This window comes from Pan paniscus, chromosome 19 (genome assembly GCF_029289425.2).
Source record: "Pan paniscus chromosome 19, NHGRI_mPanPan1-v2.0_pri, whole genome shotgun sequence".
In the NCBI taxonomy this organism is placed as follows: Eukaryota; Metazoa; Chordata; class Mammalia; order Primates; family Hominidae; genus Pan; species Pan paniscus.
The window spans coordinates 27,008,595-28,145,046 of record NC_073268.2 but is presented as its reverse complement, the minus strand read 5'-3'; the positions used below and the strand labels follow the sequence as shown (position 1 = coordinate 28,145,046).

Here is a 1,136,452-nt window from a genome sequence, read left to right as displayed (position 1 = left end):
AAAAATTAGCTGGGCATGATGGCGGGCGCCTATAATCCCAGCTACTCAGGAGGCTGAGGCAGGAGAATCCCTGGAACCCAGTAGGCGGAGGTTGCGGTGAGCTGAGATCGCGCTATTGCACTCCAGCCTGGGCAACAAGAGCAAAACTCCGTCTCAAAAAAAAAAAAAAAAAAAATTCATGGGCTAAACAGCTCCCTTTAGAAAGAGGAAACTAAGCCAGGCGCATTGGCTCATGCCTGTAATCCCAGTACTTTGGGAGGCCGAGGCAGGTGGATCACCTGAGGTCAGAAGTTCAAGACCAGCCTGGTCAACATAGTGAAACTTCGTCTCTACTAAAAATACAAAAATTAGCTGGGCATGGTGCATTCCTGTAATCCCAGCTACTCGGGAGGCTGAGGCAGGAGAATCACTTGAACCCGGGAGGCAGAGGTTTCAGTGAGCTGAGATCACGCCACTGCACTCCAGCCTGGGCGACAGAGTGAGACTGTCTCAAACAACAACAACAACAACAACAACAAAACTTTCTTGCAGGCCGCCTGCTCCCTACAACTGCAGACACATAAGCCCCTCCCGCCCTCTAGGAATATCCCTGCCCCACTTAGACCTTCAAGCAGGAATCACCCTTACTGATTTTGTATTCCCAGGTCCCACCACAGGGCCAGGCACGTGCTGGGTGTTTCACAATGATGCATGAACAAGTGAATAAGTCCTGAGGTTGGAGGCTGATTGCCTCCTCTTCCTCTTCTCTGCAGTGGGCTGGAGGGGCAGATCCCTGAGCACGCCTCCAGCCGGCCTTGACCTTCCACTTTCAAGCAGTGTCAGAGGAGGCAAGTCAGAAATCATCCCCAGCCACAGCTGGTCTTGCTTCTCTGAAACAAGGGAGCTAATTGAGGCTGAGGAGATGCTTCACAGCCTCCCTCAGCCCCTCAGCTCTGCAGAGACCCACCTGTGCCAGACTTTCCGTCGACAGCCCCTTGCATAGATAGGGGTACCAGCCTGGGTCAGGCACTGTGCATGGGGCTGGATCTTGTCTGAATCAGAGCCCTGAGGCCGACACACACTCTTAACAACAGTCTCGCTTCAGTGAATGTGCGACCTGGAAGCCGTGTGCTTGGAACAGGAGGAGAAGTGATGTGGTGATGATGATGGTACTAGCATTTGTTACGCACTTACCATGGGCTTACATGCCTCATCTTGTTTCCCTTACCATACTTTTTGTTTGTTTGTTTGTTTTCTTTTATAGACAGGGTCTTGCTCTGTTGCGCAGGCTGGAGTGCAGTGATGCAATCATAGCTCACTGCAGCCTCCAACTCCGGGCTCAAGTGATCCTCCCACCTCAGCCTCCTGAGTAGCCTCCTTAGCCACTATGCCCAGCTAATTAAAAACATTTTTGTTGTTGTTGAGATGGGATCTCGCTATGTTGCCCAGGCTGGCCTTGAACTCCTGAGCTCAAGTGATCCTCCTGCCTCGGCCTCCCGAGTAGCTGGGATTACAGGCATGAACCACCGCCCAGGCTTTCCGAGCTACCTTGACAAGCTCTAAGTGGGACATTCCAGTGGAGGTGCTGGGAGGCACCTCCATCCACTTTCCCACTGGCTCTAGGTGGTGTTCCAGGCTGGAAGCCCAGAAGTGACAGCTCAGAGCTACTGTGGGGTGCTGCAAAGAGCCTTGGCCCCACAGAGACTCCAGACATGGGTTCAAATCCTGGCTCTGCTCCCAGATTTGAAGGCTCAGGCCTGGGGTGAGTTTCTTAACCTCTGAGCTTAGTTTCCTCCCTGTAAGATAGAGCCAATAACTGCTTTCACCCACGGTTGTGCTGGGAGGCTTGAGAGATGATGCCCTTGGCATATGGTAGACCTTCAATAACCCTTCCTTCCTTTCCGTCTTTTTTTTTTTTTTTTTTTGAGACGGAATCTCGCTCTGTTACCCAGGCTGGAGTGCGATGTCCTGATCTCTGCTCACTGCAACCTCCGCCTCCCAGGTTCAAGTGATTCTCCTGCCTCAGCCTCCCAAGTAGCTGGGATTACAGGCGCCCGCCACAACCACACCTGTCTAATTTTTGTATTTTGAGTAGAGGCGGGGTTTCACCATGTTGGCCAGGCTGGTCTTGAACTCCTGACCTCAAGTGATCCACCCGCTTTGGCTTCCCAAAGTGCTGGGATTACAGGCATGAGCCACTGCGCCCGGCCAACCCTTCCTATCTTGCCTCTTCCTTCTTCTCAGCAGCCTCCCTCTGTGTCTGCCCCTTTGCCCTTCCTAGCCTGGGGTCTGGCATCTCCTCCCCCTTCACCTCTGCCTCTGGTTTCTGATGAGCTCTGTCCTGTCTGCCTGCCCTGGCCGGGTCACTGGGGGCTCTTTGCTGTTGCTCCCTCTCTGAGGCTGTGTCTGCACACCATGCCTGGTCCTCTCCTTCCCTCTCCCCACCGGCTTCCTGTGCCCTCGGGGCTGATCGATAGCAGCCGCTGGTTATCGATTGGGGTGGGTGTTCAAGTGTGACTGCTGCAGGCTGATATTGATGGGCAGAATTGGTGCTGAGGTCCCAGTGGAGCAGCAGCTGGGCAGTCTGGGGCTTTAGGGGGAAGTGGGGTTCTCCCCCCACACTTGAGGGGACCTGGGAGTAGGAATCCTTAAGGGGACCTGGGAGTGGGAGTCCTTAAGGGGGCAGACACCACAATGATGAAATTTGGGGCTGGGGGCAGAGGGCCTCTAAGGACAGAACGCCAAGGCTTAGCTTAGGCTATCATTCATCAAGTATTTATTGAGCACCTACTCTGTGCCAGCTGGGGATATAGCAGTGAGCAAGTCAGCGACAACCAATAAGTAAAATTATATAGTATGTTGTAAGAAAAGTAGAGCAGGGGAAGGGGACATAGAGCCCCGTGGTTGGGGGAGGGCACAATTTTAAACAGGGGGACTGTAAACAAAGACCTGGAGAAAGGGCAGAAGTGAGTCCCTGAGAGCATTTCAAGCAGTGGAAACTCTAAGTGCAAAGGCTTCTGGGTAGGAGTGTGCCTGGTGTACTCTAGGCCAGCGTGGCTGGAGAGAGGTAAGGAGGGAGGACAGTGAGAGCAAATGGGACAGACAGAGAGGTCACGGAAATAGAGGCTGGGTGCTACTGGGAGCGGACAGCCCAGGGCTGGAAGCTGCCCGACTCCAACCTGCGCAGCCTCCGTACAAGGGTAGCTTCCAGAACATGGTTCCAGAGCCAACTGACCAGGTCCCAGACACTTCACCTGCTTTGTCAATGAGATCGTGTGAATTAGGTTCTATCATTACCCTGTTGTAAAGCTGGGGAGACTGAGGCTTAGAGACATTTGACAACTTGCCCCAGGCCATGTGACAGAGCTGGAACTCAAACCCAAGTCTGACTCCAGAATTGTGGCTTTTGTTGGTATTGTCTTAGCTGTTTTTAAGTGTACCAGTCAGTAGTGTTACGTATATTCACATTGCTGTGCAACAGCTCCGCAGAGCTCTTTTGCCTTACAAAACGGAAACTCTACCCTTTAAACCGCAGCTCCCCATCCACCACCCAGCCCTTGGCAAACACCATTCTCTGTTCTGTTTCTATGAATTGGACGACTTTAGATACCTCATAGAGTGGAATCATACAGCATTTGTCTTTTTGTGACTGGCTTATTTTAGCATCATGTCTTCAAGGTTTGTCCGTATTGTGGCATGTGACAGAATTTCCTTCCTTTTTAAGACTGAATAATATTTCCTTGTCTGTGTACACCACATTTTGTTTATCCATTCATCCATCGATGGGCACCTGGGTTGCTTCTGCCTCTTGGCTTTTTTGAATAATGCTGCTAGGAACATGGGTGTGCAAATATCGCTTCAAGACCCTGCCTTAGGCCAGGTGCAGTGGCTCATGCCTGTAATCCTAGCACTTTAGAAGGCCAAGGTGGATGGATAACTTGAGGTCAGGGGTTCAAGACCAGCCTGGCCAACATGGCAAAACCCCATCTCTACTAAAAATACAAAAATTAGCCAGGTGTGGTAGCGCATGCCTGTAATCCCAGCTACTTGGAAAGCTGAGGCAGGAGAATTGCTTGAACCTAGGAGGCGGAGGTTGCAGTGAGCCAAGATCGCACCACTGCACTCTAGCCTGGGCGACACAGTGAGTCTCAAAAAGAAAAAAAAAAAAAAAAAAAGACGCTGCCTTCAGTTCTTTCGAATATATACCCAGAAGTGGGATTGCTGATCCGATAGTAATTCTATTTTTAATTTTGTGAGGAATTGCATACTGTTTTCCATAGAAGCTGCACCATTTTACACTGCCCCCAAGAGTGCTCAAGGGTTCCAGTTTCTCCACATCCTCAATAAGACTGTTTATTTTCTGTCTTTCTGATGGTGGCCATCATAATGGATGCGAGGCGGCATCTCCTTGTGGTTTTGATTTACATTTTTCCGGTCATTTGTGATGTCGGGCATCTTTTCATAGGCTTGCTGGCCACTTGTGTGTCGTCTTTGGAGAAATGTCCATTCGTGCTCTTTGTTCATTTTTACATCAGGTTGTTTACTTTTTTGCTATTGAGTTGTAGGAGTTCCTTATATATTCTGAATATTAACCTCTTATCAGTTATAAGATTTGCTAGTATTCTCTCCCATTGTGCAGGTGGCCTTTTCACTCTGCGGGTTGTATTCCTGGATGCACAGTTTACATTTTGATGTAATCCTATTTTTCTACTTCTGCTTTTGTTACCTGTGCTTTTGATGTCATAAGAAATCATTGCCAAACCACTCCTCTATGCTGTCAATAATTCTGCCTTTGGGTGGGTGGGAGGGAATGGTCAGGGACTATTGCAACAGTTGAGGGAATGACGACGTGTTTAGCCAGGAACATGGAAGCCCCCAGGTGGTGGGAAGGCAGTGATTGTGGTATTCCAGTTACAGAGGGGCTTTCGTGGAGCAGAATGATGACCCAGAAGGCAGAAACAGGACCAGTAGGAGGCCCAGGGAGGCAAAAAGCAGCTCAATCTAGCAAGATTCCAGAAGTGGAAGAGGATACCTTGGAGGTAGTGAGCTCCCTGTCACTAGAGTTGTGCGAGACCTCAGTTGATCACTCAGAATATTTCACAGGGGCTTCAGACAGAAGATATGTTTGGGGTTGATGGCCTCTGATCCCTTCTATGATTCCATAAGGAAGGAGGGAGCTCAAAGGTTCAGCCAGCAGGGTGGGATGGACGGGACTGCAGCTGATAGGTATACCCTCCTCTGTGCCTGGGGAAGTCTTGTGCTTTGAAGCCTAGCTGTGCAGGAGATTCCCTTAAGTTGCCGTCACCCTGGAGCCTGAACCCAAGCCCTGGCCCAACCCATCCATAGGTCTTGGAGACCTGGACTGGAAGAGAGGAAGAGAGACTAAGATGTGCCTCCATCGCCTGCCAGGTGCTGCTTGCAGGCAGAACGGAAGAAACAGACTTTAGAACCTGGTGGACCTTGGTTCAGTTCCTGCCTCAGCCATTGGCTTTGGGCAATTTCTTTAATGTCTCTGATCCTAATTTTCTTCATCTGGGAGCAAGGGGTTGTCACCTCTCTTGTGGGGTTTCCTGCAGAATAACAGTAACAGGGGCCTGGAGCCTGGCAGGTGCTCAGTTAACTGCACTGATCAGAATTAAGCTCCTTACAATTTTCCTTTTAGCACCCTTGGAAGCCAAGGACCCAAGCCAGCTGCACCCCCAACATACCCCATCCTGTGACTGCTCCTCATGGCTTGGTCCCTGCCAGCCTCATAACCTGGGTGAACCTCAGCCTTTTATCTCCTACTGAGGGCTGGGAGTGCAGACTCCGCATCTAGAACCCAACAGGGCCACAGTATACACCCAAGCCAGCTCAGGGCCCCTCTCTTGTTCTGACAGGTGGGGCTAAGTGATGGCCTGACACTGACATCCTGTCTGTCTGTCTATCCTCTGCCTCTTCCTGTCCCTGTAGCTGCTGACCCTGGTGTTTCCCCACTCCCGGCTTCCAGGTCCCTCTCAGCCCTGCACCTTGTGCCCCTGCTCACTTCCTTGCACATTGCACCCAGAGATCCCCCCACAACCACCAGCCCAGCCCATTGTGGAGAAAAAATCAAACCTCATTAAAGGCCATCGATTTTCTTCCAAATTTGCTGTGAGTACACTTTGAGGCTCTTCTGTATTCCTGCCTGCTCCCACCTCAGCCCCTCAACTACCCCTGCAGCTACGCCGGGGAAACAGGGGTGTCAGGGTTGGCAGGTGGCATGGAGGGCAAGGGGGCCCCCAGCCCCCCTTGGCCCTTCAATGTGGCAAGACCCTGGATATGTCACTGATTTCTGGGGAGAGAGTATTTCCCTGTCTGTCTGTCCCCGTCTTCCTACAGGGCTTGGGCTGTATGTTGCATTGTGTATCTGTCTGTGTGTCAGTTTGTGTTTTGTGTGTATCTCTGTGGTGTGTCTCTGTGCATCTGTGTCTTTCCATTTCTGCATCTGTGCGTCTGCCTCTGTGTGTACAGGTGTATTTGCGTGACTGCAGGGGGCGTGGGGGGCTGGGCTTGCAGTTGAACTCTGGATGCTCTGCTGCCCATGAGATAGCCAGCCTGGGGAAGGGGCTTGACTTGGGATAAACCCAAGATATGATTCTCCTCCACCAGGGGCCAGAGGCTGGGCTGGGATCTGAAAAGGGCACAGGCTTCCCTGCTGCCTCCTGCCCCTTCCTGTCCCTATGGAAATTGGACACCCTGCTGATTTCCTTGCGATGTTAGATTTGGGGTTTTGGGGGCTGGTGGAAGAGACTTCAGACTGGGCGTGGTGGCTCACACCTGTAATCCCAGTACTTTGGGAGGCTGAGGTGTGTGGATCACCTGAGGTCAGAAGTTCAAGACCAGCCTGGGCAACATGGTGAAACCCCATCTCTACTAAAAATACAAAAATTAGCTGGGCATGGTGGTGCGCACCTGTAATCCCAGCTACTCAGGAGGCTGAGACAGGATAATCACTTGAACCCAGGAGGCAGAGGTTGCAGTGAGCTGAGATCAAGCCACTGGACTCTAGCCTGGGCAACAGAGCAAGACTCCGTCTCAAAAAAAAAAAAAAAAAATTCAAACCTCATATGGGGGCATCATTTCAAACCTGATGTCGGGTTCCTTCATCCCCTAATCTGAACTAAAGGGTCCCAGGTGGGGGTCAGTTAGAGTTGGATGGACATATACTGGCCTGGTGAGTCTGGAGAGAGTGGACTAAGAGAGAAGGCTGGGCAGTGACGGTGCCCTGCAGGGGTATAGCATGAGGGCATTCATGTCTGCCTGGGTCATGCTCCTGGGGTAATGTCAAACATCAAGGTCAGCCTTGACAGGGACAAAAAAAAGTCACAGAAGGGGCCCTTTGGCCTTTGTTGGGTGGGGAGGCTTGTGATCTGGTTGTAGGCCGAGCCTCTTCCCTCTAGCCCATTCGCTAGGCCCAGAGGTCAGCTGCGATCCTGAATTGGCCCTCTAAGCCCTGGGACACTGCCCCACGCCCCAGGGTGGGCATCTTGATGGGGCCCCTACTGATATGGGGCACGGGGTATGTTCCCAGTTGTGTACCCTCAATGAAGTATCACTGCCGCCTTTTGCCCCAGCCCTGCACAGGCGTGTCATGTGAGTTCATGGCTGTGCATGTGTGTTCTCCCTGCAGCCTCTGCCGGGGAGCTGGAAGCAGCCCTTCGGATTCCAGGGACAGGCCAGATTTATGATGCTGGGAGAAATATTTAGGCCTGAGACAGTTTGGTTGTGTTAATTATGGAAATCTAAAGATAATCTATATTTAATGCTGAATTTTGTCAAATTTGCTAAAGAATTAGGGGAGCGTGTGCAAACAGTGACACTTCAATGAAGAACAAGGTGCAATTAAACTCTGAAATTTACAGTGGAATAATTGGAGAGCGTGACAAATATAGTTATCAGCAGCAACTAATTAGGGGTCTGCTCGAGGTTTCTGGGCTTGATTAATCTCGCCTGGATGCTAATAAGTTATGTAGGGCAGATGATAACTGGTTTGTCTCCTCCTTCCTTCTACCCTCTCTCCAAAGCACTTGAGGGGTAAGAATGTGACCCATTCAGTTCATCCCTCTGTGCAGCCCAGCCTGAAGGGGAGGGTGGGGGCACTCCAGCTCCTATGCTGGGACCCCTGCCCAGGTAGGGATGATGTGAACACCTTGCGCTGCCCCTGCTCAGGCATCCTGGGGGCTCCCTGGTTGGTAAGTTCTTCTTGGTGTCTCACTTGAGGCTTGTTGGGATTGGGGGAGAGTGGCTTGGAGCCTGTGTTGGGGTCTCGCTGAGCCTCAGTGGGCCAGATTCATTCCCTTGCTGTTGATGTAGCTGTCTGACTCCCACCTCTGCTTCCACTTCATGCCCGGTGGGAAGGGGCACTGGAAGCCCCTGCTCAGACATGCAATAGATCCCATGCACCGTCTTCCTTGGCTGGGCACTTCCGTCCCTCTCCCCTCCCAGGGTTCTGCTAATCTTCCTCACTGCTGATTGTGGCCAAGCCTTGGATTCATTGATTAAAGTTTAGGCTGGAGCTGATGCTATTACCCTGCTGGAGTGTGGCCAGCACCCTGGGCACCACCGCCAAGTCCAGCTGTGAAACAAGCACCGCCACCTCCCTTTCTCTGTCTCTCACCCTGTCTCTGATTCTGTGTCCAGTCTCTCCCCTGTCCTGGAGCCTCCCTCAGACCTGCTGCTCTTGTCACCCTTCAGGGGCCTACCTGGTATGACCAGCTGACGGGGGAGAGGTGATCACCTTCCCAAGAACTCTACCTTCTGCCATCCACCCCTTCCTCAGAAGTCCTCCTGACTGTCAGCTGCCCCACCTGGGGTCCCCCAAGGCAGCTCTGTGCATAGACCCCACCCTGAGCACCCCTTGCCATCTCCAGCCACTTGCTCAGTGTCATTGGCCACAGGATGGAGACTCTAATTGACAGTCTCAGATGAGGCTGATGAATGCAAAATGGGACGTTAGATGAACTTCTTCTTTGTGAATGTCATCAGTACAACCGGGTCTCTCAAAGCATGAGCATCCATGAGCACGCATGTCATAGGAGGCCGGTGTCTGCTGTGACTGGTGGAGGGGATGCTGGATAGGACAGGGGCCTTCAGCGTCTCCTTCAGAGATGAGGGGTGTGGCTTCTTTGAGGCCTGCTTCTCTTCTTGCTTTTGGGATGAGGAGCTTTGGGGTCAGACACACCCAGACTTGTGTCCCGGCCCTGGGGGTCCTGGGCTCTTCTTTTCCCAGGTCTCGTTTTCCTTCTTGTAGCACAGGGATAATTCCTTCACAGTGAGGAGCGCAGGAAACGGCTAGGAGCTGAGCAGGCCCTGAGTACATGGGCACCCTCCCCTCCCCACTCCTGCTCCTTCCAGCTCCCCACCCCTCCACCCTTCAGGTGGACTTGCACACTGTTTTAATCAATGCTAGGATGCTGACGTGAAGGAAGCTGGGGTGGGAACCAGGGCCCAGAGCTTCACCTCACCCCAAAGCTGCTTGAGTCAGGGAACCCACCTAGCTTGAAGTCTGGTGTGTAAAGGTAAGAAAAAGGCTTTGTAAAGTCTCCAGTGAGGTCAGAAGTGCTGCTCTTGTTAGTGAGTAACAATGTGCTGGAGGAGTGAGTTCCAGTAGGCTCCTCACCTCTGCTCTCTCTCCGCATGATATGCCTAAAATGTAAATCCTATCATGGCCTACCCCTGCTCAGAAACCTTCAATAACTCCCTATTGCCTCCACGATAAAGTACAGAGCATAATGGTCAACACTGTCCACAGTTGGCCCCAGTCTGGTTGTTTCTTCTTCTTTCTTCTCCTTCGCCTTCTTCTTCTTCCTCTTCGCTCTTCGTCTTCTTTCTTCCTCTTCCTCTTCCTCTTCTCCTCCTCCTCCTTCTCCTTTTCTTCTTCTTCTCCTCCTCCTCCTCCTTTTTTGTTTTTGTTTTTTGTGTTTTTTTTGAGAAAGAGTCTTACTCTGTCCAGGCTAGAGTGCAGTGACAAGATCTCGGCTCACTGCAAACTCCGCCTCCTGGGTTCAAATGATTCTCCTGCCTCAGCCTCCTGAGTAGCTGGGATTACAAGCGCCCACCACCACGCCTGGCTAATTTTTGTATTTTTAGTAGAGATGGGGTTTCGCCATGTGGGTCAGGCTGGTCTTGAACTCCTGACCTCAAATGATCTGCCTGCCTTGGCCTCCCAAAGTGCTGGGATTACAGGCGTGAGCCACTGCACCCGGCCCCTTTTGGGCTTCTTGAAGTCCCTTTGCTGTACCCACCCAAATGATGCCCTGTTCCCCAAACTCCCACAACACCTGACAATCTGTAGGCTTTTATTGGATCAATTTCCATTTTCTGACATGCTTTCCCTCCCACTCCCTCCCCACAGCCACTTTCTGGGAGGCCCAGCTCAAATCTCATCACCCCCTAAAGCCTCCCCTGATGCTCCTAGTTCCTCCAGCCATGCCCCCCACCACCCCCCAACCTGAATTCCCTCTGGTTGCACAGCTGTTCCTTGCGTCTGTGTCAGGTGCGTCCACCAGAGGGCGACAGACACTGCGGGCACAAGCAAAATGGCCCCAGGATTGGCTGCGTTTCCCCTCCCCGCCCCCGGACCCATCCTGTCTCTGCTATGCTGTCCCCTGGACTTCCAGCCTGGCATCCTCACTGCTGGACTTCAGGGCTGGAGGACTTGGGGACAGTGCATGTTGTGTCCCTTTTCTGCAGAGCTGCCATCCCTGAAGATTTGGGTGAAATGACAGAACCAGCTGCTCTTGTTTGTGTAGTGTGTGAGTTTCCCAGTCACTGTTGACGTTCTGGGTCCCCAGGGCAGGGTTGAGTGGCTTTTTTTGTTTGTTTTGAGATGGAGTCTACCTCTGTTGCCAGGCTGGAGTGCAGTGGCGTGATCTCGGCTCACTGCAAACTCCACCTCCCGTGTTCAGGTGATTCTCTTGCCTCAGCCTCCCGACTAGCTGTGATTACAGGCGCCCACTACCACACCCGGCTAATTTTTGTATTTTCAGTGGAGATGGGTTTCACCATGTTGACAGGCTGATCTTGAACTCCTGACCTCAAGTGATCCGCCTGCCTCAGCCTCCCAAAGTGCTGGGATTAGAGGTGTGAGCTACTGCACCCAACTGAGTTGGCTCATTTTACAGATGGGGAAGCACACCTTGATCATGGCTCTGTCTTTCAGAGACTGGAAAGTCACGGGTGCAGAATGCTCTGGACAGACTAAGGCTTAGAGCAAATTTGCTGAGGGTGACGTGGCCTGTAAGGGGAAGGGTTGGCACTCGAACCCAGGCCTTTCTGACTGCCGGGTGAGTATGTTTTTCTCCACATCAGTTTTTCTGATTATTCAAGATGTAGGTTTAATTCTGTCATTGTCACAGCCCTGACTCTGAGGCAAATGTAAATGGTGCCCCAGGCCTCAGACCCCAGCCCCCAAATCCCCACATGCTGCGCATCTGCGGACAGTCTGAGCCACAGCTTTCTGTGAAATGGTCAGGTGATGCGTAGCCTCTTCCTCACAGGGTTATTGTAGGACAGAATGAGATGATGCCCGCAGAGACCCCTGTGCTCCAGGATGGACCCCCTGCGAACCTGGGCTGGGACATTTCCCCAGGGGCTCTTAGTCTGTCTCTTGGGGGCTGGGACGGGGAATGCAAACACCTGCAGGTCTCCTTCAGCCCCTTTTGGGGGAAGGAAAAGAGACCTGGGGTCTCCTTCCTCAGGATTCTCCAGCCCTTGCAGCTGCTGGAAGTGAGCGGGCTCCGTCACCATGGCAACGTGGCCCAGCCGCCTGCAGGGCCGGTCCTGTGCCAGCCGCCGTTGACCTCACTTAGGATGATTACCTTTCGGTAAATAAAATAATTGTGTTAATAAAGAGGCTGTTCGCCTCTCATTCCCCATCCCGCTTTACCTATTTCCCATCCCTATCCGGTGGAAAGAGGATTCTCTCCACCTGGTTACCCCTGGCCTATGGGATGCCTTACTCTTAAATTGTTGACGAGACCCTGACTGGGTTATAATCTTGGCCAATATTAATCGTGTCCCACCATTCCCTTCTTGCCTTCTGCCTCCTTGCCCTGGTGTCTCTTTTGAAGTTGTACAATTGAGATTATACTACTCATCCTGTCTTCTTTGGACCCGGTTTTTTTTTTGTTTTTTTTGTTTTTTTTTTTTTGAGACCAGCTTGGTCACCGAAGCTGGAGTGCAGTGGTGCAATCTCGGCTCACGCAACCTGCGCCTCCTGGATTCAAGCAATTCTCCTGCCTCAGCCTCCCAAGTAGCTGGGATTACAGGCACACGCCACCACGCCCAGCTGATTTTTTTGTACTTTTAGTAGAGATAGGGTATCGCCATGTTGGCCAGGCTGGTCTTGAAATCCTGACCTCAAGTGATCTGCCCACCTCAGCCTCTCAAAGTGTTGGGATTACAGGTGTGAGCCACTGCGCCCAACCTGGACATATTTTTGAACATCAACACGGCCTCCCTAGCTGTTATAGCAATAAGTTCTATTTTTTGAGGGCCTACTGTGTTTTATACTCTTTATGAATGCCTTTGCAAATGCCCTCTCTCTAATCCCTTTAACAATTGTGCAAGTCAGGAGCTTCAATACCATTTTACTGAGAGAGAAAATGTGTATGTATATATTTTGAGTCTGGGTCCCCCTATGTTGCTCAGGCTGGTCTCAAACTCCTGGCCTCAAGCAATCCTCTGGCCTTGGCCTCTCAAAGTGCTAGGATTATAGGCACGAGCCACTGCACCTGGCCAAAATGTATGTTTTGACAGGGCTAGAAACATGTGTTGGTTCAGCTCCTGGATTGCAGAACAGGCTTCTCTAACTGTGCCTGGGAACATTCAGTTCAGCTGCAGGCAGATACACACTTGCCATGGGCTCAAAACTGGGCTGGGCTTCCGGAGGGGAAGAAGAGAGAAACAGAGACCCTAGGAAGCTCCGAGTCATGGATCAGGTGGGTGGGAGTAGATGGATATAACCATGGAAAATGGACATGCAGGATGCAGTGTGAGATGCAAGGTGCAGTGTGGCCAGTGCTCCGAGACCAAGAGAATGATGGAGACCCTGTGCCAGGTGCTGCAGAAGCGGACCCCCAGAGAGACACTGACTCAGCGATGGAGGCCCTGAGAGAGATGAGGAGGATGAGACTGGCAGTTACTGAGCCTCTGATAAGCAGCTGACACTTTGCTGAGTGCTTCAAACTTGTTATTTCACACAATGCTCATCACAACCCCATTTTACAGATGGGGAAAGCAAGGCTTAGAAATTTCAAGTGAATTTCTCAAGGTTACACAGCTCATGTAGAGCCAGGATTCAAACCCAGATCAGCCTGACCTCCCTGCCTGGACTTAGTGGTCTTTTGACTCCATCAGGCTGATCAAGGATGGAGAGAGAGAGAGAGGAGAGTGAGTGAGAGAGAGAAAGAGAGAGAGAGAGAGAGACCCATGAAACAGATTGAGCAAGGCATGGAGTGCAGGCTTCATGCACAGGGTGGGGCCTCTTCTGGGTCTGACAATGCCTTAGCCCCTGTTCTTTGAGGCTCTTGTTTAAGATTTGCCAAAAAGAGGTCACCCAAATTATGGCCGATTTAGAAAGTTTACTTTTCACCAGTGCACACAAAATAGTGCAAAGAGATTAGGCTCTTCGAAAGGTCATTTTAAGCCTTTCAAATAGTGATTAAGTCAGGGCCCTGCAGGCAGTGTCATCCTACATTCTCACACTGCAAGGGGACTGCCCTCACTGGATTCTAGGGTCTCTCCCATGACTGGAGGAAAAGTGTCATCTGGACACTATGTCAGAAGTCTAGATTTGGCGCCCTCTGTGAGTCTGAGGGCGTCTCCCCTTCTGCACCCGGCCACCCCCATGAGAGGTCCTGCCAAGTGGGTGAGCTGCGGCGGCAGGCAGGGGTGCAGTGCCCATCATTCACACTAGATGGCGCTCTGACATTGGACAATCCTCTGAGCATGTGGCTGCCTAGTGGCCAGAGGGCAGGGCTGGATGGCTTTGAGGGGAGGCTGGTCTCACTGGACTTGACACCCTGACCTAGGGTAGGCCAAGGGGCACCGGAGATGTCATAAGCCAGGCTGGGGACCAGGAACTCTGCTCCTCCACCCGTGACTCCTGGTCATTCTTGGGTCGGGGCTGAAAGCGGGGCAGTGGGAGGAGCAGAGGGACCAGAGGGCAGCTGGAGGGGAGGGATGGGGTTGGGGGGGGGCACATCAGCAGGCCCTGGTGGGGCAGCCCGGCACCCCTCAGCCAGTTAAGGGCCTGGGGAAGGTTGTCCTCTCATTGACCACTAAAGCCTAGGGCTGTAGACCTGGGGTCTCCCAGGAGTGGTTTGGCCATCTGCCTTGCCCTTGGACAAGGGGGCTGGGTAAGAGGCATGGGGGCTTGTTTACAATGCCTGCAGCTGGTAGGAAAGGAAGCCTTGGCAGATGTGACTGAAGGATCAGCTTTGCTTGGAGAGCAAGACCCAGGCACAGGACCCAAAGGCCTCAGGTTTGTGTCCCTGTTTAGGCATGTGACCTTGGGCAAGTCACTAAGACCTCTGCTTCCTAATCGTTTCTGCTTTCAGAGTTGGGAACCTTGAATGAGATCATGCACACAAAGGCACTCAGCACACCAAATGCAGGGCATCCCTCCTGTCCTGCCAGTTTGCAGAAGTGGCATCTTGCATTATTTCCCTGCCTGCAGGCCCAGTAAACACTCAGTGCTGTTGAGTGATTGGTGCCTGGGGGTGGAGGCAGCTGGAATTGGCAGTGTTCCAAAAGGGGCCTCCAAACCTTGCACTTGGGGGAGTATCCTTGAGAGACCCTGTCCTCAGATGTCCACATTTTCCCTGTTTGGAAATGCATGCCTTGGAGCTGGGCCTGACTGCTCCGCTTGCCCGCTCTTTGTCTCGTCCGTTGTCTGGGGCTCTGCGGGATCTAGAGAGAAAGAAAGGAAATCCCCAGCACTTGCTTGTGGGACAAGAAAGCAGAGGGGTGGGCTTTTCAGGGGACCTCTTCTCCAGCAGTCTGCTTGCCTACTTCCCTCACATCTGGTGCCAGGGGCGGAAACTGAGGCAAGGGAGAACCTTAAGGACAAACTACAAATCCCTGAATGCTAATAGGGATAGGAGAGTGAGGTGGTGAATTGACTTCCCGGTCCCATTGCGGGGACTGAGGGGGTCTGTAACCCTTGACTCCTGGGGGAGAGGTCTCGAATGGTTCGCTAGAGACATTCGAGGAGTCAGGAGATGGGCAGGGAAAGGTCTGGGAGGAGGAAGTTGAGGGTAAGGGCATTGGGGGCAGATTTATTTGGTTAACAAATGTTCCACAAACGCTCAGTGAGAACCTCATGTGAGCTAGGCACTGGTCTAGGTGCTGGGACTCGGGGGCCCAGGTGAATAAGATTCCCGTCCTGGGCGAGTTTCCTGGAGTAAAAATCAGGCTGGCTGGGGCTTAACTCTATGTGGCTGCCCCATATCATCTAACACCTCTAAGTCCCAGTTTCATCATCTGTAAGATGGGAATAATAACAATGTCTCCCCCACGGGATGACCATGAATGTTAGATGCATGGAAGGTGCTTAGCACCCAGCTCCTGCATTTAACAAATGTGAACGGAGGTGGAGTTTGTCAGTATTATTGTGATGAAAGCTCTGGAGAGTGTGACCTTGAGCAGATTGCTCACCCTCTTTGAACCTTGGGTTCCTTATCTGAGAAATGGGTTCATGACATCTGCCCTGCCTGTTACCACAGGACCCTGTTGTTAAACCAACTGAGATAATGCATGGGAGCACAGGGGATTTGTAAACTACATCACACACAGAGGGGAATGGTCCATTTAAATGATTTGGGGTACACATGTGTGCATGTATTTGCGCACATGTGTGCATGTGTGCACCACTATCAGAGACCCCAGCATTTGTGCTCCATCTTTCCTGCAGGTTTGTGTCCCTGTTTAGGCATGTGACCTTGGGCAAGTCACTAAGACCTCTGCTTCCTTTTGTGAAAGGGGCTAATCATGTCTGCTTTCAGAGTTGGGAACCTTGAATGAGATCACACACACAAAGGCACTCAGCACACCAAACGCGGGGCATCCCTCCTGTCCTGCCAGTTTGCAGGCCGTCTGAGCTCAGGTAAGCTGTCAGATGGATGGATATATGGTATCCTGGCAGTTCATGTTAGGAGTCTGTCCCTGGAGCCCTGGGGCTGGAACTGAGGTGCTGGCAGAGGTGTGGAGATGAGGGCCAGGCCGAGAGTTGCAGCATTTCTCCAAAGACCTTAGGGAAGTGAAGAAATAAATCTTTCTCAGAGATGGAGATGGGATCAACCCTTCCCCCTACCTCAACTCTGGGCTGGGCAAGGTTGTCTGCAGAGGTTGGGGGTCCTTGCTCCCCTCTTCCAACATCCTCTTCTCCATGCACCTCTCCACAACTGACCCCTTTCCTGTTAGTCTTAATTCCTGCTGCCAAGCTACAGAACAACCCAGGGAAAAATAACCACACCTGGGTAATTTTTGTGTTTTTAGTAGAGACGGAGTTTTGCTATGTTGGCCAGGCTGGTCTCGAACTCTTGACCTCAGGTAATCTGCCCGCCTTGGCCTCTCAAAGTGCTGGGATTACAGCTCCACACCTGGCCTGTTCTAGAGGTTTTTGATGTGCCCCTCCTGGCTCCTGGTACCTGCTTACCTGCATGAATACTTGTTAGTGCCCAGGGCTCCCCAGCCCCATCTCCCCAACCAGCTGACTGAGGGGTGGAGCCAGGCAGGATGCAGCTTGGGCCTGAGGATGAAGAAGCAAAGAGCCAGGAGAGCCAGCTCCCGGCCATATACCCATTTCTAACCTCTCTTCCCCAGGAAAGGGGCAGTAGGAAGCAGTGTGGTGGAGTGGAAAGAGAGTGGGTGTTGGACTTGGCCAGGCTGGGTTCAAATCCTCACTAGCTGGGGGTGTCTGGGGCAAGATGGGATGGTAAGAGGACCTAGCCTGTGGGGTGGACATGCAACCTTCATGGGATAATCTGTGTCAGGTGCCTCCAACTGTGAGTCCAAGCCTGTCCAAGTCTCAGTTAACGAGGATTTGGGCAATTTTGTGCTCCCCCCCACTGCCATCTCCCCACCCCAATTCTTTCTCAGCTCATTGATTGATTGATTGGGTGAAAGGATCATGGAGAGGATGCCATCCAGTTGGAGATATGGTGTGAGCTGAAAATCCCAGAGTAAATGTCCTTTCCAGGACAGCAGAGACGAAAAGAGCTTTTCTGGCTGGGAGATTCCAAGAAGGCTTTGTGAAGAAGGAGCAGCATTAACCCGAGTTTCTCAGTGGGCTCAGACTTACAGGTGGAGAAGGGAAGGGGATGCGGTGGGAGGAATGGCATGGGCAAAGGCCTTCAGTGAGAAAGCTGGGCACACAGCCGTGAAATGGCTGTGAATAGGCTGCTTTCCTAGAGCAAAGGGTAAGTGCGGTAAAACGGAAAGGGCGTTGTTCCCAATTCCTGGATTATTAAAACAAAAGTGGGATATGTTGGGAAAAGAGTAGGAGGCTGAATTATTTGGATAATTACAAAACTGTTCCCTTGAATCCCCGATTTGCTTTGCTCCCTGTGGGTGGCTTGCCTCCCTGTGGGTGGCTTGCCTCCTTTCTCCTTCACCGCGGGGATCACAGGCTTCAGAAACACTGAGGGGAATGTCCCCAGAGAAGAGCCCCTCCCGTCTCCCCTTCTCCCTCAGGTCGTCACTTTGCCTCCTTAACTCCACTCCCACTCCTCAAAGAAAGAAGGTGGTGTTGGAGGAAGACTGGAGGGGGAGCCCCCTATCTGAGGTCCCCAAACTGTCTTCAGAGAAAGGGAGGAGCAGCCTCAGCTTGGCGTCTGGGGCCCTGTTTCATCCTTGGGTCCATGAGGGAAGAGGATTCTGCTCCCTGCCAGAAACATTCCTGTAGAGTATTTGCATTACATCCGGCTCACACCCTCTTCCTTCGAAGAACAGATACCAGGAGATGGTGTTTGGGCAGGGGGATGGAGGAAGGAGGGAGAGAGGAGAGGGAGGAGGGGACGAAGAGGAAGAGGAAGAAGACGACAAAGAGGAGAAGAGGAGGAGGAAGAGGAAGAAGAGAAGGGGAGGAGGAAGAGGAGGAAAGAGCAGGAAAAGGAGGAGGAGGAGGGGAGGAGAGGGAGGAGGCGTAGGCAGCCAGCTGTCAGAGCTGCTTATTTTATTTTTCTTGCTCCTGGAGCAGGCTGGCAGAGCAGTCCCCGATAGCAGCAGGAATGGAGAACATGGGCCGAAGGAGGAGATAATTTAGGCCTGTTTCCCTGGCTGATTCCGCTGTGCCTCCCTCTATCTCTCTGCCTCTGATTCTCTCCTCCTCTGTCTCTCTCATGGTCTCTGAAGGAGATGAATTCCAGGTGACTCTCCGGGCTCCACTGTGCTTCCTGGGAGCTGCGCGCTGGGGGTGATGTTTGTCCCTTCTCACTGTAGACTGAGCTTGGGATTTCTCAGCCCCCAGTTAGATGTGGCTTTGGTCCTCTTTGGGGCCCTAGGGTGGCTGGGGAGCCCACATTTTCTCTCTCCCCCATTCTTCTAGAGCCCAGCCAGCCTCCATGGGCCACCAACTACATCCTCCATGGAGAATCTTCAAAGCTCTAGAGCCCCTATTCCCAAACCATTTCCTGTCTTTTTTATTACATGGACTTACTCCAAAAAGGAGTGAAAGAACTTGTACATGTTTCCATTCTGATCAGTTCTTTCTGGATTTTCTGGGCATTTTTGTTACCAGGTGTCTGAAAGATCCTGAGTGCTATGAACTGGCTTTCACATCTGCGACCTGCTGTAGCCCTCCCACAACACTGGGCCCAGGGGTGTTGATTTTCTTTTACAAATGGGGCAACTAAGGCACGTTAACAGCTGAGCCTAGGTTTGAACCTGGTTTCCCCTGTGCTGGTGCAGAGCTGTTTCCCCTGGGATATATGTCTCCAGTGTCACTGCCCTTCCACTGGGTTTCCTGCTTTTACCTAACATCGACTCACACGGTCATTTTCGGGGTGGCAGGGCCTCCTGTCTTGTCGTTTTAATGGCCACATGGCATTCCATCATGTTGATGGATCATTTTGTTTGGTCACTCCCTCATCGTTGGATATGTGTGAGGTGTCTAATTTCTTGCTATAATAAATGCAACTGCTGTATTTTGTTCAAATTACTGTTGTTATCTTCATCCCCTGTATGTTCCACGAGTACGTTCAGGAATGGAAACCAGGATTCTTTGTCTCAACAGGGTCTGGGGTGGTGGTCAGTACCTAGTGTACTGACCCAGAACATGATCAAAGCAGGGATGGGTGGCAGCCACCTCTTGGGGCTGCCTTGGATTCACCTCCAGCCAGAAGAAGCTACAATGCCCCCTTTAGGGGCTGGCACATTGATGCACTGTAAATTCTCCATGTGCACATGTGGCAAAGTCTGGACCCACTTCATTGATACATAACATGGTTTATTTCAATGTTACTCAGAGCCACGACCACCACAAAATCTGGGGGGTGAAAGGACCCATAGTATAAATCTGCACCAAACATTAGCCAGGGAATTTAATATTAGTCAAATGGCCAGTGTTATCATTAACTGGCTTAACACAGAAACTGCTAATGGATTTCTCAAAACAAGTAACAAGGCTTAGAGAATAGACTAAATGTTATAACCATAAAGTTCAGTCTTTAGCCATAGCATCTCTATTTGGTGGAAAGCGTACATTTTATGAACAAAGTGAGTAATTTGGGAAAAAGGATCAAAGACAGGAGGAGACCCTTGTTTCAGTTCCAGTGTAAAGGGAGGTTGGTGGCGCAGGTGGTGAGTGGAGTTAGGAATTCAGATGGCCTTCCGGGGATGTGGGGCTCTAAGAGCTGGCAGAGGAGGGAAGCAGAGGGCCCTGGTCACTGAAGGGATGAGGAAGCAGCAGATCCTCCTGATCCAGGGGGAGGTGAAGGCACAGAGCAGGAAGGGACTCGCCTGGGGTCAGGATTGGATTCCTGTGGAGTTCCAAGCATCTGAGCCAAGCTGCCTCCTGGTTTCGCAAAGCATGGATATTAATAAGGGTGATTAGTAATCATGACGTGTGAATAATAAGGGGATGGTTAATTGTCCTGGTTATGATGAACAGCAGTCACTGGGAGAGGGTGGGGGAGCTGGGACCCCCAACACACACTTACACACACTCGCTCCTATATGAATCGTTCCTGGCTGCTGCTTACAAGGCAGCAGAACCAGCAAGCTAGAAGGGGGTCTGTATTTTTTTAATGTAAAACCTAATAAGGCCGAATTTAAAAATTCATTTATAATTTCCTGGCTGGGTGCAGTGGCTCACACCTGTAATTCCGGTGCTTTGGGCGGCTGAGGTGGGAGGATTGCTCGAGTTCAGGAGGTAGAGGTTGCAGTGAGCTATGATAACGCCACTGCACTCCAGCCTAGGTGACAGAGCCAGACCCCATCTCTAAAAAAAAGATAATAATAATAATTTCCTTTTATACCGTTGTGAAAGGACACATTCACAGCAGAAACTCTGGAAAATATACAAATATATAAGGAAGAAAACAGAAACCACTGTAAACATTTTGTAAACACTGTAAACATTTTGTAAACACTGTAAACAATGTATATTGTAAACAAATATACATTGGAGGTGTATATCCTCCAGACTTTTCTTCCATGCATACATAAATATAGGCATAAACAGTATTTATTTATTTATTTTACACAGGGTCTCATTCTGTTACCCAGGCTGGAGTGCAGCGGCAAGATCACGGCTCCTTGCAGCCCCAACCTCCTGGGCTCAAGCAATCCTCCCACCTCAGCCTCCTGAGTATCTGGGACCACAGACACGCACCACCACACCCGGCTGATTCTTTGATTTTTTTTTGTAGAGATGGCTCTTCCTATGTTGCCCAGGCTGGTCTCAAACTCCTAGGCTCAAGAACTCCTCCCGTTCCGGCCTCCCCAGGTGCTGGGATTACAGGCGTGAGCTGCTGTGTCCGGCCTATGAACTGTATTTGAAACAAAACATAATTAGGATAGTATTCTGCATGGCATTTGGTAACTTGCATTTTGTTTTCTAACTTACAGATACTTCATGTGCTCTTCTCCATGGCACTAAATGGTCTTTGAGAATATGGCTTTTTAATGAGGGGAACATTATTTGGGGCAATGGGGACTCTGTTAGGAAAGAAGTCCATCCTTTCTTGCCTCCCCCAGTTAGGAACGCTGCAAGGTCTTCGGGAAGGTGATGCTGGGGTGGGGCGGGTTACCTGGTGGGTCCTTGTGGTCAGGAAGTGGGGCAGAGAAGCGGGCAGGACTGCTTCAGAACCTGAGCTTGATGGAGGAAAATGTCTACTGAAAACAGTTTTTCCTCATACTCAGCTGAGGGTGGACAGCAGCCAGAATCCTTCACTGGGCAGCATGGTTAGAGCCTGATACTGGTGTTAGTACATGGTCCTAGAAACATCTTTGAAGCCTTCTGAGCCTCAGTTTCCCCATCTGTATGCAGAGGAAGCAGCAACTATCTCTTGCTCACCTCCTGGTGGACTGTCATCAAGGACTGAGATACAAGCCCACGTATGAAGTCAAAAAATACTGAAGATGGAGCTCCCATCAGGTAGAAAGAAATGGGACAGACCTCAGGGTTACAGAAGAGAGGCCAAGAGACCTAGCCTTCCCACTGGCCACCTGTGAGACCCAAGGGAAGCCCTGTCCTCTTGCCCGAGACTTGCATGTAAACTGCAGGGCTACACTCGGCAATCTCTAAGTATCCTGAGAGCTCCCAGATCTGCACTTCTCTGATAGGCCAAGCTGGGTCTGGCTACAGACGTTCAGGACACCTGGCTAGTGCTGGGGTGAAGGAGGGTCAGTGCTGCTGCTGCCTCAGCGCCCTGTTCTTGGGGAAGGGGTCACAGCTGGAGCCACAGACCCTCTATGTCATGGTTGAGCCACTCTGGAGAGAACATCTTCTGGTTTTGGGGGTGGAGATGGGGGAGTGTGTGTGATTTCATCTTTCCTAAAAATGGGAAAGAAATCACATGACAGGAAAGGATGGTCTAACTTCAAGGACTTGCCCACCAATACCAGGAAGACTCTGACTGCCTCCTACTAAGCCCACCTTCCCCTATCTCAGCATTGCTCCGCACCCCTCTGCATTCATGGACTGATGGCAGATGGGGCACCGTAGAATCACTGGTACCTACATAGCTGTCACTTTGTCGGCATTCTTATGTAATTTTTTTCTTCCACCCTACCCCTCTTATGCAATTTTTATCCATTCGTTTATTAATCCACTCGATACATGAGAAGTATCCACTGTCTATTTCTCGATACATGAGAAGTATCCACTACCTATTTGACCTACTGGCTCTGTGACCATGGGCAAAGTGCTTCAGTTTCCTGTCTTCAATGTCCTCGTCTGTAAAATGGGTCTATTGTAATGCAACAAGTTAATGAATATTGTTAATGTAACAAGTAAAATGAAATAGTAGGCTGGACATGGTGGCTTACGCCTATAATCCCAGCACTTTGGGAGACCGAGGCGGGTGGATCACCAGGTCAGGAGTTTGCGACCAGCCTGGCTAAGATGGTGAAACCCCGTCTCTACTAAAAATACAAAAATTGGTGGGCTGTGGTGGCGAGCACCTATAATCCCAGCTAATCGGGAGGCTGAGGCAGGAGAATCGCTTGAACCTGGGAGGCAGAGGTTACAGTGAGCCGAGTTCGTGCTGCCGCACTCTAGCCTGGGTGACAGAGCAAGACTCTGTCTCAAAAAAAAAAAAAAAAGAAAGAAAGAAAGAAAGAAATAGTAAGTGTAAGGTGCTTTGAACAATGCTGGAAACATAGTAAGTGCTTGGTATCTATTTGCTCTCATCATCACCACCATCATCATCATTACTGCTACTCCTGCTGTTGTGTGCCAGGCACTGTGGGTAAAGTGAAGGCCGAGACACAGTCCCTGCTTTCAGGGAGTGCATAATCAGCTGCTTTCTCTGGGAGCTCCAAAGAAGGGAGTGCAGTAGAATTTTGACAGGCAGCCCCTCCACTCCATGCCGGCTCCCAGCTGTGGCTCCCTCAAGACGTGACCCCTGCCACCAAGACCCAGGCCAGTGTGTGGCTTCACCCAGTCCTTAAAAAGAACCAGCCCCTCCCCCCAGCTCCCTCTCCACTGCAGCAGCACGAAGGCTGCTTGGAGAGGTGACAAAAAATTAAAATTAAAGCTAAATTAAAAAGAAGATTCCCATTTCCTCTCCCCATCGCACTTTCCACCTTAATTTTATCGCATCTTCCTTCTCATTTTATTGACTTTTAGAAGCATTGCCACAAGATTTAGTGTGGAGCAGGAGGGGAGGTAATAAATGTGGTGCTCCTCTTGCCTCCAATTAATTCTTCCAGGGGGTGGGGGTAGGTAGAGAAGAGGTGGCTGTCCCTGGATGTGAAGCCCCAGGAAGAGGGATGCTTTAAGACCACAGAGGTGGGGGAGATACCTCATGGTGGAAGTGATGCTAGCTTTGGTTTTTGTCCCTTCCCTGGACTCGTTTCCTGATGGCCGAGAGAAAGAGAATCAGTCCCAACCATGCTAATCAGGCCAGAAAACAGAAATCAGAATTTACACTCTCCCTGATCTAGCTTTAAAAATAACTCCAGAAATCCCTCCTCCCAAACTCCACCCATATTTCTTGGGATGAAGATTCCCCACCCGCCAAACAGATCTTTACTTAATTTTATTTTATTTCATGCACTCTTGGTACAAGGCATTTTTTCTTTCCCCCATCCTCCCTTCTTTCTTCCTCTATTTTTTTTGCTTCTCCCACCGCCGCCCCCATCTCTAATATCATTTTCACCCGCCCACAGAGACCCTATGTGTTTGTAATTTTCTTCTGACCCTAATGGCTCTGGTTTCCCCTCAGTATTTAAGCGGAACAAGACAGAGGTAAGTGGCAAATAAACAGCGGTTCCTATTTATGCTGCCAATTTCGGTTGATGTTGGAAAGTCTGCCTTTAAATTAACTCTGCTGCTGTCTGATGCAGAGGAATGTCTGCCAGGCACGGAGAGCAGCCGGCTCCCTGCTGCCCAGTGCAGCCCCTCACCCTATTACCTGCCCGGGTTAGCTGGAGGATTGGGTGGTGGGTGGGTGTGGAGAGCTGGTGCCCAAAGTGGTTTATTTTTTTTAAACAGGCCACTCCCCTCTTCTTGGCTTTGGCCTTTCACCTCCATAGGCCAGTGGTTCTCCAAGTGTGGTTCCCTGGCCAGCAGCATCAGGGACATGTTAAACATGCAAATTCTCTAGCCACCCCAGACCTACTGAATCGGAAACTGTGGGGGTGGAATCCACCCATTGTGTTTTTTAAAAACAACTTTATAGAGGTATAATTTACATATCCTAAAATTCACCCATTTTAAGCATACTAGTCAATGGTTTTTAGTAAAGGTATTGAATTGTGCAACCGTTGCCACAACCCGGTTCTAGAACATTTCTGTCATCCCAATAAGATCCCAGGGGTCAGTTTACAGTCAGTCCCCTCCCTGTCCCCTAGCCCTAGGCAACCACCAATCTACTTTCTGTCTCTATAGATTTGCCTTTTCTGGATGATCTTTTGGGTCTGGCTTCTTTCACTTAGAATAAGGTTTTGTTAACAGCTTTATTGAGATGTAATTCATATACCATACGATTCACCCATGTAACATGCACAATTCAATGGCTTTTATATTCACAGAGTTGTGTGGCCATCTTCACAACCAATTTTAGAACACTGTCAAAAGAAACCCTGTACCTCTTAGCTGTTCTTTCCAAACTCCCCTAGCCCCCTCAGTCGTAGGCAATCACAAATCTACTTTCTTTTTCTACAGATTCTGGGCATTTCATATAAATGAGAAATCATATAACATGCAGTCTTTGATGACTGGCTCCTTTCACTTAGCAAAATTTCAAGGTTCATCCATGTTGTAACAACACATCATCAGTTCAGTCCTTTTTGCTGCTGAATAGTATTCCACTGTATGGATGTGCCACATTTTGCTTATCTATTCACCCCAAAGTTGTGGACTTTGGGGTTGCTCCCACTTTTTGGCTATCATGAATAATGCTGCTCTGAAAATTCTGTGCAAGTCTTAGCAGGAACCTAAGAAATCTGTATTTTTCTTTCTTTTCTTTCCTTTTTTTTTTTGAGACAGTCTTGCTTTGTCGCCCAGGCTGGACTGCAGTGGCGCGATCTTGGCTCACTGCAACCTCCATCTCCTGGGTTCAAGCAGTTCTACCTCAGGCTCCTGAGTAGCTGGGATTACAGGGGCCCGACACCATGCCCGGCTAATTTTGCATTTTTAGTAGAGACAGGGTTTCACCAGGGTTGACCAGGCTGGTCTTGAACTTCTGACCTCAGGTCTGGTGCTTCCCGGCGTCATTCCCATCTTCCTGAAGAGCCACCCTGGCCTCGCCACCTCAGTCAGTCAAATCACTTGTGCAAAGGCTCCTTCCCCTGGGCTCTGCACTCCGTAGGAATCCATCCCATTAACAGCTCCCCAGATAAACCCAGTTTGAGACAGTTCCTTAAGCTCTGGGTACTCAGTTTTCCAGACTGGTGAAGGCTGTGAGAATGCTGACCCTCAGGGATGCGCGGGGGGCGGAGGGCGGGGGGCTTCCCTGGCTGGTGCTCTCATTCCAGGCAGGCAGAGGTTAGGGAAGCGTATCTTCCCTAACCTCTGTCTGCCCCATTTTCCACTAAAGTTATTTTGGGCTCCCAGTAGGTCGCTGGGTGGACTTTACCTCCCACTTCGACATCCTGCCCTGTCACCTGGCTCTTCTCCTTGGCTCGGCCTGCCTTCCCCTCTGGAACCCGCCGCCTCCACAGCGCGCCTCCAACACCGCTGTCTCTGCCCCGCGCCCCAGAGCGCTCCCAGCTTTCTTTCCTACCCTTCCCATGAGTGGAGCCGGGCCTGGGGCGCCTTAGGCGGCGACGATCTGCAGAAGTCTTTGAGAACGCAAGATCTTTTGGAGCCTTCGGTCCGCCAGGGCCGGGTCCAGTCAGGACGCCCCGCTCAGACCCCTTCCCAGCCTGGGGTGGGCCCAGGCCCGTCTGCCCCCACTGCCTTGTGTTCCAGGAGCCCCCTCTCGGAGCCCAGACCCCGTGCCCGAAGGTGAGAGTGCCGCTTCTCTCCGTCGGGTGAGAAGCCAGCCCACGTCCCGCCGGCCAGGCACGGTGTCTCTCGGGGCGCCCCACGGGAACCCCTGTGCCTCCATCGGCGCCCTCGGCGGCGGGGCAGTCTTGGCCCTCTCCCCTCGCCCCTGGCCCAGGCCCGGCTCGCGGGTGTAGCTCTTCCTAGGGCCCCCTCCCCTTTCCGGGCCGCGCGTCCGCCCCGCATCGCGGCGGCTCCTTGGCAGTTTGTTTTTATTGGACGCACAGTGACCGTGACGGGCACGGGGCGCGAGCTCTCATCACCACAATGGGTGTGCATGGCGCGGGGCGGGGGGCGCTGCCGGCCTCGAGCGAGGGAGGGGAGAGGAGGGGGTGCGCCCGTGCCCTGCCCGCCCCGAGTTCCCGGGTCCGCGCCCCAGCACCGCAGCAAGCCGCCCTTCTGGGCCGCTCCTCTGTTTTCCTTTCCCATCTGTTCCCTTTGCCTCGGCTGCTCGGAGACACGTCTGGTGGTGATCGGGGACCCAGAGCCCGGCAGCCGCTCCTGTCCCTGTCCCCGCGATCCCTGTCCCTTCCCTTTGTCTCCCCGCGCAGCGCTCTCCGCCGCGGAAACTTCGCGTGACACAAACTCCTGGGGGGACAGCGGAAAGGGGAGCGTGTACCTTGTGAATTAAGAGATTTAGTCACTTGTGGAATGACTTTATTTTATAGTGACTTCCTCCCCGACTGAGTGATGTTGCATGCATTGGTTGTATTTATAACTTAATAGCTTTTCTCAATTTTATTATACTTTTTATGATACTTGTGGCTTTATGGGACTTCATAATTTTTCTCAGATTCATTAAATTCAGCTGAGGGTGGAGCTCATGACGGGAGCAGATACCCGACTCCAGGATGGCAGGGGGAGCAGGCGGGGTGCCACTCTCTCCACCCTCTGCCCCTCCTCAGTTACTGGGCGTTTTACTGACTGCTGGTGGCTGTGGTAGTGGTGGCTGTGGTAGTGGTGGCGGCGGTGGTGGAGGCGGAGGCACGGTGTCTCTCGGGTGATCTTGGCTTAGTTTTCTCATCTGGGATGTGGGATTTGCAGGGAAACCTGCCTCAGAGATTCCTGGCTGTTTCTCAGGCAGCGGCCCACTTTTGGTGACAGACTGTGTCTGATCTAGGCTTGTCCCCAGTTCCCTCGCTGCCTTCCTCTCTGGTTCTTTCCAACACTAACTCCTAGAATCAGAAACGCTTCCAGATGTCCCAGTCCAGCCTCCTCACTCCACAGATGGGAAGACCTAGGCTCAGAGAGGTGCCACTCCAGAATCAGGGGCAGGCAGACCGCTTCACTCCACTGCTCTCTGCTGTCTCCAGGCAATGGCCGCAGACTCTAGCTTTGCCCTCAACTTCCTTCCTGCCTCCAAATTTAATGTCCTGTTATGGTCTCAGAGGGAAGAGTATCATCATCATAATAGTTAATATTGATAGAACACACACAATTATGTTCTTTAATCTTCACAACAGCCCTGCCAGAGTAGCTACTAGTGTTTACCGTTCTACAGATGAGGCAGCAGAGGCACAAACAGATGAAACCATTTGCAGAATAAATGGCAGTGCTGGGGTGGAGAGACTCAAGGCTACTGTACTCTGTGTTGACCTCATCTGTGGTACTCTGCGACCACAGTCACAGCTAAGCGGATTATTTGCACATTTTCCTGATGACTTCTCTCTCTCAGAATTCTTTTTTTGTTGGAAGGAGGTGGGTGGGAAGAGCAAATAGTCCAGAGGATAAATTAACAGAGCAGGGGCTCTTAATTCCAGAGCTGTGATCTTGGTTGACAGAGTGGGAGAAGGCAGAAGGGGATGTGGGTCAGCTGTGGGTGGAGAGGATGGTGGGGGCACTGGCACGAGTGTCTCTGCTGCCCTCAGGCTTTCTGGCATCCAGGATGGTAGTGATTACTGATAGATGGCAACTTTAATCAAGTGCCAGCCCCTGCCCTGCTCAGAGCCTTCCAGGGGCTTGTAGACCTCTTTTATTTCTGAGACTCTAATACATTTAAAAATGAAGAGATACCAGACAGGGTTGCAAAAGTGTCATCTGATTTACATTCCACAAGTTAACACTTTTAACTCAACAATAGACGATGCATATAGTTGTACCACTCACAGGACATTTCAAGGCTTAAAAGATGGTGAATGTAAGGTAAGTTCCAGGGCAGCAGGTGTACTCATCCCCTGCCTTGGTCCCTGCTGTAGCTCCGGCATCTAGAGCAGTGCTTGGCATGCAGGAGGTGCCCCATCATCTTGGCTGCTGCTCTGATGAGTGAATGATGCACTCTAGCATGGGCTGAGAGACTCCAGCTTAAACCTATGGGAGAAACACCTTCTTTCAACCCTGTTGGGGTATCCCTGTGGCTGTCAACAGACCCCATTTGGAGATTATGGTAAAAGGATAAATTGGGGCCTTTGGTGGCTTTGAGGCCGGAGTGCTGTGGCCAGCCTGCCCCCTCCCTCCTAGCCCTTGTCCCACACAGGCCTTGTTGCTCCCCTTGCCAGCCCTTCTCAGGGTTTGCCTCTCTAAGGGAGTCTTCCTGGGCCAACCTTGACAAATTCATAACCCCCTGATCCTGTTACTTAAAGGATCAGTCTCAATCAGAGGTTCCCGGACCCTTGCACTGCGGACCCTCATGCGGGAGGGGGCCCTGGAATTCTTGCATGGAGGTCTTTCGACCACTAGGTCTGCCTAACTATACTTGGAGACCAACAGAAGCCCTGTCGTGTTGATGTCTGTATTTTTATTTTTATTTTTTCCAAGACTATTGTGAAGAGTAAATTAAAATTCTTTAAAAGTGTTCCTGGATTTATTGTAGCTTTGGGTCATCAGGCATTTCCTCAATCAACAGATGTTAGAAGTACAACCACTAGTGTGCAGGTGACTGCATGTGGCTGGTGGGGTAGTGAGTAACTTTTGGATGCTAAAAAGGATCTTTGGAATCTGGAGAGTTGGACACTCCTGCTTAGAGGATGCTGTCTTTGTGTGTTCACAACTGCCAGGTTAACCACTCACATGGTGTGGTGATGGTATGTTGTATATGTGATCAGAAAGTATACTCAGTCTCTCAGATGAGACTGCAGGAAGGCAGTGGTGGAAAGGGTGTGGAGTCAGGGGGCCTAGGTTCGAACCCTTGCTCTACTTGTGAACTAGAGAGACATCTTGCGCCAAACCATGACCTCTTTTAAGTCTTAGTTTCCTCGCCTATAAAATAGGTGAAGTAAAACCATCTCTGTCAAGGGGTGATGATGACCAGGAAAAAGCTTGTAAATTAGCGAATGCCAAATCAGTTGTCACAATGGTAAGCATCAGCCATCAAATTCTTTACGTACATGCAGTGGGCTCTCTGCAAGTCAACTGGCCCAGCCCATCAGAAAATGTAACAGTCCCTGCTGGCTCCTACCTTGCCTGGCTCCCCAGCCTGAATGGGAGCTGTGCCCCATGCTTACTCTGCTCGGAGCCTCCATTATGGGCCTTGAGTGCAGGACCCTCAAGATGCATTTGTAATTTTTATTGTTATATCTTTTAATTTTATTTTGCTCTCTCCGCTGTCTTGAGCAGGGGAGATAGGGAGCTGGTATTTATTGCTGTGCCTGCGACCTACCTCCTGGAATGTATGTATCAGTTAATTTAATCTCCTCTCGTTTTATTTAAACTGTTTTTCCTGATTCACTCTCTTCACTTCTCCATCCAGAGCCCCTCCTCCTCCATTTCCCCCCACCTTTGCCCCCTCCCCTCTGGTCCTACCCTCCTTTCTGTGTCTGCTTTGGGCTCTGTCCCTTTCCTCCTCCTTCTCCCACTTCCTCCCCGTCTTTCCTCTTAGTCCTCCTCCTCCCTCCCTCCTCCCACTCTCTCCTCCCTCCTCCCTGGCCTCTGGCCTGGGCCTTTCCATTCCTGGGTTAAGGGAGGATAAAGGGGCCTCTTGCACTGAGGTTGCTACGGTATTTTCCTGGCTTCCACTCCCCCGTCTTCTCTCTCTCCCTCTCTCTCTCTGCCCCATTGCCTGATTGACATTTACAAATTACCCAGCTGAAAGTGTTCAATCCCTGACCCGCCTGTTTCTGTTCAGCAATGAGTGAGATTTGCAAGCATTTTGTCATATAATTACTGCAAATCCCTTGAAAATTTCCACAACAAGGCTAGATGAATGGTAATTTGGGGGCCTCCAGCCCCCAATCACCTCGACAAAAGAAATCTGAGGCCAGAAATGCAAACCAGCCCCCGATCCTTGGTATTTATTTATTTATTTATTTGGAGGGTCAGGAGGGGCTCATTGGTCGTTTTGTTTATTTCCCCTAGAGATTTCTGAGGAAAACTTGAATGGTGCAGATACATACTTCTCCACTTCCTCTTTGTACGCATGCTGTAAAATATTTGGATTGGGAGATTTATTTGCCTTACACGAGTGTATTTGTGCTGATTTTATTGTATTGACTGGGTGCATTTTTTCTGCGTTCTACTACAGTTTTATTGTGTGCCAGTCGTGGGCATACATCACCCACATTGTTTTCCACAAAAATTATGCCCCATTTCACTGTGTCTTGATAGGACTTACTGCATTAGTACCTGAGTGCGGAGATTTGCTGCTGCTGTAGCTACCCTGCCACCTGGGGCCGCTCCATCTGGGCAGCACCAGGCACACTGGGCCACAGACATGGATACCTGGGTTTCCGTGGCCACCCCTGTGTCCCCTAATGTCTGGTAGTCTTGGCCCACAGACCTGGGGAGGGGGATGGACATGGTGGAGGGGATTGCAGTTGGCCATAGGGTCAGTGGTCCTGGGGAAGAGGGTGGAGGAGGGCACAGCTGAGCAGTGGGTTGAGGAGGACATGGGGATCTGTTAATGTGTCTGCTTCCTGCCAGCATGTGAGGACGTCTCTACCCACAGGGATTCATTCCTGAGAAGCAGGCATGGGCCTTTCACAGTCTCTCCTAGGGACTTATAACTATGATGGAAACCATGAATTTCACACTTACCATGGGCAGGGGGTGTGGTGGATAGCACGGTTGTTCTCCCCATTTTACAGATGGGGAAATGGCGGCATGGAGAGACTTGGCCACTTGCCCTGGGTCACATCTTTAGGGAGTGGCAGGTGGGGATTGGAGTCCATGCTCCCCCGACCCCAGAACCTGCTTTTTTCACCCCCTCAGGAAGAATAGGAGAAAGGAGGCAGGTAGTGAGGATGGTGATTTAAGGCAGAAGAGTTTAAAGCTGGAAAGGGTCTTAGAAACCATCTCACTCACCTCCCTGAAAGATGGGGAAACTGAAGCCCTGGGGAGGTCAGCAATTTGCCCAAAGCCAAGCAGACTATGGGTGGTCAACTGAGCGAGCCTTATTTTCCTTCTTCTCCTGGGGCCATTTACAGGGTTGGGGTCTGGCTTTTGGGTATCTGTCTGGCTTATGTGGCTACTCCCTGGTGTAAGTTTCTGTGAATGTGTGTGTGAGGTTGTGTGTGTAAGAGTGTGTGTACGTGTACATGTCAGGCAGAGTGTAGCACCGTGACGGTGCCATGGCTGATTTGGTGGATGAGATGGATTGCCTGATGCAGGCCTGGGTCCCCGCTGCCCCTGAAGGTGGCAGTGAACTTGGCCTGTGGTCGCCCCTCCAGGTTCTCTTGTCTGGTGGTTCCTGAAGTCGCCTTTCCTGTGACCATGTTTTATGGGGGGCTGGAAGATAGGTTTGGGACTGACCTGTTCCCAGGACTTCCCGAGTGACCCTCCCATGTATAGCCATTTGTCCCGGGTGATCAGTGAGTGCACGGGAAATGCAGTGGATTGATTTAAACATCTCAGCCCTTCCCCCTCTCCATGTACTTTTTTATTTTTTAAGTCAAAGCTTATATAATTAAATTAAAGAAAATGTGTCTAATAATAAACTGTATTTCCTCGTGGTAAAGTCCCATTTTTGAAGCAAGGTTGTGATATCATATGTAGAAATGTTTTCCCTTGGGTATTAGCTGTCTCTTCCAGTTAATTGTTTCTATCATCACATCAGGAGCTTGTAAGGAAGGGGTGGGGAGGGGGCTGCGGTCCTGCCTCCTGCCTCAGCAGTGCCACCTCCAGGAGGATCCTCCAGAAGGAAGCTGCTCAGCATCAGAGGCTGGGCTTGTCTGAGGGTGTGGGGTCAGTCCCAGGCCCACGTGGCTCAGCTGCCTCGTGAGGGCAGCTCTGAACACAGACACCCCTGCAGGTGTGGCCAGGGAGGCCTCTGCTCCTTAACCAGCCCCACAGGCAGTAGCATGTGCCTGCCCTTTGGCACACACGTGCCTATGTGTGTGACCCACCCCCATGTGCACAGATGTGCTTGCACACACAGACATCACAAACCTGTAGGTGGACAAACTACCACATGCAGACACTACCTCACTTGTGTGCACAAATGCATGCAGACTTGTGCACACTGTAGGCACACTGCTGCACATGGGGTGTTGCAAGCTGATTTTTTTTTTTTTTTTGAGACAGAGTCTTGCTCTGTTGCCCAGGCTGGAGTGTAGTGGCGTGATCTCAGCTCACCACAACCTCCACCTCCCAGGCTCAAGCCATCCTCCCACCTCAGCCCCCTGAGTAGCAGGGAATATAGGGGCATGCCACCGCACTAGCTAATTTTTGTATTTTTTGTAGAGATGGGGGTTCACCATGTTGCCCAGGCTGGTCTTGAACTCCTGGGTTCAAGAAATCTTCCCTCAGCCTCCCAAGGTGCTGGGATTACAGGCGTGAGCTACCGAGCCCACCCACAAACTGATTTTATATTTGTATAAATACCACTCTTTCCCTCCAATTGAAGTCAGCCTATGGCTTCAGAGTCAAGAGCCCAGGTTCCAGCTTTCTCCCAGTGTTAATCTGTGTGACCTGAGGCAACTCCATGCCCTCTCTAGGTTTCGGGTCTCTCTCGTGGTAGAAGCTCTGATGGCCTCAAGTCTCTCTGAGTTCTACCTTCCCTTCTCGCGGTTATGGTCTTCTCACTCAGGGTTTCTTAGAAGGAGGCACGAAGGGGATCTCTCCTTCTTCCTGACCTCTAGCCCCTGCTTTGTCTCCTGGCACTCAAGGTCCCCACGCTTCCTCTAACCACTTTCGGTCCAGAGGCCTTTCTTCACAATGCTAAGGTCCTGCAGTGTCCAGAGGCCATCGCAGTTCAGGCCACAAATATGGGAAGTAGGCAGCGGTGAGCCGGTCATGGCTCTGCCCTCTTCTCAGCAAGCCTGGAATTTGGGTTTGCATGGAAAGCTTTAAGGAGTCTTCTGGGTAACCCCTGCAAATCCTAGACACCCTCTCCCTGCAGATCTCCATAGGCAATGGCAAAGATGGCTCATCCCAGCCAAACTGGAACCATAAAGGTATGAGATCAGTAAAGGCCCAAGGGGCTGGCTGAAGGAGAGGAGCAGGAAGGAGGAGATGAGTGGCTGCCGAGGTGGCAGGGCCAGTAGGAATGCTGGCATTCTTTTTTTTTTAGATGGTGTCTCACTCTGTTGCACAGGCTGGAGTGCAGTAGGAAGATCTCAGCTCACTGCAACCTCCGCCTCCGGGGTTCAAGCAAGTCTCCTGCCTCAGCCTCCCGAGTAGCTGGGATTACAGGTGCCCACCACCACGCCCAGCTAATTTTTGTATTTTTAGTAGAGACAGGGTTTCACCATGTTGCCCAGGCTGGTTTCGGACTCCTGATCTCAAGAGATCCACCCACCTTGGCCTCCCAAACTGCTGGGATTACAGGCGTGAGCCACGGCACCCAGCCAGAATGCTGGCATTCTTAGCCCCAAGACCATCTGTCCCCGAGGACAAGGCTCCTGACTCAGTTTCCCCTGACAAAGCCAGAAATGGAAGTAGAAAGTTTTGAGACAGGTGTTTGTATTTGTGTCCTAGATGGATTTTCACAACATCTCATTCTTCACTCCCCCTAAATGAACACCCTCAATGGTGGGGGTTGGGAAGAAGGGGGAGAAGGGTGGTAACCAGGGGCAACCCTCCTTTCTCTTCCTCATCCCGAGTTAATGCCACTGAAGAGCTCTCCAGGGCCAGCGAATCACCCACATAATTATCTCTGGAGGTAATGGGCTTGGAGAGGTGGTGGGGGGCACTGAGGGGCAGAGGGGAGCTCAGGCCGAGGGATTTGTTGAGGAAGAGGAACAGAGGGATCTCCCCCACTGTGGGAGGTGGGCTGGGACAGAATGTGGGCACTGGGCAGGTGTGGGTCTCAGCTGTCAACCCCGCATCCCAGTCTGCTTTTCCCACAGTGACATTGGAAGTCTGACCTGGGGGCTGGGGGAGAGGAAGGAGGGGATTATGTGTGGCAGTTTTTCCTGGCTTGGAGTCTGATTTCTCTCAAGAATCCAACCTGAAGGCCAGTTTGTCTTCTATTGTCTGGTTTGAAACTTGGTTGTGTGCGTGTGTGTGTGTGTGTGTGTGTGTGTGTGTCTCATGGGTTTTCTAGTTTGGGGAGAGGTAGGTCAAAACCAGGTACCCGACTTCAGGTTCTTCTCCCTCTTCTAACTTCAGTTCTTTCCTTGGAGGAGGGCATGTGGAGGAGGGGTGTCATGTCAGACACCCCCACTTCCTAGACTCAGGAGGGAAACTGCTACCGCGGCTTACAGCTGCAAGCTCACCCCACAACACATTTCTACGCAGAGTCTGGAGAGAGAGTGAGTGTGTGTGTGAGAGACAGACAGATGCACACAGGCAGAGACAGGTAGCGAGGGGTTAAGCTGGAGGGGGCTTTGCAGAGAGTGGGGAGGGGGCGATCTTTGAGGATAAAGCTAACTTCCAGGAGCAGAATCCCAGATTACAAGGCAAGCCAGGGAGCGGGGTCCAATGGCTGGTCTACGTCATCAGTGTCTAGATGCTTCTCTGCCTCCTCCTGCCAACCCATCGCAGCTCCAGCACAAATTTGCATTTAAATAGAGATTTTTTTTTTTTAATGAGAAGGACCCAAGGGAGCCCCCAGACTATTAAGTTTCCTTCCGGGGGCTGTGCAGAGCCTTCTTCATTTGCCCCTCCACTCCAGCCTCCACCCTTCCTCCCCCAGCTGTCATATTATTCTGCAGCCATATATTCTGAGGGCCAGATGAGGCCCTGGCTCTGACAATCTGGGGGCACTTGTGGGGACAATGGGGCCAGTGCTCCTGGGAAGACTGAGAATGTGCAGCTCTCGACCCTCTTTGTCTGCTGCGCCCAAGCACCCCACCTTCAACTCCTTTAGGCCTGGACTGTCGGTCTTGTTGCCGGCTCCGGGCTGCAGGCGATAGCGGCAGAATCCGTGTTATCTCATCACATTGGGCAGTGTGTTAATTAAGAGGCAGGAGACCCTATTTGAGTCTTGGCTCTGCTTTCCCAAGGCTGTGTAACCTTGGGCAAGTTGCTCAACCTCCCTGAGCCACAACTGTCCCATCTGTGGAATGGGGGTAATGATAGAATCTTCCCCATAGGTGGGTGTGAGGTTGAATGAGATAATGTGGATGGTGCTTAGCAGAGTGCCTGGCACACTGTATGCCCTCGATAACCAAATTGAGAAGATTGGATAGAGCGAGATTTCAAGAAAAGCATCTGATGCTGTAGTGGAAAGAGCAGGATCTGTAGTCAAGAGCCCGGGTTTATTTTCCTGCAGCCTTAGTTATGAGCCATGAGGCTTTCCCATCTATGGCCTGAACTTTCCTCCTCTGTCAATTGGAGATTCTGAGTTAAAACTCACCTCAAAGGGTTTTTGTGAGCATCAAATGATACAGCCAGGGCTCAGGGTCCCTAGCGCACAATTGGTGTTCAGAAAATGTTAGTTCTTCTCTCCTTCTTCTCCCACAGGGTGGGCGGGGCAGAAAAACGTCCCAGGGGCTTGGAGAATGTTTGGGAGGAATGGGGCCAGGGAAGGTGCCCAGGGATTTGCAGCTCAATGGGAGAAGGTATGGGTTGGTCCTAGGACCCTAAGCCCGGATGAGTGGGGACATGACATTGTGTGTGTTGGGGAGGTCACAGGAAATGAGGGTGTCAGCACACCCATGGCTGATGGCTGAGGAGCCTGGGAGGGAAATTGAAGGAGAAAAGGTCAGCTCAGGTGGTCCCCCCACTTACCTCTCCCCCAGCTCCTCATCACTGGCTCTGGGAGAAGGAAATGAGACGTGACAGGTCCCTGGCCACCTGGGATAGGCTGAGAATGGAGACAGGATGGGCATAGGAGGTGCGTGTGTGTGTGTGTGTGTGTGTGTGTGTGTGTGAGAGAGAGAGAGAGAGAAGGAGGAAAGTAGGGAGGAAAGGGGAGAGACCTGTTATTCCTGATTCGCCTGTCCCACCACCCCCTGCCCGGGGACCCAGATTAGTCCTGGCATCTCAACTAGCAGAGTGACAGTGACAAGTTCTTTCTATGGTTTAATTTCCCTCTCCCTCCTCTTTCAAATCTTTCTCTCCTTTCCCTTTCTCTTTTTTCTCTCCCTCTTTTTTCTCTTCTTCCTTCTCTTCTGTTTTAGTTTCTACTTCCTTTCCTCTGTTTCTTTTCCCTTTTTTTTTTTTGAGACAGGGTCTTGCTCTGTTGCCCAGGCTGGAGTGTGGTGGCACGATGTCAGCTTATTGCAGCCTTGACCTCCCGGGCTCAAGTGATTCTCCCACCTCAGCCTCCCGAGTAGCTGGGACTACTCGGAAAATTACACCATGCCTGGCTAATTTTTAAATTTTTTGTAGAGACAGTGTTTTGCTACATTGCCCAGGCTGCTCTTGAATTTCTGCGATCCTCCCACTTTGATCTCCCAAAGTACTGAGATTACAGGTATGAGCCACTGCACTGGGCCTTATTTATGTATTTATTTTATTTTATTTTATTTTATTTTATTTTATTTTATTTTATTTTCTGAGACAGAGTCTTGCTCTGTCGCCCAGGCTGGAGTGTAGTGGTGCCATTTCAGCTCACTGCATCCTCCACCTCCTGGGTTCAAGCAATTCTCCTGCCTCAGCCTCCTGGGTAGCTAGGATTACAGGGGTTAGCCCAGCTAATTTTTGTATTTTTAGTAGAGATGGGGTTTCACCATGTTGGCCAGACTGGTCTCTAACTCCTGACCTCGTGATCCGCCTGCCTCGACCTTCCAAAGTGCTGAGATTGCAGGCATGAGTCACCATGCCCTGCCCTCTTTTTTTATTTTTAAGGAAATAATGTCTTACAGACAGACTTCAAGAGCCTCCCCCAACCGGCCCCCAGGGCCTAGCTAGCTCTTAAGGCACCTGTGTGAGAATTAGGCACCTACTGGAAGGACCTTGCCCTGTGGGTACAGGGTGTGGCTGGTTGATGGTGCTTTCTATGAACAATTAAAGGCATCTTTCCTTCTGATGGGAAAGCCTCATACCAGGGCACGAGTTAGTTGGTGGAGCAAAGGGTGGATTTAGCCCTTGCTTTTCTCCTTGTGCAGTGAGCAACCTGCACACCCATATAGGGCAGTCCTCCACCCCTTTTCCCTCTTCTTCCTCCCACTGAGGGGCCATTCTATACTGATGCTGTTGTGTATCCCTCACATCTACATGTGCATATTTCCCCCTTTTCTCCCTTCCCTTTTCAATTCCTTTTCCTTCTTTCTCCTCCTGTTCCCAGCACTCACTGTGACAAGTCTTACACACCAGTCTCTTTGCATGCCTTTGTATGTCTTTGTGTAGCAGCCTTAGTATGTGTGTACATTATTATTGCTACATGGGATGGGTGTTCTCGTGGCATTCTTTCAGGGATTGACACATCATAGGTGCTCAAGATGGTGTGACTGGGTTGTGTGTCTATGCGTGTCTCTCTGTGCGTCTTGGCTCTCTGGCACTCCCCAGCCATTCCTTCCCCAGAGCTTAGAAGGGAGAGGGAATTAGAAGGGAATCCCACAGGGCTGAGGGCTTATCTCCTCCAGTCTCCTCTGAGCCTCTTCCTGGTCCATAGCTCTTTCCCCATGATACTCAATCTTCCATGGAGACCCTGAAGAGGGCCCTGCCCTGCCCCATTGGCCTTGAGGTGGGGCCCCCTCTGCTTCCCTCCCCAGGCCTCCTAAGGCCTCCAAGCCAGAGCTGGTAGGAGAGCGGCAGGGGAGGGGGGAGTGGGAGGAGGAGAGGGAGCCCAAGGAAGCTGGGCAGGGGCTGGCGGCCCCTGGGACCCCTTTCTACAAGGACTGAGGCGGCACCAGCTGCTCCACAGAAGAAATATTCCCCAAAGTCAGAGTGGTCGTCTCGTATTTTAAGTGGCCCTTATTTATCACCATCCTCCTGGGCTCCCTATCGCTGCAAATGATGATAAAAGACAGCGGTGAGGGGGGCGCGGGGGCTGCTCCCGGCTGGCCCTGCCGCACCAGGGGAGGCGCAGGCACACAGCAACACACGGGCACAGCGACATGCACGATGACATACACACACAGATGCAGACACAGACACACAGTACCATCCATGACAACAGCTACACACACACACACAGTGACATGCACACACAGACTTAGCTGCAACAGTGACATGCCCACAAATGCTAACCACAAACATACATGCTGGGTGACACCCAAAGCTGTGAACATACACATAGCCTGATACAGGCGCAGGGACACATTCACTTGCACACACATATACCAATATGCATGTACAGTGATAGACATACACCGGCACACACATGTGACAAACGTGTCGCTCACCAAAACAAGCATGCACTCACATGCTCACCCCAGGCACTCACACCTCAGTGTACAATACCCACTCCTCGAGCCCACCGTGCTGATGTATCCACCATCTTCAGTGTGACTCTACGTGTGTCTGCCTCAGATGACCTCTGCATAGAGGCCACTGTCTCTATGTGGCATCCAGCTCATAAGTGTGTACTCTACTCCATCTACACCTAGCCAAACACATGGATGTGCAAATGCATTCATAATCCAACCAAAAATAATGAACACCAAACCTCACCTCTCACCATACACAGAAATTAACTCAAGATGTAAAACAATACAACTTCTGGAAGAAAACATGGGGGAAGACTTTTGGGATCTTGAGGTAGGCAGAGATTTCTTGGGTAGAACATAGTCATAGGCTGGAATTGCATATCATTGAGCACAAGCTCTGAAATCAGAAAACCTCTCTTTGATTCCTGTCTTATTGTATAACTGGCTGCATTGAACTTAGGTAAGTTACTTGCTTTCTCTGAGCTCATATGCCTTCTTGTCCAATGAAGGTATAATACTACCTACCTCTCTGGATGCCTGTAAAGTTCAGAGAACTAATGCATGTGAAATAGTCTTTTTTAAAATTTTTATTGTTTTTGAGACAGGGTCTCACTCTGTCACCTAGGCTGGAGTTCAGTGGTGCAATGTCATTGCAACCTCCACTTCCCAGGCTCAAGCAATTCTCCCACCTCAGCCTCCTGAGTAGCTGGGACTACAGGCATGTGCCACCATGCTCAGCTAATGTTTTAGTTTTATTTATTTATTTATTTTTCTGTAGAGATGAGATCTTGTTATATTGCTCAGGCTGGTCTCAAACTCCTGGGCTCATGTGATCCTCCTGCCTTGGCCTCTCAAAGTGCTGGTATTGCAGGTGTGAGTAATGGCAACTGGCCTGAAATACCCTTTGAAAGTTGTGATGCACTATATGAAGCTTGGCTAAATAGAAAAAAAGTTTTGTGTATTGTAATTATTCACACACATACTTAGGCATACCTCTTAAATAAGCAGTCCATAACGCACACACCTGCCTGCCTGCTCACTCAGGGGAGCTGGGATTGGGGCTGTCACATTGAACTTCCCCTTATCAAGGGAAGTCTCCCTCCACCCTAATCCCACACCCATTTCCACATCCAGTTGCCAATCAGCCTCCCTCCCCAGCCTCAGCCCATTAGTACAGCTCCCTGGGGGAATCTATTTTTTAAAGGTTATTAGCAGATTATTGGTTCTTTATCAACCTCAGGCCCCAATCTCCAATCTCCCAACGAAGCTATTGTCGCCTAATAAGATGCACTTGATAATCTTGGCATGAAGGTGGTGGAGGGCCTGGTGGGGTGGGGGTGGCTGGAAGGAGGGAAGGGTTAACAGCACCACCCCAGCCCCCACCCTCTCGGTCCTCAAATAGCTGAACTACTGTATGTTGTAGTTTTCAACTGCAAATCATCTTTAATAGCAGACATCACGGGATGGCTCATTACATTAAGCTATTTTTCATGCTATCTCCTGTAATATCCTCTAATCCAATGCGTTTCAAATCACCTCGGGCTAAAATAAGAGACATAGCGATGTAATAGCCTAGTGTATTAGTGGGTTAATTGCCCTGTTGTACTCCTTCTAGTAGCTATCTCTGGAATGACTTCTATATTAATTGTAAATTGCTTAATACATTTAACTCCTTGCCACCGCCCTATCCCCTAACGAAGGAGGCCACTACCCAGTTGCTTGTGTGTGTGTGTGTGTGTGTGTGTGTGTGTTTTGTGGGCACTCCTTTCCAACTCTGGTTCCCCTCTGTCTCCTTGGTCCAAGCTGGAAGAGCAGGTTTGGAATATACTTCTCTGTCTAATGAGGGGAAGGGAATGAGACAGGCATTTATTGAACACCTACTATATGCCAGGCCCTGGGCTAGGCCTTTTCACCAAATGCTGTCTCACTGGAGCCTCAAAGACCCTGAGTAGTGGCAGCATTCAACCCAGAGGTCATGCAACTTGTTCAAGGTCACAGAGCTATGATATGATGAAGCTGTGGTTACACCCAGACCCGAGAGCTCCTAAACCACAGTGGCTGAGCGTGGGGCAGGACCCTGGGGCTTTGGACATTAAGTCAGATGCCGTCAGCAGGGTCCTGGGGCAGCTCCTGGTCTGCAGGGGAGAGACACAGCCCTTGAGAGACACAGCCCTTGACCTGTGGGAGTCCCCAGTCTGTTGGGAGAGACACAAGCCTTGCACTAGGGGAGTTCCCAGTCTGTTGAGGGAGCTCCAACCTCTAACCTGGGAAGCCCTAGTCTGATGGGAAGACAGATCCTCTGCCAAGAGAAGCTCAGCAAATGGGGGACAGAGCTCCTGTTTTGGGAGCACCCACTCTGACGGGAGGGATATATCTTTGCTCTAGAGAGTCTCTGGTCTGATGAAGAAAACGTCACTTCTGTCCTAGAGGAACCCTCAGTCAGATGAGGGAGACACCGATCCACACAGGGAAAACAGAAATAAGGTGCAAATGAATGACAGGCAGGCAGAGCAAGTGCACAGGGCAGACAGTGAGCTCAGAGCGCTAGGGCAGAATCAGCCCTGGCCTGCGTGGGCCTCAGGGCCAGACTGGGGGTCCCTCCCTGTTCGTTGCCTCTCTCTCCCTTCCTAGATGTGTGGTCTCTGAACTTCCCCCGGGCTGCCCCTTTCCCAGTCTGCGGAGGGAAACACCCTGGCCAGGGCAGAGGTAGAGACCTTCTCCTCTTGGTGCTGACAGCCCCAGCCGGCTCCCCCTTTTCCACAGAAGCCTCCAGCGGCCTTGGGACTCTCTTTCCTCCTCTCTGGACAGGTGACAAGTGGGGGTCCCTGGGGGAGAGGAAGGAGAAAGACCAGGAAGGCAGAAGGAGCTGAAGGATGAGCATAGGGCCTGATGAAAGGGTGCCAAAGTCACAAGTCACAAGGACAGGCGAGTGTTTACCTTCTACAAAGTAGCACTTTCCACACACACAGGTACACACACACACACTTGCGCACACACACACATAAGCGCACGCACACACAGGCACACACACACACTCGCGCACACAGATAGGTGCGCCCACAGCCGCACACTGCGCACACGCACACACACACGGACACACGCATGCACACACGCACACGCGCGCACACACACGATGCATTCTGCGTACCAGTCATACGGGAGTCACAGGATTGAAATATTCTTGTCCTGCTTTCTCGGGGCACATAGCTGGGCAGAGGGACCCAAGTTCAAAGTTGCCTCACGGAGCCTTCTTCCCTCAGGGGCGGTCCTAACGACCTCAGTCTGCGACAGAAGCGGGCCTTGGAGGCTCTCGGTGAGTCTGGGCCCGGGACTGTGGCCTCCTTGCTCCCTGAGTTAAGTCCTTGGGCCAAAAAAAGAGAAAGAAGGAAGAAGAAGGAAAGGGAGGGGAGGGAAGGGACGCGGGGCGGAGGGCGCAGCGGGCGGCCTGCGGAGCCGGCCTGGCTCGGGGTGGGGGCTCGGCCGGAGTTCCCGCGGCTGCTCGGCGGCGGCCGGCTCGGGAGCAACCTTGAGCGCGGCCGCGGAGACAGTGATTTAGGTGCCGGCACCGGAGCGTGAAGGTAAATGGGCACATTTCACCGTCGGGAGGTGAGCCGGAGGCGCCCGCCCTGGCCCTTCCCCCAAGGCCCCGGGCTGGTGGGGGCGGGAGTTTTGCTTCCCTTCTCTGACCCGCTCCGAGGCCCGCCTGGGAGGGCGGCGCCCCCACGGTGCAGGACAGGAGGGCTGCGCCCGGCTGCGGGGTGAGCAAGACCCCTAGAGCTGACTTTCCCGACCCCTTCCTATTTGGGGGGCTGTTTCCCTCACTTCCCCGTCGCCCCGGCCTCCTCCCAAAGCTGCTTCCAGAGGGAAGCTGAGAAGCAAGTGCTTAAAGCCTCTGGCACTTGGGGGCGCCACCTTCTCTCAGGAGAGGGTGGGCGGCGGCACCTCCTGGGTGCTAGTCCACGCGCAGGGAGCTTCCCCAGGTCACCTCCTCTACTCCTCACCAGGGTCCATTGAGGCGGGACCTGCCTTATCCCCATGGTGCAGATTAGGAGCTGAGGCCCAGGAGCTCGAGGGACCTGCAGAAGGCCACGCAGCTGGAAGGGGTGGAGGAGGCTGGGGACCCAGGCCCCTGAGCCTCCTGTGCTCTATTGCCTCTAAGAGGTTTGGAGTGGGGTGAGGTGGGGGGTGCTTGTGGGTGTGGGAAAGGTTGGCATCTGGCCGACCTCACTACTGTTGTGTGTGGAAGTCCTGGTTATAAAAATAATACAATGGCCAGGCATGGTGGCTTAGGCCTGTAATTCCAGCACTTAGGGAGGCTGAGGCAGGAGGATCGCCTGAGCCCAGGAGGTGGAGGCTGCAGTGAGCCATGATCATGCTACTGCATTCTAGCCTGGGCAACAGAGTGAGGCCCTGTTCTCAAAAAAATAATAATACATGCTCTTCACATTAAAAAAAATCCAGAAATGTGGATGTGATTTGAGAACCCTTTCTCCTTTGGGACAAAGCTTCCTTCCTGAGGCCCTGCCCCTCCTACCAGGTGCTGAGCCCCTTGACCCCTCCCATTCTAGGTAAAGCAGATGGGAGTGGAATGCTGAGATGAATCGTTCGATTCATTTTGCTGCATTGCTGAAGAGAGGAAAAAAGAAAGAGAGCCATACCAGGGCACGCAAACATTGCCTGCGCAGAGGCATAACATGGCACGATAGCCCCCAGCCCATCATTTTCCAGGCTCCAGCAGGGTGGCAGAACAAGGCAGGGTGGAGGGGCTCAGGGCACAAGGTCCTGGCCATGGAAGTCTCCAGCCAGTGCCAGTCTACACGGAGGCCTGCAGCAGATGGAAGGGAAATCGTTCCCTGGCTCCACTGGGGCATCTTTGGTCATTGTTATTCATAATGGCTGCTTTTTATTGGAAACCTACTATGTGGGTGGCGTACCTCTAATCATGCCAGCAGCCCTATGAAGTATGTATCGTTGTCCCTATTTTATGGTATAGGAACACTGAGGTCAGGCCCCTGGCCTAAGACCCCATTGCTGAGAGGTGGTGTAGCTGGGATTGGACCCTGATTCCACTGACCCTAAAGAGATTCTTCTTCCTGCAGCCACTGTCTCTCTACTCCACTGTCTGTGCCCTGGGGGAGAAAAGGGGTCTGCAAGGCCTGGGGGAGCCTGCTTGGAGTTGGATGGTGAAGGAGACTGGCCTTTACCACATCGATGTGGTTTTCCTGGGACCATTCTCCTGAAGAGTGGGGGCGGGACCCTGCTTAGAGAAGGGGATGGTGGGTGAGGTAAGTGGAGGTCTAAGTTCTCAGCTGATCTTCTAATTTCAGGGGCTCTGTGGGCCCCTCACCCCATGTTACCCCCAAACATGGGCAGAGAGGAGTCAAAGGCAGACAGAAGAGGGTCACTTTGTGGGCAGTGACCTGAAGGTTCCTGGGGTCTGAGGGTCCCAGAGGAGGGTGTCTGGGGAGGGAGAGAGGTCATCCTTCATGGCCTGAAGACCAGAGGAGGCTGTCAGGGGCGGGAGAGAGGTCATGCTTCATGACCTGAAGAAATCTTGGCTGGGCCAGAGAAACTAAGTAGGGGTTGGAGGCAGGTGTAGAGTCTCCCTTCCCCAGAACAGGGCCCCTGCGTGGGAGCCAAACAGGCCACAGGGCCCAGGTGCCTAGCAGGCTGAGTGGTGCAGAAAGCCTGAGTTCCTCACTTCTCATAGCTGACATTTATGGAATACCTACTATATGCCCCAACTGTGCTAAGCCTTCTCTTAACGCTGACAGCTATCTTATCCAGTAGGAACTTTTATTAACCCTGTTTGACAGATGAATAAACAGAGGTGCAGGCTCCCATCAGCTGAGACTCTCCCAGGCCCGCTTCCACCCACCTGGGTCAGGAGGGCACAGCGTTTGGGGAGGGGGCTCCAACCCTTTTAATCTCAGCACAGGGCCCGGCACCTGGAAGTCTTCAGCAGATGGAAACTCTTGTCATTATTCTTGGCCTTTAGTGTGTAGAGCTTCAGGCTGGGGCCAACTTGCCTTTCAACCCATTGTCTCCTTGCTTGGCTCTGAGAGCCAGGGATCCCATCTCCTTACCTGGGGGCCTCAGGGCACACCTCCCTCCCAGCTTCTTCGGAATCTGCCTTTCTGCCTCCATCTTGGCCCTTGATCTTGGAAAGATGCCTGTAGCGGCACATGTGTGTATGTGAACATGATCGAGGTGGAGTGGGTGACTTCAGAGATGTCTCATTCTGTGATGAAGGCCCAGCAGAGAGCAGGGAAGGGTGTCCTAGGAAACCCCTCCCAGGACAGGCTCCGATCCTAGGTCAGGGATCTCTCCAGCCTTCACAGAGTGGGGAGCTTCAGGTTCCTCACTCCCACCCTTTCTGAGCTGGGACTGTCATATGGATAGAAGTGGGATGTGAACCTCTTTCCCTTCATCTGTCTTCACAGTGGTGACAAGACCGGGGGAATATCCTCTTTCTGGGTCCTCAGCCGTCTGCTGCCCCCTTTCTTAGAATCATTGGTTCACCCAGTGCCACACTTGGCAGGGATCTCAGATTCCAGCTGTTCTGACCCCATCTTCTGATAGATAAGGAAAGGGAGGCACAGAGAAGGGGAGTGACTTGCACAAGGTCACACAGTCAGTTGGTGGCCGGCCTGCTGTCTCCTGGTGATGCTGGGGAAGGCAGCCAGATGATCATCGCATAGAGCTCCCACAAGACTGTCCCTCCTCTTTCCTGGGGTGTTGTCAGCTGAAGCACTGGCCACCCCCTCCCCATCCCCATGCACCAGGCAGAATTGTCTTAATGCAGCAAATTGTTCATACACATGTAAGCAAATATCTTCTCAAATTATCTCTTATCACCAAACAGGCTGCGATGCTCACCGGCTGGAGGGCTGAGGTTGTCTTTCAATCCACTGATGATGGGGAGGGGGCAGGGAAGGGGGGGCCGGCTGACACCAAAAATAAACCGGCGGAGCGGGGATGGTTGTCGCAAGGGGCAGAGCGAAGTTGTCAGGCGGCGAGAGCTTGTGAGGCGGCAGGATGATAATGTGGCATGACACTTCTGAAATGAGCGGCCCGTTGCCATGGTGAGCAGCCAGGAGGGACCGGCTCTCCCGAGGCTGAAATAAAACACGCTTTAAATGATGTTTGATTAGAATTTAGATCATGTAACCGAATACCTCAGTCCTCCTCTTCCCCGTGCTTTTCTGCTTTTCTTCTTTTCTTCTCTATTCCCCTTTTCTTCCCTCTGTCCCCACCTCTCCCCACCCCAGGGCAGACACAGATACACTCACACAGGCACACACTCACCTGCACACACATGCAAATGTGCATCCAGACACACACATGCACCTGCATAAGCATAGGCACACACACGCAGATGTGCACCCAGACACACACATGCATGCGTAGGCACACACACGTGCACACACATGTAGATGGGCACCCACACACATGTGCATGCGTAGGCACACACGTGCACATGCAAATGTGCACCCAGACACACATGCATACATATAGGCACACACACATGCACACATATGTAAATGTGGACCCACACACATGTGCATACAGAGGCACACACATGTACACACACATGCAAATGTTCACCCAGACACACACATGCACATGCAGAGGCACACACACGTGCAAGTGCACACCTGCACAGACACATACACATATACACACCTACCTTTCTCCTCTCCTCACCCCAGTTGTTCCATGCCTCAGTTGGACCTTGAATCAAAAATTCCAGCTCAGAGCAGATGCTGAGGATGCCTTAGAGGGCCACAGCACTGATCCAGGGTCAAGGGCTTGAGTTTCTGTTCTTTTGCTGTAATAACAATAATATTAAAACAATACAAGGCCGGGTGCGGTGGCTCATGCCTGTAATCCCAGCACTTTGGGAGGCTGAGGTGGGTGAATCATGAGGTCAGGAGATCAAGACCATCCTGGCTAACATGGTGAAACTCCGTCTCTACTAAAAATACAAAAAAATTAGCGAGGTGTGGTAGCACGCACCTGTAGTCCCAGCTACTTGGGAGGCTGAGGCAGGAGAGTTGCTTGAACCCAGGAGGCGGAGGTTGTGGTGAGCCAAGATTGCACCACTGCACTCCAGCCTGGGTGGCAGAACGAGACTCTGTCTCAAGACAAACAAACAAACAAAACAAAAAACAATGCAAATACTCCAAGTCCCTTGTTTGTGCAGCCCTTTATTCTTCATAAAGCTCTTCCAAATGTAAGTTCATATTTTGTTCTCACTCACAAGAAGTGAGAACAAAATATGAACTTGCATTTGGAAGAGCTTTATGAAGCTTTTTCTCTGATCGTACCCATTTTCTAGAGGAGGAGCCTGAGGCTCAGAGAGGCCAAATGTCTTGCCCAGGATCGTGCAGCGGGCAAGACGTGAACCCGGCACTTCCAGAGTCTGCTCTTTGGGCTCTTGGGGGAAGCCCCTGTAGGAGGAAGGGAGCACAGCCAGCTCTCTGTCCCCTGGATGCTCAGACGTTTACTTGTCCAACATGTTTTGAACACTCACTTTGCCATTGGCTTTGGCCTGAGTAAACCAACCAAGGTATGGGCAGAGAGACCCTGGCTTGCATCTAGAGGGTTTTGGGACAGACATTGTGATGTTCTGGCTATATGCCCCCACTTTCTGGTGTAGTAACAGATTTGTGTTATGTTTGTGGTGTTTTTCCAGGGCGTGCTGCCCAGGTGGGGAAGACAGCCAGTCCCAGGGACGGAGGGTGCTCCCATGATTCTTTGCTTTCTTGCCTTTCTTTCTTTCTTTCTTTCTTTCTTTCTTTCTTTCTTTCTTTCTTTTCTTTCTTTCTCTTCCTTCCTTCTTTCCTTTCTTCCTTTCTTTCTTTCTTTTCTTTCTTTCTTTCTTTCCTTCTTTCTTTCAAGATAGATGGGGTCTCACTATGTTGCCCAGGCTGGTCTTGAACTCCTGGGCTCAGGTGATCCTCCTGCCTCAGCCTCCCAAAATATTGGGAGTATGGGTGTAAGCCACCGTGCCTGGCTTCTGCTGTGATCATTGAGAGTGGGTAACAGAGGGCAGGCTGGTGCTGTGCAGGCTGGGAAGCAGGGGTGCTCCCTGGAATCCCCATTGTTCGTGCCCCCCCAGAGCTTCTCTGGGGCCCTAGCGAGGTTGTCATCATCCTATTCTATGACGAAGAGACATAGCCTGTCCCAGTGTCCGTCTTCCCTAACAGACCAGTGTCTCCAGATTTGTCTCTCTGTTTACCAGCCGGTCAATCCTTTCATTCATCACTTCGCCGGCACACACTTGTTCTGCACGTGCTGTGCACCTGGCTCTCACTAGAGTCAGACCTAGTCTCCACCTTCACAAATGTGGGTTTTGTGGGTAGGTGGCCTGGAGACATACACACACAGACACACACAGTCTCCTTCAGTGCAGAGTGAGAAGTGCTCTGATGGAGGAGGGAGCAAAGTGCTCTCGGAGTGTCAAGGATGGGCTACTCCCTGTCTGGTGGGGATCAAGGAAGTCTTCTTGGAGAAGGTGACATTTGAAGAAACAGTAGGAATTTCAGGTAGTCAAATAGGAAGAGGCAGCCTGGGAGGAGACACCTTGATGTGTGAGAGTCCATCCTTACCCAACAGGCTGGAAGCTCCCTGGGTCAGGGAGGAGGGTGTGTCTCTCCCATCAGACTAAGATTTGAAAGGCAGAAGCTGAGCCCCTGTGCACACCCCCCTCCCAAGACTGGGGATTCCTTGAGGATGAGTTGATATCTCCTATTTCTCTCATCATTTGTTCCAAATTGCAAGGCATTTATTTCTTTGCATGTCCTGTTAGTTCTATGATAGCAGGGAACCTGCTTTATACATTGTGTCTCCCTAGTGTCTGTCACGGGACTTGTTCTATACAAAGGAGTAAATATTAGGCTGGGCGTGGTGGCTCACGCCTGTAATCCCAGCACTTTGGGAGTCTGAGGTGGGAGGATCACGAGGTCAGGAGATCGAGACCATTCTGGCTAACAAGGTGAAACCCTGTCTCTACTAAAAATACAAAAAATTAGCCGGGCGTGGTGGCGGGCACCTGTAGTCCCAGCTACTCAGGAGGCTGAGGCAAGAGAATGGCGTGAACCGGGGAAGCGGAGCTTGCAGTGAGCTGAGATCATGCCACTGCACTCCAGCCTGGGCAACAGAGCGAGACTCTGTCTCAAAAAAAAAAAAAAAAAACCAACAAAGGAGTCAATATTTATTGAGTACTCGCTGCGTGCCTGGAATTGTGCTAAAGGCTTCGCATGTTATTAACTCTTTCAATGCTTACAACAGCCCTTTGAGTCAGGAACCGCCACTGCCCCCATTGTACAGATGGAGAAACTGAGTCTGGGAGGTTAATTAGTTTGTCTGAGGTCACATAATTAGCAGTTGGCAGAGTCAGGACCCAGTCATAGGTGGTTTGGCTTTGAAGCCCATGCTCTCACCCCTGAACTCTCATACACGGGCCTTGATTACCTGTGAGTTGGGTGGGCTCAGCTTCCCTACATGACTTGGAGGGGAAGCACCTCATGGCCAGCTCCAACAGCCTGGGCGCCGCTAGCTTTGGAGAAACTCCTCGGAGCTTTCAAGGCAGTAAAGAGTGAGTGTGGAGTGTGGTGAGGAGTGAGGCCACTGACAAGTACCCGGGGTCCCCAAGGGAGAGATGGGGAGTGGGAGAAGCACACAGGTCTAGAGGGTTTAGCTAGAGTTGGGAAAGGACTGAGGAAGTGGGGCCACAGAAGTTGACAGAGGCAGGTGGGCAGGGGCAGTCATTGCCTAGAACCAGGTCTCCCCCTTCCCTTCCCCACCTGTGTCCCTGTCCGGTCATGGTCAACACTTGAACCCAGTCCTTCACTTCCAGCCCCACAGCCCTGCCCTCAGCTGGCCTTCAGCCCCCTCACCCGGCCTCCCACCTTCCTCCTCTGGCCACCAGTTAGCTTCCTACAGCAGATTCGATTGCTTTATTCCTGTGCTCCAAGACCTTCCATGGCTCTGCGTGACCCCTGCCAGGCAGCAGCCCAGATCTCAAGGCTGCTCTCCAGCCCCGATGTGATCTGATCCCAGCCGTCCTTTCTGGCCTTGCCTCTCAAGTCTGTTCCTGGTGTCTTTTCTCATCTGCGTGTGCCCTCTCCATGAATCCCTCACTCAACCCCCAGTCGAATGCCTACTGTGTGTGTGTGTGACTCAGCTCAAGTCTTTCCCAGCCTGGAGCACTTTCTCTGACCACTCCTTCCAGAGGCGTGTCTGTTATGTGCAGTTCAGAGTTCCAAGTTGTCAAATTATTTCAAGTTCTTTCCTCAACTCGACTGTAAGCTCCCGGAGGAGATCGTGGATGGCGGTGATAAGTGTGTGTCTGTGCCTGCTAATAACAACCACCTATTCAGTACCAAAACAATTCACATCCAAGGATTCCCAGCCTTTGCGCTGCGTCTCCCTCCAAGGAAGTTTCTGTGTGTTTGGTCCGCTTTGGGCCCCAGTTGCTGGGGAGGGAGGAAAATTGAAAGAAGCCCCCAAATCTCAGATTAGTTTCCATCAGGCAAAGCAGAGTATTTCTCCCAGGTGAAAAGGATAGAAGTGGATAAAGGCAGAAGGGAGCGCGGGGAGAACCAGGCCGCTGTTGGGGCTGAGGCTGGTGAAGGTTGTGGGGAGACTGAGACACCGTGGCCATGCTGCCAGAGGGAGCAGGAGATGGAAAAATAGGACTCTAAGAAGTTGGGATTTGTTTTAGGAATGTAAATGCCCATTTACAGATGCTTTGGTCAGAACTGGAGCTGCATTTCAGTGTCCTGTGGTGATGGACTGATGTCTTCTCTGAATGCAGCACCATATAGAGACTGGCCACAGGGTGACCCAGAACTACACAGGTTATGCTGTCACTTGAGCATAACCAATGCCTGCCAGGGGAGGCCAATGCCTGCCCTGGGCCAGGAGCTACACTTACACATAGCAACCTGAACTGGATGCCACCTGAACTGATGAGAAAACTAAGCTTCAGAGAATTTAGGAACACCGAAGGGAGAGAATGAGGAGGAGGAAGAGAGGGAAAAAGGTAGATCTGGCCCTGACTCAGAACTTTAACACTTGACCTCTAATCTGAGAGCTACATCTTAGCGTGGGGCCACCATGGCCATTGAGTGCCATGCTGTGGGAGACGTAGCAGGCTCATTGGGCTAGAAAATGAGTATATCAGCTTAGCTATGTCCTTGGGGTCAGAGGTGACCCAGGCCAAGGTCTCTGTAGCCATTAGGAGCCAGATGACAGTTTGATTCATTAGCCTGGGGAAGCCCTCTTGTGAAGCCTGAGATGGGAGGGAATGGGAGGGTCTGGGAGACGTGCAGCAGGGTGGGCCGGGGCCATTGGATTGCTGACCATGAGGACTTGTCACCGTGGATGACCTCCATTGCATGGCTCGCCGTACCAGTGAGCCTCCTCCCGTTGGCATGGGTAGCCTTATTGGGAAGTGGGTACCTTTATTAACTAAGAATCACTTCATTTAGTGAGTGAGGGGTGGGGCTTGGCTCAGCACAATACGGCGGGAAGCAGCCCAGACTTGCAGGTCAGGAAACCTGGGTTCTAGGCCCCATTTGGCTGCAGGGGAGTCCCTGAACGTCACTGTGTGCCTCAGTTCCTCCTTCATAAGTTGTGGATGCAAATGCCCATTCTGCTCCTCTCAGAGGATGCTGCAGACATGACAGTGATTTGAAGGGTCAAGTTCACTATTCAAATGCAAGCTGGAGGTGAGAATGGGGTCAGTAGCTCTTTAGTGAGATGAAGCCTCTGAGGACGGGCCAGTCACAGGCTCACTGATATAGTTTGGATATTTGTCCCTGCTGAAATCTCATGTTGAAGTGCAATCCCCAGTATTGAAGATAGGGCCCTGGTAGAAGGTGTTTGGGTTATGGGGGCGGATACCTAATGAATGGCTTGGGCCATCCCCTTGGTGATAAGCGAGCTCTGGATCAGTTAGTCCACGTGCGGTCTGGTCATTTAAAAGTGTGTGGCGCCTCCCCCACCCCATTCTCTGGCTCGCTCTTGCTTTCACATGTGACGTGCCTGCTCCCCCTTCACCTTCTGCCATGATTGTAAGTGTCCCGAGGCCTCCCTAGAAGCTGAGCAGGTGCCAGCACCATGCTTCCTATACAGCCTGCAGAACTCTGAGCCAATTACACATCTTTTCTTTATAAATTACCCCATCTCAGGTATTTTTTTATAGCAATTCGAGAATGGCTTAATATGCTCATGCTTGGTGTGGGCAGCCCCATCAGGGTAGATGTCATTAGTGAGATCCCCATAGCTGAAGGAAGGGGCTCAGGCAGGGCTGGAATCTATAGAAGGATGGAGCCAGGAGACAGGATCCTAGCAGACAGGGACTGTCATGCCTGCTTTCCAGGACCCCTTGGGAAAAAGAATATTTTGCATCCCTATCTCCCGTCAATTGACTTGGGGCCCCACAAAGAATAGTAACAGAAATAATAACAGAAGCTCACATGTATTGAGGGTTTACCACATGTCAATCTCTATTCTAAGCACTTTACCTGCATTGACTGATTTCTGCCTCACGGTAACTCCATGTAAAGGTATATTTTTATCCCCACTTTACTGATCAGAAACCCAAGGAGTTAAGTGACTTTTCTTAAGCAGTTAAGTGACTTGTAAGTGGCAGAGTCATGACTCAGTCCCCGATGGTCCAGGGCTTGTGCTGTGTTATGCTTTCAGGAAGTAATCCTGAATCCTTTATGCTTCAGAGGGTGACTCCTTGGCTACAAAGACTCATTAGTCCCACATCCAACAGCAGGCAGGGGTCCCCACCTCCCCCACCAAACAGCAAAACTTAGACTTGAATCCCAGCCCTGGCTGTTATTCGCTGCTTATGCATTCCTGGCAAGTGAGTTCATCTGTAAAATGGGTGAACAAACATTTGTTGAATACCTGTCATGTGCCATATATGTATATTTGAGACAGAGTATTGCTTTGTCGCCCAGGCTGGAGTACAGTGGCGCAATCTCGGCTCACTGCAACCTCCACCTCCTGGGTTCAAGTGATTCTCCTGCCTCAGCCTCCAGAGCGGCTGAGATTACAGGTACCTGCCACCATGCCCAGCTAATTTTTGTATTTTTGGTAGAGACGGGGTTTCACCATGTTGGCCAGGCTGGTCTCAAACTCCTGACCTCAAGTGATCCGCCCACCTCGGCCTTCCAAAGTGGTGGTATTAAGGCGCAAGCCACTGCACCTGGCCAATGTGCCAAATTTAATTGAAGCTTCACCATAACCTTATGAGACAGGCATTATTTCCTCCATTTTACAGCCAGGGAAGTTGAGGCACAGAGGGGTTAAACAAATTACCTAAGGCCATGGTGAAACAGGCTGAAACGGAACCCAGCCTGTCTGATTCAGAGCTCAGGCTCTCCTCCTCCTTCCTCAGAGTGTGAGCCACAAAGCCTCAATTCCTGGGGTGATAATAAGTATGAAAAAGGAGGTTTCTGTGATCAACTCTGCTTAGGGAAGGCTGTTTGCAACAAAGTTAAACAGATTATTTGCTGCAGAACTTATCAGAGCCTTTATTGTACTTTTGCACACTGGGTAGTCCCAAGAGCAGAGCAGAGTTAGTATGAACAAAATCTTTGCTGTGAACAAGTTAGTTGAGGAGAAAGAATCTTGGGGGAGAAGTGTTCCTTGGAGCTCACTTTGGGAAATGTTGTACTTCATCCTGCTGCTTTTCTGACAACAACAATCATGAAGACAGCAGCAATATTACTAACATCATAAATGGGATCATCCGCTGGTTGCAGAGGCTCATGCCTGTAATCCCAGCACTTTGGGAGGCCAAGGCAGGAGGATTGCCTAAGCCCAGGAGTTCAAGACCAGCCCAGGCAACATAGGGAGACCCTGTCTCTACAAAAAATTTAAAAATTAGCCAGGCATGGTGGTGCACACTTGTGGTCCCAACATCTCAGGATGCTGAGGTGGGAGGATTGATTGAGCCCAGGAGGTGGAGGCTGCAGTGAGCCAAGATCGCATCACAGCACTCCAGCCTGGGTGACAGAGTGAGATCCTGTCTCAAAAAAAAGGGTTGGGGGGCCAGGCGCAGTGGCTGATGCCTGTAATCCCAGCACTCTGGGAGGCTGAGGCAGGCAGATCACTTGAGATCAGGAGTTCCAGACCAGCCTGCCAATATGGCAAAACCATGTCTCTTCTAAAAATACAAAAATTAGCTGAACATGGTGGTGGGCACCTGTAATCCCAGCTACTTGGGAGGCCAAGGTGGGAAAATCACTTGAACCCAGGAGGTGGAGATTGCAGAGAGCCGAGATGGCACCACTGCACTCCAGTCTGGGCAACAAAGTGAAACTTCATCTCAAAAAAAAAAAAAAAGGGATCATCACCATCATTATCATTATAAGCTTTGTCTCAATTGCGATGTTACTTTCTGCCTACGTTATTCGGGAATTTTTTCAGGACATTGCCCTCCTCATTCTCCCCCGATGTTAAGTGCCCTGATTCCTTTCTTGTGCTCAGGGCAGTTTAAGCCTTTAGGGTTCATGTTCCTTGTGCCTGGAGCACCTCTGTTCTCTGCTCCAACCTTTTGCCTGGGCTGTCCTTCTCCGGTTGTCCTCCCTTTCTCCCCTTCCCAGCCTTGTTCTTGGAGGAAAGTGAGAGAGGATTGGAGGGGAAGCGATTTGGCCAGGGGCATGTGGTATGCCCTGCCCCAGCCTCTCCTGCCTCCTCTCCCACAGGGCTTGGCTCCATAGACCTCCCTTCTGAGAAGCCCTCTCTGATGGCCTCATCCCAGGGCAACCACTTAGCTACTCGGGGCCTCTCTTGGTCTTTTGATACCTAGTCTATATTATATACTGTGCAAAGGGTTGGGTTTTTTTTTTTTGGTATACTATATTTATTTTTTAAAACACAGCTTTATTGAGGTATAGTTTGTGTACCATAAAATTCACCCATTATATTTATATGAAAACTGTTTATTATAATCAATATTTTACATAAAGAAAAGAGCATGAGTGAGTACACACAGAGGGATGAATTTTTACAAAGTAAAAATATCTGTGTTATTAGCACCTGTCTCAGAAACATGACACCTTCAGAGAGATTTATTAAAAACATACAAACCAATCCACAAGACTTTCCCTTTCCTTCCTCCGTCCTGCCCTGCTCTTTCTCATTCCTTCCTTCCTCCCTTCCTTCCTTCCTCTTTCCTTCCCTCTTTTTTTTTGAAACAGAGTCTTACTCTGTCACCCATACTGGAGTACAGTGGCATGATCTTGGCTCACTGCAACCTCCATCTCTCAGGTTCAAGCAATTCTCCTGCCTCAGCCTCCTGAGTAGCTGGGATTACAGGTGCAAGCCTGGCTACCTCTTTCCTTCCCTCTCTCCCTTCCTCTTTCCTCTGACAAGGTACCCAGGCAGAGCCTTGAGCTGTAAAGGGTCAGATGTTGAGTGTGGGCAGTGCCCGGGCCTCCTGAAGCACAGATCATTCCTTCTCCCTCCCTCCTTCCCTTCCCTTCCTTCCTTCCTTCCTCTAACCCCTTTATGTCTCCCTTCTTTCCTATTGGCTCTCATTCCAAATACCATCTGGGGTTTATAGTGAGAGGCACAGCCAGAGTAAATGTAAATGCCTGCCAAACGGTGCCCTAGAAGGCAAGGAGCGATGGGGTCAGGAGCTGAAAGACCCAAGTCCTGGCTTGGCCGCTGCCAGTTTCGAGGCCTGAGGCTTGTGACCACACCTCCCTGTGCCTCAGTTTTCTCTTCTGTGAATGAGAATTATGACATGACTGACTTCAAAGGGTGCTGAGAAGATGAAATAAGGTATTTTGCCCTTATGCCTGCCACGTGGTTACCATGTGCTTGCATGCAGGAAGCTCTCAGTGGCACCTGGCAGACAATTGCATTTCTTACTAAGATGAGACACAGATGGTGAGAATCATTGCCATTTATTGAGCACATACTACCTGTGAGGGCTTTACCTCTCATCTGCACAACCATCCTGCAAGGAGAGGGTATTATCTCCAGTTTACAGATGAAGAACTGCAAGTCCTGAAGACATAGGTTGCTAAGGGTTGGAGCTGGAGCTTGAACCCAAGGAGTCTGGCTCGAGTGCCCATGCCCTAATCACTGGGCAAGCCTTACATCAATTTCTCCTGGACCCTTTGAGGTCTGGCTGTAGCTGTGAGCCAAGTATGGTTCTCTCCCAACTGCTAAGACAGGACCAGGCCAACCACAGGGCCGCCCCTTGGCATGCCGAGAAATCGCCTAGGGGCAGGGATGGGGTTTTGGGAAGGGGATGAGGTACCCAGGCAGAGCCTTGACCTGTAAAGGGTCAGATATCGAGTGTGGGCAGTGCCCTGGCCTTCTGAAGCACAGATCTGCAGCTCCAGGGAGAATCTGGGACTCTGGTGCAGGGCGCCGTGGAGGCAGGAGTATGGCCCTGTGGGGTGGTCATAGCCCACAGCCCTGGAGCATCAGAGAAGAGCAGCCTGCCCCCTGCAGATCCTCCTCATCCTGCAGGCCAGTGTCACCGGAATGGAGGGCGTGGAGCAGGCCTGGCAGGACATGGCTGGGCATAGGGGTGGTGGTGACGCCTCTTCAGCTGGGGCAGGACTGAGGCAGAGTGACCTGCCCACCACCCATGCCAAGTGCTCAGGAAATCCTGGGGCATGGCCTGGAGATTCCTACTGGTGGGGTCTGGTGGGGAATATTGGGGGCATCCCCAGTCTGGTGCCTCAGCCAGCCCCTCACTTCTTGGTGGGGTTCTGCAGGAGCACGGACGTCACCTGCCCTTTTGCTGGCCTCGACCGTCCCTGCCCTGACCTCCAGGCTCCCTGGGGCCAGTCCAGACATCTGTATCCATCTTGCCCCAAACTCTGGAGATTCTGACAAATTTCCTTTCATTGCTTCCAGCCGTGTTATTTAAAGTAATTAACCTTAATTTATAAATTTTTATATCAAACTGCCTTTTAACTTTTAGAACTGGCAGGAACAGCCTTATCCCTGGGCTCCTAATAGTTCTCCATTTAATCAAAATTCATCCATCAGGTTCCAGTGTTAAATCATCTTTTAATTGGGAGTTACATTCTGGTTAATAGTTTTATAATTCGCCTCCTCTAATAGTTTTTACCACAGGGATCTCAACTCCATTTTTCCTGACTCTATTATTGCTGGCATGCGATTCTGCGGGGATGGCTTAACGCGGCCCTGCCTCTCTGGCCTCTGCTGGTCGCCTCTTTTGTTCTTGGTGGTCTCATTAATTCCTGAGAAGAGTTATCCTTCCTCCTCATTACTAGGGCAGAGCTGCTGTCCTCTTGAGGGGCAGCCTTCTCATTTCTGCAGCCTTAGGAGCTCTGGCCAGGAGATCTCCAAGAGAAAGCTGGAGCCAAAGAAAGGGACAGATGGAGACAGAGACAGAAAGACAGAGAGAAACAGAGAGAGAGGGAATATGGAGAGGAAGGAGCACGTGGGAAGCCGGCAGGCCAGGACCCGAGAGAGAGACAGAGGCGTCTGGGAGTGGACTGGCTCCTCTCCCGGCTCCTGCCACTGCCCCTCAGCTCCTGACTTCCTGGGAGTGGGGGGCCTTGGGTGAGGCAGGTGATATAGGAGGAAGGTGGCCCTACCTGAGACCCCAGGGTGGCCTGGAGGAGTGGCTGGGGCTGGAGGACAAGCAGAGTGGGCCTGGAAAGTCCTTGGAGGTCAGCAGGCAGGGAGGTCCCAGTCCACTCCCTGGTCACTCTGAGTTGCTCCTGTGCCTGTTACAGCATCAGGATCATCACAGATGAGCCGGGGAGCCTCCTGGCGGCCAAGAGGATGAGGGTGTGAGATCCCAAGATCAGAAAGGAGAGACCTGCGGGAGACAGAGAAAGGGAAAAGTCAAGAGTGAGAAAAGAAAGGAGAGGGAAGAGAAGGAGGGGTAGAGAAAGGGAAAGAAAGGAAGAGGCCAGGTGTGGTGGCTCACGCCTGCAATCCCAGCACTTTGGGAGGCCGAGGCAGGCAGATGACTTGAGGTCAGGAGTTCAAGACCAGCCTGGCCAACATGGTGAAACCTTGTCTCTACTAAAAATACAAAAATTAACCAGGTAGGGTGGCGCATACCTGTAATCTCAGCTACTTGGGAGACTGAGGCAGGAGGTGGACTTGACCCTGGGAGGTGGAGGTTGCAGTGAGCTGAGATCGCACCACTGCACTCCAGCCTGGACGACAGAGTGAGACTCCATCTCAAAAAAAAAAAAAAAAAAAAAAAAAGGAAGGAAGAGAAGAAGACAGAGGAGGGGTGAGGAGAAGAGAGGATGTGGTCACCTTGTCAGGGAGTCCTGGCCTGTGAGGAGATGGGCCTGTGTGGGTACATGCATATACACGTGTGCATACATGGGCACTCACACAAACCCACACATGTGCACAGGCCTGAAACCAGTCCTAGGAACAGCTAGTGCAGGGGTGTTGCTGGGCTGGGACATGGCCTGGAGCCTGGGGGTGGGGGTCTCTGAGAAGGTCTCCAGGAGATGTGAGCTGCAAGGGGTCAGGGAAGGGCCAGGGAAGGATGGAAGCTGGGCTGAGGCCACTGAAGTGAGCTTCCCTGGGGATGCAGGGCCTGGGTGGCTGGCGTACCTTGAAGTCATGTCTTGCTGAATCTGTAGTCTCCACCTCTGATTGGTGACTTTGCAAGACAGTAGCTCTCAGCCCTGGCGGCACGTTGGAGTCACCTGTGGGTGTTTAAAAATCCCAGTGCCCTGGCCTCACCTCACATGCGTGATGGTTTTAAGGTAGATCCACAAATCCTTTGAGCCTCTCCCTTCTGAAGATGGAGTCTAATTCCCTTCCCCTAGAGTGTGGGCTCCTTCTAAAACACAAACGCAGCGGAAGTGGTGTGATTTAGGAGGTTAGGGCAGGGAAGGTACTGAGGCTTCCTCTCTGCACTGCTTTGGATCTCTTGCTTAGAAGGCAGCCAACTGACGGGTCATGAAAACACTCAAGCAGCCCTGTGCAGAGGCCCATGTGGCCAGGAAATGAAGCCTTTTGCTGGTGGCATTGAGTCATCTTGAAGCAGGTGCTCCAGCCTGGGCTGACGTCTGAACTCCAACCTCAGGAGAGATCCTGAGTCAGGACCACCTGGCTCAGCTGCTCCTGGATTTCTGACCTCAGAAACCTTGTAAGCTCCTAAATGCCCATCAATCAATAAGTGGATAAAGAAAATGTGAGAGATATATATACATATACACACACACACCATGGAATACTACTCAGCCATAAAAAGGAAAGAAATAATGGCATTCGCAGCAACCTGGATGGAATTGGAGACCACTCTTCTAAGTGAAGTAACTCAGGAGTGGAAAACCCAAACATCGTATGTCCTCACTTATAAGTGGGAGCTAAGCTATGAGGACACAAAGGCATAAGAATGAAACAGTGGACTCTGGGGACTCAGGGAAAGGGCGGGAGTGATGAGGGATAGAAGACTACACACTGGGTGCGGTGTACACTGCTCGGGGTATGGATCCACCGAAATCTCCGAAATCACCACTAAAGAAATTATCCATGGAACCAAACACCACCTGTTCTGCCAAAACTATTGAAATAATTTAAAAAACAAAAGAAAAAAAAACCGTGTGAGCTAATGTTTGTTGTTTTTTTAAGGTGCTAAATTTTGGGGGGTTATTTGGTATGCAGCAATAGGTAACTGACCCACATTCATCCCATCAGCATCCCAGGGGGTGGGGCTGGACACAGGTGTGTTTTAAAGCTCCACAGTAGTCTAGTGTGCATCCAGGTTGAGAACTGCTGCCCTAATGCCTGTGTGTGCATGACAGTGTGTGCCTGTGTACAGGCCACATGCGTGTGTATTGATGGAGGCGCCGTGTTCCACTTTTGTGTAACATTTGCCAGGGCACATTTGCCAGGGCACATAAGTACAAGCCCCGCCCACCTTGTGTGTTCCTCTCAGAGTGCATCGGTCCCTCTGTCCCAGGTACTTGTGTCAGGGTGTGGCTCAAGAAGGACTGGGGCATGGAAGGAGCCTTGGAGGTTTTGTGGCCAGAGTCACATGGGCTGTTCACCACTTCCTCTCTGTGTGCCCTCTCTGAGCCATAAAGCTCCCATATGGGGACCTGCAGATCAGCACTCTTCCCGAGACTTCAAGGAGGCAGTATTGGAGCTGGTGGATGCCTCCTGGGCTGGTTTTGGCAAAGTTTTGGTAGCCCTGTCACTTTTGTTATAATGGCTCTTGGCGTAATGCAATTTGACCTGCAGCTGTGCATACAGGAGAGCAATCAAATGTGTGGTTTCCTCTGCAGGACCTGACCTGAAGGAGGGTCTGCACTGGGTGAAGGGCAATTTTAGTCATGGCTGTATTAGGGTTTACGATTTAAGGCCAGTTGTCTTGGCCTCTGAAATGCCAGCTGGCTCAGATTGGCAGGATGAGGAGCTGGTCTTCCACACTGGAGAGTAAAGATGTTGATTCTGAAGCAGGAAGCACAAGAACTTTCTACTTTCGCTGAGGCAGGCTGGTGGCTCCAGCTGAGCCCAGACTCCTCCCAGCTGTGTGTCCTGGGCTGAGCCTCTTATTTTTGCTAGGCCTCAGCTTTCTCATCTATAAAGTGGAGGAGCAAATGATCTACCACCTCTTGCATGTGACATACTGTGTCTCCCCACCACAGCCCCTGTCAGGCTGCTGGGTAGCCTAGGAGAGGGACCCTCTGACCCTCAAACACAGCCCAATCCTCAAGGCTGTGCCTTCAGTTCCATTGGAACCAACTTCACCCTCAGTTACCCCCACTGAGGCCTCCAGGGAAGGTGGGAAGAAAAGAAAGGGTCACCACACACCTGCCTTTGCCCTCCCTAGCAGGGAGAAATCAGGGAGGATGTAGGGTGGAGGAGGAGCTTGATGCCCAAAGATGCTTGAGTTTGGAGTTTCTTGGTGGGTGAAATAAAATGGGAAGAGAAGGAGAAGGAGGTAGAGGAGGAGGAGGAGGGAGAGGAGAAGGCAGAGAGCAGCATTGGTTGCAATCCTGCCTTGTGCTCCAGGAGCACTCTGCTCAGACCTTCCAGCCCATTGTGACGTCTGAGTTTCATGACAATAAGGATGATTGGTGCCATTTTACAGAGAAGGAAACTGAGGCTCAGGAAGGTGAAGGAATCTCCTTGCTCGGTGTCACATGGGCTAAGGAATGCAGATGGAACCAGGGTGGGAGCTCCGGCCCAGTGACTACAAAGCCTGGGCATTACTGTGGGGACTCGAGGGCAGGGAGAGGTCCAGTCCTTGGACCAGGCACCTTCTCCCAGTGGGGCCACTGGCCCCATTTCTTAGAGGCTGTACTAGGTTAGGGGTGGATGACAAGAATGATGGTGGAAGTGAGAGGTGCCCAGGACTGCCCCTGAAGCGAAAGGATTTAGGTTAGACTGTGGGAAGCATGCGGGTTCTGAAAGTCCAGGGTGGCAGGACACAGGGAGCCCGTGCTGCCTTCTTCCCTGGGACATTCAGGAGCTGGTCAGGAGCTGAGGCTCCCTTCACACCTGGTAGGCCTGAGCCTGAGAAGAGTTGAGGGTTGGCCCTTCAGTGAGGCAGGGGGATTGGCAGGTTGACCAATGCAGGGAACCACCAGCCTGTGTTTGGATGGACAGACTACCTCTGATTCTGCTGGTGCAGTTAGAGATCAAGTTCACAGGCTTCAGATATCAGAGCTTATAGTTCAGGCCCCGTCACTTGTGAACAGAGTGACTTTGGACAAGCCCCTTAACGCCCTATGCCTCAGTTTCCTTATCTGTAAAATGAGGGTGAGAAAAAAGCTGTTTCATAGGCAGTGAGCACGCTAAATGAGATAAGCGCTTTATAGCATTTAGCCAAGCCCCGGGCATAGGGACTCACACAGTAAGTGGTGACTGCTATCATGAACTGTCTGGGAAGGCAGGAGGGGGCAGCTTGCTCCAGAGCCTGGAGTCCCACCTGGGTGGCACTGGGTGGTCTGGCATTAGTTTTGTTATCAGAAAGCGGTCTCAATCCAGACCCCGAGAGGGTTCTTGGATCTCACACAAGAAAGAATTTAGGGGGAGTCCATAAAGTGAAAGCAAGTTTATTAAGGAAGTAAAGGAATAAAAGAATGGCTACTCCAGGCCGGGCGCAGTGGCTCACGCCTGTAATCCCAGCACTTTGGGAGGCCAGGGCGGGCGGATCACCTGAGGTTGGGAGTTCAAGACCAGTCTGACCAATATGGAGAAACCCCATCTCTGCTAAAAATGCAAAATTAGCCGGGCATGGTGGCACATGCCTGTAATCCCATCTACTTAGGAGGCTGAGGCAGGAGAATAGCTTGAACCCAGGAGGCAGAGGTTGCGGTGAGCCGAGATCATGCCATTGCATTCCAGCCTGGGCAACAGAGCAAAACTCCATCTCAAAAAAAAAAAAAAAAAAAAAAAAAAAGGCTACTCCATAGACAGGGCAGCCCCAAGGGCTGCTGGTTGCCCATTTTTATGGTTATTTCTTGATGATATGCTAAACGAGGGGTGGATTATTCATGCCTCCCCCTTTTAGACCATATAGGGTAACTTCCTGATGTTGCCATGGCATTTGTAAACTGTCATGGCGCTGCTAGGAGTGTAGGAGTAAGGACGACCAGAGATCATTCTTGTCGCCATCTTGGTTTTGGTGGGTTTGGGCCAGCTCCTTTACTGCAACCTGTTTTATCAGCAAGGTCTTTATGACCTGTATCTTGTAGCAACCTCCTGTCTTATCCTGTGACTTAGAATGCCTTAACCATCTGGGAATGCAGCCCTGTAGGTCTCAGCCTCCTTTTACCCACCTCCTATTCAAGATGGAATTGCTCTGGTTCACATGCCTCTGACATTTCTGACTCACCCTTTCTGGGAGACCTTGAAAAAAATTCACCAAACCTCTCTAGGTGTCAGTTTCTTTAATTGCCAGATGGAGACCCAAGTCCCTGTTCTTCTCTGGGGACCCAGAAATGATCGGTGTCTACAAATGTGTTTGCAGATGTTCTTGGCCTGAGCAGATAGAGTCCACCCTTCACTATTCAGTTGGGTTACCTCATGCGTCCCCCATAATAAACCTGTTCCTCACCCACACCCATAATAAAATGAAAAAACATTTATTTATTTATGGTTTTGAGACAGAGTCTCACTCTGTTGCCCTGGCTGGAGTGCAGTGGTGCTATATTGGCTCACTGCAACCTCTGCCTCCTGGGTTCAAGCAATTCTCCTGTCTCAGCCTCCAGAGTAGCTGGTATTACAGGCACGTACCAACAGGCCTGGCTAATTTTTGTATTTTTAGTAGAGACGGGGTTTCACCATATTGGTCAGGCTGGTCTCGAACTCCTGACCTCAGGAGATGCACCCGCCTTGGCCTCCCAAAGTGCTGGGATTACAGGCATGAGCCACCGCACCTGGCCTGAAAAAACATTTATTGAACCCCTCTCTTGTGCCAAGGCACTGTGCCCAGGCCACGGAAGTTACAAGGAACACTTGTTGGGTGCCACCTCTGTGTTCTAAAGGATGCACAACCATCTGTAACCTGCACAAACCACCCTGTGAGAGAGATGTGACAATCACTCCCATGTTACAGATGAAGAAGACGCAGCTTTGAGCCCAGAGGTAACTAGCTGAAAGTCACGTGGGAAGACAGTCAACCAGCTGCAGTGCAAACGCACCTGCTTCTGCCTCCAAACCCCTTCCTGTGCCTTCCATGCTGTCACTTGCTGGTGATTCCACAGGGCGCTCCTGGGATCTCATGTGTACTGTCATATCTGCAAATCAGCAACCGAGATCCCCAGAGGTTAAATTCCTGGTCCAATGCCCTTCCACTGGCAGGTGGCCACATCCCCTCCAAACTCAGTTTCCTCTGACCCCAGAACCCCGGCTCCCTCCTGCCTCAGTGACACCCTCCCACCATGGGACACAATGCCTTTGGGTCCTACTCTCTGTTTTCCTGTTTCCTTTGTGACCCTCTGTGCTCCCTGAATGAGGTCTTGATCATCAGGGACTCTGCCAGCTGGGGAGCTTTGTAAGGTGTAGTCACCCTGGGAGGGTCCTTGCTTGGGCCCATAGTCTTGGGGTCTGAGGTCTGTGCAGTGACAATAGAGGATTGTTAAATAAGGAGTCACAATCCTCCAGCACATTGTCCAACCGTGGCCTTTTCCTCTGACGCGTAAACTCTCATTGAACCCATTTCACAGGTGAAACAGCTGATGCCTGAGTTGGGCCCTCTCCCTTTCATCAAGGGGCTGGAGCAGCTGAGACCAAGTCCCTGACATGGCCCTCTGGGCCTGGCTGGCTCTGTCTCTAGTAGAATAAGAGGTGAGATCAGGGACAGAGAAAGAGGGAGTAGGAAGCAGAGCTCAAAAGCAGAGCTGGCCTCAGGGTTGCGGAGCCTATGTGTGTTTGCAGGGTCTGGCGCAGGGAACAGAGAGATGGATTGGTGCTTCTGGTCCCCATCCCTCGGCTCCCAGAGACAGGCTGGGGTTCACCCTGAAGTGCTGGATCCTAATGGATGTCCCGCTGTGGGCCTGAGCTGGCCGCTGATCAGCTTCCTGCCGCACTTTGCTACCTTCCCAGTAGGACTGTCACTCGGCCCAGGGGTGATGGAACAGCTGAGGGACAAACTGGGGACCCAGCAGCAGAAAGGGGAGCAGTAAATCTCAGGGCTTTCAGCACTGCCAGTTGGTGGAGCGGTGTTAGAACCCCTCTGGCCTTATACAACCAAGTGCTTATTTTCCCCAGAGGGAAGCGGGTGGTGGGGAAGGAATAGAGGGGAAGAGACAGAAGGACAGGAAACTCACTAGAGAAGACAGAGACAGAGCAGGGAGTGGAGGAAGGAGCCCAGGGAGACAGGCTGAGTCTGAAGTTGCAGATCCTGACCGGGCTGCTCTGGAGTGGCAGCCAGCCTCAAGGGCCTCCATTTCCATGGGGGAAGAATTTGGACTCTGCTTCATGGGCAGCAGGCCTCTGTCTCTTTTGGGGATGGAGAGGGGGCAGTTAGAGCTTCCCCAGGCCAGGGGCCCTCCCCTTCTCCCACCCCACATCCAGGGAGTCTCATGCTTCACCCCAGCCCCTCTACTCTCTGACTCCTGACCTGGGAGAAGCTGCTGGTTCCTGGAACACGATTCCCAGGTCAGTGAACTGCCAGGCTTCAGCCTTAGAAGGAATCATGCCTCTGTCTCACAGATGGGGAAACCGAGGTGCTGGCAGGGGCTTTGGCTCAGATTTGTGTAGATGAGCCTGGGCTCCTCTCCTTCTGCCACAGTGCAATGAACAGTGGCACAGCCCCAGCCCACTGATGCCAAATCCTGGCTGGTTTTTGGTTTTCTGATTAATCCTGGGAGGAGGGGAGACAGACCCAGGCCCCCTTTTCACTCCCAGCACCAGATAGATGATTCTCTGGGGAGAAGTGAGGCTTAGAGGCAACGAGGGAGCGGGGGAAGGGCAGGAAGCATCTATCAGGGGCCTCATGGGGGTGGGTATTTTATATCTGCTGTTCTTTTGACTCATTACCATCTGTGGGGCAGAAATTATGACTCTGATTTTACACGTGAGGAAAGCCAGACTCAGGTTAATGAAATTGTCTAGGGTCACTCAGCTGGTGAGTGGAGGAAACCAGGATTCGAATCTAGGTCTGGCCCCAAAGTCTGGGCTCTTTCCAAACTGCCATGTGCATGGGGTGATGGATGGACATGGAAGGAGAGCGGCTGTCATGCTCTGTTCCCCCAACCCCTCAAAGTAGGCTGGAGAGAGGAGCACAGGCAGCCGGTGAGGAGATTGTGGGGCTCACTGGGATGGGATGGGCAGACACTGCTTGTTGTCAGACCTGGCGAATCTGGGCTGGAATCTTGGCTTTGCCACTCTGCATCTGCGTGGCGCCAGGCAAGTCCCTTCTCTTCTCTTTGCATAATAAAGCAAGTGGCTTCGAGGTGTCTCCCTGATGTTTCATGAGTGAATGAATGAAAAACAAATGAAGGTGTCAGGAGGAAGCACACCTATTCTTTTTTTTTTTTTTTTTTGAGACGGAGTCTTGCTCTGTCGCCCAGGCTGGAGTGCAGTGGAGTGATCTCAGCTCACTGCAAGCTCCGCCTCCTGGGTTCATGCCATTCTCCTGCCTCAACCTCCCGAGTAGCTGGGACTACAGGCGCCCACCACCACGCCTGGCTAATTTTTTGTATTTTTAGTAGAGACGGGGTTTCACCATGTTAGCCAGGATGGTCTCGATCTCCTGACCTTGTGATCCGCCCACCTCAGCCTCCCAAAGTGCTGGGATTACAGGCGTGAGCCACCGCGCCCGGCCAGAAGCCCACCTATTCTAACTAGAGTCAAAGGCTGGAGTGCCAACGGTGCCTCAGGACAGGTCCTGCAGAGATGAGCCCCTGAACCTCTGCTTCTCTCAACCCACTTAAATGAAGCCCCAGTCTTCCCCAAACACCACATGGAGGCCGAGAAACCCACTGATAGATGGTGGGTGGGGGTGGACATACTGGTGGCCCCAGTTGGCTTCCTGTCACACCAGGGCATCCCCTCCCATATGAAGTCACCCTGAGATCTCTCTATCCCAGCTAGGTTAGTTGCTCTTAATTAAACCAATTGTTGGACTTAATACCCATCCCATTAACATGTCTCCCAGATCTATTAATTATGACCAGTGGAGGAAGGGCACGGGAGCTTTGGGTGGGGATGCAGGGGTTTGAAAACCAAGCCAATCTGCCTCACAGAGAAGAGAAGGGGCAAGTTCATTCCTGGATATGAGGGCAATCTGGCTGCAACATTTGTCACCCCGTTGATCACCAGGGTTGATTTGGGTGATCTGGCTGGCTAGGCGGGTGTCCCCGTCCTCCCTCACTGCTCCATGTGTGTCTCTGCTGAAGCTGCACACTTGGAGAGGACGACCTTCCCTGATAGAGGAGGACTGTTCCCTGGTCAAGGGTATACCAGGAGCTCGACTGGCCTGCTGGAACCTCCGAACAACCTCTCAGGTTCACTCCTTGTTTCCTCCTGGGAGTCTTGGAAACATTCATTACAGCCTCAGAATTCCTGGAAGCCTGCTGTGTCTGCATCCCATGGGGTCTAACTGAGGCCCTCTGGCCACCATGATCCTTGGGACCCCTTTCCCATTTAGCTTTCTCAGAGCCACTGGGGCAGGGACAGGGGAGGTGGAGGTGACTGTCATTGGTGCAAGGTAGGGGCCAAGAACTCATCCGTGGGGTCAGAACGGAGGCTGAGTGGGAATGAGGATTACAGATGGAGAGCTGGAGTTACCCCAGCTCCACCCACACACACCTGTGTTCAGAATGTTCCCTCTGCAGCTCTTTGGGACCAGGTAGGGCTCCCTAAATCCCTCTGTACTCTGATCAGGCCTTCCTGGATGGTGGGTGGACTTAGAGGCAGATGCTGGACCTACACAGGGATGCTCAGACTATTAGTAGGCCCTCCCCTTGTGCCTTCTCCTTCCTCCTTCCCTCCCAACTGGGCCCTCCCCGCTGCCCCCAGTGTCAGGGGCCAGCCAGGGCAGGAAGGGAACTAGGGTGGGGCCCTCAGAGGTGCATAAATCATTATTGGCGAAGACCTCAGCCCTGAGCCGCCGGGTGGAGGCTGCTGCTCATGGTTCAGGCCAGGGCATAAATCATAATTCCCCTACAATAGATCCTTTTGCAGCCGCCATCAGGAAAACTGTGTTGGTTTTATCGATTTTTTGACACAGGGGCCTAGGCAGCGGGCGGCTCCTGAATCATTATGAAATGAAACTGATTAGGAATTCATGGAATACTAAATAAACTTTACGAGCCCGTTGTAAGTTTTTTGATGCATGGGGAGCGGAAAATGAAAACTAATGATATAAAAATTACACAGCGTGCTGAGTATTATTATACTGCTATTGATTTGTTTCAAACTGTACATCAAAATCGAAGAGGGCTGGGGCAGTGCCTGCAGCGAGGCTGGGGATATTTGGGCTCACCAGGGCTGGAGGGCTTTTTTTTTTTTCCCTTTTCTATTTTTATTTATTTATTTTCTTTCTCTTTCCTCCAGCCTCCTGCTCTGTAATCTGACATCCTTTTCCCCACCTCTTCCAGCGAAGGCCCCGGGGAGCCGCCTCTTCATCCACTCACAGGGCACTCCCTTCTTAGCTGGAACCTGGACCCTGGCTCAACTTGAATTCCTTGGCCTCCCACTGGTTTCTCTCTGGAGCTGCATTTTTCAACCTGTGAGTCTCTCTTTTCCCTTCCACCTCCCCACCGTTTCTCTGGGGAAGGACAGTGTGCTTCAGGGAAATGAGGTGGAGATTCATTTCTTGTGTAGCCCCTTGCTGTGTGACCTTTGGCATGTTGCTGTGCCTCTCTGGACATTGTTCTGGATAGCAAAAACAGTGGACTCATTAGATCAGGGCCTCTTAAAGCATGGTCTGTGGACAGGCCACTGTCGTCTTCACAGCTTGTCAAAAATACCAATTCCTGGGCCTCATCCTTAGATGAACTGACTTCATTCTCAGAAGGGGGAATCTGGGGCCAGTTGCGGTGGCTCACGCCTGTAATCCCAGCACTTTGGGAGGCTGAGGTGGGTGGGTCACCTGAGGTCAGGAGTTCAAGACCAGCCTGGCCAACAGGTGAATCCCTGTCTCTATTAAAAATACAAAAATTAGCCAGGCATGATGGCTCACGCCTGTAGTCTGAACTACTGGGGAGGCTGAGAGAGGAGAATCGCTTGAACCCAGGAGGCAGAAGTTGCAGTGAGCCGAGATTGTGCCACTGCATTCCAGCCTGGGTGACAGAGTGAGACTCCCATTTCAAGGAAAAAAAAAAAAAAAGAAGAAGGGGGAATCTGTTTTATAAGTTCCCACAGGACTCCCGTGCACTGCAAATGCTGATCTGAAGAGACACATCTGAGCCACTTATCCCATTGGGTTGTCAGAGGTGGCCTTAAAGCTGTGAGTATTGCCTTCTATATTAGTCAGCTTTTGCTAGTTTATGGTGTAGTAATGAACAATCCCAAAATCTCAATGGCTTATAGCAACATAAGTTTTTTTTTTTTGTTCATCATACATATCTGCTGCAGGTTGTTTGTGACTCTGTTCCATGTGTCTTCATTCTGGGGCTTGGGCTGAAAAAGCAGCTCCAATCTGGTGGCAGAGGGGAAGAGCAAGAAAGATGGTGGAAACGTGAGGTCCAAAGGCCTTAGCTTGGGCATGGTCTATGTCCCTCCTGTTCCTATTCCATTTGCTGAAAGGAGTCTTATCGCCAAGTCCAACAGTAGGATGGGAAGTACAATTCTCCCACAAGGATGGGTACCAGGGAGAGGCCCTGTAGGGATGGGTTGGGAGAGAAGGGAGTGGATTTTTTAACACGTCATACCACACTCTTCTGGGCTTGGTCTTGGGTCCAAGCTGCCCTGGGATTTGGAGTTCGGGGTCTTGTACTTCCACTCAACACATCCCTGTGTCTCCATAGCAACTGTTTACTGACCCCTTCCTCTACTCCCTCTGAGACCCTGGCCATCCTCCTGGGGTCTTCCGTGGGCAAAGCTTTGGCCCTCTGGCTCGAAGCGTCTCTGTTTCCTGCATTTCTGCCTGCATGCTGGGGAGGCCTGAAAACACTCACCCTGGTTCCTCAATAGAACTGCTGTGACAATTAGAATTCTTTTGTCAAACTGTTCTTTATCTAAATTCAGAGAGTAAATTTAGATTTTGCGTATTGGATTTTCTTAAAGTGGAATGCGTTCGGTAGCTTTCTTTTTAGCAAGTGTTTTACTTTTTCACAAGAGATGGTTCACACCAGTTATGTCTTTTGCTGGTATTCTTTTTTTTATCAGATTCAACTTCACATCAGCCTGAGTCCCAGAAAGGTCTTGATGTCTTCCCCTGGACACACAGCATGGCATTCCCAGAGCCATGTTGCTGCCCAGATCTGGACATGCCAGGGCAGCCTCCTCTGGAAGCCCATTTATGCTTGAAGTCCAGGGACCACTTGTGGGGGACCCACTTGCTCTTACTGGGGTCTGGGAGATGTCAGGGACGTCAGTGGCACAAGCTTGACCCAAGGGGACTTCAGTATCTCTCTGAGGACATAGAAACACACTCACACTGACACTCACATACTCTGCATACAAATCTTTTCAGAACCAGACAAAGTGGATAACACAATGATCCAGAAGGGAAGCAGAGTGCAAGTCTTAAGGTTTGAGTTCAAATTTCAGTCCTGCCCCTAACTGGCTGTGTGGTCTTGCATAAGCTACTTCTTTTATCTGGGACTCCATTTTCTTCCACCGTCAAAGATGAATTTAAACTCAATCTACCTGGGATTGGAGTGGGCAGGGGTGAACACACTGGCACAATTCCCACCAGATGTCGAGGCCTATACAGTCCTAACTCTTTTCAGTTTGGAGAAAGATGCTGATGGAAACCCAAACTCAAACTGGCTTAAGCCAAAAGGAGAAGTTATTGAAGGGGCTCTAAGTCACATCTGGAACTTTGGAGACAGCTGAGATAAAGCCCAAAGCTGGGGGTGAGGGACCACATGTCAGGGGAGCTTGGAGACAGCCATGTAGCCTCGAGGCTGCCCTAGGCGAAGGGAAAGAGTGTCCACTCCACTGTCGGCATCCCATTTCTGCAAAAGCCTGGCTGGTGAAGTTTCAACCAGGTGACCCATGAGCAAAACTGGTTTCTGAAGGTACAGACGTGGGTTCACAGCCAGTTCCACCCTTTCGCAGCTGTGTGACCATAAGCCAGTCCCCCACTATTTCTGAGCAGAATTTCTGAGGGTCGAGTGTGAAAATGTAAGTGCTGGCTCCACCCCGGCTTCCAGAGAGCGCTCAGGCAAGACTCACATGCCCTGGGGCTAGAACCTACCCTGGCATGCAAAGCTTATCCCCTGAACCAACATGTTGGCTTGTGTCTTCCCCTCTAGTCTTTGATCAAGGGCAGGGCCACGTCATATTTGCGGTTGTTCCCAGTCTTGGCACTGTGCCTGCTGCGTGGCCGTGTAATCCACGAATGGCTGTAGAATGGAGCTACAGGGAGCGGCTGATGGGATCCTTCGCACAGCATGTCTGCCCACGTAGGACCTGAACATAGCTGGGCCCCTTCAGCCTCTGTCCTACCCCTGCGCCCACCCTATAGCCATGCAGCACACACACGGCCAGTTTCCAACGTGTGGGTGAACATTGCGGGTTTCACTGAAGTTTTTGTGGGAAACCAGGGGAGCAGATGGCATCATACAGCACACTCCAGCCTAATCACAGCAGCCCTGGGTTTCTCCCTTCTCTCCTTCGTCATCTCTCTTCCAGGCAGTGCTCTTCCCCTCCTCTCCAATCCCAGTTTCTTTAACAAAACCAAATCCTCATTTTACATCCCCAATGAAGCAAAACAAAGCCGGATAGGACACAGACCACAGGGCTCCTGCTCCACCGATATCTCATTCAACCTCCTTTATCCCCATCTTTTTATTATGGCCAACCATTTTATCCTCACGCAGGCCTCTGTGCCCTGCACACACAACAGCTTCCTCAAGCTGCCCTCCATGTGGGTGCCGGGAGGCTCCGAGAGGAGACAGGACTTGCCCCATGCCACCCAGCCCCTGGGCAGGGCTCCTCCCTGCCTTGCCCCCAGAGGGCCTAGGTTAGGTCCCCTCCCCAAGCCCATTTGTCCCTGTGGTTGGGCATGGGGCAGGATGACACCTGGCTGGCTGATTCTCCTCGTAGAGTTTAGGGTGCTACACACACTGAATTCAGATGTGGCTCTGAGCAGGCCGTTCATTCATTCCTGACCGTATCGACTACAGAATTGAGTGCTACAAGCAAGGAGTTTAGCTCTTATTCTCCTACTGATTTGATTTAATGTTTGGTTTATTCCTGTCCCTTTCTCCCCCGCTCTCCTCATCAGTTTGGCATTTGCATAGTGTTTCCCTGCAGTTTTGTCGAACACCCATGGGGGTTTTGCTGGCAACTCCCTGCTTTGGCTTGAGTGGTTTTCTTTGGGGGAGTTTTGAACTCACTGAGGCATCTTCTTCCTCCCTCACCCTGGAGTTTGTGTTCTTCCTCCTACTGGGGAGAGGGCTACATAAATAATGAGACTTCCCTGGCTCTCGCCACCCGCTGCCTGAGCCTGTGGGATTCCTATTGCCATGTGGCCTTCAATTATTCCCAAGTGTCCCGGGTGGGTGGGGGCCTCAGGTGCCCATGAATAAGTCTGCCCCTGCAGGTGGGTAACCTCAGCCTGCCCACCAAGCACTCTGCCAACGGTTTGGAATCCTGAGGTGCTGGCGCTGCTCAGCCGTGAAGCTTAGAGGCACCCCTGGCAGGCTGTCCAGGCCTCAGGGCTTGCGGACACCTGGTTGTCTTAGTGTGATGTCCCCCAGAATCAGACCTGATATAAGGATTCAAGGGAGGTGGTTTATTTGGGAGTTGAAAGAAAGTCCAGGAAGGAATGGGAAGTGAGACCGGGAAGGTTACCACTGTGAGTTGTTGAGCTCAATCCTGCCCCAGTTCTCCAGGTTACTCAACATGCCTGAACCCCCCGGGGTGAGAGAGGATCAAGTTAGGACCCCTCCTCCTATTATAAGGCTGCTGAGCCAACAGAGGCAGGGCTCGGTGGGGACAGGGAGAGAAATCTGCAGATTCCTGAGTCCTGACTCCTGCACCTGGACCTCTTTCTCCAGCTTGCTCTAGAGTGGAGCTAGAACCAGTGGGATGAGGTTTCAGGGTGCAGCTAGATGCTGGAGAGGAAGCCTGCACACAGGCAAATGCACCAACAGAATTGGCAGGGGATGGTCCAGTGATTAAAGTGATCAAGCAGAGGTTGAATCATTGCCTGTCCAGGGATGCTGTAGGCAGAAGGCAGGGAGCTAGCCAATATTAAACACCTTCTGTGTAGCAGTCCTGGATATTTGGAACTAGAGTGCAAGCTCCTTAAGAACTGGGGCCCACATTTTATTTACTTTTTTTTTTTTTTTTGAGATGGAGTCTCGCTCTCTCACCCAGGCTGGAGTGCAGTGGCACAATCTTGGCTCACTGCAACCTCTGCCTTCCAGGTTCAAGTGATTCTCCTGCCTCAGCCTCCCAAGTAGCTGGGATTACAGGCACGCACCACCACGCCCTGCTAATTTTTGTATTTTTAGTAGAAACGAGATTTTGCCATGTTGGCCAGGCTGGTCTTGAACTCCTGACCTCAAATGATCTGTCCGCCTCAGCTTCCCAAAGTGCTGGGATTACAGGCGTGAGCCACCGTGCCCGGCCTGTTTACCTTTGGATTCTCAGCGCCTAGCGCTGTGCTTGGCTCCTGATTGTAAAACCTAAAATAACAGGAAAAATAGCAACCATTGACAGCCGCCTACTGTATTTTTTGTAAAGAATCCTGACAACAATTGCTCATGGCAGGTACTATAATCTCCACTTTACAGATGAGAAAACTGAGGTTCGGTGGGGTTGAATGACTTGCCCCTGGTCATACACTTCCTAAGCAGCAAAGCCAGGGTTGGGACTCAGGTTTGTCTGCCTTCCCGGGTCCCTGATTTTTCTCCTCCTTGTGGCATGTCACTGCATCGGGACGGTGGTTGCACTACGGATGTCCCTGGAAGGCCCTTTTGATTCTGAGGTTCTGTCTTGTTAGCTGCACCTCCCTCCACCCCCGGCCAACCGCAAAGAAAAGGAAAAGTCCTTTCCTCCTCCTCAGGTGGCTCGTGGTGGATTACTTAGCGCTTGACACGGCGTGTCTCTGTGTCACTGTTCCCGGGCGGAATTAAATCAGGGCAGGAAAATATTAATTTGGAGTTGGGGATGGAGGCCGCTCCTTTCCAATTATTCTCCACCCCGTCAGGCTTATCCTGGCGCAAACAAGGAAGGAGGCTGCATTAATTGCTTTGGACTCTGCCCCACTCCGGTCCCAATTACTGGGCCGGCTTGGCTCCCAGCATTATGAAGCACACTGCTGTGCAGGAAATTGTGTGAAATTTTAACGGATTTTCAGATGCAATAATGGAGCACAGGATTCAAGGCCAGTATTCATGGGGCAGCCGGGCCCTCTATGCCTCGGCTGAGGTTAAGCTGTTTGGGGTTTCTTTGTATATTAAAGGATCATCTGGTTAACCCCAAAACCCAGGGCCACCAGAACTGTTCAGACTCTGACCCCACAGAGGCAGGGTGGGCTCCTGGAGTGCAAGGAAACCCACTGCCTTCATGATAATAACAACACCATTTTTTGAGCCTCCGCAACGTCCCAGGTACTTACCCCAAACATCTTTAAGCCTGAGCCTTTGAAGTTCTTCTTATTTTATCCCCCTATCTTATAAGGGAAGAAAAGGGGACTCAAAGAGGTTAAGTGATTTGCATAAGGTTTTCTGGCCACACAGCGGTGAAGCCAAAATTGGAACCCATGTCTGTCTCCAAAGCGACCCTATTTTCTGTATCACTCTGCCTCCTCCTTCATCTTCTATTTCTTCTTCTTAAGGATGCATTATTACAAATGTGGCTTCCCTACCACACCGGATATCTAGAGTAGAGTCCTTTCTTGTTCTGTCTCTGCATCTTCAGCCACTATCAGGGTACCCAGCACCAACAAGGGCCCAGGAGAGGTTTGTTGAACTGCAGTCAACCTGACCCAGTTGGGCATGACCCAGCCCCTGGACTCCAGGATTTATAAATGGAATGAGGGGGTGGGCTACTGCAACCCACAGACATCTCTGGGTCCTTGAGGTGAACCCCATTTGAGCCATATGGAACCGACAGAGAGGGTGAGGAGGGGGATCACGTCCCCAGCCTAACTGTGTAACAGGGGCTGTCCAGATGCTCCCCATATATCGTCTCTGTCAATCTTCACCATGACCCTAAGAGATGGCCAGTTATTAGGAAGTAGGTGTCTAAGAGGGGAAATCTGTCCTATTGTCAAAGGCAAGAGGTGGCTGGTGGCTTGGTCGGCAGTGGGGACTTCGATCTCTGCATAGCCAGCTCTGGAGGCTATGGCATTGTACAAATGCATTGAGAGAATCCCATAAAATCTGCCCAGCAGAGGCAGCAGCTGAAGAGGAGGCAATAACCATGGAATATGGAGTGGAGTGGCCAGTGATAACGGAATATGAGAACCCCTGCCTTGGGGGTTAGGCATGACTGGGACACATTAGTCTGCTAGGGATGTATCTGGGGAGAGTGGTTGGATTTGCATTCTGGCCTCACTTTAACAACTGGAAGAAAATTCCTTGGAGGGAATCACAGTATGGCTCCTTGGCCCCCACCTTGAGGCATGACACGGCGGGGGTCTATGATGGCTGCAGAGGAGCGGGAGGATAGGGATAGAGCTGGCAAGAGGGGTGACTGACTTGGGGGAGGGGGCAGTGAGAGGGAGTTTGGGGAAGTGAGTGCTATGTAGCTCACGAATTTTAGACTCTGGTGGGGCCACTACATGGAAAGAGAACCAGGTGTTCATGGTGGGCCCAAAGACAAGGACACTGGAGGCAATGAGGGTGGAGGAATGCAGGTGAGGCACACAGTGACCATCATTAGCTATCCAGTTCCTACCCGCCCCTTTCAGCAAAAGGAGAATTAATTATGTGCAGGGGATGCCCCCTTAATGGCCATCGTTTAGTTTAATTTAAGAAACAGATCCCTCCTCACACCCCCCTCGGTCAGCAGCACCACCATTGGCAGCTGCATTGATTAATGGCCTCCTCTTGGATACAGGGGAGCAGTGGTTCTGAAACTGGAGCGCGCCTGAGAAATGCCTCAAGGATTCCTTTACACACGGATTGCAAGAATCCATCCCTGGGTGGTGTCTGATAATTTGGATTTCTGACAGGTTCCCAGGTGATCTTGATGCTAGTGGTTCCGGGAACACACTTTGGAAATCACTGTAGTAGAGACAGGATTTTCTGTAGTCTCCCCACCCTCAGGACTCGGGAACTCTGCCCTTCACTGCCCCCTCTCCCAAGGGTCCTCTAATCCAATAGGGGTGGGCATAGCCATCTCTGCCACTTTACTACCCACAAGTGCACTCATCTCTCCAATGGTGTGTAAGACATGTGCGTTCTCTGAGCATCACGGTGATCCCACCCCTGGGCATTTCTATTCCAAAGAGAGATGGATAAGTGCCAAGGACCCAATTCCTGGACCCCTCTGTCTAGATGCAGTCCCTCCTGAACTGGATCCTGGGGGACCCACCCGGTGCACCCTCAGCACCAAGCCAACCCAGAGGTGTCCCAGGAGGCTGGCCCCCTATTCTGCAGGGCCTCTGCTCCTATGCACCAGGTGAGAGAGGTCAGACAGCTAGCATCTCTGGCAGCCTGGCAGTTGCAGGAGGGGGCCCACAATTACAGACCTAATTGTGTGACCACAGGCAGGTCCCGCCCCCCATTGATTTGGAGCTGGCACTGCGGGCTTTGCCAGGGCTACCATCCAGAGAGCCTGTTTGCACCTGTGTCAAGGCGAGCTCAGGAAACCTAATTAGCTAGTTTGGTGTTTTATAATTAGGTCCTTTAAAAGAATTCATAGGTGGTGATAATAAGCCCATTTAGAAATCTATTAAGCTTTGGGGGAAGTTGAATAGAAACCTTGTAACTATGTGCACACTTGCTTTCTCTTTCCCCTCAGTGTCTCCTTTCTCCACTTTTTTCTCTTTTCTCGAGTCCTTCCTCCTGCTCTCTTTCCCACTCTGTATCGCTGGAGTTACTGACTCCTGCACCCATGCTAAATGCAATCCTCTTTTATTGCTTAGGAAGTCTTGCACACATACTGAAGCATTTAATCCTCCTCACAACCGTCAGAGGTGAGTACTTTCCTGATACCCACTTTATAGATGAGGAAACTGGAGTGCAAAGAGGTCAAGACACACATCTGAAGCGACATGTCCTTAAGTCGCTGAGCCAGAAATGGAACCTGGTCAGTCTGGCCTTACCCCCTCAGCAAAACTCACTTTGCTCAGCCTACATTGCCCTACTCACCCACAGCCCGGTGCTCCTGGCTCCAGTGCTCCTACCAAGCTGGCTGAGTTGACATTTTACACATCAAATTCCTGTTTTCTCAGAGACCTTGTGCCAGGGCTTCAGCGCTAACTTCAGATGGGTCTGTAATGAACAATGGCTTCTAATAAGTTTTGCTTCTCTGGCAACTCTTCCCACCTGGATTTCTGACAAGGTAGTATGGTAGAAGAGCAGGCTGGATGCTCCCCTCCCTCTCTTCCTCCTTCCTCCCACCCTTCCCCCCACTCCCTCCCTCTCTGAACTGGGGCTGAGAAGCCACAGCTGAAGTCAATCAGTTTCTAACTGAAGGGCTCAGGGGATCCCCAGATGCTTCCAGATCTACATTAGGGACCCTAGCCCTCTCTTAGCACCCCATTTATTTCCTTCTAAGCACTTATGACATTCTCTCAAAGATTTGTTCACTTATTCATTCACTTGTTTATTACCTATCTCTCCCCATGAGAATGCAAGCGCTGTCAGGGCAAGGACTTTATTTATATATATCGGATTCCCTGGAGCCTGCATTGGTTCCTAGCACAGAACAGGACTCAATAAATAGTGTTGAATAAGCAAATGTGTTGAACCTGATACTCAGTTTCCTTATCTATAAAATGGGATAATAATATCTGCTCTGCAGGGTCATAAAGAGCTTGGCACACAGCAGGTGACCCATAAATTGTGCTACCCTCACTCCACCCCCTGCAGACCCCATTAAATTAAGCACTGAAATGCCCAGACAAGCTCTCCTACTTAAAAAAAGCCCTTGGATGAATCCTCTTTTTTAGAGGGCAAATGGCTTTTCTTCTTATTTCTTTATTTCTTTTTTTAAAATATAATTGTAAAAATTTTAAATGAGATGAAGTCTCTCTATGTTGCCCAGGCTGGTCTCGAACTTCTTGGCTCAAGCGATCCGCCTGCCTCAGCCTCCCAAAGTGCTGGGATTAGAGGTGTGAGCCATGGTGCCTGGCCAAGACTTTTTCTGTGAAGCAAATGAGCCCTCCTAGATTTATCTGCTTTGGAAATTGGGTGCTTTTGTTTATATTGGTCTTCCCTAAAGTGGACTGACTGAGTGCATATAACTATAGAAGTGTATATATTAGTGTCTTCCTACAATAGTTAATGATTATGCAGATTCTGAGAGCGTAAGTTCAAATTGTGCCGCCTTGAAGCATGACAATGACTGCAGAAACATGAAAGTCAGACATAGGGCTGCTGCTCTTTAGCACTGTTGGTAAAGAGCTTGCACTCTGACAGCTGTGTTTGGAGCTAGGCCCCTCCACTTGCTAGTTGCAATGACCAGTGGCATGACTAGTTGCATGACTGAATCTCTCCAAGGCTGCATTTTTTCTTCTGTAGAATGGGGGACAGTGGGGTGGTAGTCATAATATTTGTACCTATCTTATAGCATAACAACCCTATTAAATGAGGACATGAGATCATTCATTCAAAAAAAGCTTATTGAACACCTACTATGTGCCAAGCACTGTTCTGAACTCTAGTAATTCAGCAGTAAGACATTTGATGCTGCATAAAGCTTACATTCTTTTTTTTTTTTTGAGACGGGGTTTCACTCTTGTTGCTGAGGCTGGAGTGCAGTGGCATGATCTTGGCTCACTGCAACCTCCGCCTCCTGGGTACAAATGATTCTCCTGCCTCAGCCTCCTGAATAGATGGGATTACAGGCATGCGCCACCATGCCTAGCTAATTTTGTATTTTTAGTAGAGACAGGGTTTCTCTGTGTTGGTCAGGCTGGTCTTGAACTCCCGACCTCAGGTGATCCGCCCGCCTTGGCCTCCCAAAGTGCTGGGATTACAGGCATAAGCCACTGTGCCCGGCCTGAGGCTAACATTCTAGTGGGAAATAATGCATGTAAAGCTCTCAGAACTGTGCTCAATGAATGCTGGCTAGAAGGGTGACTATGGCTGTACAGTGACATGGCTTATGGATATAGGTTCTTACCTCCATAGCCTGTTCAATGGGAGAAGATGTACACATGGCTGGACACATCTCCATGAAATTGATCTATGGTGAGATTGAACCTGCTCCACTCTTTCATGAGGCTGGAATTCTTTGCACATGTGTGTGTGTGCATGTGTGTTTTGGAAAGGGGTGGGTGTGGGAGAATGTTGGGCCTTTTCAACCTGACATTCAGTGGTCAGGTGTCAACCTCATCTTTCCTTGTACAACTTATTGCACTGTCTTATGCCTTTGCCTTCCATAGTCTGCTTTTGCTCACCCTGTTCCCTCCTCCCAGACTGCTTTCTTCCTGTCTCTGCAAACTCTACCCATCCTTCAAGGTCTTCCTTCATGAAGCTGTCCCTGAACCTCTCCACTGGGAGAAATCCCTCCCTTCACTCTCCATCTTCCTCCTCTCTTACGCTTGTGTCCCTTCCTTCCCATTCCCTTGATCTGTTTCTGTTCCCCTGCTGAACCACGGACTCCTTCAGGACTAGATCCTGTTCTGTCCATCTCTGTGCCCTTTGCACTGCATTGCTTTACTTGAAATAGATTCTTAACAAACATTTCTTAGGCAATTAAACAAATGCATGGCTCAGAGGATTTATTTTGAATCATCAGACTTTACTTTTTCTGGGGTGAGAGATATGAGGCAGGAACCTGGTCTGGAGCAATAATGGCCTTTTTTGCATTGGCTCCTCTGGCTGTGTGCAGATGCTCCCACTTGTACACCAAAACCTGCCTCTCTGAGCACTTTCACATGCATCAATGAGGCCTGGGTGGTTGTCTTGGGTGTGTATTTGGGGGGGGTGGTTACGGTGGCAGCCCAGTGCCCAGTGATGGATGAGGGGGGTGGAGGTGACTTTCCCAGGGGAAGATTAGCGCCTGGCAGCTATGATTTGTCTCGTGCCCTCCTGTCCTTTTGCTGGGCCCCACTGCAGGGTCATTCATTACAGAGGCTGCTGTCACAGACTGGGGGCAGGGGCTGAGCAATGTGTGCATGTGTGGGGGTGGCAGGCAAGACCCCTTCCTTAGGAGAGACTCTCATGCCAGAGACCAGAGACCACTCTGACTATGCAGCAGCTCTCTGGAGTTCTGAGAGAAGAGGACCAAGTTGTAATTCACCTTCTAAGACATACCACTGCACTCAGGGGCAACACTGTGTGATAGGGTGGGGAGGGGCATGTAGTTATTCATTCACTTGGCAAAACATTTTTCTGAGTGCCCACCAGATCTGTTCTGTCCCTTCCAGGAACTCACGATTGCTGAAGGAAGATGGGCATGTACACAGACAGTGTCAGGAGGGAACAGGGGCTGGTGTGACAGGTGCCCTCCAGCCTGGGGCACTTGAAGGCAAGTGAGAAGCCATAGGGGATGGTGGAAAAAGCACTGAACTTGGAGGCTGAAAACTTAGGCTTGGGTCCTGGCTGCATTACTTACTAGCGTTGTGGCTTTGGGCCAGTCACTTAAAACTTGCTGATGCCTCGGTGCCCACATCTATGAAATGGGGCTGTGTTAAAAGTGAAAAAGATGTCAACGTGCTTATTTATTTATTTATTTTTGAGACAGAGTCTTGCTCTGTCACCCAGGCTGGAATGCAGTGGCGCGATCTTGGCTCACTGCAACCTCTGACTCTCTGGTTCAGGTGATTCTCTTGCCTCAGCCTCCCAAGTAGCTGGGATTACAGGCACGTGCCACCACACCCAGATAATTTTTGTATCTTTTTTTTAGTAGAGACAGGGTTTCACCATGTTGGTGCGGATGGTCTTGATCTCCTGACCTCGTGATCCTCCCACCTCAGCCTCCCAAAGTGCTGGGATTACAGGTGTGAGCCACCGCACCCGGCACAATGTGATTTTTTAAACTGGAAGGTATATATAGGTGGGTGGGATCACTGCTTTGTCAGTCCTGTTGCAGGGATGGGATGGGGGCAGGGCAGCCAGATGAGATTCTAGAAAAAAAATAGAACCCCTTCCTCCCAATCCCCACATATTTATACAGTCCTCTGCAGTTTACAATGCACTTTCACACTCTGTATTTCTTGTTCCTTACAACAACTTTGCAAGCCAGGTCAAGGCAGGCATTATTAAATCCCATGTTTTAGGGGAAGAAGAAGCTCAAAGAGGATAAATGACTTGCCGAGGGTTAGTGAGCCCAGTTAGTGGGTGAGCTAAGGCTGGAATTTGGTTCTTTCTGATACCCAGGCCTGATGCTGTTTCCCTGCTTCTACACACCAGAGCCCCTCTGTCCCTGCTCTGGTCTGGATGACATTGCTCCCACCCCCCTGGGGCTCCCATCCCGTAATGGATGCAGTACCTTCCCCAGTCCATGTACCTTCATTATGACAACTCATGACCACTTTTGGTTACAATAATGTCCAAAAGTAGCCATGAGAACAGAGAGAGCACTGTAGGTTTAAGAGTGTTCAATGGAAAGAGGAGACCAAGCTGAGATTTCCCAAGGGCTCTCACCCAAAATTGGTAGGCCAGCTGATAAATTAGTATGATAAGGAGAGAAGGAGAAAACTGAAGAGAGGGGAAGGAAAGAGAAGAAAAGGCAATAAAGAAAGAGATAAAAAGAAAGAAAGGAAGAAAGAAAGAAAAGAAGGAAAGAAAGAGGAAAGAAGGAAGGGAAAGAAAGAAAAGGAGAAAGAAATGGAAGTTGGGTGAAGAGCATGATGAGGGAGTAAGGGAAAGGCAAAAATAAAAGAGAGTGGGAATAAGACAGAAAGGAATCCAGGAGAGATAAGGAAAGAGAGAAAAGGGGAAGGAGGGAGGCCAAAGAGGCTGGGGAGGGTGCTGGGGGGAGGGCCAGCTCCACTCTGGCAAGGGGTAGGAGATTGAAGGCTGAATCGCAGCAGGCAGTGAAGGAGAGGAATAAGTCATAAACGCTGCAGGGGCAAAGGTCAAATATAGACTGATGGCTCCATTGTTTCCCAGCCGGTGAGGAGGACCCTGTTGGGGGCTGCTGAGATGCTTAACCCTTCCCTGCCCAGCCCTTTGATGGTGAGGCAGGTGTGGGAATGCAGAATGAGAAAAGCACCTGTGTGTCCAGGGTGAGGATTAGGGGGTTAGAGTTGGAATTGGATGGGGGACAGGGTGGGGACTGGGTCATGGAAGAAGGGACTGAAAAGTCCTCTCCACTTCAACTCACAGGAGGTAGAATAAAATGAAAACATGCCACCTCTCTTTTTCTAATAGTGGTAGTCCTCTTTTGCATCTCTGTAGAGATTTCCTAGGGAAGAAGGAAGTTCTTGGGAAATGATTGAGTAACACCTATCAACAACAATAATAAATAGTATTAACAATATAAATAAATGTTTACTAAAGAATAAAATGAAATTCATATTAATTTTTATTAACCATTAATATATGCTATTATTGTGCAGTGCTTATGGGTTTGAAAATAACTTTGACAAACATGTTATTAAATCTAACAATCCTGTGTGATAGGTATTATCAGCACCATTTTATCAGTGAAGAAATTGATGCTCAGACTTGTCCAAATTGTGCCAGTTAGCAGCTTTCTGAATCCTAATCCACAGATCTTTGCACTACCCAGAATTTTCCTTGGGCAGTATCATACTCACCATAGAGGAAAAACAGAGACTTTCAGGAAGGGTTTGGTTATGAAATGACGCTTGCCGGTCGAGAAAGCCAGATGTAGTTGGTTAGAGAGGGGATGAGAGGATGATGTCCGTCTGTGGGATAGGTCTTCAGAACCACGGACAGTTCTCAGACCACCGTTTCCACATCCCCTCTTCGCCAGACTATGAAGCCTTGGGTGGGTGGGGAGGTGGTGCGGGGGAAATACCACCAGACTCCTTGAGCCCTCCCCAGGGGAGAGCTGGGTAGCTGGAGGATGGGATGTCTACTCCTCGTGGGCTGTAACTCCACCCCCCACCCCATGATGTATAGACTGACAAAGGACTTGATGCTGTGAATACATAAAGCGGCGGAGGCCTGGGCGGTGGAGGGTGACAGCTGCCCTTTAATGCTTGGCTTTTTAAAGATCATGGTAGAGTTCAGAAAGTATAGTCATGAGGTTTAATGATTTAATGGGGACGACTGGGGAGCAAAAATAGTTACTGCGCCCTGGGGAAAAGTGACTCCTCATACATATTACTTTAGCCTAATGGCCTATAACGCCCTCCCCCCGTGCCCATGGGGGGAGTCACGCTACATAGCCGCTGTAATACCGAATGGCCTGATTAAATGCATATTAAACAATACTAAATTGGGAAAAAAAGGCGGAGGCGTGCTAAATGTATTTATTCTGTGAGGGGAAGATATGACTCCTCCTCTAGCATTGGATGGAAGAAGTCTTCCTGCCTAGCTGGTTCCCCAAAAGATGTGGTGCCCCAGTGAGATTCAGAGGGAGGTAGGAACCTCATTTCTTTGGGAAGAACTTATGGGGGAAGGCACCTCCAAAATTGGAGGGAAATGCTATACAACCAAGGATCTGGAATGCCAGGAGTAAGAAGGGTCCACAAGATCTACTGTCCCAAGAGGCCGCAGGGATTCTCAGCTTCGAGTTCTGTCCACAGATATGTGGTTTGAGTCTAATCAGTCATTTTTGAGAGGCTGCTTTTCCGTAAAATCAGGGGCTACTTTTGGATTCTTGGGTCCAGTGTACTGGTCTCCTTAGCTGTAAACCACTCCCCTCCCTCAACGTGGTCCTGGTCATCAGTTTCTAAGATCACTGATGAGGCTAGAGTGAGAATGAAGCCTTAGTTCCTCAATGCACCTGGATTCTATAGACCATGAATACATGCTAGAATCACCTTCGTAGGTTTTTAAACTACCAGTGTCTGGATTATTCTCCCCAAGAGATTCTGATTCACTTGGCTTGGTGTGCCTCCCAGGTGTTGGTATTTTTTAAAAGCTACCCAGGCGAGTCCAATGTGCATCCAAAGTTGAGAATCGCTTTAGTAGAGTGTCAGAGCTGGGAGAGACTTTGGAAAGCACCCAGTTTAAGGTCTTTATTTCAGAGATGAGGCTGGGAGAGACTTTGGAAAGCATCCAGTTTAAGGTCTTTATTTCAGAGATGAGGAGTTGAGGCTCAGAGAGGCCATTGACTTCTCCAAGATCCATAGAGATGGACTGGACTCTTGACTCTCAGCCCTGTTTCCTTTCCATTGCACTCCTTCCTTTTTTATGGTAGAATGGACAAGGTCAGATCAGAACCAGTGACTATGAAACATCAGAATCCTGGCTCTGCAGCTCCCTGTCTCAGACCCAGGCAGACCCAAGATAGCATTTTTTTCCCCTGAACTTAGGTAAGAGGGATTCTTTGGTCACTCAGCTCTGTCTGAGGTGTCAACATGTGGTTTTCTGACCCCAAGAACCTTCCAGACCACCTCTCTGGCCCCTAATCCCCTAGGCCTTGGCTGACCTATGGTCTCACATAGTGAAACTTTTTAAGAGCATGGGCTCTGGAGCCAAGCTACGTGGATTTAAAGCTTAGACCTGCCACTTATTACCAGTATAACTTTGGGGAAGTTAGTTAACACCTATGCGCTTCAGTTTTCCTATCTGTAAAAGGGAGATAATAACAGCACTCACCTCGTAAGACTGATGTGAGGATGAAATGAGTTAATATATGTAAAAGTACATAGAACAGTGTCTGACATGTAGTAATTGCCATGTAAGTGATAACTATTGTTGATTTAACGTTTTAAACGTGCCTCCCTATCGAAGATCGAAATGCATTAAGTTTTTCATATATTTATATTTGCCTTCCACCTCCAAAACCCTTAAGGATAGATTCTAGGGCCCACACTTCAGAGATTTTGGCTCTCTCAGATCCTGAATGGCTTCAGGTTCTATTCAGGATCCAGGTAAGTTCTTCAGACATTGCCTTCCACAAAGTGGAGGAGAAAAGCCCTTCCAAAGCTTGGATAGGGAGAGAGTAAGGAGGACAGGAACACGGCTATGTAGAAGCTCAGCTCCAGGCAGAGTGCCAAGATGAAGGTTCTACCTGTCCTCTGGGCATGTTTGAAATGCTTAAAGATACCTAAGTGGGTGGTAATGGCTGCTAGACCCAAAAAAGCCCACTGGCAAGTGAAATTAAACAGAAAGGAGTCCTGCTTCTGGTTTCCTTGTGGGAATAGTGGTGGCCCATGAGTGTCCATTCACCTTTTTACATACTCCACAGCCTGATTTCATTGAGACACAATCTGATTTCCAAACTGAGCTTCCTGTTTGCTTAGCCACTGACTGGGATGCAGTGGGACAGGCCCCCAAACCATCCAAGGCATGGGCCGCAGTCCACAGTTCTCTTCCCTGTTTCTGGCAAGCACCTGTCCATATGTCATGAGGAGAATGAGACAGGAGTATGGACTTCAAGGAGGCACCATCTTCTCACACTAGTTTCTGAATTTTTAGATGCCTTTAGTATAGAACTTTTAGTATAGGACTGTGCAAGGGTAGCCTTCCTAACATCATTGCCAATGACTACCCTTCCCAAGCCTTCTATCCTGGAACACAGCCCTACCGTCCCCAATTCATGTTGCTCCTTTTGACACTCCTGTCTTGGCTCATCCTGCTTTCTTCATCTGAATTGCCTTTCTCCATTATTCCATGTCCAACTTCTGCCCATCCTTCAAAACCCAGGTTAAAAGCCATCATCTCTAGCAAGTGTCCTCTGATTCACCCAATGGAATGGTCTCTCTCTGTCTTGAGCACTTTACAGTTTTCATATTTCCCTCCCTCATTGACCTGATCACAAACAGCCTTGTACCACCATTACCTGGACTCCCCATGGCTCAACCACTAGACTCTAAGCTTCGGAAGGGTATGGGCCCTTGTGTAACCAATCTGCATATGCCCCACACTCTACAGTCTAACACCAGGCTTGTGCAGTTGGCGTGTATTGTTGAACAGATGGTAGAGGGTTGAGTGAATGAGTGAGTATCCTCACCTACCCTGAAGATCAAACCTCATTAAGTAAGAAGGTTAAGAGTTAGGCTTCTCTAGACCTAGTCAGAAAGACTTAAAAGGGGTAGAAGACATCCCCCTAGAGGAGTCAGTGGCAGAACCTCTCAGCTCCAACCCCAGACCATCTGCTTGGAGGAGCAGGGAGAGAAGGAGAACTGTGATTGATTCTTCCTTTCTGTTCCACCAGATACCCCTCTACACACTCACACACAGTGTCACACACACAGACCTCACTGCCTACTCTCCTCCCTTCCTCCTCCTTCAACTGCATTTAATATAAATGCCCATTAAAAAAAATTCTCCCCTCCCTGTGACTGCATGGGCCAGACCCTCCCACCCCCAGGTCCCTGACGCTCTTAGATTTTCCTGCTGCCACGTTCCACCCTGAGCCATGTCTTCTAGTATTTTGCTTTCAAATTGTGTCTCCTGCCATTTGTGCCACATTTAAAATGCTAACAGTACAGAATGTCATTTACAGAACCGGGGCGTTTGCTCCGGAAAATTAATTTGACTTATTCCTTCTGCCTGTTCCTATCTCCAGGCCAATATTATGCTACTCATTCTACAAGAGTAATACTTAATGAATAGGACTATTAATAATGTCAAGGTCCGCAGGGGCCTGGCGGCTAACGGATAGGCGTAGACGGAAGGAACCCATCACCTGACTCCTGGTTTAATGTCCCATGAAAATATCAGGCACTGCAGTGTAATTATGGAGCAGGGAGAAGCAAGTGGATGACGACCCAGAGTTTCTTAAATATTTTTCAAATTAGTTGATGCTTTTCCTTTTGGGGGAGGAGGATGTTTATCCCCCCACTCCCACTCCATTTTAGTTCTGGTCTGGAAGAGGAGGTGGACCTATTTTCATTAAACACACTCATGCATGCACGCGCGTGCATACACACACACACACACAGTGAGAGAGAGAGAGAGAACAATATATAACTCAGAGATGGTAATAGCTACTCTCACCCCAACATGTTGAGATACTGTGTTGGGTATGAGAAGGGGGAAGTAGACAGCATAGGTTTACATTTAGCAAAAGAGAAAAACACAAAGAAGGAAAAGAAAAAGTGGAATTTAAAAATCTGATTTACAGAGTATCCCAGTAATCCTCCTTTCTTCCATGCACTTCCTCCTTTCCCAGTGCACATAGAATTACCAAGGTAACAGGGCTTCTAGAGAAAACAAGAGGTCCTTCATTATCTGCAGCCCCAGCCCTCATCATCCCCTTCCCACAGTCCTGAATACCCAAGGAGAGGAAGAGTGGCCCTTGCTGTACAGCTTCTTCATTGCTTGAAGCCTGATTCCTTTCAAGCCCTGAGATTATGGCCCTGGGTTGGCCCACATGGCTGCTTTTATAGGAATGGAGCAGCAGGGTTGGGCAGGAACCATGGGAGAGGGAAGAGGGGAGGGATGGGGGAGGCCAGGACTGGGGGCAAAGGAGTTGGAGTGGGAGTCCTGTATGTCAGTCTCATCTCATGTGCAGAAAGTGGATAAGGATATCTGCCTTGCAGAATGGTGGTAAAGCCATGAGATAATGGGTGTGAAGGGCTGGGGCTGGGGCTGGCACACAGAGGGGCTGATAATGTTAGTCCCTTTTGTCCAGTTCACAGATGGTGCAATCAGGCTCCACCATAGCAGGAACCAGGCATCTCTTTCTGGTGCAGAGTTGAACAAAGGATACTTGCCTCTCGCCCTGGGTGATGTGTGGGAGCTTCCAGTGTAGTGGGGGAACCTCTGCTCTTGAGGGGCCCTCAGACTCCCATGAAGGAGTCATGTTCCTACCTGAGGTTCCCAGTCTTATGGAAGAGACTCAGTTTCTGATCTGAGAGGGGCTTCTGGTCTGGTGCTGGAACTCCTGTCCTTGGAGGGTTCCCATTCTTATGGAGTAACCACAGTGCCTTCCACCAGGGAGGTCTGCAGTCTAATGAGAGTTCCAGCCCCCTGGTCTGAGAGGCATTTTAGTTTTATGGGAGAAATCCAGCTTCCAATCAGGGTGGGGGCGTTCTGATCTGGTTGGGGAAACTGGGCCCTTACCCTGGCAGAAACTCCAGTCTGATAGAGGAGACACAGCCTCTGTGTTCTGGAAGGCCTCCCAGTTCGATGGTAGAGAAAAATTCTTGCTCTATGGGAGCCTAAATATGGAGAGGGATGTATAACACTTGGCATAGTAAAATCCCAGTCTAATGGGGGAGACAGAGTCTGTCTTTCAAGAGATTTCAGTCTGATGAGAGAACAGGGTGGCCTAAAGAAGGCCCATTTGATGGAAGAAAACAGAGCCTGCCCGTCAGGGAGCTCCCAGACCACTGGGGAAGACAGACCCCTTGGCCTCAGGGGATGCCAGTGTGATCGGGGAGGGCTTCTTTGCAGTGGCAGATACCCTGGTCTTATGGTCTTATTGGGAAGACATGGTACCCAAGGTGGGGCAGCTTCCACCCTTTACAGGGATGGCAGGGCGAGTAAAGGCAAGCAGACTGCAGAAACCCCGAAAGAGGGGAGGCACAAACCGTTCAGCTCAGCTGGGAAGAAATCGGCTCAAGCCCATCAGAGTGACAGATACCCGGGGAGGCTGGGCGTGCCAAGCTGGACCGGTCCGGCCAGGCTGGAAGCCCAGCTGCCCGCTTTTTCTCAGTGCCTGGAGACCACCCGCCTTTTCAGCACCACGGTCAGCGGCCTTTTCGCAGGCGCGCGCCCCAGCCCCGCCCCGGGTTGGGCTGGCATCCAGCCTCCCGGCCCTTCTGCGTGTCCCTCGGCCCACCGGCATCCCGGGCTGGAGGTGTGGGTGGGGCAGGCGACCGGGGTATGAGAGGCGGTGGGGTGCCTCACCGCGCGTCTCTGCGAGTATCTGTCTCCCCCATGCGTCCGCTGCTCCTCATAGAGGCGTCGGGAGAGTGTGTTCGCGACTTTCTCGCACAGCGGCTGCGCCCGCGCCTGACCCTGCCAAGAGAGGGGACACTTCCTCCACCTCATCCCCTACTCCAGGGTCAGGAAGGGGGTCAAGGCTTCCTCTTGGGGTCAGGTCAGCGGGAGCAGGTCAGATGTCTCTGAAGGCATGGGGGGTGTGTGTGTGCCTGTGCACGCGCCGCGGGTGCGTTTGGGGATGTCGCAGGGAAGAGATCATCTTACTACCATGTCTTCTTGGGGCACTGCAGTACAGAATGATCAGGAGAGGAAATCTTCCTTCTGGCTCTGGATGCCCTGCTCACCGCCTGGGTGGGTCAGGCCTGGGTCTGTAGCTGATCTTGCGTTCCCTTCCCCAATCCTGAACTGCTTGTGTGAGAGTCTGTGCAGGGACATCTGGCTTCTGCAGGGAACCCTGAGGGGCCCATCCCATGCCAGCTGAGGTGGGGAGATCAGGGGCCCTACAGACATTCTTCCCAGCCCTTCCTCCTTTCTCTCCATCACCTGGTTTGGGCCCCTTAACACCTGAACCCTAACAGATCCAGGTGGTCCAACCAGACCCTGCTCATTCCACTCTTTGTACCCCCATCTCCCAGAAGCAAGGTAGAGGGGTGGAATGGCCTAGACACAGAGAGACATCCCATCTCTACCCCCATCTCCATCCTCATAAAAGGCAAATATGGAATCAGCAAAAAGAAAAAAAGGCCAAATAAAAAGTCATAAAGTCATCCAATTAATAATTATTCTGAGGGACTCATCAGAATTCACAGCTGGGCCAAGAAAATGGTGGAAGGAGGGGGTCAGAGAGGACAAACCTGGGGTACGCCTTCTTTTCCCTCACCCTCAGGTGAGAGTGAAGGCGCCTCCTGCCAAGTTCTCGTTTTCTCATTCGCTTCTTTTTTTTTTTTTATGGGGCATCCTGAGTGTAAAAAATATGACTTGCCTTTATGGTGCTCCAACAGGAATGAAGCTATAAAATTATGAACAGTTTTTATGACGGCTATTCGGGGGATGCTTTTATATTGATGGTATACAGCCTGAATCTGTCTTTTTTGCATCCCACCCCCCTTCCCTGGGCAGGGAGGGGAAGTCTGTGTAACTATTTTTCATGCATTTAATATATTAATTATCCGGTAAATGCTCCCCAGGCTGTGCTTGGGACATTGGAGAGTGACAGGTTCTCAGCGAGCCTCCGAAGGCAGCGCATCAGCCTGCAGTGTATTATGTCGGCGAGGTCAGGGTGGGGTTAATGTAACTTTTTATTTGCTGATTTTTCATAGGCGGGAGCAAAGCCGGGATGGAGGGAGGGAGAGAGAAGGAGGGAGAGAGATAGGAGTGGGGGGAGGAGAAGGTGCCACGAGAGCAGAGATAATGGTGAGGCAGATCTCTCCACCCCCAATTCACCTCTGTCAATGCCAGGAGGTTTGATTAGGTAGGAAAGGAGCAGTGGCCTCTCCTACTGGCTCTGGCACCCAAAGCCACACACTCCTGGTGACACTCTTGGGCATGAGGCTTTCCCTTGCTGCATCTTGCACCCTTGAATGCAGGCACAGTGTCACCTTCCAACTCCTTCTCACTTGCTGAAACTGAAACCCCGGCTCTCGGGTCTGGAAGAAAAACTGTAAGATTACCGCGGGAGTGTCTGACCAGCTTCCCTTTGTATACTCCCAGATAGGTGCTTACACACAGCCACGTGGACTTGTGCACACACAAGCTGGCTTTGTCACTCGAGTTCACATTGTCCCTCCTGCACGACATGTCAGATTCTGGTTCCTCGCCCATTCACAAAGCGCAGCTTCTGGCGATTAAACAAGGGAAGTGATGAACAGGTCTCACTGGCCACAGTTTCTCTTCTCTGTCAATGATACCAAGAGCACTCATGCCTAGAGCCGAGACCCTGTCCACCTTGCAAGAAAGGAAATCTGTCAGCCAACCCTCTCTGTCTGGAAAGCCTGGGGAGGGGGCTGTTCAGAGGTCCTGATGCCCAGGTCACCACTGGGCCTACGTGTGTGCTCCAAGTCTTGAGAGAATAAAGGCTACTTCTTAGATCAGACTGGGACCTCTCTGTTCCTGGCCTCTTGCCCCCGCCCTGCCATCTGCCGGCCCCAAGAGGGCAGCACAGGTGGGTCTTTTCTGCTTTGACTGGTTAGTGATCGTGAATACTTGAGTCCTGGCTCCCTAACGCTTTGAAGCCTTTATTTTGGTTTTTGTATAGAGTTTTTTTTCTTTACTGTAAAAATGTTTAATCATTCAGAAAAGTAGAGATATTGTTAGCATTATTATTTTAGGATTGGGGTAGACACTTTTGTGTGTTTAGCCAGGAAAATGGCAGCTCCTGCTGAACCAGGAGCACAGACCCCTGGGTTCAGGGCCTCAGCTCTGCCTAGACGTACTGTGCGATGCCTCTTTGTTCTTCACCAAAGAAGACAAAGTAGGGGCAGGATACTCCTGAGGTGCTGCAGACCCACCTACCTTTGCTCACTGAGGACTCAGGAGTGTGCGCCCATGTGCACATGTCCTATCCCCCTCCAACGAGAGAAGTTAGGAGCTTGAGTTCTAGAAACAGGGTCTTTGCTTTGCCACTTCCTGCTCTGTGACCTTGAGAGAGTTCCTTTCCTGCGTTCAGATTCAATTTCCCCATCTGTAAATTGGGGCTCATTATATTAGGGCTGCAACCTTATAGGAATGTTGTAAAGAATAAAGAAGTGGAGCCGTGTAAGATGCTTAGCTCAGTGCCTGGTACAAACACTATTGCTGTTGCTATTGTGATTATTACTATTATTATTTTGATTCTACCCAGGCCTACCCGCCCTTTTTTTTTTTTTTTTTTTTTTGACTTGGAGTCTTGCTCTGTCACCCAGGCTGGAGTGCAATGGCGTGATCTCAGCTCACTGCAACCTCCGCCTTCCAGGTCCAAGCAATTCTCCCACCTCAGCCTCCCAAGTAGCTGGGATTACAGGCACCCGCCACCACGCCTGGCTAATTTTTGTATTTTTAGTGGGGACAGGGTTTCACCATGTTGGCTAGGCCAGTCCCAAACTCTTGACCTCAGGTGATCCACCTGCCTTGGCTTCCCAAAGTGCTGGGATTACGGGCGTGAGCCACCACACCCGGCCACCAGCCCATGTAGCCCAACCCCTGTGGAGTTACCACTCTTCTACAAATTTGCAAATTCTGCATTCCAAGTGGCTATTTCCTCTTAGGCGATTGGCCTGAGTTGTGGCATACCATGCGATAGGTGTGCAGGGATGTGTAATTGTGGTCCAAACAGCAGAGCTTAGTAGGCAAATGCCATTGCCATCTCTATTAAGTCAGCAAGGGGGGTATCATTAAGGATGCAACATTGTTGGGCACCTATAGAGGGCTGGAGGTGTCAGGTACATTACCTCATTTGTCTTTCTTAATGGCCTTATGAGGTAGATAATATTATTAAACCATCTCACTGGTGAGGATCTTGAGGATCAGGGAGATTCAGTCAATGATATGCCAGCCTGAGGTCACCAGGTGGTAAGAACCAGGGCTGGGATTTAAGGCCACTGACTGCGCAGCTCATGGGCTTCCTGTTTCTTCAGGCTGCCTCTGGCTCCATTTTTTAAATGATACCAACTAAAGCAGTGAGAGCAACCTTGTGAAAATCTAAGTGCCTACTATCTGTCAGACACTGGTGAGGGGCTCATGGGGGCTCACAACAATGAGGTGTTTTTGCTGGTCTGGAGGAGTCTGGAGGCCACTTGGAGGAGATAAGACATTTAGTAATAGTAGTAGTAGTAGCGCCACTACTCATAATATAAATAACATCAGCCACAATAGTTAATGCTTACTCTGTGTCAGGCACTTTTCCAAGAACATTATTCCACAACCCCATAAGACAGGTATTGTTATTACCCACTGGTCTGTAAATGAAATTCTGAGGTCCAGAGAAGTTAAGGTGCGCAGAACTTGCACAACTTGCTAGTGGAAGATTCTGTGTCGGGACCAAGACTGACTCCAGAGGTGACACCCTCAAACTTGTCATCTGCTGTGTGCCAGGTACCCACTTTTCACAATTCTCTTTCAAGTTTGGGATTCTCATGCTCACTTAGGTGTATATAAATGTGTTGGCCCTTTTGTAATTTTTATTTTTGCACAAGTATTTAATGAGAGCATTTTAAGTGCTGTGTTACTAACCATAATGACAATAACTACTAAATGTCTTGGTAGTGAGGTTTGAGGGCCTACCATGTGCCAGGCGTTGTGTTAAATGCTTTGTTTGCATTACCTCATCTTTTTTTTTTTTTTCTATCGCCTAGGCTGAAATGCAGTGGCACAATCTCAGCTCACTGCAACCTCTGCCCTCCGGGCTCCAGTGACTCTCTTGCCTCAGCCTCCCTAGTAGCTGGGATTACAGGTGTGCATCACCACGCTCAGCTAATTTTCATATTTTTAGTAGAGACAGGGTTTCACTATGTTGGCCAGGCTGGTCTTGAACTCCTGACCTCAAGTGATCCTCCTGCCTTGGCCTCCCAAAGTGCCAGGATTACACGTGTGAGCCACTGCACACAGCCTCTCATCTCATTTTCTCAACGTCCTTTTGAGGCGGGTAATATTATTGTCACCTCTGTTTTCCAGATGAGGAAACTGAGATTTTCAGTTGCGAAGTCACGTAATAAATGGTGAAGCCAGGAAAATGGTTTAAGTCCAGGCAATCTGTCTCCAGGTTTAGAGCTCTTAACCCAAAGTTCTTCATGAGAGAGAAGCTTATGGAATTCAAGGGAGAATTTCCCTATACTGCACCCCAGTCACACTCTCCTCCTCCCCCTCAAAGAGCTTTGAGGTAGAATTTTCCGAGAACCTTTATATATGTATGACAATGTATAGAGAGATTTTTCCTCATAAATGTGATCATTCTGTTGTATTGTTCTGCAGATTTCCCTCCTTTCATGTTGATATATGTAGACCTAGTTCATTCTTTTAACTTCTACCTAATATTCCAGAGAATGGGCTTACCATAATTCACCCATTGACGGACATGTGGATTATTTCTGATTTTTTGATATTGAATGCAATGAGCAATGCTTCCTTGGGTATTCTAATACCGGCTTTTCAGGCACATGTGCTCAGCAGCTAGAAGTGGAATTACTGAATGGAACAGAATGTGCCTTTAATATTTTTCTAGTTGTTGCCAAACTGTCCTGCAAAAAGGCTGCATGCTCCCCCCAAGGCATATGAGAGGACCCCCATTTCCTGATCTGTTTACCATTAATAGCTATTATGCATATTTTTTTCCATTTTTGCTAAACTCATATATGAAAAAAAAGTCTTCATTGTTTTAATTTCCCTGGTTACTACTGAGACTGGGGACCTTTATATTTATTTGCCTTTTTTTCTGTCTTCTTTACTCTTTTTATATCCCATTGATGCATATGCTTTGCCCATTTCTTGATTGGGTTGAGGGTTTAAGGTTCTTATAATATTAATTTCCTGATGATTAAAGTAATACATGTTAAATGAAGAACATCAGAAGACACAAAAAATAATAAAGAAAATGGATATCACACATAATCTCACCATCCAGAAATAACACTTGGCATCATATTGGTGCATTTTTGCCACTCTTTTTCTCTGTGCAAATATATGTTCTTTCTTTCTTTCCTTCCTTCCCTCCTTCCTTCTTTCTTTCTTTCTTTCTTTCTTTTTAAACGGACTTTTGCTCTTGTTGCCCAGGCTGGAGTGCAATGGTGCAATCTCGGCTCACTGCAACCTCCGCCTCCCGGGTTCAAGCGATTCTCCTGCCTCAGCCTCCCGAGTAGCTGGGATTACAGGCATGTAATCCTGTAATCGCCACCACACCTGGCTAATTTTGTATTTTTATTAGAGACAGGGTTTCTCCATGTTGGTCAGGCTAGTCTCGAACTCCTGCCCTCGGGTGATCCACCTGCCTTGGCCTCCCAAAGTGCTGGGATTACAGGTGTGAGCCACCATGCCCGGCCCAACATATGTACTTTCTACCTCCATTCCTAGCATAGCCTGGTATATATGGCCTTGGACCATTTTCTCCACTTGTCACTATAAAGGGGACATTTTCCTATGTTATTAAATATTTTAAATGCTATTTTTATATTTGCTTAGTATTGATCCAATTGATGTGTTAATATTTAATCATTATTCTAATTGCTAGACATATATAGGCTGTTTCCAGTTTTCCACTATTATATAATAAATAATGCTACAGTGAACATCTTTGTACATAAATCTCTGTCCACATCTCTGATTATTTCCTTAGGATAGATTTCTTCAAGTGGAATTACTAGATCAAAGGGTATACATTTTTAAAGATTTTGATCCATATTGCCAAATTGCTTTCTAGTAGGGATACATTGATTTCCATCCCCATTCACCATGTATGGGACATATATTTAACTGCACACTTTACAATTTAAAAAAAAAAACACTTTTCAATTGGAAGGTAAATGTATCTCTTTATTGTCTTAATCTTCATTGTCCCTTGCAGGGAACTTAAACATATTTTCCACTTCTCTTGGCCATTTGTATTCTACGAATTGTCTCTCCATGTTTTCTGCCCACTTTCTACTGGACTTATCCTCATGTTTTAGACAAATAAACCTGAGGTTCAGAGTAGCTGAGTAATCTACCCAGTTACATAGCTGGCAACAGCTACAGCCAGAATCCAAACCTCTCTTACTCCAAATCCTGAGCTCTTGCCCTATGCTGCTTCTCTATGACTCTAGAGCAAGAATCAGCAAACTACGACTCGGCCTGCTGACTGTTTCGTAAATAAAATTTATTGGATCCTGGCCACGCCCATTTGTTTACTATCATCTATGGCTGTTCTTGCACCATGGCAGAGGTGAGCAGTTGCGACAGAGACAGTATGGCCAATAAAGCCTAAAATATTTACAATTGGTTTTACAGAATTTTTTTTTTTTAAGACAGAGTCTGACTGTGTCACCCAGACTGGAGTGCAGAGGCGTGATCTCAGCTCACTGCAACCTCTGCCTCCCAGGCTCAAGCGATCCTCCTGCCTCAGCCTCTCAAGTAGCTGGGACCACAGACATGTACCACCATGCTTGGCTAATTTTTTGTATTTTTTATAGAGACAGGGTTTCACTATGTTGCCTAGGTTGGTCTCAAACTCATGAGCTCAAACAATCTGCCTGCCTTGGCCTCCCAAAGTGGTGGGATTACAGGCGTGAGCCACTGTGCCCAGCCCCAGTTTTACAGAAATGTTTTATGGAAAACATTTGCCGACCTATGCACCCACTGCTCTGGAGTAGCACTAGTATATCATTTCAAATGTCCTAGTAGCCCTCTTTTAAAAAGTAAAAAGAAACAAGTGAAATTAATTGTAAGAATATATTTTATTTTCTTAATAATATCAAGATGTTAATATATAAGCACATAATTCGTATAAAGATTATTAATGAGATTTTTGCATTTTGGGGAGGGATATTATCTTTGAAATCTGTTTTATATTTTGCACTTAGAGCACGTCTCAATTTGGACTAGTCAAGTTCAAGTGTTCAGCTGCTACATATGCCTAGCGGATTACCTTAAGAAACAATACAGCTCAAGAGCCCCAAGTTTTTCACCTGTGAAATGGGGATGGTGCTAATATCACTCACTTTGCAGGATTGTTGCAAGACTTGAATGGGAAGCTGTGTGTGTATACAGTTTGTAAAGCACTGCATACCTGCAATGGCGATGATTATAACTATGGGCTGGGGGATCTAGGGTGACTTGCCTTTCACTCTCAAGATGAGTAGAAATTTGATAGGCAGAGTGTAGTTATTGCTGAGAATAACTCCAATGGTTACACACATATATACTCATACCATGTTTTTGTTTGTTCTCTTCACTGGATCAGTGTCTTCTGAATAGTATTCAGGCTTAGAGAGGGCGGGAGTAAGTCTTGCTCACTCAGTGCAGAAGAGATTGTTCCATTAATTCCTCAAATGCCCCATTTCCTGTGGGCTGTGCCTACGGCCACTGGAGGTGTCTGTCTCTGAACTGCCCTGCTTGGCTGCCAAGCAGAATTAAAATTTGTCTTTTTAATTTACCACTTTATTCATCTATCAAATACTTACTGAATACCTATTGTTCAACAGCCTCTGAGATGAGAGTTCTTTTCCTAAAGGATTTCCTCAAAACATATAACTACAACAAAGCTACTGAAATTAAAATGAAAAACAATGAGAAAGAGGTAAACATGTTTAGGCATAGAACCTGTGTAACATGAATTTAGGCTCTGAGCTTCTTGGCAACCAGGGCAAAAAGGGAAATATATTAGATTACATAATTTCCACTATCTGGGAGAAAAATGTGTGCCACTTTTTTTTTTTTTTTCTAAAAGAGACAAACTGTTCCTTGGTACTACATTCAAGCAGGTCATCATCACACAAGGCAGTCACACAGGGACTCTGAGCAGCATAATAGACAAAGCCTCCAATTGCAGATTTACAGCAAGTGCAGCCGTGGTCTTCCTGTGCTTGTTTCTTGTGTCTGCCCTCAATAAAAGCTGAGGGCACCATGGTAAAGCTCAAACTCAATGGAGGCAATACTACAGGAATCCAACCTATGTAATCCAAGTATGTGGCTTTCTAGGGATTTAGCTTGAAGCAAGGAAGGGGTTTCGAATGCCCATGGGAAGGTCTGCCCCAGCTGTCTCTGAAATCCAGTCCATCCTCTTCTTTGCCACTGCCACCACCTAGGGTGAGTCCTTGTCCTTTCTTGCCTCCTCTCTGGTCTCTATCCTGGACTCTCTTCCATTGAGAGCCAGTGATCTCTCTGCTACACAGACCTGATCATCACCCCAACACTCCACCAGCTCAAAATCCATCAGTGATCTAAGTGGTGGGATTTGGGGTCAATTTGTTTGCACTCAGCTTGGAATTTTTAATCATTGTTTGAATTCTTTAAAATAAGTATGGATCATACTTGCAAAAACAGTAGGATGATTTTATTTTAGAAAAAAAATCTGGGTTGAGATGCCCAGCTGTGCCAAGATGCTAATAGTGGTTAATTCTAGGTGGTGGGACTATGGGTGGTTGTTACTTTTTACTCTATATTTAAGTATATGTTTAAAGTTTACAAAATCATTTAGTCCTTCTTTTTTGCTTTTTTGTAACCTGAAACCCACTCACTCCTCCTCTGAGCTCTCCTTTTGCATAGTGACATCATTTATTAGGCACCTACTGTGTACAAGTCACTCTTAAAAAATATTACTGGATTTAAGCCATATGTTGAACCCATTTCATGGATGAAGGAACTAAAGTTTGAGAGGTTATGGAGGAATTTGCCTGGGGTCACAGGGCTGGAGCGACAGAGATGTGATTAGGACCAGCAGTCTGCAGCCAAACTTCCAGTTTTCCTTTACACTCCAGTCTCCTACTCAGCACATTGTTTTTTGTTTTTTTTTAATTTTTAATTTTTATTAAAAAAATTTTTTTTGAGACAGGGTCTTTCTCTGTCACCTAGGCTGCAGTAGCTTACTGCAGCCTCGACCTCCTGGGCTCAAGTGATCCTCCTGCCTCAGCCTCCCGAGTAGCCGGGATGACAGGCACGCACTACCATGCCCGGCTAACTTTTGAATTTTTTGTAGAGATGAGGTCTCGCTATGACCCAGGTTGGTCTCAAACTCCTGGGCTCAAGTGATCCTCAATCTCACCCTCCCAAAATGCTGGGATTATAGACATGAGCCATGGTGCCTGGCCTCATTGGCTCTTTTATTTCTTTTTTTTAATACATCTTTTTTTACTTTTTTTTTTTTCGAGACAGGCTCTTGCTCGATCACCCAGGCTTGAGTGCAGTGGCATGATCACGGCTCACTGCAGCCTTGACCTCCTGGGCTCAAGTAATCCTCCTGCCTCAGCCTCCCAAGTAGCTGGGATTACAGGCATGTATCACCACACCCAGCTAATTTTTTTAAATTCTTTTTTTTGTAGAGACTAGGACTTGCTATGTTGCTCAGGCTCATCTCAAACTCCTAGGCTCAAGTGGTTCTCCTGCCTTGGTCTCCCAAAGTGCTGGGAATGGGCGTGAGCCACCGTGCTGGCCTCTTTTATTTTATCTTTCTTTTCTTTTCTTTTTCTTTTTCTTTTCTTTTTTTTTTTTTTTTGAGGCAGAGTCTCACTCTGTCACCCAGGCTGGAGTACAGTGGCAGGATCATAGCTCACTGCAGCCTTGACCTCCCAAGCTCAAGCAAGCCTTCTCACCTCAGCCTCCCAAGTAGCTGGGACCACAGGCATGTGCCATCGCCCCCAGCTAATTTTTCTGTTTTTGTTTTTTGTTTTTGTAGAGGTGGGGTCTCCCTATGTTGCCCAGGCTGTTCTCGAACTCCTGAGTTCAAGCCATCCACCTGCCTCAGCCTCCCAAAGTGCTGAGATTACAAGCATGAGCCACCATGCCCGGCCCTCTTTTATTTCTTCACACCAGCATAGTACTTGGCATATTCTAGATGTTCAATAAATGTTTATTATTACACACAGGTGCTTCCTAAATATCACTTCTATGGTAGGAAATTTTTGAAATACTGACTTTTTTCTTCCTTCGTAACATCCCTTCCTTTTACCCCTTGGTATCGTTGCCTCAAAGGACCTCAGAGGATGAGGCCTGAGCCCAGGCAGACCCCTGAGAGCCAAGAGGGTGTGGCTGAGAGGTGGCATCTAGATAGCTTCATGGAGAATCCAGTGCCTCGACAGGAGGAGCAGACCCCCTAACGTGCCTTCCCTCATGACCTGGAAGGACACAGAACTGAAAGTGCCACTTGGACAAGAGAGAAGATCCTCTTAGAAGGCGCCTGGGTGAACAGATCACATGGAGGATCACGTGATACTCTCCCCACCCAGCCTCCAGCACTACAGAAGCCCTCCCAGACTTAGACGGAAGTCTAGGGAAAGGACGAGAACTCCGAGGAAATTCAAAAATCACTGAGACTGAATTTTTTTTCCACTGCCAGTGGCACAAGGACTCAGAATGGAAATTAAATTGCATTAAAGAAAAAATGTTTTATCATAAGAGTCTCCGGACTGAGACTTTTACTACACTGCCCCTATCTGGGCATTTGCTCGGCTGGAGAAACACATTTCAGGGTGGCACTGGCCTCTGAGCATGCGGAAGGAAGTGTGGAATTCTAAGCCACCTACTGAGGGCAGGGAGGTACTGGGAGTTCGGAACCCAGAAAAGCAGACAAACATCCTGAGGCCAAAGTTACGGAGACTGATAGGTGTTCTCCCCACCGGGAAGGTCTCCCCTTCTGTGTGTGGAGGTGGCAAGGAGGGCCCTCTTGTTGGCAAACTTAGAGCTTCCTCCCAAGGTATTTTGGACCCATTACGCTCTCAAACAGGAACCTAATTAAATATATATATTTATATATATATTTATATGTATATATAAATATATATATAAATATATATATATAAATATATATATTTATATATATTTATATATATTTATATATATTTATATATATAAATATATAAATATATATATTTATATATATAAATATATATAAATATATATATAAATATATATTTATATATATTTATATATATTTATATATATTTATATATATATAAATATATATATTTATATATTTATATATATTTATATATATAAATATATAAATATATATATTTATATATTTATATATATAAATATATATAAATATATATATAAATATATATTTATATATATAAATATATATAAATATATATTTATATATATATAAATATATATAAATATATATATAAATATATATATATTTATATATAAATATATATTTATAAATATATATATAAATATACATATATTTATAAATATATATAAATATACATATACATATATATTTATAAATATATATATAAATATACATATACATATATATATAATTTTTTTTAAGGGATGGGGTCTCACTATATTGCCCAGGCTAGTCTCAAACTCCTGGGCTCAAGCTGTCCTCCTGCCACAACCACCCGAAGTGCTGAGATTACAGGCGTGAACCACTGCACCTGGCCCAGGAACCTAATTATACCCAGAATTCCACACCATTGGCCATGGAAAGAATGATCTTGGCCTGAGAAACTTTTAGAGCAGATATGACGAGTTGCCTATTTCTGCATCGTCAGTGCCCTGGTGGACTCTCTCCTTCTAAGCAGCACAGCTCCCTGGGGGACCTTCAAAAAGAGTGAGCCATGAAATGGCACCCCATGGGATAAAAAAGAAGGGAGTCTGCTGAATGAAGTTACTTACCAGTGACCCTGCCAATTTGAGCCTCCGCCTGGCAAGGACAGTGAATTTGGCTTTGCCATGGTTGATGCTGTCAGAGAGAGCTTGGGCGGTGGGATAGGGAGGGGCCACGTTAATGGACCAGCCGGGTGGCTGAGATGTGGTGGGAACATCACTGTGCTCTAGTTGCAAAGTCTGGTGCCAGTTTTCACTCTGCTCTTACCAGCCTGGCCTGAGAAACCCACTGCCCCTTTCTGAGCCTTGGTGCCCTCCTTTAGACATAACTGCCTCACATGGTTGTGGGGAGGGCACTTGGTAAGCTCTTGGTGACTTCCCCTAAGGATCCGTCATCCTATTTCACTAGCAGCAGCCTCATCCAGTCTTAGCTGCAACCCCGTGTCACCCGTGGAAATCCCATTATCCCATGAAAATGCTGTGATTCAATGCAATTAGGATAAAGAGGGACCTGGGGGCTACCACCAGTGGTTACACTGCAGCTGGAAAGCAAGTGGCCTCTTTACTACCAGTAAGCGCGGGGTGTCCTTCAGCCTAGCCAGTCAGGACGCTGGTACTGGGCCTCCTGGATGACCCTACACCTTTTTTAAAGCCAGATAGCCCATATTCCTGGCAAACACTTTCATTATGCTCTTCTTTTGGGGTGTGGTGAGGTTGGTGTTAATTGCGGGGCTGTTCATAATAAATTAGCTCTGAGCCTGGAATTTTTTTGTTTTTGTTTTGTTTATTTTATTTTATTTTATATTTTTGAGACAGAGTCTCACTCTCTTGCCCAGGCTGGAGTGCAGTGACACGATCTCGGCTCACTACGATTTCCACCTCCCAGGTTCAAACAATTCTCCTGCCTCAGCCTGCCAAGTAGCTGGAATTATAGGCGTCCGCCACCATGCCCAGATAAATTTTTTTTGTATTTTTAGTAGAGACCATTTAGTGAAACCACTTAGGTTTCACCATTTTGGCCAGGCTGGTCTCGAACTCCTGACCTCAAGTGATCCACCCACCTCGGCCTCCCAAAGTGCTGGAATTACAGACGTGAGCCAAGGTACCCGGCCAATTTATTATTGTTATTTCAGAGACAGGGTCTCACTCTGCCACCCAAGCTGACCTGCAATGCTACCATCATAGCTCACTGCAGTCTCAACTTCCTGGTTCCACCTCAGCCTCCCAAGTAGCTGGGACTACAGGCATATGCCACCACGCCTGGCTAATTTTTGTGGGGTTTTTTTGTTTGTTTTTTGTAGAGATGGGTTCTTGGTATGTTGCCCAAGCTGATCTCAGACTCCTGGGCTCAGGCAATCCTCCCACCTTGGCCTCCCAAAGTGCTGGGATTACAGGCATGAGCCACCACAGCCAGCCATTTTTGTTTTAGTTGGAATATGCACAGCAAGAAAGCCACTGGGGCATCAGCCTTTCCTGTACATTACCTCATTCCATCCTTACTACGCTCTGCTGAGGCAAGGTAGGCAAGCATTGTTTTACCTTTTCAAATCTATTTTGTATCTCTCCATCACCTCTGCCATCTTCCTAGTCCAAGCCACTGTCAATTTTTTTTATTAAGGTTTTCTAAGGTATAGTTTATATTTAGTGAAGTGCACAAATCCTAAGCATACAGCTGGATGAAGTTTTACACCCAGATAACCACTGCTGAGATCAAGCTATACATTCCCAGCTTTACAGCAGGTTTCTTCTACCTCCCTACAGCCATTACCCCTCCCAAGGATAACAGCTATCCTGACTGCTATTCTTACAGATTCCTTCTGCCTGTTTTTGAACTTCATATAAATAGCACCATGCAGCGTGTCCTCCCTTGTGTTGTGAGATTCACCCATGTAGCATGCATCAATCAGTCGTTTGTTCTTTTTAACTGCTGCATAATGTTCCATTATGTGAATAGACCATAATTTATTTGTTCATTCTATAACTGGTGGACATTTGAGTTGTTTCCAGCTTTCGGCTATTACAAATAAAGCTTGTGTCTTTTAGCGGACATTATGCTAGGTCATAGAGTACATTTATTTTTAGCTTTAAAAGGTACTACCAAATATTTTTTTCCAAAGTAGTTACATTGATTTACATTCCCCCCAGCAGTGTATGTAAGTTTCGGGTGCTTCACAACCTCATCAACCCTTCTTGGTAGTCTCGGTCAGTCTTGTAAAATTTAACCACTCTGATGGGTCTGTAGTAGAATCTCATGGGGGTTGTACCTTGCATTTCTCTGATGATAAATGATGTTGAGCATCCTTTCATTTGTTTATTGCAAGCCACTGTTATGCTCTCATGGGTCACTGTGCAGAACTCCTACCCAACCTCGCTCTTCCTGCTCTGGGCCTCTCCAATCCCTTCTGTCCAGTACAGCTGCAGCAAAGAGTATTCCTAACATAGCATTTCGGTCCTGTTGCTCTCCTGCTTAAAACCCTTCTATAGCTTTCCCTTGCCCTTTGGATCAAGGGCCAAATCCTTGACCTATTCCTGCTTTCCCAGGACTCCTGCCTGCCTCTCCAGCTTCATCTAAGATCATTCTGTCCCTTGTACTTCAGCCACTCTGGTCTCTTTTGGGCATGTGAGTTGTTTCCAGGTTTTAGCTATTACAAAAGCTCGTGTCTTCTCCTTCCCAGCATTTATCTTATATTCTGTAATTATATGCTGATTGTTTGATTGATGTCTGTCTCTGCTACTAGACGGTAAGATCCATAGGAGCAAGCCCTACACTTGTCTTGCTCATTTTGCATCTCTAGTGCCTAATGTAGTGCCTGACACATAGTAGATCCACAGTGCATATTTGTTGAATAAGTAAATACACTGATATGGTGTGTCCCCACCCAAATCTCATGTCAAGTTGTAATCTCCACATGTTGAAGGAGGGGCCTGGTGGGAGGTGATTGGATCATGAGGGCGGTTTCTAGTGGTTTAGCACCATTAGTGCTGTCTCGTGGTAGAGTTCTCATGAGACCTGATTGTTTAGAAGTGTGTAGCACTTCCAGGCCGGGTGCGGTGGCTCACGCCTGTAATCCCAGCACTTTGGGAAGCCAAGGCGGGTGGATCACGAGGTCAGCAGTTCGAGACCAGCCTGACCAACGTGGTGAAACCCTGTCTCTACTAAAAATACAAAAATTAGCCGGGCGTGGTGGTATGCACCTGTAATCGCAGCTACTCAGGAGGCTAAGGCAGGAGAATCGCTTGAAACCGGGAGGCAGAGGTTGCAGTGAGCCGAGATTGCATCATTGCACTCCAGCCTGGGCGACAGAGTGAGACTCCGTCTAAAAAAAAAAAAAGTGTGTAGCACTTCCTCCTTTGCTCTCTCTCTTCTGCTCTGCCATTTGCCTGCTTCCATTTCACCTTCCTCCATGAATGTAAGTTTCCTGAGGCCTCCCAGTTATGCTTCATGTATAGCCTACAGAACTGTGAGCCAATTAAACCTCTCTATAAATTACCCAGTCTCAGGTAGTTCTTTATAGCAGTGTGAGAACAGACTAACATGTACACCTCCAGTTTACAAATTAAGAAACTGAGGCTCTGAGAGGGAAGGTGCCCTCAGGTTGCAGACCTGGAGCTAGAAGCCACATTTCCTGATTCTTCAATGCTCTTTTCACCATACCCCAATGCCTCTGATGAGATGATGAGTGAAAACATTTTGCTGTTGCTTTTACACAATTCTAGTGTAAGGATTGCTGTGTTATGACTATTGTCGTTGTTATTATTATCGGATGGACATCAGAATATCAGCTCCAGGAGAGCAGCAATGGTGTTTCATTTTCCACTGGATCCCAGCACCTCAGTACAGTGCTTGGAACAGAGGAGACACATTGGTGGGATTGACAGTTAACTATTGGTTGAATTGCAGCATTGTTGGCATAGACTAGTATAAAGAAAAATGTCAGCTCCTTTTAAAAGCAGATGCTATGGAACTGTTCATATGTTTTCATTTTGCTGGGACTTTATGGGACTGATTATTGTTTAAATTAAGAAGCTGGTGACTGGTACCTGGAAATCTGTCACATGCTAAATGGTATTTACTGAAACTCAGTAATCCCAAACTTCCTCTGGTTGCACTCAGGCAGGTTGACTTTCATTTTCCTCCTTGGGAAAAAGTTACCTTGAATCATGAAGGATGGAAAAAAGAGGACACTCAAAAGGCCACAAGGAACCTACCAAAGAGAATTAGGGCTTTGCTCATTGTTGGCAAGCAAATTGCTGCTGCTCATTGCAAATGAATCTTATTTGTCCACCATCAAGTCTTATCTGCTCATCGTGGCGGGTCCTGCTGCTGCGCTGCTTGGCAGCAGATGGGTTCCAGGGATGGCAGCTCCATGGAAGTAATAAAATGGCATTTCTTTTCCAATTGTCTCTCATTGAGACCTCTTGGTAATTCAGATTGATTGTCTTGCAGCCCAGCACAGGGACTGACTGAGTGAAGTTTGTCTGGGCCCGGGCTTTTATTGCTGTCTCAGGAACTGAATGATATACACAGCCAGATTATTCTCCAGCTGCCCAAGGGTTCTGTCCTTTCCAGTCAGGGGCAAGCCCTGAAGGTGGGTGAGGCGAGGAGGCTCCTTCAAGTCTGGAACCAGGCTTCTGGACTCCTGGCCCAGTGCTCTGTTTAGAGCAGCTGATACATTACCAGGAACAGGCCTATGATAGTCTTCATCACCTGCCTCAGCCAGGACCACGGTGCCTCAGCATTCCCAGTGGCTTTAGGCTTTGTCTGCAGTGGGAATGTCTTGTCCATCCCCTAAGATCCATCCATCTGGGAGTCCCAAAATGCTCCCAGGGGTGCAGCCCCACACCCTTCCTGTGGCCCTGCCTAAGCTCTTCGTGCCTGAGGGAACGGAGAGAATCAACAGCTTCTTAGTTTTGAGCTGTTTATCAGTTTTTTTGTTTTTTGTTTTTGAGATGGACTCCTTGCTTTGTCGTCCAGGCTGGAGTGCAGTGGCACAATCTCGGCTCACTGCAACCTCTGCTTCCTGGGTTCAAGTGATTCTCCTGCCTCAGCGTCCCGAGTAGCTGGGACTACAGGTGCATGCCACTACGCCTGGCTAATTTTTGTGTTTTTAGTAGAGACGGGGTTTCACCATGTTGGGCAGGCTGGTCTTGAGCTCCTGACCTCAGGTGATCCACCAGCCTCAGCCTCCCAAAGTGTTGGGATTACAGGCGTGAGCCACTGTGCCCGGCCTAACTGTTTTGTTTTTATGAGCAGGGAGAGTCAGAGGTTCTGGGGTGCTGAGAGTGAATCTGGGGTCTGGCAGGGCACTATACACCCCCTCACCCCAACAGCTAAAGCAACAGCTAGAGTCTCTGCTCTGAAGGCTCTTGAAAGTCCTGTGTTTAAAGGGCCAGGCCCCCACCCCTGGGAGCAAGGCCAACCTCGTGCCCCCTTGTACCCTCTCCTTTCTATTTCTGTAAATTTTTTTAGTTCTCCTCCTGGCCCCGTCTCCTCTTTCCCTCATTTCTGTATCCCCATCCCCTCAGACCCATCTACCCCTCAACCCCATCTGACTGCCGATTGAAAAGGCCTGATAATAATGTGAAATAATATAGTATCACCCAGAGGCTGCTGACAGGCAGTGTGGCCACCTCTGAAAACAGGCAGGGAGGCAGGGAGGGCAAGGAAATTATAGGCTGCACAAAGGAGAAAAAGTTAAAGTGAGAGCTCCATAAAAGAAAGTGGAACTATTATGCTGCAAAATGCCAACTCATTACAAAGCGGCCAAATAAGAGAGAAATACGGCGCTGCCTGTAATAGCAGTTTACAAGGGAACATTGTACGGCAACAGAAGAGACGCTGCTATAATTTGCTCTAACAACTCCAATTATCCCTTTTATTGATTTGGCAACACATTTAATAGGAGTAGCCACACCTCTTCTGTTACAAATCATTAAAGGTGTTGAACGGTGTAATTTTAAAATTGTCCTCCTACAGTTGTCAGTATGACAGCATAATTCCCCCTGATTTCGGCTATGTAAACACCGAGGCACAGTCATTTCCCCCTTACAAGGCCAGAGATGTTGTCAGCCTGGGGTTTTTGTGCAGAAACATCCATTTAATGCATATCTTTTTTTCCCCAGCCCGCACTCCTAATTGCAGTGAGGTTTGGTTTACTTTTTTTTTTTCCTTTCTCTCTCACTCCTTCCCTCTTTTCTTCCAACTAAGAGGTGTGTGTGATGGGGGAGGTCAGGGACGGAAATAAACAGGCGGTTTGGTCTTCTCTTTCTTCCCTGGCAGCCTTAATTGCTACTTAAGCGTGGGCCCTGCACTTAACATCCGGGGGACAGGCCCGGTGCGTGGTGCACGCCGGGCGCGCTGTGCACAGTCTCCGGAGGCCGCCAGTGCGACCCCGCCCCACCCGCGCACCCCCGCCCGGAGGGCCCCAGCGCGCATGCGCTCTCTGCAGGGCGGCCTGTGGGGCTGTGCACGCGAGGCCAGCTCCTAGGGGCTGGGCGGTCAGCGGGGTCAAGGGACAGCCACGCTGGGACGGAGGACGGGGACGGGGGAGCCCCTGCGGCGCCACTTCTTCCTCTCCGAGTCCTGTCTGCCCTTGATGGAGCCACTGGTGGGGTTACTTGCTGGCGGTCGGCCACTTTCGCCCCTCCCTCGCCAGCCCGCCAGCTCCCTAAGGTTTTGTGGTTTTTTTGTCACCACCACACCTCAGTGTTGAGCTAAGTGAGGACGTCCCCCCAGCAAATGTATTGGACGGAAGGAAACGGTGTGCGGGAGGAGGCGGAGGAAAGTAGGCCACCCGGGGCTCAAGTGGTGAGAAGAGGCAGCCAGGCAGGGTGGCAGGTGGGGTGTGGCCAGCTTGTTGGGTGTCCCACCCTGTGCTGTTGGGGGCGTGGAGGGTAGTGTGGGGTGGCCAGGGCGGGCTCACGTCCTCATCCCCCTCCTCTTTCCCAGAACCACACCCAAACCCTCTTCAACCCCCTGTGTGTGGGCTGTGGCAGGGGTCAACCTCTTGTGTTGAGGTCCCCTAGGGGCCCACCCCAGTCTACTAGGAACCAGGGGTCGGATGCTGTCAGGGGAAGCCGTGTGGCTTGAGGAGTCGAGACCCTTTCCAAATCCACCCCTGTGGAATCTTGAGCAAATCCCCACACCCGACTTAGCTTCAGTGTGGTGGAGGTGGGCCCAGCGCCTCTCTTGAGGGAGTGCTGCTGTAGGTACCTTCCAGCAGGCCAGGCTCCTGAGCTGGGATCACCATGAAGCTGGCATCTCTCCTGGTAGCACCTATTCTGGGGCCTTGAGCTCCGACACTCTTACACTGGAGTTGAATTTAAGCTGCAGCGGGAGGGCTTTAAGCTAGACCCGCAGAATTTGAGCTCTAAGGACTTGCTTAAGATTGGGAGAGTAACTTCCTCTGCAAGGGGGCCAGCAGAGGGGCTCTCGGGTTGAAGGAGGGTTATGCTGGCCCAAGCATTGCCATCATAGCTACAGCTGGGCTGTGCCTCAGAGTCTGCAGGACCAGGGCCCTTGGCCTTGGCTCCCAGGACAGTTGGGAGATGGAGGGCAGCCCCAGTAGCTGCCATCTTCCTGTCATCTACCCACACGTCTCCAGATCTGTTTGCCTGCATCAGGGCCTGACTCCTGCCCCACATGGGCCTGTGTACCATTCAAGAAGAAAGCTTAGCTATCTCCAACCCCGGCATTCCCACAAGGGAAAGCTTGAGATCTGCTGAGGGAGGGTCCCGGGAAGAGGCCTTCTTCTGTTCTCCTGTACAGCAGAGGTGTTGGCATGTGCACGTGTGTGTCTGCATGTGTGTGCATCTGTGAACATCTGTCTGTGGCTCTCGTTCTGAGCACCTGTGTGTCTCCGCTTCTGCCTTGTTCTGTCTTGGCACCTCTGGGTGTCTGTATGTCTTTTTCTAATCCTGGCTCTCTTCTTGTGCTTCTCTGGGCCTCGTCTTTTCATCTTTGTGTTTTTTGCTTACTGTATTGTAATATCCATTTCCATGCTGGAATTCTCCTACCAGACCATGGGCTCTGTGAGGGCAAAGACTGTCTTTTATCTTCCCATGTGTGCACATAGTAGGAGCCTAGTACATTTCTGTGGAGTAAATGAATGGAGATCTGGCTCTGTTAAGAATCCCTTAGTGTCTGTGTCTCTGGCTGCCTGACTTTCTGGGTCTCTGTGACCCTCAGAAGCTAGTTTTGTGGTTCTGTGTAGGGGTATACCTGGTTTATTCCCATGCATATGTGTATTTCTTGTGGTAGTTTTTCTCTCCTTGTCTATGTCCGTTTCAGGTTTGTTGATCTGCCTGAAAGTCTCTGCATGTGGCCGCACATCTCTCCTTATGCCTGCTGGTCTCAGAGTATAATGGGTGCTGAGTCCAAAGCAGGTGTTTCCTGGGCATTCGTGGCAGGGGAATTGGACTTCCAAATCTGCCCCCTCTCCACGTGGGTGAGCTTCTCCCAGACTCTCCATCATAAGAGGCTGTGAGCACCCGAAACTGATCACCTTCTCAGCCTAGAATGGGAGTGAGCTGTGGTCCTCTCCCTCTCTTCCACTCACTGTGACCCCAATCACAGCACCTGCCCTTCTCTAATTGGCCGATGTCAATGGAAGGGGGAAGGGAAGGCTGATGTCCAAGGAGGAAATCCCATTAGGTGAGCCAGAGCCAAGTTATTAGTGGTTAAGATGTAATTGGAGTTGGTGAATAATCTCATTCAATTCATCACGTATTGATGGCGCATCCAGCTGTGTGACCTTGGGTGCGGTGCTTCACCTCTCTGATGAAATAAGACCTTAATGTTTGCCAAGGACCCTGGATTTCTGAGATTCTGAGTCCCTGAAGCTGGAAGGAATCTCTACCGAATTCCGATCACTTGCTGCTGCCTCTCTCCTTGCTTCTGAGTTATTTGTGCAATTACCTGCATTCCCTCCTAAACTCTACGTTCCTTCAGGCCAGGGTCTTATATAACTATCCCGCACAGTTTAGTGCCTTGCACACAGTGGGTGATTTATCAGTTTTTCTGAATGGATGACTGAATGCTAGGCACTGTGATTAATAACAAAGAAATAGAATTAGAAGCCCTGTGCTTAGGCAGTATACAATTTTAGGGGAACGGGGAGGGCGGAGATGACCTTTGCACTTTATATTATAGCTTTGGGAACTTGTGTGAGTTCCTCAGCCTCTTTGTGCCTCTATCTCCTCATTAATAACATGCAAATAATAACGGCTACCAACTAAGGATTTTGTGAGGATTAAATGTGATCATATGTACAGTTAAATCCTTCATGTAGTGTTTGGCACTTAGTAGATCCTTAATTAATGTGTGTTCCTGCTCTATTCCCAACTAGAGAACAAGCACCAAGCCCTGTGGATTTCAGAAGGTGAGAAATCACTGATGGGTGGGGTTTTTGGATTGAAGCTGGGGAGTGGGGATCTATAGCGAGATTTCTAGACTGCTTTATTGTACCCCATGCTTCTTTTTTTTTTTAATTTCCCCTCACTTCCTCCCCTCCCAACACACATGAAGACAAATAGCAGGTGCTCAGAAAGTATTTATTGAATTAATGCAGAAAATGAAGCCCATTTCTTTGTGGCTAAAGATAGCAGATCTCAAACCAGGCTTCTCAATGGAATCACCTGGGATCTTTTTAGAAATCTACTTTCTTGCCCCTCAAATCCAAAATTCAGTCTGTCTCACACACACACACACTGATCAGAATCTCCAGGCTTGGGCTCAGAACTAATGTTTTTTAAAGCTGCCCAAGTGACTCTGATATGTGGACAATTTGGGATATCCTGGCTTAGGATATGATCAAGATGATAAATATTTAATGTACATTTGAAAATAATTGATATCAGATTGTAGGATATAAATGTTAAACATTCAATTATAATTTAAATATTGTTTATACAAGCCTGTGTTCATACCCATGTTCCACTCCCATGTCTGCTTAACCACATGGGGGAATATTGGAGTTGAGGGTGAGGAAGGGTGCGTGTCTCAGTGGGGCTTGAAATTGGGACTGGAAGGAGAGCTTGGCCCAGATCAGAGACATGAAGCAACCAAAAGGGAAAGAGAGAAGGCTGGGCATGATCTGCAAAGCTATAGAAAGAGCTGGTTACTACATCCACTTCCTTTGGCCAGAACTCCACCTCCACGGAGTCCTCAAAGATCTTCTCCTGAACTCCGCACTCCCCAGCCTTGAGAGGAGACACAGGAGCTGGAGGAAGCAGCTTTATCCCTCACTTTGTGGTTCAGTCCAGCCTGTTTTCCAAGGAGTAAAGGGCAGTGGAAGGATAACTAAGAAAATAATAATAACAAATGAAAGCATCTCTGTGGAGCTTCGAGATGGTTTTGTGGTTTTGACATCCTTGGTTTATTGTGTCTGCTATGCTTGTCATTACAAGGAACTACATCGTCTCTTTAGTGTGACCAACACATGCTGAGTCCCTGCTATGTGCCAATCCAACCCTGTAAGATAGAGGTCATGACTATTTCCATTTTACAGATGGGGAACTGTGGCTCAGAACCCAGATCCCTTGACCCCAAGGCTCATGATTTTCCTGCATGCCTTCCTGGGAATGGCTTCAGCCGATGGAGCCTGGGATGAAGAGACCTGGGATGAAGAGACCGACCAGCTCCCTGGACCACACCCTGTCCTTCTCCTTGTGGTCCCTTAGCTCTCCTTTCTTGTTGCTTCTGCCCTCATCCTTTTCCTGAGTGGTCTCTCCTCAAGTGTGTGTCTGGTGCCCCAGGAAGCTCCTCTTTCACCCACCCCTCCACCACCTGCCCTGTTTGATTTGACTTCATTCATTCGCTTGTCTATTCATCTACCTTTTTTCACCTAGCAAGCACTTGGCAAGCTTGGCCAGGCATTGTGCTAGGCTCGGGTGTCCAGAGGTGAGGAAGACCTTTCAGAGCTCCCAAGCAAGAGAGGGCAGTACATTCAAGGCCAGTACATTGGGTTCGGCACTCCAAGGGCAGAGAAGAGAAACCAGCCTCCAACTTGGCCCTGTGAAAACTGGACTTTTCATGTTGCACATGACAAGGGTCCAGCCAGAATGGCTAAAACAACCCACACTCTGGGGGTACCTCAAGCAATGGGGATAGAATCGACCCTGAGGATGCCCAGCAGATCAATTGCATGGGCCACGGGCCTTCCTGGGTTGGAAGGGTGCGCCTTCCTCTAATCTTCTACCCGCAGAGCCCCTCGGGAGGCTTCTTTATTCTGGTTAACTTTCAGGTCCCTCCAAATGATCTGTCTTCAGAAGGGCTCCACCTCCTTCGAAGTGGCATTCTTCCCTCGAGTTCTGTCCATCCCACTGTGTGTGTATGTAAGATAGCAAGAGAGATGGAGGCACACATGCATGCTTATATCCCATCTCAGCCTTTCTCCGTGGCGGGTCTTGGGCAGTAATTGAAGAGCTGGAGCCCCCATTCTATGCAGTGAGCCCCACTCTTGCCCTGTGTGGGGAGCATGTGGGCAGAGCCACCACAGGAGTCCCTATCCTGGTGGGGAAGAGAAGGCATGACTTGAGAGCTCTCACCAGAGCCTAGGCTCAGGAGAAGAGCAAGCCAGTGGGACAGGAAGGAAGAGGAGGAGAAAAAAGGACAGACCTTGACAGTGGGATGACCAAGGGCAGAATCCTGGGACAGCCAACAGCTGCCACCTCCCAGGAAGACAGGAACCAGGGCCCCTTGACAGGAGCAAGACTCCCACCCCCAGTGGCTGAGCCTCCTGCCTGGGAGGTTGGCTGGACCCAACCAGGCCGGGGTTGTATGTGTCCCCCAGCGGGGACAGTGTTGGCAGTTCTAAGGTCTCAAGGGCCAACGGGTTAAGCAGGCAGCAGGAAAGTTTGTGGTGTCAGCCCTTTTCTAGCTCCCTCTCCCTCATCCCACACCATGTCCCCCGACAAGCCCCCAACCCAATCCTCCTCCTCCTGTCCTGCTCCTCCTCCCTTTTCCATTTGGAAGAAGGAGGCTTGCTGTCTTTGTATTTTAACTGTAGCAAAAAGATTAAATTGTTTACGAGCCGGGAGCCTCTGCTGGTTGGATGAGCCGGAAGAGACAAAGATAGACATTCTAATTCTCCCCTGTTCTCCAGGCCTCCGTCCCCCTGGCTGCTGCTAATTCTTTTATCTGCCCCCAACACTCCAGGCATTATGTGCATTCATAAAAAAGGGGGGGTGGAGTGGAGAGAACCCTCGCCGAAGCCAGCAAAATTACTGTTCTCTGCGCGGTTTCTCCGATAGCAATCTCTTGAATGCTGATTACTTTTTTCCCCTCTCCCCTGCCCCCTCCCCCCTTCCCCAGCACCCAACATAAGTTGGTCTTTAACCCTTTATCTTTAGCAAGCAGAAAGACATGGAAAACATCTCACTCAGTGGGTGGAAAAAAAAAAAAAGCAAGGGGGGCAGGGAAAGAAAAAAAAAAAAACAACCCAGCACAGAGAAGAATTACTGTTATCTCCTCACCAGAAGAGGAACAGCAGAGATAAGGGAAGCCTGAAGAATTAAAAGAAACATAGCGTTGGGGCTCTAAATTCATGCCGAAGCCGGTTGTATTTGTCTGTCACGGGGGTTCATAATTTTCTGAGGTTGTTTTGATAGACTTATTGTGCGGACTGCATAGAAAACTCATCAGCATTTGTTGCCTCTGAGCGTTATTGTCAGAGGTAACTGCGTGTCTGTAGACTGGGGGAGATAATGGCTGAAGTAGAAAGCAGATAAAGCCCAGGCTCTTCTCATTAAGGACTATCTCTGCCTCCGCAGACCGGCCGGGATTGAGTGACTGGGGCGGCAGCACGGGGCATACATTATGCCAGCAAAAGCAAAAGGCGGCGGCATGAGTGCGGGCAGCTGGAGGACCCCGTGGCCCTGGATGAATGGCCGAGGGGAGCGCTTGGATGGTGCCCGCAGTGTGGTCGGCTGCAGGGGTGCCAGTCGGGGGCACCCGGGGGCTCCCTGAGCTCTGGGGGTTTATGGCAGAGCAATGAGGAGGGGTTGCAGTGCAGGCAATTCTTTGGTTCCATTCTGACATTGCACAGTGGGGGAAACTGAGGTCTGGAGAGGGGAAGGGGTGTGTCTGGGGCCTCCCACTGAGGGAGGGCAGAGCAGGTTCCTCTGATTCTGGGGTATTTATCCAGATCCATGCCTCGCCTGTGCAGTGGCTGAGAGATGGGAGCCTCCCATAACCCAGTCCACTGTCCACGTGGAGATGTGGAGGGGTCATATACTGTTAATACCAGCTACCTGTGGGTCCCTTCCTCCCTCCCTTCCTCCAGCACATTTTCTTGGAGTGCCCATGAGAAGCCAGGCACTGGGGAATGTGCGGGCACTGTGGTCATGGGCGCACTGTGTGTAACCCCCCAGCCATCCTCCTCCCTCCATCTACTATGGAACTACCCTCTCCAGCAAAGGGGGCAGGCAGACCTGGGCAGAGAGGCTCACAGTGTCCTCAAGTCAAGCCTAAGGCCAGATGGGGACAAGCTGTGCAGTGAAAGACTAGAGGCTAGGTCAGCAGAACTGGGCTTTGTGTAGCCTGGGAGGGGGACACTTCTCTGGCCCCTTTCCCATCTGTGAAATGGGAACAATAACGTAGCCCACTTCATAGGGTGGTTGAAAGGACTGATGAGATAGTTTATAGAAGAAGGTTTGTTAGCACGTTGCCTGGACACACTAAGTGCTCGGTAAGCCTGTTATTATCTTTATAATGATTGTTCCTCTGGTGGCCCTAAGGACCTTCTGGACAGCTCAGTACTGCTTCCTTCATCTGACCCAGGGTGGGGCCTCCAGGGAAAGGCATCTGAGCTGTAAGTGAATGTTTTATCCTTGTCACACGCTCCCATAGAGGGGAGGCCTTGGCGTTGTCTGAGTCCATTCCTTTCAGTTGGCTGATGAGAACTGAGCCCAGGGAAGAAAGGGCCCAGCTCAGGGCACACCGCAGGCTCCAGGCAGAACTGGACAAAGGACCGGGTCTCACAGCCATGGCAAAACCTTGGATGCTTTCTTTGGCAGCATCCTGCCTTCTGGGTTGCTTCTGCCTGGGAGGCTGGCCAGGCAGGAGAGTACTGGTGCATGGTTGCAGCCATCAGGGGAAGAGGGGACCCAAGGCCCTGCCACCAGCCCCAGGGACCCTGAGCCCATATCTGAGGCTGTTCTGGTCTCTTGCCTCCTCAGAATGACCTGGGCCAGGCTTGGGAATGCCAGCGCTTTTGGCAGTTGATTGATCTGCATTTGGTTTGGCTCAGGCCAACTGAGAGGGGCAGCATCAACAGCGCAGGGATTTAGTGATTGAGGGGGAGATGGACTACAGACTGGAAGAGGGGCTCCGGACAGACGCTGGGGAGTCTAGAGGGTCGGCCTGGGGGTCGCTGACCACAGAATCTGCAGTATGAGCACAGGAGCCACTCTGGCCCTGTAGGACTAGTGGGGAAAACCAACACAATATAAGTTCTTACAAACAACCAGTGCAGTGAATGAGAAAACTACAGGAGTACAGAGGAGGGAGGAGCCAGCCTGGTCCAGGGTGGGGAATGGAGAGTCCAGGAGACAGTAGAGTCAAGACTGGAAGATTAGATAGTGGACACGGTGGGGAAGGGCATTCCAAGCAGAGGGAACAGCCTGTGTAAAGACCCGGAGGCAAAGAAGAGCGCGGGATGAGTGGGAACAGTGAGGAGGTGGGTGTGTGCATAGGGGAGGGGGAGGCATGTTGGGAAGAACCTCAAATGCCAGAGGAAGAAGACAGGGCTTTATCCAGTGCATCAATGGGGTCCCCTGAGTGTTCCAAATAGCTGGAAATGCTCACCTCCTGGAAAATTGGGCTCTACCAGTGACCATTGCCCTTGTCAACTCCCTGCCCCGCAATGTCCCCAGCTGTTATTGAGTTAGTGAACTCAATAAGGGGCTGATAAATGATGGCAGAGTCTGGCTGGAGTGGCAGAATGTGGAGCAGAAAGAGCATAGACTCTGGAATGCCTGCATCTCATGGATTTAAAATTAAATCTCCGTTTCAAGTTGTGTGACTTTGGGGGCTAGGCATGTAACCTCCCTGGACTCAGTTTTCTAATCTATAAAGTGGGGACAACATCTGTCTCCAAGCATAACTGTGAGAATTATCTGGGGATGGTGTGAAGTGCCTGGCATGTCGCAGCCTTGAAACAAATGCCAGTTCTCCCTCCCCCACCCACCACAGGCTGCCAGCATTCCAGCTGGGGCAGTGTGTCCCAGTACCTTGTCCTTGCCCTCCTCAGGCAGCGCTCACCTGCAGGCAGCCCTGTGGGCTGTCACTCATCATCTGCCCTGTGCCCAAGCACTGTCTCCCTTGCTTTTGCTGACAATGATGTCCTGGCTTTGGTCCCAGCCTGTCCTCCTTGGCAGAACACCTGGCATTTCACTCCACCCTCGCCCCCAACCGGTAATACCTGTCAGCCCAGTCTTGCCAACATCCCTAGATGTGACCTACACCTGCCTAGACCCACAGACTGTTCCCTAGACCCTTTTGGCTGTCCAGGCCAGACCTGTCCCTAGGCCACATGTCAGTTCCGTGCCCTGTAACACAGCTAGCTACTGGGAGGTTCTGGATCCTGGAAGGTCTCAGGGTTCCCCTGCAGCTTGGGTTGGGTGCAGGGGTAGATTCAGGGTGGCAGGCTCAGCTCAACCTCATAGAGAGAGTTATGGCTGAGAGTTATTTCCTGAGAGTCAGGAAACTTGGCTGAACCCTGGCTAATGGGCTGTGTGGCTGTGGGCAATACACTGGCCCTCTCTGGGCCTCAGATTTTTAACCAATAATTGGAGAGCATCCATCCCTAAGGCCTGTTCTGGCTCTAATGGTCTCGGATTCTAGGAGGAGAGGGCCAGAAGTCCGCAGCAAAGGTCTGTAACCCCCTTCCTCTGTGCCCTGAAAGGGGCAGCAGGAAAGCCTCACATCCCAGCGCAGCCCCGCCTCCGCTGTCTTGGCGAGGCACGCACTCACTCCTTGGGATTTACAATGGGCTGAATTCATTTGCATGACAAAATTGGCTCGGGTATCCAAGTGTTGCAGGAAGACAAGTGTAACATTACGCAGAACAAGCAGCTGGGAGGAAGGTTACCACCAACAATGAGGGAACAAGATGCCCGCCCACCCGCTGCCTCTGCCAACCTTTCATCCACAGGCATGGGGGGCTGCCCGGGGGCAGTGTCAGGGGTGGGGGAGAAGAGATCTGCAGGCATGGGAGATGGCTGCCTGCCCAGGGATCTGGGCTGGGTGGATGGGTCGGATGGGAGGGGAACTCCTGCTCCTAGGGTCTTCTCACTGTTAGGGTGAAGAGGTTTCCTTTGCTATTTCTAAATGCCTGCACCATTTAAATGGTCCCAAAATTACCTCCCCACTCTCAGGACTTGATAACACAAGAACTTAACCACTAACCATGCACCGGTCCACTCATCCACTCTCATCCATTCACTCGCTCATCCACACATCTGCCATCTATCCACCTGCCACCATCCATCCGCCTGCCACCATCCATCCATCCATTCATCCATTCACTCATCAATTTACCCATCCGCTCATCCCCCCATCCATCTGCCTATCCATTCTTTCATCCTTCCACGCGCCTTCCCACTCCCACCCACTCACCTATACACTCATCTATTTACTAATCCCTCTGCCCACCCATGTGTCCATCCATCTATCCTTCCATCCACCCACTCATCCACTTACTCATCCACCAGTCCCCTCATTAATTCACCCATCCACCCTTGCATCCATCTAACAAAGCCAAATGTTGGACACGTGTTTGTGCCAGGTACAGCACTGGGGATTTCTCTGTGCCTCAGCTTCTTCGTCTATAAAATAAGGGTAATAATGGGATCTACCTCACAAGCTTGACCATGGCCCAGACTAAGTGCTGTGTAAGTGTTTTCTGATGTTAATCTTATTAGGCACTGGGGAATCTAAAGGTAAATAAAACAGAGTTGCTGCCCTAAAAGAAATCACACACTTCCTGGGGAAAAATGCAAGAAAACTGGCATTAGGGTCCCTCGTGGGATGTGCTCATCTGTAGGGAAATATTAAGGGTTGCGGGACGGCCAAAGCTTGGGCATCCTGTCTCATTCCAGGCTCATTTGGGAGGTAGGAGGGGGCAAGAAGTATCGTTATTGATCTTTGTATATTACAGATGAGGAAACTGAGGCCTAGGAGAGTTAAAGGACCGCCCAAGACCACACCACCGCACAGAGACACCAGGACTGAACGCTTGTGTCTTCTGACTTGCAGCTTCCAGCAGCCTGGATCATGCTCTTCTTACCTCATCTGGGTAGCAAGAGAAGGCTGCTCTAAAGCTACCTTACTCCCAGGTTGCAGGAGCAGAACCAAGACGTTCAGATCCCTTGAGGAAGAGAATGGCTCAGCATGAGGGGGCCTCACCCAGAGCCCTGGGTCTGCTCTGAGCCCCTCACTTAAAGAGGGAAGCTGACCAAATGAGGTGGGCCTGCTCAGGGGACTAGGGCTGGTGAAGGTGGACATCCATTTGGTCTTTGGAACTGAGGCCTGAGCAATGCATTCTGGCTGTGCTATGGGTCGTGGGGTGCACCACGGAGCTTGACCTCAGCATAGAATGTGGACTCTGCTTAACACACCTGAGGGCTGCATGGGGCACAGGATGGAGATGTGCTGTATGCAATCCTAAGCAGTGGAGCCAAGATCAACCCATGAAAGCTACAGGAAAATATGCCTACGTGAAATGTACAGGAAGGCACATTTGATCATTTCTAACTATAATGATCAGTTCCCACCTCACAGAACTGTTCCAGGCAAAGTGGTCATGTCCTTGTCACTAAAAGCACTGAGATGCTAGAGGGGGCACAGTGTGGTAGAAGAATTGTGGCCTTTGGAGCATGTCAGGCCTGAGTTCAAACCCAGATGTTGCCTGATGCTATCTGCGTGACCTCAGGCAAGTCACAGAACTTCTCTGAGGCTAGTCTGAAACATGGGAATTAGAAATCTCCATCACAATAGCTTGTGAGAATCCAGTAACAATGACCAATGCTTAACAGTGTGCTGGCGGGGCGTGGTGGCTCACGCCTGTAATCCCAGCACTTTGGGAGGCCGAGGTGGGTGGACCACTTGAGGTCAGGAGTTTGAGAGCAGCCTGGCCAACATGGTGAAAGCCCATCTCTACTAAAAACACAAAATTAGCCAGGTATGGTAGTGCACACCTGTAATCCCAGCTACTCGGGAGGCTGAGGCAGGAGAATTGCCTGAACCCCGGAGGCAGAGGTTGCAGTGAGCCAAGACTGTGCCACTGCACTCCAGCCTGGGCAAAAAAAGTGAGACTCTGGGCTGGGCACAGTGGCTCATGCAAGTAATTCCTGCACTTTGGGAGGCTGAGGTGGGCGGATCACCTGAGGTCAGGAATTTAAGACCAGTCTGGCTAACATGGTGAAATCCCGTCTCTACCAAAAATACAAAAAATTAGCCGGGCCTGGTGGTGCACACCAGTAATCCCCCCTACTTGGGAGGCTGAGGCAGGAGAATCGCTTGAACCTGGGAGGGGGAGGTTGTAGTGAGCCGTGATAGCGCCACTGCACTCCAGCCTGGGCAACAGAGCGAGACTCCATCTCAAAAACAAAACAAAACAAAACAACAGTGTTCTGAGTAAGTCTTCCTCACAGCCAATGTGTCAGACAGGTCCTTTAATTGTTTAAATAAACTTTTCACTTTAGAATAATTTCAGCTATATGGAAAAGTCACAGAGGTAGTGCAGAGAGTTCCCATAAGCTCCCCACCCAGCTTCCCCTACTGTTAACATCTTATGTCAGCGGCCAGCATAGTATTTTTTCAAAACTAAGAAACCAACATTGGTACATTTCTCCACCTTACTAATGAGGTTTCAGAGGCACAGAGAAGCTGAGCTTCCAGCCCAGAATCACAATGCATTATGACACATTCAATGAAATGCAATGTAGGAGAATGCTCAGCACTGATGTCTTTCTCATTCCAGAAAACCTAGGTGGGCCTGGGCTCCACTGTCTGTCTTATTAAGAGGCCCTGGCGGGCTGGGCCTCATCTCTGCACCTGTGTCCATCTTCCCTGCAGCAGAACAGAGCAACAGAGCAACAGAGCAAGTGGCACCAGAGAGACCACCCATGGAGGGCACTTTATGAAGAGCGAGGATTGGCTCTGACCAGTGCTTATCAGCAGGCACACAGTAGGTGCTCTATAAGGATTTGTTGCATAAATTAACAAATGAGCAGTGAAGTAATGAAGTAGAGAGCATTTCACTTTGTGTAGAAGACTGAATTCAGGCACTTCCAGGAGCTTTTCCAAATGTAAAGCTCTGGGAGCCTGAGATGACCAGTCTCCTCCCTAGCTGGGCTCCGTTCCTCCCCTGAGAAATTGGAAGCACCAATTTGCATCCTGTGTACAGCAGGCACTCAACGCATGATGCCGATATTAGTATCTCCACCCACATTTTCCCTTGGTCCCAATTTCACCTCCACTTATTTAAATTTTATTTTACCCTGTTGGGCATTTTCTGCAAGCTGTCTCCAGTCCTTGAAGGGGGTGTGTGTGTGTGCATGTGTGTATCCATGGTGGTACATAAAGAAACCAAGAGGCTGGGCGAGGTGGCTCATGCTGGTAATCCCAACACATTGGGAGGCCAAAGTAGGAAGATCACTTAGCCTGGGAGTTCAAGACCAGCCTGGGCAACATAGGGAGACTCCATCTCTATAAAAAATAAAAAGTTATCTGGGTGGGTGGCACATGCCCGTAGTCCCAGCTACTTGGGAGGCTGAGGTGGGAGGATCACCTGAGCCCGGGAGGTTGAGGCTGCAGTGAGCCATGATCACGCCACTGCACTCCAGCCTGGGCAAAACTTTATCAAAAACAACAACAACAAACAACAACAACAAAAAACACAAGCATGGAAAGAAAGACACTGTGGAGTCAGTCACTGATGGTAATAATTGGTAATAATGGGGTAATAATGTGTCAGAGGTGAGATTGGTGGGTGGTCCTCTACTTTGAGGTTCCCAAGGGGCATGCCAGGCCTCGTGCTGGGGATGCTGTGATGGAATGCCTAGCCTCTGTTTTCAGGAGCTCAGAGCCTGGCAGAGGGGTCAGCCCATGACACTAGATGTGGTAAGAATCCCCTGGGGTCATCCTGGGCGCTCCAGCGGAGGGTCCTCCAGGCACCCGCCCCCAGAATCACACAGGCTGCAGCATTTCTCTGACCCAAGGGCTCTTAGGGCCCTGGCCCTCACATGGGAACCTCCTCACCACTTCTCTCCTTCAAAATCCTTCTCTTCACTTCCTGTCCCTCCCGCATCTCCTCCTTGTCCCCTCAGCAGCCCCACAGCTTTGTGTTGGCCTCTGCCCCGCAGTCTCAGGCCTCCATGTGGGAGTTTGGGTTTGGCTCCCTCGGGAGACTGTGAGAGCCTCGGAAAGAGGAACTGGGCTCCTCCCCAGCATCCAGCACAGTGCCCCTCAAGTGGGAAGACGTGAAAAGGTCCCTCAAAGACCTGGTGCTCCAATATACATCTGGCCTTGGCCCCAGTGGCAGGAGCCAGCAGCAGGTCTGAATTTCTTCATCTGCAGGGTGAGAATGAGAAAGGAGGGCACGCCCTGGCCTGGGAGGATAGGCCATCACTGAGAGGGTCGCCTCTGGGGCTGCTACCGCTCTCCCCTCCTCCATGGTGACCCTGGGAGCTCTCGGAGCAGGTTCAACTGTGTTCATCAAAAGATATGGCCAAAACCTAAACCCCAGTGCCCATGACGTGACCTTATTTAGAACAGAGTCTTTGCAGATGTAATTAAGGATTTTGAGATGAGATCATCCTGAATTCAGGGTGGGTCTACATCCAATGGCTGGTTTCCTCATGAGAGACAGAAGAGGCAGATTTGAGACACAGAGAAACATAGAGAAGAAGGCCATGTGAGGACAGAGGCAGAGATTGGAATGACACCCAGCTACAAGCCCGGGAACACCAAGATTGCCAGCAGCCTCCAGAAGGTGGGAGAAAGACAAGGAATAGATCCTCCTTCAGATCCTCCAGAGGGAAGCAGCCCTGCCAATACCTTGATTTCAGACTTCTGGACTCTGAAACTGTGAGAGAATACATTTCTGTCTCTTGAAGCCACCAAACTTGTGGCAATTTGCTGCAGCAGTGCTAGGAAACTAATGCCGCCCCTTTCTCAGTATCTTGGTTCACCTGTCCCCAGCACGACTTTTTGGCAACCTCTTAGAACAATGAGAGGACATCACCCATCCTTGCCCCTCAATCCAAGGATTGTGCTGGGAGATCTCACCAGCAACACTGCCACCTAAATGCTGGTAACTTCCAGCACACCCCTCCCTGTGCCTCAGTTTCTCCATCTGGATAGTGAAGAGTTGGGTAAGCTGATTTCTAAGGTCCTTTCTAGCTTTAAGAGTACACATGACCCCAAACTATGAAGCTACTAGAAGAAAACATGGGGGAAATGCCTTATGACATTGGTCTGGGAAAAGGTCTTTTGGATAAGACCTCATAAGCACAAGCAACAAAAGCAGAAGAAGAAAGTGGGATGACATCAAACTGAAAAACTTCGGCCCAGCAAAGAAAACAATCAGCAGAGTGAGGTACAGAATGGGAGAAAGTATTTTCAAACTATGCATCTGATAAGGGGTCACTCTCCAGAAGATGTAAGGAACTCAAATAACTCAGTAGCAGAAAACTACTCAGAAGACTGGGGAGGGAGGATTGCTTGAGCCCAGGAGGTTGAGGCTACAGTGAGCCATGGTCATGCCACTGCACTCCAGCTTGGGACCCTGTCTCAGAAAAAACAAATTATTTGATTAAAAATCAAGGAACAGACCTGAATAAACATTTCCCAAAAGAAGAAATGAAAATGGCCAACAAGTATACAAGTATATGAAAAAATGTTTAACATCATTTTTTTTTTTGAGACAGGATCTGGCTCTGTCATCCAGGCTGGAGTGCAGTGGCACGATCTAGGCTCACTGCAACCTCTGCCTCCCAGGCTCAAGCCATCCTTCCACCTCAACCTCCTGAGTAGCTGAGACCACAGATGTGTGCCACCATGCCTGACTAATTTTTGTATTTTTTGTAGAGACAGGGTTTCACCATGTTGTCCAGGCTGGTCTCAAACTCCTGAGTTCAAGTGGTCTGCCCGCCTCAGCCTCCCAAAGTGCTGGGATTACAGACATGAGCCACTTCATTTGGCCCTAACATCACTAATCATCAGGAAGATGCAAATCAAAACTACAATGAGATATCATCTTACCCTAGTTAGAATGGCTATTATCAAAAAGACAAAAAATAACAAGTGCTGGTGTGGTTGTGGAGAAAGGGGAACTCTTATACACTGTTGGTGGGAATGTAAATTAGTATTGCCACTATGGGAAACAGTATGGAGGTTCCTCAAAAAATTAAAAATAGCTTGTAATCCAAGCACTTTGAGAGGCTGAGATGGGAGGATTGCTTGAGCCCAGGAGTTCAAAGTTGTGATGAGCTATGATTACACCACTGCACTCTAGCCTGGACAACAGAGAGACAACCTATCTCAAAAGAGAAAGAAAAGACTAGGAAGACAGAAAGACAGAAAGGGAGGAAGGAGGGAGGGAGGGAAGGAAGGAAGGAAAGAAAGTAGGAAGGAAGGAAAGAAAGGAAAAAGGAAAGAAAAGGACTACGATCCAGGAAGGAATAGAACTACTATGATCCAGTAATCCCACTACCGGATCCAAAGGCAATGAAATCAGTATGTCAAAGAGACATCTGTAGTCCTTTATTTATTGCAGGGCTATTCATAATAATCAAGATATGGAATCAACCTAAGTGTCCATTGGTGGATGAGTAAAAAAGAAAATGTGGTACATAGAAACAATGGAATACTATTAATCCATGAAAATATGAAATCCTGTCATTTGTGGCAACATGATGGATTGGGATGGACTTGGAGGACATTATGTTATGTGAAATAAGTAAGGCACACAAAGTCAAATACTGCATGATCTTATTCGTATGTAGAATCTAAGAAAATTGTTCTCACAGAAGTAGAGAGTAAAATAGTGGTTACCAGAAACAGGGAGCTGGGGGTAGGGAGGGTGGGATGGGGAGAGATTAGTCAACAGATACAAAGTTATGGTTAGATAGGAGGTGTTCTATTGCACAGTAGGAGGGCTGTAATTAATAGTACTGTGCCAGGCACAGTGGCTCATGCCTGTAATTCCAGCACTTCGGGAGGCTGAGGCAGGAGGATGGTTTGAACCTAGAAGTTCAAGACCAAGCTAAGCAACATAGGGAGACCCTGTCTCTACAAAAAATAAAAAGTTAGCTGAGCGTGGTGGAGCATGCCTGTAGTCGCAGCTACCTCCCACTTCGGCCTCCCACAGTGGGATTACAGGCGTGAGCCACTGCTCCCAACCTCACTTTGGGCTTTTCTTTCTTTCTTTTCTTTTGGTTTTTCTTTTTCCTTTTTTTTTTCCAAGATGGAGTCTCACTCTGTTGTTCAGGCTGGAGTGCAGTGGCGGCGTGATCTTGGCTCACTGCAACCTCCGCCTTCCAGGTTCAAGCGATTCTCCTGCCTCAGCTTCCCAAGTAGGTGGGATTACAGGTGCCTGCCACCAAGCCCGGCTAATTTTTGTATTTTTAGTAGAGATGGAGTTCCACGATGCTGGCCACGCTGGTCTCAAACTCCTGACCTCAGGTGATCCACACGCCTCAGCCTACCAAAGTGCTGGGGTTACAGGTGTGAGCCGCCGTGCCCGGCTCACTCTGGGCTTTTCTAAGCTCTCTCCATTAGTCCTTACAACAACCTTGTGAATTAGGACTCAATACCCCAATTCCACAGAGGAGGAAACGAAGAAGTTGCGGGGGTTGGCTTCCTTGGGCCGGGCCAGGGATTCAGCAGAAGTGGCAGAGGTACCCCTGTGTGCTGTCCAGCTTGAAGAATGGGGCAGGGTAGGGGCACAGTCTTGGTGAGGGTGAGAGATCGCTTACAAGGAACTGAAACATTCAAACTTATTTAAGGCGAAAGGAAAGAGGGAAGAGAGGGAGGGAGGAGGAAGGGAAAAAAGAAAGACTATATGGGGGGATTTATGGGAGGATTCAGGGGTCTCTGCCACCGACAGCCCACTCAGGCCCCCCAGTCCCCTTGCCATCCCAGTCAACTGCAGATGCTAAATTCTCCTCAGCAGCCCGATCTGGGGGAGGGCACTCTAGGAACACGAGATTGGGCCTGTGATGTCGGGCATGTGACCAGGTGGTGCCCAGAGCTCTGCTGACCGCAGGGGTGACCTCAGTGAGGGACTGCCCCACTTAGGCCCTCATGCCTGTCTTCTGCCAAGTGAGGGCTCTGGCTCTCGACTAAGCAAGTCTGTGATCCATCCGCTCTCTCTAATTAATAATGACAGTAGCACCGCTTCCCGAGCATTGATTGCACTGTGGCCCTGAGATTGGTGCAGAGCTGGCTGCCCCACACCACCACTTTCTAGCTCTGTGGCCTGAATGAGTTTCTTAGTCTCCAAACCTTCATTTCCCATCTGAAATCGGGATGTTCTAGCTCCCACATAGACGTTTCAGAACCAGCCGAGCTCATGTGTCAGTGGGGAGCTGGGGACACAGTAAGCCCTGTTTCTCAGCATCATGGCTCTGTCATTATTCTTATTCCTACAACACTACCAACATCGAGGACATACCAAGCACGGTACTAAATGACTTCTTAACTCATTAGTCCTTATGGCCCCAGAAAGGAGGAGACTAAGGCTCCGAGAAAGCACCCGGCTGCTCACATCAGGCCCATGGTCCACAGCAGAGCCCTGCACACCTGCTGAGCTGTGCGACTCCCAGACCTCACTAAGCCAGAGCCCAGCAGAGTCTTCCAAAGACAACAGAATCTTCCCACGTTCAGTGGGAGGAAGGAGGAAGTATTTATTGGGCATCGACTGTGTTCTCATGATGAAATTTAAGTTTTACACCTGATATAGGTGGTTGGTCTAATTATTTTCAAGGTAGAGATGAGGAAACTAGGCAGAGAGGTTCCGTAGCTTACACTGGGGCGTCTGGCATCGGACACGAGAGCCAGGAGCTTCCCAGACTGGAGCACTGCAGGTGCTCCAGTGGGTGGGGTGTGTGCTGGGGTGTGTGCTGGGGTGTGTGTGTGAGAGTGTGTGGGTGGGAGCGTGTGTATGAGTAGGGGATCAATGTTTGCCTCCTCCTTCCTCCCACTGAACTGACCACAGGGTGTGCGTGCATGTGTGTGTAAGAGAGTGTGTGCTGGTGTGTGTAAGCGTGTGCTGGTGTGTGTAAGAATGTGTGCTGGTGTGTGTATGTGTGTAATAGCGTGTGCTGGTGTGTGTGTAAGAGAGTGCTGGTGTGTGTGTGCAAGAGTGTGTGTGCTGGTGTGTGTAAGAGTGTGTGTGCTAGTGTATGTGTAAGAGAAGGTGCTGGTGTATATGTATGTGTGTAAGTGTGTGCTGGTGTGTGTATGTGTAAGAGTGTGTGCTGGTGTGTGTGTAAGAGTGCTGGTGTGTGTAAGAGTGTGCTTGTGTATATGTTCGTGTGTAAGAGTGTGCTGGTGTGTGTATGTGTATGTAAGTGTGTGCTGGCGTGTGTGTAAGTGTGCTGGTGTGTGTAAGAGTGTGTGTGCTGGTGTGTGAGAGTGTGCTAGTGTATGTGTAAGAGAAGGTGCTGGTGTATATGTATGTGTGTAAGAGTGTGTGCTGGTGTGTGTATGTGTAAGAGTGTGTGCTGGTGTGTGTGTAAGAGTGCTGGTGTGTGTAAGAGTGTGCTTGTGTATATGTTCGTGTGTAAGAGTGTGCTGGTGTGTGTATGTGTATGTAAGAGTGTGTGCTGGCGTGTGTGTAAGTGTGCTGGTGTGTGTAAGAGTGTGTGTGCTGGTGTGTGAGTGTGCTAGTGTATGTGTAAGAGAAGGTGCTGGTGTATATGTATGTGTGTAAGAGTGCTGGTGTGTAAGTGTGTGCTGGTGTGTATGTGTGTGTAATAGTGTGTGCTGGCGTGTGTGTGAGAGTGTGCTGGCGTGTGTGTGCTGGTGTGTGTGCTAGCGTATGTGTAAGAGAAGGTGCTGGTGTATATGTATGTGTGTAAGAGTGTGTGCTGGTGTGTGTATGTGTATGTAAGAGTGGGTGCTGGTGTGCGTGTAAGGGTGTGCTGGTGTGTGAGTGTGCTGGTGTGTGTATGTGTAAGAGTGTGCTAGTGTGTGTAAGGGTGTGCTGGTGTGTAAGAGTGTGTGCTTGTGTGTGTAATAGTGTGTGCTGGCGTGTAAGAGAGTGCTGGTGTGTATGTGTGTAAGAGTGTGTGTGCTGGTGTGTGTGTAAGTGTGTGCTAGTGTATGTGTAAGAAGGTGCTGGTGTATATGTATGTGTGTAAGAGTGTGCTGGTGTGTGTATGTAAGTGTGCTGGTGTGTGTATGTAAGAGTGTGTGCTGGTGTGTGTGTAAGGGTGTGCTGGTGTGTGTAAGAGTGTGTGCTGGTGTGTGTAAGAGTGTGCTTGTGTATATGTTCGTGTGTAAGAGTGTGCTGGTGTGTGTATGTGTGTGCTGGTGTGTGTGTAAGACTGTACTTGGATGTAAGAGTGTGTGCTGGTGTGTGTATAAGAGAGTGTGCTGGTGTGTATGTGAGAATGTATGGGTGTGTGAGAGGAAGCGTGTGTGAGAGAATGTGTGTGTGCTTGCAGGTGTGTGAGAGAGGGAGATGGGGGATGTGTGTGTGCCTGTGAGAAAGGTATACTTCTGTGTATGTGTGTACGTGTGAGAGTGTATGTGTATGTGTGAGAGTATGAGAATGTGTGTGTAGTGTGTGTGCATGAGTGTGTGTATTGTGTGTTCGTGTGTGCATGTGTGAGAGTGCTGTGTGTATGGTGTGTGAGAGTGTGCTGGGTGTGTGTGTGAGAGGGAGAGAGTGTGTGTGAGAGGGAGGAAGAGGGTGTGAGAGAATGTGTGTGAGAGACTGTGCTTGCGGGTGTGTACGTGAGAGGGAGAGAGAGAGACGCGGGAGAGTGTGAGAGCGTGTGTGTCTGTGAGAGAGAAAGGTATACTTCTGTGCATGTATGTGTTGAGTGTGTGAGTATGTGAGACAGTGTGAGTGTGTATGTGCATGTGTGAGAGGAAGAGAGTTTGAGAGAATGTGTGGGGGGGGTGTGTGTGTGAGTGTGTGGCCAGGGAGGGGGCCTCTGTCTCCTGGGCTCCTTATATCAGGGACAGTGTCTGTGCGGTGTGGATGGGAGTCATAGGGAGGCCTGGGAGCTGAGAGCTGGGAGCAGGCACCAGCCTATTAATGCCGCCCTCCTGAGGTGGGTGCAGATAAGTGGCCCCAGGGGCCGGGCCCAGCCTGAGGCCCCTCTAACTGGCTTGTTGCCATGGAGATGCTAGCTGTGAATACAGGCCTAGAAGTCCAGCTCAAGCCTCCCCTTCCTGGCAGGAGAAGACCCCCAGCTGGGGTGTGTTTGTCCGGCAAGGGAACTGCAGAGCCATGCCGTCCACGCCCCCTCCCCCGCCATTATTTAAAGCAAAGGCTTCCGTTCCTTCCATTTTCCCTCAGGAGGGCTGTCCTGGGTCAAGGGAGAAAATGGCTGTCTTGATGGTCCCGACACTGGGGAATGGTGGGTCCCCTTGCGGTTGGGTGACCAGGGCAGGCAGGGAAACACATGTGGTTACGCAGCCACACCTGTGTTCCAGACCGTACAGCCAACCCCACCCAGCGACCAGACTCCTGCTGGCATCGGGGACGCTGAGAGGTTCGGGTGGGTCCCCGAGCAGGGGCAAGTTTATGTGAAAACCACCAGCTCTCCCGAGGTGGGTTCTACCTGGAGTCAGGACACGTGAGGGTTTTCGTTAATGTTTTCTTGTGAAAAATTTCAAACATTAAAAGCCGGAGAGAGCATTTAATGAACCCCGAGTACCCACTACTCAGTTGCAACAATTATTAGCTTTGTCCATCTCGTTTCATCTGTCCCCCCCCCCTTTTTTTTTTGCCGGGGTAGTTGAAAACAAATCCCAGATATCAGGTGACTTCATGTGGAATGACTTCAGTAAGTACCTCTCACTAACTGGCCATGCCAGGATCACACCTGAGGAAATTAACAGTAATCCCATGGTGAGTGTCAGCTGACACTCAGTCCCTCTTTAACTGCACCCCGCCTCCTCCCGTAAATCTGTAAACCCACACTGCAAGGGTGGATGGAGGGCCATGTGGCCGGGCGGCTTCTGTGCTTTAGCTTTGGAGCCTTAAGAGGGTGAGGGTTGAATACCTGTGGCTTTGGGTGGGTGGTTTGCTTTATGGGGCCTCTCTTTCTTCCTATGCCAAAGGTACTGACCTCTCCCAAGGCGGTCAGGAGGACTGAATGAAATTGTATGAGTACAGTACTGCGTACTTGGTAGGGACTCAATGAATGGTGGCAGTGCTTACGATAGTTTCTATTTTGCATATAAGGAAACTGAAGTTCAGAGCAGGAGAGTGACTTGCTCAAGCTCACACAGCTCAGAGTGGTTAAGCTAGGATGGAAGCGTAGGTCTTCTAAGTGCTCTGGGATGTGCATTCAACACAGCCCCCTCACCCCCTCTAATACTGGCCTTGTCTGCCACCACCCCATACTACAAATGGAAATGACACAGAGGGTGACCATCAGCAGGTCCCTTTTTCTCGATAGCCACTGGATCATGGTGCTGTGGGCTGAGCAGATGATTGATAGGACATCACTGGGCCTGGCTCTCCAGGAGACCTGGAAAAAGATCTTGCCCCTCTCTGGGCCTCAGTTTCCCTATCTGTACCACAAGGGCATTGACCTCCACGTGGTCTTCGAGACCTCTTCCGGTTCTGCTTTGTTTGCACCAGGGTTAGTAACCCTGGGAATGGGAGAGATGGAGATACTTGAGGCTGATGGGGAGTTGCACAGCCCAAGGCCCCAGGCTGCAAGACAGTATGGGGATGAGGGCGATCCTCCCATATTGGAGATCGGGGATGGGGTGGCCCAGCTAGGTAGAAGTGAAACTCCCCCACCCCCACTGGATTGTGAACCTCCTGAAATTAGGGCTGTGACTTGTACCTTATAAGTATCACATAGATGAGATAAAAAATTTCATTGATGTAATGGATGGAACACTAGATAGGAGATCAGTAAGGAAATAGAAGACTTTAAAAACACTGTAAACCAGCTAGACCTAACAGACACTGCTTTCTAACGGCGATTGAAGAGCACATTCCACCCAGCAACAGCAGAATACACATTCTTCTCAAGTGCACACAGACCATTCTCTAGCATAGATCGTATCTTAGGCCACAAATCAAATCCCAATAAATTTAGAAAAATTGAAATTACACAAAATATGTTCTCTGACAACAGAGGAATGAAATTAGAAGGTCAAAAGCAGAAGGAAATTTGAAAATTCACAAATATGTAAAAATTAAACAACACACTCCTAACCAAAGGGTCAAAAAATAAATCACAAGGGAAATTAGAAAATACTTTGAGATGAATGAAAACAAAAACACAACATACTAAAACTTACAGGATGCAGTAAAAGCAGTGCTCAGAGGGAAATTTATAGCTGTAAACACCTACCTTAAAATAGAAGATCTCAAATCAATAACCTTCCACCTTACTAAAAAAAAAAAGCAAACTAAATCCAAAGCAAGCAAATAAAAAAATTAGAGCAGAGATAAATGAAACAGAGAACAGAAAAACGATAGAGAAAAATCAGCAAAACCAAAAGTTGGTTGTCTGAAATGATCTACAGAATTGACACTGACCAAGAAAAAAAAAAGAGAGAGAGAGAAAACTGAAATTACTAAAGTCAGGAATGGAAGTGGAGACCTTGCCACTGACCTTACAGAAATAAAAAGGATTTTACAATTTCACTGATAGATTCGAAAGAAACTCCACAACATTTCTAGAGATTGGAGAGAACATCCGGAAATGGTTACCAGTAGTTGCCTTCAGAGAAACAGGGCTGGGGAGGGTGGAGCTGGGGTGCCTGCTTTTTATTATAAGTCCTTAAGGGCTATTTTTGTAAATGCTTTGATTGCAAAATATAAGACACATACAGAAAAGTGGATTTTTAAAAAGTACCGCTCAGTAATTTATCACCAAGTGAATATCCATGAAACCACCACTTGGTCAAGAGGAACATTACCACCTCCCCAGAAGCCCCTCCTGTACTCTAGCCAATCCTCCTTCCCAAAGAAAACCACCATTCTGACTTTTATGGCAAATACTCTTGCTCTCCTTGAAGCTTTGCCATCTCTACACACAATAGTTGGGTTCAGTTCGTGCTTGATAAATCCGATCAAGTAGCAGATCCTCTTTTGGGTCCGGCTTCTTGCATTTTACATTCTGTTTGTGAGATTCCCCATGCTGTTGTAGGAAGCAATCGTTGGCTCAAATTTTCTTAGCTGTATCATATTCCATTTTATGAGTACACCATCATTTATGTGTCTGTTCAACTATTGATGGAATGGGCTTTTTAAAAAGCCATGTACCTAAAGATAGGTTGATTAAAATATTTCTGATAAAATGCACATTTAAAATGCAACTCAACACATATTAGTTTAATTTCATCCCTAGGACCCTCATTCCCTTTTCTGCTCCAATAAGTCATGAAGACAGCTTGGGTCTCAGAAGAAAATAGGCCGTTTAAGCAGAAGCCCAGAGGGAACACATCTGAGAGATGCCCACACCCCCATGGGGTCCTCTCATCAGCCCTTCTCCCCAAATTTTCAGCCTCAAATGGGGGAGGTCACACAGATGGAGAGAAACCACTCTCTCCCTTCCACCCGAGGTCTGCAGATTCCTGACACACATACGAGTGCACACCCAGGCAGACAGGCAAGAGCGTGGCCCCCACACATGAGCACACACACGGGCACCTACGCATATCCCAGAAGTGGCAATGCCTGCTGGCACCTGACCAGCGGGTGAGGTCTGTGCACAGAGAAGTTGTGGAAGAAGAGCAGGGGAAAGAGTGGGGGAAAAATCCCCTCATTTCTGAAGAAATGTCCCAGATTAGATTTGTAAATCAAAAACCAATATATAACATGCAAGAATTGATCTGTTTTATATTCCTCAGTTACATTTTTGTGAAGCACATTTAGAAGATTTAGAACGTATTTGCGCCTGCTGGTTGGGCCATTATATGCTTGAGTTCATACATCTATTTGTGAGGCTATAAAACAGGCATCGACTACCATGTAAATTGTGTTCTCCACAATAAATTATATGCATACTTGCAAAAATACATAACTGCCGTGCCTGGGCCAACGCAGCCAGAATACTAATGAGGGCGAAAGTTGCTTTGTCCCTCTTCTCCGGCCTAATTTAGCCTCTACATCAAAAATTATGTAGGAAAAATCACTTTATCCTCTCACTGAGAAATAAAATAGCACTCATGGGCACCCTCATCTCTTCCCACCCCCCTTCCTTTTAACCGAACACTACCATTTTCATACTAATTTTAGCTGCTCCAGGTTTACGGGGAGGAAGCCTGGCTGAGCTGAAGCTGGGGTGCCAGCGGGCTGCCTGGATGTATGAGAAGGCTGTGGGAGTGGGCATGTGTGTGCACACACTCACACACACACATGCATACACACGTAGGCACATTCCCTCCGTGTGGTTTGAATTCGCTTGTGCCAGCGCATGTTCACAGCATGCACGCAGACCTACATGTAAATGTGAAGACTCACCCCAGACACGCATGCACAGACACTCCACGAGCATTTGCCCACGTGGCACAGATTCATTCCCTCTCCCCGGTACAGACTCCTATGCACAGAGACACACTGGGGAAATTCAGTTCAGTTCGGTTCAATTCAGTTCAAACAGGTCAGTCCAGCAAACACTGACTGAGCACCTATTAGATGCCATGTGCTGTACTTGGCATTGGGACTACGGAGATTTTTTTTTTTAAAAAAGGCAGAATCTCAGCTTATAGCTCAGGGGAAGAGGCAGCTTTAGGAACAAATGCAGACAAGTCAGTATGCTGAGGGCTGTAGCAGAGACAGAGAGCATACAGGTACACACACTCACGCCCTGGTCATTGTCAGTGTGCATATTTTCCAGTACTCATATGTGCACACACACATGCACACAGAGTCCCTGCACTTACACAGGCACATACCTCACACCACATGGACTCACGTGTGCATGCACAACACACACATACACACACCGGTACACTCAAGCATCAGCATAGCCACCCTCCCACTGACACCGCATGCTGGTGCCTGCCTCACCTCTGTCTTTCCTGCAAGCCCAAGTTAACTTCATGCCCTGTCTGGCTTGCCCTTTCTTGGGTTCTGTTGCTGTCTATCCTGGAAGCAGAGCCACTTCCAACAGCAGGCTGGCTAGTGTTGCTCCCACTTCTCCCAGGGGCCTGCCCAAGGTTCCATCTTGCTGGGAGCTTCCGCAGGCTCACAAGAGGAAGGAGAAGTAGACACAGGAAGATCTCATTTCCATGACCTCAGGCCAGTCCGTGCCCTGTCCCAGGCCTCAGTTTACTCCTTTTCTTTTTCTTTTTTCCTTTTTTTTTTTTTTTTTTTGAGATGGAGTCTCACTCTGTCACCCAGGCTGGAGTGCAGTGGCGTGATCTCTGCTCACTGCAACCTCCACCTCCCAGGTTCAAGCGATTCTCGTGCCTCAGCCTCCCGAGTAGCTGGAACTACAGGTGTGCACCACTATATCTAGCTGCTTTTTTTTGTATTTTTAGTAGAGACAGGGTTTCACCATGTTTGCCAGGCTGGTCTCCAACTCCTGACCTCAGGTGATCCGCCCGTGTTGGCCTCCCAAAATGCTGGCATTACAGGCGTAAGCCACCGCGCGCCCGGCCTACCCATTTTTAAAATGTGGGAATTGGATGGTCTCTGAGGCCATCAGGCTCCAGATGTCCACAGTTTGTGCTGAAGAAGGTGGCGCCTCAGTCCAAGTCAGAGAGTGTGAGACGACTGCAGAGACGCCCCCAACCTGGAGGCATCTCGGCCCCGCTCCAAGCTCCCAGCCTAAGAGAAGCGTTTGACCTCAGGGGCAGGCCTCATGAGGGCAGGAGAAGTCATGTCCTGGAGAAAAGGAGTGGCAAGATGTGGTAGGGGAGAGAAGACTTGGTGCAAGAGGGCCAGCTCGGATATTTATAGGTGCCAGCCACGATTCTAGGGGAATTTCATTCTATCTTCAAACACCTGAAGGGCTGCCGTGGGGCAGAGGGAAAGGACTTCCTCTGCATGACCCAGTTGGTAGAACTAGGACAGTGGGAAAGCGGTGGAGGCTGCAAGGAGACAGACAGCCTTTGGTTGAATACAGCGATCAGCGTGATTTCTCCGTGCGTGCACCCGCCTACCAGCATGCGTGGTGTACATTCTGCTGCTGTGTCTTCCGTCTCCTTGCAGCCCTTTCTTTCCTCTGCTCCCTATAGCTCATCCTATGGCTTTTCATACCGTACTATTTTCTCTTTATCTCAGCTTGTTCTTGGAGTAGAAAATATGTTCTTTTTAAAAACGAAAATCAGATTTTTATTGAGGAAAAAATATTAAGTTCACATGATGAAAAATTCAAATTGGTCAAAGGGTGTATGGTGAAAAGTAGGTCTCTCTCTCTGGCTGCCCAGGCTTCTCTGGCTGCCCAGGCTCCTCCGGCTCATCGTCATCCAGCTTCCTTCTCCAGAAACAACCACTGTTACCAATTGTTATGTGTTTTTTCAGAAATATACTGTGCGTGCAAGCATCTCTCTCTGTCTGTTGATCTGTCCTTTATTTAACACAAATGTGAGCATACCATGTGCCCTGATCCTTGCTTCCCCTCCCCTCCCCTCATCCCAACCTAACTACGTAGCTTGGAAGGTGTTTGTGAGGAAAAGTTCTCCATTGGGCGATATCTGACAATGAAATGGGCTAACGAGCTCTCAACACTGGGGATGTGGAGGCACAGGCTAGATGACCACTTGGGGAAAGAAAAATGGGAGAGTTGGGCCCTTCCTTGGAGGAGGAAGGTTAGACTCATGCCGTCTAAGGCCCTTTCCATGAACCAGTTTCTTGGATACAAAGAGAACAGCTCTCTTTATCTTGCGTTCTTCCCATTTTTCCCCACTCCCTCCCAGCGCCCCACAAGCTGGGCCAGGGTCACCAGTGTTTAAAGCCGCCCAGCCTTGGCTTCCAGCCCTTGTGTAATTGACAAGAATTCCCCCCCTCCCTAAGAGATGGCCTCTCTCTGTGCCAGCCACATGCCACTAAACTCCAAATTAAGAGGCCCAGCTGAGATTTCTGTCTTATTCCACCCATACTCCTGGGGCCAATCCTCTCTCATTTCAGAAGGGGAATGGAACTCAGAGTTTGGATTTGGGAAGGGGGGTAGAGGGGGCTCGCCACCAAAGCTGGTGCCTCTATGCTCCAGAGAGATGTGCGTGTCCTACCATGCGGCTTAAGACTTCTCCAAAACACCGTCCCCCCAAATCCAATAAAATTGCAAATTTCACTGTATTTCACAATATCCTAAATAAACATGAACAGCATGCGTTTCTCTTCCTTGCATCAAATATTAATCTGCCCGTGGCCAGCGCCCGCTCCCCCGCGTGTGTGCGCACGCTGGGTAAACACTGGGGAGATTGTGATGCCAGACCTTCCCTTCTCTTCCCCGAGTCGAGAGCATGACAAATTTTTCTCCTAATTACACCTGCCACTGTTTGCCTTCTAATACTGTAAATCCTCCATCACATAGTTTTTCAGATTCGGGATTAGGTTCTCTTCCTGTCGTACAAATGATTGGAGGGGGCAGGGATGGGAGAGGAGGCTGGGGTGGTGTGGGCCGCATGGCCTTGCTTTCCACGATTTCGCTGTGAGGAGTCCTGAGCTGGGCACCAGCAGTGTGTCCAGGCACCTCGCCCTTCTTCAGGGTGGGAAGGAGATGTCAAGAGGCAGCGGGGAGGAGGGAATGGAGAAAAGATACCTGTGCAGGTGTACAGAACCTGCTCACCCCAGCTTCATTAGCCCCCACTAGGTGCCCAGGAACCCTGGAGATAGTAAAGCTTCTGAGATCCAAGCGAGAAGGTGAATGTGCAGCTTCTGGTGCGGTGCCCAGCACGGAGTTGGTGGACAGTGACCTGGAGCTCCCCACTTGCTCTGTCTCCTGACTGAAGCCATCCTCATCTCTCTCCTGGACTGTGAAACCTGGCTTCCCACTGGTTTCCACCTCACCTCACCCCTCTCCAAAGAACCCATTGTCCCCAGCTGCCATAGGCTCTTTCTAAGCCCAGAGCCCTCCATCGAGACAGGCCCTGTCTCAGAACTCCAGCTGACTTTCCACCATGTTTGAGTAGTGTCCAGCCCCATCCTCTACGGCCCTCCACCACCGTCCACCTCAATTCTCCTGCCTCATGCCCCGTCCTCAGGCTTCCTGTCCACCCACCGTAGACTGAGCCTACCTCGTCCACCGCCTCACCCTTCCCCACATGCGCTGTGCAAAGTGCTACCTCCTCTTCTTTGCTCCCTCTGCCTGGAATGGATGCTTGTTGAAATTTCAGCTTTCTTCCCAGGTATTCACCCCCGATGACATCACCTCTTTGAAGCCCTCCTTTGTGATCCCATGGAGCTTCACATCTACCATGTTTGGGACTCAGATCTTTGCCTCATCTGTCAATGGTGTAGGAGGGTCTGTAGGTGCTTTCAAGGTGGAGTCCAGGTCCTAAGCATCTCTGTCCCTCCATATCTCTCTAGTTTCCAAGTCTTGGCACTGCAGAAGGATGATACCTGGTGCATGGTCGGGGGGAGCGTCCTGCTGTTTCTAAATCTCATGACCAAGTCAACTGCCTGCTCCAGCTGTGGGAGAGAATGGGCAGCTGCCCACCTGGCAGGTAACAGGGAACCCCAGCCAGTGCAAGAGGATCAATCCCTCCAGGCTACAGTGACAGGAGGAGGAAGGAGGACGTTGAAAAGCCCAGACCTTCCATTCCCTTCCCCGCTGCAGCGTGTGCTGGTCTGACAGGGTCCCCTCCCAGTTGTCTGTGTGTCTGGAGCATCCAAGCTGTACAAAGGACACTGAATCATTCTCCAGGGGTTTTGGCGTATGCAGTGTTATTGGCTATTTTAATTTGGTGAGGGAATGCAGATAACAGCTTTGGCTTCTTATTACCCTGGGTTCCTAGAGGCCCTTCTGCCTCCAGGTCTGCCCCAGCCCATTGGCGCAGGAGGACCCCATCCCACTGTGTCTGAAACCTCGAGCTGGGCTAAGAGGGGCAGTCTTAGGCGGGCTCCAGGCTACCCTGGTGAGGTCTCCATCCTTTCAAAGCTCCCCTGGAGTTGTTCTCGAAGCCTCCCAGAGTCAGTTTGTTCAGCTTGAATAATATCTGTCCCTGGCCTTGTCCCCTCCCCACACATTTCACCTTCAAAGGGCCAGGAGAAATTTCCCTAATTAATTAACTCCTCTGCAGCCTGCCCTCCATGTCATTGGGTGATTAATCGTCACTGTGACTTTAAATCCAGGGGCGGAGGGAAGTTGGCAGTGGTGGAGGCCAGAAGCAGGGATGCTGGGGATTGGGGGAGGCAGCCTGAGGGCCTTTCCTGGGGTTGGAAGACCCCCACCTCATCCCCATTCTTGTCCTTGCCCAGGGCCTGGCCAAGAGGCCCCAGAGCCAGACCACAAGTACATCCATCAATAATCAATCAATGAGTCTCAAATAGAGACGGTGAGAACTAGGCCATTCTGGGAGAGGCGGGGTGGCTCCTGCCTATTCTAAAGTCTGCAAAACAGGGTAGCAATTAAGAACATGGGCTTTGGAGTCAGGAGGAACTGAGTTCTAATCCTGACTCTTTCTCTTTCCAGCCGTGTGACCGATGGCAGGTCACTTTGCCTTCCAGGGCCTCAGTGTTCTCACCTATACAATGGGGATGAGCAAATAGGACCTACCTCCCAGGACGCCTGGGAGGATGAAATGAGATCACGTGTGTGAAGCTCTCAGCATGACGTGGGGGACACAGCAAGTGCAGGGGACGCAGCAACAGTGTGGCTGCTGCTGCTACATCATGGAGGCTGTAAGGCCAGACTCCTCGTCCCCAGTGCCCAGCTAGGTCCCTTGCCCCTCCGGCTCTGTTGTCTTTAGTGGCTCTTCCTCCTCACTCACTCCTCTGTGCAGAGTCACACAGCCCAACCCAGCTGCTGCACTCACCTGCTGCATGACCCTGGGCAAGGTGCTTACTTTCCTTACGTCTGCATTTCCTGATTTAGAAAACAGGGTAAAGCTGCCCTGCCTGCATGCTTCCAAGGCTCTGGCACACACACAAGGATGTAGCCCAGCCCTTCCTCCAAGGAGTTCCATGACAGGAAGGACAGAAGGGGAAAGAAATACTTGCAAATTCGGTGTGAGCTATGACAGAGGTGCACGGACATCCAGCAGGAGGCAGGCAGTGGCATCACGGGCTCAGAGTGCAGTGAGGGTGAAAGAAGATGATTCCACACATAATAGTTGCTCAGTAAACATCTTTTCCCTTCTCCAGCCTTACTCTCTCCATATAGCCTAACTTTTTAGACTCAGCTGCTTTCCACCTCAGAACCCCAATCTCTGTCCTTTCTGCTGAGCCTGCAAAATCTGGAAGGAGGGATAGAAGACGGGCCCCTTGGGGAGCCCCTCCTATCATCACCAACCTTAGTTAACATTTGCTGTTTACTGTTTCCAGGCACTGGGCAGGTGTTCTGCATAGATTAATCTAATTGAATCCTCACAACAGCTCCACAGAACAGTTGTCAAGGCTGACCCAGAACCTAAGGGAGACAGACCAGAGGGATAAATCCAGGTAGGCTTCCATTGTAGCTGCAGAGACTTAGAGTTTGAAAAGTGGGTGCTGCCAAAGAGGGGCGGTCCCATCCGAAAAAGCAAATGACCGGCCCTCAGACTCCTGGCAAGACCCCAGGAGGCCTGTGGTGCTCAGGTTTATTCACTTCATTCACTAGTTTAAGGAAGCTTCATTGATCTTGTGCCCTGTAGTGGGGAGTTCAGTAAGCCCAGCCCCATCTCACCTCAGCAGCTCCTCTCCGCCAGAGTTCAGCCACCCCAGGCGCTCTGCAAGACAGATACACTGGTGGGAGCCTGGGTGGAGGGTAGGGGTTTGTCCTGCCTACAGAACGTGTCTGGGACTTAAAGCAGGCTCAGAGGAATCTCCGGGATCTTTCAATGCAGCTCCATGCTCCCAGTGAGTGTGTGGTGTGGGGTGGGCATGGGGCGGTGAGGAGCGAAGGGGTGTGGAGGGAGGGGGACCAGCCTTGCTCAAGGTCACAGGGGTTCTTAGTAATAGAACCCAGACCACTGGGCACCAGGGTTTTCCAGAACAGGATTCCTAGTGGGTGTGGTGTGGCTGGGGAAAGGGAGGGCTGTGATTGCTGCCATATGGGGGTAGGGGGAGAGCTGTCAGAAACAGCATTTGGGGGAACAATCAGGGTGGAAACAGTATCCAGAAGGTCAGGGTGCCAAAATTTTGTAGGCAGCACAGGGTAAATTAAACAGGTTTTGAAGCAAACACACATATCTTACTGCCCCGCCCCTTCTCAAGCTGTGCAACCACCGGCAAGTTACTTCACCTCTCTGGGCGTCAGTCTGCTGAATGTAAAGTGCTTAGTTCTCAGAAAGGCTAAGACAAATATCTATTTTCTTCTTTTTCCTTTCGCTACTTGCCCCCTCCCTGGGAGCTTCATCCTCACTGTAGTTCCTGGTGGACTCATTCATTCATTCGACAGGGAACCGATTTAGTACCAGGTACTGTTCTAAGCACTGGAGATAAGGAGTGAACAGACAAAAACATCTACCCTCAGGGGGTTTACACTCTAGTGGAGGGAGACAGACAGCAAATTACATCAGTTATTTAAGTGTCTAAGTGCTTGTATAAGTGCTATACAGAATGAAGAGGAAAGGAGACATAGAGGGTGTTGTGGGAATGGGTTCAATTTTAAAGAGAGTAGTCAAGGAGGGCCTCATTGAGAAGGTGACATTTGAGCAAAGACCTGACTGAGGCAAACTGCTGATTTTTGGGGAAGGAGCTGCTGGGCAGAGGGAACAGCCAGCACAAAGGCTCTGAGGAAGGATTGACTTGGCCAGTTCAGGGAGAGGTGAGGAGGCCAGAGAGGCCAGTGGAAGGAGGGAGGCCGGCATGGTAGGAGGTGAGGTCACGGGGAGGAGGCCAAGGGAGCCAGATGGGGCAGTGCTCACAGACCATTGCAAGGGCTTTGACTCTGAAGGAAGCTGAGAGCCAGGCAGTGTTTGAGCAGGGCAGGGACACGGTATGACTTAGAACGAGGTTCCTCTGGCTACTGGTCAAGAGCAGGCTGTGGGGCAACAAGGGTGGAAGCTCATTTGGAGGCTACTGCAGTCACCCAGGTGAGAGGCAGTGGTGGAGAGCAGTGGTCAGATTCCGGATGAATTTTGCAGGGAGAGCTACCCAGGTTAGCTGATGGATTGGCTGTGGGGTTGAGTGAGAAAGAAAGGAGTCAAGGGCGATGAGGCTCGGAGGGGTTAGGGTGGGCTGCTTTTGAGTGTGCTGTGAGCCAGTGCCTTTCTCTTGTACAGAACATGTCCAGACTGCTGTCTCCAATAGCCTATACCCTCCAGTTCCCTTCTCTCCTGCTCCGTGGAGCTCTGTGGCAGCCATTTCTACTACAGTGTGGGCCTTGCATGGGAGCTGTTAGGGAGGCACGTGCACACACACGCACACTCACATGTGTGTGTGTTCATGGGCTGCCTCCAAGAGCTTCGATCCTGTTTTATGTGATGGCATGCAGGCCTCCCTCCTCTGATGAAGAATTGCTAAGGAGGCCAGGTGTTGTGGCTCACACCTGTAATCCCAGCACTTTGGGAGGCCGAGGCGGGTGGATCACTTGAGGTTAGGAGTTCGAGACCAGCCTGGCCAACATGGCGAAACCCCGTCTCTACTAAAAATACAAAAATTAGCCGGGCATGGTGGTGCGCGCCTGTAGTCCCAGCTACTTGGGAGGCTGAGGCAGGAGAATCACTTGAACCTGGGAGGTGGAGCTTGCAGTGAGCCGAGATCACACCACTGTACTCCAGCCTGGATGACAGAGCAAAACTCCGTCTCAAAAAGAAAAAAAGAAAGAAAGAAAGAAAAGAAACGTTAAGAAGCTGAAGCCCTTCCATATGTCTGAGCCTTGGTGTATTCATCTGAGAAATGGGAGTGAGGATTGTGGAAGAACCCTGGGTTGGGCTGAGGGCTGGGCAGGTAGGAGCTAGAATGCCTGGATGTTGTTGCCATGAAGCTAGGAGAGGGCTGGAGGTTCAAGAAGGTTTCTAGATACCTGGGTTGGGGGAGGGGGTGCAGAGGGAGTGGGGTCAAGGTATGAGGCATGAGTCAAGGGTGTGGGGTTGGAGGGTGGGGTGTGAGAGGTGGGCCCTGGGAAGAGCTGAGGGACCAGTCTGGGAGGGGTGAGGTGCTTGGTAAGTACTTGGTAGAGGGCGCAGCAGGTACTCTGGCGAGGCGCTGGGTACTGCAGCATATATGCAGCGTGCATGATGAGCTCTAGGTGTTCGGGGCTCTCTGGTGAACGCGCATCACCTTGTTTACCTCCTTTCATACTCCTGTCCACTTCGCCAGCTCCACACTGCCCCCTGGCAGTGCCTCGTGTGCACCAGAAGTGAGTTCTCCCCGGGGCCTTGGCATTCCGTTCCCTCTGCCAGGATTGCTTATCCTGGATGTCCACGTGCTCTTTTGCCTTCTCCATGGCTTTGCTCACAGGTCCTCCCCAGCCTGGCCTTCCCTGACCCTATCCAATCTGCAGCCCCACCCAGCGCTCCCTCTTCCCTTCTCTGACTTCATTTCTTTCCATAGTGTGTGTCACCGTCTTTCATCTATTTCACTGATTTTGCTTATTATCTCCTTCCTCTAGAAGCTAAGCTCCATGTGGGTAGGGACTTCTGGTTTTTTTGTTTGTTTGTTTCGTATTGTTTTTGAGACACAGTGATGCTCTGTTGCGCAGGCTGGAGTGCAGTGGCACGATCTCAACTCACTGCAACCTCCGCCTCCGGGGTTCAAGTGATTCTTATGCCTCAGCCTCCTGAGTAGTTGGGGTTACAGGTGTACAACACCATGCCCAGCTAGTTTTTTGTATTTTTAGTAGAGACTGGGTTTCACCATGTCGGCCAGGCTGGTCTTTAACTCCTGACCTCAAGTGATCTGCCCACCTTGGCCTCCCAAAGTGCTGGGATTACAGGAATGAGCCACCACACCTGGCCTATTGGTTTTTAACGGTGGTGAAAAGTACATACAGTACTTACTATTTCAATCATTTGTAAGTGTACAATTCAGTGGCATTAAATGCATTCTCACTGTTGTGTAAGCATCCCTGTCTATACTCTATACTTTTTCATCATCTCCAAAATAAACTTTGAGCCCATTAAACAATAACTTCCCCATCCCTCCCCCCCAGCTCCTGTTAACCTCTATTCTATTTTCTGTCTCTGAATTTGCCTATTCTGGGTACCTTATATAAGTGGAATCCTACAATATTTGTCCTTCTGTGTTTGGCTAACTGTACTTAGCATAATATTTTCAAGTTCGATCTATGTTGTACTATATATCAAAATTCCATTTCTTTTTATGGCTGAATAATATTCCATCGCCTGTACACACAATATTTTGGTTACAACTGCGTGCTCTGTGCCTGGCATAGTGCCTGACTCATGGTCAGTGCTCAGTAAATATTTGTTGAATGACTGAGTGAATGAATGAATGACTGAATGAGTGAATGAATGAATGAATGAATGAGTGGAAGGGGTGATAAGTCTTTATGGTTTTGTTTTTGTTTTAGAACCATCGTGTTTGAGATCCTAGAGAAGTGTTTGCATAGAGATGACAATAAGTGCCCCTGGGTGTTGAGGAGAAAGGAGGATGAGGGGTAAATGGTGTGTGAGCAAGGGTATGAAGAGGGGATACAGCTGGTCTCCCCGAAAGGGGTTCCTTCCTGCCCTGGGTAGAGCACCTCCACCCTCCCTTCCTCACTCCAGAGGAGCCTGGGGCGGGAAGTCTTCTGCAGGAATCCAGTCTCAGACTCCCTGCCCCTGGCCTGCTTTGGCTTCTCCTCTCCCTTTGGGGTGCCTGGAGTGTGTGGGGAGTGCTCAGAGCATATGTGGGGTGCTCTGTGCCTCGGGAGGGGGCCCCAGGTCTGGCAGGCTGGAGACGATGTCCCTGCTGGGCAGCTGTCCTCAACCTGAGATTGCCGAGGGTCTGAACTCACCCATGAGAGGGTCCAGATGTCCAGCCTCATCCCTGCTAATTAGTGCAATTAATTAGCAACTGGCTTCATGGCTCTGGGAGTCCTGAGCTCCTTTGGCACGCTGGAATAGTACTGCAAACAGGTGTCGGGGGAGTTATGGGGGTCAGTGAAGGAGATAGACTGTAGGCTGACCCTTCCCTGGACAGAGAGCCCCCTGCCCAAGAGTGATTGTAGTGGCTTTTCTCTCTTCTGTCTGGCTGGGCCCAGGAAAGCCATGCCTGGGAAGTGGTGGGATAAAGGGAGGAGGCCCAAGTCCCATAGCCAGAGCTGCAGAAGGAATAGGAAACACGGTGTCACCTATTCCGGGTTTCTGCAGGAAACCTGAGCTCTGCCAGAAGATTCCCTGACCCCTGCAGGAGATACAGCCCCTGTCCTGGGAGATGTCCCCAGTTTGATTTTGCAGATACAATCACTGCCCTAGGGGAGCTCCTGGTCAGATTGGGGAATTAAGTAGAAGATACAAATTTGAGGCTGGGCGCAGCAGCTTACACCTGTAATCCCAGCACTTTGGGAGGCCAAGGTGAGTGGATCACTTGAGGTCAGGAGTTTGAGACCAGCCTGGCCAACGTGGTGAAATCTGTCTCCGCTAAAAATACAAAAACAATTAGCTGGGTGTGGTGGTGCACACCTGTAACCCCAGCTACTCAGAGGCTGAGGCAGGAGAATTGTTTGAACCCGGAAGACAGAGGTTGCAGTGAGCCAAGGTCATGCCACTGCACTGCAGCCTGGGTGACAGAGTGACTCTGTCTCATGAGAAAAAAAAAAAAAGGGACACAAATTTGAGAAAACAGTCCCTGGGCTCTTTGAGTAACACAGAGATAAGTGCCAAAGGAGGAGGTCCAGAGAAGGGAGGGTGGGTCCTAGGGGGAGGAGCTGTCTTGCTGACCTTGAAGGAATAGAGAGCAGATCTCAGCGGGATGCCCTTGAACTTCCTGGAAACAGTGAGCCGCAGCACTGAGTTGGGACTCATTTGAGGGAGAGGGTGGCCAAGACACAGTATAGACCAGGCAGGCAAGAGCCTTCAGACTTCAAGCTGGAGACAGTGGGCACCGCACCCACTCAAGGTTGGGGAGAAAAACTGCCATTGACCTCCATGAATAGGGGCTGGAGGGGTGCGGGCCCAGCTTGGGGGATAGAATCAGAGAAGCAGCTAGCTCCCACCACTTAGGGAAGATGTTCCTGGTGAACGTCATTGCTACCAACTGGCCATGAGCAAGAGAAAGAGGGTGGCTGGGGAGAATCACAGTCTGGAGGGAGGTGCTTGGGATGAAGGGATAAGTATTTTCCATTTTGCTTTAGCTTTTTTAAAGGTCCCAGAGGGGCATTCACATAGAGATGACAAGCTATCAGGAGGGGGTCTGGGGCTGAGGAAGGCAGTCAGGCCAGAGATTAAAGATTCAAGGCAGCCTCAACACCTTTACCTGGCACTAATGAGATGTTAATAAAGATGTCCCTATTCTTCTATGTGTGGTCTATGGAACAGCAGCATCAACACCACTTGAGAGTTTGTCAGAAATGTAGAATCTTGGGTCCCATCCTGAACTGACTGCTACGGTTTCAATGTCTGTGTCCCCTCCAAAATTCATGTTGAAACTGAATCCCCAATGCAACAGAATTAGGAGGTGGGGCCTGTAGGAGATGATTAAGTCACGAGGCCTCCACCCTCATGAATAGATTAGCACCCTTATAAAAGGGCTTGAAGGAACTAACTAGGCCCTTTTTGCCCCTCTTCTTTTCTGCCATGTGAGGACACAGTAGCAATGTGCTGTGCTGGAAGCAGAGAGCAGCACTCTCAGACACAGAATTTGCCGGTGCCTTGATCTTGGACTTCCCAGCCTCTAGAACTGCAAGAAACAAAGTTCTATTATTTATATATTACCCAATTATGATATTTTCATTATAGCAGCACAAGTGGACTAAGACACGGACTAATCAGATTCTGCATCTTAACAGGATCCTCCAGTGATTCGTGTGCACATTGAAGTTCAACAGGCTCTGCTCCAGATGCTATCATTATTCTCCTAATTTTATGGTTGAGGAAGCTGAGGCTCTGATGGTGAAGAAGATGGCGAGGCATTGGCTGGAGGGGAGAGTTCAGGTACTTAAAGTACCTGGGTTTAAAGTTCAAGGGGCATAAGTTTCCCAGTGGGGAGCAGGGAACATATGTTGCGCAGTGCCGTGCTAGTAAATGTTTAACAATTGATTTGAGGAATGGGGGGAGTCCTGATTTGAAGTGTTTGCCAGTTTCCATGGTGTAACTACTCCCACCATGGTGAATTTCAAATTACTAACCTGGTGTCACTGAACATGGCCTTGGAAAGAGACAACCATGATTGGCTCCAACACACCACTGATCTATATGTGTACATGTATTTTCTCAGCTTAAGAGAAAAATCCAAAGAAACAGATCCAACCCCTCCCTCACCAGCTTTAACCTCTGTTCACTCCCACCACACCCCTAAATATGGACAGACAGACAGAAAGACTGGCAGACAGATGGATGGTGCTGTGCTAGTACCTCTGCATGTGATTAGCCTACGGTGTTGCATGTGTCTGTCCCCTTTCTTGGGGATAGGACCAGTGACATGTTGGCCTCTGCCCCGTATCCTAACTAAATGTCACCTTCAGCCAGACTGTTCCAGCAGGTTTTCCTCAGAGAGTGAGTGCTGGGAGCTTGGAGCCCAGGCCTGGGTAGATATCAGTGGTCAGACATGCCTAGTTTACTCTTTTCACCTGGAAACTTGATTTCTCCTAAGCCTGAGACCACTGTGTGGGTGGGGCCCAAGTAAGCAGCCTGGCGCCATGACCCGCCCCAGCTATAGCCTGTTCTTCCCATATTACCCAGAGCCTTCCGGGTCTGGGCTGCTGCCCCGTCTTTCTTTTGAAAAGTTGAGGACCATGGGACGCCTGCACAGAGCTCAAAGCTCTAGCTTCTAGTCTTCCGTTGCTGCTTATTCATGGGTGGTCCTGGGAACCCATTTATGACATTTACACACTTGTTTAGGGTGCTTTTGCATTCATGAAACGCTTGGATGTACATTGTCTCATTTCATCCTGATAAGAATCTTGCAGGGCAAGTGCTATTATACTTTATTTTTTCTTTTTAAATTCATTAGAATATTGAAATTTTTAGTCAGCAGAGGAAGCAGGGCCTTCGTGGCATTAAGAGAATTGTGTGACGTCACCAGGCTGGGAAGGGCTGGGCTGCACTGCAGCTGAGGTTCAGTTTACCCACCAGTAAGCGAGATGGGCAGACTCAGTTCTCTTTAAAGTCTCTTCCAGCTCTGACATTTTGGACATTGGAAAGGTCAGGGGAAAAATGCCAGGAGCTCTTTTATTTTTTTAAACAGGGACATTCTGCAGAGTGGACTGGGTGTCTGCGAGTGCATGGATATGTGTGTGCATGTGTGTGGATGGGTAGACATGAGTGTGTGAGAATGCGGCTGTATTGAGGGTACATGAATGTGGATGTGTGTGTAGGCGCCACCGTGTGCCTCTGGGTGTTGGTATTGTGTGTACAGGTATGGTTGCATCTGTGTGTGCAAGGTGTGTAGGTGCATAGGTGTTGCTGTGGGTGCAGGGTGCTGTATGACAGTGAGTGTGCCAGTGTGTGATGGAGTGTGTGTGGATATGTGAATAGGTGTGTATATGTGAGTACCAGTGTGCAACAGAGTGTGAGTGTGGATGTGTGAATAGGTGTGTATATGTGAGTACCAGTGTGCAACAGAGTGTGTGTGGATGTGTGAATAGGTGTGTATAGTGAGTGTGCTGGTGTGTGATGGAGTGTGGGTGTGGATATGTGAATAGGTGTGTATATGTGAGTGTGCCAGTATGTGATGGAGTGTGAGTGTGCCAGTATGTGATGGAGTGAGTGTGGATGTGTTAATAGGTGTGTATAGTGTGGCAGTTTGTGATGGAGTGTGAGTGTGGATGTGTGAATAGGTGTGTATAGCCACTTGCTGGTGTGTGATGCAGTGTGAATGTGGATGTGTGAATAGGTGTGTATATGTGAGTGTGGATGTTTAAACAGGTGTGTATAGTGAGTGTGCCATTCCATGATGGAGTGTGAGTGTGGATGTGTGAATAGGTGTGTATAGTGAGTGTGCTGGTGTGTGACGAAGCATGAGCATGCATGTGTGAATAGGTGTGTATAGTGACTGTGCTGGTGTGTGATGGAGTGTGAGTGTGGATGTGTGAATAGGTGTGTATAGTGACTGTGCTGGTGTGTGATGGAGTGTGAGTGTGGATGTGTGAGTAGGTGTGTGTAGTGACTGTGCTGGTAACAGTGTGTGCATGTGTGAGTAGGTGTGTATAGTGAGTGTGCCAGTGGGTGATGCAGTGTGAATGTGGATGTGTGAGTAGGTGTGTATATGTGAGTGTGGATGTGTGAATAGGTATGTATAGTGAATGTGCCAGTGTGTGACGGAGTGTGAATGTGGATGTGTGAATAGGTGTGTATAGTGACTGTGGTGGTATGCGACGGAGTGTGAGTGTGGATGTGTGAATAGGTGTGTATAGTGACTGTGGTGGTGTGCGATGGAGTGTGTGGATGTGTGAATAGGTGTGTATAGTGAGTGTGCCAGTGTGTGACGGAATGTGAGTGTACATGTGTGAATAGGTGTGTATAGTGAGTGTGCCAGTGGGTGATGCAGTGTGAGTGTGGATGTGTGAGTAGGTGTGTATATGTGTGTGGATGTGTGAATAGGTGTGTATAGTGACTGGTGGTGTGCGACAGAGAGTGAGTGTGGATGTGTGAATAGGTGTGTATACTGAGTGTGCCAGTGTGTGGTGGAACATGAGTGTGGATGTGTGAGGTGTGCATAGTGAGTGTGCTGGTGTGTGATGGAGTGCGAATGTGGATGTGTGAGTAGGTGTGTATATGTGAGTGTGGATGTGTGAATAGGTTTGTACAGTGAGTGTGCTGGTGTGATGGAGTGTGAGTGGATGTGTGAGGTGTGTATAGTGAGTGTGCCGGTGTGTGATGGAGTGAGTTTGGATTTGTGAATAGGTGTGTATAGTGAGTGTGCTAGTGTGTGACGGAGTGTGAGTGTGGATGTGTGAATAGGTGTGTGTAGTGAGTGTGCTGGTGTGTGGTGTGTGAGTGTGGATGTGTGAGTAGGTGTGTATAGTGAGTGTGCCAGTGTGTGACTGTGTGAATGTGGATGTGTGAATAGGTGTGTATAGTGAGTGTGCCAGTGTGTGATGGAGTGTGAGTGTGGATGTGTGAATAGGTGTGTATAGTGAGTGTGCCAGTGTGTGACGGAGTGTGAGTGTGGATGTGAGTAGGTGTGTATAGTGAGTGTGCTGGTGTGTGACAAAGTGTGGATGTGTGAATAGGTGTGTGTAGTGAGTGCTGGTGTGTGGAGTGTGTTTGGATTTGTGAATAGGTGTGTATAGTGAGTGTGCTAGTGTGTGACGGAGTGTGAGTGTGGATGTGTGAATAGGTGTGTGTAGTGAGTGTGCTGGTGTGTGGAGTGTGAGTGTGGATGTGTGAGTAGGTGTGTATAGTGAGTGTGCCAGTGTGTGACGGAGTGTGTGTGGATGTGCGAATAGGTGTGTATAGTGAGTGTGCCAGTGTGTGACGGAGTGTGAGTGTGGATGTGTGAGTAGGTGTGTGTAGTGAGTGTGCTGGTGTGTGGAGTGTGTGTGGATGTGTGAGTAGGTGTGTATAGTGAGTGTGCCAGTGTGTGTGGCGGAGTGTGAGTATGGATGTGTGAATAGATGTGTATAGCGAGTGAGTGTATATTGGGAGAGAGGAAACGTGGCGCAGCACCAATTGAGGTCTGTCTGTCCTTCCACCTCTCCCAGCACCCTCGTCCCCTCCTCCCCACCCTGTGGTCCCTTCGTCCTGATCCTCAAAGGCTCTGTGGGGGTTCTGGGGCTGAACGCCTGCCTGCCTCCACCCCTTCCCCCACTGAGGGCCAGGACACACTCCCGGCCGGAGCGGGTGGCCACAGTCCCTTTCCCCTGGGCCAGTGCCTGCGACGGGTGCTGGATTAGCCGAGGAGTGATACAATGGCACATATGGTCCTGAGTGCCGGGTGCAGCCCAGGGCCCCTTACTCAGTGCCATCGGGATTAGAGCTAATGAGTTGGAAGGAGTTAACAATGCTTTGGGCCAGCGGAGGCCCAGGAGACCTCTCAGGCCCCGCGCTGTGGCCGCCTTTCACCACTGAGGTGTAATCCGCTTTGAAATCAAAGGTGGTACAAAGTATGAATTTAAATTTGACATTTACGGCTCCGGTGAGATGACGTATTCTGGAAAGGTCTCTCCTTCTTTAAGGGGGCTGGGGGTGGGGGAGAAGGCAGGGGGAGGGGAGGAGAGTGAAGCCATCTGCTCTGAGAGGAAGGCCCAGGCTTGTCCAGGCCTGGCCAACTTTCCCCCCATGGCTTGGGCTGGGGGAAAGGGGTGGGGTGGGAGTTTTGGGGGCAGATGAGAAGAAGGAGGGGGTGGCATCATTCATCCTCCCAGCCTCAATTTAGAGGGTCCCCCTAGTATAGGGCTCCCTGATCCCTAGGAAGGAGTCCCTAAGAAGACAAAGCCGAATTCTTGTCAAAAAGATCTTTAGCCCCATTTTTTTTTCCTGTTGGATTTTTAAAGTGTTTTTTAAACATTGTGGTAAAACATATATCACTTATACCATTTTAACCATTTTTAAGGGTACAATTCAGTGGCATTAATTACATTTCACAGTGTTGTACAACCATGACCACCCTGTTTCTAAAACTTTTCACCACCCCAAACAGAAACCTATTAAGCAATAACTTTCTATTCTCTTCTTCCCACAGCCCCTGGTAATGTCTACTTTCTGTCTCTATGAATTTGCCTTTTCTAGATATTTCCTGTAAGTGGAATTATGCAATATGTGTCCTTTTGTGCCTGGCTTATTTCACTTAGCATTGTGTCCTCAAGGTTTATCCATGTTGTAGCATGTGTCATAACTTAATTCTTCTTAATGCTGCATAGAATTCCGTCCTATGTCTGTGTCACATTTTGTGTTTCACATTTTGTGTTTCCATTCACTGGTTGATGGACACTTCAGTTTGGCCATCGTGAATAATGCTGCAATGAACATGGGTGTACAAGTATTGGTTTGAGTCCCTGTTTTCAGTTCCTTTGGCTCTATACCTAGGAATAGACTTGCTATCATATGGTAATTTTAGGTTTCATTTTCTGAGGAATCTCCAAACTGTTTTCCACAGTGGCTGCACCGTGTTACAGTCCCACCAGCAATACATAAGGGTTCCAATAGTGCCACATCCTCTCCAATGCTTATTTCCTGTGTGTTTCTGTTTTAATTATAGCCATCCCAGTATGATGGAGTGATAGCTTCCTGTGGTTTGTTTGTTTTGAGACAGAGTCTCTATCGCCCAGGCTGGAGTGCAGTGGCAAGATCCTGGCTCAAGGCAACCTCTGCCTCCTGGGTTCAAGCGATTCTCCTGCCTCAGCCTCCTGAGTAGCTGGGATCACATGCCTGTTTGCTAATTTTTGTGTTTTTAGTAGAGATGGGTTTTGCCATGTTGGCCAGGCTGGTCTCCAACTCCTGATCTCAAGTGATCCGCCTGCCTCAGCCTCCCAAAGTGCTGGGATTGTAGGCATGAACCATCGTGCCCAGCCCACCTTCCTGTGGTTTTGATTTGCATTTGCCTGTGCTTAGGCAGGCGGAGCTTCGTTTCCTGTGCTTGTTTGCCAAGTGTGCCTCTTCTTTGGAACCTGGCCCCATTTGATACACCCAGAAGCTGAGGCTCTCACTCCCCAGCGTGCTGTGGTATCCTGCGTCCTTCTCCATTTGGCCCCAGCCCCTCTAGGCTTTTATCTTGCCCCGCCCCCACCCTCACACTCCCAGCAGCCTCTGCGACTCCCACATTTCCCAGACATCTCCTGGACTCTGCTGACTGTGGACTGGGTGGAAGAAGGGGAGGCATCTGCTATGTGTGGGGCACCAGGACTCCCTCAGCCCACCTTGCTGAGTCCCTTTCCTCACATCCCGCCACGATTTCTCCTACTCACTCTTCCAGGCCAGACAGCGGCCACTCTGGGCTCCCCGAGAACCATTCCATGTCCCAGCATTGAGCTCCTCATAGTGGATGGTAACTGTGAGCTCCATTGTCAGGGTCTTTTCCAAGAGCAGGAGCTGTGTTCCCTCCCTTCCCAGGGGCCCTCAGCAAGGAGCCCTGGGTCAGGCAGGTGCTCCTTGCATTTTCTTTGATCCTCACTCTGCCACATCTCTGTAAACATTGGTTTGGGAGAGGGAGAAGGGATGGGAGAACACTGACCCTTGCTGACATGTACTGTGCACTTACTATGTCCCAGGCCATGCTAAGCCCTTTGCTGGCATTGTCTGTCTCAACTTCACAGTAACTTCCACAAAGTAGGCACCTTTGTTATCTTCTTCTTCTTCTTTTTTTTTTTTTTTTTTTTGAGATGGAGTCTCGTTCTGTCACCCAGATTGGAGTGCAGTGGTGTGATCTCCACTCACTGCAACCTCCACCTCCCAGGTTCAAGCGGTTCTCCTGCCTCAACCTCTCAAGTAGCTGGGATTACAGACACCTGCCATCATGCCTGGCTAATTTTTGTATTTTTGTGGAGATGGGGTTTCACCATGTTGGCCAGGCTGGTCTCGAACTCCTGACCTCAGGTGATTCACTCACCTGAGCCTCCCAAAGTGCTGGGATTACAGGTGTGAACCACCACGCCTGGCCTGTTATCTCCTTTTTTTGCAGAAAGACTGAACTCACAGGTGGGCCCAAGGGGCCTGTTTTCCAACCCCACCCTCCCATCTGTTTGTTTTGTTTTGTTTGTTTGTTTGTTTGTTTGTTTGTTGAGATGGAGTCTCACTCTGTCGCCCAGGCTGGGGTGCAGTGGTGTGATCTTGGCTCACTGCAACCTCCGCCTCCAAGGTTCAAGCAATTCTCCTGCCTCAGCCTCCCGAGTGGCTGGGATTACAGGTGCGCACCACCATGCCCAGCTAATTTTTGTATTTTTAGTAGAGACGGGTTTCACCATGTTGGCCAGGCTGGTCTGGAACTCCTGATCTCAAGTCATCCGCCTGCCTCAGCCTCCCAAAGTGCTGGGATTATAGGTGTGAGCCACTGTGCCCGGCCCCTGCCCTCCTATCTTTGATGGACACTCTTGGGCCCTCCCAAGCCTTCCCTTCTGGATTTTCATACCATTTCATCCCACATCTTGCCCCCAAGTTGGGTAGGGGTGATGAACAGAAGATAACATCTGCCCCCTTACCCAAGCATAGGCCTTAGGTAGCCCAAGCTCCTCCACAAGAGTGTGTGACTCCTCTATGTGGTAAAGAAAGGGTGAGGGATTCTTCTCCCTCTGCTACAGATGAAGGAACGGAGACTTGGAGACATTAAGCAACTTGTCTAATGTTACACAGACAGCGGGGATGGAGATAGGGCTTAGTCTCAGATCTTCTGCTCTCAAATCCAGAGCTCTTTGCTTTAATCAAGTTGCCTCCTTAGAAGCAGAGCTGGTTTCATCAACCTGTAGCAGGCATTTACAAACACAACCCCAACCTTAGTCAACCTTAGGTTGACTTTCCTCCGCCCCTAAGTTTTCTCACCCCTAAAATGGGAATCAAGAAACCTACCTCCCCCAGTTGCTGTGAGAGGTTATAAGGAATGAGAAGCACCTAGCTCAGTGCCTGGCACATGGAAGGTGCTCCATAAATTACTTTCCCTTCACTCTTTTAGCACAATCTCTCCCCACTTTTCTTGGGGGTCTGCCATGGTGGGAAATGAGAATTTCTGGTTTGGGAGGTAGTCGACCGCGTTTGAAGTGACAGTGACAGATGGGAGGGTGGCTCTCCCAGGCGCCTGGCCAGCCCCACAGTGCGTGTCCACCAGTCCCCGGACATTCCCTCCCTCTTCCTGGCCCACGATGAGGTGTCATTTGCCGCCTGTCCCTTCTCGTCATCGATTTCTAAGTCGTTAATTAACGGGGCTTGTCAGCTGGGAAGATGAATTCTGTCCTCGGCTCTCGGGGTCTTTTGTTTTGGGATTGTAAATGTTATAGATCTCCCATGATGGAAGGCCATGAGGTCAGGGGGTACTGGGCTGCCCAGTGGGGGTGGCAGGCAGTGAGAGGAGCTTGTGGGCCTGGCTGGATCTCACTAGTCTGGGACAGGCCCCCAGGAGCCTTCACAGCAGCCTCTATTGGCTTGGCTCCCTGGGGATGGGGTGGGAGGGAGAGGGGAGTTTTCCTGCCATCTAAAGCTTTCTTCTGTGAGAAGCTGCCCTGTGCCAAATGGTATAGATTCAGCCATGCCCAGGATGGGGACTGGCTGGAGGGGATATAGACTCTACTCAGTCTGATGGGGGAGATAGCATTATCCTCAGGGATTAGCTAGTCTGATGGGGGAGACAGTGTTATCCTTGGGTAATAACCGGTCTGATGAAGGAGTCACAGCTCTGGCTTGGGAGAGCCCTTAGTCTAATAGGGGAGACCGAATTCCTGTTTTAGGAGAACCCATAATCAGATGGGAGAGGTACAAGTCTGCCTTGGGAACCCGCTAGTCTGATGGAAAAAAACCAGACCCTGTCCTTGGGCACTTATAGGCATTGAGAAAATAAGATATTTTCAGGCAAAAGTTCACTCATAACTTGACTTAAGTGGATTCGGGTCCTCTATGTCCTGATACCTGAGGCAAACCACTCCCTGAGCCAGCGGGTCCCCTACGCTGAGGGAGTCCAGGCCATCCCTCGGCCTCTCATGCAAGATAAGATCTCAGGGAAGGGAAATGATTTCACCATCAGCTGAGCTGAGTTTCAGGAGGGTAAAACTGATGCCTAAGAACAAGGATTGATATAAAAATGAAAAATTGTATACTTGGCTTTTGATGACTTGAACTGCAAATGGGTATGTGTTACGGGAAGAGCTTACAGAACACTGACAAATAGCCATGGAGTGGCCACATACATGAAGGAGAACTGGCTTCTCTATGCAAAGGGAAGCTGGGGGTGGGGAGGGGAGGACATGCTGTCAGTTTTCTGGGTGCTGAGAGCCACTCTGTCCTGCGGCTGAGTAGGGTCTGGCTGCACGTGGACTAGAATCCAGGATAGGCCCTCAGGAAACCTGGTTTGGGCATCAAGATTGCTTCTATCTTGCTGTGCAAACTTGGGGATTTTTTTCCCTGTCTCTGGGTCTCTGCATTGCAAAAGGAGTAGATCAAAGGTGTGGGCCCCACACCTCCAACTCTCAGAAGCAGCATGGGTGGAGCTCAGGCTTCCATGCCACCAGGGATTTGAGTTTGGTTGTGATCTATTGCTTTGGCCAAGTAGCTCAACCCGTTTGAACTTCATTTCTTTATCTATACATTGGAGATGACAGCAACACACAGTTTTTAAGGTTGTTGTGATATTGTGGGTAAAGTGCGTACAGCAGGGCCAGGCTCAGTAGGTGTGGCTGTCGTTCTTATTATTTAGGAGAACCCACAATCAGATGGCAGAGATACAGCTCTGCCTTGGGAACCCCTCACTCTGATGGAAAAAGACAGACCCTATCCTAGGGAGTTTGGGCATTGAGAGAATAAGATATTTGCAGGCAAAAATCCATGCATAACTTGGCTGAAGTACATTTGGATCCTCTGTGTCCTGGTACTGATGACATTACTAGTAAACAAGGGCCTTAGAGAACCCTTGGCTCACAGGGACCAGCAGGCCCAGTGTGCTGCCCCGAGCCCTGTGGCTGGAGGAACTGCTTTCAGCTCACTGAACGTTTACAGGAACTTCAGGTCTTGTCCCCCCAACCTCGGTCATTTTATCATCCAGTCCTCTTTCTGATCCCTGGGACCCTGATCTAGGGAGTAACCTTGATGCCTACCTGCTGCTGGAGGTGGGCAGAAGAGATGTGCCCCCAGCCCGGACCTCTCAGAAGCGGCCTGGCTCCCAGGTTCCTGCCAGAGCTGGAGAAAACCTAGCCTGGTTTGGGCAATGGTTCCTGGGGAGTGGGGTGGCCTCAGCCTTGGGGTAAGTCTGGGAGGGAACAAGGAGGCAGAGGCAAAGTCTTGCTGCTGGTGGTGGTAGGAGGCCTTCCAGGAGCCTGTGCTTTCAGGCTGAGGTGGGGAGGGGGCCTTTGCTGTGGGACAGCCCCAGGAGGGACAGGGACACTGTGTCAGCCACCACCCGCCCCCTCTGCCTTATGAATGCATGGGTCTAGGATAGCAGGCCCCATTCTTGGCCTCTTCCAGAAGTGGGGAGTAGGAGGGGGGAAGCCTAACATGACTCAATGCAGGGTGCTGCTTATGGAGCCGGACAATGCATGCCAGCCCTGGATGTGAAGCCAAGTCCAGGAGCGCAGGTGTGGAGAGGCGCCCCCTTAGGTTCCTCCTAAACCCTTAGGTGCCACCTAACCCAAGCCCCCATTTTACAGATGAAGGAACTGACACCTGGAAAGGGCCAGACATTTACCCAGAGCCGGGACCAGAATCCAGACTTCTGGGCTCGTAGCCCAGTGCTCTTTCCCCATCACCACGTGGTGGAATAAGGCCAGGACTCCACAGCCTCCTTTCTGTGCAATCTGGGTCCCCATGGCCATTTTGGTCATCCCCCAATGTCCCATTGGACAAAACTGAAGGTTAAGGCGAGTGGCTGTGGAATGAGCCGCTGTGGGAGGTGCAGCTTCCTGGCTTCCCCTTCCGGAGGTCTCAGGGTTCGGGGAAGCCACGGTGTGGTGGGCAGGGTGATGGGGACTGTAGCAGAGGATGCCCGCTGGGAGGCAGAAGAGCCCTGCCTGGGGGCAGGGGATGAGGGGTGTTGGTGAACGTCTGGGGTCCCCGCCCCAGGCCTGGGGTGAGACGACTCCTCCGTGCGGGCTGCAGGTGCCTGCTTTCCTCCTGCAGAGGTGGCCACCAAGGCTCCTGCTATAAATCATGAGCTAAGGGGCTGGAATCAGGGAGGAGGAGCTGGGCGGGGCGCTGTTGGGGAAATTTACAGTGGTGATTTTCTTCTCCAGACTGGGAGCTGAGGGAGCTGTAGTAACTCTGCCACGGCTCCTTGTCCATATCAGCCATGCCCCCCTCCAGAGGCTCCATTGACCTCACAGGAGCAGGGGTGAGGTTAGCACAGGGAGGATGCAGGAGAGACTTCAGCCAGAAGGTCCCAGACACTGCGATGGTCTGAGTATACAGAAATGGGTGAGTGCTGGAGGCAGCAATGTGCAGAGGCAGGGGTGAATGGGATAGCCTATGGGGTACCACTTAGCCATTTGACAAATAGCAGGTGCCTTGCATGTGCCAGCTTTGCCTGTGCCAGGTGCTGCCAAGCATGACAGATGTGAGCCAAACCCTCTGGAGCCCAGGGGCAAGATGGACTTTAATGGAATAAACTGGAAACACATCCTCCCTGGGGGTGGTGAGCCTCCTTGCTGATTCCTTATGGCCAGAGGGAATCTGGAGGAATCACTGCCCTCCAGTGTCTGGGCCAGGTCTGAGGCCCGGGAGCTGCCTTCCTGGCCCACGCTGACCTCCATTGAGGTCTTAATTACAGCTGCCTTTCCCATTCCGGCCTCTCATGGTGACATCTTCATACAGCTCTGGGACCATCGAGTTTCCTGATCTCTTCTCCTGGTCTCTTCCAACCAAGTCTCAGGGGTCCCAGCTTTCTCTACGGTAAAGCCTGGCCCTGTCTGGACATGGAGAAAGCCCTATCCCCCTCTCCTCCCCGACTTCTCAGAATACCCAGGTTTCCAGGGCAAGGGCTCAGGAAAGATGCTACTGGAGCAACAGAGGTGATGGGAGAAGGGAAAGGGGCAGAGGCACCTCTGTGGCACTCAGAGAATAATTTAAGATGCCGAACAAAGATTCCAGACCCAGAGGTAGCCTGGGGAGGAAGAAAGAGTGCCACAGACATCTGGAGGCCTGATTCATGGCTTGGCAACCTATCAGCTGTGTAACCTTGGGCAAGTCACAGAGCCTCAGTTTCTTATCTGTAAAATGGGGTTAAAAACAGCCAACATTGTGGCCAGGTGCCGTGACTCAGGCCTGTAATCCCAGCACTTTGGGAGGCCAAGGCAGGAGGATTACTTGAGCTCAGGAGTTTGAGGCCAGCCTGGGCAACATCGTGAGACCCCTGTCTCTACAAAAAATGTAAAAAAGAATTAGCTGGATCTGGTGGTGCATGCCTATAGTCTCAGCTTCCAGGGAGGCTGAGGTAGGAGGATCACTTGATCCAGGGGTGTGGAGGCTGCAGAGAGCCGAGATTGTGCCATTGCATTCCAGCCTGGGTGACAGAGTGAGACCTTGTCTCTATAAAAAAGATTAAAAAGGCCAGGTGCGGTGGCTCATGCCTGTAATCCCAGCACTTTGGGAGGCCAAGGAAGGCGGATCGCTTAAGGTCAGGAGTTTGAGACCAGCCTGGCCAACATGGTGAAACCCCTTCTCTACTGAAAATACAAAAATTTCCCGGTCATGGTAAAGCAAGCCTGTAATCCCAGCTACTCTGGAGGCTGGATCGCTTGAACCTGGGAGGCGGAGGTTGCAGCCAGCCAAGATTGTGCCACTGCACTCCAGTCTGGATGACAGAGTGAGACTGTGTCTCAAAAAAGTTAAAAAAAAATTAGCTGGGCATGATGGCACATGTCTATAGTCCCATCTACTTGGAAGGCTGAGATAGGAGGATCACTTGAGCCCAGGAGTTTGAGGCTGCAGTGAGCTGTGATTGTGCCACTGTACTCCAGCTGGATGACAGAGTGAGACCCTGTCTAAGAAAAAAACAAACAAAAAAACTCCCAACATTGCCTTCCATGAGAGTTAAATAGAATAGTTTGTAAATCAAAAGGTATACTTATGCAAACAAAATAAGGGGACAAGATTAAATAACAATAATTAAACTTTATTAAGCAAGCACCTATTCTGAGCCAGACATCGCCTTACTGAAAGCTCACAGTAACCCAGCAGGCAGACATTGTTAGTCTCACATCTTATAAGCAAAGAAACCTTGGTGCAGAGAAGGTATGCAATTTGCCACTGTCTCACAAGTACTGACAGAGGGGGATGGAGGCTCAAACATCTGTCTTCAAAGCCTTAATCTCACCCAAGTCAAGCGGGTGGACTGGTGGTTGAGGTGTGGCCAAGGAGGGTAAGAACTAGAACTTTTGCCTCTCTTCCCTTCCCCTTCCCCTTCCACCTTCCCCTCCCTTCCCCTCCCTTTCCTTCCTCTTTCTCTCTCTTTCTTTTTTATTTGGCAGGGTCTTGATCTGTCACCCAGGTTGGAGTGCAGTGGCACAATCACAGCTCACTGTAACCTTGAATTCCTGGGCTCAAGTGATCATCTGGCTTCAGCCTCCCAAACTGCTGGGACTACAGGTGTGAGCCACCATGCCTGGCCAGAGCTTTTTTTCAGACATCTTCTATCTACTTTTACTAGGTAATGTTCTCACATAGTACAAAATTCAAAAGGTGCAAATGGGTCAGAGTGGAGAGTACATCTTGCTTCTTTTATTGTATAGCCTTCCAGAGAGAACTTATCTATGCATAGTAGGCATATATGTGTTTATATATTTATATACATATTTAGATATTTAGATTGGTAGATGATAGGTCATTTAAATTTTTTTTATGCAAAAACAGGTCCATACTAGCTGCACTTATTTCTAGGAAGCACTTTCCATCAGCCAGAGGTGAGCTCCCTGTGACAGGAGGCGTTTAGAGAGAGGTTGAGTAACTGCCTGGGGTGTTGCAGAAGGGAACCCACCATTGGAAGGGCTGGTCTGTGCTTCTAGCCGAGTGGTTCCTGAATCCTCTCTGTCGCTACGCTTTGCAGAGATAGAAATGAGGTGTGGGGAGGTAAAAAGTAAGTGACCTGTCCCACAGTGAATCTGCAGAAGAGCCAGTGAAGACCAGGTGGATGAAAATGAGGCTGGGGCCATGCCCATGGGGAGATGTTGGACGATGCTTGAGTGCAAGATGGCAGCAGGCCGGGAGAGGCCCAGAAGAGAACTCACCATGCCGTGGGGGTGAGTAGCGGGGGGGACAGCAGCATGTGCATCCCCCAAAGGCCTCCAGTTTGTTTGTAAAGGCTCAGGCAGGAATCTGCCCTCGTGATCCTGAGGCCTCATGTTTCAGGGCTCAAAGCTGGCCCTGGGGACAGGAGGTGGCAACTGGTGTCTGACCCCCTAAACCTGGTGCCTCCACTGATCAACAGACCAGATAAGGGACAGGTCACCCCCTGACCTTAGGGCCTTGAGGCCCAGGGCGGGGAGTGGGTGGTGGTGCTGCAGTTAGAGGATCCCATTCTCAGGACAGTAAACCCTCGAAAGAACTTCTCACCCACTATTTTCCAAGCTTTAGTCACTTGCATTCTGCTTTCATAATGTTGACCATTTCCAAGTTCCCTTGTATTTTTAAACTTAAAATAAAGTGCATGTATCTTAAGTGTACAGTTTCATCAGTTTTCACTTGCGTATTCACCCGTGCAGTCGGCCCCATCACAATACGAAATATTTTCAGCACCCAGAAGCCTCCCTCATAGCCCCTCCCACTCAGTGCCCCCCAAAAGTAACCATAGATTAGTTTTATGTGTTTGAACTTCCGATAAATTGACTCAACCAGAAGGTCCTCTTCTTTGTCTTGCTTCCCTCATTCAACATCATATCTGTGAGCTTCACCCATGTTGTTGGGCAAGGCGATAGTTTTTCCGCATTCATGCTGCCTAGTACTCAGTGGTATGAGTACACCACGATGTATTTATCCATTCTCCTGTTGGTAGATATTTGAATTATTTCTGGTTTGAGGCTATTAAAAACAGTGCCACTGTGGACAGTCCTGTTCATGTATTTTGGTGGACACATGACCACATTTCTGTTGGGCACACATTTTGATGAATGGTCCACAATTATAATATCACACAGAATAGTTTCACTGCCTTAAAAATCCCCTGTTCATCCCTCTCCCCACCTCTCCAAACCCCTAGCCGCTACTGATCTTTTTACTATCTCAATAGTTTTGCTTTTTGCAAAATGCCATATAATTGGAATATAGCATGTGGTCTTTTAGACTGGCTTCTTTCACTTAACAATATCATCTTAGTTTGCCTACCATGCCCTACCATGTCCTCTCTACCCTACCCTACATGTCCTCTCATAGCTTGGTAGCTCCTTTCTTTTTAACACCAAATAATATTCCATTGTGTGGACTTACAACAGTTTGTTTATCCATTCACCTATTGAAGGACATCTTGTCTAGCTCCAAGTTTTGGCAATTATGAATAAAGCTGCTATAAACATTTGTGTGCAGTTTTTTTTGTGAGGACATAAGGTTTCAACTGAGTTGGGTAAATACCTAGGAGTGCAATTACTAGATCATATGGTGAGATTATGTTTCCCTTTGTAAGAAACTACCAAACTGTATTACAAAGTGGCCATACCATTCCACATTCCCACCAGCAGTGAACAAGAGTTGTTGCTCTCCCTCCTTGCCAGCATTTAGTGTTGTTGGTATTTGGGGTTTTAGACATTCTAATAGGGGTGCACCATCTCATTGTTGTTTTAATTTGCAGTTCCTTAATGACATGGGGTGTCAAGCATCTTTTCATATGCTTATTTGCCATCTGGATATCTTCTCTGAAGAGGTAACTGTTCAAATCTTTCACCCACTTTTTAATTGGGTTGTTTGTTTTCTTATTGTTGAGTTTTAAGAGTTCATTGTACATTTTGGAAACAAGCCCTTTATCAGGTAAGTGTTTTGCAAGCACTTTCTCCCAGTCTGTGGCTTGTCTGTTCATTCTCTTAAAATATACGGTATTCATGTTAAAATGAAACTTCATATCACAATGGTAATGGGGAAAGCAGAATACTTTGCCATGAAAGAAGGTAACCATAAAAATTTAAAAACAAAATGCCCAATGTTTCAAGTTCTTCTGCTCTGACAAAAAAAAAAAGCCCAGTGTTATTCCATCCTGGCTGAGTCCTGCCACCTGCTTCTGAGCTCTAAGCCTGAGGCTTAATGTCTATTGTTAAAAAAGAACTAACAAGTGGCAAAGAGGTATGCAAACTGTAGCAGCCTCAAACCAAGACCTTCTGCTAGTCAAAATCAGAAAGCTTGAAAAATAATTTAAGGAGTAGCTTATTTTCCGTGTAAGCAATCTTATTGAATGCTGATCAACGTAGCACCTGAAAGAAACTTTGGGAATCACTGATCTAGTCCACTCCCTCACCCTTGCCTCTACCTCACTGCTAAAATCCTTTGATCTTTCACCCAGTGTGTGCGCACCTCCAGTGACCAGGAAGTCACCCCTTTCCAAGACAGCCTGTCTCTCCAGAGGAAGTTCTAGTAGGAAGTTCTTTATTGCATCAAGCCAAGTCTCCCTGCATCCTCCCCTACTTGTCCTACCTCCCCACTTTGGGGAATCCCAGGATCAAGGCTCATCTGTTTGTTCCAAAGAGTCATTAACCTTTTACAGCCTCAGTTTCTTCATCTAAAAAAATGGGGGATAATAATACCCACTTTCCAGGGAGATCTTTGTGATGAAACGAGATACAGCATGTAAGGTGCTCAGCCCCATGCCTGCTTCCCTGGGGGTGAGAAAAAAGGAGGCCTTTTGTTGATTCAACTGTGAACTTGCCCACAGGAGGAAGTGGACATGGGTCTGCACCATTTTTTCTGGGTGATGTCTCAGCATTGTTGAGAGGGGCCAAGATTTGAAAGTCTAGGAAGGAACTGGGTCTATGTTCTGATGGACCCTTAGGGATAATCTGATCCAAGCTCTTCATTTCATAGCTTAAGAATCTGGAGGTTAGAGGGGCTGAGAGATGTGTCCAAAGTCACAGAGCAAAAAGCACAAAGGCAGAGCAGAGACCTGTGGGGCAGGCAGTGGTTTCTTAGGGCTGAAAGGAGCACCAGACCTGGAGTCCCAAGCCCTAGCTATGGGCCATGCAGCTATTAATATATAGATACCGTACTATGTGGCCTTGGGCAAGTATTTTTCCCTCTCTAGGCCTCAGTTTCTTCACTTATAAAATGAATCGTTGACCTAAATATGTTTTTTGTTTGTTTTATAGAGACAGAGTCTTGCTATGTTGCCCAGGCTGGTCTTGAACGCCTGGCCTTGAGCATTCCTCCTGCCTCTGCCTCCCAACGTGCTGGGATTACAAGCATGAGTCACTGCACCCAACTGACCTAAATGTTTTTGAGGCTGTTTCTGCTTCTGAAATTCTATGATCAAGGAGGTAGTTCTTGAGCTTGAGGAAAGTGTGGGACCAATTCATCCGAAGACAAAGGCATTCCAGGCAGAAGACACAGCACAAGCAAAGGCTGGGAAGTAACTGGATTAGATTGGGCATCTGGGCGATGAGACCCCAGGGCGTTTTAAGCGTACAGAAAAGTACTTAGCATGGTATCTGACTCAATAAATTCTCTTTCCCTGAGTAAAATTTCCCACTTCCACGTCTCTACTTCATCCATTAAATGGAGGATAATGTTTGTGGTGGACTTGCTGAACCCAAGTATTGAAGTCATAGCCCAGCACAAGGCTGCCCAGCTAGGAACTAGATTTCCCAGCCCCAGACAGGAACAGACACTTTTCAAAAGAAGACATACACATAGCCAACAAGCATACAAAAAAATACTCAACATCACTAGTCATTAGAGAAATGCAAATCTAAACCACAATGAGATACCATCTCACACCAGTCAGATGGCTATTATTAAAAGTCAAAAAGTAAGAGATGCTGGCGAGGTTGTGGAGAAAAGGAAACAGTTATACACAGCTGGTGGGAATGTAAATTTAGTTCAGCCATTGTGGAAAGCAGTTTAGCGATTTCTCAAAGAAGTTAAAACAGAATTTCCATTCAACCCAGCAATCCCATTATTAAGTATACACCCAAAGGAAAATAAATCATTCTATCACAAAGACACATGCACACATATGTTTATTCTAACACTATTCACAATAGCAAAGACATGGAATCAACCTAAACGACCATCAACAGTAGACTGGATAAAGAAAATATAGACCAGGCACAGTGGCTCACCTGTAATACCAGCACTTTGGAGGCCGAGGCGGGCAGATCACTTGAGGTCAAGAGTTCGAGACCAGCCTGACCAACATGACAAAACCCGTCTCTACTAAAAATACAGAAAAATTAGCTGGGTGTGGTGGCGGATGCCTGTAGTTCCAGCTACTCGGGAGGCTGAGGCATGAGAATTGCTTGAGCCCGGGAGGCAGAGGTTGCCGTGAGCCAAGATCACACCACTGCACTCCAGCCTGGTACATATACACCATGGAATACTACTCAGCCATAAAAAAGAAAGAGATCATGTCCTTTGCAGCAATATGGATGGAGCTGGAGGCCATTATCCTAAGTGAACTAACGCAGGAGCAGAAAACCAAATACTGCATGTTCTCACTTGTAAGAGGGAGCTAAACATTGCATAGATATGAACACAAAGAAGGGAACAACAGACACCGGGGCCTGCTGGAGGGTGGAGGTTGGGAGGAGGGAGAGGACTGAAAAACTCTTCATCAGGTACTATGTTTATTACCTGGGGATGAAATAATCTGTACACCAAACTCGCGTGACATGCAATTTACCTAGATAACAAACCTGCACATGTACTCCTGAACCTAAAAGTCAAAATTAAATAAATAAATAAATGTTCCGGCCCCTTTATGGCTCGGGGTGGCCACATGACAAAGTCCTCACCAATGGAATGGGAGCAGAAGTGATGTGTTGCAACTTCCAGGCCTGCCTTTTAAGACACAACTCATGTGCACTTTTGATTCTTTCTGAAGACATGACGTGGGCAGGCTTGTGACCCAGTGTGACCATGTAGACAAGAGCATCACCAAGGGGTAATAGGGGAAACCTCATGGAGGGAGCCAGGCTCTTGTTTGGTTGTGTGGGGTGGAGCAGCCCTCCTACCCACCCTGTTACATGAGAACAAGGAAACCTTTCTGTTCTTTCAGCCAGTGGACGCTTTCTTACAGCAGCTCAGCCTTTTGCCATAACGAACACAATGTCTCTATGTGGGTAGGGGCAGAGGGGAAAATCAAGTGACTCCTCAATGTCGAGTTTTGAGGGTTTCTGAGGGCTAGCTTGCCGTTCCTCTCACAAGAAGCTCTGTCTTTCACCATTCTCCCTGGGTGATGGCTATCAGCCCATTAAAATGCATGGAAGGTCCCTATTTTAAAAAAAGGAAAAGGAAGGAAAGAAGGAAGAGAGGAAGGGAGGGAGAAAGGGAGAAAGGTAAGGGAAGGCAAGCATAAAGCCAAAGAAAGATCCCTAGGGTCACAGAGCTGTAGGAAGTCTTAGAGATGACCTTGTCCACCTCCAACCCTCCCAGTTACCTCCCCCATCCCCCCTTTTTTTTGTGTGTTTTTTTTAGTAGAGATGGGGTTTCACCATGTTGGCCAGGCTGGTCTCGAACTCCTGACCTCAAGTGATCCACCCACCTTGGCCTCCCAAAGTGCTGGGATTGCAACCGTGAGCCGTCGTGCCTGGCCCTCACCCTGCCCTTTTTATAGAAGAGGAAAACAAGTCTCAGAGAGGTATTGTCATAACATAAACAAAATGTTTGAGGATTGGGGAAACAAGAAGATGAGGGCGTGTGTGCTGTTGTCCATGGTCCTGAAACTTCTCACACTACAAGTCATTATTTTTCTCTCTCTGGGACATTGATGATTCCTGTTTGTTCTCTTCCAGGAATTCTGAATCAAGGAAGAGGAGAGGGGGTCGTGGGGCAGAAGAGAGGTCACTGACAGAGAGGGGCACAGGGGCAGAAGCTGTCCAGAGGCATAGCTGTGACAAGTTGTCAGGGAGAAGAAGAGAGACTTTTGTTTTGACATAGTTTTCAAACAATGGCGGTTGCCTGGAAAGAAACCAACCACTCTACAACTATAGCCTAAATACTAAATGACTGAGGAAGAATAAGAAACGTGTGTCTCAAATGATACAAAGCTGTGCATGTGTCAACATGAGCAAACTAATTCAGATGGGCACGTAGAACACAAATGGGAGGGGGGATGGGGTTGACTGTATTTATTCTTTGTTTTTCTTTTCTTGCCTGATGAAATATTTGTAATTTTTACACTGTCAGAAAGCAATCAAAACTGTGATTATGGTTCACAATTTTGACAGCTAGTTTCATGTACTTTAAGTAGTTCTATTCTGTTTTAGACAATTTGAACAATTTGCTTTTCCCTTGAAAGTTGAGGAAAGACTGCACATGCCTTTAATTCCCACTAAACCTGTGTGGAGAGCAAACCATACAGCTGGCATTTGTTGAACTCTGCTCTAAGCAAGCATGTTGTGCTTAAGAACTCATTTATTCCCCATAACAAACCCAGGTAGATAGGTAGATAGGTGCCATCATAGTAGATGAGGAAATGGAGTGTCAAAGTAGTAGATACCTGGTCCAAGGCAGCCTGGCTCCACATCCTGTATTTTCAGCCCCTGGCTAGTCCAATTCTTGGTATCTTACTGGGCCACAGCAGAACCAGACATAGGCTTCCTGGTTCCCAGGGTAGACCCTTTCCTTCCTACCATCTTCATGCAGTACATCTCAGAACTGGGGCGTGTTTACCAAAGGGATATGTAGTGCTAAGGAGTTGCAAAGATCTCCACAGACTGAGGCACAGGACTGGTCTTGAAGGGAAAACCACAGGGAGGAAAGAGTGGGTTTCTCCTGAGACCTGAGCTCCAGCCCCACTTCATGGCCCAGAGAGCTCCGGCCAGGGAGGAATATCCAATTTCCAGGCATGGTTGAAACCGGAGCTGGGTGCCCCCACCAGCTTGCCTCCTGTGTTCCTCCTCCATGTGTGCTGAAGTGGAATAGGCGGAGGGCACAAGGGGAAGCATTGTTCCTGCCCCCACCTTGTGCAACCCAGCTCTCAGTGGAGCGTGGAGGAATTTGTGTAACTTTCCTGGAGGTTAAGAGCAGGTCAGTGCAGGGCTGCAGCCCAGGCTACTCTCCCAGCAAAGGGAGCCTCGGGCTAAGCCAGGCGGCCCCGTGGGAACAGAAGCACATACCTGCTGTCCATGCCCTGAAACGGGAGGGCAGCCTGAGCTGCTGGGCGTGAAGATGCAGATCCCAAATCCCCCAGCTGCCCTCCTCCAGCACAGGGGCAGATCACAGAAGCCTGAACTGACAAGGAACCTGGAAACAGGCAACCAAATTCCCACATCTGCCAGGTGGGCACACTCAGGCTCAGAGAAGAAAGAGGAGCTTTCATGAATCATGTACCTTCCTGAGTGCCATTCATTCATTCATTCACTCATCATTCATTCATTCATTTAGCAAACACTTGTGGTGGAATGTCAAGGGCAGACACTATCACTATCCTAGAAGGTTCGATGTATTTCTTATTCTGGTTGGCATTCGGGAGAGACAATAGAGACTCAAAGAGGGCATGAGATCTTTCCAAGGTCACACAGCTGGTTGGAGGCAGGTCTGCTAAGTGTCAGCCTAAGCCTCTTTCCCCTGCACCAAACATGCAAGCATGTATATATGGTGTATGGAAAGTCAGACGGAAAAGTGGGTCCTAAGTCATTGGATCAACTCTCTTGTCTCCTGGCAAATGATATGACAGAGTCAATTCCACTCAACAATTGATTTGGTGTCTACTCTGGGCAAAATACTTAATTGATTCTCTTCTTCTGGGAAGATTTCCAGGAACCAACTAGCCTCCTGCATTGGGAAGTTAGTCCTGATCAAATCTTTCCTCCTTTAATTTAAGCCATTTTCCCATTTGTCATACACAGGATGTGAAGATAGCTTGTGTTTCAAGCAAAGTTCTTCATCATCACAGGAAGGCAAAAGGTTGGAATGGACCATGAATGTGGCAGGTGTGTTCACACTCTGGCACCTATAAAAAGTCAGAGCCCAACAGAGATTGGTGGGATGAATGAATGTACACAAAATTCAACATTTAAATGGTACTCCAAAGGTTTACAGAAGATGTTCATGTACACTCTTTCAGTCCACAAAGCAATCCTGGAAGGCAGGCACTTTATCCCCATGTCACAGATGGGAAAATTGAGGCTCAGAAAGCATAAATAGGTTGCTGAGGGTCACAGAGCTCAAGGGCAGCCATGTTGAGATCCATACCTAGACCTCCTAACTCCTAGTCCAGCGCTGCTTCTGTGACACCACATGGCTGAGGTACGTGTACGTGGTTCTAGTGGGCAGTATTAATATAATGACAGTGGCAGGTGTGTTTCTCTGGCCTTTCTGCAGGGAGGGAAATGCTCAGCTGGTCTGAAAGCCATTTCTTCCTACCCTTGAGTGGGGGGTGGAAGTAGAGGAGGGACATCTATCTGGCCAGATGTGTTGGGAGGGAGGGTGAGTCCATGGCTTGGGTTAATGATCCTTGCCACCCACATCACTGGGTGGTGGGAACAGGTGGCCAAGACTGAGCTGACCAGTGGGACTAGGCTGGGCTAGGAGGCACCAGCTGCTGTCCAGATAAAAATGACCTTTCTTAGCCACAGCTCCCCCAGGGAGAGAGATATGGAGTATCTCATCCATGGTCTCCACCTTAGTGCAGACCCCTATCAGTGCTCAACCAGACCATTACAACTGCCTCGCAAACTGCCTCTGTACCTAACTTCATCCAGTCCCATGCCAGCTTCACACTGCTGGCAGAGCTGTGTTTATATGGCACAAATGTGTTGGTGTCACTTATCTTCAGAGAAGCCTTCAATCCTCTCCCTGCTGGTACACAGCCTAAACTCCCAAGCAGGCACTCACTATTTGTCCCCAACTTACCCTCCTAAATCTGACCACAAAACTCCCCTTCAAGCCCCCATACCTCAAAGACGTTTCCCACCTCGACTCCATTGTTCTTGCTGTTCCCTTTGCCTGGGATGGTCAGGTACAGTGACTTGTGCCTGTAATCCCAGCATTTTGAAGGCTGAGGTGGGAGGATCACATGAGGCCAGGAGTTTGAGACCAGCCTGAGAAACAGAGCAAGACCTTGTCTCTATTTTAAAAAATGAAATATTACCGCTGGGCATGGTGGCTCACACCTGTAATCCCAGCACTTTGGGAGGCCAAGGTGGGCAGATCACCTGAGGTCAGGAGTTCGAGACCAGCCTGGCCAACATGGCAAAACCCTGTCTCTACTAATAATATGATAATTAGCTAGGCATGGTGGCATGCACTTGTAATCCCAGCTACTCAGGAGGCTGAGGCAGGAGAATCACTTGAACCCAGGAGACGGAGATTTCAGTGAGCCGAGATCGTGCCATTGCACTGCAGCCTGGGCAACAAGAGTGAAACTCGATCTCAGGGGTGGGGGGAGAAGATTGCCCTTGCCTGGGATGCCTACCTCACACCCTGTTGGTCTCTGACACTGATCCCTCCTTCATCTCAACTTGCAACTCAGTTTTCCTCTTGTGACACTTGCCCCCTTCTTACCTTGTGTTTCTGTGCCTTTTATCTCCTGCCCTAGACCAGGAGCTCTTTGAGTATCTCATTTATTTCCCCCTGCCCCCCAGCATGGCACTTACTCATGGAAGGGGCTTAGGAGCATACAGTGAGCATGGGAAGGGGCTGGGAAGAGGGAAGGCAGGAGGGGGCATGCTCTCAGTCCAGGATCCAGAGCCAAGCTGAGCTGAATTCAAATCCTGACTCCACCACTCACTAGCTGTGTGACTTTGGGCAAGTTGCTTTAACATCTGTGCCTCAGTTTCCTCATCTGTCAAATAGGGATAATCATTTGCTTCATGGGACTCTTTGAGGATTAAATGAGGTAACAGATTAAAACATTCAGAGCAAAGTCTGGCACGTAGTATGTATTCAATAAATGTTACATATTATTTATAATTTAGTTACATAAATGGGCTAGATGAGATTTCATTGTCATGAGAATTTCAAATGGAGAGTGAGAACTAACATTTATTTCTTATTTTATTTTTTTGAAACCAGGTCTCACCTGTCACCCAGGCTGAAGTACAGTGGTGCAATCACAGCTCACTGCAGCCTCTAATTCCTGGGCTCAAGCAATCCTCCTGTCTCAGCCTCCCGAGCAGCTGGGACTACAGGCATGTACCACCATAGCTGGCTAGTTAAAACATTTTTTTTTTTTTTTGTAGAGACAGAGGTCTTGCTATGTTGCCTAGGCTGTTCGCAAACTCCTGGCGTCAAGCCATCCACCTGTCTTTGCCTCCCAAAGCACTAAGGTTACAGAAGTGAGCCACCATGCCTGGCTCCATGAAGAACTAACATTTATTGAGCACCCGCTCTGTTCCAGGCAGGGCACTCGGCATCTCCATGTGCTTCTCCTTATTCAGTCCTCACAAGGATGCCAGGAGGTAGACATCATTCCCATTTTTCATCTGAAGAATCTGAGGCCCAGGGAGGTTTGCGTGGTGGGCCTTTGGACACAGATGGGAAATGGTGAGACTGAGGGTCAACCCAGATCTGTGTGACTCCATCTCTGTGCTCTCTTTCCATTCAACCTGACCGACTCAGGAATTCAGAGGGAGATCCCTAGGAAGTGGTCCCTAGAAGGAGGCACGCCTCCATCTCCTCACAGGCCAGCTCCCCTACCCAGTCCCTCACAAGGCCCAGCTCTCCAGGGAGTAGGGGCGCTGGTGCTGAAGTTGAGGGGGGATTACCAGGGTTGGGGGCCTTTCCCGACTTCCCATGGATCCTCTCCTCTTCCTCTCCTGCAGCAGCTGAGCCAGGGCTGTCTCTTGGGTTCAGTCCGGTTGGCTCCAGGCCAATTCCAGGTGTCACATCAGGCCTTGGCTTTCAGAAGGCTGCAGGGGGTTCCTCCAGGAAGGGCAGTGTGCTTCCTCCAGGGTCCACCATGGAGGTGCCGCTGTGCCACTTGGGAAAGCAGGAGCTCCGGGGAGCCTAACCCACTGATTCTGGGATCCTGGCCTTGGCACCCCTCAGCTGGTCTCAGGCAAGATACTTCAGGGCAAAGGGACTCAGTTTCCCCACATGCAAAAGGGGAATAATCTCTATTCCCCAGCTTGCCATGAGCATTAGTTAAGATTGCGGACTTAAAGCTCCAGGCCTGGTGCTTACTAGATGCTCAGTAAACACTAGTTTCCTGCTTCCTCCACATCCTCCCCCTCTCCCTTGGGACTGTCCTTTGAGGGCCTTCTCTTATGTTTTTCAGGAGATCTGCTTGAAAATGTCCACCTACTCCACCCAGGACAGCAGAAACTACTCGGGGAGGCTGTACTGGGCCCCTTCTTCCAGCTGAGGTCCTGGTCACTTTGGCCTCTCCCTCTAGGTGTGGGGTGGAGGGAGGACTTTGCCCTGCCTCCAGCCCTGGGGCCTTGTTCCTTCTGACTTGATACTATAGCTGCTGGGATCAGAGGTGACTGGGAGACTGGTTTGGTCAAGAAGGAGGGTAAAGAGTAGTGCCTAGCCTGCCTAGACCACTTTCCCATCCCCAGAGGGTGCCATTTAACTCCCGCTGCAGGTGCCACGAGCCCCGGACCCTGAACTGGCTTGGGGAGAGGGTGCACTGGGCCCCAATTTTTCTTATCTCTTGGCCAAATTCCAGGCATTCCCACTGTGAATACCAGGAACTGAACTTATCCTTGCCTCTCTCGGGTCCAGGGATTAGCATCCCCTCTCCCGACCCCTGATGATACACCTCAGGGAGGCCTGGTCTGGACCTAGTCAGCTGCTTCATCAGCTCTGTGCTCTGGAGCTCCTGTAAGGGTGACATGCTTCTCCATGCTTTACAGATGGATAACCTGAAGCACAGAGACATCAAACAGGCCACACAGCTAGAAGTGCCAGGACCAGAGCCCAAGTTTATCCAGCTCCAAAGCACATGGTCTTTCTCCCATATCCACTTACCTCCCTGCCTCCTAGTCTGAAGCGGAAACACTCAACAAAGAAAGCTCCCTCACCACCTAATTGATGTGGCATTGGAAACAGCCTTGTTCTTCCTCAGAATAGACTCCCTTTGCTCCATTCCAGAGAGGGGAGAAGAAGCAATGAACTGCCTGGGGGAGGCAGTTCTGCAGAAAGAATCTGAAGGCCACTGTGGAAGGAATTGGCCACGGATGCTGAATGATGACAACAGTGCTGGGCTTGTCCTGACCTGGCCTCACTCCGGCCAATTTTCCCTAATCAACATGGCCCTGGGGAGGGAGCAACCTGCCTGGAATAGGAATGAAGAAAGACAGATTAGGGGTCACTCTCCTGGCTTTAACTTGCATGGGCTTGCTGGGTTCCTTTAGATCCCTGCATGAACCATTCAATGCACACCATACATGTCTATTAGGACTCTTGGTTGCAAGTCACAGAAAACCTTCCTCAGCTTCAGAAAGCGGGGAGGGTTTATTGATTCTCATAATGGAATAGTTCAGGGGTAGGTCTGGCTTCGGGTAAAGTTTGATACAGGGCCCAAATGACATCACCAGAATCCATCTCTCAGCTCAGTTGCTTGTGTTTCTCTCTATTCTTCAGCTCTGTGGCTGGCAGAAATAGCTGTGCCACACTAAGATACATACTCGCCTACTCCAGTGGAAAAGAGGGAATTTCCCTTCCCAGAAGCCCCAGCATTTCACTGGCTGTGATTGGTTTATATGCTCTGGAGCTCTCACTATGACTGGAGGTCATGAAGATTGAATAAACTTGGAGGACATGAAGATTGAATAAACCCAGAACCCATCCCTGGGGCTCTGGGTGGTATAATCCCACCAGATCACCTAGGGAATGGAGAAGGAGTAGTTTCCCAAACGGAATTTGGGCTTCAGTTTTTAGTAGACGGAGCAGTGAGTGCTGGGCGATCTACAACAATATCCCTCCCATCCCAACAAGGAGAGCCCCAGTCCCCATTTAAATAGCCCAGCTCTGGCTCTGACTCACCCTCTCTGCCCCTCTCCTTTCATCTCATCCCATCCTGCTCCTGAACTTGCAGCTTGGGCTCCATCATAGGACAGGGTCCCTAGAAGCAGAGTCTGAGACAAGGATTAGGGCACATGTGATTCATCAGGGGTGTGGTCCCAGGAGAAAGGGTATGAAAGAAGCAGAATTAGGCAAGGGCAGAGAGGAGCGAGGATGCAGCCTCAGCGAGATTCAGCCTGATATCACAGGGCACTCTGGAGCATCAGCTGCGCCAGAGAGTTGGTCCCTCCTTGAGGCAAGGGGGCCAGCCTTTTGCACTCTCCTCCCCTCATGTCAATCAGTCATTGGTTATGGGCTTCCCAAGAATGTGTAACCTTTCAGGGTAGGCAGCTTCCATTCAGCCAGTGCAATTCTCCAGAGATGGGGGCAGCTGAGAGCCATTACAGCTAACATGCCCAGCAGCAAGGAGGGTTTGGGCAGAATGTCAGCTACAGGCTCCTTGCCTTGCCCTTCAGATTGAATACTCAGTTCCGTTGTTTCCTTGGCAATGGCCTGACTCCCTCCATGATCCCAGGGCTAAATCACCTTTATATCCCTCTGGCTGCTTAGCAATGCCTCTCCAAGCTTGGGGGACCCTAAGGGCCTCCTACCTCTAGCACTGCTCCCAAGGGTACCCCTGCTCCCACAGGGCCCATAGAGCAGGAGCCAACCAGAGAGAGCTGCCTTGCACTGGGATGGAGCCTGGGGCTGTCTTGGACAATGGCAGAGTCCCTGGCCTCCTGGTTTCCTCTGCCTCACTCCTCCCCAGTTCTGACTTTTGTCTGCTACTTTGGCATTCAGCTTCCTGGGCATCTGCCTCCTTCTGGTGTACATATTGGAGCCTCTTCTCAGGATGGTCAATTCTGTTGGCCTTTCCAGTTCCCCCACTCTGGATTCTTCTCTAGACAGCTGATGCCCTTTGACAAGAATGGTTTAAGTTAAGTCTCTTGCCAGGTGCCAGCTGCTTTTGAAGGCTTAGATTCTGCCTTGTTTGAGGGCTTTGCTTATTAGTTTAAGAGTGCTGGGCTGGGCACGGTAGCTCACGCCTGTAATCCCAGCACTTTGGGAGGCCAAGGCGGGTGGATCATGAGGTCAGGAGTTCAAGACCAGCCTGGGCAACATGGTGAAACACTGTCTCTACTAAAAATGCAAAAATTAGCTGGGTGTGGTGGTGCATGCCTGTAGTCCCAGCTACTCAGGAGGCTGAGGCAGGAGAATCGCTTGAACCTGGGAGGTGGAGGTTGCAGGGAGCCAAGATCACACCACTGCACTCTAGCCTGGGCAACAGAGAAAAACGTCATCTCAAAAAAGAAAAAAAAAAAAAAAGAGTGCCTCCCCCATACAAACTTATAGGACAAAAAATGTTTCTAAGACATATGAGCAACTAAAGTTAACATTCTAATATACAAAAAGTTTTTATGAATCAACAATAAAATATATGAACACTGCAACAACAAAATTGGTCAAAGGACATGAACAGGCAATATTACACAAGAAGAAATGGATATGAGAAGGTACTTGACCTCACTAGTAATCAAATAAATTCAAATTAAAGCAGCAATGAGGAATCATTTGTTCACTTTTCCCATTGGCAAATATTTCATGTTACTGAGGATGAGGAGAAATGGCCAGTCTTGTGCTTTGATGGTGGGGCAACAGCAGTGTAAAGAAGTACACTTCTGGGCCGGGCACAGTGAATCACACCTGTAATCCCAGTACTTTAGGAGGCAGAGGTGGGAGGATCATTTGAGCCCAGGAGTTTGAGACCAGCCTGGGCAACACAGTGAGACCCCATCTCTACAAAACATTTAAAAATTAACCAGGCATGGTAGTACATGCCTGTAATTCCAGCTACTCAGGGGGCTGTTGTGGGAGGATCACTTTAGCCCAGGAGGCTGAGGCTTCAGTGAGCCATGATTACACCACTGTATTCCAGCCTGAGCAACAGAGTGAGACCCTGTCTCAAAAAGAAAGAAAAAGGGAGAGGAGGGGAGGAAGGAAGGAAGGAAGGAAGGAAGGAAGGGAGGGAGGGAGGGAAGAAAGAAAAGAAAGAAGGAAAGAAAAAATGAAGAAAGGAAAGAAAAATAGAAGAAAGAGCAAGAAAGAAGAAAGAAATAAGAAAGAAAGGAAAGAGAAAGAAAGAAGAAAGGAAGGATGGAAGGAAGGAAGAAAGGAAGGAAGGAAAAGAACAAAGGGAAAGGAAAGGAAGGAAAGAAGGACATTTCTGGAAGGCAATGTGGAAACCCTTGGCAAGCCTGGAAAATGTGTATAACCTTAGAATCTACAATTCAACTTCTTGGAATTTATCCTAGGGAAACACTGAAAGATGTGCCCAAGGGTATATGTGCAATGATGTTTATCTCAGTACTATTTATAATAGCAAAAAAATGGAAATGACTTAATGACCCATAAATAGAGAACTGGTTGAATCAATTATGCTTCACTCATATAATGAAATCATATGCAGCCATTAAAAATGATGCCTGGGGCATAGTGGCTCACACCTGTAATCCCAGAGCTTTAGGAAGCTGAAGCAGGAGGATCATTTGAGGCCAGGAGTTCAAGACCAGCTTGGGCAATATGGTGAGACCCTGTATCTGCAAAAAATAAAAATAGAAAAATTAGCCAGGTGTAGTGGTACAAGCTTGGAGTCCCAGCTCCTCAGGAGGCTAAGGTGGGAGGATCGTTTGAGCCCAGGAGTTTGAGGCTGCATTGAGCTATGATTGCACCACTGCACTCCAGCCTGGGCAATAGAGCAAGACCCTGTCTCAAAAAAACAAACAAAAAAGACGTATGTATCCATTGACATCAACAGAGCCCCATAATCCATTAAATTTTAAAAAGGTTATAAAAGATCATGTAGAGTATGCTTCATTTGTGTTGAATTGTATACCTAAGTGGGTACTCCCAGGAAGGAGTCTGGAAGAATAGTCTCCAAAATTTCTAGGTGGTAGGAAGTGGATTCTGTGGTTTGTGCCTTCTATAGGTAACCAGTGCCCAGTGACCATCTGGGTGTGCCCCGTGGTCCCAGTTCTCATTCTGATGGAGCCGACTTGCCCTGGGATTGGGATGACTGACTGTGCCCTTGGATACGCTCAAGGGGATGGACCAGGGGACATCAGCATGGATTATTCTAGAGATCCTGAGAAAGACTGTTGCATAGCAAAGCTCTCTAAAACGTACATGGTGTAAAACAACAACCATTTTATAACCAATTCTGTTGTCAGGAATTTGGAGAAGGCACAACTGGAATGCCTTATCTCTGCCCCATGATATCCAGGGCCTCAGCTGGGAAGTTACAACTTCCAGCTACAGATGACTTGACCAGGAATCAGCTGGAGAGCTCTTCAGACCTGGAGTCACTGGAAGGCTGGGCTTAGCTGGAGCTGTCAACTGGAGCACCTACACGCGGGCTGAATGTAGCTTGGACTTCTGACAGCTTGCCATCCGGCTCCCAGGGGTGGCGTCTTTAAGAGGGAAGACTCTGGAGGGTATTTTAAGAGGCCAAAGCAAAAGGGGCAAGGCTTCTGACTTAGCCTCAGAAACCATGTCAGCACCACTTTGCCACATTCTCTTGGTTGCAAATGAGTCACTAAAGCCAGCTCAGATCCAAGAGGAGGGGAATTAGACCCCACCTCTTGATGGGGAAGTTACAAGGTCACATTGCAGAAGAGCATGTAAGATGGAGATATCATGTGGCCTTCTACAGAAAAGACAATCTGTCATAGACAGTTTTTTTTCCCTGCTGGACCCAAAGCTTAGAGATGTGAGATTTGGAACAGCTGTAGCTGCCCTGGAATCACGAAGGGGAAGCCTGCCTATAAAACCAGCATGGAGGAGAGCCAAGGGATGCCAGAGAGTGAGAGCGAGACAGTGTGAGAGAGAGAGCAGATCCAGAGGGCATCATTTGAGCCTGACCATGCTTCTTTGTCCCAAGAGCCAATAATCCCCTTACACTTCAGCTAGTTTGAGCTGTTTTCTACCACGGGTAGAAGAAATAGTTCTGATCAATACAAGAGGATTTTAAGAGGATTTTACTACCTTTTTATACTTTTTCATTTAAAACATTTTTTAATTCTTTCTTTTTCTTTCTTTCTTTTTTCTTTCTCTCTTTCTGTCTCTCTTTCTTTCTCTCTCTCTCTTTTTCTCTCTCTCTCTTTCTTTCTTTCTTTCTTTCTTTCTTTCTTTCTTTCTTTCTTTCAAGACAGTCTTACTCTGTTGACCAGGCTTGAGTACAGTGGCATAACCAATTATAGCTCACTGTAGCCTCAAACTCAGGGCTCAGGTGATCCTCCAACCTCAGCCTCCCAAGTAGCTAGGACTACAGGTGCATGCCATCACACCCAGCTAATTTTTATTTTATTTTTTCTAGAGACCAGGGTCTCACTATGTTGTCCAGGCTGGTCTTGAACTCTTGACCTCAAGTGATCCTCTGGCCTCGGCCTCTCAAAGTGCTAGATTACAGGCATGAGCCACTGAACCTGACCTACTTTTCCATATTGCTTGAATTTTCCATAATAAGTATGTTGTATTTTCAGTGTTACAAAAAATTTTTTTTGAGACAGAGTCTTGCCCTGTCACTCAGGCTGGAGTGCAGCAGCACAATCTCAGCTCACAGCAGCCTTGACCTCTCAGGCTCAAGCCATCCTTGCACCTCAGCCTCCTGAGTAGCTGGGACCACAGGCATGCACCACCAAGGCTGGCTAATTTTTAAATTTTTTGTTGAGATGGAGTCTCACTATGTTGTCCAGGCTGGTCTTGAATTCCTGGGCTCAAACAATCCTCCCATCTCAACCTCCCAAAAAAGTGTTGAGTGGCGTGAGCCACTGGACCTGGCAAACATTTTAATTGAGCAGCTATTTGTGAGTCACAGATGGCAAACACCCTGACTTTAATCACCTCACATTTTGATCGATCTGAAAAGTAAATACTTTGCCTACCATTGTCTTTTGTTAAAGCGCAGCACCTCCTGCTCCCATGCCACCACCCCTCACCACTTCCTAAGTTTTCTCTAAGATTCAAGCACTTTCCAAATATTCCATTCAGTACACAGTTATCTGGTGTGATGGCCTCTGCACAGCATGGTTCCTGGCCTTCAGAGCCCTCAATCCAGGCAGGAGACAGAAGTGAACAGAATCGTTCTGATCAAGGGCTGTAAGTACTAGAATGGAACAGTGTGCTGTGGGAAGAAATGGAGAAAGAAAGGAGAATTCCTACTAAAATGGAGGCGAAGGAGGCATTTCAGGTAGAGGAACTAGCTTGAGCAAAGGCCAGGTAGTAGAGCCACACAGGATGTATGATTTGTGTGGTTAGCATGATGCAAAACAGGTGACTACAGGGTGGCCTTGAATGCTGGTATAAGGCGTTTTTGCTTTATCCTAGAGAGAATGAGGAGCCACTGGAGGGATCCAAACAGAGAAGTGTCATGATCTGATTTGAGGTGGGATGGTCAACCTGATGGTGGTGTAGACAGTGGATGGGAGAGACCCAAGGCCAGGTAGGTGGCTACTGCAATAGTCCAAGCAATCAGTACTGAGTCCTACATAGCCTTGTGCCCTTGTAGTTACTCTGTCTAAGCCTCATCTGGGAGCAGGCATTCTCTGCTGTCTATGCCCAGGGCCTGTGCTTGAGGAGAGAGGTCATTCTGGTCTTCTCCAGAGCCATGCTCTGACCTTGGTCAGCGGCCTCGTCCTGCCAGAGCCCCATTTATTTGGCTTCCCCGCTACACCCAGGTCGTGGTTCTACTTAGGGTGTGTGGGAAGTAGTAGCTGTCTCTCTCCACCCTCATTCAGTCAGCTTGACTGAGGAATCTCCAGATTGGAAGCAAGTCTTCAAATATTAACGGCTAAAAAGAATAAAAACAAGAACAGCCACATGTATGACAAGACAGTATCAACACTTTGCATGGATTATCCCATGTGATACTCTTGGCAACCTTATGAGGTGGATGCCATTGCCGTGTCCATTTCACAGATGAGAAAATGGAGTCTCTGAGTCGTTCATGCAATGGCTGCTCACTCTAGGGCCTCCAATAAGGCATAGCCTAGAGTCCACACCACAGGCTGGATGAGGTCCTTGGTCTCTACAGCCGGGAATGCAGTGGCCCTCTTTCTACTGCTGCTTATTTGTCCAAGCTCAACAAAGGTGTCCCCTCCTCTAGTGATCCCAACCCCCCGCCCCCCGCAAACCCTTGTTGCCACTTCAGGTTTCCCCACTCCCTGCTCTCCTCTGCCCCAGCATGCATCCATCTGGCTGCCCTGCCATGGTTTGCTCATCTGTCCTAGAGGGTGAGCTCCCCAAGGACAAGCAGACAGATCTCACTCTCCCTGTGGTCCCGTGCCAGCACAGAGAGGCTCTCACTGAAGGCATCAGATGTTGAAGTGGAAGGAGGGGGCGCCCTGCTGCCCTCCTTGCTTTGGGGCTTTCCACCTTTCCAGAGGAATGGGCTGCCTCCCCAGCCTCCCTCTGAAACTTGCCCCCACCCCTGTGTGGGAGACTGAGAGGGGCTTTCCCAAGCTGTGTGTCCCCTGCCGTTGAGATCACATCCCCACCTTCTGTCTTTTCTTTTCCAAATAAGCATCCAAATTCAAAGGCTGTGATAAGCTCTAGCTAAAGGCTGGAAACCAGCTCAGGCTCACATACCAGGGTGTCCAACCCATGCCCAACCAGGAAAAAAGAAGGAGATTGAAGGAGAAAAAGGGAGAGAGATGGTCACCAAGCTGAAGGCAGATGAAGAAGTGAGAGAGAGCAAAGTGCCATCTTGCTGGGAGCCTCCCTTGTGTCTGGAATGATCAGAAATCGGGGAGAAATGGTACAGCCTTCAGCAGACGAAATTGAGCAGTTGTGCTGTGAGGCGGGCTGTGGTACTTAAATGCAATAGCTGATCTAATCACCAGTCTCGTTCTCTGGGAAGCTTTTTGCTGCATTTTAGCACAGAAAAGTGTTGTCTTTCTCTCTTTTGTGGCTGGAGCTGCTATTTAAGAAAGCAAAAAAAAAAAAAAAAAAGAAAATCAATATGCCTTCTCAGGCTTTCATTCTTTTTCCCCCAAAAGGTGTTTCTTTGGGGAGGGGGAAAAGGTAGAGGAGGGAGTTGAGGAGCGTTTTTGTCATTCATAAGCCATGGTGACAAATCCTTGACATCATTCGCGGTTCCTATCGATCAGCTCCGTCCGCGGCACCAGAGGACAAATAGAAATCATTTGTCTGTCTTGGCTCCCAAACAACCCGAGACAAAGGGCTCGGCCAGCAATCAGCAGCTGGAGGTATTAGCAGGGGGTCAAGTTCGGAGATCAGAGGTCAAACAGGTTGTCATCAGTTTCTCACAGCTATCAGAGCAAGGGCAGGGGAGGGGCAGAATAAAACCCACCAACAACACAGCTGGTTCTTATTAGCCAAATCCTGCCAACCCTGCCTCCCTGCAAAGAAAGATGGGCCACTGCCCCCCCAGGGACGCCCCGGGGTGCAGGATTTCATGGGTTGGCGGCAGGGGTGTGAGAGGCCAAGGAAGAAAAGAAGCAAGATCTGAGCTCTGCCTCTCGCTGTGTGTCCTGAGCACCCTCCCAAGGGAAGCTCTGAGTTATTCTGTCCTGGGCTGTGAAAAAGAGAGAGAAAGAGGAGAGAGAGAGAGACAGAGAGGAGAAAGCGAGAGAGAGAGACAGAGAGGGGAAAGAGAGAGAGAGAGAGAGAGAGAGAGAGAGAGACAGAGAGAGACAGAGACCGGGACCTCAGGTTTCTCTGGGAGTCCTAGCAAGCAAGTTAATCTTGTATAATTGGAAGTGGCTTAAATGGCCTGGGAAACAGGGGATGCAGCCAGGGTACAGTTGAGTCACGTTAAGTCCCTGATTACACATCACCTGTTTTGGTTTCTCCTCCCACCCTCAAGATGAGACCCAATTCTTAGGACAATTAATCTAGACAAAGATATGGAAGGATGAGGGTGGCATATCCAGCCCCCGTGGAGTGACACGTACGGCGGGTGACTGGGGAGTGAGGAGAAGCATGACAAATAGGATGGCATCTGACAGCTCTTTTCACTGAGCACTTGCCATCAAGGCTGTGGGCCTGCTGCAGCCGTTATCTCACTGAAGCATCAATGAGAGCCCTGGGAGGGCCTATTGGTTCCATTTCACAGATGGGAAGACTGAGGCCCAGAGAGATTAGATCACCAGTATCATTGAGGCCACAAAGCACATATCTGAAAAGTGGATCCCAGGGAACAAAGAAAGGGGCACCTTTGATGGGATCCACTTTTCACTTTTCAATGAGCACAAGTCCAACTGATGGGAACATATTGAGAGTTCTGGGTCCCTGACTTCGCCAGCTGCTCCTTTGGCACACCCCCAAGCACCCAAGGACTCTATTGCCTTATAAGGATGAAAAGACCCAGAATTGGAACTTGCAGCTCTAAGGAAGACCCCTGCGAAGGGAGAGAAAGGTAATTCAGGAGGTTTGGGGCTCACCAAGGTGGGAACACTTTGAGCCCACACTGGCCCAGGCTGGAAGGCAGGACTTCACCACACTAATCAGGTGGTAAATCCAGCTCTCAGGAGCCTACTGGCCCTCAAATAAGTTAATAGGAATGATGGCTTCTCTTCAGTGCCACTGGGTCACGGTGAAATGGGAGGGGGCAAGTTTAGTGCATGTCTGAAGACACATGGGTGGCCTGTCACCCAAAGGCCTCTGCTGGAATAGGGGCCCTTCTCAAGTCGAGGGGGCTCCAGGGGACGTAGGACACATTTTAATGAAGATGAGTAGGGAATTCTCTGATGCACCCGTTACTTGTTCCAACTGTCTCTCTCTCTCTCTTTTTTCTAAGAGGTGGGGTCTCACTATTTTGCCTAGGCTGATTTTAAACTCCTGGGCTCAAGTGATCCTCCTACCCTGGCCTCCCAACGTCCTGGGATTACAGGCATGAGCCACCACTCCCGGCCTGTTCCAACTCTCTAAGGAACCTTTAAGATGTGGAAGAAAAAGAAAGATAAAGGCAGTAGTGGAGCTGTGAAGATTGGAGTCTTTGAAGGAAACCTCAGTGATGCATGTAGGATAAATATCCTTCTGAAACAGGAGCCCTTAAACAGAACTAAGACCTGTGGCTGTAAAAGGGTAGCTTGAGAATCTACACATCTGCACGTGGGATAAAACTGCATAGAACTCAACACACACACACAAACACATGTGAATGTAAAACTGGTGAAACCTGAATATGGTCAATGGGTAGTACCCGTGTCAATCTCTGGCTTGTGCCACTGTACTATAGCTATGCAAGATGTTTCCACTGGGGAAACTGGATGAAGGGTATATGGGATCTCTCTGTTTTACTTCTTACAACTGCATGTGAATTTACTATGACCTCAAAAGACAAAAGTTATAAAAAGGAAAAATAAACAAAAAAGGATTTTGTTCCCTCAGCAGAGTTCTCTCTGCCTCCTGACATAAAGATAGGAAAAGGCACAGTCAGGAGAGGAATAAGTGCTCTATCCACAAGCTCTCTCCATGTAGAAAACAGATAAGAATGGTCTGCATTATGTGTATTTTTCACCAAATCCATCCTTCTGAAGAACCACATTGTATTTATGCACACATTATTATCCCATTATTTGGTGAAGAAAACTGAGGCCGGGGTGGTGTACTTATTTGCCGGAAGCCACAGTGGCCGAGCTGGCATTTCAATCCCAGTCAGCTGACTCCAAAGCCTGTGCTCTTTCCACCACAGCACAGTGGTCAAGTTGGCAGTGTTCCTATTTCCAGAGCCCCAGAAAGTATGCTCTCCAAGGGTAGATTTAGCCTAGGAAGCTAAATATGCCAATTCCATCAAGCATTCGTTAAATACTTTGCCGTCCAGGAGTATGGAGGGGTAGTTTTTTGTTTGTTTGTTAAAAAAAAAAAAAAAAAAAAAAGAATAAAAGAGGCCTGTCCTCAAGGATCTGAGTCTGTGGTTTTGCCAGGAAACTAACATGCCTAGAGATGGGCTGAACTTTCCTAAGAGCAACACAGGGTCAGAGAAGAGGGAGATGTGTGGGAAGGGGGCCTCTTGGAAGGGGGCAACTATGCCTCTTTCTTTTCCTTTTTTTTTTTTCTTGCTTTGAGACGGAGCCTCACTCTGTCACCAAGGCTGGAGTGCAGTGGTATGATCTGGCTCACTGCAACCTCTGCCTCCCAGCTCAAGTGATTCTCCTGCCTCAACCTCCCAAGTAGCTGGGATTACAGGCGCCCACCACCATGCCTGCTAATTTTTGTATTTTTAGTAGAGATGGAGTTTCATCATGTTGGCCAGGCTGATCTCAAACTCCTGACCTCAAGTGATCTGCCTGCCTCAGCCTCCCAAAGTGCTGGGATTACAGGTGTGAGCCACCATTCCTGGCCTCTTTTTCAATTTTTTTGTTGTGGCAAAATTACATGTAACATAAAATTTACCATCTTAACCATTTTGAAGCGTATAATTCAGTGGTACTAAGTAAATTCATATTAGGTAAAACCATCATTATCATCCACCCACAGAACTCTTCATCTTCCCAAATTGCAACTTTGTACCCATTAAACAACTCCCCATTCCCCACCCTCCTCACAGGCCCTGGCAACTCATTCTACTTTCTGTCTCTATGAATTTGACTACTCTAAGTACCTCATATGAATGGAATCATACAGTATTTGTCCTTTTGGGACAGACTTACTTCACTATCCTCAAGGCTCATCCATGTTGTAGCACGTGTCAGGATTTCCTTCCTTTTTCATGCTGAATAGTATTCCATCATATGCACCTACCACATTCTGCTTATCCATTCGTCTTTTGATAGATACCTGCATTACTTCCCCGTTTTAGCTATTGTGACTAATGCCGCCATGAACATGGGTGTACAAATAGTTTCTATTTTTCTTTTTTTTTTTTCAAGATGGAGCTTTGTTCTGTCACCCAGGCTGGAGTGCAGTGGCGCGATCTCAACTCACTGCAACCTCCGCCTCCCAGATTCAAGCCATTCTCCTGCCTCAGCCTCCCAAGTAGCTGGGACTACAGGTGCCCGCCACCATGCACGGCTAATTTTTGTGTTTTGAGTAGAGACGGAGTTTCACCATGTTGGCCAGGCTGGTCTCTAACTCCTGGCCTCAAGTTGTCTGCCCACCTCGGCCTCCCAAAGTGCTGGGATTACTGGCATGAACCACTGCGCCCTGCCACAAATATCTTTTCAAGATTCTGCGTTCAATTCTTTTGAGCATATACCCAGAAGCAGAATTGCTGCAGCACATGATAATTCTATTTTTAATTTTTTGAGGAAAGGGGATGGCTTTCACTTAAGGATCATACAGTTTGGTTTCATTTTTAGTTTGTTTGGCTTGTTCTTTAAAAAAAAAAGTAATATATGTACATAATTCACAATTCAAAAGGTGAAATCTCCCTCCCACCTCTATCCTCCAGCCAGTCACCCGGTTCACCTCCCTGGAGTCAACCAATGTTATCAGCTTCTTGCTTATTCTTCAAGAGAGATTCCAGGCATGTACAAATACATCTATCTATTAGAAGGGTTTCGATAGGTGGAGAAGGGAAGAAAGAAAGGGCACCAAAGAGGATAGACTTGTCATGGGGAGATTCATCCTACTAGGGTCAATTTTTTTCTGTCGCTGTTTTAGGGGTGTCTCTTATAAACATCACATGATTTGACTTTAGATTTTTGATTCAATCTTTAAGTCTTTTTTTTTAATATGTAGGTTTTGTCCATTTACATTTTTTTCTGTATTTAACTGGTTTTGCCTTATTGATAGAGGGAAATAATTCCTTTGGGAGAAACAAATGACCCTTAGTTTTACCTCCTGGTTGACTTTTAATTTTGCTTTCAAAGATTCTGATCTTCTAATCTTTGCTGTCCCTTTTACCTTTCTTCCCTAGTGTTTTGGAAGAAGTTTTTTGTTTTGTTTTTGAGACAGAGTCTCACTGTCACCCAGGCAGGAGTGCAGTGACATGATCTTGGCTCACTGCAACCTCTGCCTCCCAGGTTCAAGTGATTCTTCTGCCTCAGCCTCCCAAGTAGCTGGGAGTGCAGGCGTGCACCACCATGCTTGGTTAATTTTTGTATTTCTAGTAGAGACAAGGTTTCACCGTGTTGGCCAGGCTGGCCTTGAACTCCTGACCTCAAGTGATCCACCCACCGAGGCCTCTTAAAGTGTTGGGATTACAGGTGTGAGCCACCATGCCCAGCCTGGAATAAGTTTTTATTCCATTACTGCTTAACTTTTTAACCAGTAAGAATATTTTTTAAAAATATTCTTTAACTTGGAATCATTTAACATTTTATTTTGAGAGTCTTGAGCGCTAAAGAAATAAAGAATAATACAAGCAACACCTATATTCTTACCCTTTATCATTAATGTGCCAGTAATCAATGTATTGCCTCTTGGCACCAAAACCTGCCATCATTTGCCTGCTTCATGTTACTGCAGCTGGACCTTGTAAACACTTCTCCTCTACGCACACTGGTTTTGTGGATAGAGGGCTCTAGAGGAACATCACGAGGCACAGCAGAAGAATGGGCTTCTCTTCCTGGTTCCTGAGTTCAATTCCTGCTCCCAGGACACAGCTGCCAGCAGCGTATGGGAGACCCAGTGGTGCTTACCCTCTGGCAATTTACACTGGCACCCCTGTGGTTGGCTTTCTGCTTGCCAGCCCTGGCCTGTCAGCTGTGGCCCAGCTTTGGCTTGAAGCACCTCGGTGAACCTCTCCACATGGTCCACAGCCCCACCCTCTCTAAGGTCTGACTCCCAGACATGGGTTGGGGGTTTCTCCCAAGTGCCATGGTTCCTTGGGTGTGCTTCCTGAGCCCTAGAGGTAGTAACTGCCCCCCATGTCTGCTACCCCTCTTTAAAGGTACCTTTTCCCCTCTTAGTTGGTAACCACCTTTTATTAATTTTTTCAGTTAATTGCTTTTTATATTACTTTTTTCTGTGTGGTTTCTGTCTCCTGACTGGACCTTGACTGATACATTTAACAAAGTTCATATTTTTGTCACATATGCTTGCTATTATTTTTTTTCTTTTAAGGAAATTACACATTACAGATATAGCTAAAGTCCTTTCTAATGGCCATCCCTGGTTCTATACCCTTTCTCCAAGAGGGAACCATTATTATGAGTTTGAGGTAAATCCTCATATTTTAAAAATGTTTCCATCCATTCATATGTATCCACAAATAACGCATGCTGTTTTTACATTTTAAAATGTATATGAGTGATATGCTTTTCACATCATTCTGAATCTTTTTTCTATCTACCCAACATTATATAACTTAAAACTATGCATGTGGATATATGTAGATCTAGTTAATTCCTCTAAAACTGTTGTATAATATCCCATCATATAAACATATCATATGTTATTAATTCATTCCCCTATAAATGGTCATTTGGATTGTTTTTAATATTTGGCCAGTTGCAAACAACGATGCAATATACATCCGGCATATGCGTATGACAGAATTTCTCCAGGGAATATATTGAGAAATGGGATTTTTTGAATAGCTCATAGAGGATGTACTTTCTTTCTTTCTTTTTTCTTTTTTTTTTTTTTAGAGACAGGGTCTCACTCTGTCGCACAGGCAGGAATGCAGTGGCATGATCATGGCAAGGATGTACATTTTTAAATGTTATTAGCTGCTGCTTATTTGTAATAATGCTATCATTTTCTCAATACCCTCATCAACACTTTATTTTATTTATTTATTTATTCTTTAGAGACAGGGTCTTGCTCTGTTGTCCATCCTGGAGTACAATGGTGCAATCAATCATAGCTCACTGCAGCCTTGACCACCCGGGTCAAGCAATCCTCCATCTCGGCCTTCCAAAGTGCTGGGATTACAGGTATGAACCCCTGCATCCGGCAATACTTTATATTGTTAGGCCTTTTAATTTTTCCCAATCTGGTGGACTGGGTAAAAAATAGTATCTCACTTTTCTTTTCATGGCTTTAGTGGCTATTTGAATATTCCTTTGTATGAATTTTCTGTTCATATGTTTCTCATTTTTCTGTTGGGTTGTCTTTTTCTTACAGATTATAGAAATTCTTTATATATTCTGATAGATACATTATATATTGCAAATATCTCCCAGTAAATTGTTCACCTTTTAATCTTGCACATGGTATATTTTGCCTGAGATAAGATTTAACTTTAGCAAAGTTAAGTAATCTATTTTTTTATTTTATAGGATGTTCTTACTGTGTCTTTCTTGTTTGAGAAATCATTCTCTATCCTGGGTCATGAAAAATATTTTCTTATAATTTCTTCTAACTGTTTTTCATGTTTAGGTCACTAAAACATCTATATTTTACTTTTGTTAATGACATGTCACAGCTCTGTTATTAAATAGTCTTTCTTTTCCCTAATGATTAGTGGTGACATCTCTAACATATGCTACGTTCTTATATATAGATAGAAATCTGTTCTTGGGTCCTCTGATCTGTTTTATTTGTTTATTTATCTATTCCTGTGTTAATTAGGATGTTAAGAACCCAAGCTGCTATTATGAGAGTTCCAACAATCATGTGACTTAAAAAACAAAGTTTATATTTTATGCATATAACCTTGCAAGGTGAGCTCTGCTCCGTGGAGCCTTTCCTTCATGCTGCTGGCCCATCATAGGTTGGCCAGGGGCTGTGCTCTTTGTCATGTCCATGCTAGGACCTCAGCTAATGGAGCAGCCACTATCTGAAATGTTGGTGATTGCCATGGAAGAGAGAAAGAGAGTGCTGGATGGTCTTGTACCAATCATTAAATGTGTCCTCCTAGAAGTGACACACTTCACTTCAGCTCACAACTCATTGGCCCCATGTAACTGAAAGAGACCAGGAAATGCAGGCCTATCATGTGCCAGAAGGCAAAGAGCTGGGAATTTTGGGGAACAGCATTAATGACTATAACACACATGCATTTTAAGTTTATAAATTTCCCTTGAAATACGGCTTTAACTGCTCCTTAGAAATTTTACCCAAGACTTTCATTATCATTTTAAAATAAGCATCTCATTTTGTAATAGTTTTAGATTTAAAGAAAAATTATGAAGATAGGAACTGGAAAGTTTCCATATAACCCCTCTCAATTTCCCTTACTTAACATCTTATATTAGTATGATATATTTGTCATTATTAATGAACCACAATACATTATTATTATTATTATTATTATTACTCTGTTACCCAGGCTAAAGTGCAGTGGTGCAATCACGTCTCACTGCAGCCTTGACCTCCTGGGCTCAAGTGATCCTCCTGCCTCAGCCTCCCGAGTAGCTGGGACCACAGGCACACGCCACCACACCTGGCTGAGAGATGGGGTCTCTTTATGTTGCCCAGGCTGGTCTTGAACTCCTGGACTCAAGTGATTCTTCTACCTCAGCCTCTCAAAGTGTTGGGATTACAGGCGTGAGCCACCACACCCAGCTCCAATACATTATTATTAATTAAAACCCATACTTTACTTCAGATTTCCTCTGTTTTTACCTGATGTCCTTTTCCTTTTTCTTTTTGGAATATTTATTATTTTATTTATTATATGAGATCCAGGAGAGAAAGGAGCAATGTAAAATCCAGCAATCCCTAGTGGTACATATCCAAAAGAAAGAAAATTAGTATTTTGAAGAGACATCCACAGTTGCATGTTTATTGTGGCACCATTCGCAATAGCCAAGACATGGAATCAACCTAAGTGTCTATCAACAGATGAATGGATAAAGAAAATGTATTATATATACACAACGGAACATTATTCAGCCACAAAAAAGAATGATCCTCCTGCCTCAGGAAGATCCTGTCAATTGCAACAACATGGATGGGATTGAAGGAACCTAATGTCCTTTCTCGATTCCAGGATCCCATCCAGGATGCTGCATTACATTTAATCATCATGTCTCCTTCGGCCCCTTTTGTCTGTGACAGTATCTCCGGTGTTCCTTGTTTTTCATGACCTTAACAGTTTTAAGGAGTACTGGTCAGGTATTTTGTAGAATGTTCCTCAACTGGGATTCATCTGATATTCTTCTCATGTTTACACTGAGGTTATATTTGTTTGTTTGTTTGTTTGTTTTGAGATGGAGTCTTGCTCTGTCACCCAGGCTGGAGTGCAATGGCATGATCTCGGCTCACTGCAACCTCTGCCTCCCAGGTTCAAGTGATTCTCCTGCCTCAGCCTCCCGAGTAGCTGGGATTACGGGTGCTGGCCACCACGCCCAGCTAATTTTTGTATTTTTGTAGAGATGAGGTTTCACCATGTTGGCCAGGCTGGTCTTGAACTCCTGACTTCAGGTGATCCTCAGGTGATCGGCCCACCTTGGCCTCCCAAAGTGCAGGGATTACAGGTGCAAGCCACGAGGTTATGGTTCTTTTGAGAGGGAGATCACAGAAGTAAAGTGCCATTCTCATGACATCATACCAAGGGCTTATACTATTGATAGGATATCGCTGTTGATGTTAACCTTGATCACACAGCTAAGGCAGTGCTTGTCAGGTTTCTCTACTGTAAAGTTACTCCTCCTCCATCACCCCTTCCATAATGTACTTTTTTTTTTTTTTTTTTAGACAGAGTCTTGCTCTGTCACCCAGGCTAGAGTGCAGTGGCGCGATGTCAGCTCACTGCAACCTCCGCCTCCTGGGTTCAAGCAATTCTCCTGCCTCAGCCTCCCAAGGGACTGGGATTACAGGCACCTGCCACCAGGCCTGGCTAATTTTTGCATTTTTAGTAGAGACAGGGTTTCGCCATGTTGGCCAGGCTGTTCTTGAACTCCTGACTCAAGTGATCCACCTGCTTCGGCCTCCCAAAGTGCTAGGATTACAGGCATGAGCCACCATGCCCCACCCATAATGTACTTTTTGGAAGAAAATCACTATGCTAAGCCCACACATAAGGAATAGGAAGTTATGTTCCACCTCCTGGAAGGCAGAGCCTCTACATAATTGAAATTCCTCTGCACAGGAGGCTTGTCTATTCTCCCCATTAATTTATTTATTCAACCATGTATTTGTATCAGTATGGATTCGTGGATATTTATTTACTTTGGATTATAATCCAATACGGTGTTATTTATTTTGTTGCTCAAATTATTCCAGCCTTGGCCACTGGGAGCACTTTCGGTGGGCTCCTGTGTGTCTTAGACATACCCTCATCAATGTGAGTTGTTTTATATCTGAGCATTTCCTTATTTTTTGGCACTAAAAGATGCTCCAGGCTCATCTTGTATATTTCCTGTCTAGTCCTAGAATCAGACGTTTTTCCAAGAACCCTGGTTCTTTTCACTGGAGAATGGTATTAGAAACCAAGATCTGAGCACTAGGTGTGGTTGTTGCTACTGGTGGTCATTGCTTCTAGGCCCTCAGTTGGCAAGGCGAAGAAATATATGTGTGTATACTGACCATTTATCCACACATATCTATACAAAATTCTATATGTAATCATCTGTATTTCTATTGAGCTAAACATAAGTTCATCTGCTGTCTCCAACTCTCATCCATTACCACATGGATCATTCAAGTTCAAGTTCAATGCTTTGCTTATGTATAACCTCCCATTACAACCACTTGCTGGGAGCAGTGAAACTCTGGGTCCCATCTGTTTACTTAAATGTTCAACAAACCCCCATAACATGGGTTTCCCTGTATAACAAACCTGCACATGTACCCCTGAACCTAAAATAAAGGTTAAAGAAAAGTTTAAATCCAGTATACATATATAGTGGTTTCGAATTTCTAACCTTTTCGTTATTATTATTATTATTATTTGAGACAGGGTCTCGCTCTGTCACCCAGGCTGAAGTGCAATGGTGCAATCTCAGGTCACTGCAACCTCCGCCTCCCAGGTTCAAGCAATTCTCCTGCCTCAGCCTCCCGAGTAGCTAGAATTACAGGTGCACACCACCACGCCTGGCTAATTTTCATAATATTAGAAGAGATGAGGTTTCTCCGTGTTGGCCAGGCTGGTCTTGAACTCCTGGCCTCAGGTGATCCACCCATCTCAGCTTCCCAAAGTACTGGGATTACAGTCGTGAGCCACCACTCCTGGCCTCATTATCATTTAATTCTAAATATTTAATTAATTGACATTGGTTTACTCCTTAACTATGAATTATTTAGAAGTTTGGGGGGTTTTTGTTTCATAACGTAGAAGGTTTTGATAGCTTGCTTTCTCTGTGGTTGATTTCTAATTTTATTGCATTGTGGTCTGAAAACATGTTCTGTATAATGTTGATTCTCTGGAATGTTTTGAGAGTTCCTCTGTGATCTAATACATAATTCTAGTAACAGTTCCATTTGTGATTGGGGAAAAACATATGAATTTTGGTACATCTACTCTATGCCATTAAAAACATCATTATGAAAATGTAGAAAGTACACAAATGTTTGAGATAATGTGAAATGGAAAAAAGAACACGAAGCACGTGATATTAGCAGCAATGTAAAATCTTCAGGCATAAAAACAAAGACTGGAAAAGAATAAACGAGAATGAAAATAAGCATTGACTACTAGTGGTAGGATTCTAGATAATTTTTTTTCTCACCTCAAAATTGTATTTAATGTGTTTTACTGTTTCTGTAATTCACAAAACTCTAAAAAATGTTTATCCTGGAAAATATTGGTTTGGATAAATTAACAAAGGCTTAAGAGCATTTAGTACTACAGCCTTTTTTTTTTTTTTTTTGAGACATGGTCTCTGTTGCCCAGGCTGGAGTGCAATGGCGTGATCACAGCTCACTGCACCCTCAAGTTCCTGAGCTCAAGCAATCCTCCTGCCTCAGCCTCCTAAGTAGCTAGGGCTATTGATGCATGCCACCATACCTGGCCAATTTTTTATAATTTTTTGTAGAGATGAGATCTCACTATGTTTCCCAGGTTGGTCTTGAAGTCCTGGCCTCAAGCAATCCTCTTGCCTCGGCCTCCCAAAGTGCAAGGATTATAGACTTGAGCCACCACACTCGGCCAACAGACATTTTTTGAGCTCTTGCTATGTGTAGGGCACCATGCTAGATCTTAGGGATCCAGAAATGCTAAGTCGAGGTCACTTTCTTCAGTTTCTAACTCTAAATGTCATGGATATGTAGTTCAGAAAGCGCAGACCAAGCACAAGGAATTCCTATACAGGGCACCTAGTGAGAGGGCCCCAGAGAGGTCCATATATGGTGTGGCTGGAAGACACCATTGGGAGAAATTAATTTAGACTCAGCCAGGGGAGAAGAGGGTATGCAAAGTTTATGGTGGGATTCATAAGGGATCTCAAGGGGGTGGACACAGGGAGGAACTACAGGCAAAGGGGAGACCTTGAATAATACTAAAATTTGATATTTGTATAAGATTTTATAGTTTACACACCCTCCTAGCACACACACACATGCACACACACACAAGTTCATTGCTTTTTACCTATATTTATGCTATTTATCCTGTGAGGCAGACATTACTCTTTTTATACCCATTTTTACAGTTGAAAACTGAGGTTCAGAGAGGGAAAGCAACTTGTCCAAAGTTACACAACTGGAAAGTGACAGAGCCAGGACTCCGATACTAGTCTTCTCACTCCAGGTGGAGGTTTCTTCATGTAAACCCCTCTTTGAAAATAACTCTTTGGCAATGCACTTAAAAAGAGCCATAAAAATGGCTCATCAAAGCTGTCCCGCTCAGTGAGAAGAATAGTATCAAGTGTCCTCTCAAGAAGGAGCTATTATGAACACAGAAACTGAGGACCAGAAAGTCAAGCTAGGTGGACGGTTGAGCTGAGCTAAAACTGAATTGGGTGTTTTGTGGAACTAGACTCTTGTCCTTTGCTGAGCACAGAAGGGGCCCATCCAGCTACCCTAGAGGGCACCAGACCTTGGTGCTGGGAGCTCAAAGCCAATGCAGCCACTGGTCCATTCTAACCCAGCTCTGCAGCCTCTATTCACATAGTCCCTCAGACTGTGAAATGAATGAATGAATGAACAAAAATGTTCTGCTTCTCACCTCCACCTTTTTCCCCACCACCCACCTACTTGGTGTGAGAGCCCTGTTCTCCACTCCCAAAGGTCAACCCCCAACATCCCTCCTCTACTATCTGCAGGGAATCTACTCAACCCCTACAGTCTGACTTCTCAACCAGTACCTTATCCCCCTCCTCCTGCCACCTTCTTAGCTGCCCCCAAGCCTGGCCCTGGGAGAAGCGAAGATTACCTGGGAACTAGCATTCCCAATGCTGCCCCCGCCCCTCCGCCCCACAATACACACTCAGTTACTGACTCTCCCACTTCTTCTCCCAATTTTCTCATCCTGCTGCTAAGCTGTCCTTTTAACTGGCATCCTATATGGCTTTTTTTTTTCTTTTGAGATGCAGTCTTGCTCTGTTACCCAGGCTGGAGTACAATGGTGCGATCTCGGCTCACTGCAGCCTCCACCTCCCGAGTTCAAGTGATTCTCCTGCCTCAGTTTCCCAAGTAGCTGGGATTACAGGCGCCCGCCACAGTGCTTGGCTAATTTTTGTATTTTTGGTAGAGATGGGGTTTTGCCGTGTTAGCCAGGTTGGTTTTGAACTCCTAACCTCAGGTGATCTGCCTGCCTTGGCCTCCCAAAGTGCTGGGATTACAGGTGGGAGCCACCGTGCCTGGCCTAACATGTTATATGTATTTATTACAGACAATCTCAAATCCATTTTTAAAGAGAATAGGGTGTGACTTCATTAATAATAAACACATATTTCTTAGACAAACACATATTTAAGAAATATTTATTGGACACCTATTATGTGTGTAGCTTTGTGTTAAATGCTGGCAATACAGTGACAAGCAAAACAGCTGCAGTTCCTACCCTGATAGAGTGTACAGTCTAGTCGGGGGCAGACACTAAGAAGTATGCTTATAAATAAATACATACAGTTGTTCCTCTGTACCTGCAAGTTCTGCATCCACAGATTCAATCAACCATGGATCAAAAATACTCTTAAAAAAAAAAGAATAGGCCGGGCACAATGGCTCACGCCTGTCATCGCAGCACATTGTGAGGCCGAGGTAGGCAGATCACCTGAGGTCAGGAGTCCAAAACCAACCTGGCCAACATGGTAAAACCCTGTCTCTAGTAAAAATACAAAAAAATTAGCTAGGCATGGTGGTGTGCACCTGTAATCCCAACTACTGGGGTGGTTGAGGCAGGAGAATTGCTTGAACCTGGGAGGTGTAGGTTGCAGTGAGCCAAGATTGCGCCACTGCACTCCAGCCTGGGTGACGGAGTGAAACTGTCTCAAGAATAAATAAGTAAAAAAAAAATACAGCAATAAAAAACAATGTAATATAACAACTATTTACATAGCATTTACATTGTATTGGGTGTTATAAGTAGTCAGACTTGATTTAAAGTCTAAGGGAGGATATGCATAGATTATATGTAAATATTATACTACACCATTTTATACAAGGGACTTGAGCATCCTCGAATTTTGGTATCCGAGGGGAGTCCTAGAACCAACCTCTCACAGATACCAAGGGGCAATTGTACGTGTGACAAGAGCTTTGAAAGAAAAAAATAACAGAAGACGCCTACTCTAGATTTGCACAGAATGCAGAGCTAGTAAGAGCTCTAATGATCACAATACACGCACTGAAGTCTATACATTTCCCTGTAAGCACTGCTTTAACTGCACCCTGTAAATGTTGACATTAAGTGCATTCATTATCATTCAATTCTAAATATTTAATAATTTTTGTTGATTTCTTTTTAACCCACAGATAATGTTGAGGTGAAGTTTTTGTTTCTTTGTTTTTTGTTTGTTTGTTTGAGATGGAGTCTTGCTCTGTCACCAGGCTGGATTACAGTGGCGTGGTCTCGGCTCACTGCAACCTCTGCCTCCCGGGTTCAAGTCATTCTCCTGCCTCAACCTCCCGAGTAGCTGGGATTACAGGCGCCCACCACCACACCCAGCTAATTTTTGTATTTTTAGTAGAGAGGGATTTCACCATGTTGGCCAGGATGGTCTCCATCTCCTGACCTCGTGATCCGCCCACTTGGCCTCCCAAAGTGCTGGGATTACAGGCATGAGCCACCGCGCCCGGCCGAGGTGAAGTTTTTCATTTCAAAACATGTAGGGTTTTGGTAACTCTCTTTTGGTGGTTGATTTCTAATTTTATTGCATTATGAGCTGAGAACCATAACGTTCTGTATATGGTAATTCTCTGGAATGTTTTTAAGACGTCTCTTGTGACCTAATAATTGTTCACACTGGGCTACCATTCCACGTCCAACTAAATAAAAATAAAGTCTATACATTTTGGTATATCAACGTATATCAATGCCATTAAAAGGATTATTAAAAAGATCATGAGAATGGAGAGATGAAAAAGCTGCCCAGGAGAGAAGCTGAGGGAAGAAAACGTGTGAAGGCTTTGGGGCAGAAAGGAACCATTGAAAGCCTAGACTGGCGGTGAGGCTGTAGCCAGAGAGAGGCAGGAGCGGGCAGACACTGATAGGGGTGAAGTAGGCAGGGGCCAATTTATAAATAAATAAAATGGAAAATAATATACGTGAATAATAACCGAATAGCATTACAAGAGCCAGTCATCACCTCCAGGCCCCCACTGGTCTCCCTCAAGAAAGTACAGGGCAGCAGAGACTTCATCTCGAGCTGATTTGGACTTTGGGGGTCAGAAAGATAACTCAGCGGGCCAGTGCAGTCCGCCTCCCCTGGTTCCCAGCTCGATTCCCTCCACCACCTTTCAGCCTCAGGTTTCCTCACGTGGGAGTAAGATCCACCCCTCAGGCGGTTCTGAGCTCAGGGGATGGACCTAATGGCTGCAAGGCCTGCGTCCTAACGGGCTTGCAGAACTGCCAGCGCCCGGCCCTGCTTCTGTGTCATCTGTCTGCCTATTCGGGGCGCTCCCAAGTGCGGGCTAGTGCGGTGGTGACGCGCCGCAGCTGCAGTGTGCCAGAGCCTGGGTGCGAATGCAGCCATTCTGCTTGCTGTCCCTGGGCCGGCTGAGACTCTGGGTCTCCAAGTCAGCATCCGTAAAAATGGAAGCAATCACTCGATCCACCTCATATGGTGGGGGGAGGGGTAACTGAGCGCATAACTCACTTTAAACACCTGGCTCCGAGCCTGGCACTTAATAAGCGCTCATTAAACGAGGGTGTCCTTGCCTTGCCGTCTCCCGCATTCGGGCCGCTCCCCGCATTTCCACCCCGCTCCCACTGCTGGGTAAATGTTCATCTGGACGGGGACAGGATCGGGAACCGCCGGGCAGGGGGTCTGCGCGGCGGCGTCCTCCCCTCCCCGCCCGGCTCTCCCGCTCCATCCCCGCGGCCTGGCCAAGGGCAGCGCCAAGGGCGCCCGCGGAGGGCGCAGCTGCCCCGGACGGAGCCCCCGCCACCCCCACAGCCGCGCGGGTGCTCCAGAGCATCCAACTTCATTTCCACTTCAATTTTATCAGCGGCCGGGGAGCCGGGCGGGAGATAGGAGGCCGGCCCTGACACGAATTAGCCCGGAGATTGTCCGATACGCCTCGGCCAGGGCGCCGGCGCCGCGCGCTCGCCTCCCTCGCCTCTCCTTTGTGTCCGCCTCGCCTCGCCTCTCGGCCTCGCCGCGCTCCATTCCCGCGGCGCTGGCCCGGGCCGAGCGAACTGCTTTGCCTTTGGCCACGTTGAGCGCGCCGAGGCAGCCGGGGGCGCGGGGCTCCAGGACCCGTCTGCTCCTGGTGCCCCCAGCTCCTCAGGGTCCGGCCGGGTCACCTGGGCCGATCCTGGCGGGCAGGGGCCTCGCTGCTCCTCCCCCGCAGCCCCTCTCGCCCTCCCGGGGACCGTGTGCGGGGAGCAGCTGGGAGCTGCGTCTGGAGGGGCTGTCCGACTGGGGAACTTGTCCTGTGCCTTGTCCATGCCATTACATTCATCCTCCCAAGAACCCTGAGAAATGAGGAGATCGTCAGAGAAGGGGAAACTGAGGCTCAGAGAGGCGACAGTACTCGCCCAAGGTCACGCTGCGAGTAAGTGGTCATCTGTCCATTCCCTAGAGCCTCGGTGAGGGAGGTTGTCGGGCATATTTACACAGTTGGCATTTCCCCTTTACCTACTATGGGAGGTTTCGAGAATTGATTATTCCCCACATTTATTGCAAGGAGGCCAAATATGATGAGGATGATGGAGGCACTTAAAGCTTGCAAAGACAGGTGCATGACTTCCTTCCAAACCTTCTTCTCCCAGGTGCCCTCCCAGGACACACCCCCTCCCAAGCTTCCTCCCGACTTCCCCCTATAACCCCCCACCCCAATCCAGGCTTGACCCAAAGACACTGTTTTGCTATGTTCCAGCTAGACCAATGGTGGAGGCCCAAGAACCATCTCTGGGACCCAGGGGGGTCTCTCCCCAGCCCCTCCCTAGAGCTTGGGGTGAGGAATGCTAGCCCTGCCTGGCTTCCCACCTCTGTTTTGGGGTGCTTCTGGGGAAAATTTATATCCCTCTCAGGTTTGGGAACCAATCCCACACTAAAAAGAAAGAAGAAAGAGAGAAGGAAATGATTTTAATTTTTTTAGGTCCAGAAATGAAGCAGAAGTGAGTAAATTTTAATGAAACGGTGCAAAAATGACATCATTTACTCAGAAATCATTAATTTGTCAGCATTAATATTTCAGCTACAACATTGCCTGTCATTTTGTGCCTGCAATGACTGATAAATCTATAAAAGCGTCCTGCTAATTTACTGAATATTTATGTGCAGTGTCATTTGCAGAGTAAGAATGGAATTTATTTCATGCCGAGTTCTGCGGGAGAACATTCCCCACAAACCTTCACCCTGGTAGGTGGGGGAGGGCAGGGGGAGACTCCAAACTTCCTGGAAAACTGGTAACAGGATGAGAAGAAAGGGGGCCCCTCGGGGCTCAGCCCCCCCAGCCCCAGAGCACAGGGAGGGAACACCTCACTTTTGCTCAGGTGGTGCAAAGGCACTCCTGGGATCCCCTCCGTGCCCCCATCGTGGCCAGTTCACATTTGACCTCTCCTGCAGCATTCTCCTCAAAGCTATCTGCTCCCAGAAAGACGCCCTGGATTCTGCTGCCCTCTCACTGCAGTGGGAAGGTGCGGTTACTGGCTCGCTGGTGTGGGGCAGGCCCTAGAGAGGATGGCAGGGCAGGTGGGCTGCAGGTCCTGGATGGGTTATCAGAAGAGGGGACCTGAGGCCGGGGGTAGTGGCTCATGCCTGTAATCCCAGTGCTTTGGGAGGCCAAGGCAGGAGGATCACTTGAGGTCAGGAGTTCGAGACCAGCCCCACCAACATGGTGAAATACTAAAAATACAAAAAGTAGCCAGGTGTGGTGGTGGGCACCTGTAATCCCAGCTACTCAGGAAGCTGAGGCAGGAGAATTGCTTGAACCTGGGAGGCAGAGGTTGCTGTGAGCCGAGATCGCACCACTCCACTCTAACCTGGGTGAGAGAGGGAGACTCTGTCTCAAAAAAAAAAAAGAAAAAGAAAAAAAGAAGAAGAAGAGGGGATCTGAGAAGAGCTAATGTGCCTAACGTGGAGTCAGGCAGCCTGAGTTCCAGTCCTGGCTCTGTGAATATTCTCAGCAGTCTGGGTCTCAGCGTCCTCATCTGGAACATGGGAACGCTATCAGCACCTGCTTCCAGAGACACAGTGAGGATTGGCTGACCTAATGCATGTAACGGATCTGGGAAACATTAGCTACTGCTGCTGCTGCGGTCACTGAAAGAATCGCTGCCAGATTCCCTGCTCCTGGGGTGTTCTTTTTCTGGGTCTTTTTCCCCAGGTGGGAAGTGGGAGGCCCTGAGACCCCATTCCCCACAATCCTGAGAGGAACACAACCCCCAACAAGGCTCCTCCCTCCCCTACGTGGGTCTGCTTCCCCAGCCTCTAAGGGGAGCCCCATTCTCCTCACCCACTCCCTTCTCATTTCCATAGGCTGAGTCCCCAGAATTCCATGGTGGTATCTATCCAGAAGCACCTTCCTGAAGCGCCCAGCCCAGCTGGTGTTTCCCTGGCCCTCAGAGCTGTCCATTTCACAGAGAGCAAAATCAAGGCTCTGAGAGTGGTGCCAGCTGCCTAACGACCCCTCGCCCCCACTTCCCCTTCCCCATCCCAACAAGAGCACAAATCACGAGCCTTCAGGTTTTGCACAATTTTGCTCAATTTCCTGCCTGAATGGCACAGGGCCTGACCCTCTGCAGGTGCTCAGGAAATGTTCGTGGAATCAATAAAGGACAGCTAAATCTCCCATCTTCTGAAAGCTCTTTGTCTCCTCCCTGCCTCCTGCTCCCCACACTCCATCAGGGTGGCTGGTGGCCTCCTCCTCTGGAAAGCCTCTCGAATGGCTCCTTTCTCTTCTTTGCCCCTGCTGCTGCTCTAGTGGAGTCCTTGCTAGCACTTACGCGGGCCACTGCACTAGGCTGCTCAGAGGTCTCTCTACCTCCATTTCCTGCCTCTGATGCAGTCGCCCTGAGCTGCCAGCGCTCTCTCAGGAGCATCCTGCCAGCACCACTCCCTAACTTACAGCTCCAGCGGCCCCCACTGCTGGAGAAATGGCGCCCGCCTGCCCTTCCAGATCTGGCATGCTGGCCTCTTCTTCCTCTCTGAGAGCCCCGCCTGCTATTTAACATGCAGGTCAACACTTGTCTGTCTCCAGGGCTTTGCTGTCCCTTCTGCCCAGTGTCCTTCCATTCCTCACAGCCAAATCACATCTATCCTTCAAGGCCCATCACAGCCGATCCTGGTCCCTTCAGAATTCTTCCTCATCCAAGCAAGGCCACGGGGACAGGGAGCTGCCTTCTCTCCCAAGCAAGCCCTAGTGTGGGAGAAAATGTCAGGCAAAGAAAGGAAGGGCACCCATTGTCTGCATCTTGGGGAGAACACTGGACTGGTGGTCGGGGGGCCTGGGTTCTCTTTCTGGTCAGCACTGTGTGGCCTTGACCTTGCCTATCTATGAAATGGGCTGGTCCAGATCTCTCCAGTCCACACTCTGATGAATCTATCATGTTCACGGCTGCATCTTGCACCAAGCATAGCACAAGGCACATAGTTCCTCAATAAATACTCACTGAGTGACAGACTTCTAAAGCCCTGCTCTATGCCAGGGTTCTGAGATTCTGCAACTTGGTATTGTCCAGGCAGACATTTGGGGGACTACCCAGGGACAGGCAGAAGGAACTGCTTCACTACCAACATTGAAGAGTGGCAGACTTTCACATAAATGACGTTATTTAATCCTCGCAACAGCCCTGTGGCCTGCACTTCCCCATCACCGTTTCACAGATGAGGAAACTGAGGCTAGAAGGTTAAGTGACCTGATCAAGCTCACACCCAGGTCCTTGGCTTCAAATCCAGTGCTCTTTCTGCTGCCCCCAAATGCTTTCATTTGCTCTTAGAATAAACCCCAAGACTTCTGTGGCCTGTGAGACTGTGTGATCATGCCCCTGAGATCTTCTTCAAACTCACTCGCCCCCCTGGATCAGAGCCACACTGGACTCTGGCTGCTCCCTGAACGCTGTAAGCTCATTCCCTCCTCCAGGCCTTTGCACTGCTATTTCTTCCGCCTGGAAAATTTGTCTTCGCCATCCAGATCTCAGCTCCCATGCCACCTTTTCAGAGGCCTTCCTTGCCCACCAAGCTAAAATAGATATTTCGTTTCCCTCAGACACCACCTGACACGGTCTTATATGTCTGTGGCCTGTTGGTTGCCTGTGTCCTCCCTGAGGGGTTCCTGGCTACCTGTCTGGCCCTATAAGCTAGGTCTCTGGAACGCACCTGGCTGAGAGTGACTATTGGATGGATGGATCCATGCATTGCAGCTCTGCCTGGGTATGTTAGAGGAAAACTATGAACCTCCTGTCTTCCAGGAGAAGAGATGGGGTGGCTGGAAGGCAGGGATGTGGTAGGTTGGGGGCACCAGGAATGCAAGGTGCAGCCCAGTCCCAGAAGCTGGATTCCAGAAAAGGGATGCTGGGAGGCACTGCCCACCCTTGTCCTAGCCGCGCCCCCCTCCACCCCCATGCCTCACACTCATTTCCTTCCCGGAGTCAGTCTCATTTGCTTTCCCTAAAAGCCGCTGGAGGAGCCAATATGTACGTGATGAATATTTCATCTACTGAGCGTGGGTTTGCGGGAGAGCTGTGATCCCCTGGGGAGGGAGCACTGCCCAGCCGAGCCTGGGAAGAAGGGGGGCTGAGAGGGGCACTGGCAATAGGCTCTGAAGGAGGCAGGTTTTAGGGTCCACCCACCTGCTCCTGCCGACACCGTTGGCCTTGGGAGGCTCAGAGGGGTCGGGGCAGCCCGAATCTGAGGCACAAATACTTCGTGCCCCGTGGGGCTCCCAGCCCTTCGTTGGGGTTCACCTGTGGCAAGGGGCAGATGTTTTCCTGAGCCCAGAAATGCATGAAAAATGGGGAAAATGAGGCTTAGGGAGGTTGAGAGGGAGAGGGGAGAGAACAATACCAGGGTTCTGAGGTTCTGAGGTTTGCACACCCACGAACCCACACTCAGGAGATGTCCAGGCCGAAGGTGCCACTGGCATGACTATGGCTGAAGGTGTGGAGCACGTCCTGGTCCTCACATATAGTGGCCCCTCAAATAGGAGTCCTGGGAACTGTCTCCCCCTGGGGATGGGGGCTGGGAAGCTACAGCCTGAGAAGGGAAGGGAGGGACAGGTAAGCACAGAGGAAGAGGGAGGAATGAGGAGCATGTGGCTCACTTCGCTCCTGCCCTGTGCCCATCCCCAGCCCCACGCTGTGCTCTCCACCCTTCCCCTCCATGGCCACAGCAGCCAATGATGGCCAAGGCAAGCTTATCCAGCTCTGGAAGCTGCCAGTCCTGGTTGCCAGTCCTCTGCTCCCTCACCAGTTGACTGACCTTTGAATCTACCTAAACCTCAGTTTCCCCATTTGAAAAATAGCATTAGTTATACCACCTGGCTGGGTAATTCTGAAGGGCCAGCAGAATGCCTGGCACATGATAAAGACTCGGGATTTACAGTCTACACCACATACACATGCACACAGGCACACACACGCTCCACCATCACCTCTCCTCTGTCATCCACCTCTGGTTTGAAAACAAAGGACCACCCGTTGCCTCCTCCTTCACCCAGGCTCTCTCACCTCTCCCTCTACCCTGTCCACCCCCTCACCACACACCCCACTCCACAACCTTGAGCCTCTGTTGCCTGAGGAACGGAGTGGGCGTTGGGAAGGAAGGGGAGGTATCTCATCTCCTGGGCCTCAGCCAGCCCTGGGTCAAGATGACCCCTTGCCGCAGTGTCCCCCAGCCCTCTGCAGCCAGACCTGCCCCTCCCCCAGCGGCCAGGCTCAGTCCCGTCCCTCCGTCCCCACCCACCACATTACCCTCTGAATACTCTCATTATACCATTACTAATTAGGGCTGCTCAGCAAATTGGCGGCTGCATTCGAGGGAGACAGTGTGCGGAGCATATGGCATAATATCGTATTAATGAACACTCTAAATTCAAACCCGGGTCAGCTGCTCGCTTCTCGCCAGTGTCACCCACGCTAAAGGAGGGAGGGGAAAAAAAGCAGTCAACCTTTCCCTCCCTTCCCTTGCCTCTCTCCAAACACACATTCCGCAGCGTGGGCTGGGCTGGGCTGGCATCGCACTGTGGACCTGCATGGCCCAAAGAAGGGCCTCCCTCCCGCCATGTGTAAGCGGACGCTTCTACGATTAGAACTAATTAATAATAAACCAGGGCTATGGTCGGGCTCTTCCCCTATATTATCTCTGTGGTTCCCAACATCCCTGCCGAGGGGGCTTCAGCACAGGGGGGCGAACTGAGAGCCTCTGAGGTCACGGTGCTTTTTCCGGGTGACAGGGTGGCTGGGCTGGACATCAACCTAGGCTTTCTGCTCTCCAGTCCTGCTTGTCCTGCTCTGTCCAGCCCACAGGTGGAGAATTTGGCTCGTCAAGTTCTACCTGGCACACCTGGGTGGACAAGCACCTTCCTCTTTCTCATTCTCTCTCCCTCGCCTCTCTCCCACGTTCTACAGAGGACGCGAAGATGATGAATTCACGTATGGCCTGGGAGTCTTGGTGGTACCCCCGGCCTCCCTGCATCCTGGGAGGAGGAGACGAAGCGGAAGCTTGGGTGGGGGGCGGATTCTGGGGTCAGTCTGAGGAGGCCTTGGGGAAGAAGTGAGCGCTAAGCAAGGCTCCCAAGAGGAATGGAAGGGCCTGAACCAAAGCTGGCTTGCTCTCAGCCAGGGGGCAGTGCCCACAGATGCCCTGGATGGAGCCTGTCCAAGGCGTCCTGTGTCTGCTAGTCTGAGCCAGGGATGAGCCTGAACGGGCCTCCCATGCTATCCATCTTTCTGTCTGATGGGCTGTTGTCAGTATCCTCAACAGGATCACAGGTTTCTTGAGCTCCCAATTCCTCATTTCACATCAAGGTAAGAGGCTGCTTCATGCCTGCTGCCCTTGAGCCCAGAGACTGCGGAAAGCGAGGGGCTGGCCACTTGTACACACATCTCCTATCTCTGCCCAGGCTTGTCCTTGCCCTGATCAAAGCATCCTTCGATTTTGCCTCCCCCAAGGAGCCTTCCCTGATTAAGACCACAGAGTCCTTAGCATCTGAGAGTGTCTTAGAGATTGATCTTAGGTGGTGTCCCCAAATTGAGGACTGGGCCTTTCTATCACAGAAGGGAGGGTGGCCAGATTCTCGCCGAAACAAATAAACAAAAACCTCTCCTGCCTGTGCCTGCCCCCACTCCAAACTCGGGGAGCTGAGCTTCCCAAGCTGGGGCATCCTCCGGGTGTCTCAGATATGGGGGTGCTCTGGGCTGGGAGTCAATGTGGATTTCACCTCCAATCAAGTCACAGTGCAAACCCCTTCGGGCCCCTTCTCTGGCTGCAATCTTTGTGAATTCAGTTCCTGACATCCTCCCAGTCCTCCTCACCCAGGGGCTGTGAAGATCAGCAGATGTTCCGGGCCCAGGAAAGTGTTTATCAGGACACATTGTTAGGGGGAATCTTGTCAAAGAATTGGAGCTTCCAGGCTCCTCTCTCAAGTCTAACAGGAACAAGGACTTCCTGTCCACCTCTTGGGTGTATGTGATGAGTGTATGTGTGTGTGTGTGTATGTGATGTGGATGTGTATGTGATGAGTCTGTGGGGGAGGACTGGGGATGATTTGGGGTGTTTACTTTCTTAGCAGAACCCCAATCCGGAATCAGGGAGGAGTCACTTGGGTTTTAACCTTCATTTTACTGTAGGTCTCCAGGGAGTGAGTGCCTTCTTTCTTTACTTCTCCGTCTATGGAATGGGTGTATTCACAGTAGCTTAGCCGGGACTGAGAGATGCTTCTGTGAAAGACCCACTCCGTGAGGCTTGAGACTCTGGCCTAGCTGAGCATCCACCACCTCCCACCTCCTGCGTTGGCGCCATCAAGATGGAAGAGCTGCCTGACCAAGTGACTGCTCCTCTCCTGGGCTGTCACACAGGAAGAGAGGCTGGAGTGCCCTATGCCACTGCCCAGAGACCTCTGCTGTGGGCAGCCTTGAGCTAGCCAGCTGTGGGGCCCTTGCTGCCACCCAAGGTGTGAGAGGCCCCCTTGGCGACAGACATTCAGCCCCCCACCGCATGACAGGTGCCTTCGTCTGTGTCTGCGGCACCAGGACCCAGCCTCAGCCACTTGGGGGCTCTGCCTGTGCATGCCACCCCCCCGCCCCGCGCCCCCAGCCACCCTGCCTGGTATCCAGGCCACACTGTCTCATCCTGGGCCCTGCCCCACTCGCCACCACTCACACCATGGTCATAGAATCATTTTCCTTTGTCTCCAGAACCCACACACCCTCCCCTCCTCCCCGTAGCTCTACCAGCAGGGGAGCCCAGGAGAAGCAAATAATTGTCACCCCTCCCAGCCCAGACTAGCCAGGCGGAACGCAGGGGTGTCAGTGAGCCCTGGATGACAGTTATTTATCTGCCCCCACCAAGCCATTACCTACCCCCCCACCCCGCCCCGCCCCGCTGCTGGACCCCCATCCCCTCCCTCTCCGCTAGTAGAGGAGTAAACAAACCCACTCAGGGAGAGGTGTTGGCTGGTCTCTGGATTTTAGAAGCTGCTTGTGAGGACTTGTCTGGGGGTGGGGACAACCCCACTCCATCTCTCCAGAGGCAATAATGCAACTCTATGTTGCAGATTTGGCTCCGTCGTGCGTGTGTGTGCATGTGTGTGCGTGTGTGCGTGTGTACCTGCGTGTGTGCGTGTGCGTGCATGTGCGTGTGTGTGCACGTGCATACGTGTGTGGGTGTGTGCATGCGTTGCGTGTGTATGTGTATGCACGTGTGTGTGCGTGTGTGCATGCATGTGCGTGCATGCGTGTGTGTGTGAACCAAGGTTCCAAGGAGGTCTGGACTCTTCCCAAAGAGGAGAGGCTGAGCTAGAAGGGAGCTGAAAGGCCATCTCCTTGGAAGCCTGAACCTGGGGCCCAGGGAGGTGAGGGACCTTCCCCAGGTGACAAAGCCAGCAGGAGGAACCCTCAAGTCTGGGTAAAGTGTACTTTCCACAAGTGACCCCTATTGCTAGATCTCTGTTCAGAGACCCTGTAAACACCACAACCCCATACCCACACTTTTCACACAGTCTTCTCCCATTGGCCCTATGTCTGGGGTGAGAATGGGACCAGCTACACTACTTGTAGTTCCCGATGCAAAATGAAAGTGCAGGCCCCTTGTTCAGACATTATTAAGGCTTTCAAGATAGCGACAGAAGAGCATTAAACCATTAAACCTTCTAACCACAGGGCTCTGTACACAGATCACCAGCCCATGAACCTGGCCCTGGGCTAGGACCTTGTCAATCTATTTCCTCTGCAGCTGTGAAGACCTTGGGTAAAATCCCCACACACATTCTAGAAGCCTCCCTGCCTGGTACCAGGGTTCCATAGCCACTGCCACCCCCACCACAGCAGTCAGCTCAGTGACTCCAGCCTGGGGAGGGGAAACTGAGTCAGCATTCTGGACCTGGGCTGATCCCCAGAATCAGGTGGCAAGCTGGCCTGGGGGTGAGACTGCACCTGTCTCTTGCAGCGGGCAGTGGGCATAGGCTCTAGCATGAAGAGAGAAGCTGCTCAGAGCCAAGGCTCTGCGGATTTCAGAAGAGGCAGGAGCCAGGGTTTTCTGGGAGCTGTACTTCCTCCTTGTTTCCGTGTATCTTGTAGAGGGCCTGTATTGTTCACTTTTGTGGGTATGTAATGTTGTATATGCAAAGAAAGCCTGTGCTGTGTGCCTCATGTGTGCACTGCACACTTGTGTGTGCACTCACAGCCCAAGTGCAAGGTAGGCTGGCTTACTGCCCACTCCCCTACCCACCTGGTGCCACCCCCGTGGGTGTCCAGGCCCCCATGCCCATGGAGGGCATGCATGTTCCTATCCTCGGGCATTCTGCATTGGAATTCAGGCCCTTGCCAGCCTGTTCCGTGCTCGCTAACTATAAACTATCTGATTTATATTCATTAACCAGTACTAGACAGCGGCAGGCACAGGCTAACTTCAGTGGGGGACAGGCCTCCATCGACAGGTGGACTGCATTTCAGTTAATTAAAGGGCTGTAATTGTTGTACAGGACAAGGGTCCCCAGGGCACAGGCTTTGTAAATAACTACCCTCCACTGCCCCCACCTTTCACCCCACCCCTCCCTGCCTACTTTCCTCCTTCACAGGTCTCAGAAGCCAGGTAAAGTAGCTGGGACAGGAAAGAAGACTGTGGAGAGGTGGGAGTGAAGACCTGGTTGGCGGGGGATGCCCCTCCTACATCCTTGCAAGGCTACCATTCCCTGGGGTGGGCTGGGGCTGGGCTGGGGGAGCCCTGGGCAGAGCATGGTGGGCTGGGTCATAAACAATGATCTTACTGCCCAAACTGGCTGAGTCCAGGAAGGCAGGACCCACCTCCACACACGCACTCTTGCACGCAGGAACAAACACAGACACACAAAGGTACACATGCACACCTCTCCAGATCTAGTTATTTATGCTGTTTTCCCCTCACCTGCCTACATACCCACTCTGTGAGCTCAGCCCTGGCACCTGGGCACTGGGCAGGCTTTCTGGCATCTGTTCGGCACAGGGAGACTTCAGGGGGTCAGGCAGAAACTAAACAAGAAGGAGCTGTCATCTCACCAACCTAGAAAAATGAAGGGAGGCACCTACCTCTCATAAGAATTGATGAGGGAGGCTTGTGGCCTTTGGAACTCTCAAATAGGGGGACTTCTGGTCTGATAGGGGATGGGAGGGCCATCCAGGGGCTCCCACTTGGATAGCGAAGAGGGTCCCTCCTCTAAAGAAATTCCTGACATAGAGTGAGGGACGGGAGGTGGTCTGGGAAGACAGGAGTCTGATGACGGAGGTACACACTAAAGACGCCCACAGCACCAGTGTGAACAGGTATCATTCAAGTGTGTGGATGGTCCTGGAGAATGCCACAGAGCAGGCAGGGCCTCCGAGACCAGAATCTTGACCAGCGCTTTAAATTAAGGGATGATCCAACCATGGCAGCGGAGGAGGCAGCTTTGCCCCAGGACTGTTGCTTCCAGCTCTTCTTTGCACAGATGCCTCCAAGTGCCCACTATGTGCCAGAGACAAGTGGCAAATAAAACTGCCAGGTTCCCTGCCCTCCCAGAGAGCAAAGAGTGAGAGACCACGTGTGCACGCATGTGTATACATACCTGTATGTGTGCAGGTCATGTGTATGTATGCCTATGTGCTCTGAGCATATTTTCCAAATATCAGTTGATGGTCTGCTACATTTCAAACACCCTATGGACACAGGACAAAACAGCAAGCATGACATGTGTACATGTACACATGTACTGTGTACATGTGTGTGGGCATGTGATACGTGTCTGTGTAGTGTGCACATGTGTCTGTGTGTGCGTGTGCAGGCCCTGCAACGGAGCTTTCGCCAGCCCGCTCAGGACTTGAGCCAAGTCTCCTACCTTGCAATCATTCTCCTGGAATTACTATCCTTGGATATTTTTGAACCTGTGACTACTTCTGCTTGCACTGCCCACCTCCACCCCTTGCTGTGGGCCAAGGGAGCCTATATGTGTTTTGTTTTCTGCCTAAAAAGGTATCTGCTGATCTTGAGTCACTGAATAATCACCCTAAGTCAAATCAGAATTGAGTTTTGTTAGGCCCAGGTGGGTGGATCGCTTGAGCTCAGGAGTTCAAGACCAGCCAGGGTAGCATGGAGAAACCCCGTCTCTAACAGAAATACAAAAAAAAGTAGCCGGGCTTGGTGGCACGTGCCTGTGTTCCCAGCTACCCAGGAGGCTGAAGTGGGAGGATCACTTGAGCCTGGGAGGTGGAGGTTGCAGTGAGCTAAGATCACACCATTGCACTCCAGCCTGAATGACTGAGACCCCATCTCAAAAAAGAGAGAAAGAAAAAAGAACTGATTTTTGTGAACTTCACTCGCAGTTCAGGATATCTGCACCCATCCTCCACCCTGCCCCCCACCCACACCCCATCCCAGGCATAAATCGCAAAGTTGGCTACAACCCTTACAGCGACTTTCGACAAGGTGCTCTGGAAGTAGGCATTTAACTTGGATCTATCTAGACAGAGTCTAGCAAAGAAGAGAAAATAAGTTTCCATGTCTATCCCCCGCCCCACCCCCATTTCCACCTATCAGCCCTTATCTAAAGGAAAAATTAGAGAGTTATTAGGAATTTGATTGGGGTGAGCAGGTTGGTAATGAAATTACATTTCAGCTCTTTCTCAGCCCCTGTAAGTATTAAGTGGTTTGATCAATGGTGTTCATACAATTAATTCTGCCTGATTGCAGAGAGTGACTCTATCGACAGCAGGGTTTCCCACCTCGAACTTTGTCTCTTAGCCAAACGTGCCTTCGGGAAGCTTGGAGGGTGCAGGTGGGGGCCCCTGTCAGTGAAGCCCTTTGCTGAATGCCACCTTCAAGCTCATATGGATTATTTTTTCTTTAAGCTTAAAGGAAATTTAGGAATCACATCAAAATTAAATTATTGAGTTCTAGACCAGGAGAGACGAGATCACACACCCTCCTGCACCAGTTTCTTCATTTGACCAGCATTTCTTGAGCACCCATGCCAGCTCTGAGACCTAATCCTCTCCAGGCTCCCTTCCTGGGACAGGGCAACACAGCCGTCTTCCCCTAGCCTCTCCTGGGTGTTATCCCTGGCTATCAAGAGAGCCTTCCCTGTATCTCACTCAAATCTCTGCTGCTTTAATTTAATCCACCGACTCTCGTTGGGTCTTTTAGGGATGTAGAAGGCTGCTTCATATGGCCCTTCATGAAACAACACGCCCGACAACAAAGGTTGTATTCTTGAAGCTGGGGAACCTCCAATTTCTGGGACTCTGCCCACCATGACATATTTCTTTCCGTCACCCACCCTGTGTCCCTGTGGCCTCTGGACACATTGCTTCAGCAGGGGTGGGGTGGCACTTTGTAGGTTTGTGGCGACTCTTTACATAATTCCAGAGTAAGCCCTGCTGCTCAGGAAGCTTCCCTGGAGAGGTTACATTTCCTGGAGGGGAAGGCTTTTAGGGTTGTGGGTGACCATGAGATGCTGGGAAGGCTGAAGGGGCAAAGAGAGGACACAGATAGACTGAGACTGGGAACCACGAAACTTTCTAATATTGTATTATTTGAACCTTCACTGAAGGACATGTGCTGTTGTTTATTTGTCTGTTTGTTTTTTAAGATGGAGTTTTGCTCTTGTTGCCCAGGCTGGAGTGCAATGGCAGGATCTTGGCTCACTGCAAACTCTACCTCCCGGGTTCAAGCGATTCTCCTGCCTCAGCCAGTAGCTGGGATTACAGGCATGCACCACCCTCCCCAGATAATTTTTGTATTTTTGGTAGAGTTGGGGTTTCACCGTGTTGACCAGGCTGATCTCGAACTCCTGACCTAAAGTGGCCCACCGCCTCGGCCTCCCAAAGTGCTGGGATTATAGGCGTGAGCTACCGTGCCCAGCCAGAACGTGCTGTTTTAAGATGTGGATTCATGAAATTCTCCCAACTGCCCGATGAAATAGATGCTCTTTTATGCTCCTAAAGCAGATAAGAAAACTGAGGGATAGATGAGTTAAGGTCTCCTCCAACCTAGTAAGTGGTGGGACTTCCTGAGAGGCAGAGTGGAAAGGGAACCTGCCTTCCTTGCTCAGCTGGGGCTCACCCTAATGCCCCAAAGACCTCCTCCACCTTTGGGCAGCCCTTCTCCAGCAGAAACAGAAGTGAGGGCTTGCCAGCAGCCCTGGGGCACCCCAGTCACTCATCCTTACCTGTGCTTTTTTTCTCAATGTCAAGAAGGCCTCCTTGCTAGCATATCTGCCTCAGTATCCCAAGAATTCCTGTTGGGTCACTTGTCCAGTTCTGACAGCAATGGGCAAATTGTAACATCCAATGCCAGCGCTGCAGCACCAGGGGTTAACAGAGGAACCCCTTGAAGGAAAAGGATTCTGTGCTCCTAACTAGCGGGATGTACTGAGTGAAGAGGCCAACTGGCCAAAGCCTTGGGTGAGGGGCTTGTGGGCCAGGGAGGTGGCCTTTTACCTGTTTGGCCAAAAAGAAGGGAAAGGAAATGGTTATAAGGCCCTCTTTCTTTTTGTAAATGTTTACTCCAGATTCTCAGCCCAACAACCATAATGACCAACAATGAAGCATGCAGTCCACTAATTTTCATCCATTCATCTTATAGGATATATGCATCAACAATACATAAAAACATAGGCACAAGTCCGTGATATAGTGTTAAAGGGGAAAAGCAGTATGAGCCCAACTTGGAGTCTGTGTGTGTGTGTGTGTGTGTGTGTGTGTGTGTGTGAGGCCCTGTGCTGAGCAGTAGCCACAGGTAATCTTGTGTACCCCTGTTCGTAATCCTGTGGGGTGATAGTATAATTATCCTCTTTTTATAAATGGGGAAACTGAGGCTGAGAGCATTTAGGTCACTCACCCAACACAGCTAATACCTGGTAAAGTCACGATTCACATGTGCTCTTAATCATTGCCTTATAATGATCCTGTATCCTTGGCCAATCCTTTTCACCTTACAAAGGATATTCGTGTTTATGATTTCAAATAAAAATATTCACAGCCACTCCAACAAGCATCTAATAATGAGCCCATTTTAGAGATTAAGAAACTGACACTCAAAGAAGTTAAGAGACTTGCCCAAAGTCACAGAGCTAATCAACTGTTGCAAAAGAAGGACTCCAACTCAGGTCTGTACAGATGCAAAACCCTGCACTATTTCAGAGAAAAATAGAAACAGAGATAAGAGAAGCCAACATGGACAGACATCAAAACAGACACAGCAGAGACAGAGTGACACACAGCCTGAAAAAGGGAGAAAAAGCATTTCCCTCCCTCTGCCTGTCTCTACTCAAATGTAGAGGGGAAAATATCATTTTAAGCAGGTGCCTTGCAGCCTTCCATTTAAGAAAAACGCATGGAATTAAGTTCCTAAAAAGCTAGGAAAGCTGAACCAAACCATCATTGGGGCTTGAAATGAGATTTTATGTTTTCCCTATTCTGGGCACTGAGCCGTCAATGGTGCCACATGCCAGGCTAGTGAGGACCACTTGTTCGTTAGGGGTACCAGGGGATGGTGGCTGTCCGCCCAGCCTGGCCCAGCCTGGCCCTACCCTGGTGGGTGCCAGCTGCTTGCCAGGCCCATGAGAGGGTTGGGCTCAGAGAACATCTGTGTGGGTGTTCTAACCCTTTGCTGCCCAAAGTGTGGTCCACAGACCAGCAGTACAGCACCCCAGGGGAGCCTGCTAGGGATGCAGAGTGTCAGGCCCTGCCTTCTGAATCAGAATTTGCTTGAACAGGAGCTGGGAGTGATGTGTCTATCCATCACAGTTTGAGAAACCCTGCTCCAGCTGAAATCTGAAAAGAGGAAGGACAGGCCCAGGTCTCAAAGGCCTTCCTCCCGCTGCCTGGGGCCCCCAAATCTGAGCAGCGCACACAGACTCTGGGAGAGCTGAGGCCTGAGAGGTTGTGGCTGTGGGTACAGGGGAAGGCGGGAGGGAGGGGCCTTCCCCCACCTGAACTGCTTGAGGCGCCTGCCAGCCTCAGCCAGAGAGGGTGGGGGTGGGGGTTTGTCTTTGTCAGCAGATCTTTCTGGAAGGAGAGTCAAGGTGCCCCTAGTTCCCTCCCCTCCCACGTGAGTGTGAGAACGCTGTGTGCAGGGATGGAGGGCAGGTGGCCAAGGGCACCAGGTTCACCTTCCCCAGAGGCACCATGGTCTTGATGCCCGTCCCTGCCCCTGCTGGCCCCAAAGGATCAGACCGAGGAGCTGCTTCTCTCCAGAATAAGGAGGACCTCAGTCCCTCTGCTCCCTGCCCCAGGCCTGAGAGTTTCCCTTCCTCCTTCCTCCCCCGACTCCTACTAAAGCACCTGCTCCCCACAGCCTCCTCCAGGACACCTGGCTCACAGGGCCAGTCCCTCTGACCATCAGAACCTAGCAGGTGTGGCCTTCGGCTGGCTCCCAGCACACAACTCCTTAAAGAGACCCTGAGAACAGAGACTCAGAGGCCATGAGTGGCTGTGATGGCGAAGAGTTGTGCCCATGGTCTCAAGCCTGGGGAGGGGGCTGGGCTGCCACTTTTAGCTCACAGAAGTAGACATCATCTAGTTCGAGAGGTTCTCAGTCCTGGCTGCACACCTAACTCATTTAGAGAACTTTCGAAAGTACAGAGGCATGCGGCCCAGCCCAGACCAATAGAATCAGAATTTCTTGGGATAGGTGGGAGTGGTAGGGGAAGAGGCATTTGTCTTTTTTAAATACTCAAGCGCAGCCACCTAGCCAGTCTACCCACCTCACTGCCGATGAGGAAGTGTGGCCCAGGTAACAACGACACAGCTGCACCCCATAGGAAGGGCTCACTCAGTGTCTCACAGCACAGCCCAGACTACAACCTGCCCAGGCAGCGCAACAGACACCAGGCACTGACAGGTCTACCAAGCTCAGGCGCAGGTGCAGAGGGAGTACAAAGGCCCCTTCCCAGCCGGGCTGGGAGAGCGCTCCTCCCTCAGCCTCCAGCTGGGAGTTGGTGGGGCAGGGGCAAAAACTGGTGCAAAGAGCTCTGCCCCTCAGCTGCTGTGTGACCTCAGCCAAGTTGCTTAACCTCACAGACTCTCCATTTGCTCAAGTATTTAAGAATGCCTAGGCTGGGCACGGTGACTCATGCTTGTAATCCCATCACTTTGGGAGGCTGAAGCAGATGGATTGCTTGAGCCTCAAGAGTTCAAGACCAGCCTAGCCAACATGGTGAGACCCCATTAAAAAAAAAGTCAAAAATTAAAAAAAAAAAAAAGCCTAAATTGCAGACTTTCGGTAAAGATGCCTAACACATGGAGGTGCTCAGTAAAATGTTGCTGAAGGAATGAATGAATGAGTGAATGAATGAATGAGTGAATGTGAATGAATGAATGAGTGAATGAATGAATTTACACTTGGTGCTCTACTTTGACACCTAAGATCGGGAAACCAAACCCAAGAGAGTCCTGCTCATCCAAGGTTCCTGGGCTTTTGAAACTTCTGGGAAGGGTGGAGGCAGGTGAGGCGGTGGAGGCTTTTCTTCAAGGGGCAGAGTTTATCCACATGGTTGAGGCCCCAGGATTTCAGGCCAAGGCGTGGGAAACTTGACAAGAATAAGTGTGTCCTTCATCTTCCAGCGGCCTCCTGCCCCGGCCTGTTCCACTGGAAGAGCTTTAGTTCCACTGTGGGAGGGGCTGGACTACTCTCCTTCCCTTCACCCCTCTCCCCTGCTGGGGCCCAGCCAAGGCACGGCGGGGGGGTGGGGGGGTCACCTAGATGCAGTGTTGAGCTGTGCTGAGATCACAGAGATGCTGGCGCAGCTGACCCCTGGGGTGCAGGAACTGGCAGCGCCCCCCATCCTGGGCCAGCAGGGGTGAGTCTAGCCAGCAGAGGGAGGTGGGACCCTCTCAGACTGGTGACAGGTAATTGGCCTACTCTGAGAGCTGGAGGAAGGAAGAGGGTGAGGGGAGTCCCTCTCAGCCTCCCCCCTGCCTACAGGCTCCAGCAGCACCCATGGGCACCGCCCATACCACATTCCCAGTCAATTTCCTGAACCTCAAACTTCTCCCTGCTAGCTCTGCTTCACCGCCGCTGCCGCTCCCCTTTCCATGAAAGCTGCACCTCCTGGATTTCCTTCTCTCATTCCTCCCCCCACCCCATGTCACCATAACCTCCGGTGCCGGTGCTGGCTCCCCTCCATGGGGTGCCCTGGGCCACAGGTGAGACCGGGCAGGGCCCACCACAATCGGCTCCTTTATCACTGCTTTGATGAGACAAAAACCCTGCGGATGGATGAAGAGATCAAACTAACCGTCCTGGGGCAGGAAGGTGGGGTAGGGAGTATCTCCCAGGATCTGAGCTGCCATCCTGGGGCAGGAGGGGGCACTGGTTTGTTTTCCTTCCTTGAGCAGGTACAAAAGAAGCCACATTCACGTAACCCTGCCTTTGAAGCTTGCCTTTGAAATCTGGACTCCTGGGTCTGTGCCAATCAGGCCCAGACGCCAGTGCCCCCACCCCACCCAGCCCACTCAGCCCTCCATTGATGCTGCAGTTGGGAGATCAAAGGGTCCTGGCCCCCTCCTCACCTGAAGTCTAGGACCCTGGGTTGGGGACAACTGTCAGGACCAGGGCACAAACACAGATTTCGGAGGACTCCCAAACATGCATCGGGCATCTATTATCTGCCAGATGTCTTCACACATAGGGATGGCCTCATTCTTCCTCACAGTCATCATTGTGTCCTGGGTCCCCTTTTACAGATGAGGACACGTAGGCTTTGAGAAGTTAAATAACATATCCCAGCAGTTAGGATTGGAAACCTTCCGATCCCATATCCAGGGCTGTCTCCCCACTGGAGAGTCCTACCACCCTAAAGAGAGGACAATTCCCAATTCCTGGCCACTAATCCAGTGATATGCTTCAGTCCGCAAAGCCAGCATCTCATAAAAGGTCGCCCCTTTCTTATTTCAACGTGCGCTAATTTCCTTCCTCCCCTCCTCTTCACAGGTAGGATGGACAGGCAGCCAGGTGTCTGCCAGGGAGCTCAGTTTTCTTCTCCTCCAGGCACATCAACTCTCACTTTGCCTTTGAATTTCTGGCAGCAAGGACTGGAGAACCCGCAGAACAGGAATACCCCTGTCTCAACACTGAGTTCCCCCTTAGAATAATGGAGGGGTGGTAGGGGCCAGCCCCCATGCGCTCCTTCCCAGGTGGAGAGAGGCAGAGCGGAAGACCTCCCCCATTCCAGCGCAGGCCGAAGCCTCTGTCACCTGACCCCTCACCTGGCCCTCTGCTTCCTCTCAGCACCCCATCTCCTGGCCGCTTACCTCGCTCCAGACAACCTGATCAAAGGCAAGAACCTGGGAGCCATTAATGATCTCCTCCTCTCCTCCTCCGCCTCTCTCCCCTCTCCACCCCTTCCCCTGCTCTTCCTGCCAGGACATAAATAAGCAATTCTCCCGGGCGGAACAGGCGTGGCAGAGGCGGAAGGACCCTTCTACATCAGCTCCCTCAAGCTGAGACCCAGAGAGATGGTGACTTTCTTATGGCCACACAACAAATTAGTGGTTGAGCTGGGACCAGGGTAATATTTAGATCTTTGGAAGCCTAAACAATGAAGAAATTTTGTTTTCTCCCGCTGATATAGGTGTTTCAAAATAGAAACAATATGAAGCTGTGAAACAGAGCTAATAAATATCAGCTCTGTCCAATAGAACTTTCTAAATTTTTCATGTGTGTGTGTGTGTGTAGACAGGGTTTAACCATGTTGCCCAGGCTGTTCTCAAACTCCTGGCCTCCCAAATAGCTGGGACTACAGGCATGAATGCCACCGCTCGTGGCCCAATAGAACGCCCTGCAATGATGGAACTATTCTGTATTTGTACTGTCCAATATGATAGTAACTAGCCACATGTGGCTATGAAGCACTTGAATCGTGCCCAGTGTGACTCAGGAGATAAACTTAATTTCATTTCACTTTAATTGACATTTATATAGCCGCATGATATGTGATCATGCTAAGTTGACATCACTTCTTTCTAGATTTTTTGCTTGCAAAATTCTGGTTAAGTTTATCAAAACTGAACTTTTTGGTTTGGGTTTTGTTTTTTTGGAGGGGGGAGGGACCCTAAACCACTAAGTCTTAACTATTGAGAAAACATGTCCTCTCTAGAACCCATATTTGGGTCTGTAAAAAGGAACAAATACAAAGAAAAATCCTATGGGATGATGTCAAAAGAGAGATAGATTACATCGTGGCGGGCATGGGAGGGCCACCTAAGGGGGACTTTCATGGAGAGGGCAGTGAAGTAGACCTTGGAGGATCCGGGCAGGAGAGGTTAGTGAGAGGTAGGGGCATCCAGGCAGTGGAAACAGCATAAGCAAAGGCACAGAGGCAGGAAAGATAGAGTATGCTCAGGGTCAATGTCTAGTGCACAGGATATATGTAGGATCAGCAGGACATGAAGATTTCCCAGTTTTCTGAGCTGCGAAGATTTCCCAGTTTTCTTTCACCTTGTGCTCAGATCATTGTCCAGTTTTCCCAGAGGACCAATGGTGGCCGTCTCTGCTGGAGGAAGAGAAGACCCATCTGAAGCCATGGGAAGGGAAGGGGCAAGAAAGGAAGACAGCCAGTGTCAATGGGCCATGGTGATGGAGGGGCTCTGGGTCTCCCCATCCACGTTCTAACTCTGGCAGAGACACCCAGAGGGTGGGACAGATGCTGAGGCCAGGTAGAATCAGAACCCAAAGGACCTTAGAGCCCCAAACTCCCCACCTAAGTCTGTGCCCCAAGGTCCTCAGTAACAGTATCCTGTTCCAGGTGGTTGGGAGTGAGAAGATATCCCCTCCATGGTCAGGTTAAACATTTATAAATTAAGGATCCAGAAAACACAAACTATAAATTAATATAAGAAAGAAAAAATAGTGACTGCAATATGGGAAAAGATAGGAACAGGCAATTCAAAAAAGAGGAAACCCAAATAAATGATCAACAAATAGAGAAAGATGATCCACTCCATTAGTTCAGGACAGTGCAATTAAAACAGCAGTGTGAGGCCAGGCACAGTGGCTTATGCTTGTAATCTGAGGACTTTGGGAGGCTGACGCAGGAGGATCACTTGAACCCGAGTTTGAGACCAGCCTGGGCAACAAAGGGAGATTCCATCTCTACAAAAACTCAAAAAATTAGCTGGGCGTGGTGGCATGCACTTGTGTTCCCAGCTACACAGGAGGCTGAGGCAGGAGGACCACTCGAGCCCAGAAGGTTGAGGCTGCAGTGAGCCATGATGGCATCACTGTACTCCTTCCTGGGTGACAGAGTAAGATCCTGGCTCAAAAAAAAAAAAAAACCCCAAGAAACAGACAGCAACACAAGAACGACAAACAACAGTGTGACATCATTTCAGATCCATTAGACTGGCAAACTGAAAGTCTGACGATACCCATGTATTGGTGTGGACGTAGAACAACCTAACACTGTTGGAAGGAGATTATTCAAGAGTTGGGAGATTAGGCCGGGTGAAATGGCTCATGCCTGTAATCCCAGCACTTTGGGAGGCCGAGGCAGGTGGATCACCTGAGGTCAGGAGTTCGAGACCAGCCTGGCCAACAAGGTGAAACCCCATCTCTACTAAAAAATAAAAATAAAAATTTATTTTTATTATGGTGGTGTGCCCCTGTAATCCCAACTACTTGGGATTACAAGACTGTGGCAGGAGAATTGCTTGAACCCGGGAGGCAGAGGTTGCAGTGAGCCATGATCGTGGCATTGCACTCCAGCCTGGGCAACAGAGTCACACTCCATCTCAAAAAAAAAGAGTTGGGAAATTATAAATGGATACACCCTCTTTGGAGAGCCATTTGGCAATATCTCAGAAACTGTTAATGTTTGTACCTATTGTTGTATTGATAGTTCCCAGTGACTCACACCTTCCAGTATCCACGTCCTCACACATTAACTCTAGGGATGGCCATTGACTTGCTCTGGCCAATGGGTTATTAGCAAGAGTAAGGCAAGCAGAGGCTTAATAAGCACTTTGCACAGGGTGGCTTGTTCTCTGGGACACTACCTCTTAGAATCCTGAGGCCACCATGTTGTGAGAAAGCCCAAGCTAGCCGCATGGAGAGGCTATCGAAAAGAAAACTGAGGAACACATCTGACAGCTAGAACCACAGGCCCACGCATAGGGTCCCGTTGAGCTGCTTCAGATGTTTAAGTCACCCAGGATGCAACCCCAGACATTGTGGAAAGAGACAAGCTGTTCTCACTGTGCCCTGCCGAATTTCTAATGCATAGAATTGTGAGCAAATAGAAGGGATGTTGTTTTAAGCCACTAAGTTTGGGGGAGGTTTATGATGCAGCAATAGATAACTGATAGACCTGTCACCCAGCAATTTCATTCCTAGTTATATGCCCCAGAGAAACCCTTGTATGTGTGCACAAAGAGAAATATACAAGGATGCTTATTATAGCCTATCAAGAAATGAAGGACAAATTGAGGCATATTTCTTCATTCAATAAATATGGCACAGAGCTACTTGTAGGAACAAGAATAAAACCCAAAAACATACTGAAAAAAACACCCAAGGTGCAGAAGTTTATATATGGGATGCCACTTATATAAAGTTTAGAAGTATGCAAACTCATACAATATAATGCTTACGTATTTATAATCTGTAGTTAAAACTTGCATCAAAAGAATAAATCCTAAATTCAGGAGGGTGATTACCTTTGGGAAGGGAGGGAGGAGAATGAGTCTTGGGGGAAACATACAGGGGGTTTCCATTATACTTATAATGTTTTGTTTCTTTAAAAAGATATATATCTGAAGCAAAGATAGCAAAATGCTAAGATTTAACAAAGCTGAGTAGAAGATACATGGGTGATCATTATATTATTGTTTATAGTTTTCTTTGTATGAGAAATATTTCATAATAAAAAAGCTAATTTAGAAAATAAGAACGGGGTGGGAGGCTCTGAATGGTGACAGACAATTTAAGAAGATATAGAGACTGGGCATGGTGGCTCACACCTGTAATCCCAGTGCTTTAGGGGGTCAAGGCAGGAGAATTGCTTGAGGCCAGGAGTTTGAGAGCAGCCTGGGCAACATAGTGAGGCCCCATCTTGACAAAAAATTAAAAAATATTTGCTGGGCTCAGTGGTGTATACCTGTAGTCCCAGTTACTCAGGAGGCTGAGGCAGGAGGATCCCTTGAGCCTGGGAGGTCAAGCCTGTAGTGACCTATGATTGCACCACTGCACTCCAGCCTGGGCAACAGAGAACAGCGCCAGACCATGTCCCCCCAAAAAAAGAGAGAGAGAGGGAGAGAGACAGAAATGGAGAGAAGGTTCTGATGCCTCCTAGGCCTGGACCCAGGCACCACCTCCCCAGGCCAGCTGCATTCCTGCCCATGGTTTCTTAAGTATTCTGTGTATCCTTATCATATAAACCCCTCTTTCATTAAAAAATTTTTTTTAAAATTTTTTAAGACTGGGCTCAGTGGCTCACGCCTGTAGTCCCAGCACTTTGGGAGGCCGAGGTGGAAGGATCACTTGAACTCAGCAGTTCCAGACCAGTCTGGGTGACATAGTGAGAACCTGTTTTTACAAAAAAAGAAAAAATTAGCTGGGCATGGTGGTGCACACCTGTAGTCTGAGCTACTTGGGAGTCTGAGGTGGGAGAATCGCTTGAGCCGGGGAGTTTGAGGCTGCAGTGAGCTGTGATCATGCCACTGCACTCCAGCCTGGGCAGCAGAGAGAGGCTCCATCTCTAAATAAATAAATAAATAAATTTTTAAAAAGACTGTAAATAGTCAAGTTGCTTCAGCCTGGTGGAGAGGGTGCAGAGAAGCAGAGTGGTACTAAAGCATGCAGCCAGGGCTTAGAAGACCTGAGCTTGAGTCAACTCCTTCACAACTCTCTGCAGGACCTTTTGCAAATTGCTGTCTCTCTCTGACCCTCCATTTCCTCCTCTGAAATCTGAGGCTGGTGGATTAGATGAAAGAGAGTCGACAGACAGAGCTATCAGAGCCAACAAGGAGCTCCTCCACACCCAGCCGAGGTGACTTCATCTCCATAAGGGAAGGGAGAGCAGGCATTGGAAGAAGCCCCTGGGGATTGTGCTACCCACACCTGGCTGAGATGATCTCTCAGGACCCTCCACTCCCAGCATTCTAGGAGTCCATGATGTGGCGGGGTCTACCTAAATTCTGTTAACATTGTTAGCAAAATTAATAGGACACATCTGAGGGATCTGATGGACATACTCTCCCCGCCTCTCAGGCTAGCCAGTCCATCCATCCATCCACCCATTCATGCATCCACCCATCCATCCATCCACCCATCCATCCACCATCCATCTGTCCATCCATCCATTCAGGAAACATTTATTGAGTGCCTACTCTAGGCAGGTACTGTGCAAAGTACTGGAAATTCAGCAGTGAACAAAATAGATGTAATAATAATTAACATGTTAATCTCACGCTCACTTCTAAGCACTTTACTTATTTATTCTGAAAACAGTTATATAAAGTAACCACTCTAAGGCTGGGTACAGTGGCTCATGCCTGTAATCCCAGCACTTTGGGAGGTCAAGGGGGCAGATCTTCTGAGCTCAGGAGTCCAAGACCAACCTGGGCAACATGGTAAAACCCTGTCTCTATCAAAAATACAAAAAATTAGCTGGGTGTGGTCGTGCACACCTGTAATCCCAGCTACTCGGGAGACTAAGGAACGAGAAATGCTTAAACCTAGGAGATGGAGGCTGCAGTGAGTCAAGATCATGCCACTGCACTCTAGCCTGGGTGACAGAGTGAGACCCCATCTCAAATAAATAAATAAAAAATAAAGTAGCCACTCTATAAGTAGCCATCTGTGTTACAGATGGGGAAACTGAGGCACAGAATGGTTAAATATCTTGTTCAAGACCACCAGAGTAAGTGGCACAGCCAGGCTAGGAACCCCAAGTTCCCACACGGCTAAGCCCTCTGCAGGCAGCTGTCCACCCCTCAGGCCTCTCTTCCCGGGCCTTCTCCCCCACAGCTATCTGTGCAGATATGGGCCATTCTCTCATCTCCTGCCTCCACCTCCCACGAAGCCAAGGACTTTCCTTGTGGCAGGGAGGAGGGACTGTGAACCACACAGGAGCCAGGTGGGCCCGCTACGTGCTGGAGGGAAAGAACGTGGTCCCTCACATTTGTGAAGTTAGAGAGGGCCACTCAGCTCTTGCAAGGAGATGGGAATGGCAGAACCATCTTTCCAATTGATCCTGGTGGGAGTCCTGGGAGGTGGGTGGGATGGGACCACGTAAGACCTGGAAGTCATCAGTCATAGTAACTACCACTTATTGAGTGTCCAGCACTGATTCAAGGGAGTTCTTGACAAATATCTCATTTAATCTTCATAAAGCTCCCTTAAAGTAAGGGTAAACATTACTATTCCCATTTTATAGATGAGAAAACTGAGTTTAGAGAGGCTAGGTAATTTGCCCAAGTTGCTAAGCTGAAATTTGAACCCAGGTTTTTTAACTTATTTCATCACTCAACCAATGTTAATATTTGCGGGAGCCAGGTGCTGTTCTAGGTGCTGAGGACAGCAGTGAGCAAGGCAACCAGGTTCCTGCCCTCATGGGGCTTCCATTCCAGCGGGAGGATGCAGGGAGTAAACAAGTAAACAAATGACAATCATCATCTCAAATATGACAAGTGTTATGAAGACAATAGAAGTGGGACTTATGATTGAGAATGCCTGAGAGGCCTCCATTCCTTAGCAATACAATGGACTGGACACCCTGCAGACAACCTTCCAATACAAAACACCTAGAAATGCCGGGTAAAAAAATATAACAAACATCTTACCACAGGTACAGTCAAGTGGCAAAAAATTGAGGGAAATCTCCAGGAGTCAAAACAAAGAAGACTGCTCCTGTCTTCACCTGGACTCGAGTGAAAATGAAAAAGCCACCAGGCGTGGTGGCATGTGCCTGTAGTTCCAGATACTGCGGAGGCTGAGGTGGGAGGATCTCTCTCTCTTTTCATTAAAAAAAAAAAATTGTAGAGATGGGGTCTCACTATGTTTCCCAGACTAGTCTCCAACTCCTGGACTTAAGCAATCTTCCTACCTTGGCCTCCCTAAGCAGTCTTCCTACCTTGGCCTGCCAAAGTGTTGAGATTACAAGCGTGAACCACTGTGCCTGGCCAGGAGGGTCTTTTGATCCCAGGTCAAGGCTGCAGTGAGTTATGATCGCACCACTGCACTCCAGCTTGGATGACACAGCAAGACCACATCTCTAAAATGAAATTTTTTTAAAGAAAATGTAGACCAGGTGAGGTGGCTCACACCTGTAATCCCAGCACTTTGGGAGACTGAGGCGGATGGATCACGAGGTCAGGAGTTCGAGACCAGCCTGGCCAACATGGTGAAACCCTGTTTCTACTAAAAATACAAAAATTAGCCGGGCATAGTGGTGGGTGCCTGCAGTCCCAGCTACTCGGGGGGCTGAGGCAGGAGAACCGCTTGAACCCGGCAGGCGGAGGTTGCAGTGAGCCAAGATCGCGCCACTGCACTGTAGCCTGGGCAACAGAGCAAGACTGTCTCAAAAACAAACAAACAAAAAACAAAAACAAAAAAACAAACAAAAAAAAAAAACAAAACCACACATATGAAGAAAAAGAAACTGTAGCTGGGTGCAGTGGCTCATGCCTGTAATCCCAGCACTTTGGGAGGCCGAGACAGGCGGATCACAAAGAGTCAGGAGTTCGAGACCAGCCTGGCCAACATGGTGAAACCCCGTCTCTACTAAAAATACAAAAATTATCTGGGCATGGTGGTAGGCACCTGTAGTCCCAGCTACTCGGGAGGCTGAGGCAGGACAATCGCTTGAATCTAGGGGGCGGATGTTGTTGCAGTGAGCCGAGATCGTGCCACTTTACTCCAGCCTGGGTGAAAGAGCAAAACTCCATCTCAAAAAAAAAAAAAAAAAAAAAAAGAAAGAAAAAGAAAATATAAAAGCCTCTCCTGGGAATTCTATAACCATCGATCTGTCTTCATATGGGGTGGGTCTCAGCTGTACACCACCCATGGAGAGCAGAAAAACCCAAGGCAATAAGTGAACTAAAACAGACCTACATTGATAACCGCCTTAGGATTGAGATAAATACAGATCCTCTCTGGAGAGACAAACCTTCAATACAGGCATCTATGACTCTCCTACATAAAGCTCTTTGAGCCTGAGCCCGCATTTCAAAACCACACATCACCCAAGGAAATACACAACCATGAGTGAGCATCTGCCAAAACAGTGAGCACCCGATGGGGAGCCTGTGGATTTCATATTGTGGAGTCATCAAACAGAGAACCCCAAAAATGTGTCTATCTCCCATGTTTAAAAAAGAAATGACATGAGATTGGTGGTCAGGGAAGAGGTTTGGAGGAAGACTCTTGAGATAGGACTTGAATGAAGAGACGGAGCCAGCCATGCAAAGAGACGGATAAGAGTATCCCAGGCAGAGGACACAGCAAGTGCAAAGGCCAAGGCCAGACTGAACTTGGCCTGTTGGGGAACAGAAGGAAAACAGTGTTCTGGGCAGTGTGGGTGACTTTAAGGGAGGGCAATACAGGATGAGATGCCAGAGATAGGAAGGGGCCTGACCACAGTGATAGGCCCTGTAGGCCCCGTGAGAGGCTTTTATGGGAAGTGGTGTGGGGGACTTTAATCAGGAACTTGACGTAAGTTGATCTGCATTTGTATGTATTTTATTATTATTATTTTGAGACAGAGTCTCTCTCTGCCACCCAGGCTAGAGTGCAGTGACGTGATCTCGGCTCATTGCAACCTCCACCCCTCAGGTTCAAGTGATTCTTGTGCCTCAGCCTCCCAAGTAGCTGGGATTACAGACACCTGCCACAATACCCGACCTATTTTTGTATTTTTAGTTGAGATGGGGTTTCACTGCATTGGCCAGGCTGTTCTCGAACTCCTGACCTCAAGTGATCTGCCCTCCTCAGCCTCCCAAAGTGCTGGGATTACAGGCATGAGCCACTCCGCCCGGCCATTAATCTGCATTTTTTAAAGGGTCCCTTTGGTCACCATGTAGGGATGGATTGTAGGGAGGAAGCATGGTGGCAGGGTCCCAACTCTTCCAATCTTCTCTGGAAGAAGACCCTCTTTGCCCAGAGAGGGGTCCCTGATGAGTGTGTGTGTGAGGTGGGGATTGGTAGATGGGAAGAGACCGTTGATCAGTGAACTCAGCCAGAGAGGAAGAAATAAGAAGCTGAGCCTGGTTAGCCCACTGTGACTCAGCCCCATTGCCCAAATTAGTGATTTCATTGATTCACTGATTCATTCAGTAAAATGCTATTGAGTGTCTCCCAAGGTGCCAGATTCTAGGGACACACTGGGGCTAGAGGGTGAGAGGCCTGGTCCCTGTCCTGAAGGAATTTGCAGTCACCGACAATGACAACCCGTGGAGAAAGTTCTGGGCCAGTGGGAGGGGAGAGGAAAGGTGAGTGCCCATTCTCAGGGAGGGAGCAGCATCAGGAACAGCTTCTCAGACGGTGACAGGAACTGCTCCTCCCCTGGATCTCAGGGACCCAGCCCATCTCCAGCTGAACCTCCTTGTGCCCCTCCCTGTAGAAAGGCAGAGTGTGAGCTGGGCGCGGTGGCTCACGCCTGTAATCCCAGCACTGTGGGAGGCCAAGGCGGGTGGATCACCTGAGGTCAGGAGTTTGAGACCAGCCTGGCCAACATGGTAAAACCCCATCTCTACTAAAAAAAATAAAAAATAAAAAATAAAAAATTAGCTGGGTGTGGTGGCACGTACCTGTAGTCCCAGCTACTCGGGAGGCTGAGGCAGGAGAATCTCTTGAACCCGGAAGGCAGAGGTTGCAGTGAGCCAAGATTGCCCCACTGCACTCCAGCCTGGGTGACAGAGTGAGACTCCATCTCAAAAAAAAAAGAAAGGCAGAGTGTGGGTGGTCACCCCTGTCACACAGAGCTCCCAGCTGGAAGGAGAACTTCTCTGTGGTGCCCTGAGGAAGGAAGAGCAGAGACAGCAGCTGATGGAAACAGCCACAAGCCTGACATCAGGACCTCCCTTCACTTCCATTCTCTTGTTTGATCATCACAGCAATCTGAGGGTGTCAGCAGGGTGGGCACCACCACCCCATGTCACAGATGAAGAAACTGAGGATCAGCGAAGCTAAGGGCCTTACCTAAGGCCTCACAGATAAGGTGTGGCTGGGCCCACAGCAGAAATGTCCTCTGTTCCAGTGCTGTTGAGAGGAACATCCATCTGCAGCCTTCCTCCCATGCCCACTGCCCTCAATCCCACTCCTGCACAGGCTCAACTCCCCTTGGCCATCAGGGCCCTGGCAGCAGGAGTGGCAGTCAAGACACGGCCAGGAGCAGAGAATCTCAGGGCAGCCGTGCCAGCTTCCCAGGCTGGGCTTCCCAACTTCTCCGCAAGTTTCCTGGGAAGAGTCCCCTGGAATGGGGCACCAGGAACGAACTTTATAAAATTCTCCACAACCAGCCAAGCAGAACCTATTTTCCCTCACAATGCAATTAACGGCACCAACATTTACAAAATATGATTACAAGCGCTTTGGTTAAGTAGAGGAAAGTATATTAGATAGCAGCGAGGGGTTGATCTTAATGTGCATTTTTTCGAGAGACTTGCATTTTCTTTGTGCAAATAAAGAGGCCCTAAATTCTCCATAGGCACTAAAATCAATGCAGTGGAACCATGATAACAAACACAGGCTCCACTTTTTGCTACATCCCCCAATTAATTAAGCCTTTCACGGGCATGTAATTAGGAACATTAGCAAGTCATAAAATTGCCGTGAGTCTTTAAATTATGTGCCGGCCCTCAGCAATTTGTTTTTAATTCCTTCTGAAGACAATGGCACTGCGGGGCCCAATAGATCTTCATAGCGCCTACTGTGCTCTTCGTAACAGCCCTGCCCCAGCTCCCCTCCTGGCAGCTCCGGTGCCTGCATTTCAGCTCCCAGGGCCCAGGAAGTGCCTGGCAGCTTTGCTTCTCCCTTCTCTCTCTCTCTCCCACTTCAGTTCCTCCTCTTCTTCTTTCCTTGTGCTTTTCTCTGTCTCCTTTCACCTTTATTTTTCTTCTCCTTTTCCTCGGCCTCTTCCTGCTCCTTTAATTCACCCTCCACTCTTTCTTTTTCCTTCCCTTCTTTTCTCAGCTTGCTCCTTCCCCATCACAGTTTTCCTCCTCCCTTCTTCCTTTCTTGCCCCTTGACTTGCTCGTCTTTGTTTTTACTTCGTCTTTTTTTTCTATCTTCCCTTGATTTCTCCTTTTTTCCTCCCCGCTCTTTTTCCTTCTCCTCCACTGTTTTCTTTTCTTTGTTTGAGAGAGGGTCTCACTCTGTTGCCCAGGCTGGAGTGCAGTGGTGCAATCACAGCTCACTGGAGCCTCAAACTCCTGGGTTCAAGCTATCCTCGTGCCTCAGCCTCCTGAGTAGTTGGGACCACAGGTGTGCCCCACCACACCTGGCCAATTTTTAAAAATTATCTTGTAGGCCAGGCACGGTGGTTCACGCTTATAATCACAGCACTTTGGGAGGTTGAGGTGGGCAGGTCACTTGAGGCCAGGAGTTGGAGACCAGCCTGGCCAACATGGTGAAACCCTGTCTCTACTAAAGCTACAAAAATTAGGCCAGGCGCAGTGGCTCAGGCCTGTAATCCCAGCACTTTGGGAGGCCGAGGCGGGCAGATCACGAGGTCAGACGTTCGAGACCAGCCTGCCCAACATAGTGAAACCCCGTCCCTACTAAAAATACAAAAAATTAGCCAGGCGTGGTGGCATCTGTAATCCCAGCAATTCAGGAGGCTGAGGCAGGAGAATCACTTGAACCTGGGAAGTGGAGGTTGCAGTGAGCCGAGATCGTGCCATTGCACTCCAGCCTAGGTGACAGAGCGCGACTCTGTCTCAAAAATAAATAAATAAATAAACAAATAAACAAACAAACAAACTACAAAAATTAGCCAGGCATGGCAGCAGGTGCCTGTAGTCCCAGCTCATTGAGAGGCTGAGGCATGAGAATTGCTTGAAACAAAGAGATGGAGGTTGCAGTGAGCCGAGATCACATCACTATACTCCAGCCTGGGCAACAGAGCAAGACTCTTTCTCAAAAAAATAAGTAAATAAACAAAAAATAAAAATTATTTGGTAGAGACAAGGTCTCACTGTGTTGCCCAGCTGTGTTACTTGAACTCCTGGCCTCAGACGATCCACCCACCTTGGCCTCCCAAAGCACTGGGATGACAGGCATGAGCCACCACACCTGGCCCTCCTTCACTGTTTTCTTTTCTCTCTTCCTCCTCCATCCCCTCTTCTTTCCCTGCTTCCTGCACCCCCAGCACAAGGCTCCTCCCTGCCCTCGCTGTGACCCCTCAGGAGTGAGCCGGGCACGGGGGCTGCTCCCCCTCCCTCACCCTCCCACCAGACCCCGCTCCTGGCTCCTGGATTCCCATCCACATTGTAAAGAACTAGCCTGACCTGCCACCCTGTGATTTGTGGCATCAGTTATATCCCTAGGGAGCCAAACCCTGAAGCAATCTGGAGGTGTCTGAGGGGATGAGGGGTCGGGGTGATGACCCCTGCTCCCACCACCCTTCCTCCTCTGCGGGCCAAGCAGAGGACTGTGGTATTTGCCTTGCTGGCCAAATGCCCTAGAAAGGATCTATGTCTGCCTTGCACTCGTCTGCCAGGGCCCTGGCACCCATGGGAGTGGGAGAATCCTGGCCCTGACTGCTATTTGTGGCCCCTCCAAGCCTGTTGCCACTGGCTTCAGGCCTCAGGGGAATTAAGTCTTTGGGCTCAGGCCTTCTAAACCCAGCCCCGCCCTTGCCTCTTCCACCCACATCTGCCTTTTCTACCATCCAGAGGTTTCTTTGCTTTTCTTTTTTGAGACAGAGTCTCGCTCTGTTGGCCAGGCTGGAGTGCAGTGGCACGATCTCGGCTCACTGCAACCTTTGCCTCCCAGGCTCAAGCGATTCTCCTACCTCAGCCTCCTGAGTAGCTAGGATTAAAAGCATGTGCCACACACCAAGCTAATTTTTGTATTTTTTTTTAATAGGGATGGGGTTTCACCATGTTGGCCAGGCTGGTCTCGAAATCCTGACCTCAGGTAATCCGCCCACCTCGGCCTCCCAAAGTGCTGGGATTACAGGCATGAGCCACCGCGCCTGGCCCCATCCAGAGGTTTCTAACATGAATCAAGATCTACTGGAAGATGTTGACCTGAGCCTGGAATAGCACCCGTGTCTCCCACTACCAGCCCCATTGGCCAATCAAACTGTTTTCCAAGGTGTATTGAAATTTTGGTTAGAGAAGGACCGACTTCTGTCTGGGCCCCTGTCCCCTTCCTTGGTACCACCAGTGTTCCACCCCACTCCTGGAGGTCACAAGACTTCTGTGAAATCTGAGAGTCTCCAAGTTTTAGAGCCAGGAGGAACATTACAAAAGTGTGTAGTGGTGCAATCACAGCTCACTGTAGCCTTGAACTCCTGGGTTCAAGCCATCCTCCTGCCTCAGCCTCCTGAGTAGGTGTCTATGGAAGCTCTTCTTCTCAGTCTCTTCTCAGCTTCTTCTCCCAGTGAAAACCAGCTCTTTCTGTACTTCCCAATGGTAATAGGCATTGCAAGCACTGGATGCTATTTTGAGTTCTACTTACCTTCTGCGCACACAACAAGATTGTCTTCTCCACCCCACTGAGGTTAGTCATGGCCTTTGTGTTTTGTGTGAACCAATGAACTGTGAGCAGAAGTGGTATGTGTCATTCCGGTGGAAGTATTGAAGAGCCAAGGTACAATTCTCCATGTCTTCTCTCGGCTACCATGGAAGCACATGTTGATAGGAAGATATCTTGGTGGAGGTGGCCTGGAATCTCTGTCATCACATGGTGGCAGCTTCCCTAGAAAGCTGCCCAGACTCACAGAAGATTTTTTTTTAAGCAAAAAGTAGACCTTTGTTGTGTTAAGCCACTGAAATTTTGATGATGTTTGTCACCACAACATAACCTGTCCTGTCCTGACTAATCCACCAAGAAAGAGCCTCTGATTGGTCCAGCTTATCTTTTTGCCCAGGCTTATCCTGTGAACTTGTTTGTTTGTTTGTTTATTTTCTCCTTGACCATTCACTGAGCCAGTGTGGGGATTAGCTGCCTTTAGGTCAGATGCCTACACTACCCCAAACAGGGAAAACAGTTCTCCAATGTGTAAGCTTCCCCTACTCACCAGAATAAATGTAACTTAACTTCTTCTTAAATGCAATATAACTTCTTAGGTTGGCCTACAAGGCCCTCAGTGAGCTTACGCTCTCTGTCTACCTCTCTCCAACCACATTTTCCTCTTCTCCCAACCCTCTTTTGCATCTCAGGCCCCAGAGACACTGAGCTTCTCTTCATTCCCTTATCACATCAGCTCTGTCACAAGCCATTGCTGTTCCCTTTGTCTAAAACGCTGTTCCTCTCACGTCTCCTCCTGAGGAGATACTGATTTTAAAATGTTTTAAAATGGTATTGTGTATATTTAAGGCCTATATCATGATGTTATAAGATACATTATCTGGCTGGGCAATGGGGCTCATACCTGTAATCCCAGCACTTTGAGAGGCCAAGGCGGGCGGATAACCTGAGGTCAGGAGTTCGAGACCAGCCTGGCCAACATGGTGAAACCCCATCTCTACTAATAATACAAAAATTAGCCGGGTGTGGTGGCGCACGCCTATAATCCCAGCTACTTAGGAGGCTGAGGCAGGAGAATTGCTTGAACCCGGGAGGTGGAGGTTGCAGTGAGCTGAGATTACGCCACTGCACTCCATCCTAGGCAACAGAGCCAGACTTCATCTCAAAAAAAAAAAAAAAAGATGCATTATCTATCTATCCAGATGTAGATATAGATAGTAAAATGGTTACTACAGTGGACCAATTAACACATCTATCATCTCACATAGCTACCCATTCCTCCCCTCCCTGCCATGGTAAGCGCAGCTATAATCTACTCATCTAACAAAATTCCTGAATACACTATTATTAGTCTTCATGCTGTTTATTAGATCTTTCAACTTGTTCATTCTACAAAGTTGCTACTTCCTCTCCTTTGACTTAATCTCCCATTTCCTTCCCCCCATCCTGACCCTGGTAACGAGTCTTTTATTCTGTCTGTATATATTTCACCTTTTGTTTTGTTTTTTAGATTCCACATATAAGTGAGATCATGCAATATTTGTCTTTCTGTGTCTGGCTTAGTTCACTTACATAATGTCCTCCAGGTCTATCCATGTTGTGACAAATGGCAGGATCTCTTCCTCATTAAGGTTGAATGAGGTTCCAATTGTGTGTGTATGTGCATATATATATATATGAACATCATCATATATAGAAATATACAGTGGCTTAACACAACAAAAATCTACTTTTTGCTTTCTGTATATATATGTGTGTTTATATACATATGTATACACACACACACACACACATATACACACATATATATATATAGACACACACACCATGGTTTCTTTATTCATCCATTCGTTGAAGGACACTGGTTGTTTCCAAATCTTGGCTATTGTGAATAGTGCTGCTGCAGTGAGCATGGGAGTGTGGATGTCTTTACGAGGTGGTGATCTCATTTCCTTTAAGTATATACCTGGAAGAGAAATGGGTGGGTTACATGCTTGTTCTATGGTGATCTCATTTCCTTTAAGTATGTACCTGGAAGAGGAATGGCTGGGTTATATGCTTGTTCTATGTTTCATTTCTTTAGGAACCTCCATACTGTTTTCCATAATGGCTGCACCAATCTACTCTTCTGTTTTTTAAAGTTCCAGGTCAAAACACTGCATGTTCTCTCTTCTAAGGGGGAGCTGAACGATGAGAACACATGGAAACATGGGGGAGAACAACACACACTGGGGCCTGTCGGGGGTGCGGGGGGAGGGAGCGCATCAGGAAGAACAGCTAATAGGTGCCGGGTGATGGGTTGATCTGTGCAGCAAATCACCATGACACAGGTTTACCTATGTAACAAACCTGCACATCCTGCACACGTACCCCAGAATGTAAAATAAAAGTTGATTAAATTAAAAAGTTCCAGGCCAAATATTACCTGCTCTTTCTAGCCATCCCTGGTCAACCCTAATCTGTGCCCGCACAGCACTCTGCACATACGGCTAGTGTAGACTTACTACGTGCACTTGAGCTTATTTGCTTATCTGTCTGCCCGCCTGGTCTTTCCAAGACTGTAAGGATCTCATGAGATGAGCAGCATCTCTGTCATCTTTCCATCTCTCTCCTCACCCCAACACATTGTCTAACAACAACGATGATGAGAAGGCCAATATTTATTGACTGCCTACCACTGCCCTGCACTGGGCAAAACACCATTCAGAGCTGATCTCTTCGAACAATCACTATTACTGTCCTATTCTAGATCCTCCAGAACCTCTATACTCGATTGCCTCCCTATGGTCCTGCAGAGGGTCTTAGTAATACTCTGTTGAATGACTGAATGTTGCCTTCATGAAATTACTAAATGAATAAATGAATTCTGACTTATCTGCAAAGAAGAGACCAGGAATTCATGTAACACATCCAGAAAAAAACTAAAGATTACCTCTTCCCTCATTCACATAAGCCTGCTTTGTAAACTGCCTAGGCAGCTGTGAGCCTGTCTTCAGGGAGTCTGGATGGTCAGGGTGTCCCCAGTGAAAAGGACACACATTTCCCCTTTTGCTGGCACATGCAGGCATTCCCTGGCCCTGGCCAACAGCCCCCTTCCAGCCCCAACCAGGACCCACTCGCAGTCTCAACGCCAAGGCAGGTGGGTGCCCCAGGAGCCCAGCCTGGAGGCAGCTGCATTCCCTCAGGACAGACGGCTGTGATTGGAAGCCTGGCGAATGGAGTCTAACCTTGAGTAAGTGTTTTCTTGTTGTCATCCACAGATCTAACGCAAAGCCTGCAGAGAATGCACGCTGGAGACATATATTACACCCAGAGCTTTTTATCTCGCACACGTGACCCTGCCCATCATGAGCTGTGCGTTTTATTCTTGCTGGTGGGACAAAAACCACCTCCCACTGCAGCATATATCAAGGGAAAGAATGTTGAACTTTCTTTGCATTAATATAAATAGCTGTTTAGGCCTCATTCCCCAGCCTGGGACCCTCTGTGCACCTGTCCTTCATCTACTCTATTTGGCATCTGGTTCAAGTTTGGTTTATTTAGAGCCCAGGTCGGCGGGCTTTTACATATTAAAGGTGCATTTTAAAAGAGCATTTTCTATTCTAATTTGGGGGAGCCAAGCTCTTTAGGGCTTTCGGGAGCGGTGTCCACCTGATTTACATTTCCCCCATTGGAGCCGAGCCACAGACGCACATTAGAATGTAAATAATAGTGATGGATACATGTATCTTTAAAGATCCATTTTCTCTCCATTTTTTCTTTCTTTGAGGGGAGGGGACAGGCCAGGGAGGAACTGAAGTATTCAGGCTGTGGGGGCAGAGGAAAGAAAGAGGAGGGAGGGAGATGTGCTGGGTTTCCCGGGAAGGCTGCAGTTCCCAGGGGATGGAAGGCAGCAGTTCAGAGGGCTGGGGGGCCAGGGTCTCTGCAGGAGGCAAGGCCAGTCCCTGCTTTGTCTGGGGAGAGGCTACTGGACTGCGATTGAGCCGGTGTTCCAATATTGGCTCCAGGCTGGGCACGGTGGCTCACGCCTGTAATCCTAGCACTTTGGGAGTGGGAGGCAGAGGCGGGTGGATCACTTGATGTCAGGAGTTCCAAACTAGCCTGGCCAACATGGTGAAACCCCATCTCTACTAAAAATATTTTAAATATTAGCGGAGCCTGGTGGTGGGCGCCTATAATCCCAGCTACTCGGGAGGCTGAGACAGGAGAATCGCTTGAACCCAGGAGGTGGGGGTTGCAGTGAGTCGAGAGGGCGCCATTGCACTCCAACCTGGGCCACAAGAGTGAAACTCTGTCTCAAAAAAAAATTGGCTCCAGTGTGGCTTTGGGAAGTTCCCTTCACCTCTCTGAGCCCACCAGGCCAAGGGATCATAGAAATCATCCCACACAGGGTGGCCATTAGGAATAAGTGAAGTGACACCTAGGAAACCCTGGCACAGTGCTTGACCCACAACCTGTGAGGAGCTTTATTCATGTTGGCTTTTGTTCGTTATTATTATCCTTGTAAATCTTGTCTTCTATCCCAAGCTCTGGTGCCCCGCACATGGCAGACACTTGATTAGTGTATATAAGCTGGACTTCCTTCATTCAATGGCAAGAAATTTACCTGAGCCTGGTGCAGTGGCACACACCTATAATCTCAGTTATTTGGAGGCTGAGGTGGGAGGATTGCTTGAGCCCAGGAGTTCAAGACTGCCGTGAGCTGTGATCATGCCACTGCTCTCAGCCTGGATGACAGAGCGAGACCCCATCTCTAAAAAAAGAAAGAAAGAAAGAAAGAAAGAAAGAAAGAAAGAAAGAAAGAAAGAAAGAAGAAAGAAAGAAAGAAAGAAAGAAAGAAAGAAAGAAAGAAAGAAAGAAAGAAAGAAAGAAAAAGAAAGACATTAACCCAGCTCCTACCATGGGCTGGAGGAAGATGATGATTCAGATATGGTTCCTCACCTCTACCCACCTGCCACTCCTGCCAAAGGCAGGTCTTACCCACCTCCTGGTGGCCTCCATCTAAGCCATGCTCTCTCATACTTTCCATGCCCTAAGCCCAGGACCTCCTCTCCCCTCTGCTTCACCTGAATAGATCCCATTCAGCCCCATTCCAGGAAGCTTCTCCGACCCTCCGAGCTGTGTCAGGTGCCCTCCCTGAGGGTCTGGAGTGCCCATTACTTCCTCCCATCACACCGCTTACCATCCTACATGGTAACTGGTATGTCTGTATCTCCTACTAAAGTCCAAGCCCCAGGAGAAGAGGAATTGTGTCGGTTTTGGTCACCTTTATATCCCCAGCCTGGCAGATATTAGGTGCTCAATACATGCTTGTTGAATGAATGAATCTCTGTATAACCAAACCAACACCTAGCACACACTAGGTGCTCAATACGTGTTTGTTAAATAAAATGATGAAGCTGATGCTTTCAAGGAATTCAGTCTTATCAGGGGTCAATGCACATGCTGCTATTTTGTGCAAATGGAGCTCAGAAGAAGCAGCTGGGAGAGTCAGGAGGACTTCCTAGAGGAGGTGGCAGGTCAGTAGGGTCTTGAAGAATAAGTAGGGATTGTTCCAGAGGAAGAGGGAGAGATGTTAAACAGAGTGGAGATTTTGACAGGGGAGAGACCCTGAATGGGAACACCAAGAGACAGAATTCTTTCCTGGATCTTGGGCCAGGATGCTATTGTTAAGCAATTCGGGATGGGATTCATCTAGGCTATGTTCAGATGTGGGCACAGGTAGAGCTAATTGTGGGGAGCAGGGAGAGGCTGGAGCAGTGTGGTGGGGAGGTGTCTGGACTCAGCTGCAGCTGGGAAGTGGGAGAGAGAGTGAGGAGAGAATGCCCAGCCCTTATCCCTGAAAGGAGACCCAGCTTAGGTGCTCACGGCCAGGCAGGGACCAGGCCCGGTTCCCAGAGCCTCTGAGGGGCTGGGATAGTAAGGATGGAGGAGGAGATGAGATGAAGGTGCCCTCCTGGCCTCGATTTCCCCAGCAAGAAGCTTGGGCTGATAGGATTGCTTCAGAAATCCAAGGGAGAAAGCCTAGAGCCATCACTCAGGAGCCATGGTGGGGAGCAGTGGTGATGTCAGAAGCAATGACAGTGCAGAAGGGAAAACAAGAGTGGGGAGAAGGAAAGAGAATCAGGGACCAGAGGATCCCTTGACCCAGAGAAACAGGAAGTTAGGGTGGGGGGAGTGGGAAATGGGTGTTGGGACAGCAGGGCAGGGGTGCAGAATAGTGGGGGACGGGGGAGGGCCTCCCAGGGAGGGAGGTTCAGAGCTTGGCTATAGCAGTGCTGGGAGGAGGAAGGTGGTTAGGACTCTGGAGGCGGAGGGCAGATTAAGATGTTCTTTCATCTTCTTCCTGGCAAGAAGGGGCCAGGCCGTGATAGGGAGAATGACGGAAAGTCTCATTGGAGCTGTTGGTTTGAAAGAATTTGTCTTTGGAACAAGCTTTTTATCAGTCAGCTTTAAAGATCAGCATTCCTTAGAGGCTGCTCCATCTTCCTCTCTCTCTGTTTCTCTCTCGCATCCCCTCCGTCTCCTGGTCTCTCTGTCTCCCTTCCCATCTCACGGTCCCTTTTTCGGCACCGCATTTGTCTGTGTGGTTTTTCTGCTCCTGGAAATCCCTTGCCCTCTTCTTCTGCCTCACTGCTCGCTGACAACAGGCCAGGCCCTGCTCCGTGTCTCCAGGTGGCCATGGGGACAGAGAGGGGAGAGGGCAGGGGCAAGACTGGCAGAGCCACCAGTCTGTGATCTGGGCTGGGCTGTGAGGCCCTGGGCCCCAGGGAGGAAAAGGGGTGGGGAGAGCTGCAGGCCATCGGGTCCCTTGCCCCTGCCACAGCCCCCCTCTCCAAGCCAAAGTACCTTTGCTCATCACGGCCAACTGCCCAGGTATGGCCCTCACCTGTCACATGTCCACAGCAGAGCCAGGTTCGAGGAGCCAAGGGAGAGGCTGGTGCTTACAGGGTGTCAGGCTCTCTCCCATGTTAGCCAGAGAGGAGTCTGGGCCTCATTTTCCCCAGGGGAAACTGAGGCATCCCACTCTCATGAGGAAAGTGAGGGAAGGGCAGATGGAACTGATGGCGAGGAGGGGGCTGGCTAGAAGGTCAGAAGGAAGCCAAGCCAGAAAAAGTGGGGGGCTGGGCCACCCTCCTTTTCCAGTCCCTCTCCTTTCTCATTAGCATTTTATGTTCCCCACCATCAACGGAGATAGCCTGGGCCTTATCTCATCTCCTGCCCTGGCTGGGATGGCCTGGAGGACTCTCATTTCCCGCCCCTGGGTGTTCAAGCTGAAAAGTTAATGATTTGTTTTTCTTGGAAGGGATAGGTCTGGGGGGCAGGCATGGGGTCACAGGTTTCCTTGGAGCCACCAGGAGCTTCCTTCTTTCTTTCTAGTCCAGGAGGGGTAGTGAGCTAGGGAGGAGGGGAGTCCATTGGTGGCCTGGGTGTCAGGCCTGAGCTGCAGCTCCAAGAAGCCCCAACCCGGGGCCAGCAACTCTAAGCCATTTCTGAGGTGCCTCATCAGCACCCCACCCTCCAGAGCTTGGGGGTGACCCTCTGGGGCACCAGGCTCCCCCCCCACGCCAGGCCCGGCTATTCCTAGTGTCTGCAATGGGAGGGGTCTGTGCTCCGTGAGAAACAGGGAGCGAGCCAGGCCATGTGTACAGAGAGGCATCAATTTCACAGGGCTTGCTCCTGAGTGGGTTTCACATAAAAGGATTAAAGCGAGAGGAAGTGCAGAGGAAATGGGATGTTGGACACCTTGTTAAACGGGCTGTCAGGGCTCCCAGAGCGTGGGTGCTAACTCTATTCCCTGTCTCCACAGAGAGCAGGCCAGGCCATTACCTGAGCGATCAAAGATAGGGCGTGTGAGTCCGGAGAGTTCTGACAGCGCCTGGAGGACCAAGAGCAGGGCCAGGCAGGAAGATGAGGCCTGGACTAGCCCCACTGCCACCTCTCAGGCCTCATTCCTGAGGGGTTAGGGGAAATGGAGCCTCAAAGCTTCCGCTTACCTGTGCCTGGGGAGCTCCTGGCCCTGGGATTAAATCACAGCACGATTTGGGTGTGGGGAGGGAGGTGGGAGGGCATTTGACCTAATGATGTGTAGATTACCATTTCCTTCCTTAACACCAAGGGACATTCTTTTTCCTGAGCCCCGGAATTGGCTCAGTTTGTGAATGAATCTGATGGGATCAGCACTTTTCCTGGAGAGATAAGGGGGTTATCAGGGTGGAGGGAGGTCTTCCTCTGGGAAAAGCAGCGGAGAGAAGGACCTGGGGGTGGGGGGCATGCTGTGGGGAGGGCCCAAGTGACCTACCAACCGGGTAGCTCAGCCATCTATACCGGGACCCCTGGCCGTTCCCGCTGGCTGTCCCTCCTCTGTCTGGACTGCTTCCTGCCCACTTCACCCAGCCAATTCTTGCTCATTCTTTATATTTATCTATTTAGTTTCGAGTCTCGCTCTGTCACCCAGGCTGGAGTGCAGTGGTGCGATCTCACTGCAACCTCCACCTCCAGCAGGTTCAAGCGATTCTCCTGCCTCAGCCTCCCAAGTAGCTGGGATTACAGGTGTGCGTCACCATGCCCAGCTAATTTTTGTATTTTTAGTAGAGACAGGGTCTCGCCATGTTGGCCAGACTGGTCTCGGACTCCTGACCTCAGGTGATCCGCCCGCCTCGGCCTCCCAAAGTGCTGTGATTACAGGCGTGAGCCACCGAGCCTGGCCAATTCCTGCTAATTCTTTAGACACTTCACAGCCCTGGCTGAATGTTCGGATCCCCTGGGAAACTCTACACACTTTCCCAAGCTAGGATCCACCGCAGAAGATGCAGCCGGAATCTCTGGGGGCTCTGGGCAGGGTCTTCAAAGCCCTCTTACAAGTGCCCCAGGAGGCTTTCCCTAATGCCTCAGGCTGCTAGAGACCCACCCCCTCTGTTGCCTCAGCTCCTGAGGTAGATCTCCACAGGTCACACCTATCACAGGACAGGGTCATTTTCTGTTTACCTTTCCGTCTAGACCTCCCACCCCAGACTGTGAACGCCCTGAACTTAGGGCCAGGGGCACTCACCATTGCCCCCTGGGCTTAACCCTGCACTTGGTGGGCTGTGGGAGGTTGGGAATGAGAGCAGGTCTTAAGTCATCTTCCCATCTCCTCTACCTGCAGCAGAGGCTGCGTAGAGCCGGTCCTGGTGCGCACATTGAATGTGTGATGATTGCATTTCATTTCACCGTCTGAGATGTGAGGATGGGAGGAGAGTGAGCAGAGGTCCCCTCATCCTGCCTAGTGGGGGTGCAGATGGGGTTTCAGGACAACTCCTCCCCTGTTCCCGCCCCAATGCTTTTGATTTTTTTATTTTTAATTTTTCTTTTTAGAGACAGGATCTCACTGTGTCACCCAGACTGCAGTGAGGTGATGCAATCATAGCTCACTGCAGCCTCGGAACTCCAGGCTCAGCCTCCGAAAGCTCTGGAAATACAGGACCGAGCCACCGCACTCAGCCACCCACTGACTTTTTTTTTTTTTTTGAGATGGAGTCTCACTCTGTCACCCAAGCTAGAGTGCAATGGTGCAATCTTGGCTCACTGCAACCTCCACCTCCCAGGTTCAAGTGATTCTCTTCCCGTGCCTGAGGCTCCCAAGTAGCTGGGATTACAGGTGAGCATCACCATGCCCAGTTAATTTTTGTATTTTTAGTAGAGACGGGGTTTCACCATGTTGGCCAGCCAGGTCTCGAACTCCTGACCTCAAGTGATCCTCCTGTCTTGGCCTCCCAAAATGCTGAGATTATAGACATGAGCCACTGTGCCCGGCCCACCCACTGATTTTTAAATGCTTTCAACATGGGGAGGTGAGAGTTTAGATCAGAGATCAGCAAACTTTTTCTGCAAAGAGCCAGGGTAGGCCGGGCACAGTGGCTCACGCCTGTAATCCCAACACTTTGGGAGGCAAGGCGGCTGGATCACCTGAGGTAAGGAGTTCAAGACCAGCCTGGCAAATATGGCGAAACCCCATCTCTGCTGAAAATACCAAAACTAGCCAGGTGTGGTGGCATGCACCTGTAATCCCAGCTACTCGGGGGACTGAGATAGGAGAATCGCTTGAACCTGGCAGGTGGAGGTTGCAGTGAGTCAAGATTGTGCCACTGCACTCCAGCCTGGGCGACAGAGTGAGACTCCATTAAAAAAACAAAACAAAACAAAACAAAAAAACAGAGAGCCAGGGTAGTAAATATTTTAGGATTGATGGGCCATAAACTCTTTGTCTCAACTACTCAACTCTGCTGTGGTTGTTCAAAAACAGCCAGAGACGTAACATAAATGAGTGGGTGTGGCTGTGCTCCATAAATGCTTTATTTATGGATGCTGAAATCTGAATTTCATATAAGTTTCACATGTCACAACATTTCTCCTGTTGATTTTTTTCAACCTTTAAAAAAGTCATCCTTCATTCGTGGCCATATACAAACAGGGGCAGGCCACCTGGAATAGGCCAATGGGCCATCGTTTGCAGATTCCTGGATTAGGTGAAGTTCCCAATTCCAAGCTTGCAGCCCAGATCTGCTCTCCCCGGTCCCCTCCACCCCCACTCACTCCTGAGGTTACCAGGGACCTGGGCCACACCAGCTGCCCCTCGATAAGATAAAGGTATGTGTGTGAAGGGACTGGAACAAGTGAGCGGAAATCCTGATCCCTCCAGGGATGGGGGCGGGAGCGTGAAGGCTGTGAATTTGAGAGACGTGCTGATGAGTAATGTGGTTTCACTTCAGGTCATTTCCTGAAAGTCAGATCCACTTTGCACGTGAGGACAAGAGTGGAAGCTTCCGAATTCACTCTCGGGGCCTCCAAATTAAAAGCCAAATAGGATGTAGCTTTTGCCTGGGCTGCATCTTCATCTGTCAAGAGCAGTTATCTTCAGTGTGCCACTGGGGCCTGCTACTGTCTGTCATTCACCCCCACCCAGTGCCTGTGGGGGCATGCACACCCCAGCAGGGGGAGGTATCCAGTAACGGGTCCAAGATACCACTGGTTATTCCAACAAGGAGGGAGGTGAGATTAGGGGCCCCTGAGGGAGGACTTACCCAGCCAGGTCTTTAGAGGAATCTGCCACTTCTGGCCCAAACTTCTAGCCAGTCTTGCCACTTAGGGCCTAGGCTAGACTCTTGGAGGTTCTCTCTGGAAAAGGGTTGGGAATGCTCTACAAAGGCCCAGTTATCTAGAGAGGAAGGAAAATAGCAGAGTCTGATGCTCAGAAACTGCCAGCTTCCGGCCTTGCACTGTGGCTCACATCTGTAATCCCAGCACTCTGGGAGGCCCAGGCGGGAGGATTGTTTGAAGCCAGGAGTTTGAGACCAGCCTGGGCAATATAATGAGACCCCGTCTCTATAAGAAATATAAAAAATTAGCCAACGTGGTGGTGTATGCCTGTAGTCCCTGCTACTCAGGAGGCTAAAGCAGGAGGATCACTTGAGCCCAGGAGGTCAAGGCTGCACTGAGCTAAGATTGCACCATTGCACTCCATTCCAGGCTAGAGTGAGACTCCATCTCTAAAGAAAAAACAAAAAAAAACATGCAACAAAACTGCCAGCCCCAGCCCCTGCGGGGAGAGATGGGAAAGAAGGCAAGAAGACGGATGGTGACTCAGAGAAGACCCAGAAAGGAAGGGCCTCTGAGTCACATACTCAGATTCCTAATCTCAGCCCAGACCTTGACTTGCTGTGTGACCTTGGGCCAATTGCTTTGTCTCTCTGAGTTTAAATGTCCTCAACATGGAGAGTCTTACCAGCTTTGGCCCATCTCAAGCCTGTACAGTTTAAGGCCCACAGGAAGCCCAAGAGAGCATCTCGTAGGCCCCGAATGTCATTCCTGTGCAAGACTGAAAGTCAGTGTGTCCCGGAAGACAGCCTGGACGCAGTGTGTTCTGCAGTAGGACCACTGAACTCATGACACCCTGTTCTTTCCTTGCTCTCCCCCACAGCAGCAGTCTGGGGGCCTAGAAGCTGAGCTGACCTGTTTCTTTGTCCTCCTTGCCCCCAAAAACTCCACAGGAAAAGACACTCTTTGTAATCAGAAGACTTAGGTTAAGACTCAGCTCATCACCAGTCACGTGATCGCTGGCAAATGACCTCTCTGAACTTCGGGATTCTCATCTATAAAATGAGTCTAACAACATCTCATTGGGCTGTGGTGACAAGTTGTCTTAGGAATGTGAAATTGCTTTGTAAACATAACGGGCCACACCTGATACATATTTACATTTTTCCCTCTACTCACAGCCAGTCACAGTCGTCTCACTATGCTCTAATGCCATCCTAGCCATGCTGCAGAGATAGAACCAGAGTGGACAAGGACTCTGTTGACACCCTGCCCCATCCCCACCCCCTGATTTGTCAATGGTGGAAGCTGCAATGCTGGACTCCTAGACTTGATTTATTGGAGAATGGGGCTTTCATTCCCATTTGCTTCAACCAGCCCCGGCTGGGTCCCCACACCCTGGGTAGCTGAGCCAGGCTGGGATGTGACCTCCTAGCCATGCTCTCTGGGCCCTATGGCCCTGGTCTATCACCTCTGCTCCCACCCAAATAATCCAAGGCCTTGAACCTGGCCTCCCTGCCTTGCTGTCTGAGAATCAATGGTCCCACACCTCCCAAGATGACTGAGAAGGGGAACGCTTCTACCCCACCTTCTCCCATGTATGGGTGCCATGCCTTCTCTGTAAAAACAATCCAATATTGTTTGAAAACTTCCAAGAGCAGAATATGCTCCTTAGAAGACACTTAAATACAGGAATATATAGGAAAAAGAAAAGGAAGAAAGAAATGTGGTCTAATATCCAGAATTTACGAGGAACTTAAACAAATTTACAAGAAAAAAATCCCATCAAAAAGTGGGCAAAGGATATGAACAGACACTTCTCAAAAAAAGACATTTACGCAGCCAACAAACATATGAAAAAAAGCTCAACATCACTGATCATTAGAGAAATGCAAATCAAAACCATAATGAGATACCATCTCTCACCAGTTAGAATGGAAATCATTGAAAAGTCAAGAAACAATAGATGCTGGTGAGGCTGTGGAGAAATAGGAATGCTTTTACACTGTTGGTGGGATTGTAAATTAGTTCAACCATTGTGGAAGACAGTTTGTGGATTCCTCAAGGATCTAGAACCAGAAATACCGTTTGACTCAACAATTCCATTCCTGGGTACATACTCAAAGGAATATAAATCCTTCTACTATAAAGACACATGCACACCTGTGTTTACTGCAGCACTATTTATAATAGCAAAGGCATGGAAGCAACCCAAATCCCTATCAATGACAGACTGGATAAAGAAAATATGGTACCTATACACCATGGAATACTACGCAGCCATAAAAAGGAATGAGATTATCATGTCCTTTGCAGGGACATGGATGAAGCTGGAATCCATCATCCTCAGCAAACTAACACAGGAACAGAAAACCAAACACCACATGTTCTCACTCATAAGTGGGAGTTGAACAATCAGAACACATGGACACAGGGAGGGGAACATCACACACCAGGGTATGTTAGGGGGTGGGGGATGAGGGGAGAGAACTTAGAGGATGGGTCAATAGGTGCAGCAAACCACCATGGCACATGTATACCTACATAACAAACCTGCATGTCCTGTACATGTATCCCAGAACTTGAAGTAAAATAAAAATAAAATGAAAGAGAGAGAGAGAGACAAAAGAGAAGGAAGAAAGAAAGAAAGAAAGAAAGAAAGAAAGAAAGAAAGAGAGAGACTCGCTCTTGGTGTTCCTTTCCTCTGTGTCTGTGCCCTTCTTTAGGAAACCCTGTGGACTTGCCCCTACTGGAGCCCATGTGACTCAGCCCCTCCAGGCTCGTAGGCAGTCAGGACAGTGACAGTGATAGGACCTCCTTGTCTGTGGCCCTCCTAGCAACAAGCCCTGTATACAGTGGGTGCTCAATAAATGTTGCTTGGTTGACCAGGTGAGGGTGTATTTCCTGGGATGTTAGTACAGTTTTGCTGAGAGCAAGAGGAGGTAGTTGGTTGCCTGGTTCTTGTGAGGCCAGGAAGATTTACATAACATTAGGGGTTCAGAAATTAAGATTTGGGGCAGAATGGCTAGATATCAGCAAAATAACGATCCTTTTAATGACAAGATGAAGATGGGAACTCTAAGGCTCTGCTTCTCTGCTATGGGGTGGAAAGCAATGTCTCCTTTGAATGGAATTTTTTTCATTCATTCATGCAGTCAGCTAATACTCACTGAATTCCTTCTGTGTGTCAGCCTCTGGGCTCAGACATGAGCAAGGAAGGCACCCAAAGAAAAAGTAAGAACATTTTGTCTGTCGATGGATGAATGGATAAAGAAATGTGAGATATAGATACAGATATAGATAATATTAATTAGCCTTTGAAAAGAAGAAAATCCTCCCTTTGCAGCAACATGAGTAAACCTGGAGGAGGTTATGCCAGACACAGAAAGACAAATACTGCACGACCTCTCTTACATGTGAAATCTGCAATAGTCAAACTCATGGAAACGGAGGTAGGTGGAATGGTGGTTACCAGAGACTAGAGGAAGGGGGAAATGGGAGATGTCGGTCTTGGGGTATAAGGTTTCAGTTACATCAGATGAATAAGTTCTGAAGATCTAAGGTACAACAATGTGACTCCAGTGAACAATATTGTATTGTATACTTGAAATTTGCTAAGAGGATAGGTCTTATGTGTTCTTACCACCAAAATAAAAGAAAGAGAAGAAAATGGTACCTGTGAGGTGATGGATGTGTTAGCTTGATTATGGTGAATATTTCACAATGTATACATCTATCAAATCATCAAATTAGACACCTCAAATATATGCTTTTTTTTTTTTTTTTTTTTTTTGAGACAGTCTCACTCTATTGTCCAGGCTGGAGTGCAGTGGTGCGATCTTGGCTTACCGCAACCTCCGCCTCCCGGGTTCAGGCAAATCTCCTGCCTCAACCTCCCAAGTAGCTGGGACTATAGGTACACGCCACCGCACCTGGCTAATTTTTGTATTTTTAGTAGGAACGGGTTTCACCATGATGGCCAGGCTGGTCTCAAACTCCTGACCTCAAGTGATCTGCCTCCCTCAGCCTCCCAAAGTGCTGGGATTACAGGTGTAAGCCATTGTGCCCAGCCAAATATATGCAATTTTTAATTGCCAACGCATCTCACTAAAACTGGGGGGAAAGAAGGACATTTTCCTGGAGGAAAAGGACTGGAGTTGGGGGAGGCGGGGAGGGGAAGGGAGGGAGGTGAGAAGAGGAGGAGGGAGCTGAGAAGAGGAGGAGGGAGCTGAGTGGCTGCCTGTTTCCAGGAGGTTGGGAGAACAGTGTGGCCTGAGTCCTAGATGCCCTGGCAGTCCACAGTGAGTGTAGGGGGTGTCCTGCCTCCCATGCCCTTTGCTGGTCTCCTACATATGGAAACCTCCCTAGCAATGGGAGGAGGGCTGGCCAGGGGATCCCTCAGCATCCTACTCCAGGTAAAGGAAGCTGTTTCTCTCTCTGGGCCTGCACAGCACCTGTAAATGCCATCATCTTAGATCAAACTTAGATCAGACTAGTCCCCCCATACCCCTAAGCAATTGGTGGGGACTGGTTTGATTTAAGTTACCCATGGCGGGCCTGGAGGTGGGTAGGGAGAGGAGGGAATATAGTTTAAGTTAAAACAAAACAAAACCAAAAAACGTTTGTGGCTGAGAGCCCTCAACTGGAACAGCCTGACTGGCTGGGCCCAAAGCCAGAAGACAGGTCCCAGGATCAGGTGACCCCGCCATGCCCTTGGGAAGGCCCTGGGGGGTTGAGGGGTTAATGCCACTTCCTCCCCAGGACACCCTCCAGAGCCCTGCCTTTTCCTATCTTCCTCCAGCCTCATCTCCCATCAGGATCCTTAGTTTGAGGTCTGAAGGGAGGGAGGGCCTAGGCCCAAGGACTTCCAGAATGGAGAGGAGGTGAAGGTTCACTCTACAGCTAAGCCTCAATGCCTACTGCCCCTAACCCCCGCCAGGCAGCCCATCCTGGTCCAATGCCAGGGCGAGGCACCAAGGATGCAAAGAAGGTTCTGCTCTGAGGGAGCTCAGCAGGGCACAAGAACTCCTCAAGGGGGTGCAATTAGTGCCATAGGGGTGACATCTCCAGGTGCTATGCAGGCACAGAGATGCAAACAGCTCTCTTTACCTGGAACCAGAGAGAAGAGGGGGTATTGAGAGGGGTCTTGATGGTTGAGTAGGAGTTTGCCAGACAGAGAAGTGGTTGGAGGGCGTTTTCAGCAGAAGCAAAGCATGAGCACAGCACACAAGGGTAAGGAAGGCTGGGTGTAAGAAACAGTGGGCTGCTGTGCGGGAGTGGAGTCAGAATGCCTGGTTTGCATCCAGCATTCCAGTTCCTCTCTTTCTTTCTCTCTTTCTCCCTTTCTCTCCCTCTTTCTTTCTTTTTCTTTTTTTAAATTTTTATTTATTTATTTATTTATTTATTTATTTTATTTTTGAGATGAAGTCTCACTCTGTCACCCAGGCTGGAGTGCAGTGGTACAATCTCCACTCACTCCAACATCCACCTCCCAAATTCAAGCGATTCTCCTGCTTCAGCCTCCCGAGTAGCTGGGACTACAGGCATGTACCACCATGCCTGGCTAATTTTTGTATTTTTAGTAGAGACAGGGTTTCACCATGTTGGCCAGGATGGTCTCGATCTCCTGACTTCATGATCCACCCACCTCAGCCTCCCAAAGTGCTGGGATTACAGGCATGAGCCACTGTGCCCAGCCTGTGTAGCTATCTTTAGATATGCAAATACTTACTATTGTATTACAACTGCCTACAGTATTCAGTACAGTAATGTGCTGTACTGATTTGTAGCCTTAGGAGCATAGGCTATGCCATACGGCCAAGGTGTGTCATAGGCTCTACCAGGTAGGTTTGTGTAAACACACTCTCTGATGTTCACAGAGTGATGAAATCGCCTAACAATGCATTTCTCAGAACATATCCCCATCGTTAATCAACACACGACTGTACATGATAAAGCACGTAGAGCAGTGCCTGGCACACAGTGAGCATTTGATCAATGTTAGCTGCTATCATTATTATTATTATCAGAGAGGTGGAGGGGAGTGGCCACAGAACAAGCTAGAAAGGGAGGAGGAAGCCTGCGTAGGAAGGGCCTTGAACGCCGGGCTCAGAAGCTTGGGGTTGATACTGAAAGCAGCAGGGAAACGTTTTTTAAATAGAAGAATGATACAGTTTACAGACAGTTTACTCCAGGACCTGGCAAACAGCAGGCATTTAATAAATACCTCTTGAGTGAATGAATGAATCAAGATTGGAGGAGGAGAGACCAATTAGGCGGCCACTTCAGCGACCCAGGTATCCCATCATGAGGGCTGAACCCAGGGCAGCTGCCATGGAGTTTTGGGGGGACCCTCAGCCAGGCACTGGGCTTCCCTGCCCACACCCACCTGCCTACCCCCTGCCTAACCAGGACAGGCAGCTTCATGGTCCCCGCTGCTCGTGTGCAGCGCACAACACCGCTTCATAACTCACTGTGCTTATGATGAAGCGGAGCGGTTGTTTGGGAAGACAGCCACTCTGATACCCAACAGCCCCCAGGGCCGTTCCTGATGTTTCTCTTCCACCATCCACTGCTTAACATGCCAAGTCTCCCTCCCACACCCTGCTCCCCACGCCCCTCCAACGGCACCGATCTCTTCCCCCATTCACACACACCCCTCCGCCTGCCTCTCCAGTGCCGCAGCCTGGAGGAAATTTATTGCAGCTCCAGACTGCTATGGGCAAATACTAATAAAATGCTGTTTTGCTGCAATTTGTTTAATTGGCCACAGAAGAGACGTCGTGAGCATGTGCAGCCTCTGCCCGCGCCTGCCTGCCTGCCCGCCTGCCCAGCTCACAGATGCTCTCTCCTCCCTCCGCCTTGTCTCCCTGGCTGTGGCTACCAAGAATGGGATAATGCAGAGAGGAGAGACAAGAGCGGAGGCCGAATGAGCCCATCTCCATCTATTCTTACAGCATTTTACTGAGTGAACCTTTCACCCATGAACCTTGGGATCCTGTGAACAGCCAGACTGCCTGGGTTCAAATCCCACTACTTATTTCCTTCTCTTACTGGTGTCATCTTAGGCAAGTCATGCAACCTCTCTGTGCCCCAGTTTCCTCACCTGTAAAATGGAAACAATAGCAACACTGTTGTGAGGATTAAATGAGCTACTTCATGTAAAACACTCAGAACAGTGCTTGGTCCATGGGAGGCGCAAAATCAATGTGAAGGACTTGGACTGCTTGGGTTCTAATCCCAGCTCTGCCACTTAGCAGCTGTGTGCCTTGGGCACGTTACTTAAGCACTTCGTAGCTCCGTTTTCCCATCTGTGAAATGGGGGTAGTGATTACATCTATCTCATAGAGTTGCGTGAAGATTAAAGGAGTCAATCAACAGAAAGGGACTGAGAACAGAGCCTGCCACGAAGTAAGAGCTGCAAAAGCATGAACCGTTGTTGCTAAACAGACAGTGGCAGTGGTGGGAGCTAAGTGCTCTGGGTGGGGGTGCTCGGGAAGACTTTGCACCCCGCGTTCCTTCTCTGGAGTGAGTTATGGGGGAGGGGTGAGTCCCCAGAGATGGGAATTCCCAATGGTAAACAGTTCGAGCTGGTTCCTTGTGTCTTGAGGCCAGCGAAAGACCCTCGCAGTGTGTCTCTCGTGGGTTAGGAGGTGCAGTGACCCTGCTACAGCTCCCCAGACAGAGCCTGGGGCTGTGCTGCTGCTTGTGGGGTCAGCTCAACCTCCCAGCTGCTCCCCTCTTGGCCCCTGGCACCCACTCCCCGGGGGTGGGCATCTTGCCACCCGCCAGATGGCACTAGCAGAGGCTGGGGCGTGGGGGTGGGTGGGGAGCGTTAGGCCAGGCTGCAGGAGCTGGGCACAGGGGTCTTGGGACAGATGGGCTTGTGTCTGTCCCGAGAATAGCATGCCTGGGGCAGGGCGGAGGCAGCCCCATGAGGCTTTTGGGAGCTGGCTGAGGCCTATAAGATACAGTGCACACGAGCATTCATACATTTACACACACTCACGCACAAAAATGTGCGGCGTGTTTCCGGCAACCTTGACTCAGCTGGCTCAGGCACCTTTGTCCAAAGGAAACTCACCACTCCTAAAGAAACCTTGCACCCTGACCTCTAGGTCATGAATGCTAGAGCGTGCCACAGGTAACAGGAGGCACTTATACCACTTCCACTCCGAGCTTTGCTTCCCTCATCCGCAAAATGTGGAGACAGCTTCCCTGTCTCCTGGGGAGGAGGTCAGTGGCATAGGCCTGAGAAGAACACCCTGAAGCCAGCTGGCCAAGTTTGGATTCAGGCTTTTCTCCTGGGGATTCAACTGTGTGCCCTTGGGCAAATAACTTCACCTCTCCGTGTCTCACTTTCATTATCCATAAAATGGGGATGAAGACAATAGCACATACCTCAGAGGGGTGTCATGAGAGTTAGAAAGGAGCTAATGCCATGAGTGCAGGAAACGGGGCGTGGAAACGGGGCCTGGCACCGCAGGCGTGCCCTCTCCCTGGGCCACTTCATGACTGCTGCCCAGCGGCAATTCCTGTTGCTGTGCTGGACTCTCTGACGGCCAAGTGTGGGGACTTGTCTCTTCCCTGGCACATGGTAGCATTCCGCAAATGCTTCTTGGCTTGTTGGCAGGATGGGTGTCCTGTGCGGGGGTCCTGGCCTGCTAGGGTGGGTAGGTTGCTGGGAAGCTCCCCCAGCCGACCCTCGGAGGCCCGCCCTGCCGCTTCATCTAGAATGGTACCGTCTGCAGCCACAGGCAATCCCATGCTATCCCTGCAGCCCTGGGCCGGGTGCTCTGAGCCTCCCTCCTCTGTACTCTACCCACAAATCGAAGCCCGCCCTGCCTCTGACTGCTCCCCTTCCCAATTCAGGCATAATCTCCCCCAAGCAGGGCTTTGATCCCGCCTCCCCCACCTGGAGCCTCTCCCACAATGCCCTGAGCTGCTCAGTGAAGTGCATATATCCTTGCTGTACTTTCTAGGCTCTTCCCCGCAAGGTGAGGGCCTTCCCAAAGCAGCCTATCTTCCATTGTACGGAAGAGAAAACCGAGGCCCCAGAAGGGAGAACGGTGCTGCCTCTCACCGTCCTGAGGAGAGCAGCCAGGAGAGCTGGGGCTCAGGGTGTCCAACAAGGAAGGGACCATGTAAGTCGGGGGCTGGCACTGAACACCTACGTCCTGCCCCCACCCATGAATGGCCCCACATTCTGTTGACCCTCTTCCAATCTTGGGCATTCAATGGAGCAGGGGGGTCGGGGTCTGGGAGTGGGGTTGGGGGTGGAGGAATGAGGGAGGTGGGATGGTGGGGGGCAGAGTGTGCCCTCCCTGGCTCTGTGAGGCCGATGCAGCCAGCTGTGGCGAGCAGCAGCTGGATACACATACCAGGATGCACGGTCCCACGCCCTCTGCCAGGGCCCAGCAGTCAGGGGAGAGGGAGGCCAGGGAAGGCAGTGAAGTGGCTGGTGAGGCTCCCAGGAGGGGGGTGGGAAGAAGGGGAGGCCTGGGGAATGCTCCGCCGGCCCCAGGGCCCCAGGTTTCCCCTAGAAGGCCTCTGGTACTCCTCACCCTGACTCCACCAGGAGGTGGAGTGACTTTAGGGTTTCCGTAGAGGAAGACCCAAGCCGGAGCCTTGTTGCCCACTCCATCTCTGGGGAGCGGGCTGCACTGTGGTCGTAGGAGGGTGGTAGGAGTGGACAGGGTAGCCACAGGCCCCAGGACTGGGAGGGGAAGATCATCGTTCAGAACCACCCAGGAAACCCAGGGGCAGAGGGGTGGGCTCCATGCCCTCTGTTCCCCAGCACCAGGGACTCTCTGTTTGAGTTCCTTTGAGGGGTTAAAGGAATCAGGAAAGAGAGGCGATGTCAAGCACGTGCTCCTTCCCAAACACTAACTGAGAAGCAGCCTCAGTGAACAGGAGCACAGCCCTTGCCTGCATGAAATCTGGAGTTTAATGGAAGAGACAGAGGACAGGCACTTCCCCATCTGTGTTTTCGGGGCCATAATAGGTTCGTGCAAAAGCTGGCTTGGACAAGTGGGCACCTACCTCAGTAGGGAATAGGGGAGGCTTCCTGGAGGAGGTGACGCCAAGCGAGACCAGGAAGAGGAGGAGGAGCCGGCCAGTGAGGGGAGCCCGGGCAGGGAGGACTGTTCCTCCCGCTGACAGAACAGCACGTGCCATGACCCAGGGCAAGGTGTGGGGGTCATTTTGAAGAACCCAGAGTTCAGAGTGGCCAAGAGCACCAGCAGAAAGTCTGGAGAGGTGGGCTAGGACCAGGTCATAGGAGAGTTATGACCCAGGAGCATTTATGTATTTTATTATTTTTTTTTTGAGACAGAGTCTTGCTCTGTCGCCCAGGCTGGAGTGTAGTGGTACAATCTCAGCTCACTGCAACCCCCACTTCCCAGGTTCAAGTCTTGTGCCTCAGCCTCCGGGGTAGCTGGGATTACATGCATGCACCACCACACCCAGCTAATTTTTTTGTATTTTAAGTAGAGATGGGGTTTCACCATGTTGCCCAGGCTGGTCTCGAGCTTCTGGCCTCAAATGATCCACCCGCCTCAGCCTCCCAAAACTCTGGGATTACAGGCTCACACCACCGTGCCTGGCTGACCCAGGAACATTTAAGTAGTGGAGGAACAAGCTGAAGTTTGCATTTTCAGATCACTCTTATTGCAACTGGAGAGTAGACCAGAGGCAAGGAGGCCAATCAGGAGGCAGGGAGGCCAATCAGGAGGCTGGTGGAGTAGTCCAGGGTGTGCAGCTGGTGGCCTGACCAAAAAGAAGTATTTCAGATGCAGAACTGATGGGAGCTGGAAATGACTGGTTGGTGGAGTGAGAGAGGAGAGGAGAAGGTGGAGTGAGAGAGGAGGAGTGGCTGTGGTGCCAGTCACTAACATGTAGGATGCCAGGGTTGGCCAGTGGGGCTGGGCCAGGCCTTGGGTTTAACCTTGGTCCTCTAGAGTGTAAGGAGCCAGCTCCTCCCGTGTCCCTGACCCTATGCCTCCTCCCCAGCTGATGTGCCAAGCACCAGGTCCAAGCGTGTGCATTCGCTCGCCAAACCCCCTCAGCGTGGCAGCAGTGCAGGGAGAACACGGAAACCTCTAGCCACCTGGTTCTTGCCCTCTGAGCTCTTCCAGTCAGTAAAGGAGGTGGGCCGTGTGCACAAACAACAGCCACACAAGGTCTGATCTGTCCAAGTCTGAACTTTATTGCTTTTGACCACAGGCTGTTTGCAAGGGCAGTAAATGATTAAGGGCCACATGAGTGGTAGGGACTGTAATTGCCTCAGAGAGTCTGAGGAATGGGAAAGCCCTTCTGGATGTACAGAAGAGAATTCTGGTCAGGGCTTGGGGGTGGAGAGGGACAGGGCTGCGGGCAGATTGGGAGCTGGGAGACTGGGTTCAAAGTCCAAGCTATGCTCCAACTTGGCTGACTGGCCAAGGACTGTATCTCTCCGGGTCTCTGTTTCCTCATCTGTAAAGTGGGGGAAAAGATAAAGCTTAATTAAACTCCCAGTCTCCAAGTCTGGCGTGGGATTGTAGAGTGAATGGACCCAAACAGTCTCTGAGAATGTATGTGCCACTCCTTTGAAAGGGACTGGGGTCCACTCTGCCAAGGTCATAGGATTTGTTTTGGAAGGCCAGCGTTTTTAGAGTTAGGCAGACCAGAGTTCAAATCCACTGGCTCTGCCATTTACTGGCTGGGTGCCTTTAGCCAAGTGACACGACCTGTCCAGGACTCGTTGTCTGTAGAATGGGATGGCTCCCCCCGCACACAGGGTAAATAAGATTACTGACCTCCATTGGCGTGGGCATGACACCGAATCTCTCGGGCAAGTTCACACCAGCCCCAAATGCCCCAGGGTAAGGAAGCCTGGGCCTGAGGCCTGCGGGGACCTTGGCCATTCTTCACCACAAATCTCCCCAGCTGCACAAGAGGTCCTCATTGCCCACCTCCCTCCCCATCCTAAAGCTTCCCACTGACTCTGCCGAGTGGGGGAGTGGGGCCAAATCTCCCGCTGCTCCCCCTCTGGCCCAGATAACACACACACCAGTGGGGACCCTGGCCTGCGGAAACTGCCCAGATAAACACTGCCTGCCTCAGATAACCGAGGCCCTATCGGCTTGGCATCTTGTTCTCCAAACCACAGGCGCTGGTGATAAAGGGATTATGTAGGGGGCTGCATCCGCTGGGGCCCAGGTGGGAGCTTTTTGCAGGTTTTTTGGTTTTTGTTTTTCTTCCTCTCACTATTATTTACAACAAATGTTTGGCCCCTTCAGGGACAAGCCAGTCCTCTGGCAGCCAGGGTCTCCCAACTAGCTCCCCCCTCCTCTCTCATCAAAAGCCAGACGGCCATTTGTCCCCCCTGATGGATTTCCAAGGGAGGGAGAGGAAGGCATTGGAGATGGGATTAGGGGGTGGCAGACAGGCAAATTCTGTTCAGAGCTTTTGGTGATTATAAAAAGCTTGGGAGGGAGGGTTGCTCCTTCAGGGACATCTGATACTAACCACCATTTATTGAGCACTTACTATGTATGAGGTGCAGCTTATTTGATCCAGTGGGAGTGCTAACCATCCCCTTCATTTCCGTTTTACAGGCAAGACAACTGAGGTTCAGAAGGTCACGATACAACTGGTAAGAAAGACTAGAATCAAAGGCCAGGTTTGCAGCAAAGCCTCTGCTCTTGCCCTCTGCACCCTGTTCCCAGGGGCCGCCCCTGCTTCTGGCCCTTTCTGGGGCATGGAAAGGAAACAGGTGGCTGCTCTCCTAGGCACAGAAAAGTCTGAGCCACACCTGGAAGCTGGCTTTGGGCCAGAGCTGGGATGCTGGGCCGGGAACCTGGGCCCGGAGGGGTCTTGCTGGCTCCCTGGCTCTAGGGTTGTCACATCCTGGGTGGCCTTGGAGGTCATCTGGAGCAAAGGTCTCCTGGGACAGACAGGGAAACAGATGAAAATAGGCGTGCGACAGGCCTGGAATCAGCCAGCCAGTGGGTGCTGCTTGAAGACCTTGGCTCCGGGCGATCCCAGCTCACTGATTTTACAGATGAGGAAACTGAGGCCCGGAGCAGGAAAACGACTTGCCAAAAGGCTACATAGCTAAAGCCAGTAGAGCTGACACTCGGGAGGCTGAGGCAGAAGGATCCCTTGAGCCCAGAGGTTCGAGGCCAACATGGGAGGCTCTCTTAAAAAAAAATTAAAATAAAGTTGAGCTAGGAATCCAACCCAGGCATCTTGACTTGCAGTGCAGGGCTATTTTCACTCTCCCATATTAGACATACACCACCAGATACAGACACAGAAAACCACAGCCACAGAGGCTCAGGCACAAGGGGCCACCCGGGGGGCACAAGACATGTGCACACTTCCAAGTATACGTGCTCACACCTGGCACTCCCACGACACTGTGTGGGACCCGCTGTCCATCCCCCCACCCTAGGACCTGAAGGAGACCCAGCTGGACTTACTCTCCCCTCCCCTGCCCCTCTCCCCCCACCTCTAGAACAGCACCAAGCCAGGGAGCTCCACACTATGCTTAAAAAGGGCACTTAATTTTTCATTCTTAAATGCTGGGATGCTCTTGTCTTCCAGCTTCGCCCGAACCCCTTGGTGGAGATGGATGGAGGCGCGGAACACAGTTATCAGAAAGATTAAGCCAGGACTTGTCATTTTTTTATATCACAGAGCAGTCAGCTCAACGAGTGATGTCCTCCAGTCCGCCAGGATGAGTCCAGAACCTTTAGTGCCAGTAGTAAAAAAGACTATAAAAAACACCATCGGAGAAAGGGTAATGATGAAATTTAACTGCTCCCGATCACACACCTGGGGTCTGCTCGCCGTGGAACCGGGGGGTTCGGCCACATCATCCTTTACTGCTGTGTCCTTGTCTGTGCATTTAAGGTCCTTCCACTGAACCAGAACATGTGTTCATGGTGGGGAGCCTGGGGCTGTCTGCCCCACCCCATCCTGCATGGTGCAGAGCACAGACAGTGGGAGGGAGCAGGGCAGACTCTGTCCTAGGAGGCCTTGAGGCCTGTTGGGCCTGGAAAAGGGGCCGTAGGGCTGGATACCCCAGGAGTGTTGCTGAGCTGCAGGGTTACAGAGGAGCTCCAGCCACAGGGCTACTGAAAACAGCATGGGGCTAGACTGTGGTTGGCTAGAATCTTCCTTCCTTCCATTTACCCTTCCTTCCTTCCTTCCTTCCTTCCTTCCTTCCTCCCTCCCTCCCTCCCTCCCTTCCTTCCTCCCTCCACCCCCCTTTCCTTCCTCCCTCCCCTCCTCCCTCCTTTCCTTCCTTCCTTCCCTCCTTCCATCTCACTTTATGTGCCAGGTACTGTGTTAACTACATGATTGTCACCTGAATATTCTCACTGCTCTTAGAATACAGCACTCTGCTTACCTAATTTCTAGCCATGTCTCCCCACCCCAGCCCCTCCTATCCCATGACCCCATACCACTCTGCCCACTCGACCCTCCCAATGCTCTATTCTAGCTGTATTGAAACATTCAAAGTAATTTGCTCTCTCCAGCCTCTGGGCTTTCACGCATGCTGTTCCCTCTGCCTGGAACCCCCGTCTGGCTAACCCCTACTCATTAGCAGGTCAAAGCCGCAGCTTCCTCCAGGAAGCCCTCCCTGACATTCTCCAATCAGCTCCCTTGCCAAGAGCTCCCTGCATCTCCCCTTTGTTGTACGTTTCATCACAGTATATTGTCACTGTTGGTTTAATTGTAAGGCGAGTGAAGGCCCCTGTTGAGGACACTTCTGGGTCTGGGAAGTTAGCAATGAACAAAACAGACAAAATCCCTGGCCATCGTGAAGCTTATATCCCAGTGAAGGGGGGCAGACAAGGACCATCTGTCTCTTTCAACCTTTGTGGACATGTCACTAAAGATATGGCTGAGTTTAAACCTGAAAAGGGGCCAGGTGCAGTGGCTCACACCTGTAATCCCAGCTCTTTGGGAGGCCAAGGCAGGTGGATCACTTGAGCCCAGACCAGCCTGCACAACATGATGAAACTCCATCTCTACAAAAAAATACACACACAAAAAAAATTAGCTGGGCATGGTGGCATAAGCCCATAGTCCCAGCTACTCAGGAGGCTGAGAGGCGAGGATCGCTTGAGCCTGGGAGGTTGAGACTACAGTGAGTTGAGATCGTGCCACTGCACTGTAGCCTGGACAACTGAGCAAGACCCTGTCTCAAAAAAAAAAAAAAAAAGGCCAGGCACGGTGCCTCACACCTGTAATCCCAGCACTTTGGGAGGCCAAGGCAAGTGATCACTTGAGCTCAGGAGTTCAACACCAGCCTGGGCAACATAGTGAAATCCCATCTCTACCAAAAATACAAAAAGTAGCCAGGCATGGTGGTGCATGCCTGTGGTCCCAGCCACTCAGGATGCCGAGGTGGGAGGGTGGCTGGAGCTTGGAAAGCAGAGGCTGCAGTGAGCTGAGATTGCACCACTGCACTCCAACCTGAGTGACAGAGGGAGATCCAGTCTCAAGAAAAAGCCTGAAAAGGACTTTTGAGGTAGGTGGGATTACCCTCCCTGTGCAACAGAGAGCCCTCAGGTCACTGGTTAGGGAATAGCAGGACCAGGGTTCAAACCAAGGCCAGATGGGCCCCCTAGCTTGAGCTTCCTCCTTGCTCAGCCTGCCTGGCCTCACTGGCCCCTTTGCTATTCCTAACATGCCACGCGTGCTCTCTCGTCCGAGTCTTTGAACATGCATTTCCCTCTGCCTGGAATACTCTTCCTGCTGACAACCTTAGGCTCCCCCCGGTCTCCTTCAAGTCTTTGCTCAAATGTCATTTTCTTAATAAAGTCTTCCCTGACACAACTCCACACACACGCTCCTATGCACCTCATATTCTATATGTTACCTGTTTTATTGTGTCTACCTTTACTAGAGTGTTGGTTCCCTAAGGGCAGAGCTTTTGTCTTTTCTGTTCGTTGTCACAACACCAGTGCCTATCATAGGTGCTCAGTAAATATTTGCTGGGTGAACTGATGGACACAAGAAACACAGAGCTGAATCAGGCTGGGTCCCTGCCTTGAAAGGCCTGAGTCTGGCCAAGGGAGACAGTCATTGTCATCTGAGTGAATCATGTTCTAACACAGCAAACTTCCTCCTATCCTTGTCCCCTTACCACCTCAGGACACAGCCCTCTCTCAAGACTCAGTCTTTCTCTGGCACTCAGATTGTCTGTCTATGGGCAGAGAGTGCCCCGATCGGCCCCAGGGAGGGTGAGCTGGGAGGGGCAGGGTGAGCGGGACCCACAGTGGCTGACCTGGCACAGCCGGCACGGTCTCAGTTCTGGAGCAGCCCTGGGGGGACCTGGGGAGAGGAAGGGCAGCAGAGTTCAGGAAACAGAGCCCCAGCCCCAGCCTGCTGATGGCATCGGCTCCTGTCTCCACAGTGCCTGTAAAAGGCCATTCCTCGGGACCCAGGAGTCCCAAATGCCAGTCCAAAACTCCACACCTGACCCACCAAGGGACCTTGAGCAAGTCACCTTCCGTCCCTGAGTCCCAGTGTTTTCTCCCCTGTGGATTAGAACTGGCCGGGCAAGGTGGCTCATGTCTGTAATCCCAGCGCTTTGGGAGGTGGGCAGATCACCTGAGGTCAGGAGTTCAAGACCAACCTGGCCAACATGGTGAAACCCCGTCTCTACAAAAAATACAAAAATTAGCCAGGCATGATGGCAGGTGCCTGTAATTCCAGCTACTTGAGAGGCTAAGGCAGGAAAGTCACTTGAACCCAGGAGGTGGAGGTTGCAGTGAGCCAAGATCATGCCATTGCACTCCAGTCTGGGCGACAGCGCTACACTCTGTCTCCAAAACAACAACAACAACAACAACAACAACAACCACCACCTACACAGATGGCTCCAAACCTTTTCAAGGATAAGGACCCCTCTTTAGAATTTTTTACTGAAGCATCATAAACACACACAGTGATTTTTCACAAAGTTCATCAGCATCTTGACCAAGAAATAAAACATCACTGACTCCCAAGAAGTCCCCTTATGGCTCTTCCCAGTCCCTACTTCCCCAAAAGGTAAAGATTGTCCTGATTGTTAACACTAGATTGTTTCCCCTGTTTTCTGAACCTTGAGGCTCCCTTCGTAACTCTACAAAATGTTCTTTTGATTTTAGCCCCCAAGATGATGCTCACCAGCTGGAGTTCGCACCCATGTTAATTCCCTCCCACATCGAATCAGGGTGATCTTTGTGACCAGTAAAGTATGGCAGAGGTGACAGTATATGGCTTCTGAGGCTAAGTCATCAATGGCAGGTGGCTTCTGCCTTGCTCTATTGGATCACAGCTCTCAGGGAGCTGGGTGCCCTGGTATGAGCCATCCTGTGGAGCGCTCCACATAAAAAGGAACTGAGGCCTCCCACCGGCGGCAGGTGGCAACATGCCAACCACACAAGTGTGCCATCTTGGAAGCAGATCTTCCAGCCCTGGTCAGGCCTTCAGATGACTGCAGTTTCCGCCAACATATGACTGTAACGTCACAGGAGACCCTAAGCCAGAGCCGCTGGCCCAGCTACTCCTGAATTCCAGACCCATGGAAACTGTGAGAAATAGTAAATATTTATTGTTGTTTCAAGCTACTAAGTTTTGGGATAATTTGTTACACAGTAATAGATAAGTACTACAGTATTCATTGATTGAGCAATACTCAATGAACCAAGCCCCTTTGGCATTCAGTCAGCCTTTAAAGGAATTCATTTTTAAAATTATCTGAATAGTATCAACTCACACTTGAATAAAGGACTTTCATTTTGGTCCTTTTGACAAAGACATCATTCAGGCTAAGAACTGGCAATAACTCCAATGTCCCTGCAGGATCTGAGGCCCCAAGTTTGGGCCAGAGTGTGGAACTAATGTTGACTCAGTTGACCTCTAAGGCTCTTTTTATACGAAAACCCTGGACTCAGAGACTTTCAGGGACCTGTTTGCCAGTCCTTGCTCCTTCCATGTGGTTGGTCAATAGAATATGATAGTGAGGAACCCAGGCTTTGGGGTCAAGCAGGTCTGTGTTCAAAGCCTGGCTCCTCCTCTTCCCAATCTATGTGACCTCCTCAAACAAGTAGCTTCAAATAAGTATGCTCTGAATCTCAGTTTCCTCATCAGAAAAATTGGAGAAGAGACGCCTGGCTCCTAGGCTGTCATATGAAGAGGAAATAACACATAGCTTGTCCTTGTGATGAGGCAGCTGTGATGATCATCAGACCACAGACTGGCTGGGCACTCTCAGAGGTGTTGGGAGACTGTTCCCCTCTCACCCGGCCTGCCCTGAGGGTGGCTGCACCCCTCCTTTGTGAGTTTGAAGGGCCAGGTGAGCATATGGCCACATGGCAGGACTTGGATGGAGTGAAGCCTGCTTCCTCTCCCTCGTTAGCATCGCCCGGGGACCTGCTCTCTCCTTAGCAAAGGCCTGGATAACGAAGGCCACAGCCTATTAATTGCGGTGACAGTGATAAAGGAAGAGGGGGAGGCTGCTATTTGTCTTGCCCGTAACCTCTCGCATCATTCCAAGATGAATGAAAACTCATTTTCTGCTTTGATTCAGTCTAATTTCTCTGGGCCCCCTGGGCCTCATGGGGGGAAGGGACTCACAGCCCTTGCTGAGGAGGAATCGCGGGGAGGAGGAGAAGGGGTCAGAGGTCACAGAGGGAGGAGGATGGGCTCCACTGGGGAACCAAGATCTTGGTGGGGGCAGTGATTAGAGCATTCAGTCAGTAAGCGGATGGCGGGCTGGGGCTTACACAGGTGCTGGCTAAGGGCATTCACAAACTAATCTGGTGAAGAGGTGAATGTGCTACCCACTTCACAGATGAGACAATGGTGGCACTTGGGAGAAAATGGCTGGCACAAGGTCACACAGCGAGTGAGGGCCAACATCCAGCTTCAGCAGGGAGGAGAGGCTGGCCAGGGCCCTCGCTGGCTCTTTCCCGGTCAGTCAGTCACTCACAGCATGGTGTCCCACCTGGATGAATGACTTCATCGGCACAGAAGTCCCATGGACGGGAAAGGACCATCCAACAGGGAAGCTGCCAGCCTACCTGTCCTTTCTCCCTCGGGGACTGGAAAAGGAGAGGGGCCAGGGGATGGGGAATGGACCGTTTTGGCCATCAAGGAACAAAGACTCGCCAAGTAGGGCCTTGTTGGAATTGCCATTTTCTCTGCTGTAAGATGGAGCCAACAGTCCCCGCCTCCCAGGACCACATGGTGGCTGGAGAGGGGGGTGATGGGCATGTGTGTGAGGGTGCTTCACACCCACTACTTCCTCTCCATCGAAAGGGAGAAGCAAAGCAGTCGTCCCCAGATATTTGACCTGCTTTGTCCTAGGTTAACCATCTCTGGGGGTCAGTCTGCCCCTGAGTCCCTGCACCTGCCTGTCCTGATCTATCACCTGGGTCCCCTTTGATGGTCCAGAGGTCCCCTTACCACCTCAGGACACAGCCTTCTCCTAAGACTCAGCCTCTCTGTGACACCCAGGCCATCAGCCTGTGGGCAGAGAGTGCCCCAGTCGGCCCCAGGGAGGGTGAGCTGGGAGGGGCAAGATGAGCGGGACCCACAGTGGCTGACCTGGCACAGCCAGCACGGTCTCAGTTCTAGAGCAGCCCCAGGGGAGCTGGGGAGAGGAGGGGCAAGAGACTCAGGACCCAGAGAGTGGGAGGGGCCTGGGTCTGTGATTTCCCTGCTAAAGTGGCCTAGCAGCCCCAGGGGAGCCGCATGGACTGTGAAGAAGGTGGGAGATACCCCCAGGCCAGCTGCAGGTTCACAGGAGAAACTCGGCTACGTGTGTCCAACGCGCTTCACACAACTTCCTCCCGGGTCTTTGGGCCACAGGGTGGAGGCGCTGTAACTGGGAGGAATTTTCTGATGGTGCAATGCATGAGTCAGCATGGGCTCTGGAGCCCGGCAGCCTGACATGAGCTGCAGCTCTGCTGTGTGACCTTGGGTACGTTGCTTTGCCTCTCTGGACTTCACTTTCGCTATCTGTAAAATAATCTTCCTCATATGGTTATCAGTTCACTTATGTAAAGCACTTACAGCATGTGTCTAAGTGGGTTGGGACAGACCTGAGCCTGGGTTGTGCTCTGAGGGGCTGCAGCCAGGCTAGGAAGGGCTGGCGGAGGATGTGCGTGAGAAGTAAAGCAGCTGACTCGACTCGTGTCCCCCTTGCCCCCCACCAATCTATGGCATCCTCCCATCTGCCCCAGATCTGAATTGCAAATGACCTTCCTTTCCCCACCACTCCAGCTGGAGACAGCTGAGTCCAAAGAAGATGTGTGCCTGCCCCTGTAGGGCGCCCTAGCCTTGCTCTGTCTCAAAGGGTCTGCAGGCGGAGCCCTTAGACCAGGGCCCCTTTCCAGGATCCTGAGAAAGTAGGCAAGGCCCAGTTAGAGCCACCTAGCCTGGCATTCAAGGCCTTCACAGCCTGGCCTCACCTTCTTTCTCTGCTCCCATGTCCATCCCCATCCCCTATCACCCACCCCACCCACTCACTTCTCCATAGGCTCAGCCAAAGTCCCATGCTAATGTAGGGAAGGTGGATGATCTTCGTTGAGTGCTTACAGGTGCTTACAGCACTGGGTGCTGTACTATAAGCATCAGCTTGGATACACCTTCTACAACTCCATGAGGCATGTACTGTTGAGAATTCCATTCTACAGATGGAGGGACTGAGACTCAGAGAGGTTACATACCTCTAGCAGGTGGCAGAGCTGGGACACAGACACACAATCACATCTTGCTCCCTCCAGAGCCCAGCTCTTAACCATTACTCTGTTCTGCCATGAAGCAGATCCTGCATAAAATATATAGGAGAAATGAAGTCAGGGAGCCAGGACCTGTAATGAAGGAATAAAAGGAGCTTCTAGAGGTAGTCATTCATCCACTGATTTGATATTTACCAAGCATCTACTAGATGCTGAGCACTCAGAGATAATTATAATGATGATGAGAATAACATCAATGGTAGTAACATTAGTGATAGTGGTAAGATAAAAACTATTGCTGACATCTTCTGAGCTCCTACAATGTGTTTGGCACTGTGCTAGGTCTTCTGTTGCAGAACTCTAATCCTTACAGCAGCCCTGCAAGACAGTTATTATTATTATTATCGCCACTTTATAGATGAGTCCACTGAGGCTCAGAGAGCCTGTATCTAAATTCACTTAGATTTCAAGCATCTGAGCAAGAATTTGAACCCCCCAGACTGTCTTTGAATAACAACAACACCGATGAGACTGTCTAGCATTTATTGGATACTTTCCAGACAGTCTGCTAAGCACTTAAAATGATCATGTAAGCCAGGTGTCATTATCATCTCTATCTTAGTGATGAGGAAACTGTGGCTTGGAGGTCAAGTAAACTGCTCAAGGTAATGGACTGAGGACACAGTGCAGCCAGGATTTGGAGCCAGGTCCACCAATCTGCTCCCATCTCCATCCCCATCCCCTACCTCCCACCCCACCCTCTTCTCCATAGGCTCAGCCTAAGTCCTATACTAATGTAGGGAAGGTAGAAGTCTTCTATTTCCCCACAATGCCCCTCAAGGAGGGGGCTGTCTAGAGTAAGCAGTTTAAGTACAAGGACTTTATTCTCTCTCTTCTGGGCTAATGCAACAGCCTCCTACTGGGACTTCTCTAGTTGCTTCTCCTCCAAACCTTCGTTCATAGTCCGTTGTTTCTCTACTGACAGAGGTACTGTCCTAAAATTCAACCGGTGGCAGAGGCAGCTAACTGTCCACCAAAAGTTCATGCTGCACCTTTCAAAGGGGGCATATATCACTGGAGGGCACCACCCTGCCAGGTCCTACATTTCCCAGAGCCCTTTGCAACTGCTTGAGGCCGTGTAATTACTTCTCGCGGGTAGAATGCAGGCAGAAGTGATGTGTGTTGCTTCTGGGCCGAGTGATTAAGAAGCAACTGTACCTTCTCCACCCTCTCTCTTTCCTTGTCCACCAGCTGGAAGTGGGGGATTCCAAGACCTTCCAAGATTCCTCACTCTTAGGGGTGTTGTGGACTGAAGTTTGTGCCTCCCCCCAAAAAATTGATATTTGTAATTAATATTCATAATCAAATTCAAAATTCCTATGTTGAAATCCTAACCCAATGTGATAGTATCTGGAGGCGGGCCCTTTGAGAGGTAATTACAGGTAGATATCAGGTCATGAGGGTGAGGCCCTCATGAATGGGATTATTGCCCTTATGAAAAGAGGAGACACAGTCTCCCCTGTCCCACTCTGCTCTCTGCGTGTGAGGATACAATGAGAAGACAGCTGTCTGCAAACCAGGAAATGGGCCCTTAGCAGACACCAGATCCACAGCAGCTTGATCTTGGACTTCCCAGCCCCCAGAACTATCAGAAATAAATGTTTGTTGTTTAAGTCACCCAGTCTATCTAGGGTTGGTTGTTATCACAGCCCAAATTGACTAAGACGGGGGTGTAAGGAGGCTGGTGGGTCCTGAATCACCATGTGGAAGAAGTGATCCAGCAATCTGGAGCACCCATATTGGACTGCTGTGTAAGTAAGAAGGACACCTTTTGGGGGAAGCCACTGAAATTTGGCGGTTTACTTATTACAGCAGCCAGGCTTACCTAAAGAATAATATATTCACTCCTGGTTCATAATTTTTTTTTCTTTTTTTTTAAGACAGAGTCTCACTCTGTCACCCAGGATGGAATGGAGTGGCAATCTTGGCTCACTGCAACCTCCATGTCCTGGGTTCAAGTGATCCTCATGCCTCAGCCTCCCAAGTTGCTGGGACTAACAGGCATACACCATCACACCCAGCTAATTCTTTTTATTTTTAGTAGAGACAGGGTTTTGCCATGTTGGCCAGGCTGATCTCAAACTCCTGGCCTCAGGTGATCAGCCCACTTCGGCCTCCCAAAGTGCTGGGATTACTGCAGCCGGCCCTGGTTCATACTTCTAAATGGGTTCATACTTCTAAATGGTTTCCTCCATCTGAAGAATAAAGCCTAAATTCCTGGCCATGGTCTATAAGACCTTTCACAATCTGGGTTCCGCCACCTTTCCAGTCCCATCTCCCACTCCCACCTTTAAAAAGAAAATGTGTTCAATCACAGAACTGCTCTATTCCCTGACACAGCATGGTCTTCATACTCGTGGGTGTTTACATGGCTGACCCTCTGTCTGGAACACTATCCCGCTCTTCTCTTTAGAAAATGTTGATTCAGCTTTCAAGACCCGTTTTCCATATTACCTCCTCATTGAAATCTTCCCTTTCTGTAGCAGAGGACGTTGCACCCACAGAAACCTGCACAGATGCACTTATCAGAGTGCATTGTAATTATTTGTTCCTATATCTGATTGTCTGACCAGACTGTGGAGTCCTCTGGGGCTGGACTTGTGGCCCATCAAGTTTTGTATCACCAGTGCCTTACAACATAGAAAGTGCCCAGCAAAGACATGGATTTATGGATAAACTGGTAAACAACCAAAAAGTCTAAAGTCTGTGCCCCAAGTTCTGCAGGGCTTAGCCTCAGGCATAAATCCCTCCACAGAGATGAAACTGGGAAGTCTGTTTCCTGCCCTTCAAAGACAAAGTGAGTCCTGGCGCAGTGGCTCACGCCTGTAATCCCAGCACTTTGGGAGGCCAAGATAGGCGGATCACTTGAGGCCAGGAGTTCAAGACCAGCCTGGCCAATGTGGTGAAACCCTGTCTGTACTAAAAAGAAAAAAAATAGAAAAATTAGTCAGGCATGGTGACGGGTGCATGTAATCCCAGCTACTTGGGAGGCTAAGGCACAAGAATCGCTTGAACCCAGGAGGCGGAAGTTGCAGTGAGCCAAGATCGTGCCACTGCACTCCAGCCTAGGTGACAGAGCAAGACTGTGTCTCAAAAAAACAAAACAAAACAAAACAAAAAAAAACAACAAAAAAAACAAAGTAATACAAGAACAGGGCCCCAGAGGGAGAAGCAATCCTGTGTCCTCTCTTGTCTAAAGTCCCTGAAAATTCCTCCCATGGCCTGAACCCAGATGACCCCTTAAGGCTCATTCTTAAGACAGGGGAGAGGATTGAGGAGAAATGGCAGGTTCTAGACTTAAGCTGATTCATTCACCTGCTTCAAGGCCTACTGAGAGCAGAAGACCTGGCCTCAGCCTCCTCCTGAATAATCATGGGCTGTCTCCAGGGTTAAACAGGCCTGGGTTCGAGTCCTGGTCCTGCCATTACTCATGGGACTTGGACATGTTGATCATATCCCTGTTTGAAAATAGGAAAATACCACTCTCAGGGTGGTTGTGAAGACCTACAACATTTCTTATTGGTTAGGTCTTACATTTTCTAACCTAAGGATGGGCCTCCCAGCCAGGACCTGGGATCCAGGGCATCACAGTCCCAGGACATCCTGTCCTCCTCCCTCCTATCCCCACCTCCACCGCTGCTGAGGCCCTCTGTCTCCCCAAGAATCTCAGCTGCTTCTGCAATGAGTTCACACTGGATTTTTTTTTCTTTCACCAAGCTGTGAGTGGGGACATAGCTGAGACACTTGGGGTTTCAAGTAAAGAAAGAGTCTGATGGGTGCAGCACACCAACAGGGCACATGTATACATATGTAACAAATCTGCATGTTGTGCACATGTACCCTAAAACTTAAAGTATAATAATAATAAAATAAAAGAAAAGAAAAGAAAGAGTCTGAGACTTGGAGAGATAGGGAAGGGATGGAATGGCAAGGAAAGAAAGGAAACAAAGGTAAGACAGGAAAATTTAAAAACAGAGCTGGCCAGGCAGGGTGGCTCACACCTGTAAACCCGGCACTTTGGCAGGCCAAGGAGGGCAGACTGCTTGAGCCCAGGAGTTTGAGACCAACCTGAGCAACATGGTGAAACCCCATCTGTCCAAAAAGTACAAACATTTAGCCGGGCATGGTGGCACATGCCTATAGTCCCAGCTACTCCCAGCTAAGGTGGGAAGATTGCTTGAGCCCAGGAGGTTGAGGCTACAGTGAGTTGTGATCATGACACTGCACTCCAAGCTGGGCGATAGAGCAAGACCCTGTCTCAAAACAACAACAACCACCACAAACAGAACCAAAGACCAAGACACTAAGGAACACAACAGAGACAGAAAGATGAAGACAAAACAGAGAAAAGGCAAGAAAGAGAGAAGCAGAAGTGGAAAGGTGCAGCCATGGAGAAAGTGAGTCAGAGGGGAAGGGGAGGGGGCCGTTGACAAGCCGGGCAAGGACAGGGACAAAGTGAAGGCCCCTCGGCCCCCAGCTGAGCACGGCTTTCAGCCTCACAGGGTTCTGCTGCTGAGAAAGCAAAGTCTCTTCTCCCTCATTCGAACGAATTTGATATTCAATCAATGAAGATTAACTCGCCCAAGGTAAGGGGGGTTTTCCATCTGTAAGGAAGTCGAAGACGATTATGCAGATGAGAAAATTACCCTGAGATGAGGAGCCTCTCGTATATGATAATTATGTGAAGGGTGGACTCCCACACTGATTAGCATATCTCCAAGACCAGACCCAGATGGAGGAGGCAGGAGGAGCAGAGGTCACCAGGAATCCCCCTCAGAGAGGTGGGTTGGAGATGTCCCAGCCCCAGTGGTCGTCTTTGGAGAAGAGGACACGTCGCCACCATCAGTAAAGACTAACTGGAGCCTTGTTCCCACAGTGTCCATCGAAGCTGCCTGGGCCAGAGCAGGGCCGATCAAGCTTTAATATGAGTATGAAGCCCTGGAGATCCTCCTCAGACGCAGGCTCTGATCTGGGGGGTCTGGGTGAGATTCTGCTTTTTTTTTTTTTTTTTGAGACAAAGTTTCGCTCCTGTTGCCCCGGCTAGAGTATAATGGCACAGTCTTGGCTCACTGCAACCTCTGCCTCCCAGGTTCAAGCGATTCTCGTGCCTCAGCCTCCCAAGTAGCTGGGATTACAGGTGCCTGCCACCACACTCGGCTAATTTTTGTATTTTAAGTAGAGATGGTTTTTCCCCATGTTGGCCAGGCTGGTCTCGAATCCTGACCTCAGGTGATCCTCCCAAAGTGCTGGGATTACAGGCATGAGCCACCGCGCCTGGTTTTTTTTTTTTTGAGACGGAGTCTCGCTCTGTCGCCCAGGTTGGAGTGCAGTGGCACAATCTTGGCTCACTGCAACCTCCACCTCCCAGGTTCAAGCAACTCTCCTGCCTTAGCCTCCCGAGTAGCTGGGACTACAGGTGCCCGCAACCATGCCCGGCTAATTTTTTGTATTTTTAGTAGAGACAGGATTTCACTGTGTTAGCCAGGATGGTCTCAATCTCCTGACCTCATGATCTACCCGCCTCGGCCTCCCAAAGTGCTGGGATTACAGGCATAAGCCACCGCACCCGGCCAGGTTCTGCATTTCTAAGAAGCTCCCAGCTGATGCCAATGCTGCCAGTCCACAGGCCACACTTTAGAGGTCCTGGCTCTGTGGTTCTCACCTCTGGTTGCACCCTAGTTGCCTGGGGAGCATAAAAAGCAGACCAATGCCTGGGGCTCACTCCAAACCAATTCAATTAGAACCTTTGCAAGAACAGCCTGAACATTGGAATTTTTTTTTTTTTTTTTTTTTTTTTTTGGTGAAAAAAACAATGATTCTAATGTACAGCCAGGAATGAGAGCCCCTGACTTGAATGGTGGCTGGAATCCTGAGAAGTCCATGGATCTATTCCAAGTCTCCAGGGACGCTCAGGCCCTAAGACCCTCAGAAGCCAGAGGCCTGGGCCGGGGCCAGGGCAAGGGCTATGGAAGAGGCAGGGAAGAGCAAAAAAATGGACTGAGTAACCCAGCTTGGGAATGGACTGAAGACACCGCACTGGGTGTGCTGGGGAGCCTTGAACCACAAAAACCAGCTATGATGTGTGAAATACCCGCTGTGGACTAAGCCCTGCACATGTATTCTCTGTGACTCTTAAATGGGGTTATTTTTAATCCCAATTTGACAGATGAGGAAGTTAGGCTCAGAGAGGCAAAGTGATTTCCCCAAGGTTGTAGAGTTGGGATTTGAATCCAGCTGGGTCTGACCCCCAAAGCTCAGGCCATTGCCTCCCACCCACTGGGGAGGGGCCCTGGGGGTAAGCTTATCCAAGGAAGTTAGTGGCTGGCCCTGGACCCTAAGGCCTGACTGAGCCAGGGGGTCCCTCCGGCCTGCTATGCCAGAGGAAGGCCGGCCTCACGTGATGGAGGGGAGTGAGCAAGGGCTTGGAAGTCAAACAGCCTTGGGTTCAAATCCTGGCTTTTATGAGCCTTGTAACCTCAAGCAAGTCATTGCCCTTGCTGAGCATCTGACGGGCTCCTCCTTGGCCAATAGGGATGATAGAACCAACTTCACAGGGTTGCTGAGAGAAGGAGATGAGGTCAGGTGTCTCATGTGTGTGCCATGGAGTTTGGGCAGGGTTTTCCTCTTTTGAGGGAATGGAGGTTGGCTGAGCCAAGGCTCAAAGGCTCTAGGACTCATCAGAGCCCACCTCTTCGGGGCTTTAGCAGGGTTGCCACAGGCTCCTCCTGTACTCTGATGCAACACTGATGGTAACCTAGGGCTTTCCAAATGATGCACCGGGCCTGGGTCCAAGCCTGTCTGAGTCTGGTCTGGGCTCATCAGCAATATCCCACCATACAGACAGCATTGAGTGTGGCCCCTCTGCCTGGGAGACCTTGGGGCATGGGCCCCAGCATCTCTCCCATAGCAGATGCCCCATTACCCATTGGTGGGCAGGGGTGGGGAGCTCTATAAAGAAAGGCAGTGGGCTTGGAATCTTCCAGCACTAGCCAGCCTTCCTGTCCTCTCCCAGGAATTCCCCTTCGAGAACCATCCTGTCTCCATGGCTGCTGAGTAAGGGTGTGCCCCACACACGTGGCCCTTGTCCACTCACCAAAGTGTGCACTCTGCCTGGAAGGGGCTTCTTTAGTTAATTGCCGTGAAAGCACCCAGTGTGGCATCAGGGAGGAACTTGCCTTCTGAGGGCCTCAGTCTCCAGCTCTGTAAAATGGGGACAGTAATGGGTGCTCAGTGAAGGTTCAAGACCTTCTCCCTCTGAACACACAACCTCTCCTCACCACCAACCCCACCCCCAGCACCCTTTTGGCTACCATTCACTCAAACAAACAGAAACCAGGGGCTGGGGTGTACTGACTCAGAGGTGGGGGGCGCCCCAGTCCTCAGCCTGTGTTTCTATTTCCATATTGTTCCCCACAATCTTCCCCTCCTAGCCAGGCCAATGGAGGATGAGGATGAGGAGAGAAAGAAGGGAAAAGAAAAGGGGGCTACAGCGGTGGAAGCTGGGAGCTGCACCCATGCCCCCAAGTCTCTGTGAATGCGTTTCTCTGTTTTCTGTATCTGTGACTCTGTCCTGTCTCCGTCCCTCCCTCCCTCCCTCTCTCTCTCTCTGTCCATGGATGTGTTGGTGTACTTGTCTGGGCATCTGCTTGTGTGTAGAAATGTATCACTGTAACTTCGTGCCTGTGCATGCTGTAGTTGTGTGTGTCTCCTGCTCTGTGTGTGTGTGGGTGTGTGAACCCCTGTCTCTGCATGGATGTGTGTATAGCTCTGAATGTGTGTGTGTGAAGCAGGGGATTGTGTCTGTGTACATGTGTGTCTGGACTGGAGTCTATCGGGTGTGTATGTTTGAACATGTGTATGATAGCATCTATGGGTGTATCTGAGTGTGTGTCTGCGTGGGTGCATATCAATGGTATATGAAGATCTGAGTGTGTCTAGGTTAGTGTGTATCAGTGTGGAGGGGTGAGTGCCTGGGAAGGGATGAGTCAGAAGTATGTATGTGTATCTGCATGCACCTATGTGGGTGTGTGACAGTGTGTGTGGGTGTCTAGGTGTATCAGCATCTGGGAGAGAGGGGTTATCAGCTTGGAGGGTGAGTGTGTGCATATGATTGTGTCTATCTTCTCAGTATATGGGATGTAGGGTGTGTTTGTGTATCTGTGTCTGGGAGGAGTGTGTTGGTGTGGCGGGATGTGTATCCTATGTGAGACTTGTGAGCATATATTAGTGTGCTGGGTATGAGTATGTGTGTCTCTGTACGGGGGTGTCAGTGTGTGGAGTGTGTGTGTATCTCTGTGTAGGTCTGAATGGGTGTGTTTCAGCATTTGAGGAGTGTGCATATCTGTGCACAAATCACTGTGAGCGTGTCTATCAGTATCTTAAAGTAGGGCGTATGTGTGTCTGCGCAGGGTGTATGGGAGTGTGCGGCTGTGTCTGTGTGTGTGTCTCTGTCTGTGTATCTGTGTAAGTCTGCACCTCTCCAGCTTGGCTGGGCCCCGGCACTGTAAATCCATCAACTCCACATGATTTTGTCAATTCTGACAGCTAACTTCAACATGACGACAAATCTGGCCCCAGAGGATATTAAGCAAAGACACATGAGCCTATAATTTTCTGCTTCCACGTGTGAGATGCTATAATAATCAAAAGAAAATGAGTTTCTAACTACCCCAGCTCTTTGTGCTGCTGCCTTCATGCCGGCTGCACTAATTGAATCACCCGGCACCACTGTATCAATGGTAACTTGGGTATTGGGGGGTAATCAGGCGTGTGGGGGGGACCAGCTTGGAGAGGTGCGGGGGCTTTTGTGAAGGTCCCATCTGCCTCATGCACCAAAGCCGCCAGCCACCCGCCCGCATTTGGCTGGACAAGGGAGTGACTGAAGGGCAGCCCCTCACCAAGGGGAAGGCCTGGGAGGGGATGCCTGGGGGAGGGGGCACCTGTACCCAGATGCTGCAGCTCAGGCCCCTTGGTCCCGGAAGGAGAATTGTACAAAAATAATAAAGATCCAGGCTTTGGAGATCGGCCTACCTGGGCTCAAACCTGGCTGATGGCCCGTATGTCATTTGATTTCTGGGGCTTAGTGTCCTCATGTAGAAAGTAGAATAGCCAATCTACCTCACAGGGACATAAACACAGATTAAGCACCCTCAGTTGCCTTGCAGAGAGGAGGCACTTGGAAGTTGTCACAATTTTTACTGTTACCAAGTATTGACAGTGCTTTCCCATGCCTTATCTGCTTGTCTCTTCACAGTGTGAGATAAGGCTCATTATCCCATTTCATTCCTGAAGAAACAGAGGCTCAGAGAAATTAAGTAACTTGGCCACTTGGGAGAGACACATCTTTCTCTACCTACAATTGGAGGGGCTTGATCAGGATGTATGTGTGTTTTCTAAGAAGGAGGAGGAACAGTCCCTTATAACTTCTAGAAGTCCCCCTGACAGTCCTGTGACTCATCAAAAATCATAATCACTCACCTTGAGATAGCGGTTGCCAGGGGCGCTTACTGTGTATTAACTCATGTAACCCACACAATGAGTTTGTGAGGTAGAAACACAATTATCCCTGTTTTACAGATGAGAAGACTGAAGCACAGGGAGGCTAAATAACTCTCCCAAAGGTCACGTGGTTCATAGGTGGTAGAATTGGGCTTCAAGCCTGGAAAGTCAGTCTCCACAGTCCTCATTTTGATCTATCATTTGTCCTTCCTCTTAAAGATCCAGTTGTGCCCCACACTCACTTTTGCCCCTCAAAGTCTTCTAAACTGAATCCCACATTTGTCTCTAAGAGCTGTCCTCTCTGTACCCAAGGGACCATTCTTCCCGACGTCAGGCTGCAGAGTGGAATGGAAATCCCTCCATCCCCAACCTCACTGTGCACCCCCACATCAAGGCAGGAGATTACCCCATCATCTTGCTCTCTAGCTCATGCCTTCCACTCTAGCTCACCACTTCCAATCAAATAGCAAGTGTTCACCAAGCAGCCGTTTATATTCCTGGACCTGGTTGGAGAACTGAGGGCTTCAAAGAGGAAATTATTTTAACTCCATACTTTTGTACAACAAAGCTTGAAGCAGTAGAAAGAGCACAAGCTTTGGAGACAGGCAGATCTGAGTTCTGATTTTGGCACTGGCACTCACTAGCTGGGGTCCCTTGGGCATGTGGCTGAACATCTGCGGCTGAGCTCTGCGGCTCAATTTTCTCAACTATAAAATGGAGACATATTTCCCCCTAAGATCAGAAAAAGGGCAAGTATGTCTGCTCTTATCACTCCTATTTCACACTGACCTGGAGATCCTGCCCAGTGCAATAAGACAAGAAAAAGAAATAAGAGACATACAGATTGGAAAGGAAAAATAGAAACCATCTTTATTCACAGACAACATGATTGTCTTCATAGAAAACTCTAAGAATCAATCAAAAATAAAACTAGAAGTATTAAGTTCAGTAAAATTTCATAATAGGTCAATATTCAAAAATCAATTATATCTCTACATGCTGATAATAAACAATTGGAAATTGAAATTAAAATAAGAACATTAATCCCACCTCACAAGATTCCTAGAAGGAGTCAAATGAAGTAATATTTATCTAGAAGTATTTTGCTTGTGTGCTTCCTGATAAGCTTTCTTGAGAGGGGAAGAAAGAAAGGCTGAAAGAGAATCACACTCAACACCCATCCCCCCCCGTCTGCACCAAAACCACAGAGAGGGAGTATTTCTGATGCATCCTCAATGGTTGTGCCTATTACAAATCTTAGGGCTTTATTTATCCACAATTTGGGAGAGGCGGGACCTGGGGAGATGGTTCATCAAAATCTGGGGCTCCCTGGGGAACACGTTGTCATGAACACATGAGCATTGTCCACCATGGTGGTCTGCCCAGAGTGGGACAGAGAGCCACAGCCTGTGTGCACTCCTCCTCCTGTCCCTCCACCTGCTCTTTTGTCTCATCTTTGTATTATTCTGCATACCTGCTGAGCTGGGCCCAAAATGTACAATGCAACCTGAACAAATCTTAGGCCATTTGAAGCCTGGGTCACATCCAGAAGAAACCCTGATAGTCTCCAAAAGCATTGATTGGCAATGAAGGCTTTGCAAAACTCCCAAACAAGCGGCAAGGTGGGAAAAGAAACTATGTCGTACAACAGACAGCAAAACTCTCTCCAAATCCTCTTCAGGCCTGCCTTTCCCCAAAGTGTCATAGGTCACTACACTCCCCCACCCCCTTTTTTCTTTTTCCTTTTTCTCTCCTAAAACTCCAGCTTTGCTCTCTCTTGCCTCCACCTCTAGTTGACTGGATCGATTCTATTCTGATCCAGCTTTTGCTGCTAACTTTATGCTCTTTCTTCAGTGAAGCATCTTCCACTTTGTATCCATATCTATCACCTTGATCAGCTCAGATGTGGGAACATGGCAGGAGAAGAAAGGCTGTAAATATTCACATCTTAATATTTTTGTTCCTGCTTCATCAGAAGCCTTCAAGTGGCTCACAGCCTTGTAGGAGGAGGACAAGTATAGATGGCTACACCACACCACAGTGACATTCTCCTCAAGGCTGGTCTGAAGCACTATAGATGCAAAGTGGAGGTTCAATTCCTGCAGCAGGTGGGCATCAGGAGGAGGCGACTTTGAACCGGGGCTTGAAGAATAAGTAGGTATTCCCCTGATAGGGGGACAGAGAGGAACGGGGAGAGGAGGGAGCAGCTACACTTCACCTCCTCACTTTGTATCCAGTATCTTTTATTTTTGAGATGGAGTTTCGCTCTTGTTCCCCAGGCTGGAGTGCAATGACGCGATCTCGGCTCACCACAACCTCCGCCTCCTGGGTTCAAGTGATTCTCCTGCCTCAGCCTCCCAAGTAGCTAGGATTACAGGCATGCGCCACCACGCCCAGCTAATTTTGTATTTTTAGTAGAGATGAGGTTTCTCCATGTTGGCCAGGCTGGTCTCGAACTCCTGACCTCAGGTGATCTGCCCGCCTCAGCCTCCCAAAGTGCTGGAATTACAGGCATGAACCACCACACCTTGCCCGGTATCTTCTTTACTACCCACCCTCCCACCAATAGTCTTGCGAGGTGGGTATACATGAATATTCCCATTTTACTGAATTGGAGACTGAGGCCCAAGAGGAAATGAACTCGTCAAGGTCACCCAGAGAATAGTTGGAGCTGGTAGGACTTGAATTCTGGACTCTGTGGCTTCAAAGCCCTTTTGGTGGGCAGGTGAAGGGAGAGGAGAGAGAACTTCAAACAGCCTCTGTGGTGGGAGGGTGGGGGTGGAGTGAGGAGGCTCTGGTCACCGGGACATACAGGTGAGACCAGTGAGGTGCAGTCAGTGTGTACAGCACGTCATCATTTGTGGCAGAGGCGGGAAAGACTATACATATTTGTTTATTCTTGGATATAAGGTCTCTGGAAGGACACCCAAGAATCTGGGGACATTGGTTCCCCTTGGGATAGGAACTGGGAGTTGAAAGAGAGAACCAGGACACCGGGGTAGAGGTAGAGGGAGACATTCCACCCTCTCTTTTATGTTTTTTGAAATTTGTTGTTGTTGTTGTTTTGAGATGGAGTCTTGCTCTGTCGCTCAGGCTGGAGTGCAGTGGCATGGTCTCGGTTCACTGCAACCTCCGTCTCCCGGGTTCAAGTGATTCTCCTGCCTCAACCTCCCGAGTAGCTGGGATTACAGGTGCCCGCCACCACGTCTGGCTAATTTTTGTATTTTTAGTAGAGACGGGGTTTCACCGTGTTGGCCAGGCTGGTCTGGAACTCCTGACCTCAAGTGATCGGCCTGCTTTGACCTCCCAAAGTGCTGCAATTACGGGCATGAGCCACCAAGCCAGGCCTGTTTTTGTTTGTTTGTCTTTGAGATGGAGTCTCGCTCTGTTGCCCAGGCTGGAGTGCAGTGGCACTATCTCAGCTCACTGCAACCTCCGCCTCCACGGTTCAAGCGATTCTCCGCTTCAGCCTCCTGAATAGCTGAGATTACAGGCGTGTGCCACCATGCCTGGCCAATTTTTTGTATTTTTAGTAGAGACAGGGTTTCACCATGTTGGCCAGGCTGGTCCTGAACTCCCGACCTGAAGTGATTCACCAGCCTCAGCCTCCCAAAGTGCTGGGATTACAGGCGTGAGCCACCGTGCCTGGCCACTTTTTGAAATTTGAATCATGTGAATGTGCTACGTATTCAAAAAAAATAAACTAAATTGTTCTTAAAAGAAAGTAAATTTAAAAATAAACATTACACAGTCACATTAAAATCCAAACTAAAACAGTCCCCAGCCTCTGACCATGCACTGGAGGGTCACCTGGAGTCTCGGCTGTAGCCCCCTCTTGGGGCCTGGTTCCGCTGCAGAAGGGATATGTGTGGCGTCTAAGTCAGCGGCAGGGCCCTCGGCTGGCTGCCACCACGGCCCGCTCCCCCTCCAGTATGATGGGTGAGGGGTTGTCAGACGGAGGAGCAGGGGGTGCTGCAGGAGAGACGTCCGAGATGGGACGGGACATTTGGGCAGTTGGGGCCGATTTGTCGCCATTTTCACGGGCAGACTTGTGAATTAAGTGGCATGAAATTGAGCACAGACCAGGCTCCCCCCCAGAGACGGGGCAGCCCCCGCCCAGGAGAGGAGAAGGCAAGGGGGCGGGAGCGGGAGGGGTGGCCCCGCTCCACGCTCAGCTGCTTCTGGGTGCAGATGGAGAGAGAATGGAAGGGGGAGGGGCTCAGCTCCTCCTCCCGGGCCCCTCCTCACCCTCAGCTCTCCTCCGACAAGCAGAGGGCCTGCCGGACCCCAGCGATGGGCTAGCCTGGACTGGCTCACTTGCGCCCAAGCACCCCTAGGAGTCAAGGCTGGGGTGGCAGCCCGACCAGACACCCATTCAGGGGGCCCCTCAGCATCTCTCTGCTTATCTCTGCGTCTCTCTGCTGCCATTTTTGCTCAGTACTGAGAAATGACGACTAAAGGGAAGCAGGGCCTGACGCTGCTTCTCTGGATGGGTAGAGAAGCTTTTGTGCCAGGAAGAGTTGGAGGCGGCAAAGCCTCCAGTGGGAGATATGAGGCTCGTGGGTTGCGGTTTGGGTTCTAACCGGGTGGCTTTGAGTGAGTTCCTTATCCTTTCCTCAGCCTCCATCTCCTTATCTGTAATAATAATGATAGCAACCCAGGGCCTGGTGTTGTTCTAAGTGTCTTGTGTACTCTGCAGCAATTCATTCCATCGTGATAATACCTTATCCGGTAGCACTGTTATCAGTTACTCCCCCATTTTACAGATGAGAAAACAGATCATCCGGCCAGTGAGTGGTGAAAATGGGATTTTTGTTTAACACGCTGTCACCTCGGGGAGTCGAGGGGAAGATTAAATGAGATAATGAACATGTATAGTTTACCCACGATGCGTGTGTAACAAATGAGAGCTGCTGTCATCCCTGCTCTGTCTGCCTCTCGGCAGGGGACAGGTAGCTCAAATGCAAAGTGTTTTCAGATCACCCAGTTTACATTTCATGGACTTGACAGACAGAAGACGAAGGCCCAGGGAAGAAAAGTGACTTGCACAAGGTCACTTGAGCTGGGCTAGGACTGGACAGACAGCTCAGTGACCTGAGTCCTTGCTCTCCAGGCCCCTAAGGACATCTCGGGGCTCTGCAGCTGGGCCAGGGCCTACTTTACTTGTCCATGAGGAGAGGCACAGCCTGGAATTTCAATTATCCTGGGCACCGCAGGCTCCAAGTTCCTCCCCGGACGGGCGTGGGACCTAGCCCTAGCCTGGGTGGGGACGACGAGAGAAGACAGCCTTGGTCTGCCAACCTGGGCACCTCCCGCTGGGCAGAGCTTTGTCCCACAATTAAGAAGGATGTGTTTGCCTCAGCGCCAGGCCCAAAGAGCCCACGAAAGCCACAAGGAGCCCTGCAGGTGGCCAGGGGGAGGTCAGGCCCCATGGTGCTTAATAGGACCTAATCTCCGCCAGTGTTGTCGGAAATGAAAATGAAAAACAGCCGCGATTTTGTGGTTTAAAAATTAGCATGTGTGCCTACGTCGTAAGCCCCTGGCCTGCATTACCATACAGATTTATCCCAGGCCCAGCACGCGGCCAAAATATGTAATTACACACAGGCTCGGGGTAGAAAAGTTGCTCTCCTCATTGCTATCTATATAATATGGATTTTTAAAAATGAGAGCTAGGTCTGAAATGTTGTGAGGGACTTACTTCATGAGGTATGCTGCCCATGGCATTTGAGGAGAGGGAAGGTCTCACCCCCTCAGCAGTATGTGATGGGGGGGCACATGGATATGCCAAGTTCAGAGCTATCTCCCCGGACTGGGGGAAGAGAACAAGGAAGGGAAAGCCTTGCTATGAAGGATGGTGCTCTCTATGCCTGGGTCCCATTCAGTGCTCTCATTTGCACAGAAAGCCTGAAAAGTAGGTATCCTTGTCTTCACTTGAAAGATGAAGACACTTTGGGAGGCTGACGTGGTTGGATCACTTGAGGCCAGGAGTTCAAGACCAGCCTGGCCAACATGGTGAAACCCCGTCTCTACTAAAAATACAAAAATTATCTGGGCGTGGTGGTGCACACCTGTAATCCCAGCTACTCAGGAGGCTGAGGCACAAGAATTGCTTGAACCTGGGAGACAGAGGTTGCAGTGAGCAGAGATCAAGCCACTGCACTCCATCATAGGTGACAAATTGAGACTCTGTCTCGAAAGAAAGAAAGAAAAGAAAGAAAGAAAGAAAGGAAGGAAGAAAAAAAAAGAAAGGAAGAAAGAAAGAGAAAGAAAAAAGAAAAGAGAAAGAGAAAAAAGAAAGAAAAGGAAGGAAGGAAGGCAGGAAAGGAAGGAAGGAAGGAGAAAGAGAGAGAGAAAGAAAGAAGAGGAAAGTGAGGCTGGCAAGTGGCAAAGCTCAAAATTCAAACTCATGACTCCAAAGACTGTGCACTTTCCAATATGGCTCCCAACTTCAACTCATGAACAGAGACCTTAGTTGAAGTCAGTAGGGGAGGCTGAAGGGGGTGATAGATGCGGGAGGTATGTATCAGAGTTCAAATATGAAGACTGAAGAGAATTGGGGTCTTCACATAGGGATCGATGGTAGGAAAGAAAAGAAAAACAGAGATCCCAACCATTAGCACAAAACTGACACACAGTAGCTATAAGAAATGAATGATTGGTGGAATGAATGAACTGAAGCCCTAAAATAAAAATCAGCATCCTTGTTCCTGGCTGGGTGGGGGATAATGCCCAGATACTGAGAGAGAGGAATAAATCAATGTCCCAATGCGGGATCAATGTCCCAATCCAGAGTTGGACAGGAAAGGGAGTTCCAGTGTAGAAATCAATACCCCAGTGAAGATTTGGTTGAGGCCATCAGCATCTCATATGGGGATCAATGTCCCAATGGAGAGTTGGTTGAGAGGAATTGATGCCCCCCACCATACAGATGGGTAAGAAAGTCAACATCCCAATGTAGAGATCAATGCCCCAATTCAGAGTTGGTTAAGGAAAATCGATGTCCCAATGTAGGGAGCACTGTCCCAATATCCGGATCAATGGCAGTCAATGATATACAAAAGTGGTGGTAACAATGTTCCAATGTGATATCAATGATAGCCAAAGTCCCACTATAGAAATGGATGGGAGTTCATGTCCCAGTGTAGACACCAGCTTGCCAATATGAAGATCAATAGGACACCTATTTGTGACTTCTAGGCTTCCCTTGGAGCTTTTCTACTATTTGCTCTAAAGGGGTGACAGTTCCCAGGGTCCCTACTCTGGCTAAGTCCTCCACTGCAGAAAATTTGGGCATCTGCCCCAACACACCCCAGCCTGGTTATCCACAGTAGTTCCTCTTGGAGTTCCCCTTGGACTTCTGTAGCCAATCTCCAGAGACAGCTTGCAAATGAGTCCAAAAGATCCCAGCAGCCTGGAAGAGGCTACTTACTTTCCAGGGATTATTTCCTGCAGGGAGACCAGGCCTCTGGCTCTTCCAGACTCAGCCCAAACCAGTAGCAAGTGAGATATAGTCACAACCAGTCACGTTCTCACTCCTTGGCTTGATATGTGTCTAAAATCCACAGTTATCCATGTTACTATTGCATCTGTCATTTGAGTGATTGCTTCCCCACATTTTACAGCTGAGAAAAGCAAGGCCCAGAAGAGTAAGTAGGTGGCCGCAGAGAAGTGGCAGAGATGAAACTAGAAGCCTGATCCCCACCTGCCAGCTCAGCCCTTTTCCAGCTGATCTAGGTTGATGTGGCAGAACACACCCCACCCCCAGCCTAAGTGGGTTCTGGGAGTGTGTCACGCAGTTTAGGCAGACAGGTTCAAGAGATCTCTCCCCCAAACCTTCACTTTCCTTCATCTTTCCCGTCACCACTCAAATTCCCCAAAGTTGGGAGACAAGAAAAAGGCCCCTGTTGCTCTCCAGGGTTGGCGATGGAGTTGAGGGGTGAGATGACTAAAGCCTCCCAGCTTCAGCTGCCCCAGGGGCTTAAGGGGAGGGTGTGATTTTTCTCTTGCTCAGACAAAGGCTGGGGCTGTGGCATCTGTCGCTGACTCTTGTGTCTTGCAGCTGCTCTGACAGTCAGACCCAAGGCAGGTGCCAGTTTGGGGAGGGAGGGGCATGAGCGCCCTCAACATGCACTCAAACTCCACTTCTTCCCCTCACCCTCACGTGTAAATGCAATGTCTCCTGCCACCCTTCCCCACCCCAACAAGCCCACCTTGTCCCTCCAAGACCTAGGGTTTGGGGGATGAGACCCACATTCCCCATGACTCTACTACCCCTTCCCCAAGCGCTTGTCCTGCCAAGTTCTGCTGCCATCGCCCTTGAGCACCTTTGCCCAGCCAAGAAGGAGCTGGGGGGAGGGGCTGTCTGGCAGGAGATAGGGGACCCTTGTGCCTGATGGGATGTCTCTTTACTCAAGCTTCTCTTCTGGGACCAGAGAGTTTTCTGCAGGCCTCCTGAGAGGCTGGAGCCTCCAGTTCTTCACCCTGGGAAGGGGAGAGGCGAGGTATACAAACTCACAGAGATGAGCAAAACACTGCTGGAAGGGGAGAGAGAGAGCCTGGGGTATTGTCAGACTAGGTGCGTGTGTGAGAGAACATGAGAACACATTCCCCCCCACACACAGGGATATTCATGCACAGTTTTGCAGACATACATGCATACACGTGCACGCGTGCACACACACACTCTCATGAAGCCGTGTGACAAGTTGGAAAAGTGTTTCAAATACCCAATCAGCACTCTGTGTTCTCCGTCTTTTCAAAAATATTTATTTATTCACGTATTTATTAAAATCACATTACAACCCCATCCCCACTTTCTTTTCAATGTGTAAAGAAAAGCTTAAGGCAAAAAAAATTTTTAATTAAAAAGAAATGCAAAATTTTCATTTAAAAAGAAAAAAGAAAATGTCTAAGGCAGCTGAGGCTCCTCCATTCAGGCGACTAATTGTAAAGATCATACATGTATTTTCCTTTTAATTCTGTGAGCAGGGAGAATATGGTCAGGGCAGCAGTGGAGCCAGGAGGAGGAAGATGAGGGTGGTGGTGAGAATGTCCCTATTAAGACGACGATACAGGGGAAAAAGAATATTTCTGTGCAAGCTGCTTGATGGGGAAAAACGTAAATTTTATACAAAGATGCTCCCGAGCCCCCTTCCCAGTGCAAACCTCTAGACTTCTTGCTCCCACTCCCAACCTCCCAGCCGCCTCCCTCCTCCTCCCTGCCTGTCCCAGGCCTCTTCTTCCCTCCCTCCCTTGCAGCCCCCACCCCTCCCCAGGGCCCCCTCCTCAGATGCAATCCCCCTGCTGTAATTTCTGGGGGAATTGCTTCATCTCGGGTGCAGATATATTTGTGTCAAGGTGCAGCTGCACAGATAGCCTTCCTCTATGCATAGTAAGAGGGTTTCAGAGAGAGAGGTTGTGCCCAGAGCAAGGCCTTATCAGAGCAAGCTGCCTGCCATTTATCTGATTCCCCATCAAATAGGAAAACGGGCCTCAGGCTGCTGCTTCCACTTTCCTTGGGAAAGCCATGGGGGGAATAATAATTTACTCCAATCTTTTTGTTTCCAGCGCTCACCTTCAGCCTGACACAGCCCCTCTGCCACTCCCCGCTTCCAGCAATGCCAGCCTGGGGGTACAAGGTTGAGCCCCAGCCCCCAAGGGCCCACCCCAGGGACACCCCCAGAAATGCCCTTGCTGGTTGAGTGGACCTTCATAATGGATTGGCATGAGCTGGAGAAGATCCCCTTTGGCATCAGGGATTGTAGGCACAGGAGAAAGGAGGCAGAGACCCGGTGGGGAGCTGGGGAGGCTTGGCCTGGCTGCAGGGGGCCTGGCTTCCTTCCCAGCCCCCACACATATGCAGATCCCCCACAAACTCTCACTGTGTGCGTGTGTATGTGTGTGTGCTCACACGCCCAGATGCACATGCAGTCCCTGTATGAGGACCTATCGGTACCTTTATCTGTGTGTCTGTCCATCTGTCTGTCTGTCTGTGTCTGGGGAGGAGATGAATGGGGGACTGGGGGCGGTTTCTGTTCTGTGTCACAGACTCTGACCTCTCATCTCAGTTCACAATCCCAACAGCCACGAGCAAGTCCAAGACAGGATGACAGGGACTGTCTGAAAGGGAGTGAACAGTGGGTGAGGGAGGGGTCCCAGCCGGGCCTGGTGGTGGGTCGTCTTGCCTCACCCTCCCTGGCGAAGGCTGCTCCAGGGAGCAGCAGGCAGCCCATCTGGTGCAGGAGCTGCAGAGAGGTGGGCAGCGGGGAGGGGGCTGCTCCCCACAGGCCAGCCATAAATCACAGTTATGTGGCCAGGGGGCAGGGGGCAGCCGTAGCAGCACACACAGGACAAGGCAGAGAGGCCAGGGTCAGGTGCAGCTGTAAATTGTCACCTAAACGCTTCCAAGTGAAGGCTAATCAGAGCACGGTGACAGAACACACCTGGCCCCACCCTGCCCCAGTGGGCACACTTATGTCTGTGCAAGCACATACACACTCACAGATACAAAACCATGCTGGGACATGTTCTGCATACAAAGCTGCACACGCAAAGGTGTCACACCCATACCTGGATACACAAAGACACACATGTTTGTTAGTGCCATGTGTGCATGTGTTCGGACACACTCCCAGGCAGCCCTGTACCCATCGTGTTCATTCAGACCCAAGGACACAAAGATCTACCTAATGCCCCTGGGTGGATACGCCCATGTACAGGTGGGCACGGAGAGTGGAGAGCAGACACTGTCCGATGCCCTGGGCTAGTATGATCTGGAGGGCAAATCCCCCACCGGGAAGATGCAGGAATGAAAAGAGGTAAACGTACTGAGTGGAACTGGGCCACCCCAGCCCTGGAACCCCAGTGACTATGCTCTCCTCCCAACCTCTCCCTGGCTGGGCCTTCATGCCATTCACCAGCTTTTCTCTAGAAGGTCATTCCTCAAATGTGAAGAGCTCACACCACACCCATGGTGGAGTAAGATGGAGTTTGGTCTCTCCCTGCACCTGTGTTGGAGTAAGGCTCTTTCATTCATTCACTGCCATCTACTAGGCATTGTGCGAGGCTCTGGCTATAGAATGCCCCACCCTCAAATGTAAAACCTAGCAGAGAAGAGACAAATGAGCAGATGCTTACGGCACATGGGGATCCTTGCTGCAAGCGAGGCTAGCCCAGGGCAATGAGGACATGGCAGAGGGGGACAAGGAAGGCGTTCTGGAGGAAACTATGCCCAAGCTGAGGCCTGACACGTGGAAGCCAGCCAGGTGGAGAAGCAGAGTGAAAGAGGGAAGTGTGCAACCCTCCCAGAGAATGTCCATGGCAGCAGGTAAGGAAGGCAAGTGATAGGATGGCCCTTGGCATGTGCTGAGGCACCCCACAAGGCATCCACCTCTGAGCCTTGAAACCAACAGTGAGACTGCTACACTCCCTTACCTGGACCCGTCAGGGGACACCCAGCTTGCATCTCCCAGGGCTTCCCTGGTGACTCTTGTACCCTGTTCTCCATGCAAAGGCAACCCGACCCGAGGGAAAACTGATAGCTGGACCCAGCCTCCGGCAGATGGCATCATCATTGGTGAATGGAACAAGGATCAGGAGCCCTGAGGGGCGCTGAGAACAAAAGCACCGAGCCCCGTTCCCCAGCCCTCTTCTCTCGGGCCTCCTGGAAGTCCGCGGAGTTTCAGCAAAGCCTTCTCTGATTCATTCTCCATGCAGAGGCTTTTTGAAGGTGCTCAGGGTAGCTCTGCGAGGTCCATGGAGCACCTGGGATTGAGGGTGATGAGGATGGGTTGAAAAGCAGGACTCTGGGACCCCAGCCTCAGTTCAGCCCTTCATCCACTTGCCCTATTGGGCTTCCTAACAGGACTGCATTTGAACAAAGGACTCAGTGTGGGAAAAGGGCCAACCCATAGGACAAAGTCCAGAGGCAGCTTGGCATTCAGCAACCCCCAAACTTCACCCTATCTGCCCTTACTCCTGTGACTCAGCCCAGGGGTCTCTCCACAGCCCTCAACACTCCCCTGCTCCCTCATCCCACCAGCCCTCCTATACACACCAGTCCCCTTATCCCTCCCACCCCTGCCCCACCCTGACCCTCTCCCCAAGCCAAACTCCAACTCTTCATTTTCATTTCCAAACACTCCGTGAGTACCTGCAACATACACGCCCTATCTCTTGTAAGTCTCCTCTAGAGAAGTCTGGGAGATGTAGCTTCATTTTACAAATGAGAAAACTGAGGCTCGAGAGCTTAAACGATCTGTGACCTTAGGAAAGCTGCAGGAAAGCTCATTCTGGGCCTAACCTAAGCCTCCAGGCACAGAATTGATTCCCCTCTCTTCCATCCCACCCACAGTGACCATGGAGCAGGGGCTTTTCTCTCCTCATTCTTGCACCAAGGCTTAGAAGAAGGCACAAGTTTCTGGGAGTCAGTGGTCAGAGGTGAGAAAGGGAAAGAAGAGAACCAAGGCATCCTCAGAAGCAAAGAGTAGGGACAGGGAGCCCTGCCATGGACCAGATGGCCACAGGGGAAGGGGTGCCTGTGGGTCACATGTTCATAAAGGGAGGCCTGGCCTGGCCACGATGGCCATTGACATCTTCGGTTATGAGTGTTCTGTCTTTTTTTCGTGTCTTTTTTTTTTTTTTTTTTTTTTGAGACAGAGTCTCACTCTGTTGCCCAGGCTCAAGTGCAGTGGTGCGATCTCAGCTCACTGCAACCTCCACTTCCCAGGTTCAAGCAATTCTCCTGCCTCACTCAGCCTCCTGAGTAGCTAGGATTACAGGCGCATACCACCATGCCTGGCTAATTTTTGTATTTTTAGTAGAGACAGGGTTTTGCCATGTTGGCCAGGCTGGTCTCAAACTCCTGACCTCTGGTGATCCTCCCGCCTTGGCCTCCCAAAGTGCTGGAATTACAGGCATTAGCCACTGTGCCCAGCCAAGTGTCCTGTCTCTCTTAAGGGGGTGGCTCCTTCCAGTCAGGTAGAACAAGAGAGAAGAGAGCAGAGGCTCGGGCTCTCAGGCACGCTTCCGAAACTTTTGGAGCCCCAGTTTTCTCATCTCCTCAATGGTACGAGTAATATTAAATAGTATCTGTCCAGGATTCTTGAGAGAACTCAGTGTGACTGTGCCAGGAGCCTGTGCAGTGCAGGCTCTCCACACACGCCCGTGGCTTCCTCGTGCCCTGAAGCATGAGGGTGGGCTACGTGCTTGTTAATTGATGGAAATGCCTGGGTGGAGGACATCACATCTTGAGGTAGCTGGAACTGCACAGGGCCTCTGCTCTGCGCCTGGCCTGCACGTGACATGGTGTGAGTGAGGAGTCCTTTTTTCTTCTTCCCCTACCCACTGCCTGTCCTCTCTTGCCCTGGGGAAGGACCAGCCCCCTCAGAGCTTAAGCAGATAAAGGACGCGGAGCAGCTCCTTCCCAGCTGGTTCGGGGTTTTTTTCCCTAGGTAGGGCTGCCCCTCGACCCACACCCCAGCCCAGCCTCGCAGAGGCCTCTGATCCCCCTCACGGATCACTGGAAATGGACCCAACACTCTCCATCACCACTGCAGACAACAGCCTGATACAAATTGGCAGGCAAAGGAGGGGGCAGTCGATACGGATTAGAAAGAAGGACCTCCCCTGGCTTGGAGCCTGGGGCCGCCATTGATCAGCATCTTCACTGAGGAAGCCAGCTTGGCCAGTGGCCAGTGGGCACCCAGGTCGGGGCCATGGCCTCAGTCTGCCACCTTACCCCGCCAAAGAGTCCTGAAGAACTGGGGACCCCTAAGTGCACTTTGTAGAGGGGGAAACAAAAAATCAAGGAGAGATCGGGGAGAAGCAAACAGGCAACCCAGCCCCAGCCCCAGCCAGCTCTGCACCTCCAGCAGAGCCAGTTTTTCTTGGTGTTGGGAAAATGGTCAGCAGCTTGTCACAGTCCAGTGAATCTAAACAGCCCTCTGGAAATGTTGTTGAATTTCAGTCCCAACGCAGAGATACCCATATACATGCCTGCCTCTCCTCCTGCCCCTTCCTGAAACACAAACAGTTCTTTCATGGTTGCATACACGCCATGTGATCCAATTCCATCTGAGAGTATTTGTTGAGTACCCATGTGTGCTAGGCTGCAACTATAGACAGCTTCATGCCCTAAGGAATATACATCTAAGAGAAAAGACAAATGTGACAAGAGGTCATCATAGGGCTGGCGGAAAGGTGCACCTACAGAAGTACAAGCAGTGTATAGAAGAAGGAGTGATCAACTCGGGTTGGGGATGGCACTTCTCACAGGAGATGTCTCAGCGGAGTTTCTAAGGATGAACAGGAGTTTTCCAGGTAAACGTGGTGACAAGTGAATTGTTATCATGTTGCTTCCCACCAACATTTGGCCACACACTGGGCTCTCCTCCCTTTTGCTGCCTGTGTACTTTCCATTACGAGCTTCTTTCACTCACAACACGCTCTATGCTGTTCCACTTGCCTGCAATGTTCTTTCCCTTCATCCCTGACTATTCTCTATTCAATCTTCAAGGCTCACCTTAAAGAATTATCTCTCCTCAGAGAGAGCTATGGCCCCCCTAATTAAAGGCAGCCGTAGCATCCTACATCTTCCATTTTCTAACTCTAACGAGCTCACTGGTTGGTTGGTTTGCTGGCTGGCTGATTGGTTGGTTGGTTGGTTGGTTGAGTGGATGGATGGCTGCATGGATGGGTGGGTGGATGGTTTGTTCAAGAAGCTAAACTAAAGAGAAATTAGAACTGCAGAGATATGTAGAGTACAAGGGAGTGGGATAACTGTGGTAGAATCATGGGAGATGAAACTGAAGAGTCTGCCAGGGGTGGGATTGTGGAAGGTCCTGTAGCCATGCCTAGTACACATTGACATACAAAGTGAATCCTAGAACCTTAGCAGTATGTTCCGGAGATAATAGCATCTTTGAAGGGGTAGAAAGGATATGATACCTTTCCTCCCCATCATAAGGGTCACAGCCAAAATTTCTATAACAAAAACCAAGTTAATAAGAGAAAAGCATTAAATGTATTTAAGCAAAGTTTGATGTGACACAGGAGCCTTCAGAAATGAAAACCCAAAGACTCAGAGAAAACTGTCTATTTTTACGTTTAGGTTCAATGAAGAAGGGGACAGCCATATAGAAATGTGATTAGACAGAAAAGATGTGACTTAACAGTAAGAGACTGAGTGGGGGAGCCCAGCAAGGCCTGTCTGTTCAGATTCTTCTTGGCCTCTCTGCATAGCATTCCTTCCTCGCTGGTATAGGGCAGGACCCCTTCTGGAATGAGGGTCTTATGACCTACTACCAGACAAGGTAGGTCAGAGAATTTCTTTATGGCCAACTCCTACACACAAAGGCAGGGGAAGGGGTAGAGTAATATTTCTAGTTTCTATGACCCGTCTTGGAGAAGAGGAATTCTAGTTTCCATGGCCTGCCCTGGGGGAGAAAAGGGAGCAGGAGAAAAAAGACCAGGAGAAGGTCAGAGAGAGACTTTGTTTCTGAGGTCCCGCCAGTGTCCTCCAGTTCAAAGTACTCAGCATGTCAAAGCGCCAAACTGTGGGGTATCATTTTCTAATCCTCAATACCTTCATTTTACAAATGAGGAAGCTGAGGTCCAGAGAAGTGGGGCTTGCTACGAATCCGCCAGAGGGCAGAAGCAATGGCTCTGCCAAGATTATACCCCTGGGCTTGGGCTCCAGGTCCAGGGCTCTTTCAATGGCACACTCAGCCTCCTATATTCCCGGAGGGATTAGACGTGATAAGATATGCCCTTATTTTTCAGGGGTCTCCTAGGTTGGGCCTTCCTCTCTGGATATACTGCCAAAGGCCACGTGCCGTGCTCCCATGCACACAGCACCTGTATCCATCAGAGCAAGCAACTGAAACCCAGCTTAATCTAGTTTCATCCAAAAGGGGAGCATTCGCCTTTGTAACTGGGAAAGGCAGGTGCAGCTGACTTCAGGTGCAGCTGGATCCAGGCACTCAAGCAATATTGCCAAATCTTACAACTCTGTGTCTGTCTTTGTGTTGGCTACATCCTCTCCTCCTGATGTGCTTCCTTCATCTAGGGTAAGAAGGATGGGTGGGGACAGATGGCATGACCTCATGGAACTGGTAAGGTAGAGAGAGGGAAAACTTGCCTCTGTATAGAAAATCCCAGCTAAATCTTCCAGTGGTTCCAGCTCAGGTTCAGTCCCTGTAATTAGAAAAATGGGGCACTATGATTTGGCAATCCTAAACTTCTGGATCTCATGTCCGTGTTAGAGGCCAGGAGAGGGCATGGTACAGTGATTGACAGCTTATCAATTGAAATGGAAAGGAGAGGACAATTGCTTCTAGGCCTTTGGGCTAAGACCAAGTGAAAGGAGAGGACATTACTTCAAAGGGAAGGGGTGCTGTTCAGAGCAAGGGAGGGATGCTGAGCAGTCAAAAATGACAGATGGCCACAGCAGTCCTATTCCAGTGCTGGATAACAGGGCAGCACCTGGATGAGTTCTTGAATATAATAATAATAATAGGCCGGGCACGGTGGCTCACGCCTGTAATCCCAGCACTTTGGGAGGCCAAGGCGGGCAGATCACCTGAGGTTAGATATTCGAGACCAGCCTGGCCAACATGGTGAAACCCCATCTCTACAAAAGTTAGATGGGCATGGTGGCACCTGCCTGTAATCCCAGCTACTCGGGAGGCTGAGGCAGGAGAATTGCTTGAACTCGGGAGGCGGAGGTTGCAGTGAGCTGAGATTGCACCACTGCACTTCAGCCTGGGCGACAGAGCAAGACTCCGTCTCAAAAATAATAATAATATAGCTTTTAGAGTATCCTGTGCAAGTACTCTGCATACATTGTCTTATTTAATCTCATTTAAATTTGAAGTGAGCAGGTTTGAGTCCCAGCTCTGCCATTTATCAGACCCTGGGCTTGTCACTGAAACCTTTTGAACCTGTCTCCCATCTGTAAAATGGGAAGAATACAGCCCATTTTCCTGGAGCGTAGGGAGGGTTCCCTGGAAACTGTGAAGGGATACACAATGTTAGGAGTAGGAAAGGCTCCCGGTAATGCTTGCTCACTGATCCTGGGTGCAGACAAGGAACCAGGAGACACTTTGAGCAAACCAAAAGGCGTTCAGGCCAAAGAAACGATGGGCTGACTTCCAGCCCCATTCCCTGGGAGCTCTGGGCTGGGTGGGGCCCTCCTGGCCTGGCCACTCTCCACACAGGTGAGAAGGATGGAAAGAGGAGTTAATGCATCACAGGGCTGGGCAGGAAGAGAGGATTTTTCATTTTAAAATGTTCTGAAATAATTCATATTTGCTTTGCAGGACGGTGTTGTGCGCTGTCAGCTCTGTAATAACTTTTAGGCCTTTATTTATTGTTTTGCCTTAATGATTTCATGTTGCTCCAGTGTCGAGAATTCTCAGTGTCTTGTAACACATAATGGCAGAGAAGACTCAGGCCATGGCAGGCATGGAGCGAGGGGGTCATGCTCCCTGACAGACCCCACTGGTCTCCAGGAGATGGCAGAGCCTAGAGCAGAAAGTGGAGGCCGTCAACCTCTGTGCAAAGTTATCTGCGAGCACTAATTCTCAACAACAGCCTGGGGAGCTGGTACTATTATCCCATTTTACAGAAGTGAAAACTGAGCCTTGGAACAATCACAAGACTTGCCGTCTGATCGTGTGTGACCAAGCCAGGATTTAAACACAGGCCTGTTGGTGGGTCTTCAACTTTGGCATATATAGAAATTACCTAGAGAGGGCCAGGTGCAGTGGCTCATGCCTGTAATCCCAGCACTTTGGGAGGCCAAGGCAGGTCGATCACAAGGTCAGGAGTTCAAGACCAGCCTGGCCAATATGGTGAAACCCCGTCTCTATTAAACATACAAAAATTAGCCGGGCGTGGTGGTGGGCGCCTGTAATCCCAGCTACTCAGGAAGCTGAGACAGGAGAATCACTTGAACCCAAGAGGCAGAGATTGCAGTGAGGCGAGATCCCGCCACTGAAGGGATCCCACTCCTGGGTGACAGAGCAAGACAAAAAAAAAACAAAAGAAAGGAAGGAAAGAAAGAAAAGAAAGAAGAAAGAAAGAAGGAAAGGAAGGAAGGAATGGAAAAGAAAAGAAAGAAAAGAAAAGAAAAGAAAGGAAAAGAAAAGAAATCATCTAGAGAGAATCTAAAATATGGGTCCCTAGGACCCAACTGTGGAGATGGAATTCCACAGTTCCTAGTAGGTCTAGGATGGAGGCTGAAGCTCTGCATTTAACAAGGTGCCCAGATGAGTCAGAGCCATAGGAACTCAGCTGGTGGCTGGGACCACACTAGTCACATAATCAGTGGGACCGAGTTCCTCAAGAATTATGGTCCCATGACTGGCCCATTTCTCTCACAAATGTCCCATCAGCTACTCCTGTTCCTCTGCCATTCTCCATCCTGTATCTCTGAGGGCTTGGACTGCCCCGCACCCCCAGAGCTCTAGCCCCTTCTGTGAAGCCAGGAGAGGAAGGGGAGAGGAGGGGAGGAAGGGGAGAGGAGGGAAGGGAGGGGAGGAAGGGGAGGCTTTCTTGGTTGCCATGGTGATTCTCCACCTCCCAGTCTGTGGGGGGAGGCAGCTTCATTGTGAGCCTCCAGCCAAGGCCTGGAGGGCAGCAAGCTGTCCTGGGCTGGGAGGATGCAGAGGGTTGGGAAGAGGACTCTAGTCACTGGGGAGAGGGGAACAGGGGAAGACAGGCTGGGGAACAAGGAGGAGGACCCTCGGCCCAGGGCAGCCGGAGCAGAGAGCCAGCCCCTCCAGATGCTGGGGCTGCCAGCCTTCAGCCCAGGGGGCGGAGAGGGGTGTGTGCAGGAGCTGAGGCTGACAGGGCCTGATGCTCCCTGAGCCCAGAGCTGGCAGAAGACCCGGGGCAGGTGGTGGCAGAGATGCAGGGACGGGTGAGACAGCTAGAGAGGCTGGCGCAGGACAGAGTCAGAGCCACAAGGGCTGGGAAAGACCAGGGCTCAGAAAGCAAAGAAGAGATAAAGAAAAATAAAACAAAGCAAGAGAACCCCTCAAGGACCCCAGGCCATGGCCCACTCCCACCCCCAGCGGGGCCAGGGCTGGCACAGCCTGGGGTCCCAGCCTGCTGGGCTGGGCTGGCAAACCGGATGGCACAGGCTGCGGCAGAGGCAGATGGAGCAAGGAGGGGCCTGACCCACGGCCCGCTGGGGAATGGCTGGGATTGTCTGTTCTTTGGAGCCCTCCCACTGTCCCCCAAACCTCCTGCCTCTGGGAGCATGCTGGGGAAACAGGGAGAAAAAAAGAAGCAACATTTCAGAGCCAGCGTCTCCACCTCCTCCTGCTCCACGTTGGCCTTCTTTCCCTGCCAGTGGCACGTGCTGCATGCTCCCAACCTGGCTCTGGCAAAGACCAGGACATTGTTGGGGGGCTGGAGAGTGATGTAGGGGAGGAGAGAGGAGGGAAAGATGCTGGGAGGCGACAACTCAGAGGGGAGGAAGAGGAAGGAAAAGAGAGCCCTGGCAGAGGCCATCCCTCACCACCAGTATTTTTGAAGCAAGCACTTACTTGGTACCAGGCCCCACTGAGTACTTCCTGTGTATTCACTCATTTACTCCTCCCAACAGGCCTGTTTCATAGGTGCTGTTGTTCTAATCCCCATTTCATAGATGAGAAACTGAGGCAGATAGGGGTTGAGTGACCTGCCCAAGCGACAAGCTGGGAATCAGCAGAAAGAGGGTTTGAACCTAGGAGAGGTTCAGAGGTTGCTCTCTTAGCCACTACACTCTCCTGTCCTTCATGCCCCTCACCCACGTGTTGAGTGTTTCAATATTTTTTCCTTCTTACCCATCTTTTCTCACTGTTTCTCCAGCCAGCCCTTATTCCTTCTGGTGGTGTGTCCCAGTTTGCCTGGGCCTCTAGGCCAGCACCAGGACATGAATGGCCGGGAGCAAACACATCACATGTGTGGACGCATGGACACACGGACACGCATGCATGACTGCTGCGGAGTCCACCAACATGTGAATGTATGTACACATCTGTACAGAACAAGTGCGCACACCCGTGTGTCTGTGTACATGCACACGAGTCCATTCGCACATGTGAGGCCACCATTCATACCACACCCTGGGTGGGTCTTGAGTTCTCACCCACAGAGGATTAACTGTGGCAAAACAATCCCGAACAATGGTCGAGTCAAAAAAAATCTGTTTGGCTTTGTACTAAAGTGCTGCTTGGCATATGGGGTTTTTGGCAATACATTTACCTTTCTAGGTTTAGCTCGGGCTGATGTGGCTTCCTGCATGTCAACCTCTGAGAACCTGCCAGATGCCAGGCCCTCGGCAAGGCACTACCCAGACAGTCTCTCCACACCTCACGGCAGCCATGAGGCAGGGCTTGCCATCCCCATTTTACAGACAAGAACCTTGAGACAGTGAGTTCCCATTTGCACAGACTCACAGGGAGAGTGAGGATTCAAACCCCAGGGCAGTTCAAGGGTCGGTAAAGCTTGAGTGCCTGCAGGTGGGTTGTGAGCCAGACATGTGACCTCCCAGGCGTGCCTCATCCGTCTGGAATGTGGCTGCCTCACCGTCTGGTCACGTCTGGGCCCCTCTTCTGCAGCGAGGCTGGTGGGTATGGAGGGGCTGTGGTGGCTCACGCTGAGCTGCTCTACAGAAGGCCCCACACAGGGCCGGGTGCAGCGAGGTATGAAAAAGGCTTTTCCCCAGCGATGACGAACACGATAGTGATGGCTCAGACTATACAAAGAACAGACAGACTTATCACCACCACATAGACACAGGCATATCCATTCCTTCAGTATTTCTCAAGCACCTACTATGTGCCTGGCATTTAATGGGCTCTGAGGACCATGCAAATAGGAATCAAGCTGGGACCCTGCCTTCCTTCCAATAGCTTAGGAGAATAGTGATCAGGTGTGGAAACAGCTTTCATTACAAGGCTGAAAAAACCTGAATGCTGTAAGAGAAATGCAGATGAAAAATGAGAGTCTACTTCCCACTGGGGACATCAAGGTAGCCCTCCTGGAGAAAGAGACTCCTGATGGGTCTTGGAGAGTGGGTATGATTTGATGCAGTAATGAAAGTGAAGGGGTTCTTGGTTTTCTAAAGAACACAGTTCAAGACATAGGATGGGATATTGGCGGGTGGACATAGGGAAAGCAAGTAGCTCCATTTGTCTGTGGCAAAACTGTGTGAAGGGAGTGGCAGGAGGTAGGTTAGGGTCAGATGACAGAAGATCTTGAGACGCTGGACTAAGAGTTTGGATTTTATAGATAAGGGGGAGCCATCAAAGACTGTCGAACAGGGGAAATCCTTGGGACCTGTTTCATTTAGTCTAGACTAATCTGCAGTTGTGAACAAAGTAATAGATTGGAAATATACATGCATGCACACATACACATACATGCACATCTTCAGAAATGTGCAGACGTGGCAGACCCAGTGGCTCACACTTATAATCCCAGCACTTTGGGAGGCCGAGGTGCGGGGATTGCTTGAGCCCACAGTGAGAACTTATCTCTACAAAAAATGAGGATCATTGAGCCCAGGAGGTCAAGGCTGCAGTGAGCCATGATCGTGCCACTGCACTCCCACCTGGGTGACGGAGCAAGACCCTGCCTCAGACAAAAAAAAAAAAATGTACAAACACACATGTACATGAATGTACACTTCAAAAGCAAAGGATTAATTCCTGAACCCAGCTATTTTAAAATTCTGAATTGTATTTGTTTATTTAAACATGGCCGGGTGCAGTGGCTCACGCCTATAATCCCAGCACTTTGGGAGGCCAAGGCAGGCGGATCACCTGAGGTCAGGAGTTTGAGACCAGCCTGGCCAACATGGTAAAACCTTGTCTGTAACTAAACATGCAAAAATCAGCCAGGTATGGTGGTGAGTACATAGTCCCAGCTACTTGGGAGGCTGAGGCAGGAGAATCGCTTGAATCTAGGAGGCAGAGGTTGCAGTAAGCCCAGATTGTGCCACTGCACTCCAGCCTAGGTGACAGAGGGAGACTCTGCCTCATAAATAAATAAATAAATGTAATACATTCACAGTATCTAAAATCCAAATGAAATATAAGCAAATGGCTGGGTGTGGTGGCCCACACCTATAATCCCAGCACTTTGGGAGGCCAAGGTGGGCGGATCACCTGAGGCCAAGAGTTCCACACCAGCCTGGCCAACATGGCAAAACCCCGTCTCTACTAAAAATATAAAAAATTAGCCGGGCGTGGTGGCAGGAGCCTATAATTGCAGCTACACGGGAGGCTGAGGTAGGAGAATCGCTTGAACCCAGGAGGCAGAGGCTGCAGTGAGCCGAGATCATGCCATTGCACTCCAGCCTGGGCAACAAGAGCAAAAATCCTTCTCAAAAAAAAATAAAAATAAAAATAAAAATAAAAATATATATATATATATGCAAATATGCTGAAAAATTACGCTACTTCTCACCCCATGTTCCAGGGCCCCAATTCGTTCTGTCCAAAAGCAAGTACAGTGGCCAGTTTGAGAGCTTCCTTCCAGAGACCTTCTGTGTTTAGACAAGCAAATACCCAGCTGCATTGTTATTACATACGTTTTTCTGCACCTTGGTTTTCTCATGTAATGTACCTTGGAGATCCTTACATATCAGTACACAGAGGGCTGTCCTGGTCTTTTTAACAGCAGTATACTCCTCCATAATAACGGGACATTTACATTATTTCTGCTCTTTTGCTCTTACTAAAAATGTTGAGCACCTACTAAATGTGCCCAGCACATTTATTGAGCACCTGCTATGTGCTGGGCAGCATTCCAGGTGCTAGAGATAGAACAGTAAACAAAACAGGCAGAAGTCCCTGCCCTCATGGAACATGACTTCTATTGTCAACGTGTGAGTACATCTTCAGGATACATTCCTAGAGGTGGAACAGCCGAAACAAAGCATCTGTGCATTTTTAAAATTTAGTAGGTAAAGCCAAATCCCCATCCCCACCAAGACAGAGTCTATCAATTTACCCTTGCAATGTATGAGAGTGCCTATTTTCCCACACTTTTACCAACAAAATGTTATCAGATATCTTTATGTTTGCCAAGGTGACAGGTGAAAAACAACTGTGATTTTAATTTGCATTTCTCTTATGATGAGTGAGGTTAAGCATCTTCTCATATATTTGAGAGCAATTTCAAGGCTGGGCATAGTGGCTCATGTCTGTAATCTCTGCAGTTTGGGAGGCAGAGGCGGAAGGATCAATGGAGCCCAGGAGTTCAAGCCCAGCCTGAGCAACTTAGGGAGTCCCCATCTCTACAAAAAAAAAAAAAAAAATACAAAAATTAGCTGGGCATGGTAGTGTGCGCCTGTAGTTGCCTCAGGAGGCTGATGCAGGAGAATCACTGGAGCCTGGGAGGTCAAGACTGCAGTTAGCCATGATCATGCCACTGTACTCCAACCTGGGAGACAGAGCAAGACTGTCTCAAACAAACAAAGCAATTTCAGGCCCTTTCCTGTCAACTTTCTAATATCCTTTGCTCATATTTTTATTAGATTGTGGATATTTTTCACACTGAGCTGTGGATATTTTTTTTTTTGGTCTATTAAAGAAATGAGCTCTTTGCCTGTGGTGTGAGTTGCAAATATTTCTCCCCTAGTTTGTCATTGGTTTTTGTACTTTGCATATGGTGGGTTTTTTTTAATAATGCAGACTTGTAAAATGTGAAATAAAATTTTAAAGAAATTCTGCTCATGCACTTTGCCTCCTTATGGTGAAATGTTTGTTAGGATTGAAAGAGATATAGGCTGGTGCAGTGGCTCACACCTGTAATCCCAGGACTTTGGGAGGCCGAGGTGGGCGGATTATTTGAGGTCATGAGTTCGAGACCAGCCCAGCCAAAATGGCGAAACTCTTCTACTAAAAATACAAAAATTAGCCAGGCATGGTGGCACGCTCCTGTAATCCCAGCTACTTGGGAGGCTGAGGCATGAGAATCACTTGAACCTGGGAGGTGGAGGTTGCAGTGAGCCCAGATTGTGCCACTGCACTCCAGCCTGGGCAACAGAGCAAGACTCAGTCTCAAAAACAAAAAAAAGAAAAAAGAAAAACAAAGGTATATAGATGCCAACAACACAATCTTGGGTTCCATTAATAAAAGCACATGTTCTGGCTGGGTACGGTGTCTCACACCTGTAATCCCAGCACTTTGGGAGGCTGAGGCGGGTGGATTATCTGAGGTCAGGAGTTTGAGACCACCCTGGCCAACATGGTGAAACCTTGTCTCTACTAAAAATACAAAATTAGCTGGGCGTAGTGATGTACGCCTGTAGTCCCAGCTACTAGGGAGGCTAAGGCAGGAGAATCACTTGAACCCAGCAGGCGAAAGTTGTAGTGAGCCGAGATCGCGCCATTGCACTCCAGCCTGGGTGAGAAGAGTGAAACTCCATCTCAGGAAAAAAAAAAAAGTGCACGTTCTAGAAAAGGAAGGTGAGAGTCCTATCCTTTTCTGGTGCTCCATCTTAAGAGGTCTTTGGACAAAGGGGGGCAAGCTCAGAAGAGGGTAACCAAGATGGTGACTGGGTTTTAAATCAAGTCACATAAGGAATGGCAATAGAACTGGCATCTTTGAGCCTAGAGCAGATCGCTGTCTATGACTATCATCTGAGGCAGTGGGACTAGCCTCATGATATAAAACCAGTCCGTATGGTGGAGAATCTTGGAAGCCAAGAGTCAGACAATAGAGCTCTTTTCAAGGCAGAGCTGTCTGAAGGTGGAATAGCCTATTTTGTGAGGAAGTAGTTCATTACCAGAGATGCACAAACCGGAACTCGATGACGACCTCTCAAAGATGCCAAGGGTTAGGCCACATCCTTTTCAAAACTCCTTCCAATCCTGAGACCTCATCATTCTACAAGAATACAAGGAATAGGCCTGGTGTGGTGGCTCACCCCTGTAATCCCAGCACTTTGGGAGGCCGAGGTGGGCGGATCACGAGGTCAGGAGTTCAAGACCAGCCTGGCCAATATGGTGAAACCCCGACTCTACTAAAATACAAAAATTAGCGGGGCATGGTGGCAGGCACCTGTAGTCCCAGCTACTTAAGAGGCTGAGGCGGGAGAATCGCTTGAACCCGGGAGGCAGAGGTTGCAGTGAGCCAAGATCGCGCCACTGCACCCCAGCCTGGCTGACAGAGTGAGACTCCATCTCAAAAAAAAAGAAGAAGAAGAACACAAGGAATATTAAAATTCCTCATTTTACAGATGAAGAAAAGGGGGAAACTGATATGCATTGTGCACCTACTTTGTCCTAGGCACTTCAGCATATATGACTTGATTTTAAAGGATGAGAACCAGGAAGGTTAAGTGGTTCACCTAAGCCTGCACAGCAATTTAGAACTGGAACCCACATCCCCAGTCTCCAACTCTAGAGCTCTCTCCACTGAACCTCCTGTCCCTGATGAATAATTAAACATATGTTCACTGAATGTTTATTGCATACCTATTCTGAATGGACACTAACATGGACAAGAAAAGCACATTGTATGCAGGGTGTTAATAAAGTCATGGGGTCTTTGCTCTGCAGAAGGTCACTGCCTAGTGGGCAGGTACAGGTGCCATCTCTACGTTGCTTGATTTAATGCAAATTGTGTCCCCTGGAGTTGTGCAATGTGGTAGCCCCAGATAGACCGATAAGGAAATATGAAGCAATTTGGCAAGTGTTGTAATGAAATCACACACAAAGTGCCATGGGAATGTAGAAGGCATAATTAATTCTACCAGGGAAGTGAATCCAGGAAAGCTACACAAAGGAGGTGATGCCCGAGCAGGGCCTTGAAGAATGTGTAAAAAAACAAAAGGCAGAAGAGAATAATATGTATATTCATGCCACATACATTTATTGAGCAGTTCCAGGTTTCCAGGGATAGATGAATAATTCACTATTGAGTAGGGGAGACAGACAAATCACCAATAAATTGCCATAGCATATAAGTGTAACCGTGAAAACGTACTCGCCAGGCAAAAGTGGCGATAGCTCCTTCTGGAATCAAGTGAGGCATCTGGGAAAGCTCCTGGAGAAGTGATATCTGAGATTTTAGGAGCCGAAATAAATATTTTTCCAGGCTGATGATAAGGCAATTGGGAGAAAGGGAAAAGCATTCTAAGCAGAGGGAATGGCACGTGCAAAGTTTCTGACTCTTGAAAGATGATTCTCTCTGTCTTCAGGTGCCCAAAGCAGATCTGAAAGGCTTGAGTGGAAAATGTGGGCAAGGTGGGTCGCCAAGCAGGAGGTGGAATTGACATACAGGCGTTTGGGCAGGACCCACCAGGTTTCCAGATGAGTGGGGAAACGGCATTGGTGTGTATCGGGATTTAGGAGGCTTAGCAACCTTCCCTTCAAAGTCATGCCCCAGATTGAGAGCTGGAAGAGAAAAGTATGAGCTGTAAATCCCCAGCTCCTCCCGCTGTGCCCAGTACTACAGAGCTAGGAGTCTCCACCAGCTCTCCAGTCCCACCGCTGCGACCCTGGCTAATCCAGCCTCCTGGCCCATCTGACACACACTTCCACTTAACATTTTGTTAGCGACTCTATAAACGAGCTCTCCCTGACCTTCAATCCCTGGCTAATTGCTGGTTTCATGTACAAGACTAGCTTAATTTTATGTGATAATTACCTGAGAGTGGCAATACATATGGCATTGCATGTTCGAAATGTCAGGCCTGGAAATCTACCAAGTGGCCATAGTCAGGGGCAAAGGGAGGAGGCAGCCAGGGGCCACGAGGAGAGACAAAAATTGTGGACACTCAGTGCAGACAGAACTCCAGAGAAGCAGGGTCCTGGTCTACAGCAGGTCTCAGAATCCTCAGCTGGCACAGTACACCCAGGGGCACAGGCCAGAGGAGCGGCATGTGCCGCAGCCTCACATGAGCATGTGCCCATCTCGGAGAAACACCAGCCAGGTCAGAGGCACGGCTCATACACGCTCTCAGTCACCTTTTCAACATACGCTCACTGAGCCCCTACTATGTGCCAGGCAGTGTACAGGCAATTGTACTAGTTTCAAACTCCCACCCCACCCAGGGAAGGTAGGAAGATGTGGAGGGTATGTTTGGGTTGTCACAATTATTTGGGGGATGCTACGGGCACTGAATAAGCAAGGCCAGGAATGCTAAATGGCCCACACAGTCCCGTTCAATGAAGAATTGGCCTTCCTGTTGCTTGAGCCCAGGAGTTCAAGACCAGCCTGGGCAACATGGTGAGACTCCATTTCTACAAATAATAATAATAATAAACCAATTAGCCAGGTGTGTTGGTGTGCACCTGTAGTCCCAGCTACTCAGGAGGCTGAAGCAAGAGGATCCCCTTGAGTTCAGGAGGTCAAGGCTGCAGTGAGCTGTGTTCTTGCCACTGCACTCTAGCATGGGCTACAGAGCGAGACCCCGTCTCAATTTAAAAAAAAAAAATTGGCCTCCCCAAATGCCTGTGGTGGCCCCACTGTGAAACACCCTGTTGAAAACCATCACATCTAAGCCAGGACCCCAGCCCGGAAGAAGCCAAGTGTCCTCTGCCCTATTGGAGATTACAGTTGGGGAAGGAAGACAATGGCAAGGACTTGTGCTGCATGAGAGAGTAATGGAAGGGGACCCAGGAACATGTGACACGTGAACTGACAGAGTCCAGAGTTCAGAAAAGACCTCCCTTTAAAAGTGACGGCCGGGCACGGTGGCTCACGCCTGTAATTCCAACACTTTGGGAGGCAAAGGGCGGTGGAGCATGAGGTCAGGAGTTCGAGACCAGCCTGCCCAACATGGCAAAACCCCGTCTCTACTAAAAATACAAAAAATCAGCCGGGCATGGTGGTGGGCGCCTGTAATCCCAGCTATTCAGGAGGCCGAGGCAGGAGAATTGCTTGAACCTGGGAGGTGGAGCTTGCAGTGAGCCATCTCGCCACTGCACTGCAGCCTGGGTGACAAAGAGAAACTCCATCTCAAAAAAAAAAAAAAAAGTGCCATTTCAGAACTAAGCTAGACACAAAAGGATTAACGTGGCAGGGTTCCACTTCCATGAAGTACAAGAGGACTGAAATTCATGGAGAAAGAAGTAAAAGGGTGGTTGCCAGAAGCTGGGGGAGGAAAGATGGGGAGTTATTGCTTAATGGGTACAGGGTTTCAATTTGGGACCATGAGAAAGCTCTGGAGATGGACACTGGTGATGGTTGCATAACAATGTGAATGTACTTAATGCCACTGAACTAAACACTTTTAAATGGTGGAAAATGGTAAATTTTATGTTATGTGTATTCTACCACAATTTAAAAAAACAGTGCTTACAAATCTTAGTTGTGCGCTGCCGTCCCCTGCCAAAAAAGTGTCATTTCAGCTGCATTCTAAAGGAGGGGCAGGACACAACTCATCCACTCATTTGCTGCACAATAGTTGAACAGCACCTGTAAGGCACAGGTTTGGAAGAATTTCTGTCTTCTGCGTCTCAGGTTGGATAAATAAAGCAAGTTCTCTGCCTCACAGTGCTTCAGTCCAGCTAGCAAGAGAAGCACATCTCTCTGGCACACAGAAGAATGAATCCAGAGGGGGGACCCACACAACTCAGAAGAAACACACCGAGGAGAAAGGCAGTGCATCTGGAGGATGCAGGGAATTAATGCTCTTTGGAGAAGTGGCCACAACATGATCTTGAGAGGTGGGGGCACTTGTATAGGCTGAGATGGGGGAGAAGCCAGCCCAGAAACTGCCTCTTTCCTGGATGACCTCTGTCCCCAAGACCATTTGGGGCAAAGGAGCTATTTACTATAGGAAGTGAAGACCCATTTTTCTCCCAGGACCTTTGGTGCCTAGAACAGCACTTGGCACGAAAATAAGTGAATACGAAATGGTATCTGTGTGTGTCTGCACCACGTGCCACACACCTGCGTACACACATCCACTGCAGAGGGACAGCTCAGGTTCATTTTTTCCTCATCACTCCAGGGAACAAGGCAAGGCAGGGAAGGTCTAGAGCCCTGTGGCAGTGGGGCAGGGGGGCATGGGCAAAGAAGGAGAAAGGGTGCTTCTGGTCCCCTTGGGGGACCCTTCTGTGGGAAGCCCATGCACACACACACTCAGAGGCACACAGGCCACAGGATCAGGTAAGAGGCACAGTCCCCAGATGAAGGCAAGTTCTAAAAACCCCTTTAGCCTCCTCACCCATGGAACTGTGGACTCCTAAGCTGTGTTGGAGTAAATTACTTGCTTAATGAGATTTCAATTAACAAAAACAAATTAAAATCACTTTGGTAATTAAGCTGCTGTGAACCTCGCCAGCAGCTCTCCCTCAGACCTCAGATTTCCACGGGGAAGGAGCTGGGAACGGGGGTCCACTTGGACTCAGGCAGCAGTGCTGCTGGGACCTAGGCGGCAGGGGGCTCCTCGCCTTGGGGCTTCCACCCCAGGAGCCACAGCTTCCTCAAACCAGAGGTGGGTGTAAGGGAGGGTGCAGTACACAGCAGGCAGCACAGGCTCTAAACTTCCATTCACATCGAAGTCCTGCCACTTGGTGGCTGTATGACCTAGGGCATGTTAATTAACCTGTCTGAGCCTCAGTTTCCTCATCTGCAAAATGGGTTAATACTAGTAACCTACATCATTGGGTTGTGGGAAGATTAAAGGAATGAACGCATGTAAGAATATAGAAGAGGGCCTGTCCCACAGCAAGGGGTCTTAACTCACTTTACCCTGTGTGGTGCTATGGGGGGACTTTTCCATCTTTATGATTTGCCTTGTCCTGAACCCCAAACCCCTCCAGGAAAGCCCTATTTCTCTGAGTTAGGTGAATGAAGACCTACCCACAGAGGTTCCCTTGGAGGTGAGGTTTCTCCAAGTTCTGTCCCACCCAGGCCCCCATCTCTTTTCATCAGAGCCAGCAGCTCAAATCTGGGAGCTATAACACTCAAATCTCTTGAAGAACAAACACTCCTGTCTCTGGGTCACAAAATCACCCCCATTCTCCCACATGAGAGACCGGGAGGGTTAAGTAGTGCTGATGTCACTGGCCCCATTCCACAGATGAGTAAAAGGGCTTAATGACTTACCTGGTGGCTCAAAGAGAGAAGCAGTGCCCAGGGCTGGCTGGAATCTGAGGAACCCACATTCTCATCCAGTGCTAACAGAACTGTAAACAATTTCAGCCTTTTCTGGAGGGCGCAATGCTAAGTGTATAATAATTTGAAATTATTAAGGTTTTAGATTTTTTTTGTTCTTTAAAGTTTGTAGCATTTACACTTTTGAAGTTATTAAAGCAAAAACTACACTAAGCCTTTTGGGACAGCCGTGTGTGTGTGTGTGTGTGTGTGTGTGTGTGTGTTTGTGTGTGTACTTTACATATAACATGTTTTATTTATAGATATTGATATATATATATATATATATATATATATATATATATATACACACACAAACACATACACACACACATCCCAAATGCCAAATGTCATTTTTCTCTGTGGTGGTAGAAAATACAGATGGTTTTTGTTTTACTCATTCATTCACTCATTCGTGCAATAAGTATTTTTATTTTTATTTATTTTTAATTTTATGAAGACAAGGTCTCACAGTTGCCCAAGCTGGAGTGCAGTGGCATGATCTCAGCTCACTGCAGCCTTGACCTCCCAGGCTCAAGTGGTCCTCCCACCTCAGCCTCCCGAGTAGCTGGGACCACAGGTATGCACCGCTGGACCCAGCTAATTTTTTATTTTTTATAGAGACAAGGTCTCTCTATGTTGCCCAGGCTGATCTTGAGCTCCTGGACACAAGCAATTCTCCTGCCTCGGCCACCCAAAGTGCTCAGATTACAGGCATGAGCCACCACACCTAGCCAGCAAGTATTTTTAGTGTCCATGAAATAGCACAATGAACAAGACAGACTTAAACCCTGTCTTCGGGAAACTCACAGCCTCTTGATGAAGATGGACATTGAACACAAAACGACAAGGTGAATATTATAGAAGAGGAAGGGCGGGGCCTCAGATGCCCATTACAGAAGGAAGCAATGGAGAGGGTGAGGTTTGCCATAAACATTTATTTCTTTTGTAATTAGACTAAAATAAAACAATGTATACATTTTTAAAATGAATCCCAAGGGTCCCATAACTAGTTAGTAACAGAACTGAAAGTGGAAACTAAAAGCATTCTGGCTCCTGGGCAAATGATTTTTTTTTTAACTGACACCCCCCCTGGGAAGTTTGAATAGCATCCTAGTCTTCAGTAAAAAATATCTCAAAACTCTCAAAGGAGATGTCTGACAGAGGTGGTCCTATCATCTATGCACCTCGTGTCAGATGGAGGAGATATATCCCCATTCATACATCCATGTCAGATGGAGGAGGCTTTGTGCGCGTGCACACACACACACACACACACACACACACACACACACGCCCCTCTGACTCCTCCTGGCATGCCCTCCTTCATCTGTGTGGCCTTTCTGGATGATGAGAGATGTTACTGGGATCCAGAAAGGGTCACTCCAATTGGCCACACACATACGCCCCATGCCAGATGGTACTGGGTCAATGGGCAGTGGGTAGCTCACCACCACTCATCTCTGGAGGAGGAGTCCCAAACATTCCTTGCTCTCAGTGGCCCCAGTCTCCCCACCAGCTGACCTCCAGTCCTGTTTCAACCCACCCTGGCTGGGTCTGCCATCTGGGGGCCAGGCAAAAGGGAGAACATCTTAGCACCCAGAACCTCCCACCATCTGCTCCTTCCCACTCCCTGAGAAGTGCTAATCTCGCAGGGCCCTTCCCCTGCAGACCCCTTTTCCCTGGGGAAGGTGAGGGTGGTGCCATCCTCTAAGTGCCCAGCTTGGGCGACGGCTGCTGGAGCCGTGATGCCCTCCACTGGGAGATGCCACCCGATTCCATGTGCCATCTTCTCCTCCCCTCAGACTTCATGTATCATATTTTGTGCTGACTTCAGACAATCAAGGGAGGAGGACACAGAGTTGTACTTTCCAAGTAGCTGGCAACCCTTAATCAATGTTAATTGGCTCTAATTAGCATATGTTAATTAATGATATTTACTACAAATTAAAGGTATGAGTGCTCCCAGAGGTTTCCTGTTCATCCATTTAGTGCCAATTAGTTGCAATTAACACGTGTAAATGAGATTCCATTGAACCCAAAACAAAGCAGAGAATCTCTCAGATTCCCCCTTGCACCTTTTCAATCAGCCAGAGGAGGGGGTGGAGCGTGGAAGGTGAGGGAGAGACAGGAGAAAGAGAGACGCCCCAGACTGATCTCTTGCAGGAAGCTGACCCTCCCACCCACCCGGAATGAGAGTGGACAGAGCCACACTGGGCAGAGCGAGCCCCTGAGCATGCCCTTCTGCCCCTGGCTCTCCCTAGGGAGGGCTCCCTAAGGGCCCTGGCCTTGAGATGCTCTTTAGATCTGAGGGCCATCCCTTGGACATCTCTGAACCTGCCAGGGCTTAACCCAGTGCATGGCACATAGTAGGTGCTCAGTAAAAATAAAATTGGGGGCCGGGCACGGTGGCTCATGCCTGTAATCGCAGCACTTTGGGAGGCCAAGGTGGGTGGATCACCCGAAGTCAAGAGTTCGAGACCACCTTGGCCAACATGGTGAAACCCCATCTCTACTACAAATACAAAAATTAACCTGGCGTGGTGGTGCATGCCTGTAATCCCAGCTACTCGGGAGGCTGAGGCGGGAGAATCGCTTGAACCTGGAAGGTGGAGGTTGCAGTGAGCAGAGATCATGCCACTGTACTCCAGCCTGGGCGATAGAGTGAGACTCTGTCTCAAAATAAATAAATAAACAGGATGAATTAAAAGTTGGTTTCCTTGCATCAAGGTCCAATATCTTTAAATATATAAAATTAAAGGCTGTAATGGTTTTTTTTAAAGCATGCAGTGTTCTCTTCTCCATAAGGTCTTCCCAAGGGGCCTACCAAGGGGCAAAGTAGGATTTGCCTCTATGACGTAATTTTAATATAATCTATATATGTCCACAGAGATTTTACTTCGCTGTGAATGCTATTTCTTTTTTACTCAACTACTCTCTGAGGCCCAAACCTCTGCCATGGCTAGAGAAACCGCTACCATGAACAGTCAACTGCTACCCCTAGCCAACCCAGCGGCTCACGCATGTAATCCCAGCTCCGTGGCTCACACCTGTAGTCCCAGCACTTTGGGAGGCCCATTCGGGAGAATCACTTCAAGCCAGGAGAGCAAGACTAGCCTGGACAACGTAGCAAGACCCTACCTCTATCTTTAAAAAGAAATGCCACCTCAAATTATCCACCACACAGAACCCTCTGTAAAACGGTGATGTAAGATATAGCTCCCAATAACTTTTTTATTCCTAGTCACTTTGGCTACACCAAACTTTTACATTAATGTTGATATTCATTAATTTATTTTAGAGACAGAGTCTCTCTCTGTCATGCCCAGGCTGGAGTGCAGTGGCATGATCTCGGCTCACTACAACCTCTCCCTCCCAGGTTCAAGCGATTCTCCTGCCTCAGTCTCCCAAGTAGCTAGGATTTCAGGTGCCCGCCACCATGCCTGGCTAAGCTTTTGTATTTTTAGTAGAGACAGGGTTTCGCCATATTGGCCAGGCTGGTCTTGAGCTCTTGTCCTCAGGTGATTGCCCACCTCAGCCTCCCAAACTGCTGGGATTACAAGTGTGAGCCACCGCACCTAGCCAATATGTATTATTTTAAAATATTGACTGTTGACAGTGTCAGGTGCTGCTTCAGGGGCTGGGGATACAGGAGTGAACAAATCGTCTATGAATCCTGGCCCTTGTGTAGCTCACATTCCACCGTGTACTATTACCTCCCACCTTGGGATTCGGATGTATCTAGAGTCAGAGTGACTTGGGTTCATATCCCAGTGCTGCCTCTCAGCAGCTGTAGGGTAGGGTTATTTAATCTCTCTTGGCCTCGGTTTATTTATCTGTAACATGGGTATGCTGATACCTATCTCAGAGGCATATTATGGGGAGGATTAAGCTCCTTCCCTTGTCCCATTCCCTGGTGGGGCAGAGTTTGGAGTTAAGCCACAAGGAAGGTAGAAAAGAGGGAGGCAAGGGTGCGGCAAACCAACATGGCACATGTATACATATGTAACAAACCTGCACATTGTGCACATGTACCCTAGAACTTAAAGTATAATAATAAAAAACAAATAAAATAAATAAAAAACTATTAACAGAAAAAAAGAAAAGAAAAGAAAAGAGGGAGGTAAAAGCCAGAAGATCACTCTGGGCTGGCAAATGAATGTCTGATTAAGTCCTCCTCTCGATGTCTGGGTTGGCTATCCGGGCTGGCCACGACAGTCCCTCCTACCTGTGCGGCACTTCACAGTCTACAAAGCTATTGCGTGACTAGCCTCCCAGCAAATTCTCATCAGCCACACGCTGGGTTAGGAAAGTGGGTCCAGGAGGAACCTGGTTTAGAAAGGGGGAGTGTTTCTACTATAAAGACACATGCACACGTATGTTTATTGCAGCCCTGTTCACAATAGCAAAGACTTGGAACCAACCCAAATGCCCATCAATGATAGACTGGATAAAGAAAATGTGGCACATATACACCATGGAATACTACACAGCCATAAAAAAAGTGAGTTCATGTTGTTTGCAGGGACATGGATGAAGCTGGAAACCATCATTCTCAGCAAACTCACACAGGAACAGGAAACCAAACGCTGCATGTTCTCACTCATAAGTGGGAGTTGAACAATGAGAACAGATGAACACAGGGAGGGGAATAACACACACCAGGGCCTGTCGGGGGGTAGGAGGCCAGGGGAGGGATAGCATTAGGAGAAATACCTAATGTAGATGATGGGTTGATGGGTGCAGCAAACCACAATGGCACGTGTATACCTATGTAACAAAGCTGCACAGTCTGCACATGTATCCCAGAACTTAAAGTATAATAAACAATAATAGTAATAAAAAAAAGAAAGGGGGAGTGCTCCCTGCATCATGCAGGGCTGAAGCCCAGACATCTGACTCCTCCCAGCATGCCCTCCTTCATCCATGTGGCCTTTGTGGGTGATGAGAGATGTCACTGGGATCCAGAAAGGGTCACCCCAACTGGCCAGAAGCAGGGATTCACCCACTTATGCCAAAACTGAAGGTGGGTCTTGCATGTTGAGGCACCAGGGCCCCTTCAGCTGGAGCAAGATCGCCTCCAGGTCAGAGGCCACAGCACCCATAGCTCTTGTGTCCCCTCCTTTGCCATCTCAACACTGCCCCCACTCTTGGATACTCACGCAGGGTGTTTGATCATTTCAGATTGCCTCAGCATCCTCTTCCACAAAGCAAGGGGGTATGCTGAGATGGCCCTAAAACCTTTTCGACCTGATGTTCTAGGATTTTGGAGGTCCTCTGCAGAGTGCTGGCCCCACTTCTCCGCTGATAGGCAACCATAGAAAGCCTTGGTTTTCCTCCTCCTTGGGGGAGCTGTCCCACCTGTGATGGCCTAACGGGTCCTGCTCACCCTCAGACCTTTCTCACTGATTCGACGTCATCTTCCACCCCCACCCCGACCTTCCCTGGGATAGTGATGAACCACCAGACATGGTCCCCAAGAGACCCAGCCTCAGAAAAAGTTCTCCATCACCCTGATCAGACCAAAGTCGATTTGGAGGCCAGGGGGAGGACGGGAGCCAATGGTGTTTAGTAAAAAGAGCTCAAGTGGGTTATCTTCAGGGAGGGGCATGTGGCTGCAGAATAGATGTCTGTCCTGAGGACTTTTGGGGCTCGCTCTTTCTTCCCTACCACTGCACCCCACCCCAGGGCCAGCAGGGCATGTGGGAGGGAGTCTGGAAGCAAGTGAAAAGAACACTCTGCTGAGTGCTCTTTCTCCCAGCAAAAATAAAACTACCACGGTTGGAGGCCTCCCTGGGCCAGGCACAGTGCTAGGCCATTGACTTGCATGGTTTCCATTTAAAGGGGTTGGCATTTGCTCCATTTTTTATCTCTAAGTGCTGTGGGCATCTTGGTCTCGGCCTGGTCAGCTTTGGGACTGATGATCAGCCAATTCTGGCCATGGAATAGGAAGGTTGCAGTACATGGTAAGGAAAATGCTGCCCACTGTGTCCCACCAATCAGCACACACATGCACATGTGCGCACACACACACACACAGGCACACACACACACACGCATCCCTCTCCTCTCTCTTGGCCAGGTGGATGCTGGCTCCATCAGCCTGGGCTGAAGCTAGATCCAGGGAGAGGAGGCTACCACTAGGAAGGCCACAGGTAAAAAGCTAAAGGAATCAGGGACATGAGTGGGGCAAATTCTCAGCTTTCAATGACAAGAACATTGCCTCCAAACCAGCAATTATGGGTGCCCATGAAACTCGAGGGTGGAGAAAAGGGACACTGGCAAAGTGTCTGCTTTTTATCCCACTAATGCCTCTTGAGAAGTGATATCCCTCTAAAGCCAAAGTTCCTGAGATGAGGTTTAACATGGCCACTTTGGAAGAAAAAAAAAAACCCTCGGCTCCAGGAATGTAACAACAGAAAATAATTAAGGTCTAATAAGGTCAGTGTTCCACCTTAACACCTTTTCAGTTCCAGTTAAAACCTCTGCTAATTTGCCAAGAAAAACCAGCCTCACTTGGGCCTTATTATTTGAATCACGTCCTGTCTCTTAATTTAAACGAGAGACTCACATAAGGATTTTTTTTTATTTTAAATTACAATGCCGACTTTCTTCCAGTTGATTACGGTATATGACTCTCTGTTAGAAGGCCATTATTTTTTGCTATGATTTACAAAGCATTTAAAGCGAAATCAATGTAATAAATATCAAAGTATTGTAATAGATAATTCCATATATTTAACTGGAGACACAGCACAGCCCTGGTTCAGGCAGTCAGGAGATGAGCAGGGTGAGGACGGGATGGGGGAGACAGCTGGTATCCACTCTTTTCTTTTCTCCCCTTTTCTTTTCTCTGTATTCATTTAGCCAGGATTCACCCAGCCCTCTCTAAGATTCTGCACACTGGACTTGGGACTGTGGGGAGTCATGGGTGCTCAAGATGCATCATCCAGAGGCCATGGGCTGTTTGAAGAAATTCCTCAGCAACAACTGGCTCATGAATACTGGAGGCCACCGTGGGTGGGAGGCCACACTAGCACCCTCTAAGGAGCTGTGATGAGAGAAGATTTCTCATCACAGTGGAGGAGAGGTCTGGGTGGGGGGCAGGTCAGGAAAGGCTTTTCCTAGCATCTCCTCCTTTCTTCTTCCTGCTCCTCCCCTCCCCTTCTTAACTCCTCCTTTCCCTCCTCTTCCCCTCCTCTGCCCTCCTCTCATTCCTGTCTCTTCCCTCCCTGGACTGAGCTGTCTCTAGGCCTCTGGCGGCAACCAGCACATACTGGCCTCTGACTGGACAAGCTCAGCTCAGGACAATCAGCCCAGCATTTGCAGATGTGAAAGCCCCCAAGGAGGGCAGAAGTGTGAAGGTGGATAGGGTGCCCAGCCTTCATCTGCCCTCTCAAGTGTGTGACCTTGTGTTCACCCCCAGTGACAGAGCCCACAGCAGTGTTTGCAGGGCCGGTTGCTTTGAGCCTGCCTGCCCTGGGGCAGGGAGCAAATTTCAAGCTGCCTTCCTTCCTGTGCACCCCCATCTCAAAAAGGACCCAGAAGCAGGTTCCTTTCCAGCTAGCCCCTGACCTGCCACTCCATGAGGAGCACCCCCAGCCCCGCCACTTCTTCCTGGCCTCAGAGCTATTGTGTGGGGGTCACACATCTGCTCCCAGGTGGGCTCTGCTCCCAGGTTCCTGGCTGGATTCAGAAACTCATGCCCACCAGTGAGGGGGCCACACATGGGCCACCAGCCTATGGGTGAGTCCAGATAACACATCTCCACTGCAAGTCATGTGTTCTGTCTGCAGAGCTATTCGAGTGCCATGGGATCTTAATAAGGGCTTTGTGGACTCAATGCTGCAGCTTGTGATGGGGTGTGGGTAGCACACTTGTAGCAGATCCCAGAGAAGGAAGATGTATGGTCCCTTGCCGTACCACCCCAAGCCTGAACCCAAAGCCCCAAGTCCCTAGCTCTGAACAGATTTCACCATAAATCCCAGGAGGGGACGGGCAGAGGGAAAGGGAGCAGAGAAAAGAGATTTACAGCTAACTTGCTTCCTGACACCTCTTTGGCCCGTCCCATAAAATAACAATATCATCAGATAAATCATACAGAGTCTCAGGGGACCTTCCCCTTGTCTTTGTGGGGTCTTTGAGGGGAGATGAGGAGACATGGTCAGGTCCACCCAGCTGCGTTCTCCCTGGCAATATCAGTTCCAGCTGCCATGAGGACGTCTCAGATTTAATCCCTGGGCTATGTATGGGGTGGTGGGGTAGGAATGAGGTAGGGAAGAAGAGTGTTGGCTATGGACACCCAAGAGATAGCATGGCATAAGAGATTCAGCATGAGCTTTGAGCAAATCCTGGCTCAAATTCCTAGCTGTGTGACCTCAGACAAGTTACTCAACCTCTCTGGGCCTTGGTTTATTTCTCTGTAAATGCAGGACATGGAATATCTACATGACAGGATATGTATGAGGAGTTATTGAGAATAATGTATGCCAAAGCTGGTGTATCGTTGGTACTTAAAATACGGGAACTATCGTAGCCACAAATGTTTTCTCTCATCTAGGATATAAAATGCTGTGGCCGTGTTCCCAGCAGAGGGAATCAAATACTGAGCCCTCTGCAGAGACACCACACTCCCTTGTCCTCTCTGGCTATTGTCTCAGCCTTGGTCTTTGAGCTTAGAAAGGCAGAGCTCCCCATTAACTCACAATGTGACTGTAAACAAGTTTCTTCCCCTCTCCAGGCCTGTTTCGCATCTATAAAATGAGGAGGTGGAAAGTACTTGGTCTTTAAGGCCCAGTCCATTGTAAGATAAAATCTCAAATCAGGAGAAATTTCTAACTGTAACCAAAGGGAGCAGGCAGGACCCAGACGCTGCAGGCGGTGAAGCCAGCTGAAACTGGCATGGTCATGCAGCCTGGGGCGGACGCTGTTGCCATCCTAGGAAGAGAGTGTAGGGCTCCATCCAACCGGTCCCACAACTCTGACCACCCCAAGTGAGAGATTCCTCTGTCTGCAGCCTGCATGGCCGTGGACACAGTCTGCGGCATTGCACCGAGGGACCTTCGTCCAGAGGGAGGGCTGTGTTTCCAGAGCTGGGAGCTGGGTGGGTGAGGCTCCATCCAGGCTCATGCTTTGTACCTGGAGCAACCTCGTACTTCCCTTCCTGCCTGTGCGGTCTCCTCCTCCCGCCAGTCCTCCCCAACCCTGTTTTTTCCCCTCCCTTCAGCATCTTCAGCTATTAAGGATGATAGCTTGGGCTTGGGCTCCAGTCTTCCAGCCTCTGCCCTCTCTCTCTCTCCCTCCTTCCTTCTTTCCTTTCTCCTCTTGCTTTTCCATCTTCTCCTTGTACTTCATTTCCTCCTCTCTTTCCTTCCTTCTCCAGTTCCTCCCTTTTCCTCCTTCACTGTTTGATTTTTAGCCCTCTGATTTTTTCTTCCTCTTCTCCACTCTTCATTTATTTCTTTTCATCCTCCTCCCGGTCCTTTTTTCTGCTTTGTCACCTCCTTCGTTTTCTTCTCTCTCTGGCTGACTCAGGGGACCGGAGGTGGGCCTATCTGGAGGGAGTGAGTGAGTGTGTTGGGAGGTGAGGGTGGAGGGATGGAGGGGGGCAGTGATCTGGCCTGAGCCCCTCCAGTATCGCTCCAGCCCCAGCCGCGGGAGGATCAGGAGTTCACCCGCAGGGCAGCTGTCAGCGGCTCAGTGGATGGATGAGTGAAAGTGTAGGGGGTGGGGAGGTGAAGTTGCTGGAGAGGGGGCCCTTTTTAAATACAAATGAAAGGAGCTTGGCGGATGAAGTGACAGGGACTGTTTCATAATAAGCCCCGCCCAAGGCACCTCTGCCAGGGGACCCAGCCCTGCTGCCCACCTCCCTCCAATCCTCTGCCCTGTCTCCATCCCCAAAGTTTCTTTCAGCACAGAGCCTGTTTGTGTCTCTGATCTTCTGGGCAGGCCAGAGAGCAGGCAATCCCCCACACTCAACTCCCCAGAACCACTCCCCGCCCAGCCTTCCCCATCTCCCACTGTGGGGCGGCTGGGATTGGAACCCTGGGCAACCTGCTCACAGAGTGATGTCTGGGCAGATTAGCACCCCAAAGCTGGCAGGCCTATTAGGAGGCCTTTGTGGGGGAGGGGACCAGGGGAGGCGAAAGGGATTTTCCATTCTCTGAGCAACTGGATTACACAGTCAGGGGATCAGGGAAGAACTGCTACTTAAGCTGCCTCTGCCCTGGCTCTCCGCCTCTCACGGGCTCAGCAGGGATCTTACCAAGCCCTGCCTTGCCTGCTTTTTGAAGAATCTTTATGTAACTTGAGTTAGGTTTAGGGGCAAAACCAAGTCTCATCTCCTCCTGCCCAGCCTTGAGCTATTACACCAAACAGGAGCTCAAGAGGGCTCCGCTTGCCACCACCTCCGCCAAGCCTCACCTTCCACAGAGCCCCCAGGTCTGGAGGTGGATCTGGAAGGTGTGACTCAGAATGGTGAAGTGACTTGCTCTGAGTCACACCATGAGTGAAAGGCAACCAGGATAGCTACCTGACTGTGGACTGGATTTATGGGAGAATGTTCTCTGAAGAGTGAGCCAGGTCTGTGCCAGGGACTGGAAGGGGCCCAAGGCTCTGCTGTTCCCCCTACAAGAAGGAAGTTTGCAGTCTGGGCACGGTGGCTCACACCTGTAATCCGAGCACTTTGAGAGTCTAAGGCAGGAGGATTGATTGACCCCAGGAGTTCAAGACCAGCCTGGGTAACATAGGGAGACATCTCTATAAAAAATTTAAAAATTAGCCAGGCGTGGTGGCATGTTCCTGTGGTCCCAGCTACCTGGGAGGCTGAGGTGGGAGGATAGGTTGGGCCCATGAGTTGGAGCCATGATAATGCCACTGCACTCTAGCCTGGGTGACAGAGCAAGACCTTGTCTCAAAAAAATAAAAAAGAAGGAAGTTTGTTCCTGAGTTTTTTGTCAGCCCAATATATGCTTTAGAGGGAGGGGAACCCTACTCCCATCTGTTCTCTCAGGCTGCAGAAGACCAGACCACAGTGGATGGTGAAGAAGAGGAGAGATGTGGAGAAGATTAGGTTGAAAGAGTCCCAAGTCTTAAAGCCTACTCCCAGCCTTATCACTAACTTGCTGTGTGACCTTGGACAAACCACCTCTCCTCTCTGAGCTTCAGTTTTCTTATCTGCAAAATGGAGATGAAAACTTCTCTTTCAAGCATTGTCTTGAAGGGTGAATAAGACAAGGTACTAGAAGAGCATCAGGCACAGCCCCTGGCACATACAGCTGCTCCCTCAATAATAGTGGAAGCAAAGTCTTTTCCCCAGGAGCTGCTGGAAGCAGAATCTTCCACCCAGGAGCTGTGCCCACTCCCTAGGATAGGAGGCTCTGCTACACAGCCAAGCAACTGGTTCTTCCCACCAAGAGGGCAAATCCATCAGATTCAGCAAGATTGGCCTCCCCAGCCTGGCATAAGGTTACTGGGGGGTCATGACCCCATACCTTAGGTCCACTTTCTAGAAACAGTCCGCACACAAGAGGACCAAAGACCCCCACCCTAGCCCTGTGTGGCCCCTGAAGGCCTTTTGCTGACAAAGTGGTCATTTCTGACCTTCCTGATGGCCTATGCTCCTTCCAACCAGAAAACGTCTGTGATCCTGTGACCCCTAGAAGCCCTGCCTTGCTAATGGTTTTATGATCTTCCCTACAGAATTCTCTCTTTGCCTTCTATACCTCTCAGCCCCTTTCAGTAGGTCCTAGTCAAAATAAACAACATTTATGATCAGAGCAAGATTCAAGGTCTGCATTGCAAACAAATGCAGAGCTCTTTGAAGGTGCCTGGGGAATCCATCACTTCCTGGGGTGTGACGTTCCCCAGGCCCAAGGGGAGGTGGACCCTGGGAAGGGACTCAAGCCTGGGAAGCTGGGCCCTGGATCAGAGTTTAGAGTCTGAGGATCCCCTGCTGCCTCTCCCTCCTCAGCACCAAACTCATCCTCTATGCAAGAGGAGAGGGGAGGGGAGAAGAGGGACTGGGCATGGCATGAGAGGTCCGCTGTGCCCAGCAACCTCTCCTACGCTATGTTCAAGGCCACCTTGGTGGCCAGGACTTGATCCATATGTCATCAGGGGAGAAGACAAAATGAAAGAGAGGGGGGAAAATACAGAGATAAACAAAGACACAGGCAGCAAACAGGAGTGAATGAGAGGGTTAGAGACCAAACCCAAGGGTCTCAGCCTTGATCCCTACTCTGGCACTCGCCTGGACAGAAGAGCCGCCACCATGGCCACGTTGGGACAACTTTCCTAAAGAAAACTCATCCAAAACTCTGCAGGCCAGTGTAGCTAAAGGGAGAGAGGGAAAGAGAGAAGCAGGCTCCCGTCTGAGTTTCTCTCGGAGGCCTGAGTGAGTGATTACACGGAGGGAAAAGTGGAGGCCCTCCATACAGAATGAAAACCCTCTCCTCCATCCCACCGCAGATGAGAGGCAGAAGCCCTACCCCATACTCTCCTAAACATCCTCCAACAGAGAAGCGGCCCGCAGGCGGCAGCTCAGGCTGTGTTGTCTCAGTTTTGCCTTCTGCACACTACTGTGGATGAGAGGCAGTCTTCTCTGGCAGGCGTGGTCACGGAGCAGGTTTGTTTTCAAGGGGGACTGGCCCTGCCTGGGGAACTGTTAGTGGAGAATATTAATGTGGGATTCCCAAAGGCCCAGGTCTGAGAGCAGCTTTCTAGGACACACAGCTCAATGCGTTCTTCAGCACCATGCCAGCCTCCAGAACTGGGGCACGGGCCTGGGGGCTGGTGTTCTCTGACTCACAGCTGGGCTTGGGGGGCGGGGGGAGAAAACTTTCCTCCTGGAGCCTGTGCCTTATCATTTACCCTGCTAAAAATATTATGCTATCCAACAGGTTGGGTGAGGAGCTAGCCAGGAAATATGTGTGGGTAGCAAAGGTATCTATCACATTTATCAGATCCCCACGAATAGTATTTGTATATGTGGCATATAATTAATGTTTGATGAGTGAGTCAGAGAGAGATAAATTGGAAAGTAAACAAAGAAACAGAAAGAGAGCTGGAAATGCAAGCGTGAGTGTTTCCAGGATAAATATATTTTGTTTGAAATTATTCTTTGCCTAAACTGAAAGAAGAATAATTTTTAATAACTTTTAATGACCTTATACAAGTAAATGTAGATGTTTCATCAGGGTGCCCTGGTACCCAGCACAGTGCTTTTTGTATGGAAAGTCCTCCATGTCATAGAGCTTTTGGTCTAGAAGAGCCTTGGAGACCATCTCAGCCACTGGGTCTCAACCTTGGTTGAACATAGAATAACCTGGGGAGCTTTAAAAAAAAAAAAAGATGCAAGGAACTCACCTCCCAGAGATGCTAATCTAACTGGTCTGGGGTGGAGCCCAGACATCTGTACTTTTTGAAAGCTCCCCGGATGATTCCTCTGTGCATCCAAGGTTGAGAACTGCCCATCCAGGCCCATTCTTTTTTTTTTTTTTTTTTTTTTTTTTTTGAGACAGAGTGAAGTGGCGCGATCTTGGCTCACTGCAAATTCTGCCCTCTGAGTTCAAGCAATTCTCCTGCCTCAGCCTCCTGAGTAGCTGGGATTACAGGTGCCCACCACCACACCTGGCTAATTTTTGTATTTTTAGTAGAGACGGGGTTTCGCCATGTTGGCCAGGCTGCTTTCAAACTCCTGACCTCAGGTGATCCACCTGCCTTGGCCTCCCAAAGTGCTTGGATTACAGACATAAGCCACCATATCCAGCCCCAGGCCCGTTCTTTACAGATGTGCAAACTGAGGCCTAGAGAGCAGGTTGCCTAGATCCACACAGCTAACTGGCAGCAGAATCAGGATCAGAGAAGCTAATCAGGCATCCTGACTCCTATATACCTCTCTGAGATGTTTGTCAAATGAGCAAATAAAAGGTTGATCCTCTTTTGGAGGCATCTGTCTGCAGAGACCAGCTACCCCACCCCCTTCTCCACTCCTACGTTTTCATATTATTTTCATCAGAGGCTAGACAGGCTGGCATCTTGACCCTGATCCTCCAGGCTTCCCATCCTGAAGGCCTCAGGGTTCATAGGGCAAACACACACTTCCCAGGTAAAAAAAACTGTCCACCAGGTCTGGAGCCTCCAAGAGTAACAGAGCAGCTGCTGCTCCATGGCCATACGGAGCGTGTCAGTGAATGTTAGTGTACTCCCCAGAGCAGGGGTGGAGGAGTGTGCATGTGTGTGTGCAAATGTGCACATGCACACAAATGCACATTTCAGGAGGAGACTGGGCAGAACAGCCTCCTGCATGTGGGCACATATCCTTCTGGGAACATCAGCACTTGGCAGTGAGAGTACCAACATGTGTACACATACATATCCACATGTGGGGTGAGATGCATGTTGCTGTTAGCATCCGTCTATGCAGGAGGGTAGGTAAGTGTGTGAGAAAATGTGTAAATGTAACAAAGACTTTGAAAAGCGGCCTGTGTGCTGCTACATGTATCTAGAATCGTGTACCAGTACAGAAATCTGAATCTACATTTCTAAAATCTACATTTACACTTACCTGTGAAGGCATATATACGAAAATATGTACATGGCTGGCTGGCCATATGACTAAGTGTGACTGGCGGTCTGTGTTTGCAGGATGCAGGTTTATGTGAGAGAGAAAGGTTTCTGCTGTTTCTATCACACTTCCCCTAAGTAATCACTGGGAAATATATAAGTTGGAAAACTGTATCTTTCATGCTTAAATATATCTCAGCATATATAAATGAAACATGATATTGTGCCAACTGAGATGCTACACATTAACGTTGTTTATCATTGATAGAATTAAATAACCCATGCAAGGCCCTGGTAGCATTTCTTACAATTTTATTTAACACTGTTTTGGCCAAGTAGCACTTGGCAAACACACATACACACTGTGGCTTACTGTAACAAATGCACGATTTGTAGGACATAATACACAACACAAGAAAAGTATAACAAAAGAGTGTCATCTAAAAATTCCAAATGACCCCCATCTTTCTTTGGGGCTCATCTTATTCCCCTTCCTTCCCCAAACCTGACGAAAACCCATCCCTTCACACTTCCCTAGGAGGTCTCTGCATTCGTGCTAAAGACAGATAAAGTGGAGGGTGAGGATTTGAGGTGGGGGAAGAGATAACACTCCAAGACCTGGTCTCTGGAATGTGTCTACTCCTCCCCAGTCTGTCAGAGGCAGGCCCAAGCCCCAGCATGTGTTAAAACTGAGAGACCAAAGAAAGCATTTTTGTATAGGTTCTGCAGACCCTCAACATTGACTGACATAGTTACTCATTCAGAAGGAGGAAAAGGAGCTTTGTACTTATCAGATTGGTAAATCCTTCATTAAAAGATTAATATAAATAGTTCCTTGCTTTTATTTCTTTCTTTCTTTCTTTCTTTCTTTTTCTTTTTTTTTTTTTTTTTTTTTTTCGAGATGGGGTCTCACTCTGTCACCCAAGCTGGAAGGCAGTGAGTGGCATGGTTCTCAGCTCACTGCAATCTTTGCCTCCCGGACTCAAGCGACCTCCCACCTCAGCCTCTCGCCCACTTTTCTTTCTTATGGGGAAACTATATCCTTCCTGGAGCCTAAATGAGAACAACCTTGCACACAGTTACAGGCTTGCCAGCTCACCTTTCAAAATGCATGCTGGTCAATGGACTAGAATGTTAGCTAAATTATGAATGGCCTGAGGGAAAAGAAAAACTAAGAGCTGGGAAGCTGGGGTCTTCATCTACACGACCAAACTTGAACATGAGCAAGATGGTAGGACCACCAATAACCATCCTACAAGCTGAAAATGCAAAATGCTTCCTTCCTTACCAGCCACTGGGCGGTGAAAAGAAATCACATTTAGTCCCCTGAATAGATGGCACTTGTAGATCTTTTCAAACTTGCCAAGGACTTCTTCATCTCCCAAGAGTCAGGCCAAGATCCCACAGGGAACCTCAAAGCTCTGTTCCCTAGGATCTGTATTTTTGTTTTTGTTTTTTAAATTTTTTTTTAAGTTTTTATTTTTGGAGATGAGGTCTCACTATGTTGGCCAGGCTGGTCTCGAACTCCTAACCTCAAGCAATCCTCCCATCTTGATCTCCCAAAGTGCTGGGATTACAGGCCTGAGCCAAGGTGCCCGGTCCCTAGGATCCGTTTTTAACCATCCCTGGGCTTCATTTTGGCACGGCAGTACCAAGATTGAGACAAGAAACTCTTCCCTATGCTTGCTTTCCTGTGTTCTAAGTTGCTCTCGCTACTTTTTCTCCTATGGAGACCCCTTAGGACTGTAAAATAAAGGAGGCCAAGTCCAATTTAAACAGCAATTGGACTTAACTCCACCCCTGTGCCCCAAATCCTCTGCCACTAGCAACGAAGCAGTCATCAGAACTGTCTTTTTAGACAGCCCTCGGCCCCTCTTCAAGGACGGGCAGGGCTATCAGCCAACCTGTTTGGGGGACAGCTGAATGTCAGCACCAGAAAGTATTGTATCATCTTCGCACCGCTGGAGTCAGGAAGTGGGGTCTCCAGAGCCTGGTGCCAGGGCCTGTCTCCTGAGTGAATACAGAAGGAAAAAAAGTTTCCTAACATTTGGATTCAAAGTGAGAACGGTGAATAGCACCCATCATCACTGTGCGTGAAACCCCAACAAACACACACACACACACACACACACACACACACACACACACACACACACACACACTGTCCATGCAGACAAAATCATGAATCATCTCCATGGCTGAACGTTTTAGCGTTCAGTAATATTCTCAGAGGCCCAAGGTTTTCAGCCAAATCCCAGGTCTGTGCACAAGGACACTGCATAAATCCCTCCCCTTATGAAAGGCCAGTCTGAGCAGATGGGACCACTCTTAAGTAAACTGTAGAGCCCTCCCTTCATCCATCGCGGAAGGAGCAGCGGGGGGCTGGCCCTCTCAGCCCCGAGAGCAGAGAGCGGCAGAAGCTGTTAATTCTTGAGGCTAATGTTCACATCTCCAACTTATCTCTCCGAGGGGAAGTGTCCATTTGACCACATGATCCTCCCTCCCCTACCCTCCCCCAAGGGGAAATCAAATCTTGAAGTGAGACCGGAAGAGCTGCTGCGGAACGTGAGCACGGGAGAGCTGGTGGGGGTAGAAGGCGGTGAGGGGCCGAAAGGCTCCTCAAACCCAGTTTCTTTCCATGCTAAGGCTGGGGAAATAACCTCATGGCAACTACACTTTCCGATAACCCGCCTCATTAATATTTATTAAACAAAAGATTTTTTTTTAAAGAAGAAAGGGCCAGATAATTAAACACTCAGCGGAGGTAGATGGCATCAGTTGGGCTTCCTCCACCCTGTTCTTGGCGTGGCCCCCACCCGCAGCCTAAGCCGAATGTGTACCTTGTACCATCAACCTCCCCAGCCCCTGCTCATCTCCCCAGGTGTGTCAGGAAGACACAAGGCAGGTGGAAGGAGAAAGAGACAGACTCGGGCACCCCAGGTGCTCACCAGGAAATGCACAGACTGTGAAATTACACCAGGGCTGGACAACTTACCACCACACTGGAACCCTTGGGGTACTGAAATAATTAACTTGCTAATCAGCTACACCTTGCTCTTTCTTTCTTCCTGGAAAAAAACAATTGCAAATCGCCTTCCCATCAGGTTCCCATGTCAGTCACTTGGAGACCAACAATGCTTTTGAAGAAATACACTCTCTGCCGCCATGTAGACCAAAATGGGTCATACCAAGTCAGGCCTCCTCTTCCCCAACCCTTCCCACTAGGCCTCAGGGGGCACACAGAGACACAATGTTTCTGGAGATGCAGGGTTTTTTTTTTTTTTTCCTCCCACTGCAGAGAGCTTTTCCATGTCCGCTAAGCTTTCTTGCTTTCAGCCCCCTTTAGCCTGCTTGCTGGCACTAAACAGCCAAGATCCATGTGGAGAAAAGAGGATTGATTAGAATTGCAATAATGATCCCTGGCATCTGTCTGGTGTTAGTGTTCACAAAGTGTTTTCACACATTATCTCATTCGGCCAGAGGAGGTCGGAGCTGGAAGGGACCTCAGTAATCATTTAGCCGAATCACCTCATGTTACAGATGAGAAAACTGAGGCCCGGAAAGGCTAAACGTCTTCCCCAATGGCCAGGGACAGTGTAGCCAAGTCTCCAAGCTCCTTGTCTAGGAATCCTGTGCTGCTTCCAACCCTCTGAAAAGAAAGAGCGTGGTCACGTTTTTGCGCCACAGTAGATATTAAACAAGTAGATATTAATCCAAAAATGAGAAAAGTAGAACATGAGAATGAATAAAAGCAACTCCTGTAAGAAATGGCTTGGGTTGGGGGGCGGCTGGAAGTGGGGAAGACAATTAGTCTAAGTCCTGAATGGAACACGTTAATTAACAAAGTTCCCCCTCTTTTTGTCCCCCTTCATCTCTCCACTTCTCTCCAGGTTTAAAAATATGAACATTATGCAGTTTGGAATCTAAGGCTTAATTCAGCTGCAGGTCCCGGGAGGAGAGGGAGTCTTTTCTTGGCTTCAGATCTGGCACCTATGCTCCCAAGGGTTGGCAGCATGACGGGCTTGTGTGTGCCTCTGTGTCCACTCAAGACGTTGGATTTAGCAGTGAAAACCAGGCATCTTGATCCTTTCACAGATCAGATGATTTGCAAATTAATGGCTCTTTTCCCCCAAGGCTCTGAGGAGGTTAAAAAAGATTTCTGGTGAAGGGGGGTGGAAAAATATAAAACGGGGAAAGGAAAGGAAACTGACATTGGATTTCGTGTCAGGAAAATACTTCCCTGTGAATGGCGCTTGTGTGCGTGGACATGGGTGTCTGCATTTCCATGGGGCTGTCGTGCCCCTGTTGCCCGAGCCTGTTGGAAGGTAAGCGGTTCCTTTGTGTGTTCGTTTATTGCTAAGCCCAACTCTTTTCCCTCTAAAACTCCTTCTTCTCCCTGTTGAGCTGACCATGCTTCTGGATTTATGAAGAGAGATGTTTTAGCACAAATCCCCCAGAGTGTCCCATCAGCCCTAAATCCCAGGCCCGCTCACCCCCCCAAGACCCCATGACACACAGCATGCCAACACGGCTTCCTCTTGCCTATGCATTAGCCATCCATTGTGGCAACCTGACATCTCTCACACATAAAACCGTAAGAGAGAAATAAAATATCTGTCTCTTGGCGAAAATAAAGCTTTGCCTCCCTCCTGATGTATAGGATATAAAATAAAGCCTCGGCTCCAATAGTGGGTTTTCCTTATGCCAGAGTTGCCTTTGCACACACGGAGACAATGAAGACGGATGGTTTGGGACGAGGCCCAGCCTCCTGGGGCCGCCTTCACCCTCTTTTATTATAGTCTCTCCCCACTCCCTGCCTTTTTCTTTCTTCTTCACTTTCTTTCCTTTCTGGGTTGGATTTGCCTTTTATATGCCCTTCTCTTTCTTTCCCCTGGAACTTTATTTCTCCTGCTCACTTTCTTTCTAAAGCTTGACAGAGATGGTGGGAAAGGAGCCAAGTTTCTCACCTTCCCAAACATGCCTGCCACCTCTCCTCACCTCCCCATCTCCAATCCCCAGCTCTCTCTGGACCACCAGCCCCTCTGACTCATTTTGCTGCTGCTGCTTTGAGATTTGCTTTGGTCAAATGTACAAATGTTCCCAAGGGACAATTAAAAATGTGTTTAGTGGTGGGGAGGGGGTGGATTTTTTTCTAGGGAGCTGCCCTTCCTCCCTCCTTTTTCTCTCTGGGCTGGGTGGTTTATAGATCTCAGCATTTCTTTATTTAGCCTCTGAGGAGGCCAACAGAGCAAAGCTGCCACCTCACAGGGGTGAGAGTTGACATTCACCTCCCAAACCTAAGCCTCAAAGCTGCATTACCAGACAGACTGTGGGTGTTGGACCCCTTCCAGCCAACTCAGCTACCAAGGGGACCATCAAGTCCCAGACCAGTCCCCTGCCTCTTCTCCCCAGTCTGAGAACTGAGGGTGCTGTGAGGGAACATAGGGGGCTTCCCCATGCTCACACAGAGAGACCAGAACTGTCACCCTCACAGTCACAGAGACATGACCACCTTCCTGCCTCTCACACACTTGGCGCTCCTTCCCACAGTGCATAGAGCCCACCTTTCCCTCCTTTGTCCCTAGAGGCCTCTCTCTTGCCTGGTGGCAACTGCGCCTCTCTGCGCCTCTGTGTCTCTCAACCCAAGTCTGAGGAAGGTTGTCTCTGGAAGCCTCTCCCCATCCTTGCCCTGACCTCCCACCGCTCTCCTTCCATCAACCCCAGACTGCTTCTCAGCCCGTTCAAAACCTCACCTGCCTTAGGGGACTGCGGGACACCGCCCAGGTCCTTGGAAGAGTTAGTACTGCCTGAAAGAAGAGGGTGCAGGGTCTGGGCCCCTGGGGGAACAACATGGGAGGGGGAGCTGGTATTGCAGGGAGGTAAGAAATGTCCCAGGGACAGGGGTGTCTTTCAGCCTCTGAAACTGATCTCCCAAGGTGGAGGGCGGTAGAAGGGCTTCAGTGTGTGTAACCACATCACCCTAATCTGAGGAGATCTTTATTAATGCTGCCCAAAACCTGGAGGGGGAAGGAAGGCAGCAATATCTATGGAACTCTGCCCAAAAGTGGAGGTGGGGGCAGGGCTTAGAGCTGCCAAGTCCAGAAAAAACTCAATCTCAGTCCCAAAGGTCGTTAGCTTTGGGGTTCTCTCTCTCTGTCTCCCCCTACTTGATGTCTCTCCAGATATCGGCAGTGACCACCGCCATTAGGTAAGGGGAGAGAGTCAATTAGTGAGAGGATTAATTACTGTGAGGCACGAGCCCCGTTTGTCTTCCTTACTGGGTGTGACTGTGTTCAGACAGAGGAACACGGGCACGCACCCAAATACACATTGTTGTCACGCCGTCTTAGACGTTTTATTTATTTGTTGGATTCCTGCCCAGAGCTGCTTTTCCACGGGCGCAGAGTCTCCCACAAAACACGCTGCCTCCTTCTCTCAGCACGCACTCGCCTGTCCCAAAGCCGCACACCCCCAGACCCGCGGGACGCCCCCTCCGTGCCTGCAGGGCCCTCGGCTCCGCGCCCGTCCCCGCGGCCTTCTTCGTGGCAGGGTCTCTCTCTGGGTCTATTTTCTGTTTCTTTTCCTCCACTTCTCCCCGCATTTCCCCGACAGATCTTTCCTTTCTTTATCCCCGCCTGCTTTTCCGCACTCCGTCTCATCTTTTCTCTGGTTTTCTGCCTTTATTTTCTTTTCCTGTCCCTCTCTCCTCACTTCTGCCTCTATCTCTCTTTTCTGTTCTTCAGCTCAGCGTCTCGCTCCCAAGATTATCCACGTCCTGTCTTTGCTCCGCGGCGCGGAGCTGACTCGCAACTGGAATCTCCACGCTTGACCTCGCTGTTCCACCCGCTCCCTGCCCCACCCCACGCCCCTGCCCCCCCTCCCCCACGCCCCTGCCCCATGCCCAGGGTCCCTCCAGCGCTCGTGGGAAGCCGGAGTTGTCTACCCAGGCCAGGCACACACCGTGACGCCCCGGCCTGCCGGATGCTGCCCTTTCCTGGCCCTGCGGTCCCTGCTCCCCCTTAAACAGCCCAAGCCCCCCTTGCTTATAAAACATGGCCAGGCGCAAAGTGCACACTGGAGCAAGGTGCCAAGCTCTCCACCCAACTTCTCACCTTAAATAGTGCGCTGACCTAGGGATCTCGGACAAGCCTCCTAACTTGGGCCTCCTGGCCGGGAAAGTGGAGATGGTACCCTTCTCTTCCACCCCCCACCACCCTCTTGCTATACGGTTCAGGGGAGACCGTGATACAAGCTGTAAAGTACTGCACACGAGTAGATCATTTCCATGACAGAGTGATGGGTGAGATTAAGGCAATTTGAGTCCGGAGAGAACTAGACGGGAAGGAGAGGCGGGAGACCTTGGCGCTCAGATCCGAGCGACCTTATCCACGCAGTTCCCTGCGTGGCATTACCGCGGCCTCACCGAGTCTGGGCGGAGTTTGCGTGGCCTCTGGGACCGGCAGAGTCCAGGGGTGCTCCGGGCTGGCTATTTCCTCCCTCCTCCGGGATGGGTGTAGCAGGGTGTGTACTCCGCATGGGGTAACCTCCTAGAGCCGGCTACGCCCCAGGCGCCTCCTTTCACGGCCTTGTCACTCTTTTCTGCTCCTTGGGCTGTTCTGGAACCGAAGAGAGAGGAGGGAAATGGCTAGGGGCGGCCATCATCCTCGGGATCAATAGCAGCCGAGAGTGACTGGGCAGGCTCTGTCCATGGGCCGAGCGTCATTCTGGAACCTGGAGGGGGCGGGGGCGGGGGAAGGAAGGGAAGTGGAAGTTTGAGAGGGGCACCTTCAGACTCCCCAAACTGCATGGCAGCTGGAGAGGGCTGACAGAACCCTCTCCAACCCGGGTTCTGACCAGGGTCCCTCTGGGGCTGATCGTCAAGGAGCTTCTCAAGAAAAGAAACCTGGACTGTGAAAGTCACCTCCTAGGCCCTCTGGGGCCGTATCCGGGGGTGCCTGGGAGGAGGGTGGAAAGGATTCTGCAGTCACCGAGCTATGGGCGAAAATGATCCCCGCGGACCCTGGTCCAGAATGTACAGGTCCTGGGCGGTGTAAGTGGCTGTGGGTCTGTGGAGGACATTGGGTAGGAAAACGCTTGCGTAGTTGAGGATGCAGACAATAAATGTGGCCGGGAAGGTGAGGAGGGAAGGTTGGTGCTCTTCGCTGAACGGATACTGGCTTAAATGCAGAGCTGAGCTGAGCGGCTTCGGAGATGGCGAATTTAGAAAGCCTGGTCAATTTTCTCTCCATGTCTCTGCGACCGATTATGTTTTAAAACAAAAGCTCAATGGAAACGAAAACAAAACAAAACCCACCATTTGTCTAATGTGCTGTCCCCGTGGAGGAGTTAAATCTGGACTCCAAACCTAGAATCTGGAGCCAAGAGGCGCACTTTGAGTTGCGCTCCTGGCCCCCCTTGCAGAGACGCCAGGGTTGGCTCCTGCGGACCTGTTTACTGAGCCATCTGGACACCAGGACGAGCGGAGCCTGACGCCCTAGAGCGAGCGTCCTGTCCTCATCCTCAACTCTCCTGCCTCGCTGGTCCGTCTGTGGGGAGGGGCCTTCTTTCCCCTATACCTAGGTCCCAAGGTTCTTACACCCCTAAATGGATGGAGCAACCTCCTCCTGCCCACCAGAGGGAGGTGACAGGCCTTGGGTTGGGGAAGGGCCGACAGCTAGGTCCAGCTGTCGTCCGGTAGGTCCCACTGACCGCCCTACACTCCACCGTGACCCCTCTGCTTTGCATGAGAAGGAGCCCAGCTGGGACGGGGGCGGAGGCGAGCCACCCGGGACTGGGGCCACTATAGATTCCAGAAAGGGGCGGTTGGGTCGAGGGCGCTGGCGGCGAGAACCGGGACAGCTGCGGGGAGGGGAGGAGTGTGAGGACAGCAGGGCTGGACTGGCCCCCTCCCCGCAGGCCTCACGCAGCGCAGCAGGCTGGGAGGCGCCTGGGGGTCCGGGTGGAAGAAGTGGGGACCCCATGCCACACGGCTTTTGGCGCTTGCGGGGGTGCCAGAAGCCTACCGAGTACCGGTCGTCTTCCGCCGGGAAATGCCGGGTCCGCAGGAGGAGCGCGAAGCCGAGTCCGAGCCCGCGGAGCCCGCCCCCTAGATCGCAGAACCGCCTTCTCCAGCCTCTGCCCTGCCCCGCGTCGGGGTCTGGGAGCGACCGGCGGAGGCCGGCGGCGCGCCGGAGCTGACTAGTCCCCTACGCTCCTCCGGCCCGCAGCGGGGAGCCCACATGTGTATGTGCAAGAAGGTGTGGAGAAGGCGTTAGGGTCCCGGCACCCAGGGGTCAGGGCAGAACGCCAACGAGTCGCACTGCGGGTCTCCGCGGCTTCGGTTTCCATGACATGGTGACGCCGGCGGCAAGGCGGGGGGCTGCCTGTGGGCCTTGAGGTTGCTGGGCGGTGCGGGCGGAGTCAGCAAAGGGGCGTTGGCACAGCCCTAAAACCCCACGGTTCCACCGAGCGCAAGCCAGATTCTCTGAAGCAGCTTCCCCGTTCGTCCGAAGAGTGTATTCCATCTGCACAGCGGGATTCCCTGCCAGCCCAGGTTCACTGCGACTCCGCTTCCCCGAGCATTTCCCCCGTTTCAGCTTCCGTCTGGTCTGCGCATTGCGAGTGGGGTCCAAATGCCAATTCCACAATACCAGCCAGCTCCGGAGGGACGCCCAGCATCACTGCCTTCCATGCTCGGGCCAAATGAGCCTTCCTAGCACCCCCTCCCCCGAAGCACAAAAACGGGGAGCAAAAGTGGGACCGCCCAGCCCAACCACCTTCAGACTCCACTTCAGGAGAAATCCTGGTTAAGCCCACCCAGAACAGGTGTGGTCGAAACGGAATTTAGGGTTTGACTTGAGTGCTCCGAAAAACTACAGTAACTCTTCCAGGCGAAGGCACTCTAGACCAGGATCTGTCCCCCACGTGTGGGAAAATAGGCCCCTGGGGGCGGCGGTCCCGAGTTCCTAGCCAGAGCGGGATTAGGGAGTTACGGGTTCCCTGAGGAGTGAACCATGGAGGGTGTGGTTTGCTGTTGTCTGGGGAAGCCAGTGCCAACCCGAAGCCTGGACAGGGGAGGACTGGAATCCCGGCACACGCTGCCCATGCACTGCACGCCCATCTACTGCAGCCTCTTCGTGGCGTCCCGGCACCCCCCTCCTCCTTCCCTCTTCCCAACGCCACGACCACCACCCCCAGCCGCCGCTGGAGCCCCCGGTTTCCCGCCTAGTCGTTTGTTTTTGTACGTAAAAGGTGTCTCCGGATCACAGTTTTCTCACAACTTTCTCGCCAGGGTTGCAACTCCTCACCCGAGGCGCTTCCCGGTCCACTCCTTCCCCCGCGCCGGCGCCGCGCCTCCGGTCTCCCCGCCCCCATCAGGAAACCGCCCGAATCAACTTTGCGAGAGTGCTCTGCGGGAGACAGACACTCAGCTCGCCCAGGACCCGGACCCTGTGGACTTTGGATGGATTGGGGGAGGGGGCACAGAGAGAGGGACGGGAGGAGGGAGATTCTGCATCTAAGAGCCCCCTCCCCTTCCAAAGATGTGCGCTGCGCTTGGGACAAACTTCCAGGTCAAGAAAGTACGGGGGGACAATGGCAACAGCCGCTGAATTGCAAAGCCCAGCAGTGCAGGGGAGCCGCCTGGGATTCCGGACCCGGCTGCACCCCAACCTTCCACAAGGCTCGGTCTTGGACTACCCCCACTCTACAGCAGAACTCTGGCCTCCGCCTGCGCCTATTCCCGCTCTCTCTCTCTGTGCCTCCCATCGAAACCCACGCCTTACCGGAGCAGGAGGGGGCCCAGGCACGGTGCTGCCCGCCGTCCGCGCCGCGCGGGGCCGCGGGTGCCGCCGCCACTGATCCTCTAAACGCGGTCTCCCCGCACTCTCCCGGGCCGGGGGATGCAGAATGGTTTAGAGAGGGACCGCGAGGCGCTGATTGGTCGCAGGCCGCAGTGACGTCGGCGGGCGCTGCATTAAGGCGAGGGGGCTTCCAGAGCTCAGCCAACAGCCAGGAGCAGTGACCGAGCCGCCGGAGCTGGGGAGAGACGCACCGGGGCGGCGACTGGGCCAGGAGACCAGGGACTGAGGGACGCGCCCGGGGAGGGCCAGCAACGAGCCGCGGCCCGGGCGGCGACAGCGGCGGTCCGCGCCGAGCCGTTCCAGCCGCCGGCCTACTGTAGCCGCTGCGCCAGGACATTTTTTTTTAAGCTCTCCAAGCTGCCCCCCTCCTCCCCGACTCCTCCCGCTGCAAAAGAAACACACACAAAAAAAGGAAGGAGGCTAGAAAGGAAACCCAGATTTGCCACCACAACGAAAAAAAGAAGGGGAAAAGGAAAAGGAGAGAAAGTCGAGCGACTGTGGGGTTAGACGGAGGCAGACAGAGCGTGGGCCGAGCGATGCGGGGCTGTGCGCCCAGGCGGCCGCGAGTTGTGACTGGAGCCACGATGCACGGCCAGGCGCGGTGAGAAGCCAGCCCGTAGTGCCTCCCGAAGGAGCCCGGGCGCAGGGAGGGTCGCCCTGAGGACACGGAGGCCGCCAGGCAGGCCAAGGGCCGAGGTGACTGGGCTGGGGCGGTAGGGAAGGAGCGAGTGCGCCTGGCTGCCTCCGCACGGAGTTGTCCCTCTCTGTTTTCGATTGACACAAACACTTCTCCAAAAGCGGGGAAACCTAAGCAACAACAGCAATCAACACCAAGATCTTCCTCCTACCCTCCCCTCTTTCCCTTCTCCCGCGGTCGGCCCTCGCCCCCTCCCCCAGGCCCAGGGCGGGCGCTCGGCGCGTCCAGACCCGCGGCGCGATGCCGGCAGTTTAGGATCCAAAGCTTCTCTGCTCCTTTTGTTCTTTCCTTCCCTTTTTTAAAAAAAAGAGGGGGGAAATCCCAGTGGTGGGCAGCCTGGCACGCACACACTCGCCCTCATACCCCGACAAAAGCAGATGCACTTTGACTTCTGACAGCTCTACCTCAAGCGCCGGAGAACTCAGCGGCGCTTTCCTTGCAACCCGAGCTCGGCAAGTCGTCTTCTTCTTCTTCTCCGTTTTTATTTATTTATTTCCGTTCCCGCCGCCGTTCTCGCTGACCTTCACTCCTCCGCGGGCTCTGAGCAGAAGGGTCGCATTCTCTCCCGCCTGAGACTTCTTTTCCTCGCCCCGGGAGCTCAGGCGGCGCCGCTCCAGCCCGGGGCCCCAGGACTCCCCGGCTGCACACTTCACTGAGACACCCCCCAGGCCCCGATCAGCCTCGTTTCCTCCACCCTACTTTGATTTCCTGGTGCGAGTTTTGGCTTGCACGGCCGAGTGTGTGTCCTCTTTTTGGAGAGACTGGGGAGCTCGTGCCGGTTGTCTTCAGGAGTCATCCCCTGGGCTCTACTTTGCCCCTCTCTCTCTCTGGGCCTCATCAGACCAAACCAAAGACCATGGTTCACTGTGCCGGCTGCAAAAGGCCCATCCTGGACCGCTTTCTCTTGAACGTGCTGGACAGGGCCTGGCACGTCAAGTGCGTCCAGTGCTGTGAATGTAAATGCAACCTGACCGAGAAGTGCTTCTCCAGGGAAGGCAAACTGTACTGCAAGAACGACTTCTTCCGGTGAGTACTTTCCTCCCACGCCTCTGCTGCTACCTCCCCGCGGGCCCTTCCCGGCCAGCTTCGGATCAGAGGTTAGCGTGGCCTCGCTGCCCAGTTAGGAACTGCTTCTAGAGAGGGCAGCCAAGTCCCGCGAGCGCCCGCCTCTCCGCCAGCTGGCGCGCTGGGAGCCCGGGACGCGGCCCTGCTTGCATCCTGGAAACTATGGGTCTGGGTTTGGCTGCATGTGCCTGGGAAGAAAGGGTCTGAGCCTGACTCGGCCCAGAAGCCCCTTCAAGCTTGGAAGAGACAGGGCAGCCTCGGGCGTTGTAGCCCGGACTGCTGTCTTTCCCGGAGCCAAGCTCTGCAGCAACTGCATTCTCCAGGCCTTCGGGGTTGTTTGCCCTCCAGGCAGAGCCCAGGCTCCCTCCCAGCCACTACCTTTTCCGACCCCGAGCGGTCTTGGCGGGAAGCTCCGAGCCTTTTGCGTAGAGTGTCTGGGCCAACTGCCCTGTCAGCGGCAGGAAAGAACTCGGCCTTAAAGCCGATCCTGCACGCCCGGGGGTCTTCCCCAAACCCGGACATGCCTCCGAGTGCAGACCTGGACAAACAGCTGCACTGTAGCCTGCGAAGTGCCCGGAGCTTTTTCCTGCTTCCCTGGCTGCCGAAGTTGTCTGGTGGTTCGGCTTCAGCCCCAGGCGACTCCGACTCCCACGGGCTCCGCTCAGTAGTCCTCCTAGGAAACTGCCAGCCACAGCCAGCAACCTCCTTGATGAAACCTGGGGGAAAGCCGAGACCTCCAGCTTGCTGGTGGGGAGACTTCTCCCTACCCCACTTATTCGTTTAGCATTTTAATTATATTATCGTACACTCACAATTTTGCCGCTCCATTCACACAAACACACAAGTCAACAGAGAAGAACGGGCACAAATGCGAATTGTAATTCCACCCTACGGATGTGAAATATCGCAATTTACTCGGCTGACTTGGTCTCTGCTTTTCTGAGTTTGTGGTCATAGTTCAAACCAGGGAGCAGGAGGAAGAGGGATTCAAAGCCACTCAGAGGGCCAAGACGCGCTGTCCCCAGTGCCGCTCCAGGACTCGTGGCTGGGGTTGGGTTGCGTGGAACCATGAAGCAAAGCTCCGTGCTCGCTGGTATTTCGGGAGAACGCGCAGGCTGAGCCTCTGAGCCTCCGCGGGCTGCCCGGTTTTCCTCAAGGACTGGATCATAGCGGGAGGGTGGCAAACCGTACTCGTACCCGCTGCCAGTGGGTCCCTGAGCCCGGCTTCCACAACCCGCGGCAGAGCGCCCAGAGCCAGCTCCCGCAGCTCCCGCTTTTGCCAACCTGTCCCGCTTTAGGCAAGAGCGTGGCGGCGGCCAAGCTAAGGCTACGGGGTGTGGGGGGGGCTCTCCGCGGCTATGTTTGTTTACCAACAGCGGGGCTAGACATCGCCAACCCCACGCCTATGTGCGGGTCCTTTTGCGATGAAGGAGAGAAAAGCGGCGCTCCGCGCACGTTTGTATAGAGTTCTAATTGTAATTCGACTTTTCTGAATCTAATCGGAAAATAAGTGCCCCTGTTCCCCCCGCCCACACAGGTCACTGCCTTGCCACCTTCTTTAGACGATGCATCTTTCCTCTGGGATAACGCTGGGAGTGAGGCTGGGGCTTGGGGGGTAGCTTGGGCCCCTGGCTCTAACCGCGTGTATCTCCTCCCTGACTCTTCCCTGGTGCCGCGCTCTCTCTCCTGCTGCCTCCTCACCTGCTTAACCGGAATTCTGCCTCTCTTTATCTCTCTCTTCCCTTCTTTCTGTGCTCCATTCCTCCTCTCCTACTTCCTCCACTTTTTACATCTTCCCTCTTTCTCGCTGTCATCTTTCTCTCCGCCTGTCCCTTGCCCCTGGCTGACCCATCCCCGCCCCCGCCCCCACCCCCACCCCCCGCAGGTGTTTCGGTACCAAATGCGCAGGCTGCGCGCAGGGCATCTCCCCTAGCGACCTGGTGCGGAGAGCGCGGAGCAAAGTGTTTCACCTGAACTGCTTCACCTGCATGATGTGTAACAAGCAGCTCTCCACTGGCGAGGAACTCTACATCATCGACGAGAATAAGTTCGTCTGCAAAGAGGATTACCTAAGTAACAGCAGTGTTGCCAAAGAGAACAGCCTTCACTCGGGTGAGGCCCCAATTCCTGGCTGGCTAGGTGCAAGCGGGTCCTGGGGGAGGAAGGCTCGCCAAGGCCCCGGCTCATCTGTCCTTTCCCTCTTAGCCACCACGGGCAGTGACCCCAGTTTGTCTCCGGATTCCCAAGACCCGTCGCAGGACGACGCCAAGGACTCGGAGAGCGCCAACGTGTCGGACAAGGAAGGGGGTAGCAACGAGAATGACGACCAGAACCTGGGCGCCAAGCGGCGGGGACCGCGCACCACCATCAAAGCCAAGCAGCTGGAGACGCTGAAGGCCGCCTTCGCTGCTACACCCAAGCCCACCCGCCACATCCGCGAGCAGCTGGCGCAGGAGACCGGCCTCAACATGCGCGTCATTCAGGTCAGGCCCCGGCGCGCCTCTCCATCCCACAGAGGCCCACACTGCCACTTTGGGCACCCAGGCCGAGCCGGGAGAGCCCAGAATCCAGAGAGAAGTGAGAGATGGAGTCCAGAGGTGGGGTGCCTAGACACATCCCGAGCCTGCGGGACCTATGAAATGCCTGATGCCTTCGAGCATCTAGAAAGTCCTCTTCCCAGCCCAACAGAGGTGATCGTGGCAGTGGAGGGGGAGGGACGGGAGTTCAGCCAGAGGCTGGAGGAGGAGAACTGTTGAACACTCTGGAGAGAGTGGGGAGCCCTCTTTCTGCACATACCCCACCCCACCTCGGGTTCGGAAGGGTCAGAGAAGTCTCAGTGTCCCCCAGAGTCAATCAGTCCCTCTGCCTTCTGCACAAAGTGAACTCTTCCTAAGTCTGCAACTCCAACTTTGTGATCGCTTGCTCCAATTAGACAAGCCCCAGATCAGGGACTTCCCCTCCAAAGAGAGGTGGTTCCGCCGGGAGTCAGCTCTGCTTCCAGCGGGTTGGAGTGAAATTTGGGGATGGGAGCCTACCTGGAGGCAGCTGGGCCTGTGGGCGGAAAGGAGGTGAGACTGCTGAAGCTCCAGGCCAGGGGGAGTCTCTGGCTCAGTGCCAGGTGTCCGGTTCACCGGGCCTGATGCCCTGCGTGGCTGTGGGTGGATGTACCTGCCTGGGAGGCTGGCTGTGCATGTGCACATGTGTGCAACACGGAAGGCCCTGAGGCCTACAGGAGACTGTGAGAACCTGTGTACATGAATGAGAAGTCGTGTGTCTGTGTCACTATTGGCAAGAGGCTGTGGATAAGTATGTTTGGCACTGTGAGATTGTACATGGGTGTGAAAAGGAGATTGTAGGTTTTGGTATCATAGGCTGCTTCTGTGTCTCTGTCATGGTTGGGGGGAGGGTTGCTGCAAGAGACCGTGAAATGGAAACGCGGTGTGTGTCTGACATTATTTTGGAGAGGCGTAGTCTCTATGTGTGTACAGCCCCAGAGAAGCGGTAACTGTGATAGTGTGACTGTTAGAAAAACTCCAGCTATACCACAACTGTCCCCCTCCAGACACAGCGGCCTGTTCAGGTCCTCCTGTGGGATTCCTGCTCACCATTGGCTCAGGGTCCGCCCTGAGTGGTCCTAGTCAGAGATCGCACCGTCACCACTACCCTACACACACACACAAGCGCGCGCGCGCGGTGTCGGCTAGCCGGGCGGTGGAGGGGTGCTGGCTAGGCCCGGAGCACCCCGGGGTCGGGGGTGGAGTCTCGGTGGCCTCACCCCGCCGCCATGTGCTGCAGGTCTGGTTCCAGAACCGGCGCTCCAAGGAGCGGAGGATGAAGCAGCTGAGCGCCCTGGGCGCCCGGCGCCACGCCTTCTTCCGCAGTCCGCGCCGGATGCGGCCGCTGGTGGACCGCCTGGAGCCGGGCGAGCTCATCCCCAACGGTCCCTTCTCCTTCTACGGAGGTGGGTGCGCGCCGAATGGCGGGGCGCGGCCAGGTCGGGGCGGGCTTCGTTGGAAGCGGGTGGCAGCGCGGGGGGGCACGCCTCGCTCTCTGTAAGCCACTGGAGACTTGGGGCGAGTAGGGAGAAGGCTGGGAGTAAATCAAGGGGAGGCGGCGAGACCGAGGGCCCAATTCACGGCCCTGAATAACGGGGGTGGCTGGTAAGGGGCAGCTCCCGGGCTTGCGCCCAGCCTCCTCCCTGCACCCAGGCCCGCGAGGGCTCCCCGCGATCCGCGAGTTCCCCGCGTGGCCTTCCTCAGCCCGCCGAGGTCGCGTCTTCCCTCCCTTTCGGTCCCGCCGGCCCCCGGCCGGGCCCTGACGTCCTGCGCCCTCCCCGCCGCTCCGCAGATTACCAGAGCGAGTACTACGGGCCCGGGGGCAACTACGACTTCTTCCCGCAAGGCCCCCCGTCCTCGCAGGCCCAGACACCAGTGGACCTACCCTTCGTGCCGTCATCTGGGCCGTCCGGGACGCCCCTGGGTGGCCTGGAGCACCCGCTGCCGGGCCACCACCCGTCGAGCGAGGCGCAGCGGTTTACCGACATCCTGGCGCACCCACCCGGGGACTCGCCCAGCCCCGAGCCCAGCCTGCCCGGGCCTCTGCACTCCATGTCGGCCGAGGTCTTCGGACCCAGCCCGCCCTTCTCGTCGCTGTCGGTCAACGGTGGGGCGAGCTACGGAAACCACCTGTCCCACCCCCCCGAAATGAACGAGGCGGCCGTGTGGTAGCGGGGTCTCGCACGGTCTGCGGAGTTCGTGGTTGTACAGAAATGAACCTTTATTTAAGAAAAATAGGAAAAAAAAACATAAAAAGCAAGTCCCCACCCCCTTCCTCCAGCCTCGAGAACCATTCTCCTTCTGGGGAGACCGGATGGAAAAGGGGGACACGAAATAGGATCCAAATCGGCCTCGAGGTGGGACTGGGATCCGCGCACTGGCTGTCGACGTGCAGAACTGGGGCTCCCCAAAGGAAACGCAGACATCTCCCCAACTCCCACCTGGACCCGGATCCGTAGACAGACCCCGCGGGCGTGTGCGCCTGGCAGGCGGGCGGCGAAAAGACGTCCAGGGCAGCCGCGGGTGCACACGGCCATTGGCGATGCCAGGAGCCGTGGGGAGGGAGGCCGTGAGCACAGCCAGGTGAAGGAAGTGAAGCGGCCCAGGGCGCTCCCGGGCCAGCCAGGAGGGTTCTAGCTCTGGGATATCCCTTATTAGTGTCGTCTCAGAGTTCAACAACAGCGACAAAAAACTCTTATAGCTTCAGAAACGCCGACCTGCCGTGCATCAGGTGGGACTATATATATATTTTTTGTCTATCTGGATTTTTGGTTTTTGTTTTTGCCAAAATTGCAAAATTCTAAATGTAAAGCCCTCCGTATCAACTCTTCTACCTTCGCAAAACTACACATACACACATACACACGTACACGGACACACTCGGTAAGATGGTCTCCAGCCAGACCGCTCAGTAAAATGACTTGAACATCAGCTGTACAAGAAAAGTATTCTACCTTCACACACAAAAAGTTAAAAAAAAAAAAAGACTATTGAACTAAAAACAGTCAACTGTTTACGTATAATGTTAAATTCAGGAGTTCAGTGTTTTACTAATATATCCTGTTTTGAAACCTCTTGTTCGAAAACAAAATGTTTTGAGCAATCAACCAAAATTGTTCCTTTTCTTTTCCTGTAGATGTTCTGACAGATTTGCAGGGCTTTCGGCTCACTGTGCTAGTATGTAAAAAGGTGTTGTTTACACGAGGCAAAGAGAAAACATGCTATTCAGACAGTTGCCAAATAGAATAATTATAGCACAAATACTGTAAAGGTGCCTGGCACCAGCAACCTGAGAAAGTGTTAAAAAAAAAAAAAAAAAAAAAGTGTTACAAGATTTAAAAAAAAAATCTTTGCTAATTTTTTGTCCTGTTGAACATTCATGGAATTGTTAATATGACTTATATAGACCCACACAGGTTTTATTTTTGTGTCTTTAAAATAAAAGTCCAAAATATTTAAATTTTATGGTCAAATATGCAGTCAACAGCTGCTACTTTTTCTTTATATATTAAATTTCTCATATGTCTTTTATTGTTCTAATAAACCTAAGCTTGTGTGACCTCCAGTGCATATTAGACCATTCACTGTATGAAAGAAAACATGTTGAATAAGTTTGTGAGTTTTTAATAAAAATAGAAAATCTGATGTTTAGATAATTGGTGTGTTATTTGATGTTTTCAAAGGGGAACCCTGATGGGGAGCTGAATGGGTCCTCAGAAGCCAGGTGGAAAAGAGAGGCAGGATTGGGATGATATATCTGTTTTTGCCTTGGCTGTGGCTGAAACCTTTTGCTAATGCCAGCCAAGCTTTTCTCTGTGGCTTCCTGCTGTTATTAGCTACAGATTTACATCCTGTGGATTTAACTGATACCGTTGAAGAGATGTTTGCTGATAAGTTAATATAGAATTTGAAATAGAAATCAAATCCATGGCTAAAAAATGAGTGGTCCAGGTCTGTGATTAGGCATAAGATCCAAGGCATTCCCTCTTTCACTCTCCCTGCACATGCAAAACTGGGCTTGTATCAGATACTTGTAATACATAGTTAGAGGTGGTCCTTTTCAGTTTCAATTCATTTCCTATAGATAATCCGGCTTTCTAATTTGGTAGTTTGAAAGATAATGTAAAGGCTTTCTGATTTGGTGGTTTGAAAGATAATGTAAAATGAATGTATAGTACAGCTAGAAATGAAATACTTTAATCCCTTTCACAGAACTGATATGAAATTGTTGTTTTATAGTATTTGTTACCTTTGAAGTTCCCCAGAAGGAAAACTATTTTGCCTGGCACAAGATACATATTAAGTTTCTCTGAAAGATGAACAAAAATAACTAATATCAAAATCAAATTTCAACTCAAAAGGTTCTAAAAGTAGCTTGATTCTTTCCAGTCCTTCATTAGACTTGGAAGAAATTTGAATATTTTATCTACTATGAAATATTCTTGTGGATGTGTGTGTTTCAGTATCAGATGCTATTAGAGTTCCAGGATTTCTTTTCCATATCACCTAGATTTCACTCTGGATTATTTATTTCCTTATTTAAAAAGTCAAAGGTTTGACATTAAATGGTATATAATTTCCAGTGCTGTTTTCAAATTTTGTTAAGACACAGCCAAGCTTATCTTTCCTGCAGAGAAGGCTTTAAAATAAGCAATATTTCACTGCATCCATATGATGGCTTATCTAATGGGGGAGGAGGCTATCCGGGAGGAATCTGGCAGTGTTCTTTCAGAAATAAAAATGTATGAAATACAGAGGAGACTTTTGAAACTCCCAGCCTCTGCATGCAGCACATTTCTTTATTTGCTTTATGTGCAATCACTGGATCGGCTTGTTTTTACCTTTTTAGCATTTATACACATTAAATCCTAGCTAACTTATTCATTATAGCCTCTACTCCCTAGCCCCCTTTAAAGACATTCATTTAAATGAACTGCGCTCACTGGGAAGCTGCATTTTCCTATCAAGGCTGCTGAATTATTTAGCAGCTTTATTGTGGAATCGGGGTATTTGATAAGAAGCGTTTTCGAGTTGGGCACACGATGTGGATTCGATTCTTCTAACAACGTGGTTGTGGCGCAGTCTCTCCCCTTGTCGCGGGATTCAGAATCCTGGCGAAAACCCGAACAGGTGGCAACGCTCAGCAGTCAAATTTGGAGCCGAAGGCCCCAAGGAGGAGGCCTGGAAATGTCAGGGCCTGTTCTCCTTCCCATCAGTGCTGTGCCGCCCACCTCTGGCCCCGAGGTGCGGGGACGTGCGGCACCATACCTAGGCGGAGCCCCCGCAGGAGGCGCAGCAGGAGGGAAGTGCCACTGCAGTCCCCTCTCGCCTGGGAGGGCAGCCTGGTTTCTCCCTGTGGCCATCTTAAAGCCACCACCTCTGTGCCTCTCGCCACCTGCCTTCAGGGTTCCAGCAGCAGGGAGCCACCATCTGCTCTGGCGAGGGAGCTGAAGCTCACCCACCCAACTTCTCTGGGCTGGCTGCCGCTGGTAAGCTGCTCTAGGTGAGGCACTTGGGGAAGTATTACCTGTGGAGAGCCAGGATAGGCATTGCCAGGGCTGGGACCTGAGGGTGGACAGCATCTGAAGAGAGGCAAGTGGGAACTTGGTTTTCCCAAACTCTTGAAACTCCTTGTCAAGTGAGCAGACAGTTGTTTGGGACAATTGGAAAGTGTCACCCCTTGCCCATCCTCTGCTGTGCCTAATCGCCTGCCACTTTGCAGCCCTTGGAGGGCAGGGAGAGGGATTGTGGACTGGGCGCCCCTCCGCCTTCTCTGGAGAAGGCCATTCTGTTAGGGAACTGCTCACCCTTATTCTCCTCTCCCTGTTCCTCTCATCTGCTCTCATCTCTACATCAGTCAGAGGTTGAAACTCCTCGCCACAGTCCACTCTCCATCTCCATCCCTACCCCATCAATAAGCCCTTCCCCCACCATCTCAAGACACTGGAATGCAGGTAGGGAGAGGCCCCCAGAGGGAGTATTTGAGAATTTGCTCCCCTGTCCCTTGCCTCAACTACTCTCAGTTGCATCTTAATTCCTAGAATTACTTCCTCTTCCCTCCACTCCTGGAGTCCTCTTTCTACCTTCAGTATAAGGTCAGGCAAACATTTTGGGGGGCCCTGGGATGTGTGTGACAGTAGAACGGTCTTGATTCCTTGCTAAAATGGCTTCCCAAGTCAGTAGGGACCAGGACAGAGAAGGGAGAGTAAGTAAACAGGTCTATGGCATTTTCTGCTGAGTGTTTGCCCAGCACAGCCCCCAAATTGATCAGCAGTGTCCTGTTTGCATGACAGCTTAGAGGTGGTCTCTGCAGTGACTCACCTCCCTTTCTCTTTTCTTCCTTCTCTTCACCTCAAAGGCCAGGTTTCTAAGCATTGTAAGTACCCAACATAGCAAGGGGATAGGATTGCAGGAGGTAGTTTCTTAAATGTGGGGTGGGAGAAACATTTTTGTCCTTTGAAGCCCCATGGCACCTTGTCAAGGAGCAAGGAACACACTTTTGCTTGGGAGGCCCGGACACAGGCACAAGACTGCAATTATAGAGGATAAACGAAAAACTGTTCTCTTAGGCTAAGCTCTCTTATGGATGGTAAAAAGCCGTTTTCTTCTCCTAAGTGCCCTGCCTAGCCTGGCATTCTTTTCCTTCCATGTCTGAGGGGGTTTACCCTCAGACAGGTTCTCCTTCCCCTCTGCAGCCCTGGTTGTCTTCATTCTTCAAGGGCCACTTTACAGGGACATGGAACAGGCTCCACTAAAGTGGTGTCCTCTTATTGCTCTTGGCCCTGAGGACATATGAAGATTGTGAAAGTGAGATCCTCTCTTCCCTTGGTTTTCATGGGAGACAGTAGAGAGCTGAGGGTTCCCCAGTTGTTCAGCTGTGGGATCCAACTGGCCCGGGCTGTACCCAAGGGGCACTGCCACAGTGCACCACTAACATCTCTTTTCTGGATCCTTTTGAGGCAGATTCTGTTTAGAGGGGTCTAGGTCTGTACAGGCAACCTCCAACAGATACCATAAGAATAGACCACTTTGTAGTCACACTTATCATCCCTTATTGCAGTTTCTGTTTACATGTTTGTCTACCCTCCTAGGCTGATTACCGTGGGGGGGAGAATCCAACTTACTTATCTTGTATCTTATCTAGCAGTGCCTGCCACATAGTGGGCAGTCAGGGAATGCTTGATGAAGGAAAGAGGATGTAAAGCGATTGTGTCTTTCCGTGTGCGGGGTGCAATTACATTTATACTATTAAGTCTTTATATTTTGAGTCTGTCCCTCTAACGGTAGACCTGTATTTTTCTGCATTTGTGCACCTGCTTAAGGTGCCTGAGCATGCCCTCATCTCTGAACAGCAAAGATAATCAATACCGAGGGGTATGCAGTGGAGTAATCCACACCCCAGCCCCTTTCCCTTGCTCAGGCAAGGGTACTTAGAGACGCTACTGAAACTATCTTTAGCCACAGCGATTCCTAAGTATTCCCATTAAGAAAGACGCCAGCAGTCCGCCACACACTTACGCGTGCATATCCCTGACATAGGATTCCCAAATCCTGGCCGCTGAAGGGCGGGAGGCGTGTGCCCGGCCTCAGACTACTCTAAATTGCGAAATGACAAACCTGTTTTGGGTCCCAGTCTCTGCGTGCCCGAGTGCGCACCCGCGATTCGAGCAGCTTAAGCCCTACTCCCTCCTCCTTCCCAAATCAGCCACCGTGGGCCACGGCTACGCTATGCTTTATTCCTAAGCGAATCTCGCACAAATCTCGAGGCATATTTTGTACAAGGGGACACTGGCCGCGCGCATCGCAATCGCATCTCAGCGACAGAAGCGGTCACGTGCCTTGGCGCGCTTCCGCACCGCCCCTTCCCGCGCACGCGCACACGCGCCCGCACGGCTCCAATCCCTTCAACCTTCTGCGCGCTTCCGCCTTCATGCTAGCAACGCCCGCAGTGACGCGCAGGCCCCGCCCCCTCCCGCGCGCCTCCCGGAAGTTGCCGGTCCAGAGCTGTAGGGTGGCCTCCGCGCGGTCTCTGGCGGAGTAGGGGAATCGGATCAAGGCGAGAGGATCCGGCAGGGAAGGAGCTTCGGAGCCGGGGGTTGGGCCGCACATTTACGTGCGCGAAGCGGAGTGGACCGGGAGCTGGTGACGATGGCGGGGCCGCAGCCCCTGGCGCTGCAACTGGAACAGTTGTTGAACCCGCGACCAAGCGAGGCGGACCCTGAAGCGGACCCCGAGGAAGGTGAGGCCGGACTGGGGCAGGCCACGTGCGGAGTGGTGGGCCAGGCCCTGTGGGGCTCGGGGGCGGCGTGGGAGGGGCGTGCGCGAGGCCGCCGGGCCTGCGCTCCTTCGCTTGGCGCAGAGGAACGTCGCCTCCCGCGAGGGTGGTCCCGGCCTCGGGAGGAGGGCTTCGGCTTCTTTTCACACGCCCTCGAAACTTGGTGCTCGGCTCGATGGGCGGAACAGATCGAGGGCTCAGGCCGAGAGGAGCTGGTCTTCAGGTTTACTTGCTCCAGGCCTGTTGGAGGGAGCCAGAGAGTCTGCTAGCAAGTTGGAAGTTAGCTTTGAGGATGCCCTTTCTGGTATTGCGTTAGAAAGGGGGAGTTAGTCGCATGTTTTTAATTCAGGTTGCCCTTCAAAACTAAGTTGGAGACTGATGGAAGGATTTTCTGGTGCTGTTTAAGTCTCTTGAAGTCTCAAGACACTTGTTCAGTGGCTGACGACTGAGACTCCTGTTCTGTAAGCTGATGTTCAGAGTCTAGCTGGGAGTAATCCCGCTTTAGACTTGAGTCAGAAGTGTGAGAAAGGGATAATAAGGAGGGATAAATGCGAGTGCTGAACCGTATCTTAGGAAGATCAGTTGAAGAAACCCGGGACTGTTTAGCCAGAATAAGCAAAGAAAACTCCCCAAAGAATGGGACAGAGTGAGGGGAGAACGTGATGACTGATTTAAGATATTGGAGCGACTGTCACACATTGAAGAGGAATTCAACTAGTTTGATAGGATCCAAGTCATAGAAATAGATCCCACTAGTAGATGCCGGGAGTCAACTTTCTGTTTAGAAACAGCAGTAAGACAGTGTTCTACTTTGGGAGAGAATGAATTTCCTATTCCTGGAAGTTGGTGGGGATTTTGTAAAGGACGTTCAACTATGAGATAAATGGGTCGACCAGGGTTCCCGTTAAAGTTTCTGCTAACCTGGAGATTCTGTTTACTTTTCCCTCTCCCCCGACAGCCACTGCTGCCAGGGTGATTGACAGGTTTGATGAAGGGGAAGATGGGGAAGGTGATTTCCTAGTAGTGGGTAGCATTAGAAAACTGGCATCAGCCTCCCTCTTGGACACAGACAGAAGGTATTGCGGCAAAACCACCTCTAGAAAAGCATGGAATGAAGACCATTGGGAGCAGACTCTGCCAGGATCGTCTGGTGAGTAGACATTTTTGAATGGAACTCTTCTCTTCCCTAATTTTTTCAGGGTTAAAATCCTCCGGTCACCCCCCATGATCTTTGCAAGAGTAGTCTGCGGATCTTTTTTTTGAGACAGAGTTTAGCTCTTGTTGCCCAGGCTGGAGTGTGATGGCGCCATCTCGGCTCACCGCAACCTCCACCTCTGGAGTTCAAGCGAGGCTCCTGCCTCAGCCTCCCGAGTAGATGGGATTACAGGCATGCACCACCACGCCCGGCTAATTTTGTATTTTTAGTAGAGACGGGGTTTGTCCATGTTGGTCAGGCACCCCTATCTGTTATCTTAGGAGAGACCATTGATTTTTTAGTAGAAAGGGTCTTAGAGGTTACTTCATTTCACTTCATAAGGAATCTAAAGCCCAGAGTGATTAAGTTGCTATACTCCTTATGTTCGGACTAATGGCTCACCCTACAATGGAGTGACAGAGAAGGCAGTGCATTTTGGCTACTGGAGAGGGTTATGAGCTGAAAAACCATTGTGTCTGATGAACATGTTACCCTTGAATTGTGACCCCTGACCTTTGGTTTTCCAGGACTTGCATTGAAGCACTGTGTGATATTAGTTATTTGTGAAACTCATTTTTTGCCATTCTAAAAAATCACATAATCCTTCTCTTCCCTGCAAAAGAGTTAGGAGTCTGTGCGCTTATAGTTTTAAAGAATTGTAAATTTCTCAGAGTGGAAGAAGGGGCTAGATATGGTGATTATTGGGAGAATGTCATTTGTTTTCCTTTAGAAAGGTCAGGGGTGTCATGTTGAGAATCCACAGATAATATAAAAGGAACTATCATTTAGGTTATGATATCTATGATTTAGTCCTTGATGTAGTTCTGGGAGCTCCTGATAAGCTCATTTCATATTCTTTGCCTAGAGACTGATAAAGGGACCAATCATGAGACAAATATGATAATATTTGAGTTCTTACCATGCGTCAGGCACTGAGTTTAGCTCTATAATTTAAGTTCTAAGAGCCTGGGACACAGTAAGTCCTCAAAAAAAAAATTATAAAATTACCTGGAATTAGATTTTTACAAAAAATTATCACCATTATCACTACATGTGTCACCTAATTTAATCCTCCCAATTGCGCAGGAAGTTATTACTACTTAGCCCCATTTTACAGATAAGGAAATTGAGGGGCAAATTGGTTACATAAGTTTGCTCAAGGTCATATAGTTAGTAAGTGGAAGAAACATGATTCAAGTGAAGGCTGTCTGACTCCAAGATGTACACTCTAGTAAACTCTGTATGAATGTTTCTTAATCTGAGAAATGGCATACATTCAAAGAATTTAAATAATAATTTCTGTTTACTGTTTTGGCACTTAGTTTTTGTATTTATATTTTTGGCAGCTTTGTGTCTTAAGTTTATATATACCTTTTTAAAGAAGCGCTGAAGACCTGTCACGCTTTCCTAAAATCTTTATTTTATTGAAGAAAGTTTTTGGAAACTGGTCCCTCTATCTTAGAATCATACTTGAAACACATGGGGCTTTTATGTTCTACCATGGAACAGACTGGATAACTGTAAAAGCCTCTACATATCAGATGTTACTCTAAGCATAAGTCAAACAAAGAGCCTTAACTAGCACTCTGTCTACTATAGGATCAAGTTCAGAGTCCTCATGAAAGACGAGACCCTTCCTGATTAGTCTCATCTCCCATCACTTCCTTGTGCATCCTGCACTCCAGTGCGTTTTCCCTTCATTGTCTATGAGCTGTTGCCTTATGCTTCATAAGTAAAATTATAATGTCTCCTTCTCCACATGATACCATCCCCCACCTTTCCAGGAGAGTTAGGTGGTTCCATCTCCATACACTGTGTACTAATGACCTTGTAATATAATTATTGGCATGCATATCTACCACTCCCACCAGACCATGAACTCCTCCCAGCAAGTATTAAATTCTATTTGCCTTTCCTTAGCCCCTGGCTCATAATGAGTGCTTAATAAGTATTTAGTAAATAGGGCACACGGATGTGATAGATTGTACATTTTTTCAGATCAGGTTTGGGAAAACTGGTAATTCTCTAACACCAGTTGAAATCTTACTGTTCTTCAAGGGCCAGAGCAAATGCTAGCTCTTCCTTAGAGCTTAGCTTAAATTCACTTGCCCCACAGTTAAAATTTCTCACTCTTCTGGGTTATTGAAATTTTGTCAAAGCACTTCTGATTCTTCCTTGAGTTGTAATGTTGTGAGTCTGTCTTTCCCACTGGCTCCTTTTGTTAGGGTAGGACCCGTGTTCTATTCATCTTTGCTTCTCCCTTAGCATTTTGGAGATTGTAGATGTGTAATAAATATATTGTTGAATTGAGTGCAGTAAGAGATTTTCCCCCTGATGCCACAGTGCTTTAGTTGAAATGAAGTCTATGGCTTGGTATTTTCTCCAGGTAATACCCATTTTTCTCTTTCTTCCCTCTCTTCTTTGTAGATGAGGAAATATCTGATGAGGAAGGGTCTGGAGATGAAGATTCGGAGGGACTGGGTCTGGAGGAATATGATGAGGATGACCTGGGTGCTGCTGAGGAACAGGAGTGTGGTGATCACAGGGAGAGCAAGAAGAGCAGAAGCCACTCTGCAAAAACACCGGGCTTCAGTGTCCAGAGTATCAGTGACTTTGAGAAATTTACCAAGGGAATGGATGACCTTGGGAGCAGTGAGGAGGAGGAAGACGAAGAGAGTGGCATGGAAGAAGGGGATGACGCGGAAGACTCCCAAGGCGAGAGTGAGGAAGACAGGGCTGGAGATAGAAACAGTGAGGATGATGGTGTGGTGATGACCTTCTCTAGTGTCAAAGTTTCTGAGGAAGTGGAGAAAGGAAGAGCCGTGAAGAACCAGATAGGTTTGTACATGGTTTTGCTGATTGCCTGTTTTTCAAAGTATCTGCATTTGGTCTACTTTTCATTTGTTTGTTTTTGGCTATTCTCTATCTCCTGTGTCCTTTCAATTAGTTTGTGACATGCCCCACTTACCCAGAAGCCTAAAGCCCTATTCCTGTATGCTTAGCCAGCCATTTCTGCACTGATCTGCTTAGCTGGTTCTGCTCTAGTACTTCCTGCAACTGGGGAAGATTGAAGAGAAGAGTGTTTTCTCCTCTCCTTGGGTTTTAGCATTCCCACTCTGCTGTAGCAAATACTTGCGTCATGGATACTGAATTTATTTTCTCTAATAGAGAATATTTGTTTCCATGGCATAAAACTGCTAAAGCTGTGGTGCTTAGAGACTGGTGTGGTTTCCTGTTCTTCCCCGCCCCTGCCACCTCACCCCCAGAATATTTTATTATTGAGGAATGGGATTCTCTTTTCTTCTTTTCAGCACTGTGGGACCAGCTCTTGGAAGGAAGGATCAAACTACAAAAAGCTCTGTTGACCACCAACCAACTTCCTCAACCAGATGTTTTCCCATTGTTCAAGGACAAAGGTGGCCCAGAATTTTCCAGTGCCCTGAAAAATAGTAAGAATACTTATGTCCTGTTGGAATACTTAGAACCACTTTGTCAAATGAAGACAGCTTTGATTGAAGTGGACTGGGAGCTTGAGCCATGTTTATTGTGCTTTCTTCTCATCTGCCCTTGCTCTCCCCTCCCCATCCCCCTTGGCTTTCCAAGTTGCTTTTTTTTTTTTTTTTTTTGAGACAGAGTCTTGCTCTGTTGCTGAGTCTCAAGTACAGTGGCGCGATCACAGCTTACTGCAGCCTCGTCCTCCTGGGCTCAAGCAATCCTCCCACCTCAGTGATCCTCCCACCTTAGCCTTCCGAGTAGCAGGGACCACAAGCGTGCACCACCCTGCCTGTAGAGAGGGATATTTTGTAGAGACAGGGTCTCACTGTGTTGTCCAGGCTGGTCTCAAACTCCTGGCCTCAAGCAATCCTCCCACCTTTGCTTCCCAAAGTGCTGGGATTACAGATGTGACCTACTGAGCCTGGCCCTGAGTTAATTCTTTAAAGCTCAGGGGACACTGGTTGAAAACCCACTGATGTAGAAAGGGAGAAAAAGAATGTCTAATTCAGCTCATTAAACTTGGTTGTATCATGTGTTTAAAAGATGCTTCCTATGTTTGAGAGGTTTTTAGAACAATGTGCTAAGATGATCTTATTTATATCTTTCTTTGAGTGGCATAGAGTGAGGAAAGATGATATGCCGAGGGAGAAACACATTTTAGAGGAGAATTACTGAGCTATAAAGAATTCTAGAAGAGGAAAAGGAATTGAGAGACTATGTGGTTCCCAATGTCTTCGTTTTACACATGAGAGAATTAAGACCCAGAATGACTTGCCTAAAGTTGCAGAGCTTATTTGTGTATGGTGGAGATGAGGCTCCAACTTTTCTACCTTATGATGTAGGAATCTTCCCTCTGCACCACACTGCCTCCTGTGTGCTGCTTGCCTGTGTGCCCAGTGGCACTGAAGGACTGGGGCAGAAGGAGATTTAGGGTGAGTGTGCTGTGTTTGGGATCTGTATATATCTATATCTAGATATTCAGAGTCCTCATGAAAGAGATATCTATATCCATAGATATAGATATATATGTATAGATTATGTATCTATCTATCTCTATATATATATATTTGGGAGGCCTTGGCCTCCCAAAGTGTTGGGATTACAGGCATGAGCCTCTGCGCTCAGCTGGGATCAATATGTCTTACTTGCATGCTGAGACTTCATGTTTTCATTTGCTCTTTAAAACTTATTTTTTTAGTATCATGGAGTTAGAGTTGGAAGGGACCTGAGGAGGATATCTAATTTGGCATCTGCCTGTAGGTAGAACCGCCTTAAGACATTCAAGATCAATGTATAGGATTTCCCAGGTAGGGAGTTCAGTGAACGTTTCTTGTAGGTGAATACCTGATGTAATTAGGAATGGCTTCCTAGAGTCCAGTTTTTGGGTTTTGTGTCCTGCCACACTTGAAGTCTGCTTCTTCCCCTGTGGGAAGTCTGGGCAGTCCTTCCCAGGAACCTTATGTGGCCTGTGTGGGTGAGGTGGGCCATATATATCCCCACCCCTGTCTTTGCCTCCTTTCTCTCTCAAATAGATGACAGATTGATGGTTTTCAAGTTTTTTGAGATTTTTGGAGCACTTCTCTGCTATTTTTAGTGTCCTAGTACCCTAATTCCTGGTATGCCTTTGGAATGAGACCTAGACTGCTCTAGATTAAATGTTTTAAATGTTTCACGATAAGGCCTGTTTTCATTTTGTTACTCATTATTCTTTTTGCTTGAGCCTTTTTCATTTTAAAAAATTCATATTTAAATATAGATATTTTAGGGGTTAGTCAGTGTCCAGTATAATGGACACATATTCTTGGATACGATTTAATTTCTTTTTGTTATGAGACAGGGTCTTGCTATGTTGCCCAGGCTGGAGTGCAGTAGCGTGATCGTAGCTCGTTGCAGCTTCGAACTCTTGGGTTCAAGTGATCTTCCCGCCTCAGCCTCCTGAGTAGCTGGTACTACAAGCATGAGCCACCATGCCTGACTATTTTTTTCTTTTTTTGTGGAAATAGGGTCTCACTATGTTGACCAGGCTGGTCTCAAAACTCCTGGTTTCAAATGATCCTTCCGTGTCAGCCTCCCCAAAATGCTGGGATTACAGGTGTGAGCCACCATACTCAACCCATTTAGTGTCTTTAATCACTGAAGTGTTATTTAACTTTTATTTTGTTCTGATCTTTTTACTCTTTTTTGTACTTAACCAATTGCCTTTACCTCATTGATGAACCTCAATTAATCTGACAGCATCTATTAATCTGACAGGGTGGGTTGTGGTGGAGGAGGGAGAAGAAAGGAAGTTTGGTATCACATATTCTAAGGTGGGAGGGTAGGGAGTTTTCAAGTAATGAGAATTTCTGTGCATTTGAAGAGTAGCTAATTTTTCTTGTGGCAATATGACATAATATGTTGTATACTCCCCTGTCTTGATAAACAGACTTTAAGAAAAAAATTCTTGGCCGGGTGCAGTGGCTCACGCCTGTAATGCCAGCACTTTGGGAGGCCGAGGTGGGCTGACCACCTGAGGTCAGAAGTTTGAGCCCAGCCTGGCCAATGTGGTGAAACCCCATCTCTACTAAAAATACAAAAATTAGCCAAGTGTGGTGGCAGGTGCCTGTAATCTCAGCTACTCGGGAGGCTGAGGCAGGAGAATTGCTTGAACCTGTGAGGCGGAGGCTGCAGTGAGCCAAGATTGTGCCATTGCACTCCAGCCTGGGCAACAAGAGTGAAACTCCGTCTCAAAAAAAAAAAAAAAAAGTTCTTGGCCGGGCACGGTGGCTCCCGCTTATAATCCCAGCACTTTGGGAGGCTGAGGCAGGCGGATCACTTTAGGTCAAGAGTTTGAGACCAGCCTAGCCAACGTGGTGAAATCCCATCTTTAATAAAAATAAAAATATTAGCCAGGTATGGTGGTACACACTTGTAGTCCCAGCTACTTGGAAGGTTGAGGCAGGAGAATCACTTGAACGCGGGAGCAAAGGTTGTAGTGAGCTGAGATCGTGCCAGTGCACTCTAGCCTGAGCGACAAGAGCGAAACTGTCCCCCCGAAAAAAAAAAAAGAGAGAGAGAAAATTCTTGAGCACATTACTCTGGATGACCAATTTATTACTGTGCTGTATAGCTGGTGTGGAACATAGGCTGAATTTGTACCAACCCCAGAACAACCACTGGAACTTATTGTCTTTAATTAAATCTCTTTTCAATTTGCTTGGTCTTACAGAGTAGTTACAGTCAGACCGGCTTGGTTTAGATTTCATCTCAGCAATGGATTAGCCATGTGACCTTGGGCAAGTTACTTAACTTCACAGTAAAATGGGGATAATATGGTTGTGAGGATTAAAGGACATAATCAATAGAAAGCATTAGCACAGTGTCTGGCACACATCTCACCATGAATGTTAGGTACTAATATTATCTTTTTCTGCTCAAAGAGGCATTTGGCAGTGTTCGACCATGTGAGCAATCACTCAATAGTTATCAGTGTAACTGAGCCTCACTAGTCTTCAGTGTTTTTTACTTTTTTATTAGTATTTGGATTCTTTATATAATTTAAATTAACTAATTGTTCTGGAAAGTGTTATAGTTTACTAATACTTACAATGCAGTGTTGGCCTCTTACGACGCTATGGAAAGATGGCTACAGATTTCCTTATTGCTATACCCAGCTACTACCTCCTTGAAGCGTTTAACTTTTCCTTGAAATACTTTTCTTTGGCTTGGTGACACTACCTGTGCTGTTTGGGTTCTCCTACCTTTCTGATCTCTTCTCTGGTTCCTTTTGTATCCTCTCAATGTAAATTTCATTCCATTTAGAATCCTGTCCTCAGGTTGCGTTTTCTCAATATAGTCTCTCCTTGGCACTGTCACTTACTCTGATAACCCTAACTATTGCCTCTAAAATAACAGACTTCCAGCTGTATTCTAGCTCCAGTAAACTCCTGAGTACCATGCCTTTGTAGCTTCAGCACCCTAAACTCTACTTTTCAGAAACTAAATGAATATCTCCTTCCTCTCCACACACCACCCCAAACACGTAAACTTAGTCCCCAGTCACCTTGGTGTTACATGTTGGTAATTTAAACTTGAACTGTGGAAGTGATTTCAAAGACATCGTCTGATATTTTAGTGGCTGCGTAAGTGGTAAGTCATGGAGTAATCTTAACAAAATTAAGGGATTTTCTGTGCACAAAACCATTTCTCTAAAAGGGTTTGCTTTTCTCTCTTTCTTTTTTTTCTTTTTTTTTTTTTTTTGAGATGGAGTCTCTCTCTGTCACCCAGGCTGGAGTGCAGTGGTGTGATCTCAACTCACTGCAACTTCTGCCTCCCAGGTTCAAGCGATTCTCCTGTCTCTGCCTCCTGGGTAGCTGGGACTACAGGTGCATGCCACCACACCCGGCTAATTTTTGTAATTTTTTTTAGTAGAGATGGGGTTTCACCATATTAGCCAGGCTGGTCCTAAACTCCTGATCTCGTGATCCACCCACCTTGGCCTCTCAAAGTGCTGGGCTTACAGGTATGAGCCACCGCGCCTGGCCTTCTCTCTTTTAGAATTTCTACTGTATTAGGAAATACATCTTTTATGTTGGTGGCAATGATATGTAAGGAAGAAGGGAAGTTACTTAAGGAAGTCTCACCATGAGTTATTTAAAACTTTTCATTATGGGATATATCAAACTTATATAAAAGTAGAGAAATAGCACAGTGAACCCCCACATGCCTTCACCAGCTTAAGCAATAATCAATTCATGGTCAATCTTATTTCATCTGTAGCTGTACCAACTCTGCTCACCTTCTGGATTATTTTGAAGCAAATAATACACATTCTCTCATCAGTAAAATTTTCAGCATGTATGTTCAAAAGATAAGGATTTTTAAAAAATTATACCATAATCTCATGTGAAAACATTAACAGTAATTTCTTAATAAACATAACTGGCCTGGCGTGGTGGCTCATGCCTGTAATCCTAGCACTTTGGGAGGCCAAGGCAGGTGGATCACCTGAGGTCAGGAGTTCGAGGCCAACCTGACCAACATTGTGAAACCCCGTCTCTACTGAAAATACAAAAAATTAGCTGGGTGTGGTGGCGGGCACCTGTAATTCCAGCTATTCAGGAGGCCAAACAGGAAAATCTCTTAAACTCGGGAGGTGGAGGTCGCAGTGAGGCGAGATTGCGCCACTGCACTCCAGCCTGGGCAACAAGAGCAAAACTCCGTCTCAAAAAAAAAACAAACATACAGACTGGGTGTGGTGGCTCATGCCTGTGATCCCAGCACTTTGGGAGGCCAAGGTGGGCAGATCACCTGAGGTCCGGAGTTCAAGACCAGCCTGGCCAACATAATGAAACACCGTCTCTACAAAAGTACAAAAATTAGCCAGGCATGATGGTGGGTTCCTGTAATCCCATCTACTCAGGAGGCTGAGGTGGGAGAATTGCTTGAACCCAGGAGGCAGAGGTTACAGTGAGCAGAGATCATGCCATTGCACTCCAGCCTGGGTGACAGAGCGAGAGTCTGTCTCAAGAAAACAAACAAACCAACAAACAAAAAACATGACTGATTTGGATGGGTGGGAAAATTGTAAGTAAATGTCTTTTTTGTTTTTTTTCTTTTCTTTAAGGCAAAAGGTCCTAGAGAGTATTTCTGTAACGGGTACTCTACTGTCTTTTTCAGAGTTTGCTCTATAGCTTTAAATGAAGTGATTAAAGGAAAGCTAAACTTCAGTCATAATAAGTTGACCTTTTAGTGCAATGCATGTTATTAATGTATTTAATGAGATGCATTACAAACTGCAGTGAGCACCATGTTTCATTACAGGTCTAAAATGCAATATCATTAAAGACCTTTAATAGAAACAATGGTTGTCATTTTGATATTTCCGCAAGCAAAACATCCAAGAACACAGCATAATGTAATATAAATACAGAGGAAGTATTAAGATTTTTTACTTTCCTAAGAGTATGAAAACAAATTTCACTATTAATAAATTATATTTTGTTTGCACCCTGTTATCTTCCCATTTCATACTTACACTCTCATATCTTTGTGGTCCTTGCCCAAAAGCCCCAATTATTTTGACTTGACTAGACTAAAATTTTTTTTCCCCCCGAGATGGAGTCTTGCTCTGTCGCCCAGGCTGGAGTGCAGTGGTGCGACCATGGCTCACTGCAACCTCCGCCTCCCAGGTTTAAGTGATTCTCCTGCCTCAGCCTCCGGAATAGCAGGGAGTACAGGCATGCAGCACCACGCCCAGCTAATTTTTGTATTTTTAGTAGAGACGAGGTTTCACCATATTGGCCAGGCTGGTCTTGAACTCCTGACCTCAAGATCCGCCCGCCTCGGCCTCCCAAGTGCTGGGATTACAGGCATGAGCCACTGCACCCGGCTAGACTAAAATTTTTAATGGTAATTTGTCCTCAGCAATAATAGATACCTTAAATAATAATGTTTTAAATTTTGCGTAAGCTGTGGGAAATCATGGAGTCTTGATAATGTTTTGTTTTTAAAGTTTTACTTATTTTTAAGTAGGCAGTACATTCACATAGTTCAAAATTCAAAAATACTAAAGACTATATATACAGTGATAATCCTGTACCCCTGCCGCCCAGTACCCTGTCCCACAGGCAACCAATTTTATCACTGAAATCCCCCCCTTTTAAATTACTTAGTTGCCTTAGGTGACAAATCCATAAACGATTATTTCGGAGTTCTCTCAGTTAACACTTTATGGGTTCTTGGCAAAGTTCTCACAATGTTCTGTAGAACCTTGAAATATTTTTAATTACTTGGGATGGGTTTAAGTATTGCTTGGGATAAAGGCACTTGCAACCCCCTCTAATTGTAACATTGTGTAGGCTTAAGGACCCTTATTGCTGCAGACTTCATCTAGCCAAGATGATGTGAGTAAGATTGATCTTTTTGCTTCAGCTGATGGCTATCATTTTTTAAAATAGCTTCAGTGTTCTAATTATAAAAGTATGTCATGCTTATTTCAAAGATCGGAAAATACATAGAAGCACAAAGAAGAAAATAAGGATTAGCTGTAATCCTACTGCCCAGAGATAACCATAGTTGTCATTTTGATGAATATCCTTCCAGACCTTTTCGCGTGTACACACACACACCACACACTTTTTAAAACAAAAAATGGAATCATATAAGTATGTACTATTTTCAAGCTTATTTTTCCTACTTAATATTTCATGTCAGTATATTTAGATGTACATCAGCATTTTTAGGAGTTAAAGTATTCCTTTTTATAGATTTACTGCAATTTAGTTAACCAATCTGTATTGATGGGTGCTTAGGTTTATTCTAGCTTTTCACTTGTATAAAACATGCTTTAATAAACATCCTTGTACATACATATTTGTGCAGTTTGTCTAAAAATAGCACTGTCCAGTAGAAATATAATGCAAGCCACATGTAATTTAAAATTTTTTAATAACCACATTTTAAAAAAGAAACAGTTAAAATTAATTTTAGACATATTGAACCCAATATATCAAAGATATTATAATTTCAATATGTGATCAATATAAAAATCTTAATGAGATATTTTACATTCCTTTTTTCATGTTAAGTCTTTGAAATCCAGAGTATATTCTATAATCACAGTTCATCTCAATTGGGACTAGACACATTTTGAGTGCTTAGTAGCCACGTGTAGCTAGTGGATACTGTATCATATTGCCCAGATCTATATTCCCTGGAAATGTAGTTGCTGGGACAAAGGACTTGTACATTGATTTTTTTTTTTTGGAGACAGAGTTTTCACTCTTGTCGCCCAGGCTGGAGTGCAATGGCAGGATCTCGGCTCACTGCAACCTCTGCCCCCCGGGTTTAAGCAATTCTCCTGCCTCAGCCTCCTGAGTAGCTGGGATTACAGGCATCCACCACCGTGCCTGGCTAATTTTTGTGTTTTTGGTAGAGACTGGGTTTCACTGTGTTGGCCAGGCTGGTTTTGAACTCCTGACCTCAGGTAATCTGCCTGTCTCAGCCTCCCAAAGTGCTGGGATTACAGGCGTGAGCCACGGTGCTGGGCCTTGTACATTGTTTTTTTAAAAAGCCTTTTGGAATATATTGCCTAACTAGCCCCTGGAAGAATTGTAACAATTTAAATTCTCATCTGTAACAGTTGTTTTCCTACACTCCTGCCTCCACTAGGTATTATTGATCTTCTTTTTGCTAAACTGTAGGTGGGAAATGAAGGCAATCATTTCTTGATAAGTTTCTGTTCGATATTTACATAATACCTGTTAGCACTGAAATAACATATGCAGTGTTTTATCTATTTATTAGAGAGTGAGTTCTGTGTAGGAAGACTTTTTGTCCCTTTTGAGCTACTACTGTGTCCAACTTAGTTAATTAGGCATTTATATAATGTAGAGAGTAAAGCTGGATCACAGAGCAAGAACTTTTCCAAAGTCACCAAGTGGTGGAATGAGGAGGGGAGTGTCAGATTCTTATGCACTGATTCTACCTACCCTAAGAGTATAAGCCCTAAATGGGTCACAGACCCGTGTGAGCTAAGGGCAGCTTAAAAACTACTGATACCAATCTAGCTAGAAAATGCATTTCACTGTTTTGGGGTTGGGTTTCTTAGGAGTGAGAGTTGTCTTCAGCATCAGAAACATTTTTTTTTTTTTTTTACTGCTCCATAGACAGAGCAGGGCTATCCCATAGGCAGAGTGACCCAGAGTAGCTCAGAAAAATAATTTTTAATAGTAATGAGTTAGATAAGAAAGTAGCCCTGACTTGGAGTAGCTAGTAGCTCCCTAGTAGGATCACTGTGTCACTATATTCATGGTGAAGTTGTACATATCATTGCACAATGGAACCTCTTTATATGTACATTTAATTAACTCAAACATAACTATATGTGCCTGGCCAAAAGAAAAAGAGGGAGAGGCTGGGCACTGTGGCTCATGCCTGTAATCCCAGTACTTTGGGAGGCCGAGGCAGGCGAATCACCTGAGGTAAGGAGTTCGAGACCAGTTCAACATGGTGAAATCCCCTCTCTATTAAAAATACAAAAAATGAGCTGGGAGTGGTGGCGGATGCTTGTAATCCCAGCTACTCGGGAGTCTGAGGCAGGAGAATCGCTTGAACCCGGGAGGTGGAGATTGCAGTGAGCCAAGATCGCACCATTGCACTCCAGCCTGACAAGAGCAAAACTCCGTCTCAAACAAAACAAAACAAAACAAAAACCAAGGAGAGAGAAACTGTTTATATAGTGCCAATAATTCTGCCTGCCACTTTATTCAGTGAGCGTAGGGTATGAATGAGATGGCAGGCGGATTCTTTTATTGCCTTGGTTATTTTTTGTTCTTGGGTACCTCTTTAGTGAGCATCGATCAACAGAATATCAACCTAGTGCTTAAAGTTACAGCATGCAGTCTTTGTACAGGACAGTCCCTAAATTGAATCATCTGTGTTTAATTGACAAAGTGCTGTATAGGCTAATGTTCGAGGGGAAAGACTGGCTGTGTTGAACTTATTGAAAGATAGCACAATGCCACACGTTATGTACAATATAAGGGATTTTCAAAGTGGTTTTGTCAAAACTTGATTTTTTGCTTTATGCTTAGACTTTAGAACCCAACTGCTGCATAAGATCATACTCTATTGTTTATGTCTTAAAACCTGTTCTTAAATTGTTTTTTTTAAATCACACAGGAGTAAGATAAATATACAGAAGCCTTCAGGAAGACAGTACTCCTTTGACTGACATTCAGTCTCATTTTATTTGTTTTACTTCTGTAACTTTAGATAATTTGTTTATATCTCTGTCTTGATTTATTTATTCTCTGATATGAAAGGTGAGACTGCTGCTAATGGAAGTAAGATGGGGATTGAGAACTGACTTATCTAGCAACATGGTGGGCATCCTTGACCTTGATGGAGTTTGGCAGGCTAGTAGGCTTACAGGCTTGACTGGAATGGGTTTAAGAGAGAATGGAGTGGCTGGGCACAGTGGCTCACGCCTGTAACCCTAGCACTTTGGGAGGCCAAGATGGGCAGATCACTTGAGCCCAGGAGTTCAGGACCAGCCTGGGCAACACAGTGAGACCCTGTCTCAATTTTTAAAAATTAATTTTTAAAAAGAAACAAAAAAAAGAGAATGGGGAAAATGAAATAGCAAAGTATAGGCAACTCTTTGAAGGGTTGTTGCTTTAAAGGGGAGCAGAGAAATGGGGCATTGGATGGTGAAGGATGTGGTCAAGAGAGGGGTGTTTTGCTTGTTTTTTTTTTTTTAAGGTGAAATATCAGCATGTTTGTATGTTGATAGGAGTGACCCAGCAGAGAGGGGGAAATTGATGATGCAGGAGAGGGGGACATCTGTTGTCACAGTGTCCTATAGTGGGTGAGTGGGGATGGAGTGGAGATGGGCCAGTGCACAGGAGTGCCTTAGATAGCAATGTGGACCATCTCATGGTGGCGGGTGCCTGTAATCCTAGCTACTCAGGAGGCTGAGGTAGGAAAATCACCTGAACCCAGAAGGCGGAGGTTGCCGTGGGCCAAGATTGCGCCACCGCACTCCAGCCTGGGTGAAAGAGCAAGACTGTTTTTAAAACAAAACAAAACAGAAAAACCAATAAACTGCATTTACAGTGTATTACCATGTAAATAAGGTAGACTACTAGGACAGGGAAGAATTGGAAAATTGTGTTTTCTTCCCTGTTTTTTCAGTCATGGCTCCTAGGCCACTCAAAGGAGAATATTCCTAGTTTAGTTCAAGTTTTTAGTTGCTCTCCATTACCTGCTTAAAATCATGCTATTTTCAGTTCGCTTCCTATTTATTTATTTTTTCCCTTTTGCCCCCCTCCCCCCCACCGTAGCTCAGTTTTATCATCTCAGTCCTTTTTTTCCTAAACTTTACATCATGCCATCTCTTGTGTTAAATTTTCCATTTTGAGCTGGTTGTTCTCTAGGAGTAGTGCACAGCTGTGCTCTTGGGCCTTTCATTGCTCTTCTGGGGAGAGCTACCGCTTTCGGGTTTTCAGGCTCTCTTTTGTTATCTCAGTTTACTGTCAGTTTGCTGCCAAACACGCATCCAGAGTAAGTTATCTGAGTTCTTGTAGGTTTGAAAATACTGTGCCCTCATTCCTCATTGATGTATTCTTGTTTGATTGGGTAGACCTTTCTAGATTGAAAATTACTTTCCCTCAGAATTAGAAAGTATTGCCTGTTACTGGTTTCCTCTTGCTGCTGTAACAAATTACCGCAAGCTTGGTGACTTAACAGCACACATTGATTATCATATCGTTCTGGAGGTCAAAGTCCTAAAATCAAGGTGTCAGCAGGGCTTTGTTCCTGGAGGCTCTAGGGGAGAAATCTGTTTGCTTGCCTTTTCCAGCTTTTATAGGCGGCCGCATTCTTTGCTCATGGTCCTCTTCCATCTTTAAAACCAGCATTTCCATCTCTCCAACCTCTCCTTTCCTGACTCTGACCCTATTGCCTTCCTCTTATAAGGACCCTTGAGATCACATTGGACCACCTGGCTTATCCAGGATAATCTCAAGATCCTTAATTATATCTGCAAAGTCCTTTTGACTTTTTGATATGTTACTGACAAAGCCACATTCACATGTTCTGGGGTTTAGGATGTAGATATCTTTGGGGGACCATTATTCAGCCTACTAGGTGCCTTATTGTCTTCTACCATCCCAGTGTTTTCCAGTGACAAGGTATGAATCTCTTTCCTTTGTAGATGACTTATTTTTGGTCTCTGGACATGTTTGGGATCTTCTCTTCATTATTTTTTCGTGTATTTTTATTTTTTATTGAGAGAGGGCCTTCATCTCTTGCCCACACTGGCGTGTGGTGGTGCAATCATGGCTCACTGCAGCCTCGAACTCCTGGGCTCAAGTGACCCTCCCACTTCAGCCTCCCAAGTAGCTGGGCCTCAGGTGCGTGCCACCACGTCCAGCTAATTTTTTTCTTTTTTCTTTTTTATAGAGATGGGGTCTTGCAGTGTTCCCCAGGCTGTCTTTATTCTGGATTTTCTGAAATTGCCTGAAGAGATGTCTAAGTAAGGGTCATTTTTTATTTATTATGCTAAACATTTACCTTAGTAAGTATGAAGACTGGGGTCCTTCAGTTTTGGGAAAATCTTTTCTAATATTTCTTTAATAATTTTCTTCCTTCCATTTTCTCTGTTCTCCTAGATTTTAAGCCTGAATTAGTGTTGTGTCTCTTATGTGTTATTTAACATTTTCCATCTTTTTGTGATTTTACCATGTTTATGTTCTGAAAGATTTTTGAAGCTGATTTCCAGATTTTTTTTTAAAAAATCAATTTTTTAAGTTGTTATTTTTAAGCTGCTAAGTTCATATTTTATTTTATTGTAAGACAGGGTCTTGCTGTGTTGCCCAGGCTGGAGTGTAGTGATGTGATCATAACTCACTGCAGGCTCAAACTCCTGGGCTCAAGTGATGCTCCTGCCTCAGCCTCCCAAGTAGCTGGGACTACATGTGTGTGCCACTGTGCCTGGCTAATTTAAAAAAAATTTCTGGTAGAGGTGAGGTCTCACTGTGTTGCCCAAGCTGGTCTTGAGCTCCTGGGCTCAAGTGATCCTCCCGCCTCAGCCTCCCAAAATGCTGGGATTACAGGTGTGAACCGCCATGCCCACCCTGAAGTTTTCATTTTAAATCATATTTTTAATCTTTAAGGGGTCTTTTGATTCCTGAGTGTTCCTTTTCTGTATAATTAATAAGAGTATATTATGTAAATTTAAAGTTTTGTTGTTGTTGTTGTAAAGTCATTTTAATTCCTGGAATTGTTCCTGTCTCAACCAGATTTTTTGTTTATCTTGGACATTTTCCTTTCTTGGCAGGGGAGGGGAGGAGGTAGAGATGGGGTTGCCCACCATGTTGCCCAGGCTGATCTCAAACTCCTGGCCTCAAGTGACCCTCCTGCCCTGGCCTCCCAAAGTGCTGGGATTACAGGCATGAGCCACTGTGCCCTCATTTTAAAATTCATGTCCAATACCTATATACAATTTAAAGAGTCAGATAATTCTAGGAAGCTTGTTATGAAAACCAGTAGTCTGCTGCTTGGGTGTATCACTTCTGTGCCATAACCCTTTCTCCTGAAGCAACAATTTTAAGTTATTTTGTTATATCTTTTTTTGTTTTTTGTTTTGAATCCATGGGTTTCTCTAATTAACATGGTTTGTTTCTACTTGACTTTTCAGTTTTAGGCATTACCTGTTGACTCCCCTTTATAAAAATGAAGATTTAGCTCTTATTCCTACTACACTCATGCATACTTTCTGGTTATGTTATTAATTTGTCCCTTTGTGGTTATATTGTAGTTTGGTTAGATCAGTGTTCAGTATTTACATTATTATGTCTATAAACACTTTTCACAGCTGAGCCATGTAATAAATATACTATGATTATTTTCCTTTCCCACACATTGTTTTGTTTTCTAGAGTTGATTGTTAAATTTTTGTTTGAGTTTTCTGTGTAGTAATTCAAGCCCAAACTTTTCTCCAGTTAGCTAAATCTCTTCTCAAGTCTAAAGTTGCATCAAATATTGTGCCAGTTGATGTTCCTTAAGTCTCTCCCAGAGCTTTTCGACCTGCTCTCATCTGGCCTGTTCACCTTCTCAGGTGTCCAGCTGTCATGCTGGGATGTGCCTTCACCATCATCCTGGGTGTTACCTTAGCTTCTTGCTTCTGTGGATCTCCTATTCCAGAGTCTTTCTTGGCTACTTCCAATTTTTGTTGCACATCCTCTCATAGCTTGCTGAGAAGGAGTGTGTGGGAGGTAAATTTTTTTAGACTTCAGTTGTCTTAAAATACCTTTATTGTATCATCACAATTGATGGTTTGTATATAGAATTCTATAGAATGTTACATTGTATTTCAGCTTCTAAAGTTGCAATTGGTAAGTCAGAAGCTGTTCTGATTCCAGACCTTGCCTTTTTTTTTTTTTTTTTTTTTTTTTGGAAACTGCAGACTTTTCTTTGTCCACAGATTTCTGATATTTCATAATGATGCACCGTAGCGTGGATCTGTTTTTGTCTGTTTTCTGGAGCACTTGGAGGGCCTTTTCAATCTAGAAATTCATATCTTTCAGTCCTGGAAAATCCTCTTGAAATTATTTTGTTTTTTACTATCTCCCCTGTGTTTCCTTTCTCTCTGTCCTCTCTCTTTCTGGAAGGCCTATTACTTGGCATCAGACTGTTTCTGTGATTCTTTTTCTCTTCAATTTTTCATCCCTCCCTCTCTCTTCTAAGACATTTCCTCAGCTTTATTTTCAGTACTTTCTATTGAGTTTTTAAATTTTTCTTCTATTTTTTTCTTTTTTCTTTTTCTTTCTTTCTTTCTTTTTTTTTTTTTTTTTTTTTTTTTTTTTTTTTTTTTTTGAGCTAGGCTCTCACTTTGTCACCCAGGCTTGATCTTGATCTCGGCTCACTGCAGCCTTGGCCTCCTGGGCTCAAGCAATCCACCTGCATCAGCCCCACAAGTAGCTGGGACTACAGGTGCACGCCACCACGCCTAACTAATTCTTTGTAGTTTTTGTAGAGATGAGGTTTTGCTGTGTTGGCCAGGCTTGTCTTAAATTCCTGAGCTTAGGTGATCTACCTGCCTTGGCTTCTCAAAGCACTGGGATTATAGGCGTAAGCTACCGTGCATGGCCTCTTCTATCATATTTTTATTTTATTTTATTTTATTTATTGTTTGGGTTTTTTTCTTTTTTCTTTTTTCAAGAGAAGGTCCCACTCTGTCACCTAGACCGGAGTACAGTGGTGTGATCATAGCTCACTGCAGCCTCAGACTCCTGGGCTCGGGTTATCTTCCTGCCTTAGCCTCCTGAGTAGCTAGGACTACAGGTGCATGCCATCCCATCTGGCTATTTTTTATTTTTAGTAGAGATGAGGTCTTGCTGTGTTGCCCAGGCTGGTCTTGAACTCCTGGCTTCGAGTGATCAGGCGATCCTTCTGCCTCAGCCTCCCAAAGCGGTGACATTACAGATGTGAACCCTAGCGCCTGGCCTATGTATTTTTGTATGTGTTCTTCCTGCATAGTCTGTTTCCTCTAAGCTGCTTTTTTTTTTTTTTTTTGCTTTTGCTTTAACTTCTGTGTAACATGTTACATGTTTTTCTTGGATTTTTGGTGATCCTCTGCGGTCTCTGTTGATTTTTAAGTGTATCATACCAAAAAGTTGATTGGGAACTTTGTATGTTGGATGGGGCTTTTTGTCTATGGTTTCCATTGTAAAGCAATCTATCTGCACCATTTTGGAAGAACTCCCAATGGCAGTATCTTTAGATCTTTGCTCTTTATGAGATCAAAATCTAGAGGACTTCCAGTTTCCTGCCTGGTGGCCAACATTCTAGGAAGTGGGTAGGCTTGGGGATCTAGGCATTCAGTCTGTAAACTTCAGCTTAGTCCCCCTGTTTTCAATATTATGCCTTTGCCCTCAACTATGATCTGGAATCTCCCTGTCCAGAGACCCTCTCTTTAGCTCTCTTCAAGGATAAACCTCTAAATTTTGTCTAAATAAGAAGATATGATATTTTAACTGCTCCACTTGTTTTTAGGCCTGCTTTGATCTCCTTTTCTAGAGGTGCTGGGCACTGCCAGTTCCAGAATCCTCTGCATTCTGTTTCTGGACTGTAAGTGGGGTTGCATCTGATTCTTCATTGCTAGCACCCCAGTCATCTTGCTTAGGTTAGCTAAGTCAGTTATTATTTGTCCATTTGCTTTTTCAAAAACTGGTTTGTTGAGATATAATTGACATAATAAATTGCCCATATGTCCAGTGTGTAATTTGACATTTATATACACCCGGGAAACCATCACCAGTCAAGATAATGAACATATTCCTCATCCCCAGAAGTTTCCTCAGCCTCTTTATAATCTTTCCGTCCTGGCCTTCCCTGTTTGTCCCTAGGCAACCACTAAATCTGCTGTCACTATGGGTTAGTTTGCATTTTCTAGAAATCTATATAAGTGGAATTATACAGTTTGTATCCTTTTTAGTCTGGCTTTTGCTCAGCATAATTATTTTGAGCATCCTCCATATTTTTTCATGTGTCAGTAGTTCATTGCCTTTTGTTGCTGAGTAGTATCCCATTGTATGGATATACCACAATTTGTTTTGTTTCCAGTTTTTGGCTATTACAAATAAATCTGCTACAAACATTTGTACAGATGTTTTTATATGGACATAGACTTTCATTTCTCTTGGGTAGCTAAGAATAGAATGGCTGAGTCGCATGGTAAATGCATGTTTAACTTCGGAAACTGCCAAGCTATTTTCCAAAGTGGTTATACCATTTTGCAGTCCCACCAGCAGTGTATGAGATTTCTAGTTGCTCCACTTCCTCATAACATTTGGTATGTTCTTAATTTTAAACATTCTAATAATTGTATAGGTAGGTTGCAGAACTGAGTTGCTATCCTGTCTCTCATTCTTTGCCTTTCTTTTGTGGGTTTACTCCTTTTAAAAGTTACTTTTTAAAAAAGTTACCTTAATCAGTGGAATAGAATAGAGAGTTCTGAAACAAATTCATACAAATAATGGGCAGTTGACTTTTAAAGGTGCAAAGTCAAGTCAGTCAAGTCAGTGGAGAATGGATAGTTTCTTTTTTTTTTTTTTTTTAAGAGACAGTGTCTTCCTCTTTTGTGGAGGCTGAAATGCAGTGATGATCATGGCTCACTGCAGCACTGAGCTCCTGGCTCATGCAGTCTTCCCACCCTAACCTCCTGAGTAGCTGGGACTGCAGGTGTATGCCATCATGGCCTGCTAAATTTTCTTTATTTTTCTTAGAGATGAGGTCTTGTTACGTTTCCCAGGCTGGTCTCGAACTCCTGCCCTCCTGCCTCGGCCTCCCAAAGTGCTGAGATTACAGGCATGAGCCACCATTCCCGGCCTGGATAGTCTTTTCAACAAATGGTGCTGGGACAATTGTGCACTCACTTGCAAAAAAAAAAAAAGAACTTCAACCTGTACCTCATACTTGATATAAAAATTAACACAAGACAGTCCATTTATATTAACTTAAATATAAATCATAAAGTGTTTTGAAAAACATATGGGAGAAAACTCTATGTCATTGGGTTAGGCAAAGAGTTTTTAAATACAATATCAAAAACATAATCCATAAAAGAACAAATTGATAATTGGGCCAAATCAGAATTAAAATCTTTTGCTCTGTGAAAGATATGTTAAAATAATGAAAAGATAAGCTATAGACCAAGAGGAAATGTTTGCAAATCACATAATTAACAATCAGCTTGTGTCCAGAGTGTATAAAGAACTCTCAAAACTCAACAATAAAAAATACCCATTCAAAAAAAAATGGGCAAAAGATTTGGACACTTTACCAAAGACAATATATTATAGCAAATAAGCACATGAAAAGAGATTTAACTTAATCATTAATGTTTAGCAAGATGCAAATTAAAACCACAAGGAGATACCTCTACATACCTATTAGGCCAAACACAAATACACACCTGACAACACCAAGTGCTGGGAAGAATGTAGAGCAACTGGAACTTTCATACATTGCTGATGGGAATGCAAAATAGTACAGCCACTTTGGAAAAACAGTCTGGCAGTTTTTAAAGCTAAACATATATTCATCATACGAGCCTGATCCAGTAGTCTCTGTCTTAGATATCTGCCCTAGAAAAATGAAGACATACATTCACACAAAGTCTTGTACATGCACATTCATAGCAGCATTATTTATAATCACCAAAAACTGGAAACAACCCAAATGTCCAAATGTGCAACAAATTGTACATTAGTCAGCAATAAAAAGGAATAAACTATTGATACATGCAAAAACGTGGATGAACCTCAAGGGTATTATACTAAGTGAAATATGCCAGCCTCAAAAGATTTTATACTTGGAAATTCCATTTATATGACATTCTGGAAAAGGTAAAATTATTGGGACAGATCAGTGGCGACCATGGATTAGGAATGGGAGAAAGGTCCGAGTGCAAAGAGGCAGCCCAGCTTTCTTCTTTGTTTTCTATGAGTTTCTATTTTCCTCTCCACTAATCTTGTTTCCTTGGAGTATTTTCCACCTGTTTTCCACAGTGGCTCTCTGTTGAACCCTTCAGCCTGGCTTGATTGTTGTGTACGTTTTGCTTGGATTGAGGGAGGGGGTATATGTGTGCTTATTCCCAGATAACTCTGGGAATATTTCTTATGGTAATGGATACATGATACAGTACTTCTAGGGATAGAGGAATGGGCCACATCAACCTATAGTGTCATTTTTGCTTGAAATATATATCCTTGGTACTAAAACCTTACCCAGAAGAGAATAATAGATTACACAGAGCTTCTAGATTTTGATGTGGGTTAGAACTGAAAAATGAGATGTCTTTAAACTCTTTTTCCTTCTCTCTTTGATAAGTGATATAATGTGGTTTGGACACTCAGAGATTCCTGAGATTCTAGGTTCTGGTTGATGATTTACTGCAAAATTGCTTATAAATTGAAGTAGAAAATGTTTTGCAGACCTGGCAGCTTTCTGGCTTCACACCCATTTGTCACCCAGCATTTCCCTTTGTGTATAGAACAAGAATTAATTAGGCTGCACTGCAGGAAAAGTTTATGGCTATAATTTGTATAGGATGAATTTTTTTTAAAGAGACAGCATTGTTTTGTTACACCTATGTACATGTAAGTGTGTGTGTATAGAAAGTGTTTTTTCCCCCTCTTAAAGCAGTGTCTGTAAGCTTCTGGAGTAAACATTTTTTTTTTTTTTTCCTAATGCAAGATGATAGTGTAATAGATGCATTTATCATGATTGCTGTCTGATGAAACTGTTGGGGTTTTTTGTTTCTCGTTTTTTAATTCATTGTTTACTAGTGAGAACACTCAGTTTTAGGTTTACATTTTAGACATTGGTCAGACTTGTCTGGTTTCCAGAGCTTTGTATTGTTTCTGTCTCTTGGAAGACTCGGGATTCTGTCTTTTTTAGGGTCTTGCTCATTCAATTAATGTTTTCATAATCAATGCAAGTCAGAACTTGCAATTTGTTCCTGATTTGCACATTAAAGAGCTCCATTAATTAAGAATCTTGGTGTTTGGCATGTTCCCGCAGGATCTGTGCATTATTTACATGGTGAAAGTGCAAGATGCAGGTTTCTCAGTTGTAGGGGCAATTGCAGTTAATCCTGCTTTTTCTTTCTTTTCTTCTTTCTTTCTTTTTTCCTTTCTTTTTGCTTGTGAGTAACAATTATTTCACAACTCATTGAAACTCCTTAAGGATACATTGTACCAAAACAGGAACAAATTATTCAAAAGAGGGGGCTATGGTGAAAAAGTAGAAAGTAAATCCTTTTTTTAAAGGATTTGTCCTTTTTTTAAAGGACTGTGTACAACACAGTCACACAATTGGTGAGAGGCAAAGCCAGTGTAGAAACTGAGGTCTGCTGGGCCTCACAAACATTGCTCTTGGCCACACTGCCCAATCACTATGCATATGGTTTAACTTAACTCTTTCATCTGAGGGTTTTCTCCCCTTTTCAAAGAGAGTATGAAGAAACATAGATATGGAATAAATGTCACAGCTTAAAGCAATGAAGGCAGGAGAAATATGGAGATGAATTTGTTATAGGACAGAAGTCTTAGAGCACAAGAAGTAGACATGTCCTTCAGTTTTTCTAAAGATGCTATTTCCTGGATACTGTTTCATTCACTAAGAGTTAGACTTTCAGGGAGTCAGCTGATCTAGTTCCTTCTCCTTTAGGCAGGTAAGACCATTTTTTAGGTGATAAATAATGTTTTTTTCTCATGATAAATTATAAAAATACAATATGTATTCCTTGTATAAAATTTAGAAAATAGCCAAGCAGGCTGGGGACGGTGGCTCACGCCTATAATCCCAGACCTTTGGGAGGCCGAGGCAGGTGGATCACTAGAGGTTAAGAGTTCAAGACCAGCCTGGCCAACGTGGTGAAACCCTGTCTCTACTAAAAATACAGAAATTAGCTGGGCGTGGTGGCATACGCCTGTAATCCCTGTCTCGGGAGGCTGAGGCAGAAGAATCGCTTGAACCCGGGAGGTGGAGGTTGCAGTGAGCCAAAATTGTGCCACTGCACTCCAGCCTGGGCGACAGAGCGAGAGTCCGTCTCAAAAAAAAAAAAAAAAAAAGGAAAAGACAGAAAATAGCCAAGCAAAATTAAGGAAATATTTCTTCCCTAATCCTAGCAGCTAAGAGTTAAGTATTTTTAATATTTTGGTACATGGTAAATATCTTTTCTAGGTTTTTTTTCTCAGTGGCTATGTACTTAGAACAAAAATGGGACTCTATTCTGTAATTTGTTTTGCAGTCCATTTCTTTCTACTTAACAGAAATTATGAATATTTTTCCTTGTCATTAAATATTGTTCTATAGCATTATTTTTAATGATAGCATAGAGTTTCCATTGTGTGGATAGTTTAACCAGTTCTTTATTGTTGGACATTTGGATTGTTTCCAGGTTTTCATTTTTATAAATGATGTAGTAAACATCATTATTAGTAAATCTTTACTCATATGCATACTTACTTTGTTGCATAAATCTCTAAATGTGGAATTAGTACATTTTCTAAGAATATGCAAAATTTTAAGGCTTTTTATCTATATGGCCAAGTTGCCTTCCAGAAAAGTTGTATTTGTACATTCTCACCTTTTTATATGAGTGTCAGTTTTCCTTATCCTTGTCAACATCGGATACAATAATTTTGTTTCATCTTTGTCACTTTGACAAGTGGTATCTGGGAAATGGTATCTGTTATTTTAATTTACATTTCCCAATGTTTAATGAAGATAAACATTTTTGCTCTCTTACATTTATTGGTCCTTGCTATTTCTTTTGTGAATCAAACAGGGGAAATTTTGAACTGGTTCTAGGGATAGATGATCTCCTTGTCAGTCAACCTTAATGCCACTCTAATTCTCCTTTTTTTTTTGCTTTAATCTGTTTCTTCTTGTTTGGTTTTCTGGAATTATATCTACCTCAGAAGACCTCTTTGTATTGTTGAAGTTTAATCTTAATTGCCTTAAAAAATAGTAAAAGTAAAACTTGTTTGTTGTGAGATGTTATTTTCTTTCAGACAGTACTGAGTCTATTTCTTCCCGCCCAACAATACTTAATGAAATATGTAACGTAGATTGTGAAAGTATTCTTTTTCCCACTCGTAAAAGTGTCCTCTAGAGATAACCATTTTAAATAATTTATCTGACTTCCAGATACTTTGTGTCAATATAAACTTTTTTCAAAACATAAATGAAATTATGCTTTACATCTTCCCATGTCAATGCCTGCAGGTCTACTTTTTTTTCGTTAAAATTAATGTTTGTTATATTTGCTTTTTTTTCTTTTTGAAGCGTTTTAAAGTAAATTACAATCATGCCATTTGCCTCTAAATATTTCTGTTTATAGCTCTAAAAAATGAGGATGTTTCTTAGTAACACTGTCATCTCACCTAACTAAATTAATATTCCTAATACTGTATGCGTACTTCATATTCAGATTACTTCGTTTATCCCAAAAAGTTTTTTATAGTTTGGTTTACTTAAGCCAAGTTCCATTTTATACTAATCCTTTTCAACAGCTGCACAAAAAGTTACCTGGCTAAACTAAAATTAAGTAGTCCCCTATAAATGGACACTTAAGATGTTTGCAGTTTCTACCTATTATAAACAATGCTGAAAATAACATTTTTGTACCTACCTCTTTGCTTTAAAAGTATTTCCTGAGGGTTAGTTTCTAGAAGAACAGTAGGTCAGGAGCTAGGCATATATAAAACTTTGATACGTTTTGCCAGATTGCTTTCTGGCTATGTCATGCTAACTAAACTCATCAGTTGTGTACGCAGAGTGCCCCTTTCGGCACGTTTTTGCCAGCATCAAGCATTATCAGAAAAATATCCCACTGTTTTAAGTTTTTCTTTAAAAAATTATTTTTATTAGTAAAGCTAAGCATCTTCTCTGATGGACGTGGGCTTTTGAATTTTGGAGACTATTAATCCATTTGTTAACATTCTTCTTTCAAATTCAGCAAGTATTGCTTTATCTTGCCTTACTGGACCTGCTTTCCATCCATGTGATGTGGGCTTCCTTTAGTGTCTCCACTGTTTTTTCAAGTGTGGGAATCAAGTTTGCACATGACATTTTAATAGAATCTCACTTGTGTTTTTTATCATGTGATGGTATTGGGGAGGGAAGTTTTGTCATTTTTTTAGTAATTGAAAATTTCATTACACTCTGTTTCCCAGATAGTTTTGATACATAACCCTCAAGGGTACATTGATCTAGAAAATGAAAACTGTGCAATTGTTTTTTAAGCTTATAGTAGTGTTTCAATTTCTGTATCTGTAAAATGGTGATGCAATAATAGTATCTACCTCAAAGGATTGTTAGAGGACTTAAATGAATTAGTACATATAAAGTGCTTAGGCGAGTGTGTGGTACTTAGCAGGTCCTTACTGAGTATTAACTATTAATCTGAATAGTGATGGTACAATCTTTTAAGGTTATAGCTCTTGGGCCACAGTATTTGTTTTCCTCTTCTTGAAAGGATTAGGTGAATAAAGACAGTACTATACATACAGCTAGTTCTTTGAAGACTTGAAATGCACATGTAAAAAGTACATACCAAGGAAGATATTAGGATGTTATTATTTCTTTTTCAGTTATTCATTCAATAACATTTGCCAACACCAAACATACCCAAGTGAGTAGTTAACAGTTTCTGCTCTCAAGGAGCTCATAGTAAGGTGAAGCTGCTTTTAAAGCATCATTTAAGTGTTTTTACATAAACACAACCTCTCAAAGTGTTTCATTTTGAGTTGGAGAATAAACAAACCTTAGTCTTACTAGTATTAAAAGAAACCCAATTAAAACAATCTTTTATTTTCTGAGTCTCAGTGTTTCAATTTAAGTGATGGTAATTACTAAATTTTCAGGAGAATGCATTGTAATGTGCCTAGCAAAAGTTGTTAATTGTTTTTGTTTTTAAATTTCTGTCTGGCAAAATGGTTTTGAGACACTCTAAGATAATCGGGAGTAGCCCGATTATCTTATAGTTGGTATATTAAAATAAAGAAAATGTTGTTTGACTACTTGCTTAACAAAAGGTCAGTTTGTTGAAGATACATAGTTGATATTAAAGTTAGGAAGTATGTAGTCTACATTTTGTTTGTCAGCATTTAGATTTGGAAGTGGTAGTGTGATCATATTCTGCCATGCGACTTAGGCAACATCTCTCTAAATGAAGAAAACATTTGTAGCATACCTTTTATGGCCCAGGTGATGTGTTGGATGCTGGATGACAGGCTGAAGCTGCCCTGAAGCAGCTTTAAGGTGGTGAAATCAGACACAGCACAAAATGGTTAAGTGTTGTAACGATATGAAGGATCCTGAGAGAGGAGTGATTAATTCTGCATGGAATCCCTGTTTTAGAAAGGTATTTTCTGAATCTCCATTTTCATCAGTTTTTTCCAGACCCATACTATAGAGAGAATTTGGGCATTTGCTTAGAGACAGTTTCACCACAGCAGAGGCTGGTTTTTTTTTAAAGACGTTATAATATGAAAGAGTGAGACTTCTTAAAAATCAGAGGGTGTTACTTGGATTGTGGTTCTAATTTTATTTTTAATAAGTTTCCTTTCTTCACAGTTTATTTTAAATTTTAATAAAATTTTAAGTTGTAAGAGTAATATATGCTTATAAAATATTCAAACAGTTCAAAAGTATATCAAATAAAAATGAAAGTATCCGCACTCTCCCTGAGTAACTACTGTAAGACAGTTTAAACAATTACAGTACTTGTAAATAAACTTGGTTTTTAAGTACCTCATATTCTGAACATTTACTCTTTTCTGTTTAAAGGGGGAGAGTAAATTTTCCTTTTTGGCAAAGTGCTCAGTAGCGATGCAGGTTTTCTAGGAACTGTGAAGTGGAAGGTAACTGTAGTAGATTTCAGGAAGTACATTGATCAGCTAGATTGCTGTGTCCTATAGGGCTTTTTAAGGATTTATTGACATACTTCATCAAGGTATTTGAGAGAGTATTCAGGGAAACCTAAGAAATTCTGCAGTTCTTTTCCCTTCCTTATAAATTCATGCCTGGTCAGAAATTACAGCTTGAGTGGGATGTCTCTCCACAGAACTCAAATGCACAGTATCTATCATGTTACTTAGTGTGGCAGTAATGTAAAATGGTAAGAATTTTTTTTTCTTTTTGTTTCTTTCTATGAGGAGACTCACCCAACATATATTTTATTATATGTCTCTTCAGCTCTCCCTTATTTCAACTTGTACTTACTCCCCCAATTCCCCACATCATTCTCTTAAAAGAAAAAAATAAGTTTTGTCCACTGAGTCCTCTTTCTTATTTGATTTAATATATCTTGAGTTGAACGTTTCTCACAAAAACACTTTGCATTCAGAATTAGCCTATCAAGTTGTTTCCTCCGTACACTCCTGCATAGATCGCACGCCTTCTACTGTGGTGCCCTCTGAGATATGAAAACCCACGTCTGCTTTTGGCTTAGCCTTCATGATTTTAGAATATAAGTCTCTACACTCTGCTTTGAAAAGTTATCCTTGTGGTTATTTTGTACCATAAAAAAAAAAATTCTACTTTTAGTCCGCAGAACTCACCAACAAACTGGGACAGAAGTCCTCACACTATTCCAGTTAAAACCATGGTCCTCGTAGTAGCACACACATTTATCTAAATCTGAATATATATATACATACACCTGTATATGTGTATATACACTTGGATATCTAAAAATTCTAGTTGGCCATATGTTGGAAATGATAGCAACTTATCCAAATGGTTGATGTTGAGGAATTTGTAACCTGCAGTCCTCTGTCTTACTGGTAACGCCATTCTGCTTGGGGAATATAGAACAAGCCCAAACAGTAATACTGACAGAATTCGGAATTATGATACAGTGGAGCCTTCACGCAATTCTTTGTTGAAGAAGTTAGGGCCTAAATGTTAAGGCTTATTGTTATTCTGAGTTGATAATCTCTGCCTTGCTTTAATAATTTTTCCTCATGCCTGGGTAGCCCGCGAGTTGCACAATAATCACTCACACAGCTTTGTAATCAATGCCCAAAGTAATAGGATTCCTCTGGCCACCGGCAATTAATAAATTTGTGTCTTTTTTAAAACACTAGCAAGTCGGGCCTGAAATACGACTGACTGGCTCTCCTCATTTGCATATTTATTGCAGTGGAAAAATTCTTACCAGATGATTGATGCTGAGCCTGCCTCTTGAATTCCAAGCAGCACATTATTATGAAATGAAAAATGCCGGCCATACAGTTGATTAAAGTTGAAGACAGTGGAATCGGTGTTTTTTAAGATTGTGGGAGAATTAAAGGCATATTTTAATAGATGTTGACAAGAAGTGAACTAACAAAAGCAAAGCAAAGGATTTGCTTGAAAAGATTTAATCAAACGTCTTTCTTGGGGGATTAATTGCTGGGGATGACTAGTGCAAGTGGCAGGCTTGTGTGGATTTGAATGAAAAGTATTGTTCTCAGGCCAATATACCGTGTGTCATTTTGACCTATAGTTTAGCTCTAGTTCTAGAGTTACTTTTGAAGGAGAAAAAAATGCTCTTGTAATCTGTAAATTCCAATTCAATGTATTTATCTGGGGTAATATGAATGGGGGAGTTTTTGTGTACTTGTACATAAATAATTGTAATGTTTGCCTATTTATTTAAAAACAACTGTATAGATATTTAAAAACTGATAAGGTAAGCTTTATTTACTTTATACACTCACTCTTCCTGTTCTCGCTTCACGCCATTGCCAGAAATTGTACTTATTGGTTTATAATCTAATTAATGAACTGTGTGTCCATGCCCAAACTTATTCCTCGCTTACAGTTTTGTTTATGTTGGACAGCCTAGATGAATCAGGGAAAAAAATAAAGCCGTTAGGTGAAAATGGTTTTTAGATTGGTGACATTTTATATATAGAATGCTTGCATATGGGTAGCATATAAATGAATACCTAATATAGGAGTCTGTGAATACTGTCCAATCCTAGTACAAGCAGAGCTTAAGATTTTTACCATGTGAAATATGATTTTTGATAGTAATATGCCTTCTATTTTTACAACATTTAAAAAATTCTAAAATGCCTTAATATATAATAACACAGTTACTATTTTTACCTTATTCTGTGAGATCAACAAGCAAAGGCTTGTCCACATTTTATAAACGAGAAAATTGAGACTCAAAGAGATTAAATTGGTCCATTCAGCATAACATGACTAGTTAGTGACAGTGTCGGTTGAAATACAGGGCCCCTAACCCCCAGTAAAGTACTGTTTACATTTATCGTCTACTGAAAATTATTCCTAAAGCTGGTGGCCAGATGCTAAGGTTGAATCTTGGTAATATGATGAGGCATATGTCCTTCTTAATCTCCTCTTAAGGGAAAGACCTTTGGAAATGGACCATGTAGGGTAAAATAAACATATATATTCTTGACAGTATCCGTTTGTTTTGTGGCCATGTGCCAAGAGGGAGAGGGAAGAAAGTATATGAATCTTTGCTGCTTTTCTTAACTTTTAACTCTTGTAATAATTGGGAGAAAAATTAGAGGTGAATTAGAAACTGTTGATTCATTCTATTTATTATTCACAGGGTTGAACAGCTAGAATTCAGTCCTGTATGAATAATAGAGAGTGGTTTTTTTTTAAATGTGTTTATTTGTTTGTTTTGGCTGGGAAGAATTCACTGTTGGATTTGAGTTTCCGGGAGAGAGTCTTTCCCTCACTCTTGTCAGCTCTGGCTTGGAGGAGGCTTACCACTTGCAGCAAAGGATTGTCCCATTGTCTCAGATTTTACATGCCATCTAGAAGGAAATGCACCCCTAATATTGCAAAGAAATAAGAATTGTGTTCTAAATCTCTTTATAGGAAGTTGTCCATGTATTGGGCCACTGGTGACATTTACTTTGATAAACTTTTTTTTTTTTTTTTTTTTTTTTGGTGGTTAGAAGTACAGATTTGCAGATTTCATCTCTGGTAGGTCTCTTGACACTTTGATGCATGGTAGTGCTATCCCTGAATGGAGCCTAAATACTCCAGGGCTACTTTCTGACTGGGTGAAGGGGTGTATAAAATGAGAACATGTGAGAGAGTATTAACAGAAAGGCACACTTTGATTTACTGATATTGGCTCTCTGCTTTCTTGTTGGATTGATATGCTGCCTAATATATCTGCAATGAATTTTTTTAAAACTGACTTGAACAAAATAAAAAGGCTCGCATAGCTACTTGAAAATGGCCCTTAAAAGTTGTAGTCTTTTGTTGGATATTTTCACAATTCTTGGGTATGCTATATGTTAGAGTCAAATTCTGACATGCATGTTGAGGACAAGTAGCTATAAATAATATAGACTGCTTTGCAGCTTATTCTCTGGGTGGTTGTTGATTTTATTTTTTAGATCATGGACACATGGTACTTACAGGAATTAAGGGCCAGACACTTTGCTCTTCTTGTTCTTTTAACTTTTCTTTTTTTTTTTTTTTTTTGAGACAGGGTCTTGCTTCGTTACCCGGACTTGAGTGCAGTGGGATGATCATGGGTCACCGCAGCCTCGAACTCCTGGGCTCAAGTGATCCTCCCACCTCAGCCTCCCAAGTATCAGGGACTATAGGCGTGTGCCACCACGCCTGGCTGATTTCTTCTTCTTCTTCTTCTTCTTCTTCTTCTTCTTCTTCTTCTTCTTCTTCTTCTTCTTCTTCTTCTTCTTCCTCTTCCTCTTCCTCTTCTTCTTCCTTCTTCTTCTTCTCTTTCTTCTTTCTTCTTTCTTCTTCTTCTTTCTTTTCTTTCTTTTTTTTTTTTGACAGTCAGTGTCTCACTGTGTTATACAGGCAGGTCTCAAACTCCTGGGCTCAAATGATCCTCCCCTTTGGCCTCCCAAAGTGTTGGGTTTACGGGCATGAGCCACGGTAACTAGCCTAAATTTTTCACTGTGGTACACAACATATAACAAAATTTACTATCCTAACCATTTTTAAGTGTACAGTTTAGTAGTGTTAAATATATTCACATTGTTGTACAACCAATCTCCAGAACTTTTTCATCTTGCAAAACTGAAACTCAACCCATTACACAACAGCTCCTCATTTCCCTCTTTCTCCAACCCCTGGTAGCCACCATTCTGCTTTTCTCTCTGTGATTTTGACTACTGTAGGTACTTCATATATTGGAAATAGTATTTGTCTTTTTTCTAACTGGCTTATTTTACTTAGCATAATGTCCCCAAGGTTTATCCATGTTGCAGCATGTCAGAATTTTCTTCCTTTTTAAGTCTGACTAATACTCCATTGTTTTTTCCTGTTTGTTTTTTGTTTTTTTGTTTTTTTTTTTGAGTAGGCTCAGTTTGAAGCATTATAGATGACTCTTTTCTATACAACGATGAACTGGGATGATGGGATTATTTATTATACTCTGGTTTGGGGATTTTTTTTATTTTTATTTTTGTTTTTCCTTGAGATGGACCCTTGCTCTGTTGCCCAGGCTGGAGTACAGTGGTACAATCTTGGCTCACTGCAACCTCCCCGTCCCGGGTTCAGGAAATCCTTCCACCTCAGCCGCCCGAGCAGCTGGGACTACAGGTACGTGCCACCACGCCCAGCTAATTTTTTGTATTTTTAGTAGAGATGGGGTTTCATGGTGTTAGCCATGATGGTCTCCATCTCCTGACCTCGTGACCACCCGTCTCAACCTCCCAAAGTACTGGGATTACAGGCGTGAGCCACCGCACCCAGCCCAGTGTTTTTTTGTTGTTTTTTTTTGTTTATTTGTTTTAATGGTGGTAAAATATACATGACATAAAGCTTATCATTTTAAGTGGACAGTTCATTGTCATTAAGGACATTCACGTTGTTGTGCAACCGTCACCACCAGAACCTTTTCATGATCCCAAACTGAAACTCTGTATCATTAAACAGTAATTCTCCATTTCCCCTCTTCTCAGCCCCTGGTAACTACTATTGGACTTTCTGTCTCTATGAATTTAACGATTTTAGGTACCTCATGTAACTGGAATTATACAATATTTTTCCTTTTGCAACTGGCTTATTTCACTTAGCCTAATTATTTTAAAGTCCCTTCTGGGAAAATTTTTTTTAGTGTTTCTTTTTTTTTTAATTTTTAAAAATTTTATTGTTAGAGACAGCGTGTTGTTCTATCACCCAAGCTGGAGTACAGTGGCGTGATCACAGCTCACTGCAGCCTCAACCACCCAGGCTCAAGGGATCCTCCCACCTCAGCCTCCCAAGTAGCTAGGACTACTGGTGTACGCTGCCATACCTGGCTAATTTTTGTATTTTTTTGTAGAGACAGGGTCTTCCTACATTGTCCGGGCTGGTCTTGAACTCCTGGTCTCAAGCAGTTTATCCACCTCAGCCTCCCAGAGTGCTGTGATTACAGGTGTGAGCCACCACATCAGGCCTTAGTTTTTTTGTTTTTGTTTTTGAGATGGAGTCTCACTCTGTCGCCCAGACTGGAGTGCAGTGGTGCAGTCTTGGCTCACTGCAACCTCCACCTCACGGGTCCAAGTGATTCTCCTGCCTCAGCCTCCCGAGTAGCTGAGACTACAGGCATGTGCCACCATACCCGGCTGATTTTTTTTGTATTTTTAGTAGAGACAGGGTTTCACCATGTTGGCCAGGCAGGTCTTGAACTCCTGACCTCAAGTGATTTCCCCACCTCGTCCTCCCAAAGTGCTGGGATTACAGGTGTGAGCCACTGTGCCCAGACTGATTTTTTTCTTAAGATAGAGAGCAACTGGTTAAGAATCTTGGTTTGGAACAAAGGCATTTTGAGTTTTTTTGGTGATAGTTATGTATTACAAATTCTCCCAAGTGGTATGATATGCAGATTATAAAGGATTACAGAATTTAGAAATGATGTAATCAAAGACCTTATTTTAAACAAGGAAGTTGTATTTATATAGTTTGATATGCAGATTATTTGAAGGAATGCAAAGTAGTTATTGGACCATTGAGTTCTGACTAGTCTGAGATGGCTCTCTCAGGTAGGTTGGCTCTCAGGCCTGACATTGAAATAGAATGCTATAGTATGAAATATATGGAGAACTTGTCTAACTCATGTATTGGTGTCCTACTGATGGAAAAAGTTGGGATATAAACTAGTGAGAAGTCTGCTCATGCTGGACAGGGTAGAAGCAGAAGCAGAAAAGAAAGAATAAGACATAAAAATCATTTAACCTAAGTTTGTGTGGGCTACAGTTTGTGTGAAATGTAAATATATGAATGTCGGGATTGTTGAACGGAAGTAGGGATGCTTGTGAGACTACAGTTACTAAGTGAAAAATGGAAGGAGTGATAGAAGCATGGCCAGAGATAAATGGGCAATTATTAGTGACAGTAAGAATGGAAAACACAGAATTCAGCAACCAATTAAACATCTAGAATAAGAGCACCCAAATATGAGTGATCTATGAAAACACATTGAACAACGCAGAGAGGTTCAGACAGGAAGAGGTATTAGGTAGGAAGAAAAAAGTTCTGTTTCTGACACAGTATGTGTGAAGGAGTGATGGAACAACCACATGAAGATTTTCTGGCAGTCACTGGAAATGTGAGAGTTTGATTATAGGAGAGGTGTCTGAGTGCTTTCAACACATAAATGGTGACTCTCAGTGTCTAGTTAGCCCCTTGAGTAGGGTTATTCTAATAGAGAAGGTAAGAATTCTGTTGTCAGAGGACCAGTTTTGTTTTTTGGGGGGAGATTTTGGAGACAGCGTCTCGCCCTGTTGCCCAGGCTGGAGTGTAGTGGCATAATTGTAGTTCACTGTAACTTCAAACTCCTGGGCTCCAGCAATCCTCCCATCTCAGCCTCCCAAGTAGTTGGGACTACAGTGCGCACCATCAAAACCAGCTAGTTTTTTAAAAAAATTTTGTAGAGCTGGGGTCTTACTGTGTTCAGCAGGCTGGACTCAAACTCCTGTGCCCAAGCAATCATCCCGTCCTGGCCTCCCAAAGTTTTGTTTTTTTTTTTTTTTGAGACAGAGTCTCACTCTGTCGCCCAGGCTGGAGTAAAGTGGCACAATCTCAGCTCACTGCAACCTCTGCCTCCCAGGTTCAAGCGATTCTCCTGCCTCAGCCTCCTGAGTAGCTGGGATTACAGGTGCACACCACCGTGCACGGCTAATTTTTATACTTTTAGTAGAGACGGGGTTTCGCCATGTTGGCCAGGCTGGTCTCGATCTCCTGACCTTAGATGATCCACCCGCCTCCGCCTCCCAAAGTGCTGGGATTACAGACATGAGCCACTGCACCTGGCCTCCAAAGTTCTGAGATTATAGGCACAAGCACTGCCCCTGGCTGAGGATGAGGTTTGTTCAGTGTGTGTGGTTTTTTTTGGAGACAGGGTCTCACCTTCACTCTATTGCTCAGGCTGGAGTGCCGTGGAGTGATCACTGCTCACCGCAGCCTCAACCTCCTGGGCTCAAGCCATCCTCCCACCTCAGGGCCCCTCCACCAAGTAGCTGGAATTACAGGTACGCGCCACCATGCCTGGCTAAATTTTTTTTTTTTTTTTTGGTTAGAGCCGGGGTCTCACTGTGTTGCTGAGGCTGGTCTTGAAACTCCTGGACTCAAGCAGTCATCCCCAAGGACCAGTTTTTTTTGTTTTGCTTTTTCCAGACAGAATCTTGCTCTGTCGTCCAGGCCAGAGTGCAGTGGCATGATCTTGACTCACTGCAACCTCCGCCTCCTGGGTTCAAGCAATTCTCCAGCCTCAGCCTCCCGAGTAGCTGGGATTACAGCCACCCACCACCACCCCCAGCTTATTTTTTTGTATTTTTTTTTAGTAGAGATGGGGTTTCACCATGTTGGCTAGGCTGGTCTCAAACTCCTGACCTTGTGATCCACCCGTCTCAGCCTCCCAAAGTGTTGGGATTACAGGCGTGAGCCACAGTGCCCGGCCAACCAGTTTTTATTCTGAAAGTTTTTATCCGTAGACTATATACATCATCTTGACCAGCTCTATTACATATGCATCTTATTGGCTCCAAGGAGAACCTGGTGAGAATATATTCTCAATGACCAAATTTTTAATATACAATTCAATACTGCAAATAGAAAGTCATTCATTAGCTTGGGTTTTCGTGTGTGAACAGGAACTTTTCCATAAGGATATGTGTTGAGAGATGGAGTGAAGGATGTGGCAGCTCAAACCAGAGGCACATGAGATCTCCTGGGGGCAAAGTGGAAGGTGTTGGTGGTGGGGATGCCTAGACAAAGTCCTACTATTTAGGAGAAGAGAAGGAAGTGCTCAAGGAGCTGACTGATAAGGAATAGTCCAGGAGGTCAGCAGGTAACCTGTAGGAAGATACCTAAGAAACTTAACACCAACGGAACAAATTAATGGTTATAATGAGAGGCCGGGGAGGAGTTTGTCAAACTTAATACATTTAAGAGCTGACAATGTATTGGACTCTTACTCTTTGCAGACACTTTTCTAAGCACCTTACATGCATGATCTTGCTTGTTCCTCACAACAATCCTGTGAAGTAGGCAACGTTGTTATTTCCATTTGGGAATATTTCAGAGAGTATTTAGTTCCTGTGCGTATCCTGTGCCTCCCCTTCACTCCCCACAGCCAGAACTGCTCAGGAGTCATGAGTTATAGGCATCACCTACTTTGGAGAATTGTAGATAATTAATTGTCCTTTCTCTGTCCTTTATTTCCCAGGTCACAAGGCACTTAAAGCATTGTTGAGGTCATTGGTAGGTCTTCAGGAAGAGTTGCTTTTCCAGTACCCAGACACTAGATATCTAGTAGATGGGACAAAGCCCAATGCGGGAAGGTAAGAGAACAGAATCATGGAGTTGCTTATTTTCTTTTCATTTGGATAGTTTCCCATCATTTATGAAAGAAAAGCTAAATTCTCTTCAGGCAGATATTAATGTTAGTAAAATAGAGTCTCATATTTACCTGATGGTCAGGATGGCACATAAGTTGGTGATTAGATTTTAGATTTTTATATTTAGTTGTACCTGATGTGCTTTGTGGTCTTAGACAAAGGCTTGCCTTCTCTTTAGATCTATTGGAATTAGAAGATAAAAGCACTTTGTTTTTTAGAGATGGGGTCTTACACTGTCATCCAGGCTGGAGTGCAGTGATGTGATCGCAGCTCACTGCAGCCTCAAACTCCTGGGCTTAAGCGGTCCTCCTGCTTCAGCCTCCCAGATAGCTGGGACTGCAGGCACTTGCCACCATGCCTGGCTATTTTTTTTTTTTTTTTTTTTTTTTTTTTTGTAGAGACAGGGTGCTGCTGTGTTTCCCTATCTGGTCTCAAACTCCTGGGCTGGAGCCATCCTTCCACCTCAGCCTCCTAAAGTGCTGAAATTATAAGCATGGGCCACTTCACCTGGCCAAAAGCACATTTTAAAAATATTAATGCTTAATTAATGTTTATGAAACATTCTGTGCCCATACCATATATTGGAATCACTGGTCACAGCCATCTCCTTTGAATAAAAGCTGTTATTATGAAAGATGGAAAAATTTCAGAAAACAGCAAAATAATTATCTTTTCCCCCTGAAATTATTACATTTGATGAAGATTTTTCCCCCTTTTGTTTACACCTGCTGTATATACCTGCTTGCTTTTTTTCCCTCGAGCTTATCTTTTGTTGCACTTTTTATCTACTGAACTAGTTGGGAGGACAGAAAGGAAGCTCACATTTATTGAGCACCTATTATATGTTGAGGTCAGTAATCCAGTGAGTGCAACTGGCAGATAGTTGGAGGTTGTATTACATTGCCATGGCAGTTGCATAGATGGCACTGCTGGTTAGTTAGTGCTAATTGTTGCCTACCACTTTGAGTTTTCTTCACATTCAGCTTCTCTTGTATTTGGTTCAACTAATATTATTCATCTTTCCTTAACAGTTGGTTACAGAGAGACACATTTCCCTTATTGATTTGAGGATTAAGGTCGTAGAAATATGGTTATGTGTTTAATTTTTAAATATTGTCCTATAATACTGCAGGCCTGGTTCATACACATTTCTAATAATTCTTTTAAAACCTCATTTATTTTTATGGTTTACTTACCTTTTAAAAAATATTTTGAAACTAGTTCTTTTTATATTTGTTTCAAAAGTTACATGAGGCTGGGTGTGGTGGCTCATGCCCTGTAATCCCAGCACTTTGGGAGGCCGAGGCAGGTGGATCACTGGAGGCCAGGAGTTTGAAACCAGCTTGGCCAACATAGTGAAACACCATCTTTACTAAAAATATGAAAAAAATTAGTCGGGCATGGTTGCACACACTTGTAATCCCAGCTACCCATGAGGCTGAGGCATGAGAATTGCTTGAACCCAGAAGTGGAGGTTGCAGTGAGCCAAGATCGCGCCACTGCACTCCAGCCTGGGCAACAGAGCAAGACTGTCTCAAAAAAAAAAGTTACACGAGTTTTTGATTGATCTCATGAATATTATTCTCAAAGAGCAAAAGCCATCCTTATATCTTTGGTGTTATTTTGAATGGAGACAGAACAGGTAAGGCCTAAATATTCTCAGTCCTTTATGTGAGCCTAGTTTTTAAATTTTAAGTAATGTTTGTTTACACTGGACATAATATTCTTACTGGTTTTCTAGTGAGGAGATTTCTAGTGAAGATGATGAGCTGGTAGAAGAGAAGAAGCAGCAACGAAGAAGGGTCCCTGCAAAGAGGAAGCTGGAGATGGAGGACTATCCCAGCTTCATGGCAAAGCGCTTTGCCGACTTTACAGTCTACAGGAACCGCACACTTCAGAAATGGCACGATAAAACCAAACTGGCTTCTGGAAAACTGGGGAAGGCAAGTGTGTGTATGCGTGCATGTATGTGTAAGATAGGTTGTGGCAACTTGAAGAAGTTTTAAGAAATTGGAACTACAGCTCATTTATATGGATGTTGTCACGATGTAATGGTAATCATTCATTTCTATAGCAAAATCTACTGAACTTCTGGCACTGGGGTTTATACGATTCAGACTTGGGATTTTAACTTTATTAGAAAGAATGTTTAATTCTTAAAATTGAGGCCTTGTAAGTGTTCAAGTGCTGAAAATCCAAATACTTTGAAGGAGTGGATTTCAAAGCAATAATTATTAAAGTATCAGAAGCTAATCTCCGTGTGTAGAAAAATGATATGACCTGCTTAAGACTAACTTTTTTTTTTAAGAACAATTATAGCCACTCACAAACTCAGTCCTTTACAGAAAGCCCCTCCTGAAAAGACGATTTTCTATCTCTCTGCTGACACAGAAAGATAGAGAAACCAATGTAGCTTGCCTTCAGCACTGATTTTCTGCATTATCTGACACTGCTTAATGTTGTTGCAGGGTTTTGGTGCCTTTGAACGCTCAATCTTGACTCAGATCGACCATATTCTGATGGACAAAGAGAGATTACTTCGAAGGACACAGACCAAGCGCTCTGTCTATCGAGTTCTTGGCAAACCTGAGCCAGCAGCTCAGCCTGTCCCAGAGAGTTTGCCAGGGGAACCGGTAAGAACTCTGTAATGCAGAGTGATTATGGGGAATAGTTTCTATGAGGCTTATTAGCTGAAAAACTTGTAGCTATTACCTGTTTATATAAGAGGTTAGTGAGAGAAAGGAAAGCAACACTACTTTACTGGATTACTGAGAGAAACTTGAGTGTATGTGAGAGGAGAGAGTTTTTTAAAATGGGGCTTCTATTAACTCCTGTGTGTCATCTTCTCTTAATTTTGAGTTTGATGCAGGAGTCTGGTAGTAGAAGCATTCATAATCCAATTTTCAAAATTCAGTTTTAAAGCTACTTCTGTAGAAATGTCAGTATTGAAACAAGTGTGTACTTTAGGCTCAACGTTTGCCATTTAGGTACTTTAGAAAGGGTGCAGAAGTGGAATAGTCAAATTCTTTTGTTTAAAGGAAACATTTAAAATTTTTTAATTTTAGAAGAAATATATACTTAATGCTTTTTTAGTTTATAACAACTTAAAATGAAAAGCAAAATTCTCTACTCTGAAAATTTCACTCCTGAGGTGAAATTTTTTTATTTTTTTTGTCAATTGCCTGTTAACGTAACTCCTGAGGTGAAATTTTCAGTATTTAATAGTTGTAACAAGTTTACAGTTAATAATTAATAGTTGTAACAAGTTTTTGGGTCTTTTCTATTTGTGTAACTATATATGTGTGCAAATAACAAATATATATGTATAAATATGGTTGCCTTTTTTACTAAATGAGAGACATTTATGTAGTATAAATATGTAAAATATTACAACTGTATTTAAAGTCTTGCAACTTTTAAAATCTAATAAGTCCTAGATACTCTTTCCATTTCATTACCTAGAGAGCTACCTCATTTTTCCTAATGACCTCAAAGTATTCCATTATATGGATATGCACTATCATTTATGCAAACAATGGATATTATGTTGTCTCCAGTTTCAGAAACACTGCTACAGGAAAGATTCCTGTACATGTATTATGTGTTCGTATAAATATATGGGTAGATTTCTTGAAGTGGAAGTGTTAAAGAAAATACACCAAATTCTGATAGATGTTGCCAAATTGCCTCCAAAAAGGCTGCATTAATTTCAGTCATAGAGGTGAAAAATGGTATCTTCTAATTCTAATTTACACATATTTAATTTGAATGAGGGTAAACATATTTTCATATGATTATTTATGGGTTTTTTTGGTCAACTGCCTGTTAATGTTTTTGCCTGTTTTCATATTGGACTGTTTTGTTTTTTAATTTTAAGAACTTTTTATATCTTAAGGAAAACAGTGCTTTGACTGTTCTACATATTATTTATAGTAGCTACGTTAGTTAGATAACCTTGTTGGGATTCACTCTTTTCTTACTCATTGTTAACATAGGAGATCCTTCCTCAAGCCCCTGCTAATGCTCATCTGAAGGACTTGGATGAAGAAATCTTTGATGATGATGACTTTTACCACCAGGTGAGACTTTTACACTCTCTTGTTACAAATCATGTTTTAGCATTTTAAAGCAGCTTATAGAATTTTCTGAACAAAGAAGTTGCTTATTTTGGAAGGATAGAGTCAGACAGTGAGTTAGAACTCCCGCGTTCAAAATCGACTTACAGTGTCATTGTGGATTTGTTGCTTTTCTTCTATTTTATGTTTTCCTTTTGAAATGAAAACAGCTATAGCTACTTTGTTGTTGCTTGAGTGTAAATTAGCTGTAAAACAGTTTCAGGTTTTTTTCTCTGAGTCAAGTGGGTTCTTTCTGAGCCATTTTTGATGATGCAGGATTTGTTAGTTATTTGGTTTCTTGTCTCATTACTATTAGAATGGGCCGTGGAGCTGGAGGGCTGGGATCCCAGAGTTCTTGAATTGCGCTACTCATCCTATTATCTGTTAAATCTTGTTCTTAATGTCTTTTTGTGCCTGTTGAAGTCAGTTAAGTATGTATTGAGAATGTCTGCAACTGTTGATTATAATAAGAGCATAGTGCTTTTGAAGACAGAGAGAATTGGTAGAAGTTGAAATATAGTCCAGTTCTCAATATGTTTTCAGACTCCCCCACTTCTTTCCCTGACATTACTCTCTGCTGGCATGCTGTTCTTTTTAATGATGCCAGAGACCGTTAAGATAGACTAAACATTTGGGCTCTTCTAGAGAACTAAAATAACTTCCTGTATTCCTGAGTCTCTTGATAAGTTATACTTTTTTTTTTTTTTTGAGATGGAGTCTTGCTCTGTCACCCAGGCTGGAGTGCAGTGGCGCAATCTCAGCTCACTGCAAGCTCTGCCTTCTGGGTTCACGCCATTCTCCTGCCTCAGCCTCCCGAGTAGCTGGGACTACAGGCGCCTGCCACCAGGCCTGGCTAATTTTTTGTATTTTTAGTAGAGACGGGGTTTCACCGTGTTAGCCAGGAGGGTCTCAATTTCCTGACCTCGTGATCTCCCTGCCTCAGCCTCCCAAAGTGCTGGGATTACAGGCTTGAGCCACTGCACCCGGCCAGACAAATTATACTTCTTAATAGAGTGTGTGTTAGGCTGTACCCTTTCTAGCTTAGTGGAGAATAGAGGAAGCTGTTCAGCAGTGATATACCAGTTATTGTTGAGCCATTGTTTATCAAGATAATTTTTTTCTCTGTCAAATTTTTAATGTGCTAAGTTTAGCCAGGTAATTTGCGACTGCTTGTTGAGGGTTTAGCCATGACTGCTGTACTGTGTATATGGATATGAGGAAGAACTTCTTAGGAAAATTACATGTAAAGTCAATATAGAACAAGTGATTTTATATTGGGGATACCTCTGGTCTTGCCCTAAAAAGAGAAAGAGACTTTCTATTAATTTTTTTTATTCATTCTATAATGTTTGATAAAATTATTGCCATAAGTAAGTCTTAAAAGTAATGACGAGAGGGTATAGGAAAAAAAGATTGGTGTGGCTGCAGCTGTTCCCTGTCAGAGGTCCTGATTCTTTTTTCCTCTTCTCTTATTATATTCATTTGTCAGAAGAGTAAGGAACTCTATTTTGTTCTAGAGTGTCTAAGGAAGTACCTGATATGGGATATTAATGCTGTATAATTGTGTGAGATCACGGGAGACAATCAAAAATGTTCCAGTCCTCATTAATTGAAGTGTACATTGTTCGATGGAAAGTGCATCATAAATTAAATAGGCTTAATAAAATAAACTGAAATTACTGGGGAGAAGTTGCCTCTGTTGGCAATCCTTAGTCTGAATTTTTTTTTTTTTTTTTTTTTTGCCTGGAGGTCTGTTTAAAAAGAAATAGCATTACTTGATTGGCCCTTCATCCCAATTAATAATTTTAACTTCGATAAATTCTGATTTCAGAGTTATGACTAGTCACATCTTAGCTTTTCCCCTTGCTGGTTAATTGGGGTGCTGGGGTTAATCTAAATTAAAACTTAAACTAATAGAGGTCAGCAAGGCAGCTAAAACACCTGAGTGAAACAAATGGGGCTGCCAGGCACAACTTTATCTTGGCTGTTTCCCAAGAGGGAAGTGGCAGCAAATTGGAGTTGTTTCAGCCTTCTGTAAAGGTGAATGATGGGTGACACTTGTTAATGTACAGCATCTCCGGAAGCATTCCAGATTGCTTTGCTGCTACACCAACTGCTGCCATCCGTGCACAGTCAGTAGGAACTGGACCAGTTGCCAACATCTGGCAGCACAGCAAGGAATGGGTGCAAGTCTTGAAACCCTGCAGATTCTAAATATGGTGCTTAGAACTGTGCAGGCTTTAATCACTTACCACTCTTTGGCAGCAGGCTACGACAGCTTATCCTAGCCTCGTACATCACATTCCGACATCTGCTGAGCTGCAAGGCAGCTGCACATTCATTTTCTTTTCTTGCCTTTTCTCTTTGCTTCCCATTCCCCTTCTTCTTCCCACTCCCCTCACCCTTCAGTTTTCCTCCCCCTCCCAAATATGCTTCTTGGGAGAGATGATCTGTAAAGATTACTGCTTCATTGTGTGCAAGTAATTGTGGTGATGCCAGGCCCTTGACAGACACAAGGTAGCACCTGTTCTGCTGACCTGGTTAATTTCTTCTGTTGAGTGGGATTTGCCAGAGATTGGAGCTGAAGCCAATTCAGTGATAAGGCTAAAGAAAATGGCTGTATGTTTTCTGTCACCTCCCAATTAAATTGGCTTCATAAAGTGCTTTCCTTTATTTGTCAGAGTAGTAAGCCTGAGCTAAGTGTTGCATTCAGAAGTGGTTCAATATATTACAATGGGCCTGTGAGTTTTCATTTGTGTGTTTTTTTTTTTTAACATGGTCATATGGAAGAGCTGGGTGGTGAATATAATACATTCCCCCTTTTTTAAAACCATACTTGAAGCCAGACTCTTTGGGTTCGTGTTTTGTAAGGAAGAGATTATAGCCACATTGAATTTTAATGTTCCATTGTAAGGGTTTAAAGGCTTACTTGGTTAATTCAGGTGTCTTGAAGCTGTGTGAATGCCCTAACTACTGAGAATGATGTGTGGGCTCAGAACACTCCCCCTCTACACACACATACTCATTCACACTTTCATTCTTTGTTTCTTAATGGGCTTTAAGTTACCATATCTTTCAAAATATACTTGTATTATTTAATAAAGGTACATGTATATATGTATGTATATGTGTGTGTACATACATACATATGTATATGTGTGTGTACATACATACATATGTATGTGTGTGGGCCATAGAAGATAGTATCTGATATCATAAATAATCTTATCATTTTTAGAGCTGAAAAGAACCTTAGAAGAAACTGACACCCTGAGAAGTTAAGTAACCGTCTGACATCATATAGTAAATGGCAACACTGGTAGTTAATGTCAGGACTTCTTAGACCAAGTCTTGCTCTGTCCATACCTTTATTTCTTAAATATTTCATTCTTGAGCCATAAAGAGATTTCACTGTAGTATTACAGTTTTCACTTTGTAAATAAATAAGCTTTATTTTCATAGAACCAGAAAAAGTATTTTGTGTTAGAAAGTAATTTTTTTCCTTAGAAGGCAAATGATTTATTGAACTTATGTTACTTAAACAATTCTTATGAAAAAATTAGCTTTATAGTTTTGTTACCGGTTTGTTTGGAAACTGGAATTGCTGAAAGCATGAAGTATAGCCAATGGTGAAGGTTTTATGAGAGAAACTGTTCATCTGCTTCAGAAAAGCATTGCGGGATTTTACTTCCAAACAGAATTACTTTACAGTTGGCCTATTTCTTGTCAAAGCGCATTCCTAAAGGCAGTTTCACAAAACATGAAGGTTGTAAATGACCACGAAGGATGAGCCATTCAGAAATGTTTTCAGTGTCTGTGTGTTATGTCATGATCCTATCTGCTACTTCATAACATTCAGTTCTCTTCAGATCTGTTGTCTGTATCACCATTTAAGGCTTTTGTTTTGTTTTATTTTTTTAAACCATCAGATGATCTTTGACTTGATAAGCCTAAGTTTTTAAAGAATCAGGGAAGGACCAGGATTTGCTAAACACTAGTGGCGTGCCAGTCCCTGGACTAAGTAGATAGGTACTTGGCATGTGTCTTGATTTAATCCTCACAAGATCCTTGCATTGTGATGTAACTGCACTTAGCAATAAGCTATATAAAGTGGCTGGTTTTCTTCTTTTCATATCCCAGATCGCAAACTAGTTTCTTGTCACTTCATGCGATATTTTGTTCTGAAAGGACTAATTGAGCTTAGATGTCGACAGATCAATACCTGGATTTCTAAGAGTTCATTAGGATTTTGTATGTTGCTTCTAGCTCTGTTTAGTTTTGATCTGGTTTGTCCTGTCACTTTGACTCTAGCCAAGAGTATCTAGAGAACGGCATAATAGGTTTTGCTCTTTTGATGACCACTTTGATGGGTTAAATTTCTTCTTTCATTTGCCATCAGGACATGTCTATAACTGACCTTGCCACATGCTGAATTTTTATGTCTAAGACATTTGATAATGCCATAAACAAGTAATTACTAATTCAGTGAACTATTAAAAGTCGATAATGTTGAGAAATAGAGAAGAGGCAGGCTTTTTGACATGACAGTTTACTTTAATTAAATTGGTGAGCGATTAATATGGACAGGTGATGTGGTGGAATTGTATGCATTTAGATCTTAGTGTGAATAAGAGGTGTCTCAAGCTACCCTTATGTTAATGGTGATATGATATTTTTTATATATTTGTTGTTTTTATTTATCGATTTATTTTGTTTGTTTGTTTGTTTTTGAGACAGGATCTCACTCTCTTGCCCAGGCTGGAGTGCAGTGGTGCAATCTCAGCTCACTGCGACCTCGACCTCCTGGGCTCAAGCAATCCTCCCACCTCAGCCTCCCAAGTAGCTGGGACTATAGACAGGTACCATCACACCCAGCTAATTTTCATATTTTTTGTAGAGACGGGGTTTTGCTGTGTTGCCCAGGCTGGTCTCGAACTCCTGGGCTCAAGCATTTGCCCACCTTAGCCTCCCAAAGTGCTAAGATTACAGGTGTGAGCCACGGCACCCAGCCTGGCAGGATGATATTCTTACTATTGGCATATATCTTTCCAGTGGTTCAACTGATGGTTAATAACATGTTTTTAAGTCTGATTTGAACCTGCCTCTGTGAATGAGTTGTTGGACTCATGTCTTCTGTTCAGGGCAGTATTTTGTTTTTAGTTTTACTTTAAAATGTTGCTGTTATTTGAGATCTGGATAGTGTTTCTTAAAAGTTTGATGAAACTTATTACGCATAGATATTTACGGTTATTTTAGAGAGAACATATGTATGAAGTACATAAATTTTAAAATTGGCCAGGCATGGTGGCTCACACCTGTAATCTCAGCACTTTGGGAGGCCAAAGTGGGTGAATGACTTGAGCCCAGGAGTTTGAGACTAGCCTGGGCAACATGGCGAAACTCCGTCTCTACAAAAAATGCAAAAAAAATGAGTCAGATGTGATGGCACTTGCCTGTAATCTCAGCTACTTGGAGACTGAGGTGGGAAAATCATCTAAGACCAGGAGGTCGAAGCTACGGTGAGCCAAGATCGCATCACTACACTCCAGCCTGGGCGACAGAGAATGAATAAATAAATAAATAAATAAATAAATAAATAAATAAATAAATGAATGAAATAAAAATTAAAAATTGAAATTATGATTGAAGATATAGCATGGAATTAGGTTTCTTGGGGCATAGTAATGGTATTAAAAACAACTCAAAGCAAATACCAGGGCCCAATTAAATTTCAGTTTTAATAACTGCAAGATTATTTTGTATACCATGTATAAGAATTTTATTGGAACTGCATGGTAGTTTCTGCTTCTTTAAGACATTTTCCACCAAAAGTGCTGCCATTGTATATCTGTCAATGTTTAGACCCAGGTATGTCATCAATATTAGCATTTGGTTGCTAGCTTGGGCTCACTGTTGTGGAAGCTGCACAGAACAGGAAGCAAAAGCCACATTTTAAATGCGAAGTCTAGAAATTTCATCAAACAGGAGCGTCAAGGTAAGGTGCACATGACTGGCCCTCATTTCTTTCAGGTTTCTTGCTTTAAAAAACATCAGAGCATGACTTGAGTACCACTACTTCGTTTAAACAAAGGTAAAACCTCAGAACGAAGCCTAAAACAGTACATTTTACAGGGCCAGCTAGGAAAGAGATAAGAATTGGCTTAGAAGTGTTGAAGAAACTTTTTCAAACACAAATGGTACCTGGAGAGTTTGCTAGGCAAATATGTGGCCAAAATTACCCTTTTTGTACTAATATGCCCAGTGTCAGCCAACTGAGTGTAAATTAAACACAGGATCCCAGCAGTATTTTAGTAGCCTCAAGTATAGAATTTGGCACTCCTCAAGAAATGGAGACATTACCTCTTCATTAAAGTAGGCATGAGGTCTTAGTATTAATGTGTTGCTCCTTTAAAAGTAACATATCGGAAAAATGATTTAGCAAAGAAAGGGGAAGTTTATAGGCATCTTCAAATATGTATATGTATTGTGAGAAAATCTTCACACTCTATACATCTGACAAAGGACTGATATCCAGAATCTACCGCAAACTCAAATCAGTAAGAAAAAAACAATCCCATCAAAAAGTGGGCTAAGGACATGAATAGAAAATTCTCCAAAGAAGATATACAAATGGCCAACAAACATGAAAACATACTCAGCATCGCTAATGATCAGGGAAATGCAAATCGAAAGCACAATGCGATACCACCTTACTCCTGCAAGAATGGCCATAATAAAAAAATCAAAAAACAGTAGATGCTGGTGTGGATTCAGTGAACAGGGAAACACTTCTATACTGCTGATGGGAATGTTAACTAGTACAGCCACTGTGGAAAACAGTGTGGAGATTCCTTAAAGAACTAAAAGTAGAACTACCATTTGATCCAGCAATCTCACTACTGGGTATCTACCCAGAGGAAAAGAAGTCATTATTTGAAAAAGATACTTGCAGATACATGTTTATAGCAGAACAATTCACAATTGCAAAATCATGGAGCCAACCCAAATGCCCATCAATCAACGAGTGGATAAAGAAACTGTGGTATATCTATATGATGGAATACTATAGAACCATAAAAAGGAATGAATTAACAGCATTTGCAGTGACCTGGATGAGATTGGAGACTATTACTCTAAGTGAAGTAACTCAGGAGTGGAAAACAAACATCATATGTTCCCATGGATATGTGGGAGCTAAGCTATGAGGACACAAAGGCATAAGAATGATACAATGGACTTTGGGGACTCGGGGGGGAAGAGTGGGAGAGGGGCAAGGGATAGAAGACTACAAATATGGTGCGGTATCTACTGCTTGGGTGATGGGTGCACCAAAATCTCACAAATCACCACTAAAGAACTTAGCCATGTAACCAAATACTACCTGTAACCCAGTAACTTATGGAAAAAAAAAATGTATATGTATTGTTGATCTAGATAAAAACATAATCATTTTAAAGTTGGATAGCGTCTTTGGAGACCATCAAGTCCAAACTCTCTTTTCACAAGTGCAGAAAATGGAGCCTGAAGGAAGTACATGACTGTTGTAAGATTTACCCACTTAGTGAAATAGGACATTGAAACCTGTGTTCTTGCTCCCAGTTTGATTTTCTTTCTGACACATTATACTCCCTTCTGATTGGACAAGTTTGAAAATCCTTTGAGAATTTTATTTTCAAATCTATATCTGTTTAGGACATTGGAGATCTACTGTATCTTTTAGCACTCTGACGATTCACAAGTATCACTTTTATACAGTTATAAACTTTATTCAGTTAACATTTATTAGTCTGGGCACAGTGGCTCACATCTATGGTCCCAGCTCTTTGGGAGGCCAAGGCAGGAGGATTGCCTGAGTCCAGGAGTTCAAGGCCAGCCTGGACAATATAGTGAGACCCTGTCTCTAAGAACAACAACAAAAACATTTATTATGCCAGATGCTAGTTTTATAAAGGCTAGTAAGACCAAAATCCCTGCCCAAAGAATTTGTGTTACCTAAGAAGAGTGAATATCTATGCAGTCACAAAATTAAAAGTGTGACTTTAATAAAATTAAGGTGGAGAAAATAAATGTTGAAAAGAGCAATCAGGTATTTGATACAAAAATGTACATGTGGTTCTCTAGGGTTCTCACAAACATGCCTCAAGCATTCATTAGCCTACTGGTTTACCCCTCAACATACACCTGATCTAATTCTACAGTAATTTCTCTATAACTTGTAAAAGGCCTTACGAGGCACTATTTGACATAAACATTGGATAATACAAATTCCATATTTTCCAAGAATGTAATCATTGTTGGAAGCCGTATGGAGTTGCTGGTATCCACTGTTACTTATTTCAGGGTAGAAGAACCTTCAGATTGGTGATAGGTAGAAGAGTGTTCATTTTGCTATTGTCTACTTTTGTGGATGTTTGAAAATTTCTGTAATAAAAAGTTAAAGAGGAAAAAAGTCATATTTCTTTTTTCCTTCATTCATTCAACAAATATTTGAGTATCTACTGTGTATTTATTGAGTAACTACTGTCCTAGGCTGTGCTGTCTAATGTAGTAACCGCATATGGCTGTTTAGATTTAAATTTTGATTAATTTAAATAGTATAAAATAAATGGTTCAGCTCCTCAGTCACACTAGTTATATTTCAAGTGCTAAGTAACCACATGTGCTAGTTGCTATTGTATTGGATAGTGCAAATGTAGAACATTTCCATTACCACAGAAAGTTCTCTTGGAGCTCTGTTAGAGGCTGGAAGAAAACAAAGTTCCTGCCCTCATGAGCGTTCATTCTAGCTTAGAGGTAGGATGAAACAGGGAACTACATTGTGACAAATGCAGTAGAGAATGATGAAACTGGTTATGGTGAAAGCAAGCCCTAGGATAGGGAAGTGATGGTTACTGTTTTAATTTAGGATGTTTAGGAGATAAAGATATTTGAGAAGAGACCTGAGGAAATGACAAACAGAGCCATGCAGTTGTCTGGGGGAAGAGCATTAGGGACAAAGGGGATGGCAAGTGCACAGACTCTGAGGCAAAAGAGAGGCTAGCGTGTTCCAGGAAAATCAGGGAGGCCAGAGTCATGGGGGTCGGTGGGGGAGGAGGCAAGAAAGAGGATGGTAGGAGAGGAAGTCAAGAGGTAATGGGAGACCAGGTCCTGTGGGACCTTGTAGGCCGCTGTAGCACTTTGATGTGGCTGAGATGGGAAACTACCAGAGGATTTTGAATATAGAGGAGTAATATGATTGGACTCATATTTTAAAAGGATCACTGATGGCTGTGTTAAGAGTAGACATGAGAGAATGGGGGGCAAGGTGGCAGACAGGGGACCAGTTAAAAGACTCTAGTGATAATCCAGGCAAGCGATGGCAGTGGCTTAAACTAGGGTGGTTTTGGAAGAGAGAACTGGTTGGATTCTGGATTTATGTTGAAGGTTGAGCTGACACAGGATTTGCTGATGGGTTGTATGTGGTATATCAAAAGAGAGTAGTCAAGAATGACCATTAAGATTTTGGCCTGAGCAGTTGGAGGGATTAAGTTGCTATTTACGGAGTTGGGAAAAAACAGTGAGAGAAGCTAGTTTGGAAGATAAATCAGGAGCTCGGTTTTGGTTATATTGCCCCCTCCTCCCAACCCCTGTGGACCTATGTTGGCTTTATTTTTGTTACTAGGACCTATGTTGGCTTTATTTTGGTTACAGATTAGTTATATTGTTTATGATACTTCTGCCACATTCATGTGGAGTTGTTGAAGAGTTATATATATATTTTTGGAGTTCATGGGAAGGTCCAGGCTGAAGGTATAAATTTGTGAGCCATCAGCCTATAGGTTGTATTTAATACCATGAGATTGAATGAGATTACCTAGAAAATGAAGGCAGAGAGAAAAAGAGATTCGAAGCCCACGTCCTGGAACATTCAAATATTTATAGATTGGGGAGATGGGAAGGACCAACAAAAGTGATGAAGAAGGAGCAACCAGTGATGTAAGAGAGAATAAAGGAAGAGTGATTTTCCAGGTTGCATGTAAAGAAAGTGTTTCAAGAAGGAGGAGATCGCTTGAGCCCAGGAGTTTGAAGCTGCAGTGAGCTATGATCATACCACTGCACTCCAGCCTGGCTAACAGAAGGAAACTCTGTCTCTTACCCACCTCCCACAAAAAAAAGGTGAATTCAGTATTATCCTGATACCCAAACCAGACTAAAACATCACAAAGAAGAAATTACAGGCTGTGCACAGTGGCTTAGGCCTGTTATCCCAATACTTTGGGAGGCCAAGGTGGGAGGATTGCTTGAGCCCAGGAGTTTGAGACCAGTCTAGGCAACACAGGGAGACCCCGTCTCTATAAAAAGCAAAAAAACTATCCAGGCATGGTGGTCCATGCCTGTAGTCCCAGCTATTCAGGAGACTGAGGTGGGAGGATCTGCTTGAGGTTGGGAGGTCGAGGCTGCAGTGAACTGTGATTGTGGCACTGTGCTCCAGCCTGGGCAACAGAGCAAGACCAAGAAAAGAGAGAGAGAGAGAAAGGAGAGAGGGAGGGAGGAAGGAGAAAGAGAGAGAGGGGAGAGAGAGAAAAAGGGATGGGAGGAGGAAGGGAGGAAGGAAGGAAGGAAGGAAGGAAAAAAAAAAAAAAAAGGAACATAAAAAGGATTACACACCATGACCAAGAAGGATTTAGCCCAGGAATGCGAGGTTAGTTTAACATCAAGAATCAATTAATGTATTATAACATATCAATAGAATATGGAAAGAAACCACATGATCATCTCAATAGAGACAGCAAAAGCCTTTAACATCTTCTCATGAGAAAAACATTTTTAAAACTAGGGATACAAGGAAACTTCCTCACCTGATAAAGAGCATCTGTGAAAACCACAAATAACGTCATACTCACTGACCAGAGACTGAATGCTTTCTCCTGAGATTAGGAACAAGACAAGGATGTCTGCTCTTGCCACTTATTCAGCATCATACTATCTAGCCAGGGCAGTTAGGCAAGAAAAAGAAAAGACATCCAAATTGGAAAGGATGAAGTAAAACTATCTTTTATTTGCAGATGATATGATCCTATATATAGAAAGTACCGGCTAGGCACGGTGGCTCACGTCTGTAATCCCAGCACATTGGGAGGCCAAGTGGGTCAGATCAACTTGAGGCCAGGAGTCAAGACCAGCCTGGCCAACATGGTGAAACCCCGCCTCTACTAAAAATACAAAAATTAGCCAGGCGTGGTGGTGTACGCCTGTAATCCCAGCCACTCGCAAGGCTGAGGCAGGAGAATCACTTGAACCTGGGAGGTGGAGGTTGCAGTGAGCCATGATAGCACCACTGCACTCCAGTCTGGGCAACAGAGGGAGACTCCGTCTCAAAAAAAAAAAAAAAAAAAAACTAAAGAAGCCACCAAAAAACTACTAGAGCTAATTAATAAATGAATTCAGCAAAGTTGTAGGATACCAAATGAATGCACAAAAATCAGTTGTGTTTCTGTATACCAGCAATGAATGACCTAAAAAGGAAATTAGAAAAATAATTCCATTTAAAATAGCATCTGGCTGGGCATGGTGCCTCACACCTGTAATCCCAGCACTTTGGGAGGCCAAGGCGGGCAGATCACAAGGTCAGGAGATTGAGACCATCCTGGCTAACACGGTGAAACCCCGTCTCTACTAAAAATACAAAAAAAAAAAAAAAATTAGCCAGGCGTGGTGGTGGGCGCCTGTAGTCCCAGCTACTTGGGAGGCTGAGGCAGGAGAATGGCGTGAACCCAGGAGGCAGAGCTTGCAGTGAGCCAAGATAATGCCACTGCAGTCCGGCCTGGGTGAAAGAGCGAGACTCCATCTCAAAAAAAAAAAAAGCATCTAAAATAATAAAATACCTAGGAATAAACTTAACCGAGAAGATGAAATATTTAACACACTGAGCATTATAAATATTGCTGAAAGAAATTAAAGACCTAAATAAATGGAAAGCTGTCCCATGTCCATGGATTAGAAGACTTAACATTATTAAGATGACAGTACTCCCCAAATTGATCTAAAGCTTCAAAACAATCCCTATCAAAATTCCTGTTGCTGTTTTTGTTTTTTTGTTTTTTTTGCAGAAATTAACAAGCTGATTCTAAAATTCGTATGGAAATGTAAGGACCCAAAATAGCCAAAATTATCTTGGAAACAAAACAAAACAAAGTTGGAGCATTCACACTTTCCAGTTTCAAAACTTACCACAAAGCTCCAATAATCAAGACATTGTGGTGCTGGCATAAGGCTAGGCATATAGATCAATGGAATATAATTGAGAGTCCGGAAGTTAACCTTTACATTTATAGTTAATTGATTTTCAACAGGAGTACCAAGACGATTCAGTGGGCAGAAGAACAGTTTTTTGTTTTGTTTTTTAACAAATGGTGTTGGAGCAACTGGATATCCACATGCAAAAGAATGAAGATGGAGCCTTCCCTCACACCTACACAAAAGTTAACTATAGTGAATCACAGACCCAAACATAAGAGCTGAAACTATTAAACTTTTAGAAAAAAAACAGGAGTAAATCTTCATGCTGCAGGTAGATTAAGTAAGATGAGGGCTGAGAGAGAATTGATCTTGGTTTAGCAATGTGGAAGCCATTGGTGACCTTGACAAGAACTTTTTTTTTTTTTTTTTTTTGAGACGGGGTCTCATGTCACCAGGGCTGGAGTGCAGTGGGGCTCACTGAAACTTCTGCCTCCCAGGCTCAAGTGATCCTCCCACCTCAGCCTCCCAAGTAGCTGGAACTAAAGGCGTGCGCCACCACACCCGGCTGATTTTTGTATTTTTAGTAGAGATGGGGTTTTGCCGTGTTGCCCAGGCTGGTCTCACACTCCTGATCTCAAGTGATCTGACTGCCTCAGCCTCCCAAAGTGCTGGGATTACAGGTGCGAGCCACCATGTCTGACCAACAAGAACTCTTTTAGTAGAGTGGTGGAGGGGGTTCAAGAGAGAATGGGAGGAGGCCGGGCATGGTGGCTCACACCTGTAATCCCAGCGCTCTGGGAGGCCAAGTTGGGCAGTTCACTGGAGATCAGGAGCTTGAGAACAGCCTTGGGCAACATGGCAAAACCCCATCTCTACTAAAAATACAAAAAATGAGCAGGGCATGGTGGCATGCGCCTCTACTCCCAGCTGCTCAGGAGGCCGAGGCAGGAGAATCGCTTGAACCCAGGAGGTAGAGGTTGCAGACTTTTTTTTGGTGGCTCCCGCCTGTAATCCTAGCACTTTGGGAGGCCGGGGCAGGTGGATCACTTGAGGTCAGGAGTTCAAGACCAGCCTGGCCAACATGGTGAAACCCCATCTCTACTAAAAATACAAAAAATTAGCCAGGCGTGGTGGCGGACGCCTGTAATCCCAGCTACTTGGGAGGCCGAGGCAGGAGAATTGCTTGAACTCAGGAGGCGGAGGTTGCAGTGAGCTGAGATCGCACCATTGCACTCCCGCCTAGGCAACAAGAGCTAAACTCTGTCTGAAAAAAAAGAGAGAGAGTGAGAGGAAATAAATTGGAGACAGTGAGTATAGACAGCTTTGAGGAGGTTTGCTGTAATGGGAATAGAGAAATGGGACAGCTGCTGGAAGGTTTGAGAGAGAGTTTTAAGATAGGAGATGTATTTTGTATGTTGATGGAAATGATCCCGTAGAGAGGTAAAAATGGATGTTGCAGGAAAGAGGTAGGGATTGCTGGTCAGTACACAAGTAGGGAGGGGTTGGTGTGATGGATAGAGGGAAGGCAGGACTTATGAGTATAGTTGCAGGGAGGTAAGGGGTGAGAGCATGTGCAGAGTCCTCATGTGAGTGCTTCTATGTTATTTTATGATATTTCTTATGAATGAAGGAGCCGAGAGTGATAAGATGTAGGAGGATATGGAGGTTTGAGAAAAGAGAGGGTAAGAAAAAGTTACCTCAGAGAGTGAATGGACTAGGAAAGCGTAGCTGCACTGTCAGGTAGCCTAAAAGACCCACAGGTTACTGGTAATATGAAAGTGAGGCCAGTTTGCAAGATCTGGTCTTTCTCTCACTACATTCATCCATGTGGATGCAGGTACTGAGATTTAACATGGCTTGGGGTTTTGCCATGGAAGTACAGGGAAATAATCCCTTGCCAACAATTCCGAGATTAAAAATCTGAAAACTCGTAGTTTTGTTTGTTTTGGTAAGTTTGGCAAACTATTGTGGTGGCAGCACCTGATCTGAATGAACATGAAGCTATTTATAGGCTTTATTTATCACATATATGTGGGAATATATATTTTGCTACAGAAATTTTGTGTTTGACTTTGGGGTGCTGCCCCAGACTCTGCTGACACATTTATGACATATGCAGTGTATTACCTTTCTAAAATATGGAACATTCTGAATTCCAAGATACATCTATCCCTAAGGGACTGTGGGTCTGTACGACAAAAGGATAGCTTGCAGGGGAGTTCAGGGTGTATATCAGGGGTGATTATCCTGATGGATTTTGGAATCTCATTCACCTGGGTAAGGAGAGCAGTAAGCACAGGAGGAGAGGAAGAGGGATGCTGAAAAGGTGGCAGGATTGATGGTTTATTGATTCTGGTGGGGCTGAAGAATTATTGGCATCTGAAGGCTAGAGGGAGAATGCTGGAAATATAGGGAGAGATTTATTTCAGCTGGGCTTTTGGTTCTTAAGGGACATAATCACAGAATACAAGTTAGTACTACCCTTTCAGTTTCCTACTTGTGAATCCTTCTCTAGTTCAGAATGACTTCCTTTTTATTCTTTAAACACAAATGACATATAGTAAAAGAAACCCTGCTAAATAAAGAATGCTAAAAAATAGTAACTGAGCTGGTATCCGAGAGGATCTAAAACCCTTCTTCCTGCCTTTATTATAAATGGAGGGGGAGGTACACACCAAGACATCCATCTAGTGACCAATGGGCAGAATTTTTGAAGTGGGAACTCTTGGAAAATCTAAACAGCACCTTCCGTACATTGTTACTTTTAGTATGGATTAGAAAGCATGGCTTGCTGGGTACAGTGGCTCACTCCTGCAATCCCAACACTTTGGGAGGTCAAGGTGGGAAGATTGCTTGAACCCAGGAGCTTGAGACTAACCTGGGCAACATAGTGAGACCCTATCTCTATAAAAAATAAACAGTAAAAAAAGTAACCAGGCATGGTGGCTTGCGCCTGTGGTCCCAGCTACTCAGGAGGCTGAGGTAGGAAGATGACTTGAGCGCAGGACCTCAGGGCTGTACAGTGAACTATGATTGTGCCGCTATACTCCAGCCTGAGTGACAGAGCAAGACCCTGTCTCTAAAAAAAGAAAAAAAAGAGGTTTCCTTAAATTTAAAAAAGAAAAAAAGAGGGCCAGGTGCGGTGGCTCTTCCCTGTAATCCCAGCACTTTGGGAGGCCAAAGCGGGTGGATCAGCTGAGGTCAGGAGTTCGAGACCAGCCTGACCAACACGGTGAAACCTCATCTCTACTAAAAACACAAAATTAACTGGGCTTGGTGGTGCATGCCTGTAATCCCAGCTAGTAGGGAGACTGAGGCAGGAGAATCGCTTGAACCCAGGAGACTGAGATTTCAGTGAGCTGAGATCACACCATTGCACTCCAGCCTGGGCAACAAGAGCAAAACTCCGTCTCAAAAAAAAAGAATTGCATAAGTCAGTCACTTAGTCCTTGTAAAATTCCTTTTATTTGTTGGAAACAGAAAAGCAAATTGGCAAGTTTTTTAGCATTTGAATTGCTTTAATTCTTACTCTGTCTTCACTCATCAGGGCCTAATACTGATAGTGATTTACTTACACTTCTAGTTAATAATTAGACATTGGGAGACACGATATATCATGCCTAATGGAAATATATGGGGTCTGATGAGAAAGTTTTCTGTGTTGACTAATAAATTTTAACCCAAATGGCCAAGCTTAGTGAAATATTATGGCCTTTGAAGTATTTTAGGGCTTGTGCTGAGAAAATAGTACTGCTTTATTCAATGAATGAAGTTATCATTTCTTCCAAATCGTAGGCCTTAGCGCTAGCTCCGGAGTGGAGGCATGCTGCAACGCAGAATCAAAAAGTGGAAAAACTAATCAAATCCTTAAAGACCAAGGGCAGTGAGGCAGAATTAGGCTGACTTTTTCAGTGGTAGCCTCTAGCTATGCATTCTCTTATTTGAGTAACCAAAGGTGGACTATTTGTAACTTTAGTATTAAGATACTTCTTAGACCTTATTTGCATAACCTGATTTCCTTTCATTCTTCCCTGTGTTATTCTGTAAATATTGCACTTTCCCTTGTAAAAGGTGGCTGCTTTTCATGCTTGTTGACAAAATCTAGAAGACTGCTTGCTACTTGACTCTTTGAGTTTAGGAATATTATTTTGAAATAGGGTCTCACTCTGTCACCCAGGCTGGACCATAGTGGTGCAGTCATAGCGCACTGCAACCTCAAAAAGACATTACAGAAGGAAAATGAATAAGGGACTGGTATCCAGAATATGTAAAGAACTCTTACAGCTCAATAACAAAAAGACAAATAACCTCATTTAAAAATGGGCAAAGGGTCTGAATAGACATTTCTCCAGTGAAGATATACAAATGGCCAGTAAGCACAGGAAGATGCTCTGCATCATTAGCCATTAGGGAAATGCAAATCAAAGCTGCAATGAGAATGTATCATACCTGCTAGGATGGCTGTCAGTCAGTGTTTACATTATTATTACTAAGTAAATGTTGTTCTCAAGTGTCTTAGTCTGTTCTGCATTGCTATGAAGGAATACCTGAGAATGGGTAATTTTTGAGGAAGAAAGGTTTCTTTGGTTCACTCTTCTGCTGCTGGGAAGATTGGGCTTCTAGTGGAAGCCTCAGGCTGCTTCTGTTCATGAAGGAAGGCGGAGGGGAGCTGGCATGTGCAGAGATCACGTGGCAAGAGAGGAGGCTAGAGGACTGAGGCATGCCAGGCTCTTTTCAACAGCCAGCTCCTGGGCTCTAATAGAGCGGGAACTCACTCCCCATAACCAAGGGAGGACTTTCATCTATGCATGAGGGATCTACCTCCATGGCCCAGACACTTTCCATTAGGCCTCTCCAACATTGAGAGCAAATTTCAGCATGAGGTTTGGAGGGGACAAACATCCCAACTATAGGAACAAGCGCTATATTATGATTACATTTTTCTTACAAATTTGTTTTTTCCTAGAGCTAATAATGCCTGTTTTTAAAAGATTTGCCTAGTTTTCTGTGTAACTATTGCTGTTTTTCCCTATATACTCCACATGCCTTGAATATATAAAATAACCTATCCTTTTGCACCTCGCTTCTACTTTTTCCCCTTGGAGACCTCATCCTAGAGCTCTCTGGACTCTTCTGGCGTGGCTGCACACCAGGCCTGCTGGCTGTATTCCTGGGACTTGCCTTTGCTTCTTCCCTGAGTTAGACCTCTCGTTTCTAATATCTTATGTCTTGATTTTTGTATACTCATTTACTGAAGTACATCTTCCTGTGAAAGAGTACACAGAAAGTAAATTGTTGAGTCCTTACGTGTATGAAAAATGCATTTATGTAACTCTCATTATACTTGGTTAATAATTTGGCTGAGGAGGCAGAGGCTGTAATGCGCTGAGATTGCACCACTGCACTCCAGCCTGGGTGACAGAGCAAGACTGTCTTAGTAATAATAATAATAATAATAATAATAATAATAATAATAATAATAAGGCTGTATATGGAATTTGAGTCTGGAAGTCATTTTCCATAGAATTTTGAAGGTACCTTGCTGTCCTCTGCTATCTGCTCTTGCTATTGAGATGTCTTTTCCCATTCAGATTTCCATTCTTTAATATGTAGGGCGACTGTATAATTTATTATCAAAACTGGGACATGTAAGGTGCTAGTCTGACAGCATATTAGGACAACAGGTGTAAACCAGGACTTTCTTGGTAAACTGGGACATATGATCACCTCTTTATATGTAACCTGTTTTTTCTTTAACTGCTTAGGATCTTTTCTTTACCTGTGGTGTTCTACATTTCATGATGATGTGTCTTGACAGAGGCCCTTTTTTATTCATTGCACTAGGTCTTTGCAGTTGTATTCCTGTTCTTTCTTTGATTTGGGAAAATTTTCAGTATTCCTTCAAACATTTTCTCCCAGCCTTTGTTAGTTAGATGTTTGACTTTCTGGATTATCCTCTAAATTTTTGTCTTGTCTTGCAAATAAGCAAGGGGATATTATCTTTTTGTCTTTTGGCTTTCTTTTTGTTTTATATCAGAGATTTTCATTCATTTAAGTTCTTCTGTTGGATTTTTTAAAATTTTCTGTTTAGTGTTTAATTTCTCATTTTAGTCTTTTTCACAGCATCCTGCTCTTATCAAAGTATACCCTCTCCCACTCCTGGGATATTCATTGTAAGTTTTGGGGGTTTTTTTCTCCTTTTTAATTATTTATTTTGTTCTCTGCATTGCTTCCTTGAGTCTCTTTTCTATTTGTTTGGTTTGTGCATGAGGATTTCCTCAGATGCAGGCGATCCTTAACTGTCTGTTCATATTTAAGAGTAAAGCATTAAAGTTTATTATTCGGAATCTCTGAAACCTGGGCAGAGCTTTTTGGCTTCTTTAAATATAATTATGCTGTGAACTGACCTCTTTGTTAGAGTAGCCTTGGATGTCAGAATTTGTATTTGTTTGCTTTGTTTTCTATATATCTATTTGTTTGTGCTGCTATAGTAAAATACCACAGACTGGGTAATCTTAAAAGAACAGAAATTTATTTCTCACAGTTCTGGAGGTTGTAAAGTCCAAGAACAAGAAGCTGGCAGTTTCTGTTGTCTGGAGAGGGCTGCTGTCTGCTTCCAAGATGGTGCCTTGATGCTGAATTCTTCTGAGGGAATTCACATGGCAGAAGGTGGAAAGGCAAAAGGGACAGACTCCCTCCATCATGCCCTTTTAGAGGGACGCCTAATCCCATCCACGAGGGCAGAGCCTGCATGACTCAGTCACCTCCCAAAGGCCATTCCTTCCAATACTGTTGCATTGGGGATTAAGTGTTCAACATACGGATTTTGGGAGACACATGCAGAAGACCATAGCAACTTTGAAATCTAATTTTGGGGGTGGGAGGGCAGACACCATTCAGTTTCTTCCAGAAAAGGCTCCTCTGCTTTCCTGCCTAGGAAATTATAGAATGGGATGTTAGCTTTCTACAAATGAGGTGGGAGAAAGGGAGAGGTTTCAGAGATTAACATAGAGCCTTTCCCTTGTACCTCATTCCAGCCTTCTTTGCCTAGTATCCTCTATTCTGGAGCTTCTGTGGTTCAGTATTTCCAAAGAATAAAATTTCTTTTCTCTCACGAGAGGAGGTGGGTGGTAGAGGTGGTTAGTCACTTGGCTATGTGGGATAATGGAGGAGGCCCAAGTGGTTCTGCTCCTTCTCTTTTTCCCACCTTGCATGGTAACTGCCAGAGAGCTGATCCTCACAGGAATTCTGCGGCCTAATACAATTAGCTTCATCTTCACCTTTATTCACTCTGGGCATTTGGGTGATAACTTCTCCATCTCCTTACTGTCTTGGAAAAATTTATGAAAATATGCACACATTAGTGCTCCCTTTCTCTTTTTTCTTAGGAGTTAGTATTTATTTTATTCCTCAACTGTCTCTTAGAGGGGTTGAGAAGAGATAAACTAATGTGTTCAATCTGCCATTTTTAACTGTTTCTAGCATGCATTTTTTCTAATGAAAGTATTATAAATGTTGATTAGATTCTTAATAGTACTATTAGTCCTGTTCCTCATGTATATTGGTATGGGTTAAATAGGTTTCTGTGGCCAACCTGAAAACCTAACTGTATCTATGATTTTCCCCTAGAACTAGAGGTATAATCAAGCCTTTCCGAATTGATTATCTGGAGGAATTTTAACAGACTAGAGCAAAAACATTTTATCTCTCTCCATTTTCCAAATCACATAGAAAATTACTACAAATACTATATCATCATTGTTGAAATAAAAAGCTCTAATAATTGTAACAGAAACTTGAATTTTAGTAGTAAGGTTTATTTGTAAAGTTAAAGCTATACAAATTAAAATCAGAAGTAAAATTGAATTCTTCAGCCAATATCTCAAATCTCTTTTTTTTTTTTTTTAGCGACTGTTTTGAAAGCAATTTTCTAATTAAATTTAAACCCAGTGATAGTGGTAGCTTTGGGAAAATAGTAATAGCCACGGGAATCATTTGTTTAACTGTATTTTTTGTTGTTGTTGCTTTGTTTTTCTTACCATGGACACAACAGAATCTTCTGAAATATTGGACTGAATAAACTAGACCTAGCTAGATAGACCAATAAAACAGTCTTCCAAGTCATGAATGAGTAAAAATAGTCATGCAAAGCACTTGTGTGCGAAAATGCAGCTCAGAATATGTATAGTACACAAAGTGTTTGAAAGTAAATGCTGCACCAACTTGGTGTTGGAATTGCAGAGACCACTGCAGTGGGGAGCTCCAATTTCCAGCCTTTGGCAAGGGCATATTCTTCCCGAGGATCACCCTGTTGTGCTGGGGCAGCCTTCCATGAGCACTTGCTCCCCGGTGACCCTGTTTGCCCAGTCTCAAGGGATCTGAGAAAATTAGGAAAACCAGGAATGGTTGTTGTAATCTTTTGTATGGCTGGAACGAGGTAAGGGCAATGAAATGCAGTTATTCCATTATTTTCCTTCCTTTGTATTTTTCTTTCTCTTTTATTTCTTCTTCTTTATTATTATTAACCACTCCCCCTCACTCCCCCTACTCCTTGCTTTTGACAGAATATTGACTAGGAACCAGAAGCCCATTTCTGCTTAGCCTTAAGGGCAGCTGTTTACACAGCAGCAGTGTTACATAGGTTTACTGTGTCGTATGTCTGTGTAACACTGGATTTGGATCTTGTATTTAGCTGCCAGAAGTGACTGTGATGAAGTAGGAGAGATAAACTGATAGATTGGCTGCCAGAAAGATGTTGGGAATCAATCAGGTAAACAGGGTAGAGAAATAGCTTGCTGTTTTCTAGTGATAATAAAACCAGCGGCTTCTGGTCCCTGCATTCTTAAACATAATTGCTGTAGTAATAATGTCCAAAATAAGCAAATGAAAAAACATCATGGGAGGTTTTCTAATTGCAATTGAGATATCCTTTTCCCTTTTGCAATAAAGATTCATCTTTTGGAAGTGAATTTTTTTATAAATTTGTTTTACTTCTTCCAGTGCCTACTTACATAAACATATGAAATTAGAAAGAGATCTGCTTTCAGAGGAATTTATTTCTCTTTCTTCATTTGAACCACTGAAGCCCACAGGCTTCAGCTATTTGATTTGATGAAATATCTCTATTGCCACCATGCCTCACCTACAAAATCATTGCTAATTTTTATGAAGAAACAAGTTTTAAGGCCAAACCTGGATTATTGACAGATGATTAGCAGAACTAGTTTATCTTAGCGTCTTCTCTTAAATTTCTCTCAGAAGATTTTTGGAATTTTAATCTCTGTTTCTCTTTCTCTGCATATAGCACTTGTAGTTCTATTATCGTAATTCAGAGTTTTTCTCCCTTAGTGTTTAACTTTTAAAACCATTGCTTCTCTTCGCCCAGGACTTTAAGATTCAGTGCACATTCTTAAGTCTGTATGAAAGGTACAGATGTAGATTTCAACTGGGTGCAGAGGAGTCAGGCTTAAAATGACAGTAGGAGAGTCATTTAGAATAACTCCCATGGAGTTAATTGTATGGGATGAGAGACTAATCCTCTGTGGTATATTTGCAGTATGCAAATGACTTTCTTTAGATTCCCTCTTAAAATTTGTGTGGCTATGAATGTGTTGGTATCATGTGTGGCTAAATCACTTAATAGCAAGCATGGTAGAGTAGCAGCTGTGGAAAACAAGAGGCCGATGCCCACACTTTTAATTACATACAGTAAAGGCTTTTTGCCTGAGGAAGACCTTCCTGACTGTTGGAGGTTATAGTTCAGAAGTTAACCTTGCACCATTATCCTGTTGGTGAGAAGCTGATGCATTTCCCTTTTTGCCACACGGCCCTTCCCACCTGACCTTTTAAAGATTCTCCATTGATATCAATGGAGTGGACGAAACTAATCATAAAAATAATGAAGGGAATGTTGCACACTCATTGATCTATTTGAAATGAACTGCGGTACAATAAGTCTTCCAAATGGACTTCTGTTCTCAGCTACTGCTATAGCCACCTTTTTAAAGATACATAACTATGAAAGCGTTAACGGGAATTCAGTAATGCTCTTGCCACTGGGTTGTCCCTTATTGATTGTAGTTTTAGAGCTGTCACTATGCCATTCAGAATTCCTTCTCCGCCCTTTTAAAGTCAGTTGTACTGGAAGATGATAAATAAATTCATTGCTTTCCTTTTTCCCCTAGCTCCTTCGAGAACTCATAGAACGGAAGACCAGCTCCTTGGATCCCAACGATCAGGTGGCCATGGGAAGGTAATCTAGATACAGCTTTCTGTTCATGCAAGCAGCCTATGTAATAGTTTCTCCCCTTGAGTCCCTTTAATTCTACCTGCAAAGCAATGATTGGTCCTATAATTATTGAAGTTAAGCAAGTAAGAGCTAGAAAGAAAATGTGACTAATTGTTTACCCTACATTGCCTAAAGTGCAATTTGTAAAGAAATTATAAAACACCTATGTGTTTGTTTTTAGAGTTTGTTTTCCAAAGTCTTTCTTATGCTCTTTGCTCCCTGGTTTTGCATTGTGATTGTATCCATATCAATCTGTTGACCAGTGGATACAAAGCAGCCACCCAAATGTGAGCTCTCAGCTGTCAGAACATGGCACTGCGCACAACAGGTTCTTTGCTCTCAGTCGAATCTGCTTTGTTAGAGTCTGCCCTAATTTAGACCTCCACCTCTTCAGTAAAAGCTTCAGCACAATTAGAAGTGGAACGTGGCAGCATTACCCAGATGTCAGGGCAGAATGTAAAGTAGTGAAGGAAGGCCCTTGTGTGTATGCTTCATCCTGTGGTTGGAAAATAAAAAGGGCATTTAGAGTGCTACCTAATGAATAGTGTACATTTAAATAGCCATGAGCCATAATTTGCAAAAGCATGAAAGGAAACAAAAGCTGCAAGTGCCAGAATGGGATTCTAGGCAGAGCAGCCATTCGAGAAAGCAGTGAAAAATTTGTGTTGATGAAATAATTTTATTTAAGTAAAATATTATTTGAATTTTAGGGTAGGATGTTGATATTTCGTTTATCTCTGGAATGTTATAGAGAGCATTATTTAATGCTATAATTTTATGTGATAGAGCAAATTGCATTTAAGTGGTGATTATATTGTACATTTATCTGACTTTACAATAAAATAGATTATGGTAATTAAGATTATATTAAGATTACAGTAATTGGATTTCCCTAGATTTTTTTTTTTCTGGTGTTGAATTTTCGTTGTATAAATCAGGTAGGATGTCTAGCTGCTGCTGCTGTTTCTCCTTCTTTTTCTTTTTTTCACTTTAGTTCATATGAGCAATTTATGAAGATTTTCTTAGCCTAGTATCCCTTATTGAAAAATTAATTCCTTCTTATCTAAAATGACTGCAGAATATGTGAATCTTGTTTGGATTCTGATCCAAACAAGCCAACTGTAAAATTGAGACATTCCAGGAAATGTGAAGACTGACTGAATATTTGATAATAAAGAATTATTGTTGACTTTTTTTTTTTAGATGTGGTAATGGTATTGAGATTATATTGAGGGGAGAAGAGTCCTTATCGCTTCTCTTGTATAGCAACACGTACTGAAATATTTATAGATGAAATGAAAATTAACAATTTAAAACAATTAAACAATTTAAAACAATTAAAAACTAGTATCAGTAGTGGATAATTATTTAAAAATTAGCAAAAATTGGAAAGCACAAGAAAAAGCACTGGAGGATTACCAAAGGGAAAGTTAGATTTTAAAAATTCATGCATTCAAACCAACCAGCAGTTGCAACATTAGTAACAGAACATGCTGCATAGCTAAAACATTAAAAGAAAACCCAAGCAGCTCTACTAAATGTGATGGGTTTGCCTTCAGACTGGTAGATTTAGTGCTTGTCACAGCAACTCCAAATACTAAGGAGCATTGTGAACCAAATTTGCTGTAGAATTTCCCAGCTGCCGTTTGTTTTTTACCATTGCACAAATCCTGTTCAATTGATTAGTCAGTTTGGCCCCAAACTAGCTTGAGGAACTTGATGTAGGTTGATGATTTCTTTCTGCAGGGTTGTTAGAATAATTCCAATTTGTCAATATGTATAACTATTTCTGTTAGTGATGATGCATAACATTGCTTGTGAATTTTCCAGGCAGTGGCTTGCAATCCAGAAGTTACGAAGCAAAATCCACAAAAAAGTAGATAGGAAAGCCAGCAAAGGCAGGAAACTTCGGTGAGTTACTTTTCGGAAAAAATGTCAACATATATTGTATATGTATCTCTTCTCTTGCATTCTGGCTGTTATGTCATTTTTCTTTTTCTTCTGATGATTCTGTTTTTAAGGATCAGAAAAATAAACAATATTTGAAGGTTTATTGCAACTCAGTTTTTCTTATTCTAAAATGGAAATATAGTTTCATTGACTTTTGTGCTACTGTTGTAATAGATGGGTGAAATAATATATGCATTCTCTTGAAAGAGAAAAATAAGAAAACAAAAGTGAAATATTTGAAATTATATTAACTTTAACAATTAATTTCTATAGAATAATATAAAAATGTTATGGCCAGGCGTGGTGGCTCACGCCTGTACTCCCAGCGCTTTGGGAGGCCGAGGTGGGCAGATCACTTGAGGTCAGGAGATCAAGACCATCCTGGCCAACGTGGTGAAACCCCATCTCTACTAAAAATACAAAAATTAGCCGGGTGTGGTGGCGGGTGCCTGTAGTCCCAGCTACTCAAGAGGCTGAGGCAGTAGAATCACTTGAACCCGGGAGGCGGAGGCTGCAGTGAGCCAAGATCATGCCACTGCACTCCATCCTGAGTGACAGAGCGAGACTCCATCTAAAATAATAATAATAATAAATATAAAAACGTTATTGTCTTATTGGTCCATTTTTATGATGCCATATGTGCACACAGTATGCTAAAAAGATATAAGTGCAGGACCACAGGGAATGTTAACAAAGTTATTAAATGAGAAGAGAAATAAAATGTTTATGAGAAAATAGAGCAATTTCTGACTTTAGGAAAATCCTGCCCTGTGAGCTCTTTAAGGAGTTTTACAAGGGTACAGATAAAAGAAGGAGCAAGAGTGGAAATTGACCTCGCTATACTTTTAGACTTGGTAACTGTCGTGTGTGTGTGTGTGTGTGTGTGTGTGTGTGTGTGTGTGTGAGAAACACAGTGTCATCACACAAAGCCTCAGTGTCAAACTACCTGTAATTCAGGTGCACACTGAGAGAAAATCTTAAACTTGTGTTAGGATAGTTTTAGGCAGGTAGTTAAACCCACATCCTTATTAGAACCTGCCTATCATTAAATTCCCTTTAGACAAATGTGGGTCTATCTGATTTTTAAAGATCTTCAGAGAAGTAGATTTCTCAATTACTTTAATGAACTTGTTTTAGTATTTAACACAACTCATCAGGAAATGCTGATTTTTCTTTAACTTTGCAGAAGTACACAGTATCAACAGCTTTGCAAAGTATCGTCCTTTGATTTAGGGTTGCTTTTTTAAAATCTCAGGTTAAATTGTTATAATTTGTTTACCTCTTTTTATGTCTTGAAATTTCCGAATCTTCATAGTTCTCTAGGTTCATTTTTAGAGGTGAAGAGCATGGACTTAAGACCCAGACTGCCTGAGTTTGAATCCCAGCTTTGACATTGATTAGTAGTTACTTTGGGCAAGACCCTTAAACTCTGTGCTAGTTTCTTCATCTGTAAAATGGATATGATAATATATCAGCCTTGAATGGTTGCTGTGACGATTAAATGAATAGGGTGTGTATGGCTCTTAGAATAGTGCCAGGTACATAGTTAAGCACTGTACAAGTGTTTGTTGCCATTATTACTGTCATTATTATTGCTATCAGTATTCCAAGGTTGGGTCAGTCTCTTTTCCTAGTGTTCATTTATTTGTTTACTGACACGTCTCTTCCGTACCTGTCTCCCCCCAGCCCCCTTCAAGGATTTAAAGAAAAATGTTACTAATAGTACTTCATAGGTGACTAGGCTGAATGATTATCTTATTTTTTATTTTTGGGATCAAATTTTTCTCCAATATTGTACTTTTAAAATTGTAATTTTATGAGGACATAAATGTTCTCTAGAAGGAAGAGCTTAGGATTTCAAATCACAAGACTTGCATTCAAACCCTGACTCTGTCTGGTGATATGATTTTGGTTGTTCTTTATTCTCTGGGCCTCACTTTTCTCATTTACTAAGTGGAGGTAATAATCCCTGCTTTGGGGATTTGGTATGAGAATTAAATGAAATCATGTGTAAATATCTGGTACATAGTAGGCATTCAAAAACGTTCGATATATCAGTTTGAAAGGAAAAAACCAGGATTTTGTTTTAATAGCAACTGCTTTTTATATTAATGAATTCAACTAGCTTCATTAAACTGTTCAATACAGGTGTGTGTCAATGCAATTAGATACCTTTGCTTTTGCAGCATTTTGATAGCAGTGGAGATCCCCACATTCTCATATCCAGAGGCAGTAAAATCTTATTCTGGCAAGAGGCATTCTTTTTAAACAGAGTTAAACATGAAAACATAGTAAGTGGTTTTAGTGTCCTTCACCTTCTAAGAAGATGGTCATTAGGTGGTAGTTAAGACCCAGTCTGCCCTCAGGGAGCATACACAGTCATCTGTGCTATCTGTGGAGGATTGGTTCCAGGACGCACAAACAGCCCCACACCCCCACCCCTGCAGATACCAAAATCCACAATGCTCAAGTTCCTTATATAAAGTGGCATAGTATTTGCATATAACCTACACACATCCTCCCTATACTTTAAATCATCTCTAGATTACTTATAATACCTAGTTCAATATGAACGCCATGTAAATAATTATTACACTACACTGTTTAGAATAATAAGAAAAAAAATTGGGACATATTCAATATAGACACAATCATTTATGTCTTAAGTATTTTTGATCCATGGTTGATTAAATCTGTGGATGCTGAACCCACAGCATCAGAGAGCCAACTAGTCTGGAGAGGATGGCAGACCCTAGCCGACTGAGGTGCTGTGTGGGAGGTGTAGCAGTAGAAATAATCCTGCTCCACCCTTGAGGGATGCAGACTGCTCAGGAAGACTTGCACAAGACGACTTCCTCACTGAGCCTTGAGAGATTAGTAGGCGTTTGCCCAGTAAAAGACAAAGAGAATGTGTACAAAAAGGTTTGTAAGCTTGAGAGAGTCTGGGACCCATTTTGGGAACTGTAATTAATTTGTTTTGGCAGAGACTTTTGTAGCAAACTGGAATTTGAACTAATTGGTCTGATTCCAGAGCCTGTTCTTCTAACCTCTGGCTGTTGAGTTGTTTCACTGGCAGGACCAACTGGCCTATACCAGCACCAAAAGTGAATATGAGAGAATGGCAGGAGATAAGGCTGCATGCATGGGTGAGTGCTGGATCATGGCCACGTTAAGAATTTTGGACTTTATTCTGTAGACTGTAGTGAGTCATTGAAAGATTTTAGGCCGAGGAATATTGTCATCACATTCACATTTTAGAAAGATAATTGGCTGGGCGCAGTGGCTCACACCTGTAATCCCAGCACTTTGGGAGGCTGAGGCAGGTGGATGGCTTAAGGTCAGAAGTTTGAGACCAGCCTGGCCAACATGGTGAAACCCCGTCTCTACTAAAAATACAAAAATTAGCCAGGTATGGTAGCATGTGCCTGTAGTCCCAGCTACTCGGGAGGCTGAGGCAGGAGAATCGTTTGAACCAGAGAGGCAGAGGTTTCAGTGAGCGGAGATCATGCCACTGCACTCCAGCCTGAGTCACAGAGCGAGACCCTGTCTCAAAAAAAAAAAAAGATAATTGTAGGAGATTTTCTATAAAGGACTAGAAAGTTATGAGAGCAAGGCCTGGAAGGAATAGGAGATGACGGATTGAGAGACATTTATACAGGTGAGTAGTTCTTACTTAAGAGTGGCCACACATGAAGAGGTAAAGGAAAGTGAGAAGGTTGGAATGACTCCCAGAGTTTCAGGGAACTAGATAGGTCTTGGTAGTAATCATTGATATGTATAAGAGAGAGGCTGCAAGGAGAACATCTTTTTTGTTGTTGTTTTTTGAGGGAGGGAGTGGATTCAGTTTCTGAATATGTTGAAGTTTGACACAACCTTCAGAAATCCAAGTTGAGATATTTTTCAGTCGAGAGGAGGATGTGGGTATTTATTAGTTGATAGTTTGGCAACAGCTTAATTGCTGTTTACCCAGGGAGGGTACGGTGTGACAAGAATACAGAGTGACAAGAGTAGAATCCTGAAGAATGTCAACATACGTGAGATAGAGTAAGAGGAGCCCATAAAGAATGCTGAGGAACAGTGGCCATTGAGGGAGGAGGGCAGGAGGAGGTTACGACAGCGGTGAATACAGGACAGTGTTTAGTAAGGGGTCAGGAGCGCCTGGTGCCTCAGAGAAATCACAAAAGGGCAGCATCGTTTCATTTGTGATCACATTTCTTCAAATGAAATGCCTTTGGTTACTGAAGAATTCCAGAAACCGCAAACTAAAACTTTCCATACTTGAAAGGCCTCTAGAATTTCTGTGTAAACTTTTACTATCTTGATTAGTTTGTTTCATAAAAGCCTTTTGGAATCCAGTTGTAAAGGGAATGAGAGAAATAGAAAACCAGCACTAGGGAAGCCCCACAGTAATAATTTTTGCAGGCAAGGTCCACAATAGATGCTAAAATCAATGGGCAAAAATTTCAGGAGAAACTGTATTTATTTGGTCTCTAAGTATCTCCCCCAAGATACTTGTCCATTACAAAGAGAAACATAGTGGCTTTGCAATAATCTAGCAGATGCCACCTTAACCAAGTGTTCAAGATGAACAGCACCAGTAAAAAGACATATCTATACCCCCTGTGTCTTCAGTAGAAAGATACAACATCATTTCTGTGGTATTCTTGCAAAAAAATGCCTAACCTTAATCTCATCATAAAACAGCATACAAATCCACATTGTGAGACACTCTACCAAATAAATGGCCAGTACTCATCAAATGTCAAAGTAATGATAAAACAAGGACTGAGGAACTGTCACAGATTGCAGGAGACTAAGGAGACATCACAGCAAGGTGTAATGTGGGGTCTTAGAAGCCCAAAATTATTACAGAACAAAAAGTTTTTAATGTAAGTTCATGTGTGTTGAATTGGTTTTGGTTTTGTCATCTGTACTCACCTGGCTCATCTTGAGACCATAAATGTGAGGATGTGGTCAGAATCAGAGAGTAGTCTTCACTCATAGCAATAGCGTAACAACTAACATCTCCAGAAATCCCAGGTCAGGCACTGCTAAGCAGTTTACATGCGGAGGCAGAAAGAGCATAAGCTCTGGAGCCAAACTGCCTAGGTTTGAAAGCTGACTTTTCCATTTCCCGGCCTTGAGACTTTGAACAAATTACTTTACATCTCTGTGCTTCAATTTCCTCATCTGTGAAAGGAGTATAATCATAGAAGTGACAATTTCATAGGGTGGTTATGCAGACTAAATGAGCTAATACATGTGACGTAACATCCCCAGTGTTACATAGTAAGTAGCAAACTGGGATTTGAATTAATTGGTCTGATTCCAGAGCCTGTTCTAATCTCTGGATCTTGAGTTGTTTCACTGGCAGGACCAACCCTATACAGGCACCAGAATGACATCTTGGCCACTTTAGCATCCTTTCCTAAGGGGTTAAACCAAGTGGCCCCCCAGGCTAGATGAGAATATTATAAACAACTTTCTTGAGTTAAACTTCAAGAACAGACAGTGTATGCCAGCTGTCATCACTGATACTAGGTCCCACCATTGAGCAATTTTTGCTCCTTGTTTGTGATAGGGTTGTATATGTAAGACTTCCAGAAATGTTGTAGCAAAGATTAACATTACCTTCTGGAAACAGTTTAAATAATAACACTTCATTAGTTTAAATGATACAGCCTGGTCAGACTTGCTAATTGGATGCTAGAAAATAACGTTTTTTAAAAAAACAAATATTTTGGTTTTGGGAAATACAGTAATTATAATTATTGATTGTCAGTATTCTACTCAGCATTACATATAAGTGGATTTAGTTATGATTTAATCAGAAATCATAATGTAAATGGATCAAACTCCCAAGCCTTTAATAATATGATGTCTTACTGTGTTGGTCTGTTCTTCCACAACAAAATAATATTTGTCTTTTCTTAGTATGGTTGGTAAAAGGTGATTTAATATTAAAACATACACCCATTTTCAGTGGCACTGAGATTAGATGCTAAGTACAGATTACTAAGTGGTCTTTAATCTGATTTCTTCCTAAAGCCTGTATTTCATCATGTAGTTAATAGTTATTAACTATATTGTATTAAATGTAAAGATATTCTACAGAGCAGTACCATCTAATAAAAATATTAATATGTATTATATATGCAATTTTAAATGTTCTAGTAGCGACATTGAAAAAGTAAAAAGAAAAAGATGAACTTAATTTTAGTGATATTTCATTTAACCCAATATATAAAAATATTATTTCAACAATTTACTATTTTAAGAATTATTAGTGATATGTATTTTTTTTGTCCCAAGTCTTCAGAATCTGGTTTGTATATTATACTTAATTACAGTACATCTCAATTCAGACTAGCCCCATTTCAAATGCACAGTAGCCACGTGTGGCTAGTAGCTACTGTATTGCATAACACAACTGTAGGGTACAGTTCATAGTCTTTGTCCAGAAAGTGAATTAAAGCTGTCTGTGGACACAGCCAAGAATAGTAATCATACTTTCAGATGGACACTGAAGTTTAGTGAGGCCTAAGGACATTAAAAGATATATTTAATTAACAGTATTTTTGGTTCATATTTAAATAAAAAGGTTATATAAATATGCTCATACATTGACATAACTTTTGGGAGGGCATTTTGACTCAGTCAAGTTTACATATACATACCTTTCAACTCAGCAATTTCACATCTAAGAGTTATGTATTGGCCAGGCTCAGTGGCTTATGCTTGTAATTCTAGCACTTTGGGAGACTGAGGTGGGAGGATCACTTGAGTTTAGGAATTTGAGACCAGCCTGGACAACATAGCAAGACCCTCTCTCTACCAAAAAAAAAAAATTTAAAAATTAGCCAGGCATGGTGGCGCACACCTCTAGTCCCAGCTCCTTGGTGGTGTTCAGGGCTGAGAGGCAGAGGTGGGGGGATGGCTTGAGCCTGGGAGGTCAAGGCTGTAGTGAGCCATGATCGCACACTGCACTCCAGCCTGAGCAACAAAGCAAGACCCTATCTCAAAAAACAAAATAAAACATCACCAACAAAAAAACAAGGATACATAGAGGCCTTTTTTTATAAAAAGTGAAGAATTAGACTGGGCATGGTGGCTCACGCCTGTAATCCCAGCACTTTTGGAGGCCAACACAGGTGGATCACTCGAGTCCAGGAGTTCTAGACCAGCCTGGGCAACATAGTGAAACCCCATCTCTACTAAAAATACACATATTAGCTGGGCATGGTGGTACACTCCTGTAGTTCCAGCTACTCAGGAGGCTGAGGTGGGAGGATGGCCTGAACCTGCGAGTCAGAGGTTGCAGTGAGCCGAGATAGCACCGCTCCATTCCAGCCTGGGTGACAGTGAGACCCTGTCTCAACAACAACAACAACAACAAAAAGTGAAGAATTAGAAGCAATGTATGTGATCAAAAATATGAAAATAGGGTACTTCTGTTCCTACGGTTATATGCAGCTATTTATAAATTGTTTATGGGACATTGCTTATAAGGCTAGGTAAGAAAAGAATTCATTCAAAATTGTATGAATATATATATATAAAAGGATCATTATGTGAAACAAACGTAACAATTGTCTATAGGTAGAAAGATTGTGTGTGGGATTTTTTGTTTGTTTTTTAGATAAGCTCATACTCTGTAGTGAGCCATGATCACACCACTGCACTCCAGCCTGAGCTACAAAGCCCAGACCGGAGGGCTCACTGCAGTCTCAACCTCCTAGGCTTAAGCAATCATTCCACCTCAGCCTCCCGAGTAGCTGGGACTACAGGCACATGCCACCGTGCCTGGCTAGTTTTCTTACTTTTTTATTTTACTTATTTATTTTTTTGAGACAGAGTCTTGCTCTGTCACCCAGGCTGGAGTGCAGTGGCCTGATCTCGGCTCACTGCACCCTCTGCCTCCTGGGTTCAAGCGATTCTCCTCCCTCAGCCTCCCGAGTAGCTGGGATTACAGGCACACACCACCACGCCCGGCTAATTTTTGTATTTTTAGTAGAGACAGGGTTTTGCCGTGTTAGCAGGCCAGGCTGGTCTTAAACTCCTGACCTCAGGTGATCCACCCGCCTCAGGCTTCTAAAGTGTTGGGATTACAGGCGTGAGCCACTGCACCCAGCTAGTTTTTTTACTTTTTGGTTTTTGTTTGTTTTATTTTTGAAACAAAATCTCTCTCTGTCACCCAGGCTGGAGTGCAGTGACATAATCTCGATTCACTGCATCCTCCATCTCCCGGGTTCAAGGGTTTCTCCTGCCTCAGCCTCCCTATTTACTGGGATTACAGGCATGTGCCACCACACCCGGCTAATTTTTGTATTTTTAGTAGAGATGGGGTTTCAACATGTTGGCCAGGCTGGTCTTGAACTCCTGACCTCAGGTGATCTGCCCCCCTCAGCCTCCCAAAGTGCTGGGATTACAGGCGTGAGCCACCGTGCCTGGCCAGTTGTTTTTACTTTTTGTAGAGACGGGGTCTTGCTATGTTGCCCAGGCTGGTCTCGAACTCCTGGGCTCAGGTGATCTTCTGCCTGGCCTCTCAAAGTGCTCAGGTTATAGGCATGAGCCACTGCGCCAGGCCAACTGTATGTGTTTTCTGTGTGGTTTGGTTTTTTTTTCAATTTTCTGTATTTTATACCTTTTGTATTACTTTTTTTCTGGGTTGGTGTGGGGGTATAGACAGGGTCTTACTATGTTGTCCAGGCTGGTTTTGAACTCCTAGCCTCAAGCAATCCTTCCGCCTCAGCCTCCCCAAGTGCTGAGATTACAGGCATGAGCCACCACACCCTGCCACTATTACTTGTATAATAGGAAAAATCTTAACCAGTATTATTCTTGTAAAATTCATTTGTTGAAATAAAGAATTACCTTTGGGAGGCTGAGCTGTGGGTGATATAATAAATAATTAAATTATTTGATATGTGTAAAAATGTTCCTAAAACTTTAAAATATTATGTATTAAATACATGAAAATACCACATTTTGTTTTATGGATAGTGTTTTGCCCTAGTAGAGTTTTTTGGGTTAGAATTTTATTTTATGTATATAGAGAGGGCACATTATAATGAGTAGAAAAGGATACCCCTTTGAATTATTTTTGGTATGATTTGGTCTGTATAAGGTCATATATTTTCTAGAGCATCTCAAACACATCATACAAAATATTTTTTTTTTTCCATTTGGTGGGAAATGTAGGTGATATAACTTAAACTTCCATAGTACCTAGAGTGAAGATCTAGGAAGCAAACTTACTGTGAATTCAGTTGTGTTTCTCCATTTAAAGGTGGGGGAAATGAAAGACCCCCTGGATCTAGTGCATGGAGATGACGTGGAATTACAGACCCCTTTTCTGCCTTGGGGAACCAGTGGCAGTGTGTGTGGTGTTGGTGAGGTGTTGCATTCAGATACTATACCACTACCTGTGCTGCTGCCAGTAGATGGCTTTTGTGACATCTATTAAAATGAAAAATGCTTAAGATATATGTAGAGGAAGAAAATGAGGTAGTCAATTCCTCATTGTCTTTAGTCTGGAATACTGTTTAGGGGTTGTATATTGCTCAAAAGCACAAGTGTACCTATTCTTTTTTGGGGCTGTGCTATAAATGAATCTGTGTTGAACTGTCATTTACAGTATGCTGTTATCAGACTTTTCTCCTGTAGCATTAGGGAAAAAGGGAAAAATGTACAGTCAGCCCTACATATTTGTGAGTTCCACATCAGTGGATTCAACCAACCATGGATTGAAAATATTCAGGCATGGGGAAAGGAGCGTTGTGTCTGTACCTGTGAACAAGTGCAGACTTTTTTCTCGTCATTATTCCCTGAACAATACATTGTACAACTATTTACGTAGCATTCACATTGCATTAAGTATTTTAAGTAATCTAGAGATGAGTTAAGTATATGGGAGCATGTGTGTAGATTACATGCAAATACTATGCCATTTTATATAAGGAACTTGAGCATCCGTGGATTTTTGTATCCATAGGGAGTCCTGGAACCATTCCTCCACAGATACCATGGGATGACTGTAGTTGGTCATCCCAATGACAGTGGTAAGTGCCTATGAATTTTTCCCTATCCCACTTTGTAGCCAGATGTTCCAGTGATCAGTTCTGGAGTTTGTTAACTCACTGAATGTGTTTCCTCTCCTAGGTTAATAGTTACTAATGTTGCTGCCTGTTTGCTTCCTGCTTTATTTAGGTTTCATGTCCTTAGCAAGCTACTGAGTTTCATGGCACCTATTGACCATACTACAATGAATGATGATGCCAGGTGAGTAATAGATTAATTATGTGTCTCAAATGGCTTCATGACAGCCTGATATTGACCTGCTCTACAGCCTTCGCCCTCTCCATTTCTTCTTATCAGTTAACCATTTGTCATTGGCATCACAGTAAGGGTCACATCTCTTCACCCTCATAATTACTATAAAACCAAACCAAAAACTTGCATAAATTTCAGTGCTGCCTTTGGTGGTTTGTTTGTTTTTCCTGTTTTGTTTTGAACTTTAGCCCAGCGCCCTGGGACATGTGAGCTCTCTAGGACAGGGCAGGTGGCCCATGTTCTTGCCGTTTGTACTTGGGGCTGTTGTGCGTATGCTTTCCTTTTGAAAGTGGCTCTAGTGAGTGCTCTGGAGATGTGCATATGTTGTATTTGTTGGGGATTGTGAGTGTTTTTACAAAAGATGTATATGCTTATTTTATAAAGCTGAAACAAGAGAGAAATACAGAAAAAAGTGTATGCTCATAATATTACTGTTCAGGGATAACCTTTTTAAAATAACAGTTTCTTCTGTATCTATTAATTGGCATTCTATAATGAAGAGCTTCCTCTTCTCCCTCATTTATTTACCATTTATTTATTCATTTATATCAATATGGACTCATGTTTTCCTATTTTATTCAATGAGTTATGTTTATTTTGATGTTAAAATTGTCCCAGATAGTGGAAGTGCCGTCAAACTGGCTTGTGTCCTTCAAAGTTGTCTTCAGTCATTCTTTGAGTACTACCTTACTTTCTGGCACAAGAAGATGTTTAATGCTCATCTTAGACTTTCCATCTTCCAGCCCTGAAATCAGTCTTTCTTGAAGGAGCCCTGGTTCTGTTTAGTGGATTGTGGTATTTAGAAACCAAGATCTAGGTACTAGGGGTGCTCCTTGTTAGTGAGTATTGCTATTTCTAGACCTGTCAGCAGAGACAGGAAGTGTATGTATATACACTCACACATACACAGAAGACAGCCACTTTTAACATCTTACAGCATTTCATTTCAGTTTTTGTAAGTTCCCTTTCAGTATTTTCCTGTTTTTCTTTTTTATATTGAAATTATATTCAGGAAATGTTTTATATACTGAGAGCATTTTCATGTCGTTAAAATAATTAAAATTTTTCAATGACCAAATAATTTTGTTATAATATTTATTTAGCCATTCACCGATTGTTGGACATTTAAATGGCTTTTAATTGACATCATTGTAAATAATGCTATGAGAAGCATTTTTAAACATATTTACCAAGTGAAATTATTGGTCATAACATAGGCACAGGTGGTTTTTGCCAGTTTTATCCCTCAAACTACATATAACCTTTTTATTTTAGAGTATTTTGTTTGCTACCAAATGCCATCAGATTTTCCCCTCCTTGTCTGAAAGTATGAGATCTGCAAATTTTGACAAATACTATTATTTTTTATTTGGTTTATTCAGTACTTTGAGCACAAAACAGCCTATGAATGGTTCTGAGTACATTTGTGTCTGGCTCTGTGACCACATCTGCTATCCTGTGCTTTGCAAGTGAATGTCTAGATATGACCATGGTTTTTTGTTCATTTCTGGATCCAGTCTGTTTAAAAATTGCAGAGTAAAGTGAGTGCATCTTAGATTCCCTGTCAGGATGCCGTGAAAAAATTATATCAAGAAGAAAGCAAAACTAGATTTTGAAAATTAAACCAAACCCTTTAAGGTTACGTTATTATCCCAGGCATAAAATGAAATCTGGTTTAGATATTAGTGGTATCTTTTGATCATAGTACTATGAAATCATTCAGAAATCAACTTTATGCCATTCTTAGTTGGAATTTTACTTGAATCCCTTGAGGTGTACTTAGTTTTTCCAGAATCTTACCAATATTAACTCCTAATTTTTGAAGGTCTACTATTTGCTAGACATAAAAATTATTTGAAAATGACTCTATTAGAATTAATTTGGGTATGGCCTATAAAAAATATAAAACCTGACTACAGAGGCATAAGGAAATGGAAGTTCATCTTTGTGACAGGATAATTCTAGGGGTGGTAGGCAATTGTTGTCCATGGCTTTTGCTTCTCGGTGGTGTTAGGGCCAACATCTCTTGGTCTTTCCCCTGTGGTCCCAAGTTGGCTGTTGCAACTTAACGCCATCAAACATGCATTCAAGGCAGGAAGAAGAGGAAAGAGCTGTGCCAGCCATACCTGTTTGTTTTTAATCAGAAAAGTAAAACCTTCCCCAGAATTCCCTTCAGCAAACTTTTTGTATTTCATTGGCCAGAACTGTGTTACGTTGCCACTCCAGGTAGAGCAAGCCAGGGAGAAGGGGTTAGGAGTGTGTTTGCTGGGTGACAGTCCTTGTGACATTTATAAGGAGAAAGGGCTATCCCTTGTGGACTGATTCCTAATTACCAGCATTGTTCTCCAGCTGGTTTAGCTACTTAAGGAATGGAATAGTAGTCTTGTAGCTGGAGAACTGAACATTTGTTTTTACCAAAGTGCGCACCATTCTCATTGTGTTTCCTAAGGATAGGGAGACATGTCCATATCAACTGCTCATGCTTTATGGTTTGAATAGGCCAGATTAACTATGGGTACAGTAAATAGGCACTAGCTCTCTCTCCTAGTATCAAAATTTTTAGGGCCAGTAGGTATTGTTAACTTTATCTTAAGTAAGAAGGAAGTAGTAATAGCTTATCCTCCTTTGTTTTTCTTTAGTGGAAAAACAAAAGTGGAAGTAATCTAGTACCATTCCATTTTGTGTCCCATTTGTACACCACAAATAGGAAGCTTTCATAATTGTCAGAATATCATTATCACTGCATGCTACTTTTCCTCAAGTAAATACTTTTGGTTTTCCTAAGTTATACGTATGTCATTCTTGGTGTGCTGGGGGCATAGAGAATTTTTTAAAATGATTTCAAGGTAGTGAAGGACTTTATAAGCATGACCACAGGGCCAGAAACTAAAAGGTAAAATATTAATAGACCTGACTACATAAAAGTCACATTGAAAAAGACATCAAAAACAAAGTTAATAGGTAAATGATGAACTTGAACAAAAAAATTCCAGCAGATGACATATTTTTCTACTATGTAAAGAGTTTTTACAAATCTCTAAGAATATCCCAATAACAATAATGGACACAGCATATCAACAAGCAGACTTAAAAATCAAAAAAGAAGGTTGGGCACAGTGGCTCACACCTGTAATCCCAGCACTTTGGGAGGCTGAGGCGGGCGGATCACGAGGTCAGGAGATCAAGACCATCCTGGCTAACACGGTGAAACCCCGTTTCTACTAAAAATACAAAAAATTAGCCGGGCGTGGTGGTGGGCGCCTGTAGTCCCAGCTACTGGGAGGCTGAGGCAGGAGAATGGCGTGAACCCAGGAGGCGGAGCTTGCAGTGAGCCGAGATCGTGCCACTGCACTCCAGCCTGGGCGACAGAATGAGACTCCATTTAAAAAAAAAAATCAAAAAAGAAAAATTTCAAGGGCCAAAAACCATAAGCACTTTCAACCTAATCAAAGAAATGCAAATTAATATAATGAGATTTCTTTTTATTTTTTTTTTTTTGAGACAGAGTTTTGCTCTGTCACCCAGGCTGGAGAGCCATGGCACTATTTGGGCTCACTGCAACCTCCACCTCCTGGGTTCAAGCGATTCTCCTGCCTCAGCCTCCCGAGTAGCTGGGACTACAGGCGTGTACCACCATGCACACCCCCCCTCCTTTTTGTTGTCCTTATTCAGTTGGAAAATATTAAAAGGATTAGTAATACCCAGTGTTGATGGTGTAAGGAAAAATGCACCTTTGCATACTGTTTTTGGAAATGTAATTGGCAAACTCTTTTGGGAGGATTATTTGGCATTGTGTTTCCAACTTTTTTTTTTTTTTTTGAGATGGAGTCTTGCTCTGTTGCCCAGGCAAGAGTGCAGTGGTGCAATCTTGGCTCACTGCAATCTCCACCTCCTGGGGTTCAGCAATTCTCCTGCCTCAGCCTCCCATTGGTCAGTCTGGTCTCTAATTCCTGACCTCAGGTGATTTACCTGCCTCGGCCTCCCAAAGTGCTGGGGGATTACTGGCATGAGCCACCATGCCTGGCCCTGTTTCTGACTTTTAAATGTGTCTGTTAACACAGAAAAATCTACTTGTAGGAGATAATCTTTAATAGTTGCCAAATACATTTGTGTCAAGGATCTTTATTGCAGTATTGTTTGTAGAAAAATAAAAAATCCAAATGACCCAAACTAAATAATCACAGTAAAATCACTCAATGAATTTATTATTTTTTTTTGCTTGAGACAGGGTCTCACTGTATTTTCTGGGCAGGAATGCAGTGGTGCAATCATAGCTCCCTGCAACCTCCAATTCCTGGGCTCAGGCCATCCTCCCACCTCAGCCTCTTGAGTAGCTGGGACTAACAGATGCACACCACCACACTCCACTAATTTTAATTGTGGTAAAACACATGAAACAAAATGTTCTGCCCTTTTGACTTGTTCCCAGAGGCACCTCCACTTATGGTTCTTAGCTTACCCACATCTGGAAGTAGAAACCCTCTTCTTTTCCTTAGTTGCTCATTGGTTCCAGTTTACCCTTCCACACGTGCCTAAATTGGATTAATCCTCAGTGGTTTTGGTGGGGTGTCCAGTTGCGTATCCTTGAATCCCCCCCATATCCCTTTTCCAGTTTGAACTCAGTAAATTTGCCCCTGGTTGACTTAAATTGAAACTGGAACGTAGCTCATTAAGGGAGAGAGAGAGATCTTTAACACAGGATATTATCCTGGTAGTATATCCTGGTGGAGAAAGAAATGCTATCTTTGAAAGGATAGTGGCATCTTCATTTTGTTTCTCCTGTTGTGTGGTCTGAGTAGTGTTATCTATTTAGTTAATTTCTGCTGATACAAATTCTTTTCTCACGCTAAGAATTTTTCTCTTCAAGCGATCTATTTTTTTTTTAAAAAAAAAACCTTTTAAAATGCAAAGTAGCCAAGTTGTGTCCCTGGTGTTACCAAATTTCCCTTTGGGGCATTTCCTTCTAGGTAGATGTTGGATATTGATTTAATGCTTTCGGATCTCCTTTGTTAGTGGAAATCTTATGCAACCCCTGATACTTTCTATGTGCTGGTCTAGTAGATCTTATACTCTTCTCCAGTATGAGGTTACAGATGGTTTGTATTGCATGCCTGATGAGCATTCCCAATATTGAAAGAAAACAAAAGAAAGCCCAATTTGTCCGTGTATTATGTGTTTGCTTGCAAGGGAGGAGGTTACCATAAGCCTAAAAATGATCCCTGGCTTTGCTAAACCCTTGATGCTCTTGACACGGGGTAGCTCAGCTCCCAGGACAGCATCATCTTTTTGTTTTTGTTTTTTTGTTTTTTTGTTTTTGAGACAGAGTCTCGTTCTCTCACCCAGGCTGTAGTGCAGTGGGGTAATCTCGGCTCACTGCAAGCTCCGCCTCCTGGGTTCAAGTGATTCTCCTGCCTCAGCCTCCCGAGTAGCTGGGACTACAGGCGCCCGCCACCCCTCCCCACCACCTGGCTAATTTTTGTATTTTTAATAGAGGTGGGGTTTCACCATGTTGGCCAGGATGGTCTGGATCTCTTGACCTCATGATCCACCTGCTTCGGCCTCCCAAAGTCCTGGGATTATAGGTGTGAGCCACCATACCTGGCTGACAGCGTCATCTTTAAGAGGCAAAGGATCACTTGTTTTTGTAGAGCCAGAGCTATCAGTGGCCTAAGGAGAAGAAAAGGCTTGACATCTCATTGGTAGAGAATCCTCTAAGCGTATTATCACCAGCAAGAGCGGGTCAGTACTTTACTTGCATGATTTGCGGGGCTGTTGTTCACTTCTCTATTGAAGTTATTCTAAGCTCATCAAGGACCTTTTAGAAACAGTGCTTCTTACATTGTGTAATGTGAAATCCCACCTGCCCCATGCCATTAGACCAGAGGGAGTATGATGTGACCATTAAACATGCTATGTGTATATCAGAATATCACATGCCCCCCATAAATAAGTACACATATAATCTATCAATACAGAAAAAGAAAAGCCAGTGTTGGATGCTGATACGGTTTGGATTGGCATCCCTGCCAAATCTCATGTTGAAATGTAATCCCCAGTGGTGGAGGTGGGGCCTGGTGGGAGGTGATTGGATCATGGGGGTGGATTTCTCATCAGTGGTTTAGCACCATTCCCCTGGTGCTGTCCTCATAACAGTGAGTTCTTGAGAGATCTGGTTGTTTAGCAGTGTGTGGCTTCTCCCCTGTCCCTACTCTCTCTCTTGCTCCTGCTATGGCCTTGTGAGGCGTCTGCTCCCCCTTCGCCTTCTGCCATGATTGTAAGCTTCCAGAGGCCTCATCAGAAGCTGGACAGATGCCTGGTTCATGCTTCCTGTACAGCCTGCAGAACCGTGAGCCAATTAAACCTCCTGTCTCAATAAATTACCCAGCCTCAAATATTTCTTTACTGCATTGCAAGAATGGCCTAATACAGAAGCATTCCAAAAATGAAAATAAAATAAAATAAATGCAGATGATCTCTCACTATAGTTCTAACAAAGTGAAGGAATTTGGGGTTATGGAAATAAGCATCTGCTTTTTGCCTGTGTTTTTGACAGACCCTCTGAGGCAGACTAAGTTAATTGTCATTTGTTGTGTGGATGTAAGTCAGTAAAATGCTAGTATGACAAGACAAACAAGTACTGACTGAGACCCCTGAGACAGGAAGAGATGTGTTCCTCAAAACTGGCCACTGACTCAGATTTGGGAAGGGGCATTCATGTGAACCTGCTCTGTTGGCATTGGTTTTGGCTGTCAGGATGGAAAGGGTCTGGTGATGGCAGTCAGCTTGATGCATGCCAAAGAAAATAGGTGTTTGCCTTGCATTAAATGCTGCTTCAAGGAGAGGATATTAGATAGATTTGATGCTGGTACTGTCTGTTAAAAGTGTAGGTATTGAATTTTTCTAAATAGATTTCCCCCCCTTATTCCAAAAATGGTAGCAAGATTAACATTTTGTAGGTGCTCCATTCCTTTGCAAATAACTTAAAGAAATTCTCAAAATGTACAGCAAGAGTTTCAATTTTAGCTCCCTGTTTTCTCCCCAAAAATACAAAACTACCTTTCCCACTCCTTTTATAAAGCTGCTGGCATTAAAAAAAGAGCAAGGAGAGCATCCTTTAATGATAAGTACTGAGCACCAAATACATTATTGTTTTACATCTGGAGTTTTAGAAAAGAAATGTACAAATGTGATCCAGCCTTGTAAAGTGCTTTGTCAACATCACTGCCACGTTGTTCTTGAGATGCCTTGGTATAATAGAATTTGTACAGGCAATTTATCTTCGGCTTGCCATTTTTGTGTATGGGTCTGCACCCTAAATATGGGCATACTCTACCACTCTACTGATGATATTCTTTTCCCCCAGTTGGTAACCCAGAAGATAGTTAAACCATTTCTTGCTCCCCCCTACCTATATTTAATAGGAATATGCACGGAATCATGGTGAGATATTCTGGTGTAGCTTGCTCAGCATTTGAGAACACATCAGCTAATAACCCCTGAAATACCCTCCATAGAGCATTTTCTGTTGGTTAAAAACTTGCAAGCAAGAATGGTTAAAGTACAGATGTTTTCTCTGAGGCTTCTTATCTCCTAAAAAGACACAGGTTATTCTGACAGGTGAGACAAGCCCAGGCAAATATGCAACATTGATCTAATCAGCAGGAACAAGAGTGATGTTTTAACTGGGGCTACCTTTTACCAGCATCATTAAAGGCTCCCATTACTCTTTTATTAGAGGTTCCCTCTCTTCCTTATCAGATTACAGAATGAACATAACTCATGGCAGTGATTTGATCTCTTGTTAAAGAGGATTACAGCTTTGCATTAACTCGGATTGACACAGTTTATAATTTGCTTGTTGATTCTCAGGTGGGTAGTACCACACGTTTGACCCCCCAGCAGTGCTGAGGGGAAAGGACCCGCATATATCATCATTAAGGATGGCGTCCAGCACAGAGATAGGGGCATGGGGCCTTCTTTCGCCAGTAATGTCAGAAAGGACAAAGGAAACACTCTCAAGTTCAAACCTAAGGCTTGGGCCAGAGTTTTAAAACTGGGTTGGAAAAAAAACACTGCTGTTGTTTCTTCTATTTTTCCTGATTTGCTACTGTTCAGTCTCTTATTCTAGAGAACTTGCATTGTCAAAATGAAGCCTTGGCTCCAAGCAGGAGGTAGAGTGATAAAAGCACATCTTGAGAAAGAGATTTGTAGATGCTGAACAGATAAATCCTTCCTCAAAACGGGCCTTTTTGACTATAGTTCTCATTTCTGCACTTATATTCTCATCGCTTCTTCAAAGGATTGTAAATCCTCTTTTTTTCCCAAAGGGATATTTCACATTCTTTAAAGTGTGTGTAAATGTTTCTCTTAAGGACTTGTTTTTTAATTTTTATTATTATTGGCTTTCTAAATATATTGCAATATCTTACAGATATTGTATTAATCACAGCTAAGTAACTGGCAAGTTACTTGCAAGCGGGTAGGCAATAGCTAAGTTTTTCACCTTAATTTAGTTAGTCATAATCATGTTATTGATGTGCCCCACAGTGATCACTGAGCCAACAGTCGATTGCTGAGATACCATTTCTGTTTCTAAGTGCAGTTATCCTTCGCTCTGATTTATCCACTGTAAGTCTGTCCCCTGTGTCTGATGGGCAATGAAATAACATAGAATAATCATATCATATTTCACTTACTGAGAGTTTACTATATGCCAGACATTGCACTAAGCCCTTCACATATATTTTCATTTGTTCCTCATTAAAAAAAAAACAGTGATTGATGTTATCTGCATTTTATAAGAATACTAAGGCATGGAACAATTAAATAACTTGCCTAAGTTGAACAGCAAGTAAGTAGTGGAACAGGTGTGTGCATCTAAGAGTGTGGTCCCCAACCCCCACTGCTGTTGCCAAGAAATTCACAAGCTTTTAGAAATATTTGGGAATCATGTGCCACAGGGAAGGCCCCCACCCCCACCCCTAGCTACTCTTTCAAAAACTTATTTGGGGGGGGGGGAACTTCTTTAGATTAAAATGCTTTCCCCCCCACGCTTTCTTTTATAGGAGAGATGCTTTCTATACAGGAAGGTTTTGCCTGTCAGTCATCATATTTTAGTGTGAATCACTGGATTCCCAAACCTGGTTTTATGTTATATCATTCTGGTTACAAAGACCTTAGACCTCATAATTAGCTTTGAATCCTGATCTGGTATATTTAGTCAGTTTATGCTTGTAATTCTATTCTCTGCCGTAGTCAGGCACCTATCACCTACTTTTCTTAGAGACAGTATCTTTTTCCCATATAATAAAAATAGTGCATGCTTATGGAAGAAAATTTGAAAAATATAGAAAGGACAAAGAAAAATTTGTCATCCTGCTATTGAGGGTAGAACATTATTAATACTTTTACATGTTTTCTTATAGAATTTTTTGTGTATGTATTTTATGCAGATATATACATATGTGTTTGAATCTTTTTTCAGATTAACTTATAAGCATTTTAATGCCTTAAGTATTTTTAAAAGCATTTTAGTAACCTAATAATCTATTATGGAATATGTATTATTGTTGGACATTTAGGTTGTTTGTAGTTGCCTTTCTTTTCAAGTAGTGCTGCAGTGAACATATATATACAGAAATCTATGTTCTAGGTTTTGCTGTGTCTTTAGAATAGATTTCTGGGTCAAATATCTAAACTTTCTAATGACTCTTGATGAGTTTTACTAAGTTACATGACTCTTTTCTTTCCAGCTGAGGCTTATGTCATTTTATCTTTGCTAAGCTGGAGAGCTCTTTTTTCTTTTTCTTTTTTTTTTGAGACGGAGTCTTGCCCTGTCGCCCAGGCTGAAGTGCAATGGTGCAATCTCGGCTCACTGCAATGTCCGCCTCCCGGGTTCAAGTGATTCTCCTGCCTCAGCCTCCCAAGTAGATGGGACTACAGGCGTGTCCTATTACACCCGGCTAATTTTGTATTTTTAGTAGAGACGGGGTATTGCCATGTTGGCCAGGCTGGTCGCGAACTCCTGACCTCAGGTGATCCACCCACCTCAGCCTCCCAGAGTGCTGGGATTACAGGTGTGAGCCACCGCACCCGGCCGGGAGAGCCATCTTTTAAAAAATATTTCCTATTTAGATATAAAAGTTACTTACTGTTTTTAAGTTCATAACAAATGACACCTTATTGAGGACATATAATATGGTAGGCAGTGGGCTATAATCTAATGTTTATTTTCTCTTATAATAGTAAATTTGAAGAGTATTAATCATGTATTTCTATCATTTGTAGTTGTTTTTATCCTTTGCCCATTTTCTTTTTGAGTTTTGACTTTTCTTTATGAATTTTCTTCCTGTATGAATTCTCTATATTATGGCTATATTTATGGTTATATAACATTTCCTGGTTTTTGTAGATTTCCATATTTTGCTTACCTGTCAATATTAATGATTTTTATTGGTTACATAGAAGTTTTACTTTTTAACCTGATTAAATATATAAGAACCTTTTTGTGGGGGGTGTTTTTCATTGTTTTATGATTAGGCAGTCTCTCCTGTATCCCAGAACAATTATTCACCTATATTTTATTTAATTTCATCTGAATTTTTTTTCTTTTAATCTACTTGGGAGCATTATTTTAATATATTATTCAATGATCTTCACTTTTTATTTCTACTGCCTCTTTTTTTGAGTCCAGGTCTTTTTTTTTTTTTTTTTTCTTTTTTTAACAAAAGACAAGGTTTTACTCTGTTGCCCAGGCTGGAGTACAGTAGCCCAATTATAGCTCACTGCAGCCTCGAACTCCTGTGCTCTAGTGATTCTCCTGCTGCAGCCTCCCAAGTAGCTGGGACTACAGGCACACACTACCACACCCAGCTTTTTTTTTTTTTTTTTTCCTGTAGAGATGGGGTCTTGCTGTGTTGCCCCAGCTGGTCTTGAACTCCTGGACTCAAGCAGTCCTCCCACCTCGGCCTCCCAAAGTGCTAGGATTACAGACATGAGCCACCACTGCACTTGGCCTTTTAATTTTTCTTTTTTCTTTTTTTTTTTTTTTTTTTGAGACGGAGTCTTGCTCTGTCACCCAGGCTGGAGTGCAGTGGTACCATCTCGGCTCATTGCAAGCTCCACCTCCCGGGTTCACGCCATTCTTCTGCCTCAGCTTCCCGAGTAGCTGGGACTACAGGCACCCACCACCATGCCTGGCTAATTTTTTGTATTTTTAGTAGAGATGGGGTTTCACTGTGTTAGCCAGGATGGTCTCGATCTCCTGACCTCATGATCTGCCCACCTCGGCCTCCCAAAGTGCTGGTATTACAGGTGTGAGCCACCGCGCCTGGCAAATTTTTTTTTTTTTAATTCCCACATCGACTATTACACTAACAGCATATTAACCAATAGCCTGTATTCTCATCAGTTCTGTTGCATTGCCAGATTCACCTTCCTCCAATATCACATGCTACTCTTTGCCTCTAGCATAAAACCCAGACTCTCAAGCCTGCCAGTCAAGGCCATCGATGACTTGTTGCCTTGCTACTTTTCTCTCCTTATCGCCTATTTCACCCCATGTGCTGTCCAGAGCAGACACCTGCAATCCCTGGGACACACTCCCTATTCTGCATGTCTGTTCATTCTGCTCACAGCCTGCAGCATCTCCCACCCCCATCTCACTGTTGTTTCCTGTTGAAATATTCAGTCATGAGGTCACCAGCCTTTCTAGGGAGACTTCAGATTCTCCACCCCCACTGAGCAAGTGGCTTTTTCTTCTTTGAACCCATTCTGTTTGTTCCTCCCAAACAGTTAGACTGTTAACTGTATAACAGTTCACAGACACACTTATTGGGGGTTTTTTTCTTGCTAAGTATGTTAACTTAAAAGTCAAAGAAGTATGCCTGTGTGTACTGTAATCTTGTATTTGGTATTATCGAGATTTTATGTTCATATATTTGGAATAATATATTTTAATTTCAATTGTAGTATTTGCAAAACACTTCACTTAAGGTCTTTTTCCAGTTATTGTCGGCCTCCTCTGAGCTCGGCAGCTGACTCAGTATTCCTGAGCACCTTATGCCCTCGCTCGTATGCAGTGCCACCCTGGGAAGCCTTCTTTATGGGCCATGGTTTCTTTCTTTTACATAGTGAAAGCAGGCCTCTTGTTCACTGGATTCTTGAGAATAAAATGTTCTTTTTAATTTTGTAATTTCTGAGAAGGACTATTTTAAATGTAACCCCTAACAGATAATTATTTAAATAAACAAACTTTTTTTTCACATCTGTGTATTACGCCACTGTCCCTCAGCATGCAATACAGACATAGCCATTTCTGTGCAAACCCCAAAAAAAGTTGGGTAGAGGCTTCCTGTCTGAGATGCTTTTAAAGGCCCCCAGCTTGTATGTTTGTTTACAGTTTGCTGTTTACAAGATTATTTTTGCAACTGTCCTATAAGATGAAGATGAGTTTCTTGCCGCTTTTGCTGAAATCTCTCCAAATCATCTCACTTCTTTAATATACTTTCCTCTGCTTCCATGTCACTTTGTATAGATCCATATTATGTATAGCATCTACCACCAGGTTGTTTCCTAATTATTCATAGGTTAGGTCTCCATGCTAAACCATTGCACTGCTTGAGGGCCGGCTCCTTATTTTGTTCTTAGCTCATGGCAATGTTGGAAAAGACCCAGAATGAAAGGTTCTCCTCTGGGACTTCTGATTCCCAACCCTTTGCTTAGAGGGTTTTTGGGGTCATTTTTACTTAGGATTGAACCCTGGGAAAGGCTCTCTCAAGGACACTCTTACATGTCCATCACTTCCAAGACCCTAAACTTTGTATACACTATAGGTTTTCTCCTGCTATATACTATATACTATAGGTTTCTCCTGCTATATACTGTATACTATAGGTTTTCTGTGCTATTTAAACCAGGTTTGGTTCTGATGGCCTTCCTATAAATTATTACAGGTCAAGTGTCACCTATCGAATTCTTGGGTCCAGAGGAATTTCGTATTTCAGATTTTCTTGGATTTGGAAATATTTGTATTATCCCCGTTGAGCATGCCTAATCTGAAAATCTGAAATCTGAAGTGCTCCAGTGAGCATTTTCATACAGCATAGTTCGTGTCGGTGCTCAAAAAGTTTTAGATTTTGGAGCATTTCAGATTTCAGATACTTGAGTTAGAGATACTCACCATGCAGTTACTATGGAGTACGAAGACCCCCAGGAGGGCTCTGTAGTGATTTATAGCTTTCGATGAGTGTTCTGGACTCTGCTTTCAGGATTTTTCTTTAAGAAGAAAACAGTTCTGGAATGGATTCTGTAAGTGCATTAACAAAGCATAAAGGCCTGGCTGCTTTGTTATTTTTAGTGTTGGTATTAAGTGTCAAGCTAAGAAAGGATATTTAGATCGAAGACCTTACCTCGTTAGACTTGGAGTTCAAGTTGCTGGCAGCACCTGGTCATGGGAAGCTCTCACCAGCCACCCTCAGAAATGAGGTCTTGAATGAGCCATAACCACACCCTATGCTTTACCACTGTCTCCCTGGGGAGCAGAACACTTTATAAACATTAATTCTTTGACCCCCTGGGCACCTCCACTTACATGGTAAATAAGACTGAAGGCCTTTCTTCTACAATATAGATGAGGAAACATCAGCCCAGAAGGGAAATTACTTGATGAGAGACAGGCGAGCAGGCGTGGGCCCCAGGGTGTTTGGAGTCTCAGTAGCTGACCTGCAGCAGCACTGGTGGCTGCCGACACCCAGGAGACACAGTCCTGTTCCGTTCCCCTTTCTGCTTCTCAGAGGGTAGTGGGGGTTGGGCCTTTTGTCTCTTGTATGGAATGTGAAATGCTGCAAAGACGAGCAATTGTTCTTCAATGCTTTGTGCTCCCCTATAAGAAAGAAGAAATCAATACACATTTTCTCATACACACACTTGGCAGCACTCTGCCTTCTCTTCCACAGCTCGGTCCTACAGGGGGAAACACAACTGTACAGCCAGACAGACTCTTCAGGGTTCAGGGGAAGAAATGCAAACTGCTCACTTTGCACTTAGCAGTCAGGCTTTTTAGAGCCAATCGTATAACTGGCTGAGGTAATCAAACTGCTGACCTCAGGGACTAGCTGGTGAAACGAGTGGGAGAGATGCCCTGTTGCAGGCCCCCTGTTGCAGGCCTGCTCAGTGCTGCTGGGGAAAGCTCACCTGGCAGGTGTTTAGGACAGATGCTCCTTTTGCTGAATTTCTGATTTGCAGAGGCAGGAAGGAAGTTCTTTGAAGGATACCATTAAAAACCAAAAAATTATGGACAGATTGAGAGCAGCCTTTGTTTTTTAAATCAATTAATAGGCATACAGTCTGAACAAGAGCCCCATCTCAGACTGGATTTTATTTTTTCATCAGAAAATGTGGTATCGATATCTGTAATTTTGTCTTACAGCTGCCATTAAACAGTTGTGTGGGATGTGAATAAAAAAGAATTTGCTGCCATTGTTAGGAGAAATGGTAGCTTGGGTGTCAGAAGAGCCTTGCAAGGCAGGAGATGAGTTTAGGGGGAGGGCAGGGGAGCGGGGACTCGGGCTCTGGGGTCCTTCGCGCGGAGGAGACCATTAGACCATTAGAGTGTGTGTAGGATCACCAGGGGAGGGTGTCAAAAGAAGAGAGGAAGCCAAGAGCAGAACCTGGGAGAAGGAAGGCAGAGGAGAGCCAGGAGAACACATGCTCCTTGAACGCTCGGGGGGAGACTTCCGGGCAGGGCAGCTGGCCAGCAGCTGGAAGGGCTTGCTCCCCAGGCCCCAGCGGTTCCTCTGTGTCCCCTGACTCGCATTGCAGAGCTGGCACTTTGCATTTGCTCACTTACTAGTTACTTCTTGTGCGTTTTGATTGGTACCCGATTTCTAAGCAAAAGAAATCCTCCAACTTATTACCAGAAGTAATAGCAGAGTGCCTTGCCGAAACTCTGTGGGTTGACATTGAATACCCTCACTAATTCCTACGTGTTGAAGTTAAGCTAGAGCTGAGCGATGCATCCTGTGCTCCCCCAACACACATACACACACACACACACACACGCATGCACACACGCCCTGGGTTGTTGGGCAGCATCCTGATACGGATACAAATGTAACTGGAATGTCAGTCTCACCTTCTGTGCGGCTGGGGGAAGTGATTCACGTCTAAGCAGTGAAGCATCCCCTAGCTTTTAACAGGAGCTGTTAGAGGGGCTGCTGTTTGAACAAGGAGCTTCATCTTCCTGAAGCCAGCAGTCACAAAACCGTAAACACAACACCAGCCAACTCTATTGCGGGGACCATGGTGGCTTGACGTTAATATTAAACATCTCCAGCAAGGCAGAGAGCTCTGCATCCCAGGTCCGGAATAAAAATAAATAAAAATAAAGAGAAACCCTGCTAAAAGCAGTGTGATGATTTGTCGTCTTTCCTTTGTGAGGCCATTTGTCTTCTCTCACATCAAATCTGTTATAAAACAGTCAAACTGTGAAAGTGGAAATCATCCCGGGAATATGGAATATTAATGCGTGGAAGGAGCGGCGCCCCTTTTGTCTGAAGAGTGGCTCCTCCCCCACCCCTCTGCTTTTTTGCAAGTCCGCTAAGGTAAATTATTTTTCTTTAAAATCATGTGGAAGATTTGAAGCTAGTAGTAGGGATGGTGGAAGTTTTGAGTATTTTTCTTCCTTTGTTAAAGTGCAGGGGATTTGTGACTGGCTTGAGTAAGGAGGAAGCACAAGTGAGAAGAAAACCTGTCCACGTGCAGTCCCCTTCTCGCCCCCATCCCTCTCCCCTCTCCTCCCTGTTCCCCAGCCTCTCAGTTCCTTTGTTTGGGGCCTGAACCTGCTTCTTGGAACATTTATAAATCTTGAGTCTGTCTGATCTTTAGGGGACAGGCCAGAGGCCGTGTGTCACCATGTGTAATTTAGAGCTGTAGGGCTAAAAGCTTTTGCAGAGGTTTGAAGGACCTAGTTCTGACCTGACCAAAAGAACGAATTGGAACAGACCTTCTAGAGTCTCCTTCAAGCACTGGGGAGGATGGTGATGAGAGCAGACACACGGGGTAATTTATGGGCTCCGCTGACTGGTGGCTGGGTCCACTTGGAAACGAGTCGTGTACTGCCACCTTGTGGCAGATTCGGGCGGCTGCGGTTTTGTTGTTTTGGAACCTTGTGAAGAGTTTCAGCTAGTGTCGGATTGGACATGATTTGCCTTGTATCTAGATTTAGGTAATTAGTGATAGATAAGGGGTGTCTCTGAGTCATTCTTATTTTGCTAAGTTGATCCTGTTAAGAAATAAGTCTTAGCTGAAAGAAGACTGCTTTCTTTCCCCTTTACCTCCTTTCTTCTGCTTTGTGGTTTTTTTATGGGAGTTTGTTGTTCAGTTTTGGTTTGTTTTTTGGTATGGAATTATGATGAGATTTCAGGAGAGAAGCCTGTGATCCTCCTTGGGTTGTTGGGGGATGTTAAGAGGAGAGTGAGGGAGAGTAAGTACCGACTTTTTGGCCGTATTCAGAAATCCTAAGTTTTCTACTATAGTGATTTTTGTGTCATTCTGACTAAATACTAACTCCTTATCAGCACTGTCTTTTTACTTGGATTACTTTCCCAGCAATCCAGCCTTCTTGGGGAGCTAAGTTTTTTTGTTTTTTTTTTTTTTAGATGGAATCTCATTCTTTTGCCCAGGCTGGAGTGCAATGGCACAATCTCGGCTCACTGCAACCTCCGCCTCCCAGGTTCAAGTGATTTTCCCGGCTCAGCCTCCCAAGTACCTGGGATTACAGGCACACACCACCACGCCCAGCTATTTTTTGTATTTTTAGTAGAGACGAGGTTTCTCCATGTTGGCCATGCTGGTCTCAAACCCCTAACCTCAGGTGATCCGCCCACCTTGGCCTCCCAAAGTTCTGGGATTACAGGTGTGAGCCACTGCGCCCAGCCTTGAGGAGCTAAGTTCTAATGCATGTCGCCTGTGTCTGAGCCCATTCCCGTGACACACATAGGGCTGCCCCTACCGCACAGCCCCAAAGAGCACAGGGCGATTGCCTGCCATTTGGATCAGTATGTTTCTCCTTTTAGGTCATAGAGACACTTCTCAAATATCTTTCTCTCATTTGTAAAGTCACTGATACAGAGTAGGATGGATTTGGGTCGGGGAAAGCAAAGGAATGATGAAAGGAGGGTGCCGTTTAGTCCCTCGTGTTGGTTGGGAGCAACTGTAATGCGTGCACACAGGTCCTCAGCATGTTGCTCTGTCTCATTCCATTTCTCATGATCATAGATGACGATGCCATTTATGCAATGCGGACTTTGCTTAGTGCTGTAAAAACAGTATGTTTAAGGAAGATATTGTCACCATCTTACTGATGAGGAAGCTAAGATTCAGGGGGCTAAGTAATTTACCTAAGGTCCTAGACCCAGTAAGGACCTGAGCCAGTCAGAACCAGCTCTGACAGCACCTTCCAGCCCCTCTGCATTTGTGATACCATGCTCTATGCCATATAAAAGCATTCACCTTGTTCTATTTAACTATTCAAGATTTCTATTAAGCTGGCTTCTCTAAGTATATAAGAAAAGAAAGCTGCTGTCCAAGCCGGGTGCGGTGGCTCACGCCTGTAATCCCAGCACTTTGGGAGGCCGAGGCGGGCAGATCACGAGGTCAGGAGATCGAGACCATCCTGGCTAACACGGTGAAACCCTGTGTGTACTAAAAATACAAAAAAAAGTTAGCCAGGCGTGGTGGCGGGCACCTGTAGTCCCAGGTACTCGGGAAGCTGAGGCAGGAGAATGGCGTGAACCTGGGAGGCGGAGCTTGCAGCAAGCCGAGATGGCGCCACTGCACTCCAGCCTAGGTGACAGAGCGAGACTCTGTCTCAAAAAAAAAAAAAAAAGAGGGAAAGCTGCTGTCCTGTGGTCTGTAGACATTTTTAAGAGGAAAATGGAGGAGTGAGTAGCCTTTGCCCTTTGGCCTACTTTGGTTTCTGGCAATCAGAATGGAGGCACGTGCTTTATTGGAGAAGGATCCCTTTGTTTGGTGCCGTTAGCACATGCCAAGTGATAATTGGCAAGACATCTTTTTCCGCAGACATTTGGGAGGCCCTGGGCATACTGGTAGATAGAACAGAAGAGAGTGGAGGCCTTGGGAAGACAGAGAGAGAAGTATGTGTTCAGAGTGCAGGAGAGATGGAGTCCTGCTCCACCTGCTTTGGGCTCACGAGGGCTGCAGGTTCCGAAGACCTTGCTTTTGGAGCTTTGGCAAATGGAGGGCTCATAGGAGTGCAGTCAGGATGGCAAGCAGACTCGGTCACAGGAGGAATGGAGGCAACTGAGGCCGCTGAACCCGGAAAAGAACAGATTTAGTTAGAGGAAGACATCAAACAGTTGAAGTGCTGCCACAGGGAATAGTAGTCAGCCTTACTTCTCTCCTGGCTTTAGAGGGACAGGAGCCCATGGCTGTAAGTCCTAAAATGACAGAATTGGGTTCAGCAGGAGGAAAAATGTTTGTGTGTCTCCCCAAATGGAGTGGTTTGTCTGAGACACACTTACTGCATGTATTCACCTTCCCGATCTAGCTTCTGCTGTGCCTCCACAAAATCTAACAAAGTTCAAATAAGCATTCAAATATTTTTAATTAATTGATTATACCTGTAGTATGTTAGGTTTTGAGGCCAGGAATCATATACATCTAGCACATGTTTAAGCTTCCACCACACTAAGCAAATTGTTTTCAAAGACAAACATGAAAAAAGGCAGCATCAGTACATCACCAATAATTTTAAAAGCACACATCTGTCATTGGTGACCGCGCTGGTCTGTGCAGAGCAGGCGTGCGTGTGAATCTCTGCGCTGACTGACCATATCTGGGCAGACTCTACTTGTAGGGTTTCAGATCGGATCCAGACCCTGCTAGCCGTGAGTGCTGCTATGATTGGAACCCTTTGTCCGACTTGCCTGCCGTGTGCTTTCTTCTTTTCCCTTGATTCTGCAATGTATGTATGGGATTGAGTTAAGGCAGAAGCAAATGCTACAGCACTTTTGTGTGCAGTGTGGGAGAGGTAGAGGATTAGAAAGGAAGGAAGGGCCACGACATTCTGGGATGTGTCTTATGTATTTAGGGAGACCCCCCACTCCTAAGAAGCAACAAATGAACAATTTTTAATTAGTCAAAGGCAAATTATGTGTGTCATTTTATGTATTTATTTATTTTTAATAGACACAGGGTCTCACTGTGTTGCCCAGGCTGGTCTCAAACTCCTGGGCTGAAGTGATCTTCCCGCCTCAACCTCCCAAAGTGCTGGGATTACGTGAGCCACCATACCTGGCCTATGAGTCACTTTTCGTCTGGAAAGCAGCAGCATTGTCTCCGCCAGCTCCTTTGGAAGACTGGCACGTAATACTTGCTCGGAGACCATGATGCACTTTGGGAGGCTGCACAGGCTTTTTCGGGGAGCAGTGGAATGGCTGTGTTCTCTCTGCTGTCCACCTGTCTTTGTGGGTAGGTACAGCTCAGGGATGTCTTGGAGGCCTGGGGGTTCCAGGGCCTGTGTAGGAGGAGTGTGGTTTTCTGTAGAGTGGATGGTACAATTCCTTCAGAATCCTCAGTGCTGCAAGCTACTGACCTAGCAAATTGAAAGCCCCACACAGATTATTTGCAGGTTTAATATGCTCCTTTGTACTGTTTGCCCAAATGACGTCGTGAAAGACAGTGATCTGTGTTGTGGTGGGGTGAGTGCACATGTGGAACTGAAGGGAACATATTTGGGTCCACACATCGGTGAGGGGCTGCATTCTCATACACATACACCCCCATTTCACTCAGAGCTTTTAAAACCTTACCTGCCACTCAAGTGATTGCAGTTCACAGCTAGCTACAATGTGCATACTTTAAGTCTCTTCAGAAGAATCACATAATAAATAAGCCGAATCCTAAGACAGACAGACAGACACACACACACACATGCACATTCTGTGTTTATGGAAAATGGCTGCTAATCCATGATCATTTTTTTTCTAGAAACAGGTTTTATGATAATATAGTAAAAATATTAAATTAGAAAATGCCTCACTAAGGGTTATAAAACCTTACTGCACTAGAGATAGGTAATTATCCCCTCTACAGCTTAATGACAGTTTAAAAGAAATAAAAATGTTAGTGCTCATTACTTGCTTTTGTAGTTTGCAATAAAGGGTAAGTTAAATTTTAATTCAAGGAAGAGCCCCTGCTATCGACCTTCTACCTCAGGTCCAAGTCCTGTTAATTACTCCGCAGGCTGCTCCCCTGCATGATACCAGCATGAACGCATTGTCTACAGTGGACACTCCCACTGACCATGAGTGTGTGTGTGCTGGGGGGTGGGGGTATTACAGATCAGTGATTTGCATCTTGATTCTTAATGTGATGGGGAGCAGGAATTATGTATTTTTTTAAAAAGTTGATTATGCATAGCCTTAAGGGGACCTCAGGTATGAAACTATACACTTACCCTGGAGAATCCGATGGAACAAGGTTAACCTGGAGGATTGATAGTTTAGCTTCTCCACATGGCTAAATCCCAGTTAGGAAGATGCAGCCGGGGGGAAATGTTTATGCAGTGGAAGGCTGTCTGGCCCTCGGTCCCGTGGCACCTTTTTGTAGCCTCGTCTTTACTTGCAGTTTTTCTTGGGATGGGGTAAGGGCTGTGGACATGTTTTGTTTCTTTTCAGATGTCTTTGCCTTTCCCTAAGCACCTAGACACCTGCCTAGGTTTGAGGGAGGAAGAGCTCAGTGCACCCTGTGGCTCAGTCTTCACACTGGGGTATGCAGAGACTTTCCAAGGGGAAGGTAGACACAGATAGTCAAGGGGTCAGTCTCCAGACGTACGCTCTTTCCTAAAGCTGTCTGCCCCAGAGCAGGCCTGTGCTGGAGGGCTAGGTTCTCCTTTTACCCTTGTCCTTCTCCGGCCTTGAAAAGCCTCCCTCGAGCCCCTCCTTAAAGTGACATGGACCTCGGGCTGCCACAGGAAAACCTCCAGGGCCTCAAACCCAAGGACAGCTGGAAAGATGGGTACAGAGATTGAGAAAGCAAACGCCTAAGGACTAGAGGACAAGCCCTGTGCAGGCTGGGTGGTTTCCGGGTCTTCACTTCCAGCAGAATCGCCAGAGAACACGAGTTGAATTGAGTTGGCAGTTGGTTGACCGTTAGGACTAATGTTTGGGGACGAGTCACTGTGCGATTTTTTGTGTGTGCTGTATAATTCAGAAAGAGCGAAAAGAATCAAGTGGCATTGCTATGCCAGAACTCTGTCATTCCTATCTGCTTGTTTATATGACAACATTTCTCAGTGCTTATGTCTACAAAAAACAAAAAATAGGAGTAGAATTGATGCTGAACCCTCCTTCATTCTGGCAATAAATAATATTCCTCCATGGATCCATGAACAAATGGAGGGAAAAGCCTCATCCATATTATTAAGGGATGCATTTCCAATAACATTTTACACATGTATGAATACTAAATTTTCACTAAAATTAGGATATATTATATCATATTATTATATATTGATTATATCCTAATAATAATCCAGAGGAACATTTTTAAACTACTTAGAGCCTTATAATGTCAAACAATTAAAATATTTTCATTTCAATTTTTTGAATTTTAAAAATTTCAAAAGTGCTTTTATTTACAGACTAATGCGGCCAAGAAGTATGATAAGGGTGATTGATAAAAGACATTCAAGCATGAAACCATTATATTAGGACAAAACTCTGTAGGGAAAAGTCAGGTGGAAATAAAATTTAAAAAGAAAAAGGTGCTATAAAATGTCCAAGTTAAAAAGTTTATGTGTGGCCCACGCCTGTAATCCCAGCACTTTGGGAGGCCAAGACGGGCGGATCATGAGGTCAAGAGATGGAGACCATCCTGGCCAACATGGTAAAACCCCGTCTCTACTAAAAATAAAAAATTAGCCGGGCGTGGTGGCGCGCACCTGCAGTCCCAATTACTTGGGAGGCTGAGGCAGGAGAATCGATTGAACCCGGGAGGTGGAGGTTGCAGTGAGCCGAGATTGCGCCACTGCACTCCAGCCTGGCGACAGAGCGAGACTCCATCTCAAAAAAAAATAGTTTATGTGTTACTTGAATGAACGATGAGTATCAAATCATTATGGCACGTAGGTTCCATTGCAGGCATTACAAAAGTTAATTTTCACAACATCCTGGTCATTATATATTTTGTAACTATTTAAACTTACTGTGAAAAAACGTTATAAAAATGCGCAACCCTCCCTTCTCCAACCTAGTAAAGAGGCAGGAAGGGCTGTGCCTCCCTGTACCACCCAGCTGCTCAGGGCAGGAGCCAAAGCCAGGACCTGGAAAGAGGAAGGGCTGAGGCCAAGCTGAACCGCTGGAATCTACAGTGGGGGTGGCTGGTGGGGGGCGTGTGGGGTGGGGATCTTCATCCCCATGCTGCTCCTGGGCCCCAGGGAGGGTCTGCTTTGTCTGTCTCAGAGAAGGGAGTGGAAGAGTCAGCCAGGAGGTTGTTGCTGTGTGCTTCATGAGAAACGGTGAGATCTGACCTAGTGGAAGCCTGGAGGAGCTGTGAAGTTTGAGATGCTTTGAAGGTAAAAACGGTCACCAGCTGGTGATAGTGGGTGAGGAAGATGTAAAAGTTGAAATTGCTTGGGGACTTTTAGATTGAAATAATCCCCTATTGATATTCTCTCTCTCTGAAAATATTTTAAGAACCCAGACCACTCAGCTTCCCAGGTTGCTTTGCCATGAACAACTGCATATGTTTGTCAGCTTTGCCCACCTGAGTGTGAAATGATGTTCTATGAAAACATGGGTTTCAGCATTTCACTCTCTGCTCCTGACACGTGAACCCTGCTGCGGACAGTAACTGCTGCCTTCGGCCCAGGCATTGCACTGATATTGCGCGCAGAGTGGAAGCATTTGCTCAGTGGTAATGATGGGGTCTGGTGCAGGCAAGCACGGCGAGGCTGGAAAGGGTATGATTGTGAAGGGCTAAATAGCCTCGCGCCTCTGCATTTCCTTCTCATCAGACGTTGTCGTCTTAAAGTCACACTGTCCTTTTGTTATGGCAACTCTCCCTTTCACGCCATTTAATTTTTTGTGTGGAAACAGCTAGAGAGACTTGGCTTTACTGGCAAATAGGCAGGCCATGGTGTGATGAAGTGGAGCCTGCCCTGGGCACCGAAGTATCCGTGTGACGGAGCTGCTGATTTGGGAGCCGTGGGTTTGCATTTGGTCTGGGGCTGCCTTCCACCTTGGCAGGCCTCGTCTGGGCTGATTGAGGCTAGTCACATGGATGTGTGTAACAGAAGAGCAGAAGAGATGGGTGGAGCCAAGGGGGAAGCTGTGTCCTTTGTCTGTGGCCTAGGGGTGCTGGGTAGTTCAGGGTGAAGGCACCAGCACATTCTTGGGATAAAATTCCTGTAATAAAATTGGAGGCCTGTTGTTTTCTGGCCTGCACTTTCACTGCCTGTCCCTCCCGTGGTCCCCAACATGATAAGGCTAGCTTACATTTGTGGCTTCTGTAGTTCTTCCTTAAGATGTTTTTCTTTTGACTTTTTTAAAGCTTTGATACTCTATTCCTTTTGTTGGATTTCCTAATTGTAGTACCTTTATTCCTATCCATAACTATAGTAGGGTGACTTCAAAAAAAGACCAGTAGTTTTTTGTGTTGAAGCCTTGCTGTTTGAAAGGTGGGGTTTTTTGGTTTTGCTTTTAAAGTCTGATGTGCCGATGCTGACCCTCAGATGATGAGAGCACTTTTAAAACAAGACGGCAGGCTGGAATTTGAGTTCCATCTTGACAATATCCGAGCAGGTGTAGATTTCTTCTGGGGCTCCTGGCCCATGACCTCAGCCCTGTGTGCGCCTGCCCTGTCTCTGTGAGGGCTACTGGCTGGGGCTTCTGCAGAGCATGGACATGGATGGCTGCCTCTGCGGCCACGTGCTACACGCCCACCTCCCTGATGACAGGGACGTCCTCACACGGGTCTTGCCTGCTTGGAACCTCATGGGTCCCTCATGTCTCTGCAGGGAGGATCTGCTCTGTATCCACAGGGGAAAGTGTTCTGGAGCTTCTGTCTCAATGATAGGAAAGATCCCTGCCCCACCCAAACCCCTTTTAGGTTTTCCAGGCCTTGACACATGGCTTTGGCTGATGTTTGTGTGTATGTTGCATTTAAAAGAGTTTGAAAGTGGTCATTTACTTTTCTTTATAGGGGCCCAAGACCCTGGCATGTTATAGTTTTAATGTCAAAACCCAACTTTAGAAATAAATTGCCAATCATATTATTTATTAGACTGAGAATAGAGACAGGGCAGCTGGGGAGTGTGGAAGAAGCTTGGTTCTCTGCCTGAACAACTGCACAGATGATAGTGATTGGAATCGTGTTGCTGGCTCATTTTCATTGTTTTTCAAGTACTGCCAAGTCCAAGAAAATGTATGAAAACTAAATTATATCCCCCTACATCCCATGTCTGATTGAATCCTCCTCATCGGATGGCGGTCTCCTACATCCTATTAAAATATTCAATCTTGTTTTCTTACTTGAAGAGCCTGTCTGCAAAGGGCAAACTTACAGAACACTCATTCCCTGGAGATGGGTGTCCAGCCGCACTGGACCATTTACATATTTTACTGTTTGATTGGGTTTCTTCCTTCTGTTGTATTTGTGAGTAAGAGCTGTGGGATGCATTTTTAATTACATGGCTGTGTTTTCAACAGAAGAAACAGAATGGGGTATTTTCCAGCTTCTGCGTTCCTTTTTAACCTTGAATAGTGAACCAGTGTGTTAACCAGTTTGCTATGTTTGTCTTTTAGGACAGAACTGTACCGCTCTCTTTTTGGCCAGCTCCACCCTCCCGACGAAGGCCACGGGGATTGACATCGCCCACCTCCGACACCCAGTGGGCGCCTTGGCTGGTGTGGCTGCTGGTCCAGATGGAGGAAACCAGTGACTTTATGGGGCTGAGCTAGTAGGGAAGCCCCTGGGAAGGTGCTGCGTTCCAAACCTGTGCCTAATACATGCAAGGGTGCTGTCCCGCCCAACCCCGCCTTTAAACGCCACAAATAAAGAGCATTGTTACCGCCACCACCGCTTGTGATTTCTTAAGAGGCTGAGAGTCAGTCTGGTTTGGTTCTAGTGGATGACACATTTACTGAGCTTTTTTTTTTCTAGTCCAGTGGCCTCCTCATACAGTGTCAGACTTGATGTTTCCTTGACCCACTCACCCTGGCGGACATGCAGATTGTTTGCATAGCGTGGCTGTTGTGGGTGAAATGAACGTGGGAGTGCAGGTGTCCCTTCAACACAGTAATGTCCATTGATCTGTATATATACCCAGAAATGGGATTGCTTGATCGTAGGGTAGTTGAATTTTTAGTTTTTTTAGTAACTCCTTACAGTTTTCCATAATGGCTGTACCAGTCCACGTTCACCCCGGCAGCGTGCCAGAGTTCCCTTTTCCACGTCTTTACGAACACTTGTTAACTTTCATCTTTTTTAAAAAAAGTTTTTATTGCCATATAATAGTTGTATACATTTTAGGGGTTCATCTTTTTGATAGTAGCCATTATAACAGGTCTGAGGTGATGTCTCGTTGTGGTTTTTCTTTTTTTTTTTTTATTTTATCTTTTTTTTTTTTTTTTTGAGACTGAGTCTTGCTCTGTCTCCGGAGCTGCAGTGTAGCGGCACAATCTCGGCTCACTGCTCCACCTCCCAGGTTCAAGCAATTCTCCTGCCTCAGCCTCCTGAGTAGCTGGGATTACAGGTGCTCGCCACCATGCTCAGCTAATTTTTGTATTTTTAGTAGAGACAGGGTTTCACCATATTGGCCAGGCTGGTCTTGAACTGCTGACCTCGTGATCTGCCCACCTCGGCCTCCCAAAATGCTGGGAATACAGGCATGAGCCACCGCGCCCAGCCTCGTTGTGGTTTTTCTATGCATTTCCCTAATGATTAGCGAGGCTGATAATTTTTTAATAAGCCTGTTGCCCATTTGTATGTCTTCTTTTGAGAAATATCTGTTCAGATTCTTTGCCCATTTTTGAAATGGGTTATTTGTTTTCTTGCTTTTGGGTTTCTTATATGGATAAGGGGTATTCGGCCTTAGAAAGAAGGAAATTCTGACACTCGCGACGATGTGGTTGAACTGGAAGACATTATGCCGAGTGAAATGACTCAAGCACAGAAGGACAGAGACCCCCTAATCTCAATTATACGTGGAATCTACAAAAGGCCAACTCATGGAACTAAAGAGTAGAATGGTGGTTACCGGAAGCTGAGGGGGGTGGGGGAGCAGGGAATGCGACATGTTGGTCAAAGGCTACAGTTTTACGTCAGAGGAAGTATTTATTTATTTATTTATTTATTTATTTATTTATTTATTTATTTTGAGATGGAGTGCAGTGGCACAATCTTGGCTCACTGCAACCTCCGCCTCCCAGATTCAAGCAATTCTTCTGACTCAGCCTCCCAAGTAGCTGGGATTACAGGCGCCTGCCAACACACCCAGCTGATTTTTTTTTTTTTTTTTTTTTTTTTTTTTTTTTTTAGTAGAGATGGGGTTTCACCATATTGCCCAGGCTAGCTTCGAACTCCTGACCTCAAGTGATCCGCCCACCTCGGTCTCCCAAAGTGCTGGGATTACAGGCTTGACCCACCGTTCCCAGCCAGAGGAGGAAGTTTTGAGATCTGTTATACAGCAGGGTGACTATAGTCAATAATGTATTTTTCAGAGTAACTCAGTAAATTTCAAATGTTTCACCATAAAAAATGGTAAGTGAGGTGATGGATACATGGACAGTCTTGATTTAATCGTTCTACGTTGTATATACACTATCAAGACATCACATTATACCTTATAGGTGGATACAATTATGTTTGTCAATTTAAACTATTAATTTTAAAAACACTTAAGACCAGGCGCTTCTGCTCATGCCTATTCCCAGCACTATGGGAGGCCGAGGTGGGTGGATCACTTGAGGTTGAGACCAGCCTGGCCAACATGATGAAACCCAGTCTCCACTAAAAATACAAAAATCAGCTGGGTGTAGTGGCATGTGCCTGTAATCCCAGCTACTTGGGAGGCTAAGGCAGGAGAATCGCTTCAACCCGGGAGGTGGAGGTTGCCGTGAGCCAAGATCACGCCACTGCACTCCAGCCTGGGTGACAGAGTGAGACTCCTTCTGGAAAAAAAAAAAAAAAACACTTGAATGATTCTGGGATAGGATGCTTCTTTAATTTTTTTTAAAAAAAGGTTTCAGCTACTCTGGGCACACTCTGCCTGTGGGGGTACCCCTGCTCTGCAAGGAGCAGTTTAAAAAAAAAAATTTAAAAGGGTTTTTTTGTGTGTGTATGTGAGACAGGGTCTTGCTCTGTCTCCCGGGCTCGAGTGCAGTGGTGTGATCTGTGATCATAGCTCGCTGCAGCCTCTACCTCCCAGGCTTAAGCAATCCCCTCCCACCTCAGCCTCTCAGGTAGCTGGGACTACAGGTGTGGGCCACCACACCTGGCCAGGATGCTGCTGAGTGGATAATGTTTAGTGGTTTATCACAGCTCTGAGGAGCAGGGACTCCCCCAAAAACCTAGGGGACTTTGTAATTTGGAGGCATTTGCCTGTCGTCACAAATATACGGTGGTTTGACTTTTTTTGTCTCCTCTTTTCACCTATAAAGATTCTTCCAGAGTCCTTTTCCATGCTCACCATTCCTGAATCACTATTGATATTAGCTCTGGTGTAAATCTGGCAGGAGACGATTCACTTGTTTTTCATCCAAAGGTCAAAAGCTGGAAATTAAATCCCCATAAGGGGAATTTATTGGCTTGCTGTGGTCAATATGCAGTGAAGATTATCTTGCATAAGTAATGTGCGCATATGGGTGGTCAGCATGCTGGCCTGAGCATCTCATAGGCCCTTTGCCCAGCTCTTTATTTAGAGCTATGGGATTAGAGAAGGCATTTTGGATCCAGGCAACTGAGTTGAGTTGTAGTTACTATAACTACTTGTTTGTTTGTTTTTTGAGACAGAGTTTTGCTCTGTCACCCAAGCTGGAGTGCAGTGGTACAATCCTGGCTCACTGTAACTTCCACCTCCCGGGTTCAAGCAAGTCTCTCATGCCTCAGTCTTCCAAGTAGCTGGGATTATAGGCTCGTGCCACCATGCCTGGCTAATTTTTGTATTTTTAGTAGAGATGGGGTTTTACCATGTTGGCCAGGCTAGTCTCGAACTCCTGACCTCAAGTGATCTGCCGGCCTCAGCCTCCCAAAGTGCTGGGATTACAGGCATGAGCCACTGCGCCTGGCCCTAACTACTTGCTTTCAAAGTTGAGTTTTGATATTGCTTTGAAATGTCAAAACCAAGGGACAGATTTTTGTCCCCAGGAATCCTCTATATCATTGCCTTGGTGTCAGGGACAGCCGCACAGTGCCTTCGGCTGGACTGCAGAAGAAGCGAGGCCTGACGTCATCTGCATCACAGTTGAGTTTTAACATAAATGAATCTGCTGAGCTCAGGATGGGGCAGATAGGAGGGAGGAGGGTTTTTCCATCTCATATTAATTGGACCTTGGTATGCAGTGACTTTTCTTGTCTCTACAATCACCTCTTTGGCTTGACTGTCAGGGAAATGTTTACTTTTCAATGTGTCTCCAGTTACCAAAAAACTCAACCGAAATAGGAGAGTTCCCGCACATTCACTGCTTTCAAAATGATCCCCTTTTAAAATACAGAACATCCAACGTTGTCCATCTAGCCGTGAGGGTTCTGGATGATGCTTGGTAGGACGGCAAGGAAATGACCTCTTAGTACTGAGGTTTCTATGAGCCTGACGCCAACCCGAGTTTCCTAAACAGAACCTTTGTCATCGTTACTCTGATGAAGAAAAAGATTTAAACATGTCCTTCAAAATATTTGGAGTCCAGCAAGTTTAATTAAAATGAGTTAAAAATGAGAGCTGAGAAAGAAGGAACTGAGAGAATTTTCACTGAAGGGAGGCTTTGCATTTAAAATTCAGAAGACCACCCTCCTTCCAGCCAAGAATAAATTGGAAACTATTTTAATTGACACGGATACTGCAATTCAACTGTTACTAGAAAGATTAGTTGATTGATTTGCATTTTAATAAAACTAATACTTTACATTTTGGTAGCTAATGCTGATTTTCAAATGAGTTGAGAACAGTTATCAAGAGTTTCAATCCAGAGCCCTTTTTCAGTGTTGACTGAAGCATTCCTCTCTTTTGTGTGGAGTTTGCGTTTATTTTATTTTTGCCCAGCTGACTGCTTCACACGAGACACTCATAAACCATAGACCTTAAAGATCTCACCAGTACGGCAAGGCAGTGAGCTGGTCACGCTGAAACGTGGCTGCAGCCACAGCTCCACCCTGCCCAGGTGTGCACCAGAGATCTGGGAAAGAGGGCAGAGGGCCTCCCTTCAGGGTAGAGGAAATGCTAAGGCTGGCTTTTTGTCGTCTTATTTTATTTTTGAGACAGGTTCTTGCTCTGTCACCCGGGCTGGAGTGCAGTGGTGCAATCTCGCCTCACTGCAGCTTTGACCTCCTGGGCTCAGGTAATCCTTCCACCTCAGCCTCCTGAGTAGCTGGGGCCACAGGCACGCACCACCATGCTGGCTAGTTTTTGTGTTTTTTGTATGGACGGGGTTTTGCCATGTTGCCCAGGCTGGTCTCGAACTCCTGAACTCAAGTGATCTGCCCACCTCGGCCTCCCAAAGTGCTGGGATTACAGGCGTGCGCCACCACACCCGGCCCCACTTGTCATCTTTAGTAATTTGGGGTCCTCTTCTGTGTCTAGAAACAATCATACAGAATAGCCCCGGTGATTCTCAGCAGGGGAGGAGCCAGGGAGCAGTTTGCAGGGGAAGAGTTGGTTTTTACTTGTAGACTGTTTGATATTTTTTACTTATCCTTAAAAACAAAATCCTCATGCAGCCATGTCTGCCACCCCCCTGCACACACGTGTGCCAGCTGAGAAGCATGGTGCACAGTGTTCTGCATTTTAATAGCTCAGTCAGATGACTTCCATGTTTTCACAGATGTCACACTTTCATTACTAACTAGTCATTCCATTTGGGGCCCGTATCAATATTTCACCAAATCCCCTGTTTGGGGACATTTACATTGTTTCTAGGTTTTTGCTCTTAATATACAGGATAATAGTAGAGGAGAATATTTGTGCATCAAGCTTGTTTATTGTGGTTTTTGAGACTTTTGTTTTCCTTGGTGTATATCTTTAGGAGTAAAAGGAATCAAGTGAAAGAGTCTGTGTGTTTTTAGGGCTCTTGGAACATCGTGGCGGCGTCAGGGCCCTCGTCCACCCCCACTTGCCTAGGCCAGGCCGTGTGTAACACAGGGCATGGAGGAGCCAGGAGGACACTGGCCCTGGAATTTGATCCTGGGATTTATTTCTTGCTCCCCAGGGACCCCTTCAAATCAGCATGCTCCTCTGGGAGGATTAAAGAGCTGCTTCCTATAATGTGCTTTGAAACGATGCTCCAATGAAAGATGGTGGATAAACAGAAAGTGACACCATCATCTCCCTCCCAGGCGCCCGTATTTTTTCCTGGCTGCTGGATCGCATATAATCTGCTCTCCACGTGCCCCTCTTGTTTTCATGCTCTTGCTACTTTCGGAGCCTTCACCCTGGGGTCTCCCAGGCAGGTTTTCCTTGTCCTCTAGACTTTTGGTGTGCAGCCATTTCTCTCCAGGAACGCTGGCTAGGGCTCCCTATTGAACATCATTTGGAACCCCTGGGCGTGTGAGAAGACACGGGAAAGCCAGCCCCCCCGCTCACTCCAGCAGCTGACTGCATTGCCAGCTTAGGGATGCAGTTTCCTTTTTAGAAGTTGATTTCCTGCTCTCCACATGCATTGCTAAAACCCCTCCGACGTGACTGCCTCTCTCAGTCTTACCATTTAATCCAAAGAGAGCAGAGTTTGAGGCTTAGAATGAATCCAAATATGATGTTGGTCATAAAGGTTTGTACCATTCCCCAGGAATGAAGCAGTCACTCTGTACATGGAATGTGTTAATGCCAAGATCCACGTCTCCCCGGATCCAGACGCACAAATGAGGTAGGTGTGTGCCTCAGCACAACTGTGCAGGTGGGTGGAGGTGAAGGGTGTCAGGGAAGGGCCCAAGGCTGGGTGCAAAAGCATGGGTGTTTTATGCCTGGGCCACTGCCTGCCCCTCTGGTGACATCAGAACAGTGCCACTTTCTATCCTTGCTGTTCTGTTGCCCATGTTTAATAAACACAGACACAACAGTGAGCCTGGCCTAAAATGAATGAACTTTGTTTTCTGCACCTCAGTTTGTGTTTTTACTTTTTTGTTGTTGTTATTGTTTTGAGTCAGAGTCTCACTCTGTTGCCCAGGCTGCAGTGGCGTGATCTTGGCTCACTGCAACCTCCAATTCCCAGGTTCAAGTGATTCTCGTGCCTCAGCCTCCCGAGTAGATGGAATTACAGGCATGCGCCACCACGCCTGACTAATTTTGTATTTTTAGTAGAGATGGGGTTTTACCACGTTGGCCAGGCTGTTCTTGAACTCCTGACCTCAGGTGATCCGCCTGCCTCGGCCTCCTGTGTTTTTAATTTTTATGTATGTGGCTGGGCGCAGCAGCTCATGCCTGTAATCTCAACACTTTCGGGAGGCTAAGGTGGGAGGATCACTTGAGTCCAGGAGTTCGACCTCGAGATCAGCCTGGGCAACAAAGTGAGACCCCCCTCTCTACAAAAAATAGAAAAAATTAGCCAGGTTTGAGCTAATTGATGGTGTGCACCTGTAGTCCCAGCTACTCAGGAGGCTGAGGTGGGAGGATCACTTGAGCCCAGGAGGTCAGGGCTACAGTGAGCCATGATTGTGCCACTGCACTCCAGCCTGGGCAACAGAGTGAGACCCTATCTCAAAAAATAATAATAAATGTATGTATGTGCATGTGTATCGGGGCATTGTGCTAGAAATTAAATAAAGCTTGCCTTCGTGAAGAGAACCATTCTCTTTTTAAGTTTACTTCTTTTACTTTCTTTTCTTTCTCTTTCTTCGTAACATTTAAAAAATAATTGCCAGCAATTTGGTGAGTTCATTAACTAATTCTCTCTTAAGTCCAGGCTGCACATCGCCCTGCTGATTCGTGTGGATTCAATTTGTCCAGCAGTTCTATCGATGAAGTCCTCATTATCCGCTCCTTGTGTGTGGATGGGAGGAAGGTTGTAAATGCAGCCTGAGTGCGCCTTATCTAACTTTTGTTTTTCTCGTAGATCTATAGATTTCCTTTACGGTGCCTTTCTTGCCCATCGTGTGGGGTCTGCCAATAGGATCGTTGCCTCAACTGCATTTATATTCCTGAGAAGTTTACTCCATTTATTTCCCCTGGTTCCGGGTTCTTGGAGTTCCTTTGTTGAGGTCAAGGACACCATGTTCTCAGGAAAGAAAATTTTAAAGAACGTGGAAAAAAAAAAAAAGCAACAGCTGCACATCACTGATCGGGTAGAAAAAGAATATAAGGATCTCAATAGGCATCCCGACGGTAACACATGAAGACTCCTGCTCACCCCTCCCCAACATCTGCCTCTCTACGACTGGGTTGGAAATGAGCTCCATGTGTGCTGGGCAGGCAGGTTCCTGGCACCGGCAGCTGGCTGCTTCTCTTTTCTGCGATCTGCCCCTCCCGTGCTACCAGGTTCTAAGAGGGACTTAAGAACACATTGCTAGTGCTGGCTTTGGCTTGTGTGATGTTTGAGTAGAGGACACGTGTGATTGAAGGCTGGAGTCATGGAGAGAATCGTGGACTAGAAATCAAATCTGCTGGGGTCTGACCTTGAGGAAGTCACTTCCCTCGGGGTCCTTATTAGTGATCTGAGGGTCAGTTCATGGCTGCTAAGGACTTTCCCATTCTGAAGCTGCTGTTTCTAAGTAAAAGCAGCATCGCAGACGTGGGTTAGTGCGGTGTGAGAATGCTGTTCAAGTCCATTCCTTCAGGTATTTCTTGACCTCCTACTGTGTGACAGGCACTGGGGGAAGCTTAGCAAGGGGCTCTTTTGGCAGGTGACCCAGTCTCTAGGTGGTTTCTGTTGACCTCCTCTTTTCTTCCATAGGGTTCTCTAGACTTGGGTCTCATCAAAAACTGCTGCCCCCACTGCAGTTGCTCTTAATCTTGGCTGGAACTCCTGGAAGCTCAGGCTCTGGATGCATTTTCAGGCTTAGCATCACTTACTGTCCCAAGGTTCTGGCTCTCCAAGGTGAAAGCGCAGCCTCAAGGGAGGGTGGTAGCCCGGGTGCTCAAGGCCCCTTACATCCTGGGCCTTCAAAGTCTGGCTCTGAGAGACCGCCTGCAGGAACGCAGGTGCATTAGTATGCAGGTGTGCTGATACAGAGCACAAAGCAATTAGCCTGCTGCTCTGCAATTTCTGCCTTTCCCCAGCAAGTGTGGCTCAAGTTTTGGTTCCTTTGCCTGCATGGCCAGCACCGTCCTTTCTCCTGTGGGGAGGCCTGGGGGCTTCAGGGGATGCCTGTTCTAACTCTAGGAGTGGTCCGGAGCATCTAGACCAGAGCTGTCCGATAGAACTTTCTAGGATGATGGGAATGTAATCCGGCTGTTCTGTGCTATCCCGCATGGTAGCCACCAGCCACGTGTGCACTTGCAGGATGGCTAGCAGCTAATGTATTAGTTCAGATCTGTATGACTATTTTCCAACCTTTTGCAAGGCACTGCGAGTGCTAAAGTTAAAGATGAAGCAAATGGTCAGCAGCTGGGGTGGCAGGAGCTCCAGCTGTACCCGGGCTGAGGGGCTCAGTGTCTTCACACACCTGTGCCCACCCCAGCAGGCTGGGTGGAAGGCCCTGTTCTAGACCTGAGCTGGGGCTGGTGGTGTGACCTGTCTCCACTGATTTCTTGGCCCTGAGACCTGGGGTAGGTGGAGGGCGTGGGGAAGTGGGCGGTTTTCTGCCTTGGTGTCCAGGGTGGTCCGGGGAGCCCGGGAGGCTGACTCAGTCTCATCTCCTCCTGAGGGACTGAGCTCGGAGCTGAATCCCTGATGCCATAAAATTATTTTCCAGTTTGACTCTTGGGTCCTTTAAAGTTGTAGCACACTACACTTGGTTTTAAGAGCTAAATATAAGGCAAATACAGAGCACTTTAAATGTAATAACTCTGAGTTCATATTGTTTGAGGAGATAAGCAAAAAGGAGCAGGTGCTTTGAATTCACTTATCAGCGTTTTCGCAGGCTCCTGTCCCTCCGCACCCCCCACCGAGGTGCCGTGATGTTCCACGAGGATCTTGGAATTGGAGGCTTCCCCGGGCTGTGGGGCCACCGTTTCATCTCCTCACCTTGCTGGTAAGGCCAGGGCTTTGTTCCCGGGAGTGCTCGGGCCGCAGGTGTGTGCGTGTCCGGGAGGCTCCTGCCGGGCAGGGCAGGGAGAGGGGCCTGGCCTGGGAAGTAAGCCCCCGTGACAGGCTCCTCAAGCCTCTGGAGCCCTGGGGAGAGTTTGCATTTTCGGGTCACGTCTCCATCCTCCAGGAGAAGGATGAGAGGGGCCGGCTTTAAGTCCTAGTTCTTGGGTATATAATTAAACAGAGATTTTCCTTCCTGAAGGAACAAAAAGAGGCCAAGGACAGCCTAATTGAAACCTCAAGATTGCTTCTCCAAGAGTGGCCTGAGCAAGTGGGCCGAGGTAGATTTGCAACTCTGGCTGGTGGGGTGGCCCGAGCCAGCGGGGCCCAGGTTCGGCTGCTGACGGCGGTCCACAGGAGGGGAGGGTCTGTTGGGCGGGGGAGCCTCTCTCTGCCTTGCTTCCTTTTAGGGTGAGCCTTTGGTTCTCCTGTCCCAAACCGGAGGGGGGGGGGGCACGTGGGAGCCGGCAGCACACACTGGCCACCACTGACCGCTCCTGCTGTCCTGGCACTTCCGCCCCCTCCCAAAACGGCAGCCCACAGTGACTGGTCGCAAGTGCCATCAGAAATGTGCGCCGCTTTATTTACGAGGCTGTCAGCCAGGCTGGCTCTTCCAAAGTCGTCCATTACCAGATAAGTGAAGGTAAAATAGTGATGCTTTATTAATTGCAGGTATGGCTGCTAATTAGAACCCAGGCACGGGTTTTTATACCTGTTTATATACACTTGCTCCAGAGCGGAAGGACTTTCTCATCTCTCCTTGCCTCTCCCCCACCCCCAGAAGAGAATTTCAACTTTAAGACAAACAACTTCATTTACAAGTGTGTCTCTAATTAGCTGCAGAATTAGGAAAGCTGAGCTTTCCCTCATAGATCCGCTCAACCCTCGAGGGAGACTGGTGGAATAGAGAGAATCGCATTTCCAATTATTTTGTTGAATTGCTAATTTAGTTATTGTGCCTGGTGTAATTGTGATGGGTATTGGGTGTGCAATTCAATTTGTTTTAAATATTTGTGGGAAGGCTGATCAGTAATGGAGCTGACCTATTTTGTGGCCCAAATTGAGAGAAAAAAAAAAGACTAAAACACAACAGCCACAAAGATACAGTTTGTTTCCATTTTTATTTTGATCTCTCTCATCCCTCTTAAGACCATTGATGCAACAAAAGGATTAAATTAAAAGATGACAGCACTTTGATCTTCTCCCTTTGAAAGCTTAACTGTCCTTGGTAGTTTAATATGCAGATATTTTAGGGTAGAGTCTAGATGCACTGCTGGAGTTGAGTAGTTTCTGCCTCCTAAAATTGCATTTCTGCATGTGCCTAAAAGTGATTTGGGGTACTCAACTTTCTAATAGTGTGTAAAGTAGTGGAGGTGTATCTGTAACAACGCAAAGCCATGAGAGCCACAAGTTCGCCACTCCTACTGGGCAGAAGTCCATTCCAGAGTCCCAGAACCTTCCCTCCAGGCAGCGCCACGTGCAGAGGTTGGTGGCCAGGAACCCCACCCCGGGTGTTTGCATAAAGCTCACCCCTTGGGAGCCCTGCTCCTGGTTGGTTTGAGCCTGTGCAGGTGAGAGGAGGGCTAGGTGACAAGTTCCCTCATGGCTGGCGGTGACTCTGTGGAGCTAGCTCCTTGAGGGCCAAGCTCCAATGTCCCTCTTCAGCCAGAGTCTGGACTGGGAGATATGGGCCAGGGAAAATCTGTGATGTAATCTTGTTTACATGCCTATTGGATGCTGAGTCATAAACACAGTCTGGGCCTGGGCCAGGGCTGTGGCTTGAAATCAGAGCTCTGCTGGGACCTGAGGTCACAGAAATAGATTGCAGGAGTTGAGCCTTGGGCACGTACGACCGAGGTTGCTTACAGGTGACTGGAAGCCCTCACCTTCCACAGCATCCCGCCGGGCCCGCCAGGCGTCCTCAGACACAGGCTAACTAGGGCTTGGTTGGGCAAGATCAGAGGGTGGCGGACCAGAGCAGATTTTGAGAAAAGGTTATAATAAAATGGGTCATAGATGCGGCTGTTGTAATGAATTTGATCCTAAAGGATTCGTTTTGTAACTCGATTAGCTTAGCAAGGTGCCAGGGTCAATTTCCGTGCTTAGCTGCTAAAGAGAAGTTTAAACTTCATTACTCTTACGTGACAGCTCACCAGGACCAACTGGAGGAACTCAGCCCCAGGTGGATCCCTTTTAAAAGCTGTTCTGGAGGAGCTGGGCGAGGACAGCTGATGGCCGCAGCTGCTGATCCTGAGGAGGGGCTGGGTCCCGTGTGAGGACAGATAGGAGGATGACCATTGAACCAGCCAGGCTGGAGCTGAAAAGAAACTGGCAAGCAGCTAGAGCAGCTGGGGATGGAAGGAGGAGGAAGCGTTTGTGGAAACAGCTGCAGGGCAGGAGGGCAGGCTGCGGGGTAAGGTCTGTGTAGCCTCTACCCCGTGATGGTGGTGGTGGTTATTATTTGAGACAGTCTCGCTCCGTCACCCAGGCTGGAGTGCAGTGGTATGATTTCCGCTCACTGCAACCTCCACCTCCCTAGTTCAAGCGATTCTCCTGCCTCAACCTCCTGAGAAGCCAGGATTACAGGTGTACGCCACCACGCCCAGCTAATTTTTGTATTTTTAGTAGAGACAGAGTTTTGCCATGTTGCCCAGGCTGGTCTCCAACTCCTGACCTCAGGTGATCCACCCGCTTTGGCCTCCCAAAGTGCTGAGATTATAGGCATGAGCCACCACGCCCAGTCTCCATTTTTTTCCTACAGTGTTGTTATTGAGGTAGAATTTACATACCATAAAACTCACCTGTTGTAAATGTACAATTCCATGGTTTTTGCTACATCTGTGGAGTTGTGCTGCCACTAACACGGCCCATGTTTAGGACATTCTTATCACCCCACAAGTTCCTCTAGCTTTGCCGGAACTCCCTGCTCCCAGCCCCAGGTAATTTGCCTTCTTTTCTGAACATTTCATTTAAAAAGAATCATACAATCTGGAGTGTTTGTGTCTGGCTTCTTTCGCTTGGCATGAGGTGTTTATATCTTTATTGTAGCATATATCAGTACATTCCTTTTGATTGCTGACTAGTCTTCCATTGGGTAGATATACCACATTTTGTTTATCCACGTGCCTATTCATGAACATTTGGATTGTTTCCAGATTTGGGCGATTATATATGAAGCTGATAGGAGCAATCACAAGCCTTTGTGAAAGATGTTTTCATTTCCCTTGGGCAGATACCTAGGCATGGAATTGCTGAGAATGAAAGCTTATGTTTAGCTTTTTCAGAAGTTGCTAAACTGTTTTCCAAAGTGCCTGTATCACTTTATATTTACACCAGCAAAGTGTGCGGGCTCCGGTTTCTCCACATCCGTGCCAACACTTGTAATTGTCTGTCTTCCAATTATAGCCTTTCTGGCAAATAGTGGACTCCCATTGTGGCTTTGTTTCCCTAGTGACGAAAGATGTTGAACATCTTCTCATGTGTTCATTATTCATGTATCATCTTCTTTGGTGAGACATCTATTCACATCTTTTGGCCTAATTTAAATTGAGTTGCCTTGTTGCCTTGTAAGGATTCTTTATATATCCTGGATTCAAGTCCCTTATCAGATATATGGTCTGCAAATATTTTTTCCCAGTCTCTGGCTTGTCTTCATTTTCTTTTTTCTTTCTTTCTTTTTTTTTTTTTTTTTTTTTTTTGAGATGGAGTCTCTCTCTGTTGCCAGGCTGGAGTGCAGTGGCACGATCTCAGCTCACTGCAGTCTCCACCTCCCGGGTTCAAGCGATTCTCCTGCCTCAGTGTCCCAAGTAGCTGGGACTACAGGCCTCCGCCACCACACCCAACTAATTTTGTATTTTTAGTAGAGACCGGGTTTCACCATGTTGGCCAGGATGGTCTTGATCTCTTGATCTCATGATCCACCCGCCTTGACCTCCCAAAGAGCTGGGATTACAGGCGTGAGCCACCGCACCCGGCCGTCTTCATTTTCTTAATGGTGTCTTCTGGAGCACAAAAGGTTTTAATTTTGATGAAGCCTAATTTATCAATTTCTTTTTTTCTTTTATGGATTATGTCATATCTAAGAAATCTTTTCCAAATCCAAGGTCACAAAAATTTTCTCCTACATGACTTCTTGTGGATGTTTTATAGTTGTAGCTTATATATTTAAGTCTGTAATATATTTGGGGTAAATTTTTGTCCATGGTGTAAGAGTCTAAAAATATAACTTTGTGTATGGATATCCGAACGTCTTGGCACCATTTGTTGAAAAGGCTAGCCTTTCCGCCATTGAATTGTCTTGACTCCTTTGTGGAAAATCAATTGACCCTAAATGCTAGGATTTATTTCAAGACTGTCAATTATATTCCATTCTATTTGCTTGTGTTTATATCTGTGAACATTTTTAAATCAGGTAGTTTAAGTCTTCCAAATTTTTATCAAAATTGTTTTGAGTATTCTGGGTCCTTTGCATTTCCATATAAATTTTAGGATACATGGCCGGGCGCAGTGGCTCACGCCTGTAATCCCAGCACTTTGGGAGTCCGAGGTGGGCGGATCACAAGGTCAGGAGATCGAGATCAGCCTGGCTTACATGGTGAAACCCCGTCTCTACTAAAAAAATACAAAAATTAACCGGGCGTGGTGGCAGGCGCCTGTAGTCCCAGCTACTCAGGAGGCTGAGGCAGGAGAATTGCTTGAACCCTGGAGGCAGAGGTTGCAGTGAGCCAAGATCGCACCACTGCACTCCAGCCTGGGCGACAGAGTGAGTCTCCATCTCAAAAAAAAAAAAAATTTAGGATACGTTTGTTAATTTATTTTGCTTTTCCTTCTTCTTTTTTTTTTTTTTCTGCCTGAGACAGGATCTTTCTCTTTCACCCAGGCTGGAGTGCAGTGGTGTAATCACAGCTCACTGCAACCTCAACCTCCGGAGCTCAAGCCATCCTCCCACCTCAGCCTCCTGAGTAGCTGGGACTGCAGGCACATGCCACCACACCCAGCTAATTTTTTTTATTTTTTGTAGAGACAGGATCTCCTTATTTTGGCCAGGCTGATGCTGAACTTCTGGGCCCAAGTGATACTCCCGCCTCAGACTCTCAAAGTGCTGGGATTACACGCATGAGCCACTGTTCCCGGCCTAAATTTGTTAATCTCTAGAAAAATGTCTGCTGGAATTTTGATGGGATTACACTGACTCTATAGATCAATTTGGGGAGAACTACCATCCCAACAACATTGAGTCTTCTAATCCATGAACATGGAATATCTCTTCAATTGTTTTTATTTAATTTCTCTCAGCAGTGTTTTATAATTTCAGGGTACATGTCTATTTCTTTTGCAAAATTATTCCTATATATTTTATTGGTTTTGATGCTATTGTCAATGAAATTATTTTAATTTCATTTTTAGATTTCTTCTTGCTAGTGTACAAAAATACTATTATTGAGTTTTTAAATTAATATTGTAGCCAGTGACTTTGCTGAATGCATTTATTAGTTCTAGTTTTTAAAAATGGATTCCTCATATAGGATCATGCCATTTGTGAATAATGAGTTTTAATCTCTTCTTTCCAATCTATAAACCTTTAATTTTCGTGTAGCCTGTTGCATTGGCCAATACCTCCAGTGCAATGCTGAGAAGTAGCAAGAGCAGATATTTTTGCCTTGTTCCATCTTAGAGAGAAAAGCATTCAGTCTTTCACCATCAAACATGAAGTTACTTGAGATTTTTCACAGACGCCCTTTCTCAGGTTTTGGAAATTTATTTCTATTTTTTTTTGAGACAGTGTCTCACGTCGCCCAGGCTGGAGTGTGGTGGTGCAATCTCTGCTCACCGCAACCTCTGCCTCCCAGGTTCAAGCAATTCTCCTGCCTCTGCCTCAAGCAGCTGGCATTACAGGCATGTGCCACCACACCCGGCTAATTTTTTTGTATTTACTTTTAGTAGAGACGGGGTTTTGCCATGTTGGCCAGGCTGGTTTCAAACTCCTGACCTCAACTGATCCACCCGCCTCGGCCTCTCAAAGTGTTGGGATTACAGGCATGAGCACTGCGCCCGGCGGAGATTTCTTTCTATTGATAGTTTGTTGATAATTTTTATCTGGAATGGGTATTGTATTTCCAAATGCTTTTTATGTGTCTACCAAGAGGGTCATGTGATTTTTGTCTTTTACTCTATTAAGACGGTGTGCTACATTAATTGATTTCTGGGTGTTAAACTAACTTTGTACTCGTGGGACAAATCCCACCTAGCTATGGTGAATACTTTTTTTTCTTTTGAGACAGGGTCTCTTGGGTGGAATGCAGTGGTGCGATCATGGCTCACCGCAGCCTCAGCTTCCCGAGCTCAAGTGATCCTCCCACCTTAGCCTCTTGGGTAGCTAGGACCACATGTGTGTGCCACCACACCTGGCTAATTTTCTTTTCTTTTTTTTTTTTTTTTTTTGAGACAGTCTTGCTCTGTTGCCCAGGCTGGAGTGTGGTGGCATGATCTTGGCTCACTGCAACCTCTGCCTCCCAGGTTCAAGTGATTCTCCTGCTTCAGTCTCCCAAGTAGCTGAGACTACGGGCATGTGGCTCCACGCCCAGCTAATTTTTGTATTTTTTGGTAGAGACAGGGTTTCAACATATTGGCCCCTCTGGTCTCAAACTCCTAGCCTCATGTGTTCTGCCTGCCTGGGCCTCCCAAAATGCTGGAATTACAGGCATGAGCCATCATGCCTGGCCCACACCTGGCTACTTTTTACAATTTTTTTTGTAGAGACAGGGTCTCACTATGTTGCCCAGGCTGGTCTCGAAGTCCTGGGCTTGAGCAATCCTCCCTCCTCAGCCTCCCATAGTGCTGGGATTAAAGTTGTGAAACTAAAAAACAAAAAATGTTGCATGGAATACTATGCAGCCATAAAAAGGAATGAGATTATGTCCTTTGCAGGGACGTGGATGAAGCTGGAAACCGTCATCCTCAGCAAACTAACCCAGGAACAGGAAATCAAACACCACATGTTCTCACTCATAAGTGGGAGTTGAACAATGAGAACACATGGACCCAGGGGAACGACACACACCAGGGCCTGCTGGGAGGTGGAGGGGGTCGAGAGGAGGGAATTTAGAGGGCAGGTCAATAGGTGCAGCAAACCACCATGGCACAGGTATACCTATGTAACAAACCTGCACATTCTGCACACGTATCCTGTTTTAAATAAAATTTATATATATATTATATATATAATATATATAATCTATATAATATATATAATATATATAATATATAGATTATATATATTATAGATTATATATATAATATATATAATATATATAATATATATAATATATATTATAGATTATATATATAATATATATAATATATATTATATATAGATTATATATATATATACTTATATATTGCTAGGATAGGCACAGTGGCTCATGCCTATAATCCCAGCACTTTGAGAGGCCAAGATGGGTGGATCACTTGAGGTCAGGAGTTCGAGACCAGCCTGACCAACATGGTGAAACCCCATATCTACTGAAAAATACAAAAATTAGCTGGGTGTGGTGGTGTGCACCCAGATGGTGGGAGGCTTAAGTGGGAGGATTGTTTGAACCTGGGGGTGGAAGTTGCAGTGAGCTGTGATCATGCCACTGCACTCCAGCCTGGATGACAGAGTGAGAACCTCATCTCAAAAAAAAAAAAAAAAAGTGTGGGTGTGTCTTGCTGGATTCAGTTTGCTAATTCTTTTTTTTAAGAGATGGAGTCTTGCCACGTTGCCCAGGCTGGGGTGCAGTGGCTATTTAAGGATATGCTCATGGCATACTACAGCCTCAAAATCCTGGGCTCAAACAGTCCTCCTGCCTCAGCTGCCCAAATAGCTGGGACTACATGCATGCCACTGTACCTGGCCCAGTTAGTTAATATTTGCTAAGGATTTTTGCATCCTGTGTTCACAAGGGATACTGGCCTGTAGTTTTCTTGTGATGTCTTTGGCTTTGGTATCAGATAATACTGGCCTTGTAGAATGAGTTGGAAAGTGTTCCTTCTGTTTTCTAAGAGAGTTTGAGAAGGACCAGTATTATTTCTTCTTTTTTTTTTTTTTCAAGATGAAGTCTTGCTCTGTCTCCCAGGCTGGAGTGCAGTGGCGTGATCTCAGCTCACTACAACCTCCACCTCCCGGGTTCAAGCAATTCTCCTGCCTCAGTCTCCCAAGTAGCTGGGATTACAGGCACCCACCACCACACCCGGCTAATTTTTGTATTTTTAGTAGAGACAGGGTTTCCCCTTGTTGGCCAGGCTGGTCTCGAACTCCTAACCTCGTGATCCGCCCTCCTTGGCCTCCCAAAGTGCTGGGATTACAGGCTTGAGCCACTGCACCTGGCTGTTATTTCTTCTTTAAATATTTGACAGAGCATTTACCAGTGAAGCTTTCTGGGACTGGGGCTTTACTTTGTGGGAATTTTTTTTTTTTTTTAAGACTGAGTCTCACTTTCTTGCCCAGGCTGGATTGCAGTGGCATGATCTCGGCTCATCACAACCTCCGCCTCCTGGGTTTAAGCCATTCTCCTGCCTGAGCCTCCCAAGTAACTGGGATTACTGTTGTGCACCAACAGTGCACACCTGGCTAATTTTTGTATTTTTAGCAGAGACGGGGATTCACCATGTTGGCCAGGCTGGTCTTGAACTCCTGACCTCAGGTGATTCCCCCACCTCAGCCTCCCAATGTGCTGGGATTACAGGTGTGAACCACTGTGCCTGGCCTGTGGGAGGATTTTTAGTGACTAATTTCTTTATTTGTTATAGGTCTATTTGGATTGTGTGTTTCTTCTCAAGTCAGTTTTGGTAAATTTGTGTCTTTCTAGGAATGTGTTCATTTTACCTAAGTCTAATTTCTTGGCATAAAGTTGCTCATAATATTTCTTTATAATCTTAATTTTGGTAGAGCCACTAGCAATGTCCCCTCTTTGATTCCTGATTTTGGAAATTTGTGTTGTTTCTCTTTTTCTTCTTGTCAATTTTATTGTTTTTTTCTTTTCTTTTCTTTTTTTTTTTTTAGATGGAGTCTTACTCTGTCCCCAGGCTGGAATACAGTGGTGCGATCTCAGCTCATTGCAACCTCCGCCTCCCGGGTTCAAGTGATTCTCCTGCCTTAGCCTCCCGAGTAGCTGGGATTACAGGCGCCCACCAACATGCCTAGCTAATTTTTCTATTTTTAGTAGAGACAGGGTTTCACCATGTTGGCCAGGATGGTCTCGATCTCTTGACCTCGTGATCCACCCACCTTGGCCTCCCAAAGTGCTGGGATTACAAGTGTGAGCCACTGGGCCCAGCCTGATTTTTTTCAAAGAGCTAACTTTAAGTTTCTATTGACTTTTCTCTGTTGTTTACTGTTTTCTCTTTCACTAGTTTCCACTCTGACCTTTATGTTTTCCCTTATTCTTCTTGCTTTGGGTTTAGTTTATTCTCCTCTTTTTTCTTCTCTGTTTTTTTGGGGTGGAAGTTTATTGATCCAGATCCAGACCTGTTGTCTATTTCTCCTTTTTATTCTGTCAATTTTTGCTTTCTGTATTTTGGGGCTCTGTTGTTAAATATGTATACATTTATAATTGTTATAGCTTCCTGACAAACTGATTCTTTTAGCATAATAAATGTTTTTGTCTCTAATGACATTATATATATACATATAGATAGATATAGATATTGATATTAATGTAGCCACTCCAACTCTTATGGTTACTGTTTGCAGAGTAGATGGTGTTTTTATACCTTTACCCACTTGTGTCTTTGAATCTAAAGTGTTTTTCTTAAAGACTTAAGACCCAGCCTCCACAAAATTAAAAAAATTAGCCAGGTATGGTGGTACACACCTGTAGTTCCAGCTACTCGGGAGGCTGAGGCAGGAGTAACAGGCATTTTGTTTGTTTTTTTAAATTTTTAATTATTATTTTTGAGACAGGGTCTCACTCCGTCACTCAGGCTAGAGTGCGGTGGTGTGATTTAGGCTCACTGCAGCCTCAGCCTCCAGGGCTTGGGTGATTGTCCCTCCTCAGCCTCCCGAGTAGCTGGGACTACAGGTGCATGCCACCATGCCTGGCTAATTTTTTGTATTTTAATTTTTTGCAGAGACGAGGTCTCCCTATGTTGCCCAGGCTGGTCTCAAAGTCCTGGACTCAAGCAATCTGCCTGTCTCAGCCTCCCAAAGTGCTGGGATTACAGGCAAGAGCCACCACACCCAGCCTAGATTTTTTCACCTAATCTGACAGTCTATCTTTTGATTGGAGTGTTTAGTCCTTTCAAATTTAATGTAATTATTAATAAGGTTCATTTGTTTTTCCTTTACTGCTTGCTTTTGTGTTTTTTAGAGACAAGGTCTTACCCTATCCTGCAGGCTGGAGAGCAGTGATGCGATTACAGCTCACTGCAGCGTTGAACTCCTGGGCTCAAGAGATCCTCCTGAGTAGCTGGGACTACAGGTGTATGCCACCACGCCTGGCTTTTTTTTTTTTTTTTTTAATTTTTCTGGAGACTGGGTCTCACTTTGTTGCTCAGGCTGGTCTCAAACTTCTGGCTTCAAGAATGCTGGGGTTACAGATGTGTGCCACCACACCCAGCCCCAGTGTTGTTTTTAATATATATATATTTACATACATACATGTTAAATTGTGGCTAAGAAAACATAAACTTACCATCTTAACCATGTTTAAGTGTACAATGCAATAGTGTTAAGTATATTTACATCGTCCTGCAACAGATTTCCAGAAATTCTTACCCCACAAAACTGAAACTTTATACCCATTTAACAATTCCCAGTTTACCCCTCACTCCAACCCCTGGCAACCACCATTCTTCTTTCAGTTTCTATGAATTTGACTACTTTATTTTTTATTTATTTATTTTTTTGAGACAGAGTTTCTGTCACCCAGACTGGAGTGCAGTGATGCGATCTCGGCTCACTGCAACCTCCACGTCCCGGGTTCAAGCGATTCTCCTGCCGCAGCTTCCTGAGTAGCTGGGATTACAGGCATGCACCACCATGCTCAGCTAACATTTGTATTTTTAGTAGAGATGGGGTTTCACCATGTTGGCCAGGCTGGTCTCAAACTCTTGACCACAAGTGATCCACCCACCTTGGCCTCCCAAAGTGCTGGGATTACAGGCATGAGCCACTGCACCCAGCAGAATTCGACTACTTTAAATACCTCATATAAGTGGAATCCTACAGTATTTGTCTTTTTGCAACTGGCTTATTCCACTTAACAGAATGTCCTCAAGGTTTATTCCTGTTCTAGCATGTGATTGGATTGCTTTCCTTTTTAAGGCCGTTGTAATATTCCATTGTAAGTATAGACCACATTTTGTTTATCAATTTATTCTTTGATGGACATTTGGGTGGCTTTCACCTCTTGGCTATTGTGAATAATGCTGCTGTGAACATGGGTGTGCAAATATATATTCAAGGCCCTGCTTTCAATTCTTTTGGATATCTGCCCAGAAGTGACATTGCTTGATCATATGTAGTGCTTTTTTTTTTTTTTTTTTTTTTGAGACAGGGTCTCACTCTGTTGCCCAGGCTAGAGCGTAGTGGCTTTATCATAGCTCACTGCAACTTCAAACTCCTGGGCTTAAGCAGTCCTCCCACCTCAGCCTCCTATTTTTCATTTTTGTTTCGTGTTTTTTTTTTTTTTGAGGCAGAGTCTCGCTGTGTTGCCCAGACTCAAGCAGTCCTCTCACCTCAGCTGCCCAAGTAGCTGGGACTACAGCCACGTGCCATCACCCAGCTAATTTTTTATTTTTTAATTTTTTATACAGATGAGGGTCTCGCTGTGTTGCCCAAGCTGGTCTCGAACTCCTGGGCACCTTAGCCTCTCAAAGTGTTGGGATTAGAGGCGTGAGCCACCACACCCGGCCCTACTTTTAATCTTTTGAGGAACCATTTTTGCATAGCAGCTACACCATTTTCTATTCCTGCCAACAGTGCACAAGGGTTCTAATTTTTCCACATCGTCTGCAACATGTTATTTTCTGTTTGTTTTTTATAGCAGACGTCCTAATGGGTATGAAGTGTTGTGTCATTGCGGTTTTAATGTACATTTCCCCAACAATTAATGATGCTGAGCATGTTTTTATATGCTTCTTGACCATTCATAAATCATCTTTGAAAAAATGGGTTTAAGCCCTTTGCCTTTTGTTGTTGAGACAGGGTCTTGCTCTGTTGTCCAGGCTAGAGTGCAGTGGTGCGATCTCAGCTCACTGCAACCCCAACCTCCTGAGCCAGTGCTCCTCCCGCCTCAGCCTCTCAAGTAGCTGGAACTAGAGGCATGTGCCATCATGCCTGGCCAATTTTAAAAAAATTTTTTGTAGAGATAGTGTCTCACTGTATTGCCCAGCCTGGTCTCAAACTCCTGGACTCATGTGATCCTCCCACCTCAGCCTCCCAAAGTGCTGGGATTAGAGGTGTGAGCCACTGCTGCCAGCCTTACTATGCATTTTAAAGTTATTTTTGGCTGGGTGTGGTGGCTCATGCCTCTAATCCCAGCACTTTGGGAGGCCGAGGCAGGTGCATCACCTGAGGTCAGGAGTTTGAGAGCAGCCTGGCCAACATGGTGAGACCCTGTCTCTACCAAAAATACAAAAATTAGCCGGGCATGGTGGTGGGCGCCTATAATCCCAGCTACTCAGGAGGCTGAGGCAGGAGAACTGCTTGAACCCGGGACGCGGAGGTTGCAGTGAGCCGAGATTGCATCATTGCACTCCAGTCTGGATGACAGAGCAAGACTGCATCTCTAAATAAATAAAGTTACTTTCTTAGTGGTTGTTCTAGAGGTTATATAACACTATACTTGAGATTAATATTACCTTAATACTGGCAACACATAGACTTGGTTTTCATGTTGTTTCATTTTTACCCCCTTCTTTGTGTGACTGTCATACATATTACGGTTCTATATGCTATAAACCCCAAAATACAGTGGTATACTTATTGTTTAATGCAACTTTATGTCTTTTAATGAAGTTAAAGAGAACACAGTTTTCTATATTTACCTAGGTACTGTTTACCTTTTCATTTCTTTGAGTAGATTTGAATTACTATCTGGAATTATTTCTTTTCAGCCTCAACTATTGCTTTTAGTATTTCTTATAAAGCTGGTCTGCTAACAATGAATTCTCTTTTTTTGTGGAGTGTCTTTATTTCACCTGTACTTGTTTTAAGGACAGTGTTGCTGGATATAGGATTCTTGTTTGACAGCATTTTTTTTCTTCTTGTGGCACTCTGACAATACTGCCCCACTGCCTCCTGGGGTCCATTGTTTCTGATTAGAAGGCAGCTGTGATTTATTTTGTTATTCTTCTGTAAGTGATAACTTGTTCTTCTCTAGCTTCCTTTAAGATTTTTCTTTGTCTTTCAACAATTTGGCCATGAGGTATCTAGGTGTAAGTATCTTTGTTTATCCTACTTGGGGTTTATTGAGCTTCTTGGATCTGCAGATTCATGTTTTCCATCAAATTTGGGAATTTTTCAGCCACTATTTCTTCAGATATTTTTTCCATTTCTCTCTCTTCTGGCACCCCCAGTACACATATGTTGGTAAACGCATTGTTGCTGCACAGGAGTCTGAGGCTCTATTCATTTTTCACTCTTTTTTCCTCTCTGTTCTTCACATTGGATAATTCTGTTACTCTATGATTTCACATGCACTGATTCTTCTGTCTTCCCAAATCTGTGTAGTCCCTCTGGTCAACTTTTCAGAATTTCCTTTTCAAAAACTGGGATAAATATATGATTTACCATTTTAACAGTTTCTAAGTGTATAGTTCAGTGACATTAAGGACATTCACATTGTTGTGCAACCATCACCACCATCCACCTCCAGAACATTTCATCATCCCATACTGAAACTCTGTACTCATTCAACAATAACTCCCGGCTGCTACAGTGGCTCATGCCTATAATTCCAGTGCTTTGGGAGGCTGAAGAAGGAAGATCGCTTGAGCCCAGGAGTTCAAGATCAGCTTGGGCAACACAGTGAGGCCCTGTCTCTACAAAAAAAAAAAAAAAAAAAAATTTTTTTTTAAATTAGCTGGGTATAGTGGCTTGCACCTGTAGTCCCAGCTATTCAGGAGGCTGAGGTGGGAGGACTGCTTGAGCCCAGGAGTTTGAGGCTGTAGTGAGCTGTGATCATACCACTGTACTCCAGCCTGGGCAATAGAGCGAGACCCTGTCTCTAAAAACGAAAACAGTAATCCCCAAATTCCTCTCCCCACAACCCCTGGTAATCACTGTTTTATTTTCTGTCTCTGTGAATTTGATAATTTCGGATACCTCATATAAGTGGAATCAAACAATATCTGTTTTTGTGTCTGGCTTATTTCACTTAGCATAATGTCTTCACAGTTCATCCATGTTGCAGCATGTTTCAGAATTTTATTCAGAATGTGCTTTTTTTGTTTTGTTTTGAGACAGGGTCTTGCTCTGTCACCCAGGTTGGAGTGCAGTGGCGTGATCACAGTTCACTGCAGCCTCTACCTCCCTGGGCTCAGGTCATCCTTCCACCTCAGCCTCCCAAGTTGCTGGGACGACAAGCGTGTGCCACCACACCTGGCTAATTTTTTTTTTTGCATTTTTTGTAGAGATGGAGTTTTGTCATGTTGTCCAGGCTGGTCTTAAACTCTTGGACTCAAGCGAACTGCCCACCCTGGCCTCCCAAATTGCTGGGGATCATAGGTGTGAGCCACCATGCCTGGCCAATTCTTTTTTTTTTTTTTTCTTTAAATAAGGGCCCAAGGTTGTCCTACCTGACCCTTTAATTCTGTAAATGTGTGTGTGTGTGTGTTTAAGTTTCTGCCCAGTTGTTCTTGTTTATTTGTTTGTTTGTTTTTTGAGACGGAATCTCATTCTGTCACCCAGCCTGGAGTGCAGTGGCATGATCTTGGCTCACTGCAACCTCTACCTCCCGGGTTCAAGCGATTCTCCTGCCTCAGCCTCCCAAGCAGCTGGGATTACAGGCGCACACCACCACACCCAGCTAATTTATTTTTAGTAGAGACAGTTTCACCATGTTGGCCAGGCTGGTCTTGAACTCCTGACCTCAAGTGATCCGCCCGCCTCAGCCTCCCCAAGTGCAGGAATTGAGCCACCACACCCAGCCTCTGCTCAGTTTTTCTTTTTAAAACTTCTTATTTTTTAAGCCTAGCTTCATAGGGGCCACCCTTGTGCCTAATGGTCAGCCAATGCTTTAGGCAGATGTATCTTGAGCCAGCAAGGCATCTATCTTCTGCTGATAAGTTGATATGTGTGTGTGTGTGTGTGTGTGTGCGTGCGCGCGCGCGTGGGGGCTACATATTAAAACATTTCAGCAGTTTTGAAATCTGCCCTGGCTTTTACTTTCTGCTGGGCCTTCTGGCATTTCCTCTTCATGTGCCCACAGGTTCTATCAGCTAGGGCTGTGTGACTAGCTTGGGCCTTCTCTGGTCTCTCCTGTGTGGATGTGCGGGGAGCTTATCAAGCCCCTTGTGGCTGTCTCATCTCCTGCTTCTGTTAAAGCTCTAGCTAGGCTGCTGGTCTATTGCTTGAGCCAAGCTGAGCCACTGGTCTTCCCTGGATGTTTGCTGCTGAGTTACTGCTGTTACTGACAATGCCAGTGGGCATGGAGTATTTTTATCCAGACTTCAGCATTACCCATGATCCCAGATGAAAATCTGCCTAGAGCTGGAAGGGATCTTAGGGATCTTCTCGTTCCACACTCTACTTTCACATCCCAGGGAAGGCAGGACTCCAGAACACCCTTGAGCTGCTCAAGGCCTGCCCTAAGTGAGGGCAGCCAGGCTTAGAGATCGGCCTTCAGGCTCAGCTGCACAGCTCCTCAGTGGCACTTCCGCTTAGTGTCCACGTCACCCAACACGTAGAGACAATCCCTAGACCCTGCCCTCGCCAGGGGGACGGTTCTCCACCAATACCCTATGAGGAAGGTGCCCCTGAGTGATGACAGGCGCCCAGTCTTGGGAGCAAAAGAGACAGGGCATGGAGAAACCTGACCTGCATTGAGGGTTTGCTGCTCATGCCCTGCACTTGATTCACATTAACTAATTTAATGTCATTTTTCAAAATGCCCCATTGAGGTCCACATTTCACAGATGAGGAGGCAGGAACTTGCTCAAGGACAAGAGTGAGGGGCTGGATACTGGAAATCAGCTCAGGCTTATTCCAAAGTCCCTGTTCTTGTAAGTGACTATGAAAGGAGCTATTTGCATGGACAGGAATGCTCTGTGAGCATTCCTGCAGAGCCTGGACTTGTACAGTGGGTTCTGCCTCTTCCCACCCCCAGCCCTCCCTGATTACTCTAGAAGGCCAGTCATGACACAGAATGTTGGCAATCAGACTCAGCGCCATCTGAGCTATTCTGTCCTGTCTCTGTGCGGTTCCTAGAGGGCTGAGCCCACTGTGTGGCTCCAAGTCTCAGGCTCCGTTATCATTCTGCCCTCCACCAACCACAGGAAACCCCATGCTTTGGAAGATGTTGCTTATTACCAAGATACTGCATTTCTAAAGATGTCCTACCCCCATCACTTATTATCAACACCCATTAGAGCCACTGGCCAGCAGGAGGTGACCAGGACTGCACTTCCTGGGTAAAACTCCAGTCAACACAAAGACAACGGCATGGAAAGACTGCTGCCTGAGGCACAGCAGGATTCCTAGAGCACTGGAAATAGCCGATTGTTCCCCACTCCTGTGGGTGGCCCGGGCATACTATCCTGGGTGCCCCTCCAGCTTGGGGACTGCACACGATTAAGCTGAGCTTGGACCCAGTTTTCTTGGCACTCAAGACTGTGCTCTTTTCATTCAATTGGCTGCTTTTGAAAGCTTTATACACAGCTTTCACGTGCCCATAAACCACTAAAGGACAAACCCTTGCTCCTTGGCCTGGCATTTAAGGATCTTTATATCTGATGTCGGCTTGTTTTTTGGGAGTTCATTGTCTATTACTCCCCCAAGTGACTGCTCTACTCCCCTTCAACCTTCCCAGTGCCCCCCAAATAACTTTGTAAATCCCAGTGCCCCGGCCTGGAATGCCCTGGCTTCCACCCTGCCGCAGCTGGTAGCCTCTCTCTGCCAATAAGCTTCATTTGTCCATACCACTCCCTCTGGCCCATGGTGCTTTCTGCCTCACCATGTGGAACAGGGCAGGCCCAGGTGTTACCCTTCTTGTGCCCAGGGCCTGAGGAGCCAGTGGTTTGAAGGAAGGTTTGCCTTTCAGCTCAGTGCCTCCCTACAGGCCTTTCCCTGCTGCCTGGCACTGAGCCCTGTGTACTAGGGGTGAACAGCCCTCCCTATGGTCCTTAGGCATTTGCGTTCATCGCTGTGTTATTGTTCAGCCGGGGAAAGAGAGGCGGGCCTAGATCTGGATCCTAGAACCCTTGCTGTGCCGTCTTTTCCTTACTACCCCAAAGTAAGACCAATGGGGATTTATTATTTCCTTTTGTTGAAAAGAGGAGTGAAGGAAGTGTAGCGCCCCAGCAGAAGAAACTGTATCGGGCAAGCTCCCGGAGGCAGCAGTGGAATCCTGCCTCAGAACCACCAACAGGTGCTGGCTGAGTGCTTACACCTGTGGCCTGTCTTCAGCTGCCTGCTTAGGGAGGAGGGAAGAAGGAAGAAGAGGCCCAGGCCGCCACGCAGACCGGGCTTCCTTGCCCGTGAAGAGCAGCAGTGGTAGGCAAACAGTAGCAATCTTCCCCCTGGATCCTTTAACCTGTATCTCCCTTCTGACTCCCCTTTCTGGAACATCTGGCTCAGGGTGAATCAAATTGATATTTTCTTAACACTATATTTCATTTTAGAAAAAGCAACCCTTTGCTTTGCAGTATATCCCAAAGAGAGAGACAGATACAACACTGAGTTTAATAATCAGCAAAGGGCAGGGATTTGCCTCCTGTGACCTGTATCTTTGCAGACATTCAGGAATTGGTGCTTATTCCTGCCTTAATTATAGGGATTCATAGAAAGATTTTTTTTTTTTTTTTTTTTTTTTTTTTTTTTTTGAGACGGAGTCTTGCTCTGTCACCAGGCTGGAGTGCAGTGGTGCAATCTCAGCTCACTGCAACCTCCGCCTCCCAGGTTCAAGCAATTCTCCTGCCTCAGCCTCCTGAGTAGCTGGGACTACAGGTGTGTGACACTGCTCCCACCTAATTTTTTATATATTTTTAGGGGGTTTCACTGTGTTAGCCAGGATGGTCTCAATCTCCTGATCTCATGATACACCCACCTCGGCCTCCCAAAGTGCTAGGATTATAGGGGTGAGTTACCATGCCCAGCCCATAGAAAGTTTTTTTAGAGAGAGAAACTGAGGCAGAGGGTTGACGGCACGGAATCATGAGCTTCCTGCCCCGAGTGCCTTTTTGTGCCGAGTTAAAAATCCATGAATAGCTAAAGAAAGAAAATCTAAAACCTTCCTCTCAAATCTCTAACAAGGGCCATGCGGCCCCAGTGTTTACACTGAGTTATCAGAGCACTCTCAACTTCCTGTATGCTGAGAAGGGACTTCTGAGGAGGACAGTGGGCTCTGGGCTTCCAAGGCTTGGAGCTGTTATCCTCACTAAACAGCTGTGGTCTTTCTTGTCCCTGCTCTAAAGACATTCTCTTTTGGAGGGGACATTCCTGCCAGGACTCCCATCCAGCTCTCAGCAGGAAGAAGTTTCCCATCCTGAAAAACTCAACAGAAACTAAAAAACTGACCCTCTGCTACGGGGTTCCCGAACATTTGTAGCCTTTCAGAGTTTGACCTTGATTCAGCGGATAAGACAGGGCTGGCCAAGGCCAGCTTTTTACTGCCTACCCATCATCTTTATGCAAGTTCAGGAGACAAAGGGCTTTAGGTGTTACAGGGCCATGGAGGGGCTTGCCCCACACTGAGCCCCTGCTGAAAGCAGAACAAGAAATGAGGTGGCTGGGCATGGATTGAAATGACAAACTGTAACTCTTCTACAAATGTAGAGGTTTATTTCAACAAAATGTGTAAAGAGTGCATCTGAAGCTCCTGCTCATCACGGTATGTGTCCATCAAATTCTGAGACAAGTGAAGGCTGTTTTGTGAACGAAGAGAACAGATAATATGGCGGTCTCCGTCCAAGCAGGTCTTGGTCAATATCCATCATTTATATTCCTCCTGCCTTAGTAGCCTTGCATGTTTGAGGGGCTGTGGGAATGTCAGATTGCTCATGTTCTGTGCCTCCAACTTGAAAAATCCTTGTCCAGGGTAAGACCTACAGTGAGGCGCTCTGGGGATGGGGGAGGAGGCATTACAGGGTTCTAGAGAGGAAACATACACGTTTGTGTCATAATTTGGTGGGGAGAGGGGAGGTAAATGAGTGTGACCCACCCTGCCTCTGAAGACATGCCTGGACAGGCCTCCTGGGGGGTGCAGGACTTCATACCACTTGCAGATATGTGGGATTTGATTTATTGCAAAAAAGCATAGAAGAATAATCTGGTCAAAAATGAATCCAATTCTTACTAGGTAAGCAAATAGCCAGCAATGGTCAATGCATTTTCCTGGACTGAGAATTGTCCCCCACCACTTTATGCCCTTTTCTGAAGGTGCTGAACACCTGTACCTTCCACCAGGGCAGCCGGGCTGAGGCTCTGACTCCTGGGGGCTGTCCGCTCCATACCCAGCCATACAGTGCCCACCTGCAACCCAGAACCATTGACAAGTCCAGCCAATCCATCCGCACAGATTCCTCCTGAAGAAGGGGAGGTGGAGCTCGTTCTTGTGTGCAAACTACAGGGTTAAGGCTCAGAACTGTGGCTTGTCCAAGAACGTTCATACCACTGCTTCTCAAACGTCTTAGTGATTTCCTCCTTGGTCATCAGTGACAAATGCAATTAGCTGCACTAAAGGAACCGGATGCTACACCAGCCCTGATCACCTGCCACTCTTGCTTTAGGAACAGAGGAATCAGTAAGTTCTTTTCTTGAATAAACTAGTTGTTGAAAGTAAACTCTCTCCACCACCTGAGGAAGCCCCTGATGCCAGTCAGGAGGGGCCAGTAAGCCTGGAGGACAGCAGCACCATGACTGAGTTGTAAATAATCTTAAGGTCATGTGGATTCTGTGTTTCCTGGAAGCCTCCCTCATCAGGAAGGCCAGCTCCTGGTGCTGAGGGTGTAGCTGTCACCAGGGTCCTTTCAGAGCTGTGGGGAGACCTGCTGCCTGTCTACATTCTGGGGAAGAGAGTAGAACCGTTAGCTGCTAGGACAGTAATCCTGGAACTAGGGAAGAGTGACTGTGGAGGCACCATTACCCTCTCAAAACCATCCAAGCTCCAGGCTTCATAGGAACAACTTTCCAAGTCCTCAAAACAGACTATCTATCTCGCTGGCTCTCCACATGGCATAAATAACTAGTTTCCACCAGTGCAGAAAGGGCAGTTCTCTTCTGGCTCCTCCTCTGCCAACTCAGGCTTCACCGCCTGTGGAACTGCTGGGGCCCCTCAAGCACTGGCCTTGCAGCTCCCAGCCACATGCGACAGCTAGTCCAGCAGTGACGTGCAGGCGAGAGGCAGGCCAACAACTACCTTTCCCTTTGTCCTCAGAGACTGAATCCAAGGTTGAGGTCCCCTAAATCAAGAATAACTGGGTCTATTTTCTTTCTCTGCTTCTTGGCTCACAGTTTTGCCCTCATCTTTGAGTTCCTATGGAGCTTGTAGATTTTATGCTCTAATTTTTCTTCATAAAAGGTACCGTAGTGTGGTTAAACTGGGAATCATTCCTCTCCAGTGCCTACTGTGTGCTGGGCTAAGAGTCGGGGTAATAAACAATGGACTTGAGGCTTCCTCCTCTCCTTAGCCCTCCTCTGCTGCCTGTGGCTGCGGCTCATGGGGCCAGGAGTGAGCGGGGGGCTGCTCACTGCTTGGCAACTCCTCACGCTTCCCCATGCTGGGGGGCCAAGGAGCTGTCAGGACAGGAGGGGCAGCCCTACTTTGGTTAGTAAGACCTCATGGTACATGTTTGTACCTTTCATTGCCTTCTCAGTCCTGTGCAGGGAGTGGAGGACTAGGCCTGGCCAGGGTAATAAATACCGAATGGGGTAGGTGTGACTGGTGGGCTGGAGGGGGATTCTGTGATCTTACATCCCAGGATGTCATGCATAACCTGAAACGAGAGGAAGTAAAATGCCATTTGACTCCAGTGCTGGGTCTCCTGTGCCTTCTCATTACAGTGGTTACAGTTGTAAAAGGCAGCTCTAGCCCTTTTCTCCAGAGACAGGGCAGGGACAGGCAGGAAGCTCTTCCTACGTGGAAGGGGAATCCATTGTGGAGAGGATCCGTATGACTTCTGCTCGCTGAGTGGGTGATATGTGCTGGGTCATATGGATGATGGAATCCATGGCAACCTCTGGATTGGCCTGGACCAAGCTGGAAAGGAAGATTGAGAATGGTGAAGAAAAGAGAAGCAGAAGTGTCTAGATCAGGACAGCTAAAGAACTGCCCAATAAACATGCGTGCACCGTCCACTGCAGACATTTTAGTCACGCCTCACCTTATTTGTTTCCCTATATTACAAATATCCAGCCAAGGTAGTGCAAGACGAACCCAAAACATTTTGCTATGTTGAAAAAGGAATTAAACCCAAAACAAAAACAATGGGGGCATGTCACAAAGACAGCAATTGGGGCATCAAAAGAAGCCCAGCAATGAATTATAAATCGGTAAAAAATAGAACTTCATGAGTCTATACCAATAATGAATATATAAAAGAATCGGCAGGAGTGAGGACTGAGTGGTGACTGGTAATTGTGGAGGGTGTGCTGGAGTTGGAAAGTTATCATTTTGCAAGCTCATTGTAAAGACTGCACCAGAGGGAAATTTTGATGAAAGCAAGATACTTGCATGGCCTTAAAATGTCTTCCCGCAGACTACTTATTAGGTGCAAGGGGGGAAAATCAGTAATTATATGGTAGAGAAATGGAGCAACATCTTGACCAGCGGATGAAATTAACACGAGGAGGAGCAGATAAACAGCATGTGCCCCCAGATGTGGTGCCCTGTGAAGGTTCTGGCCAGAGTGCCTCACCTGCATCTCATCATGGGGAGACATCAGACAAACTCAAAATGAGCAATGTTCTACAGATGGTAGATATCAGATAAAAGTTTTTAATCAATGTTAAATTTACAAAAGTGGATCATTTTATGATGGTTATGTAAAAGTATCCCTATTCTCAGCAAATGCACACTGAAATATTTGGGGGTAAAGGCCATGATATATGTAACACCCTTAAGTAGTTCAGAAAGAGGAAAAATGTATACACATATGGGAGGGCAGGCACACTCATAAGTGATATAGCAACGGGGAGAAAATGTGACAGGTAAATCTGAGTACAGATATTATATATAGGGGTGTTCTTTGTACTGTTTTTAATTTTATAACTTTTCTGTAAGTGAAATGTTTCCAAATAAACTTTTATAAAAATGCCCCTGCAGTCTCTACCACCGATCCTATGGAGCAGACTGAAGCCTCTAGAAGAATACAGCTAACTCTTGGCTTCAGGAGGTGAGGAGGTGGTTTCCCAGGAAACCACCACACACACAATCAGCTTTCCTCCCTAAGTTGTTCATCCGGTTTGAGTATCAGCATTCAGAGCTAAGAGGTGGGCACAGTGAACTAAGCCTTCATCTAGCTGAGATTACTAAGTGCCCCTGGGGAGCAGTAGCTGAAAAAGAATTGGGCTTCAGGCCATATCTGTACCTGTGGGTCAGCTACAGCTGTCTCAAACAGCAAGAGACTGCAGAGATCGCAAGATTTCTGCGATCATCTCATGATTTGTTTGGAAACTTTTTATTCCAAAGAAATTAGCCCTCCTTCTCTAGTGGAGTTCCCCACGTTGGTCTCACCTGCGGATCTGCTTGAGGACGTAGTCTCTGCTGATGCATTTGATGTTTTCCTCTATTACCGAGTGAACACCATCCTCCTCTGTCAGCTGTTTCTCTAGCCACTCCGCCAGATCCTTATTATTGTCCCAAACATAGGCCTGCAAACAGATGACTCTTGGTCAAACACCAGGGGTCAGGCCAGGCCAGGACACCCTGACTGTTCAGGATCTGGAGTGCTTACTCCAAAAGTGTGCTCCGTGTCCACGATTCTCCTTCACTGTCAGCATCGTGCAGGAGGAGAAGTAGGCCTCGAGGCAGGAGCTGCGCCCCTTCTCCTTCTCTTCCTTTATGGACACAGGTGTACACCTGAAGTCTCCATGGGGCTCTCCCGAGCACTCTGGTGCTCATACCCTGACTCTGTCCTGTCAGACTCTAGGGACCCACCTATTTGACAAAGGCTAAGAGAATTCAATAACCTGACAGGTTTGAGAGAACCAGTTAAAAGCCCAAATTACTTAGTAAAATTGTGATTGAGAAGGCAAGGCTGTTTATTTGGTGTTTTGCTCTCAGGGGAGCTGAGACACAATGCCTGAAGTATAAGTCTCTAGCCTCAGTGAGGCCTGGCAGTCACTGGATGGATGAAGTCTCCTGAAATAGAGCCCACTGTCTTTTGATGAGGCACAGACAGGGAAATGATGGGAGGGAAGTCTTGTTGCCAGGGTAGAGCCACCAGGTCAGAAACCTAAGCCCCATTTTATTACCTATGAGAGTATTCGAAAGCATCAAGACGTCCATAACTCTGAAAGTCTCAACAAACCACCTCTCACCTCCTTTTCAAGATCATTTAGCTGAGTATTTCCTAGGTGGTTGACTACATAATAATTCAGGAGTGTGTTAGAAGCCTAATAGCCTTCTCCTTGCTCTCTTCTCCTCTCATTTTCTTTACAAATCATTTAGGAATCGTTTTGTTAATGGTTTCCGGAAAACCAAGTACCACAATTAGGGCTCATTCATATTTATGTCATTTTGTTTGGGTAATTAAACACAAAGCTTGTCATTTAAAGGTGCGCTATCCTTCTCTGTTATCACTAACGAAGTCAAAGTCAGAATGACAATGAGTTTGGTGCTATAATTTAATAGGTGGGTGCGTTAGGGACTCTGAGGCTTTGAGGTTTGAGACGTGGCTACAGGAAGCCTGTATGCAAGCAAGGTCACCAAAGCCACAGCTGTGACTACTGGGCTGCAGAGGAAATGTTTTCATCACAAGAGGCCTCAAGCAGTACAAAACTGAGCACTAGGCTATTTTCTAACTATCTCGTGCCTTCAAATATAATGGTTTCTTTTCAGACTGTCACTTCCTGTCTCTAACTTAGCTGCCGACTTAGTTGTGACTGGTTATTTAATGTATGTCATTTCATCGACGTCTCTGTTTCTAAAAATTAAGTTCTTTACATTGGAAAGATGAAGGCTTCCGGGGACTAAGGATCAGCAGTATGTCTCTTTTAGTTCTTTGTCCATTTCTTTTTCTGACTCAAATGTGCCCAGTTCTGTATCTAATCACTGATAAGCAGATCAGCAATTCTTCACCTGGGGTGTGTGGCCCCGTCAGTGCAAACCTGAGTGAGCCTCTCCTCTCTGTGCCTGGGTTAGGACTCCCAGCATCTCTCAAGGCCAAACTGCCTTGAGAAAGTGTTTTGCGCCTAAGGAAAGGAAGTGTCACATCAGCCCCTATCCACGAGGGAGAAGGTAGCACTGCTTTTCCCATAACATGGTTTTAACTCACTCTTGTGACCCAGCTTGCTGCACGCCCCACATATGGATGGGTCCCCCTGGGCTCCTAAACGTCGCCACCTAAATTTCAACATTTCCATTTCCATCATTGGCAATTTACTCTTCTGCTCCATGGTTTCAGGACGTCTACACATACCCCTACTTATGAAGATTGGGGTGGAGGGGAGGAAAAATAAAACAATAAAATGCTTCTTGGATTTCAGAATGGAAAAAAAAAAAAAAAAAAAAAAAACAAGATTTTTAGATTTACCCAAGAATCCCAAAGCCTTTAGTTTAGGAGAATATTTAATACTCTTATTAATCATTTTTAATCCGTTTGCTTTTAATTAAGAAACAGCATGATGCTTTCCTATCAACATATGCCAGGGAGCAGATTAATTGTGGCTTAAGATAACTCTCCTTGATTGGTGTAATGTATTAGCTAACGAGATGCCTGCTTCCAACAATGCTCAGACACTACACTGGAAAGCCAGCTACCCTCTAGAGAAAACTCTTCTGCCTTCCCCTCCTGCAGCCACAGAGTATGCTAGGTGTTTAAATTAAACATTTTGAAAAGTTCCCAGACAGGATTAGGGCAACGCATTCCAAGTTTTACAGTTGCTTGAAAATATGGGTCCTATAAAAAGATCTGCTGTTTACGCAAAGTACAACTGGATGACAATGACCGCCAAACCCCAGTGGATTACAGCCTAGAGTACATGAAGGAAAGGCGTCTCAAGTTCTAATCAACTGCATGTTTAGCAAAAATAAACAAACTTATGTAAGCATAGTGCCACTGGTTTTTCTCAACAGACCTGGGAGAGTTACCATACTGTTGTGGGCTAATTTGCTCCACCTGGGAAAAGCAAGCTCCCTTCCACTGGGTTATGGAGTTTACAGCTCCTCCTGTTGCCCAGGCTGGAGTACAGTGGCATGATCACAGCTCATTGCAGCCCGAAACTCCTGGGCTCACGTGATTCTCCTGCATCGGCATCCTGAATAGCTAGGATTACAGGCATGCCCCACCATGCCTGGCAAAACTTTTTTTGGTAGAAACAGGGTCTCGTTATGTTGCCCAGGCTGGTCTTGAACTCCTGGGCTCAAGCAGTTCCCCTGCCTTGGCCTCCCAAAGTGCTGGGATTATAGGCGTGTGCCACTGTGCCCAGCCAGAGCCTACAGTTTCTTGTTTGCTCTCTTAGAACAGTTGTAAGACTCAATTCCAGTCATCCAGAAGGATAGGCCAACCTTATTCCCAGGAAGAAGCCATTATTATTTCCCTCCTTAAAATTACGAAAATGGGCCTGGCACAGTGGCTCACGCCTGTTATCCCAGCAATTTGGGAGGCTGAGGCAGGGAATTGCTGGAGTCCAGGAGTTTCAGATCAGCCTGGGCAACATGGCAAAACCCCACCTCTACAAAAAAATCAGCCAGGTGGGGTAGTGTGTGCCTATAATCCCAGCTACTTGGGAGGCTGAGGTGGAAGGGGAGGATCACATGAGCCCAGGAGGTTGAGGCTGAAAGTGAGTCATCATACCTACTCCAGCAGCCTGGGCAATAGAGTGAGACAAAAAAAAAAAAAAAAAGAAAGAAAGAAAATGTGGCCAGTCATTCCTAGTATTCCAGCGTGGACTTTAAACAGGTGTGATATGCTAGGCTGCTAACATCATGACAGGCCTGGGCCCGTATGCCACCTGTCAGCGTATCCATCTGTATCAGAACATTTTATCAATAAAATATCAATAATTCTACATCACAACAGTGGTCTGTCCTAAAATGAATGTTCAACAGACACTTTCTGTCTGCATCAGCGGATAAGTATCTCAGGCACTAGTCAGCCTCACTAATTTTATGTAGTAATTAGTCTATCTCACAACATCTAAATGACCTGTTTGGAAAGTTTCATTTCTAACATATTGGATAGCTGTTAAGTCCTCCTTAGACAATGGTTCAGCAGGGCCAAGGAGTGACCAGGGCACAACCTGATGGATGTGAGCCCTGATTACTATACCCTACTAATAACTCACCTTGGGAGCTGCTGGGAGACACCTCCAGCTAGGGAGGCTCCTCCCATTTCTGACCTTCTAGACTTCTGGGAAACACACAGCCTGATGGGTGTAGGGATGGCATACAAATCCTAAGGTACACTCATATTTTGGAAAGACATTTTCAATACACCTACACTTACAAGGCTAAGCCCTATCCAACAGAAGCCCAAGAAAGGATGTGATTTTTTTTTCTAAGGGCTTTAGAGTACAATAGCCAAAGGACATGTGGGCTAGGGTGGCCATCAGACCCCTGTGAACCAAGCTCCTGTGAGCCAATCTCATCTCAGCTCCAGGCCCATAGCAGGGCCAAGCAACACTTTCCAGGTTCTACCTTACCTCCTCCCTGCCTGGCCCTGTGTGAGAAGTTTGGTGTATGAGACTTATTCATCAGTAGCCTGAGGCCAGGTTTTGAGGTCAGTGGAAATAAGTGACCCTGTCAATAGTGCTTTTTCCTATGGTCCTCATAGGGGCCTCCGTTGAGCATTCATTTAACTTGGAAATCCAGAAAAAGAGCGAGTGGGTAGCTGTGTGAACAATAAGAATGCACCATGGCATCGGGTTGTGGGAACATGAGAGCATGCCAAACCAAAGAGCGTCTGAGCACCCACTGTGCTCAGGAGTCAGCCCCCTTTCCGCCGAGGTCAATCAGCTGTACATTTTTGACTTGGTCTATGTTGCTATTATTTATTTACCTTCTAACATGGAGGAGGGGAAACTAGCATATTTTGAATGTCTACTGAGCCAGACATTGTGTTCCGTACTTTTCTTTTTGGAGACAGGGTCTCACTCTGTTGCCCAGGCTGGGGTGCAGTGGCGCCATCATAGCTCACTATAACCTCAAATTCCTTGGCCCAAACGATGCTCCTGCCTCAGCCCCCTGAGGAGCTAGGACTACATGTGTGTGCCACGACACCGAGCAAATTTTAAAATTTTTTGTGAAGACAGGGTCTTGCTTTGTTATCCAGGCTGGTCTCAAACTCCTGGCCTCAAGTGATCCTCCCACTTCAGCTTCCCAAAGCACTGGGATTACAGGCGTGAGCCACCACATCTGACTTATGCTCCATACTTTACTCATGTTATTTAAAACTCACTGAACTCCATGACATAAACACCACCCCCATTTTACAGATGAGGGAATGGAGGCTTAAATAATATGCCCATGCCAGTAGATGACAAAGCTGGGATCCCGAAGTTTATGAGATTTCAAAACCCACATTCTCATTGTTCCATGCAGAGTCCTAATTTCAATTTCTACTATTGGGGTCTGGGAAAAAATAAATCAGCCTGTTTGAAAAACCACATACTTCAAATTTTGGATCTAGGAATCAAGTGAGAAACCATGCCCAGGATACAAATGTGTGCCATGTTCTTATGACCCAATTTAAACTACTGTTCTTGTTATTTTCGTTAAGGAGCTGTAGTGATGCTTTGCTTCTGCCTGCAGTGAAACTATGAACCATAAATCCTACTATTTCCTACAGTAGGATCGTCCCAGTGGATTCAAACAGACTCCCATAACTCATGGTAACAGATATCTCTAAGGGAAACAAAATAATTATAGTGCTCAGTTATATAATATCACTGTGTCTTCAATTTTCTGTCCCAGAATTTCTGTTTTCAGGATTAAGATTAAGAAAACAAATTCTCTGGGAACAAAAAGAACACAAGGCATAGCTAATAGATGCCTATCACGAAATGTCTTTTCTTACCAGTAACCAACCACAATAAGGATTAGAGGGTCACTTCCTGGTGCAAAGCCAGGGTCTAGACTCAGCCAGTCTTTGCACTTGAGAAACACAACACACAGTATCTATCATTCTTTGAAGAACCACCCCCCCCGCCCCTCGCCCACCAAACAGCAAGCAGATTGTACATCACTCCTTCTGAGGCACACAGATGGCTTTTGAACACTGCAACCCTTTCTTCTCTCAAGGGCACTGCAGATTTTATCACCCACCCCACACTAAACTAGGTCCTGCTGAGCCTGCAGAATATGGAAGGAGGTTTCAAAGCCACATGCCCTGACATCATAGGATTACCCGTCCTCACGTTCAGTCCTTGGCATTCCTCTCAGAGAACTCAGGAGAATGCTGCCTTTTGTAGGTGGGCACAAGGGAAATAGCCTCAATGCTCAGCATAGTTGTCCCCCAGTACCTAGGCAGCCTCTTACTGAGCTATGGGGTTGGGGTTCTCTTCTGTGCTTCAATTCCAGCCAGGAGCTTGTACACACGTGGTCAACTGTTCTCTCCATTGATAAGAGACGGCAGTGACCTATTTCTTCAGACGCTCTGTCCGCTTGGGAGCAGGATGCTAGGGAAAAGCTGAAGGGCCTATCTACTTGCTTCATGCTTGGGGGGAAACTTCCTTCTCATCCTTGTGCCTACTGAGGCTGGACACGTCCATTAGTGACTAATGTGGTAGGAAGGCAGTGCAGGCCTCTCCTGGCCACACACATACACACACACTCCATTTACCTAGCCGGCCACTCTTCACTGGAGAACAACCTCTTATTTTACACTTGCGTGACTTTCAATGCCAACTTCCACTAGAAGCTGCCAGTAGCCACTGACAAAATTGTCTCACTCAATTATGATGCCACAGACTGACCTTAACCTGAACCAAATGTCGGAGAAGGCTGTGCTCCCCAACTGCACATTTGAAATATTTATCCAAAGAAGCTTTTCAGTCATAAAAAAAAAATGGGCAGACTTAATACAAAGGTGAATCCTAGAAGCACCCCAATTCACTGGCTTTAAAACTGACAGCAAATCTTGGAGCTCCTCCTTGAGAACGATTAGCAGAGGCTTCAGGCAACACTTTCTAGGCAGAGGCCAGAGTGCCCCTCTTTGTGGGCCAGGACCCTTCAAGCCACCACCAGCCACCCAGCCCTCCATCAATACTCTAACCTGGTAGTCACCAAATGTTTGTGATCACATAGCAACGAGAAAGACAGACAAATATATTTTGAGCACATACTACCAATATTCTGATAAAATGCATATATGATGTAAATGATTAATCCATATATTAATTACTAATAAAGGTTAATTTCTTTTTGTTAGTAAAAATAAACAGAAATAAAAGTTCCAGCTTTTTCTTCCCATCCATGGAGTGACTTATGCAGCCCACTATTCCAGGAGCAAATGCTGGTGCCCTTGCTAGGTCATCCTGGCTTGAGACCCGCCCCATCCCCAACACTGAGGCTAGAGCACCAAGGACACCATCTCAGTGGGGTTACTGCTCTAGGTCACGAGCCCTCTCTGTGAGATCACCCCAAGAAAATGCCAGCTTCATAGGTCCCTTTCCCTGCATAAGGGTGGATACTTCCTTCCATCTCTGATTGGAAGTAGGCAGCTCTTTAGTTGTAGTCATGGCATCTCCTGCCGATCACAACCTATTAGGCTTCTGCTCTTAGCCCCTCCAATTCCCTCCTCCACGCAGCCCCCTGAGTGGTCTTTCTAAAATAGAAATCAGAGCATGTCACTCCACTGCTTAAAATACCTGAGTGGTTTCCGACAGGCCTCAGGACAAAGTCCAAACTCCTTGACAGCTTACATGGCCCTGTGTGATCATGCCCCTGCCCCTTCTTCCTACCAGGCACCCAGTCTCTGAGCTGCCCTGAAAGAGTTGCAGGATGTTCCTTTGATGCATGTTACTCTTACTCTCATGGCTTAGGATGATGCTGTTCCTTCTGCAGGAACATTCCTCCTAAGCCCTGACCACCCCCAAATCCAGCCTTTTCTTCTGGTTCATTTCTGCTTTGTTTTCCAGCCTCTCCTGAGACATCACTTACTTCACAAGGCTTCTTAGACTCTCCCCCATCCTTCCCAGAGAGGGTCAAGTATCTTCTCGCTGTGCTCTGTGCCCTTTGCTGTGTTTAACATGGGCCTCACTATTGTGCATAACCTCTTTATCTGTCTCCCCCTCTAGATGGTGAGCTCTATGTGGATAGGAACAACATTTGCCTCTTTCACTGCCATGCCCCCAGAAGCAAATGCAGTGTCTAGTACCCAGTAAGTGTTCAAAAAGGTCTGCTGAATGATTGCATAAGCTGCAACATATGCCCTACCACCTCTTCTAACAAGATGTCGTGACATGACATGTTAGGGGGAGTAGCTGGGGGAGGAAACAGCTTGGATCTCTATGTTTCCCTTCTACTCCTGCCCTTAGAGGCCTGTGGACTCTTTGCTGGCGAGACTTGCAGCCCTCAGGTGGTGTGAGGAACTCGGCAAAAAGGCTTCTCTTTGAGTGTCCAACCTACCTTCACTGTTCCTTCCACTTCCACAAACCAGCGCCTTAACATGGCTTGAATCTGGCCATCAGTCAGCTCAGGGTTGGCATTGTGGATTTTCTTCTTGACCAGGTCCTCCAGCAGAAGACGCCTCAGGCGCCAGTAGAAGAAGGTACGGGATGTTTTCCAATCCAGGATATCCTACATGCAGAGAAGAATAAACTTAGTCAGCCCAGTCCTAATTCCTGCTTAATGCTCAGTCTGGAGGGAAACCCACAGGCATAAAAACTGATTCTCCAGGCAAGCCCTTCACAGACCCAAGAGCTGGCTGTAAACTCCTAGCACTTCCAGATGTCCCCCAGGGCAGAAATGCAGCCCACATGCCCTGCTGTCTGCAGCACTGTGCACAGCCATGGGCCTGGCTAATGCTGATCCCACACATGGCTGAGATGTTCTGGGGAAGAGGCTGTGAGTTCCCAGATAACCAGACAAGGATAAATTCGTTTTGAGAAGATGGATCAAACAACTTGCAGATCAATTATTAATTAGCTGCTGCGGGAGCCTTGACCCTATAGTAACCCACATCCTGAGGACCCGCCACCAATGAAGTCACATGTGACTCAGTTTCCCACCAGTAAAATGCAGCTTGCCTCCTGAGGAATTAATGGAAACCTAAATTATACATTGTTTTAAGATGATAACAGTTACAGAAACAGTGAAAATCTAAAAAATATTGAAAATGTTTTGATCTGCAGAAGTTGTTTTAATTTGGCCCTCATAGCTCCCTGCTTATGAGCCTGTGTGCAACACACACACACACTTGCCCACATGTGGGCCTCTGACAAGAAGTGGCAACCATTGTACTTACGCTAATAACACCCTTCTCCTGCATCCGGCCTGGTGTGTCGTGCAAGTCAGCAAACTGCACGGCTACCTGATGGTAAATGGGAATTAGGAATTCCTCCCGCTCCTTCAACTTGTTCTCCAACTCCTTCCGCTCAGCTGTGCTTAGCTCTGGGGTCCCTGCAATTAGATAAACATGCCCATCACACTCTGTAATGACCAGGAATCTCTCTGCACAAAAGCAGCCACAATCACGGGAAGCTCAACATCAGCCTGCCCCCTCTTCCCTCTGTGGCCTGGCTCTCCGTTGTCTTCTCTGCTCTTTGCTGATTAACAGGGCCCTACAAGATGCCACACCAGTCTTTACCTTGCCACAGGAAGCCCACATGCCCTCTTTTCCCTGTGGCAGTCACAAGTGTGAAGGCAGATGGCAGCCCCTCTCCCATGCCTCTCCCTGAGAAGGTGCAAGTAGCGACCTAGAGGCCTGCTGCATATTGCTGACACCACCCAGGCTCCTCCTTCCCCTGAGGCCAGTACTTGTACACTGACACCATGCCCATCCCTGCTGACCAGCATCAAAGCAGCTGGGCTATTCCACACGTGGGATGTGGTGAGAGCACCCCTAAACTCCGAGCACAAACTAGTAGCTCCTGTTTCCCTGTGTACATGCGAGTTATCTGCCAAACTTGGCAAGGACCTGAATAACTCCTAAAGTTACAAGCCATAGTACTTCATGGCTTCTAATCTCAGGTTTATATACTCTTAACCTCTAATTAGTAGAACTCAATCTAATTAGAGCCAGATCCTCACATCTTGTGTCAGCTCGGTGGGTTAGCCTGTGCTCTCCCGCCTGGGCTGCTACTGCCAGAGCCAGTCCCTGACCACAGTGACAAAGACATTCTACTTCTTAGGCTAAAGGAGAAGGAGGATGTAAAAAGAGAAAGGCAGTTGGCAAACCTCATTTGGATCACTGCGCACGGTACCCTGACTCAACAGACAGGAGACTTTGGAACCCCTTATACCAAGGAGGGACCCCTCCCCCAATCAATAGTGTCCCAGTAGAGGTGTTGCTATGGTGTGCCTTTCTTCCTAATTACTCTCAGAATGGGATCTGCAATCAATACTGAAAATTTAGCTGCCTGCCTAGTAAGGAGGAGTAAGTCTAGCTGAAGGAGCAATAGGTGACAGCCCCTGGTGTTAGGGACACCCTGAAGTGCTTTGTCACCAAAGCTGACAAATAAATACATAAGCACAGGTGATAGGATGCAGAAGAGGAAGGTCTATTTCAAGCATGCCTGTCTGGGAACAGGCCTTGTTTTTTACACCACAATGAATCATAGGCCATAAACAGCCTTGGGCTGCTGACTGAGCCGTATTATACATAAACACAGGTTAACAGAGGAGGGATGTAACTATAGTACTTAAGTTTAATTTTTATTAGTTTTTTGGATGCCCAACTCTACCTCTTTTTTTAAGCTCATCACCATTTTAAAACTGTGATGAAGGTGCCACTGATCTGCTGCTTTAGGCCCCGGCGCCTCAGCAGTGTTCCTTCCAAAACACCTGAACAGCATGAACGCACCACGCTAAGGGATGACACAAAGGTCCATTGCATTCTAGTGTAGATCTGCCCGGAGGGCTGATGGCGGGAGGGCTGATGGGAGGAGGGCTGATGGGAGGAGGGCTGATGGCAGGAGGGCTGATGGGAGGAGGGCTGATGGGAGGAGGGCTGATGCCGGGAGGGCTGATGGAGGGAGGGCTGATGGGAGGAGGGCTGATGGGAGGAGGGCTGATGGGAGGAGGGCTGATGGGGGGCTGATGGCGGGAGGGCTGATGGGAGGAGGGCTGATGGGAGGAGGGCTGATGGCGGGAGGGCTGATGGGAGGAGGGCTGATGGCGGGAGGGCTGATGGGAGGAGGGCTGATGGCAGGAGGGCTGATGGGGGGAGGGCTGATGGGAGGAGGGCTGATGGCGGGAGGGCTGATGGGAGGAGGGCTGATGGCAGGAGGGCTGATGGGAGGAGGGCTGATGGGAGGAGGGCTGATGGCGGGAGGGCTGATGGGAGGAGGGCTGATGGGAGGAGGGCTGATGGGAGGAGGGCTGATGGCGGGAGGGCTGATGGGAGGAGGGCTGATGGCAAGAGGGCTGATGGGAGGAGGGCTGATGGCAAGAGGGCTGATGGGAGGAGGGCTGATGGGAGGAGGGCTGATGGCGGGAGGGCTGATGGGAGGAGGGCTGATGGGAGGAGGGCTGATGGGAGGAGGGCTGATGGGAGGAGGGCTGATGGCGGGAGGGCTGATGGGAGGAGGGCTGATGGGAGGAGGGCTGATGGGAGGAGGGCTGATGGCAAGAGGGCTGATGGGAGGAGGGCTGATGGCAAGAGGGCTGATGGGAGGAGGGCTGATGGGAGGAGGGCTGATGGCGGGAGGGCTGATGGGAGGAGGGCTGATGGCGGGAGGGCTGATGGGAGGAGGGCTGATGGGAGGAGCGCTGATGGCGGGAGGGCTGATGGCGGGAGGGCTGATGGGAGGAGGGCTGATGGCAAGAGGGCTGATGGGAGGAGGGCTGATGGCAAGAGGGCTGATGGGAGGAGGGCTGATGGCAAGAGGGCTGATGGGAGGAGGGCTGATGGCAAGAGGGCTGATGAGAGGAGGGCTGATGGCAAGAGGGCTGATGGGAGGAGGGCTGATGGCGGGAGGGCTGATGGGGGGAGGGCTGATGGCGGGAGGGCTGATGGGAGGAGGGCTGATGGTGGGAGGGCTGATGGTGGGAGGGCTGATGGGAGGAGGGATGATGGGAGGAGGGCTGATGGGAGGAGGGCTGATGGCAAGAGGGCTGATGGGAGGAGGGCTGATGGGGGGAGGGCTGATGGGAGGAGGGCTGATGGCAAGAGGGCTGATGGGAGGAGGGCTGAGGCATGGAGGGCTGATGGGAGGAGGGATGATGGGAGGAGGGCTGATGGTGGGAGGGCTGATGGCGGGAGGGCTGATGGGAGGAGGGCTGATGGGAGGAGGGCTGATGGCGGGAGGGCTGATGGGAGGAGGGCTGATGGCGGGAGGGCTGATGGGAGGAGGGATGATGGGAGGAGGGCTGATGGGAGGAGGGCTGATGGCAAGAGGGCTGATGGGAGGAGGGCTGATGGCAGGAGGGCTGATGGGAGGAGGGCTGATGGGGGGAGGGCTGATGGGAGGAGGGCTGATGGCAAGAGGGCTGATGGGAGGAGGGCTGAGGCATGGAGGGCTGATGGGAGGAGGGATGATGGGAGGAGGGCTGATGGTGGGAGGGCTGATGGCGGGAGGGCTGATGGGAGGAGGGCTGATGGCAGGAGGGCTGATGGCGGGAGGGCTGATGGGAGGAGGGCTGATGGCGGGAGGGCTGATGGGAGGAGGGCTGATGGGGGGAGGGCTGATGGCGGGAGGGCTGATGGGAGGAGGGCTGATGGGAGGAGGGCTGATGGCGGGAGGGCTGATGGGAGGAGGGCTGATGGGGGGAGGGCTGATGGCGGGAGGGCTGATGGCGGGAGGGCTGATGGGAGGAGGGCTGATGGCGGGAGGGCTGCTGGCGGGAGGGCTGATGGGAGGAGGGCTGATGGTGGGAGGGCTGATGGGAAGAGGGCTGATGGGAGGAGGGCTGATGGGAGGAGGGCTGATGGGAGGGCTGATGGGAGGAGGGCTGATGGCGGGAGGGCTGATGGGAGGAGGGCTGATGGCAAGAGGGCTGATGGGAGGAGGGCTGATGGCAAGAGGGCTGATGGGAGGAGGGCTGATGGCGGGAGGGCTGATGGTGGGAGGGCTGATGGGAGGAGGGCTGATGGGAGGAGGGCTGATGGCGGGAGGGCTGATGGGAGGAGGGCTGATGGCGGGAAGGCTGATGGTGGGAGGGCTGATGGGAGGAGGGCTGATGGGAGGAGGGCTGATGGCGGGAGGGCTGATGGGAGGAGGGCTGATGGCGGGAGGGCTGATGGCGGGAGGGCTGATGGGAGGAGGGCTGATGGGAGGGCTGATGGGAGGAGGGCTGATGGCAAGAGGGCTGATGGGAGGAGGGCTGATGGGAGGAGGGCTGATGGGAGGAGGGCTGATGGCAAGAGGGTTGATGGGAGGAGGGCTGATGGCAAGAGGGCTGATGGGAGGAGGGCTGATGGGAGGAGGGCTGATGGCGGGAGGGCTGATGGGAGGAGGGCTGATGGCGGGAGGGCTGATGGGAGGAGGGCTGATGGGAGGAGGGCTGATGGCAAGAGGGCTGATGGGAGGAGGGCTGAGGCATGGAGGGCTGATGGGAGGAGGGCTGATGGCAAGAGGGCTGATGGGAGGAGGGCTGATGGGAGGAGGGCTGATGGCGGGAGGGCTGATGGCGGGAGGGCTGATGGGAGGAGGGCTGATGGGAGGAGGGCTGATGGCGGGAGGGCTGATGGCGGGAGGGCTGATGGGAGGAGGGCTGATGGCGGGAGGGCTGATGGGGGGAGGGCTGATGGGAGGAGGGCTGATGGGAGGAGGGCTGATGGCAAGAGGGCTGATGGGAGGAGGGCTGATGGGAGGAGGGCTGATGGGAGGAGGGCTGATGGCGGGAGGGCTGATGGGAGGGCTGATGGGAGGAGGGCTGTTGGGAGGAGGGCTGATGGCGGGAGGGCTGCTGGCGGGAGGGCTGATGGGAGGAGGGCTGATGGCGGGAGGGCTGATGGGAGGAGGGCTGTTGGGAGGAGGGCTGATGGCGGGAGGGCTGATGGCGGGAGGGCTGATGGGAGGAGGGCTGATGGCGGGAGGGCTGATGGGGGGAGGGCTGATGGCTGGAGGGCTGATGGGAGGAGGGCTGATGGTGGGAGGGCTGATGGGAGGAGGGCTGATGGGGCGAGGGCTGATGGCGGGAGGGCTGATGGCGGGAGGGCTGATGGGGGGAGGGCTGATGGGAGGAGGGCTGATGGCAAGAGGGCTGATGGGAGGAGGGCTGATGGGAGGAGGGCTGATGGCGGGAGGGCTGATGGGAGGAGGGCTGATGGCGGGAGGGCTGATGGGAGGAGGGCTGATGGCGGGAGGGCTGATGGGAGGAGGGCTGATGGGAGGAGGGCTGATGGCAGGAGGGCTGATGGGAGGAGGGCTGATGGCAAGAGGGCTGATGGGAGGAGGGCTGATGGCAAGAGGGCTGATGAGAGGAGGGCTGATGGCAAGAGGGCTGATGGGAGGAGGGCTGATGGCGGGAGGGCTGATGGCGGGAGGGCTGATGGGGGGAGGGCTGATGGGAGGAGGGCTGATGGTGGGAGGGCTGATGGTGGGAGGGCTGATGGGAGGAGGGATGATGGGAGGAGGGCTGATGGGAGGAGGGCTGATGGCAAGAGGGCTGATGGGAGGAGGGCTGATGGGGGGAGGGCTGATGGGAGGAGGGCTGATGGCAAGAGGGCTGATGGGAGGAGGGCTGAGGCATGGAGGGCTGATGGGAGGAGGGATGATGGGAGGAGGGCTGATGGTGGGAGGGCTGATGGCGGGAGGGCTGATGGGAGGAGGGCTGATGGGAGGAGGGCTGATGGCGGGAGGGCTGATGGGAGGAGGGCTGATGGCGGGAGGGCTGATGGGAGGAGGGATGATGGGAGGAGGGCTGATGGGAGGAGGGCTGATGGCAAGAGGGCTGATGGGAGGAGGGCTGATGGCAGGAGGGCTGATGGGAGGAGGGCTGATGGGGGGAGGGCTGATGGGAGGAGGGCTGATGGCAAGAGGGCTGATGGGAGGAGGGCTGAGGCATGGAGGGCTGATGGGAGGAGGGATGATGGGAGGAGGGCTGATGGTGGGAGGGCTGATGGCGGGAGGGCTGATGGGAGGAGGGCTGATGGCAGGAGGGCTGATGGCGGGAGGGCTGATGGCGGGAGGGCTGATGGCGGGAGGGCTGATGGGAGGAGGGCTGATGGGGGGAGGGCTGATGGCGGGAGGGCTGATGGGAGGAGGGCTGATGGGAGGAGGGCTGATGGCGGGAGGGCTGATGGGAGGAGGGCTGATGGGGGGAGGGCTGATGGCGGGAGGGCTGATGGCGGGAGGGCTGATGGGAGGAGGGCTGATGGCGGGAGGGCTGCTGGCGGGAGGGCTGATGGGAGGAGGGCTGATGGTGGGAGGGCTGATGGGAAGAGGGCTGATGGGAGGAGGGCTGATGGGAGGAGGGCTGATGGGAGGGCTGATGGGAGGAGGGCTGATGGCGGGAGGGCTGATGGGAGGAGGGCTGATGGCAAGAGGGCTGATGGGAGGAGGGCTGATGGCAAGAGGGCTGATGGGAGGAGGGCTGATGGCGGGAGGGCTGATGGTGGGAGGGCTGATGGGAGGAGGGCTGATGGGAGGAGGGCTGATGGCGGGAGGGCTGATGGGAGGAGGGCTGATGGCGGGAGGGCTGATGGCGGGAGGGCTGATGGGAGGAGGGCTGATGGGAGGGCTGATGGGAGGAGGGCTGATGGCAAGAGGGCTGATGGGAGGAGGGCTGATGGGAGGAGGGCTGATGGGAGGAGGGCTGATGGCAAGAGGGTTGATGGGAGGAGGGCTGATGGCAAGAGGGCTGATGGGAGGAGGGCTGATGGGAGGAGGGCTGATGGCAGGAGGGCTGATGGGAGGAGGGCTGATGGCGGGAGGGCTGATGGGAGGAGGGCTGATGGGAGGAGGGCTGATGGCAAGAGGGCTGATGGGAGGAGGGCTGAGGCATGGAGGGCTGATGGGAGGAGGGCTGATGGCAAGAGGGCTGATGGGAGGAGGGCTGATGGGAGGAGGGCTGATGGCGGGAGGGCTGATGGCGGGAGGGCTGATGGGAGGAGGGCTGATGGGAGGAGGGCTGATGGCGGGAGGGCTGATGGCGGGAGGGCTGATGGGAGGAGGGCTGATGGCGGGAGGGCTGATGGGGGGAGGGCTGATGGGAGGAGGGCTGATGGGAGGAGGGCTGATGGCAAGAGGGCTGATGGGAGGAGGGCTGATGGGAGGAGGGCTGATGGGAGGAGGGCTGATGGCGGGAGGGCTGATGGGAGGGCTGATGGGAGGAGGGCTGTTGGGAGGAGGGCTGATGGCGGGAGGGCTGCTGGCGGGAGGGCTGATGGGAGGAGGGCTGATGGCGGGAGGGCTGATGGGAGGAGGGCTGTTGGGAGGAGGGCTGATGGCGGGAGGGCTGATGGCGGGAGGGCTGATGGGAGGAGGGCTGATGGCGGGAGGGCTGATGGGGGGAGGGCTGATGGCTGGAGGGCTGATGGGAGGAGGGCTGATGGTGGGAGGGCTGATGGGAGGAGGGCTGATGGGGCGAGGGCTGATGGCGGGAGGGCTGATGGCGGGAGGGCTGATGGGGGGAGGGCTGATGGGAGGAGGGCTGATGGCAAGAGGGCTGATGGGAGGAGGGCTGATGGGAGGAGGGCTGATGGCGGGAGGGCTGATGGGAGGAGGGCTGATGGCGGGAGGGCTGATGGGAGGAGGGCTGATGGCGGGAGGGCTGATGGGAGGAGGGCTGATGGGAGGAGGGCTGATGGCAGGAGGGCTGATGGGAGGAGGGCTGATGGCAAGAGGGCTGATGGGAGGAGGGCTGATGGGAGGAGGGCTGATGGCGGGAGGGCTGATGGGAGGAGGGCTGATGGGAGGAGGGCTGATGGCAGGAGGGCTGATGGGAGGAGGGCTGATGGCAGGAGGGCTGATGGGAGGAGGGCTGATGGCGGGAGGGCTGATGGGAGGAGGGCTGATGGGAGGGCTGATGGGAGGAGGGCTGATGGCAGGAGGGCTGATGGGAGGAGGGCTGATGGCGGGAGGGCTGATGGCGGGAGGGCTGATGGGGGGAGGGCTGATGGCGGGAGGGCTGATGGCGGGAGGGCTGATGGGAGGAGGGCTGATGGCAAGAGGGCTGATGGGAGGAGGGCTGATGAGAGGAGGGCTGATGGGAGGAGGGCTGATGGCGGGAGGGCTGATGGGAGGAGGGCTGATGGCGGGAGGGCTGATGGGAGGAGGGCTGATGGGAGGAGGGCTGATGTGAGGAGGGCTGATGGGAGGAGGGCTGATGGGAGGAGGGCTGATAGGAGGGCTGAGGCATGGAGGGCTGGCTGGTGTCTTCGGAGATGAGACATTCTCAGAACACCCTTGTTAGGGAAGCAAATGTTTTCCCTTCTCCACAGAAAGAAACCAAGATTCCCTGGAGAAACAGCTGATTCTAGGGATGAGGTAGGGAAAACATCAGATGAACCTGGGGTATATTGTGACGAAAAAACAAGGAAGCCCTCAAACAACGATTGAGACATGTTAGAAAAATGCAGGAGCCAGTTTTGAATTCGTTCCCACTGCCCAAATCTGGGACAATGAACACTAAAATAAATAATGATATTTATTAACAGACAGAATATTTGTGGAATGAAACTAGAATCTACCAATTCACCCTCATATAAGTAATTAAATGAGGGAGAAGGGAAAGGGAACACTCTCTCTTCCAGCAGAAGAACAATAAGTGTAGCGGAAATGATGGAATTAGAAAAATCACCGTTGTACAAGCATCACTGTAAATTACTCTGCCAAGAATCATCAATGGATGTCAAAGCCAGTGGGTGAAAGTTTGATAAGAAACAGAATATTCACAAGGTCTTAAAATATTCCTTACAAATCACTTATTAATTACAAAGGGGAAAATGGTAACTTTATTGTGGATTAACCTAGTGAACAACACCTTAAACAAGTAATTAAATTATCACCAAGAGGACAGACTGATACCATGACTCCTGATGATGTACTGAGAAGGACAGAACGTGACTTCTGCAACATTCCTGCCCAAAAAGCAGAATCGGAATCTAACCACAAACCCAAACTGAGGAAACATGCTACAAAAAAAGTGGCTCACTCTTCAAAAATGTGAAAAACATGAAAAACAAAGGTCAAAGAATCAGTCCAGATTAAAAGAGACCAAAAATACTTGACAATGAATTTCAATGTATGCTCATTAGATCAGATCTCAGACCGCCCCCTCAAAAAAAAAAAAAAACTAAAAAGGACATTGAGACAATTGGTAAAATTTTAATATGAATCATGGATTAGACAGTAGTATCAATGTTTACAGTTCTTGATTTTGATAAATGTATTGTGGTTATGTAGGAGAAAGTCTGTGTTCTTAGAAATACACACTAATATTTATGAATAAAGAAGCATTAGGGCCAGGCTGGGTGGCTCACACCTGTAATCCCAGCACTTTGGGAGGCTGAGGTAGGTGGGTTACTTGAGGCCAGGAGTTTGAGACCAGCCTGGCCAACATGGCAAGACCTTGTCTCTACTAAAAATACAAAAATTAGCCAGGCATGGTGGCACATGCTTGCCATCCCAGCTACTCAGGAGGCTGAGGCGTGAGAATTGCTTGAACCCGGGAACAGGAGTTTGCAGTGAGTTAAAATGGCGCCACTGCACTCCAGCCTGGGTGACTGAGTGAGACTCTGTCTCAGAAAAAAAAAACAAAAAAAAAGGCAAGAGGTCCACAGATTACTTTCAAATGGCTCAAAGACAATGCATATGTGTGTGGAGCAAGAGAGAATAAATACATGTACACATGTGAATATGCAGAAATAATAAAGCAATGGGATATTAACAATAGGTGAATTTGAGAAAAAAGCACTGTATTATTCTTGTAACTTTTTTGTGAAATTGAAAAGTTTTAAAAATTAGGCAAGCTGGAAAAGAAAACTTATTCCTGGCTATCCAATGCATACAATCAATAATCAAAGCTAATATTTATAGGGTACTGGGCACCATTCTAAGTGCTTTATATCTGTTAATTTATTATCACAACAACCTTAGGAGTCTGGTATTCTTATTATTCCCGTTTTATAGGTGAGGAGACTGAGGCAGTGAGAATTTATGGACTTACCAAGGTCACAAAGCTAGCAAGTGACAGAGCCAAGACTCAAATGCAGCAGTTTGGGTCCCAAAGCTTTTGAACACTGTTAGCTGTCTCTTCTCGCTTACTTGGGCAGAAGACATGTGCTTCAGTAGTAGTGTCCCTTTAATTTCTGAGAGGCTAAGTGATGATGGTGGGCTCCTGGCTGATAAAGGTTCTATCTTAGTCCCAATTCCATAACTAAGACCAGGACAATGTCTCCAATAGTTCCCATTCAGATGCAATTTCCTAGGCAGTCCTAAGATTTAAGAGTTGTGTCTCTTGTTACTGTGAGTTCAAGAACTAATACAATAATAGGTAAAGTCACAGCCCTGCAGGGAGCAAAGGGATGGCAAGACCACTGACATGGCTTAACGCACATATACATGGACCATATCTAACACACCATATATTGAGCATTTACCAGGCACTGCACTCAAATCTTTCAGGATCACATATCTCATAATCACCAAGCACAATACAGATCTACACACCTACATCTGGTCAGCTGTTAACACTGCTGCCAAGCTGAATACTTCAACGTTACTGAGTGCTTTCCCAGTTGCTTCAGGTACATGATCTCCAATCCTTAGGACAACTCAACTTTACGCCAGGGTGTCTATTTTACAGGTAAGAAAACCACAGCTCTGAAATGTAAAGGGACTTCCCCAATGGCATCCAGCTCTTTTTTTTTTTTGAGACGGAGTCTTGCTCTGTCGCCCAGGCTGGAGTGCAGTGGCGCGATCTCGGCTCACTGCAACCTCTGCCCCCTGAGTTCAAGCAATTCTTCTGCCTCAGACTCCCAAGTAGCTGGGATTACAGGTGCCCGTCACCAAGCCTGACTAATTTTTGAATTTTTCATAGAGATTTGGTTTCACCATGTTGGCCAGACTGGTCTCAAACTGACCTCAGGTGATCTGCCTGCCTCGGCCTCCAAAAGTGCTGGGATTACAGGTGTGAGCCACCGCACCTGGCTGCATCCAGCTCTTAAGTGGCAAAGTCAGGATTTACACTTGGGTCTGGCTCTCTCCAAAGCCTGTGTTCTTCCACATTAAATGGTATTGAAGGCTGGCAAGCAGATATCCTGCAGTGGCCACTACAGGGAAACCAGCTGGAGAGTTGGTTTGTTGTTCGCAAGGAGTTAAAAGCAAGGCTCAGCACTGGCTGCAGAAGAGGGAGCAGCTACGGGCTGAGGACAGTGTTTCAGAAACCAGGCTTTGGCTTCGCCAAGTTGGAAGGACGGAGGATGCTGGCTTCTGGGCTAACAAAGGTCTTGCCCTCTCAATCAAGCTATTCTAGAGCTTTGAAAGAATAACAAAATAAATGCCTGTAATGCTCTGGCCCTCCTGAGACTAGGAAGATCGCAGGGCATTCCTCCAAAGCCTACCTTGTTTGATTCCTTCAGTAATGCCTCTGATTATGGTTCAAGACCCACCTCAAAAAAGCATCAAAACAAGGAAAAGACTGAAGTGGAGAATATATGTGTTTTTAAATGCCCATGTGAAGGTCAAGGATTTGTGTGCTTTGTTTTAGGGGAAAAAAGATTTTTAAAATTTTATTTTCTAAAAATAAAAGGCTGCTATTAAGCCAGTTATATCATGTGTTGCACACCGAGGGCCCCTCTCTCCTTGTACAGCAAAACAGCCAGCCCCGGTAATGATTTAGGGGAGATTAACAAATATGTCAATGTCTATTTTCTGCTTAATTTAAAAGTGGCGTCTATAAAGATTTTTGACTTCTGAACCCTGTTCTCCTGAAAGAAAGAAGGTAAGAATGAGGAGGGGGATAAAGAGTGATTATCCTATCATTGATCGTTTGTCAGGAGCATTTCTTATTCACTGGACTATTGTAAAAAGCTAAGCTCTCGATCAATGCTGTAAGCTCCCTGTACAATTAAATATCTTGAAATGGTTTTCTTTCTTTTCTAGCCAGATTGCAGGGCCTCGGGGTTTTTAGGAAAGCAAGTTGGTGTGTACACGTGTGTGAGTGTGTTTAAGAATATGCTACAGAGAGAAAAGTCATTCTTTTCTAGAATTCTACATTAGGAAATGGCTGAGCGGGAGTAAAAAGGTAGGTGCTCCCATCCTTTCCTATCCAAAATAAAAAGTCCCTATGCAAGTTGGGAGGACTGCCTGAAGCCAGGATTTCAAGATCAGCCTGGACAACAAAGCAAGACCCTGTCTCTACAAACACACAAACACACACACACACACACACACACACAAAATGCCAAGTGTGGTAGCTCACACCTGTAATCTCAGAACTTTGGGAAGCCAAGGTGGGAGGATGGCTTGAGCCCAGGGGTTCAATACCAGCCTGGACAACAAAGCGAGACCCTGTCTTTCCTCCCGCATGCCCCCCAAAATTAGCCAGGCATGGTGAAGCGTGCCTGTAGTCCCAGAGATACTCTGGTGGCTGAGGCAGGAGGATCGCTGGAGCCCAGGAGTTCAAGCTGCGATGAACTATGATTGTGCTGCTGCACTCCAGCCTAGGTCAGGAGTGTCCAATCTTTTGGCTTCCTTGGGCCACATTGGAAGAAGAAGAATTATCTTGGGCCACACATAAAATACACTAACGATAGCCAATGAGCTGGAAAAGAAATTGTAAAAAAAATCTCGTAATGTTTTAAGAAAGTTTACAAATTTGTGTTGGGCCACATGTGGCCTGCAGGCCACGGTTGGACAAGTTTAGCTTAGGTGAAAGAGGGTGACCTTGTCTCTTAAAAAATAAGTCCCCATGAAATCCTAAAAATGCACACTTTTAATTAAAAATTTTAAAGAGTTAAACAGAGACGAAATATCACTGATCAAATAAGAAGAGCTAACACTATTGAGATGTTACTGTGTGCTGGTACTGTTAAAGTACTTTTTATCTCATTTAATCCTTACAACAATCCTAAAAGATAAGGAAACTGAGGCACAAAAAAGTAACTCACCCAAGGCCACAAAGCTAGGCAACAGTGGAGTTGTGATTTTGGACTAGGTAATCTGGTTTAAGAGCCCATGCTCCTTAAACAAAGCAGTTCAAATTGACTTGAAAGTATCCGCAGCACAGCGGCCTATCAGGTGTTCCCTGGAGCCAGGATACAAAGAAAAGCCACATTTCTCCTCCATGGTATCAAAGGTGAAGAGAGGCTGGACACGGTGGGTCATGCCTGTAATATCAGCACTTTGAGAGGCCAAGGTGGGAAGGATTGCAGAGGCCAGGAGTTTGAGACCAGCCCAGGCAACACAGGGAAATTCTGTCTCTACAAATATTTTAAAATTAGCGGAATGTGGTGGCGCATGCCTTGTAGTCCTAGCTACTTGGGACTGAGGTGGGAGAATTGCTTGAGCCTGACAGGTCCAGGTGTGGTGAGCTGTGATCATGACACTGCACTCCAGGCTGGCAGACAGAGTGAGAATCTGTCTCTGACCAAAAAAAAAAAAAAGCTAAAGAGAAACTCCCAGAGGAAACGGCTGATTTCTGCAGCAGGAGGCAATTTTTTGCCCAGCCATACCACTTAAATAGGCCAGGAGAAGGTCAGCCCTAGTCTGTGTATGAACAAACTACATCCTAAAAGTAGGATTTGGGGGAGGTGACATCTTCAAAGCTTGGAATAAAAATCAGACTGGTAAACTAAAAATTCTCTGCTCAGCCAAAGGCTCTAGGCGACCTTGTAGAAATCTTTTTCCTTTTCTGAGTTGAATTCCTCATTTATGTAACAACAATCCCAGTCTGGCAAACAGGGAAAATGTTTTATAAAAGAATGTGATATTAAAGTGTTTTTAAAAACATTCTCAACTTTTAAAAAAGTTATACTTGGTGGCAGGCGCCTGTAATCTCAGCTACTTGGGAGGCTGAGGCAGGAAAATCGCTTGAACTCGGGAGGCAGAGGTTGCAGTGAGCCAAAATCGCGCCACTGCACTCCAGCCCAGGCGACAGTGCGAGGCTCCATCTCAAAAACAAAAACAAAAACAAAACAGTTATACTAAGAAGCCTATGTAAATTTAAATCCAATTTTAACTTTGATGGGCCCTTCTTCCTTTACTTAAGAAAGCAATTTGCGCCAGGCACGGTGACTCATGCCTGTAATCCCAACACTTTAGGAGGCCGAGGCGGGCGGATCACCTGAGGTCGGGAGTTCAAGACCATCCTGGCCAACATAAAGAAACCCCATCTCTGCTAAAAATACAAAATTAGCCGGGCATGGTGGTGCATGCCTATAATCCTAGCTACTCAGGAGGCTGAGGTAGGAGAACTGCTTGAACCCAGGAGGCAGAGGTTGCAGTGAGCCGTGATCGTGCCATTGCACCCAGCCTGGGCAACAAGAGCGAAACTCTGTCTCAAAAAAGAAAAAAAAAAAAAAAAGAAAGAAAGCAATTTGCTTTGATTGGTTCAATACTTATGATGCTAGAGATAAGAACAAGACCACCCTCCCCAGAAAGCTCCTGAATATCTCAGATATTCAAACATACTCCCATCCCTCAACCTTGAGACTGAAAAATCAGCATAAAAAAGACTGGAATCTTATTAAGATTCAGAAGTACAAACACAAGCAGTTGTTTAAAAGATCTATGTAATCACATTTTCTATGTTGAAAGAAATTTTTCTATAAACATAGTAAGATAGGTAAAAAAAAAAATCCTGCAAAACTATTTCTATATCCATAACAGGTGTGCCTTTCTTTACACAAAAGCATTCTTGAAAAACTGCGTAAATCAGATCCTGTTTTAAATGCCTTAAGGGAGCTATTTTATGAGGAACCCTGCAGTGAATCCTTTGGTAAGGCAAATAATCCTTTTGTAATGGGAATAATTTCTCCCAATGTATCTAGCTTTTTTTAAAACCCCATTTTCATATATCTGCTTTTCTTCAAAGGGGGCCATACCTATCTAAATACACCCACATTTGCATATTGATTTTAACAGCAATCCTCTCAGGGGATGTTTAACCCTAAAGTTCCCTGCAACAGTGTTAGTGCTCTACTGTTCATATTTTTAAAAATCATTATATTAATAGAAAACCCAGAGATTTCCAAACAGGAATAAAAAAAAAATACTGCTCCCCCATCAGTCCCGTCCCTGTGTTTCCACGCAGACATATCCATATAAAAAAGGTCAGGAAACAGCACAGAATTCTCTGAATTCTTCTGGTAGAAATATGCCTCTGCAGTCTTCACTATTTTCCTTCCCTAATTTGCTCTCCCTATGTCTGGCAGGTCAGGATACGGGGATCTGGTCATTTGGGACCAAGACACGTTCTGATGACAGCTTTCTCTTGGGTTCCCTCTAACTAAATGCCTGCCAGGTCCCTCTGGCCAAACAGAATTGTGAAACACTGCTTCCTTGGGGGAGGCAAGCCCAGGTGCTTTTATAAATACAATCAGATTAAAGGATCAAACTAAAATGACCCCTTTCTCTTCTCAGAAAATGTTGTCACTATTGCACTAAACTTCACCGAGCCAAATAGCTTCTGAATCAGTGTGAGGGGTAGGTTTTCAGCTACTGCTAACAAAAGAGAGGAGGCAAGATCCCATATCTACCTTTGTGATAGAAAGCCTCATGTTATTTCTCATCAGCCTCCTTACCGCAAAGGACACAGTGGCCATAGCGTCAGTGAGGACACTCCAAGTTCAACAGGTGAGAGGTGAAAGAGCACTCACTAAGGCATGCGTTATCGGAACTTCTTTCTTTCCTAGTCTTAACTTTCCAGGCAAAGACATACTTTCTGCCTCAAACAAGCAACTCTGGCTCTTTTCAGCTTTCAGCCTCTCGAAGATGGACATAAGAGTTGGAAAAACACAGCTCAGATACTTTGATCACCTCTGCCAGAAAAGCAGCTTAACCCTTAAGTCCCCTTAGCCCAGGGAACAGTCCTTTTCCTGTCATTCTGGCTGCTAGAGAAGGCTTGGGAGGAAGGCATTCCTGAAGATTTTTACAGAGAAGCGTATCCTCACCTGCCACCACAATGCTCCATATGCACCTGGGGCAACCTTGACCCTGAAGGCATGGTGGGTGTGGGCAGGCCTAGAAGGACCAGGCAAGGGCCAGCAGCAGTGCTCACTCAGTCCATGCTGCTGCTCCCTGTGGCAGGCAGTCAGGGCATGTTCTGTGTGGGCGCAGTGCGGTGCTGCATGGCAGGCTGCCCAGCTGCCTGGGAACAGGGCCACAACTAAGAACAAGTTCCCCTAAGCGGCTCCTTTGCCCAGGTGCTCTTCGTTTTGAGAGAGAGGGACAGTGGGGAACTTACAATTGCTTCACACTTGGGCTGGACAGTTCTCTCTCCATCTAAATTGATTTGTCATTTCTCTCTGAACACAAGAGGAGGGGAAGGATCCAGGAGAGGACCTCAGGCCACAGCACTCAAGAGGCCAGGCTAGCAAGGCCGTCCCGCTCCACAGCCACTCTCCCTGCTCCTGGCCTTGTGAGGCAGTAGAAGGATGTCAGAGAGAGACAAAAAGGACTTGGAGGGCTGCGGCTCCATTTCCAGAGAAGAAATTTAATTTCCTTAAGGCAACCAAATGGTAGGAAGTAATTCTCCTCCTTGCAATGACTCTACCAAGCCCTGGTTCTGTGAATCAGGGTCAGAACTGATTCAGCAATGCAAGACTCTGGGGCCTGGGCTTTGCTCACTTTTCTTTCTGAGGTAATTCTTCCCTTTACTTCTATTAGGAATCAGTGTAGGCACTATTTACATATTTTCTGTTACAATCACAGACGTGCAAACTAGTAATTCACCATCTTTCCACCCAAACTAACCACGTAAGATGACAAAAGGCCATTTAAAAAAATAAAAATTCTAGAAGAGATGAAGTTAGCTGCTCAGAAGTCAAATATTACTCATTCTTATAAAATACATAGCAATTATGATTTTTTTTTTTTTTTTTAAGACAGGGTTTTGCTCTTCTTGCCCAGGCTGGAGTGCAATGGCGCGATCTCGGCTCACTGCAACCTCCACCTCCCAGGTTCAAGCGATTCTCCTGCCTCAGCCTCCTGAGTAGCTGGGACTACAGGCATGTACCACCATGCCCGACTAATTTTGTATTTTTAGTAGAGACGGGGTTTCTCCATGTTGGTCAGACTGGTCTTGAACTCCCAACCTCAGGTGATCTGCCTGCCTCCTCCTCCTAAAGTGCTGGGATTATAGGCGTGAGCCACCGTGCCCAGAGTAATTATGTTTTTGAACACAGTCAATCAGTTGTGCGCTGGTTTGTCTAAGTGATCTGTGAGCACGCTCCCCAGTAAAGAGGCAGATTTGGGGAGAGAATGGCAAGACAAGATAACATCCACTCCTACAGGCTTTCTCCTAAATCAGATTTTCTCTGTGGAATTGGCTTTAGATTACAAAAGGAAAGAATCCTTGTTTAATTTAGTTCAGGCTCAGTATTCAATTGAGGAAAAATCTGAAGAAATCCTGAGAAAAGGAGAACACAGAGAATGAGAATTCCATTCTGGACTCTGATGTACATTTATTTATTTTGTATCTTAGATGATTCACTTTTTTGGCCTCAATTTCCCAGTCTGAAAAATGAGACCATTTTCACCCACTTTGTGAAAAAGAATTTTGGTAGTTTGGTTCTAGGCAAACTAAAAGAGCCAGAATCATTGTGAACCCCAAAGGAACTGGGTTCATAGCATGTCCTGTTATATCCAGGCTGACCTGCTTTGTCGCAGAGACAGCTGCCCGTATAGGATATCCCTGACTATACTTCTGTTTCTTTCATATTTTCACATGTGGGACTGAGCCACAGAGAATACTGGATACCAAACATGGCCATCTGCTTTTTCTAGTGATTAAGACAGAAAGATAATGATGCAATGAAGTAAATGCATGCTCATCTGCTCCTCATATTAGCTAGGCAGAGGTGTGATCTCCACTTTATGGCTGGAAAAAAACTGATGTTCGGAGAAGTTAAATAATTTACAAGACTCGTAGTTCGTTATTCTTATTCCAAGTCCACTGCTCATGTTCCCAAGCTGCCCTAGGCCAGAGCCTGCTTCACATTTAGCAGACTAAGGGTCCTTTTTCAAGTGCCATTTTGGTCAAGGTTAAATAAATATGGTTTTCTCCAATGCGGATAGGAAATTGATAATGAGATGATTTGTAACAAATGATTAAACGGCTATCACTTGGGAGTCTCCTCCCTCTCCCCTTCATGTGCTTCAAAAGTTAAAAGGTGCTGGTTGAAGGTGGGAGCGACATCACTTTCCTTGAAGAGAAAGAAGCTTTATCCCCACACCCCTCACCATCCAGTCCTTCTGCAAAAGGAGAAAGGATCCCTCTCCCTACCACCCAGTTACTCTAAAGGGATGATAACAGCCATTGGGGGGTTAAAAAGAGGCAGTGAACCCCCAGTTAATGAGTAGGAATTCAGCAGGCAGTGTAAGATAAATGGAGCTCTCTCTGCTTCTGCTAGAGTCAGCATGAACTGCGGCCCTGCGGCTTGTTTGTGGCAAATGGAGTGCGCGAAATATCAAAGGGCAGTGATCCAGAAGAAGACCGACTTTGACAAATTTTAAATTGGCCAGAAAGAAAACCAGCAAAAAGAAAAAAAAAAAGGGAAAAGAAAAAGGAAGAAAAAAAGGAAAAAAGGAAAGGAAAATGATGCAATTTGCTGTGCCCTGCAATTGCTGGCATTGCTGCCTTTGTATGGAATTAGTGGTAAACACAGCGGCAACAATTGGGGGATGCTGGGAGCAATTATGAGCCATCTAAGTGAGATGCTTATCAGTGGCTGAAGCTTTTAGAGCTCTCTCTATGAACAGTTGTAAGTAACTTGCTCTTGAGCTGCAGTTACTTTAATTAAAGTGTACAGGGTTGGTCAGAAGTAATTATTCTGTTTGGAAAAGAGAAAAAAACCACCTCAATTCTGGGTGGCAATAGATTTTAGAAACAACTCTCATTTCTTGTATGTGTGCATTCCCCATAAAAGGATCAGACTGTGGTGAGTTAGAGTTATTGGTGGCTGTTACCCAGTGGCAAACAATGGGACACAAACAGGGTTTCTTGTAACCCAAGTCACCGTGTTTGGCAGGCAACCTGGCTCAGGGCTCCAAATGCCTGGATGTACAGTCTCCACAGTGTAGGCAAACGGGATTTTTCTGTCTCTGGATGGTGGGGATATACAGTCCACAAATGGTACTTTATTAATTAAATTACCACTTGGAACATAAATGAGCTAGCATCTCTCTTCTCCATTCACTGAGTTTCACTACCTTTTAAAGGCAATCTCTGTTCCTTTAGAAAAAAACAAAAACAAGACAAACCAACTGACAAAAGAACCTCGAGCAATTATCTTTACTAACATAGCAAGGGGCTCAATGGGAGACCTGGGCAGAAAATCAGTGTTTTAAAAGAATCTGAAACTCATTTAGACTCTGGACTCAACACAGGACTCCCATGGTTTAGTCCTATGTTCAAATTGCCAAGTGGCTTCCAAAAGCTCTGAAAACAAATGAGCAACAGAGCAATGGCTGGAAGCATTAAGCACGCCTGCTCTCAGGGCTATTCTGGCGGCAGCTACTGTTTGGAAGCACACAGTGCGCAATCTTTACTTCTATTTCTCTAGCTCAGGATGACCCCGGAACACCGCCTGGGTAAAGACTCCTGCTTTTCTATCCCATCTCTCAGAAATGAAGTGAGCTGTCCAAAGAAACAAGCAGAAACAGGACATATTTAAATCTAGCATATTCTCTGGTGAGGCCTGCCCCCAGCAGCAACTCTAGCTAATCATTCTCTACAAGGACATCTTAGAAAGACAGGCTTTTTGTACTCTAAGGAAATATCAGGAAAAAAAATCAGGTGACTTTTGCTTTTTTAGGGCTCACTTTCCCTATTATACACACTATTTCATTCTACCAGGGTTCTTACCATATAGAGGACAGTAAATAAAGATTATCATGAATTTGATCAAATGCTTCAGTGCCTCCTCCCCTGGCCTATGAATGCACTCATTACAAATCAGCTGAATGGCTCATTGATTTGCCAGGAGGACAAGCAGACATACCCAATCGCTCAGCCAAGTGGATGTAGACTGGGTCCACCCGACGCATGGTTTTCACCAGATCCTTTCTGCGAAATTTGATTTCTACTGTCCCTTCTGGCTCCAGAACAGATCCCCTGGATCAGAAAGAAAGAAAAAACAAAACAGAAATAGAGGCACTTTAAAGGAAGGAGACAACAGAATGAGGCCAGTTACAATTTGTGGACCAGGAAATAGCTTCATTATCATTTTGCCCACCTATGGTTAACAGACATCTCCCCGGGGAGAATAGTAGGCACCAGAGAAGTGTCTAAGTGAGGTATGAGAAAGGCCTGGCAAAAAGCAATTAAAATAATTCTCATTACCACACCAGTCGACTTCCATTTCAAAGGGAGAAGAATACAGATTCCACCACCTACAGCTGATAAGAGTAACAGGAATCACATTATTTTCCAGGGAAAAAAAATGCTGTAGGCACAGTGACAGGGGAACCACCTCCATCACGTAGGATGTACAATAATGAAGGGCAATACTTCATCAATACTATCTATCTATCTATCTATCTATCTATCTATCTATCTATCTATCTATCTATCTACCTCACCTATACCACAGCTGTCAGTCTGCTTGTAGGACACTGATCAGACACACTAAGCCAGGCCAAGTAGGAGGTAAAACATTCTGCCCAGTGCTATGGAAATGAGCAGAGTCAAAGGTCTCAGGGTTACTTTTAGTGCATACTAACGATGTTCAGTCCCCAGAAACTTTACCCCAAACATGTTTAAAAAAAACCCCACAGCTTTCTAGTTTAAAAAAATTATAGCTAATGTTTACTATGTACATGGCACTGTTCTAATAACTTACATATAAATCCTTACAACAATCCTATGCCCAGTCTCCATCTACTATGTAGTAAGGTTCTGTGATTATTCCCATTTTACAGGTGAGGAAACTACGGTTTAGTAAGTTATGAGACTTGTCCAAATATAACCAGAGGCAGAACTGGATTTGAAACCAGACAGTCTGATTCCAAAGTCTATAGAGGAATTGTCTCTGATCTGATATCAGATGAGTTTAGGACTTAAAAAATAATAAACCCCTAGGTACAGAATGTAAGTAATAAGCCTCTCAGCCTAGAGGTTTGACAGTGAAACTACTGGACTCTCCTAAGCAGCCTTTGACATAGAAGGCTGAATTTGGGGGGACAACAGAGAAGCGGGCGGTCCACTAAAACGACTGGAGGTAAGAATTTCCTTGGAAAATGTCAAAGAAATACGTTTTGAAGTTTACTTAGGAAAGAGGTGAGAACAGACTATGAAAGGATGCCAGATTAGATCTGTTTTATTTAGGTAGTTTCAGGTACCACCTCCCAACAAGCCTGAGGTTCTCCCTTACAGCTTTTTTGGTGCTACAAACACCATGGTCTTCAGCTTCCTAAAATGCTAGAGTGAGGACCTGGACTGTAATGCAAGGAAAAAGCTTTGGTTTGGAATCACAGGATGTGGGTGCTGTAGTGCCATGGCTGTAACATTCTCCAGGAGGAAACCAACAGCTACAGGGTCCCTAAAGGCAGTGAATGGAAATGTGGAAGGCACGCTACCTGCTTTCTCGGTCAGCATACATCTCCATGTGCCGGGGGTTGATGGAGGAGTCAATCACCACCCAGGAGCCACCCCGCAGCTCAGCCTGGGGAGGAATGTAAACCAGCACAGGCTGGCAGCACTCCCTCAAGCCATCCACAATGTAAGCACCAAACTTCAGCACTTGGTCGTACATATCTACGGAGAATGAGACAAATTAGAAATCATTAAATTTCTCTTCCTCAAAGCAGTACTTTTAAACACTGTTCAGGACCTCTGGCCACGAACAGCCTCCTCATACTATGCCTCCTGTTTGGCCACCCTATAGACTAAAGGGAGTATCGACCTGTATCCCATTCAAGACTCCAGAGGATCTTCAAAAGCACAAGACAGCAACAGAGAGATGCACTGTCTTTCACAAGATACAGTGTGTAAGTCTTCCAGATTGCCTTTCCATTTTATATCCTCTCTGAATTTCTGTACTCAGGTTTCACCACATTAATTCACATTTGCTCTACAAACGTTGAGTATTTTTCATGTCAATATGTGCTCTCCCACTACATTAAGTTTACTAAAGGAAGGAGCTATTCTACCTCTTTTCAGTTATTCTCATGATGCTTAGCATAAGATGAGCTCTTCAAATGTGCAGCTAATGGAAATTGATCCTTTAAAAATTTTATCTTCAAAAACTATTTTTCATCTTGGTATCCCGATATCCCTGCCCAGTGCCTGAACATAGTTAGTGCTCAACAAATATCTGCTGAATGAATGAATGCTGAATAAAGTAGTTATATACTCTGGAAAGAATATAATGAGAAAGAAAAACAAATTATTTAACAGTTGCATTTTTATAGGGTATCAATGAGAGAAAAATTTAAAAAATACTTAGGAAATACCACACAGCCACATGAGAAGAAGAGACCCAACCAGGGCAGCATAGTGAGAACCTGTCTCTACAAATAATAAAAAATTAGCTGGGCATGGTGGTGCATGCCTGCAGTCCCAGTCACTTGGCTGAGGTGGGAGGATCACTTGAGCCCAAGAGGTCGAGGCTGCAGTGAGCCATGATCTTGCCACTGCACTCTAGCCTGGGTGACAGAACAAGACCCTGTCTCAAAAACAACATAAAACAAAATAAACAAAAAACAAGAGAGGAACCACCTCTTCATTCTGCTAAAGACTACACTTTGTAGACTGGGAATGGTAGCTCACACCTATAATCACAGCTCCTTGGGAGGCTGAGGTGGGAGGACCGCTTGAGCCCAGGAGTTCAAGACCAACAGAGAGAGACCCTATCTCTACAAAAACCAAAAAAATTAGCAAAACATGGTGGCACATTCCCATAGTCCCAGCAACCCAGGAGGGTGAGGTGGGAGGATCTGAGCCTAGGAGGCCGAGACCTGCAGTGAGCTGTGATCATGCTGCTGTACTCCAGTGTGGGTAAGACAGCAAGGCCCTGCCTTTAAAAAAATAAATAAATAAAAGAGTACATTTTGTAATCCCTCCAAAGCCAGGAGCACCCTGAAGAAAAGGACCCATGATGTACACATAAAGTGAGTCCCTGGAAAACTGGATCAGTTATTTATTTCCCAACTTTTTATGGACTTCCCATTTCCCAGCTCACTGAAGTCCATTGCTAAAGCTTTAGGTTTATGAGTCCAGATGTTTAATGAGACTTCAGTGGAGCCACAATGGATCCTTTCTAAATACCAAATAACAGGTTCAACTGAGATCAAACTTTCTTATCAAAGAGAGGATCTCAATTTGGAATAAATAAATTCTGGGAATCCAAGGCAAAGAAGCATTTTTCAGGAAGTTAAGAGCAAACCAAATAGAAATTGCTTTCATTGTAGTTACTGGCAAATTAAACTGCCACCTTCTCCAAAGTAAAAATGGCTTAATATACAAACCATCAGTGAGCACAGTTCACTGCAAGGCACATGCTCCACTGCGCCAACCTGGTGTGTCTGTGAAGACTTCAGAAATTCCAAGTTACCCCAGAAAACACCCCCTACTCTATGTGGAATGTGTATGATTATGTACTCCATGTATATGATCAGAGTGAAGACATTTATTCCTTTGGGAGAAAAGCTAAGACCAAAAAAATTTACTGCTAATTACACAACTGCTGTATGAAGAGCAGGGAATAAAGGACTTCAAGTGCTTTACGCTAATTCTGTAGTTATGAAAATAATTGCTCAGTTCAAATTATTTTAACTAAATTAATTCTTTAGTGGATATTTCAACCAGTGCTACATAATAAAATAATTGTGTAATTAGCAGTACATTTTTCAGTGCTGCCAAGAGTACACTCTCAGAACAAGTAACAGAAAAGAGTGTCCCTCAATGATATCATGCAAAGAGAGGAAATGGAAGGTATAGATAAAAGGAGAAAATAAAGCAATAAAAGACAGCACAAAAAGTCATTCTACCTGAAAAAGAAAAAAAAAGTTAGAGGTAAGTGAAGACAAAGTTTCCAGCTCTTTTACTCACTTCTTCTTGTTAAAGACTTAGCTACAACAAAATCTATCTCTGTATTATAATTAACAGATTGACATCCCAAAAAGAAGGGGAGATTTTATTTAAAATATATTTTCATTCATCTATTAAAAAAATACTAGATTTCATGGTATATGCAAACAGTTTCAAATGAAGATGAGTGTGTGTGTGTGATTTTTACTTTTATGAAATGGACGTGGGCTCCTTTTTGTCATCATGATGGCTAGCTTATTGTGTACCAGGGAACATGATTATATATACACACATATAAATCATTTAATCATCAGAACATTATCTTATTTATATATCCAAGTTGCAGGTGAGTAAACTGAGGCTTAAATAAGAGTGAGTGGTGGAGATAAGACTCAAATCTAGATCTTGTTGGCCCTAATGTCCACATTCTACTACTTCATTCATTTTTTTTTTTTTTTTTGAGGTGGGGAGCGGGGCACCAGGGTCTCGCTCTGTCTCCCAGGCTGGAGTGCAGTGGCACGACCTCAGCTCACTGCAACCTCTGCCTCCTGGGTTCAGACGATCCTCCTCCATCAACACCCCAAGTAACTGAGACTACAGGTGCGTGCCACCATGCGCAGCTAATTTTTGTATTTTTTGTAGAGACGGGGTTTCACCACGTTGCCCAGACTGGTCTCGCTGAACTCAAGCCATCCGCCCACCTCGGCCTTCCAAAATGTTGGGATTACAGGTGTAAGCCTCTGTGCCCAGCCTCTACTACTTCATTCTTACTGCTAGGAGAGACAGCATGAGACTGAGGTACTCTGCTTTCCAACATCTAATGTGATGAGTAAAATAAAACCAGAAAAAGAGACTTGAATACATGATTGAATATTCCCAACTGTTGCTGGATTTCCTCTGTGTTCAGAAATGTTCAAAACTATACTGATAACACTACCAGCCTGTGTGAGGCTTGGATCTGACTGCCAAACAAGTATTTTTCGGCCCCAAGACTGTCAGTAGGAAAGGAGCATCAGGGTTTGTTAAAGCTGACATGTTTGGGACTAATATATTGCCTCCATCTAACTTGGAACACCTATAGACCCACAGCCCAACCATCAAAACACCCAAAAAGCAGGCTATTAAAATATAAACAAACACACAAATAAACTCTGTAATCGACATGCTCAGACTGAACTGCAGCTGCCCCAAACCACTTATTTTGAAAGGCAGGTTGAAACACTTGGCAACAATCTGACACACAATTGTCTGAAATCCCTTCGTATTTAAGAGACAGAGCAAAAGCACAGCCAATAGCAGCAGGGGAGGGGCGATCCCCAAGGGTTTAGGTTAGAAATCAGTCTACAGAATTTTAAAGCTATGCACATGCTGTCAATTCTCAGGCCCTGAGAAACGCAACTGGGAATGGAAAATACTGATAGGTTCCTCACTGGAGAGGCGGGAGCTTGGAGTTTTCTAGCATGCTGGGCAAAGCATATCTGCATGAATGGTGACCACACACAACCTTTGCAGTGTGCTCTCAGCACCTAGGCACCAACCCTGCCTAGGGCTTTTATTGTTATAAACATGGATAAACCGTGGCAGCCATGTGTATCAAACAAGGGAACAGGGTGGCAGAGTGTTTCCACAGTGTCCCACACTCTTGAAAATGAAACAGATCTTATTGGCTTGGGCAAGATTATCTGTTAGAAACTGAAGGTAAACATTAGCCATACACAAGCCACATATACATAATGTCTCTCCTTAGTTCATTATGATCGGCTGACACTGTATTTCAACATCCTAGTAATCAGAGACTTTAAAATAGACTTTCATTCCAGTTAAAGTTTTCAATAAATGTTTTTTTATTGTTATTTATAACCTGTCCCAGGAAAAAATAATAAGTATAACATGAAAAGCCAACTGAGAGTGACCCTGTAGCACCAGCAGTGAGGCAGCTTAATATCACTGGGATTTGCATCCTATCAAGCTATTCATGCTGAGGCTGGGACCCTGGTGCTAATTTCTAGTAAATTTCACGCTTGATGTCTCCCTGTTGTGGGTCATTGCCGGTTCATCTAAATAAACTGCTTCCAAATGGCTCTTCCATCTAAATATTCAGCCAGTTTTTATAATTTAATTTTGCATTATGCTGAATAGCCTTCTGGCCAGATAGAGCTCATTGGAAAAAAAGCACCAATACCATCTTGACATGCTTTTATTTATTTATTTATATTTTTACTGCTCGAATTAGACCTCCTAGGCCGACTAGTAGAGTTTTTTTTTTTTCCCTTCACTAATGTCAATTTCAGCATAGCAAGAGCTGTCTCTAATCTTTTCCTACTCATTACACACAATTTTGGAGTCATTTTACCCACAGTGCAGTCGGCTCCTGGCTGTGTGTTTGTGTGCACTGAGGGATGGCATAATTGTTTATTTTCCCTCCCTGCATAATCCCCAGCCAGTATTGAAACCAAAACTGCAAACATCTCCCCAAGGGATGTGAAGAATGACAAGAGGCCCTCAGTTTAGGTCCCTTTACATGAGATAATACAACACCCTGACCTGTATGTAAATATGAAAGGCACTGTTCCTCCCCCTCCTACCTTCACAGGGATCTCTATCTTCCCTAAGTCTTATTTGTCTTATGTGAGGTGTAAAAGGATGCATCAGCACCAAAATTAAGACAGAACTTGCCCTGGTCTATATATCAGGCCAAAAACTCATTTCAGACCAAGGGCAGCAGGGAGAAAGGAATGGGTACTTATTGTTTAAGGGGTATAGAGTTTATGTTGAGGATGATGAAGTTTTGGGTGTAGATACCAGTGATAGTTACACAACACTGTGAATGTATTTAGTGCCACTGAATTGTACACTTACAAATAATTAAAGTGATAAATATTATGTATATTTTACCACAATAAAAAATGAACTCATTTCTGAGCTCTTGAAATTTCTTTTCACAATAACCAAGGACATCCCCAAAGTAGAGGGGAAGTAGGTGGATAATAACTTTTTCAGGAACCTTTACATTCTGTTATAGGGATATTCTAGTAGATCTAGTTCTGGTTTTAGGCTCTAACTGTGTTACAGGGAGCTACATCACATCAGCCAACTGTGTTACAGGGAGTCAGACAGATCCACCTTCCTTTCCCAACTCTGCCATTTTTAAGCTGAATGAGCTTGGGAAATTTACTTAACCTAATTTACATAAATCTTAATTTATGTAAAATGTTCATAACAATATAACCTACCCCTTAGAGGTGCTTGTTGTGATGATTATGTAAGATAATACATGTAAAATTGTTAGCACAAGTTTCTGGTGAAAAGAGCTCAATGAATCTTAATTGTTGTTGTTCTTATTGTTACAGCGAGGCAGCCAATCTGGGCCTGAGCCAAAGTATGTAGCAGAATTGAAGCTTTTCCTAGAAGTGGCACATTGGAAACTTTTCAACTCTGAACTCCAGTTAGGATAAAATATCCAGGGTGACACTCTGAAGTAATGTCAGGAAGAGTACATTCTCAGTGGGCCCCCCACAAAGAGATAAGTAAGGAGTAATAGCATAGCATTCTCTCCCAGGTCTCAACAAAAATATCAGAGCCAAGGAATTTGGGATCAAGTGAAACCTAATGCTGAATGAACCTCATATATATGAATGAGGGGTTTTCAGGCCCCCCTACCCTTTGATATACTACTACCATCTTCTTTTGAATATCCTGGTATTTTGTTTATACATTATGGCTTTATCATTTTGCTCAAGACATTTTTCTTGTCTCTGTGAAGCAATGTATTGTTTCTGACTTATTTTGACTTATTTTTGTTCTCTGAAGTGGCTAGCATAGTTCCTAACACACAGAACTCAATAAAAATGTGTAGGATTGACTTAACCGTATACTCTCAATTTCTCATGGTATTTCCACTAATTTATTATCTCGGTCAAAAAATAATTCACCTTGATAATCTAAAAAATATATACAATCATTAATTTGGATATATAGTCCAAGTCTCCCCCAAGAAAAGTATAAAATGTGGTAGATTCTCCAGCAAATACAGGCAAAGGTAAACTTTTCAACCAAACACACACACACACACACACACACACACACACACACACACACACACACACACACATATAAAATCAACCTAGTCAACATTTCAACATTTTGCCAAGGAGGCCTGGCCATACAGGGCTCTTCCTAGACGAGTAAGGAAAAATTGTCGGCAAAAATTTCAAATCCCTCTTGCCACATAACTAACCATCTGGTAGTTTCCCCAGGCATTTCCTCCCTCATAGGCTGGGGGTGCTTCTGCCCTAAGCGATTTTTAAGTGCCCTATTGAGAGTTCATTGTTTCACATTTTGTATGTCTTAAGTATTTTCTTTTCTTTTTCTTTCTTTTTTTTTTTTTTGAGATGGAGTCTTGCTGTGTCGCCCAGGCTGGAGTGCAGTGGTGCAATCTCGGCTCACTGCAACCTCTGCCTCCTGGGTTCAAGTGATTCTCCTGCCTCAGCCTCCCAAGTAGCTAGGGATTATAGGCATGCACCACCCCACCTGGCTAATTTTGTATTTTTGTAGAGACAGGGTTTCACTATGTTGGACAGGCTGGTCTCAAACTCCTGACCTCAGGTGATCCACCCACCTCGGCCTCCCAAAGTGCTGGGATTACAGGCGTGAGCCACCGCGCCTGGTCATCCTAAGCATTTCCTAATCACTATTTACTCCAACAGTTTCTACTCCTCCCTCCTTCCCCTAACCTATCCTACTGTTTTTTCCTTTTTTTGAGACGGAGTCTTACCCTTTTGCCCAAGCTAAAGTGCAGTGGCACAATCTTGGCTCACTGCAATCTCTGCCTCCCAGTTTCAAGTGATTCTCCTGCCTCAGCCTCCCGGGTAGCTGGGACTACAAGCGCCCACCACCATGCCAGCTAAGTTTTGTATTTTAGCAGAGACAAGATTTCACCGTGTTGACCAGGATGGTCTCAAACTCCTGGACCTCAAGTGATCCACCCGCCTCAGCCTCCCAAAGTGCTGGGATTACAGGCGTGAGCCACCCCGCCTGGCCCTATCCTATTGCTTTAGAACCCCAAATTCTCCCCAAGACAGATGGAATTTATACTTAGCATACTCTGATACCCTCCAGGTATGCAGTCTCTGGCTTAGCATGGCCATGAATTATCTGGCCATGGGACAGAGGGCTTCACTACTGTAAGAGGTAGTGTTTCCTTTGGCTCTCCCTGTAGTGTCCACAGTCGCTCTACACATCAAGGTTTCTCCGTAAATGGTGATACTGGCTGCCTAATTACTTAGCAATTCCCATAGCATGGAGTAGAGCCTTTGTAATAATGGTCTAATATGCTGGAGCCACAGGCCCAGGGCTGTTGTTAGATAATAATATAACATAGCACAAATTGCCACTGGTACTGAACAGCCTCTGGTACTGAATTTGTTCATTTTCTTCCAGTAAATGCTAATTTCAGTATCTGTCTTGGTCACTGTAGAACATTAGGAGTAACACCAACAAAGTATATGCCCAGAAAAGAGGGACAGAGTCACAATCATATTTCCCCAGCACCATCAGAATGGTCCAGCATCCATCTGTGAGAGCGAGATCCACAACAATAGGTCCCCTCAATAACACTAGTAGTAGATTATTCTGAAATGCTGTATGGAATTATAAAATGTACTTTTTTCCATTCAAGTTGCAACTCAAAAGATGTCTCAGAGAGGGCAGAATCCCCAAAAAGCCTAGGCTATTAGGACACCCACAGATTCTGCTGAATCTATACCCTCCCTCTGCTGCAGAGTGCCCAGTAATCAGTGATGCCCCTCCAGCCCACAGGCAGCCCAGTCACCTTTCATTCCACCAGAGAAGCCTCTCCAGTTGGCAAAGACCATCAGAGGCAGCCCTTCCCGGTTGAAGTCCTTGATGGCCTGATACGTCTTAAACGCAGAATCTGGGAACCAAACCTGGCCAGCCTGCTGGATTATCTATTAGGAAAAGTCAAAGAAGACACAATTAACAACACAGCTCCAGGGGGAAATCTCTCCAAGGTGAACAAGATTTTACTTATTTAAAACTGAAAACTAAAAATCAGATCAACAAAAACTATTGTTCATCAAGATCATGATGTTTGGAGTAAAAAAGAAGAAAGGATCCTCGATCTTTGACCTTGTCAAATACTATTCTTTTTAAGTCCTGATTATAACAACTCTGTAGTCAAAAGGGAAGAATGCAGTCCTAAGAACCCTTGTTCTAGGTTTCTCAAAAACTACTTAAAATGGCTCCATTGTGCTACTCTTTAAAGCAAGTCAATTGTACATAGTCTCCCAGTCCTTTCACCTTTGTGCTTAGTATAGCATTTTCCTGTACTGTGGCTAACAAATAGACAATTGATGTCACACTGCTGAAAAGCCTCCTCCCTGGCCTCCCTGACCCCTCACTTTCTGAATGGTGTCAGGATGTGAAAATATAATCCATCCTTTAAAAAAATAATGGCACCAGGCACAATGGCTCATCCCAACACTTTGGGAGGCCGAGGCGGGAGGATCCCTTGAGCCCAGGAGGTCAAGGCTGCAGTGAGTCAAAATCACATCACTGCACTCCAGCCTGGGCCATGAACCATGTCTCAAAAAAAAGGGCTGTGGTGTTCACGCTTGGCATTAGGGCAGACTTCACCGTTAACTCTAGCTGTAGCTCTTCCATGTGCATACTCAGAGAATAGGGGACCAAAGAGCCTTCAGTATTATCTCAACTGCCTTTCTGTAAGACCATCTCCCCAACAAAAGTATACGTTTTCTAGCATCAAGAAGACTACTGTAAAGACTTATTTAATTTTTGAGGCAGAATTTAGCTTCTAGTCCGTTTAGACTCACCTTAAAAGTGAGCACATGATGTTCTAAAATCATTCAAGGCTGCTGATGCCCTTCCCTCTAAAACTGATGGTTTGCAATGTTCCTGATGTATTCACAGGCACTGCGAAGAGAAAAACCCTCCAAGCACAGCCCCCAGTGTACTTGAGGTGGCCTACCTTGGCTTCAGAATCCAGGTTTGCTGGATCAGCTGGGATACTTAGTTCTACTGTTCGGGTTTCTACAGCAACAACTCCCACAGGTATTCCTCCTAGCCTGATAAAACATGAGTCACATAAGAACCCAATGTATGTCAACATTATAGCTAGCCATTTGTTTTCCAATCCCAAATCAAGACATTGGGGAAAAAACTAGAAACAAACACAGAGAGCAGGGGAAATCTGATTCTTCTATGAGTTAAATGTGAGACTCTACGGATTTGATATTTACTCTCTAAATATGGTGGGAAACCACCCTCAGAATCACTTCTATTTGGAAATGTCCCAACACAAGATAAATTCAAACCAAGGGCTGTTCTAGGGGAGCCTCTGCATTTAGACTCAACAGCCTAGCACATATACACATCCCTACCCCTGTGGCTGCTAAATGAAATTTCTCAGTTCACTCTAGAGCATCTCCTTGGTGAAGATGGTAGGAAATGGTCTGAAAGGCAGTAGAAATCTGAGACTTTCAGTAACTTTTAATGAGGGCTGACCTTGCTGAAATGGAGCTGTAGTTTTCTATGAAATATTAATAATGTGGTGCCAGATAAGATTTGAGGGTACAATAGGTCTTACTATTAGGTGTGTGGATAGGGAGTATGTAGGCATGTTATGAGGATGATGAAAAACACATGCCAAGAATAGGGAAGTGGATCAACAAGCCCTTAATTTTCTCCTTCCTTGGAAAAGACAAATGGGACAAGGATAATTTTTAGTAGTAATGCTGGTGAAGTCTATATTAGAAGTATATATTTAATCTCAAAGCTATGTTTATTTAAAAAACTGTTTAGGAGCTCAAAGCCTCTGCACCTTATACTCCACTATGACTTCCCAATTTGGTCCTCATAAAGATTTTCTAGGAAAAATCAGAGAGCAAGACAAAGTACAGGGTGAGTCTTTACTCTGGAAAATGTGATGCAGTCTTCATTCTCACTGTTGCATTCCTTGGGGTTGGGGCTGGGATAGGTTATAGTCTCTCATTTCTCACAGCATCTCCATAACAAACTTTTCCATGACAGATGGCCTTTGGTTGTTAAATTGGCTAGTGAAAATGGATTCCTGTCATCACAAGAGGCCTGACAAGGGCCTGAGTGGAGACCACCCACCCCCTTGTCACTTGCCTGCACTGAATCAGAATCAAAAGCCCTCTAGACAACCAGACAACGAGCAGGAGGTACACAGGAGGGTTTAGAAATATTTCTGTTCACAATGATTAACAATCCAACTGGAAACTTGTAATTGCAAAAGCCACCCTAAATCGGTAACTTATAACTTATATATTAGGGCCCATGTGACCTAATAAAGAACATCTTTATCCGAGTATTACAGTTATTTATTGAACTTGAAAACAGCTCAGAACAACTTCTGTTTTCTATTATACTTCATATAAATTTTATCAGGCTAGCACATGAAGATGCTACATCTTGTTTTATAGTGTGTCCCTGGACAAGGTGCCATGGAATAATAAAAGACAATTTACAGCCAATAGCACACATATTCCAAACATACATACCAAAGATGAGTTTTGGCAGCACTTACAGTAACAATCCCAGAAGAATACATTTATATTTATTTCTTGAAATGCCATTGCTTTTGAAAGAAGCTAGAGCTCCATTTGTGTTTTATATACTTGTGAGTATGTGTATACGTTTGGAGTAAGAAGCCCAGAACTCGTCAGATAGAAAGAAAGGAGGAAGTCAGAGTGAGTGTTGCAATAAACAATGACAGAGCTAACCAAAGCCAAGCTTGACTGATCTTGGTCACAAAGCAATCCCTATTCTTCTAATCATAAGTGTAAAGTATTTTTCTCTTATTTCCCATGGGAGGATCTTAAAGAACTTAACAAAGGTTTGGCTTTCTGAGACTTAAAATCTGTCATGTTTTTTCACAGACAGGAAAATTGAAGCAGAATAGATGAGACAAATCTCAAAAAAGTTGGTCTTAGTGTGCCGTGAGGAATCTAACAAGCCGATACAGGAGTCGAGTATCAGGGTTCTCGCTCCAGTGTATCTCCTACTTCCAAGCTCCCCACTGGGAATTTTACCAGGCACAGAGAATACTTCTCACTGGGACTGAGAAGCCTGGGGTGAGATAAAAGACCTGAGACTTTAAAGAAAACAGACAGGTAGGCTCTGGTACATTCAGTCTGAGCTGACTCCAGGCCAGAATCCTATTCAGAGTCACAGAGGAAGACCCTGTCTGTGGGATTCGCCCTCTGATGGCTTCTTGTCACAGGCAGCATGGAGGTGTGCTGACCTGCTGTACTGAGAGAACCACAGAGCCTAGAATTATTTTCAAGGCTAGAATCTAAATCTCAACCCAATGTGGCATGTTTGAGAATCTTGAGCAGGTGCCACTTTTCACCAAGATAAGGAAAACTGATTGCCCCCAGAGGAAGGTGAGCTCCAGATGCGGTCCCTCAGCAGCATGTCTCTGCAGTGCAGAAGTAGATTAAGATCAGTCGTGGCAGGTGCTCATTATAGCTCGTCATAGCAAGCACTACAGATTATTTTGCACAGAGCTTGCTGTTGAGTGAAGCACTTCTTAGAGTAGGTATTAAAATTTAATAGAAACTTCAATTTCCCACTTCAAAAATATAGGTATCTTGGCAACCTATTTCAGCTTATTTTACTCCTGTTTCAGGTAAACTTTTTTTTTTTTGGCAATTCACATCTGATTATAATCCAATATAGTACATTTGTCACTTAAATAATCTCGGTGCCACGAAGAACCTCTTTCCAGTTACATAGAAAAGCAGATGAGTCTCTGAATCACTTGTCACCTATTCCTGAAAGAAAATTGTCTTTGGGAGAGGGGAAGTCATTGGTGGGCTCTGGCTATTGTAGTTGGGCTTTACAGCTCCCAAAGTGTTTTTCCTGAAACATTATAAAAAGGAAATGTTGTCAAAATTAGCCTTCAGATTAAACGCATCATTGGAGTGACACACAAAATGGCAACTGAGAACCAGCACTCCAATTATTTTGCCTTGGGCATGGCTACAATCCAATATTCTCAGACAGTTCAGACAAAGAGAACATTATTGGTATATATCTATAGAGAATAGGCTCTTTCTTTCTTATTTTTAGTTGGGAGGAAAAAGAGCTGCCAAAACAAAAGAGCTCTTACCTGGCTCTACCAACCACCACAGTCTGTGCCCAGGGCTGCATAATCTCTGAGAAAGATCCATAGTCAAAAAAGCCACTCAACCACTGACCTTTTTGGGCTACAGAAGGGAAAGAAAGAAAACAGAGAATAAGGACAGTGAATCCATTGACAATGTGCTGGAACTGACGAATTTAAGGTGGTTTGGGGGATTATTTTGGGGAGTTTGTTGTTTTTAACCAAATTATAATAGATGGAAGCATTAGGCAGCTGAATGTTCATCTGCCTTCAGACATCATCTCCTATTTCATTTGCTAGTCTGCATAAAAAGAATCATTTATCAGCAAAAGCATCATTTATTGTTAAACGACAGGGTTTAGCTAGCAGAGAGAGTTTGCATGCTTTTAAATAAATAACTTGACTTTCTTCAAGACACTACAAACATTTGTCAAAAGGCTGCCAAGTCATTAAAGATATTTTCAAAATGTCTATTTCTATTTTAAAACTTGCCTTACAATTTTGTTTGATTCCACTGACTTTCTTTTAACTGAAGGCTGAAAACAACCAAACAATAAGTATTAATGATCAGATAAGGATCCAAATTTGGAGGGAAAAATAGGAACTCAGTTTCTCCGCTACAAAAGCAACAAGATATATCTACTTTATTAAACAGCTGATAAAGTATAATCTTTCTACAAAAAAGGGCCACATATTCTTGACAGATAGTAAAAATACAATGGTTAAGATGCACATACTTAATGCCATTAATCTTCCTTGCACATAGAATTTCCTTCACTGGCCAAGACCCAAAATTTTCAACATGTTAGTTTAAAAAAAAACTTTTGTTCCACAGGTATAAATGTTTGACCAAAGCCCCATAAAAGCTTCTGCAAATAACCGTTTCCTAGTTTGCCCTCTCAGCTCACGGTTTTCAGTGATTCTTCTAATTTGAACATGGCCCTCCACCCCCTAAAAACCCAAGTCCAAAACCAATTAAAAGTGGAGATCTGAGCAAGCTAACCTCTGCTGACTTAAACAGGATGGAGAGTGTTTTATCAAGACTAAACTTGTAATTACTGTGTTCTACATTCCTTGCCTCTATGGCCCCAGTGTAAAATGTGATCATCCATTTCAAAATTATCTCTCCATCCGTGAGCCCAAAGCCGATCGTTTAGATTCTGGTCTTGTGTTGGGCGTCAGTTTGAAGAATATCACAGCACTATCTCCTCTAATAAATGACTTTAACTTTTCACCTAGAAGATATCTGCTTTAACTTATCACAGGGAATCATCTGCTTTCTTTAACGCTTCCACTAAATTAAAATCTGAAGTCACTCGATTTAGGAGCGAGTGTTAGCTGCACATAGACAGCAGGATGAATTACTAGGGAGTCAATGAAAAAATATTATCCAAAAAACAGAAAACTTAGTTTATCAAAAATTTCATTTTATTCTGTGGATTTCATTAATAATGGCCAGGATAATGCCCACCTACACACACATACTTCTGTTCACCCATGAAAGAAGGGCTCAAATTTTGGTGAAGTTTCTAAACCAAATTTCTAGGTTCATCAGAATACTGAATTTTAACTTTATATCTTTGGATCATTTTCTAATTCTTACTTCAATAACAGGGATTTGGAACTACAGAATTAACTTCAAGATGGAAATGTTTTCTTCTTTAAAAACTCTCCTGCTAGGGGTAGGAGGAGTCACTGACTATTGTAGTTGTGCTTCACAGTCCCCAGAGAGTAGATCCTACCCAGTTCCGATGCAGAACCTTAGAAGCCGGCTAAGATGGCTTCCCGTATTTCCCAGGAAAAAACTCACTAAGTCTTGTTCCAAATTCTAGAAGTAAAGAGGCTCACTTCATTCCCAGAAAAGTCCTGCATTTTAAGACTGACAGGTGGCTGGGCACGGTGGCTCACGCCTATAATCCCAGCACTTTGAGATCACAAGGTCAAGAGATAAAGACCATCCTGGCCAACATGGTGAAACCCCGTCTCTACTAAAATTACAAAAATTAGCTGGGTGTGGTGGCATGCACCTTTAGTCCCAGCTGCTTAGGAGGCTGAAGCAGGAGAACCACTTGAACCTGGGAGGCGGAGGTTGCAGTGAGCCAAGATCGCACCACTGCACTCCAGCCTGGCGACAGAGTGAGACTCCGCCTCAAAAAAAAAAAAAAAAAAAGACTGACAGGTAATCTTAGGCTCATAGTTCTTATCATAATCATGGCACAAAAAAAAGGGGAAAGAAGGGGTAAGTGGAGGCGGAGGTTGCAGTGAGCCGAGATCATGCCATTGTACTCCAGCCTGGAGGACAAGAGCGAAACTCCATCTCGAAAAAAAAAAAACAAAAAAACAACAACAAAAAAAACAGTAGGAAGAAGATTAGTATGGTGATTTTCCAGGCATATAAAGAAAAACTATTTCGTTTTATTAAAATTAACAAGAAGAGGCACTGAAGACAACAGGTAAAGTTATAAATTAAAATAAACACTTCTCTCATGTTTTTATATAATAGAAAGTCTAATGTAGATATTGTAGAAAAACAATGTAATAGCTATATAATAGCTATGTGACCTTGTACGAATCACTCAACTTCTCTGATTTTTGTAAAATAGTTATCTCTCTCTACCTAAGAGAGGTCGTAAGTGCAAATAAGATAACGTATATGGAAGTGCTTTACAGTCCCACCTGGCTTACAGTGGGTACCCACAAAAGTTTATTAGGTCTTCCTTATGAAGACCTCTCTTTCAGCAAAATCACAATGACTTTTACACTTAATAAAATACCTTCTGCAATCTCTTCTACTTTTATATATAGCCTTTCTTTGAAATAGTTGCAATAAATATGCAAAAAAGAACAAATGCTTCCTCACATAGTTTGAAAAAATGGATTCAAAATACAGCAGAGGGATTTGGTGCTCCACAAAAGAACCTCCTGATAAGTAAGGTTTGCTAGAACAGCCAAATGGACTGACAAATGAGAATGTACACAGAGTTACTTCTTTTTCCTGTTTTGTTTCTAAGTTAGGTAAAAGACAAAGCGGTAGATTAGATATATCTGGAGGGAGGGCTTATTCTCACTCCATGTAACTATATCATTAAAAGTTCTGGACAATCTCTTCATGAATAAATGAACTTACAAAGTAGCCTTCTATTAATTACTAAAGCAAGTACCAATACCATTACCAATATCATAAGAAGGGCACATGCAGCGTGGGTGCTCAGAGCTTGCTGAGAAGAGTGAAGTCACATTCTACACTGAAGGGTCTCAAAGACGTGTGCTAAAACGAAACTGATTAATCTCTTTTGGTTGTAGGGATTAGATGACTGAAGATTCTAGTCCTATAATTTTATGATTTTATGGCTTATATTGAACTGTGTTAAAGTCTTTGAACCCATTAAGTAATAAGTGCTTTAATAACAGAATAAACAGAAGAAATGTATTCGTGACTGCACTGCTTGACTCAATGGGTGATTGGGAAATCTCATTTTATTTATTTTTCATTTGTTCATGAAGGATTTCCCACCTTTTTCTTCAGAGGGCTGGTTTTCAGGTCTTTCTCATTTCTAGGTACTTAGCTCTGTTTTCTTAGTCACATGTGATTGTTCAGGAATTGGATAGTGATTGAAAAGAACGCTAAAAGCTTAAGAGCCAGGTACCATGGGGTCCTCAAACATATACATACTTGGGTGAGGACGGCCTGCTAGCATCCATCGAGGATCATATGGGGCCTTTGTGGGAACAAACTCGATGATTCTGTCTATAGGATCCTTTGAGTTCAGAAGAGGAACTGAACTGTGCACGCTCTAAAAGGAGATTGGAAGAGAGCACAGCAATCAGTGAACGACAGCCCTAGACTCCAACTCAGCAACAATAGTTATAGACAAAGACAGCAGGGCCCACATATGGAATTGCACCCAATAGTCCCAATCTTTAGCTGGAAGAATCCTACGTATGTGGCAGGCCCCAAGGAACATGTATAGGTCAATAGTCTCATTTAGGAGGCTGGCACAAAGTGGTGTCTTTTGACTCTTGATTTCAGTGTGCCCATGCTTTCTGGGATGCTCCTCTGAGGAATGAATGGCTATTACAAAGGAGAAAACCCACAATGAGGAGGAACCTTAATATACTGGGATCTGAGCCTTAGGTAGGCCATGAGGGCTTCCGTGGCTGGAAGACATTAGAAAGGGGCCCAACAAATGAAATCCAGAGACATCTTAAAGGTAGAAGGCAAAATATGGCTGTAAGGAAAAGAGAAATCAATAGCTTTCAGAGAAATATTTTATAAAAAAATTCCTCCACCATAAAGACAAGACCTTAAACACAGAGGCAGTGAGCTGTGGCGGAAATGACAGGCTCTGCAGGCCATGTCAGTGCTGGGTAGGAAGGGCTCACCTTGGGCATGTAAGACAGCCAGTGCAGGACAGTGAAAACCCCTTCAAAGTCATCACACACAGTGCAGTGGGTCACCCCGTTGTTGTGCATAATCTGGATGCCCCCCAGCTGGTTATTGGAGGTGTACACTTCCCGCCCGAGGACCTAGAGAAAAGAGCAAGAGAAAAGACATTTGTCTCTATAGAAATAAAGGCATGGTCGATTTCACAAGTCGCACTAAAATGGGTTCTTTTCTCCACAAAACAGAGATTTCAGTCTCCATGGTTTGTTCTGAGGGACTATCTGAATCTTCTTCCTAAAAAGAAAACTTAGAAAACAAAAGATATGAGACTGACGCGCTGCCAGCTGCGCTAAGAGGGCTTACTATAGCATTAGGAGATATACCTAATGCTAAATGACGAGTTAATGGGTGCAGCACACCAACGCGGCACATGTATACATATGTAACAAACCTGCACGTTGTGCACATGTACCCTAAAACTTAAAGTATAATAAAAATAAAATTAAAAATTAAAAAAAAAACAAAAAATACTTTTAACAATCACATTCATGGTTGCAATTTTAAAACCAGCAAGCCCCTTTCTCTCCACCAGCTGCCACAGATAGGCAAAGCATACTTCCACCCTCAGCTGAAACTGCAGTGGTGGGTGAGGCTGAGACCCAGAGGCATAGGCTACCTCATTGTGTGCAAGTCTCTTTGCACACAGACACAAAAAGGTAACATGCCTGTCTTTCAACAATATTTAGTGACAAGTCCAGTTAAAGAAACTCTGGGGGCTTAGGTTCCTCATTTTTAAAAAGGATTATTTTTTTCCTTATATTTGATTTTTATTAGGTCGGTGCAAAAGTAATTGTGGTTTTTGTCATTTAATGGCAAAACCACAATTACTTTTGCACCAGCCTAACACTGGCCTCCACGCACAAGCCCTAAAGCTAGCAAAAACCTGAAGCAACTCATGATACATACATGAACCCCTGAGTCTCAAGTCTTCTTTGTGTGCTGGGTGCAGGGCTGTGATTTATACCCAAGCATGCTTCCCCTCCTCCTTCCCTTCCAAGGCTCCAGGGAGTTCAGGGCCTCAGTCCCTGGTATATCCCTGGAGGAGTTTAATCCTTGTAAGGTCAAAGGGCACCTGCAATTGGAAACCACAAAGTTTCCTTTAAAGAAGAAAAAAAGAGGAAGAAAAGATATTCCTGGACTTGGAAATTGCAGGGTTTCTTTTACCCTTGAAGACTGGTTAATAATTTCTTTCAGGGAAGGAGGTTTTCTGACCCAGCAGATGGAAGCCGGGCAGCCTGATCACTGACTATTGCAAACTGCTGAGTGTATAGTAATTGTCAGTCATCTAAGGTAGCCCCGGAGAGCTCTAAACAGTTGTAGAGCGCTTACTGTATTTTACCTTTTCTTTTTCCTTTCCTCTCCTCCTTTAAAAAATAACGACAATACAAAATTTCTTCCCTACGTGTATTCATTTTCAGTCTCTGGGGAGAATCTAACTAACTAAGGGCCAGCAAAGTCTGCCTGTATATTCCCATTTTGCCCCTTCTTGTTAGGAGCTTTGAGAGGTTCCCCTGCATGCTGGGTCAGCACCCCCATCAGGACCTTCCAAAGATGGAGGAAGTTGGTGACCAAACTAATAACCTCAGTGTGACCCAATTGGCCTTGATTCCATTTAACTTCAGCTAGGAAGGGCATAAGATACTTTTCTGAAAGGAATATGGAAAGCAAAATTGCTCTCAGATTACTGTTTTCCTTGATAAGGAAGCGCAGAGAACAAGCCTTTACAGGCAGCCCCAAGCTGAGCAACATGCTGGCAGCTCCTTTGAAGGAGCCTCGTGAAGAGGGAAGACGGTATCTGACCACTGAGCTCCCATCCGCCTCTCAGTCCGTCTTTAATCTCAGCCCAGGCACTGCGGCTCTTTTCTCATTCTCCTGCTGTCTCTTTCCATTTGCCCTCTCTCTGACTGATACACTGATCTCTCGGTCACTCAGCTTTCTGCTCTGCTGAGTCCATATTACTAATAACACCTCCGCCACGGCCAGTTTACCTCATGAAGGCAGGAGCACATCATTACAAAATAAACTCATAACTTTGACATTCTAGCAAATACACGCCGTTTGTTATTTTTATGGCTTTAGTCTTTCTAACAGGCAGAGGGCATTACATACCTGTTTCATTTATATCTTTAAATGTGCACACACATGCACACTCACACATGCATCAGGAAACAAAACAGAACAAAAAATCCAAACCAAAGCAAATATCCAAAGCAGTCTGTTGATGCGGGAGCCTGGTAGAGGCAGAAACCCTGTCACTTACAGAGGCCACGCTCTGATCTGGCTCTGGTTTTATGGTCATCATAAACCCGATGGCCCACAACTGGTCCTTCTGGGACAGACTGCCTCTCTGTTAGAAGGCATTCAGTGTGATCAGCAGTATTTTTAATTATTAAAATAAAATTGGAAAGGGGGAAAAGGAATAAAAAAGGAGACACTGTGCTGACCCTGAAAATCTGATATTCACAATCTAGGTCAGGAGCCCAGTACTCCTTGTTGCCCAGAAGAGAGAGCTGGGCCATTTTCTACTCAGAAACACTATTTTCTTCCTATCTCTAATACCTGATAATGTCCAACCACTTAGAATCTTACACATCTCCAAAACTAATAATGGACCAATGAAGAACTACACTCAGAAAAAGGGACCGCTCAGCTGTTTAAACATACTTTCTTCTGATGTCTTTGCCTCCTCATTTAAAAGTGATCCTCTGCCACTTATCCATTCTACCCCGTATTTTTACAAAATAATGGGAGGCAAACTTGGTAGGCTCAGTAACTGAGTACTCTTCTCTTTACAAGCTAAAACTCAGGTTCTGATGCTTTGGCATTGTTCTGAAAAGGCAGCAGTATTTCTACATCTCTCCTTTCCTATGTTTAGAAGAAACCTAACCAGGGCTTAACATACCAAGAACATTATTTCTGAGCTAAAGAAGTGTTTGTCATGTGAGAAAATTCACTTAATTCAGAAATTAAGGAGAAAAATTACAGAATAGACTAAGAGTATCCCAATATCACTCTCTGACCAGCCTTATCTTGGGAGATGGGGGGTAGGGTGGGGATGGGCACAGAAATGAAACTGCTCCACTAATCACAAACAAATGCTAACAATCATAACTACTTAACAATCGGTGAAGAGAAAGCAGTACCCTCCAGTTCATCTTCAATGACCACATGTTTGGAGTATGCACCAGTAGAATGAGGGCGCACACAATAGCTCCTGATTTATAGGGGTCGTTGCTGACTCAAGTGGTTTTAATGATTTTAGAATACTTCACAACAAAAGCTCCAACCAAGGAAGCAGAATCTGGGTTAGGATAAAATCCATTCTGCCTAACTCTGAAATGATCATGCTATAACAGTTACACAAACCCTCATCAGTATCTAGGAAGACGAATGGAGCCCACATAGACAGAACCATTGTTTTCTTCCTCAAGGTTGCCCTGCTGACCTTCTACAGAAAAACCTGGGGTCAACAACTCTCATCAACATATTTTCATGAAGTAGGTGAGCTGCATTCAACACTCTTTTAAACTTTGACCTACGCATTTCTTGCCGTGTTTCAGTTCCCAAATATATTCCTCTTACATTCTACTTACTGTATGATACAAACTTTTAATTTATCTGTCCAGCAAGCATCAATAATCATTTAAACACAGGAGTGAGTCAAACAGAGGTGATTCTCCTGAGGCCTCACTTTCTTGCCCTCCAGATCTACGTGGAGAAGCAGTACCATGCAATATTAGGAATGGGCTCCACCTTGGGGTCCTCTGCTGAAGAGTGCCATGCTGACAGAATTGAATAAGGGCTGAATCTGAGAGGAAAGAGGATCTTGACTCATTCTCAATATAAACTTAAGCCTCATCCAGTACTTCATTCATTGCAGCCGGCGGACCTAAGAATTAAGGGCACCACATAAAAGCCGGTGATTAGCAGAGACACAATTGTTAAAGGCTCCACCAAAGATGCTACGTAGCCTTTAGAAATGTTGAGATACATAAGAAGTACAAATGAATGCAGTCATACGTCCATGCTCAGGCCTCTGCTGCTGCTGCTGCTTATCTAGAGACACTGCAGACAGCTCAGGTTTACCACAGCTGACAGGCAATGAAAACAGCCTAATATACCGCCTGCTCTCTCCCTTAAAGCCCTTTTTGGAGATCAAGATAAACACGTACTTCCTTTCCCCCATGCTCCAGACGTTTGACTGAAGGGGCAGAGCATTGTGATGTTTTGTGCAAATGAAATCACTATGTAATACTGAATGAGTGCAGTATTTACTTGTCAGGATATTTGTCAGCACAGGCATTGAGATTTCCAAGTTTCACAGATGCAACTTAGCTCAATTTTGTAAAAATTGCCTTTGTCCTGACATACACATTATGTTGGGGACCCTTAGACTTATAGGCAAATATTTGCAATCATGTGCTGAAGATGTGAAAAATTATGATGCATATCAATGATGGAATAAAAAATGAAATCTATTCCTTCTCTTCCTCTTTTATTCAGTCTTTTCCCCCTTTTTAAACAATCCTCGGTGGGTCAGGACGTCTATTTAAGGAAGCAGGGAATACAAAATTCCTCCTGCATCTAAGAATTAGGCTACACAAGCTGAGTCCTCGCTGCAATCCTCCTTCTTATTAGGACATTTCCATTCTCAAGAGGATTTGAGGAGGGGTTTTGTAAATTTACTGGGTAATTGTCATCACTGGACTTCATCCATGATTCTAGATATTAAAGTCACTCTGGGATCTGTCAGGTTATTGATAAAGGTTGGCTAAAGCTGAAAGAGAACAGATATGAGAAAGAATAAGCAGGAGTAGAGGAAAAGTGGTAAAATAGGGACAAAAGAAAGAAGGAAGGATGAGAGAGAGGAAAAGGGAGGGGGAGAGAAAGGAGGAAGGAGAAGAAAAAAATGCAATAGCTCATCTACTCAGTGCAGCTAATATCCTCCTCCCTGACCTGAGAGGACTACATTTTAAAAATCTGACAAGTAATTCAATCTCCAATTAACAATTTTAAGTGGTGCTGCACATATCACTGTGTCAATGTTTCTTCAGGAATATATCCAAGGGTGAATGGAATTAAATCTCTAGGGAGATGGAACCAGGACCTATGTGACCAACAAGATTATTTGGGGGTTCCAAAATACAGTTTCTTAATGCACAGGCAAAGGGTTATAATTTTTCCCCCACTTTATTGCCACTACTGTCACTGGCAAACTGGAGTGCTGGCTGGCAGGTGCTAGGCTAGGGTTGGGGTAGAGAAGGGGCTCGGTGACATACTGTGGGCAGAAGAGAGAAAAGCCTCTGACATGAGCCACAGCTGGATTCAAGACCATCTGCTATAAGACCAAAAATCTCTCTATAAGCAGCAAATTATGAAGTGATCAGGTATGCTGAAGGATAAACTGGGGCAAAGGGGTGGTGCTGCCAGTGGAAGGAAAAGAAACAGCCAAAAAGAGGCTGAATATAGGCCAGAAATAACACTGGAAGACATCTCTTTACTGAGGTACAGGGCTCAGTGGAGAACAGAGGAATGAATTAGACAGCAGAAAGACAATAAGGATTTGAAGGTGGAGTGGGTAAGGAACAGAGACTCATTTGTAATGTAAAAGGTAGAGAGGAGCCACACAATAGTTTGCTTGCTAAATGTATGAGAAGAAGCACAGGCTTCTGGAAAGAAAGCTGCCAAAAGTAATCACTCACCCTAGGGGGACCCACCAACTGCTCATGTAGGTAGGGACTTGAGATTTCTGATGATAAGTTAATTCCAAACATGAATTCTTTTTTTTTTTTTTTTTTTTTTTTTTTGTAGAGACAAGGTCTTGCACGTTGTCTAGGCTGGTATCGAAGACCTGGCCTCAAGCAATCCTCTCGCCTCAGTTTCCCAAAGTGCTGGGATTACAGACATGAGCCACCATGCCCAGCCAATTTTTAAAAATTTTAAATAAAGTCTGGTTTATTGAAGTATAATTTACATACAGCAAAACTGTCCAACATAAGGTATACAAGTCTGTGAATTTTAATACACATAGTCATATAACCACCACAACAATCAAGATAGAGAGCATTTTCATCATCCCAAAGTCTCCTCATGTTCCCTTCCCTCCCTCCACCCCTAACAACCATTGATCTTTTTGTTCCAGTAGTTTTGCCTTTTCTAGAATGTTACATAAATGGAGTCATACAGTACATAGTCTTTTGAATCTAGCTTCTTTCAGTTAGCATATTGCATCTAAGCCTCATTCATGCTGATGCAGGTATCAGTAGTTTATTTTTATTCCTGAGTAATATTCTATTTTATGGAAGTACCACAACTTGGTAACCCGTTTGCCTGTTGGTGTACATTTGGGTTGTTTTCACTTTTGGAGGATTATAAATAACACTGCTATAGACATTTGTGTACAGGTTTTAAGAAAAGCCCAACCTTTTTCAAAGTGGCTGTGCCATTTTGCATTCCCACCAACAATCTATGAGAGTTCCAGCTGTCCTGCATCCTCATCAACACTTGGTATTTGTCAAACATTAAAAAAAAAACCATTTAGGCTAGGCACAGTGGCTCACACCTGTAATCCCAGCACTTTGGGAGGCCTAGGCAGGCAGATCATGAGGTAAGGAGATTGAGACCATCCTGGGTAACACGGTGAAACCCCATCTCTACTAAAAATATAAAAATTAGCCGGGGCGTGGTGGCACATGCCTGTAGTCCCTAGCTACTTGGGAGGCTGAGGCAGGAGAATCGCTTGAACCCGGGAGGTGGAGGTTGCAGTGAGCCAAGATTGCGCCACTGTACTCCAGCCTGGGCGACAGAGCGAGACTCCGTCCCAAAAAAAAAAACAAAACAAAAAACACCATTTAGTGGTGTCAAGCTGTGGTTTAATCTTCATTTCCCTAATGACTAATGATAAGCATCTTTTCATGTGCTTATTTACCATCCTTATATTTTCTTTGGTGTAATGTCTGTTCAAATTTCTTGCCCATGTTTTTAATTACTGGGTTGTTTTCTTACTGAGTTTGAGAATTCTTTTGGATACCAATCTTTTATCAGATTATGTATTTTCTAAAGATGGAAAACTTTTTAAAAAATCCCTGTTTGTCAGTCGCCTCCTACTGGTTTTACTGAATAGGCTGTGACTGACTGCATTGCTCACCAGTGGCCAGGCCCCAAGAGTATGGTGTTTGCAGGGCCTGGCTCTTAGGGGAGTAGCACTGACTTACTATCTCTGTGGCCTTTTGGTTTGTGTTTTCTCATTGACGTCTGGTGGGCAGCAATTTTATTTTTTCCTTTAGAACACATGAAAGGCCTATTATTGTCTTTTAGCTAAATTTCAGCTCCATGAAAGCAGGAATCATTTTTGTATTGCCACAGCATAAGAACAGCTTTATACCTAACAGGCATGCAATAAATGCATGTGATCTACCACATTTCTATGTATTCTATAAAACTTCAACTGATTAGTATGTTCAGCAAGTTAAACCACTATAAGCAAAATAAGTCTTTCATATTAGTGTTATAATGTGTAGTGGCTTTCTGAAGCAAAAGGAGTGGTTCAATTTTCCTACCTTTTTAGTTTTCCCCAATGTAGATGCCCCTTTCCCTCCCTCCCTGTCAAAATTCTTTACATGGGCTAAAATTAAACTAGTAATTCTAAGTACTATAAAGTCATATTATGTTAGGAATGCTCTTCTGAGATGCATAAACCTGCTTTATCTATTGAGAAAGGCATATTTTACCAATGGGTCAGGTAGAAAATGAAGATACTCAAAAGTTGATTACATGTTCCAATGGTCTTGACTTCTCATATTTGCATCTTATGCTGTTGGTTAAATTTGGGTGGGTTCTTTTCCTTACCAACACTGATTTCTCAATTTCTTAGACGCGCATACTATTTTAGAAGGCTTAAATCCCAGACACTGAGACATTATTAAAATTAGGAACTGGTCAAAAATCAGCCAGAAAATCTTGAAGCCCAGGCATGGTAATCTGTAGTTCAATCTAAAAAGCTCTTTAAGCTTCTCCTTTCATAATTCAACATTCCTGACTGTGTACATTAGCTGATTAGACTGTGTGATGATGGCCAATCTGAATGAGAAGGGACATAGCTAGATTTGGATCCATGCACAGGCAACATTCCCTAGAATGATGAACAGCTAGGAGTCAGGTTTCTAAACAGTCTCGTTTCCGCTTCTCTATCATATTCATAGACCAGTCTGTGCACAGCCAGGGCCCAGCTCTGTCTTCCTTCTAGAAAAGACTGGAGTCCTTGCATTTCTAATCTACTAACGTGTGGTTCTTGCACTTTTAATTTATGAGTGTTAAGGGGGACCTTTCTGACTTGGGAACATATTCGCTCGGTCTAATGCTTGGAGATTATTAAACTTGGAGCTATGCTCCACTATCAAGTCTACAGATCTTTTATTTAGAAGATATGGTGCTCTAAATGCACAAAGAGCTCCCTGTCACCTTCACATTAAAGCCCCTAGTGCCTGGTAAATGGAATTATATAGCTGTCATCTCCTTTCCCCAAAGTTTTAAGAGTACAATGGGCTCATTTTTTTACACTCCATCCCAGCTTCAGAACTAAGAGACCTACTTTGTATTGATTTAAGGTCTCAGAAATAAATAAACCTGCTTCACCACTGTGATTCACAACAAATTCATGATACACTATTGCATGATATATTTCAAGCTCTTGCTCTGGCTCTCTTTTTCTTCTGGTGAGTAATGGGGGAGGTGGGAGGTGGTAGGGAGCTGCAAAGCTGACAGCCTGATGGTTATTGGAGATGGTTGCTGACTGCAAATCCAAGAATAGACACTGTTGGAGGAGTACGGGAATTTTTTTACAACTAGGGGGCAGGGGTGATAAGCTAATTTACTTGGGCTTCAGGCTGGGGTTGGGGGAGAAGAAAGGTTGAAGAGAGGAGAGGGGCTGACAGAGTAGCAAAGCTTCAAGTGAGCACTGATCTGCAAAGACAGAGCTATGAATATATGTAGAAAGAGAGACAGGTGAAGAAAATTCAACATATGAAGGTGTAACATACAACTGAATATAAAATGAAGAAGACGAAGAAACCAATCTTCCTAAGGAACCGTGTGTACAGAGCTAAGTGGGCCCTTAGCTTCAGTTCAGAGACAATGTTTTATTAGAAACAGACAGTGTAGAGACCCTACATGCCACCCAAAGTGTGAGGTAGAGGCATTTCTTCATTCTAATACTCAGGACACATCAGAACCCTGGAGGTGGAAATGGACAATGGATATAGGGTAGAGATATAATGAAGGTCCACATGGATGAAGTGAGCCAGAGACTGTTCACTGAGGCAAGAGGGTAATACATTCTAGCAGTTTAGCTTGTGTTTGTGTACCCTTGGGGTTTGAGTACCTAAGTCTACATCACCTTTACTGATTCCACCAAATCTTAGGCCCAATGAGTTTTAGCTGGTATCTACAAATATAGCAGTCAAAAAGAAATATCCTCCAACCTTATTTCAGGATCTGGACTTTCAACAAGGCAGAGGAGGAGAAAGCAGGAGATAATCGGGCTCTGAAGGTACTGCATGGCACTGCAGGAGACCCCTAAGGTTCCAAGGAGTACTTCCAAGTGGAATTAAGTTTTAACTGTTTCTCTTGTTTCTTCTACTTATTTCACATTTTTAACTGGCAAGTTATTTATGAATCCAATTTCTTTTCTATCTTGGAATAGCATTTTCATCTTCACTACATTTGTTCTTGAGACAAGACCAGACTCTGAACACAAAAGTACATGAGAAAGATTTTGGTTCCATTCAATTTCCAATTGGTCATATCATAAAACTGGGAGTTTCTTTGTTAAATTTGAACCTGTCTTTAAAGAGTGATCAGTCTCTGTACAGGGAAACAGACTTTAGCCAAATATAAAAAAGAATTCACAGATGAATACATAGATGAATGGGATTGGCTCCAAAAGTACTCAGCTCCCATTCAGTTGAATTTTTCACACATAATTGGGTGAATATTTAGCAATGGTGTCACAGAGGAGATTCACACAACAATTGTGTGGTTGAACTTTTGAGGATCCTCCCGCTCTCAAGATTTATAATTCTACAGCCACTTGTGATTGTGAACAACATATAGTGTTTACTTTTCTGTAATCTGGATAAGAAACAAAATTAAAAAATTTTTTAAATCATCATGCTCTTCAACTTCCATTCCTGGTCTCACGAGTATGTAATAATTTTATATATCACTAATATGTAATTTAATATATAATACCCTAATATGCAATAACTTTTAAAATTCCCCACCTCCTATCTATTCACTCCCCAGCCTAAAACAGTTCCCTGGCTACAGATCAATACGCATCTTTATAGCATCACAGAATACTAGATATTGAACAGAATTCAAGATTAAGAGATCCTCTGGTCTTCTACTTAAAAAAAACAAGCAAACCAAAAACAGGCTTAATTCACTTTATTTTTCTTGTATAAAAACTATGTTGTAGCCACAGCTGGAGCCTGGGGCCTCTGCATGGAGACTCTGGTGTGGGTCTTGACGAGGTGGTCAGTGAATTCCTGACAGGAAGACTTGATGAATACAGTCTCCTTCCAGAGGTCGGGGGTCAGGTAGCTGTAGATTTTAGAGATGGCATCAAAGATGGCCTTGAGAAAGTTCCCTAGGGTGGCAGTGCAGCCCCTGGCTGAGGTGTAGCAGTCATCAATACTGGCCATCATCAGCAGCTTCTTGGGCACCAGGGCCGAGATGATGCCAGTGCCCCGGGCGCAGGGATGAGGCGCACCAGCACAGAGCCACAGCCACCTGTCACCTTGCAAGGAATGGTGTGGGCCTTCTTCTCCCAGTAGCCTCTGTGCATGGGGACAATGAAGAGCTTGGCCAGGATAATGGCCCCATGGATGGCAGTGGCCACCTCCCTGAAGTACTTAACACCGAGACCAACATGGCCATTGTAGTCCCTGATGGCAACAAACATCTTGAACCTGATGTGCTGGCAAGCACGCGTCTGCTTCTGCACTGGCATAATCTTCAAAACCTCGTCCTTGAGAGAGGTCCCCACGAAAAAGTTAGTGATCTCAGATTCCTTGATGGGCAGGGAGAAGAGATAGATCTCCTCCAGGGACTTGATCTTCATGTCCTTGACCAGGTGGCCCAACTTGGTCATCCATTCCTTGCCCTCAGCCTTGCCTCCATGAGCTCTGTGGGGCCCAGGCCCTGTTCACGGCCATGGTCCCAGCCCTGGATGCCACTGCCAAAGGTTCCACGGTTCCCCATCTCAGGCACCCCACACCTGGCTAATTTTTTAAATTATTTTGTAGAGGGGGTCTTGCTTCTTGCTATATTGCCCAGCCTGGTCTTGAACTCCTGGCCTCAAGCCATCCTCCTTCCTCGGCCTCCCAAAGTGCTTGGATTATAGGATTACCATGCCAACCTGATTTTCTACTTTAAAATGGGAAATGTATTATGCCTTCCATTTCACAAAGAGGAAACTAACATCTAAATAGATTAAAGCCCAAAGTTGCTTACCTAGTAAATGTCAGGGAGAAGAACAATCAAAAGTTTTTTGTTTTTTTTTTTCTGAGATGGAGTTTTGCTGTTTTTGCCCAGGCTGGAGTGCAATGGTGCAATCTTGGCTCGCTGCCACCTCTGCCTCCCAGGTTCAAGTGATTCTCCTGCCTCAGCCTCCTGAGTAGCTGGGATTACAGGTGTGTGCCACCACGCCTGGCTAATTTTATATTTTTAGTAGAGACGGGGCTTTACCACGTTGGCCAGGCTGGTCTCAAACCACTGACCTCAGGTGATCTGCCTGCCTCTGCCTCCCAAAGTGCTGGGATTACAGGCATGAGCCACAATGCCTGGCCAAGTTTTTTTTTTTTTTTTTTAATCTAAAGGTTCTGTAACTCCAAAAAGTTTGAGCACATTCATAATAGGTTGTCAAACATGATAATTTCCGAGTCTGTATTCAATGCCCCAAATAGAGTCTCAGAGCTTTCACTTTATCTAGAAGCTCTGGACTGGTACTTGCTGTAGGGTCTCCCAAATTCTTAGACTCTAAGCCACCATATATGCATGGGCTCTCTTAGAGTCAGAGACAACTTCTGCAGTGGAGCTCTGTGTGGCGATTCCACCCTGCAAGATCTCCAAACCAGAGCACTCAGGATTGCTGGCAGGTCACTAAGGCACACTAATAGAGTCAAAACATAACCTGGTATAGTTTTCTACCAAACTTGAGGAATATCGAATGAAAAACAAACAAAACAATCCCCCCAAATGGGGCCAGATTTACCAATATTTTATGTGTGGGGACGGAGCGCTTGAAAATTAGGGAGATCTGTCCATTGTGCAATAATTTCTGAGAATTCATTCATAATGCTAAAGCAAGGATTACTCAGAAAGGAAGCCAAAATGCCCTCTTTAGAAAGGAGAGTGATCCCATCTGGAGCTATGGGAGTACAGGGACTGTCTATTGTGAAAATAGGTAGTTAGGGACTTTTAAAAATGCAAATTGCTAGACTGATCCTTAGAGTGATTATGAGCTATTGTATCAACAAGTCCTTGGGGACTCTTGTAGACAGATGACTGACATATATACTACCCTGTCACGACTGAACATCGTGCCTCTCACATTAATGGCTTTCCAAAGTGCGTTGATTGTTGCTAGATACATCTATTGGGAAAGTCAATACATGAATATACTGCCACAGTGAGGACTGTCATCTAACATTTTCTTGAAGGAATTTTTGCCTTCTAAGAATCAGAAAGTATAGAGAATAATGTGTTCGTATTTCCTTTCCAGAACCAGGATAAGAAATTGCAATGAGAAGGAACCCTAAATGCACCTTAGAGAAGACTATGGCAGTGCCAATGTTTTACCTATTTTGGCTCATTTAATTCTCACAGCGACTCTGGTACACAGATACTATTATTACTCGTCTTTTACAGTTAATAAAACTGTAGCCCAGAGAGGTTAAATAAATTGCCCGAGGTCACACAACTAAGTAGGTGGTAGAGCCAAGAATTAAACCTGGGCAGCCTGGCTCTAGCCTCTCCATGCTCATAACATCTTTTTTTTTTTTCTTTTTAACTAATAAAAAAAATTGTAATTTACTTAGAAGCATTCAGAATGCCAACAAAACAGCTGCAACTTTTTTTTTTTTTTTGCAATTACAGAGTGGTATTCAGTTAACAGAACAATTGTTTCATATAAGCTGCATCAGAGACAATTGAAAATGAAAAAACTACCAACCCCATATATAACTTACATGTGCTGTGCACCAGTAAGAACCTGCTTAAAATTTTTATGCCAATTTACAACCCCCATCCTGTACCAGGCAAGGTTAGTGGCTATGAAAATACCACCAGGACAGGGCTATCTAAAGACACTTTTGGTAGTGTGTTAACTATACAAAAGAAGACACCATACAGTTTAAAAAAATTCTTACACAGCCTTACATTTCAATTTTTTTCTTTAAAAGGAGTGAGTTGTATACAGGGGGGTTAAATGCTTTATAGACAAGAAAAAAATCTGTGCTAGAACCAACTTATTCATCATCATCATCTTCTTCATCTTCCTCCTCCTCATCCTCTTCATCTTCCTCATCTTCCTTCTTTTTCTTGCTTTTTTGGCCTTGGCAACTCCCTTTTTTGCTGCATCAGGCTTTCCTTTAGCTCAATATGCAGCAGTAACCTTTTCGTATTTTTCCTTCAGCTTCGCAGCCTTCTTTTCATAAGGCTGCTTGTCATCTGCAGCAGTGTTATTCCACATCTCTCCCAGTTTCTTTGCAACATCACCAATGGACAGGCCAGGATGTTCTCCTTTGATTTTGGGGCGATACTCAGAATACAACAGGAAGAACGCTGAAGGAAGCCTCTTGGGTGCATTGGGATCCCTGAACTTCTTTTTTGTCTCCCCTTCAGGAGGGACGTAGGTTTTCATTTCTCTTTCATAATGGGTCTTGTCTGTCTTTGCCATATCTTCAAATTTTCCCTTCTGTTTAGCAGACATGGTCTTCCACCTCTCTGAGCACTTCTTAGAAAACTGAGAAGTTGACTGAAGCATCTGGATGCTTCTTATGCTCCTCCCAACAAGTTTGCACAAAAAATGCGTATGACAACATCTTGCCTCTAGGCTTCTTAGGATCTCCTTTGCCCATGTTTAGTTGTTTTTCCACAGCGAGGCACAGAGTCACCCAGTGCCTGTCTGGCTCTCGCTTGCCCCAGCGCTGTCTCTATCGTAACCTCTTTAAGTTATGTGAAAGTTACAATGCTGCCCGCCCCACAGTGAGAGCTAAGTAATCTCTCCTTCCCTTCTTGAGCCTCCATGACTTTCATGCTGTGTTTCACAGAGTCATGGGTGGGTGAGCATGGAGACTACACAGTGCAGTCTGGTGTAACAGACAATTCCCACTCATGAGAGGAACTCTGGTCCTGTGCCTAACAGAGTCACCTATGACAACTTCACATTTCATACTGCATAGCTGCAGAAAAATACATATATGAGAACCAGAGAGAAATGTAACTTACTTGCACCAAGTCTCAAAAGCAAGATTAGCAGAATTAGCCCCCTACCAAACTAATGGCCCTAGTCATACCCATCACATAATTTCTTTTTTCCTGGCAGATTCAGTGGAAATAGGGGCCTGATCTCGCTAAGGGGGATGAGAGTATAGGATTTTTTTTTTTTCTAAAAAAGAAGCAGAGCTTTAAAATACAAGAAAAGTCACATATCATCTCCTGGTGAATCTATCACCTGCACATCACTGCCTTTGGCATATACCTTACCTTCACAGGCAGTTAATGTCCACAGGACAACCATAAACTGCATATTCTTATTTCTCTGGATAGAGAATGTGCTCTCTCCCCCCAAGTCTGGGGCAATGGATTGAGAGCTAGTAGGCTCCAGTACACATCAGTGTTCCTTTACAATACTAGTTCTTCCCAGCCTATCTGCCACCTAACACTATGTTAAACATACTAATACTTTTACCAGGAAAGGGAGAAAAAAATAAAGTAAAAAGGAAACTGAGAGGAAGAGTGGTGGGAGGAGGGAAAGTAAATATGATCATCTCTGCAAATGTCCAGTGGCAAATAGACTTAAGAGTTTATGACTCTGCAATCATCTCAGCTCCTTAACGGTGCATCTTACCAGTTCCCCAAGTACACAGGTTACTGCCTTTGCCAGGCCAGCATGACTCCCTTCAAGCAGGGTAATTTGCCACACACATCAGGTCTGCCACGCAGTGAGGCATTTTAAGGAATCTGTCACCCACAGCCTACAGTTCCTAGAGTTAGGATCTACTACCTTGAGTGACATGAAATAGCAAGCCCCTAGAAACTTCTCTTATTAATGTCATCATTCTCACGACATTTGGACAAACAGGAAAACGACCGGACCACCTTCTCTTAGGCTTTACAGACCACTAAGCAAAGAGGCCTGAGCTTTCTTTAGTGAAACTTAGGGACATGAAAGTTCATGTTCTGACCCTGATCTAGTCTCTCTCAATGAAACTAAGTCACTTTCCCTTCTGTTTTTGCCTTCCTGTCTACGAAATATAGCCCTGATACCATTAGCCCATTCCAGAAGATAGCAAGGAACCAGACAGATATTCTTGACTGAATTTCAAGCAAACCCACTTGGGCTGCTTCTAATCACCAGCCTACTGCCTTTAGTTCTAATGTCAAATGTGCTTAGTAACACTCAATAAAATCCAGATACTACAACTCATCTCAATTTGGGTAATATTTTGAATATTTTACGAATAACTGCAGGCAACAAAGCAAGACAGACATGGAAAGAAGATACACAAATGGTGAGTTCACAGGGGGAAAAGGATAAAAATACGAAGGTGGGAAGCACTTTCTGGTTTTGGAATAAAAGACACAGTGGCAAAGGATGGCATCCATGAATGAAACATGTAAGTATACAGAAAAACCACCAAAGTAAAAAAACAGGAAAACACCAGAAAATATTTATTTTATATGAAGGTTACTACTGTTGGCTATAAAAAGAAATCCTTTAAAAAGTAAGAGTCTTTGGAAGCAAAAGATAGGAAGGTGTAAACTAATTAAAAACAGGCTAATGACAGGCAACATCATGTGTATGCCGAGATGGAGTATAGCCATAAAAGCCAGGCGCACACATGCAATGTATTAAGTTGAAAATGCATGTCTCTTCAGCTTCATATCTATTAAAGGAAGAAACAATTTACAGGTTGCTGCATTATGGGAGTATGATATGTGGAGTGTCAACCTTTTCTCTTCAAACTGAACCATGTTAAGTAAAATCAATGATGGGGTTTGGGGGGTAGGGGAAGGAAGGGGAAAAGCAGGGAGAAAGAAAGTTTTTAAAAATCTCTGCCTCAGCAAAAGTTTTCATTAAAATTTTAGACAAATCATCCCTGTGTCCTTCTCCCTTGCTGCCTGGGGCTCCATGCTATTTCTATGCAAATAACAACCTCGTGGTTTATATCTTATTATTTCCACCGGAGCTGCAGCGACATGACCTGAGATGTGTAAGAGGTGGGGGGAGGGGGGGGCAGAGGAGGGGATTTGGAGAGGAGAGAGAAAGGGAGAGAAGAAGGGCGGGGGAGAGAGAGAGAGGGTGTTCATTCAAGTGTGAAAAAATATTGTCAGGAGTGAGCATCAAGAACAAAAAAAAATTGCAGGGATAACGTGTTTATTTCAGTCCCCCCCAAAACCCCCCAACCCCCCCTTCCTGCAAACCAGCACCTTTTAAAATTCATTGGGCATCAGGCGATCATGCACAATCCATCTGCTTTCACTTTATCATTTGCATTTCATGCCTCTTGGCTTTTGATGTGCTGATACTTTGATGCAATCAGGAGACGCGCATTATCATTATTTCAATTTTCAAAGGGGTCAACAGGATCGGCACTTGCACACACAAGATTTTTTTCCCCTACAACCTCTGAACACCCCCACTCCTTATTCTTCACCCCAATGTTTAACATAAAGGATGAAGACTCAAAAAGGTGGGGGTCAAATATTTACAGTCTAAGACTGTATATAAGCTTGCATATGTCTCCTACATTTCCACCTTACACAGGTACATACTATGAGCAAAATGGCCAAGGCTTAAGAAAGGAGGCTCTATAATGTTTCAAAAACACAAAGACTTTCTCACACATGGACACACAGGGCGGCACACAGACAGAGAAAGAGGGGGATCTATACGCAAGACACAGACACAAAGAGACAGAAAGATCAGCACCCACACAGAAAGAGACATGCACTCAGGGTGACTTGCACACACCCAAAGTACACAATACAGAGAGATACCTACAGAAAGAAAGGCAAACAGAGATGAAGAAAAACACCAGCACACACAAAGACAACACACAGAAGGAGTGAGTCAGAGGAAGCCATCTGAGCATGGTAGTTTCCTTTTTTCATACCTTATAGGCAAAGGGGCTGATAGGATATTCTCAACGAATTTACATAAAATTGGGTGTCTTCAGCAGCACAGCTCTATACTTAAGAGGAGCTGACATGAAGATAGTGAAGCAGGCAGAGCAACATTAGGTAACCTCTGTATCTGATCACTTCCTTCAGCTAAAAACAATCATGCCCTTTTGGAAGTAAGCATTGTTTGGTAAGTTAAAGCTATAGCTTTATTTATCTTTCACCCTGTAACTAAGCTTTTGTTTTAACAAGCAGCCCTGTAAGCTATGACAGTGAATATAATGAATTTGATTAGAACAATTCAATCAGATTTTAAGAAATCAATCTCTAATGTTTCTTCATGGCACAAATGAAATTCAACTAGCAAGTTTTCAAGCAAAACAAAACCAAAAACCCAACATCTGCTTTTTGTAATATTCTTTGTATATAATATAGTATCGGGGCAGGGGGGAGAAAGAAACTCAATATAAGAAGATATATTTCAGAAATTAGCTCTCTGACTGGGTATGGGAACATCATGGAAATATAGGTTTTTAAAGTACCATTATCTCTGAGAACAGAATTTTTAAAATCTTTCAAAAATTCTGTTCTCATAGATAATGGTACCTAAAATTATCTTTGGCATTCATCAATATCTCATCCTAAGAAGGTATCCAAAAGAGCAACTTGAGAAAAAAAAACAACAACCTTAAGACTCTCAGCAGTTTCTCCCACTGCAATAATAATCTTCAGCAGTAGTGGTTCACAACCTTTATTTCCAGGCTACTCTCCAAAAAGGGAGGAAGACAGCCAAGTTCGCCACTGTTAGCACTGCTGTGCCTTTCCTTGATGAGAAAAGCAAGCCCAGAGGAGGATACAGAGTTCATATGAATGCACAGAGCAAGCTGATCGCATCAAATGATTCCTCTAATTTCTGACATCCACAAAATCTAATTAAATCAATGGAATTATCAACTTTTTCCTAAATGGGAATGACAGAACACTTAATTCTTACCCTTAAACTTGAAAGTCAAGACTTGATAAAAAGTTCCTGCAAGTGGAGTAAACATAATATCTGATACAATTTAGTATGTGTATTAACTCCATAAGCTCAATCACCAAATCATGTTAGAGAGAGGAACGGGAAACTGAAATTTGAATGTGCGCCAACACTTTTTGCCAAGAACTAGGTACTCTTTTTTTTTTTTTTTAAGAGATGGGGTCTTACTATGTTGTCAGGCTGGATTCAAACTTCTGGGTTCAAGCTATCCTCCTGTTTCGGCCTCCTGAGTGGCTGGGAATCTAGGCATGCCCAGTAGAACTAGGTACTTTTACTTATGTTTTCTCATTTGAGCTCCACATTATTTAAAGGTTTAAATTATTATCCCCCTTTGACAGGTAAGAAAGCTGAGGAGCTGAGAGGTTATATAACTTGCACAAGGGCAGTCAGCCTCAGAATATTCCATTATATTTTTCTGGCCCTGAAGAGAAAATAATTTTCCTATGCTTGCAAAGATGTCAGAACTGCACTGTCCTTTATACATTCAGGTATTCTTGGATAGTTTTCACTCTTTCGAGCAGTGACCTTGCCATCCATTTTTTTCCCCTTTGGAAAAACCCTTGTGAAGTTGGACTAAAAAGGCACAAACCTTTCTTTGGAAGGGAAGATAGATCTTTATGCATACTCTTTCCCAGTAACCCATCCATGCATCCATCCACCCATCTTCCCACTCAATATTTGCCAAATATTTCTTCTATATACAAGAGACCACCATCGGTGCCCTTTTCGAGAGGTGTATTTACAGATTTCACAAAATCATTAAAACTGGATAGTCTCAACAACTAGGCCGGTACCTAATTCATGATGTAGGCCTGAAATGGGAACTAGCACAGCTGGAATCAGAGACAGCTCAATGTCTGTGTATAGATCTCCTCACATCTTTTACTAATAGATTAAGAAAAAGAGAGAAGAAGTGGGACAGAACAGAAGCGTTCAATTAATTCTTTCTACAACGACACTAAAACATAAGCACTTTAGAGCAGCGGTTTTATATGGTTTGTTCACTAACATATACACAAGGCTTGGAACAGTGCCTAGAAAACAGTAAGTACTCAAAATAGTTGATAAATGAAATGAATGAATGAATGAATAAAAAGGCAAGCAAGTCAATGGGCAGAAAAGATGGAGGGAGAGGGGAAGAGATAGACTGAGGAAGGCATGGATTGAACTGCTTCCTTCCAATCAGGATCTTGAATTAAGAATTCACACAATAATCTTCAATCAGCTATGCATACTTCTTCAAAACCCTAGAAACTTACTTTATTGAGGGCTCCAGCTCCTGTTAGAATTAAGTGAGAATTCTCAACCTGGATGGTTCTCTGTCCCAGCCGGACAAGGTAAGCCCCAATCCCAATGGCCCGGCACGTCACCTTAGAAAAGAATAAATTCTACATGTCACATATTTATGTCCTCTCTGAAGCTATAAGAACTAAGGCATAGATAAGTAAAATCCAAATTAACAGAAATAAACATTGCTTTTTATGAAGTCTATTTGATTGACAACAACACACACACACAAATTTCATGGTCAAAGAAAAGAAAATACAATGATGCAAAATTCAGGCTGGGTGCAATGGCTCATGCCTATCATCCTAGCACTTTGGGAGTCTGAGGTGGGCAGATCACTTGAGCCCAGGAGTTCAAGACTACCTTGGGGCCGGGCGAGGCAGCTCACACCTGTAATCCCGGCACTTTGGAAGGCTGAGGCTGGCGAATTACTTGAGGTCAGGAGTTTGAGACCAGCCTGGCCAACATGGTGAAACCCTGTCTCTAGCAAAAATACAAAAATTATCCGGGCGTCATGGCACGTGCCTGTAATCCCAGCTACTCGGGAGGCCAAGGCAGGAAAACCACTTGAACCCAGGAGGCAGAGGTTGCAGTGAGCTGAGATCACGCCACTGCATTCCATCCTGGGCAACAGAGTGAGACGCTGTCTCAAAAAAAAAAGACCTACTTGGGCAACATAGTGAGACCCCCATCACTACAAAAAATTTAAAAATTAGTTGGAGGTGGTGGCACATGCCTGTAGTCCTAGCTACCTGGAAGCTGAGGTAGGAGGATCACTTGAGCCCAGGGGGTAAAGGCTGCAGTGAGCTATGATTGCACCACTGTACTCTAGCCTGGGTGATAGAGTAAGACCCTGTCTCTTAAAAAAAAGGAAAGAGGGGCCAGGTGTGGTAGCTCATGCCGGTAATCCCAGCACTTTTGGAGGCTGAGGCGGGTGGATCACGAGGTCAAGAGATTGAGACCATCCTGGCCAACATGGTGAAATCCCGGCTCTATTAAAAATACGAAAATTAGCTGGGCATGGTGGCACTCGCCTGTAGTCCCAGCTACTCAGGAGGCTGAGGCAGGAAAATTGCTTGAACACGGGAGGCGGAGGTTGCAGTGAGCTGAGATCGTGCCACTGCACTCCAGCCTGGTGACAGGGCGAGACTCCGTCTCAAAAAAAAAAAAAAAGAAAGAAAATAAAAAGAAGTTACACTAAAAGCTAAAACAAAGTGCTGGGTTTGTTTGAAAAATTCAGTTATTTATATTATCCTATCTTCCTATTATCATGTGTGATTAAAATATAATTATAGACATACAATCTTCAAGAAATGCTCTCATTTGGGACTGAATAGCAGTGATAAGAGAAAAAAATAAACCTAGCCACACAGCCAGTTCTTCAAAAATTTCACATTCTGGAAAGATTTACCAGGCTGATGGTAATGATCTCATTATAGGCCAATGAGGATTCTCCAGCAATCATTCCAGAACCTCGAAGGTTCTCGGGTCCAATTCCCTCTTCTTTCCCAATAATATCTGTTATCTTGTACCTATTGGATATGGCCATGTCAAATTATGAGTGTTAAACACAGTAACAACAAGCCATTAAAAGAATAATCACCATTAAAAGGCTGCTAAAAGTGTATTGAAAGCTTATATTTAATGCCAGGGCTTTATGTGCTTCCTTTTATACTCTTCATTCATATGTCTTTCCTTCTTAGCTTGGTGCCTATTTTACCTGGAAGCAACATGGTTTAATAGGAAGAGCGAAATCTGGAATTAAGCAGATAGCCTTTTTTCTTTTTTTTTGAGGCGGAGTCTCGCTCTATTGGCAGGCTGGAGTGAAGTGGTGCAATCTCGGCTCACTGTAAGCTCTGCCTCCCGGGTTCACGCCATTCTCCTGCCTCAGCCTCCCAAGTAGCTGGGACTACAGGCGCCCGCCACCACGCCCGGCTAATTTTTGTATTTTCAGTAGGGACGGGGTTTCACCGTGTTAGCCAGGATGGTCTCGATCTCCTGAGCACGTGATCCGCCCACCTCAGCCTCCCAAAGTGCTGGGATTACAGGCGTGAGCCACCGCGCCCGGCCTAATTTTTGTTTTTTTTAGTAGAGACGGGGTTTCACCATGTTGGCCAGGATGGTCTCGATCTCTTGACCTTGTGATCCACCCGCCTCGGCCTCCCAAAGTGCTGGGATTACAGGTGTGAGCCACCGCGCCCGGCCAAGCAGATAGATTTAAATCCTTGCTCTGATACACACAGGAGTGTGACTCTAGAAATAATAATAACTTCTACAAAATGGGAATAATAATATCTACCTCTAAGGGTTGACAAGAAAGTTAAACTAAAGCAAACAAGGAAAAGGTTTGACGTTATAGATGGCCCTCAGATTTTAGATGCCCTCTCTTACTTTCTAGAACAAGTTTCTTAAAAGCAAGGTCAATGTATATCTCTATAATGAGCAAAAGGCATCATATCAACAATTTTAGACAATTTTACGTAGGAAGAGAATATCCAAACAGAGCGGTAGTGAGAATGCTCAGCTTAGTTTCTCAAGTCAAAAATCCTCTTCTAAGGTAGGATGAAGCAAAGGTCAAAATACTGAACTCCCATTCGTACTCCTTCATAAATATCAAGTATATACACAAGGGTCCCTGGATATGTCCTCTGGAGGGGAAGGTGGAATGTGTGTAGAAGTGAAATGCTGACCAAGTTGTCCAGAAAGCATCCTGTGGATCTAGTGGGAGTCACTCATCTGTCTTCCTGGCAGGGGATTAGGAGTGATAGCTGATAATGGGAAATGGGAGATGGGGAATGCAACTAATAAAAGAAAGGAAAAATACAAAGTTGGAAGTAGAGATGGGCATATATTATTTATTGTTCCACGTGTACCCAGAAGGCTTGGCAGTGGGCACAGTTTTATAAATTGAAATAATAAATAAGTACCCCATAGTGGCTCTTAAAATACTTCCTCCTGCCCCCATATTTTCCTACTCCCTTCTTCATTTCCAGCCCTCCATCAATTCTTTTTCTTTGCCCTTGCTGTTGGTCTGTGACTTTGCATCTCTGCTTCCCAGATTCTGCTGCCTTTCTATTTTTAGCCTCTCCTAATATCCAATAATTCCCCAGTTCTTCCTTTTGTTCTGTATCTAGACTCTATCCTAAAGTTATGTCAGAAATGAGGCTACTGTCCCTTAAGGGGGTTAATTAACTACATTAATTGTATATGTGTTTGTGTGCCTGTTTGTATAAGGTCCATATAGTCATAAATATTCAAGGACCCAGCCAGACTTGCCTGTAACAAACTCAATATTCATAGATTCCAGAAATGAACAGTTAAAAAATATCATAGGGGAAAATCCCATTCAGAGTAGCAAGAAAAAATGCAAAATATTTAGAAATAAGCATGAAGAAATTGGCAGAATCTCACCGTAACTATATTGTGTCCCAGGGCACCATGATGAACTCCCAGAAGCACTACAAGATATTTTAAATTTTTGAGAGAAGCACTATTATATGTGGTATCTGTGACCCTATGTGAACTACTAGCTTTAGATAGTTCATAGTAGTTCACAGTTTAACGTTAGAATGGTGCTACATTCCTTTTGAAAATGTCCTGTCTTTGCAAGCTAGATTTTTGAAGTTTCTGTGAAAACTCAATGAAGAACAAGAAATGTGGGTGGCTATATCCAAGCTGATTCCAAGGTTTGAGATGTTATGCAGACACAAATATCTCATTAGTAAGTAACTGTAATTATTTAAGAATAAATTTTTTCAATTTATGTATATAATTTTTTCAAATGATTATTAAGTTCTTAGGATGCAAATACTTATTGTTTAACTACCTAATAAGCAGAAATATTAAGTATATCTTATAGCCCAGGGGTGCTATGAAAAAATTACTGAGACACTAAGGATGCCATGAACCACGAAAGTTTGGGAACCTCTGGCAAAACCTATATGAAGAAAACTACAAAATGTAAAAACAAAACAAAAAAAACCCCACTCATATAAATGGAAAAACATACCCTGTTTCTTTTTGGGGAAAGTTAGTATTATGAAGATGTCAGTTCTTAAATTAATGTGTAAACTCAATGCAATCTGAATCAAAATCATTATGGAACTTTTTTGGAATTAGAAAAACATGAGACTCTAGCCAAACACAGTGGCTTGCACCTGTCATCGCAGCTACTTCAGAGGTTGAGGTGGGAGGATTATTTGAGGTCAGGAGTTCGAGACTAGCCCGGGGAACCTAGCAAGACTCTATCTCTAAAATTAAAAAAAGAATTAGCTGGGCATGATGGCACCTGTCTATAGTCCCAGCTACTTGGGAGGCTGACATGGGACAATCTCTGAAGCTCAGGAGTTTGAGGGTTTAGTGACCTATGATCACACCACTGCATCCCAGCCTGGGCAACAGAGTGAAACCCTGTCTCTAAAAACAAAAACCCTCTACATTAAAAAAAGCAAAAGTAGCCAATAATACTTGAGGAAAAATTAAAAATGTGAGAAAATTTGCCTCACTAGAATAGTTTAAATAGTGTAGTATTAGCCCAAGAGCAGACAGACAGAACAAAAAAACACAAAAGAGTAAATTTTCAGTAAATAGTATTAGGGCAATTAACTTTTTTTTTTTCTTTTTTTTGAGATGGAGTCTTGTTCTGTCACCCAGGCTGGAGTGCAGTGGTGTCATCTCGGCTCACTGCAACCTCTACCTCCCGGGTTCAAGCGATTGTCCTGCCTCAGCCTCCCAAGTAGCTGGGATTACAGGCATGCGCCACCAGGCCCGGCTAATTTGTATATTTTTAGTAGGGATGGGGTTTCTCCATGTTGGCCACGCTGGTCTTGCACTCCTGACCTGAAGTGATCTGCCTGCCTCAGCCTCCCAAAGTGCTGGGATTACAGGCGTGAAACACTGTGCCCAGCCAAGCAATTAACATTCTTAAAAATACTTGCAGATAGATTATATAAAAACATTCAACTTCACTGGGAGTCAAAAATACAAGTTAAAATAACAATTGCCATTTTTATTCCATTTTATTAATTGATAATAATCAATGTTGGCAGGGGTGAAGAAAAATTAAAGAGGGAAACAAATCCTATTCTACACTGCTGACAGAAATGCAAATCTTGGGAAGGCAATTTAAGATTATTTTTTAAAATCCTTAAAAATTAACTTTTTGACCTGCAATTTCTCTTCTAGAAATTAACCAAAAAGGGATGATCAGAGCTTTTAATTCCTAAAAGTTTATATGAAACTTATATAAATGTCCCTTAAGCGGGTTCAGCCAAGGGATGTGAAAAATTAGAAATAGTCTGAATGTTCAAATATATTTATTATAATAAAATACTATGTAGACATTAAGCATCATATTCTTAAATAATGTTTTAAGAATACATGAAATTTCCCCAAAAATAGTTTTTAGTGAAAAGGATAAATTATAAAAGAAATTCTTGTTATAATCTCAATCACATAGAAAAAAGATATGTCTATAGAAAAGACAGCAAGTGTATAACACAAATTCATAATCGTGGCCTGAAGGTGGGATTGTGGCTAATTTTTTTTTCTTTATAATTGTTTACATGTTTCAGTTTTTCTAAAATGAATTAAGTATTATAAATTTAAAAACTTCAATCAATAACCCAAGCTTCTTCAGCTAAGAAGTGGTAGAGCTGGATGTAAACCTAAAACATCTAGATTATGTCATCTTCAATGTTCTTCAAGGTTATGAACAGCCATACAATATGGAAAAAATACCATATTCTCCTTTCTTTAGTCATGACCAAATTATTCCAATACATATATACCTACCTGGATTCTCCTTCATCTTCCACGTGTTCACAATGGACAGAGTTGAGAGCACTGACTCTCTTATAATCTTGAGGAGTCAGATATAAATACCTGTATCCCTGTGAAGCACAAATAGTTTTTAACTCATTATTTGCCATTGTCATATAATCAGAAGATACAGCAAAGCATACATAATGAAGCTTGTTCCACAGCTAGCTTTAAATTGCCACATCACTCCTTAGGTTTACTGTCTAATAGAATACTAGCACAGACAGTCCTCCTTTGAAAGATGAAGTGCCTATTTTTTCACTCACTAACTGTCCTTGAAACAAGACACCTTATAGCTGCAATTCCAAGTATATTCCCTTCATTTCATTTTCTTTCTTTCTTTTTTTTTTTTTTTTTTGTTGAGATGGAGTCTCACTCTGTCGCCCAGGCTGGAGTGCAGTGGCGCGATCTCAGCTCACTGCAAGTTCCGCCTCCTGGGTTCACACCATTCTCCTGCCGCAGCCTCCCAAGTAGCTGGGACTACAGGCACCCACCACCTCGCCTGGCTAATTTTTTGTATTTTTAGTAGCGACAGGGTTTCACCGTGTTAGCCAGGATGGTCTCAATCTCCTGACCTTGCGATCCACCTGCCTCGGCCTCCCAAAGTGCTGGGATTAAAGGCGTGAGCCACTGCTCCCGGCCTCATTTCATTTTCAACAGGGTTAAAGGGTCATTTTCTGATCTTTAGTGACATCTCTATTAAAGATATCAACATGTAATTAAAGAATTGTGTGAATTACTATTTTTCACTCTCTCAAATCCACAGGATCATCAAAATAAATACAAGCAAGGGATAACAGAAAACCGCAAATCTAGGAGATTCGATATTAAAATCAGAAGTCTATACAGTGCTAATAGTGAATACTGAACTCAGATCTTTTGTTTTTTCAATAAACAACTCCTAATGCCCATTTACATGTAAACAATTATACTAACATTTCATAATTGATTTATATGTATCTATACACACAGCCACATACAAAGTAGAGTTACATGGTATATGTATCTATACACACAGCCACATACAAAGTGAATTAGTCACTCAGTCAAAAAAATAAGTAAACACAGGGAAGCATTTTAAATACTATGAGAAATTATGCCCACCATTTAACTCAATAAATGTATGTCCCACAGTGAGCACAACATGGAAAAGACATAAATCTGCGATTGGTCTTGCATGATTTGTGTTGAGAATGCCTGACAGCACTGAGTGTCATTAGTATGTCAGTCAGTACACATTTACTGAGTGCCTATTATGTACAAGGTACTATTGCAGGCACTGGAAAAACAGGAATTAACTAAAATAGACAAGAATTCCTACCCTTATGAAACATACCTCCTACTCGGAAAGTCAGGAAATACACAAAATAAGTAAAATGTATAATGTGAATGGGAATAATGTTTAAGGAAAACAAAATGAAAGAGAAGGTAGACAGTCGAACTTTTAGAAAAAATAACCAAGGAAAGCCTCATTGAAAAGTGTCATTTGAGTAAAGACCTAAAGGAGCTGAGGCTATGAGACATGAGGATATCTGAGGAAAAAGCATTCTAGGTAGAAGGAACAGCAAGTACAAATGCACTGAGGCATGATGTGCTTCGCAGGTTTAAGAAAGCAGAGTCGGGTAGAGCCAATGTGTGGAATGGTCGGGGGAGGCTGTAGCAAGAAATGAGGGCAGAGTGGTACTGGAAAGCCAATCTATGTAAGGCCTTGTAGGCAACTATATGATCTTTGGCTTTTACTTGAATGAATTGGGAAGCTATTAAAGGGTTTTAAGTGGAGAAAAATTTTGTGATCTGATTTATATTTTAACTAGATCATTCTATCTTTTTTTTTTTTTTTTTTTGAGCAGAGTCTCCTTCTGTCACCCAGGCAGGAGTGCAGTGGTGTGATCTTGACTCACTGCAACCTCTGCCTCCTGGGCTAAAGTAATTCTCCCACCTCAGCCTCCCAAGTAGCTGGGATTACAGGCATCCGTCACAATGCCCAGCTAATTTTTATATTTTTAGTAGACAGAGGGTTTCACCATGTTGGCCAGGCTGTTCTCGAACTCCTGACCTCAAGTTGATCCATCTGCCTCAGCCTCCCAAAGTGCTGGGATTACAGGCATGAGCATGAGCCACCACACATGGCCTCATTCTACATTCTGTTGAGAACAGACCTTGGGTGGGGCTGGGAGCAAGGCCAGAGGCAGGAAGACCAATTAGGAGGGTACTGCAATATGCAGGTAAGAAGAGTTAGACTACTGCTACTTCTAGTAAGTAACAGTGGAATTGGTTAGAAGTACTCAGATTCTGGATATATTTTAAGGTAGGGATGTAAACATGATTTACTGTTTAGATGGATGAATGGGGTGTGGAAGTGAATGTGGGGTGTGCAAGAAAGACAGAAGTCAAGAATAACTCCAAGGTCTTTTACTTGAACAAATGAAACAATAGAGGTACCATCTGTTGAGACAGAAGACTGTGGGAAGAACACATTAAAGGAAGATTAGAAGCTACAATTTAGGCAGACATTTAGGCAGATGTAAGTAGAGATGTTGAGTCTGGATATATGAATCTTGTGTTCAGGGGTAAGATATAAATTTGGAAGTTTATCAGCTCGTACATGAAACTTAAAGCTTTAAAAGACTGGATGAGGCTGGGTGCGGTGGTTCACACCTCTAATTCCTGCACTTTGGGAGGCCAAGATGGGCGGATCACTTTGAGCTCAGGAATTCGAGACCAGCCTGGGCAACGTGGGGAAACCCCATCTCTACAAAAACCAAAAAAATTAGCCAGGCATGCTGGTGCATGGTTGTAGTCCCAGTTACTCAGGAGGGTGAGGCTGGAAAATTGCTTCAACCCAGGAGGCAGAGGTTGCATTGAGCCATAATCGCACCACTGCACACCAGCCTGGGCAACAGAGTGAGACCCTGTCTCAAAAAAACAAAACAAAACAAAAAAACAGGATGAGATCACCAAGGGAAGGTGAATAGGAAAAGAGGAGTAGTCCAGGGACCAAGCCCTTGAATCACTTTTTTCCTTCTACCCTACTTTCTGTATTGGCTGTCTTGCCAAACCACCAGGTGAGAGGGCATTGGGTCCTAGTGGGGTTGAGAATGGGGAGTCCAGAACTTCTTGGTCCTGCTGCAGCCTCTGTGCTCCTGACATGTCTCCACTCACTTTTTTTTATAATTAAAAAAACTGGCCAGGCACAGTGGCTAATACCTATAATCTCAGCGCTTGGGGAGGCCAAGGTGGGAGGATCACTTGAGGCCAGGAGTTTGAGACAAGTCTGGGCAACACAGCAAAACCTTGTCTTTATGAAAAATTAAAAAATTAGCTGGGTGTAGTGGTGTGTGCCTGTAGTCCCAGCTACTTGAGAGGTGGAGGTGGGAGGATCACTTGAGCCCAGGAGTTGGCAGATGCAGTAGGCTATGAATGTGCCACTGTACTCCAGCCTGGGTGACAGAGCTAGACCCTGTCTCTTAAAAAAAAAAGAGATAAAATTAATATAACATAAAATTCAACATTTTGGTTTTTAAAGTTTTTTTTGAGTCTCACTCTGTCACCCAGGCTGAGTACAATGGCACGATCCTGGCTCACTGCAACCTCCACCTCCCGCATTCAAGCAATTCTCATGCCTCTCTACCTCCCGAATAGCTGGGATTACAGACGTGTGCTACCATGACCAGCTAATTTTCTATATTTTAGTAGAGATGGTATTTCGCTATGTTAGCCAGGCTGATCTCGAACTCCTGGCCTCAAGTGATCTGCCTGCCTCGGCCTCCCGAAGTGCTGGGTTACTGCATCCAGCCAAAATTCACCATTTTGAAATGTATAACTCAGTAGACTTTAGTATATTCAGATGTTTTGCAACCATTACCACTAATTCCAGAATATTTTCATCAGCCCCAGAAAAACCCCTGTACTGGATCAATTCCCATACTTTAATAAAGTTTTTCTATGAACTTTATTGAAATATAATTTACATGCAATAAAATTCATCAGTTTTAAGTGTTATAATTTGATGAGTTATGACAAATGTATGTACTTAGGTAGCCACCACCACAATCAAAATATATAATATTTCCATCATCTCCTGAAATACTCTTACATTTAAAGATGTGAAAGGCAGCAAAGGAAACTGAGAAAGAGGAGCCAGGAATGCAGGAAGATAAAAAGGAGACTTTGGGCTCTTGGAAGCCAACAGAAGAAAGTATTTCAAGGATGAAGGAATGACCAACTGTGTCAAATGCTAATGCTATTGTCAAATAACTAAGGTGAAGACTGAGAATTCACCATAGAATTCAGTAACATGGAATCACTGGTGACCCTGACAAAAGCAGCTTCAGTGGAATGGTAAGGGTGCAAGCTCAAGTGAAGTGGGTTCAAGAGGGAATGGGAGAAGAACATCTGGAGACAGCAAGAAAAACTCCTTTAAAAAAATTTTCCTGTAAAGGGAAGGAGGGGAGGGACAGTGACTGGAGGGGTGTTTGTATGCTAAAAGGGCTGATACAGTACAGAGGGAAAACAGTGCTGATGCACAAAAGAGCAGGAAGAAGTGTTGATCGTACACTTAAGTTAGCAAGAAAGGAGATCAAGTGTACAAGAGGAGGGATTGTCTTTAGCCAGAAGTAGGAACTGTTCATTCAAAATGTAGAAGAGAAGGTGAAGAGTAAGGGCACAACGGATGCAGGTACATGGAAGCCTGTAGAAGCTCTCTTCTCATTGTTTCTCTTTTCTTGAAAATTGGGAAGCAAGGTCTGATGATATCAGCTAAGAGTGGGGAGAGGGAAGTGGGTGTTACAGGTTTGAGGGGAGAGATGTGAAACCGTCATCCAGGAGGTTGCTAAGCTTGAATTTAAAGTAAGATCAGTCAACAGAACTGTTTTTTTCTCCATCAAAGTTCAGTTGGGCAGGTGCAGGCATGGGAGCAGAATGGAGAGAGTTGGATTTAAACACTCTGTAAAAGCACAGAGTAAGCAGAGTGAAGAGAGAAGCAAGTTGAAGCAAGTTGAGAGAGAAAGTTGAAGGTGCAGAAAAGATGGTGATTATAATGATTAATCAAGGACTGACCTTGGAGTTTAAGCCAGATAGGAATGAAATGAGGTGTAAGGAGGGAGTGAAGAACAGAAGAAAGGTGGGAGGATAAACAGGTGAGTTCAACTCAATGGTACTGATGATTTCAAAGGATTGTTGGACTAGAGAGAGGGAGCTGGAAAGAGAGGATGGAGGGGGTAGCAAAGAAAGAGATACTTGAAATTGAGATTATGGGGAATGAGAGGCTGAGCTAGGGTATAGGATAGAACCACTAGAAGAAAAGAAGTCAAGGATCCAAGAGGCCAGATTATGGGAAGAATCATCTATGTGGATATAGCAATCACCAAGAATTATCACATGACTATTAGTAATGGACAGAGTGACAATGTGCCAGGAACTAAAAGATGCAAAGAATGAGAGGGAGTGACCAAAGGATCAGGAAACACAAGGAGCAGTGAGGGTATGGCACAGTCTGATGACATGAGATTCAAAGATGGGATTTTTTCAGAGAGAAGGGAGAGGTGTCTGGAAGCAGCAATGAGGATCAAGGAGGACAATATTCCCCTTCCAGGCTCAGTGGTTCAAAAGAAAGACAGAAATCAGTCAGTACTTCAGAGGGCTACAGGGGAAGCAATATCTTTAGAGGAGAGACAGATCTCAAGGTGAACAAGGAGGTTGGAGCAGAAGATGAGGAGGTAAGGGATTTTGTTGATGACTGACCATAAGTCCTGGAAGCCACAATGAAATAGTTTAAAGATATATATTTTTGATTTAGCATGTCTCGCACTAAATGCATACCTACTATTTCATCTAGTGCTCAACCAAAGAAACAGCAACCTGTTTTATAGATGGAAGAAAAACCAAGTGAACATATTGAGAAATAATTTGTCTCTAATATGGTGTCTTAAGGAATTTTCACAAATAATTTTGTTTATATTTAATTTTTACCATAAGTGGTGATTTTTGAACTTAAACCTCTACCCTTCCCCCACCTCTCCACACATGTAGCATAACCATATAGCACCTTGAAGTAGTATATGTTCTTAGCGTGTACCTTGTAAGGATCCTCAGGATCTACCCAGGCCACATGAAACATATGACGAATTTCTTCTGCCAGTCCGATTCTTGCTCCACTGTTGGCTGATACATAGATGCGTGGAATACCTTCTGCCCTAGCAAGTTCGGAAGCTCTGAGAAATAACAAATCCTCTTGAGGCCCAAAGGACCCAATTCGGTATGTGATGTCATTGCCAATAACAATGATATCTCGGCCTTCTGGATATTCAGGACTTTTAAAGGTCATTTTCCAAGCTACCATGCCAATCTGGAAAGGCATAAACAAACAAATGAACAGAAGTTTCTTACAGGCAGAAATTTTTTCAGGTTCATTGAAGGTATCAGAGTATACCTAGGCACAGCCATTATGTAAAGATACACATTGCTAAAGAGCCAAACTCCCTGTGGGAAACTACAAAAGACATTCTAGTGTACTGCTAGATTATGCTGAGAACAGCTGGTCTACTGTGTATTTCAAAACTGTCTCAATTCCTTCTTTGGGCCTGCTCAAAGAAGACAGAAAAGCCAAAATCTAAATGCACTCAGGATATATGTGGAAGAATGCCATGGCATTGTTGATTAAATCTAGATTTCTCATTTTACTGCCATATATACTAAGACACTGATATGGTTTGGATATCTGTCCTCTCTAAATCTCATGTTGAGATATGACCCCTAACATTAGAGGTGGGGCCTGGTGTGAGGTGTTTGGGTCATGGGGTGGATCCCTCATGAATGGCTTGGTGCTCCCCTCTGATCTGAGTTTATGCTAGATCTGGTTGTTTGAAAGAGTGTGGCCTTTTGTGGGTGAAAGCAAGTATGAAGAGAGTGCTATGAACACCTTGGGCACACTACAAGAGTACAAGGTGGTGGGTTGCTGCCTGCCCACCCCCAAATGCCACATGCTGCCCTTCTATGGTATGCGAATCTTTGCACCTAATCATGTCATTGCCAAGTCCCGTCTCTGGTACTTGGTATCTCAGCTAAAGAAGATAAGGAGCCTTCAGGGAAAATTGTCTACTGTAGGTAGGTGTTTGAGAAATCCCCCCTGCAGGTGAAGAAATCTGGCATCTAGCTGCACTACGACTCCCGTAGCAGCACCTACAACATGTACTGGATATCAGGACTTGACCACCATGGGTGCTGTCATCCAGTGCTAGTGAGACATGGGCACCTGGCATCACACACAGGCCCACTCCACCCAGATCATGAAGGTGGAGACTGCGGCCAGCAAGTGCTGCCAGCTGGCGGTCAAACAGTTCCATGACTCCGAGATCAAGTTCCCACTGCCCCATGGGGTCCTGCATGGTTAGCATAAGCCATACTTCACCACCAAGAGTCCCAACACCTTCTTCTAGGTGCAGGGCCCTCTCACCCAGGTGTGGCTTAAATTAACTCAAAAATGTCACGGTGCTAAATAAAAAAAATTAAAAAAAAAAGAGTGTAGCACTTTGCCCCCCACCTCTCTCTTGCTCCCTCTCACCTCTCTCTTGCTCCCTCTCTCACTATGTAATGTGCTGGGTCCCCCTTCACCTTCCTCCAAGATCATAAGCTTCCTGAGACCCTTAGCAGAAGCCCAAGAGATGCAGTTGCCATGCTTATAGAGCCTGCAGAACCATGATCCAAAAATAAACATCTTTTCTTTATAAATTATCCAGCCTCAGGTATTCCTTTATAGCAACACAAATGGACTATCACAGACACTATTTCCATCTTTTGTGACATTTGTTCCAAGAAATCTTTAACACACAAGGAAGCAGAAAAAGGACCACGTCTCACGGACTGTACACTTTTCATGATCCAGGCTCCTTGTACTGTCCTCTAGCATTTGATAGGAATAACAGAAACACTCTTTACTGATTTGTTTCAGGTATGTTCCATTTCTGCTAGAATTTACCAATGCTCAACATTGCATCCTTGTGAGCATCTCTTGCTTTCTCCTAGCACCAGAAAAACCAAAGGATGGAAATAACTAATCTCTTGCTGCACTATATGTAAATCTCTGCTCTCTGTTCAGCAGCATCTGGCCAGCTACACAAATAAATGATATTGACTTAAAAGGCAGAGGTGACATGTCTCTTCCCAAACTCTCACAGCCCTCTCCTGTTTTAATCCCCTTCTATATGAGAACTAGTCAATCCTTCTACTTGTATATTTGCTAGTTCCATTTCTTTTCTATGCTATTCATTCATACTCTAGTTACAGCTGTAGTTTTTCATGTCTGCCTGTCTGTTTCCCCTATACCTGGATAAGTAATGTTTTCCATTCTTTTTTTCCCCCTTTCTTTCTGTCTCTCACCCCCCTCCTTGCCCCCACCACTCGCCACCAAACACAAAGCCTACCTACCAGATGAGCATCCCTGGTCCTGCCTAATGGAGCCCCAGCCACATCTGCAGCCTTGGTCCCTCATCCCCAGGCTGCTGCATATCACCTCATTGGGGAGCTGGCCATCAAGAAGGGCCATTAACAGATGTAAATAGCAGCATCCCTGGAAAGCCACATGCATCACCCAGACTCAACCGGGCCAGTGATCATAAGCTCTGAGTACACATTCCTCAATCCAATTGCACATCCACTGTAATCAGGCTGGTTGAAGCATTCTACACAGCTATTTGTGATTCTCAGCATTAGGAAATATATATATGAAACACCCACAGATAAATATAAGCTATTTAATATATCATACCATTGGCCAAATACAAGTCAAAATGGATATAATACACAGAAAAAAATCCAATCGCTTTCTAAGATAAGGCATTACTCTATCTACTCATTAAAGACAGAGAAAGGAAGGAAAAATAGATCATTCAAAAAATAACACAGTGAACACTCAAATATCAGGATAATTTTGGTTGTGGTTTCTAAGAAGCTAGTTAATATAATCCCTGCATGAGGAGAAATGCTTTATCTGCCTTCACACATGCCCCTCTAACCCCAAACCTTTTGTTTTTCAGGAATGAAAAGCTATTTTCTGTCAATTTTCCTCTAAATGCATTTGTAGTTAGAAAGATTGCATTTTACACCAAATCTTATGATATATTAACCCTAGGCACATAGGCCAGAAGCAGCTTAGATACAAGCCCTGAAGAATCTACTTCAGCATTTGTGTGCTAATGTAAACATTGTGACCATGTGGCACTGGGCAGGCAAATAATACTCTTATCTTTCATTACTACCTGGGGACTCTAACTGTGTCACTTGGGCAGCAAGTTCAGCAATTGGCTAGGTCATTATGCTTGCAATATTGACTTCTAATTAGGTGTCAGCACAGCAGCACCAAGAACACACTATTCTTTATCAATGTCTTTCCAAAGTATGTTGCTCATTGACCACCTCCCCACCCCGCCCCGCCCCCCGTCTTAAAAAGTACCATTACAGAATGGAGAGTGTTATCCCAGTCTCAGTGCAGCAAGATTCCTGATCGGAAGACATTCAGTTTTGAGGTAGCACGATGGACAAACATCTAAGAAAGCACTATTATTCAATTTACATTAAAATAATTTAGATTTCACTGCTAATCAAAGGATAGGGCATATAAAGGTGAACATGGGCTTTGGAGTCCAACAAACTTAGATCCAAATCCAGGCGCTATCACTTATATTAACTAACTGGGTGATCTTAAGAAAATTATTTAATTTTACTGAGCTTCAATGTCCCCACATGCGAAATTAAGAAAATAATACCCATGGGTTTGATAAACACACTATTAGAAGCAGAAATCTACTATATTAACTTCTAGGTAAAAAACTTTTTCTTTCTCTCTCCTCTCACTCTGTCCAAATCTTACCCATTCCAAAAGGTTCATCCAAATTCCATTTCCTCAGTAAAGCTTCTCCTAGCCTAAAGTAATTCCTATCTTTTCTGATCTCCTACTAAGACCTCTGTGTAGAGATTTTTTTTTTTTTTTTTTTTTTTTTTTTTTTTTTTTTTTTTTTTTTGAGACAGAGTCTCGCTCTGTCACCCAGGCTGGAGTGTAGTGGCACAATCTTGGCTCACTGCAACCTTCAACTCCTGGGCTCAAGGCAATCCTCCCATCTCAGCCTCCCAAATAACTGGGACTACAGGCATGTGCCACCATACTCGGCCAATTTTTGCATTTTTTTGTAGAGACAGGATTTTACCATGTTGCCCAGGCTGGTCTCAAACTCCTGGCCTCAAGCCATCCTCCTGCCTAGGCCTCCCAAATTACTGGGATTATAGGTGTGAGCCACCTTGCCCAGCCTGAGAATTCTTCTGATAACTAATTATATGCTGCCTAGGATTGCTTTTGGCTTACCATCTTGAACGATTATAGCATCTCCTCTAGTGCTTCCCAGGAACACTAAACATAGTCTGGGAGTAATAAATGCTTGCTAGTTCCAGAGTCTTTTTATTTTTTCAATTTAATTTTTTTTTTTAAGACAGGGTCTTGCTATGTCACCTAGGCTGGAGTGCAGTGGCACAAATACAGCTCACTGAAGCCTTGGCCTCCTGGGCTTAAGTGATTCTCCCATTCAGCCTCCTGTGTAGCTGGGACCACAGGCGTGTGTGTTACCACCATGCCCAGCTAATTTTTTTTATTTTTTGTAGAGATGGGGTCTCACCATCTTGCCCAGGCTGGTCTTGAACTCCTGGACTCAAGTGATCCTCCTGTCTCGGCCTCCCAAAATGCTGGGATTACAGGTGTGAGCCACTGCACCCTGCCTCACTTTTAAAAATAATACTTGAAAAATACTTAACACCAAGGGCTTAGAACATTGCCACTTATATTTTAGGAATCATAGAATAAGAGTCCTGAATATTCTTAAACTATTTTATTTTAAAAATAACAATAGCTATCATAATAACTACCATTAATTGAACATTTACTATCTGCTGTACTGTTCTAAAAGTTGACAACTACTGATAGTGGTTAAGAGCTTAAGCTGCAAGGTCAAGCTGTCTTGGTTCAAATCTCAGTTTTATGCTAGCTGTATAACCTTGGACACTTAACCTTTTACAGTTTCACTTTTCCAATTATAAAATGGGGATGACAGCACCTTTCTGGAGGTATTGTTGTGAGCAACACCATGTTAAACTAGTACAGAGCCTGGCATACAAAAGCCCTCAAATGGTAGTCAGTATTAACTCAAAGGTAGCTGTAATTATTGCCATGAGGAAATTAAGGCACAGAGGAATTAAGTAACCTGTCCTTATAGCTAATGTGAATCGTTTACTTATTTTTTTTTGAGATGGAGTCTTGCTCCGTCACCCAGGCTGGAGTGCAGTAGCGCGATCTCGGGTCACTACAACCTCCACCTCCCGAGTTCAAGCAATTCTCCTGCCTCAGTCTCCTGAGTAGCTGGGATTACAGGTGCATGCCACCAGGCCTGGCTAATTTTTGCATTTTTTTTTTTTTTTTTTTTTTGGGTACAGATGGGGTTTCACCATGTTGGCCAGGTTGGTCTCGAACTCCTGACCTTGTGATCTGCCCGCCTTGGCCTCCCAAAGTGCTTATTTTTTAAAAGGAGGTTCACATACACAAAAATGGTATTTTTTTTTTTTTTTTTGAGACAGAGTCTCAGGCCATTGCCCAGGCTGGAGTACAGTGGCGTGATCTTGGCTTGCTGCAACCTCTGCCTAGGTTGAAGTGCAGTGATGCAATCTTGGCTTGCTGCAACCTCCGCCTCTCAGGTTCAAGTGATTATCCTGCCTCGGCCTCCCAAGTAACTAGGATTACAGGCACGTAACACCACGCCCCGCTAATTTTTGTATTTTTAGCAGAGACGGGATTTCACCATGTTGGCCAGGCTGGTCTCGAACCCCTGACCTCAGGTGATCCACCTGCCTCGGCCTCCCAAAGTGCTGGGATAACAGGCATGAGCCACCGCGCCCAGCCAAGAAATGGCATTTTCTTTACTAGAGAAATTAAGGAAGTATGTTCCTTAATTAAAAAGATATTAGTACAAAAACTGGCAAAAAAAAAAAAAAAAAGAGGTCTGTGGTTTATTTAATACAATTGTATCAATATTTATTTCTTAGTTTGGTAATCATATCATGGTTACATAAAGTGTTTTAACATTAAGAGAAGCTGGGAAAGGGTATACCAGAACTCTCTAATACGATCTTTGTAACTTTCCTGAAAATCTAAAATTATTTTGGAGGGAAGTAAATTGGATAGTAAGATCACTGTTAGTGTTCTGTACAGCCTTATAAGATGATGACTATGAAGACTATGAATAGCATTTAAAAATACCCATGATGTAATACTAAATTAGAAAAGGGTTCAGACTCAGGAGCCACATTCTGAGACTCTGAATCTGAATCTAAGATGATTTGACAGAACTGAGACTCAGCTTTCCAGCCATATACGCTGAGGTAAGTTATCAACCTCCCTGTACCTCGGTTCCTTCACTGGTAAAACAAGGGTAATAAAAATCTACGGCATAAGTTGGTTGTAAGGATTAAATACATGTTAAGTCCTAGGATAGTGCCTGGTATATAGTAAGTGCATAGTATGAATGACAACTTCATCAATTGAAAAGCACTTTGCGGGGTAAAAACAAAAATAAATAAGAAACAGCAAAATGAGGTGATAATTATTGGGATGATGAAATTGTATTTTTTTTTTCCATTCTCCAAATTTTCTTTTTTGTGTTTATATTGCATTGATAACTTTAACTTTTTATAAAATAAAAAATAACTGAGAAAAGAAAACTACCAAATACTCTTCACTGGGTGATAGGTACATGGGAGTTTATATTATTTATTCCTACTTTAGTGTACGTTTGAGCATTTCCATAACAAAAAAAAAAATTTAAGGGGGGAAAAAAATCTCACCAGCCTAATTGATTTCCCATATTTTAGAGGAACTAATTCTAGATTTTAGTCATACTACAACAGATCTTATTTATATAAAATTTGAAAGAGATAAATGTATGAAAATTAAAAATCAAGACTCACTTTAAAGAGAAAGAAATATCAAGAACTACGTTAGTTTGTTGGGTTATCACTTCATTTTCTAAAAAGAAATGCTCTGCAATGATGTGGTAGAGTGTAAACATATGTATATATAGGTTTATACAATATTCATGTCTCTACCTCAGAAGTAACTGCTTCAGTGTTTTTCTGGTCTGATGGTTAAATACATATTTATATTTTTAAAGTCAATATTTGTACAATAGACATGAACAGTGCCTATCAGCTAAATACATATTTAGGACTGTACCACATGTATTACAAACATGTACTAAAATCGAAAGCTTTTATTTATACAGAACCTTTCATCTTGAAGAGGGCTAAAGAACTTTACAAACATATGTACATAAAAGGACGTTTGCACTGATAGGCAGGGAAGGTACTCATTCACCCACTCCCCTATTTCTTCTACCAGTCCTGGGTAGGAACACATGGTGTCAACAGATGCAGGTCTATAACAGCTGCAAAGACATACAACACAATAATCCAGTTGTGATGCGCAGTCACTGAGAGGAAGCTTGCAACTTGAGAATAGCAACAGCTCTCCTCCAGTGTAGAAGCACCATAGCCATTTCCAGCTTTGTGTTTTTAAATTATTCTCTACCAAACTCAACTAATCACTTGACAAAATTGAATTTGATACTGGAAATGGCTTCTGAATGCAAAATACTTCCTGTCTGATGATGAAAACTAGATTGAAAAACGCTTCCCTCTGCCCTTGTTAGATTTAGGAAAAAAAAAAAGGGTTACAACATTCAGGAGAAATGGTTCAAAATATTCTACCTAAGAATAGCTTCATCTCAAAGGATTAGGTCATTGCTTTGGAAGAGAGTCATATTTCACTCTCTAATTAGTACACTGTTAAGTTTTTCAGTCAAATTACTTTCTATAGATGGGTCTATCTATATTATATACATAATGGAGATTTCATATAGAAAATTCTACAATCACTATAAAAGTATACACAGTGTGACAATGTGATTAGCAATGTGACATTCATTGATTTCACCTAAGCCCAATCTGCGTGTATATTAACTGAAGAATAATGACTAAAGGAGACCCCATCATTAAATCCCTCTTTTTGGGGGTCTTCTCTTTCTCTCCAACATTTTTATCCAGGTGAAACCCAGTGAAAATGACATGCCAGGACTAACAGCTGAAGGAAGATGGAAGAGCTAAGAAATTAACAAAAAGGTACCCTGTAGCCTGCATGTAAGTGGGTGGGTTTATGGTCTAATGAGTTTTAGACTCAAACGGGCAGTGCCAGTGTCGTCTTCTCTGATCACTGTCTCTCTCATGCACTGACTAAACAAGTGGTCCTAGGTACTTAATACAAATTATTTTGTCATTACTATAGCCATGAATAAGTTTTAAAATATTTAATTTCAGATCATTTTTCATAACAGAACATTCCAATGAGCAGGTTTATTAGGTTTAGGGTTATCAACCTAAACTAATTATCTTAAAGTGAAAAAGGGAAGAGGATGAAAAGAGCTACAGTGAATAAGCTAAGGATAAGCAGAAATAAATATTTGTTTCCCTTATACAAGTTCTAAGGCAGAACGTATTTCTTTGGCTACATTCTGATTCTGGAATGAACAGCTCAAGTGAGGGAGGAGGGGATGGGAAGGAGAAAGCAAGCAGAAGAGAACAGTCTTATTTAACTGTTTTTATGTGGGTAAAATGATTTGTGCCACAGTATTTCCATAAGAAGTGGGACCATTATTTTCCTGTAGAAACACATTTGGTTTGAAAAGTATCACTGGACAGGACGTGAAAATCAAACCAAATGAATTATTCACAACCTCCGATCAGAGGTGATCATTATTTCTGATGCTCCAAACAGTGATTAGGATTCTGCTCTGAGATGTCATTTTCTCGCTGAGTAACACCAGCGATACAGAAAGGCATTATCTATCTATCCATATATGTATTTTTTCTGCTGGGAGGACCTTGGTTTAATGTTACTATAACAGATAGTGAAAACATGATAATATTAACATTTATTCTGATGGTGCCCATAAATGCCATTAGTCTGACACAAAGTGTCAACACTAATCATGACCCAAAATTAACACCAAAATTGACATCAACATTAATTGTACTATCAATGTGAATAGAATGTGCAAGCACACACAGGCACTTCCCAAAGCTGCTGTTGTTACTACAAAATAAAACAACAATATTAAGCTCAACAAAGAAATTTGCAGGAAAAGCTAAGGGCAAAACACGCCAGGATTTTGTTTTTTAAGGGTGAAAGACATATCCATCAACTCTAGCTATGCTGTGGGAAGCAGAAAGGGAATACCTTTGCCACAGCTGCCTTTCTTACATCTCCACACTTTGACTTGAGCTCTAACAATACCTTTCCATACAGATTTAAATACAGGTTAGGCTGTGGCTGAGATGTTGATGCTGTATTCGTTATATTCATGCTAAAAGCCTTGTTATATTCATGCTAAAATGATCTTGAGTTTTTTTTTGGAAGAGTCTGTAAAACCTATTGTTGTAATTCTGCTAATGCCAGGAAGATGACTACCCTGCAAGACCCTTGAGCAGCAATACAAAGAATCCAAGCATGTTAGCGCTAACCCAGACTTGGGCATCATCTGCATCATAAAGATGAGAAAACTAAGATCCAGAGAGCAGGAATCTGAACTTGAGTCCCTTCTCAGATATATAACAAAATGTTACCTCTTTCCCCCTTTTGTATCTTGTATCCAAGCATGAAAAAAAGAGTTTTTCAGCTCTTAAGAAAATTATTTTGAGCTCTTTCACGTGATCACAGAACACTAAATAATAGAACATTGATATCTGGCAAATAATACAATATGGAAAGGCATTGACATATTTTTCAGCATGGCTTTTCCAAATGGCACAAATTAAGCCAAATATTGTATTTTAAGCCTTATGGCTTAATTCAAAAATGGCTGAACAAACTCACCTCAACCTCTCTAAACAGCGATAAAAGGGTAAGAAAAATATAACTTTTAGAGCAAAAAATTTTCATCCCAGAGGTAATTCTTTGAAAATGTTATCAAAGATTAGAAATAATAATTTTGAACAGGGAAATTATTTCTCCCTGTAACATTTATATACATGAAACCACAGTAATTTTACACATGTACACACAGTAATTTAATAAGCATAGGAATTATTTTTTAACAAACATGCAGTGGAGCACATAGAAGCCAGCGGTATTTGAGAAATGGGGCCCAGGATTAATTGGTTGGTATGGAAATTAACCAAGTTGGCCTACTATAGTCCCAGAAGCCTTGTCCATTAATCATATGAATGAGTGCTGAACTCTGGTGCCCCCCGCTACTCCTCATTCTCTGGTGTCATCTGTTGCTGTCCTGATGTTCATTATTGCCTCTGGTTGGAGCTGTAAAGTTTCTTGACATAGGGTACTATGTCACATTCTTTTTCAGTAAAATCTTACAACTTAAGACAGGTATAAATATGCTGGCAAGTACATTCTTTTGTTTGAAGGCTATCTCTAGACTTATTTTTGAAAGAAACTGAGGAGCCCTCCACAAGTACTACTTTAGTGAGCCAGTGGATGCATTCGGATTTTCAAAGTCAATCAAGGTTACTGAGCCTCATTTTGCTATCAAAAAAATGAGTAAAAACTACTCAACCTGATGAGAAATCTCCAACACCAATAATAGTCATTCAGAAGGAATTCTGAGAAAAGTATATACATCCCAAAAGAACAGTGTCAGAAATTCATTAGAAGTAATTCCATGGTAGGAAGACTTATTTTTCAAAATTAGCCTCCATATTTTTCTAATGAGGGATCCAAGTTTGGTTTGGAAGATCATTTTAGACAAAGACTTGCAACCAAATATACTTACTTAGAATGGGAATAAAAGAACAAAAACATAGAATTAACATAAAATTATCTTACCATATATGCCATAATATATCTTTCTCTATACTTAATCTCAAGGATTCAAAATTGATTTTTCAAAGCCTTGATGAAAAATAAGGCAAGCACAAATTATGAATACTTATGTATAATCATAATCATTTATGGATAATCATAATTATACATAATCATATGTATTTGACCCTTTTCTGCTGAGGATCCCAAAGCACTTATAAACATTCTCCTATCTTTAGGGACAGATTAATGGCAAAGACCCTTTTTATAAGTTGAACAATCAATGCATAGACCATGGTCCTGTTTTACAGACCCGCTTCGCTTAGGTCTATTTCAGAACTCACCTTCAGCATAGTACAATTTAAATATGCCTCTTTTCTAACACATATCTAAAAGACTGACACTGACTCAATTTCTATACACAGCATGAAAAGGCAAACTGATTTCAAAAGAATGAAACAAAAGCACGGTAAAGTACATCCAAATTAGCATCACATTCATGGAGCTATTTTGAGGTTAAATTGAGTAAAACAATTTAAAAAATCTAATGTTAAATATTTGGGTCCTGTGTTCATGAGAAATGGCCTACCCTTTTCTCACCACCAAAACCCGTAAGCATATACACACTCTCTACAGGCAGAGTTTTAGAACATAATGCTTTCCCTAGAATCTGAGTCCAGGATAACCCAAGCAATTCCTTTGAGAGTATGGAAAATGTCAACCAAGTGAATTAAGACAGAGGGTTATGGTGGTTTTTCTAAAATAAGAGGTCCTTTGGGTTAAGAGGTCCAGCCTAAGAACTGTCAAAATGGATCTGCTAATTAATTTCTTCTAATCTTTTAGGCTTATATAAGCTTACCAACTTCCTTTCCCTACCAACTCCTAAATTGTTTTTTTGATACTCAAATTAGAGATTCAAAGGATTATAGTAACATGTAAGTGAGGAGCCCAGTCAAAATGGTAAGATTTGTTTAAGCTGGTCAGTAGATGCAGGGGTATTTGTCATATAACTGTGTATTTTTTTATATGTTTAAAATAAAAACATTAATGAGATGCTATACTTTGGGAGACATAGGATATCAGTACATTGCCAACAATTAAAACAATAATTAAATATGGGTATTAGTTGGGCTAGCAGTTCTAAAACTGAACCCCTAATCCCCACTGTCCCTACCATTTCACCCGAGAACACAAAGCAGGACTAAAACCAAAATACCAGTCATGATGGCAGCTAGTTTTTTTTTTTTTTTTTTCCAGCCAGAGTCTCACTCTGTCGCCCAGGCTGGAGTGCAGTCGTGTGATCTTGGCTCACTGTATCCTCCACCTCCTGGGCTCAAGAGATTCCTGTGCCTCAGCCTCCTGAGTAGCTGGGATTACAGGCGCCTGCCAACACGCCTGGCTAATTTATATATATATATATGTGTGTGTGTGTGTGTGTATATATATATACACGTATATATATGTGTGTGTATATATATATATGTGTATATATATATATATATATATTTTTTTTTTTTTTTTTGTAGAGATAGGGTTTTGCCATGTTGGCCAGGCTAGTCTCAAACTCCTGGCGTCAAGTGATCCGCCGACCTTGGTCTCCCAAAGTGTTGGGATTACAAGCATGCGCCACCGCGCCTGGCTGTCAGCTAGTCTTTAAACTTTAATTTACACTACTTTATTTCCTCTTCAATCATCCTCTTCCTTAAAAAAAAAAAAAAAAAAGATCCCTAATGCAAGGTTCAAAGGATCTTCAACCAAAGAGTTAAAATTGCAATTGCTTATTGCAGGAACACTAGGTAAAGGCTACCATACCAACTGAAAAAAGAAGGACACCAGTGAATCTGCCTCAACAAACAAGGCCATTCACGAGGCTCATGTGAATGCTAAGCTGCTGAGAAGGAAAAACCCTGACACCTAGCGCCCATCTGAAAAAATGAAGGCTCAGAGCTACCGCAATTCTTAAGAGTGGTAGTGTGTGTAGAGGTGACCATCAAATTGCATTCAATTTTTTTTTCTTTTTTTTTGAGACGGAGTCTCGCTCTGTAACCAGGCTTGAGTGCAGTGGCGCGATCTCGGCTCACTGCAACCTCTGCCTCCCGGGTTCAAGCGATTCTCCTGCCTCAACCTGCCAAGTAGCTGGGACTACAGGCACCCGCCACCACGCCTGGCTAATTTTTGTATTTTTAGTAGAGACAGGGTTTCACCATGTGGGCCAGGATGGTCTCGATCTCTTGACCTCATGATCTGCCCGTCTCAGCCTCCCAAAGTGCTGGGATTACAGGTATGAGCCACCACGCCTGGCCCCAGTTGCATTCAATTTTCAATATACTTTCCTCCCAGAAAAACTTTTATACCAAGAATTCCAGTCTCTGAATACCAACCCTTTTTTGGGTATACATCTTGTACCTAATTATTATAACTGCTTCCAAATACAACATCGCAACATCGTCTTCTCATCTCAGTTTCTCATTATGACAGTCACGATGAGACAGAATGTTAAAAAGCTGCCCATGTTCTGATATGGTAAGAAAAACAGGGTCCTAATTTCTACTAGCACTAAAGTTACTATGGTAGTTGACTCTCTAACATATCTTTCAGCATTGCCCACTTTAGAGATTACTGGTCTAGTTCGCAGAGCTGATAAAAAGAAATAAAATAAAAGAATGCTAGTAACTTATTTCAGAATAAACAAGAGCATAGTCTCAAGAAGGCTGGGATTTTCTTTGTCCTACCAGGCAAAGTTAAGTTGTTCTCTGTCAAGTCCGTTACAGCCCTTGGCTTGATCTTAGCCTGAGCTTTTTAATAACAGGATTTAGTGCGAAAAGCAGCTGTACTGGATTGCAAACTGTTACTCAAAATGTCCCCACCTGCAATTATAGCTTCCACCAAAGGATCAAAACAGGTTAGTAAACTGGCAGGAAAATGAAAACAATTCCTCCAAAATTGAGAAGTGGTAAAGTAGAACTGTTGGATAGCTGCATTTCTTCTGTATCCAGGCTCAACAGCACACATTCATCTAGCTGTGTATTTACATACAGTGCCCATCACTGTAGCATCACAGCAGCTAGAAATGAGATCCGTTTAGTCTATGTTGCAATCACATTTTCCTCAATTTTCATCTTTACTTGAAACTATTAAGAAAAATCTTGGACAACTCATCTTTGGAGCTATCTGCAAGTAACGTAGTTCACAGATTTAGTCTACATCTTTTTTATTCCTACTCTAAAGTCATACTAAATGTAATGCCATTCAAATATGACAATGAGAAAAATGTGTTCTCCTATACCTTTCATCATGCATTAGGTGGTACTCCTTTAGTTACATCTTTCTTTATGGGGAAGGGACAACTAGGAAAATAGAAAGGAGACAGTAGCTAATACCGCATCAGAAAAGCTCTGTCTCCTGCTGTAAACACAAGCATAAATGTTCAAAATGCAGGTCACATCTCTACTGAAACAGCCAATATTCCTCCTCAAATGGCAAAGAAGTTACCTAAAACTAAATGGAACTGAATTGGTCCAAGTCCTGGTCCCATCACCTTTTTACCTATTTACTGTCCTGGAAAAAAAAAATTAGAAAGACTGGCCACCCATACAGCCAATGGTCTGGTAAGTGCAGGTTTTCTGCCTTCGATCATGGAGAAAAGCACCTCAATTCATGGGAAAACTCTGAAGGAATCTCTCATTTTACCCTTACTCCTTACATCCATGTGCTAGTTTTCAAACTCAGAAACTCCAATCCTTGAAGGTAATGCAATACCACCCACAATGATGACCTGGTAGAGCCGTCACTTTTGGAGAACACCACATTACGATGATTTAATGTCTGCATAGCACCAATGCATTTACATTGAGCCTTGGCTTTCAGAACATTAACAGGTCAATTTTTTATTCTTTTGTAATAAAACTATTTCTCAAGGCTCTGTTCAGATGCCCATTCTCTTTGGGACAGGACAGATTTGCTCCAAATCTCATCAGCATGAGCTCTGTTCATTCCCTTCACATCATTCTTGGGGTAATATGTACAGTGCCAGGCTCATGACAAACTTGCTCTTTGGCCAAAGAAAATTAAACCACAATAGCTGAAAGTCAACTTGCCCTGATAAAACTGGGCTCAGCACGAGGAAATACATCCTACTGACACTTTGTCATCTCTTAGGCACAGCTGTCCCTCAGAGTTCTGACTGCTGAAACTCCATCCTTAGATTGGTCAGTCTCTCAGTGGACATGCTCCATTGTATGTTCAAGCTATTGGTAGCAGAGTTTGATACTAACACCCCAACCTCATTCCTGTTGTGCAGTGCCCTATAATCTAGCTAAGGCCAATGACTGACTTCACCAGCCATCCTGGGCATTAGTCACTAACTGCTCACAAAAGAACATCAGTCTAACTCCTCCCAAGCTCAAAGGCTCAGAAACAGCAAGCTAACACTCAGCCTCAATCCTAGTCAATCATTTGAAAAGAAAAAGAGAACAAAGAAAATAGGCAACTAAGGAGGGAAAACTGTAGAACAAGAAGAAAGTGAGAACTGACAAAAACTCAAAATCTTTTGAACAAATACTATTCACTTTCTGGTTTCAAAACTATTAAAGCACTGGACAAAGGAAAACATGTGGCTCCTATACTAGATCTACTACTAGTCATAGCTATAGTCCTATGCAACTGTTTAAGACATATCTTTTCCACTAAGGTTTGTTAGGTCTTAAAGGGGTTAAAAAAAACCTTTAATTTTTAAAAAATTCGTGTGTGTGTGTGTGTGTGTGTGTGTGTGTGTGTGTGTGTGTGTGTGGTCTTTGGGTACAGAGGCCCGTATAATAAGACTATTTGTATTCATACTGGCAGAGTAAACACTACATGTTCATGCCCAGGCAGCTCTGGGCTTGTAATTTCAGCAAGAACAGAGCTCTGTCCCTCTGGGACTTCACTATTCCCTGAGTCTCCATTCGCTCAAACACAGAATGAGGGCAGAAAGAAAGCAGGAGAGAAAGATCATGGCAAGGGGTTTCACACAGCACTGCAGCTAGCTTTCACGTGGCCAAAAATCTCATTTTGTGTTTTAATTACATTAGTTAAAACCATTTTGCTCTCAGCCCCATGTTCACAAGGGTGCCTTCCATTCCTGAAGACTACACTGTTCAATGAATCAGAATTTAAGTCTAGCACAATGAAGCTTTTCTTTGCTGCTGAGGGGCTCACTAGGCAGATGCTACATACAGTGGCACAAACCTCTGTTTCAACTTCGTGTGCTGATGAGTATATATCTATGCTTGTCAAATTGTTTTGCATCCTTCCACCCCAGTCCTCTTGACTTTGCTATTTGTTGAGACTCCTACAAGTCTGATACTCTCCATCTGTTCCAATGCTTGCATCCATCTTGATACCAAATCATCTACTGTTGGCATCCACTGGCATATTACTGAAATAGCCACACACCTTGTATATATAGTGAAATTTTTTGAAAAAGATTGAGCAAAATAGAAACAAACTGCTTATCATTTCCAAAGGTCTACCCAGCCTATTTGTGGTGAAAACACAGGTAAAGATTACTCCTTCAATGGAATGAAATCTTTCTAGGGATTATATTTAGGGTTGAAATAAAAATATCTCTCTTTTTAGGTTTGTTACTGGTATTATCATTGTTATAACTGTACATTAGGAGCACAGTTAAAATCAGAAAGAATCATAATGCATGGACAAGAGTATAAGAGTATAGGGCAAAATAGGACTTTATATCACTATTCATAGGTCACTCTGAGAGAAAGGATGCCAAGGCTAGAAAATGCATTCTTGGGATAATTATCAAAAAATGGGTTCTTTGCTAAATTTTTTATGTTTGAACCCCTAATTCTGATTGAGCTCCTTCAAGAACACATTTATCATGCTCACAACAGCACCAGATCAAATGAATTGAGCATGGAAAAGACACTGAAAAATGCATTTATTAATATGAATCCAAATAAGAAAAAACATTAGGGAAAACAATACTTTAAATGTTTTCATTATAGAAAATCCTGGCTGGGCACAACGGTGCACACCTAAAATCCCAGCACTTTTCGGGGCTGAGGCAGGCAGTTTGCTTGAGCTCAGGAGCTTGGGACCAACATGGTGAAACCCCATCTCAAGAAAAAAATACAAAAATTAGCCAAGTGTAGTGGTACACACCTGTAGTACCAGCTACTCAGGAGGCTGAGGTGAGAGGATCACTTGAGACATGGAGGTCAAGGCTGCAGTGAGCTGAGATTGAGCCACTGCACTCCAGCCTGTGTGACAGAGTGAGACACCATCTCAAAAAAAAGAAAAAAGAAAAAAAGAAAATCCCCAAATTTCACACATAGACAAAAACAGGGAAAATAATCTATTTTCATGTACCTATCACCTAGCTTCAATGATCAACTCACGACCAACCCTGTTTCATCTACACACCCCCCTTCACACCTCTTTATTTAGAAGCAAATCATTGCATCTGTAAATGTTTTAGTCTGTATCTCTAAAAGAAAACAATATTCCTTTTTATTTTTTTAAAACTGAGTTCTTTGTGTTAAAACAATACTATTTTAAAAAGCAAAATCATAATACCATTATCACACCTAAAAAATTAATAATTTGATACTCAGTCAATGCTCTCTCTAAAGAACTCTCCCAACAAGACTACCATGCTCCAGTGCTATTTAATAACCACCTCACAGAAAGCTGGTACTAGTGGGCACAGAGATAAGAAAGGGAAGGGGGGTTTCAACTACTTGCCTCATTTCCTCCTGGAAGCCTGTTCATGTGGACCAGCTGACCTTGATCATCCAATACCAGTTCAGTGTAAGTCAGCATGTCAGAAGGCAGAGGGGGAGATGGAAGAAATGCTTGAGTGGACATAGACTCCCAGAGTTTGATCAGGGACTAGTGGAGAAAAGAAGTTTGACTAATCAGTCACAATAATTTCAATATAGACAAAAATAATTATTAAGATTCAGATTAAGATTCAGTCAATCTGGTTTTGCCTTCTTTTCCAAGTGTTCTGCAGAGTGTAAACATTAGACTAAATTCTCCAGCTCCCATTCTCAGTTAAAATAGATTTGTAATTACTTTTTACATGCCAAAAGTCAGGCACTTTTCCAAAAAGTCAAACTACTGAGTGATTCCAAATCAGCACCAGAGCATTAACAAACAGGAAAGACCTAACACTATCCTACGAATATTAAAATTAAAAAACTAAATAAGTAGCATCGACTCCTTAAAACAAAGAAAAGGAAAACCCTAAAGAAACTTTACAACAAAGGAATATCCAGGAAAATGACATGACGCTCAGCTAATAAAAAGAAAATCCAAGAAGGCCAGAATGAAGCTTCTACTAGAAATTCCAGGGAAGAAACCTCTTTCTAATATTTTTCATAGCTATAGGACCATACACAGGAATTAGCTCACTAGATGTGTGTGACTATTTATAAATGTGCAGATCAATTCTGCTCAATTTTGACACAGACATACCAATTCATTTAAAAAATATTATGATTTCCATTTCCAACTTCCTATAAATAAATCCTTTGTGAAGTGGGAGCTAGTTCAGCTCTTTCTTTGCTTGCCTCAAAGCAACATTTGAATCCCAAGTGACTCATACATACCTATGTGTCCTAATCACTGTGTTTATGCCTATTATATAGGAAGAATTACTTAGAATGTGATTTATATTATATTTATATAGAATGTGATTTATATTATATTTATAGCACTGGCATTGGGAAACAGAAGTAACACTCAGCTTTTAGGCTAGCAATGCTATAAAAGGGAAATACCGAATGAAGGTATCTTTCAGGAGACAGAACTTGTAAACAAATGGTTGCATAAAGGTAATCTCTTGTATTTGTGAATAACACAGGAATTCTACACAGACTATTTACTACGGCTACATATATTACTTTACTAAAATTCAAATGTGGTAATACTGGTAGTATTGACTAGGAGACTTGGAAAAATCCTATATTCATAGATTTTTTTTAAAAAGGACAAATTCAGTATTCTTTTGATACCTTAGTCTTTACTGGTTGCATTTTCTACTGGTGATACACTTTTCTTGCCTTCTATTGATAGAAGAAAAATCTGCAGCATAGAGATGATTCACCATACAGATTGAAGGAATTTGTTTTCATATAGAGGCTGAGATTCATAATGTCATATTTTCTCATGCTAGTTTTTATTCAGCTATAACAAATCTCCCACAAAAGAACTTATACTCTAAACTGTGTACCATGAACTCTATATCCATTTGTCTATGCTATCTATATTGATTCTCATCATATTAATCTAGGGTATCAACTAGGAACCAGGGTTATATTGGAAAATGAGAACTAAAGTATCAGATCTCCTTTTTAATATCCATAATTTGAATATAGACTTAGGAAATACACAGGTAACTCTTCACACAAGTCACTGTAAACTATCACCACAAGAATATAACCTTAGTTTACTCTCTGCTACTCAATAGAGACTTCTATTCTCACCATTCCTCTCATTAATTCATAAAGAACCATCCAATATCTGAGTTGGCAGTCACCAACCCTCAAATGAAATAGAAATGAAAACAGTGTCAAGATATTTCTTGCCCTTTGGAGTGCCCCCTTCTAGCCAAAACCGCATCTGATGGAAATTCAGGGAAACCTTGCCTCCTTAGAACATGTCAGACCCTCCAGTTAGGCATCTTACCTGCCGAAACATCTCTGGGATATCATATATGTATGTTGTCCCTAAGGACTGTGCCTGGAACCTCTTTGATTGCAGCAGGTCTTTGGTCACATATGGAGTATTGATTAACATTCCATGCAGTGGTCCCTGTTTGTCTCCATATGCCTGAAACATGATCTGCAGGAAAAAAAAATGGCATGGGGAGTTAAGAGACAGAAAAAAATCAGAGAGCTGCCTAGAGGGGCTTTTTTTGCACAAATATTATCTCTTTGAAAACATTTTTGGTAGGTTGAGTAGCTGAGATATGCCTCTTAACATTGGGTACTTGGTGCTCTCACCTCTCCACAGATTAACCAACTCCAAAAAATATATATATATAACCAGCCATATACCATAACTGCTCTCACTTTTAGATTAGTTGAAATCAACAAGAAAGAAGGCCAGGCGCAGTGGCTCACGCCTGTAATCCCAGCACTTTGGGAGGCCGAGGCGGGAGGATCATGAGGTCAGGAGATCGAGACCATCCTGGCTAACATGGTGAAACCTTGTCTCTACTGAAAATACAAAAACATTAGCTGGGCGTGGTGGCGGGCGCCTGTAGTCCCAGCTACTCGGGAGGCTGAGGCAGGAGAATGGCGTGAACCCAGGAGGTGGAGCTTGCAGTGAGCCGAGATTGTGCCACTGCACTCCAGCCTGGGCAACAGAGCAAGACTCTGTATCCAAAAAAAAAAGGAAATAAACAAGAAAGCACGGTGCACATTTCACATCTCAAAGACAGACTGACCATGCTAGCCATCTAAAGTGAGTTGAATCTCATATACTCAGAAATGAAGTACATCAACTAACCAGTCTGAGCAGCCCTGGTATTGAAGTTGAAGAACAGCTATGCAGTAAAGATAATTCTCTTCTTTCCCCAATGGCAGAAGGCCAGATCAAGACTCTAGTATATCATCTGTGCTTTAGTCCTTTAACCCACTTGATTAGATGGTACTTCATAAGTATTACTAGCTATGCAAAGGCTTCAAAGATTTCTGCCAGAAGTGGATTTCATCCATCCATCTAGATAGTTAATTCTCACTAGCCCATGAGACACAGCCTCATATTTTACATGTAGTAAAATAACCATATTATATTAAATTATGTATATTAAAAAACATATATATATATATACACGTATTTACTTCTCCTCAAGATGCTGTCTACAACTAGTGAATAGCTCCTGCAATACGTATATTGTCACATAATGAAATCACTACACTGGTTTTTAATCATTTTAACTCAAATATTTCTAGAGGAGTGCTTCATACTCCATATATTTAGATAGTTTTATTTGCTTATGAATATTTATAAAGGATGCCATTATTTCAATTCAATTAATATTTATTGAGTGCCCAGAGGTTGTATAACACTAAACTAGGCACTTCATGCATGGATACATAAAATATAAATTCCCAATGCAGTGAATACAAATGGAGATTGGGATGTAAGGGTATGTGTATACCTACATATCTATTCAGACCTACAAAATAAGCACAAGTCTACCATTAATGAATAGATTGTGGACCTGATATATATGCACAGGAACAGAATTAAGTACCTTCCTAAATCGTGGGTACAGTTCATCTGTAAATCCTTAGTCCCTTAGCTCAGAGGAATGAATGTTCTGCTAATTTGTCAATCAGGTCCTGTTCTGGGGAAAACATGTCTCAGGCTGTTTAAAGACCCAGAGACTGGAGCTCCCAGTCCTCTTCCACAAGGTCAATAGGAAAAGTCACCCAGGGGGGGAAGCAGAATTAGTAATGTCTTAGGAATGTGACAGTAAAAGCAATAATGTTTTAAGAGATTCAAAGTGTTAAGTAAAGCAAGGGTACAGTATGAGAAAACTGTACTCAGAGCAAGTAAGCTGAATCAAAATAAGAAAATGGGGTAAACGCAGCAGGTTCCTAGAACTACATTTCTCGTCTGTTAAGAGAGACAAGACCTTGAGACTCGGTTTGGCCAAGCTTTGGGATGAAGACAGGCTGGTCATAGTTAAGCAACATAATTGTGCACTGAGGAAGGCGATTGGAGAAAACAATCTAGCTACATATGTATATTGCTGGCAGAAATTTAAATGGTACAAATATTTTGGCAGTTTGTCAATATCTTATAAAGTTAAGCATATGCTTACTGTGTCCCAGCAATTACACTTTTACGTATTTACCCAAAGGAAATAAAAATATATCTACACAAAGATTTGTAAATGAATGTTCACAGCAGCTTTATTACTACTAATAGCTCAAACTAGGAAATAAAACCCCAAATGTCCATCAACAGGTTATCTTGGAAAAATAGAAAATGAGAACTAGAGGGCCGGGCGCAGTGGCTCACGCCTGCAATCCCAGCACTTTGGGAGGCCAAAGCAGGCAGATCACGAGGTCAGGAGATCGAGACCATCCTGGCTAACACGGTGAAACCCCGTCTCTACTAAAAATACAAAAAAAAAGGCTGAGGCAGGAGAATGGTGTGAACCCGGGAGGTGGAACTTGCAGTGTTGCAGTGAGCCGAGATCGTGCTACTGCACTCCAGCCTGGGCGTCAGAGTGAGACTCCATCTCAAAAGAAAAAAAAAAAGAAAGAAAGAAAAGAAAATGAGAACTAGAGTTTCAGTCCTTTTTTTTTTTTTTTTGGAGACGGAGTTTCACTCTTGTTGCCCAGGCTGGAGTGCAATGGCGCGATCTTGGCTCACCACAACCTCTGCCTCCTGGGTTCAAGTAATTCTCCTGTCTCAGCCTCCCGAGTAGCTGGGATTACAGGCATGCGCCACCACGCCCAGCTAATTTTGTATTTTTAGTAGAGATGGAGTTTCTCCATATTGGTCAGACTGGTCTCAAACTCCTAACCTCAGCTGATTTGCCCACCTCGGCCTCCCAAAGTGCTGGGATTACAGGTGTGAGCCACCATGCTCAGCCAGTCTTTTTTAGTATCCATAATTTGAATATGGACTTAGGAAATATACATGTAACTCCTCACACAAATCGTTGTAAACTATCATCACAAGCATGTGGTCTTAGTTTACTCTCTCCTACTCAATAGAGACTTCTATTCTCATCATTCCTCCCATTAATTCATAAAGAACCATCTAATATCTGAGTTGGCAGTCACCAATCCCCAAATGAAATAGAAATGAAAACAGTGTCAAGATATTGCCTGCCCTTTGGGGGTGCCCCTTGCTAGTCAAAGCTATATCTGATGGAAACTCTGGAAAGCCTTGTTTCCTTGGAACATGTCAGAGCTCCCAGTTAGTCACCTTACCTGCCAAAACATATCTGTGAATATAAACATTTTGATAAATGAATGTAAAAATTTCGATAAATCCATTAAATGGGGCTGGGCATGGCAGCTTACACCTGTAATCCCAGCACTTTGGGAGGCCAAGATGGGAGGGTCCCATGAATCCAGGAGTTTGAGACAAGCCTGGGCAACATTATGGGACCCTGTCTCTAAAAAAATTTAAAAACTAGCTGGGCATGGTGGTAGACGCCTTTAGTCCCAGCTACTTAGGAGGCTGAGGTGGAAGGACTGCTTGAGCCAAGGAGGTCGAGGCTGTGGTCAGCTATGATTACAATATTGCACTCTAGCTTGGGCAAGATAGTGAGACCCTGTCTAAAAAAAAAAAAAAAAAAAATCCATGAAACGGAATACTATCAAAAAATGAAAAGGAACATACACATAATCTATGCAACATGGCTGAACCTCAAAAACATTATGCTGAGTAAAATAAGCTAGACACAAAATAGTACACACTGTTTGATTTAAATTCTAGGATAGGCGAAACTAATCTATAGTAACAGAAAGCAGATCAGTGATTGCCTAAAGCCGGGGTTGGTGCTTCTACCTTTGACTGCAAAGGCGAATAAGAGAACTTTCTGCAGTGATGTATCTACCACGACTGTGATAGTACTTACATGGTGTATACATTTGACAGAATGAATTGAACTGCACACACAAAATGAGTCCATTTTATTATAAGTAAATTGCACTTCAATAAAGGTGTTATTTATTATTTTTAGAGGCAGTGTCTCACTCTCTCACACAGGCTGGAGTGTGGTGTCACAATCATAGCTCATTGCAGCCTCAAACTCCTGGGCCCAAGTGATACTTCTGCCTCAGCCTCCTGAGTAGTTGGTACTACAGGTGCATGACACCATGCCTGGCTATTTTTTTTTTTTTTTTTTTTTTTGTAGAGACAGGGTCTTGCCTTGTTGAGCTGGCTAGTGTCAAACTCCTGGGCTCATGTGATCCTCCCACCTTGGTCTCCCAAAGTGCTGGGATTACAGGTATGAGCCACCATGCCCAGCCCAAAGATGATTTTAAAATGTTATTTTTCTTTTTTTTGAGACGGATTCTCGCTCCATTGCCCAGGTTAGAGCACAGTGGCACGATCTCGGCTCTCTACAACCTCCGCCTCCCGGGTTCCAGCAATTCTCCTGTCTCAGCCTCCTGAGTAGCTGGGACTACAGGCCCCTGCCACCACTCCCGGCTAATTTTTGTATTTTTAGTAGAGACAGGCTTTCGCCTTGTTGGTCAGGCTGGTCTCGAACTCCTGACCTCAGGTGATCCATCTGCCTTGGCCTCCCAAAGTGCTGGGATTACAGGCGTGAGTCACTGCGCCCAGCCTAAAATGTTATTTTTCTCTTACACTGCACATTGGAAATCAATTCACTTATGCAATGGATTACCCAAATCTCTTCTCCCCATTATGACTGCCTGACATCAGTGTTCATTACAGCCTATACTACAAAGACTGTACAAGGAAAATGAAAAATAAAACTCAAGCCAATCAACCTTGTTCCTTATTGGCAGAATGAATAAATGATGTGCTAGGGCAAGCGGCTGAAAGTAATATGAGTTCCTGAATACTCAACTATCTATGTTAGTTCCATTTTCTACTATAATGAATGCAGTAACTAAAAACTGTAAAGTATATGTTTTAGAAGTTCATGAAAATATGTACACATTTTATATATCACACACCTTTCACCAGAAGCCATCAAAATTATTTTAGAAAATAATTTCTGACCCATAGTCTGCTCCCTTAGAACCCTGTATTTATTTATAATAGCACATATTTGCCACAGAGAAACAAATCATTTGTCTTCTTCCATTGTGATGTAAATTTCTTGAGTACAGTTTGCTTTTTGTCTTTATATGCATAGCACCTGACATACTATAAGTAGTCAATCAATATTAAATTAAAAAACAAATGAACGGATAACAGACATGGTTCTGTATTAACTTCATACAATGATTCATTAAAGAAAGGGAAAAACAGTTTGACAATAAGCACCAGGTAGGCATTAGGAGCACCAGAACTGGGTTGGAGGCTGCTCCTTTTGTCAGTTCCCACGTCTAGCCACAGGCTCAAAAGTTAGTTCCCATATGGCAGTAGCTCTTGAACTCTCTCAAGTGAAGAGTCTGTAGAAGACCTCTTCCTTCAGGGCTTTTAAAATATGCAGGACCCTAGGTAAAAAGCGTTCTCCTTCAGGCTGAAGGTGGTTTGTTCATTCTTTTAGATGCTTATTGTGTGCTTATTTTGTACCATGTGTAATACTAAACCCTGATTGAAGGCATCTGTGCCTTTCACACTCCTGTGTCACCATTAGCTAGCATGAGGGAAATCTCAGAGTTTCCTAATAAAGGAGAGGGAAAAAAAGAAAGAAAGAAAGTAGTTATGAAGAACAAACATATTTATCAAAAACATTAAAATCTCAAGTGGCCATCTTACTTTTCACAAGAATAGACCTGCCTTGAAGCTATTGTAGAAGTTAATTAAAAACATCCCTACCCATTGAAAGCTTTGACTGAAAATGTCTTTAAAGTTGCACTAAAAAAACATCAAATACAGCAAAAAATATTGAACACTCTTTCTCTTGGTCACCACTCACGCTCTTGCGCACTCTCTCTCTCTGTTTTTAACTGCTCACTTCTCATAGGATAGATTTCTCTAGCCACCTCACTAGGAATCAAAGCACAAAATGAAAGGTCATTCTGACTACTGTCCAAACTGAGATTTTTAAAAATTCATCTTCAAAAGACTGAAAAATATATTTTCCTGACTCTATTCCTGGATTTAAAAGGATATAGATAAAAACAAGAGACACATAATCTCTCCCTGGCACCCAAAGCATGGAATAGACTGAAACCCTTGTTTACGTATACTGGAGCACGTTCATCCTTTAATCAGAAGAAATGCAATTCTTGAATTCAGGCCAAAGCCATAAAATATCCTAGTTCTTCAAAAATGTGAACAATGGTGAACCAACCTAATTTCAGTATCATAGTAAAGAGCCCAAATATTTAGAAACCAACGTAGTAAAAAAGATTAAAAGGGAATTCTCTGTTTCACAGAATTAGTGTACTGACTCACTTTCTATTTTTACATTCTCAGTTTTCCTACCTGAAAACGGGTTTAAATTTGCCACTTTGCTCTTGTATAATATATGACACCCTGAAATCTTTGAAGGAAAGGGAACAACATAATAGATAACACAATAAATATGATAAAAACAGAAACAGAACACAATAGATAAATATGATAGACACTGATGATGGTAGTGCTCATGCCACTATACTATGTTGAAATTTTCCTTCTTTAACATAGAAGTTGGCGACATAAATCCAACAATTCTCTTTTCCTCACTTGCCAATGAGTAGTTTAATTATGGTGAAAACGGAAAGGACGCATCAGACCAGAGATTAGATTGCTGAAATAACCCACGAGCCCTCTAAAAAAAGAGCCTAAATTGCAGAATAACCTCTGGAGTCAGGTTCACTTGGCATCTGTTAGTGCTTACCAATACATGACAAATGGTTAAGGGTTTTATAACATCCATGATAGAGAACATAGGCAAATCTTATAAGGCAGATGAAGTTTTTCAAATTCATACAATCATTTAATCTTATAGAGGATAACCCCACCAGGTGAACCAATGGGATTTGTGAGTTTGGGTCTTCTATAATAAGGACGAGTGTCTTATCTGTAGGACCAAATCAAAACTCTGAGGAGCCTGTTTGAGTATTGTACCTGTGCTGTCCTGGAGTCAGTCACTTCCTTGTATAGGCTGATATCCAAGTAATAGCCAGACTCGTTTGTCAGGAAGAGGCGGATGGGAATTGCTTTTCCAGTTGGCGTCAGGCGAATGTTGATTTTCAGTTCTGCCTGGAGGACGCGCAATTTCCACAGGCGACTTCCATACCGCATTACCATGCTCCGCACGGATTCCTCAATCTGACACAGACACATCACCAAGCACAAAACTTAAATATCTTCTAACTAAGACCTGTTTCAGGTCTGCTCATATTTGAGAAAGAAGGGCTAAAAAAAAAAAGAGGTTGGTTTGTGGAGATGCACACCTTACAAAAAGTGGTCAGATAGTTTCTCCCCAAACTATTCTTTCTTGGAACAAGTCAGGGACAATTTCATGCTGGCCTGGCATTTGAGTGGTTTTCTCTGGATAATAACACCCAAATCTCTGCAACTCCTTCCCCTTTCCCAATTATATTCATATTCTATATCAAAGATCTGCAATATCTAAAATTACAAGCCATGGGATTTAAGAGGAAGCCCCAAATAAGAATAAAATCTCTAGTTAAATAGCTATTAAGTAGCATTTATATGCATGGTAACTATGTTTCATTGCACTTACAGGACTTTAAATCAACATAGCAATTACCACCGTGAGCTTTTTTTCATACAGTTTTATTAAACTTTATAATATATGTCTCTTGGTAAATTGCACAAATTAAAGAAAGGCAATTTGTAGGTGGTGCTAGAACATTCTCTCTAAACAGAGCTCTGAAGCTTGGCCACTGCTAAGTCCATCTAGGATTTAATAAGATGGGGCAGATGTTCCCACATTTCTCTAAGTTTATACCAAGGCAGCTTAATGCTCTTAGTTTTTAGGGGTAGGACAGTTATTTTAACTAAATGGCCTTAGACATGATTTCTTGTTATTTACATGCTAAAGCAAAACTTTTTTTCCCCAACATGGCTGAATAGAACATAATGCAGCTAGAACATGCTATTCGAAATTAATGTTTCCTTAAATGAAGTATCTTTCTAAAATGCTTCCTCAACTTCTTAGAAAATCTCAAGAATATCTTACATTCCCTTTCTCTTGTGGTTCTTTAGTACCATGTGCCACCCTTGCAGTTTGTTTCTGCACCACAAAATTTTAAGTTAGAATGAATTTCAGGGAGTTAACCTCTCTATTATCATACTTGCTTGTTAACCAAGAGATATTTACCCATTCTTTTCTTGAGGGAACAAAAGCCAACAATCTTTATGTACAGAAAATTGGCAGCTATCTATCATTAGAAAAGCAGAGCCAGTGTATATGGGTGGTTAGAATGAAAGCAGAGGCTGATCTGAAAAACTCAGAGAAAAGGTAAGCCAAATCTAAAAAAAAATACAGCTGTACAGTGTCCATGCCATGTTTTAAGTCTCCCAGCTTATTAGTCCCAGAATGCTTAGGATAAGTTTTGCTTAAACTAGATGATGAGATTTGAGTCAAATGAGTAGCCCTGTCCTTGGCGTTCCTTATAGACTAAAGCAACCCATCATTAGCTTGGAATTTTGAAGGGAAAAAGGTAGAAAACTACTTCTCAGATCTCAGATACTAAGTTCAAGAAGCAAAAGTCTACCAGGCATGATGACTCATGCCTGTAATCCCAGCACTTTGGGAGTCTGAGGCAGGAGGATCGCTTGAGGCCAGGAGTTCAAGACTAGCCTGGGCAACATAGCAAGACCCTGTTTCTGTAAGAAAAAAAGAAAAAGAAAAAAAAAAAGCAGCAGCAGCAAAAATTCATGCCTACAGCTGATCTTGAAAAAGGGAGATACTGGTTCTCCTATCCAAATTCCACAGTATCATGATAGAAAGAGTTAGAAGGGGCCAGGCACGGTGGCTCACACCTGTAATCCCAGCACTTTGGGAGGCTGAGGCAGGCAGATCACTTGAGGTCAGGAGTTGGAGACCAGCCTGACTAACATGGTGAAACCCCGTTTCTACTAAAAATACAAAAATTAGCCAGGCGTGGTGGCACATGCCTATAGTCCCTGCTACTCGGGGAGGCTGAAGCATGACAGTCTCTTGAACCTGGGAGGTGGAGGCTGCAATGAGCTGAGATGGTGCCACTGCTCCAGCCTGGGTAACAGAGCGAGACTCTGTCTCAACAAAAAAAAAAAAAAGAAAAGGAAAGAAAGCGTTAGAGGGAGCAGAAACAGAGAGCAGCCTGTCTTTATTACATTGGGGATAAAAGGTCAAGTACAAAATCACCTTGTTTTTCTTCCTTAAATTATATAGAATGCATTTCAGAATAGACCCTCAGGGAAGAAAATATACATAATACATGTGAAATTCCTTATCAGCCAAATTCTCTCCCTGTGGAAAAACACTAAAGAGAGATAGGTTAGACACTTTGAGAAGGTGCATTATGTCACTAAGGCCACCAGGTAATTAACATTTAGTGCACAGAAGCAGTAATTTAGCCAAAATGCTTAGTAACAGTAAAATTAATAATTCCAGATGAGAAATAGTAGGGAATAATACAAAACAGGACCACTATTATGGCAAATATAAAATAGGTACCAACAAAAGAAAATGTTTTCACGTTTTTGTACTGCTTATAAGTGACCAGCAAGCTAACATCAAAACCTTCAGTTTTGAGAACTGTTTTTTCAATGGCTGTATCAAATTTTTGACACTGTCCCAGAAACTCAATGTTATAAACATTCTATAAACTTTACAGATTAAGGGCTCAACAGCCTGAACAAGGAGTACCTGTTTCCAAGTCCAAGTGAGATAAATATGAATGAACTTCTGTGCTTATGCTTGCTAGTGCTGGGAGAGAAGCTAAGGAGAAATGTACCTTTGATGGGTCCATGATAACCGTGGGCACAAAGTTGAGGAAGATGTGGTTACAGTCAGTGCGGACATTTGTATTGTTAAAAGCAACTTCCAACTCATCCATGGCTTCCAGGAGTAGCCGCTCCCCTTCATTTTGGAGATATTCAAAAGAAGCTTCCTATACAGGAAGAAAATAATCAACATTAATGTAGTTTAAAAGAGGCAATAAAGAAACGGCTATTATAATCACTTAAGCAGCAGTATGTCATGAATCATAAGGCACTTGGTGAAGAGACTGTTTATCTTTCTCCCTAGAGTCAGTCCAGTAACCACAGGGAGCAGGGGCAGGAAAGGGCCAGATAAAGAGTCCATGTCAGCCCTTCCTCCTTACTCTTAGTGCATCATTCCCTTCCAAGAGGTAGAAATACTGGGCATCCCCATAGCTGTAAGTTCAATAGGATGATATTTCACATATGCCAAACAGAGCTATTTAGAAAGGAAAAGCTGAAGAAAGGGTACGGCTATGGGATATAATAATAATGAACACATCAGGAAGTGCCTTGCTATATACAGACACTACCCATACCTCTAGACAGGTGTACAATGGGATCACCTCTTTCCTAACTTATCTCCTTATGCTCTACCATCATCCAGTTCTTCCTGTGATTTTTCTGTTTGTATGCTTTTTCTTTTCTTGAGTGTTATTATGCTTCTGCTACCAAGAAAAATCAAATTAAAGTGGAAAAAGAGCCTTCATTTTTTATTTTTTTTCAGATGCACTTTCTGCTTTGTAAAAAAAAAAAAAAAGCCTTTATTATATGAAATATTTACTTTTGTAAACATTGAAATAGAACAAGAACCTTGATTCAAAAAATGAAAACCTGATCTTTTTTTTATGTTCTCTCTCAGCAGAAGCATAAAACCTAATTTTGAATCATATCTATTATTCTGTCCCTTCCCTCAGGGATAACATCCCATTAAAGTACAGCACCCACCTTGGTGACCAGATCAGAATGCCTGATGATTGCACGAACAAAGAACCTGTAGTCTGTCACTTCTGTGCCCACTTCCACCTTGGCTGCCCCGAGATACAGGTGCATCTTGTGATTAGCGCATGGAATGGCAGTGAGGTCAAAATTTCTCATCCGGTTCAGCTCTAACTGGAAAGCCAGAGCAGGCTCCAGATGACGATAGATACGATCCTCCTCAAACTGAGTACAAGAATCAGAGAAAAAACAGCTCACAAGAGGCAGTTACAAAATTATACTATGAATGTGAATGTAAAAGAGATGTCTGAAAATAGAAACATAAGCTATGATGTGCTAATGAGCAACAAAAATGAGCTACGTTCAAGGCTAATGCTATAGCTTACATAAGATTAGGCACTAAAGTACCTATTATATAGGTACTTTATAGGATGATATTCCTAAACTTTCATCATTTATGATTTTACAAGTGGTGATGATATACATTAAAAACAAACAAAAAATCCTCAATTTCCTTAGAACTCCTACAACATTTAATGTCTTTATATAATTCATTTTGATATTAATTACAGACTGCTTCACATTAATATCTACTTCACATGCCAATGTTTTGAGCTTACCCAACTAATCTAAAAATTTTCTCACTTATGATAAGTACAAAGGACATAATAAATACTCAACAAAGAAACATCATATAATTTTTTAATTAAAGAGATATTTGGCTTTGGAACACTATATCCATAGATATATAATTACTTATATATGTTTTTTAAAAGTTGTATTAGTATATAACTTTACTGTATTTACTGTATATGTACTGTATGTTTCAGTGAAACTAAAGTATTTTTCTGGAACACATGTCAATTGAGTGAATGGAGAGAGAGAGTCAAATATATAAGCCGGTAACAGGAAGAAAGCAACATGGTCTGAAGTTTTGTATTTTAAAATTGAAAAACAAATTCACATAAAGTAGAGTTGAGTATCAGTGAACTATTTGTAGATAACAAGAATGGTCCTTTAATATCACATCATTAGGATCATTCTACAGGACAAGGATGATTTGGAAAGGTATCACCTTCGTTGAGTAGCTCAATACATTTGGTTGTTTCCCACACCAAACCCTTTCAGAAAGGAATCGGCTTTAGTTCTAAGACACATGTAAGGCAACAGGAAGCACAAGTTCAATACAAGAAAAAAGAATGGCAAGAAGAACGTATGGCAAAGATAAGCTGCTCTTGGGCTTTTAAGAAAAAGTAATTTTTTTTTTAAATAGGAAAGAAATCAATCCTTACCTTATCCCTTGCTCGGAATGTAAAAAATTTAGGGAATTCTCTCTGTATTAAAGAAGGGGGAAAAATGTGTCAGTAGTTCATAGACATGGCTCTTTGAGAACAAACAGTATAGAAACAGTTAAGCATTTAGAAGACAGTTTTCTAGAAAAACATGCTTCTTACCTAAGCTTAGTCCAGGAAATATATATGAATGATCCTCCGCATAACCATCACTTTGACCCCATTTCCAAATTTGAGAATCACCACATTATAAACCTAATTTTAGTATCTACCCTCTCCCAGGGGAAAAAAAAGTATGAATTTTTTAAATCTCCCAAGTGAAAAAAAATTTTTTGCTAGGTATTGCTCTTGGCACAACCCAGCAAATAAAACCAATATACCCTTGTGCCACAGTCACTGCAATAGTAGTTACTGGACTGATTTCCCAAGTTACTCTTTAAGAAACTCTTAAAATATAAACTACTCAGACAGTATAGAGTGCTCAGTCCATGATTTTCACATTTATTCTCAAGTCAATAATGTCAAGGGTTTAAATGATAACATTTGAAGATGAAGAAAAATATAAGATTCTACCTTGGTCACTACTACTATATGCATAGGAAAGAATGAGGTTAGAACTAGTGAACTTGTAAGCATTAGGTCTTCTTGCTTTTTTGTAGGGCATTATACAAAAAGAAACCCAATTTACTAGAACCTTATTAATTAACAAAGATGAATTCAATTAGCAGAGTTCATTAGTTTCTGAAATTTAACTTACTAATGCCAAATACCTCTGTTTCTCGGATGGGAAGCTCTACTGGCAGTGCTGGAATCAAATCATTACTATTTGCCTCTATAGGAGGTTTCATTAGGCATCTTCTTCATTATGAGTGCAATATAATCAAACACTTATCAGTACAAGGCAGAGAGACCGGGACTAGCTGCCTACACATCCTCAATAAGCTTTAGGAAATGTGAAGGAAACATGGGACTGAAAATCTTCTGGTGGCAGGTACTCTCATGTGTTGTCCTATCTGATGCTCTCAACAACCTCTAGGGGTAGATATTGTGACCCTCATCTTACAGAAGCCTTGGCTCAAGTATATGCTCAGAATCACAGAGCTGGAAGATAAACTTGGGTCTCTCTAGTGCCAGAGCCCATGCCCTCTGATCTCTCAAGGGCAGAGTATTACCTTTCTCTTTTTATTATAATCTAAATTCCTCATTTAGAGGATTTCTCTTTGATGAGACAAAAACACAGAAATTAAGACTTTAAATTTAAAAAGCAGAAAGCAAACAAAGCAAAACTCATGCTGTAAACCTGTGGTTCTTGAATTTCCTGAAAATTTCTTGAATACGTTCCATAAGTGTTACACCTCACTCTCACCTTAACTAAAGCTTGCACAGTTAATAAATCTTTTTATCTTTTCCTTGGTATTTTAACTGTAAGACTGCATTTAAAAGGTTCCTAGGAGCTCATTTACCAACCTCAGGGAAATCCTTTTTTAAAAGCCTTTTTAAAGTGGATTTTACACAGGACTGAACTTCTCCTAATGAAGTTTTGTTCTAAATAATTCTCTGACCTCCCCCCACCACCCGCTATGAGAGTGAAGCACACAGGAATGACTTCAAGGTTAAGTAAGATGCATTCAGCTGAGGTGTCGGTAAATATCATGCTCATGGTTTTATATAACCTAGTTTTGGTTTTATTCTAGTGAGGTACAGCTTTCAGAGCATTACCTAAAAAGTAACAAATGTCAAAAAAGGAAGAATGACAAAATCTTTCCATGGAACTCTCTGAAAGAAAAGTCAAGGAAAGTGATAATATGATATTTTACGCACACACTTTTCTATTCCGCCTTAACTATTATTAGCTAATTAATTAAAATGTTTGTTTAGGATGCCATTTATTTAATTATGTACATTTATAGGATCAAAACCATTTCCTTTCAAAAACAAAACAGTAATAAAAAATGCTTTCTTTTCCACTAAACCAATTAAGAAAATTTGTAGTAACTGAAAGGCATATAAAGCAGTTTGAATGGAAATGCCTTTAATACAAATAATGAAGAAACTGACTAATTCTTGGCAGAGGTGGGCAATGACTACCAATTAGAAAAACCACTTTCATTAAGGTTAGCTAAGAAAAGTTGTCATGAGATCATATAAACAACTTTTTTTTTTTTTAAACTTCTGAGTAAATTTGTAACTCCCCGGTAAAATCCTCAATTTAAGTATTAAACATTCAGAACAAGAGATGGCAAGAACCTCTGTGCAATGGAAAAGTGGAACTACTAAGCAATTCTTCAGTGACATGGAAGTCTGAAGACTCTTACAAAAAGTAACCTCTTTTGGCACTCAAAAACCACAGAATCACAGAAAACACAGAAAAGAAGAAATCTAAAAGTCTGATCCTACAGTTTTAGTAAATTCTTTTATCCTATCTCATCCTCATACTGCCAGTTTTTCCACTGAAAGCATTCATGCTTATTCCATCATCAATGTATTTGCTTTCCAAGTATTCTACTAGTGTCATGGGCAAATATCATAATTGAATGCACACAAAGAAAAACCCTCTTAGTGTTCTGGTACCAAAAAACAAAAGAATGCAACGTTTCACAGGAAGAAATTATGCCCTTGCTGTGTTCTAATCAGCCAACCATCATCAAGACAATCAAAATAATTTGCCCAAATTAGCCAATCAAGACACCCTGCAAATCAGAGAATGTGAAAACCTGCAACAAAAAACATCATAGCTGATTATGATACTAATAATCGTGTTAAAAACCTAATGAAATGAAGAAATTGGGAGCTTGCTGGTACAATTCTCTTTTACCTCAACATGCTGAGAACTCATTATATAGACTGTAATTAAAACAAAAATCCAAACCAACCCTTCTGAAAACTAATAGTTGGTCCACTACCAAACAGAACTATCTTAAAAAAAAAAAGAAAAAAAGAACTACTAATTATGATAACTGCTCATATAGTGAGCTCCTCCTTCAAGGTCCAAATAATCCAAAACATTTCATTTTAAAGTGGGAATCACACAATAGTCATAAAACAACAACTCTCTCTCGGGAGATATGTAGACCTTTTTTTTAAAATCTCATGAAATTTTACAAAAACAAAAGGTAACATTTTATTAACAGATGTAAAACTGTTTGATTTAGAATCTTATCATGGTTTTAGGACCTAATGGGGGATAAGAAGAAGTCCTGAAAATTTGTATTCCGATGTCCTTAGCCAAACTTTGCTGAAAAAAATATGGAAAGCTTAAAAAAAAAAAAGCATAATATTATATCCCAATTAGACAGCACTTTCTGCTAAATCTTTTGGAATTCCAGACCTAAAATGTGAGTGAAACTAAGACAGAGTGAGTCAATAAGTTTTAACTAACAGAAAACTGCAGAGTTGCAGTTTAGATAGCTGCAGAAATTCAAGAAGCCTCTTTTCCATTCAAGACTTTGATCTTTTTTCTTTTTTTTAACATCTTGTCCATTTTTTTCTTTTATTTTTTATTTTCAGATGAACATCATGATCTACTTTATTTTTTCTTAACAAGTAGAATATATTTACAAAAAGAGACTTGTTTTTCCTCAAAGTTTCTGTTTAAATATCAATGTTAGGCAGTTATTCAAATTCCATTATGGGCACTTGATTTAATTAGATGGTTATGGAAACAGAGTCAACTCCCAGCCTCCTTAACACTGGTGAAGACTGCTGTCACAGAAATAATCTCCAAGCAGTGTCAACGGACTAGGGTGGCAACAGACATACCTGTGGGCAGCTATCTGGGACAACTGTGGCTAAACTACAAAGTATTGTAAATGCTTATAGCAATCACTGTCTTCCAAATCAGTACCTAACAATATACACAGCTCTCTAGCAACCTCTACTCTGGCCCTCATTTGTCTTATTCTGGTTCTGAGGCAATTTGAAAGACCAACAACTATATAACAGCACAGCTTGCTTTATTCCACTAACCAATGTGCTTGAATCAAACTTGGTAACCTTCCTCCTCTCCTTGCTCCCTCAAGTGCAAATTCTGTCTTCCATTCAATAATATAGGGATTCCACAGCATAGGACAGGGGAGGCTGCATACATCACAGTGGATTACCAAGAAGCCAGAGAGATCAAGGGATTCATCTCTGACACTCCCAGAAAGCTTCCTCTTTTTCACAGTACACTAACTATGGGGCAAGCACAATCAGATGACATGACAGAGGCTAAATAAGCATCCTTCATGAATGTCAAGCTACCATCAGCAAAAGAACTCACAGCAGCACCACGACAGTGACCCCCAGATTTGTACAGTTTCTGCCAACGCTTCCTGGCTAGTGTAGATCCTGGATTGTATAATAGATTCTGGATGGAGTTCGGTTTAATAGTTGCCCTTGCACCTTGCAAAATCACTTATCATTTTTAAAGGGACTAACATAAAAACACCCCAACTCCTCCGCCATTCAATTCTTCAGAGCAAATGCAGTCCTCACTTAAACCTTAATGTTCTCTATGCTCTAAAGCAGCTTTTCCTACACTCATGACAAATCAAGTCACTTGATAATTTAAGTGATTTCCCACTTGATGCCACTATAAATAGGAATCAGACAATGATTGTCATGGAAGACCCCCTGCTGGCCTCATTTTCTAGCCGATTTTGCCTATACATGTCCCTATTAAACCTAGATCCAGAAATATCAGGACAGCAGAGAGAAAAAAATGTTTTAAAGCTGTTAAGTATACTCTTAATACTAGGGCATATTTATAACTATACACTATAGATTCAGAGATAAGAAAGGGTTTTTCTATCTGTTACATATATAAGAAAATGTCAGTGAGAACTAATCACTTTGGTTTGCTAAAAATTTTAGTGAACAGTTTTAGTTGATCAGTGTATTTATTATAGAAACCAGTTAGTGTGCTATAGATGTGAAGATTCCATCTAATTCATTAGCAAAAAGGAAAACAATTTTACAAATTTAGTGTTATTCCCTAGAATATGCTGTTATTCTAAAGTCGGTGATAAAAAGCACAGTAACATTTAAGAACCTAGCACAATACTCTTCTAAAATCCAGGGCCTGGCTCTGGCATGTCTACCTTAGTTCTGATCAGCATCTACCAGCCACAGTGTTTATCCATGGGCTTTCATATTCTATCCCAAAGTATCAATTTTATTCTCTAAGCTGATTTTTCTTCCTAAAGCCCTAGGGTTCTTTTTAAGCTCCTCATACTTCTCCACTGACTCCGTTTCCTATCTAAAGTTATTGATTGATATATATCTACACTCTGCTTGATTTCCTGACATCAATAACACAGGGGAGTCATGCAGTCCACAACATTTCCTAAAGCATTTCAGAAAATCTTAGCTCTCTTGTTTCTCTATAGACTAGACCAAGAAGGTGAACTGTATGAAGGAAAACAAAATGTCAAGTCTTGAAAACCTAATAAACAAAAAGGTAATAAAAGCAATCACACATAGGTCCCTGAGTTTAGAAAGTCCTTTCCAGAATCCCAAATGCCATCTTCATTGTTGCAAACAAGCAAGGCTTAACAACCAAATTATCTTAATTGCTAAAACCAAACCAAACAGGCCAGGCACAGTGGCTCATGCCTGTAATCTCAGCACTTTGGGAGGCTGAGGCGGGCAGATCACCTGAGGTCAGGAGTTCGAGACCAGCCTGGCTAACATGGTGAACCCCTGTCTCTACTAAAAATACAAAAATCAGCTGGGTGTGGTGGCACATGCCTGCAATCCCAGCTATTTGGGAGGCTGAGGCAGGAGAATCGCTGCAACCCGGGAGGCGGAGGTTGCAGTGAGCTGAGATTGCGCCACTGCACTCCAGCCTGGGCGACTAAGCAAGACACTCTCTCAAAAAAAAAAAAAAAAAAAGAAAGAAAAGAAAAAAAAGACTTCTTAACATCCTCTAGAATCTTAGTTAGCTACATTAGAATCAATTTTTATGAAATATTTTGATTATAATCAGTCATTTTGAAAACAACATGTTGATTCCAAACTGGATTTCTGGCCTTACTGTTGTCACTGTACTGGGTATGATCATACGGGTATACCATAGTTTGGATGCCAGGCTATTAACTTAATTCTCTTTTCAATAAAAATTTTAATCTCATAAATATTAACAGTTAATTCAGTTAAATGGGAGAATAAGCAACAGAGTGTTTAATTTTTACTTATTTCCTGTTCCTACGATTAACATAAGACAAAAAATAGCAACTTGGCTCTATCAAGGCATTTTAAATAATAAATCAGTGTTCTTTAGAATTGAGACTTCTCAATAAAGAATCCAAGACCACAAAATGCAACTGGCTGTCCTTGATTATTGATTCACTATAAGCACAGAAGAAATTACTAGTTAGCTTGTTTCTACCTTATTCATCTGGATAAATGCTTATGTTCATTCTTAACTATTTCTCAGAGATATATTGAGAATTCATTATAGGGTTAAAAAAAAAGAAGAAAACCTTTAGCTGGAACACTTGATATAAGAATTTTTAAAAAATGTTTTTTAATTAATAGAGGACGGGGTCTCATTATGTTGCCCAGGCTCATCTCAAACTTGTGGGCTCAAGCAATTTTCCTGACTCAGCCTCCCAAAGTGCTGGGATTACAGAGAACTGAATATTTATTATAATAATTTCTAAAAGAAGAAGGACCAAATATCAGTCCAGCCCTTCTAACATATATTCTGGTTAAATAATCAGTGGCAGACAAATAAAACAGTAAGTAATCTTTCATTATTGTTCATTTTACTTACATGAAATCTCCGATCCACCTCATAGTTGACCTGCTTTCTGAAATCCTTTCAAATAAAAGAGAGAAAGGAAGGAAAGACAGCAGAAGTTGGCAATTAGTAACAAAATCAAAAAGAAATTGAGTAAAAGATGATGAGTTAAACTAATGTTTTTTAAAAATGAAACTTACAGAAAAGTGGTTATTTCTCTGCATAAATTCTATTAGTAAGCATAAGATTACAATCCCATTTTTATTAAGTTGTAGCAGCAGCATAAGAAATATTAAAGAGGTACAATTCATATGTCAGTACCTTTTGTGCAACCAGGAAAGTAAGGCGCCGGATCCCATGGTCAACCAGGGTAGCTTTCTAGGAGCAAAAACATGTAAAACAGAAGATAGATGAGATTTCCATTCATTCTAAATTTTATCCCATTCGGCCCTTGTAAGGCTTTGGTGGAGTTAAACATCCTTTTTGGATATCCTTATCTTAGCTTAGTACCTTCAAACTTGCAAGTGAACAAATTTCAACCTGGCTCCTAGGACTAAGTCTTACGAAATAAATTTTATATTGATTTGGACAAAACTGAAAGAGAACTTTGTGGAGGAGAAAGGGTGATATGAAGTCAACTAAATTACCTCAGAACTGATTTACATAAAGGTAGGCCATGACACAATTTCTGCTTACAGAAATCATACTGTTGGGCATGTATTCAAATGTAAACATTAATATTGATAAAGATGCTAAATGAAATTAGGTAGAGAGAAAAGAAGGACTTTCCATAAAACATAAAACACAGGTCCTAAACTGTTTAGATTGTAGATGTTACCTATCATCAGATACAGCATCCCTAGAATTCAGTCTAACAAATTGTAACCTTTCAGTTTTGATACAACAGTTCCCCCTTACCTTACATGAAGGCATTTTTTAAAAAGTTTCTCTTTTAAAATTGTTAAAAGCAATATTTAATAGGCCTTTAAATTTAGGAACTATTCATATCTCCACTAGGCATAGGCGACTAGTATATTAGAAGTCAACAGAAGGCTGGGAGTGGTGGCTCACGCCTGTAATCCCAACACTTTGTGGGGCCAAGATGGGCAGATCACTTGAGGCCGGGAGTTTGAGACCAGCCTGGCCAACATGGCAAAACCCTGTCTCTACTAAAAATAGAAAAAAATGAGCTAAGTGTGGTGGCACATTCCTGTAATCCCAGCTACTTGAGAGAATGAGGCATGAAAATCGTTTGAACCAAGGAGGCAGAGGTTGCCGAGATCGCATCACTGTACCCCAGCCTGGGTGACAGAATGAGACTGTCTCAAAAAAAAAAAAAAAAAAAAAAAAAAAAAAAAGAAGTCATCAGACACCAGTAGTTTCAAGACAGCCACTTATACGAGTCTTGGGCATCTGGACCTAAAGCCTTCCTCTTCCCTATACTGTTCACTTGCTTCAAAAGGCAGGGAACAAAGAAACAAATTAATGAATTAAGTAAAAGACATGTGTTTAGAGGTCCCTAACAAAGAAGGATTATAACAGCAAGCAGAAAAGCAACCCCACCAGTTGAATGACCTGAGAAAACATATGAATAGTACAAATAGAAAAGTAATGTGGACTTTCACAGCCTACATCCAGACTTTAGTTTGACCACATTTCTTGCTATAACTCCAACCAAGAGATATGTTTACAGGCCAGTTCTTAACATTCATGATATTATATATTTTTTAAAATTTAAATTGTCTTCCCCTTATAAGGAAGCACATTCTTGGGTTATTTCTTCCAATTTCTTCAATTCTGCGATGGCATTGCTGAGTAATAAAATTAATTTTATTAACAGCATAAACAAAAGATAACTGGAAAAATTAATTTTCTATAAGCAAATAATAAAATAATAAATTACCAGGTCAAATATAAATAAATTTTGGTTTAACTGCATTAAAAAATTATTTGTACTGCCATCACACGCCTTGCTGTAAATAACCAAGTATTGACACAACAATATGAAAAAAATGTGTTGAAAGAAAGGAGGGGTTTCTCAGTGTGGCCAGGAACAGAAATACTTCTTCTGACATCAACAAAGATTCCACTACAGTCAAGTCCTTCAAAGACAAGCATCAATAGCTATGTTCTGGCAAGGGAAGAAAATAACTTTAATAATGCCATGATTTAAAATCAAAATTGTTATTGCTTTTAAAATTCCACAAGTGGCTGACAATAACAGCAGAGCAACAGGATTCTGATTACATTGTAATAATGCAGGTCTCACAGCAAGTCCACAGCTATTACCCAGCGATTAGGCATCAGCACCTGGAGAAACTCCATTTACACTGACTGCTTCAATCTCCTCCACAAGTCATTTACAAATATATGATCCTAATTTCTATGAGAGAAAAAAAGACATGCTGGGACTAGAAGATTATTTGGACAATTTGGATCAACCTATTTGATAGTTTAATGTGTGCTTAAAAAAAAAAAACTTTTTCTAAACTGCTAGGAGCATGATCATGAAGTGAAAAACAAAACTAGTTGCCACTTTATCTTTTGTTTTTTTCTTAAATTGCTTTTCTTTCCTTTTCTTTCATATATATATATATATATATACATATATATACATATATTTTAACAAGGAGATGAAAATGCCAAATGTCCCAGGATAAGCACAGTACCTGATGCAGTAAATAGCTTCTCTATGCTTAGAGTGTCAGCACAGTCTACCCTTACCTTTCTAAATAGCCTTAGGCAAAGATATTGGATTTCTCTGTGCCTTAGTTTCCACACCTAGTCAAGGAAAAGGGTAATTTCTTATTTCTCATTAATGTTACAAACATACGTAGCGAATATGAAGAAAATGCTTTTTTTTTTTTTTTTTTTTTTAATTGAGATGGAGTCTTGTTCTTTCGCCAGGCTTGAGTGCAGTGGTGCAATCTCGGCTCACAGCAACCTCCGCCCCCAGGTTCAAGCGATTCTCTTGCCTTAGCCACCCAAGTAGCTGGGGCTACAGGCGCCCGCCACCACACCTGGCTAATTTTTGTATTTTCAGTAGAGACGGGGTTTCACCATATTGGCCAGGCTGGTCTTGAACTCCTGACCTTGTGATCTGCCCGCCTTGGCCTCCCGAAGTGTTGGGATTACAGGTGTGAGCCACTGCGCCTGGCTGAAAATGTCTTTGCAGATCAACATGCGTTGATAAATATGACACTTAGATTTGAGGGCAACAAGAAGTGTCAAGTTGTGGTCAAATTATGGAAAAATACTCAAACATGGGCAATTAGTGCCTCAAAACCTAGGAGGAAACTTTCACAGATTATTTCATGAAGCAGCAGCAGCAGCCACATATAACATTAAGACTCTTCCAGGCCAGGCGCAGTGGCTCACGCTTGTAATCCCAGCACTTTGGGAGGCCGAGGCAGGCAGATCACCTGAGGTCGGGAGTTTAAGACCAGCCTGACCAACATGCAGAAACCCCATCTCTACTAAAATACAAAAATTAGCCGGGTATGGTGGCGCATGTCTGTAATCCCAGCTACTCAGGAGTCTGAGACAGGAGAATCACTTGAACCCAGGAGGCGGGGGTTGCTGTGAGCTGAGATCGCACCATTGCACTCCAGCCTGGGCAACAAGAGTGAAACTCCATCTCAAAAAAAAAAAAAAAAAAAAAAAAAAAAAAACTCTTCCAGCAAAGATTACCTTGATCACTGGCTTTAGGTTAATTTTATGTGGTCCCTGGCCAAGGGCAAGAAGGAAGGTAAATTTCTGTCTACAGAAAAAGCCCTAGGCATATCCCCTACTTTCACTTCTCTGGAAGCACCTTTTCCTCATATTGACCACTGCAATCTCATAGTTAGTTTAAGTGCTACAACAGCGTCATGGAATAAGTACTAAGACTCATAGTCATCACAAATTTACCATTTTTTCCCCTAGATATCTACCATTGACATTACATGATGTGAATGCCAATGGTACGAACTGTCTACACCACTGAATTAAATTTTGAAAACATCTACTGAGTTCTTTCTCTGCAACAAGTCCATGGGCTAAGTGCTGTCCACTCCAAGAGAACACATGGGTCTTGCCATCAAGGGCAGTTTAAGAGGACACTTTGCTATCTATCACATATCATAATGAAATATAACTGTAGATTATTGTTTTAAGCATGCCTATCCTGTCCCCTCAACTAGACTATAAGCATCTTCAGGGCTAAGAATGTATTATTTACTAAAGTACCTAGATCTGTGCCCCCTATACCTGGCATCAAATCCTTAAGTTCTAGTATTTGCTCTATCATCTTCTAGCTGGTGACCTAGGGGTCTTAATTTCTCTGAGCTCCAGCTTTTGCCCATGTGTACAACTGGAATAATTCCTGACTTATCTAACCCCATGGAATCGTGGTAAGATGCAAATAAAAAATTTAGGTAGAATTTTTTTATAAATAAAAGGCATTATTATTGCTAATAAATGTATGCTGACCAATTAGGAATTCAAAGGAGGAACATACATTTCAGTTAGGGCTACTCAGAAGTCCTCACTGAAGAGATGAAATTTGAGACAGTTCTTAAGACAAACAAGATTTAGAAAGAACGGTGAAAGAAAACTTTCTAGGTAAGAGGAAGTCAAAGAAGTACAATAAATGAGGCACATTAGACAATGAACACAGGTCTTTTCACAAAATAGCAAAGGCTACATGTTAGTCTCTCAATAGGCTGATGATGTTGAAGCTAAAGTTAAGGAGGTATTCTGAAGGTCAGAGAGAATCACTGTTAAGTGGGAAAATAACATGGTAAGAGCATATTTGGGACATTTAATTTTGTGGTGATGAGCAGAATGGAAACTCTTTGGAGGGAGAAAGTGAAGGAAGATAAGTAGATCACAAGTAAGCCTGCTGCAGTGTCTCAGGTATAAGATAGTAAGGGTTTGAATTAGAGATGGCAGTGGGAATTTTAAAACTGGAAAGAAGAAAAAGAGAAAGGGTAAAAAAGACTGCAAAGAAAAACTAACAGACCTTGGTGACTGACCAGATACAAATAAATATGTACAGATTGTGGGTAGAGGGGTAGAATGAAGGAATGTCAAGGAAAAAGTCAATGACTTTTGAATGATTGGGAGTAAAAGGTATAGTGAGTTGTGAGGTTTTTTGTTTTGTTTTATGAGGGGATTGGAGAGGGATAAGAAGAGGTGAAGGAAAATGATGGAAAATGTCCATTTAGACTATGGCGTTTGATGTCAACAGGAGATATCCAAGTGACATAAAATTGAAAGGAGGATAGATGTATAACTGATATTTTCAAAGGAGGGGAGGGGAAGGGACCTAAGGGGAGTTTGGGCTTAGACATGTGGAAAGTCACCAAAGGAAAATACTTGGTAGGTGATTCAAAGTTCAAGACTGGAGCTCTGGGAGAGATTTAGGAAGATAACTTCCCTTAAAAACATTTTAAATATTTGAGGTCTATTATCTGTTGACACACAAAGATATTCATTATATATTATTAAGTTACTTTGGGATTTTATCCCTAAATGCAGAACTAGCCATAGTTCTGAGAGTTATGATAAAAGACATAGCCATAAACTAGCAACTGATAAAAGGATAGCTATGATACACAGCCAGTAGGAAAGGGGACATCACGAGCTTCCACCCAATCAAGAACTTACATTTTGCTGGGTAAATTCTCTGAACATAGCTGCCAGCCTGTCATCCTCAATATCACAGTCAGTCTTGATAGCCACATTGAGAATGTGAATTGGTTCATCCCTGGGAACCTGTAACTCAAGAACACAAGTCAAAGAAATTATGAGGCTGGCCAATACAGATGCAGGTAGAAGTTATAATATTTGGTAGAATACCTGAAAAAGAGATACCCCACAGGATATTTTGGTTTGCCCAGGAGTAGGAATGAGCAAATTGAAACCACTGCCCAATAGCCACAGAGAGATTAAATCAGGTAAAGCATATAACTTTTAAAAGATAAGGCAGCAGAGGCATTAGTAACAGGTGGCCCAATCTTTACTTGGCATGAAGCTGAAGATCACTATGTCTCACCTTTTTTACCAATAAAATGGGGGTGAAACTATTTGCCATATCTCTTCACAGAATGTGAAGGAAAATGAGTGATATAAGCCATCTGGACATATTCCCACATAATATATTTCCTTACAATTTATCAAACAATGGAAGTATCAAATCATGAAAAAATAACATCATAGAGAAAGAATAATTTATTTACTGATAAATAAAAAGAAATGATTTAATAAAAAGACAAAGTTTTAAACAAAATGCCTACTTTTTTTCTGTAATCTAAAGTCCTCCATTCTCTGAGGACTATGATTGCACCACTATGCAAAAATATAAGCCATGGCTGAGTAAGAATTCCAGCAACCAAAGCCCAAATCCTTAAAACAACATTCAGAGATTCAGAGGCAGCTGCAATGGACATAGCTGAGCCCATTCTATACTATGGACTCCAAACTTAATATAGTTTTTTTAAGTTAGGATTTATATTCCACTTGTTTCCAGAAAATACTCTGGTGAGGCATACAAAATTAAATACTATAAAGTGGGGTAAAAGGATGAATTCTTTCCTATAATAGTTCAAAGTCAGAAAGATAGTATACAGTAGAAGTCCCATGTCTGAGGGGAACAAAGCAGTCTCCCAAAAGGGACATTATACCTTATCTTCATCATAAAGAGACGTGTGACCTGCCTCAGGGAATGTGGGACTCTGGGGTGGGGAGTCAGAGAAGCAGCCCATCACTTCATCAAAGATCCTAAAAAATACAAGAGAAACACCCACCATGAAAACTCAAGTGGCATGAAACTAACACTGCCATTGGCAGCTGAGTCTAAAAGAATAATCTATCTTAGCCTGGGCTCAATAGTTAACTGAATAGAATCACCAGTGGCTAGAGGTGACATGCAAAATTTCACCAAGTGGCAGAAATTAGGAGGATGGATTGTTTAAACTTTAATAAACCATATATATTTTTTCTTTTTTAGAAAGAATGATCTAAAGCTTTTTTGTTTGTTTTGTTTTCTCATATGTAAGATATGAGCACTTCTGTCATCATCGGTCTTAAAGTAACAGAAAGTGTCTGGAACTGGAGTAGTGACAGACCAATGTAATTACCCCTCCCCCTAGGGTAATGCATCAGTATACATCAAGAGATAGATGCTGAATGCATTTAATCAAAAGATGTATCGTCTCTTGTGGGGCTCACTCTAGTGTTATGTTTAATTTCTCCTGACATTTCAATCAACACAGAGCAGACAGCTTCTTCTGTTAGCTCCACAGGAAAAGATGGTTTTTGTTTGTTTCTTTTTTTCTGACCAGGCCCGTACTACAAGTAGAGGCTTGTAGAATCTGAATGAGAGGTAGAAATGCAAGGATATATACCTCTCCAAGGGCATATACAGCAAGGGTTACATCTTTTTAGCTGGCTCATGGCTATTCGGGAGACCTTTATTCATTTTGCAGAAAGATGAGACCCCAAAACACAGATGTCCATGGCTCCCCTTGTACAGACATAGTTCCACAATGTCTTACCTGACAAAATCTTCAAAAGTCCGAAAAGAGACCATTCCGCCCATCCGCTGACAAGGTGGAGTGAATGAGTTGTCCAACAGTACATCGCTGACACTAGCTACATGGGTCATGCCATAGTGGTTGAGGTTGGAGGAGAAGGACATTCTAAATGGTAATTCAATCACGTTCATTAGACAAGGAGGGTAGGAGCAAGGACTGGGAAAGTAACAGTAGGGAAAAGGAACTAGGAGAAAACTCTGAAGTAGGGTCAGGTTGCAGAGCAGATTTGGTTTTTTTACCCACTATGGATAAGGTTGTTTTGCTGGATTCATGTTAACCCTTTCTTTTGAATTTCCCTATATAAACTATATTTTCATCACTCCAAAATTTCTTCAAATAAAAAGCTAAGAACTGTTAGGAATTTCCAGGCAGTTTTAATACAATTACACTATAAGATGTCCAATGAATGAATAGCACATAGGGGTTAAAAACCATCCTGCATCTTCCCCCTCCCTAAAGCATTCCCTCCTTTAAAAGGAAGTAAGCAAGCCAAGTGAGTTGTAACTATGCAATGCTTAAGGCATTTTGTTTTCTAGGAACTGTAATAGAGTAAGTATTCACAGATATATAAAGAGATAGGTATATATATGTATGTAAAACAACAATTGTAATTAAGTCACCTGGAATGGTTTAGTAAATAATTATATAAAACATTAGGGTACAGAAACAGGTCACAGTCTATAAAAGGAACTTTACTGAGGAATTTACTTTCTCCTTTAATGGGTTGGTAGGTATAGTTATTGGGGTTACAGTTCTCCCTTTTTGAAAGAGAGCTATTTTTCAACCCCAAATTGCACGTTTTTCTTTTCATAGTTAAGCACTTCTATACCAAAACAAAAAAATCTCCATTGAAAGCCCTTAATAATTTCCAGCAAGATACAAAAGGGCAGAGCATGGGTCTCAAAGTATGTGTAAGCATGACAAGCAGCTGCTAAATGGAGATGCCTGAAGAGAACTGAACTGATTTGTTCAATCTAAAAACAATGAATCTCTATATTTCTTGATGCACCTTAACAGTATGTACTGATAAATAATACTGTAAAGTGTTTCTGAATGCTCAATCAGGACAGCCTGTTAGGAAGGACCAAGCTAAAGGATGCCTCCAGGACTTGCCTGACATGTTACCAGCATACTGATCTGAAGCAAGTTCAGGGCAAGGCAATGGCACTTGAATTTGGGGAACTGCCCCAAAAATCTCCTTGAAGTACACCACCTGCAGTGTTGCAGGGGGAAGAGAGACGACAACGTGGACTTGATATCTGGGTACATATTGTACCCTATCGCAAATCACAATTACAAGGCAATGGAATTCTTTGTAGGATGGGAGTGCTGCTCACACAGACTATAGAGACTGACACTCCAGGTTTTTATTCCTTTGGCGAGTGATGACTATGGAAAAGGTACATCATCTTTTGACAGTACTCGGGAGTAGAAGGCAAAGTGGGAGAGGAAACCATTGATACAATGAATGAAACAAACAAATGAAACACACATCAAGCAAGTCTTACACATGGTGCTCACTAGAAACTGGGATTCAGAGTTGTATTACCACAGAAGTGCTATCATCCTCCTCTTTTCTAGGATCACCAAATATATTTACTAAAAAAGCAAGTTTGTGAGGCATTGTATCTTTTCTACTTGCTTGGCATTAGACAGGAAAGATAAAAGGGTTCCAGACCGCATTTAAAGGGAACTCCCTCTGAAGAAGTTAACAAACTATGTTTGTGGCAACCATGGGGTTAAGTAGCTTTTTCACTCAACTGAACCCCATGGGAAATATCGACTATTCAGTTTCCCCTCACTGCTATGCTTGTGAACCAGGGTGGCTAAAGGCAGGCAGGAATAAGCCAAGCCCACTCACCAAGGGAAGATTACAAGACCAATTAAAAGCATTCCCTTTCCTCTCCACATCCAAATTGGGATCTAAAAGCTATGATTAGTTTTGATTAATTAATATTTTAAAGGGAGAGGGACAAAATAAATGTAAATCTATAAATAGTTCCACGTGTAGCTGATTATCTGCAAAGACCTTGCCATCAACTTACTATTGCTTTTGCATTTTGTGGATTCAATTCCAATCAGAATTGTTATCCTCTCAAACTTGCATTGTGTTGCCTTGCTTGGTTCAAGAGACAGGAGAAACCCAAAATACTAAAATATCACTTATGTTATATTAGCCTGGAAACCTCCACACAGGGTTAAACACATCAAAACTTAAATACACTTTTCCAATGTTAATCTTATTATAGGTCTGAAATAAAAACTGACTATCATAACATTTTAACACTTTAGAAAATTAACTAACAAACTGATAAAACATGAGATCAGCTATTTCTGGATCTGCACTCCTCTAAAAGGAGAAGCAAATTAGAGAAACTAAAAATTGTAAAAACTGAATAATTTGCCAGGATAGGAGTAACCTTAAGGGTTTCTCCTCTGAAAGCCCCAAACTACACAGAGAACTTAGCAAAAGAAGATGTTGCTAGCAAGGCCGGACATAAGGCAGACAAACCCCCTATCATATACAGCTAGATGGGAGCTTCTCCACACTGAGGCTTTTCAAGTAGTGCTTTTTGAACAGCTGAAGAAAAGCTGAAGACATGTTTTCCAAACAGAAAGAATAATTTAGTATGTCCAAAGGGGAGCTCAGGACTCCCTAGCAGATAACACAGTATCTTGTCAAGTGTTGTGGTTTTTTTTCCTGGTTTCACTATTCTAAGTTACATAAAGGTGCTTTTAATTGGAAAAGAAACTAAACATACGGTACCTGTTTAGCGTAGGGATGTTCCCTCTGTAATTAAACAACCACAGTTAGTTACTGATAGGTTAGTGGAAGCCATAATAAAAGAATTGTCAGAGCAGATATAGACCAGTCATGAGGAGCTCCAGTTTGGCAGCTCTGGCATTCAGCAGACATAATTAAGTGCTCATTACCCTTCAACCCCCAGGATGCCTCCAAAGAGGCATGCTCCTAACCTACCTCACCACACCAGCTGTTGATGGAAAGGGTCAAAATGTATTTACCATGGATTTTAAAAATAGCTCTATTACCAAAAAAAAAAAAAAAAAAAAAAAAAAAAAAGGTAGAGTAGTGGTAAAACACAGGCTGATGAAAATTAATTTAAGCTATATGATATGGTATATTAAGCTTCAATAAGAAATATAATTCTTCACAGGATTCTTAGAGACTCTTCTTTCTTGTTCCTATTACTGAAGGTGTAATAAGGAGGTCCAGGGAAGTTGATTCCACAGCTCCTCCTACTTTAATCGCTTATCCAGGATATGTGACAGACCTACAAATTCTCCACCAAAGAAAAGTATCCAGGAATCTGGGTTCCCAGCTACCTGTTCTAAGTCTTTTTAACCATACTCTTCCTCCCATGAAGGAGAGCAGGGGGGAAGGTACTGTATTCTAGGAGCTTAAAAGAACTGAAAATCATGCAGGAAAGTAATGATAAATGATTCTATGATCAGAGCAGTATAAGTTGTTAAAATTAATTAATACTTTGTAATTAAATGAGTTTAGGGTCATAATGATTTTAAAAATTGCTGTTAGCTTAAAAACTCTAGGCCTCTCATAAATAAAACCTTATCTAAATTTGACTACCATAGAACTTCCTTATAAAGAATGTGCCAAAATCATGAAAGAAAGACCACGATAAGAATAGGAAACTACAAGGCACATCTCCCACATTCTCTTTGGCCTTTGCCACTAACTCCTTTTAAAAGATTTCCCCAACTGAAAAATAATCAAACAAATAAAAACCTTTATTTTCAATGTTAAATGGGCAAAGTTATACTTACCACCTACAATTTAGGGGCATTGCAAGGGGGCTGATCGGTTGATATCTTAACCTTCTAACATTCTTTTATCAGCATTTAATCACTGTTGGGGTTTTCTAGCACACAGAGGACTTAATGGGCAGAACATAGTGGGTGGTGCTGATGATATGTGGGAAGGAAGATAGAGGGAGGAAAACGATGCACTTTCCATGGCAGTAGAAGGAGCAGAATAGACTGAGCAGGCCATATAAATAAAAAGCTGTGACATATCACTGCACACAAACTGTATACCTCATGTGATTTGTGAGTAGAAATGCTCTTTGCATCAAACCTGTATCACAGAGTGAATTCATAAGACAGCAAGAGCAACCTCCGAGTGCAGAAACCTGAACCTTTGCTGTTTGGATTCCTTAAGCCTCTCACTCAGGAGAGTGGGTTTTATTTTTACAAGAGATCCTTAGTTATAATGCACTTGGGCCTCAACAATACAGAAAAAATATGCACAGGTTCTAGAACAGAGGGAGGTACAGCTGAACAGAAAACTAACTGCAGATGCTAATGAGAATAGTTTTCCTTTTACGATATAAAGGATGCTAAAGAAAGGGGCCGCCTGCACAGTTTCTTAGCATGAATCTCAGTTCAGAGAGAACTCTACAACCAAAGAAACCTCAGGTTCCATTCATCCAGGTTTCTAGAGTTTAGAAACCAGTATAATCTCTCTCAACTGTTAACAAATTTCCTAATCTAATAAAATAATCTAACTGCTTCTGTAGCTACATTCTAATCCCTTTGGGAGTCTTCACAGGATGACGGCCATGTTTTCAGTAGAAAAAGGCCTGAACTGAAAAGAACACCAATAACAACAAAAAGCCAGGCCTTCTCCATCAGCAACTCTCAAGCTCCCACAGAGAGCCCCCTGCTGCTTTGTTATAAGAATTATGCACCATCTACACAGTATGGGTCAAAAAGCAAAAACTCCCAACATCTCTAATTTTTAAAGGAATGGTCCCAAATCAATCATGTAAGTAGGTTTAGAGCCAGCTTATCCACTTAGGTAGAATAAGAATCTGTGGGGATGTAAGGGCGATAAGCAAGGAAGGAAGGAAGGATAAACTGTCTATTAACAGATAAATACTTAGTCATGTCCATAATGATCATTTACATGTTTTCTTTTTTTTTTTCTTTTTCTTTTTTTAAGAAATAGAGACAAGGTCCCACTATGTTGCCCAGGCTAGTCTTGAACTCCTGAGCTCAAGTGATCCTCCTATCTCAGCCTCCCAAAGTGCTAGGATTATAGGCATGAGCCAGCAAACCTGGCCACTACATATTTTTCATCCTATACAAGGGCTATATGGTCAATTTAAGAATATGACAAATGTGGCATATCGCACACTACTGTGATACACCAGAAAGCTAGATTAACACTCTGTACCAAAAAAAAAAAAAAAAAAAAGCCACACACACAACTAAGGGAAGAGATTGTATACGAGTCAAATATTCCATTTATGTAGCTGAAAATAAATTTTGCCACATTCCACTGCATACTCATCACGCAAAAATAGTCAAATTAGGCCGGGCGCAGTGGCTCATGCCTATAATTCCAGCGCTTTGGGAGACTGAGGTGGGTGGATCACTTGAGCCCAGGAGTTTAAGACCAGCCCGGGCAACATCTCCAAAATCCATCTTTACACACACACACACACATACACACACACAAGCACACAAATATAAAAGTTAGCCAGGTGTGGTGGCACACAGTACACCTGTAATCCCAGCTACTCAGAAGGTTGAGGGGGAAGGATCGCTTGAGCCAGGAGGCTGAGGTTGCAGTGAGCCAAGATCATGCCACTGCACTCCAGCCTGGGTGACAAAGTAAGTCTCAAAAAAAAAAAAAAAAAAAAGTAAAATTGCTCAATCTTTGATAAGGCAATCAAGTATATTTTCAAATACATAAATGGGACATAAATTCACTTCTTATCTGCTGTTTGGGCTATTCAAAACACTTATTATAATGAATCTTCATTTACAACATTTGATAAATATTAGAACCACTTTCTTTCTAGTAGATTAGCTCCATTTTACAGATTTGATAACCAAAAAACCAAAGAGGATGCTTTCCAATGACATTGTTCAATATGGTGTCATAAACCACAATCTAGACTTGGCATTTTCTCATCTCCGCTCTCCAAGTTAGCATTCCACATCAATATAGATTTTAGAGAAAGACAAGAGAAATCCTGTGAATTCTGAGGTTCCCGGCACTAAGTCACCTCTGATTTTATTGCTCTGCCTGCCCAGAATGGCTGGAGAGCTTGCTTCAATATGAATGCAAAGTCAGAGTTGCCGCCTGCTAGCTGAACCCTCTTTAATTTAAAGAACACTGACTTCTCTGGCAGCCACAAGTTCTGTGAGCCTTTTTACCATCCCTTCCAGCTGAATTTCATTTGGCTTGATTCTAGCTGGCCCTATATAAATCTTTTATCATATAAAAATGCTCCTGATTCTTTTGCTTCCTAACTTGAAGAAGAAAAAAAAAAGAGCCTATATGAAAATGATGGGGATGCATGCAAACAAGCAGTGGTTACATCAAGCTGTGACTGAAAGCCAGTATAGGGCAACTCTTTTGAAATCAGGCAGCAAAGCAGAATCAGAAGAGGTCGGCTGAATAACCTACTAGCAGCCACTAACAGCAGTACCATAGGAGAAAGAGCAATTTGACTGGCTGTGACCAGTGGTGGTCTCTTTGCGTGACTATATTTCTGCAGGAAAATCCAAATCAAGAACTGTAAAACACATCTGAACCATGTATTTCTACTGGCATCTCCCCCACCACCTCCTTGCAGTTCAGATGCCCTGAGTCTACTGCAGAGCTTTAGTTTACAATAAAATGATCATTACTTCATTCATTTGCAGCCCCTCCAAAGCCCCTTCTTTGCTCTGCTGGAAGGTTTTGCTCTTTCTGAAACAAGTACACCAACAGAGCTACAGCATATTACTGTTGCCTGCTGTATAATTAGCTATGAACCCACAGCACAAAACTACAGGGATTTACAGGTGTCCTGGATTCTGCTTTTCCTTCCCCCAGGACTCAGCTAGTCTTCCTTGACAAGAAGGGACCTTGGGCTACCCTAATGATATATTGAGAGTTTTAAACTCAACTCTCCAATCTTACAAGTCTAGAGTGCCAAAACAACACAGCAGAGACTAGAAGCTGAGCCACAGATACAGGAAAGCACTTTGGTAAGCACTTAAACCTGCTGAGAATCTTCTCTTCTGCCAGATACTTGCATCTTATCAGCAGACTACCCTGAATGAAGGAAGCAAGCACTGTAAGATTTCATTTATTTATAGCTCATTCTGGCTTGCTAACTACAACAAGTGCTCCCACTGCAGAAACAATGCTACAAGTTGGATGACTTCTGAGTATCTCAGTACTATCCAAAGAAAGGTCTAATCTCTGGGTGTTAAAGATTGGCAGTTGGCTACCAATTAGTCACATGGAAGGCTCCTGATTTCTAACCTTCCTTATGAATAAAAAGTCCAGAGGCCACCCACTGACAGCTGAACATAGAGGACGGATGCCAAGCAGCCTAAACTCAGCCATGACCAAAACACATGCTATCAGGGGAAAACACAGCCGACCTCTTCTGGAGGTAAGACTTGAGAAAAGGGAAGTATTTGAATTAAAACATTATAACACAGAAGGCCAAATTCACAAGTAGCAAATAGCAGAGAAGGTACAGTGGAATCCGACTTAACTAAAGCATGGATTTCCATCTATGAAATAGGTGGAAATAAACACCAATAGGTCCTCACCCATTATATATGTACAGAAACATACAACAAAGTACACCTCCATCTCCTGCATCAAATGTGATGCTTCTTATTTGAATCACAGATTAAAGGTTAAAAAGATTACTCATGTTCACTAGCGTATATTAATTATAAAAATCATTTGGAGTTTTAAATTGTGTACTCCCAGACTGTCATATTATATTATACAGAGTCATATGCATAGGCACAATTTATGGGATAATATACTTTACATATGTTTGTATAAATATAACTATATTTTAAAAGATCAAATACTAGTTGACTGAAGAATTTGTTTCCAGATTATCCTGAGGCACTTAATATGCCCAAAGCTTAGTGAAATCCTGAAGGTCAAATGATTCAATGAACTGTGCAAAATACAGACATTCAGGATGATGCTTCAGTGTAACAAGCTTTCCCATCACCAGCACCAGTGAGTGATACTTAAGTTTCTGAATAGGAAAAAAGACAGACATATACAAAACCTGGGCTCTAAACCCTAAGACTCACTAGGGAAAGAAGGAGCAAAAGGAATATTCAACGATATAGTTTGAACTCCAGGGTTAATTCATGTAAAACTCACTAAAGGGCTGGGCTCACAGAATCTTCAATGAGAGAATTAGGTTCTAGAAGTCTGCACAATAATAAAATGCTCCCTTAGTATAGACTAGTTGCCCTGAATATTCCTGCACCACGAAAACAACTTGAGATAGTCACTTCTCCTTCAAGAACACAAGTCAGTTAAAAAATGACACATTAAAAAAAAAAAAAATCCCCTCCCCTCAAAAAGAATCACACAGCCTTTAATGCTAAGAAGGTAAAAAAGGAAACACACACACACACACACACACAACATACACGTGTTACATATACATACACACATGTGTGTGTGTGTGTATATATATATATATGTTTCTAACTATGCTTAAATCAGAAAAATCTCTTTAGCTGCTGTTCAAGTGAAGGAAATTTTAGAAGTAAAGGGTAAATCCTGACCAGGAGCTTGCCTGAGTGAAGTTCTAATAACTGGATCCTCTGCTGAATAAGACCTACAGATGCCAAATAAGTTGGAACTACAGTCCCCAGAAAAAAAATTTAGAAGTCTTGGGTAGAAGATCAAAAAGGAGATAATATACCTCGACTGATGCACACCTAGCAAGAAGGATGAAATAGGAAGTCACACAGATTAGGAATAAACTATTTAGTAATCTGCTTTTTAAAAAAATTATTGGAGTTTTTTTCTAAAAATAGTCGAATTATACCAAAAAACAGAGTAACCACAACATGTCAAACAATGCAAAGTCCTATGATGAATTAAAACAAAAACAAAAATGTACCAAATATGTTACTACAAAGCAACTGTTCAAGTGTGCTAAAAACAGGTGTCTTCTCCCTTTTCAGAGGCTCCCCTAGTCATTTGCAATACATTTTGCCTACTTCTCTAAAAATCAAAATAGGTCCTAATAAGTAAGATACAGGTCTTCAATCCCAACAGCAACTAAGGGATTTTCCTAAAAAAACAAAAAAAACAAAAAAAAACTCTGCTGCCAGTTTGCAGACAGAGTGCCGTGTTTCACCCCAACCTATGGAGGCTAAATCATAGTCAAAAACAAACTGCATGACTGGGAATTACAGTAAGAGGAGTTTAAAAACAAAAACAAGGGCAGGTGCAGTGGCTCACGCTCGTAATCCCAGCACTTTGGGAGGCCGAGGCAGGTAGATCACCTGAGTTCGGGTGTTGGAGACCAGCCTGACCAACACAGAGAAACCCCGTCTTTACTAAAAAATCAAAATTAGTGGGGTGTGGTGGTGCACGCCTGTAATCCCAGCTAATCGGGAGGCTGAGGCAGGAGAATCGCTTGAACCTGGAAGGCAGAGGTTGTGTTGAGCCAAGATAGCACCACTGCACTCCAGCCTGGGCAACAAGAGCAAACTCTATCTCAAAAAAAAAAAAAAAAAAAAAAAGCTGCAGGAATGGAATTCCATACACAATGAGATTGCAGTCTTGCTTTGATATTACAGCTTACTAAGACACTTCTAATGATGTGCCGGACAAATTTTGTCTACTTCAAAAACACCTAGCTAGGAATGTGAAGACCAAGTGCAAGGAAAGAAAACACAAAAAATTGGTTAAACAAAATACCGTGGCTCATGCCTGTAATCCCAGCACTTTGGGAGGCTGAGGTAGACGGATCACGAGGTAATGAGATCGAGACCATCCTGGCTAACACGGTGAAACCCCGTCTCTATTAAAAATACAAAATATTAGCCGGGCGTCGTGGCAGGCACCTGTAGTCCCAGCTACTCGGGAGGCTGAGGCAGGATAATCGCTTGAACCCAGGAGGCAGAGCTTGCAGTGAGCCCAGATCGCGCCACTGCACTCCAGCCTGGGCGACAGAGTGAGACTCCATCTCAAAAAAAAAAAAAAAACCTGTTTTCTCCCCCAATAATTTTTGGTCTGTACTAGGTATGGCGGCACATGCCTGTAGTCCCAGCTACTTGAGAGGCTGAAGCAGGAGAATTATTTGAGACCAGCCTGGGAACATGGCAAGACCCCATCTCTATGGGAGGGGAAAAAAAAAAAATTGGTTTGTTAACCTCAATTGGGAAAAATATAAAATTCTGTTTTATATTGATAAGTAAAATATGTATGATTCATATACCTTTTCTTTATTCTCACTGATTTTTAAAGCATGCATAAAATATTGTAGTGTAACATCTATAATATCAAGTGTGGATAATTCCTGTAACTACTAAGAATAAGCAACATAAGAATAATAATTTTTCCTCTCTCCACGGGCACTACCAGTAACAAAAAAAAAAAAAAAAAAAAGAGGGCTCAGTGTGACTGTCCTAATTAATTTTTGGTCTAAGAAGAACTGTCTAATATAGCAGCCATTAGCCACATGCAGCTAGGGTAGTACTTGAAATACGGCTAGTTTATATTGAGATATGCTGTAAGTATAGAATACATGCTAAATTTCAAAGATACAGTATGAATAAAAGAAAAAATATTAACAATTGTTATTACATATTGAAATGGTATTTTGGATATAATGGGTTAAATAAGATGTTATTTGAATTATTTTTATCTGTTTCTTTTTACTTTTAAATGTGGCCAATAGAAAATTTTAAATAGCATGTAGCTTGTATTATATTTCTATTTGACAGTACTGGTTTAGAGTAACTGTCAATTATAGCTGTTCATCAGAGTTCAGAGGAGCTTTTCAAAGTGGTCACCTGGACTCTAATCCAAAATGAATCGGGTCTTGAAAGTCAGGACCCCAATATGTGTATTTTCAAATTACCCCTCAGATAATTCTGAGAATCATTAATCTAGAGGTTAGTGGACATAACTGAGCCTTACAGGACAGAGTGGAACAAATATTGGTAGCCCTCTGTAACTTCTTTCTGTAGAATGAGAAACAATATGCTTTTTGCCTGCTTGATCAAAACAATAACATACAAAAAAAGTACTGGAGTTAGAAAAAGAAGAAAAGTACTTGGCTCAAAACTAGCTAAATCTAAAAGAGTTTAGATTTCTGTTTAAGATGAGCAGGCCTATTGTATAATAAAGACTTTGGCCATTGTCTCTGGTTCCTGGAAGAGAGACTAAATCCTTATAATTTCCCAAGTAATAGGAGTGTCATTGTTATTTATAAGCCCCTTGGATCACACCTGAGTTTATGCTAAGAGATGAGATGACTCAGGAGGGGAGCTGGTCACTAGAAAGACCAACTGTGTGATTAGAAGGTTGAGGGCTTTCAGCCAGCCAGACCTCTGGGAGGGGAGATTGAGTTTAATCACGTAGGCTATGATTTAATCAAGCATGCCTACGTAATGAAGCCCTGATTTTAAAATACTCTGGACACTGAAGGTCAATGGAGCTTCTTGGTTGGTGAACACATGGATGTGCTGAGAGGGTTGATAAACTCTGATTCCACAGGGAACAAACTGGGAAGCTCTGTGTTTGAGACCATCCCACACTTCACCCTAAGCATCTCGTGCTTTTGGCTGATCCTGACAATAAAACTGTAGTGCTTGAACTCTGTGAGTTGTTCTGAGGGAATTATCAAACTGAGAAAATTGAGGGGACCCTCAAATTTGTAGCCAGTTGGTCAGAAGTGCAAGTGGCCAGGGGACCCCACTTATGGCCCCATCTGAAGTAGGGACAATTTGGTGGTGGACTGAGCCCTTAGCCTGTGGCATCTGATCTAACTTCAGATGGCTAGTGTCAGAATTCAATTGCAGTACACCAGCTGGTGTCACAATAAGGTTATAAATCCAAATTTTAACAAAAACATTTGGGGGAAAAATATATTTTATATATATAAAAAACATTTTTCATATATATTATATATAATATATTATGTATATAATCTTATAAAACTAAATTCAAGTAGTAAATCTGCAATAACTGAACAAGCTATACTCTGAAACTGAATACATCATTTTATGATCAAACGTGATCATTTGATCCTAAACAAAAGAACTTTAGATCCAAAAAAAATTAAAGAAATTTTAACATTTTTCTGGTTTTCACAAAGATGATTTTATTTTTCCTTTTTATTTTGCAATTATCTTCACCTTCGCAGTTATACCAATAATAATGATGACAATAACAATAATAATCCAGCAGGTTTAGAATTCCACTGACAACCAAGGGAGACTTCAGGGAGATTACAGGATTACTGTTATGTTCAAGTCTGATCTTTATCCACAGGCATGTCCAGACGTTGGGAGGGACAGGCATATAAGTTTTGTAACCACATTGAACTAACCAAGATTCATACTCTTGACATAGAAAGGTGAATAAGATTTCTTAACAAAGCAGTCAAGAAGAATTTCTCTCATTTTTCAGCCAACATTCCCTCACCAAACTGGACATATCCTCAAATAAAAAAAAAGTAGGACAGGGAGAACAATTAAGAAAGACAAGGAGAGTGATGAGGAGGGAAGGAAATCAGAAGCGGCCCTGCAGCCTGACTACAAATCACTGCCCAAAGGGAAGCAGGAAAAAGCAGGAAGAAAAGGAGAACTGCCCTGAGAATTACAAAGAGCATTAAGTATAGCGTGTAGTTCTCTACAATTATTCAAGGAATGCAGGAAAAGAAAGAAGACTGAGTGCTGAGCCTATGTGTGCCATGAGTACTTCGCCGCTCACTGAAGGACAACCATTCGTTTCTAGAAAATGAGATTCTGAAATCCATGGAGGCAAAAATGTACCGAGAGATGCTTGCTAAATCAAGGATATATGCTTTTCTCTGCCAGCCATAAGGTATTTTTGAGGTAGAGAAGTGAAAGGATATTCTGAGACAAAGAAGAGAGGTACTTTTTCTGAAGATGCCTCTGCTCATCTGCCGACCTCTGCTGGATCAACAGTGGCATCCAGTGGCCAAAAGTCTCAGCACAGACTTCTTTGTCTCCAGAAAGGGTTTCTATTGCTTTGGGTGAAGTGGCAATTTAGAACAAAACCATTTCTGGTGTCTATAACTAAGGTTCCCCAAAGACACAGTACTTTGTAATACCAAGTGAAGAACCAAAGGCCATAAAGAAGAAATGGAGAGGGGCAGGTTAAGATTGGCTGTGGTATTTATATTTCCTGTGGTATTACTAAAAAGAATGAAAGTACAGGAGGGGATGAACCTATGTGTGGGTGGAATTCCTAGATTTTCATTGCCTTAGAATACTTTTTAAAAGATAGTCTATAAGATAAAGTATTTTCATTTTAAAACAAAAGCAATTCTGAAACAAAAACGTCCATATGTACATTTTATTTTTTAAAAGACAGGAAGGGACAAATAATGTAATTATCATGGCTTAATTCAGTAATTTATTTGAGATTAAGAAGTTTGGTTCTGCAATGTAATTTTTAAAAACTGATTGAATTTCAACTGCTAAATTCAGGTTGTCTGTTTTAGGGAGATAATGAAACTGGCTCAGATATAACCTCAACCCATAGCAAACATATAGAAAAGAAAAGCATTCCACCCAAAATATTTTTTTGGTCTAATTGCTGATTTAAATTGTTAAAAAGAGTGATTTTTCTGGCAAAGTTCTAGCAAGTAAAATGCTAGTAAATTCTTTCTAATTTTTTAAAAAAGAAAGAAACTATTTCCTCAGTGACATAATACAAGCAAGAATGAATGGAGTAATCCTAAACTTTCATCTTACTTAGACCATAATTTTTCTCTTTATATCAAAGAAGTGGGCACCAAAAGGCTCTTCTCTTTTGGTTCATATTGTTCATTTTTTGCCCTATATTTCTAACTAAAAAAACATGGAATTGTCATACACATTACTCCCCTTGATTCTCATGGTATACCTCTGGCTGGCTCGGGTGCACATACCACCTCAAACTCACCTATTTGGATGAGATGTGGGCAGCATGAACTGGAATTCCACCACACAGGTGTTGTCCTTAAGCTGGCGGTGTTGTACGCTGTTAAGTTCGTAGGCAATATAAGCCCTTCGAACATACACCTGGTTCAAAAGAAACCCTCAGTAAATAAATTTCAAAAACAGAAATTAAGAAAATAGCCCAGAAAAAGAGTCTTGAAACGAGGTATCTGAGGCAGAAGGTGCTCTGTGGGGAGAGAAGTCCCAAGGCCCTATGTATACGTACATATATTGCTTTTATTAATAAAGCTGGAGTCTTAATACTATAACCATGACTACTAATGAAAACAAAACTAGGCTGCCTCTGCTGGACACCTATGTGCACTGTAAACCTTCTTCCACACTAACCTAAACCCTGGAGAAGGTTTAATCTTTAGCAAAAGACAGCATATAGAACTACAACTATTAATCTATTAAGCATGATCATTTCAACAGAAGATTAAGCAGTGAGAAAAATGAGAGGTGCTGATTTTGAGCCACTTACAGAGTGAAAATAGAAGACACAAGCAATCACAGTACAGTTCAACTCTTTTACTATCTCATGTCTTTGTTTCGCGTCCTCCCCGACTTCCCCACCCGCTCAAAATCAGTTTTCAGCAAACCCTGATCAAAAGCAGTAAGGCATAAGCAGTAAGACATAATTTGACATATAATATCTCAAATACATGAACTTGACTTAAGAGTTAAAGGAACAGCAATAAAATAAAATAAAAATAAATTTAAATTAAAAAAAGAAACAGCAATAGGCTACATCTCTGCAAAAACTGTCAGTCCAACCTCACACATTTCACAGCAAATTTGCCATGCACATAAAATGCTACCTGAGCTTCTATGGCACGGGAAGTATATAAGGAAGCTTCTCATTAAATGACATAAAAACACTACAAAACACTTAAATGTTTTAAAACTTTTGGCATTTACTGAGTAGGATAATTTACACTCTACCACAGAGTACAAATAAAAAGTAACACAAAAGAGCTGGCAACAGACTACCGTGATGTTACATTACATAAAATCATCTAAAACACTCTTTTTCCCCATCTTCAAAAAACAACTATTTGGTAACTTTACAGTGGTATTCAGGGCCTGCAATTTTTGTGCTTAATGAGGTAGTGTGCTGTAGTGGAAACAGAAGTCTTTGGAGTCAGATTAGCCTGAGTTCAAATGCAAACTCTTCCACTTATTATCTATGTGATTTTGGACAAATCACTTAACCTCTCAGAGTCTCACTTTCTTCTTACTTCCTAAAGTAACTGTAGGATTAAATGAGAAAGATAAAATACCTAAAACACAGTTCATTAAATGCTATTACTTTCTTTCCTTTGAGGAAGTATTTCATAAGAGCTGCTTGACAATCCAAACATAACTAAAATCAATTTTAATTTGGCCCAAATCACACAATGGTAAGATGACACATGCTCTGATCAGCCATATATTTTCGCTTTTTGTGTTACAAGGAATCCTAACTCATTATGAAATGGGAGAATTCAAATACCTGGAAAATAGAAACTACTGAAAAATGCTGGCAGCTATTTTCCTGTGATTGGAACCTAGAAGCTGGTGATGAGTTCAGATGAAACACTTGAGTAAAGTATCTGAGTAAGCACATACTGTTTCAGAGGAAAAGAGACTAACTACCCTTAAGAACCAACCTTAAGGCCAGAGAACTAGAACTGACATGGCAGCCAAATAGACAGAAGAAACCAGCTAGAAACAAAGGAAAAGGTCATGTCCCATTACCATAAATACTTACCTCCAGAGCTGCCATCCTCACTACTTGGTTGCTGTGATAGAAGAAGTTTGGTAGGACATCAAAAATAGATGTTTCTGATAGGATGAGTTTCTAGAAGATACAAAGACAGGCTTAAGCCTTACATCCAAAGGAGAACAATTTCAATGGACACTATTTGGCATTTGAAGCATTTAGTGAAACCTAAGAATTTTGTCTCTGAATGCCACAATCTCTCTGTGCCTCAGCTTCCTGAGCTACAAAGTGGAGAAAATAAAATACCTATCCTCATAGGGCTGTTGTATTACATGAGTAAATACATGTAAAATTCTTGGAATACTGAATTAACAATGCATTATTTGTATGCTAATATAAGTGTTTATGACTGTTATTCTTTTCTGACATTTATCTGAACTCTCTAAATATTGTCTTCACCAGGCATGGTGGCTCACGCCTATAATCCCAGCACTTTAGGAGGCCAAGGCGGGCAGATCACTTGAGGTCAGGAGTTCGAGACCAGCCTGGCCAACATGGCGAAACCCTGTCTCTGTTAAAAATACAAAAATTAGCCGGGCGTGGTAGTGAGTGCCTGTAATCCCAGCTACTCTGGAGGCCAAGGCACAAGAATCGCTTGAACTCAGGAGGTGGAGGTTGCAGTGAGCCGAGATTATGCCACTGCACTCCAGCCTGGGCAACAGAGTGAGACTCTGTCTCAGAAAAATTAAATAAAACAAATATTGTCTCAATATTCCACTATGGTAAACGCTAGATTTGAACTCCAGTTGAAACCCTAGATTTCAGCTATTAACCAAATAAGAAAAAACATCCTTTTTTCCCCTCTAGATTCCCCAGGAAGAAATGTTACAGAAAGTCTAAAGATTCCCCTGGGCCAGATATAACAATGGTATCCTTGTTTCCAGGTAGAAAAATATAAAGTCATTCCTGAGAAGATAACGTTTAAAAAATAATTGCGGTGGTCCTTCTGATTAGTAGTAAAATTAGACAATAATCTCTTAAAAACGGGCTTCTTATAAAGCTTAATAATAAGCATTAACATAAAATTAAAATTAAATGATACTTAAATAGCTTTGTCTCCAGAAGAGTAACAACTACCTATGTATACATCTGATTCAAATATCATAAATCATCAGAGAAATGTGTGTGTGTATATATATATATATCAGAAATCAACCAGCCTTGTCATTTAATTCTGGCCTAGAATACTTTCTAGGTAAAGTACAAAGATAAAGACTTCAATAGGACACTTCTATCAAGGCAGGCCTATTTGATTTTTAAGCTAAACCACAATTCTAACAGCATTTGTATGAAAAAAATATTCATAAGTATAAATCATTTTAGAAAGTCAAGGTATGAAACTCCATTATATGGAAAATCAAAATTAATTAATTAATTGATTAATTACTTAAACTATGCTTGAGAATAAAGGAGGTAAGAGTCCAGATAGGCAGGAAAGGGTTATATATATATATATATACCTGCAGGTTCTCAATGCAAAATTGATGTCCATACATGTCAATAGCTGATAGGAAGATAGACTCTACTTGGTTATGGCGAAGCTCATATGATGGCAGATGGGAGGCAATAAGAACCTAGAGTGAGAACAAAATAGGAGGCACACATTCCTCGGAGTGATTATTCTAGACTCCTATTAGGCAGCTCTGATACAAAAGCAATAAATATAAATCTGTAAGTGCAGGCATCACAGATAAAACAGAGACCAAGTAAAACAACTTCTAGGTCCTGTAACATAAAGCCAGTGCCACCAAATACTGAATCTCAGTTGACTCTCACCATGATTTGCATTGTGGCCAATTTCCCATGGTGGGTAGGGGGAAGGGAGAGAAAACAGCTTCGATCAAGTTCCATCAGTGTATGTGATTTACCATTGCAAAGCTGCTGGTCCTAGGGACTGCATGACTAGCTGTTAATTGGCAATCAGGTCTGGCAGGGAGCAGCTATGGGAAAGGTAGATGCAGCAGAGCTAGCCTTTTACAACTCTGAAGTAGAAAGAAAGACTAGAGAAAGCTGCTTTGACAGCCCCAGGTACTCAGCACCAAGGAGAACGCATCAGGAAGTAACACCAGTGTGTGTGAGGGGCAGAGAGAGTGAAAGCAGTGTCACAAACAAACAAACAGTGACACGGTAGGATCTGAATACCCTCAGCAGGTCACTGAGAGGTTCAATAGCTTTGAGTAGTTCAGTGACATGGATACAATTGTAGAGAAAGCAGAAGGTCACTGAACAGCTTCAAATGCTGCTTCCTTGTCAATGCCCATGCACTGAAACACAAAGGGAGTGCCAACTCTTGGCTTCCCTGCTGAAACCTTTTGGAATGGAAATGAAGACTGCAGGGTGAAACTAACTGGACTTCTCTGGGGTTGTTCTGACTGCTACCACCTAAGATTCATTTCATTATCTTTCTGCTTTCCACACTTGATTATTTCCTGTACACTTGGAAGTTTTCATCTGCTTCTAAGCTCCCTTTGGGAAGTAAGAAATATTGAGTCTATTTTCTTCCCTGAGTGTCCTTTCCTCCACCTGACCCTGGTTTACTATCACAGGGCTACTAGGGAGGGAAGGGAATGATACCAGGATTTTTTAATGGGGAAAGGGCTTCTATTTTAAAGAGACGCAGCATTAATATTTTCCTTTCTCTTTAAAAAACATACCACATGAAAACATTTGTTCTGAGGAAAATGTGACACATATATAGAAAATAACATGTTCTTTGTAAAGTGATTAAGCAAAAGTTCATTGTGTCCAGGACTGCCTGATCTATGAAAGCCATCCCTCCTTTAAGAAAACCAACAAATGTCCTTACCTGGCGTGCTCGAAGTGCTACTTTGGCATTGGTGGTCTTACTGAGTTGAGTTAGCTCTGTGAGAATATTCAGCAGCTCATCAGTGAGAGTAGGGTCCCGGCCACACAACTGATCCTAATTGTTAATGTAAAAAAGAACATACATAGTCATATTAAAAAGAACAGGTGGATAGGATTTTAAAATAGAGAAAAGGAATGAAAACAAAGTAAACCCAGCTGGATTAATAAGAAAATGCAAACTTCCTATTATTTTTACCCTAAACAATGTGGTAAAGAAGATCCCAGAGGAAGTTTGGCTAAGGAGAGGCAGCCCAAATCCCTCATTCAAAATTCCTAATGTATTTCCTTATAAATCAACACTATACTTTTAACACGCAGAAGGAATCATTAGAGACTAATAAAAGGGGCCAAGGGGATTCTGAGTAAGAAATAATAGATATGTCTCAAAGTTTTAAGAGAAAGTTTTAAATAACAGGGACTAAAGGCCTTCCTGTTTCCCCTCCCACTTTTGGAAAGAAGGTAGATATAAGGCAAAAAGAACCACCCCAGTGGTTTTCATCTCATAAACCAAATTGTCAGCAACCCAGGAGGATGCAAAACAGAAACACAAGAATAAATTATTTATTTATAAACACACACTAACTAAAACACCATCTCATATGCTGGCAATTCTGCATCCCAAACCATTTCTCTTCTTCCTGTACCAAGAAGCATTCCATGATACTTAAACATGTGAATCCTTAGCTGAATTAGAGGAAAAAAACAGGCTCCTACTATAGAATCCATGGTTTATTCAGTATTGGGTCCTTCCTCTTCTAAGAAGTAAAAAATGTTAAGAAAATAATCCCAATCATATTCTGAGAGAAATATCCTTACTGGAGTCCAGTGGAATATCAGTTTATTCCCTAAATTCATTCATTATCCATGCAATTTTCACCTAAGCTGAAAAAAATGTAAATGCAGTTTTTATAAATGTCTGTCCTTTTTGAATTTTACAGAGCTACTTGCAGTAGTAATTATTAACACGACACCATATAAAATATATCCATTTAGATATCACTACCTCTACTTGGAGTTTTAAATAATTGCCTTGGCTGGGCAGGGTGGCTCACACCTGTAATCCCAGCATTTTGGGAGGTCAAGACAGGAGGACTGCTTGAGCCCAGGAGTTCAAGACCAGCCTAGGCAACATGGTGAGACCCCATCTCTAAAAATAAAAAATAAAAATAAATAAAACAAAAAATTTTTAGGCCGGGCGCTGTGGCTCATGCCTGTAATCTTAGCACTTTGGGAAGCCGAGGCATGCGGATCATGAGGTCGAGACCATCCTGGCTAACACGGTGAAACCCCGTCTCTACTAAAAATACAAAAAATTAGCCGGGCGTGGTGGCGGGCACCTGTAGTCCAAGCTACTCGGGAGGCTGAGGCAGGAGAATGGCGTGAACCCGGGAGGTGGACCTTGCAGTGAGCCGAGATCGTGCCACTGCACTCCAGCCTGGGCAACAGAGCGAGACTCTGTCTCAAAAAAAAAAAAAAAATTTTTTTTTTAAAGAATTGCCTTTGTATTTTATAAATATTTATTCTCCCCCTACTACCAATGGGACATGAAAGAAGACCCAAAGGGCCTGCTTGTTGCTGCATGTTAATCTCCCCACTTTGATGATCAGCCCTTTTCTTGAAGAATTTCTATTTCATACTTAACCTTCCCCATCTCAGGGATGCTCTTTATAGACCTTTATCACAGAGGTATAAATAAATGCAGTATAAATAAAAGACGTGCTTTTTCCAAAACCCCTACCTTCCACATCACAAGGTAAACTTTTGAAATACTCAATGCCATTATGCTGGGAAGGTTTCTCAAACCCTTTTTTTTTTTTTTTTAAGAAAATGATATAATGAGATTCTGGTTCCCTAATCCACCAATCAGAGGTCTGCTCTGACTGTCCAGAGTCATAAAACATATGATGGGATTTATAATTAAGGAAGTGCAAGTACTGCTTTCACCCATTTCACCCAGATAATTCACTCATCTGAGTGAGAAAAATAAAAGCTGCTATTAAAGTGAAGATAAACCCAGAGGTTCTATTGAACAGGTAGCACAGATTAGAGAATCTGTTCTACCTATCCTAGGCATAAAAGCAAACAGGAGAAAGGAAATGCAAGTAAGTCTCACCTTTTGCTGAGAACTAATGAGCAAAACAGAATTTCAAAGGAATATGTAAAACTACCAGAAACAGGACCATAGAAAGACAGAAGGAAAGAATTGATAGATAACAGTAGGTAGGGAAACCAACATAATTTTTTCCTACCTAAGTCCCTTTCCTAATGTTCTTAATAGAGCAAACATACTCCTTTTCCGAAGTACTTACTAAAAAGCATTGGAATGACCCACCAAAATGCCTAAAAACATAAGAAGTGTACTGGGTAATGCCACAACTCAACTCCTCTGTACAAAGCCAGACTAAAGTCCCAACATTAGAAACAAAAGCCAACATGACAAAATAAGAGCACTGGGGCCGGGCGCGGTGGCTCACGCCTGTAATCCCAGCACTTTGGGAGGCCGAGGAGGGCGGATCACGAGATCAGGAGATCGAGACCATCCTGGAGAACACGGTTGAAACCCCGTCTCTACTAAAAATACAAAAAAATTAGCCGGGCGTGGTGGCGGGTGCCTGTAGTCCCAACTACTCGGGAGGCTGAGGCAGGAGAATGGCGTGAACCCGGGAGGCGGAGCTTGCAGTGAGCCGAGATCGGGCTACTGCACTCCAGCCTGGGTGACAGAGCGAGACTCCATCTCAAAAAAAATAAAAAAAGAAAAAAAAAAAAGCACACTAATCACCTCCGCAACCTATATCAGATTTGATATGGAATGCATTCCCTTTAAAAGAAATATAGGTTTACCTTTACAGATGAAACTAAAATTTTTAAAAATGGAGTTATCCTCTTGCATAGTTACAGATCATGTTTTGTTTTGTTTTGTTTTTAAGATGGAGTCTCTCTCCACCCGCCTCGGCCTCCCAAAGTGCTGGGATTACAGGTGTGAGCCACTGCGCCTGGCAGTTACAGATCATGCTCTAACTTAAAAGACAAAACAAAGCAAAACACATAAAACCACTTTTTTTAAAAAACCACTTTTTTATTTTATCTTTCCACTATGAGAGAAAGGCAGTAAAAAAGGGCTTCAGGAAAAAACAACAGTATGTGTAAGAAAAGCGAACTATGGAGATTAGAAAAAATAAATGTGGGCCAGGCGTGGTGGCTCACGCCTGTAATCCCAGCACTTTGGGAGGCCGAGGCGGGCGGATTACCTGAGGTCAGTTCGAGACCAGCCTGACCAACATGATGAAACCCCATCTCTACTAAATACAAAAAAATTAGCCGGGCGTGGTGGCACATGCCTGTAATCCCAGCTACTTGGGAGGCTGAGGCCAGAAAATTGCCCAGGAGGTGGAGGTTGCAGTGAGCTGAGATTGTGTCATTGCACTCCAGCCTGGGCAACAAGAGTGAAATTCCGTCTCAAAATAAAATAAAATAAAATAAAATTAAAATAAATAAATAAGGCCGGGTGCGGTGGCTCACACCTGTAATCCCAGCATTTTGGGAGGCCAAGGTGGGTGGATCACCTGAGGTCAGGCGTTCGAGACCAGCCTGACCAACATGCAGAAACCCCGTCTCTACTAAAAATACAAAATTAACTGGGTGCAGTGGGTGCATGCCTGTTATCCCAGCTACTCAGGAGGCTGAGGCAGGAGAATCGCTTGAACCTAGGAGGCAGAGGTTGTGGTGAGCCAAGATCGCGCCATTGCACTCCAGCCTGGGCAATAAGAGCGAAACTCCATCTCAAAAAATATACAAATAAATAAATAAATAAATAAATAAATAAATGTGAAGTAATTATCAAACAGTATGAATTAACCACTATTTTCATTAGTCTATTCTGACTTGGAAGTTTTCCATTCAAATATTTTCTCCACTGTCATCATTAATACTTAGAAAAAAATTGGCAACAGAAAATTATGTATAGAATAACTTCCTGTCTTGTCCCTGACCTAGACACAGCATTCAGGTTCTGCAAGAAAACATCAGGGTTTTTCAGAACCACCCATCTTAAGATGACAACTAACATCCAACAGGAAGTTTATTACCCTCTGTCCTAGAGACAGGCTTCTTTTGGGCAACTGGACAAACAAACATCACCATCTAATCCTGGTGAACATTTTGTAAGGATACCTTTAGATGTTGTCTAGGTCAGCAGATGTGTTTAGTCAACATAAAAAGGTTTGTTTAAAGAGCCAACCTGCTGATTTTGGGATTACAGGTCACTTGCAAAAATCTGGCATCCCAATCCACCAACCAAAGGTCTGTTCCAACTGTCCAGAGTCATAAAACGAAGTGAAAATTATTATTCAGCCATACTGGTACAAAACAGTTATTTCTTGCTTTTACTTTTGACCTAGATGGTAGCTAACTATAGGAAATAGTTCAAATTTGCAGAAATACAACAAACATGATAAAACGTTAAACCCATAGCCAAGGCTGGGCACAGTGGCTCATGCCTGTAGTCCCAGCATTTTGGGAGGCCAAGATGGGAGGCCGAGACCGTTTGAGCACAGAAGTTTGACAGCAGCCCAGGCAACACAGTGAGACCACATCTTTAATTTAAAAAAAAAAAAAAAAAAAGCATAGCCAAAGTTACACAGTTGACTGACAGAAGAAACCAACATAGTCCAACTTGATCTTAGAAGGCAATTCAAAACGAAAAGAATGTGACCTTATGTGTAATGCCCTCAAGACATTAACTATTATTCAGCCGGGTAGGCACTAAACCCAGGATCAGCAATGAACTGGTAGCTTCTTCTAGTCATATCTGCACTTTTTGATATCCCAAAAAATGTCATAGGGTAAGTTTAACAATTGTTAATATCACCCTTATTCAGTGAATGTGGAATCACTGAGAAAGACTTTTCTTCTTTATTTACATATTGGACAAAATTATTTGCAGTCAGGTTAAGTGGAGGAAAGAAAGGTGCTGATCAGCATCATAAATTCTCCCCATCTAAACCAAATCAGGGGTTCATAGGCATGGCATTACTCATATAGAAGCATGGTTTATAGCATGTTCATGTGGACCGTATCAAAAATAAGTTACAAGCAGTGAGGGGAAGACTACTTACCATCAAGGTGGCTAGAAGATATGTACATTGCCATCTAGACAGCTATGAAGATGTTGATACTTTGTATTTGTACCAATTAGCTTAATCTGGCTAAAGATTAAAGAGTTCCTTAAATATCTCTAAGCAAACATAAACAATGTTCTGAGTTCTAAGCTTTTTCCTATAAAGTTAAATTTAAGAAAGAAGAAGAGCTTTCAAATATAAATGTACTATTGGTCTTCCAGACTTTGTGTTAAATTGTGTTACAATGTCCCTTTAAATGGAGGAAACCTGATAGGACTTTAGCCCTTTACCTGATACTTTGCTTTCCAGACAGAGTGAAATATTACCAGAAATCTGCTTGAGAGTCCATGAGGCAAGTTACCACTGGGCAAGTTATGCTAACACCTGGAGAGGATGAAGGTACCTCTTTACTAGAGCAATGCATATCCCATGACATTGACTCACGGAAGCCTGATTTTCTTGATACCTCCCTCCCTGTAGGTTCAAAAGCCCCAGAAATCATCATCTAGCTCAGCAAAGCATACTATCAACATTCCTACTTCTAGAAAGCAGAGAATGGAATACTGGGCACATAACCATCAATCAGGAAGCCAAGATATGCAAAGAAAGGGGAACCAGCAGAGAACACAAGCTGGGGGAGTCGAAGTGCTACCATGTGCAGGTGACATCTGTAAAAGATACTAAGATCCGAGGAAAGAATAATCCAAACAACCAAAATGGCTCTTACCAGCTACTACCATTAATGCAGATGTGGGAGAGGAGGAGGGAGAGGAAGAAGGAACGGGGAGCAGCTAAGCGTTGTCAAAAAGGAAAAGAGGAAGACATGTCTGGCATTCAGTAACATCAGATCAGAAAAGAGCACCATCTTGAGCTTTTACCCATGTTCCATAAGTCACTGCTAGCTGGCCCTGAGCTTGATCATATCATTAACTTCTTGATTTCCAAATCTCTAAGATGAAATGAAAACAACTGATATTTGAAAAGAAATTAATGACATGAAAGCTTAGAGATCCTCTTATGTTAACTGGGTCTCGTTTTGTTTTTGTTTTTTTTTTTAAAGAAAAATGTAATGACACCAAAATAAAGAAAAGGACAAATCTGGCTTCCTGGTTCACATGTTCAACCGTCCTTATCCTCCTCCTCCTCCTCCTCTTCCCATCCCCCTTGTCCTCCTCCTCCTCCATCCTATTCACCCAAACTCAAACTCTGAAACAGCTCTTTTCTCTAAAGAGCTCAGCCTGTTGGAAAGAAAGTCTGGGTACTATCCATGCAGGTAAGAAGTAATCAGGATGACAAGGTGGGAGAAAAAAAGAACAGCGTGGAAAGTCGGAGTCCCATTGGCTTCTGCCTGTCCTGACTGGCAAAAGCAGAAAGCAAAGCCTCAAACCAGTTCTCTGACAGGGCCCAACGCCTCTGCAGCACCCCCCGTGTAATTACACACTTGAGTGACTGGACTCTGAAGAAAATTGAAGGCCTGAGCTCCGAACAGCTGCCATTTTCTCTCTCCATCACACCAGCGTGATTACTTGAGAAATGAACAGCCCTGGCTCAAAGCTACTCCAGAATTCTCAGAGGAAATATGGCTCCGTGTTCCAATAATGAGATTCTTAAGGCAAGCGTTACTTATAATCACTCCGCAAAAGGAGCGAGCTGAGCCCCTATATCTTACAAATTAGAATTTAAGAAACCCAGCGACAGTCTTGGACAATCATTACTCTTCCGCTGCTCCAAGGATTCTAGGCTTTGGTCTATTTTTAGTGCAGAAAACTGTTAAGTTCTTAAAAACGTAATCACAATAAAAAGAAAAACTCACCATAATTAGCTTCCTATAAAGGCAAATTCCACCCCATTCTAGGTCCAAACTGACAGATTCTCCTACCCTCCTCATCATTACCCTTTTCTGACAGAAAGTCTTGGCTTTATCCAAATGAGATTTAACAATCCTTTCATTAAATTAAAAAAAAAAATCTAAATAGTCTTTCTTCCTTCTTTTGACTGACAAAAAAAATTAGCAAGTTGCCATAGATTGTATCATTTCTTAGCTGAAACCTGTCACTTGGGGGAAGTTGAAGTATTACATTGTACTGATATATATATTTTTCCCTCTCAACTGCATCTTTCTCGTTTCCCCACCATCTAGCTATTCTAGGGTAGCAAAGGCAATGAACTCTCCCTATAATTACATATTTTTTAAAGTGGCTATTCTAAAAAATGTGATATGCTTTAGAGTTAACCAGCTAGGCATATAACTGAATGAGTGGCACTCTTGTTAATCAGAGGTGTATGGTAGATAGTTTCCCTTCATTCTGAAGAAATAAAAAATAGCTATGAAGATGTATGTTTTTTTCCTCCATGAAAAAATGATGTAATTAACTTACCAAGAATCCCAATTCCACAAAGAGACAAAAAGAAAACTCTAGGAGTGAAAAGGCACTACAGTCCCCAAAAAGACAGGCATGCAGCAGCAAGGCAAATGCTCAGGACCATGGGGTGAGGGACTCTAGGAGTAGTCCTACTGTACTAATTCCTACAACTAACTCAACCACAATGAGCTAGGAGTGAAGGACTTGCAAGTCATCTTTAAAAATCCTTCAGCCCACAAAAATTCCACCCACTGGCCGAATGCACATTAGCTCTCATCAAACTTACCAGGCTCACTCCCTATTCCTACTTCCTACTAATTCTTATTTTACTAAGTTATAGGGAAAAAAAATCATACATTTACTACCAATACAATAATCCGAGCTTAGATTTTCAATGTAAATAAAAAGGGACCAATGAAGATGCAGAATACATTTAAATTTCTCTGGTCAGAGAGGGGGAGTGCTGGATTTCTATTTATTTTTTTTTTAAGTTTGACATGAGAGCCATTGCTTGTATCTATGGAACAAGAATTAAAATTAGAATAAATTGGCTAAATAAGATGAAATTTTAAAGCTGCTGTCATGATGACCACAGGAATGGTGAAGCACGGGGCATTTCTAAACAGAGTTAGGAGGTATAAGTTCCTGTGAATGAGTATATGCATAATGGCCAGAAAAGTCATTTTCTCACTAAAGCAGGTTCCTTCAGACCAAGGACAAAGGTAGATGTGAGAAACTGTTAATCCACAGCTCAAGCCCCATTCATCCCATAATTATAAAAGGCAGTAGTTTTTTTCTCTGGCCATAGCCATCAAAAGGAAAAAAATACTTTTTGCATATCATTGACGGTCTTTACAAGTTCTGAAAAATGGTACTCACAATAAGCATTGTGACCAGAAGATTCTTCTTGGTGACTTGAGCGTGAGAGAAGATGTAGTTCAGTACAGTGTTCATGTCACTTTTATTCTCTTCCCGGAGGGCGAATACACATTTGTCATAGTGACCTGCACACCATGAAAAGAACTGGTTCTCACCCATGTATAAATGTTCACATTTACATGCTATTTGTTTTGTACTGTCTATAATTTATGAGACGAGCAGTGAGAAGAAACATCATAAGGATTTTCTTGGATGGATTTGTACAGAAACTGGCAATGTGATTTAGTAAAAGGAACACTGGACTAGGAGTCAGGCAATTTGGATATAAGATCTGGGTTCAAGGCCTAGTTCTATTAGCAATTTACTGTGTGCTCCTGGGCAAATCATTTTACCTCTCTGGGCCTCAATTTCATTAAATTTTTTAAAAATTGGGGAGGTGGGTGTACCTTAAAGACTGAAAGATTGGGAATAACTCAAACCCCAGTCTTACTCTAAACTCTCTCATGATTTCTTTAGAAGAGAAATTTCTGTTTAAAAAGAAATGTAAATATCATTAAACTTGATGATCTTTAAGGTCTCCCCCAGAGCTTGAGATTCTGATTCCATGTTTGACTTGCAGAAAATAGTTGACCCTAATCAGTAGGAACAGTTTTAGCTCAAAAAATAAAACCACACCAAACTTAGCAATATCCATGAGAAGTGTGACTGCTACCCCTGGAATCAACATTTTCTTCTGTTAGTCCTTGAAACAGCTAAGCAGTGCCTAGGAACGCCAAATCCAACCCAAGGTATAGATCAAGGAGAACCTTGCATTAAGTCAAAAGGTCTGTAGGGAGACTAAAGTTATGCATATTTTCACTTGCCTTCCCTAAGGCCACCAGGGGCAGGTTAGTTCTGAGTAGGAAAGCTATGTTTTACAACAGAAGCATAAGCCTCTGGTACACTGTAGTGATATCTGCCATGGGATATAAGTAATACTCAGTTTTTTAGAAAACAGCTTACCTCAGAATTAAATTTCCAAGTAAAGAGGAATTAGTGTTTGAATATTCTCAAGGGTCAGAATTTTATGAAATCATGAAAACAGTAAAGGATTATCACCTCAGTTCAGATTCCACGTTAAGTTACAAACCAGAACGGTGACGTTCAAACTGCATTATCATGGTTTCCTAGAACACTGAGTACACTGGACCAGTGTAACCAGGCTTTTAATTATTCTAAATATTAGAGATTGACATAAGCAATTTTTTTCCAAATAAAATTATATTTGAAAAACAATGGACTACAATATCGAGAGAGCTGCCAATTTCATAAAAGACACATTTAGACAAAAAGGGAAGCTGTTTAAAAATTAGCTGTTCTGTATTAATATTTTTCTCTACCAAGACTTAGCTTTGAAGTGACAACACAAATAAACTTTGGCAATAGGACCAGGGGAAATAAAAAGAACACATTTACCTGGGGTGAGGGGAGACATTAACAGAAAGAAAGCAATGATACTTTGTTTTTTTTTTTTTTTTACTTTGAAGATCCTGCATACCAAGACACTCTTTTTTAAAAACATTTAATTGGCTGGGCGCGGTGGCTCACCCTTGTAATCCCAGCACTTTGGGCAGTCAAGGCGGGTGGACCACTTGAGGTCAGATGTTTGAGACCAGGCTGGCCAACAGGGTGAAACCCCATCTCTACTAAAAATACAAAAATTAGCCAGGCATGGTGGTACACACCTATAATCCCAGCTACACAGGAGGCTGAGGCAGAAGAATTGCTTGAACCCAGGAGGCAGAAGTTGCAGTGAGCAGAGATTGCACCACTGCACTCCAGCTTGGGTGTCAGAGTGAGACATCATCTCAAAAAAAAAAAGAACAACACACACCAAACAAAAAACAAAACAAAACAGTTTAATTATGAAATATATATACAGAAGAATATATAGAATATATAGTATCAGTTGAAATAAACACCCATGTGATATTTTAAAGCCATTAAATTTTAATAGAACATCTCTAGTATCTTTGAAGACCCCTGCGTACCCCTCCTCAGAAACAACTACTAAGCTGAATTTTATGTTAATTATTCTTTTGTTTTTCTTAACTTTTATCACCAATGTATGTATAGCTTAATTTTCCTGGTTTTTGAACCTGAAAAAAATGGAATCACTGTACCATTTCTTTTCCTTAACATTGTATTTTTGAGATTCATCCTTTTGTTCAGTGTATGCCTTGGTGCATCCATTTTCACTGCTGCATAGTAATCCATGGTAGGAATATACCAGACTTCAATGATCCACTCTACCTATGTATATTTAGATTGTTTCTTGTCTTTTTTAAGATTATGAACAGTGCTGTCACAAATACTCCTGTATATGTCTCCTAGTAAACATGTGTAATAGTTTCTCTAAAGTATATTTTCTAGGAGTAAAATTACTAGGTTAAAGAATACAAATAAGTTCAACTTTATTAGGTACTGACCAACTGTTACCAAAGTGGTATACCAATTTGTATTTCCATGTACAGAAGCAATGAAGATGATGATGTGACTTTTAAATTTTTGCCACTCTCATTGTGGTTTTGGTTTATATGCCTCTAATTACAAATGGGATTGAGCATCTTTGTGTAAGTTTATAAATTATTTGTACTTCTTCTTCTGTAAAATATCTTTCTATATCTTTTGCCCATTTCTCTATTAGGATGTCTTTAACTTGATGATTCATACCAATTCTGTAGATACTTCTAATTATTTTTTAGATATATATTTTGTAAATATCTTCTCACACTTTGTAGCTTATATTTTCAGTCTCTCTTTTTTTGGAGACTGTGTCCTGCTCTGTCAACGGGGCTGGAGTGCAGTGATGCAATCACGGCTCACTGCAGCCTCGACCTCCCCAGGCTCAGGCAATCCTCCAACCTGAGCCTCCCAAGAAGCTAGGACTACAGGCACATAACACTACACCTGGCTAATTTTTGTATTTTTTTAGAGACAGGGTCTTGCTATGTTGCCCAGGCTGGTCTCGAACTCTTGGGCTCAAGCAATCTGCCGGCCTTGGCCTCCGAAAGTGCTAGGATTACAGGCTTTTCAGTCTCCTTATGATGTATTTTGATGAACAGAAGTTCTTGAGTGGAGTTTAAGTAATCAATCTTTTCTTTTGTAGTTTGTACTTGCTGTGTCTTATACAACAAAATCTTCCTATCCTGAGGTTATAACGATATTCTCCTAACCATTTAACAGCTTCACCTCTTTAGTACATATTTAAGTCTTTATCGGGAATTGATTTTTGTGTATAGGTATAAGATAGGGATTCCATTTCTTTCTTTCCTCTTTTTTTTTTTAAATGAATAACCCATTGTGCTGGTATCATTTATTGAAAAAAAAAAAAATCTATCCTTTCCCCATGATCTACAATGCCTCCTCTATCATAAAATAAGTTTTCATATATGGCTGGATCTGTTTCTGGGTCATTAGGTTCCACTGATCTATAAATCTATCTCTACACCTATCTCACAATTTTTTAATTAATATGGCTTTATATTAAATCTTGATATCTGATTAGGCAAATCTTTTCACCTTGTATTTCTTTGGAAGTATCTTGGTTATTGTGAGACTTGTCTTTTATAATTTATATAAATTATATAATTTATATAAATTTTATAATTAGCATTACAAATACACTAACAGAATTTTTATTGAAATGTCAATCTACAGATGAATTTAGGAAGAATCGGCACCTAATAGTGTACATTCCAATTTAAGACCTTGATAATTTATTTAAATCTTCTTTACTATTATAATATTCTTGATTATAATTTTCTCCAAAAGAGGCTTGCACATTTTTTGTTAGATTTACTCCTTAGTATTTCATCTTTTGGGTTGCTATTTTATCAACTAATTAATTAATTATTTAGAGACAGGGTCTTGCTCTGTTGCCTGGGCTGAGTGCAGTGGTACAATCATAGCTCACTGCACCCTTGAATCCCTGGGCTCAGGCAATCCTCTTGTTTCAGCCTCTTGAGTAGGTAGGACTATAGGCTTGTGCCATCATGCCTGGCTAATTGTTTTTAATTTTTTGTAGAGATGGGGTCTCACTATATTGCCAAGGCTGGTCTCAAACTCCTGGCCTCAAGCAATCCTCCTGTCCTGGCCTCCCAAAGTGCTAAGATGACAAGCATGAGCCACTACATCTAGCCTGCTATTTTAATTTTTTTTTTCCTGAACTGCTTTTCTAAACAATTGCTCTACTGTAAACAAATACTGTTGAATTTTGTATGTTGACTTTTGTATTTAGCAATCATGTTAGATTTTAAATAATTTAATAATCAATCTGTGAATCCTTTGAGGCTTTCTAAAGAGACACCCTATCATATTTAATAATGGCAGATATATTGCTTTATTACTTTCTAGCTCTTATACCCTTTAATTCTTTTCCTTGTCTTACTGCACTGGCTAGGACATCCACTATAATGCTGAATAGAAGTAGTGACAGCAGGCATCCTTGTGTTATTCCTAATCTTAAAGATAATGTTTTCAACGTTTTACCATAATGCATGATGTATCCTGCAGATTTTTTTGTGGGTCCCTTTTACAAGATTTTAAAAGTTCCATTTCACTCCTAGTTTCCAAGAGTTTGTCATGAATGGATGTTAAATTCTGTCAAATGCTCCCTCTCCACACCCTGTTATCTTGAGATAATGAGCACGTTTTTCCTCCTTTCATCTATTTCATGATAAATTATATTAATTGACTTTCTCCAAACTGATCAACCTTGAATGCGTGGGATAAAGCCAACTTGGTTGTTATGTATTATTTTGCATGTTATTGGATGCGGTTTGCTGATATCTACATGGGGATTTTTGCTAGTCATGAGTGGCATAGGCTGCTTTTAAAGGAAGTGAAAAGGAGCAGATAAAGGAAAACGTTTCAAATTTCAGATAATGTTTCAAATTCTGTGATGTTTCACTGCCATCTTGTGGCAGGAAGCAATGTCAGCAGTACACAGCTTTAAAATTTTAGCCAAGGTTATTTCACACTTAAGAGACAATTTATCATTTAGTGAAGCTCTTCAGAGAAAGCCAGGGATAAAGTCCACCTAAATGATATACTAAAAAGTATTGGAAAACCTGAACTTGCTCTTCCTAGATGCCTCTGGTTCAATTCATGGATTAGCTGCCAAGAATCAAGCTCTTCAGATATGGGTTTCTCAATTTCAGCCTGTGATAACTCAACCAACTTACACTACGCAAGGTCAAAAAGATATCAACAGGAATGGTAATCTCTATTAGAAAAATTACTTCAGCCCTTTCTCAGAAGCACACTGGATTCCTAATTTCATCAAGCTGTGTTTCGTTGTTCTTTCTTTAGAGCTAGTGGATATAGAGGTTTAGTTTTTAAGGGAGTAGTGATAGGAGACTGTTTATTAATGGGAAGTGTTGTTGACAGGAGGGGGCTTAGCTCTTACACAGTCCTATAGGGATAGTTTGGGTTGGTTAGCAGAATCAAGGCTTTCTTAGCTAGAGAGTCCTCAGGAAGAGGCTTACCATTCTGGAATTGTGTCTCTACTCGCAGGTACTGCCGGAGCAGATCCATCACCACAGCCTTCATGTGGCCTCGGATGCCACTTCGGTACCTAGGCAAATAGAAAGTCTCCACTGAAAAACCTGATAATCCAACACTATTAAGCAATAAACCCAAAGGCCAAATTCACCTCCACGACATTCCACTGAACTGCTTTCCCTCTGAATAAAGAACAGCCTAAAATGAACTACAAAATTAACTTAAATTCTAAGCCTAAAAGAAATCTCACTATAGACAAGACCTTTTTTAATAAAGAAGAAAAGACAACAAAATCCTGCATAGCCCCACCTACCAACACCTTGATTCAGTTCCTACTGCTAAGTAGAAATTATTACCATACTCTTGAAATGGCTGAGATATCTGAAAAATTTATAAGTATCTTAAAGTTAAAAGTGTTCTGTGAGGCCGGGTGCCTTAGCTCACATCTGCAATCCCAGAACTTTGGGAGGCCAAGGCAGGAGGATCACTTGAGTCTAGGAGCTCCAGACCAGCCTAGGCAATATGGCAAAACCTCTTATCTACAAAAAATACAAAAAAATTAGCCAAGCATGGTAGCATGTGACTGTAGTCCCAGCTACTCAAGAGGCTGAGGTGGGAGGATTGCTTGAGCCTGGGAGGCAGAGGTTGCAGTGAGCTGAGATTGTGCTACTGTACTACAAACTGGATGACAGTGTGAGACCCTGTCTCCAAAAAAATAAATAAATAAATAAATAAATAAATATGCTCTGTGAATATCCCTTTAGTATTAATAGCAACAACCACAATTACTTTTGCACCAACCTAATATAATAGGCTCCGTAAGCTAAGAAGAAAAAATGTCATACTGGGCCCTGTGACAGAAGAAAAATTAGGAGCTTCATCAAAATGGCAAGGAAAAAGAAAACAACAAAATTTCTGTGCCTTATTAATTGACAGGCTGGACGCAGTGGCTCATGCCTGTAATCCCAACAGTTTGGGAGGCCAAGGCGGGTGGATCATTTGAGCCCAAGAATTTGAGATGAGCCTGGGCAACATGGCAAAACCCCATCTCTTCTAAAAATACAAAAATTAGCTGGACGTGGTGGTGCACAGCTATAGTCCCAGCTATTCAGAGGGGTTGAAACAGGAGGATCACCTGAGCCTCGGGAGGTTGAGGCTGCAATGAGCCATGATTGAGCCACTGCACTCCAGTCGGGGCAACAGAGTGAGATCCTGTCTCAAAAAATAATAATAATAAATAATTGACAGAAAAAAATGTAGAATATTAAGAAGTCAGAAATATTGAGCAAGAGAGTTAGCTCACAATTCTAAGATATTTAGAAAAGACAAGGTACTTTCTAAGATATAAGATGCTTTCTAATTTCTTGAAGTCAAATCTGAGGTAAATTTTTTTGTGACCACTTGAAAGAAAGGAAGACATGAGTATGGACAGGTCTGGGAATCTGGAGTTACAAGTTACTACCTCTGTACCAGCTGAACAATGCTCTGAGTATTCATAAAGAAGACTTCCCGTTCAGATTTCCGGTTCAATGTAGCTGCATGGCTATCTAGGATGTTTGCAATCTAAGGTATAAAAAAGGGAAAAAAATGAGGCCCAACCCAACAAAATGCCCCAAAGCATCAGCCTCTATAGCACGATCAGTAGGAATCTTCTTCTTATAACATGGCAATTCCTATCTCTCACATGCTGGCAGCAGCTGGAAGTTACCAGGCATAGTCTACATAGAGAATCACACTAAATAAGCAAGCAGATTTCATCCCTTGTCACCCTTTCCCAGATGAATTAATGACTACATTACAAAAACTATCATCTTACCAATATCTGTTCAAGGTCAAGATCCAAACATCACTCCCCACTTATCTACCTATATTCCCTACACATACATCTGCTTTATGGGTAAAGAGTAAAGATGCTGCCAAGGTAGTAAGAATGTCTCTGAAAATAAAACTACCAATAGGCCATGTGTGGTGGCTCACACCTGTAACCTCAGCACTTTGGGAGGCCAAGGAGGGAGGATAGCTTGAGCCCATGAGTTCAATACCAACCTGGGCAACATAACGAGACCCCCATCTCTATAAAAATTTTTTAAAAATTAGCTGGGCATAGTGGTGCACATCTGTAGTCCCAGCTACTTGGGAGGCTGAGGTGGGATGAGCCATTGGGCCTATGGGGTCAAGGCTACAGAGAGCCATGACCGCACCACTGCACTCCAGCCTTGGCGACAGAGCGAGACCCTGTCTCAAAAATAAATAAATAAATAAATAAACAGCTGGGCACGGTGGCTCACGCCTGTAATCCCAGCACTTTGGGAGGCCGAGGTGGGCGGATCACGAGGTCAGGAGATCGAGACCATCCTGGCCAACGTGGTGAAACCCGTGGCTACTAAAAATGCAAAAATTAGCTGGCATGGCAGCGTGTGAATGTAATCCCAGCTACTCAGGAGGCTGAGGCAGGAGAATTGCTTGAACCCGGGAGGCAGAGGTTGCAGTGGGCCAAGATCAGCCACTGCACTCCAGCCTGGTGACAGAGCTAGACTCCATCTCTAAATCAATGCATGAATGAATCAATCAACCAACTAATATCACTCTATTTTCAATTCATGAAAATACCTCTAATTAGGGAATAGCCCCAGGAACAAAGCTATAAGGTATACATGATCCAAGTGTGCTTTTCTCATAACTACAGATACTTTATTCTTCACATACAGTACTTTCACTGTTGGGTTTGTACCCTGAGGCAGTTTTGTGAGGAATACAATGCTTAAAAGTATACAAGCACAACATCCAAAAAGTAAGGAGGATCCAAATAGGAAGGAATCCTACCACATAAACTCTGGCATTGGTAGCCAGAAAAAAATATAGTGTTATCCTATAAATACCTGCTGGCTGGGAAACTGACAGAGGACTGATGTGATGTTGCTAGCATACTGAGCCATTTCCTTCTTGATAGACTTCTCCACATTGGGGGGAATGCGGCCAGACACACTGGTCATAATATCTTGCAATTCTAGGAGAGGCAGGGAGGGATCTCTGAGGGTTTTCATCAGTCGCTCTACCCAGTCTTTTACCTAAAAAGAAAGCATTGGTAAAATAGGACCCAAGTTAACACAATCCCCCAAATAAAAAGATATATAGTTGTCATTCTGTATACGTGGGAAATTGGTTCCAGAACCACCACTCATATATGAAAATCTGCACATACTTGAGCCCTATGGAACCCATGTATAGAAATAGTTGTGGGTTCCATATCTCATCAATACTGTAATTTTGATCCATGTTTGGCTGAAAAAATCCACATATAAGTGGACCCACACAGTTCAAACCTGTATTGTTCAAGAGTCAACTATATCTGAATTCACTATCATATACTACTTCTTTTCAATAAAAATTTATATACTTTTCAATAGATATGGGGTCTCGCTATGTTGATCAGGCTGGTCTCAAACTCCTGGCCTCAAGCGATCTTTCCATCTCAGCTTCCCAAAGTGGTGAGATTACAGGCGTGAGCCAACTATCATAGAGTACTTTGAAATTGCAACGTAAGCATCTAACATTGCCCCTATTCTCCAGTTTAAAAAGGACTAATCACGGGCGGGCACAGTGGCTCACGCCTATAATCCCAGCACTTTGGGAGGCCGAGGCGGGCAGATCACAAAGTCAGGAGTTCAAGACCAGTCTGGCCAACGTGGTGAAACCCCGCCTCTACTAAAAAAAAAAAAAAAAAAAAAATTAGCCGCGCCTGGTGGCACGTGCCTACAATCCCCACTACTCAGGAGGTTGAGGCAGGAGAATCACTTGAACCCGGGAGGTGGAGGTTGCAGTTAGCTGAGTTTGTGCCATTGCACTCCAGCCTGGGCAACAGAGCAAGACTCCGTCTCGAGGAAAAAAAAAAAAGGAGTAATCACAATTAAATGTGAAGTCCATGACAAGGATAAGAAACATGGATTTAAAGACCTCAAGTCCCACAACTGAAGGTGAAAGAGTTCTAGGCCAAACGGCTTTCTTTTCCTCCCTCTTAAACAATCATTATGAGACTTGGAACTATTTTGGAGAATAGGTATCCCATTTGTACATCCCTTCCCCAGGAGACGTGATTCATACCTTGCTGCTAAAGAAAGGATCCGGAAGGCAGTATCCATTCATTACATTGACCAGATTATCCAGGACATAATGGAACACTCGATGGAGTTTCTCGCCTCTGAGTGCCGTGCTCTGGATCCGTGGCAGACTACCTGTGTGAAGTTCAGCCTGTCAACCCCAACAAGAGATCAAGTCATCTACTACTTTTGATCTAAGGTACAAACACACCACTGCAACTTAAGAGTTATCATTCAAAATCGAGACATCATACCCAGCTACCAGGAGGGAAGTCAATAGAGGAAACATCATAAGGAAATTACAGAATCTTAGTACTACAGTAACTCTTGCAAACTCTAGTTCCATAATATTACAGGTACAAATACAAGGCATAAGATTAATAGGGGACAAAGCTAAAGAAAACACTGGCAAACCAAGCATTGAAATCACTTACCTCTCCAAACCACCAAGTTCTTTAGCTCTTAGAGAGCAATATTCGGAGCACCTTCCTACTCACCTGCTGAACCTTGCTGGGGTTGTCCAGTTGCATTTTGGCTAGTACACAGCCAGGGTCAAGAGCTGCTCCAGGTCGCTTGACGTAATGGATACAGCCAGACTCCACAGCTGTTAAGGTCATTACCATCTTCATCACCTATAGTGAAAAATAAACTAGACTCAGATTTATCTCTCTTTACATAGATGAGTGCTTAAAAGAGGTAAATTTTTCCCTTAGCATCTAAGTTGGACCACACCTAATTTGACCAAGAAAAAATGGGAATTTACCATCATCTCCTAGGGACTATCAAGGCAAGCAATTAGAAAATCTCTCAGTACCTCACTTTAGGAATTAATAACATTTATTGACATTTCTCCTTTCTAACTTTTAAAACCATTTTGGCATAATTTGTGATTATATTTGTTTTGTACTTAGAAAGTAAGGAACAATTTAATATCCTCATACCAGTGAATCCAATCTAAGACATCCAGGCCAAAACCTAAGGATCATTCTTCCCTCCTCTTTCTCCCTTACCTACCAATTACCAACCCAGCCAGACATATCTTCTAAACCTTTCTCAAAAATCTTCCTCTCTTGCCATCTCTTCGGTTTACGCCTTCTTCATTTCTGGCCCAAAGTACTTCAAAGACCCCCTAAGAGATCTCCCTACTTGCTACATACCTCCCTCAAGGTCACGAAAAGCAATCTTTCTAGACCCCAAATCTCATCATACTACTTTTCCACTTAAATCTTTCAGAGATTACCTGCTGCCTCCAGGATAGTGTAAACTTACTAGTATGGCTTATAAGATCCTTCATAACCTCACATTCAAGATCTCACATTACCTCTTTAGCATCTTTGCTTGTCCCTCTCCATTAAACCTTAGTCTATTCTCAAGCCACACCAACACATACTTGCAGTTCCCTAAATACACTGTGCTGTCTTGCTTCTGTCTTTGTACATGCTATTCCTTCAACTTTAAGCACTCTTCCCTGCCCTTCTTCACCTGCTCTATCACTATCTGTCTTTCAAAACTAAGATCAAATGTCTCTTCTTTCAGAATATCTTCCCATACAAGCTTAGCTTGATTTGGGTTAGGTGACCCTCTGCACTCTATGCTTAGCTCTCTTAAAATTAATCACATGACATTTCTTGTCTGTTTTGTGCCCCACCTCCATGTATTTTCTCTGGATAGCCAGCAGTTAGGACACCTAACATTCAACAAGTGCTATTGCCTAGTATCTATTTTTAGAACTAGAGATTCCTCATTTGCCAAAGTGTTTTATGTGTTTTAAAAATCTTAAGGTTCGCACTTCTAATTAAGCCAACTGATGTTTCTTTTTCATTCTTATTTCCAATCTGTTACCTTTTTTTTTTTATTTTTTAGAAATAGGGTCTTGATTTGTGACGCAGGCCACAAATTGTACCACTCCAGTACAGTGGTACAATCTCCATTCACTGCTGCCTTGAATTCCTGGGCTCAAGGGATCCTCCCGCCTTAGCCACCAGAGTGGCTGGGTCTACAGGCATGTGCCACTGTACACTGCTAATTTTTTAATTTTTCATAGAGACGGGGTCTCACCATCTTGCCCAGGCTAGTCTCGAACTCCTGGGCTCAAGCAATCTTCCTGCCTCAGCCTCCCAAAGTGGTGGGATTACAGGCACAAGCCACTGTGCCCAGCCTCCTTTCTGTAACTTTTCAGTCCTAGTCCATCCCAGCCGACCCTTTTCCTACCTTCCCCTCCCATGATCCCACAGTCCTTTCACCACCCTGACCTCAATCTCAGCATAGCACTGGCCAGCAAACACATGACCTCCATCTTCTACAATGTACTGGATTAACTTCCCAGCAGAAGGTGAGCGCATCACCGATGGGTCATTTTCCTTCTCAAACACACAGGTTTTATTGCCAATTGTGATGCGATATCTAGGAGACAAGTGGAAGTATGTAAGCTAAGAAAGCACCTCAGGATATAAAGCAGAATGGTAGAGAATGTCAACCTTCAAAGAAAAAAAATCCTGAAAACTTTATTATACACACACACAGACATATTCACTGCATATTTGTTTACAATGTCAATTAACAAAAATTTCCTTCAATAAGGATCAGATTAAATATAGTATAATCATATAATGGAATACTACATGACTATTAAAAATAACAGGTACCACCATTTAAAAAAACACACACAAAGATATTGATGACGTAATAGCTAACATTTCTTGAAGCCTAGCTATGTTGTGGCAATGTTCTACACATTTTCAACATGTTAATTTATTTCATTCTCATAACACCATAACTGGTGTTGAACATTTGTGAATTTCTTTCTTTCTTTTTTTTTTTTTAGACGGAGTTTTGCTCTTGTTGCCCAGACTGGAGTGCAATGGCGTGATCTCGGCTCACCGCAACCTCCACCTCCCAGGTTCACGTGATTCTCCTGCCTCTGCCTCCCACTTAGCTGGGACTACAGGCATAAGCCACCACATCTGGTTAATTTTGTATTTTTAGTAGAGACAGGGTTTCACCACGTTGGCCACACCGGTCTTGAACTCCCAACCTCAGGTGATCCACCTGCCTTGGCCTCCCAAAGTGCTGGGATTACAGGCGTGAGCCACCGCACCCAGCCACATTTGTGAATGTATTTAAAGAAAAACAGTATGTACATGAGTGTAACTTGTATATGCATATAAAATTTCTACTCAAATATATAAGAAACTTTTAACAATGGTTACTTATAAAAAGGGGAACTTATTTTTCATTGTCCACATACACTGGAGTGGTAGGGAGACATGTTTTTAATTATAAACACTTTAATACTCTTGATATTTTTGTTAAGTGCATGTACTATTTTTTTTTTTTTAACTACAAATGAGTACCAAGAAAAGCCTGGGAAAATCCCAAGAGCTAGTAACTAATAAGAGAAAAGGCTAATAGGATGACCAGCAAATGGACCTCAAACAGCCACTTACCTATCCACTTCCTCTTTCATATACGTAGTATAACTGCTGCCATCATAGGACAAGAGCAGTCCACCGTCACTCAGCCGATGTACATCTACTTCTACACATGAACCATTCATGATCACCACATAGGAGTTGGGGGACTGTCGAGTCACCTGCAGGGAATGAGAATGAGGATCAGTGTGTCCCTTCCAGGTACAGCTCCAAATGAAATTTGAATGCTTCAAAAATACAGATAAGAAAGATCTGTCAGGAGGAAGAAAATTCATGGCACTGATGCTATTTGCATCAGTGTCTGTGGACATGGCTCAGTCCTGCTGTAAGCAAAGAGGGCAACCTTAGTTGATTTTCCCCAACTGTGGTTGTTCCCCGTCTCTCCTTTATCTCTTGGCAGTGTATGTGAAGTTGAAGAACAACAAAAAAGATTTTCATAGAACAACAAATGCTGCTTCAGGACACTGACAAAAATAATGACGGTAATTTCACTAATACCCCCATCCCTGCATTAAATCAAACTTTTTCTCCTGCCTCTCAACCTAAAGAAAGATAGCTAAAAAAGTAAGGTGCAAGCTCCAACGGGGTTCTGCATACCTTAAGTACATACTTGACTCCCTCATAGATAAGTTCAACATCTACTGTATTCAGAAGTGTATGAGCAGGAAGGACTTGACCCCTAAAAGAACAACGATGAGAGAGGAACTTACTACAAAGTTCTAACAGTTATAAGAGAATCTAAAACATTATTGATTGTAGCATTTCCTAGAATAACAAAAGACTAGAAACAACCTAAATACCTAAATGATCATTTGTAAGGAATTGATCACATCAATTATGAATCTTACAATGGATTTTTTTAAATTAGGGTAAAATACACATTACATTAAATTTGCCATCTTAACCATTACAAAATGCACAGTTCTATAGTGTTGGGGATATTAACACTATTCTGCAACCAATCTGCAGGACTTTTTCATCTGGCAAAAGTGAAACTCTACACCCATTAACAACTCCCAATTTCCCCCTCCCCCCAGTTCCTGGTAACCGTCATTCTACTTTCTAGTTCTATGAGTCTGACTACTCTTCATACTTCATATAAGTAAAACCATATAGTATTTGTCTTTTTGTGACAGGCTTAATTCACTTGCCCTAATGTCCTTAAGATCCACCTATGTTTTAGCATGTGCCAGAATTTCCTTCTTCTTTAAGGCTGAATAATACTGTATTGTATGTATATGCCACATTTTGTTTATCCAGTCATCCATCAACCAACATCTGAGTTGCTCCCATCTTTTAGCTACTGTGAATAATCCTCCTATGACTGTGGCTGTGCAAGTATCTTTCAGATCCTGCTTTCAATTCTTTCAGAATACCCAGAAGTGGTATTACCAGATCATAGGGCAATTCTATTTTTAATTTTTTCAGTAATTGCAATACCATTTTTCAATAGTGGCTGCATCATTTTACATTCCCATCAAGAGTGCACAAGTGTCCCAATTTCTCTGCGTACTTGCCAATACTTGCTATTTTCTGTTTTTTGACAGTGGGCATCCTAATGGGTGTGAGGTGATATCTCATCATGGTTTCGATTTTATTTACTTAATGATTAGTGATGTTGCGCATGTTTTCACATGTGGAACAAAACATACAGACATTAAAAAGATGTGAACTAAAAAACACTTTAAAAAATATACTGTTGAGTTAAAAAAGCAAGGTAAATAACAGCTTCACAGCATGCTACCATTTGAGTTTTAAAAAACCAGGAGGTGGGAAGAAACAAATATTGCATGTTGATATGGTTCGGCTGTGTTCCCACTCAAATCTCATCTTGAACTGTAGCTCCCATAATTCTCATGTGGTGTGGGACGGACCCGGTGGGAGATACTTGAATCATGGGGGCGGTTCCCCCATACTGTTCTCGTGGTAGTGAATAAGTCTCACGAGAGCTGATCATTTTATAAGGGGAAACCCCTTTCACTTGGCTCTCATTTTCTCTCTTGGCTGCCACCACGAAAGATGTGTCTTTGCTCTTCCTTTGCCTTCCGCCATGATTGTGAGGCCTCCCCAGCCATCTGGAACTGTGACTCAATTAAACTTCTTTCCTTTATAAATTAGCCAGTCTTGGGTATGTCTTTATTAGCAGTGTGAGAACAGACTAATACACATGTATATGTTCATGTAAGTTTAGGGTATCTTTGGAAGGTTAGAAAAGAAATTGGTAATATGAATTTACTATAGGGGACGGAAACTGGATGGCCAAGGAACAGAGGTAAGAGAGAGACTTCTCACTGCTTATCTTTTTTGTGACTTTTGAATTTTGAACCACATGAATGTGTTAACTGTTCTTAAAGATAAAGATTAAGGTTGGGCGCAGTGGCTCACGCCTGTAATTCCAGCTATTTGGGAGGCCAAAGCGGGCAGATCACGAGGTCAAGAGATCGAGACCATCCTGGCCAACATGTTGAAACTCCGTCTCTACTAAAAATACAAAAATGAGCTGGGCGTGGTGGCGCGTGCCTGTAGTCCCAGCTACTCAGGTGGCTGAGGCAGGAGAATCCCTTGAACCCGGGAGGCGAAGGTTACAGTGAGCAGAGATCACGCCACTGCACTCCAGCCTGGTGACAGAGCAAGGCTCCATCTCAAAAAAAAAAGATTAAGATTAAACGCGAAAAAATTGTAAAACTTCAGTGTAAGCATAACTGCTCCTAGCAACTGAAACTTTATTTGAGAGTCTTTAAAAAGGCCGGGCGGCCGGGTACAGTGGCTCACGCCTGTAATCCTAGCACTTTGGGAGGCCAAGGCGGGTGGATCACAAGGTCAGGAGATTGAGACCATCCTGGCTAACACGGTGAAACCCTGTCTCTAATAAAAATACAAAAAAAATTAGCCGGGCCTGGTGGCAAGTGCCTGTAGTCCCAGCTACTTGAGAGGCTGAGGCAGGAGAATGGCGTGAACCCGAGAGGCAGACCTTGCAGCGAGCCGAGATTGCGCCACTGCACTCCAGCCTGGGCAACAGTGCGAGACTCTGTCTCAAAGATAAAAAAAATAAAAATAATAAAATAAGTAAAAAACAAAAGCATTTTAAAAGGAGGTGGGGGGCTTGTAGAGGAAAATGCATTTGACATATTTGTACACCAATAAGAAAACTATTTAACTAGGTTACAGATTATATGCTGCAGAACAGAAATAAATAAGACTGGATTGGTAAAAAGTGGCCCATGTATACAGGGAGTTGAAAGTCACGCCAAGGGATTTAGATTTGATACAGAAGAGAAATGCCAAGCTGCTGAAGGTTTTACTACATGAGAGTAACATAGTGAAAGATACTTATCATAGGACTTGAATAACTCTGAAATCTCAGTTCAATTTTTAAATTTTGTTTCTTTTCTTTCTTTCAGATACCTCAAAAGGGAGTTGATATAAGTCTAACAACACAGAAGGAAATAAAAGTGCCTGTGATTAAAGTGCTTTAAAATGATTAGCCACTTGGAACATTCCTCTGGGGACTCAAAGGCAGAGCTTAGTCTCCTCAATCAGCATTAGAAATTAGTTTAGCCCCATAGATGTCTGACCCTCTACTTGAAAGACTCATGAGGTCATCCTGAATATCAGCCTTAATTATTTATTTCTGAAAGGTGGTACAGGTAATACATGAAATATTTAGGGTTCAGTGCTAGGGAGAAATACCAGATTTTTACCACCAGGGTTTGGAGAGATTTGATACTTATACAGGACAGAATATCTACTGCAGATGGATTCCAGTTTTTAAAGAAGCAACCTGTTCTAACTGTGGTATAAGTTAATGTCTAGAATCTGCAGTTTGACTCCCCAAATAATTTGCCATAAATGTCAACATCCCCTCTCTTTCTTGCCACCATGGTCCATGAATAACAAGTAGCACTCATAAGCTGCCAGGAATGGACAGAAGAATAAATGGGTCTTTGAGCTTCAGTCCCCGTACTCAGGACCATTGATTAGTTTGTGTAGCCTACAAGAAACAAAGCCTACCTTTCTAAGGAGTGAAGGAAGTTAGAGACGCTATTCCGCAGGCTCACATCTGCCACGTGGAGGGCACCACACACAACCCCCAACATGGTGTCAGGTCGCTCAGCCTGAAAGGAGGAAAAAGAGGGCAGATCAAATGCATGGTCACTTGGCACCACAGCCTCTCAAATGAAATCAGGCTCAAATTTGTTGTGATGAAACAGCTAGCAATGAAAATCTCCATTCTCACTGCCCAACTGATTTTTTAGATAAAAATGAACACATTCACTTTTAGAATTTGATTAGAGGCACCACTTGAAGAGAAATGAAAAACAACTTTCTTCTCCCTAAGACTTCCACTGAGCCAATCATTGAATAGCTCAAAAATAGGCTTCTGACAGAAATAAATTTTAAAAGACACAACGATTTGGCTACTGATAATCTCAAAGAAAAATGGTGCATAGCCAAAATTTAGACCTCCAAATTATATGAATCTAACGATTTTATGCAAAATCTTGGATATGTTAGCATAGGCCAGGAATTAAGGAATAAGTGATAACTCTTGATCTAAATGAGGCCTCTCTCTTCAGCATCTGTTAGATACAGAAGTTGGCAACTATGGACCAGGTTTAACATTAAATGAAGAAAAAGAAAGTAATTAAATCCCTGCATGCCTCTCTTCAAATATACCTCAGGAAGTAATGCTAGAACATAAAATGACTGTGTGACACAAGCACAGGAACCATCAGAGTGCTAAAATTACACTGACTCCTAGATTTTTCCAGGTAGATCAAGAACCATTTACATTAGAATCAAATAAATTTCATGTAGTGACAGGGATTGAGTACACAAGTCTATAAAAACCCAATCCCAGCATCTGTTTGTGGAGAAATACACACCTGTACTTTTTCTGCTATCAGTCTGTCCAGCCAGCCAGTATCAATTCTGTTCATCTGAAAGCTTTCAGTCTCTAACAATTTGATCAGGTATTCAACTGTAGTTCGAAAGTCACCCCGAATAGACAGCTCCTTCAAAGCCACCACCATGTTTCTGGGAGAAGAACAGAAGCCAATCTGTTTCAGCAACAAACACTTTAATGTTTTTCAATAATTTTAAAGATCTGTTTGGCCAGGCATGGTGGCTCACGCCTGTAATCCTAACACTTTGGGAGGCCAAGACAAGGCGGATCACGAAGTCAGGAGATTGAGACCATCCTGGCTAACACGGTGAAACCCTGCCTCTACTAAAAATACAAAAAATTAGCCAGGCGTGGTGGCGGGCGCCTGTAGTCCCAGCTACTCGGGAGGCTGAGGCAGGAGAATGGCATGAACCCGGGAGGCGGAGCTTGCAGTGAGCAGAGATCACGCCACTGCACTCTAGCCTGGGTGACAGAGCGAGACTCTGTCCCCCCCAAAAAAATAAAAATAAAAATAAAAGAAAGAACTGTTTCATTCCTTTGTAATCTTGAGAGGGAAGAGAGAGAGGCAGTTCCAAAAACAAATAAGGGTGCACATGTCAAGTGTGCTCATTCATGTGCATTCAAGAGAGGAAAATTTGCAAAAAGTCAGAAAACGTATGAATTCTAACTGATATTACCATAAGAGCATCAGCAAATCAGAAACATTTCATTATAATGAGTACAGAACAAATTATAACAAATTATATGCAAGCCACCCTCAGCTTTTACTTACTAAGTTTCCATTATTCCATTCATTTGTTGTTGGCTAACAAGAATTAGGGCATTAATTCTCCCTATCCTTGTACCTTATTTATTTTATGTATAATTTACATACAATAAAATATACTTATTTTAAGTATACAGTTCAATGAATTTTCCCAAGTGCTTAATTTAAAGATTTCCATACAGTAAAGCAACTCTCTGGGTGCAGTCATATATCAGCCTGACACTGCATGTGAGAGTGTTTTTTTTAAAACTGCATTTTGGATATCTATGCAATGATTTGCTCATTACTTTTATTACTTCCCAGTTAAGTGCAAAGTGATCCAATTTTAGCAGAATTTCAAATACTATGGGGCTTTTCTGTATATTTATGCCCAGTGTCTATCCTGCACGGGACAGGTACTTACTTCAACAAATACTAATTATGTACCTCATACTAATAAGACACATACTATGATTGTAAGGAAGAAAGAACATAAATACAATAATCACTTTCAAAATATATGGCAGAATATCATCAATGCCAGTCAGAATACTTACACAAAGTTCTGGAGAGGTTGTAAGAAGGGAGAAATTCATCTCCCTACAGTTTCATGAAAAATGTGGAAACTGACATGGGCTAAAGTATAGCTGATAATTATAACTGTGAGAGGAATCATATTCCAGGTGGTCCAGGCATTCCCTCAGCCTAAAATATTATTCTGTTGCCCACCTCTGTCCTCCTTTCTATGTCCTCCTTTGACCTGACTTACTTCTACAAACTTCAATTATCAATCTAGATGTCACTGTCTTCTGGGATACCTTCCCAGAACCCCTCTAGACTGAGTTAGTTGACTCATCTGTATGATCCTATAATGCCCTTAAATAATCTGACTATCATCATACTTAATACATTGTATTTTAACTGCCAATTGTCTTACACCCTCTGGATTGTAAAGTTTTGTGAGGAGAGAGATTCTATCTTGGACCTCACTTTATTGCCAGAACCGGTAGATAGCAGATACTCAGTAAATATTTGTTGAATAGAATGAATGAATGGGCCTGGCACAGTGGCTCACACCTGTAATCCCAGCACTTTGGGAGGCCGAGGTGGGCAGATCACTCAAGGTCAGGAATTCGAGACCAGCCTGGCCGACATGGTGAAACCCGTCTCTACTACAAATACAAAAACTAGCTGGGTGTGGTGGTGGGCACTCCATGTCAGAAAAAAAAAAAAAAAAAAGAATAAATGAATGAACAGAGGAAATAGCAAGAACAAAGAAGCAGAGGGAAGAAAATACAGGTTGACAAAATTAGCCAGGCATGGTGGCACGTGCCTGTAATCCCAGTTACTCAGGAAGCTGAGGCAGGAGAATCACTTGAACCCAGGAGGAAGAGGTTGCAGTGAGCTGAGATCGTGCCACTGCACTCCAGCTTGGGCGACAGAGCAAGACTCTGTCTCAAAAAAAAAAGGAAAATACAGCTTGAGTTCAGGGAATGGTATGACTGAAGCAGAGGTATAAGGATAGGAATGAGTGGCTAAGCCATTCAACCAACGTTTACTGAATGCTTACTATGTTCAGGGGATATAGCAGTAACAAGACACAGTCCTGTTCTCATGGTATTTAGATTATGACCCATGGGAAATTATACTGGAATATACTGGAATATATGAGTTGGGGCATTCTGGCAAACAAGAGTCCAAACCCCAAGCTGAGATATAGACCTAATGAAATGAAGAAATAAGAAACAAAGAAAGCTCTAAGCTGAAGAATGAACTTTTGGCATAGTGTCAAGATGGAGACTTATTGTAGATAACGTATTTTTAACATGCTAAAAATTAAGCTAGTTAGCTTTGTACTGTAGACAAATGTACAGAGCTGGTCAGAAATAAGGAACAAGGCTTCTGGATTGGGTTATAGGACATTCCCTGAAGAAAATACACAGTGGTCTGCCAAATCAGGACTTAAACCTAAATGCCAACAGAGGCCAGTCTGGGAACATAAATGAGTGAGGCAGACTGAATAGGAGCTGTGTTAACTACAAAGTTTATGTCCCGTCGAAAAGAAGCAGTCACACAAAACTAGCTGTTTTTTGTTTGTTTGTTTTTTGTTTTTTTGAGACGGAGTTTTGCTCTTGTTGCCCAGGCTGGAGTGCAATGGCGTGATCTTGGCTCACTGCAACCTCAGCCTCCTGGGTTCCAGTGATTCTCCTGCCTCAGCTTCCCGAGTAGCAGGGATTACAGGCACTTGCCACCACACCTGGCTAATTTTTGTATTTTTAGCAGAGACGGGGTTTTACCATGTTGGCGAAGTTGGTCTCAAACTCCTGACCTTAAGTGATCTGCCAGCCTCGGTCTCCCAAAGTGCTGTGATTACAGGTGTGAGCCACCGTGCCCAGGCAAAATTAGCTAACTTTTAACAACTAGAATGTACAACCAATGTTGTCATTATAGTCCTACTTTTAAGAGCTAGCAGAAATCCATATTTTGATTTCAATCTCCTGATTTTTTAATATCGTCAAATTAAAAAAAATTAACACTCTGTGAGCCCATCAAAACACATCTGTATGTTGAGACTCACCAGAAAGCCAACAATTTGCAAGCTCTAGTGTAAACCTTTTTCACTTTGCAGAGCATAATATGGCAGCGAATATGCTTAAAAGGCAACTTCATACCAATGTTTTTTTCTGGTAGCAGTGTTTTAATTTTGAAAAATTCCACTTATAGTTTTGAAGAATGAGAAGAAATGTAAAGGACAAAATAGAGAAATAATGAGATTTCCCTACTTCTAAAAATAATATTAAAAACTAATTAATCAAGGCTGGGTGCAGCGGCTCATGCCTATAATACCAGCACTTTGTGGGGCCATTAGAGCCCAGGAGTTTAAGACTAGCCTGGGCAACAAAGGGAGACCCCATCTCTACAAAAAATTTAAAATTTGCTGGACATGATGGTGCACACCTGCAGTCCCAGCAATTCAAGAGGCTGAGGCAAAAGGATTGCTTGAGCCCAGGAGGTCGAGGTTTCAGTGAGCTATGATGGCACTACTGCATTCCAGCCTGGGTGACAGAGCAAGACTCTGCCTCTTAAAATTAATTAATTCAGGAAATTGATAAAAATATAAAACTAATCAATAAGTGTTTATTAATACAAACAACCATATATTAGGATTAATTACTAATAAATGAATGATATTTATTAGTAATTAATACTAATAAACACTTATTAATTACCTACTCCATGTACAGTTCAAAGGTAAAGGGAATGGTATTAAATGTTTGATACAAGGCAATAAACCATTAAAAAACAGAAAAGAACTAGTTCAAGTTTCAGTTTTAGATAGATATTCCAAAAGATCTAAGCTGTTAAAATTACCTCCTTCAGCCCTATGTTTTAGGCAAGCAAAAGTGCTGTTAATTTAATATTCATTGTTTATGATTAATAGAATATTATCTAACATTTATGATATAGCAGTTACATTTGCATAAGCTGTTATATACAGCACGCTAAGGTCTCTTATATTAGCAATGTAGACAGTTTCTTTATGTCCTTTTCATAATATGAGCAGTATAATTTTATTATTTTAAATAACTATAAGAGTACATCATGGTGACTATGGCTCATAACAATAGCTAGTGTACTTGAAAATTGCTAATAGATTTTAAGTCTTCTCACAAGAAAAAAATAAAATAAAAGTCTATGATTTATTTGATACCTAGTTCTTGGCCAAGAATCTACCTCCCCTCAATAACAATACTGTTCCTGTGGAAAAATAAGATACCTTTAAAGCAATCAATTTTATACATTTATCAAAAATATTTGAAAGGAAAAATACTTCAGAAGGCTCAGAACAACAAACAGAAAAACATCTGCCAAGCACTGCATAATTTAATACAACATGAATGCAAATACAATTAGAGATATTCAAAATTTCTTCAAAAAGGTTGTTCATATTATTACTTTGACAGCAGATGATTCCTATTCCCATGCTCACACCTTCACTTAAGATTAGCACAAATTTATTTTGTAAAATGCAATCAAATGCTATTATACTCACGAAATTGCCTCTTCTCTGTTTTCTCCCCAAGAAAAGCAGTGACCAAACTGAGAATCAGCAAATTCATGAAGTCCCCCTGCAGCAGCAACACTGAAATATCCCCAAACATTCTTATTGCTGCGGAAATTTAGCTCCTGAACTGTTCCTGAGCTGGGCTTAAAACCCTGTTAGAGAATAAAGAATGAGAGACCATATTACGTTTCGAAGGAAGAGAAGATTTATATATTCATTGTTTAAGTTCTGTGTTAATCACACACAGAAGCAGAGAAGACACACAAAAATGATAAAGGCCAAGACCCAGTGCCACAGACCCACTGAAGACTCTACAGTGACTTAAGTGGGATTAAGTAACCAATGAAGCAACGACCATTTACTTATCTGCTCTGAGAAACCTCTATATTTCCCACTCCAGAGGAAGTCCCAAGATATTTCAGAAGTATACTCTTAGATACTATCTTAACATTAAAGTTCATTAAAAGGAGGTATAAACCTTTTAAGTGATGGGTTACCTCATCTGGATTTTCACTAGTGATCCGAGCAGCAATAACATGGCCCCTTGGACAAGGAACGTGTGCAGAATCTTCAAAATCAATGGGAGAATCACCCCAGGGAGATACCCCATACATCATACGGATATCCTTGATTCTATATAGAGGAATCCCCATGGCAATCTGAAAGGTAATAAAACACACATCTTTAATTTTTCAGTTACTTCCCTTAAAGTGTAGAGGCTATCAGATAACCTAAAATATTTTTATTTTTGGAGCCACTCCCTAAAACATTCTATTTTTATAACCTGTATTCTACAATCATCAACTCTAAGTTGCTTGAAATACAATATATCACTACAGATAAGTAGTTAGAATATTCTCCACTTCTAAAGAAGTCCCCACATTCCTAATGCAACAGACACCAGTTCCCCTGTTGTCATTTATTTCTCCATCACGTAATAAGAATGAAAATATCCAACAGAGGAGTAAATGTTAATAGCCATCCAAAAACAGACAGCTAGAAAGTCTTAATTGTGTCATAATTATCTCTTCCATCCCTGCAAACCACTGGAGGAAGTAGGTAAATCTTCAGTCTTTAATAGGAACCCAGAAGGTGTTCTCGATGTGGGCAAATGTTAGATAAAAATAATATCAAGCCTTATCATTAACTATTACTGCTTTCCATAATATTTGTTTCCTGGGCTGAGAGAAGACAATAATATTGACAGCAAGCACTTTACAAATTATAAAAATATGTGTGCTACCACACTCTTGTAAGGAAAAACTTTAACCACTAATCTCTGATGCAGAATTATTTCAATAAAGAACACTAGTTAAGAAAAAAAAATGAGTAGGGAATAATTATAATACAAAGTTGTGAAGTTTACTATAGCTAAATAATTGAATAAAGCATACATTATTAACATTTATTTCTAAAACGTAACACATTATATCAGATGTGTCTGGCTAGAAAAAATAACATTCCTATGTCTGTACTACATCAGGAAAACCAAACCACACATGCATAACACATACAGCGTGAAAGAGAAATGACCATTAGGTGTGACTCAGATAGGAGGTGCTTTTCTCTTATCACACACTGGTTAAACCCATTTTTCAGGCCTCTCTGACTTTTCTAGGCTCTGCAACCCAGATCAGGGAGACTCACCTGGAGCTGTGCTGCAGGGAGATTGACATCAGCCACCATCTCTGTACAAGGGTGCTCTACCTGCAGCCGAGGATTCAATTCCAGAAAGTAGAAGCTGCCATCCTGGCTGTACAGGTATTCCACAGTCCCAGCACTCACATAACCCACCATTTTGGCAAGTTTCACCGCACACTCAAAGAAGAGAGATAAGCAAACATAAGTATCTCACCTTATCCAACTGCTAGACCACTACAGCCTCTCACTGACTCAACTGTTCAGTGTGTATAAGAGCTATCAAAAGCTTTTAGCCACATGAGAGCACATTTCTGATTATTATACAATATCCCTGGACAAGGATGAAAAACTCAATGAAAAATCGAGAGAAAAGAGCATTTTTCACTTTGCATCAAAAGCAACCTCACCCCACCAGACATAAATGTATGCAGACAAAAAAACATGGGGACAGACTCTTGTCCAGTTTCCAGTATTTCCAATATGCTCCTCTTCTTCCTAGAAACATAGCTAACTAGTTAGAGACTAGTTTTTTTTTTGTTTTTTTTTTTTTGAGACAGAGTCTCACTCTGTCTCCCGGGCTGGAGTCCAGTGGCACAATCTCGTGGCTCACTGCAAACTCTGCCTCCCGGGTTCAAGTGATTCTCCTGCCTCAGCCCCCCAGGTAGCTGAGATTACAGGCATGCGCCACCATGCCTGGCTAATTTTTGTATTTTTGGTAGAGATGGGGTTTCCCTATGTTGGCCAGCCTGGTCTCAAACTCCTGACCTCAAGTGATCTACTCGCCTTGGCCTACCAAAGTGCTGGGATTACAGGCGTGAGCCACCATGCCTGGCCTGGTTAGTGGCTAAGTTTTGACAAACAGGACACCAGCATTGGTAAGTGATATGCATAACTCCTAAGTCATATATATATATATATATATATATATTTTTTTTTTTTTTTTTTTTTTTTTTTTTTTTTTTTGGGGAGATGGAGTCTCGCTTTGTCACCCACCCAGGATGGAGCACAGTGGCGCAATCTTGGCTCACTGTAACCTCCGCCTCTCAGATTCAAGTGATTCTCCTACCTCAGCCTCCTGAGTAGCTGGGATCACAGGCACATGCCACCATGTCAGGCTAATTTTTATATCTTTAGTAGAGATGGGTTTTCATCATGTTGGCCAGGCTGGTCTCAAACTCCTGATCTCAAGTGATCCGCCCACCTCAGCCTCCTAAAGTGCTGGGATTATAGGCGTGAGCCATAGCACCGAGCCCTAAGTCATATTTTGAAAAGGAAATGTCTCATTCTCTATTCCTGGCTTTTTCCTTCTTATTCATTGGAACATAGTCATGATAGTATAAGCCAACTTCAATCATGCAAATGAGAACACACTAAGAACAGCAAGAAAAGAAAGGAAAAGAAAAGAAAAGAAAGAAAAAGAAAAGAAAGAATTAACCTGAATCCCAAGATGGCCTCGTGGAATAAAACACTTCCACCAGCCCTGAAAAGCTCACCTCAGACTAGGATGGGAGAGAAAAATAAACTTCTATTTTTGGGGGGGTCCGCTGTGTTTTTTGGACCTTTTTGTTATAGCAGTTTAACCTGTATCCTAATCAATACAGGAATTATTAAGTGCAGGTAGAATGTTGCTATTTAAAAATATTAAAATATGAGATGCTAGCTTAGCAAAAGGGTAGTGGGTAGCAGAGAAACAGATACTGCAGGCTGGAAAGGTGATAATCTTCTTGTTGGGATAACACAACATTTGGTAAACTGTTTCCTACAATAACTTGGGATACTGACCACACACCAACTAAACCTTAAAAAAGATGGTCTGAAAGGGTCAGAGTGTCGAAAAAGCCAACTTCTTTTGTATCCCCCCAAACAGAAAATGAGATTATCACCCTGAAGGAACTCAGTGTCAAAGATCAAACGTGCTGTTTTAGTTTCAGCTGGCCCCAAGATAGCCAATATTAAATCAAGGCAAGAGAGATAGGCTAAGCACAGAAGCCAGTAAATAATAGAAGAAAAGTTTCTATATCTAGAAGAAATCTATGAGTATGATTAATCCAACCCAAAGCTGATTGCAAGCAAATAGCCCAGAAGCTTAGTAAGTATTTGAAGGAATTGTATTTCTAAACAAACCACAAACCTGGCCTTCAAAAGCCTGCGACTGATGATTGGGATATTTGTGCCCTCAATCCTGCACCAGCAGGAAGTGGGTTGTGAAAGTTCTGCCAAAGAAGGCATAGTCTCCAAAGCCCAACTCACAGAGAAAACTGAATGAGGAAGAACTTCCCAGAAAACAATGTCAGGCGTCTTGAAGGACAATGAACAAGGGATTTACTCCCTTATTGCACTTCTCTGGAGTGTGCAGTAGCAGAACCAGGGACAGCCAGGTCTAACTGAGGTAGTATTCTATTATATAGCAGGGAATCATTGCAATTCCTACCTAAAAAGGAGGATTTGATAACTGCTATGGACCAACGATTGCTATGTATTTTTCATTTTTCCAAATGAGAGTTATCCTGTTCCTATTCCATCATTGTATATGGGTGTATGGTGAAGGCAGGGGATACAATACTGGGTAAATAACTTGTATTTTGAGTCACTGGCCCATGAAAAGCCACAATACATATCTAATGGAGAGGAATAGACATCATATAGAGATCCGGAATCACCTCCAGTAATAACCCATCCAGTTACTAGTAACTGGATGGGGCTTCAGGCTGTCTTCCTTGGACAAAGGCTATGTGTGCTCTAAAAGTAGGAAAAAGGATAAAGGGATAATAGGTAGCCAGAGGAACAGACTGAGGCACAGATTATGAAATGCCCTCCAGTGACTTTTCTCTACTTCATCATTTTAGGAATAAAATCGAAACTTTTGCTGAGCACATGGTCACCCAGTTAGTGATCACAATTCCTAACATCCTTTGTGCTAGGTATAATTGTGTAACTGAATTTTGTCCAGTGGAATGTGAGCAGAAGTGATGTATGTGACTTCAAGATCATGCTTCCATATGCTTGCCCTCCACATCCCCTGTCTCTTCCTCCCACAGGCCACAATGTGAACATAATCTTGTGTGAGTTAGCTTAATCATGAAGATGACAATGTCCAAGAGCAAATTTTGGCAAACTTTTTCGGTAAAGAGCCAGATAGTAATTATTTTCAATTTTGTGGGCCATATAGCCTCTGTCACAACTATTCAATTCTACCATTGTAGTGATAAAGCAGCCATAAATAACACATAAATAAATAAGCATCATTGTGTTCCAACAAAATTTTATTTACAAAAACAGGCAACAGGTGAGCAATAAACCTGTTTCTGGTAACAGCTCATCTCTGAACTATGATGAAAGAGAAATAGAAACTTACACCTTGTTTAAGCCACCGTATTTTGCTTATTTATTTATTTGTTTTGAGATGGGGTCTTGCTCTGTCACCCAGGTTGGAGTGCAGTAGCATGATCAAGGCTCACTGCAGCTTTGACCTCCCAGTGTCAAGTGATCCTCCCACCTCAGCCTCCCAAGCAGCTGAGAGTACAGACGTGTGCCATGACACTCAGCTAATTTTTGTATTTTTAGTAGAGATAGGGTTTCACCATATTGCCCAGGCCGGTCTCGAATTCCAGGGCTCAAGTGATCTGTCTGCCTTAGCCTCCCAAAGTGCTAGGATTACAGGCAAGAGCCACCATGCCTGGCCAAGCCACTGTATTTTGAAGGCATCTTTATTACAGCAGTTCAAAAGTACATCCTAATATATACACAACATAGGAAATAGACCTCTAACACACATGAAATATATTTTGAAGAATATATTTTGATGTAGAGACTGGGTTAGGACTCCAGAAAAGACTATGTTCAGGCCTCTAAACTATAGTTATTCCGAAGGCATCGCTCATGACTTTGAGAAACTACTTTCTATACAAAAAGATAGAATGTGTGAACTCTGAAGATATTTAGAGGACTTTCCAAAAAAGATAATAGGGTTGATTAAATTCAGCTGAGGACTTGATGACACTCAACCCAGCAAATAAAACTACCTGATTATGAGCCTCTTAAAAAAATCAATCATAAGATTAAAAATTTCAAAACATTTCTCTTCTTTATCCCTGTATCCTGAAATGGTACGCCGATTTTTTTTAGAAAGCGTTAACTACTTTTAGAAGCTTGACATGTTCCTTGACAATTCTCTTAGTGGGAGAACAGTAGAATTTTTTTTCTCTAAGAAAGGATATAATTTTATTAATTATTCAGAATCGTTGCTTAAATTCCATTGTTCTCAGATTGGTACATGAACTGAATGAAAAATGTTCTATGTAAGAAAACATAAAGTAAGCCTTTTAATATATGTACCTGTTCCATGTGTTCAAATACTGCTGGAGTAGCAATAGTAGCAGGTGCTTCTTCAATAATCTTCTGATGCCTGCGTTGTACAGAGCAATCACGACCAAACAAAGAGATAGCATTGCCATATTGGTCCGCTAAGATCTGCACCTCCAGATGACGAGATTGTTTGGCTAGTCTCATCACAAATATGGGAGATCCAGGGACTTCAGCTTGAACCTGTATTAGAAAAGGGGGGAAAAAAAACCAATTCTTAAATTTTAAACTTTTTATCTATCTTGATAAGCTACTTTGATTTCAACAAGCAGATGTCCAGAAGTGTCAGGAACCATGTTAATCAGAAATACAAAACTGAATAAAATACAGTCCATGCTGTCATCTTTAATATCTTTAAGATGCTGCATTCTTACATAATCAATATTAATTGATAAATATGAAAACATACGAACATCTGGTGCATCACAAAGGTAAACAACAAAATATTTGAAAACATAGGCACATACACAAATCCAACAACAGGGCAAAATACTGCCATCCTGTACTCTGTACAACCAAACGTACAACTTGTTCCAGACAAGATACTTTCCTGGTTCACATTACATCATATATGGTATTGTTGCAGCCAACGAACTTTCATCTTTAGTTTTGAAGAATATTACTGTTGGGGACAGAATTCTAAAATGGTAACTATTTTTTTTCTCAGCACTTTAAATAATCCCAATGATTTTCAGCTTTCACTGTTTCTACTGAGATGCCAACTGTCAATCTTATTGTTACTCTTTTGAAAGTAATCTTTATTCCTCAGCTGGTTTAAGATTTTCTCTCTTTCTGTCTTTTATAGGGGGGAGGGTGGTAGATTTACTCTGATAAGCATAGATGTGGTTCTTTGTATTTGTCCTGCTTGAGGCTCATAGTGCTTTTTGAATCTGTCCTTGGTATCTTTTATCTGTTCAAAGAAATTCTTAGCTTTTCTCTCTTCAAATATGGCTTCTGCTTCATCATTTCTTCAATTATTGCTTCTGCTCCATTCTCTTTCTCTTCTCCTCTGAGACTTAAAGTACATGATGTTAGACCATTTCACATAACCCATATGTCTTTTATGCTCTGTATCTTTTTTGCTCTGTTTTGCCATGTAGCAAGTCATCTCAAAACTCAGTGGCTTGCTTAGAACATCAACCTTTTATGATGTTGTTCTCATCTGGGAGGTTCTTCTTCTGGTCTTGCACTTACATACATATCATCATCTGGTAGCTTGAGTGGGGTAGAATGGTCTCACTCAGATGTCTGGTGATTTGTGCTGACTGCTGGCTGGTAGGTCTAAGGAGCCTCAGCTGGAATCGTTCATCTCCAATGCAGGTGGCTTCTCATCCTGCAGCAGGCTAGACTAGGCTTCTTCAGTGATGTGTTCCAAGAGGGGAAGAAGCTGTAAGGCCTCTTGAGGTCTAGGCTCTCGAATTTATACATCACTTTGGCCACATTCTAATGGTCTAAGCAAGCCACAAAGCCAGCTAAGATTCAAGGGGTAGGGAAAATAGATGCCACCCCTGGAATGGAGGAACAGCAAAGTCACATTGCAAAGGGTGTACATACAGGAATGGGAGGAGTTATTGTGGCCATCTCTTGCAAACAACTTACTATGCTCTACCCTATGGCCACAATAATTCACATACCTCCCACATGCAAAATAGACTCACCCCCTCCCAAGACCCCCAAAGTCTCATCCAATCATGGCATTGGGCTTGACGTCCATTTTCTCATGAGTCATGTCCAGAAGAAAATGAGGTTCCTTGGGTGCAACTCCTCAGGTACAGTTTCTCTTGATCCAAAGACCTGGGAACTAAGAAGATAAGTTATCTGCCCCAACACTCCCAATATTTATGATGATATTGGGAGGGGATAACTGCAAATGAGACTGCTGTTCAAAGAGGAGGAAATAGGAGGTACATAGTAGTCATTGGTCCATAGCAATTCTGAAATCCAGATAGGTACATGCTGTCAGATTCCCTTACTCCAGGGTCAGGAATGCTTTTCATTTTGTTTTGTTTTGTTTTGTTTTTCAGGGTCTAGTTTGGTTCCCTGGAAGTGGGTCCTTAATCCATGGCATCCCCTGCTCCTAGCTCTGCCCTCTGGGCTCCTGACTCCACTCTCTGAGAAATCCCTCTTTTTATTTGAAATGACAGCTGTTTACAGCTGAATAGCTTTCTGTCTGCTTCCTGCCCATTAAAAAGTTTAAGGCTCAGAGGTCACTTTTCATTTTGAACTGTTTCTGGCCCTTTCAGTCCCTTGGTGCATTCATCAACACAAGTCTCTTGACAACTTTGTGGGTTTCCTATGAATCATATTGGGGTTCACCACTCACCCAAAGAGACACATCCACAACTCATGTCTGCATAGACCTCTCTATACTTTGGACACGTCAGGATGCTGTGAGACAGTACCCTTAAGATACTTAGGGCCAGGCATGGTGGCTTATGTCTGTGATCCCAGCACTTTGGGAGGCCAAGGTGGGAGGATCATCTGATGTCAGGAGTTCGAGACCAGCCTGAGCAACATGGTGAAACCTCATCTCTAGTCAAAACATAAAAACTAGCCAGGCATTGTGGTGGGCACCTGTAATCCCAAGTACTCAGGAGGCTGAGGCAGGAGAATCACTTGAACCTGGGAGGTGGAGGGTGCAGTGAGCCGAGATCGCACCACTGCACTCCAGCCTGGGCGACAGAGTGAGACTCCCTCTCAAGAAAACAAAAAAAAAGATAGTTAGAAGCATGTTTCCAGCTGAAAGCATTAAAAAAAAAAAAAAAAAAAGATACTTAGAAGCATCTTTCTAGCTGAAAGGGTAATTTATTAGCTACTACCTTAAAGATTTCTGAGGCCTTAAAGTCACAGGCACTCTTGACTTGGTCTTTACTCGGAGGCATTTTTTACTTTGCAAATCTTTTGCCAGCTGGAGAGACTCGGGATGAGAAACAATTCTATTTTCAACAAGTTCTGGGTCCTTTACATTTCTGTAAATTCTGCCTGCAAGCAAAACATCTTCTTTAGCTTACCTCTCTTTTACAGTTTCTTAGCATAAGCAACTAGAAGCACTCCACAGATACTTTAAACACTTGTAGAGAGCTCCTTAACCAGATCCATGACTTCATTAAATATATTATTTGTCTTCCAAGTTACCTCAGATAACATTTTTTTGCCAATTGTTCCATTATTACAGAACATGGATCTTTTTTCCAGACTCCAGTAACAATTACTACACTGCTTTTCCAGCCTCCCTTAACAATTCATCATTCTTCCAGTCTTCATTAACATCCTCCTCACCAATGTTCAGCCTACACCTATGAGCCAGTTTTAAAGTCAATGTCTTATGTTTTACTTTTCTGTTATGGCAACATCATACCGTTAGGTATCAATTTGTGTCAATTATCCATTGATACCTAACAAACTACCAAAATCTTAGTGACTTGGTATAGCAACCATTTTATTTTATTTGCTCATGAGTGTGTGGATCAGCATTTTGAACTGGGCACAACTGGCAGTTCTGATCTTGCCTGGAGTAACTCATACAGCTATAGTCATCTGGCAGCTCAACTGGGGTTAGATGGTCAAATATGGTCTCATTTACATGTCTCAAATGTGGTGCTGCTGACTGTCAGCTAGTAGGACTAGGAGGCCTTAGCTGGGACAACTCATCTCTGCTCATGAGACCTCTCCTTCTCTAGTAGGCTAGAATGGGCTCTTCACATGGTAGTCTGAGGGCTCGCTCCAAGACAGCAAGAGCAACAACTACAAAACCATTGCAAATAATTTCTCACATTGCTCTATGTTTTTCATCCTTTTGTCTTTCTTCATACTTCAGTCTGAATTTCCTTCTGATCTACTCACCAGTCATTAATTATTTATCTTTTTCTAGATTTTTTTGTTTTGTCACCCAGGCTGGAATGCAGTGGCATGACCATAGCTCAAGGCAGCCTCAAACTCCTGGGCTCAAGGGATTCTCCCATCTCAGTCTCCAGTGCCAGTTACTGATTCTCTTCAACTGCATCTAATATGCTATAATTTTAAACTCCTATATTTTCTTCTTCTTCTTCTTCTTTTTTTTTAAGACAGGGTCTTGCTCTGTCACCCAGACTGGAGTGCAGTGGCGCAATCTCAGCTCACTGCAGCCTCTGTCTCCTGGGTTCAAGTGATTCTCCCGCCTCAGCCACCCAAGTAGCTGGGATTACAGGCATGTGCCACCAGGCCCAGCTAATTTTTGTATTTTTAGTAGAGATGGGGTTTCATCATGTTGGCCAGGCTGGTCTTGAACCCCTGACTTCAAGTGATCTACCTGCCTCAGCCTCCAAAAGTGCTGGGATAATAGGCATGAGCCACCATGCCCGGCTACTGATATTGACTTCTTAATTTTAGTTATTGCATTTTCAGTTCTAGAACTTTTGTTTCTTCTTTATGATTTCCAGTTCTCTACCAAAATTCTCAATCTTGCCTTTAATTTCCTTGAATATATTACGCAGAATTACTTTAAAGTCCTTGTCTGATAATCTCATTATATAAACCCTCTGTGGGTCTGTTTCTACTGTTTTGTTCTTCTTGGTTTTCAATCATCTAATTTTGTATGCCTATTTTCAATTGAGTGGTTGATATGCTGTAAGAAAAATTAATAGAAATAATTTTAAGTTCTGGATGTTATCTTTCTCTGGAAAGGATTTACATTTGCTTCCTGCAGGTGTCTAGAAGCACTAGCAATCCTAAAACATCTTGCTTAAATCAGAGGTTGAATGTTTTGAAGCCAAGATTTAGTCCCTGTGATGGCTAGTCTATTTCCAGTTCACCCTTTCTCCCATGATGTAGTCAGTCCTTAAAGATCCTAACCTAAAATGTGGGAGGTTTTCCAGGGCACCCCTCCCCAGGAAGCCCTCTTAGTCTTTTAAGACTGTTGAAAACTTATCAGCCTTTCTACTATCTTGAACTAGAAGATATATCTAGGGGAAAAGTAGCCTCATATGTCAGGCTCACATCTCTGGGTTTCCTTTTTCTCTTGTATGTTAGCCCCATAATTCTTCACTGTCTTGAATGGTCTCTAATGCCGTAAAATGTAATATATCTATATCTATATCTATATCTATATCTATCTATCTATATATATCTCGGGTTCAGCTTTTCTATCTATCTATCTATCTATATATATCTCGGGTTCAGCTTTTCTAGTTTGTTCCCAATGGGAGGATTAGTTTATTCAGCCAACTAGTATTGAAACTTAAGGACTTTCACAGAAAACCTTCCCTTAGTGTTTTAAGACTTTTCCACTATTTGATTCCATAAGTAATGAGTAGTTTTGAAATGTCTGTAAGAGTTAACATTAATTAACATGCCTTTTTTTTCTTTTTGCTTCTAAGAGCAGTCTTTTTTCTCTAGACTCTCTGAGTCACTGATCTACCTATGAAATTAGAATTCAATGAAAAAAATGTAAAAAAAAAAAAACCCAAGGTAATATTCAATTTCTGACACTTAAAATAGGATAATGTAGCAAAACAATACCTTATTTATTGATTTATTTATTTTACAATTTTTTGTAGAGATAGAGTCTCACTTTATCTTCCAGACTGATCTCAAATTTCTGGCTTCAAGCAATGCTCCCGCTTTAGACTCCCAAAGTGCTAGGATTATAGGCATAAGCCACCAAGCCTGGCCAAGACAACACCTTTATCACTTCCTTTATCTAGTACAGATGCTCTTTGACTTACAATAAGGTTATGTCCCAATAAACCCAACATAAGTTGAAAATGTTCTAAGTCAAAATTGCATTTAATATACCAACCTAATGAACACCATAGATTAGTCTAGCCTACCTCAAATGTGCTTAAGACACATTAGCCTACAGTTGGGCAAAATCTTCTAACACAAAGCCTATATTATAATAAAGTGTTGACTATCTCATGTAGTTTACTGAATGTTGTACTGAAAGTGAAAAACAATAGCTGTATGGGCACTCAAAGTAAGATTTATACTGAATGCATTATCACTTGCGCAGTATTGTAAAGTTGTTTGTTTGTTGATTGTAAGTTGAAATTTTAAGTTGGGGACCACCTGTATATGAAATCATGGAAGACCCAGCTCATAAGACTTTCCTTTTAACTCTTGACAGTGAAGCAAGGAGTTTGCTACTAAGTGTTTTAAGGGGAAAAAAAAAAAAAAAAAGCCAAATAAAAGGTAGCATGGCACACTAGTAAAAGAAGTGCAAAGTAGAAGATGATGAGGAAACTATGAAAAAGAGGGAAGCTAGGAGAGTGAAAAAAGCAGACTTCTGTCCCAATTTTCCATTTTTTGACAAATCTTTTACTATGTATTGGTAGGAGGAAAAAAAGTGAGTTAAATATGTGACGGTAACTCTGAGGGCAGAACAAAAAGAGACCCCTGTCTCCCTTTTCTCTCTCTGTTTAAGATTCTAAAAAGACATCACTTCTTTGGTCGTCTCCGCAACCAATGTATAGTATGGCCACATCAACTTGGCTGCAAAGCAGAGGGTAAGGCAAAGAGAGATCCTACATCGAGCTTTCCTGAGTCACTCTCAGTTCCTATATACTGTAGGCCTGCCATAGGGTTCCTGTGCCAGGGTGTGGTGGCCATGCAACACGGGCTAGCGTATAGACTGCTGGGACAGCAGGGTAGATGAGACATATGATAGAAACTCAGAGGTCTCTAGGCAATGTGAACTAAAGTGAGAAAAAGTCAATCAGAGAGCCTGGGCCTGGCCAAGCCAAGAGCAACCATATCAGTATCATACCACCATATCACATATGACCTACAAAATCAGCAGAACAGGGGCACAAAAATATAGAAAGGTATTGATTTTTCTTTGCCATTATGAGGTCCTATAAGCCATACGCACCATGTAGGAAAGAGCTATCTGACAAACTGAGCACGTTTATATAAGACAGAATAACTCTACTGTTTGAATTACCTAATTAAATAAAACTTAAAATTGAGTTGGACATTTCATTAACCTTTTTTCTCTGCTAATATGCAGGTAGAAACTAGAGAGAAAGACAGTTAGCTATAGACAAAATTAAAAATTAAATATTTTCTGGGCATCCAAATTATAGTATGAGTTAAATCATATATCTCTCATATACATGTTAGTTCAAACAAACAAAAACAGCTTATACTCTACCTGTCTGAAGAGATTAGGGAAGTCATCTGCATTGTTGACTTTTCTAATTCCCTTCCCTCCTCCACCCTCTGAGGCCTTGATCATTACTGGATATCCAACTTCCTCAGCTGCCTTCAAAAAGAAAGAAAAAAAAAATAGAAGAAACAGTGTTATTACTAGGGAAGGAGAAAACTGGCATTTTTCTCCCTTTAAGAATGCAGTCATTTAGTAATTCTAAATACAATAAAATAGAAAGATCTTCAAGATACACTATGAAAAAATAAATAGTAGAACAATATTTGTAGTATTAGGTTGAACCAAAAGAAATTGCCTTTTTCATAGATTAAAAAAAATGACTGAATATAGGCAATTTCTTATGGTTCAATCTAAAGTAATGTCACATGGGTCAAAAACAAAATTATATATGCATTCATACACCCCCACATGTAAGTGCAAAGAAGTGAAGTCCAGAGTACATACCAGCAATGATTTAGAAAAGAATGGGTCCAGGCACAGTGGCTAACGCCTGTAATCACAGCACTTTGGGAGGCCAAGGCGGGCGGATAACCTGAGGTCGGGAGTTCAAGACCAGCCTGACCAACATGGAGAAACCCCGTCTCTACTAAAAATACAAAATCAGCTGGGTGTGATGGCGCATGCCTGTAATCCCAGCTGCTTGGGAGGCTGAGGCAGGAGAATCGCTTGAACCTAGGAGGTGGAGGTTGCAGTGAGCCAAGATCACGCCATTGCACTCCAGTCTGGGCAACAAGAGCGAAACTCCATCTCAAAAAAACAAAAACAAAAAACAAAGAAAGATGCGTGGATATAAAACTTTCCTTTTTCACTGTATATATTTCTGCATTATTGGAATTTCTTGCTTATAGTATGCAGGTATCCATGTATTACAATTAAAAAAAAAAAGACATAAGGAGTTCACTTAAAATAAGCTGAAGTGGGGTTGGGCGTAGTGGCTCGTGCCTGTAATCCCAACACTTTGAGAGGCTGAGGCAGGTGGATCACCTGAGGTCAGGAGTTCGAGACCAGCCTGGCCAACATGGTGAAACCCCTGGCCCTATTAAAAATACAAAAAATTAGCTGGGCGTGGTACTGCATGCCTATAATCCCAGCTACTCGGGAGGCTGTGGCACGAGAATTGCTTGAACCTGAGAGGCAAAGGTTGCAATGAGCCAAGATCGTGCCAATGCATTCCAGCTTGGGCAACAAAGTGAGACCCTGTTTCAATAAAATAACCAAGTCATTCCTTTGTCAAAATATTCCAGTCTTTTAAGGTTTTGCTACATTATAAGAATATCTTTAAAATGTATCACCAGGCCTGGCCCAGTGCTTCACACCTGTAATCCCAGCACTTTGGGAGGCCAAAGTGGGTGGATCACTTGAGGTCAGGAGTTGGAGACCAGCCAGCCCAACTTGGTGAAACCCTGTCTGCACTAAAAATACAAAAATTAGCTGAGCATGGTGGCGGTAACCTGTAATCACAGCCACTTGGAGGCTGAGTCAGGAGAATCACTTGAATCTGGGAAGTGGAGATTGCGGTGAGCCGAGATGGCATCACTGTACTCCAGCCTGGGCAACAGAGTGAGACTCCAACCCAAAAAAATAAAATAAAAAAAGTATCACCCAGAAAAAGAACATTTCAATTTTTAATCTATGTCAATCGATTACTTAATGAATGAAAATATTTTATGCACAGTCTCACCTTTTCTAATGTTTCTTTATTCTTTTCTATGCTCATATAAACAGAATTAGCATGATGAACTCAATTGCTGAGTGATAGATGATCAAAAAGATAGCTTAAATAAAAGAGGAAGACTTAAAAAAAAAAAGGGGGTATCCCACAGGAGGTCAGTAAGTAAGAAGGTAGGCCTTCTAAAAATATATGAAAGCTTTAGTCACAGGTCACCCATTAAAAATATTTTGGAAGAATTTTAACACTTTAATATAATGTTAAGTAAGGAGCGGGGAGGTAGAAGGACAAAAAAATATTAAGTAGAAAAAAGTATTATGATTACCAACACAATACATATAGTAAGACCCAAAACTTATAATTATCATAATTATAAGTATAGGAATCTATTAATAAAGATTTGTATATGATATAAATCTATGAGTTGAAAAGGGATAAAAAAATGAATAGGTTAATGGGCATTATCTTTGGATGGTGTGTTTGCATGTGGCTTTATCATCATCTTTGGCTTTTCAAATTTTCTACCAGAAAATGCTGTTTATAATTATAACCAGAAAAAATAAAAAAGAATGTTAGTCGATAAGCAAAATAGCTAGAATAGCTAGTTCCTTACAAAGAGCTTCTACTCTTTTGCAAATTATAACAAACAAAATAAAGCATTTGAAATTCAATTAGAAATATTAATTCTTCTTATTAAAGAGATTACAGGATGTTTAACTTAAAATGCAAACAATACAACAAAATTATTTGAACATTCAGCATCCCTCTTGAATTTACATGACACAAGTCAAACTCAAGCAGTGTATTTTTCTACAATAGCCTCTTTCATTATCTTTCATTACACCTGGAAGCATAACCAACACTTTAAACTATTTATAAAAGTGAAAGGGGAACAAATTGGAGGGAACTGTAAGGAAAGAAAAGGTAATGTTGGGGAAAGGATCTCCTTTTGCCTAGGTTCACATTTCTACATGGATAGACAATAATTAAGAGTAACACTTTCAGTCTTTCTTGGTTCACTCCCTTGCTCCTCCCCAAGGGAAAAATAATAAATTATGTGATTGGTCAACTTGGAAGGAGGGACTGAATATGCATAGCTCAGCCTCTTCCCCTTTGGGATCAGCCCACTGCACAGGACATATGCTCTTTGTCAGCTCTCAGCCATACACTAAGCTGAATTAAGCTCTCTCTCTGTTGAGGGAAATCTGTGGTCATTCAGCACTGCCAGTAACCAGTGGGTGAGTGAGCCTGCTTAACTCTGGTGTTTAGTTTACAAATCTGAATGTTGCTACACACTTAAGCCATTTTCACCAACATCTCTGTTCGTAATAAAGCTGACGGTTTGATCTCTGCTTCCTGGCTTCTTGGTTCTGAATTCAACCAGTGGAAAAATTATGTTGTTTGTTGTCCCCCACACACACACTAACAGGTGGTAGAGAGAGAGAGAATCAGCACCTCCTTAAAACTCTGACTTAATCACCTAAGAAATGTTCTGTCCAGATGAGCAGCCTGCTTCAAAATGAATTTAGATTGTTTACATTTAAAGTCACTTCCTCAATTTGTACTTTTTAAAGGCAAAAGACTTATGCAATCTAAAGAGAAACCAGTGTATTCTATGCTTTCAAACTACACCTCCTGGTCTTACATCCCTAACACCACCTTGGGTATATATCACGAGCCAAGCTCCCAATCTCCACATTTGTGACTATAACTGGTCAGCTGAAAGGTATCACTCCCTGGAGTTAGTAACCTACCTGTAGCCCATCATCCACATCTTTCACATAACCTTTTTCATATAGCTCCTGGGGAACATTTAAGATACGTTTTGAAAAATCATTTTCCTGCCAGTCCACACGAAGACCTGCAACAGACAATAGCAACTTAGGGCAATTACAAGATCTTCTGCTCTTGTCAATTTTCTGCTCTGCATTCTTTGAAATGCTATCATATTTATCCAAAACTGAGAGTGGATGGGAGAAAGAAGGATGCCATAAAACCCTGATCAGTCCTTGGGGTTAACAGGATTTAGCCATAGCATGACCCGGCAACTTGGGTTCTTACGCTGGCAAAAGCCAGCCGAACTAACAGGGAGCAACTTATAAAAATGCAAAGACGTACAAGATCAAAACAAACAAAAAAAGAACATAGCATACTTCTCACAGCAACTCAGCAGGCAAAATACCTTCAAACTGTGTGTTCAGGCCTGCTCCAGGGCCAAGAGGTCTGGGAAATAATTCAATCTTTATGAGCCCTTGGAAATAGAAATGGCGGTTTTATCGGCCTCAACAGAGTCATGATTCCATGCTCTCTGAACGTCCCTGTACTCAGCCACAAGGGGAACACTATAGCCTCTCCATTCAAACAAGAACAAATTCAACCTTTTATTTTAAACTATTTGACCCAGCAGATCTGGAGAGGATATTGCAATCTCCCTGGAGAGCCAGAGTAACAAGGGTTCAAATCTGTTCAGCCTCAAGACAGTGGTCATTCCCATTTAAAAGAGGTTTTAGTGTATGTCTGTTCCCAGTGCTTGAGTACTTAAGAAAAAAAAAAAAAGGTTCATATTGTTATCAGCTATAATAATTCACATGGAACTGTTTAAGGGATGTGTTGAGAATAAATCACTTTTTGAAAATTCTTGCCCCTCTGGCATGCCTGGAAGAAAGGTTAATTACTGACCTCATTTTCTGCATCAAGGGCAACTGAGGTTGAATGGTTTTTAAACAGTCAAATCAAATCATCAATAGATTGTGGGTTGATATCAAGAAAACATTGGCGCCAGGCGCGGTGGCTCATGCCTGTAATCCCAGCACTTTGGGAGGCCAAGGCAGGTGGATCACGAGGTCAGGAGTTCAAGACCAGCCTGGCCAAGATGGTGAAACCCTGTCTCTACAAAAAAATACAAAAATTAGCCAGGTGTGGTGGCGGGTGCCTGTAATCCCAGCTACTCGGGAGGCTGAGGCAGAGAATTGCTTGAACCCGGAAGGTGGAGGATGCAGTGAGCCAAGATCATGCCACTGCACTCCAGCCTGGGCAACAGAGTGAGACTCCAACTCAAAAAAAAAAAAAAAAAAAAAAAAGAAAAGAAAAGAAACAAAACATTGGCAAGGAAACATTTGAGTAAGTGGGTTTTACGTTTTTCCTAGTGATCCAGGCTACTCCCAGGCAGGTCCGAAGACCCAATTCCCCCTGGGAAGCCCACCTCTGAGGAAGATTCTAGCCTACCCAGAGTACATCTAAACCCACAAAACCATATATATGTTTTCCCAGAGTTTTTCTAAGTTAACTCACAAGATCACTCCAGATCACAATTTAGCATCTGTGTACCTGGAACTAAATTTATATTACTAAAAGAATCACAGGTGTATTAATTAAGCTAGGAGCTACAAGGTACCATTAATCAACCAGTATTCCATTTCTTGTCAAGTATACCAATACTTTTTCAAAAGAGGTAAGTCCCAAATATCCTACTGAGCTATTCTGTACCTCAAGATACAAACAAGAATTCAGTTCTTACCACTGCCGCTCCAGGGAAGAGTTGGGATACCTGCAGTTTGAGCCACTATGGAAGATGCAATCTTATCCCCTAAAGCCCACATGGCCTGGCTTGGAGGACCTAAAAACGAAACAGGAAAAGAATCCTGACTGTAACACCTTGGCCTCATTTCTGGCACATGTAGTTGCCTTGTATTATAGCTATTTATGTATTTGTCTTGTCCTCCCCCCACCCCTCACATATCAAGGAGATCATAAATTATGGGGACTATTATGCTTTGACTTATCTTTGTACCATCTATAAAACCTAATGTAGTAAGCTTTTTGTGCAGAGTGAGAGCTCAATATATATAAATGTATGCTGAATTAAATTTTTGACAAATCTAGCTATAATGTTATCATTCTTCATGATCCAACTTTACCAGATCAATAAAGTCTTCTTTTTTAAGTCAATATCCTGAAATAAGGACTTTAAAGTTTTAGGATTCAAGTCTGAAATAGTATACGCTTTTTGGTTTTAGGGGAACCCAAAAAGGAGACATCTTTAAAAAGGTTTACAAAACATAATCTTCATTGTTTAAGGTCTCTGAGACAGAGAGAAAAATACTTTGAGCTATATAACCTCTGTTTTTCTCTCTGGTATAATGACAGCAGAAAAGTCAGAAGAAGTATCTCTCACTTGTAGGAGTATCACCTATATGCTTAAATGCAAAGGTGCTGATTCATATTTAAGGGCACACTGCCAGGGCATCCTGAGTATTCAATTATCTTCACTATCTAAAAACAGGTCATTTTCCCACATGCTTTCTTAAGGTTAGCTGCAAAGTTTTAAAAGGTCAGTGTTTTAGAAACCAAAGCCTTCTCCATATCTCCATATCTGACCCAGGGACAGAAAACAAAATCAAGATGAAGTGAGATAAGCAAAAAATGAAAAAAAAAGAAATGAAGAAGGTTACTCTGAGAGTTAGTAATAGATTGAGGGAAAAAAAAGAGAGAGAGAGAGAGAGAGCCCAGCACATGTTAAACAGAAAATCAGACTATAGAGTAAAATGTGGGCAAAATTGACAGAAAGAAACAGAAAGACAGGGACAATATGTCAGAACGGCTTACCCATGAAGGCAATGCCATTTTTCAAGAGAAGTTCCGGTAGTTTGGGATTCTCAGAAGCATGACCCCAGCCAGCCCACACTGCCTGCAAGGGAATACAATATAATTCATTCTTAAAATTCATACAAAACCCCCACAAACTGCAAGAGTCTCTATCCAGGCTGGCCCTGTTTCTTGAGGTACAGTAGTTCCACAGCAGCCTAATGCTTAATTCAGCTTCTATGCTTGATTGTTGGCAAACTCTTTACAGAATAACAATGAGTAGTCCATTGTGGCAAGATTTCTGAAGGGGTCAAAACCAAGTTGAAATTGATATTAAGATCCAGTTATACTTGTTGCTCTTTAGGAAACTCAATTCATAGCCTAGGCTGTAAAGGGCGTTTTCTAGAAAAACTGGCTATGTTTCACATATTCAATTACTATGGCCACTCCATTACATCTTTATTGATTACACTGCCATCTAAGTTTAGCGTTTTTTCCTCTTTGGGCTTTAAGGTACCTACCCTAAACTTACTAACACAATGTGACAGGGAAGAAACAGCCTACTTCTTTAATATACCACCATCCTTTAGGCTAATATTCCACAACAAACAGGTAATTTTCACTGGCTCAAAGGTGAGATACCTAGAATAAATAATCTCTGAAAGACGCTTCCAAACCTTCTGTTTGTATTACGTTTACTTTATTTTTAGCCATTCCATTATTTCCATCTTTCTTTTCCTTATTTGGTTTAGTTATCCCATACACAGGCATTTAATAATTTTCGAAAACGATGCTTTACAAAAATGTTCTCCTCTAGATATCCCCTTGTGCCTAACTATAAAATGGCTGAATTTGGTTTTAAAGGACACATTGGCATCTCTTACTTGTACTGGGATCCTTTTAGCAATATCAAGAATTAATTCCACATTTGCATAGTTGTTGTTGTTTGGTCCTCCAGGCACTGGCACATAGTGATCTGCCATCTTAATGTATTCTGAAAATGCAAGCGAATTAATAGAGAACACATGATTTTTTTTTCCAGAAATATAATTGCACAGCAAAACTACGTAAAGGTCAGGGACTATCATAAGTAACCACAGGACAAACAGCATTAGTAGGATAATTTCCAGGACCATTTAGTTCGAGGCTCTTAGTTTGTTAAGTCACAAGCACTAATACGAGTTAATCCCATATTTAGAAGCTCTTATACTAAAATAGCAATTCTCCAACATTTCACTATGTAATCTTTCTGAGGAATCTTTATGACTTCTATATCAAGGCTGATGTGTCTGTCAGTTAGGGGCCTAAGTGCAATTACTCTATTCTGAGAAAAAGTTCTAGTCCTGACATCCTTTGTCTTTAACTGGCACTGGACCTAGAGAAAGCCCTTTCCCTGGTACAGAGCTTGACAGAATGGAGAAAGATAGGAGAGCCTGAATGGCTTGCAAACTGGCTAAACAAGAAAGGTTAGTTACAGGAGTGTCTGGAAAGAGTTTATCTGGAATACTGAGGGTAACAGGTATTTGTAAGAAACTTTAGAAAGATAACCACTTTCTCATATATATTTGTTGTACAGTATTCCCTTTCAAATTTGTCACCTAACATCTCTATTTTCCTATTCTGGCAATGACAATTGTAACAGAAGAGCTACCACGTGTAGGGACTGTAACTAGCACTTTGTATATACATTATCTCATTTAATTCTCTCATCAACCCAATATATGATATGTGACAGAAAATGATGGCTTGGAGGAGTTAAGTAACTTCCTCAAAGTTCATTTCCACCATTTATAAATTTATTTTAGCTTTCAAATTTCAACTCAAGCATCCACCATTATTTACTACTAATAAATTTATTTTATCTTGTTCTTTTTTAAAAATGTAAGTTCCAGGATACATGTGCAGGACATCCAGGTTTGTTACATAGGTAAACGTGTGCCATGGTGGTTTGCTGCACCTATCAACCCATCACCTAGGTATTAAGCCCCACATGCACTGGTAAAGGACAGGAACAGACAGACACTTCTCAAAAGAAGACATTTATGCGGCCAACAAACATATTTTTAAAAAAACCTCAACATCAGTGATCACTAGAGAAATGCAAATCAAAACCATAATGAGATATCATCTCACGCCAGTCAGAATGGTGATTATCTTGTTCTTATTTCTAAAAGATTTTAAGTCCCTTCTAAAAAAAATTCTACTAAAAAAAATTCCGCTAGAATGTCTTCAAAATTAAAATAGGCTTATTGTTCTCTTTGATTATAGGAAGGAAAGCATGCAAATTGTGGGGAAAAGCAAGAGAGATCAGATTGCCACTGTGTCTGTGTAGAAAGAAGTAGACATAGGAGACTCCATTTTGTTATGTACTAAGAAAAATTCTTCTGCCTTGAGATTCTGTTAATCTATAACCTTACCCCCAACCCCGTGCTCTCTGAAACGTGTGCTGTGTCAACTCAGAGTTAAATGGATTAAGGGCGGTGCAAGATGTGCTTTGTTAAACAGATGCTTGAAGGCAGCACACTCCTTAAGAGTCATCACCACTCCCTAATCTCAAGTACCCAGGGACACAAACACTGCGGAAGGCCGCAGGGACCTCTGCATAGGAAAGCCAGGTATTGTCCAAGGTTTCTCCCCATGTGATAGTCTGAAATTTGGCCTCGTGGGAAGGGAAAGACCTGACCGTCCCCCAGCCCGACACCCGTAAAGGGTCTGTGCTGAGGAGGATTAGTAAAAGAGGAAGACATGCCTCTTGCAGTTGAGACAAGAGGAAGGCATCTGTCTCCTGCCCGTCCCTGGGCAATGGAATGTCTCGGTATAAAACCCGATTATACGTTCCATCTACTGAGATAGGGAAAAACCGCCTTAGGGCTGGAGGTGGGACCTGCAGGCAGCAATACTGCTTTGTAAAGCATTGAGATGTCTATGCGTATGCATATCTAAAAGCACAGCACTTAATCCTTTACCTTGTCTATGATGCAAAGACCTTTGTTCACGTGTTTGTCTGCTGACCCTCTCCCCACTATTGTCTTGTGACCCTGACACATCCCCCTCTCGGAGAAACACCCACGAATGATAAATAAATACTAAGGGAACTCAGAGGCTGGCGGGATCCTCCATATGCTGAACGCTGGTCCCCCGGGTCCCCTTATTTCTTTCTCTATACTTTGTCTCTCTGTCTTTTTCTTTCCTAAGTCTCTCGTTCCACCTTACGAGAAACACCCACAGGTGTGGAGGGGCAATCCACCCCTTCAGCAAATTATTAAATAATGTTAGATAATACAACAGAATATAACAATACTATATTTTAAAAGTGAAAATTGGCCAGGCGCAGTGGCTCACGCCTGTAATCCTAGCATTTTGGGAGGCTGAGGTGGGCGGATCACGAGGTCAGGAGATGGAGACCATCCTGGCTAACATGGTGAAACCCCATCTCTACTAAAAATACAAAAAATTAGCCGGGGATGGTGGCACAAGCCTGTAGTCCCACCACAGACAGAGTGAGGCTGAGGGAGGCTGAGGCAGGAGAATCGCTTGAACCTGGAAGGCAGAGGTTGCAGTAAGCTGAGATCACGCCACTGCACCAACCTGGGTGACAGAGCAAGACTCCGTCTAAAAAAAAAAAAAAAAAATTAGCTGGGCCTGGTGGTGGGCACCTGTAATCCCAGCCACTCGGGAGGCTGAGGCATGAGAGTCGCTTGAACCCAGGAGGCAGAGGTTGCAGTGAGCCGAGATTGCGCCACTGCACTCCAGCCTGGGGGACAGAGTGAGACTCTCACCTATTGTCCCACCTCAAAGACAACCAGTTTATGCTTTACTGTATATAAATATATATATTTTTGGTATATATATGTTTAATATTTTTTATGGATACCTAATATTTCAATAGCCTATATAATTCATTTGACTACTAACTTATCGATGGAAGTACAGATTATGTATAATTTGAAAAATAATAAAATAATGTGTGTCTCTGTACGGCTGTCCAATTATATCCACAGATATGTTACTAGCAATAAAACTACTGGGTCAAAAGATATTCACATTTTCAGACTCTCACTAGCAACATGGGTACCAAATACTCTCACCTATGTTAGGTATTATCAATGTTTTCAATTTTGTGAGTTTTGTAAGTTAAAAAAAAATCTTTAGTATTGTTTTGGTTTAGATTTCTTTTTTGTTTGTTTGTTTGTTTTTGAGACCGGATCTCACTCTGACACCCAGACTGGAATGCAGTGGCATGGTCATGGCTCACTGCGACCTCGACCTCCCGGGTAAAGTGATTCTCCCGCCTCAGCCTCCGGAGTAGCTGAGACTAGCGGCATGCGCCTCTATGCCCAGCTAATTTTTGCATTTTTTGTAGAGACAGTTTCACCACATGGTCCAGGCTGACCTTGAACTCCTGGGTTCAAGTGATGCACCTGCCTTGGCCTCCCAAAGTGCTGAGATTACAGGCGTAAACCACCATGCCTGGCCCTCCATACTTTTTATCAATAAGGTATAATCTCTTAATCTTAAGGTAGAGTATCTTCACAGATAACATGAAGAATAATATGGTATCAAGGATTTGCATCAAAATAATTGTGCACGGGGTTAAGAATATAGATGAAACCAGATTAGCCATAAGTTGATAATTATTGATATTGCATGACAGGTAGATGGGAAGGGATTCATTATACTCTTCAACTTTTACATAGTTAAAACACACACACACACACACACACACACACACCAAAAAACACATTCATTTAAAATGCAAATCCTTAGATGTCCAACACACACACATACTCTCCTTAAAAGACGAAGTCTGTGCTTTTGAGGATGGAAAACAAGGTCCCCCTTGGCAAATACTATATCACATCTTGTAGCCATCCGTAATTTCTAGAAAACCACTTGTGTCATACCTTTATGCACTTGCATATGCTGTTCTTTCTGTCTGGTACACCTTTCTCTCCCCCCAGTTGCTTCACTAACTCTTACTCATTCTTGGTTAGACATAATCTCTTTCAGAAAGCTGTCTTTCTCTCTCTTTTTTTTTTTTCATTGAGACTGAGTCTCGCTTTGTGGCCCAGGCTGGAATGCAGTGGCACAATCTCAGCTCACCACAACCTCGTCCTCCTGGGTTCATGCGATTCTCCTGCCTCAGCTTCCCAGTAGCTGGATTTATGGGCACCAGCACCATGCCCAGCTAATTTTTGTATTTTTAGTAGAGATGGGGTTTCATCATGTTGACCAGGCTGGTCCCAAACTCCTGACCTCAAGTGATCCACCCGCTTCAGCATCCCAAAGTGCTGGGATTACAGGCATGAGCCACCACACTCAGCCTAAGAAAGCTTTCTCTTAAGCCTGCCCCCAAGAATTAGATGTCTCATCTCTGTGTTCTCACCGGACCCTGTGCATGTTTCTTTTATAGCACTTACCTCATTGTATTGAAATCATTTGTTTCCTAGAACAAGATCACATCTTATTCAACTGTCGGTCTCCATGTTAAGTGAATGAATAAATGAATTAATTGGAGTACCAGGTAGAAATGAATGAGGAAAAAGAAACCGGACCGGGCGCAGTGGCTTACACCTGTAATCCTAGTACTTTGGGAGTCCGAGGCAGGTGGATCACAAGGTCAAGAGACCGAGACCATCCCGGCCAACATGGTGAAACCCTGTCTCTACTAAAAATACAAAAATTAGCTGGGCGTGGTGGCACGCACCTGTAGTCCCAGCTACTTGGGAGGCTGAGGCAGAAGAATTGCAGGAACCCAGGAGGCGGAGGTTGCAGTGAGCTGAGTTTGCACCACTGCACTGCAGCCTGGCAACAGAGCAAGACTCCCTCTCAAAAGAAAAAAGAAAAAAACCACGCAAGATAATCTGTATTTATTATAGATGATCTCATCTTTACAATTATCCAGTGAATTAGACATTAGGATCTTCCTTTTATAAGTATGAAACTTGTGGCTCAGAGATGTGAAAGTGTGCATCTAAATGATTTCATATAATAACATGATATAGTTTGAATGTATGTCCCTCACCAAATATCATATTGAATTGTAATCCCCAGTCTCGGAAATGGGGCCTGGTAGGAGGTGTTTGGATCATGAGGGCAGCTCCCTCATGAATGGCTTGGGCCATCTCCTTGATGATACGTGAGTTCTCACTCTAAGTTCATATGAGATCTGGTTGTTTAAAAGTGTGTGGCACCCTCCCCACAATTCTCTGTGTTGTTCCTGCTCTGGCTATGTGATGTGCCTACTCCCCCTTCATCTTCCCCCAGGATAGTAAGTGTCCTGAGGCCTCCCCAGAAGCAGAGCAGATGCCAGCACCATGCTTCCTGTAAAGCCTGCAGAATCCTGAGCCAATTAAACCTCTTTTCTTTACAAATTACGCAGCCTCAGGTATTTCTTTATAGCAATGCAAGAATGATCTAATATATAACATTTGCTTTCTAATAAATTGGTGACTTCTCAATTTCTAAATAAGATGATATAATAACCTTTCTTTCTTAGGAATAATCATAATACCATTGTCTCAACAAAGAAAAAACATATGCAGACTAAAATAAGTATAAAAGGATAGCTCTTTTTCGCAGCTTCCTAGGAGTAAAAGATTAAAAAAAAGTAAAAAAAGATAGCTCTTCACATTATCTGTGGGTACTCTACCTTAAGAGATTATACCTTAGTGATAGAAGGTATGGAGAAGAAAGACTAGTCATATCTTTCAGCTATACCAATAGTCTTTATCTACAACTATCAGACAGAGAACCATCTGAGTAAAAAGAATATGTAGCCGAATTTACAGAGTGAAACACACTTCGGTCCCAAAAGGTCTCTCCCTCAGGAGGAGAAAAAAAAAATCTTAGCCCAAAGTTTTTCTATAATTCAATATAACGCATAAGGAAAAAACAGCATTTCCTTCTAAATCTTTCCACTTACTCATTCCAAAGAATGTGGCATAGCAAATATTTAACACTGAAAAAGGCATACACTTGAAAGCCCAAATCAACACTTTTGTTAAATTTCTTCCTACTTAGCCCTAGGACACAGGAATCTGTATTGAGGTTGACTATAGTGCAATCATTTTTATATGTCTATTACTGACACATTTTAAACAGAAATTATTTTAAAAGGATTTTACTTGGAAGTCCTATGTTTGGGAATCCCCCTAAGTTAACATTCTCCTACTTAAAGGCTGTGCTGTTCCATGTTTTAGTTTTGAGAGTGATGCTTTCATAATGCTAATAACTCACCTGCATTGGCTTTAAGGTCTTCAGGTGTGACCATGACAACGAATCTAATTGCACGTTCATTTCGAAACATTTCATAAGACCACCTACGGATAGACCGCATGCATTTCACTGCTGCAATGCCATTGTTAGCAATAAGAACCTGGGAGGGGGAAGGAGATGGGAATGGGAAGAAAAGGCAGAAAAAAGCAACAATGGAGGAAAAGAGATGAGAGAATTTTTGCATATCTATCTTTCTGTGTAAAAGTCATACTTTCAACCAAGAATTCTTGTTACTGGTCCAGACTGTTAGAAACTGGCTTCCCCAAGGCCAAGCAGTATCTTTAAATGTTAACTAAGCAAATACTTGAGTATGTGCCAGCTAAAACATACTCCTTTCTAACTTCATTTATTTGAAGGGAAAAGTCACAATTACTTAAATCTGTGACTTTGTGAATTATTCTACCATACTACCATATTAATCACTAGGGAACAGAAGACAATGAAATTCAGAGGGATGATATATTATGAAATCAGGAATGGGGGAAGGCCAACCAGTGCAGTGCCATGCACTCTTCTCTGTTGCAATAAAATGAGGTACAGAGCACTGAACATGTTTAAAAACCCTGGTATTAGTTACTTTTCTCCAAAATACTGAACTCCAATACCTTAGAATTGTAGAGAATGCCTCAGAAAGAATGGTCACCGTTGTAGAAAAATCGAATAATCCTGAGACTTTCTGTAAACAAACCTTTCGTCTCCTTACCTATCTTGCAGTCATGCCTCTAAGGATAACATAGACTAATAGACACATAATCTGTCTTTATTGGAAGACTAATAAAAGGATGCTGATGAAGTAATACTTTTAGGAGTGGAAATACAGGTCCCCATCCTTTAATCTTTTAATCACTGGAAGCTATTTCAGCCAAGTCATCCTCTCAGCTCTGACATGGTTTAGATAAAAGTGACACGGAATTACATTTCAAAATACCTGGAATCTCTAAGTATATCATGTGGTATATTCCCTTGAAACATCTCAAATACTTGGTGGAAGCCAGTAAGTCACAGTGTATCAAACTCTTTAAGCCTTCTCTTCTGAAACTCTCTCTACTCCCTTAGCTTTCAATCTAGTGCTGTGGCATATTATCTCCCCACCAGCACCCACAAGCTAATCAATTCTTCATACCCTGTCAGATCAGTGCAGCCCCACCCTGTAAAACCACAAGATCTTTCAAAAACATGTTTTGTTTGAGACAGGGTCCCTCTGTCACCCACGTTGGAGTGCAGTGGCACAATCCATAGCTCACTGCAACCTTGAACTCCTGGGCTCAAGTGATCCTTCCATTTTAGCCCCCCAAGTTGCTAGGACTCAAAAATAACTTTATGAGCACTATTTTAACTCCTTAATTAGCTATGATTAAATTATCTGTGGTAAATACATATTATAGGAAAACAGTGAAATTATATTAATAGGATGCTAGGGAGGCAGAAAGGCTAAAATTCACATAAAGAGGCAAAGCCTCTGAGAAACTAAATATCAATTGGGAGCAAATCTAGACAACAAATCTAGGCAAGCATTAAATCCTAAGTGCTTTTGACAAAATAATTCAGCAAGTTACAACTTACCTTCTCAATCACTTTATTTCCCCCAAAGCGAGTAACAAATTCTGCTGGAGAAGCCACAGTGAAATCTCGTTGAGAATCTATTTTCTTTCTGTCTCGGCCCTGCTTTACTAGGTGCAAGCCAGACATGCTGGACCTATAAAAATACAGAAGCCATAAAAACACCACCTATATTTTCTGGAGACCTGCTTTTCACTACCATACCCATAACAGTACTTTCACAACTGCATCCTGTGAAGACTGCATGCTGGCAGGTCATGTACTTTTCAAATAAAAGAGAGAAAAGAAAATGATCTTGCTTGTGGAAATTTAAGGGAAAAAAAGCGTTTCTGAATAATAAAAGATAATATCAAGGTTTACCAGCAGATGCCATCACAAAGAGATAGGCAAAGGATAAATGGTAGAAATAATAGACTCAGAGACCGTTAAAGCCAAAAAACAAGTTACCAGGGTTGTTTCTGGATCACGACTCTGGTGTGCAGATGACCTTCACCTCTGTATCTCTGACTTCTATCTTTCTTATGAGCTATAACTCCACATTTTAAAACTGCCTATTAAATGTTTTACCTGGGTATCTCCTAGGTATTTCAAAATCAACAACTCCAAAACAAAATTCTTTACAAGGCAGCATAATATGCCATATTTAATCAGTTTTAAGGTTCTACTTCTTATCTTTTTACTTTAAAAAAATCTCCTAGGCGGGGTGCAGTGGCTCATGCCTGTAATCCCAGCACTTTGGGAGGCTGAGATGAGAGGATGGCTTGAGACCAGGAATTCGAGACCAGCCTAGGCAACATGGCAAAACCCTGTCTATTAAAAAAATACAAAAATTAGCTGGCACAGTCGTGTGTTCCTGTAGCCCCAGTTACTTGGGGTGGGGGGTGGGGGGCGCAGCTGAGGCAGATAAATTGCTTGGGCATGTGTGGTTGAGGCTGCAGTAAGTCATAGTCATGCTACTGCACTCTAGCCTGGGTAACAGAATGAGATGGGTGTCTCAAAAAAAAAAAATCTGAAATTGGTATGTATTTTACAATTGATGCCTTATTAAATTGGCAGTACTGTTTTTGTTGTTGTTTTGAGCCAGAGTCTCACTCTGTCGCCCAGGTTGGAATGCACTGGCCAGATCTCAACTCACTACAACCTTCGACTCCCAGGTTCAAGCGATTCTCCTGCCTCAGCCTGCAGAGTAGCTGAGACTGTAGGCGCGACACCACACCTGGCTAATTTTTGTATTTTTAGTAGAGACAAGGTTTCGCCATGTTGACCAGGCTGGTCTCGAACTCCTGACCTCAGGTGATCCGCCCACCTCGGCCTTCCAAAGTGTTGTGATTACAGGCATGAGCCACCGCGCCTGGCTGGCAGTACTGCATTTTTTCTTAGTGGTACATAAAATAACAGCGTTTCTAACAATCAATGGCACCTTGGATTAGACAAAATATGATAGTGGAAACAGCACAGGCCTGGGTTTACATTCCAGATCTGTCCACTTAAATGATCTTTTGCAAATAATTTAATCTTTTCAGCTTCAGTGTTCTCTTTGTAAAATATGCATAATATTTACTGTCCCGGTTATTTACCTATTGTCTCTCAGCTCCAAACCTACCCTTTTATGCTGTGCTCTGTGACAATGGGGCCAAGATTCTGCAAACTTCATTTCCAAGACTCCTTTGCTAGCTCCTTCCTGTTCTGTTCACCAAACCGGAAGGCAGAAAGGTAAGAAAAGGGCCTTCCTTCCTATTTCCCAGCTGTTATCAGCATTGCTCCAGCTGTAACAGAGACTTAATTCCAGTCTCTAGCTTCTTTCAACAGTCTGGTGAAAAGCCATAGAGGTACCAGCAGCAGTGGGTTGTGGCTCTTTGGCAGTCAGAATATCAACCTTGCCATGCTCACTCATCCTCTGGACCTCACTGCCTGGGCCTATCAATCACCTGTCAGGCCAAGGATCTGAGTACCAGCTACTCAAAGCTTACGCCCAGAGGTCCAGGCACCAGCCCTCCAGGAGACCTCCACCAAGCTCCTAGTTCTGGTAACACTACCTCCCCTTTTGTTCTCCCAGACTTAGGGGTGATAGCTACTTCCTCTAGTTATTAACTCTGGGATACCTCAGCATGCCTTTTTTGTTGTTGTTCTTTTATTCTTCTAACACCCAATTATGCAATTCTCACTATTGAATGTTCTCTGTTTATAACACCTAGTACAATTTATTTTCCTTGTGACTGCACCTTGACTGATAGACCCTCCAAAAGAGTGTTCAGAGGATTAAATAAGATAGTGGATATAAGCTCCTTTGTACACCGTTTGATAGAAAGCTGTTTTCTTTTCCTATTCCCACCTTTTCTTCCTTTCCCCTACAATTTAAACTTGATGGGGCAGTAAGGTATCTTTCCAAAATAAGAAGGTATGATTAAAATCTTCCCACATGCAGCACAATATCTAGCTTTCTGTGCACATATAGTTTTACATATACATGCATAAATAAGACCAGTCTTTCTTTCTTCTCTGAGTGTCTCTATGCATAAAACTCAATGAGTGGGCATTTTCCCTACACTTCACATGACTTAGTGTGGCTCTTAACTTGCAAAACCGCCACCTACGGGAGTATAACAAGAAGGGACAAGGCCAGGCACGGTGGCTCACACCTGTAATCCCAGCACTTTCAGAGGCCGAGGCAGGCGGATCACTTGAGGCCAGGAGTTCTAGACCAGCTTGGCCAACATGGCGAAACCACGTCTCTACTAAAAAAAAAAAAACAAAACAAAACAAATATCCAGGCATGGTGGTGCACGTCTATAATCCCAGCTACTCAGGAGGCTGAGGTGGGAGAATCACTTGAACCCAGGAGGCGGAGGTTGCAGTGAGCAGAGATCAAGCCACTGCACTCCAGCCTGGGCGACAGAGCGAGACTCTGTCTCAAAAACAAAAAGACAAAAAAAAAAAAACAAGAAGGGACAGTTCAGAGTCTAGCAGCTACTTTGCCTACTAGACTTAAGGACAGCCATAACAAAGGCTATGCACTCTGCTGTTGGCACTCAATATAAAATGCTCTGTACCCTTCTTAGAGACTGACATTTCAAGCTGGTCAATCTATTAAAATTTTCTTCATCCTTTTCTATCCAGGTATTTAGTTATACTGCATCTGGACTGGAACTTTAAAGTTAAGAGGCACCTTATAGAAAAAGAGGCCCACAAGGAGAATGATTTGTCTAAGGTCACAAAGGAAGTCTGTAGCATATATAGACCAGAAAACCAGGTTTCATGGTCATTTCAATGTTCTTCCAATTACACTATGCAACATATCTAATGATAATAAACACCAGAGGTCTAAAAACAGTGCCGGTGTACATGTTTTGTTTCATTTTTTTAATCACTTCATTTTTCTTTCATACATTCTTTTTAATTTTTTTATTATTGCATGTATTTTTAAATAAATAAAAATTACCTTCCTGTCCTTAACTTTGTCATGAACCTATTTCTTTTGGGCCCCAAGTCCATGGATCATTATCAGTGTATCAGACTGAGCAATAACATGAATGAATCTCAAAAACCTCATGTTCAGAGAAGGAAACCAGACACAAAAAAGTATATACCATATGACTCCATTTATATGACAAGGATAACTAATCTACAGTGCAGAACACGAATCAGTGGGCTGGGGCTGTGGGAACCGACTGCAAGGGAGTATGGGAATGATGGAAACGTTCTATATCTTGATCTCGTAGTAATGGTTACACAGGTAGATACATGTGTTAAAACCATCAAACTACATAATTTTAAAAGGTGAACTTGGCCTGGTACATTGGTTCACACGTGTAAACCCAGCACTTTGGGAGGGCAAGGCAGAAGGATTGCTTGAGCACAGGAGTTCAAGACCAGCCTGGGCAACATAGAAAGAGCTCATCTACACAAAAAAATCAAAAAATTAGCCGGCCTTGGTGGCACACGCCTATAGTCCCAGCTACTTAGGAGGCTGAGGTGGGAGAATCACTTGAGCCAGGAAGACTAGGCTGCAGTAAGCTATGATCACACCACTGCACTCCAGCCTAGGTGACAGAGTGAGATCCTGCCCCCACTCCACCAAAAAAAAAGGGTAAACTTTACTGTACTTAAATTATACCTCAACAAACCTGACTTTTGAAAATACTCATTTAACTGCCAGGCATGGTGGCTCCCGCCTGTAATCCCAGCACTTTGGGAGGCTGAGGCGGATGGATCACTTGAGGTCAGGAGTTCGAGACCAGCCTGACCAATATGGTGAAACCCAGTCTCTATTAAAATTACAAAAATTAGCCAGACGTGGTGGCAGGCGCCTGTAGTCCCAGCTACTTGGGAGGCTGAGCAGGAGAATCGCTTGAACCCAGGAGACAGAGGTTGCAGTGAGCCAAGATCACGCCACTGCACTCTAGCCTGGGTGACAGAGTTAGACTCCATCTCAAAAAAAAAAAACAAAAAACAAAAAAATCATTTAACTGTCCACATAAAACAGGTATATCTGGCTGTAAATTATTCCTCAATAAAGTTGGCTTTTAAAGAACTGTTACTAATGGTATTGAAAGGCAACACAGAGAATAAGGCTAAGGAAGTACCCACACCTTGAAAATCAGCAACTGTAAGTATGGCACAATCAAACATTTCTTCATCTGTCCTCATTATCTTCAACCCTCTAGGCACCTCCACTTCATATCCCACGAGTATTTCAAAGTCTGAGGATACAAAAATGTCAATCAAAATGCAAACTAGGACTGATCTTCTTAGGAACTTCCATTTTTCCATTACCCCATATACATTTAGATACCTAACCAATACCATGTGCTCTCCGGCAGTAATATAATCTACTCTATCACAACTTGGCTTTCTCAACAACAGGAATCCACCACTGCATTATAGTATTTTTGTCAGTACTACTCCAATTCATTCTTCAAAATGCAACTAAACTGTCAGTGCTCCCAGTGAGCCTTTGCTGATGGGGATCCTTCCAACTTCACCCCTTAAGGAGGTAGGTAACTGAGCTTCCTCTGTGCCACACCAGAACATGCACTTACATCTTTCCTCCCAATCACACTGGACTGTTACATGAGCTTAACACATCTGTTTTCCCTGATAAATGGTGTGTGTTCCTTGAGGTCAGATACTCTTATTCATCCCTTGAGGTCAGAGATTCTTATTTATTGCTGTATCTCCAGCACCAAAGGGTACCTGGCACAGATAGAAGCTGCTCAAACATCTTTGGGTGTTTTTTTTTTAGACAGAGTCTCACTCTGTCACCCAGGCTGGAGTGCAGTGGTCCAATCTCGGCTTATTGCAACCTCCGCCTCCCAGGTTCAAGCAATTCTTGTGCCTCAGCCTCCCAAGTAGCTGGAATTACAGGCATGTGCCACCACGCTCGACTAATTTTTTCTATTTTTAGCACAGACGGGGTTTCACCATGTTGGCCAGGCTGGTCTCAACTTCCTGGTCTCAAGTGATCTGCCCGCCTCAGCCTTCCAAAATGCTGGGATTACAAGTGGGAGCCACCACACCTAGCCTGCTCAAACATTTTTGAATGGTGATTATTATTTATTAATTATTGACAACTACACAAAATAACACTATTTCTGAGTACTCGCTATGGGACAGACACTATGCTAAGCTCTTCACATGCACTGGCATATTAATCCTTGCAATAATGCTATGATGTTTGAGCACCATTTTACAAGTGAGGCTCAGAGGGATTAGGTAACTTGCTCATGATCATTCACACAGCCAGAAGTAACAAAATAGATCTGAATTCAACCTTTCTGACTCTAAGTCCTTGAACTTGATACCCTACAATACTGCCTCAAGTTAACCTGCACTGAATGTAGTCACAGTTAATTATTCACTGTATATCCATGTAAATAATTATGTTTTTAGAGCAGGGGTATCCAATCTTTTTGCTTCCCTGGGCCACACTGGAAGAAGAAGAATTGTCCTGGGCCACGTATAAAATACGCTAACACTGGCGGGCACAGTGGCTCTTGCCTGAATTCCAGCACTTTGGGAGGCTGAGGTAGGTGGACCACGAGGTCAAGATATCAAGGCCATCCTGGCCAACAAGGTGAAACCCCGTCTCTAATAAAAATACAAAAAATTAGTCGGGCATGGTGGCGTGTGCCTGTAGTCCCAGCGACTTGGGAAGCTGAGGCAGGAGAATCACTTGAACCTGGGAGGCGGAGGTTGCAGTGAGCCGAGATCACACCACTACACTCCAGCCTGGCAACAGAGCAAGACTCCGTCTCAAAAAAAAAAAAAAAAAAAAAAAACAACACTAACACTAATGATAGCTGATGAAACACACACACACACACACACATCTCATAATATTTGTTTTTGTTTTTGTTTTGAGATGGAGTTTCGCTCTTGTTGCCCAGGCTGGAGTACAATGGTGCAATCTCGGCTCACCGCAACCTCCACCTCCTGGGTTCAAGCGATTCTCCTGCCTCAGCCTTCCCGAGTAGCTGGGATTACAGGCATGCGCCACCATGCCCGGCTAATTTTGTGTTTTTAGTAGAGATAGGGTTTTTCTATGTTGGTCAGGCTGGTCTCGAGCTCCCAACCTCAGGTGATCCACCCGCCTCGGCCTCCCAAAGTGCTGGAATTACAGGTGTGAGCCACCGCACCTGGTCAAAAATCTCATAATATTTTAAGCAAGTTTATGAATTTGTGTTGGGCCTCATCCAAAGCTGTGTTGGGCCTCATCCAAAGCTGTCCTGGGCTACATGCAGTCCATGGGCAGTGATTTGGACGAGTTTACTTTAGAGCAAATACCAGGTGATGTTTCTTTAAAACAGTTTTTAGAGAACAAATTTCTTAGATCTTTGCTGCCCATGTCTTCCAATGTTTACATATAAGCCCCAAAAACATGCCGGTCATACTAACCATTACAAATCTCAATTCTCTCAAGAACTGAAAGAACACCTGATGATGTTATTAAATAAATGACTGATACGATTATACTAATCTGAGACGACATATACTAAATAAATGTAGTCTTAAAGTTATCAAAAAATTAAGATAAAATTAAACATGAAGGAAAGGGCAAGAGTAAAAGGCAGTGCCTTTTAGGAGAATTTTTTTTTTTCATTGAAACTAAAAATGTGAAGATACTAGAATGTTAATTTGACTGCTCTAAGAAGTAATTTTTTAATGTTGCACAAAACATAGTATGAATGTCATATATTCAATTAAAAATGTGCTTATGCATCTAGTAAGCAAAGCTGAACTACCCTTGCGGAAATGTGTTACCTGTTCAATGGCCTAAGGGATAATAGGTAATTTTAAAGAGGGTGATACGAGCATTTGTAGAGCTCTGTATAACTGTATAACATCATGTAAATTTGTATGATTTTGTTTTGTGAATATAGTTTCAACTTGCTAAGTAAAGCAGTAAGGGGCAAACACTAAACTTACCAGTTAAAAAGCATTAAACAGTTAGACTTTGTAATGATAGTCTTTCAAGGTTTACCCTTGCTGCCATTATGCTGCTATGAAATTCTCAAAGCATCTTGAGAAAAACAAGCTTTGATTCCCCTTGGAACTTTCTAAACAGGGCAAAGTATATAAAGTCCTCTCAAGGGAAAGCCAGAAGTTAACAAAAAAAGGCATTCTATAAGCAAGTTAAAAGAAAGATCAGACTTTAAACATAAGCATTTTTCTGTGCATCATCCTGAAAGATTTCAAAATGAAAAGAAGAGAATAAAAAAGGATAAAGAGTTTAAGAAAGGCCAGGTGCGGTAGCTCACATCTGTAATCCCAGCACTTTGGGAGGCCAAGGTGGGAGGATGGCTTGAGGCCAGGAATTCAAGGCCAGCCTTGCCAACATGGCAAAACCACATCTCTACTTAAAAAAAAAAAAAAAAATTAGCTGGGCGTGGTGGCGTGTGCCTGTGAAAGGAGCCGGGCACATTCCTCAGCCCCGGGCTCAAAACAAACAAGCCCAGTACAAACACATCCCATCCTGCCATCCCACCACATATCGCCATATATCTCTCAAACTTCCTGAGCCCAGTACAAACACCACCAGGAAAGTCTCCGATAAGGGGACAGCCGTTCAAAGTTTTACTGAAAGAGCGGGAACCAAAAGAATTCCTTTGTTCCCCTGTAACTTTCAGGCTATAAAAAGCAAACACTCGCATTGTTCAGAGCCCTCTTGTATGCTGTGGAATGGAGGGACCAGGTTCGAACTGGTAGTAAAGATCCTTGCCGCTTGGCTTTGACTCTGGACTCTGGTGGTCTTCTTTGGGGAACTAACAGTCTGGGCATAACACCTGTAGTCCCAGCTACCTGGGAAGCTGAGACAGGAGAATCGCTTGAATCTGGGAGGCAGAGGTTGCAGTGAGCTGAGAGCGCACCACTGCACTCCAGCCTAGGCAACAGAGCAAGACTTAGTCTCAAAAAAAAAGAAATTGACTCTAGGCAAATGACCAATAAGTACTTCAGTGCCAGCACTATCCGTGCAAAACAGGAAACAAAGTGTGAAGCAATGCAAGCACATATGTGAAATTTGGCTCCACACTAAATCCGGCTTCATGCTTAACTATATATTAAAAAAACGGGCAAACTGCCAACACATTTTTTTTACAATACTTATTTTTACTTTAATCAAGACTAGGAACTTTAACTATGAAAATGTTAATTAGCCAAATTTCTCCAGTTCTCTATCAGGTTTTAAGGAATATTTTATTATCTAAACTTTTCCACATCTTTCTCCCCTCCTTACCGGTTCCTTACTACATTGTTTCATAAATAACCTTTTCAAATCTGTAATTTGAACTAACTTTTAGAAAACTTCTGAATTAGACAAAATTATTATTTTTTCTCACTAATCACACAACACTTTCTGGCACATTTTGTATACAGAATCATGTGTTAACTAGAATTCTTATCCTTAGTAACCTAAAACTTTAGTGAAACCCGAAAAAGCAAGAAATCCTGAACCATCAGAGATAAAAGCATTATAGATAAGAACAATTCCACAATTTGTAGAAACATATTTCCCCATGTCACAACCTTTTCTTAATTGGAACTGACCCAGATATTCAATGAGCATCAAAAATAATTTTAGGACTTTTTTTTTTTTTTTTTTTTTTGAGACAGAGTCTTGCTCTGTCCCCCAGGCTGGAGTGCAGTGGTGTAATCTCAACTCACTGTAACCTCCTCTTCCCAGGTTCAAGCAATTCTCCAGCCTCAGCCCCCCAGTAGCTGGGATTACAGGCACACACCACCATGCCCAGCTAATTTTTATATTTTCAGTAGAGATGGGGTTTCGCCACACTGGCCAGGCTGGTCTCAAACTCCTGACCTCGGGTGATCCACCCTCCTTGGCCTTCCAAAGTGCTGGGATTATAGGCATGAGCCACCACGCCTGGCCAAGATTTTAATTTACACAAAAAGATTACCTAAAACATTTATCCCATTCACTGTACTCAATTCTTTCATGTTTAACAGTTTATTTAGATAACTTCTATAAACGGAGATATCAGACACTATCATTTAAAGTTAGTTATTTCCTTGCTAACCATGTTTTTAATAGCCAGCGAACATAAGGTGCTCACCTAAACCTAAGTAACAGCCTTAAAGGTAAATACACTGGTATTTTTTTTTTTGCCAATAACTCAGAAGACTTAGTTAACAACATTAAGTTACTCTCATTCGTTGAAAAAAAAAAGGGCACACAAACCAAGATCATTTTATATGGGCTAAGTTAGTAGTTTTATAACCTTCCATGCCAAACATTGACATCTCAAAATATTTAGCAGAGACAAATATAAAATCCAGACAAAGAATGTATTCTGACAATTCTGAAGGCATTTCTAGTTTTATTTTACTAATAATTTTAAACCCAGCTTGTTTAGTAAAGTTATACTCAAGTCACGTGAACTTGAAAATTGCTTAGACTTATTTACTTAATTTTTAAGTGCTCTTTTATTTATAAGCCAATTTGGTAGACACAACATGTAACAATAAGTGTGCATACAAATAAACACATCTAGACATGTATAGACGCACACAAACGAAGATTCAATCGCTTTTAACTTGGAATCTTAAGGCGTGAGATAGCAATACAAGCTTGGGGGGTTTTCCTTTGTTTGCCCCAACAGATAATCCAATGAAGGCTGTGAACCAAAATTTCAGATAAAGCAGTTTCCACAGCAGTTTGACACATGCAACTCCATCCCACTTTCCCATTCAACAGCAAGCTCCAGATTCCAAACAATATTGGGGCCAAACAGTATTGCAACTGTGAGAGAAAATTCTAAGGAGGGCTTAATACTAGACCTCAGAACTCTGCCTAGGGTGTCCCCTTTGGAGAAGTTGAGGTCTGGAGGATCCCTGGGCCGTCCCCCTTTGGGGTCCAGTCTTAGAGTGTCACACGTCTCTGACCCTAGGTGGGCACTGGTGCTGCTTAGCATGTTTTCCCTTCAGAGGCGATGGCCTACTATGAGGTTTCCTTTTGTCCCTGGATGAAGGCCTGGACTTCTGGCATCCTTATAATTTGATAAGGCCACACTTTCCCATGCTTCCTGTTCCACTAGAGTGATAGCCATGAACTGTAATGATAGGAACTGGAGGCTGCGTGAGTTTCTTTTGTCCTTAGCCAGTAGAGTAGGGGAAGGGAAGAATTTAGCATGAGAAAACAAGGTTTAAGTCACTGAAACAAATGCCAGCTCGCCCCAAGCTGTGCCACACGTAGGGATCAGGGACCACAACTGGAAAAGATAGAAAGGAGTCCTTCAGAGTGGCCCCGGCCAGAAACCTGCAGTTGCCTCTGTGTTTAGGTGCTGCCCACCAACCGTCCCAAGTTGGAAAGGAAAAGAGAGAGAGACTGAGATTCCCCTGTATGGAGCAGGAAAAACAAACAAGAAAAATAAACCCCAAACTTTGGGATTACCTCCTGGCTGGCTTGCCAAAATATGTTACCAGTGGAGGGTGTACAAGTTCTTGGTGTTTTGAACAAAGAATTGAACAAAACACACAAACAAAGCAGGGAAAGAATAAAGCAACAAAAGCAGAGACTTAACTGAAAATGAAAGCACACGGCCAGGCACAGTGGCTCACGTCTGTAATTCCAGCACTTTGGGAGGTAAATGTGGGGGGATAACATGAGGTCAGGAGTTCGAGACCAGCCTAGCCAACATGTTGAAACGTTGTCTCTACTAAAAATACAAAAATTAGGCCGGGCACAGTGGCTCACACCTGTAATTCCAACACATTGGGAGGCTGAGGCGGGCGGATCACGAGGTCAGGAGATCCAGACCATCCTGGCTAACACAGTGAAACCCCATCTCTACTAAAAAATACAAAAAATTAGCTGGGCGTGGTGGTGGGCGCCTGTAGTCCCAGCTACTCGGAAGGCTGAGGCATGAGAATTGCTTGAATCCGGGAGGCAAAGGTTTCAATGAGCCAAGATCGCACCACTGCACTCCAGCCTGGGCTAAAGAGCGAGACTCCATTTCAAAAAAATCAAAAAATTAAAATAAAAAATAAAAAAAAGAAAATGAAAGCACACTCTACAGGTTGGGAGCTGGCCCAAGCAAGCCAGCCACTCAAGGGTCTGATTACAGAATTTTCTGGGGTTTAAATACCCTCTAGAGATTTCCATTGTTACTTGGTATACACCCTGTGTAAATAAAGATGATGAAGTTACAAAGTCATTTATTCAGTGTATATCCTATGTAAAGGAAGAGGATGCTTCCTGTCATAACTTAAGTGCTTGTTTCCATTTGATTTAGTTCTAGGAAGTTCTTGGGTTCCCTGCCTCCAGGTCCTACTCGCTTGCATGATTCTCATTGTGTCCTCACAGAGTGGAAGGGGAAAGGCAGATCTTTGGAGCCTTTTTTTTTTTTGAGACAGAGTCTCGCTCTCTCTCCCAGTCTGGAGTGCAGTGGTGCGATCTCGGCTCACTGCAAGCTCTGCCTCCTGGGTTCACACCATTCTCCTCCCTCAGCCTCCAGAGTAGCTGGGACTAGAGGCGCCCGCCACCACGCCCGGCTAATTTTTTGTATTTTTAGTAGAGATGGGGTTTCACCATGTTAGCCAGGATGGTCTCGATCTCCTGACCTCGTGATCCGCCTGCCTCGGCCTCCCAAAGTGCTGGGATTACAGGCATGAGCCACCGTGCCTCGCCTGGAGCCTATTTTATAAGGGCACTAATCCCATTCATGAGGGCTCTGCCCCATGATCTACTCAACTCCCAAAGGCCCCACTTCTTGATATAGTGGTAATTAGATTTCAACATATACATTTTTTGTGTGTGTGAGGCAGAGTCTCGCTCTGTAGCCCAGGCTGGAGTACAGTAGCACAATGTCAGGTCACTGCAACCTCCATCTTCCAGGTTCAAGCAATTCTCGTGCCTCAACCACCTGAGTAGCTGGGATTACAGGATCCTACCACCACACCCGGCTAATTTTTGTATTTTTAGTAGAGATGGAGTTTCGCCATGTTGCCCAGGCTGGTCTCGAACTCCTGGCCTCAGGTGATCTGCCCGCCTCGGCCTCCCAAAGTGCTGAGATTACAGACATGAGCCACCGCGCCCAGCCTCAACATATAAATTTTGGCAAAGACACATTCAGACACTATATATTAATATATACTCATAGAGATATATATGCACGTTTTATTTCTATATGTATAGCCATGAGGTTTTTATATAAAAACTATGTTATATATAAAATACATTTAAGGCCGGGCGCGGTGGCTCACGCCTGTAATCCCAGCACTTTGAGAGGCCAAGGCGGGCATATCACCTGAGGTCGAGAGTTCGAGACCAGTCTGACCAACATGGAGAAACCCCATCTCTACTAAAAATACAAAATTAGTGGGGCATAGTGGTGCATGCCTGTAATCCCAGCTACTCGGGAGGCTGAGGCAGGGGAATCGCTTGAACCCGGGAGGCAGAGGTTGTGGTGAGCCAAGATCGCGCCATCACACTCTAGCCTGGGCGACAAAAGTGAAACTCCGTCTCGAAAGGAAAAAAAAAAAAAAAAAAAAAAACCACACACACATGCGTGTGTGTACATATATATATGTATATATGTGTGTGTGTTTGTGTATGTATATGTGTGTGTGTGTGTGTGTGTGTGTGTGTGTGTATATATATATATATATACACTTTTTTTTTGAGATGGAGTTTCGCTCTTGTCACCCAGACTGGAGTGTGATGGCGTGATCTCTGCTCACTGCAAATTCTGCCTCCTGGGTTCGCTTGATCAAGCAATTCTCCTGCCTTGGCCTCCCAAGTAGATGAGACTACAGGTGCCTGCCACCACGCCCAGCTAATTTTTGTATTTTTAGTAGAGACGGGGTTTCACCATGTTGGCCAGGCTGGTCTTGTACTCGTGACCTCAGGTGATCCACCCGCCTTGGCCTCGCAAAGTACTGGGATTACAGGCATAAGCCAACACTGTGCCCAGCCTATATATACATTTTTGAAATATATATTTATACATGTATATACATAAAAAATTTTGATACTATATTATATATATACACAAACATAGATTATATATATCTCAGTTACTTTGGAAAAAAAATTTTTAGAGATGGCTTCTCACTGTTGACCAGGCTGCAGTGCAGTGGCAGGAATATATCCCCCTGCAACCTCAAACTGCTGGGCTCAAGCAATCCTCTGGCCTCAGCCTCCAGAGTAGCTGGTACTACAGGCTCATGCCACTGCACTCAGCTATATTGTAGTTACTTTTATACCTCTTTGCCTCTCAGTGGAAGTTTTGCTTGGTTATCCCCTCAAAGGGTGGAAGAAGTGGTAAAAAAGAAAAAGGAGCAATTACAGAGGCAGTTGGGGGAAAAAAGGAATGGAAAAGGATGATCTAAAGACAGATTTTGCCAACTCAGTGTTTTTTGTTTATTTTCTGTCTTTGCCTAAGTTTAGTTTAACTTTCAGTAATTTTCTTCAAAATAAAAACTCTACATTATAAAAACAAGCAAACAAAAAAGATAATGGAGGGATGCCAGGCACAGTGGCCTGTAATACCAACACTTCTGGAGGCCAAAGTGGCAGAATTGCTTGAGTATAGGAGTTTAAGACTAGCCTGGGCAACACAGTGAGACCCCATCTCTACAAAAAACTTGAAAAAAAAATTAGCCAGGCATGATGGTGCATGCCTGTAGTCCCAGCTACCCAGGAGGCTGAGGTGGGAGGATCACTTGAGCCCAGGAGTTCAAGGCTACTGTGAGCTATGACTGCGCCACTGCACAAGCAAATCATTCAAGTCTTTTATGTCAATTCTCTGCAGGGAGGTGCAGACCTGCAAGAGGCCTGAAGAAGGCCCAAGAAGGCCTGACTCATTTCCTCCTCAGCCTGAGTTCTAATGGCAATAAGAAAGGTCCCAAAGTGAAGGAGTTCGGCATCCTGAACAACTCTGTCTGACTACATACCACAATTACAGCAGGCACCTTTCCTAGCCCCAGACACACATTCTAAAAAAGTTTTCTGCAAAACTATACAATATCTTTCCTTTACAGCAGTTGAAGAGACTTCACTGGAAATACTAGCCAAATCCAGGGAGTAAATTTGATACATCTGAGGTTCCCTTCAGGAAATAATAGCACAGCAGGGTCTGCATGGGGTGCTTGTTTTCAAGGTAGCTAAAATATCACACATGGGCTCAGGGATCTTTTATTCAAATTCCCAATATAAAATAAAGGTTTAGACATTCAGGAGCCAATATGCCCATTTTTATTCATTTTCTTAAAAAAAATAGCCTTCATTTTTTAAAGATAGAAAAAAAATGATCAAATAAATTTCAGGGCTTAGCTGTCAGTACCTTACTGTTTTTTTAAAGATATATATATTACCCAAATGTGGTAGCCTAACACTTACCTTTGAAGCATGTAATATCTCATTTCCTTATTTTCCTCTGGAGAACCCTCCATATCAAGATGGGAAAAGAATGGAAGCTTTTTCTTCAGATTTCGGCCTTGTAAACACAAGCCGCAGTTCCTCCTCCTGTTGCAGCTGCTTAAAACCCAGGAGGACAAGAGATACTGTGCCTTCTGCCTGGCTTCAGTCAGACTAGAATACTCCTGATGGCCTCAAACTATAGTCTTTTTGTCTAATTGTTCCCAATTTCCTTCTTTCCCCACCTTTCTCTTCCTTTTTGCATCTTCTCTCCTCCACACACTTAGCTTACACACAGAATTAGTTGATTTCCCAAGGGAAATGAGAGGAGCCAGGGAGAAATATAAAAGCTTGTTTAACTAGAAAGTACATCTTAGCAGCTCTCCTTTAGTTGCAGCAAACATTTTCAACAGCAGTCACTTTCTTCTGACAGTCAACGGAGAAAAGCTCCACTGCCTCTCCTGGCTGCCAGGAGCACATGACAAGGAAAGCCCAGGACAAAAAGACCAAATTTACAAGGACAATTAAGCCAAGAAAATAATGGGCTCGTGAAATCCAGAGGGAGGAGCACAGCTCGGTCTAAAGAGGTAATTTCTGAGATCCAATCAAAACAAATAATACCAATTATCAGACTGCACGGTGGGGAAAAGCAGGTCAGGTGGGAAAGTAAGCATGTAGAAAGGAAACACGCCACTACTAGGGAACTTAGAATCAAGTGTGAGCCACGATTCTAATTTTCAGGCCAAAGTAGTGGTATATATAGACACCTAAACTAAGGTTTTATGCACCAAAGCTTGAGAATAAGAATGGAGCTGGTACAAAAGGGATACAGAAAAGATTGTGGGTTAAACCCTTAAAAGGAAAAGAGACCCTGACAAATATTTTGGAGGTCTAACCCCCTTAAGCAGGGAAGAAAAATCCTGCCTAGAAAGACTACTTACTGAGACACATATATTACTATGAAAGCAAATTTGCCACAGACAGATCTCTTAAAGAAATAAACACTAGCTGAATGTTATCTTGTAATATCTTCCTGTTTTTAGCTTTTACTTAAGTAGATGCTCATGATATTCTGTGTATTAGGAGAAAAATCAATGGCAAAAGACTCTAAAGGTTTAGAATCTATAGAATGACAACTTCCTGAGGCAAGTCCTCAGGCCTGTACACCAAATCTAACCTGAATCATGAACCATAAAAATTTATTCCCATCAAAATGCTGGATAGAAATAGTTAACAATCTGATGCCAACCACGCTGAGAATATATTAAGCTTCCAGAAAAACCTTCAAAAACAGAAGTACACAAATGACCTGGAGCATAAATAATCAGATAAAAGATAAATGATTACAACAAACAAACATTGATCTGAAGGACATTCGGGCAACTTAAGTTGTAAAGACTCAAGTTGCCCAAATTTGAAAGCAACTCAATCAGGCCACCCAACATGACAACCAGCTATAATAAAAAATGGAAGTCCTGGTTGTTCTCTGGTCTGTACTTCACATCATCCCTTCCACAATGTGCCAATGCCCATCAAGTTAGTGAAGTTTACTTTCCCTTTAAAGAACCAAGCTGACACAGAGGAGCCCTTCTATCTTTACGTCTCTTCAGAATAACCTGTCTCAAAAATAGAGCACTGCAGCCTTTGTTCAGGACAGTTCAGTAGCCACAGATGAGAAGCTGCTCAATTTTACACACACTTAAGTGTCTACAAAACAAACTTGTTATACAAGTTCACCATTCAAAAATGCAAATAAAGCACTAAGTGTAAAAATTAGGCAGACTATTTTGCACTCAACTATATCAGAAAAATATACTAAAGAGGCACACTCAATAATCGAGTTTATGCTTCCTTTCACCAAACGGATCTTTCTACAACAACCAAACACTAACTCAGCATACCCAGGTCCAAAAGCAAAGCTAGAGATCTATATAGATCTTTTATGGACACTGCTGCTCACAATCTTTCTCTAATATTGGAATACAAGAAATAAAAAGCCACATTCATTTCTCCAAATTTAAAGCATCCCCTTTTAATCTACCATGAACAGTGTCCAACATAGACACATACCTGGCACAAAATCCAACTAGAAGCCCACACTGATCCCAGCATTGTAACATGCCAAACACCAAGGATGACGTAGCAGTTTACCCGGCAGACAGTGATGCATTCGCTAGCTTGACTGCAACGCAGTCTGAGTTATACTGCAGCACACACACTGTGAGAGACTGTTTTACATTGGGCTTTTACAAGCAGAGAAATCTTGGATCAAGGATGTGTCTCTGTCAAAAAATCAAGTGACCACATATTTAAAGGTTTCTTTGTGGACTCTAAATTCTGATCCATTGACCTATATGCCTAGCCTTGAAGCAATGCCACATGGTCTTGATAACTGTGACTTTATAGTAGGTTTTGAAATCAGGTAGTATGAAGACCTCCAACTTCACATTCCCTTTTCAAAAGTGTTTTGGCTATTCTAGGTCCTTTGTTTCCATGTAAATTTTAGGATCGGCTTGTCAAATTCTAGAAAGAAAAAGAAAGGCTGCTGGAAATTTGATATGGACTGTGAATTTATGATCAATTTAAGGAGAACTGCTGTCTTGACAATATTGAGTCCTCTAATCCATGAACATGGACTGCCTCTCCATTTATTTAGATTTTATTTCTTTTTTTTTTTTCTTTTTTGAGATGGAGTCTTGCTCTGTCTCCCAGGCTGGAGTGCAGTGGCACGATCTCCACTCACAACCTCTGCCACCTGGGTTCAAGCAATTCTCCTGCCTCAGCCTCCCAAGTAGCTGGAACTAAAAGAACACCACCACGCCCAGCTAATTTTTTGTATTTTTATTAGAGACAGGGTTTCACCATGTTGGACAGGCTGGTCTGGAACTCTTTTTTTTTTTTTTTTCAGACAGGGTTTCACTCTTGTGACCCAGGCTGGAGTGCAATGGCGCAATCTCGGCTCACTGCAATCTGCAACCTCCACCTCCCGGGTTCAAGCGATTCTCCCGCCTCAGCCTCCCGAGTAGCTGGGATTACAGGTGCCTGCCACCATGCCAGGCTAATATTTGTATTTTTAGTAGAGATGGGGTTTAACCATGTTGGCCAGACTGGTCTCGAACTCCTGACCTCAGGTTACCCACCCACCTCAGCCTCCCAAAGTGCTGGGATTACAGGCGTGAGCCACCGCACCCGGCCGGTCTGGAACTCTTGACCTCAGGTGATCCATCCGCCTCAGCCTCTGGGTTTGGGATTACAGGCGTGAGCCACCACACCTGGCTGATTTTATTTAATTTCTGTCAGCAATGTTCCACAAGTTTTAGTGTATAAGTCTTATACCTTTTTTGCTCAATTTATTCCTATTTTATTCTTTTTAATGCTATCATGAACAGAATATTTTCTTATTTTTGGATTGTTCATTTCTAGCTAGCATATAGAAATATACTTAACTTTTCTATATAGATCTTACACCCTGTGATCTTGATAAACTCATTTAAAATTTTTTTGTTAACAATTTTACTGAGATACAATTCACATACCATACATTTCACCCACTTAAAGGGTACAATTCAATAGTTTTTAGTATATTCACATAGTTATGAACTATCATCACAATAAATTTAAGGACATTTTCATTTCATTATATGTGTCATTTTTTTAAAGAGACGAGGTCTTGCTATGTTGCACAGGCTGGACTTAAACTCCTAGGCTCAAGCAATCCTCCTGCCTCAGCCTCCCAGGTAGCTGGGACTACAGGCACGTGCACCACGCATGGCAATTTTAGAACATTTTTATTACCCCCAAAAGAAACCCCATGCCCAGTAGCAGCCACTCCTCATTTCTCCAATATGCTCCCCAATCCTAGCCAACCACTAATCTGCTTTCTGTCTTTATAGATTTGCCTATTACAGACATTTCATATAAATGGAATAATATGTGGCCTTTTGTGACTGGCTTCTTTCATTTAGCATAATGTTTTCAATGCTGTAGCATATATCAGTACTTCATTTCTTTTTATGGTTGAATAATATTTCAATGTGTGGACACACCATATTTTGTTTATACATCATCAGTTAATGGATATTGGGTTGTTTCCATTTTGTGGCTCTTATTAATAATGTTATGAACATTCATGTATAAACTTTTATGTGGACATATGCTTTCCTTTCTCTTGGGTATACAATAAGGAGTGAAGCTGCCAGATCATATGGTTCATATGGTGAGAGTTTAGTTTTATAAGAAAGTGTGAAATTAGCTGGGCACAGTGGCTCACGCCTATAATCCTAGCACTTTGGGAGGCCGAGGCAAGCGGATCACTTGAGATCAGGAGTTCAAGACCGGCCTGGCCAACATGGTGAAACCCCATCTCTACTAAAAATACAAAAATTACCTGGGCATGGTGGCAGGCACCTGTAATACCAGCTACTCAGGAGGCTGAGGCAGGAGAATCGCTTGAACCCAGGAGGCGGAGGTTGCAGTGAGCCAAGATCGCGCCACTGCATTCCAGCCTGGGCAACAGAGCAAGACTCCGTCTCAAAAAAAAGAAAGTGTCAAATTATTTTCCAGAGTGGCTGTATCATTTTACATTCCCACCAGCAATGTACAAGAAATCCAATTTTTCTGCATTCTCACAAACCTTTGGTATTGTGTCTATTTCTTATTTTAGGCATTCTGATAAGTGTGTAATGATATCTCATTGCTATTTTAATTTGCATTTTCCTAATACTAATTAATATTTGCATTTTCCTAATACCTAATAACTATTAGATAATTATAAAACATCTTTTCATGTGCTTATTTGCCATAGGTATATCCTCTTTGGTTTCATTTGCTTATTTTTAAAAATCATTTCTCTTTTCTTATTGAGAATTTCTATTTATTTTATTTTTAATTTTTTGAGACAGAGTCTTGCTCTTTTGCCCAGGCTGGAATGCAGTGGTGCAAACACTCAATATTCTCAAGCGATCCTCCTGCCTCAGCCTCCCAAGTAGCTGGGACCACAGACATATGCCACCATGCTCAAATAATTTTAAAATTTTTGTAGAGATGGAGTCTCAAATTCCTGGGCTCAGGAAATCCACCCCGCTTGCCTCCCAAAAGCACTGGGGTTACAAGCATGAGCCACTGCACTCAGCTGAGAAGTTCTATTTATTGATTCATTGTTGTTATGCTTAAAAAAACAGTATTTAAGGGGCCAGGTGCGGTGGCTCATGCCTATAATCCCAGCACTTTGGAAGGCAGAGGCGGGCAATAACCTGAGGTCAGGAGTTCGAGACCAGCCTGACCAACGTGGAGAAACCCCATCTCTACTAAAAATACAAAATTAGCTGGGCGTGGTGGTGCACGCCTGTACCAGCTACTCGGGAGGCTGAGGCAGGAGAATTGCTTGAACCCGGGAGGCAGAGGTTGCGGTGACCAAGATTGTGCCATTGCACTCCAGCCTGGGCAACAGGAGCGAAACTCTGTCTCAAAAAAAAAAAAATAGTATTTAAGATGGGGCACAGTGGCTCACACCTGTAATTCCAGAGATTTGGGAGGCCAAGGCAAGAAGGTCACTTGAGGCCAGGAGTTCGAAACCAGCCTGGGCAACATGGTAAGACTCTGTCCCTATAAAATATAAAAATAAAAATAAATAAATATGTTTTTAAAAATTATTTAAACATGTTTTCCTTTAGGTCTTCGAACACATTTACAGTCGCTACTTTGAAATCTTTGTTAAATCCAGTATCTAGGGACACTTGTAGATAATTTCCATTGACTTTTTTCCTAAACATGGGTCACATTTTCCTGTATCTTTACATGTCTCACGGCTTTTTAATTAAAAATTGAATATAACCTGTCGTGGGATTAGAAAACAAATTATGCATATGAACAATTTACAAATTGAACATATGAACAATTTGGATTCTGATTTCTTTCACCCATGAAAATTGTTGTTACTACAGTTTGTTTTTTTCTTTCTTGGCTTAATCATTTGCCTGAGCTAAATCTGTGAATTCTGTTTCCCTAACAGTGTGCAGCCATTGATGTCTCAGCTCATTTTCTTTTTATTTCTTGGTTTTATGTTTAAATGTGGCTTTTGAGGAGTCACCCCTATGTCTGTGTAGCCAATGATTAGATAGAGTTTATGCTCATATACTTAAAGCTAGAAAGGCTTTTATCCTCTGTTTATGGGTCTGGAGTATGGGGGATATAGAGTAGTGCATTCAAAGTTCAGGTTTTTCAAGTCTGCCCTAGCTGTTACTTTCCGTTGGGCCTTATCATGTCTCTTCTGTGCATGTACATGCCTCAGCCTGCAATATGCTTGCCACAACCACAAACAGGCCTCAGTCTGGCAAAGTCACTGGCCTGTGCCACTCACCCACTGCCAAGTGGTCACTTCTCCCAACAATGCCATTGAGCATGGACATCATCCACCACCCAAACTGAGTAAACTCCCTTCAATCACAGCATCAAAGCAGCTGGTCTTCATGGTCTACCCACATTGGTAAAACTTTCATGACAAATCAGCTGGGGAAAGGGGAATAGGAACAATCCCAGACAAGAATACCACAAACTCCTACTGTTTTACGGAATTTTAGCAGTTTTTTTTTTTTTTTTTTGAGACGGAGTCTTGCTTTGTCGCCCGGGCTGGAGTGCAGTGGCACTATCTCGGCTCACTGCAAGCTCCGCCTCCTGGGTTCACACCATTCTCCTGCCTCAGCCTCCCGAGCAGCCGGGACTACAGGTGCCCGCCACCATGCCCGGCTAATTTTTTGTATTTTTAGTAGAGACGGGGTTTCACCGTGTTAGCCAGGATGGTCTCAATCTCCTGACCTTGTGATCCGCCCACCTCGGCCTCCCAAAGTGCTGGGATTACAGGCGTGAGCCACTGCACCCGGCCAGCAGTTTTTTAATCATAAAATTCTCTCAAATTATTGTATGCCTTTTGGTTGATTTCAAGAGTGTTAAAATGGTTAATTTTGTCAAGTTTGTCAATCTTCATAATTGGCTTTTGTGTTGAAGATCTGCCAGTCTCCTCATTCAGCTATACCTGGAAGTCCTCCCTGTTTTATTTACTTTTTAATGACCGATATAACTTCATACAATGAAGTGGAAAAATCTTAAGTATAAAACATATATATGTAAAATTAATATATATATAGCCATATAACCAATCACCTCATTAAGATACAGAATATTTCCAGAGTCCCAGAAGGCTTACTTGTGTCCCTTCCTAGTCAATATTCTCCCTTAAAGGTAAAGACTACTCTGACCTTTTATAACCATTGATCAGTCTTGTTTACTCTTGAACTTCATATATATAGTGTTATATAATGTATGTACTTTAATGTCTGACTTCTTTTGATCAATATTATGTGTATAAAATCTTTTTTTTTTTTTTTTTTTGCAATGGAGTCTTGCTCTGTCACCCAGGCTGGAGTGCAGTGGCGCACTCTCGGCTCACTGCAACCTCTGCCTCCTGGGATCAAGGGATTCTCCTGCCTCAGCCTTCCAAGTAGCTGGGATTAGAGGTGAGCACCACCACACCCAGGTAATTTTTTTTGTATTTTTACTAGAGATGAGGTTTCACCATTTTGGCCAGGCTGGTCTCGAACTCCTGGCCTCAACTGATCCTCCCACCTCGGCCTCTCAAAGTGCTGGGATTACAGGCATGAGCCACCATGCCTGGCCTTATGTGTATAAAATTTATGTATGCTTACCACTTGGTTGAATTTATGGAAAAAAAAATTCACCCATGTTGTGATACAGCAGTAGTTTGTTCATTTTCATTTCTGTATGGTATTCCATCATATGATATACCATGATTTACTTACCTATTCTACTATTCACAGACATTTGGGTTGTTTATGAATTTTGACAATATTTGCTTATTTTTGATGGATAAATGAACTAATTTCCTCTGGGAATATACACTAAAATGAAATTGCTTACTAGTGAGGTATGTGCATGTTTAGCTTTAAATGATACTGCTAAATAGTTTTCTAAAGTGGCTGTACCAATTCATATTAATACCAGTGATGTGTAAGAGTCAGTGTGTTCCACTTCCTTGCTAACACTTGATATTGCTCGTTTTTTAATTTTACCTTTTTTGGTTGGGATATGTGTTTAACTCATTGTAATTTTAATTTGCAAATCCCTGATGACTAGTAATATTGAGCACCTTTTCATATACTTACTTGACATTTGGTATCTTCTTTTGAAGTGCCTGTTGAAGTCTTTTCCCCATATTTCTATTGTGTTGAATGTCTTTTTTCTTATTGTTTTGTTTTGTTTTGCTTTGTGTTTGAGACAGAGTCTCGCTCTATCCCTCAGGCTGGAGTGCAATCTCAGCTCACTGCAACCTCCACCTCCTAGGTTCAAGTGGTTCTCGTGCCTCAGCCTCCCAAGCAGCTGATACTAAAGGCGTGTGGCACCATGCCTGGCTAATTTTTTATATTTTTAGTAGAGATGGGGTTTCATAATGTTGCCCAAGCTGGCCTCAAACTCCTGAGCTCAGGCAATCCATCCACCTTGGCCTCCCAAGGTGGTAAGATTATAGGTGTGAGCCACTGTGCCCAGTCATAAGATCCTTATAGTAGGATATTTTAATATTCTTCTTCAGCAACTGATATAACAAGTAGAAAAAAAAAATCAAAGACACAGAAGAACAACAAACTGAAAAACTGAACATATATAGAACCTATAATCACCAACTGCAACATATACATTCATTGCAAGTGTTTATGAAACTTTATCAAAATAGACCATATACTAAGCCATAAAGTATCAATAAATTTCAAAGGTCTGAAATCACATAGCGTATATGCTCTGAACACAATGGATTACACTAAAAATCAATAACAAAGGTAATAAAATCCACAAATGTCTTGATATATTTCTAAACAATTTATGAGTCAAAAAATCACAAGGAAATTAAGAAAATATTTTAATTGAATAATAATGAAAATGTATATCAAAGCTTGAGGAATATAATAAGATGAATTTATGAGTGAATACAGAGATAAAGAGATGGATATCAACAAAGCCAGAAGTTAATTCTTTGAAAAGGAACTGAATTGATAAATTTCTACTAAGACTGATAAAAATAAAAGAAAAAAATGCTAATTGCCAATATCAGGAATGAGGACAAGGGAATCACTATAAATCCTACAGACATGAAAAACAAGCATATTATTACAAACTTTACGCCAATAAATTTGAAATGTTAGAAAAAAATTGATAAATTTCTTAACAACTTTACATTCCACCCAGAAAGACATGAAAATCTGAATAATCCTAAATCTACTACAGAAATCAAATACATAATATGTATAATTTAAAAACTACTAGCCAGGTGTGGTGACTCATGCCTGTAATCCCAGCACGTTGGAAGGCCAAGGCAGGTGGATCATTTGATGTCAGGAGTTTGAGATCAGCCTGGGTAATATGGTGAAACCCTGCCTCTACTAAAAATACAAAAATTAGCTGGCTTAGTGGTGCACGCCTGTAATCCTAGCTACTCAGGAGACTGAGGCACAAGAACTGCTTGAACCTGAGAGGCGGAGGTTGCAGTGAGCCAAGATTGCGCTACTGCCCTCAAATAAAATAAAATAAAAATGAAAATGGAAAAACAAAAACTACTACTATTATCTTTTGTGACTGTTCCCAATCAATCTTTATACCTCTACCATTTATTCACAAGTATTTATTTTATGTTTTTATTTACTTTGTAGAGACAGTCTTGCTCTGTTGCCTAGGCTGGAGTACAGTAGCATGATCATAGTTCACTGCGGCCTTAAACTCTTGGGGGCTCAAACAGTCCTCTCGCCTCAGCCTTCCGAGTAGCTAGGAATACAGGCATGCAACACCATGCCCAGCTATTAAAAAAAATTTTTTTTTGTAGAGTATAGGTCTCTCTATGTTGCCCAGGCTGGTCCCAAATTCCTGGGCTCAAGCAAACCTCCTGCTTTAGTCTCCCAAAGCGCTGGGATTACAGGCATGAGCCACGATGCCTGGCTTCAACAAGTATTTATTGAGTGACTATTATATGCTATAGAAAATGATGAGTATACAGCTATAAACAAAATATATGGCTTCTGTGCTCATGTTACAGTATAATGGAGACAAGAAATCAAATAAATATATTACTAAAAACATTTCAAATTGTGATAAATGCTATTGCAATGGGAAAAAAAGGAACACTGTAACAATAGAGCCTCTTTGGGGAAATGATATTTGATCTGAAACCTAAAGGATAAAGACCTCAAGTGATCAAAGAGAGTGAAAGTGAATTCTAGGCATAAGGACCAGTGCATGTGGCCTTGAGATAGGAAAAATATTGGACTACTATCTTTTCAAGGGAACTGAAAGGCCAGTATGATTGAAGCCCTGTCAGCAAATGGAAGTTGACAGAAGTCAGATCATTCAGGGTCTCATGAGCTGAGTTAAAAATTTTGTATCTAGGTCAGGTGTAGTGGCTTACACCTGTAATCCCAGCACTTTGAGAGGTGAAGGCGAGAGGATCACTTGAGTCCGAGACTTTGAGACCAGCCTGGGCCACATAGTGAGAACACATCTGTACAAAAAAATTTAAAAATTATCCAAGCAGGGTGGCATGCACCTATTGACCCAGGTACTTGGGAGTCTGAGGCTTGAGCCCAGAAGCTTGAGGCTGCAGTGAGTCCTGTTTGCACTACTCCAGCCTGGGTGACAGAGCAAGACCCTGTTTCAAAACAAAAAAACAGAAAAACTAGAATTTTGTATCTTATGCTATGTGCAGCAAGAAATAAGGAGGCAAAAGTATAATACAGACAGGAAATCTAGTTAGGTGATCATTCTAGTAGTCCAAGCAAGAGCTGACGTGCTAAGGCTTCGACTAAGGTGATTGCAAGTGAAGGTACTGGGGTCAATACTGGAGACATAATCAACCAAACTGAAGTACAATTCCCAGGTTTTTTGGTTTGAGCAGAGTGGCTGGAGGTGCTATTTAGTGAGATGTAGAAGATTGGGGGAGGATCAAATTTATGAAGAAGATAGGGGAAATCAAGAATTTAATGTCTATAAGACATTCAAATGAAAATGTCATATGAATAGGTGAACATAACAAGTGATCTCAGAGGATAGGTCTGGGATGGATATTATAAATTTGGGAATCATCAGCATATAAGCAGTAGCAAAGGGATGAATTTTATACATAGAAAATGTGGCTGGATACAGTGGCTCACACCTGTAATCCCAGCACTTTGGGAGGCAGAGGCAGGTGGATCACCTGAGGTCAGGAGTCCAAGACCAGCCTGGCCAATATGGTGAAACCCTGTCTCTACTAAAAATACAAAAAATTAGCCAGGCATGATGGTGGGCGCCTGTAATCCCAGTTACCTGGGAGACTGAAGCAGGAGAATCACTTGAACCCAGAGGCAGAGGTTGCAGAGAGCCAAGATTGCAACATTGCACTCTACCCTGGGCAACAGAGCGAGACACCATCTCAAAAAAAAAAAAAAAAAAAGAAAGAAAATGTATATCAAGTAAAAAGATAAGAAGGACCAGAACCAAGCAATGAAAGTATTCAACACTCAAAGGCTGCATGAAAGCAGAAGGACTTGCAAGGGAGACTGGAGATTGGTAAGAGTAGAATGGAGGTAACACAGGAGTCATGAAAGTGTAGTCTTTAGCAGAAAAGAAGGCATGTGTTTCAAGAAAAAAGTAGTCACTTGTATGGAACTGTTGAGAGACTTAGAAGGATGAGAACTGAAAAGCATCCACTGATTTAGCAATACAGTAGTCATTAGTGGTTTTTATGAGAGCAGTTTCAATAGCACAGTTGGGCAGAGGACAGAACAGAATAGCTTTAAGAATGAATGGGAGATGAGGAAGTAGGGATAGCACTTCTGAAAATCTTGACCATAAAATGGGGCAGAGAGATAAGGCAATAATCCAAAGGGAATGTGGCTATCAAAAAAAGGCCTTCTATAAAGATGGAAGAAATCAGAGTGCTTGGAACACTTCTCAGGACCCTCCCTCCTTTGGTCATCCTCTGTTCCAAGCACTTGGAACACTTCTCAGGAAAGAAGGAAAAATGTTGTCAGCATTGTTCTGGGTTACAAAACACACACACACACAAATACACACACACACATACACACACATGCATGAAGAAAAAATGAGAAGGAGAATACAGATAAAAGTAAGTTTGAAATGAGGTGTTAGAAGAATTACTATATAGTCTCTATTTTCTTAATAAAATAATGTGGCAAAGCTATAAATTAAAAGTGTCTAGAAGAGGCAGGAAATGGCACAAATGGAACTGCTGGTTTAAGGACAATGGAGAAGAAATGAAATTACTGTTGCAGAAAATGGAAGGCCAAATTACCAGAAGAGAAAAACAATATAGGAGAAAGAACAAGAAAAGCTTCATATTAGTTGGGCATGGTGGCACGCACCTGTAATCCCAGCTACTCGGGAGGCTGAGGCAGGAGAATTGCTTGAATCCAGGAGGTGGAGTTTGCAGTGAGCCAAGATCGTGCCACTGCACTCCAGCATGGGTGACAGAGCAAGACCCTGTCTCAAAAAAAAAAAAAAGAAGAAGAAGAAGGAGAAGAGAAAAAAGAAAAGCTTCATAGCACAGGCAGCATTTCAGAAGGTCCTTAAAGACTGATGACCTCAGATGGGCATGGTGACTCACACTTGTAATCCTAGCATTTGGGAAACTGAGGTGAGGAGATCACTTGAGGCCAGGAGTTTGAGACCAGCCTGGACAACATAGCAAGACTTCATCTCATTAAAAAGAAAAAAAGGAGTGATGACCTCCAAGGGTAAATGGAATTTCAACAGTCAGGGAAATGGCATTTCAATAAGGATACATGACAAAGAGAGACACAGGAAAAGAGACTGAGACACAAATAGAATGATCAAAGGACATAAAGATGGAAAGTATATGGAATTTTAGGAAACAGGCAATTGTCTACTGCAACTGGAATAAGCAAAGAGGGAAAAAACACTGGGTAGAAACAAGACTGGAAAAATCAGCTGTGGCCTAATTGTGGAAGAATCTGAATACCATGACTGAATGCCTCCACCACTTATTAGGTAGGTAAATTACATAATCTCTCTGAGCCTGTATCCTCCTCTTCTGGAAAATGGAGATAATTAACGCCTATTTTACAGGACTGACTGTTGTTTGGTTACATAAGATAAATATTGAAAGCACTTAGTGCTTAACTCACAGTAAATGCTCAATAAATGGCAGTAAAGGTTGGGGTTGTTATCTTGGGCTTTACTCTGAAAGCAGAGGGAAAACATTACATGTTTTTGAACAGATGTGAAACAGGGAGAGACTAAAGTAAGAGAAAATAGTTAAAGGCCATTGCAATAGACTAGGCTAGAGATAATGAACACCTACATAAGGTCAGTGATGGTGGGAACTGAAATAATAGATATAAAGGCAGCTGGGTCCGGTGGCTCACACCTGTAATGTCAGCACTTCGAAAGGCCAAGGCAGAAGAATCACTTGAGTCCAGGAGTTTGAAACCAGCCTGGACAACATAGCAAGACCCCATCTCTAAAAAAAAAAATTTTTAAAGAAACAAAAAAATATATATAAAGGGAAAAAATATAGAGATGACATGACACAATTAGTGGGTCATGATACATTTGGCAGATCAGGATATCCTGGAACCCAAATTCAATATTCTGAACACTCTGAAGAATCTTTCCTTGATGAACTCCTAGACATTTTCCTGACTAATGGAGTCCCAGTTTCATGACTATCATTAGATTTTACTAGGGAGGAGGTTAGAATTTTTACTTATGAAGAATTATTAAATTTAGCATTTTGAGATAAGAATTTTGGGGGGTTGCAGGAGGGAGAGCATCAGGAAGAATAGCTAATGGATACTGGGCTTAATACCAAGGTGATGGGTTCATCTGTGCAGCAAACCACCATTGCATACATTTACTTCCTGCACATCCTGCAGGTGTAGCCCATAACTTAAAACAGAAGTTGAAGGGAAAAAAAAAAAAAACTAAAGAACTATGAATCTTGGGAGAAAGAATACTCAGAAAAATATGAGATATCAAACTATGGTTATTACAACTTCATTTTCATTTCAACAAACAGTATCTCCATCTGACAGAGGATTAATAGCCAGAATATGTAAGGAGCTCAAACAACTCAATAGGAAAATATCTAATAATCCAATTTTAAAATAGGCAAAAGTTCTGAATACACATTTCTCAAAAGCAGACATACAATTAGCAAACAGCTATATGAAAAGGCGCTCAACATCACTGATCATCAGAGAAAAGCAAATCAAAACTACAATGAGATATAATCTCACTGCAGTTAAAATGGCTTTTACCCAAAAGAGGCAGTAACAAATGCTAAGAGGATGTGGAGAAAAGGGAACCCTTGTATTGGTGGTTCCCTTGATGGTTGTATAAATTAAAACACAATGGGAATGTAAATTAGTACAACCACTATGGAGAACAGTATAGAGGTTCCTCAAAAAACTAAAAATGGAACTGCCATATAACCCAGCAATCCCAATGCTAGGTAAATGCAAAAAATAAAGGAAATCAGTATATTGAAGAGATATCTACACTCCCATGTTTATTACAGCACTATTCACAATGGCCAAGATTTGGAATCAACGTAAGGGTCCATCAACAGATGAATGGATAAAAAGAAATATATAATAAAATAGAGAGTATATCTACTCCATACACACAATGGAGTACTATTGAGCCATAAAAAAGAATGAGGTAGATATTTCCCTAAGACATATTTCCTTTCTACTATATATTCTTTTTTTTTTTTTGAGATGGAGTCTCACTCTGTCACCCAGGCTGGAGTGCAGTGGCGAAATCTTGGCTCACTGCAAGCTCTGCCTCACGGGTTCATGCTATTCTGCCTCAGCCTCCTGAGTAGCTGGGACTACAGGTGCCCGCCACCATGCCTGGCTAATTTTTTGTATTTTTAGTAGAGATGAGGTTTCACCGTGTTAGCCAGGATGGTCTCGATCTCCTGACCTCATGATCCGCCCGCCTCAGCCTCCCAAAGTGCTGAGATTACAGGCATGAGCCGCTGCGCCCGACCACTCTACTATATATTCTTGTGCAAGTAGATTTCCATTTGTACAACTTTAATTTCAATGTAACAAACATTTATTAAGCACTGAAATGTGCCAAGCATTGTTCTAAGCTCTGAAAAAGTGCTTCTTGGCTCAGGATTCATACCAGACTCTCCTGGAAAGTATTAGAATAACGATTCCTGGGCTCCACGACCAGAGACTGTAATCTAATAAATCCGGGATAGGACTCAGGAATCCACACTTTTTTTTTTTTTTTTTTTTGAGATGGTATCTCACTCTGTCAACCAGGCTGGAAGTACAGTGGCACAATCTTGGCTCACAGCAACCTCCGCCTTCTGTGTTCAAGTGATTCTCCTGCCTCAGCCTCCCAAGTAGCTGGGACTACAGGTACATGTCCCCATGCCCGGGTAAGTTTTTTTTTTTTTTTTTTTTTCTTTTTTTTTTTTTTTAATTTTTTTTTTGTTTGTTTTTATTAATTTATTTATTTTTATTGATCATTCTTGGGTGTTTCTCACAGAGGGGGATTTGGCAGGGTCATAGGACAATAGTGGAGGGAGGGTCAGCAGATAAACAAGTGAACAAAGGTCTCTGGTTTTCCTATGCAGAGGACCCTGCGGCCTTCCGTAGTGTTTGTGTCCCTGGGTATTTGAGATTAGGGAGTGGTGATGACTCCTAACGAGCATGCTGCCTTCAAGCATCTGTATAACAAAGCACATCGTGCACCACCCTTAATCCATTTAACCCTGAGTGGACACAGCACATGTTTCAGAGAGCACAGAGTTGGGGGTAAGGTCACCGATCAACAGGATCACAAGGCAGAAGAATTTTTCCTAGTACAGAACAAAATGAAAAGTCTCCCGTGTCTACCTCCCTCTACACAGACATGGCAACCATCCGATCTCTCAATCCCTTCCCCGCCTTTCCCCCGCTTCTATTCCACAAAACCGCCATTGTCATCATGGCCCATTCCCAATGAGCTGCCGGGTACACCTCCCAGACGGGGCGGTGGCCGGGCAGAGGGGCTCCTCACTTCCCAGTAGGGGCGGCCGGGCAGAGGCGCCCCTCATCTGCCCGGGTAAGTTTTATATCTTTAGTAGAGACGTGGTTTCACTGTGTTGGCCAGGCTGTTCTCAAACTCCTGACCTCAAGTGATTTGTCTGCCTCAGCCTCCCAAAGTGCTAGGAATTTACAGGCATGAGCTACCGCACCCAGCCAGGAATCCTTTTTTTTTTTTTTTTTTTTTGAGATGGAGTTTTGCTCTTGTTGCCCAGGCTGGAGTGCAACGGCGCAATCTCGGCTCACCACAACCTCCACCTCCCGGGTTCAAGCCATTCTCCTGCCTCAGCCTCCCGAGTAGCTGGGATTACAAGAATGTGCCACCACGCCCAACTAATTTTGTATTTTTAGTAGAGATGGGGTTTCTCCATGTTGGTCAGGCTGGTCTCCAACTCCCGACCTTAGGTGATCCACCCGCCTCTGCCTCCCAAAGTGCTGGGATTACAGGCGTGAGCCACCGTACCCAGCTGGAATCCATATTTTTAATAAAGTCTGTTGCACAGTTAAGGAGAACCTAAATATTGTTTTCCATTTTACAGATGTCTTATGTCTGAGCTGTATTTACTTACAACACTTTGACACCGAATGTACAGGTTTTTTCCATATCAACAACCAGTTCTGTCCAGCTACCAACTGGGAGTCTCACAATTGAATTCTTATATTAATTACCCAGAGTTAGCATAGATCCTACAGGTTAATGGCTCAGTCCCACAAGACTGTCCCCTACTTCAGATACCAGTTGCAAATCCCAGCCACCTATACTTGTGACCAACCAGCTATAAATCGGAGATTCCCATGACCCCTTCCTCGTGTTTGATAATTTGCTAGAATGACATACAGAACATAGGAAAAGAGTTTACTTACTATTACTGCTTTATAAAGGATACAACTCAGGAACTCAGGAAGAGACACATAGGGCAAGGTATGGGGGAAGGGGCACAGAACTTCCAAACCTTCCTCCAGGCATACAGCTCTACCAGAACCTCCATGTGTTGACCATCCCAGAAGCTCTATGAACTCTGTTGTTTACAAGGTTTTATGGAGGTTTCATTAAGTAGGCATGGCTGATTAAATCTCTGGCCACTTGTGATTAGCTCAATTTTCAGCCCCTTGCCCCTCCCTGGAGGTTACAGAGCAGACTTGAAAGTTCCAATTCCCTAATTATTCCTTGGTCTTTCTGGTTAACAGACCCCAGCCTGAAGCTATCCAGGGGCCCTCAGACCCCAGTCATCTCATTATCATAAAAGATACTTACCAGTCAAGAAATCCCAAGGGCTTTAGGAACTGTGTGCCAGGAACCAAGGATAGAGACCAAATGCTTATTTATTATCACAGTATGACATGAAAGACCCTTAATGACCTGACCTCTGTCTTACCGGCCTCTTCTTTTGTACCAACCATGCTGCCCACCTTCCATTGCAGTAATAGTCAATGACTTGTAATTGCCTGAAAATGCTAGACGTTTCACTGATACTTCTGCACGCTGTCTACCCCACCAGCTCTACCCTTACATACACACACACATACACACACACACCCCTAACTTTGCTAGCCTTTTTTCTGTTCATCCTTCAAATTCTAGTTCAAACATCTCCAAGACCTTATTGGACCCTTAACAGAACTCATTGAGCCCACCATAATAATGATTAGTACTGTTGTGAGTATTAGAAATAATGTTAAGCACCTGTGACACAATGTTTGGCTAGACACTAACATATCCTATGGGTAACAAGAACCCACTGAAGTAGTGTCATGAGATGAAGATGTGGAGAAAGGGGAAACCTCGTACACTGTTGGTAGGAATATAAATTAGTACTGCCACTACGGAAAGCAGTATGAAACCTCTTCAAAAAACTAAAAATAGAGCTTCCATATAACCCAGCAATTCCACTACTGGGTATATATCCAAAAGAAAGGAAATCAACATATCAAAGAGATATCTGCACTCCATATTTACTGCAGCACTATTCACAACAGCCAAAATTTAGAATCAGGCCAGGCGAGGTAGCTCATGTCTGTAATCCCAGCACTTTGGGAGGCCGAGGAGGGTAGATCACCTAAGGTCCAGAGTTCGAGACCAGCCTGGCCAACATGGCGAAACCGTGTCTCCACAAAAAATACAAAAATTAGCTGGGTGTGGTGGTGTACGTCTGTAGTCCCATCTACTTGGGAGGCTGACGTGGGAGGATCACTTGAGCCCAGGGAGGTTGAAGCTGCAGTGAGCCGTGATCATGCCACTGTACTCCAGCCTGAGTGACAGAGACCCTGTCACAGAAAAAAAAAAAAAAAGAAAAAAAGATTTGCAATGACATGAGAAAGTGTTGTTATATGGGGAAAAAAAGCAGAAAGCAGAGCTGTATATTCATTATAATATCATCTATATGTATATTTTTAATGACATTTATCCTTAAGTGGTAAAAAATACAGAAAGGAAATATATAAAATATGAATAGTGATTATTATGGAATGATTGTATTCCTCAGTGTTTCTATTTTTTAAAATACTTTTTGAGGCTGGGCGCGGTGGCTGACACCTGTAATCCCAGCACTTTGGGAGGCCAAGGCAGGCGGCCCTGCCTAGGCAACAGGGCAAAACCCCGTCTCTACTAAAAATACAAAAATTAGCTGGGAATAGTGGCGGGCACCTGTAATCTCAGCTACTTAGTAGGCTGAGGCACGAGAATCGCTTGAACCCGGGAGGCGGAGGCAGTGAGCCAAGATCATGCCACTGCACTCCAGCCTGGGCGATACAGCAAGACTCTATCTGGAAAAAAAAACTTCTTGGATTTCCTACTTTTCTAATAATAAACCTACATTACTTCTAATAATTTAACAATATAAAGTAGTAAATGCAAACTTCACTTGTAAATTTATGCTAACAGAAAGAAAAGAGGGGGAAATGCATGCATTACACTTGAAATAATAAAATAAACACTGTCAAGCAGCTGTACCGAGCCTTACTTACAACATTCATAATTTCATTTCCACAATTAGCTAAGTTTATAGAATGCACTCCAGAGACTAAAATACATATATGGCCACAGACAGCTCCTGTTTTCTGAATGGAAAGAAAGGGAGGATGGGAGATGGAAAGAGGAAACTAGTTCCCTCAGCAAAGGAGTACCAAGTTGCAGATCTCATAATGACCTTCTCTGTCTACTCACTACAAAGGCACCATGGCAACTGGGAACCTCAGAATATCAAGGAAGGAGCACTGAAAGTAGAAAGTTTGGAGAGCTATTAGGGGAAGAAGAAGCTCAGGAAAGCTAAATGAGAAATGCGAAGAAAGTCAATACATAAGAACACTCTCAAACTATCCGTAAGCAAAGCCTTAATATAAACAAAACCAGAGCCAATTTCCTTATTTCCCATGTCAAAGCTTGATAGTGATGAACCAATAGATAGGAAGCAGGAATAAAATTTCCTGCACTTTCTTTTCTTTTTTTCTGTTTTTGAGATGGAGTCTTGCTCTGTTGCTCAGGCTGGAGTGCAGTGCAGTGGCGTGCTGTCAGCTCACTGCAACCTCCACCTCCCGGGTTCAAGCAATTCTTATGCTTCAGCCTCCCAAGTAGTTGAGATTACAGGTGCTCGCCACCACCTGGCTAATGTTTGTATTTTTAGTAGAGACAAGGTTTCGCCATGTTGGCCAGGTTGGTTTTGAACTCCTCACCTCAGGTGATCCACCTGCCTTGGCCTCCCAAAGTGCTGGGATTACAGGCGTGAGCCACCGCGCCTGGCCTCCTGCATTTTCAATAGTGGTTATTCTCAACATGTGAATTATAATATTGATAGTATATATTTGCCATCATCAAAAGGCTTTCAGACCTAAATTTCCAAGTTTTAAGCACTAACATGCAAAAGACTTAAAGAGGTTTTTCCAGTAAAAAATTTTTATCTTATAAAACGACTCCTTGATAATAAATAATGTATTATACCAATAGGGCACATTTTACTATTCCAAAAGTTTCATAGCTATTACTTAACTCTATCTCTACCACTAGATTTAAATAAAATCATTTCAAACTCAAGGAGTTTAAAGTGAGACTAAAAAGAAATGAGAATCTGTATGTCTTTCCTCAAACACAAACATATATAGCTAAAACTAAAAAGCTCTGTCATAAATGGTACATAAAATGATTATAAAATTCATTAAAATATCATCATTAATGCAATCAATTAATACCAATTGTTGCTCTGTAACTATAAAAAGTGTAGAATGGTAAATCTTCCTTTATTTTTCCTTCTGTTTCTCTATATGCTACCAAATTTTCACTAGCAATCATATACTTTCATGATTTGCTAACTTCCTCTTAAACGAGTCACTAATCACTGTCATAAAAAAAAGGTGGGGGGGTGGTAATGTGATAAAATGTGACAGATTAAGAAATTTAAAGAACATAATACACAATTTGTGGATTGGATACTTGCATGAAGGAACCAGAATTTTCAGGTTCCTTGGAGAAATGAATAGAGTGTGTATATTAAATTAGATTAAAATTTATTGAAATAGAAAGTGAATTTTTTTGACTAAAAAAAGCAGATTATAAAACAGGGTGTACAGTATGACCTCATTTTAGTAAAAAAATATGAATATATACATATATGCATAGAAAAGGATACAGATGGTAGGGAGTAACCTTTGGGTGGCAAATATACAAGCGTTTATGTTTGCTTGCTTGTGTTGTTTTTTATTTTCTATTCTGCTTCTTTAATAAAGCATGATTTAAAAAATATTTTTTCTAGGCTGGGCACGGTAGCTCACACCTGTAATCCCAGCACTTTGACAGGTCAAAATGGGAGGATCACTTGAGCCCAGGAGTTCAAGACCACCCTGGGCAACGTGGTGAGACCCCATCTCTACAAAAAATTTTAGGCCGGGCGCTGTGGCTCACGCCTGTAATCCCAGCACTTTGGGAGGCCAAGGTGGGTGGATCACGATGTCAGGAGTTCAAAACCAGCCTGGCCAACATGGTGAAACCCTGTCTCTACTAAAAATACAAAAAATTAGCTGGGGGTGGTGGCAGGCCCCTGTAATCCCAGCTACTCAGGAGGCTGAGGCAGAGAATTGCTTGAACTTGGGAGGCAGAGGTTGCAGTGAGCCAAGATCATGCCACTGCACTCCAGCCTTGGCAACAGAGTGAGACTCCATCTCAAAAAATAAATAAATAAATAAATAAACTTAGCTGGGAATGGTGGCACATACCTATAGTCCCAACTACTCAGGGACTGAGCAAGAGGATTGCTTGAGCCCAGGAGTCTGAAGGTACAGTGAGCCATGATCACACCACTGCACTCCAGCCTGGACAACAGAGAGAAACCCTGTCTGTAAAAAAAATTTTTCAAGTATATATAAATATATATTTTCTAACTTCTATCCCTTTCTAACAAGGCTAACATTTAATTAGAGAAGAACTGCTCAACAGACCATAAGGCCTGGGCGCAGTGGCTCACGCCTGTAATCCTAGCACTTTGGGAGGCTGAGGTGGGTAGATCACCTGAGGTCAGGAGTTCGAGACCAGCTGGCCAACATGGCGAAACCCTGTCTCTACTAAAAGAACAAAAATTAGCCAGGCATGGTGGTGCACACCTGTTGTCCCAGCTACATGGGAGGCTGAGGCAGGAAAATAGCTTGAACCTGGGAGGCAGAGGTTGCAGTGAGCCGAGATCACACCACTGTATTCCAGCCTAGGCGACAGAGCGAGACTTCATCTCAAAAAAAAAAAAAAGCATATCTGTTACACCAAAGGTTTTAGTTTAGTGTAGCAGTTTATAGTACGAGCTCTGACTAGATTCAATACCCAAGCTGGCCACCTTGGGCATGTTATTTAATTTATGTCTCAATTCCCCATCCATAAATTGTGGGCAATAGGCCAGGCACAGTGGCTCCTGCCTGTAATCCCAGCACTTTGGGAAGCCGAGGCGGGTGGATCACCTGAGGTCAGGGGTTCGAGACCAGCCTGAGCAATATGGTGAAACCCTGTCTCTACTAAAAATATGAAAATTAGCCAGGCATGATGGCGGGCACCTGTAATCCCAGCTACTTGGGAGGCTGAGGCTAGAGGATTGCTTGAACCTGGGAGGCAGAGGTTGCAGTGAGCCGAGATCACGCCATCGCACTCCAGCCTGGGCAACAGAGTGAGACTCCATCTCAAAAAAAAAAAGAAAAAAAAAATTGTGGGAAATAATAGCACAATACTTACCTCATGGGATTGTTTTGATAATTCAGTGTGGTACTCCACATAAAGCACAGCAGAGTATCTGGCATACAGTAAAGCACTTATTAAATGTAACCTATTATTACCATTATTTTTCTAATTAGCCACTGAGAAAACTTGACTAATATTTCCTAAAGTTAATGTGAAAAATAGAATGTAGGAACAATAGATAGGCCTTCTCTCACTATTGTCCCGTAAACTTCTCTTTTGACCCAATGGAAGAAGTTGAAAGTCAATCCCAGATCCTCCCAGAATCTGACCTTGACACTATTATTGCCCAAGGATAAAGGTCTGCACAGCTTTATATGAATTGTGAATGAAAATGAAATCTGGCTGGGCGTGGTGGCTCACACCTGTAATCCCAGCACTTTGGGAGGCCAAGGCAGGTGGATCACGAGGTCAGGAGTTCAAGACCAGCCTGACCAACATGGTGTCTCTACTAAAAATACAAAAATTGGCCGGGTGCGGTGGCTCACGTCTGTAATCTCAGCACTTTGGGAGGCTGAGGCGGGCGGATCATGAGGTCAGGAGATCGATACCATCCTGGCTAACACAGAGAAACCCCGTCTCTACTAAAAATACAAAAATTAGCCAGGCATGGCGGCATGTGCCTGTAGTCCCAGCTGCTGGGGAGGGTGAGGCAGGAGAATGGCGTGAACCCAGGAGGCGGAGCTTGCAGTGAGCCGAGATTGCGCCACTGCCCTCCAGCCTGGGCGACAGAGCGAGACTCCGTCTCAAAAAAATAAATAATTAATTAATTAAAAAAAAATACAAATACAAAAATTGGCCGGGCATGGTGGTGCACACCTGTTATCCCAGCTACTCAGGAGGCTGAGGCAGGAGAATCACTTGAACCCAGGAGGCGGAGGTTGCAGTAAGCCGAGATCGCGCCACTGCACTCCAGCCTGGGCGACAGAGCAAGACTCCATCTCAAAAAAAAAAAAAAAAACAATGAAATGTGGTATCTAGGAGCTTATTCCAAACTCATTAACATACTATGACTAGTATCATGGGAGAAACTTTACAAATTATTTCTAATTACAAAAGAGCTCAAAATTTTCTAGTTAAATTATTCTGAAGAGTCCAACATCTTTACAGGCAATCTCATCTGAATTCTCAATTTTCAAAAATATTGGTAAAGTACTTTTCTTTCTAGATCAGAAAATAAATAGAAATATAACTCAACTTCAGAGCCCTTCCTGAGTGAATACACTTTCTCCTTCCAAAGCAACAACTATTGTCTTGAACCCCAGTGACAGACATCTTATGCTGGTTTTAGGTATACACATATAACAGCAAATACAGATTGTTCTCAGATAAAGTTGTTAACCAAACATGCTTCATTTTATGTTAACCATAAAATGAAGATCATTCAGTGACTTGAACATATGTTTTAAGACACATGAGAGAAAATTGAGATCAAGTTTCAAATACTATTGATACGGGAAGGGGACAGGGAAGTGCTGGGTAGAGAAGGGCAGAGTCCCTGTCAAGGGCTCCACCTTTGACCTGTACCTATGGACCTAAGTGAGAAAAGGCATGCCTGTTTTTGCATCCAAATGCTTCATTTTCCAAGACCACTCTGGCCTGCAACACCCCCAATCCTGTGCCCAAATAAACCCGAGACCATAGCAGGCACAGACACAAGTGATTGAACATCAAGAGGAGCAGAGGAACAGACCAGCAGACACCAGCAGGCCAGCAGACTTGCAATGGCGGAACGACAAGGCAGAGAAAGAGAGGAGGGACGTCTGGACACCGAGGGGAATTCAACTCGGGGCCGTCAGAGAAGAGTCCGGCCTCCAGGAGCCCTGATTCCTGGGGAAGACCACCTCCCTACTCCAGCCCCTCCTTCCAGCTCCCCATCCATGTCGCTGAGAGCCACTTCCACCACTCAATAAAACCTTGCACTCATCCTTCGAGCCCACATGTGATCCAATTTTTCTGGTACACTGGGCAAGAGCTCAGGATACAGAAAGCTGTCACACTGGCCCTCTGCCCTTGCAATAAGGCAGATGGTCTATTGAGCTGGTTAACACAAGCTGTCTGCAGACAGCAAAGCTGAAAGAGCATACTGTAACACATGCTCACTTGGGCTTTCAGAGTCGCAGACACCACCCCAAGATGGTGCCGTGGGGCTGGAGCCCAAAAGTGCTTCCCATGGCTGCTGCACCTGCCCATCTGCATCCTCCCCTTAGGGGTTTGAGCAGTGGGGCAACCGAAGGAGCAAGACACATCCCTGTGGTACATCCTGCAAGGGAGATGAGGAAACTCTCCTGTTTCACTATAACATGAAGTATACACTGGGCAAGGTAGCTCACACCTGTCATCCCAGCACTTGGGAAGGCCAAGGCCAGACAATCACTTGAGGCCAGGAATTCAAGACCAACCAGGGCAACATAGCAAGACTCCATCTCTAAAAAAATTTTAAAAATTAGCTCAGCACGGTGGTGCACACCTATAATCTCCACTACTCAGGAGGCTGAAGCGGGAGGATTGTTTGAGCCCAGGAGTTGGAAGTTAGTGAGCTATGATTGCGCCACTGAACACTTCAGCCTGGGTGACAGAGTGAGACCAAACAAACAAAAAACCCATACATTTAGCATAGGATAAAAAAGATTTAAAGAAATCACACTATGCTAGAGAGGAAGGAGGTGGATTTTTAAAAAACAGGAAAGAAATCACACTATGTTAAGAGGTAAAAGACCCAAATGTGGAGATAACCTGTTCCAACTGTACTTCAACCAGAAATTCAGCTTATTAGTTGACAAACTGTTTACAGTTCTGTTTGGTTGATAGCATGTGGTGAATTTTAAGTATGCAAAACGATCTGACCTTAAGTGACATCCCATAGGAGCAGAGAAACTGCCAATATCCATACAACTAGATGGCTCTGTTATATGCCACCAAATCGTACACTGGTTATCAAAATTAAGATGTCCACTGGCCGGGCGCCTGTAATCCCAGCACTTTGGGAGGCCAAGGCGGGTAGATCACCTGAGGTCAGGGGTTCAAGACCAGCCTGGCCAACATGGTGAAACCCCATCTCTACTAAAAATGCAAAAAATTAGCTGGGCACAGTGGCTCACACCTGTAATCCCAGCACTTTGGGAGGCCGAGGTGGGCAGATCACCTGAGGTCAGGAATTCAAGACCAGCCTGACCTACATGGAGAAACCCCATCTCTACTACAAATAAAAAATTAGCCAGACGTGGTGGTGCATGCCTGTAGTCCCAGCTACTGGGGAGGCTGAGGCAGGAGAATCACGTGAACCTGGGAGGCGGAAGTTGCGGTGAGCCGAGATTGCGCCACTGCACTCTGGCCTGGGCAACAAGAGCGAAACTCTGTCTCAAAAAAATTAATAAATAAGCCAGGTATGGTGGCTCACGCCCACCCATACTCCCAGCACTTTGGGAGGCTGAGGCGGGCGGATCACGTGAGGTCGGGAGTTTGAGACCAGCCTGACCAACATGGAGAAACCCCATCTCTACTAAAAAATACAAAATTAGCCGGGCATGGTGGCACATGCCTGTAATCCCAGCTACTTGGGAGGCTGAGGCAGGAGAATCACTTGAACCCGGGAGGCAGAGGTTGCAGTGAGCTGAGATCATGCCACTGCACTCCAGCCTGGGCAACAAGAGTGAAACTCCATCTCAAAAAAAAAAAAAAAAAATTTGCCAGGCATGGTGGCGCATACCTGTAGTCCCAGCTACTCGAGAGGCTGAGGCAGGAGAATTGCTTGAACCCAGGAGGCGGAGGTTGTGGTGAGCCAAGATCGCACCATTGCACTCCAGCCTGGGGAACAACAGTGAAACTCCGACTCAAAAAAAAAAAAAATTTAAATTAAAAAAATAAATGAATAAATAAAATAAAATAAAATACAAAAAATTAGCCAGGCATGGTGGGCTGGGCACAGTGGCTCACACCTGTAACCCAGCACTTTGGGAGGCCGAGGCAGGCAGATCACAAGGTCAGGAGTTTGAGACCTGCCTGACGAACACGGTGAAACCCTGTCTCTGCTAAAAATACAAAAATTAGCCGGGCATGGTGGCGCGCACCTCTAATCCCAGCTACTCAGGGGGCTGAGGCAGGAGAATTGCTTGAACCCAGGAGGCGGAGGTTGCAGTGAGCCAAGATGGCGCCACTGCACTCTAGCCTGGGGACAGAGCGAGACTCCCTCTCAAAAAAAAAAAAAAAAATTAGTGCGGCATGGTGGAGAGCACCTGTAATCGCAGCTACTTGGGAGGCTGAGGGAGGAGAATTGCTTGAAACCAGGAAGCAGAGGTTGCAGTGAGCCAAGATCGCGCCATTGCACTCCAGCCTGTACAACAAGAGTGCAACTCAGTCTCAAAAAAAAAAAAAAAGTCCACATTCAGCCTTTCTTCTTAAATGTTCAATTGAATACTAGTGAGTTCCAGAAATATATCAACCTGGCTGATATATCAACCTCTAGCTGATCATATCTAAAAATAAAAAGCCAAATCAGTTGTCTACAGTGAGGTCTGTATATTCCCACCAAGCTATAACTACTTTTTACTTAGGGTCTTATTTTCTTTTCTTTCTTTTTTTTTTTTTTTTTTTTTTGCTCTGTTGCCCAGGCTGGAGTGCAATGGCATGATCTTAGCTCACCACAACCTCTGCACCCCCGGATTCAAGCACTTCTCCTGCCTCAGCCTCTCGACTGGCTGGAACTACAGGCATGTGCCATCATGCTCGGCTAATTTTGTATTTTTAGTAGAGATGCGGTTTCTCCATGTTGGTCAGGCTGGTCTTGAACTGCTGACTTCAGGTGATCCACCCACCTTGGCTTCCTAAAGTGCTGGGATTGCAGGCGTGAGCCACCACGCCCAGCCAGGGTCTTATTTTCAAATGTTTGGGTCATAAAGCTTAGAAAGTGATTCATCCAGCTGGGCATGGTGGCTCACACCTGTAATCCTAGCACTTTGGAAGGCTGAGGCAAGCAGATTGCTAGAGATCAGGAGTTCAAGACCAGCCTGGCCAATATGGTGAAACCCCATCTCTACTAAAATACAAAAAAATTAGCCGGGCATGGTGGCACACACCTCTAGTACTAGCTGCTCAGGAGGCTGAGGCACAAGAATATCTTGAACCTGGGAGGCGGAGGTTGCAGTGGGCTGAGATTGCACCACTGTAATTCAGCCTGGGTGAAAGAGCAAGACTGTCTCAAAAAAAAAAAAAAAAAAAAAAAAGGCCAGGGTCAGGCATAGGCTGACAGGCACAGATTACAGGCTCATGCCTGTAATCTCAGCACTTTGGGAGGCCAAGGCAGGTGGATCACCTGAGGTTGGGAGTTCGAGTCTAGCCTAACATGGAGAAACCCTGTCTCTATTAAAAACACAAAATCAGCCTGGCGTGGTGGCGTATGCCTGTAATCCCAGCTACTCAGGAGGCTGAGGCAGGAGAATCTCTCGAACCCGGGAGGCAGAGGTTGCGGTAAGTGGAGATTGCGCCATTACACTCCAGCCTGGGTAATAAGAGCAAAACTCCGTCTCAAAAGAAAAAAAAAAAAAGGCTGGGCATGCTGGCTCACGCCTGTAATCCCAGCACTTTGGGAGGCTGAGGTGGGCAGGTCACCTGAGGTCAGGAGTTCAAGACCAGTCTGGCCAACACGGTGAAACCCCGTCTCTACTAAAAATACAAAACAGCTGGGCATGGTAGCGGGTGCCTGTAATCTCAGCTACTTGGGAGGCTGAGGCAGGAGAATTGCTTGAACCTGGGAAGTGAAGGTTGCACAGCCGAGATGGTACCACTGCACTCCAGCCTGGGCGACAGAGCAAGTCTCCCTCTAAAAAAAAAAAAGAAAGAAAGAAAAAAGAAAGTGATTCACCCAGTCTTTCACTGGACTCTAGAAAATACATGAGGCAAATCATCTCCATCGCAGGAAAAGTCTATTTTCTATTTGGGCTCATCCATCATACCACTAGACTTCTCAGCATCTAAACTTGAGAGAGAGACTCAGTCCCATCTTACATTATGGCAATTACTTCATTTGGTTTCAGATGACCTCCAGTTAACATCTCCTAGGAATGTACCTGCCCCCTTAATCTATGTCACCCATGAAGGATTAGGCTATTCGTTCTAAGAGCTGATCCTAAACTCAACTTAGTCTCTATTTAACTTTGAGTTCCAGGAGTGAAAAGAAGCATCTGAATCAATATCTTCATTTTTATAGATGACTCCAAGGAGATAATATGTACTGTCCATGGTCACACACCTAATTAGTGGCAGATGTCATAACAGAGGTCTTTCACCTATCAAATGAATTTGACTCAATTAAAATTACCCCAAAGGTCACCATATCCAGAAGTGACTTAAGGAATGGATAAACAGAAAATGTTTTTTCTATTTTAGAACATTAGCTAGCTGAGGAGTGAGTTGGAACTGGCATTGTCTCCTTTCCATGCTGCTGATCACACTTCAATCCACGGCTCCTCCACGAGCTACGGACATGATTTTTGCAACAGTAAGGCATGCAAAGAAATTCCAGACACTCATGCCACTGACCACATAGACTTTGCATAAGAACCATCAACTTTGGGAATGACTTGGCAACTACAAACTGCCTTGTGATATCACTAGCTGAGTTTCTTATAACACATTTATCTCACCATAGCCAAACTCAGTTTCCTAATCCAGCAAATGGATATTATGTTTCACATAGACTCAAACTGGACAGATTTCTCAAGGTGCTGTGTGGTTTTATGGATTTAGAGTTAAACCAGTCTTTCTCAACAGGGGCACTACGACATTTTGAGTAGCAGATTTCTTGGTTGTGTAGGATTATCTACTATACCACAGAAGGTTTAGTATCATTGGTCCTTTGTCCTTTGTCTGATAAATGCAAGTAGTCCTGCCAGTCACAACCCCCCAACACACTTCCAAATGACCTCAAGAGAGAAGAATGCCACCACTAGTATTAACCTTAGAGCCAATCATTAAATGAACTATAAAATAAAAAATGTTTACATAAAGACCTAATCTCTTTTCCCTGCCACTAAAATACTGCTCTCTATTCCTCTTTTTAACCCAGAGATAATGCTTTGTTCACTAACTCCATAAAACCAACTTTGTCTGAACTAGTTATATAATTAAGACACCTGTATGGACGGGAAAGTAGAGTAGAAAAGTTAGTGAAATAAAATCAGGATATGAGTTTGAATCCAAGTTCTCTGGCTATTCAAACTTAGGCAAGTTATTTCTCCTCATTGGGCCTTAGTTTTCCCAACTATTAAAAAGTATTTTGTGGCCAGGTGTGGTGGCTCATGCCTGTAATCCCAGCACTTTGGCAGGCCATGATAGGAGGATCGCTTGAGGCCAGGAGTTCAAGACCAGCCTGGGCAACATAGCAAGACCTCTGTCTCTATTTAAATAATGTTTTAAATTAATTTTTTAAAATAAAATAAAATAAAAAGTGTTAGGCTAAATTATCTCTCTCGTTTATTACAATTCTAGGAACCTGTGAAGTAAAACATAATTAACTTGCTTTACACTTTTCTTTTGACCTCTACATAGCTAAATGAGGGTGACCACTAACGAACACTGCCTAGTCTCTCAGAAGCCCTGATCCCAAGCCCCAGGGATAACAGTAAGACAGAACAATCACATCCAGCCAGATCTCATACAGGATTTTATTATAGAGTTGGTATATTTAGTGTATAAAATAGAGCTGAATTATTTTATGACCCATTAATAATAAAGGTGCCAAGATAGTAACAGCAACAACAGCCACCCTAACTTATGCTATCTAGGGTACACCTATAATCTGAATGCTGGCTGTACACAACAATCACCTGGATACCTTAAAAAAAAGCCCCAGTTCCACACCAAGCCAGTATCAAATGAATCAAAATCTCTGGGGATGGGGCTTATCTCCCAAGGCTCCCCGAGGTGATTCTGATGAACAGTGAGAACCAAGAACCACTGATCCAGACCTTTTAATCCAAGAACTGAAAAGTAAATGACCAAAGGTTAGTATCTCACACGCTAGTTATATAATCAAACATCGATAAATAAAAACAATCTAGTGTTACTATGTACTGACATTCTCAGTTAGGGAGAACTGTGTTTCTAGAGAAAAAGGAGAGCTCTATTAACAGCCCTTTATTGGGGACTGGCCCTGCTAGAAACAGAATATAACTTCCTGACAATCTGATGAATTAGTTCAAAAAAACTTACTACGAAGTTGACAACACCTGGAGAAGTCCTATCAATCATCAAGATAGTTAGAACAATGTTAGTCAAAGTAGTACAAAAACTGATGTTCCTCAACCTAACTCTTACTCACTAGGTCTCACTGAAAGACCTAGCAGGTAGAAGTGGCCAGGTGTAGTGGTTCATATCTTTAATCCCAGCACTTTGAGAGACTGAGGCAGGCGGATCACTTGAGGCCAGGAATTCGAGACCAGCCTGGCCAACATGGCGAAACCCGGTGTCTATCAAAAACAACAGAAATCAGCTAGGCGCAAGGGCATGCACTTGTAGTCCCAGCTATTCAGGAGGCTGAGGCAGGAGAATCTCTTGAATCTGGGAGGCAGAGGTTGCAGTGAGCTGAGATTGTACCACTGCACTCCCATTTGGGCGACAGAGTGAGACTCTATCTCAAAAAAAAAAAAAAAAATAGGCTGGGCGGGGTAGCTCACACCTCTAATCCCAGCATTTTGGAAAGCTGAGGTGGGCGGATCACAAGGTCAGGAGGTCAAGACCAGCCTGGCCAACATGGTGAAACTCCATCTCTAGTAAAAACACAAAAAATTAGCTGGGCATGGTGGCAGGCGCCTGTAATCCCAGCTACTTGGGAGGCTGAGGCAGAAGAATTGCTTGAACCCAGTAGGCGGAGGTTGCAGTGAGCTAAGACCGCACCACTGCACTCCAGCTTGGGCAACAGAGCAAGACTCCGTCTCAAAAAACAAAAACAAAAACAAAAAAAACCTGGTAGGACATGAAAAATTTGATGGGAACATATATGATTTCTGAAAATTACATCATTTCTGACTTCCTCAACAAAGCTTTGAGTTCAGTGACATAGGAAAAGGCAAAGCAGTCTTGGCTGAAATCATCCTTGCTCTTTTCAGAACATAATCAGCAAAACTAACAAGACAGATTAAATAAGTAGACCATTGAACTCTCTCTTACCTTATGTGCAAGGCCAAGCCATCCTGGAGGCTAGAGATCCCCAAATCAGAGAGTGTATCTGAGCCAACAGAAGCAGGTGACAAGGAGCCCTCCTTCTCCTCCAGTAGGTCCAACTTCACCAGGTTGCTGATCTCATCCTCTGAGTTATCTTCAGACACAGAACCTATTATGAATCGAGAGTGCTGGTTCAGCTCCAGAGGTTGGGCCAAGGGAGATGGTTCATCCATTATTCCTCCAAAATGAGCTCTTACAGCTATGGAGAAAATGAAAAGTGAGAAAGGCAGGTTATGAATAATAATCTATATCTGAGGTCAGCCAGAGGTTATATCTAATAAACCATAGCTGAGACTTGGAAGCAAGGCAATTTGAGAACTAACTTCCTTGGCTATTCTATTTCAGGGCCTTTAATTTCTACAAGGGAGGAAAATTGAGATCATGATAACTATGCCCATAAATTAAAACCAGTTCCCTTTTCCTCAAAGAAATTTTTCTCAAAAGCCTATAAGGCATTCCTAATCTCATTTTCATTTGGTGGTGTCCAGGAAATAATTATGATCAATGGGGAAACCTTTGCAGTAGGCAAAAGCTGCTTGTTGTGATATTGATATTTTGGTTGTTAGTAATGGGGGAATAAATGGTAAGGGTCTGGATAGAGTAATAGTTGTTTGAAATGATATTTAAACTACATAATGCTCATCTGGCTTCAAACACTATATATTGAGAGGCTATAACTTTTATTTTATTATTTATTTATTTGAGACAGGGTCTCACTCTGTCACCCACACAGCATGCAGTACTACAATCATGGTTCACTGCAGCCTCAAACTCTTTGGGCTCAAGTGATCCTCCTACCTCAGCCTCCCCAGTAGCTCGGACTATAGGCACGTGCCACCATGCCCGGCTAATTCTATTTTTATTTTTCATTTATTTATTTATTTATTTATTTAGAGACGGAGTCTCGCTCTGTTGCCCAGGCTGGAGTGCAGTGGTGCGACTGCCACTCACTGCAAGCTCCACCTCCCGGGTTCATGCCATTGTCCTGCCTCAGCCTCCTGAGTAGCTGGGACTACAGGCGCCCGCCACAACACCTGGCTAATTTTTTGTATTTTTAGTAGAGATGGGGTTTCACCGTGTTAGCCAGGATGGTCTCGATCTCCTGACCTTCCGCCTCAGCCTCCCAAAGTGCTGGGATTCCAGGTGTGAGCCACCGCACCCGGCCTTTTTTTTTTTTTTTTTTTCTTTTTTGAGACGGAGTCTCACTCTGTCGCCCAGGCTGGAGTGCAATGGCACGATCTCAGCTCACTGCAACCTCCGCCTCCCGGGTTCAAGCAATTCTCTGCCTCAGCCTCCCAAGTAGCTGGGATTACAGGTACCCACCACCATGCCGGGCTGATTTTTGTATGTTTAGTAGAGATGGAGTTTCACTATCTTGGCTAGGCTGGTCTTGAACTCCTGATCTCATGATCCACCCACCTCAGCCTCTCAAAGTGCTAGGACTATGGGTGTGAGCCACTGTGCCTGGTCTAATTTTTAAATATTTTGTAGAAATGGGGACTCCCTATGTTGCCTAGGCTGGTCTTGAACTCCTGGGCTCAAGCAATCCTCTCACCTTAGGCTCCCAAACTGCTGGGATTACAGGTGTAAGCCACTGTGCCTGGCCTATGAATTTTACATATGTGTATACTTTTAAAACAAACTCCAGATAGGTAATTTTTAATTAAAAAAAAAAAAACTTTACCTGTCCTCATGAGTTTTTTCTTAAATTATGCATTTTAAAATTTCACCCCAAAATGACTACTTTTGGCTCTAATGTGCTGACATTGATATGAGAAGAAAATGAATCTATCACCAAATTTAAAATCTATAATCATCTCAAGTAAGTATAATTTTTCTAAATGTAGGGCCTTACTAGTTAGGATTAGATACTGCCAATAGCTAACTAAGAAACTAATTAACAGCAAACCATCATGACACGTGTTTACCTACGTAACAAACCTGCATGTTCTGCACATGTATCCCAGAACTTAAAGTATAATTTAAAAAAAAGAAAGAAAGAAAAAGAAACTAATTAATAAAGACCAAAACAGCAACATTCATTCTCTTTTATGGAATGAAGTGCTGCCCATAAAAATTTAAAAATATTTTTTAAAAACCAAAATAAGAGCCCACAACAATAAAAACCCAAACTAAATGAAACAATATTTCTTCTGTCATCTCAAAAATCCTATTTTAAAATTTCAAAACTACAGATCAACTCAGTATTAAATAGCTTGTACCCAGATCAATTATTTTAATTCAGAAAATAAGTCTGGGCGCGGTGGCTCACGCCTATAATCCCAACAACTTGGGAGGCAGAGGCAGGAGGATTGTTTGAGTCCAGGAGTTCAAGACTAGCATGAGCATCAAAACAAGATCCCATCTGTACAAAAAAAAAAAAAAAAAAAGATTGGCTGGACGCGGTGGCTCATGCCTGTAAATACCAGCACTTTGGTAGGCTGAGGTGGGTAGATCACCTGAGGTCAGCAGTTCAAGACCAACCTGGCCAACATGGTGAAACCCCATCTCTACTAAAAATACAAAAATTAGCTGGGTGTGGTAACAAGTGTATAATCCCAGCTACTCGGGAGGCTGAAGCAGAAGAATCACTTGAACCCGGGAGGCGGAGGTTGCAGTGAGCTGAGATCATGCCTCTGCACTCCAGCCTGGGTGACAGAGCGAGACTCTGTCTAGAAAAAAAAAAAAAAAAAGATTAATAATTCCCAATTGTAGACCTTTTAGAGGTTCCCTTGACTGTTCCCGACCTCAACTTGTATACTGATGGAAGTTCCTTTGTAGAAAAAGGACTTTGAAAAGTGGGGTATGCAGTGGTCAGTGATAATGGAATACTTGAAAGTAATCCCCTCACTCCAGCAACTAGTGCTCAGCTGGCAGAACTCATAGCTCTCACTCAGGCACTAGAATTAGGAGAAGGAAAAAGGATAAATATATATACAGACTCTAAGTATGCTTACCTAGTCCTCCATGCCCATGCAGCAATATGGAGAGAAAGGGAATTCCTAACTTCCAAGGAACACCTATCAAACATCGGGAAGCCATTAGGAGATTATTCTAGGCTGTACAGAAACCTAAAGAGGTGGCAGTCTTACACTGCCGGTGTCATCAGAAAGGAAAGGAAAGGAAAAGGAAATAGAAGGGAACCACCAACCAGATATTGGAGCCAAAAGAGCCGCAAGGCAGGACTCTCCATTAGAAATGCTTATAGAAGGACACCTAGTATGGGGTAATCCCCTCCGGGAAACCAAGCCCCAGTACTCAGAAGAAGAAATAGAATGGGGAACCTCACGAGGACATAGTTTCCTCCCTCCAGGATGGCTAGCCACCAAAGAAGGAAAAATACTTTTGCCTGCAGCTAACCAATGGAAATTACTGAAAACCCTTCACCAAACCTTTCACTTAGGTATTGATAGCACCCATCAGATGGCCAAATCATTATTTACTGGACCAGGCCTTTTCAAAACTATCAAGCAGATAGTCAGGGCCTGTGAAGTGTGCCAAAGAAATAATCCCCTGCCTTATGGCCAAGCTCCTTCAGGAGAACAAAGAACAGGCCACTACCCAAGAGAAGACTGGCAACTAGATTTTACCCATATGCCCAAATCTCAGGGATTTCAGTATCTACTAGTTTGGGTAGATACTTTCACTGGTTGGGCAGAGGCCTTCCCCTGTAGGACAGAAAAGGCCCAAGAGGTAATAAAGGTTCATGAAATAATTCCCAGATTCGGACTTCCCCGAGGCTTACAGAGTGACAATGGCCCTGCTTTCGAGGCTACAGTAACCCAGGGAGTATCCCAGGTGTTAGGTATACAATATCACTCACACTGCGCCTGGAGGCCACAGTCTTCAGGAAAGGTCGAGAAAATGAACGAAACACTCAAACGACATCTAAAAAAGCTAATCCAGGAAACCCACCTCGCATGGCCTGCTCTGTTGCCTATAGCCTTACTAAGAATCCGAAACTCTCCCCAAAAAGCAGGACTTAGTCCATACAAAATGCTGTATGGACGGCCCTTCCTAACCAACGAACTTGGGCTTGACCGAGAGATAGCCAACTTAGTTGCAGACATCATCTCCTTAGCCAAATATCAACAGGTTCTTAAAACATTACAGGGAGCCTGTCCCCAAGAAGAGGGAAAGGAACTATTCCACCCTGGTGACATGGTATTAGTCAAGTCCCTTCCCTCTAATTCCCCATCCCTAGATACATCCTGGGAAGGAAACTACCCAGTCATTTTATCTACCCTAACAGCAGTTAAAGTGGCTGGAGCGGAGTCTTGGATACATCACACTCAAGTCAAACCCTGGATACTGCCAAAGGAACTCGAAAATCCATGAGACAATGCTAGCTATTCCTGTGAACCTCTAGAGGATCTGCGCCTGCTCTTCAAATGACAACCAGGGGGAAAGTAACTAAAATCGTAAATCCCCTGGCCCTCCCTTATCATATTTTTCTCTTTACTGTTCTCTTACCCCTTTCACTCTCACTGCACCCTGTCCATGCCACTGCACCCCGTCCATGCCCCGTCCATGCCAGTAGCTCCCCTTAGCAAGAGTTTCTATGGAGAATGCAGCGTCCCGGAAATATTGATGCCCCATAGTATAGGAGTTTATCTAAGGGAACCCCCACCTTCACTGCCCACACCCATATGCCCCACAACTGCTATAACTCTGCCACTCTTTGCATGCATGCAAATACTCATTATTGGACAGGAAAAACGATTAATCCCAGTTGTCCTGGAGGACTTGGAGGACTTACTTCACTCATACCGGTATGTCTGATGGGGGTGGAGTTCAAGATCAGGCAAGAGAAAAACACATAAAGGAAGTAATCTCCCAACTGACCTGGGTACATAGCACCCCTGGCCCCTACAAAGGACTAGATCTCTCAAAACTACATGAAACCCTCCATACCCATACTGGCCTAGTAAGCCTATTTAATACCACCCTGACTGGACTCCATGAGGTCTCGGCCCAAAACCCTACTAACTGTTGGATGTGCCTCCCCCTGCACTTTAGGCCATATATTTCAACCCCTATACCTGAACAATGGAACAACTTCAGCACAGAAATAAACACCACTTCTGTTTTAGTAGGTCCTCTTTCCAATCTGGAAATAACCCATACCTCAAACCTCACCTGTGTAAAATTTAGCAATACTATAGACACAACCAACTCCCAATGCATCAGGTGGGTAACTCCTCCCACATGAATAGTCTGCCTACCCTCAGGAATATTTTTTGTCTGTGGTACCTCAGCCTATCATTGTCTGAATGGCTCTTCAGAATCTGTGTGCTTCCTCTCATTCTTAGTGGCCCCTATGACCATCTACACTGAACGAGATTTATACAATCATGTCGTACCTAAGCCCCACAACAAAAGAGTACCCATTCTTCCTTTTGTTATTGGAGCAGGAGTGCTAGGCGGAGTAGGTACTGGCATTGGCGGTATCACAACCTCTACTCAGTTCTACTACAAACTGTCTCAAGAACTAAATGGTGATATGGAATGGGTCGCTGATACCCTGGTCACCTTGCAAGATAAACTTAACTCCCTAGCAGCAGTAGTCCTTCAAAATCGAAGAGCTTTAGACTTGCTAACTGCGGAAAGCGGGGGAACCTTTTTATTTTTAGAGGAAAAATGCTGTTGTTATGTTAATCAATCCGGAATCATCACCGAGAAAGTTAAAGAAATTCGAGATCGAATATAACGTATAGCAAAGGAGCTTCAAAACACTGGACCCTGGGGCCTCCTCAGCCAATGGATGCCCTGGATTCTCCCCTTCTTAGGACCTCTAGCAGCTGTAATATTGCTACTCCTCTTTGGACCCTGTATCTTTAACCTCCTTGTTAAGTTTGTCTTTTCCAGAATCGAAGCAGTAAAACTACAAATCGTTCTTCAAATGGAGCCCCAGATGCAGTCCATGAGTAAAATCTACCACGGACCCCTGGACCGGCCTGCTAGCCCATGCTCTGATGTTAATGACATCAAAGGCACCCCTCCCGAGGAAATCTCAACTGCACAACCTCTACTACGCCCCAATTCAGCAGGAAGCAGTTAGAGCGGTTGTTGGCCAACCTCCCCAACAGCAGTTGGGTTTTCCTGTTGAGAGGGGGCACTGAGAGACAGGAATAACTAGATTTCCTAGACCGACTAAGAATCCCTAAGACTAGCTGGGAAGGTGACCGCTTCCACCTTTAAACACAGGGCTTGAAACTTAGCTCACGCCCAACCAATCAGATACTAAAGAGAGCTCACTAAAATGCTAATTAGGCAAAAACAGGAGATAAAGAAATAGCCAATCATCTGTTGCCTGACAGCACAGCAGGAGGGACAATGATCCGGATATAAACCCAGGCATTCCAGCCAGCTACAGCTACCCTCTTTGGGTCCCCTCCCTTTGTATGGGAGCTCTGTCTTCACTCTATTAAATCTTGCAACTGCAAAAATAAAAATAGAAAAATAATAATTCCCAATTGTGATTTTGAGGTGCTCTAAGATATGGTACATTAATAGATAATAAATGTATTATTAATAACTCTGTATGCTATAACTCACTGTGAAGTATGAAAGTAAGTGGACAACAGTGTTCCTTGACATCAGATGAGAAACCGTCAATACTTTAAAATGTTTGGGAATCACCACTCAACATGTGAAAATTACATATGCACGATTGTTCTGGTGTAATTTGTGAGTCAGTTTATTCACTTACAGAGACAAACAGCATTTATAAATGCTAGAGTAGTGTGGTTCTCAAAGTGTGGTCCCTGGACCATTGGCATCACCTGGGAACTTGTTAGAAGTGCAAATTTCTTGGGCCCTTCCCCAGACCAACTAACCATATCAGAACCTACAGGCCAGCATCCATTAATCTATGCTTTCACAGGCCCTAAAGGTTGAGAATCACTGTGGTACAAGAATAAAACAGTAATTAACAAATTGGCAAGACTGCTAAAACAAAACTAAAGAAAACCGATACCAGCCTGGGCACCATAGTGAGATCCCATCTCTACAAAAAATTTTTTTTTAATTAGCTGCATGTGGTGGCATGCACCTGTAGTCCCAGCTACTGGGGAGGCTGAGGTGGGAGAATCGTTTGAGCCCAGGAGTTCAAGACTGCAGTATGCTGTGATAGCACCACTGTACTCCAGCCTTGGTGACAGAGCAGGACTCTGTCTCAAAAAAAAAAAAAAAAAAAAAGTAAAGAAAACTATAGACATTTCCCTTTTTTTTAGAGGCAGGGTCTTGCTCTGTCACTCAGGCTAGAGTGCAGTGGCACGATCCTCGTTCACTGCAGCCTCAAACTCCTGGGCTCAAGCAATCCTCCAACCTCAACCTCCAAAATAGCTGGGACTACAGGCATGCATCACTATGCCTGGCTACTTTTTGTTTTTTTGTACAGACAGCATCTCCACATGTTGCCCAGCCTAGTCTCAAACTCCTGAGCTCAAGTGATCCTCCCACCTTGGCCTCCCAAACGGTTGGGATTATCAGTGTGAGCCACTGAGCCCAGCCTAACATTTTCTGAAAGTGAACTGGAGATTACTTTAGCTAACTTCTATCTTTAAAACTAGAATCAGCTGGGCGCAGTGGCTCACGCCTGTAATCCCAGCACTTTGGGAGGCCGAGGTAGGTGGATCACAAGGTCAGGAGATCGAGACCATCCTGGCTAACATGGTGAAACCCCGTCTCTAATAAATATACAAAAAATTAGCCGGGCGTAGTGGCGGGCACCTGTAGTCCCAGCTACTCGAGAGGCTGAGGCAGGAGAATGGCGTGAACCCAGGGGGCGGAGCTTGCAGTGAGCAGAGATCACGCCACTGCACTCCAGCCTGGGCAACAGAGTGAGACTCCATCTCAAAAATAAAATAAAATAAAATAAAACAAAACTAGAATCAAATATAAACGTATGATGCAACATGAGCCAAGATCACCACTGCACTCCAGCCTGGTGACAGAGCGAGACTCCGTCTTAAAAAAAAAAAAAAAAAAAAAGTATCATGCAACAAAAAAAATTTGCTGTCTAAATTTACTATACATTTCTCCCTTGAAATATTAGGTCTTAAAAAAAGTTCAAGACCAGCCTGCCCAACATGGGGAAACCCCATCTCTACTAAAAATACAGGCCAGGCACAGTGGCTCATGCCTGTAATCCCAGCACTTTGGGAGGCCGAGGCAGGTAGATCACCTGAGGTCAGGAGTTTGAGACCAGCCTGGCCAACACGGTGAAACCCCATCTCTACTAAAAATACAAAAATTAGCCGGGCGTGGCGCATGCCTGTAATCCCAGCTACTCAGGAGGCTGAGGTAAGGAGAATCGCTTGAACCTGGGAGGTGACAGAGCGAGACTCTGTCTCAAAAAACAAAAAAAAAACAAAAAACCTTTAAAGGGCTCCCATTATTTTTGGCCAGGCACAGTCACTAATGCCTGTAATACCCAGCACTTTGGGAGACCAAGGTGAGTGGATCACCTGAGATCAGGAGTTCAAGACCAGCCTGGCCAACATGGTGAAACCCCAACTTTACTAAAAATACAAAAAATTAGCCAGGCGTGGCGGTGGGCACCTGTAATCCCAGCTACTTGGGAGGCTGAGGCATGAGAATCGCTTGAACCCAGGAGGCAGAGGTTGCAGTGTGCCGAGATTGCGCCACTGCACTCTAGCCTGAGTGACAGAGACTCCCTCCGTCTCAAAAGAAAAAAAAAAAGAAAGGAAGAAAAAAGGCAAAGAGGGAGGGAAAAGGGGAAAAGGGAGGGAAAAGGGGTAAAAGGGAGGGAAAAAGAAAGAAAGGGGAGGGAAGGGAAAGTTCCAACAGACTGACCACACTGAAGAACACCAAAAGTTACAGCAGCAAAAAGCCTATTTCTTTCACATTTACAGCAGTAAATAGTTAAGTTTAAAAGTAACAGTAAATCCAAAAAATAAAATCCCATCCCAACTAACAGAAGATAATGGGTGCCTTCTTCACAAAGTAAGAAAGCAAGGAACTCAGGTGCAGATTCTAGCTTGCAGTCTGACTGAAGTTAGATGACCACACACAAAAGAGAAAATCCACAAGGCACAATTCTTTGATTCCATGGGAGAAGAAAAAGAGAGTTAATAAAACACGGTTCCTGGGCTAATAAGTGAGAGTCTCAATAAGGCCAACTTCAAGTTCCTAGCTAAGAAGACCATGAAGGCAGCTTTCACTAAACGGTTACATAGATTGGAGGCAACTCAGTATGAACAGCTAAAAAGCCTGTCCAGCAACTGTACTGAATAGTATTTCCCAGGCACGAGCCTACAAACCAACAGGAAAGAGAGGTCATGTGTGGAAAATTACTGAGTAGCTGTCCAGACACTCTAGAAGCTACTCCACAGCCTGTCCCATTTCCACTGATTCTAGTCCTTAATTAAAGAGAGAACACAGTTGAGTACCATTGTTAGACTCTTTGTTCACTTCAGGTTATCCACCCTAAATCTGCCTATATTATTTTGTGGAAGTCAACTTTTAACACAAAAGCCTACAGTTTGATATTTTACAACATGAACAAAATTTTTATCACATTGTAAACAAGGAGTATTATTTGTAACTGACCTCTTACAATTCTTACTGTCTGAGTAGATATCCACTTCCAAAAAGACCTAGAGAGAAAAAGAGAGAAAGATTTTAAGGTTTTTTTTTTTAAGAAACAAACTTTTGTCAATTCCTGTTTTGCTCAGCATAATACAAAGGTAATAATATATGAAGTATCTATTTTACTGGTCAAATCTATTATTTAACTTAAAGCACAAAGTTTAGCAGTTTATTATTTGTTCAATTCTGTAAATCAAACACATTACATAAAGACTATTGTTTAAGAAAATATTAAACAATAGAACAAGCTTACCATTTCACAAGGTGGCTTTTCCAATTGTATACTCGATGAATACATTTCAAAATTTTCATTTCTAATATTTCATCAAAAAAGAGGCAGTGGGGAGAAGAGAACCACTAGATTCTCTACAATTCACTTAAGCTCTGATTATGTTTACAAGCAGTTACACCTACACACAAAGATTGGGAGCCAGGTGGAAGACAGAGTGCCCATTATACTAAGTCCCTAAACTGTAAGGGATCAAAGAGTCTCTAGCAACTCCCCAAATCCTCGGTTTCCTTCTTAAGCCTGACAATTTAAATCTATCTAGGGTAGAAATTCTCAACTCTGATTATGTTTAAGAATCACCTGCGGAGCTTTTAAACATTTTACAAAGTCTAAATTCCACCCTAGATCTGCTGAATCAGAATTGCAGCTGGAGACCCAGGGATATCAACTTTAAGTTCCACAGTTAATTGACACTGATGGAAATACACGCTTGAGAACCACTCGTTAAGGGCAGAGAAGAAACAAAAGGAAAGAACCTATTACACTGGTAGGGAAATCTAAAACTTCCAAGAGAGGACCCCTAAATGACAAGGGACAAGATTTAGGAATATTAGGATTTATCCAGTTATGCAGTCTGAGCTAGTATTATTCCCTACAACTGAGAAGAGGAAGGAAAAAGTTTGGATCATGTAACCAAAGATGCAGTGAAGGTGGAGTTAAAACCTAGGACCAATCAAGCTCAAACTCCGACTGTCAAGTATTGCAAGTGACTGCAGGCTTGAACAGGTCACTTAACGTCTCTGTATATCATACAGACAAGCCTCCTCGTCTGTAAAAATAAAAAAGATAAAGTCTTCTGGGCAGTAGTGTGCACCTACAGTCCCAGCTACTTGGGAGGCTGAGGCAGAGGTGTGCTAGAGTCCAGGAGCTGGAGGCTGCAGTGTGCTATGACCACACCTGTGAAAAGCCAATGCACTCCAGCCTGGGCAACATAGCAAGACCCCCATCTCAAAAATAAATAAATTAACGAATTTAATTAAGTTTAAAGAAGGTCATATGTACCTCATGGGACTGCTGTGAAAACTAAGAATATATGAAAGGATTTTGTAAACGATAATGCAATAGGCCAGTGTTTTTCAAATTATGGGTTACCACCCAGCAAAACATTAAGAAATCAATTTAGCAAGTTATAACCAATATTTTGAAAATGAAATAAGATAGAAAATGTTAAGATATACCATAGTTTATGACAGTATCCATAGTTTTGTAAATTTTTGTTTCAGTTATATATAGGTCATGATGTAAATGACATTTTATTATGAGTTGTGTCAAAAAAAGTCTTAAAGCGGCCAGATGTGGTGGCTCACACCTGTAATCCCAGCACTTTGGGAGGCCAAGATGGGCAGATCACCTGAGATCAGGAGTCAAAACCAGCTGGGCCAACATGGTGAAACCTCGTCTTTACTAAACATACAAAAATTAGCCAGGTGTGGTGGTGTGTGCCTGTAATCCCAGCTACTCAGGAGGCTGAGGCAGGAGAATCGCTTGAACCCGAGAGGCGGAGGTTGCAGTGAGCCAAGATCACCCTGCTGCACTGTAGCCTGGGCAGCAGAGCAAGACTCTGTCTCAAAAAAAAAAAAAAAAAAAGCCTTAAAGCCACAACTAATCCTTACTCCCTCACCCCCTCCACTTTATAACCTCACTAGACAGCAAAGACAGCCAGTTAAGTACATAAACCAACGATTCTTAAAAGTGTCTCAACTGTTGGAAATTTGATGAAAGCTATGGACCTTTTCTTGACAAAAATGTACCCTCATACAAAATTTTCATTCCATACAGGTTTGGGATTCCTAAACTCCTGCCCTGAATTAGGTTAAGACCTCTTTCTCCAGAAAGAGGACTAAAAAAGAAGCTGACCTTTGGGGAAGGCTCATATAATTGCTGTCTTAGTTCTAAAACAAGGCCTTTTTCCAGATCCAGTCTGCCTACTCAAATAAAAATTATTTTCTTCATTATATAAAATTGTTGACAATGCCAAATTCTCTTTTATTTAAAAAATATATCATGTGGCCAGGCGCAGTGGCTCACACCTGTAATCCCAGCACTTTGGGAGATGAAGACGGGCAGATCACTTGAGGTTCGGAGTTCGAGAACAGCTGGCCAACATGGTGAAACCCCGCCTCCACTAAAACTACAAAAATTAGCCAGGCATGGTGGCAGACACCTGTAATCCCAGCTACTGGGGAGGCTGAGGAAGGAGAATAGCTTGAACCCAGGAAGCGGACGTTGCAGTGAGCCGAGAATGCACCACTGCGCTCCAGGCTGTGGACAAAGTAAGACTGTCTCTCAAAAAAAAAAAAAAAAAAAAAAAAAAATATATATATATATATATATATACACACACACATATTTTTAAATATATATATGTATTTTAAATACATATATATAGGATATATATATGTATTTTAAATACATATATATATCCTATATATATGTATTTTAAATACATATATATATCCTATATATACAATATACATATAATGTATTATTCAGCTTTTATTTGGAGACTCTTGAAAATTTTTGCAGAAGGCTCCCAAACTGTGCCTTATGTTCCTGAAAATGTGGTAAAGCTAATTACAGCTAATGTATTTAAGAGTCAGCCTGGGCCAGGAGTGGTGGCTCATGCCTGTAATCTCAGCCATTTGGGAGGCTGAGGTGGTAGAATCCCTTGAGTCCAGGAGTTCAAGACCAGCCTGGGCAATATGACGAAACCCCATCTCTACCAAAAAAAAAAAGCTGGATGTGGTAGCACATGCCCATGGTCCCAGCTACTTGGGAGGCTGAAGTGGGAGGATCACTTGAGCCCAGAAGGTTGAGGCTGAAGTGCCACTGTACTCCAGCCTGGCCAACAGAATGAGACTTTGTCTCAAAAACAAAAACAAAAACAAAAACAGTCAGCCTGCATTTCATTCAGAAATTTTTTTTTCTTTTTATTGAGACGGAGTCTCAATCTGTCACCCAGGCTGGAGTGCAGTGGCACGATCTCAGCTCAATGCAACCTCTGCCTCCCGAGTTCAAGCTATTCTCCTGCCTCAGCCTTCCGAGTAGCTGGGATTACAGATGCATGCCACCACACCTGGCTGATTTTTGTATTTTTAGTAGAGACAGCGTTTCACCATGTTGGCCAGGCTGGTCTCAAACTCCTGATATCAGGTGATCCACCTGCCTCAGCCTCCCAAAGTGCTGGGATTACAGGCGTGAGCCACTGTGGCTGGCCCAGAGATATTTTTCTAAATAAATACAACAGATTTTACCAAATTTAGTTAGCATATTCTCCTTGAACTCAAATTACACTGTATTTTCCATGCAATTCTAATAAAGAGGCAGCAATTAGTTTTCATAGCCACTGATAAAAGTATCCAAGCTTATACAACATGTCCTTGCCTCTCAAGTCATAGTAAGTTCACTTAAATGTTTTCAAAGAGGCCGGGTGCAGTGCTCCTGCCTGTAATCCCAGCACTTTGGGAGGCCAAGGCAGGTGGATCACGAGGTCAGGAGTTCAAGACCAGCCTGGTCAAGATGGTGAAACCCCATCTCTACTAAAAATGTAAAAATTAGCCAGGCCTGGTGGCGGGTACCTGTAATCCCAGCTACTTGGGAGGCTGAGGCAGAGAACTGCTTGAACCTAGAAGGCAGAGGTTGCAGTGAGCCAAGATTGTACCACTGTACTCCAGCCTGGGCGACAGAGTGAGGCTCTGTCTCAAAAAAAAAAAAAAAAAAAAAAAAAAGTTTTCAAAGACAATAAGTGAATTTGCCTTTTTCACTTTGTCATTTATTTTTTAATGGATTTTGGTTATTAATTCAGTGATTCATAAAAGGATTACAGAAAATTTTATTTTAAAAACTATTTTAATTTACCACAAGTTTTAAATTTTAAAATAACAAGAACTTGTGTTCCAAATACTGAAACAGATGCTGATTATTCAAAGATAAATAAGATTTGTCCCTAGCTAAGTGGCTATTGACACCTAAATATACAATTACAGTAGTATAATAATCTCTGAAAACACAAAAAATATAAACAAAAAAATAAAAAGATAAAAAATAAAAAAGAAATTTAAAAATTTTTTTAAAAAGAAAAAAAAACCTCTAGGCCAGGTGTGGTGGTTCACACCTGTAATCCCAGCATTCTGGGAGGCTGAGGCAAGAGGATGGCTTGAGCCCAGGAGTTTGAGACCAGCCTGGACACCATGGCGAAAACTGTCTGAAGACAGTGGGTTGGGCCGGGCATGGCAGCTCACACCTGTAATCACAGCACTTTGGGAGGATGAGACAGGCTGACTGCTTGAGGTCAGGAGTTCAAGACCAGCCTGGCCAACATGGTGAAACCCAGTCTCTACTAAAAACACAAAAATTAGCGGGGCGTGGTGGTGTGCACCTATAATCCCAGCTACCTGGGAGGCTGAGGCAGGAGAATCGCTTGAACCCAGGAGGCAGAGGCTGCAATGAGCTGAGATCATGCATTCCAGCCTGGGTGACAGAGCGAGACTCCTTCTCAAAAAAATAAATAAAAATAAACAAATAAATAAACTAAAAAGGCATAACCCACAAAAAGACCAAAAAAGAAATTAAGAAGTCTGGGTAGACAACAAGACAATTTTCTTGGAAAGCAGACAGAAGAGCAATAAATGACTAGGCAAGCCCAAGAAAACTGAATCATAGCCCAACTGTGTTAAACTTACGATCAACACAATTTATGTCATAGGTTCCCCAAAATGTTCAGAAAGTGGAGGTGAAAGAGAGCTAAAGAAAATAAGGAGGATTGGTTGAAATTGTTTCCGAAGCTTCAGATCATTACATTTTCTCCCCAACTAGTGAAGTCAGGTGCCTGCTGCTCTACCATCCTGAGACTTTAGGTTTATTCTCTAGAGAGGGTTAAACAGAGGGTTTCTAGATTGGGGGATACCAGCAACAGTAAGGGGCAGGGTACAATACTGAAAATAAATAAATTAAGTCAATATATTGAGTAAGATTTTCCGGTCCTCTTTCCCTAATCGTCACCTTCCCGGAGAGAGATTAGAGGACCCTTCTTGCCCAGGCTGGAGTCCAGTGGCATGATCTCGGCTCACCACAACCTCTGCCTCCCAGGTTCAAGAGATTCTTCTGGCTCAGCCTCCCAAGTAGCTGGGACTACAGGCCCGCACCACCATGCCCCGCTAATTTTTGTATTTTTAGCAGAGACGGGGTTTCACCATATTGGCCAGGCTGGTCTCGAACTCCTGACCTCGTGATCCACCTGCCTCGGCCTCCCAAAGTGCTGGGATTATAGGTGTGAGCCACCGTGCCCAGCCTAGAGGATCCTTCTTCGGAGAATCTGACCAGCTCAAGGAGAGAAAAATAACTAAAGTTACTAACATCAACGTGCCTAATTGAGTTGCCCAACCAGATTACACTGTAGTAAGCTAACCACCTCTAATCAGCTTTCAACACTTCCTCTTAAATATAAACAGACAATAAAGATTACCAGATGTCTGAGAAAAACTTCAACATGAAAGACTAAAAACAAATAACTACCTGTAGATTTAAAAAATGCAACTTGAAGAAAAGGGATTACAGGGAACAAGAAACCATTAAAAACTACAGGGGTCGAGGGGAGGGGAAAGCAACTTCACCTCTGCAGTATTTTCCCAAAAAACCCATAACCCTAGTTTAATCATGAGAAAATATCAGACAAATTTGAATTGAGGGACATTCTATAAAATACTTGATGAGTACTATTCAAAATCATCAAGCCATTACAAAAAAGGAAAGACTAAGAAACTATCACAGATCAGGGGAGATTAATGAGACTTGACCACTAAATACAATGTGGTATCCTACATTAAATACTGGAATAGAAAAACACATCACTAAAAAAGAAAAGCTACAGAAGGCCAGCATGGTGGCTCATGCCTGTAATCTCAACACTTTGGGAAGCCTAGGCAGGAGGATCACTTGAGGTTAGGAGTTTCACATTACAATGAGCTATAATGGAGCCCCTGTACTCCGGCCTGGGCAACAGAGAGGGACCCTATCTCTAGAGGAAAAAAAGCCCAGGAAATACAGTTTTATAGTTTAGTTACTATTGTACCAATGTTAATTTCATAGTTTTGACTAAAGTATTATGGTTAGCCGGGCATGGAGGCATGCACCTGTAATCTCAGCTACTTGAGAGGCTGAGGCAGGAGAATCACTTGAACCCAGGAGGCGGAGGTTGCAGTGAGCCAAGATCATGCCACTGCACTCCAGCCTGACCAACAGAGCAAGACTCTCTCTCAAAAAAAAAAAGTATTATGGCTATGTAAGATATTAACAATTGCCTACTTGAGGGTAGCAGATGGGAGGAGGGAAACGATAAGAAAAAATATCTATTGAGACCAGGCGTGGTGGCTCACGCCTGTAATCCCAGCACTTTGGGAGGCTGAGGCGGGTGGATCACCTGAGTTCAGGAGTTCGAGACCAGCCTGACCAACATGGAGAAACCCCATCTCTACCAAAAACAACAGAAGCTTGAAGGTTATTAAACAATGCCTTCAAAATTCTGAAGGAAAATTATTTTCAATCTAGAATTTTAGACACAATAGGTTGCTGATCAATTGTGAGGACAGGACATATTTTCAGACAGCAAAATCTCAAAATAATTACCTCCGATAATGATGCAATTAGAAAACATAATTCATTTTACAAACACCAATGCTATACAGGCGCGGTAATTCCAGCACTTTGGGAGGCAGAGACGGGCGGATCACGAGATCAGGAGATTGAGACCACGGTGAAACCCTGTCTCTACTAAAAATACAAAAAATTAGCCAGGGGTGGTGGTGGGCGCCTGTAGGCCCAGATACTCGGGAGGCTGAGGCAGGAGAATGGCGTGAACCCAGGAGGCAGAGCTTACAGTGAGCCGAGATCGCGCCACTGCACTCCAGCCTGGGCGACAGAGTGAGACTCCGTCTCAAAAAAAAAAACAAAACACCAATGCAATAATTGATGTTGGCAAATATCGTAAATATATGTTAAAACCATTGGATAAAGGGTTTTCAGAAAACAACATATTCTTTATTATTTATTATTATTATTTTTTTTTGAGATGGAGTCTCGCTCTGTTGCCCAGATGTGAGTGCAGTGGCGTGATCACCGCTCACTGCAACCTCCACCTCCCAGACTTAAGCAATTATCGTGCCTCAGCCTCCCAAGTAACTGGGATTACAGGCGTGTGCCCCAACACATGGCTAATCTTTATATTTTTAGTAGAGATGAGGTTTTGCCACATTGGCCAGGCTGGTCTCAAACTCCTGTCCTCAAGCAATCCATCTGCCTCAGCCTCCCAGAGCACTGGGATTACAGGCATGAGCCACCATGCTCAGTGGAAAACAACACATTCTTACATATATATATATATATATAAAACATATATATAATATATATTATATATACATACATCTTACATATAGATAAGATATATCTTACATATATATTTTACATATATACGTATATAAGATGTATCTTACATATATATATCTTACGTGTGTGTGTGTGTGTGTGTGTGTTTGTGTGTGTATATATATATATAGCTTTTTTTTTTTGAGACAGAGTCTCGCTCTGTTGCCCAGGCTGGAGTGCAATGGCCAGATCTCAGCTCACTGCAACCTCCGCCTCCCAGGTTCAAACAATTCTTCTGCCTCAGCATCCCAAGTAGCTGCGATTACAGGTACCTACCACCTCACCCAGCTAGTTTTTTTGTATTTTCAATAGAGACAGGATTGCACCACGTTGGCCAGGCTGGTCTCGAACTTCTGACCTCAAGTGATCCGCCTGCCTCAGCCTCCCAAAGTGCTGGGATTACAGGCGTGAGCCACTGCACCTGGCCATATTCTTACATATTAATTACAAAAGGGAAAAGTATTTTTACAATGGAGAAATCTGATGGATACCATCTTAACTAAGTATTCAAACTAAATATCACCAATATTAGGAAAAACAGATATCCTTGTATGATGTGTGTGTGGTTTACTCTGTGTGTGCATCACTGGATGTGATGCAATAGAAGTATACAACAGGCTAGGCACAGTGGCTCACACCTGTAATCCCAACACTTTCGGAGGCTGAGGCATTACGACTGCTCAGGAGTTCAAGACCAGGCTGGGCAACAAAGTGAGACTCCGTCTCTATAAAAAATAAAAAAATTAAAAATTAGCTAGGCATAGTGGCACGTGCCTATGGTCCCAGCTACACAGAAGGCTGATATGGGCGGACTGCTTGATTCCAGGAGGTCGAGGCTGCAGTGAGCCATAATTGCACCACTGTACTCCAGCCTGGGCAACACAGTGAACCCGTCTCAAAAAAAAAAAAAAAAAAAACCCGAAAAAAAAAAAACAGAAAAAATTAGCTGGGTGTGGTGGCACATGCCTGTAGTCCCAGCTACTTGGGACCCTTAGGTGGGAAGATCGCCTAAGCCCAGGAGGTTGAGGCTGCAGTGAGCCGTGACTGTACCACTGCATTCCAGCATGGGCAAAAGAGCAAGACCCTGTCTCAAAAACAAAACAATGAACAAACAAAAAAATGTGTTTCGGGCTGGGCGTGGTGGTTCACGCCTGTAATCCTAGCACTTTGGGAGGCCGAGGCAGGTAGATCACCTGAGATTGGGAGTTTGAGACCAGCCTGACCAACATGGAGAAACCCTGTCTCTACTAAAAATACAAAATTATCCGGGCGTGGTGGCGCATGCCTGTAATCCCAGCTACTCGGGAGGCTGAGGCAGGAGAATCGCTTGAACCTGGGAGGCGGAGGTTGTGGTGAGCCAAGATCAGGCCATTGTACTCCAACGTACACGGCCCCCTTTTGTGCTTTTAAAATGTTGAACCAGACCAGGTGCAGTGGCCCACGCCTGTAATCCCAACACTCTGGGAGGCCGAGGTGGGCAGATCACCTGAGGTCAGGAGTTCCAGACCAGCGTGGCCAACATGGTAAAACCCTGTCTCTATTAAAAATACAAAAATTAGAGGGGCGTGGTGGAGCGTGGCGCATGCCCATAATCCCAGCTACTCGGGAACCTGAGGCAGGAGAATTGCTTGAACCTGGGAGGTGGAGATTGCAGTGCGCTGAGATCGCACCGCTGCACTCCAGCCTGGGCAACAAAGCAAGATTGTCTCAAAAATAAAATAAAATAAAATAAAATAAAATATAAAATAAAATGTTGAACCACATGAATGTATTGCCAACTGAAGATTTTAAGTAAGTTTAATAAGAAGCTTTCCTCAATTAATTCCATGCTACTCTGATCCCTTATCTCATATCTGTCAGAGGATTTAGCCAGACAACTGAAATGTTATTCACTTATTTCTTTAATATGTGTTACTATGTAATTGACTCTGGGTTATCTCCTAGATGAGGCTGGGAAAAGTTATCCTCTCTTCCAAAAACAACAAAAAGGAGAGAAATGGAGGTCTTGCTATGTTAACAAGGCTGGTCTTGTACTGCTGGCCTCAAGCAATCCTCCCATCTTGGCCTCCCAAAGTGCTAGGATTACAGATGTGAGCCACCGTGCCCAGCCTCTTCTAATTGTTTTAGATCCACCACCCTCAATGCCTCACAATGCTGTGTAAACACCAGGCTTTCACAGGCTTATTTTTTTTTTTTTTTTTTTTTGAGACAGAGTCTTGCTCTGTCACCCAGGCTGCAGTGCAGCGGCGCGATCTCGGCTCACTGCAAGCTCCGCCTCCCGGGTTCATGCCATTCTCCTGCCTCAGCCTCCCAAGTAGCTGGGACTACAGGCGCCCGCCACCACATTCGGCTAACTTTTTAGTAGAGACAAGGCTTCACCATGTTACCCAGGATGGTCTCGATTTCCTGACCTTGTGATCTGCCCACCTCAGCCTCCCAAAGTGCTGGGATTACAGGGGTGAGCCACCATGCCTGGCCAGGCTTCATGTTTTATCAGAATTGCAACGAATATTTGAGTTACAAAACTAGGAAACACAAACTAAGTCGTTATTTCAAACATTATCCTCTAGAAACATTTAGAGGCCTCCAGGTAAAATGCCATTTTGTGAATTCAGAAAGTTCTAGGATGAATTAATTTATGCTCATAATCTTATTTCATAGAGCTGCATTTAGAGAAAACCAGAGTCTCAAGGAAAAGAACTGGCTCATGGCTGTATAATCTCAACACTTTGGGAGCCCGAGGCAGGAAGATCGCTTGAGCCCAGGAGTTTGAGACCAGCCTGGGCAACGTGATGCAACCCCATCTCTACCAAAATTAAGAAAAAAAAAAATAGCCAGGTATGGTGGTGTGTGTCTGTAGTCCCAGCTACTTGGGAGGCTGAGGTGAGTGGATCACTTGAGCCTGAGAGGTTGAGGCTGCAGTGAGGCTGCAGTGAGCCATGACTGTGCCAGCACACTCCAGTGAGGGCAACACAGTGAGACCTTATCAAAAAAAAAAAGAAAAGAAATTTCTTCCTTAAGGAAATACTGCTTATTTTTTTTGCCTTCAAGTCCTACGGATGTGTTAAGGCATTATACTTTATATTACCTAACAGAGATCTATGCTGGAGACATTTACAGGTTAAAGCAAAAATTCCTAATTCCTTTGTAGCTACAACATCCTATGCAGTTTTAGGGAGGCAGTTTTAAGTTGAAAATTATGAAGAACTCCCAAAAATCAGTTGCCCCATGATGCCTTAAGCCAGATGTGCTTATCGTTGGAAACTTTCCAACGTACATCAGATAAAATATTCTCTCATATTAAGTGGAAAACTGGAAAAGAAAATCCCTTAGGTACTTTCCAGTACTAAATGTTCTATTAAGTTATTGAATTTTGAGATAGAATCAAAGTAAAATTAAACAGCTTGCCTTGCCAGGGCCAGGAATACCACTAAATGCTAAAGCATAAAACAGGACCCAGCGATTCATTTTCTTGCTGCTAATCTACTGATATTACTCCTAATAAACTTAAAAACTAATCAAGCTCCTATCAACCTACTATTCCAAATCTTGGCATGTGTGTAAAATATATATACAACTAAGAACAGATTTGAAAAATGCTTATAAAAAAAGAAGATAGGCTGGGCACGGTGGCTCACAACTGTAATCCTAGCACTTTGGGAGGCCAAGGCTGGCGGATCACTTGAGGTCAGAAGTTCAAGACCAGCCTGACCAACACGGTGAAGCCCTGTCTACTAAAAATACAAAAATTAGCCGAGCATGGTGGTGTGCGCCCATAATCCCAGCTAATCCCAGCTGAGGCAGGAGAATCACTTGAACCCAGGAGAAGGAGGTTGCAGTGAGCTGAGATCACGTCACTGTACTCCAGCCTAAGCGACAGAGCAAGACTCCGTCTTAAAAAAAAAAAAAGATAATTTTACAAGAACTTAATTAATGAGTATTATACTCTATTTCTATCAGAGGGGATAACCAAATATTCATAAATGAGGCCTTATATTTCTTGAGAAAGACTCCCCCAAAACTGAGTCTGTTTTTTTAAACTTCATGAGTTCATTCGGAATTTTCAAACTTTGCTGGGCATGGTGGCTCATACTTGTAATCCCAAAACTCTGGGAGGCCAAGGCAGGAGGATTGCTTGAGCCTAGGAGTTCGAAACCAGCCTGAGCATTACACTGAGACCTCATCTCTACAGAAAATTAAAAAATTAGCTAGGCATGGTGACATGTGCCTGCGATCCCAGCTACTCAGGAGGCTGAAGTGGGAGGATCGCTTGAGTCCAGGAGGTCAAGGTTGTAGTGAGCCATGTTTGCACCACTGCACTCCAGCCTGGATGACAGAGAGAGACCCTGTCTCAAAATAAAGAAAATAATTTATACAATTTTATTCTATCTGAAATAACCACTCCATAAATAGTACTGCCATGCAATTTCCAGTCCTGATGTCATGGAATGGTAAACATTATTGTGGTTCCTTATATAAAACAGCATGAGTATGGCATGCTAAAAGGATGGAATGAGTCTAAGTCTCAACATCATCGGAAGGCAAGACCAACTGGGGCCACCAATCTTTAGGCAAGGCACTGAATAGCCCTTGCTGAAGCCACTTTTCACTTGCCTCCTTAAACATCCTAAGACTAGACAGCCCAATGGTAACTTGAAAAAGTAACAAATTAGTAAGAGAACTGCATCATTAGAGAACACTCAACTGAGATTGGCCGCTAAACTCATAAGAATTAATGCCGTATCAATCAGATTTATACAGTGTAAGTGCAACATCCTTATGACACTATTTGTCATAGTTTCTTACCTGTTTAATATCACCTTCAAATAGTCCATTAGATTCAAGCGAATACAGTACTCATTACAGTTTTTTAAAATTAAAGAAACAGGCTGAGTGCAATGGCTCACACCTATAATCCCAACACTTTGGGAGGCTGAAGTCGGAGGATCACTTGAAGCCAGGGGTTCGAGACCAGTCTGGGCAGTAAAGCGAGACCCCCACTCCACCCCACAAAAAAAATTTAAAATTAGCTGGGCGCAGTGGTGTACACCTGCAGTCCCAGTTACTCCAGAAGGTAAGGTGGAGGACTGCTTGAGCCCAGGTTGAGGCTGCAATGAGCAATGATCACGTCACTGCACTCCATCCGGCCTGGGTGACACAGCGAGAGAATCTCTAAAAAAATAATAAATCAAAAACACTTAAAAATAAAGGCCAGGCGCAGTGGCTCATGCCTGTAATCCCAGCACTTTGGGAGGCCGAGGCGGGCAGATTACCTGACGTCAGTTAGAGAACAACCTGGCCAATATGGTGAAACCCCATCTCTATTAATATACAAAAATTAGCCAGGCATGGTGGCATGCGCCTGTAATTCCACCTACTTGGGAGGCTGAGGCAGGAGAATTGCTTGAACCCGGGTGGCGGTGGTTGCAGTGAGCCGAGATCACACCACTGCACTCCAGCCTGGGTGACAAAGTGAGACTCCATCTCCAAAAAAAAAAAAAATACATAAAAAATAAAGTGGCCAGGCGCAGTGGCTCACACCTGTAATCCCAGCACTTTGGGAGGCCGAAGTGGGTGGATCACAAGGTCAGGAGTTCAAGACCAGGCTGGCCAACACAGTGAAACCCCGTCTCTACTAAAAATACAAAAATCAGCCAGGCGTGGTGGCAGGCGCCTGTAATCCGAGCTACACGGGAGGCTGAAGCAGGAGAATCGCTTGCACATGGGAGGTGGAGGTCACAGGGAGCCAAGATCACACCATTGCACTCCAGCCTGGGTGACAGAGTGAGACTCTGTCTCAAAAAAATAAAATAAAATAGCCAAGCGCAGTGGCTCACGCCCGTAATCCCAGCAATTTGGGAGGCTGAGGTGGGCAGATTATCCGAGGTCGGGAGTTCGAGACCAGCCTGACCAACATGGAGAAACCCCATCTCTACTAAAAATACAAAAAAATTAGCCAGGCGTGGTGGCACATGCCTGTAATCCCAGCTACTCGGGGGGCTGAGGCAGGAGAATCGCTTGAACCTGGGAGGTGGAGGTTGCGGTGAACCGAGATCGTATCATTGCACTCCAGCCTGGGCAACAAGAGTGAAACTCTGTCTCAAATAAATAAATAAATAAATAAATAAATAAATAAATAAAATGGAGGCCGGATGCGGTGGCTCACGCCTGTAATCCCAACACTTTGGGAGGATGAGGAGGGCGGATCACCTGAGGTCAGGAGTTTATGACCAGCCTGGCCGACATGACGAAACCCCGTCTCTACTAAAAATACAAAAAATTAGCCGGGCATGGTGGCACGCACCTTGTAGTCTCAGCTACTCAGGGGGGTGAGGCAGGATTGCTAGAACCTGAGAGGTGGAGGTTGCAGTGAGCCGAGATCGTGCCACTGCACTCCAGCCTGGGCAAAAGAGTGAGACTCCGACTCCAAAAAATAATAAAATAAAATTAAATTGAAACAAACAAAAAAACAGTTAATAATCTGTTAATAATCTGTTAAAGTAGAAGATTAATGGTAATTATCTCAATAGTTAATAGGAATTTTTTAGCCAATGAGTCTCTACTGTTTATTCGCTTTTTTGTAATCTTACTGTTTTACGGGTTTGGAAAGATGCTTGACACATAGCTCCTATAATTATTATTATTTTTTTTTTTTTTTGAGACGGAGTCTCACTCTGTCACCCAGGCTGGAGTGCAGTGGCGCAATCTCAGCTCACTGCAAGCTCTGCCTCCCAGGTTCATGCCATTCTCCTGCCTCAGCCTCCTGAGTAGCTGGGACTGCAGGTGCCTACCACCACACCCGGCTAATTTTTTGTATTTTTAGTAGAGACGGGGTTTCACTATGTTAGCCAGGATGGTGTCGATCTCCAGACCTCATGATTCGCCAGCCTCGACCTCTCAAAGTGCTGGGATTACAGGAGTGAGCCACCGCGCCTGGCAGCTTCTATAATTATTAATCTTTAAGAACATGTTAGATAATGACATAACTTTTTTTTCTGAATTACAGAAGGATTCTCTTCTCCTCCCACAATTGAAAATACTAATTTCTAATGCATTATTCCACAGTTTGTATTTTAATTTACTTCTTTCCTCAACTAAGACTATTAGGATATTAGCCATCCAATTAAAGGAAAAAAAGATTTTAAAGAAAGAAAAACACTAGCCCTAAACCTGTTAAACCAGTCCACGTGACAGGTATAAAAATTTTCCTAGTCATTGACTGCAAAGGAGATAATGTTACATAGTGATCTACACCTGAACCTGTTCACAGCACTTTAGAGAGGTCAACATCAGATGAGAGAGCGTTCTCTGAGGCTGGCTTTCACAATACCAGGTCTTCAGCATTACCTAGTTATTGAACTGTAAATTCACTAAGATAAATGCCACCATTTCCCAAGACTTCCTTTTTAAAAAGCAATTTAATCTTATGCTTGATGTATTTCTATTATGCACTGGTAAATCAAAACAAAACAAGCCTGGCGTGGTGGCTCATGCCTATAATCCCAGCACTTTGGGAGGCCGAGGAGGGTGGATCACCTGAGGTCAGGAGTTGGAGACCAGCCTGGCCAACATGGTGAAACCCTGTCTCTACCGAAAATACAAAAATTAGCCAGGCGTAGTGGCGCACGTGTGTAATCCCAGCTACTCGGGAGGCTGAGGCAGGAGAATCTCTTGAAACCAGGAGACGAAGGTTGCAGTGAGCCGAGATCGCACCATTGCACTCCAGTCTGGGTGACAGAGCAAGACTCCATCTCAAACAAACAAACAAAACAACAACAACAAAATTCTACAACACTAGTAAACACAGATGGCTTCATAAATTAATACTTTACCTTTGGCATCTTTCATATGCCCACTTTAAAATGTTTAATATTCTTGGGTTCACATCAGTCCTCCTGTTATGCATTCAGTTTTACTGAGAAATGAAGAAACTGAGGCAAGAGAAGTGGGAAGAAACTTGCTATTTGTAGCAAGCAGGCATCTATCTGGACAGGTAAACTGTGGTCCTGCTCTATTAGGCCACAATGCTTTTCTGAAAAGTGCCTGTCAAATAAGCACCACAGAAATCCTTCTCATCACAGACATCCAGGGCATCCCCCTCAAGAAGGGACAAATATGAGTATTCTTCCCTGCTGAGGGAGAAAAGACCATGTAACCAAAGAAAGCATGCTTCTCAATCTATACTACCGAATTGGGAGGGAAAAAAATGAATGGAAAGAGAGAGAAAATCCAAGGAAATAAACTTCTGAGACTGAAGATGTGGTTATTAGGTTTATCCACACATTAGGAAATTACTGAAACATCGCTTAAGTAGAAACAGAATCAGGAAGGCCTGGGGTCTTTTTTTTTATTCCAGTCTTAAACCTCCAAACAAAAATATCTGAAATTAAACTATTTCTCCTGAGCAGTTATATTCTTAAATGTCTCTATAAAACCCACAAGGCCTACACGAAGTCCCTGATTTTTAGAGGTGATTTCAAGTGTCCATTAGTGTCCACTCTCCCACTCCCAAATCCAAAATAATGTTGGCCCCGATCCGGGCAGGACCTTCACGCACATTTTCCTGTGAAATCATTAGCTTCACATCAGCTTCCTACGTCCTATTTCCAGTAACTTCCCTTGATCAGCATGGCAAACGAGGAGAGTAACAAAAGGCATGTACATTTACTATGTCCCTCGCACAGAACATAATAAAATCCTGGGAACAGGAACGGGCAGAGACAACCTGCCTGGCCCTGGCTCTCGCCACGATACAAAGGCACGGAGAGAGCAAGTGAGGTCTGCACCCCACACCTCACTCTGCAAGAGAGAAAGGACTTTCAATGCAATCAGACCCAACCCGCAACGCCCCCTTCCCACGTGGTCTTCTCCCTCTCCCGAGCCCAGAATCGGATTGGAGAGGGGTCTGGAAGGAATCAGACCACGCTGGAGCTGGGCAGGAGGGGTGGCGGGCGAGCTCCAGGCAGAAACTCCAGCCCCTTCCTAGAGGAGCCCTGAACTGTACGCCTCCCAGTTCCGGGATCTGAATTCCCACCTCCCGAGACCCCAGACCTCTCCATGTCTCTAGGGAGGGGACCTCAAGGCCTCAGAGCTGCGGGAAGGGCTGGGCTGCCCGGCACCGGGTCTGGATAGTGTGGAGCCCAGGCCGCGTGCGGGTGAGCGGAGGCTGGGAGGCGGCCCCCTGCCTGCCGCCGCCCCTCCCTTGGCCCCAGTTTCTCCAGGTCCCCGGTCACAGGTTCTGGGCTGGCCCTCACCTCACCTCAGGGTGGCAATGTGTGCGGTCGGGCGATTCCGGAGCCCCTGCGTGGAGGAACTGCTGGGCGGGAGGAGACGCCGGCGGCTCTAGCGATGGCTGACAGGCGCGCAGCACCAGGCCGGCCCGGCACACGGAGAAGGGGCGGGGCTTCAGGGGCCTGACCCGCCCCCGCCCCACCCCACCCCGCCCCGCCCCGCCCCTGCCTCCCACCTCAGCCGGCGAGCTCCATGAGGTGACTACGTCCGGGGTTACTCCAGGCCGTTCACCTCCGACCCCGCTCCGGGCTGCGGCGCTGCCAGGGCCGCCGGGGGGCGAGGCGCGGGCCCGAGGGCTCAGCGGCAGCCAATGGGAGGGCGGCGCGGGGCGGAGCGATGTGAGGCGATGCCGATGGTCCGAGCGCGGATCTGCCATTCGGGGCCGAGCGGCTAGAGGGCGGGCGGGCCGCGGGCGGGCCCTGGGCAGTCGTGGCGCCCCTGGCCCGGCCTTCGCGGCCCCTTCTGCCACAGCCGGGTACGGGGCCAACCCCTCGGCTCCTCCTCCTGGCGGAGAGGGGAGTGGGGGAAGCGGTCCCGCATGCGCCTCGCATCAGGGACAGAGGCGTCCCAAGTGAGGGGCCAGGACTAGCCGGCCTGTAGAGGGGGGGAAAGGGAACCCAGAATTAAGGCGGGCTTGAATGGGGCAGGCGGTGTGCGGGCCCGTTTAATTGTCTGTTTAATCCTAACACATTAACAAGGGGTGGGCAATCGCGTCCACTACCTGTCCTCATCACGCTGGCTGGTTTCCAAGTCTGGGCGAGCTAAGTAACCCCATGCTGGAACTCCATAACCAGCCCCCCGTTTCGCTCCTCAGCCCCGAGACAGCCCACTCCAAAGGTGTTATACATGCTGGATCCTGGCGTGTTGAGGAGAAGCCTCAGTAAACGAAGCTCAGTAAGAAGGGGAATGTACCAAAGAACCACCGTCTTCTGCCTGCCCTGAGCAAAATAGTTGCCACAGCGTTCCAGACTTTTCGGATTGGAGAATGCTTCCCGTCCTCCACTGTGGGCACGCCGAGCCTTTGAGAGGAAGCCAGTCGGTGTCTCTAGTTTCGCCAGTTACTTCATAGCAAGACTTTCATGGTAGCTGTGTGTTGAAAATTAATAATAACTGGAAGGGGTCCCAACACAATACAAACATTGCGTAGGGAAGAAACTTGGAGAAAATTGCACTTGAGAAGAACAGGGTGAACTCAGCCCTTCCAAGGAGGAATTTAATGAGGCATGCAGCGCACCTTCTTAATGCTTACAAACTTGTGAGGAAGGCCAGGAGAGGTGCAGAGGATGACAGTTTGGTAGGAAGAAGTTCTACGCCAGAGAGTAAAAAGTGAATAGGATAGAAATACATGCCCAGGTAAGAAGTTCTTGGCGGAAGCTGAGGCAGAAAGAGGGAAAGATTGGTCAACAAGGAACAATATTTATCTAGGAGCCCTCATAATCCCACTAAGTGGGGCTTCCCTAAGAATTTATCAACCCATTTTTAAAATAATAGGGTCAAGCACAGTGGCAGGTACCTGGACTGTAGTCCCACCTACTCAGAAGGCTGAGGTGGGTGGATGGCTTGAGGCGAGGAGTTCAAGGCTATATGTAGTGTACTGTGCCTGCGCCTGTGAATAGCCACTGCACCCCAGGACTGGCAACGTAAAAAGACCCCATCTCTAAATAAATAAGTTAATTAAATAACAGGGATTGGAAGCAGAGAACTTAGGAAAGAAGATGTGGACTTTACAGAACAGGGATTCATATTTCACAATAATTATATCACTAATATATCAATCAGTTGGACAAATGTAGTGGGAGGAAAAAGATAATTGGGCAAGACTTCCTGGTTTAGTAAGATGTTTGATTTGACTCACCGAAAAAAATGGCCTGGGAAGAGGGAAGCCTTGCCTTTCCATAACAGCAGTCTCTGAAGCTGACATGAAGGGAGTGACTTTAAAAGAACTAAAAACCATGCGGTTGCCTCTTATTTTTCTTTTACCTTTCCTAGATCCTCTTAAGTAATAGGAATTCTTTCCCCAGGATTCTTTTTTTTTTTTTGAGATGGAGTCTCACTCTGTCGCCCAGGCTGGAGTGCCGTGGTGCAATCTCAGCTCACTGCAACCTCCGCCTCCCAGGTTCAAGCCATTCTCCTGCCTCAGCCTCCCGAATAGCTGGGACTCCAGGCACAAACCACCAAGTCCAGCTAATTTTTGTATTTTTAGTAGAGACGGGGTTTCACCATGTTGGCCAGGATGGTCTCGATCTCTTGACCTCGTGATCCGCCCACCTTGGCCTCCCAAAGTGCTGGCCACAAGTGTGAGCCACCACGCCAAGTCTCCCCAGGATTCTTAATGGTGTCGCTGTTTACCAGCTTTACGAGCTCTGCAAAACCAGGGATTTACCCTCAAAAACTGTCCTTATGTGAAATTTCAGCCAGCCCCTGCATGTCCTGCTTTTGACCTCACTGATTATTTTAAATAATTGAGCTTTCTAAAGAACTGGCCAAAGAAAGGCCTAATAGAAGCTACAGTGAAAACAAAAGTAATTAAGGAAGGATGAGTTACGATACCAAGGTCACTTACAGAGGATCTAATAATCTAATTGTTATCACCAAATGCTAAGACAGCTGGGCAGAGAATGAGCAAAGCGCTGTGTCTTTAAGACAGTACAACTGGAATTTCAGCAACCCCTGAGTGTTAGGGTGTTTGGTGCATGCCACAACCTGCCCATCCCTACTGTAGGTTCTTTAGAGCTGCTCCATGAGTTATTGCTACAGAAGCTATTACGTCTGTAAGAGGCGGAGGAGGAGAACCAAAGGGTGGAGAGAACTTACTATATGAGACTAAGAAATGGAAGAGAAGGATGAGTGGTACATTTCTAGAAGCTGATACTAGAGGTCTGTTATGGGCTGAATTGTATCCCAAAATTCATATGTTGAAGTCCTAACCCCTAATACCTCAGAATGTGAGTATATTTGGAGACAAAGTCTTTATAGAGGTAATTAAATTAAAATGAGGTCATAAGGGTGGGCCCTAATCCAGTATGACTGTCGTCCTTATAAGACGAGGCGACGAGGACACAGACACACATATGAAGACATAGGGCGTCCATGGCCATGTACAAGCCAAGGAGAAAATATCAGAAAAAAACTAACTGCTGACACCTTAATCTTGGACTTCTAGCCTTCAGAACTGAGGAAATGCATTTCTGTTGTTTAAGCCACCAGTTTGTGGTACTTTGCTATAACAGCCCTAGAAAACGAATACAAAATCCCAAATATATGACTTCCAGGGTTTTCAAGGTGATGTAAAGGTATTAGGGACTCATCCTGAGCATCCCAGCTACCTTCCAACCTTAAAGTTGCTTTCTTATCTTCCTGTGGGTAAAGTCAGAAAAGTATGAGAGGTCCCTGTCTTCAAGGTGATTATAGTCTATTTAAGAAGACAAAACTAGCACATTAAAACCGAGTGTCTGTGTCACACTCTTTAGATGATAGCCATATGAATTTGTAATAGCCATAGATGAGAAAAGATAAATTCTCAAAAATTGATAAACCCAGATATATATAAACATTATATGCGCCACTGTCCAGACAGCTTCATTTGGCATTTTTTGGTCAAATATTTAGATTAGGGCATCGTTTCTCAAAGCATGTCCCACTGACCACCTGATGAAACAAACACTAGGGTGCGCCAGGCGCGGTGGCTCACGCCTGTAATCCCAGCACTTTGGGAGGCCGAGGCGGGTGGATCACGAGGTCAGGATATCGAGACCATCCTGGCTAACATGGTGAAACCCCATCTCTACTAAAAACGCAAAAAATTAGCCAGATGTGGTGGCGGGCGCCTGTAGTCCCCGCTACTCCGGAGGCTGAGGCAGGAAAATGGCGCGAACCCGGGAGGCGGAGCTTGCAGTGAGCTGAGATCGCGCCACTGCACTCCAGCCTGGCGAAAGAGCGAGACTCCGTCTCAAAAAAAAAAAAAAAACAAAACCACCAGGGTGCTTGTTAAAAATGCAGATTCCCAGCCCTTTTTTTTTTTTTTTAATCACAGCTACTCACTGCAGCCTCAACTCCTGGGCTCAAGCGATCCTGCCACCTCAGCCTCTCAAGTAGCTGGGACTACAGGGACATGCCACCACACTTGGTTGACTTTTTCTCTTTTTCTTTTTCTTATTGTTTTTTTTTTTTTTAGACGGTTTCGCTCTGTCACCCAGGCTGGAGTGCAGTGGCACGATCTCGGCTCACTGCAACCTCCACCTCCCGGGTTCAAGCGATTCTTCTGCCTCAGCCTCTCAAGTAGCTGGGATTACTGGCGCGTGCCACCATGCCCAGCTAATTTTTGTATTTTTAGGAGAGACGCGGCTTCACCATGTTGGTCAGGCTGGTCTTAAACTCCTGACCTTGTGATCCACCCACCTTGGCCTCCCAAAGTGCTGGGATTACAGGCGTGAGCCACTGGACCTGGCCGACTTTTTCTTTTTTTAAAGCATCCCTAATAATTAATCACCCTAAAGTTTGAGGACAGTCGTTTAAGATTTATCATTATTGTTCCCCTCTTTGTGTGCCAGAGTCTCTGTTGAACAACAAGGCCTTCAATACCTGTCACTCTTAGGACAAGAAAGTCTGTCAAGTCAGGTTTGAGTTGAATCAAGGGAGAAAACAAAGTGCCTTAATAGAAAATAGAACCATGGGCTGGGTATGGTGGCTCACGCCTATAATCCCAGCACTTTGGGAGCACAAGGCGGGTGGATCACCCGAGGTCAGGAGTTCTAGACCAGCCTGGCCAACATAGTGAAACCCCGTCTCTACTAAAAATACAAAATTTGCGGCAGGGCACGGTGGCTCATGCCTGTAAACCCAGCACTTCGGGAGGACGAGGCGGGTGGATCACCTGAGATCAGGAGTTCAAGACTAGCCTGGCCAATATGGTGAAACCCTGTCTGTACTAAAAATACAAAAAATTAGCTGGGCATGGTGGCAGGCACCTGTAATCCCAGCTACTCAGGAGGTGAGGCAGGAGAATTGTTTGAACCCAGGAGGCAGAGGTTGCAGTGAGCCGAGATCGTGCCACTGCACTCTAGCCTGGGTGACAGAGTGAGACTCTGTCGAAAAAATAAAAATAAAAAATAAAAAAATTGCTGGGTATGGTGGCACGTGCCTGTAGTCTCAGCTACTTGGAAGACTGAGGCAGCAGAATCACTTGAACCCAGGAGACAGAGGTTGCAGTGAGCCGAGATTGCACCACTGTACTCCAGCCTGAGCAACAAAGCAAGACTCCATCTCAAAAAAAAGAAAAGAGTCCAGGCATGGTGGCTCACGCCTGTAATCCCAACACTTTGGGAGGCCAAGACGGGCGGATCACCTGAGGTCAGGAGTTCGAGACTAGGCTGGCCAACGTGGCAAAATCCCATGTCTAGTAAAAGTACAAAAATCAGCCTGGCATGGTGACGGGCACCTATAATCCCAGCTACTTACGAGGCTGAGGCAGGAGAATCGCTTGAACCCGAGAGGCAGAGGTTGTAGTGAGCCAACAGGCCACTGCACTCCAGCCTGGGAGACAGAGAGAGACTCCATCTCAAAAAAAAAAAAAAAAAGAAAAAGAAAAGAAAATAGAACCATGAAGAGCCCCCTGTCCTGGGGCTGTCTGACCATGAATCCAAATTCGTAGATAACAAGGTCAGTGATCAATCTTTAGGACAGAGAATAGAGGAATTATTAGGATATTATTTCCTGCTGACCACCAATAGTTATACTTTAATCTGGCTTCTGGCACTTGCCATGCTTATTCTTATCCTTATACCTTTGTTTATGGTGGCAGACTTGTCCAACTTTTCTCCTATTTTTCTGAATCTTTCTAGTCCTTGGAAGTCCCATTTTCTCCAAGATTTCTCTTACTTCTCCAGCTTTCACTGATCTCTCTCTCCTTTGAATTCTTGTAGCAATATGGTCATACCACACAGTTCAGAATTTTTTTTTTGAGACAGAGTCTTGCTCTGTCTCCCAGGCTGTAGTTCAGTAGCGTGCTGTCAGATCACTGCAACCTCCGCCTCCCGGGTTCAAGTGATTCTCCTGCCTCAGCCTCCCGAGTAGCTGGAATCACAGGTATGTGCTACCATGCCCAGCCAATTTTTGTATTTCCGGCAGAGACAGAGTCTCACTATGTTGGCCAGGCTGGTCTCAAACACCTGACCTCAAATGATCCTCCCACCTCTGCCTCCCAAAATGCTGGGATTACAGGTGTGAGCCACCATGCCTGGCCCACAGTTCAGAATTTAATTAGGATATATATTTTTTTGTCTGCATACTGGTTTTAGCTCTCCAGTTAAATCCTGAAGGCAGAGACCATCTCTTATAGTTTGCTACCCCCTTTTATAGCTCTTCAAGTAGGACTAGGTATTTCTATTAGTAAGCGCTTCATTGACTGAAATAAAGATTAGCTCTGTACCTGAGAGGCCACTCTGCTCCTGATGCCTGCTTATCCGTCTTCACGTTGTCTCTGAGAGGCAAAGCCTCCAGTGGGATATATAGCTGCTTTACAGATGGACAGAATTCATCAAGAAAGTCAGTGCCTTGCCCACAACTGTGGCTCCAGTTGTGATATAAAAAGAAAAATAAGACACAAAGTCCTTATCTGAATACTATGTCTCTTTGCTGTTGTTAATCACTCCAGTTTATCCAGAATTAAGAGCCTGAAGGAACTTCATACCATAAGGTCAGAAAATGTCCTCAGAAGGCCACTTCATAAGTCTGGTCCTAATGATGAAAGGTAGAATTGCACAATGAAGGACAGCATGAATAGCAGAGACTCCCCACGATGTTTTCACATGGACACAGGGTTTTCACATGGCATTTCTGCTCTCACTCCTTCCTTATCCAATAGCAAACACTTCCAGTCTCTATACTTCAGCCAGTTACCAAATCTTAACTTCTTCCTCCATGATACCTCCAATATATATGTTTTTAAGATCCCTAAGTCCTACACACCTCACAACTAAAATACCTGGAGAAATTTTAAAGGGCTCTTTAAAAACAGGAAAATGGACAAGATGACTTGTTTGGATTTTGCCCAATCGTAGGATTCTGACATTTTATGTTGATCAGCTTTATAGCCTAGCCATCCCTGACTTCACTTTCCTCTAAAGCCATGACGGTGCTCCTGGTAAGTTGATTTCCTGCCCCATCCCTACCTTCTCTTTAGACTTCCCTAGTGTCTCCATCATTCCTATATCAGGTTCAGGTTTTTCCTGCTACATATTTAGGCCTCTACCTGTCTTCTACCTTCACTCTCTATTGTTGTTATATATATGAAACACAATACATAATAAAATATAACATTAATAATTTTGTAGAGCCTTTATCGTCAAGAAAAATTGAGCCATCATTCAATTTCTTTTTATCCTTTTAATATCTTGTCTTAAAATTTTCCTGTATGTCATATCTTAGAGCAGAAGATTTCACAATGTCATGTCTTTTTTTTTTTTTTGAGACGGAGTCTCACTCTGTCACCCAGGCTGGAGTGCAGTGGCACGATATCGGCTCACTGCAACCTCTGCCTCCCAGGTTCAAGCAATTCTCCTGCCTCAGCCTCCCAAGTAGCTGGGATTACAGGTGTATGCCACCACGCCTGGCTAATTTTTGTATATTTAGTAGAGACAGGGTTTCACCATTTTGGCCAGGCTGATCTTGAATTCCTAACCTTGTGATCCACCCGCCTTAGCCTCCCAAAGTGCTGGGATTACAGGCGTGAGCCACTGTACCTGGCCACAATGTCACGTCTTTTTAAAAAAAATCTCACCTCTGGGCCAGGTGTGGTGGCTCGCGCCTGTAATCCCAGCACTTTGGGAGGCCGAGGCAATAGGGTTACCTGAGGTCAGAAGTTTGAGACCAGCATGACCAACATAGAGAAACCCTGTCTCTACTAAAAGTACAAAAATTACCTGGGTGTTGTGGCAGGCACCTATAATCCCAGCTACTCAGGAGGCTGAGGCAGGAGAATCTGTTGAATCCGGGAGGCGGAGGTTGCAGTGAGCCAAGATCATGCCATTGCACTCCAGCCTGAGTGACAGAGCAAGACTGCGTCTCAGAAAAAAAGAAAAATATCATCTCACCTCTGGTTAACTCCTAGACCTGCAGGTACAAAGTTATTTTCCAACACAAGTCATGTTTATCAGTGGACCTATTGTGCTGATGTGCCCAATTTTCTTATTGGAAAAAGAAAAAAAAAAAAAGAAGAAAGAATAAAGACAACAAAAAATCCATGAAAAGGAAATGTAGCTTCAATCAATGAACAAGATGGCCATAATCAGTTGAATAACATAGTTTTGGGGGTGAATACAGGCAAGCAAAACTGAGAAGAACCGATTCTTGGTATTGGCAGTGTCAGTCTCAAGAGCAGCAGCAACTCTACCTTCTCTGTGCTCTGTATTATAAACAGCTTGAGCTCTTTAATCAGATAGGCTATGCTTTAAATCCTGACTGTCGCTAATTAGCTCTGTGGCCTTGAGGAACTGACACCTTTCTGAGCCTCAGTTTCCTTATCTATATTATATATATCTATCTTATATTCAGGATATAAAGCCTACCTTCTAAGGTGGTGTTTTGGATTAAATGATGTAACCAACATGTTAAGCTTCTGGCACAGAGCTTGTTAGATAGTAGGCACACAGAAAATATTACTTTCCCCTTTCTCTCCATGTTCCTTTCCTTTCATTTCCTATTAGTAATCAATACAGAACAGAGTGCTTTATGGATCCTCAATTGATTCAGAAATTGTGATTGCTGGGCGCAGTGGCTTATGCTTGTAATCCCAACACTTTGAGAGGCCAAGGTGGGTGGATCACCTGAGGTCAGGAGTTCAAGATGAACCTGGCCAACATGGTGAAACCCCGTCTCTACCAAAAATACAAAATTAGCCGGGTGTGGTGGCACACACCTATAGTCCTAGCTACTTGGGAGGCTGAGAAAGGAGAATTGCTTGAACCCGGGAGGCGGAGGTTGCAGTGAGTCGAGATCACACCACTGCACTCCAGCCTGGGCAAGACAGAGTGCCGTCTCAAACAAAAAAACAAACAAACAAACAAAAAATTGTGTCATTACTAAATTCACTGCCCCCTGCACCCACCTTGAGCAACAGAGTGGAGGCCCTATCTTAGCTATGAGGGAGGCTGAGGAAGGAGAATCACTTGAACCCGGGGGGCAGAGGTTGCAGTGAGCCGTGTTTGCGCCACTGCACTCCAGCCTGGGTGACAGAGCGAGACTCCGTCTCAAAAAATAAATAAATAAAAAATTCAGTGGCTGGGCACTGTGGTTCACGCCTATAATCCCAGCACTTTGGGAGGTCGAGGTGGGTGAATCACCTGAGGTCAGGAGTTCAAGACCAGCCTGGCCAACATGGTGAAACCCCGTCTCTACTAAAAATACAAATATCAGCTAGGCGTGGTGGTGGGTGCCTGTAATCCCAGCTACTCGGGAAGCTGAAGGAGGAGAATCACTTGATCCCAGGTGGTGGTGGTTGCAGTGAGCCAAAATTGCGCCATTGCACTCCAGCCTGGGTGACAAGAGCAAGACTCCATCTAAAAAAATAATAATAATAAAATGAAAATTCAGTTCACCAACCCATCCACCCCAATATTTCCAGGTTAATGGAGCATGTGATCAGGGACCTTGGGATATTATGAATCCTTACCCTTACTTGGAAGGAACAAATGACTGTGGCCTGAGCTTCTGAGTACCAACCAAAGGGCTGGCACGTGTGAGTATGCCTGGCCCCACTCAGGCTTATTATTGCATCACACAAGAAAGATTCTTTGGCCCCTTTGGCAAGCATGTGTAATAGTAGGAACCTGCATATATTTCAAGTAGGAGTGTAGTGAGGACAATCCCTTAGAAAACAGTTTGGCATTAATTGGTAAAGTTGTACATACCCTGCATACCCTATAACCAGCTTCTACTTCTGGATTTATACCCTGGAGAAACTTTCAAAACTGCCCCAGAAACATTGCTCATTATGGCTACAAACTGGAAACAACACAAATGTCTCTCAACAGCAGAATGAATATACAAATTGTGATACATTCATACAATGAAATATTATAAAGCAATGAGAATGAACAGATGATTGCTACATGAAGTAATATGGATGGATTTTACCAACATAATGTTGAGCAAAAAATGTATGTTTCCTGCTACAAAAACAGGCAAAACAGGCCAGGTACCAGTGGCTCATGCCTATAATTCTAGCACTTTGAGAGGCTAAAGCAGGAAGATCACTTGAGGCCAGGAGTTCGCGACCAGCCTGGGCAGCATAGGGAGACCCTATCTCACAAAAATTATAAACAATTTAGCTGGGCAAGTGATACACGCCTGTAGTCCCAGCTACTTGGGTGGCTGAGGTGGGAGGATTGCTTGAGCCCAGGAGTTGGAGGCTTCAGTGAGTCTTGATCACACAATTCCACTCCAGCCTGGGTGACATAGCAAGACGCTGTCAAAATAAAACAACAACAAAAAAATGGGCAAAACAAGCCAGGTGCATGCCCCTGTAGTCTCAGCTAGTCAGGAAGCTGAGGTGGTAGGATCACTTGAGCCTAGGAGTTCAAATCTGGCCTGGGCAACACAGAGAGAGAGAGACCCCATTTCTAGAAAAAAAAATAGGCAAAACTCATTTGTGATGGCAAGAATCTGGATAATACATTCTTTTTTTTTTTTTTTTTTTGAGATGGAGTCTTGCTCTGTAACTGCAGGCTGGAGGGCAGTGGTGCAATCTTGGCTCACTGCAACCTCCGCCTCCCAGGTTCAAGCAATTCTCCTGCCTCAGCTTCCCGAGTAGCTGAGATTACAGGTGCGTACCACCACACCCATCTAATTTTTGTATTTTTAGTAGAGACGAGGTTTCACCATGTTGGCCAGGCTGGTCTCCAACTCCCGACCTCAGGTGATCTGCCCGCCTTGGCCTCCCAAAGTGCTGGGATTACAGGCGTGAGCCACTGCGCCTGGCCCCTCCTTTTTTTTTTTTTTTTTGAGAGAGAGTCTCACTCTGTCACCAAGGCTGGAGTGCAGTGGCCCAATCTCGGCTCTGCAACCTCTGCCTCCTGGGTTCAAGTGATTCTCCTGCCTCAGACTCCTGAGTAGCTGGACTACAGGCATGAGCCACCATGCCCATCTAATTTTTGTATATTTAGTAGAGACGGGGTTTCACCATGTTGGCCAGGCTGATCTTGAACTCCTGAGCTCAGGTGATCCACCTGCCTCAGCTTCCCAAAGTACTGGGAATACAGGCGTGAGCCACAGTGTCCAGCTGATAATATTTACTTTTGATGGTGAGTAGTGACTGGGAGAACACATAAAAGAAATTTCCAGCCCAGACGCAGTGGCTCACGCCTGTAATCCTAGCACTTTGGGAGGCCGAGGCAGGCGGATTGCCTGAGCTCAGTAGTTCAAGACCAGCCTGGGCAACACGGTGAAAACTAGTCTCTACTAAAAAAAAAAAAAAAAAAAAAAAATTAGCCGGGCATGGTGGTGTGTGCCTGTAGTCTCAACTACTTGGGAGGCTGAGGCAGAAGAATTGCTTGAACCCGGGAGGTGGACGTTGCAGTGAGCTGAGATTGTGCCACTGCACTCCAGCCTGGGTGACAGAGCTAGACTCTGTCTCCAAAAATAATATAAATAAATAAATAAATAAATAAATAAATAAATAAATAAAAATTAGGCCGGGTACGGTGACTCATCCCTGTAATCCCTGCACTTTGGGAGGCTGAGGTGGGCGGATCACCCTGAGGTCAGGAGTTCGAGACCAGGCCGGCCAACATGGCGAAACCCCGTCTCTACTAAAAATACAAAAATTAGCCGGACTTGGTGGCACATGCCTGTAATCCCAGCTGCTTGGGAGGCTGAGGCAGGAGAATCGCCTGAACCTGGGAGGCGGAGGTTGTAGTGAACTGAGATTATGCCACCGCACTCCAGCTTGGGCAACAGAGCAAGACTCCATCTCAAAAAAAAAAAAAAATACATAGAGTTTGATTCCATTTATATAACATTCAAAAGTAAACAAAATATTTTTAGTGATACATATATAGAGAGTTCAATTTTTTTGTTTGTTTGTTTTTGAGATGGAATTTCACTCTTGTTGCCCAGGCTGGAGTGCAATGTCACGATCTCGGCTCACTGCAACCTCCACCTCCCGCGTTCAAGTGATTCTCCTGCCTCAGCCCCCCGAGTAGCTGGGATTACAGGCATCTGCCACCATGCCTGGCTAATTTTGTATTTTTAGTAGAGACAGGGTTTCTCCATGTTGGTCAGGCTTGTCTTGAACTCCTGACCTCAGGTGATCCACCTGACTCAGCCTCCCAAAGTGCTGGGATACAGGCATGAGCCACCACGCCCGGCTGATAGTTCAATGATTTTACAAAACATGGAAAAATAAAGATTGGGAGGAGGAAAGAGACCGGAGGACCAGAGGCACAGACATGTAAAGAGCATCCATGATGCTGGCAATGTTCAATTTCTTAATTTGGGTGATGGTAACATACGTTCACCTTTTCAGTATTATTATTATTATTATTATTGAAAATATACTTATGTTCTATATACTCTCCTGTATATATGGTGTATTCCACAATTAAAAAACGGCCGCGGCCAGGCCGAGTAGCTCACGCCTGTAATCCCAGCACTTTGGGAGGCTGAGGCGGGTGGATCATTTGAGGTCAGGAGTTTGAGACCAGCCTGACCAACATGGTGAAACCCCGTCTCTACTAAAAATACAAAAATTAGCCAGGCGTGGTGATGGGCGCTTGTAATCCCAGCTATTCGGGAGGCTGAGGCAGGAAAATGGCTTGAACCTGGGAGGCGGAGGTTGCAGTGAGCTGAGATCACACCACCGTACTCCAGCCTGGGGGACACAGCGAGACTACGTCTCAAAAAAAAATAAAGAAAAAGAAATAAAGAAATAAAATGGCCATGCTGGTGGCTGATCCCTATGATCCCAGCACTTTGAGAGGCTGGGGTGGGAGGGCTGCTTGAGCCAGGAGTTCAAGATCAGCTTCGGCAACATACTGAGACCCTGCCTCCATTATTAAATTTTTTAAATTTAAAAACAAACCAAAACAAATGAACAAAATGGCATGCAGCCTTTAAAAAGCAGTAGCATAAGCCAGACGCAGTAGTTCACGCCTGTAATCCCAGCACTTTGGGAGGCCAAGGCAGGTGGATCACGAGGTCAGGAGATCGAGACCATCCTGGCTGACATGGTGAAACCCCATCTCTACTAAAAATACAAAAAATTAGCCAAGCGTGGTGGCGGGCACCTGTAGTCCCAGCTACTTGGGAGGCTGAGGCAGGAGAATGGTGTGAACCCAGGAGGCGGAGCTTGCAGTGAGCCGAGATAGCGCCACTGCGCTCCAGCCTGGGCGACAGAGCGAGACTCTGTCTCAAAAAAAAAAAAAAAAGATTAGCATAGTGTGCAGGTACAATAATTTTAAAGCTAGAAGAGGCCTTGTAAGCCATTTTGTCTAACCACCTCATTACAGAAACCGAAATAGAGGCCAAGAGAAGACAAGTGACCTGTTCAAATTGATTTAGTCAATTAAAGAGCCTAGAGTAGGCCTCTTGGCTTCCTGTCAAGTGCTCCTTCTGCAGACCCATCCTGATTCATCCATTTGGTCCTAGTTCCTACTCTCTTCCAATGTCATATCTCTGAACTGCATATGTCATAAAACTCATAACTTTTTTCCTGCTAAATTTGATGTTTTTGTTGTGGGAAAAGGAGATCAGAAGAGACATACTCTGCTCCACTGATATTCCAAATGCTTAGAAAGTCAGTCAAAATATCTAGGAGTAGAGAAATAGTCTATTAGAAATAATAGAAACATGGATCTATTTGTCTACACTTGGATTTTTTTTTTTTGGTGGGGGAGGATGGAGTCTCGCACTGTCACCCAGGCTGGAGTGCAGTGGTGCAATCTCGGCTCACTGCAACCTCCGCCTCCCGGGTTCAAGTGATTCTCTTGCCTCAGCCTCCCAAGTAGCTGGGACTATAGGCATGTGCCACGACGCCCAGATAATTTTTGTATTTTTGGTGGAGATGGGGTTTCACCATGTTGGCCAGGCTGGTCTTGAACTCCTGACCTCGTGATCCACCTGACTCAGCCTCCCAAAGTGCTGGGATTATGGGTGTGAGCCACGGTGCCCGGCCTACTCCTGGATATTTTGACTGCAGCTCTTCCACCGCTCTGTCCCCGACAGTATGGCCTACTCCAATATGCAGGCTGACTTTTTTTTTTAAATGGAGTCTTGCTCTGTCGCTTAGGATGGAGAGCAGTGGTGTGCTGTTGGCTCACCACAACCTCTGCTTCCTGAGTTCAAATGATTCTCCTGTCTCAGCCTCCCAAGTAGCTGGGATTAGAGACGTGCGCTACCACTCCTGGCTAATTTTGTATTTTTAGTAGAGACAGGGTTTCACCATGTTAGTCAAGCTGGTCTTGAACTCCTGACCTCAAGTGTCCACCCGCCTTGGCATCCCAACCTGCTGGGATTACAGGTATGAACTACCGTGCCTGGCCCAGGCTGACTTTAGAGTCTTTAAGTTACAAAAGAAAAGGGTAGGGTCTGCGAGGTGATCAAAGAAAACTCTTAGACTTCATCTTTGGCCAAGCACAAGGTCTCTTTTGGGAAAAGTGAGCTCTTTTGCCACCTTGTGACACTGGATGAGAACAGCAAGCCCTCAGATCAATTCCTACTCCTGCTCCAAGGTGGCAGCATTGTACCGTGGCATCTAGGAACTAATGTACAGAGAGTTTCAAATAGAGCAACAGGAGGGAAGGTGATAATACCTCAGGGGAGCAGAGAATCATGTCATCATGTTAAGGAAATAGTAAGCAAAATTCACAAAACCCAAGGAAGGCAATGGAGCCCCTCTGCCCTAACCACCTCCTCTGCTAAGAGAAGCAGGCAGCCAGAGGCAAGAGGGTGGGGAGGATGAATAAAGATTTGCTTGGACCAATAAAGATGTGAGGCATTTATGTTCCCTCTAGTCAGTGGCCTCATTTCTCTGCTTTCTTTCTCACAGTAAAACTTTTTTAAAAAGTTTTCTAGTCTGGGTGCAGTGGCTCACACCTGTAACCCCAGCAATTTGGGAGGCCAAGGTGGGCAGATTGCTGGAGCTCAGGAGTTGGAGACCAACCTGGGCAACACAGTGAGACTGTGTCTCTACAAAACATAACCCATCTCCAAAATAAAAGAAGACCAAAGAAGTTGTAGAGTTTGATAAAGATGGAGTAGATCTTTATTCTCTTTTTTTTCTTTTCTTTTTTTTTTTTTTTTTGAGACGGAGTTTCGCTCTCGTTGCCCAGGCTGGAGTGCAATGGTGCAATCTCGGCTCACTGCAACCTCCACCTCCCAGGTTCAAGCGATTCTCCTACCTCAGCCTCCCGAGTAGCTGGGATTACAAACATGCGCCACCATGCCCAGCTAATTTTTGTACTTTCAGTAGAGATGGAGTTTCTCCATGTTGGTCAGGCTGGTCTCGAACTCCCGACCTCAGGTCATCCACCCGCCTCAGCCTCCCAAAGTGCTGGGATTACAGGCGTGAGCCACCGCGCCCGGCCCTTCATTCTCTTTTATGCTCCATCTATCTATGCCATGACAAAGTCTACAGATTATTACACTAGACACTAAAAAATACAAATTTGGAAAAATCTTCAACAACAGTTATCTGTCTAGGAAAACCTTCCCAAGCCACAGACAGTACCACTCACCTGCCGTGTTTAGCTCTTCCTCACAACCTCTCAGCCCAATGGTCATCAGAATGTTGTCCACCAATACTCACTTCACTATTCAGGAGTGTGAAGATGTGCAAAACTCAATAGGTATGTCTGTGCTAATGTGAGTTTATGCATATAACCGTGGATTAATTCTAGAGATCATATGGTTCAGGGCCGGCTGGGGTGACTCACGGCTGTAATCCCAGCACTTTGGGAGGCCGATGGGGGCAGATCACTTGAGGTCAGGAGTTCGAGACCAGCCTGGCCAACATGGTGAAACCTGTCTCTACTAAAAATATAAAAATTAGCCGGCAGGGTGGCACACACATTTAATCCCAGCTATTCAGGAGACTGAGGCAGGAGAATCACTTGAACCCAGGAGATGAAGGTTGCAGTGAGCCAAGATTATGCCACTGCACTCCAGCCTGGGCAACAGAACGAGACTCCATTTCACAAAAAAAAGGCCAGGCACGGTGGCTCATGCCTGTAATCCCAGCACTTCGGGAGGCCGAGGCGGGTGGATCACGAGATCAGGAGATTAAGACCATCCTGTCTAACACGGTGAAACCCTGTCTCTACTAAAAATACAAAAACATTAGCCAGGCATGGTAGTGGGCGCCTGTAGTCCCACCTACTCAGGAGGCTGAGGCAGGAGAATGGCGTGAACCTGGGAGACAGAGCTTGCAGTGAGCCGAGATCGTGTCACTGCACTCCAGCCTGGGCGACCGAGCGAGACTCTGCCTCAAAAAAAAAAGAGATCATATGGTTCAGGACTCTCAATTTATAGAAGAGAACATTTAGATCCCAAGAAGTCAAGTCATTTTCTCAAGGTGATAGCTCATAACAGGGCCTGTACTAGAACTCAATTGTACTGACTCCTAGTCCTAGTTTCCTGCTCTATTTCTATAATTCCTGCTCTAGAAATTATATTCCTTACTAGAAATCTCCACATCTTTTCATGAAAGTATATAAATCTCTGTGCCTGTGTCAGTGAGCATGCATGTAAATGTCTACGTGTCTATCTGCAAGTATTTGTAAAGCATATCAATGGGCGTTTATGGCCTTCCTGCTCGAGAAACCTCTAGGTAATCTAGTTCTCTATGTCGGCACCGGCAGCGAAGTCAGAAGAAGTCTGAGTGAATTATTAATAAGCAGAATTAGCGCTTTCTCCAATTAGATCTATTCCTGGGTCTTCAGGAAATGGGGCAAAATAATCAGGGTGGAATCAGAGTCTCTCAGGGTCAAACTTGGTTCCAGCTGCGTGTGGTGAAAGCAACTAGAGGCAGAGCTATCAAGGGCTGTGACAGATGAGCAGTGGTCTGTCTGCAGTGAGCATGTGCTCAAGCTAACATGGATACCATCTTGGTCTTCAGCCTAATCATTGCATCCTATGATGCCAACAAGAAAGGTATGTAATTCTCTAGCCTAATCTCCTGGAAAATACAGAGAGAGGCCTAGAAAGAGTTTCGGGGTCTCTTCCACCAGATAGAGATGTAACTGATATCCAGCAAGCAATACTTTCCAGAGTTAATCCCATGTATCCACTCGCCTCTAAGAAGGACTGCAACTTATTCATTCCAGAGAGATAGCTGTCTGTTTCATGATGAGAGGTCTTCAGAGAATGTGATGCATTCTTATGTCTTGTTCATGTAATTAACATTAAAAGTCCTTTCACTGTTGGATGGCTTTCTTTAGAGTTTCAGTATTGTCATCACCTAAGATTCCCAAATTCATACTGTTCATAAGATGTTGCCTTTTTTAAGTTGGTACATGTAAATAGCTAGATGGTGATATTCTTGGGTGGGGAGAGCTGAGGGAAAGGGTGATATTGGGTGGAATGGCATCATTTGCTGCTCTTTGGTAACTGCTTATTTAAAATATGAGTTTTCAAAGTTTCATAAACATTTCGTCTCTAAAATTAGCTAATCAAGGCTGGGCATGGTGGCTCATGACTGTAATCCCAGCACTTTGGGAGGCCAAGATTGGTGGATCACCTGAGGTCAGGAGTTCGAGACCAGCCTGGCCAACATGGCGAAACCCCATCTCTACTAAAAGTGCAAAAATTAGCCAGGCATGGTGGCATGCACCTGTAATCTCAGCTACTCGGGTGGCTGAGGCATAAGAATCACTTAAACCTGGGAGGTGAGGTTGCAATGAGCTGAGATCGTACCACTGAACTCCAGCCTAGGTAACAGAATGAGACTCTGTCTCAAAAAATAAAAAATTAAAATAAAAAAATAAAATTAGCTAATCAGAATTAAGACCAAATGGCACAAATTGCAGCAGTAACGAATTTGACAAATTATAAAAATGTCACAACCCTTTGAATTATGTGCCAAAAAGCATAAATAACTAAGACCTATGGTTCTGTGGAAACCTATAAAGATACCAAGGTCAGACAATATAAATCTCCAAAAGCTTTATTTAATACAAGAAAGAAGATAGAATAGGAGGGAGAAGAGAAAATAAGCAGTATTTAAGGAAATGGGTTGGTTAGTCTTTCATTAACTTAGTAAATTTTCTTAACTCTATTTCACCTTTCTTTGTCCTAAGGGTAATAGATTGGTACTCAGTATTCTTTATACTAGGTCAACTACTACTTTGTATGTATTTGGCTGGGTGTTCTTTTTTGAGGGCCGGGCGTGGTGGCTCACACCTGTAATCCTAGCACTTTGGGAGGCCAAGGCAGGTGGATCACCTGAAGTAAGGAGTTTGAGACCAGCATAGCCAAAATGGCGAAACCCCATCTCTACTAAAAATACAAAAATTAGCTGGGCATGGTGGTGCATGCCCGTAATCCCAGCTACTCGGGAGGCTGAGGCAGAAGAATCCCTTGAACCCAGGAGGCGAATGTTGCAATGAGCGGAGATCACATCACTGCACTCCATCCTGGGCGACAGAGTGAGACTCCGTCTCAATAAATAAATAAATAAATAAATAAATAAATAAAAGCAAAGTCTTTTTAGAGAGTGTTTGATCTCCCAAGTTGCAAGTTTTATGAGCAGGAACTGCATTCTTTCATATCTTCTCCATTGCCCAGAATTCTAAAAAGTAAGTACCAGTAAATTCTGATTTTCCCCAAACCTTGCCCGGTTCCCCTCCTCCCCCTCTGCTCACCCCTAGACCTCAGAGATAGCAGTTGCCAACTGGAACAGCTGCCTGGGATCTTCCCAAAGGACATGAGAAGCATCAGAGAATTGCAAATGCAAGGTAGGGAATGGGTCCTTTCTGGAAAATGATATTGCCATTCCAAAAAATTTTTACCTTTAAAAGATATCTCATCTTCCCACTTCCTAGCCCATATCTCAAATATCCTATTTTAAGGATATGTATCCTCCCAGGAGGCTTTCTGGAAACCAATCTTTAAATTAACTGTCATTACCTAAGGCATGCTTATATTACTCAAATGGATGGAGATGAAAAAAGAGAAGGAGGCAGAACCTACCCCTCTCTGCATTAAAGAAAATCTATGAGCATTTCTCTGTGCTAAATTTACTGCTGTCACCAACCTTCATGGGAACCATGGCAGAAGAAAGGCAGGACTTGTATATTAGTACTATGAACACAAACTGAAGAAGTTAACTAAAAGGAGAGAAAGTACAGCAGTGGAGTTTAGCAGGGGTCATGAATGGAAATGGGTTAGCTTGGCACTGTTCAGATTAAAAACTAGCTTTGGCCAGGCATGGTGGCTCACGCCTGTAATCCCAGCACTTTGGGAGGCCAAGGCAGGTGGATCACTTGAGCTTACGAGTTTGAGACTAGCCTGACCAACATAGTGAAACCCCATCTCTACTAAAGATACAAAAATTAGCTGGATGTGGTGGTGCACGCCTGTAACCCCAGCTACCTGGGAGGCTGAGGCAGGAGAATCACTTGAACCGGGGAGGCAGAGGTTGCAGTGAGCTGAGATTGCGCCATTGCACTCCAGCCTGAGCAACAAGAGCAAAACTCTGGGCAACAAGAGCAAAACTCAGAGATCGTGCCATTGCACTCTAGCCTGGACCACAAGAGCAAAAGCTTCAAGGTCGGGTGCGGTGGCTCATGTCTGTAATCCCAGCACTTTGGGAGGCCAAGGTGGGAGGATTGCTTGAGCCCAGGAGTTCGAGACCAGCTTGGGCAACACAGCAAGACCCTGTCTTTTAAAAAATTGAAAAATTAGCCGAGCATAGTGGCATACACCTGTAGTCCCATAGTCACAGTTACTCAGGATGCTGAGGTGGGAGGATTGCTTGGAGATTGAGGGAGTTTGAGGCTGGAGTGAGCCATGATTGCGACACTGCACTCCAGCTTGGGTGACAGAGCAAGGCACTGCCTCAAAAAAAACAACCAAACAAAAAACAAAACCAGCTCCATTTTTCTATCTGGTTCTTCTCCTTCCAGAAACTCACACAGAAACCAAAAGGACAACATTCATTCAAAACTGGACTATAGCTACCCTGCAGTGCCTTGGCTCTGACAGCAAAGTAAAAGTCAACCTTGTATATTTGGAGAGAAGGCCAAAGGTCAAGCATATTTTGAAGAACCTGAGAATCATTGCTGCTCCCCGCAGAAACAGCTCTGCCTCCTCAAGCTGTCACCTAATCCCCACATCCAAGTTTCAGACTGGATCTCTTCTAAAAGGCAAAGGTGAGATTGGAAAAGAGGAAGGGGGCAGGCACTAACTTTTAGTTGACATCCTTGAAGGCAGCCAGAACTCAGTAGCAGGAAAAGCTACAAGAAAATGAATTATCCACTTTTTGATGGGGTTGTTTGTTTTTTTTTCTTGTAAATTTGTTTGAGTTCATTGTAGATTCTGGATATTAGCCCTTTGTCAGATGAGTAGGTTGCGAAAATTTTCTCCCATCAAAAAGTGGGCAAAGGACATGAACAGACACTTCTCAAAAGAAGACATTTATGCAGCCAAAAAACACATGAAAAAATGCTCATCATCACTGGCCATCAGAGCAATGCAAATCAAAACCACAGTGAGATACCATCTCACACCAGTTAGAATGGCAATCATTAAAAAGTCAGGAAACAACAGGTGCTGGAGAGGATGTGGAGAAATAGGAACACTTTTACACTGTTGGCGGGACTGTAAACTAGTTCAACCATTGTGGAAGTCAGTGTGGCGATTCCTCAGGGATCTAGAACTAGAAATACCATTTGACCCAGCCATCCCATTACTGGGTATATACCCAAAGGACTATAAATCATGCTGCTATAAAGACACATGCACACGTATGTTTATTGCGGCACTATTCACAATAGCAAAGACTTGGAACCAACCCAAATGTCCAACAATGATAGACTGGATTAAGAAAATGTGGCACATATACACCATGGAATACTATGCAGCCATAAAAAACGATGAGTTCATGTCCTTTGTAGGGACATGGATGAAATTGGAAATCATCATTCTCAGTAAACTATCACAAGAACAAAAAACCAAACACCGCATATTCTCACTCATAGGTGGGAATTGAACAATGAGATCACATGGACACAGGAAGGGGAACATCAGACTCTGGGGACTGTTGTGGGGTGGGGGGAGGGGGGAGGGATAGCATCGGGAGATATACCTAATGCTAGATGACGAGTTAGTGGGTGCAGCGCACCAGCATGGCACATGTATACATATGTAACTAACCTGCACAATGTGCACATGTACCCTAAAACTTAAAGTATAATAATAAAAGAAAAAAAAAAAAGAAAATGAATTATCCTCCCCTTGGGCAAATCTATGTGCTCTCTGAGAGTCAGTTTTATAATCTCTAAGATCCCTTCTAGCCCTGATACTCTGTGATTTTCATGTGATCTCCATTTCTGATGGGTCTTCTTTCGACAGTTTTTTAAAATTTCTTTTTTTTTGTTTTTGTTTTTGAGATGGTGTCTCGTTCTGTCACCCAGGTTGGAGTCCAGTGGTGCGATCTTGGCCCACTGCAACCTCTGCCTCCCAGGTTAAAGTGATTCTCCTGCCTCAGCCTCCCAAGTAGCTAGGATTACAGGTGTCTGCCACCATGGCTGGCGAATTTTTGTATTTTTAGTAGAGACGGGATTTCACCATGTTGGCCAGGCAGGTCCTGATCTCTGACCTCAAGTATCTGCCCGCCTTGGCCTCCCAAACTGCTGGGATTACAGGCGTGAGCCACCATGCCTGGTCAGGTTTTTTTTTTTTTAATTTCATTTTGCATGCACACAGTAAAATATTCAAACAGTATAGATTTATAGTGAAAAGTAAGTCTCTCTCCTACTCCTGTCTCTCAATTCTCCAGTTCTCTATCCCTGATGGAACCACTATTATCAACTTATTATATTTCCTTCCGGAGATACTCTAAGAATGTATGAATGTGCATATTTTAAAAACATAAATGGTAACATACCATATACATTGTTCTGCCCCTTGCTTTTGCTTGTTTTTGTTTTTTGTTATTATTTTGTTGTTGTTGTTGTTTTCTTTGGAGATGGAGTCTCACTCTGTCACCCAGGCTGGAGTGCAGTGGCACGATCTCATCTCACTGCAACCTCCTCCTCCCAGGTTCACATGATTCTCCTGTCTCAGCTTTCCAATTAGCTGGGATTACAGGTGCCCACCACCACACCCAGTGAATTTCTGTATTTTTAGTAGAGACAAGGTTTCACCATGTTGGCCAGGCTAGTGTTGAACTCCTGACTTCAAGTGATTCACCCACCTCAGCCTCCCAAAGTGCTAGGATTACAAGCGTTAGCCACTGCGCCTGGCCAATCCCTTGCTTTTCCATTTAATAATATATCTTATAGGTCGTTCCATTTCAATACGTATATATTTACCCCATACTTTTTTTTTATATTTGCCTCATTCTTTTTAACAGTTATTCATTATTCCATAGTATGTCTCTTCCATAGTCTTTTTTTTTTTTTTTTTTTTTTTTGAGACAGAGTCTCGCTCCGTTGCCCAGGCTGGAGTGCAGTGGTGCGATCTCAGCTCACTGCAAGCTCCGCCTCTCGGGTTCACGCCATTCTCCTGCCTCAGCCTCCCGAGTAGCTGGGACTACAGGCACTCGCCACCACACCCAGTTAATTTTTTGTATTTTTGGTAGAGATGGGGTTTCACCGTGTTAGCCAGGATGGTCTTGATCTCCTGACCTTGCGATCTGCCCGCCTTGGCCTCCCAAAGTGCTGGGATTACAGGCATGAGCCACTGCACCCGGCCATGTCTCTTCTATATTCTACTAGCCCCCTATTGATATATATTTTGGTCGTTTCCAATCTTTTGCAAATACAAACAATTCCGAAAACAATGACCGTATATAGTCTTCTTTTTTCTCTTTTTTCTTTTAATAAATTCTTTCACTATTACTCAGGATCTATATATATTCTTCTTGTATACCTGCAATTTATCAATAAGATTTATCAATTTATCAATAAGATTCCAAGAAGCAGGATTGTTGCATCAAAGGTTGATAGTTACTGCTAAATTACCCTCACTAGAGGTTGGTTCCATTGTGCATACCCACATTGGGGGAGAATGCCTATTCCCCCACAGCTGCTGGGCAGTGGTTCTTAACCTCAGCCTGAAGTTTCTCTCCTTCTGCCCTCCTTTCCTTTTCTCACCCTTTCTTTTTTTCATATAGTTTTTTTTTTCTTTAGTGTAGCCAGTTCCTCTTTATAAACTGGCAGTCCCCTAGATGCTATTGCTACATTACTGGAAAAATAAAATAAAACTTGACATGTTTAGAGAAATTGGGGATCCACAAGCAGAATAATGGAAAAAACTTTAAACTCTAGACTAAAACTGGGAAATAAGTGGATAGGCTCTCAGGATGTTACAGAAAAACTCTTAAAAACTCAAAAGCATCGGGTGCGGTGGCTCACGCCTGTAATCCCAGCACTTTGGGTGGCCGAGGCAGGCGGATCATGAGGTCAAGAGATCAGGACCATCCTGGCCAACATGGTGAAACCTCGTCTCTACTAAAAATACAAAAATTAGCTGGGCATGGTGGCGTGTGCCTGTAGTCCTAGCTACTCGGGAGGCTGAGACAGAAGAATAGCTTGAACCCAGGATGCAGAGGTTGCAGGGAGCTGAGATCACGCCACTGCACTCCAGCCTGGCGACAGAGCGAGACTCTGTCTCAAAAAACAAAACAAAACAAAACAAAATAAAAAAATTAGCCAGGCATGGAGGCACGCGCTTGTAGTCCCAGCTACTTGGGAGGCTGAGACAGAAGAATGACTTGAACCCGGGAGGCGGAGGTTGCAGTGAGCCGAGATCACACCACTGCATTCCAGTCTGGGCAATAGAGCGAGACTCCATCTGAAAAAATAAACAAACTCAAAAGACTCTGGCAGGGTTTTGAACTTTGAATATTAATGCAAATTAATTAAATCCAATTGTTTCCCTCTTAACATGTGACACCTTGCTGTCCATGGCAGCTGTGTTGGGGAAAAGTGGACTTAAGTCATTTTGGAGTTTGGAGCACTCTGGGTGGAGTGAATATAGTGCTAGGCATTGTGAGACTTGGGGCAATTAAGGACATTAGCTCTTAGAAATTGGGACAAGGAAAACTGAGGGGTTAAGGGGGAGGAGAGATGCCAAAGATCAACCTGACCTAATTCAAAAATTTGCACTTGGTTAGCCTCCCAGAGAAAAAGAAACTCTTCCTCTTTCCTTCATAACATAGTAGTTGGTTCCCACATCTAGAATTTAAGCTAATACTCTGTACTATTTGAGCTATGCAAAAAGATTAAATGGATATTTGTAGATTAGTTTGGGGACCTAATCATCACTCATCATACATTTTTATGAAACCATAATGATGAATCCCAAAAAACCTATTTATTTATTTGAGACAGAGTCTCGCTTTGTCCCCCAGGATGGGGTACAGTGGTGCGACCTCAGCTCACTGCAACCTCCGCCTCCCAGGTTCAAGCAATTCTCGTGCTTCAGCCTCTCGAGTAGCTGGGATTACAGCACCACCATGCCCAGCTAATTTTTTGTATTTTTAGTAGAGATAGGGTTTTGCCATTTTGGCCAGGCTGGTCTCAAGCTCCTGTCCTCAAGTGAGATCACTTGAGCCCAACTCAGCCTCCCAAAGTGCTGGGATTATAGGCGTGAGCCACCTCACTTGGTCCAAAACAACCAATTTATGTATGAACTTTTGAAACATAATCCCTTCTACAAGTTTGAAACTTCCTATTCTGAATTTAAATCTCCACTCAGTACCAGAAGAGATAAACCTCAAACAGGGTAGAAATAAAAATTAGAGCCGGGCACAGTGTCTCATGCCTGTAATCCCAGCACTTTGGGAGCCCGAGGAGGGCAGAACATGAGGTCAGGAGTTCGAGACCAGCCTGGCCAACATAGTGAAACCCCGTCTCTACTAAAAATACAAAAATTAGCCGGGTGTAGTGGTGTGCGCCTGTTGTCCCAGACAGTCTGCATAGGAGGATGTCCTGGAAACGGTCAGAAGACAGTTCATGAAAATGTCCTCAAGTAAAATAGAAATTTGGAACTGTAAGGGTGACAATGTTCTGCAATACAAATGCTCATCAGAAGATGTGGGTCAACATGGAATGTAGAAAAAGGTAAATGGAGACTATTTGTTATTATTTAAGAAATTTGGAAAAGGAAAAGACGGCTGTTATCAATATTTCAAAATTTCCTTCTGGTGGAGACAGATGACTCATTAGGTCATCTTTTTCCCCCTCTTTCAATCATAATATCATTCAGTTTGCAAAGTGTTTACACACATGCTTTCTCATTTTTATTTGTTTCGGTTCTTCACAACACCCCTGTGAAATAGGTAGAGCAAGTATTATTTTACTATTACCATCTTACAGATTAAAAAAACAAAACACAGAGAACTTGTGGTGACTTGTCCAAAGTGAGATTTGTTTATTTTTATCTAATCTGACTTATAAACATGTAAGTTATCACTTCAAAGAACTGACTAGCACTATGCTGAAAATGTTCTTGTTTTTTCTTTTGAACTTGTTGACTTTATGTCTGTCTCTGCCAATGTCTGCCAACACTGTCTTCCTGATTAAACTGGAATCGGGGATTACCTCTTCCCCTACGATTTCGTGCACAGTGCCTGGTACTATGGCCACTGGCCTCTGAGGTAAAGAACTATCATTTTCTCATGGACTTAAGACATGGAAGAGTAATTTAGAAAAGTCAAGTAGAATTTATAGACCTTAATTTAATAAGCAATGATATGAGACCACTAAAAATAGAACAGAAACCACACTGTCTGAATTGGATTAGGTCAATTCTGGAGACGAGTGAGGTTATTTCCAGACTCCAGCTAGACTCTATCCATCTCCCATCACTTCCACTGCTGGTATGAATCACATCATCTCTCATCTGGACTTTTGCAATGGCCTCCTAACAGGTTACCCTCCTTCTACCCTTGCCCACCCCAACCCATTCTCCACACAGTAGCCCAGAGATCCTTTGAAAGCAAGGCCAGGCTGGGCACAGTGGCTCATGTCTGTAACCCCAGCACTTTGGGAGGCCGAGGTGGGCAGATCACTTGAGGTCAGGAGTTTAAGACCAGCCTGGCCAGCATGGTGAAACCCCATCTCTACCAAAAAATACAAAAATTAGCCGGGTGCGATGGCGTGCACCTGCAGTCTCAGCTACTTGGGAGGCTGAGGCACGAGAATCATTTTAACCTGGGAGGCAGAGGTTGCAGCGAGCCGAGATCATACCATTGCACTCCAGCCTGGGTGACAGAGGGGGACCCTGTCTCAAAAAAAAAAAAAAATTGCTGAATGAATGAAATCAAGGAGTACATGAAGCTGGGTGGCTTTTCCTTCTTCCAGCTCCTCCTGCTTTCCCCAGTCCCCTCTCAGAGTAGTTGATCTAGATTCTACTAGACACACTTGCAGCAGTCATTAAGGCTAACTGTGATATTTCGTGTTCTTCCTTGGACTTTGGAGCCATCTCTTTTTAAAGAAGGAAACTGTCAACAGTTTTTATGGCCTTCATCTTTATTATTATTATGGCCTAAATAATGATAGGCAATGATATCATTGGTATGACTCCTTCACTTTGATCCTATGTTAGTTAAAAGTCCCATGGGCATTTAATCCATATCTCTTATTAGTATCTCTATCCTCATTTACTCTTGGCATTATTTTGTGCTCACACCCTAAACCTACGGACAGACAGGTTAATGGGACCACAATTGGAAGTTTACTATCAGCTGGGTAGGGTTTCATCAGATAAAATCAAAGGCAGGATAAAGTTTTCCCCTAAAGTTTCATCTTTTCTACTTTGTTTTATAGCTTTTCTACCAGGGATCTCACAATGTAAAGTCTATCCAGTGATGGGGACTTCATCAGAGACTTTTTCCACCACTGCCCCTTCTATAACTCCTGGGAATAAAGAAGGAGAGAAAACTACAAGTACTGGTAATTTTTCTAGCTTTGAAATGACAAAGTACAGAATAAGTAGGAGTAAAATGAGAACAGAAAAGAAACATTTTTAGTCCCAACGTTAGTCTGGATCTACTGATATTTTTCTTGAGGTTGAGAAGTTACTGAATGTACATTGAAAAATCATTCCATTTTTTATTTTAAAAAATTAGCTTCTCTAGGCCGGGTGCTGTGGCTCATGTCTGTAATCCTAGCACTTTGGGAGGCCGAGGTGGGCAGATCACCTGTGGTCAGGAGTTCAAGACCAGCCTGACCAACATGGTGAAAACCCGTCTCTACTAAAAATACAAAAATTAGCCGGACGTGGTGGCAGGTACCTGTAACCCCAGCTACTTGAGAGGCTGAGAAAGAAGAATCGCTTGAACCCAAGAGGTGGAGGCTGCAGTGAGCCGAGATTGTCCCACTGCACTCCAGCAGGGGCGACAGAGTGAGACTTTGTCTCAACAACAACAGCAAAATTAGCTTCTCTATAAAGGTCCCAGAAATGTTTGTAATTTGACACCATCAATGATCATTTATCTCCATGCAAATGAGCTCACCCTGTCGCCAGAATTAGGGACAGAAAAAACTGTATTTCTGTAGTAGGTAATTCTAGCCACTGTATGTATAGATGGACAATATTTAAACAATAAGCAATTATAAGAGTGATGACACCAACCAAGTGCTTTTCTTTTTCTTTTTTTTTTTTTGAGACAGGGTCTTGTGTTGCCCAGACTGGAGTGCAGTAGTGCAAACATGGCTCACTGCAGCCTTGACCTCTGGGGCTCAAGTGATCCCCCCACCTCAGCCTCCTGAGTAGCTGGGACTACAGGTGTGTGCCACCATGTTCAGCTAATTTTTAAATTTTTGTAGAGACAGGGTCTCACCACATTGTCCAAGCTGGTCTCAGACTCCTGGGCTCAAGCGATCCTACTGCCTCAGCCTCCCAAACTGCTGGGATTACAGGCATTGCCCACCACGCCTGTCCCCAAGAGCATATATTTGTTTTGATATGGAGTCTCACTCTGTCACCCAGGCCGGAGTGCAGCGATGTGATCTCAGCTCACCACAACCTCCCCCTCCTGGGTTCAAGCAATTCTCCTGCCTCAGCCTCCTGAGTAGCTGAGATTACAGGCATGCACCACCACGCCCGGCTAATTTTAGTATTTTTAGCAGAGACAGGGTTTCACTATGTTTGCCAGGCTGGTCTCGAACTCCTGACTTTGTGATCCGCCTGCCTCAGCCTCCCAAAGTGATGGGATTACAGGTGTGAGCCACTGCGCCGGGCCTCCAACAGCATACTTTCATCTTCACTGTTTTTTTGGTTTTTGTTCTTTAAGATGGAGTGTCACTCTGTCCCCCAGGCTGGAGTGCAGTAGCGCAGTCTCAGCTTACTGCAACCTCTGCCTCCCAGATCCAAGAAATTCTCCTTCCTCAGCCTCCTGAGTAGCTGGGACAACAGGCATGCACCACCATGCCTGGCTAATTTTTGTATTTTTAGTAGAGACGGGTTTCACCATGTTGGCCAGGCTGGTCTCAAACTCCTGACCTCAAGTGATCTACCCACCTCAGCCTCCCAAAGTGCTGGGATTACAGGCATGAGCCACCGCACACAGCCTTCTTCACTGTTCTTTGGCAACAGTCCTCCTTAAATTGGCCAGGACTAAAATTCTGTAAGATTCCAATTTGGGTTACATCCTAGTTTCTACCAGGGGAAAAATGTGATATTAGTAATAATGAGATGCACATTAGGGCCAGGTGAGTTGGCTCACACCTGTAATATTCCAGCACTTTGGGAGGCCAAGACTGTAGGATCACTTGAGGCCAGGAGTTCAAGCTCAGCGGGAAATATAATGAGACTCTGTCTGTACAAAAAATTTTTAAAAATTAGCCGGGCATGGTGGCGTTCGCCTGTGGTCTGAGCTACTCAGGAGGCTAAGGTGGGAGGATGGTTTGAGCCTGGGAGATTGAGGCTGAAGTGAGCCGAGATTGTGCCACTGCATGCCAGTCTTGAGTGCCAGAGTGAGAAAAAAATGCATATTAGCCATTTGCCGCCAGATTAAGCTTCTGACCCAGAAGCAGTGCTCATTTTTACATTTCTTCCTCTTATATTCTATGAAAGCCAGGAGAAACATAGGAAAGGCGATTTTCTAATCCCATAAAATGTGTCAGAGCAAAATGGTAGGAACCCTGATAAAGCTGACAGTAAAAGAAGTTTAGAGCTCCATGTGTACCCGAGATTTTTCTTCCTGCGAGCAGTGTAAGAATCAGCCCTATGTGATTATGGAAAATCCCCAATTCCAGGGAAGGTGACTCAGTGGGAAGAGAGTGCAAAAGAAGTTAGAGCAGAGCCCATGACGCTCAGCTCACCCTCACCCCCTCCAGCCCTGAGTTTGAATTGGAAATTCTGCCTCTGCCTCTGGGTTAGTCTGGGCCTCTAATAGTCTTGTGAGCCAGAAGAACTTCAGGTCAAAGGATCAATCTCTTTCCTCTCTCAAATTTTCTTTTCTCCCTCTTCCACTCCCCTCTCTCCTTTAGACACAGATGAGAACCTAGAGAAGAGACAGAAATGGAGTATTGTGGTCAAAATTCTGATTGCTGTCACCCTGTTGCTCAGCGGAGTTGCCATTATAGTATTTGTAATTTTTGAAGTCCCATGTCCTGTAAGTTTGCTGTTGTATTGAATCCTTGAACTTGACCCATAAAGACTTTCTTCTGTTCCAGAGGCAGCTTGGCATAAGGAGAAAAGCATAGACTTTGGAATCTGAGGAGATGTGCCACTCACACTCACTAGCTGAGTGGTGTTGGGAAAGTTGCTTGACTGTTCTAACCTCAGTGGCCTCATGTGTAAAATAAGTCTCATGATATTTGCCTCTCATGGTAGTTATAAAGATTGAGATTCTGTGTGAAAAGCACCTGGCACACAGGTGCTCACTAAATGCAGTTCCTTTCCTCTGCTGTACTTAGACATTTTCTAGGAAGGATAGGTCCAATAGGACTGAATATTTTATTTAGAAGAGATGACTTCCTTTAAGTTGCCCAATAAGAGGTTTGGAAGAAAACCAAATGCTTACCAGTCACTTGATATTAATACCAGTCATTTTCTCCCTTCAGTGTCAATGCCTAGGAGCCAGGGAGCTGTGCCAATGCCAGTGGTTGTGGAGATGGCAAAAGAAGGGAGGCCAGCCACCTGGGACAGCTGAATCCAAGCCTGACTCTCAGCCCCAGAAGGAAAGTGTTCTCTGTGTGGTTTATGCCATTTGCTTAAAGAATGTGGGGTAGGGGCCGGGCATGGTGGCTCACACCTCTATTCCCAGCACTTTGAGAGGCTGAGGCAGGTGGATCACCTGAGGTGATCGAGACCAGCCTGACCAACATGACGAAACCCTGTCTCTACTAAAAATACAAAAATTAGCCAGGTGGCACATGCCTGTACTCCCAGCTACTCGGAAGGCTGAGGCAGGAGAATCGCTTGAACCTGGGAGGTGGAGGTTGCAGTGAGCCGAGATTGTGCCATTGTACTCCAGCCTGGGCAAGAGAGTAAGACTCTGTCTCAAAAAAAAAAAAAGAAAGAAAAAAAGAAAAACAGAAAATGGGGTTGATATATAAGTGCTAGGAGATTCGTCCCTAAGAGGACTGTGAAAAAATATTTTTTTTAATGTGCTGGGAACAGGGAGCTGCTTCAGTTATGAAGTAAATGTGGGCAATCCTTCTTATGTCAGGAAATAGGTAGGATTTTATCCTACTGCTTTCCTAACATCAGTCCAGACATGATACAATAGGGTGCTTATTGAATACACATACCTCTGGGCCCCATATAAACTGAATCAGATCATTTAGATTGGAGTCAAGAATCTTACTTTTAAGATTTTTAAGGCCAGGCCTGATTCATCATGCCTGCAATCCCAGTGCTTTGGGAGGCAGAGGCAGAGGCAGGAGACTTGCTAGAGTCCAGAAGTTTGAGACCAGCCTAGGCAACATAGCGAGACACTGTCTCTATAAAAAAAAAGTATATATATACACACACATATTATATATAATTATATATATAATATATATTATATATGTTATATAATTATATATATAATATATAATTATATATTATTAAATATATATAATATATATTATATATAATATATAATATATATTATATATAATATATATAATATATAATTATATATAAATATATATAATATATAATTATATAAAAATATAATATATAATTATATAAAAATATATAATATATAATTATATATAAAAATATATATAATATATAATTATATATTATAAATATATATAATATATAATTATATATTATAAATATATATAATATATAATTATATAAATATATATATAATTATATATATAAATATTTATAATATATAATTATATAAATATATATATAATTATATATATAAATATATATAATATATAATTATATATATATAAATATATATATATAAATGGCCAGCTGGGCCGGGCACGGTGGCTCATGCCTGTAATCCTAGCACGTTGGGAGGCCGAGGCAGGTGGATCACGAGGTCAAGAGATTGAGACCATCCTAGCCAAAATGGTGAAACCCTGTCTCTACTAAAAATACAAAAATTGGCGGGGCATGGTGGTGTGCACCCGTAGTCCCAGCTACTCGGGAGGCTGAAGCAGGAGAATTGCTTGAACCCAGGAGACAGAGGTTGTGGTGAGCCGAGATTGCGCCACTGCACTCCAGCCTGGGTGACAGAGCAAGACTCCGTCTCAAAAAGAGAGAAAAAAAAAAAGCCAGCTGGTGGCATGTGCCTGTAGCCCTAGCTTCTTGGGAGGCTGAGGTGGGAGGATCACTTGGGCTCAGGAATTGAAGTCTGCAATGAGCTATGATCGAGCCACTGCACTCCAGCCTGGGAAAAAGGGTGAGACCCTGTCTCAAAAAAAAAAGAAAAATTATCATTTCTCCTGAACATTGGAAGAAATAGGCCTGAAGGGACTATAAAGTCTAGTCCAGAATAGAATTAGAGATAACCAGGTAGCTGCAACTGTGATTGAACTTCTATGAACACAATAAGCTACTAAATGATAAAGGAATAAAAATAGGGCCAGGCGTGGTGGCTCATGCCTGTAATCCCAGCACTTTGGGAGGCCGAGGTGGATGGATCATGAGGTCAGGAGTTCGAGACCAGCCTGACCAACATGGTGAAACTGTCTCAACTAAAAATACAAAAAATTAGCCAGGCATGGTGGCACGCGCCAGTAATCCCAGCTACTCAGGAGGCTGAGGCAGGATAATCGCTTGAACCCGGGAGGCACAGGCTGCGGTGAGCTGAGATCACACCACTGCACTGCAGCCTCGGTGACAGAGCGAGACTCTGTCTCAAAAAAAAAAAAATAGTACTAAGATAGCAATCTTATATACATTATCTCATTTGAGCCTTACAGAAATCCTGGAAAGTAGCCAGGGCAAGTATCTACATTTTACTCATACTTAAGTTGAGGCTTGAAGAGGTTATGTCACTTCCCAAGGTTACACAGCTGTTAGAAACAGAACTATGATCCAGATCTTTTAATTACTTTGCTAGTGGGTTATAGGTTCCAAGCAATTATTGGTTCTCATACCTATGTGCACCTTGATCATACTTTCTCAGTGTAATTATCGATTAACAAAGAGGCAAAATGAAGTGCACTTGGAATTACATGGGGTTTTGTACTTAGCCAGCCCTTTTCTTGGTACATGAAGAACTATACACTTGCATCCTTTTTTAACTTTCATATTTCCTTTCAATCTCTAGGTTGGACAAGATGCTGCCAATTCATCAAACCCAAAGAAAGCTGCAGAGATCACTGTTATCCACCAGACATACTTCTGAAAAGTTCTGCTCTATCTCAAAGACTGAATGATACTACACAGTCCTCTCCCTATTAATATGGGCACATTCTTGCCAATTTCACACTCGTATCTTCAGCAGGGACATTACAATCAAACACCAATTCCTGGTTAATGAAGGGAGAGTGTGGGCTTAGCAGAGTTACCCTCATGCCCCTATCTGAGCCACAACCTTCTGTAATTCACTTCATACATCCATCTAAATGGATACCTTTCCATCCCCTCAAACGAGAACAAAAAGTATTCCCTGCAAGCACTATGAATGGACCTTACTGCTCTCTTTGACAGAAGACTCAAACACAGCCTCTAAGAAACAAGGCAGCTGTTAGTGTGACACAGCTTCCAGCTCCTCTGTTATCTTCACAGCTGACTTCACACTCACTGGCCCTCAATAGCTTAGAGTGGGACTCCTGATCTCCCTGGTTGACGTTTATAAGGTTTTGTAATTTAGCTTCTGGTACTACATGTATCTATCCACACACTGCTGAAGGGAACTTGACCCTACGCATTCCAAAAGGCTTCCTCATAAGTTATCCCCAAGGGGTTCAGGGACTACAGACCATTAGTACCCAAGTGAAGTCTTCTGACGATCCAGAATTCCTAAGGTGGCTCTGATATTATATCATACTTTAATAGAGAGTTACATACCTTTTGGACAAAGATTCCAGAGCAAAATAATTATGATAATGCTGTTTCTCACAGAAGAATAGCTATGAGTCAAATCTAACCTGCTTAAATAAGAGTTTGGTGAGAAAGTGAAACCACCTGATCTTGAATCAATGTTGAGGTGAAAAGGAAATGTCAGGAGGGATAAGACAGGGTGAGGCCCTGCTTCTTTTCCTAAGAGTCTGAAACCATTCCATTTCATTTTGGTGAAATGTGTCTGTTTCTAAGAAATTCTGTTTTCTTAGTTCTCTGGTTAAAAAAAAAAAATACATAAACTGTATCCTTCTTTCTTTCACTTCAAGTGCTGTCCAAAAAGTGATTATCAAAACAATACCAACAGGGGAAAATCTCACCCTAAGGCTCGATTTAATATTCAAGTCCAGCCTCAAAGAGAACACATATAAAGCATGGATAATGAGCATATGTTTCAAAGAAGCTCCAAAGAACCTCTAGGGCCAGGCATGGTGGCTCACGCCTGTAATCCCAGCACTTTGGGAGGCCAAGGTGGGTGGATCACCTGAGGTAAGGAGTTTGAGACCAGCCTGGCCAACATGGTGAAACCCGTCTCTACTAAACATACAAAAATTAGCCGGGCATGGTGGAGGGCACCTATAATCTCAGCTACTGGGGAGGCTGAGGCAGGAGAATCGCTTGAACCCGGGAGGTGGAGGTTGCAGTGAGCCCCGAGATCTCACCATTGCACTCTAGCCTGAGTGACAGGAGCAAAACTCCATCTCAAAAAAAAAAAAGAAAAAAAAAAAGAACCTCTAAATGTCCATAGAGCATACCTTGAAAATATAGTAGAGAGGAAAGAGCACTGAGGTTGGCATTTGGATGAATGAGTATATTATTTGCATCCTGCCACTGATCCACAATGTTGCCTCAAGTTTATTTTGCCATCTGTGACTTAGTTTGACAATAAAATAGGAAGAAAAAAAATGCCTGCTCTTTCCCAAGACCACTGGTGAGGATGATTAAAAGCATTATATACTTAGAAGCTCTTGATCCAGAACTAATGCCTACATGCATCCTCACCCTTCCCAGCCTCACCCACCACTGAATGTCCCTTAATCCTGAAACATGAGATGTCCCGGGAGATAAAACCTATGGCAAAATCTGCGCTCATCAACTCTTCTACAAGAGTATAATTGGAGGCCGGGCACGGTGGCTCAAGCCTGTAATCCTAGCACCTTGGGAGGCCGAGGTGGGCAGATGGCTTGAGGCCAGGAGTTTGAGACCAACCTGGACAACATGGTGAAACCCGTCTCTACTAAAAATACAAAAATTAGGCAGGCATGCTGGTGCGCACCTGTAATCTCAGCTACTCCAGAGGCTGAGGCACAAGAATTGCTTGAACCTGAGATTGAACCATTGCACTCCAGCCTGGGTGACAGAGCGAGACTGTCTCAAAGAAAAAAAAAAGAGTATAATTTGGGTAACATTTGTACTGACTTTATAGAAATTCACAGACAGAATCAAAATTATTTTGCTTTGGGGACAATGTGTTTCCCCTGACAAAGCATAGACCCCTCTGAGGATTTTCTGACTCCCTAATCCATTAATAACTTCAAGTCCTATATTCCCTTACCAGTGAAGATCTGTAAAAACAGAGATGGGAGAGATGGCAGAGGAGAAAGGAGAACTCCTGTGTGGGCTTTGGGATGTGGATCTGCAGATCACTTCAGAGCTGGGCACCATTTCTAGTGTCACCATTATAGACCAAGTTATACAAAACTTGATAAAACACTGTTTCTGTGGAAGTGCCAATTATTCCTGTGGAATTATTTGCTGTTTCTTTTCTTTTTCTTTTTTTTTTTTTGAGATGGAGTTTCGCTCTGTTGCCCAGGCTGGAGTGCAATGGCACAATCTCAGCTCACTGCAACCTCTGCTTCCCGGGTTCAAACTATTCTCGTGCCTCAGCCTCCCCAGTAGATGGGATTACAGGCAGGCGCCACCATATCCAGCTAATTTTTGTATTTTTAGTAGAGATGGGGTTTCACAATATTGGTCAGGCTGGTCTCCAACTCCTGACCTCAAGTGATCCACCCGCGTCGGCCTCACAAAGTGCTGGGGTAAAAAGTCCAGGCGTGAGCCACCGTGCCTAGCCTTATTTGCTGTTTCTATTGCAAGTTCTTTCTTATTAAGCTACCACACTTTGTTTTTATAATTATTAAAGTGCATTCTCGGCTGGGCGCGGTGGCTCATGCCTGTAATCCCAGCACTTTGGGAGGCCAAGGCAGGCGGATCACGAGGTCAGGAGATCGAGACCATCCTGGCTAACATGGCGAAACCCTATCTCTACTAAAAAAAAAAAAGAAAAAAGAAAAAATTAGCCGGGTGTGGTGGCAGGCATCTGTAGTCCCAGCTACTCGGGAGGCTGAGGCAGGAGAATGGCGTGAACCCGGGAGGCGGAGCTTGCAGTGAGCCGAGATTGTGCCACTGCACTCCAGCCTGGGCGACACAGCGAGACTCTGTCTCAAAAAATATGTATATATATATAATATATAATAAAATAAATAAAGTACATTCTCATTATAAAAGCTTTTAGAAAATACTCAAAAGTATAAAGAATAAAAGTAATACCTAATCTCTCTTCCCAGAGATAATCATTAACACTGGTTAATATGTAATCAGTGGTTAATATATCTCTTTATGGACATTATAAATATATATACACATATAATAAAAAGACACATACAAAACTTCATATTCTTCACACCACTTTAAATCTGTCTCTTTGGCTGGGTGCAGTGACTCATGCCTGTAATCCTTGCACTTTGGGAGGCCAAGGCAGGTGGATCATTTGAGTCAGGAGTTTGAGACCAGCCTGGTCAACATGGTGAAACACCATCTTTACTAAAAATACAAAAAATTAGTTGGGCGTGGTGGCAGGCGCCTGTAATCCCAGCTACTCGGGAGGCTAAGGCAGGAGAATCGCTTGAACCCAGGAGACTGAGGTTGCGGTGAGCTGAGATCATGTCACTGCACTCTAGCCTGGGTGACAAAGCAAGACTCCATCTCAAAAAAAAAAAAAAAATCTGTCTCTTCTTCTTGGCTAATATATTACTACTACATTTCCAGAAGTTGTGTTTATTTTCAAGTTTTAGAGGTGACTAGAAGCGGTTCCACCTTTTTTTAAATTTTAATTTTTTGAGATGGAGTTTTGCTCTTGTTGCCCAGGCTGGAGTGCAATGGCGTGATCTCGGCTCACCGCAACCTCCGCCTCCCGGGTTCAAACCAATTCTCCTGCCTCAGCCTCCCAAGTAGCTGGGATTACAGGCATGCACCACCATGCTCGGCTAATTTTTGTATTCTTAGTAGAGACGAGGTTTCACCATGTTGGTCAGGCTGGTCTCGAACTCCCGACCTCAGGTGATCTGCCCACCTCGGCCTCCCAAAGTGCTGGGATTACAGGCGCGAGCCACCGCACCTAGCCTGTTCCACCTTTTTAAAGGGTTGATGTCACCCCAATACTTTTTGATAGGCCCAAAAATTAAGATAGGTAGTTGCTTAGGGCAAAGAAAGTACATTCACAAAAACCTCCAATTTAAACTTTTTAAGTTATTGCTGAATGACATTAAGTAAACAGCCATATTTGCGTGTGTATTAAAAGCATTACTTTGTTAAACAGAAACACTTAAAATATACAACAGCCAGGCACGGTATCTCACGCCTGTAATCCCAGCACTTTGGAGGGCCGAGTCGGGTGGATCATCTGGGGTCAGGAGTTCGAGGCCAGCCTGGCCAAGATGGTGAAACCCTGTCTCTACTAAAAATACAAAAATTAGCTGGGTGTGGTGGCACATGCCTGTAATCCCAGCTACTCGGGAGGCTGAGGCAGGAGAATCGCTTGAACCCAGGAGGCAGAGGTTGCAGTGAGCTGAGATGGTGACACTGCACTCCAGTCTGGGTGACAGAGTGAGACTCCATCTCAAAAAAAAAAAAAAAAGATAAATACAAATAAAATATAAAACATATTTTGTATCTCTGTTTTGCCATTTCTTCATTTTTTAGATAAACCCATAATCTCAAAAATCAAAGTGACCTGGGACTTTGGATCTCTGAAAGGCCTGAACAAGCCATTAACATCCTTCCTTTTCTGTACTCCCAGGCTAGTGCAACGGTGGTTTCAGGAGTGGTACTGGCCTTAACCATTATTTCCTCATATCTCCTACCCCCTCCTATTAATATTTTGGATGCTTTCTAATCACTGCCCAGCAGATTCTGACCTAGAGCACTTTTCCTATGTCTATGTCCATAACTAGCCATTTTCCAAGGAAGAGTTGCTGCATGTACTTATAACTAAAGGCCAGAAGAAATCTTTTTATTTTTTGTTTGCCCTGGACAGGTTGAGAGTCCTATGATCCCTTCCTCCCCATCCCACTTATACTCCACTCCCACTTTCAAAAAGTATTCCATTTTCTGAGTTGACACAATGGCCCTCAGGTTGCCTTGAATTACTTATCTTCCTTATTATTATTATTATTAGTAGTAGTATTATACTTTAAATTCTAGGGTACATGTGCACAATGTCCAGGTTTATTACATATGTATACATGTGCCATGTTGGTTTGCTGCACCCATTAACTCGTCATTTACATTAGGTATTTCTCCTAATGCTATCCCTCCCCCATCCCCCCACCCCATGACAGGTGCTGGTGTGTGATGTTCCCAGCCCTGTGTCCAAGTGTTCTCATTGTTCAATTTCCACCTATGAGTGAGAATATGCGATGTTTGGTTTTCTGTCCTTGCGATATTTGCTCAGAATGATGTTTCCAGCTTCATCCATGTCCCTACAAAGGACATGAACTCATCCTTTCTTATGGCTGCATAGTATTCCATAGTGTATATGTGCCACATTTTCTTAATCCAGTCAATTACTTATCTTCTTATATGTACTTACTGGTTCTTCTGCTTGAAGCCCAGTATCTGTGTTAATTTGTATATCTCTATATTACTTTGTATCAACAAAGCACCATGTTCATAGCAGATACTAAAAATATTTGTTGATAATGTCACACCACCAAATGGATAAGCTAAGGGTAGCATAGCTGACTTTCTAGAAGAGAATGAAGTAAGCTTTATTTTTATATCAAAGTTGCTATCAGTTACTAGGGAGATGCAAACCAGTAAAGGGTCATACTATAATTGTTGCTAACACTTGAATTCATCTCTTTAGACTTATTTTCCCTCATATTTCATTATCTGTTCCTTTTTCTCTTCCTCTTCATTATTACAACACTTTTCTCTTTCCTTATTCAATGACCTGATTTGTCTGTCAGTGATCAAATTCTAAAAATTTCCCTCAATCTGAACTTCTAGTGAACTTCGATCCATGTTTATACTGAAATTTCAGATCCAAAAAGTCTTTCCTTTACCCCACCCTCCTTCACTTGGTGCAGTGTAGCAACAGGTGCACCTTGGACCGTAATTGAGGAACTTTCACTGGACTCTTGTGAATTTGCACCATCCAGTGGCTGAAATTGCTAACTGCATCCTCTGAAAAAAGGCAGTGGGCACAAATAAAAAAATGTAAAATGAGGGCCGGGCACGGTGACTCACTCCTGTAATCCCAGCACTTTGGGAGGCCGAGGCAGGTGGATCACAAGGTCAAGAGATTGAGACCATCCTGGCTAACACTGTGAAACCCCGTCTCTACTAAAAATACAAAAAAATTAGCTGGGCGTGGTGGTGGGCGCCTGTACTCCCAGCTACTCAGGAGCCTGAGGCAGGAGAATCACTTGAACCAGGGAGGCGGAGGTTGCAGTGAGCCGAGATCGCACCACTGCACTCCAGCCTGGGTGACAGAGCGAGACTCTGTCTCAAAAAAAAACCAAAAAAACAAAAAACAGTCTGGCCTCCTCTTCTAGCTGCTGTGATATCACCTTTTTTTTTTTTTTTTTTTTTTGAGACGAAGTTTCGCTCTTGTTGCCCAGGCTGGAACGCAACAGTGCAATCTCAGCTCACTGCAACCTCCGCCTCCTGGGTTCAAGTGATTCTCCTGCCTCAGCCTCCCGAGTAGCTGGGATTACAGACATGCGCCACCATGCCCTGCTAATTTTGTATTTTTAGTAGAGATGTGGTTTCTCCATATTGGTCAGGCTGTCTCGAACTCCTGACCTCAGGTGACCCGCCCACCTTGGCCTCCAAAAGTGCTGGGATTATGGGATTACAGGCATGAGCCACCATGCCCCGACTTTTTTTTTTTTTTTTTTTTTTTTGAGACAGAGTCTGGCACTGTTGCCCAGGCTGGAGTGCAGTGGCACAATCTCGGCTCACTGCAACCTCTGCCTCCCAGGTTCAAGTGATTCTCCTGTCTCAGCCTCCTGAGTAGCTGGGATTACAGGTGCCCGCCACCATGCCCAGCTAATTTTTTGTATTTTTAGTAGAGACGGGGTTTCACCATGTTGGCCAGGCTGTCTCGAACTCCTTATCTTGTGATTCGCCTGCCTCGGCCTCCCAAAGTTCTGAGATTACAGACATGAGCCAACGTGGCCAGCCTGTGGTATCACTTTTTAACTCCTCTAACTCCCTCCCTCTGTTCTAGAAAGAAAAGAATTTGATTCGCATTTCCATGCTTTCAATGAAATCCTTTCACTCCAATGAACTCATTCTTCCTGGTAGATTAATTTTAAGCCTTTTATCTCTAGCTATAGATAATAATAATAGCTAATATTTGACGCACATTTACTATGTAATAATTAACGTCTTTGCCTTCTACTAAAGTAATGTAAGGAAAACAAGTGGGTTTAGGGAGCATATCATTGGCCTGAACTACCATATCCTCAGAATCTGTCTCCCCATACACTCTCTTGCCTCAGTTTAATCTGCATACAATTCTCCACATTGTAACCAGTTTTTCAAAATACAGATTTGATCTTGTTACTCTTTTGCTAAAAAACTTTTAGTGAATTCCCACTGCTATCAGGATAAAGTACAAAACCCTCAAGACAACTGCCAAGGCCCTAGATAATCTGCCTCTCTCCAGTCTCCTCTGCCCCACTCTTCCCCTTCTCTAGCTTCAGTGGCAATGAACTAGCTCCTTTCCTGCCTCAAGTCCCATACTGTTCTGTCTGCCTGGAATATTGTTTCTACTCTCTCATCCTCTTTCCCCTTCTTCACTACTATTAGCCGGCTTAACTTTCCACTCTTCCTTCAGATATTGGCTCAATAGTCACCTCCTCAGTCTCACCTTCTAAACTCCATCAGATTCCTCTATACTGTTTTATAGTGTAAATTTCCTTCGTGGTATTCATCTGTTGGTAATTATGTGTTAATTATGTGTTTTGGATTCAAAAGCCAAGGGAGGCTGGGTGCTGTGGCTCACGCCCGTAATCCCAGCACTTTGGGAGGCCGAGGCAGGTGGATCACTTGAGGTCAGGAGTTCGAGACCAGCTTAGCCAACATGGTGAAACCTCATCTCTACTAAAAATACAAAAATTAGCCAGGCATTGTGGCGAGCACCTGTAATCCCAGCTACTCAGGAGGCTGAGGCAGGAGAATCGCTTGAACCTGGGAGGCGGAGGTTGCAGTGACCCGAGATGGCGCCACTGCACTCCAGCCTGGGTGACAGAGGGAGTCTCCATCTAAAAAAATGGAAAAAAGCCAAGGGGGACATTCAGGTCAGAGTTAAATAGATGAGGGAGTGAGCAAGAGATTGATGGAAAATTGGAAGCCACAGGAGAAGACAAGATTGCTTGAACTCATTGAATGGAAAAACACAAAAGAAGGAAGAGTGAAGAACAGAAACTTGGATGACAACAGGTAAGACAGAGAAGAGCCCATTAATCCAGAAAGGGAGAAGTAGATTTAAGAGAAAGAAGTAGCAGTAAAGGTGGGAGGCCGATCATCTGAGGTCAGGAGTTAGAGGCCAGCCTGACCAACATGGTGAAACTCTGTCTCTACTAAAAATACAAAAATTAGCCGGGTGTGCTGGCGCATGCCTATAATCCCAGCTACTTAGGGGACTGAGGCAGAAGAATTGCTTGAACCCGGGAGGCAGAGGTTGCAGTGAGCCGGGACGGCACCACTGCACTCCAGCCCGGGCAACAAGAGGGAGACTCCATCTCAAAAAAAGAAATTAGAATAACAGGAGTTAGTTTTAAAATTTAAATATTAGATGGCATTAGTCTGATAAGTATCTCTATAATATAGTGGAGTATAATGGGATAATAATGCCTGAAATGCACTGGCCAAGGCTCTCTTCCTTGAATGGGCACTAAGTCAGCCCCAGCCCTCCCATTACTGTTCCATTACTGACTAACCTCTCCCTTTTTCAGGTTGATTCATTCTCCCTTGGATATGCTATATATATTCTGTATTTTTCAGAGCCACTCTGTCTCCTAAACTAACTTTACATATCTCTGCTGTGATCCATTACCTTCTGAGACGGTATAGTGTCAGGGATTGTGGTAGTAGTCTGAATCTCCACTACGCTGCCTACTTACATTCTCTTAAGTATCAGTCTCTGCATCAGTAAAATGGGAGTAACACCACCTCCCGTAGAGGGTTTCTTAGGGATTAAATGACAGAATATATACAGAAAGCCTTGAATAGTAGCTATTTTCAGTACCAAGGGAAACCCTGCTGTGTCATTTTGAATAGTGTGTTTGTCAGTGCATGATTAAGTAGTAAAGGATTTCAGATAAACTGTTGTCTTTGGCATGATTATAGAATCTAGAAAATTAATAAAATAAGCAGGCAAACGCTTTATGTTTGGCTGTGTAAAAATAACCAATTACAGTCATTTATGTAAACAATTTAACGTGTAGGGCCTAATTATCATGCAACACCATAACAATTACATATATTATTAAATATGCATCAGATTAACCTTGTTGTTAAGTTTTGATTACAATAAAAGTACTTTGTACTCTAAGGAACAGTCTTATAGTTAATTGCTAATAATGCATAAGTTTGTTCACTATTTGCATTAACTAAATGAGACAGCTCCTGAGTTTGCTCTCCATTTGAGGCAAGGCTGGATCCTCCATCCTATATTGCAACTACACATTTGTCCTGCGACCTGTGAGATAACATACACTTTCCTTAGTATTCTATAGTGAGGAAAATGCTGAAGAAACTGCCAGTAAAAAAAAATCTGTTTAATTGGCTGTTGTTCCTGAAACCTACAGGTTTCCAGTAGATAAGAGTTTTTGATTTAAACAATGAAAAATTCTATGCTGAGCACTAGTTAACCTATGTAGAACAACTTCTAAATAAGCCCCAGGATCATCCTGTGGAGCACTTCTATAAATAAAATTATATTTGACTCCCACCATGAACAAGGTAGTAGTATACATACATATATCATCCCACCCCACCACCTTTTTTTTTTTTAGACTGAGTCTCCCTCTGTCCCCCAGGCTAGAGTGGGGAACAGAGTGATCATGCCTTACTGCAACCTCTGCCTCCCGGATTCAAGTGATTCTCATGCCTCAGCCTCCCGGGTAGCTGGGATTACAGGTGCATGCCACCATGCCCAGCTAGTTTTTGTATTTTTAGTAGAGACAGGGTTTCACCATGTTGGCTAGGCTAGTCTCGAACTACTGACTTCAAGTGACCCACCCACATCAGCCTCTCAAAGTGCTGGGATTACAGACGTGAGCTACTGCATCGGGCTTTCATCATATCCTTATGAAACGCTTATGAATTAGACATTATTATTTTCATTTTACATAGGGGGAGAAAGGAGATGCAGGAAGATAATAACTTCCCTAAATTCTTTTTTTTTTTTTAGATGGAGTTTCACTCTTGTTGCCCAGGCTGGAGTACAATGGTGGGATCTCGGCTCACGGCAACCTCTGCCTCCTGGGTTCAAGCGATTCTCCTGCCTCAGCCTCCCAAGTAGTTGGGATTATAAGCATGCACCACCATGCCCGGCTAATTTTTTATATTTTTAGTAGAGATGGGGTTTCACCATGTTGGATAGGCTGGTCTCGAACTCCTGATCTCAAGTGATCCGCCCGCCTCAGCCTCCCAAAGTGCTGGGATTATAGGCGTGAGCCACTGCACCAGGCCCTAAATTCTTAAAGGTGATAAGGAGTGGAGACAGAATTCAAATTCAGGAAAGTTTCAAAGTCCATGCTTGCTTTTTCAATTATATTAAACAATGCCAAGTTCCTTGCATATTCCAAGCATTTATTGGGCACCTGTTTGTTGCACAAGAGTATAGACTGCCTGTCACCAAATGATGCAAAATAATTTAGAAGCCTGTTTTGACAGTCACAAGATGGAGGTCCTGTACATTAGGCAGAAAAGTATGCAGCTAGGCAGCCTAGTAGGCATTTTAGAATTGTCTGATAAACCGAGCCACTTAGCAACAATATATTTCTAGTTCACCTAATTTTTTGGGTTCTGCCCAAAGGCTGGTGACTCATGACACAGATATTCCGCACTCTGTGTACATGAGAAAGAAGTCAGTAAGGTGAGGAAGAAGCAGAAGAGATGGGTAACGAAGGCCTGGATTCACAAAAACTGTTTAATGGCCATGGCATTATGAAAATCCTGATACCAGCCAACTCTTGAGTGTTAAATAATGAGAGTCAGTTTATTAGTTATATTTGGACAGATCTGGTTTTTTGCTTTATTTTTATAAATAATGTTCTATGAAATATATTTTATTTAATTTACTTATGGCATATTTAAACATTTTTTGGCAAATAACAATTGTGTATATTCATGATGTACAACATGTGTTGATAGATGTACTCATTGTGGAATGGCTAAATCAAGCTAATTAACAAATCCATTATCTCAAATATATACCCATTACCGCAAATACTTATTTTTTTGTGTGGTAAGAACAACTAAAATCTACTCTCTTAGCAATTTTCAAGCATATATATATATATTTGTTTGTTTGTTTGTTTTTGTTTTTGAGACAGGGTCTTGCTCTGTTGCCCAGGCTGGAGTGCAGTGATGCAATCTTGGCTCACTGCAACCTCTGCCTCCCGGGTTCAAGTGATTCTCATGCCTCAGCCTCCTGAGTAGTTGGGATTACAGGCATGCACCACCACGCCTGGCTAATTTTTGTATTTTTAGTAGAGATGGGGTTTCACCATGTAGGCCAGGCTGGTCTCAAACCCCTGACCTCAGATGACCCACCCACCTCAGCCTCCCAAAGTGCTGGGATTACAGGTGTGAGCCACAGTGCCTGGCCTCAAGTATATATTTTTAACTATAGTCACCATATAGTATAATAGATCTCCTGCATTTATTCCTGCTGTCTAACTGAAATATCCTTTGGCCAAAATCTTCCAATTCTTTCTCTCTCATCCCCTGGTAACCACCATTCTGCTACTTCTACAAGCTTGACTTTTTTAGATGCCACACATAAGTGAGATTAAGCAGTATTTGTCTTTCTGTGCCTGGCTTATTTCACTTAGCATAATGTCCTCCAGGTCCATCTATGTTGCTGCAAATGACAGGATTTCCTTATTTTTTAAGGCTGAACAGTATTCCATTGTGTGTGTGTGTGTGTGTGTGTATCTATATCTCACATTTTCTTTATTCATTCATCCATTGGTGTACATGTAGGCTGTTTCCATGTCTTGGCTATGGTGAATAATGCTGCAATGGATATGGGAGTACAGATACCTTGACATGCAGATATCATTTCCTTTGGATATATACCCAGAAGTGGATTACTGGATCATATGGTAGTTCCATTTAAAAATTTTTAAGGAACCTCCATACTATTTTCCAAAATGGCTGTACTAATTTACATTCCCACTGACAGTGTACAGGGTTTTTCTCCACATCCTTGCCAATGCTTATCTCGCTTTTTGATAATAATCATTCTGACAGGTGTGAGGTGATATCTCATGGTAGTTTTAATTCACATTTCCCTGATGATTAGTGATGTTGAACATTTTTTTCACATACCAGTTAGCTATTTGCATGTCTTTTTCTTTTGTTTTTCTTTTTTTTTTTTTTTTTGAGACAGAGTCTTGCTGTTGCCCAGGCTGGAGGGCAATGGTGCGATCTTGGCTCACTGCAACCTCCGCCTCCTGGGTTCAAGTGATTCTCCTGCCTCAGCCTCCTGAGTAGCTGGGAATACAAGCGCCCGCCACCACGCCCAGCTAATTTTTGTTTTTTTAGTAGAGACAGGGTTTCACCAGGTTGGCCCAGCTGGTCTCGAACTCCTGACCTCAGGTGATCCACCCGCCTCGGCCTCCCATGCTACTTGCATGTCTTCCTTTGAGCAATGTCTTTTCAGGCCCTTGTCCACTTATCTGATGTAGGGGTCGTGAATATTTTCTCCCATTCCGTAGGTTGTCTCTTTACCTTTTTTTTTTTTTTCCAGACGAGGTCTCACTCTGTTGCCCAGGCTGGAGTAAAGTGGCACTATCACGTGTCACTACAGCCTCAACTGTCTGAGCTCAAGTGATTCTCCTACCTCAGCCTCCCAAGTAGCTGGGACCACAGGCGTGTGCTATCATGCCCAGCTAATTTTTTGATTTTTTTGTAGAGTTGAACTCTCACTAAGTCACCCAGTTTAGTCTCGAACTCCTGAGCCCAAGCAATCTTCCCACCTAGGACTGTCAAAATGTTGGGATTACAGGCATGAGCCACCGCACCAGGCCAGAAACTCTACGTTTGATTCTAACCACAGCAGCTTAGCAGCTGAGGACAAACTGTTGGGATATTTTGGTCTCAGTCAGTGGCAGCCAGGTTACCAACCCTGACAAGATACAAGTTTTCTTCGTTGGGTTCCTGGTACAAAAGTCAACCTTTTCAGTTAGTTATGAATGAAAGGGCATGAAGATTGTGCTATTAGTTTATCCTGAAGGTCAATCTTCAAAAATACTGGTTCAACATGGATTTGGATATTATTAATATAAATTTATGGCTTAAAGAGGACAAAAGGTGTTTTTTCGGGTTCCTTTACAGAGATATTTAGTGAGGGAACAAGGCACTTAGTCATCTTTGCTATGACAGGTTAAATACAAGGTGTACTGGGAACATGTAAGAGGGTGACTTAACTCAGCCATTGGGGGGTCAGGAGAAGTGTTCCTAAGGAAGTGATGTCTAAGTGAGGTAGGCAGTACCTTGGCAAAAAAAACCTTGAAGTTAAGAGTGCATATGAGAAATGAAGGTATGTCCACCTGGCTGGCAAATGGAGTCTAAGATAGGGCAGTGATGATAAAGATATAGGAAGATGCTAGATCCGGAAGGGCCTTCTAAAAAGAATGACAATATAAATTTATTGTACAAATGGAGACACTACTGAGAGTGAAACCAGGCAATATTAATACTTAGGTAGGGACAACAGATATAAACCAGGCTATTCTCAGCAAATCAGAAATTATGGTCACCCTACTTGTAAGTCACATTCAGGTGCTTGGACTTTCAGTGAAAGCATAGAGTATGTATCTTCTACATTTTGCTTAAGTGACTTCATTCTTTTTTTTTTTTGAGACAGAGTCTCGCTCTGTTGCCCAGGCTGGAGTACAGTGGCACGATCTCAGCTCACTGCAAGCTCCACCTCCCGGGTTCATGCCATTCTTCTTCCTCAGCCTCCTGAGTAGCTGGGACTACAGGCGCCCACCACCACGCCCGGCTAATTTTTTGTATTTTTAGTTGAGATGGGGTTTCACCGTGTTAGCCAGGATGGTCTCGATCTCCTGACCTCGTGATCCGCCCGCCTCAGCCTCCCAAAGTGCTGGGATTACAGGCGTGAGCCACTGCACCCAGCCAGTGACTTCATTTTTACTTTTGCCTTTACTTGCTCATTTCACAAGTATTTGAGGATACACTTCAGAGCACTGAGGTTATAAAGACAACAGTGTCTGTCCTCAAGGTCTGTCTAGGTAAGACACACAGCCAAATAAACAATTCTAATACAGTTATACAGTTTTAGTTCTGACGCCTCCAATGAGCTGTAGACTTGTATTTGTCATTTCCAGTCAGAATGCAAAACACAGATCCAAAACAGATCTTTCAATTTCTCCTCCAAATCTATTCTTCCTTCAGCTGGTCGTGTAAGTGATGGCACTATCACATCCACTTAAGACAAAAACCCAGAGGAGCGCTGCCTTAATCAGTAATCAGTGTTACCCTTCTTCTCACTGTGCATTTTAATTTTGCCACATCTTTTTTTTTTTTTTTTTTTTGATACAGTGTCTTACTCTGTCACCTAGGCTGGAGTGCAGTGGTGTGATACTGGGTCAATGCAGCCTCAACCCTCTGGGCTCAAGCGATCCTCTCACCTCAGCCTCCTAAGTAGCTGGGACTACAGGCATGCGCCACTACACCTGGCTAATTTTTGCAATTTTTGTAGAGATGAAGTTTCACCATGTTGCCCAGTTCTCGTGCCTCCTTGAACTCCTGAACTCAAGTGATCTGCCTACCTTGGCTTCCCAAAATGCAGGGATCCCAGGTGTGAGGCACTGTGTCCTGCCCTCTCCACATCTTTCTTAAGCACACTGACTAAATTGGTCTAAGTAGAGCCTAACATCAACTGAAGGGAGAGGGTAATTTCCAGGTAGTTGAATGCTATGATTTTTGTTTTTTTGTTTTTGAGACAGACTCTTGCTCTGTTGAACAGGCTGGAGGGCAGTGGTGCGATTTCAGCTCACTGCAACCTCCACCTCCAGGGTTCAAGCAATTCTTGCGCCTCCCAAGAAGCTGGGATTACAGGCATGCGCCACCACACCCAGCTAATTGTTGCATTTTTAGCAGAGACGGGTTTTCGCCATGTTGCCCAGGCTGATCTTGAACTACTGGCCTCAAATGATCCATCTGCCTTGGCCTCCCAAACTGCTGGGATTACAGGAATGAGCCACTGTGCCTGGCCCCTGAATGCTATGTTTTTAACGACTAGATCTCAGTATTATGTGGGACTAATTTTTCTACAGTATTACAACACTGATTACTGATATTCATTGTTGACAATCATGACATCCAGATCTGGATATTTGCCTTAGCCAGTCTCAAAATTTGAGTTTCAATGACAAAGACACAGATATGTCCTAAATGACTGACCCCACTTCCACTATGTGAAGTTGAGAGTGGTTGTAAAGCTGTACAGCTATAGGTGAAACACTAATGTTAATCAACTACCTGTTGAACAACTACCGTGTAAAAGGACAATTTATGCCTTAGAGAGCAATTTAAAATTTTTTTAGAGATGGGGGTCTCGATACGTTGCCTAGGCTGGTCTCAAACTTGGGCTCAATCCATCCTCCTGCCTCAGTCTCTCGAGTAGCTGGGATTACAGGTACACACCACTTCACCAGGCAAAGGGCATTTTTAATATTTCTACCATCCATTCTCCACACAGCTGCCACAGTGATTTTTTTTTTTTTTTTTTTTTTTGAGATGCAGTTTCACTCTGTTGTCCAGGGTTGAGTGTAGTGGCACAATCTTGGCTCACTGCAACCTCTGCCTCCTAGGTTCAAGTGAATTCTCCTACCTCAGCCTCCCGAGTAGCTGGGATTACAGGCGCCCGTCACCATGCCCAGCTAATTTTTTTTGTATTTTTAGTAGAGATGAGGTTTCACCATGTTGACCAGGCTGGTCTCGAACTTCTAACCTCAAGTGATCCGCCTGCCTCGGCCTCCCAAAGTGATGGGATTACAGGTGTGAGCCACCACTCCCAGCCCACAGTGATCCTTTTACAGCAAAGCTACTACTTTGCTCTTAACCCTTCGTCATATTCTGTCACTTCCCAATAAAATCCAAACCTTACCAGATGATACATGATCTGCCTATGATTTCCATCTAATTTCTCTCATTTGCTGTGCTCCAGCCACACTGGTCTTGCCCTTTTTCCATGCCAAACAAATCCCCATTTCAGGGCCACTGCACTTGCTGCTTCTCTTCTAGGATAGTTTCCCTCTAGAAATCCATGTAGCTCCTTCTCTCATTAAATGATCAGATATTTATGTGCCTCCTTAGCTAAGAGGCCTTCCTTATCTACCCTAACTAAGAGAATCCCCACATCACTCTTATCCTTTTATCCTGATTTATTTTTCCATAAAACTTGCCACATTACTGGGCATTATCTATTATTTAGTAATGTGTATATTGCTTATTGACAGTCTTCCCTACTATAATATGAGCTCCATGAGGCAGAGACTTTGTTTTGTTCACTGCTGAATTCCCAGCACCTACAACAAGCCTACTCACTAAACATTTGTTGAATTAATCTTCAGGATACATCAAATGTAAAATATCCTATCATATATTTATTGATGTGATGCATAGGAAAATGTCTGGAAGGGTACATACCAAAATGTTAATTATTTATTTAACCTGGTGGGAGGTGGTTTTTCTTTCCTTTTCTTTTCTTTTTGAGACAGAGTTTCGCTCTCGTTGCCCAGGCTGGAGTGGAATGGCAAGATCTTGGCTCATTGTAACCTCTGCCCCCAGGGTTCAAGCGATTCTACTGCCTCAGCCTCCGGAGAAGCTGGGATTACAGGTGCCTGCCACCACACCCGCGTAATTTTTTGTATTTTTAGTAGAGACGGGATTTCACCATGTTGGTCAGGCTGGTCTAGAACTCCAGACCCTGTGATCCGCCCGCCTCGGCCTGCCAAAGTGCTGGAATTACAGGCGTGAGCCACCGCGCCCGGCAGGGCTTTTTTTTTTTTTTTTTTGGAATGAACTTGTATTATGCATATACCAAAAAAGAATGAAAGGGTTCACACAGGCATAAAGTGTAAGTGAATTCTAAAAAAAGGTTGGGCAAATTTATCAAAGGCAGACTTCTAAATAGATGTAACAGTTATATAGTTCAGATAAACCATGGTTTGAATTCCCTTCCCCAGTACTTCCTAGCAGTGTGATCCCAAGTTATTTATGTCAGTGCCTAGATTTCTTCACCTGGAAAATAGGGATAACAACAGGTGCCTACCTCACAAGTTTTAAATGAGACCGTATGTGTAACCTGCTTTGTGCAATGTCTGGCATGCAATAAGTACTCGACAAATGGTAGCTATTAGAATCATCATTAACAGCAGTAATAAGAGATCTTGGGACATACCTAGCCCTCAAGATTGACATCAGAGTAGACCACCACATCCTCTCATCATTGCGCCTCAATTTGGGCCTCTGAAGCCCAAAGAGGGGATGGTTCTTTCCAAAGAAGGCAATTTCGACGTTCCAGAAGCATCTGATTGAAACGCACCCTCTTCACCCCTTAAAATCAGTCTGGTTCATCCACGAGCAGCCCTTCGGGGCCCGGACTGGAGAGGCAGCCACGGCTCGCCGTCCCTGGGCCCAGTTCCCTCAGCCTCAATTTCCCTTGCTGCAACAGGGGTGGAGGTGGGAACGTTATCCCCAAACCCAGGCAGTCCCGGCTCGACCCGCCTCACCGCACTCCGGAGGGGACCAAACAGCCCCACGCGCCAGGAAGCCTCAGGCAACGGGCCACGCGCCACACGGGCAAAGTGATTACTGGTCGGAGCAAAAGTCAGGCAAGCGGCTCAGCCCCATCCTCCCAGTCCTCGGGCACGGGGACAGCAGCGGGCGCGCGGTGGGGACCGGGAAAAGGCCAAGTGGGCGGTGGCGGGCGCTCAGCACCCGGCGGGGGCCTCCACGGCCGAAGGGCGGAGGCGGCGGGCGCGCGGCACGCGGCGTGCTCGCCACTGCGCCGCCCGGGGGCGCGCACGCAAAGCCCGGAGGCGCGCGCGACCGGCGGCTCTTTGGCGCGGATTAGGGGGTCTCGGCGAGGTGAGGCGCCAGGCAGCGCTGGGCGGGCGCGTGGCGGGGCGCGAGCCCCTCTAGCGGGACTAGGGAGAAGCGGGGGCCACGAGGTGTGGCGGGGGAGGAGGCGCGGGCTGCGGGCCCCGGCGGCGGGCTTGACGCGGCAGGCTGGCGGGCCGGCGGGCGGGCAGCGGCGGGCCTCGCCGCTCTGTGGGGGAGGGCGGTGTGGGGCCGGGCCTGACCCCGGGGGCCCGCCCCGCGTCTGGGCGGTGCCCCAGTGCCCCGGCCTCGCCATTTCCCGCTCAGCCCTGGAGCGCGTAGCTCTACCAAGAATGGCCACTGTGCCTGATGCCCCTGACCAGCGTTGCCCATTTGAATTTCCTAGCAGGCCCCCCAAAGTAGGTATTTCGGTACCCTGTTAGAGCTGAGGCGCAGGTAAAATGACTGGCCCAGGCCGGTCCCACCCCGTAAGGATTTGAACGTTGGCTCCACAACTCGGGAGCCTGCGCCTTTCCTCCTCCCAACGTGGACTCCTGCCCGGCGAAGTGCCTCACTTCCTTCTCCCGGTAACTGATTCGAATTTGGCGATTGTTAGTTTGGAGCTAGCGCCAGTGTTTCCACGGAAGTTGGTGTCAGAATGTGGTCTCTTGTGAAAGGAGGAGAAAGAAGATTCTGCAGACTGCAATATTGTGCTTTTTTGCCTTTTTTTTTTTTTTCTCCTAGGCTGTACTGCAGTGCAGTGGCACGATCGCGGCTCACTGCAATCTCCGCCTCCCAGGCTCAAGCGATTCTCGTGGCTGAGGCGCGGGCCACCACGCCCGGCTAATATTTGTATTTTCAGCAGAGGTGGGGTTTCACCATGTTGGCCAGGCTGGTCTCGAACTCCTGACCTCAAGTGATCCTTCCGCCTCGGCCTCCCAAAGTGCTGGGATTACAGGCGTGAGCCACCACGCCCGGCCCTACTATTTTTTTATTTTTTGAGATGGCGTTTCTTTCGCCCAGGCTGGAGTGCAATGGCGCCATCTCAACACACTGCAACCTCTGCCTCCCGGGTTCAAGCGATTCTCCTGCCTCAGCCTCCCGAGTACCTGGGATTACAGGCGCCCACCACCACACCTGGCTATTTTTTGTATTTTTAGTAGAGATGGGGTTTCGCTGTGTTGGCCAGGCTGATCTCGAACTCCTGACCTCAGGTTATCTGCCCACCTGGGACTCCCAAAGTGCTGAGATTACAGGCGTGAGCCACCGCACCCGGCCTCCTACTGTGCTTTTTCGAGTGTTGATCAGTCCCTATTGACTGTGCATCCTTTACTGGACGTCTGTTTTTGTTTTTGTTTTTTGAGAGGGAGTTTCACACTTGTTGCTCAGGCCAGAGTGCAACGGCGCGTTCTCAGCCCACCGCAACCTCCACCTCCCGGGTTCAAGCAGTTCTCTTGCCTCAGCCTCCCAAGTAGCTGGATTACAGGCATACGCCACCACGCCCGGCTAATTTTGTATTTTTAGTAGAGACAGGGTTTCTACATGTTGGTCAGGCTGATCTCGAACTCGCGACTTCAGGTGATCTGCCCGCCTCGGCCTGCTAAAGTGCTGGGATTACAGGCATGAGCCACTGCGTCCAGCCTTGACATCTGTATTTGAAATGACACAGCTATTCCTTGTAAGACACTGCGCAAGTAACATACTCTTTCAGAGCTTGCTTGCTTTTGAAAAAGCAGCTTGCCCCAGAAGTGTGGGAGTGAGGATTCAAAGAATCCCCACACCTTGGTACCCACGGGTACCTAGCAAATGGAAAAAGTTCAGTAAATTTGGCTGTTATTTGATTGCTGCGTTCGTAATACACCCTTGCTAGACTCATTTTTCTTCAGAGCTCGACTTTTCCTTAGAGGACAGCAAAAGGAGACCTACCCCACCCCAAAAAGGGAAAGTTCTTTGATGGCAGCGTTAGTGGAAATGTTGCCCACACTTAGTGATGAATTATTCTCCAAGCTAAAAATTACCAGGGTGAAAAAAATCACTTCAGAAAAGCTAAAGATAAATTAACCTTTTGTAGAATTAACATTTATTAGTCCACTACTATGTGTTTATTGTATTCCTCCTGTATGCTTGGCATTTTGAAAGCATACAGATAGGTATCCGATATAGTCTCTGCTTTCACTTATTTATTTATTATTTATTTTTGAGACAGGATCTTGCACTGTCGCCCAGGCTGGAGTGCAGTGGCACAATCTCGGCTCACTGCAACCTCCACCTGCCGGGTTCAAGCAACTCTCATGCCTCAGCCTCCCGAGTAGCTGGGATTATAGGCGCCCGCCACCACGCCAAGCAAATTTTTTTGTATTTTTGGTAGAGACGGGGTTCTCACTATGTTGCCCAGGCTGGTCTGAAACTCCTGACCTCTGGAGATTCATCTGCCTCAGTCTCCCAAAGTGCTGGAGTTACAGACATGAGCTACCACACCCAGCCTGCTTTCACTTAATTTAGAAGTGGGGGAAAATAGACATTCAGAAGTAATACTCACAAAGTAGAATGTGAAAAATGCCAGATAAAAAGCTGAGAGTGGGCCGGGTGCGGTGGCTCATGCCTGTAATCCCAGCACTTGGGGAGGCTGAGGTGGGCAGATCACCTGAGGTCAGGAGTTCGAGACCAGCCTGGCCAACATGGTGAAACCCCGTCTCTACTAAAAATACAAAAATTAGCCAGGCCTGGTGGCCCGCGCCTGTAATCCCAGCTAATTGGGAGGCTGAGGCAGGAGAATCGCTTGAACCCGGGAGGCGGAAGTTGCAGTGAGCTGAGATCGTGCCATTGCATTCCAGCCTAGGCAACGAGAGCGAGACTTAGTCTCAAAAAAAAACAAAAACAAAAAAAGCTGTGAGTGTACAGAAGAAGGATTATTTTTTGACTTAGTGTAAAATATTATTTTATTTCTGCTTCAAAGAAGATACTTTGGGCCAGGTATGGTGGCTCACACTTGTAATCCCAGCACTCCAGCACTTTTGGAGGCCGAGGTGGGCGGATCACTTGAGGCCAAGAGTTCGAGACCAGCCTGGCCAACATGGTGAAACCCTGTCTCTCCTGAAAATACAAAACAATTAGCCAGGTATGGTGGTGGCACATGCTTGTAATCCCAGCTTCTCAGGAGGCTGAGGCACAAGACACGAGAATCAAAAATGAGAACCAAATGGAGAATGAGAATCCCTTGAACCTGGGAGGCAGAGGTTGCAATGAGTACTCCAGCCTGGGCAACAGAGCCAGACTGTGTCTCCAAAAAAAAAAAAGAAAAAGAGACTTAGTCTGTCCTCCAAGCTGGAGTGCAGTGGTGGCTCACTGCATCCTCGACCTCCTAGGCCCAAGCGTTCCACCTCATCCTCCTGAGTAGCTGGAACCATAAGCATGGGCCACTGTACCCGGCTAACTTTTTTTTTTTTTTTAAGAGATAGGGTCTCCCTATGTTGCCCAGGCTGGTCTTGAACTCCTGGGTCCCAGTAATCCTCCCACGTCAGCCTCCCAGAGTGCTGGGATTACAGGCATGAGCCACTGTGCCTGGCCCTGTTATGTACTTGTTGAAAGAGTGAGGAACAAATGTATGTTGTAATAGATAGGATTTTTTGGTTTCCAGTTACAGAAACTCGTTCAGTCTTATGATTAAAGTTGAGTTTATTAAAGTTTATTAAAGAGAGAGAAATGAGAGAAGAGTTAAACAGTTGAGCCACCTGGGGCTAGGGATTTCAACAGCCAGAGCACATGGACTGAATTCTTTGAATGAATTCTAGTGAATAACTAAGCTCCAACTGCCTTCTGTCCTTTCATGTCTTACTCAAGATCCAGATTTCTGGAAGAAGAGACCTGGTTGCTTTAGCTTTTATCAGGGGTGGGGAATGGGGTATTGTGATTGGCAGCCCCACCAGTACCACATGAAATGTGGGAGGGTCAGTTTCCCAAATAAAGATGGCAGCTAAGGAGAGAAATGATGCTGAGTAGAGAAAGCCAACAGTTGTTTATTAGAAATATGTAGCATTTGCCCCTGCCACCCTCAGTGCCCCATAGACCCAGATCCTTCCTCATAAAAAAGAAAAATATGTAGCATTTATAGAGGACCAGGTACCATGCTACATTACTTATATGGATTATGATATTTGATTATGACATTTAATTCTCACAACTTTGGAAGGTAGGCACTGTTATACCCACTACAGAGGAAGAAACAGGTTTTCAGAGGTGGAATAATTTTTCAGCATTACAAAGCTAAGATGTGGCAGAGCTGAGTATGTTGCATATCTTCTCTTTATCTCGTCCCTTTGAATGATTTTCTGATCCATGTGCCACTTTTGTTTGTTCCTAGGGAGTCATCAAGCTTTGGTGTATGTGTTGGCCGGTTCTGAAGTCTTGAAGAAGCTCTGCTGAGGAAGACCAAAGCAGCACTCGTTGCCAATTAGGGAATGGACCGTTTGGGTTCCTTTAGCAGTAAGTACAGTGGGAACAAGTCTCAGGTGACTTATTATTATTTTTTTTTTGAGATGGACTCTCCCTCTGTTGCCCAGGCTGGGGTACAGTGGCATGATGTTGGCTCACTGCAACTTCTGCCTCCCGGCTTTAAACGGTTCTCCTGCTTCAGCCGCCTGAGTAGCTAGGACTACAGGCGCGCACCACCACACACAGCTAATTATTTTTATTTTTATTTTTAGTAGAGATAGGGTTTTACCATGTTGGCCAGGCTGGTCTTGAACTCCCGACCTCAGGTGATCCACCCACCTCGGGCTCCCAAAGTGCTGGGATTACAGGTGTGAGCCACCACTCCCGGCCTTCAGGTGACTATTAATAGCAAACTAGAGTGGAAGTTGATCAAGGAAGAAAAATAAACGATGAAGTTAGGCAATAAAGCCCTTTGACTCTGATTCTAAGGGAATTATGAGTATCAAAATAAAATCAATTAATACATATTGATTACCCATTGAACACATGACACAAACATATGACCCTGGGTCTTACAAGAAAATGAAGCAGCCGGGCGTGGTGGCTCACGCCTTAATCCCAGCACTTTGGGAGGCCAAGGCAGGCAGATCACGAGATCAGGAGATGGAGACCATCCTGGCTAACACAGTGAAATCCCGTCTTCAGTAAAAAATAAAAAAAATTAGCCAGGCATGGTGGCAGGCGCCTGTAGTCCCAGCTACTTGGGAGGCTGAGGCAGGAGAATGGCATGAACCCGAGAGGCGGAGCTTGCAGTGAGCCGAGATTGTGCCACTGCACTCCAGCCTGGGTGACAGAGTGAGACTCTGTCTCAAAAAAAGAAAAAAAAAAGAAAAGAAAATGAGGCTGAGATGGACCAGGCATATTCTGATTAACCTGTAGTTAAACCTAGAAAAGCCATGGGATTTCTGTTTAGACCAATAACATGTTTCAGGCACCTTGATAAGAAATGTGTCAGTGGTAAGATAAAGGAAAGATCATCCCACCTCCCCCTTGATGTGGAACTTGTTTCTAAGAGTAAACCACAGTAGAATAATGTAGAGAATTATGGGGTATGTATGAAGTAAATTCAAGTAGCCATAACTATGGATAAAAAAATTATACTGGCCAGGTGCCATGGCTCACGCCTGTAATCCCAGCACTTTGGGAGGTCGAGGTGGGTGGATCATGAGGTCAGGAGTTTGAGACCAGCCTGGCCAACAAGGCAAAACCCCGTCTCTACTAAAAATACAAAAATTAGCTGGGGATAATGGCGAGTAACTATAATCCCAGCTACACGGGAGCTGAGGCAGGAGAATCGCTTGGACCTGGGAGGCAGAGGCTACAGTAAACCAAGATCATGCCACTGCACTCCAGCCTGGGTGACAAGAGCAAGAATCTGTCTCAAAAAAAAAAAATTATACTGCTCTTTTTCCCTGATTCTGAATATATGAGATTTGGCAGAAATAGAAATTCCATTGTTAGATGTTTAGTAGTATCCTAATGAGAAGAATCAGAAAAGTACTTTTTGGGTGTTGTTTCCTCTTCAACAATTCGTGTTTTTTTTGAGATGGAGTCTTGCTGCATTACCCAGGCTGGAGTGCAGTGGCATGATCTCGGCTTACTGCAACCTCCGCCTCCCGGGTTCAAGCAATTCTCCGTCTCAGCCTCCCGAGTAGCTGGGAATATAGGCGTCTGCCACCATGCCCGGCTAATTTTTGTATTTTTAGTAGAGACAGGGTTTCACCTTGTTGGTCAGGCTGGTCTTGAACTCCTGACCTCAGGTGATCCACCAGCCTTAGCCTCCCAAAGTGCTGGGATTACAAGCGTGAGCCACCGCTCCCGGCCTGACAGAACAATTTCTTAAAGGAGCTCTAATTTACTTTTTGATCACACTCCTAATATAAATTTAGGAGAGAATGGAGTCTTCAGACACATCTAGTTCAACTCTTTCATTTTACATATAGAGAAATCTAAGTGGACTGCTCTAATGCTGGGAGTGTCCAAAATAAACTTCTTTTTGGAAATAATTTCAAACTTAAGTGGCAAGAATAAGAATACAAACAATACCCACATACCTTTTGTTAACCTTTTACTCCATCTGCTTTGTCATTTGCATGCGCGCTGTCTGTCTCTCTGTGTGTGTATATATATGTTTTTTATTTTTTAATTTTTTTTATTTTTAAGAGATGGGGTCTCACTGTGTCACCCAGGCTGGAGTGCAGTGACACAATCATAGCCCACTGGAGCCTTGAATTCCTAGGCTCAAGCGATGCCCCCACCTTGGCCTCCCAGTGTGTTGGTATTATAGGCATAAGCCACCATGCCTGGCCCAATCTTTACTATTAAGGTTGCAAAAAGATGATTCCCCCCCACCCCCCGCCAAATCTAGTGCTCTCTCCACATTTACTAGTTAGCATTTTTAGTTTTTATTTTAAGTTCAGGGGTACATGTGCAGGGTTGTTATATAGGTAAACTTCTTGTCACAGGGGTTTTGTATACAAATTATTTTGTCGCCAAGATAATAAGCATAGCACTCGAGAGGTAGTTTTTGGATCCTCTCCCTCCTCCCACTGTTCACCCTCAAGAAGGCCCTGGTTTCTGTTCCCCTCTTTGTGTCCATGTGTTCTTGTTTTTTTAGCTCATACTTGTAAGTGAGATCAGAGGGTATTTGGTTTTCTCTTCCTGTGTTAGTTTGCTTAGGATAATGACCTCCAGCTCCATCCATGTTGCTGCAAAGGATGTGATCTCATTACTTTTTTATGGCTGCATAGTATTCCATGGTATATATGTACTGCATTTTCTTTATCTGTTCACTTTTTTACTTATTTTTTATTATGGACACAGGAATTCCTATTTTTTCAAGGATTTACGATTTATTAGCATACATAACTAGCTAGGTTCATGGATTATTCCAAATTTGGCCACTGGGAGTCCCTTCAAATGGGCTCCTACATCCTTATAGCGTACTCTCATCATTTTTTTTTTCTTTTTAGCATCTCCATCCTTTTTGGCATAACTAAATACTCCAAGTGCATCCTGTACTTCCCCCGCCCTGGAATCAGCCACTTCTCTGAGGAGTCCTGGTACTTTTACAAGGGAGTCATATCAGAGACCGAGATCTTTTCATCTACTAGAATATTTTTGCATCTTGGCCCTTTTGGCTGACAGAACTAGGAAATATATGTATGTTATGTGCTATATACATATATGCCAGTATACATACACACATACACATTTACGTACACATACTTCTTTTGAGGAAATCATGAGTTCACATTGATACCTCTAATTCATCATCATGGGCTTTTGTCTTGTCTGCATTAATTCCTCATTCACATGTCTCTACTCAGTGAGAACCCTGGCTCCCAACATCAATACAATTCCACTATCCCCTGCCCTCAACCCCTTGTACTTACCAACTTCATTGTTTTCTGGTTTAATCTGTCCCTTAATCCTTTTTGCAAAGAAAAGAGGACTGTTTTTTACTCTAATTTTTTTCTTTTTCTTTTCTCTTTTTTTTTTTTTTTGAGACAGAGTTTCGCTCTTGTCACTCAGGCTAGAGTGCAGTGCCACGATCTCAGCTTACTGCAGTCTCCACCTCCTGGATTCAGGTGATTGTCCTGCCTCAGCCTCCTGAGTAGCTGGAATTACAGGTGTCTGCCACCACACCTGGCTAATTTTTGTATACGGGATTTCACCATGTTGGCCAGGCTGGTCTTGAACTCCTGATCTCAGGTGATCCACCCGCCTTGGCCTCCCAAAGTACTGGGATTACAGGCACAAGCCACCGTGCCTGGCCTCTAATTTCTTATAGGAAAGATAGCATACTATATATATGTGTTCTTTTGTACTTTTAAAAAAATTCTTCAATCAGCACCAGGATTGTACTTTTTTCCCCTCACTTAATAGTATCTCCTGGAAATACTGTATTAGTTGGTAGAGGTTGTCCTCATTCTGTTTTTTATAGTTGCATAATACTTCATTGTGTGGATATGTTATTATTCAAATAATTGCTTATACTTGGACATCTAAGTAGTATTTTGCAGTTACATCTAATATTATATATAACCTTGGACGTGTGTATTTTTGTATTATTGGAAATGTATATTCATGGTAAAAAATTCCTAGAAGTGAGATTGCTGGGTCAAAAGATAATGCCCCTCTATATGAGTTGTACTATTTTGTATTCCCACCAGTGATACGTAAGAGTGCCCGGGCTGGGCGCGGTGGCTCAGGCATGTAATCCCAGAACTTTGGGAGGCCGAGGTGGGTGGATCATGAGGTCAGGTGTTTGAGACCAGCCTGACCACCATGGTGAAGCCTCTACTAAAAATACAAAAAATTAGCTGGGCTTGGTGGTACGTGCCTGTAATCCCAGCTACTCAGGAGGCTGAGGCAGGAGAATCGCTTGAACCTGGGATGCAGAGGTTGCAGCGAGCCAAGATTGTGCCACTGCACTCCAGCCTGGGCGACAAGAGTGAAACTCCTCAAAAAAAAAAAAAAAGTGTCTATATTCCCACAGCCTGACTAATTATATTGTCAGGCATTGAAACTTTTGCCAATCTGATGGGTGAGAAACTATATGTCAGGGTAGTTTTAAATTTTATCTTGCTTATGAGTGAAGCTGAACATTTTTTCATATGTTTAAGGCCATTTTATGTCTCTTTTTTTTCCCCAAATTGTCTTTGTGTCTTTCGCAGCAGGATCTTTGGTCTTTTATTCTCCCTCTCAATTTTTTTTTTTTTTTTTTAAACGGAGTTTCACTCTTGTCACCCAGGCTGGAGTGCAATGGTGCGATCGGCTCACCGTAACCTCTGTCTCCCAGGTTCAAGTGATTCTCCTGCCTCAGCCTCCCAAGTAGCTGGGATTACAGGCACATGCTGCCATGCCCAACTAATTTTTGTATTTTCAGTAGAGATGGGGTTTCCTTCGTGTTGGCCAGGCTGGTCTCGAACTCCCAACCTCAGGTGATCTGCCTGCCTCGGCCTCCCTCTCAATTTTTTAAAGTTGTTTGCATACTAGGGATTTCAGTGCTTTTTTTCCGATATGTTTACAAATATTTTCTTACAGTATACTTGCTTTTTTACTTTCCTTATGGTGTTTTTGCCAAAAAAAAGTTTTTTGTTTTCTTTTTATTAATGTAGTCAAGTTTATTAACCCTTTATTGAATTTGAATGATGGTTAAAAAGCCTCACTCGGCCACACATGGTGGCTCACGCCTGTAATCCCAGCACTTTGGGAGGCGGAGGCAGGCAGATCACGAGGTCAAGAGATTGAGACCATCATGGCCAACATGGTGAAACGCCATCTCTACTGAAAATACAAAAATTAGCTGGGCATGGTGGCACACACCTATAGTCCCAACTACTTGAGAGGCTGAGGCAGGAGAATCACTTGAACCTGGGAGGCAGAAGTTGCAGTGAGCCAAGATCGCACCACTACACTCCAGCCTTCCAGCCTGCCAGCCTGGCAACAGAACGAGAGTCCGCCTCAAAAAAAAAAAAGCCTCTCTCTTGTTTCCTGTTATCTCAGTGAAAAATTAGATAAATAAAAAGTCTTTCTCTTAGGTTTTAAAAAATTTTGAAATACCTTTTGAAGGACAGTTGGGCTCTGTGTATCAAAAACCTAAAAATGCTCAATAACTGTACACTCAACAATTTTAGTTCTAGGAAAATATATATCCTGAGGAACAGATGTGAAATGTACATACAAAAGACCGGGCACAATGGCTCACGACTGTAATCCCAGCACTCTGGGAGGCTGAGGCAGACGGATCACCTGAGGTCAGGAGTTCGAGACCAGCCTGGCCAACATGGTGAAACCCCGCCTCTACTGAAAATACAAAAATTAGCCGGGTGTGTTGGTGGGCGTAATTCCAGCTACTTGGGAGGCTGAGGCAGGAGAGTCGCTTGAACCCAGGAGGCAGAGGTTGCAGTGAGCTGAGATCGCGCCACTGCACTACAGCCTGGGCAACAGAGCAAGACTCCGTCTCAAAAAAAAAAAATTAGCTGGGCATGGTGGCATGCACCTGTAGTCCCAGATACTAGGGAGGCTGAGGTGGGAGGATCACTGAGTCTGGGAGGCAGAGTTTGCAATCAGCCAAGTTTACTATTTGGAAATAAAATACATAGACAATATGTCTACATACGTGATTTCTTTTTTTTTCTTGAGACATAGTCTCGCTCTGTTGCCCATGCTAGAGTGCAGTGGCATGATCTCAGCTCACTGCCATCTCTGCCTCCTAGGTTCAAGTGATTCTCATGCCACAGCCTCCCGAGTAGCTAGGACTACAGGTGTGCGTCACCAGGCCCAGACAATTTTTGTATTTTTATTGGAGGTGGGGTTTCGCCATCTTGACCAGGCTGGTCTTGAACTTCTGGCCTCAAGTGGTCCACCTGTCTTGGCCTCCCAAAGTGCTGGGATTACAGGCGTAAGCCACCATGCCTGGCATACATAATTTCAAAAATTAAAAATAATAATGCCCTAACTATAATAAAAGAGATAAATACAAGAGAAGTAATCTATGGTAAAACAATGTAATTTATAATAAAGCAATATGTATTTCAATATGTTTAGACATGATTACAATAGAAGACATGATTTAAGTACTAGATACTTGAACCCATATGTTGAATCACTGTGCATATACAAATGCAGAATGATTCAAGTGTGTCATGTTGGTGACTAAGAAACACCACAAGCTAGAATAACTAAACGTTCTGAACAAAACAAAATACATTCTCCTCTAGATTTATATACAATTGCCTTTCTGGAAATTTCAGTGCATATTAAAATTCTCAAAAATACTTTGCTTTATATATAACATGGAATTAGCTTCTAGGTCATATGAGATTTTTCATTCACTTGAATGTCTGGTGGGACATTTGAAAGTTGCACAGGACACACAAAAAAGTCAATTTTTATTAGAATGTATTGAGCATTGTAGGATATCTAGAATCCCTGTTTTAGGGGCCTGCAGAATGCCAGTGGGGCTCTGGTCATTGTGGCAACAAAAAGGTACCTCCTCAGATTTCCAAATGGCTCCCTAGGGGGGAGTTGAGTACAATTAGGTTATATAATATAATTGATACAATGGAATGTTATTTACCCATTAGAAAGAACAAGGAAGGTCAATGTGTATTGTCATGAAAACATGTCCGCAATATGTTGTCAAGTGAAAAAACATGTATGATATTCCACTTTTTCTTTTTCTTTTTTTTTTTTTTGAGACGGAGTTTCGCTGTTGTCACCCAGGCTGGAGTGCAGTGGCGTGATCTCGGCTCACTGCAACCTCCCCGTCCTGCGTTCAAGTGATTCTCCTGCCTCAGCCTCCTGAGTAGCTGGGATTAGGCGCCCACCACTACATCCAGCTAATTTTTTATTTTTAGTAGAGGTGGGGTTTCACCATGTTGGCCAGTCTGGTCTTAAACTCCTAACCTCTAGTGAGCCACCCGGCTCAGCCTCCCAAAGTGCTGGGATTACAGGTATGAGCCACCGTGCCTGGCTATTTTTTCTTTTTATTATTTTTGGTAGAAGCAGGGTCTTGCAGTATTGCCCAGGGTGGTCTTGACTTCCTAAGCTGAAGCGATCATCCTGCCTTTTCCTCCCAAAGTGCTGGGGTTACAGGCATGACCCACAGAGCCCAGCCTCTACTTTTGTTGAATATATGTACTATATTATATAGAAGAAAGGTTAGAAAAATATTTTTCAAAATGCTAATTGTGGATGACATACTTTACAGTTTTATTTTAGTCTGGAATGTTAAGAACTTACTTTTACAAAGTAATTGCTTTTTTTTTTTTTCTTTTTGAGAGAGGGTCTTGCTTTCTTACCCAGGCTGGAGTGCAGTGGCATGCTCAAGGCTTACTGCAGACTCGATCTCGGCTCAAGTGATCCTCCTACTTCAGGCCTCCGTATAGCTGGGACCACCAAGCATGCACCACTGCACCTGCCTAATTTTGTGGGGTTTTTTTTTGTAGAGACATGGTTTCACCATGTTCCCCAGGCTGGTCTCGAACTCCTGAGCTCAAGTGATCCACCCACCTTGGTCTCCCAGAGTGCTGGAATTACGTGCATGAGCCACCGTGGCCCGTGCAGTAATTGCTTCTTGACATAAGGATTTAAAAAATCACTTTGGGCCTGCAATCCTAGCACTTTGGGAGGCTACGCCAGGTCTATTGCTTGAATCCAGGAGTTCAAGACCAGCCTGGGCAACATGGGAAAACCCCCCCTCTACTAAAAGTACAAAATTTAGCTGGGTGTAGTGCACATACATGTAATCCCAGCTACTTGGGAGGCTGAGGCATGAGAATTGCTTGAACGTGGGAGGCTGAGGTTTCAGTGAGCTGAGATCAAGCCATTGCACTGCAGCCTGGGTAACCAGAGTGAGACACTGTCTCAAAAAAAAAAGACCACTTTTCAGGAGTTTGAGACCAGCCTGGCCAATATGGTGAAACCCTGTCTCTACTAAAAATATAAAAAATTAGCCGGTCGTGGTGGTGTGCACTTGTAGTCCCAGCTACTCGGGAGGCTGAGGGAGAAGAATTACCTGAATCCAGGAGGTGGAGCTTGCAGTGAGCTGAGATCGCGCCACTGCACTTCAGCCTGGGCGACAGAGCAAGACTCCGTCTCAAAAAAAAGAACTACTTTGCTCAGTGGCTGATGCCTTTTTTAAAAATAGGATAGTTGGAGGAAAGAGAGAAGCAAGCTTATATCTAACAGGAAGTGAGGAAGAGGGTAACTTGGTAGAAGTTGGCACCTGTCACTTAATATACAATAATTTTTGGCTCAGCGCAGTGGCTCACTCCTGTAATCACAGTACTTTGGGAGGCTAGGGCAGAAGGATCACTTGAGGCTGGGAGTTTGAGACCAGCCTGAGCAACATAGCAAGATTTGTTCTTCTGCATTAAAATTTAAAATGGGGGAAATGGAGTAGCTGCGCAGTTTCATATATTGAATTTGAAGCTACTGCCAGGAGTACATTTTTTTCTTTCATCATTTTCTTCTGTGTCTTTTTTTTTTTTTTTTTTGAGATGGAGTTTCGCTCTTGTCACCCAGGCTGGAGTGCAATGGCGCGATCTCAGCTTACTGCAACCTCTGCCTCCCGGGTTCAAACGATTCTCCTGCCTCAGCCTTCTGAGTAGCTGAGATTACAGGTGCCCACCACCACACCTGGCTAATTTTTGTATTTTTAGTGGAGATGGGGTTTCGCCATGCTGGTCAGGTTAGTCTTGAACTCCTGAGCTCAAGTGATCAACCCGCCTCAGCCTCCCAAAGTGCTGGGATTATAGGTTTGAGCCACCGCGCCTACTCTATCTTCTTAAAAACAAATAAAGAGAACAGTGATCTTCACTTGGAAGAGGGAAAGGTACCTTGAAGAACGTTTCTTGGACTTTAGGGAGGCAAATACTGTTACAGAATGTGAGAAATCCTGTTCCAGGCTGAACAAATTAAATTCCTTCATCTACCTTCAAAGCTTTTCTTCTCTTAGATTCTTGTGATTGATCATAGAGAACAATTTTGCTAGGTTGCTGTGACTCCAGAGGCTGAATTTGGGGCAACCAGGGACACATATATCTGCATTTTTATGAGTTTTGAGAGTTTGGATTGTACTCCTTGTCTTCATAGTTTGGAGACATACCACTGTCATTGGAGTAGAAGATCTGCTGTGTTATGTACTTACCATGGGAGAAAGGGAGGAAGCTTCCTGGGTTTCAATTCCCACTCAGAGCCAGGTGTGGTGGCTCATGCCTATAATTCCACCACTTTGGGAAGCTGAGGCAGGAGGACTTCTTAAGACCAGTGTGGGCAACACAGTGAGACCCTGTCTCTACAAAAATTAAAAATTTAGCCAGGCGCAGTGGTGCAAGTCTGTCCCTCCTCTTGGGAGGCTGAGGTGGGAGGATCACCTGAGCCTGGGGAGATTGAAGCCACAGTGAGCCGTGATCTCACCACTGCACTCCAGCCTGGGCAACAGTCTAAGACCCTGTCTCAAGAAGACTCTGTCTCAAGAAGACCCTGTCTCAAGAAAAAAAAGAAAAATCCGAACTCAAATATAAAATAGTATATTCCAAAATATGTATTTAGAAGAGACATGTATTTAGAGGCTAGCTGAGTGTGATGGCTCATACCTGTAATCCCAACACTTTAGGAAGCTGAGGCAGCTCAAATTCCTGGGACCGTTTGAGCCCAGGAATTCAAGACCAGCCTAGGCAACACAGTGAAACTCTGTCTGTACAGAAAATAAATTTTAAAAAAGTACCCGGGTGTGGTAGCTTGTGCCTGTAGTCCCTGCTAGTTAGGAGGCTGAGGTGGGAGGCTCATTTGAGCCTGGGAGGTTGAGGCTACATTGAGGCATGATCGTGCAACCACACTTCAGCCTAGTTGACAGAGTGAGACCCTATCTCAAATAAATAAAGGAGTTCTCTCTTATTTGCCCCAACTTCTTATTATGAAAAATTTTAAACTTAAATAGAAAACTCAAAAGAACAGTACAATGATGATGATGTGTTTTTTTATTTTTTTATTTTTTTTTGGAGACGGAGTCTCTCTCTGTTGCCCAGACTGGAGTGCAGTGGCGTGATCTCGGATCACTGCAACCTCCGCCTCCCGGGTTCAAGCAGTTCTTCTGCCTCAGCCTCCTGTGTAGCTGGGACTACAGATGCATACCGCCATGCTTGGCTAATTTTTTTGTGTTTTTTTTGAGATGGAGTCTTACTCTGTCGCCCAGGCTGGAGTGCAGCGGCGCGATCTCGGCTCACTGCAACCTCTGCCTTCTGGGTTCAAGTGATTCCTCTGCCTCAGCCTCCTGAGTAGCTGGGATTACAGGTGTGCACCACCACACCTGGCTAATTTTTTTGTTTTTAGTAGAGATGGGGTTTCACCATCTTGGCCAGGCTGGTCTTGAACTCCTCACCTCATGATCCACCCGCCTCGGCCCCCCAAAGTGCTGGGATTACAGGCATGAGCCACCGTGCCCAGCCAATTTTTTTGTAGTTTTAGTAGAGACAGGGTTTCACTGTGTTGCCCAGGCTGGTCTCAAACTCCTAAGAGCGGGCAATCTGCCTGCCTTAGCCTCCCAAAGTGCTAGGATTACAGGCATGAGCCACCATGCCCAGCTGATTATGATTATGATTATGATTATGATTATGATTATTATTATTATTTGAGGCAGGGTCTAGCTCTGTCGCCCAGGCTGGAGTGCAGTGGCACAATCTTGGCTCACGGCAACCTTTGCCTTCCGGGTTCAAGTGATTCTGTGCCTCAACTTCCCAAGTAGCTGGGATTATAAGCTGCGCCCCCATCCCTGGCTGTTTGTATTTTTAGTAGAGACAGGGTTTCGCCAGGTTGGCAAGGCTGGTCTCAAACTTCTGGCCTCAGGTGATGCACCCACCTTGGCCTCCCAAAGTGCTGGAATTACAGGGTAAGCTAATGTGGCCGGCCTACAGTGATTATTTATATGCTTGCTACCTAGATTCAGCAATTGTTAACATTTTGTCAGATTTTCTTTATATTGTATGTGCAGGTATGTGTCCATTTTATGCTCCTGGAAAAATAAGTTTGGGATATTATGAAACTTCCAGTTAAAAATGTGTTTGTGACTGCGCATGGTAGCTCATACCTGTAATTCCAGAGCTTTGAGAGGCCAAGGCAGGAACATTCTTTGAACCTAAAAGTTCAAGACCAGCCTGGGCAACATGGTGAGACATCGTCTCTACAAAAAATTAACCAGGTGTGGTGGCATGTGCCTGTAGTCCTAACTACTTGGGAGGCTGAGGCAGGAGGATTGCTTGAGCCCAGGAGTTTCAGGTTACAGTGAGCTATTGTCAAGCCACTGCACTCCAGCCTGGGTGGCAGAGCAAGACCCTGTCTCTAAAAATATATAAATAAATCAACAAACAAACATATGCTTGTAAATTTCTCTGCAGGGTTCATATCTATGTAAATGCTGTGTGAATAGGAACAATGCTGCCCTGAAGTTAAAAGGATCATAATTTTTGCTTTTTTTTATTTGTAATGAGCTCATCTTGTCTCCATGAACTTTTCAGCTCAGCTCACTACTTGTGTGGTCATTTGGGGATTTTCACCTTTTTGCACTTAAGATAACCGTAAGGTGGTCTGAAATGTGCATTTGTTTTCTGTTTGTTCTAGATGATCCCTCTGATAAGCCACCTTGCCGAGGCTGCTCCTCCTACCTCATGGAGCCTTATATCAAGTGTGCTGAATGTGGGCCACCTCCTTTTTTCCTCTGCTTGCAGGTAACTCACTAATGCTGGCTTCTCCTAGCCTAGTTTTATGCTATTTTTTATGATGTAATATTTCAGAGATTACTGTCAACTGCTAAGGAGATCTATATCTTATTAAATCTATTCCTTCCAATTTTTCTTTTTCTTTCTTTCTTTTTTTTTTTTTGAGATGGAGTCTCACTCAGTTGCCCAGGCTGGAGTACAGTGGTGTGATCTCTGCTAACTGCAATCTCCACCTCTTAGGTTCAAGCGATTCTCCTGCCTCAGCCTCCTGAGTAGCTGAGATTACAGGCACACACCATTACGCCCAGCTGATTTTTGTATTTTTAGTAGAGACGGGGTTTCACCATGTTGGTCAGGGTGGTTTTGAATTCCTAACCTCATGATCCATCTGCCTCAGCCTCCCAAAGTTCTGGGATTACAGGCGTGAGCCACCGCACCCGGCCCCAATTTTTCATTATACGTTTTACCAGTGAAAAGTTGAGAAACAGAGCAGTTAGATGAGACAGACTGTTGATTAGTCCACATCTGTGTTTAAACCTAATACTTGGCCGGGCACAGTGGCTCATGCCTGTAGTCCTAGCACTTTTGGAGGCTGAGGCAGGTGGATCCCCTGAGGTCAAGAGTTCAAGACCAGCCCGGTCAACATGGTTCAACATGGCGAAATCCCATCTCCACAAAAATAAAAAAAAATTAGCTGGGCATGATGGCGGGTGCCTGTAATCCCAGCTACTTGGGAGGCTGAGGCAGGAGAATCTTTTTTTTTTTTTTTTGAGACGAAGTCTCGCTGTGTCACCAGGCTGGAGTGTATTGGCACAATCTTGGCTCCCTGCAACCTCTGCCTCCCGGGTTCAAGTGATTCTCTTGCCTCGCAGATTGCATTCCAGCCTGGGCGACAGAGCAAGACTCTGTATCAAAAAACAAACAAACAAAACCCTAATAGTTAACACTGTTTTTTTGTTGTTGTTGTTGTTTTGTTGAGACGGAAGTTTCGCTATTGTTTCCCAGGCTGGAGTGCAATGGTGTGATCTTGGCTGACCGCAACCTCTGCCTCCCGGGTTCAAGCGATTCTCCTGCCTCAGCCTCCTGAGTAGCTGGGATTACAGGCATGCGCCACCACACCCGGCTAATTTTGTATTTTTAGTATGGACAGGGTTTCTCCACGTTGGTCAGGCTGGTCTTGAACTCCAGACCTCAGGTGATCTGCCTGCCTCGGTCTCCCAAAGTGCTGGGATTACAGGGTGTGAGCCACCGTGCCCAGCTATTTTTTCTTTTTTTTCTTTTCCACGACAGAGTCTTGCTCTATCACCCAGGCTGGAGTGCAGTGGCATGATCTCGGTTCACTGCAAGCTCTGCCTCTCAGGTTCAAGGGATTCTCCTGCTTCAACCTCCCGAGTAGCTGTGGTTACAGGTGCATGCCACCATTCCCAGCTAATTTTTTATATTTTTGGTAGAGGTGGGGTTTTCTCATGTTGGCCAGGCTGGTCTCAAACTCCTGACCTCAAGTGATCCTCCTGCCTCGGCCCCCAAAGTGCTGGGATTACAGGCGTGAGCTACCACGCCCGGCCATAACACTGTTTTTTTAAGTTAATTTAAAGTATTGAAATCACAGGAAACATAACTGGAAGATTATTCCTTTTGATGACACTGTTTATTATCTTGTTGAAGACTGATCTCTGTACAGATGACAAGGGAAGAAACAATTTTTGTGGGTGATAATGGTAATAATAATACTAATTATAAGTACTTGCTCTGTCCCAGGCACCACTTTGAGTACTTTACATGAATTAACCCTTAAATCATCACTATAATCCTATGAAGTACCTATGATTAGTATCCCCATTTTATAGATGAAGAAATTTAGGCTAAGGGAGGTTAAGTAACTTGTTCAAGGTCACACAGCAAATACCATGTTTTATCAGATCTAAGACACCATTGATTATAAGAAGCACCTCAATTTCAGAAATGTTAAAATGTAAAACTGGCTGATGAAAGTTGTGATGTACTTTCGATTATAAGATGAATCTTGATTTCAGAGAGTTTTTTTATTTTTTTGAGACAGGGTTTCACTGTGTCCTCTAGGCTGGAGTGCAGTGGCATGATCATGGCTCAGTGCCACCTCTATCTTCCAGGCTTAAGTGATCCTTCCACCTCAGCTTCCCAAGTATCTGGGACTACATGCTTGTGCCACCATGTCCAGCTAATTTTTTTTTTTTTTTTCCTGTGGAGAAAGGGTCTCGCCTTGTTGCTCAGGCTGGTCTGGAACTCTTGAGCTCAAGCAATCCTATCGCCTCAGCCTCCCAGAATGCTAGGATTACTCCAGGCCTACTTCAGGGACTTTTTATTTTTCTTTAAAAAAAAATAAAGAATTTTTTTTAGAGATGGGGTCTTGCTCTGCTGTTCAGCCTGGAGTGCAGTGGTATAATCATAGCTCACTGCAGCCTCGACCTCCTGGGCTCAATGATCCTCCTCCCTCAGCCTGCCCTGAGTAACTAGGTCTGTGGGCACAAGCCACAATGCCCAGCCCAGAGTTTAAAATATGAAACAATATTTATCTTAGAATGGCTGAAATACGGTTTCAGAGCCAGGATTCAAATTTAGGCTATATGATTGTGATTCCAGGGCATATGCTCTCCTCAAAGAGTTGTCTTAGAAAAAAGTATTTTTTTCAGACTTGTTTTTTCTCCGTGAGGGCCACTGAAAAGCTGTGATCATGATTCCACCATTCTATTGCAGCTGCAGACAAGGTTAAATGAATCCTTAAAAAATTGTTGTCCGGGCTCGGTGGCTCACGCCTGTAATCCCAGCACTTTGGGAGGCCAAGAAAGGTGAATCACAAGATCAGGAGTTCGAGGCCAGCCTGGCCAAGGTGGTGAAATCCCGTCTCTACTAAAAATACGAAAATTAGCTGAGTGTTGTGCCGGCTGCCTGTAATCCCAGCTACTCGAGAGGCTGAAGCAGGAGAATCAACTTGAACCTGGGAGGCAGAGGTTGCAGTGAGCTGAGATGGCGCCACTCTAGCCTGGGTGAAAGAGCAAGACTCTGTCTCAAAAAAAAAAAAAACTTGTGAAGAAGTGGTGTGCTGGCCCACACCTGTAATCTTAGCACTTTGGGAGACTGAGGTACAAGGATCCCTTGAGCCTAGGAGTTCAAGGCTGCAGTGAGCTATGATGGTGCCACTGCACTTCGGCCTGGGTGACAGAACGAGACCCTGTCTCCAAAAATAAAATTTTAAAAACCCAAACTTGTCAGAAGAATAACACAAACCTCCTCTGTCCTTTAAGAAAGTAGCTTTTGCTAATTTAATTTTTCTTTCTTTGCAGTGTTTCACTCGAGGCTTTGAGTACAAGAAACATCAAAGCGATCATACTTATGAAATAATGGTAATGATGAAGTTGCTGGGAATTTCTGTTCACTTTTTTTAAGAATTAGACTGGGAAGTAGTTTTTCTTTTCTTCCATTTTTCTTTAAGCTCTCTTGGACTTCAGGGAATTAGTTTTCTTAATCTCTGAGTATCTTTACCTTTTCTCCCCTTCGGAAATAGGTAATTGTTATCCAATAAGTTTTTTAGGGTTTTGTGGATCTATCAAGGTATTTAAGCACAAAAATAGTTTTATATACTCAGATTTTTGTTTGAAATTTGGAAATTATTCAAAGGAAATACTTTTGATATGAGGATAACAGGTATGCTGCTTTTTAAACTCATTGATAAACATAGCCAATGTGTTGTCACTGTGTGCTCATGGTATTTTTACGTGGTTCATGTGGACAGTGGTGTTTTTGTTGAGCAGTTCATTCCTTTGCCTTGGGGAAATTAGTTACCTTCTGAGAGTCAGGTTATAAAGTGAACACAGCAAATGAATTAATACATAAAATCACTGAAGAGGCAGACTGGTTTATAAGCTTGAATAAAACTTGGCTATAGATTAATTGTAATGCCACATTTAAAGAAGGAATAAGAGTGTTCGTAGTGTCCTTCCAAGCCCTGGCCATGGGAGTGGGTGGTTTAATAAGCCAAAGTGAATATCCAGTCTGCTTGACGGGTATATATACCTTTGTCAAGATAGTTTTGTCGGCCAGGCACAGTAACTCACGCCTGTAATCCTAGCACTTCCAGAGGCCAGGTTGGGCAGATCACTTGAGGTCAGGAGTTCAAGACCAGCCTAGCCAATATAAGGTGAAACCCTGTCTCTATTAAGAATACAAAAATTAGCTGGGTGTGGTGATGTGCACCTGTAGTCTCAGCTATTTGGGCGTCTGAGGCAGGAGAATCGCTTGAACCCAGGAGGCAGAGGTTGCAGAGAGCCAAGATCGCACCACTGCACTCCAGCCTGGGCGACAGAGTGAGACTCCGTCTCAAAAAAAAAAGATAGTTTTGTCAGTTATCAGAGCATATTAAGCATATAACTAAATCTCCTACTTCAAGCAGTTTTCTGACATTTGGCCCCCATGCAGTTTTTCTTACAGGAAAGGATCCTGGCAGGCTTGACAGTTAAAATTTCACATAGTAGATTAATCTATATTAGTTTTCTATCGATGCTGCAACAAATTACCAAAAATTAGATATCTTAAGACAACACAAATTTGTCTCACAATTCTGTGGATCAGAAGATCATTAGGCTCAGCTGGTTTGCTCCAGGTTCCATAAGGCTGAAATGAAGATGTTGGCCAGCCTGGGCTCTCACCTGGAGGCCCTGGGGTAGAATCCACTTCTAGGTTCTTTCAGGTTGTTGGCAGAATTCACTGCCTTAAGGTTTTAGGAAGGATGCCACTGTTTTGATCAGGGCATGTTCTCCGTTTCCACAGGCTGTCTGCATTCCCTGGCTCTGGGCCCCCTTTCTCCATCCTCAAAGCCAGGAGCACAGGAAGTCCTTGAGGTTGTTGATGAAATCCAGGGAATCTCTATGACCTCTCCTATTGCCTTATCTTTCCTGTGCTGAATCTTTATGAGTGATTCTTTTGCTTTCCTCTTCTACTTTGAGACAGGGTCTCACTCTATCACCCAGGCTAAAGAGCAGTGGCACAATCATAGCTCACTGTAGCCTCGACCTCCCAGGCTTAAGCTATCCTATCTCAGCCACCTGACTATCTGGGACTATAGGCACAAGCCACCATGCCTGGCTAATTTTAAAATTTTTTTTGTAGGCCAGGCTTGGTGGCTCATGCCTGTAATCCCAGCACTTTGGGAGGCCGAGGCGGGTGGATCACAAGGTCAGGAGATCGAGACCATCCTGGCTAACATGGTGAAACCCCATCTCTACTAAAAACACAAAAAATTAGCCAGGTGTGGTGGTGGGCGCCTGTAGTCCCAGCTACTCGGGAGGCTGAGGCGGGAAAATGATGTGAACCCGGGAGGCAGAGCTTGTATTGAGCCAAGATTGTGCCACTGCACTCCAGCCTGGGCAACAGAGTGAGACTCCATCTCAAAAAAAAAAAAAAAGAAAAAAAGAAAAAGAAAAATTTTGTAGACAGGGGTCTAGGGGTCTTTCTATGTTATTCAGGCGTCTAGGGGGCTTTCTATGTTATTCAGGCTGGTCTCAAACTCCTGGGCTCAAGTGATCCTCCCACCTCAACCCTCAACCTCCTAAAGTGCTGGGATTACAGGTGTGAGCCACCACAGCAGGCACCTCAACTATGTATAAGGACTCATGTGGATTACATTGGGCCTATCTGGGTAATCCAGGATAGTCTCTCTACTTTAAGGTCAGCTGATTAGTAACCTTTATTCCATCTGTAAAGTCCTTTCCCAGCAGTACCTCGCTAGTGTTTGATGGACTAGTCAGAAGACAGGAATCTTAGGATGAGGGGAACATCTTTATTTTTATTTTATTTATTTATTGAAAAAAAAAATAGAGACAGGGTTTCTCCATGTTGCCCAGGCAGGTCTCGAACTCAGGGGTTCAAGTGATCCTTCCACTTAGGCCTCCCAAAGTGCTGGAATTATAGACATGAGCCACCATGCCCAGCCAGAGAACATCTTTAGAATTGGGCCTCCTACAGCACTGCAGTATATTTACTTCAGTCTCTTAAAAGTTTAGAAAGGGTGAATCAGCATCTCTCAGCCTGACTATTGGTGGAGTCCTATTAAAATGAGTTTCTGGGCGTATAATATTCAGGGTCAGATTCTAGGCCACAATGAATTAATCAAAGAACCAGTTAGAGTTCTTGGGAGCCAACTAACTAGCCTTCCTCTATCCATCTCTAAACAATTTCAGTCTTTTAATGGCTTCAGTAATTGTAAGACTTGGAATAAATTTTTTCCCCCTTTAAATGCAAAAATGAAGGGTTAGGAGACTGTTCAAAGTAGCTGTGGATTTGAGTTAATTTCACCAAGGTTATCAGGTCTTCAGAAAGCTGGTTTATTTTTCCCAAATTAATGCGAGAATACCTAGAGCCAGAATACAAATTTATTCATTCACATTGTGAAATAACTCCTTAAGGGATAATTCAGTATAGCTTGGGTAGGTTGGTAGTCATGCTTATTCACTGTAGGAAAGCTGACCATGAGCTTTCTTTAGCTATTCTGGCATCATGTCTTCTTCATAATGCTGAAAGCACTGACTAAGTTTCACTCCACATCACTTCATTCTGATTACATCATCCTTTTCTCACGTATTCAACACCCATACAATCACATTTCAGAGTACTGTCCTTTACTTTGGGGAGCTTTTGGGGGTTACTAATACTTCCTTTTTGTGGCCCACCTTATTTATTCCCAGTGAATCTTTCCTTCTATAGGCATGATGACCAAATTTTAGCTTTCTACACAAAACTTGATTTTTTTGCCTCAGATAACTTTAAATGGTTTTCAGTACTTTTGTCATGTCACAGAGCTGTATTTTTGGGAGTTACTCATGCTGTGGTAGGTGGTGTGTTAACCAGGATTTCTGAATTCTATGCCTATTTTTGTCTTGTAATTCTTAGAACTTTGAACAAGTCAAGGCAGCTCTTTCTGCCACACCCTTTTATACCAGTGATTCTTAAACTTCAGTACATAAGAATTGCCTGGGAGCTTCTTATAAACGTAGATTTCTAGACTCTTCTGTGAGAGATTGTGGTTCAGAAGTGCTGAGGTTTGGTCCAGGAGTTGAATAATATTAATTAAACTTTTTGTAAAACTGCCTTATGCCTTCTTTGGTGTGTCTGTGATGTAGAAAGTTTTTATTGTTTATCTCACAGTAAAGTTGGTTGAGAAACAATTAATATTCTAAAATACAGTTTTACAAATGACAGTCTCTTCAACTAATGTGTGTGTTGTCATATTTACATGTCTTTTGGTACTTGCTGAATTGAGAGTGATTATGAATTTAGTATAGATATAGACTCTGAAATTTCTCTGTTGGATTTCATAATACCTCATGTGCTAGACATATTCGTAGTACGTGCTCAGATGAAAATGTGTTGCTTATTGGTAGTGTAATCTCACAAATCATGACTTTTTTTTTGTCATTAACAAAAGGTATAACAAGTTCTAAGTGCCTGTGTAATCTGAAGACCTCCTGTGTGGTCTTCAGATTATTTTTTTTTTTTACTTGTTATTATAGAAAAGTTCAGATATACACAAGAGAGAATGATGTTTGGTTATCTATTGCTATGTAACAGCTACCTCAAAACCTCATGCTTAAAAATGACCATTTTATTATCTCCCACAGTTTTGTGGGTCAGGCATTCAGATTAGGCACAGTGAGGGTGGCTCTTGGCTCCACATGATGTACTTAGGCTGAAAGTCCCAAGAGGGTTATGAATTTAGTATAGGCATAGACTCCAAAATTTCTCTCTTGGATCTCATAACACCTCATGTGCTAGGCATATTCATAGTACGTGCTCAGATGAAAATGTGTTTGTCATTGTAACCAACTACTACATAATGGTAATAAATTTCCGTTTACCCATCACTAACTCTTAAAATTATTGACTCGTGGCCAATCTTACTTTATCTAAACCATCACCTTTTCTTTTATCTTTTCTTTTTTTTTTTTGAGACAGAGTCTTGCCCTGTCGCCCAGGCTGGAGTCCAGTGGGTTGATTTTGGCTCACTGCAACCTCCGACTCCTGGGTCCAAGCGATTCTCCCGCCTCAGCCTCCTGAGTAGCTCAGGTTACAGGCACACACCACCGTGCCCGGCTAATTTTTGTAGAGACAGGGTTTCACCATGTTGTCCAGGCTGGTCTTGAACTCCTGACCTCAGGTGATCTGCTCACCTCGGCCACCCAAAGTGCTGGGATGACAAGCGTGAGCTACTGCACCCGGCCTAAACCATCACCTTTCTAGATTATTTTGAAGCAAGTATCCTAGACAGTATATCATTTCATCTTTCAGTATTTCATTAGGTCTCTACGTAATTCTAGTCACTTTTCACATTCCCCGTCATTTCATAAAGGCTTAATATCTAAAACCCTGCTGCCTTTTTTACCCTTGAAACAATCACTGTTCTGATTTTTTTTTATCAGCGTAGATTGGTTTTGCATATTCTAGAACTGCATATATATGGAATCATACTGTATTGGTTTTGCATATTCTAGAACTGCATATATATGGAATCATACTGTATGTACACTTCCGTTGTTTCTGGTTTCTTTCACTCAGCTTTTTTTTTTTTTTTTTTTTTTGTGACAGTCTTGCTCTATTGCCCAGGCTGGAGTGCAATTGCACAATCTCGGCTCACTGCAACCTCCGCCTCCCGGGTTCAAGCAGTTCTCCTGCCTCAGCCTCCCAGGTAGCTGGGATTATTATAGGCGTCCACCACCGCGCCCGGCTAATTTTGTATTTTTAGTAGAGACGGGGTTTCACCATGTTGGCCAGATTGGTCTCGAACCCCTGACCTCAGGTGATCCACCTGCCTTGGCCTCCCAGAGTGCTGGGATTACAGGTGTGAGCCACCGCGCCTGGACTCACTCAGCATGCTTTTGAGTTTTATTCATGTTGTGTATGTTACTGGTACATTTGCTACTAATCATTTCTTTTAATTACTGAGTAATATTCTGTTGTACGAACATAATACAGTTTTTTATCCATTCTCCCTTTGATGGACACCTGGGCCTTTCCCAGGTTTAGGCTATTGTGAATAAAGCTGCAATGAGTATTCTTATATAAAGCTTTCTATGTACATATGTTTTCACTGTTTTTTGGATAAATACCTAGGAGTGAAATTATTGGGTCATAGAGTAAATGATTGTTTAACTTTTAAATAAATGATTGGCAAGTTTTCCAAAGCATTTGTATCATTTTACACCTCTGTCGACAATATATGAGAGTTCTGATTGCTTCATGTGCTTGCCAGCATTTGGCATTGTCAGTTTCATTCATTTTAGCTATCTTAGTCAGTGTAGTGTGGTATTACAATTTTTTTTTTTTTTTTTTTTTTTTTTTACTTTTTGCGGTTTGTTTAATTCAGATACAAATAAGATTCACACATTTCAATTTTCCAATTGGTTGCCTTTTATGTATTTTCTATTCTGTATGGGTTTTCCTTCCCTTTCTCTCATTTCTTTTTTTTTGTCTTATTTTAGAATAATTATTTTTTAAATTTTCTTCTTAAATATATAGAGAAATAGAAATAGAGTTTTGCCATGTTGTCCAGGGTGGTCTTAAACTCCTGGACTCAAGGGATCCTCCCACCTTGGCCTCCCAAAGTGCTAGGATTACAGGTGTGAGCCACCGTGCCCAGCCATTTTTGGGTTTACTGAAGTTGCAAATGTAGTATAGAGAGTTCCCATATATCCTTCATCCTGCTTCCCCAAATGTTAACATCTTACATTATAGTACCTTTGTCAAAATTGAGAAATGAACATTGGCCGGGTGCAGTGGCTCCTTCCTGTAATCCCAGCACTTTGAGAGGCTGCGGTAGGAGAATTGTTTGAGTCCAGGAGTTTGAGACCAGCCTGGGCAATCCAGAAAGACCCCATTGCTGCAGAAAAATTTAAAAATTAGGTGGGTGTGGTTGCACATGCTTATATTCTTAGCTACTTGTATGGTGGAGGCAGGAGGATTGCTTGAGTTCGGGAGTTTGAAGCTACAGTGAGCCATGATCACACCAGTGCACTCCAGCCTGGTCAACCCACAAGACCCCGTCTCAAAGAGAAAAAGGCTGAGCGCGGTTCCTCATGCCTGTAATCCCAGCATTTTGGGAGGCCGAGGTGGGCGGATTACTTGAGGTCGGGAGTTCAAGACCAACCTGGCCAACATGGTGAAACCCTATCTCTACTAAAAATACAAAAAATTAGCCAGGTACAGTTGTGTGTGTCTGTAATCCCAGATGTTCTGGAGGCTGAGGCAGGAGAGTCGCTTGAACCCAGGAGGTGGAGGTTGCGGTGAGCCGAGATCATGCCACTGCACTCCAGCCTGGGCTATGGAGAAAGACTTGGTCTCAAAAAAAAAAAAAAAATGGGGGGCGCAAAAGAAATGAACATTACTACAATACTAGTAACTATAGATTTTATTCAGATTTCTCCAGATTTTCCACAAATGTCCTTTTCTGTTGCAGGATCCAGTTGGGGATCCCACATTGCATTTAGTCATAATGTTTTCTCCAATCTGTGACAGTTTCTTAGATTTTCCTTGTTCATGACCTTGACAGGTCGAAGTGTATTTTGTACAGTGTCTCTCAATTTTGTCTTCATAGGTTTGATATTTTATCATGATTAGATTTGGATTATAGATGTTTAGGTGGAAGATCACAGAGGTGAATTGCCTTCTCATTTTATCATATCAGACGATACATAATTTAACACTGGTGATGTTGAAAAATGAGCAGCCAGCCACAAGAGATGCATGAGGCAGGGTGTATGTGGGAAGGGGTACGGAGCTTTCCTGTCCTCTCTGGGTACACCACCCTCCACCTCCATGTGTTCAGCAGCCCGGAAGCTCCTCGCTCTCATTTCTTATTATTCGTTTGATTTTTTAAAGCTGGATTGTTTGTCTTACAGATGTTAGTACAGTCTGGATTCTGTTGACTAATGTGTTCCTCTCTCTTCTGTGTTTCCTATAAATTAGTAGTTACATTTAATGACTACTTCAGATTCATTTAGGACCATTGTCTGGATCTGCTAATTCACCAAGGATTGCAAAACATTAATCTTTTAATTCTATCACTCATTTTAATTTATGAGTTAGAAATTTCTTATTATTGTGTGGTCCCTTGGAGTAACGTTTATACAGGAAAGGAAACAGAAATGATGATTACTTCCCTTTATTTACTAGTTTTGAGAATATGCATTGGTTCCCTAGCATCCTCTACATATTTAAAATATTTGATGTTTCAGTCCTTTGTGGTTATTATCCTTATTGATGCTCAAAATATTCCATTTTTAGTTAACAGGAGTTTCTGGAAGTTGACTTCTGAATTTTTTTGACATGACCTTTATAGTCTTTAAGAACTTCTTTGCTGCCAGGCACGGTGGCTCATGCCTATAATCCCAGCACTTTGGGAGGCCCAGGCGGGCAGATCACCTGAGGTCGGGAGTTCGAGACCAGCCTGACCAACATGGAGAAATCCCGTCTCTACTAAAAATACAAAATTAGCCAGGTGTGGTGGCACATGCTTGTAATCCCAGCTACTCATCGCTACTGGGTTGGTCATTTTTCCTGGACCTTTTCAATGAACAATGTTAGGAAATTATTTTTCTTTTAAGATACAACACATGAGTTCATAATAAAACTTTCAATTTAAATACGAGACTACAAGAGTTTTGTTTGTTTGTTTTCTGTTTGTTTGTTTGTTTGTTTGTTTTTGAAACGGAGTCTCTCTCTGTCCCGCAGGCTGGAGTGCAGTGGCGCCATCTTGGCTCACCGCAAGCTCCACCTCCCGGGTTCACGCCATTCTCCTGCCTCAGCCTCCCGAGCAGCTGGGACTACAGGCACCTGCCACCACACCCGGCTAATTTTTTGTATTTTTAGTAGAGACGGGGTTTCACCGTGTTAGCCAAGATGGTCTCGATCTCCTGACCTCGTGATCTGCCCGCCTTGGCCTCTCAAAGTGCTGGGATTACAGGCATGAGCCACCGCGCCCGGCCTGTTTTTGGTTTTTATGAGACAGAGTCTCTTGCCCAGGCTGGAGAGCAGTGGTGCAATCTCAACTCACTGCAGACTCTACCTCCCGGGTTCAAGTGATCCTCCTGCCTTAGCCTGCCAAGTAGCTGGAACCACAGGTGCGCGCCACCATGCCCAGCTAATTTTTGTAGTTTTTGTAGAGACAGGGTTTTGCCATGTTGCCCAGGCTGGTCTCAAACTCCTGAGCTCAAGCAATCCACCCACCCAGGTCTCCCAAAGTGCTAGGACTACAGGTGCATGCCAACACTCCCAGCTAATTTTTGTAGTTTTTGTAGAGATGGGGTTTCACTATGTTGCCCAGGCTGGTCTCAAAACTCCTGAGCCCAAAAAATCCACCCACCCAGGCCTCCCAAAATGCTGGGATTGCAGGCATGAGCCACCATGCCTGGCCAACTACGAGGTTTTTACATAACCTCACAGATCTTACAGCTATATCTTTTTTTTTTTTCCAAGCCAAAAATTATACTTCCCAATGACACTAACCAACGTAATTATTTATTTGCTTTACCTCATAACATATACACGTACACTAATCTCAAAATAACTGTCAATACTAAAGAAACAATTTAAGATTTGGCAATTTCTTTTGTTTTTAAGGTATATCCTACTTAGAGATATTTAGTCAAATTAAGTGTTTCAAAATCACTTGAAATAGTTCCTTTCTGTGTGATTATGCCTTCAAATTGATTTCTGAGTTCGTTATATTTTGCATTTTATTCTTAAGATTTTGAAGTTTATTTTTATTTTTATTTTTTGAGACGGAGTCTTGCTTGTTGCCCACGCTGGGGTTCAGTGCTATGATCTCGGCTCCCTGCAGCCTCCACCTTCCAGTTCAAGCGATTCTCCTGCCTCAGCCTCCCGAGTAGCTGGGACTACAGGTGCGTGCCACCATGTCCGGCTAATTTTTGTATTTTTAGTAGAGACGAGGTTTCATAATGTTGGCCAGCCTTGTCTTGAACTCCTGACCTCAAGAGATCCACCTGCCTTGGCCTCCCAAAGTGTTGGGATTACAGGTGTGAGCCACTGAGGCCAGCCTAGAGTTTAATATTATACTCTTTATGTTTCAAAGTTAAATCTACAAGCAAGGAATATTCAGAGACGTCTAGCTTCTGGATAGATGTCTCTACCCTGTTCTCTTTCTTCCTCCCCATACTAACCTTTTTTTTTTTTAAAGTGTGTTTTATTCTTCCATTTAAAAAAATACATACATATTTGTCTTTTCCTCTTTCTTAGCTAAATGGGAGCGTACTGAAATATTTATCTCTACCTCTGTGTTAAGTTTAAAAATATATGTATATCTGCATGAATTGCTTGGCATTTATAGGTGATATGGAGGCCCTTCTAGCTAATGGTGGAAACGGGTGGGAGAGGTGGACAACTAATAATAATGTACCCTGGGTATCTCTCATCATTCGGCTGTAAACTATTACTACAGTTGAAGTTCCTAGATTCCATTTATTTTTAATTTTTTTTTTTTTTTGAAACGGAGTCTTGCTCTGTCGCCCAGGCTGAAGTGCAGTGGCGCGATCTCAGCTCACTGCAAGCTCCGCCTCCCGGGTTCATGCCATCCTCTTGCCTCAGCCTCCCAAGTAGCTGGGACTACAGGCGCTCACCACCAGGCCCGGCTAATTTTTTATATTTTTAGTAGAGACGGGGTTTCACTGTGTTAGCCAGGATGGTCTCGATCTCCTGACCTCGTGATCCGCCCTCCTCGGCCTCCGAAAGTGCTGGGATTACAGGCGTGAGCCACTGTGCCCAGCCTATTTTTGATTTTTGAGACAGAGTCTTGTTGTGACGCCCAGGCTGAAGTGCGGTGGTGTGATCTCAGCTCACTGCAACCTCTGCTTCCGCAGTTCAAGTGATTCTCCTGCCTCAGCCTCCTGAGTAGCTGGGACTACAGGCGTGTGCCACCATGCCCAGCTCATTTTTGTGTTTTTAGTAGAGACGGAGTTTCACCATATTGGCCAGGCTGGTCTCGAACTCCTGACCTCAAGTGATCCGCCCGCCTCCGCCTTCCAAAGTGCTGGGAGTATAGGCGTGAGCCACCGTGCCTGGCCCCTAGATTCCATTTGTATCTCTGTTCTTAAGCAAAACTTTTTTCTCCTTAGACTTCAGATTTTCCTGTCCTTGATCCCAGCTGGACTGCTCAAGAAGAAATGGCCCTTTTAGAAGCTGTGATGGACTGTGGCTTTGGAAATTGGTAAGAGCTTGGTGTTAAGAGTTGTCCTGCCCTAGTGGACTCAGAGAAGAAGCTGTTGTTGAAGAGTAAAGGAAGGAACCTCAGGAAGAGAAAGTATGTGTTGCTTTCCTATCAACCCATGATTTAGAGGCAAGTTAGTCCCCTCTGTACATTATTTTTCCAGTGTCAAAATGTGTCACAAGGATATGGGATGTTTAGCGGTCCATGACTGAGCAGCTTTAAAAGGCCACTTTGGATGTATCAACAGTGGGAAGATTGATTATTATTCCTTTCTGAATAGTAGGGAAGTTTAGTTTCGTTAGTTATTACTCCCTTCTGATTTTATGAATTTTTGTTAGTTGTAGATGCCCTAGTCATTTAAGTGAATCAGACTTTAGCTAGATGGTCATACGTAAGTTTCAAGTTTCACAGACTTCCTGATAGCATTCTCTGTTTTTAGCTTTCAAACACCTACCTGCCTTAGTCCAAAACCGGCGGAATTGAATAGCACTTATTGCTGTTGACCTAGGGGGCAGCACCACTTAATACTACCACTTTCGTTTTTATCTTTTGGGAACACTTTCATATGGATGCTTTTATTTTATGAACTAGATAGCAGAGGCATTATTGAATATATTTTGTTCACAAATTATCTGAAGCCTAGGGGGTTGAAATGATTTCTTGTGATTACATAGCTTATTACTGAAGGACTCTTAATTAGGACCTCCCTGTCCTGACTTACTAGTGTATATAACCTTTCTTGGTGTTCATCAGAATAAACTCTGCTGCCTCCCTTATGTCCAGGGACCTGAAGAAGGAGACCTGAATTTAGTTCACATTTTGCTTGTATTCATTCATTCAGTATTTATTAAGCATCATAAAATACTGTGTACAATGAGAAATACCAAAGGAGGTAGAAAAGTAATCACTTGTGAGGAGTTTGCTAGTCATCTTTGGCCTAGTTTTTCATTTTTTGCTTACCATTCTCTCTAAAATAGTCTAAACCTCTCTGTCCTCCTTCCCTCTTAACAAAGAACATAAAAAAGACATAGCTTCTCTATCCGCTGTGGGTAAGGCACTAAGTTTGGCAGTGAGTGGGCTAGAGCTAAGAATTATGAGATGCATCCTGTCTTCAGAAAGCTTATAGTTTAGCAGGGGACTTAAAATATCTATACAAGTGATTGAAGTACACAAAACAGCACAGTGATGCCTTAGGGGAGGTCAAGTGAAATGCTGTGAAAAAGAGACCTTGAGGAAAGGACTTCCACCTCTACCTCTCCATTACCTTGGCTCAAGTCAGGGATTTTTTTTTATTGAGACAGTCTCACTTTATCACCCAGGCTGAAATGCAGTGGTGTGATCACAGTCACTATAACCCTGAACTCCTGGGCTCAAGGGATCTTCCCTCCTCAGACTCCCAAGTAGTTGGAACAACAGGTGTGTGCCACCATACTCTAATTTTTAAATTTGATTATTATTATTATTATTTGGAAACAGGATCTTGCTCTGTTGCCCAGGGTGGAGTACAGGGGCATGAGCTTGACTCATTTCAGCTTCAACCTTCCAGGCTCAAGTGATCCTCCCAGCTCAGGCTCCCGAGTAGCTGGGACTACCGGCGTGTGCAACCACCCCTGGCTAATCTTTGTATTTTTTGTTGAGATAGGATTTTACTGTGTTGCCCAGGCTGGTCTCAAACTCCTGAGTTCAAGCCATCCTCCCACCTTGGCCTCCCAAAGTGCTGGAATAACAGATGTGCGCCACCATGCCTGGCCAGATTCTTAAGCAAGTTTCTTAATTATTTTGGGCCTCATTTTTCCTTCTTTGAAATTGAGATAGTAACAATATCCATACCACAAATTTGATACTAGGTTTAACTTAAATTCTGTTGTGAATGTTTCTAGCTCAGTGCCTGGCATCTCATAGCAGCTCTAGTAAAGACATGTTTATGTTAAGTGTTTGGTAAACCGTAAAATATTATGCAAAATAAAACTATATTTCTGTATATTTTGAATGTTCTGAAGTCACTTCTTATTATTTACAGCAATTATTTCTGTAGGGCCTAGCTCACAGGAAAATTTACAAATTTTCCAGTCATCTTTATTTATTTATTTATTTATTTATTTTTTTTTGAGATGGAGTTTCGCTCTTGTTGCCCAGACTGGAGTGCAATGGCGCGATCTCTGCTCACCGCAACCTTTGCCTCCTGGGTTCAAGCAATTCTCCTGCCTCAGCCTCCCAAGTAGCTGGGATTACAAGCATGCATGCACCACCGCGCCTGGCTAATTTTGTATTTTTAGTAGAGACAGGGTTTCTCCATGTTGATCAGGCTGGTCTCTAACTCCCAACCTCAGGTGATCCACCTACCTCCCAAAGTGCTGGGATTACAGGTGTGAGCCACTGCGCCTGGCCTCAGTCATCTTTCTTTAAGTGGAAAAGAAAGGACTTTTTAGTCATTATTTCTGTGTTTTAGACTAGCAAGATATGGAACACCAGATTACACCAATCTAGGCTTATATTTATGTCATTTTTCTGCTGATATCTTTTTGATATCAATTTGGAAATATCAGAGTATATTATATGGATGTGACTTAAAATATGAAAAGAGCAAATGATGCTTTTAGTATTATGTGTAAATACAAGTACCACTTCTCTCTTTTTCCCACAATCCTCTAGGCAGGATGTAGCCAATCAAATGTGCACCAAGACCAAGGAGGAGTGTGAGAAGCACTATATGAAGCATTTCATCAATAACCCTCTGTTTGCATCTACCCTGCTGAACCTGAAACAAGCAGAGGAAGCAAAAACTGCTGACACAGCCATTCCATTTCACTGTAAGTGCCTCCCTATCTTGATAAGATATACTTAGCTCATCCTTGGGCCCTGTTTCAGTAGCAGATAAAGAGTGATTTGATGACTTGGACAGCTAATGATATCACAGAAGATAGGAGGAGTTAGTATGGCAGCTATTGAGAGTCAGGATCGACCCGGCATGGTGGCTTGTGCCTGTAATCCCAGCACCTTGGGAGGCCGAGGCGGGTAAATCACTTGAGGCCAGGAGTTCAAGACCAGCCTGGCCAACATGGCGAAACCCTGTCTCAACTAAAAGTATAAAGATTAGCTGGACGTGGTGGCAGACACCTGTAATCCCAGCTACTGGGGAGGCCAAGGCAGGAGAATCACTTGAACCAGGTAGGCGGAGATTGCAGTGAGCCAAGATCACATCACTGCACTCCAACCTGGGTGACAGAGTGAGACTTCATCTCTTAAAAAAAAAAAAAAAAAGAGTCAGGATTATAATGTGGCAAAGAAGGAACATACTCTAAGGGTCAGAGTTCTATACAGGACATCAAGGTGCTTGAAGCCAATGTGTAGTTCCACCTACCTTGAGTCCTTTGAACATATCAGTTAACTTAGTGCTTTCCTTCTTATTTCCTTAGTAAAATAAGATGTCAAAAAGGGAAAACCTTTTCTATGCTGTTATGAGTGCAAGTTTTTTTTCAATCCCTTTGGAGAGCCTATGATTATACATATGAGTTGCTTAGAGAATACAGTATTTGACTCATTATTATTAATTGCCTTGGTGTCAAGCCCAAGAATCAGTTTGTTATTTTTGTTCACTTGGTTGTGTCAGTGATGGCGAACTTTTTAATCTCATGTGCGTGTGGGACCAGTGGGTCTCTTAATAAAATATAACCAAAAACATGATGAATTATAAATGACCATCTTTCCTGAATGACTCTCAGGGCACAAGTAATGAGATATGAATGTTTTCCCTTCCCTTTTCTCTTTCCTCATACTCTATAGAAACAGTTTTATAGCTGACTAACTTAAAGGCTGGTAGTACCTCCTTTTTTTTTTTTTTTTTTTGGAGACAGAGTCTCGCTGTGTCTCCCAGGCTGGAGTGCAGTGGCACAACCTCGGCTCACTGCAACCTCCACCTCCAGGGTTCAAACGATTCTCGTGCCTCAGCCTCCTGAGTAGCTGGTACCACAGGTGCGTGCCACCACACCTGGCTAATTTTTTGTATTTTTAGTAGAGACAAGGTTTTGCTGTGTTGGCGAGGCTGGTCTCGAACTCCTGACCTTAGATGATCTGCCCGCCTCGGCCTCCCAAAGTGTTGGGATTACAGGTGTGAGCCACCGTGCCTGGTTGATACCTCCTATTTGGATAGCACTTTGGTGTTAGCACTTTGTTCTCAAATCCATTAGACCATTTGTTTCCTAACAGCAACCCAGTGAGATAGGCAGAGCAAGTGCTTTTGTTTTTCATTCGAGAAGACCGATGCAGAAAGGTTAGTTTGTGCAGGGTCATGGGACTAGTGTGTGTTGGAGCTAGGACTTAATTTCAGCTAACTTCCAATTCCAGTGTTTGTTTTTTTCCCGTCTTTTTTTTTTTTTTTTTTTTTTTTTTTTTTGCCTCTCAGTTGGATGAGTTTTGTAAATTGAAGTTCATCCTAAGGGATAAGGGAGCCGAAGCCAACGGTAAATATTTAGGTTCTGTAATATTGAAGGAAAAAAGTCATGATTTCCTTTCATTTTAGGGAAGCAGAAATCAGAAGAAATTTCCCCATATTTACTTAAAGGATTGCCTGAGTCTTGGTTTTTCTTTTTAAAAAACCTGTTTTCATAATACTTTATCTTTTTCACATTTCCTTTTATAAAAACCATTTTAAATTTTATTTATTCTTGGACTATTATGTCATTTTTTTCATGCCAATATTGTATTAGTTAACTCAGAAACCTTCTAAATTCTTCCAGCTACAGATGACCCTCCCCGACCTACCTTTGACTCCTTGCTTTCTCGGGACATGGCCGGGTACATGCCAGCTCGAGCAGATTTCATTGAGGTAGGATAAATGTGTTTTTAGCACAAAGTAGGAAAAATTTGTTTTTGTTTCTCATGAGCCTTCTGTCTCACCCATAGATTCCATACCACTAAAAGGAGATTTTTCAAGGCACTATAATTTGTAGGACCTTTAGGCAGCCACATTTTCTTAGGTTTGAGTGCCTTTTCTCATTTGTAAACATTTTCACATATGGAACAGTAAAAATTCTTTAAACAAACAACCTATTTCTGGCCAGGCTCAGTGGCTTACACCTGTAATCCCAGCACTTTGGGAGCTGAGAATGGAGGATCGCTTGAGTCCAGGTGTTCGAGACTAGCCTGGGCAACGTAGTGAGACCCTGTCTCTACAAAAAATAAAAAATTAGCTGGGTGTGGTGGTGCATGCCTGTAGTCCCAACTACTTGGCAGGCTGATATGGGAGGATCACTTGAGCCTGGGAGGTTAAGGCTGCAGCGAGTGGTGATCATTCCACTAAACTGCACCCTAGACAACAGAGTAAGACCCTGTCTCCAAAAAACAAAAAAACCCCAGCAAACCCACTTCTTAAGTTGCATCAGTGCTGGCTTCCACTTTCTTAGGTATGAAATTCCTATAGTCTGGTTCTTTTTTTTTTTTTTTTTTTTTTTTTGAGACAGAGTTTTTGCTCTTGTTGCCCAGGCTGGAGTGCAATGGCATGGTCTCGGCCCATTGCAACCTCCACTTCCTGGGTTCAAGCAATTCTCCTGTCTCAGCCTCCCAAGTAGCTGAGACTACAGGTTCCTGCCACCATGCCCGGATAATTTTTGTATTTTTAGTAGAGACAGGGTTTCACCATGTTGGCCAGGCTGGTCTCAAACTCCTGACCTCAGGCAATCCACCAGCCTCGGCTTCCCAAAGTGCTAGGATTACAGGCGTGAGCCACTGCACCTGGCCTGTAGTCTGGTTCTTATTGTACATCTAGGGGCTTTCAAGATTGTACTGTATCAGGGGTTGACAAACTTATTCTATTAAAGGCCAGATAGTAAATATTTTAGGTTTAGTATGCTATAAAGTTTCTATTGTAACTGTACTTTGTCATTATTGTGCTAAAGCAGCATGGGATAATATAAGAATAAATGAATACGCCTGTGTTCCAGTAAAACTTTATGTACAAAAACAGACAGTAGGCTGAATAGTAGTTTACTGATTCCTGTACTATATCCACAAGTATATAAAGAATGATGAATGTGTATAAAAACTATATGTTCCTTGCTCAGCTATGGAATTAAAAGACATGTGAATGTAGCCACAAGTCTCTTGATTTATCATCTAATTCACAACTTGAAAGATAGTTTGGCCAAATGCGGTAGCTTACACCTGTAAATCCCAGCACTTTGGGAGGCTGAGGCAGGCGGATTGCTTGAGCTCAGGAGTTTGAGACCAGCCTGGGCAACATGGCAAAACGCTGTTTCTTCAACAACAACAACAACAAAAACCCGAAACCAAAAATTAACTTGAGTGTGATGGCACATGCCTGTAGACCCAGCTGCTTGAGAGGCTGAGGCAAGAGGATCACTTGAGCCTGGGGGTTCGAGGCTACAGTGAGCCAAGATCACACCACTGCACTCCAGCCTGAGTGACAGAGTGAGACCCTGTTTCCAAAAAGAAAAAAAAAAGAATGAATTGACTTTATTTATTTATTTCAGAGACAGGCTCTTGCTCTGTTTCCCAGGCAGTCTTGAACTCCTGGTCTCAAGTGATTTTTCCACCTAAATCTCCTGAGTAGCTGGGATTATAGGTGCATGCTACTGTGTCCAGCTCAGACTAATTTTAGTTTTTAGAGCAGTATGTTTAGCTTCATTCCTAAACTCATAACTATTCCAATTTTTTGTTGTCACTACTGCTTGTAAGCCTCTTAGATTTTTCCCATGACTTCCTATTACCTGTGCCAGTATTGTGGCCTTTTGCCCTATTTAGACTTTTTAAACAACTGTTTGCTTGTGTTTTTTCTGTTTACTTCTAAAGCATGGCTGCTGTAAAGACACTAATCAAAGCCGATGGGTTTGGGGTGGGGATTTTTTTGTTCCCCTAAACAGGAATTTGACAATTATGCAGAATGGGACTTGAGAGACATTGATTTTGTTGAAGATGACTCGGACATTTTACATGGTAACAGTTTATTTTGTCAAATGTTTATTGAGCGCCAACTGTGTGATGACACTGTCTTGGGTGCTAGGAATTGAAGGATGAATAGAACATGTCCCCTGCCCTTATGGAATTCAAAAATCTAGTGGTTAAGTTGCTGAACTTACTGTGTTGTTGGATTTTGACCACAGTGAATAAGACTTGTGATGAGGGTAAAAATATTGATTATATAATAGTAGTAGGAAATATCTGTTGGACTGTGTGATTTTACTTTTATCTGAGGTAAGTCTACACTAAGGTAATTGGTTAAATGGCCCTCACTTACATTCTTAGAAGGAAGGGAATCAGTTTGAATTCTTGGGACTTCACTAGCAACTGCTAACACTAAATGTTCACTATATTTTGTTACCCGAAATTTCCCCTAGCAAGGAAAAAGAATGGAAATTCCTCAAGAGTTTTTAGGCCCAAATGGGGAATTTCTTGTTTCTCAGGACTGTTGAATTTTCAACACTGCTGGATTCTTTTTTATGTTTGTTTTTGAGACGGAGTCTCACTCTGTTGCACAGGCTGGAGTGTAGTGGCGCGATCTCGGCTCACTGCAACCTCTGTCTCCCAGGTTCAAGCGATTCTTCTGCCTCAGCCTCCCAAGTAGCTGGGATTACAGGTGTTTGCCACCATGCCCAGCTAATTTTTGTTTTTTTATTAGAGATGGGGTTTCGCCATGTTGGCCAGGCTGGTCTGCAACTCCTAACCTCAAGTGATCTGCCCGCCTCAGCTTCCCAAAGTGCTGGGATTACAGGCGTGAACCACCACGCCTGCCCCAGCATTGCTGAATTCTAATCTTTGATTAGCCCTCTAAGGGTTTATGTTAACTCTTTTCCTAAAACTTACGTGGTGAATGCCAAAGAGCTGTTAAGAGTAGATAGTTAGACTTTGAGTCCCTTTTTTCCTTCTTTCCATTTTCAGTGAACTACATACTAATATATACTAATACTACATAATAATACCCAATACTTTTTTTTAAATTTTAGTTCAGAATTGAATATGATACAGTAGATCAGTAATTCTCTATTGGAATCTGTATTTCCCAAAGAGCATCTTCATGATTTCTGTTAAATTTACATCCCAGGCAGGAAAGACAAGTAGAGTATACTTGTTAAATTATAAATCAAGTTTTCATATTGCATGGACTGGTACACTGTCCCTAGAAGGGGAACTTGGTTCTTTTCTCTCCATAGAAGAGCTGCCTGGATATTTGTTATACCAGATCTAAGATAAAGAAATAGTCTTCCTAAAAATTTTACCTTAAGAAATTTTTCTCTACACATTTCTTGAGCGGTGGGTTTTTTTTTTTTTTTTTGGCAAAATTTTATTCCTCCTTTTCTCCCACACAACTTTAAGGAAAGTCAAAGTGACGCAGATTGAACTAAAAGAGGAAAGCTTGAAAGCAAACTACTTTAGCATTAACTAAATCCATTGTATTTGTTCAGTCTTCCATGTCAGTCTCGTCAATCCCAGTGACTCATGTTATCTTTTCTCACCTCTTGTGGTGTTCCCTTTGAAGGTAGTATGCAGACTGCCATTCATAGACACCAGCTTTAATTAAAATGGTATTGTTTTCTGGCTTGTATCTTTCTTATAGAATGCCAGACTACTCTGCGCAAAAGGGGCAGCTTCATAAATATCATTCTTTTAGATTCTGCTCAAAAATACCAAATTTTTGGCTGGGCATGGTGGGTCACACCTATAATCCTAGCACTTTGGGAGGCCGAGGCTGGCTGATCACTTGAGGCCGAGAGTTCAAGACCAGCCTGGGCAACACAGTGAGACCCTGTCTCTAAAAAAAAAACCTTTAAAACAAATTTTTTAAATATTTTTATTGTTTTTCCTCCTCCTCCTCCCTGCTTATTTTTACTTATATATTTATTTTTTACAGAATTTTAAAGTCAACATCTATAATGTTAATAATGGCTTGACTTGGTGAATCACTTCTCTAGAGCCTAATCCAAGGTCTTCATTCATACTTCTCAACATTATTAAGAAAACTGTAGTAATGGTCGGTGTTTAATTTCATTCTTCATTCTTCATGGGAGCAGGACTTGCAGTTCCTTCTGGTTCACTTGGGGTCCTTTTTGTAATTAAGTGGGGATAAAAAGAAACAGAAGCAACTGATTGATCAGCAATTTATAGTTCAGTTAGCTTTTCAAACCCATAACATACTTTAGGTATTTGTACTCTCCCTGAAGTTTCTATAGCCCTGTAAATTATTGATTTTCATTTGAGCTATAACTGGAACTTATTAATCTTTATACATAGTAGCTTTAACACAACATAAATAATAATTCTTTCCCTCTGCCCCATAGTAAACTGTAAGATGTTTAGATGAGTGCTTTTATTTTTTATTTTTTTTGTGACAGACTCTCACCTTGTTACCCAGGCGGGAGCGCAGTAGCATGATCTTGGCTCACTGCAACTTCTGCCTCCCAGGCTCAAGCGATTCTCGTGCCTCAGCCTCTGGCATAGCTGGGATTAGCGCCACCATGCCCAGCTAATTTTTATATTTTTAGTAGAGACAGGGTTTTGCCATGTTTGCAAGGCTGGTCTCAAACTCTTGGCCTCAACTGATCTGCCCACCTCTGCCTCCCAAAGTGCTGGGATTACAGGGGTTAGCCACCGCGTCCGGCCCTAAATGAATGCTTTTAAAAAGATGATAACACTTCAGATTTGGGTATGGTTGGCTCACACCTGTAATCCTAACACTTTGGGAGGCCAAAGTGGGAGGATTTCTTGAGCCCAGGAGTTCAAGGTCAGCCTAGACAACAAAGTGAGACCCCCACCTCTAAAAAATAAAAAAGATGATAACAGTTTAAAGAAGCTTGTCAGCACTACAGACCAAAGGAATGACTTGCTCATGCCACAGAGAGGTATTTTGTTTACAGCTCTGAGTCTTTACAGCAGCTCCTGTGGCAGCATGACCATGTCCAGGGGCATATTGTCCCTGAGCTGTCACTCGCAGAACACTCAGTGAAGTGCACTAGGAGCCCATGGAAAGTCAGGAAGGAATGAAAAGGGGCTTTATAAGCACACCTGGAACAGTTAGAGGGGCACAGATTTTGTGGAAATCAGGACACTGATTCAGCCTCTGGCTTGCTTCTGAGTCATGGTATAATCATGAGTAAGTGCTTGGAATCTTGCTTGCTGTTTCTTTATGTCCTCTGCCATTAAAGAAGAGGTGACACTGATTAGTCAGAGTGTAAATGTCTCTAATGAAACATGGTACATAATTCAGATTTGTGTTGTTACCATTCCATTATACCATTATGCTCTTAATATTACCGAGCACTAACAACATTATTTTTATGGTTCCTCATTTAGAACTACTGGAAGGTTGCAGACTGTTTGGCTGGGTTTTGTATTTAGAACCTATCCAGAATATTGGCTGATGCCACCAAGACCTTTTCCTCACCCACACAAAGATTTTTGCCTTGAATCATGGAATTTGTTTAATAAATTTGGTTTGCATGGTTCATTATAGAGACCTGGGACACAATGGAGGGATAATTGTATTGCAGCCATACCAGAAGGCTTTCAGAATGTATTTCAAATGTATACTGCAAGTGAAGCAGTATCCAAGGAAAAATAAGGAAGTTCCGTGATCCCTAATTGGTACTTACTCATATTTTATTGAAATAAGCAGAAATGTTTGGTTCAGAAAGAGAGATAGAGAAGACTCATATCTTAGAACTGTCTTGTCTCATGTATGTTGTGAGATCTCAGTGCACATGCTTAGTGTAGTTCCTTCTTGCTGCCATCTCTTTCCCCATCTCCTTTCATTTGTAAAAATTCTTCCTAAATTTTTAGAGTACTCTTTCCCTGAGTTTCTCAGGATCCTAAAGTCCTGGTTGTAATGTCTTCTAAGTCATTGTTGCCCCATAACCCAGGCAAGCAAGAGATATGATGAGCTCCTCCTATGTGTTGGGTCTGTGTTTCCAGTACTTCTCAGGGTTGCACCTTAGTACAGTTCACAATTTCTTCTCCCTCTGTTCTGGAAAGGTAATTTTAGAAAGTTTTCTCTCCTAGGCTTGGATCTGTGGACCCCTTCACCTCCCACTGTATTTTTCAAATTGTATTTCTTTGGCACATATTATTAGCCTTTAAATCCTTTAACAATTAGTAGAGCAGAGGTCCAGCCTGGTCTCTGTATATTCACCTACTGGCAGTTCCTTTCACTTATAGTGATTTCACTGTTTTTTTGTTTTTTTTTTTTTTTGAGACGGAGTCTCGCTCTATCACCCAGGCTGGAGTGCAGTGGCGCGATGTTGGCTCACTGCAAGCTCTGCCTCCCGGGTTCACGCCAGTCTCCTGCCTCAGCCTCCCGAGTAGCTGGGACTACAGGCACCTGCCACCACGCCTGACTAATTTTTTGTATTTTTTAGTAGAGACGGGGTTTCACCATGTTAGCCAGGATGGTCTCGATCTCCTGACCTCGTGGTCCACCCGCCTCAGCCTCCCAAAGTGCTGGGATTACAGGCGTGAGCCACCGCGCCCGGCCTGATTTCACTGTTTTATACATAGGATATTTTAGACATGAATACTATCAGTAATAATTGCTAATACATATAGCATTTACTATTAGTTACCATTCTAAGCTCTTCATATATATTAAGTCATTTAATCCTCAAAACCTTATGAGTTGCATATTATTATTATCCTCATTTTTGTGGATGAGGACATTGAAGCATAGAAAGGTTAGATAACTTGCCTGAGATCATACAGCCAGCAAGAGGTAGAGTCATCCCCAAGTCTGTGTTCTTAATACTGCACAATACTTAGCTGTCTTTACAATCTTGATTTTTTTTTTTTTTTTTTTTTTTGAGACAGGGTCACGCCCTGTTGCCCATGCTGGAGTGCAGTGGCACAATCATGGCTCACTGCAGCCTCAACCTCCTGGGCTCAAACTATCCTCCCACCTCAGCTACCTGAGTAGCTGGGACTCCAGGCGTGCACCATCACACCTGGCTAATTTTTAAAATTTTTTTGTAGAGAAAGGGTCTCACTATGTTGCCCAGGCTCAACCTTGAATGTTTGTTGCTGTTTCATTTTTGTGAGGTTTCACATTTGTTATCTTCTATAGCTTCAACACATTCCTCAGGAATAGATATTTTCCTGTTTTACATTCAGGGAAGCAGACAAAGAAGTTAAGTAATTTGCCTAATCCAGGGGTGTCAATCTTTTGGCTTCCCTGGCCCACACTGGAAGAAGAAGTGTCCTGGGCCACACATAAAATACATTAACGATAGATGATGAGCTAAGGAATAAAAAACAAACTCATAATGTCTTAAAAAATTTACGAATTTGTATTGGGCTGCATTCAAAGCCGTCCTGGGCTGCATGTGACTCACGAGCGACAGTTTGGATAAGCTTGGCCTAATGCTTCCTGGTTGCTGACTTTAGCCATTAGATCACATGATCTTCCCTTCACAAAATTATTTGTGTGCATCTTGGCCAAAAGCTTGGGGGGAAGTGACTTAAATAGTGTTGCTTCTGGGGAATACCTGTGTCACAGGTTTCTACTTGTTTGGTCGCAGTAGGGATTTTGATTGGCCTCCCTGCAGTTAAGGCCTCTGAGTTGGTTTTCTTGCCAAGCAAGCAGTAAGTGCCTTCTGTCAAGAAAACAGAAACATGTTGTTAGCTATTTTGAACAATGTTAGAAATACATTGCAGTGGGAAGGAGCTGCCTCTGACTTCTGCCCACTTCTTGAAATATTTTAAGGCTAGCCGTTTGGAAACTTTATCATTCTCCAGTGTAATCACAGGGAGACTGTGCTTCCCCCAAAGCTGAGATTTCAGGGGCCTTGTAGCAATGGACAAATTACAGGTGATTTTGGTTTGTTTGTTTATTTTTAATGATCTCTGGTTCTCTGTTTGCTAGCTTATACTGCAGCTTCCAGCTGCTTTAAGTAGACTGTGAGCAAGTGATTCTCATTCTTGTAGATTCTGCCTTCTCATTTCTGTTCTGCCTGCTGTGCTGTTGTCCTCCCTAGGTTATTCATACAGTTAAGATATTGTATTCAGTTGCTGCTGAGTGTGCTCAGAGATAGCTTCAAATATGAATTTTTATCTGGGAGAATTCCAGTTCTCCTCCCATTTGCTCCTATGTGTTTCTTTTCTTCCTTTTGTTCTCCAGAGCCAGTTGTACAAGTTTAAACTACTGAAGTGATCAAACTGTAGTACCAATTATCAGCAGTATTTATTCAGAGGCTTTTTTTTTTTTTTTTTTTAAAGAAACAGAGTCTCATTCTGTTGCCCAGGATGGAATGCAGTGGTACAATCTTTAGCTCACTGTAGCCTTGAATTCCTGGGCTCAAATGATCCTTCCACCTTAGCCTCACAAGTAGCTAGGACAACAGGCACACGCCACCACACTTGGCTAATTTATAAAAAAATTTTTTGTAGAGACAGAATCTCAATGTGTCAAAACTCCTGGCCTCAAGCGATCCTCCCACCTCAGCCTCCCAACGTCTGGGATTACAGGTTTTTTTGTTTTTTGGCTTTTTTTTTTTTTTTGAGACACCCTCTGTAGCCCAGGTTGGAGTGCAGTGGTGCAATCTTAGCTCACCACAGCCTCTGCCTCCCAGGCTGTAGCGATCCTCCCACCTCAGCCTCCCAACTAGCTGGGACTACAGGCACATACCACCATGTCTGGCTATATTTTTGGTACATTTTTGTAGAGACAGGGTTTCACTATGTTGCCCAGGCTGGTCTCAAACTCCTAAGCTCAAGCCATCTGCCCACCTCAGTTTCTCAAAGTGCTGGGATTACAGGTGTGAGCCACCATGCCTGGCCTTTTTTAAAAATTAAATCACTCCTACACAAATCTCAGGAAACAACATGGCATCTTGTATCTTACAAAAATCGCAGAAATGGGCCTGGCGCAGTGGCTCACGCCTGTAATCCCAGCACTTTGGGAGGCCAAGACGGGCAGATCACCTGAGGTCAGGAGTTTGAGATCAGCCTGGCCAACACAGTGAAACCCCGTCTCTACTAAAAATACAAAAATTAGCCAGACATGGTGGTGGGCACCTGTAATCCCAGCTACTTGGGAGGCGGGGGCAGGAGAATTGCTTGAGCCTGGGAGACAGAGGTTGCAGTGAGCCAAGACTGCGCTGTTGCACTCCAGCCTGGGCAACAAGAGCAAAACTGTCTCCAAAATAAAAAATAAATCACAAAAATGTTTTGTTAAAATTAGCAGTAATTTTACTGGCTCTTCAAGACATTTTCTTTCCTATTAAATTCATCTTACTGAGTAGATAAATGAGATAAGGCTTATAAAGATCTTGAAATATGGCCAGGCGCAATGGCTCACACCTGTATTCCCAGCACTTTGGGAGGCCAAGGCAGTGGATCACTTGAGGTCAGGAGTTGCAGACCACCCTGGCCAATGTGGCAAAACCCCATCTCTACTAAAAATACAAAAATTAGCTGGGTATGGTGGCGTGCACCTGTAATCCCAGTTACTTGGGAGGCTGAGGCAGGAGAATGGCTTGAACCTGGGAGGTGGAGGTTGCAGTGAGCTGAGATCATGCCACTGCACTCCAGCCTGGGAGACAGAGCGAGACTCCATCTCAAAAAAAAAGATCCTGAAATATGGTAAGTACTCAGTGTATTTTAGCTATCATTATTGTATTTGTTTCCCTTTCTGGCTTTAACTGTTGACTTCCTAATCCTTCCTTTCTCTTAAGAGATAGAGTCCACTATAAAACTTGTATTTGGTTATACTGTATGTCAGAGGCACTTCCTATCCTTGTTTCTACCCACCACTTCTACCACATAGGCTTGTAAAGTGCATCTCCACCAGCATAACATTCTAAAGCCCATCATTCCACAGCAACTGTGTTATAAAACAGTGACAGGTATAGGCATTCTATGATATCTGGACTTTTATATGTAACAACCCTATAAATCAAGAAATATTTCATTTGTAGAAAGAGTTCTGCTACCACAAAAAAAAAGGAGTTTGAAAACTATTGCCTTAAATCTTGGACCTGACAGTATTGAATTATTTTTAGTTTGTGGGCAGGATAAGGAAAAGTAAACCAATGTTTAAATATTTGAACTTGTTAGAAATGAACAAAAAGAATCCATGGTAGTTAATTTTTCTTTTTTACCCTAAACTTTTAAAAATACTGCATTTCCTCCCTTCTTCAGATTATCCAGATAGGACTTAGGTTATTTTTATCTCAGACCCAAGGGAGAATGACCTGGATAAAGTACTCCTGGACATCTCCCAGTGATTGAAGTTACATACATATATATAGGACATCTGCTCATAGCCCAGCATGTAAGATTTTGGTATTGAACTTTCCAGTCTAAGAATATCCTTCAGATGAGAACATGTAGAGAGAGAGAGAAAAGGAAAAGAGAGTATCTTAAGGGCAGGTAGCAGTGAGATGCACAGTAATGAGTCAGTATGTGGTATCAGAATTTATCTCTATTATCAGGGTTACTAACAGTGCATCAGCATTGTACATTGCTCAATTTTTGTTTGCTTTCATGTAATAAAAGAAATTATTGATTCTAATGAGCCATCGTATTCTGTTCTTTTACTTGATTGGTCCCACTTTTTTTCTACCCTAACATCTACTTCCAGCAGAAGTGTGGCTTCCAGTTGTTCCATGGAGGCACCTTCAGGGACTACTTCTGGGAAAGGCAGCTGGAGCTAGAACAGGCAGAAGGGGTTCAGCTAGAGCAGATCTGACTTATCTGTTCCAAATAAGATTTTATTTGAACATACAGTTTAAAACTTACTGTAGTAGAACATGTAAATAATGTGTTGACTTATTGCCCTCATGGGCCAAACTGGAACTTGGATCTCACATTCTTTGGATGAGGAATGAGATTGTATTACTCTTCAGAGTTAATCAGCATTCCAGAGGCTTTAGGCTCTATTTTGGATTGAAGCTTACTACCTTGAAATAACTGATTTTTTTTTTTTTTTGAGACAGAGTTTTACTCTTGTTGCCCAGGCTGGAGTGCAGTGGTGTGATCTCGGCTCACTGCAACCTCTGCCTTCTGGGTTCAAGAGATTCTCCTGCCTCAGCCTCCTGAGTAGCTGGGATTACAGGTGTCCGCTACCACACCCAGCTAATTTCTTGTATTTTTTAGTAGAGACAGGGTTTCGCCATGTTGGCCAGGCTGGTCTTGAACTCCTTGACCTCAGGTGATCCACCCACCTCGGCCTCCCAAAGTGCTGGGATTACAGGCGTGAGCCATCGTGCCTGGCTGAAAGAACTGATTCTAATACGTAGCCAAATTCTTCGTTACAAAGGTTGGTATGTTATTAGAAATTACCTAACATTGAGCCTCTGGAGCTTCTGCCCTGAAAGTTGAGCTATGCAGTTTCAGCAGGTACAAGATCTACCCCAGACACAAGAGGCGCTATGCCAGGACCGATGGGAAGGTTTTCCAGTTCCTTAGTGCAAAATGCGAGGGCATTACTTTCTTTCTTTCTTTTTTTTTTTTTTTTGGAGTCTTGCTCTGTTGCCCAGGCTGGAGTGCAGTGGCGTGATCTCGGCTTACTGCCATCTCCGCCTCCCGGGTTCAAGCAATTCTCTGCCTCAGCCTCCTGAGTAGCTGGGATTACAGGCGCCTGCTACCACGTCCGGCTAATTTTTGTATTTTTAGTAGAGACAGGGTTTCACCTTGTTGGCCAGGCTGGTCTTGAACTCCTGACCTCATGATCCACCTGCCTCGGCCTCCCAAAGTGCTGGGATTATAGGCGTGAGCCACTGTGCCTGGCCAAGGGCATTCCTTTCTAAGGAATCCTTAGCAAATAAACTGGTCCTCTACAAAAGAAAGCATAAAAAAGGGACACTTGGAAGAAATTCAAAAGAAAAGAACCTGCTGAGCAGTCAAATTCCAGAAGGCCATTACTGGTGCATCTCTTGCTAATATAGTGGCCAAGAGGAATGAGAAACATGAAGTTAAAAAGGCTCAATGAAAACAAGCTAGCAGGGCTGCTAAGGAAGCAAAAAAGGCTAAGCTAGCATCTAAAAAGACCGCAATGGCTGCTGCTAAGGCAGCATCTACACAAAAGATGGTGAAGCCTGTGAAAGTGTCAGCTCCCCGAGGTGGTTCAAAACACCAAGTTGGCAGATCAGATTCTTAAAGATTGGACTGTAGAAAAATATAAATTATATTACCTAACATTTGAATAACGTATTTTAGTTTTTCAGAGGACACGTGGCAGGTTATATTGTGCTATAGAGCCTCTTCCACAAATACATTCAGTAATTAAAACAAAAAACACCAAACTCTCAACTTACACAAAGCTTAATTGATAACTTATTAAGAAAATTTCAGATTCTATTGCAATCATTCAATCTCAAGGTGCTTTCAGGATCCATAAGTGAGAAGAAAGGTTTAATGTAGCATAGTGCCAAGTTTTGCATTACTCATATTTTCTTCTAGCATTGTTACTATCTGGCATTCATTTCTTAACCGTAGAGGTCTTCTGGTTATTTAAAAAAAAAAAAAAAACCTGTGGGAGTTTTTTGCTTCTGCAGTTTGTTTTGTTTTGTTTTGTTTTGTTTTGTTTGTTTGTTTGTTTGAGACGGAGTCTCACTCTGTCGCCCAGGCTGGAGTGCAGTGGCGTGATCTCGGTTCACTGCAAGCTCTGCCTCCCGGGTTCAGGCCATTCTGCTGCCTCAGCCTCCTGAGTAGCTGGGACTACAGGCGCCCGCCACCATGCCAGGCTAATTTTTTATATTTTTAGTAGAGATGGGGTTTCACCATGTTAGCCAGGATGGTCTTGAGCTCCTGACCTTGTGACCCACCTGCCTCGGCCTCCCAAAGTGCTGGGATCAGAGGCATGAGCCACTGCGCCTGGCCGCTTACGAGGTTTTTTAAAATACACATTTCATTTTCAATTAAGGCAGATTTAGAATATAGCATAAACACAGAGAAAGTAAACATTTAGACAATTTCAGTGTTTTTCCTACTTAATACTCTGGAACCAGACTGCTTATTTTTGGATCCCTGCTGTGTACTTAACAGCTGTGTGATCTTGGGCCATTTGTTTTGTATGCATGGTGTATAGGGCATATGCGGGAGTGATAGGAAACAAGAATGGGGCCGGGTGCAGTAGTTCACGCCTGTAATTCCAGCACTTTGGGAGGCCAAAGTGGGTGGACTACTTGAGGTTAGGAGTTTAAGACCAGCCTGGCCAATATGGCGAAACCCTGTCTCTGCTAAAAATACAAAAATTAGCCAGGCATGGTGGCGCACACCTGTAATCCCAGCTACTTGGGAGACTGAGGCAGGAGAATCCCTTGAACCCGGGAGGCAGAGGTTGCAGTGAGCCAAGCGCCCCTGCACTCCAGCCTGGGCAACAGAGCGAGACTCCATCTCAAAAAAAGAAATGAGTGGAAAGGTAGGCATAATCAAGACAATAAATAGTCTTGTGTAACATGCAAGAGTTTGAACTGTACGTGGATGGGAAGCCACTGAAGAATTATAAGCAAGGGAATTACACCATTACATTGTGCTTTAAAATATTTCTCAAGTACCATTTGGAAGAGGTGAGTTACAGTAAGGCAAGAATGGAGTCAATAAGTGAGTAATGATGGCTCTCCTACAAGATAGCATGAAGATGACAGGAGAGACAAGATGCCTGAGCTAGGGAATAGGATTAGGGATGAAGGGATGAATTTGAGAGATGTAAGTGTTAAGTGCAGTGTGGCTAAGACTCATCGACTATGGAGGAGAAGGAGGAAGAATCCAGATTGAGTTCTGTCTTGGATAGCTATCTTTACTCTGATGCAGTTATCCAATATAGCAGTTTTAGAGGATGGGAAAGGGGTAGAATATAAGTTTGCAACTGAAGGGCATGTGAGTAAATTATATGCAGTAGGAACTGGAGCTTAAAATAGATATCGAGTTTGAAATTATGCATTTTGATGGTACTTGGACCCATAGAAGTAGAGGAATTTATAGGACTAAGGTGAGGGGTAAAAAGGAATTAGAACAGAATCTTTGGAACTCTGAAGATGGAAAGAGTGGCTAGGGAAAGAAAGAACCAGAACTATTACACTGATTAAAACTTTTACTATTTACAGCCTCTTTCCTCCTTCTTCCCTGTGTCTTTAACATGAGACTAAAGCCAGGAAAGGATTGGGTCCCAGGAAACCAAGCAGGGCTTTTACACTGGTTAGAGTACTTGATGGAACTTTTCACTACAGAATGCAAAACTCTACACTCTAAACAGTTGCTGCTCCCCAACTGAAAACTCCTACTCTGGGAAAATGTCTACGCTGTACCTTTATTCACATTAGTCTTGCCTTGACATTGTCTGTTACTCCTGTGCAGTTATGACCACAATCATTATTCATTTTTTTTTTTTTTTTTTTTGAGACGGAGTCTTGCAGCAATGCCCTGGCTGGAATGTAGTGGTGCCATCTCGGCTCACTGCAACCTCTGCTTCCCAGGTTCAAGCAACTGTCCTGCCTCAGCCTCCCGAGTAGCTGGGACTACAGGCACTTGCCACCACGCCCAGCCAATATTTGTATTTTTAGTAAAGACATGGTTTCACCATATTGGCCAGGCTGATCTTGAACTCCTGACCTCAAGTGATCCATCCATTTCAGTCTTACAAAGTGCTGGGATTACAGGTGTGAGTCACTGTGCCCAACCAACATTAATTCTTTTTTTTTTTTTTTTTTTTTTTTTTGAGACGAGTCTCGCTCTGTTGCCCCAGGCTGGAGTGTAGTGGCATGATCTCGGCTCACTGCAACCTCACCTCCTGGCTTTGAACGATTCTCCCATCTCAGCCTCCCGAGTAGCTGGGATTACAGGTAACTGCTACCATGCCCAGCTAATTTTTGTATTTTTATAGAGATGGGGTTTCACCATGTTGGCCAGGCTGGTCTTGAACTCCTGACCTCAGGTGATTTGCCTGTCTCAGCCTCCCAAAGTGCTGGGATTACAGGTGTGAACCACCAGGCCCAGCCCAATATTCATTCTTATGAGTACTCTGATGCAATTTCTAGCCCATGTATTACCAAAGATCAGATATTCACTATATATAGTAATAGATACATAACAATGTCCAAAAAAGGTGTTTAATAGAAAGGAGAATTTTTTTTAACTTTTATTTTAAATTCAGGGGTACATATGCAGGTATATTGCATAGGTAAACTTGTATCATAGGGTTTGTTATACAGATTATTGCATCATCCAGGTATTAAGCCTGGTACCCATTAGTTATTTTTCCTGATCCTCTCCCTCCTCCCACCCTCCACCCTCTGATAGGCCCTAGTGTGTGTTGTTCCCCTCTATGTGTCCATGTGTTCTCATCATTTAGCTCCCGCTTATAAGTGAGAACATGTGGTATTTGGTTTTCTGTTCCTGTGTTAGTTTGCTAAGGATAATGGCCTCTAGCTCCATTCATGTCCTGGCAAAGGACATGATCTTATTCATTTTTCTGACTGCAGAAAGCAGAATTTATAATCTGAGTAATGCCATAAGATATATAAAAAGCGGAAAAATAACTTTACTTATTGATAGACAAATTCATTATGCTGGAATATTTTTATGTTTTCTAGACTAGTGAGTGTGGAGTAATTAGCAATATGAGGTTCAAAGTTTGGGTAAAAGATTTATTTTTGTCTTGGTTTTATTTATATAATATATATGATATGTATATATAGTATATGTATGAATTTATTTGTAGCTCTGAAGATGGCTGTGGTAGATATCTATCATTCCAGGTTAAAGGAGAGACAAAGACGAAAAAAGTAAGTATAAAAAACCATCCTGGCCTCCTTTCAGCTTTGGATTATTGTTTTGTGTGTGTGTGTGTGTGTGTGTGTGTGTGTGTGTGTGTGTGTCTGTGAGAGAGGCAAGGTCTCACTCTGTTGCCCAGGCTGGAGAGCAGCAGCACAATAATGGCTCACTGCAGCCTCAACCTCTCAGGCTCAATTGATTCTCCCACCTCAGCCTCCTGAGCATGTGGGACTACAGCAGTGCGCCACCATGCCTGGCTAATTTTTTGTATTTTTTGCAGATACGGGGTTTTGCTGTGTTGGCCAGGCTGGTCTCAAACTCCTGGACTTAAGTGATCCTCCCTCCTCAGCTCCCAAAGTGTTAGGATTGCAGGCATGAGCCACTGTGCCTGGCCTCAGCTTTGAGTGATTGACCACATATAGTCCATGAGAGAATGCTCCACTTGTGACTCATCTTTTGACCTTGGAGAAGACTCTTACCCTCCTTAGACCTCAATTTTTCCTTCTCTCAATTGAGGATAGTAATTCCTGTGTTATTTTTATATCCTCTGTCCTTATCCTTTATTGACGTTATGATGAACAATGAATAATATGGGTACACTGTTTTAAGCTCTTTGAAGTAAAAGAACAAGATAAAATAAAGGCATCAAGACAGTATTGTTACACTTTTTTTTTTTTTTAATATTTGTGAATCATTCTTTGCTTTTGTCTTTTTTTTTTGAGATGGAGTCTCGTTCTGTCACCCAGGCTGGAGTGCAGTGGCGTGATCTCAGCTCACTGCAAGCTCTGCCTCCTGGGTTCATGTGATTCTCCAGCCTCAGCCTCCCAAGTGGCTGGGACTATAGGTGTGCACCACCACGCCTGGCTAATTTTTGCATTTTTAATAGAGATGGAGTTTTGCCATGTTGTCCAGGCTGGTCTTGAACTCCCCACATTAAGTGATCCATCCTCCTCTGCCTCCCAAAGTGCTGGGATTACAGGCGTGAGCCACCGTGTTCAACCTTTTTTGTTGTTGTTAAATAAGAGACAGAGTCTCACACTTACTCTGTCACCCAGGCTGGAGTGCAGTGGCACTATCATGGCTCACTGCAGTCTCCAACTCCTGGGCTCAAACAATCCTCCCACCTCAGCCTCCCAAGTAGTTAGGACTACAGGTGTGCACCACCACACTTGGCTAATTTTAAAACCTTTTTCTTTTTTTAGGCTGGGCGCGGTGGCTCACACCTGTAATCCCAGCACTTTGGGAGGCCGAGGCTGGTGGATCACCTGAGGTCAGGAGTTCAAGACCAGCCTGACCAACATGGTGAAACCCTGTCTCTACTAAAAATACAAAAATTAGCTGGGGGTGGTGGTGCATGCCTGTAGTCCAAGCTACTCGGGAGGCTGAGGCAGGAGAATTGCTTGAACCTGGGAGGCGGAGGTTGCAGTGAGCCAAGATCACACCACTGCACTCCAGCCTGGGCGACAGGGTGAGACTCCGTCTCAAAAAAGAAAAAAAACCTTTTTTTTTTTTTTTTTGAGACAGGGTCTCACAATGTTGCCTGGGCTGGTCCTGAACTCCTAGACTCAAGGCATCCTACTGCCTTGGCCTCCCAGAGTGCTGGAATTACAGGTGTGAGCCACTGCACTTGGCCTGTTAGGCTTTTTTATTTTATTTTTATTTTTTATTTTATTATTATTATTTTTGAGATGGTCTTGCTCCGTCACCCAGGCTGGAGTGTAATGGTGCGATCTCAGCTCACTGCAGCGTCTGCCTCCTGAGTTCAAGCAATTATCGTGCCTCAGCCTCCCAAGTAGCTGGGACTACAGGCACGTGCCATCATGCCCAGCTAATTTTTTGTTTTTAGTAGAGACACAGTTTCCCCATGTTGGCCAGGCTGGTCTCAAACTCCAGGCCTCAGGTGATCCGCCCACCTCAGCCTCCCAAAGTGCTGGGATTACAGGCATGAGCCACTGCCCCCAGCCCTATTGTGCTTTTTTAATGGTCTCTTTCTAACTGTTCATTTTTTAATGAGAAGTCTTTCATCTAAAAGGATTTCAAAGAAATTCTGAACAAGTTTCAGGCATACTGGTTCTTCCTCTCTTTGCAACATATCAAAAAGTATACATTCAGACTTAGAAATTATGGATCTCAGACCTCTGTTGCTTTCAGAGAAGAGTATGCAGAGGGTATAAGTGTGCATGTGTGTGTATGTATGTGTAGGCATGTATTTACTGTGATGTTACTAACTGTAGACACAGTGATATCTCAGCAATAAAAAGGAGAGAAGCCAGGTGTGGTAGCATGAACCTCTAGTCCTAGCTACTTGGGAGGCTAAGGTGAGAGGATGACTTGAGCCTAGGAGTTCAAGGCCAGTCTGGGCAACCTAGGAAAACCCCATCTCTTAAAAAAAAAAGTAAAAGAAAAAAAAGGGACTTGAGATTCACTCTGGAGGAACTAAGATGTGATCTAAAGCAGCAGTCCTCAACCTTTTTGGCATCAGGGAGTGGTTTCATGGAAGACTGTTTTTCCATGGATGGCTGGGGGCAGGAATGGTTTTGGGATGAAACTGTTCCACCTCAGATCATCAGGTATTGGTTAGATTCTCATAAGGAGCACACATCCTAGATCCTCCACGTGAGCAATTCACAATAGGGATCGCGCTCCTGTGAGAATCTAATGCTGCCGCTCCTCTGACAGGAGGCAGAGTTCAGGCGGTAAAGCTGCTCACCTGCTGTGCAGCCTGGTTCCTAACTGGTCCATGGCCCAGGGGTTGGGAACTCCTGATCTAAAGTAAAACTTACTCTCTGCATGTCTGGAGTTAGCTTCCATGAAATGCTGAAGAAGCATACCCAGTTGCTCCTATGAGAAGCTTCATTGCTAGTTATGAATACCTCTGGTATAAATCAGATTCAAGACACATAACTTTGCCTGGTTTAAATTCTCTTTTGCTTAAAACACAATTCGAGCTAGAGAGTACTGTAGAACTCAGTTGTTGATGTTGCTATCAAATCTTTTGTTTTATAATGCCCTTTCATTAAACATGCACAATATTTATTTCTAGTACCACCAGTGTTGTGTGAATGCACAGTTGTAAATGTTGAATATGTGATCATGGTGCCCTTTAGCAGATTTCTCTAAAATGGCTGTTCTCAATTATTTCCACAAGCTGAATAGATTAACTTTATGACATGGACAGAGATTCCTTTCGGTTTCATCTTAAGTGACAGACATGTGTTTTTCAGCATTTGTGAGTGGTTATTGATTCATTCATTCGTTCAGCAAATAGTCATGGAGAGTCTACTATGCCCAACAAGAGGAAAAACCCGTGATGCCTGAGAGGCTAAAATTGTGTTAGTGATTCACTGACCTGCAGAAATTTGTGGGAGTGACTTCTTTGGACCTCTGTATTGTATTCCACCTCAGCATGTTTATGTCTGATGATAGCTATATGTGTAAAGCATTAGTAAATGTGAAAATAATTCTAATGCACAAATTATTGTGGCTTTTCATTCTAGAATTATAAGAGACCATGGATTAATCAACCTTAGAAAGTTTCAATGTAAGTATTAGCAGTTTTCTTTATTTTACAATTTTTTTCCAATATTATTGAATAATTTTAAATAAATCATGTATTGTAGTTCTTAATCCAAGTTGCATATTAGCCTGGCTATCACCCCAGACTAATGAAGTAAGAATCTCTGGGGTTGGAGGCACAGCACCTGCATTTTTAAAAAGTCTTCAGGGCAATTCTGATCCATAGTGAGAGTTTAAAAGTATTAATTTGGGGCCAGGCGCGGTGGCTCTTGCCTGTAATCCCAGCACTTTGGGAGGCTGAGGTGGGCAGATCACAAGGTCAGGAGATCAAGACCATCCTGGCTAACATGGTGAAACCTCATCTCTACTAAAAATACAAAAAAAAAAAATTAGCCAGGCATGGCGGCATGCACCTGCAATCCCAGCTACTCGGGAGGCTGAGGCAGGAGAATCACTTGAACCCGGGAGGTAAAGGTTGCAGTGAGCCGAGAGCACGCCAGTGCACTCCAGCCTGGGCGATAGAGCGAGACTTAGTCTCAAAAATAAATAAATAAATAAGCAAATAAATAAATGTGCTAATTTGTAGTCAATAAAACTTGTATTAAAATTCTTTTTTAAAAATTTGTATAGTAATTACAGTGTGAATATTAATGAATAATTTTCTGAATAGAGTCATGTTTTGCAACTATGTGTTAAGCATAACATAACCTTAATCTTCAGGTTGTAAAAATATTTTAGATAAATAACAGAAAGTGATCTTTATTTTGGATGGTTGCAGACAGACAAAATAAATGATATTTAATATTATATGACGGTGATAAAAATACATATAGTGATTTTTAAAATAAATGCCACCTTTGACCTTACTGTGGTTTTTTGTTGTTGTTTGTTTTTTAAGAGACAGGGTCTTGCACTATTGCCCAGGATGGAGTGTGGTGGTGTGATGGTATCTTGCTGCAGCCTTGAACTCCTGGGTGCAAGTGATCCTCCCACCTCAGCCTCCTTATTACAGGCTCGAGCTATCGTGCCTGGCCTTTATTATTTTAAATATCAGAGATACCTAAGCAGGGCAGAAAAAGTCCCTGTACTTTTTCTTCTTCCACAACATAGAGGCTTCCACAACTAAGAAGGATGATGTCATAATAACAATCACAATGTTTGTATTAAAATATTTGTAATAGTTGTGTGTCATAATATTCTTTTTTTGTAAAGAATAACCTAATGGTTAGGTTTGTACAATAACCTAATGGTTATTATAAAACATCCCAGTTGATAGATTCTTGTAGGGGTATTTATTTAATAATATATAGCATCGTAGGGTTCAGTCAACAAGGTTAAGTGTCTTTTTAGTCTAAATAAATATCTAGCCAGGCATGGTGGCTTGCGCCTATAATCCCAGCTACTTGGGAGGCTGAGGCAGTGGATCGCTTGAGCCCAGGAGTTCAAGGCTGCAGTGAGCTATAATCATGTCACTGCACTCCAGCCTGGGCAACAGAAAATCTATATTTTTTAAAAATATAGCCATGATCATAAGTATGTTACATTTTAGGTACTTTATTATTTACTTATTTTTTGAGACAGGGCCTCACTCCAGTTGTCCAGGCTGGAGTGCAGTGGCTCAGCTCACTGCAGTCTCCGCCTCCCAGGCTCAGGTGATTCTCCCACCTCAGCCTCCCAAGTAGCTGGGATTATAGGCATGTGCCACCATGCCCAGCTAACTTTTTGTATTTTTAGTAGAGATGGGGTTCCGCCGTGTTGTCCAGGCTGGTCTTGAGCTGCTTGGACTCAAGCAGTCTGTCCACCTCGGACTCCCAGAGTGGTGGGATTATGGGTGTGAGCCACCATGCCGGCCTTATTTCCTTTTTTTACTTTATGTTACATATTTTTCAAGTTACTGTAGTGTTTTGAGGATATCAGTTTTTATAGGTTACATAATACGTACTTTATTAGTTGAGTATGTTGTATATATACATATAAGAGATATAATTATATGCTTAACTTCTCTCTTTAGGTATTTAGCTTGTTTTCATTTCTTTTAATCATTACATAAATAATGCTATGATGAACTTGTGAATAAAGCTTTGTCATTATTTAGGATTTTTTTAAAGGTAGATTTTTAGAAGTGGGATTAATACATCTAAAATTATGACCACTAAACATTATTTATGCCTGCTGCCAAGTTGCTTTCCAAAAGATGGTTGTATTAATTTCTGTTTCTTCTAGCAGTGTATGAGATTCCCTAGTGAACCCCATCCTTATCAAGACCTGTGGATTCATAAAAATAATTCAGGATCAGAATTATTGGTCATGTTCTAGTAGCCACAGTAGTAGGTTCTCTATCTGAATTCCCGGGTTTTCCATAATAGGTCAGTTAATTTTTGATCTTTACTCCTTGTAGACATTGACTCTTAGATAAATTCTTCTTTCAACTGATAGAGGTCAGTTTGGCTTCATTATGCTATTATCTATATTTTTTCAAATAGAGGGCTGAGGGGAAGCTCTGTTGCTTCTGAGAGTGTAGAAGTAGCGTGTGCAGTGTGGTTTCAGAGGTTTTCAGTTGCCATTATACTGAATATACAATTGACCTTAATATGGTAGGCAGGGGTTTTTTTTCTTCAAATTTAAAAACTTTACTCCATTTTCTTGTGCTTTGTTTTTTGTTGTTGTTGGTTTGTTTTTTTAAATGATCTATGGCTGCTCCTTAAATCAGCTTCTAGAATTTTTGGATAAGAATGTCTCCTGCAAGAGAAGAGATTCACCTAAAAAGAGGACTTAATTTAAATAGCTGTCATAGGCTGGGTGTGGTGGCTCCCAGCACTTTGGGAGGCTGAGGCGGGAGGAATGATTTTGACCCTAGGAGTTAAAGACCAGCCTGGGCAACATAGACCCCCATCTCTGTATAAAAAAGCCAAGCATGGTGGCATGTGGCTGTAGTCCCAGGTATTTGGGAGGCTAAGGTGAGAGAATCTCTTGAGCCTGGGATGTTGAGGCTACAGTGAACTGTGATTGTGCCACTGCACTCCAGCCTGGGAAACAGAGTGAGACCCTGTCTCAAAAATAAAAAATAAAAAGGCCAGGCGCAGTGGCTCACGCCTGTAGTCCCAGCACTTTGGGAGGCTGAGGCAGGCGGATCACGATGTCAGGAGATCGAGACCATCCTGGTCAACATGGTGAAGCCCCATCTCTACTAAAAAATAAAAAAAATTAGCCAGGTGTGGTGGCAGGCGCCTGTAGTCCCAACTACTCGGGAGGCTGAGGCAGGAGAATCGCTTGAACCCGGGAGGCGGAGGTTGCAGTGAGCCGAGATCGTGCTACTGCTCTCCAGCCTGGGAGACACAGCGAGACTCCGTCTCAAAAAAAATAAAAAGGTAAGCTAGGAAAAAAAAAAAATAGCTGTCATAAATGAAAGTCTGTATCTTTAGTCCAAGAGTAGATAGAACTAACCTAATTACTGATTGAAACGACCCAAGTAGCAGTTCGAGAGTTACTGACTGCTCCAATCTACCAGTTATTGTTAGTCAGTTTTACTCTCCATCTTCTTTGCAGATACATCTTTGGATTAGTTGTTTGGTCAGTAGTGATCCCCAGAGTTGCTGCTCTGGTGTCTCTGCATGATATTTGCATGACAGTTGTCAAATAAAACTTCATTAGCAGTAAATTAAGTTGTAGTAGTTAATTTAGTTTGGAGAAAGGCAAAATGACCCATATGAAGGATGAAAAAAATACTTACCTTGCTTGAGGATGTGTAGGTGGGACATGCAAGAAATCACACTTTTTCTCAGCTAATGGGAAGTCTTCTGGATGGACTATTTTGTCTGTAGCTTCTTTGTTTTCCTGTGGGAGTTAATACCATAAATTTTGGCCATAATTCTTCCTAAGAATGTAAGATCTCCCTTTAATTGTCTCGTCCATTACTGCCAGCAGTTCCTGCCCCTGTGTAGTTTAAAAGACAGTGAGGTGGCCGGGCGCGGTGGCTCACACCTGTAATCCTAGCACTTTGGGAGGCCGAGGCAGGCAGATTGCCTGAGCTCAGTAGTTCAAGACCAGCCTGGCCAACATGGTGAAACCTCGTCTCTACTAAAATACAAAAAATTAGTCGAGCATGGCGGTGTGCCTGTAATCCCAGCTACTTGGGAGGCTGAGACAGGAAAATTGCTTGAACCTGGGGAGGCAGAGGTTACAGTGAGCTGAGATCACGCCACTGCACTCCAGCCTGGGCCACAGAGCAAGACTCCATCTCAAAAAAAAAAAAAAAAACACAGTGAGGTGGCTGGGCGCGGTGGCTCATACATGTAATCCCAGCACTTTGGGAGGCCGAGGCGGGTGGATCACCTGAGGTCAAGAGTTCAAGACCAGCCTGGCCAGCGTGGTGAAACTCCGTCTCTACTAAAAATTCAGAAATTAACTGGGTGTAGTGGCGGGCGCCTGTAATCCCAGCTACTTTGGGAGGTTGAGGTAGGAGAATTGCTTGAATCCAGGAGATGGAGGTTGCAGGGCGCCGAGATCACGCCAACGCACTCCAGCCTGGGAGACAGAGCGAGACTCCATCTCAAAAAAAAAAAAGACAGTAGATGTGGGAGATGAGTAGTGCTCAGTGGTGGAGATGATCTCCAGTGATAACAACATCCCTGTGGGATAGTTACTATGGTGCTGTCATTATGATTAGTGTTTTGCATTCTTGGCTTTCCTGTTTGCTTCCTGTCATGGATAAGTTAGTCATGTGAGGTTATGAATAATGTTCTTCCATTTTACTAATTGTAAAAAAAAAAAAAAAAAAATGCTGAAAACTCAGGGATCCTTACATTTCCCATGACACATTTATGTTTTATTTTCTCTGTAGTAATGGAACGGCGGTATCCCAAGGAGGTCCAGGACCTGTATGAAACAATGAGGCGATTTGCAAGAATTGTGGGGCCAGTGGAACATGACAAATTCATTGAAAGCCATGCATGTAGGTGGTTTTTGAGCCTTGAGCAGTATTTGTGTGTGTATATTTATATAAATAGGAGAGATAATGGTGTGTTTTATGTGAAGTTCTATAAATAAATAAATGGATATTTCTCTCTTTGTTCCCCTTTATTACCATGAGACAAATTTGGGACTATGGGGGTGGCAGAAGAGAGGTTAAAAAGCCCTAATGACTTCCCCCATTGCCCCAGATAAACAATAATTTAGTAGTTTTTCTCCCTACTTTGTATCATGGGAACTTTCAAATATATATAGAAGTAGAGATAATAATATGATGAACTCCCGTGTATCCATCATCCAGCTTCAGCAGTTTTCAACACATGGCCAGTCTGGTTTCATCTTTACCACTCACTCTTCCCTCCTGCCCTCAACTGGATTATTCTGAAGCAAATCCCAGACATCATTTTATTTTGTTCATAAATATTTTAGTATTAAAAGTAGTTTTAAAAATGAGGACAGAGATGGATAGCTTGTGGAGATAGTACTTCCATCGATCTCTTGCCTTTCTGTGGTATTTCTGTGAGAGCTCTACATAGTTACCATTTGATTTTTCACTATAAAAAATTAAAAGTTGTTATGAGGCCGGGCGTGGTGGCTCACACCTGTAATCCCAGCACTTTGGGAGGCCGAGGCAAGAGGATTGCTTGAGTCGAGGAGTTCGAGACCAATCTGGGCAACATAGTAAAACTCCATCTCTACAAAAATACAAAAGTTAGCCAGGCATGGTAGTGCACACCTGTAGTCTCAGCTACTTTGGAGGCTGAGGTGGGAGGATTGCTTGAACCCGGGTAGCGGAGGTTGCGGTGAGCTGAGATCACACCACTGCACTCCAGCCTGAGCGACAGAGTGAGACCCTGTTTCAAAACAAAATATGTTGGTATGGCAGTAAGGCCTAGATTGTTAAAATAATATGGACTCTGGCTTGTTCTGTACCTTTCATCATGACATTTGTGTATGTGGCCTCTAAGTTTAGTTCTGGGAAGGTAGTCTACTAAGGCCCTTATTCTCACCATGAAAATATTTCTTACATAGCATTGCAGACATTTATCTGAGTCAGGTTGGTTGTCCTCACCAAACACCTTGTTTGGTTAGCATTCTTTGTGTGGTTTGTAACAGGTGACTGATCCTTTACTTCCTGTCCCAGTTTGGGACACACCCCTGGTTTATGTGTCATTCCAAAACACTACACCCCATGGATTGTCCAGGCTCTTCCTTCATTCTCTGTTTCAAAAGCAGCCAAATTAGAATGATTTGTAGAACTTTTAATAGAAGATAGTTAGAGCAGGGAAACTTGGTTGTTAAAAAAATTATATTTTGCCCAGTGCGGTGGCTCATTCCTATAATGCCAGCTACTTTGGGAGGCCAAGGCGGGTGGATCACCTGAGGTCATGAATTCGAGACCAACCTGGCCAACATGGCAGAACCCCATCTCTACTAAAAATACAAAAATTAGCCGGGTGTGGTGGTAGATGCCTGTAATCCCAGCTACTCGGGACGCTGAGGCAGGGGGAATTGCTTGAACCCGGGAGGTGGAGGTTGCAGTGAGCCGAGATCATGCCATTGCACTCCAGCCTGGGCGACAGAGCGAGACTCTGTCTCAAAAAAAGAAGAAAAAAATTGTTACTTTTGTAGACAAATGAATTTAACCATTTCACTAAGTTTTCTAGAAGACAGTTCCAGCTGCTGCCTCTGGAGACAGCAGCTGGAAGATAGCTGGAGTAGGTTTTCCTCAGCTCTTGGGTGTAAAATTTCTAATGAGAAGTTACCAACAAGTAGGATTCTCCAAATGAACTTCCCTAGTCTTATAAGGCAGAGTTAATGAAAATGCTCAATAGCAAAAGTGCTCACTAATGTTGCTTTTGTTTTTGTAATTTTTTCCTTCATTCCTTTTGGGGAAAACAGTGGAATTTGAACTCCGAAGGGAAATCAAGAGGCTCCAAGAATACAGGACAGCAGGCATTACCAATTTTTGTAGTAAGTATGCTTCAGCTACATACCGTACTTGAGGGCAAGTGTCTTCCAGACACACAGAGGAAGTCTCTGAGTTGTTGTGAATTTTTTTTTAAAAAACAAGCTTTCCTTTACCAGAATGCTTTAAACCTTTCCAGTAAAGTTTTGGCTATTTAATCCCTATAAATACCTTTATATAGATTATCTTTGGTACTATAAAAGTTGTGAGACAAAGGAAAGAGAGGTGCTGCTTTAGATTTAGGATTCTGCCGAGGCTCTTTAAAAAAAGAGAATCTTGGGCCGGGTGCAGTGGCTCACACCTGTAATCCCAGCACTTTGGGAGGCCAAGGCAGGTGGGTCACTTCAGTCCAGGAGTTCGAGACCAGCCTGACCAACATGGTGAAACCCTATCTCTACTAAAAATAAAAAAACTAGCCAGGCATTGTGGTGCACACGTTTAATCCCAACTACTCGGGAGGCTGAGGCACAAGAATCGCTTGAACCTGAGAAGCAGTTGTTGTAGTGAGCCAAGTTGGTGCCACTGTACTCCAGCCTGGGTGGCAGAGGGAGATTCTGTTCCAAAAAAAAAAAAAAAGGAATTTTATATTTTAGGTGTGTCACCCTTTTCAAATTTAATGATACATGGTCTTAGCATTTTTATAAAATAATGAAGCTTCAACTGGCTCCAGGTGCTTGCATCCCAGTTACTTGGGGTAGTGACAATAATTATATTATTAGCAGCTAACATCTATCAGATATTTACCATGTACCAGTCTCTATGCTAACCATTTCACTTGGATCAAGTCACTGAATTCTCATGACAAACTTATAAAGTACCGTTACTTCCATTTAGTGAAGAAATTAAGGTATAAAGAGGTTACAGAGCTAGTTAGTACTAGAACCAGGTCATAAGAGATAGTGTATTATAGTAGTTAAGAGCTTGGGTCTAGACTTAAAAAGCTTGAGTATAAATTTTGGCTCTCCAGCTTGCCAGCTCTGTGATGTGATTCTATCCAAATTTATTTTTCTTTCCTTTTTTTTTTCCCCTAGAGACTGACTCTTGCTATGTTGCCCAGGCTGGTCTCAAACTCCTGGCCTCAAGCAGTCCTCCCGCCTAGGCCTCTCAGAGTGCTGGGATTACAGGTGTGAGCAACTGTGCCTGGCCTCTATTCAAGTTTTAATTTTCTAAGGTTCTTAGTGTAAAGATTTAATTAGAGATACTGCATATAAGCATAGCACAGTATCTGGCACACAATAATTCATCAATAAATGGCAGTTTCTGTTGTTTTGCTGTCATTGTTGAAATGATCTTTAGCATTCCCTCCTTCTTCCTATTTGAAGTTTTTGTGATTATTGATAGCTGTCACCTACTATCTATAAGAAATAGTTGGCTTCTTTTTTTTTATTATTTGAGACGGAGTCTGGCTCTGTTGCGCAGGCTGGAGTTCAGTGGTGCCATCTTGGTTCACCACAACCTCTGCCTTCTAGGTTCAAGCGAGTCTCCTGCCTCAGCCTTCTGAGTAGCTGGGACTACAGTCATGCACCACCATACCTGGCTAATTTTTTTTTTTTGTATTTTTAGTAGAGATGGGGTTTCTCCATGTTGGTCAGGCTGATCTCGAACTCCTGACCTCAGGTGATCCACCCACCTCAGCCTCCCAAAGCGCTGGGATTACAGGTGTGAGCCACCACGCCCGGCAATAGTTGGCTTCTTAACACAGCCCTGTGGGTGCAACATAGCCTTATGGATGTAAGTTCAGCCTAGTATAATGGCTCTTTGACAGTGGAAACCATTTTTGAAATTAAATTTTGTGTGAGCCCCAATCTACAAATAAGATAAAAGTGGGCTGGGCACGGTGGCTCACACCTGTAATCCCAGCACTTTGGGAGGCCAAGGCGGGCGGATCACTTGAGGTCCAGAGTTCAAGAGCAGCCTGACCAACATGGAGAAACCCTGTGTCTACTAAAAATACAAAATTAGCTGGGCATGGTGGCGCATGCCTGTAATCCCAGCTACTCCGGAGGCTGAGGCAGGAGAATGGCTTGAACCTGGGAGGCGGAGGTTGCTGTGAGCCGAGATCGCGCCATTGCACTCAAGCCTGGGCAACAAGAGCGAAACTCCGTCTCAAAAAAAGATAAAAGTGGAATTACTTTGGTTGAACTTTAATGGTTCAATTTATGTGTAGAGCCCAGGACCCGCTGGTATCTGGCAGTGCCCTTTCTCTTTACATTAACCTCTAAGATACTCCTGTGGTATCCTGGGGCTCTGTGGAACCTAGTTTGAATTTTGAAACCCACTGGTGCAGTATTTTGGAATCTGTGAACCTTTGTTAACATGTAGAAAACACCACGCAGCTCTTCTGTTTAGCAAGATGCATATAGAGACTCTGATAACTAATTTTGGTTTCCTGATATTGGCTGCCTCTGAGAAATATGGAGAAGAGGTACTACATGTCAAAGAGAACTCTTTTTTTGTAATTCTAATTGTTTTTTAAGGAAAGGCTTATGCTTATAGCACTTGAGTGACTTTGAAAAAATTTATAAAAATAGAAAAAACAGGAAGCAAATATGACTATAGTAAAAGTTGGTTACTTTTTGAGAGTGGAAATATGAGCAATTCTTACTTTCTTTGTACTTTTCTGTTGGTTTTTTTCCCCTTATTTCTTACAGATAGAAAAGGAATACAAATATTTAATATTTAATACTTAGTATTAAGAAAAGGATTTCAGACTAGGGAAAATCTACTTGGGTCTTGGAGAAATAATTGTGAAAGCAGTTTTGCAAAGGAAACAGACTTTAAGACTTTAAGAACAAAACCCCAAACCAGTTTCTTGGTCAGTTAGGAAGCCCTTCAGTTCTGCTGCATTGTCATTGTGGTCATTGTGTTTTCTATACCCCCAGGTGCCAGAACCTACGATCACCTCAAGAAGACACGGGAGGAAGAGCGCCTTAAACGCACTATGCTCTCAGAAGTTCTCCAGTATATCCAGGACAGTAGTGCTTGCCAGCAGTGGCTCCGCCGGCAAGCTGACATGTGAGTAATTACTCCAGGGTGAAGGAGGCATTCTTTCTGGGATGCCTTGGCCTTCACATATATTTTTGGGCACCCTAGATGGCAGAGTAATAATAATTGAGTAGCTGGAAGAATTCAGAAATATTTTAGCAGTCCATCTCAGAAACAGTGCCATACTGACAGTTTTGAGAAATAACTGACCTCCTAGAATCATACTTTACTACTTTGATCCTATTTTTTAAAATGAATGTATTTTCCCCCAGCCTTCTACCCATGACTTCAACTCTCTCTTCATACCTAGATTTTCACTGGGGAATCATGTTTGTATCCCTTCCCCTTGAGTGGTGTTAGTGGTGTTCTAGATTACAAGCTCTTCTTAACAAATCTGAGGAATTTTTCTTCCTCAGAACAGATTTTCTTTCCTGCTCAATACAGTGAGATATCTGTAAAACATAGTTCAGTCTATCTCATTACACTTCTTCAAGGTGACCTACCTGATAAATGGCACCCAGTCTCACCGGGGCTTTTGGAAATCACCTTGTTTGATATGACCTAAGTTTAAATTCCTCTTCTTCGTTGTAGTGATTCCGGCCTGAGTCCTTCCATTCCAATGGCTTCGAATTCAGGTAATTATTTCTCAGGCCAGAACAAGTCTTAATTGTGAAGTTTGCATCATAGGGGTTATAGTGACCCAGCAATCTTCCTTCCTCTATGGTGTCAGGGTGCTTAGGCAGAGTAACAGTAATCAAGTGTTAGCCCAATATATAAACATCAGTATGTTTTCGGAACCTTCATGGCCAGACAGAGACTATCCTCAGAGTGACAGTATAGAGTATAGACAGTATAGAGACAGGGGAAGAAAGAACTTCAGAGAGGTAACTTCTTTATTTTACCAATGTTCATGAGCAGTTAGTTTACTGCAGTTGTGTCTACCACTAATTTTGAGACTTGTTTCACAGGAGATAAATTAAAAGCTTTTTATTTTATTATTTTTTATTTATTTACTTATTTTTTGAGACAGAGTCTCGGTCTGTCGCCCAGGCTGGAGTGCAGTGGTGTGATCTTGGCTCACTGCAACCTCCGCTTCCCAGGTTCAAGTGATTCTTCTGCCCCAGCCTCCCGAATAGCTGGGATTACAGGCATGCACCACCACGCCTGGCTAATTTTTGTATTTTTGGTAGAGACAGTTTTGCCATGTTGGCCAGGCTGGTCTCGAACTCCTGACCTCAAGTGAGGCACCCACCACGGCCTCCCAAAGTGCTGGAATTACAGGCGTGAGCCACCGTGCCCAGCCTAAGCTTTTTATTTTTATATAACATGAGCAAAGAAGCATGTTACTTGCCAGAAACATAAGGATTTCTAAGTTAGAGACCTAAAGTATTTCTATTTCTTCGTTTTACCTCTTTGAGTATGTCCTATTTTGAAATTAGTATACAGAGCAAGATTAAGCCATACGCTATCTGATGATCCTTGGTGATTGGTAATCGATGACTGGGAATTTGGGGAGGTATGTCTCAGTAGATTCAGAATCTGGGTCTCAGATTTGTCCGCGTTAGGGACTTTTTTTTTTTTTTGAGATGGAGTCTCGCTCTGTCACCCAGGCTGGAGTGCAGTGACGCGATCTTGGCTCACTGCAACCTCTGCCTTCCGGGTTCAAGCGATTCTCCTGCCTCAGCCTCCCAAGTAGCTGGGATTAGAGGCACCTGCCACTATGCCCAGCTGATTTTTGTACTTTCAGTAGAGATGGGGTTTCGCCATGTTGGCCAGGCTGGTCTCGAACTGCTGACCTCAGGTGATCTGCCTGCCTCGGCCTCCCAAAGTGCTGGGATTACAGGCATGAGCCACTGCGCCTGGTCACTGAAGGGACTTTTTTTTTTCCCCCATTTATTCCTTTATTTCAAGTTATTTTTTCTTAATATGGAAAGAAGAAAAAGGTATTGTTTTAGGGGAGTGGCTAAGACAGTGAAATCAAAGTTTTATTTTGTAAGTTTCTTATTGCCAACACTCTACCCCCAAAATCTAAATACAACTAAGTTAATACTGGCTAATTAAAATGAAGGAACTGGGACAGGTGCAGTGGCTCATGCCTGTAATCCCAGCACTTTGGGAGGCTGAGGCGGGCAGAACACCTGAGGTTGGGAGTTTGAGACCAGCCTGACCAACGTGATGAAAACCCATCTCTCCTGAAAAAAAAAATATAAAAATTAGCTGGGTGTGGTGGTACACATCTGTAATCCCAGCTACTCTGGAGGCTGAGGCAGGAGAATCGCTTGAATCCGGAAGGCAGAGGTTTCAGTGAACCAAGATCGCACCATTGCACTCCAGCCTGGGTGACAGAGTAAGACCGTCTCAAAAAATAAATAAATTAATTAATTAAATTAAATGAACTGGCTAACATGATCATATATTTTTGTTCTCTGTACCATCTGCACTGACTTGTTCATTGTTTCTTTTTTCTTTTTTTGTGAGACAGGGTCTCCCTCTACTATCCAGGCTGGAGTGCAGTATGTGATCATGGCTCACTGTAGCCTCAAACTCCCAGGCCTAAGTGACCCTCCCAGTTCAGCTCCTGAGTGGCTGGGACTACAGGCGAATGCCACCAAACCTGGAGAAATTTTTTTTTTTTTTTTTTTGGTAGAAACAAGGTCTTACTATATCACCCAGGTTGGTCTTGAACTCCTGGGCTCAAGTGATCCTCCTGCTTCAGCCTCCCAAAGTGCTCAGATTACAGGTGTGAGCCTCTGCACCCGGCCTCTTGTTCATTGTTTGTTCCTAGCCTGTGTTAGCCTTTCTCACCCCTTATATTTAGGCTGAGGAGATCTCTTGCTCTCCTTTATGTTCTGAGTTCTTAAGGCATCTATGTATTGGAAGCCTGGCATCTTTGATTGTAGCCTAGCCTCTGGTGACTTTTGTGAGGAACCAAATGGTTTTATCTCCTTTTTTGAGGATTTGGAATAATCCCTTATGCCTTTTGTTGATGTAACAGAGAAGCCTGTTTTCCACCAGTGGAGCTTGTAACAGTCCCTCCCCTTTCTCTGCCCCACTTGAAAAGCAACCTCTATAAAACTTCGACATTTTCTTTGCTTAACTCAGTCTATCCATTCCCAGCTGAATACCAATCCCTAATACACATTCAAAACAAAACCAAAAAAGTTTTGCTCATCAAGCTTCCCCTCCTGGCCAGTGACCTCCTACTTGGGTTTCTTTCTCAGGTGTGTGAGTTGACCTCAGTGCCTGCTTTGCCATATAATGGCTCATTGTTCCTGTTTGTGGATCTTGCAGGTAAACAGGGCTACTTTGGAAGGAACAGATATTCCCTCACATAATAAAAAAGAAGGGCCTTTTGCTGGCCTAACAGTCTTTCTTTGATCTGAAGGCACACAGTACTTGGTTAATTACCATGTTTGCCTTGTACTGCTGGCTGAGTGGCAAGGATTAGGGAATGTCTGTTCTGCAGTTATTATTTCCATTTGTCAGCTGTCAAAGCAGACATTGTGTGACGTTTCTTAACTGGATGACATCTGGGCATCAGACTTTAGAGTCTCCTACATGGTTAGGAAGAAATAGGTGATAGTCAGGCATGGTGGCATATGCCTGTCTTCCCAGGTAGTTGGGAGGCTGAGGCAGGAGGATCACTTGAGCCAGGGAGATTGAGGCTATAGTGAGCTATGATCGCAACACTGCACTCCAGCCTGAGCAACAGAGTGAGACCCTGTCTCAAAAATAATAATAATAAATAAGAGATAACTACTGTGGTGAGTAGTTACATTCGATGCTAAGGTATGTGTGACTGTATGTGTATTTTAGCAGATCATGGGTAATTCATGTGCCCTGAATATGTAATTCATTTTTATTTTCAAGTGAATGTTTGGGTGCCCATGTTGTTAGCTAAACAGGCCTGAGGGAATGGGACAGGATTTCCTAAGCTGGATATAGTGATCCTATACCTAACTGGCCTGGCTGCACTGAACTTTTTAATACTTTACACCTGAGAAATTGTCACTCCTATTAAATCTGTGCTGTTTCCTTTCTCTGTCTATAGGTAGACGGAGTGCACCACCCTTGAACCTCACTGGCCTCCCTGGCACAGAGAAGCTGAATGAAAAAGAAAAGGAGGTAACAAAAGGGAGGGGGCTGGGAGAAAGAGAATAGGGGCTGATTATTCATTGAGTTGTCATTAAAAATCCATTACAGGGTCAAACCCCTTTTGTTTCATTCATCTAACATATATGCACAGCTCTGGTGAATCCTAGAAGTCCAAGAGCTAAAGAGCCGTTTGTGGCAGATTTCAGAGAATTGCTTACCTTGTCACCCTACCACCATTCCTCTTTTGGGGAAAGCACATGTGGTATGTAGATGACATAATAATAGCAACTATCATCTATTGAGCACTTACCATGTGCTACTCTACTAAGTGCTTTATGTAAATAAAATTAATTTTTTGTAAACCTAAAGTAACTTTTACATGAAAATAGGTATTTCCTATTAGAATGGCTACCTTGAAAAGTTCTATACTTATTCCAACAACATAATCATTATTTAAAACATTTTTGTAAATTGTCTCCAGAGCATGTTTATAAACCTAAGGAAAAGATTTTTACATCATATATAGTCATGTTAATTTTGATTTTAAAAATTATTTTTTATTTTTATTTTTATTTTTATTTATTTATTTATTTTTTGAGACGGAGACTTGCCCTGTCACCCAGGCTGGAGTGCAGTGATGCGATCACAGCTCACTGCAGCCTCCACCTCCCAGGTTCAAGCGATTCTTCTGCCTCAGCTCCCCGAGTAGCTGGGACTGGACTACAGGCGCTTGCCACCATGCCTGGCTAATTTTTGTAGTTTTTAGTAGAGATGGGGTTTCACCATGTTGGCCAGGCTGATCTTGAACTCCTGACTTCATGATCCATCCACCTTGGCCTCCCAAAGTGTTGGGATTACAGGCGTGAGCCACCTCACCCGGCCTATTTTTTATTTTTTATTTGAAACAGTCTCACTCTGTTACCCAGGCTGGAGTGCAGTGGCGTGATCTCGGCTCACTGCAACCTCTGCCTCCCGGGTTCAAACGATTCTCCTGCCCCTGAGTAGCTGGGACTACAGGTGCATACCACCACACCCGGCTAATTTTTGTATTTTTAGTAGAGACGGGGTTTCACCTTGTTAGCCAGGCTGGTCTCGAACTCCTGACTTCAGGTGATCCACTCACACCAGCTCCAAAAGTGCTGGGATTAGAGATGTGAGCCACTGCACCGGCCTGATTTAAAAAATTATGTGACCTACTTTTTCCAATTGCAATCATCAGACATGTCTTCATATTGATTTTATCTGTTTCTAAAATTTAAAGCCAGCCTCATAAGAGTCATCATCAGGAGTTTTCAGAAAATTTTGTCACATCTCTGAAGTCTGTTCCTCTTTTGGAGGAGTTCCTCTTTTGCTCCTCATATGCTCCTTTTATAATTCCCAAGGTCAGTTCCCCATCTCCCACCATATATCATTAGTTCAGTTCAGATAATAAGGAAGGGTCATAGTGTAGGGGATAGTGTTAGTCTTATTTTATCCACCAGGAACAGTAAGGATTAGTTTGGGAGTGGAAGGAAATGTATGTAGTATCTATGTATTGCTGAAGAAGGTCATAGGTCAGCCTGATTCAAATATTGAATGGCCTGGAATTTCAAGCTTTTTTTATCCTTACCCACATAATGGTGACCTCAGACTCCTCATTGCTGGATAATGTGGCAATTTTCTAGATTTTTAGCAGTTAAAGTTACCTCCTCTTAGCAAGGTCTCTTTATCTCCTTTCCCTTTGAAGTAGGAAATGTAATCCCCAAAGCAGGGACTACTGCTTTATGCTGACACTAAAAACAATGTGATGCAGCCTTGAGAATCCAAGTGTCTGTGCGTCCTGCCCCCACTGTGCCCCATGGCTCTTCCCTGACCATTGGTGCTGGGACTGTACCTGGGCATTTAGTGTTTGACTCCTGAAAGAGCCAGGCTGCTCCTCAGGAGCACATATTTGTAAATCCCTAACAAACCCAGGCCCCTGAGCCAGCTGGCACGTGCTAAAGGCTCTTCTAGCATCACACCCTGGCTTTTTCTTCCTGGGTGTGTGTCCTTAGGGAGTGTTCTCTCCAGAGAGGAAGAGACTAAATGGAATGTAGTCCAGCCACCCATCAGCTCCTATAAATAGTTGGAGGTTGATGTCACTTTAAAAAATTTTTTGCTATACCTGCTGGATTAAATTACGAAAATGACAGATGTTAATGTTTATTAAATTTGCCATGTCTTGCAGCTCTGTCAGATGGTGAGGTTGGTCCCTGGAGCCTATTTAGAATACAAATCTGCTCTATTGAACGAATGTAACAAGCAAGGAGGCTTAAGACTGGCGCAGGCAAGAGCACTCATCAAGATAGATGTGAACAAAACCCGGAAAATCTATGATTTCCTCATCAGAGAAGGATACATCACTAAAGGCTAAGGCTCCAAGGGCTTGGGATCAGAAGTCAGAAGTTTGGAATGTGGTGGGTCAAAGGACAGTGTGGGTGGCATTCTGGAGAGTTGTTTTTCAGCTGAATTCTCATGGTGAAAACAGGGGAAAGGACAAAGGAAACCTTAAGTTGTATTAAGTCTACTTTCTTCTCCATCCTGCTTTAAAACACTCCTGTTGTTGGTATTATGCTGCAGAGTTGTGTGCTACATAAGCTATTATTAAATGTGAGTGGGCATTCATTCCTAACACCTCTTGTAACTAAAAGAACCATAGTACCTCACATCACAGTGCTGGTAGAAATAGAACTAAACCACGGTCTGTAATCCCAGGAGTCCAGCTCAGATCCTTATATTGCGAGGTAAGTTTGCTGATTATCTGTCTTGCCTTCAAACACTGCAGACAGATTTAAAATAAAGAGAAACGTTTTAGAGCATAAGAAAGCTCTCGTTGAAGGATTTTTTAAGCTGACAACTTTTTTTTTTTTTTTTTTTTTTTTTTTGAGACAGAGTTTGCTCTTGTCCTCCAGGCTGGAGTGTGATGGCAAGATCTCAGCTCACTACAACCTCTGCCTCCCAGGTTCAAGTGATTCTCCTGCCTCAGCCTCCCGAATAGCTGGGACTACAGGTGTCCACCACCACGCCTGGCTAATTTTGTATTTTTAGTAGAGACAGGGTTTTGTCATGTTGGCCAGGCTGGTCGCAAACTCCTGACCTCAGGTGATCTGCCCGCCTCAGCCTCCCAAAGTACTAGGATTACAGGCGTGAGCCATCGCGCCCGGCCTAAGCTGACAACTTTTATGAGTAAAGGGGAAGAAAATATCCTTATGATGGTCTTATCCCAAACTGTATCGTTAACTTCGGCCGGGCAAGGTGGCTTACCTGCAATCCCAGCACTTTGGGAGGCTAAGGTGGGCGGATCACGAAGTCAGGAGTCCAAGACCAGCCTGACCAACATGGTGAAACAGTCTCTACTAAAAATACAAAAATTAGCTGAATGTGGTGGCACACGCCTGTAATCCCAGCTACTCAGGAGGCTGAGGCAGGAGAATTGCTTGAACACAGGAGGCAGAGGTTGCAGCGAGCTGAGATCGCGCCACTGTGCTCCAGCCTGGGCAACAAAGTGAGACTCTGTCTCAAAAAAAAAAAAAAAAAACAAAAAACCTTTAATGTCTGGCTTTGTACTTTGCAGTCTGCCTGTCTAATCTGCAGTAGTCTTTTGAGGAGGTGGCACCGGATATAACATGTCTCTGTTATTTTTAGAATTAATTAAAATGTTTTGCTATTTAATTTGTGGGTGTGTCAAATATTCTGGTAACTGAAACACACTTAAGGTGTTGGATGCCTGCCCCATCACGCTGCACTGTCTGCTGTCACATGTGTCCTGAACTCACCCTGTTTTTGCCCTGGGTTTCCCAGGATACCAAGCCCCTGAGGATGGAGATGATGCAACAAACCTCAGCTTTGCTTGGATTGTGACTTGAACCCTATTTCTCAATGGTGAAAGGCTAGCCTGCAATAAAAGCTGCTTTTAAAACAGAAGTAAAGCAGCTTTATATATGGGACTCACTAGATATGAGGGTAAGTAGCCCCACCACATGTAAAACTTGGTCCTCAAACGTTTCTGCAGAATAAGAAGCCAAACTTATGGTTATCTTGTTTCTGTTAGAAACAAAGTTGTATATAGAAATAACTTCGTCAGAATTGACACAAATCACATCGAATAGTTGACTGTTTAATTCCTTCTACATTCAAATATCTAATTAAAATACTGTGTGCTTTGTTGGAAGCATCTGCTCAAACTTTTGACTGTTGTAAATATGCATGCAGCTGGGAAGGGATTCATCTAAGGGATAACAAATGAAAAAGACACTCTAAGGACCTGAGGGAATTCAAATAGAGGACTTCGATTTTTTAAAAAGAATGACGTGGAAATGATCTGTTTTCCTTGTAAAATCATATCTCGTAGAAAACATTTTACCACTACCATCACCCCTAGTTGGTTGTGAAGTGATTGCCTCTTATCCCTGAAAGGAAACTCCTGTTCTGAAAAGTTGGGATGCATTAGCCATCAGTGTTAGGTGACGTCTGTTGTAGTCTGAAGAGTCCTTAACCTTGATTAAGGAAGGCTTCCTGGGAGAGGTGGGCTTTTGGGGCAATTATATGATAGAGAAGAGAGAGAAAAATGGCAGATGGAAGTGGGAGACAGTTCCACACACAGGGGGTGGAGAATGATGTGGAGGCAGCAGTGGGTGTAAGGACAATGGTGCCAAGAGATTTATTTGGCTAGAACACAAGGGGCAGCTGGGTAGTTAGGAGTGGGAGGATGGTAGGACAGTCTGACAGAAACCTTGGAAACAGTTGAACTCTGAAAAGCTGATGGGAAATCAGATTTCATGAGGAAAATGGCATGGTTGAAAATAGTAATAGAAAAATAAGACTGAAGTTTTAAATGACTGGATTTTTGAAAGTAGGATTATTATTTCTTTGGTATACCGAACTTTGCAAAGATACGTAGCATTGCATCCTTCCTCTTTGCTTGTAGACAGGGTTGGCCATAAACCAACTACACTGATAGAGGTCTCTCCAGATTGTCTCAGAAGAGAGAGAGTTTACCCTGAAACTTAATAACATGAATAAGACCTGTTTACTGAAATTTTTATTGCAATTTAACGTGAAAAGTTTCTGCTGGAGTTTTATGCATATTTTTCTCTCTAAGTGGTGGGAAATAAAGAACAAATCTCTTTCCATGTAATGACTCTTCTCTGTGCTCAAAGACCAAGACTCTGTCTCTTGCGATACCAGTTAATACTAAATATTCACAGTTTATCTTTTCCTGGGTCCCAGTTTCTTTCCTTTTATTGTTAACCGTCTTCACTTCCCCCGCTTTTAAAAATCTGAACTCAGTTAAGCAACCAGTCATTGAAATGACTGGGGGTTAGCTGGAAAAGGGAGAAAACCAATGGCATTCATCAATAACAACAAAATCCCAGTTTGTAGGACATTCTAGCTTTAGGAAATATGTAGCTATGTAACAAGAGAAAAAATCTGCATTGAAGAATCAGAGGCCACATTACACAGCAGTTTGGGAAAACTCACTCATAAATATGTATGAGTTTTATTATTTCTTTGGTAAACCCAGCTTTGCAAAGCTTTATGCCTAGAATCCCTCCAAAAAACACTTTTTCACCCATCTTTAAGCAAACAGTGGTACTGTATTCTCAACAGCATTCTGGCGAACTTCACCCATTCATTTTTAAGGATATCTTTGTGGACACCTTCTAAATGTACATTGCATTATTCTTGACAACACAAAAGGGTTTTCTGTATCTTATATGCACCTAGCTTTTTGTTTGAATTTCTAAAAATTATATTGAAATAAAAGTTTGATTCAAGAGGTGCTGCTGATCTGGAAGTTTTGCTTTCCTTTCCAACGTGCTTAGCCAAATGCAGCTAACCTTTACCACATCTGCCAGAAAGGACCATCTTTGGAACACCAGGACACTGCCATGTCTGTGGCCTTGCATAGAAGAGTTGGCCAAGCTAAAAGATTTCTTTTTAATCAGACACAGGCTGGGTGCAGTGGCTCATGCCTGTAATCCCAGCACTTTTTGTGGCTGAAGTGGGAGAGTCACTTGAAGCCAGGAGTTTGAGACCAGGCTGGACAACACAGCAAGACCCCCATCTCTACATTAAAAAAAAAGAAAGAATGCTGGGTGTGGTGGCTCATGCTTTTTCTCCTAGCTACTTGGAAGGCTAAGGCAGGAGGATTGCTTGGGCCTGGGTAGTCAAGGCTGCAGTAAGCCATGATTTGTGCCATTGTAATGTAGCCTGAGTGACAGGGCAAGACCCTGTCTCCACCAAAAAAAAAAAAAAAGACGATACCTAGTCCTTTTGAGCCAAATGTAAGTGAAACAGAGCAAGAGCAGGGTCACAGCAGCCTGAATAGTAATAGTCCTGCTGACATAGGCACTTGATTTGGGAGTGAGAACAATAGTGAAGAGTTTTTAGGCCGGTGGCTCATGCCTGTAATCCCAGCATTTTGGAAGGATGAGGTGGGCGGATCACTTGAAATCAGAAGCTCAAGACCAGCCTGGCCAACATAGCGAATCCCCGTCTCTACTAAACATATCAAAATTACCCAGGCGTGCTGGTTCACGCCTATAATCCCAGCCTCAGGGAGGCTGAGACAGTAGAATCACTGGAACCCAGGAGGTGGAGGTTGCAGTGACCCGAGATTGCGCCACTGCACTCCAGCCTGGGCAACAGAACAAGACTGTCAAAAAAAAAAAAAGTGAGGAGCTTTTAACTTGGGAATTTGGAACCTAAGTAGCCAGTCCTTGAAGTGTGCATCAGAACTGACGTGTTAGTGTGCTGTGTTTGAGGAGGGAAAAATGAACAGTTGCTGAGAGGTATGGAAAACCAGTTTCTTTGTCTAATGGCAGGGAGTTCTTTTTCTGTTGTTTGTTGCCTTGGCTTCCAGCAGTTAAGGTGTACTGCAATCAAACTGCCCTTTGATTTGATTGACTAAGCTACAAATCAGAGACATTATTTAAGGGAAAAGTGAATGTCGTGCATCTGCCATTACAATTCCTTTGTCACTTGAGTAGCTTGTTATGCACTGTGTCCTAGGCCCCCTTCCCTGTTGACAGTAGGAATAAGGAAATGGAGATAGCACAGGAAGTTAACCACTAAAAGGTTCCAACCCCTGAAAACTACAGAAAATTTATTTCATAGATGTAGCCCTGAAGGTCACTGTACTTACCCTTGTCTTGGAAAACCCTGTAGTTAACTTTTGCCAGCCCAAACTTGGGCTGGATAATTGAGTCTGATGCACCTATTTTCTACGTTAGAGCACCAGAATGGATTTTTGTGGCACCAAACTAATCATTTGGTTGAATTAACCCCCTCTTCTTAACCAAGCAACACTTTTTTCATCTTGGTCTGGTCTCCCCTGAGGCTGTGGGTGGCAAAAAGCTTCCAGGTAGCTTATAATAATCCTGCCTTGGTCCAGAGTTGTGTTGAACAGAATCAGCATCTTAGGAAATGTGGAAAGGAGAAGGCCTCACAGTTGTTTTAAGAAACCAGCACTTTTCTTAAGCAGAAATGCTGAAATGCTGCCATCAAATCACCCTTATTCAGTGAACTGACAGCCAAGTGCCAACTCATGACACTTCTAACATATCTCTCCTCTTGTTGGAAAGCTAGCTGCCGAGTATACTCTCCATTTCTGAAATTGTTCGCAATGACCTAAGACTTTCTTCCTATTGAACAATATATAACTATTGATTTGGATCCTTCCCTCGCCCCTCACCTTTCATTATCATCATTTAGGGAATTCCTTTAAAACAAAAACATATTAAGAAGTTAAAAATCAATGGAGGGCAGGCGTGGTGACTCACACCTGTAATCCCAGCACTTTGAGAGGCTGAGGTGGGTGGATCACTTGAGGTCAGGAGTTCGAGACCAACCTTGCCAACATGTTGAAACCCCGTCTCTACTAAAAATACAGAAATTAGGCGGGCGTGGTGGTGCATGCCTGTAATCCCAGCTACTTGGGAGGCTGAGGCAGGAGAATCGCTTGAACCCAGGAGGTAGAGGTTGCAGTGAGCTGAGATCGTGCCACTGCACTACAGCCTGGGCGACAGAGTAAGACTCTGTCTTTAAAAAAAAAAAAAAAAAGGAATTTGGGCTGTGGGCTCTTAATCATTTCTGATACAGTTACTACCAGAGATAACTAACTCCTGGACCGAGGGAGAGAATAGTGCATTTGCCCAATTGATGTCCCCCTATAAGAAAACTGATGTTTTTATTTCAGTTTCTAATCTTATTTCAGTTTCTAATCTTTAGGAAGTTGTCCAATTTTGGGGGTAATTTAATAGCTTTTCCCAAAAATTATTGAAAAAGCGCAAAAAGTTCAGAAATGCCTTGAAGACTCTAGCTGAGATGGATGGACTGATTTGAACTTTTAGTAGCAGACGAGACAGCAGGATTCCGACCCTGAGATCAGGTTATTTGCTTTGGAGAGGTGGGGTAACAGCTTTTCCACACAATATCCCTAGTAGGAACCTCTTTTTAGCCTTTTTAAGGGCAAACGGCAGCTGATAAAGCCACTCCCGTGGAGGCAGAAGCATTTAAGCTCTAGCCACAGACAGGTGATAGGAATGTCAACCTCACCTGGCTGTCAACCCCAACAAGAAAATCTTGGCCTTGTTCTGGGCGTGCATAGCTTCAGATTCAGGACACCTGTCAGATCTAAGATGGGCATAGGTTTTAATTTCATTTAATTTCAACTTCCAATGATACAAATGGAAGATGCAAAGCGAAATGCTTTTGAGAGCAAAGTCTCCCAGGGGTGCCTTCACCCGCCCCCAGCGACTGCAAAAGAAGGTGTTTGTGGGAGAGAAGGGTGGCTATAGACGTCATTGCATCATCCAGATCCCAGCTGTGACCTGGCTCAGAGTTTTCCAGTTAAAAATAACCATGGCTTACAATTGGGGGAAAAGAGTAAACTGTTCCGTCTCCATGGAAACTAGGAGTGTGTGTGTTGGGGGGTGGGGGGAAGACAAGCTACAGATTTCTAGCACATGTGGCAAGATGGGGTGGATGTAGGGACCAGAAGCTTAGAGGCCCTCTGATGAAAGTTGATACCCCTATTTAGCATCCAGGATGTGGCCAGACACTGCTCCAGGGCTCTGGAGACACTGCATCAAGGATTTGTTTACAACGATGTGTACATCTTGGGTCTGGTGAAGAATTAATTTGAGTCTTCTGACTTCCTGTAACAGATTTGCTACTATTTGGCAAAGCAAAGAGCAGATGAGCAAGACTGTAGGTTAGATGTTGCCTTTTAACCAATCTGGGAACCTCCGCTACCTTTCCATTCACATTCTGTTTCTTAGCATATTCAGCACACCTTCATTTGCATATTCAGTAGTTTGGTTATGACACATGTAGTAGTTTACAACTAGAGGAGAAGTCTCCAGGTTTTTTGGGCTGGTTTGGAAATTTACTCCCCTTCAGTAAGACCAGGTTTTCTTCTTTGTTCCATGAGTTTACGCAAAGCATCATTCATTAGCTTGTTTGTCTTTAAAGGTAGGTCTCTTATCATTTCTGGTATACTTACTATCAGAGATAACTAACTCCTGAGGGGAGAATAGTTCGTTTACCCTTTTTAAAAAGGTCTCTTTAAAATTTTCTTTTCTTCAAATACATTCCAGTTGTAAACAAAATCATTTTAAACACTCATTTTATTTTTATTTTTTTTGAGACGGAGTCTTGTTCCGTCGCCCAGGCTGGAGTGCAGTGGCACAATCTCGGCTCACTGTAACCTCTGCCTCCCAGATTCAAGCAATTCTCCTGTCTCAGCCTTCTGAGTAGCTGGGACTACAGGCGTCTGCCACCACGCCCAGCTAATTTTTATATTTTTAGTAGAGATAGGGTTTCACCTTGTTGGTCAGGCTGGTCTCGAACTCCTGACCTCAGGTGATCCACCCGCCTCGGCCTCCCAAAGTGCTGGGATTACAGGCGTTGAGCCACCGCGACCAGCCATTTATTTATTTTTTGAGATGCAGTCTTACTGTGTCACCCAGGCTGGAGTTGGAGTGGTGTGATCTCGGTTCACTGAAACCTCTGCCTCCCTGGTTCAAGCAATTCTCCTGCCTCAACTTCCCGAGTAGCTGGGATTACAGGTGCACACCACCACACGCAGCTAATTTTTGTATCTTTAGTAGAGACAGGATTTCACCACGTTGGGTCAGGCTGGTCTCCATCTCCTGACCTCAAGTGATCCACCTGCTTCAGCCTCCCAGAGTGCTAGGATTACAGGCGCGAGCCACCTCGCCCCACCAAAACACCCATTTTAAAATTAAGATTTACAGAGCAGGCTGGGCACAGTGGCTCATGCCTGTAATCCCGGCTACTAGGGAGGCTGAGGCAGGAGAATCGCTTGAACCCGGGAGTTGGAGGTTGCAGTGAGCCGAGATCGCGCCATTGCACTCCGGCTTGGGCGACAAGAGTGAAAACTCCGTCTCAAAAAAAAAAAAAAAAAAAAAATTATAGAGCAAATAACTGAGGAAGAAGTAGGGATTGTTGACATTACTGGCCCTCTACAGCTAAATGCTTTCTTGTTTACCTGCCTGGTGTACTGAAAAGATCTGAGCACTAATCCCTGTTCTGGTATTTAATAATAATGCAACCTTGGGCAGTTTCTTAATACTTATGTCTAAAGTGTGGTTGGTAATACCTACCTGACTGGGTTGATGAAGATTAAATGCGCCGGGTGTGGTGGCTTACGCCTGTAATCCCAGCACTTTGGGAGGCCAAGGCGGGTGAATCGCCTGAGCTCAGGAGTTTGTTTGTTTTTTTGTTTTTGTTTTTGTTTTTTTTTTTTTTGAGACGGAGTCTCGCTCTGTCGCCCAGGCTGGAGTGCAGTGGCGCGATGTCTGCTCACTGCAAGCTCCGCCTCCCGGGTTAACGCCATTCTCCTGCCTCAGCCTCCTGAATAGCTGGGACTACAGGCGCCCGCCACCACGCCCGGCTTTTTTTTTTTTTTTTTTTTTGTATTTTTAGTAGAGACGGGGTTTCACGTTAGCCAGGATGGTCGCAATCTCCTGACCTCGTGATCCGCCCGCCTCGGCCTCCCAAAGTGCTGGGATTACAGGCGTGAGCCACCGCGCCCGGCCTGAGCTCAGGAGTTTGAGACCACCCTGGGCAACATGGTGAAACCCTGTCTCTACTAAAATACAAAAAATTAGCTGGGCTTGGTGGCGCACGCCTGTGGTCCTAGCTACTCGCACCACAGCACTCCAACTTGGGCTACAGAGTGAGACTCTGTCTCAAAAAAACAAAACAAAAACAACAAAAGATTAAATGTGTTAAGGTATATAACACACCTGGTGCCTCCCTTCCTTTTCTTTTCCCACTGAGCCTTTGACATTTAGTTTCACTGCGGTCAGGTATGAGCAAGTACATGATTTTCCTGTACCACCCAATTCACATCATGCAAAAGTCTCACAGAGGGACATGAAGATCTGCAAGAACAAATGTTAAAACGGACAGATGTGCATTTTACAAGGATGTTGTTTATCTTGAAATTCTCATCACTGCATCATTGCTACTGCCCAAGGGTTGAATTAAGGGCAAAACATTTCAGAGACAGATTTGAAATTACCTAATTATCCTAGACATGTTGTAATGTTCCCTTTTATAATGCCTGGCTCAAAAAGCTTGATGTCAGGTTACAGAACTGTATGCATTCTTTGATTGTAATTGTGTTAACAATAGTAAAAAATCTTGCATACAATCAAGACCAGAAAGAAATCCAGATGCTAATTGTTGTTTTGTTAAGTAATAAAATGGTGGTGAGCAATGCTTTTTCTCTCCTTTTTGCTTTTTTTCTTTTTCTTATTTGTAATGTGACAATTCTTTATTACTTGGAAAGTACATTTTATGAGAACTGTGAAAACTCGGAAAGTAGAAGTTCAAAGTATTTTACATTTAATAACATCTAGCTAATCCTTATGATATCTAGATAAGGTGCTACTTTACATCTTATGAAATAGCACAAGCCTTAGGCAAACTTCTGTAGTAGAAGAAATGTGATCTGAGACTTCTGAGACTTCTATCTTGCTAGTTTTTAAGAAATCTTTTCTCCCAGAAACCTGGTGTCCAGTGTCCCTCTCAAATCTGCCAAAGGACAGTAGCTTAAAGATTTACTTATCTCAGGGGAGTTGCATTTTTATAGCCATCAATGGCATATAATTTGGAATTAGAGGCATAGGCAAGCAGGCCTTCCGAATCTCTGTGAGCCACAAGACCCGATGGCACCCTGAAATCAAACTTCTGTAGACTGGGAGCCTTGTTGACCGCTGTTCCCCAATTCTGACAGATCAAAGCTGTTGCTAATTTGTTAACCAGAGGCAGTGATACAAATGGAAGATGCAACTATTCATTCTGAGGGACACATAAAAGTCTGATTAATCTAAGGAGCAGTCATTGCCCAAGCAGTTAAGGAGAATATTTTTGGAAAGGCAGACATCAGAAGCTAAGCAGAGTACAAATTTCCACCCTCTACTTACTGTATTAATCATTATCAGCTCTCACTCTTCGTAGATGCTGCCCTGCTCGAAAGCACTGCTTATTTAGCTGGGAGTCAGGAGAACCCAAACCCTCCCTGGGCATAGACAAATTGTAATTTTATAGCAGACAGCCTCTAAAATGTTTCTACATCCACAACAGTTGACACTGCCAGGCGCAGTGGCTCATGCCTCTAATCCCAGCACTATGGGAGGCTGAGGTGGGAGGATTGTTTGAGCTTAGGCGTTCGAGACCAGGCTGGGCAACATATTATTTAAAGAGACTAGGTCTCTTTAGTAATAACAAGGCCAGGTGCGGTGGCTCACGTCTATAACCTCAAGGGGCATCACCTGAGGTCGGGAGCTCAAGACCAGCCTGACCAACGTGGAGAAACCCTGTCTCTACTAAAAACACAAAATTAGCCAGGCGTGGTGGCGCGTGCCTGTAATCCCAGCTACTCGGGAGGCTGAGGCAGGAGAATCACTTGAACCCGGGAGGCGGAGGTTGCGCTGGGCCGAGATCGTGCCATTGCACTCCAGCCCAGGCAACAAGAGCGAAACTCCGTCCCCCCCCAAAATAATAAAAACTAATTAGCCAGGCGTGGTGGCGTGCCTGTAGTCCCAGCTACTTGGGAAGCTGAAGTGGGAGGACCACCTGAGCCCGGGAAGTGGAGGCTTCAGTGAGCCATGATTGCACCACTGCACTCCATCCTGAAGCCTATCTTAAAAAAAAAAAAAAAGAAGAAAAATTGACACCTATAAAAAAACTCACATACTTATAGTCCAGAAATGTGCTGTCCAGTAAGGTAGCCACTAGCCACATGTGGCTATCTAAATTTACTAAAATAAAATTTTAAATTCACTTCCTCAGTTACACTAGCCATATTTCGTGTTCAGTAGCCACATGAGGCTAGTGGCTACTGTACTGGATAGTGGAGATACAGAACATGTCCATCATCACACAAAGTTCTACTGGACAGTGCTGGTCCAGAAGAGAATACCTTCAAATTGCATTTTTGGTACAGGCATGTATAAGCCCGCACTTCCACCTTCTGTAAAGGCATAAAGCGCCTCCCTACCCCAGGGCATGTCTGTACAGTCATTAAATGGTCTGACTCCAGCACTTCTTTCTACTTAATCTCTAAATCTCTAAATCTTGACACGCACATCGCACACAACACAAACTCTATTTTAGCCCACCTCCCTCCTCTTCACTGACTCTTCATGGTAGGTTTAGTTCCCATAATCCATGAAAATGCCTAGCTCCTTGTCACTAGAGCTTGTTTTGGAAACCTGCCTACAGTGTAACAAGCTGGAATGTGAAGAGGGATGCATCTATTTGTGTTGCTGAGTCATTGAATTGACTGAAGCTTCAAGGACTAGGGGGTGCTGAGCAGAAATGAAAACACACAATTCTTTCTGTTAGAGATTTGCTCTTTTCGTATTGGCATGTAAACAAGTAAGTCACTAAGTGAACTGACGTCACAATTTAGTGTTAGGAAGATGCTTTTCCCAGGCACGATTTGAACTCAGTGGTTTCCTGAATCTAGCAAAGTATGCTGCTTTGTTTTCTCTTAGATTAATTTTGCCTAATTTTAAAGCTTTGATTCTCTTTTTACGAAGACGAAAATAAATCTCTCTAGTCTGGGCCTTTTTCGTTTCCCAGGATTATGATTAAAATTATCACTAACTTTTAGATAGTCCAGCACGCACCAGATGACTCTGAAGCCGGTTGGGCAGTGGAGATCGGGAAGAACATGAAAAAGCTTCAAAGCTTTTGGTTGAGGACATCGGGAGATGTAAACCCCAAACGCGGGTTTTACTTCTCCCCTCCACCCCTCCCCGCAAACCCATGCCTACTCGTTTTGACTGCTCAGCAATTCTGAGGCCAACGATTTGCAACGGCGAGGAGCAGGGGCTGGTGAGTCAAGGACTGGGCATGGAGTCAGGACTCTTAGGTGCCTTGACTCACGGCAGAGCCTTGAGGAAGTCGCTTTGCCTCCCACGTGTCTCCCTTCACCTGCCAGAGGCAGAGGGGAGGCGGGGCTGTGCTGGAAAACGTCCGTTTCGCACCGACTTATGTTACAGATGGGCACACCTGAATTTAAAAAGACCCTCAGAGTCACACAGCAAATGAGCCCTCAAATGCCCGTGTCCCGCCTGCGCTCCGGAGAACCCCTGCCCTGCCTCGGGGACTCGGGCGGTGGGTGTGGGCTCCGAGACTCGGACGGCACCTTGGCGTGGCGGGAGCAGGCGGAGATGCGCACGGAGGTTGCATGTTCACCTCCGGGTCTCGGGCGCCACGGCTGCCCGTACCTGTTCCAGCAAGCGTCAGCCAGGAACTGCCGCGCTACTGATTTTCCCTTCGCTCTTGGGTCCCAACCCCCGGGCTCTCCGGGCTGGGGAGGCGGTGGGGTGGGGTCGAGGCCGTCCCGAGCCACCCGCGGCGGCTTCACACCTGTATCGGATTTGCTTTCTCGCCTTTAATCCTCTCCAATCCCGAAAGCACCCCAGCAGAGCGCCCCCGCAGCCCGCCTCGAGCCCGGCTCATACGCAGACGCTGACTGGGGAAGCGAGGGGTCGCCGGTGTGTGAGGCAGGGTAAGAGACCAGGGGACCTGCACGGAGGAGCGCTCTGGGGGAGGCTGCTGCCTCAGGAGCTGGGGCGCGCCCGGACCACACCGCACGGCGCAGAAGCCCAGCGCGCACGCGCGCCGCCTACCGCCTGCCGCCCCGCGCGTCCCCCCACCTCGGGAGAGGGCGGCCAGGCGCAGGGAGCGTGCGCGCGGCCCGCCCCGGGCGCGGGCGGAGGGAGGAGGAGGCGGCGCGCGCGGCGCCCAGCCCGCAGAAGCCGGCGGCCGCGCAGGAGGACGGAGCCCTAACCGCAACCCGCGCCGCGCCGCGCCGGTAGGGGACCCGCAGGCCCGGGGGTGGGGGTTGTGGGGAAGGTGTTGGGGTGGGGCGGGAGGGCGGGACTTCGCGCTTCGGGTCCCTGGGTGCAGGGGGACCCAGAGGCCCGCGCGACCCCGCCTCTGGAAACTTTGTGCCGGCGCCCCCACCTGCTCCCCGGCGGTCCTTGACTCTTCGGGGCGGCCCGCGGAGGAGAGGCCCGGGACCCCCCGCAGCGCACCCTCGCCGGCCCTGGGCGTGCGCCCCCTGCCGCTCCCCCGCCGCGCCGCCCCCGCGACCCTGTCCCTGTGCCCCGGGGCTCCAGCATCCTCGGCCGCGCCTCCTCCGTCGCCTTCCGACCCCGCTGAGGCCGCCTACTCTCGCTGGCATCCACCCGCTCTGGAGCGCGCCGCCGCTTTTTGCATCTCCCCGAGGTTTCTGGTGCATGGATAGAAGCAACTTGACTTTCAGCGATGCCAAGTGCCCAACTTGAGTCTTCCTCTGCGGTGGTAGATGGGTGTGCGCGGTGCTAACATCTGTCTTTTTATTTCTCCTAAGTACCCTTGCTCCGGAGCGAAGTTGAGTTGTTGTTTGTAAAGAGGGGGTGCGTGCTGTGGCCGCCTTAAGTGGATTGTATAACTGTATTTTATTTAGGTGGATGTTGCCAGTGGTACCAGCCAGTGTTATGGTAACTGGGCATCCCAGAGGCTAGGGAAGGAGGAGCGACTTACAAATGCAGTTTTACCATGCAGAGATTTTTTTTTTTAAACCACCTTGTACTTTCTATCCAGCAGGACCTCCGGACATTTAGTGTGTGTTAACTCGTTAGCTGTTCATTATCGTTTTATAAGAGAGGGGGGTGCAGAGCGTTACCATCCCGTTTTACAGATGTAAAAACGGAGGCGAAGAGCAAACTCCGGGTATCCTTAGTAACCTTAAAAGAATAGGGACCCAGAGATTTAACCCAGAGTCTCCTGGAATTCCTAGTCCCTAAGGCCACTCAGAAGTATGATGGAATGTTGGACCGTCCTCCCTGACATTCTACAGATCACTTAAGAGTCAGAGAGGCCGAGGCCAGCCGGCAGCTCCATGCCTGAGACTCAGCTCTGCCACAAAGTTAAGTCACACTGGACAAGTCACAGTTTCTCTCCGCTCATTTCCTTCCTGCTCTCTAAAACCAGGGGAACAAAGGTGCTGTATTCTTTGCAGAGTTGTGCGTGTGTCTGGAAGCTCCACTCCCTTGAGCTGCGATTTGGTTATTGTTAGTTGTTGTGGACTCATAAAGGCCCCCAGTCTTGGTTCCCTTGAGAAATGCAGGGAAGGAGGCACCCCCACAGTGAACGCCTCTTCTTCGCCAGAGACGCCTGAGAATTCACATCAGGGACACTTCACATCAGGGACAGGCCGGGGCAGAGACCCTGACCTGAGGGAGGGACGAGGGTTGCCACGAGGAGGTAGGAAGGAGCCCTGCACAGGAGGCTTGACACATGGGCCCTATTCCTGCCTCCAGCTCTGACTCATCTTCTGACGCTTGGGGGAGGAGAGGTAGTTGCTTGGTATTTTTGGCTTTCCCCCATAAAACTGGAGACAGTTTCCTTCATTCCAAGACGTTTTAATGTCACTGTTGAACGTGTGTGTCCTGAGTTCTCATCTGAAAGCTTTCATATCGGTTGACTGCAGGTATGAATTCTGTAATAATAATTAATAGAATGGCATAAATGTATATTCATATCATAAAAGACTAGCCAAGTATGTAAGTCCAGGAAATTCTTTAAGACTTTAACATTTTTAAAAAGTGGGCTTTAGGGAGGGCTATGTTTGATGGGTTCCTTTGCAATTGGGATTTTAAGGCAAAATGGATTAAAAATGCTTTTCCCAAAATCACAAGAAATACATTAACCATTCTCTGTGAGATTTAAACTTTACTAATAAGGTTAAAGCTTTGTTTTGAACCTCTTTCTCAAAAGTAACTGCCGAGTGCATCTTGATCGGTTTGTGTATATCTTTTTAGACTTTTCTAAGCATTTTTATAAATGTCCGTTTGCACAAAGTGGTTTTTTAACCGAAATTAATTATTTTAAAGTTGACTTGTCCTGTTTATAAAGATTTGGCTTCTGTCAAGAACAAGTCATGTGTTTAAGTACAACTGTTGGTAAAGTTTTAATAATCCTGATAGACGGTGTTACTTCTCAGGGCAAGGGGCAAATTACCCCTTTTAAACAACTTCAAAGTAGTAGAATCATTACGATCCTAGGTTTTACTCTTAGGTGCTGAATAAAACTTTCCTATTTAAAAAAAAAAATCTAGGACTACTAGCCTGTTGTCTTGTCTTTGCTTATAAAGAAACGTCAAAGGGAGTGGAAGACAGGGAGAGTTGCTAAAGCAACCAAGGCCTGGGTATAAACTTACAGAGCTAACATTTAAGATGGCTTTATTATTTATGAAAGCTTCACTTCACCTGGGTGAAGACAAAGGAAAGTGTTAATGTGGGCACCCTTCAAACCGGTAATTTCAGGAAATGGATGGGTTAAAACAAAATTCATGTCAGGATTCTGTGGATTTATATATTATACATTTACCGAGGACTTTTACCATGCTAAAGGTGCTGTGCCTGAATACAGAGGAAGAAGGCAAGTAAGGTCGGTCTCTGACCTTATGAAGCTCACAGGCAAATAGTGACATTCAGAGAGGGTTGGCCAGAATTGTTGTCATGGTTCTGAATTCCCAGAAATCAACATTAGATTTATTGAATTGTGAATTATGTAAAAAAGTGTCTAAAACAAATGGATAATTTGATGGATTATTTTAAGGAAAACATAAGTGTAACCGTCTTGCAGGTCAAGAATCTGACTCCACACTCTCCCTCCCCCAGAGGTCCTAGCCAGAAACTACCCTGACTTTTATGGAAATCATTTCCTTCTTTTCTATAGTTCTTATCCCCTAAATATAAATCCCTAATTGACATAGTTTTATTTTGCTTGTTTTTAACCTCAGTGCAAACTAAAAGTAGATACTCTTGTGAATCCTTCCTTCTGGCCGGCATCGTGTGTGTGTGTGTGTGTGTGTATGTGTATGTATGTATGTGTGTGTGTATGTATGTATGTATATACACACGCACATATATAATTTTTTAAATTTCTGCAGCATGCTATTTTAAAAGATTTATCCATATCGTTGCCTGTGCCTGTAGTTGTTTTTGTGTTTTAATTTTTTTAGAGACAAGGTCTCACTATATTGCCCAGGCTGGTCTTGAACTCCTGGGCTCAAGGGATCCTCCTGCCTGGGCCTCCCAAAGTGCTGGGATTACAGGTGTGAGCCACCACACCCAGCCCAGTTAGTACATTTTTGTCTTATGAACATACCACAAATTACTTTTCCACTGTTGATGGACATCTGGGTTGTTTCTGGTCTGGGGCAATTATGAACAGCCCTGAGTCAGGTGTGCATACCTTCAGCTTTACTAGTTGATACCTGGTTTCCAAAGTGGTTGTACCAATTTACATTCCTTCAGTGGTGTCAGCCTTGAGTTTGTAAGTCACTGTATTTGCTGTTTAACCACAATTATGCTTGAATATTTTCTGAATGAATGAATAAAGGTCCCTGGGTAGTCCGATCCCTGGCCTGTCATGTGCTAGCGTATTTTTATTTAGTTATATGGTTTGGACTAACCACCCAAACACCAGAAATGGTTTTCCCACTGTGTTTGGTTGACAAATATCTAATGGAATCCTTTCATCAATCTTTTTTTTTTTTTTTTGAACAGATGAGTAGTTATAGGAAATTTTAAATATGCAAAATGAAGTACTAAAAATAAGTGGCTAGTACCTAGACGTTTTTTAAGGCTCTTGAATGAATCCTGCCTCTGGTGAATGCTTCCATTGTGCCCAGCCCTAAATGTGTAGGACAGTGTATTGTGCAGGAACCCAGGCCTATCCTTGTTAAAGTACCCTCTGAGGATGAGACTCCTTAAGAGGCACTGTGCACAGACCCTAACTCATACTTTTTGGCAATTCCAAAGTAACCACAGACTCTGTGCTACAGGAATCAATGACTCTTTTAAACTTTTTTTTTTTTTTTTTTGAGACAGAGTCTCACTCTGTCGCCCAGGCTGGAGTGCAGTGGCGCGATCTCGGCTCACTGCAAGCTCCGCCTCCCAGGTTCATGCCATTCTCCTGCCTCAGCCTCCCTAGTAGCTGGGACTACAGGTGCCTGCCACCATGCCTGGCTAATTTTTTGTATTTTTAGTAGAGCCAGGGTTTCACCGTGTTAGTCAGAATGGTCTTAATCTCCTGACCTCGTGATCTGCCCGCCTTGGCCTCCCAAAGTGCTGGGATTACAGGCGTTAGCCACCATGCCCAGCCTTTAAATCTTTTAAATGTATTTTTCTCCAAATTTTCCTTTGCCTGAGAAAGTAGAAGTAGCTTAGAGCAGGGTTTTTGTCGTTTTTGTTCATTTTCTTTGTAAGAGATGGAGCCTAGCAATGTGGCTCAGGCTGGCCTTGAACTCCTGGGCTCAAGGGATCCTCCCACCTCAGCCTCCTAAAAGCTGGGACTGCAGCATGTGCCACACCCAGCTTGAATTCCTGCTTTCTGAACAGACAGTTGCCAGGTTCACTTTGATTGCCTGTGTTTAGTTTTGCCAGCTGGATTTGAAGTGTGTGTGTGTGAGAGAGAGTGAGAGAATGTGAGAAAGAGAAGGAGCAGGAGGGAGGGTGTGGGGAGAGGTGGGCAGTTCACCTGAGGGCAGCCGTTAAATTCAGGTGTTCATTGAGTACTTACCATGTGCCTAGTATTATGTGCTGTGTTTCTGCCCTTAGAGCAGAATGTTATGCAATTCTGTAGGTTTACAAAATACCTCAGGGGAATCCTTTTTAGCTGGAGGGATGATGGAAGAACACTAGCACAAAGACTGAGATTTGTAGATCCTTTTTATTTCTTCTCTAAAAGCATCTTGGAAAATAGCTAAATCACTCTATTTTCAGTCTTTATTTACATAAGTCACAAAGACTTTTTTGCTCATTATAGTAAAGATTTTTTTTCAGATTCTCTAAAATAATGATAATTTTAGAAACCACATGCGGATAAATTAGAAGTTTTCAGGAAAAGACACCCAAAGGAGGAGGAGTAAGAAGTCGTTAGTATGGGAACCTGTTGATCTGAGTGATGGGGGAGGAGCCCTGTCGTGTTCTTTGTCACCCCTTCGGCCTTCCAGTGGGCAGCTTTCACAAAGGAGCTCCATTTTCCACCTGTTGCAGGGCAGAGGCAGCCTCAGCCTGGGCGAGGAGGCCTAGGGCTGAGATCACAGCCATGCCCTTTCATGTGCAGCCCACCCAGCTCACCTGGGCACGTCCCATTCTGTTCTTACACCAACCTAGAGCAACCAGAGGTCCGGTTGGGTCAGCTTTTCACACCCCATGCCATGTTGAAACCTCAGTGGACGAGAAGGTTCTTTTGAAGTTCATATGCAACTGCTGGGTTTACTTCTGTCTGTCCCAGAACAGTTTCAGCATCAATGGCCTAGGGCGAGTTTTTTTGTTTGTTTGTTTGTTTTGACTCCTTATGTCTTTGAGTGTGTGGGTACATGTGAGAAAACTCCCTAACTAGAGCATGCTGCTTCTGTTGACTAGTAAACATTACGTGGCAGAGAATGCCTTCAAAGCACCAGCCTTCCCTGCCTGGGAAAGTGACCAGTAGGTGAACTTGCTTTAAGTTTTTTTTTTTTTTTGAGACGGAGTCTTGCTCCATCACCAGGCTGGAGTGCAGTGGCGCAATCTCGGCTCACTGCAACCTCCGCTTCCCAGGTTCAAGCAATTCTCCTGCCTCAGCCTCCCGAGTAGCTGGGATTACAGGCGCATGCCACCACGCCCAGCTAATTTTTCTATTTTTAGTAGAGACGGGGTTTCACCATGTTGGTCAGGCTGGTCTCGATCTCATGACCTCGTGATCCACCTGCCTCGGACCCCCAAAGTGCTGGGATTACAGGCATGAGCCACCGCGCCCAGCCTGCTTTAAGTTTTAAGGAAGCACTTGTAAAAATAAAATCTGGAAGTACTGTCAACATACAAATTACATACAAATTTGGAGATTTATAATGAAGAATTTTGCCAATTTAGCTAAAATCTAAATCTTAGATTTGACTAAATCTTTTAAATCTTTGTGTTTCATTATAAAACACAAAACATTTATAATGAAGACACACTTTGTGTCATCATTATAAATCTTTGGTGTTATCCTGGCTCCTATATAAAGAGCACTGGCAGGCTCAGGCCAGAAGTGGAGAGGGGGCTTGGACCGACAACTCTGTGTTGTTAATTTTCTTCTATTAAAAATATTTTTTACTTTTAGAAATTAAAATCATATAGAAAATTATGCTGGGCACAGTGGCTCACGCCTATAATCCCAGCACTTTGGGAGGCTGAGGCGGGTGGATCACTTGAGGTCAAGAGTTCAATCGAGACTAGCCTGACCAACATGGTGAAACCCCATCTCTTATAAAAATGTAAAAATTAGCCAGGTGTTAGGCCAGGCACGGTGGCTCATGCCTGTAATCCCAGCACTTTGGGAGGCTGAGGCGGGTGGATCATGAGGTCCGGAGTTCGAGACCAGCCTGACCAACATAGTGAAACCCCGTCTCTACTGAAAATACAAAAATTAGCCGGGAGTGGTGGTGGGCCCCTGTAATCCCAGCTACTCCAGAGGCTGAGACAGAGAATTGCTTGAACCTGGGAGGCGGAGGTTCAAGTGAGCCAAGATCATACCACTGCAATCCAGCTTGGGTGAAAGAGCGAGATTCCATCTCAAGCAAACAAAAAATTAGCCGGGTGTGGTGGCATGCACCTGTAATCTCAGCTACTTGGGAGACTGAGGCAGGAGAATTGCTCGAACCCAGGACGCGGCAGTTGCAGTGAGCAGAGATTGAGCCACTGCACTCCAGCCTGGGCAACAGAGTAAGACTGTCTCAAAAAAAAAAAAAAAAAGAAAAGAAAATTATTGAAAGCAAATTAACCAGCATCATAACTCACCATTCAAAAATCATTGCTCATACTTTATCTTTTATAATGCTTAGAAATTAAGTATTATCAAGTCAAAGCTTCCTTGGGCCATTTCTCTTCCCTTCCCACTGAGACAACCGCTCCCATGAATTTGGTACATTTCCTTCCAACTCTATTTAAATATCAATTTTACTTCAAACTGCATTTTTTTTTTTTTAAAGACAGAGTCTCTTCCCCAGGCTGGAGTTCAGTGGCACAATCTCGGCTCACTGCAACCTCCGCCCTCCAGGTTCAAGTGATTCTCTTACCTCAGCCTCCTGAGTAGCTGGGATTACGGGCACATGCCACCATGCCCAGCTGATTTTTGTATTTTTAATAGAGATGGGGTTTCACTGTGTTGGCCAGGCTGGTCAAACCCCTGACCTCAAGTGATCCACCTGCCTTGGCCTCCCAGAGTGCTGGGATTACAGGCGTGAGCTACCGTGCCCTGCCTTCAAACTGCTTTTTTGATGAATGTCAAAAGGACATAGAGGCCTGGTGTGGTGGCTCATGCCTGTAATCCCAGCACTTTGGGAGGCCTAGGGAGGTGGATGGCTTGAGCCCAGGAGTTCGAGTCCAGCCTGGGCAACATGGCAAAACCCTGTCTCTACAAAAAACACACAAATTAACTGGATGTGGTGGCTCATGGCTATCGTTACAGCTACTTGGGAAGCTGAGGTGGAAGGACTGCTTGAGCTCAGGAGGTCGAGGCTGCAGTAAGCCATGATTGTGCCACTGTTCTCCAGGATTCTTGCTCAAAAAGAAAAAAAAAAAAAAAAGACAAGACTAAGCATGGTGGCCCATGCCTACAATCCCAGCACTTTGGGAAGCCGAGGCCAGCCAGAGTATCACTTGAGCCCAGGAATTCAAGGCCAGCCTGGGCAACATGGCAAAACCGTCTCTACAAAAAATTAGCCAGGCATGGTGGCGCACCCCTGTAGCCCCAGCTACTCAGGAGGCAGAGGTGGGAGGATCGCTTGAGTCCCAGAGGTTGAGGCTGCAGTGAGCCTAGATTGCACCACTGCACTCCAGCCTGGGTGACAGAGCAAGACCCTGTCTCAAAAAAAAAAAAAAAAAAGGACAGAAATCTTTACTAGCCTTTATTTTGTACTGTCACATACGTTCTATGTTTAGGGGATGGAACTCTTAGAGCATTTCACATTTCACATGATGTTTCTTTTTTTTCCTTTTTGTCACATGATGTTTCTTCTTAACAAAAATTGGAGAAGTATTTAGTGTTTTACAGAGCTTCAATTACTTGGTGTAAACTTTCAGCCAAAGGTGATCCAAAATGGAAATGGAGTGGAACTTGTTTTGTGTACTAGATTGTATCTTTTTCTTTTCTTTTTTTTTTTTTTGAGACGGAGTCTCGCTCTGTCGCCCAGGCTGGAGTGCAGTGGCGCAGTCTCGGCTCACTGCAAGCTCCGCCTCCCCGGTTCACGCCATTCTCCTGCCTCAGCCTCCCCAGTAGCTGGGACTACAGGTGCCCGCCACCACACCTGGCTAATTTTTTGTATTTTTAGTAGAGACGGGGTTTCACCGTGTTAGCCAGGATGGTCTCGATCTCCTGACCTCGTGATCCACCTGCCTCGGCCTCCCAAAGTGCTGGGATTACAGGCGTGAGCCACTGCACCCGGCCTAGATTGTATCTTAAATCCAAATGACTACTGTATTATATGAAAGTAATGAGTTTTTTGTTTTTTTTAAATAAAAATTACACTTATGGAGTTTCTTATTCCATTTATCCTCCTAGAAAGTACAGGAGATATTTTTTCCACAATATCAGATTACTCTTAATAATATTTTTAGATTCCTTCTAAAAAGGTACTTGCTAGAAATGTGAATTCCCAGGCCTTCACTTCCAGAAATTCTGATTAATTAGGTCTGGGGTGGGGTCTAGGAGTCTGCATTCTAACAGGCAGCCCAGGTGATTCTCGTGTAGGACTCCTTGGGAGCACACTTTGAAGAATGCATCTACTATGCTGTGATGGTTTTATAACTTACTAATTTCAACCAAGGATTGGTGTAGTAGCCCATTCTCACGCTGCTATGAAGAACTGCCTGAGACTGGGTAATTTATAAAGGAAAGAGGTTTAATTGACTCGCAGTTCCACATTGCTGGGGAGGCCTCAGGAAACTTACAGTCAGTGCAGGCAGGGGAAATGCCAGACGCTTATAAAACCATCAGGTCTCATGCGACTCACTCAAAATCACCAGAACAGCATGGGGGAAACCGCCCCCACCTGGTCCTGCCCTTGACACGTGGGGATTATGGGAATTACAATTCAAGGTGAGATTTGAGTGGGGACACAGAGCCTAACCATATCAGTTGGCAAACTTTTTTTTTTTTAATTTTTTAAATTTTTTTATTTTAAGAGATGGGGTCTCACTGTTTGGCTCAGTCTGGAGTACAGTGGCATGATCCTGGCTCACTGCAGCCTCAAACTCCTGGGCTCAAGCATTCCTCCTGCCTTGGCCTCCCAAAGTACTGGGATTACAGGTGTGAGCCACCACACCCGACCCTCTAGAGGTGTTTTTGTTTGTTTTTTGTTTTTTGAGACAGAGTTTCGCTCTTTCACGCAGGCTGGAGTGAACTGGCGCGATCTCGGCTCACTGCAACCTCCATCCCCCCGGGTTCAAGCGATTCTCCTGCCTCAGCCTCCCGAGTAGCTGGGATTATAGGCGCCCACCACCACACCTGGCTAATTTTTATATTTTTAGTAGAGACGGGGTTTCATCATGTTGGCCGGGCTGGTCTCAAACTCCTGACCTCAGGTGATCCACTCACCTCGGCCTCCCAAAGTGCTAGGATTACAGGTGTGAGCCACCATGCCCAGCCTAGAAATGTTTTACTAATTAGTAATGTAGTCTTCTAAAGGGAACTATTACATTGTCATATTGTGTTTCCAGACAGTATTTTTTCAGTTAAAGCCAAGGGAATAACTTCAGGATCCTCTGCCTTGGGACCCCTCTCGTTCAGCTGAAAACTTCATCCCTCCCTTTGCTGTAGGATGGCACAGACACCCAGTTGCCCTCACAGTGCAGTCGGACTGCTCTCAGCATGGGAGCGGGCATGGCCTTCGCCAGTTGCCTCCATCCCGCTGAAGCAGAAGACTCAGCTGTTTACCTCACCCTGCTCGGAAACTAGCATGGTAATTGTAGGTGCCTTTGATTTGTAAAGAAAAATGGGAAATTAATTTATCAGTACATTATAAGTGAAGTTAATTTGGTATAAAATCACTAAAAGATGTGGAATTGGACCAGGTATATGGTAAGGAAGTCCTCATAGGGTGAAGGTTGAAACTCTCCGCTGGAGCTTTAAGGATTTTGATATGTCTGATGAGACATCAAAGATGATCAAAGGGTGATTATTAACTACTGAGCTCTTAGTCCTGTGAACTTTATTCTAATTTATAAATTCTGTTCTTTATCTTCCCTTAAAGTAATAATGAGCTTGTAAGGACTGAAATCTTATTTATGAAAAGACCTGCATTTTCTGAGATGTCATGGTCTTGCTTCTCAGAGGGCAGTAGTAACTTTGACAGTTTTGAGGCAAACTCATACCTACCTGGGTTTTATTGCTGATTAGTGATTTTTTTAAGCACTTTGCCTCTAGATGTTCTGACTTACATAAATAACAGTTTATCATTTAACCAAGCACATATGATTCACATATAATTTTTACCACTTAGTCCTGGAAGATTTTAAAATGTTATTTATATAAGCCATTGCTCAAATTGGTTTCCAGTTATCATTAAACAAGTTTAAATACAGCTGTTGACTTTTGCGAGCTTTTTATTGGATATTTCACACCCGAAGACCATCTTGTACCACCAACAGTTTAGGATTCTTAGAGATTACTCCCCAGACTGTAGAAGTAAAGCACAATCACATCGACCTGACCTTATGTTCCTTAACTCCTTTCTTGCTGCAGTTTCCCACCCCCTCCCCGCCCCGGCCAGTGAAATGTACATTTTGGTAGACTTTGAATGGATGGATCCATTGTGGTCCAATTGTATGACTGAGCCACAAATGGACAACTCATGGAAGGACGGCTCTGGTCCCAGTGGGGCTACTAATTTTCTATGTAGAGTCTGGGAAAGCCTCTTAACCTCCATTTACCTCTGATTCTCTGGGAACTGCAACAGCAGAATGATACTGATCCAGGAGAGGCTGAGCAGTGCTTACGTGGCTTATGTGGGACAGGTGCCTGAGCGTGCTGCCACAGGTCAGATGGGGCAGAATGAGGCAGATTTTCACATTGTATTAAGTTAGTTTTTAATGAGTTTAATCTTCAGTTTGCACTTTTCAAAAACTGTGTATACAAATCACCTGGGATCTTGTTAACCTGCTGGAGCCAATTCTGTAGGTCTTGGAATAGAGCCTGCGTTCTGCATTTCTTTCAAACCTCCAGGTGGTATTGATGCTGCTGGGGCTTGGATCACACTTGCTAAATGGTGAGGGCTGTAGAAAAGGGCTGTATTCTCCATTCCAATGGAGAATAGCCCCCATTCCAAGTCTAAAACAGGAGGCTCTTTTTTTTTTAGATGGAGTTTCTCATCATCCAGGCTGGAGTGCAATGGAGCAATCTCGGCTCACTGCAACCTCCGCCTCCTGGGTTCAAGTGATTCTCCTGCCTCAGCCTCCCAAGTAGCTGGGATTACAGGCGCCCACCACCACGCCTGGCTAATTTTCGTATTTTTTAGTAGAGACAGGGTTTTACCATGTTGGCCAGGCTGGTCATGAACTCCTGACCTCAGGCAATCTGCCTGCCTCGGCCTTCCAAAGTGCTGGGATTATAGGCATGAGCCACCGTGCCTGGCCAAGGGGGCTCTTGAAAGGCAAGAATGGGAGGAGAAAAAGCATGGTATACAATCTATAAAACAACTCCCCAAGAAACAACTCAGGTTTTCAGTACTATGGGCTGTTTTTACTTTGTTTTGATCACCAGTTTTTTTGTACCAGTTGTTTCGTTCACTCAATGGTAGTCCATCTCTTACTGTTATTCAGTTGTTTTTATATGTGTATCTTGTGTCATTTCTGTTAGATGATAAAATCCTAGCACAGGGTTATGCCTTATGTTACCTGTATATCCCTGCTCTAGTTACTACTGCTGCATAACACAGCTCTAAAACTCGTTGTAAAATAACTATTTGTTTTGTTTGCTTATCAAACAAAACTTGTTTACAAGTCCCTGTTTTTTTTTAAGACAGGGACTTGCTCTGTTCCCCAGGCTAGAGTGCAGTGGTGCAATCACAGCTCCCTGCCCCTTTGACCTCCTGGACTCAAGCAATCCTTCTGCCTCTGCCTGCCATGTAGCTGGGACCACAGGTGCACATCACCATGCCCAGCTATTTTTTTTTTTTTTTTTTGTAGAGAGTCTTCTCACGTTGCTTCAGTTGGTCTTGAACTCCTGGGCTCAAGCAGTCCTTCCGCTTCGGCCTCCTAAAGTGCTGGAATTACAGGCTTGAGCCACTGCCCCTGGCCTAAAATGACTATTTGTATTGTACTCACAGATTCCTGTAGGTCAGGAATTTGGACCTCACTAGTAGGGGCAACTTGCTTTTGCTTCACAATGTCCGAGGCCTTAGGTAGGAGATTCAAAGCCTGGGGGTGACTTGATGGCTGGGAGCTATAATCATAATAAAGTATCTCTACTTACATATCTAGTGGTTGAGCTTGGGTATCAGCTGGGACTCAGTTGGGATGTTAGCTAAACACCCATGGCCTCTCCGTGTGGTAGCTCTGTTGGGCTAGTTTGGGCTTCCTCACAGCATGGCAGGTGGGTTCCAAGGGCAAGTCCTAAGAGAACAAGGTAGCAGTGTGCGACATGTTTGTGCTCTGGCCTCAGAAGCATCATTTCTACTGTATTTGTTTGTTTGTTTGTTGATTTAAAGACAGCGTCGTTCTGTCGCCTAGGTTAGAGTGCAGTGGCGCCATCATAGCCCCCTACAACCTTGAATTCCTGAGCTCAAGCGGTCGTCCTGCCTCAGCCTCCCAAAGTGCTGGGATTACAAGCGTGAGCCCCACGCCCAGCCTGTAGTGTATTCTTTTGGTTGAAGCCATCACAAAGGTTTCTCAGGGTTCAAATGAGGGGACATCAGCCCCACTGTTGGATGGGAGGAGTGTCAAGATTACACTGTAGGGTCTGGCCACAGTGGCTTATGCCTGTAATCCCAGCACTTTGGGAGGCCGAGGTAGGCAGATTGCTTGAGCCCAGGAGTTTGAGACCAGCGTGGGCAACATGGGGAAACCCTGTCTCTATAAAAAATACAAACATTAGCTAGCCATGGTGGCGCACACCTGTGGTTCCAGCAACATGAGGAGGCTGAGGTGGGAGGATCACTTGAACCTGGGAGGTGGAAGTGGCAGTGAACCAAAATCATACCACTGCACTCCAGCCTGGGCTACAGAGGGAGACCCTGTGTCAAAAACAAAACAAAAAACAAGGTTACATTGTAAGAATGTCATGTGAGATGGGAGATGCTGTGGCCATCTCTGGGGAATACATTCTGCAGCAGTTGGAACAACACTCAGCAGGGTGTTGAACGCATTGTATAAACTCAGTGAAAGACTGTTGTGTAAATGAGTGGTAGGTAATTTAAGCACCAAGGTGGGTGAGGACCAAATACAAGAATTCAATTCCAGATGTGAACAGATTACCCCATGGTACCAAGATAAATGCAGACCTTTCACCTTTTATAGTTATTGATGGTCTCTTCTTGCTATCTCTACTCTTTCTGTTTCCAACATGGAGAATCTATGAATTGATCACGTGGAACTGAACTTCTTCAAATCTTTGCATTTGTGTCACGATGCTGGCATGGTTTTTCCTGCTTATCTAGTGTACTGCCCCTCTCCTTCTTGGGCTGTGGCATAGCCCAGCAGCTGGCTAGTATCTTACAGTGATCGGGCTGGGCGTGGTGGCCCATGCCTGTAATCCCAGCACTTTGAGAGGCCAAGGTGGGCAGATCACCTGAGGTCAGGAGTTTGAGACCAGCCTGGCCAACATGGTGAAACCCCCTGTCTCTACTAAAAATACAAAAATTAGCCAGGTGTGGTGGTGTATGCCTGTAATCCCAGCTACTCGGGAGGCTGAGGCATGAGAATCACTTGAACCCGGGAGGTGGAGGTTGCGGTGAGCCGAGATCTCATCACTGCACTCCAGCCTGAGTGACAGAGCAAGACACCATCTCAAACAAAAACAAAAACCAATGATCGGCTTCTCTTAGCCTCAGCAAATGCAGTGTGAACAGGCGCTGGTCCATCTGCGGACATCGAGATGGCTGGCCTGGTCACACCTACATAGGCAGCTGCTCTGTGGCTGCGTGTCACACTGAGGGACTATCTGTGGCTGAACCGGAGTGTGACTCTCAGTCTTTGGCTTTATGTATCTTATGTGTATTTATCCTCATCATATCCTCATCATGTGTACATATCCTCATGTATTATCCTATGATATCAGTTAATTAATACAGTGAGAAAAGCAAAAACGATCCCTCCTCCAAAGTAAGTAGAAGATGTTGAGATGTTTTACCACAATTGCTAAAGCTTTCCAGGTGACAGAACAATTTGTGAATATCTTTTACTTCATTTTACTTTAATATGTATATATGAGACAGGGTCACCCTGGCTGGAGTGGTACAATCATGGCTCACTGCAGCCTCGACTTCCCAGACTCAAGTGACCTCCTCATCTCGGCCTCCTGAGTAGCTGGGATTATAGGTGCATGAAACCATGCCCGGCTAATTTTTAAAATTTTTTTTGCAGAGACAGGGTCTCATTATGTTGCCCCGGCTGGTCTTAAACTCTTGGGTTTAAGGAGTCCTCCTGCCGCAGCCTCCCAAAATGCTGTGATTACAGTTGTGAGCCACTGTGCCTGGCTGAAATTTTACTTTTTTATTTTTATATTTTGCGACAGAGTCTCGCTCTGTTAACCAGGCTGGAGTGCAATGGCATGATCTTGGCTCACTGCAGCCTCCGCCTCCCGGGTTCAAGCGATTCTAGTGCCTCAGCCTCCCAGGTAGCTGGGATTCCAGGTGCACACCACTATGCCTGGCTGATTTTTGTATTTTTAGTAGAGACAGGGTTTCACCATGTTGGCTTAGCTGTTTTTTGAGTTTTGGGGTAGAAATGGGGTTTCACCATGTTGCCCAGGCTGGTCACCAACTCCTGAGCTAAAGTGATACAACCACCTTGGCCTCCCAAAGTGCTAGGATTATCATTTTCATTACTAAATCAGAAATGTGGGCCGGACCTGGTGGCTCACCCCTGTAATCCCAAGATCTCTTGAGCCTGGGAGATCAAGGCTATAGTGACCTAAGATTGTGCCACTGTACTCTAGCCTGGGCAACAGAGTGAGACTCGGTCTCAAAACAAAAAGAACTAGACAGACATTTACTTTATTAGAAGGAGAAAATGTGATTACATTAGCTTTTTGAATATAAAAGGGTAACAGTGTAGGCCTCTCCAGTATATACTCTGGCCCTCTGAAATTCCTAAAACTGAAAGTATTTTAGTGAGAGCATTTTACACAGTCATCTGAAGCACTGTTGTGGCCATTTTCTGCTGTTGACTGAACATGAAAAGAAAAGCCGTAGATAGAATTTCAGTTAACTGCTGATTCTGGTGGTTGTCATCTTTTTTTTTTTTTTTTTAAAGAAAAGTAACCTCCGTGGCATTAGGATGGATGCTGTCTCTGATTAGGCCATGACCCCATGTAGCAATTCTGAGTGTCAGGTACCACTGCTCCAGGTATGGATGCCAGTGCTGACCACAAGGCTACAAGGCTGATGCCCGCATCCCAGGAGCTCTGTGGAGCAGGGAGCAATCAGGTGTTATTAATATTAGTGTATGCATTACTGAGATTAGAGGCCCGCTGGGAAGACACTAATCTTGTATTTTGTTCAGTACTTAGTGTTCGATGCTTATTATCCAAAAAGACCAGCATCGTCTCTGAGAAGATGTTAAGAACAAACCAGACTGGGTGCAGTGGTTCAAGCCTGTAATCCCAGCACTTTGGGAGGCTAAGGCAGGTGGATCACCTGAGGTCAGGAGTTCAAGACCAGTCTGAGCAACATGGCAAAACTCTGTTTCTATTAAAAAATACAAAAATTAGCTGGGCATGGTGGCATGCACCTGTAATCCCAGCTACTCGGGAGGCTGAGGCAGGAGGATCATTTGAACCCAGGAGGCAGAGGTTGCAGTGAGCCGAGATCGCGCCATTGCACTCTAGTCTGGGTGACAGAGAGAGACTCCATCTCCCCCCCGCCCCCGTCCCCCTGCAAAAACAAAAACAAAAAAACCCAAAAAACCCTGGGGTTGGTTTAGGACAGCTCTTCCTTTCTGTCTTTCACTCTACCCTACCCCCATCCCCCCAGCCAGGAAAATATTTTTTCCTCCAAGAAGCACGTGCCATTGCCAGAGCATCTTGGGAAGGCCAAGTTGAACACCATAGACAGTGATGTGGTCATTCTTAAGCATTCTCCCTGGTCATCATCGTCCCAGAGACCATTGTCCTGCAGTGGGATGGCATGTTCACTCAGAGAGCACCATGCAATTTGTGATCCCTCAAATACGGGTCAAACTCTGCTACCCTATCTCCTTTCCCTGTCTCCCAGGACACGTTTACTGAGTAGATTTTCATGCACCTGTGATATAATACCCATGGGTTTTTTATTTTTTACCATCCAGTTCTACTGATCTGATCTGAGAACTGGCTGACTCTAGGGCTTCTTGTAGTGCCTACTCTGGGGCTGCTCCTTGCTGAGGTCCACCCTCTGCAGCCAGGGGGATGTTTTGTGCACCAAATGGTGTACCAGGATGTGGCAGTAGTTCCCTGTTCTGGCACTAGGGAAAACTGGAGCAGCTCGGCCCATCTGGGCTTAGCCTTTCTGTAAGTAGCACTGAAACACCTTCTTAGGCAGATCCACACCCCCCCGCGTGTGTGGCAGACGCTGGCTGGTGGTGTGGAGCGCCGCGAGGCAGGTGATGAGAACACAGCCACGATTTAGTCACCGCAGAGAAGCAGTGTGTGGACTTGAGCTAGAAATCCGGACACCTTCCATCTTTTCCTAGTTTCACTTCTCAAGTTGAAATCTCTCACCCTTTCTGAACCGTGTATTTTCCAATCTGTCAAGGGGGTCAGGAGTGTTTGTCAGAGAAGCATCTATAGCATCTGTGCCCTCTACGTGCCCTCTGGCGGAAGTTGTTTTCCTGAAACTTTGGACCAGCTTTGGCATTTTAAGCAGGTTTGTTGGCAAAGAGATGGACCGGCAGCAGCAGGGAGGGAGCAATGTGTCTGTCTCACTTGGATTCTGCCCCGAGGGCTCACAATCTGTTTTCCCTGCAGCACCAAGTACCCTAGCGCCACTCAGCAAATGCGAGTTAACGGAATCAGCCCGGCTTCCACAGGGAACCTGGGCTCCTTTGCCTCAGGAAGGCAAGTGGCTTCCCAGACAGCGTAATTTGGGAGGATGCATCACTCTACCACCCAGGCTGGAGTGCAATGGCGCGATCTCAGCTCACTGCAGCCTCTTCCTCCCGGGTTCAAGCGATTCTCTTGGCTCAGCCTCCCTACTAGCTGGGATTATAGGCATGCACCACTGCACCTGGCTAATTTTTGTATTTTTAGTAGAGACGGGGTTTCACCATGTTGCCCAGGCTGGTCTCAGGTGATCTGCCCGCCTCGGCCTCCCAAAGTGCTGGGATTATAGGCGTAAGCCACCATGTCTATGGCCAAGCCTCTCTTAATTAGACAACAACTAGATAACCTACTTGGAAATTTGATTAGCATCTTCCAGATTTTCCACAATGAGGAGCGTCATCCCCAGCAGCTTGAAGGCCTAATTTTGTGTTTATTACCACAGTGACTTTGCTTTTTAAACCAGTAGGATTCTGCCAGGGAAGACTTGGAAGTGGCAGGAGACCCTGCTCTGCTGTAGGAAAGGATGTTCTCAGAGTTTCTGCCCTGTTCATATTTTACATCCAATGCACACACACGCAGTTTCCTTATGTGACTGCGTCCTCGTTCCTCATGCTGTGATTTCACCTGTGGACTGCTCTGTGTACTCCCATAGCATTAACCAGTCATGGGATGTGGGCTCCCAAAGCGAGGCCTAGCCTCAAGTGAGGAGGCAGCTCCCTTTAGAGAAGGGCAGTGTCCAGGAGGGACTTGTGGTCTGTTAGCACCAGCACACCTGGTGCCTCAGTCTTGCAGGGGGAATGCAGACAGAGCCACAGCACTCACCTCTGCAGCAGTTCTCAGACGTGCCCCCGACCCGCACGCAGCCTCACCTCAGAAAGGCAACTCTTCCAGCCCCACTCTGGAGGGACGGAATCAGAAGCTGGGGAAAGGTCCAGCAGTCTGTGCGCACAGCCCTCTGGGGGATTCTGAGGCATGCTCAGGTTTGAGAGCCCCTGCATTATAATGATAGAAATAGTTGTAAATGGAGCCAGGCACAGTGGCTCATGCCTGTAATCCCAGCACCTTGGGAGGCCAAGGTGGGTGGATCACTTGAGGTCAGGAGTTTGAGACCAGCCTGGCCAATGTGGCAAAACCCCGTCTCTACTAAAAGTACAAAAAATAGCAACGTGTGGTGGTGCACGCCTGTAATCCCAGCTACTCAGGAGGCTGAGGCAGGAGAATCTCTTGAACCTGGGAGGTGGAGGTTGCAGTGAGCTGAGATTGCGCCACTGCACTCCAGCCTGGGTGACAGAGCCAGACTCCATCTCTATATATATATATATATGTATATATAAATAAATATATATATTTATAAACTTTTTTTTTTCAAAAACCATTTTAAAATGTTAAACATATGTGTCATAGGACCCAGCCCTTCACTCCTGGGTATTGAACTGAGAGAGGAAGGCATATGTACGCACAAAGACCTGTACGTGGATGCTCATAGCAGCTGTACTCACAATACCTTTAAACTAGAGACAACCCAGGTTCATCAGTAGGTGAATGGATAAACAGAGTGTGGTGTATCTACACAGCAGAGTACTATCAGCAGTAAGAAGTGAGCTGTTGATAACCCAGCGTCATGGGTGAATGTCTAAGTTATGCTGAGTGAAAGAAGCCAGACCAAAAAAAAAAAAAACCCATATATATATATACATATATATATGTGTATATATATACTCTCTCTATATATGTACTATATATATGTGTACTATATATGTATATATACACTATATATACACACTATATATACACACACTATATATAGAGTGTGTGTGTGTGTGTGTGTGTGTGTGTGTGTGTGTGTGTGTGTTTAGTTTTTGAGACAGAATCTTGCTCTGTTGCCCAGGCTGGAGTGCAGTGGTGCAATTTCGGCTCCACTGCAACCTCCACCTCCTCCTGGGTTCTAGTGATTCTCCTGCCTCAGCCACCCAAGTAGCTGGGATTACAGGTGTGTGCCATCATGCCCGGATAATTTTGGTATTTTTAGTAGAGACCTGGGTTTCTCCACATTGGCAAGGCTGGTCTCGAACTCCTGGCCTCAAGTGATCCACCCTCCTCGGCCTCCCAAAGTGTTGGGATTACAGGCGTGAGCCACCACGCTTGGCCTATATATATTTATATGCTATAAATATATAAAAGTCCATTGATAGAAAAGTCTAGAGTGCAAACCATAGTGACAAGAAAGATCAGTGGTTGCCTGGGAATGGGGTAAAGAGCAAGAAAGGGTTGGATTATTTAAAAAAATGAAATTTTGAGGGGGATGATGGATGTGTTTATTATTATGATGTACTGGTGTCTCCATTGTGTACATATGTCAGAACTCATCAGGTTATGTACCTGATCAAGTTGTATAGCAGTTTATATGTCAAGAACACCTCAACAGAGCTGTAAAAAAAAACACGACAGGTCTGACAGTACCTGGGAAAGGCAGGGGAACAGGTGGTAGAAGAACACATTTTTTATGATGTTCATGGTACTTACATAACATAAATGAATAAAATAGGGCCAACATGGAAAAGAAAACAAAATGAAGGAAAATGTCAAATTGCCATCCTGAACACCAGCACTGCCTGTAATTAGCGTTCCTGGCTGCAGCCACATCTGCGGTCCTGCTCCTCATGAAGCCGTCCTCCGTGCCATGTCCCGGCCGTGCCTGTCCTTAGCTTCCTGGTGCACACTGTCCTCCACCTTGTGTTCAGGCACAGGGCTGCTTGGCTCACCCTTGCTGCACCTGGCCTGTCCGTCCTCCCACCGCGGTGCCGCCCAGGCCTTCCCACTGCAGGGCTGGCTAACGGTGCATGGAAGAGACTTGAGTCCATGTTGTGTCCTCATAGCCCACCGAGGAGGCAGCAGTGCCGGACATTTCGCGGATAGGTTGTGGTCTCTGAGTCTCCTCCTCTCAAGAGGATGAGATTTGTCTGTGTTATTGTCAAAACTCTATTTGTCACACCGCGGGTTATGTGTCAGTAACAAAAAGCTGAGACTTAGGCTGGTGTTTCTTACTGGTGCAGCCTTTAAATGCACACCTGCAAATGTTCAGTGCACCTTCCACTTCCTGGCTCTATTTCAGTCAAACCTGAGGTCGTAGTGAAAGTCGGTGAGGAATTCTTTGGAACTTCCTGATTGGCTGTGTCCTTGCCTCCTTGTCTTCCCGCAGACTTGATTTGTATCCACTGTCACCAGCACTGCTCACTTAGGACTTTCTGGATCCGGACCCAGGCAGCGCACACTGGACTCTTGAGGAAGTGAGTACCCCACCACTGCCTGCCTGTTGAACCCGGGGAGGCTCTTGTCTGACTGAAATCACTGCAGGCTTCCCGACGATCCCCTGGGTGTGTGTGGGCAGGCGCACTTGCCACTGGGCACAGGTGATAAAGCATTGTGATTTTTTTTTTGGTGAGAGGAACGGATGTATCTAAGATCTCAGGAAACTGAGAACTTCCTTTTCTGCTCTTATTAAATGTCAATATATATATAATATATATGTCAATATATATGTAAATGTATATATTGACATTTAATAGCAAACACTGGAATAATGAGAGGATAGTGACGTTCAGACGTTAAAAGCCAGTGGGATTCATCATGGAGCTCAGAATTAAGGTGAAGTTATTTAGCCACACCCAAGGTCAGGTCAGGTAAAATGCTCATTTAACTTACAGGAATGAACTTTGAAGACCATGGCCTTCAAATTGCCTGGGATTATTTCCATGGAAATGCTACTGTGTTTACATTGTCACGAAATGATAGGAAATAGGTTTTGGTTTAGGTTTTTGTTTTTGTTTTGAGACAGAGTCTGTCACCCAGGCTGGAGTGTAGTGGCACGATCTCAGCTAGTTGCAACCTCTGCCTCCCAGGTTCAAGCGAGTCTCTTGCCTCAGCCTCCCGAGTAGCTGGGATTACAGGTGCTCGCCACCATGCTCAGCTAATTTTTGTATTTTTAGTAGAGACAGGGTTTCCCAATGTTGGCCAGGCTGGTCTCGAACTCCTGACCTCAGGTGATCCACCCGCCTCAGCCTCCCAAAGTACTGGGATTACAGGCATGAGCTACCTCACCTGGCCTTTCCTTTTTTTTTTTTTTTTTTTTTTTTGAGACTGGGTCTCCCTGTTGCCCAGGTTGCAGTATGGTGGTGGTGCAATCACAGCTCACTGCAGCCTCGACCTCCCAGGCTCAAGTGATCTGCCCACCTCAGTCTCCTGAGTAGCTGGGACTACAGGCATGCACTACCACACCCAGCTAATTAAAAAAAAAAAAAAAAAATTTTTTTTTGTAGAGATGGGGTCTCACTGTGTTGCCCAGGCTGGTCTTCTGGTCTTGAACTCCTGGGCTTAAGCAATCCTCCCACCTCAGCCTCCCAAAGTGCTGGGATTACATGTATGAGCCACCATGCCCAGCCACCCCCCGACCCCACTTTTTTTTTTTTTTTTTTTGGACAATCACCAGAGAGCTGAATTTTACATTGATTTCACATGTTTGTGTCTTAGGTGACTTTTCCCAACTGTTAATTGATAGAAAATGATTTGTTTGTATCCTTGAAAGATTGTACTGTATTATTAAAAAAAAACCCTCTAATCTTCCCATTTGACAAATGTGACAGAAGGCTGTGATGAATCAGTAGCATTTAAAGTACTGACACATACCTGTATTTTGCAGGAAGGAGACTCTAATTTTGGATTCCTTGGTGGAGGAAAATAAAACACTCTGGTCTTGCCCCCAACAATGCAAGTGTGACTGCTGGCGTCTTCATGAGCTCCAGAGGTCACAGCACGCTACCAAGGACTCTCATGGCCCCTCGGATGATTTCCGAGGGAGACATAGGAGGCATTGCTCAAATCACCTCCTCTCTATTCCTGGGCAGAGGCAGTGTGGCCTCCAATCGGCACCTCCTCCAGGCTCGTGGCATCACCTGCATTGTTAATGCTACCATTGAGATCCCTAATTTCAACTGGCCCCAATTTGAGTATGTTAAAGTGCCTCTGGCTGACATGCCGCATGCCCCCATTGGACTGTACTTTGACACCGTGGCTGACAAGATCCACAGTGTGAGCAGGAAGCACGGGGCCACCTTGGTGCACTGTGCTGCAGGGGTGAGCCGCTCAGCCACGCTGTGTATCGCGTACCTGATGAAATTCCACAACGTGTGCCTGCTGGAGGCGTACAACTGGGTGAAAGCCCGGCGACCTGTCATCAGGCCCAACGTAGGCTTCTGGAGGCAACTGATAGACTACGAGCGCCAGCTCTTTGGGAAGTCGACAGTTAAAATGGTACAGACACCTTATGGCATAGTTCCCGACGTCTATGAGAAGGAGTCCCGACACCTGATGCCTTACTGGGGGATTTAGTGCCACTGAAGCCTGCGTCAGCAGCCCGAGCGGGGCCGGCATCTGCTCCCCGCCGTCTGCTCCCTCTTCACTCTCTTCTCAAATGGCTGACTTCTGGTTCTCCCTCAAGTGTTTTTTACACTGGGTGTTCAAATTTATTTTAAGAGATAGGGAGGGAGGGGACATAAAGGGAATGCATACATTGCTAGTCACATTTTTAAAATTAACATTTTGGAATAGTGTTTATGGAAATCTTTAGCTTTTAATCATTTTTACCAATTTGAACAGTTTAATAAACTGGTTCTGCTCTCTTCTGAATCTCATGCCTTTGGCACCTTGGTAGGTGCAGGAGGAGCTCAGTGCAAAAATCACTTTGGGGCCTCATTAACCCTTTAGAGACAAGCTTTGCCCCAGGCTGCGGACCAGACAGATGCTTGGGGAAGGTTGATACCAGCTTCAGTCTCTACTGGATTAGCCCTACTCTTTCCTTTCCCCTCCATTATTTAGTGACTCTGTAAGTAAGTTAAATACACCCTTATTATTTAGCTGTTAAGTAACTATAATGAAATCTGCTGCAAAAACTCTCTTGGAATCCATGTGCCCAGGATTATATTAGCATTATTTTTAATAAATCTATATGCTTAACATATTAGAATTTTTACTAATAATTTCAGGGTGTGTGTGTGTTGATGATGGGAAAAAGGTGCTCTCCAGTAACTAACTAACTGCTGAAATGTGGCTCCTGTGCCAGTTGGGAACATTACTTAAAATACACATCCCAGCAGAGTCCTGTCGGCGCGTCACATCCTGGTGGACGGGCAGACACACCGTCCCCGGTGCTGGGCCGGTGGGAGATGATAGTGCACGCTCTGATCAGGGGTGCTGGTTTTGGTTTCCTCTTGGTTAGTGGAGTGCCCCGAAGCAGCGTGTCCTCCATCAGAGAAACAGGTTTTCAATAAAAGGTGCCTCTGCTTGACTATTATTATTACCACATACGAAAATGCCCTAAACCAAACCTCAGTATGAGTGATAAGCAAATAACAAACAATGGCTGCCTTTAACTTTGGGACTGTCTGTCTGTCACCCAGTTCACTGCTCCTGATAAAACGGGCAGCACCGCTCATCATCATCAGATACATGGTAGAAGGTGAATGAGCTCGCCCCTGTCCCACTCCTGGGACACTCCTGGGCACTTTCCACGTGCCCCCAAGTAACCACTGTCCTAGGGCGTGCCTTTCTTCTGGATGGAGGGCATCCTGGGCGTCTGCCCGTGCGATGGGAACCCGCTGCGGCACTGCTCTTTGGCTTCATTTATCAGGAAGGTTGTAGCTTGCTCACCAGAGGAATAGTTTTCTAGATTTTTTGGGTCAGTTTTGGCAGGAAGCCATACATAGGCCAGTAGCTACATATTTAGACAAATAAATCCTCCACATTTTACCTGGTTTGTGGCAATGGTTTTTTCCCATCTAAATTCTACCTTTTATTGCTTTATACCCGTGGCTGCCCACTGTTATAAACATGCATCATTATTCTCTAGAAAAATTAAAATAAAAAAATTATTAATAGTTTCTATGGGAAATCAGAGGAAACAACAAATGCTATAAGATCAAAAAAAAAAAAAAAAAATCCAGGGAGGCTCTGGCTGCTTTAGTAGGAGGCTCAGCTTTGAGTCTGGGAGTTTCTGAATAAGAGCACCCAAATAACCATTGTCCTAGGGCGAGAAGACACCTGGTGACAGATGTTCTTGGTAATTAATGAAAATTACCTGTAGAATTCCTGGCAAGCAGCACTACGGGGCTGTAACTAAGAGTTCCTCGCACGTGGGAAGCTGAACACCTTTGTAATCTTAAGCGCATGGGCCCCTGTTCATCCTAGTGACTTGCATCTATGTGAAATCAACCCAACAAAGACAAGACCAAGAAAAGGCTTAGTAGCCTGACATTCTTCTACACTTGTATTTTGGTTAGGGAAGTTTAACAAGGGGTGATTTCAGAACAGACCCTGAAAATATTTTAAAGGTAAAGCTTTATAATGTCTAAACACATCAATTAGAGCAGTTGTTTATTAAAATACAAACAAGGGAGAAACCACACCATCTTTTAAAATACAGGCGCGAATTCCACATCACGCAGAAGACAACGCATTTCGCTGAGGGCCACAGCATTCACTGGTTAATAAAGCCACAGCTACAAAGTAATGAGATGTCCCACATGAATACTTTTTAACCACTTACATTCACGTCAACATATAAATAATGGAATTAAGTAAAAACTTCATTATAATGCTATTTTGTTAGAAAAGTATTTGTAAAGTGGCATTTTTCCCCCAAGAGCTGTTTCACTTAAGCTTTATTTCCTCGGCCTGGCAAGGGGCGGGCTTTTCAGTATTGTTATTTGGTACACACTTACCTGAAGAAATAAGTAAGTAACTTAAAAATAAAAAACATAGTCGACACACATCTTGCCCTGCATTCTGACATTTGCTGGAATGGTCTACAGCAGGCTACAATGCTCCCTTCTGAATGGCAAATGTCTGAAAATGTCAAAGTTTATTAACTGTTCACAAAGGCAGGCATTTGACCTCGAAGGTGTTAAAGGGAATTTTTTTTTTTTTTGAGACAGAGTTTCGCTCTTGTTGCCCAGGCTGGAGTGCAGTGGCGCGATCTCGGCTCACTGCAACCTCCGCCTCTCTGGTTCAAGCAATTCTCCTGCCTCAGCCTCCCGAGTAGCTGGGATTACAGGCACCTGCCACCATGCCCAGCTAATTTTTGTATTTTTAGTAGAGACAGGGTCTCGCCATGTTGGCCAGGCTGGTCTTGAACTCCTTACCTCGGGTGATCCACCCGGCTCGGCCTCCCAAAGTGCTGGGGATTACAGGCATGAGCCACCACGCCCGGCTAAAGGGAATTTTTGTAGTGGTCCCCAGTACAGGGCCAGCATTTCCTATTTCTGTAACATACAGCCCTATAATCTTTGCAAAGCTGAAGTACACTTGAAATAGGCAAACAGAAGACACCTTTAAACAAATAAGACCCCCCCCAAAACCCTTCAAATATGTATATGTACACAAAATATTCAAATAATTAAAAATTCACAACCCCTATGGAATGCTAACTAGTAGCCACAGGAAGAATAAAGCATGGAAAATATCCTCATATATCCAGTACCTCTTCTATCTCAAGCATGTCCAGACAAAAATTAAATTACACACTAAGCCATAAAAATTTTAAAGGCAAAACATCCCACCAAAAAAAGAGAAGTGCTTATTAATGGCCATTCAAGCAGTGGGGTGAAGCGGGCTGACACAATGCACAGTATGGAAATAAGTAACCTTGGCTACGGTTTCCAAGGACACGGGGCTCCTGGCTGACAAGAAGAGCTGAGGTGAAGCTGAATGCAGCGTTGAGCCATTTTAATAAACGTTTATAAAGAAAAGCAGCGCAACCGTGTCCCACACTCCTTGGATCCCTATTGGTGGCATCTAATTAAACATTTCAAGTATTCAAGAGATATGAAAGGTAGTGAATACTTTTCATAGCAAAGGCTTTTTTTCTGTTGACATCTGCTGAATTTTCCTGTGGCACCTCCCAAGGAGTGACTAAGCCTACCGTCCTTGGTAAGGAAAATGGGGATTATACTAAGGAATTTTATCTGAGGCATTCTGGAATTTCTCAGGAATAGAAACCAGCCCAGCTACCAAGTGAGCTTTTTAAAATGTTGATACTGGGCCACTGTGACATGACAGGCATCTATACAGCATTTCAAAAAAAATGTTTCAGCAATACAAATTCGAACTGGGAAACTTTTTTTTTTTTTTTAAGAGACAGTGTCTCGCTCTGTCATCACCTACGCTGTCACGTGCAGCCTCAAACTCCTGGACTCATGTGATCTCCCGCCTCAGCTTACCTAGTAGCTGGGATCACAAATGTCCACAGATGCATTCCACCTGCCCGGCTAATTATTTTTTGTATAATTAGCTGGGGTCTTACCATCATGCCCAGGGCTGGTCTCTAACTCCTGGGAAACATTCTTATTGCAAAGGTAGATTCTGCTGTCATGGTTCTGTTATGAAATTTAGGCCAGGCGCAGTGGCTCACGCCTGTAATCCCGGTACTTTGAGAAGCTGAGGCGGGCGGATCGCCTGAGGTCCGGAGTTCAAGCCTGGCCAACATGGAGAAACCTTGCCTCTACTAAAAATACAAAATTAGCTGGGCGTGGTGGTGCACGCCTGTAATCCCAGCTACTCGCGAGGCTGAGGCAGGAGAATTGCTTGAACCCGGGAGGCGGAGGTTGCACTGAGCTGAGATTGTGCCATTGCACTCAAGCCTGGGCAACAAGAGTGAAACTCCATCTCAAAAAAAAAGAAAGAATTTTTAAGGCCAATTAGCAGCCTGCTTGCATTCCAGCTCCATGTGGAAGTGGTGCTGTCCAGGATGGAAGCGCCGAGGCCTCAGGAAAAGCCTGCCAAAAGCTGTCCCACTTGTGTTGTTAGAAACACCCCACTAGCCTTGTGGTGGGCAAAAGCTCCAAAGGTGCCCATTCAGAGTGAGCTGCCTCAGTCAGGAATGGCCAGAGACGGTATCATCGGGAGCGAGTGAGAAAAGCCTTTCTCTCCTCGGTGCCTCTCTGTGCATTCGGGCACGCAGAAGGTCAAGCAGAAGCCTCAGCAACAGCTGTTTAATGAAAATGTTCCACACCTTTCTTGGAGAACATGGAAAAGCTGTAAGATGGAGCAAGATAGAATTTGTCCTGAGAAGGGAAAATAAATTATGTAAAAGCAGCAATTATATAGACAAGACCAACTTTTTCAGTTTAAAAATAAAAGTCTAGGTCAGAGGGCCTAAACCACACAAAGTAAAGCACACGAGATTGAAAAATCTCTTCATAAAGCGCATAATCAACAATTCAGAGAGACGTGTGCCCTAGATTGGTAGTTCTTCCCAGGAATAACACAGCTCTTAGCCACTTGGGTTTTTTCCCCTAATTTTATGCATTCACATTAAATGGCAAAGACAATTCCCTACTCCAGGAAGCATGAGCCTTTTCTATCCAAAATTCAGTACTGTTTCTGGACAATTTTCTTCTACTACTTCTAAGTCATGTATCTATCCCATAAATATACATCTTGATACTTTACACTAGGCCGAGAGCTCCACATTTTCACCCTGAATTAATTTTCAGGTTTTTCTCACAGATACTGCAAAGTCAGGCAGTGTTGGTCCCTATGCAGTCATCTTTGGAAATTTGGAGAGAGGCCACTGCAAAGAGATTTCATTCCACTGCCTTTCCAAATCTTGTCTGAGAAAACTCCATGGTCACAGTCTTTGCATGCGGCAGAACAGGTTTGCAGCGAAGGCTCCCGGGGGGAAGGATATCATCCTAATACACAGGATTTGGGCCTCTGTCAAAATGAGCATTCTTCACGGCTGCAGAGTGCCCAGGCATGTTTTGGGAAAAAGTCTTGAGAGTGGACAGAAGTGAAGGAAAGGAGTAGAGAACTGGTTCAGTTGTGACAACCAAGTGGGTAAAATCTGCCCTCACCTGCCTGCTACTGTCCAGGGGAGACGGGCAGAATCTTCTCCATAAAAAGCAGAACATCAGTTTAATCGCAATTTCCTCTTTTTATTCATTTCAGACATTAACAAACTAAATGCAGATAAATGCATTCTACTTCACAGGACAGTAAGTGTCCTAGATAAAAACAAGCACTGGCTCCAAGCAGTCGCCCATTCTAGTCCCGCAACGGTAATCTATTTTTCTTCAAATGTCAGTTCTTCACAGTTTCAATACTGCAGCAGCAAGTTCTTCCTTAGATCAAGAAAGCCGTGGTCCGTATTTCAGAAAATCTTAAGTAGAGATAAGTGAGCAAGCTTCTGGTGCCACGTGCAGTTTGGGTGGGACAATTTTACCTGAAGTCCTGCAGACTGGCCGTGGGGATGACGGGGGCCCCGTCCCTTGCGGTGTTCTTCATATCGATTCAGGGAAGCGAACTGCGCAGTGCTCGCATTCTATTTATTGGTCCCTGTCACCCCGTGGGGTGTCACAGAAAAAAAAAAGTCAATGCTTCACAGAGGAGTTGTTCAGAGCAGGTCAGGCAGGACGAGGCCAGGAGGCTTTGGTTCGACACAGTTGATCCAGAAGTTGGCACAGCTGGCGTGATACTGGTGCCCTCCATAGGCCAGCTTGAAACTGTCTGTTTCTGAGTTGAATGCCTGCCAGAAATAAACAGAGATGTGGGGCAAGTCAGGCTTTTTCTGCATCTCAGAGCTTTTCAGCAACCAACATGTACATCTCTCCAGGTCACAGAGGCTGAGGCCAAAATGGCACACACACAAAAGCTGAGCGGATAGCTACAGGAATTCAAGAGAGAAGGTTTTTTACTGCTAATTAAAGGTATAAAATTGTTACCACTAAACCTAGTTTCAGCAAAAGGTGGCCAAATCTTCCAAGGAAAAGGCAGACAGAGGTTATGGGGTGGAGGGGGGGAATCATGATAAGGGGAACTGAAGTAGCCAAGGGCTGTGGATAGCTTTCATCCCTCACTGTGCTGAAGGAAGCCCTCCACCTAAGGCTGGCATCTGACTACAGCATGCAATCCTTTACACTCCTGTAGCTGACCACAAGCCTATCATGACAAAAAATTACAAGAGAGTTAGAAAACGAGAGAGTTAGAGAACGACAGATAACAACTCTTAGGGTCTAATGGCATTGACCCTAATGCCTAATGAATCTACATTATCAAAAAGTCCAAACAGGTATAGAGTTAAAAAAAAATGCCTCGAAATGAATGGGCATTAAACACATAAGAATTATTTCCAGATGAACAGGCTTATCAGTAAGCTACAGTCAGCCATGGAAAAGTAGAGTCCAAACCTCAACCACTTCCTGGGGTTAGTTTTCTAATATGCACTGCAAATAAACAAAACTCTAAAACCCAATTTGCTGCTTGTCTGTTAAAATGGCTAAATGGCTACATCCTGAAGCTCTTTGATCTCCATCTGTGTGTCACTACAACTTCCAGGCTTCCAGAAGTTGCTCATTCTGTCACCCCATTCATCACAGAGAAAAATAACTGCAACACCAGAAGCCAATTATGTGAAACAAGCATGCAAATAAGACAGAAGTGGACCCACACAGACACATTAGGAGACTCCATCAAACATTATGGGAACAAAACTGACTCAGTGAAGGATTCATGATTGGAACAGTTCAGGATGGCAATGGATAGAATCATCCAATTTGCCCTCCACACTCAAAATTAAAATGGAGACGCTAAGATAAGGTGTAACTGGTTCATACTTTTTTAGGATGTTCTTCTGCAGGCTTCTCTTCTTTCTGAAATAACGTTGAAACCACAGGTCAACAACATTCCCAGAACAGGGCCTCTTGCCTCCAAACACATCTTTACAGGTTCACCCTTTTCCCCTGACCTCCCCACTACGCACAGGGTGCTGCAGGCATGAGAGCCACGTCCATTCCCTCCACAGCTCCCCCGCCGCCCTCTCGAGGGAATGTGTCTGCTCCTACCATCAGCTTTTAGGACTTGAGAAAATCCCCACCTCTGGTCACAAACTCTGCAGTAAAGTGGGCCAGATGAGGTTGTCCAGAGTCATGTTAGGGAAGCCCTTTGCTGTCTGCAAGGAGGCCGCGTGACTTACCCAGCTCCTCGAGTCCACATTCAAGAGGCACACTCCACAGGCAAGCTCCTGAGCATTTTTAATCCCAGGCCGTAACATACAGGAGGAAAAATCCAGCGAGTTTTCATCTGGCTGTGAGGATGACAAGACAAATGGGTAAGAAGTCCAGCAAGTCCACACGCTGTTCACTTCACTCCCTCATCACTCACCCCCAGCAGGCCTAGCGGCAAGTTAAGTACTCTAACACCACCACTACAAGGATTTAACTTCCCACACATCCACTGGGAACCTGCCATGGTTCCAGGTGCTAGGAAGGCCGGCACCAGTACAACACGCCCTCTGACCTCTGAGAACTCAGTCTCAGGTGGGCGCCAGGGGAGCCCGTGCAGTGCCATGAGTGCTGGGTGTGCTTACTTGGGGGAAGTCCTGAGTGCCAGGGCACAAGGGAGCGGCACTTAGCCCAGCTCGAGGAGGATGGGGCCTGAAGCCAGAGACTGCTTCCTAGAACTTTTTCTTTTCTTTTTTTTTTTTTTTTTTTTTGAGACAGAGTCTCACTCTGTCGCCCAGGCTGGAGTGCAATGGTGTGATCTCAGCTCACGGCAACCTCTGCCTCCCAGGTTCAAGCGATTCTCCTGCCTCAGCCTTCTGAGTAGCTGGGATTACAGGCGCGCCACCACATCTGGTTAATTTTGTATTTTTAGTAGAGACAGGGCTTCACCATGTTGGTCAGGCTGGTCTTGAACTCCTGATTGCAGGTGATCCACCCGCCTCCGCCTCCCAAAGTGGTGGGATTACAGGCATAAGCCACCGTGCCTGGCCTGCTTCCTAGAACTTAGAATCACCTTGGCTGAGTGTAGATGGGAGCTGCTAGGTGAGGGGGACAGGAGGGTTGGGTGAGGTAGGGGAGGGAAGGATATTCTATGCAGAACAAGCAGCACAGGCAAAGGCCACTGAGCTAAAAATGGGGTATGGGAAGGAATCTAGAGGGTGGGGGCAGAGCCCAGGAAAAGAGGAGATGAAGCCGCAGCACGAGGACTCCAAGGAAGATAAGGAGCATCCTAGAAGCCACTAAGGCTTCCAACTGGATCACGACAGGCCCAGGTTCGTATTACTGACAGATCCCTCTCGCTACAGTATAGGCAATGAATTGGGGGTGGCAATCCTCAGGGCACAGGCCTCAGCCAGAAGTCTGCTGTAGCAGTCCTGGAGACAGATACCGATGGTCAGAATGAAGGCAGCGGCGGTGGGGAATGGAGAGAAATGGGCACGTGAAAGAGCTGCCGAGGCAGGAGAATGAGCAGGCCTGGGTGACCTGCTGGATGGGAGAGGTTGGGGGACCCGGGCAGCTGAGAGGATTCACCATAATAAGACACGTGAGAGAAGGACCAGGTTTGAGGATGGAAGCTGAGGAGAAGAGTTCAGTTTGGTCCAAGCTGAGCTGGAGCTGCCTGTGGGACAGCGAAGGCCACATGCTATATAATCAGGTGGTTGGATACACATACAGGCCTCCTGCTTGTGGAGAGATCTGAAAGTCACCAGCTAAAGACCATAAATAGAACAACAGCTAATACGCCCTTACTTTGCCAAGCACTATACTAAGCTCTTTATATGCATTATCTAATTCACTACACACACACACACACACACACACAATGGTTAAAAGGGTAGGTCTCAATCTTGGAAAGCTGTCCAGTCACTCTGTCGCTCAGGCTGGAGTACAGTGGCATGATCACAGCTCACTGCAGCCTTGACTTCCTGGGCTCAAGAGATCCTCAGCCTCTCAAATAGCTGGGGCCACATGTGCATGCCACCATGCCCAGCTAATTTTTTGATTTTTTTGTAAAGATGATTATCTCCCTATGTTGCCCAGGCTGATCCTGAACTCCTGTGCTCAAGTGGTCCTCCCAAAGTGGTGGGTTTACAGGCATGAGCCACTGTGCCCGGCCCCGCAGCACACTTTTATTTTTATTTATTTTGAGACAGGGTCTCACTCTGTTGCCCAGGCTGGAGTGTGGTGGTGTCATCTTGGCTCACTGCAGCCTCCGCCTCCTGGGCTCAAGCAATCCTCCCGCCTCAGCCTCCTGAGTAGCTGGGACTACAGGTGTGCACCACCATGTCCAGCTAACACTTTTTTTTTTTTTTTTTTGAGGTGGAGTCTTGCTCTGTAGCCAAGGCTGGAGTGCAGTGGCGCAATCTCGGCTCACTGCAAGCTCCGCCTCCCGGGTTCAAGGGATTCTTCTGCCTCAGCCTCCCAAGTAGCTGGGACTATAGGCGTGCACCACCACACCTGGCTAATTTTTGTATTTTTAGTAGAGACGGGGTTTCACCATATTGGCCAGGCTGGTCTTGAACTCCTGACCTCGTGATCTGTCCACCTTGGCCTCCCAAAGTGCTGGGATTACAGGTGTGAGCCACCGTGCCTGGCCACACACTTTTAAGTTTAATCTGCACTAATAACATTTTCTCCATCACTTTTTAGCACTGAGGACATCCCTCAGTCCTGACCAAACAGGGACAGTTGGTTACCCTGTGATAGACATAAATAACCCTGAAAGCTAGACAAGAGTAAAATTTAAGAACTAGAATGTTTTAAGTATTTATTACCACTATTTTTAATATAATATATGTAACTGCAAGTTTATATCATTTGTGTTTTGTCTTGCTTTTGAGATAGAATCTCACTCTGTCACCCAGGGTGGAGTGCAGGGACATGTGTGATCATGGCTCACTGCAGCCTCAAACTCTTGGGATCAAGCAATCCTTTTGCCTCAGCCTCCTGAGTAGCTGGGACTACAGGTGTGTGCCACTACACCTGGCTACTTTTTATTTTTAGTAGAGATGAGGTCTCGCTATGTTGCCCAGGCTGGTCTAGAACTTCTGGCCTCAAGCGATCCTCCCACCTCGGCCTCCCAAAGTGTTGGGATTAGAGGCATGAGCCACTGTACCCAGTCTTCATTTAATTTTTAGTAATAACGGTGTTTAACAACTGGCTCATAAAATTCCTGAACATTTAACAATCCACTCTTGCAAGCCAGTAAGAACTGGATCTAACACGCTAGTGCGACAGAATGGAATCTCAGGTGGGAGCCTAGAAGTTGAGGAGTTCCTCTCAGAGGGCTCATCCTCACTCTAACGCAGGAGGTGAGATCATCAGCTGTGTCTGAAAAAGCAGTAGCCTTGCGAGCTCCAAGCAGCAAACTCTGGAGGTGTGATTGTCTCCACCAGCACACAGTGGGTCAAGGTGGATGGCTGCACTGATTCCAGTTGGGTTTGGTCTAATGAGTATGACTGAAGGGAGTGAGGAGGGATGCCCCATGCACTGTGGAGAGTTAGGAGGTGAGAAAAGAAGTGAAGACAGAAGAGGGCTGATAGGAACACAGTAAAAGAGACAACATCCTGTCTTGAGAACCAAAAACAAGAGCAGTGCCAGTGAAGAGTGAGACAACGGGAGGGTCGCCAATCTGGACTCAGGAAGTTTGATGTCGGGGTTCGAGACTGCACAGGCGCTGCACAATGTTTGCTAACACAGCCCATCGTGGTGATGCCAGTGGGTGGCTGAAGTGCAGGGGAAGCGAGGGCTCTGTGGGCCAGGCAGTCAAGCATCCGGGAGCCTGGCATGGTAGTTGGTTTGTCTTCATGGATACTGAGGTGACCCAGGATGATGGCAAATTCCTGCCAAATTAACAGCTACATTTCCCATAGTTCTTCCAGTCTGAACCACTGAGGAGTTTCCACGTCGTTTTTGAGCAACAAAGCAAAATTACATGATCCGTATCTTTCCTCACCAGGAAAAAAAAAAGATTTCTCCTTATAAAAATGTGTAGATTATGTATGATGTTCCCTGTTCCTTTCTAATTTGAAATAATAAACCATGAACTAGCTCCACAAATCTGTCTTAAACACATCTGAGCTAGATCCACTGAGATCACAGCAGGGGAAGGAAGAACACACGGTTTTCAAAGAAGAAAAGGTGAGGTGTATGTTTCAACTGTGTGCAAAAGGACTCTGGTGTAGGTGATCAAAGTAAACTTACATGGCCTTAGCCAAGTCATAGGATATTTTTTCTTTTCTCTCTTTTCTTTTGTAGTGCAACCGTGGTCACTCTGGTCAAATGTGGAAGACGCTGGTGCTAACACTTGTGTGTTCGGCAGTCAGTCATCTGTAAAATGGTAACTATTTCACTTGCCCTACACCTCTCTCCCATTTCTATATATCTCAGATGGACATAAAACATGCTCTGGAAGTGAAAAGTAGTCTATATGATGATCACAATTATTCACTTTGACGAACTCTTAGCAAGCTTTTAAAAGAGGTTAAAACATAGTATCACCTCTGTAATCCACATTACAGATAGTCATCATGTTACTGAATCAGGGCTCTTTGAGAAATAATTAGAATCTGGGAAAACTCTGAATCCTGAAATCAATCAAATTAATAGAAGCCCCTTAATATCTGTTTACCAAAGGCATAAGGAAAGCAAATGAAAAGATCATACTGTAATCGCCAATGAAAACCATAAGGCTCTGCATAAATGACCCTGTGATCAAATTACTCTTTCAGCTGACAAAATTAACCTTCTTAAGTACACATGTATAAACAGGGTCTTTATTGTAGTGTAATAGTAACAGTTTGGCACCAATCATATAAGATAACAGTTTGGCTGTCATCATATAAGAAGGTATGCCCTCTACAAGTCACCTTAAATTGATCATCTCCTTATTTGGCAAGTATTTCATGCATTTAGTTAAGATTTAAAAAAATATATACATATTATATATGGCCTACTGACACTGATAAGTCCCAATGTCAGACTGAGATATATAATCCTGAATCTTTAGCCTACAATAAACTGCTACAATGGTGTCCAGGAAGATCCTTATTAAGGAAGAAGAGTTTGGTAGTAATTAGTGTTCTTCACCAATAATCTTTCTCCTTTTTATGGAATGGTAGGATGGGCCTTCCCTGCCCCTTTTTCAATCAGGCATTGGCCTGTAACTTGCCACAGTCAATAACTAAGCAAAAGTCACACGTAAGCTGGGAGTATGGTGGCTCACACCTGTAACCCCAGCACTTTGGGAGGCCGAGGTGGGTGGATCACCTGAGGTCAGGAGTTCAAGACCAGCCTGGCCAACATGGCAAAGCCCCGTCTCTACTAAAAATACAAAAAAATGCCGGGAGCGGTGGCTCACACCTGTAATCTCAGCACTTTGGGAGGCCAAGGCGGGCGGATCACGAGGTCAGGCTTTGGAGACCAGCCTGGCCAACATGGTGAAACCCCGTCTCTACTAAAAATACAAAAATTAGCCAGGTGTGGTGGCGCTTGCCTGTAATCCCAGCTATTCAGGAGGCTGAGGCAGGAGAATTGCTTGAACCCGGGAGGTGGAGGTTGAAGTGAGCCAAGATCGCGCCATTGCACTCCAGCCTGGGCGACAGAGCGAGACCCCGTCTCAAAAACAAAACAAAACAATTAGCCGGACGTGGTGGCGGGGCACCTGTAATCCCAGCTATTTGGGAGGCTGAGGTAGGAGAATAGCTTGAACCCAAGAGATGGAGGCTGCAGTGAGCTGAGATTGCACCACTGCACTCCAGCCTAGGCAACAGAGGAAGATGCCATCTCAAAAAAAAAAAAAAGAGTGTCACCTCTGGGAGGAAGCCTTTAAGACCAATGTGCTATTTCTCATGTTTCCTTGACACTCCCACGGTGACCAGCTATGTTCCACATGGTGAAGGCTCTGTCAACCTGGGTCCCTGGGTAAGGACATGGCACAGAGCCCCCCACCAACTTGAGATGGACACATAGCCTGAGCAAGAAATAAAGCTTTGCTTTTGCTAAGATAGAAGAAACTATTTGTTACTGAAGCATAACCTAGTCTAATTTGACTGATACAAAGGGTGATCTAGACACAGGTTCCATAGGCAATTATAAAGTTTTGGTATTTGCTTGGTTACAATGTCTTGTATAATCTTTCCTATTGCTGCTGTAACAAAGCACAAACTTAATGGCTTAAAACAACATAAATGTATCCTCTTACAGTTGTGGATTTCAGAAGTCTAAAATGGGTGAGCAGGACTGCATTCCTTCTGGGAGTTCTAGGGGAAAATGTTTCCTTGCCTTTTCTAGCTTCTAGGGACGGCCTCTACATTCCCTGACTTGTGATCCCATCTTCAAAGCCAGCAGGTAGCATCTGCCACTCTCTTCTTCTCTCTGCTTCTGTTGTCACATCACTTTTTCTCACTCTTCCCCTCCTACCTTCCCCTTCTAAGGATCCATGTGATGACACTGGGGTCACCTGGATAATCCAGGATACCTTCCCCAAAGAAAGGCCTTTAACTTAATCCCATTTGCAAAGGTAACATATTGACAAGTTCCTGGGACATGGGTAGCTTTGAGGGGGCCATCATTCTGTCTACCACAGCTGCCTTCTGTCAACTGAGGACAGCCATGCAGAGACATAGTAAAGATCCTGTCTCTAAAACATTGTGCAGACTGGCAAGACGACAAAAATGCTATCACCATTGAAAATAAACTGTTCTCCTGATATGTCACAGCAATAGGAAATAAGGACTCTGAAATTCACTGGTCAATTTCACATTGAAAGGAAGTAGTAAAGAATTCATGTTTCACTGAGGTGAACAGTGGAATCAGAGAGCCTCTGTGATTGCCAATTGACTAAAATTCAGGCGAATAACAACCTTTTCTCTTCTCTTAGATTTTATATGGCAAAAATCGATTAATTTTCCAGGACAGAATTCTCTGTTTGTTCCAAACCTACTGAACTTCAACCCACTTCACAAGATAAAACCTTAGATGACAAGTCACTTGGGAGCCAATCTCAGAGTGCATCACATCTCACTAAACCAGGTGAGTTTCACCTCTTGAGAAAGAAGCAGGTCTTCAGTCTGTGCCTGGAGGAGACATGCTTCTACCACAAGAGGGAGTCTTAGTCCATGGATAAAGAGTATCAAAGAGAAAGAGAACATAAAGCTTTGCCAGTACAGTCAGCCCTCGGTATCCATGGGTTCCACATCTGTGGGTTCAACCAACCTCAGATCAAAAATATTCGGAGGAAAAAATAGAAAAAAACAAAAATGATACAAATAAAAAAATCCAATACGTATAATAACTATTTACACAGCATTTACATTGTATTAGGTGTTATAAGTAATCTAGAGATTCTTTAAAATACACAGGAGGATGTGAATAGGTTATATGCAAATCCTATGCCATTTCTTATCAGGAACTTGAACGTCTGCAGATTTTTATATCCAGAAATGGGGGATGTCCTGGAACCAATTCCCCCCCATGGACAGGGGAATGACTGTGTCATTTCCAGCTTAAATAAACATCAAGGAGCCACAATTTGGAGTTTAAGACTGTGCACCCTGCCTTCCTTAGCCCAAGCATGACTACTGTGATGCTGCACTACATTCTGGGACTTTCACTGGAGAAAGTGATGCAGCTGTCTTCCGATAGGAACAGCCTCACAGAGTCTTCATGGGAAGAAATAAGTCATTTTCAGTAACTTAAAAGCTGGAAGTAACATAGAGTAGGAAGAAGAATGGATTCTGAAATGATACAGATTCAAATCACAGACTTGTCAGTTTCAGTCAAGTTTCATCTTCTCAAAGCCCTAATTTCTTCACCTGTAAAACTGAAAATTATACGTCTAGAATATAATCTAGCTTCTAGAGACGGCCTCTGCACTTCTTGGCTCGTGGTCCTATCTCGAAGCCAGCAGGTAGCATCTGCCACTCTCTTCTTCTGTCTGCTTCTGTTGTCACATCACTTTCTCCCACTCTTCCCCTCCTACCTTCCCCTTCTAAGGACTCATCATGTGATTACATGCGGTTACCAGGATTAAATTAGAATGAATGTAAAGCATATAGCACAAGGATCGGCAGGCCCTAGGTGCAAAATATTAATAAATGGTAACCAGTAGTAGTAGTAGTAATAATAGTAATAGTAATAGTAGTAGTATGGAATCAAAGGGCCTCACTGTGGCAATATAGTTCATTTAGGAAGTCATTTACCTGAAATGAAGCAATAGTGTTAAGCATTAAAAGCTTCCCATAAAACCTCAATCATGCCTCTTTCTAATAATGATTTCTCCACTTTGAGCGTCTAATCCAGAGTCCTGGAAGTTTGTATAGTTTTGTTACAAATGATTTGAACTACATAGATGTTGGTTTATGTCATTTACATTTATGCAGCTATTCTTATCAGTTCTGCTAGAGTAAAGGCTTCTTCATGAAAAGTAACACCTTACACTATTTCTGTGGAATGTGTGCTATTCCTCATGTAGTGGGCAACTCAAGTTTCACAGACAGAGGACACACCTAGCAGTTATCAAGGGTACAATGACATGGTATAATCTGGGCAAAGAATGATTGTTGTTCTGTCACGGCTAACCTAGTGAAAAAAGCAATTATAACGGAAAGCACATGGGTAATTAGAGAAATGAATACTCTGGTGTTCAGGTTCAATTTACAATACATTCCTGTGTTGTCACGTTGGAAGATTAATTCATCTCTATACCCTTACCTGGTGTCTTGAAAAACAAAAGTTAGGTAAAACCACTCTTTAGCATCTAGACACTGATGCTAGAAAAGGATGCTTGGAATGGGAGTCTGAGGGAAGGGCATACAGGCCCAGCCCTTTTCTCCATTTACCTCACATTTGTTTACACTAAAGGAGTAAGCGCCACCATATGTGAACAGGGCAACGCTCCAGGTTAGATGGGCCCCAAACCCAATAGGCTTTCTTCAAAATAACAAAATCAAATTCCAAGGTCTCTAAAAAGGTCTGGATAAAACTGATCCTTGGTATAAAAAAACAATCACACCAGGGATTATATCTGAGTAGGGTGATGATTGGGAAGGTGCATAAGAAAACTTCTGGAATGATGGAGTAGTCTGTATCTTGATAGAGGCATGGGTTATATGAGGGTATGCATTTTTCAAAACTCATTGAGTGGGACAACCAAGATTTTCGCATTTTAGTGTACATATATATATATATTTTACAAAAAAAAAAAAAAGAAAAGAAAAGGTGTGGAGGGGTGTTCAGAGTCTAGAAGGTGCAGCTGTAGCAAGCTTGTAGCCACAGGAGCTTGGGAAAAGGTACAAAAATGAAACTGGCTTGCACTTCACCTGGTGAGAGGAGCTACCTCAAGAAGTAAATGCACAGCAGCAACCCAGGAATCTCCCCACTTATCCTTTCCCCCAAATTCACAAGCTTGGCAAGTACGCCTGGTCTCTGTGATACCTTTTCTTCTAAGAGCTCATGGTAAGGAGAGAGATGCTTTGTAATCACAGTCATCTTTTCCCAGCAGCACTAGGAGAGAAGAGATGGGTGGCTGATTTGGGGGTTGTATAGAAATCTAGTTTTCAAGTGTTAACTGCAGTAAGAACCGATTGCCACCCAAACAAAGAACCTTAAAATCTAAATGTAAAGAAGGAGGCTTTTAAGTTACTCTACAGTCCTGGTATATATATATACAAGGGCAATGTGCAGAAAAGAACTCGACTGTTTATAACAAGTTGCTGCCAGAAAAGACTCCTGGTGTTTGAACTCATTAACCTTGATGCCAAAATCAACCCACTCCCCCCGACAAAAACTTTAGTACCTGTCTGGTTTTACCCACCCAACCCGTCCCTCTGAAGGAGGCCACAAAGAATAGAGGTTGAGAAAGTTGACTTCTGACTTTCAGAATAAACCCAGGCCTCACCAGTACTCTGTGCTTCAGTTTCTTCATCTGTAAACGGGGAGAACAGAAGTATCTACTCCTATGATGATATTCAGGCTTAATCTGCTCCATATTAGGACAAGGTCAGGAAGCAGCAGGTGGGTGAATTAGGAAAGACACAGACACATACTGATCTCCAGGTTCACAAATGGTGACACATCCTTCTCTACCCCACAGCTTCACAGGCACCCTTGGCACATATCACTAGCCAATCAATTTCATTAGTAGCTGGAGCTCAGGAAGTAAATGAAGAGTTTAATGCATTTCTCTGATCCAGAGGATAATGAACAGAATTCCAGAAGCTCAAAGAAAATTGGAGGACTGCAGTAAACACGTGCTTTTTCTCCCAAGTTCCTTGGATTAGTCATCATAACAGTTAACCAATCCATTAAGGACAGAACTGGAAGACTCTCATTCAGACCCCAAGAATTCTGCCTCTCTGAATGTAAATAGAGAAATAGAGGATAAGTAGTAAACTACCCCCATTCCTTCTCCCCAGCTTCTGTTCGCAATATTCTGATTCAGCTGCCTTTTAGGGGCAGTGATGTGTGGTATTAGAGTCCTCCTTAGTCAGGTGGACTGTCAGGACAAAAAATGTCTGGTAGCTTGGGCATGATTCTCCTCTGCTTCAGGAAAGGATGACGGCAGGGTAAAGATGTCAGGTTGCCATGCAGATTTACTGCAATTAAAGTCCCTAAAGTAGTCTGGGCGTGGTGGCTCACACCTGTAATCCCAGCCCTTTGGGAGGTTGAGGTAAGAAGACTGCTTGAGGTCAAGAGTTTGAGACCAGCCTGGGCAACATAGTGAGGCCCTATTCCTACCAAGCCAGGCATGGTGGTGCATGCCTGTAGTCCCAGCTGTGGGAGGTTGAGACGGAAGGATCACTTGAGCCTGGGAATTCAAGGCTGTAGTGAGCTGTGATTGTGCCACTGCACTCCAGCCTGGGTGACAGTGTGAGACCCTGTCTCTAAACAATAAATAAACAGGTAAATAAATAAAATTCAGTTTTGAGAACTTGATAATCTATCACTACAACGGAAAGGAGAAGTGGGCAAGGGTAACAAGGGCTATCTACAGGGAGGGTTTGTGCAAGTGAATGGAGGGTAATGACACATTTCTCCTACCAGAGTAAAAACACTTGTTTTTCCATTATATATGCAACAAATGCCATCGAAAGAAAGTTGAAAAAATGAAAAAACTAAAAGAATATTTAAAAATCCAGTGTTTTGGCTGGACACAGTGGCTCATGCCTGTAATCCCAGTACTTTGGGAGGCCGAGGTGAATGGATTCCTTGAGCCCATGGAGTTTGAGACCAGCCTGAGCAACATGGCAAAACCCTGTCTTTACAAAAAATACAAAAACATTGGCTGGGCTTGGTGGTGTGCACCTGTGGTCCCAGCTACTCAGGAGGCTGAGGTGGGAGAATTGCTAGAGCCCAGGAGGTCAAGGCTGCTGTGAACTGTGATCACGTCATTGTGCTCCAGCATGGGTGACAGAGGGAGACCCTGTCTAAAAAAGAAAAAAAAAAAAATCCAGTGTCTCATCACCCAGACACATCCCTAATATCATTTTGGCAGATTTCCTTCAAGCCCTGTAGTAACAGTTCTGTGTCATTCAAACTTCGTGCTCCTTTACAAAATGGCTGCGTAAGATCCTGGGGTAAAGATTCACCACAATTTACTTAACCAATCCTCTAGATTTGGACTTTCAGGTTGTCTCTAATTTTTCACGTTTACAAAGAACAACTTTGTGCACTTAACTTGCTTCTTTCTGTGAATTCATATTTAGAATCGCTGCCTCAGGACATTTTCTCAGATTTGCAATTACTGAGTCAGCTACTCTGAATGCATATTAAGTCCTTTAATTCATTCAACTTTTACTGAGTGTTTACTGAATGTTTACATAGTGCCTGGCACTGTGCTCAGATAAAGAAAAGATGAAAAACGCAGTCTTGATCTCTGTCTTCAAGAAGTTCACAGTCAGGGAGAAAGCATGGTGCCAAACTTCTCTTTCCATAGGTGATTGCACCCTGCAGTATATAGTCCACATTTTACCACATCAACACTATTAGTATTCAAACAAACAGACCATACAAAAATTGGGCTTAATTAGTAGGCAGGCCGGGCATGGTGGCTCATACCTGTAATGCCTCTAGCACCTTGGGAGGCAGAGGTGGGTGAATTACTTGAGGCCAGGAGTTCGAGACCAGCCTGGCCAACAGGGTGAAACCCCGTCTCTACTAAAAATACAAAAACTAGCTGGGCGTGGTGGCACGTGCCTGTAATCCCAACTACTTGGGAGGCTGAGGCATGAGAATTGCTTGAATCTGGGAGGCGGAGGTTGCAGTGAGCCGAGATTGCACCATTGCACTCCAGCCTGAGTGACAGAGTGAGATCTGTCTCAAAAAAAAAAAAAAAAAAAAGTAGGTAAAAAATGAAACCTTGTTTTAATTTGAATTTATGTTTACTGATTAATTGTACCTCCCCTTTTATGAATCACTTCACGTTTTTGCTCATACATTACTGGGATGTTGGTATATTTCTCGTTGATTTGTATGCTTCCTTTACAGAGCAAAGACATGAGCCTGCCATCTGTATGCACTACTACACCTCCTAGTTTACAATTTAATCTATTTTTTCCACACTTAAAATGACTTCCACTCATACTTTGGAGTTATGCCATTTGGCCTATATTGAGAAATGTAATAAGAAACTACCCAATGAAAACTGCTGCTTTATTTACTGAAAGGATTTCTCTTTTTTTTGGAAGGCAATGTTGATTATATTAGTTTCCTCTTTATGAGAACCCACAGAAGAAATTTCTTTCTGATATTCGTATCAAGGCCAGGCACAGTGGTTCATGCCTATAATCCCAACACTTTTGGGAGGCCAAGGTGGGTGGATCACTTGAGGCCAGGAGTTTGAGACCAGCCTGGCCAAAATGGCGAGACCCCATCTCTACCAAAAATATAAAAATTAGCTGGGCGTGGTGGCGCATGCCTGTAATCCCAGCTACTCAGTAGGCTGAGGCGTGAGAATCGCTTGAACCCAGGAGGTGGAGGTTGCAGTGAGCCGAGATCACACCACTTCCCTCCAGCCTGGGTGACAGAGTGAGACTCTGTCTGGAAAAAAAAAGAAAAAAAAAACAGTCTGGTAGAGGTGTGCAGAATAGATTGCTAGGAGATTAAAAAAAAAATGGAACCAGTAACCCTAGCTATGAGGTCAGAAGTTCAAAAGTGATAAGGGCTTGAATTAGTTAATAATTTTTTTAAAAAAGATTTCTAATTTCATTATATTTTCTTTCTTTTCTTTCTTTTTTTTTTTTTTTGAGACAGAGATTCACTCCTGTTGCCCAGGCTGGAGGGCAGTGGTGTGATCTCGGCTCACTGCAACCTCCGAGTCCTGGGTTCAAGCAATTCTCCTGCCACAGCCTCCCAAGTAGCTGGGATTACAGGCATGCACCACCACACCCAGCTAATTTTGTATTTTTCGTACAGACGGGGTTGGTCAGGCTGGTTTCGAACTCCCGACCTCAGGTGATCCACCCACCTCGGCCTCCCAAAGTGCTGGGATTACAGGCATCAGCCACTAAAGGCCTTCGTTATATTTTCTAACAAAAAAAATAAGGTTTCTAAACTTCATTTTCTTTTCTTTTCTTTTCTTTTCTTTTTTTTTTTTTTTTGAGACAGAGTCTTGCTCTGTCACCTAGGCTGGAATGCAGTGGCACGATCTCGGCTTACTACAACCTCCATTTCCCGGGTGCAAGCAATTCTCCTGCCTCAGCCTCCTGAGTAGTGGGGATTACAGGCACCCGCTACCATGGCCAGCTAATTTTTTTTTTTTTTTTTGTAGTTTTAGTAGAGATGGGGTTTCACCATTTTGGCCAGGCTGGTCTCGAACTCCTGGCCTCAACTGATCTGCCCGCCTCGGCCTCCCAAAGTGCTGGGATTCAGGCATGAGCCACCATGCCCAGCCTAATTTCATCATATTTTCTAACTACTAATAATATGTAGGATTGTTATGAATTTTTGCCAAATGCAATACATTTAAACTCCTGAATTTAGATTAAAAAATATTTTTTTATCTATCTATCTATCTATAGACCGGGTTATGAGACTGGTTAATTTTTGTATTTTTGGTAGAGACGGAGTTTTGCCATGTTGCTCAGGCTGGTCTCAAACTCCTGGGCTCAGGTGATCCGCCCACCTCAGCCTCCCCAAAGTGCTGGCATGACAGGGGTGAGCCACTGCACCTGGCTGCTTGAATTTAGATTTTTAAAAGAATTTCATTATCACCAAGTAAACATAATTTTATCTCTTTTTTCAAATATTAATACTCCATTTCTTATTTCACTTGCCAGAACAGTATTTTTTTTTTTTTAATTATCTACATACAATTTTAGGTTAGAAAATGAGAAGTGATTCAAGGGAACAAGAAAAAGTTTTGGAAATTACTTAAACTCTTAAAGACTTTAATATTACAAACCAGAAGCAACATGACAATGGTGAGAGGATGTGCTGCTGAAGACATGTAGTTGGGGTAGCTGGGTATCCACCTGGCTATCAGTTCAGAAAATTAGAACTGCTTCCTCCCACACAGCTGCAATCCCATTCAGATGGGTCACAGAGTTCCATGTTAAAAAAAAAATTGGAATAGCATATTTATTCCAGCTGTGGAAGGAAGATAAACTTCTGACTATTGTGAAATAAAGGATATCATCAGAGACAAATTGAATAGGTATGAATATATAAAAATAAAATAGTTTTGCCCAATGAAATGTAAAAAAGGGACAGTAATAGAGGAGGAAAAAAGCTGATAAACGTTTACAAGCTTATATATATGTATATAAATCTATTACAAATATGAAATATATAAGGTCAATAACCATAGTCCAAGGAATAAATGGTCAAATGGTCAGAAGAGTCCAATCCGTTTATACACAAAGGCAACAGAAATAGTAAATTGTCATTTGGAACACTGCAAAGCCTCTCATGAAATTAAAAAAAAAATGTAAAAAATACCTTAGGGAATAATTGCATGCTTGTTAAATTAAGATTGATAGGACATAATGTAGAGAAATGTATCCATGTACTTACATATTTCTGGTAGCATTGCAACCAATATAAGCTATTTGGAAAGCCTTCTAATAAATGTAACAACAGCTACATACGCATGCATGCACCTGTGCAGACACACACACTGACCTCCTAGTTCACTTGGAGGAAATACATCCCCACAAAGGAACAGTGATTTGTCTATTCAGAGAACTACTCATAACAGGGAAAAATGAAAATGACCCAAGAACCTAAAAAAAGAAGGGCTAAACAAACTACAGGATGGCAACATGAGGTATCATATAGCTTTTTGAAAGGACACATATGAGGACATAAATAACTAGAAGTGCAAAGGGAGTATCTCAAACCACTGCTTTGCAAAACTTCCGTGTATTATGTGAATTAAGAAAGGTGTAGCCAGAGTGAATGTTTTCCTGTACTGGTTTTTTCCTTAGGTTCACTGGGCCTTAGAGAGATCAGAAGCCCACCTGGTACTGTTCAACTGACCACACACCTGTGATCTCCCTCCTTTAATATAACATGCTCCAGTTGGCACCTCCAGCCTCCAATAAGTACCATCATAGGAATATACACTCTGCTTTACAACTTAGGTTTCTGGAAAGGAAAGCAACTGCTGAGTTGCCTCATGGGCTTACTGTGAGTGTGGCGAGTGACATGAAGCCGATTAGGTTATTCCATACTTTATCGATGTCCTTCAGCAACTGCTGGAGTTTCTCACTGCACACTGCAGTGGCTTTTATCCCCAGCTCCACACGCTTGGTTACCCTGTACACTTCAACAACACCTGACGGGATGAGAGAGCAGAGAGAGAGTGTTAGCAGTGGAGACACAGAGGAACCAGACAGGGGAGCATTATTGCTTGCTGATATCTGTTAGAAACAATGGGTGTATCTGGACAGAGGTGTACTTACTATTCTTTGGGACCAATCCACTTCTCAATGCTGCTGTATAGCTTACTGGTAAGAGCATAGAAGCTGCACTGCTTGGGTTCAAACCCCAGCTATGCCTCTTACTGGCTACATGACCTTAGGCAAGTCACATAATCTCTCTGTACCTCAGTTTCCTCATCTGTGAAGTTGGGATGGTAACAGTAGCTCCTCCAAGGATGGTTGAGAGGATTAAATAGGGTAATATGGTAAAAGGCTTACAACAGTGCTTGGAGAATGGCAGGCACTATGCAAGTTATTAGCTTTTGTTTTTTGGGAGGTTTATTTATGAGTCCATCTGTTTGAATCTGGGAAATCCCAATAAACTAGCTGAAAATGGGGATAGTAAAAATTTAAAAGAATCTAAATGTTAATAGCATCACAAAGTAATGAAGAAACATCTCACCCCTCTGAATCTGAAGGTCTTACAAACACTTTGACTTCACTTATCTTTAAACACATAACAGGATGCAGAACAGTTCTTTTCCTATGGTCTCTAAATTGTGGTTGAACTCTTGAAGCAAGGATGAGAGGTGCTAAGTACCTCCACATTCTAAGGACAGCCACCAGACACATCCCTAACCCCTGCAATGTAACAGTCACAAAAGACGTGACCCCGATCTCTCTAAGTGAACACTGGAGGAATTCCAGAGGATCTTCAGAGCGGGGCCTCAGCAGCCCTGTGTCAGCACTACGGCTTTTCTTCTTCCTTTCCCAAGAGAGGGGCAGAAATTACTGCCCACCCTAAGCCAAGTGAGGGGGCTTCTAAGAGAATCTTCCATAGATACAAGGATACTAGGAGAAAAGACAGGTGCCCCATTTCCTGGTGGACATCTGCTTATGCAGAACTGTGCCTGTTTGAGCAGGAAAAGAAGACCCCGAGTGAGGTGGCAGGAGTAAGGCAGAGGCTACATCCCTTCACTCTCCACTCATCCAGCAAATATTTTTGAGTGCCAACTATGTGCAAGACACTAGATTAGGTGTTGGGGACACACCAGTGAACAAAACAGACCAAAATCCTTGCCTTCTTGGAGGTTCATTCTAGTGAAGGGAGACAGAGAGTAAAAACAACAACAAGTAGCTAGGCACAGTGGCTCACGCCTGTGATCCCAGCACTTCGGGAGGCCAAGGTGGGTGGGTCGCTTGAGCTCAGGAGTTCGAGACCAGCCTGGGCAACATGGCGGAAACCTGTCTCTACAAAAACTACAAAAATTAGCTGGGTGTGTGGTGGTGCACACCTTTGGTTCCAGCTACTTGGGAGGCTGAGGTGGGAGGATTGCTTGCGCCTGGGAGGTGGACACTGCAGTGAGTCATGATTACATCACTACACTCCAACCTGGGTGACAGAGTGTGAACCTGTCTTAAAAAAGAAAAGAATAATAAGTAACATATGTAAGAAATTAAAGGTAATAGGGCTAAGGAGAAAATCCAGCAGAGAATGGGATGGGAAGTACCGGGGTAGGGAGAGACGATACTCTTTGGAGAGATGGAGGCTAGGAAAGATTTCACTCAGAAGCTGACATTTGAGTAAAGATTTGAAAAAGATTAGGGTCCAGCATGTGTGGCTCTGGCCACGGGCCAAGCCTGAGCTTGGGGAAGGGAGGAACACCGAAGTGGACAGAGACTACACTTTCCTGTTGGACTGACACATCAAATTGCTGCAGATGGCCAGGAGGTTAAGGACTCTGTGGTGTCATTAAGCGGTCGAGAGAAAGAATATAGAGTAGGGTAAGGAATTGATGGGAGACAAGATGATTTTACTTTAGTGCATCGGTAGTTCAGATTCTTTGATAAACCAGTAACACAGATATAATTTTACATTTTTGCTATTACGTATATAACAAGGATGAGGAAACTTAGCCATAGAGACTTTTTAATTAAGTCCAATAGTTTACTGCCTGTAGCTTGAGTGTCTTACCCACAAATACAGATGCTTCTTACTGAAGTCATATGTAACTTGAGAGATCTAGCTTAAAATAATTAAAGGGAAAACTGAAAATAATGCAAAGTGCCATCATTTTCAATAGTAAAATATGAAAGAACATACCTAATAAATATTCCATGCCTTGAGCTGACTGAATTACTTCTGTGCAAACAGAACTACTACTGATTCCATTTAAGGTATCATTTGCCTTCTTAATGACCTACAAGAAATGAAATCACATCACCTTACATAACTGAGAAAAGTCATTGCAAATCAATTTACTATTAGTAGAAAACCCAACCGAAAAGCCAGGAGGTGTCAAAAAATCTCATTTTATCCTTGAAGAAACAATCCTCCATTTCTCTGGAAGAGAAAATATGTTTTTTTCCTTTTGTTTTGTTTTGTTTTGTTTTGAGACGGAGTCTCGCTCTGTAGCACAGGTTGGAGTGCAGTGGCAAGATCTCGGCTCACTGAACCCCCGACTCCCGGGTTCAAGTGATTCTCCTGCCTCAGTTTCCTGAGTAGCTGAGATTACAGGCACGTGCCACCACGCCTGGCTAATTTTTGCATTTTTAGTAGAGACAGGGTTTCACCATGTTGGTCAGGCTGGTCTCAAACTCCTGACCTCGTGATCTGCCCGCCTTGGCCTCCCAAAGTGCTGGGATTATAGGTGTTGAGCCACCGCACCCAGCCAAGACAGGTTCTTTAGCTTAAATATTATTTTGATTTAGTCAGAGTTAATGAAATCACTTTGTTATTTCTTAAACACAATGACAGATGAGGGGATGACTGACACATGAGCCGGTCTGCTATTGTAAGTGTGAAAGAAGCCTCACCTAAGATGCATGACTTCCACAGAGTTACCCTTTGCCCAGGGACATCCAAGTAAGGCTCTCCTGAAGTTTGCCTCTGTCAATTCAAATGAACCAAGAAGGCAAAAAGGCACAAAAGAGCACTCACATATGTGTGAACGCATAAGTGACATACTCACATTCAGGGCACTCCCCAGGCATCTCTGCCATTCATATGCATATCTCTCATTTTCCTGTGAATTTGTTAAAAAGAACTGGGTTAAACACACAAACCTGGAATCTTCTATTGATGACTCTGTCAATTCAAAGTGCTTGGAGGACTTTCCTTTTTATTACGATCACTCTAGTTCAAGCAGTTTATTTTTTTTTGTTTTTGTTTTTGTTTTTGTTTTGAGATAGGGTCTTGCTCTGTTGCCCAGGCTGAAGTGCAGTGGCATGATTTCTGCTCACTGCACTGGACGGAAGCAATCCTCCCACCTCAGTCTCCAGAGCAGCTGGGACTACAGGCACACACCACCACATGAGGCTAATTTTTGTATTTTTGGTAGAGGTGGGGTTTCACCATGTTGCTCAGGCTGGTCTCGAACTCCTGAGCTCGAGTGATCTGCCCGACTTGGCCTTCCAAAGTGCTGAGATTACAGGCATGAGCCACCATGCCCAGCCGCAGTTTATCTTTTTGAACTCACTAATAACTATGTTAAATTACTAATAAATGTAACTTCTGAGCACAGGACCTGTGAGTCTAAGGGCCATGCTTTCCAGCAGCTTCCCCCTGTGAGTGTTGCCTCATTTGTTCCATCAGTAACAGTGTAAGCCTTTCTTCGAAGGCACTCAGCATGTAGCTATCTGGTACAGAAACTGCTATTAAGCCACTGGCTTTCCACTCCCCAGTTATAACGCTGTGTGGCTGTGTGTGAGGACGTGGCCCATGTGCACATGTAACAAGGAGTAGGGAAAGGTGGGAAGTTAAGTGTGTTGACCATAGGAGGAACATAGCGTGGCACTAAGATGCAGCAGACAGAAATAAAAAATTCAGAATATTTTCCCTGTCTCCTCTATTTTGAGGTTTCATGAAGACAATAAAGTCTAAGTGCTCAAGAAGAATTATACAAACACTGCCATCCTTGTGAAGTCCCATGAATAGTTTTGGTTTTAGGGTCACTGACTAGTTTCAGTGGGTGCCACACCTGGGAAATGTTTTCACCCAGGGCTAATGTTACCCTTGCCTCACTTTAATTACATAGTTTATGTCTGGTGCTTTGTGTCTTTCTGCCCCTCATTTTCCCCACGTGAAAGCTGACAGCATTCTTTCTTGGGGCCCTGTGTGCTTGCTGGTCTGTTACCCACCCCCTGTAGAAAGCTCTCCTCTCACCTCCACCTCTCCCGTCAGGTCTTTGTACTTGTCTCGGATGACGGGCAGGGCGGGCTTCTCATTCAGAGTATTGGAACGGTCTCTGAAAGGCTGCTCCAAAGCTGGAGAAGGAGAAGAACGGCTTATTTCTTTATCACCAAGGCTCAAACTCCTCTTGTGTGATCCTGGGAGAAGGGGATAATACAGTCAAAGGTTTTGGCTACTCACCTTAGTTCAGGCAGAGGCTCTTCCTCGCTACCACAACCCTCTTCTTTTTTTTTTTTTTTTTTTTTTGAGACAAATTCTTGCTCTGTCGCTCGGACTGGAGTACGGTGGTGTGATCTCGGCTCAGTGCAACCTCCGCCTCCTGGGTTCAAGCAATTCTCCTGCCTCAGCCTCCTGAGTAGCTGGGACTGCAGGTGCACACCATCATGCCTGGCTAATTTTTGTATTTTTAGTAGATACACGGTTTCATTGTGTTGGCCAGGCTGGTCTCGAACTCCTGATCTCAAGTTATCTGCCTGCCTCCCCTCCCAAAGCGTTGAGATTACAGGTGTGAGCCACCGCGCCCAGCCCACGACCCTCTTCTTCAGATGCTTATGTCATGAGGCATTTACAAACACATTCCTCATTCATTCTTTCTGGGAAGCTACATGTTAAATCCTTTCTACTGTTCTCTCTTGCATGGTTTCCCTGCGTTTCGTTTTCAACATGACTCTTCTCTGATCTATCACAAGTCTTCCATAATGCCCAGTGCAGAATCACTGGAGTCTGGAGAACAAAAGCACCTTTCTAAATATCAGTATGTAAGAGTTGTATGGCTTTTCCAGTCATTTGTTATGGATTTGTAACAGAGTTCCTTCACAGTCTCTCAATCCAGTTGAAATCAACGACCCCTCCTGTCAGGATGAGATTAAAGCAGAAGAGGCAAACTCAAATGCCTTCAGAGACCAGGCAAGTAAAGTGAATAACTTAAGTAGGTCCGCTGAGACAGGAAGCGGTGGGGATTATGGTAGGAGAGAGAGAATGACCCACCTACAGGGAGCGGTGCTCTTCAGCTCCAGCTGCCAACATATAGGAGTGTAGACCTACTAATGCCAGATATTATGACTTCTCAAGAAAAGTTGGAAATCCAGATTGGGAAATCTCATGTCTTTTAAATACTGGCAATTACTTCGTACTTAAAAATCTTTTGTGTGGGTCAATGTGATATGCAGGCTGGATGCAGATCCCCGGCCCCCACATTGCAACCTTTGGATTAAAAGACATTATCTGTGCTCAGGGAACATGAGCGGAGCTAATGTGCCTACAAGTGGCTCGAATCCATTTATCTGGCTCTTTTAACACAGCACACCTCTAACCAAACAAGCTAATGAGCAATACCTGCATGCTGTGCTTGTTTTTAGCCCATAAAGCAGTTATCTGAGGGATGCTGATTTTGACTCCCGTCTCAGGGAAATCTTTATTATAGCTATCTGTAATTGACCCTGATTTCAAAGATTAGAAAAATCTATTTCCTGCTAAACCAGAGAGCAACATTTTATTCTTAAGAACATCTAAGATCTCAGTGGAAAAAAACCACAATAGTAAAATCTACCTTGGAAGCTACTCACCTTGAACAGAAAGGTCAAAGGTTGCCAGCTCACTTTTGATCATTTCTTCACTGGATTTCATTTTGCTTTGTGAAGTGGCTACTAAGAAGTCAAATTTGCTGATTTTGGGCTTTTCACTTTGAAACTCTCCAAAGTCATCTGAACATTCGTTGGGGGTTTCTTGAGAGGCACCACTGGACGCTGGGCTGGGACACGTGGCCTCCTGGCTCCGTTCAGCCGTAGGCAGGTCCTGTTTTGTGAAATCTTTATAGTCTCTGTTTTCATATTCCTTTTGCTCACTGGTCTGAGGAATCGTGTCTTTAAAACTGGCAAAAGCTGGGAAGGTGGTCTCTGGAAGAGCATCTTCACTTACAAAGGTCGTTACTTTGGAGAGAGATGTCATGGTGATGTTTTCAGAACTGCCAAATGAAGTCTCTTTCTTTTGAAGAATTGAGGTGGCTGAGGGGGATCCACTTCCTGCTGAGAGGACAAATGGAGAGAGTTTTCTGCCCTGAGTTGCATCATCCCTGTCTGACCAGTCATAGCTTGTAAGTGTGCTCACTGCAAAATTGCTACTGTAGCTTCCAAAAGCAGCATATTTTAAGTCCTCTATATCTGAAAGGGAAATAAGACCCCACAATTAGAGGCAAGCAATTTAGGCAAAATGCCCTAAACTCTGTAGAAGCAAAATGCCTAGCATATTTGATTAGTTTTATACTATGTTGAAATTAGCTAAATTTAGAGTTTGTACTAAAATTAAGAGTTGGGCTGTAAAATCTGATCTTAAAAAAACCCACATGAGCCTTGAGTTGGCATTTACATTTAGTTACCAAGAGCCATTTTCTTTGGCTATAAAAATTACTAAAAAAAGATAGGAGGTTCATCTACCAAAGTATACACTGTTTGATATAAGATTAGGGTCATTTAATACATTGTTCCCTTATCAACTTAAAAATGTACTGATATTCCTTGCCTAAAACATGTCTCCCTTCATCTTGACTTTGTTGGAAAATGTGCCTTTAAAACATGGTCATGTGAAATGCACATGGCAAAATAATTAAAAGTTGACAGTTTCTCAAAACTAAAATGAAAATAATGTCGTCTAACTTTTAATCAATTATTAGGGTTTCTGTCATAATATTATCAATTATTAGGATTTCTGTCTCAGGCAATGCCAAACATGAGATTTTAATCAAGCAATTACTTACCTAGTTGTTATTTTGGTCAAATTGGACGTCATATTGCTGTGATGAAGTATGAGGAAAGAAAATCAATCTGATCTACTTTAGCCCTTAAAAAAATACAATAAAAAGATCTGGGTCCTGTTGGGCTCCACTTTTTCCTTCAACTATGTATCTACTCCCCATTTAAAAAAAAAAAAAAGGAAAGAAGAAAAAGAAAGAACTGCTGGGGCAGACGACTGATTTTACAAAGCATTCTTAATATATAGTTAAGTAATTTAAGAGGTAGCATAAAACAGCATAAAGAATGTAGGTTTTTGATTTGGAAAGACCTGAGTTCAACCCTGCTACCTACTATTTGTATGACACTAGGCAAATGATTGAACATTTCTGAACCTCAGTTTGCTTATCAGTAAAATGAGGAGAAGACCATGTACTTGGAAGGACTGTGTTATGACCATCAACCATGATCATGTGTGTAAAAGGCCAGGTTGGTGCCTGGTGAGCAATACATAATAGCTAGTGTCTGCTCAGCATAGGTGCCACCAGCCTCAACTTGACAGTTAATTGCTGCTTTAGGGCCTACAGTGGAATTTCAAAGCAAAAATGAAAAGTCAACTCAGCATTTTAGTGGTGTTACTAGGAGAAAATTTTCTTGCTCATTTTCAGAAAGCAAAACCAGCCGAGACTGAATTTGGCTGGTGTGGAGAAGTGGGTTGATATGCATTTTGTTTCATTGTAGTCACTGTACATGAGGCAAGAAGGCCAAATACGAGACTCTCCCTCTGACAACCACATATGTGATTTATAAGGAAAGTGCTCAAAAGTTTTATGACCTAGATTTTCAGAACTAAGTCAATAAGTGAAGCGACATGGAGTCATTCTTCTCTTTCATTCACAGCAATACTGCATAATTTATGAGGGGTAAGAGGCTCCTGACATTTCCATAGCTCTTCTAATGGTATAATCCCAATCTCTCTTTCTTTGAGCTGTTAGGAAAGGGGTACTAAGTTAATAATAAAAACAAAAAACACTAGTTGTACAAAAAACCAACCTGCAAAAAGCAAACAGCTTTCACAGAATGATGGCATATTTAAAAATTCCGTGGTGCAATGGTACCCTTCAAATGTGGTTTATAAAACAGAAGGAAAAAACGACTCAGGTGAAAAGTTTTTTTTTTTTTAATTGATTTTTTGAGATGGAGTTTCACTCTTGTCACCCAGCCTGGAGTGCAATGGCGCGATCTCGGCTCACTACAACCTCCGCCTCCTGGGTTCAAGCGATTCTCCGGTCTCAGCCTCTCGATTAGTTGGGATTACAGGCAGCCGCCACCACGCCTGGCTAGTTTTTGTATTTTGAGTAGAGACGGGGTTTCACCATGTTGGCCAGGCTGGTCTTGAACTCCTGACCTCAGGTGATCCGCCCGTCTCGGCCTCCCAAAGTGCTGGAATTACAGGCGTGAGCCATTGTGCCTGGCCTCAGGTGAAAAATTTATAGTTTAGAATGAATGGAAAAGCCTTTAGCCCAAAGCTTTCTTGGTTTTTGCTGTAGTGATTTTTTGTTTTCATTTTTTTCCCCACGATTTAAAGGGACGAGAAGGTGTCCAGACTCAAATGAGGTGAAATTCAGTCGGGGGTGATACAGTTAAATACAGGACTATTCTTGAAGAGATACATTCAGAAAAATGTTTCATAATACAGATATTTTTATTACTAGGCCCTACGAAAGCATTTTGGGAAACTATATTAGGAACTGCTTCCAGAATCTTTCCTATTAAAAGGTTAGCAGGCCGGGCATGGTGGCTCACACCTGTAATCCCAGCACTTTGGGAGGCTGGGGCAGGTGGATCACCAGAGTTTAGGAGTTCGAGACCAGCCTGACCAACATGGAGAAACCCTGTCTCTATTAAAAATACAAAATTAGCTGGGCATGGTGGTGCATGCCTGTAATTCCGGCTACTCAGGAGGCTGAGGTAGGAGAATCACTTGAACCCGGCAAGCAGAGGTTGCAGTGAGCTGAGATTGCACCATTGCACTCCAGCCTGGGCAACAAGAGCGAAACTCCATCTCAAAAAAAAAAAAAATAATAATAATAATAATAATAATTAGCTGGGCGTGGTGGCATGTGCCTGTAATTCCAGCTACTTGGGAGGGTGAGGCAGGAGAATCGCTTGAATCAGGGAATCGGAGATTGCAGTAAGCCAAGATGGCACCACTGCACTCCAGCCTGGCGACAGTTTGAGACTCTGTCTCAAAAAAAGGAGACAATTTTCCTAGAAGCAAATGATAAATTTAATGAAAAGATAGCTCCAGTTCAAACACTGCAATCAAGATATTACTATGGTAATAAAAAGATCTTTCTGTGCAATTATGCAACAAGAAAATGTCTTTTAAAAAACTAAAATGACTAATATAATCAGGTAAAAGGCATTACAGGGAATAAGGGATTGCCTAAGCTGAGGCATTTTTAAGCATTTTAAAAATTTCAGGAAATCTTATTTTTATTAAAAATGATACGCCTGTAACATCTTGCCTTTTGGAGCAACTCCCAGAAAAGACTAAATGAAAGACTAGGAAAGCAAATGAAAGAAATATTTTATACTTAAAATGAAGAGCAAATATACAAGAGTCACTAAAATCAAGCCTCAAAATTGAGCTTTAAATTTACTTTTGCTTATTTGTTGGCTATTATAGTGTGAAAAAGTAATTTCGTAAAGTGTAATTCATTTGAACACCAGTACTGATGGTACATAAGGAATGTGAGACAGAACACCGTGCCCCTAAACTTAGAATTTATAAACAATATAATTACAGGGCAGTATGTTCTGGCATAGCAAATATACGTAAACCATTAACTAAGAAAAATGTGGTACATCAGTTCATTGAAGGTAGCTTAAAGTAAGAAAATTCTTCATTTCTCCTGTTAATAGTTCTACATTTCTAAGCAGTCCAGTTATAGGTATTATTGTATAATGGTCTTAAAAATATTAAAGATTATGTAAGACCTACAACATAAGTGATAGAAAAAATGATGTGGAATAACCCACATTTTAGTTTGTAATCACTGAAGCTAGTATAGATGGATTTTCAATTTGATAGCCGAATTCTGAAAATTGCAAGAGAAAAAGGAAAAAGAAAATGGAGAATGAATGCAATAAAATGAACAGAAAATCACTACTGTATTTCCAGTTCTGCTGCGAAACTCCTAGGCTGTGCTAGGCTGACTGCATTTGCACACAGATAATATGCCAAATTGTTGTTTTAATGCATACATCTGTTTGCAATCAGGGATGTCCTATTACAAAGGCCAAAGAAATAAATGTATACGATCTGTTTTCCATCATGGGTCTCAAATCAAAACACATATTTCTTGCTTATGCTGGCAAGTAACCCTATCAGTCTCTTCCATAACCTCTATTCAAATCTCTTTTGAATGGATGTTGTACATGAAAACGGTATTTTTTGGAACAAAGAATGTTGGCTGCTACTACAGGACACAGATGGCCAAGCTCATTCCCAGGGACATTTGCTAAAGCTGTAAGTATATGCCCAGGTGAGGAAGAGTTACTGGCTTTTGAAGGAGTTTGGAGAAAGAAGAAAGGAGATATATGTACAAATTCCACTATTCTCATTTTATATAGCAATAAAAATGTTCATTGGACTAAGAAATATATTTTAATTTACAGTACTGATGTAATCTAAACTTCATTTACTAAAGCAAACCGTAAAATACTTGTACATTTCAGTTTCTCTCTACCCTGGGCCCTAATCTCCCTTAGTCCCTATTCTATCTTTGATCTACCTATGAGATCAGTCATACTCATATTCTCTATTAACTAAAAAACCTGGTCTGTGTCCTATAAGTCTCAAACACTGAAGAAAACAGGAATGAAAGTGATCACAGTATAAGTGACAGGCTGAAAAATGCTGCTGTTTAATTGCCTTCCAGTGTTTTCTAATCTGTATGAAAATTTCCTGTTCTTCATTTGTACTGACTCACACAACTTCATGGTATAAATTATATCCACACTATCTAGAAGCACCTTTGGGTTTCTGTGTTAGTGTTTTAAGTTCAAAAAAGAAAACTGGAAATCCTGTGGATATTTTAAGTTAGAGGAGGACAGAAGGCCAAGGAATGGTGTCAGGATACACAGTGGGACTGCCCCTGGTCATCAGTAAAAATCTCATCAAAAAGACACCAAATGAACACAGAAGACAGGAAGTGCAATTGAGGCCTTTTGGTTCTTTGCATTATTTTAGGATTTAGCACAGGTTTTTTGATATTGCCAGTGTTCCCTTCATGTTCATTTGCTGCTTTTTTTTTTTTTTTTTTTGGAGACGGAGTCTCGCTCTGTCGCCTAGGCTGCAGTGTGAGTGGCACAATCTCAGCTCACTGCAACCTCCACCTCACAGGTTCAAGCAATTCTCGTGCCTCAGCCCCCTGAGTAGCTGGGATTACAGGCACGAGCCACCACACCTGGCTAATTTTTGTATTTTTAGTAGAGATGGGGTTTCACCATGTTGGCCAGGCTGGTCTCCAACTCCTGACCTCAGGTGATCCGCCTGCCTTCGCCTCCCAAAGTGCTGGGATTACAGGCGTGAGCCACTGTGCCTGGCCGTCATTTGCTACTTCTAAAAATCAGCAGGGATTCTGATGTGAACAACAGAGTGACTATAGAACAACAGATACATAGGTATACTTTCTCAGGCACTGATACATGAAGTGAAGCACTAACCATATGTTACTTGGCATCAGGGTAAACAAAACAGTATTTTGTTTGTTTAAACCTATAGCATAGAATTCTTCAAGTCTTTCGCAAAAGAAGTTTAAGTCATTACATTATATTAAAACTACCTCCCTAAAAAGTAATGTTACTTTGGAAATATTCATTACTCAATTTGTGAATGTATGCTTTATACACAGTTACATTCAGTCATTTTCTGCAGCCTGCTCAGATAAATGCAGAAAAGAGTTAAAATAAAGCAGTCCTACATGGACCAATCTAGCATTACAGAATTCCACTGACAAAGAAATTCCTCAGTCAAAGCCATCAAGAGACTGGTTTTATAAATAGCACGGGAAAATCCAAAATAAAGGGCAGCTGGCATTATCACTAGATGGAAGCTACACTAAGATCTCTTTCTTTCAAATTTGTTAGGAAGCACATATCATAAATAAAATATAATGCATTTACACAAGGTTTTTGAAACCAACTATTATTCAACTTTTTAAAGCAGTATGCTCTGGAAAGTGCTGTATTTTGAATGGCAGGCCTGGCTTTTCTCAGAGTTAACCTAAACCTCTATATGCAACTTTTCTTTCTTAAATGGCATATTTAAGACACTACAAATGATCTCTTAGGAGTCCTATTCAAAATCCTCATCTTCTTCTAGGCCGGGTGCGGTGGCTCACACCTGTAATCACACTACTTTGGGAGGCCGAGGCAGGTGGATCACCTGAGGTCAGGAGTTTGACACCAGCCTGGCCAACATGGTGAAAACCCATTTCTACTAAAAATACAAAAATTAGCTGGGCGTGGTGGCAGGCACCTGGAATCCCAGTTACTTGAGAGGCTGAGGCAGGAGAGTCACTTGAACCTCAGAGGCAGAGGTTGCAGTGAGCCGAGATCCAAGATCGTGCCATTCCACTCCAGCCTGGGTGACAAGAGGGAAACTCTGTCTTAAAAAAAAAAAAAAAAAAAAAAACCACACAAAAAAACGGGCGTGGTGGCTCATACCTGTAATCCCAGCACTTTGGGAGGCCAAGGCGGGCGGATTACCTGAGGTCAGGAGTTCGAGACCAGCCTGACCAACATGGAGAAACCCCCATCTCTATTAAAAATACAAAATTAGCTGGGTGTGTTGGCATGTGCCTGTAATCTCAGCTACTCAGGAGGCCGAGGCAGGAGAATCACTTGAACCTGGGAGGCAGAGGTTGCAGTGAGCTGAGATTGTGCCATTGCACTCCAGCCTGGGCAACAAGAAACTTGGTCTCAAAAAAAAAAAAAAAAAGTCCTCATCTTCAGTGATTTAATTTCCTTCCTTCCTCAAATTCTAAAAAAGAACAAAGAATTAAAGCCTCAAAACATAAGAATACAAAATGTAAACCATGGAAATATCCCCTTTTCCCAGGGATTTTATTGCTTTGGGGTTTCTAACCTGAAAAACAGTAATATTCTCAAGGTTTTTTTTACTGTTACCATACTCTAAAATGGAGAAAATATTTTCCATGTTTGGCCTACGCTTGTTGCCACATTTCACTGGTCCTTCTAGAAAATGTTTTCTTAAAAATAAGAATGGTTCAAACCTTACTTTGTTAGACACACCCCCTAAAGTAACATGTTTTAAGAATTTGCTTTATGTACTATGAGTGAAAAAAAAAGGCTGAGGGTTGCTTCATCATACAGAACACATACTGCAAACCTAACATGCTCTGCAATTAGAGGATGGAGTACCCAATTTTTCTTTCTTTGAGACTAGGTCTTGCTCTGTCACCCAGGCTGGAGTGCAGTGATGTGGTCACAGCTCACTGCAGCCTCTACCTCCCAGGATCAACTGATCCTCACACTTTAGCCTCCTGAGTAGCTGGGACTACAGGAGCCCACCACCGTGCCCGGCTAATTTTTGTATTTTTTGGTAAAGATGGGGTTTTGCCATGTTGCCTAGGCTGGTCATGAACTACTAGCCTCAAGCAATCCACCCACCTTGGCCTCCCAAAGTGCTGGTACTACAGGTGTGAGCCACCGTGCCCGGCTGAGTACCCAATTTCAAACTCAAATCAAATTCTATCCTCAAGACTTCCTGCTATTAATACAGAACACTTTCCATTATGCAGATTATCAATTTAAATACAGCTTACATTTACTGTGCTCAGAAGTCCATTTCAATATTATTTGATGATATATATCTAATAACTAGTTATTAGATAACTAGATAGTTATAGTTAACTCTTTCCACAACACTCAACTCTTAGGTCTTTTCCCCCACCTTCCCCTTCTCTTCTCTTCAATGTAATGCCTAGTAGAGACAGATTCTCTACAATAAAATATGATCAGTTTCTTCAAGAGAAGAAACTGCAATAAATGTTCTTTCTCCCTATCATGTAAAGTAGTGTAAGGTTTACTCTTATTTAAGTTTAAAGTTCTATTTCAATCCAATGCCATGTTAAAAACTTACATTAATGGAATTATAAGAAACAAAGGCTAAAATGTACCAATACTTTCTCAGGAGACAAGTGTTTGACGAAACAAAACAAAAGGGGAAAACCCTCTAGTCTTAGGACACTATTGCTTTAAACTTGGTATCAGCCAGGTATTTCTTTGGTCTAACCCTGAAAAAGTACAAATTACACACATCCCCACACTTTCAAAATATGCCAAAGAATTATTTATTAACACAAGACTTACAGATCACAAAAGAGAGTGATACAGAAGAGCTGGAAAAGAAGTCATCAGAATAAGCATGCAGATCAGTATTTGCAGAGGAATATACTAAAGCAAATTTGAAGGCACATTCACACAGAAAATGTCTAAATTGAAAAAAAGACATCAGAAAAGCAGCCAAAAAAAAAAGGTGCTAATTAAAATACAAAGATTTTCAATGTCAAAGAAGAGCTACTTTACAGATAGGTAGGTAGGTAGCTACAGAAGTCTTGCTAACCCTTTGAAAATGTCACAGATGAGGGTCAGCTCTTGCTGCCAATAAAACCATATGATTTTAATGACTGCACGTCAAGATGCTTCAGTGCCGCAGATTAAATTTAGTCAGGGGGAAAAAACAGCCTAGTTGAAATTATATGCAGCAAGGGCTCAAAGGGTTAAATGTAATAATACGCAGAGAAATCAGGCAATGTTATCAGTATTATCTACCTTCCATACAAATGATTATAGCAAGAGTTAAAAGAGACAGTATCCCCTTCAGAGTTAAGTTAGGGCTTCTAAACAGGATTAAGGTCCGCAGATAGCAATCTACCAGGTTTTATTCTCTCTTCATCAGCTCACTTCTTATTTCTCCAACAAGAAGTACCTTTAACCCTCAAACTAAGAGAGCAAGAGATACTGTGGTGAACATGAGGATAAAATAAAACTACGTTACTTTGAATAAGTCCTTGCCATTTACCCTCTACAATACATTGATGCAGCAATTTTGCACAACAGCAATATAGCGCATTGGTCAGACATCAACCCCTTTTAACAACCGCTCTAAAGGGATACTGCTCCTTTCTGACAGGAGGTTTACAGATCAATGGGAGGAAACAATCTGCTTTTAAGAATATCCTCCAACTGAAGAGAGTTAGCTTGAACATTACAGGCTCCAAGCTGAGGATGTTCCAAACATACATAAAAGAACATGAGCACAGAAGATTATTTTAACAGGTCAGTAAGAACAAGCTAGGTCAAAAAAACCAACCTCCAAATAAAATGGGGGAAAAAAAAAGACACCCCAAACCCGGATTAGACTCATTTCATAAAGACATCTAGCTTGGCACTGTGAAAGAATATAGATTCACTTTCAGAAAAATAGTTTCTAATTAATAACTTCAGAGTCCAAAAGGCCAGTATACATGTTATGAGATTTTTAAATAAAAATCCAATATCGTTCAGAAAACAGAGCACTTTGCAACCAACTGCTGTGGTTCAAGCAGCGCATAAAAAAAAAAACAAAAAAACCCACAATCACTCTATCAAACAAACAGCAGCAAAAAAATAAGAAACTTTCTGAGGAAAAGTACAAAAAAAAAAAAAGACAGAAAGTAGACAGTCAAGGGCACAGGAGCTCTTCAGACTGCCCACTGCATTTGAAAAATACCTTAGCAAGTAGCAACATGAAACATGCAATGTCTCTGCTAACTTGCTCCTGATTCAGCAGCCTGTTTAGCAATACCTACAACATTTCCATAACCAAAGGATGGATGCAATTTTGTTTTCCGACTTGCCAATTTGACATATGCAAAATCTATAGGACTTTACAATTTCTGCCTGAATCTGTAAACTTGGAAGTGTCTCACGTGTCCCCCCTAGTTAGACAAAACCAAATCCTTCATATGCATAATACATTTTCTAGAATAATACAGTGATACTGAGATATTTCTCATTATTAAAAGGCCACAAAATAGGTTTATCTTTCTATATACATATCAAAAAACAAAACAAAAGAAAAACCAGGACACTTGGGAATCTAGTTTTTATGACAGAAGTTGAACTAGAGAGTAAATTGCCACATGTAAATCTACACAGAATTTAAAGAGGGCTCCCTAATAAGATGTTTTCAAACATTTTATCAGAAAGTTAGCAGTTACCCTATCCTAGCATCTACAGATTTGTTACAACTTAATATTTCCAGTAATAGAGTTAACACTGAAAACAGCTCCTGGATTCCACTGACAACACACACCCTCCTCTTTGCCAGGCCCTGACATACAGAACATTCATATATAAACTCTTTCCCTCTTCTTCTCTTAAAAGGATGTGGCAAACTGCACTACAAGTGGTTAGAAATTTTTACTTTCTTGACCTAACAAGAGTTAATTTCTGTAAATCAAACAGAATACTATACTGGCAGTTGCTGTGTATACCCAAGAGAAGAAAAAAGGAGAGGGAAACACTGATTTTACTCACAGAAATGAAGGAACACTGCCGGCACTGCAAAAGTCTTTTATCAAATTTCTGGCAATGTGAGGTTCACTTAGCAGTGACTTTTTATGTGCCTCTAACACCAAGCTGGTGCTAGATTTCAAAAATAAAAATATCTTAGCTACCCAATCTAAGTTCCACAGTAGCCATAGTATCCATATCAAGTATCCATAGAATCAAATTTAACACTGCTTTAAGGAGACTGGCAATAAAGAGGTTGATTATTAGAGATTCATAAAGCTAAAGGGCCAGAGCCTTACTCATGTAAATCAACACCCGCAGAATCATCTTTGAAATCTACAACACCATCACCAGAGCAATCTCACCAATTCCTCACCTGCAGCAGGAGGATGCTGGCCACTAACTGTTGGTAAATCCAAAGAGCTATCAGACATGACATGCTTAAGATCTCCTCCCACATCAGCCAATTTCATGTCAAACTGAACAGAGAGTGCATCTTCAGAGTCCTCCTTGCCAACACTGCTGCCACCAATGGAAGGGAGATCTAAGGACTTCACTGATGCAGAGTCTTCTTTGGTGTGTCTGAAAGCCACTGCTTTCTCTCCCAGGGATTTGTCCGAGTTTATGGAAGAAAATTTACTGGAGTGGAAGTCAGCAAAATCATCATCACTTTTTCCTGAAGGAGTGTTATCTTTTAGGTCTTCAACACCTAGTCCAGACCCTTCCAGAGAAAGTTGTCTGAAGACATCGTACTTGGTAGACGCAGCAGTCGAGTTTTGTCCACCCTTCACTGTGCTGCCCACATTGCTGGTTAGAGGAACAGGACTGGCTTCCTCTTTAAGGGCATCATATTTGTCATCCGGCTTTTGCTCAGATGAAATAGAGCTATTACTGAAAGCCATAAAATCTGCAAAGTCATCCTGCTCCCCAACAGGTGCTAGACCAGAATATTCCCCAAAAAGGCTGAATTCTCCAAAATCATCAGCCAAACTAGAAGTTTTTGTTGCTGCCAATGCTGTCGTAGTAGCAGCAGAACCTGTTGACTGTGGTGTAGAAACTGATTTTGATGTGCTAAACGCAGCTGAAAAAGACAATGGTTTCTCGCTGCTGCAATTAACTGAGGAAAACATATCTAGGTCTGCTAAGTTCAGAGGGTTTTTCACTTGTGTTTGTTGTTTCTGTTGTATAGTTCCTGAGGGGAAGGATGGTGGAAAAGTTTTGTCTTTTGTTGGTGGCTCTAGTGGTGATACACTATCGGCTGTTTTAAAATCGGTGAAACCATCATCAGTTCCTGCAGATCTGAATTCTGCAAAGCTTTCTCCTGAAAGAAAAAATACCACCAAACAAATGGGAATGCTGAACTGAAAACCATATAATACACAGTATATTAAACTGCAAGCATAATTTTACTGACTTTTCTCCACTGACTTGACATTACTTAATAATGTTTACATACTTTAAACCCTATCGAACTACACATTTATTTCCACACTGAAGTCTAGTGATACTGAAATAAATAGAAATCGAACTGAAAGTACCTGACGGTACCATTTTCATTTGCTCATGCTTTTAGTGTGGGATCTCTCTTAGCTCTAGATCCTACAACTGGCTAAAAGTACTCCTCTCAAGACTTTTTGTTCCCACAGCTAGCCAGCCAAGCAGACAATACAATAAGAAATAGGGCTAGAGGTTCTTGAAGAGAGGCATATTAAAACAGTGGCCCTTTAAAGATAAACATGTTACCCATTAAAAAAACAGAGGTACCAATAAAGTATTATGAAAAATCCTACATCTAATATTCAGGATGTACAACACTTGGTTCAGCCAGGCACTTTAAGAATAACATTAGATACTATGTGGTCTTGCTCAAGTAAATGAAGGCATTAATTTGAAGGGAACTTTGATGAAAATTTTTGAAAAGGTATCTATTTATTTGCAAAGCATTCTAGGTGAGGCACATGGTAAAGCAGCTCCTCCCCATAGTCTCTAATAAGCTGAATCTCACAGAAAAAAAGTCCTTGAGCACTTGAGCTTTTCTAGAAATCAGCTGTCTCACTCTATCAATGAGCACTTATTTTTATTTATTAAAATTCAAAAGGATTTGAATAAATACCAACTCTATTATATAAAGTTTTGGAGGGTATGACTTAGACTTTAGTTTACATTATGCTACTCTGAGGATGGGGTAACTGACGGAATTGTTTATTTATTTATTTATTTTTTAAATAAAATTTCTTTTGCCCATGACACAGCTCTCAAGAGATCCTGAGAAACATGTGTCTCAGAATTGTTTATTTTTATATTCTGGTTAAATAGAGTGGGTACTTATGTACTTCTCATAAATAATTAAACAGACTCAGTTAAGACATTGATAAAAATTTAGGCCTATGATTCTTTTTTTTTTTTTGAGACAGAGTTTCATTATTGTCGCCCAGGCTGGAGTACAATGGTGCGATCTCAGCTCACTGCAACCTCCACCTCCCGGGTTCAAGCGATTCTCCTGCCTCAGCCTCCCAAGTAGCTGGGATTACAGGCACCTGCCACCAAGCCCGGCTAATTTTTGTATTTTTAGTAGAGACGGGGTTTCACCACGTCGTGTAGGCTGGTTTTGAACTCCTGACCTCGGGTGATCCACCTGCCTCGGCCTCCCAAAGTGCTGGGATTACAGGCATGAGCTACAGCACCCGGCCCAAGGCCTGTGATTCTTAAAAGGTTTCTATATTCTTTATTATCATAGTAATGTTATCATCACTCAGGTACAGCATCAGGATACAGATGATCTCAGTTTTTTAACAGCATCTGAAGGTCTACCATAAAATCCACTAGGCTATACCAGGTAATAAAAACCAGAGATAAACCAAATGTAAATATAGTTATGCCAAGGCCGAACACAGTGGCTCACACCTGTAATCCCAGCACTTTGGAAGACCTAGGAGGGTGTATCACTTGAGGCCAGGAGGAGTTCAAGACAAGCCTGGCCAACATGGAGAAACCCCATCTCTACTTAAAATACAGAAAAATTAGTTGGGCATGGAGGCACATGCCTGTAATCCCAGCTACTCGGGAGGCTGAGGCACAAGAATTGTTTGAACCTGGGAGGCGGAGGTTGCAGTGAGCCAAGATCCCACCGCTGCACTCCAGCCTGGGGGACAGAGAGAGATTCTGTCTCAAAAATAAAAATAAAAAAACAAATAAATATAGCTATACCAACCAACATCATTTATTATTTTAAAAAATGACTGCCATTTCTGGAGATTAAAATTAAGTAAATTAAAATATAAGCTTTAATTTCCTCACCCATTTTTAAAAATTACATTTTCCCCTAAAAATGACATATAAGAGCATATCAATAATAAAAATGTATTGAGAACCAAAATCCAATTCTTAAATTGGCATATAAAATAATGCAGGCTTAAAATATACTGTGCTTGGGCCAGGCACGGTGGCTCACAACTGTAATCCCTGCACTTTGGGAGGCCAAGGCGGGTGGGTCACCTGAGGTCTGGAGTTTGAGACCAGCCTGGCCAACATAGTGAAACCCCATCTCTACTAAAAATACAAAAAATTAGCTGGGTGTGGTGGCACGTGCCTGTAATCCTAGCTACTTGGGAGGCTGAGGCAGGAGAATCACTTGAACCCTGGAGACAGAGGTTGCAGTGAGCCGAGATTGCGCCATTGCACTCCAGCCTGGGCAACAAGAGCAAAACTCCGTATCAAAATAAATAAATAAATAAAATAAAAATAAAAATAAATTTAAAAAATAAAATACACTGTGCTTGTAACAAGATATATACTTGGATATAGCAGATGAAAAAAAAAAGCACCAAAAACAATACAAGCTGATTTTTCCTCCTAACCTGAGATAGTTAACCAATTCACCAGCATAATTCATCAACACCAAGGAATTCATCTAATAAGAGAGGAACAGCATTCAGATTTCCTGTAATTTATATTTGTAAGACATACCACTAGTAAAACTCAAGTCAATTTCACAAACTGACAGAAGATGTAAAACTTTTAAAAATCACCCTAGAAATTTAGATTAGTAGTATCACTGATTATACTTGTATTATTTCTGAAAATGTAGAGGTGATAAGCAGCCATTTTTATCACAGCCTAAATTTTTAATGTGTTGCTTTGAAATATCTGTGAAATTGACAAGTATTGCTTTGTTTGTTTGTTTGTTTTAATCACCACAGCAAACTACACTTACTGATGAATTGTAAACTTTTCCATTGGAAATGTAAGCTGGGTGAAAGGGCTAAAAGGAAATAAAAGCGGGTGAGTTTACAAAGGGAATTTGTTGGCAAATAAATTAGTCACAGTCAATGGAAGCTTGTCTATCAGAAGGCATATTAAGCATATTATTTCATGGTTAGATTTTTGGTTAATGTCTACATACTTGTAAGTTTCCCTCTCCGTCACTTTTTAGACTCCAAAAAATCTCAAAAGAGACCACTTTTTTGCTAAAATTTCAATAAAAATGTGTCATTTCTTTATACAGAACATTTCCTCATTTACTTTAATTTATGGCTTAAACTCTGGAGATGGAAAAAAGGAAATATTATTAAACTCTGTCATTCAGTAACCTAAGAAACCCACAGCTCTGAACAACACAATACTATAAGATTCTTCATAAATTCTAAGATACTAACGTACTTTGACGAAGTCAAGCCAACGTATTTTTTGAGTATAAAAAATACATCACAACATTTAGGAAAATAAAATCTATTCTCCTAAAATGAACAAAGTTGGCAACTCTACTTGGAAAACCTTAGAATTAAAGTTAAGATAGGAATGAAAGCAAGTAAATGAAAATAACAACAATCTGGAACTTTGTTTAAAAAGTACTGAAATGTGGCTGGCCATGGTGGCTCACACTTGTAATCCCAGCATTTTGGGAGGCTGAGCTGGAAAGATTGCTTGAGGCCAGGAGTTCAAGACTAGCCTGGGCAACACAACAAGACCCCACTGTGGTGATGCACATCTATAGTACCAGCCACTTGGGACGGAGGCTGAGGCTGCTTGAGTCCAGGAGTTGGAAGCTGCTGTGAGCTATGACTGCGCCACTGCACTCCAGGCTGGATGACAGAGCAATACACTCTCTCTCAAAAAAAAAAAAAAAGTATTGAAAAGGCAGGACTAAGGTACTGCTTACATTTTGGTGACACCACTGTCTTTTCCTATTGTCTATTATGGGAATACACATTATGGTCATTAATACCATATTACACAAGAATCCTCATGTTAAACCATGTGCTCTTTACTCCAAACTTGTCTTGGCCCAAGTGTTGATGAAAGCATTGCTAGGTGTAAATAAAAACCTAACAAGTCAAAAGATCCCCTCAGGTTTATCTCTGTTACTCCCACTGTGTATCTGATACAGGCACTGAGGAAGAAATGGCTATTACATTCTAAAAGCTTGGATAAAACACAAGAAAATACTTCTAGAACCTAACAGTTATAAGGGGCTGAATATTCTTATATGAGGTGGGCTTTCCTTCTTTAAAGATGATTAAGCAATACAGTTTCTACCATACCTACCTACCTTCTCTCCCCCACCCCTAGCAGAAGGGTAGAAATAAAAGATTGCTGAAGGATGTCCCAAGTTTGAGCATTCAAAATGTAAAGATAGAATGTGGTATTGTCCCCAGAAGGAAATTCTCATTAGAGTATACACATTTCATAGCATGCATAGTTAAGCTTTGCAGAACATAATTTGACCTATGGGTTATCTAAACCCTACCCATCATGTTTACAGTAGGATTTAACCACAAACATAACTTTCAGTTTTTACATATATGACTCCCAAATGATCATTTTATATTCCCTTGTACTCTAAGTCTTACTATCAGAGATGGTAACCACATGGGCACATAAATCCCTCTCTCTTCATCTTTCTCATTAAATTATAGCCAATCTTGAAAATCTTGTAAAGTGGTGATTGAGTTTAACACAAGCAAAGTATAGTAACTGATCACTCATTCTTACTGGATTAGTGCGCAGATGATTGAATACTGGCGTCTTGACGTCTGTATCCTTGAACATACTAAGTGAGCATTGTTTGGTTACTGCTTCTGTTTGAAATGATCTTGTGTCTTGGTTGTGGCCCGAGCTTTGAACTGCTACTTGCCATTCCCTTTCCTTCACAGAGCTCTCACCATTCTAACATGAAGGATTTGGTAAAATACGAGTTTGGTTGAGTCCTGCTTACTCCCACTTGGTCATCTTTGTAGGAATCCAATGTTTCATTGGTTTGTTTTTAAATTACTTTTAGCTGATGTTCATGAAGAAAAGTGAGTACCTATAACCATGCTACTAATGAAGGAAAATCCTAGCTAAGAAGGTATATTTCTGTATGAGAGCTGTGTCCTACCATCCTTTGGGCTCTCTGCTGGAAGAGTAGAATCAAATCTTATATAATGCCTTTTTAATTGTACGCTCTAGTATTATAGATGTAAGACAGTACTGTAATACAACTCTGTGAATGTATCTTGTACCTGCTTTATGATATGTACCAGTGACTATGCCTTAATCAAGTCATTTTTAATAATGTTATTCTAGAATATTTTCTTTCTAGATCATGAGTGAAAGGCTAAAAAAAACAAATAATAATGGTACCAAGTACCACAACAACAATAGAAAAAAAAATCTTGAAAAGAAAAAGACTGGCCAAGTGTGGTGGCTCACGCCTGTAATCCCAGCACTGTGGGAGGCCGAGGCGGGCAGATCACCTGAGGTCAGGAGTTTCAGACCAGCCTGGCCAACATGGTGAAACCCCGTTTCTACTAAAAATATGAAAATTAGTCAGGCATGGTGGCAGGTACCTGTAACCCCAGCTACTTGAGAGTCTGAGAAAGAAGAATCGCTTGAACCCAAGAGGTGGAGGCTGCAGTGAGCCAAGATCATGCCATTGCACTCTAGCCTGGTTGACAAGAATAAAACTCTGTTTCAAAAAAAAAAAGACTAGTTGCTGCCTTTACAGTCCGCAGATTGCTGTACTGCTAATACTTCAAGCAGTGTAGTTTGAGTGTTAGCAGTACATTGTTGAGCAGTGTAATAAATCAGAGTAACCATGGCTCTCATTTGACAAGGGAATTTAACTTGTCATGCAAGCTTCCCGTGAAAGGGAATGTCCTATCTTCAGAGGAAACTACACTGATTTGGAATTTGCCCTGAATTTTATTTTATTTTTACTGTGACCAGGCTGGGGTACAGTGGCACAATCATGGCTCATTGCAGCCTCGACCTCCCAGGCTCAAGCAATCCTCCCACCTCAGCCTCTGGAATAGCTGGGGCCACAGGTGTGCACCACCATATCTGGCTTATTTTTTATTTATTTATTTTCATTTTTTGTAGAGACAAGGTCTCACTATGTTGCCCAGGCTGGTCTCAAACTCCTGGGCTCAAGCCATCCTCCCACTCTGGCCTCCCAAAGTGCTGGAATTACAGGCATGAGCCACTGTGCCTGGTATGCCCTAAATTTTAGAAAATAAATAATTCTCAATAGCTGAAGCACATTTACCTCCTTGTAATCTCCAGAACCATAAGAAGTAATCTTATCCCCCTTCTACTAGATAATCCCCCATTCAGCACCTATCATTTTTTTTTTTTTGAGATGGAATCTTGCTGTGTTGCCCAGGCTGGAGTGCAGTGGCATGATCTTGGTTCACTGCAACCTCTGCCTCCCTGAGTTCAAGCGATTCTTGTGCCTCAACCTCCTGAGCAGCTGGGACTACAGGCATGTGCTACCATGCCTGGCTAACTTTTTTGTATTTTTAGCAGCGATGGGGTTTTACCATGTTGGCCAGGCTGGTCTGGAACTCCTGACCTCAGGTGATCCGCCCACATCGGCCTCCCAAAGTGCTGGGAATACAGGTGTGAGCTACTGTGCCCGACCCTATCATGATATTTTTTAAAAACAATAGCTTTTTTTTTTTTTTTTGAGATGGAGTCTTGCTCTGTCGCCCAGACTGGAGTGCAGTGGCACAATCTCGGCTCACTGCAACCTCTGCCTCCTGGGTTCAAGCGATTCTCTTGCCTCAGCCTCCCGAGTACCCGGGGACTACAGGTGCGCACCATCACACCCGGCTAATTTTCATATTTTTAGTAAAGACGGGGTTTTGCCGTGTTGGCCAGGCTGGTCTCAAACTCCTGACCTCAGGTGATCCACCCTCCTCGGCCTTCCAAACTGCCGGGATTACAGGCGTGAGCCACTGCACCCAGCCTAAACACGGTTGCTATTATTAAGGTTTTTTGAATTAGAATACTTATAGTTTGAGTATCTATTATAAACATCACTACTATACCATATTGTTTTATCCATTCAGTTTTTTTCTCCTAAACACACAGACACACACACACTAAAATAAAGGGAATGCCACTGAAAGAACCATCGAAAACCCCTTTTTTATTAAAAATGGAAATAATTTATCCTTTTGAGGACTCAAAAACTTACCTAAAGGTTTATTCTCTGCTGTCTGTTCAAGTTCTCTGAAAGCACTATATTTATCACCAGGATCTATGACAGAAAGGACAGAAGCTCAGTTAAGGTTAGGAATCTTGAAATCACAGCTCCAGGCAGTGAGGCAGATTGGTTTAACCAAACACTATTAACATGTGGTATACAGGCATCTTACAGATTTAGCACAGAAGAGCACCACTTAAAGATTCATACAATTTAAATAGTATGCAATTCAGCATTCACAAGTTTATGAATTTACCAACTTTTTACCTCCAGGTGGAACAGTATTTTCAGAGGACTTGTCAGCTGCAATTCCTTTAAACACAGCGTATTTGTCCATTGAAGGCAATGCTTTAGTTCCAGGAAGTGGCATCAACAAAGAAGGGGCACTGAAGGAAAAAATAAACATATTTTGATGACATTGAATCCTTCCTTTATCATCTAAAAGGAAGTTAGAATTAAAATGGCAAACAGGTATTTCATTAAAACTCATGGCTCTCTGCTTTAAAAGTTAGAAACTATATAGTATACATATATACCACAAATAAAAAAAAAAAACCATGTCCTTTTTCAAAAAACAAAACAAAACAAAAAACATTACCCAAACAATCATCTTTTTCTTGATTAAATGAAGAGGGGTCAGATCCATGCTGACTGTCTAAGCATCTCTTTAAGCCGTAATAACAACTGGAATGGCGTTGGAAGTAGATTATTAAAGAATGATGACTTCCTGCAATTTTAACTTAAGGTCCATAAAACTGCAAAAGTGAACTGTTCCACATATGTATATTCAATATTTTAAAATAAATCATGTTAACCTTAATATAAATTATTAACTTCAATGGGTTCAGAGTGCAGAGGTAGAACAGTTAAGATAAAAATCTATTTATGAAATGCTGTTCAAGCCAAAATGTAAATTGTTTTTCTTCTGATTGTACTGCATTGCCTACTGGCAGAAGTGCATACATCTGATAAGCTGCCATAGAGTTAATACAATTTGCATTTTTACAAAGATCACATCGGCGGTTCTAGAAGCTATCTTTGTAACAAAACAACAATCACTTCAAAATTAGATAAAGATACTTTTGCCTGTGGACATATTTCGTGCTGGATGGAAAAATAGCGTAATGAGTAGCATCTGTGTAGGTAATTCTTAGAAGGCTTAAACATATACTATAAAAGCATTACTTTTTTTTCTTCTTCTTCTTCTTCTTCTCTTATCAGACCCAGGCAGCTCCCTGGAAGAACCACCTTTACATATGAATGACTACATTCCACCACTAGTTTGTGTCATTCAATACCATGCACAAGTTATACAAATGGATTTCTATTGAGTTCTTCGCCCTGGAGCAAAAATCTTTCCACAGTCATTTAAACCTCCTTATCAGTGGCTTACAAGCAAGGTAAAAACTAGGCTGTGGTAGCTGCATGCTAATGGGGTACACAGTCCTTTAGGGCTTAATGCCATCAAATATTATGATTTCACGTCACCACCAAACAGCTGCTACATAACTGATCTTGACAAATGAAATAAGTCATCATCTATACATTGTAAGTGGACTTTTTTAAAAGTTCCATAAGTAATTAAAGTACAGTTCACTGTACAGAATGTTACATGGGAATAAGGGAAATTAACATCTTAGGGAAAAAAAAAAACCCAAAGTTGAATGATTTCTTTATTCTTCATGACCCTCCAGCTTTAGCTACGGTCTTTTAAGGCTCAATGGTAAAAATCTTTCTACTAAATGTTACACTTAATTGATTATTAATTTTAAAATTATATTCACAGAATTGGAAAAAAAACAACAACAGAATCTTTAGGGTAATGAACTACTGCTTGCTGATTAAAGTCAACAAAATTCCATTCAAAAAAAGTTATGACTCAAGACTGTAATTTTATGCATACTGCAAATGAATATTTCATTCCAGTTCTTTCTCTGAAGTTATTATTTTAAAATACCACTGTAATCACCATGAAAGTGTTTATGCCAGTTACATAGTAGTCATCAACCGTTCCAAACATGAAGACGGTATTTCTACACTTTCACACTAATGAAAATACTCAAGTGAGAAAGGCATATATGATTTTACACTTAAGAACCTGTATTCTACTAAAAGGTAAGACTTAAAAAATTCGGCCACAAAAAAGTATTTTACATTTTCTCTAGTGAATCTATTAGTGTTTTACAATCACTCCATATGACTGTGGTAGATAGCTTTATTTAGTTGCTTACCCTGCTAAATATATACATTTAAAAAGAAATATTTTGATCTCAGCAGAATAAACTAACCAACCCCAAAGTCCTATATGTTAGCCCTTTGTGAACTTTTATTTATTTATTTTTTTGAGACAGTGTCTTGCTCTGTTGCCCAGGCTGGAGTGCAGCGGCATGATCATAGCACACTGCAGTTTCGACCTCCTAGGTTCAAGTGATTCTCCTGCCTCAGCATCCCAAGTAGCTGGGACAGCTGGTACTACAGGCATGCACCACCATGCACAGCTAATTTTTGCATTTTATGTAGAGATGGCGTTTCCACAGGTTGTCCAGGATCAAGTGAAATCCTGGGCTCAAGTGATCTGCCCGCCTTGGCCTCCCAAAGTGCTAGGTTTACAGGCAAGACCCACTGCACCCAGCCTTCCCCGCCAGCTTTTTTTTTTTTTTTTTTTAAGACAAATTCTTACTCTGTCTCCCAGGCAGGAGTGCAGTGGCGTGATCTTGGCTCACTGCAAACTCCACCTGCCAAGTTCAGCAATTCTCCTGCCTCAGCCTCCCAAGTAGCTGGGATTACAGGCACACACCACCAGGCCTGGGTAATTTTTGTATTTTTTTTTGTAGAGACGGGGTTTCACCATGTTGGCCAGACTGGTCTCAAACTCCTGACCTCAGATGATGTCTGCCTCGGCCTCCCAAAGTGCTGGGATTACAGGTGTGAGCCACTGTGCCTGGCCAACCCTGGCCCCCTTGTTAACTTTTCTATGATCAATGTCGCATATCTGCTTTGTTGATTAGGCTCCCGAGTGCCTGGCACATAGTATTTTCTGAATGAATGACTGGATGATGTTGCTGCCTTCCAGAGGCCCTTCAGGTCTTATGTGCGGGCTCAACTGCCATCTCTCCTTTGACTATCTAGTTTAACACCGAGTCTAACCAATTTCTCAGATATAAACTGTTCAGTGTCTATAACTCTAAACCCTGAGTAATTCTCATCATCTCACAGCAGGATTACCATGGCAACTGAATTTATTCTATACACAGTAGCAATAATCACTTTCATTGTGCCACTTCTTACTCCTAAAATGCTTTAAAATAGAGTATGTCATAAGTCATAAGCCATCCCACAACTGGTGCCATCCTTAACTAATGTTATTTTCTCACAGACTAACAATGTTCTCCATCCCGGTCTACTCCTAAAACCTTACTTGCCTTTTCATCTTCTCTAACAAGTAATGCCCATTTTCTGTCCAAAATGGTCTTTCCTAGGCTTAGCTATTCACACCATGATTTAACAAATCTCTTTTTAAAACAATATGGAGTACAGATTATCATAAACTAGGGAATACATTTTATATGTACATTTAAGGACTAATCCTAAGAGAACGTTATCAGATAATTTAAATACCAGATAAAACTAAGTGTCTTTAGAGCAGGAACTGTGGTTTTTGCTTCTGTATTTCTCATGCCTATCCCAGTGTCTGGCATATAGCAAATGCTAAATAAATGTTTGCTGGATGAATAAATGAATAATGAGTATGAATTCTAGATAAAACCAAAATAGTTTCATTCAGCTGGGCATGGTGGCTCACGCCTGTAATTCAGGCACTTCGGAAGGCCGAGGCAGGCAGATCACCTGAGGTCAGGAGTTCAAGACCAGCCTGGACAATATGGTAAAACCCCGTCTCTACTAAAAATACAAAAATTAGCTGGGTGTAGTGGCGCGTGCCTGTAGTCCCAGCTACTAGGGAGGCTGAGGCAGGAGAATCACTTGAACCTGGGAGGCAGAAGTTGCAGTGAGCCGAGATCGCGCAACTGCACTTTAGCCTGGAGACAGAGCAAGACTCCGTCTTAAAAAAAAAAAAAAAATAGTTTCATTCAAGGAAAGTATGGAAGTAGTCAAGTCAGAGCTGTATGTAAGAGGAATAGCTGCAAAGTATCATATATGAAAGTAAACTATTACATGGAGATAATGCCACACAAAATTGCTAATATCCCATATATCTCAGGTCTGGCTACCATCTTAAAACTTTCTACCCCCAAATTTTAATTTCATCTACAAACAGTTTTGCTCAGAGAAATAAACCACCCATTTGATAAATTAGGTTTATAACCCACATACTATAATATAGTCATCCAACAGATCTTTATTAATTACATATGATGGGGCCAAGCACTACATATATAAACATGAATAATTGTCTTCAGATGCTTACAGCCTAGAAAGGGAAACAGTCAGGTAAACCAGCAATTACAATTAGGGCACAGATATTCATCAGGTACTACAGCAGTAGCAAAGGAGGTGGGAATTGGTTAGGAAAAACTTCCTATATTTAGCTGATTTCTGAAATGGAACTATAACTATAGGGAGATCAGGTAAGGGTATTTCAGACTGAAGCAAACAGAATGGATAAAACTTGGAAGAACATGGTCAGTTTGGAGTCATGCTGGCAAGGCTGGAGTGTAAGTCATGGGGAATATCAAGAGTTGAGAGTGGGCAGGAGTTAAGATCACACACTGTCACACAGAGCTGACAGAGTTAATGGTGGTAAAGGAGAGATGACAGCGCCAAAGTAAATAGCATGCTTTTAATTTGGTGACTGAATATGGTGACATCATTCACCAAGGAAGGGAATAACGATTTAACACATTTTTATTTGGCTTTGAGTAGGAAAACAATAAAGGTAATTTCATGCAGTGAATTTGAGATGCCTTGAGTCATTCAGATAGGGATGCTTAGATAGCAGTAGTACATATAAATTTTGTTCGAAGGAAGAGATCTGGAGTAGAAATACAATTTATGCATCTAGAAGGTTTAACTTGTGTTGGTGCAGCAGTCCTGGAAATACCAGCACTCTATGGTCACATTCCTTATATGTTTCTTCTATATGTTATGTACATGCATTTAATATATTTTTAAAATCAGGAGAATAATCTCTTTTCCTAATTTGTAATTCTCTATAATGCCTATCCCTTAGTTCTTGTTACAGTGTGTATGCAGCAAAGTGCTGACTAAGAGATAATCAATTGGCTAAAGGGGAAGAGATGAGCGAAACTGCATAAACAGGAACAGAGGAGACATGGAATATGTATTCTGACAATAACAAATTCGAAAAATAAAACCAAAGGAATTCATATCGCTTACTCTGGTGTCTGATGTGTTCCACTTTGCAGAAATATCTAAATACTTTTTTTAATATGCTGTCTGGGCATGGTGGCTCACGCCTGTAATCCTAGCACTTTAGGAGGTCAAGTAGAGAGACTCACTTGAGGTCAGGAGTTTGAGACCAGCCTGGCCAACATGGTGAAATGGTGAAACCCCATCTCTACTAAAAATACAAAAAATTAGCTGGGCATGGTGGTGGACACCTGTAATCCCAGCTACTAAGGAGACTGAGGCAGGAAAACTTGGGAGGTGGAGGTTGCAGTGAGCCGAGATCACACCACTGCCCTCCAGCCTGGGCGACAGAGCAAGACTCCATCTCAAAAAAAAATTAAAAATGCTGACAACATACTGAATCAGTTACTGTACCTGAAGGTTAAGGTGGCGTGTAAAACCTTAGAGAAATATTTATGCAGCTGTCTATGCAAACAACAGAAATCTGAAGGCTTAAAAGACACTAATGTCAAATATACAAGAAATGTGAATGAATATGATTAGAGTTCTGAATTATGATTCTGTGGAAAAGCAACAATACATAACATTACAAAAATGTGCAATTATGTGCTCCTGCCTAAAAAACTTTTTAACAGTTGAAGACCTTGCTTTAATACAGGAACACGAAGTCATCACTGCACAGGTGCTCTTAGCTATAATAAAGGTTTGGCACAGGTAAAAAAGAATATTGGCAGGCAGGTGTGTACTTACAGGAAACAGTAGGAGCTGAAGTTTAAGGTGGACAAAGGGGAGAGAAGTTTGAAAAGTAAAAGTATTAATACAGAGGGAATAAACACAGAAAGTAGTAGAGTAAGGAGTCTTAATTTTTAAATTTCTCACACCTAGCCTTCCTATTATGGATGCCTCTTTCTTAATGGTTAAATGCAATGTTAAACATATGAAACTCTTTTCTACCTGTTTCCATGCTGGGAGTTACTTGTTTTTGAAGAAGCAGGCAACTCTTGGAAATCACTGAACGAGTCATCAAGGGATCCTGACTTAGAAGCATCTTGAAAATCCTGGAAGTCGTCTTCTTCTGGCTTTACTACCTAGGTTTATAAAGGTTATTTAAATAAATAGCACTGACTGACAAAATAAATACACAACAAATCAAAAGTCAATCTCAAAGACTGCCTTTAAAATTTCTCAGTTTAGATACATTAACTCAAGTGCTTACGGCAGGAATCCTGTTTTGTATTTTTAAATACTCTCTGGTACAAATGGTAAAAGACTGGTTTAAATAGCTAATTTAGGCTGGGAGCAGTGGCTCACGCCTATAATCCCAGCACTTTGGGAGATCGAGGCGGACAGATCTCCTGAGGTCAGAAGTTCGAGACCAGTCTGGCTAACATGGCGAAACGCCATCTCCACTAAAAATACAAAAATTAGCTGCGCATGGTGGCATGTGCCTGTAGTCCCAGCTACGTGGGTGGCTGAGGCCAGAGAATCACTTGAACCCAGGAGGCGGAAGTTGCAGTGAGCCGAGATCGTGCCACTGCACTGCAGTCTGGGCGACAGAGCAAGACTCTGGCTGAAAAAAAAAAAAAAAAAAAAGCTAATCTATACATTTGTAAAATAGCTGAATGATATTCATTGGGTTACTGAGCGCCTACCATCTTTAAAAGATATATCTAGCCGGGTGTGGTGGCGGGCACCTGTAATCCCAGCTACTTGGCAGGCTGAGGCAGGAGAATGGCTTGAACCTGGGAGGCAGAGGTTGCAGTGAGCCACGACCGTGCCACTGCACTCCAGCCTGGGCAACACAGCAAGACTCTGTCTCGAAAAAAAAAAAAAATTAAAAAGGAAAGGTCAAAATGCTACAAAAAAAAAAAAAAAAGACATACAGCTATATCATGCATGTTTGCAAATTAAGTGACACAAGCTCATCATAACCAATCACATACATGTACAAAGAGTGGACACTGACTCCTAATCCCACACTCCAGAAGTACTGTTAACAGCTCATTTGTTTTAAAGACAAATGAGATTACACTATATTGCTCTATACTTTAACTATATAACAAAGACACATTTCCATGCAGTAAATGTAGATCTATCTCATTCAGTTTAATGATTACCACTGTGTGAATGAATTGAAATTTATTTAACCTTTCTCCTCCTGTTGGATATTTAGCTATTTCTACTTTTTACTCTAACAAACAATGTTACAACAAAAATTCTTGTATATCTTTGCTAATTCAAGTTACTATTCTTGGGATAGATTTCTAATAATGTGACTACTAGGATAGAAGATATAGACATGCTGAGGCTTTTTTTTTTTTTTTTTTAAACTCAGTCTCCTTCTGTTGCCAAGCAGGAGTGCAATGGTGTGATCATAATCATAGCTCACTGCAGACTTGAACTCCTGGGATCAAGTGATCCTCCTGCCTCAGCCTCCAGGGTAGCTGGGACTACAGGTACACACTACCATGCCCAGCTCAACATGTAGAATTTTGATTGCTATTGCCAAGTCTGCCTTTCAACAAGGCTGCACCAATAAGCCTAGAGTGTATTAGTCACTTTTACCCTACTTTTTCAATGACATTAAATATTATATATTTAAAACATTTTTGCTAATCTGAGAAGTGAAAAACTAAAGTATTTTAATTTCAGGTTTAGCAGTTTTCCTGAAAGATACAACCTAAGCATTTAAATGTGCTCACCATAATCCAGTAACCTACTCTATGTATCCCTGGAAAAAATGGTGCCCAGATTCACTTTCAGTGATTATCTGAAATATGCACAGCTTCGCCATTTACCTGATTTGCAGGGTAGGTTGGTATGAAACCACTAGAAGCCTGGGCTGCAGCTCCACCCACTGGTCCAACAAGGTTAATGCCCATGACTGGCTGTCCAAGGCTGAGGGGCATGGAGCCCGCAGGGCCTGAAGGTATCACAGTTGGCTGACTCACCGGCGTAGGCAGAGTCATAGAAAAGCCACTTAAAGTTGGAATAGGAGCTGCTGGGAACTGGTTTAAAGCATCAGGACTCATTGCAGGAACGCCCCTCTACAAATGATAGAAAGAAAATGGATTAGAGGATTGTAAACCACATACGGTCGAAATCTGGCAGAGACCGAAAGGTAAAAAAATCTGTAGCCTTTGCATGTTTCCACTCCAACTCTCAAAACTCATGAATTTGATTTAAGAAAAAAAGTTACAAGGTCAATGCAAACCTAATAAGAAAGAAATGGCCAACACATATCAGTTCTGACATTTTCACTTTCTGACAAGTTTGGTTAATTCTATATGATCAAATCATTTAAAATGACTTTGCAATAAAAGAAAAATTTATACCAGACTGAGAATACTTTATCTGTATCTATGAAATTTTAGAGAAGAATTTCAAAACACAGAGTAATTTCACCTATTACTGACTAACTTTCAAGTTCAGAGAATGTTAATATTAAAAGTCTTTAGGCCAGGCGTGGTGGCTCATGCCTGTAATCCCAGCACTTTGGGAGGCCGAGACAGGTGGATCACTTGAGGTCAGGAGTTCGAGACCAGCCTGGCCAACATGGTAAAACCCCATCTCTACTAAAAATACAAAAAGTAGCCGGGCATGGTGGTGGGTGCCTGTAATCCCAGCTACTTGGGAGGCTGAGGCACGAGAATCACTTGAACCCGGGAGGCGGAAGCTGCAGTGAGCTGAGATCGCGCCACTGCACTCCAGCCTGGGCAACAGAATGAGACTCAGTCTCAAAAACAAACCAAAACAAAAAGTCTTTAAACAAAGGAATAACTTGCTATTATGCACATCTTATAAACTCTACATTTTTGAAGGACTATATCCTGAAAATGATCTAAATTTTAATGTACAAGGAGTTACACAATGTAGTAAAAAAGATTTCATATCCTTGCAATTTATATTAATAAAGTTATTTGATCTAACTTAAGAAATATTGTTTACCTGTGTTACCGCTATCATGGCTAGAACGGTATAAAGTTCTTCTTTTGTAAGTTTGCCAGGTGTAGTTCGATTAGCTAAGGCCCATATCTGTCCAAGAGTTTCCCTGGGAAGCCCAGATGACATCAGAATGGGATACAGTTTGGCAGTATCTATTCCAGTTGGAGTCATTGTGGTTTCTAAGATTTTCTTATAGGCATCTATTAAAGGAAAGACCAGATTACAAATGGAAACACATTCCAAGTGATTTATTTTTGGGGGTGCCATTGTTGGTATACAAGAATAATCTTCAATAAAACTGCTTTAATAGAACCGAAGCCATGTCAGGGTTTAAATTGCTTTAAACATATTCAAGTGCAGCTGGGCATGGTGGCTCACGTCTGTAATCTCAGCACTTGGGAGGCCAAGGCCAGCAGATCATCTGAGGTCAGGAGTTCAAGACCAGCCTGGCCAACATAGTGAAACCCCATCTCTACTAAAAATACAAAAGTTAGCCACACGTGGTGGCATGTGCCTGTAAGCCCAGCTACTCAGGAGGCTGAGGCAGGAGAATCACTTGAACCCCGAGACAAAGGTTGCAGTGAGCCAAGATCGCGACTCTGCACTCTGCACTCCAGACTGGGCAACAGTGAGACTCCGTTTCAAAAAAAAAAAGAAAAAAAAATTTAAGATATTCAAGTGGAAATGTCCAGCAGACAATTAAGAGTCTGAAGTTTGGTACTAAAGATAAAATTTAGGGCTAGAGGTAAGACAAAGTCTTATAATTCAGTAGAAGATTGTAACAAGACAGCATGCTTTGGACTTTACAAGAGAAGCTGTAGAGTAATGATGGTGGGAACAGTTTGAAAAGAGCAACGGGAAGTAAGAATTATACCAACATCACTCTTCTCCAGTAAATTAGAGGCTGTGAGAGAAAACACCATTGGAGAAGGTGCTACGGAAATACAGCCTTTAAGGAAAGACCCAGTTTCTGTTAAGGTGAGGAAGCAGAACAAGTGTCTTAAAAAGGGGGGTACAGTTGGTGAGTTTTTGACAATAACATGGGTTTTCCAAAGGACCAAGTGGGAAATGTTGTTAGATACAGGGCTAAAACAAAGAATGCCAATATTGCATGGGATATACTTATACTAAAAAATTATTTGCTGTTTACCTGAAATTCAAATTTAACTGGGCATCCTGTATGGTTATTTACTAAATGTAGCAAGCTTAGTTAGGGAAATGAAAGTTAGTAGGGCTAAGGGGGACAGAGAAACTGTTTAAAACAAAAATTTTACATCTGGGATTATAAGTATGGATTACAGGTTAGTGGGCTCTCCATAAGAACACATATTTTTGGCCAGATGTGGTGGCTCACGCCTGTAATCCCAGTGCTTTGGGATGCTGAGGTGGGTGGGTCACAAGGTCAGGAGTTCGAGACCAGCCTAGCCAATATGGTGAAATCCTGTCTCTACTAAAAATGAAAAAAATTAGCCAGGCGTGGTGGTGCACGCCTGTAGCCCCAGCTACTCAGGAGGCTGAGGCAGGAGAACTGCTTGAACCCAGGAGGCAGAGGTTGCAGTGAGCCAAGATTGCACCACTGCACTCCAGCCTGGGTGACAGACTGGTTCCCTCTCAAAAACAAACAAACAAACAAAAAAAACCATATTTTGACTAGAAAGTATACGTGCATGTATGTTTGGAAGGAAGAGGGAGAAAGTAAAGTAATACAAACTGGCAGAAAATGGATAAAACTCCAAAATATACCAAGATCTAGATTTCGTTTGTTTGGCTTGAGGACAGAGAAGAAAAGATGCAAACTGTCTAACAGGCATTTGGAAGAAAAGCCATTATTTTAAAGTACAGTTGAATTGTACATACTATTTTGGTAACAGCCTTTTGTCATTATGAGTAGTATCAGAAAATGCATTTGAATGAAAACTATAAAACATTAATGCAATAAATTGAAGGGGACATAAAAAAAATAGAGAAATATTCCATGTTCATGTTTTGGAAGGATCAATGTTGTTAAAATGTCCATAGTACCCAAAGCAATGGGTAGTACAGATTCAATGCAATCCCTATCAATACCAATTACATTCTTCACAGAAACAGAAAACATAATCCTAAAATTTATATGGTACCACAAAGGACCCAGAATAGCCAAAGCCATTCTGAGCAAAAAGAACAAAACTGGAGGAATTACAGTACATTACTGTATATTACCTGACTTCAAATTACACTACAAAGCTATAGTAACCAAAACAGCATAGTAATAACACAAAAACAGACACAGAGACCAATGGAACAGAATAGAGAACCCAGAAATAAATCCACACATCCACAGTGAACTCATTTTTCAGAAAGGTGCCAAGAACATACATTGGGGAGGGTCTCTTCAATAAACGGTGCTGGAAAAACTGGATCTCCATATGCAGAAGAATAAAACTAGACCCCATCCCACACCAAATAAAAAAATCAAATAGAAATGAATTAAAGATTTAAATCTAAGACCAGAAACTATGAAACTACTAAAAGAAAACTTGGGGAAACTCTCCAGGACATTCGTCTGGGCAAAGATGTCTTGAGTAATAACCCAAAAGTAAAGGCAATCAAAGCAAAAATGGACAAATGGGATCACATCAAGTTAAAAAGCTTTTGCACTGCAAAGGAAACAATCAACAAAATGGACAACCCACAGAACGGGAGAAAATATCTGCAAACTATCCATCTCACAAGGGATTAATAACCAAAATATATAAGAAGCTCAAACAACTCAATAGAAAAAAAGCTAATAATCTGATTTTAAAATGGGCAAGACAACTGAACAGGCATTTCTCAAAAGAAGACATGCAAACGGCAAACAAGTTTATGAAAAGAGGCTCAACATCACTGATCATCAGAGAAATGTCAATCAAAACTACAATGAGATATCATCTCACCCCACTTAAAATGGCTTTTATCCAAAAGACAGGCAATAACGAATGCTGGTGAGGATGTGGAGAAAAGGGAACCCAAGTACACTGTTGGTAGGAATGTAAATTAGTATAGCCACTATGGAGAACAGTATAAAGGTTTCTCCATAGTGGCTGTACTAATTTATAAGCCAAGATTCAAAAGCAACCTAAGTGTCCATTGACAGACGAATGGATAAAGAAAATGTGGTACATATACACAATGGAGCACAATTCAGCCATAAAAAAAATTGAGATCCTGTCATTTCCAACAACATGGTTGGAACTGGAGGACACTATATTAAGTGAAATAAGCCAGGCATAGAAAGACAAATTTCATATATTCTCATTCATTTGTGGAAGCTAAAAATTAAAACAACTGAACTCATGGAGACAGAGAATAGAATGATGGTTTCCAGAGGCTGAGAAGGGTAGTGGCGGGAGGAATAATGGGGATGGTTAGTGGGCATAAAAATATAGTTGCATAGGAGGAATAAGATCTAGTATTTGATAGTACTACAAGGTAGCTACAGTCAACAATAATTTATTGTACACTTAAAATAACTTACAGAGTATAATTGGAATGTTCATAACACAAAGAAGTAATACATGCTTGAGGTAATGGATACCTTATCTACCCTGATGTGATTATTACACATTGTATGTCTGTATCAAAGTATCTCATGTACTCCATAGAAATATACAATTATGTAGCTACAAAAATTAAAAATAAATTTTTTTTTGTTTAAAGAAGAAAATGCACTTTAAGGATTTTCTTTTCTTTTTTTTTTCTTCTTGGCTCAGCAGTAAAAATACATGTAAATAAAAAGTAGGTCAGGTGCAGTGGCTCACACCTGTAATCCCAGCACTTTGGGAGACCAAGGCAGGCAGATCACTTGAGCCCAGGAGTTTGAGACCAGCCTGAGCAACATGACAAGACCCCGTCTCTACAAAAAAATACAAAAATTAGCTGGGTGTAGTGGCATGCGCCTGTAGTCCCAGCTACTTGAGAGGCTGAGGTGGGAGGATTGCCTGAGCCTGGGGAGGTCAAGGCTGCAGTGAGCCAAGATCCTGCCACTGAACTCCAGCCTGGGTGACAGTAAGACCTTGTCTCAAAAAAAAAAAAAAAAAAAGAGTAAACACTATCCTTCACATCTTCCAATGTGAAAAAAAAGATCCCACATGGTCTTTTATTTCATATAGTATTACATGACAAGTCATAGAAAGAATATTTTTAAAAATATAAACTAAGAATTCAGAAAATTACATTAAATATTTTAGTAAAATTCTTGATAAGTTATTAATTGCTGAAGTAAATATTTGATAATGTCCATTAAAGCATAATAAATCTGAGAGCTTTTAGAAATAAAAGTATGATGGTTGATAAAACATTAAAACAAAACTATTCTCCTCTATTTATATAGTTATTCCATATATGAGGCACTCTTATGAAACACGACATTTATTTAATTTCTGTACTCTTTCAGAAAAAAAGAAAAGTGACAACTCCTCCTGCATATTTTGTAAGTACAACAGTAAATATTTACAACTACATTTACAATATTTAAACCAAAATATCCAGATGGGAATCCTGGGTAAAGAAGCTTTTTTACCTGGAACCAAACTCTCATTGTAAATCCAAGGAGGCATTCTGGGCTGAGCAGGATCCTGTGAGGGAAATACTCCCACACCTAGAAGGTAAGAAACATTAATGTATATAGTGGTCCATGGAGAAGATGGCAAAATCACACTGAGTCATGGTTTTTTATAAAGAGCACTGGCTGGAGACACTAAAAAAAGTCACCAATACAATTAAAATACTTGGTCCCCCCTGCCTCCGATTCAGAATAAAACATTTGGTTTTTAAGCAACTCTTGTACGTTAACTATGTTCTAAAGAGTAAATTATACAAAAACTAAAATGTATCAAATCAATACTCTAAATCATATAAGCCTTGCACCATTTAACATGTATTACAAATTAAGGAAAAAAACATGATAGATGATAGTTTAAAATTATGTATCTAAAAATATTTAATTGTCCAAGCTTTACTTGCAGTTTTTACTAATGCCTCTTTGCAAAGTTTCATTGTTTTTAACCTACATATGATACTGCTGTCTTAAATATATAGGACTTTTGGGGGCTTTCTGTCCAATAAAATATCCTCCCAAAAGTTTGCCTCCTACGCTGCCCACATTCTAATTCATTTCTGAGGGTTGAATTTATACAATTTAGATCTTTTAGGCAGTGGTGCATATGATTTATTTTAGAGAAACCAAAACTATATTCTCATTGGTGACTTTTCCAGTTACATTTTAACTTTTCAACCTTTATGGAAGAACAGAAAGTATAAGGGGGGGAAAAAGAGAGTTTTTATAAAATAAAAGGAAAGAAAATTTTAAATCAGAAATGATTCCAATTAAGAAAACCAGTTATCAAAATCATTTTAAAAAAGGAGTAACAGTGTGTTGAAAGAATTCAGAGCAAAATCTTAGGGGTTAATTGGAGAAAGGAATGCATTAAATATATTACAAGCAAAATTTCGATTAGCAAAATCAAGCAGCATTCATTTGAAGATTAATGCTTAAGGTGTTAGCATTTGAGCAACGTTTGGTTAAACAAGTTTTTTGCTGAATGTTTCACGAGCTCACCACTCTCTTCAATTGACAGGTTTTGATCTGAAGTATTTTCTGCCTCTGCAGTGGTGGTACCACTTACACATCCATCTACAGCAACCCCGTTACTGGCCATTAAACTGGGATACTTCTTACTGGAACCTGGGCCTAGGGCTTTGTGGCCAACTTCAGAAGTATTTAATTTAATTTGTTCCTGCCCAGATGTACTTATATCACAAGATACTAGGAACTTCTCCTCCAAGGAAGGGCCTAAACAAAGAGCATGAAGGATTATTTGTATATAACTGTATATGTCTAATCTTTTTAACCATCCATCTCCACCCCCATATTCTTTTTTTTTTTTTGAGATGGAATCTCACTCTGTCGCCCAGGCTGTAGTGTACTGGCATGATCTCAGCTCACTGCAACCTCTGCCTCCCAGGTTCAAGCGATTCCCCTGCCTCAGCCTCCTTAGTAGCTGAGATTATAGGCGCCCGCCACCAAGCCTGCCTAAGTTTTGTATTTTTAGTAGAGACGGGGTTTCGCCATGTTAGACAGGCTGGTCTCGAACTCCTGACCTGAGGTGATCTACCCACCTCAGCCTCCCAAAGTGCTGGGATTACAGAAGTGAGCCACGGTGCCCAGCTCACCCCCATATTCTAAAGGGAGGCCCTGCCACATATAATGTAAACATTGTGGCCAGGCACCATGGCTCAAGCCTGTAATCCCAGCACTTTGGGAGGCCAAGGCAGGCAGACCATGAGGTCAGGAGTTCAAGACCAGCCTGACCCACATAATGAAACCCCATCTCTACTAAAAATACAAAAAATTAGCCAGGCGTGGTGGCGGGCACCTGTAATTTCAGCTACTCGGGAGGCTGAGGCAGGAGAATCACTTGAACCCAGGAGGCGGAGGTTGCAGTGAGCTGAAATCACGCCACTGCACTCCAGCCTGGATGACAGTGCAAGACTCTGTCTCAAAAAAAAAAAAAGGTAAACGTTGAAATAATTCAATCACTGCACATTTGTATAGGACTTGAGAGACTTCAGAGATTTTAGAGAATGTAAACATAATTATCTACTGTGATTCTAAAGAATTCTATGAGACAGTAGGTGGAAGAGTGTAGTGGAAGGAAGGAGCACTACCTTTGAAATCTGACAACCTACATAAGATAACACTTCCACTAACTCCTAGGGAGGCCTCTGGCCAGTAACATCATCATCATCTCTTGGTCTGTTTCCATGTCCATCAAATGAGACAGTCTGGACTAAGTACATGTCTGCCAAGATCCCTCCCAGCACCCTGTCTCAAGCCAGGATGTGTAGCTGTCTCTATTCATTTTATAGATGACAAAATCTAAGGCACACCAAGGACAAATTGACAGTAAATGAACAACCTGGGCTTCTGCCCCCAAGTGCCCTGTCACTGAAGCTGAAAGAGTACTTTCTAAAGAAGCCTTTCCTAGCTCCTTATTCTTAAGAAAATGATATCGGTGAATCTCCCAAACAACAATCTTCTGGAAAAATCAGAAGATTTCTTTTAAAGTTATAAGGCAGTTTAAAGTGCTCCTAGTTGAGGAGCAAAAGTTTTAAATCACCTTTCTGGAATGTCAAGACCCCAGAACTTAAAAATCTAGACACTTGTTTTGTTGAATTTCAACAGCAGTCATACATTTATGTGCATGTTTATTTGCCAACATCACTGGATTATTCTACTTATATAACAGAAATAAGTTATCCCAGGATATCTTAAGAATATTTTCATTAATAGTGCTAAGAGTTACCTGCTTCTGGTACACTGTGTGAGGCTGAAGCAGTAGAGAAGTAAGGAATTTGCCCAGGGACGCCATGTAAGGCAAAAGGCACTGGACTCTGACTTGGAGGGAGAGGCTGTGTCCCAGCCTTCTGTGTATGCAACTGGCCAAGTGGGGTGGAGGGGTGGAAAGACTGAAAGGGCTGGGACGTGGAAGAAGGCCCACATGGGGGAACTTCAACAGGCCCCTGCATAAAGTCACTGAATTCTTCTTCATCAAGAAAGGCAGGTGATGGGGAGACAGTTTTAGTAGAATGAGATGATGTGGGGCAATCTGCAAAATGGAAAATGGCAATGAAACACACAAAAATGGAAACCAACAGAGAAAAAGGAATTAAGATGTAGTACAATTCCAAAGAATATATTGAAACATAAATAGTGGAGGTGAACAAGAAATAACAAGTAACAATAGTCAAATGGAATTGCATGATGCATGTAAAACACTTTGATGTCTATTCATACACAATTTTATGTCTTTTTAAAGGGGAGTTTTAGTAGCTATTTTGTATTTGGTTCAAAAAAGGTAAAACTAAAAATACATGTATCTATTCATTTATTTTAGAGACAGGATCTTGCTCTGTCACCTAGGCTACAGTGCTGTGGCATGCTCATAGCTCATGATCATAGCAGCCTGAAACTCGTGGGATCAAGCAATCCTTCAGCCTCAGCCTCCTGAGTAGCTAGGAATATAGGCACATGCCAGCATACCCAGCTAATTCTTCCTTTCTTTTTTTTTTTTCATAGAGATGGTGTCTCACTATGTTGCCCAAGCTGGTCTCGAGCTCCTGGCCTTGACTGTCTTTCTTTTATTAGATTAATAATTTTTCCCCTGAGACCATTAATGATTTACGTCAAAGTGATGATTATTTTTGCAATTGAAATGATCTGTTTATCTAGATAATATTATCTCAAACCAATATACATCAGATATAAGAAAACCTACCAATATAGTGCTGAATACATTTTGGACAGATATATACCATGATGACTAAATTTCATTATTTATTAAGAAATTCAGTAAGAAATAATGCACAATACAAAGCTGTAATTTTTGAAATATCATGCCCGATCCACACACTTGCATAGATCATATTTCAGTAAAGTTACCATATGAGAAATAAAAATTACAAAAGAACTTTTTTTTTTTTTGAGATGGAATCTTGCTGTGATGCCCAGGCTAGAGTGCAATGGCATGAGCTCAGCTCACTGAAACCTCTGCTTTGTTCCCCCGGTTCAAGAGATTTTTCTGCCTCAGACTCTCAAGTAGCTGGGACTACAGGTACGCACCGCCATGCCCAGTTAATCTTTGTATTTCGCGTGTGTGTGTGTGTGTGTGTGTGTATGTGTGTGAGACGGAGTCTTGCTCTGTCGCCCAGACTGTTGCTCTGTCGCCCAGACTTGAGTGCAGTGGCACGATCTCGGCTCACTGCAACCTCCACCTCCTGGGTTCAAGTGATTCTTCTGCCTCAAACTCCCAAGTAGCTGGGGCTACAGGTGCGTGCCACCACACCCAGCTAACTTTTGTATTTTTAGTAGAGACAGGGTTTCACCATTTTGGCCAGGCTGGTCTTGAACTCCTGACCTCATGATCTACCTGCCTTGGCCTCCCAAAGTGCTGGGATTACAGGTGTGAGTCCCCACGCCCAGCCCAATTTTTGTATTTTTAGTAGAGACGGGGGTTTCCCCATATCGGCCAGGCTGGTCTTGAACTCCTGACCTCAGGTGATCCGCCCACCTTGGCCTCCCAAAGCACTGGGATTACAGGCATGAGCCACCATGCCTGGCCAAGACAAGAACATTAAACACATTATTAAGGTGATATTTTCTTGTGAAAAGCATCAATATTAGGATATCACGAAGAGCTGAATCAAACAACTATAGTCAATTTAAGAAAGTAAACCCTGCCTGAAGACTACAACTACCTTTAAAAGATCTTTGGCACTAAAGGATATAAATGTCACTGTGGCTTTTTATTGTTAAATGTAAAATTCACTTATTATTATATAAACCTGCTCTACTGGGGCTACATTTAACATGAAGCTCATTAACAATACTATTTTATTGTTGCTTCTTCACATTTATTATTATTATTACTATTATTATGATGATGATGATACTGGGTCTCCCTCTGTCATCCAGGCTAGAGTACAGTGGCACAATCTCAGCTCACCGCAACCTCTGCCTCCCAGGTTCAAGTGATTCTCGTGCCTCAGCCTCGCAAGTAGGTGGGACTACAGGTGCCCATCACCACGCCCGGCTAATTTTTGTATTTTTAGTAGAGATGGGATTTCACCATGTTGGCCAGGCTGGTCTCGAACTCCTGACTTCAGGTGATCTGCCTGCCTTGGTCTCCCAAAGTGTTGGGATTATAGGCGTGAGCCACCATGCCTCACCTTGTTTTGTTTTTGTTTTTGTTTTTTTGAGATGGAGTCTAGCTCTGTCGCCCAGGCTGGAGTGCAGTGGCACAATCTCAGCTCACTGCAACCTCTGCCTCCCAGGTTCAAGCAATTCTTCTGCCTCAGCCTCCTGAGTAGCTGGGATTACAGGTGTGCACCACCACTCCTGGCCCCACATTTTTTTTTCTTTTTTTTTTTTTTTGAGACAGAGTCTGGCTCTGTCGCCCAGGCTGGAGTACAATGGCATGATCTCCGCTCACAGCAACCTCTGCCTCCTGGGTTCAAGAGATTCTCCTGCCTCAGCCTCCTGAATGGCTGGGATTACAGGCATGCGCCACCACACCTGGCTAATTTTGTATTTTTAGTAGAGACAGGGTTTTGCCATGTTGGTCAGGCTGGTCTTGAACTCCCGACCTCAGGTGATCCACCCACCTCGGCCTCCCAAAGTGCTGGGATTATAGGCTTGAGCAACCGCACCTGGCCTCCCCACATTTTAAATTACTTTGAATTGCTTTAATATGACTAAAGTCTATTGTCACAATAAGCGGTCTTTTTTTTTGTCACTGACTTGAAGCTCAGGAGTAGTCTTTTTTTTAAGAAATGGCTCTTGTCTGAAAAATGGAGACCCTGCATACTTCTTTCCTCTCTTTAGGATCAATGCAATAAAACCTGGATGCACTGAAAGTTCTAAGAAAGATGCAAAATATGCAAAATTATTGCCTTAATCAAGTTTGTTTAAAAAAGAAAAAGCCCTCCCACATTGTATTCCAAGTCTCCCAACAATTACCAAGGCTGGATTTAGGTTCTCAATTTGGGTTCCCAGCTACTTAAAATATTTTTTAAATGGACCCTATTTCCTTGGGATATACTGTAAAGACCAAACCAATGTTTCTTTGCATTTGGCTGGAATGTGTGACTTCTACGTGGAATATATTTTGGCCCATACCAACTCTAGCAGCTAGGTATATGATTAAAAGGAAGTATAAAAGTTAAATGATGGGCCAGGCACAGTTGCTCACACCTGTAATCCTAGCACTTTGGAAGGCTAAAGCAGGTGGACTGCTTGAGCCCAGGAGTTTGAGACTAGCCAGGGCAACATGGTGAAATCCCGTCTCTACAAAAAATACAAAAATTAGCTAGGCGTGGTGGTGCGCATCTGTAGTCCCGGTTACTCGTGAGGTTGAAGTGGTAGGATTGTCTGAGCCTGGGGGGTCATGGCTGCAGTGAACTGTGATCATGTCACCGCACTAGGGCAATAGAATGAGACCCTGTCTCAAAAAAAAAGTTATATGATCAATATAGTTTGTATATTCAGTATTTTAAGATAAACAATCTATAAAGAGAAATTTAAAAGGTGCCTTTGGTGGTAGAATGGCTGGAAACTCTTTCTATAAATACTTTAGGACTAGGTTTTTGGTTTTTTTTTTTTGAGATGGAGTCTCACTCTGTCGTCCAGGCTGGAGTGCAGTGGCGCAGTCTCGACTCACTGCAGCCTCTATCTCCCAGGTTCAAGCTATTCTCTTGCCTCAGCCTACCAAGTGACTGAGATTATAGGGACGTGCCACCATGCCTGGCTAATTTTTTGTATTTTTAGTAGAGATGGGGTTTCACCATGTTGGTCACGCTGGTCTTGAACTCCTGACTGCCTTTCTCTACTTTTCCTAACCTCCAGCCTAGGTCTAGTTTTAGTATTAACTTCTAATATATATTCCTAAATTACTTCTTGACTAGCTTATTCACCTTATAATTTTCATTTTTAGATATGTTTTTCCTTTCTAATCTCGGCCTGATTGCTAATATCTGTTTTCTTTTCAATCTTGTATATTTTATTTTGGGGCATACTTTTGGAATGGGAATCTTAAGTGAAATTAACAGAACGGAGTCAAAGTTGTCCCGGAAAAATCAAGAACTGGTTACTATGCCAGTGATTATTCCCTCTTGATATCACCCATGAAAGGTACTATAATACAAGGGTTCAAGATAAAATTTATCAACGCAACATTTTCCAGCAGAAGATAGTACTTTCTTGGCTGGCTAAATGATTTATGAAAACTGTTCACCTATTAGGTATGTTTTCTTGGAATCAGCTGATAAAATGTCAAAACGTTGAATTTGTTTTTTTTTGTTTTTTGAGATGGAGTCTTGCTCTGATGCCTAAGTTGGAGCGGGCAGTGGCATGATCTCGGCTCACTGTAACCTCCGCCTCCCGGGTTCAAGTGATTCTCCTGCCTCAGCTTCCCGAGTAGCTGGGAATACAGGCATGCACCACCATGCCCAGCTTATTTTTGTATTTTTAGTAGAGACAGGGTTTCACCATGTTGGCCAGGCTGGTCTTGAACTCCTGACCTCAAGTGATCCCACCCGCCTCGGCCTCCCAAAGTGCTGGGATTACAGGCATGAGCCATGGCACCTGGCTTGAAATGTTGAATTTTTAAAAATAATGTGGTAACAATTATGCAAATATAAGACTCATTTCAACTGCTAAATGTTCAAAAGAACAACCAAACCCCAACCTCCAATCCCTTTACCCTGCTCTAAAACAGGGACGTTTCTTTTTGCTTACCTGACAATAAATGATGATAAAAATTACAAAGAAATGCATTAGGGAAACTAAAATTTCAAGAAGAGCATTATCACACTCATGATTTTTTTAAATGAGGCATTTTAAGAATTTGTAAGTTTAATCACATTAAGTAATGAAATCAGAGCTAGTTCATAAAAATTACTATAAAACAATGAGAATTAAATGGTAAACTCCTTTATTACATTTGCTCTGAGTGAATAGATTTTACTAATGTTAACATATTTATATACAGAAAACTTACAGGTGAAATTGTCATACTGATATTTAATTAGAAGACAAAGAGGTTTTTTCCTCCCAAGACAGTTGTTATCCAGACCAGAGCTCTTAAGCCACTGTATATTTGAGAACATCCCAATCTGTACTTAGCTTGAAGGAAGAGTTCTACATTATATAATGGCGAGGTAAAGAAACAGGGACTACATAAATCACCTTCCCAGAAAAGAAAAATATAATGCCTCTTAAAACTACCTGGTTTCTTGGGGTGCGATGCTGGAGTAGGGTGCATTTTTGCATCTCTGGAAAACCCATCTAAATTTCCTTTTATGGCTTCCAAAGCATCATCTCTACTCTTCTCTCCTGTCTAAGAGACAACAAATATATGCGTATTTCTTTACTTATCCCTCACTGTATCCTAAACCCTCCCAAATTAAGAAAAGCACAGATATTCATCTATTTCCAATATTTTTACCACATACTTCTGATAATGAATTATCCAAGTCAGCAAGACATTGGTAAATGATTAAACAATGACACTCCACAGAAAATAAAAACATTACAAGGCCAATGTATAAATACTTTAGGATAGACCTGTTTGATATTAAGTGTCCTGTGAAGGCTCTAAGAGAAATATGAAATATCACTAAATTCAGGATTACTGCTTCCTAAGAAAAAGATTATAAACATTGCCATGATACTAAAAAAGAGCCGAAAAGATAATGGCTGATAGCCTATTCTCATTGACAGCAGTGTATCTTTACAGAAAATGAAAAATCTTTCACATTAGTAATTAGATAAACCAAAATGAGAAGAATCAATCACAGCCTCAGCTTGGGCTGGTGCCCCAGTGACGAAATCCACTCAATGAGTGGGAAGAGGCACATTCAGGGTGTGTATGTTCTGGGTGAAGAGAAGTATTGAAATACTACCTTGGGTTTCACACTGCTCAAAAGTCTGAGCTTTTGCTTCTGCTCTTCAAACTGGCGTCTTTTTCTTTCTTCTTCTAAGAGTTTTTGCTGCTGTTCAAATCGTTTCCTGAAGGAAAAATGATCTAATAAAGAACCAGCTCCCGGGATTATACACTGTGTTTTATATTCAGATTTCTAACAGTTTCAGCAATATCATGTTGCACTTCCAGAAGTGTAAATTTCATTGCTAAATATCTAGTTTTCTTACGACAATCCTGTTTCCTCACTATATTAATTCCAAAATATTTGACGAGTCTAAAGAATGATTTACCTAAATTATGTATATGAATTTATTTCTCATCTAATTTGCAAGAGGAGGAAACAAGCTTTTGCATACAAAAGTATTCTCAAAAAACAGGCAGACAAACATAAGAACACACTTTGCTCTGCATATTAAAAAAGAACCTGCTTGGGAAGGCAGTGTCATACAGCAGAAAGAGTAATGATTTGGGAATCAGGAAGCCTGCCTTTGGGTCCAGGCTTTGCTGGTAACTGTGTAACCTGGACTGACAAGTTGTTTCATTTTCCTGGACTTCACTTTCACTAGATATAAAACAAGAGGGTTGAATTACAGGATCTCTAAGGTCCTTTTTGACTCTAAACTTATAATAATGGTAGTTTAAAGAGGCTTTTTTGTTTTTGTTTTTAAACAGGGTCTCACTCTGTTACCGAAGCTGGAGTACCGTGGCATGATCACGGCTGACTGCAGCCTCAACCTCAGGGCCCAGGTGATCCTCCCACCTCAGCCTCCTGAGCAGCTGGGACTACAGGCATGAGCCACCAAGCCTGGCTAATATTTTGTATTTTTTGTAGAGACAGGGTTTTACCATGTTGCTCAGGCTGGTCTCGAACTCCTGGGCTCAAGCAATCTGCCCGCCCCAGCCTTCCAAAGTGCTGGGATTATAGGCATGAACCACTGGGCCAGCCCTTAAGAGTTTTAAAGACAACTTTTGACTGTTTTAGTTTCAAATCTGCACTAGAGATCATTAGACAATTCTTAAGATAGATGCTATAATGTATCTTTGTTATCCTTTAATTCTGGTGATCTCTTACTGCTGCTCTTCGGCAAACTGCTTCTGCATGTCTGGAGTGTATTGTGGGCCTGGAGGACGCATGCCCAGGAAGGGTGCTTGTCCTAGGTAAGGCATTCCCGCTGCTGGCATTGGTCCCATTGGTATTCCTGCCTAGAAGAAATAGACAAAGGTTTAAAAAACACAATTTATCCCTTTAATTATCACACACAAAAATGTGACTTCCATAAATTCTATCTTAATACTTTTATTTGTAAAAAATAGAAATATATTGGATTAAAAGATGCAAAGATGCAAATAAATAAAAGATGCAAATATACAAAGAAATATATTATATTAAAAGATGCTAAAAATGGAAGGCTCCCCTTAATATCTAACCCCTCCATTCCCTTCACTGTCCCAGAGGTGACCACTGCTAATAGTCTGATTGGTGTGTTATGGAACTATATGCCCACAAGTTATATTCTTGTGAGCTCACTAATCCTCTTTGAGAAGAGGCATTATATCTTATATATTTTCATATTTGCAATAATAGGTAAGAGCCTGGCATATGGTAAACATAACACAAATGAAATTAAATCTGATTTTCCAATATATATGAGAGGATAATGAATATTTTGATGTTATCAAAGGCCTAATAGTCAAACTTTTATAGAAAATGACACATATTCAATAAAAAATTACATAATACAATATTATAAAGTTTGTTAAAGTGTCCAGAAATAAGAATAACACAATAGCTAATCACAAAATTTAATAATATTATGTTTTTAGAGACAGGGTCTCGTTGTGTCACCCAGGCTGGAGAGCAAAGGCGCAATCACAACTCACTGCAGCCTCCAACTCTTGGGCTCAAGAGATCCTCCCGCCTCAGCCCCAGAGTAGCTAGGGCTATAAGCGTGTGCCCTCGATGGCACCTGGCTCAAAATCTAATATTAAGAATGATGACAATGACAATAATTAAATGGCTAATTTTTAATGAGTGAAAACTCTTCTACTACTCAACCTTCTCCCTGAAAAGTTCCCCTTCTGTCCCTAACTAAAGTCTGTCTGTGAAACACTCTCATTTGGAGACTGCTACTTCTCTTCTATATTTCCTGTAAGTGGGGAATATTCCTCCTTGCTTCTTCTAAACCTTTTCTCTTCTCTCTACCTTCAAAAACCTGAATACATTTTAATTTCTCACTAACAGACTTCATCATCTACTATCCGATCTTGTTCATGTCATCTGCTGACCCTCAACTTCCTCACTCTTCAGTTGAACACTTCAGACATTGCTGTCTTCCATTCTACCCCCAAACTGCTCTTGGTAACGTCAACAATCACCCACCTGGGTAACTCACCTAACACTGTGTGGTCTTCCAGGTCTTTAGCCTCCTCATCACAATCATGCCCAACATACAATTCCAGCTTCCTATTCCATGGTAATACCCGTGATCTATCTGCACCAAAGACTGTGTCATGTCCAAAATCTGGATGTTAGGCATCCCGACACTTGACCACCACCTCCTATCCTTCTAGCTCATCTAGACCAGTAATTCTCCTATCTCATTAATATCTCCCACCTGTTAATTTATTTTTTTTTCCGTGAGCTTATTTTGTAGGTTCCACCTGTTAATTTTGCCACTTTTCTCATGATTAATCATCTTCATTATATCCTCACTTCCCTTCTTGCTTAACTTAGATTCTAGGGTTCCATATTAAATGCCCTTGTAAATATCCTTAATTCCCTTAATTGTCAATTCCTTAACATGGTCTCCCGGGAAACTTCACCCCTGATTAGAATCAACTAATCGACTTCTCCATGCTTATACAAAAACCACTGAACCATGCTGGAGAGAAAAACATTGAGGATTCACTTTAAATTCTTTTTTTTTTGAGACAGGGTCTCACTCTGTCACCAAAGTTGGGATGCAGTAGTGCAATCTCAGCTCACTGCAACCTCCACCTCCCAGGCTAAAGTGATTCTCCCACCTCAGCCCTCCCAAGTAGCTGAGACTATAGGCATGTGCCACCACGCCCAACTAATTTTTGTATTTTCAGTAGAGATGGGGTTTCACCAGGTTGGATAGGCTGGTCTCGAATTCCTGACCTCAAGCGATCCACCCACCTTGGCCTCCCAAAGTGCTGGGATTACAGGCATGAGCCACCACGCCCAGCCAGCTTGGAATGCCTTTGGAGGGTTTCTAGCACTGTACAACTGGAGTTACACACAATATTGGTTTATTGCTAACATTGTCTATTCTAAATCTTGGGTGGAGATAGCTGTGTATACTTATTTTAAATCATAGTATTGATCTCTTCCTGCTAAAAATTAGTATCACAGTCCTAGAATTAAATTTTTCTTTTTTTTTTTTTTTTACTCATTTCACCCAAAGTATATAAAATACAAAAGAAACTACCCAAATCAGAGATTAAAAATAAGACAAAGTATTCTACAAAAATAATAAAGAATGAAAGAAAGAAAGGTGTTATGCATATTGCCTTCTTACTTACAAACTCCTTTCTTGAGGAACATTCAAATTTACTAAATGGCATTTTGTGTTTCCCCAACACCTGGAAAGGAGGGACTGTCTAACTTTTAACAGACTTTTGAAACCTAAATAAACTAAAAGGTTAAGAGATACTAGTCTTTAATTATATACTGAATGGATGACATAACAAAAGAAAGAACTCAGAAATCTGAGATACATTTGATAAACTACTGATGGCACTTAAGATTTCAATAAGTTGAGAAGTATAGTATGACAGTTAAGACTAAAAGAGTAAATGTGTCCATTTCAGTCAGAGCCCCAACAGTGTTTTGACAAGTTGATCTTAAAATTATACTGAAGGGCAAGGACCACGAATCAGCTATAATTCTGTAAAAGAAGAAGGATGATCCATACTACCAGGTATCAATGCTTATTTCAGGCTAGATAATTAAGGCATAAGATATTTACTGATGCAAGGAAAGACAGATACAGCAATGGGACAAATACATGAGCTCAGAAATTAATCCAAAGCATATAAAGAAATGTGATATTACAGGAATAATCATAGAAATCAATAAATTAAAAATGGGCTATTTAGGGCCGGGTGCGGTGGCTCACGCCTGTAATTCCAGCACTTTGGGAGGCCGAGGTGGGCGGATCACGAGGTCAGGAGATCAAGACCATCCTGGCTAACACGATGAAATCCCATCTCTACTAAAATACAAAAAATTAGCCGGGCGTGGTGGCGGGCACCTGTAGTCCCATCTATTCGGGAAGCTGAGGCAGGAGAATGGCGTGAACCCGGGAGGCGGAGCATGCAGTAAGCCAAGATCGCGTCATTGCACTCCAGCCTGGGCGACAGCAAGACTCTGACTCAAAAAGGAAAAAAAAAAGGCTATTTATAAATGATTTGGGAACAACTGACTACAATGGAACATAATAAAATTACATCCTTCTACCACACACTGATTCTAAAGAACAATTCTAGGTAGGTTAGAGACTTAATTTGAAAAGACAGGCCAGGCGCATTGGCTCACACATGTAATCCCAGCACTTTGGGAGGCTGAGGCAGGCAGATCACTTGAGGCCAGGAGTTCCAGATCAGCCTGGACAACATGGTAAAATCCCATCTCTACTAAAAATACAAAAATTAGCCAGGCATGATGGGGCATGCCTGTAGTCCCAGCTTCTCTGGAGGCTAAGGCAGGTGAATTACTTGAGCCCGGGAGGCGGCAGCTGCAGTGAGCTGAGATTGCGCCACATTCCAGCCTGGGCGACAGGGCGAGACTCTGTCTCAAAAAAAAAAAAAAAAGAAAAGAAAAGAAACTTAACTTTTTTTAAATAAGAAGATACAGGTAGGGAAGAATGTCTTAGATAAGTCAGAAAAAAAAAAGAAATGATTTATCCATCTGTCTTAATTTCGACACAACATGACACTATAAACAAAATTAAAAGAGATGCCAACGACTAGCAGAAGATACTGGCAACACATGTAACTACAAAGGATTAGAATCTAGAATATATAATGAACACTCAGAAATCAATTAGATCAAAACAGCAAAACATTAGAAGCAATTTAAATGTCTGTCAATAGAACAAGATATATTCACTCTATGAAATACCACACAGCAGCTACCATGAATGAACTTGGCATAATTTTACAACAGGGATAAATCTTGGGGGAAAACAATATTAAATTAAAAAGTCAAGAATTTGAAGGGTACATACTTACATAAAATTTAAAACCCAGGAAATATGATATATTGCTCATGAGTATACAAATATATAAAATAATAAAAGTATAAAAATATGGCCAGGCGCAGTGGCTCATGCCTGTAATCCCAGCACTTTGGGAGGCGGAGGTGGGTGGACTGCTTGAGGTCAGGAGTTCGAGACCAGCCTGGCCGACATGGTGAAACCCCATCTCTACTAAAATACAAAAATTAGCTGGGCAAGGTGGCGGGCACCTGTAATCCCTGGTACTAGGGATGCTGAGGCAGGAGAATTGCTTGAACCCAGGAGGCGGAGTCTGCAGTGAGTCGAGATCGCGCCACTGCACTCCAAGCCTGGGTGACAGAGTAGTATAAAAATACATACAAGAACTATAAACACTGAATTCATGATAGTGATAACAACTTCTGAGGAAGGAGAGGAAGGCAAGTATTTTTCAATTCTTTAAAAACATGTAAAACATGTTTTACATGTGGCATGTTAAAATTTGATAAAGGTAGGACATGACTACCCATATAAAAAATCCCATGGAATCCACAAAAAAATTCCCAGAGCTAATAAAATGAGTTCAGTAAGGTTGAAGGATATAAAACAAACATATACAATCAATTGTATTTCTATATACTAGCAATGAATATGTGAACACTGACATTTAAAAAACGCCATTATAATTACTCAAAAAATCAAAATATTTAGATGTAAACCTAACCAAACATGGATGTGACTTTTATGCTGAAAACTATGTAAATGATAGTTTACATAGTCTTCTGATAGAAGAAACCAAAGATCTAAACAAATGAAAAGACATCCCATATTGATATGTTGGAAGACATCAATTCTCCCTAAATTCATACAGAGGTTTAACACAATGCCTATCAAAACTCCAGCAAGAGTTTTTCCAAAGATAGACAAGACTATCCCAAAATTAATATGGAAAGACAGAGGAACCAGAATAGTTAAATTTTGAAAAGAAGAAGAATGTAGGAGGAATCAACCTTATCGTATAGCTACTGTCATGAAGACTGTGTTATTGGTGAACGAACAGGCATATACGTAAAACAATAGAACAGAACAGAGAACCTAGAGAAAGATCCATACAAGCATGCCCAACTGATTTTTGACAAAAATGTGAAAGCATTTCAATGGAAGCAGAATAGCTTTTTCCACAAATGTTGCTGGAGCAATCACACTTGCATAGGTAAAAAGAGAGAGATAAAAAACAACCTCAATCTAAGTCTTAGATCTTACACAAAAATTAACTTAAAATGGATCATGGACTTAAATTAAAACTATAAAACTTTTAGAAAAAAATAGGAGAAAATCTTCAGAATCTAGGGCAAGGCAATGAACTCTTAGAGTTATACCAATGCATGATCCATAATAGGAAAAACTGGTAAATTAAATTTCATCGAAATTGAACTTTTGCTCTGTAAAAGACCCCGTTAAGAGGGTGAAAAGACAAGCTAAAGACAAGAAGAAAATACTTGTAAACCACATATCTGACAAAGGACTAGTACCTAAAAGATATAAAGAACTCTCAAAATTCAATAGTAATACCAAAAAATGCAATTAGAAAATGGTCAGAAGCTATGAAAAGGCATTTCTCTGAAGAAAATGTAATGATGGTAAATAAACAAATGAAAAGATGCTCAACATCATCTGCACATTAAAACCATGCAAATTAAAACCATGAGATATTACAACGTACCTGTGAGAATGGCTAAACAAAAAACAATGACACTAAATGCAGGTAAGGATGCAGTATAATTGAACCTCTGATACATTGCCGGTGGGAATGTAAAATAGTACAGCTACTCTGGAAAAAAGTTTGGCAGCATCTTAAAAAACTGAAAATGCAATACCATGCAACCCAGTAATTGCACTCTTGGGCGTTTATCCCAAGAAATGAGGACATATGTTCACGTAAAAACCTTTATTTGTAATAGCCAAAAATTGTAAACAACTCTGATGTCCTTCAGTGAGCAAAAGGTTAAACAAACTGTCATACATCCATACCATGGACTATTACTCATCGATTATAAAAAAATGAACTACTGATACATGCAACAATTTGGATGAATCTGAAGGGATTATTCTAAGCGACAAACGCCAAACCCAAAAGGTTAATGATTCAATTTATATAACATTTTTGAAAACACAAAATTATAGAAATGGGGAACACACTAGTGAATGCAAAAGGAGTAAGGTGGGGCAGGAAGGAAGTGAATACAGCTACAAAAGGACAACGTGAGGAGATCCTTGGGGAGATGGAAATGTTCTGTATCTCAGCTGTGCCAATGTCCATATGCTGGTTGTGTTACTATATTTCTACAAGTTTTACCAATAGGGGAACTGGGCAAAGGATTTCTATTATTTCTTACAATAACACAACAGCTTGCAACAGGTTTACACATGTCCATCATGTGCTCTAAACTTGCCTAGATGTTTGAAATGCTTCAGAATAATAATTTTAAAATGTATTGTACATCATGAGGAGTGTTTTCTTTTTATGTGTTTTGGGGAAGGGAGAGATTATAATAATCAATAATAATATAATAATAATCAAGACTAAATTTCTGGCCGGCGTGATGGCTCACACCTGTAATCCCAGCCCTTTGAGAGGCCAAAGCGGGTGGATCACTTGAGGTCAAGAGTTCAAGACCAGCCTGGCCAACACTATGAAATGCTGTCTCTACTAAAAATACAAAAATGAGCCAGATGTGGTGGCATGCATCTGTAATCCCAGCTGCTTGGGAAGCTGAGGCAGGAGAATCGCTTGAACCCAGGAGACAGAAGTTGCAGTGAGCCGAGATTGTACCACTGCACTCCAGCCTGGGCAACAGAGCCAGACTCTGTCTCAAAAAAAAAAAAGACTAAATTTTTTTATGTTGACTTTTATCTGAATCATCACTTTTATCTCTAAAGGCTTAAGAGATAACTAAAGGAACAATGGGTTTGCTTCATGTATGTCCCTGGTTGGTTAGGGCTATTGAGTTTCGGGGTGGGGGGAAATAAAATCTGGATGTTTTTCTCCTTAAAAAATGGTGAGCGGCGGACAGGTGTGGTGGCTCATGCCTATAATCCCAGCACTTCGGGAGGCCAAGGCAGGCAGATCACCTGAGGTCAGGGGTTTGAAACCAGCCTGGTCAACGTGGCGAAACCCCATCTCTACTAAAAATACAAAATTAGCCGGGCCTGGTGGCACATGCCTGTAATACCAGCTACTTGGGAGGCTGAGGCAGGAGAATCGCTTGAACCTGGGAGGTGGAGGTTGCAGTGAGCCGAGATCATGCCATTGCACTCCAGCCTGGGCAACAAGAGCAAAACTCCGTCTCAAAAAAGAAAAAAAAAATGGTGAGCAGCTTCCAAACAGTATAATGCCTGTCAGCAAGATTAAAGGTTAAAGAAAAAGACTTTGGCTGCTTTGTCTTAGAATCATTAATACACAAGCTTCTGATATTCAGGGACATTATTAAGGTACTAACAACTCTCATAGTTTACTTTTTTCTTATTGTTCTGCATATTAGAGACTCTTACTGTTTTTGGTGGTTTCAAACTCCAAAAACATTTTTCAGATAATTGTGTAAGTCATAAAATAATGTTTATGAATATTATTTTAATTATATTAATTACAATAATAATTATTGTAATTAATATTTAATATTAAAAAATTAATGATTTAAAATTTGTATCAATTGTTATTAAGATTCAGTATTAAGCTTATGAAGTCTTAATTTAAAATACATTGTATTCTATGGTAGATTGTTTTTAGTTATTTGCTGCCTTTATTCTTTTTTTTTTTTTTTTTTTTGAGATGGAATCTCACTCTGTCGCCCAGGCGGGAGTGCGGTGGCGCAATCTCAGCTCACTGCAACCTCTGCCTCCTGGGTTCAAGCGATTCTCCTGCTCAGCCTCCTGAGTAGCTGGGATTACAGGCATGCACCACCACGCCCGGCTAATTTTTGTATTTTTAGTAGAGACGAGGTTTCACCATGTTGGTCAGGCTGGTCTCGATCTCCTGAACTCATGATCTGCCCACCTCAGCCTTCCAAAGTGCTGGGATTACAGGTGTGAGCCACTGCTCCCAGCCATTTGCTACCTTTATTCTAAGAGAACTACACATCCCTATGTGGTTTACATTCGTCCTGGTATATTCCTCCCCTATTGATGTTAAGGCCACATTACTTTGGTGAGCAGAAGTGACTAATAAATGCTACCTCCAAGTGTTAGCTTTAAAAGACATCACAGGGTTTGGCCATCTCTTTTTCCTATGCCAAGAGCCTAGGATGTCCTGGCTGAGGGTCTTAGGATAAAGAAAACATGGAGCAGAGTCAGCACTAACCCATAAGGATATGTATCACAAGTGAGGAATAAACTTTTCTAAGTCACTGAGATCTGGGGACTGTTTCTGCAGCACAGCCTAGTGAAAGCTAGCTTAACATGAATTAAAAACCTACAAAATTTCAATGTATTCCCTTCCTTCTAGAGACGGATAAAAAATGACACTGGAAGTTTTCCTGACCCTTTAAACACAAAACAGAAGCTTTATTTGCATAATCGACTTCAAAACAACAATGGTTTCAACTTAAAATTCTGGTCATGAACTCCTAATATCACTTATTTATAAGTTATATACATGTGTTACTGTATAAAAGTATATACTGTATAACAAAACACACAGAAATAGAAAATGTTAAAGTATTAGGTAAATAAGTAAACTAACGCAGAAACAAAAAACCAAATACTGCATGTTCTCACAAGTGGGAGCTAAACACTGGGTGCACATGGACATAAAGATAGGCTCGACAGACACTGGAGACTACAAGACGGGAGAAAGTGGGGGAAGGGTTGAAAAACTACCTGTTGGTACTATGCTCACTACCTGGGTGATGGGTTCCATCATACCCCAACCCTCAGCATCACACAACATATTAGTGTAACAAACCTACAAACGTGCCCCCTGAATCTAAAATATAAGTTGAAAAAAGCAAAAATAAGTAAAGTATTAGGTAAAAAAGAAATACAGTATATGGCCTTCAAGATAGCTGTTAATAGTACAAAAGCAAAAACCTTTTTTTCCTCTGGCCTTTTTTTTTTTTTTTGAGACGGGAGTCTCACTTTGTTGCCCAGGCTGGAGTACAGTGGCATGATCTTGGCTCACTGCAACCTCCGCCTCTCGGGTTTAAGGGATTGTCCTGCCTCAGCCTCCCGAGTAGCTGGGACTACAGGCACATGCCACCATGCCCAGGTAATTTTTGTATTTTTAGTAGAAACAGGGATTCACCATGTTGGCCAGGCTGGTCTCGAACTCCTGACCTCAAGTGATCTGCCCGCCTTGGCCTCCCAAAGTGCTGGGATTACAGGCATGAGCCACTGCACCTAGCCTTTTCCCTCACTCTTGGAGGGTGAACACATCTTCATTTTAGTTTGAAGGAAGCCATTTATTTATGCTTATTTCTAATTGTAACATTAAGCTCTTAGCCTGTAGCTCTTGATATATAAACGTAACAACAAACAATAACTTTGTAAGAAACCAACTAAAGAAGCAAGTACCTGCATAGCAATAGGTCCTTGGGACATCTGAGAGCTGTAATTCATTCCCATGATGCCTTGCATATTAGGCTGCATGACAGAGACCATAGGAAATCCTTGTTGCTGCATCGGCATCAGGCCTGCTGAAAATATAAAGACATTATTAAAGTCAATGTGTTTTAAAGTTTATTTTCTTAAAACCATAAGTACCTAAAGGACTTGTTACTTGGCAGGAAGCAGAGTGTAATGGAAAAAGCACAGGGTCCTGAGTGAGACAGATGTGAATATGAATTCCAACTCCATCATTTACTTAGCTGTGTGATCTTGAACAAGTTACAAAACTTCATCTGTAAAATGAAGATAATATCTCTTCTATGGAATTTGTATGCATATTAAAAAACAGTATGGCCTAATTGGGGTACTCAGCCTTCAAGATGGCCTCCAATGACCTCTGTCTCCTGGTATTCATACCCGTGTGTTGTTCCATTCCATACTGAATGGGGCTGATCAGTATAACCAACAGGATACTGTGGAAATGACAGCATGTAACTTCGAAGGCTAGTTATTTTTTTTTTTCTTTTGAGACAGAGTCTCACTCTGTCACCCAGGCTGGAGTGCAGTGGCATGATCTCAGCTCACTGCAACTTCCACCTCCTGGGTTCAAGCCTCCCACGTAGCTGGGACTACAGGTGCCTGCCACCACGCCCAGCTAATTTTTGTATTTTTTAGTAGACATGGGGTTTCGCCATCTTGGCCAGGGTGGTCTTGAACTCCTGACCTCAACACCCGCCTCAGCCTCCCAAAGTGCTGGGATTACAGGTGTGAGCCACTGTGCCTGGCCCGAAGGCTAGTTCTTAAAAGACACTGTAGTTTCCTCCTGGTTCTTTTGGATCACTTGCTCTGGAGCAAGCCACTGCCACGTCATGAAATACTCAATAAGACCTATGGAGAATCCATGTGGTAAGGTACTGAGATGAATTTGCCGTCTATCTCAGTGAGCCACCTCGGCAGCATCTCCATGAAACTTTCAGATGACTGCGAGCCTGGCTGACATCTTCACTGCAATCTCATAAGAGGTCTTGAGCCTGAACCACCCAGCAGAGCTACTCCTAGATTCCTGACCGAGAGACACACTATGAAATAATAAAATGTTTACCTTTTAAAGTTTGGGATAATTTGTTACACAGCAGCAGATAACTAACAAAATAACAGTTAGGAGCATGAACTCTGGGAGCCAACTAGAAATGACACATACTACTTTGGAACCTTGGGCAATCTGCTTCTTTCTATGCCTTCGTTTCTCATTTGTAAAACTGTTTAATACTTACTATGCTCAAAGAAATGTTATTCTTCTTCCTTTTTCTTACATGAATAGGTAATATAACAGTTACCACAAAATAGCCATCAGCATGTGCAATGGCAGAAAACTATCACGAATGTATGATTTAGGCTAGTGTTTCCCAAACTTTTCCAAGAGCAGAGGTGAATGAATATACATCCCTTTGGGATTTTAATAAATACTAAATGCCTACCATATGCTAGGCATAGTTCTATGTGCTTGGTACACAAGAAGTGAATAAAACAAAATCCCTACATAGTCTGAGCACAAATTTCATTCTAATTTTGCATTCAAACTACATCCATGTTGGTTCTACCATAAGGAACTTTATATCAAACTGTCAGTTTGAAAAATTAAAGATCTAGGAAATTATACCATGTTTATCTTATGGTTTTTGTGTACCTCCCAGGTTATTTATAACATAGCCTAATTTCAGAAGCATGGACATCCACATTTGTGGCTAACAGTTATTAGAGGTAGGCCATTCACTTATTCAAGTATTTGAAGCCTACTCCGTATTATGCACTGTTCTAGGGACATAGCCATGAACAAAACCAGGTCTTCACTCTCATGGAACTTACACTGTAATTAGGAGAGATAGATAACAAAAAAAATAAGTACATGTCAGGTGGTGATAAGAGCTAGGGCAAAAAATAAAGCAGGGCAAGGGGGAATGGAGTGGTTGCTATTTTACATAGGGCAATCAGAAAAAGTTTTACCAACAGGGTAGTATTTCAACAAGAACCTCAGGTAAATAAAGAACCAAGCCATGCAGATGTTTGGGAAAAATATTCCAGACCAAAGAACACCAAGTACAAAGATCACGAGGTGTCAGGGAGAATTAGAATACACAGATTGAAAACAGCCACAGTAAGATGTTTTCCGTCTTATTTCTTTGGACTTAAAGTTTTATTCATTTTAATTGATTTTATTTTATTTCTGAATGGGTAACTCAGATATCTGGCATAATATTTCAAGGCACAAAAGTGTACACAGTAAAAAATAGGTCTCTTTCTCTCCTCTGTCTCCGGTTCAAGTACTCATGATCTTGTGGCCATGACCTTGCTGTCGGTTTCTTACATATGTTTTCAGAAATGATCCATGCATAATTTAAAGCCTTCAAATGATCAAAAAGTCCATTCTAACAACTGTTAAAAAAAAATCTCCAAACCAATTCCAAATTCCCTAAGAAAAAATATCAGGCAACACTTTGGGATCTCTTCTTGTCCAGTTCCTTCGCTCCATATGCATATTTTTACTTGAAAGTGTATAGAAATGCAAAATAACAAACATGATAATGGACACATAACTCTGTAATACCTTCCTAAAGAACAAAAGATCTCAAACCATTTGATCTCAATCTGGGACACATCTAATTACAGATAGCTTAAATAATGCATAAATGTGAACACGATGAAAAGAATACAAATGAGCCTTGGAAAAACTTACCTGAAACCCAACCGCCATCACTGATTATAAATGAAGACAAAGTCAGGATGAGGCACTGACCACCTGCTACTGAGCTGCTCTTTATCTTTTATCTCTACTGCTGACCTAGGAGTCTCTGTTTCTCTAGCAAATCTATGACAACCAATCAACGCTGGCTTTTTAAGAAGAGCCAGTTTTCAGAAGCAGCTTGGTGTGAGGGGAGAGGGAAGACTGTCAGAGTGAAAGAAATGAGCGGAAAGAAGCCAGATGAAGGCAGATCTATTCCTTCTTCACTGTTGTGTCCCAGTTGCATGGCAGCATGGGTCAAAATTATATTCCTTCACTACTATTTCCTTGAAGATAAAGCTAGAATTGATATTGGTGGGTCCTAGTCTGAGACCAAGAGAGAAAAGGTATACTTAGAGAAATTTCTAGGAATAGAACTGAGACTTGGCCGGATGTGGTGGCTCATGCCTGTAATCCCAGTGCTTTGGGAGGCCAAGGCAGGAGAATCGCTTAAGCCGAGGAATTTGATACCAGCCTGGGCAACATAAGGAGACCCTGTCTCTACAGAATATTTAAAAATTAGCCAGGCGTGGTGGTATGCACCTGTGGTCCCAGCTACCTGGGAAGCTGAGGTGGGAGGAATGCTTGAGCCTAGGTGGCTGAGGCTACAGTAAGCTATGACTGTGCCACTTGTACTCCAGCCTGGGCGACAGAGCAAGAGACTCCATCTCAAAAATAAAAATAAAAAACCAAACAAAATCCTGAGACTTAAATACTTAAGCTGAATCAGACTATGTGATCTCTTTTAATTTCAAAATTATATACTTATAAAACATGATTATAATAAGATACTATCATATAGATAAAAAATAGCAGTGTAAAACAACTAAAGATGTTTGTTTATTCATTCAACAAACATCTACAGATAACCTATTATGCTAAATCAACATGCTGGGTGCTACAGATAATGCTAGATGAGCATTAGACAGACATGGCACTAACAATCTAGCAGAAGACTAGATAGAAGGAGAAAGACATCATTAAGTGAATTACAGCTCGTTTCATTTTTATCACCTGTTCTTTAACGTTCTTGTCCTAAAAGTCTTTCACCTCTGAGGTTAAACAATCTATGAACATAATGTCTATGTAAGTTTGGGAGAAACGAGGAGTGATCCTTATTACTCCCAAAATTATATAATTTTTGAGAAAATTTAAGAGTAGCTGTCATATAGGACATATAGGTTTAAGAGTGCAGAAAATTTTACTCTATTTAGCAGCAACAGAACTTATTTTCTATTTACTTATTTAATTCCCAGATTCAGAAACACAAGAGTGAAAAACAAAAGTTCAAAACTTAAGCTCTCACATACCTTGAGGGGGTCTTATCCCACCTGCAACAGGAAACATGAAGCTGAAAACAGAATAAAAATACATTATAATCTTCATATGTACAAAGATTTCAAATAACACGTGTACTTTTTTATATGGATAAAAGACTTGTAGATGGGACCTGGTGTTTGTTCTGCACCACAATACTGAATTGCCCAACATCAGTACACTGAGCATCCATAGGATGCATGTCAGCATGCTACTGCAGACGGAAACTTGTTGAAACAAAAGACAGAAGACCCTGAAATTAGTCCTGGCTCTGTCACTTTGTGTCCTCTCTGGATTCCAGTTTCCCCATCTATAAAATGAGAGAGTTTAGATTCAATTCAGTCAACATCTATTGAGTGTCAACTACATGAAATGATGGAATCTTATAATCAAAAATACACATATGCAGGCAAATAACTATACCACAGGGTAAATGTGCTAACTGCTATAAGCGAGGTCCAAATTATTAATAGAGATGAGAAGAAAAAGATGAATTTTAATGGGCTATATCTTGAGAAGTTTTATGGAAGTAGCTCTGGAGCTGAATCTTGAAGGAAAATAGAAGCACACTATATATTTTGAGCAAAAGCTCTGAGGCAGAGATGCAGGGATGTTTGGAGAAATGAATGTAGGTTAAATGTTAACTATATGATTTAAAAGCAAGCAGATTGTACAGGGCCTTTATTTTTATTTTTATTTATTTATTTATTTTTGTGAGATGGAGTTTCACTCTTGTTGCCCAGGCTTGAGTGCAATGGCGCGATCTTGGCTCACTGCAGCCTCCACCTCCTGTGTTCAAGCAATTCTCCTGCCTCAGCCTCCTGAGTAGCTGGGATTACAGGCACCCGCCACCACGACTGGCTAATTTTTTGTATTTTTAGTAGAGGCAGGGTTTCACCATGTTGGCCAGGCTGGTCTCAAACTCCTGACCTCAGGTGATCCACCCGCCTCGGCCTCCCAAAGTGCTGGGATTACAGGTGTGAGCCACCGCGCCTGGTCAAGGGCCTTTAAAATGTTTCATTTTATTTTGAATATTATATGAAGTTGTCAGAGGTTTTATTGTTATTCTGGTAACATATACATAACATAAAATTCTATCATTTTAACCATTTTTAAGTGTATAATTCCATGGCATAATTAAGGACATTCACAATATTGTCAACCATTACCACTGTCCATTTCCAGAACCTTTCCATCATCCCAAACAGAAACTCTGTACCCATTAAACAATAAGTCCTCATTTTAGAGCATAAGAAAGCTCTCTTCTAAGGTTTTTTTAAGCTGACAACTTTATTTTTATTTTATTTTTTTGAGACAGAGTTTGCTCTTGTCGTCCAGGTTGGAGTGTGATGGCATGATCTCAGCTCACTGCAACCTCCGCCTGCCAGGCTCAAGTGATTCTACTGTCTCAGCCTCCTATGTAGCTGGGACTACAGGTGAGCACTACCAAACCTGGCTAATTATTGTATTTTCAGTAGAGACAGGGTTTCACCATGATGGCCAGGCTGGTCTTGAACTCCTGGCCTCATGATCTGCCTGCCTTGGCCTCCCAAAGTGCTGGGGTTACAGACATGAGCTACGGCACTTGGCCTAGGCTCTTTTGAATAAAGGTTAAGCCTGGGCGACAGAGTGAGATTCCGTCTCAAATAAATAAATAAATAAAGGTTAAAAAGTTAAGCTCTGGCCAGGCGCAGTGGCTCACGTCTGTAATCCCAGCACTTTGGGAGGCAGAGGTAGGTGGATCACCTGAGGTTGGGAGTTCCCGACCAGCCTGACCAACATGGAGAAACCCCATCTCTACTAAAAATACAAAATTAGCTGGGCGTGGTGGTGCATGCCTGTAATCCCAGCTACTCAGGAGGCTGTGAGGCAGGAGAATCACTTGAACCCAGGAGGCGGAGGTTGCAGTGAGCCAAGATCGCGCCATTGCACTTCAGCCTGGGCAACAAGAGTGAAACTCCGTTTCAAAAAAAAAAAAAAATAAGCTCTGGTTGTAGATGAAATAGCCAAGGGCATATATCCAGTAACAAAACAACTAAGGACAAACTTGGAGAATTCTTGCAGTGAAAACTGAGTAGGAAATGGTCATTGAAAACCAAGGGAGTGCTTATAACTGAGAGTTATAACTGAAGAAGGACCACATTTCAACAAGGAGGTAGTTACCAGTGTCTAATGCTGTAGAATAGCGGTGAGAATGAAGATTTAAAAATAAATCACTGCTTTCAAAAATGGTGATTGTTAAGTGAGTTAGTTTCAACAAAGAAAGGGGAAGAGACCCTAGGGAGAAAAAATTTAAGAGACAAAATACATACCTAGTGATTTATAAGGTTTTTAAGGAAATGGGATTAACACGCGAAGGAGCAAAAGGGGGCCAGATGAGGTGGTGCATGCCTGTAATCCCAGCACTTTGGGAGGCCAAGGCAGGCGGATCACTTGAGGCCAGGAGTTCAAGACCAGCCTGGTCAACATGACAAAACCCCATCTTTACTAAAAATACAAAAATTAGCCAGGCGTGGTGGCATGTGCCTGTAATCCCAGCTATCCAGTAGGCTGAGACATGAGCATTGCTTGAACCCAGGAGGCGGAGGTTGCAGTGAGCTGAGATTGCCCCACTGCACTCCCGCCTGAGCAGACGGAATGACAGAACGAGACTGTTTTGTCTCAAAACAAAACAAAACAAAGTAGCAAAAGGGATCTGCTTTGAAAAGGAAGTGGGACTTCTTTCTCTGAGCCTGGAAAGAAAAAGGGACAAATCAAGGAAGACTTCTGAGTGAGAAAGGCTCTTAATCCGGGAGTCAAGGATCTGAAAAGGAGGTTTCTAGATACTCTTTAGAGAATCTAGTGAATGGCTGGGTCTGGTGGCTCACACCTATAATCCCAGCACTTCGGGGGGCCAAAGTGGGAGGATTGCTTGAGCCCATGAGTTTGAGACCAGCCTGGGCAACATAGTGAGACCTCATCTCTCCAAAATAATAATAACAACAACAACAACAACAACAACAACAACAATAAATAACATAAAAATTATAATGGTGATTCTTTTCCAGAAAGTTTTGAATTTACTGTGTCCAGTTCCATCAAAAGAATCACTATCTATGGGCGTTATAGCCTTAGATATAGCCTTACAATGAATTTCTCAAATAATAAGAGATGAAAGAAGAAATTACTCCTTGATTCATGGAGAATGGATGCTGCTTTAGCAGACATGAGAACATTAATCTTCTCATGCATTGCCATCAGAGCTCTTGGGTGACCAGGCACATTGTCAAGAAGCAGTAACGTTTTCGAAAGAAACTTTTTTCTGAGAAGTAGGTCTCAACAATGGGCTTAAAATACTCAGTAAACCATGCTGTAAACAGATGTGCTGTCACCCAGGCTTTGTGGTTCAATTTATGGACTATAGGCAGAGTAGATTTAGCATACTTTTGAAAAGCCCTGACATTTTCATAGTGGTCAGTGAGTATTGGTTTAATTTAAAGTTACCTGCTGCATTAGGCCCTAACAAGACAGTCAGCCTGTCCTTTGGTGCCAGACATTGACTTCTCCTCTCTAGCTAGGAAAGTCTTAGATGGCATCTTCACCTGCATTGAAAATCTGGCCAGGTATGGTGGCTCATGCCTGTAATCCCAGCACTTTGGGAGGCCGAGGTGGGTGGATTACCTGAGGTCAGGAGTATGTGACCAGCCTGGCCAACACGGTGAAACCCTATTTCTACTAAAAATATAAAATTAGCCTGGCGTGGTGGTGCGTGCCTGTAATCTCAGCTACTGGGGAGGCTGAGGCAGAAGAATCACTTGAACCCGGTAGGCGGAGGTTACATTGAGGCGAGATCACGCCACTGCACTCCAGCCTGGGTGACAGAGTGAGACTCTGTCTATAAAAAAAAAAAAAAGAAAAGAAAATCTATTGTTTAGCGTAGCCACCTTCATCAATGATCTTAGCTCTTCTGAATAACTTGCTAAAGCTTCTACATCAGCACTTGCTGCTTCACCTTGTACTTTTTTGTTATGGAGATAGCTTCTTTGCTTAAACCTCATAAACTGACCTGTTAGCTTCCAACTTTTCTTCTGCAGCTTCCTCACCTATTTCTCAGCCTTCAGCCTTTACAGAATTGAAGAGACTAAGGATCTTGCTTCAAATTAGGCTTTGGCTTAAGGGAATGTTAAGGGTGGTTTAATCTTCTATCCAGACCACTCACCCTTTCTCAATATCAGCAATAAAGCTGTTTTACTTTCTTAACATTTGTGTTTCCTGGAATAGGACTTTTAATTTCCTTCAAGAACTTTTCCTCTGCATTCACAACTTAGTTAACTGGTGTAAGAGGCCTCGCTTTTGACCTACCTCAGCTTTCAACACTTAATGACTAAGCTTTATCATTTCTAGCTTCGGATTTAAAGGGAGAGATGTGCGACTCTTCCTTTCACTTGAACACTTAGAGGCCACTGTAGGGTTAATCAGCCTAATTTCAATACTGTTATGTCTCAGGGAATATGGAGGCCCTTGGAGAGGAAGACAGGGGAACAGCTGGTAGGTAGAGCAGTCAGACTGCACAAAACATTTATCAATTACGTTTGCTGTCTTATACGAGCTGGGTTTGTGGTGCTCCAAAACAATTACACTAGTAACATCAAAGATCACTGATCACAGATCACCATAACAAATAATAATAATGAAAGAGTTTGAAATATTGTGAGAATTACCAAAATGTGACAGAGACATGAAGTGAACACAGGCTGTGGAAAAATTGCGCGGATAAACTTGCTCAATGCAGAGTTGCCACAAACCTTCAATTTATAAAAAACACTGTATCTGCTAACTGCAATGAGGTATGCCTGTATTCAGTTTTTAAAGACATTACTCATATGCTAAAATTGATACATTCAGGAGCAATGAATACATTTAAGTAATCAAGCTGTCAAGATTTTTAAAAATCAGGCTTAAACATTTAAATTAGTCATATGGCCTAGTGGCTCAAAAGAATTGGAAACTCGTGTTATATTTTCTTTCTTCCAGCTTTGCCATAAAGTAACTGTGAAGCTCTGTGCAATCTCCTTCACCCCGTCTGGTTTCCCCTCTGTCAAATGAGGACGTAGAATCAAGGCTGCTAAAGTCTCAGCTAAGACAATCACATAGACATTAATACATAAACAGATGTATAAAGGTTACTTTGAAAACGAAATAAAAACAAAATACTGTCAAACATGACTTTCTCTAGTAAGAATTTAGCAACTCGAACTGCTTAGTGACCTATGAAAAATTCATATTTTTCTCTGAAATGTTTAGACAACTAATATCAACATGCTTAAAGATTGGTTAGATAAGCAGTTAAGGCATCAATAAGACAGTAAAAGCTTGAAAAAAAACTGGGCAGGAAGGTGACCAACAATTTAATTTCAAAGGTAAAACCACTAATTCTTATATTACTGACATCTCGGTATGAAAGCAGAGCTCTGTCACTTACCTATCTCATCCGTCCCTCCTTTTCAGTTACCTTTGCTACTAACCTAGATTTGACACTAGGCTTCACTTCTTAGGCCTAAACTCCTACATAAAGACTTCCTAATGGATCTCCCCACCTCCAGACTCTGGTTTCTAATTCATCTGATGCAGCACAAGTGAGAGACATCTTTCTAAATGATGGACCATTACGCAATAATTAAATGGTCCTTTAGCAAGATGCACCCCTGAAGTTAAAACTATGGAATGATTTCCCTGAAACTGAATTTCCTTAGTTTAAACTCAAGGCCCTCTCTAGTTTGGGCACAACTCTACTTTGCAGTTTTATCTCACAAAAGTCTTCTCTGCCACTCAGAGCCACAGTCATCTGGCACTGCAGGTACATCGTTTCCTTGGTGTTCACTAGGCCTTCCCATCTCTATGACGATCTCTTGACTGCTTCCTCTTCCTCTAACTCTGTGGGCCAACTGAAATACCACTTCTTTGCCTTTGATATAGCTGAAATCCACAAATATTTACAGAATGTTTTTTATGTGCAAAAATGTGCTAGAAGCAGTGAAAGAAGAAAAGATGAGGAAGCCCTCTAAAAGCTTGTAAAAGATCAGGAAAAAATAGACAAGTTCACAAATGATAACATCCCAGAAGAACGTGACCTCTTTGTTCTCCTTTACTTTGTACCACAGTTATTTTGTACATTCTCCAAGGATGGGGACCATGTTTTGATGTCTTTTTAATTCATTACAGCCTCAAGAACAGTACCTTACCCATGTAAGCATTCAATGACTACAGACTAATCCAGATCTTTCAACTCTTTGTTTTTTCTGCCTTGATTAAAGAAAAAAAAATTTATACTTCTCATCTCTTGGGCAAATTTTGCCCTTTATACAACTCTACCATTTATTCTAAAGTAGCTCATCCAGGACACCAATCAAAAGTAGGGTAATATTAAATTTGGAAAACGTTGTTGTGTTTTGCTTAGCCTCTTAGAATAGAGAGAAGTATCTAAACAATACAGTCAGTTATAGTTCATGGATTTTCTCCATTAAAGGTATAGAGAAGTTGCCTGTTTTTTTTCTTCAAATATACTTAGGTTGCCATAATGTTAAGTTTCCTTATAAAATAATTTCAGGGAGGGTGGGTGGCAAAAAGAAAATTAAAAATGAAATAAAATAACTTCAGCCTTTACACCATTACTCTCTAAAAAAAATAATATTGCTTTTTCTATTGAGGATACAGCTTCTCAGCCTCAGAAAGTTGCCAATATATGTAACATATGTACCATACATTTTTCAAGGTAAGAATCATTTTAACCACTTCTTTCTCTCCTGTATATCGTTTACAGTTTTAGAATGCAGATGTTGCTACATTTACAAAGGGGGGAAATTTTAAAATCATTCTAATTTCTATCAAAATTCAACCCATATTTAAAAAATTTGTGTCCATGGACCAATGATACTCAAATACTGCAAACTAAAGGGAATAATGCACTTGAATTTCTGAACCTGAGGTCCTCCCCATCCAAAAACATTTTTTAAGTAAATAAAAATTTGGGCCTAGATACCAATTCTTCTAAGTTTACATTTTCCCAGAACTTGGTGCCATGATTAATCATATACTTGATCAAATTAATACCATCCAGGGACATTTTAGAAACTGTAATCACATATAGGAAATAAATAGAGGATGCCGGGCGTGGTGACTCACGCCTGTAATTCTAGAACTTTGGGAGGCCAAGGTGGGCGGATCACTTGAGGCCAGGAGTTTGAGACCAGCCTGGCTAACATGGTGAAACCCCGTCTCTACTAAAAATACAGAAATTAGCTGGGCGTGGTGGCGCACGCCTGTAATCCCAGCTACTTGGGAGGCTGAGGCAGAAGAATCGCTTGAACCCGGGAGGTCGAGGTTGCAGTGAGCCGACATCGTGCCACTGCACTCTAGCCTGGGTGACAGAACGAGACTCTGTCTCAATCGATCAATCAACAAAATTAGCCGGGCATGGTGGCGCGCACCTGTAATCCCAGCTGCTCCGAGGCTGAGGCAAGAGAATCGCTTGAACCCAGGAGGCAGAGGTTGCAGTGGGTCGAGATCACGCCGCTGCACTCTGGCCTGGGCAAGAGAGCAAGACTTCCTCTCAAAAAAAACAAACAAACAAACAAAAAAACACACAGAAAAAACCAAACAAGACAAAAGAAAAAAAAACAAATAGAAGGGAAATTATTACATGTTTCTTCTCCAGCCAGAAACTGGCTTATACGAAGTATTTATTTTTTTAAAAACCCTCTAATGAAACAACGAAGAGAACAAAAGAGAAAGCAAAAAGTTTAAAAATCTAAAGTTAAAGATGTGCAGAGGAAATGAAAAATGGGGTTACACACAGGTGGTTTATTGAACAGCCACTGCTCGTTTCCTGACAAGCACCTGCAAGAGGTGATAACTTTAAGGACCTTACACTTTTGTAGTGTTCATGACTCCGAAATTGAAACACTGCATATAAAAAAAAAACCTAACACTTCGTTTTCCAAAGATAATTTAGGATACTGAAGATGCAAAGCTACTTTTACCTCCAAATGTGTGTGCTGTTATGTGTTGGTTAGTAAAACAAAATCAGACTAGGTCATTATAGAAGTGGAGTGAAAACTTCCTAGAATAAAATATTTCCTTAAATGATAACGAATCTGTCAGCTTGTAAAATGTACATCTCCCTTACCATTCTGGGTATAAGAACCACGGCAGTTCTTGGCTGAAATGTGGCAGAGGGCAGATTTGTTTAAGGGCTGAGTCTGGAAGCTTTGTTCTAATAAATGCGCAACTGCTGTTTAACAGTGCACTTTCTTTGTTTTTAAATGCCTTTTTAAAAAGAAGACAGACAAGTCTTAAGAGTTAGTGTACAAGACAAGAACTCTATCTCAAGACCATTACTAATTCAGAGGTCTTTAGATGTTCCTGCTGTTTGTCGCGGGTTAAGGAAATAAAGAGGACAGGACACTCTAAAAGGGGAAGAGACAAATCGTCCACACACACACTCCCCTTGGAAACAGTCCTCCAGCTTTGTGAACAGATTTTTAAAGCCCTCCCTCCAACATATCTGGTTAAGTCTAGAAAGCCCAGGGAAAGGGAAGACCCTGGTCGCTTCAGAGGCAGCTAGGACTAGGAGCGGAGTCGCGGTTCCTGATTTGCCCCGCCCCCCCCCCCCCACCCCAAGAGGACCCTCTTCTTCTCTCCCCTCCCACACTGGGCGCGCGCTCGCTCCCCGCTCGACCCCAAGCGGCCGGCGCCCCCAACTGATCCCGGAACACAAGCGTCCAGCACCCGGGCTCCACACGCCTCTTTCGGCCTGGGTCCCTGGGGGATGACCCTCCTCCCGCAGCCCAGTTCCAAGGAAAAGGATCAGAGCTGGAGAAAACTGCCATAACTGCCAAGCGCCCCTCGCCGCCCCCGCGGAGGCCAGCGGGCTCCCGCCCGGCTCTTCACACCTACCCGCCTCCCCCGGCGGACCCCGCGCCAGCTCCCGCGGCCCCGCCGCCACCAGAACCAGCTCCTGGCCGCAGCGCCATCTTGCTCCCGACCTGCCGCTGCCTTCGCCGCCGCCACCTTAACAGCAGCTGTCAGCTGAAGACAGCCACTTCCGGGTCAAACACCAGGCCCCACCTCGCCGCGGACCGGGCGATGGGGCGGGGCCGCGCGCCCACGTGACTCCCCCGGCCCTCGGGGAGGCGTGGCGCGCCCACGGCACGTGATCCGGCGCCGCAAGGGTCCCCCAGATTCAATTCTAGCTCTCGGGCTGGTGGGGCGGTCGCGGGCGCCTCTCCAAGGGAGCTGATTCATTGTCTGGTAGGCCCTCTGCAGGGCCCAGCTGGCGGCCCAGTGGCAAAGCGCCGTTGGTCCTCCGTTTGAAAACCATGATCGCGGTTAGTGGAAAGAGTAGTCCGAGTCCTGATTTTTAAACTATACGGTGGGTACACTGGTGTTCTTTTATTGTTACTCTTTACACACAAAGAACAGGTAGGTCCTGAAGGGCCCTTTGATAGTCTCGCAGCACTGATGAGTGATCAGCTCTCCCCTCTTTCTCTGGAACTCGGTAGCTTCATGTTGGCACCTATCACAGACGCTGAAGGCATTTAAATTTTATTTTAAATCAACCAAGAGCCCAAAAACCCAACCCATATTTCAAAAAAACTCCAAGGTGTACTACTCTTGTTTGGTTCTGCCATCCTGCCACCTTACAGTCCTTTTGTTTTTCCTATTCTTGCAGGCAAGTGCAAAAAGTGGTTTTTGGAAGGCAGTTCATAATTACTCTGAAGCTATTTTGGCATATTTTTTACTGATTTTTTTTTTTTTTTTTTTTGAGACAGGGTCTTGCTCTGTCGTCCAGGCTGGAGTGCAGTGGCATGATCATGGCTCACAGCAGCCTCAGCCTCCCGGGCTCAAGCGATCCTCTCGCCTCAGCCTCCTGAGTAGCTGGGACCACAGGCATGCACCACCACACCAGGCCAATTTTTTTTTTTTTTTTTGTAGAGATAGGATCTATGTTGCCCAGGCTAGTTTCAAACTGCTAGGCTCAAGCTATGCTCCCACCTCGGCCTCCAAGTGCCAGGGTGTGAGCCACATGCCTGGACTGTGATTTTTTTTTTCTTTTAATCAAACTACTGTCTGGAAGTAAAACATGAAAGTTGAGTAATTTTCTCAAGCACGTAGTTTGCTTGCTAACAAGTAATGGATTAATTAGCTTTACGTTTTCACTCGTCTCAAGGTTTTTACTGGGTAATAATTTGTAATAAGTTATTAGGCACAAACCACTGGTCAGGAACTGTACGCGCATTTTAAAAAATCCTCAGTATCCTTAGGAGTTACAATTGGCATCTTACAGATGAGAAAATCAAGGTTAGAAACAGTTACTGTCATTTGTCCAGATCATACAGCTACAAGCAATGAGGATCAGGATTCAAATCCAGGCCAGTTTGACTCCAAAGTCCTTGCTCATTTCACCAGAGCCAGCTAGTCAATTTTTATGTTTTTTCTTTTGCTGTAACTGCCTATTCACTAATTTCACTCCTTCCCTTCCTTGTGTGAAGCTGAAATTTATGTAGCACATAGTTCCAACTGCTTTGAAGGAGCTAAATTTAGTATTAATACACTGACAAACTAAGTTGATACAGGTTACTGTAGATACTTTAAACAGACACAATAAAGTCAAGGATCATAGATGTGACCTCAGTTTGTCCTGGAATCCTTTTTGTTCCTCTTGCCTATTGGTTTTTACATTTGCAGGATTCAACTCAGGATGTCGGCCTTCCATGACATCCCCAATCTGGGTTAGATGCCCTCTTGTGATGCTTTAGCATCATGGCCTTACATCTAACAGAGCACTTGCCACACTAGTCATGTGCTACATGATGATGTTTTGGTCAGCCACAGACAGCAGATACAATGGTGGGATGAGAAGTGGGGGGTGGAAGACAGTGAGACTGATGATCCTGACCTTTTGTATGCCTAGCATAATGTGTGTGTTTGTGCCATGGTTTTTAACAAAAAAGTTTTAAAAGTAAATAGTAAAACAAGACAAACAAAATTAATAGAAAAAAAGCTTCTAGAATAAGGATATAAAGAAATAAAGTATTTTTCTACAGCTGTACATTTGCATTTTAGGCTAAGTGTTATGACAAGAGTCAAAAAGCTTATAAAGGCCGGATATAGTGGCTCACCCAAGATCAGGAGTTTGAGACCAACCTGGCCAACGTGGTGAAACCCTGTCACTAAAAATACAAAAATTAGCTGGGTGTGGTGGCGCATGCCTGTAATCCCAGCAACTCAGGAGGCTGAGGCAGGAGAATCACTTGACCCCAGGAGTCAGAGGTTGCAGTGAGCCGAGATCATGCCACTGCACTCCAGCCTGGGCAACAGAGCAAGACTCCATCTCCAAAAAAAAAAAAAAAATTCTAAAAAACCCAACTGGACAACAAGCAAGACCTCGTCTCTACAAAATTTAAAAATTAGCTGAGTGTTGGTGGCCCGCACCTATAGTACCAGCTGCTCGGGAGGCTGAGGTTTGAGGATCACTTGAGTCTAAGAGGTCAAGGCTGCAGTGGGCCATGATTGTGCCACTAAACTCCAAATTAGGTAACAGATCCTGTTTCTCAAAAAAAAAAAAACAAAAAACAAAAAAAAACCTCATAAAGTAAAAGTTACAGTAAGCTAAGGTTAATTTATTGAAGAAAAAATATATATCTAATATATATAATACATAATATATATAATGTGTGTGTGTGTGTGTGTGTGTGTGTGTGTGTGTGTGTGTGTGTGTATTTTCAAGACAGTCTTGCCCTGTCGCCCAGGCTGGAGTGCAGTAGCGTGATCTCGGCTTATTGCAACCTCCGCCTCACAGGTTCAAGCTATTCTCCTGCCTCAGACTCCTGAGTAGCTGGGACTATGCCACCACACCCGGCTAACTTTTTTTGGTATTTTTTTAGTAGAGATGGGGTTTTGCCATGTTGCCCGGGCTGGTCTCTAAACTCCTGAGCTCAGACAACCTGCCCGCCTAGGCCTCCCAAAGTGTTAGGATTACAGGCGTGAGCCACTACGCCTGGCCAAGAAAAATATTTTCAATAAATTTAGTATAGGTGAAGTGTGCAGTGTTTATACAAGTCTACATGTTCCAACTGTCTATAGCATGCAGGACAGTAACATGCTATACGGGTTTGTAGCCTAGGAGCAATAGACTATACCATATAGCCTAGGTGTACTGGTAGGCTATACCATCTAGGTTTGTGGAATTAAACAACATGATGTTTACACAATGACAATATCACCTAACGATGCATTTCTCAGAACATATCTCTGTCATTAAGTGATGCGTGACTCTATTTGCTCCTTTATCTCTAACATTACGTTGTAAGGGTAAGGACTGTGTTATCAAGCCTGTATTCCTAACAAAATCTATGTTTGTTAAAGAAATATTTATTGTGAGTTTACTATGTGTCAGGTACAGTGCTAGGTACTTACAATTTGAGACATAATTTCATAGATGAGAACACTGAAACTCTGAGAAATTAAGAACTTACTCAAAGTCACACAGCTGGCAAATGGGTTGCACCAGTATACCTACCTCCAGAATATATATTGGGTAAAGGATCTGTTTGCATGAACAAACAAAAAAATCATATTCTTGTAAGTATTTTTACACCCTGTACCAGTAGGTCTTTCTTTAAATAAATTCCGAAGATGAACAATTTTTGTCCCATCTAAAATATTCAAAGCAAAGTCCACCTGTTCTGACTCTAGAACAAAAAGCTACGAATAGAGGAAATAAATAAGTTGAATTCAAATGCTGCTGAGAAAAGGGAATGTATATTATAGTTCTGTGGTAGTACTGATAACATTCAAGTCATTCTTAGGCACCAGTCTTACGTATATGAAGTCAATTTTTCATTCCATTGTACAAAACTCATATTTGAGAAAAATCTAATAGTTAATAGTCTCCAACACCATATGATCATAATCCTTTAGCTTAAGTAGAGATCTACTTACTAAATGAGGCACCAACCTAAGGAAAGATAAGCTGTAAGAGAATGAAGACAGAGGTGTATCAAGTAACAAGAACATTCTTATCAGGATAAAATGTTTATCAGTATTCAAATAAAATATCTTAAATGGAAAGAGACAGAAAAGAACATGGTTAAATCACAGAAAATGAAGAAAGGGAGAAGCTGATCATGATCTTGTACAACATTATGGCAGCACTAAGGTATTAAGTATCCAATACAAGGATACTTAATAGACCAAAGAATTTAAAATCCCAGGGAACTGGAATAACCAGCCACAGAAGAGGCCTCTCTTTGTTGTGGTTCACAACACAAAAGGCCATCAACAAATTAGGAAATATTAAAATTAAGAGAGCAGCAGGTTTCTTCTTGGTAGACAGCCCATGCTACCATCCACAAAGTGAGCAGTGGAAGGGGTATTTAATGTCAAGGCTTTATTTTGAATTTGTTCCAGATGCCTCTCCACAGCATTCATCACACCTTCCTTCACACTTGAAGGGAAAAGTCCTTAAGAGTTCACCACATTTTGGTGTTATTTTTAGCATCAACATTTGTTTTTCTATAAGAAGTATCTCTCTGGATTCAAACCACAGAAATGTCAATGAATGTTATTTCCATTGTATAATCATTTAAAAGTCACCTACAGAGCTGGGTGCAGCAGCTTGTGCCTGTAATCTCAGTTACTCAGGAGGCTAAGGCAGGAGGATTGTGTGAGGTCAGGAGTTCAAGACCAGCCTGGACAACATGGCGAGACCCTCATCTCTACAGGAAAAAAAAAAGGCACCTACAAATTGAAACTGACTTGATAGTTTAGGATCATTTATCACCAGTCTCATGTACTTGTAGTTGATTTCAAATGTTTGGTACAGGTGACTGTAAGACTTCAAGTATTCCATGAAAATAACATTCATGCTGGGATCATAAAATTACATTTCTGGGACAGTATTTTTAAAGTCTGTTTTTAACTTTTGTCTTCAAGAGCTACTTTCTTCTTGCTGTTCTGACCAGTGACCTTTTTCCTGTAAAGAGCAAAGTAAGAAAAATTGAATAAAAAATTCTACATATATTTACTTTCCATAACCCTACCACCAGTTTAATAAACATTTACTGAAACCTACTGTGTATCAAATAATGAGGCAGTAGGAACACAAAGATGCATTAGACATGGTCTCTGCCCTTTAGAAAATCACAATCACCTAAGTGAGGCAGAACCATCACAGTAAACTACATTACTACATGGTATGACACATAGATTCGGATCCTCACCTAATGAGTTCACATTGATTCAGTGCTTACTACATGCTAGAAACGGTTATTAAGTGCTTTACATGTATTAACTCGGGTAATTTTCCTAACAACTTATGAGGAGTATTGTATTATTATCCTCCGTTTACAGATGAGGAAAATGAGGCACAGAGTGGTTGACTTGCCAGTCATCACTCACTGGTAAATCCATGTTAGACACGAATCCTATCAGTCTGATCCTATAGCCTAGTGAAGGTTGAATGTCATTAACTAAGTGGTAACAGATAAAGGAAAAAAGTTTTGAGAAAATAATCAATGTTTGCAAACTATTATTACAGTAATACAAAGTTCTTTGGTGTATATTAACTCATATAATCCCAAATCCCAACTCTACACAGGGAAGTAGGTATTAGAACCAGTTCTTCTGGCTCCAAATCCAGTTCCTCCCCCACTCACTGCATGGGGCTGAGTTTGTGGTGCCTGAAGTGAGGTCCACTAGGCAACAAGGATTCAGGTTTGTAGCTCAATGGGGAAGTTGGGGCTGAAGATAACGACCTTAAGAGCTATCAGCACAGAAATATGAGCTGAGCCTATAGGCATGGGTGGGATCATTAAGGAAACATCTACAGCATAGAGGTAAGCCAGAGTTGGATCATGATGGGTCTTGCTTGTATGCTATGTTAAGTAGTATGGCCTTTACATATGAAGAAAATGGAGACACAACCAAAGCACCTTAAGCAGGGGGCTGATATGACAAGATTTATATCAAGTGTCTTCGAAGTCTTAGTACAAATTAAGTTTTAATAACCTCAGAAGAAGGCAGGTGCAGTGGCTCATGCCTGTAATCCCACCATGTTGGGAGGCAGAGGTAGGCAGATCGCTTGAGTCCAGGAGTTTGAGACCAGCCTGGGCAACATGGCAAAACCCCATCTCTACTAAAAATAAAACAATATTAGCCAGGCACGGTGGCATAAGCCTGTAGTCCTAGCTTCTCAGGGGGCTGAGATAGGAGGACCGCTTGAGCCCAGGAGGTCGAGGCTGCAGTGAGCCCTGATTGTGCCACTGCACTCCAGTCTGGGTGACAGATTGAGACCCTGTCTCAAAAAACAAACAAAAAACCCCAGAAGTATAAATGCTATAAACTTATAAAAATCAGCATTTAGACTGGGCGCGGTGGGTCATGCCTTAACCCCAGCACTTTGGGAGGCCGAGGCGGGCGGATCACAAGGTCAGGAGATCAAGACCACCCTGGCCAACATGGTGAAACCCCGTCTCTACTAAAAATACAAAAATTAGCTGGGCATGGTGGTGTGTGCCTGTAATCCCAGCTACTCAAGAGGCTGAGGCAGGAGAATCACTTGAACCCAGGAGGTGAAGGTTGCAGTGAGCCGAGATCGTGCCACTTGCACTCCCGCCTAGCGACAGAGATTCCATCTCAAAACAAAAACAAATCAGCATTTAAAGTATAATTATTTAAAATACTGATGTATCTTATTAAAATTCAACATAGCCACCATCTTATGTTCTAGTTGATTTTTGATCTTTGTAAAAACTTTCATCAGTTGCTGCTCAGTGCCTGAAAGGACTGCATTTGTTATCTTGGCTTTAAGACCATCCAAAGAGTAACACATACACAACAGTTCTGATGTGACCCACTCCTCTCCCACCAACAAGTCTATTAAGACAGATTAGGTGACCAAAGTGGCCAAGCATAACAAGGTTCGCTACCAATCCACTGGTCTAAGTGTCACCCAGAAACTGTTGTGACAGAAAATTAAAAATTAAAAATGTTGGCCAGGTGCAGTGGCTCACACTTGTAATCCCAGCACTTTGGGAGGCCGAGGTGGGAGATCACATGAGGCCAGGAGTTCGAGAGTTCAAGACCATCTTGGCCAACACGGTGAAACCCCGTCTCTAGTAAAAATACAAAAAAATTAGCCGGGCATGGTGGCGGGTGCCTGTAATCCCAGCTACCCAGGAGGCTGAGGCACGAGAATCACTTGAACCTGGGAGGTGGAGGTTGCAGTGAGCCGAGATTGCAACACTGCACTCCAGCTTGGGCGACAGGGTGGCAGAGCAAGACTCCATCTCAAAAAAAAAAAAAAAAAAAAAAAAAGTAAATGTGATTGTGAAGCATTCTCAAAACTGAATAAGTACAAATGGAATTAAAAGGATTGATTATTCAAATATACTTTTTTCAGTTTGTAGCGCTTATCCTTCCTAAGTTATTAAAAGTATGATAAAATTTTGAGACACTATATATACACTGTATATTTGAACCGACTTTTATTCCTCATAGTCAATACCAACATGTGAAAACTCTTGTTCACTTATTTACAAAGCACACTCTAATTTTCATGCCTCTATTCATCTTGTTCCCTTCTCCATGCCTAAATTTTACCTATCCTTAAAGATAGTTCTACTTTGTTGAAACTTCTGTAACCACACCAATTCACAATCATCTTTCTCTTAACTCCTATTTTATTTAAAAGCCAGTCTCTAATTTTCTGTCATGTACACGAATCTTCTTTACCTAACTTCAGGAAAGGATCTCATTTTATATTCATTTGTATACACTACCACCACCAAGTACCTTGCAGAACAACTTGGTAAATGCCTACTGGTTGATGGAAAGAGTTTTTTTCTAATGACTTCTATAGAACAGATGTGAGGTAACTGGATATAAGCATTAGCATATTTCACAATGGTAATATCCTAGGCCATTGATAGCACTCTCAGGGGAGAAAAAAAGAATAAATTATAGACTTGAACAATTCTATTAGAGTATATAATAACCTGGTTCTGGTAGAATGTGAAGAGTGCCATTTTCCTTAAATAGTGGAAAGAGTATAACTGTTCAAAATATCTTGGCCTATCCTTTTCAAAATATAAAGCTTCCTAGTATTACTGGGCAAAATAAGGTAGCCTGAATGAATGCTAAAAAACTATACTTTAATATTCTCATAAAACTCAGCTAAGCTAGCACAAATTTACCTAAGTAATACTTTTTACAGGTGTTACAATGTGCATCTGCGTAAGCCTGAGATCATATTGAAATCCTGCCCAGAATATGGAGCTTCAAAGAAGACTAGATCCATGTAAGTCAATGGTCCTAACTATTGGCCTTAGTAGCATGTCCTAATGTGGGCTGTGTAGAGAAGGTGGGCAGTATAATTCGAATTTATAGAGAATTGAAATAATATTTTCCAAGACGGGAAAAAACAGATCATCAACATATTGGTACAGAAAAATTCCAATATTAAAACAAATTCCTGGCTGGGCACGGTGGCTCACGCCTGTAATCCCAGCACTTTGGAAGGCTAAGGCAGGTGGATCACCTGAGCTCAGCCTGGCCAACATGGTGAAACTCTGTGTCTAATAAAAATACAAAAAAAAAAATAGCTGGGTGTGGTGGCGGGAGCCTGTAATCCCAGCTATTTGGGATGATGAGGCAGCAGAATGGCTTGAACCTGGGAGGCAGAGGTTGCAGTGAGCTGAGATCACGCCATTGCACTCCAGCCTGGGCGACAGTGCAAAACACTGTCTCAAAAAAACAAACAAACTAATTCCCCAATTATAGGCAACCTAAAATATATTATTTTTATCACGTTTTATAACAGACTGTAGTATCAATTCTACTTCTAAAAATTTACCTAAAGAAAAATTATGCCTACTATAACTTTATGATGGTGTCAAACAGCCATTTTCCTTACCACATACTTACTGTTTATCCTTAGCTTTTTCTAAGAAACATTTTGGAGTTGTACTAATGCTCTCCCTTTCCAATGGTTTCTTAATCATCTTTTTCTTTTGTTTGCTGAAAGTTACAAAGTAAAAAAGGAAACAAATTAAGTGCAACTTCAATTAGAAGAGTTAAAGCTAAAATTAGTTTTGATCCTTGATCACAAAATTCATTTTTTTTTTTTCCTTTGAGACGGAGTTTTGCTCTTGTTGCCCAGGCTGGAGTGCAATGGCGCAATCTCGGCTCACCGCAACCTCTGCCTCCTGGGTTCAGGCGATTCTCCTGCCTCAGCTTCCCAAATAGCTGTGATTACAGACATACACCACCACGCCCGGCTAAATTTTTTTTTGTATTTTAAGTAGAGATGGGGTTTCTCCATGTTGGTCAGGCTGGTCTCAAACTCCCGACCTCAGGTCATCCGCCCGCCTCGGCCTCCCAAAGTGCTGGGATTACAGGCATGAGCTACCGCGCTCGGCCACAAAATTCATTTTTCAAAACCATTTACTGGTTTAAGGTGGGGCTGTAACTACTTTAATAAACAAGATCGCCTAATAGGATTTACAGAGCTAACTCAAAGGGATGATAAATTCAATCAACCTTTTAGAAAGCTACTGACTGTGATTAAAATATGTCCTGTGCCAACCTTATATCCTGTGTCAACAAGCATCAGAGTTTGATTTTGATCAATTAAGGTTTTTACCAGCTTTATGAACTAAAATAATTCTCAGCATATTTTACTTATACTGAATACTTTTAAAAGAATCTGAATACTTCACATTTCAAGGATGAGCCTAGGTGCAGTAGCTCATGCCTATAATCCCAGCACTTTGGGAGGCTGAGGTGGGCAGATCACTAGAGGTCAGGAGTTTGAGACCAGCCTGGCCAACATGGTGAAACCCCATCTCTACTAAAAATACAAAGATTAGCTGGGCGTGGTGGCGCACACCTGTAATTCCAACCACTTGAGAGGCTGATGCAGGAGAACTGCTTAAACCTGGGAGGCAGAGGTTGCAATGAGCTGAGACTTCATCTCAAGGAAAAAAATAAACAAATAAAGGATAAAAAACTGGCAAGGAAATAACATGTAATATTCACAAGCACTTTTGGACTGGGCACAGTGACACATGCCTGTAATCCTAGTACTTCGGGAGGCAAAGATATAAGATAGCAAGATCACTTGAGGCCAGGAGTTCAAGACTAGCCTGGTTAACACAGCAAGAACCCATTTCTACTCCCCAAAAATCTAAAAAATATTATAGCCAGGCATGGTAGTACATGCCTGTAGTCCCAGCTACTTAGGGGACTGAGGCAGGAGGATCACTTGAGCCTAGGAGATCAAGACTACAGTGAGCTGTGATCATGTCACTGCACTGCAGTCTGGGCAACAGAGCAAGAAAAAAAGAAAAAAGAATGTATATACAAAGAGACAGACAAAGATACAGGTAAATTCAAGATTGTACCTTAGTAGTTTCTGAAAACCTTTTATGTATTCTGGTACAGGACACCCAGCCTGCTGTATAACATTAGCAACGCTGAAAAAGAAACCCATAAACATAAACTTGTATCTTTGCTAAATTGATGTTTATGAATGTAAACCCTCTGCACAACCTTACAGGGAACTAAAACTACACAAAGTAATCCACAAAGTGTTCTGATATATTATCAATTATTACCTGATATAATTAAGCACATTGGATTACAGAGAGAACTATCCACTGGGCTGAAATTAATGCACTGATGAATAACTATAGATAGCAGCTATTTCAACATTTATCAAGCCCTATAAAGCTGGTAAACTCAATCTTGGAGGAAGCACTGACTGAAGCCAGAGTCAAGCTTAAATTCATTAAGTGAAAGTGCCTACTATGGGGTTGGCACCGTTGCCAAGTTTTTTGTGTATAGTAACTTCTTCACTCTTCACAACAAGCCTGTGTTGTAAATACTATCACTATCCTCATTTCACAGATGGAAAACTGAGGTGCATAGTTACACTAATATTTGGGTCATGGGATTCACATGCTTGGAGTTGCTGAGGCCTATGGTGGATCTAGGTTGTTGGAATATACCCCTCTACACACGCACATTTGAATCTGCTTAAAGCGATATAAAGGCTGACAGGTGGCAGAGCCAAAGCTCAGAAAGTACAATCAAAATATTTACCAAAACTGATAAACAGATCTAAGTACAAACCTCCTTTGGCCAAAACTAGATTAGCTAGAAATGTGAAGTGTTAATCATCATCAACCAAAAATTACTATAGGCAGTCAAAATGCAGGAAACTCATCTTCTACATTAAAATCTAACATCAACCATTGAAAGAGTCCTATGAGTCTGAAACTTACAATGAACATTCCATTTTGAATATGTATTTCCAAATTCTAATAACGGAAGGGCAAAAACAAGGCCTTTTGATCATTTTTCCTTTCCCATGGCTAAAATTTGGTCAACTAACACCATTATCAGTAGAATTTTGGACACAGCCATTTTGTAATTATCTCTTAATTGAATATACATATAATAATAATGAAGCAATTTTGCCAATAACACTAGGTTATTTTTTCTAATTTACCTTCTTAATAATGGCTTATCATCCTCAGTGAAAAATGTAATTGCTTTTCCCTTATTCCCTGCTCTTCCAGTTCGACCTAAGAAAAATTAGACCATTAAAAAACAACACATTTTGGGGGGAAGTAGGCTCTCAAAATTCATTTATAAAAGTCACTGGATTTTCACAGCACTAAGAAGTGAGCATATGTGCAGGGAATAGCAGGGGTCCTAAGACAGATCAGTGGGTGACAGAGGGTAAGGAAAAAAAGACAACTCACCTATCCTGTGGATATATTCCACTGAGCTGGTTGGAAAGTCATAGTTGATCACCAAGTTCACACCTTTAAAATCAATCCCTCTTGCTAGCAAGGCTGTACAAATCAGAACCCAGATTTTTCCTGCTCTGAAACTGTGGACTGTGTTATCTCTCTGGTTAACAGAATATATATTAAATTGTTTTAGAATGAAAACAGGTACTTCATAAATTTAATGTCAATAGTTTAAAATCAAGTAGTTCTTCTGAGTTTCAAAGTACATATTTGACTTTACCTGTTGTTGTGTTCTCTCTGCATGAATAACATCCACATTAATACCTTCATATATGAGCTCATGAAAAAGTTCTTTAGCCCTTTCAATGGACTGAACAAAAACAAGAACAGGTGGATTGAAACCCTAAAAGAAGACAAAAATTGGCATACATAACTCAATCAAGAATACAATTGGTCATTATTTCATAATTTGTGGCTTTTAAGAACCCAATTCAATTTAGTGTACTTTCTTGGCCAAATTTCTTGGGCTAGTGGTCTAATTCTGCCTCCATCTTCGTCACCATTCTCTCCAATTGGTTATTTCCACTCAACTTGAACTATATTCTCCATCTTGCTAATTCCAATAATGTTGTCTAATCAATCCCCCTACACCCCCCTATGGTAACAGATGCCTAAACTTTGAAATAATCATCTCTTGACTTCTGTCCCTCAAAACCTTTTTTTATTCTGCTTAAAATGAAATAATTATCTTTTTAATTCATTGGGTTTTTTGGGGTGAAATTAATTTTTTTATTCTTATGGATTTAGGGGTACAGGTGCATTTGTGTTACACAGATATATTGCATACTGGGGAAATCTGGGCTTTTAGTGTACCCATCACCCCAATGGTGTACACTGAACCCCACAGGTGGTACTTCATCCCTCATTAACTCATTATTTATCCTAATTCTGTTGCTCTCCCCAAGCTTAGTCCTTGGTTCTCAGTTCTTTCAATATAATCTTTATTTTACTGAGTTGAATCTCTACTACTATCTCTAAGTAAACATTTTTTTTTTTACTACATCTGATGTCTGTGAATCTAAGCAAATTATTTTTACATTTACACTATCAAACCCTTACTCTCTCTCAAACCAGCTTTCTATCTTTTTAACTGTTCATATTAGAGTTTCTTAGCCTTTTTTTTTCTTTTTTTTTTTTTGAGACGGAGTCTTGCTCTGTTGCCCAGGCTGGAATACAGTGGTGCAATCTTGGCTCACTGCAACCTCTGCCTCCCAGGTTCAAGCGATTCTCCTGCCTCAGCCTCCTGAGTAGCTGGGATTATAGGCGCGCACCACCACGCCTGGCTAATTTTTTCGTATTTTTAGTAGAGATGGGGTTTCACCATGTTGGTCAGGCTGGTCTTGAACTGCTGACCTGATGATCCGCCCGCTTCGGCCTCCCAAAGTGCTGGGATTACAGTGGTGAGCCACCACGCCTGGCCGAGTTTCTTAGCCTTTTTATGATGGCTTAAACATCTCTTTTGGAATCTAATGAAAGCTAAGAAACTTTCTAATAAGTAACTACTCATTCACACAAAAATCTTACGTATAATTTTAGAGGGTTTGCAGACCTCCCAAAGCTCATACATGGCTAAAAATCTCTGGTGTATAATCTCCAAGGAATATCCTGGAAAACCTTAAATTTCCTAGTACCAAATGATTCTCTTAAGAATATTAATAAAATACATTTAGCATTTACTATGTGCCAAGCACTATTATATAATAAGTACTATGCTTGTACTAATGAATTAATAGTAAAACAGCTCTATGAGGTAGATATTATTATCCCATTTTACAGACAAGGAAAATGTGGAAGAGAGGTTAAGTTGTGCAAAGCTATAGTGGTGGAGCTAGAACTACCCAAGTAGCCTGGCTCCTGAGTCCATGGTCTTAACCACTAAAGCAAACCATTCTATAGTCACCAGGTACTTGCAAACTTTTCCCTTTTAGCCTCCAACTATACTTAACGTCCCACCACTAAGGCTGCTGCCCTTATTTCTTCCTCATCTCTGCCCACCCCAGTTGAAAAGCCTGATTGGTTTCCTTACTTTCCATCTTTCCCATTACAATTCACCTTACATATTACTGTTTAACTAATTTTCCTTAAAAATTATGTAGTCACAATTAGCCGGGCGTGGTGGCAGGCACCTGTAGTCCCAGGTACTCGGGAGACTGAGGTAGGAGAATGGCGTGAACCCAGGAGGCAGAGCTTGCAGTGAGCCAAGATGACGCCACCGCACGCCAGCCTGGGTGAAAGAGCGAGACTCCATCTCAAAAACAAAAACAAAATTATGTAGTCACATTCTTCAAAAATATCCTAACCCCAGCTTTCCTGTCCCACCTGGTTTTCTTTAATTCCATACCATAAACTGTTTGCCTTAGACAGGTAACTGCTTCATTAGTCTTCAAACACATGGTGTTCACTTCCACCTCTTAAGGGTTTACTCAAGCTGCTCCCCCAGCCGTCAATGCTCTTCCCCTCCACGTTTTATCCTGAAAATCCTTCAAGGATCAGTTTAGTAGCATTTCTTCTATAAGGCTCAACCAATTTGGCTCACCCTGGTGGCCCCATTATGACTATATGGATGCTTAAAAAAGTACTCTTTAGCCCTTTATGACACTTTATCAGAGACTATCTTACACAAATGTATTTATTTTATCCCTCTAAACAAGACTAAATTCCAGGGGCAGGGCTTAGGAGATTTCTTGTATTGTCCAGTGCTGACACCTCAGTACTTTTTAACTATGGCTTCTACTCAGTTCTTACTGAAAGGATAAAAACAGAAAACCCCACTCAGTGTCCTACAACACCCCAGTTCTTCTATAAGAAACCAGAGGAGGGATGGAGCAGGCAAATGTGGAAAAATGAGATTCTCAGGGCATCAGATAGATCGTTTCCTAGCCTAATCTGAGCTGAAAAAAGACAACTTACCATATTCTGAGAGGCAAGCTTCTGTCCCTTGGGATAAGAGCTGGGACAACATGCTTCTTAACCATTTACTCCTAGATTACTAAATACGATGCAGGATGATCATATAGTTAGCACAATGTACTTTCTTATCAATTTACCAATGGATTACTGAATACGAGGCAAGATGATGATGATACAGTGCTACCACTGTAATAGCCTCCCACCAGTAATATAAGACTTGGCAAACTTTACCAAAATTCAAGAAGGTAATACAAATATACCTTTTTAACAAGTTCTCTCATGGCCAGAAGTTTTCCGGTCTCAGATCCAACAAAGAGAAGCTCTTGTTCTACAGTTTCTACTGCAGAATTCCTGGGAAGAAAATATACCTTGTAGTTTGTAAGAGTTAATTTTTGCTTTTTCCCCTGAACTCTAAATAAATGAAAAAATTTACACACAACTCCAACAAAATCAATTTTTCCACTGTCAATATTAATAAGTACTGAATTATTTATACTTTAACTTGAAGACAAAATTGTTATTTTTAAATGCTTTCTTCTAATTTTAAAAATATCTTGAAATGCCACCCATTAAAACTTATGTTTCAGTCATAAATTTTCAGGTATTTGATTAGTTATAAAAAATTTCTAACTGTAAAATTATTGAGTAAAATAATAAAAATATTTTTAAGGTTGTTATTACACATGGTTAAACATTTTTCATAATGATTAGCAAAGATTTATTTATAGACCAACAGGGGTGAGATATATTAAGACTTTATTAATACTCTGTAAGATGTTACAATGTACTGTGTTGTATCATAAATATTTTTCCCATTTAATTATGTTTATCTAAATATATTTAAATATACATTAATTATATTTAAATATGTTTAATTTCCCATTGAAATTATGTTTATGGTGAATTCATTCTGCTTTCCTGTTTTTTTTGTTTTTCAAGATGGAATCTCACTCTGTCACCCAGGCTGGAGTGCAGTGGGGCGATCTTGGCCCACTGCAACCTCCACCTCCCAAGCTCAAGCAATACTCCTGCCTCAGCCTCCCAAGTAGCTGGGATTACAGGCACACACCAATTTTTGTATTTTTGGAAGAGATGGGGTTTCACCATGTTGGTCAGGCTGGTCTCGAACTCCTGACCTCAGGCGATCTACCTGCCTCTGCCTCCCAAAGTGCTGTGATTACAGGTGTGAGGCACCGTACCAACCTTGCTTTCTTCTTATAAACAGGAATTTTAGGTTTAAAATAGGGTATTCTTTACTGTTCCATTGGCTACTTTTTCACTTAATATGGTACTACAAACACTTTTTCATACAGCTACAGTCTTCCTACATCATTTCAGGGGTTACATAATAATCCATCAGGTAGCAATATCATAATTTCTTTAAACTTTTTTCTGTCACTGAGCATTTATTTAGCATAAAATCCTCCCCAAAATATTTTTTAAAAGGAAATATATATCAAGTGGCTCAGTGACATCAGGTTCTTCCTCTGTGGTCCACTTATTTAAGCCATCAAAGAAACTAAATCTTCTAGGTGGCCACAGAGCTCATGTTATACTCTGTGGATGGAAAAAAACACCTAAAAGCATGATGACAGGAATGTTAATATGACAATGTAAAAACCTTCTTTTAGATTACTCTAAAATAGAAAATCCTTAAACAATCTTGGCTTAAAAGAACACATTTCAATCAGTAAAACTCTCTCCCTTGCTAGTCTCAGGCCAAGAAACCTATCTCCTTCAGTCTTTAAAAAAGACTTGTATTAAAAAAAAAAAAATCAGTGTGATAATGTTGAGAAACAATTAAATACCTTGCTCCAATGGACACACTGATGACATTGTCCAGGTTGAGTTTGCACCACTGTTCAACATCATATGCAAAAGTTGCACTGAACATAGCTCTTCGGACCTTGTGGGATGTGCAGGCCAGGAAAATGGAAGCCAGCTGGTCTCTGAACCCAGTTTTGCCATCTTCAAACAGTTTATCTGATTCGTCTACTACAAGCCACTCAACACTAAGAAATAACAAAACAACTTGTGGATACTGAACTGAAAGATCCAAGACACTTCACTAAACTGTGGGGACAGTGGACACATGAGGAAGTCAAATTATAATGCTGCTTCTCAGATCTACTTTATCATACCAAAAAAAAAAAAAAAAAAGAAACACAAGCAGGTGTTATGGTTTGGCTGTGTATCCCCACCCAAATCTCATCTCGAATTGTAATCCTCACGTGTTGAGGGAGGGACCTGGTGGGAGGTGACCGGCTCATGGGGGCACTCTCTCTCTCTCTTCCCCATCTGCCACCATGTAAGATATGTCTTGCTTCCCCTTCTGCCATGACCGTAAGTTTCCTAAGGCCTCCCCAGTCATGCCCTGACTTGTGGGTCAATTAAACCTTCCGTTCTTTATAAATTACCCAGTCTCAGGTAGCTGTTTAGAGCAGCATGAAAACGGACTAACACAGCAGGAAAAAGGTAAAAGGAAGATAAACATAGCTTAATGTACCTATTCCAATAGCCTCAAAGATACGAGGTTCCATTAACGACAACAGAGCTTTTCATAAACTTCATTAACCCCATCACCATTGCTGAAAGACGCAAAAAGGTCTAGGGGAATTCTGTACTAACTGCTTATCAAAATGTGTAACTTTCTTCCAGACAAGATACTTTTCTTTTCTATGAATTTTTTTAAAAAACCATTATTCTCAGTGCCAACACTGACTGAAGGTGGCAAACAGCAAGCTCCAAAGACAAAAAATACAAGCAATGGAGGACAAAATATAATTAACTAAATTAAAAATACACACGAAAGACATGAAAATATCATCTATACCTTGCTAGGTCGATTCCGGGGGGATCTTGCTTTAATAAATAGATTAGTCGATTTGGAGTAGTCACAAGAATATCTATAGGAAAAACAAATGGTAGAAACTGCAAAAACAGGATTTATCCCTCTTGAACTAGGAATTAAGCCTCCTCAACTTCAGTTAATAACCTGAAGTGGGAAGTAGTCACAGCCAACAACACAAAACTATTATATCCCTACTTTCCTTTTATTATATCTGAGCAGCTTTCTCTTTTTCTTTTTTTTTGAGACAGGGTCTTGCTCTGTCACCCAGCCTGGATGGAGTACAATGTGTGATCATAGCTCACTGCATGCAACTTCAAACTCTTGGGCTCAAGAGATCTCCTGGCATCAGCATTCTGAGTAGCTGGGACTACAGGCACATGCCACTGCACCTGGCTAATTTTTATTTATTACTATTATTTTTTTGAGACAGTCTGGCTCTGTCGCCCAGGCTGGAGTGCAGTGGCACAACCTCGGCTCACTGCAAGCTCTGCCTCCCGGGTTCACGCCATTCTCACTCCCGAGTAGCTGGGACTACCACTAGCTGGGACTACAGGCGCCCGCCACCACGCCCGGCTAATTTTTTGTATTTTTAGTAGAGATGGTAAATTTTTTTTTTACTTTTATTTTTGTAGAAACAGGGTCTCCCTATGCTGTCCAGGCTGGTCTCGAATTCCTGGGCTCAAACAATCTCCCTGCCTCAGCCTCCCAAAATGCCGGATTACAGGCATGAGCCACAATACCCAGCCTCTTCTCAATTTCTAAGAGGAAAGAACAATTTAATTTTCAAACCTTTTTTCCCCCCAGGAAAATCATTTTTTTTACATGGAATTTTATGCAGAGGCCCAAGATTTAAACAAAACAAAACAAAACAAAACAGATGAAAGCTTATCTCCAAGTGGACAATGTCAAAAAACAAAAAGAAAAAAAATAAATGAAAGCAGATTCTCTGGCTGATGTAAGGGTGAGGATGTAAGCCGTTCTTTTTGTTTTTTTTAAGATGGAGTCTCACTCTGTTGCTCAGGCTGGAGTACAGTGGTGCAATCACAGCTCATGGCAGCCTTGAACTCCTGCGCTCAAGTGATCTTCCCACCTCAGACTCCCAAGTAGCTAGGACTACAGGCATGCACCACCATGCCTGGCTAATTTTTTTTTATTTAAAAAATTTCTTTTAGAGATGGAGTCTCGCTATGTTGCCAAGGCTGGTCCCAAACTCCTGGCCTCAAGCAATCCTCCCACCTCAGCTTCTCCATAGCTATAGGTATGGAGAAGATTACAGGTGTGAGCCACTGCACCCAGCTATGCATGCCATTCTTGTCTGCCAGAGTATTTCCATGGCAGATTAAAAATCAATGGTATAAATCAGAATTTTTTAGCTTCAGCACTGTTACCACTTTGGGCCAGCTAAGTGTTCGTTGCAGGGGACTGTCTTGTGCACTGCAGAATGTTTAACAGCATCCTTGGCTATAGGCTAGTAACTACAGGCTAGTAGCACTTCTCCCCAGTTGTGACAACTACAAATGTCTCCAGATTATTGCCAAATGTCCCTGTGGTGAAAGGTGGGGGGCAAGATTGTCTCTATTTGAGAACTACCGGTATATATTTATGTATAACTTCTCAGTAGAGTGAGAAGGCGATCACTTTAGTTCTTCTAAAATTCAAATTTTATACATACATGACTATACTTTAACAACACTTACATAGCAATTAGGATATTTATAATTTCCAGATTCCTTACATGCTCTACATCCCATGTATGAATTCCTTACCAAACTTTTTAGATGATTTAGGTCCAAATTTCTTGGCTGCCACTGCTGCTTTGTGGATCATGTGTATCCTGAATCCTGTTCCCTCAGAAATTTTTATTAACTCTCTGTGAATCTAAAAAAAAAAAGATAAAAACATTAGCTGCTAACATACTTGGACAAGATGTATACTCTCTTTTACATGATTAATGAAATAAATCTATTACCAACCATGAATATCTGAAATTAAACTCATAACAATCTGTAGATTAACCTGAAATCTCAGCATTTTGAAACTTCAATGCCTAATAAGATTCAATAATTTCTTCAGGTGGAATAAACTAGTTCCCAGAGATAAAACTAACCTATTTCGTATTGTTTTCAGAATACAGTACTACTGGCCGGGTGTGGGGGCTCACACCTGTAATCCCAGCGCTTTGGGAGGCCAAGGTGGGTGGATCACTTGAGGCCAGGAGTTCCAGACCAGCCTGGCCAACGTGGCGAAACCCCATCTCTACTAAAAACACAAAAACAATTAGCCAGGTGTGATGGTGCGCACCTGTAATCTCAGTTACTTGGGAGGCTGAGGCAGGAGAATCACTTGAACCTGGGAGGCAGAGGTTGCAGTGAGCCGAGATGGCGCCACTGCACTCCAGCCTGGTCCACAGAGCGTGACTGTCCCAAGAAAAAAAAATAGACACACACACACACACACACACACACACACACACACATATATATAGTACTATTACAAGACTATTTCATACTTGATATGTGTTTCATATTAAGCACATTGGGAGGGTAGAACAGATCACTGTATAGTTTTCCCTTCTAAAAAAAACAAACTGAGATGAGTCAGGCATAATGACTCATGCCTGTAAGCCCTGTACTTTGGCAGGCCAAGGTGGGAGGATCACTTGAACCCAGGAGTTCAAGACCAGCCTGGGTAACATAGGGAGACCTTGTTTCTACAAAAAGAAAAAAATTAACCAGGCGCAGTGGCATGTGCCTGTAGTCCCAGTTACTCAAGAGGCTGAAGAGGGAGATCTCTTGAGGCCAGGAGTTCGAGGTTGCAGTAAGCCATGATCACACCACTGCATGCCAGCCTGGGTAACAGAGTAAGAATCTGTGGCTAAAAAACAAACAAATAAATAAATAAAAACCAAAACTAAGATGAGTATTCATTTTTTTTAGATGAGAAAAATAAATGTCCAAGAAGGGCTATATTTAATTAGCCTTTCAACTTCAAAGACCTTAAAGCATTTACCAAAGAAGTGTAAATATTAAAATCACTGTGTTTTAGAAACTTACAGAAAGACTTAAAAGACTTGCCCACATGCAGTAAGATCCGGAGCACTGTGCTGTGTAGAGGATACTTGACCATGACAGAAGACGTGGGCCTTGCTTTTTAAGATCTTTTTATTACCTTCAAATAAGAAAGATCACTGAAGTAAAAACCAATCGCATACTCTTCAAAAGCTACAAGTCATACCTGGCTGGCAAGTTCTCGTGTTGGTGATATAATCAGGGCTCTGAAGCCTTTATTTGCGGGTTGTTTCAGCTGCATTAAAATAGGAATGCTAAAAGCTAATGTTTTTCCAGATCCAGTTGGAGCAGAAGCCAGAAGTTCCCGACCCTAAAAACATAGGGTATATTAAATACTACAAAGAAAGTACATAAATTTTTCAGAGCCTGGTCAAATAATGCTACCAGCCATAGAAAAAAACAAATACAATTTTACATAATGAATCTAATCTTTCAAGTCATATCTGCTTTCCTAACATCATCCATCCATGCCACCATCACCCCAACAAAGTTTCTGAGCATTGCCCTTAAATTCCCTTTGAATGAGTGTAAAGAATACGGGTAACTAAAACCCAAAGATAATCCATAACCTAAGTTATATCCATTATTTCAATTTTTCTTTTCCACTAAACTATTGTCAAAATAAAATTATAAAACCAACTTTTTGTCCTGGTATCTGTATTGTTCAATCACTACGGAAGGTTTTATTGAACAACAAAATGGCTGAAGAAATAAAAAATGGCAATGACCTGAGGGCACAGTAATTTACAGGAGACAATTTTCAAAAACTCACTGTGATTTTTTTTTTTTTGACACGGAGTCTCACTCTGTCACCCAGGCTGGAGTGCAGTGGCGAGATCTCGGCTCACTGCAACCTCCGCCTCCCGGGTTCAAGTGGTTCTTCTGCCTTGGCCTCCCGAGTAGCTGGGATTACAGGCACACGCCACCATGCCCAGCTAGTTTTTGTATTTTTAGTAGAGACAGGGTTTCACCATATTGGCCAGGCTGGTCTTGAACTCCTGACCTCGTGATCCGCCCGCCTCGGTCTCCCAAAGTGCTGGGATTAGAGGCGTGAGCCACCGCACCCGGCCCACTGTGATTTTTTAAGCTTTAAGCTAAAGCCATGACAGAAACAATCTTAAACAAAAATTAAAAGCAAATTTACTATAACATAAGTCAACAGCATCATTTCAATGTATGAATGTATTCTCATTTCATCTCTCAAAGAAAACGAAAAGGACTAGTATAGAGATGAAAAGGTATCTTATATCCTTTGGAAACCAGAACTGAAGGCCATCTCGGTTACATGGGGAAAAAACCCAACTCTTATTGCTACAGAAACAAACCTCAGAAAAACTTAACATCCAAAAACCTAAGTTAATCCATACCTCTATCAACAAGTGACTGGATAACAAATTGTGGTATATTCATACAACATAATACTACTTGGTAACAAACTATTGCTCTATGTAATATAGAAGAATCTCAAAGCATTACGCAAAGTGAAAGAAACCAGAAATAAAAGATTAATGTGTGATTCCAATCATATAAAACTCTAGAAGAGGCAAAAGGAATATACAGCAGTAGAAATCAGAATAGCAGTTGCCTCTGAGCAGGGGCAGGGTGAGGACTGAATGGCAAGGGCACAAGAAAATTGTCTGGGGTAATAAATATGTTCTCTATCTTCACTGGAATAGTGGTTACACAGGGCATGCATTGCTGAAACTCACTAAACTGGGCACTTAAAAATCTATGCATTTTATTGTATGTAAAGTATACTTTAATAATAAAAAGTATTCGGAAAAATAAGTCAGTTTATGTACAAGAACTTTAGAAAGCATTTGTATTTCTGGAGTAGTTCCTGGGCATTATAAACTAAATAATGAATGAATGAATGAATGAATGAATAGAACATAATCCCCATTCTCCAAGGGGTTACACACTAGTAAAATGAAAAAGATAAATATGATTGGTGCGAATACAATGTAGTTTAAAATGTAAAATAAATGTTGCAAGGAAAAGAACACACCAAATACCATGGAAGAACTGCAGTGTGGGGGAAAGGGTACTAGAAAAGGAAGAAGATCACATCTAGATGGAGTGATCAAGACAACTTTTATGGAGGCACTGGCATTTGATGAACCTTAAAAGGAAGTGAAGGATTTTAACAGGGGAGATAAGGTGGAAAGAAAGAGTTCAAGAAGAGAGGGAAGAGAATGAGCAAACACACAGAGGAAGGAATGTTACAGGCATTCTAGATCTTCATACTCACATGCAACATAACTGGGATGGCTTGCATTTGGATTGGCGTAGGCATTTGGAAACCTGCATCTAGAACGTTCTGAAGTAGTCGAGAATTGATTTTATATTCCTGGTCAAGTTGCTGAAATGTAGCAATTGGGTCAGGAAGATCGGTTCCTTGGACGTGAATTTTGTGTTTATTTCGCAAGAAGTTTATCTGAAAAGTGAAGTAAAGAGGGCACCATGGATATGGCCAAATAAATACATTCTCAGATGTTATAAAGCAACATTAACAGTTTCTGGGATAACCTTTAGCAGCATATGAAACTTTTTGGTTAAATCCAAGAATCAAAACATCACAAATATTAGGTACATTTCATGCCCTTTCATAGAAAACCTTCATAAAATGTCAATGCTTTCTTCATATTAATGTGTTATTGTCATAGTCATAACTTCTAACCTTAAATAAACTTCTTAGAAGGCAGGCATTGAACCCATCTACTATTTTAATATGGTGGTTAGCATACAAGTATCATTGCTTTTTGATGATTTACCCTAAAACTCTGCTTATTAAAACTGAGTGCCAAAAAGTGGAGTCTAGTCGTGTTGATTTGGTTTGTTTCCCCATTCTCTGGACCAGAGACAGCCAAATTCTGGTTTCTGGGTTACTGAAGCATTGCCATAGTAATCCCTGAAGTGAGCTGAATACACCTCTCCATCAGGAATACGGCAGGTGTACAGCAGACACAAAAAAGGTATATTTGTTGTTTCTTCCAGGTATATTTGTTGTTTCTTCCATATCCTACTCCTCTTATTCCCAAGTCATAAAATATCTTTCTTAAGAATTCTAACCCTCTAATCTGTGTCAGAGGAAATCCTTCTAAACCGGTGAGCTCAACAGAGAAGAAAGGGAGCCAAATTTTGTTTGTTTATCAAAAGCAGTTACGAAATTTTAAAAATTTAATTCTAAACATACTATCAATCTTGAAATTTGAGCAGGTCAAGAATTTTATATTTGTATCAGCAATTTAAACTTTAAAATGTTCACCCACAGCACAAATGCCTACTTTGCTTTAAGTTTTCATTAAAGTAAAATCTAAATGAATGTAATTAACCTTCTATCTTAACAAAATTATATTCACGTTAACAACAGAATAACCCAAATCCAGCGAATAAGTCACTAGGTCAGAAAATATATATACTTTTGGCCCCAAAATATTTTTCTAACCTTTTCTTTTCTGAGATTCTCCAACTTTCCGGAAGTTAGTTTACTTTCTCTCTGAACTTTTTTGTCTTCAATCTTTGCTTCTACAGATGACATCCACTGTATAGTAGCACCTTCTTCTTGGGAAGCAATTCCTAAAATATATTTTTAAAAAGTAAAAGATTTTAACAGTCTAGGCAACATAGTGAGGACCCGTCTCTTCAAAAAAAAATTAAAAATTAGTCAAGGGTGGGTGGTGGTGTAAGCCTGTAGTCCCAGCTACTCAGGAGGCTGAGTGGGGAGGATCATTTGAGCCTGGGAGGTTGAGGCTGCAGACAGCTGTGATCATGCCACTGCATTCCAGCCTGGGTAACAGAGAAAAACCTTGTCTCAAAAAGAAAAAAAAAAAGAAAAAAGGTTTTAATCTTGGGTGTATGTGTAGCAAGAGAGCCATACCTTCACACTAAAAAAGGAAAAAGTACAGCTGATCCAACTAGATAAGAGAAAGTAATAGGATGTATAAAAATGGAAATGAAAAGGCAAGTTCTGTGTTGGTATGATCAGAGTTCTGAAGCTTACTATCTTCCCTTTGTTGGCTGTTTCAGCAGTGTACTTAGTATACTTGAAAACAACAGGGGATTAATTGAAAAGCAACTTAAACAATGATAAATTTCTTTCTTTTCTTTCTTTTTTTTTTTTTTTGTTTGAGACAGAGTCTTGCTCTGTCGCCCAGGCTGGAGTGCAGTGGCGCGATCTCGCCTCACTGCAACTGCTGCCTCCCTGGTTCAAGAAATTCTCTGCCTCAGCCTCCCAAGTAGCTGGGATTACAGGCATCTGCCACCATGCCCGGCTAATTTTGTTTTGTATTTTTAGTAGAGATGAGGTTTCACCATCTTGGCCAGGCTGGTCTCAAACACCTGACCTCAAGTGATCCACCCGCCTCGGCCTCTCACAGTGCTGGGATTACAGGCGTGAGCCACCGTGCCCAGCCAAATGAGAAATTTCAATAAGGCAGCCACGTTCTCTATATGTAAACAACCAACAACTAAAAAATAAATATAATGAAAGATCTCACTTAAAATAGCAATGAACGGCCAGGTGCGGTGGCTCATGCCTGTAATCCCAGCACTTTGGGAGGCCAAGGCGGGTGGATCACCTGAGGTCAGGAGTTTAAGACCAGCCTGGACAACATGATGAAACCCTGTCCCTACAAAAATACAAAAATTAGCCAGGCATGATGGCAGGTGCCTGTAATCCTAGTTACTCAGGAGGCTGAGGCAGGAGAATCACCTGAAGCCAGGAGGTGGAGGTTGCAGTGAGCCGAGATTGTGCCACTGCACTCCAGCCTTGGCAACAGAGCAAGACTCTGTCTCTAAATAAATAAATAGCAATGAACATAACACAATACTTTGAACTACTCAGTATTATAAAGATAGCCATTCTCCCTCAATCTATGAAGAACACTAGCCAATTAAAAGTAATGGCAGAATTGTTTTGTTGACTAGACCAGCTGACTTAACAGTTTGTATGGGAGAATAAATATGTAAGACTAACCTAAATTTTTTTTTTTTTGAGATGGAGTCTTGCTCTGTCACCCAGGCTGGAGTGCAGTGGCATGATCTTGGCTCACTGCAACCTCTGTCTCCCAAGTGATTCTCAGCCTCCCGAGTAGCTGGGACTACAGAGGCATGCCACCATGTCCAGCTAATTTTTGTATTTTTAGTAGAGACAGGGTTTCACCACGTTGGCCAGGCTGGTCTCAAACTCCTGACCTCGTGATCCGCCCGCCTCAGCCTCCCAAAGTTTTGGGATTACAGGTGTGAGCCACCGCGCCTGGCCTAACCTAAAAGCATTTTAAGTTTAACAAGCAAAGACTAGTTCTACAAAGCAAAGACTAGTTCTAATTTCTAAATTAGTTCTAAAACTAGCAAAGACTAGTTCTAATTTCTTAATTTTTTCAACTTCACTGAGGCATAAATATATACAATAATCTGCATATATTTAAAGTATCTAATTTGCTGAGTTTTGACATATCTACACACCCAAAAAACTATCACCACATTCAAGGTTATTTCTATCACTTCTCCAAATTTCCTCATGACACCTTATAATCCATCACTCCATGCATAGGCAACCACCAATCTAATTTCTGCCACTATAGATTAGTTTGCCTTTTCTGGAATTTTATATAAACGGAATCATGTCATATGTACTAATTTTTGTCTGGCTTCTTTCACTCAAGATAGTTGTTTTGAAATTCACCTATGTTGCAGCATGTATCAACAACTTACCGTTTTATTACTAGGTAGTATTCCATTGTATGGATGTATAGTTCATCGTTCACCTGTTGAGGGACATTTGGGTCATTTCCAGCTTTTGGCTATAAGCAATGTTGCTATGAAAATTTGTGTACAAGTCTTCCTGAAGATGTATATTTTCCTGTCTCTTAGGTAAATATTGCAAGTGGAATAGCTGGGTAATATGGTAAATATATGTTTAACTTAAAAAAAAAAGTCCCAAACTATTTTCCAAAGTGGTTGTACCATTTTACCATCAACACTGTGAGAGCTTGTTTCTGTACATCCTTGCCCATACTTGGTATGGTCACTCTTTTTTATTTTTAGCCATTCTAATGGGTATGTAGTAGTATTGTATTGTGGTTTTAATTTGCCTGATGGCTACTGATGTTGAATATCTTTTATGTGCTTATCACCATGTGTATTATCTACTTTAGTGAGTAGATACAAGTCCTTTGATATACATTTTGCAAATATTTTCCCATCTGTGGCTTGCCTTTTCATTTTCTCAATGTTATCTTTTGAAGAATGAAAATTTTTAGTTTCGATAAGTCCAATATATCAATTTTTTCTTTTTAAAGAATTTTTGTTGTTGTTGTGCTAAGGAACCTTGACATATCTCAAGGCCACAAAGATTTTTTTCCTGTGTTTTCTTCTGGAACTTTTATAGTTTTAAAACTTCAGTCTGAGTCATTTGAAGTTAATTTTTGCTTACAATATAAAGTTAGGTTTGATGTTCACTTTTTCCCCCATGGATCCAGCCCGTTTGTCGAAAAGACTTTCTTTTCCCCGCTGAATTACCTTATTACCTCTGTTGAGAACTAATTGACCATATATGCATGGGTTTGTGGACTAGCTGTTCTGTTTCACTGATCTATATATAAGGGGGTCTTCAAAAAGTTCATGGAAAATCCGTATTATGAAGAAACTATGCAAAAATTTCAAAATTTTTTGCACCAAAATAAACTCATACCAACTTGTTACAATACGGGTGAACTGGATCTAGTCTGAGACACTAAGAAGGATAAGACAGCAGTTTGAAAACAGCAACATGAATTCTGCTTAAAACTGAAGCAAGAACAAACTCCAAATTTACAGTGAAGCTTGGGTAGAAGAATAGTGAAATCACTGATGCTTTATGAACAGTTTATGGGGACAAATCACCTGTTTACAAATGGATAACTTGTTTTAAGAAGGAACAAGATAATATTGAAGATGGAAGTCTGTAGCAGCAGACCACCCACATCAATTTATAAGGAAAAAATTCATCTTGTTCATGCCCTAATTGAAGAGGACTGTTGATTAACAGCAGAAACAATAGCCAGCACCACAGACATCTGAGTGTATACAACCAATTACAAGCTCATGCTTGTAATCCCAAATATATATATATGGTTTGGCTTACACCACATATATATTTTTTTCAAGATAGGGTTTTGTTCTGTCAGCCAGGCTAGAGTATACAGGCATGATCACAGCTCACTGTAACCTCACACTCTTGGGCTAAAGCAATCCTCCTGTCTCAGCCTCCCAAGTAGCTGGGACTACAGACATGTGCTACCACGTGCAGCTAATTTTTTTTTTCTTTTTGGAGTCTTACTGTGTCACCCAGGCTGGAGTGCAGTGGTGTGATCTCGGCTTCGGCTCACTGCAACCTCCGCCTCCCAGGTTCAAGTGATTCTCCTGCCTTAGCCTCCCAGGTAGGTGAGATTACAGGCATGCGCCACCACGTCCGGCTAATTTTGTATTTTTAGTAGAGACGGGGTTTCACCATGTTGGCCAGGCTGGTTTCGAACTCCTAACCTCAGGTGATCCACCCACCTCAGCCTCCCAAAGTACTGGGATTATAGGCATGAGCCACTGCTCCTGGCCCTATTTTTTGTATAGATGGAGTCTTGCTATGTTGCCCAAGCTGGTCTCAAAATTCCTGGCCTCAACTGATCCTCCTACCTCAGCTTCCCAAAGCACTGGCATTATAGGTGAGCCACTGCTCCTGGCCTCCCTACCAATTCTTTGTTTTGTTGTTTGTTTTTGAGACGGAGTTTCACTCTTGTTGCCCAGGCTGGAGTGCAATGGCGTGATCTCGGCTCACTGCAACCTCCGCCTCCCAGGTTCAAGCGATTCTCCTGCCTCAGCCTCCCAGGTAGCTGAGATTATAGGCATGCACCACCACGCCCGGCTAATTTTGTATTTTTAGTAGAGACGGGATTTCACCATGTTGGCCAGGCTGGTTTCGAACTCCTAACCTCAGGTGATCCACCCACCTCGGCATCCCAAAGTGCTGGGATTACAAGCATGAGCCACCACGCCCAGCCTTCTTCCCACCAATTCTTAATGAAAAATTAGTTGAGCAAATTTTCCATATGATGGGTGCCAAAACCACTGCTCCCAAATCAGCTGCAGACAAGAGCAGAGATTTCAGAAGAAATTTTAAACAAGTGGAATCAAGGTCCTAAAGCATTTCTTTGAAGAACTATAACAGAAGATGAAACATGGTTTTACCAGTTTGATCATAAAGACAAAGCACAATTAAACCAATGGCTACCAAGAGGTGGAAGTGGTCCAGTCAAAGCAAAAGTTGACCAGTCAAGAGCAAAGGCAACAGCAACAGGTTTTTTGGATGCTCAAGGCACTTCGCTTGTTGACTTTCTGGAAGGCCAAAGAGTAGTATCTGCTTATTATGAGAGTGTTTGAAGAAAGTTAGCCAAAGCTTTAGCAGAAATTTCTACAAAAAAAATTCTGCTAGAATTCTAATTGGGATTGCAATGATTCTGTAGATCACTGTAGGGAGAAAACATTGAGTTGCCTAAAATATTGGTATGCCTCTCCACTCTACTGGATTTTATAACATATAAGGCCATAGTATTTAAAACAAGCTAGTATTGGTGTACAAATACAGAAACAGAATAGAAGAGGTCCAGAGACAGACTTGAATATATATGGAAAATAAGTATATAATTAAAGTTGCGTTAAAGTCCAATAGAGAAAACACGGATTATCAACATATGGTATTAAGACAATTAGTCAACATAAGATAAAACACCAACATATGGTATTAAGACAATTATGTTATTAAGACAATTATTCAGACATCTGAAAAAAATCTTAGTTCCCTATTCACTCCTTATACCAAATAAAATTTCACAGGGTCAAAGATTTTAATATAACAAATTGAAACTACAAATAAGAAAACATGGAAGTTGTTTTTCTTTTTTTTTTTTTTTTTGAGACAGAGTCTTGCTCTGTCACCCAGGCTGGAATGCAGAGGCATGATCTCAGCTCACTGCAACCTCCACCTCCTGGGTTCAAGCGATTTTCCTGCCTCAGCCTCCCAAATAGCTGGGATTACAGGCGTGCACCACCATATCTGGCTAATTTTTTTATATTTTTAGTAGAGACGGAGTTTCACCATGTTGGCCAGGCTGGTCTCAAACTCCCGACCTCAAGTGGTCAGCCCGCCTCCGCCTCCCAAAGTGTTGGGATTACAGAAGTGAGCCACTGCACCCAGCCTAGAATTTTTAAAAAACATAATGCGCAGAAGGCCAAAAGTAAATAAATAAGACAAGTGACATACGACAATCTGGAAACATATTTGTAAACATAATATGGCAGACATAGAGCTAATTTCCTCAATATATGAGGTTTAATAAATTAAGAAGAAACAGATGAACGTAATATGATAAGGGAACAATGTAATACAATAAGGGTACAATGTACACGAAGAGACAAATTTACAAAAAGAGAAAAGTCTCATACCTTGCTGGAAGGCATCGCAAAGTAGAATAACTTTAAAAAAATTTTGTTCCCTTTATGAGACAGTTGGTACTAAATGACCCAAATCATTACTAATTCACAAGCTATTCAATTTTCCAATTAAAAATAGATACATGCCTGGCCGGGTGTGGTGGCTCACATCTGTAATCCCAGCACTTTGGGAGCCCAAGGTGGGTGAATCACGAGGTTAGGAGATCGAGACCATACTGGCTAACATGGTGAAACCCTGTCTCTAATAAAAATACAAAAACAAAATTAGCTGGGCGTGGTGTCGGGCGCCTGTAGTCCCAGCTACTCGGGAGGCTGAGGCAGCAGAATGGCGTCAACCCAGGAGGCGGAGCTTGCAGTGAGCCAAGATCGCGCCACTGCACTCCAGCCCCAGCCACAGAGTGAGACTCAGTCTCAAAAAAAAAAAAAAAAAAAAAAAAAAAATTGATACATGCCTACACATTTATCATAGATCTACGGCCTAAATACATTTGTTGCCACAATGGTTACAGTACATAGCTGTATATTTCTGGTGGCCCAAAATTTGAATCCTTTTCCTAAGTTTGTGGCGTGTCTTTCTTATTGGTAAAGGTTTTATCAAACTTCCTTGCAGCCAGGGAAGAATGACTTTTACTGCAGCACTTAACAGCAAAAGCATGCAAACAATGTACTAAATGTCCACACAGTAACATGTCAAATTGATCATGGGGCATCCCTACAATGTATGATGGGCTACTATGCTGTGTTACAATGAACAAGGCAAAGTACTTCCTACTGATGCGGTGTTTCTGGTGGATACATCTATTTGTTAACTCTACAATTCCACTTCTAAGAATTTATGGGACAGATATACTCACATATACATGCAAAGATAAGTAGAATGACACTGCAAAACTACAACAGCAAAAATGTGAAAACAAACTATAATTATCCATCACACAGGAACTTGTTAAATCAATTATGCAATACACACAATGGGATACAATGCTGTGTTAAAATGAACAAGGCAATGTACTTCCTACTGATTCCAAACAACCTCCAAGATACATTGTTTTTAAAAAAGGGGAAGGTAGTAGCAGAGGTTCCCAACAGAGTGTATATAAAGTAATCAAAGTATATAAACAAAGTATGAGGAGTATTTGTTTTTTTTTGAGTCAGGCATAAATACATAGGAATAGTGTCCCCAGAAAAATACAAAAGAAATTGATTAACAGTAGCTGCGTGTGGAGAAACAGGGGACTGGAGATAAACAGTAGGAAGGAACTTTACTTTTCATCATTGTATAACTCAAGTGTTTACCAAAAAAAGGTAAATGACTAGGAAACTTAATATTATAGATTAAAAAAAATATAAACAGCCCTAGAGTACAGTACAAGAAAAAAAAAAAAAAAAGGCCAGGCGCGGCGGCTCACACCTTTAATCCCAGCACTTTGGGAGGTCGAGGCGGGCAGATCACGAGGTCAGGAGTTCAAGACCAGCATGACCAACATGGAGAAACCCCGTCTCTACTAAAAAATACAAAAATTAGCCAGGCGTGGTGGGGCACACCTGTCCCAGCTACTCAGGAGCCTGAGGCAGAAGAATCGCTTGAACCTGGGAGGCGGAGGTTGCATTGAGCAGAAAACATGCCATTGCACTCCAGCCTGGGCAACAGAGTGAGACTCTGTCTCAAAAGCAAACAAACAAACAACAAAAAAACAAAAACCTCTGTCAAAATGGGCAAAGAGTAAGAAGAAACAATTCACAAAAGGTGAAATATTAATGTCCAGTAAAGCATACAAAAATATGCTTGACCAGCCAGGTGTGGTGGCTCACGCCTGTAATCCCAGCACTTTGGGAGGCACTTTGGGAGGCGGAGGCAGAGGAGGGTGGATCACGAGGTCAGGAGATCGAGACCATCCTGGCTAACACGGTGAAACCTGGTCTCTACTAAAAATACAAAAAATTAGCCAGGTGTGGTGGCAGGCACCTGTAGTCCCAGCTACTTGGGAGGCTGAGGCAGGAGAATGACGTGAACCCAGGAGGCGGAGCTTGCAGTGAGCCGAGATTGCACCACTGCACCACAGACTGGGCAACAGAGCGAGACTCACCTCAAAAAAAAAAAAAAAATACTCGACCTCACCAGTTATCAGTAAAATATAAAATTGTTTCGGGCAGGGCGTGGTGGTTCAGGCCCGTAATCCCAAAACTTTGGGAGGCCGAGGCGGGCGGATCACGAGGTCAAGTGATCCAGGCCATCGTGGCCAACATGGTGAAACCCCATCTCTACTAAAAATACAAAAGTTAGCTAGGCGTGGTGACACGCACCTGTAGTCCCAGCTACTCGGGAGGCTGAGGCAGGAGAATAGCTTGAACTCAGGAGGCAGAGGCTGCAGTGAGCTGAGATCACGCCACTGCACTCCAGCCTGGTGACAGAGTGAGACTCTGTCTCAAAAAAAAAAAAAAGTTTCATTCATTAGCTTGGCAAAAAAATTAACACCAATAATATTCAGCACTGACAAGGACTTGGGAAGTCATTTTGTAGTATTTTTCAGAGAAAGGGTACATACCCTTTCACCATATGATGCTACTTTTCGGATGGTATTCTGCAGAAATAACAGTACCTGTACAAAAGGATTTATGTATAAATATCTTTACTTAAAATTATCTTTGCTGTAACAATATTTCTAATGACAAATACCTGGAAACAACCTGAGTGCCGTCAGCTGACAAATGATCTTATTGTCTGACTTGTAGCCATAAGCCTGTATTATTTTTATAACTGAAAAAAATTAAAGAGAAAAAACATGACAGAAATCAAACGCTAACCTGAAGTCATCGTCTTCCTTTTTTTCTTGCTCTGCTCCCTCTTCCTTTCAGTTAGGTTCTCTTTTTTCTCTCCATTTTGGGGCTTCTGATGTGTTTGTGATGCTCCACACACACCTGGGACAGACTTCTTGTTTCCAAAAAAGTCCAGTCCCTGAAGCACCTCCGAAGAATCAAAGTCATATTTCCTTTTTCCTATCTAAAACCCAAAAAATTTAAAATGAAACCTACTGACAGAATACCATTGCTTTCATTCAAGCAAGACTGTTCAATGACTCCTCATCTTTTCTACCCTTTCACCAAGTATCTGTCGAGCTAACAGGTGTCTGGACAAATGGAATCTGAAGAGACCTTCTCTGACCTCATAATAGTAACAAATTAATATTAGCAATGAACACATATATGCTTACTAAATGTCAAGCAGATTTCTAAGCATGTTTATACATATTAAATTGCTTCATATTTACAACTCTATAAGGTAAATAGCAGTATTACGAATGAGAAAACCAAGGCATTCGGAAATTAAGTAACTTGAGGTAGGTCTAAAAATGAGTAACTGGCAGACTTAGCATTTAGACCCAGATAATCTGGCTCCAGAGTTCATACTCACCAGTTAGAGAAAGAAGAAACACATGTCACACGCATATACACATCCAAACAACAAAGTAGACATTCAAGATTTTCCAGAATTGGGCCCCAATTGACCTCCCCCGATGTATCACTCACTACTTCTCTAGGTAAGAGCCCCCATTTCTTAATCGCTCTTCTCATTGGTTACTTAAGCCATGGGGTTGAAGCAATAAAAAGAATCACGCCCAGTACAACTATACGCATGCCAAGCCAAACTTGGGGAGACTACAGTAAGAGAATCTGTTTTCTCCATCTTTGGTTGTTTCTGTTTTCGAAATTCCTTTCCTCTAGGTTCGGAGAAAAAGTTCCTTTTGAAAGGAGGATTCCAACTTTGCTTTGAATAAGAGGGAGGAAAGAGGGTTTCCGTGCCAGGCCCAACTAGGTCTACAACAGGATAGTTAAAGAGCTTATTCAAAAGGCTTGAACCGAGCAGCCGTGCAGGCAAGCCGAACACAAAAGGAAGCAAAATACCCCAAGGGTGGGGAGAGCCAGGCCACGGGTGTCCATGTGCGCCGGCCTCCCCCAGCAGCGGGTTCATTCCCGGGCTCCTGCTCCTTCTCAGTTACTCGGCCCTCGGTCCCTTGGGCACAATACCTGGAATCGAGCTGCGTCTGCCGAGAAGCGTCTCGTGTCGAATTTGGCCCCCGCGCCGAGCCGGCGAAAGAGATCGTGGACGTCCATCTTTACCCAGAAAGCTCCACTGTTCTACGGCGCCTGCGCAGACTACTTCCCAGGCCCCGGGCAGCGTCGGAAGAGGGCGTGAGCATAATTGGCTCCTGTAGGCGGAGCCTGGCTGGGTGAGAAACGAGGCTATTTTATTATCGTGTACTCCGTCATTATTTATCTTTTTTTTTTTTTTTTTTTGAAACAAGGTGTCTCTCTGTCGCCCAGGCTGGAGCGCAGTGGCGCAATCGCAGCCTCGAACTCCTGGGCTCAAGTGATCCTCCCATCTCGGTCTCCCAAACTGCTGGGACTACAGGCGTGTGTAAATTCTTTTAAAAAATATTTATCAGTATCCTCTTATGTTGGGCACTGTTCTAGACTTTGAGGGATACTATAGTAAACAACATCTTAAGATTCCTCTTCTTACGAAGCTTACATTTTAGTAGGGACAACAGATATTGTTAACAAATAAATAAGCAAAATCTCTGTAAAGTAATAAGTGCTATAAAACAAAAAGGTGTAATTGATAGAGAAAATGATGAGAGAGCTGACTTAGTGAAATTCACTCTGTTGAAGTGATAACTTGAGCTAAGAGGAAGCAACCTGTCCAAGATCTGGGAACAGCATTCCAGATAGGGGAAACACGTGGCTAAAGGGAAAAAAATTGGAACCTTGAGGGAATAGAAAGAATGCCGGTGCGACTAGAGCCAAGTTGCAGTCTGATAGAGTAGTACAGATAAGGTTGGAGGGACAAACAGAAGCCAGATCTCACAGAATCTTGTAACAAGGTCATAGTAAGGAATTTGGACTTCCACCTTGGGAAACTATTTGACAATTTTTATGGAGAGAAGAACATGATTTAGTTTATCACATTTAATTTTTTATATTTATTACATCTGTACGAAATTATTTACTGCTTATTGCCTCTCCCTCTTCTGGAATGTAAGTCCCTGAGCACAGGGATATACTTTGCTTCGCTATATATCCCCAGTTTCTGTGCACTTTGGTGAATGAATGCGTGGATGTTTCATAAAGGATTACACTGGCTATTTGGAGAATGGACCATAGAAAAGCTAAGAGTGGAAACAGGTTAGTCAAAGTAGAATGATGATCATGGCTTGTCTAGGTTGGTATCTGTGCTGAGAGAGATAAATGGATTAGATCTGGCATGTATTTTGGAGGTAGAGCTAAATGTACCTGACGGATTTTATGCAGAGGTGAGAGAAAGGGAGGAATCAAAGATCACTCCTAGTTTTTTGGCTGAGTAGATGGCATGCCATTTACTGAGCTAAGAAAGCCTGAGAGAAGAAGGGCTTTCTGGTACAAGTGAGATACGGAGTATGGAATCAATCGTTATGTTTTGGACGTGTTAAGATGCCTACCTAGTTGACTTTAAGTGGAGACATCCAAGTAGGTAGTTGGTTCTGAATCTGAAGCTCAGGAACAAAAATTAGGGCTAGAGAAATTAATTTGGAAGTCATCAACATATAAATGATACAAAGGAGTTGCACCATATAAGCATTTAACTTATAAAAATTCAGTTATATGTATTTGACCAAAGAGAATGAAACATACTTGAAATTGTATGGGTGAGTCCTTTACAATCAAGGAAAGCAGGTGTGAGGTGAGCATGTGATGGGGGATGTGAATCTGCGGTTTCTCAGATGAATTCAGTCCCTTACTCCCTATTACAGTGGGGGGGGGGGTGGTCTTCCTGTCCCAAGTGTGTCTACTCTTTAAAAATAGGAACTTCCCAAGTACTTCATCTGTTGTTCAATAAAAATAATTTATCTTCAGCCAGGCGCAGTGGCTTATACCTGTAATCCTAGCACTTTGGGAGGCCAAGGTGGGCAGATTACTTCAGCTCAGAAGTTTGAAACCAGCCGGGGCAACATGGCGGAACTCCATCTCTACAAAAAATTAAAACATTAGCTGGGTGTAGTGGCACACACCTATAGTCCCAGCCACTTGGGAGGCTGAGGCAGGAAGATTGCTTGAGCTTGGGAGGTTGAAGCTGCAGTGACTTGTAACGGCACTACTGCACTCCAACCTGGGTGACAGAGTGAGACCTTGTCTCAAAAATAAATAAAATTAATCTATTTCAACATAAGAGGAAAAACTCAATATTAGTGTGTTGATCTTCAGTTTGGCACATAAATATGGCCATAGCCATATATAAAATTAATATGTATGAAATGACAACTACCATACTTTGTGGATGACTTAGGGAATTTAAAAAAAAATTCAACTTTATGAGATTTTTTTTTCTTTATGAGCTGATTTAGAACCTAATCCCTATGTAAGTGGTAACAAACCCATCTCCAAAAGCATGAGCATGAATGTGATCACTTAGAGAAAATGTGTGAATGGAGAAGAGAAGGGGACCCAGGACTGACCCTATGGTACTCTAATGCTTGGAGATGAGGTGGAGGAGGAGACACCTGTAAAACAAGAGTCTGAGAAGAAGCAAGTGAAGTAGAAAGCAAGCAGTGAGGTAGGAAGACCAGGAATTTGGTGTCACCAAAGCCAGACAGAAGTTTTAAGAAGGTAGTGATCAGCTATTTCAAAGGCTGTTGAGAGGCTGAAAACAGAAAAGATCACTGCATTTGGCAACGTGGAGGTCACTAGAGCTCCTGATAATGTCAGTTTCAGGGACACTGGTGAATAGAGATGATTGGTGAAGGTGGTGAAATGGAGATGGATGAAACCACTCTTCTAAAGATTTAGCTGAGCAGGATAGCGGAGAAGTGGGGTGGTAGCTATAGCCAGATGTGGATTCAAAGGAGGGTTTTGCTTTTGGTTTTTGATGTTTTTAAATATGAGTGCTAGGAGATGTTTGTAAATTATATGGGATGACCCAGTGGAAAGGTATAAATTGTTGCTGCAACAGAGAAGGGAGAATTATGGGATGGGGGTGGGATGAAATTTTGTCAGGGTGTGTTGGAGGGCTGAGAAGAGAAGTGGTGTGAAATAATATTCTCTAACAGTGGGAAAATGAACTTGCTGAAGAAAGGCGGTGGTAATACTGGGCAATGAATGCCCATTTGAGGTTCAGGGCAATTAATTTAAAAGGAGACAAATTAGCATGATTCAGCCACTTAAATAAGGGTGTGAAGTGTATAGTGTTAGATTTGGCCAGGGTTAAACTTTTTCCAGGTTAATATCATGGAAGGTTATGGCAGAGTTCTGTCCTCCCCACTCCAACAAGAAAAGCACCTGAGATTGATAGTTCAATAGAAGTTTAGCCACCTAGGACCCAAGAAGGAAGAGGAAGCCACTAGGAATAATACTCTGTGTTATAGTAATAACTCAACTTGCTGCTTTCCGATCAGAGGAAAGAAGAATTATATTGAGTGTTGAATATGTACTATATTATTTACCTTCATAAGCATGGACTTGGAGTTAAATAGGACTGAGTTTAAATTCTCCCAGCCTCTTCACCTATTAGCTGTGATTTGTGATTTGGTCACATTAATCTTTCTGGGACTAATTTCTTTGTTTGTAAAATGAGGATCATGATAGCTACTTTGGAATGGTTCTGAAGATTAAGCTAGGCTCATAGGCAGTGGTGTGTAGTGGAAGGAGTGTAGGTTTGGGGCATCAGAAATACTTAATGTTTGAGTCCAATTGTGTCATTTAGTAATTTGATAATCTTAAATGAGTTATTTCACTGGTCTGTGCCTCAGTTTCCTTGTTGGTAAAATAGCGATTATAGGATTATAATATCTACCTTGAGGTTAGGAGTAGCATAACTTTTCACCACACAGGGCTCAAAATGGTTGAGATGGGTCAGAATGTATAAAATCCTTATATATATTTTTTTTTTTCTGTAGTTATTGTATAAAGCATTTGGAACAAAATCTCACACATAGTAGGTTCTTAATCAATAGTAGTTCTTTCCCATCTTTCAGTTCTTCCTTCTAGAGCAATAGTTCTTGACCCTAACCACACAATAGAATCTTCTGAAGAACTTATGAAACAAGTGACCAAGTGCAGTGGCTCACACCTATAATCCCAGCACGTTGGGAGGCCAAGGCAGGAGGATTGCTTCAGGCCAGGAATTCAAGACCAGCCTGGGCAACATAGGGAGACCCCATTTCTACCAAACAATTTTAAAAAAATTAGCCAAGTGTGGTGGTGTACCCGTAGTCCCAGCTACTAGGGAGGCTGAGCTGGGAAGATCAATTGAGCCTGGGAGGTCGAGGTTGCAATGAGCCATGGTCACACCACTAGACTCCAGCCTGGGCAACAGAGCAAGACCCTGCCTCAAAACAAACAAACAAAAGAAAACTGATTCCCACCCCCAGAAATTCTGGTTTAATTGTTCTATACTGGTTCCCTAGCCTGTAATTTTTGAAAGCTTCTCAAGTGATTCTAATTGTAGTCAACATTAAGAATCCACCTGCTGGAATTATATTTCTGAAGCCCAAATGTGGACCATGTTGCTTCTCTGCTTAAAAACCTCTCTTGATTCCCCATTGTCTGCTGAATGTAGTCTGAACTATAACTTGTATGTCAGTCCCTAAGCAGTGGTTCTCAACATTTTATCTGCTTCAGCATTCTCAAGAAATATGACTCCCTCCCATAAACAGCTTCAGCTTGGGTTCAACTCTCAGTCCTATCACTTAACCAGCTGTGTGGTTACGTATCCTCTCTAAGCTTTAGTTTTCTCACCTCATTTCAGCTTTGCTTCCAACTCAGAACCTTTGTACTTATTTTTTTTTTTCTTCTTGGAATGTCCTCTGTTCCTTTCCTCCATGGATAACTCCTTATGTTCTTCAATACTCAGTTTACATGTCCTCTCCTGAGTGAAACTTACCCTGAATGTCCCCTCCTTGACGTAGTCCATCTTTCTTCGAGTTCTCATGCCACTTCATAAGTACGTCTATTTTAGCTCTTTTCCTATAGCATTGAAATGATATTTCCATGTATGTCCACAGACTTTGAGCTTTTTGAGGGCTGTTCCTACATCTCATTTATCTTCATATAGTTTGCTTCTCATGGAGTGTTTCACAGTAAGTGGTCAGTAATCTTGTCGAATTAATGAAGTGAAATGAAATAGACAAAGATCCCTGAAACTGCCAACCTCAATGAATTTTGGAATGGACCTTATGTTTTTTGCTTGGTGCTTTGTGATAAATTTTAGATGAATGAATGAAAGAAGACAAATAGAAACTGTTAGACTTAGACCATTTCATACCCTCACAATGTCCAGCTGACTCATTAAAGGACCATTTCCTCCTGGGGAAAAAACGAAACAAAACAACTTAGAAGCATTGTCAACAAAAGTGGTGAGGAAACTGAATCATGGTTTTGTATAACTGGAATTTCTCTAAAAACCAGTACGGTCTGACTGGTAGACACACATGGTTTCTCAGCTGTAGCAAGTGAGAACACAAAGTCTGTATAACACTGCAGTGGAAAAGCTATTTGGGATAACTTGTTGTGAATAGAGTGATCACTCTATGTCCTAAGAGTATGTTTTTGAAAACTTTTTCTCCACTCCTTGTTTATCATTCAACAAACTTGGTGGTGGTTGTTTTTACAGTGTTTCTGGCATGGACTAGGGCTTAGGGATCCAAAAATGAACTAGACACAGTCCTTGGTCTCAAGTAGCTTTGAGTTTGCAAGGGACAGAGAACTGTTTGCAAACAGAGCAAGGAAATTCTCTAGGCACTGCAGTATAAGTGTAGGAAGTGAGGGAGTAAGGGTGGCAGGATGGAGTGGGCTTTGTGGAAAGTTAGAAAAGACTTTATAGAGAAGACAAAGCTGGCATAGCCTTAACAAATAAAGTGTTGACCAACTAGAAAACACAGGTAAAAGTATTTAAGTAGAGAGGAGAGCAGCGCAACAAATGTAAAGAGGGATGAAACACGCTGTTGTGTTTGGGGAACTACTAGTGGCTCAACAAAGCTGGAAGTGGATGCTGCAGCAAGAATTGGAGCTGGACAGGTAGGTAGGGACCAGCTTGTGACGGGCCTTTTGTATACACTGAGGACTTTGAACCTGATCTTGTAGGCACTGAGAGCCATTAGAGGATGTTAAGCCACTGATATAAACAGTTTTTAATTTAATATTTATTTATTTAGAGACAGGGTCTCACCCTGTCATCCAGGCTGCAGTGCAGTGGTGCAATCGTAGCTCACTGCAGCCTTGCCCTTCCCAGGCTCAGGTGATCCTCCCACCTCAGCCTCCCTAGTAGCTGGGACTACAGGCATGCACCACCATGCCCAGCTAATTTTTACATTTTTTGTAGGGATGGGGTTTCGCCATGTTGCCTAGGCTGGTCTTGAACTCCTGGGCTCAAGCAATCCACCTGCCTCGGCCTCCCAACGTGCTGGGATGACAGGCATGAGCCACTGTGCCTGGCAGCTTTTAATTTTAAAACATCACTTTAGCAGCAACACAGAAGAGAGGCAAGTTGGAGTCAGGGAGACCGGGACAATATTGAAATAGCAGTCTAGTGAGGAAAGAAAGCAGTGGCTGTAGGAAGGAAGAGGAGAAAGGAGCGGATCTAAAGGACATTAAGGAGGTAAAGTGACTGGATGTGGGAGGGTAGCAGGAGAGGGAGAAACTTAAAATAACTCCCGGGTCTCAAACTTAGGTGACTGAGTAGGGGTGAGCCTTTTCACGGAAAGGGGGAATACTGAAGGGCTAGGTTTGTGTGAGGACTATATATTCATAGTAAGTTTAATTCTGAATACGTTGAGTTTGAGATTTTTGTGGGACATTTGAATGAAGTTTCTAATGGTTATTTGAAAGTAGGAATTATATTTCTTTGCAACGGGAGCTAGGAACTTTTGAACTGTAACTTCAGGATCTTAATTTAAAAGTGAGTTGAGGAGAGGGTGATTGGCTATGGATAACATCCGGAAGCCATTCCCACAGTGAGACAAAAACCTTGCTTTCCCCGAGGCTGAGTTTCCAGCTTCAAATTCTCAAGATTTACCAGTAGTCTAGTACTTTAGAAATCCAAATCAAGTACTCAAGAAATCCAAATTCTTACAGTTGTTTTTTTTTTTTTTTTTTTTTTTTTTTGCCACCAATAGTCAACAGAGTGTACTTTTAGGCTACAATGCAATGTAAGTGTAACTACTCAAATATTCTTTTAATTAGGACAGAATTGAAGTAAATAGCGCAAGGACCAATGCTGACCTCACGGTGGCACTCCAGTCTTCGAATAAAGGGCTCTCTGGACTCATCTTATTTGACCTCCAAATGGACAGTCCACATTGAAGTGAAGAGTTGACATGAACTCTGGGCCCATAGACCCCACAGTTTAATTTCCTGAAGAGAATCTACCAAGGACTTTGCTTTTCTGTTTTTAAATCAGCTCTGACGTAAGGCTGGATCAATAGAATAGGTGTCAAGTATGCCAGAATGTCTCCATCCGTAAAAAATTTCATCAGGGTTCAAAAGTAACCAAAATAATTTCACCATTATTATTTATTAATAGATACCATTTATTGAATGCCTGCTATGTGCCACATTGGGTTCAGGGTACTTTTCATATTATATGAGCTCATTGAACTCATAACAGCTCTATGAGGTTGATACTACAGTGTTCTCATTTTTCTGAGAAGAAACTAGGGCTCAGAGACATTAAGTAGCTTGCCTCTCACATCATATAGGTAGTAAGTGGCCATACTGGGTTTTGAACCCAATCTGTGTGATCCCCAAGCTTGCGCTCTTTAAACAAGGCTGCATTGCCTCATATTATTGATGCCAAGATAAAAGCAGCAATTAATGAAACTTGGTTTTCTTCAGGTATAGACTGTTTGGCATGAGGTGGTTTAAATAATATCATATTTAAGGAGATCTAATGCGGGCCCCTATTGTGAATTTGTGTCCTCTTCATGAAACTCTTTGCCACATATGAGAAACAGGATATTTACATAGTCACAAAGTGTGTCCCACAAGGTATTGATTAGTTACAAAGAGAAAAATTGAAAATTTACAGTGGAGCAACCTGGAAGATACCATGTGAATGAAATGGTCACAGTATAAATGGTAACATAAAAGTGGTAAAATATCAATATGTACACCATGGTCATATTCTTTTGCTTTTATTGTGGAAGAGACAAAGGGACAAGGGAGGATTTGCTGACACTGGTCAGGAGTGGAGTAGAGGACTACTTCCTATCTTTGATCTCCATCTGTGAAAGCCCAGATCGCACAAAGATTTCCAAATGAAATATTTACGTTTCTAAGGGGTAGAGAATTATTCATGAATCCTAGACAGTATACAAGGGAAGGCTCCCAAAAGAAAGATACAAATAATAAAATTCTAGAATAATGTTATAGTACTGATTGTAGGCTATGGGGAGTGGGAGTTGGTTGTCCTACTAATAAAATGCTTAATCAAGAGTGTATGATTTGTAAATCATATTTGTTAAGCATTTTTTAATGCCTTACCGACTTCAAAGCCCTAAAACTTTTCTGCATCTCTAGGGGTTAATATCAGCATTTTGTATATTCTCAGCTTAAGATAATTACCAATCTGCCTATTTTTTAAAAGAACTGTCTTTTAGTGAGAAGGATAAGATGTCTGGAGAAGCTTTTTGTTCAACATGTCAGTATTTGCATGATTTACAGTGTAATTAATCAGGCCCTGTAGCACAGGCAGACCCGCTCCCTTCACTATTTATCATGTTTCCAGCAACTTCAGATCATCAACTCTGCTGGGAGGAAATACGTCCTTCTTAGAGATGTGAAAATATATCCCCAACCATTCCCACAGGCAGAATGTGATCTATCCTTATGTATCTATTATTTCTCATATCTAAGGGCTCTTCCCCCTACCCCATTATTTTTATACAGCATTACTCTCAGAACTAAACTAGTTAAATAAATATAAGGCCGGGCACAGTACCTCACACCTGTAATCCCAGCACTTGACGAGAGTCTGAGGCGAGTGGATCGCTTTGAGCTCAGGAGTTTGAGACCAGCCTGGGCAAGATGACAAAACCCTGTCTCTACTAAAAATCCAAAAATTAGCCAGGTGTTTTGACGCGTGCCTGTAATCCCAGCTACTCGGGAGGCTGAGGCAGGAGAATTGCTTGACCCCGGGAGGTGGGGATTGCAGTGAGCTGAGATTGTGCCACTGCACTCCAGCCTGGGTGACAGAGCAACACTCTGTCTCAAAAATAAAAAATAATAAATAAAGAAATACAAAATCTAATACTACTTAGGAATAATTTTGTTATTCAATTGCTTATAGTCACCAGCACATATTCGTTAAGGTATAATTGTGCTGTGTAAAAGACAAAGTCTGGTGACTCAAAATCTAAAACAAAACACCTATACAGACAAATAATATTATTACAAAACTGCTTTAAATCTCTATATTAAAACATTATAGGTTTCAAAAAAACTTCAAATGTGTTTACTTTTGGCCCAGTAATCATTTTAAGAATTTATCCTGAATATACACCTACGGCAATATGAAAATACATACGCACAAGTTTATGTATTGCAGCATTGTTTGTATTTGGGAAATAATTGAGAAAATCTAAATTCCCATATGGTTCTCTAGCAAGCAGACTCAGAAAAAAATAGTCTCCTGTGGAGGAGAGTGGTTGAATAAACTACAGTACAAGTACATAATAGAGCACTATAAATCTATAAAAAAGAATGAGGGGCCAGGTGCAGTGGCTCACGCCTGTAATCCCAGCAATGTGGAAGGCTGAGGCAGGTGGATCACCTGAGGTCAGGAGTTCGAGACCAGCCTGGTTAACATGGTGAAACCTCATCTCTACTAAAAATACAAAAATTAGCTGGGCATGGTGGTGCATGCCTGTAATCCCAGCTACTTGGGAGGCTGAGGCAGGAGAATTGCTTGAACCCAGGAGGCAGAGGTTGCATAGCTGAGATTGCACCACTGCACTCCAACCTGGGCGACAGAGCAAGACTCTGTCTCAAAAAAAAAAAAAAAATGAGGAAGATGTCTGTGAACCGATATAGAATGATTTCTAGGATATATTATTTAGTGAAAAAGGTAGAGTACAAAACAGTATCTATAGTATGCTACTTTTTGTGTAAAAAAAAAAAAAAAGGAGTGAGAAAACATACATGTGTCTGCTTTTTTGACCAAAAAAGAAAACTGGGAAGGATAAATTAGAAAGTAATGAGATTGGTTACCTACAGGAAGTGGGTGGAAATGAGGAGGAAAGGGTGAGGAGGCTGGGGACTGAGTGGAGGGGTTGGGGACTGACAGTTTTCTTGAATATTTCTTTTTGTATGGGTCTACTTTTGGAACCATGTTAATGTTCATATACTAAAACACACATACACACACACACACAAATGGGGAGGGAAATCCTAAAATGGAATACAAACAAATCAACCTAACAGTTTCAAGTGAATAATATAATCACCCTGAAGAGCGGGTATGTTGGTGGGGGGACTAACCCAATCCAAGCAACTGTAGAATATATATATATTTTTTTTTTACTATGTACTCTCAGACTAAAGACTAAATGAACTGCAAATGAATGTTAAATTTTAGTTACTTTTTTTTTTTGCACTGGAGGGTGTCTTTTGGTAGCAGTTCTAAAACTACTTCTGTGTATTCTGGAATTGGGCAAATAAGTACATTTATTATAGATAATGGAATTCATTTTCCTCACAGAGAGAAGAGAGTTACAAATTAGAACGGGACAAAAGTAGAATGAATCGTATAGTGTTGGATTAGACTTGGAATGAGTATAAAACTCATGTTTTTTAAGAAACGTATGAGAATGTTTTTATTGTGTACATATAATCATATATATATATGCATGTATATATTCCCTGGCTCTATTCACTGAGAAATCCCAGAGACAATGACACCCCAAGAGCAATCAGCACACCTGTCACTTAAATCATGATTTCTAATTTTGTTCACTATTTAAAGGAACTAGAGCTCCTTGAGGATTTGGCCAATTCCAGGGAGGCTAGGGCTGGGGACGTACAAGATGAGCCTTGCACATTTTATTAAGCTAGTAAGTTAGAAAGTACTTTAAAAATATAGGATCAGGCATCTCAAAATGTCCAAGAGTTATCCTGAAGGGATAGCTGCTGGCCAAATCTGGAAGAATTAAGCATAAAAATAAATAATGATAGTAATATATTATAACTCATTGAATAACATATGTGGGCATATAAATAAGAGTAAATAAGTGTGGGAGAAGGAAAAGTGAGTCCTTATTGTAGAATATCAACTAATAAATGTAGAAGGAATAATGGAATTAGGAAATCACTATCTAGCAACCATCGTGGTAATAATTGAATCATCGATGGATAGGAAAACTAGCAGGTAAAGTTTGGTTGAGAAATGGGATATTTACATAGTCACAAAGTATGTCCCCCCCACAAGATATGTATTAATTATAAAGAGAAAAATTATAAATTTAGAGTGGAGAAATATGTCAGATACTATGTTAGTGAAATGACCAAAATGATAAAGCAAACGTGGTAAAATAGCAACATTTAGGAAATTGGGTGAAGAATATACAGGAATTTTTTTGTACAATTTCTATACCTTTTCTGTAAGTCTGAAATTAAGAAATAGAAAGAGATAAGTAAAACACTTTTAAGGATTACTAAGCTATAGGAAGATAAAGGCTGTAATCAATGTGTAGCAAGTAAATTCTGCTCACCTTCCTAGCAGAACAGCTTATAGAAGGTCTTAGTTGGGGTGTGGGGAGTGAGAAGAGGGCAAATACCTTATTAGATGCTTCTTTAAACACAATTTTTATTGTATTTTTTGAGCTAGGGTCTTGCTCTGTTGCCAGGCTGGAGTACAATGTTACAATCAGAGCTCACTGCAGCCTCGACCTCTTCGGTGCAGGCAATCCTGCTACCTCAGCCTACCAAGTAGCTTGGACTGTCATCACCCACCACTACACCTGGCTAATTACTTTTATTTTTATTTTGTAGAGATGGTGTCTCGCTATGTTGCCCAGGCTGGTCTCGAACTCCTGGCCTCAAGCAGTCTTCCCACCTCAACCTCCCAAAATGCTGGGATTACAAGTGTGAGCCACCACCCTTGGCATGAACACAATTTTTTAAAATTGTTTTTTCAAACGAAAGACTTTTGAAGTTTTTTTTTTTTACACTCTGTAATAGAAATTCTGGGTTTCTAGTTTTTAAAAAAAATAGAATGAAAATTTTAATCCCAGAAGACCTAAAAATTTAAGAAAGCAAAAAATAAAGAAATAGAGTAATTTCTGTTCTCTTCCCAGATAGTAAATTTAAATAAAAACTTCTGATTATGGCTGGGCACCGTGGCTCACGCCTGTAATCCCAGCATTTCGGGAGGCCGAGGTGGTTGGATCACAAGGTCAGGAGATCGAGACCATCCTGGCTAACACGGTGAAACCCCATCTCTACTAAAAATACAAAAAATTAGCCAGGCATGGTGGTGGGCGCCTGTAGTCCCAGCTACTCTGGAGGCTGAGGCAGGAGAATGGCGTGAACCCGGGAGGCGGAGCTTGCAGTGAGCCGAGATAGCACCACTGCACTCCAGCCTGGGTGACAGAGGGAGATTCTGTCTCAAAAAAACAAAACAAAACAAAAACAACTTCTGATTATGTTGGCAGTTATAAAGTTTTAATGTTACTGATACAGATGTACTTCAAAACTCTTTTATCGATCACATAGAAGTGGGTGTAAGATCATTGACGAGAACTGTCCTAGGTAATGAAGTGGTAATATTACTACTACTACAAGGTGCCTATACTATTCCAAATACTTTTTGTAAATTAACTCATTCAATCTCACTGCAACCCTATGTTGTAAATACTATTATTAGACTCATTTTATACTTGAAAAAACCAAGGTTCCCAAACTTTCTTGATAACTGTGCTCCTAGAATCTCAGTAATTTTTTCACAACTCAGGCTCAAATAAATACTTAATAATTCCATTTATTAAGTTAAGCCCAAATATCTTAATATATATTTATGATTTTACAACTTAGTAGCCATTTGAAAAAATAATACATATAAAACATTTTTTATTTTTTTGAGAGAGTCTCACTCTGTTGCCCAGGTTGAAATGTGGTGACATGATTGCGGCTCAGTGCAACCTCTGCCTCCCAGGTTCAATCAATTCTCATGCATCAGCCTCCCAAGTAGCTAGGATTACAGGCGTGCACCAACATACCCAGGTAATTTTTGAATTTTTAGTAGAGACGGGGTTTTGCTGTGTTGGCCAGGCTGATCTCAAACTCCTGGTCTCTAGTGATGCTCCTGCCTCGGCCTCCCAAAAAGCTGGGATTAAAGGTGCGATCCACCGCCCCGGGCCATACATATAAATTTAAAGAAAAAAATTGTATTTCATTTAAAAATAATTACACTTACTTGCTAATGAGAGTTGCAAAAAAAAAAAAATTACCCAGACACTAAAAGCACAGTAATCAATAAAGTTTGGGAACCTTGGTTTTTTCAACTATAAAATGAGTCTAATAATCGTATCTATAATGTAGGCCAGGTGTGGTGGCTCACGCCTGTTAGCACTTTGGGAGGTTGAGGCGGGCAGATCACCTGAGGTCAGGAGTTTGAGACAAGCCTGCCCAACATGGTGAAACCCCATCTCTACTAAAAATACAAAAATTAGCTGGGCGTGGTGGTGGGTGCCTGTAATCTCAGCTACTCGGGAGGCTGAGGCAGGAGCATTGCTTGAACCCAGCAAGCAGAGGTAGCAGTGAGCCAAGATCGTGCCACTGCACTCCAGCCTGGGTGACAGAGTGAGTGAGACTCCCTCTCTCAAAATAAATAAATAAATAAATAAAAATAAATAAAAGGCTCTATAACATAAGGTTGCAGTACAAGCTTATTGGATGCTGCACATCTTCTCAAACCTTGGGCTCAGATTGGACACTGCCACACTCATTTCCTGATTCACGTTGATATTCACATAGTACTTGTTTTTCATCCCAGCAACCACAGAAAACTCAGCTTTGCAATGATCTGACATTACCAAAAGGGTACTATTTGAATGTTGAAACCATGGCTGTCTCATACTAGTAGTTCATGTGATTTTCAACAGACATTGAGTATCACTGTGTTGTCCTTGAACATTTGAAATATTCTGTGTTGCTCTATGGACTTGCTGCTGTTCCAAGCTGGAGTTCCTTGGGACACAGTTTGGGAACTGTGGTTCTACCACAGCATTGTTTTTTCAGTTTTGGGGACAAAATTCTTGGGAAGGTCATATGTGGTGGTTCACGCCTGTAATCCTAGCACTTTGGGAGGCCGAGGCAGGAGGATTGCTTGAGCCCAGGAGTTCAAGACCAGCCTGGGCAACATATCAAGACCTTGTCTCTACAGAAAATTAAAAAATGAGCTGGGGATAGTGGTATGTGCCCATATTCCCAGCTACTTAGGAGGTTGAGGTAGGAGGATCACTTGAGCCCAGGAGTTTGAGGCTACCGTGAGCTATGATTGTGCCACTGCACTCCAGCCTGGTTGACAGAGCAAGACTTTGCCTCAAAAAAAAAAAAATTCTTTGGGAAAAATATAAATCAGATTGTGATTTTTAATATTACTTATTAGTGTGAATATTAACAAATTGTATAAAAAATTAATATCTTAAAAATCTTGCTCTTCATTTAAATTCATGTCTTTTTTGTTTTATCTAATTGCTTTTGGATAGACTTTTATAGACAATTAAACAGAAACAGGCTCATTTGGAATGAATAATAAATTGTTAACATCATATAGGTCAAAGGTAACTGCTTGCATTCAAGGAGTGGGAAGCAAGGACAGTACATAATAAATGTTTCAGCTGATAATATATGTAATAAAAATATTTTATACCACCAAGTACATAGGGTGAACTCAAGGAACTTCGTAAGTTTAGTTGAACCTCTCTCTTTTTTTTTTTTTTTTTTTTTGAGACAGAGTCTTGCTGAGTCTCCCAGGCTGCAGTGCAGTGGCGCAATCTTGGTTCACTGCATCCTCCGCCTCCTGGGTTCAAGCAATTCTCCTGCCTCAGCCTCCCAAGTAGCTGAGACTACAGGCGCACACCACCATGCCCAGCTAATTTTTTCTATTTTAGTAGAGATGGGGTTTCACAATGTTGCCCAGGCTGGTCACGAACTCCTGAGCTCAGGCAATCCGCCTGCCTCGGCCTCCAAAGTGCTGGGATTACAGGCATGAGCCACCATGCCTGGCCTAGTTGAACCTCTCTTTTAAGCAAATTTATTACTTGAAATTTTGAATGTTCTAAACTAGTATACAAGGGGCTTGATTATTTTTACAAAAGAATATTATGTGAGTTTCTTTGATACTTAAAAAAATTTTTTTTAATTTTAAAATAGAGATGGGGTCTGACTGTGTTGCCCAGGCTGGTCTCGAATTCCTGACCTCAAGCAGTCCTCCTGCTTCAGCCTCCCAAAATGCTGAGATTACAGGCATGAGCCACCACACCCAGCAGCTTTGATGCATTTAAATTATGATGTGGTTCACTGAAATTGAGATGTGTGCCCTACTTTAAAAAAATTACTGAAATTGAGATAGATGCCCAACTTTTTAGAAAATAGGTTTTATTTCTTTATTAACAAAAATGTTTTAGACCCGCGGTTTTGCTGTTTCCCAGGCTGGACCGAAACTCCTGGTGTCAAGTAATCCTCCTGCCTCAACCTCTCTAGTAGCTGGGATTATAGGTCTGTGCCACCATGACCAGCTGCCCAGCTTTTAAAAATACACATTATTTTATAAAATGCCTCACTGTGTTCTGTTGCATTTTGAGTTTTCTGTCTTTTAGAAGTATGGGAAGCAAAACATTCTTCTACTATATATAAAGGAAAAATGAGGCACAGAGAAAAGCAGTGAGTTTATTTAGCATCGCATAGTAGGAAATTAAAAGGCACCAGCTACTCATCTTTATTATAAAATATCATGCAATTAGTATCTAACAGCCATTATTTTCATAATAAAGTGATGCTATATAAAATCAATAAATAAAAGTACCCATTTCTGCACGATCTTGTATTAGAATTAACATATGTGATTTTTTTAGCCCAAGAATTTGTCTCAGTTCTATTGATTGTACTGACACAATCAAGATAATGGCAGCATATATCATATCCCATGAGTGATATGATTGAAATAAGCTTAATGACAGATGGAAGAAATGCTTGCTTCTGTTTCACTCCTATAGTCATGATAAGGGGTTTCATTTGATTAGGGTAACACCAGCTTGCATTAATGGCATGAAGAATCAGAAAGTTTCATTTTACTTTGCCATCATCATTTTGATAGCAGATTGACTCAATAAAGCTGGGGTTCCCAGAGCATTAAGTAAAATATCTCTGAGGCATCTTTGCAAAGTTATTCTGTAGCCTAGGCTGAAATACTGTGGTTATATCTTCCTTGGGGCTTCTAGTATTTTAATTATGGAGCAATTACAGAGCATTGCCTTCTTTCTTTTCACTGCTCCAGCTGAGTACCTGGGATTCTCTAAGGTAAAAGCAAAGGCCTTTCCCTGGGTCCTTGGGAAAAGCAGGGAAATCTAAGACAATCCAGATGGATCGCGGGTCTTTTTAAACACTTTTTTAGAGATGGCATCTTGAATAATTGTCTTCAGGGCGGTGAGCCATAGTTCACCAACCAAAGTTTCATTTAAATATCATGATGAATTGGCTGCGAAAAGAGGATGGCGAGGAATGTGAAGGGATTTGTATAACAAAGAACCATAAATCATCTCCGGTACAGTGGATCCCCTATCACTCAGCCTATGGGCTCGTCAGAGGAACTGCAGGGAGAAAGATGAGAGGGAAAAGGGTCTTCCAGCTTGGGGGGCTACAGCATCCCCCAAGTTAGCAAGGTCCCAAACCAAGTCTTTCCTGAAGTATCATTCACTTCTTCATCTTGGAAATATCTGTCAAGTGCCTACTATGTGCAAGGCACTATTCTAGTTGCCATTAGACTGGGAAAGTGTAAGGGTGCGTGGTAGTACTACTAAGATGAGTAGGATACAGTCCCTGCTTTACTATTTATGAGGCATTTTTATGGCAAGGCCTAGCTTCTTTGGCATTAACATTAGTACACAATTAGGGTGTGCCTAACTTTTTTAAACAGATGTATTTCTGAGCCTTTCTGGCATTAAAGTGAATGTCTATCAAGTGAATCTCTACATTCTTCATAAATCTGTCCCTGTTACCCTCAGTTGGAATTAATTTTTCTCCATCCCTGTGTTCCCATAGCCTTCTCTGTATATATACTCCATCTTCCTCAGTAGGCCTATTTGAGGCAATTGTCACGGAGTGGAAAGTGGAAAGAGCATGGGCTCTGCAGCCACACGGGCTCAAATTAGAATTCCAGCTCTACCACTTAGTAGTTGTGTGTGATCTGGGTTACTTTCTTTTTTTAAAAAAAATTTATTTCCATAGGTTTTTGGAGAATGTGGTTTTTGGTTACACAAGTAAGTTGTTTAGTGGTGATTTGTGAGATTTTGGTGCACCCATCACCAAAGCAGTGTACACTGAACCTGATTTGTAGTCTTTATCCCTCACCACTTCCCACCCCTTCCCCCTAAGTCCTCAAAGTCATTCTTATGCCTTTGCATCCTCATAGTTTAGCTCTCACTTATAAGTGAGAATATGTGATGTCTGGTTTTCCATTCTTGAGTTACTTCACTTAGAATTATAGTCTCCAGTCCCATCCAGGTTGCTGCGAATGCTGTTAATTCATTCCTTTTTATGACTGAGTAGTATTTCATCGTCTATGTATACCGCAGTTTCTTTATCCACTCGTTGATTGATGAGCATTTGGGTTGGTTCCACATTTTTGCAATTGCAAATTGTGCTGCTAAAAACATGCATGTGGAAGTATCTTTTTCATATAATGACTCCTTTTCCTCTGATCTGGGTTAGTTTCTTAACCTCTCTAAGCCCCCAGTTTCCTCCTCTGTGGCATGGGGATACTAGTTCCCATTTTGGGGGACTTCATAAGTATTAAATGAAGTCAAGAATTCAGCATTTAGAAAAATGCCTGGACTATAATAAGCATTCAGTTGTTAATCATTGCTAGTAGGTATTTTATAGATGATCATCTTACAGGCAAGGAAACCAAAGCTCATAAAGGTTAAATAACTTAAGTACTGTACTTTGTAATTTGGAGGAAGTATAACATTGGATTTAAGAACTTTGGAGCCATGTTACCTTGTTCACCCTCCTTTTCTGCCATTTACTGTTTATACAGCCCTGAGCCAATAATTTAATTACTCTTGGCTTTCATTTCTTTATTCATAAAATAAGGATGATGACTGATCATCTCTCACTCACTGCTTATTATGAGGATGAAAGGAGATGATATGTGTAAAGTGCTTGGCATCTAGCATGCAGTCAGACAATAGAAGCTGCTATTATTAGCAGAAGTCACCTAGTGGCCAAGTGGCAGGACTTAGATTTAAATCTAGTGGGTCTGACTCTCAAGCACTTGCCTTTTTCTAACAAACTCACCACCAGCTCCTTTTCTGTCCGAGCTGAGATTCTGAAGACTTAGCAGATGCTGTCAACACTTGAAATTGTTTCTTTCAAGTGTAATAAAGTTAATTGGTTGATTTTCTCTTTTGATGATTGCTTTATATTTCACAACTATATACTCACATACCCATAATCTTGAACAGCTTTTCCTTCCTCAATCAACAGAATATGTATAATTTATAATATATATGTTTATATACTGTATATATATTTTCCAACCTCATAAAGGAATAGCCAACATCTCAAAGGAACATACTGCTGCCTTCACCCACATGGACTTTTCAAAACACTTGCTTTTGAAAGAAATCATCATCCCCGAGGAAGCATTACAGGGAATTTCTTGCAATAAGGAGTAGTATCAAAATTCATTTGTGGAATGAAACCCAAGTGAAAAGGAAACGCAAGGGCTTGCCTTCTTCCTCCCTGCAAACGCTGTCTTGGAATACTTTCCCTCCCCAGCCCCAGGAGGGGCGAGAACAGTAGGGTCAAGGAGTGGTGACCAGGTTAGCAACAAGGGCAACAGAGGGAGGAGACAAAAGAGCAGAAAGTGGAGGCTGCTACCCAAATGCCTGAGCATGTTTCTTTGCTGAAAGAGAATGGCAGGACAACGACTCAAACTGAGAGAAGAGGGTGGAGGGGGAAGAGGACAGCTAATGGATGGGGTGGCCCAGCAGGGGTCAGAGGTCATGAGGGCACACAGTGAACTAATTGGCCACTCTGCATATTCACTTTCTGCTTCTAGCCTACAGCTGGGCCTTGAGAGAAAGGCCTGGGGGTGAAGCAGGCTTTATTTACACCATAGATTTGAGGCCAACTGGTGAAAAGCAACCAAAACCGAAAAGGGAGACAAGAACTCTCTTTCCTCCTGTAGGAACATCTGACCAGGGGTAGCCTTTTGCAAAAGAAAATGTGAAAGATTTCACTTCATTCATTCATACATTCATTCATTTATTCTTCATCATCATCATCATCATCTCCACATGTTAATTGGATGCTCCAAGAAATGTTACCAGATGGAGAAGGATTATAGACACCTTTAACTTGGAACATAGATGATTAGAGTTAAATTTGGGCTTTTGAGATCATCTAGTTCAGCTCTCTTGTTTTATACTTAAGGAAAAGAGAAAACAATTTACTCAAGCTCACAGGAAAGTAGCAGAGGAGGGAGCAGAGCTCAGATCTTCTCCAAATTCAGAGATTTTTCTAGTACACATTTCTCAGAAACATAGTAGATGAAAACTTGTGTTGACTGGTGTGATTAACAGCTCAGCCTCTGGGTCAAACAGACTGGGCCAGAACGCCAGTTACTAGCTCTGTAAACTTAGAACACTTAATCTTTCAAAGAATCAGTTTGTAGAAAAATACAATTGTTATGTGAATCAAGAGAGGTAAATGCATGTAGAGTGAGTACATGCTTTACAATAACTATGACTATTGCTATTACTTTAGAGCCCAGTATAGACTGTGCTTTTGATGATAAACATGTAACACAATGAACATTTCTCTTGCCATATATAATCTCTGTGGGCCTGCCGTCCCAAGATGAAAATCCTCCTTCCTCCTCAGTTTAGAGACCCATGAAGGTAGGAGGGAAACTTTAGAGGCCTGTCTGAACCTTTTACAGACAGAGCTGCCCAAATTTGGAATGAGCCAACTTTCAAAGAGTCAATATATGGGAAGGGCTTAAAGGGCCAGGCACATAGTTAGCACTCAGTAAGGGTTAGTTATTGTTATTATTACTGGTAAGGAGGGAGTTCTTTGTCACTGCACGGGTTCAAGCATAAGGCTGGCTTACCCTTTGTCAGGAATGTTTAAGGGAGATTCATGGATTGGACAGAGTAACCTGGGCTCAGCTTTTCTGTTATTCTGCTTTCCAGAGACTTTGTTTTACCCTCTTCAAAGGTCTGGCTGCATGAAGCAAGGAAGGGAATCTGGGAACCTAATTGTTTTTCAAAGATTTCCATCAGGCCAGGCATGGTGGCTCACAGCTGTAATCCCAGCACTTTGGGAGGTCAAGGCAGGCAGATCACTTGAGGCCAGGAGTTCAAGACCAGCCTGGGCAACGTGGCAAAACCCCGTCTCTACTAAAAATACAAAAATTAGCCAGGTGTGGTGGCACGTGCCTGTAGTGCCAGCTACTCAGGAGGCTGAGGTGGGAGGATCACTTGAACCCGAGAGGCTGAGGTTGCAGTGAGCTGACATCGTACCACTGCCCTTCAGCCTGGGCAACAGAGTGAGACTCTGTCTCAAAAGAAAAAGAAAAAAAGAAAAGATTTCCATCAGTCTTTATATTTTTCACTCCACCTTCATCCTTATTGTCTGAGGTACCTGGTAGACTGTTGTGGAGGGAATGTTTGTGTTTCCCCAAAATTAATATGCTGAATCCCTAGCCCCCAGTGTGATGGTATTTGAAGGTGAGGCCTTTGGGGAGTAATGAGTAATTAGGTTTAGATTAAGTCATGAGGGTAGGACTCTCTTGGTGGGATTAGTGCCCTTTTAAGAAGAGGAAGAGAGAGAGTTCTGTCTCCACGAGCAAGGAAAGGCCACGTGAGGACATAGCAAAATGGCAATTGTCTGCAAACCAAGAATCACACCACTGCATTCCAGCCTGGGTGACAGAGATAGACCCTGTTTCAAAATAAAAACAAAAACAACCCACCCCCCCCAAGTGTCTTAGCCATTCTTGACTCTTTTCTAGTTCATATTTGAAGATTAGTTTGTAAGTTTTTTATATACTATATATAAATATAAATATAGCCAAGTTGGGATTTTTTTTTTTTGGTATTGCATTGAATTTATAGATAAATTTGGGGGACGATTGACTGTGTTTATAATAGTGGGTATTTCTGTTCACAAACATGGTATATTGTTCTATTTATTTAGGGCTTCTTTTATGTCTGCCAATAAAGTTTTATCATTTTCTTCATTTGGATTAACACTTCTTTTATTAGATCTATTGCTAATACCTTTTAGTTTTTGCAGATATGTAACAGGGTCCCTTTAAGATTACATTTTCTAATTAGTTTTGCAGGTGTATAGGAATGCATCTGACTTTTTGTATATTGATTCTGAATCCGGCAACCTTGAGCAATCCTTTCAGTCGTTCTGATAGCTTGTCTATACATTATCTTGGATTCTCTATGTAAACAATCATATTGTCAACAAATAGCAACAATTTTATTTTTTCCTTTCCAATCCTTATGCCTGTTTATTTCCTTGCCTTATTGCATTGGCTGGGATAGCCAGTAAAATGCAATGAAATGAATGCAGGTGGTGAAAGCGGATAGCTGTTAAAGGGACATGCCACCTTAACAGGCATATATCACCAGAGCTATTGGCTTTAGAGCTATGCTGTGCCTGCCAGACCTGTACCAGCAAAATGTATGTATCTTTGGTGTTCAAAATGTATACACCTTTGGTGTTTGAGAATAGATATTTCTATTCTCATTTAATAGATAAAGAAACAGAAACTCGAAGTAACCAGGTCTGTAAACCCCGCACTATGAGAGGCTGAGGCAGAAGGGATTGTTTGAAGCCAGGAGATTGAGACCAGCCTGCACAATATAAGGAGACCTTGTCTCTGCAAAAAATTAAAAAAACAAAAGAAACTCAAAGAGGTAAGTAACTTGCTAAAGACCACACAGTTTATAAGTGGGAGATTCACACCCAGATCTTCCGATTTCCAGTTGAATGCCATTTCCATGATTCCACACTTCCTTCCAGCTAGTTACCTGATAAATCTATCTGTGCTAATATGTTGCCCATCCTAGATAACATATTGCATTTTGTCTTATTATTTATTTACTTATTTATTTTTTTGAGGCAGAGTCTTGCTCTGTCGCCCAGGCTGGAGTGCAGATCATGGCTCACTGCAGCTGTGAACTCCTGGGCTCAAGCAGTCCTCCCACCATGGCCTCCCGAAGTGTTGGGATTATAGGTATGAGCTACCACGCCTGGCCGTAGAATGCATTTTAAAAGAGATACTTCAGAACAAACAATGCTTTTACCCATTTAAATGAGTTTTTAACAGTGGGAGTTTTAGGCAAGTTTTAGGCAAGTTTTTTGCCTAAACAGAAGACTCTGCCTATTTATAATTTTTTAAAAACAGATTCATTGACTCTTAGAGTTGAATGGCTTCTTGTCTCATCCAACCCACTGTGTAATGTAGTTATCCCTGTATTGCATCCTTGACAGATCATCCTCCAGCATTTACCAACTGCCAGGGATGGGTTCACCTCACCAGCAAGCTGTTGAATAAATTCTCATGTGAATCCACAATCTGCCCACTGATCTAGAGAGTTGTTTTCTCCTTTATCTGACAGCTCTTCACATATTTGTTAGTTTCTCAGACTACCTGTCTCTAGGAGGTTTAGTTATTGTCTGAATGAGATAGTTTCCAGACTTCTCACTATCCTGGTCATTCTCCTCTCAGTGCTTTCTAGTTGGCCAATGTCCCTCTTGAAAATGTTGCCGAGGCCGGGTGCAGTGGCTCATGCCTATAATCCCAGCACTTTGGGAGGTCGGGATAGGTGGATCCCTTGAGCTCAGGAGTTCAAGACCAGCCTGGGCAACATGGCAAAAACCTGTCTCTACAAAAAATACAAAAATTAGATGGGGCTGGGTTTGGTGGCTCATGCCTGTAATCTCAGCACTTTGGGAGGCCAACATGGGAGGACTGCTTGAGGCCAAGAGTTCGAGACCAGCCTGGGCAACATGGTGAAACCCCATCTCTATAAAAAAAAGTACAAAAAGTAGCCAGGTATGGTGGCATGCACCTTAGTCCCAGCTACTTGGGAGGCTGAAGTGGGAGGATTGCTTGAGCAGGGGAGAGGAAGGTTGCAGTGAGCTAAGATCGCATTGCTGCCTCCAGCCTGGGTGACAGAGTGAGTCTCTGTCTTAAGAAAAAAAAAAGAAAGAAAACAAAAGTAAAGAAAATGATGGCTAGGTTTTTAAGATGTATTTGGATTGCAAACAAAGTGGGCCTCATATCATCTGGACACGGTTACTTCTATTGATGCTGTCTAGATTTGTGTCTTTAGTAGCTATGACACACTGCTTATTTGTGGTGAGTTTAGGGTTAATTAAGCCCTCCATATATTTTTTATTTGAACTGCATTTCTGAAAATATACTATTTGTATGTTTAAAAAAGAGGAGAAAAATGCTTCTGAAGACAGGAATTTATATATATCCTCACTAAATTTAATAATTTGTGTGGTTACTTCATAATTGGCCATCTATAAATGTGATCAAGCATGCCTTCTGTATATAGAGCGAGGCCTGCACTTGCAGAATGCAAAGACAAATTGTCCTGCATTGCCTAATCATTCAGACCAGAAGCCATGGAGGTATATTTGTTTGTTTTTAATCTTTCATCCCCTATGCCCTTTCCTGCAGCACTCTGGAGCTCTCCAAGACAGAGCAAAGTCTGTGGGGAAGGAACCAGGACAGAAATCTACTCTGTTTTGGAGACAAATGGGGCAGCACCTGCAGCTTGGAGGCTGCAGCAGGTTACCAGGAAACACCTGCTTGGTCAGGGGTAGGGAAAGTCATTAGGACTGCTGTCCCAGGACAGGAGAAAATACCATCCTCAAATTTCAGAACACTGGTACATTGGGATTTTTACTATAGAATTAAAATTCAATTTCTTTTTTTTTGAGATGGAACCTTGCTCTGTCACCCAGGCCGGAGTGCAGTGGCGCAATCTTGGCTCACTGCACCTCTGCCTCCCGGGTTCAAGCGATTCTCATGCCTCAGCCTCCCAGGTGGCTGGGATTACAGGCGTGCATCACCACACCCAGTTAATTTTTGTATTTTTAGTAGAGACGGTGTTTTGCCATGTTGGCCAAACTAATCTTGAACTCCTGGCCTCAAGTGATTACAGGCATGCATCACCACACCCAGCTAATTTTCTATTTTTAGTAGAGACAGGGTTTTGCCATGTTGGTCAGGCTGGTCTTGAACTCCTGACCTCAGGTGATCCACCCACCTCAGCCTCCCAAAGTGCTGGGATTACAGGCATGAGCCACTGTGCCCAGCCGGGATGTGCACACTTCTATGCATACACATACACCTGGCACAGACAAGCACACCTACTGCCACATTCATGGTGTGAATCCCTGGAAATAAGGGTGGCCGTCAGGGGACCAGTAAGTGCATGATATGGTCTCCATTCCTGGGTGCATTGATGTGGCCTGCCATGCCCTGCTGGGTTGAGGTGGGCCTGTTCTGTCTGCTGAGTCCTGGCTGGGTCAGTCTTTCCAGGAGTGTGGGGATACGGTTTCTATCAGGCCTGCCCAACATATCCCCCTGGTCTTGGATCAGCAGGGCAGGCTGGCAGGAATGCCTACCTCAGAGCCCCTAAGCAGGGTTTAGGTCAGTGACCTCTCTACTCCCCACCCTGGCCAGCAGTCCTCCAGCAACGATGCCAAGGATGCTTATTTATTTGTTTGTTTATTTATTTATTATTATTTTTTTTGAGATGGAGTCTTACTCTGTCGCCCAGGCTGGAGTGCAGTGGTGCGATCTCAGCTCACTGCAACCTCCGCCTCCCAGGTTCAAGTGATTGTCCTGCCTCAGCCTCCCAGGTGGCTGGGATTACAGGTGTGTGCCACCATGCCCAGCTAATTTTTGTATTTTTAGTGGAGGCGGGGTTTCACCATGTTGCCCAGGCTGGTCTCAAACTCCTGATCTCAGGGGATCCGCCCACCTCAGCTTCCCAAAGTGCTGGGATTACAGGCGTGAGCCACCGCGCCCAGCCCCAAGGATGCTTTCTTAGGTCAAAAGGGAAAGCATTGTTGCTGCCCTGTGGCCAGGCAAACAAGCTGCTGGCTTTGAAGTCACAGGGGATTTGCTCAGGCTGGAGTTGGGAGTCTGAAGGAGAGGCCTCCATGCCTTCCTGAAGCCTCGCTGTGTTTATTAACTCCACCTGCTTACCCGGGCCTGGTGTGTTTGATGTCTCGGGAGAAGCAGGAGGAGGGAGGCATGCTCTGGGGGTCCTCCGAGGGACATCTTTCAGCCCCTGCTGAGCCTGCCGTCCCACCTGGTCTGAACAGAAGGAAAACCAGGCCCAAGTCCAGAAGGGTTAGTGACAGGCCTGTAGTGAAGGGGACACCTAGTCCCCTCCCTTCAAGGTAGTTTACAGGGGTGTGTTCCAGGGCCAGTTGGAGAGTAGGCTGCTTCCCTTGGTCATTGTCTTTATTCAGGTGGCATCCGGTGAGAATGAAAGTCAAGGGAAGACTTGAAGAGAGAAAGAGGCATCCAGAGGCAGCACTGGTGCCTTAAGGGGCCACAGCAGGTCTCTCCACTTTGCCCTGAGGTCCCCAAACACGCCTCTGCCAGGTGCCTCCCCGACTCCTGCCCCATGCTTCACCCCTTCTCCCCACCAAAGCAGCATGAGTGGGCAATTTGCCGTTTCCCAGCGACAGCTCAGAAGCCTTAGGTAATGACCGGAGACATTCCCCACCCACCCCCTACTCACACTCAATAAAATGCACTGATGAGGAATCCATGGAGTGGGGGAGAAAGTTCTAGAGAGCAGGAGCCTGCGTAAAACAATGCTCGCCTCTCTGGGCTTGCCTTGCCCCAGGATTTCACTATGTTCCAAATCATGTTTTATTACCTTTCAGGGTTGGGCCATGGGAATGGGATAAGAAGCAAAGCATTATTATTAACCAGTTCCATGTCCCATACAGTATTAGCCGTGAATAGCTCCATCTCTCCCCCACAATTTCCCTATCAGCCACATTCTAACGCCCCCCACCCCCAACACCGCTCTCTAGTCTGTCTCTGTCTGCCTGCTCCCCCTGCCCCTGACATGTTGCAATTCAGAAAGAGCTTGTTTATGATAAGACCTTGAAATCTGGAGTTATAAATCCTGCCCAGGGCGGCCGCCCTATCTCTGTGCTAATGCTTGTGGTGCCTAAAGGAGGCCCACCTGGTTGTGACCCAGTCCCTCTTACTACCTGAGGAGTTCCCTGCTCCTCCTCTGCAAACACAGGACAATGGGCAAATGGGAGTTACCTGTTCCAACAGGTGTTAGCTGGGCCTCACTTTCCTACAGGGTGATGAGAAGGTCACCCTCTGGCCCGCCCACGCTGGGCATTCCTGTGACTGTGAAAGCCCACCTTCGAACATGACCCTCCCTCTCCCCCACCCTCCCATGACTTCAGCTACAGGAGACTGAGCCCACCTCAGTGGCTTTAAAAGTCCCCACTTGAAGCTTCTGAGTCCACCAACTAGAGAGCAGGCAGCACCTGCACCGGCTGGAGGGCCCTTGTGCTGCCTCTTTATTCTGTACAGGCCTCTGTCATTGTGTTTACACCATATTGCAGCTGGCAGTTGTTAGCCTTCCCCACTAAGCTATGGGCCCCTTAAGGGAAGACACTGTTTCTGATTCATCATTGAATTCCTAGGCCCAAAAGACTGCACAGAACATAAATATTTGTTAAATGACTAGGTGAATGGTGTCATCATTACCAGCACATATTTCTTCAGGGTATCTTATGTGCAGCGACTCTGCTAAGCAGTAGGGATACAAAGATTAATTGGACACCATTCCCACTCTCAGGGGCTTATGCTGGAGTCGGGGAGACCCACTGAAGCTTCACTTCCCTAGAGGTCAGAGGAAGAGCTGGATCTGGGGACCCCAGGAAGCTGCTTTGACAACCAGAGGCCTAGGGTCTTGGGAAAGTTTGCCCAGAGTGAACTTACCACAGATGCCAGAGACTCAGATACCTACTCACCGTTGGTCTTGGTACATTCCAGAGTGGAGGTGATAACTTGCCAACTAACAGCGTGTGGAGCCTTTTCCTTTGTGACTTGTATCCTCCTCTCAACAATGGGAATAAAAGTAATTTCTAGTATCTTCACTTGGAATGGATTTTTCAGCCCTTTAGCTCTGGGAAGAAAAGAAGTGAAACTGGCCCCCACTGGGCCCTAGCTGGAGCTGTGCTTGTTAGCTCTGCCCCATACCATTTGGTTTAGGCTGCCTGTGGATTTGAGGCCACAGCTGCCTCCACCCTCAGGAGGAAGGAACGAGGAGGTGCAGGCATCTGTCTGGAGTTCAGTTCATCCCAACACACATTAATTGAATGCCTCATCTGTGCCAAGCATGCTGGACAGTGGGAATAGAGAAATTAACATCGTGGGTGTAGCTCCTCCTTTCAGACAGGGACTGATATCTCTGAGAACCTGTGGGAAGAAGGACAACCAGTTGATCTCTTGGGGACTGAGAGTCAGCCCACATGATATGAGAGGCTGTTGCATCCCAATGCCATTGTCTCATGGAGGAGACCTTTACTGTGTGGAGTGGGGGCCTAGCAGTGTATGTGTGGGCAGTGTGGTGCAGGGTCCATGGGTGGTGTTTTCTGTGTGGCTGTTTGCAGTCAGCGCTTTTGAAGCTTTTCATGTGAAGTACCATTAGTGGCAGAGAGTGAATTCACACTTCACAAGGGGCATGGGGTTTTAGATCACTGCACACAGAAGCTTTCTTCGAAGCCCCATGTTTTGTCTTAAAAGTACGTTTAGGCTGCGCATGGTGGCTCACGCCTGTAATCCCAGCACTTTGGGAGGCCAAGGCAGGTGGATCACGAGGTCAGGAGATTGAGACCATCCTGGCTAACACGGTGAAACCCCGTCTCTACTAAAAATACAAAAAATTAGCTGGGTGTGGTGGCGGGCGCCTGTAGTCCCAGCTACTCGGGAGGCTGAGGCAGGAGAATGGCGTGAACCCGGGAGGCGGAGCTTGCAGTGAGCCGAGATTGCGCCATTGCACTCTAACCTGGGCAACACAGCAAGACTCCGTCTCAAAAAAAAAAAAAGTACATTTAAATTTTCTATTTTCTACCATAATCCATCTGTTTGCTTTTATTGAAAAATGCAGTTAACATTTCTTATATCTGAATAAAATGGACATTCCAGGAAGATAAGCCATCTTTCCTGTGACTTCTCGCAACCTCTGGCTCACAGCCCTATTACCCTAGTTTGAGAAGCTTGCCTTTTGGGACATCAGGCCCAAATGTACCACATTCAGGGTGCCACCCCAAAGTGGATTTCTAACACACTTGCATGGTCCATGCCCGTGACCTGGAAACACTCTTCTGGATTTGGCCTATGCTGCCCTGGTCACACACTCCTTCAGTCAGACCCCACAGGACTATCCCTCCACCTCTGGGCTTATCCTGGTCCCTACAGCAGGGTTTGGAGATCAGGTGGCCAGTGACCATATTCCCCAGATGTCTGGGGCAATGGCCATCAATCTTTTTGTAGTCTCCTTCACAGAGAATGAGTAGGGCAGAAGCAGCAGTGAGCATGGGATCCTGAGGGGAGTTCACAACAACTAACACGGCCAGGTGCGGTGGCTCACGCTTGTAATCCGAGCACTTTGGGAGGTCAAGGCGGGCGGATCACCTGAGGTTAGGAGTTCGAGACCAGCCTGGCCGCGTGGTGAAACCCTGTCTCTCCTAAAAATACAAAAAGGAGGCATGGTGGCACATGCCTGTAATCCCAGCTACTTGGGAGGCTGAGGCGGGAGAATCGCTTGAACCCAGGAGGCAGAGGTTGCAGTGAGCCGAGATTGCACCACTGCACTCCAGCCTGGGAGACAGAATGAGACTCTGTCTCAAAAACAAAAACAAAAACAAAAACAACTAACAGCTAATGCAGATACTTGAACTAATTATCTATCTAAAGGGTCCTGGTCTAGGGATTGTTCTCACAGCTGCCTTGGTAGCTTTAGCACAATGCCCCGTTTAGTGTTCCCTGACACAATTGCTTTATCTGCATGAGGAAACGGAGTAAAGACTACATTTTATCTGGTAATGGAGAAGTTCTATGATCCCAAGTCCATATAGGTTTATTATGGATTCACCGTATTAGTGTTTTTTAAGTTTTTAAAGAGTTGTGATGCCCTCATTTTTTTCACTCACACATTAATGCATTTTCTTATTTATTCAACAAGTCTTTATACAGAACCTACTATGCTTCAGGCACTGTATGAAGTCCTGGAGATATAGTGGTAAGCAAGAATGGCATGGTCTGGGCCCCCTTAGAATTTGCAAGTGGGAGACAAAATTAAACAAATGGTCTCCATGGAAGCAAACAAAGCAAGTTCCAATGGGGCAAGCCCAGGGCTTTCTTCTGCTGACTGCTCCTGGATGTTCTGCCCAATAGCCTAAGAACACAGTTAGTAGGTCCTGGACTAAGTCAGGGATAACAATAGATTGTCTATGATTCCTCATATGGAAAGTAAAAACAAACGTAAAATGAAATTCACCTCCAAGTCCCTCCTCCTGCTCGACTGCCCCAGAGAAAATGCATCAAACCTTAAGTGTGCAAACACACTTAAGAATAAGGAAATTCATTATTTCATTTAGTCCTCAAATTAGGGCTGTGAAGTTAAGTGCCATGATTCTCTCCATTTCAAAGATACAGAACCTGAGACCTTAGGGAGGTGAAGCTCACCTGGCCAGGATGGGAGTAAGATGGAGTTTACAAATAGGGTGGGGAGGAGGAAGCTTTGGGGCATGATTCTTTTGAGACAGGGTCTCACTTTGTCACCTAGGGTGGAGTGCCGTGGCATGATCTTGGCTCTTGGCTTACTGCAACCTCCGCCTCCTGGGTTCAAGGGATCGTTCCACCTCAGCCTCCCAAGTAGCTGCGACTACAGGTGCATGCCACCACACTCGGCTAATTTGTGCTAGGATTACAGGCATGAGCCACCGTGCCTGGCATCTCTTGATTTTACTGAACAGTGCTGGGCTGGAGGCTTCCAGTGACTCTCCAGACAGACCCCTGTGGTTCTGGAGACTCTTCCACTGCCCCTTATCTTTCCTCCCCATGGCGCACATGGATTTGATGGCTCTAGGTGCTAAAAACTCTGGACTCTAGAACTCAGCTAAGGAATTGCAGAGCTGATGGGACAGTGGAAATGTGGGCAACGTGTCCGAACAACCCACAGCCCTGCCTCCTCCTCCCCAGACTGACCAATGACCCTAAGCCCGTGAATGGATTTTTCCTTTTTTTTTTTTGAGATAGAATCTCACTGTGTCGCCCAGGCTGGAATGCAGTGGCGCAATCTCGGCTCACTGCAACCTCTGCCTCCTGAGTTCAAGTGGATTCTCCTGCCTCAGCCTCCTGAGTAGCTGGGATTACAGGAGCACACCACTGCGCCCAGCTTTTTTTTTTTTTTTTTTTCGTATTTTTAGGAGAGACAGGGTTTCGCCGTGTTGTCCAGGCCGGTCTTGAACTCCTGACCTCAAATGATCCGCCCGCCTCAGCCTCCCAAAGTGCTGGGATTACAGGCATGAGCCACCGTGCCCGGCCCTGTTGGATTGTTCCTAAGAAACTTGGCATGGCTTTGGCAACTGACAATCCTGACAAAGGATTATCACTTCCACCCTTCGCCTTTGGAGTATCTTCATCTAAGCCTTCACTGCCCTTAAAGGAAAACTCAACTGAATTTGGAATGAATGAGGTTGTACAGCTAATCACGTTTAGAGTCACCTTCCTATGACATTAGGGCCTCCAAGAGAGTCATTGAAAAGTCTGTGAGGTCTGCTAATTCTATTGAGAGTGAGGAATGTGTTTATTCTTCCAAGGGGCAAAGATCCCCCACTCAAAATGACGCTGCCACATTGTGTAACCAGGAACGTGGGTCGTTGCTGATGTAAACAGATGGCCAGGGGTGGACCTGCCAGGATCCCGGGTCTCCTTTTCCCAGAGGTGTTTCTTATGAATGGTTGTGCCCAGTGAAGCAATTTCCTGCCTTGTAAACTGCTGCCCACCAAACCACATCTCCTATCTATCGCTGCCTGGCTCTGGGTCATAAAACAATTCCCCACAAACCAATCAGCACCCGATTAGGAGACCTTGAGTAACAGGAAAATTACCCTCCACCTGCAGATGTAATGACACTTTGCAAGCTAGTGGCTTTGCAGTTTCTGAACGTAAACATCACATGCTTTACCCCATGCCCCACCTCTGCTCATCTGAGATGTGGGGGCTACATATTTGATTCTCAGGCCCTGGTTCACTCTGCTGGGGCACCGGCTGACCAGTGACCCATTACCTTGACCTGACACCCTGCAGCCTGGAGAACACATTTCACTCTGTCAGATCATGATTTACAGAGCCAGGGCAAGAGAAGTTCAGGCAGGGGTCTCAGGCATGCAGAGCTGGGTTGGAGGAATCAATGAGGACAGAGGATTTGGACTGAAACACTACGAACTCATTGATTTGGACATGCGCTTTGCATTGTGGGTCTGGAATGCCTCCTCCCCTATCCTCTGCTCCCCATTCATCTGGTGAACTGTCATTCATTCTTCATGACACAGTTTACATATCTACCAAGGAAACTTCTCTGATTGCCATCCAAGCAGAACTTCCTCTATTGTCCTATCAATATTCTTTCTAACACCTACACTCTGTAATTGAAATCACTTGCTAAGTTGTCTGTCTCCCCAGCCAGGCTGGGAACTCCTTCAGGGCATTTTAGAATCCCCACCACCCACTACCATGCCTGACTCAAAGTCAGTGTGCAAAAGAGGTTTGTTGAATGAGCACTCACACTCAAGTGCGGTGTCTCCCCACTGCACTTACGTGTTTTGCATATTGAAAATGTACAAAGAATATAGTCAAAGGAATGAAGAACCTGGGTTAGGCTGATAGGCATAACATAAGGTCTTTGTCCTTAAGAAGTTTGCAATCTGATTTTCTTTCTGTGAATAGTAGGAGTATTTGCAGGTGGCATACAGAAATTGGACCCATGGCTAGGCATAAGTGTTGGGTTCCCCCCCTTTTTAGTGCCAGCTCAAAGCTGAAATGAGTTTGAGAGGTGGCCCGTTTTTCTTTAGCTCTCTCACTTGTTTTAACTTTGACTTTTAGTTTAGTACTAAACAAGTCACACTTCCAACGATCCATAGTAATACACTAGCCATAAAACACCACCCAGGACTGCCATTTTCATCTCTTCTTTCTCCTTATCCCCAGCAATAGAAGTAATACCAATGACTTGCTTCTTCCTTTGAATCTTGGGAGGCCCCAGAGAGTGATGGTGATAGTGGTGGTGGGAGGTGTGTATTGGGGTCATTTTCCAAACATAAAACTAGTAAACTCCACGATACACATACACACATTCCCTTATTTGAAGAATATTTACCAAGTGCCAATGTGTGTCAGGTACCAGATGCTGGGGACAAACCAGTGAACAAAACACCACATCCCTGCTCTCACAAAACCTATATTCTGGTGGGAGGAAGACAGTGACAGTAGGGAAGGGGCCCATTGTGCTATCTCATGTTGTATTCCTGAATTGGAGGCTAATGATGAACATTTATTGAGCCCTTTCTTATGTACCAGGCAAAGGGCTTTATGCATCTTCTATCTCATTTAATCCCCAGACAACCCCATTTTCAGGTAAGGAAACATTCAGAGAGGTTAAGTTGCCTTCCAAAGATCTCACAGCTAGTAAGTGGTAGAGTCAGGATTTGAAATCAGATTTGAATTACTCCTTACTCTGAGCTCTTAAGCACAACTCTATAAGGCAGCAGTAAATATTTACTAGATGAACAAATGAGTAGATAAATGGTTAACCCTAACTACAGTGGCAAACTATTGTTTTGTCTCCATGATACAAACATGAGCAACATGCTTGTTTTTCATTGACTTGTTGATTCAAGTGCCCCAAAGTGTGGTTCCTGAAAGTAGATTTTGTACTGATTAAGAAACGAGTGTCTTTCTTGTTACCATCCATGTTTCCTGGACAAGACAACCTATTTTATGAAAATAATGATGAATTATAATGGAAAAAGTTGTACAAAAGAAAGTATCACCTTAAGTTCTCTTTTCTGGCTTTGAATGTGTGGGTTTGTGATAAAGTCTCTTTATTAGGCTGAATAATGACCCCCAAAGATGTCAGGTCCTAATCCCTCCATCCTGTAAATGTTACATTAAAAGGAAAAAGGTTCTTTGCTGATGTAATTAAGGAAGATTATCCTAAGCAACACAGTGGGCTGTGGATACAATCACATGTATCCTTATAAGAGGGAGGAAGAGGGAGACTTGACACAGAAGAGAAGGCGATGTGACCACGGAGGCAGAGATAGGAGTAATGTGGCCACAAGCCAAGAACTGCTGACAGCCAATAGTGGCTGGAAGAATCAAGGTAAGATTCTCCTAAATTTCGAGCTTCTGGAGTGAGTGACAGCCTGTTGACAGCCTGATTTTGGTCCAGTGATACTGATTTTGGACTTCTGGCCTCCAGAACTGTGAGGGAATAAATTTCTGTTATTTAAAGCCACCACATTTTTGGTAATTTGTTACAGCAGCAAGGGGGAACTGATAGAATCTCCTAGAGGAGGAAGCAGTAGGGAAACAAAGTCTTCAGCAGACAGTGCAGGTGATTCAGAAATATTCACTCAGTTATCTTTTTGGTCAGGGTGCCCAAAAGAAATCCTATCTTGGAAAGCAAAGATACCCATGCAAATATGAATCCACCTCCTTCCCCACCCTCCTCTTTCACCTTTCTCTGCTTTGTTCTTCTTTCTAGTATGTATCAACACTCGTATTTTTGTTTATTTAGTGTATATTTAGTATATCGTTTAGTTCTTGTTGGCTCCCTCCCAGTTGAATGTAAACCCCATAGGGAAGTGACCTTTTATAAACTGCTTTTCTTCCCATGCCTAGAGAAGTATGTAGCATATAGTAAGCACTCAATAAACACTTGTTGGCTAATGAGGTTTGGCTCTGTGTCCCCGCCCAAATCTCCTGTCAAATCGTAAATCCCAATGTTGGAGGTGGGGCCTGGTGGGAGGTGATTGGATCATGGGGGTGGTTTCTAATGGTTTTAGCACCATCCCCCAGTGCTGTCTCCTGCTAGAGTTCTCCTGAGATCTGGTCACTTGAAAGTGTGTAGCACCCAGTAACCAAAACAGCGTGGTACTGGTACCAAAATGGAGATATAGACCAATGGAACAGAACAGAGGCCTCAGAAATAATACCACAGATCTACAACTATCTGATCTTTGACAAACCTGACAAAAACAAGAAATGGGGAAAGGATTCCCTATTCAACAAATGGTGCTGGGAAAACTGGCTAGCCATATGTAGAAAGCTGAAACTGGATCCCTTCCTTACACCTTGTGCAAAAATTAATTCAAGATGGATTAAAGACTTACATGTTAGACCTAAAACCATAAAAACCCTAGAAGAAAACCTAGGCAATACCATTCAGGACATAGGCATGGGCAAGGACTTCATGTCTAAAACACCAAAAGCAATGGCAACAAAAGCCAAAATTGACAATTGGGATCTAATTAAACTAAAGAGCTTCTGCACAGCAAAAGAAACTACCATCAGAGTGAACGGGCAACCTACAGAAAGGGGGAAAATTTTTGCAATCTACTCATCTGACAAAGGGCTAATATCCAGAATCTACAATGAACTCAAACAAATTTACAAGAAAAAAACAAACAACCCTATCAACAAGTGGATGAAGGATATGAACAGACACTTCTCAAAAGAAAACATTTATGCAGCCAACAGACACATGAAAAAATGCTCATCATCACTGGCCATCAGAGAAATGCAAATCAAAACCACAATGAGATACCATCTCACACCAGTTAGAATGGCAATCATTAAAAAGTCAGGAAGCAACAGGTGCTGGAGAGGGTGTGGAGAAATAGGAACACTTTTACACTGTTGGTGGGACTGTAAACTAGTTCAACCATTGTGGAAGTCAGTGTGGCGATTCCTCAGGGATCTAGAACTAGAAATACCATTTGACCCCGCCATCCCATTACTGGGTATATACCCAAAGGATTATAAATCATGCTGCTATAAAGACACATGCACATGTATGTTTATTGTGGCACTATTCACAATAGCACAGACTTGGAACCAACCCAAATGTCCAACAATGATAGACTGGATTAAGAAAATGTGGCACATATACACCAAGGAATACTATGCAGTCATAAAAAATGATGAGTTCATGTCCTTTGTAGGGACATGGATGAAGCTGGAAACCATCATTCTCAGCAAACTATCACAAAGACAAAAAACCAAACACCGCATGTTCTCACTCATAGGTGGGAATTGAATAATGAGAACACTTGGACATAGGAAGGGGAACATCACACACCAGGGCCTGTTGTGGGGTGGGGGAGGGGGGAGGGATAGCATTAGGAGATATACCTCATGTAAATGATGAGTTAATGGGTGCAGCACACCAGCATGGCACATGTATACATATGTAACAAACCTGCATGTTGTGCACATGTACTCTAGAACTTAAAGTATAATAAAAAATATATATATATAAAATAAAATAAAACGAAACTACCATTCAAAAAAAAAAAAAAAGGAAGTGTGTAGCATGTCCCCCTTCTCTCTCCTCCTCCTGCCTGCCATGTAAGACGTGCTTGCTTCCGCTTCGACTTCCACCATCATAGTAAGTTTCCTGAGGCCTCCCCAGAAGCAGAAGCCTGTATATCCCACATAACCGTGAGCTGATTAAACCTCTTTTCTTTATAAATTATACAGTCTCAGGTATGTCTTTATAGCAGTGTGAGAATGGACTAATACATCAACCAAGTGAATGTCATGTTACTGAAGAGCCTGACATCATATTAGGGATATGATAATATCACATTACAGCATAACATACTACTAAGATGCTTCCTAAGGTACCACTTTAAAGAAAAACCAAGATACAGCCTATGTTTGTGTAACATTGTTTTTCATTTTCTACAACAGCAGGGTTTATTTTTATTTTTAATTTTTTTTTTTTTGAGACAGGGTCTCGCTCTGTTGCCCAGGCTGGAGGGCAGTAGTGCAATCTTGGCTCACTGCAGCCTTGACCTCCTCAAGCAATCCTCTTGCCTTAGCTTTCTGAGTAGCTGGGACCACAGGTGCATGCCACCATACCTGGATTTTCTTAATTTTTAGTGGAGACAAAGTCTTGCTATGTTGCCCAGGCTGGTCACAAACTCCAGGGTTCAAGAGATCCTCTTGCCTTGGCCTCCCAAAGTGCTGGGATTATGGGTGTGAGCTACCACACCTGGCCAACAACACTAATTTCTATTTCCTACTTTGTTTAGGGCCCAAATCTTGGAATTATTTTTTATCACTCTTTCTCACATTCTACATCTAAACCATCAGGAAATCCTGGTATCTTCAAATCCTGTACCTTCAAAATACAGAATCAGATCAGCTCTCATCACCCATGCTTAGATTATGGCAACAACTTCCTGATAATCTCTTTGCTGTCACTGTTGGCACTCCCTTCCCCAAAAGCTCAGCAGTCAGAGGGATCCTTTTAAAACAGAAGTCGTATCTTGCCCTTGCTGTATTCAAAATTCTCTGCTGGCTCCCAGCTCACACAAAGTAAAAGCCAAAGTTCTTACACCAGTTGGCCGAAGTGCTTACAAATGGTCACAAGGCCCTTTGTCATCGTGCCCCTGCACCTGTTTACCTCTGTGAACCAGAACTATCCCTCTCTCTCTGCTCTAGCTGCTCTGCTATATGTTTCTCTTCCTGCCCCAGGGCCTTTGCACTTGCTGTTACCTCTGCCTGGAATGCTCTCCTCCTAGATGTCCACATGGCTCACTCAGCAGCCTTAGGGCTCTCAGACGTCACGTTCTCAGTGGCCACTCTCTTCTTCCTTGTCCATACTGTTTAAAATGGCTACCAGGCTGGGCACAGTGGCTCATGCCTGTAATCCCAGCACTTAGGGAGGCCAAGGTAGGCAGATCACTTGAGGTCAGGAGTTCCTGGCCAACATGGCAAAACCCTGTCTCTACTAAAAAATACAAAAATTAGCCGGGCATGGTAGCGTGTGCCTGTAGTTCCAGCTACTCAGGAGGCTGAGGCAGGAGAATTGCTTGAACCCGGGAGGTGGAGGTTGCAGTGTGCCGATATCGTGTCACTGTACTCCAGCCTGGGCCACAGAGTGAGACTCTGTCTCAAAAAAAAATTAAAAATAAATAAATAAAAATAAATGGCTACCCCTAGTATCTCCTTTACCTGCTATAATTTGCATAGTTTTTTTTTTTTTTTCTTTGAGACGGAGTTCACTCTTGTTGCCCAGGCTGGAGTGCAATGGCACGATCTCTGCTCACCACAACCTCCGCCTCCCGGGGTCAAGCGCTTCTCCTGCCTCAGCCTCCCGAATAGCTGGGATTACAGGCATGTGCCACCATGCCTGGCTAATTTTGTATTTTTAGTAGAGACAGGGTTTCCCCATATTGGTCAGGCTGGTCTCAAACTCCCGACCTCAGGTGATCCGCCTGCCTCGGCCTCCCAAAGTGCTGGGATTACAGGCATGAGCCACTGCGCCCGGCCAATTTGCATAGATTTTTAAAATCATCTGACACACACACATACACATACATATATTCACACATTTATTTGTTATCTCCCTGACTAGAATGTAGGGTTCATGAAGGTAAGGATTTTTATCTATTTGGTCTACTGATAGATCTCCAGTGTCTAGAACGATAGTACCTGACATGCAGCAAGTGCCAGTAAGTATTTCTTGAATAAATGAAGGGGAAATATTATTTTGAATTATGTATTTCCAAAAGCAAAGATATACACAGAAGATCTTGTAATGGCTCAGGAAATCAGACATGTTTTCCTTATACTGGTATTTTTTGGTCTTTTTAAAAAATTAGCTTTATCCATTTATTACCTTCAACCTTCATAATTAATTGGGGATAATTTAATATATCAGTTCATTAATGATGTCAAGACAATATGGCACAGGAAAGAAATCTTTCTTTGGGGAATATAACAGTGTATATCTGGTGAAAAAATAAAAGACGGGGGAAAGAAACATCTTGTTTTTGTGTTGCGTGATCTGTTGGCGTAAACATACATATGCAGATCGTGTGAAGCCTGCTTTGGTGTTTCCTGCTTTTGATGTTGTCCCCCTCATATTTGCTTTGCAGGTTCTCCCTTAGAAAGTGTTTTCTCTATAGGCATGCACCCAGGAAAAAGGAATGTTCATCCAGGCACGTGCAAAGTCCTGCAAACTCTAAAGATTCATTTGTAAAATAGTCATGTTATAAATCTCGGCAGACAATCCAGTATTTGTCCAGCTAGAATGACCTCTGCACCCAGGAGAAGAGGAGGAGGGAGGGGGGTGGGGAGGAGGGGCCTAACAGGCACTTGGTTCAGCTGATTGCAATTTCTCATAAATATTCAGCCTGTGTGATGCTGTTGGGATGTGTTTGAAGCATTAAGGCATGGATATGTCATATCTCATTTTCCAGAGCAGCTTTGGATGGCGTGTTTGAATTAATTCCTAAGTCAAAGGGGACACCTTGACCCTGATTTTCCTTGGACAGAAGTTAGCTCCCACCTCTTCCTGACCCTCACTCTTCCTTGCTCACTGGATTCCTCCATGATCCCCAACCCACTTTTTAGAACACAAAGCCAGTTTTAGTTCCATCTTCCCAGTGCTCTCTGTGGCCCTCCCACTCATATAAGATCATCACATTTTATCTTCTTCTTTTCCTAAGGAGGACAAAGACTCTCTCCAGTGAAGCCTTTCTCTTCTCCTCAGGCCTCTCCTTCCTGACTCAGCCTTGGTTTACCACTGAGATTTGCCATATACCATACAGATGAACAAAAACGTTACCAATTATTGGCAGTTTTTTTTGTTTTGTTTTTTTGTTTTTTTTTTTTTAACCAAATGTCAAGTTGGTGATGAAGTTATCTGGAAATGTCAACCAAACCCAGAAGACTACACAAGACTACAGGAGAAGGCACTCTGGGGTGAGATGATACTAACACACAATACCCATTGTATATACAGTTCTAAGTGTTTAACATATATTAACCCTCTTACTTCTCAAACAATCTAATAAAGTAGGTACTACCATTATCATTCCAGTTTCACATAGCAGGACACTAAGGGCCAGGGAGGTTAAATGGTGGAGTTGGAGATTCTAATCAAGGAATTTTGGCTCCAAAGGTAATTCAAAGACTTGCCCCCAACTGTGGGCCACGAGCTCAGATTCCCTGACTGTCTGCATTGTATTCTTTCTTATCTACCTGAATTCAGCAGCTAACACTGCATTATCTCTGCCTTTGGTGGAATACCCCATAACTGGTTAGCATGGAAAAGTTTAATACAGTTTAAGGCGAGTTTTCAGTGCTGGTTTTATTTCCTATCCATGGATGTTAAAATGAAATTTGCCTTCCTCAGGCTCACCCTAGAAAGTGACAGCTGGCTCTGATAAAAATGGAACCATCTGTCTCTGAGCCTGGGGTCAGGGTATGAAAAGACACCCTGGAGATTGTTGGTCCATCAGGTGGTGGGAGGAAGGTGTGGGGGTTGAAGCTTGCCAATGAATCTTCAGAGTGTGTGATTCCCCTTGGCCCTTGTATAGCCAGTGGAGGGAGGTCCCTGTTTGATTTAGAAAGGTGAAGCTAACCATCCTTGGGGCTCTCAGTTGCCAGGGTCAGCTGTCTACATATCTTGGTTCAAATAGGATTTCGTTAGGAAAACTCTCTAGACTGTCCCCAACCCAGCCATCCTCCCTCTCTTCCATCTACACCTCTGCCCAGATGACCTGTTAGATAAATATGACCTTCTGGGTTTTCAGGGTCTAAATGCAAGATCTAAAATCTATCAGAAGCAGATGCTTGCTTTTCTAGAAACAACACGAGTCCAGATATAGGGCTTCAATTGGGGCTGGAGCTTGAGGCCTATGTTCCTTTCCTCTTCCCGGAGCTCACAGGAGCCATCCAACAGGGCAACTCAATTAATGAAAGGGGATCTTGGCCTCTCTCCATATGCAGTGCTCGGCCTTGTCCTCAGCCCTCCTCAACCCAGTCATGAACTTTTCTCTTCACTGTTTCAATCCAAATTACATTGTTAGGGGGAGCTAGGAATCAATTAAAGTCAGTATTTCCTTGTCCACCCATTCCTGCTCTGGCCACAGACTAGGTACTCAGTAAATTTGCCCAGCTCACTGAGAATTGAATCTCCCACTACAATGGGATTTTGAAAAAATCCATCACTCATGGCCTGGTTAGCACAGTCTTTGCTTCCATTTTCATTGGGACATGCTCTGCCTAAAAGCGAAGAACCACAGGGCAGTAGGCCTATGCTGTTTGGCAAAAAAGGAAACAGCAAAGAAGACAGGTCCATCTTCCTTTCTTCTGGAGTCAGCACTGAATTATTTGTGGTAAAGTCCCTGCTGGTGGGGTCTCTGGGCCTTTGGCTTTTTACTGTTTGGACGATTTGTATTCCTTAGCATCCCCACCAGAGAGACAATCTTGGGCAAGAGGTGACGTCCACAAGAGCCCATTCACTTAGTGACTGAGAGCTGTAAGGGAAGGAAAAGGAGGGCAGGAAGAAAGGCTGGAAATAATGCTTTAAATGAGGCTAAACAATTTACCCGCAGAGTTTTCATTCATCCTACTTTTTGTCTGTTTCTATCACACACGTCACCCACCAAGAATTGACTCTATGGCTTTACCCCTGTGAGTTGCAGGGAAGAAAAGGGTGCTAGCTCCTGCTCTGGCCAGATTCCCTCTGAGCGACTTGTGGAGTCTTACTGGGGGATTCAACTCTTCTTTACCTCAATTAGCAGTAAAGCCTACACAGACACCGGGAGCATGACGGCAAGAGAAGGCCACCCGCCTCTCTACACCCCCAGATGACACACTACAGGATCCCAGTGGAGTACACAGAAAATTCCAAGGAGACCAGGGGCCAGGGGTTCTCGGTGGAACCATGGCAGGGAAAGTATCAGAGACAGAAATATGAGACTCTGGGTAGTGATAAAATAAATTGTTTTAATGGAAGGCTTTCTGAGACTGCAACTTTTTCTTCTGCTATCAAACAGCCAGTTTCCCTGCCCTGGGGTTTCTTAGGGAGTGCACGGCTGAGCTCCTGGCCCACAGGAAGCTGGCATGTTACTCTGACACACTACATTCAGCCCCTCCAGGGATCCAGAGGTGTGTCTTAATGTCAGGAGACTGGAGTTAGCTGGTAGTCAGTCCAAGGTATGCTGTCCCCATAAGTGTCCAGGCCTGAGGGAGAGGACAAGGGGCTTCACTTCCCACTTAGGATGTTTCTCCATGAGGGGAGAGGGGACAGATCACTTTTGAAATTTTGACTCTGACCTTTACAAAGAAAACTAATAGACACTTTAGTATTATATACAGGGCAGAGGGGAGAGGACACAGAGGGGAAATTGCACTTAATTACAGTAGTTTATAGTTTACAGCCATTGGACAAATTTACTTCTTTAAAAGAAATCTCAAGATCATTTGGGATGGGGGCAGGGGAGGGAGTCTGTGGATATTTACAGTGTGTTTGGCTCAGTTCAATAGCACATGTCCTTCTCTCCTCATTTCAGTAACAGATTCAAGTTTTCGCATCAGTTTGTTCGATGAAGGATCACAACATAGACAGTACGGCTTTCTTGCTTCCTCTTCAGTGGTTCTTTGTCTCCCACCTCCAGGACAGACAGGAGTCCTTGACATCGTGGGAGAGGCATTGTGGCAATACTGCATAGAAGGGAAGCTGGGCTTCGGGCTGCGCCTCCTGAGAGTGGATTGTCTGAGGTGCCAGCACGACGTCCGTCAGGTAAGCAGGGACCTCTCGCAGGTGCTTGTCAGGTCACTGGGCTTTTCCATGACAGCTGCCCAGAGGGTGATGGTGTGGAAAACAGGGTCCTTGTTGCTGCGCACAAAGTAAGTGGTGTGTGGGCATCACCAGGCTTGTAGAGGACACTGCAGAGAGAGAGGAGAGAGAGTGCTCAGCTGTGTCATTTGGCAGGGACATGGGCCATTAGTTTGGCTTCTCTAAGGGAGATGATGCCCAACTCAACCAGCAAAGAGCAGCAGGTGGAGGGCTGGGGGCCTCGTGTCTGCTCAGTTCTGCAGTTTTCATGCTGAGGCACACTTCCTGCAGGAAAACCCGGGAGCCGGCTTTCCTGGCCACTTCAGAAGAGAGAAGTGAATTGCTGGGGACCTTGAAATAGTCTTAACTTGCTGACCTGAATCCTGAGGCTGGGCTCCTCTTTCTGTGACAGTGGCATTTATAGAGTGCTTAGTGTACTTGAAAAGGCAGCTGGATGGTGAGCTCTCGCCTCTCGTGGAAGCAAGGGTCTCTTCCTAAGACCGCTAAGAGCAGAGGCCTCCTATACTAATGCTTCTCGAACTTCAATGGACCCACAAGTACCAGAGAGCCTGTGAAAATGTGGATTCTGGTTTAATTCTGACTTGTAGGCCTGGGGTGCACCTAAGAGTCTGCATTTCTAACAAGTTCCCAGGGTGTGCCAGTGCTGCTCACCTAGGGCAGCAAGGCCAGGAAGCACACGAGAAAATGACCACTCAAACTACTCATCAGGAAGGAGCTTTGCAAATTGCAAAGTGCTTTCTACGGGTTTCTTACTTTAGCATAAGAAACTCAGAGGACCAGGGAAAGGATCCAAAGGCTGAAGGCCTCTGATGCCATCCTTGTGGGTGGGCCAAGGCAGGAGACCCCAGAATGGCTGGAGAAGCCCTCGAGAGACGCCACCTCACCCAACTCAGGGCAGCCTCACCCTCCAGTGCCTGGGCCTTATTCATTTGAACTGTCATGGAGTGTCACTGCTTTCCTTTTCACTTCTGGGGAGTCTCTTTTTGTCTCCCTGTGTCTCCTCCTTCCCTTTTGCTTTTGTTGGCATCTAAGGTTCTGCCTTTGACTTAGTGGCTTATTCTCTCAAGATACCCCCAAACACACACACACACACACACACACACACACACACACTTACACCTACCAATACCACTAAAGGCCACTGTTATCGCATTGATCAGTGCTCCAACCATAACCCTATATGAGGATACCATTATGTCTATTTGACAGATTAGGAAAACAAGGCTAAAAGAGAGTCAGTGAATTGTCCATGGTTTAAGAACTAGGAGAGTGTGGAGCCACAGCTTCAAACTAGCTGTCTAGGTGGCCACTCAGCATGTGCTCTTTCAATCATGCTTGGAGGTGAGGAGCCTTCTACTAAGCTTTGTGCTCTTGGACAAGTTACTCTCTCTGTGCCTCAGTTTCTTCCCCTATAACATGGGAGTTGTTGTGTGATTAGATGAGTCAACACCTGTGGAGTCCTGAGCGTGGTCCTTGGCACAATTGTTATTATTAACGTGGGGTTCTTCAGCCCAAGCCCCTGCTGCTCCTCAGTGCTCTTAAGAGTGGGGCTGAAGGCCGGGCGCGGTGCCTCACGCCTGTAATCCCAGCACTTTGAGAGGCCGAGGCAGGTGGATCACAAGGTCAGGAGATTGAGACCAGCCTGGCCAACATAGTGAAACCCCATCCCTACTAAAAATACAAAAATTAGCCGGGAATGGTGGTGCACACCTGTAGTCCCAGCTACTTGGGAGGCTGAGGCAAGAGAATCGCTTGAACCCAGGAGGCGGAGGTTGTGGTGAGCCGATATTATGCTACTGCACTCCAGCCTGGGCAACAGAGCAAGACTTGGTCTCACAAAAAAAAAAAAAAAAAAAAAAGGGGGGGCTGAGCAGTGCGTGCATGTGAGGAGACAGGCTTCTGACCCTTCCACATTCTTGAGACGTTGGTCAGGGTCCTCTGATACCCTTTGCCTCCTCTTCCTCCCCTGGCCCACCCCCACTCTCAAGTCTCTTTACTTCCCACTATCAGCCTTTTTCCAATTTTCAGATTTCAGGTGGAGGAGAGAGAAAACGGCTTGTGACCTTGCAGGTTTCAAAAGAAGAGCAAACAAGAAGGGCAGATAAGGAGACGCCAGTGAGATTCTATGGCCTGTCATTAGGGATGGGCTTCCCAGCTATCAAATGTTTGCTCACATAATAAAATGGTGGCAGAGCCCAAAATGTTGTCAAAAGAACTAGAGTTATTTGCCTCCTTCAGAGTCTAAACACAAACATCTGATAAGGGGTGCACTGTGGTCCCTTAGAACTGGAGGCCCAGCACACGCAGCCCCACGGGGGCCTGGCCCAGAAGATCTCTGAGAGACCGCGGGGCCCTCCGTCTGAAAAGTGTGGTAGCTGTGGCAAATGTGAAGGACATCTTTATTCTAAGAGGGTTTGTTACATAATGGTAAGAGCTAACATTTATCGACATCCTACTGTGTGCCAGGCACCATACTAAGGGCTTCACAAGCATCACTGCCTCAAATTCTTACATCAACCCTTTGAAGTAGGTGATTATCGTGAATTCATTTAACACGTTTGAGTGCCTACTGTGTACTTGGCACTTTTTTAGACACTGGAGATGCAGCTGTAAACAAGACCCTGCCCACTTCTTCACAGACTTTACCTCCTAGTGAAGGCTTTGAATAATAAACAAGTAAACAAATGCGTGCACACACACACACACACACACACAGACACTACAACTTTAGGTGGAGATGAGCACTCCATAGAAAAATAAGCATAGAGGTTAGGGCAGCTTGAGGAAAAAGAGATTAACTTAGATATGGGAATCAGGCGAGGCCTCTTTGAAATGGTAACATTTGAGCTGAATGAAGTGAAGGGGCAAGCATGTAAAAATGCACAGAAAAAAAGAGCTCCAGGCAGACACCACAAATGCAGGAGTCCTGGAGTGGGATCTCTTCAGCCCTGGCACAGCTAAAGCTGAGCGGGTGATGGAGGGAGGAAGGAGGTGAGAATGGTGACACTGGCAGGGGCATAATCACATAGGGTCCTGTATGTCTCTGTTTTAGTTTGGTTGTGATGGAAAGCTATTGGAGAGTTTTGACAGGGGATTGACATGCTTGATGTCTCTTTGTAAGAGATCACTCTGGCGAACAGACCCCAGTGGGGCAAGGGTGGAAGTGGGAGACAGGCAAGGGCCACCTAAGGAGATCAGGGAGAGACAAGGGGGCCTGGGCTGGGACTAGGACAGTCCTGATGGGAGTGTGAGAAGAGGTCAGATTTAGGATGTATTCTGAGGGTCCCCTAGTAGAACTTATTGATGGACTGATGTGATGTGGAGAGAAGAATCAGGGATACTCTCAGCTCTCTCACTTGAACAACTGGTACCAGTTTTGGAAATGGAGAAGCCCATGGGGGAAGCAATTTTGATAGGATGAAATAGGGCAAAATGAAGAGTTCCTATTTTAGGCACGTTGAATTCAAGAGGCTTATTAGATATTTTAGACATGTGTCTGTCCCTGCCGAAGCAGCACTGGATTTGTGAGTGAGCACTCAGTAGGGAAGACTGGACTGTAGACAGAATTATAGGAACCATCGGCGTGTACACTTGACCTAAAGCCATGGGACTGGAGGAGATCACCCAGGAGTGAGCACAGATGAGAAGAGGCCAAAGAATGAGGCCCGGGGCCCTCCAACACATAAATATTGGGAAGATGAGTTGCCAGCTGAGGAGATGAGAAGTGGCCAGTGCCGTAGAAGAACCAGGAATGGTAGTATCCCAAACTCCCATGGAAAAAAGGAGGGAGAGATCAGCTGTGTCAAAGACAGAGGTTGAAAAGTAACCATTGGTTTCAGCAGCATGGAGGGGATCGTGAGCTGGACACAGTGAGGTGTGAGGATAAAGGCCAGTCTGCAGTGATCTCAAGAGAGAATTGAGGGTGAGGAAGTGGGGACAGTGAGGACAGATAAGTCACTTCTATGACCATGAACTTATGTGAGATTCATTGTAGCTCCATTAATTAAAAGTCATGATTATAATTCCAGTTTTACAGATGAGGGAAGCGTGGCCTGGAGAGGTGGTAAGTAAGTTGGCCGGGGTCTCACAACAGCAAGGCTTGTGCTCTTCACCCCTATGTAAGAGCACTTCTTTCAACCCCCTCAACACGGGGAAATAAATGCCCTTTGCCACGTAAAACCCTTTTCCCAAACTCAGAGCCGCTCAGGGGTGCTAGCAGGGGAAGCCAAGAGTGACCCAGCTTCCATGGGCTGGGTGTTTCCTTTGGGACATGCGCTGAGTGAAGTATTTTACAAGTCTTCGTGCAGTTAGTCCTTTCAGTGATCCCATGAAAGAGGTATCATTATCTTCATTTTACAGGTGAGCAAACAGAGGCTCAAAGAGGCTAAGACATTTCTCTGAGGTCACACAGGTAGAAAGTGGTAGAATGTTGAGCCCAGATCTGCCTAACTCCCAGGTCGATGCTCCCAACCATCAGAACACTCTGCTTCCTCACCCAGTGAAGAAGCTGGGAGAGGAATAGCCGAAGGGGATAGATGATGAGGCCACCCACCTCCCCCCTTGTCAGTGCCCTGACTAGTTACTGCTCTGGGGGCCCTCTCTTCACCTTCCCATAAACTAGGAAGTCAAGCAGCGGGGAGAGAACACTGTGGAAACAGGAGTTGGCTCACAACGTGCCTACACTTGTTCTAACTGAGGTTAGTGGTTGCTGTGGTCTTGTTTCCAGACTAGCGGGGCATTGTTGAACTCAGGCACAAACCCACTCAGAGATAACTTGCCAGCACCCAAGAGTTGAGAAGGAGGGAGACGTATGTGCTCTGGAAGGGACAGATGGCAGTAGATGCAGAAGGATTCTTGGCAGCGAGAAGTCCCAGCCTGGGGTTCCTGACCTGTAATCCCCAAGGCCCTTGGGGCATGTCTGCCTTGACAACAGGAAGTACTGGGATCAGACAGATACAAGTACAAATCCTGGCTTTAGCCTTATACCTGCATAACCTTGGGTTGTTATTATGGGTGCTTAAAAGTGGATATTGGAAGATGAACGTTGTTTAATGAGTTTGGAGTGAGAAAACCAGTCTGGAAGTCCAGCTCTGGAATTTATGATCTGTTTGAACTTGACCAGATCCATACCCATCTTTGAACCTCAGTTTTCTGCTTTGTAAATCAGGTATAAAAATAACGACCTTGCAGAATGGGTAAGAGGGTTCTCCAGGAAATGTAAGCTAGAAAAGCATCTGGGGTGCTGCTTGGAAAATGGAGGCATCAAAAAACACGGGTTCTGCATTCATTCATTCATTCGTTCGTTCATTCATTCTTTGTTATTTACTGAACATCTAATATAGCCCAGGCATTTGGCTAAGCCCAAAGGGTATGGGTGCTTTGACAGGCCCTGAACTATTTGCTTTTTTCCTGGGAAATAGGTGAGCAGGGAGTCTGTGTATCAGCAGGAGAATGGGAAACAGGGATCCGGAGCCCAGGCCCAAGAGGTAGGATGTGCTTGAGAGATGGTAGTAATCCTGAGACATTTTCTTCTCCCAGCCTCCTTTGACTGCATGTAGACCAAGCACTGAATTGGATATTGAAAGAGTCACTAGGCCGGGTCCAGTGGCTCACACCTGTAATTCCAGCACTTTGGGAGGCAGAGGCGGGCAGATCACGAGGTCAGGAATTTGAGAGCAGCCTGGCCAACATAGTGAAACCCCGTCTTTACTAAAAATACAAAAAATTAGCCAGGTGTGGTGGCAGGTGCCTGTAGTTCCAGTTACTTGGGAGGCTGAGGCGGGAGAATTGCTTGTACCCAGTAGGCGGAGGTTGCAGTGAGCTGAGACCACACCATTGCACTCCAGCCTGGGTGACAGAGTGAGATTCCATCTCAAAAAAAAAAAAAAAAAGAGTCACTGGAAGGGGAGACAACTATCTCCTAAAGGATCACAGACGGGAGAGAAAACAGGGAGGGGGCTACCACTTTGAGTACTTGACTATGTACTAGGCATTCTGTTAGGCACGTTGAATATTTTGTGAGATGGGGGTGGGATTTTCCCCATTTATAGATGAAGAAACTGAGTCTCCCAACAGGGAATTAACTGCCCAAGGTCACATACCAGGGGGTGATGAAGCTGAAAGTAGCTCAGGTCTGCTGGCGTTTCCTACCACTGTACAATACCTCTAAAATAGCACTGCTCAGGATGTGTCCCTTTGACCCGAGCAGGGTGCACGCTAATTGCCCGGTTCAGTGCACACATCAGCAAGTGAAATGCTCTGAGAAGCCCTGCCCAGTAGCATTTAACTTTGTGTAATCCAGCAGTTCCCCCAACATATTTGACCAATAAATCCTTCTCTCCCCTCACTCATATGTCCTTGATACCTAGTGATATGGTTTAGATGTGTGTCCCTTCCAAATCTCGTGCTGAAATACGATACCCAGTGTTGGAGGTAAGGCCTAGTGGGAGATATTGGATCATAGGGGCAGATCCCTTATGAATGGCTCAGCGCCATCCCCTTGGTGATAAGTGAGCTCTCGCTCAAGTTAATTCACACAAGATCTGGTTGTTTAAGAGTCTGGGATCTCCCCTTTCTCTCTCTTGCTCTTTATCTCACCATATGACATGCCTATTCCCCCTTTACCTTCTGCCCTGACTGTAAGCTTCCTAAGGCCCTCACCGGAAGCAGATGCTGGCACCACAACCTGCAGAGCCATGAGCCAATTAAACATATTTTCTTTTTAAGTTACCCAGCCTCAGGTATTCCTTTATAGTGATGCAAATGGACTAACACAAAAAACTGGTCCTGGGAGTGGGGCATTACTATAAAGATACTTGAAGATGGCCAGGTGCAGTGGCTCACGCCTGTAATCCCAGCACTTTGGGAGGCTGAGGCAGGTGGATCACCTGAGGTCAGGAGTTCGAGACCAGCCTGGCCAACATGGTGAATCCCTGTTTCTACTAAAAATACAAAAAATTAGCCAGGCGTGGTGGCCTGTGCCTGTAATCCTACCTACTCAGGACTCTGAGGCAGAATTGCTTGAACCTGGGAGGTGGAGGCTGCAGTGAGCTGAGATCACACCATTGTACTCCAGCTTGGGCAACAAGAGCAAAACTCTGTCCCCCCCCCCCCCCCCCCCCGCAAAAAAAAAAGATACTTGAAGATGTGGAAGCAGCTTTGGCAATGGGTAACAGGCAGAGATTGGGAGTTTGGAGGAACAGAAGAAGACAGGAAGATGAAGGAAAGTTTAGAATTTCTTAGAGACCTGTTAAGTGGTTGTGACCAAAATCCTGATAGAAATATGGAGAGTGAAGGCCAGGCTGATGAGATCTCAGATGGAAATGAGGAACTGATTGGGAACTAGAGCAAAGGCCACCCTCCTTACGCCCAGGCAGAGAACTTTGCTGCATTGTGTCCATATTCTAGGGATCTGTGGAAGTTCGAACTTCAGAATGATAGCCTAGGGTATCTAACAGAAGACATTTCTAAGCAGTAAAACATTCATGATGTGGTCTGGCTGCTTCTAACAACCCACAGTAGCTATGGAAGCAAAGGAATGACTTACATTTGGAATGTTGGAATTTACATTTAAAAAGGGAAGCAGAGCATAAAAGTTTGGAAAATTTGCAGCCTAACCCTGTGGTAGAGAAGGAATTCAAGTGGCCTATGGAGCAACAACTTGCTAGAGAGATTAGCTTGACTAAAGAGGGCTGCATGCTAATAGCCAAGACAATGGAAAAAAGGCATTGAAGTATTTCAGAAATCTTCTAGGCAGCCCCTCCCATTAGAGGCCCAGAGGCCTAGGAAGAAAATATGGTTTTGGGGGCCAGACCAAAGGCCCTGCTGCCCTGCACAGCCTTGGGACACTGCTCCCTGCATACCTGCTGCTCTAGCTTCAGCCCTGGCTCAAAGGGCCCCAGCTACAGCTCAGACCACCACTCTAGAGGGTGCAGTCTGTAAGCTTTGGTGGGTTTCATGTGGTGTTAAGCCTGCAGATGCACAGAATGCAAGAGTGAAGGAGGTTTGGCAGCTTCCACCTAGATTTCAAAGGCTGTATCAGAAAGCCTGGGTGCCCAGGCAGAAGCTTGCTGTAGGGGCAGAGCCCCCACAGAGAACCTCCACTAGGGCAGTGCTGAGGGGAAATGTGGGATTGGAGCCCCGCCCACCCCACACACAGAGTCCCTACCAGGATACTGCCTAATGGAGCTGTGGGAATGGGCCTGCCACCCTCTAGACCTCAGAATGGTAAAGCCACTAGCAGCTTGCAACCTCAGCATTGAAAAGCCACAGGAACAGAGCTGCCCAAGGCCTTGGGAGCCCACCTGGCACACCAATGTGCCCAGGATGTGGGACATGGAATCAAGGATTATTTTGGAGCTTTAAGATTTAATGCCTGCCCTGTTGGGTTTCAGACTTGCATGGGGTGTTACCCCTTTCTTTTGGCCAATTTATTTCTTTTGGGATGGGAACGTCTACCCAATGCCTGTACCACCATTGTATTTTGGAAGTAAGTATATAGTTTTTTTATTTTACAAGCTCATAGGTGGAAGGACTTGCTCTTGAGTCTCAGATGAGACTCTGGACTTTGAGTTAATGCTGTAATGAGTTAAGACTTTCAGGGACTAGTGGGAAGGGATGACTGTATTTCTCAATGTGAGAAGGACATGAGATTTGGGAGGCCAGGGGTGGAATGATACGGTTTGGATGTGTGTCCCCTCCAAATCTCATGTTGAAATGTGATTCCCAATGTTGGAGGTGGGGCTCAGTGGGAGGTAATGGATCATGGGGACAGATCGCTCATAAATGGCTTAGCATCATCCCCTTGGTGATGGGTGAGGAATTCATGCTTGAGTTAGTTCACATGAGATCTGGCTGTTTAAAAGAGTCTAGGGCTAGGCATGGTGGCTCACACCTGTAATCCCAGCACTTTGGGAGGCCAAGGCAGGCAGTTCACTTGAGCGCAGGAGTTTGAGACCAGCCTGGGCAACATGGCAAAACAAAAAAAATGCAAAAATTTAGCCTGTCATTGTGGTGTGCGCCTGTAGTCTCAGCTACTCTGGAGGCTGAGGCGGGAGGATTGATTGAGCCCAGGAGGTTAAAGCTGCAGTGAGCTGTGATTGTGCCACTGCACTCCAGCCTGGGTGACAGAACGGGACCCTGTCTCAAAACATAAAAATATAAATAAATAAATAAATAAATAAGAGCCCAGGGCAGGGCCTCCCCCTTCTCCCTCCTGCTCACACTGTCACCACGTGATGCACCTGCCCTGTCTGCACCTTCCGCCATGATTGTAAACCTTCTGAGGCCTTCAGCAGAGGCAGATGCTGGCATCATGCTTCCTGTGCAGCCTGCAGAACCATGAGCCTTTGAACCTCTTTTACCCAGCCTCAGATATTTCTTTATAGCAAAGCAAACAGACATCGCTATAAGCAATAAATCTGAACACGCCAGAAATGAATTTGATATTCCTGTTGGAATATAAGACCTTAAAACAAAACCAAAAAAGCAGGATTGCCATCAGGTCTCTTTCAGAACTCACTTCTGACCCTCTGCCTTAGGAACAGAGTTTATACAAACTGTCTTCACCTTGGGTACCTTCTGCTGTCAGGAGGCAGCACCTTTACCCTCATTTTACTTCACTGTGCCTTTCCCATTCCTCCTTCTCTTTCAACTTGTTGGAAGAACGTTTCCTGAGTGGAATATGGCAAGTGAACTTATTTTTTAACTCTTGCTCCTGACCACAAAGACAACAAGAGTGGCAGCAGTTACCGTAGAATTTTAAAGATGGGTAGTGGAAGGCAAGTATGTGGAGTCAAAGACCAAAGCCTGAAGGTCCAGCACTAGAATTTATCATCTGTGTGACCTTGGGCAGGTCACTCTTCATCTCTGGGTTTTAGTTTATTTCTTTGTACTTAGGAGGTTGCAGTAAAAAGGAAACAATGAGACAATGTTCATGAGAAGTATAAACTGTAACGTGCCACGTGAGTATTTTTCATCCTTACTGAGTGTAATAATCATCCTCATCATCGCAGAAATGAGTCTATTGCCAGACTCCTGAAATGTCTGGGGACATGGAGACAATGTCACAGCAGTTCTGGGAGGCCACTCATGCAGCTTCAAGGTTGGCTGGCCACTCTGTCCAATGGAGAGGAGAAGCCAGTGGGGGGCTGGTGCAGCGTCTCAGGGAGCATCTTAAAGTATTTTGATTAAGAGACCATTTCCTGAATTCAGAGGACTTGTTTCAACAAGCAACCATCAAAGTCAACTTGGGAAAGACAGGAATAATTAATCATGGTCTTGTCTGGGGCTGACCAAGCGGCAGATGGATTGATAAACCTTTCAAAGGGGAAGGTATTCCCAAGGAGGGCCGCTGCGCCTGGCTGCCCCCCTGATTGAGATTTGTGAGCACAGATAAATGTTTTCCCTGCTCACTACAAAGAGTGGGAACTCGCACGGGAGTCGAAGGGCAGGGTAGTGAGGGGTTGTCCTTTCATCTTCTATTGGGTGAGAGAAGAGTGGCAAAGCAGGTCCCACACACCTCTCCCTCTACCCCCAGCTCCAGAGCCCAGCTGCCCTGGTCGTGTGTGTGTTTCAGTGCCCAAGACACCAGTTACTTAATCTACGCAAGCTTGCTGAATCCTCAGAAAAAGCAGATGTTACAACTCTCACTTTAAAGATGAAGAAATGAAGGCTCAGGGAGGTCAAGGTCACCAAGCAAATGGCAGAACCAGGAATAGAACCCACCTGCTCCACTGCACTCTAGGGCTGGAAGGAGATCAGGGCAAAGGAAAGGATAGAGAACCCTGATCCCATGAAGGAACCTCCTGGGAAGCCCATGGCAGTGGATGAAGTGTGATTTGCAGGGCTCAGATGAAAAAAAGACCATCAACAAGACCAAATTCTGAGAGCTTCTGACATGAAGTTCAAGGTTGTCACCTACTTATCTAGTAATCGATAGAGGCCAAACAGTTCCCACACTGCACAGACCCCAGCTACTAAAAGGTCTCATTGTGTTACTCTGGAATCATCACCTGTGTTCAGACATCTTGTCCTGTTTTCTAACTCTCGGTGTCTTCTTGCAGTCCAGCTGTCCAAGCTGCAGCAATGAGCCTCGCCATCAGCTGCCTGTCTACTATTCCGTCACCTCTATTCAGAGGTGGGACTTAGTCATCAACTGAAACAGTGACTAAGCCTCTGGATTCCCCACTTTCAGTGCAGCAGGAAGTTGATTCTAAATTTCTTGATAAAACCCCAAGTGGATGCTTACCCCTGGAAAAGCCAGGCTGTCTACTGGGGAGTCCCCATGGGTTGACATAACTGGGTCATTCCCAGAGCTTATGGCATTCTGGGTCCAGGGGAATCAGCCTCAGGACCTCTGACTTCCTACTCACTTTCTCCGCTGACTACTTTGTGGATCCTCAGGGATCCCTCTTGCAAAGCATGAACCTCAGCAGGGGATCTGTCCTCCTGAGCCCTCCTTGGAAATACCTTTTCCATGGACCATTGATCATTCTATTAGGGAACACTCAATCTAAATGCCTAAGCGCTCTATGTCATCCAGTCTCCAGCAACCTATCAAACTTCTGTCCTTGTTTAGTGCTCTTCCTGGGGAATCTGGGGGAGCAATAAGCCCTTTCAGCCTGTGGCCCTTTTTTTTCGCCCTGGGACCTTAAGGATTCCCTTTGCAAACAACAGGGAGTCTCAGAAGGACCTAATTTCTGGCCGAGTCCATGCTTGCCACAACCTCTGCACATCCATGGCCTTAGTCACACCCTGCCCACACCCCAACCCCCACAAATCCTGCTGGCATTACCTGTTTACTTGAAGACATGTTGGTGAGTGTACTGATGCTGCTGGTATCTGTGACCACCATTGCAGATGGAAACCGGGAGGTGTGGGAATACTGGGGGGGTTCCTGCTTGTGTGCGTACACTGGAGAGACAGAGTGAAGACAGAATCAAGGTGCATACACCAGGCACAGACACAGGTACAGAGCCCCCATCCCACACCATAGCTCCCATCTCCTCAGGTAGATAAAAGGGCTGGTGGTTATAGTGGGGATTTCTCATATTAGTTATCCATAAGATTCATGTAAATTCCAAGTCACATGACCAACTCCCGAAAGCATGTGGATGCTTGGCTGTGAGGGAGAGACCAGCCTGCTCTCAGAACACAGGGCCTACCAGGGAGGCCTCCGGTACGGAACGGGAGCAAAGGTCACTGGCCGTTGCCTCAGCTTGCCCTTCTCATGCAGGGAGGCAGGTTATTTCCTGGTCCAGGGCACCATGGGCCCTCTCTTCATGGGCGGCCAGGCCTGCTGGGCCTCAGCAGTCCACAGGTCGCTGGTGACCACTCTCTGACTGTCCCACCCAGGCCTCGCCACTGAGGAAGCCTGGCCAGGTGAAGGGATGGGGTAAGTGGGGAGCACATCACCAGGCTCTGGGAGGAAGGGAAGTGGGGCACATGTGGTCTCAGACTCTGCTACAGGCTGTGGCAGATTTTCAGAAGCCACTAAAATGTGATTGGAATGTGAGATGGTGCTCAGAAACCAGCTCCACAGGCCTGAGCGGGGATTGAGCCCTGAAGATAGAAGGCTGGACTTGGCTGTTCTCCCCCAAACCCACAGCTTATCCGATGCAGCTAGGGAAGAAACACAAACCTCTTTCACCATCATTGCCTTCTAAGAGTCCCTTTATAAATAATCTTTATAATTTTTTATGCTTACCAAACGCAGTTTACCCCTATGTTTATTTCATATTCATAATGACTCTAAATGCATACGATTTCCATTTTATGGATGTAGAGATTGGGCTTAGAGTGGCTAAGTAACTTGCATTAGGCTACATAGCTGGTAAGTATCACAGCCAGGATTTAAATCCAGGTCTGTCTGATCTAAGACTAGTGCTTTATACTGAACACTTCCTTGGGGTTTCTGAAGCAGAGACGCCATGATTCCTCCCCAAACTCCTGTGTCAGGGGCTATAGCCAGACCTGGCCAGAGGATTGGAAGCCTGGGACTCAGGATGAAAGGCAGAGAAACAGAGGATGGGATTGGATGGGAAATAAGTGGTCGAAAGGTAGGCTTGGGGTAGGTATAGAAATTGGATATGAGAAACAGTCTGTGTGCAGGGATGCAGGGGTAGCAGGGAGGAAGAAACTCTAATGTCCAGGATGGCGTGCCACTGGTATTTTTCACTTGTGTTCATGGTTCTTGATTAGAGCTGTTTGGGGTGTATAAATTGGAGGACACGGGACTCTAGAAGATTCTTCTCTTTTAGGGAAGGCAAACAGGATGCAAATTAGATGCCAATTGTGATCATTTGATAATGGCTGCTTGGAAGTTTAGATTGCAAAGGCTAAGTTGAAGTTCACTGGGAAAAGGTGCTGGTGGTTTATGGACGCGATCTTTTCCAGAGGTGTTGGAATGGGAAATTGGCGGTGTGTGTTCCACATGCTGTCTGGCTCCAATTCCCCTTCATCTGTAGGCCTACACTGTCCTCTTCAAACCCTTCCCTGGGAATCTCAGGGGTAGAGAAGAGGACTAGAAAAGGTACAGCAACACTCAAGAGTTATGCTTGAGAAATTGTCTTAGTCGGTTGATCATAGGCAGGGAAAAGTGACCAAGCCAATAAACTTCCGAGAAAGTTCAGACCCAGAGAGGGAAAGTGGTTGGCCACTGAGGGTCCTCAGTGCTCCCTCCCTCCACATGCCCGTGTCCTTACTGTGTGAGTTCTGCAGCTGAGTCACAGCTGCCATGAAGGGCTGCTGGGCCATGTGGCTGCCTGGGCTCTGCTGCATGAGGGGCTGCTGGTGAGGGCTGTGCAGCTGCTGGGAGAACTGGACGGGCTGCAGGGCTGCCAGGCTGCCGGCCACACTGTTGATGACAGGGACACTCTGTGCTTGGGAGGTGTTGAGGCCTGTGGGAGCAAGAGGAAAAGATCAGAGACAGCTCCTGGGATAAGGAGAGGTGGATGGATGCCATCATTTGAGCCCCTGCTCAATGTCCCAGTCACTGGGCTGAGCCTGTTACATAGGAGATTGCATGGGAGGCAAGTGTAAAGAAACGGAGACTTGGAGATGTTAATTTACTTGCTCAAGTTCCACAATGAATTGTGGGTTGGAGATGGGCATTAAACAGATCTGATTAAAGCCTGAGAGTCTCCCAAAGTCATCCTGTGACCTCCCAAACTTAGCTCTCTTGAGGTTACCAGGGCTTTGGAAAAGCTGGCTCTACTTGCCCACTCCATCCATGCCAGGCTGTGAGAGAGGCTTGCCCTGGTGCCCGCAGGGCAGAGTTAAAGATGTCCACACTGAGGCACAGGTTATTGCCCAGATCGGTCTGTCCAGTAGAGGGCAGGAGTGTGCAGGGACCCAAATTTTGACTAAAAACAACTTCCATAGTCCCGGGAGTATGAAGTTGGGAGACCCTTATTTAGTAGACTGTACAAAGACCCCCAGAGAGGTCAGGTGCCAACTCCCTTGACTGTAACAGAGAGGGGAGAAAACACTGGAACTCAGCCAGTCTGCGAGGCGGGCATATCTTATGTGGCAGCATAGGGCTTGTGGCACTAAAAGGACCAGGTTTTAGAAAGAGGAAGTAGTACATTAAAGGTGACTCTTGGCATTTATAGTGGGTCTTCCCATCTTTCTGTTCTGGGGATGTCAGGGCCTCTGTAACTTGGAACTGTGTATCCTGAGGCCTCTTTAGAACCTGGGCCAGCACTCTGAGGATTGGATCCCCTGGTACCCATGCTCTGTCTCCTCCCTGAGAGCGACACGGAGGAAGACAGCTAAGGTAGGATCGGAGTGGGGACAGGACGATCAGGAGAGAAGACACCTGGACCTGCTTCCTGGGGTCGATTGTGTTCCTGTGTTCTTGCTTTCTGGGAAGTTGGGGGAAGAATGGGATGAAGAAGGAATCCAGAAAAAGGTCTGTTTTAGGTGGATGTGGAAGGGACACCTAGAGAGGCTTTCCTGAAATGGAGACGGTTTCATAAGCAGGTTTGTGGGAAGTCATCAATGGAGATAACACAGAGTCCTCAACAATTGCCTACTCAGAACTTTAGCTGATACTGTTATCAGAAACCTAAAAGGCGAGACACCCCTGAGCAGAAAGGACAGGGGATGAATCCTGCTTCTGGCTCTCCTGGGTGGGGGCTGGGGGTGCCACCCTCTGATCACCCTCAGAACAGCACTGTCTCCAGTTCCCCAGGGGGCTCAGCGTCTCCTCAAGCCAGCATCTCACCAGATACCCTGATGACCGTGTTTCCCTTTCCTACCTCCTGCTTATGGTCTCAGTCTCCCAGAAAGCTCCATGAATGTGCCGTTTTTGAGAAATCTCTGAGAGCACTGCTGCTGCTCTTTTTGGGAAACTGCTGCCCAAAAAAGCAAATGATCCTATCTAGAGTGGATGACATTTGAAGGCATAGTTCTGAAACCTGCATGTGCTTCAGAAATCATCTGGGGGAGCTCTTTAACAAACATACATTCCTGGGCCCCACCCAAGACCTAATGAGTCAGAACCTTCAGAGGTGGGGCCCAGGAATCTTATTTTCAATGCAGTCTGTGATCCTGATGTGCCTCAATTCCAGGATTGAGAGCCTCTGATGTCATTCCAGCTCCCTCAGTGGGTAAGTCTTGACCTTTTCATCTGTTTCTGTTTCTGGGCACTGGTTCTTGCTTGGGAAGTATGCTATCCAGTCCAGGGAAGAGATGAGAAAGAGAATAGGATGAAGAGGTGAGAATGAGTACAGAATAAGGAATTGGCCCTGCCAAATAATTTGTTACCACCTTCTCCACGGGCTTCCGCAATTCCGAGGCAGGGCCCATGGTACTCAACACATCAGTCAGTTAAATGAGGATGCCTGCAACCAATTTCTCATCCTAACACTCCATAGTGTAGGTACCTCTGTGTCTCAGCAGTTTTCTGGTGATTCTCACCATTTCTCATGCTCTGTTTACCCCAAGTGTACACAGATATGTACACACACAGCCATCCTTCTGAGGTCAGTGTGCACTCTCGTGCAGCCCATCTGAATAGGAGATTAAGGAGCATCGTGAAATGATAGAGAAATATGAGTAGAGGAAATTAGAAAGAACAAAATGGAAAGATACAGACTAGCCCCAGGGAAAATTTTAATTCAGATAGTATATATATATATAACTGTATGGCAGTGAAAGCTTAGAATGGAAAGAAAGAAGTTAAGTGGGACAGTTTGTTTATTATTTTGGTTACAGAAATAAGTGGAATATCTTCCCCACGGGCCTTTTAATCAAATCTTCTAAATGGCAAACAAGCTGGTTTTAGGTATCTTATCTCATTACAAACTCTGGTATTAGTATAATTACCATATTCCATATACCAGAGGGCCCAGTCAAAAGGCAGTACATTTAAAATGATCATTTATATTGTGAGTTCTCTAAATGCTTCCCCATTCCCATTTTCCTTCTGCCAAAATCAATGCACTGTGTGTCAATTTCCAAGCAGCTAAGGATAGAGTGAGAGCCACACATATTCAATAAATTTGTGTGCCTCCAATGGGCTTAGCCCTGTTCTGACCTCAAAGGATGTGTAAGTCATTCTCTTCAGAAGTGAGAATCCAAGTTCCGACCCTAGCTAAAGCTGATGTAGGGAGAGAAGAGGGAAGAAAGAAAAAGGCAGAAACAAAACAAAGAGGTGGCCAACATGAGCCCTAGACACAAGGAAGGTAAGAGGACAATGGAGCAATACAAGGTTGAAAGAAAGATGACCAATGTGTTACCCTTAGATCTCTCCCAAGACATCCAGCAATACATCCAAGGGTCACAAAGATGGTTTTGAGAAACAACGACACCTGAGCTGTCATGGTGAAGCTGGAAATATGCTGAATACTCATCAACATTAAAACTCTCAAAGAGATATCCACAACCACAGTTCCCTTCAGCCTTCTCATGCCTCAAGATGGCCCATGTATGGGAGGGCACAGGCTTGCTATTGAATATGAGCCTCCTGGAGCTGGAGGGACCTGATCCATCTCCGTGTCTTCAGGCGTGTGATGTGCCAAAGCAAGCTATTTCTCCTTAAAGTTTTCAAAGCTCTCAGATACAATGGCAGTTTCCCTCTGGATACTCCCTTGGTGTATTTTCACTGCTGGCCAAGGAGATTTCATATACCACACAAAACTCCCCATTTAGAAGGAAATCTGTCATTCTTACTTCATCATCACCAAACAGAAAGAACCTCCTGAAAAATCTACCACCTACTTAGTGATAGGAATGAACTCAAGACAAAGTGTAAGCTACGATGTTATACATATTCATGCTTTAGAGATTTACAAGCATGTTCACATTCACTGTCAGTTGATCACTTTAACAACCTATTTTATAGATGAGGACATTGAATCTCCTGAAGGTTCAATGATTTGACCCAGGATGCACAGCTGCTAAACTGTGACCAGGATCCAAATCCATTCCACAATTTTCTCTTGTTTTAGGCTAAACAATCCAAATATTGGATTTAAGGAGACAGATGAGAAACTAAAGAAGTTAAACCAAATCTACTAGTCGTGGGTGAGTTTGAAGGAGACCTACAGTTATTTTTCACCACATTAATTTGCTTCCCATTCTTCTTCTCCCTGCCCCCAAGTTTTCCAACCAAGAATAGAACTTACTTTGTGCAATTGCCATGACTCCAGAGAGGGGTGTCATGATGAGGTTTTGAGATTGCTGGGGATTATGGTGGGAGAGGCTGTGGATATTCGTCAAGGTGCTGACTGGGGGCAAACCTCCTCCTGAGACTGAGATCTGATGGAGAGAAAAAAACAAGAGAAACATGGGTGGACTTGGACCACAGAGAGCAGTTTCCAACATGATGTGACTTAGCGATTCCTTGGCATGACTAGTTCTCAAATTCATTCCTTCATTCACTCAATAACAATTATTGGCTGGGCATGGTGCTTCACCCCTGTAATCCCAGCACTTTGGGAGGCCAAGACAGGAGGACTGCCTGAGCTCAGGAGTTCAAGACCAGCCTGGGCAACATGGTGAAATCCCATCTCTACAAAAAAAGAAAAAAACACAATTATTAAGTGTCTACTGTGGGACAGACACTATTCTAGGTGCTGGGGATAGAGCAGTAAGTAAAACAGACAGTGATCCCTGCCCTCATGGTGCATCTATTGTTGACTGTCTGAGTTACTAGCCAGCTTCAGAAATTACTAAGGGTTGGGGGAGATTAGCCATTATAAGGTTTCTCTACTTTTTCCACATCTCCAGTACACATTACAAAATTTTTTTTCTTTTTTGGTCAAGGATCCTATATTGTAATCACCATTATATTTTAATGACAGATTAGTATGAGAAAGCTACTGATTTTGGTGTATTTACTTTGTACATGACCACTTCACTGAATCCTACTAGTGTCTTTTCCTCATTGATTTTTTTCCAAGTATGTAATTGTAATACAAGCATCTGACGGTAACAGGGTCTTTTCCTTGCTAGTACTGATATGTCTACATGTCCTATTGTATTGCTTAGAACTTACAGTATTAAACAATAACAGCTGTAATAGATGTGCTTATTTTGCTTCTGATGTTATCAGAAATGTTTCAATGTTTTCCCATTAACTCTAATTGTAATTATAAGGGTGCGATCAGTTTTAAAACACATCTACACTTTTTCCATGATACATTAGTTTACTACTTATAGTTTCAAAATAATTTTTTTCTTTTTTTGAGGTGGAGTCCAGCTCTGTTGCCCAGGCTGGAGTGCAGTGGCGTGATCTCTGCTCACTGCAACCTCCGCCTTGTGGGTTCAAGCAATTCTCCTGCCTCAGCCTCCCGAGTGGATGGAACCACAGGCACCTACCACCACGCCTGGCTGATTTTTGTATTTTTAGTAGAGACGGGATTTCACTATGTTGGCCAGGCTGGTCTTGAACTCCTGACCTCAGGTTATGTGCCCACCTCAGCCTCCCAAAGTGCTGGGATTACAGGTGTGAGCCACTGTGCCCAGCCTCAAAATAATTTTTAAAGTTATTATGAAGAAAGGACTGGCCCCTCTTATTCTGAACCCAGGCGTGCTTGAGAGCATCAGGAACCCCGAGAGGTGCTTTAGGGTTAGGATGCACCAGATGTCTGAGTAACTCAACTTTCCTTCTTCCATCTTTCACTTCCCAGAGCTTTTCAGACGATAGCTCTCCCACCAGCACCCAGGTAAGATGCTATCTCCCACCCTGCCCTTCCGGTCAACTCCATAGTGTCCAAGGTTAATTTGAAAAAGAAAGAAAGCAAAAACCAAACAGGTTTGTTTGTGTTTTTAAAATAAGCATCAAGAAATGAGTTAGGGGGTCACATGACCAAGAAGGAATTCTGACCACATCAAACAAGAGAGAACCAGCCTGTTTGCTGGACTTGTTTTTCAAAATACCAGTCATTAAAAAAAAAAAAAAAAATCCGTAGCCTGCCCTCAGACTGAATCTCCTGGGTAATGTAGTTCCTTTGGAGAAAGTCAACCAAGTGACAGTAATTTCTCTGACATTTCAGCATTTGGTTAATGGTATAAGAGAAGTGTGGAGGCCAATGATAAAAATAATTTAAATGTGTGTGACTTTAGGATTTGTAAAGTGCTTTCACTGATTGTCCTTAATAGATAATGACACAAGTAGGGCAGGCATTATTACTATCAGTCCCTGTATTACAGATTAAGAAACTGATCTTCAGAAGAGTTGAGACTATTTCTATGTCACTTGACTCAAGTGAAAAAGCCAGAGTTAAAATCCAGTTTTGCTGGAGCTTAAATCTTATCCACTTACTAAGTTTGGGCAACCTTGATCAAGTTACTTCCCATTCTAAAATGCAACTATTATTTTTAATTTTTTTTTTTTTTTTTTTTTTTTGAGACAGGGTCTTACTCTATCGCCAAGGCTGGAGTGCAGTGGCATGATCACAGCTCACTGCAGCTTCAAACTCCTGGAATTAAGCGATCTTGTCACCTCAACCTCTGGAGTAGCTGGGACAACAGGCATGCACCACCGTGCCCAGCTAATTTTTTTATTTTTTGTAGAGACAGGGTCTTGCTGTGTTACCCAAGCTGGTCTTGAACTCCTGGGCTCAAGCAATTATCTTTCCTCACCTCCCAAAATAGTGGAATTACACGTGTGAGCCACTGTGCCCGGCTACAACCATTACTTTCTATTTGGCTCCTGGACTGATGGAAGCTAGGGCACTGCTAAGGATATCAGTGGTGATCCTTACATGATAATTTGGAGAGCCTGAATTATATTAATGCTGTCATTTATGGTCTCTTCACTATGCTAGGTTCTTTATATACCTATAATCTATAAGGTTGGTATTATTATCCCTATTTCATAGAGAAGGATACTGAAATTTAGAGAAGTTAAGAAGTGTGCCCAAGTGGTAGAATTGGGGTTGAAAGCAGGCTATCTACCGCCACAGCCTGAGCTTTTCACCGTTAGTACATACTGCTTGATACTGTGAAAGTATCCAGTATGTGCTTTGCTTTGTTCTTTCTTTCTTTCTTTTTTTTTTTTTAAGGTTTGACATGCACAGACTACAACCCTAAACCTGGCCAGTTTTTTGTCAATGCGTGACATTTGGGCATGGGGGTGGGTAGGGGCAGACAGTACAACAGAGAGTTCAAATGGATTGGCTTTATTTCCAAAACCAGTTCTTGGGGAAAGATTTCAAGGCACGTCCTACTGAAAGTCAGCATGCAGAGACTGTCATTCCTAGAACAGGGCTGACCCAAAGAACAACAGTGCTACAAGCAATCTTCACACCAACCCTATGACGTAGGCATCATTATCCCCCATTTTACAGATGAAGAAACTGAGGTTAAGCAATTTGTCCACACTACTGCTGGTGAATGACCGAGCCAAGACTTGCACATACTGGTTCCCTTCCCTGCATTCCTTTTTAACCATACTCCACTCTTGCCTTGGGGGACCAAGATCCGTGATGGACATGTTATTATATTAACAAGAAAACAGACTCTTGAATTTGGGCCTCTGATGATAGTGACACAGCACATGCACTAGGGTGTTGGAGACAAGAGAATAGCCAGGCCCTGCAAACAAGCTTCCAGGTGTTTGCTAACGTTGAGGTGTGCAGTCTTGGTCAATCATCAATCCAGTAACACACTGCCCAGTTAAAGCACTGCTGAGCAGAACAGGAAGCAAAAAGCGTGTCCACAGGCTGCATTTAGAGCGGCCCTGGCCTGGGTGAGGCAGCTTGCGTCTTAGAAGGAGGATTGGCAGAGCTCAGTAGGAAACCCCAAGGACCTTCAAGCAGTAAGAGCTGAGACCTGGAAGGTTCTTCCACACTGAGAAGTCAAGACCTCTTCCATAAGGCACCCTTCTCCATGGAAGCCTGGGTAATCCTTAACCCTGACTTGTTTGGGACACTCTTGAGAAGTCAGAAAGACTTGTCTGTGCCTCTCACAGGTAACTGACACAAGTGGTTCTTCATATGGAGAAGAATCTTTCTTAAGGGATAGGTGGGAGTAGGAGAAGGGGGCTGCAAAATGCCTCCCCCAGGGATGCCCTTTCATTTTTGTTTGCAGAGACCACGACCAGGGCGAGCAGCTCAGGTCCTCTGAAACCAGAATTGGCCGGGTCAGCGCTCCCCTCAGAAACCACACTTTGTTTTTCCTCCAGGGAGCCAGGGACTCGATCACCTGTGACTCACCGTTTCTGTGTTGCCTACACAGCACACACGTCAAGATCTAAAATGGCCTCTGCACCCTGTTGCCCTCACCCATCCTGGCCCCCACTCTGGGAATGTGTGCAGCTCCACCTTCAGCATGAAAGTCAGGAACCTGCGGCTCCTCCCTCCCCTGAAAAACAGAGCATGACCCAAAGAATAGAGCTTTCCATTCTCTACCCTTGCCAGTGTCGTAATGCTCCTGTTCTCCCATAAGCCACTCTCTCCTGCACTTGTGTTGCTACAGGATCAGAACCTAATCCTAATTAGAACCTAGTTTTATTTATTTTATTATTATTATTAATTATTATTTTTTGAGACACCCGAGTCTCACTCTGTTGCCCAGGCTGGAGTGCAGTGGTGTGAACTCAGCTCACTGCAACCTCCGCCTCCCAGGCTCAAGTGAGCTCCCCGCCTCAGCCTCCCGAGTAGCTGGGATTACAGGTGCATGCCACCATTCCTGGCTAATTTTTGTATTTTTTTTTTGATAGAGATGGTGTTTCGCCCTGTTGTCCAGGCTGGTCTCAAACTTTCTGGCCTCAAGTGATCCACCTGCCTCAGTCTCCCCAAGTGCTGGAATTACAGGTATGAGCCACTGCACCTGGCCTAGAATCTAGTTTGATGTAGAAAATTCAAATTCAAATTGTGCATTCTTCACCAAGTGTGCTAAACTTGCATCTGGGTGTGGGGCTGTGGTTACGGATATAGAAAACTTCATTTAATGAGAATGATATTGACATTAACAGGACAACAACAACAATACTGCAATTTATTGACTATTTCCTATGGCAAACACTGCAGAGTATTTCTCAAATGTTATCACGCTCATGCCCCCACCAAGTCTATTGTTACCGCCCCCATTTTATAGATGAGGAAGAGATCATAAGTAGTTGAGTAACCTGCTCAGGCTACACAGCTATTAAGAGCTGGAGCTGGGATTTGAACCTGGGCCATTGTAACTTCAAAGTTGGTGTTTCTCCCTCCCTAAGCATCGCCCCACCCCATCTACCATTTGTGCTGTGATCTTCGCTGTCATGTGTCCCATGTCTTTCACTGTTCCAGTTCAAGAAGCTTCTCCCCATCGCCTCCTATCCACTACATCCTGACTTGCTAATGACTCTTCTTGTGAGTACCAAGGGGATGGTAAGGAGGAAGAGGGGGCTTGTGTCAAAGTGAGGTGCTCTCTAAGTTAAAAAATTGGCTTTGGAGGCCTTGGGGGGAGGGATGAATGAACATTTTATCAACACAAATGTCATTGGCAAGCCCCAAAACAAACAGTGTCCCACCGGGCTTGCTCCTTTATGAGGCATTCAATCAATAAAAAGAGAGCAGAACTCTGTCAGATTTATTGGCTGAGTTCAAACCGAACACCTCTTCTACCCGCCAAAGGCTGGGTCACCAGCACTACCTCTCCTTTCCAACTCTGGACAGCCCTCATTTTCCCCTATGGGGCTACAATGGTTCATTGTTTGAGGCAGGCCTTGTGAGAAGTTGTGTTTGTTTTGCCTCTTATCTTATCAGCTCCAGAGCGACAATGGCCCAGGTGTACTCACCATTTTACCATCAGGTGAGAGGAGATTGTGGCCTGGGTCCAGGCTGGCTGGGGAGACTTGCTGTAAAACCGACTGGCTGGTCACCATGGCGCTGTTGCCATGGTGACTGATTGTTGAGGAGGAAGTGACCTCATTGTTTCCCTGCTGGCTGTAGCGCACTCCTGCAAAACAACACAAACCCAACAGGGAACATTAGTGCCACCAGGGCCCTGGAACAATGACTCGGCACCTCTTGTTTTCAAGGGTGGGTAATAAGAAAATAAAGTTGCTTTCTCCTCCCCTGTCCACCCACAAGAAATATCGGCTGATTTTCTCCAGGGTAAATATGGCATGTTCTCTATTTAATTCTAGAATGTAAGCGCCATGAGGGCAGGAAATTTTTATCTCGTTTGTTTTGTTCACTGATGTATCCCCAGTGCCTTAGCACTGAATAGCCACTCGGTAAACTTCTGATGAATAAATGAATGACTGGATGGATTCTGTTTGTTATTGCTTCCGCACAGTTCTTTGAGGATTTGGGGGTTGAGACTAGCCTTCTGTTACTGGCTGGAGTATTTTTTATTCTTTAAAATGCCTTTTAGAAATGTTTCCCTGGCATCTCTCGTGGTGCTGCAAAGTATAAGTAGACCCATGTGACGAAGAAGAAGCCCTTGTCCAGTGACCCTTGAAAGAGCCGTAGCTTAGGCATCAGTCTCTCTGTGTACCACCTTTGTGGCCAGGCCCAAGAGGTTAGGGGCACGGACACAGGCAGAGCAGGACAGGGATGAGGCTGCGTCTAGGAGCTAGGCTGTAGAACTCACATTCCTTTGCTGGGGGTCCCATTTGGCTGCCTTCCAGGGCACAGGGAAAGGTGTGTCTGCTGGGAGGTGGGGCAGGCAGCACCACACACAGGCAGATGTGGATGTTTAGTAAACCACTGGAGTTTGCTCTGCAGGGGAAGGGTAGAACCAAACATGTTTACAACCTCGCTGCTCTGACCCTCCCTCTTGCTCGGGAACCAAAATGGAGGTCTGCTCTCAGGAAAGAAAAGTTCTGGACAGAGATCAGGCAACTGAAGGAAGCTAAAAGAACGCCTGGGTCCAGTTTGCAGATGGAAATTCTGCTTGATGTGCCCATGAAACAGTCAAGGACAAGGTTGGGGGTACATGGGGCATCTCACCCCTAAGCTCAGTGCTTAGAAAGACAGTGTTCTTGTTTTTTGCTTTGGATTTGACAAAAAGGTTTGGAGGACCCTGTCCTGCAGAGACCAAATGCTCTAGGCATGGAATTATCTGGATAAGTGGACCAACTCTTTAGCTGCACGTCTTCCTTTGCCCAGTTTCCCAAGAAGAACCATCCCTGTACACTGATTCTGTTGTTGCTCTTTCATCCACCCACCCCCTGCCCTAGCTAGAGCCCCACCTTCCAGAGGAGGCTACAAAGATCCCCCAGGGGCCAGGCACACTGCCATAATCAGTGTCATAATCTGCCTCTAATTCACTAAGATGAAGCTTACCAAGATGAGACTAGATGAGCCCTAAGCCAGTTTTCCTTGGATCTTCCTAAGGACTTTACCCAAGGCCGATATGACCTAGAGCTTAAGAGGGCTGGGGAAATAAACAAAACAAATGCTAAAGCTGGGTTCTAACCTTCAAGAGCAACTTGTCTGAGTATGTAGTGGCTTGACGCTTGCTCTATGAGCCTTTCTATTGGCCGTTTTCCCCATTCTTTGAATCAAGGAGCTGCTAGTGGGGGTGGTGGTGACAGTGGGATGGCGCTGGCACTGGTGTATTGGTTTAAGGCACTACATTTTTTGGGAAGGACAGAAATCATGAAGTTAAAAGGAGGAACAGCGTTCAGCTCCCCAAGTCAACAGCCGGTGCCCAGGCCCCTGTTCTCCTGTGCACCTATTTGCAGCCCCCACGTCTCCTGTTTGCCATCGATGCCATCCCATTGGATTAAATGGGGCCTTCTTTCTTCACATCTGCCACCCAGTTCCCAGCAGGATGCTTCCAACAGTTCAAAGTGTTGTTACATGAAAGAAGAAAGAGATTTGAACCTTATGAGCTCTGAAGGCAGAGCCAGGTTCAATGGAAAACAGGGAGGCAGATTTCAAATAAATAACAGGAAGAATTTTCTATCAAGGAGGGGCAGTGGGAAGACTATGGACTCTGCAGCTAAACCAACTCAGGTTCAAATTCTGATGCTGCTCTTAATAGATCTGTGATCGTGGGAAAATTACTTTCCCTCTCTGTGCCTTTGTTTCCTCTAGAAAAATGGAGAGAATGCCTCCTCAACAGGACTCTTTTTGGATTAGAGGTAACATCTATACAGTTTCTTGCAAAATGCCATATAAATGGCAACTATGGGTGGGGATGCTGTGGGGAGGAAGCTGGTATAGGAATGGACCCCAAGATATTTGCCCTAATATCCTAGAATTCTAGATGGCTTAGGACAGATTCTAAACACTGAATGGAATTATCTTTCCGTAGAGAACAGTTTCCAAAGAATCCTACCCTGGCAGAACCACTGATGCTTTGCCCTGGAAGCAACTTGGGAGAGAGGTCTAGCCGCTGCCCTCTTGCTCTGTTCTTTTGGAGGAACTGGACTTCACCCTGTTTTTCTCCTGCTTTCTCTGACTCCCTAACCAGCTATTTACCTCCCCGAGAGGCTCTGCTCCTGAGAGAGTGGTGATAACGCTGGGAGTCAGGTGTGTTTTCACCTCCCAGCCTGTCCCCATCATCGATTCAGTCTCAAGTCAAACAGTCTCTGGATTTAGCCTATTTAATTTGGCTGACGGAAAAGGGCCAGCCCTCTGATGATCAAATATGGGTCACAAGGAGGCTTCTCCCCTACCAAAGGCTACGCAATTATTTATTTAAAAATAATTAACCAAGGATTTCCGCAGGAAACAAAAGGCTTCTTTACAAGGGAGCATGTCAGGAGAGACTCAAGAGCCATTTGTTAGAATCCAGGCAGCATATTCCAAGGCTGCTGTGGTTTTTACACTTTGTTTTCTCCCCAACAAAACTTTATTATATAAGAAATATAACGGTGGAGCTGCTCTGTCAAAAGACAGAGGAGCCTAGACCTTTGAACGTTCCTTTAAAAGCCCCTGGTTAAGTGATAGAGGCCTGGCTGGAAACTGGGGGATCCCTGTTTTAATCTCAGCTCTGCTATCAATTTCTTGGGTGAGCACCAGCTTCCTCATCTATAAGCCAGAGGACGGCCCACTGTGGGGAGGGGGCCATTGTCACAGCAGTGTGATGGGAGCCAGGCACAAGGCTGCTCATCAGCCCCAGATCCACCTGCAGCTGTTCCCACGATGCTCCTCTCACCAAGCATGTGGCAATCACTGGCCCCTGAGAGGGTGGCTGTAATCAGCCAGCCATCTTATGAGGGGGCGGGGTGGGGGCGCATCACAAGGTGTACACCAAAAATAGGTGCTCTTGTTAGAGGAAGGAGAGGCCAGTCCTCCTATATTTCAAAAACTCAGAAGAGCACTTGAAGTGAGAACAAAAATAAGTGCAAAGTGTGTAGGCTCTGGAGCCAGGTGACCTGGGTTTAAATCTTGGCTCTACCCTGTAAGATCTGTGTGATCTTGGGAAGTTACTTAACCTCTCTGAGCTTCAGTTCCTTACTGTTAACAATATCCATCTGTCAGGTCATTGGGAAGAGAACGGAATGAGTTAATGGATGTCCAAATACCCAGACCATGCTGGGCACATAACAGTTGCTGAAAACATGTCAATTCCTCCTACTTTGGCACTGTCTTTGTTTAAAAGACATTTTTAGGAAGGCTGAGGTCATGCCACTTTATTGAGCACCTACCATGTGCCAGGCACTGTGGTAGGAAGCATTAAGAAATGGAACAGCATCTTCCCTTCTTCCTTCACCAATGCAAGTTCTTAAAGTGAACATATGACAAGGGCTCTGGTTTAATATTGATTAACAAAAGATGCCAGGTTAATAGCCACAGAGGACCCATAGGAGAAATGACAGTGGCAGATGGTAGCCATTCACCTTCCACTTACTTCCTAGCTCAAGCCACTCACTGGCCCCATCCCCATTGTTGGCTCTATGAACCACAGCAAGTGTGTCCAGCAGCAAAAGCCATCCAAGGTGGAGTTGAGACATCCCTGAGGCCCTGGTGAGTAGATCATCTACTTTCCTCTGTTCCTAGGCATCAGCATCATGGGTGTTGGGCTATTCCTGGATACAGACGCAGATCATTTGGTTTCTATCCAATATGACTGGTCAGAAGTGCCAAAGGCATGGCACAGGTGCATGGTTCCAAGAAGCCAGCATCCTTGCTCTGCCTTCCTGTGCCAGCACCGTCTCTAGGGTCCTTTCACACTGCTGCAGCCTGGGATATCTTTCTAAAACAAAGTCACACCATGCCTCTGCTCTGCTTGGAAACATCTGATGGCTCCTCACTGCTTTCCAGAAAAGCCCCAACACCTGAGACTGGCAGAACTGGGCCTTTGTGATTCGTCTGTTTTATTTGCATTATCTCTCACCACAATCTTAATGCATTTCTCAAATGGCCTGACCATCTCCTGCCTCTGCACCTTTGCTGTTTCCTCTGCCTGGAAAGCATCTCGTGTCACATGTCGCCCCCCTGTGAAGCTCTTCTTGATTCATCCTGGGAGATGGTTGCTCCTTCCTTTGTATTTTACATGCACTAGACAGAGACTTACGGCAGGAGTCAGTCACCCTGCATGCACGCTGATGATATGTTCACTTTTCTCTGCCTCTTAAAGAAAGAGATGAGTCTTTACTTGTTGCATCCTTATAGCCTAGCAGACTGCCTGGTACTGTGCATATTTATTGACTGAAGGAATGAAACCCCAGCAGCTTTGAGCACCCATGCCCCAGACAAGGAGCATCACGTCTCGCAGAAGTAGAAAATACAGTCAGTTGTGTATTTATTGTAGTGAAAGTGTAAATCTGTTCCAATTATATTGACATATTGGGGATAATTTGACTGTAATGTCAATTTCACATTTGGAAAACACTTAGTGAATTCAGAAGCCTGCATCCAGCTGAATGGAACCACATAGGAGAATCCTAACAATGCTCCTGTGTGTACATATGCGCACCTCAAACATCCACCAGCCGCCTCGGTCCACTGTGTGCACTGGTAAGACACATCCATGCAATATGGAGTCACATCTTTTCCTTCCCATGTCAGATAACCCTTTCTCCACTGCTTCACAGTAACTCACAACCCGCAGCCCTTCTGATGCCCACTTCCCTAGGCAAACTTGCCATATTTACTATTGTATAGCATTGATATATTTCTTAACTATTTAACGGGTATAAAACTCTGGTAATCTTTTTATTGGATTCTTATCTTTTAAAAATGTGTTGGCCGGGCACGGTGGCTCACGCCTGTAATCCCAGCACTTTGGGAGGCCGAGGCAGGTGGATCACTTGAGGTCAGGAGTTCGAGACTAGCCTGACCACATGGTGAAACCCTGTCTCTACTAAAAATACAAAAATTAGTTGGGTATGGTGGTACGCACATTAGCTAGGCAGAGTGGTGTAATCCCCACTACTCAGGAAGCTAAGGCAGGAGAATTGCTTGAACCTGGGAGGCAGAGGTTGCAGTGAGCTGAGATCGTGCCACTGCACTCCAGCCTGGGTGACCAGAACAAGACTCCATCTCAAAACAAAAAAAATGTGTCGCTGAGGAAGTTTTCAAGTGTTGTGCTTTTTAAAAAAGTTTATTTCAGAGACAGAGTCTCATTCTGTCACCTAGTCTGGAGTACAGCGGCGTAATCTCGGCTCACGGCAACCTTCGCCTCCCGGGCTCAAGTGATTCTCCTGCCTCAGCCTCCTGAGTAGCTGGAACTACAGGCGCCCACCACCACGCTCAGCTAAATTTTTGTATTTTTGGTAGAGACAGAGTTTCACCGTGTTGGCCAGGCTGGTCTCAAACTCCTGACCTCAAGTGATCCGCCCGCCTCAGCCTCCCAAAGTGCTGGGATTGAAGGCATGAGCCACTGCGCCCGGCCTCAAGTGTTGTGTTTTTAATCCTGTTTTTCCCATAAGCCCTGTGGCTCTTATCACATGGCTTAGCAAACTCTGGTGATTTTTAGGCTGCATATGTCAGGTTATATAGACCCTACTGTGCCTGTGTGTTCAAAGACAAACATGACTGCCTTACAGGAGGACCCCAGAGAGGAGCTGCTCAGGGTGCCATTCACCAGAGACTTTGCAGAAACCTGTGCTTCAGGGCCTTAGAGCTACAGCTCATAGAGCCCCTGGTGATTTAATTCAGCTCTAAGAGCTTCAAAGAACAGCTGAGACCCCAATTCCATGATTCCAGAGATCAACTGGGCACCAGACTCTAGAAACTTTAACAATCTCTCTCTCTCTCTCTCTCTCTCTCTCTCTCTGCCATAACTCTCTGATGATTCTGGGTCAGTTAAGTTTTGAGCCTTGGCATTTTTGTCTGTGAAAGGGGCACACAGATATTCCTTCTTCAGAAGCCAGAATAATGAATGAATAAAATAATGTCAGAGATGCACTCGTTCTGCTGGGTAAACAGAAGAGCAATGTCAACCAAGAAAACAGGACCAGAATTGTTCTTTTAGTAAGAAGAAATGAGGAAAGTGGGGATTCCTGGGCAATGTGGGGCTCAGCTTGCCCACGATGTGGCTTTTGGCACTGAAGCCTGGGGGTTCCTTTCACTGAAGTCTGTGAGCTGCACCCAGAATCTGGTGGGATGCCTTTCACCCTTGACATTTCAGAGCCAACCTCCCATCCCTGATAATGCAGGAATGTTCCTCCGGCTGGTGGACCTCTGCCAGCGTAAGTGAGCGTCCCAGCCACCAACAGAGTAAACATTACTCAACTGGCTGGGGCTCTGTCACACACATTCTTCCCCTGTGTTTCTAACCTCATGCAGAGTGCAGCCCAGCCCTGTTGGGTCTAGAAACTGGGAATTTAAACTCAGGCAGGAGAGAGCATGCGAAGGAGAAAGCTCTTCCAAAAGGTAATAACTATGTTCATTGTTCATAAATTATGAGTAGACACAGCCATCTTTTCTATGAAGCCAAATCATTATGTTGGGGAGATGACAGGGAGAGACTGGGCCAGGCTTGATGGACCCAGTACTGTGTCCTGATAACTCTACCTTCTCCCTAAACACTTTACTTTTCTTAAGGACAGAGGCAGAGAGACAAATGATTCCGTCTGGTGAACTTCTGAGAGGCCCATTTGGAAGAAAAGAATGTGAACAATTCCCTGGCTTGAAATTGAGAACTCCAGAAATGAAAGCCTTCGAATGAGTTAGCATTGCTGCCTCAGTTTCCTTGTTTGTAGCACAGGACTTTTGCTAGTTCTTATTAATATTTCCTCCTCTGAGAGGATAAAGATTCATGTTTGCAAAGAGTTTAGAAGATTAAAAATCTGCAAATGTGGAAGAAAAAGCTGATGCAAGATGAAAGCAATTTCAATGCTGGGCTGGTTTCAATTCCGGATCCCTTTCTACCTAACATGGCTTAGTTAGGAGCTCAATTCATAAGAGGAGAAATACAGACAGGCCTGCAGGGACAGTAAACATTCTTGACTCAAGGAGTAAAAGTTGAGTGATACTTAAGGGAAGCCCACAAACTGGTTTTCTTATTTAAAAAAAAAAATCAAAGCAAATGTAACCAAGAAAAGAAAAAAAAATCTTTCATCAAAAGCACCTTGGCTGAGAACAGAAGCTAACATGCATGGTGCACTTGAAAAAATTGCACATGTGGGGAGGTAGAAGACCAGCAGAAACTCTGTGTGTCCTCCCCCACAAGGTCTACCTGGGCCACCACGCCTCATCCTTACTAGAGTGGCAGTTTCTGCAGGCAAACATCAGGCAGTTTGCAACGAATACTTCAGCCTGAAGATTGCTGCTGTAGGTAAAAGGAACCAGCCTGGCACTTGATAACTTGGGCAGTCCTCACATCTGAGAGTATGTTACACCCATCTGCTTCTCAATGTGTCACAAGCACCCATTTGACAGAGTGGAAAACTGAGGTTCGGAGAGGACAAGGTTGTTTGCACCGCTCCTTGCTAGGGGGTCTCCCAGCAAGTCCGTGGTATTCCAAAGCTGACCCTTCTCCCTCTTCCTCCTAAGCCCCAAATGGGCTCCAGATATATAGAGCCTCCCCATCACGACCCACTAATAGCTTGAAATGATTTTGCAGGTTTGTTTACTTGTTCCTTGGCTGCATCCCTCACTGTAATGTAAGCCCCATGAGGGCAGGACCTTGTCTGTATTCTCCATTTTCTTCTTGGCAGAGTCATGCTAAGCATTCAGTAAACATTTATTGAAGGAGTAAATGATGAATGAATAACCTATGCTTAAACTCTGACTGATGACTCCCCATCACTTTCACCTTTAGACTGTTGAGTTGAGTGGTGGTGAAGTGACTGGAGTATGTCCATTTATCCTCTAAATCTCCCAGTTTTTCTTTTCTTTTTTGAGGCAAGCTCTAGCTCTGTCACCCAGGCTGGACTGTGGTGGCACAATCACAGCTCACTGCAGCCTTGAACTCCTGGGCTCAAGGAATCCTCGCACCTCAGCCCCCAAAAATAGTTGAGACTACAGGCACATGCCACCATGCCTGGCTAACTTATTAATATTATTATTATTATTGTTATTATTATTTTGAAGAGATTGGGGGGGGTCTATGTTGCCCAGGGTAGTCTCAAACTCCTGGGCTCAAGTAGTCCTTCTGCTTTGGCCTCCCCTCCCTGTTTTTCCGTGGGCAAGGAGAGGCAAGCATTCTTTTTAAGGAGGAAGAAAGAGGAGTAAGAGAAGAGGAGAGAGAGATTAAAATATAATCAAAATTGAAGAAACAGTATTGATAGACTTGGGCAGTTTCACATTTGAAGAACCGAGTTTGGGGGCCACTGGGTTGATATGGGGATAAGGAGAAGAGTCAATTAATGGGAATTTACTGTGGCAACATGAATAACTTAAATGCCCCTTTCTCCAAAGAAACTAGAGTAAAACTAAGAAGGGTTAATGGTGGACATCGTTAGGCCTAAAGGCTGTGGGGACACAGAGTGCCCTTCTGCAGTCTGGCTCCCGGGGTCTGGTATTTTCTGAGCAGCTGCCTTTGCAGGCAGAGATAATATGGCTGCAACAAAGGCCTCTAGGCCTAGCGGACAAGGAGAATGGTGATGCTCCCAGTGGGTCTGGGCAAAGGGAGAAAGGCTATAAAGCCATCAGCAGACTGAGCCACTGGGTGTCCACACAAAAGTAAGGTCCTATAAACAGACATCTATATTGTGACTGAAGGGCTAATAAAATTGCCTTAGAAAAGAGAGGTTTTCCACCACAGCCTATTCATAACAAAGACCATACCGGGAGATGATACCCAGGGAGAAGATCCTTTGAGGTCTGGCAAGTGTCAGAGCTGCCTTGTGATAGGGATTTGCCTGGCCAGATCCCAGCCTCTTCATCACTGTCACAGAGGGCATCTCCATCAGTATCATTATCACCATCATCATCACCATCATCATGACAGATAGCTGCCGATCACCGGCAGGCCCAAGGAGGCTCGTCCCAAGCAACACCAGGTGTTGGGCACTGAGATAGGAGCACCAGCCAAGTGCTCAGGGAGCACCACCAGAGACCTGATGGCTGCCCAGAGCAGGGCAGTTTTGTTTCTGTCTGTCCAGATAATTGATTTGCAGTAGTCCAGTCCCTTTTCCAGACCTCATTTTGCTCAATGGAAACACAAGAGGAGACGTTCTTGCTCTTTTCTTGCCCTAGGGATCCTGGTAAGAGATTTTAAAACGAATGAAAGTAGTAGAACATTAAAGTAACTAGTAGAACTAAATTAAATGAGTAGACTAGTTTACTAGTAGAACATTAGGGAGAAACTCATGATACGTTCTTTGAAAACTTTCTGGTAACATTAAATGTCGACATTAATTTGTAAACTGTATACTTAAGCAGTGTTAATAGGGTTGAAGCTGGGTGACACTGTTTCTAGAGAAGAGAAAATATGCCTTTATATATACATATATATATAATTATATAGCACATATATGCTATATAAAACAAAACTAATCCTAGGCTCAGTTTAATTCTTAAACTGAATACCAAATTTATAAAACAGGGGGTTTCTGCATATGCTTTGACAGGAAGCCTTCTATAATAGATATCTTTATTTCACAAATATATGGAGTGTCTACCGTGTGCCAGGCACAGGGCTATGGGCTGGAGACACAATGGTGAAGAAAGCTACCTCAGGCTCAGATGTTGGTACAGCCCACAATTCTGCCACTCAGAATACATACATACAGAGCAAGGTGGTCAGAGACTTCAGGGACCTTCTTCTTCACGGTGAGATTAAAGTTTACAGGTAGGGATGAAAACCCTCTAGTTCCCCTGGCTGTAGGGTTGCAGACAATGAAGAAGAACGGCCGCTCATTTATGTCTCCATCCATAAAACACCTTGAGATAAATTAAGCACTTTTGTGCCCATCGTGCAAACTGATGTTACACAAATAGGAGATGTTGTTTAAGGGTTTTCCACTCTTGCTGAACAAAAACCCACATAGACTTCACTGCCAACCCAGTCCAATGGGTGCCAAGCAGGAAGAGGCACCCTGCAGTGGACAGGGCCAGAAGGCATGGGCATGCCAGCTGCTATTCAGAAGCCCTCAAAGTGTTAACCTCTAGCAGTTATAAGTGTCTCGTTTATACCCATTATAAATCTGTTTATTGTGACTGGCCCCACCCAATCTGCTGGTGTTGTAAAGCTCTAATGATCCCTAATAAAGGTGGAAGGCTTCTAACAGCACACAGTTCCTGAAATGGGGAAGGAGCGAGGGAGTGAGGGAGAGAAGGAGAGAGAGACGATGATGAGTTTCACAATAAAATACCACAATGGCAAGCCTCCCTCTGCACTTCAAGCTGCGGAGTCCTGGGCCCCAAGACTGGATGCCACACACAGTCTTCAAATAATAGCCTGTCAGAGTGGAAAGGCCCTCATCCCACACCCTCATTTGCCAGAATTCCCAGGAAGTTAAATGATTCACCCAAGGTCACCCTTGCTCATTGGTGGCTCTGATCTCCTGAATCCTAGTCCAAGGCCCCTCACCCCGGCTGCTTCTCTTTTCCCATTTCAGCAAGGGGCCATGAGGATTACCTTCAACCCCTTTAGAACTCTCCTGCTCCATCTGGCCTAGTAATGTCAACCCTGACTATGCATCCAAATCTCTCTTTTTTTTTTTTTAGAGACAGGGTCTCACTCTGTCACCCGGCCTGTACTGCAGTGGCGCCAATGGGCACAAAGTGCTTAATTTATCTCAAGGTGTTTTATAGAAGGAGACAAAAATAAGCAGCCTGTGTTCCTTGTTGTCTACAACCCAACTGCCATAGCTCACTTCAGCCTCAAACTCCTGGGTTCAAGTGACCCTGCTACCTTAGCCTCACAAGTAGCTGGCACTCTAGGTGAATCTCTTAGGGCTTTTGTCGAAAGTTCTTATGCCTGTGAACCCCTCATCTCTCAATTCTGACTCCAAAGGTGCGCGTGGGTGGAGGGAGCCATGTCTATTTTTAATGAGCTCCCTGGATGATTTTTATGTGGTCTGGAGAGAGATTTGAGAACCACAGATCTTGCCAATACTTAGTTCATTGTTTCTGATGTTTCAAATGACAAGCAGGGTTCATGGAAAGGGAAATCCTTCCCGATTGAAACTACAAGGTAAGACCCTTGTCAAGAACCCAGGGAGAACCCAAGCTCTTCCGTTCTCTCAACACCCTGAAGTTTCTGAGTCAATTCAATAATACTGTAATGGCAGCTAACCTTCCTTGCCAGGCACTGTGCTTGGCACTGGGTGTGTCTGATCATATTGAAGCCTCGTCGCACCCCTAAGGGGATAGGTATTGGGACAGAGAAGCTAATAACTTAAGGTCACACTGCCGGATAGTGACAGAACCACAACCCAAGCCAAGCCTGATTTGGGTGCTATACTTGGCTACCCAGACACACACATCTGAATCCGGTCCTGAGAAGGGACTGGCCATAACCAGCTCACCTTGGCTCAGGTAGGCTTCCCTTGGGAAAGTCTACATGCTAAAGACCATCTGCAAGGTGTTTCTCCAACTTAGGAAGAACATGCAGAGTACAAGTCCTGAGAAAACTGACTCTTGACTTCCCAAAAGCATTGGAAACATCGAGTTCCCCCCTTGCCAGTTGATTCCTCAGTGGCTGAACTCACACAAGTGTGCTATTGCGGAGGTTGCTGAAGTTGGAGCATAGGGTAACAGGAAGGTACCTGAAGCAGACGCATGCTCACAGGTTGAGGGAAGTGGTTTCCAGAAAATCAGCCCTTAGGAGCTCTGAGGTTTCCCTTTGCTCACCGTGGGGCTGTGTGCACCTTCTCCTTCTTAAATGCTCCTTCGCCTGAAGTTTGGGGGCCATTAAGCTTCCCAGATGCAGCCTCCACCAGGAACATCCCACACCCCTCTACCTGGCAGGTTCCCAGGGCTAATTACTAACAAGCAACACACATGAGAGGAGTACTCACACCTCCTTTAATTCAAAAAGAAAAATGGCCGGGCGCGGTGGCTCACGGCTGTAATCCCAGCACTTTGGGAGGCCGAGGCGGGCAGATCACGAGGTCAGGAGATGGAGACCATCCTGGCTAACACGGTGAAACCCCGTCTCTACTAAAAAAAAAAAAATACAAAAACTTAGCCGGGCGTGGTAGCGGACGCCTGTAGTCCCAGCTACTCGGTAGGCTGAGGCCGGAGAATGGCATGAACCCGGGAGGCGGAGCTTGCAGTGAGCCGAGACCGCGCCACTGCACTCCAGCCTGGGAGATAGCGAGACTCCGTCTCAAAAAAAAAAAAAAAAAAAATTAAAAGAAAAAGAAAAAAGAAAAATGCCCTGTTAGTTACAGGAAATTCATGGTCATCTCGACTTTATGAACATCAAGAACCTGACCTCCTGCTACATGGTCATGACCCTCCCCTCTGCCCCCACCAATCCATGGTCTTCCCAGCTTCCCCTCACTGTTTCCTGAATTTGTACTAAATGCCTTACGGCACTCAATTTGCCTTGTGGATGTCACAGAGAAGTCCTAGGAAGAGCAGGAGATTGCCTCATACCCAATGTGCTGCAACAAGCCAGCCTAAGTTTGCTGCAAACACCAAGATGAATATCTAGTTGGAGATACTCAAATTCTTTAAAAATCAAGGTTGAATGAAACCTCTAAGAAGGACAAGGAAAGAGGGAAAAAACTAAAAAAACAAAAAAACAAAGAAACAACCCCCAAGCCTCTGCAAGGAATGGTAACAGCTACTATTTATGAGAATCTGTTATGTCTGGAGTGTTTTACATATATATTATCTTATTTAATTCTTCCAGCATCTGCATGAGTGGATGTCTCCACACCTCAAGAGGCAAGCACAGAGATTCCAGAGACTTGCCCAAGGTCACACAGCAGTAAGTGCCAAAGTGAAGGTTGGAATTTGGGTCTGCCTCCATAGCCTGTAATTTTGTCACTGTGCCGGCTGGATTTAAAAGAGCATTTCCCCATATTAGATGTCAAGGCTGGTGATGGTGAGGCAAATTACACAGGTTGGGAGGCAAAGGGGAGTTAGTTGCTAATCCAACTCCAGTACTCAAAAGTGTGTCCCAGACCATCCTCTTCAACAGCACCTGGGAACTTGTTGAAAATGCAGAAACCCAGGCCTCACCCCAGGCCTACAGAATGAGAATCTCTATCCTAACACCCCCCACCCCAGGGAATTGGCATGCACTTTAACATTTGAGAAGCTAAATTTGAGAACCTTAGAACTGGTTCTCAAATTTAGCTACACATTGGTATCACTTAGAAAGTTTTAACTACTGATGTGTAGTCCCACTCCCCAGCCGTTCTGACAGGTCCAGGGTGCAGCTTGGATACTGGGATTTTTAGATACTCCCTCGGGTGATTCTAAAGTGTGGCCACATTTGAGAACTATTGTCCTACAGCAGGGTCAGCAAACTGGTCTGTTGGCCAAAGCAGCCTGTTTTTGTATGACCCACAAGCTAAGAATGGGTTTTACATTTTTAAACAGTTGAGAAAAAATCAATTAAAGACTATAGGGTGATATGTGAAAATTATATGAAATTTAAATTTCAGTCCCCATAAAATAAAGTTTGACTGGAAGACAGTGATGTTCATTCACTTCCATGTCTATGGTCTATGGCTGCTTTGGTGCTACAAAGGCACAGTTGAGTAATTACAACTGAATAGTTTAAAGTACTTAATATTTACTATCTGGCTCTTTACAGAAAAAGTTTGTCAATCCCTGTTCTAGAGAATTTGTGAATAGCTAGGATAATAACCATGACTGACTAATTGATCTGACTTTATTTGTGGGCTGCATTCCTTTTATATATATAACTTCTATATGTATGCGTGTGTGTGTGTGTGTGTATATAATACATATATATGTATGTATATTTCTCTCTCTCCTCTTCATTTGTGTTTATACTTCCCCCTAAAAAATAGGCAGAGGCATAAAGCCAGATCTTGTTCCATTCCATTAAGCAGGTAGCTTCAAAGGCCCTTGCACAGATCTCTGCCTCTCTCTGCACCTGTGATACCTAATTCTCTCCAAGTTCCTGTCGCTTCTCATCAAACCTTCAACAGTTTCCAAGAGCACTTCTCCCATAAGCTGCAGGCCAGGGCTGTGTGCTTGCAGGCAGCTTCCTTCCTCCTCAGAGCTCACTGGAGGCGGCAAGGAGTCCTTGAATCGTCTAAGGATCCTTCAGGCGGATTAGGCATGACCCTTTGGTGATAGGACTCCAGTATCTCCTGGCCCCTTTGTGCAGAGGCTTGGAGCCCCACGAGCACAGCAGCCTGGTTTCTTTGTATGCAGACCAGGGCTGGTCCCCTATCAGGGGGAGGCTGACAGCAGAACACCCTGAAGGCTAGGCCTCTTAATCTCATTAATATCCTGATTGTCTTCCCCAATCTAGTGGCAGCCGATGGGGTGGTACCCACAAGATAAAATGACCTTCAAATTCAAGAGATAAAATGGCACTCAGATAAAGTCCCTAAGAAGGAGAATGCTGGAGCCACCCATGTCCACCACTAAACCTCAAGTCAGTATGAATGTGTTTCCTAGAATAGCAGACATTTCAAGGCAGGATTTGTCTCTCTTCTGAACTGAAATAATCTGCTACTTAAGGACAATGGGCCTTATTTACCATGAGGAACTTTGCTGCTGAGATGAATATTTTTACAACTACCCTCATAAACCCCTCCCGCTGTCTGCTGCCCAGGGAGGGGGCGGAGCTCCCAGAGGTGAGCTGAGGTGCTTGCGCTGTCTCAGAAGCCCCATTAAGTTGTTAAGGCATTTAGTAGCCCAGACAGTGCCGACTGCAAGGGCAGTTCAAATCCCCACACAGATGGGGATGGGGTCATGAAAGAGGGGGCTTTGATTTCTTGCCTGGGCAGGGCACAGAATCCACCTTGGTCAGGGGCAGTGGTTGGGGAGGAAGCAGTAAACTACCCAGAATGGGAGACTCTCACCCTTACCCCACCTCTTTGGCCATGATCTCCCAAAGCCTCAGTGTCATTTAGAGGGGAACAGTAGGAATGTGGGAAAAGGAACTGCTGGGGGCTGTGTGTGTGTGTGTGTGTGTGTGTGTGTCTCTCTCTCTCTCTCTCTGTGTTGGGTTTAGTGCCTGAAAAGTTCTTAGCATCTGCATAAAGCAAAAAGAGATGGACAGTGTGCAACAGCTCAAAACCTCTCCCCACCACTTACTAAGAATATGAACTTGGGCACATGCCTTCCATTCTAAATAGTTCACTTCTCTTGATTGTAAAATGAAGATGACACTAGAGATGGCTCCTACTCTGCAGGGTTGTTGTGTGGGTCACATAAGATGATGCATGGAGGAACTCGGCCCTGGGCCTGGGACCAAGGAAATGCTCCATCAACACTGGCCATTAGAATTCCTCTCGTTGAGTCACTACCTTGCCACTGGACACTTTGGAGGTTTCCTCGTGTCCTGCAGAATTCAGTGCCAGGGAAAACAACAGCATTCACATAGGTACCCTGGCCCAGAGTTTGGCTGGTCTGAGACCCAGGGTTAGATTCCCTCAGGTAACCTGGGAGGGGCTGGGAAGGGGGATGAGCGAGAGGCAGGAGGCAGGATTCTCTGTTTTTCAAGCTCTAAGCCACATCAGGGAAGTCAAGTCCACTGGGCTTGGAGAGGGAGGAATAGAGTTCAGCGAAAGGGAGGAGCAGCAGCCACAGAAATAAATGTCTCCTCTTTGGTGAAGGGGCTATGGTTCGGGACCCCTGAAAGTCCTCCTGGCAGGGCCTCTTCTCTTTTTCTTTGTGCCTCCCTTTCTTTCCAGGAGAATAAGTCCCCACTTCCCTCTCAAAGGTGACACAAGAGTGAGGACATCATGCGTGGGAGAGCGGAGGCTGATGAAGACCTTTTACCCCTCCTCTCCTCCTCAAGGTAGTGGCCAGGTGAGCTTGCTGCCGACTAGAGCAAAGGGTGCAGGGAGCAAGATCGCCACAGATCACACAGCAGATACCACGGCTTGGGCCAAGGCTAGCCAAGTTTCCATCCCGCGCCAACTTCCTCCTCCTCCTCCTCGAGCCAATCAATACAAGCACCAGGCTCCAACCAGTCCTTCTCCTTGCTGCCGCCCTGCCCTCTGACCTTTTAGGGGCCTTTCTCTTGATTCATCTCCAGAAGGGAGGTAGAGGCCATCACTCCGGACCTGCTCAATGGCTTCAGAATGGGCTGTCATGGGGCCTATAACCAGGGACAGCTCCTGCTGGCCAAGAGCTGGAATAGGGGGTGGGGGCGGATAAAGGCCTTCCAGGCTGAAGATAAATGGCTGCCTGCAGCCTGCTACAGTAACTTCAGGCCCCCAAGAAGGGCAAACAAAGGGTGCCCCTGTGACACTCCCTGGAAAGATGAAGGCCCAGCAGCGGCAGCCAGGCTGGTTCAAAGCCCCAACTTAATTGTCAATTAAGCATGCATAAGGGAGACAAAGCCATGACAACCCTTGGCTGCATGCTGGTGTGTGATTGTAAAGCCAAGGAGGGGCAACGCTGGAAACAGCTGACTCTGCTGACAGTGTGTTTGTAGGGCATCTTGTAACCAATCAGCCGCTGACAGAGGCAGAGTGCTCCTCCTGCCACCCCTATTGTGCCGGACATTCCAGGACTAGGGTCACACCGTGGTCATCGTGGGCAAGTGGGCCACAGCATCGTAAGCATGGCTGGGAGGGAAGGTGCTGTTAGAGAAAGGCTGCTCTTCCTCTCTAGGAAGAGGGTTCTGGGGAAGCTTCGTCTCCAACGTGCTGCCAGCCCTCCTGGCTCAGGTGCCGGTGTTTGGAGAGGGGAGAGCGTGGAGAGTGGGTGTGGAGGGATTCGGGCCTTGTTCCCCCCAGCTCAGTCTTTGGGGTTGCTAGTGCTGACGGTGGATTTTGGGCTCTCCTCAGCAACATGGAGATTTTTTTTTTTTTTTTTTTTTTAGACAGAGTCTTGCGCTGTTGCTGAGTTTGGAGTGGAGTGGAGTGGCCCATCTCAGCTCACTGCAACCTCCGCCTCCCGCCTCCCGGGTTCAAGCGATTCTCCTGCCTCAGCCTCCGGAGTCGCTGGGATTACAGGCGCCTGCCACCACGCCCAGCTGATTTTTGTGTTTTTAGTAGAGATGGGGTTTCACCATGTTGGTCAGGCTGGTCTCAAACTCCTGACCTCAAGTGATCTGCCCGCCTTGGCCTTCCAAAGTTCTGGGATTTCAGGTGTGAGCCACCACACCTAGCCCACAGAGCATTTTTTTTTTTTTTTTTTGAGACGGAGTCTCGCTCTGTCGCCCAGGCTAGAGTGCAGTGGCGTGATCTCTGCTCCCTGCAAGCTCCGCCTCCTGGGTTCACGCCATTCTCCTGCCTCAGCCTCCCAAGTAGCTGGGACTACAGGCACCCGCCACCGCGCCCGGCTAATTTTTTGTATTTTTAGTACAGATGGGGTTTCACTGTGTTAGCCAGGACGGCCTCGATCTCCTGACCTCGTGATCCGCCCGCCTCGGCCTCCCAAAGTGCTGGGATTACAGGCGTGAGCCACCGCACCCAGCCTTTTTTTTTTTTCGGTATTCTGCACACAGTTACGTTTCTGGCTTGGTTAGTGACCCTACCTTGGCTGTGGGCACTGAGGTGGGAAGAGTGCCATGCGGCTCTACAGACAGAAGCCACCCCTGAATGCTGGGCTCCAGCCTGCTGTCTGCCTGAGTGCATGACTCGGGAGCCCTGTCACGGCACACACGCCATCCTGGCAGCCTGAGATGGGGACACAAGTCTTTGACCCCAGCATCGTGCATCTCAGGCACTAGCACAGCAGCCACCTCTGTTTCTAGTTCCAGGGCCAGGCCACATCTCACTGCCTCTTAGGGGGAATGCCCTGGTGTGTGAGATCAAAAAGAAAATGATTTCTGCTGCCTGCCAGTCTTCTCACTGCCCTTGTTTAGCCCTCTCTAATGTTAAGAGTCATAATGAGGGTAGTATGGGTTATCGGGAAAGGTGTCTTTATACATTCACTCCTTTCATCCCCACATGCACCCTGTGTGGAAGGTCCTATTTCTCCATTTTGTAGGCAGGAAATTCAGACTCAGAGAATTTATGTGAATTAGCCACAGTTATAACCTTACTGGTTAGAACCCAGATACATAACTACACTCAGAGAAAGAGAAGCCAGTCCCTGGGCTTGGGACAAGGACCATGTTGAGGAGCCCAGAGTGAAAATTAAAGCAGAAGGGCTGGGCACAATCTCACAACTGTAATCCCAGCACTTTGGGAGGCTAAGACAGGAGGACTGCTTGAGACCAGGAGTTCGAGGCTGTAGTGAGCCAAGACTGCACCACTGCACTCTAGCTCGGGTGACAGAGGTAGACCCTGTCTCTCAAAAAAAAAAAAAAAAAAAAAAAAAGACAGAAGAAAGGCAGCCACTGATAATATTCAGTGTCCCATAACTGTTGCTCCAGAAACAGTAATAGGATCTATTACACTGCAGAAAGATCCACAAAGCTCCCAAACAAAACCTCCATCTGCAGCTGGTTCTGGGGACTCGACAGTGACCCGATATCCTTCCTACCAGACAGTAACCTCCCAGAGGGCAGGACGCGCAGCTCGTACATCACTAGAATATTCCCAGGACTTGGTAAGCATTCAACACATCGTAGTGCTGTGGGAAAGTATGGAGTGGGAACCAGCAGGCCTGAGCTCTAGTTCTTGTTTTGCTACCATTGCTCTGTGTCACTTTGGCAAATCACTGCCTCTTTCTGGGCCTCAGTTCCTTTCTTCAAATTCCCTCCAAATTCTAACATTACAAGATTTTTAGAAAGATCCAGACTTCAGGGGCACCCCAGAGTATCCACTTCCCATGGGACACGCCCTTCCTAGACTCCAGTCAGAGGAGTACACAGGCTGTGTTTTCTGCCCTGCTCCCTGTCCCTCCAGCCCTAGCTCTCTGGGTCTCCTGTCAGCACCTGCTCCCTGTCCCTCCAGCCCTAGCTCCCTGCTGGGTTTCCAGCACCTGCTCCCTGTCCCTCCAGCCCTAGCTCTCTGGGTCTCCTGTCAGCACACAGGATGCCTAAACCAACGACCCCGTGGTGACCTCAGCACAGCCCTTGCTTGTCAGAAGGCTGCTGGGCCTTTGTTTGGCTTCCAGGCTCCCTGACTTTGGTGTGGAGATCACAGGTCCCAACACAATGGCCATTGTCTTCCCAGTAATGCCCCTTGCCCCAACCACGCCCCCTGCAGCTCCCAGCTTCAGCTCCGTGGATAACTGTGGTGGGCAAGCGCTCTGGTCCTGCTCAGTGCCAGCCATGTGCCATTTGCCACAACCCTCAGAACCCTGCTTTGAATTTCCTTAAAGGGGCGAAGTTACTCTGCAATCAGGCCAGTCTTTGCCTAGGGGCTTCTCTGCCTCTTAAGTAACCAAGACTTTCTTCCTGTGTGGCTGAGCCTCTCTCCTCTGTGGGAGTGGGACCTACAGAAACCCCCAGCACTGGCCCCAGCTTCATGCTGGGCACTGTCAGGCTCCCAGAGGCCCTAGAAGAGGCAGTGCTATGGGAGGGCACAGCAGGCATGGAACAAATGCTTGTACACCACCCAGCTGATGGCTCTGAGCCTGTCTTGGTGGCTTTTGTCCCCTCAACACTTGGGTCAGCCCCCAGCCCTCAGGCCTTTCTCATCAGAAGGGCAACCGACAGGTGAGGGGATCAACAGGTTTCAGAATCACCCCTGAGTTAGAAACAGTGTTTGGCTTTCCTTTCGCAAGCCCTTTTCTTGGAGCAGGCAGGAGGCTGCTACACTTTGTCCTCATGGGCACCACACAGACCCCAGTGAGCACATCCATTCTAGGAAGCCAGCTTTGCCAGAAGAATGAAGGACCAGAAGAAGTGCTCCATCCCAGCCTGTGCCTAACACAGCGCTCAGCATGTAGGTGTGCTTTCCCCCAAGGAGGCTGTAGGATTCCATCCTGACAAACCCAAAGCCCACAGCAGAGGCATTCTAATCCAGGCCAGGGCCCAGCACACAGGAGCACTCAATCAAGCATGATGGAGCAGGTACTCGGTCAGTTTTGCCCAACTCATTGCTGCAAAGATTTCAAGTGACTGACCCCCACCAACCCTGATGACACACGGAAGCCAACAAGCAGAGGCCACCAACAGAGTGGCCGTCCCCAAAGGCCACTGAGCTTCTCCTGAGGCAGCCGGACCGAGCGAGGGGCAGGATATGGCCAGGGATGGAGGAGGTGGCCGGAGTGCCATCCTGCAACACAGTGAGAGTTGCCGCGCCATCACGACCCGTTTGCCTGCGGTTTGGATCTGGCCCACCCATAAGGCAGCCTCCTCAGTGTAGAATGACCGCTGAGTCAGCAGCCACACAGGGAGAAGAAGAGGGAAGGAGACAAATAGGGTAAAGGGCTCCCTGGAAGCCGAGTGAGCCCTCACAGGGCAATGGCTGAACCAGGAGTTGGAGGAAACTGATCAGAGCCACACATTATTTCCAGGGGAGTATATTCTGGCAATGAGAGAGCGGCCCTAGGATCATCTCAAAAGCGTTTGCTCCTCTGAAAACCCTTAAACCAGATAAGATCCGTGGGAAGAACCAGGATGGTTGGGTTGCCGAGGCAGTGAGGCCCAACCTTTGCTTACCTGACAGCTTGTTTGGAGGAGAGGAGCTGGGCTGGTGGTGGGGGGAGCCGTGGGAGAGCAGAGGGTTCAGGCTGTGAGTCTGGTTGGAGCTATAGGCATCCATGGCCAGCTTTTGCCGGAATGCCTCCTCCTTCCTGCGGTTTGCAAACCAGTTGTAGACACGGACCTCAGTGACCAAGTTGGAGCCCAGGCCGTGGGCTTTGGAGGGGGACACCCCTCGCTGCAAACATTCTGCCCTGGGAATGGATGGAGGGGAGATGGTGAGTGAGGGGGGCGGGGGGACTTGTTGGTGCTTGGCCAAAAACACACAATCACAGCAGTCTTGGTTGGGAGTATGAAGGGGCCGTGGGCAGAATGGAAGGCTGGGGAGGAGAGGCCTATGCAGAGAAAAGGCCAATCCATGGAGTGATCTGATGAAGATGGCTGAAGTGGGCCTGAATGCAGGGACAGAGCAGGCTATGCCGCCCTGGGAGTCAGGGGCGTAGGCTCTGGTGTGGCTCTCGAGGAGAAGAGAGCAAGCCGGGGACAGGCAGTCCAGGGGAAGGTCCAGATGGGGCTTCCTTATTTAGCCATTCTTCCCACCACACAAAAGGCAAAGCCCTTCGCTGGCTCTGTCTTGAGTGGCTTCAAAGCACTTTGAGAGGATTTCTGGTCTTTTGGGGCTTGAACTCCCTGAAAGAGTGCCAGGAAGCAAGATGCTTTATCCCCTCCAAAAGGCAGGCTGGGTGGGGTACAAAGCAGGGTGCGCTGAGATGGCCAGTCTCTAGCTTTATCAGGGCTGGTGAAACCTCAAAACCAGGTGCGAGAGATTCTTAGACACTACTGGGTGCTGCAAGGCATCTCATTAGTCGGGGTACGGAGCACAGCCTGAGGACTCAGTGGCAATACAGGCCTCCCTGCTTCCCAGCCTGACCTCCCTGGCTGCATTCTTCCCACAGCCAAGGCCAGCCCAGCCCAGAGACAGAGAAAGCGCACACAGGCCTTGGCCAGACCAAAGAGCTGAAGTTTTAGAAAGTCAATACTGGAGTCAGGGAGAACAGGGCAGGAATGAAGTAAAAAGATTTCCCAAGGCTTTCCAGTCATTAAAAAAAAAAATAGCTGGGCCCTGTGGCTAGAGCCTGTAATCTCAGCTATTTAGGAGGCCAAGGCAGGAGGATCGCTTAAGCCCAGTTCAAGATCTGCTGGGCAACATAGCAAGACCACATCTTAAAAATAAATACATAAAATAACACAGAGTTGTTTTTTTGTTTTTTTTTAAAATAGAGATAGGGTTTCGCCATGTTGCCCAGGCTGGTCTCAAACTCCTGGGCTCAAGCAATCCTCCCGCCTCGGCCTCCCAAAGTGCTGGGATTATAAGTGTGAGCCACTGTGCCTGGCTGGTAGTTAACAAGTAAAAAGAACTCTGTTGAGTCAGCGGGGGCAGAGTGGACTGAACAGATCTGACCAATTCTTACTCTCCTGCCAAGTTTCCTTTTGGACCACTGCATGTCTGACAATTGGTAGAGGCCAGATCTAGAGTCTGTGGCTAAGGGAAAGTTTTACCCTGGCCTGCAGGGAGGTCAAACACACAATTTCGCTTCCCAAGTATCATATTTTAAATTAGCATTCTCCAGAGTATCTTCCCTGGAAGAATAATTCATGGGGTTGTTTGTACTCTACCGAAGATTCCATAGTTAACAACCAATTCAACAAAGCTAAGTGGGTTTCTTGACTGCAGGGCTTCTCGGAACCTTTAATATATGTTGTGACTCTCTAAGGGGAAGTATCCATATGCTGATTCTCAGACTTACTGATTAATGAATTGATATTGGGGTTCTGTGGAACATACTTTGAGAAGCTCTGATTTAGCCACACTTATCTGTATAACTAGTCTCTCAATATCCCAGGACCGAGGGGAGGGTTCCTGGGTCTGTGTACTTGCCCACCTGCCCAGGTGAGCTTCTGGTGGTGTTACCTGTTGCATTCCTCCACTAAGGCCTCTCTCTCTTCCTTGCTGGGGTTCTTTTGCCGATCGTAGGCCTGGTACAAGATTTGCTGGGACGCGGGCCCCCATTTGAACCGGTTGCGGCGCATCTTCTTGTTGGTGGGCTCAGAGCAGGCATCATCGGACTGCCCAGGCCCCTGGCTCTGTTGGCTGAACTCTGGAAAGAGAAACAGCAGCTGATCCTGACTGCTTTTGTCTGTCATATTTCCAGAACTCTGGACTGTCTGGTTGAATTCTGAAAAGAGAAAGGAGTAGATTTGATAGGGTCTGTAGCCGTCACTCAGCAGACAGACAGACAGACAGACAACGGACGAAGACACCTTTATTCCCCTTGTCTAACTAAGCTTTGCAACCTTCTCTCACTGCATGTGGAGCTGGAGATGGGGAGCCCTCAGCACAGGCCCTTACTGCCCACCTCAGTTGCTCCAGCAAAGCCACCCTTTTCCTTTCTTTGAAGGAGCTCAAACATAGCCAGCCGTAGTTTTAAGAAAATTATTTTTTTCCCCCTTTGGCTCACTGGCCTTCAGACATGAAGCAACACTCTGCATCCTGAACTCTTGTATTTGATGTCAAGTGGGTAAGCTCAATCAAGTCTCACATCCAGGGGAGAACTGCTCAAAGGTACAATTTACACTTGCACAAAATACTCAGAGGCTGTAGATAGCACTCCCCACCTCTCCTCCCTCTTGCTATATCCTAGGCATCTACATTATAAAGTCAGGTTTTTAGAAAAACCCCAAACCTTTTGAAACATGCTTTGAAATAAATATAACTGGAGCTTTGTATTGGAAAAAGAAAATGTGCTTTAGATCTCAAATAATTTCAAAGACTACAAACACAGGACCTGTCTGGGAGTAGTGTTTAATTAGCTGGAAATGATGCTCCCTGTCTGTCCAATTCCTTGAGTCCAGGCATACTGTGACCCTCAGGAGATTTTTGTGGAATGAATGAGAACCAGCAGCTCGGCCCAGAGGTGATGCCTTAGCCCACATGGTTTAATGAGATTTGATATCTACATTACCGAAGAAGAAAGCTTTGCTGTCCTCGTCTTCACATCTGCATGAAGCAGGGCTCATCAGGAGTGATTAATTCCATTTTAAAGATGAATAAACATGGAGGCTAAGCACTCTGCTGAGCAAAGACACATAACACATTCATCTCCTAGCTCTGGGTTCCTATGTTCTGGATCTTAATATCTTTTTTTTTTTTTGAGACAGAGTTTGCCTCTTGTTGCCCAGGCTGGAGTACAGTGGTGTGATCTCGGCTCACTACAATCTCCGCCTCTCAGGTTCAAACAATTCTCCTGCCTCAGCCTCCTGAGTAGCTGGGATTATAGGTGTGCGGCACCATGCCCAGCTAATTTTTTGTATTTTTAGTAGAGATGGGGTTTCATCATGTTGGGCAGGCTGCTCTCAAACTCCCGACCTCAGGTGATCCACCTGCCTCGGCCTCCCAAAGTGCACGGATTACAGGTGTGAGCCACCGTGCCCGACTTTGATGACTTTCTTTCTCAGTTCCTGTAATTACTCCCACAGGTCACAGAAAGTGGAAGGCTACCACCTCCCTTTGTGATGTAAATGATGTGCCATCATTTACATGCTATCCTTCTTGTTCCTTTGGACAACTGGATCCAAAATCCTCAAGGTTCAAGTCAGGCTGCTACTTAACGTTTGAATCCCCTCTACAACCCCACACCAAGTGGCCCTCCAGGCTATATGCCTCCAGCAGCAGGGAACTTACCACCTATCTTAGGCTCATTTCCATTTTGCTCCATCAGGAGGAATGGTTAGGGCCCCTAGCCAGCCAGGACTTGCGATCCCAACTGCAGGTGGTGTTGGGCTTTGTTTAACTGTGGACTGATGGTGTCACTGGGGCCTTTGATTTCGGCCCATTCACCTTGGAGGATTCTTAGGCCACCTTAAGGCTCTGTTTTCAGTGGTGCCCAACAATGCCACTATAGACCTGAGAGAGTCCCTGTCAAATGTACTAGCAGGAAGTCAGTGCTAGTGGGATCATGTGGGGCCCCAGCTTAATTCCCTCATCATTTAGTCTCCCCAGCTGTGGAATGAGACTGACTGAAAGCTTAGGAACACTAACTAGTCTTTTAGAATATCTACCCCTAGTCAGGATGATAGTGATGTTGGCCCAAATTCCTTTGGGGGTTATACTTTTTCTTTTTTTCAAACAAGGTCTTGCTCTGTGACCCAGGCTGGAATGCAGTAGTACGATCATAGCTCACTGCAGCCTTGACCTCCTGGGCTCAAGCCATCCTCTCGCCTTAGCCTCCCAAGTAGCTGGGACTATGGATGTGCAGGCCACCACATCTGACTAATTAAAAAAAATTATTTTTGTAGAGACGGGGTCTCGCTATGTTGCCCAAGCTGGTCTCAGACTCCTGGCCTCAAGCAGTCTTCCCGCCACCTCAGCCTCCCAAAGCATTGGGGTTACAGGCGTGAGCCACCATGCCCCACCTGATTATACTTTTCAAAGTGCTTTAGCCCCTCTATGGTATTTGGCTTCACAGCAGCTCTCTAAATGCAGTTACTTGAGGGGAAATCCAAGGGGGAGAAGGAGATGTCCCCTGCTCAGTGAGGTCTGTCACAGTGTCTTCCCTCCTCCCCGTGGGCCCTGTGTGGCACCAGTGGAGTCACCAATGGCGAAAGCCAGTGTGGATCATCCCAAGGGCCTGGGAGCAATGTGAGATTTTTTCATTTAATGTGAATAGACACAATAACGGTTCACATTTATTGAACCTTTTCTATGGTGAGGTATTGTGCCAAGTCCTCTAAATATATTCCTTCATCTAATTCTTACGACCGCTCCATGTGAGAAGTATGGCCACCTCCATTTTACAGATGAAGAAACTGAGGTTCAGACTGGTGAAGTGACTTGCCCAAAGTCATGTGGACTTGGGGCAGGAGCCTGGACATGAGCCCAGCCTGCAGGCTTGCAGGCTCCTAACTACCAGCCTGTGCATCACCTCTCACTAAAAACAAAACCCAAGCCACGTACCCCGCAAACGCTTCATATCTGACTTGTGTGGAGGTGACAAAACCGATTCCTGAAGCTTTGTGTCTGGTGGGTGTGAGATACTCTCGCAGCTGCTCCCCAGTGTGGGGGCTGCCTCAGTCTCTCACCTGCCCTCTGAGGAGGTAGCAGGCTGATCAGTGTTCAGAACTCAGTGTGTCCTCAAATCAGCCAGGTGGGTTTGCCTGTAGGTGCTCAGAACCATTCGGGTTCCACTGACATCAGGGGCTTGGCTCTAGCCTCTCCCAATTTTTGAAGAACTAGACTCCCACATTTGCTCCCTCTAGCCACCAACAACTCTTCTCTACTTCCCTTCAGATTAATTGGGGTTGGGGAAGAAAATGTTCATTGCCCATGAAAATTATCTTGGAGAAGTTGGCTTCAGTAGCCTCTTTATAGGCTTGGGGGCTGCTTGGACAAGAAGGTTGTGTGTGTGTAGAGGGACCCATGAATATTACCATTTGTTATTTTTAGTTTTTCCAGGAAATTTGTAATCATGCATCATTTTTTATTCTCTCCCCTCTCTTCCTCCTTCTCCCCACCCCACCATTCACTTGTGTCCCTCTTTTATTTCTCTTACTTCCTAATTCTTATATCATGCTTGCATGTCTTACATTCATCCTTCAAGACATGATTTGAATGTCACCTCTTCTAGGAAGCCTCCCATGATGTCTCCAGGCAATTTAGCAATTCCTTTGCTGCCCCTTGTGTATATCTTTATAACAGCTCTTAGAAAGTGAATGTCATTATTTACTCAAACATCTCCACTTCTTCACTGGATGGCAGGTAAGTCCCTGGAAAAAAGAACCTATGTATTCCATAGCTTAGCATAGTGTTTGGCACATAGTAGGTGCCTGTATAATAGTTACAGAAGGAAGGAATGTTTCTTAAGCTTTTATGTCTCGTGTGACTTTAAAACAAAAATAACAACTGGGTGCGGTGGCTCACGCCTGTAATCCCAGCACTTTGGGAGGCTGAGGTGGGCGGATCACGAGGTCAGGAGATCAAGACCAGCCTGGCCAATATAGTGAAACCCCGTCTCTACTAAAAATACCAAAAAAAAAAAAAAATTAGCCAGGTGTGGTGGCGGGCACCTGCAGTCCCAGCTACTTGGGAGGCTGAAGCAGGAGAATGGCGTGAACCCGGGAGGCGGAGCTTGCAGTGAGCCGAGATCGCGCCACTGCACTCCAGTCTGGGTGGCAGAGCGAGACCCCGTCTCAAAAAGTTAAATAAATAAATAAATAAAACAAAAATAACAATAACAACAATCTCTTGAAGAGGCTGTTGTATTTGTAAAACGTCCCTTCCTCAGTATCTTGAGAAACTTTCTGGACCTCTGTCTTTTGAGAAGTTTCCAGTCTGCCTTTCCTGCCTCCTTCTCCTTTCTGAAGAAATTCTCATTGAATACAGAGAGGCAGCACAGACTGGAGATGCTGCATAAAGCTTAAATTGGGCAGGGCCCAAGGGTTGTTGGGTCTTTGGAGACAATGGCTCCTGAGAATTTTTTTAGGCTTTCCAGGAACTACAGAGAGTTGCTTCATGTCAGGAACACAAATTCTTAAAGAGCTAGTCACCAAGTATGGGGGGCCAACCCTTTCTTGGAAAGGTCTCTCGCTCTAAGCAGCAAACAGCTCTCATGTTGCTTCTTCCAATCTATTCATGTAACGCTCCCAACAAAAGCACAAACACCACAATATGAAATGAACACCTAAAACCATTCCTTTCACCAGCCCAGGGACATTGAGACAATAAATACTGAAACAATCACTTCAGAGCAGTGTGTAACAGAAGACAAGAGTCATTTTAAAAAGCAACAGGGAAAAAACCCAACCCAGATAGTGGTGGAAATTAACATCTTGATAAAGACAGAGAAGCCTAGATAAAGCCAGAGGATAGTGTGTGGGGAGAGTGAAAACCGATACAAATTTTCCAGGAAAAGGATTGGATCAAAGTAATGAAAGTGTAATGTCAAAGAATACTTTCCTAAAATACAGACAGTATGTCATTCCTACTCTTGTTATTCATAGGCAGTTCAAACTTCTCTAGACGTACTTCAAAACAAAAACCTTTTAGAATTATTGGGTGGGAGAAATCTTGGGACAGAAAAAAAACTTTGGGATGGGAATGGGGATGACAAGAATTGATGGGTCAGAGTTCCAAATGCAGATGCTTTTCCTGTGCCCTGCCTTAGCCAGAAATAGCTTCTTCATGAGCAGGGCCACCAGCTGAGGTCCCCACACTCTACCAATGTTGGTAAATGTGGGTAAACACCTTAAATTGCCTCAGGATTCAATCCCTCCCACTATCCTCCAAGAACAGGGTGAAGTTCTGAATATATCTCTCTATACAAATGCATTCTATTGTTGATACTTTTTCCAGAGAGGAGGAAATTAACGGTAATAGTAATCAATATTATTGACTGCAACGAAATGTCTTCTTTGGAAATTGACTGATGGTCACGTATCAAGGGGAGATGCTGGGTTTTCTCTCAGGGAAGATATTTCACTCTGTCACCTACTTGGTTTCAAAGAGAAGGAGGTGGAAGGAGGGGCCAAAAAGTTTAAGGTATGCTGCATACACTGACAGGCTCCTCAGAGCAACTGGCTGGGTAGCAAGGGAGCTGTGACTGAAGAACATGACAGAAGCCAATCCATTGTACAGCAACCACCAAGGCCAAATCTACTTGCCACCTTCCTCATATCTGCCAAGTGCTCACAAGGCCTTGTCGATGAAAGGGAAACTGAGGCAGCCCATGGGGTGAGAGGGCAAAGGTCACTTCAGGTTGAGGCAGAGGCAGGATGAAAACACTTACGTCGGAGGATCTCTCGTTGCTTTCTGACGTACCAAGTGTACAGGGCGGCACGCTTCTGGGTCTTCATAGGGGTGCCCTTGTTGAGATGCTGGGAGAGATGCGATTGGTTCAGGCCAGTGACATCGACCACCTCCCTCTGGGGGATGTTGTGTTGCTGCATGTAGCCCTTGATCATTTTAGCAGCCCTCCAAGGGTCCTCACTAGACAGACGAGCAGATGGTTAGGGTAGTAGTGGGAGACATCTGGGGAGCAACATTCTTTTTCTAGGGAGTGCTACCTATGGTCTATGCAAAATTCTGAATTTTCCCCCCATCTAAGCTACAACTTTGGGATAGACATGAGGCCAAAATGGAAGCTAAACAGAGGAGAAGGTGACTGCCCCTGTACGGTACACCTCATCCCTTTCTTCCGAGGTTAGTGGGCAAAAGAGGACTTCCCATCTTCAGGAATAAAAAAGCACCACAACCACTCTCTCTTATTAAGCAAAAATAAAAGCTCTTGTTTTATTTAAGTAATTAATTAATTAATTAATTAATTTATTTATTTTTTGATGTGGAGTTTTGCTCTTGTCACCCAGGCTGGAGTGCAACGGCATCTTGGCTCACTGCAACCTCCACCTCCTGGGTTCAAGCGATTCTCCTGCCTCAGCCTCCAGAGTAACTGGGATTATAGATGCCCAGCACCACACCCAGCTAAATTTTTTATTTTTAGTAGAGATGGGGTTTCACCATGTTGGCCAGGCTGGTCTCACACTCCTGACCTTAGGTGATCCATCTGCCTCGGCCTCCCAAAGTGCTGGGATTACAGACGTGAGCCACCGCGCCTGGCCATTTTATTTTGCTTTCCTTCATTTTCCTGCAATGTGGGAGATTTAAAAGGCAGGAGGCCCACTGGAAAGTGGGGATGCCTTTAGCTTGGGGCTGGACTCACTGATCCTACAATGAAGTAGGGATAGCATCAGTTTCTGAATTTGCCCAATTTTAGCTTCAACCTCTCCTACATTATTTTCCTTTTGAATGGGTATCTCCATTTCTTATAAAACAGGGGTGAAATGTATGTGTTCACCTTCTAAGAAGCAAGGAGGATGTCTTAGCCAAATAGTAAATAATTTTCAGAATTTTAGAAAAGTTTTCCAAAATACAATGTTGCATCTCCTTGGGACGGGAGGATCACACCACTGAGGTGAGGCAAGTAGTTAAAAAAAAAAAAAAATCCACAGCCCCACCTTCCAGACAAAATCTACTGGGCTAATGGGGACAAATAACTTCAATTTCAGACATTAACAATTTTAGATGCTTGTTTTCCTGTATTATGTTTCTCATAAATTTTAAATACTGGATAAGAACAATGGTTATACTTTTCATTTCTCATAAACACAGGTGTGTAAACTGCTAGTTTTAGCACCTTTGAATTTTATTTGTCTAGAATGGTTTCAACTTTGCCAATATCTTTTCTTGCTTATTGAACAGATGCTTTGAAAAGAGAGATATAATTTAAAACTAGAAATTAAAATAGTGTGCAGCACAGAACAAAAGTACTAAAGAAGCAATATATACATGTTTACTATTTATTTAATGCAGGTACATATTTAACTTACAAAAACCAGCACCCCATTACTGTATGTTGATATATATATTAGCTTGATAGAACAAGAAAAAAAACGGAAGGGAAAACTAGTTTCAGGTGAAACAAAAAAGAAAACGGTGTAGAGGCTGAAATAGATACAGCATTGCAACATAATAAGCAATTTTATTTCTAAATGGCGCCTTTAATATGTCAAATAAAATTTTGTTTAATGAATAAAAATCCAGTAATCGAACATATTTTATAAGCATTTGGGTAGTTGTGATTATTTTATCAAGACTTTGATATTAAACTCGTGAGAACACAGGCTTTGATAGAGATGTTTTTGAGAAATGCAAACTTTTTATATTAATTATATATAAGAACGAATTTCTCAAGTATTTACAAAGGTACTTTCCAAGTACACAATATGAGGAAGTAACAACAAGAACAAAAAATGAGAAAACGAGTTACAGTTTCAAACGTGGAGAATTCACATTAAGAGGAAAATAATGTAATAAACGTTTTAGACATATCCTTGTAAACATCACAGATCATTTAAAAGTTTATTTCTGGTCAATATTTCCACAGATATTTTTAGGATGGAAAAATACTTTCAACGGCTACGAACAAGACGCCTCGAACCTTAGGGGAAAAATTGCATTTTAAAAGTGAATATTGCTTTAGCAAATTCTTCGGCTATTTTTCTTTTGTTTAAATGCCTTTACCTGTGTTCATTTTGTATGCCTAAGAAACCTAGAAAAATAGGGTACTGTTCTAAGTGGGAATGATTCTGTGGAAACAGTGAATTAGCCCAACAATTGGGGAGGGTTTAAAAAAAGCCCCCAAGAACCTTATAAATAATGGCAAAACCTTTTAAGTCCGACTTAAAAGAGTGAGGAGTAAGATGGCGCAGTTATACCTTCACAGCTCTCTGACCCCAAAATTCACGTGTGTTCACCGGGAAGAGCCGGGAGAGCTGGTTATTTTGTTTGTTTGTTTGTTTGTTTGAAAACACAGCTCAGGTTCAGGGGTTCCCTAACACGGAGAAAGGCACCGGTCCCGAAGAAGGCCTGCGGCCATTGTGTCCCAAGCGCAGGTGTCAAACGCCGGCCGCGGCGCCCGCAGGGTCCGTCCCGCACGCTCCTTCTCAAACAATGACTTTGCTGCCCACGAGCAGAGAAGCCTGGACTCCAGCGCAGTCCGCAGCGCGTTCGTTAAGGAGCCCAACTTCGGCTTCTTAGAATGCAGCCCACTTTCTAGACGCCCCCGGCGCACCTGCCTCGAGGCCGCGAGAAAGGCCAGCTCCGGCCGGGAGCCGGGAGCCGGGGACCGGGAAGCGCGCAGTCCCGACCTTCCTCCCCTGCCCTTCTCTTCCAGGAGGTTTACTAGAACTCCAGGAACTCCAAAACGCGACTTCTCTTTCTCTTTGCTTTTCGTCTTAAGGGAACACGGTGGGCAAAAGAAAGGAGTGCGTGTGCCCGAGGCTTGGGAGCCCCCTGTGCAGTGACCTAGGAACCGCTAGCGATTTCTTGAAAAATTACTTTAATCAAGTCCGGCGCTCCCGGGAGCGGGGGAGGAAAGGCAGCCCCCGCTCGGGACGGGAGAAGAAAGCCTCCAGGTCTGTCCCGCGTCTCCAACTCGGCGAGGGTCTCCGGCTCCCCAGTTCCTCTCCCTGCCCTGCTGGGGCCTGGGGCTTTGGGGAGGGAAGAGGGGGGCTGGGTTCTAAGGACCCTGGGCCGGGCCTGGCTCTCCGCCGGCCGGGCCTGCGGGTGTCGGCGACCCGGGGGCTCCGCGGGCGGCTCGGGCGCTCAGAGAGCCCGCGTCCCGCGCCGGAGCGGTGAGGCCGCGGGGCCGCACCGGGCGCCTGGCTGGGAGCGGCGAGCAGCCCCGCGCCCGCGTTTTGATCTTCTTCCCCCGTCTAAGCCGCGTTTACAACTTCGCCAATGAATAACCCGCCTCTCTTTTCAACCTAATCACGGCTCTTTGTGTATCTTTCTGTTGATGATTTATAGAAATAAATTAATAACACCCCAACTCCACGTGCTGCAGTTTATGTTACGTCTCAGCTGCGGCCAGCCCGGCGCGGGGCTGGGTGCGGAGGGGCGCCCCAGGTCCTTCCAGCGCCGCGCTAGGAAGCGGGCGCCTGCGGCCAGGCGGGAGGGCCTTGGCCCTGTGGCCCCCGGTGGCCGGCGGTGGGAGCCTGGTTCATCCGCCAGGTCCCGAGCGACCTCCCCGGCAGCCCTGGCGCCCCAGCCGCTCCTAGGGGCCACTCTCTCGACCCCTCTTAGCCTCCGCGACTCACACCTTCCGCCTCGCGGAACTCTCTTGCAGTTCTCTCCCGGTAGGGGAGAAATCACCTCCGGGCGGGAGAGCGACGAGGGAAGAACCTCAAACCTATGAATTATACCAAAGTGTGTTTGGGGAAAAAAAAATCTACAAGTTCCCCTGATTGTTTTGGCTAGAGGGCAAACCGCCAGGCCCTCGGAGCACAAATTCAAATGCAAGGTCATATCCCACCCCAAACCGCCGCTGCGGACGTGCGGCCAAGGCTCAGCCCCGAAATCGCGGCGCTTCAGTGTCCGAAGCCACGCGATGGGCTCTGTCCTAAAGCGGAGTGGCCCGGGAGGGACGTGCTGTCTCAGGGAACCGCTCGGCTCCTTAGATAATTAGTAACCAGCTGTCAAAGTCTAGGGCGGTCGGGGAGGACCCACAAACGATCCCGGCCCTGGGGATACACTGCCAGCCGGCCTGACCTCCCGGGGAGAGGCCGGGGGTGGGCAGCGAGGTCTGGAAACGCCCTCCTTTCTCAGACTGAGACCAGATCCTCTGCGAACTGAGGTCTGAGACGCGTTCGCCCCCACACCACCGCGCTTGGTTTCTTTGGCCCCGCGCGGGTCCACCCGGACCCTACATGGAACATGCCCTTTGCAAATCTAAACCCGCGTTGGGGATCCCGGATAATTCCGGGCCTTGCATGGGCGCGGCTAACAAGAGTGCCCACCAGGGAACTCGCCTCCCAGATCCCGGCCCCGGATGCCGCCTGTCCTTCGGCAAAGAACTGCAGGTCATCATGCAGGTCAATGTGTCCGAGGCCGACATGCGGCTTTCCAGACCCGAGGCAGCGCGCAGGAAAAATGCGCGGCCTGGGGCTTGCAGCGGCGCGAGGCTCTGCTCCCGGGAAGTCGCAGCGGTTTCACTGCACCCACTCGCACCTTCAGTCGGGTGGGCAAACCTCCCGGCAAAGGGCTCCACAGCTCCAGTTCTCCCCGGCCCAGCCCCAGCCCCGCGGGGAAAAGCCCTTGGGTCTCGGACGCTGGCCTGGGCCTGGGGAGAAGAAGCCCGGTGGGCCGCAGGGTCGTCCCGCTAAGGGATTGGGAAGGGTCCGGGTGTTGGGAGAGAAGCAGAGCGCCCCCCGGGGGACTTCTCTGGTGGGAAACGGGCTTGGCGAGTGTGGTCGGGCGCAGTGTCACTCAGGCCCGGGGCCGGGGCTCCAGGGGTTCGGGTGGGTCCTCTCCACCTCGCTCTGCGCCTACCTGAGCATCCGGTCCACCTCCGCCCGCTGCTCCGCCGCCTCCTCGGTGTTGAGCGCCTGCAGCTCCTTGAGGATGGGAGGTGTGTCATAGTCGTCGCCGTCCTCGGAGCCCTCGTCGCCGGACAAGCGGCCCTTGGCGTGGCCGTTGGTGAGAGTATGGAAGACCGGCTTGGTGTCGGGCTCGGCCCCGCTGCCAGGGGACAGGGGCAGCGTCTCCAGCTTCACCCCGAAGTTCGGGGATGGCAGCAACTCCTCCAAGGCCTGAACCAGCACCTCCTTGGTGACCCCGGAGCTCAGCAGGGCGCTCAGGAGTTCTTGCTGGAGCGACGTGAGCTTGGACACCATTTTCCAAGGACGGAAAAAGAAGGGGGTGAGGGGGTGGGTGGGTGCGAGAGAGGAGGGTGGAGGGGAGTTTCACAAGCAAACCCCAAATCCAGGAACCCCTCCACCCTTCAGCCTCCAGACACCTGTTACTCCCCGGGGTCCCGGAGGCTCCTCCGAAAGGAGTCAGAAAACTTCTAACTTGCCATGATCGCCACCATTAGGCCATATAAGATATGCAAATTAGTGGGAAGGGCCCAGCTTTCGGCTGGATGCAAATGATGGTGGGGAGGGGGAAACCCGGAGAGAGGGAGAGCCGGAGGGGCAGACCTGGAGAGCAGAAGACCTGGGCCGGGAGCGGGGCTTTGCCAGGGTCCATTGTACTCACGCTGGGGGGCTAGAGACCTTCTTTTACTGGTTCTGCTTAGCAGCCAAACTTCACCTAACCTTTGGACTTGTTAAGCCAGTGCCTTGCAGCCTAGGCGCGGGGCTTTTCCACCGGTTCTCAGTTCCGCTTTAGTCCAGGGAGAAGACACTACGCTTCGGGGTTCAGGTGAGAGCCAGAGGAAGCTGGGGTGCTCGTGGAAGAAGGGGACGCAGGAGGAAGCGAAGAGTAGAGACCCTGGATGCGTCCCGGCCGACGCAGGTGGTGGGCCAGGAGAGCCCGCAGGGCGGAAGAGAAACTGACCACTTAGGAAGGGGCGCCGAGGCCACGGGGGAGGTGAGGCAGCGTTAGGTGAGGTGAGCGCGCCCTGGAGGGACTCCATTTATTTCTACCTCGGTTACTACCTCCAGGCCCCAGAACCTCCCTGGCCTGGTCTGGCGGTTTGGGTTTGCAGAACTGCCCGCCAGAGAGCGTAGGCGAGGGTGAAGGAGTCCGGGAGAACTCTTGGAAAGAGACTATTTTATGGGTAGAGGGAGTAGCCAAAGTGAAGCTCCCCCAGCAGCTGGGCTGCACCGGCGCCCAGCCTGGCCACGCCACTGGGGAGCTGGACCCCTGGGGCTCCTCACTCTCCTGTTTAAACCCCGATGTCAAGGCGCCTCCGCCTTGGGGGAGGATGGTGAGGCAGAATGGTGAGGCACTAGGATGGTGAGGCACTAGGATGGTGAGGCAGTGAAAGCAAAGCTTGACCTGCAGCTGGGTGGACACTTGCAGCCGAGGGTCCCCCCGGCCCACTCATTTCTGGTTTATTCGTAGTTCCAGAACATCTGTGGTTCCCTGGGCCGGGGACGAGCTCTGTAGACGAGGTCACTGCAGCAGTGGCAGAAGTCTTGCACTCCTAGTACAGAAGGTGTCGACAGAGCTACTGAGGGAAAGAAGTTTTTTTTCCCACTCTGGCCTGGGCCAGGTAGGAAGCCATAGGCCTTGCAGCACTATTGGAGTTTCATCTGCTTCTCCCCTGGTGACGGGCAGGAGGGGAGGGCGGCGGAAGCGCGCCCAAACCTGCAAGCTAGGACCTGACCTGTAGAAGAACAGGGAAAGGGGCTTCTTTGCTTCCACCACACACAGACCTAAAGCTTCTGGGGAGGAGCATAACGCTTCCCTTCTGGGAGCCTCAGTTTCCTCATCTGCAAAAAGAGGATACCACTGATAACCTTTTTTTGGGGGTTGTGTATATTGACTGAGGCCACTTGTGCAACCTCTTGGTCTAATAATAAAGTTCAACACTTTCTGGTCTGAGAAGACGGGAAGCCAGTTCCCAGTAGTAAAACTGAGTTACTCTGGAAACTTAGGGTATTCAGAATTGGTGATACAGTGCTGGGGTTGGAGGGATTGGGGGACTAGGGTTTCAGAATCAGCAGAAAAATGGCAAAGGAGTTTCTAAGCACATTTTCCTTCCTCTCCCACCCTTGAAAGATATCTAGGAAGAAGTAAGGTTAGGTTAGGGATAGAGAGGAATTTCAGCAGGAGGAGGAAGAGTCTAGCAGCTGTCATCTGCCTAGGGGCAGGATCTAATCTCCTAGGTGTGCAAGGGCTGATGGTGTAATTTATCAAGTCAGGCTGTTAAGGAGCTAGGATGCCTCTTAAATACAGGGT

The 1,136,452-nt window shown here is 44.6% G+C and overlaps 11 protein-coding genes, 2 long non-coding RNA genes and 3 pseudogenes across 75 annotated transcripts; 8 read left to right on the top strand and 8 right to left on the bottom strand.

Moving 5' to 3' along the window:
• Nucleotides 1-106,606: 106,606 nt before the first annotated feature.
• On the top strand, nt 106,607-113,188 carry LOC117976503 (uncharacterized). Its single transcript, XR_008621615.2, has 3 exons — nt 106,607-107,293; nt 110,033-110,065; nt 110,830-113,188. It is a non-coding gene; the product is annotated as an uncharacterized LOC117976503 (long non-coding RNA).
• Nucleotides 113,189-158,622: 45,434 nt separating this feature from the next.
• LOC129394364 (uncharacterized) lies at nt 158,623-162,293 on the top strand. The gene is made up of 3 exons (XR_008621592.2): nt 158,623-158,894; nt 160,436-160,507; nt 161,937-162,293. It is a non-coding gene; the product is annotated as an uncharacterized LOC129394364 (long non-coding RNA).
• Nucleotides 162,294-294,658: 132,365 nt separating this feature from the next.
• LOC103786011 (collagen alpha-1(I) chain-like) lies at nt 294,659-324,679 on the bottom strand. Of its 7 annotated transcripts, XR_010110544.1 has the most exons (4): nt 324,265-324,379; nt 320,904-321,096; nt 315,385-315,490; nt 294,659-295,203 (listed from the first exon to the last, which is right to left on the bottom strand). XR_010110544.1 is itself a non-coding variant. In XM_063598677.1 (2 exons), exons 1-2 carry the CDS (start codon nt 324,677-324,679, stop codon nt 295,004-295,006), a joined length of 615 nt encoding a protein of 204 aa, XP_063454747.1. In that variant the 3' UTR covers nt 294,659-295,003. The 7 variants fall into 7 exon arrangements, 2 of the variants coding, with proteins under 2 accessions (XP_063454747.1, XP_054957121.1); XR_008621607.2 differs by lacking the exon at nt 315,385-315,490 and having other exon boundaries at nt 320,904-321,211; nt 324,265-324,679; XR_004667188.4 differs by having other exon boundaries at nt 315,385-321,211; nt 324,265-324,380.
• Nucleotides 324,680-325,892: 1,213 nt separating this feature from the next.
• LHX1 (LIM homeobox 1) lies at nt 325,893-331,516 on the top strand. Its single transcript, XM_003817955.7, has 5 exons — nt 325,893-326,065; nt 327,990-328,216; nt 328,310-328,587; nt 329,900-330,065; nt 330,452-331,516. Exons 1-5 carry the CDS (start codon nt 325,896-325,898, stop codon nt 330,829-330,831), a joined length of 1,221 nt encoding a protein of 406 aa, XP_003818003.1. The 5' UTR covers nt 325,893-325,895; the 3' UTR covers nt 330,832-331,516.
• A 5,014-nt stretch (nt 331,517-336,530) lies between these two features.
• AATF (apoptosis antagonizing transcription factor) lies at nt 336,531-438,520 on the top strand. Its single transcript, XM_003817954.5, has 12 exons — nt 336,531-336,898; nt 337,893-338,084; nt 340,557-340,967; nt 341,441-341,578; nt 374,347-374,461; nt 376,260-376,461; nt 376,987-377,151; nt 378,514-378,597; nt 401,037-401,104; nt 402,971-403,051; nt 413,300-413,371; nt 438,250-438,520. Exons 1-12 carry the CDS (start codon nt 336,808-336,810, stop codon nt 438,311-438,313), a joined length of 1,683 nt encoding a protein of 560 aa, XP_003818002.1. The 5' UTR covers nt 336,531-336,807; the 3' UTR covers nt 438,314-438,520.
• A 28,277-nt stretch (nt 438,521-466,797) lies between these two features.
• ACACA (acetyl-CoA carboxylase alpha) lies at nt 466,798-798,038 on the bottom strand. 10 transcript variants are annotated; one of them, XM_003817948.5, is made up of 56 exons: nt 797,324-798,038; nt 729,645-729,691; nt 720,015-720,267; nt 673,655-673,787; nt 672,053-672,191; nt 665,698-665,807; nt 664,835-664,916; nt 663,747-663,845; nt 661,984-662,090; nt 658,546-658,656; nt 651,390-651,599; nt 647,061-647,231; nt 645,911-646,072; nt 645,402-645,565; nt 640,583-640,733; nt 639,708-639,811; nt 636,294-636,375; nt 635,712-635,857; nt 634,518-634,668; nt 632,763-632,897; nt 632,270-632,416; nt 631,048-631,236; nt 629,631-629,731; nt 628,153-628,241; nt 622,625-622,749; nt 614,207-614,320; nt 612,861-612,974; nt 611,389-611,478; nt 609,601-609,719; nt 598,408-598,431; nt 595,602-595,745; nt 594,729-594,825; nt 593,713-593,820; nt 588,385-588,441; nt 588,097-588,141; nt 581,340-581,381; nt 580,057-580,272; nt 579,084-579,239; nt 576,241-576,444; nt 569,197-569,352; nt 567,250-567,396; nt 549,682-549,951; nt 543,579-543,676; nt 539,197-539,317; nt 537,758-537,868; nt 517,990-518,133; nt 517,280-517,400; nt 513,613-513,709; nt 510,445-510,541; nt 509,269-509,404; nt 500,987-501,164; nt 499,411-499,523; nt 479,605-479,759; nt 478,767-478,937; nt 470,712-470,848; nt 466,798-469,235 (listed from the first exon to the last, which is right to left on the bottom strand). In XM_003817948.5, exons 1-56 carry the CDS (start codon nt 797,359-797,361, stop codon nt 469,112-469,114), a joined length of 7,152 nt encoding a protein of 2,383 aa, XP_003817996.1. In that variant the 5' UTR covers nt 797,362-798,038; the 3' UTR covers nt 466,798-469,111. The 10 variants fall into 10 exon arrangements, with proteins under 10 accessions (XP_003817996.1, XP_063455181.1, XP_034797932.1 ...); XM_063599111.1 differs by lacking the exon at nt 797,324-798,038 and adding an exon at nt 746,858-746,945 and having other exon boundaries at nt 720,015-720,177; nt 729,652-729,691; XM_034942041.3 differs by lacking the exon at nt 797,324-798,038 and adding an exon at nt 746,651-746,800 and having other exon boundaries at nt 720,015-720,177; nt 729,652-729,691.
• Nucleotides 480,989-483,220, bottom strand: LOC134729475 (uncharacterized; the record flags this gene model as incomplete). Its single annotated transcript, XM_063598830.1, has 3 exons — nt 480,989-481,394; nt 481,448-481,919; nt 482,571-483,220. Coding segments are annotated over 3 exons (1,398 nt in total), but the record flags the coding sequence as incomplete, so codon positions are not given.
• LOC112437557 (small ribosomal subunit protein uS5-like) lies at nt 528,473-529,325 on the bottom strand (annotated as a pseudogene).
• On the bottom strand, nt 529,401-537,751 carry LOC134729504 (high mobility group protein B1-like; annotated as a pseudogene).
• LOC117976502 (large ribosomal subunit protein eL20-like) lies at nt 550,049-552,210 on the top strand (annotated as a pseudogene).
• Nucleotides 763,767-777,115, top strand: C19H17orf78 (chromosome 19 C17orf78 homolog). Its single transcript, XM_063599117.1, has 4 exons — nt 763,767-763,824; nt 765,540-765,626; nt 766,797-767,042; nt 776,910-777,115. Exons 1-4 carry the CDS (start codon nt 763,767-763,769, stop codon nt 776,996-776,998), a joined length of 480 nt encoding a protein of 159 aa, XP_063455187.1. The 3' UTR covers nt 776,999-777,115.
• TADA2A (transcriptional adaptor 2A) lies at nt 797,920-872,324 on the top strand. 7 transcript variants are annotated; one of them, XM_034942032.3, is made up of 16 exons: nt 797,920-798,012; nt 802,325-802,446; nt 814,585-814,691; nt 818,003-818,062; nt 828,836-828,927; nt 831,580-831,737; nt 833,664-833,752; nt 835,806-835,878; nt 849,584-849,647; nt 853,134-853,177; nt 857,993-858,103; nt 860,023-860,094; nt 862,972-863,104; nt 863,666-863,709; nt 867,126-867,199; nt 869,376-872,324. In XM_034942032.3, exons 2-16 carry the CDS (start codon nt 802,422-802,424, stop codon nt 869,559-869,561), a joined length of 1,332 nt encoding a protein of 443 aa, XP_034797923.1. In that variant the 5' UTR covers nt 797,920-798,012; nt 802,325-802,421; the 3' UTR covers nt 869,562-872,324. The 7 variants fall into 7 exon arrangements, with proteins under 7 accessions (XP_034797923.1, XP_034797924.1, XP_008969472.1 ...); XM_008971224.4 differs by lacking the exon at nt 797,920-798,012 and adding an exon at nt 798,278-798,551; XM_034942033.3 differs by lacking the exon at nt 818,003-818,062 and having other exon boundaries at nt 797,928-798,012.
• A 1,115-nt stretch (nt 872,325-873,439) lies between these two features.
• Nucleotides 873,440-906,002, top strand: DUSP14 (dual specificity phosphatase 14). Of its 3 annotated transcripts, none has more exons than XM_034942030.3 (3): nt 873,440-882,245; nt 903,189-903,276; nt 904,686-906,002. In XM_034942030.3, exon 3 carries the CDS (start codon nt 904,778-904,780, stop codon nt 905,372-905,374), a length of 597 nt encoding a protein of 198 aa, XP_034797921.1. In that variant the 5' UTR covers nt 873,440-882,245; nt 903,189-903,276; nt 904,686-904,777; the 3' UTR covers nt 905,375-906,002. The 3 variants fall into 3 exon arrangements, with proteins under 3 accessions (XP_034797921.1, XP_034797920.1, XP_008969470.1); XM_034942029.3 differs by lacking the exon at nt 873,440-882,245 and adding an exon at nt 882,397-882,551; XM_008971222.3 differs by lacking the exon at nt 873,440-882,245 and adding an exon at nt 882,841-884,213.
• A 1,395-nt stretch (nt 906,003-907,397) lies between these two features.
• SYNRG (synergin gamma) lies at nt 907,398-1,000,441 on the bottom strand. 37 transcript variants are annotated; one of them, XM_034942021.3, is made up of 23 exons: nt 1,000,302-1,000,439; nt 991,361-991,401; nt 987,239-987,360; nt 977,503-977,633; nt 976,411-976,516; nt 975,734-975,845; nt 970,257-970,559; nt 968,510-968,743; nt 967,472-967,549; nt 962,932-963,128; nt 961,782-962,030; nt 959,938-960,071; nt 953,923-954,041; nt 953,647-953,709; nt 945,565-946,509; nt 934,437-935,030; nt 932,845-933,008; nt 931,652-931,705; nt 930,784-930,880; nt 928,446-928,594; nt 913,011-913,121; nt 912,652-912,687; nt 907,398-911,564 (listed from the first exon to the last, which is right to left on the bottom strand). In XM_034942021.3, the coding sequence occupies exons 1-23, from the start codon at nt 1,000,376-1,000,378 to the stop codon at nt 911,433-911,435; spliced, it is 4,248 nt and encodes a 1,415-aa protein (XP_034797912.3). In that variant the 5' UTR covers nt 1,000,379-1,000,439; the 3' UTR covers nt 907,398-911,432. The 37 variants fall into 37 exon arrangements, with proteins under 37 accessions (XP_034797912.3, XP_008969462.4, XP_034797916.3 ...); XM_008971214.5 differs by having other exon boundaries at nt 934,437-934,895; XM_034942025.3 differs by having other exon boundaries at nt 934,437-934,892.
• A 4,340-nt stretch (nt 1,000,442-1,004,781) lies between these two features.
• Nucleotides 1,004,782-1,034,763, bottom strand: DDX52 (DExD-box helicase 52). Of its 3 annotated transcripts, none has more exons than XM_034942026.3 (15): nt 1,034,567-1,034,763; nt 1,033,346-1,033,541; nt 1,024,503-1,024,633; nt 1,023,306-1,023,491; nt 1,021,221-1,021,364; nt 1,019,753-1,019,864; nt 1,017,969-1,018,041; nt 1,016,944-1,017,147; nt 1,015,396-1,015,486; nt 1,012,446-1,012,568; nt 1,012,175-1,012,325; nt 1,011,919-1,011,994; nt 1,010,810-1,010,881; nt 1,009,321-1,009,424; nt 1,004,782-1,005,381 (listed from the first exon to the last, which is right to left on the bottom strand). In XM_034942026.3, exons 1-14 carry the CDS (start codon nt 1,034,651-1,034,653, stop codon nt 1,009,328-1,009,330), a joined length of 1,743 nt encoding a protein of 580 aa, XP_034797917.3. In that variant the 5' UTR covers nt 1,034,654-1,034,763; the 3' UTR covers nt 1,004,782-1,005,381; nt 1,009,321-1,009,327. The 3 variants fall into 3 exon arrangements, with proteins under 3 accessions (XP_034797917.3, XP_003817990.5, XP_054956975.2); XM_003817942.7 differs by having other exon boundaries at nt 1,009,332-1,009,424; XM_055101000.2 differs by lacking the exons at nt 1,004,782-1,005,381; nt 1,009,321-1,009,424; nt 1,011,919-1,011,994 and having other exon boundaries at nt 1,034,567-1,034,689.
• A 41,134-nt stretch (nt 1,034,764-1,075,897) lies between these two features.
• Nucleotides 1,075,898-1,134,438, bottom strand: HNF1B (HNF1 homeobox B). 2 transcript variants are annotated; one of them, XM_003817940.5, is made up of 9 exons: nt 1,134,095-1,134,438; nt 1,128,996-1,129,195; nt 1,123,127-1,123,391; nt 1,121,173-1,121,408; nt 1,100,003-1,100,163; nt 1,094,400-1,094,532; nt 1,090,473-1,090,667; nt 1,088,564-1,088,682; nt 1,075,898-1,076,858 (listed from the first exon to the last, which is right to left on the bottom strand). In XM_003817940.5, exons 1-9 carry the CDS (start codon nt 1,134,436-1,134,438, stop codon nt 1,076,838-1,076,840), a joined length of 1,674 nt encoding a protein of 557 aa, XP_003817988.1. In that variant the 3' UTR covers nt 1,075,898-1,076,837. The 2 variants fall into 2 exon arrangements, with proteins under 2 accessions (XP_003817988.1, XP_008969459.1); XM_008971211.4 differs by lacking the exon at nt 1,088,564-1,088,682 and having other exon boundaries at nt 1,076,726-1,076,858.
• Between the last annotated feature and the right edge of the window lie 2,014 nt (nt 1,134,439-1,136,452).

Excerpts from the sequence above, each read along its gene's own strand:
- DDX52 (XM_003817942.7), bottom strand. The coding sequence starts at position 1,034,653 with ATGGACGTCCACGATCTCTTTCGCCGGCTCGGCGCGGGGGCCAAATTC. Across the intron at positions 1,018,042-1,019,752 it reads TAAATCATCTAAAAAGTTTG|ATATTCTTGTGACTACTCCA; the intron begins GTAAGGAATTCA and ends TTTTTCCTATAG. Across the intron at positions 1,012,569-1,015,395 it reads TGAGAGAACTTGTTAAAAAG|GGTTTCAATCCACCTGTTCT; the intron begins GTATATTTGTAT and ends GTCTTCTTTTAG.
- ACACA (XM_003817948.5), bottom strand. The coding sequence starts at position 797,361 with ATGTGGTGGTCTACTCTGATGTCAATCTTGAGGGCTAG. Across the intron at positions 632,898-634,517 it reads AGTGCTATGCTGAGATTGAG|GTGATGAAGATGGTAATGAC; the intron begins GTCAGGGTGGTG and ends TTTTCACTATAG. Across the intron at positions 595,746-598,407 it reads AACATCCCTACGCTAAACAG|AATGTCCTTCTCCTCCAACC; the intron begins GTACCGTATGTT and ends ATTACCATTTAG.
- C19H17orf78 (XM_063599117.1), top strand. The coding sequence starts at position 763,767 with ATGGATACCATCTTGGTCTTCAGCCTAATCATTGCATCCTATGATGCC. Across the intron at positions 763,825-765,539 it reads CTATGATGCCAACAAGAAAG|ACCTCAGAGATAGCAGTTGC; the intron begins GTATGTAATTCT and ends GCTCACCCCTAG. Across the intron at positions 767,043-776,909 it reads ATCTCTTCTAAAAGGCAAAG|TGTCAATGCCTAGGAGCCAG; the intron begins GTGAGATTGGAA and ends TTCTCCCTTCAG.
- SYNRG (XM_034942021.3), bottom strand. The coding sequence starts at position 1,000,378 with ATGGCGCTGCGGCCAGGAGCTGGTTCTGGTGGCGGCGGGGCCGCGGGA. Across the intron at positions 935,031-945,564 it reads CCAGCATCCTCCTGCTGCAG|ATATAGAGGACTTAAAATAT; the intron begins GTGAGGAATTGG and ends TTTCCCTTTCAG. Across the intron at positions 933,009-934,436 it reads CTTTGACCTTTCTGTTCAAG|GATCACACAAGAGGAGTTTG; the intron begins GTGAGTAGCTTC and ends CCCTTCTCCCAG.
- TADA2A (XM_034942032.3), top strand. The coding sequence starts at position 802,422 with ATGGACCGTTTGGGTTCCTTTAGCA. Across the intron at positions 858,104-860,022 it reads ATTCATTGAAAGCCATGCAT|TGGAATTTGAACTCCGAAGG; the intron begins GTAGGTGGTTTT and ends TGGGGAAAACAG. Across the intron at positions 867,200-869,375 it reads TGAATGAAAAAGAAAAGGAG|CTCTGTCAGATGGTGAGGTT; the intron begins GTAACAAAAGGG and ends CATGTCTTGCAG.
- LOC103786011 (XM_063598677.1), bottom strand. The coding sequence starts at position 324,679 with ATGTCCTGGCGCAGCGGCTACAGTAGGCCGGCGGCTGGAACGGCTCGG. Across the intron at positions 295,204-324,264 it reads CTGGGCCCCCTCCTGCTCCG|CTCTCAATCTGGGGCATGAC; the intron begins GTAAGGCGTGGG and ends TTTCTCTTCCAG.
- DUSP14 (XM_034942030.3), top strand. The coding sequence starts at position 904,778 with ATGAGCTCCAGAGGTCACAGCACGCTACCAAGGACTCTCATGGCCCCT.
- LHX1 (XM_003817955.7), top strand. The coding sequence starts at position 325,896 with ATGGTTCACTGTGCCGGCTGCAAAAGGCCCATCCTGGACCGCTTTCTC. Across the intron at positions 328,217-328,309 it reads AGAGAACAGCCTTCACTCGG|CCACCACGGGCAGTGACCCC; the intron begins GTGAGGCCCCAA and ends TTTCCCTCTTAG. Across the intron at positions 328,588-329,899 it reads TCAACATGCGCGTCATTCAG|GTCTGGTTCCAGAACCGGCG; the intron begins GTCAGGCCCCGG and ends CATGTGCTGCAG.
- AATF (XM_003817954.5), top strand. The coding sequence starts at position 336,808 with ATGGCGGGGCCGCAGCCCCTGGCGCTGCAACTGGAACAGTTGTTGAAC. Across the intron at positions 401,105-402,970 it reads GATCAGGTGGCCATGGGAAG|GCAGTGGCTTGCAATCCAGA; the intron begins GTAATCTAGATA and ends TGAATTTTCCAG. Across the intron at positions 403,052-413,299 it reads AGCAAAGGCAGGAAACTTCG|GTTTCATGTCCTTAGCAAGC; the intron begins GTGAGTTACTTT and ends TGCTTTATTTAG.
- HNF1B (XM_003817940.5), bottom strand. The coding sequence starts at position 1,134,438 with ATGGTGTCCAAGCTCACGTCGCTCCAGCAAGAACTCCTGAGCGCCCTG. Across the intron at positions 1,129,196-1,134,094 it reads GAGGTGGACCGGATGCTCAG|TGAGGACCCTTGGAGGGCTG; the intron begins GTAGGCGCAGAG and ends TCGTCTGTCTAG. Across the intron at positions 1,123,392-1,128,995 it reads GCAACGAGAGATCCTCCGAC|AATTCAACCAGACAGTCCAG; the intron begins GTAAGTGTTTTC and ends TTCTCTTTTCAG.